This window comes from Spermophilus citellus (assembly GCF_964194105.1).
Source record: "Spermophilus citellus genome assembly, chromosome: 13".
In the NCBI taxonomy this organism is placed as follows: domain Eukaryota; kingdom Metazoa; phylum Chordata; class Mammalia; order Rodentia; family Sciuridae; genus Spermophilus; species Spermophilus citellus.
In genome coordinates, this window is record NC_138193.1 from 94093510 (window position 1) to 95170074 (window position 1076565).

A 1076565-nucleotide genomic window follows, 5' to 3' on the forward strand; every position below is an offset into this window, starting at 1 on the left:
AGCACCTCATAAAAATGAATAAGTAAAATAAAGGTATTGTGTCCATCTACAACTAAAAAAAATATTTTTTAAAAAAATATATAAAACACATTCTTTGCTTTTGGTTTGAAAATAGGCTTCTGGGGGCTGGGGATGTGGCTCAAGCGGTAGCGCGCTTGCCTGGCATGCGTGTGGCCGGGGTTCGATCCTCAGCACCACATACCAACAAAGATGTTGTGTCTGCCGAAAACTAAAAAATAAATATTAAAAAAAAAAAAAAGAAAATAGGCTTCTGGTTGGATTTGCCCGAAGGCCATATTTTCTGGCCCTTCTCTACTTCTGATCTGGCCCCTTGTTACGGGGGAGACCTTTTGGAAAAGCTACTTATAAAATTTGTTCACTTATTAACAGACAAACGGTCAACTTGTAATCTGCCTTATTCCTCTCCAGGCGGATGGCTTCTACCTTTGCCAGTCTGTGGGGCCAGATGGTCAAACGAGGAGGAGCAAATTGCAAAGGAATTTGTGTGGAAGCTGGTGGTGAGGAGTGTAGTGTGCTGGGAGGGTGCGTGGGGCCTAGCCAAGGAGAGGAGGGGTTGTTTGAATAAAGTTTCAACCAAAGATAAGTCTTCGTAGAGAAAGTTAGGGAGAAAATGCCTCTAGGCAAGGATGAGCTTAGCTCAGGTCACTGGTGGAAGTACCAAGTCCAAGGGATCTTGGAGACATCTCCTAAAGGCCCTCCAAACCACAGGCTTGCCTTCTGTGGCTTATCACCACCGGGCTCTGCAGGGACCCATCAGCTCTTTACCATTTATTCCAGTATAAGTGCCTCAGCAGATTGGATAATTTTCTCAAATTGCACTCAGTGAATGGGCCTCCCTGAAAACTGGATCCTCCAGACCCAGATACAGCTGAAATCATCATTTCCTTGAGAGAGGAATAAGACTTCCTGAAAGACCCAACTTAACCAACTTTGCTATTTCTATCTACTTCTAAGACGGCTTATTAATTATATATTTCATTCTTTGAAATTTGAATCACTTTCTGTCGCAGCCTGGCTGGGCACAAAATAACCCAGCCGCCAAGAGGCACTTGTAGGTTCAAACAGGAACTACTTTATTGCCCGAACTCTCACCTGCACTCCTGGGAACTCTCCCAGCCCTCAACCGGCTCCGCGAGAGCTCAACGGGGAACTCCGAGAGAACTCAAAAGTAGCAGGGCGCCAGGCAGCAGGGGTCTATATACAACTGAATACACAGCCTGTTTCAATCCAGCATCATCCAGTCACAGCAATTATACACAGCTTAACTTAATTATCATCATCTTAATGGCTCGCTGGCATCACCTCTCAAACACTCCCTCTGGCATAATGCCAGGCGCCATCCCAACTCAACCCTGGCTCTCAACATCTTTCAGTTTTTATTTATTTCATTTCAAAATATGCTAATGAATAGAGTCATGAAATTGACCAATAGGTAAATCAGGATCACAGGGCAGTGGGGGAGTCGGTGATAGAATTGTAAATGGAGGGTTCTGTGTTCTAACATCCTCTTTCTACTCTCCACGGTGGTAGTTCTCACATACTGTGATGGACAGGAATGGGGCAGGGAGGGAGAGAAAGGGCAGTGGAATTTGGTTAAGTTAGGTCCTTTCAGGAAGTCTTATTCCTCTCTTAAGGAAATGATGATTTCAGTTGTATCTGGGTCTAGAGGATCCAGTTTCCAGGGAGGCCCGTTCAACTGAGTGCAATTTGAGAAATCTATCCAATCCTCTTAGCCCTCATTGCCTGTAGTTAAAATTTACTAATCTATAGTTCATGTCATTTTTCTTTGAGTCTTCTTGAAACCTCTTCAAACAAAACAAAAGAGGACTTTGACAACTCAAGGTAGAAAATGGTTCTACTTGTTTTGAAATGGCCAACAGAGGAACCATAGAAAACAGAGTGATTCTTGAATAGGCAAAACCACATTTGGATGATTCACAGCCAGAGGCAGTGGCTAAGATCATCCTCTTTCACCGGCTAGGATTCATCCAATAAATCACAAGGTAGAATCATGAAAAGGCCTCTCTTTTTTAAAACAGAAGAAAGGAATGTGTCTCAGACTCATTGTGTTCATTTCAAGAGAATCAAAACAAAGTAAAACCTTTTAGAATTTGAAGCTGTGGCAAGTAACTTAAGATGACAAAAATATTCTACACTCAATGAAGGTGGATTGAAAATATACCCTTAATGACATCCTGCCTCCATGAATAAAAGGTAAATGTAGGGTTTTAAGGAGGTTAATAGAAACACAAAAACATTAAGAGGCTCCTGAAAGAGACCCAAGACTCATTCTGGCATCAGTTTTATAAAAGTACTACAGCTGTATGCAATGCAGTGATTAAATAAGAGTCATCAGCTAGAATTGTATACATTTTAGAGTTTGGATGGATCCTAGAGAAATTGTCCAGGTGGAGAAACTGAATCCCTGTTCCCGACTCAAAATCTGTGAGTTGGATTGAACCAGGAACCTGTATATTTCTCTGATCCAGCACTTAGCACAGATAAAAAGACACTTACATTGTTTGAATCCTTGAGACTAGGCTCCTTGACCACAAAGACTATTTTTTTTTTCTTTTAGCATTGGAATTGAACCCAGGGTCTCATGCATATCAAGCAAGTGCTCTACCACTGTGCTACATCTCTCTAGCCCTTTTTATTTTATTTTGAGACAGGGTCTTGCTAAGTTTCCTAGGCTGACCTCAAATTTGGCAATCCTCCTACCTCAGCCTCCCAAATAGAAGATCATATTCTTTATCTTTCAATTCCTAATATCCAGTACAATGTCTGGAACTTAGCATCCAAATTTATATATATTACACTATTAGAAGAAGCAAGAGTACAAAAGCAAGGGCAATATAAAAATACTTGTAAAGTATTGTTTGATTCCCCGTGGTATTGCAGGGAAAGGTTTCCCCAAAAGCAAAAGTGAACTTGACCTCAGTGTGTCTTTTCTTAAGTGAGCAGCCCAGGTTACAGGCAGGCATCTGCCAGACTGCTCACTGATACCACCTCCATTGTCACTATGAATCTGTCTTGCTCGTTTTGTCTGATCAGAATATTAGATGAGTTCACTCCCAATTAAGTTCCCTACTTTAATTATAGCAGAAATAAAAATTGGGCAAACAAATGACTTTCATTCAAGTATTTCAGATACGTCTTCCTTTTGAAGTCTGAAGTACTAAGGATAGATTAAAAGAGCATTTTGTTTGAAGTTAAAAGTACAGATGATCTCATCATAGAAAAAGATTAAACATGATTCTAGCCACCTTATGATTATAATGGTTCATCAGATTCAATAGCTGTTGGAAAACAATCATATCTTTTTTATATCTAAATTATTTGGTTCTTTTCTCTGAAAAAACAAAACGTACTGTGAACCCTTAATTTCAAGAGCACAAAGAATTGTGCTATTTATAAGCCAGCCACAGGACAAAGGAAAACAATAAAGAATTAAATGTTACATTCTCTTAAGAAATATTTTCTTTCAGTATTACATAAATATCTTTGTGCTCTTTTGCTTTCTTTTTGAAATCAAGTAACCCTATGACATTTCAAAGTGAAATAACTGCACACAAAATTTTTACATAGAGGCGAGGGTGACTTTTTTAGAACCAGTATAATTAACTATACACATAGTGTGTCATTCATTGTCCTCTGATCTTTATTATTTAATTTCATATTCTGAATATATTTGCTTCTAAATTTAGTTAGGAAAATGAGGGAATGGTATGGTTGCTTTGCTGGCTCTACATTATAGTGGAGTATACCTAGAATGGTTTTCAAATGTGGATATTAAAATATCTGTATCTATATCTATATACATACATACATGTGTGTGTGTGTGTGTGTGTGTGTGTGTGTGTGTACTTTGTGTGTTTGGCTTAGTAATTTGGATTTATTTGAAGAGACTCCAATTCAAGGTCCTGAAAAATTGTAATTAACTGTTAGCTATGGTGCTTGGTGGGGTCAAGAAGAGGCATACCCTCTCTGGGATAGGGGACAGAAGTTAGTGGCTGAAATTTTCTGAAAAGTTTCCTTCCTTGATGCTTTCAGTGACCATGATATGGCTGATCTAGATCAGAAATTTTTTTAAAAAGTAGGTAATTCCTTATTAATTAATTTATTTATTAAAGTTGTAGATGACACAATACCTTTATTTTATTTGTATTTATTTTTATGTGGTGCTGGAGATGGAACCCAGTGCCTCACGCAGGTTAGGCAAGCGCTCTACCACTGAGCCCCAGCCCCAGCCCTGGATAATCCCTTTTTTAAAACATGAAAATTCAAACCCTTTGCTCCACAGCAGATGAAAGACACCTACTGCGGTCCATGTGTAACATGAGGGTAGTGTTACAGGAGCCTCAGTGGGACCTGAGGGTATATGAAGTAGAATTTTGGAATCTCCATTCCAGTAAGCCTACTACTAGAAGTTGGGTCACCTCTCCTGCTCCAATAAAATGGCCACTGTCTGGCCACAGCCACTTGTGTGGTAGTGCAGTTTGTATCCTGTGCTCAGTGCATCGCCAAGGGGGCACAAAGGGCTAAAGTCCAATCCAATCTCCTCTGGCCAAGTCCAGCTCCCTGGACTGGGGCTGATTCTGCAAGGAGGAAAGGGTAGTTTTTATGTTCCCTCTGCCCAGAAGGGTGATAGTTTTCTTCACTGACACAAAGTCTTAGATGCTGGCAAGGTCCAGGCCTGAGGCTGTGGATGTTCCTGGGAGAGCTTCAGACTTCATTCCTGCTCCTGTCTTCCTGGTCCTTGTGTCCCCAGGGCTTGCACAGCTCCTGGCAGACCTTAGGATCAGCTTGAGGAGCAGTATCACCAGAACTGTCATGTCTGCTGTGGACTTGAAGCAGGGAGGCAGGTGGGAGGCTCTGAGAGGCCTCTTCTCTCCCCGCTGAGAAGCATCAGGGTGGGTACCCTTTTCCAAAGAACTCAGGAGTAGACTGGGCTTGCTCCTTAGGCTCCTCTTCCTCTACTTGCCTCCTTCACTCCAAGGAGAAGACTCTAGCTTCTTCACCTCCAAGGCATTGGGGACTGGGTTCATTTTCCTTCTCAGGTGAATCTGCATGTTAAACATAATCAGAAAAGTCTAACCCCCAAAGAAATTTCTGGAATTCTTAGTTTGGGAGTGAAAGACAAAAGATTCTGAACTCCTGAATGCTTCGCTTTGATTTAAACTCCCAACCTGGGCAGTCTCAGGAAGCAAGGCTGCCCCTCCATGCAGGCCTGGCCAGGAGTGCAAACAGGGGCCTAGACCCTATGGGCACACATTCGAAAGTTAGACATCAAACCAAAAAATAATAAATAAAATGTTCTCTGTTCTTCTATCTTGACAAATCAATGACACCATCCAAAAATATTTGTAAAGCTGTGGTGTTTATATGATGAAAGGTAGCAGAATATCAAAGATGACTGAATTTAACTATTATTGCACATGTTTGGGGAGCTTGTGACACTTTGTAGGAATGATAAAAGACACATGAAATTCATGATTTATTCATTTATGCTACAATATTTCTTCTACTTCCTGTATGCCAGCAAAAATCATTGTTGTTACAATAAAGGTTTTTGTATACTTTGTGTTTAATTGATTGCAACAATTTAACAGATTAAAAGTAAAATGCAGGGGCTGGGATTGTGGCTCAGCCTAGAGCACTCACCTAGCACCGGTGAGGCCCTGGGTTCGATCCTCAGCACCACATAAGAATAAAATAAACATAATGTGTCCTTCTACAACTAAAAAATAATAAATATTTAAAAAATTAAAGTGCAATTGTATTCAAAATGCTTAAAATTTGAGTACATTTTCACTAAAATATAAAGAGAATGTTAAATTTAAAATTATAATTACTTTGCATATTTTATTATCCTAAAATATTATATTATCTATTAAATTAGAAGTCAAAATGAAAAATAACAATGCTATCAACATTTTAAATAAAATAAGTAAAGCTAAACTTTAAAATTTAACTTTTAAAATGTTTTATTAAATCTTTTAAAATGGATTTATTAATTTATTTTTAGAAGCTATTTATTTATTTATTGGTACTGAGGATTAAACCTGAGGGGGCTTACATACTGAGTCACTTAAAATAGATTTATTTTTTAAAAATTACAATCCAAAGGTTTAATATTCATGTAGTCATCAATATAAAGAATTAGTATTGTTTCATAATACTAACACTTTCACATACATTGACATATTTTCATCATAAAAGCACAGTCAATATTCACCATTTTGTCTATGGGGGATATGGTCCAAGATCCCCAGAGTGTTCCTGAATTCATGGGTAGTACCAAACCTTATATATGCTCTTTTTTTTCCTATACATACATACCTTCAATAAAATTTAATTAATGAATTAGGCACAGTAAGAGATCCACAACAATAACTTATTAATAATGTAATATAACAATTATAATGATATATTGTAATCAAAGGTATTTGAAACTTATGAATTCCTGGGTACTTGCCTGTAATCCCAGTTACTCAGGAGGTTGGGGTAGGTGGATCTCAAGTTGGAAGTCAGCTTCAGCAACTTATTGAGGCCCTAGGCAACTAATAAGACCCTGTCTCAAAATAAAAAATAAAAAGGGCTGGGAATGTGGCTTAGTGGTAAAATGCCTCTGGGTTCAATCCCAGTAAGGAAATAAATACAACTTCCAAATTATTCTTTTCTGAAAATTTCTACTTAATGCTTTTAGACTACTGATTGACCATGGATAACTGAAAACCATGGAATATGAAACTCAGTTGGTAGGGGCGACTGTAAGCAGAATTGTTTGTTATTGCAAATATCCTCAGTCTTGGGCTGGGGATGTGGCTCAAGCAGTAGCGCGCTCGCCTGGTTCGATCCTCAGCACCACATACCAACAAAGATGTTGTGTCCGCCGAGAGCTAAAAAATAAATATTAAAAATTCTCTCTCTCTCCTCTCTTACTCTCTCTTAAAAAAAAAAAAAAATATCCTCAGTCTTATTGTGAACACACCAAATTCCTGAGTACCTCTGGACTGTGAGCTGGGACACAGAAGCGGAGAAGGAATGCTGAGCACTCCTGGCTGATGACACTTCCTTATGCAAGAATCTGTGGCCTTCACACTCTGAGAAGAAGGATTTGACAACTTAATTAATTTGTCATTTCTTGCTTAAGAGCGTCTTTACTCAAATCTTTCCAAAGCAGTTTTTATTTCTAATGTCAGCAGCAACACAATCCATGATGCTTCTTTCGTTTTGAGACATTGGACAAGGGAGGACCAGAAAGGCTTCAGGGGGTCCTAGACGATGTCATCTCAAGAGGAAATGTTTAGGGTCATAGCAGTGGTCCAGTGTGGGGTGCTGCATCCTCAGGGCCAGAGGTAATCATGCACCCTTTAATTGACTGTGTGTGTGTGTGTGTGTGTGTGTGTGTGTGTGTGTGAGTGAGAGAGAGAGAGAGAGAGAGAAAGAGAGAGAGAGAGAGAGAGAGAGAGAGAGAGAGAGAGAGAGAGAGAGAGAGTGCTGGGGGCCTCTGTTGTCTGGGTCTCAGAAGTTGAGGAGAAATCATCCTAAAAAATTCATATGTCCATTTAATAGAGAGCCCACTTTAATTGGCAAATTATAAATAACATTCATGCTAAACATTTACTTCTCATTTTGCTGTGAGAGTATTCTTTCTTTGTCTTCTTTGTCCCTCTGTCTTCCTTCTCCTCCACATGTGTTGCTTCCATGAATCTAAATTGGTTTGGGATCTTTCAATTAATTTTTGTTCTAACCCTGGTGCCAGAACTCTATTCCCCCCCCTCCCGCAATGGCATTATTGAGACATAATTCACATACCATACATATTACCCATTTCAAACGTATGTGTCATTTTTTTTCCTTGACTTTAGAACAGGGTCATCATTTCCAAAGGGAACAAATACCGTGCTTACCCTCACCCCCTTCCCAATGTCAATCTACTTTCTGTCTCTATAGATTTGCCTCTTCTGCGTATTTCATATGATTGACATCACACATTATCTGGTCTTTGGGACTAGCTTTTTTCATCTGTGTTTTCACCCATGTTGTAGCATAGATCAGTACTTCATTTCTTTTTATTGCCAAATAATATTCCGTTGCGTGGACATACCACATTTTGTTTATAATTCATCAGTTTGACAGACATTTGAGTTCTTTCCACTTTTTAGCTATGAATAATGCTGCTATAAACATTTATGTACATATATTTATGTACACATGTATGTCAATCTCTTAGTATATACCTAGTAGTGAATTACTGAGTCAAACATTAACTTCATGTTCACCCTTTGAGGAATTGTTAGACTATTTTCCAAAGCAGCTATGTCATTTTACACTCCCATCAGTAGTACAACAGGATTCTGATTGATCCACATTCTCACCAACACTTACTATTATCTGTTTTTATTATAACCATCTGAGAGGATGAAAAGTGATATCTCAATGAAATTTCCCTAATGATAAATGGTAATAGTTCTTTTTTAATTGGCTATTTCTGAAAAGAGAGGAAGAGTACAAATGTCTGTGAACAGCCCCTTTTATCACTATGGTCAGGTGTTTAGACAAGAGGCCAATTCATGAACTGTAAATATGAAAAAGGAGGGTGGAACCCCACTTCTCAAACCTGCTGGCCAGGTTCTCAGTACTTCTACTTGTCAGGAAGCTCTGATCTTCAGTGAGCTGCCTCCTCCTCCTCCTCCTCCTCCTCCTCCTCCTCCTCCTCCTCCTCCTCCTCCTCTTTCTCTTCCTTCTCTTTCTCCTGCTTTTTTCTAATCTGAAATCTTTTCCTGAATCAATTTTCCTTCCTTCCTTCCTCCTTCCTTTATTTCTTCCTCCCTTCCCTCCTCTTCCTGAAACTTTTGATCACTAAGTCAAGCTTTGCTCTGAAACAAGGACTAAATCCACAGATGTATTTTTAAAGACAAGCTTTGGCAGCCCACTAAACTGTTGACATTTTCCTTTCGCTTTTGAATTAATGAGTCCACCTGAGGTGTGCAGATGTGGCCAAACTTACAGGCTTCCCCTCACCCTTCAGGCAACTCAACAGGAGTTCTCCTCTGGGAGTAGGGGAGGTAGGTAAATCCGTTGATAGGGAATGTGGGTAGAAACCAAAAATCTGGGCTGAGGGGGCATAGGTAACTTGAAGAAACCTTAGGAAATACCTTAGTTTGGTTTTGTTCACTACATTTGTTTTGAAATTTCAAATCATTTAAAAAAGAGGGCATAGGCATTTTTTAATTTTGCTACAAGGAAACAAGGTCAGAGATATGTTGAAAAAATGTAGAGAATGCAGTCCATAAAAACAGGAGCTCTGCCCTCCTCCTCAACTGAATTAAAAAGACGCTTTTAGCTCATTTCCTTCAGCCTGGCACATGTTGGAAAGGCACCTGCTATTGTCTTGTGCTCCTGAGATTGCACGTGTACTTCTCTGGGGTTAGTGCTGGTTGACCCACCCCGTGGTCCTCAAAGATCTTGGTCTTCCCTCCCTGGTTCACCATGTCCCCATTTCTCCCACTTTAGACCTCTAGAGAAAGAAGACTCTGGAACCCAACCTTCTGCTGGTCTTATCTATGTTCCCTCCTAGACCTGAAGGCAGCCCTTTTTGTGTTATGGGCCAAATGCCTCTCCCCTCCCCCAGCTTTTTTTTTTTTTTTCTATTTCCTTCATCCCCTAACCAAAGTGAAGGCTTGCCTCTTGAAGACACCTGCCCTATCCTTCCTGTTCTTGCACTGCGTGGCCCTCTCTCCCCCACAGTTTTTGCACTGGGCTGTCCCCTTTGCTTGGAACACTCCAGCCGCTGTTCTCCAGTGGGCTCACTCCCTGTCATTACTCAGATCTCAGCTCCCATAACACTTCCTCTGGAGGCCTTCCCTGATGTCCTCAATCGCAGTTCAGTGACAGTTGGGACTTCTGTCTGTTTTGTTCACTGTAGTGTTCCCAGCTTCTGGAACAGTGCCGTTGGCAGGCACTTGATGGATCTTTGCTGAATCGTTACGATAATGCAGCTCTGTTAAAAGCACCAGTTGCATAATCTCTGCCATTTTGTGTTAGGCAAAAAAAGGAATGAAGGAATGAACAAAGAAAAGAGGAGCAGATAAGAGAGAGGGAAACAGAGCTCCTGGCAGGGCAGAGGACAAAATGACAGCTGGAGAGAAATTAGGAAATGGGGACTGAAGCCTGCTCTCACTTTCCTTGAGGTGCTAATTGCTTTGTGCTGCCATGAAAACAAAAACTAGGCTTGACTTAAAGAAAAACACATTTTGGAAGACACCAGAGAAGGTTTCCAGTTTTTGTTACCAAAAATTAAGAAAAAAAAAATGGTTCGATAGGTGTCAATTCCTACTGCACATTAAACAATCTCTTAAACATATGAGCATAAGGGGGATCCAAATTCAAGGGACATAATTTTGTGGGAAGGAAAAATAAAAAAGCAGTCCCTTCTACAGTGCACAGTGTTTCCTGAGGCCTTTTGGCTACCTCTAAGGTGCTTTGTTCCCAGCTGAGTGACTTGCCTGTCACAGTAGAGACCGACAATACATAAAGGATGTTCCCAACTCAGATCCCCGTTGTGCAACCACCCTTGACTTCTTTTGCTAAACTGGATCTTCGGCTTCCTTTGCCAACTGAAATCAAGTGTGTTAGGTCACGGCCCAACTAAGAAATAGTCTCCATGCTTGTTTTTCTTTCTCCTTTCTTATCCTCTGTTTATTACTTGGAACAAGTCAGATTATAATTATGAGGAACGGAGGCCTCTTGCTAGCACACCGAGGCTGAGCAATGCTTCTAGTATTGTTGAGACACCCGGTGTCAGCCAAAGGTATTAGTCACGTGATTGTTTGGGGTATGTAATCATCTAAGACTAAAATGACATCCCCAGAGTAAATTACACCGGAATTTAGCAAACCTGCAGTGTGGGACTTGCCAAGCAACAATGAACTAATAGCTCCGCCCCCTTCCTATGCTCCATATGATTAGCATTATTTTTCTAGTGGCTCTTGTTTGATACTAAAGAGGGACCTCATCCAGTTTTGGTACAGGTAAGTGCCCAGAGACTAAGGCTCCCTAGATGTGAAATTTTTACAGCGACCTGTTTTGAGTTTTCTTTCTCGATGTAGTTGGCGCTTTAGACCTCTGTACATGCTGTTCTCTCACCTCTGGCTTTTGATATATGATGTCCCCTCTGGAAGGCCCTTCTCCTTGTCCTCCCTTATGCCCTTGTATATCTGGTAGGCTTCCACTTATTCAAAATACCTTCTCCTGTGTGAGTTTTCCTTTACCTTCCACTGTCCTGATTATAACTTCACTTGTCCTCCAACACTCTAACTTGTATATCCCCTGCATAGCCTGTATCACATTATACATTAATTATTTTCATATGGAAATTTGTGAAGGCCAGAAACAATATCTCCACACCCTTGTTTTCCCAGTGTTTGGCAGAGTCTTGAACATAGTAAGCCCTCCACAAATGTTGGTTCCCTCTTTCCTTCTTCAATTATTTATCCTCATTGTCATGCGTGTTCTCAGTTCAAAATGTGATTAAAGTTTTATTAAATTTTAGATCACATACTTTGAAGATATATATTATTAAGTACATGTAAGTTTAGAGTTCCTGTATCTCTCTGATGAATTAAAATGTCTATCAAAACACAGCAACTCTCTTTGTTCCTAATAATGCTTTTTATTTTAAACTTACTTGTCTGATGATCGTAATAGTTACAATGATTTTTTGAGGGGATATTTTCCAGCTCTGTTTTTTTTTTTCCTTATATTTCTACTTTCTGTCGTTTTTGGCTCCTATAGTTTGGCAAGTCTTTCATAAAATGTATATATTTGGATTTCTAAGATTTTTAAATTTAATATTTCCTTATCTTTAATAGGTGAGTTAAATCCACTTACTTTATTATGATTACTCACCTTTGGATTTCATTTCTATATTTATTTATTTATTTCTATATTTCATTTTGTGGTTTCTGTTTGTGCTGCCTCCTCTCCAGCTTTTTCTCGTGGTGTACCACACTTAAACTTTGTGAGTCTTCTTTTCCACAAACATGTTTGATGTGCTTCTCATAGGGGAGGATCAACTGAAGTAGGTTCCTATGTTGTTTCTTCCTTTAAATAGGAAAATGAAAAGATTCCAGAGGATATTTAGAATTATTCATTGCATCATCAATAAAAGGGAATAGCTAAAGGGGAGACTTGGGGAAAGAAAAACAACCAACTTTTTATTTCTTAACAACTCTCACTGGGATTAAGGCAGTTGAACAACTAGGCAGCTAGTTCCCAAAATGACGAGTGGGCACGGTGTGCAATTCTGGATTCAGAAGCATGGAATTTGCAGTGTGTCTGCTCCTGGGGGAAGGTGGTCACTACAGGGAAGGCCTTGGGAGCTCAGTGTGCTGTGTGTGTTGCATGACTTTATGAAGAATCAAGTCTCCCAGGTCTTGTCTCCATTTAATCTGCAGCATAAACCTCAATCTTTCAGTGTACCATGATGGTATTTGACCGCTTGGCTCAAATCAATCACAAATAGACACAAAGGGGAGCCATTAAATAGTATGGCAGGACTCAGTTCTAATTGCACTGCCTGATAATGCAAAATACAATTAGATGGATCTTTTTTAGGATTGTTACTTAGATAAAGATAAACAATTTTAACATACTGTATTGCTTTGTAGTCTCACTTTTGGATTTTTCCCTGTAGTAACAAGTATGCCTTAGCAGTTAATAGTCTCGAATGTGGGGTTTCATACAGACTAAGTTTTGAGTTCCTTGTACTAGCTACATGATCTAAGGCAAGTATTTAATCAATCATGCTAAACTTCAGCTTCCTCATATTTTAAGTGAGGTTAAATTTATAGATAGAATGGTCATGAGAATTTAGTAAATTAACACACAAAGCCTTTAAAGATAATAGCCGTCTTTTAAATTTTTTTATTATTATTTTTATTAATAAGGAATTTCTTGAGAAGGTATAGGGAGGAAATCTGAGATGGAACTGGGTCTAGATAAGCATTGGTCTCTTTGCTGCAGGTATTTAACCTGAATAGCATGGATAGCCCTTCAAACTTTCAAGATGCCCCAGGAGGTCAGGAGTGTGACTTATACCCTCTCGCATACCATCCGGAGCTGGCAGATATCAGGGGTGCTGGTAAACACTTGCTTTCAGAGTGCATGGCTTCTGTGATAAGGCCAGCATGGTCTCCTACCCTCAAGTCCTGTTCTCTTCAAACTCAGGAAGCTGTCAGGTACTCTACTTCTGGGGTTGGGGAGCATCTGCGCTGGCCTGCTGAGCATGAATTGGGAATGCATTTCCTGTGTGATCAGGATTATCTGTAGGTGACATGTACCATTGAACTCAGTACTACTAACACTGAAGTGAGACCCTGAGGACCTAACTTGAGATCTCAACCCTATAAATAACATGCTTCCCCCTGGGAAATGTGTTCTCAGTTCCAAATAATCGATTTACAAATAAAACACTGAAACATAAACCACCAGGAAAGCGGGGCTACATCCTTCCCATCTTTAGTGCAGGAGGAGGAAAGAAACTTCCACAGACCAATTGAAGTGTAAGAATATTTGGGCACTGCACAATTTTCTGAATGGAAGTTAGCCAGGACAGAGATGAGCAGTTTGTATTGAAAAGAGCAATATTGGCTCCTTAGTGGCTATCATATGATAAGGACATGGAATTCAGTATGGTCCCACAGCCACCCTGTGCCTTTTATTCCTTGGAGAGTTCACCTCAGAGGAGAGAAGAACATCTTCTTGCCCAGGGCTTTCTGGAAGCTTCTATAAATTGCCTAGAGGGAGCCTCTGTGCCTATGCTCCATCCCCCCCAAATTGGCCTGCCCAGTAACAGCTCTCCTAGCTCTCCTTGCCAAGATCTGTCTCCAACTGCCTGTCACACTTTGTGTTTGACTGCCCTGGGCCTGGATCTTTCATCAGACAGTTAAGTGGTAGATGCCAAGAGTCTACTATGGCTCAGAATGACTCCAAGCTCTGTGAAAGAACAGAAGAGACAGAATCTGCTCTCAAGGAATTTACAACTAGTTTGGGAAGCCATCTACCCTACCCAGCAAAACACAGTATTCAAGTCAGCCCGCCCTGATCTGAATCTACCATTTCTTAGTTATGAGCTTTGAATCTCAGTGTTTTCATCTGTGAAATGGGGATAAGTATAGCTATCTCATATGGGCGTCATGAAGACTGTGCACAAGATAAAGCACTTAGCAGTCTTTGCACAAATTAAGTGCTCAATAAATGCTAGCCATCATTATTATCATTATTTGGAAATTTTTAAAAAAATGAATTATCAACTAGTCCCAGCTGTTAAAAAAAACCTTATAACTCTTCCCTCAACTCCCTGCTGAATCTTTTCAGACCTGGAGAAGGAAGCAGTGCTGTTGGGTCACAGCAATGGGCAGGGATGAACTGGTGCAAGAGGGGCTTTGGGGACTGAGCTGCGATTGACCTCTGGCGAAGGCAGAGAACTGTCTTGCTCAGTTCTGCAGCACACATCTTTCTGGGCTTGGAAACTAAATAACTGGAACTGATTCTGCTTTGAAGAATCTGCAGCTAAGTGAGAATTCAAGACACACAAGGTTTAGCTTTAACACAGCCATGGAGATGCTTATTAATTAACGAGAACAAAATGACATGGTAAAAACTTGATGGACCTAGGAGGAACATTTGGGGCAGGACATGTTTATTGGTAGGGCTAAATTTTGGACTTCTGAGTAAAATTTTCCAGACCTGTTAATACCTCCTGTAGCTCTTCTGTAACAATAGCCAGGGGGCCCTTTTCTTACCTGTGCCCCTCCAAACCTGTCTCTTTGTTTTCTGGGTCTGTTTCTCTCCCGTAACTGTAGTCAGGAAACACATTTCTGATCCTGCCCACAGACCCAGTGGTTTGGTGAAAGGCCAGAGCCTTGGGGTCCGGTGTTTGCTTTCTTTCATGGTTTGCAGCAGGCACTGGAGGAGTGGAGGAGTGGTGACAACTTTCATTCCAGGCAGCTGCCAACTGGGCTTTTGAGGAGGGTGCTGTTTACTCTGCAGGTTTTTTTTTTTTTTTTTTAAGAGACAGTGAGAGAGGAGGGAGAGAGAGAGAGATTTTTAATATTTATTTTTTAGTTCTCGGCGGACACACAACATCTTTGTTGGTATGTGGTGCTGAGGATCGAACCCGGGCCGCACGCATGCCAGGCGAGCGCGCTACCGCTTGAGCCACATCCCCAGCCCTACTCTGCAGGTTTAATGACAGCGCTGGCTTTCTGGGAGTGGCGTAATGAAAGATTCAGACAGAGGTCGGCATGAACCTCCTCCAGGCAAGGCTTCTCCAGCCAGCAACCGAGAGCAGTTCCATTGAGCCTGGGATTCCAGTGTGAGACACAGCTTTTGTCAGAAGGTTTTTAAAGCCCAATGACTGTCACTTTGCCCTCTGGATGAATTGCGTGAGTTCGGCAGCAACCTCACCTCCTCGCTTCATTTTCTTGGTTGATTAAGTGACAGTGAGAAGAAAAACAAATGCAAAACGAAAAACACGCCTGTGAAACTATTTTAGTTAAAACTATCCTAGTGGAATTTGATGGTACTATCGAAATCATCAGCAGATCGGAAAAAAACTGAAACCCAGAGAAGGAAAGCATCTGGCCTGAGATCACACAGCATATGAATACAAGAGTAGACTGAGATCCAGATTCCTGGCTTTCTGGTCCTATTCCCTTTTATTATTCTACATCTGTTGACAACCATGAAGAATTCTTTTTCTCTTTCAGTGGATTCTTCTTTCTTCCAGAAGCCTAAACAGAGCCAGGATGATCCAGGAAATTCAGGGAATCCTAATTCACTTTCAAAGCCATGTTGCTTTCTGTTAGCCAGGCCGTATGCATTGCTGTTTCAATTAAGTTTCTCACTGTTTCATATGAAAGCTTGCAAATTACCACTGGTTCTAAATAAATCAATTTAGGTATTCGGGGGTTTATAAATATAGAGAATCTTGCTTTTCCTCTCATTCTCTCTTCCCTGGCTCTCTTCCCTCCACCCACTTCCATTAAGATGCATTTTTAAAAAAAGACTTAGAATACATATTTTGGTGAAACCCTGAACATTTTTCTTCTCAATTTTTATATTATCATCAACATAATGTGTTATAACAATTTACATTTTGCAAATTTCTTTTTTTTAGCATATTAACATCGCAGTGTAATTGTATCACGGTTTCTGATGAGGGGGAGGAGGAGGGTGCAGGTGGGATTAGGTGGAGAGGCTTTCGAAAATGTGGGTAGGGTGCCTGCGAATGTTTGGGCAGTGGAATATTTATACGGCACTGTGGGTGTTTTGAACTCTCTGGAAACGAACAAGCAAGCTCCACACATGAAGTTGATGGAAGTCCTCCAAACTTTGGACAACACAGAGTCCTTTCAGAAGCCTGAATGGAGTCCAAGTTAAATTAGAGCCCAGTGGGCCCATGCAAATGGAAAGCTGACAGATCAGAGTAAGTGACACTGGTCCAGGACCCCAGGAGACCAGGGCCTTGTGCTGGTTTTACTACCAGTGGTTGTTTCCTAGTCCAAAAAGGTATAATAATAGCTTATGCCTCATGGAGTCTCTTTGATATAAAAATAAAATAAGTGTGTAATGTCCTAAGCCCACGGCCTTGCACATAATAAGCACTTGATATTGCTTCAGAGGCCAGTAGGATTTTGGGGAGAGACCCATAGGCATTGACGATTGATCAACCAAAGAAAGACCCCATTTGGGCAGGGAGGCATCAGGATTATAGCCACAGACTGTGGAGGTAGACAGATGTATTCTTAGATTCCAGCTCCAGCATTTTCTAGTGTAAGATGATGGGCAAATTAAACTATTTCAACCTCAACACCCATCTTATGGGGTTATTGTTTGGATTAGTGATGTAGCTCAGATGGAGCCCCTGGCTTGGTGCCTGGCATGGAGTAGATGCTCAATAAATCACGGTTATTGGTCCACGTTCTTAGAGAAAGGGGCTAAGAAACAGAAGTAAGGTAGATAAGACAATTTAAAACTAGTGAGGTTGATAGAAACCAAGAGAGCAAATTCATCTCCTCTGGGACCTGGATTAGTTTGCTATGGCTGCTTTAACAAATTACCACAAATTTGGTGACTAAAAACAGTGGAAACCTTTTCTCTCATAGTTCTGGGGGGCAAAATCAGTCTCGGGGGGTCAAAAGCAAGGTGCCACAGGACCGTGCTCCCTCAGAGTCGCCAAAGGGGGACCTGTTTCTTGCTTTTTTTCTGGCTTTTGAGGGCTGTTGGCACTTCTTGGCTTGTGGCTGCATCACTACAACCTTTGCTACACATGGCCTTGTCCTCTGTGTGTCTGTTTCTATGTGTGTGTGATCTCCCGCATTATTTGGAGGCAAGGGAAATAGTCTGAAAATTTACCTGCTCAAATAACTGTTAGTTTCCTGCCTTCCTGACAGGTAAGGCATGGAGCCTGACAGATGGTCATTGGAACAAATGCTCTTCTTGCTGGGGGTGGGACAATCGTGCTGCCTGATGTCAAAGACCTCCCACCTCACTGGGGTAACTAGATTGGTTTTCTCAATTGTTCCCCCGATGCCCACCCCCGACCCTGCTCCCTGCAACTCCTCCCCCCAGCTCCTTCGCCCCCCCCCCCCCCCCCCCGCCAATGCTCACAGGAAACACCTGGAGGGATTCCACTCCATCCTTTTGCACATCTGCCCCTCTAAAATGTAACCAGTCTTAGCTCACTCCTGAAGAAAATGGAGTCTCTCAATATGGTGGCATTAATAAATAGACAGGCACATGCTGTCCCCAAGTCAAGCCTCAAACTCCATCACCTTTGACTTTCTGGAAGCAGATGAGCAGCTCCCCTCCACAGCTTCCAGGCTCCTGGCACTCCCCCCTGACGATGCCCATCAGACTTCTGACAGTCCAGTTCCCAGGGCAGCGCCAGTCAAAGATGCACCGGAGCTGCATCAGTAGGGTACTTAAAAGGTGGGGTTTGGGGCAAGAGAGAACCTGGTTCAGGTGTTGGCTCTGCTATTTGGACTTCTAAACTTCAATTTCTCTGTCTGCAAACTGTGCTAGCAACAATCCCCTCTTCACAGGGAATGTTACAAGGAAAAAAAATGAGATGCTTGTCAGTGGCTTAGCACAAAGTGCAGCTGCCATTAAGGAGTTTCAATGGGAAAAAAATTAAGCATAGAAAGAAGTAGAAGCTGTTTACAAAGCCAGGAAGAGATGGAATGGTCAAGGGACATTTCCAAGTCTCCCATGACTTCTGGTGAGTGGGTGACAGGGACACATCCCTTGCCAGCAGTGAGTTTATGGGAGGGCTGCTGACAAAAAGCTTCTTACCAAAGCTGTCTTCTTCAGGGACCTGGAGGAGCCTAAAATTCCAGCCCCTAGAGAGACATTCTTTTAACCAATGCCCTCATTCTCCTGGAATTCTCTGCTCAAAAGAGAGGCGATATTAAATCATTAACATTTTTGCTTAGAACATTTCACATCTCATTGGGACCTGAGGGAATAAAACACAGGGCTTTTGGCAGAGGAGGTAGAGTCAGTTGAATGAGAGCCCCCTAAAGAGATGCCCAGATCCTGGAAGTTGTCAATGTGACCTTGTTTGGCAAGAGGGTCCCTGCACATGAAATCAAGTGAAGGATCTGGAGATGAGATCATCGTTCTCGGTTATTCAGGTGGGCTCTAAATCCAATGATAAACATTGTTATCAGAGATGCACAGAGGAGAGAGATATGGAGAAGAAGGAGGAAAAACAGCCCTGGAAGGCAGAGGCAGCCACAAGCCAAACAACACAGAGCCACCTAGAGATGCAAGGATTCTCCCTTAAAGAGCTCCAAAGGGAGCAGGCCCCTGCTGATACCTTGATTTTGGCCCTGAGATACAGATTTTGAACTTTGGCCTCTAGGACTCTGACAAAATAAGTTTCTGTTGTGTTTTTTTTTAAATTTTTTTTTTTTGAGAGAGAGTGAGAGAGGGGAGAGAGAGAGAGAGAGAGAGAGAGAGAGAGAGAGAGAGAGAGAGAGAATTTTTAATATTTATTTTTAGTTCTCGGCAGACACAACATCTTTGTTGTTATGTGGTGCTGAGGATCGAACCTGGGCCGCACGCATGCCAGGTGAGCGCGCTACCACTTGAGCCACATCCCCAGCCCAGTTTCTGTTGTTTTAAGCCACCAAGTTTGTGCTAATTTGTTACAGCAGCCATAGGCAACTTAGGCTCTAAGGAAAGAGGGCAGGTCTGAGGTATGTCAGACGAAAAGTGTTGGGCACCAGCAGTTAGGGACAGGTCAGGGCATGTGCTGAGATACATGACGGAGTCTGACTCCATTTCGTTCTCCTTGTTTACTCATTGGCTTCTGCCAACTTCAACAGTAGCAAGGACAACTTATAGTCATGGAAACACTGACCATGTGCCCACCAGACCGGCTTGAGGTCCTGAGCACACAGCATTTCCAGTTTGGAGGAGCCAGATGAGTCTCTGCCTGTCTCTGTAGCTCTGTTCTTGCGGTCACTCATGCTGGGATTTGACCTTGGGATTGCAGATGTGCTTTGACCTTAACCTATTCTTGTTCTACTTGTTTTCAGCTTTGGCTATTTCCTGGTCCCTGCTCCTCTTCCATCAGCTCCCCTCCCTTTCCAGGGTTGGCAGTTGGTCCCTGCTGTATGCCTGGCCCAGCCTGGCACTTCTGGATCAGCTGGCACTGACTGCTCCATTCAGCCAGCACCCTGGCATGAACCTCATCCACAATTTGCCATTCTATTTTTCTGACCTGACCTCCTAATATCTGGCCTTGTTTGCCTCCCGTTTGGTTCAGTGGCTTTGACTTCTGTTTGCTCTCTTGATTCTGACAACAAATCCGAAGGGGTGTGAGTGATTCCCAGTTACTGACCTGCCCCACTTGCCTGGTTCTAGGACATGGGTCACCAAGAGCAGGTTTAAGCAAGCCACAAGGAGCTGGGTGAGATTTCTGTTATTAGGGTCTGGAGCTGAATGCCAGCCACATCAACAGACAGCTCAATTGTCACACAGCTTCCAAAGGAGAAACACTTTGCTGGTTCTTTCTTATCCACTGCAGCCGCAGTCAGGTGAATAATAGCAGCCACAGACTGTAAACAATCTCTGCTCAAAGCACTCTGTTGATTTTGGTGTGTCTGACACCATGGTCACCCTGGACGGCTCTTTACAACTTTCTCTCTAGTTCATCTTTCATTTTTATTCCTTTTTTTCCCCTCTCTTTCCTGGCAAAGAGTAGGGAAGGTAAAAAAGAAAACTTGAAATTTTATACATAAGGATATAGCTTTGTGATTTTTAGTTAGCAAGTGCATTTCCTTTTAGAATAGGCTGTGCTGGCCAGACTTAAGAGGGTCTTTCTGTTGTTTTTCCATGATGCCATGTAGCAAAGGGGTGGGACAGTGGGGAGGGACAGAAGGGAACTCACTTAATGAGTATCTCTCTGTATAAGGCACTGAGGTAGATGCTTGGCAGATATTATCTCATTTAAGGCTCACAACGATCTGCAGAGTTAGAAACTAATATTTATTTATCTTTTAAGTTTATTTTGTTTATTTTTGGTACTAGAAAGTAAACCCAGGGGTGCTTTATCACTGAATTCCATTCCCAGTCCTTTATTTTTTAGTTTTTATTTTGAGACTGGATCTTGCTAAGTTGCAGAGACTGACCTTGAACTTGTGATCCTTCTGCCTAAGCCTCCTAAGTTGTTGGAATTATAGGCGTGTACCACTGTGACAGCCTATTATCTCATTTTATAGATGAATAAATCAAGGTGGAAGGTCACCAGACCTACCCAAGGTCATGCAGTTGAGATTGGGAGTTGGGATTTGAACCCAAATGCTGACATAGGTGACTAAAACAAATGGCACAAACCAATGAAATGGTTTTTTATAAATCAGCCAGGAATATTGGCAAAGCTGTGGTCTGAACGCTGGGCCATACCATCTCTGTGTTGGAACAAGTACAGCAAGTATAGGCTTTAGAAACCTTGAATTTCTTTCTTAACGAGATTGATGAGTAGGAAAGGAAATGCAGTCATTGCTAGCCAATCTGCTGTTTTAGATGATGTCGCACATTAATTAACATTTCCAAAGCTCTTTGAGATAGAAAGATAAAAGATGTCACAGGTGTGACAAGGGTGACTCTGATACTTCCCTCAAGGCCAGGAGGCTGTCGAGGCACATGATCAGGACCTGGCTGATGCCCAGGAGGGTCCCAATGCGCACCTGGCAAGACTTCTCCAGGGAAGACCTGGCTCTCAGGAGCAAGCAGCCTCGCTTTCGAGACGAACCAACATGAAATTGGGCAGCGTGGCTTTGGTGCTTGGGCAGAAGTTTTGGACCCTTTAAAGAGCCATGCTCTTAGGAACTATTAGTGATTCTCTGTCACTTTCATTTTAGTGGGAAGGAATTTCAGATTCTGTTCAATGATTGGATCCAGTTAGAGGGAGAAAAATCCAAGGGGTGCCAGGCATGGTGTTGCATGCCTATAATCCCAGTAGCTCAGGAGCCTGAGACAGGAGGATCTCAAGTTCAAAGCCAGCCTCAGCAATTTAGCAAGACCCTAAGCAACTTAGCAAGACCCTGGCTCTAAATAAAATATAAGGGCTGGGGATGTGGCTCACAAGTTAGCATCATTGGGTTAAATCCCTGGTAGAAAAAATTTTAAAAAGAAAGAAAGAAAGAAAAGAAAACCCAAGGGGCTTGGGTTCCATGGACTGAGAGTGGGGAGGTTGTAGCAGGATAGGGGCATGAGAATTGAGAAGTTGAAGACAGGCTCTACCCAGTCTACCATTTTGCTTGAGGTCGATCCTTATGATAAAACAGGATTTTAATTCTCCAGTTAAAGGCTCAAGTACAGGCATAGGTCTAGGTATGAATTGCCTAGACCTGTGTCTGGAGCCACAGGGAGGGAGGGAAACTTCCAGGGAAAGAAAAAAAGTACAAAGGATGAGCAAAGGGCAGACAGGTAGCTCAGAAATGATTCCCCAGGGCAGGAGAAGCAGACAGGGAGCCAGAGGAGAGCCATCAAAGCTCCACATGAGTTGGGAAGGAGACTTAGAACCATCTAACACTTTGGCTGTCTACACCAGGGCATAGAATGTGTGCTGGGTTGGTGTTTACACTGTCATGGTTTATTGTCTTGAGGACACAAAAACCATCATAGGTAGGTATGTTGTTAGACCAGGATGCAAGAAAGGACCACTGACTCCAATTAAATCAAATTAAAGCAAGCTTATTATTTCGACTGGCCAGGCTGCCTCTCCCACCCAAAACCACAGGAACAAGACAGCAGCCACAGCTTTCCTGCAGCCCAGCTTTATAGCCCCGAAAGTTACACAAAGGGGGGTTACAGATAACAGAACTCTGACGAGCATAACACAAATGGTAGTTTACATTTTTGCTGGCATCAGAATTTATGAAGGTCATTAGAGCCTCAGAGAGGGTCTGAGGAAAGGCCAAGATTTGTGAGGTGTCACTAAAGTTTCAGTGAGGGCTGCTGTCTGGTCAGAGAGCCAGGCATGGGTGAGTTCAAGGCACGGGCAGGCATTCCAAGCAGGTTCAGAATTTGCAGTAATTTATAGTAAAGCCGAAATTATCTTTTCATGGCTTTGTGGCGAGATGGCTCCCAATTTTAAGAGAAAATCAGGTTGGGTCTATCAATGTGACCCATTCTTCATGGAGAAGTTGAGGTTCAGAGCAGGGCTGACTTGTCCCAGGTCTCAGTTAGTAAGGAAGACCTGGAACATAGGCATTCCTCTTTGCTGGCTTGTGCTCTCCTCTGCAACCTCCACTGCTTCCCACACGGGTCAACAAACCAAGAGAAATGAACCAGACTCAGTGTCGGACTCTGAGCTATGGGTCCAACAGATCTGAGTTGAATCTTGGCACTAAAGCACAATTATCGTGTGGCCTTATACAAGTATTTGACCTTGAGCTTCATTTTCTCTATCATTCATGTTATACTTGGAGCATAACATAATGGCTGGATGATAATAATGATAAGACTCATCATAGTTAACCTTTTTGAGTAATTCCCAAGTACTGTTCTGAGCACTTCCCATATTATTTAATCCTTACAGTAAATCTCCTAGAGATTACCCTCATTTTACAGACGAGGAAACTGATGCAGGTAAGTTTAATTTAATTACACAAAGCCCCACAGATAGTGGGAAACTTACATTCAGGAGCAGAGGTGCAGATGAAGGCCTGGGACGGGGCTCTGATTAGCGGGGAGGAAACCTGCAAGGTCTGAGGAAGAGCTGGCCTTATGCCACGCCTGTTCCTCTCACGGTCTTTGCTCAGTGTGGGAAGTCAGCAGGGCATGTGGACATTGGTTTCTCCTTCTGGATCTTTCCCACCATCTTTCCCCAGCATTTTTTTCTCTGTCTCAGGCCCTGATTTCCTTATTGCTATTTTTCACTGGCAGCCCTTCTGACCCAGTTTACTTTTCTTGTCAATTATTATTATTTTTACTTTGAACATTTTTAATTGCAAAATCTAAAATTTTAGATTTCATCCTATTTCTGGGCTTCCCAACTCCTTCCTTCCTTCTTTGAGTCTGAGCCTGGGAGGAGGCATGCGCTGCCTTCAGCTACCCACGCTTTTGCCAGCAGGAGCCCTGGGCCCAGTGGGACCTGGCAGAGACTGTCGGGATGTCTGTATGTCAGAGGAGAAGGTAGGAGGTTTCGTGTGGGTGACCTTTAAGATCAGTCTGTTTCCAAGCAACTATTCTACAAAACACACAGAGTTTGCACGTGCTAGGCCTCTTTTAAGGAAATGGAATTGAAGGAATGTGCACCTGGAGGCTCCTGATCACACACAGTCCCAGGCCGGACACACACCAGGAGCAGAAAGCCATGCAGTTTCAATGCCAGGGGCAAAACCATGCCCTTAAGACCTTGGAAAGTCAGTTAAGCTCCCACTCCTGGGCTTCTTGTTGACATGCAACTCTCCTCATTCCCGTTACCTGAATTTACTGAAGAAGCTACAGATAGTGGTGATCAAGTTTTTGATAATGAGAGAGAGAAAAAAATCATTTCGGTTACACAGAGCAAATCTGAGTAGAAAAAAATGGAATTCATTTTGTTATTTATTTGAATAAGGTCCGGCACTTATTTGGCTCATCACAGGAGAATTTCTTGAAATCCAGGGAAAACCCACTGCTTAAACATACATTAAAAGAGGGACTGGAACTTGCTAACAGAGGGGTGCTGCAGTAACTGGTCTGCAGCAGGGTGCATGGGGCCTCTGTGTAAGCTCGCCTGTGCATCTGGCAATGTGAGGGCTGCCTGGAGCTTTGGTGCTCCATCCCAGTTGCCACAGCTACAGCCCCAAGCCTCTCCCTCCTTGCAGGCACTGCGTGGTTTGCACCCAGGGTCTTTCCTACAGGTGGAGCAGCCTTCTACCCCCACCCCACCCAGGGCGAGGCTCCCGGCTCTGGGCCTGGGGGAGGGAACAACTTCACTGATTACACTCGCCTCCCCCAAAGCTCCTTTTAGGGAGCTGGAGCTCGGGCTGTTCCACATTCCCCGTAGCTTAGCAACAAGAGCCCCTGACAACTGATTTATTGGAAAATAAAGCTTAACTTTCTCCTAGCAGGTTTGTTTCCTTTCTTTCTTTCCTCGTCTCTCCCTCCCTCTCCTCTTCTTCTCCCCCCGCCCCTTTTCTCTCCTCCTCCTTCTTTTGCAAATAATCAAATCTCAATCCCTCCCAGGGACTCTGATTTCACTTTCTTTTGTGGGGACACCAGCTTTCTGTGGTCACCCTGTGTTCCACCCTCAGGTCTCAGCCCTACTCCTCCTCTGTCCCCTAGCCAGAGTCAACTTGCTAAAGCTCAATTCTGATGAGCTTCTGCTACGGCCTCAATGTTGTTTGCTCCCCGTGCGGCCCGGGTTCGATTCTCAGCACCACATACCAACAAAGATGTTGTGTCCGCCGAGAACTAAAAAATAAATATTAAAAATTCTCTCTCACTCTCTCTTTAAAAAAAAAAAAATGATTGCTGTATGTATATACGTGACTGTATAAACAATGTGATTCTGCAACCTGTACAATCAGAAAAATGAGAAATTATACCCCATTTGATTCAAATGTATGAAAAAATCCTAACCCTCAAGGTGATGGTATTGGGAGGAAGGGTCTCTGGGAAGGGATTAGGTGAGGAAGGTGAAGCCTTCATGGAAAGGATTAGTGTCCTCAAGAAAGAGGCCCAGGGGGGGCTTGCTCACCCCTTCGTCTTACCAGACACCTAATCTTTCAGTTCCTCCATCTTGGGCTTCCCTGCTCAGTTTATGGCATTTTGCTATGGCAGCCTGAACAGTCTAAGACACTTCTTTTCTTGCTTTAAACCTTTTTGCTAGTTCCCAGGAGAAATATCCTCAATTACCCTGTAGCAACTAGCCCTGTTTATCTGAAGTCGCCTGTCCTTCTCCCTGCCTTCACACCCTGCCCCATCAGATTATAATTCTTTTTTTTTTTTAAGAAAGAGTGTGTGTGTGTGTGTGTGTGTGTGTGTGAGAGAGAGAGAGAGAGAGAGAGAGAGAGAGAGAGAGGGAGGGAGAGAGAGAGAGAGAGAGAGAGATTTTTTAAAAATATTTATTTATTTATTTATTTTGGTTTTTGGCAGACACAACATCTTTGTTGGTATGTGGTGCTGAGGATCGAACCCGGGCCGCACACATGCCAGGCGAGCGCGCTACCGCTTGAGCCACATCTCCAGCCCCTTTCTTTTTTTTTTATACCTTTATTTTGTTTATTTGTTTTTATGAGGTGCTGAGGATAGAACCTGTTGAGAGCCACAGCCGAGTGGGGATGGCGCCTGGCATTGCCAGAAGGAGTGGTTGAGAGGTGACACCAGCGAGCCATTAAGATGATGATAATTAAGTTAAGCTGTGTATAATTGCTGTGACTGGATGATGCTGGATTGGGGCAGGCTGTGAATTCAGTTGTATATGGACCCCTGCTGTGGGCGACCGCTACTTTTGAGTTCTCCTGGTGTTTCCCTTGAGTTCTCGTGGTTCCGGAGAGTTCCCACGGAGCCCGGTGGAGAGCTGAGAGAGTTTCCGGGAACCCCGCGAGAACTCAATGGGAACTCAACAGGGAGGGCTGGGGGTGTTCGTTTGGTCGCCAGTTCACGTTGTTGCTGCTTGGTTTGAACTCTGAGGCCCACTGGGCAAGCTTTGCATATGTGATGTGCCTCTGGGTTTCAGTTACTCTGCTGACACCTGCCCCTGCCTTTGCCCCCTGGGGAGAAGATGGGCTTCAGGCCTTAGCCCCTTCGTTTCTTTTGAAAAGAAGCAAAAGTTCCTGGAAGCAAGGAGCCATTGAGAAGAAAAATTGAGAAGCACAAAGAAGGAAGGAAAAGAAAGGGGAAAGATGGGAAGAGAGAGAATGGGACGGGTGTTTAGCTCAGGTCTGTGGGTAGCAGGTTTAACAATACAGGTTGAACAATTGAAAGAATAAAGGAGCCGACTTGGTGGCCTACATTTGTAATCCCAGTGATTGAGATTACAACGACTAAGACTGCCTCAGGAGGATGAGGCAGGAAGATTGCAAGTTCAAACCAGCCTCAGCTATTTAGCGAGGCCCTAAGCAATTTAGCAAGACCCTGACTCAAAAATAAAAAGGACTGGAAATGTAGCTCAGTGGTAAAGTTGCCCTGGGTTCAACCCCAGGTTCTCCCCAAATAAATAAATGATACGTAAATAAATAAATAAGTAGAAGGGACAGGTAGAGTTTGCGGATAGTATTGGCAAAGCTTCAGTGGAATTTGTCTCCATTCCCAAGCCCCTCACCTTGTTTCTGAATGGTCTTCTGAACGGCTATACCTATGGCAACAGCCTCCTAACTGGTCTCCTGACCTCCTGTTCTCCCACAGCTTCAGGAGATTTATCCAAAGACACCATCTCAGTTGCTTGAAGCCACAATGCTTTTGTGGCTCCTAGCTATGTGACCAGTAAATTCTGCTGTGTATGTGTGAACCTCGTCTTCCATTACATGTTTCCAAACCTGGGCCCTTCCTGTGGTTCTCTAGGCCCAGAACGTGTGTGGGGGATGGTTTCCTTGGAAGGCAGTGTTTTTATGCACAGCTCTGTTCCCCAAAGCTGGTTGGTTCATCCCTTTAAAGCCTGAGATCCTCCCCTGATCTGAGTCGGGGTTGGGGAATAGGAAGTTGGATAACTAAATTCAGTTCTGCCCTTGACCTCGTTCCCTTCCCTCACTCCACCTCTGCCATAAATTCATTTGGCTCTTTGCCAGTCTGAGATGGTGGCCCCACCCCAGTAGCCTGGAGGTCACTCACAGCTCTCATCATTCTGCACCATGCAAGGGTGACTTTGGTTCCGAGGATTATGTCCCCAGCTAAGCCCACAGCCCCAGGAAAACTAATGTCTAATGCTTCCCTGTGTTTTTCTCACAGCTCCTGAGAGATAGAATGGGCTCTCAGTGCACAAGCTGCCAGCCTCCTGTGGGTTTTTGTTCACGCTTGGACAGGTCTCCCAAGCCTCTGCCAAGTGGGTGTGCCAGGGCCTGATTCTGGGCAAGTGAGGAGACAAATGCGCCGATCAGATTGTGCTTGCCCCAGTCCCAGCCAGGCAGCCCCTGACTGCACCGGAAGCTTGGCCAGGACCCCAAGATCCTTTTCCTGACTTTGCTGGGAGAACTGGAGGACACCCAGCTCAAACTCATCTCTCATATTCAATCCAATGAAACCTTGCAAGTACACGCAGCGTAGCAGGGCCACTGTGTTTTGCACAGAGCTGGGTGTGAGCCCTGCTCTTCATTTACCAGTTATGTGGACTTGGGAAAATTATTTAAAATTTTTTAAAATTATTTTTTAGTTGTAGTTAGACATACTACCTTTATTTTATTTATTTATTTTTATATGGTGCTGAGGATCAAACCCAGGGCCTCAAACATGCTAGGCGAGTGCTCTACCACTGAGCCACAACCCCAGCCCTTGGGCAAATTATTTAATCTCTCATTTTCCTTTCCCATAAAATGGAATGATAAATACCCACCTTAGAACCCCAAGAGTTTTGTCCTCCATAAGGCTTCACTAAAGGGCATTATTATTGCTGTTAATTTATTTTTTGAGGCTTCTGGGGGTTAAATTCTGTACTTGGCCTCAAGGCTAAGGAGTATGAGGGTACATAGATGAATAAGGTCTGGCCAGCACTTCAGGGAGCTAGCAGTCTTGAGTAGACATGGGCAAACTGCTGCCTGAGGGTCAATTCTGGCCCAGTGTCCATTCGTTTACATATTGTCTATGACTGTTTTCCTGTTGTAACTAGGGGACTGGGTAGTTGCAACAGGAGTCATATGACCGTAAATTCCAAGGCATTTAGTTTTTGGACCTTTACAGAGAAGATTGCCTGGCCTCTGGTAGAGAGGGGAAGTTAGATGCATAATTGGGATGAGGCCAATGGTACAGTGATAGAGATCATCCCCAAATGATGGCCCAAAGGAAAGAGAAGCAATTCTGACCTGAGAGGGCATCAGGGCTTTTGAGGCCAGGAGTAAAGATTAAGAAATAATCTGGGAGTAGAGGAGGGAGGGAGTGGGCCTGTCGATTGGACAAGGAAACGTTTAAAGGGTGTCATGCATGTAAAGATGGAAGAGACTTGAGGTTCAATGGCTCATCCAAAGTCATGCAACTCTGCAGTCAGAGCTTGAACCTAGTTCTGTGCCTTGAAGAATTTATGACTTCATATTGATATATTGTTCTATTTCTTCTTTTTTGATATATCATTTCATAAAACACAAGACACATTAACATAAACATCTTTGAATACAAGCTTTGAACTCCTAGGTGAAATGTTATTCCCCTCCCTAAATACTTCCATTTCTCCCATTAGTTGACTTGTATTAAAATTACAATTTAAAAAATTACCAATCAAATGGAATTTTATCAATTTAAAATAAAACACATAAATCCTAGTCTTATTTTACAGATGAGATTAAGCATCACTCAGGCATGAAGTGAGCTTTGGGGCCATAAAATCCAGAGAAGGGATCTATGGCTGTGGCAAGAGCTCAAAGCCCATGCAGTTCCAAGCTCTGTTGTGGGAATATGTCCTGGTTCCCCCATGACATCAACGACAGGCCTGCACAGGCAGGGGAACTCAGACTTACACACCTGGCAGGTTCTTTAAAATCCAGAATGTCTTTAGTGAAGTTCTGTTGTGTTTGTTCACAGAACATGATGCTGTGAGAAAAACTCAGGGAAGCATAAGACAACACCACCCTCAGTCTTCCTGGGGCTGTGGGCTTAGTGGGGGACATAATCCTCCAAACCTCATGGTGTATGCCAAAGTCACCCATGCATGGTGCAGGCAACATGGGCATAGGAGCTGGCAGCTGGGACCAAAAGGCTCAGGAAGGACTGTGGGCTGTAGTCAGATTTAGCTGATCCTATGCCAAGGGTTAATTTGGATAACCATCTCCTCACATTATAAAAGCTTCATATGCCACAGAGCTAGAAGGGAGCCCAGGTCTGACTACCAATTTACAGATGGGAAAACTGAGCCTATACGAAAGGACTATGTTGCTGATACAGAGCTTAACCCAGCTCTTGCTAGAGTATGGTTTTGTCCCTTTCCTTTGAATTAACCCCCTAGACTTCAGTTTTTCTTATTCAAATTTATCCTATAGAGATGACAACACCAGGATTGGGGACATAGCTCAGTTGGCAGAGTGCTTGCCTTGTGTGCACAAGCCTTAGAATCAATCCCCAGCAATACACACACACACACACACACACACACACACAATAAATTGGTGATGACAACACCAAAGTCTTCGATGTTGTGAATGTCACTTATCTTGCTCTGTTCCCCCATCACCTTTTTTTTTTTTTTGTATCAGGGATTAAACTCAGGGCACTCAACCACTAAGCCACATCCCCAGCCCTATTTTGTATTTGATTTAGAGACAGGGTTTCACTGAGTTGCTCAGTGCCTCACCGTGGCTGCTGGCTTTGAACTCTCGATCTTCCTGTCTCAGCCTCCCAACCTGCTGGGATTACAGGCAGGTGACACCATGCCTGGCTCCCCATCACTTTTAACATCACTGTCTAGATATGGGTGGGCCAGGGAAGCCTCCATGAGGGCAAGGGTATTTGATGTTAACCTGAAAGAGTGGGCAGAATTTGGGCAGTGAGGCCAGGGCGAGGTGTTTCAGGTGAAGGTGCTGGCTTTCAGAGTCAGAGTGCAAGTCCTATCTAGCATGGATGGAAATCGAGTCCTAGTGACCAGGGTGACCTAAAAGCCTGTTGCTAGAGTCTATCAATGACCTGAGCAGCTCATTTTCCTGATGGGGCTTTTGAACCTCTTTCTTGGCCTTCTTGCTGGGCTGACCCTCACTATGCCAGACAGGACTCCTGATAAGGCGGGCAGGGTTACGTTGGTCAGTATGCAGCAGGCAGGCAGTGGATGTGTCCCAGATAAGCGGGGATCCTCTCTCCTGTTTGACCTTAACCAAGGCCAAGCTCTCTGGGGGAGGGGAGAGGGGATCACATAGCTGCACCTGGTTTTTCCCTTACCAGTTCGGCCTCTCCTTCAAAACTAAGGCTAATTATGAGTGCTTGGTGGTCTAGGGGTGCACCTTCCTTTCAGATTACTTGATGCTTTGTGTTCCCCACTATCTATTTACTCTTAGGGCCTACCTCAAAGTCAAGAATTGAATCTGTTCCAATGTTGTAAACCCCACACCATGTTTTGTACATAGTAGGAAGGTGAGAGTTTTGCCAACTTCAAACCCAACAAAACAAACTCTCTCTTGCCTCCAGAATTCTTCACTCCTGTCCCCAGGTGCTCAGACAGATCCTCACCCTGGTTAACTAGCACAACAGGGTCTCCCAGGAGGAAAGCAGAATAAAAACCAAATGAAAGTTTTCCTTTGGTGCCAGTGTTTCCCAAGCATAGAGGAGGAATTGTTCTTCCGTGGGTTTTTTTTTTTTTTTTGGTAGAAGTTTGTAAAAAGTTAATGAAGTCTGGCATCCTCTTCTCTCACCTCCCCTTAGCCTTTCTACCCAGAAAGAATGTGGGAGTTTTGCTGGGAAGCAGGTTTCAAACTAGACTCCAGGGCCAAGCCTAAGGTCCAGGGCTGTGCTGATGCAACACAGGTCCCCGGGGCTGGGGCTGAGATGATGGTGAGTGCCTGGCCTCCTCTGCTTGGCCTATCTATGCCTATGATGAAGGGGTCCATAAAAGGGGAAAAGAGTCTCCAAGAAGGGGAGACTTAAAACACTGATACTGCTCCTCGCAGCTGCTGCGCACTGAGGGCTCACCGTGAGCAGGCATTCTGCCAAGAGCGCCACATGTGACCTCACATCTGCCCCTCCCCCTGGGAGCTGCCAGCCCTTGGGAACACTTGGCTATGGCATCCACCTGAATGTCTGGGCCTTGAGCACTTGGCCCAGCCACAGCTGATGCTCATGGAGGCTGACCACGTGCCAGGATCCAGGCAAGTGCTTTACCTCGCTAGAGAGTTACAACTACCTTTTGGGGTTGGTGTATTTGTCTCTATTTTTAGATTAGGAAGCAGAGGCTCTTGGAGGTTAAAGTCACTTGCTATGATTATACAGCTCAGTGGCAGAACCAGCACTCTAGGCCAGGCCACTGCTGCTATAGCTCTGAGCTGTTTCACGATGTGATCTCCTTTAGTGACCAAGGCCATCCTGGTCCTTGGACTCCATTTGCAAGGAGCCGTTTGATTTCCCTTACCATGGAACAGTGTCTTCCCAGGCCCTCAGTGTGGTGATCATCCCGCTCCATCTAATGCCAGAGTTGAGGACCCTGATTTACTCCTTGGTCTGGTTGATCTCTCAGGAAGATTTGACACAAATAATATCTTTTTCTACAAAACCTGCCTCTGCTTTGCCTTCTGTAGGATGCTTCAGGACTTCCTTCCCCTCAGAGGGGGAAATGGCCTCAGCCCCTCTCTCCTTCATTTACGCATCTCACTTCACTCAGGAGAGAGATGGATTTTGCAGAATAATTCCAAAGAGCAAGGAACTCTTCCCCTGAGGCACCTGGCAAAACCCACCTCTTGTTCCATGATCCTGAGTTGAGTTTTTTGGCTGTCATTGGGCTGAAGGAATTGCAAATCCCTATGACAGGTTGTTGCCCAGGGTCAGGCCCACTCAGCTGTACCTCTTTCTATGAGGGACAGTCAGAGAGTTGAGCAAAGTCAAAACTCCACAAGTTTTCCTGGCCCTGTCAAGCAATCTCTTGACCAGGAGATGAGGCTGCGGATGGTGTCATTGAGCTGCAGTGTCAGACCAAGGGAAGGGCTGGCTTCTCCCGAAGGCCTGAGCTGGTCCAGGAGGAATGGGCATGGGGAGGCAGGCACTTGTCCATTTTCTACATCCTCTGTCCTCTTGGCTCCTGCAGTCTAGACCTACTGTATACCTTTAGCATCTGCGTTGCTCTCAGCTGAATCCCCAGTACTAGGTACGTACTAAGTTCTCAAGAATGAATGAACCTAGTGGCCCACATTGAATCAGAACACGAAGGAGACATCTCACTATCTCCTCTCAACTTCTTTGGCCCTATGAAGGATATGGAGATCCCTTAGCTTGCTTGGTAGAAAAATTCATCTCCTCTCTGCTGGTCAGTGTTTACTTGCTGTAAGACCTCAGATACATTTATTCTGTGAAGATCGACTACTTTCACTCTCTCGGTTATGGGTGGATATGTGCAGATAATTACAGGGTACATATGTGGCTGGAAAATATTTTTTGTATGAATCAAATTTTGTTTTGTTTTCTCCAAGTATTTCATTCCCCAGTTTCTCCTTCCCTACCCACACAGCCAGACCTTTCTGAATCTGTGGCCTCAGAGGAAAGAGGAGACAGGGCAAAAGAAGAAACAAGATGGCCTCTGAGGGGTGGGAGAAGAGCAGTGGTCAGGGATTGCTTGGCAGAGGCCAGAGAACTCCCAGTCTTAATGTGGTTCCACTCTGGGACAAATCATAAGGAGTTACTCCTTAATTATTCCTTAATCTATGATGAAATTTTTGAGGAGACTGGCACAGCTATGCATATCTGCCCCTAGGCATAGTTCTGGGCACAGATCTCCTGGGGTTATGGGGAACTTCCACATCCTTCATGTCCTGAGTGGTGGCAGCAGAAGTACACAGGTTTTCACGCAGAAATTAGAGCTCAATTTCATTTTCTTGCACCTTGCTTCCTTGTCTGTAAACAGTAGCCAACTCCCTATTGGCAGGGATCCTGTGGGATTCGGTGGGTGGGCATGCCTGCCCTTCAGTCCACGTAGCAGGTCTACCCCGGACCTTTCCTTTCTTCCCTTCCTGGAGGAACCAGGACAGGGTGGTTAGGAAAACTCCAAACTCAGGCAACTGGACTCTGCATCCTGCCTTGAAAGAGATGGCACATGTGACGTTTGCCCCTGACTTGCAACAAAATTGGCCAGGAGTGCAGGTGCCTCAGGGATGCAAAAGACCTTCACCCTCCTTTGGGTCACGGAAGGGCAGGATCTTGTTTGAGAAGCACATATTGTGTTCGGAAGACTTTATATATGGCATCAATATTTGACGAGGCCCTAGGGGTGCAATCTGGCTGGCTGGTCCACGCTGTGTGATTACAAGCTGTCTTGTGCCTGGTGTAGCATGCCAAGGTCCCAGGTCCTCAGGGAAGGAGCAGCATGTTGTCCTGCAAGGAAGACGACTGAGGAAGAAAGGAAGGTGGAGGCAGGACTGAGGTGGTGTGTCTGGCTGGGGGTCAGGCAGAGGGTGGTGTATCTGGCTCCAGAGTAGCCATTCCCATTTTCTCTGCTCTTCCATTTGACAGGAAAACAATGCTAATTCTTGCTGATTACTGACTGCTTGTTTGGTGCCAGACGTCATCTCTGCAGGAGGCTCACTTGAGGAAATGGTTGAGCACATGAAGACCTGGAAAATTCAGAAACTTGCCCAAGGTCAAACAATAAATTCAGGTCCTAGGAGGGCCAGTGAACCAAGGAGAAGTAGCACATGAATCAAGGGGACTGAAGAGCAGGGTCTTCAGAAGCAGAATGGGGCTGTGAAGCTCTGGAGAATTTTATGGGAATGGAAAAGATATTGAGAAACCTGGTTTTCCCACATGCCTGCCAGCCCGCCTCCATCTGAACGCTTAGGAATCATGGGATGGACCTTCATCCTTACTTCAATTTTAAGTTGGATGGGAAGACAAGTCTATGAGCCCAAGACTGAGCATTCGGGAGCTGGCACTCTCTGTGTAGCAGAATTCCAAACAGGGTGAGAACTCTAAATTACAATCTGGTTTTCTAGGCCATTGTGAATATATATTTGTCAAGAACTGATGATAGGATATATTTTATTTAAGTTGTTAGCTTGATCTATAATTTTAAAATATTAGAACTTCATATGTGGAGCTACATTTGTCGTCTTGTACTGGGCCCCACAAATGTTGGGGGGGGGAGCGTGTCATGGTGATCTGAGAGCCCTAAGAGGAACCCTGACAACAACACCGAGAATTGCCCACTGAGGTGACTTCAAGAGCATGGCTGAGTGCTTCTCTTCTTGTTTCTTTTTCCCATTGTCACATGAAGGTTCAAACATACCAAAAAGCACCAGCGATGATATGAGAAATGTGAATAGGCTGTCAACGAGGCCTGGAAGGATCCATTGTGCTATATCATTGTATCCATTCTTGGAAAGAGGTATCTCTTTAACCTTTGGATCAATTTTACATGCAAATCGAAGGATCTATTTAAAAAACACTTTGCAGGGTTCATTCCTGGGCTTTCATCCAGACCCACAAGGTTGGGAGCCAGGAGCATTTCAGTCCAGGGAGAGTGTGTGCTTTATCTATAGGTGTCTTCTCCCTTTTCCTTCTCACTTGGATCAGTTCCTCAGGCTCCAGAGGTGAAGGAATGGAGGCTCCAAGGAAGGGCTAGTTTGGAGCCTTCCTGCCACTGGGAGGAGAGCCCCCGTCTGTGTCCTGCAGCTTGTCTAGGAGCTGGGGAGCTGCTGGGCCACAGGCTCTGCCCTCTTGCTGTAAGGGGACCGCACCCTCGGTGCTGGAGCCTGCGAGGCAAGGTTTATAGGAAGCTGCGCTCGTGGGCTATTGTGCTGCCCTCCCTGAAGGCAAAGCTCCTTCCCTTCCCAGAAGGGCAGAAGGGCAGAAGGGCACGTTCTGCCATCTCTGTTTATTGCCGTGTCCAGCATCCAGTTCCCAGAACTCCCTGGAGGATTCTCAAGCCTCAAACAATAAGCCATCTCATTTGCAGCAAAAGGAGAAGTGTGGGAGTCACCCAGGTCCTCCTAGACACAATTCCACAAGTGACCTTGAAATGGCCAGGACTGTTTGTTCATGTTTGACTGAAGTCACCCAGTAGAGCTCAGGGTTCTGACCACAGTGCCAAAAAGAGGAGTGGTGGGAAAGTCTGGCACGTGCTCTGGGCCATGGCTGAAGGCCTGTCTTGGAGGTCAGGAGACAGAGCCCAGTGGCTCTGCGGGCAGTGTCACATGCTGTTGTTATTTCCCTATTGTCTAAGCTGGAAGGTTAACCTTAGGCAAGATTATGAGGTCAGGTGAGTTTGTGTTGGTCAAACTGCCATTCATGCCTCTTCCCTCAATCCCAGATAATTACCTCGCTGTTTTAGCCTCTTGTCCAGCATGTCTCCCAGCTCCCAAGGCTGACACTGGGCTTCCTGGTGGGTCTCACCCCACTTTCCTCCCCTGCTGTGCCCTCAAGGACTAAGGCTCACACAAGTGAGAATGGGTGTGTGTGTACACATGTACTGAGGGTGTGCACTGAGGATGCATTCTCACATGCACACACGCTCTCTCTGGGTCTGTTTCTGTCTCTCCTCCACACACATCCACACACACTGGAATGGTTTGGGTCTGGAATGTCCCTCATCTCATGTTAAAAGCATGGTTGGGGGCTGGGGTAGCATGCTTGCCTACCTAGCATGCGTGAGGTACTGGGTTTGATTCTCAGCATCACATACAAATAAATAAAATAAAGGTCCATTGACAACTAAAAAAATATTATAAATAAATAAATAAATAAAAGCATGGTTCCCAGGGGAGCAAGGCTCAGAGGTGGGGCTTTTAGACAACGACTAGATCCTGACAGCTCTAATCTCATCAGTGGATTAATCCTCTGATAGCTGAATGGACTACTAGGAGCTGTTGGAGCAAGGTCACTGGGATGTGCCACAGAAGGGCTCTCTAGCCCCTTTTCCTCTTTCTCTCTGCTTTCCAGCCACCATGAACTGAGCCTCTTTTCTCTGTTACACTCTTCTGCTGTGATGCTGTTCAGGCCCAGTTCACCAACTGTGGACTGAAACCTCTGAGACTGTGAGCCAAAATAAACTTTTCCTCCTCTAAGTTGTTTTGGCAGGTATTTTGGTCACAGCAACACAAAGCTGACACTCTCTCTCTCTCTCTCTCTCTCTCTCTCTCTCTCTCTCACACACACACACACACACACACACACACACACACACACACAATCCACCTGTTGGCATTTCTTCTCTTCAGGGCCAGATTGTATTTGGAGATAGTACCCTCCCATTCCAGGTAGCATTTGTTCTTCTAAACGCTGATAACTCGTTTTCTGACCTCCAGGTGAAGGGATGTGCTGGCCCACATGGTAGCTCCCACCCCTCCCCCTGCCAAGCCCCTTCCTCTGGGCAGGCACAGGCCTTGGTGGGTGGAGCTTGGCTTGGATTGTGATCTCTACTTGCCCCCTTGCCTGCAAACCTCTTTGCTCTGAGCTATCCCACCACTGAATGGACTCCAGAGGAGGGATTCTAGTTCAGGGAGGAGGGGCAAGTTATGGGGACAAGTGAAGCCTGAAGATGCCCAGCTCATGCACGTTTCTGTCTATTCCGAGTACTCTGAGAGCTGGTGTTGCAAGCTGGACTGTGCTTCCCTGACTCGGCAGGATTAATTGCTAGAGCCCCTACAAATAGCCTGACTCACCAGTAGCACCAATACCTGTGCCATGGTTTGAATATGGTTGGTCCCCTCTAAAACTCATGATGAAATTTGAATGCCATTGTGGCAGTGTTGGGAGATGGATCCTTCAAAAGACAATTAGGATGTTAAGAGGGATTAGTGCCTTTCTCATGGGACAGCTTAGTTACAGTGAAAGCAGGTTGTTATAGAGCAAGGCTCCCCTTGTTCTGTCTCTTCTGCATGTAGCCATTTCCCTGCCTTTCACCACCAGGAAGCCGGGCAGATGCTGGTGCCATGCTCTTGGACTTCCCAGCCTCCAGAATCATAAACAAAATTAACTTCTTTCCTTTATAAATTACCAAGTTTCAGATATTCTGTTATAGCAACAGAAAACAGACTAAGACACCCAGTTTTATGAACCTTGACAGTAGACCATAGTTTTACCAACATGACTTTTTTTTTATGTCAGTAAGTGTATTTTGACATGTCATACATCCATGAAGTATAATATATTCTAATTAGGATCCATTCCTGTGGTTGTACATGATGTGGAGTTTCACTGGTAGTGTATCCATATATGAACATAGGAAAGTTATGTTCAGTGTGTTCTACTGGAAACATGACTCTTTTTGATCATTTGATCAAGTTTGATCAATCAGGGTTGCTCTGTGACAACTTTGGAAAACAGGCAGGGCAAGAAGATTATACCCATTTTATAGAAGAAAAAAATAGACACTCAGATGAAATGAGATGCTCACGCTGAATTGGAACTGTGATCCTCTGGTTTAATGGCTTGACATGTACGCCACATCACCTTTTCCCAGAGACACTTACAAAGTCTTGCTTTAAACTTAATTCTACAGAATGTCCAAACCTTTAAGAGTCCTTTAAACTTCCAAAATATGGACCATTTGCCTCACTCATTCTCTTGCATCCCACCATTCATTTGCTAACAGTACTAAACACCTGTTTTAACTCTCGGTGCTTTAAAGGGGTCTTTTCTTTTTGCAGGAGCTTAGCCGTTGGTGGGCAGGTATTCTGTCCACGACAGATGAGCAAACGGTGCACGGCCAAACCTCCCATCCTGGTTTGGGGCCAACACCCAGGTCTCCCCATTTTCCCATCCAGAGAGTTTTCAGCTTTGTCATGCTCCTCTTCCCCAGAGGGCTGAGGAAACAGAAGCAACTGCCTACAGGAAATATGCTCCAGCTTCCTCCACAGACACAGAGTTCCAGGAGAGTCAGACTCCATGGAAACAGAAAGCAGAGGGTGTGGACGTGGCATTTCTTCTAGGCCCACTCCAGTTCTTGTTAGAAACGGATGAGCCATTGCCTGTTTCCATGGTGGGCCCATCATGATCCATGTTCTCAGAATAATTGAATCTCAGAACACCAGAAAAGGTATTCTTTCTGGTCAAATGCCTTCCATTCACAGATGAGGAAATAGTCTAAGGCTATCGTTGAGGCAGTTTAAATGACTTGCTCAAGGCCTAGTTATGGGTAGAGGGAATAAGCTACCATCTCGTGTTGAAGGTGTTAGCTTGGTTTGCACCTAGGTAGACCCACAATCTGGAAATGAGTCCTGAGCAAGGTGAGTGGCTATGGTCATTTCAATCCTTTCTCTAATCTGAAGAAGATCCAGACTACAGAATACAAGGTCTGTATCATACTGGTTGATTTCAACTTGAAATCTGGGCTCTATTGCCTCTCTCTGATTACCTATAACCTGGGAGGATAAAAATAAACAACAACAACAACAACAACAACAAAAACCTGTTTCTGCATTGATCTTGATGTAGATATGTGCTACTTCTCTTGCAGATTTTCACTTTCTCTGGGAGCAGTTGCTCCCTCAACACATATTTACGGAGCACCTATTTTTTACCAGGCCCTGTGTTAGGTCAGAGGATTCCCAGTAAGCAAGCCAGATATTTTCAATCCTCATCAGAAGCAGAAAGATGACTGCAAATTCTTTTTTTTTTCTTTCTTTAAAGAGAGAGAAAGAGAGAGAGAGAGAGAGAGAGAGAGAGAGAGAGAGAATTTTAACATTTATTTCTTAGTTTTCGGCAGGCACAACATCTTTGTTTGTATGTGGTGCTGAGGATCGAACCCGGGCCGCACTCATGCCAGGCGAGCGCACTACCGCTTGAACCACATCCCCAGCCCCGGCTGCAAATTCTTAATCCTGGAACTAATTAAATCTACAATTACTCCCAAGAATGCTCTAGGATTAGTATTTATAACTTGAGCTGGTAAGTGTCCCCATTCATCTGTTCTGGGTTCTGAGCTGCCTTTCCCAGGGTCTGTGTCTGAAAACCAGTCCTTGATCGTTTCCTGATTTCCACGTTGGACTCCAGATCTTGATTTGGTGTCTATGTGACTGACCATACCTTGTCTTCTTCTCCCTGGCTTCAGCACCTAAATTTATCACTGTGGGATAGGATGCTAAGCAAGCCAGACCTAACCCCTGCTCTCAGGGACGCAAGCTGGCTCCTGGACTACTCTCTGGTCAGCACTGAGCTCTGCCTTTCCTGTTCTCTTGGAACTGCTGAGCTTCAGCCTTGGCTCTCCTACATCTTTGCTCTGATTTCATGCCCGCCTCTGAGTTGACATTTGTGTTCATGGTACTTGCACATCTCCTTCCTGGTTGAACTGCCCCCCACCCTCCCAACTACAACCTCAGGCAATATCCAAGGCAATAACCTGTCACTATGCCCAGGAGCTTGGTTCATCTTGTTCTGTCTTTGCCTGGCCTCTGAGGCAACCCATGGCCTGGAGCTGACCCATCATCCTAACAGGGCTTCCATAAATATTTATGAAGTTGAATCAACTTAGCAGTAGTTCAGAAATTCCAGGACCCTTTAGAAGAATCTGGAGCCGTTGTCTCTAGTCTAATAGTATGTTCCACATTGGAAACACCTCTCGTTCATCCTGGTGGTTCTCTGTGTTCCAGAAGGGTAGAAGAAAGAGCAGGTGCCATGTTGGGTGAGTCAGGGTGGGAGTCGGGCAACTCTCCACCTAGAAGTTCTATATCTGGGACTAGTTGGCAGCCTCCAGCCCAGCCCCTTGTCCAGGTCCTGAGGAACCCTGGGAGTGCTGGAAACAGGTTCTGCCTGTTACTGGCTGATCTGGAGAGTATTCTTACCTCCTCACCTCAGCATCAGAGGTCCTGCCCACACAGGAAGCAGAAGCAGAGCCTGTCTGTGAAGCTCTTTGTTTTCCTTGAACGCCTCTTTGGATTTTTACATGAGTTGTTCATTCTGGATAAGAAACCTGTGGTTGGCATTTGTGAACTTTCTTCATACCCAGTAAGGTAGGTGCGGGCAACTTGCTTGGGACACCAAAGCTAAATAAAGCCTTGTGAAGCTGATGACCAGGCTCCTGCTGTGTGTCAGTCAATGGCCATTATTTCTGTCACCTGCTCAATTCAGCCATTGGGTCACTAACTGGAACCTACTCTGGTTCTTGTTTAAAGTTAACTTAGACCTTTTCCTGATTTCTTTTTGGATCTTGATTATTTCACCCCAAAGATGAGAGAAAATTTTTGCTTTCTGAAAGAGTGGCTGAGCCTTCACATCCTGAGAAGCAAATTTAAGATGACCCCATTTCCCAGTATTCACAAACCTGTGTCATTCCCTTCCCCTTGGCTCTTTCAGCGAATAGAATGCAACAAAAGGGATGGAATGTCATTTCAGAGATTAGGTTATAAAAAGACTGTGGCTTCTGTATTGGGCCTTCACCCCTCCTCCTCTTCAGAGTCCTCTCCTCCTTTCTTTCTTGGATTCCTTTCCTGGGGGACTGGCACGAATGCTGTGTTGTGAGAAACCCTATGGAGACACCCTCAAGGTGTGGTAAGGAATTGAGACCCTCAACCCAATAGCCTCTGTGGAATGGAAATCTGCCAATCCCCTGTGAGGAAGCTTGGGAGTGGATCCTTTTGCCCTGTTGAGTTTTGAGATGACCACAGCCTTATAAGAAACTCTGAGTCAGGCTTACTCAGCTAAACTGTGTCTGGATTCTTGACCCACAAAGCTGAGGGACAATGTTTGTTATTTAGCTGTTAAGCTTTAAGTGATTTGTAATGCAGCAAAAGATAAATAATTTATTTCCCCATATTGGAGCTCCAAGTGTACAGCTTAAATTTCTTTCTTCTCATTCATAACTTTCCTACCATGTGCCTGCTGTTTTTTTTTGTTTTTTTTTTTTTTATCAAGGTTGCTACGAGCCCATAATTTACCTTTGTGCCAATTAAGAAAAGGACCCACTCCTTAAGACACTTTTTTTTTTCCTTTGGCTGGAAAACTGTCATAAACATCCAATCTGTGATGACTAGGAAGGGTGTGGGACCCAGTAGATATGCCACCTTTGTGCAGTGCACACTCTGGCCCCATTCCTGCTAAAATTTCCCCTTCCAATATCATCAACGACTTGCCATTTTTCAAACCTGATGACTTTCCCTTAGTTGTCTTTTTCTTTGATCTCTTGGCTTCTCTTGACATTGTGGATCATTCTCTCACCCCTACAATTTGTGTAAGATTGTAGGAGATAGGACTGTGATAGTGGTATATGACTAAAAAGATTGATTAACTATTGCAACAACTTCAGAACAACTAATCTAGTCTTTCATGGTAGCTGTCTTAGGCTGGTTTTTTTTTTTTTTTTTTTTTTTTTTTTTTTTTTTTACCACCCCCTGTTATCATAGGATGCCACAGACTGGATAATTTATAAGCAATAGAAGCTTATTTGGCTCATGGTTCTGGAGGCTGGGAGATCCAGGGACTTGGTACTGGCTCTAGTGAGGGCCTTTGCGCTATATCACAACATGGTGGAAGGGGAACTGAGCATGTGTGAGTCAGAGAGGAAGTGGGACCAAACTCATCCTTTTTATCTGAAGCCCACTCCCATGATAACTAGCCCACTCCCTCCACAACAGCAGTAATCCATGCAGGCAGAGACTTCATGGCCTAATCACCTCTTAAAAGCCCCACCTCTTAACCCTGGCAGTTCAATTTCCACCTGGGTTTGGAGGGAATGTTCAGGCCACAGCAGTGACCTACCCAGATGTTGACCAGGGGCTTCCTTGTGTCTTGGTTGCTGCTGGCTCCAATTTTCTTTCTCCAGCCACCTCTTGTTCTCTGTATCTGCCCAGAGCCTCTCCTTTTATGGCAACCTTGGTGGTGTGCCAACTCGGAATTCATACTTGTTCCTTAATTTTTGCCCTAACCTCCCTACTTTACCAGCATTTCAGGAGATGGATGCATACGTGTTTATGATAGTCACACTTAGTGGCCCGTGAGAAGCTCCTCTTCCCAGCAGTCGTGGGCATCCCTGCAGTCTGCTGGCCTCCTCTGTTCTCTCTTCCCTGGGCTGGTGTGGCTCCATTTCATTTTTCTCTTCTGCTAGCTTGCCTTTTGGGAGCTGAGCTTTCTAGTCTGACATCTCCAGGCTCCCAAAAGCACTTTGCAGTGGGAAAACATTTTTGTTCCTAAGAGGAATTCTGTCCCCAGACTTTGAGCCAAGATCTTTGCTCAAATGCCTCCATAGGTCTTAACGAGATCACAGAATGGGTCACGAGTTGCATGTCACCTCCCCAAGTGAAGTCAGAGTGGAGTGAGCTGTTTGTTCTTTTCTGGAATCTCTTCTCTCCGGGATCATCTTTTACCCTCTCCTGGCTTGGGTCTTGCCCAGGGTGTGTAAATGCTATTTATTCCACGTTGCTGAATTTCCACCTTAGCTAAGAAATCCACTTCTGAATTGACAAATATGCCACTGTAGTTCATGCAGGCAAACATTTTTTTAAAATTTGGTCTTTTTAGATCTACATGACAGTAGAGTATATTTTGACAAATCCTACATAATTTCCCATTCTTGTGGAGTTAACACTGGTCGTGTGTTCATATATGAGCATCGGGAAGTGATGTCTGATCCATTCTACTGTCTTTCGCATTCCCGTCCCTCCTCCCTCCCCTTCCTTCCCCTTGGTTGAATCCACTGAACTGCTATTTGCCTTGAGGGTGATGACAAAGGAATAGATGCCTGGGTCACTCTTCATGCAGGCCTGGTCTTCTTGCACCTGACATTTTCTTTGGCCAGCTTTGAAAAAACCCATTTAGATGGTCATCACCTGTGACGGGTGCTTGCTCAGAGGAAAAACAATTCAGCCAGCTTGTTGAATGATCTCTCCCTCTTGTTGCTACTTTCCGAAGGTTTGTTGATCGTGGAACAAGTTCTTTCATGCTCTCTCTGTCCATCTCTCGTGCCACCTGTTTCTCCTTCTTTGGTTTAGCTCCCTTTTTCTGTCCCCCACCCCCCACCTGTGAGTCTTCCTGGCTCACTTTCTCTCTCCCAGGAAGCCCCATGCACTTTCGGGGTTTCAATTATTATTACTTTTTAAAGCTACTAAACATTTCCTTTATTTATCTATACATTCATGTATTTTATATATTTGCTATCTTAGCCACTTTTAAAAGGTGCAGGTCAGTGGCCTTATGTGCATTTAGAGCACCATACCTGCCTCCAGAACTCTTCATCTGGCAAAACTGGAGCTGTGGCCATTAGACAGCAGCCAATTTCTCCCTCCCCTCCACCCCTGGCCACCCCCATTATACTCACTGTCTTGTGAATCTGACTTCCAGATTCTTTATTTTAAGTGGGATCATACAGTATTTTTCCTTCTGGGACTGGTTATTTCACTTGGCATAAGGTCCTCAAGGTTCATCTACACTGGAGCCTGTCAACTTTTACATCACTGATCCCAAATCTCTGGCTTCCGATTTTACCTCCCTATGAAAATTTACTTCTATATCTCCAGCTCCCTTTGAATTCTTTTTGAACATAAATGCATTTCAGTTGCCTCAAAGTCTACAGATCTAACCTCATGTACATCTTTCTTCCCTCCAAATCAGAGCTCTTCATTTCTTTTTTTAAAATATTTTTTAGTTGTTGATGAACCTTTATTTTATTTGCTTATTTATATGTGGTGCTAGGAATCGAACCCAGTGCCTCACAGGTATGAGGCAAGTGCTCTACCACTGAGCTACAACTCCAGCCCCTCAGAGCGCCTCATTTCTATAGACAGAAATATACTTCCATAATCTCTTTAAATCTTGGGCCCTTTCTATTTCATCTTCATTTTTCTCTCTATGTAAAATTACTCTCTATATAGCTTTATAAACTATATATAGCTCTTAATTGCCTATAAAGTGAAGTTCAAAGTCCTCAGACCACTGATAATCTGGCCTTGAATTAGTTGAGATTAGGCTCAGCTAGCTGTGTGTCAGTAAACCCAAAATAATAGTAGTTTTTAAAATGATGTAAAAATTTCCTTTTTCTTGTTTAATGAATTCTGGAGGTTGCTGGTACAGAAGTTCCACAAAGTTGTTAGGGATCTACTAGACCCTTTGGAGTCCATTGATTTATCATCTCAAGAACATCACTAGACTCAAGGTTTAAAATGCATCTGGAGGTCCAGCCGTCACATCATAATTCCAACAGGATGGAGGAAGGGGTGAGAAAGGGCAAATGCCAATTACCCTTTAAAGAGGTGTCTTAGAAGTAGCACATCTAGCTGCGAGGGGGAATGGGAAACATAATTTCTATTCTAGGTGGACCTATAACAAACTCAAAGTTTGAGGTTCTGTTGCTGAGGGAGAAGACAGAAGAGACTCTGGGGAGGGAGCTGCCTTCTCTGCTTTGGTGTGTCCTCAGTGCACCCGCCCACCCACACATCCCACTGCATTGGGATTATTTGACAGTTGCTATCACTCCCACTGGGCTGACAGCTCTTTAGGCCTGAGAATCTTGTCTGCATCCTCATTTTTGGTATTTGGTGCAGTGCCTGGCAAGAAGAAGGGGCAGAACCAGTATTTGGTAAACAAACAGATGCTGTTAGAAAAAATCATAAGAAGGAGGTGGAGGGCTGGGGATGTGGCTCAAGCGGTAGCACGCTCACCTGGCATGCGTGCGGCCCGGGTTCGATCCTCAGCACCACATACAAACGAAGATGTTGTGTCCGCCAAATACTAAAAAATAAATATTAAAATTCTCTCTCACTCTCCCTCTCTCTTAAAAAAAAAAAAAAAAAAAAAAAGAAGAAGAAGAAGGTGGAGACTCAGGAAAGTGTCCCAGAATAGGGAAGAAGCTGCCTCAGAATAGGGAATCTGCCCTTGGATTAAAAAAAAAAAAAACCAAAAACCAAAAACAAAAAACCCTGTTCTAGGAAAAAAACAAAACAAAAAACAAATACTGTCACCCAGCCTCATCCTACCATTAGTGATAGCTTCACACATTCAACAGGGCAGAATTTTTCTTTTCTTTGATGAAGGAAGCAACAGATGGTCACATATCCAGCTGGAGAGGCTGGAATCTGGGTCCTTCTCGCCCAGTCCAGGGTTCTCTTCCCCAGAAAGTGGGAACCAGGGTCCACTACTGCATTGCTTTGTCTCCAGCACATAAAGCTCCAGATTCTTAAGCAAACAGAAAGCTTCAGGAGGAAACAGCCACTCTGGGGGAGGCCCCACAGGGCCTGCCTTCCCCGGTGGGCCTGCCCCCTGAAGTTGGTGTCAGTCACTGTGTAAAGCAGGGAAGCCAAGCCCCTGGCCTCTGTCGCTGCATGGAGTTCAGTAAGAACTTTGCCTCGGAGCCCATCCCATATGGTGTGCTATTAAAGTGCCATAAAGGTCTCATTTAAGTGTTGATTGTCCCAAAGTAGGAGAGCAGGACAACAATACAGCCAGGGTCAACAAAATCTTCCACTGGGCGAGAGAGTAGGGCTGTTTGCATACTTTCCTCTCTACTTCCTTCTCGGGCTCCTTCAGTCAGGTTTGGCAGGCTGGTGAAGGCCTGGCAGCACCATGGGGATTCAAAGCCTGCTAAGGCACTTTCTTGTTCGTGGATCCTAATGTGGTCCCAGTCCCAGCAGCTTGATAACTTGTCAGAAATGCAAATTTTTAGACTTGCTAAATTAGATGGATCCAACAGTCTTTCCCCTCCCCCCTCCAAGTTTTCCCGGTGATTCTGAGAAGGACTGCTCAAAAAGGGGCCTAGTGCAGAGTTGAAAAGTGCAGTGAGCGGGGCTGGGGGCCTCTCTGGGCTGCTGGAGGCTGGGCTGGTGGAGGCTGGGGAGCCGAATCCTGGTCCAGTTGCAGTGATGACTTTGAGGCCACCATCCTCCCTCTGCAGCTTGCTTCCAGGCAAGGGAAACCCATTCATAAGGAGGAGCCTTGGACAGCAAGGGACACCAGGTAGGGAAACTAGAGGAGGCCCCTGAAGAGGGACGGTACAGGCAGCAGCCAGAACGGGCAGGCCCTGCTAGACCGGTTAGCGCTGACACGCAGGGTAGGCCACTCTTGTGATCCTGGCACAGGCCAGTGATTCCAGGTAGTCCTGCTGTTAGTGACATATTGGCTCCTGCCCTGCTTTGTGGCCTTGCATGAGCTGACATGATCACTGAGCAATTTGGGTGTTGCATTCTGCGGTATCCTGAGCACCTCGTAGCTGCTGACCCACCCCCCACAGCAGTTTGCCATGGTGGCGTGGGGCAGCATGTCCAAGGGTGTGCCGCTTTATCTACTTTATTGGGCATTTAGGCTTTTGTTTCACAGTTCTGCCCCAGGGCAGTGTCATTCTGGCCACAGTAAGATGAGGGCCACATCAATATGACATGGGGTCAGGAGATGCCTGAGTTAGGTGTCTCCTGTTAAGATCAATAAATCATGAAATTATGAAAAGTTATTGGTGAGAAATCGTGAATTGACCCAGTTCTGTGATTAAATCCTGCAACTCCATTTTCACTATCAGGCAGGGAAAGTTCTATTCTTCCTGTCTGGTTTTGCAGACGTAGGTAACGTTTATGTTAAATAATGCTTCGCTCCTCTGCAACTGTGTCTTGCTCACTGCAATGAGAAGGCCTGGCTGAGATGGGTTTAGGCTGAGGCCATCATGGCAATGGAACCAGGGATGAATTAAAAAAAAAGGGGGGGGGGATTGAGAGGCAGGCACTGGGAGAGAAGAGGTAGCCCATTCGTGGAGTTGGACTCTGAAGGAGATTAACAAAAAAGCCACTATGTCCACATCAGTTTGACAAATGTGGGTTTTTCAGGACCCAGCTGTGGGATGCAGAAAGGGACATCTCTTGACATTGTTGAGAAGCAAGGGTGAGAAAGGAGCCACCTGAAACTCCACTAGACAGCAAGCCAGGTGGGACATGGCTTTATGTCAGGACTGGCCAGGAATACAGCAGCTCCAGCCTAGAGGAAGGAGCTTTGGGGAACGAGGGTAGTGACTGGGGATAGTGTGAAGAGGACAGTGGGTGTTTGCAACAGATTTGTGGTTAGAAGGGCAACTGCACACCTGGCCACACACCTGCCCAGGATTGGCTCAGGACGATGAAAGGTGCCCAGACCTGCAGGAGACGGAAACTCAGAACCTGAGCCCTGATGTCACCACTGGCAAATACGTTGAAAGAGTTCTCTGTCAGAGAGCCTCCACTGATGACACGGATTTTCCAAGCTTTCATTACAAATCTACCTTCCTCATTGATGGTCCTGCCCTTGCCTGCCCTGGGAGGTTTCTGGAGCTTTCTGAACACAGCAGGTTCACAGAGTAAAGCATTTTGGAATGGGGTCAGCTGGGCTCTGAACGCTGGCTTTGCTCTGTGAATTTGGGCATTTCCCAGGAATGCCTCTTGGCCATGCTTAGCTTGATTCCTCAGCTAGAAAATGGCTCCCAAATAGTATTTCAGCAATGGTGATAAAGGGGGTCCAGCTTCTCACTGAGCACAGAGGAGGCTGGGAGAGGGGTGTCTAGCCCTCTTTTTTCCTCCAGTCCCTTATCCCAGCTGCACACATCTTGAAGGTGGGAGTTCCTTTCTTACTTTGAAAACCCAAAGGCCTTGGGGTGAACCCCGTCTAGCCCATCTGGGTCACTTGGTAGGAGATGTGGGCTTGGAGCGAGGGAATCCGCTTGACTTCTTTCATTTGGGAAGCCAGAGGCAATTTTCCTTCTTCCCTGTTAGTGAGAGAGAATCTATGTTGGATACTCTATCCTAGAGATCAAGTTCCGTCTCTGGGCATGTTGTCTGGTCATCCAATATCCTTTACAATTACAGGAAAGCCTAGGATCTAGCCTCATGCACAACAGGATCATGGACAGAAAGTCTGGCTCTGGTTTTGGGTTGCAAGGACCAAGGTGGGGTGTGAGCTTGGGCATTTGGGCAGATCATCCCCTCAGCCACCAGTTTGGGACAACCCAGTGGTTTATTCCCTCGGAGGAATACATTTCTAACATTCCTGCCTCATAACCGGGATGTGAATTTGCATTATACCACTTTAAACAGCCCTGCTTGCTCTGTGTGCTCCTCTGTCCTCAGTGGAGTTTGAGTGTGTTCCCTGCTATAAACAGAATCTACCAGAGGAAGGGGAGGTACCTGACCTTCAAAATGTAATCCAGCTGCAGGGCCTCCTGGCAGGCAGAGCTCTGCAGCTGCATTCAATCTTCCCAAAGTCAGCAGATGGCGGCCTCCCAGCCTTGTGGCGCCTGTGGGCAGATGCTTGGCCTGCCCCAACTCTGCATGTGAAATAAAGAGTACTCTAGAGAGTGTGGAGGTCACACAGCCACGGATGCTCCTCACTGCTGTGTGTAGAGTGTGTGATGTGTCTGTCACCCTGGCTGAAACAGAAACTCTGGAGAGCTGTTGCCTCTCCACTGGTTTTTACTACATAGACTGATAAAAGGCACATGGAATTTTTTTTTTTTTTTTTTTTTGAAGAAAGGGGGTAAAGGAAATGGTAGGAAAGAATAAAGGAGGCCTCTTCTGGGTAAGACAATTCTGGAGGAGGGGGAGATGAAGAGGAGGGAAAGTAGAGGAGGAGGAGGAAGCAGGAAGATAGGCAGCCGCAGCTGAGCAGTTCAGCTCTGCATTCAGTGGGCCCCTAGTGTGTGCCAGATGTGAACTTGGCTCTGCGCATTCCAGCACTTGTAGCTTTATTGGCCTGGGGTTGGCTGTTCAAAGCAAGGGGAAGGGGCTTTAGGGGGAGGTGTCATGATGAATGGCCAAGGCTCTGGACCTCTCCCTGAATGCAGGGAGATTGCTCTTAATTGCTAGCACAATGCTTGACCCGAGGGAGGTGCATAGTCAATATCTATCGACCAGGAGCAAATATTTAATTAAAAATGGTGAAAAAGAGACCAAAGTGGGGCTTTCCGCCTAGACACAGCATATGACATTAGCACCTCCTGGATTTTAGTGTGCATGTTAATTTCCTGAGGATCTTGTTAAAATCTCATTAGAAAAGTCTAAAGGCTGCTGGGTAAGGTGGCACATTCCTGTAATCCCAGTGGCTCAGGAGGCTGAGGCAGGAGGATCGAGAGTTCAAAGCCAGCCTCAGCAATTTATTGAGGCACTCAGCAACTCAGCGAGACCCCGTCTCTGAATAAAATATACAAAGGGCTGGGGATGTGGTTTAGTGGTTAAGCACCCCTGGGTTCAATGCTCAGCAACCCCCCCCCCAAAAAAAAAAAAAAAAGCCTAAGCCTGCTGTGCTTTTGAGTTGAAGATCATAGTTTGGAACTCAGAAATTAAGGTCCCCACCTTGTCTGCAGCCTGCTGAGCTCTGTGGCCCAGGGACTCAGGACTGGGCAGAAAAAGAAGACCAACATCCCTTTTCCTTCCTCTGCAGGATCCTGGGATGCTGCACAGCAAAGTTTTGAGCTCTGCAGCTCCCACTGGGCCCCCCTGGTGGCCAAAGCCTTCCTAAATCCCCACAGGACCCACAGGCATGTGAGACCCAGGGCTGCTTTGCTCTGGGGCTTTGCTGTGGTCTGGGATCGTTGAGGCTCAAGGTTCCCCCTCTAATTTGGACAATCTTGTGATTTTTGGACAGACCCAAATATTCTGCCCTGAAATCTAACCTCAGCTCTCCAAGACTACTGATGCCTCCTTCTCCACCAGCATCTTCCTACCACGGCTGCCCCTGCCACGTCCTTGGCACCTCCAGCGTCACCTCCAGCACCCCTCACTTGTGTTCATGTAGTGCTTTGAAAGCTTTTATATTGCCATCAAATCAACTTATGGTGTAGGCATCACTGTATCTATTCCAAGAAAGCATAAAGGCCAGAGAAACTGAGTTCTATGTCTGAGGTCTCACAACCAGTAAACGACAGGGCTGGGTCTCAAATCTATGTCTCTGGACTCCAGAGCAGATGCTGTCACCCATGTTCCGATGTCTCCTCTAAGGGTCTGCATCCTTGTCCACTGAAGTCTCCTCCCTGGGTCTGTGGCTTGTATTCTTGTGGGAGGGCCTATTCTGGGCAGAGAAGCAGACCCCTCCTACCCTGGGCACTGTGCCTCTCCTGCCAGAGGGGAAACTTACACCTTCCCAGTCCAGTGACCAACCTGGTATGTTGGTACTAGAGCAGGGGCCTGAAAAGTTGTGTCCCTCCAACTCTTAATTCAATGGGATAGATGGGGGACGTGTCTAAGGATGTCACTGCCACTTCATAAGTTTGTAGTATCAGCCTTTGAAAGACATTTATTTGTGCTTCTAAATAAATAAAGCAAAAACCATCTCACCACACCCCTCCACCCGAGCCTGTGATGTGGACAGAAGACGCTAAGCTGTAAAGTACTGATAATAAACACCTTGTATTGTTACAGGGATGTACAATTTCAAAGGGTCCATCAAACCTGATTTCATCTTAATCCTCCTTTATAGAGGGCAGGACAGGTGTAATTACTCTTGCTTTATAGATGGGAAAACTGAAGCTTGCAGAGGTTGGGGACCTGGCCAAGGTCGCTGATCTAGGGGTGGGATGTGCGTGGTCCTCCTCCAAAGCTGGTGTTTGTTAGACCATATTGTACATACAGTGATGATTGCCTGCCTCAGACAGAGTATCGTCATCCAGCAGGGACCGTCTAGCCCCGACGGACTTATTACCAGTGATTTATCATTGTTTATTACTGAAAAAGTGCAAGCCTTTAGAAAAAGGCCTAAAGATGAACCCAAAAAAAAAAAAAAAAAAAGGCTCAGAGAGCCAAGCTGGTATTCAAGTGAGAACAAGGGAGGTCCACCCGGGAGAGAGGTGGGACACTTCTGAATGGGAAATGCACAGGTCCTGGAAACCAGCAGATCAGATGTCACACCCAGAGATAGCTGCTATAGGAAGTGGCAGGCAGAAGTGTGCCAGCTGGAAGGTCAAGGTCAGGTTGGAAGAGATGGGGTGGAGTCTGCGTTTTAAAAACTCAGGCCCAGAATTTTGGAGAAAAAATTGCAAAGTACCCATGTCTGGTAACAGGAAAAAAAGAAAAACAAAAAGCAGAGAGAGAAGGGGTTTAGGTCAGAGACTGAGAAAACCAAGAAAGAAGCCTAACATTAACTGAGGGTTGCATAGAGTAGAAGCTGTTTTTAGAGCTCTCACCCAAGAGCGGACTAGGTTTGCATGTTTAGGTTGGCTGGGTCCACCTGGGAGGGCAGGCAGATCAGCGGACTACAGCAGGAGGTTAGGCAAGCTCCCGATGCTATTTTTGAAGGGCTCTGCTTCTCAAACAGACATTATGCAAAACTCTGCTCTGTAGGATGCTTCTGAGTGTTTCAAGAACGGTCTGTGTGCAATAAAGATGAGAAATCTTGGATCCAATGAAACTCAACAAGTCCTTTAATAAAAGAATGAGCAGAACTTTGAATAAGCACATATGCAATGTGTACAGGTGAGAGCCATCAAGAGCAGAGCTTTCCAAGCTCCTTTGACCTTGGCACACAGGCTAACACCTCCTGGAATGCAGCTGGGGAAACAGTTCAGCTTTCCCCCAGTGGGGCTGACGGCAATACTTCCTGGTTTCCATGTCTGGACCCTGACCTTTCCCTTGTTGTGGGCACGTTCGGGAAGGGTTAGACCCCAGACCAAGACAGCACTGTGATTTTTGGAGTAGTCCCACCCCACTTCATCTTTGTTTTTGTTTTTTCCTTCCAGTGCTTTCTCCTGGGCCTTGCTAAAATTTGTTTGCTATCACAGACTAGCACACTTCAGTGTTTGTTTTAGTGTTTCGTACTCTGGGGTTGGTACCTTTTTCGACCATAAAAGAATATAAAGTGCCATAAAGGAGGAGAACAAGGCCTGGAGAGCCCAGTCTTTCTCTGACCACCCGGATTTAACCTGTCCACTTTGTTGGGACAAGTGAATAGGAAGTAGAGTGACAGATTGGGGTGGGGACAGTTTGGATGTGTTATCACCCTGTCAGTGACCACACCCATCTGGTCTGGACCTGACAATTTTCCTGAGTTTGCTGTCTGGACTCTGCACCCTTCCTGTGGCTCCCACTCTGCCCTCGGTCCCTCCATATTGGAAAGGTCTTTGATTGGTCTGCTATAGTCTGTCTACCAGTGGTTCTCAAACTTGGGTGTCCATCACAATCACCTGGAGGGTTTTGAAGGCACAGATTGCTGGGTCCCACCGCCAGAATTTCTCTCTCTTTTTTTTTTTTTTTTTGGTGGGGGGGGTGGTACCAGAGATTGAACTCAGGGACACTCAACCACTGAGCCACATCTCCAGCCCTATTTTGTATTTTATTTAGAGACAAGGTCTGAGTTGCTTAGCACCTCGCTTTTGGTGAGGCTGACTTTGAACTCGTGATCCTCCTGGGTTCATCCTCCTCAGCCACTGGGATGATAGTCACCTCCAGAATTTCTAAAATTGAATAGAACTGGGATGGAAACTTACAGTTGCCTTTCTGGAAAGTTCTCACATGATGCTAATGCAGAGAACCATGCTTTGAGAATTACTGGTTTAGCTTCCAAACCCAAATCAGCTGGGAAGCTTGGGCTAAAGTGTTTATTCCTGGGGCTCAGACCTACTGAATCAAAGCTGCCAGCAGGGGGTGGGGGTGGTCAGTGTCTTTCCTGCCTCTCTCTGGCCTGGCCTCTCCCTGTGCCAAATAAGGAGACTGGATGTAGGCTCCTCCTCCTCAACTCTCCAATGCATGGAAACTTATCCCCTCCAATTGAGCTAAAAAGTCCACTAAAAGGACTTATATTTGTTATTTGATTAATTTTAATGTCCCTGTCTTGGGATATATTATTTTTTTCCCCAGTAGTGGAAATAAAAACTATCACTTGGGTAGCAATTACAGTTTGTCAATGTTGATCGTCAACAATATCCTATGGGAAAAGTATCACTGGACCCATTTTATATATGAAAATACTATGGCTCAGAAGATGTAAGAAGTTTTCTAGTGACTCCAAATCCCAGGATCCTTCTGACTCACCAGTGCGTGGAGGCCACATTCCAGATGAGTGTAGAAACCCTCGTTCAGTGGTTAAGCCCCTCTTCTCTTAACTGGGGGAAGGAGTGCAACCAGAACCTATGGTTCCACTAGATCCAGGGAACCATATCAGGGAGCCTGTGGGTGTTGGCTTGTCCATGATTTCAGGTGATTCTTTATACAACAACACCTTGGAGGGGCTCTTATGTTATAAGTTCAGACAAAGGAATTGAGACTAACTAGGTATAATGTGGATGCAATTAGATATGATAAACAATTAAATCGAACCCACAGTTTTCATTTTTTACTTGTCATTTAAAACTCCATTGCATGAAAACTATTCTTGTTTTAAAAATGAAGGAAAAGTTCTCAATAAAATAAAATGACTTAGTCATAGGTGTGGATGAAGCATGTAACAGAAATAGAATTCTCTTAGGAAGGCTATCCACTTACTACAAAATGTGTGCTTTCAAGACTAAAAAGACTAATAATAACAAGTGTTGGTGAAGATTTAGGAGGACTGAAACCCTCAGACACTGCTGATAGGTATGGAAAATGGTAGTTACTTTGGCAAATATCTTGGAAATTTATCCTAAAGTTAAATGTGTCCTTACTATATGATACAGCAACCCCCAAATCTAGGTATTAACCCAATAGAAATGAATCATACGTATATACAATGTTGATGCTGTTTTGTTCACAACAGTCTAGTACTGGAAACTATTTAAATGTCCAGTAACAGATGAGTAAGGAAACCCATTCAGATGTATCATGCAATGGACTAATACTCAGCAATGAAAAAGAATGCAAAAAATTACAACACAGATGAATCAGAAAAACATTAAAGCAACCAACCATCAAAGAGCACATACTCTGATTTCATTTATATGAACTTCTAGAAAAGGTAAAACGAATCCATAGCAACATGTGTAAGAGTTAGGGCATAAAACAGGCTCTCCTCCCCCCGGACCCATTTCCATTTTGCAGCTGAGAATTTGAGGTTCAAGGAGGCTGAGTAACTTGCCCAGGATGGCATAGCAAGGAAGCAGTGGCATGTGGGGTCTGGAGCTGGAGCTTGTTCCCCTGATCTCCATGACAGGCTGAACCTGGCTCTCCCCTCCTCTTCTTGACCTTGTACCGTCTTGCTTGAACTCACTCATTTGTAAGGTTTCTCTTCTCTTAGGAAGGCCATCCACTTACTCTGTTTAGCACTTAAGATTGAGTGTATTGCTTCCCTTTGCAAGAAACTCAGTACCCTGTAAGGGCAACATCATTTGGATGTCTGCAAACTTCCTGCTTGGTGGGAGACTTCAGTCAGGCTCAATTCTTACACATTTTATTTGGTGAGGAAGCTTAATTATCTACTTCTCCTAAGGTTGACAGATTTAGGATGGCAGGATGCCCAGTAAAATTTGAATTTCAGAGAAACAATAAAAAAAAATTTAGCATAAGTATGTCCTATGCAGTATTTGGGATATACTTATACTAAAATTAGTTTTTGTTTCTCTGAAATTCAAGCTCCGTCGCATCCTACATTTCATCTAACTATTCTAGCCCCTGCTGGCACACAAAATTTTCGGTAAGAAAGGGCAGAATTTGGCTCCATAGGAAGAAAAATAAGACTGGCCCTTTAGAATTCCTTCCTCCATGTGTCTGTCCTCCATGGCCATCTTGTTTAAGCCTCCATCCTAAAGCCTTCCCTTGGTCCTCCTGGCTCTCTGCCTTGTCCTTTGTCTCCTTAGCACCAGTACCCTTGCCTATATCTTGCTACCCACTCACCATTACTCCTGGTCATGTGTGTTCTGGTTTCTCCAGCTTACACCTGTCATCTCTTCTCAACTCCCACCTGCCTTTGCTCTTGGTACAGGCCTGGCTTCATCTGACCAGGCCATGGACTCATCGTGAGCCTGCAAGACCTTAGTGCCTCCTACTTCCAACTGGGGTCCCAGCAGGGACCTAACTCGGGGCCTTTGTGTTCATCCTGCCCCTCCTCCTCTGTGGAAGTTATGAGTTGGCCCAAAGCCATTGTCAGGGTTGAAACTAGACAGGTTTCTGCTCCATTAGGCTGGACAAAAGGACTTAGAAATACGTCCTTATTCAGCAAAGTGCAAAAAAGGGCCTACATTTAGTTTATGTCGATAAAATTATAATTGTCCCAAGCAAGGAACAAATGAAATCCTATAGTAAGCTACCTGGTGCAATCGTTTGCAATTCGTCTTATTCCCTTTGAGGTTTTTGTGGACACAAAACTCATGCAAACCCCTTGGTCTTTGAATAACTCAGAGAGCTGTCTGTGGGAGTGGCTGGTTAGCTTCTGGCTTAGGTGTTTAGAGGGCTAAGGCATTTGTTTTGGGCATTGATCCAGAGGTACTGGCAGGTTCCATCAGTCCGTCCCTATGATGCCACCGGCCTGTGAGAACAACAGTGAGACACTGTCCATTCAGAGACATTAGGGAAGTCACACAAAGAATAGCTTAGGCGGTCCCCTTGTGCTGTTCATGGGCCGTTACAGTGATCCTGGATTATGGGGCTGTAAGGAAATCAAAGCACCAGGCTGGGAGAAGATGGAGAGAAACAGAGGGGAAGGGACCCTGTGAAGTTGGATCTGAATGACTCAAAAAGTGTTGGGTTCCAGGGAACAGAGGATGTGCCTCCTCCTGCCCTCCACAGGCCTGTGTCTGATCCACAAGTTGCTTAGGAGAGGCCAGGGTGGGTGACAACTTTGCCATTGCTACTGGCTTGGGCTCCCCCTGGAAGATTTCTTGCTGGGCTTGGGTGGAGGCAAGGCGAGCAAGTCTTCTGGAGGCGGCTGCCCTTCCCGCAGAGTGTGGAGACGTTTTCGGGAACACTGACCTCAATTTTAATGTTCTCAAATTTTAATGTGTTCTGGAATCATTTGGGGATGAGGCAGCAGTTGTGTGATTACAGTAGGGGAAAAAATTAGCAGGGAGTTTGCTGAGATACAAATTGCTACCTGTATGTAGCCTTCACAATTTAGATTCTGAAGATTGGCGGGGGGGAGGGGCAGTGCCAGAAACCTGCCTCTTTAACAATCTTCCCAGGGGATTTGATCCCAGTGGACCTTGGACTGTATTTGGTCATATCCTCAATGCTGTGGAAAATATCTAATCACGAGACATCTCTGCTTAAAAATCCTTCCCTATTCTCTATGAGATATGCATGTACAAATGCATCCTGGACCAAGTTCAGCCCTTTTACATGGCTTTCAAGTTTCTTCTGCTTCCCAAACCAAGTCATAAAGATAAAAACATTGTGGGAGGCACTGTCTCTTGCACACTCCTCTAATCCTATGAACTTGAGAGGCTGAGGCAGGATGATCCCAAGTTCAAGGCCAGCTTTAGCAACTTGGCGAGGCTTTAAACAACTTAGCAAGACCCTAAGCAACTTAGCAAGACCCTGTCTCAAAACAAAACAAAAAAAGGTCTGGGGATGTAGTAAAGCACTCCTGGGTTTAATCCCCAGTACCAAAGACAGGGCAGGGGGAGACTGTGTTTCACTAAGGAAATAAAACATCCTAATTGTCTTTCAATAAAACGCCACACACAGTAACTATAAGGCAGGCCTCTCCTAGGTCCTTGGTAGGAACTGGTTTGGCTTCTGCAGCTTCTGATCACCTTGGACCACCTGGATGTTCCCCACACAACTCCCTGTTTACCCACAACTCTGTGCAGAGGCAGATGCTGTTCCAATTGCTCTTTCTCCTTCCCACTGAAATGCAGCCCTTTTTCAAAGCTTGACTCCAAGGTCCTCTGCATCTCTTCTGCATCTTCCAATCTCTCGTTCCCTTGAGTCACAGTCCCTTCAAGCACCTTTATATGAACACAGCACCTGCTTCATTTGATGATGGGTCAGTTTCTTCACCCAAACTAGAGGTTCTCAAGGGCTGGCACATACACACATGACACTCTCTCCCCTGCCCCAGAGAACATTCCCATGGGCAGCCCGGTGAAGCCCGAGGCCAGAGACCTTGACTGCTGACTGTTCCCTCCTAATCCAGAAAGCTTAGTGGGTTGCAAGTGTGGAATGATGAGTTGCAGCGATACCCCTGGTACTTCCATAACTGCTTCCTGGGACACAATCCATTTAGTGGAGAACCCAACCCCGATCTGGAGTAGGGAGAAGGCTCCATCAGCACCTGGGAAGGAAATACTAAATGTACTATTTACATGTATTTTCCATCTAAAAGTAAGGGAGAATTTTGCCTTTCTAATATTTGCGAGGAACCCTGGGGATCTCACGTGTCACGCGTCATATACCACACGGGCAGCTTTCTCTTTTAATGTGGTACCATGATTGTCGCCCAGAATTGTGGAGTTCACAAGTAACAGAATTAGGATTTGAAGTCTGTCTGATGATGAGTCATCAAATAAATTAAAGCAACAAGAAAAATGGTAGAGCGGGCAGGCCTCTGACTCTCTGGCCACCTCATAGTCACATTATGAAATAAAACCAGTGGGGATTCGACCAGAGCTGAGAAGACACGGCACTGGCGTATCCGGAAGTCGACATTAGATATGGATTGATATGCGTCCCTCCCTGGCACCACCCAGCCCTCCCTGGGTGCAGCTGTTGCCATCAGACACAGGCTGGTGACATGGTGACCGAGAAGATAGGTAAGCCCTCGGACCAAGTTGACAAGCCAGTCCACTTTTAAAAGGCAAAGCTTGAAATCATAAGGTTCTGAATTCTACACCTCACAAAATTTCACTTAATGATAAAAGTTAGAAAGCTTTCTTTCCCCCCCTCTTCCTCCCTCTCTACCCCACTTTCCTTTTGGTTTCGTACCAGCAGTGGCAAAGTGCCACATGTCATGATGACTAAATAAAACAACCCAGCAACCAAAAGAACCCGACTTTGCCTGAGCACACTGTTGGAGACACATAAAAGGCACCGCCAAGTGATGGGACGTTCCATGCAGCATCCGGCAGCTGGGCAAGATGGGGATTTTCAAAAAACACATCTCAGCCTATGGTATTTATTAAATTGTTTCAATTATGAAGTGCACATGCAGAGCTATGTGTGTCTGTGTGCACCAATAAAGGAAAAGAGTTCCAGGGAAGATAGATTCTCAACATTACTTCTTTAATAAAACATATTCTCAAAATTACTTATTTAATAAAAACTATGCTTCCATGGTAGAACGTGTGCTTAGTATGTGCCAGGCCCTGAGTTCAATCCCCAGCATAAAAACAAGATTATGCTTTGGAAATACTGTGGCAGTGTCTTCCCTAACAAAATCACTACTTTAACTGGAATAAAATGACTCCTGAGTAAGAATAGCAAGAGTGGGATAACTGGGTCAAATACCCGAAGGACATACTATAGTGCTGCAGCCATATCAATGTTTATAGCAGCTCAATTCATAGTAGTTAAGTTATGGAAGCAACCTAGGTGCCCTTCAATAGAGGATTAGATAAAGAAAATGGAATATTACTCAAAGAAGAATGAAATTATGGCATTTGCTGGTAAATGGATGGAACTGGAGACTATCATGCTGAGGGAAATAAGCCAATCCCCCAAAACCAAAGGCTGAAAGTTCTCTCTAATATGTGGATACTAACACTATATAAGTGGGGAGAGGGAGGGAAAAATAGGAGTTCATTGGATTAGACAAAGGGCAATGAAGGGAAGGGAGGAGGGATGGGAATAGGAAAGATAGTGGAATGAATTGGACATAACTTTCCTATGTGAATACCTGACCAGGGTCACTCCATATCATGTACAACCACAAGAATGGGAAGTTATACTTCATGTACATATAATATGTCAAAATGCACTCTACTATCATCTATATCTAAAAAGAACAATCTAAAAAAAAAGAATATCTGGACAGGGGCATACATGAAATTCTCTCACTGTCATTTATTGGCAAATTATTGCCTTAGAGTCAGAAATGCCCAATAATGTGGTAGGATATCACTGATGTGATAATTGTCACAAAACAAAACTTTTAGGTATAGAATTCTTAAAATGTTTTGTAATGACATGGGGAGTCACTATGAAAGTATTCTGGCAAAGTTCTTGTATGGACAGCCAAATTTAAAGATGAATTATGCTTTTTTAAATCAATAGACAACTTGTTTCAAACCTGCTGCCCTTACCTGTGACAACTACTGATTGTTAGTAACATGTTACCTAATAAATATTTTTTAAAAAATTCATAAACTCACTTTTATGAGAAAGAAGAGGAAAGCATTGCTTTTTGAGAAGTAACTTTGTAGCACTCGGTATAAAGGTGATTTTTAAAAACAAATCAGGACCATGCTCAGAAATGTGGCTACTGCTATGTGATGCCATAGCTAAAAATAAACTCTAACCTTAAAAATTCTCATCTGCAGACATTAAGAAAACAAACAAACACATTTGGACGTAAATTTTTTCAACCTGTTTTAAAATTTCAAATGGAAGAATACCAGCACATTTCAACCCTTTGCAAAAATGGGATACCTTTTAATTTACTCATCCTCCACTGACATGGGGCAGAAAGGTAGTTAGTGACATTTCAACAAAAATCTTTGTATGTTGAATGAGAGTTGTCAGTTCACTAACACAACCGATGAGGTATGTCTTCCATTGGAGCTACCCAACTTTGTAAGGAATCTCATCAGTGATGAAAGTCTTGGAAATCAAGTTTAGAAATAAAGGTAATATAGTTGTTTTTTTTTTTAAAGAGAGAGTAAGGGGGGGGAGGGAGAGAGAGAGAGAGAGAGAGAGAGGGAATTTTTAATATTTATTTTTTTTTAGTTCTCGGCGGACACAACATCTTTGTTGGTATGTGGTGCTGAGGATCGAACCCGGGCCGCACGCATACCAGGCGAGCGCGCTACCGCTTGAGCCACATCCCCAGCCCCAAGGTAATATAGTTTTAAATCAAGATTTTAGAAATAGTAAAACATACTTTATCAAAATGCTCTCCCCCACATAGTAATATTATTTTAGTAAGAGCAAATGGCTTACTTCATCTATTTCATGTTTAAAGTTTTCTATTTTATGTGGTTTATATAGCATATCAGTACAGTGATACATAGGTGTAAAATTTATAAGCAGATAGCTCTATATTGGGGTGCATGTGTCAACCACCTTTGCTGAACAGGCACAAAATGAGACAGTGGGATCTGTAGGGCAGTTTCTGACACCTTGGCCTCAGGCCTGTGACTCCCTCCTACCTGACTCCTCACCCATGGCTGCACAGGGCAGGTGAGAGGCAACCTCTACCCTGTGACTGGCTGGAGGAAGGGAGGCTCAAGCTGGTCAGGTGTCCAGGAACAACATCCATCTCAGTTCAGGGGGGCAACAGTGCTGAACCAGTAAGTTAGCATTTGCAGAGCAACAAAAGGATTCAAATAAAATATGAAGTTACGGTGCCTTGTATGAAGAATACTAGTAATAGCTCAATTTATGATATGCTCGAAATGCTATGTGCCAGGCAGTGCCCCCGCCCCCTCCCCCGCCCTGCACCCCCCCACATTCTTACAACATCCATGTGAGATGCATGTCAGGTTGGGATGCTAGGGGTTTGTTTTCACAGTATCTGGAAACCTTCTGGAAGGCGGGGGCTGTCCTGGGGACCATTCAGAAAAAAATTAGGTTCCCCTGTCTCTCCAGGGGATTTCAGACTCAAAGAGAGACTGGTCCTGCACCCTGTTGTCTAAAACAAGTTACAAAAATAGAACTGGAAAAGAAAGGTCAAAATCAAGCCTCCATATATAATGACGTTATCATTGATCCACTGGTTCCAAGAGAGAGACTCTGAACTGTTTTCCCAGCGACTGGAAAAAACCAAGCTGCCCTGCAGGCCTCCCTGCTGGCCTCTACCCTGGGGCTGGGGCACCTTCCTCTCTAGGTGTTTGACATTTCTCTCAGCCACTTCCTTTTTTCTGCCCTCTGACACGGGACAGAGGTGGGGGGATGGCCTGTCTCTCTGATACTAGATGGTCTAGGCAGAACCAACTTTGTGGGTGTGGAACTGGAAGTCACACAGGGCTCCGTGTTCAGAAGCCTCGTGCTTGGTCTAACACTCTGCTATTGTGATCTTAAAATTTTTATTCAGTTTTCAACAAATCACCCTGTAATTTAATTCTGAAAATTATGTAGTTGTTTTAGGCCAGGGCAGGGTCGTCCCAGTGGGGGGCCAGCTTGGAGGACTTATTCCAGCAGGCAACCAACCTGCGGTCCATTGCCACCTTGGAAATCAAGTCTAGAGATAAAGCAGCATTTATATCGTTTTATGACAAAGTCCCCTGGCAAAGTGGGCGGAGCAGGCAGTTCTCTCCCAGGGTGAGAGACAGAGAGCCTGCTGTCCCTTTATTCCTGGACTTTGAATTTTGGTCCCCCAAAGATGCTAACAGAAGGAGACCACACTATCAACCTCTTTCATTGGTCTTTTGGGACATCAGTAAGGCAGTGGGTTCCAAACTGAATCTTAACAATGCTAACAAAAGAACAGCCCCTAGGGTGCCCTGTGGCCCTTTCTCCCAACCTTGAGTGTGGGACTCAGGGCTGCTGACTCAGTTGTTCCACCCAATACACAGCCTCCCTGGAGGCAGCATAAGGCTAAGCCTTTGCCAAAGACATAGAGGGTCAAAAATTTTATTCTAGGCTTAGGTTGAAAACACGCAGAACCAGGGCAGGCAGCATGCTGCAGAGGCTGGGGAGAGCAGGGCGGGTTCAAAACATTAGAAAAACTAGGGATAACAGGAACTTACCTTGACATTGTAAAAGCTATCTATGCTAAGCCTCAGGCTAGCATCATTCTGAATGGACAAAAGTTAAAGGCATTCCCTCTAAAATCTGGAACAAGACAGGGATGCCCTCTATCACCACTTCTATTCAATATAGTTCTCGAAACACTGGCCAGAGCAATTAGACAGACGAAAGAAATTAAAGGCATAAAAATAGGAAAAGAAGAACTTAAATTATCACTATTTGCAGATGACATGATTCTATACCTAGAAGACCCAAAAGGGTCTACAAAGAAACTACTAGAACTAATAAATGAATTCAGCAAAGTGGCAGGATATAAAATCAACACGCATAAATCAAAGGCATTTCTGTATATCAGCGACAAAACTTCTGAAACGGAAATGAGGAAAAACACTCCATTCACAATATCCTCAAAAAAAAAAAAATAAAATACTTGGGAATCAACCTAACAAAAGAGATGAAAGATTTATACAATGAAAACTACAGAACCCTAAAGAGAGAAGTAGAAGAAGATCTTAGAAGATGGGAAAATATACCCTGTTCATGGATAGGCAGAACTAACATCATCAAAATGGCGATATTACCAAAAGTTCTCCATAGGTTTAATGCAATGCCAATCAAAATCCCAATGGCATTTCTTGTAGAAATAGATAAAGCAATCATGAAATTCATATGGAAAAATAAAAGATCCAGAATAGCAAAAGCAACTCTAAGTAAGAAGTGTGAATCAGGCGGCATAGCGATACCAGATTTCAAACTGTAGTACAGAGCAATAGTGACAAAAACAGCATGGTACTGGTACCAAAACAGGCGGGTGGACCAATGGTATAGAATAGAGGACACAGAGACTAATCCACAAAGTTACAACTATTTTATATTTGATAAAGGGGCTAAAAACATGCAATGGAGGAAGGATAGCATCTTCAACAAATGGTGTTGGGAAAACTGGAAATCCATATGCAACAAAATGAAACTGAATCCCTTTCTCTCGCCATGCACAAAAGTTAACTCAAAATGGATCAAGGAGCTTGATATCAAATCAGAGACTCTGCGTTTGATAGAAGAAAAAGTTGGCTCCGATCTACATATTGTGGGGTCGGGCTCCAAATTCCTTAATAGGACACCCATAACACAAGAGTTAATAACAAGAATCAACAAATGGGACTTTCTTAAACTAAAAAGTTTTTTCTCAGCAAGAGAAACAATAAGAGAGGTAAATAGGGAGCCTACATCCTGGGAACAAATTTTTACTCCTCACACTTCAGATAGAGCCCTAATATCCAGAGTATACAAAGAACTCAAAAAATTAGACAATAAGATAACAAATAACCCAATCAACAAATGGGCCAAGGACCTGAACAGACACTTCTCAGAGGAGGACATACAATCAATCAACAAGTACATGAAAAAATGCTCACCATCTCTAGCAGTCAGAGAAATGCAAATCAAAACCACCCTAAGATACCATCTCACTCCAGTAAGATTGGCAGCCACTATGAAGTCAAACAACAACAAGTGCTGGCGAGGATGTGGAGAAAAGGGTACACTTGTACATTGCTGGTGGGACTGCAAATTGGTGCGGCCAATTTGGATAGCAGTTTGGAGATTCCTGGGAAAGATGGGAATGGAACCACCATTTGACCCTGCTATTGCCCTTCTCGGACTATTCCCTGAAGACCTTAAAAGAGCATGCTACAGGGATACAGCCACATCGATGTTCATAGCAGCACAATTCACAATAGCTAGACTGTGGAACCAACCCAGATGCCCTTCAATAGATGAATGGATAAAAAAAATGTGGCATCTATACACAATGGAGTACTATGCAGCAATAAAAAATGACAAAATCATAGAATTTGCAGGGAAATGGATGGCACTAGAGCAGATTATGCTTAGTGAAGCTAGCCAATCCCTAAAAAACAAATACCAAATGTCTTCTTTGATATAATGAGAGCAACTATGAACAGAGCAGGGAGGAAGAGTAGGAAGAAAAGATTAACATTAAACAGAGACATGAGATGGGAGGGAAAGGGAGAGAAAAGGGAAACTGCATGGAAATGAAGGGAGACCCTCATTGCTATACAAAATTACATGTAAGAGGTTGTGAGGGGAATGGGAAAATAAACAAGGAGAGAAATGAATTACAGTAGATGGGGTAGAGAGAGAAGATGGGAGGGGAGGGGAGGGGGGATAGTAGGGGATAGGAAAGGTAGCAGAATACAACAGTTACTAATAGGGCATTATGTAAAATTGTGGATGTGTAACTGATGTGATTCTGCAATCTGCATTTGGGGTAAAATTGGGGGTTCATAACCCACTTCAATCTAATGTATGAAATATGATATGTCAAGAGCTTTGTAATGTTGTGAAGAACCAATAAAAAAAATTCAGTTGGAAAATATATATATATATATATATATATATATATATATATATATATATATTTAATTTCTGGAATTTCTGTTTGGTTCTTCACTCTTTCCTAAGTCTGCCTTATTTTTTAATGCAAACAATGCCTTGTTCTTATCTCATGTTTTAAATTCCTTTTGTCTTTAATCTTTCTAAAGATGCTTACACAGTGGCGTGCTGCATGATGCCTTTTGGGTCAGCCATGGACTACATACAGGATGGTGCTCCCAAGCGGTCAGAATGGAACAAAAGATCCCCATCACCTGGTGACCTCACAACTGTCCTCATGTCCTAGCACATATTCACGTGTTGGTAGTGATGCGGGTGTCAACACCTACTGTGCTGCCAGTCGCATACAAGTATAGCACACTTAGTTATGTATGCAGTATTGTGTACTGATGCATCATTATGTTACTAGACTTTCTGTCATGAATTTGGGCTATATTCCTTCCACTATACCAAAAGGGAATTGTAGAGCAGTACACCATGTTGCAGCACCAGCAGCAGCTTCAGGCATGTAGTGTTCACCAGGTTTGTTGACATCAAGAGAGCCAGGCTGGCTAACAGACCCAAACCATCTGGGTTTGTGCAAGTGACCTCCGTGATCATGTGCCAAAATCACCTATCAATGCATTTCTCAGGACACATCCCCATCATAAAGCAACATGCCTGTGATCTTTCTTCAATGCTATTATGTTAACATGTTGTGGGTTCCAATTTGCCAATTATGTCTGTTTCTCATGAAGATTGTTTCTTCTTCTTTTTTTTTCTAATTAAAAGACTGTTTTTTGAAATGTTAAAGATTTACTGAGTTGTGTCCTTTTCCCATACAGAAATTACTTTTGCTCTGAACTTTATCATACTTTGTATGTTGTATTTTTTTTCATAGTCCCTTTTCTGATGAGTAGTTTTCATTATTATTATTATTATTATTATTTGTTCTTTTTAGTTATACATGAGAGTAGAATATATTTTGGCAGATTATACATACATAGAGCATAACTTATTCTATGTATAGTCCCACTCTTGTGGTGGTGCATGATGGGGAGTTACCCTGGTCATGTATAAAATAGAAGGCTAGGAAAGTTATGACTGATTAAATCTACAGTCTTCCCTATTCTCTTCCCCCTCCCTTCCCCTTGTTTCCCTCTGTCTAATCTAATGGATTTCTATTATTCTCCTCCCCAACCTCCCTTGTTCTGGGTTAGCATCCGCAAATCAGAGAGAACATTTGGCGTATGGTTTTGTGGGATTTAGCCTGATATTCTAAAAGCACAGTAAGTATTATTTTATCATTAAATTCTTCCTGAAACAATTGGTTTGTTAATGGAAGAGTAGCCCAATATTTTCCCTGCTCAGTTCCTGAAATAATGCATTTTAAGTCCAAACTCAGATGCCTAATATTTTTGTAGGAATGTGCAGTGGCCTTAAAAATATGACCCCCAAGTTCTTTGCTCTCCTGTCTTCAAGAAATAAGCCTGTGTTTCCTCCTCCCCTTGTATCTGGACTCAGTGACTTCTTGACTAAAAGACTATGACAGAAAGGATACTGGACCAATTAATTTTGTGAAGATATTATGACCCTGATAGCCCAATCAGACAAGCCTATTAAAATAAACTTTAGTCCCTAAAGTTAATTTTTTTTTTAAAGTCACAGATTATTAACCAAATACGGTTGAGTTCTTCAGATTACTAGGAAGCCAAGAAAGGATGGCACCATCATTACCTTGGGAAGATAATTTCCCTTTTTTCTAGATTTTATTTTAAAATAAGACACTCCTTTGCCATTTGGTCCCATTTCACATTGTGTGTTTTGTATGTTTGGGTGGGTCCCCTGCTCTGGATGCTAGTATGGGTTTTGATGAATATTCTGTTTTGTGATGAAAGTGTAACTCTGGCTGGCCAATTCCTTCTTCTCTGCCTCTTGGTTTCTTCCTCCATAAAAAGGGGGTAACAGGGTGTGTGAAGTTTCATTATTATGCACTAGGGTGTTTGTTGTTAGTGCAAACACTCTGTCAACTTTTACTAGAACATCTTTCTTTACGCTAATGTTTTCTCACAAACAATTATAGTCCCAAATCAAAGGTAGCCTGATTTGATAACCACATAATCACTATTAACTTCCTGCCTTTCCATGGCGTTGCTCTATCTGACCACCTGCCTCAATTTTGGGGGCTTTCTTGTCATCCCCTATACATACCAAGCTTTCCATTCTCTCTACCAAGATGGAATTTTCCCAGTCTCAAAGGCCCCATTTCCTGGGCCTCCAACCAAATCATCTCTCCATCCTTTAGAGGTCAATTAAATTCTGAAAGTCTTTTAAAAAAAATTTTTTAAATTATACATGGGCACAATATCTTTATTTTGTTTATTTAGTTTTATGTGTTGCTGAGGATCCAACCCAGGGTCTCACACGTGAGAGGCGAATGCTCTACCGCTGAGCCACAACCCTATGAAGAATGTTGATCAAGTTTAATCTATCCTAATATATATGTATATAAATATATATTAATCTACACTAATATATATATATATATATATATATATATATATATATATATATAATATAAATTCAAAAGCCTCTATGGGCCTACCATAGAGTATAGCTTCTTTGGGATTTGGTGGCTTTGTTCATGGTATGGCTTTGGGTGTCATCTAAACTAGATTGAATGTTTTTCTGAAAGACAAGAGCATGCCACATATTCAGTGTATACTGAGTGAGGATCCTTTAACCAACATGCTTGGAACCTGCAGTGTCTGGCTTTTTTTTTTTTAATATTAGCCTATACAAAGTGAGATGTCTTGAGGTTGGGATCCATATCTAAACACAAAATTCATTTCCATTTCATATACATCTTATACACATAGCCTGAAGGTAATTCTACATTTTCAGGGGACCTATGTTTTGACTGTGACCCATCCTATGAGTTCAGATGTGGAATTTTCTGCTTGGGAGTCCAGTTTGTATTTTAAAAGTTTCAGGTTTTAGAGTATTTCAGATTTTTGGAGTATGGATGTTCAACCTGTATAAAAACCACTGTTACAAGTAGGTGCTATGTATTCTTAATTTTTGGATTTTTAGAATATAGCTGGTGGGGAGTTAGGGCTTAGTTTGTGGTTGTGTCTCTCAATGGAAGATTTGTTTCTGCCAAGTGATCTTCGGTTAACCAGCCTAGGACTATTTAGGACTCTTTATTACATTTTTTAGCCCTGATTATTCATTTTTTTTTTGGAGGGGTTTTGTTTTGACAGCTTCATTTTTTGTCCTTGTTCTAATTAGTTATACATGCAGCAGAATGCATTTTGGTTCACTGTACACAAATGGAGAACAACTTTTCATTTCTCTGGTTGAACACAATGCAGAGTCTCACCATACGTACCGTCATACGCGTACCTAGGGTAATGATGTCCATCTCATTCCACCATCTTTCCTGCCCCTAGCCTGGATTATTCTGATAGTGTAAATTCCGATCCTTAGCCCAAACTAGATGCAAATGGTTAGGAATTCCATACTGCTTTGAAGTGGGGGGTACCAGAGGAATAGAAACTTGCAGGAAAAAAAAATTTAAAGAGGTAAATGGTTTTGAACTCTCAGATGGAATGGACTGTCTTTGTTGTTACACTGCCCTAAGGCAGAAGTGCCCACTTCAGTCCAGAGGGAAGAAAGGGGAAGGTGTGCATTGCACAGAAGTAGAAATGGAAGCCCAGGAGAACCCGGAAGCCCAGTGGGGGTCCACTCTTGTTTTTCCAAAAAGAGATGCTGACTGCTCAAGAGAGAAAGGCAGGTGGTTTTCATCCATACCCCAAACCCATCTCTGGGTTTCTCCTGTTACCCAGTTTCTATCTGTGCAGTATTTTAGAGTGACAATAGTTTTACACAGTTTTTTATTTTTCTCCAAAAATGTTATGAGACAAGTAAAACAAGTTCTCTTATTTCAGTTTTATAGATGAGGAATCTGAGAAATTGGGGCTCAGGTTGGTGAAGAGGTTTGCCTTTAAGCCTGCTCCATTTAGATGGTGCCCCCCCCCACCTTGTCACTCAGGTTGTTTGTCACCCCAGGTTTTGGATCATGATGATACTTAAGACGTAGATGATGATGTCTACTTCCCTGGATTCATTTTTTGCTTTTATTAGGATGATATTGATGTGGCATACAAGTTTTTTTAAGTGAATAATTCAGTGACATTTAGCGCATTCATAATGTGTGTGACTATCCTTCCATTTTCCAAAACTTTTCATTGGCCCCTCCCTGAGTCCCCAGCAGGGACTAAAGGAGCAGCAGCCTATATTTTCACATTCTAACTTTCTCTCAGAAATTTGCTAATGTGGAACTGGCAATTATTGCCTAAATTAGCACCTTAAGAAAATAAGAGGACTGGGAATGTATGTAGCCCAGTGGTAGAGTGCTTGCTTGGCATGCATGAGGCCCTGGGTTCAATTCTCAGCACTGCGCACACCTGCACACACACACACACACACACACACACACACGCAGAAAGTAAGGTTGAGGCTACGTGGCGTAATCCTGGCCCATTTTTTTTCTTTTCTTTCTTTTTTTTTTTTCCTTCTCAAAATGGCATGCCCAAATTGCTCTCCTTCAGGGAAACTTTTCCCAAGGGCCCTCTCAGAGTCTCTAAAACAGTCACACATTGACCTACTGATGCCCCAGAACTTAATAACAGGCTGTCATAGAGCCTCTTGTTTGTTGCAGGAATTGGTCTTCCCATCCAGGCAGTGACATGCATAGCCTGGGAGGGACCATAGTGCCACAATGCTCCCCATTGTCCTGGGTACAAAACAAAACAGGTGCTGAATAGGTAGGTATCTGTTGGAATTGAATTGGAGAGCGGCCAGTCAACTCCAAAAATTCTAGTCACCACCTGGTGACCAGCCTTTTCCCTCCCTCTAAAAGCGTGGGTCTGGTGAGTGGGGGGTGTGCTTACGGTGCTGAGATGGAGCCCGACAGCCCAGTCTGGGCTCCAGCCTGCGCCAGCTCTTGGGCAGCTCTGCTGGAGACAGGCCCGAGAGACTGACTCTCACACCTGTGCACTTGGCAGATGGGAGGTGAGGTCTCCAAGAGGACTGAACCAAGGACAGAACAGCTTTGGCCTTTATTGAAATGTGCCACTTCTGGGAGCACAGGCCTGGAAGAAGCCCAGGCCTCAAAAAGTCACGATGGTGCCTTTGGCTTTTGAAGCAAGTCTATCTGCGGTGGGTGGGCTGCTGCGGCAGAGTGTGGCTGGGGGGCTGGGATGAGCATCCACCCGTGGGTCCTAGAATTCGGAGGTGTTCAGGCTCATGGGAGGATCTGCCCTCTGCTTACATCTTCTGCCTCTCCACAATCTCATTGCCAGGACACCCACCAGCAAGCCCAGGACTGTTGCCACCGGCACAGCCCAGTAGAGCACCCTGGGGGCCTCTTCAGCCCGGTCTGGGAGGAGCCCACTATTCCAAAGGGTGTAGAGGTAAGGGCTGTCCTGGAGAGGGGGAAAGGGACATCAGAAGTGAAGCTCTCACCCAACCATCGCCTGGGACTCACCTAGTCCCCATCCTGAGAGGGATGGCTACAGCTCTTCATGGTTTATAAACTCTTTCATTTACACTACGCTGGAAACTTCTGTATAAGGATGGGCCTCTCAAATGTCAACACCCAGCTATAACTCCCATTTGGTTTCTCACCAGCGTCTCCTTTTCTGTCAAACCTGATTTCAAAAGACTGGGAACTGGTAGGTGACCATTGGAAGAGAGTCCTGGGAAGCTGATAGAGCTCCTGCCTCTGTGTCCTCCGGGTCACTAGTGGACATCTCCTCTCAGCCCCTCAGCTCAGAAGTGCCCAAGGATCAGGGAAGATGATGCAGAGAAACAGCTGGTTTTGTAGCAGATTAAAGAACCCAGGAGTGGGAGGCATCTAGGTTTGCCTCCCACGGTCCTTTTCTTTCTCCCCTGTCTCCAGTTTCTTCTCTCTCAGTGAACATTAATTGAGTACCTGCTGTGTGGAGCCCCATGTGATGAGTCCTTGAGGGTTAAGAATGGATACCTGCTTGCAGTGCTCAGGAGGGGGATTAAATGTGTACAGAAACAATCATGTCATAGAGGACAACGTGTCAACACAGGGGTACGCCAGGAGGCAGGAAGACGAGGCAAACCATAGACCAGAGAGGGAAACATCTGGGCCTGGAAGGAGGTGAGCACTTTCACAGGCAGAGGAGGAGGGGGAGCCTCCAGGAGCAGATGGTAGAAGTAAGCACAGACATGGGCCCATGGGGCTTGTCTGGGAATTGGATCCATTTTCCAGGGGTGTAGAAATATATTATAGCAGGATGTGGGCCTCCCTTTTGGGCTCTGGTCACTGGGCAGTGGAATCCAGCCTTGACACGGTGGGAGTTAATTATAGGAAGGCTGATCTGCATCCCGCAGCAAGTGACAGAGAAGGGGGAGAGGAGAGCTTAGGAGCAGCTTTGTCAGTGATCCAGGTATTGACAGTGAGGAAGAGGACGGTACACTCCACGAGCAGACACTGCCTCTTACATCTTTGCCTCTCAACCTCCAACTGCCCCCATAGTGCCTGGCATGGGGGAGCTTCTTCATGCTTGCTCAAGGCCAAGGATGCTCTGACCTTTCCAAAGTAAAGAAAAGCTCAAAGCACCTTCCAGTGCTTGCTAGCTGCCTGAATGACCACTCATGTCCTGGGAGCTCCGGATTCTCCCTCCCCTTCTCCATGGCTTCCCCAAGGAACTGGACAATTTCAGAGGCAGGGAGACAAGGGCAGACTTTGGAATGATGGCAGTGAGTGATAGTGCGCCAAAGGCCTCCAGGGGCCTCCTTTGTTCCTCCCGGTGGCAGCCCCCCACCCCAACAGGCAGAAGGTCAACTCACTGAGGAGGGGCATTTGAGTTTGGTTCTGCTGTGGGTGAAGTTGTTGGAGGTCGTCTTTTGGCCCACTGGTTCTAGCTGGAGAGAGAAAAAGGATGCCTTGAGTCTCTCTCCAAAGCTGGGAGAGACTTCTGGGGTGGAGGATGGAGGAGGTAGCTTATACCATATTCTGTCCCCTGGAAAGGGTCGGTTGAAACCAGCAGAGTGGCAAGAGCCGCAGCAGAGACTAGCAGCCCTGGCTGGAGCTGAAACTGGCTTCTGACTCACAGAGCGACGAGCAGGACCCTGAATTAATGGCCCCGAGGAGGCACAGAAGTCCAGGAGAGCTCAATGAGCCCAGAGTCCACAGCAGGTTTCTGGAAGGGTTGGGACCAGAACGCCCATCGCCAGGCTCCTCTCGTGGGTGGCTATGATTGCAGACACTGTATTTTCAATTTTATAAAATGGTGATAATCATATTTACCAACTTTTCCAAGTGCGTGGGGCTAGTCAATTTCAGAAAAACTTTGAAAACATATTGGTTACCATGACATCCTTACTACACTTGGTTTGTCAACCTTAAGAAGTTAGAATTTTCTCCCTTGAGCTGCTTTATGTGTTTGTCACATAGATGAAAAGATTTAATTGAAATATCCGTGGGGGTAAGTGTGGTTCAGTGGGATTCTGCTGAATGCTATCTCTGCACCCGAGTATGAGCTGGGAGCTGCTGCATCCCCTCCCCAGCATCTTTACCCAGTAACCTGCACCCTGACATGGGAAGAACAGACCTCGGATTCCATCCAGCCTCCAAGCATTGTATAATCTGCTTCCTGACTGTTCCTGGCCACCAGGGACTGCCAATTCAGGAAGTGAAAGTAGTCTCTCCAAGCTGATGAGCACACCTGAGCCATGATCTCACTTTCTGTTTTCTTAAAGCTTTTTGCACTCATTCCTTAGTAACAGAATTAAAGGAGGGAGGTCCTAAGAGAAACGCCACAGTGACCGCACTGAGCACAGTGGGCAATGTCTGGGTCCTGGCTTTGCCAATGAGGACCATATGGTGTCACGCAGCCTACTGGGGATGGTGTTAAATACTGTCCTGAAAACTGCACAGACAGTTGTTTTGAACATCAAAATGAGATGGTGACATGTGAGTTGGGTGGCTTAAGTATATAAGAAAGCCTTATTCTCACTTTCTGAGGGCTGAGGAAAAACCCAGAGGTGGAAGGGAGGCTAGAGGTTGGGTCAGCTGATTCTCTGGAATATTCCAGAAACTAACTGGCATATCAGTCTCTCCCTTCCTGCTGGTTCCTTCTCATCAGTGCTGTCTACTCTGCCTTCTCCTTGCCTGGCATGCCCTCTGCTACCTTGGCTGTAGTTCCTTATAACTTGCTCAGAGTTGTCGGGAGTCTCTGGCTGCCCTTTACAACCTACCATTCTTTCAGCTGTTCATTCTGGATACTGGGCAGCCTCTACAACTTAACAGAGGTTCTGGTCAGGGTCACCAACCACCTCCATGTGGCTAAATCCAGGGGTCACTTTTTGTCTTCCTCTTGCTTGGCTTTTCAGAAACACTGGACAGAACTGACCCCTCCCTCTCAGAACACTCCTGGATCCCTAGACATACCTTCCTCCATTTCCTCCAGCACTCGACTCTCCATCTCATCTCTAGCTGGCCTCAAAAGGCTGAATAAATGCTCTAGGCCTTGACTGTTGGCTTTGCACTCTTTTCTACCTGCTCTTTCTCCAGGAGCTCTCAGTGAATCCCATGGGTTTTGAATACCATGTGTTATGCTAATAACCCCACTTTCTTTTTTTTAAATCTCCCACCTTAACTCCTTCTCTGAGTTCAGGACTCCTATATTTAACAGCTTACCTGATCCCTCTGCGTGCATGTCTAGAAGGCAGTTCCCACTTCCCAAGCCTAAATGAATTTTCCCTCCCAAATGAATTTCTTGCTATCAGTCAACCCTCTCTTCAGTTTCTTAGACCTCAAACTGAGAATCTTTCCTTTGTCCCTCTTGTCCCTCATCCAATCCCAAACACATCGTAAGTCTGACCATGTCTTTCCTCCACTACCATCGCCCCGGTCCCACCTCCCTGCATCAGTTGGAAACCTGCCTTCCAACTGCACCCTTGCTTCCAGTCCTGCTCTGCACAGCACGGGGCAGTGGGGGGGGGGCTTGGTTTAAAATCAGCCAAGGACCTGCCCCTGTCCACTTCTTTGACCTTGTTCACCTCCCTCTAGTCACTCTGGCTTGTAAGTTCCTCAGATACTTCAAGATCATTCTTGACTCTAGGCCCAAGCAGGTCCTATTTCCTCTCCCTGAGACACTGTGGCTCTGGCCCTCTGCTTGCCTGATAGACTTTTGACATCCAGCTGTCAGTTCACAAATCATGTCTTCAGTGATGCCTCCCTCTTTTTGCCATCACCCCCTATCCCATCCCCTTCTCTGCTTTTCTTAAAGCCCTGATGTGGCCAGAAATTACCTTGGTGACTTAGTTGTTTACCTCTTGTTGTCTGTCCTCCCCTACTGTGAGGTTGAGATGGTACCTGGATGGTCAACCACATGGTGGTTGACTGCAATAGTTGTTTAATGAATAGATGGAGGAACTGAAGTCACCAAGATCTGAATGGAAAAGCTCAAGGGAAGAAGGCATGGAGTGGCCACAGGAAGTGAGTGGTTTTCCTAGAGCCAACCTTTCCTAAGCTGGGCACTATGGTACCGACAATGTGAGCAGCCAATGATGGGACTGGGCAGGAAGTGATGGAGCTAGTGGCCACTGGTCTGTCCTAGGGATTCAGAGGAGGCCCATGAAGGAGCTGGCACTTGAGCTGAGTGCTGAGGGTGGGCAACCTAAGAAAAGGGGATGAGCAAGAGCCAGCTCAGAGGTGTGAAAGGCATGGGTGGTGCAGGAAGTTTCAGGAGTTAACAGATTGGAAGGTGGAAGCAGAGATTTGTGGGTGTGGTAGCCAGAGAGATGAAAAAGGGGTAAAGTCCCAGAAGGCTCTGTGTGCTGGGCTAAGGTGCTAGCCTGCTTCCTTCGAAGGTAGGATTTTGAAAGTTCAAAGGCAGGGGATGATTTGGTCAGGTTTTCTTTTATTGCTTAGGTCTGTGGAAAATAGATCTAAGGCAGTGGTTCATAAGCCCTGCGTGTTAAAAATCATCTGCAGAGCTTTTAAAAGTGCTTAATCTAGGACCCAACTCAGACCATCTCTGGGATGAGCCCAGCCAAGCACATACACTGTTAATGGAAGAGAAACTAACACAGTCTACAAGTCTACAAGTCATTGGTTCAATACAGAGAACACACCAGCATTCAGATCAAGAAACAGAACATCGCCAGTACCCAGAGGCACCCCTGCCAGTACCGCTCACTCCCAGTAAGAGAGACCAGCATGCTGACTCTGACACCAGGAATTGCTAGCTTTCAAAATTTATGTACACATTTCCATGCTGTTAAAGTCTGCTGACTCTATAGATGTACCACAGCTGGTTTCCTTGGGTGGAAAATTTCCAGTTGGAGCTATTAAGACTAGTGCTGCTATGAATCTCCTTGTATGTATCTCAAGGTAGACATGTGCATACCTCTCTTCTGGGGGTATAACCAGGAGTGAAATTGTTGGGTCTCAGGAAATAACACATATTCAACATTATTACATTTGCCAAAGAGTTTTCCAAAGTGGTTGTAGGTACTCATTGTTTATAAGCCGCTACGTGGTTCTAATGTGCAGTCAGAAAGCTGGGAATTGCTTTCTATGAGCTGTAAGTCTGTAGACAGTGGTGCCCATTAGGAGAGGTGGCAACTATTAGCTGGAGTAGGATTTCTAGAAAAGAGGGAGCATGCCACATGGGAGAAATAGTCCTCAGAAGAGAAGGAATAAAAACTCTTTATAGAAGACAAAAGAAGGCAAAGGAAGAGGAAAATTCCCCTGTTACTGCTGGTGTTTCTGGCTTCGCCTCTAGAAAGGTCTCTGAAGAAAGATATAAGAGCTTTTGAGAGAGGAGAGGCAAGAGATGAAAAAATTTAGTGCGTTTGTTGCTCCAGTAGGGCACCCAGGGAACAGCGGCCAAAAGACTGCAGACACTATGTCATAGGACTCTAATTATAATTCATGAATTCACTGGTTATACACGCGCTTATCAGGTTGGGAGCAGGAGGGAGGTTGGTGTGTGGTCAGGATGCTAGGGGAAGACATGGACAACCTACTCTCTGTTGTGCCACTGACCATCTCTGCGATGCGGGGCAGATTGTTTTGTGTCTCTGTATTTTAGTGACAGAATGTTCTGGCTAGATGACCTCTAAGATCTGTTCCAGCTCTAACAGCCTGTTATTTATTTGATGTCACCCTAAGGGTGAAATTCCAGTAAGAAGATGTTTGGGAAAGTTGGCACAAGGCTATAGCTTTACATCTAGGTGGTTTGGGCTGAAAACATTAGACTCTATAATTATTTCACCAAATTATATAGTACAGGATAAGAAACTCTGGGGTGATTTTAGTGTAGTTTTGCTTTGTTTTTGTTATTTTAAAATTTGGGGTATGGCTGTAATAATAACGGCTAGGAAGCCATGGTTAGTCTTGGCTGGTTATCAATATGGCTCTAGGGCAGGGTCCACCTCCTTTTTTCATATCTAAGCACCACATACCTACATTTAGGAAAGAAAAAGCCTCATCTGGGTGAACAGGAAGACCTACTGAGATGCTTTGGAAGAGGCCAGAACTACACTGTTAATTTATACAGAAAGTGACCAATGGACTCTGTCATGATCAAGTCATCAATATGGTCATCGAGCCCCAGGAGATGCCCAGACTTAAGCTGACCTGGAATACCACTTAGGTAGGAAGGACATGCTCCGATGGAAAATCTGGGAAGGAAAGGCCAAGGGCTTCACTTTCCTGACTCTTCTTGGAATCTGGATTCTCCTGAGGTCTCGGGGGGGATATGAGACACACAATTGGGATTCTCAGTCTTTTAGGGTATTTTAAAAGGAATAAAATCTTGTTACTTTAGCCTCTGAAGAAAAACTGAAAGAAATTCACACACACAAAAAAAAAAAAACCATAAATGATCTTAGGAATTCCCCTGTGCAAACTTTGATTTTAAAACATCCTGTAGGGGTTAGGTGGGTGGGAGGAAATTCAAAGATGTTTTGATGGCAATTCAGAGTCCTAGGCTGAAAGAGTATGATATGATTTCTTTTAGAAGTGGGCAGAGAGATGATGTCAACAGCTATCTGGTTGTCATTTCATAAGGATCCTTTCCTCCATCAGAAAGGACTGGACTAGGTTTCAACCTGGGAGAACTGGCTGTGTGAATCTTTCCTTTTTGATGTTTAAAGAGGAAAACCCCAGGACAACCCAGTAGAGGAAGGCTGAGTCTTCAATTAACTAGGCCCAGATCAAACATCTTAGAAGCGGCTCTGGAAAGAAGAGGTTGCTAGAGAGGAGGAGGAAGTGTAGCCAAGTAGAAAGTCAATATTGTGAGTCAGCTGAGAAAGACACTGGACATATTGGAGGAGCTGACAGGTGTGGGAATATTTGCACAGTGGTGGCTGGCAGAAACACCGTAGTCTTGAAACTGCAATAAAAGAGCAGGATTGTAGATTGTTTAGTCACCAGGGGAGAAATGAGGGAACACGCAGGTCAGGGTGGGGATTGGGTTACACCGTGGGGCTACATCAAAGGAGGTCATTGGATTGGGAAGGCATTTCATTTGCTCTGTGCAAGAGGATGCAGGTATCCGGGTGACTGTCAAGCACTTCACACACAGCTGACCATGGTTCAGTAGTGAGTGGTCAGCCACAGAGGCCAGAGGTGAGGCATAAGGCCAGGGGCCCCTGTGCCCTGGTGCTTTATGTTCATTGAATAAAGTTCTCTTCTCCCCCGTTGGAGGGGACTGCAATAGATTTCAGTTTGGGAGAACAGGTTGTATGGATATCTCCTTTTTGATGTTTAAAGAAATAATAGTTGGAAATGTGTTGAGATTGTAGTGCTAGAAGGGTAACCGGGTGGACATTTGTTGAAAGCTAATTACAGTATTGGCTGCTGCACACACTTCACCTCAATTAACTTTCTGTCTCGTTTTCACTGTTTCATAGATGTTGATACAGATGGCCAGAGAGATCACTTGCCCAAGGTCCCACGGTCAGCCACTGAAGCAGGCTGGTTCTCACATTCAGTCTATCTGATTACAAAGTCATCCCATCCTCTCACCTGGGCATGGCCAAGAGAATAAAGTGTGCGAGTGTGCAACGCATACACACATATGCGCACACGTGCACACACACACACACACACACTTCACACACTTTGAAAATAATACATCAGGACAGATAAGGCATGTCTCCATTTCAATCTTTGGGAGAAAGGAGCCACCTCAGTAAGGTTTTGTGGTGAGCCTTAGATTCAGTGTCCTTGAGTCACCCCATGCAGGGTCTCAGCCACTCACCATGTTGTTCCAGAGTGCGATGGCCATCTCTGCGTGGCCACGTTCTGAGAAGTAGAGACAGTCTTCAGAAAAGAAGGTGAGGTCCGTGCCACCCTGCTGCAACCAGATGCAAGGAGATGACCATCCTGACCCCACTACCCACCATGCTCCTCCCGGAAGATGCCCTGGCCATTTCTCCTGTCCTCCTTTCAACGGGTTCAGATACCGATGGACCATCTCAAAGATTTTGGATTTTTTTTTTTTAAACAGACATGAATTGTAGCTACCCACAGTCCATCCCTGCCCTGAAAGTTGAAAAACAATAATTTTAAGAAGCTTTTCATTCTATCCCAATCCAGCAAATATCAGGGCCATGGTGGGGGAGGCTGACCACTGTTGATTTTCTTTCCACATACAGAGGTTCTCTGTATGGCCCAGCTCACCTTGTTCAGTGGGACGAGAGTGTTTTGGAGGAAAGACTGCACAACCACCGCGAAGTCCTCACGCTGCATGTACCGGTGCCAGTACGAGAACTTGGAGATGGCACTCTGGGGAGGGGAGAGGCTGCTCAGCCCTGTTGGCAGGGCTGGACAGACAGGGTCTATTACTCTGCCTTGGGTGGGCTGTGGCAGAAGCCAATCTACTCCAGACAAAGGTGACTTACAAGGGCAAAGCTAGAGTGACACATGCACTCATTCTTTCTGTATCCTTTAGTGAGCACCCTGCTCCTTGAGGCCCTGGCTGGCTGTCAGGATCAAAGCTGAGCTGAACCCAGCAGCCACAGTGAGAGAAGCCTCCCCTCTGCACCCACCCACCCAGCTCCTTCTGGGGCCTCTGCAAGGCTGAGTCTGAGCCACTGACCAAACTTGCTGGGCCGGAGGCCTGGCCTACCCTTGCTGCGTGAAGATGACAGTTAGATCCAGCTCAAATGGGGAGCATCTTAGCACTAGCTCCCCAAAATGCCTGTGAATATAGGGGAATGAGAGTCCCCAGTTGTGGGACTTAAATGCCAAAGTATAGACTATAAAAGGAACAATCTAGATGTATTATCCTTAAAGAGTTTATCGTCCATCTGGGAAAAGCAAATAAGATCTAAAAACACAAGAACCATAGAGAACTCTAGGGTCCATCAGGTGCAGACTGGACTTGGTCTGGGGACACATCTCAGGCTAAAGTTTAGTCGGGGGCTGGGGATGTGGCTCAAGCGGTAGCGCGCTCGCCTGGCATGCGTGCGGCCCGGGTTCGATCCTCAGCACCACATACCAACAAAGATGTTGTGTCCGCCGAGAACTAAAAAATAAATATTAAAAATTCTCTCTCTCTCTCTCCTCTCTCACTCTCTCTTAAAAAAAAATAAAGTTTAGTCGGGGGAGGTTTTTCAGAAGGGTGAAGAAGACCACCTCATGAATGAAGATGGGTCAGTTTGCAGAAAGGCTCAGGGCCGGCCTGTCCAGAGAGGGAAGGACAAGAGCAGAGACAGACAGAAGCAGGAATGTGCCGCAAGAGCAGCCGGAGGGGGCAGAGGAAGAGGGAATGGGGGTCGGGGAAAGTGGGTGTGACTGAGTCTTAAGTTCTTTGGGAGTGGAGAGGTGAGAGACGGGCACAGTGACCGTCACCCACCTCCCCTGGGTGGAGATGTGGCCCCTACACAGGCTCTGTGGGGGAATGACCACATTCCACGGAGTATACTCTGGTGGTCAAGTCCTGTTCATCTGCTCAGGGCTGAGCCTGGGCTGGGAGGTGGGGATTCTCCCAGTTTCCACTTTGGGATCTCTCCCAACCCCCCTTCTCTGGCCTTGGGGTCCAGTTTGCCTGGCTAAATATTTCAGGGGGCTACAGTCTGTCTTTTAGGGAATGACATGCTGTCCATCCAACCCCTGCCAAACACACCGTTTCTGAGCCCTTGCTCAGGGGACTCAGGGGAGCTCCTGACTAGGGCAGGAGTTGGGGGGCAGCGGGGCTCACCTGGAGGTTCCAGTTCACTTTCTTCAGTTCTTGCATGGCCGGGGCGTCTTGAGAGTGTCTGAAGCAAGTGCAGTTGCTCCTGTGAGAAAAGGAATCTCATGTCAAGGCTCCCCTGGGGCTGCTGGCTCTGTCCTCTTGGGAGACTTGCTCTGACACAGAGGCAGCAGCTACCCTCCAGGGACCTGCATGCAGCCTGTGCTGCCTCACATGGGGTGAAGGGACAACACGCAAATACCCCCAGAGCACACCCTTGCTGCCTCCTGGACCCAGGTCACAACCATAACTTGGGGGCATGAGGTCCAGGGGTGCTTTTTGAGGTTGGAGGAGTTGGCCCTACTGTCAGGTTTCCTTGAGCACAGGCTGCCTATTTTCTTTGCCCCTTGATGACTGCTTCCCGATTCTTTAGCCCTTAGGTTTTCTGCAGAGAAGGCCTGAGTGGTAAGAGTGCTGGAGTTCAGGGAAGACCACCATGACAGCTCGGTCTTTTGGCACAGAATCACTCCCCATGCTCTTGAGGCTCCTCAGCTCCACCTCTGAGTGCTTTGGGCCCTCCCTCAGGGCTCCGGTGTGAGAAATGTGTTGGGAGCTGAGACACCATGACAAGCTGGAGCACAACACCGGCAAAACCGGAGGAATCATTCAGAACCTCCCCTGGCCACGTGGGGCCTGGTTCCTAGCAAGAATGGAAATGGGTTGGCCGCCTTCACAGCAAATCCATTTGACCTCAGATAAGACTGACTCCTCAGTGACCCACTGACTCTCTTCCCACAGAGCAACAGTCACACAAACTCTGGGAGTTCATCTGGCTTTGGAGGATGGCGACTTCCTGTCAGGGTCCTGCTGATCTTTAAAGAAGATCAGTCCAGCCTCCAACAGGAATTCTTGCCTTGCCCACCAGGACCTTGCCTTAGGTCTTAAGGATCATTTGGTCTTTGTCTCTCACTTCACAGAAAAGCAAATTGGGGTCCAGAGAAATGGACCTGCACAGGGTAGTAACGTGGAGGCACTATGATTCAGTAACAGAGGCACTTTCAAATGATTCTCCAAGCCCCTGGACAGGTATTCTGGCTCTGCCTGCACTGCTCTCCTCCACCTGTGAGCCCTGCCCTCCCCAGGTGCCCTTGCCCTGGGATCATGACCTTTCACTTACGGAGCTGCCAGCAGCATGGTGCACTTCCTGTCTGGGTCCTGGTACAGGCTGGTCAGCTCCATGACCTCTACCACGTTGATAAAGGCCCTCGGAAGCTGCAGGGAACAGAGGGGTGGGCTTCATGAGTTCACAGACAGCTGTGGGGGGAAGACACTGGCTACTGCTGGAAGGAGTCTGAGGGATCGTCTGTTTAATTTTTTTTTCTTTTTATGGGGTTGGGGACTCTTGCTCCCAGGGAGGCACTAGACAGCTGGTTGCTGGCAGGACCTGCCATTCCCACCTCTTCATAGAAGATGTCCAGGGCCTGCTGAATGTGCTGAACATACTCCTCAGTTGAGTGGCCCTCCTGCAAAGAACATGGGGGGGTCTTTTCAGTCGTTACATTCCACTCAGAAGACAGGAGCACAGGAGGCTTCAGCTGATAGCAGGAGGTGGGGCACAGAGGGGCTTTGGTGGTCCTGGCCAGGCTAGAAAGCCCAGTCTTGTTGCTGGTTGATGGAGCGTGCCCTATAAGAAGTGGAACCCTTTATGCTCCTATATCCCCTTGTCATGCTTTGTGACTCAACCCAAGGGACTCCTATGACCCATATCCCCAACTAGAGGCTGATTTAAAGGTACCTCACAGTGCCCTGGGTGATGTGTATGGAGAACATAGTAGGTGCTCAGTAAGTGCTTGCTAACTGACTCAGGGTTTTGCTTCATAGCATGAGGAAGACAGTCATATTTTTGGATATAGCTCTGGGCTCCTTAGAAGGCATCAGAAGAAGACTGACACCAGAGGGTGGGTGATGCTCAAAGCTCTCACGCCAAACATGGATAAATGCCTGTTGGCAGAGTGTGGTGCCTGGCTGCCGTACTAGGCTCAAGGCAGGAAGTGGGAGATTAGACAACCTATTTCTTTTTCTTAACACAAAGAGCCTCGACCAGGTGAGGGCTGTGTGCTCAATTCCAGCTCATTGCTAGACACAAAACATGGCCCACAGACACCTGATCATGGATGAGCTCCTGCCCCCGGATGCCAGAAGAGGTGCTGAGAGTCAGCAAGGAGGGGAAGCAAAGAAGAAGAAAGCCAGGCTGAAGAGCTGCAGCGCGGCTGAGGGATGCTCTTCTCCAGGAGTCTGCCCTTTCCTGCTTCTGCAACTTGGCCTGAGTAACCTGGTGGTGGCCTCCACACCCTTTTTCACAAAAACCTGCTCTCAGGAGCATGGGCTTGGCTGTTTGCAGGAAGGACAAGTATTCTGGGGCTGCAGAAAGCATTTCCCTACACCAAGTGTCCACAGGCAACCTGGACACCTCTGGTTTCCAGGGAGTCCTGTGGTCCTGGACACAGTATTATTGAAGTCCCCAGGCAGTTGGACCCCTCTTGTCTTGCAAGCCTGGGCAGGAGGAAGAGAAGGGGCTGGGAGAGCTGACCCCTATGTGGGCAAGGATGATCCCATTGAGGGCTTCAGAATTGTCCTCCATGAGCCACAAGGAGCCTTAAATGACTTCTCCCCACGCCCTGACCGTCCACTACTCGATCACACCCCCTCAGTCAGGGCAGCTGCCTTTTTTTTCTGGCCACATAAAATACAGGATGTCCCCATCTTAGAACAAGATGTGTTCCAAAAGTTGCAACTTCCCAAAGTTTGTTAGCCCGGACACGTCTCCCCATAGAGACCCTGTTAGGAATGGGGTCAGGCTCCCAGGCCAGCCAGCTGAGGTTGGTTAACTCACGAGAGCCCTGAAGGCAGCAGACCACCCTATCAACTCTAACCAACCTCATTTATAGGATCATTTTACTTCCTCTGCAAAATGGGGTGGAGACCCCAGGTGGGCATGGGGTAGAGAAGCGCTAGGCACCTATCTGAGTGAGCAGGATACCAGATGGTGGCACCAAGTGCCTAAGAGAAACAGTCTCCTCATGAGCTGGAAGAGCAGGTCCATCTAGACCCTTCTTCTGAAATCCGGGGGCCACTCAGGCAGTAGGAAAGGCCAGTCTCACCTGCTATGTGTGAAGGGATGGGGGGGTTGCTGCCTGGGCAGATTCAGGAGACTGGAAGCCGAGGCAAGTGTGATTCCCATGAGAGAGGAACATGAGACAGGGTCAGGACCCGGGGCAAGCATAATGACCAAGGTCAGCAACTTCATTCCTGGTCCCTGATGGGGTCAATCAGGGGCCTACCGGATTTTCACAGTAGTGACACAAGTCATTGACACCAACGAAGAGTGTGATGAGCTTCCAGTCTTTCTTCAGGTTGACTTCCTGAGGGAACAGATCCCGAATTTAGGCCCTGGGGCATGTGAGGTGGCACCCACCAGGCCACCCAGACAGACCCCATGACAGAGAAGTTTGAAGGGGAGGGTGCCTCACTCTCATCTTGGTGCCTAGGAGGTGGGGGAATCTCCACAGAGAGAAGTGTGTGTGTGTGTGTGTGTGTGTGTGTGTGTGTGTGTGTCGGGGGGAGTGTTCAGCTTACACAGCTGAGCAGGGTCGATTTCCCTTTGAAATCCTCTTAAAAGAACTGCAGTCCATGAAGTGGAGAGTGGACATATTCCACCCTTCCCTGAGCCCATTAAAGGCTGACTGGATTAACACGCCTCTGAAATGTGATCTAAAGCCTTCAAAGGAGCAGAGGGCAAACATGCAGCTAGAAGTCAAAGCCGGGCTGCCTCTTAGAAGCCTTCTTGGGGCCTGAGTCTGAGGAGGGAGAACTGGAGCCACAGCCCGCAGGGCCAGGAGGCGGGGTGGGGGCCGGGGAGGCCCTGGGAGCAGCAGCTTCCCAGCGCAGCCACCACCATAATAGGAGTCCTGCCAGAAGCTCCATTCCAAGGCATAAACACAGAGCATTTGAAAAAAAGTGCCAGCTCGAAGTTTCAGAAGGGCTGGGTGAGCAGAAAGGAGGAAGGATTGGAATGAGGAGCCTATTTTTAGTACCTTGTGTTTATATAACAGGACTCTGAGAAGCCAGCTCTTGGGTAAAGAGGAGGCTGCCAGAGTCCCAGGCCCCTTTCTGCTCTTTCTTCCACCGTGCCCTCTCGCAGCCTACCCTCGGGGCACAGGGCCCGAGGAGGTCCCCTGGCCCCTCTCCAAGGCCAGCTGGGAGTAGGAGTCCCTGGGTGCTCACAGCTGGTCAGTGGGGGCCCAGGGCCTGTACTCACAGGGCTGGTTTTCATCCGCTCCACCAGGTCTTGGGCCTGGGCCGGCATGTCCCTAGGCAGGGGTAAGAGAAAGGACCTTAGAGTCACCCAGAAACAAGGGCTCATGCTGTGGGTTTTGGCCTGGGAAGAGCGATGCTTCAGAAAGAGGAACATTCTACAAAGGTTACTCTTTCCGAACGCATCAACCAGCTTCTGCTCTCCAGAATCTCAGCCAAGTCCTCCTCAGAGAGCTCTGTGGACCTCGAGGCCACCTTGACCCAGACCCTGACACCTTGTTATCTGCATCCAACTACCTGCTTCGGCAGGGCCGGGCCTCACTGGCCACTTGGCTGGAGACGTGGTCAACCTTCCGTCAGGGATTTTCTTGCTACTTTGTCAGTCTGCTTCCCTGGGAGCTGAGCCTATTTGTTTCTTATTCGATTGCCTGTTTTAAAAATAACCTTTTGTATATTTGAAAAAAGTCACAGACCTAAATTACCCCTCAGCTTTCTCCTCTCCCAGCTTAATGACTCCTTTAACCTTTACTTCTAAGTCCCACTCTCTGCTCCTTTAATCCTTCTGTTTTTCTTCCCTGGGGTTACTTGGATGTCTCCCCACATTTTCTCTTCTTTCTTTCTTTTCTTTCCTTCTCCTTCCTTCCCTATTTTTTATTTATTTAATTTTTTGCCTCTCTAACAAAACATGGTTAGTTCTCCCTTCATCCTCTAGATGCCTGCCATATAGAAAACAATAAATACTGCATTCTGGAAAAGTGATATGCATGCCGAAGGAATATCATTTAACAATAAAAAGGAATGACCTATGGCTCTACCCAACATGGATCCTTCTCAAAATAATTTTTGCTGGATGAAATAAGTCACACACACACACACATGTACATATTTTTTGATTTCATTTATATAAAGTTCTAGAAAATTGGGGCTGGGGTTATGGCTCAGTGATAGAGCGTGCGCCTTGCACATATGAGGCACTGGGTTTGATCCTCAGCGCCACATAAAAATAAATGAAGGTATTGTGTCCAACTACAAGTAAAAAAATATTTAAAAATAATAAAGTTCTAGAAAATTCAAAGTAACCTATGGTGACAGAAAGCAGATCAGTGGTGGTCTGAGATGAGGATACTGGGTAGAGCCAGGAAGAAGTGGAATGGAGAAATTATGAGGGGGTACAAGGAAACTCCTGTAGGTAATGGGCATGTTTGATCTTGATTGTGGCTCCACAGGTATATACATATGTCAGGATTTATTGAATTGTATACTTATGTTTGTGTGTGTGTGTGTGTGTGTGTGTGTGTGTGTGTGTGGTGTGGGGGATCGAACCCACGGCCTTGTGCATGCAAGACAAGCACTCTACCAACTGAGCTGTATCCCCAGCCCCGAATTGTATGCTTTACATTCATACCATTTATCATATGTTAGTTATATTTGTTTCTTTAAAAAAGAGATGTATATGAGAAGTTAGGTCATCAAAATGCATACAGCCAGTGGAAGTTTCTACGAAAGAAGCCATAAAAGTAAGCACTGATGTGGGATGGCCATTTAAGACCTCTGTGTGGCCGAGCCTACAGGGTACCACGCCTGTCCTTTTTTCCCCTGGAGGAGAGTTGGCTTCCTGTACACTAGTGCTACTGATGAGAACATCAGAAAACTACAAAGGAAGCCTGTCCTGGGTAAAGGTGACCGACCACAGCATGCTTGTGACCTTTTGATAGGTTCAAGATGTGATGAAGAGAATTCGCAGGTGACAAGCCCTCCCGGGAGTAGTAGGGACAGTGAGGAACATCCATGCTCTCCTTCTTCCCAGCCGTGTTCTCCCCACCCTTCAGGCCCAGACCAAGTCCTGCTTCCCCGGGAGACTTTGCTCGGTGCTCATTTGTCCACATTTCCTCCGTTTCCTCCTTGCCCAGAGCCCAGGGCTTCTGTTTTCAGCGCTGCTGTTACCTTGCTCTGAGCTCGCACAGCCTGCTGAACCCTGCCTGCTGGGGCTGGCTCTGCATCTTGTAAAGGAGCAGGTTAGGCTAAATGACGTTGGGGGATTCTCGCTAATTTTCCCACACTCTACCAGGTGCCAGTCGGGGCAAGCCTGTCCTTGGGCAGTGGAACATCTGTCTTTGGTTCACGCTTTACACTCTTCTGTTCTCCTAACTGTTGTGCGTGACTAAGTATCAAATCATGTCAGTCTGCAGGGTCGCCACACACAACACTGTCTTTCCCCAAAAGTTATTTCCTGTTTGCTTAGTCTCCTTAAGTAGACCGCAAGCTCTTTGTGAGTAGGGAGTTCACCTTTGGATTCTTTTGTGTCTCTTAGTAACCACCTTGAGGCTTCCTCCTTTGCAGGTGTTGAGTGAATTTTTGCTTGTTGGTTGATGGAAGGGAAGTTAACTGTTAAGTAAAACTTTGAAACTAAGCAACCCGATAATGGCAAACATTTTTATGTGTACATGCATACTATATACAGTTCTAAATTCTTTTCAAGGATCATTTACCTCATTGAATCCTTATGACAACCCTGAGAGGTAGGCAATATTATTATCCCATTTTCATAGAGAAAACTAAGACTCAGAGATGCTAAACAACTTGCTCAAGATCACACAGCTAGCAAGTCTCTGAGCCGGAATTTGGACACAAATGGTCTGGCCATGATCATGAGATGGTTATCTCATGATTTTTAGGTGCTCTGCTATGGTGTTTATCTCTCTTCAGGGGAACTCATTCTTATCCATGCTAATAAGTGACAGAGAAAAAAAAAAGTCATAGGACAGTCATTCAACCTTACTTAAGTCAGTGACTTACTCTTCTTTTTCCTAACACCAGACATCAGAGATGTCTGCAGGTCTCATCTACCTCTCCTGCTATTAACCCTGTCTGGCAGGGAAGCTAAGCAGCAATAAATAGAGAAGGAGAAAGGGGCTCATGTACCAACAGAATGAGCTGCTGAGCTGTATGGTAATAATTAGGTGTTGATGATGGCAATCATAACAGTACATGTTCCTATAATGGCCCCACCTAGCCCAGTTTTTTGGTAGAAAAATAAGTCCTTCCTGCTTATGACGCTGAGGAACTGACAGTGTTTCCTGTGGCTCAGAGGCTCACGCCGTGACTGGGGCCCGGGTTACCATTTCTGAAAGGAACGTTCCCTGTAAACAGTGAGTGAAGGCAGCGTGGTTTCCCTGGTGATCTGAACGCAGTGATCCTTCTACAAAGCAAAGGCCCAGCCCGCTCCACTCCATACAGAAAATCAATGAACCCGCTCAGGCATTTCAGCTCTAATGATCTGGGTTGTTGTCAACAGCAGAGACCCCAGTGAAAACAACCAACCCCCATGCTGTTTGAGGGGCCCTGACATTGAACTCCCTAGTGTCAGAATATGAATTTTTCAGAGTCAGACTCAAGGTTCTGAAGCAATATGGGGAAGAAAGGAAGGGTGGCCACCCACAGGGTCATGCACTGAGCTTCTCTGTGCTGAGAGCCAACCTGTGTGTGTGACAGGTGCCTCTGATGGACAGGAGGTAGAGCTGGAGTCAGCAGGGCCAGTGCCCACCAGGGTCAGGGTGGATGTGTTCCTCCTGCTGCCCTGGAGAAGTGGTAAAATACACCACCAGAGCTGCATTTAGGCTTGGTCTGATCCTGCCTCCTCGGAGAGCTTGCTGGGTTACCTTGGCTGCTCAGGAAACTTTCTAAGCCTCAGTGTCCTTATCATAGTGTCCAAGGTATAAGAATGACATGAGCTAATTCACAGGGAGGGCTTGGCACAGGGCCAGCATGCAGGAAGTGCATCTGCACAGCTCTATGACTCAACAGGGACTAGGCTCCCAAACTCTGTCCTCCTTGCCTCCTCCCATGTCCCATCTTGATCTCTCAGCCTCACCCCCAACCCTCCTCTTACACCCAGAGCTACTCACCGAGCTCTGGCTCCTTCCGCTGCTACATTTAATCCTGCTGTCTCCTCATGGGTACCGGTGGAGAATCCAAAGATGGAGGGGTTGAACTTCTTCAGAATGTCTTTAAAGAGGAGTGGGACAGAGAACGTAGGTGAAAGGAGGCAGGAGCCCTTGGGAACAAAGAGGCTTACAGTCTTGGGGTACAGGTATGGAGCAAGAGGGTTCTGGTCTTTCTGGAGCTGGCTGACTTCCCTCCCTGCAGACAACCTCCTCTTCCCCTCCTCCAGGGAGTAGGCCCTGGCCTCAGTGAGGGGTATAATGGCTTCTTGGTGCTGGCTACTTACTGGGCAGTGTGGTGTGGGTCTCCAAGGCCCCATCCCCACCAATGCTGGGGAAGAACAAGAAACTTGGTTAAAAACACCCTGACTTGCTGCTCCATGTGTCAGCACGTGTATGAGCCAGACCCAGAGGATCTGCCCTGGAGCATCACACCCCCACCCTCAGAGCTAAGGTAAGCATCATGGCATCCTCTGGGGTCTCAGCACGGATCCACGGGATCTGACTTCATTCCTGGAGGGGTGAGAGGGGAAACACACCCTCACACCTTCTTGGGGGAAGCATTGTCAACAGAGGAAAAGCCCCCAATAGCCTCACCTCCAGGAGAGGCCCCTCCAGGATGTGAGTGGGTTGCTGGAGTTGCTTGGTCGAGCTCCCATCGCTGTCTGTGAAAAGCAACGAGAAGTTTCCAGGTGGCTGCTGGGCCAGGCTGCAGAGCAAGTATACTGGGAGAGGCGCGTCTGGCCCAGGGGTACAACCAGCACCCAGATTTGCCCCTCTGAAAATCATACTGGCTTTCTCCAGGCCACCTTCAATTCCAAATTATCACATTCTTCTCCCCAGGCCCCTCCCAACCGCCAGGAACCTAGTCTTGTGGATTCTTTCTTCCCAGCCCCCTGGCACCTGTGTCTGTCTCTCGCTGTCTTTGCCTTATTTCTGGATTAGCGTCTCATCTCCCTGCTGTGGGCAGCACCCTGGACCCCTGCCTGACCTTCCATCTCCTCTCTGTTCCCCTCCCACCAGCAGGGCTGCCACCTGCTCCTCTGAGCGTCTCTGTCTCTGCGTGCCTCCCTGGCCAGTATACCTCTGACCCTTCAGAGCATCTCCAAGGATCAAGGCCAAACTCTCACCAATGTGGACACCGTCATGTGGTACCCACTTTCCTTCCCTTTGTTTCCTTCCTCCTTCCCTGTCCATACAAACCATCAGGTCTCAGCAAATTGACCTGTCACTGTTTCCCAAGCCATATGGCCTCACTACTCTGCCCCTGCCCACCCACTCCATCCTTCCTGAAGGGCTGCGCACTCTCCTTTCCAGCCTCTAACCTCCAGTACATGCCCTGAGATGCTCATTAACTTCCACCTCCTCCATAAAGCTTTCTCTATACGATCTGTCTTTAAAAAGAAGAAGCTCTTTGAAATTTATGAAAGGAACTCAATAATCAGCAAAACATACAAAGATTAAAAAAAAAAATGAGCAATCTACTCCCACCTCAAGAATCTTGCCCCTGCTCCAGAGGTCATCCCCCTCCCCCACCCCACCAGGGGAAATTCAAGGTTATCAGCCTGGGAAGTGCCCTCTGCAGCTTTCTCATGTTTACACCAAAATGAAAACATCTGCACACATGGGGCTGGTTTGTTTCCATAGAAATGAATACTCTATTTTGAAAGTCCTGGATGTCACCTCCATGGTTCTGCATAATTTTCTTGTGGCCCTACCGGAGGGCTATGTCTCATCCTTTTCTTTTGGATGATCGAGCATCATGAGCACAGCCAGAGCTAAACAGTTGGCTCAGGTCGTTCACTTAGCGAGACTGTGCTGTTGTGCTGAGTTGGAATCCCTCTGCCCCGAAGCAACATGTCCTTAAGTTGGGGGTGACAGTGGGCAGTGTGTGGTAAGACCTACCACCCTTTGGATCTGAGTTGGTGCAGATGAGTTCCTGATAAAGGCAGGTGGCTTAGACAAGTGTCATGATGCACCAATGAAATACCTAAGAACAAGGGGACATGGGAGATGGCTTTTCCCCAGGGATGGGGGCGGCCTCATGGAACAGGTAGTGTTTGAACAGGGTGGGGGGATGATGAAGGGGGAGGACACCTATTTTGGTGTCTGACACATAGCATGGGGCGCACTGCTGATTACAGAGCCTGTGCTGAGAAAGGGCTGACTGCACAGGGCCTGGCTGGGCTCCCTGGGACCCACCCTGGCACGTGGCACAGTACTCACAGTCAGTGAGTCTCCCAGGGCAGCCACCACCTTGATGTCTGCTGGACGGAGCTCGTGGACTAGGGGAAGAAGAGAAATGGTTGCAGTAAGGGTGGAGCATCTGCTCTTCAAAGTAGGAACTTTACCAGGGCCCCTGGCTCTGCCCTAGTCCCATAGGTCACCAGAGTCCCATAGGTCACTTATTTACAGCCTAAAGCTTTAGCAATTTTGTCCCCCCCCCCCCAACACTTGTTCAGAGCAACCACGGCTTGACAGCAATAGGCTTGATGGCTATCGCCCATTCTGAGAGGAGCCCAGTGGTCCACGGAGCATACACAGGTGGGCCCACTCCTGACTGTATTGCCTCACTGGACATGGAAGCCTGACATGCTGCCATTGGGACGACAAGGAGTCAAGAAGAGTGATTTTGGGGAGAGGCCTGTACCCCTCCACATGGGAGTCCAATGTTGTGGCTCTGAGCCAGCTTCTTGGGTCTTCCAGGACCAAGGTCTGCCTTGTGTGGGAATCAGCAAGGCCTGCTCCAAGCCCAGAGTATGTCTGTGGGGTCCCCCCTCCAGCCTGATGCTTCATAAAGCCCTTAGTTGAAGGGGTTGTTGACATTTCACTCACCTGAGGTGGGAACTCTACTGGAAGAATCCCACTCTGTGCACAGGAAGTCACTGCCCCAGTTCTAAATCAACAGGAGGAGACACAGTCATTGTGCAGGGAGTGTCAGTGCAAGGATCAACTAATGAATTTTTGGTGGAGGGTAGGAAAACATCCCTGGAAGAGGTTATGGAAGGGCAAGGGTTGTTAGTTATAGATGGGCTAAGAGGGAAATTAGAGGGGAGAAATGGGAATCTGCCTACTTCATGTACCATGTATAGGCATTGGTCACACACCTATGCACACTCACACAGCCTTTCCTGTTCCCATTTCTCTAGACTCTAGAATGGAGCCAGCAGCTGCCCCAAAGCAGGGGAAGAAACAGTGACTTTGTTCCAAAGCAACCCCATGTTTGAATGCCTGCCTCCAGAGATCTCAGGAGCTTTGCTGTTAACATTAACCAATCGACACTAATTGCAACACTGGGGCCTAACCAAACATTAATTAAAATATCTTTAAGAAGACACAAAACTTTTCCAAGTGCAAAGCTTCTGGCTTCTGCCTATCTTTTCTGTGCACCTGTACGTCTGTTTGCATATTTAACTTAAGAGCCACTAATCTTTTTGCATATTTAACTTGCTTCTATGTGTATAAATTAATGCCTGGATGCTTTTGGTAAACTTTCCTCATCTCTGTAATACAGGATGTTATTTTCCAGGTGTTAGGAGAGTGGGTGGGGGTAACAGAGGCACAGACACAGCTAGTTCAAGGAGGCTGGCAGAGAACTCAATTTCTATGCAAATTCCTATATCTGCACACACAGTAGGACTCCACTGACAATTGACAGGTTCCCCTGGAGTGTGGCTGCCAGAGGAAAACTCCTGAAAACTCCTCTCATCAGTTTGGTCAGATGAAGATGAAGGCAAGTCTTATTAAAATATCCCTATCATGAAGGAGTGAAAATAAAACTTAAATGTTATTTGCCTCATCCAGTGGAATTCAGTTTATCCCAAGGGATTGCTCAGTTCAACACACTGATGGATTTCTTCTTCTGTTTGGAAACTCTATGGAAATCAAGAACAGGCTTGGGTGCCAACGACAAATACTTGAGGAAAATGCAATTAAAAAAAAAGTGATACCACATTGGCACTTTAGATAGTCAGGGATCCAGAGACATGCATGATGCCTGTGATTTAACAGACATAGATTGGAGCTTGAGCATGCTCATCTGTCACCAGGGGGAACCACAGGTTGTGTCCTAAACCAGTGCAGCCTAATTCCCTGGGGATCTTGTAAAGTTGCAGATTCTGACCCAGTAAGTCTGGGATAGTGCTCAGGATTCTGTGCTTCTGACAAGTTGTGGGTAATGTTGATGTGACAGATCTGTGGCTGCTTTAAGCAGAAGCTATTCAAACAAACACACCCTTCTAGGCAGGCATTTTTAACTCTTCCAGCAGCTAAAGAAATGATGGGTAAGGATGAGGATCCCAGCGGGCAGCCCCAGAGCCCTCTGCTCACTGTCTACTCAGCACTTAGCACAGCACCTGCTCCATTTACGCACCCAGTAAATGAGTGTGAAATAGAGAAGTCAAGGCTTGACTGACAAGATGAAGCTGACCCTTCAGTTCTAACAGACCTGGGCACTGGTTCATCCAGGAAAAGACTCCATTAGGCTAAGTGCACTAGGGAGCATCCAGGCTGCGGAGAGCGTAACCCTTAGCAATGAGGCTGTTATTGGTTGTACTCCAAAGCTTAGCACCTGGCAGTTTTTTTTAATATGTGGATGTAGGTTAATCTCAACTCTTCAGTTGGCTTATAAAAGGCCTGCCCCCAGTCACTGATCTCTGATCCATTTTCCACATGGCCGACAGGGAGACCTCTTAAAGACATAAACCAGAGCATGCCACCAAAGGCTTCCTGCCTCTCTCCACTTAAAAATCTAGCCTTCTTACTCAGGGATTCAGTCTCTGTTTGACCTGGCCCTGAGCACCCCCTGATCTCTTCTCCCGCACTCTCTGCTTCATTCACGTGCTTCCCTGTCCCACCCCCCTCCCTTACCACCAGTTCCCAGCTACTATGACCTTCTTCCTCTTCTTCTACCCAACTCAGCCCCAATTCTGAGCTTTTGCAATCTCTGGTCTTTCCACTTGGGACTCTGCTTCTGGCTGTCCATGTAGCCAGCATCTTTTTATCTTGTATGTCTCTGTTCAAATCTCCCCTCTTCTGAGAAGCCCAGCCTGCATGATATATCTGAATTTGCCATCCTTCCCCTGGCCCCATCCCTCTTTTTCCACTTCGTCCTCCTCTGAGTCATTGTCACTATCTGAAACAATAAGTTTTAGTTCTTTACTGGATGCCTCCCCCCCCCCCAGCAGATGGTAAACTATGAGAACTGGGACCCTTCCATCTACTCCTCTAACTCCTGAAACAGTGCCTGGCACATAGTAGGTACTCAAGAAATGGTGGTGAAATCTCTATTGGGCTCTCCTCTGAGTCTCCACCAGCCCCTAACGTAAGACTGGTGTGACACTGGTGTGGAACCACAGGTGTGGAACAGAAACTGTGGTTGATCCCCTGTCCTGGTGGCCAATAGAACTCGTCTGGACCAGGCCTGCCCTGCAGGGCTCCGTGTGGTTCAGGATCCTACAGGCCATCTTTGGAGTAGCAGTGCCTAAATCTTAGAGCTGAAACAAATGACGTGAACCAAACAGGGCCTGCCTGGGGTCCATGTGGACGTGAGTCAGCTTCCTGTCGGGCCCCACCCTGGCACTGAGATTCCTTCCCACTGGGCTTCCACCTTCAGGAAGCTGATGGCATACCGTGCCTGCTGCCACCCCCTTGAAAAGCTGCACTGCCTAATCAGAAACAGAATCGCAAAGGTCAAAGACAATGGATTCCCAGGCACTTCCTCTGCTTGGCTGCTGACGTCAGGTAGGCAACTTGAGAACATGTCAGGACAATCCTGGGGCTTCGTGGCTCCGGAGCCTTTTGTACATTCCGATTCCCAGTACGTCAGGAGGATACATTTCTGCTTAATCCAACATTCTGAAACCTGGACCACGCCCCAGGTCCCTGACAGGTGGAAATGGCATCTGAGAGAGACAGAAGTGAGTCAGGGGTTACCTCAATGGCTGGCATGGTGGGGTATGTGTAGTTACTGTTCTGGAAGGTTCTCAGGAAGGGCTCATCCTAAGGGAGAAAAAAACCACAGGGAGGGGTGATCAGACAGCCAAAGAATGCTGAAGATCAATCCTTCCGTCTCCTTTGACTTAACAAGGTTCTGATGTATTTAAATAGAAAGGACTGGGTAAACATAATTTCATTCATTCCCTGGAGGTTTTTACATAACAGCTTTATCAAGGGGTGTCCAATAAAAGGCTTCAAAAATGTTCCATGCTTATTACATTCTGGGCCCCAGGTTTTCTTTGTCACCCTAGCTGTGCATGGGTTTCCAGAGCCTCAGGCTTACCTGTTTTCTTTGTGATTTCTTTGGCAAGCGATTCACACGGCAATGTTTTTCTTTTACAGGAGATAGTATGATCATCAATATATTTAATTATCTGCTATTTCTGTCTTTCTGTCTCCTTGGAACTACATATGTTATCCCATTTAGGTTGGCTTCCTCTATTTTCAGAGTTTTTTTTTTTCCCCCTTGTAATTTACCTATTTCACAATCAGTTTTCACAATCAAGACTCCAGGTCCACCCAGTTGCAGGTGAAGGGTTAATTAAAGGAGGAAGAAGGAGTAGGCAAAGGAGAAACAGGGAAAGCAAGCTAATGAGGAAAAGTAAAAATGAGAGCAAAGCAGGATCAAGATAATAAGACCCAGATCAGGAAATATCAAAGTCGGCCCAGGGTGGGGACCACGCACAGAACCTGCGGTGAACTAGAAAGGCCGTGGCCTGAAACTTTGGAAATAAAATGGAAATAAGAAAGGAAATCCAGAATGATGGAAATTGACTCCACATGGGCCAAGCCCAGACAGATGTTTTGCTTTATTGTGGCCAACTGAGGAAGAAGAGGAGGAGAGGGAGGATGAGCTCAGGGCCCTCAGGAGGGGCATGCCCTCTTCGGTTCTTCCTCTTGTCTCATACCTGACCCCTTCAGGCAATCATCTTCCTGCCTGGCATTGTAGACAGTTGACTTTGCAACTCCAAATGTTCCCAGTTTACTGACGAGGCCCAGAGTGGGGAAGGGAGCTGTTCCAGGTTAGAGAGCAAGTCTGAGTGCAGAGCTGGCTGCCCCCACCCCCTCCCCCGCCCAACTGACAGTCTCTGGCCTGCTTCCACTCCTCACCCTGGAACCAGGTCTACAACAGACGCTGAAGGCCACACAAAGAAGGTCACTTTGGAGGACAGAGTCTATATACACAAAGCCTCAGCCCCCAGCACAGAGCCGGATTCCCCAGGTACCAGCAAGTTCCCCTTTCCTTTGAGTCTCGGCATTCCCGGCTGAAGCATGAACCAGGGGACACTGAAGTGCTCAGGGCCAAGGGTAGAAGTGTGCCCCTTATGGCCCCCCACAGTGCAAGACAGAGGAGGGCTATGATGGCAGGTCTGCACGGCTCTCTAGGCTGTCTCGGTCCGTGTGGTTCAGTGTCCCCTGAATAGTCATCTCTGAGGAGGGCAGTCTGTAAGAAATGACCCACACCTGTGCAGCAGCTCCTGCAAAAAGAGTGGGGTTCTAAGCACCAGGAGGAAGGGAGGTTACCAAGGGGCAGGGGCATAGACAGGAGAGGTTCCAAGGCAGCCATTGTGGAGGGGCTTCTGCAAGTGCTGATTATGATTTTCTCTCCACAAAGGGGCTCTGCCTAGGCTTAGGGTCCAGGGGCTGGAACTAGTTCCAGAGTGACAGGAAGAAGCAGAGGGCAAAGATGATCTCAGTCTTTTCGGGAGAATGGAGAGTCAAACCAGAGAGCTTATGTGGTCTTATCTATTTGATGAAGAAATCCATGGGTTGGGGGAGGGGAGATGGTATTGAAGGGGCCAGAGGTCAAGGTGACACTAAAATGTGGCAGGGAGTGAGGCCAGTGCAGGCACCATGAGAACAGGTCCAGGCAGTGGTTTTCAGGAGAGTTGGGGTCCCGGGGCTTGTTTTCGTTGACACTTTATGCAGAAGTGAGTACCAATGATTTGCCTGGAGTGGAGCAGGTTTATGTTAGAGAGATTAGGGGGAGTCTGGGTGGCTCTCAAGGGTGAGGTTTGGAGCACAAGCAGGTGGAAAGTGAAGTGGACTGAGTCCTGGCTCCAGAAAGCAATCTAGTCCCAGCTGTGCTGAGATAGTGTGCTGCCCCAAGAGCTGAGCCCAAATGATCACCTGCTGTGGACCAGCAGTTGAGTCAGCGGCCATGGGACAGACCACAAGCACCCTGACTGCAGTACTAGGTGTTGAATTCCAGAGAGAAGAATGGGTGCTGTTCTTCCCTTCTATGCTGCTTAAATCAAACCAAAGTACATGGTCACCAACTTTAAGGAGGCCACATTTCAAGAGGAAATGTCCACTTGGGGCCAGGGCTGCAAGAAATGGCTGAGGTGGTCTTGGGTGGTAATAGGAGGGGGGTGTATAACAGTGCTCTATGGAATGCCCTCTGGTATTTTCTGTGCATTCCAATCCACACTCTACAGAGTGTGCTGGTTCTTTATCTCCATTGATGGCACCACCTGTTTGTTGATGGGTAGCCCTCTGCAGTTTGAAGCATCCTTAAGAGAGTGCAGCAGGTAGACCAGAGGCCATGCTGCCTGGGGAGGGATGTGGTTCCTGTGTGTCAACAGATCTCTAAGCCCCCCACCCCTCTGTGGCTTTATGATGGGAAAGTAGGATGAGATGATTTTACATGCAACAGTGACATATGGAAAGAGGGGCAGGTGCATGGGCCCTGGGAAGAATCCCATTAGCTAGGGTGCCTGCAAAATAACACACAAATGCCAAGCCCCGAGGAGAAGACTTTGAGAAGACAGACATTTAGTTGCTATGTAGACATTCTTCACACAAAACAATTATATTTTGGCCAGCCAGGTATAGTGGCACACACCTGTAAACCCAGCAGCTTGGGAGGCTGAGGTAGGAGAATTGCAAGTTCAAGGCCAGGTTCAGCATCTTAGTGAGAACTTGTCTCAAAATGAAAAAGGACTGGGGACTTAGTTCAGTAGTAAGACATCCCTGAGTTAAATTCCTGGTACCTCAAAAAAAAAAAAAAAAAAAAAAAAAACCAATTCTATTTTGAATGACTATTGAGTTTGAAGTGGGGTCAGGGCAGGATTAGGAGGTTTAGAAGCTCTGAGCATCTAAAAGATAATGGTGTCCCAGTGTGTACTTCAGAATAGAAAAAGTGGTAAACAATGAAGTTTTGGGAGCCCAATAAACTTCTGCTTTTTCTTGTCATAGGGTGACATCATTTCATACCCGCTCCCGTTCCCATCCCTCCCCCTTCCTCTCTCTGGTTCCCTGTTTTGTGGGTTCCCTGACCACACATGGGGGTGACCTTACACCTCCAAGGAGAAACGTGTTTTAAGGTGTGGAAATACATGTTTGGAGTTTAAGAAAGAAAAAATGAAGACACAGAGGAATCCATGGTAAGGAAATTTCAGCAGGAAATCCCGGAAATGAAAAAGATCTCTGAGTGAGGGGCTGTGGAGGGACAGAAGAGGACAGGCCTGGGGCGTGACAGTGGAGAAGGTCTCCGCCGCCGTCCGGGTTAGGAGAAGAGAGCAGGGTCGTTCACAGAGACGAGAAGGGGAGGGAGAGGTGGCTGAATATCCACAGCCCAGGGAGGGATCCGTCTCAAGGAGGAGGTGGTTCTGTTGACAAGAGAGGTTGAGAAGAAAAGCTGAAAAGGGACAGAGCTGACCTTCCAGATGGTTCCGCCGGGGGCTAGGGAAGGAATGGGCAGAGAGCCAGTGAAGGCATGGAAGAAAAAATAGAGTCCACAGAACGAATCTAAAATTGGCTATAAAACCACTTGTCCAAGCTGGAAATACGACAAAAATCCACAGAGTGCTGTGAAGGCGCCCTACCTGGCACGGCAGAATGTACTAGCAGTGTGGCTGGGGGTGGGGGAGGAGAGGGGGGGCTGGGAAAGCTCCTTGGTGCTCACTGGAGCTCACTGGTGGCTCGTTCGTCCAGGCCACCTCCTCCCCCTGCATCCTGCCTGTTGCTTCTATGTTTAAACACGGCAGGATGAAAATATGCTGCCTGGCCCCTCGGCTCAGAGACGGGGGTGGACTTCTGCATGGCTTTGAGGCTCAGGAGAGAGAGCAGATGGGACCCGAGGCACAGTGCAGCGAAGCTGGGCTGGCCAACAGATGGACCCTTTGGGAATGGCCTCCAGGGCTGCTTAGCAACAGCTTCTCCTGAGTGGGGCTTCTCTGGGCTCTAGGAGGCTGGATAGGCTCTCCCTGGCCCATCAGGTTCAGTGGGGCCTCGACCAGAAGAGAGGGGCTGAGCCCACTGTGGCTTGAGATGCTTCAGCTGGTGCACCACCCATCTGGGGCTCCCTGCCGAGTCTGGGGGCAGGGACAGAGTGGCAGCAGTTGCCTTGAGGTTCATGGTGAAAGAGATGTCCCTGACCCTGTGCCTAGGCTCCGAGCAATGACTACTTGGTGTGAGTTATTACTTCTCCTGTTTAATGGAAGGGGAGTGGGCAGTTTAGAGAGGCCCTTTCATGGCTGATAGTCAATAGTATACTATCTGGATTGTTGAACGATAATTAAAGTCAGGTGAGGTGGTGCACCTCGCCTGTAATCCCAGTAGCTTGGGAGGCTGAGGCAGGAGGATTACGAGTTCAAAACCAGCCTCAGCAACTTAGCGAGGCCCTAAGCAACTCAGTGAGACCCTGTCTCTAAATGAAATCTAAAACAAGATTGAGGATGTGGCTCAGTGATTAGCACCTTTGGTTTCTGGGCTCAATTCCCAGGCCCTCCCCCCGCCCAATTAAATATTTACAGTGTAGTTTATAGCTAGGTTGCCCAGCCCCTCCTAGAATCCTGGACTTCCTCAGGATCTAGCAGTTAAAGGGTTTACACCTGGCTGTGCCCCAGCCCTCTGGCCTGTGTCTGATCATGTGACTGCAGACATCCATGTGGTGCTGGGTTGACACTCTCCTTTGCTCTGAGCACCACACCCAGCAATCCTGGCCTGTACTGCCACTATCGTCTCCTGGTGAGGCTAAAAGACATCAGACTGAGCGTGGGCCCATGGCTGGTCTGGGCAGGGGTGCCCCTCTTCCAGGGACCCCAGCAGACACATGGGGGAGCTGCAGGCCCATTCCCCAGCTCTACTCAGCCAGGAGGGTGGAGAGGTTGGCGCAGCTCATCCCAGGAGGGAAACACAGCCTCCCAGATGAGGTCAGGCCCCCTGCTTTTACTGCCACAGAGGATTTTCTGGCCTTGGCCTTATATGGCTAAAAAGCCATAAGACAGAACCTAGGAACGGGAGCTAAAGGCAATGGGAACGGGCACTGCCCCCACCCCAGGCCTGAAATCAAGTTTAACAACTGCTTACATATTCCTCCTTAAAAGGAGCCTGAGCTGATCCTCCTTACAGGCCCGTCCTCCCCACCCTCCTCCACAGCTTGGGCTCTCCCCTTGGGTGCTTCCTCCGTGCCCCTCTCCTGCCAGAAACTCCCCAGTCCAGGCTCTCTACTCTCTGACCACCACTTCTGAGCCCGCCTGGTCCCTCCCTAGGCCCTCCAACCTGCAGTGGGACATCCCCATGTGTCCCAAATACCACTGCCCAAACAAGCCTTCTGCCCTTTCCCCGCTTTTCTTGCTCCTCTGGAGACCCCCCCCCCCTTTGCACTCCATCGCCTCCCTGGGCCCAGCTGCTTTGCTCATTCCCACAGGTGGAACTGCTTCTGCATTCTATTGCCTTCTGTGTCCCCTCCTCACCGACTTCCCAAAGCCCATCTCCCACATCTCTGTCGGCTCAGGGGCAAGATGGGCGATGTGGAAGCTGGGCTGGAGGATGAGGGGGAAGGGCAAGTCAAGCTTTTGTTTCTGTAAAGGTGCAAAGAGGGTCTCCTTTAGTACCTGGGTAGGGCAGGCCAGGGGGATATCCTCTGTCAGGTCCAGGGTATCCGTTTTCCTTCCCAGTGGTTCAAGCTGATTGGGGAAGAAAAGAGAGATACAGGTGTACTAATTTGTCCTGCTGTGGAGAAGGCTCAGAATTTCATTTCAGAGGGCTTGGCGTCCTCTCCTGGCTCTGCCAGGTGTCTGTGGTAGGACACTAAGCAAATCTCTCAGCTTCTCTGAGGTTCAGTTCCCTCAGAAACATCTAACGTTCTTTTGCAGGGCTGTGGAGGGGCTGAAAGGAGATCCTGTGGCGTAAACTGCCTAGCACAGTGTTGACACACAAAAAATGTTGAAATGTGGTTTCTGCCTGGCTCTCATGTAGAAAGCATCTCTCAGCACAATCCAAGCACAGAAGAGAGTGTGGATGGGAACCTGGGCCAAGCAGACCCTTAAAGGACTCCATCTTATGCCAGTCAGAATGGCAATTATCAAGAATACAAGTAACAATAAGTGTTGGTGAGGATGTGGGGAGAAAGGTGCACTCATCCATTGCTGGTGGGACTGCAAATTGGTGCAACCACTCTGGAAAGTAGTATGGATATGCCTCAGAAAACTTGGAATGGAACCACCATTTGATTCAGTTATCCCATTCCTTATTCTATACCAAATGGACTTAAAATAAGCATATTATAGTGATGCAGCTATATCAATGTTTATGACAACTCAATTCACAATAGCTAAGCTAGAACCAACTTAGGTGAGCTTCAACAGATGAATGGATCAAGAAAATGTGACACAATGAAATTATGGCATTTGCCAGTAAATGGATGGAACTGAAGACTATCACGCTAAGTGAAAAAGCCAGTCCCCCAAACCAAAGGTTTAATGTTCTCTGTGATATGTAGATGCTAACACACAACAAGGGAGGATGAAGGGGAGAAGACTGGAAGTCCATTGTATCACACAAAGGGGGATGAAGGGAAGGGAGGGAAAGGGAAATAGGAAGGACAGTAGAATTAATTGGACATAACTTTCCTTGTATTTTAATATACAACCAGGGTAACTCTTGCATCATGTACAACCACAAGAACAGGATCCTAATTAGAATTGCAGGGGGGGGGTGAAAACATAATACCAGAACCCTACATGAAGTATATAAGTTATACTTCATGTATGAATAATATGCCAAAATACATTCTCCTGTCATGTCTGTCTAAAAATAACAACAAAAGACTCTTCCCTTCCATCGACTTCTACAGATGAACAAGCCACTGCTGCCCTGGGCCAGGCCCCATTCTATAGGCGCTGCAGCTCCACTGTAGACTAAAGCCCCAGGGACACTCACTTATCTTACCATGTTGACCCAAAGGGCTCTGGAGAGCTGGGAGTGGAATTTCTGATTTGGGTGGATGCAATCTGGGGCGAAGAAGGACGTATCCGGACGCCCATTCTGGAAGAGACAAATATACTTTCTCAAGATCTTATTGGGTCAGAGGGAGTCATAGCCCGTTGATCTCATCCCTGGAACTGACCAAGCAATGCCCTCCTCCTGGGAGGGCTCCAGGTCAGGGCCCTAGGGCCTGCTCACCTTAAGAGGGAGATGAGTGCAATACCACAGGTGGGGAGCTTTGGGTGATTCCAACCTCCCTCTCTTCTTTCTGGCTCCACAGTTCCCCCTTATTTGATTTTTAAAATATTGCTTTATTTTTCCGCACACTTGTATAACACTCCAGCCTTGACCAGCTAGGTGGGAAAAGCTACTTCTCAGCCCACAGGCCACTGGTCCTGCTGGTCTCCATGGGGAGAAGGAAGCCAAAGCCTTGGCTGGCCTGGGCAAAGCCTGAAGCAGGGCAGGGTTCCACTTGACTCCGGCTCCTCTCTTGTGGCATGTGGGATATACAAAGTGTTCTCCTTCTGGCTTCCCTGCAGTTAAGAGAGTCTCTTGGGATGAAACCTTTATCTCTCCATTCACAGATCTCTTTTGTTCTGAGTGGAAGCCTCAGGCCTTTGCAGGGGGGGTTAAAACATAATACCAGAACCCTACTTTATTTTTATTTACTTTTTTGGACTGGGGATTGAACCCAGGGGTGCTTAACCCCTGAGCAACATCCCCAGCCCTTTTTATTTGTTATTTTGACAGGGTCTCTCTAAGTTGCTTAGGGCCTTGCTGAGGCTGGCCTCCAACTTGTGATCCTCCTGTGCTAGCCTCCCGAGCCACTGGGATTACAGGCATGCACCACAGGCCCTGGCCAGAACCTTACGTTATAACTGAAGGGATGTATGAGAGAAAGATGATGTGCATAGCAGCAAGTTAATAATGTGGAATTGGATACCTTTGAATCTGGCCTTTCTGTCCCTTATGCCCTATCTGATTTGGGGCAGGACACCTCCCATCCCTGCAGCCCTGTTATGTGGGGATGATGAAAACTCCATAGGCAGTTGTGATGATTTTAGCTACGGGAAGCTCAGTGCCTGGCATGCAGTAAGAGCTCAACACAATGGAGCTCTTCTCAGGAGCTATGGGGACTCCTGTCCTGTCCCATGTTAGGCTGCCTCTGAGAATGTGGCTCAGGTGTTCAAGGACACTGAACCTGCCAGAATAGCATCTGGAGAGCTCTCCGTGTATTTCCCATTCTACACACACACACACACACACACACACACACACACACTCACATATATACACACACAGAAGAAGCATGTAGCATCTCTTCCTATGTCCTCCCCTGAGGGCACCTGTGGCCGGCCCTCCTTTGGCCCCACGGTGTGTGCAGACAGGGAGTGTATACCTGCAGGATGGGGAGCCGCACGTTCTGGAAGAAGGGCTGCAGCACCACAGAGAAGTCCTCCCGCGTGTCATAGCGGCCTGAGTTCACCAGCTGGTGCATGCTGCTCTGGGGACACATGCACACATGGGGGCCTTCAGCATAGGGTAGTGTAGGAGCTGGGGGTATGGGCTGTGTCCCCACCCTACTCTCCCTGGACAGCAGAACTGACTCAGCCCAGCCCTTGAGAACAGAAATGCACACGATGGCCAATCCCTTTCTGCAGAATTTGGATAGATCACATTTTGGCTTTGGTTTTAAGTGGTCTGCAATATCTGAGGGGCCGGGCAGGAGGTCCACGAGGAATAGACAGCTGGGAAGAGACTCCAGGGCGCCCAGGCTCCCAGCCTCCCTCCTGCAGCCTCCCTCCTGCAGCCTCCCTCCTGCAGCCTCCCTCCTGCAGCCTCCCTCCTGCAGCCTGCCTGTGGGGGCAATTGGGAGCAAGGGGACTGAGGATCGGAGGAACAGGAGCATGTGGGCCTCTAGGGTGGTCCACGGCCATGCAGGGCTACTGGCCAAGATTTGGGTTAAGCTCAGCCATGAGAGTTTTGTCACTGGATGCCATTGGGATGGCTCCCACAGGGCACCTGAGACACTCAACCAGGCGAGGCAGAAGAAGGCGCCCAGGGTGACGTGTCTCTCCTCAACCCTTGCATAGCTCTTCCTTCCTGCGCCTCCCCTCCCCAGGGCCCTGGGCCGTGGTGTCAGAGTGACCTGGGGGAGAAGATGCAGGGTGATGCCCTTCTTTGTCTCACCTGATAGGCTTGTGTCAAGGCCTCCAACCTGGCCAGCTCGGGGGAGTTCTCCCGCAGGGTCAGGACACAGTTACACAAAATGCTGCGCAAGGAAGAGCAGAACTCAGAGCCCACACTCACACTCGTTCAGGGGCCGCTCTGGCTGCCTGGGGTCAGGGTGCAGTGGCTCACTCAACCCCTAGTTTAGGAGCACACGTGCCTTGAGGCTCCAACACACCTGCCCAGGGGCAGGTTTTAAGGGTACTGGAGAGGGGCTGGGGATGTGGCTCAAGCGGTAGCACGCTCGCCTGGCATGCGTACCGCCCGGGTTCGATCCTCAGCACCACATACCAACAAAGATGTTGTGTCCGCCAAGAACTAAAAAATAAATATTAAAAAATTCTCTCTCTCTCTCTCTCTCTCTCTCTCAAAAAAAAAAATCTCTCTTCTCTCTCTCTTAAAAAAAAAAAAAGGGTACTGGAGAGAGTGTCTGGGGAAGAAGCCGGTGGTGGCATGCACCCATATTCACACGGTGCCTGCACTGGATGGCAATGCTGGGCCTGCAACAGACTATGAGAGAGGACTTTAGGCCATAAGGATGCAAGGTTTGATTTTTTAAAAAGTTAAAAACTCATCCTCTAGTGTTGGAGCAGGAGTTTGGGGGCTTCTGATGCTCCTACCCTCAGACACCTGCTTCAGTGCCACACAGTCCCCTTTTGTTTTATATGAATTTGTTCATATTCGTCCATCCTTAATGTTAAAAGGAAAGATTATAGATGCTCCTCCACCTACGGTGGGGCTGATCCCAATGAGCCTTTGGTAAGGTGAAATAGCACGTCAGAAATGCATTGTTGCAGGGCTGGGGCTCAGCGGTGGAGCGCTCGCATTGCACGTGCAGGGCCCTGGGTTTGATCCTTAGCACCGCATAAAAATAAATAAGTGAAATAAAGGTATTGTGTCCAACTACAACTAAATATATATATATATATATATATATATATATATATATATAGAGAGAGAGAGAGAGAGAGAGAGAGAGAGAGAGATATTGAACAACAAAAAAAAGAAGTGCGTCGTGGGCATCTAAGCTGCCCAACATAACAGCTCAGCCACACCTCACTTGTAGCATGTAGGTTGTTTCCCATGGTGACTACAGCACCCTGTGGGCCATGGTCCACAGCTACACCCAGAAGCACCCGAGAATGTGGTACTACATGCCACCAAACTCAGAAAAGGTCAAATTCAGAATTCCAGGTATGGTTTCTTCTGGGTGTGAATCGCTTTTGCATCATCATAAAGCCACTAATCCTAAGTCAGGAACCAGTTGTATTTCTTTCTTTCTTTTTTAAAAAATATTGTTTTGGGCTGGGGATGTGGCTCAAGCAGTAGTGCACTCGCTTGGCATGCGCAGGGCGCTGGGTTCAATACTTAGCACCACATAAAACTAAAATAAAAGATGTTGTGTCCACTGAAAACTAAAAAATAAAAATTAAAAATTCTCTCTCTTTAAAAAATATTGTTTAGTTGTCAATGGACCTTTATTTTTTTAAATTTATTCGTATGCAGTGCTGAAAATCGAACCCGGGCCTTACACATGCCAAGCAAGCGCTCTACCACTGAGCCACAGCTCCAGCCCCAGCCAGCTGTGTTTCTAAAGCTCTTGGCACAGTGCCTGGCACACAGTAAGTTCTGTACAGTTTGTTAAATTGCTGGAGGTGTGCATGAGGCACGAAGAATAGTGAAACACACCATGTACCTGCCACCCAGTGGAAGCCGTGAACAATTCCAGTTTGAAGTTCCCATGTGTCCCTCCCAGGCCTCTTCTTCCCCATCAGTAACTGACTTGTGAATTTCTTCCCTCACTCTCTTATGTTTGATCACATACACATACCTCCCTGGGTGTTGCCCCCTCATAGTCTGGGTCTCCCAAACACCAGCCCTGTGGCTCCTGGTGTCACAGAAGTTCCTACCTAGCACCTTGGGATCAGGTGAGTGGAGGCTGGGTCAAAGCTCTATCTCCCAGAAGGGGGATGATTCTGACACAAGTCCTCTCTTATAGACATGGACACACAGACAGACCAAGTCACAAAGACCCGGATGAGTCACTGCTGCATGGGGGCCAGACCATGGGGTAAGGGTGTCTCCAGCCGGGGCTGTCAGCACTGCCTACCTGGCCTGCTGCATTGGGCACTTGTCTGGGTTCCCCAGGAACACCTGCCGTATGACACTGGGCTTCATGAAGTCCACAAGGTTGACCAGGGCTCTGGGCACCTAAGGGCAAAGCTGTAGATGAGCGAGGGGCTCCCAGGTTTCTTCCTCAAGCTGCCTCAGGCCCCTGAGAAGTAGGAGCCAGTTACAAGTTCCCTTTAGACCTCCAGCTCAGTGTATCTCTTGGCTGCAGTTCTGAGAGAAATCTATACAGGGCCACCACCTAGGACACTACACGCCCAACACAGGGTGTTGTTGCCCGGTGGGCTGCAGCAGAAGTGGCCCCTCCTGGAGCCAACAATCAATGCTTAGAACTCAGCTCTGTTCAGCCTCATTTAGTGAGCTGACACAGGTTGGTTCTATGTTTGGTGAGACAGGTGATCTGTTTGCCAGGCCACTGGCCCTTGACCAGTTCCTGCTAGCCCAACCTGGCCTAACTGCTGAGCAGGCACAGGGACTCAGCCACTCAGCAGAGCATCTAGTGGTCATAATATGCCCTTCCTGGGCAGCCAGGGCAACTTGCCCTTGCCAGGAGATGGCAGTTGGGTAGGGGGACACAAAATGGGTATAGAACCAGACAGGAGCTTGCTCTAATGGCTCAGAATGCAGAGCCCAGATTATGTGTCACTCAGCTGCTGCCTCCAAGGAATAGTGGTGGGGGGATGCACTGCCTTCATTTCTTCAAAACTGAGATCCTGCCGGGCGCAGCAGCGCATGCCTGTAGTCCTAGCGGCTCAAGAGGCTGAGGCAGGATGATCATGAGTTCAAAACCAGCCTCCGCAAAAGCAAGGCGCTAAGCAACTCATTGAGACCCTGTCTCTAAATAAATTACAAAGTAGGGCTGGGGATGTGGCTCAGCGGTTGAGTGCCCCTGCATTAAATTCCCGGTACCACCCCCCCCCCCCAAAAAAAAAAAAACCCAGATCCTTCTGGATTAACTCCACATAGAATGAAACATGCTTGGAAGTGGACTTCAACCTCTGGACAGGGAAGGAGCCTGTGCTCTTGGCTCTCTCCTTGAAGGCAGGGGGCATTCCACCATTCTTTTCCTAGCTACCTTCAACCTTGGGAGTCCCCACCCACCTCTCTGTGCAAGATGTCCAAGGCATTGCGGAGATGATCCAGAAAATTGGCTGCAGAATGCAAATTCTGGAAAGAGACAAGGGAGGAAGAGGAGTTGCTGGTTTGGATGAGAGTGTAGAGGGGCAGTTGTAGGCTTTTCTGCTGGCTCTAGCCCCAGGGACTTATTCTTCCTGTGGCCTCCAGAGGGTGACTAGCTCAGCACATCAGAATCGGAGCTGAAGAGGTGACTGCTCGCCATTGTCAAAGACCAAGCAGCCAGAAGACAGGAGCCTGCAGCCCGAGCTTTAAAAAGGAGCAGAAAGTGGAGCACCCTCTCCCAACTGTGTGGTGTCTGCAGATTCTTCTCTGAGATCTTGAGTTGTAAGAAAGGGGAGAAGATGCACCATATGTCAGCCACCTGCTGCCTTGTTACCTGGGATATGAAGATGGCACTAGGAACCCCAGGGTTGTGGAGTCAGAAGCGGGCATGCATGAGTATGTGTGTGTGAGTTGTGTGTGTGGTGTGTGTGTGTGTATGCGTGTGTGCATGCAGATAAAGGTGTGGTTGGACAGTCCTCGGGTTGGTTCTAGGGATTGTTCTTAGAATCTCCAATCTAGTCAAAGTCAGGAGCAAGGAGTAGGCACAGACCCCGCCCCCATTACCGAATCTGTGCAGTGGTCACATAGATCACGGGCTCCAATCAGCACTGTGATGACTTTCCAGTCTTCATGGAAATTGATTCTCTACACGGAGGGAGGGAGATGCTTGATGATTTCCAAGAAACAAACAAAAACATCACAGCTCTAAGAAATCCATTCAACCTTCTGTGACTTCCTTGCCCACTTGAACTTATAGAACCAGAATCTCAGAGCTGCTGGAATTTTAGAGGTTTATTTATAAGACACAGGATCTTGGCATCAGGAGGGACTTTCACGGTCACTGTGACCAGCAACAATCCTTTCCCCACTGACATAGCGTCTTTGGACAGGGATCTGCACTACCACTGTTTGAGTGCCTCTGGTGACAGGAGTCTCACTGCTTTACGTGGTAGATTGTTTCATCTGGGGGCAAATTTATTGGGTTACAAAATTAATGTTTATATAAACAACCTTAAATTAAATCTGACTCACGTGATCATCTTTCATCTTCTGCACCAGAGTCTGGGCTTGGTTTGCAAGTTGCCTGAGAAAGAGAGAAAACTCAGTCCTTCTGTTGTAGAACATGCCCTTATTTTTTCTCCTAAAGGATCTAAACTAGAGGCTTCTATGATATCATCCCTACTGTATGAGCTGGCAGAGATCCTAAGGCTCAAAGACTAGAATCTACTTGCCTCTTCTAGAGAGTCATTATAACAAATTATCATTTGAAAAGCCAGATATGTGTTTATCCTAAAGTCATAGTTAAAAGTACGGGCCAATTACATTTGTTGCTCACAGTCTCCTTTCTAGAGCTTCACATGCAAAATGTCTTCTAGGATTCCAGGCTAAAAGCCACTTGTTTCTTTTGAAACACTTGCAAGACTATAGACCTTGCAATTAGTCCTATGAAAGTTTTCTCATGTTTCCTCTTTCCCCTCTGGCTTCCAGGAAATTGAGAGTTTGATGTTCAAGCCCAATAACCATAAAAATGCTCACACAGACATAATTGTTTCCCTCAATGGCTATGATTTTTCTCTTACGTTAAATATATTATTTTTGTGAATTTATCTAAATGCTTCTTTTAGAAGGTGGGGAGTAAACACATAGTCAGCCTATGCTTAGGGAAGGAATTGGTCCTGGGCACCTGACCCCCACTTTTTGTTATGTTCCTGAGTGGCATACCCATGGAATGACTACCTCCTGGGATATGATGGTGGGACCACGTGTCCTGAGCTGCTCTGTTTCCTGAAAGAGGCTTCCCAGGCTGTTGAGCATATCTGGGGGCCCTGCCCACCAACAAGAGGGTATAGGCTTGAGCTAGATGATCATGTGACAGAGGCTCAGATGATTGAGACAGGAGACCCAGGCTTCTGGGGCCTCCAGGAGCAGGAAGAGGGTCCCTTTTGGAGACCATCACAAGAGGCCAGGCAGTTGTGCCTCAACAGCCTCTGGGCATCTCTACTTCATTTCTTGATAGCTCCATAACAGGGTGAGGGAGAGGACATGCCCTGTCGCCCAGGGGCCTCCCAGGCTGAGGTTCTGTTTGCCTATCACTTTGGTGGGCTTTGCCTGAACTTTTGGGGAATTGCCACTTCTGAGGCTCTGGGAAGGGTGGATTTCTCCTGCACCATTGTGCTGAGGTAAGTTGTAAAAACTGGGCAAGTTGGTCAGTTAGTTCAGCTCTTAGAGAACGCCACACGTGAAGCCTGGCTGGGCATGAGCAACTGCTGTGGAGAGCCTTCCCAGGACACAGCCTCTCCAGCCTCCCTGCTACCACCTTGGTCACAGGGACAGAAGGGAAAGTGGCCTTGGCCTCTGAAATCATTGTGCACAGAAGTGGGCAACGTGATCTCAAAGGGACTGTGTGCCTCCTCTGCTCCCCCACTTTGCCCACGCCCCACGCCATACTCGGTCTTGGCTCCAGGAACAGCCTGGTTGAGGAATGCATTTGTATCATTGGCATCACCAGTACCCACTGCGTAGCCTGTGAGGTTTCCGTTAAACTCCCGGAGGATATCTGAAAGAAGAGGGGTGGACAGAGCACAGAGATCTCAGAAAGGAAGGCCGATGTCCCCTCCAGCCCAGGGTCTCCACAGCGAGGTCCCCATCATCTTCATGCTTCCTGGGGAAAGGCAGGAAGGCCACAAGGCTTGCAGGGAGATATAAGCTAAAATGACTTGATGATAGGGACAGCCACATCAGCAAGAGCACTTCACTTAAAAAAAAAAAAAATTATGCAATTCACAGTGAAGTGACGGGCCCCTGGCTGATCTGTCTCAGCATCCCCGGAGCTGCTGAAAAAAAATTAAGGCTCATAATTTTTGGTAGCTCACCCTCAGTCACCTCATAAAGCAGACAGGGGACAGGGCTTGGACCCAGCCACCCGGCTCCAAAGCCAGTGCTCATTCCCCTCCTCCAGCTGCCTGCCCATGGCCTCCCCTCCTACTTCAATGGCGGTTCCTTTCTTAGTTGGGTGCTCTCAAGAGGCCTGGGGGTCAGAAGGAATGAGCGACTCAAGTCCTTGGTGGCTACTTACTAGGTAAGGTGGTCACGTTCTTCAGGGAGCCATCCCCGCCTGAACTGGAGGGGGTGAGAAGTCAGTAAGGGAGAGAGAGATGGAGTCAATACCTAAGAATAATTTAGATTTTCTATGTGGGTTCTTTCTCCTCTCTCCAGCAAGCCTATGAGGTAGATGTGACCATGTCCATTGTGCAGAGTGAGAAACTGAGGCACATGGAGGTTAGTTAGGTTGCTAAAGGTAACTAAAACCTAGCCTGAGCTGGAAAACTTTAGAACCTAGATAAACTCTTCTCTGCCCAGTATTAGGTGCATTCCACTGGAAGGTTCAGAGGGAGGCCAGAATCACTGCTTTCCAATGCCCAGTCTAATTTCCTCCAATTAAACCTTCAGACATGTTCTAGAATATTTCATTTCTTTTCATTTGTTTGAATTGAGTACAATGTACAAGAGGTAAAGAGAAAAATATTTCTATTTAATAAAACATGATGTTCAGGTGTATGGTTTTTACTATTATTTTTCTCCTATGCCTCTTTCCCCAATCCCAAGATGTTATTCCAGGACAACAGGTTTTCAGGGCACATCTAGCCCACCTGGAGAGGCTTCTATAGGACAGGCCAGCAATCAGTGGTAGTTGTTCTTCATTCAAGGAACACTTGGAATGAAGTTGACTGCTTTGTACCAGGCTGGTCAAGGGCTTAGTTCACAGGCTCAGTGAGCAGCCCAGGTGGTGGACAAAAAGAAGCTGAATCAGGCCTGCCCTTCTATCTTGCTCTCTCCACCATCCCCTCACGACCTATGGTTGGGCATTTGCGCTTCTTTGGATTCTTTTCCAATTCTGTAGGAAGCCGCTGTTTTAGTTGCTTCCTGAACCTTCTTTCTTTGGACCAAAAGCACCAAATCAGAATATTTTACATTTGTAAGAAAACTAAATCCACACATGGCCTCCATTCACTGCCTTCTAACTCTGCTTTGTCCCCCCGCCCCAATAAACACAAAAACATGGACATGTACATAAACACACACATCAAGTACTTTCTACTGTCATTTTTGATTTAAAGGTATTTTGGTGCTAAAGCAAGTGTCGTGCCAGATGAAGGCAGATGATGGTAAGAAAATCTCTCCCTGATCTAGGAGAAAATAAGACAGTCACACAAGTAAATATGGAGGAAGAAAACTAAGCTGCCATTTTGAGCTATGGAAACAGGACAGGAAGTGGAACCATGTCAAACAGCTCGTCTTCATTAGGCCCTTCACTGAATGTAATTTCTATGACACTCTGAGCTCAACGGCTAGGTTTTGTTCCCCTACAGAGCACTACAGAAAAGTAAGTGGATGCTTGATAACTTTTGTTGAAAATTAAACTGTTGATTAAAAAAACAAAAACAAAAACCAAAAAACAAAGAAATGCATTTTGTTTTTGGTAAGTAAATTTTATTTTGGTCCATTGAATGATCCCAAACCGGCCAATGTATTTCAGTGGAAGAAAAGGCTTTGCTCTAAAGACCTCTGACCCGCCATGTTGGTTGGGGAATCTAGGGGAAGTTGGAAGAATCCACTGGTGCTTGATCTCACAGGTCAAGGGGCCTTGAAATATTCACAACCAAACCTCTTCTGTAGGTCCTGCTCACAGCCACTATCCCCCAAGAATCCTGGGTCTACTTCTCCCCTAACTCAATGAGGTCCAATCTTTCTACTCTCTATTTCCTTGGTGGAAGAGGATCAAACTACATTCTTAACTTACCTGGAATCATTAATTGCCTGTTATTTACAATCTAGAATCTTTAATGGCCCCAGAAAGCGGCTTTTCTCAGATCAGTCATAGACATTTCTCAGGAAATGTTAATAGATACTACAAAGAGTTCTGGAATTAAAGGAACAGTTGGATCAAAGGAAACTTCAATAGATTTTTCATGAAGCACTTCTCAGAGCCTTTAATATGCATATATATATATATATATATATATATATATATATATATATATATGAATTCTCCAGAGGAAGGATTTGGTAGGTTATGTTTCCCAATAAATACAAAGGAATTTCCCCTCTTGGATGGAGTTAAAGTTCCCTGGAACACATTCTGAGAAACACTAGTCTATCTGGTCTACCAATAGTCAATCTGACTCTCAGCCTCTGACCTGGAACTTCCATCTTTAACATAGGTTCATTTGGGGGCAGATATTTGAAACATTTAGGACAAATAAAGGGTTTTGGGTAAGGGATAGCAGCCATTGAACATGGGGCACTTGAGTTGGCACTAGAAAATTCAGTCATTTCACTTGTTGGAAGGAAGAGAACAATGACTGCATTTTTCTACGGCTGCAGAGAGAAAGAAACTTTGAGCAGAAGATTGCCTTTGTACCTGACCCCTGGGAGCCCAAAGAGTTGAACGATCTGCAAAGTTGGGCCAATCACCTCACTTGCCCGGATCACTCCACAAGGTGCCGCTTACCTGCCTGTTGTGTGATTTGCCTGCTTCATTCTCTATTTTCCCACATTCCAACGTGAGGTCACTGCCCTCTTTAGTGGAGACCAAGAGCGGTCACCCCAACTGCTTTTTCTGCCTTGTAACAAGCCCACTGTTTCTCCCTGTGGTTTTTCCTTTTCTTCTAGTCTCAGTAGCAATTTGGGGGAGTGAGGAGTAATCCAGGGTGTTTTGTCCTCAGACCAGACCATTGACTGGGCTAGGGACACGTGGAAACTCAGGCACCTGGGAGCTGGAAGGCACTGACCTCACCTGTAGGGGAGGAGAGGTTCTGTTCTTGTGCTGAGGACACCCTGTCCTCCCTGTGGGTGGCCACAGGCTGTGTGATGCTCCCTCTTCTGCCCTGGAAGAAGAGCCTTTCTCTTTACCTTTCTCTCTGGGACTGTGCTCAGCTCTGGCCAGAGAACGGTCACAGTCCTGATCACCCCACCCTATTCCCTCTCAATCTGGGGCTGATATACATCACAAGACTTCATGTGAGGCAGCAAACACCTTCACGTGCCACCCACTGCTCATCTGCGCTCTGCACTCTCCCGGCTGCCTTTGGTCTAGTTGCTTTACAGATAAATTCTGAGCTACTTGCAAGAACTGGGATTATTTATTAGGAAAGAAGGAAACTTAGGAATCCCCACACCCACTGCTCACCCAACACCTGCATTCTCTACTCCCTTGTCTGGGTGCCCTTCTCACCTCTTTCTACTTGTCTAATGCTAATTTTTCTAGAGGTGCTGGGTATCACCATCCCTGGGAAGCCTTCCTGACCTTCCTGCTGGTAGGGTTGATTATTCCCTCTTTGCTAGTCCTCTAGTGCTTGGGTATCTTCTATTTTTAATGGACACTTATGAATTGGGCACGTACAGCTCCCTCCCTCACCCACATCACCTCCTAACATTGTAACAGCATCAAGTAGGCTCAGGGATGCCCGTTGCTTGTGACTTTATCTCAGAAGCTTTGTGTACAGATGTGTACATAGACACAAAGGAAAAGGTACAACTACTGAATGACATGAATAAGTACACGCAGACAGAGACGGAAGAGCATCGACATGTACATGTAGACACGGAAGCAGGCAGGTGGAGACTCAGGGATTTGGTGTCTTTCGGGTACATTTCCTGTTGCATTTTCTGTCCCAGGAGTCTGATAAGAACCTTGGTTTACTTTTTCTGTGCAATTTAAAAATAAAAACATAATCAATGGTCAAATCACCTCTCCCTCCAGCCAATGTTCACACTTTACAGAAATCTGTTTTCCTGCTGAAAGCCCTTTCCAGACCTACCTAGTCCCTGCTCTTTGGGATTTATGTATTTACAAGAAAACCCCCCACCCAACCTCCAAAACAAGCTCTGAGAATGAATAAGTCTCAAAGGTTAACGTTACCTATATGACAGTCCCCGATACTGTGTGGTGACATCGAGGAGGTCACCTGGTTTGGAGCCGATTCCATTGCCAGCCTTTGGAAACATAGCAAATCCACAGAAAAAGCAGAAAGTCAGAGAAAAGGGAAGCTGTGAATTCCCAGGGCTTCTGAAGACACAGTTCCCAGGGCACCATAGCAGCAGTAGCAAAGCATGAGATCCAGAGCCAGAAGACCCAGGCTGCCATCTTGTGTGGCTTCCCTGAGCATGGCTGCCTCCTCACTGAACTAAGGACAAGCCCTGCTCAAAGGGGGGTTTGGGGGCCAAGTTGGATCAGAATTGTAAAAACTCTTTTGAACACTCTCAAGTACTTTAGAAATGATGCAGAGAGACTGTTAATAATATTGTTCCCTCTTTATGCTTCTCAATCCTTTATGAACATGAAAAGCTCCTAGACTTGAGCCACTGTGGTGGACAGATTTCTCATAAATCTCCCATTTCTCCTTTTTGCCTCCAGGACGTTCCACAAGGCAGTCACAAAGGTTTAGGGGTGCCACCAGAGAATGGTGCTCTGGGATGGCAGCCTGGACCAATGGCTGGGCATTCAGGAGAGCTTTTCCTCTACGGAGGTGTCCTCTTGCCCATGCAAAGAGGAAACAGATGGGGGTCGGGACGAATCATCAAGCATAATCCAGAGGGGAAAGAGCACCCACACAGGCAGGTTTAGAATTTTGAATGAAAATGACATATTTTTGCATATGTTTAAAAAAAACTGTTGGTGAGTGTTCAAAACCTCTGCTGATTGACACATTTCAGTTCATTCCTGGAAAAGATTTCCCCTGCACTTCTGCTTGAAAAAGTAATTGCAAAATTCAATCATTGCCACTCTCTTGGACTGACAGAGCCAGGACAAAGGAGCAAGATTGTGCAGTGAGGGTCCTGGAATGAGGAGGAAAGGGACCTGGAACTGGCCCAGTTGTGCCCAAACCTCCCGGGGCCCAAGGTCCTTACAGTCAGAGAATCCCCCAGAGCAGCCACCACTTGGATATCTGCGGGCCTCAGGGCATGCACTGGAAAGATAAGCAGACATTCTTGAGTCTGCAGGAAGGAAGCTGGAGTCAGAGTCTAGTGCTTTTTGCTTTAAGCAAGATCAGAAACACAACCTACATGTACATTTGGACCATGCAGGTTTGGGCTTCTGTAGTGCCACAGAAGTGGAGGTTATATGAAGGAAGTTTCCCCATAACTCACCTTGGACCTATGTCAGGGGAGAGGGCAGAGAAACCAAAGGACAGAAGGGGAAGGAAGGATGGACAGAGTAGGATCCACCACTGTAGTGCTAATGGTCCTATGAGAGGTCAGCTGTGGCCTGAGTGCACTGAACCATCAGAGGTGAGGAACAGGGCCTGCATACAGCCCTCTTAGAGCTGGGTTTTGAATTTCCACCAAGTATCTGAGTTAAATCATGTGGGGCCTTTTCCTCTCTCACTCTTCTATACCCTTCTCCCCAATCTCTTCTGAAGAGCCCAAGGAATCTTCCAGGCCTTACTGTAGACTGCAGTGACTGCAGAGCCTAAGGTCCCTAGTCCAAGGAGGAGGCTTTCTCATGGGACTCCCTGGCCTACCCTCTGAGCTACACCACACTACAGGACTGAGCCACCCCCTGTAACCTCACAGGCTTCTCCACCTGTGCCCCCTCTAAGAGGTGAAGCAAACAGTTCCTACCATGACACTGTCATAGGTCATAGGAAGGCAAAGCAGGTACACACCCCAGATAGGAAGCAAGCACCAGTCACAACTGTGCCATGCAATTAGCTATGGAAAGTCTGGCCAGACTGCTCACGGGTATGTAAGTCCTTGTGAAAGGGCCCTGGATCCTGCTGTGTCATGGGGGCATACCTGAAGTGGGTGGCGATGCAGAAGGGGTTCTGTCCCTGCATGGAAGCCAGGTCCCGTGGGCCTAAGGGAACAGAATAAATCCCAGAATCTCAGAGTTGGAAGGGTCCAGAGAGGCCTGCTAGGTACCAAACATACCCATAGGACTTTAAAAATAATAAAAGATCTTGGGCCCTACACCTGGGAAAGGGTCTCAAAAGGGCATTTGAAGTTTCCCTAGGTAATTCTGAATACCAGCCAGTTTGAGATAATCTGTAGTGCAGTTCAGACTCTTCCTCCAGCCAATGAAGACTTGGAGCTTCAGTATCTGCGTCCACGACACCTCCACTCCTGCCCCGGTTTTGTGAGAATGGGTGTCTCCATGACATCTTGATGGGCTGTGGTTTGGTTGGCTGGTTTCCTGTTCAGCCATTAACGATGGACTTTACTCTGCCCTCTACCCTGGCTGCAGGTGTGGACCAGTGAATGGTCTTTATAAAAGGGTGTGACCCTCCATTCCCTAGGCTCTCTGTCAGGAACTGAACCTACCCTGATGGGCCAGTTCCTGCTCAGGAGCTTCCTATCACCCTGCCTGCTGAGCCCAAAGAAAGCAATCAACAGATACCTGCATGCTGTTCTTGGACGTGCTCAGAAACGGCCAGACCTGTGGGAAGAGGGGCACAAGAGCAGAGTGTTTGCTTTCCTTCTGTTTACCAACCTGCAGTTAGTGTGAACCTGGATGCACACCCTTGGCCTCCCCCACTCTACATTCCGATCCCAGGTTCTGCCAGCCAGGCTGTCCACTGGGGGTTTCTTACCAGGATGTACTGGGGCCTCTACAATCCAAATCCAGCACCAAGTCTTAGAAAACCCTCAAGTGACTCCCAGGAAGGCTTAGGTCTTCCCTCCATTGCCACCCCGCTGGCTGGGGATGTGAAGCTCCCTCTCTTTCTGCATCCCATCCCTTCCTCAAAGTGCACCTCTTTCTGGTAATTGAAGTCCTTGTCTCCACTTCCTGGGCTCCCTTGTTACCCCATGCCCACCCTATCCCGCAGCCACATGGACTCCTTTCTGCTTGTGAAAGGAATTCAGGATTTGGTCCTTTCCCATGCAAGCCCCAGTACAGTGGTTCTCATTGTCAGGCCTGGGACCCTTCTGGGTACACAGAGGAACTCCTGGGGATGAGGGCAGAAGCTGCAGAGCTCCAAGAATGTTTCTGACAATTTGTGGATGAAAACAGGGGTCTTATTCCACATTTCCTTCCTGCTTAGTGTCTAGCTTCCCTTTTACCGCCCCACCTCCACCCTCCATCCAATCAGAGATCATTCTAGTTCTTTGTTTCTTGCTCTTCCCAGATTGTCATGGAGGCACATCAAGACTGGGTATCCTTCTGTCCCATCGCCCCTAAAGTTCTCCACTGCTCCCAGCCTTCAGTATAAGAGCTGGACTTGGCTGCCATGTTCTCCTTGTTTGCTCAAAACAGTGGGGCCCAGCCTGGATTTATGCCAGGGCTCCCTGCCATGCAGAGACAAGAATGTTCCAGGGCCTCCAAGTCACAATCCTCATCCCTCTCAGGTCAACTCAAGGGGTTACCCTGGATGAATAACCTGGGGTGTTGAGAGGGCTGGATATGTGGGCAGAGCGGGGACTGGGGTGAATGCCTGGGATGAGAGGAACTAAGAAGCCTAATGAGAGCCAGGACCTGGAGAAGATGCTGTCATTGGAGGTGTCGCGGGGTCATGCTTCTCACTGTACCTGGTTTGGACACGCGATATCCATCTTGTTTTCAAAATTATGCCGTGTCGTCTTCTGGCCTACAGGTTCCAGCTGAAGCAAGAAGCAGGAAGATGGGGAGTGAGAGAGAGGCAGCCGGAGCGGGAGGTCAGGACGCAGGTCGGGGTGGAGGAGATGAAGGAACGGGACTCGGAGGGCGTGTCCCCCCTCAGCCATCTTACCATATTTTTCCAGAGGGCACTGGCTGCGCGGGCGTGAGCCTTGCTGCTGAAGTGAAAACAGTCAGGGGCAAAGAAGGAGCTGTCGGGCAAGCCGTCCTGGTCACCAGGCAGAAAAAAAGAGTCCGTTTTAGAGATTTTGGATGGCACCACCGACACTCAGAACAGCTGTGTGGCTCTAGGGGTTCTACTCATCCAGGACACATCTGGCTTTACCAAGGTCTTTGGCATGTCCACTTTTTCAAGGAATGGCTGCACAACCACCGTGAAATCCTCCCTCGTGTCGTAACGCCCAGTGTCAATCAGCTGCTGAGTCCCCTCCTGCAGGAGGAAAAAGAAATGAATGGGTCAGGTGGTCCTCTGGCATCTGCTTGGCCCTTGATCAATCTCTTCTCTGATACGGAATTAAACAGAATCTGGCTGTTGGGTAAAATCAGACCTCAGTAAAATCTCAACTGATCAGGACCCAGATAGCTAATTTTTGGGTCAGCCCCAATTTCATCCCTTGGCCCCCACCTCTGCTGCAACTTTATATACTTGATTCAGGCTGTGAAAAAGGAAAGGTAAGATAAAACTAAGTCTGTCAGCTTGAGCCCCTTTTAAAGCTATTCTGATTAAAGCCTTGGGTGGGGGGGGTGTTTGATTAAGTGACATTTTAGATAATTCTTACATTTAATTTATTTCTGTCCTATATTTGTTCAGAAAAATCAAAGGTGAATCAACACCATTTAGTGCATATTCATGTTGCTTGTGCCCCAGGATGTGTGCACACGTGTGTGCACTGTTTCGAGGTTCTTGGATCCATCCAGGAGGGTAACATAGCAGTAACCTTCATGGGTGCTGCCTGGGCTCAGTTCTGGGAAAATCTGCCACCCTAGTTATGGCTCCAGCTTCTGCCAGATTCTGCCATGTCACTGCTCATCAGGACTTCTGGCCAGAGAAGGAAGTCGGGAAGTTGGGAACATTAGTGTGGTCACCTTAGAATTCACCATGCAATCACTGTCTTTTCCCAGGGCCAGAGAAAGAGATCCCCTGTGTCAGAGAAGACTCTGCTTGACCTCCTGGGCTAGTTTCCTCAGTAACAGGCAAGGCCGTGAGAAAGTCAGCGGGTTGGGGAGAAGGTGGCCTCTCCAAAGAGGAGAGGAAGGTGCTATAGTGCTAACTAGCTGGGTGACCTTCAGCAAGCTGCTTCCCTCTCTGGATTCCTTTTTATGATCTGTAAATGGAGGATGTTGAGTAAGCCCTAAATCATCTCTTGGGGCCCTTCCGATGCACTGATTTTCCAGGGATAAACCACAAGACTTATAGTTGGACAATTGAGAGAAATAGTGTGCAGAGCCTCTGGCGCCTGGTGAGTGCTAAGTAAATGACTGTGATTATTAACAGTAAAGGTGACATCTAGGGAGAATGAGGAGAACCATAGATTTTTCAGGGAATGGGGAGTGAGATGATCCTGAGAGGGTGTGATGGCCTCATGTGACTGACATATGAACATCTCCAGGACAAGATCAGATCTGGGAAGAGCTGGCCTATCAACAGGGGTCCAGGAAGGCCATTTTGGTAAAATATAGTTATCTCATTATCTGTGGGGAGTTGATTCCAGGATTCCCCACGAATCCCAAAATCCATGGGTGTCCAAGTCCCTTACGTAAATAGCATAGTATTTGCACAGAACCTATACACACCCTCCATATATTTTAAATCACCTCTAGATTACTTAAAATATGAAATTCAGCATAAATTCCATAAAAATAGTTGTTATACTATATCGTTTAGGGGATGAATAATGACAAAATATGCCTGTACATGTTCAGAATAGGTGCGATTTTTTTCCTGAGTATTTTCTCTCTCTGGTTGGTGGAACCCAGGGATATGGAATCTGCAAATATAAAGGACCACCTGTATCTCTCCTTTTGGACTCAACATCTGAACTCACTTCATAGGTTTAAGTTCCCCACTGTAGGAAAAGCAGTCTTCCTACTGGAGAAGCTGGAAAAGACAAAGGTCATTTTTCCAACCCCCCTTGCAGAGAGGGTGTGGGCACAGGATGAGGCTCCCCCACCCAAGCCCAGTCTCAGGGATACAACAGAATCCATTCCACCAAGAGTAGTAATTGTTTTCAGTCCCTAGGGGCAGCAATGACGGTGGTATCCACCATGTCTCCCCTGGATGAGGTCTCTGGCCTCATGTTGATTCTTCTGGCTTAGTCCTTAGAATTGTCTGATTCTATAATTCTTAACAGCTTAGCCTCAGACCTGAGAGCTCCCTAATTCTTCCGAGATTTTGCTTCAATATTACATCTGCTTAAATTAGCTAAAATCTACATGAATTTCTGTTGCTTGCACCCATCCCTCTGTCATAACTTCAGCTATCTTCTCTCTCCTGATAGACTGAAGTATGGACTTCCTCACCAGAGTGACAGATGACTCTTCATGGTAGAAGGCAATGAGGCTGGGGAGTCAGTCACCAGAGGATGGTGAATATAGGTTCATTTCTCAGAGCCCCTGAATGCCTAGAAAGTATGGCTGCCTCAAAAGAAGCAACCAAGGAGTCCATAGATTTTTGAGAGGGGTAGATCACCTCCGCAAGTTGTTAGCAGCCTGTGAAAGGAAGGCCACCACAGTCCCTTTCAAATGACTGAACAATTACTTAGAGGGTAACTCAGGACAGTCAAGGGAGTCAGTTATCTGATAAAAAGATTTGGCAATGAAAGAATTAAAAAGAACAATCCACAAGACAGAGGCCATCTGATGACCCCTTCTCCTTGTGCTCTCCAGGAATAGCTGTCCCCAGGGATGGGAGGGCAAAGGGAGTGCACGTCCTCTCAGGATCCTCATGACCCTGTAGGGAGGAGATGTTGCAGCCTGTTTCCTGAGCTTCCCGGTGACAGCAGCTCAGAGCACAGTGGCTTGGACCTAGGTGGATTCACACTGAGCCTTCTTTCCATGATACACATTTGTCATGACAACTGGAATCATCTGTTTTCATGTAAAGGCCAGGAACTCGGGCTCAGTGAAGTACATCCTGTGACTTGGCTCTGTGGCTTCATTCAAATAAACAGAACCGCAGCCTCTGCTGCCCCTCGGGGGTGTTGAGAACTGCATGCTAGTCAGGGTTCATTGCCAACACAGTCAGGGCCAAATTACCTAGCATCGATTCATTCTCAGAACACAGTAATTAACCCACACAGCAGTCCCTGGCAGTTGGAAAGCCCTTTCCCTATAGGAGTAAGTATCAGCTCACCTGATACTTCTTGTTTAGATCGATGAGGGAGGCCAGTTCTGTTGAGTTATCATCAAACTTTAAGACACAGGGACACATAGACCTGTAGATAAAACAGAAGAGACACTGTCGAATAAGTGAGGCAGGAATGTTGGCTTGAGACTCTGAATGTATTTCAAAGCTATGCTAAGGGTCAATGAAGGTGTCCCTGACTTAAATTTGCTCTTGAAAATGAAACAGTTACTCTGACAACTGTAGGAGTGATTGTTTCAGAGATGAGTCACCTTATGGCTGTCTGAGGCCCATCCTGTGCTGAGAGGTCCACATCTTTCTAAATAGTAACAGTGACAAAAATAATTGTTAATGTACATTAAATGCTAACTGTGCCAATCATGGTGATATGAGATTTATGGGTATTAACTTGTTTAATCCTCCTGTTTTATAGATGAGAAATCAGAGCTCATGATGGTTAAGTAACTTTCTCAAAGTCACAGAGCCAATACAGATGCTGAGTGTGGGAGCCTGGACTTGAATTTGAGTCTCTCTGGTTCTGAATCTGAGCTCTGAGTCTCTATACTAAATTGTTCTGGTGCTCATGTCTGATCTACAGCTCTGCACTGGCTAGCCATCCAGCACATTTGGGTTTTGGACCAGGAGGATGAAGTAATAATAGTGCAGAGGGCTCAGCGTAGACCCAGCCCCACCCAGGACGGCTTGGCCACTGAAGATAGCAGAGACACAGGGTTTTGCAGAGCACTGGAGGAGAGTCACAGGACAAGATGACCCTGATTCTATCCAACTGTGACACTCACAGACCTGGCCATTTCAGGTCTTCAAACAGGCCTGGCAAGTGCCTACTCTGAACCTTTGGTTTTAATAGTCTAAAAAACCCTGCAGCAACCAGTAGCAAGACTTTTTGGAGAGCTGTTCTTGAAGTGGAATGAATACCCTGAGCCCCCTGTGTGGCCCAGTGATTGGAGAAAGTGGGAGCCAGTGAATGAATCAGTATTTGAAAATAGCATGCCTGGCACCAGTCACCTTAATCAGTGCGTGTCACCCAGCAGCCTCCTGTCTCTGCTTAGGGTCCCTGATGATTTCCCAGGGGACCTGTGCAGTCTGGGCCCCCTAGGTAAGGTTTGGCATGGATTGTCAGGGGATTACCAACGTACCCCTTAATTTCCAAGAGCAAATCTGGCCCTTGTGAATTATTCACTCAGCTATTCAGCAAACAGCTGCTGAGCCCCTGTGCTGTGTTAACAGTGACTCAGAGTTCTTGGGCGGTGGGGGATCATTAATAATTACCACATGATGTGCTCAGGGATATGGAAGGGCCTGAACAGGGATTCAGAGCTGGGGGGAGGGTTGCACAACCATCGTAACCTGGGCTAATGTTTCACATAGGACTTGTAAGAAAGAATGCTGTGGGAAATGGGCAGTTAGAAAGGCATCTTATTCCTGAAAGTCATGGAAATATGAAATACTAGAGAGGGAAGCCATCTTTATTTGGTCTTGGAGGCTGATTGATGAAGAGAGTCTCTCAGGGGCCCTCCCAGGACCAGGCTTCTCTCTTCTCTGGGGAAGACTCTATTCTCTGCACACTGCTGACTGATATGGCTACCTCATTCTTTAACAAGTGACAATGGCTCTGTATTTGTGAATGTCCAGCCTGGAGTATACATACCAACCCCAGGCACTGTCTGTCCTGGAGATGGGCTGACCTCTGGGAGGTGACACTCTGGATACACTGAGAAGTAAACCTTACCATATGGCCCGACTCCATTCCTAATGCCTTTCTCTCCCCACCAATGTGTCAGAAGCAGGGTGGGCTTCATGTGCAGGGTGCTGAGGCCCATGCCCAGCTCAGAACCCCTAGGATGTCCCCCCATGAGCCATTTTCAGTTTAGAAAACAGAGAAGCCTTCGCACTCCTCACACTCTGCCCTGGGGTTTTCTAACAAATCTGCTAAGGGTCCACAGCCCTTTCTGGAACTGGAGGAGAGTTTCAGTCTCACCTGAGGATCAGCCGCGGGCAGCTGATTGTTCTCTCCTGGTACAGCTCCCTCAGGCTGACGATCTCCAGCACCTTTACTAGGTTCACAAATGCCCGAGGAACCTGCAAAAAGGCAGAATCCATCACCAAGAGAACAAGGCTGGGCGACTCCAGCCTCCTGTGTGGACCCGGGCTGCTCCTGCTGGAGTGCAGATGGAGAGAGGTCTGTCTGGCCCCATCCCTTCCTTCCTCCTTCCCTTCTCCCTCCTCTCAGTTCCTCTTGGAGGCCCATGCACCCAGGTTGCTGGAGACACAGAGGACCTGCAGGGAGGTGTTTGAACCCAGAGCTGACTTAGCCTGGGTCAGAGGCCCCAGATGAAGGCTGTGGTGAGCTGCCAGAGGATGGGCAGTACTGCCTCCGTACCTCAGCATGGAAGATGTCCAAAGCCTTCATGATGTTGTTCGTGAAGTTCTGGGGAGAAGAGTGGACCTGCAGGCAAAGGGAATGTCTGTGAACCCCATTTACCCCAACCAGGGCTATTTTCTCTATCAGCTTCTCCTTAACCTGCATTGGAGTCAGAGCAGACAATATTGAAATAGAGGGTTTATCTTTGGAGGTCCCATCTTTGATCCCAAGTGCCTGGTCCTCAGGGAAATGCCCTTTCTTTTACTTGGAGCTATAGAAAGCTCTGGATCTACTTCACATCAACCAGATGTAGTGCTTTAGTTAAGGTACGTCCCTCCTCTGGCGCCTCTGAAATGGAGGTGATAGAACAATTGGCCTCTGAGATCTTCTGCACCCTGACTTTGGGCTTCAGGTATCTGGGGTGCCACATCTTAAGCAACTGGCTTATGGAGATAACAGGAGGGGACAGGGGTCTCATGGAACACCTGCCCCCAAGCAAAGACACGTTATTCTTATTTCTCCTTATCTTGCCATTTGTGGTTTGTAAAATTTTGTTAAAACAGCAGAACTCTTTCTCTGAATGAAATCCAACTAAGAGCCTTGCTCTATGAAACAGATCAGAGCTGTCACTCAAGGGAGCCAGGGAGGGGTCCATGGTCCCGGCTCCCCACCTGCCTCTTGCCTCCCCATGGGTGCTTCAGATCACAACTTGAAAGGCCCTGGCCCCATGTGATTTTGATCAGAAGATGGCTCTGTGGGCTGTGGGGCTGGGAGCAGGGTTGCCCTTCTGGGCAGGCACTCACAAGCTGCAGCAAGATCACACCTTGCACACCTTGTTCTACTGATCCCTTTTCTGCCTGCCCAATACACTCATCTTCAAGCCCCAGCTGGAAAGTCTCCATGTTGTGCTCTGACGACTGCCACCCCATGCACACACCAAGTACCGCCGACTCAGACTCCCTTGTGTGCAGCACCAGAGCACATGGTGATGTTTGTTATTGTGATTTTCTTGCATCTCTTCCTTCTCCCACAGGGCAGCTCCTCAAGGACAGAACCTGTTTCATTCACTACTGCTCAGCTCCTAGTGCAGTGCATGCGTGCATGGGTGCTAGGCTTATCAATATGGCCCCAGGGGTTTCTTTCTGATCAGAGATACTAGGATTCCAGGAAGACGTGCAGCAACTGAATCTTGGGCTTTCCATTAGCCCCAAATGATGTGGCTCTGAACCCAGCCTAACCACCCTCCTAGGAAATCAACTTTATACAAGTGACAGCGCAAAATCATGGCAAGCCTGGACTTATGATTAAGAAGCTGACTTATAATTATGTCTGAAGACAGGCAAGACTTTTCTGGATCATGGGAATGTTATCCTGGTTTCTAGAATGATCTGACCAGGATCCTCTGGTTAGGAAACTTCATCAGGATCAATTTTCTAGATTCTGCTTGTCCTGTTGCATCTCTCCCTGGAGGTGAATGCCCTCTGAGTTCCAGGGTTAATCTCAGGCTGGTTCCAATCCAAACCACGAGTCCTGTCGAACCTAGATGTGCTTCTCCAGAAGCCAAGCAACCAGCATTATGGTTCCATCTTTGATCCCAAGCTCCTGGTCCTCAGGGAAATGGCCTTTCTTTTACATGGAGCTACAGAAAGGTCTGGATCTACTACATCAACCAGATGTAGTGATTTAGCAAAGGCACGTCCCTCCTCTGGCCCCTCTGAAATGGAGGTGTTAGAACAAGGAGGTATTTTTTGTGAGAATGAGTCTTGAAGGGCCCAGAGACCTACCGGGTTATTGCAGAAATCACAGAGATCATTGCCTCCTATAAACAGCGTGATTATCTTCCAATCCTCCTGAAAATGTATCCTCTGAAATGAATATGAACAAATAAGTGCCTGTCTCAGAGTTAAGTCCAGGAAAATACAAAGTGCTGAACATGGGAAGGGATGGATCTTCACAGGCCAGAGAATGTAGTGGACATTCATATTTCCAGTTCTTTGATTTTGGATTCCTGAGGTCATCAATGCTAAATGGTTCATTTATTTTAGATGGAGTCACTGGACTTCCATGTGGCTCTGTGTACACATAGCAGCACACAGGTCACAATTTTCAATTGTCCTGGTGGGAGTGGATATGCTGGTGCCTTCTGAGCTTTGGGTGGGGGATACAAGAAGCTGGACCCTGCCCTGGGAAGGGACCTTCTAAAAACCTGGAATACTTACTTTTCCTTAAGGGAGAAAGGACCATCTTCCATGAAGTAAGGGAGCCCTCAAACTCAGATCATACACTAAAGTCAAAGCTGCCCGTGAACAGATCAGCTAGAGATGCTAGTTAGAGCAAGATGGCAACTCTAAGCACATACTCAGAAGCTCAGAAAAGTTTTTTTTTTTTTTAAACCTTTGGCACCTGCATCCTCCAGGAGGGACCCGGGGAAATATTTGAAGTCACAGGATCGGGTGGAAGGGTCTGGCCATACAAATTCTATAAATGGTGGCCCAAGAATTTGTGGCCCTTGCAATCTCTTACATTGTCCCTGATCTATGTAACTTTGCTTCTTTGGCTTTCAGAAAAGGTGAAAGGAGAAAGATTAAAAAATTCAGAGAAGTCTGACATAAGGATAGAAATATTCTGAAACTTACCAATAATAGACTTTGGAGTATACTAAAATACATATAAAATAATTAATCCCAATTCCTCTTTTTTAAAAATTATTTTATCCACTCGGGAACAGCTCCAAAAGGTCTGAATTGAGAATCTGCTTTCATTTGAGGGAGAATCTCATATTCATCTTTCAGAATCAAGCTTAACAGTCTCAGTCCCCTTCCCTGGACCCCCCAAGCAGAGGGGCCTGCCCCTTCTTTTGCACCCCTACTCTCCCTTACACATAACCCTCTTTATATAGCATATGTCGACTGTTTCGTGATTTTTGTTCTTCACATTGGTTGTTTTCCCCTTGAGCTGCTTCTTGAGGACAGGACTGTGTTCCACTCCTCTGTGCATTCCCAACCTCAGCCCAGTTTCCAGCTCACGGTGTTTAATCTGAACAGCTAGCTGACTGACCAAACAAATGAATGGGAAGCCTCTTGTCAGAGGAGCAGAGGTCCAAGCCTAAACCTGACTGCTAGATTCTCAGCCTGACTCCCACGTACCTCTCATCCCACCTGACCCTCTCTATGTCCACGGGTTTATCCTGCCTACTTCCTGTCCCAAGGAGTCCCTCCCTGACTCCCCAGACTCACTGAGTCATTCTTCATCAGGTCCACCAGCTTCCTGGCCTGTGCCGGTAAATCCCTGTGGGCACACACAGAAGAAAGTGGGATGAGGAGCAGAGACCGAGAGAAAAACTTAGCAGAGAGCAGATCAGATACAGAGAAGAACCAGGGGCAGAGGAGAACCAGGGGCTCCTATAGGAAAGCAGGACCGAAGGCCACGACTCAGAGCTCCTTCCTTCCTCAGGCTCTTCCTGGGGGATGGGGAAGAGGAATGACTGTGCTTGGAAAGAGCAGAGCCCTGCACATTTGAGGGGTGACTTTCAGGATGACTGATTTGTGAGTGGCATATTAGGTGATCTACTTTTCTTTCTCTTCCCAGCCAGGCCTGCCCAAGGCCAACAGGTCTGCCTGTCCATGTTTCACGTCATGTACAGCTCAGCACGTGCTCATTTTGGCAGGTGCCATGACCTTAGCACCCTCTTCACTGTCAAGGTGACAAGGAATAGAGTAGCAGATGTCTGTGTCCAACAGCAAGGGACACTAGGAGAGTCCCGTCCAGCCTCTGACCCCAAATACTCCTTCGCCACCTTCAGCCGTAAACCCCCAGCTAGGCAACCCCCTGGGCTCAGCGTTGCCACCCCCAGGGTGCTCCGGCTCACTCAGCTTTGGCTCCTGCCACCGCCTGGTTTAAGAAAGCCCCGGGAGTGTTTTCCTTCCCCGTGCCAGTGGAGAAGCCCTGTAAGGCAGGGTTGAATTCCCGGAGGATGTCTGGAAACATAAGGAAGGGAGAGACATGTTTAGCAAGTACCCCAAAGCAATCGTCAAATTCTTATGACGAGTACTATTGGGTGTTAGGGACAGTCCTCACTCTTACCCTACTGTTTAGTCAGCATGAGAATAAAATGTGCCCAGCTTAACCACACAGCCCATGGGCAGCACGCAGTAGATGCCCAGTAAGTTACTGTTTAATGCATGCAAGTCCAGTTTAGGTGCTTTCTCAGGCATTTTTGTCTTTTTTCAAAATATATAAAGCTGTGTTGAGATATAATTCATGACACAAAAGCTGCCAACTTAAAAGTACATAGAGTGTGATCATTTTGAGTATATTCATACAGTCAAGCCACCAACATGACAATTTCAGAACCTTCCCATCTCCACCAAAGAAATCTGCACCATCAGCAGTCAGTCCCCATTCCCTCCAACCCTCTGGCAACCACTAATTTACTTTGTCCCTCAAGATTTTCTTACTCTGGACATTTCATATTAAGTGAAATCATACACTACAATGTCTTTCAGGGCTGGCACTTTTTACTGAGCATAATGTTTTCAGCGTTTAACCATGTTGTATCATGCATCAGTACTTCATTCCTTTTTATTGTTAAAAAGTGTATGGAGGGGCTGGGGATGTGGCTCAAGCTGTAGCGCGCTCCCCTGGCATGCGTGCGGCCTGGGTTCGATCCTCAGCACCACATACAAACAAAGATGTTGTGTCTGCCGAGAACTAAAAAATAAATATTAAAAATTCTCTCTCTCTCCTCTCTCACTCTCTTTTTTTTAAAAAAAAGTGTATGGATATGCCATATTATATTTCTCCATTCTTCAGTTCATAGACATTGGAGTTGTCTCCACTTTTGAGGTATTATGAACAATGCTGCTAAGAAAATTTGTGTACAAATTTTTGTGTAGATTTCTCTTGGATACATACCTAAGAGAGAATTGCTGGCTCACCATGGTAACTCTTCTTAACCTTTTGAGGAATTGCCAGGCCTTTACCCTGAAACAACTGAACCGTTTTATATTCCCACTAGCAGTGCATGAGAGGGCTACTGCTTCTCCACATCCTCACCAATACTTGATCTGTCTTTTTATTATGCCTATGCTATGTATATGAAGCAGTATCTCAATGTGCTCTTGATTTGCACCAATGGCTACTGGTGTTCAGCATCTTCTCATGTGCTCATTGGTTGTTTGTATGTCCTCTTTGAAGATACAGTATTCACATCCTTAGTCCATTTTTAATTGAGCTATCTTTTTACTATTGGCTTTTAAGAGTTCTTTATAATTTCTAGATATAAGTTTCTCATTTAAACATACGAGAAATATTTCTCTCTTTGGGTTGCCTTTCTTGATGATATCCTTTGAAGAACAATATTTATTTACTTATTTTCCACTTGTTCTTTGGGTAGTTTATCTAAGCAGATTTTGTTTAAATTATAATCATGATGATTTGCTCCTATATTTTCATCCTAGAAGTCATATTAGCTCTTACAGTTAGGTCTATGATCCATTTAAAGTTAAATTTTATATATCGTGGGTGGTAAAAATTCAGCTTTTTCCTTAGGTACTTGACTTTCCAATTGTCCTGGTACCATTTGTTGAAAAAACTATTCTTTTCCCATTGAATGGTATTGGCCTCCTTGTTGAAAATGAGTTAACCATAAGTATAAGGGTTCATTTCCCACTCTCAGTTCTAGTGGATTGTGCTATAAGTCTATTCTTAGCCAGGGCCACACCATCTTAATTACTGTAGCTTTATAGTTAAGTTTTGAAACTGGGGAGTATGAGTTCTCCAAATTTGTTCTTTTCCAAAACTATATTGGATATTCTGAGTCCCCTGAACTTCTACATAAATTTGAAGGTCAGCTAGCCAGTTTCTGCAAAGAAGACTCCTGGAATTTTGATAGGGATTATGTTGAATATGTAGATTAATTTGGGAAATATAAAAAATCAAATCTGATCCATGAACATGGGAGGTTTATTTAATTAGGACGTTAATTCCATTTAGCAATATTTCATGACCTTAAGACCAAAAGAAATGTACTTCTTCAGTTATATTTATTCCTAAGTATTTTGTTCTTTTTGATGCTATTGTAAATGGAATTGTTTTATTTCATTTTCAGATTATTAATTATTATATAGAAATACAATTGATTTCTGTATATATTTTATCCATAAACTTTCTGAACTCATTTACTAGTTCTAATCTTCATGGCTTTACTTTCAATCTTGATACTTTTTCTTTCATTTTTCTTGCCTAACTGTCTTCACTAGAAATTCCAGTAAAAAGTTGAGTAAAGTGTCTTATTCCTCAGCAGGCAGCACCATTAAGCATGACATTAGCTGTGGGCTTTTAATCAATGCCCTTTCTGAGATTGGGGAATTCTTTTTTCTATTCCTACTTTATTGACTGTTTTCATCTCGAAAGGGTACTAGACCTTACAAAATGTCTTTCTGGATCATCATAATTGAAATGATCATATAGTTTTTATCCTTTATTCTGTTTACATAGTATTAATAGTATTAATTAATAGTATTAACTGATTTGGGTGTTTTTTAACTTTGTACTCTTGGACTTAGACTAAATCCCACTTGGTTGTGTAGTATAATTTTTTTGTATATTGCTAGACTTGGTTTCCCAGTGTTTTGCCATCAAAACGCCTAGCCTTTTTTTTTTCCCATGTGTGTATGGAAAGTTTTAAAATCACTAATTTAATCTCTTTATTATTATTAATCTATTCGGCTTTTAATTTTTTTATTTTATTGAGTTCACGTCAGTGGTTTGTTTTTTCCTAGGAATTTGCCCATTTCATCTAAGTTATCTAGTTTATTGGGCTTTACCACATGGATCTACTCTTCACTTCTCACTTTCCCATCTCCCCAACTTCGTGGAGAACTCCTCAGAGCAGGGTCTGTACATACTCCAGGGCCTCCCAAGCTGCTCATTAAGTGTTTATGAGATAAAATGAAGTTCACCCAGGCTAGGAGAATTGTTTAAAGTCCTATAGCCACTGAAAACAGAATGCTAGGCTAGAACCATGGTGTCTCGGGTCCAATACAGGGCACTTTCCCCTGTCCTAGTCTACTAGGAGGTGGGGATGGGACTAACTGGATGGCAGATGGGATATCAGGGCCTCATGTCATCCAGAAGGATGCTCTTTAGAACCCAGCATTGCTGGTTCTTCTTAACACTTAATACAGGTAGATTGGGCTTATTCTGATGGCTTCAATTGAAAAACTGAAATTACCAGATCTTAGGGTTTAGATATGAAGATCCCATGTGTAAGACAATGCAAGAATTGTTCAGAGGTGAAGTGGTTAAGTTGTGAGAGTAATAATGTAATCAGTGGATTAATCCCAATGTGAATGAACTTGGTAGTAATTGTAGTTAGGTGGGGAGTAGCTGGAGTTGGTATGCTGCTGTGGGTGGGTGGGTGGGGGCTTTGAGGTTTACATTTTGTCCCTGGTGAGTGGAACTCTCTCTTTCTCTGCTTCCTGATTGTTATGACCTGAGCAGCTTTCCTCTTCTACATCTTTCTGCCGTGATGTTTTCCTTCACCTCTGTCCCAGAGCAATGGAATCAGCCATCTACAGACAGAGACCTCTAAAACTATGAATGCCAAATAAACTTTTCCTCCTCTAAAATTATTCTTGTCAGATCTTTTGGTCACAGCAATGAAAAAGCTGATTAAAACACTAGAGCCATCTGAAAACGGAACTGTTTGTCCTGGAAGGTAGCAGGTTCTACATTACTGGAGGAGTCGAGCACCAACTATGTAACTATTCGGCAGGAATGTCATAGAAAGGAATGATACACTGGAAAGGGCAAGAACTTGCTGGTTCATGCAGTTATCTCTGCCAGGAACATTCCATCCTGTTTCCTTACCTGATAGAATCTGGTTCTTAAAGTTCCTTTTCAGAAGAGAGAGTTAGCAGTCTTCTTTTTTATTCCTCCCTAGATTTTGTTCATGGCTATAATTATCAGTACGTGGATAGTGGATAATCGTGTCTCTCTTTAGGGAGTAACGTTGACTTTAGTGACGTCATAAGGACATTGTTGTCCTATTTTCTGAGCACCCAGCAGTGGAGTATATTGGAGTATATGCCGAATTAAATTAAACAGGGGCTTGGGAAGAGGTTCTTTTTTTGAGCTTACAATCTCATAAATTTCTCACGCATTTCCCTGTAGTTATTTCCCCCAAGAATAATTCAGCCCCTACAATCAAATTATCTTTGCATGTCTAGCAAAAAGAAGTCGGAATAGCCACCATTCCTTGGGTTAAGTGTATCAGAGGGTGGGATCCACCTGAGGGTTGATGTTGCCTTAATCCTTTGTAAATTACTTTGGCAAAAGATCTTAAACTAGATGATTTCCAGTCATCTTGTCTGCAATAACAGCCTGGGAATGAGAAAGTCCAGCAAACTGTTGTATATGCTGGGCTATGTCATACCCAAGTTAATCATGCTCACAAAAGCATCCCAAACTATTGCCTAGCAGTAGGGCAGTTTATTTATAGGTCTTGCGTGTAGACTAGAAATCAAGAGGACAGGGAGTACTGGGGCATAGAACTGTACCTATTTAAATTCAATATGATATGCCAATAACCCAACCAGATAACAAATGTAAAGTCTGATCAGTTCTGCCTAAGTGAAGATTAGCATCCCTGTCATCAAAGTCTCAGCAACTTAAAATGTGGCTCATGCCACTCAGAAAACTGAGGCAGTAGTACCACAAGTTCAAGGCCAGCCTGGGCAACTTCTCATGACACTGTCTCAAAATGGGAGAAGAAAAGGGCTGGGGATGTGGCTCAAGCGGTAGCGCCCTCGCCTGGCATGCGTGCGGCCCGGGTTCGATCCTCAGCACCACATACAAACAAAGATGTTGTGTCTGCTGGAAACTAAAAAAAAATATATTAAAATTCTCTCTCTCTCTTTAAAAAAAATGGGGGAGGAAAAAAAGGACTGGGGATATGGCTCAGTGGTAGAATGCCCCTGGGTTCAATTCCCAGTGCCATTAATAAACACACACACACACACACTTTTTAAAAGGAGAAGGCAGTTCTGGGGGTGTATCTCAGTGGTAGAGCACTTGTCTAGCACATGCAAAGCCTTGGGTTCAATCCCCAGTACAACAAAAATAATTTAAATAATTTATTAGCTCCTAAAGATATATTACAAAGAAATATCTAGGAGAAAAGTTAATGTGAATTAGACCAATTAATTCCCTCTTTGGCAAACTTATTAGCCAGAAGACTTTGAAGGGAAATAACTCAACATTAACATTCACTGCAGGTGTACTTTAAGAAAGCACTGCGATGGGTATGTACCAAAGAAAATCAAAAGATGAATAAGACCTGCCAGAGAATGCAGCCAGGCTTAAAAAAAAAAAAAAAAAAAAAAAAAAATCATACCAAGCAGGTTGTTATTGAAGTAATCAAGAAAAATGTTAAGCCCCAAACACGGCTGTGTTTGCACAGTCTGAACAAAGAAGCTTTATCTTTCGTTGCGGTTCATAAAGCGACACACAGAATCGCCACAAGCAGCCCAAGCTTCTCTCTGGGCCTCTCGGATGTTCTGCTCAGAATGAATGACAGGCAAAGTAGAGAGGATTCCCACCCTTTTCTTCTTTTTGAATCATTTTTTAAATAACCGGCACTAAGATTTGGTCTGAGCTCTTTTTCCCTCTCGTACTCCTCCTTGAACAAAGGAAATTCTCCTCCCTCTCTTATGCTCCTTCTTTAAAACCCCTAAACTCCAAGGTTTTAATCCCACTCAGAAAGCTGGGTCGCGGTGGCAGCCTTGGGGAAGCAGCGCCCCCTACTGCACGCAGCTGGCTCCCGCCGCCCGCGCTTCGCTCCAGGAGAAGCTGCGGAGGGCGCGGGTCCCCCAGCCTGCCACAAGGCACTCAGGCTGCGCTACTCACTGGCCAAGGTGGTCACGGTACTGATGTTCTGGTCTCCGCCGACACTGGGAACCAAAAAAGAAAACGGAGGTTTAAATGCCAGCGATGCTGACAGCTTCAGACAATCAGAACAGACCTTTCTCCTGAAATACAGCCAGAGGGCGGGCCCTCTCCCATCATTTAGGTAAAGGACTGAACAACAAACCAGAGTACAATGCTTTTCCCTCTCCCACCAATTGTCACATCCACACCAAAAATGGATTTAAGCTGTCATGGCTGCTTTGTTTGCTTTTGAACTTTGAGCTCCGATGACCTGTCTGCAGGGGGCGGGGGTGACTAGGTGGGTTCCCCACACCCTGCTTTCCAAAGGTACAGTGGCCATTCTTCTGCCAGCCCTTCCCCAACTAGACACCACAGCTGCCTGTTACTAGTAAAAATACAATGTAAAAAATTTTCCCTGCTCTCTTTTCTTTCTATTTAAAAGTCATTTTTAAAGGGCATGGTCTAGATGAAAACCGTCTCCCAGTCCAGTGCTAAAATTCCAAGAAGACCAAAGGTAGATGGGTTCCTAGGCATGGAAATACATGGCATTATCCAGAATCTCTGCTCTTCTGTATCCTCTTATTCTGTGCCAAGTATAGCTAGAAGCATCAAAAAGGTTCCCCACATGTTCGGGATTTAACTGCGCAACATGAAAAGGAAGCCAGGGATTCTGCACTTGGATTAAAACCGGTGTAGGATGGAGATGCCACATTCCAAGCTGAGGACACACCAAATGTGCCTGAGCCAGCCTTTTATCACACGGTGCGAGTCCTCCTCACCATAGCTTGTGGCAGTGGTTAGACCACAGGGAGAGCAGGATCAGCCTGCCTGAAGTAATATGTGTTGGTAGAATGAGCCAAATAGGGTCAGGAACCATCTTCTTGGTTTCTTTTTCTTTTATCATCTGGCTGTGTGATCTTGAACAGGTTGCTTGCCCTCTCTTGAGCCTTGCTTCCTCTGAAGAATGAAGGCCATTTATAATGATCCCATCTACCATTTAGACCTATTTTGTGTCGGGCACTGGGCTGGACACTTAAATTCTCACTAATCCTTGAGCAATAACATTATCCCTGCATCCAAGATGAAGAGACAAGCTCAGAGAGGTTAAGTAACGAGTGCCCAAGGTCACATAGAGCTGGTAGGTGGGGCTCAGATACAACTCAGTTCTCAAAGCCAGGACCCACTCATCACTCAGGCCACTGCCTCCTTCTGAGATTACATCACAGAGAAGCATTTCCAACCCAAACATTTATGTGGTTTCTCCCCCAGCCCCCACTCCCCACTCCTGTTCAGATCTTACTTCCTATATTAGGGACTATGGGGGTTTGAGGGAGCTGGTAAATACCTTCCTCAAATTAAACCTAGAATTAGTCATGGAAAAGAACTAGGAGGCCCATCCCCTTCTTGAAGCATTGCTTTCTAGAAGGTTCTGCGGTCTTCAGGGCCCTATTGTGCCCTCACTCACCTCCAGGACAGGCCTCGGTACTGAGTTATGACGTCAAGGATGTTCCCAGGCTTGGACCCGGCCCCGTTGCCTGCCTGAGAGGGAACAATGAGGCATGAGTCCCCCCGGTTTCCCTTGGTCCCCCAGCTGCCCGCCTCCTCATTCTCATCCCAGCCACCACGGCCTGGATGGTCTCTGCAGTCCAGATCTAGATGGCGCCACATCTGCAGGCACTTCCTGCCTCTTCAGAAAGGCTCCCCTGGGGAAAGCCTGGCACTGTGCACATCCTGAGAAAGGCTGCCTGGGCCAGGACCAAGGGCAAGCAGCAAGCCCAGGGCTCAAAACAAGCCATGGCATGTATTCCTTAGCGGGCCTATTTCAGGGTCCTATGTTCCTCGGTTTTTAAAGTCGTGAAATACATCCTAAAAGGAAACATACCATAATCCTTTCATATCCTTATGTCTCATACATGTATAGTTTTAAAAAATAGCAATATGATGAAATCCATGTTTCTTAATTCAGCTGAAAGTAGGGCTTTTTAAAACCCTACAGTGTGAACCCCTCTCCAGGTGCATGTCCCTCACCTAAAGCATGCTGTTCCTGAGCAGAGTCATTCTAAAGGGCGTGTTGAGGATGCTCCCAGGGTTTGCTCCTCAATCTTCTGTACCCAATTCTTATGCTACCTGCTTGGTATGTCACACTCAAGATGCTGCCTCCCCAGGTAGTCCTGAGCAGATATGGGATTTTTTTTCCCCTGGTACTAGAGATTGAATCCAGGGACACTTAACCACTGAGCCACATACCCAGCCCTTTTTATTATTATATTTTTTTCTACTTTGAGACAGGGTCTTGAAAAGTTGCTTAGGGCCTTACTAATTTGCTGAGGCTGGTCTTGAACTTGTAGTCCTCCTGTTTCAGCCTCCCAAATTACTGGGATTACAGATATGTGCCACTGTGCCTGGCATTACAGATATGTGTCACTATGCCTGGCAAGCCACAGGATTCTTGATGGCTCCTTTTCCTAAGAGCATCTTTCAGGAGCCCAGGAGGTTAGATGGAGAGGACATCAGGCCCCGCTGAGCAGGATGTGGCTGGGATGAGCAGTGTGTGAAGGTGCCTCTGTGCAGCTACAGTGGGGCCTTGGGGGTAAGGAGTTGCAGAGGGCCATGGAGGAGGCTGCCACAGTACAAGGGTAGGATCCTGGACTTAGATCCCTGAGTTCTGGCCTGGGCACAAGTTGGGTGGCCTTTGGTACTCACTACACCTTCTTTATTGGCTGAATGTAAGGAAAGTCAGACCTCTTGTTGTGGGTATACTGAGGAAACTAATGTCATTGTGAACAGGCACAGACAGGAAAGGTGTCATCCAGTCCTGGGGAGAGTCCACACTCTACTAACCCCTCAGGGAAGAGCAGCTGGGTTCTGGACGGGTGCTTATGTCTGGAGACATTTGAGAACCCCAGATCCAGGCTCTCTAAGGGCCTTATTCTGTTCTCTGTGGATTGCTTTTTGTGATGTCTAGGGTAGACCATGGGGCAGCTGCAGAGATGGGCTTGGTTATCTTTGGAACATGCACCTCTTCCACTGACTCCTGTTTCTCACCCCTGCACCTCCCTGCCCCCGTTAGCACTTGTCCCTGTCCCAGGGACTCCTCACCCCTGCCTCAGCACCTTCCCTCCGCTTTCCTACATGGACAAATCAAACCACTGGGTCTGAAGACTTCTACATCATGGCCAGGAGATCTAGTCCAATGCTCCTACCACTGATGGGCTGTGTGACTTGGGGTGGCCACTTCTGCCACCCACACTCTCTCAAAGGTCCTTCCACTTCCTGTTTTCCCATTCACTCCAGTATGGGGGGAGGGGGAGTGATGAGGTCAGAGTAGAGATGGGAAAACGTGGTGGGCCAGGAACGCTGGATGCTGGGGTGGGCAGATAGAATGGGGAAGGCCCGGAGATGAGGCCTGGACCATCTTTAAGAGCCAGGAGTGAAACTTCCTCTCTCCATTTCTTCCTCCACATTCTCAAATCCATCAAAACCTCCCTTCCCACCCTTCCCTTCTAAAATCAGAGTAACTTACCGTGAGAGAGTCACCTATGGCTCCAATGACCTTGATGTCAGCCGCCTTCAGCCTATGAACTAAGAATACAAACTGGAGTGAATGGCACGTAGGAGTTCCAGGAAATCTCTGGACCTCTCTCCCCTGAAAACCAGTGAATATCTTCCAGGAAAATGGAGAGAAAGTGAGTTTATAGGAACACACCTTGGAAAAAAGATCTGAAAATCCCATCCTGCCGATAGGGTTAAGCAATGGCAGCCAGGAGCCCAAGTGTGGGTCTCCTCCTTGGGGCAGAGGGTAGGAGCTCTAAAAGGGGATCTTCTGCTTTGTAGGTCACACAGATGCTACAAGGCTATTTGTGAGTAAAGAAGGAATTGAAGTGGAGATGGAATCCATATTTAATCTATTCTAGGCTTTGATGTGATTTGGGATAAAACGTTACATCATCCTATGAAAGAGCAACCCAATTTCTCTGGAGTGAAAAGGGAAGTACTTTTACCACTGAGTTTTTTATTTTTAATTGAGGTAAAAGTCACCAAACATAACCTATTTCAAGGTTAACAATCATAATGTACAACCAGCAGCACTATTTGGTTCCAGAATATTTGATTACCCCAAAGGAAGACCCTGTACCCATCAATAAATCACTTCCCATCTTCCCTCCCTGCAGACCTTAGCAACTAGTAATCTGCTTTTATCTCTCTATAAATTTACTTATTCTGTATGTTTAGGATAAATAGGTTACACAATATATGGCCTTTTGTGTCTGGCTTCTTCTACTCTGCATAATGATTTTGAGGTTCAACTATATGCTTGGATACATCAATATGCCAGATATTTCATAGCTGAGTAGTATTACACTGAATGGGCATACCACTTTTCTTTACCCATTGATGCATCCATGGGCATTTGTGCTGCCATACACATCTGTGTGCAAAGATTTATTTGAAAACTACTTTCAATTATTTTGGCTATTTACCCTGAGAGTAGAATTGGTGAATCATGTGATAATACTATGCTTAACCTTTTGGGGAAGAAGTACTAAACTGTTTTATATTGGATTTTATAATTTAAATGTTTTTAAAAATTTCTTAGTTTTTTTAGAATTTCTTGCATTTTATCACATATTGTCATGTAGCTATTGACTCCAGCAACAAGCATGCTGGGCACCAGTCAGCAGCTGCTGCTCTAAGGACAACACAGTGACCAGAAATGGAGATGGCTCTCCCGTAGCTCATAGGCTATGGAGAGTGTGGGGGCATCCCTACTTATGAAAATGATGGCTTGATAAGCACTGTAGGAGGTGCAAATTGTTAAGAAGGTCCAGAGCTGGAGGGATGGGCTCCCCAGAGGCATGGCAGGGGAGGATGTCAGAGCAGACTTCATAGAAAAGGCATCACATGAATTAGGCTCCAGGGAATGGTGGGATGAGTCTGGGAGGGCAAGGTGTTTTGGATGGAAGGGTAGAGGGGCTACAGTAGAGTAAAATGTATGTATCTAAAGCACAGCTAGTGGTACAATTTGGTTTAAGGACTTGTGAGACTAACACAAAATAACACTGGAAAGGTAGCCTAGGGATGCGGGTCTTTTATTCCTGGCTAACAAGTCAGGAGATGAAGATGAGTGTTGCTGTGTATGTATTTATGAACATACATGCATCTACCCTGTGTGTATCTATCCCTTTTGCCTAACACACACATGTCAACATCCCAAGCACATTTTGGGAACCACACCTAGAATTCCTCATGCCATATATATATAACTCTGTCCCTTCAGTCATAAACTTTCCTCCCTCTCCCCCAAATACCTTACTCCCAAGGTCACCCTGACTTTGCCATGGCTTCATCTTTGCACTACTAAGTTGTTAGAATAGTTCTCATGCTTCAGAAGAAGCCTCATACAGTGTTAGCTCCAGGGACTGGCCCACCATGGAACAAGAAGCCTATCATTTAAGTGGCCCATGGCTTGAGATGAATAAACTGGAGCTGTCTTCAGGAGGCCTCCTGGGCAGCTTTCTCTGCTGCAGTGACTCACGGGCAATCCTTTTGGCATAGCTGGACTATAATCAACCCGTAGCAGCCCTCAACACCCAAATCATGGTTGAGTAATGATATCTGCATAGCAGGCTGTACGGCATTCAGAGGAAAGGATGCTCAGAAGCACCTTCAGGTCTTGTCTCCTCCCATGAGATGCCTTGGCCATGCTGTCTGTATGGGAGGAAGTGCCATGCCCATGAGCATTTGCTCTCATGGGAAAAGTCCCTGCTACTTCCTATGATAGGACACAAACTGACACGCCCAAAGTTCTGAATATATGCATACAAAATATTCAGATTAGCAGTCCTGATACTCAATCTTGCGTCAGTCACCTGATGAGCTTGTTAAAACACAGGCAGCCGGGTTCCCCTCAGAATTTCTGATTCGGAAGATCTGGGGTGAGTCCAAGAATTTGCAAGTTGAACAAATTCCCAGGTACTGCTGATGCTGCCAGTCCTATCTGGGACCACACTTTGAGAACTAATGGTAGAGACGCTCTTGATTTTTGAAGCTGTTGACAGTGGCTTATCTTTGATGTAGATGAAAAGGCCAGGGCCATTCCTGCCATGTCTATGTACAAATTGGTTCTTACACAGCTGCAGCCATAGTGTAAAGCCAGAGGGTGGGTTCACTGAGTGACGACCTTCTGAGTCCTCCCTCCTCCTGGTCACCATGCCTTGAATACCCACACACACACACACACACACACACACACACACACTCTTCTACATGATTATAGCTGATACCTCCCAGCCTTCCACAGCTACACTATGTGGTTAGAAGAACAATATACAATCACAAAGTCAGCTGCACATGTTAGCACACATCTACAGGGCTAAACTGGAGACCTTGAAAATGACCTTTTCTCAAAGGAGTCAGGCTGTGGGTCAAAAAGGCAGCCAAATGGAAAATAAGCCCCTTCCCCCTCAACCTGAGATGGATTATTTTAGCTCCTAGTGATGACAGTGAATCACTACATTCTTACTGCCACAATAGAATGAATTCTCTGAACACGAGCTGGTATGCAAAGGTTAGGGGAAATCTTTGGAGGCTAGTAAAATATGGATGAGATGGACAGATTTGCTTCAAAAAGCTTTGTTATTATGATTTGCTAAAAATGTGGCTGAAATTGGCCATTCCTTTCTCTAAATTTGTCCATTTCTCTCTCTCTCTCTCTCTCTCTCTCTCTCTCTCTCTCTCTCTGTGTGTGTGTGTGTGTGTGTGTGTAGAAAAAGAGAGACAAATTGTTTCAGGGCTGGTGGGGGGGGGAGTTGGTTTCCACTTGATCAGTTGGAAGGATTCTCAGCAAGAGATAATAAATCAGTGGAATCAGCCTGGGTAGGAGGAGGTGACTTATCTGGGATTTTATTGTTAGGATGGACTCCAGAGCATTTCACTGGTTTAATTTTCTTTAGACCTTGGTTGGAGATTTATAATGTCATCATATACGACAAAGACATGGCTTGGAAATACAGCAAAATGCTTTAGAAATTGCTCTCCTTGGAAAAAGAACCATTTAGAGATAAGATTAAATTTGTGTGGACTGATTAGCTAAACATTATCTGGTACAAACTGTCCATTACCTTGAAAGAAGTTGATAAACATATCATTAACTCATCGAGATTTCCAGAGAGGGAGCCTCTTATCAGAAGGCCCTCTGAGCTCTGATGAAGTATTAGGAAGAGCGAGGAAACTTCCAGAGTAAGGAATGGGGAAGACAGTCTCTAGTACATGGAAAGCTGTCCCCAGGAACAGGGCTGGGCACTGGTGTTTTGTCTTATGGACCCCAGCAACTTAAACCACTGCAGCTATGATCTGAAAAACCAACTCTTAATTGTCAGCGAGGGCTGCCCATCCCATTCACTCTCTGATATTAAGGATATGTGAAATTACCTCCACAGTGGTGGCAGTTTGCTGGCACAGACTGAAACCTTGTTTCTGCCCTTGGAGTCCTTGGTATGAGTTTATGTGATTATACTTTGCACGGAGCAGAAGCTCAAGAAATGTATTCACAAAGAAATGATACAGGCCCGAGGTGGTAGGTCTGCCAATTAGTCTGGTCTGACCCTTGCACGTTGTATACATGTATTGAAATGCCACACTGTACCCCGTAAGTATGTATAATTACTATGTGCCAATTAATATATATATATATATATATATATATATATATATATATATATATATATATATATATAAATTTAAAAGAATTAAATTAAAGGCTATGTGGTCTGTGACAGGGATTTTACAGCTCTTAAAGTTTTAAAAGATAACAACAGTGGGGCAAGGAAACATGAATAAATGTCTTGGGGGTGAATTTGAGGTTGTTCAATAGGCTGGCTGCACCTGGGGAGAGTAGACTATTGGCCCTGTGGGGCACCATGACTTCCTGATGACAGCCTAGGCCAACTCACAGGAGCCATGAGCAGGTGGTGACCATAGAAACAGCTTCAGGACCTAGTACATGAACATGACACTGCTGGCTCACAATGGGTCGGGACCGCTAGCAACAGCCACCTGGTGCTATAAGTGGGCTGCCTGTTTTAGTTTTTGAAGAGTTCAATGTAGCTAAATGGGTTAAATAAATGATACTGGAAACTAAAGCAGGAATCAATGGTTTAAAATGAATGAATCTTGCTGGCTTGTCATTTTGGTGACAGCAGCATAGAATTAGCTTTGGGGACCCCTATTTTCAAAAGCTACAAAATTTTCCCTCTCCATGGACTTAGCAGCTTGACCTCAGATAGCCAGTTCCACTAGATAGCCACCAAACTACATTCCCTCTTGCTCCTCATGGCCATTCTTATTTGCAGGAAGTTTTTTCCACTGGGAAAACCTCAAGTCAGCTACTAGACCCACCATATTTTTTCTTGGCTATCCTAACCCCATGTGAGAGAGGGCCAGCCAGTAACATAAAATATTGATTCAAGTGTCTACAAAATTGACAAGCCCTTGAGAGAGAGCACTCAGCAAATTGCACATATGCATTGACTGGGAAGGAAAACTTAATAGCATTTTTTTTATTAACTACCAAATGCCAATTGATTATAAAAATTACATGTATCAATTCTCTATATCTTATCTCAAAGCCCCACAAATCAATGGATAAGGTTCATCACCCATGAGCTATGAAGCGTGACAAGAATGAGGTACCCAGACTGTCAAAGGCAACAGACTGTGATGACTTGAACTATCCTATTAGGAAATATCATTTTGGGTGATATTTAGATCCATGCATCTGTGGATTGAGAGGAACACTAAGAAAGGGGACTGTAAAGAAGGCTTTGAAAACAATTATGAAGGCAAACTAGTTATAAGATAGTGCAAAATAATTTTAATGGAAGTTACTTTGGTCTGGCTGATTTTTTTTAGATCTTTTCAACTCTGAGAATTGATTTGATGAGTTAGAGTAATTCAGAGTCATCCAACAAACATTTACTGGGCTTCTATCACATGCTGAGGCATTGGAGATATCAACATAAGGTGACCAGTTCTTCCAAGACATATATCAGAATTGGCATGACTGCAAACATGGTCTCCAAAAGAGGGAAAGAATTTATTAGAAACATGATAATTATCAAGGGAAAATAATGTGGTGGCCCTGTGCCTCCTTATCAATCCTCCCTCGTTGATCACAATAGAACAAGTATGGTTAGTCATAGAAACGTGTTTTTCATTATTGTTCAGTTAGCAGTGGTTATTTTTCTGGATAACACTTTCCAGAAAAAAAAATGTTCTAGATATTCAGAATCTGGAACACGCATGTAGGAGTGCTGCCCCCGGGTAGATGAAGTGAGTGTTATGGTCCTCTGTCACATCAGCTAGCTCAGGAAGCCCTAAATCTACCTAGCTGTTTATTCAAACAGCCCCTATCACCAAGGGATCTCAGATCTTAAGGTCTTGAGATTTCTTACTCTTTCATCTTCAAGCACCAATAAGCACAAGGATCTTCAGGGTCAGGGGGTAAAGAGGCTCATATTTTATCTGGTTTTTAGATGTTGAGATATGTCCTAATGGATTGGTTGTCATGACAGAAACATAATTCAGAAAGATTGCAAAATGTTATCAATCAAAATGCAACCAAAAGATTGCAAAATCATAGATCATCCTTTCAGAGTGATAAGATTAGAAAGGAATAGATTTTATTTCATTGAAAAAAGTATGGCTATTAAAACATTCAGATTGACACTTTATCTCTATCCAGATATACATACACACACATATCTCTATCTCTGAGTAAGGGTTTTTGCCATAGGAGGTCCTATGTAGAAGGTTGGCCTTTTATTTCTGCTATTAAAGTCCAATTGGTAAACTAACCAATAGGAATGAATTGTCACTAAGTGTAGGGACAAGAACTCTAGAGATAAATGCATGGTAAGATCTGTGTCCCTTCTATGGTTTGGATGTGGTTTGTCCGGCAAAGATTCAAGTGTTGGCCTTGATCCTCAGTGTAGTGGTATTACTTTAAGAGATGGGACCTAGTGCAAGGTAATTAGATCACTGGGGGCATTGCTCTTGGAAGACATTAATTCTGGTCTCATAAAATGAATTAGTTCTCATAAGAGTGGGTTGTTATAAAGTGTGGTCACCTCATGCACTTGACATGTCCACACATGACCAATTCCCTTCCCATTTCTCTACCACTTTGTGACCCAGTCAAGATGATATCACCGGAGGTTGGACAGATAGGTCACCTGATGTTGGACATTTAACTTCCCAAACTGTGAGTAGATAGACCTCTTTTCTTTATAAGTATCAAATTTCCGATACTTTGTTATAGCAATGAAAAGAGACTAAGTACAGTGAACTATGTGTTATAGCATGGAACAGAGTCAATATCAAGATTTTTAACTTACTTGCCAGTCATTTGGCTTAATTTGACATATGTGGAGGGCAAGTGTAAGCCATGGCATTTACTTCCTCTATTCACAGCATAAGGAGTCAATCTGACCACAAAGACTTTTCATCCATGGAAATTCCTTGGAGGCACTGTGACATCTCCAAACTTAATTTTCTATCTTTTTGATAATCTTGAAGCCATGAGAGCAATAGATCAACTAGAATGTAAACTCCTAGAAGGTACACAGGAGGCATTAAACAATTCTTTAACTAATGAAGTGAACAAATAAATGAACACATCCAGTCACCCTCCAGGACCAAGCACAGGGACCCACAGCACGGATGCTCTTGGGCTAATGTTTTGAGTCATGAGAGCTACCAGGTGACATCACATAGACCATATGCACAAAGCCTTCATTCCTAGGTTCCTTGTTTGGAAGAAAAGGGGCAGTCCTTGGGCAGCACCTCTTTGAGGAGGTTGCTGATGATTTCATAGAACATTCCATGAGTCTCACATTCAGAATCCAGCAACAGGCTCATATTTGAGAAATACTGAGAGGCATGAGAATGCACATCTGTAGGAGTGTGTGTACTGTGGGCACTGTGTAGCATTCAAATGCAATCCGCAGGTAACCTCGGCAGGAACTACGGACTGGCTAGTTTTGCTTTCTCAGTTTAAATGTACTTTTTCTTTCATGGAGAAAGAGTCACTTCACTTTCAAATCAGAGATGGTGACCTCAATTCACTCAACTACCCTTGGGCTCTTTCAGAACACGGCCTACCATAAGATCAGTGCTCAATAAATGCTTCCTGATAATGATGCTATCATATTTTAAAGACTAATCAAATACTCATGTGCCCTTGTAAATACACACACAGAGAACAATTTCTGTTGTCCTTGCAAATCCCCTGGGGAGTAGTTCAGATAGTGTGGGGTTAGGCTGCCTGGCCGTCCTGAGGTTGCTCTGACTTGGATGATTTCAGGCTTCCCATGAGTTTAAAATTCACTGACAAAAGCTGTGTACCTGAGGTGGGGACCGTGTTGGAGGGTTCCTTGTCAGGACATATGATTTCTGTTCCTTCTCTCACCTGAAATGAGACACACAGAGAAATAAGAAGAAATGGACCTTGCTCAATTGGAAACTGGGTCGGGAGTAGGCCTCTATTTTGAAAACTATAATTTAAGATTAGAAAACAAAAACCTTGGTGACTTTTACTCTTCCTCCTTTCCCTTCGTCCCTCCTATCCCACTGTCCACAGCATCCTTTCCCAGGGCTACAAATCCACCGCCTCCTCTCTGGTGCCTCCTCCTTGCCTGAGCTCAGCCTTGGTTATTTCTTGCTTGGAACACTGCAGCTTTCCCCAGAGCCACCAACTTCTGGCTCACAGGCTTGCAGCCTTCCAAGTCCCTTCAGAGTGGCCTCTCTCAAGAGAACATAGCTATGGCGCTCCCCTGCCCAAATTCTTCATGAAGCCAGGGAGTTTTGACTGTGCTCCTTATTCTTGTGTCCCCAGAACCTAGAACAGCAGCTGGCACAGTAGATGCTCAACAAGTATTTGTTGGTTGAAGAAGTAAATTACTACTCTGTATTAACTTCGGCATGAAGTCCATCCTCCCTCCCATGGCAAGTAATGTCCCAAGATAGGCTTTTATTCCCACGCCTGGATCAATCTATCATTCTATTTATTCAGTCAACAAATAGTTATGGAGTACTGACCCTGAGTCTCTGCACTCACTGAGCCTGGAAGTTCACAGCCTGTGCTTCCTAAGTGTGTCCTGAAGGAATTTATTACTCCCTCCTATCAGGTGATAATAAGAGCAATGTTTATATAGGACTCATGCTATGCCACAAAAATATTATAAATGCTTTGTATTTATTAACATGTGATTTCATAATTCTGTGGTAGGATGATACTGTCACTACTTCCCAGGTTAAAAAAAAAAAAAAAGGCATGGAGAGGTCAAGGACCTTTGCTCACTGACACCCAGCTAGTAAGCAGAAGAGTCCGGAGCCAGTTATCTTACCCTCTGAACCACACGGCCTCCTGATGTGACTCAGCTGTGATGTTGGGACAAGTTGACCACCAAGTCCTTTACACAGGGTCTCAGGGTGGAGGCCCAGGCCGTGAACTTAACTTTCATCACTTGGAGTAAACTTTACCCTCTTTTGTCAAATAGGAAGGCAAGGGTTAGGCCCCAATTCAATTTGGCCCACCTTGGTCCCCAGTTCCCCCAAAACAAAGGCACCCACCTGTAAGTATTTCTTGGCTCCTCAGAGGAGTGCAGAGTGCCCTATCTAATCTCCACAGGAGGTATCAGAAAGACATGCCTGAGATAAGCCATAAGCAAGATGTGAGAGTGTGACCTGACCTCTGTGGGTGTAGACAACCCCTGAGGGCCATTTGGTCTGCGTACTGACTGGTTCCAGACTACACCACTTTTCTCTACCCTTCCCTAGCTTTCTGGTCAGATCAAGAGTTCACATTTACATAGAAGTGCTTGTCAGAGGTTTGGGAAGTGTCTGAGGAGTCCTGTCTTGCATCCCACAAATTGGGAACAGGCAATAACAAGCAGCATGAATACCCCACCATGCCATAAGAGCAGGTGCCAGGGTGGTTCCAAGAGAGTATTGTAGGAAGATTTGCTAGCCACACACTAGACCCATCACTCTCCCAGAGCCTACCCTGACTGAACTTCAGATGCCTATGGCAGCCTCTGGCCCTCTGCAGCTCCCAGTGTTCACAGAGGCAAATGAAATTCCAGGACACAAAGAACCATTTGAGCAGCTTGAGAGACTGAGACAGGAGGGTGGGGAGTTCAAAGCCAGCCTCAGCAACAGCGAGGTGCTAAACAACTCAATGAGACCCTGTCTCTAAATAAAATGCAAAATAAGGCTGGGAATGTGGCTCAATGATTAGTGTCCCTGAGTTCAATCCCCAGGACAAAAATAAATAAATAAATAAATAAATAAAATAAAACCCATTTGGAAGGTTCCAAAAACTCATCAAGATGTGCGGCCCATCCACTCATTTGTCAGTCTCAAAAAGAACTTTCCTTACCTCAAGCTTCTCTTGGGGTTTTCGAAACCTGTTCGGGGAGTTGCTATTCTTGTAGGTGAAGAGATAGGGGCTCTCCTGCAGGGAAATGTAATATGTTGTAACCTTGACCCAGAAATCTGTATCTCTTAATAATCAGGGCTTATCATCTAGTAATACTTTTGGCCAATGGGGAGCATTTACATCGTCTTTTAATAATGACAAAACCATTGTCTGGCCTCTCTTCCCTGCGATGCCCAATCATTCCCTGGAGGAGCTCACTGATGAAATGCCCTGTTTGCAAGTCAGCACCTCTGTCTCTCTCTCTCTTGGATGACCCTGGATGTTGGTGCTACCAGGCTAAGTACACGCAACTTGATGAGAAATTAATTCTAAGCTTCTTGGCAGCCAAAGCCAAGACAGAAACAGGATGAATTACATATTTCTTACTGCCTAGGAACCCCAAATGTACCAATTCATTACCAAAGCTAAACATTTTAACTAGTATTAAGGTAGAAGACATCTCATTTATTTATTTGCCGTGATTTTCTGGTCCACATATTTGGCAATGGGAATTACACACCTGCTACATATCAGAGGCATGTTTAGGACACACCCACAATGACTCTCCTTCATCACCACTGAGATGCCATCATTCCTAACTCCTTCTCTACCCAGAGGGAGGGGGAGGGCTGGAAATGGCATCTGGAGCACAGAGCCAGGGAAACAGAGTAGGTGAGGGGGACCATCCCTGGTGGCCAGGTGAGCAGTGCCTTTGCTCCTGTGCCTTCCATAGATATGAAGGGCTTCGGTTCTTCTAGAACTCTTCTAGTGGCCCACGTGCAAAGAACAGATCCAAGACTCTCAGGGGGCTAAAGTCTCGGTCAGGGAAGACCCCACTTCTCAGCAAAGTCACTTGGTCCCTTACCACCCCCCCCCCAGCCCCTCCTACCTGAGACGGACATTTCACTGGCTTCCTCTCTGTTGTGCTGAGTGGCTCATCTTTCTGTCCCACAGGCTCCATCTAGAAAATAAGGTGATCTTAAACAGATAGCAGCCCTCTGAGGTACTCTTAAGAAACACTTATTAGCATTTCCGAGTTTGACCACTGATCCAGCAGCATTGGTGCCAAGTGGAATTCATGAGACAGGCAAATTCCCTGCCCCCATCCCAGACCTAATGAGTCTGAAGTTCGGGGCTGGGGTGCAGCCCTCAGCATAGTAACAAGTCCCCTCTGGATTCCGAGGCCCGCTCAAGTTGGAGAGTCACTGTTTGAGAAGAATCAGCGGATTCTTGCCATTATAGGGTCTTCCTGATCCCTCCCTCTTGACAGTATGGGAGGAAGAACTGAACACAGAAAGGGTGAGGTGGAGCCCAGCCAGTCCCACCAGCTAGTCACAGCTAGACTATGACACTGCTGTCCTGGATCCAAACAAAATTCTCTCGGTGGGTCGCACAGCTCCCTGGTCGCCTGGGGGCCTGTTATCGAGGGTATTTTTTTGTCCTCTCCTGCTGTCTGGATTTTGGCCAGCTCAGTGATGAAATTTCCCTTCAAGAGAAGCACAGGTATGGGAAGGAAGGGAAAATCCGTGGCTTCTGTGTAAAGTACATGTCCTTGCCCAGGTCCCCGCCCCACACCCATCACCTACATGGGTGCCAACAATGTGCTGCCATTCTCAATAGGGAATGAGGACCCTCTAGTCACAGTTTTCACAGCTGTGAGGGGGCAAGTTATGGGGCAAGCAAGCCCATATCTCTAACCAAGATGCAGAAACACAGAGACATGGAACACAGCTTAGTCCCTCACAGCCAACCAAGATATCTAGCAATATAGGAATGAGTGGTGTGGTACCAGCTCTGACGTTGGCAGCTCCTTAAATGAAAACCATGAAGCTACTAACAACATAGACAAAAGTTATGTGGTATAAGCTAATCTGAGCACAATGATACAAGCCTGTAATCCCAGCAACTCCAGAAGCTAAGGCAGAAGGATCTCAAGTTCAAGGCCAGTTTCAGCAACTTAGGGAACCCAACTCAAAATAAAATTTAAAAAGGGCTGGGGGTGTAGCTCATGGTAGAGCACTTACCTAGCATGCCTGAGGGCCTGGGTTCAATACCTAGCACCTTCCCCTCCCCCTCAAAAGAGTATGGTATAGCAGAAAGGGAACCAAAAGATTATAAATTTAGGTAAAAGTAATTAAGAAAGAGCCAGGCATTGTGGCATATGCCTGTAATCCCAGTGGCTGGGAAGGCTGATGCAGGAGGATCAAGAGGATCAAAGCCAGCCTCAGCAAAAGCGAGACGCCAAGCAATTCAGTGAGACCCTGTCTCTAAATGAAATACCAAACAGGGTTGGGAATGTGGCTCAGTGGTCGAATGCCTCTGAGTTCAATCCCTGATACACCCCCAACAACAACAAGAAAAGTCCTAAGAAATAAATAAAGGCAGTTGAAGAGTTAGATGAAGGAGGAAGGTTTTCTAAAAGTTCTTTTTTGCTGTTTTAAATCATTCAGTATACATAGATAAAGGCTTTAAAAGAAAACACAATGGTTTTGAGGAATCACAGATCTTCTATATGTGCTGTTTTCTACAGTTTGGGAGCCTCATGTTTTGAAGTCACCCTGCTGCCCAAGGTGCAGAGCTCTGGTAACACCTTTGTCCCTCATGTATCCTTCTAAGGACTCTGGCAGGGGATGTAGGAGGCTACTGGCCGGGCTACCCTCCTTGGCTCAGTCATGGGTCTGCACCTGCCATAAGGATTTCAGATCCTTTACAAAATTCCTTTCCAGCCTCTGTGCTCGGTGAACATGAACCAGGAAGGAACTTTACCCCTCCTGGGACTGGCTTAACCAAATGGAAGGAGAGTCAGATAAGAGGGCATAATTAATGTCAGAAAAGGAGTGGCAGCTCTTTAGCTCTGGGGCTGGGGAGGAACTGGGCTCCCCAGCTTCTTTCAGTTTTATTCTGATGGTGGCAGTTCCTAGAAGGGGAAGGGCTCACCCAGGGCATTCAGGGCCACTTGCAAAGGGCATGTTCAGTGGGTCTGGGTTGAAGGCCACGTTAATATGTTTTGCTTTTGTTCTTTCCCCCATCTTTTAAGAATTCAAGCAATAAAATAATCTGGAAAGTAAACTTGAGCAAGTGACATCTGAAGGATTCTGGTAGAATAGGTACCAGAGACATGGAACACAGATTAGTCCCTCACAGCCAGCAGAGCTGAGCCTACTTTTTAAGGATATGAAAGAAGGAAAATTTAGAGGGTTTCCCAATAAATCAATTTCTATGAAGAACCTTGTCCTAAATGTCTCTGTATTAGTCACACAGATCCTTCTTGCTCCCTACCCTGCCCCGTGGCTCTAGCACCTTGCTCAGGGCTTGATCGAAGGTGGGAGTCAGTGATTGCTGGAAGGATCTGGGACTAGTTCTCTAAGGTGGGTCCCTTTCAATGCCACCATTATGTAAGAATTCTGAGAAATTATTGAGACAGTGGCAGCAGAAAGGGCTAGGGTATGAGTTATATCCCAAACACAAAGTCCTCCTCCTCTGGTACCAGGAGCTTAAGCTTTGCCTGGGGGTAGGGTGGGGGCCTGTGCAGCTGGGACACTTCCAGGCATGTTTTGGATGTGTGCAACTTTTTCTTCTCTGGCCCTCGGAGCTCACACTTGTGGGGCCTTCGCCAGGGCTGAGTGTCTGAACGTGGGCATAGAATGTGCACACCTGGCTCTTACCTTGGTGGTTCCCGTGAGGCCCAACACAGAATCTAGGAGGTAGAGCAGAGATTCCTGCCCTCCCTGTGCTCCAGGGAAAGACAGTCAGTGAACCAAAGGGCATGGGGCGCCCAAAGGCTTCTGTGCTTTCACAAGCCCCCTGAGGTTGGCAGAGGGTCATTATATTCTTTTGGCAGGTAGAGAAAATGGAGACCCATGTGACTTGCCTCAAGAAACCACCAAGAGTGGGCCTGGATCCAGAGCTCAGGTTTTCTGGCTCCTCGCCCAGGACCCTTCACCCTAACATGTCATGTTCTCAGGGATGGGTTCCGGCCCGTAGGAGCTGTCCATGAGTTCCAGCACAGCTGTGGGATGGCCTGGCATTTTGCCAGTGAAGAAACTAGGTTAGAGACTCATAGGGAACTCCTCCCTTCCTTCCTGGCTGCAGGAGCCTCAAGGGACTTGCTGGGCTCTGTGGACTTGAGGTGGGTTGGCCAGGTCTGGGGAGAGTAGGGTAGCTGCCTGGCCAGGAAAGCTCTCCCTCCTCTTAGAGCACTTGAGAACTGTGCCCCAGTCCTTTGACCTTGAGAGTGAGGACTTCTATCCCCCTCGGTGTCCCTGCTTCCCTCTAGTGGGTTGGGAGAAACGGCGTGCATATCTATTTGTGTGCACAGGGACATCCCTCGGTAGCCCAATAAAGGCGATAATCATCACTGCTTCCATCAATACCAAGGACCATAAATAACACGATGAAAGGAGAAAGAGAAAGGAACCCAGTCCTTTCCCCAATCTCCCTCCAGTGCCTCCCCTGTCTTGCACTCAAGGGCTTCCTTTGTTCTCGGGGCCTGATAACTATCCCCTCATTTCCTCTCTGGTCGGACCAGCCTCCTTCTTACCCCTTGCTACTACACCTGGTCCATTCTTTCCTCCATGCCCCTTGCTCACAAAGGTCCTCTCACTGAGAATGTCCTCCCTGACCTTCCCCAACACTCTCAGCCTCTTCTAATCCCATTCACTGCCTCTCTTGACCTCCCAGTCCATATTGCCCCTGGGTACACAGCTTGGATATCCCTGCTGGCCCCCGACCTTCCCAGCCACACACTTAAGCTCCATGAGGATGGAGGCCACATTGGTATCTCTTGAATACTCCTTGGCTCTCATCAGGCATGCTGAAGGCGCCCGCTTGCTGATTGGGAGAAAGGTGACGTGGGAGAAGGATGGAGAATCTGGCTGAGATGGAACAATCAGGCTTCACCCCAGAGAGAGTGGGTGGGAGGGCAGCTCCCACTGGAAGGGCCAGGTTCTTCTCTGCTCCCCATGGAAGATCACCAATGGAGTGGTTTCCTGCGGGAATTTCCTACGCAAAGATCAGAGCCACAGAATAGTCTTCCTGTTCAAAGAAATCAAGTGCTTTCTCCAAAGGACAGTGTGGCTCCATCCTCAGGGACAGCCAGGAGGCTCCCTTTCCCTCTCTGCTCTGTGCCAAACACGTTGCCAAAGTGTAGCTGCTCGTGCACTCCAGAGAGCACACCCAGTGGAGGAGATGGAAGAAATGTTTCTAATCCAGAGAAGAAGAAAAACAAACTTCTGACACTAGAATTCTAAAAATAGGGCAGCTCTGATGGTAGGGGCGGGGCAGGGGATAAATGACAAAAAGAGGCCTCTGCTTGGTGCCCTGGAAAGGCTCCAAGCCTTGCACGGCATTCTATCCACCCACTAACCCCAAGACCCTGGGTGGCTTCAGGATGTGGGGATGAGCGCTATCGGTACAGTACAAAGAGCAGCAGGGTCACTGTGGGCCAGAAGCAAGCCACACACTGGACATGCAGGTGGAGGCACTGTCAGGGTTTTGCAGAAAGGAGCTGAGACCCTGAGTTCACACAGCTGTGAGAGGGGATTTGGATTTCAGATGGGACCTAGTTCTTCACCACTCTGAAGTCCATGCTCGTTCCAGGTGCCCCCTGGGCCTTTAGATCTATCCAAGGATATCTAAGTATGAGGACACTGGATAGATATGGCCAAGAGTTCCTGTGCCCAGAGCCCCACTAAAGCAGAGATTTACCACACCGACTCTGGGGACAGCGGGATAGTGGGTCCTCCACTCCTCCCCCACTGCCTGTCACTGGCAGGTGGCAGCCCAGCTCTGGGACCAGTGGGTCAAACTCTTCAGAGGAGACCTGGGCCTGCACCAGGTGCGACCAGCTCCCCTGACATCCTGCACCTCCTCCTCAGGGCAGGGCGAGGGGGCTCTGTGGCATGGCAACCCTGCTCCTCTTGTGGGCCACTCCCAGGCTAGCATGAGCCCCAGCCCGTCCACTCACCATGCTGTTCCAGAGGTTCAAGGCGAGGGTGGTGGGATCCTGATGCAGGGGCCTCTCCTGGAAGAGAAGCAGGTAAAATAGGAGCCTGTGTGCCCCCAGGGCGTGATGGTCCCTGCACATGCTGACACTCCCTAGCACGGAGCTGGGTGGCCTGGCCCAACTCTGTCCCTTAGGCCCTCCCCTCAGCGATATGGTGGCATTATAGGAACAGAGGGAGCAGGTGGCAGGGAAGCAATCTGGTGTGGTGGAAGTAGGGTGGTGAAGTGAGACGGGAGGCTAACCTCCTCTTCCGCCTCCTTAACCATTGCTTTAAATGTCGGTAAGCCCTGGGGTTGACACAATGGTCCTCACAGGCGTGAGCTGGGGGCCTGGAGGCAGGAGCTATCTTCAGATGCCCTCAGAAGCCTTGGTTAACTGTGGACCCACCCCAGGACTGCGTGACCTGGGGGAGAGGAAAACACAAACTCTCCTCCCTTCAGGGATGGAGGAGGAGGAGTGTGCAGAGGGAGGAGAAGAGTTGGTACCCGTGGAAATGCCAACCTGATAATCACCACAGCTAAGGGGTACTGAGCACTTCCCAAACCCCAGACACTGTTCTGAGTTCTCCCTGTCATGTGACCTTGACAATCACCTAGAGGGAGGGAATCAGACCAACAGTCCTGGTTTTATAGATGTAGAGTCAAGGTACAGAGAGATCAAACCACTTGCCTAATTGGTTGGCCCATTCCAGAGCCCAGTTAAAAGCTGGGCCATCTGGCCTGTGTCCCTGATCTTTTCCTTTGGGCTACCCAGCCTCATGCAGCTATGCAACCCCCTGGGAAAATTGTGTAAGAAAGCATAAGAGAATTTTGCATCACTGCCCCTTGAGTCTATGTATCTTGGGTTTTGAAAAGCTGGACTGGGCTAAGGCTTCTTCCAGGGGAAGGGTGGGAGAAGGAGGTGGGAGCAGATGCATGGCCTTGGCCTTCCCCACCCATGCTCCTGCTGCCTCCCACCCCTCACTTACCAGAGGTGGCGACATCTCATAGAAGAAGGGCTGGAAAACCACTGCAAAGGACTCCTGCCCATTGAACCTGCTGGAGGCCAGGAGGCTTTCCCAGGCTTCCTGAAGAAGAGAGCAGAGGGGTGCGCATGCAGGAGTGCCAGCCGGCAGAGCGGGCCCAGCCCCGGTAGGGGCTTCTCAGCAGCCCCTCGCTGGGTCTGCCATCACGCATGGTGCACAAACAAGCTATGGGGAGGGTCCCTCTTGCCTCCTGGTTTGGAGACCTTGATGGGCTAAGCCCAGTTTTCACTTGCCTCTGAAACCCCAGCATCAGGTAAGACCAGAGGTACCTGAAGATAGTCTCTGGAAGTTCAAGAATATAAGGGCCGGGCGCTGTGGCGCCCACCTGTAATCCCAGCCGCGGGGGAGGCTAAGGCAGGAGGATCATGAGTTCAAAGCCATCCTCAGCAAAAGTGAGGCTCTAATAAGCAATTCAGTGAGACCCCCATCTCTAAATAAAATACAAAATAGGGCTGGGGATGTGGCTCAGTGGTCAAATGCCCCTAAGTTCAATCCCCGGTACCAAAAAATAAAAATAAAAATAAAAATAAAGAATATAAGGCAGCCCAGCATGCCACAGGGCCCCAGACTCTGTTCAAGGTCTGATCTCTGTAGAGGAATGGGCCATGAGGCACTGCAAAATGCTGTCATTTCCAGAGGGAAAGAAGTATCGCACAACTTCATTTACAACTTTTCTCTTAAACACAAATCCTCACATTAACATGTTAGTAGGAGTCATGCGTTGAGGTGTTTGCTCACGAGGACGATGGCTTTCATTGAGCCCTCTAGACTCTGTTGGGGCCTCTCTGTCAACTGGCATGCATGTCTCTGGAAGCCCTGGGTTGTCTTTGGGCTGTGGTCTGGAGTATAGGTACCACCTGGGCAAAACCAGATCACCAGCCACAGATGTGGTGGTAAATGTGGAAATGATGACAAGAAGCAAAGTTCTTCACTCTCTTGTCTAGATATAGAGCCAAGGCACCGAGAGGTCATGGTCCCCTACTCCCAATCCCCTTGTATTGCAGTCCCCCTGAGTTATATATGGGAAGATGGGCTCATCACAGTGAACCAAAGCTACTGTCACTTTAGTTCCTGATTGTTGGTTCTGAATTTGGCTGAATAAGTTCCATTGGAGCAAAAATAACCCCTTGCTCCCAGCATCCCTGTTCCCCTCATGACCACCCCAACCTGTGAGCCAGCAGCTCAGGCTCCCCCTGGGCTCACCTGATAGGACCACTGCATTATAACCTTGGCCAGCTTTGAAGTGTCCCCTGAGCAATTGCAGGGCTCTGGTCCAGGTCTGCTGCAGGTCAGAATGAGTCAGAAACGAGAGAATTGAGTGTGTGTGTGTGTATGTTTGCACACACTCACACACGCACACACACATACACACACACGCAGGGACAGGAGTCAGGAGGTGCTGGGCTGCCTCCCGCAGTTGCTTAGGGAGCAAGCTGGAGTCTAAAGGTTGCAGAAGGGAGGAGGCAAATACTAGGGAGGAGAAAGGCACGTGGAGAGGCACTGGAGCGCTTGTCCCCAGGAGGTGGGCATGGGCTGCGGAGGTATTCTCCAGCTCCTCCATCTTCTGAGCTTCCTCTTCCTCTCCTTTGCTCTTCATCCCAGAAATCCACAACCTGCCCTTCCTCATCTACTTCACTCTCCTTCTTCCCCTTCCGAACCCCTTTCCCTCAGCCCTGGCTCTCTCTCCTCTCTCCAGCTGTTCTTCCCTGACTTCTTCCACAAGAACTTCTTTTCTAGGTTCAAAGCCAGGATTTTAGGATGTGGGTCCAAGAAGTTTAAATTCTATAAAAGTTTTTGAAATACATAGGAATCAAGTTCTGAGAAGTTAAAATACACTCAGGCTACATTTATTTTCTATCCAATTTCTAGAAGTAACACCTCTTGGTTTAGAGATGTTTTGCTAAACCCGCTTTTTAAACTCTCAAATCGTTCCGGTGGTTGCAGGAGGTGGGGGCCGGGGGGGGGGGGTCTGGCACGACATCAACCAGACCAAATTTAACTCAGTCCCCAAAGCATTCCTTGGCAGCAGGCCCACCCCACTCCGGCTCTGCCACTCACTAGCGTGTGAGCTCACACATGCTGCAGATCCCCTCCCGGTCTCCGTGCTCTGGGTCTGCTCGTGGGATCAATTAAATGGAGGGTTCCCGCAGTGCCCAGTATGTGGCACCACACAGCAGATGTCCGTCCCATTCTGCTATCCCTTTTACCTGAGATGAGTCCCCTGAAGCCCCTGTGATGTGACTGCAATCTCAGAGACATCCACCAGGTTCACAAATGCTTTGGGGACCTAGGAGGACATGAGGGATAAGAAGGTGAGCATTTACCAAGTCACCATGGCTTCCCGGGGGGGGGGGGGCTCTTGGAACCCCTGGTTTGGGCTTGGTTTGGGGGGGGGCACCTATTGGTTAAACAGACTAGCCCTTTGGCAGATGTTTGATTGGGGTTGATCCTAAGCTGTGGCCCCTGCAGCTGGTGGGCAGGGAGCCTCCCAGCATGGTGTCAGTGGGGTCACAGACCCCCAGGGAGCACACGGGCAGGCCAGAGTCACAGTACTGTACTGTCCCCTTAGAATCTGCAGCTTCGCCTGGTGGCTCTAGGCAGAGAAGCCCTTCAATTCCTCAAGACCCTGGTGGTCACTACCCCAGACCAGGCCAGAGAGCAGCCTCAGAAAAGAGCTGGACCACTGGGTGCCTGGGAGGATCCGAGCCTCCCTCAGAAACACCTTTTTCAAGGGCAAAGTACTATTTCCCGAGCACTTGTCATGTTAGAGGATGACTGGACAGAGTCCTCTGGAGATCTGCTTTTCCTGAGGGTCTTGCTGTCCTTCACAGGAGCCCATCTTCCTAACCCGGCAGAGGCCATTTGAGAGTAAAGCACAAGCTGCCCACCAGCCCTCAGAAGCACTGCAGGAGGTGCCTGGAGGAAGCTTGCCCAAGGTCCCACGGGGCTGGGGAGCCGCAGCCTCACCTCCTGGTGCAGGTAGTCCAACATCCCAGCCAGCTTGTCCATGCTGCTCGTCAGCTGCCTTTCCTACGGGAGGAGACTGGACTGAGCAAGGGAGGCAGCAGCAGGGACGAGGCTGAGCATGACAGGTCTCAGGCCAGCCCTTCAGGAGAGGCCATTAGAGGCCCTGGCTCCCCACCAGTTAGAGTTTCTGGACTTCCTCGTTTTGCTTTTTGGTTTGGTCCATTTTTTGGCTTTCCCCAAACCATCATTCACCAGGGACAAAAACAAACTCCCCCAGGTGAGAAGTCCCATGCCAGGAAAGGGCAAACCCAAGGTTAGACCAAGGTCAGAAACCCCTGTTGCAATTTTGATGTTCACATTGAGGAGTGGGAGTACTGTGGGAGACCCTCCCAGGGGCTGATGGAATGGCAGGAGGGCTCCATCACCTGAGTCTAAACACATCTGCTACCTACCCAACACACACCCGGCTCCTTCCTTGTAGGTAATAAAATAAACAAATGAAATCACCTCAAAAACCAACCCTGGATTACCTGTCCAATCTGAAAAATAAATAAATAAAATTTACAAGAAGGCAAACTCTTTAGCTACCAGCACACCTGTCTGTCCCCTGAGGCGACTTAGACAAAAAGATAAGGAAGGCTGAGAGCAGTTCTGTTTCCTGGGGGACTCAGGCAAAGACTCAGGCAAGAGACAGCTGCCAATCACTAGGCAGGGTTGTAGGGAGGGCGGCCCACTGCCTGCGGCATGCTAGGTAGTGCAAAGTTCCTGTCTCTCCCATCTGTTTCTGTGCTTTGGTGCAAGGCTGTCCCTGGGCAACTAGGTCAGCTTGGTCTGTCCAATGGCCAGTGACAAAGCCTTCAATCTTCTTAGTCTTCTTCTGAGTTTCTTTCTGAGCATGACATTAGGCATCACACTTTCCCTCCTGAGGAGCCCTGGGAACTCAGCCGAAAAGTGTCCTTGCTGCCTATCTGTACCACATTCAGGACATTCACCTTCCTTAGGGGGCTGGGGAAGCCCTGCTTGGCTGTCCCCCAAATGAGAACCCTGCCTTAGTAGCTCCTGAAATCAAGGTGCTAGTTCACAGCTATAGACGGGACCCAGGCTCACCCAGTCATTCCTGGCTCCGAATGATTCCTACTTGGGCTAACAACTGTCCCTGTTTCTTAGTGGAAGACATTTATGTTCTTATAAAATGTCCCTCTTCTCTAAGGTCACATAGCATATAAACTCCTTGAGCTCCAAGTTTGTAAATTGTTATTTCTCCCAAGATATCTTTTCTCTCCAGATTCAGAAGATAGCCTATAATCAGAGACCAGACTTAACATTTTCTAATAAATTATTTCCTTGGGGTTTTTTCCAAAGAAGATGATTATTGAGCCAAAGATAAGAATGTTTTAGGTCTCTTGAATCACAATGCCAGTGTATCCTCCAAGACGCTGCCACCTGTTCCTAATGGCATTTGCAATGAATATGTGTGTGTGTTTTCTCACCATGTCATAGGATTTTTTTCTCTTATGATTTTTTATCTTACTCATTAATAAAACTAGACTTGAACTAGGGAGCAGCATCAAGCATCAAGACCCTGAAAGCATCCTGTGCACAGCTGTGAGCCAGGCTACTAGCTCCCTCTGAAGACAAGACATCGCAATGCCTAGTGGTTGGTCCCCGATGGCACTGTCTTAGGGCTTTGGTCTTAAGAGGCCCCTAAAGAAAAAGTGGGGGCACAATGCCTTATCTGATCCTCACTGAAGGGACCCAAAATTCTTAGGGGAAGAGAAATCCGGGTCCTAAGGCCGGACAGAACTTTAACATTTCTTGTCAGCCCCGCGCAGTGGTACATATCTATAATTCCAGTGGCTCAGGAGACTGACACAGGAAGATCGTGAGTTCAAAGCCAGCCTCAGCAACTTGGCGAGGCCCTAAGCAACTTAGCAAGACCCTGTCTCTAAATAAAACATAAAAAAGGACTGGGGTGTGGCTCAGTGGTTAAGTCACTCTGGGTTCAATATCCAGTACCAAAAATAAATAAATAAATAAATAAATAAATAAATAAATAAAATTTCTTCTTAATGGCAAAACTCTTGTTCTCATAGGAACTTTCAAGAAATACTTGACATGAGACAGGTAAAGGCACAGTGACTGTGAAAACAGGTGGGATCTGGAAACTGCCTGGTCAATCTCTGCCTCCAGAGGCACCTCCAGGGGCCCCATGGGACTCTGCAGAACACATTTTGACAGTTACTGAGGGCAAGATCATACCTGAGATGTGCTTGTAGGAATACAGGTACAGTCTGCAATCAACCTTAAGTGAGCGGCAGCTCTCCCACCACCACCAGTGCTCATAGCCAAGGGTGACAACAGAGTCCCTGTCCTGCTTCATTTCCTAAAGTCAGTACTTACACGAAATGAGAATTAAGAAAGGCAAAATGATTTTAAACCAATCAGGAGGTTGATTTTCCTTAGCTGTAGAATGACCGTTGACTCAACTTATCTATGTCTTCATTTCCTTTTCCCCATATGAGGGATGGTAGGTCAAAAACACCTATCCCCTGTGATATTAGGAATGCACATTATGAATGTATTTCAACCACCAAACTGTACACCCAAGAACGGTTAGATGGTCAACTTTGTGTTACCTGTATGTTACCACAAAAATAAAAGAAAAAAAAATTGGATAAAAACGCAAACACAAAACACCCATCCCTACATGTTTCCTTAAGCATCTATCCATCTGCTCAGCCTCTCGGCCATCCACCTGCCCTAATTTTGAATAGGTGGCCTCAGCCCCTATTTCCAGGTAGGAATCAGGCAGGTTTGTCTGATTCCCCACTCTCACCCAGCACTCGCAATCCCTCAGCCTCCCAGCCTGCCGTTTACCTGTTGAGCAAAGGGACACAGGTAACACTGGCTTGTATTACTGAAGAACACATTGATGAGTTTCCAGTCATGTTGAAAGTCGAGTTGCTAAAGAGCAATTGCATAAAGAAAGAGAGAGTGGTAAGACCTTAAGCCCAAAGAAATTTCTTTTCATGTCTTTCAATTTCAGGCACCCACCCCGTAAAATCATCTTTATGGATTTTTTTTTTTTTGTCAAAAGAAACATACAGTGGGAGTCTCAAGTGGTATAACTGTTCTAGAAGGCAATTTGGCAAAACATCAAAAACTTTTTTTAAAAAGTGCATGGCTTTTGATCCAATAGTCTTATTTCACAAAATGTATTTTAAAGAAACAAGGACATAAAAAAGATTTAGCTACAATGATGCCTTGTTCATAGGAATGAAAAACCGGAAGCAAATAAATGTCTAAAATAGGGGTTTACTGTGTAAATTATGGACTCATAAAATGAAACACGATGTAGCAATTAAAACAATGCGGGAAAATGTAATTATTGTCATGGGAAAATATATATTGAGAAACATAGGTTAAAAAAATCTACATCTAGTAATATCCTGGTTTTATAAAATATATAAAGATATGCATATATCTTTAGAAAAAAATGTAGAAGAGAATATACACCAGGTTATTAACAGTAATTATCTTTGTGTATTAAGTTTAAGGATGGTTTTAATTTTCCTTGTTTATATTCTTTGTGATTTTTCTTTAATGACTTTGTGTTACTTGTATAAGAAAAAACGAACTTTTGTTTTTTTCAGAGACAACACAGTGTAGTTGAGGTACATCAGACTGTGAATTATATACTTTAGAGCTTAGCTCTATCTGCGTGAACTTGAACTGGTCACAGGACTTCTTGAAAGTTCAGTTTCCTCATCTGTGAAATTATACGGCTGAATTCAGAACCTCCCGGATATTTTGCAGAAAATTCTATATGATTATTATTACTGAAATTCTGGAATTCAACCATTAGCAGAATTCTTTGTGGCATAGCTCCTGCATTGGGTGCTGTCCCTATGTGTCTTGGAGTGACCTCCATTTTAATTCCTGAACTCTAACATATATAAAGCGCTGAGGAATTCAGGCTCAGTGCTTGGTTAGAACCAGCTTGGTACAAGGCTTGCCTTGATTTGATACTTGCCCATACAGGCAGCACAAGAAAAGATCAAGTTTCTGAGCAATCAATGGTAATGACAGTGACAGCTACCAACTTTTACTGAGCATTGACTCAGTGCCGGGGACATCTACTACCTTATTTAATCCTCTGTAAATCCCATGCAGCAGGCTCTTTTATTACTCCCTCCTCATAAGCAGGGAAACTGAGGCTTAGGGGGCTTAAGTGCCTTACCCAGGACCCTCAGGTGGAAAGTTCAGGATCTGAACTCAAGCCAGGCTCACTCTGGAACCCAACCGCCTCCCTGTGTGAGAAATCATCTGCCAACTTTTGGCAGCACTACACAGAAAACCACTCTGCACACGAGAGGTGGCCTTGTTTCTAGTGACCTTCAGAGAGTCAGTGCGGAAAGCGTGCCTTTGGAGAGCCCAGGCCATACTGGCTGCTGAGCTCATGGCAAGATGGAGCCAGGGCTGTCCTCACTCCTGTGATCAGTCTCATTGCCTGTGGCAGATAGAGGCAGCTCAACCACATCAGAGTTAGATGGACCTTACCGGGTTCTCTTTCAACCGTCTCACCAGTTCCTTAGCCTGAGTCCACAGGTCTCTGTGCAGAGGGAGGGAAGTAGAAAAAAAATCAGTGAAATATTGTTTAGAGGGTCTGGAAGTCTGGTCCTTACCCCAACTCAGGAGCCAATCTCTGAGCCTGAGGTCATGCTGGACCCCTGGCTTCTGAAGAGCAGACATTGACCTGCTCTTTAAAATTAGACCCACCTGGCAGACTGAACTCAGCACTGGGAGGGTGTTGACTTAGACTTAATATGACCTCTATTTTTTAAGCCTCTTTGACTTTGCCTGTCTCCCAAATTCTACCAGCTGCGTACTCCAGACCAGCAGAATACACAACCCTGGAGAGAGAGAAAGGGGACTTACTCAGCACCATGGTTGGGGACAACGCTCTTTCTAGGAGGACACACAGGCGTCACAACAGAAGGATTGAAATGTCGGAAGATGTCTGCAAGGACTAAAGAGACAGCTGGTTTGTGTCCTGGCTGGGACAGCTGGAGGCCACTTCTAAAGACTATGGAGTCCTGGGGTGAGGTGCCAGAGTCACTGCCCCTATTACAGGGCACAGCCTTCACAGCCAGCCCTGGGCTGTGGGGCCCCCCTGTAGCAGGCCCTGGAGGTGAATGGAGCTAGGAATGAACATCTGTCTAGCACGAGCCAGGCCGGTGCTAAGCGTTTTCCATGCATCAGTCATTCAATCCTCAGGAACAAATTCACGGCAACACGATTTCCAACTTAGCAAGGGGGAAACTGAGACAGAGAAACCAAGCAAGCCACCCAAGCTCTTCCAGCTACTGGAGGCTGCTGGGATTTGAACTGGAGCCCTAGGATGCCAAAGCTTTTAGCTGTCTGGGCTGTCTGCCAGCCCCCCTCCCTCCTCCTGAGTGACATCAGGGCGGGAAAGCTCTGGGGAACACACAGAAAACACATCCCAGAGCTGACAGCCAGGAGACTGCTAAAAATAGGGCTGTCAGGAGCCGTTGTGCCTTGCTCCCGAGAGAGGAGAGGGCAGAGCGGGAAGGGTGTCATGGAGGAATTGTCTGTACCCACTTTCCTGTCTCCCTTTCTTTTTGCCCCCATCCAGGAGTGCCTCGGGGCTTCATAGGAGCAGGAAACAGAAGGCAGCATGCAAGAGGCTCTCCGTAAGGGAAGCTGACTCTGTAGGTAGCAGGGAGCTGGGCTGGAAGTCAGGAGGCCAGCCACTTGGCTTTGTGACTGGACAGAGACCTAATGTGCATATAATTCCATTTTCCTCTCCTTAACCCAAGCCAGTTTGCAAAAAGTGCCCATGCCCACACGTGGTGGGGAATCAGAAACTCTGAGCCCAATTCAAGAAAACAGGGACCGTGTGAGGGTGTGTATGGGGAACGCTTTGTCCTTTATATGAGGATGGTCTCTAAGGATCAATGACAAAACATGAGTAGGTGCTGATAAGCCTTTCAAGAGGATTGCTTCCCAAATTAAAGGTATCTATGTCATATCTCTTCTTGGTGAGCAAATTTGACCTCAGAACTTTTCAGATAAATTTTCTAGTCGTTTTGTCTCCTCTGTTGTGTTTCTGGTCTGTCCTCACTGGCTTTTCTCAGGGCTTTCTGGTGGCAGTGGGGTCAGAACAAAGGGCACACCTAGGGGACTGGACCACATGGGCTCCCAGGGACTCTGCCGCTTCCTAAGCACTTCATTTGGGAAAGCCCACTTAAAAATCCAGTTTTCCCACCTGCAAAATGGCCATGTGGGCAAGGGCATGGCTAGACTAGATGAGTGCTGGGAGGCCAGCCCTAGGGGAGCAGGAACCTCAGGACTCTGGTCCAGTCACCCCTCTCCCATGTCCTTCAATCTTAAACCACTGTCTCCTGGCTTCTGTCTGAGCAGAGACCCTTGGACACACTTCTCACCCCTCCATTCAGGGAGTGCCACTTTCCGTACCCAGGCTCCCTTACCTGCCCTCTCAGAATTCTTCCCCAAGCTCTGGTGAGAAGGTGGCCAACAGAGTACATTCTGTTTATTAACAAAATTGCCTCTGAGTCACGAGGGACGGGGACAATCTTGCCATGAAGACCAGAACTCACCTGTCATCACATGCATGCACGTCTTGTCTGGCCTTTCCTCTGTCCTGCAAGCAGAAGCCAGTGTGCAGGGGTCAAAACGCACTGTCACTGCCCGCAGCCCTTTCCTCTGGCCACTGTGGGGGGCTGCTTCATCACAAGCTAGGGCCTGGCCTTGCTCTGCTTCTGGAATTATCCTTTCTGGAGTCAGAGGCACACCTCAAAGGTGACACAGCAGCTAAAATGGGGTAAACAGCTCCCTCTGGAACCCCCTTCCCAGCTCTCTAATCTGGCTCAAAGCCAGGAGGGGACGCTGATCCTAGTGTCAAATGACCCTGATCCAATTCCTGCATGGTTCCCCAAGAGCAGAGTAAGAGGCCCTGGTGACAGGAAGCAGGAATTCTGGGCAAGGGACAGAGCTCAGCGGTAGAGCAACTGCCTAGCATACACAAGGCGCTGGGTTCCATCCCCAGAGGGATTCCATCATTCTGGCCTTTCCCACTTCCCCCTGATAACCCAGAGGAACTACCTGGATGCACAGGCCCTGGGAACGTTGGGCTACTTGGTTCTGGACCCTGTCTGTGCCCTGCTCCCCAGGAGGCCTTGAGCAAGGTCCCTGACCTCTCTGGCCTTGTTTCCCCCCTTGAATCAAGCAAGAAGATTAGATCAGAGTGTATTCGGATTGCTTTTCCGCTCACTCTGCTCCAGGGCAGGTACCTTTCATGGATCTCCAGGTCCACCATCCCGGAGTCTGGCAGCTGGAAAAGATACTTGGTGTTACAAACCAGCAAGGGAGAGGGCAGAGCCTCTCCCAGGACTCCACACTGCCTGTCAGAACACCCTTCCAGCCAGTAAGAGGGACCCTCCGGATCCAGAGAAGGACCAAGTTCCCCTGTTCATTTTGCATGGAGGGAAAGGTGCTGCCCCAGCAGCAAGCCTGCCAGGCCTCTGAGCCCCAGAAGGGTGAATGTTTTCCCCAGAGCTTCGATTTAAACGCATCGTACAGTCAAATTACATTCTATAGGGAATGGAAAGGTTGTTTTATGGGGGACCCTCCATAATCTAAAATTTACTTTGCTTACCATCTGTCTCCCTCACTAGAATGCAGGCACCATGAGCAGGAACTTTCATGTACTTGACTCTATTTCTTAGACCTAGAACAGTGCTCACTATGTGGTAAGCACTCAACGAATATTTGTTAAATAAATATTCTCCAAATGAACGAAGTAAGTTTCTGAGTTTCCCCTTGGTAAAATGCTGGACAGCACAGGACCCTCCCTGTTGGAGAAGTCCTAAATGTAGGGCTGTACGTGAATCCATAGCAAACCCCCACCCCTGAGGGCAGCCATGTCCTTTATAAGCTCCAAAGGATGTTTGGAACTCTGCCCAGGACACAGAAAGTGCTCAGCAGATATTAGTTATTGTTATTAGTATTATTTTCCCAGTTTCTGACACACATCATCTCTCCCAAAACTCCTTGAAGACAAGACGTCAGGTGAGGTGGTGACAGGTAGACAGTGACACGCTCACTGTGTACACCCAGCCTGCTGTGGCACTTTGCAGAGACCAGCTATCCTAACCACTGGCTTAGTCCATGGCCAGACCATAGAACTGGGTCACATCTCCAGAGCCCTCTAGGGAGGGCAGGCTGACCACAACTGGGGGCAGAGGCCTTTGTTTGTCAATAAGAGGACTTGGAAAGGTCAGTCTTCTGGGAGTGGTGACAAGGTCAACAAAAATCACCCTAAGATGCAAGTCAGGGGTTGTACACAAAGAGCATGGCAGGTTAGACAGTGAGGGAACAGGCCTCCTGGGCTGGAGCAATTTGGACACCGGATGTTTGACCAGAGGGGACGCTTGTCCACCAGCTTGGGCGGATGGTTGCTGGAGGGAATGTGGACCTGCGGCTGCCAGCTCTTATTTTTCAAGAGAAGCTGGAAACACAAACATTTATTTGACATCTTATTTCAGTTGGCAGCTGATCCAGTTAAAGGCACAGTACGTCTTGGGACCCCCAATTTGCTTCTTTGGATAATTAATAGATGGAGGGCAGATCTTGTCCTCAGAGGGGCAGCAACGGTGCAAGAGGTCAGGCGGAGAAGGAAGGTGAGAGAACAAGAGACAAAGGCCAGGAGGTGAGTGGGAGCTCAGTGGGAAGTAACTGCAGGGAGGGCTGGGTGAGCCCCTCCAGCTCCCACTGCTCCCTTTCCTCCACTGCCAGCCACTTTCTCCCCTCCTTCCCGTTCTATGGGAATCTGCCTCATGACAGGCACTGTGACATCAGGGACACAGGGCAAGGCAAGACTCAGGCTCTCTCCTCAAGGAATTCAATAGAGTGGATTATAACTCCCCCCTTTCCTGGCACCGAAATAGGAAATGTCTATGACAGTTAACTAGAAAAAAAAAATCACAGGCTATTGCAGTATGATCTCATTTAGGTTTGATATGTCACCTATGTCCCTGTGTATTGCTATATGTGAGAGAGTGAGCGTGTGAGGTGAGGCAGAGGAATAAGAGGTGAATGGTTCTATTTTTTCATACTGAATGTGTCCTATTATTTCTCATAATCAATATGTAACACAAGTATTATTTGGAAATGAAATTTATGAATGTTTGCATATCTGATTTTTAAAGTTTTGTGGGAAAAGGGGGAGTCTATAGCAATTTAGAAAGTGTTGATTACAGTCCCAAATAAATGGCTGCACATTGGTTACCAAAAGTTCCAGGAACTCAAGGTAAAAGCATCAGCATACAGATGCTTTTTTTTTTCTTTTTAAATTCACTGCCTTCCGCTGTTTTCCCTTCCTGTTTAGCACTCAAACCCAGTGAGGTTCACACCTCTCTTGGAGCAGACAGAAGCAGGCCTACAGGGGACCTCACTTTCAAGTTGGATTCTAAAGGCCGAGGTGCCTGGCCATGGAGCCTGGCCGTGGACTGAGGATTCCGGGGCTGGAGAACATCTAGACAGAGCTTCTTTCCATTGCTGTGGCTCCCCAGGGAGGAGGGGAGGGGGTGACAGCAGGAGCTGCCAGGCCTGAATCACTTATGAACTGGGGAGCCTTCAGACATGGGGCGGGAGGATGGAAGTTCCTGAGGGGTTGAATTTTAGGAACCTAACTTGGTGGAGATTTCTCTGCCCCAGATGGAGGAATCCAGAGTCCTCCAGTGGGTGGGTCACATCTGCTGGGTCTGTAGAGTCAACATCAGCAGGAGACACAGGCTTAGCCAAGTCAACTTGCTGTCCAGACATGAGACCTCTTTCCTCACTGGTTTCCACCCCCCTTTCACACCCCTTTTCCTATGGTGAGTCCCACCTTCACCACCCTCCACACACACAGGGCCCCACAGTTATAGAAAGAATAGAGCAAGAATGGGGAAGCTCCAGCCACCAGATGCCACTGGCCTAATGCCATTTCCTGATGTTAATCCCCACCTCCACACACCAGGACCTCCTCACCCTCTGCCTGCTATACCTACACCCGTGTTCACGCCATGGAGTTGCCAAAAGAACAGGGAAGGTTCTGGGCAGCCTGTCCCAGTGCTCACATAAAGGTGGCCTTCAAAAAGAAGTGGAGCCAACCCCAGCAGGGCTCAGTGTCCCAGAGAGGTTGATTATTCAAGAAGATGAAGTCGGAGGACAGAGCTAAAATCTCTGGAGGCACTGGGTCTGCTGGCACTGACTAGGAAGTGGTGGCTTGAGGCCAGGCTTGAAGAAGAGGCTGAGGTTCAGGGAAGTATCACAGGGACAGGGAAGCATGCAGGGAAGAACCTGAGGGGGTGAGTTGAGAGGAAGAACTGGAAAAGAGAGGACAGCGTCCTAGTTCAGGCTTGGGGGGGCATAAGAGGGGCCCAGAAACAGAGCAGAGGCTTGATAAGGAAGTGTCTGATCAGCTGCTGAGCCCTGCAAAGACCAGGGCAGGTGGGATTTAGGAAGCTGTAACTGATGTGCCTGTGTGTGTAAGGGGACTGGGGTGCTCTGCTCACTAGCTTTCTTCTCTCCAGATGGACCTTTCTTTGCACAATACCTTTCTTTCTCCTTTACTTGACCGTATAAAATACACTAGAATTTGTGAGCAATAAGCACATGAAAAGATGCTTAATAACTATTAGGGACATGCCAATCAAAACCACAATGTGGTGCTACCTCATACCCATTAGGATGGCTACCATTAAAAAAAGATACCAACACAAAATGCATTGTTAAGGATGTGGAGAAGTTGGAAGCCTGTGCATTGTGGGTAGAGATGTGAAATGGTGCAGCCACTACAAACAACAGCATGGCGGGTCCTCAAAAAATTAAAAATAGAATTATCAAATGATCTAGCGATTCTACTTTGGGATACATATCCCAAAGAATTGAGAGCAGGATCTTGAGGAGATATTTGCACACCCGTGTTCATAGCAGCACTATTCACAATAGTCAGAAGGTAGAAGCAACCCAAATGTCCATCAATGGATGAACAAAAGATAAATAAAATTCGGTATAGCCATACAATGGGACATCATTCATCATTTAAAAAGGAAAGAGATTCTGGCACATAAGGACATTATGCTGAGTGCAATGAGACAGTCATCAGACAAATACTGTCTGATTCCACTTATTTGAGCCCTCTAGAGAACTTGAATTCAAAGAAGCAAAGTGGTATGGTGGTTGCCAGTGGCTGAGGAAAAGGGAGAATGAGTTGTGCCTTGGTGGATGGAGAGTTTCAGTTTTATAAGATGAAAACATTCTGGATGTTGGTTGCACAGTAATGAGAATATACTTTTCACACCAAACTGTAGACTTAAAAATGGTCAAAAATGATTAATTTTATGGGTGTGTGTTTACCCCACTTGTAACTAAAATATTTTTAAGTTGGTAAAGATTGATGTATTTTTAACTTACAAAGCATGCAAGGAGTTTTCTTTATCTTGTAAAAATAAAGTTTAAAAGGTTGCTTTAAAATTCTGTGCAATACTTGATTTATCAATGGATTTAATTTATTAATGAGAAGCTCCAAAGATTTCTCCTCACTGATATAGAGGTAAACTTTCATTTGGTTTAATTTATGAAAACATTCAGAACCTCCTGGATTTTAGGATTTCTTCTTTTCATATAATGCTCTCTCCAGATAAAACACTCTGCCTAATTACCAGCAGCTCATTCAGAGTCTACCAGTATGAAATTCCATCTCCTTCTCCAAGCTACTTAAAATACTCACAGTTTCCAGGTGGCCAATGGCTGCCACGAGTTTAATGTCTGAAGGCCTCAGAGAGTGGACTGTGAAGACAAGAACCCACAAGGCAAGGTCAGATCTATATTCCCCACAATGTAGACCATGGGGTACAGGGAGCAGACCCTTATCTCACAAGCCTTGCACAGTTGCTGAGGTTCAGTCTGTTGCTTTAGGAGTGGAAAGCTGGAGATCAGGCAGTTACTGAGAACCATGTTGGAAGCGAGGCTCTCCTCTCTCTGGATGCCATATTATTACCCGGATGTGGGTTGTCCAAGCAGGTGTCCCATGGAAGGTCATACCTGATCCCCATTTTCCCCTCTCACTTGGTCTTCTGTCTGCCTCTCACTTCCCTCTACCCGATGGCTTAGCATTCATTTCTGGACCACCATTAATAAGAGGACAGCAGATTAAAATTAAAATCACCTGAGTACCCAACGCTTAACTTAGGCTGGAAAAATACTTGTTATGGTTTAGATGTGAGTGTCTTCCAAAAGCTCATATGTGAGATAATGCAAGAAGGTTCAGAGGAGAAACAGTTTGGTTATGAAAGCCTTAACCCAATCAATTAATTAATCTCCAGATGGGATTAACTGAGTGGTAGCTGAAGACAGGTAGGGTGTGGCTGGAGGAGATGGGTCAATGGGGGCATGCCCTTGGGGTATATATTTTGTATCTGGAGAGTAGAGTCTCTGCTTTCTGATCATCATGTGAGCTGCCTCCTTCTGCCATAATGTTCAGCCTCATCTCAAACCCTGAGGAATGGAGCCAGCCGTCTATGGATTGAGACCTCTGAAATTGTGAGCCCTCACATACTTTCCTCCTCTACCATTGTTCTGGTCAAGTTTATTAGTCACAGCAGTGAAAAAGCTGACTAAAACAGTACCCAAAGCCTGTGAACACACAGAAAGAGCAGATGCAAGTTGTATGTAAACGATACCCACGGGAACCTCCTCAACCCACTTGAGGGACCAGCATTTTTAGAAACTATCTCCCTAGAAACCACTGACCAAACTTCCTGCTTGCATGACGGGAGTATTTAAATGTAACCTCCTAAAGATGCCATTTCCTAAAAAGCACACCTGCTTATTTTTCTACCCAAGGTCTTTATACAGCATAATAATGAGAACAGCAAGCTTAACTGGAAACGCTGATCAAGTCAGTACAGTGCAAGTATACATAAAGCCATTAAACTTAGCCAGCCATTTAACATGGTAAAGCCAGAGAAGGAGACCAGCTCAAGAGCAGCAGTAATAATATCCAGGTATTAGGCAAAGCTAGCTCAGGATAAGGGGAAATGGCTAGAATGGCCACTGTGGCTCCATTACAGGAATGTGGAAGCCACATGAGTGACAAAGCTCCAACCCACAGCTGCCGTGACATTGTCTACCCACAGGAAGGTGAGATCCTAGAGGTTGTTCCAACCAAGAAAGGCACTGTGGCCCGGAATTGTTTTTGTCCCTGAGGCGTGTGTTGGACTCTGTCCCTCCTTAGAAATGGCTGAGAGGGGAAACAGGCATTGCATGAGGGACTGAGGATGAAGAGGGAGAATTAAATGGCCAAAAGGTACAAGAAAAGTAGGGTTGGAGACTCTGCTAGCCACATCAAAGAGAAGATGCTCATGGCCAATGGGCACATACCTGATTTAGAAGATGCATTCGATCCGACTGGGGTGCACAGGATTGGTAAATTCTTCAGGGTCTGCAACTGAAATCAAACATCTGAAACATCAGCTGCCTTATATGGGAGTAGCGCAGGTTTGGAACACTTTGTGTAGAAATGACCGCGCACTTGTTCTATCTAGGTTCAAAAACCCAGAAGCAACAACTGCCCATGGTCACATTCCTCTAATTCCATACCTGGTTCCCCTGGTGAGAGGAGACATGTCTATTGATAATGTTTTAGCAGGTGGCGTATAAGGATGTTTCAGAACAGTAGGGTGGATGGGGGCAGGGAACAGATAATGAAAAAGAATAAAATTTTGCTCTTGGGTTAATGGAGAAGTTCTGGAGATGGATAGTAGCTAACGGATACGTAAGAATGTGAGTGTACTTAATGCCATTGAATGGTACACTCAGAGTTAAAACAATAACTTTTATGTTATATACATTACTACAATGAAAAAGACATAATTAAGAAATCCATACGTCTACACTAAATTTTTAAAAATTATTTCTTAAGTTTATTTATCATCACTTTCCCTCTTTTATTGTGATTATGCTAAAGAAAGCATATGAGCCCTTATGTTTATTTTATGCTGAAACCTAGATGAACTTGAAACTGGAAGACTCTTGTGTCCCCATCAGATGGACTGCTGAGAGCGACCAGCACTCATGTCCTCAAGGCCACTTGGGCCTCTGTAGGTGCTGCTAAGAATCCAGAGCAGCTTCTGTCTCAGGGAATAACAAGAAAATTTGGGGAAGGGAGATGGTGTATTTTCTCCCCAAAATTGAGAGTAGAAGGGGAAATACTCCAACTTGGGAGGGGGGTCGGTTTGCAATAAATCAAGTGCTGGACCACATCTCAGGACCACAGAAGGACCCAGTGAATTTCTCTTGGTTACAGTAAGAAATACAGCATTTACTCTCATGTCTTATCTTATGGATGTTCTGGGAAGACCTCATCCAGATGCTTTCAGATAACTCACAACATCTGCTTCAAGGCTCACAGAGATAACAAGTCCATTTATAACGCTTGGTGGACACTTCTGGGAATCACCCACTCAGTCTGGGATGATGAGCCCCAAATTCCAGGAGATATGGTTATGCCCTGCCAGGCAGCCACTGTCCTAGGGGAGCAGCTCATCTTGCCCATCCCCTCCAGGTCTCAAGAAGAGGCCATTAACCTGCACCCAGACTTGGATTTGTCCTTTACCAGGAACCCACCTCCCACCAGGAATAGCCCTCACCTTGGGCCATTGCTGTCCATCCAATGAGTTTTCTTCAGGAGAAGAATAGATTTGGGTGGTCCCTTTAAGAAAAAAAAAGCAGCAAAAATAGTTCAGATATTTTAGCTGAAATTAACACCCACTCGCCCACCCATACTTGTGTCTTCCACGCCCTTCCTCCCAGCCCTAACTATGTGCCCAGCTCAATGGTGACCTTTGTATTAGGCAAACCCCAATTCCATTCCCCCTGCCATCACAGGACACTGTGCTTCCATTAATGGGAACTACAGGGCAGTATCCCAAGATGAAATGCAAAGGTGTTTATTACCTGAGAGGGGTCAGCAATCACACTGTATCATGCACAAGCACATTATCACAGATTGCCTCTTGATTCCTTATCAAGAGGCAGAACTTTCCATGAAGGTAATATTGGACAAACTGTTATTGTTTGTGGATCCAGGATAAAGCAGGAAGGCAAAGGACATTCCAGAAGAGTCCAAAGGGTGATGTGATCTTAGCAAAGATAACCATGGAATTTCTAGCAAACACAACTGTACTAAGTACCCAGACAGGGGATGTGTCCAAGGGTCTTGTTGAATGTGAGGCAAAGGGAGAAGTTTCTTGTCCCACTTACTTTGGGACAGTCTTTTTAAACTTTTTATTTTATTAAAAGTAAAAATTAGGTTTACTTTTCAAATTATAATTTACATATAATAAATTGGTCTATTTTAAATGTGCAAGTTGTTTTCTTATAAAACATTTAGCTTAACTATACAAGTGGTAAAATTAACAGCACTATAAATAAAGAAAACAAAAAAATTACTAACAATGCATTTACTCTCACCCTCATATGTGACTTCATCTGTTCATAATCTCGTGACCACGATTAAACATACTTTTCATTCAGTTTAATCAACATACACACAATTTTGTATCCTGCCAGCTTTTTAAAAATGTTTATAGTTGTAGATGGACACAATGCCTTTGTTTTATTTATTTATTTTTATGTGGTGCTGAGGCTCAAACTCAGTGTCTCACACATGCTAGGCAAGTGCTTCTACCACTGAGCTACAGCTCCTGACCCCACCAGCTTCCTTTAAATGTTACATTGTGAGCATCTTTGCTGTTACATAATCTTATACTTATTCCAACTGCTACATGACACATTGATGATCCTGATATTTGATCAACACTTCTGATCTGCTCTGAATTCTCCCCACCTGCTTCTCCAGCCAGAGTGTACTCCCCTTATAAGGGATACCAGAAAAGAACCCCCAAAGGGCATCACACAATGCCTCAGGAAAGCATTGACTTGGGGGACAAGGCTTGATTTCTTTTCCATTCCAGACTTCTTCTGCAGCTTTACTTTTTGACCCTGAAAATAATTTATCTAGTGTTTCATGAGGAGAGGCAGTCCATTTCTATTTTCTACCCACTGTGAGGTCAGGCCCTTCTTCCCCAGGGAAGCTGACCCAAGGAACAATAATCGTAACCTGTCTCCAGATCTCAGTGATCCTTTTGAAATTCCCAGAAGCAAGCTTTCTGAGCAGAAAGAGCCCCACGATGGGAAAGTATAACGGTGTGGACAAGTTCAGAGTGCTGGAAAAGGCTGGAACACAGGGTTTGTAACCACAGCACAGGGAAGAGTGGGCAGGGTAGACGGGGCTGCCCAGACAGACTGTAGAGACAGGGCTGTAGAGCCACAGATGCCAGGCTAGCCCAGGGGTGACTGAGAGCCCTAACTGCTCTGAAGAAATGACTTTAAGGTGTATTTTAAGATGATCATCACTTTGGGAGTAGCAGGGTAGATGAGTTATCAGGGCAGAGATTAGAGACTATTTTGGTAATATTTGGATAAAAATACAAACGGCAGCCATCACTTTCATACAGAACTCTCTGTACCAGGCACTGTTCTAAGCACTTACACAAAACAATCCATTTAATCTTCACAACAGTTTTGAGACACATACCATCATCCTAATCTTACAGATAGGACAGTGAGGCCCAGAATGTTAAGTGGCATTTTAAAGGTGCTACAGCTAGCCAAGTGGTGACTAATGGACTTGGAAATGGTAACCTGACTGATCCAGCTCCAGGGGTCCTGCTTGGAACCAACAAGCTAAGTGCAAGCCCCATGCCCAAGATCTAGGCTGTGGCTGGCCAATTCTGTCTATAAAGGCCATCTAATCCATATTTTGGGTTTTGTAGACCACAGATCCTCTGTTATAACTAATCAGCTCTGCTACTGTTTATGAAAGCAGTCATAGGCCATGTGTAAACAAGTTAACTTTATTAATGGAACTACAACTTGGATTCCGTAGAAATTTCAGGTGTCATTAAATACTGCCTATTTATTTATTTATTTTAACGACCAATTGAAGATGTAGAAACCTTTGTGGCTATCAACAAACTGATTCTAAAGCATACATGGAGGGGCAAAAGATCCAGAATGGCCAATGTAATGTCAAAGGAGAACAAAAATCAGAAGACTGATACTATCCAATTTCAAGATGTTTTATAAAGCTATGTTAATCACACAATGCAATATTGGCATAAGAAAACATGAATAGATCAATTTGAACAGAACAGGGAACCCGGGTAGACTTACATAAATATAGTTAACCTTTCTTTGACAAAGAAGCAAAGGTGTCAGGAGCAGCGGCACCCTCCTAGAATCCCAGCAACATGAGAGGCTGAGGAAGGAGGATCTCAAGTTCAAGGCCATCCTTAGCAATTTAGTGAGAACTTGTCTCAAAATAAAAATTAAAAAGGGCTGTGGATATAGCTCAATGGTAAAGCACCCCTGGGTTCAATCCCTAGTATCAAATAAATAAATAAATAAATAAGAAACAGCAGGGTTGGGGTTGTAGCTCAGTGATAGAGCGCTTGCCTCTCATGGGTGAGGCACTGGGTTCAATCCTCAGCACCATGTAAAAATAAATAAATAAAATAAAAATATTGTGTCCATCTAAAACTAACTAACTAACTAACTAACTAAGAAACAGCAAAGGCAACACAGTAGAGAAATGCTTTAACAAATGGTGTTGGAACAACTGGATGCAGACATGCAAAAAAAAGAGAAGAATTTAAAGATCACTTTTAGCTTTGGGGTCATATAAAATTATGCAATAGATTGGATTTGGCCCAGGGGCCACAGTTTGCCAACCAACTCCTGATCTAGACTGCTACTAAAACAAGGTTATATAGGTGAAACAGAAGGATGGCATTGCTGGTGATTAGCACCAGCCCCCTCGGGGTGGGATGGTCAAAGTGAAATTGTGAATTCCATAGAATGAACAGTGAACACCAAAACCTAAACAGGCAGCTCTTATATCTAAACACAGCAAGAAGAACCCAGAGAAGGGCTTATGAGAGCTTCCTCAGTACCTTCAGGACTAGGTACCAAGGGCACTTTTCTTGATTATGTGGCCCCCAAACCAGGCTGGGCCAGCAGAGACAGGCCACCACTTGTCAGAATAGCTGGAGCTACTCAAACAAGAAGGCACTACCCAGGGTGCTGGTCCACACAGGTGCCAGGAATCATGGTGCACATGTGGCACACGTAGAGGGAGAGGTTAAAAGCTTAGACACCCTTGGACTTGTCAACCTCAGTTTCCTCACCTATAAATTGAACCTGGTAATACCTTTCTCATGAACTTGTGAAAACTAAATGCATGTAAACACATAGTACAGTGTCTGACACACAGAAAGATGTACTAATTGGTAGTTATAGTCATTATAATCTTAGCATCAGAGGCGGCTGACATGGATAATCTGTCAGCTCCTTCCAGCCTCAGTATTCTGGGATTTCAAGTTAAATGCTCCAGAGTCCCTGTGTTTAACTTGATGGTGTGAGTCATGCATGCTAACTGCCCTGGGATGTCACAGAGGCTGTGCCTGGAATCTGAACAGGAGTGTCCAGACCTGAAAACCCAAGTGAATACTTAGGGCTCTTCAATTATGTCCCCACTGACTCTTAGAAAGACTTGGGTCCCATTCCCATTCTCTGCTTCCTACTAGGTATATGGGAAGAAAAATTCTGGCTTATTTCCATAGTAGCTCGAGACACTGTGGAAGAAATTATCAAAACACTTGTGGCATCATTGAACCCAAATCACAAGACCCCAAGGGAACTCTTCAAGCTCATGAATCTATGAAGGGCTTTGAGCTCCTTGAAAAATCTCCACCTCAGTAATGTCAGCAAGGGAAAAATACATGTATTTTTCCACTCTGATAGTAATGAAAGAGAAAAACACCTGTGAACACTCAGAGAAACACCTGGCTGAGCTCAGTCATCCAGGTAGCACAGAGCTGCTACCTCAGGTCTGAAACCAACAAAGAGCCATTACAGCACCAAACCCAGGACACTCCTTCTAAAGCAGTGTCTGTTGACCCCTCCCCAGCTGCCTGGACCACCCCTCCACAGATTCAGATTTGATTGACCTGGGAGGGACCTGGGTGAGCTGTGCATGGGCAGTTTTAAAAGTCCTTCAGGTGACATTCATGAGCTTCCCGACTCTACAAGGAAACCCAAATTGTTCAGCCCAGCAGCTGGCCAGAGATGGGCGGGGCAATTTCACAAGCCAAATTAGAGCAGCACATGCTGTCTAATTTGTAGATTTCCTTGATGTTTGTCCACTTATTTTGTGTCCGGAGCACAATTTTCCTCCCTTGAGCCCTTCCTTGAGGAAGGACAGCCACTTGTTGACCTTGGTCAAGGATGTCATCCTCACCTATAAATGGAAGTGAGACTTCCCTGTCTTCCTCCTGGGGTTGTTGGGAGGATCAAAGAACAGAAAACTGCTGTGGAAGCAGGAGAGGCAGTTGGGACACTCGGGAGGTGCCTGGTCTTCCTGGATGAACGGAAGGTGCGTCCCCTGGGCACTACTAGGGAGGGAAGTCAAGGACAGTACCGTGGAACTGAGGTCATGCCTCCGTGCACAATAAATTCTTGGGTCCTTTGTGAAGGGTAATGACCTCATAGCAACTCTAGAGGCAGGGTTTATGAACCTCTTGGCATTTTTACAGACTCAGAGAGGCCACAGGCTCCCAGACACCATGGCAGCAAGCAGAAAGCCATGCTGGTGAGCAGGGAAGGGGCAGATGGAAGCCAGCAGTGTGGTCCCCGCACCAAGTTGGACTGTAAGCAGGTCCTCCGGGTGACCGTCAATTCTCGTTCACATGCAAGGCCTGCGGGCAGCTGTGGACCTGTGAGCCGTTCCCTTCCTGTGACCAACAGTGGGACTAAGTCAGAAAACCACGAGTCATGCCTGGCTGCTGCTCTGACCTCAGAACTCCAGGAGCTCGGAAGAGCGCAGGCATCCCTCTGTCAGGTGATGCTGGGTCAGTCAGGTGCCACAGCCAATGGAAGGTGACACAAAGGACCCAAGAATTTATTGTGCACTTTAGGGCAGCTCAGTTGGCTTCTGAATATTTATCTCTGAATTCTAGAGCCGCTGATGAGGCAGGCCTCTGAGATCACCTTGTTTGCTGCCTCAGGAAACTGGGATCCAGAGAGGCTAGCAAATGTGCCCCGCCCACTAGGAAGTTGCTAACAGAACACGGGTGGAACTCAGTTCTCTTTAACCTAGTCTGGTATGCCTTCCTGGAGACCACAGTGTTTTTTTTTTTTTTTTTTTTTTATTATTATTTTATTGTTGGTTGTTCAAAACATTACATAGTTCTTAATATACCATATTTCACAGATTGATTCAAGTGTTTTTTGAAGGAAGTTATAGGAAGTCTGGTCTTCCACCCCGAGTTGCCAACGTGTGGGAAATGTTTTCTGTGCTATGTCTATGAGACCAGTATTTTCAACTGTCAATCCAGGTTTACTAAGAACGATCGAGAATTAACAATGTCACAACCTGTGGATAGCCTCAACATCTAGTCTGAGGACATTACAAAAACCATAAGAGATAGTTTGAAAAATCCCAAGCCACCGTTCTCTGAACACTGTGTCCTGTAACAGTGGCCAAAGGCAGACACTTCCACCCATTCCAGGATCTATTCTCTAAAGAGACCAGTGAGTGGGGCCTTCGTCTCCATCCCCTGGTGCCCACTCCATATCCAACACCATTCCTCCTGGGCCCCAAAGAGGAGGCAGTCCCGACAGGAGAGGGCATATCCAAAGTTGACCAGCAGTTTTGCCCTTGAGGTTGATTTACTTTGAGATTGTACTTTTTCAACTTTTTTAGGGGGACAGTTGAGGCAGACCCAGATCCAAGTCTCAGGGTGACAATGAGCAAGCAGTCCTTTGCCAGGGCAGGTTCCAGAGTTCTGCCTCCTCCTATTCAAAGTTCCTCCATAACCACCCCCTGCTCCAGCTCTGCCTCAGCCACTGCAGGCCAAGGCTGGATGAAAGCAGGGGTGATGATCCGGAAGCCCCCAGAGAAAGGGAATCTCGAGGAACTATGAGGGGGCTTCATGGTCTCACCATCAGGAAGTTCTTCCAGAAAACAAATGGGAGGTTGTGGCAGGAAAGAAGCCTTGCACCACTGTTGCTAAAGGAAATGGTGACCTGAGGCAGGAGAAACACACTGGCCTTTCCCAGAGCCCAGCAAACTGCCTACTGGATGCTGGAATGTCACTCAGGGGTAGAGGACTTGCCTAGCCTGCGGGAGGCCTCCCTTCACCAGTTTGTCGTCTCTTCCAACATATGACCTTTTATGTCTGAAGCTGGCAGACTCATCTTGCTTAAAATACCACTTATATCATGTCACTCCCCAGCTCAAGAGCTCTTAATAGCTCCCCACTGCCCACTACAGCAAATCTAAACTCCAGGCCAGCCGTGTGACCTTGGGTCAGTCATTCAACCTTTATTTTATAACTATAAAATAAAAGATCAAGCTTAAATCATTTTGGAAGTCTTTTTAAGCCCAAAGACACTCTGATCATATTATTCTCTTTGTGCTGAAATGTCAACATCTCACAGAATCCATCTCTTCACTCCCCCTTAAACCAAGCCCTACTCTAATCCAGCCAGCTTGCTCCCTGCTCCTCAGCCTGTGGAGAGCCCCGCTCCCCCTCTGGGTGTGTGGCTCCCTCCCCTTGCACGCCCTCCGGGTTTATTTTAGTCACTCTATCTGCAGCGCTCAAGGAGTTCACCTCCCTCTTGAGAATTCTCCAACCCACATCCATCCCTAGGTTGGTTTCTGAGACCCACTGACTCCTATCACAGCGACTTGCACCTATTTGGGTGCTTAATTCTTCTCCAGTGGCTTTTTGCAGATCCATTCTCTGTCCCCAGAGGGTTCCTCAGAGTTGGGTTAGTGTCTGCCAGTCAGGCTCAGCCCAACTTGTGTCCTTCGAAGGGTGCTCAGCTAATTGACAGCAGCGAAACCACAACTTGATGAAAAGGATGATTGACAGGGAAGTCCTAGAAATCTGTAAGTCACAGGTGACATTTTGGGAAAGCAGAGCTCCTGAGGCCCCACAGAAAATCCCAAACCTGTGCTGGCTGCTGAGGGCAGGCATTTGGAGGTCAATGCAGAGGAGGTGGGGTAGGGATCAAGGCATGTGATGTAGAGAGCCTGACATGACACCTGAGTTGCAGCCACATAGGTGACCTAGCAGGTGCCCTTCCCTCTTGCATCAATAATCTGAAATTCTTGAGCCACCAAAAGTTCTCTGACATGCCTCTGCATTCTTATTTAGAAAGATAGTATTCCTAGAGGGAGAGAAGCCAAATTCCACGTAGGACTCCGAGTTCTTGCAAAACAAACATGAAACCTCTTTACCTGCTTTAGTAGGGAAAAGGTATTTCTTTGCTCTCACAATGAGTTCATCCCCCTCCCACTCCTGGCTGCACACTGACAGGCCTGTCATGGGTGCGTTACCAAGGCAACGAGTTTTTATTCACAGGCACAGCAATCTCCTGGGGAACTTCTGACCCACTCGAGGAAAATGAAATTCTAGCAAAAAATTGTATTTTATTGGATACAGTGATTCCTTGCCAACTTGCTTTTGCCAATTGCAGTTTGGAGATAATGCTCTTTCTGTTTTACAAGCTGAAATTTTGAAAGTAGGAATCTGTTTTCGTATGTTTTGTTTCTTGAGTCTACTTTGAAATTTAAACAGAAGTTCAATTTTGGTTCTTTCCTCCCTTGGGCTCTATTGTCACATAGAGGGCTGGCAAATGGCCCTGGCTCTGGACTCAGACTTGGAACTGAATTCAGGCTCCATTATTTACTAGCTGGATGACCTTGTGCAAGTCACCTAACGTCTCAGTTTTCTCATCTGTAGAATGGGGGTCCTGGGAGCTGGTACATAATCAGCTCTCTACACCTGTGCATTCTTGTACCCACAGGTTCAACCGACTGCAGATTGATAATATTTGAATAAAAATGCTTCTACATTGAACACATAACAGATGTTTTCCTTATCATTATTCCATCAATAATACAATATCATAGCTATTTATATTAAACTAGGTATTAAGTCATCAAGAGATGACTTAAAATATACAGGGCATGGGAATACACAAATACTATGCGTTTTATATGAGGAACTTGTGCATCGTGGACACATGACTGTTAGGGGTGGGGTTGTCCTGGGACAATTGTAAGTAAGTGCTTAGTATGGGACTTGATTGTTCTAGGGAACCTCACACAATGAATCTAGTTTGAAGTCATCCTTGAATGATAATGTCCCCAGTGCCCAACAGAATGAACATTTATATACTCTTTGAAGATTGTTACCTTCATTCTAGGCCTCAAAAAATCTCACAAATAAACTTTTAAGAAGTTTGAGTAGCATACAAAAAAAGTAACCAAGCACATAAAGAAAAAAAGATATCCATGTGCAAGAAGTAGCAAGGGGAGGAAAAAACAGCTCAAACGGATCACAAAAAGTGGGTGCTAAGGGCTGGGGGATGTGGCTCAAGTGGTAGCGCGCTCGCCTAGCATGTGTGAGGCACTGGGTTCAATTCTCAGCACCACATAAAAATAAAATAAAGATATTGTGTCCACCTAAAACTAAAAAATAAATATTAAAAAAAGTGGGTGCTGAAATTACCAGACAAAAACTATAAAATGGCTATGGTTTAAAAACAATTTATACTTGAGGTTTTTATAGAAAGCCAAATTACATAAAAATTGTAAATTTGGTAAAGAACTAAGTGTAAATGTGAAAATGAAATTACCAATTCTCAAAATCTTCAATGATCATCTTTAATAGCAAGTTAGACATAACTGAAAATGAATGAATAAATTAAATATATCATAATAAATTACTTAGAATGTGTACAGAAAAAGATAGTTACATTGGAAGAGAGGATAAAAGACATTGTACATGAAAAAGCCAAACAAAAAAACATTTTAGGGGCTGGGGATGTGGCTCAAGCGGTAGTGCACTCGCCTGGCATGTGTGCGGCCCGGGTTCGATCCTCAGCACCACATACAAACAAAGATGTTGTGTCCGCCAAAAACTGAAAAATAAATATATATATATAAAAAAAGTTCTCTCTCTCTCTTAAAAAAAGAAAAAAAAAAGAAAAAGGGGCTGGGGATGTGGCTCAAGTGGTAGCGCGCTTGCCTGGCATGCGTGCGGCCCGATCCTCAGCACCACATACAAACAAAGATGTTGTGTCCGCCGAGAACTAAAAAATAAATATTGAAAATTCTCTCTCTCTCTCTCTCTCTCTCTCTCTCTCTCTCTCTTAAAAAAAAAAAAATTTTATCAGCATTGTCTCCAAAACAGAATTAGTGGAATAAAGGCAACAATTCAAGAACTACTGACCAAGAATTCTTCAAAACTGATGAAGGTGTGAAGCCAAAGATCCAGGATACACTACAAATGCCAAGCAAGATAAACTCAGAGAAATTGATAAACTCAGAAACAAACATGCAATATAGACTGTGGTATGTTTCTCCAAAGAGGACCCTGGCATTTCCTCCCCTGTGCAAGGACTGGCCTTTGGTAATGAAACTTGTAACTCCTCCCATCAAGCTGTGACCTCTATTTCCTTCCCCTTGAATCTGCATTGGCCTTGAAACTTGTATTGACCAACAGAAGTGACTTTGGGACCTAAGCATTAGAAAGCCTGTGGCATCTATTTGTGCTCTTTTGAAGTCTCCATGTAAAGAAGTTGAGACTGTGTGGAGGAGCACCAAGACACCACAATGTCCCCAAACATGTCCCCCTCCAAGTTAATTCCAGATGACACTATGGGGAAACAGGGACCAAATGTCTCTGCTGAATTGTGAGTAAATACAAAGATTGCTGCTGTAAGTCTCCAAGATTTAGTGCAATTTGCTATGCAGCAAAAGATAACTCTGACATACAACAACCAACTAAATAAAAACTTAGCTCCTTAAAAATATTGACAAAGTTGACAAACTTCTGATAACAGGAATCACAGAAAAAGGAGGTTGGGGATGTAGCTCAGAGGTAAAGTGTGCGCTCAGCAGGCATAAGATTCTGGGTTCAATCTCCAGTCCCCTGCCAATAAAGGACAAAAAGGAAAAGGAAAAAGTCCCAAATAACCAGTTTCAAAAACAAAACGTGTGTGTGTTGGGGGGGCACATAACTGTAAAACCTGCAGATATTGAAGAGATAGTAACAGAATATCATACACAAATTGTATGCCAAGTTTTTAAAAATCTACTCAAAGTGGACATACTCTTAGAATAAAACTTTCCAAAGCTGATTTAAAAAGAAATAGAATATATGACTAATTCTATAACCATTAAAAAATGGACTCGGTAGCCAATAAAAAATCTACCAAAAATAATATTACTAAACATCAGAGGAGAAAGTCCCATTCTTATTACATACTATTCCAGAAAACAGAATAGGAACATTTCCAAATTCATTTTATGAGAATTTATAACACTGAAACCAACATCCAGAAGGACAGTGGGATAAAAAAAATTAAAATTCAATCTCATTCATGAGCACATAAGAAAAAAAATTCTAAGCAAATGTTAGCAAAGTTCAGCAATATATAAAAATAAAACATATCATGATCAACTTGAGTCTAACTAGGAACATATAGTTGGATCAAATCTATTAATATAATTTAACATAATAATAAATAATAATCACACTTGATTATTTTCATAGATGCTGAAAATACTGTTGCAAATTTAATATTGATTTCTGGGTAATACCCAATGAAATGGAAACTTATGACTACTTCCTTAATGTGACCACACATTATATATGCATTTATGTATCACTCCCAAAGGCCATCATCTGCCTGAATAAGAAAATACTCATTTCCCATTGCTTTCGGGAACACTGAGACTACAGTCATTAGAAATATGAAAACATATTCAACTTCTTTTGTAGGAAAAATTAAAATATCATTTCTGGTCTGTGACATTTACCAAAATTCTAAGGCCTAGACACACACTTATCAGGTTGTAGAAAAATGGCATTTTTTTAAAAAAAATGTTTTTAGTTGTAGTTGAACACAATACCTTTATTTTATTTATTTATTTTTTATGTGGTGCTGAGGATCTAACCCAGCATCTCGCATGTGCTAGGCAAGCGCTCTACCACTGAGCCACAAATCCCTCACGGAAAAATGGCATATATATATATTTGGTGGGGATGCAAAAATGATATAATCCTTACAAAGTAAAATTTAATAATAACTAACAAAATTTTATGTGTGTTTATCCTTTGACCCAGAAATCCCCAGTTCTGGGAATTTATCCTAAGCTATGTTTCCAAAAACACGAAAGAGATATAGTATAATATTGTCCACGACAGCGTTATTCATAACAAAAATATTAGAAACAACCCAAATCTCCATATCAGGAGACTGGTGGAATATATATGATAGAATATTCTCGAGTTGGAAAAAATTAAAGATCTCTGAACTTAGATAGTTGACTTCATGATATATAGTTAAGCAGGAAAAAAATCAAGTGGCAAAAACATATACAATAGGTTATCTTTTAAGATAAAGAAAAATAAGAACACATGTTTTCAAAAAACAGAAGATATGGAACTAGTGAAATTGGTTACCTACAGGGTGGTAGAAATGGAATGAAAAGGCTAAATAAGGGGACAGAAGTTCTTTGAGTCTACCTTTTCTTATAATTTTCACTTTGGAATCATCTTAACATTTACATATTCAAAAAAATAAAGTGAAATCAACAAGAAACACTAAACTGAATATAAACAGACAAGTTTAACATGTCAATTACAAAGTCATAACATAGAGGGGAATAAAAGATGCAATCCAAGTGATTTTTGCACACAGTATTTCTATTAGACACCCCAAGTATACTGGGTTCTAAGGACAAAACAACAGCAAAGAAATGACCTTCATTTGTCCAGAATTGTTATGGTGCTATTTTCATAACAATTCCACTATTATGTTGTGTATATTATAGGATTTAGGAAATGAATAAATTCATCAATACATTTTGTAACTTAGATTTGCTCTCCAGAAGGACAACATAGGCACAAAATGGGTGAAATAGATGAGAAAGACTAATTCTGACTTAAGCTAAAGATATCTGTATAAATTCACTGTATTTTTTTTCCTAAGAAAACTATATTTCAAAGCTCTGTCATCCAGAGGGCCTAGACATAGCAACACTCCAGCAGCAACAAACATTCCTAGCACGCAGACCTTGGTTGCTAAACAACATCCCTTACCAATTGGAACTTTCTGAAGAAACAGTCAATTCCAGCTGTGGAAAATATGAGGTTAGCCATTTTTCACAGAAAATAGGAAGTTAAGCCTAGAATATCTTGTTCCATGAATTTCAAAAGTGCTTGAAAATTGAGCACAGAGGAGTCTTGAAGAGACTCTTACTGGCCAAATCTGCAATAATAAATTGGGCATCAACATGAAAAATGAAGTCAAAAAGGGTGGCGCAAGCTTGTAGCCCCAGCTACTCAGAAGGATAAGTCAGGAGGATCGAGAGTTCAAGACCAGATTGGGCAATTTAGTGAGAACTTGCCTCAAAATAAATTTTTTTAAAAAAGACTGGGGATGCGACTCCATGATAGAGCACTTGCCTGGCATGTGCAATGTCCTGGGTTCAATCCCCAGTGTGTGTGATGATGCTGATGATAGAAAAGAAAATAAAAAATTACAACACAATGATTAATAAGAGAGTCTTAAACCCATTTCATATGAAAAAGATAAAACATGAAAATAGAAAAAAAGCAACTTAGTAGAGTAGAGGAAGGGGACCAGAGAGAAAGAGGAGGGGAACGAGAGGAGAGTTTTGGGGAGTAAAATTGACCAAATTATATTGTGTTCATGTAAGACAACAATTATTATGCATCCCACTATTAAGCATAACTATAATGTACCAATAAAGACTTGTTTAAAAAACAAGAGACACACAAAGGGAAAGTGGCCATATAGACATGCAGGCACAGAACGGCACGAAGTATCTACAAACCAAGGGATGTCAGCAGACTCCAGAAGTTGGAAAAGGCAAGGAGACATCCTTCCCATGAGCCTTTGGGGGAGCGTGGTTTTGTCAATACCTTGATGTTGGACTTTAAGCCTCCAGAACTATGATAAAATAATTTTCTGCTATTTTAAGTCTCTCAGTCTGTGGTAATTTGTTACAGCAGCCCTAGGAAATTAATACAATGTGCAGTGTTCAACCTTGCACTTTTAACAGCTTCATAATATGCCTGAAAATGCACCTTATATTATAGTATAAAATGTTTTATATTATAGTATAAAAATAATAATTATAACTAAAATTGTGCACTTATTTTTACTACTATGTTATTTTATCTTTAAAATAACAAATTGATTCCATCAAAAAATATTTAATTGAACTCCCAATTATAAGAGAAGGGAATCTGATTTATGGGGAAAAGTCAGCTAACAAAAGAAGACAGAGGGAAGAGTAGAAACAAAAAAATCTCCATTTTACACTCACTCTGGTAATAACTCAGCAAGAAACATCAGTGAATACTAAAACCATGGGAAACCCCACTGGGTAAAAGATAGTCAGATGGGCTCCCAGGATCTTCTGCAGATAATTTATGAATCACAAAGACAGGAGCTACCTTTACAAGGAAGAAATTTGGCAGAAGCCACCTTAGCCAAATAATCAAATTTAAAGTCACCAATGCAGGAATTCTCGAACATCACTGTGTTCCCTGCCTGAATGCACACAAAGGACACAAAATGATCTATGCTGTATTTCTGCCAAAAGAGTTTCATCAGATTTTAGCAACATGCCTGTAATCCCAGCAACTGGGGAGGCTGAAAAGGAGGATCAAAGTTTGAGACCAGCCTTAGCAATTTAGCAAGACCCTATCTCAAAATTAAAAAAAGGTCTGGAGATGTAGGTCAGAAAAAGTGACCCTGAGTTAAACTTCCAATACCAAAAAGAAAAAAGAAAAAAAGAAAGAAAGAAAGAATTTGGACAGTTTCAATTTAAGGTGCACGGACATACACATGCACACAGCCCACAGCTTAATTTCTTAGAGACACAAAAGAAAGTAACAAATAAAAAGGACAAAGAACTATTCTAGATTTAAAGAGATTGAAGATACATAATAAATAAATGCAGTGTGTAGTCTCTGATGAATCTAATAACCAAGGGTTAAAAAAATAAAAATCTATTAACATTATCAGATCAAAGGAGTAAATTACACAATCAAGCCAATAAATGACAAAAAAAAAAGGACCAGACCACAATTCAACATTCACTTACAACTTTCAAAAATTTTCTTTGCAAATTAGGAATAAAATAGAACTTTATTAGTCTCATGAGGAGTACAGATCAAGCATCCCTTCTCCAAAATGGCTGGGGCCTGATGAGCATCCAATTTGTGTTCAGAAATACTCCAAAATTCAAAATGGTCCTATGCTCAGAAAGTTCGATTTTGGAGCATTTCAGACTTTGGATTTTCAGATTAGGAATACTCAAACAGTATCTTTTTTAAAAAAAATAAATTATTTATTTATTCTAATTTGATATACATGATGGCAGAATATAATTTATTTCAATTACACATATAGAGCAGAATTTTTCAAATCGGTGATTGTACACAAAGTATTTTCACACCACTGGTGTCTTCATACATGTACATAAGGTAATGATGTCTAAATCATTCCACCATCATTCCTACCCCTTTAATCCCTCCCTTCTCCTCCCTCTCCTTTGCCTTCATTCCTAAAGTTCCTTCATTCCTTCCATGCTGCTCCCACATCACCATTACGAGTCAGCATCCTCATATCAAAGAAAACATTTGGCCTTTGGTTTTTTGGGATTGGCTTACTTCACTTAGTGTTATATTCACCAACTCCATCCATTTACCTGCAAATGCCATGATTTTATTCTCTTTTAATTCTAAGTAATATTCTATTGTGTATATACACCAAAGTTTCCCTATCCATTCATCCACTGAAGGGCATCTGGGTTGGTTCCACAGTTTAGCTATTGTGAATTGTGCTGCTATAAACATTGATATGGCTGTGTCCCTGTAGTATGCTGTTTTTAAGTCCTTTGGGTGTAGACTGAGGAGAGGGATAGCTGGGTCAAATGGTGGTTCTATTCCCAGTTTTCCAAGGAATCTCCATATTGCTTTCCAGATTGGCTGTGCCAATTTGCAGTCCCACCAGCAATGTATGAGTGTGCCTTTTTCCCCATATCCTTGCCAATGCTTATTGTTGTTTGTATTCTTTATAGCTGCCATTCTGACTGGAGTGAAATGAAATATTAGAGTAGTTTTGATTTGCATTCCTCTAATTGCTAGAGATGTTGAACAGTTTTTCATATGTTTGTTGATTGATTGTATATCCTCTTCTGAGAAGTGTCTGTTCAGTTCCTTAGCCTATTGATTGATTGGGCTATTTGTTGTTGTTGTTGTTGTTGTTTTTTTTGGAGGGGGTGAAGGTTTTTGAGTGCTTTATATATCCTACATATTAGTGTTGTATTGATATGCTTGTGGTAAAGATTTGCTCCCTTTATGTAGGCTCTCTATTCACCTCACTGATTGTTGCTTTTGCTGAGAACAAGTTTTTTAGTCAAACAGTATCTTTTAAAAAAAAAAAAAAGCCCTAGAGCAAACACCGTACCTACTGATGATAAATTAAACATTTCCTTTTTGAACTTGGGAATAAGGTAAAAATGCTTCCAACCATCTCTTCTATGAAAAAGTACAGACCAGGCACCAGCCAGCACAATAAAGTACAAAATAGAAATGAGGTATACAGGTTAAAAAGGAATCAGCAAAACTATTATTGTCAGGATTGTGTGCATAGGAGACCCTAAAGAATGTGCAAAATAAGTTAAAATTTCTAAGAATTTTGTTGGGTACAAAAATTGAGATGTAAAAATCTATTTCATTTCTATATATGTATAGCAAATGTTTTCAAAATAAAAAAATCAAAAAAAACCATTTGCCATACAATAAAAATATGAATACCTAGGAATACATTTAACAGAATATGTACAAGACCTCCACAGAGAAAACTTTGAGAAGCACTCAAGATCTAAATGCTTGGTCGTGTTTGGCAAGACTCACTGTCATAAAAATATGTTTTCTCAACTTGATTCATGGAATTCAAGCAATCTCTGTCAAAATCCGAATAGATTTTTCTTTGGTAGAAATTGACAAGCTGATAGTTAAATTTATATGGAAATTCAAAGCCAATAAACTTCCAAAGGTTTATTTTGTCAAATAACAAAACTTACTATGAAACTACAGAATTAAAACAAGGTTTTACTGGCCCAGGGATAGAAAAATGGGGTAACCAAGCAAAAGAGGGCCCTCTGAAACACATGGAGTCATAGGGAATCCTTCACCTGTGGACAGAGGTGGCTCTTCAGAGCTGTGGGAAAGAGCTGGGGGTGGAGTCAGTAATAGAGTGTAAGAGAGACTTTTTTGTTTAAGGTATTGGAGATTTCAACCCAGGGGTGCTCTACCACTGAGCCACATTCCCAGCCCTTTTTAACTTTTTGCGTTGAGACATTCTCACTAGTTGCTGAGGTTCTTGCTTCTGAAGCTGACCTCAAACTTGCAATCCTCCTGCCTCAGCCTCCTGAGTTATAAAAGGTGCCCCCACAGGAGTTCTTAAATAATTTAAGAACAAAGAGCACAGACCATAAGGGAAAACATTACAAATTTACATGCCTAGGAATCAACACAGAATATACAAACAGATAATGGCCAGGCCACATGGTACAGAATTCTGAATTGTGATCTGCCCTAACTGGCCCAGGAGCCACCATGACCTCTGCAGCCATCAGCCCAGATGGTCAGGGCTCCGTTAACAATTGCCCCGTTCTAGATATTTCATTCCTGCTTCCATCTCAGGACCAACCAGAGAAAGCCAAATATGCTACCCAAGATGGCAACCTGTGCCCCTAGCCTCCCGTGTCCCTGCACCAGCAGCCTGCAATCAACAGACCCAAAGCTTTCCTGCTCCCCAGTCTGTCTTTGGGTGAATTATGGCGGCTCACTCTATCAAGCTCTGAATAAATAGCCTCTGTTTGTTCTCGTTTGGGTGGTTTTGGCTTACTTTCACAAAATTGAGAATTTTGCCCACCATTTTTCTATCTTTTCAATAGAATAATGGATAAAGAAACTATGTTATATATACACAATGGAATATTACTCATCATTAAAAGAGAATAAACTTATGGCATTTTCAGGTAAATGGATAGAGTTGGAGAATATCATGCTAAGCAAAATAAGTCAATCTCAGAAAACCAGGGACCAAATGTTTTCTCTGATAAGTGAATGCTAATCCTTATGGGAGGGACATGGGATGAGTGGAGAAACTCTGAATGGGACAAAGGGGAGAAGGGAGGGGGCAAAGAGGTAGGAAAGACAGTGGAATGAGACAGACATCATTACCCTAGACACATGTACCATTGCACAAACGGTGTGACTCTACTTCATGTACAACCACAAAAGTGAAAAATTCTGCACCATTTGTGTACAATGAATCAAACAAAGAGCTTTCTACTGTCATGTATAACTGACTAGAACTAATATATAAATTTAAAAACAAAGAGATACACCTAGCTAAAAAATTAACGCCCCCCCCCCAAAAAAAAAGATAATGGAAAGACCACTTTGGAGTGGGATAAGATATTTGCCATATATATATCACCACCAAAGAACCAGTTCATGGGCTGGGGATATAGCTCAGCTGGTAGAGTGCTTGCCTTGCATGCACAAGGCCCTGGGTTCAATCCCCAGCACCACAAAAAAGAAAAAGAAAGAAAGAAAGACCAATTAAAAAAAAAAAAGAACCTATTCAGAGCACACAAGGGGAACTTCTAAAAGTCAATGGAAAAAGACTCACCTAAAGAAAACTGGGGGAAAGACTTAAAGAAAAGAGGAATTTAATGCTTGAAAAGAATGGGGAAAAAACCAACTCCTTAGCTGCATCAGTCAAAGGAGAAATGCAGCAGCCCGTGGAGCAGCACTGTTCAACTCCCCTGAGGCTGGTGAGGAACTGGCTTGAAGGCCAGGTCTCTGCCCCAGACCCCCTTTACCTCTGGGGGCTCAAGGACAAGGGCCTCCCTGCTCCACGCCAGGCATCTCATCTTGAGAGGTTGAAAGGTCATGTTTAAGGGCCCAAGAGTTGAAAGATTCTACCTTCCTAAACCAAGGAAGAATCAGAGACAGGGAGGAGAAGCTGAAGGCACCATTGCTTCTGATCACCAGGGGGAAGGCAGACCCAGCCTGTAGCCCACACAGCTCTGTGGAAGCTCAATAGGCTGTTTCCTAGAATTTGTCATCCTGATCTCTCTTCCTGTATCCTTTCAGCAATAAACAAAGCCCATAAATAGTAATAGTAATGATCAAAGTGGTACTTACATTTTAAAGACGGAAAAAAATCAAGGTCGGGGAGGTAGAAGAACTGGCGCAAGGCCATACGGCACAAAGAGCTAGGACACAGGCCTCTGTGACTCTACACAGTCGCCCACCATGGCGCTGCAGCCTGGCTGCGTTTCTTACCTGCATTTATCATCCTACAGCCTCTGGGGCACCTAACCCTGGGTCACTTTGCAGATAGGTGCATCTCCCACCCAACAAGAAGCCAAAGAGCCTTGTTGCTTTTGAACTGTTCCTTTTGTGCTTTGTCTCATCAAAAGGACACTGTGCTCCCACACACCATGCCTACGCAATAGAGGACACCAACAGGGCCAAGGCATCAGCTGTCTCTGAGCAGAAGGCACACTTACCTTGCCCCAGCAGCAGCAGCAGCAGCAGCCCCGTGAGGAACACACCCGGCCGCAGTCCCATTCCAGAATGCTCCAGGTGTCTCAGGCCTTTGGGCGAATGACTTCCTTCTACAGATAGATGGGCTGGGATGATTCCTGCTGCTTTTGTGCTCCTCTGGGATCTGATAGTGCACCTGTCATAAATTTTACTGTGTTCACCTTTGAAAGGGGGCAGGGACTGGCTGTAAATGATAAATATTAACATCGAGGCAGAGGAGTCAAACAGGTAGCATGTTCTAGTCACAGACACCAGGTCCCCACAGCTGCCTTCATGCAACCTTCCATGGGGACAAGTGACCAGAAATCATCAGTAGAGACTGGTCTGCTGGGAGGAGTGCAGGCTGGGAAATCCCATGTTCTGGACTGGAATTCCAAATCCACCGCAGCCATGAGAACTTGGGCATGTCCCTTAACTTGGCTTCAACCCTCTCCACTGCAAGCCAGGGGATAAAAGACCCAGGGAATACAGGTATTTTGTGACAACTGTAAACCACAAACCCCCCTCCAAGTGGCAGCTAAATTCTCTTCTTGGCCTGGAATATATTCCCACCATATCTCAGGAGTGTCACCTGGTTCTCTGGTGTGTACGACACAAAGAGGTTTGTTTGTCCCCCACACCTCCAAACCCATGGGTGGCTGAGAGCATTGGGCCCATGCACACACTACTTATGTATTGTCTGAGTGTTGAATTGGGAGCCTCGAGCCAGAGACGTGAGCCACGGAACTGAGTTGGACACAATCAGCAGTTTCCTTTGGGCACACGAAGTTGGGAATGTTGGATGGGATCTAAGTGGGGCAGACAGAGCTGGAATTGAAAGCCCAAGTGACAAAATCCCTTAAGAGTGAAATTGTCATTTTTCCCCACCAAAAAAAAAAGATTAATATGCACAAATATATTTAAACTGTCCTTGACTTGTGGCCAACCCTGTGACAGCAGGACCGAGAGTCTGACTCCTAGGATCTAGCTTGGAGTCCCGAGCTGGTCCCTGTTACCCATCCCAGATCTTGCTGTTCTGGCTGACCTGGACACTTTTCTCATATTTGAAAAATCACAGTTATAGTTCTATTGAAGTGGGCAGCCCTTTATCCCTACAGCCCTGATTTTAGGTTATTGTCCTCCTTTCTCAGCTTCTTGGTAAAACATGACATGGGTGACCACTGATGTAGCCAGGTCACAGGCTGAGCCTCAGCCTCTGCATAATGCTGTTGGGTCATGCTAGGACGTGAGCACTGACGCACTAGCCCCAGGACGTGGAAGAAGGCAGCATTCACAGTAAAGGAAGAATAAAATGTACCTAAGGTCAAGGTCTAGAGGGATCATTTGAGCACCTATGCTTCTAAGTACCTGGACACCTGTCTGCTTTACTTAACTGCCCACAAGTTCAATGAGAGACCGACAGCTCTGTCTCTCTGGTAGGAACCAGCTCATGCCACCAGCCACTTTAAGGAACATCACTGCACCTGCTTGGATGGAGTGAACATCCACAGGTTCCCCACTCATCCTTAGTCCAGTTAGAGATGGGTGGGGAGGATGCTGGGCAAGGGCAGAAGCAGCCTGACTCTGAAGTGGCACCCCCTTTCTCCACAGAAAAGCCCTCTTCACCATGGCTGATTTTAGGACTGTCAGCAAAAGAGTCTCTGTGAAAGAGTCCAATGTAGATAAACTTCCTATTTTTGTGTCTCTCTGTTTTACTTGGCCACTAGCCAGGAAGATACCAGCACTCCAGGTGCTGAACACCCCCTTACTAGGTTTTCACAAACATACCCAGTATAGTACATTGTAGAAATGTGCAAATAAGGCCTCTAGCCTTGAGCTGGGCTTCACAGAGATGTGTACATTTTTAAGATAAGTTACAAATGGGCCCATGGTAACAGCTGGCAGGGGAGGAAAGAAGGAGAGAAGAAGCTCTCCCCTTCTCAGGTGTTGTCCTTGAAGGGTTAACTTGCCCAAAACAGTGAAAGAAAAAGCTGCTTTTATGTGAACTTCTGCAGACTGTGAACTTCTGAGCCCCCTCCCCCTTACATGCTGGGTATAAAACTCTGAAACTTCCTGAACTTGGGGTCCAGGGGATTGATTGATTATAGCAAAAGCTGTGCCCTCTGAACCTGGCTGCAGCCAAGTAAAAACTGTTTCCTGCTATCTTCGGTGCCTGGCCTGGTCTGTCCCTACAACAACTCTACCTGCCAGGCACTCACTCCTGCCCTCTGCATGGCCAGACTCTAACCTCTTTACATTTAGAAAAAAAATGAGAAATGCCTTTTTATCAAGTGTTTAATCTCTGAGAGGCAATGTGGTATAAACCAGGCTGAACTGTCTTTTAGCTGGAAGGAGCTTAGAGTCCCATCAATACATCCAGGAATCCTCATCAGCTATGAGAGGCGGGGAAAGCAGCAGCACTTCATGGACACTCCTGCCAGGGACTATGGTGGCCCCTTTACACAGCTGGGCTTGAGTGACACCTGCCTCTCTATGTGTCTATGAAAATAAGGAGGGTGGGGGATATAGCTCAGTTGGTAAAGTGCTTGCCTCACATGCACAAGGGCCTGGATTCAATTCCCAGCAGGAAGGAAGGAAGGAAGGAAGGAAGGAAGGAAGGAAGGGAGGGAGGGAGGGAGGGAGGGAGGGAGGGAGGGAGGGAAAAATTATGGGAAAAGTAGTCATCTAAAGCCAGAGATAAACTCTGTCACTTGTCCATAAACTTTGTTCTTTGATTTTCTGTGAAGGGAACAGTTCCCAGAGAAGCTAAGATGCTCCACTGTAGATTTATGGGACAGACACAGGTTCAGGAACTCCCACGGTGAAGGGGTGACAGTGCAAGCCTTGCTCAGAAGGCATCTGGGGGGTTGAAAAAGCTAAGGAGTTGCTATTTCCCAAGAATCCACAAGGGGGCGCTAGACCAAGCCTCTAGCTCGGGCCTCTGTGGTTTAAAACAGAATGGGCCTTAGAAAAGAGGGTTAGAGCTCATTTTTATCCAAAGAATTTAACTTGGTGAATGATCAGCCCATTGGGGGGAAAAATGAAATAGAACACATTATCTGAAAGTAAGTAATGTATTAGGGAAACTTGTTACAGCCTCATGTATGCATCTCCTAAGGAGGGTCATGGTAAAAAATATTTGAAAACAACTATCTTACTAGTGGAAATACAAAGAAATCTCTAGAATTTGAGAAAAAATGAGACTTAGATCTGTTTTTCTTCTAGTCAAAGGCGCAACTAGCACAATTCCCTCGTGCTAGGGAACAGCTACAAGGAAGGCCCACTAATGGCTTTGGGCATCAGGAAGAAAGGTAAGTGCAGGTTATATGAGCAGAGTGTAGGTCAAAGGAACCTCTCATCCTCTTCCTCCCACAAGGAAAACCCAGGTCCTCATGCTGGCCAAGCTGTAACCATGTGACAGGAAGTGTGCAGTGGCCTGTCATCTTGGATAGGGACCTACTGGTGCCTGTTTTCTAGCACAGAACCTAGGCACACATGTGAAGGATACAGCATCCAATGCTGGTAGTGGGACTGGCTTGGCTGGCCATGGGCAGAGGCTTTGCTTACAATCAAGATACTAATGACCAGAAGCGCTTCGTTAAGGAGTGAAGAAGTAAGAGAGAAAATAAAGAAGGACCAATAAAATAAATAAATAAACAAATAAATAAAATAATATAAAATAAATAAAATTAAATATAAAATAAATATATAAATATATATTTATAAATAAATATAAATTTATAAATATGTAAATAAATAAATACAAATAAAACAAATGAAAATAAATAAAATAAAAAATATAAAATAAATAAATAAAGAGAGAAAATAAAGAAGGACCAGAAAAAAAAGAAACCACAAGTTTTAAATATTATATTCTTGTTAATGAAAAGACAGACTGACAAAGCAAATATCTTTGCTATATCTCCAGCAGCTAGCATTGAATGAATAAATAAATGAATTAAAGTCAGAATAAAGGAAGGAGTGCTTGCCTAGATGGACACCAGAATCTTGAAAAAGAGCCTACTCTCAAGTTGCACTCTAGGCCAACTAAATCCAAATGTGAGGGTGAGCCCCAGTGGACAGAGGCTTTGACTATTACAAGAAGATTCGCTTACAGAACATTCTAGAAAAAAAATGAAAGGAATACAAATCACGTTTTAGATTAGAGAACTGAAGAAAAAGAGAAGCACATTGCTCTCAATACCATGAAGCAGGACGGGAGTAGCAGTGGAAAACACTGAGGTTCTCTGTCCTAAGGTAACTGTTATTCCTCCACATGGTGGCTACATGTTGGAGCTACCTGGGGAGATCTTTTAAAGGTACCTATGTCCACTGGGACGCACCCTCACATTTGGATTTAGTTGGCCTAGAATGCAACTTGAGCATAGGTTCTTTTTATAAAGATTCTGGTGTCCATCAGGGCTGCGATCCCAACTCAGCCAGAGCTCTCAGGGAACCACCCAGCACCCAGTACTCTGCTGCATCTACAAACCAAAAGTTCACCAATGCCAGAACAGGCTATGGACAGCTGGCAAGCTCAGGCTGACCTGGTGACCCCTCTAGAAAGGAAATCCACAGAAATATATGGGGCAAGATGCTCGGACTTATTTCTCAGAGGTCAGGAGGTGGAATGGGAAAGAACTGGACTCAGGTGCCGGGGGAACCCAGGCACGGAGCACCGGATGATGCTTTTTATCCCCTGTAGTCATTTCCTCTTCCTTCTGCCCTGGTTTCCTTAGCTGACAGCCCAAGTTCCATCTCCAATGGGCATGTGAAGAGTAGGCTCTCGGCATTGGGGAAGGGGTGAGGTGAGCCTCTCACTGCATGGCCCACTTCCTACCCAGCCATCAGCTCTGAGAAGGGGACCATCACTAGCTGGCTGCTCTTTACAGTGAGGACATGTGAGGCACCTGCAACCCAGGTCCTGGCACTCTTCAAGTCACACAGACACTGATGGTTTGTCCTTTTCTCTCTCCTCCACCTCCCACCCTCTCCACACTCTGAGGGGCCCCCTGAGCCCTGTTAGCGCTGACTAGGAATTTTATTAGAGCTGTGCTTCCCAGCCTGTACACCTGCCTGCACGTGGAAGATGCGGACATCTGTACAGCACAGACAGTGAGCAGGCTGTTTGGTCTCAGATGAACAGTGGAGGGTCTTCAACAGCTCTAGGACCCTCCTGGAGGTCCTGAAGGGCTAGAGGGTCAGTGTCTTTTCCCATCTGTAACACCTTAATGCACCTACAACCAGGTTCAGATTTAGGTAGTGTTTGGTAAGCACCTACTAGGTGCCAGACCTCAGCTTTTTAAGCTAATGAATGTCTCATTGAATAGCATCTACCTTCCTCGGGGGTTAAAAGTCCTGACTAAGGTCACCCAACAGGAAGTTCAAAAGAAGGTTCTGGTCCAAGTCTCCTCCTCCACATCCATTCAGTCCTCTCCTTGGTGACTGGAAGATGTGCCTGGTGAGATGGCTTTAGCCCTTCAGGAGGAAGCCCAGGGAAGGCTCTAGATCCTGAACTGGTAGCGGATAACCTTTGGCTTAGGGGCCCACTTCAGTAACAAAGTCTGGCAATGTGACCCTTCTCTCCTGGATCCTGAGTCTGAGGGACCCATCCAGGTGACCAATGGGCAGCCTGGGCACTGGGGCCCTGGCAAACCTAGGAAAGAAGCACCACTTCTGCTGGTAGAAGGCCCTTAACAATGTCTTCCTTGGTCCCATACCAGAAGGACGAGAAAACTAGACAGGACCCTCTGACCTACCACAGTTGGATGGATGGATAGATGTCCAGCTGTGTCCCCCCCTTCCCTTCTTCTTGGGGACAACCCCACCCTGTGGCAGGAAAACAACAGGACTGGGGAAGAACTTGCCAGAGAGCGCTTGACCTAGTCCATTCCTCCTTACTTCCATTACACAGGGTAGGAAACTGAGGCAAGGAGAAGCAGAGCTACTCTGTGACTAACAGCCTAGACTGGGTTTAGGACTCCTAGATCCAAGCCCAATGTTCTTTCCCACTCATCACCCAGGGCTGAGCCACCAGGAGCATTACAGTAATGGTATCTTCAATCCAGTTTTGCACATAAGAAACTTAAAACCCAGAGAGGATTAGTAACTTGTCCAAAGTTGCTTAGTGATGAAAGGTAGGGCCCAGAGCTCTTGCCTCTTCACCACAGCCCAGCGGAACTAAGTTGAAGCCACGGAGACTCACTCAGCATGGACCCTGTGCTAGTGGACAGAGGGGCTGGGGTTGTGGCTCAGCGGTACAGCGCTCTCCTAGCACATGCAACGTGCTGGGTTAGATCCTTAGCACCACGTAAAAATAAATAAATAAAGATATGGTGTCCAATTACATATATATTTTAAGCCAGAGCCCACTCCCATCTCCACTCTGGGCAGGGGTCTCCTGGAAACAGGATGGTGTGTCTAGTGGGCCCTGCACATGGGAAGCTCTCCCCTGGATGCTCCAGAACCAAGATGATCTGTACTTGGCACATCCTGCTCCTGGGTGGCAAGGCCAGGGGGAGCCCTGGGGAGAGAAATGGTGTAGAATTTGATGCTCCATCTGCCAGGGAGACCCTGCGGGAGCTCCTACAGCTAATCTTTCCCTTCCTCCATCCTCTTTGCATCCCATCCGTGGGAGCTGGAATCTTTCAAATCCAAAGGGAATAAGCAAGACTCCCTGTCTTCCCATGGGAATCATGCTGAGAGGGTCCTGGCTCCCACAGCCCCAAGCCACATCCTGCGCTGACCTCACCTGCCTCCCTGGCCTGTGCTCAGAACAGAGCGCCTGCCCAGGAAAGCATCTCCTGGATTTAGGGCCTGGGCAGGAACAAGAGACTCTCCAGATCCACCTGGGGCAGCTTACCTGCAGGACAACACTCCATCTGCACCACACGCACAGCCTGTGGAGTGGGGCCTCTGGGCTTTTGACTGTAGGGCAAGGGATTGCTGAGGCATGGCGTCACAGCTTGGGCCAGAGCTGGGCTGTTGACACCACTAGACACTGAATGGCACGTGGGTGTTAATGGCTTTGGCAATGATGTACGAGCTTGTTTGCTTAACCAGCTCCCTTTCAGTCACTGTTTACGTTTAATGGCACCACCTGGGGAGAGAGCTGTGGTGTGAGAGGGGGTGGGGAGAGGGTGAGGGAGGCTGGGGCCCCTGGAGTTCTGTCCCCAGGGCCCTGATGCAGACCAGCTACCAGGCTTGGCTGGGCAGACGGTTCTGTGCCCGAGTTGAGCCACTGGGACGTCAGGGCTGGACTGGGCACCTTGCTGAGGAGTAGGCCCCCTCAGGGTCTGTTTTCCTGCAGACCCCATCACGAGCGATTGTCCTGCACCTCTGCTTCCCGGCACCGCTGGTCAACATGAGGCTCCTTTCTTCCTTTAGGGATTCAGGATCAGCCTATTCCTAACTGGAGGCTGATACTCAGAAGAGGAAACTGAGTTTTCAAATTCTACATGTTCTCCATCCTGATATTATGACATTTCTGAAAATGCCATCGCTTAATCTATAGAAATATCTACATTCTTGTCACCCAGAGAGCAGGTGATAAAAGCCAGATGTTAAGTCCTGGGGTTTTTTTTCCCTTAATCTAAGACATGGCACCTCCTGGCTTTTGTTCATTTGAGTATGGTCTTTATTGACCCTGAGAGGCCTCCTTGGGGCCTGTGGGAACAGAAACACGCAGGGACATGGTTCTCCAGAGTGGCTGGAATCTCAGCGTGTGTCCTTCCATTCACTTTCTTCTTTACTTCTGGGCAGAGCCACCTTTGGCCAGGTTTCCATTGTTCCCCTCTGACGACACGGAGGCCCAGGTTTTCTTATTGTCTTGAGACTCCAAGTTCTTGCACTTTGGCACCACTCACCTGGATTCTGGTAAGGACTCCTGCAGTTCACCACCCATCCATCATCTCCACCCACCACCAGGTGGACTTTCTGAAACACCTTACACTCTCTTGTCCCCATGACTTCTGCTTTCACCACTCTGCCGGAAGTACAAGAAGGTCAACAGGTTGTGCAATCCAACCCTCCGTAAGCACTCAGGCCTCCAAGCTGCCCTCTCCCCCTTTCCTTGGACAACTCTGTCCTTGGCCTGCAGACTTCTGGCTTCCTGGTTTCTTCTCCCAGGCTGTTCCTCCTCAGACTCCTTTGTCAGCCCCTTCTCTGCTGCCAGAGTTCCTCAGGATCTGGACTGGATCCTTCTCCTCCTCTTCCTGTTTCCCAGGGTGCTCACATGCACCCCTTGGCTTCATTTAAAACCTGTGTGCTGGTCATTGCCGCGTTTCAACTTCCAGCCAGACCTCTCTTCTGAGCCTCAGACCCCATAAACTCACTCACGGACCTGACGTCCCCACTTTGATGTTTCATAGGCTTTTCAGACTCCAGGACAGAAGGACTGACTGGGTCATCTCCCTCCATTGTTGATTATCTTATGGGGAACAGCAATGGCGGCAGAAGACAGACCCAGGAACTATCCTTAGACACTCGCTGCCCTCAGTCCTAACAGGTCATCAGTTGCTGAGTCCCATCAATTTTATATCCTGAGTAACCTCATGAAACTTCTCTCTGTTCTCCACCTCCAACACCCAAGCTGAGCTCAGCTGCCATGACTACCCCCAAAACACAAATAGCCAAAGAGTGGCTTCAACGCTTTGTTGTAGTTCTTACACAGTAGCCTGAATGATCTTGTCAATGTGCACACTTGATGTCACACTCTTATACAAAAACCCTTTGACAGCTTCCACTTCCTTTTGGACAAAGACTAAGTGCCTCTGTGGCTTATGATGTCCTGTGTACCATCCTCTTCTCTAGACTCAAGCTCCACTTTCCATCCTTGTCTCACTCTGGCTCACTGGGCTTCTTCATGTCCTTGAACATGTCTTTGAACTTGTAGTTGCTTATTCAAAGTCTATCCTGCTGGTCTGACCTTAAGCTCCAGGACCACAAGGACTTTGTGGTTCATTGTGTGCCCCCAGAACTTAGTACAGGGCCTGACATAAGTAAGTGCTCAACAATTGTTGCACAGATGTACAAATCCAGACCCACTCTGGTCAAACCTCTGGGGCCCTGGTGAACGGGATCACATTCTACTTCACAGTGGCTTAATTATCCTCTCCTCTCTGGCAGCTGGCTCACAGATCCATTACACCACTTATTTCACCTTGTTGGGATCAAAATCATGCCAATTGGGTTGTGTTCTTTGCTGGCATTCACCGTGTTGGTGTTGGGGGGTGGATTCCAAGGACTGACCCCAAGGGTCTTCTATCACTGAGCTACAGTCCTCTTTATTTCTTGAGCAGAGTCTTGCTAAGTTGTCCAGGCTGGCCTCAAACTTGTGATCCTCCTGACTCAGCTTCCCAAATTGCTGGGATTACCACACCCAGCTCTCAGACATCTTTGTAACTGCCTGCACAGCTCCTGATTCAGTGGCTCTGCCCCCACTAGTGCCACAAATGCTAGACAGTGCAAGGGAGCTCTGCTTGGCCTCTGCCTGGCCCAGTATGCCTCCCTCTCTACCCAGAGTGAAGAGAGCTCCTAAAACTGTCCTCCTTAAAGCCAGGAAAACCGGAGAGATTCCTCAAGGTGCCAAATGTTCTGCGAGGTCAATTAGGGTCCCCTCATTTAGAAAATCTCCACCCTAATAGAACACTTGCCCATCAGAGGTTGTCTCAGGACCTCCTCTCTTTTCCTCTATAAAATGTGCGTTCCTTTCAGACACCTTTGAACCCCCAGTGAAGCAGAAATCATGCAGATAATTCCCTTGTGTCTGTAAGTCGGTAAGTAAACAGCCTTTGCTAATTTTGTCTTGGGGTTTGTTTAGTTTTTTACTGTAATCCTGAAGCTGTGATTTGGATCTAGCCTGACCTGCTTGTCACTGTGGATCTTGGCTCTTGACCAGGCACAGAGCCCACCAAGGTCCTGTAAGCCTAGCTGCTCACGGAACGTCTGCTCATGATGTAAATCTGTATAGGTGTCAACTCCCCTCTCTTTATTTTGAGTTCCTTGGCGTTTATTTACTTCTCAATTCTGGGGGGGTTTATATTTGGTTAGGGTGAGCCAGTTACAGTGGCACACCCCTATAATCCCAGCAGCTTGGGAGGCTGAGGCAGGAGGTCATTCGTTCAAAGCCAGCTTCAGCAACTTAGCAAGGGCCTAAGCAGCTCAGTGAGACCCTGTCTCTAAATAAAATATTTTATTTTATTTTATTTTATTTTTATTGGTTGTTCACAACATTACAAAGCTCTTAACATATCATATTTCATACATTAGATTGAAGTGGGTTATGAACCCCCAATTTTATCCCAAATGCAGATTGCAGAATCACGTCGGTTACACATCCACAATTTTACATAATGCCCTATTAGTAACTGTTGTATTCTGCTACCTTTCCTATCCCCTACTATCCCCCCTCCCCTCCCCTCCCATCTTCTGTCTCTACCCCATCTACTGTAATTCATTTCTCTCCTTGTTTATTTTCCCATTCCCCTCACAACCTCTTATATGTAATTTTGTATAGCAATGAGGGTCTCCCTTCATTTCCATGCAATTTCCCTTTTCTCTCCCTTTCCCTCCCATCTCATGTCTCGGTTTAATGTTAATCTTTTCTTCCTGCTCTTCCTCCCTGCTCTGTTCATAGTTGCTCTCATTATAACAAAGAAGACATTTGGTATTTGTTTTTTAGGGATTGGCTAGCTTCACTAAGCATAATCTGCTCTAGTGCCATCCATTTCCCTGCAAATTCTATGATTTTGTCATTTTTATTGCTGCATAGTACTCCATTGTGTATAGATGCCACATTTTTTTAATCCATTCATCTATTGAAGGGCATCTGGGTTGGTTCCACAGTCTAGCTATTGTGAATTGTGCTGCTATGAACATCGATGTGGCAGTATCCCTGTAGCATGCTCTTTTAAGGTCTTCAGGGAATAGTCCGAGAAGGGCAATAGCAGGGTCAAATGGTGGTTCCATTCCCAGCTTTCCCACGAATCTCCAAACTGCTTTCCAAATTGGCCGCACCAATTTGCAGTCCCACCAGCAATGTACAAGTGTACCCTTTTTTCCACATCCTCGCCAGCACTTGTTGTTGTTTGACTTCGTAGTGGCTGCCAATCTTACTGGAGTGAGATGGTATCTTAGGGTGGTTTTGATTTGCATTTCTCTGACTGCTAGAGATGGTGAGCATTTTTTCATGTACTTGTTGATTGATCAGCAGGAGTCTTCATGGGTGTTCATGTGACCACTATACCTGCTATCTCTATCTAAAGAGCAGAATTTCAGCAAGGATAATTTGGGCCTTCTGTGGACATTTGGTAGAACATTTAATTTAACTGGAACAGCTCATCTGAGAGGCATATTAGAACAAAATCAGAATGAAATTTCTCAGTTCCAACAAGTGGCATTTTTTTTGATTGGTTAACACTGACATTTCTAGAACAAAAGAGCTATGGAGATAGATGGTGGTGATGGTTAAGCAACACTGTGAGTGTATTTAATACCTCTGAACTGTACAATTAAAAATTAGCTAAGATGGTAAATTTATGTGTGTTTCACCATAATACAACAATGATAATACAACAACGCCCTGTTCAAGAATTAGACATGCCTCTACCATACACTTTAAACCCTGGCCTAAGAGCTCTTGTCAAAAATTCTGACAAGAAAACTATCTCTTTAATTCAGAATCTCCCATGGGGTCATATCCAGGAATTTTGCCAATGAATTCACATGTTGGTAAGAATATTAGAGGCTGAATTTTCAATAGGAAAAGCAGACTAGATAATTCGGGTTCACATTGGAGATCCCTATATGCACAATATATCAAAGGGCAAGGAAGAGGATCCAGAAAATAGAGGAGAATTTACTAAAAGAAATTTCTAGGACCTTCGCAGCAAACATTGATTGGACTTTGCTACAGTCTGGTAAGCAAAGAAAAGATGAACTGGCGGGATATTTCAGAGGGAGACATTGCCTTCCACCAAAACGCAGAGTCATCCCAAAGCCGACCTAATGTGACTCTCAATTATTTGTAAATGGGGTTCAGCCTGATATCTGAGACCCGGTTTGCAAACAAAATGTAGAATCAGACATCGCCCCACTGTCTAAACTATAATACCTAACTGAACACTTGGACAGGACTCTGGAATGTTTATTTGGCTATAAAACCCAAGATAACTATATGGTTTTGCAGATAAAATGATGAGGTGATCCTAATTCCAATTGCTCCCTGTAGATAAAGATGCTTGTAAATGTTGTCAACAGAAAAACACTGGGGAAAGTTGGGCTTAAAAAATGCAAATAAAGATTGGGGTTCTGCCAGCTGGTCTTTTTGGGGAATCTGCCTTCCAGGTATCTAATTCAGGTGTCCAGAGGACCACCTTTTCTCAAATGATTGCTGCCCACCCTGGGTTTCCTGCCACTATGCTCAGATGGCCTAGCACCTCCTCCTAAAAACTTCTAGGCCAGCCACTGCAGAAATTACGAGAGACAGCAGCACCCACTTTGAAAGCCAGGCCTCACCAGCCCTGCTGACCCTCTGCCACTCCTTTCTGGGCACCTATGGCTGGGACCAAGCCACATGCCTCCCTGGCTGCCTTGCAGTGTCCTGGGGAACCATTCTGTCTTGTACCTGGTTCTCAGAACTACTTTAGCTATAAAATCCTCACCCAGTGTTAGTTGGCTGATGATCAATATGGAAATTGATGGTCAAAGAGGAGATTGGAATTACAGTCTGCTTAGAGGGTCTGGTCTTCTATGCAAAATATGGTTTAAACACTATCGGCAGCTTAGAAATATAGGATCTTGGGACCTATGGAGAGTGGGACTTTAGGACCTCCGGAATCAGGAAGTGCCACTTAGGAGCAATTCCCTGATCTAGAGATGTGGTTCTCAAACCTCATTGCATATTTTAATTTCTTGGGGCACTTTCAAAAATGACTGATGAAAGAACCCTATCCTAAAACTGGAAATCCATATGCAGCAAAGTGAAATTAAACCCCTATCTCTCACCATGCACAAAACTCAACTCAAAGTGGATCAAGGACCTAGGAATTAAACCAGAGACTCTGTGTCTAATAGAAGAAAAAGTAGGTCCTAATCTTCATCATGTGGGATTAGCCCCCAACTTCCTTAATAAGACTTTTATAGTGCAAGAATTAAAACCAAAAATCAATAAATGGGATAGAATCAAACTAAAAAGTTTCTTCTCAGCAAAAGAAACAATCTGTGGGAGCAAATTTTTACCCCTCACACATCAGATAGAGCACTAATCTCTAGAGTATATAAAGAACTCAAAAAGCTAAGCACCAAAAAAAAAAAAAAAACAAATAACCCAATCAACAAATGGGCCAAGGACCTGAACAGACACTTCTCAGAAGAGGATATATAATCAGTCAACAAATATATGGAAAAATATTCATCATCTCTAGCAATTAGAAAAATGCAAATCAAAACTACTCTAAGATATCATCTCACTCCAGTCAGAATGGCAGCTATTATGAAGACAAACAACGATAAGTATTGGCGAGCATGTGGGGAAAAAGGTACACTCATTCATTGCTGGTGGGACTGCAAATTGGTGCAGCCAATAGGGAAAGCAGTATGGAGATCCCTTGGAAATCTGGGAATGGAACCACCATTTGACCCAGCTATCCCTCTCCTCAGTCTATACCTAAAAGACTTAAAAACAGCATACTACAGGGACACAGCCACATCAATGTTTATAGCAGCACAACTCACAATAGCTAAACTATGGAGCCAAACTAGATGACCCTCAGTGGATGAATGGATAAAAAAAATGTGGCATATATATACAATGGAATTTTACTCAATATTAAAAGAGAATAAAATCATGGCATATGCAGGCAAATGGATGGCATTGGAGAAGATAATGCTAAGTGAAGTTAGCCAATCCCCCCCAAAAAACAAATGCAGAATGTTTTCTCTGATATAAAGAGGGTGACTCATAGTGGGGTAGGGAAGGGGAGCATGGGAGGAATAGATGAATTCTAGATAGGGAAGAGCGATGGGAGGGAAAGGGAGGGGGCAGGGAATTAGCAAGGATGGTGGAATGTGATAGACATCATTATCCAAAGTACATGTATGAAGACATGAATTGGTGTCAACATACTTTATATACAGCCCGAGATTCAAAAAATTGTGCTGTATATGTGTAGTAAGAATTGTAATGCATTCCACTGTCATTTATTTTTTAAAAACTCAACTAAAATTTTTTTTTAAGAAAAGAAAGAACCCTGTCTCACACCCACCGAATCAGAACCTCTAAGACAGAGGCCCAATCACGATTTGTGGTGTTGTTGATTTTTTTGTTTTGTTTTGTTTTTGTTTATTTAGTGCTGCCCAGGTGCTTCAAATGCGCTGGTATCAAAGAAAGAGAAACTGAGGCCAGAAGAGGGGAAGTGGCTTGACTTCATCACAGATGCACTAAAACCGGGGGCTCCTTCCCAACGGCTGGTGCCGTGCTGTGGAATTGTAACTATTTTTTACATGGAGAATGTATTCCACTATCACTTGAACAACTAGACTTTTTTTAGGTAGAAAGAGAAAATTTGGAACCTTCTAGATGATGATACATTGATTAACTTGGATGACACATAATCTTGCTACTTGTTAGCATAGTATTGGGATTGAGTGCCTTGCCTTGGGGAACTTCAGTTTTCTCACCTCTAAAATGGGAAGAGCACCCTCCCTGAGCATTGTCGAAAGTCTCAGTGAGATGAGCTGCGACCTCTGTGGGCCTCAGTGCCACGTGAATGGCAGTTTAGTGCCTTCCATCAACTGCTGTCCCTTTGTGACTCCATTTGCTCCTCTGGGGCTCTTCCAGCAAAGGCCAGGGTGGCTGCGATGCAGAGTGAAGGAGGGGCAGGCAGGGCCCCGAGACCTGGGGACTATCCCCAGGAAACAAAAAACTGGTTGTCAGTGGGAAAGTGACAGGATCTGCCTCATGCTTTAAAAAGCTGACTGCTGACTGCATGGAGTGTGAGAGGTGGGGGACAAAGACCGAAGCAGGGGCCTCACCAGGAGGCCACTCCTGCCATGCAAGAGCTGGAGGAGGCTCATGGTGGTGGAGATGGAAGAAGCAGGTAAAGAGATATTCAGGAAATAAAACCGATAGACGGTAAGGGTTGGGGGACAGATTCTGGCGTGGGCACTGTCATAGACACTGGCTCGTGACCTGAGTAGGAGTCACCGGGCTGGAATGAGCATTCCAGGAGAACTCTAGAGAAGTGCACAATCAGACTGGACATCATGTGCCGTGCCTTGTGGTCACACTCAAAAGATGCCACAGAGGCAGAAACTCGGAAGAGGGTTCAGAGCTTCTTGGGAATCAGATGTGGACATTCGAGCTGTGGAATGGAGGAGCCTGTGGGGACAAACTAGAGGGAGGAGATGACGCCAAGGACAGACGATACAGGGTGCTCAGAGGTGGTGGCCTGGCAGAGGGGAAGACCTATGCAGCAGAGAGGTGGGCACTCCATGGCTGGTCAGGGGGAGAACAGTGTTTCCAAAGTGGGGAAGTCAAGGACCTGAGGCATGGAAGGTGGGGTTCTAGCAGAGGTTCTACCCTTGCTGACCTTGGTGGGGTTCCTTGGAGCTTGGTTCTGCTCAGGGCCCCAGGGCATCTGTCCCCCACCTGGGTCTTGCCTGTCAGTACAGTAGGAGGCCTGGAGATCGCCACGGCCCTCCTCAGCTGACCATCATTCCAGAGAGCATCACGGTGGAGGCAGCCTCGGGTCCTCCCTGCCCCTGCTCCACACCTGTACATTTTGGGGTCACGTTCCCAGAGCCACAGGGCCCACGTGTGGGTAGAAGGCATTTCCTACTCAACGTTCTGTGCGTGTTGGCCTTCTGTGAGTCAACCGCACGTTGAGTGTTATGAGGGAGTCAAAAAAGATGGGAGACACAGTCCCTGCCCTCAAAGTCCTTCCTCGCCGTCTCTTTAGGAGATAAGATGAGCATTCGCAGTCAACAGTCACATCTAGAAATGTCCAGTAAGAGGAAAGAACATAGACGCCACACAGGGCCACGAGGGTGAGCGAGAGGGGCCCTGGGGGATGCAGCGAGGCACGGCTGACTTCCAGCCTGGTCCAGAAGAGGGGACTGCAGAAGCTTCTGCCAAAGCAGGGAGATGTGAGCTCCACCTGGCAGCTCTGAATGGGTGGCATGGGGACTTCCAGAGACAGGGTGACAGGGGTGTGGCTGCTTCCATCAGGTCCACATACCCAGGCCCAGGACGTGGCTGATACTGCAGGTTCATTGCAACATGGGACAGATGCCATCCTCAGGAACTCGCTCTGCAAGAGGGTCACTGCAGCCTGGACCAAGACACTGGGACACGCAGACTCACAGCACACCAGAGCTAAGGGCCACAGTGTCCTCAGACCCTGCCCTTCTTCAGCCTCCCACCAGGTCCGTCGAGGCTGGTCTCTCACCTTCCCACGCCTCTTGGCAGCCTCGGCTCTCCTCCCACCTTCCCCCCAGTGGCAGGTGCTGATGGCCTTCTCCCTAGGTCCACCTGCTGTACCTCCAGGATCCTCAGGGCGACTCATCTCCAAGAACGTCCCACTGCCCACACAAGGAGGCAGCTGCTCCCTCTTCCTCCTCCCCAAGCCTGCTTCATGCTGCGTCTCCCTGCCCTCACTCCTTCTCTGTCCCCCTTCCCGCCTTCCTCATGGGGCTTCTCCTTGGTGCTTCCAGTGGGAGTCCCCTGACCCTTCCCTCTGTGATGCCTGTGGCCTCCTGGCAGGAGCATGGGCTCCTCCACCAGGCCCTAGAGGCCTTCCTCAAGGACCATCCCCGTCATCTGGCCTTACCTTCAAAGAGTCCCTGGAGCTCACTCACCAGGCCATTCTCTGCAGCTCTTCCAGGTGCGCCTCCAGCCGGGCGTGCCTGCCGCCTCTCTGCAGCTGACAAGTTCCTTCCCATCCTCCAGGTTCATGCCAAACCCCACCTATCTCAGGTGGCAACAACGCCAAATGCAAGTCAGGGGCCTCTGACCTAATCGCTGTAAGGCCCCATTGCAGAGGGCACCCCCAGGCAAGGTGCTTCCTGTGTTTCTGTCTCTCCTTTATGAAAGCAGGGAATTGCCTCATATGCACAAGGCCCTGGGTTCAAACCCCAGCACCACACACACACATACGACTCAGCTGAATATTAATGAAAGCGGGGACCATTCCTTCCCAAGAAGCCCAGGAGGAAGCTTTCCACTGCCCCGGGGTCCTTAGGAGCACGTGCTGCTGCGGCTGGTTTCAGGCCCCCTTACCAGCGGTGATCTGCCTCTGTCGAGCTCCAGAACAGCCCAGCTCTGGGACAGCACCCAAATCTGCTATCTGCTATAGGTGGCAAACACCCCTATACAGGGCTTCTTCTTAGTACCCCTTTTGTACACAAAAGATATTTGTCACGTGAAAATGAGAATCCACCTGTCCTGATTACACTTGCCTGTGACTGAAGCTGCCCCAAGACCACCAAAGGCCTCGGCAACCGGAGACCTGTGCCGTGCCTTGTCTACACCTTGTGCCAGTGCCCTACACCACCTGGGCCTCTCCTTGCTTCCTGCTGTCCCTCCAGCACAATGGCTGCAGCCAGGGAAGGATGTGGCTGAGCAGAGATGACCCTCCATGCGTCCAAAGAGGGAGCTGTGCTGTGCATAAGTGATGGATCCAGCCTCACCAGCTGGGCCACATGTGGCTCTGCCACAGGAAAGGTGCCCAGAGACTGCCAGGTGAATTTGCAGGTTCTGACAGGGTAGGAAGCCCAGTATCCTCAGACCCTGCCCAGACAACATTACTGAGACTTTATCTTTTTAAATCTTTAAAGCAAGATTTAGAATTGTCCAAATGGAATGATTTCATTTTTGTCAAGAAAATCAAAGCAAAGCTCATCAAAACCAAATGCTGTTTATATTTTTGTATGCACAGAGCAGGGACTTCGTTAGGACATCCTCCCAACTTCCATGGTTGTCCCAGAAGGGCAAGAGTGGAGGAGAGCCAGGTGCCGAGGCGCACGCCTGTAATCCCAATGGCTTGGGAGGCTGAGGCAGGAGGATGGCAAGTTCAAAGCCAGGCTCAGCAACTTAGCAAGACCCTAAGCAGCTCAATGAGACCCTGTCTCTAAATAAAATACAAAAGGGGCTGGTGATACGGCTCAGTGGTTAAGGGCCCTGGGTTCAATCCCTGGTACCAAAAAGAAAAGAAAAAAATAAGGGTGGAGAAGGGGCAAGGGAGAAGATCTATGGCTTTTATAGATCAAATTGTTTCAAAGACCTGGTATTATTTAAAGCAGGTAAAGAAAATACATGTGGAAAAAAAGGAAACAAACAAAGGGGTTGAGCCTAGACTCTGTCTTTGCAGGAATTTGCTCTCTGTAAACCCAGCTTCCCCAGGGACTTTCTCAGAGTACAGGGTTAGCCAACTCCAGACTCGTCCCCTGAGAGACGTCTACAAGTTGATGCCTGGTGGATGGCTGTGGAATCACACTACCAAGGTTGTCCCCTATGTCCTGCTGTCACCGTGACTAAGGCAGTCTCGCCTCACCTGTCTTATCTGGCCAGAACCCTCCAAGGGTGGGGACAGAGTGAAGCCCTCCTGTAGCCTCCTGGGCTAACCTGGGACAGTTCCTTCCCAAGGCCCCTGGTGTCCCCTCCCACCAGATGACCTCAGAAGGGACTTCCTCCATTCCTTCAAATGGTAGTGTTGGTGGTCCTCAGAGAGCAGGAGGCAGGCTCCGGAGGTGGCTCAGGGCCACTGCATTCTACCTTCCTCCCCCCAGTCATCTTTGAGCTCTGTCTACAAAGGAGGCAAACTGTCCCCTCATGCCATCCCCTACAAAGGACACGACAGTAAGTGTCTACTCCCCCATATCCACATGACTCAAAGCAAAGAGGATCCTCTCAAAGGGCTGAGCAGGGTCCCTCCTCAGTCACCCGCTTCCTCTGGTAGGACGGTTGGTCTGGTGGGAGTTGTCACGCACACACACACACAGACGAGGGTGAGCTCTTGTCCTGGGGGAGTGGGCCTCACTTGAAAGCTCAGTGGAGGGCCAGTTAATCAGCCAGCCCCCGCCCCCAGCCTAAGAAGTTCCTAGAGCCCCCAACAAATGGAAAGGGCTTTCTGGGGCTCCCCATCCCAGCCCCCTCTCCTACCTTCTACCCAAGCTGTGCCCCCTGCCCAATTGTACCAAGTACTACAAGTGCTCATTTCTGAGCTTCTCGTTGCTTGTGGTATTTTCTCAGTAGAGAACACTTTCTCTCCTACTTCCTCCTTTCCCACTGGGACATCTCTTACTTTGTCTTAAAACCATAACCTGTGCCGCCTGATAAACCACTCCGCCATTTCCCTGACCGTCTGGGTGTTCTTCCTCTGCCCAGGCCTGGCAGCACCCTATGCTCCACCCTCTCCCACCCCAACAGTGTTGATTCTTACTCTGTGACTGATCATGGGACTCTCTTACAGACACAGAACTCTTTGAGAGCTTTGCTTCTCTGTAGCCCCTCTTGCCAACGTACACTGGCACAAAGTAGTTTCTCAATAAAAGTGTTGCCATGAACGGAGTCGTGAATTAGAATGCAGACGAAGACCTAGAATTTGAACTTCTGTTGCCCTCCCAAAATGAGTCTGAGGGTCTCCATTCTCTTTATCTTCCAGGCTCCAAACCTCCATCTGATCCCTTCTCCTTCTTGCCCTTCACCTCCACAAAACTCTTCCCAACCATCCTGGGTCTCTGAACCCCCAAGCCCTTGCTGCGTGGACCCCACTCTTGATTCTCTGCTAGTACCGAATCCTCTACCTAGGACTGCAAGTCCCCAAAAGACAGCCAACCTGGACTCTGCTCGTCTCCACCCACCAAGGAAGAGACAAAGGATATGGCTCAAAGTCAGCATTTTGTAAATTAGTGAAATGACTGCGTGGGAATGGCTTAGATTCCAAGGATCCACTTATCACCCAGCTCCAAACATTCCTGAGGGGCTGGGGAATCCCTCGGGCCTTCTCCAGTGCACGTGTATGGCACAAGCAATATTCCACACACAAACCTCCGCATGCACAGGCGCTCTGGTCTCCCACCTCCCACCTCCCCACACCCACTGCTCCCACCACAGGTGCACTTTCTTCTTCCACATTCCTAGTGTAGGAGAAAGCAAAAGCCGAGCCTGGGAGCTCCTTCCAGTTTTGCTCCTGACTTGCTGGGTGGTTTTGCCATTTATGCCTCACCTTTCTGTGCCTGGGTATTTTTTCTCTGTCCCTTTATGGCTACCATAAATCCTTATTTCAACCTGGCTCTAGTTGGTCTTCTCTAGGATTCTCTTTGCCTCATGGTTGAAAAATGGCCGCCACATCTCCAAGCATCCTATCTTCATGTAGTAGTAATCATGGAGTCCAAAGATAGGAAGAAAAAGCAAAGTTGTTGGTTTTTCTTCTTTTCTCTTCATATGTATCTTTCTTTTTTTCATCAGAGAGGAAATCTTTCCTAGAGGTCTGCAGTCAACTTCTCATTTGTCACTGGGCAATTCTGGGTTATGTGGCTACTCCTAAAGCAATCATTGGCAAAGGGCATTGAGATTATTATGTCTGCTTAGACCCAGAAGGACCCATCTCCTAGGGCAGGTCCCACCTCCACCAAGCACACTATTGATCAATGACTAACAAATTTGAGATTAATAACAAGGAGGAAAAGAGGAACTCTGCTGGGGACACAGCAGCCGTCCCCCACCGTCCCCCACCCTGCCCCCAGCGTTGCCCACCAAGAGCTCTCCTGCCAGAACAGGTTGCACCCAAGCCAGGCACCTCATTTCATATGACAAATGTTTTCTGAAAACCTGCACAACTGAGAGCCCACATATATGAAGGCCAATCCTGACAAGAGATGATAGTAGTTTCCATTTTCCTGATAAAGTTCTATGACCAAGTGGCAATAAGTGTAAATAGTTTATAATTCACTCACCTGCCAAAAATTTTGCAATTTATGTAGAATTTTTTTGTAGGGGTGTCGGAAACCATCCCTGTGTACTGTGAGTGGACCAGATCAGCACGGTAGCCACTGAGTGGAAAAGTCTGGTATCTGGGAACTCCCAGCGGGCACTCCTGCTGGTGAGACGCTCTGCCCACAGTCCCACACAGCACCAGAGATGGGGTCACCTGCTGCAGCCACATAGTAACACAGCCTCTCAGACATGGGTGTGGCTTGTCAAGATGCCAATCAACCTGTTTGCTGCAAGTCCCCTGCCACACCAAGAAGCAAGACTCCTCCCACTGAAACCTTATTCCTGCCTTTGATGTACCCCCTTAAAAAAAACACTGGAGCCATTTTCTAGCTGTTTGGTTCCAGCTCCTATCTGGGCTGGAGAACCTATCAGGCACTCTGCTTTTAAAACCTATTCTTTTGGATAAAAAAACAAACAAAAAAATGTGGCATATATACACAATGGGATATTACTCAGCAATAAGAGAATAAAATCATGACATTTGCAGGTAAATGGATGGAGTTAGAGAAGATAATGCTAAGTGAAGTTAGCCAATCCCAAAAAACCAAATGTTTTCTTTGATATAAGGAGGATGATTAATAGTGGGGTAGAGAGGGGGAGCATGGGAGGAATAGACGAACCTAGATAGGGCAGAGAGGTGGGAGGGAAAGGGAGGGAGCAGGGAGTTAGAAATGATGGTGGAATGAGATAGACATCATTATCCAAAGTACATGTATGAAGACACAAATTGGAGTGAATATACTATGTATACAACCAGAGATATGAAAAATTGTACTCTATATGTGTAATAAGAAGTGTAATGTATTCTGCTGTGATATATAAATAAAAAATTTTACATAAAAAACAAATTTTATGCTGTGGTAATTTACCAAATAAAAATAATTAAATGGGTGGTGGCAGGGGCCCGACACGTGAGCGGCGGGTGGTGGTGGCCTCTGTTGGGGGCTGGGGAGGTTGAGAGGGGCAAGAAGAGCGGGTCGGGCAGGTGGCCCGTGTCTTCCTAGGCAGCCCAGCACCCCCTGCGGCTGCAGCACTGTCGCCTGGTCCCTGCCTGCCATGGGCCAGTCCCCCTGGCTAGTCAGTCCTCGCGCTGGGTGCGACCTCAGGGCCGCCTCAGTTTCCCAGGGTGGCAGGGTTGGCGCTTCTGGCCATGGCAGCACCACTTTGCTGTGTGCCAGGCACTTAACTTGTGTGCTTCAATGCTCAACCTGCCCAAAGTCGCACTGCTGGGACGTGGTGGGATGGGCCTGCGCCCCTTCCTTGCCTCTGGTCCTTCTCCCAGCAGTGCTCACAGCTGGTTCCCTCCGGTGGTGGGGCTGCCTAGGGTGTGTCTGGGACTCGCTCTGAAATTGGATGCAGCATGGTATGTGAGCTCCTTGGGACAGGCTTTTTCCACACCATTTGTCCAATTCCCAGAAGTTCTTCCTGTTAGGTGCCCTTTGAATCTGGCTGCAACCAAATAAAACTGTTTCCCTATCCTCAGTGCTATCTTAGGTACCTTGCCTTGTCTGTCCCTACAACAGTATAATTCTACACACTTAAGCATTGTTTATGTTTTAATGAAATGGTAAACAGATGTGATTAATTGCGTACTTCAAATAACAAAATATCACTTATTAAAATGGAATAATTTGCCTAAGTTCAGAAATTTACAAGGATTGTTTCAAAGTGTGAATAAATAAGGAGTTAACAGATGGGAAAGAGAAATTAGAAGGTTCTAAGTATGGATTTAATAGAAGGAAAATGTGTTTCTGGATAAGACAGTCTATGTGATTAAGTAAATAAGAGGGTTTAAGTAAGTGATAAAGAAGGTCTGCGTAAGTTGGTTATATACGTAAGTTTTTTGAGCAAGTAATCTTGAAGGAATTAAGCATTACACAACTATGGTTAAACAACAACTGTTATTTTGCAATATTGTAATATGTTATTTCTTTAAGAGCTAAACTTGATTAATATAAAACCATCAATAGTAATTGTGGTACTATTACTCTTCTTTGTATATTAAATGTGTTCATATTTTCCAGGTATATAAGTCTTTAAGATAGAAGCTTTAAAAAAAATTATATCAAGCTGGTGTTCTCCAAACTAAAGTTGCATGGTAATTTTAGGCTTATAAGAATAACATATTGGAGATTTATTTATATCATTTAATTTTCTATAACTGAACCTGCTATCAATAAGATAAATATGAAGTTCTATACACTAGGTATAATTTAAATGTAACATCATATTGTGTTAGCTAGTATTCATGTAACATCAAGCAACCTATATGTAAACTTTATAAAATGATATTTAAGAAACAAAGATCAACTTCAATACTAGAACACTTTACCTAAGATTTATAAAGAGCCCTGCCTTACCTGAGATAAGGCTCTGCCTCCCATCTTACTACATGTCAGAATGACTCCAAAGTAGGCCAGACTTCAGCTAAAGTCCCGTACTCTTAATTTAAGGTGAAACTGACTTTGCTGGATGTTTAAGATCAAGACTTAAAGTTTAATTAAAATGGCCAAGAAAACCAATATTTGGCTCCTGCCCTCTGAGTCAGTCTGAATCTAGGGAACAGGGAACTTCTCTAAAGAGCTTTGCAACTCTGGGCCACCTAACCTCCTGATCAGGGAGATTAATGAGACCACTGGAGAATGAAAAGCCAATCAGTGCACTTGCTGTGAATAGGAGAGTCATTGGAGACAGGAGACATCCCTGATGCTTCCAAGGGAAGCCACATGGTCAAGCAAGACCTGGACCCATCCTAGCGCAAATGGTACTAGCAGAACTAAGAAGCTGCTCTCAAGTTCCCCCACGAGTGACCCCTATGGGAACTCGGCTGACTCTTAACAATAGAAAAAAAGTCAATTTTGACCAGCTTGATCTTAAACACCTACCAAAAACAGTTAAGCTAAAACACAGTCATTCCTGGGAGTAATGAAGGACAAGAACAGCTAGAAAAGAGGAGACAGCAACTAGGCCAAAAGGCTCCGTGGGGAATATTCAGTCAAGTATGGCCTTGGCTTCTCCCCCTCACAGGACTCCTGTTAGTCCTCTTTATGTTTCTCCTAATAGGACCACATCTGTTAAATTGCCTACAGAAGTTCCTGCAAGATCAGAACACAAATTCACCAACCAGCCGGTCAATCAACTACTTCTTTAAGACTACCAGCCCCTGATGCCCAAGACAGAGACCTACAACTCATGACCAACTCCTCTAGCTCCAGAGACTCTGCCCCCACATAAAACCCTCCCTAACCCCTTTTCCAGATTTTACAACCCCTCTTTCACTTCCTAGGAATGAGAACTACTCTCCTGCAGGTCCACTCTGCTTGTCCTGTCTGCTCTATGGCATCCCCACAAGGAAGCATCAAACCTAAACTCCCCACACATCACATGAGGAGCCACCAGCCAGATGAAGACTGGTAGATCAACTTCACTCACATGCCTAGGCACAAAAAGCTTTGCTACCTACTTACTTTGGTTGATACTTTTTCAGGTTGGATAGAAGCCTTCCCTACATCCAGGGAAACTGCTGACACCATTGCCTCCATCCTCACTGAGCAGATCATTCCCAGGTTCAGATTTCCTGCCTCTACCCAGTCAGACAACGGTCCAGCCCTCACTTCTCAGGGAACATGCAGACCAGTGCCTTCCTGTGCCATTCATCGCCTCAATCCCAGCACAACCACAAACCGAATTGGACCCTCTTCAACTGGGTAACTCAGTCTTACTTCAGGAACTGCATTCTCAATCGTTGGAACCTCACTGGACGGGACCCCATACAGTCATACTACCCCAATGGTGACCAAGCTTTTAGACACTCTCCCTGACTCCCACCTTAAAAAGGCACCTGTTCCAAATGTCCAGTCCTGGACTTCCACCACGCCCACCAAACTCAAAATTTCTCACCAATCCTCTTCTTCTTTTACTAATCATTAATCTCTCTCAAGTTTCTATCCCAACTACAGAAGGCACTTTAACATCCAAGGGACATGGCACCAGGATGACACCGCCCACTCTCAATTTATGGGTCAAGGCGATTGCCCTTCCACTGGCTGAAATCGGGCTGTCACCTTTAACATTACTGGATTCAACCAAGCCACCTCTGATACTTTCTAGAGTCCCTACAGCAGGACCAATGTCTGATACCAAGGATCTCCTCCGCCCATGACTGGTTTGATGCCATTGACGACTTGTAGTTTCAAGGAACTTTTATGGACTTTATCCCTGCCGAAATAACTGTCTATAGCCACTGGGTGTTATTTCTGGCTGCCTGGTGTTCCCAGACCTGTCCCCGAACATTCCTCCACTTTCCCTCCTAGGTCCCAAGCCGCCCATCATTAAGCAGGAAGTAGCCAGAGGATTTTACACTGTCCCCATGTCACTTAGAAAAACAAAAGGGGGGGAATGTTAGGTGCAGGACAGGCTGAACTAAGTTGTCTGCAAGGCAGGCTGAATGAATGTTAGCTACAGGATAACTCACGCACTCAAACCCCCCTCTATCTGGTTCTTTATCACCTGTTTGCATCAAGTCTGAACACTCAACCCCACTCAAGGCTGAACACTCGACCCCCGCCCATCTGGTGCAACAGAAACCCACATCTGACCCCTGCCCCATCTGCCTGAAGGTAGAAGATGACACCCTTAGCAACTACTGTGTGATCCAATCATTGTACACCAACAAGGCAGGTTGCAGACCCAGAGACCCCATTAGATTTTGGCTATAAAAACTCCCTCCTGCTGGGCCCCCCTTCTCTTGCTCTCTCTGAATCCCTCTCTTGCTTTTGTTCTTCCTTGCTCTTTCTTTTCTCTCTCTCTCTCTCTCTCTCTCTCTCTCTCTCTCTCTCTCCTCCTCCTCCTCCTCCTCCTCCTCCTCCTCCTCCTCTTTTGCACTGCTGCAGTAAAGATCTCTTGGTCTCTCCGAAAAAAAAAATTAAACAAAAAAATAAAATAGAACCTATTCTTTAACTCTGCCTCTTATTTCTTCACTAACTACTTTGGACTTTATTTTCCTCAGGTGGCTTCTCTCCTTCTGAGCAGGAAAAATTACCCTGGTGAGGTGCTGACTACCTCGTGATAGGGGGGTACTGGGGTAAATTTAACCCAGGGGAGCTTTACCACTGAGCCACAAACCCATCCCTTTTTATTTTTTTTTTTTTACTTTGAGAAAGGGTCTCACTAAGTTGCTTAAGGCCTCACTAAATTCTTGGGTCTGACCTCAAACTTGTGAGCCTTCTGCCTCAGCCTTCTGAGTCGCTGGGATTACAGATATGCACCACTGCACTCAGCATGAATTTTTTAAACCTTTGATGACCCATGTTATTTTATATGTTGCATATAAATTGAGTCTTTTAAAATATTTTATTAATATTATTTTTAAATGAAACAAATCTTTAAATTATATTTTATGCAAATTCATTGTGTTTTATGCAAATTTCATAATTTGCATAAAATACCAGGCTATCTCAAAAGTATATGGGATGGGTGAGATGAAACTGCAACTCATCTTCCCAGACACTGGGAAAAAAAATCACCTGATCTCGTAGAGGAACCAGGGAACAAGCAGTGAGACTAGGCAAGTCACCCCCTGCCTCAGTTTGCCTCATCTGACCAGTCAGCAGGTTGAATGTCCTCTTCTTTCTCTAAACATCTATGATGAGCCCATGATGATGCTAAACTGTAATGATAAGCAGGATTTATGTCTGAAAATACATTAAAGCAGGGTGATGTTCAAATACTTTGCAAGTAGACACCCAGAATGGTTGGAAGGAGAATTTAAAGTCATTCAGGAAGCCAGAGGCTAAGCAAAGACTGAAGCTTCCTCTCCTCCAAAGAGGTGGATGCCCTTGCTGGGCTGGGGGACTAGACTCCCTCCTCAGCCCTCCTCAGCCCTCTGGCCACCTTATCATATTCTAGACTCTATACTTCTCTTCCAGCTGCCAAAGAGATCACCTATGTGAGACTCAAGCATGCTTCCCTGACTCTTTGAATAAAGTACCTGTTTTCTTGAATTTGGCCCTGGCTACAGCAGGGACTTGAGAACTTTTTGGAAAGACTTAGAGTAAAAGTTGGAGTCTCCCACAGCCAGCTCCCAGCCCTGTGGGTACAGAACAGCCGAGCCACAGGCGTTGATAGTTTAAAATGGGATGAGTCTATTTTTAAAATGCAGGTTTCCGGCTTCTTTTGAAAATGTGGATGATCTAGACACCTTGGGGCCCACATTCCTGCTTGGCCATAAATGGCTTGAGCTGAGGCCAGTCCCCTCCCTTCAGATGGGGCATGCACTGTCCAAGTTCATCCAAGTCCCCGTCGCCCTCTCTTGCCTCCTGATAGAGATGTTGAGAATCAAGTTCCCAGGTCTTGCAGGGACCCTATACCTATTTGCACCTGAGACTCCCTGGTGCAGCCATTGGATATTTAGTTCTTCCTGGGTGGGCTGTGCATACTGCAGGCCTGACCCCTGCCCAAATGCCAACTTGTGAACTTGCCCCAAGGGAGCGCTCTCTGAGCTCACATCCTCCCACTCCACCATCGCTGGCATTTCTATGCCTCTACTTGCTCTGATGTGGGCTATTAATAATGTGGGCAGCATCATTAGCCACAGAGCATCCAGTTCATGGCAGGTGAGAGACTCTCTGTTCTTCGCCCTGGCCCTGTGCATCAGGAGGCCAGCGTATAACTCTGGGAGCCAACATTTTCAGAGAAGCATCAATTGCTTAGAAACCTGCCTGCTTCAGGAGGGCAGGGAGCTGGACATGAGGGATCAAGGACACTTAACTACACGAGACTGATGGAACTGGGGATGTTCAGAGTAGAAAAGAGAAGAGCCAGGCAGTGTGACTGCTTCTTTAAACATACAAAGAACAGTCGTGAGAGAAAAGTTGTTCAGGATGGGTTACTATTGGTTCCTAGCACTAATATAGCCATAATAATGCTACCAGAAAGCAGTTACTTTGTGCCTACTATGCCCCTGGCAATGTTCCAAGCACACAATTATCTCACTAGTATTAAGAAAGAAAATAGGGGCTGGGGATGTGGCTCAAGCGGTAGCGTGCTCGCCTGGCATGCGTGTGGCCCGGGTTCGATCCTCAGCACCACATACCAACAAAGATGTTGTGTCCGCCGAGAACTAAAAATAAATATTAAAAAAATTCTCTCTCTCTCTCTCTCTCTCCTCTCTCTCTCCTCTCTCTCTCCTCTCTCACTCTCTCTCTAAAAAAAAAAAAAAAGAAAGAAAATAAAACCCCAATAACTAGAGGCCATGGGAGTATAAATTTTGCCAAATCATTGTCCAAAGATGGAAGGGGCCACCTGGGTGAGTAGAGTTCTCCCTGGAGGAATCAAACAGGAATCGGAGCCCACGGAGATGCAGCAAAGGGATGATCCTATCAAATGATCCTTAAGGTCTTTTTCACCCTGGACATTCTATGATTCAACTAACTTAACTTCAGGGGCCTCCCACGGGACTGAGCAGGGAAACATGAAGCGTGGGGTACAGGAGATGAGATAAGGAGAGAACCAGGGAACGAAGTGGTGAGCTCAGCGCTGTGCCACTCACAAAAAAGTGAGTCTAGTCAACGTCAGGTCAAGGGGCAAACTGTGCATTTATATAAATGTGCCCTCAAGTTTGTATGTGTTTCTCTATGGAAAGGAGAGCTTACACAGAGATAATGGATTGTGTATGAGGCTCCTTGGGCCTCACCACCCTGAGAGAATGAGACATATCAGGCCCAATTAACTTATGTGATTTAAGTGGTGTTTTCCAAACTACAAGTTAGAACCTGCTAGTGGACTATGAGAACCATTTGATTGGTTTTAACTCACACTAAAAAATAAAAAAAACAGAAAAAGAGGGGCTGCGGTAGTGGCTTAGTGGGAGAGCACTTGCAGAGCATGTGTGAGGCACTGGGTTGGATCCTCAGCACCACATATAAATAAATAAAATGAAAAGTTCATTGACAACTAAAAAATATATATTTTTTTTAAATTTTTATTTATTATTATTTTTAGTCACACATGACAGTAGAATGCATTTTGATATATAATACATACATGGAATGTACATACATCAATCATATTGTTGTATATTTCAGGGAAGGAAGGAAGGAAGGAAGGAAGGAAGGAAGGAAGGAAGGAAAGAAGGAAGGGTGGAAGCCAGAAGCCAGTACCCAACATCTTTAAAGTACTGAGAGTAAAATCCTTCAACCCAGTATTCTATATTCAGCAAATTTTCTTTCAAAAATACAGGTTAAAATAAAAATATTTCCAGAAAAAAGAAAACTTAAAGAATTCACTGAAGCAAGATTGAGAGGGAGGGGGCCCAGTATGCTAAGGGCCCAGCACACCAGAGACCAGCAGCTGTGGCCAGAGCAGGCTGCCAAAATGGTAAGGCCAGTTTTGAGTGTGTGGATTTTTTATCAGAACCCAAACAAGAAGAAACCTTGAGGAGCAACTTCTACTGATAATGAGCCTGCGGAGTCATCTGAATGCAGAATGTGGTGTGCTCTCAATGCAGACAGCTGAGAAAGTGGCTCCTCTGACCAGGACTGATGACCTGCTATAGGCCCTGGGTCCATACAGCAGTGTTCACACCTTCCTGCTAATAATTCTATCAGTTCATAAAGGAGTCTCTGTGAAATCAGAAGGAAAGAAAGGAAAAAATCTGTTGGACACTTATTTGCGCCTGTATTCCTGTGATTTGAGAGACTGAGGCAGGGGGCTTGCAAGTTTGAGCACTTTAGCAAGACCCTGTCTCAAAATAAAAAGGGCTGGGGATGTAGCTCAGTGGTAGAGCACCCCTGGCTCAATCCCCAGTACCACAAACAAAAGAAGAAGGAGAGGAAGAGGAAGGATAGGGAGAAGGAGAAGGAAGAGGAAAAGGAAGAAAAGGCAGAGGAAGAACTAGGCACTGTGGTGCTCACCTGTAATCCCAGTAGCTATGAGGCTGAGGCAGAAGGAGCAAGATTTCAAAGCCAGCCTCAGCGACTGTGAGGCACTAAGCAACTCACCCTGTCTCTAAACAAAATTCAAAATAGGGCTGGGGATGTGGCTCAGTGGTCGAGTGCCCCAGAGTTGAATCCCCAGTACCCACCCAAAGAAAAAGAATAGAAAGAGGAAGAAGGACGAGGAGGAGTGGGAGGGAGGAGGAGGAGAAGGAGGGGGAGGGGAGGAGGAGGGGGAGGAGGGGGAGGAGAAGGAGGGGGAGGGGAGGGGAGGGGAGGGGGAGAAGGAGAGGAAGAAGGAGGAGGAGGAGAGGAAGAAGAAAGAGGAGGAGGAGGACAGTTGGGGAGGAGGAGGAAGAGGAGGGGGAGGGGGAGGGGGAAGGAAAGGCCAGGATTCATGGACCAGCTCAGGAGAGGAGAGCACACAAATCGTAAGCATGCTCAGGGAAGATCAGGGGACCTTATTTGTGGAATGACTTCAGAGAGCTCCATTCAGAACCAAATGTGGTCCAAGGGAGGAGGTGGAATTCTCCCAACACACAGGGGCAACTCAATGATATAAAAGTCAGGGTGGCCCTGAGAATCTTTTCTAAAGCATGATGGCATCTCACTTCCCCTCTTGTGATTGCCCCTGTGAGATTACTGTTCTGCACTGAAGAAGACATCATCAGGTGAGTCCTGTATTTCCTCTGCCTGGTGTGTGGCCTTCGGGCTCAGAGTTCTTTAGATTATAGCTGAACATTGAGTCAACATGGATCTGATCTTGGCATGACCTTCTTTGTGAATGCCAGCCCCATTCTGCAACCTGTTCCATTTTAAACATTTTCTTTCCACTCCAATCCTCTGCCTTAGGACTTTATTGGTAAGCAAGGAGCTGCTGTCCTTTAGTTGTCACCATTCGTGCATACTTCGGAAGGTCTGTGACCCAAAGCACAATGGTCATTTTCACCAGAATAGGTATCTGCAGGCTCTGTGGAGGTGCTTGGATGGGAGCCCATGGGCTGTCAGGAATTAACATTTCTTTTCTACCATGGCTGATGACATTGCTGCTGTTAGGTAGAGAAAGCTTAGCTGTGACACCAAGTCACATCACTTTCACAGAAAAAGATCACTTGCAGCTTAATTTAGAAGTATGACGTGTTAGTCTATTTGATTAGAATTGCACTGAAAGAAAAGCTTGCATGGGGAAGGCATTCATTTTCTGCTGTGAGTATGGTTATTTTGAGAGCGTACACCTTGTGACAGTGCACAGGTATGGCTGCTTCCGAGTTGTGCGGATACTCTTGTCCACTCTGATTCTGAGCTGGTCCTTTCTTTGGGTTCTCCTATCTTCACGTGTTGACAGTTGATGTTTAATAGGAGGGTATCCAGTTGTTTCCACTAGCAGTGGAAACTTCTAGCGTGTACACCAACCACAACCTCAAGTTCATTAGGCTTTCGGTATGCTACATATTTTGGGGGGCCTCGGAAGTTGCCAAGAGCAACACGCTAAGTTGGCTGATCTGTTTCCAGCAAAAACAACCAATACTGGGACTGTTACGGTATTGGTAAGAAACCTTTGATCAGGATCCAAATCATGTTTATCCTTCACAAATGTTGTATATTTCAAGCTGTTCCGCAAATGTTCTGTGTAAGGAGGGAGGGTTAAACAAGGGTCTATGTTTGTGTTCTCATTAAAATGTTTAAATCCTTAATTTAAAAAAAAAGAATTTACCATTAGCAGATACTTACTATAAGAAATGCTAAAGAAAGTTCTCAGGCGGAAGGGAAATAATACAAGAGGGAAATTTGGATCCTTGGAAACAAATGAAGAATGGGGCAATGGAAACACAAAACCAAAAAAGCTGGTTCCCACCCCACCCCCAACCACACCTGCCCTCCCCATAGGTCTGCCTCCCTGGGGAGGGAGGAACGCTCAGTCCCCCAGGCAAACCTTGCTATTTGCTCTTTCTCTCACACCCCAGCAAGGATGGATTCTTGGCAATACCTTCAAAGCAAAAACAATAAGGAAGCTAGGTGGCCAGCTCAGAGTGACCAAGGGAACAAGAGGACTGATGTGGGTCTTGAAAGGGAAACTTTCAATGGAAGTTCACTATAAAGGAGAAATAGTGGAATCAATTCTTAGTCTAATGCGGTAATTCAGTCAAGAGATGATAGTGGCTTGGATCACTCTCACTGTGAATTGGTCTCCCCATTTTCACTCTGACAAAAACGTGTGCCAGTTCCTTCATGGAGTGCTCAACTCTCATGAGCTTCCCACCTCACTGAGGACACAGAGACACACTCATGTGATTCTCTGATCCTGTCCCCTTTTGGCTGCTTCCTCCCTTCCTTGCTCACTCTGATCTGGCTACTGTGGCTTCCAGCCATTCTTCAAACACACTGTTCCTGCCCCCAGGACTTTGCATTTGTCCTGATATCTTCTCTGATAACTACCTGGCTCACTTCTGTTTTCTGCAAATGAGGCCTTATCAGGAAAGGTGGTTTCTTAACCACCCTACATAAAATCGCAGTACAACTCAGCCTCCATCTCTTTCTTAGTTTTCTTCTCGACACATCACCTCCTTCATCGTCAATTAAACGCTCGTGGAATGACACAGATATCTAAAATTTTGAGACTGAAAAAAATCAGATAAAGAGCAGAGAAACTATGATTTATTGAGTAGCCACCACAATGTAGCCCTCTTGGTTACGTGATATTATTTAATCTCCATGACCATCCTGTTAAGTAATTTATTACCATTAATTTCCAGGGAAATGTCAAGGTCCAACAAAGTTTAGTGTTTTGTCAAAGACACGTGGATGGTCAATGACAGCAGCAGAATTCAACCAGATCTTTATGATTTTATTTATCTATTTGTTGCATCAGACACAGGTCTCAAGACACCACTGGCTCAGGTGAGGGCCAGAGGAGGGAGTCTCTGGGAAGTCTTCCTGGGGGAAGTGATGTCTGGGGTTCCAGACTTGTAGGTGAGAGGTCAGCACTGGCAAGGAAGCAACAGGCAGGGATGGAGTGGGGAGCTGGTAGGAGGGAGGGCATACCAAGATGTGTGAGTGAGTATGATGTGATACCAAGAGAGCCCTTGCTGCTTGGCAGTGCTGCAACTTTAGAGCTGTCCCCAGATGAGCCGTGACCTAGATCAGCAATGAGAACGGGGATGCTAATGCCCCCTTATCTGCATAGAGTGCAGTTTAATTGCTTTTGCATACATCACACCGTTCACCCTGTGACAGCTCTGGAGGCAGGTAGGACAAGCGTTCATTTCCCCCATTTTATATTTGAGGAGGCTCAGGCTCCGCTCGTAGGTCTTCCCACTCGAGGTTCTGTGCTTTTCTAAGGAATGAGATGACAACCCTCGTAGTGCTCAGTGGAAGCTGAGGGACTCCTGGTAGACAGCTCTTGTAAAGCCCGGTGACGTGACATGACATGATCAGCTCTGTGGACTACAAAGTTCTTTTAAAAAAAGAATCTTTAAAAAAATTTATTGTGGTAAAATATACATAAAATTTACCATTTTAACCACTTTGAAGAAGTGTACAGTTCAATAGACTGAGTACATTCACAGTGTTAAGCAACCGTTACCCCCATGGTCTCCTGAACTCTTTCATCATCTCAACTGAAACCTGCCCCTGTTAAAGCACTATTCCTCTCTCCCTCTTCCCCTCTTCCTCCAGCAACATCTGTCCCACAGAGGAACTTAAAATGCTCCTATTTATAATTTTTTAAATTAAAATTTACAATTGTTTTTAGTTGTAGATGGAAACAACACTTTATTTCATCTATTCATCTCATGTGGTGCTCGGGATCAAACCCAGTGCCTCACACATGCGAAGCAAGTGCTCTGCCACTGAGCCATAACCCAGCCCCTACTTTATGATATTTTGACTTTATGACAGTGTGAAACTTCAGTAGAAACTATCCTTAGAATTTTGAGTTTTGATCTTTTCCCTGGCTGGCATTATGTAGTCTGATCCTCCCTTGCAATGTTGGGCAGAGGCAGAAATTACAGCTCCAGTGAACTCCGCGGTCATAAGGGAAAGGACGGAGGGCCCATAGTGTGCTGTGCACCAAAGCTCTGGTGTTCCATAATTAGGAGTATTAAACACATTCTCAACTTTCAATGGGCATATCGGGCTGCAGCCCACTGGAAGTCAAGGAGCATCTGTCCTTTCTGTATCTCTGGGAATTTCATTACCTCCGGCACCTCAGGGAAATGGAATCATAAAAATATTTATCTTTTGTGACTGGCTTCTTATAGGACAGATGAGGCTGAGGAAATAGCAGGAAGCAGGTTTATTGACTGCAGCCAGTTCCAGAGGGGCTTTCATCTAAACCAATTCATCCCTCTGAACCCCGAATTCAGAAAGTTTCAGAACTTTATACCCCATGTGTAGGGAGAGGAGCTCAGAGCCTCACAATCTGCAGAAATCCACACAAAAGCATCTTTTTCCACTGTTCTGGGTGATCAACCAGGCCTGGATACAAAATCAAGGACACTCTCTGCAAAAATCAGTGCCCAAGAAAGGGAGAGTTCCCCTCTTCTTTCTTCCTGCTGGCTCCACAGGACCTGACAATTGTCCTATGAAATGAAACACCTCTGTGAAGGCCTTGGGTCAGTCTTTTTTATTGTACTCGGCTTCTGCAAGCATAGCAGAAAATTCTTTTGCAAAAATTTTGCTGAGAGTCTAAGAACAATTATGGTGAGGGTTTCTGAGAAGCTTAATTAAGATTTCCCTTGGAGAAGGGGATGCCACTACAAGCTGAGGTCCTCAAGGTTCTTCTATGTTATAGCAAGTGTCAGTATTTCTTTCCCTTTGAAGGATGAATAGTACTCCATTGTATGGATATACCACATTATACCACATTTTGTTTATTCATTTAACCATGGATACAGTTCCATCTTGCTGGAAAAAGTAGCAGCTTCCTTCACCTGAACTATTTGTTCGTTAGGGCTGCCAGCCCCAGCACCCTGTCTCCTCATCCCACAAGGCTCTCCTGACTCATTGGAGCCATATGCACAGGAAACTTCCTACTTGAGATCAGATCCTCTTTAAGGAACAACTCCCTGGATGTGTCTCCCACTGCGCTATATTAGGGATTGAACTCAGAGCTATTTACCCCTGAGCCACATCCCTAGTCCCTTTTATTTTTTATTTTGAGACAGTGTTTCACTATGTTGCTTAAGGCCTCACCAAGTTGCTGAGGCTGGCTTCAAACTTGCAATTCCCCTGCCTCAGCCTCTCAAGTCATGGCAACTTCCTGGAAGTTTCTAGTCTTCTAGGAGACAATACTGTAAGAGGACAAGATATCGGAACTCTTCTTTCCTTGAAGAACAGACATGACAAAGTATTCCAGATCCTTATCCTTTCCCAAACCAAGAATGACATCTGCTCATTGCCTAGGGGAGGGTGAGAGACGTTGTGGGAAATAGCCTCTATTTCTATCTTGTTCCCTCATGTAATCCCCCCAAGAACCCCTGCCTCACACAGTCATAGTCTCTAAAAAAGGAGAACAAGGTCGTTTGGCCACCTGTTGGACACTAGAGGTAGTGCAGCCTTGAGGCCCAGAAAGACCTTATCTTTGGGGGAGAGTATACCACTCTCTGACCACATCCTTGTGTCACCCCAGCCTTGAGGGACAAAAAGGTTTGCAGAGTGAAATCATGGCAGGAAAAGCCAAATGAAAACCGAAACAGACAACATCAACAAACACTCCCTACATCCAGCAAGGGGAATGTTATTCCACACTGGAAAGAAAAGTGCCATCAGGACATGAAAAGACACAGGGAAACTTAGAAGGATGTTTTGGGTGAAAGAAGCCCATCTGAAAAGATTGCATAGTATCTGATCCCAGCTATATGGCATTTAGGAAAAGGCTGAAGTATAGAGACGGTTAAAAGATCAGGGGTAATCCGGGGCTTGGGGGAGGCAGGATGAACAGATGGAGCAGAGGATTTTTAGGGCAGTGAAACTACCCTTGTGCTGCCCCATGGTGGACACAAGTTATGCTGTGTCCACACTAAGAGCCGGTGTGGTGGTGCATGCCTGTCATTCCAGCAGCTCCGGAGGCTGAGGCAGGAGGATTGCAAGTTCAAAGTCAGCCTCAGCAACAGCGAGGTGCTAAGCAACTCAGTGAGACCCTGTCTCTAAATAAAATACAAAATAGGGCTGGGGATGTGGCTCAGTGGTTGAGTGCCCCTGAGGTCAATCCCCAGTACCAAAAAAAAAAAAAAAAAAAAAAAAAAAAAAAAAAAAAAAAAGAACATACACACCAAGAGTGAAGCCTAACCTAAATAACATATAGATTTTGGGCAATCTTGGTGCCTCCACCCAGGTTCACTGACTGTAACCAATTCAGGCATTGGGGGCGGTATTTGGGAACGCTCAGTACTTTGTGCTCTACTTTGCAATGAACCTAAAACTGTTCTAAAAAACAAGGTCTATCAAAAAAAAAAAAAAAAAAAAAAAAACCAAGGAGCCTGGGGCTCTTTGTAACAAGGAAAGCCAGCTGGCTTCTCAGGCCACAGTCACTTGGGGCTCAGAAGCCCCTACCCAGGAAAGCGCAGGGCCCCTTTAATTCTCTCCTTTTATATTAGTGGGAGGGAGCCCTCAAGTCTCTTCCCTGAACCCCCATTTTGAGTAACTTGCAGAATCAGTCCTCTGCTTGGTTCTTTAGCTTAAATGCCACCTCTTCTGGACCTCCCCTGACCATACCTGTCCCGGTCATTCTCTCTCCCATTTCCCTGTAGTACTTTCTACCTAAAATGCAGCATCAACTGAAATGAGCTTGTTTACATGTCTTTCTGTCCCCTGACCCCAATAGAATAGAGCTCCAGAGCTGTGGGTGGCACAGACAGGAGTTCAGGAATCTATGTTGGCTGAATGAACACTTCTGTCACTGACCAGCTGCATGACCAAAGGCAAGGCCATCAACCTCCCTGGGCCCCAATTTCCTTGTCTGTAAAATGGGCAATTACATTTAATGATTGCGTGCTCTTGCCACAACGCTCTGAGTGTTCTAGCTGGGATCAGAATGACCTTATTTTTCTATTCCAGGGCTTCTCAGGCCACAGGGATAGCTGGGAGGTTCTGAGGAGGAGAGTTCCTAGTGAGCTGACGTTGCTTAACCTTCCTGACTGGGGTTTGCAGATGCAAGAGGGAGGCCAGAATATGTGCTGGGTGGAATGGGGTTTGTGGGTGTTCCTCCCCTAGAACGTCAACCTAAGGGGACAGGGATCTCAGGTCCTTTTGATCTTTATGGCCAAGTGTGCAGAACTTAACAGAGAGCCCCTGGGTGAGGAACGCGGAGCATCGTGGGTCAGCAGCACTTGGCACATTCGTTTCCATTCCTGGGTAAGTGATGCATGGAATGAAGACAGCAATGACAGCCCCTTCCATCGAAAGGCCTCCACAAGGTGTTGGCGCCTACATCATCTCACTGGATCCCCGTGACAACCCCATGAGATAAGTGCCATTAAGTGTTATTATTCCCAATTACAGATGAGATAACTAAGGCTCAAAGAGTTTGACCTGCCCAAGGCCACAATGCTGCTGTATGGCCGAGCCTGATCTAAATGCCAGCTTTTTAATCACTCCAGACCTAGTGCTGCACCTTGTGTCTGCGTGTTGCTGGGCGAGCAAAGCTCTGAGCAGGAGCAGGAGCAGGACGCCCCCTGTGAGAGCCAGGGTGCTGAGCAGAGGGGAGAAGACCTGCTGTGACTGAGCACAGATGGGGCTGAGCCCCCACCTGGGTGTGTGGCTTGGGACTGCCCGAGCTGAATGAGGAGCAGAGGGCAGTGGGCAAGCAGGTCCAGGCCCCCCTCCGCTCCTGCAGTGACCAGGTGACCCCACGTAGGCACCGCCACCCTTGGGCCCAGACAGGTCCAGCTCCCAGCAGGTCCTTCACAGGGCACAGATGCCAAAGATGTGGACAAACTGGTTTGAGGAACACAAAAATCAACTCAGAGCTTTCCCTTTTCCTGGACGAGGCACCAGCCCTGCCCTGTCGCCCCTTCGCAAACAGAACTCTTCCAAGCAGTGTCTGCCTAGCCCCAAATCTCCACCATCTGCCAAAGTCATTTACATGTCTCCCTGAATCATCTCTACCCTGCCACATACACACAGCCTGGGACCCCAGACTCTGCCCAGAAGCCCCCGCCAAGCCCCTCATTCCCCCACCCCACCTCCACCCATGGGGATCTTTGACCCATTCCGCAGGGTCTCTCTTTTTCCGGCTCCTGAGCACCTTCTGCCTTCTGTACTCCAAGGCTGCCTCCGCGGCTCCGCTCTGGCCTTGCCCCGGGGTACCTTCCACTAGAATGGTTGCGCAGATGTGGCTGTCTGCTTGGCACTGCCAGCCCCTGGGGCAAGCTTTGAGCCCATGTGGGACCTCCCTTGGTCCCTTGGTGCAGACACAGTCAGACACGGGCAGCCTTGCGTCAACCCCTGTCAGGGAGCCCCAGGAAAGGGCAGCTTAGGAAACCTCCTGGGGACTCCCGCGAAGCCATGAGGGCAGTGGTGAGGAAATGGAGGGCCACGAGTGGGCTGGAAGCCAGGGCAGGTGGCAGCCCACACACTTGCCTGTTAGTCACTGAGGGCACCCAGCAGGGCAGAGGTTATCCCCAAAGCTGGGGAGCAGTAGGGCCCTCCACAGAGCCAGGGGGAGAAGGCCTGGTGTCAGACGTTCGTCTCTATTGCTGAAGATGTGCCTCCCTTCTGGACTCCCCAGCAGTTCCCAAAATTGCCAGAGGAGGGACGTCTTGATTAATCACAGGCGGGTGCTCTGGGCTCGGTCTTTGAGCCAACACACGCTGGGCTCCATAAACCACCCTAAGTGCAACTGGAGTCCTCTTCCTGCGGCCCAGGAGCTCTGGGTGCAGCTTCTCCTCTCCTCACCTGAAGTGGACTCCCAGCAGCAGACCAAGGAGACGACGGCTCCCACCATGTGGGGCCGAGGGTTGTTCGCCGACCACGTTAGCCAGTCACCTATTCTTCCAGCCCTCCGCTAGCACTTCACTTCACGTGTGTTCCCCCACTCACTTCAGGGTGCAGCTCCCAGAGACGGTTCAGGGGGCGGTGAGGGGGGAGGGAGGGGGTGCTTCTGACCTGGGTGGTGTTACCAGATGCCTCGACTTGCCTGGGACAGTCCCATTTATGTCTATTGTCTTTATCAACAAAGTCCACTCTCGGGCTAAGAAGTGGCCCTATCTAGAAGATTAATTCTAGGTTGAGGACCTAACTGATTTAGCTTAAAGGGGATAGCTGTGTGTCAGGTGTCCTGTTCCCTAGAGGGTCAACCGGGCCGCAAGAAGCAGGCACTAGAGGGCGCCTGTGAGCTGTGCGGGGATCTATCTACCTTGGACTGTGCCAAGGGCCCCAGGAGGGAAGGTGGAGACCAGCTGGGGCAAGTGTCCAACCTCTGCTTCCTTATGGAGCCCTGCTAAGCCCTGTTCTGGCTGAGACCTGGCATGACCCATCTCCTTTCCCCTCCTCCTTCTGCCCAGCAAAGAGGGCCTAACCAACCCTGGGAATCCAAGGGAGAAGAGGAGTCCTGGCCCTGGCCACCCTTCTCTGAAGTTCAGCCTGGCCAGCCCCTGCTTGCCCTTCCCCGGCCTCTCCAGTGGGGCATGTTCCACTTGGGCTTTGGTATCCGGCAGACTTGGATGTGGGTTGTATTTCTGATATTGGTGGCTGTTTGACCTTGGCACGTTATTTAACTTCTCTACGTCTCAGCTGACTCACCTGTAACAAGAGTATCTACTTCACAAGGTGTGAGGATTAATGCAATAAAGAACACAAAGCACACAGCTCCATCGCTGGCACTCAGGGGAGCAGCCTTCCTGGTGAGGAAGCCCCAGCTGTGTCTCTGGTGGAGTCCTTGTCTGCAAGATATGAACAAAGTTGGACTCTGAAACCCATGGTGTGTGCGTCGTACAGACAGACGAATTTTCTTTTTCTTTTTTTTTTTTTAAGAGAGAGAGAGAGAGAGAGAGAGAATTTTTAATATTTATTTTTTAGTTTTCAGCGGACACAACATCTTTGTTGGTATGTGGTGCTGAGGATCGAACCCGGGCCGCACGCACGCCAGGTGAGCGCGCTACCGCTTGAGCCACATCCCCAGCCCAGACGAATTTTCCTGACGGCGACACCAGTGAATGTAGGAAGTCACGGATACCTCAACGCAGAGCCTCAACTCATTAAAGAATCACTCATTCATTCATTCACGCAACAGGTACCTAGGCACAGGATAGAGAACAAACACCTGTTTGTCCAGTAGTGTCCCTTATTACGACCACTGTGCTAACACAATTATTAAGAGCTCCTTTCACTCTTGAAGTGTCCCATTTGGGATGATAAGTTATATGATCACCCACTATGTGCCAGATCCTGTCCTAGGCACAGGGGACAGAGAGAGATGGCATAGCAGCCATGGCCCTCCAGGGTTCACCAGCCAGTGAGTGAGGAGACAGACGAGGAGGAACGCACACGCAGTGAGAAGTCAGGGCTGGACGTGCTGCCAGGTGGCCAGCCACGGCCCCTCTGCCCCTTGAGAACCTGTCCAGAAACATCTTTGGAGATTTGTGGTTCATTTACTTCTATTGATTTACAAAACACTTTGGGGTTAATTCCTGCCAAACATTTTCCACCTGATACATGAAGTTATGGTTCTTTGATTCATTATAATATTCTCAGATCCTGCCTTTTATTCAGATATTTGTGGAATAAAAAAAAAAGAATCACTAAAATCCCATCTGTTCTCTTCAGGATCTTATAAACATCAATTTTGCAGAAGCAGGGTCCTCATTTATTTTTCATTCTCTTGGAAAGTGCATGATAGGCAAGTGGCAGTGATGTGGAGGCACACACTGAGCGGCCCCCTCCTGCCCACCTGTGCCAGAAACACCTCCGTGACATTTAGGGAAGCGGAGACGAGGAGTAAAAGGAGAGGGAAGGAGAGGCCTGCTCCTGGGGAGGTTGGGGCTCCTGCCGGGTCCTCTGAGTTGGGTTAAGGAAGGATGGCTGTTCCTGCCCAAAGGACACAGACAGCCAAGCACCCGCCCTTGGGCCAGAAGCAGGGAGGCTTGGGATGTGCCGGCTGTGGGAGGCCAAGCCTCTGCCACCTCCCCACACCCCATTCTCCTCAACCAGGGCCTTCTCACTAGAGCCTCTCATCCTCCTGGACACAGGTCCTCCTGTTTTCAGTTCAAGGCCACCCTCTGGCAACAGTCTCCAGTCCACACCTCCACGTTCCACAGAAGTCTTATCTGTTCTCCTTATCAGCTGGGGATGGATCTCCTGATCCCATCTCAGGATTTCCCAGTCAGTAGATGTTGCCTTATTTAGATGTGTTGCTGGGAGCAGGAAGAGATGATGGAGGAGGAGGAGGGGGGTGAGAAGCAGATAGGAGCAAAGGAGAAGAAGGAAGGAGGCCGGGGTGATTCTGAGAATCAAGGGTAATGACATCATCATGGGGAGGGTTTCACCAGGGTCAGTGGGTGGGGGCAGGGCCGGTGGCTCAGGGTATGACTCATTTATAGGAATGGGCTTTGGATCCATGAGAAGTCATTCATTTAGCAAGCCATTAATTGTTTCAACACTCATTTATTGAGCTGTTATTATGTTTCAGATCCAGGACTAGGCCCCTGGAGGGAGAGATCAGTACCAGAGCCTGAGAGCTCAATGCCTGAAGGGGAGACCCAGGAGGACAGGGGCCTGGTAGATAGATGGACGGCTCCATTCAGAGGGAGTGGGCAGGAAAGATTCCCCTGGAGGGATGCTGGGTGGGGAGAGGCTGCCAGAGAAGAGTCTGGTAGAAGGAGAAGGGGGAGCTAGACAAGGGCGGGAGGGCACTCCAGGGAGCAGGAGGAGCACCAGGTTGGAAGGTCCAGAGGTGGGAGCATGGGGAGGTTTGGGAGACTATAGGGTGCTCCTGAGACGAGAAGAGAGAGGCAAGAACATGATCCAACTGGGAAGCACAGCCGGGCCCTCCTCTTCTGAGAGCAGCCCCAACATGGGGGCTGGCAAGTGTGACTCTGATGACCATACGCAGCTTGCTCAGGAGGCAGGACTGGCTCCATTATCAAGCCTACAGTCTGTGCTCACCCATACCACCCCCATCAATCCTCAGGGGTGGCTTGATGGCACCAGCTGACAAATGGACAAATTGAGGTTCGGTAGAGGACAGAGATCACCAGGCCCCTTGACTGACAGGTGTCAGAGCCAGAATAAGAAGCCTGAGATCTACCCCCCACCTTTGGTACCAGGGATTGAACTGGGGGCACTGAGCCACATCCCCAGCTTTTTTGTATTTTACTTTGAGACAGGGTCTCACTGAGTTGCTTAGGGCCTTGCTAGGTTGGTGAGGCTGGCTTTGAACCCATGATCCTCCTGTCTCAGCCCCCAGAGCTGCTGGGATTATAGCCGTGCACCACCAGAAACCTGGGATCTTAAACACCTCCAAACCCCTCCCTGCCACCACAAGGACCCCCTGCTAGAATGGCATGGTCACCAGTTTTTCACTGCTCCTGAGCAGATCCTGCCAGTATCACAGGATATCCTTAAAAACAGTCAGGCCCACTGTGACCTGACACCTGCCCAGCCTCAACCTCCTCACCCCTGCCCTGACAGATCCTGTTGCAAGACCTGGGCCCTAGAGCTTGGGTTGGGGGTGAGGGGGTCCTTGCTGTGCAGATCCCAATACTCTCTGTCTGTCTCAAACCTCCACATCTCCAGGAAGCCACCAGTGCTCTGTACTAGAGGAGCCAGGCCCTCCTCTAGGCCACAGAAGCCACCAGGAAGACAGGCTTCAGAAGGAGCCCTGGAATTCTTCCAACAGGAGATCCAGTGAGCACAGAGAGGTCGGCCGATGTCAAGCTGCTTTTGCATGGACAGCAGCCTCAGCCATCACCCCTGCTCCCCAGAGAAGGAAGGAGGAACGGTTTCCACCTGGCCTTGGTTTCTGCCCCTGTTTCCTGCCGGCCATACATTCCCAAACATAGTTTTGCTTCTCCCTCTAATGTTTAACCTTGGGTACTTGGGTATATTTCAAGGGAAATGTAAGTCTGCCCACTTCTGATTCATACCCGCTGAGCTCATCAAAACCAGAACGATTTGGTAAGAGCTGCTGGGTTTACTGGATGCCCTCTGGGATCTGTAAAAAATCTCTGTTCCTCAGAAACAGGAAGTTTCAACAGAAGGAAGCAGGCTGGTTGCAAAGATCAACACTTGAATCGTCCCTGCCTATTGGAGAGGCCCAGGGCTGGTGGCACTTCCTTCCTTCAGAAAGTCAACCAATGTAGACTCCATGCCTACTGTGTGCAGGGTCTGGGAACACAGAAGTGACTTCGTAAAGGGGCTCTGTGTGCACTTGCCGGGACCGCTGTAACACAACAGAAATTTATTTTCTCACCACTCTGGAGGCTGGAGGTCCTCAGAGATGTGAGCAGGGCTGGTTTCCCCTGAGGCCTCTCTCTTTGGTTTGAAGATGGCTGTCTTCTCTCTGTGTCTTCCCTGTGTGTGTGTCCGAGTTTAAATCTCCTCTTCTTATAAGGGCATCAGTCATCATTGGAGTAGGGACCCCTCAGGTTGACCTAATTATCTCTTTATACAATACAATCATAGTGTGAAGCATTGGGCTTAGGATTTCAATATGCATTGGCAGGGGTGAGGGCACAACACAACCCATTATGGCCCCTTATCGGCGAAAGTCCTCTTCCTGTGCCTCCTCCTTCTCTTTGATCACTGTCTGAGGTTGGAGATTGGGACAAGGTAGTATAGGAAGATGTCTCAGGGTCCATGTTCTACAGAAGGATGGCTTAAGGCAATGACCACCCCACCATCAGCTCTGGATTTACACCCAGCCCCCTTCACTGATGAGCTGGGTGTTGGAACCCAAGCTCCATAACCTTGAAGCCTCAATTTCCTCAGCAGTATGAGAATGGGAATGGCTGCCTCCTAGGAAATGTCTGCAAAGCTCCAGAGAGACCATCCACGTGGAACAAAATATGAGTTCTTTTCCCAGGCATGTTTCCTGTTGGGTTTCCTCCTGCGGGGAACTAAGGATGCGTGCTAATGATTCTCTGGGGAGGAGCAGACTGGGAAATTCGAGAAACGAAGGCACAGAGCCAAGATGTCAGGTCCCTCTGCAAGTCGATAGCTGAAATGCTGGCACTTTACTTAAGTCCTCAGCCTAGGGCCAGAAGGATGCTTGGCCACCATCCAGTCCCAGGAGACCCACTCAGCACACTCCAGCCTTCCTGCGGCCTCCTGACTCTTCCACCTAGTACCTCGTTGGAAAATCCTCTACTCTGAAGGCAGCCATGTCTCCTGTGCCCTGAAGGGAAAATGCTCTGGAACAGAACCTCACCCAGGAGCACCCACTGCCAAGACCTCGTGAGCCTAGCAAGATAGGAAAGCATGCAGAACTGTGCTAAGTCCAGCCGCGGAGGGTGGATCGTGAAGGGAAGACAAGTCCAAAAGCTGGCAGGGCCTTCTGCTCAGAGGAAGCCCCCACAGTCCCGAGGTGCAGGGGCCAGGCTAGTCATCGAAGGGCCTGGGTTTAATCTCTGCTCTGATATTTCCCGGTGATGGGATACTAGCAAATAGTGAAAAGGCAATCTCTCACCCGTGTCTCTCAAAGCCATGAAACACTATACAGACGTGAATTCACATTTCATTAATAAGTCAAGAAAAGACCCGTTGGCATCCTCCTCTAGGCCAGCATGGCTTCCCTGCCTCCCCAGGCTGCCAGCACTCCACGCATGCGCACCCATTTGGATCCGACTAAGAGCTAAGAGCAGATCCCTCTTTGGAGAGAGAGGGTTGAAGGCTGCTTCTGGGTCACATCGCCTCCTCAATTTCATCCCACCTCCAGCCTGGAGTCCTCCCCTACCCCACCCTCCCCAAATTACTCACTCCTGCAAACATAACTGATGACTGAGGATGAGTAAGAGGCTCATGCGCGTCACAGTCTGACTGCCAAGAGGGTGAGTGAGTTTAGCGCTCCCTTGAGCACGGCCACGCAGACCTGCACCAGGAGTCCAGGCCACAGGACCCCAGGGGGAGCTGGGCTGTATTTGGCATGAAGTAGAAGTTTAGATCCACTCTTCCAAGACCCTGAGTGAGGGTACCCTTCTCAGCATGGAGTGGCAGCCCCAACAGCTGCCTGGGCAGGCACAGGGACCCCCCTCCAGCTCCACGAGACTGCATTCCTCTGACCCCAGCACCCTGGCTCCACCCCAGCACAGCTTGGCCCAGGGGCAGCCCTGAAATTGGCAGCCCAGCCTTAGCTGCTTTGGCAGGGCCCTAATCCTGGGGCCCACCCTGCAGGGTGCGTGCGTGCAGTGGGTGGGTGTGTTTATACTCTTGGGGACACCCTAATCCATAGTGTCAGTCAAGCAAATATTTTTGGTCTGTTTTCCATTTTCCACGTGTCTCATTTCATAACATTTGGTGGACATGGGATCACAGCAAAGGAATGTATTAATTCAGAGCATTTTGAAATGTCTCTTTAACATTCTTGGAGACACAGTGCAAGCTGAACGTGCTCAAATAAGCAAAACAACATGCAAGCTAGACTTTCCTGGCACTTGATAAATAGGGCTGAGGCATCAGTTTCCCCATACCTAAAGCGGGTGGAGTCAGGACTGGGCCGGTATGGAAAATCACTCAGGGACCTCAAGGCATGTGGCAGCCTCACCTCAATGTTCTCTGTGGCCAGTGGCACATGATGATGTCTTCATGGGAGGCTCTGAGCTCCCCTAGACAGCCACTGCTCCGAACTTGGCTGCACACAGATCTTAAGGCCTATTGCTGGGGACCTACAGGATCTGCTTTTTGAGTGTTCAAGATGACAGCAATGCACTAAAGACCAGATCGAAGCCCTCAGGACCCAGGAACTAGAAGTCAGAAAGAGCAGGTCACGAGGGTGAAGTGTTTGATGGCACTTTGGTATCCCAAGCACAGGGCTGGAACTGGAGGGAGACTGCAAATCCACTGGCCAGGGCTTCCCTGCCACCTTGCCACCAGCTCCTGTCCCATCAGGAGGGCTGGATCCCCTCCCCACTTCCCCCTCTTCATTAACATCAGACTGGGTTTGTTAGAAGTTCCATAAAAAATGGGGATTAAAAAATCTTAAGCAACCCATCCCGTGTTCAAGAGGTAATACTTTCTTTCCCTTCCTGAAATCAGTTGAGATCCCTCGTCACCAGAGTGGCAAAAAACAAAAACAAAAACAAAAAATTAACCAGTCATCTGAAGATCCCCCACACCCTTCACCGAGGCGACTGACTTTCTAGGAGTTTCACAGAGGCAAGGCATTGGGGTGACATTCCTCAGGGCCACCCATCCATGCTGGCCTCTGCTGGGATGGCCACTGTTCTGACCCTATGGTCCCTTCAGGGTGCAGCTCTCTCTGGGTCACACTGAGAGTCCAGGATACATTCTGCTGCTCCAGGACCATCAGGGGACATGGAGAGGCTCTACGACTGCCCCATCACCTCCCTGAGTCTTGCTGACCCGCAAGACCCTAACCCAAGTGACACACATAACTGCTCTCCTGTTCCCCTCTCTCCACCCAATCCTAGGGGTTCTTCTTCAGTCTCAGAAGGGCTGTTGGCTAGAAGTGGGAGTGGGAGCTGCTTTCTGCCATGCTCTTTCCCCAGACGTGTCTCTGTTCCCCTAAGGACTTGACTTTGAAAATGGAAGCCAGGAAGTCCCGTTTTTCCCTGCACTGCCTTCTATCATATCCTTCTACCCTGGGCAATCAGCGCAGGGCAAGGAAATGCTGGGGAATGGGGTGATAGTTTCCACATATGCTGCCCCGTGGGGAATTATCACCACCTGATTTAGACCAGTTGCAAAGCTGTAGCAATAATGTCACTATGGTATTGGATAAGATATGGTATTGCACTGGCAATCAAGGAAACTCCACCGAGTGGACAAGCAGATCCACACACGAGTTTCACCAGTGATCAGAAGGACTATGTCAATCGGTGGTGAAAGGAAAGTCTTGTCTAGTCTTTTCCTCCCTCCCTCCCTCCTTTCCTTTCTTTCTCTCTTTCTCAGTACTGGGAATTGGGCCCAGGAGAGCTCTAACACTGAGCCACACCCAAGTCCTTTAAAAAAAAAAATTGTTTTTGAGACAGGGTCTCTTTAATTTACCCAGGCTGGCCTCAGACTTGTGATCCTCCTGCCTCAGCCTCCCAAGTCCCTGAGGTTACTGACATGTGCCACCAGCAGGAAAGTCTTTTTTAATTTTAAAGGCAATTAGGACAATTGGATATTAAAAGCGAGCATTGACTCTATGTCGCATCTTTATTCAAAAATCATTTTGAGATGGATACAGACCTAAGCAAAAAACCTGAAACTATAAATCTTCTAAAAAAAAAAAAGAACAGAAGAAGAATCTTCATGATTGCAGAAGGCCAAGATTTCCTAAATAAGTCCCCCAAAACACAAACCTTTTTTATTAAAAAAAGATTGAAAAATTGGACTTTGTCAACATTTTTTAAATCAAAAGACACAGTTAAGAAAATAGACAAGGGCAGGGGCTATAGCTCAGGGGTAACATGCTTGCCTAGCATATGTGAGGCACTGGGTTTGATCCTCAGCACCACACAAAAATAAATAAAAAAGGTATTGTTGTCCATCTACAATAAATAAATAAATAAATAATAAATAAAAAACAGGCAAGCCATTCTGAAAAAGAAAATGATTCACAGAACAAATATCTGACAAAGTTCTCATATCCAGAATATGTAAATGCCAAAAAATCAATAATAAAAATATGCAAAGAAAAAGAAAAGAAAGCCAAAGACTTGACCAGACATGTCACAAAAGAAGATCACAAATGGCCAGGGAACAAATGAGAATTGCTCAACATCCATGTGTCAATCAGGAGATGCAAATGAAAACCACAATACAAAAAACATTCACACCCACTAGCGTGGCTAAATGTAAAAAGACCAACAATCCCAAAAGTTGGTGAGGACATGGAACAACTATGACTCACATAAGATTAGTGGGGGTATAGAATGGTCCGACCATTATTTAAAACTGTTGGCAGTTTCTTATAAAGTTAGACCCATACCTACTCTATGAGTCACCAGTTCCACTCCCAAGTGTTTTTCAAAAAGTAATAAAAATACATTTCACGCAAAAAAAAACTTTTCTAAAAAATATTCAGAGCAATTTTATTCATAAGCGAAAAAAATGGAAACCTCCCATATGTTCATCAACAGGTGGAACATTGTAGTTCCTCGTACAATAGAATCCTACTCTATCATGAAAATGAAAAATTGATCAAAGCCACATGGACGGACCTCAACATTTTGCTGAAGGAAAGAAGCCAGCACGAGAGTTACTTAATGTCGGGCTGGGGTTGTGTCTCAGAGGTAGAGCACTTGCCTAGCATGGGCGAGGCCCTGGGTTCATCCCCAACACCACATAAAAATAAAGACAAGACATTAAAAAAAAAAAGAGGGGCTGGGGATATGGCTCAAGCGGTAGCGCGCTCGCCTGGCATGCGTGCAGCCTGGGTTCGATCCTCAGCACCACATACCAACAAAGATGTTGTGTCCGCCAAAAATATTGAAAATAAATATTGAAAAATTCTCTCTCTCTCTCTCTCTCTCTCTCTCTCTCTCACTCTCTCTTTAAAAAAAAAGAGTATGTAATGTGTGATTTCATTTATACAAACTCTAGAACAGTGAAACTAATCTCTGATGATAGAAGTCAGAACACTGTTTGCCTGAGGATGAGGATAGAGACTGACAGAAAAAGGAAGAAGGCCCCCTTTGTGGGCTGGAGGATATGCTTGATATCTTGGTTGGAGTTGTGGTCGCGTGGTGTATGTGCCTGTCAAGTTCATGCAATTTTACACGTAAGATCTACCCATCTCTTGCATGTAGGGTGTACCTCAATAAAAAGCAAAAACGGTTACTAGGTTACAGAAGGAAGATGGGAGGTGGTGGTTTAATGGGTAGAAAGTTGAAGTTAAAAATGTTCTAGAGATCGGTTTCACGATAATATGAATATATGTAGAATTTCTGTACCATCTAGAAATGGTTAAGATGATACATGTGTATTTTGCCAGAACTTGAAAAACAAAAATAAAAAAACAAAATATGCTACCACTCGAAATCTAGCAAAGCTTATTCATGAGGAGTTGAAACACAAACAATTTGATTTCTTAATATTTAAGTAATTTCTTACAGAGGCGAGGTAAGTCTTGTGTTAGGTTTATTTTACCATGATATTGTAAAATAAAATAAAATAAAATGAAACAGCCCACCAAGCTCCTGCTCTCAGGGCACCCATGTCCTGGCTCTGTCCCGACTGCTGGCACTCAGTGTCTCCTGAAAGTGTTGTGACTTTCTATATGACATCATAATGATTTTTGTCAGGGAGAAGTGGTCAAATGCCTGCCTAGTTGCTGCTACTAATTGGGAGAAAGATGTTTCAGAAATAGACTCTGATGAACCCAAGGGCCCTTAACCACTGATCTATGTCCCTAGCCCTTTTCATATTTTATTTTGAAACAGGGTCTCACTAGATTGCTTATAGCCTCACTGGCTTTGAACTGTGATCCTCCTAACTTAGCCTCCTGAGCCACTGGGATTACAGGCATATGCCGCTGCACCCAGCTCTACATTGGGTCTTTTCCACCCTTGCTCTCCCATTGCCCTGCTCCCAGCATTCCCCAGGTAAAAACACCAATAGGTGCTTGTCAAAGTCCTCCTACCCTCCCCATCATGCCTCCGGGTCCTACAGACCCAGGTGAAGGGATGGCCTGCAGGGATGTGAGCGCTGAAATGGCTTGGGCCTGCTTGCCTTGGGAGTCTCCCTAACAGGGAGGCTGGGTCTGACCCACATTTCCCTGTGTCCCAGGTGAGGACAAGGTCCTCATAAGTGTCTGGCTACCATGCCCAACGTCTTGCTCTCTTTCCAGACAAATCAGAAGAAAGTAGACATGGAAGAAGGGACTAGGGTGAGGTAGGTCTTGAATTTTCCAGAAGCTGGGCTTGCTCCCTACCCAGCCTCTACCTGCTCCACTCAGCAGTATCCCCCCATCCCTCCCCAGGTCGCTGTGGTGACTTGTTAAAGAGTGGACATGGAGGACAGTGCTGGTGGAGTGGAGAAGCCAAGGTGGGAGTGGACGTGGCATAGAGCCCCTGGTTCTCAGACTGAGAATGTCGTGGGCCATTATAAACTTTGAAGTCTGTGTCTACCAGCGGAAGCTGGAAGGATGAGATCTTACCCATGAGCCCATTTTCTGAGGACCTGGCTTCCCATGAGCCCACAAGTCCCTGGAGATTGCCAGTACCAGGAGGTCAGTCCTTCCTCACTGTCCAGGCATGTGTCTGTGCTGGGTGGAGAGAAGGAAGCAGGGGAGGAGAGGGATGGGCAGGGATGAGCCCATCTCCCTGACCCCCTGCAGTGGAGCCTCGCCCAGGGCCTGGACTCTGTGGCTAACACTCCTCGTGGCTTTTGCCAAGTTCTCAACCTAAGTTAAAGAGGGACTCAGGGAGGGACTAGCTCAGGCCTTTCTACACTGAGTTTCTTAGCGCTGAATGGGACTCTCCTCTCCTCTGGCTCTGCAGGTCCAGGGACCAAGGCTGGGACAGAGCTGGGAGCTCAGAGGACTGAGGGAGCTACCCCGCAGGTTGGTGGACTGAAGCCTGCCTCAGGACCAAGGGTAATGTGGATGGTGGTATGGGGTGTGGCGGTCAAGCCCAGGTGGGAGGAAAGCAAAAGAAAGGGCTGTGTCCCTGCAAGGCAGCAAACCATGAAGGACCAATTCAGGCCAATTAAGAGCTGATCATGACCGATCACGACTCCTATCCAGGAGACTGTGAGCACCATCTTCACAGCCCGTCACCCCTGCAGACCAGGCCGTCCATCTCCTCCTTGGTCTAAGAGCACCTGGGGAAGTCAGGGCTTTGGGAGCACTGACAGGCTCCCGCTGGCCTGCTACCTGTGGGAGGGGGAGGAGCCCTGGCAGTGATGAAGCCCCCGCGGGCCGGGTCCCTACTAAATGTCCCTCAGGACACTGAGACAGGGAGTCATCGCTCCCAATTCACGGACAGGGAAATAGAAGCTCAGAATGGAGAGTGGAGTCTCCCACATTCTCATACTAAGTTACAAGTAGCCTGGGCCCCCACCTTCGCTTCAGTCCCTTTGTCACCATATATAATGTCTCACTTGCAAGACTAAAAAAGACTCAGATTTTCTACTTTGCCCCATCATGATACTGGAAGGAGATTCTAGAGTATTCTAGAACCACCTCCATTCCAGGTTCTATTCCGATCTTAAAATCTGGTGCTTCCAGATTCTCACCGTATGGGTTTTTTTGGGGGGGCCGGGGGAGGAAACTGGGATTGAACTTAAAGGCACTCGACCACTGAGCCACATCCCCAGGCCTATTCTGTGTTTTATTTAGAGACAGGGTCTCACTGAGTTGCTTAGGGTTTTACTTTTCTGAGGATGGCTTTGAACTTGCGATCTTCCTGCCTCAGCCTCCAAAGCTGCTGGGATTACAGGTGTGTGCCACCTCACCTGGTTTACTGTTATGTTTTTAAACCAAGCCACTCATGGCTATTCCCTGTTGCAAAAATATTACCTTGGATTCCTGCAAATGGGCCCTGCCACTGGGTCATATTTTAAGGGAAAAGTGGAAAAATTTTGCTCTTCAGCAGAGGGAGAGGGGTTTCATTTTTCTGAAATAAACTGGAGAAATGTGGGTGAGAAGAGCAATCACAGAGCACTGCAGAGTACGGCTGAGGAAAGAGAAGCTTAGCCTGTCCAAGAGCCAGAAGGGGCTGTTCTGACTGGACACAGCATGAGGACAGGGAAGGAAGGGACTATGTCATTCCAAGGGCGTTTCTGTGAAATGGCCACCGCCTGCTGCCCTGTGGAGACTGAATTAACGGTGTTAGGTGGGTAGCTTGAGAGTCTGGGGCTCAGAAGAGAGGTCTCACAAGGGTGGATGGGTGCCCACAGATCCTGCCAGTGAGCTGCAAACCGTTCTGTGAAGGAAATGACAGACGGCATGAGTATTAGCAGGTGCCTTGCTGTGGCCTGAGCGATTATGATACTGGAAGGAGATTCTAGAGGATTCTAGAACCACCTCCATTCCAGGTCCCACCCCCACCCTGAAGTCTGGCGCTTCTGGTTCTCCCTGAACGTTGTGAGACCTAAGTAGCAGCCACACTGTCTTACAATCTCAGTTTTCTTCCCAGGACCCCTGCCCGGTTTCTCTCCACAGTTTTCCCATCAAGGCCTCTGATGACCAGGAGCCAATGCCTTTATGCTAGAAACCTCTCAACTGACCACACAGCCCCAAAGGCGAGTCTCCACCCAGGTCACGCACAGGCATTTCAGCAACAGCAACAGCCACCCCACGGCCCAGTCCCAACCTCACTAAAATGTGCTGCAAAAGAGGAAGCCGGCTTCTCTCGAGTAGAGAACTGATCCACCAAGATCGGTTCTCCGATCTTGATCTTGAGATGCAGTGATTCGCACACAGTACTTTGAGCTCACTTGGTCATTGCTTGGAGGACTCACTTGGTTCAAAACTCTGACAGAGATCTGAGATCTGCCAGTACCCTGCCTCCTGTCGACATGCCCTGGAAGAACCCAGGCGGCTGGGCCACAGTTCTGTTTGCCTGCAGAGCACCTGAGGGCAGGAGCTCATCTTCCACAGAGGCAAGGCTGGAGGCCCACCTGCCCACTACCCTCCAGTGACCACCAAGGTGCTTCCTTGAAAATGGTGGGGGAGGGGTGAACCGAGGGAGACACGGGCATGCTAGGTCTCTGCCTTCTTTGCACCTGCTTTCCTGATACAATAGATTGGGTGTTCAAAAGTGGTAATGCAATGTCTTTATATATTTAGAACTAGCCCCACCATTGCCTTCAAAGTTGAGCATTTGTTTTTTTAAAAATAAACACATGGCAAGAATGCTGTGCGGCCCTAGCACACAGGTGACTGTTGTGCAAGCTGCCTGCCCACCTGCGTGGGTGGGGATCTGCCCACAGCTGTCACCCGGTTCCCAACTCCTTCAGGCACACCCTGATCATTAGGCCCAGCCACACCCAGCCGCCCCACTCCTGGTTGAACCAGAATGCCGGGAGCTGGCGGGGTCCCTTGAACCCTCAACAATGGGGTGTGCAGGACTTAATCAAGCCCAGGCTTTGGGCTCCAGAGAGCTCCGAGCTGGCCCTGGGGATCCTCCCTAATAATGCTGAGAACAGGCCTGTGGGTCCCCGGCAGGAAGGCCCCGCTCTCATTTCCCTGAGGACCTGGGGCAGCCAGAGGCCCCAAAGGGCGAGCTGGCCTGAGCTCTAAGTGGTAAAAATAGACTCTGTCTAGAGACTGCCTCCCTCTGTGGCAGGTGAGCGTCAGCAGACATTATCTCACTCCTGCTCAATGTCCCCCCAGGCAGGTAAGGGATGGGACTTGTTCCTGATTTATAGCTGGGGAACCCAAGCAGAGAGGATGAGGCAGATGGAGAGGAGGCCACAGGCAGAGCCAGCACCTGCCCAGAACCAGGACAAAGCCCTGCTGGCCTGTGCCGCTGCCCCCTAGAGTGGTAAGTGCCCTGACTGAGGCAGGCTGCCTGTTGCCTACCACCCACCCTGCATGCGCACACTCACACACACGTGCACACATACATCAGAAAATCCAGACCTTGCTCCCGCCCTCTACCAGGGCCACCTGTCTCCCAAGGTCCTTTGGGCAGGGTCCCCTTGTTTGCAGCGCTGCTACCCTTGAGGTACTGTGTGGCATGAGGAAGGACAGGCTGCCTGCCCAGCCCCACATTTCATGGGCGCTTCTGCCAACTCAGGATAAACCGGATTGAGGTTAGGCAGGTGGTGACGTGCTGCTCCTGGCTTTTCTCTCCCGTGACATAGGAGGTGAGGGCAGCGGCCATGTTTCCCTGGGCACGAACTATACAGAGAGCCAAGATGGACTTATAGGATCAAAAGCACAGGGTCTGTACAGAGAGCCAGGAAGAGGCAGCAAGTCCTGCCTGAGATCAGAGACTCCCAGGCAGCAAGCCCAGCCCATCCACTGACCAGCTAGGGCAGCCTCCCTCCCTGGCCTCTGCATTCAATGAGGAGGCTGAATTAAATGAGACCCCTCACTTTGTGAGTCCCCCACTGTCATTGGGTTGGATTCCCCAGCTCTCCATCTCTCCTTGCTTCTCCCAATAAAATCCACTCTAATTGGGGATTAGAATTAACCTCGGTACAAATTAGAGGCTGGGCAGGGAGTGATGTTGCCCTTGATGAGCAGGGGCTGTGCAGGAGCAGCCCTGGGGCCTGGGGCGTCTGGAGAGGAGAGGAGACAGGGAGAGGAACCCACTGACAACCCGGAGCAGAGGCCCCATCCCCACCCTGTGCTCCCAGATCTCCAAAGCCAGGGCCAAGACCCTTGAGCTCAGAGACCTCTTCTGGAGCTGTGGACAGAGAGCTCCTGCAGGGGTCATTCAAGACGGAGGTCTGTGGACACTGCCCAGGAGCCCTGGGGTACAAGAACAGGCCAAAGTGCTTGAGGATGAGTCCAGGGTCCTCTTAATGCTCCACACATTCACCCCCTGGGAGGACCCAGGACAAAGAAGTCCTGAGTTCCACAAGCTCCTTTATTTGCCATTTGAATTGGTTAATTATTTACAGAAGGTGTTTTGCTTTACAAAACATTTTTCCCATATATGATGTCATTCGAACCGCCTAACAACACAATAGATGTTTCTCCATTTCACAGATGACAAAACTAAAGTTCAGAGAGTTTAAGCAGGTGGCTTAAGGGATCCCAACTTGAAAGTGGTAAAACCAGGCCTGTAAGATGGTCAGATTCCAAGAACAGAACTCTCTCCAGTACACTGTGTCCCTCTCTCCAGGATTAGAGACCCAAAAATGGTTCACCAGGCCCCAGAATGTGGGTTGAGTCCCTTTCACAGGCTCTGTGGTTGGCAATCAGAAGGGCCCAGAGACCCACCATGCAGTCGTCCCGGGACCATGTGTGAGTCCAGACAGAAGGAAATGGGCCTGAACCTTAGGCTAAACCTTTCCTGGGAGTTGGAAGGGCTGGATTTACTTCCTCCTGTGAAACTCCACGATATTCCCCTTCAAGGAATGAAGTCGAACGTCTGAAAGGCCACCTAGAATAGGCCTTTCTAGGGGAACCCAGCCGGAAGCAGCCGGGACAGTGTGAGGATGGGCTCTCAGCCATGAGAACTACCTGGGCTGTCGCAGGCTGCTTTGAAAGGTGGTGAGCTCCTCATTGCTGGAGGAATTCAGGCAAAAAATGGGAAACAGTCTTCCCTGAGAATGTTATAGAGGAAAGTCAAACATGGAGAACTGAGAAGGAAGGACAGGAAGCATGCTGTTCATCCCAAGAGAATATGGACCCCTGATGCCCCTCCTCTGGTGCCATATTGGATCAATTAGAGTTGTCACTGAGTGTCCACCTCCTGCTCTTACAGCCTGGGATGGACTTGGGGAAAGAGGGCCAGAGCAGGACAGGGTCTCTGTGTGTGTGTGTGTGTGTGTGTGTGTGTGTGTGTGTGTGTGTCCCCAGATGACAGCAAGCAGAAAGTCTGTCGTGGAAGGTGCTTCTGGAGAGCCGGGCTCTTTACGGCCATCATTCTCTGCCCTCCCTGAAGGTAACTGGGGCATCCATATTGATATGGGCAACCAGCCAGAGACTGCCTGGGCCCTATGGGCAGCTGTCCCCTTCGCCACAGTGACCATAATGAATTGGCTTGTGACGCAAGCCCCGACTTGACAGTGGGTGCTGGCCAGCCACCTGCGTTCAGGAGACAGCTGGCTGAGTCCCTGGCCACCGTTGCTTCACAAGCTGTCCTGGGTGGATCACTTGGGAAATTCCAGAACCTAGAATTTCTGGTGGAGGGCTTTGATGGTAACACCCGGCACTCTCCATGGAGCACCCTGAGCTAGAATTAGGGCAAAGTGGACCAGATCAACCCCTGTTCAGAAAGCCCCCAGGGCTGTGCTCACTTGGTGACAAGAGGTGACATTCCCCCTTCCTCCCAAACTGTCTGCCCTTTCCCACCCACCCCTGCCCACCACCTGCTTGGTTTATGTTTCTCTCCTGGAGGTAGGAACAACCAACTTAGGGCTCTGCCCACCCTGGCCTGTGTTCATCTAAGAGTCCTGATAGCCATTCCCACTCCTTCCCTCCTTCCATAAATGCTGACAGAGCACCTATGTCCCTGAAACCCTCAAAGAACAGACAACTATCTCAAAGAAAAATGGACAAAGGACAGGAATAGGAAATTCCTGGACCTGACTCAACCACTTACTTGCTGTGTTAATTTGGGCCAGTAACTTGCCCACTCTGTTTCAGTTTCTTCCTGTTTTTTTTTTGTTTGTTTGTTTGTTTTGTTTTGTTTGTTTGTTTGTTTTGTGGTACTGGGGATTGAACCCAGGGCCCTGTGCATGCAAGACAAGCACTCTACCAACTGAGCTAGATCCCCAATCCTCCCTGTGTATATTAATTCTCTGGGTTATTGTGGAAATTAAATAAGACAATATACATGTTATGTGCTGAATTGTGTCCCTCCAAAAATCCACATATTCAAATCCTAACCCTCAACAGATCAGCATGTGATGGTATTGATGGGACCTTTTACAAGATGATTGCATTAAAATTAGGCCAAGGGGACCGGCAGTGCTAGTTAATTCTGACTTTTGTCCTCATAAAAGAAGAGGAAGAGACACTAGAATGCACCTGCCCAGAGGTAAGACCATGTGAGAACACCCATGAGACACCAAGGGTATGTGTGTGCAGAGGGGTGGCCATGGGAGAGGCAGCCAGAGTGTAGCCCTCTGAACACCAGGGAGAGAAGCCTCAGGAGAAACTAACATGCCTGCACCTTGATCTTGAAGTTCCAGCCTCCAGAACTGTGAGACAATAAATGACTGTTGTTTAAGCCACCTAGTCTGTGACATTTGGTTATGACAGTCCCAGAACATTAATAGGCCATACAAAGCACTAGAACAGTATCTGGCCTATAGTATACACTCAAGAAATGCTAATTACTGCCATAAACCATATTGTTTATGTCAGCAGTATCTATATTGTATGAGTTTCTTGTTGCTGCTATAACAAATTACCACAAACTTACTGGCTTGAAACAACACAAATTTATTGCCTTACAGTTCTATAGGCCAGAAATGTCACTGGGATGAAGGCAAGGTGTCATCAGGCTTTATTCCTTTGGAAGGCTAAGTGCGAATATCCACTCCCCTACCTCTTTCAGCTTGCAGAGGCTGCCGGCAGACCTTGGCTGATAATCCCCTCCTTCAACTTCGAAGTCAACAGTGTAGCATCTTCAAATGTATTTTCCCCCCCAGCACTCTTCCCTTATGATTATGTTGGCCCACCAGATCATCTAGAATTACCTCCCCATCTCAAGAGCTGTAACTCAGGCACATCTGTAAAATGAATTTGCCATGTAAGAAAACATAGTCACAGATTTGGGGGATTAGAATGTAGACATCTTTGGAAAAACATCATTCTGCCTATCAATCACACACGTGGTGTATTAATAAGTAAAAAAGGTAAGCCACAGGACCACACATACAGATTCATCTCGTTTATATAAAAATACTAAATAGATTTGTGCAAAGAGAAAACACAGACAGAAACAAAATTGACTGTGGTGCTTTCTGGGAAGCGAGTCAAGGGCTTACACTCTGCAGTTTTAAACTTTTTCACAATAAGAAAATTATTATTTCACAATATGCAGATCTTCACGAATTACTTGTGTCATTAAAAAAAAAAAAAGTCATAAAAGAAGAAGAGAGATCTGCCCATCCTTGTGGCACTAAGGTTAGGGACAGCAGACAAATCGACAGGACCAAAAGCTCCCCCAAACTGTTCTGAGGGGTGTGTGCAGAGCACTGTGGCGGCTGCAGGGGCTTCCTGCGGGGGGTACCCCTGGAGGCTCCGGGGGAGATGTTGGTACAGGGTTCTTCAGGGTAAGAAGGAATTCTCCAGGTCAAGGGGAAGGAGAAGAACAATGTCATTGACACTGGCCAAAAGCAGCAGGCCCTTCAGCAGCAGGGTGTGCCAGGCAGTGGAGGCCGGAGGCTGGGATTGCACCAGGCCAGCTGTACCCAGCCCCAGGCAGAGATGGGGGTGGAGGGACGGACAGCCCACACCTGCCCAGCCACCGCATGGCAGGCCCGGGCCCAGCGGTCGCATAGGCAAGTCTTGGTTAGACATAAGTGAGCCAAAGCTGAGAAAGAGGGCTGTTCTGGACCAGAAAGGTGTGGGAGCAGCCCAGGCAGACAGCGGAGGGACAGGAAGGAAGCAGGAAGGGCCAGAGTTGGAGGCATCCCCCTGCCAGGCTTCTCCTGGCTCCTGGGCTTCCCACGGCCCCATCTTCTACTTCAACCCCAGGGCAGGTCCAGATTGCAGAAAAAAGGACTCTGACAGCCTAGAGGGCTGGGCCTGGGGACTTCCAGGTGGCTGACCCCAGACCTGATGGTCTCCAAGTGGTACTCAAGGGAACCAGCCCCAGGCCTGGCCCAGGACACCCTGCAGCAAGGTGACTATGCACAGAACCCTGAAGGAGTGGGCTGGGCCAGCAGCCGGGGAGCAGCGGGGGCTGCCACCAACAGCCCTCTACCTCAGGTGCTAGCCCCTCACTTGCCTAGAGGACACGGCCCAGTCCTGAGGGTGCAGCTGCAGGGCTAAGAGGGTATGTGACAGTGGCACGAAAGAGGCGGTGGGGTCAGCAGGATTGGATTACAGGGCACCAGCAGGGTTGGATTACAGGCTGGCCAGTTGATGGGCTCGAATCCCTGTGTGCCGGCTTCAAGCTGTGTGGCCTTGGACAAGCTGCTCAACCCCTCTCTGCCCATTTCCCCACCTGAAATGTGGGGACCATGACAGCACCGGCCTCACAGGTGACTCATATCACCTCCTGGTACACAGGGCAACAGCCTGAGGCCATGCCTGTGGACTGTCCCTGGGTCTCCCAGCTGGGCCCTGCAGGTAAAGGCCTCCACTCCCAACCAGTCCCCTGCTCATACCTCCTGGAGCCCACAGTATGGCCTGTGGCCTGTGGCACAAGCAAGGGAAGAAGTGACATTACAGGTGGTACTCATGGGGTGGCAGCTCTGGCAGGGCTCCAGGGTAGCAAATGTGCCAGCAGGGAGGTCTGCCCAGGACACAGAGCTGGCACACCTGCCGGTCACTGAATGCCCAGGGTCCGGGTATCAGAGATGCTTCATGTGGGCCAGCGCTCCCCAGCCCTGTGGCACACTGCGGAGGCGTCCGACAGGGTCTCAGGGGTTGCAGTGAAGAGACCTGTGCGATAGGCTGCTCTTCAGAGACAGAGGGGACAGAGGTCACAACGTTGAAGAGATACTGATACTCTGGGTCCACTCTGCGAGGGCAGATGGCAGGAGCAGGGGGGAGCATCTGGACAATGATTCTGGCTGCAGGACAAGCAGGCCAAGGGCTTTGGCCTCTCCCAACAGCTAGTGGAGAGGAAGAGGGTGTGATCCATGCAGGAGCACAGTCCCCTCCCACAGGGAGGCCCCCTCCCTCGGAGGCGCAGCTCCACATCCCAGGTCACCAGCCAATGACAAGGTAGTGGCTGAGCTGGGACAGAGCCTGCAGTTACCTAATGTCATCGCCACACGGACCTGGAAGACAAAGATAGAAGAGCCAGATGCAGGCTATCGATTCATCTATCTGTTGGGAGTTCTCAGAAAGGGCCTGAGCACGGCGGGGTAGAAACCATGGCCACAGAGGAGGCTCAGCCTCGCTGCTAGTTAGATGCACAGCCCCACAATTTGCCTCGATCCTCTGGGTTCTGCTGCCCTCTCATTAGACTAGAGAAGGATGGCTACATAATGATAGTGTAAATCATTAGGCAATGCTTAGGAGGTTTGAGTTATGTTAAGGACATTATCTCACGTAATCTATGACAACCCTCTGAAGTAGATAGTACAATCCTCATTTTGCAGATGAGAGAATGGACGTTCGGAGAGGGTAAGTAACTTGTGTAAGATCACCAGCAAATGAGTGGCCAAAAAGGGATTTAAACCCTTGAGTGTCCAGTTTCAAAGGGCCTGCAGAAATCCCAGCAAAATCCCTCTGGGTCAGCTCCATCCTCAGCGTGAAAAAGTGGGAGGAGATGTCTGGGTTCCTTTGGGCTTCACCTGGCTGCTCTTTGAGGGCTGGGTTGTGAACCAGGTGAGCAGGGGTGGGCAGGGATGGCTCTGGCCTGCCACTGAGGAGAGCTGAAAGATGACCACCTCCATACCCACTCTGTTCCCTGCTCTCACAGGCCTCCTGAGGTCTTTGCTAGTTTTCTTCTCTCTGAGCAACAGCATGCAGCCTTGAGTCTCCCCTGGGTTCTTCTGTGCACGAGCTTAGTGCACAAGTCCTTTGCATGGAGACTTCATTATCTTCCATTTAATAAAATAATAACTACCACAGAAGTCTGCAAAGACCTTTCACCCAGGGCTCATCTAATGCTCCTAGGCAGGGGAGATGATTATTATCATCACTCTGATGGTCAACTGAGGCAGAAAGGCGACCAAGGGCAGGCACTGCAGAGTCATCTGAGGCTCCTCCATGACCAGTTGGGCGACCTTGAACAAGTCATCCAACCATGGGAGCCTGAGCTTTCTCACGTAAGATCTGGCGATTGTTGCAAAAACCAGACGCAGAGCAGACATGCAAAATTTCCCACTGACGGCGGCAGATGAGCCCTCAAAAACAATAGCTTCTATTTTTAATTTTTCAGGTCCAATTTTTAATATTTATTTTTTTTTTAGAGCAGTTTTAGGTGCACAGAAAAATGGAGCACAAAATCCAGATTCCCATACCCCTTCCCCCACCCCCACAAAGCATCCTCCACTGTTACCACCTCCAGCCCGAGGAGGACGTTCTTACGATCCACGAGCCTGCACTGACACCTGATTATCACCCACAGTCTGAAGCTTTATCAGGGCTCCCCTGAACTTGGATACTCCATGGGTTTTAACAAGTGTGTAATGATGTGCGTCCACCATGATGCAGAATACAGAAGGTTCCACAGTCCTATAAGTTCTCCCTGCTTCACCTAGTCATTTCCCCAGATTCCCATTCCATCCCCTGTGACCTCTGCTCTTATTACAGTCTCCCTAGTTTTGTCTTCTCTAGGATGTCATATAGTGGAATCATACAGTATTTAGCCTTTTCAGACTAACTTCTTTCACTTAGTAATATGCATTTGTGTTCCCTGCCGGTCTTTTCCTAGCTTGATGGCTCATGTCTTTTTAGCACTGAATAGTATCCCATTGTCTGGGATATTTATTTATTTTTTTAATTAAATCTTTTTTTTAAGAGAGAGAGAGAATTTTATTTTTAATATTTATTTTTTAGTTCTCGGCGGACACAACATCTTTGTTGGTATGTGGTGCTGAGGATCGAACCTGGGCTGCACGCACGCCAGGCGGGCGCGCTACCAGTTGAGCCACATCCCCAGCCCTGGGATATTTATTTATCCAAAGGACATCTGGGTTACTTCTAAGTTTTGACAAATATGAATAAAACTGCTACATTGGTCCTGGGGCTGTGGCTCAGTGGTAGAGCATGTGAGGCAGAACGTGTGAGGCACTGGGTTCGATTCTCAGCATCACATATAAATAAATGAATAAAATAAAGGTTCATTGACAACTAATAAAATATTTTTTAAAAACTGCTATAAAACTTGGGTGCAGATTTTGGGGCAGACGTAAACTGCCTTCTCCTTTGGGTACACGCTGAGGATCACGACAGTTGAATCCTATGGGAAGGACTAGAGCGAGACACAAAAGGCCACCTACAGTATGTTCTATTACCAGGACCCGCCAACCCAAAGAGACAAAGAAGGTGGCATCAGAAGCCACCCAGCTGTCTCCCACAGTGGCTGTGCCATTCTGCATGCCCTCCAGCACTGAACGAGACTTTCATTTTTAGTCAGAGATGGAAAGTGACCTGTTTCCATTTTCTGGGTGGTTTCTGCCTGACCACGCTGTCCCCTCAGCCAGCCTCGAAGGCTCACACCCTCGTAAACGCCAACACTTACTCAGCATGGTGTTCAAAGCAAGTCCCTGTGCCCACGCTCTCCTGTCCCCATCCAGCCCTGACAGAGAAGCTCACAATGCTCCTGCCTAGGGCCCTGGCCCACACAGGTCCAGGGCTTCAGGCTTCCGTGCACCCCGAGAAGAACCAGGGGGATCTGCAAAGTCCTTCTCCTGTCAGAACAGCCAGCCAGGTCCTGAGAGTGAGGAGACCTGGGACAGCATCAGCCCCAGGCTTGCTTGCTTGCTTTTGATCTTCTGTTCTTCTGTTTTTTCATTCTTCCTTTCTCTCTCTTTTTTTTCTTTTGATGTGATACATAGCATCAAATGATAAAGTAAATGGATGAGTGGCGTTAGTATCTTCGCGATGCTATGCAACTATTGCCTCTATTTAGCTCCAAAATGTTTGCATCACCCCCCAAGGAGCCCCGCTTTCCTATCATGCAGTCTCTCTCCCCTTCCCTGCTTTCTCCGGAGCCCATGGCAACCACCCATCTGCCCTCCGTCTCTTTGGGTTTCCCTGTTCTAGTAATGGAACATGCTGTTGGTGGCCTTTTGTATCTGGTTCCATGCACTTTCCTTGGACCAAACTTTCTATAACTCCCTTAGGAAAAAGGAGGAAGAGTGGGGGCCCCTTCTGCCTTTGCCCCTTCCCTGTCCCTAGTCACCTTGCCCCGTGTCCCTGCCCACAGCACATGTGGCCTGGTTCATCCAGTTGATGCTGTTTCCTATTCTTCTAACTACCCCTAGCAGAGTGCTTTGAGAGTTCACAGATTCACTCAATAAATAGTTTATGGGCCGGCAGGGGACAGACAGACTGGTAAAAGGTCATTAAAACTGATAAGGCAACAGAGAGGCAGTTAGCTCAGCCTGGGGTGCAGATGGTCAGGGATGATAACATGCCGGAGCCTGCGGCTAGGCCTGTCTTGTCCACCATTTCACCTCCACACTTAGCACAATTTCTAACACCTAGAACAGGAATGGACAAAGACGTCAATCCATCAGTCAATCAAGCAATCAAGCCATCCATCTCTCAGCTAAGAGCTGAAGGAGAGTGCGTTGCCTACACTGGAAAAAGAGAAAGCAGATCTGAAGATTTGCAAGCAAGACATTCTGCCCTTTAATAGACTGATAGATGTTTTAGTCTGGAAGTAGGAGAGGGGGTGACAGGTGAGAAAAGATGGGGTGTGATCAGGCAGGGCCTGGAAACTGCAGAAAGGAGTTGGGCTTTAACCAGAGTGGGAAAAGGAACAACTGAAAATTTTAAAGCAGATTTGCATTTTAGAAACTCATCTTCCTAATCCAGATTAGAGACAAAGATGACCTAAGAAGAGTTCAGGAAGTCAAAACAGACTTTGTTCTTGCTCTCCTGCACTGAGGTTTCAACAGGGAACAGAGGGGCTTAATATGTCATTTAAAATCATGAACTCAATAGGCGGGCGCAGTGGTGCATACCTATAATCCCAATGGTTTGGGAGGCTGAGGCAGGAGGAGGGTGAGTTCAAAGCCAGCCTCTGCAATTTATCGAGGCCCTATACAGGAGATCCTGTATCTAAATTAAATGTTTATTTTAGATATATAATTAATATATATATTTTTTGGATGGTGATGTGGCTCAGTGGTAAAGCTGGTAAAGTGCTGCCCCTGGTATCAAATAATAATAATAGTGGCAATAATAATGATAATAATATCATGAATTCAATCATCACAGGGTTGCAAGGTGCTTTGACAGATGCCATGGATCAGGCAAATCCTCTTCAAGACGATGACTGAGCTTTAAATTGAAACCTGGAAGTGAAAAGGAGTTGGTCAATGACAGAGGGAAAGAGCTTTCCAGACTACACTACAGCTTTTCAGATCCTGAGCAAAATACGTTGAAGGAACTGAGAAAAGTCCAGGGCAGTCGTGGTGAAGAGTGGGGGACTGGAGTTGGATCAGCTGAAGTGAGAGGATAGGCAGGGGTCAGACCAAGGACCCTTTTACACATTTTGGACTTACCCTAAGCAAAACAGGAAGTCCTCAAATGTGTAAACAGGATCCTGTTTTGAAAAATAGGGTAATTGAATTTCTCTTTTACATTTCTATACGTGTGGCCTTCCTGGTCAGCTCACAGATCTACATATCTGGGGAGTGGAATCAGGATTATCAAAGAAAAACAATGAAGAGAAAGAGGTAACACTTAGTTTCTGACTTCCCCAAATGAGATTTTTTTTTTTTTCCAGCCAGACAATAGTCTTAAGAGAAAAAGAAGGTTCTGTCTGTCTTTAAGATATCTGCTTTAAGATATCATGAGGGGGCAGGAAAGATGGTGGAATGAGCTAAACATCATTACCCCAGGTACATGTATGACTGCTCAGAAATGAAAAGTTGTGCTTCATTTGTGTACAATGAATAGAAATGCATTCTGCTGTCAGGTACAAATAAAAAAAAAGATATCATGAAGCAGGTCCTGATGGTGATTTACATAGAGAAGAAAAGAAAGAAAAACCACGCTGATCCTTAGTCAAGAGGAGGGTGGAGAGGTCTGGGGTTGTGGCTCAGTGGTGGAGTGTTTGCCTAGCATGTTCGAGGCCCTGGGTTGGATCCTCAGCACCACATAAAAATAAATTTAAAAAGTATTGTGTCCAACTAAAAAAAAAAAAAAAGAATTAAAAAAAAAAAAGAGGAGGGTGGAGAGGAGGCCAGAGAGGAAGTCAGATGTGCAGCCTCATCTTCCAGCTAAGCCCCAGGGAGCAGTTAAATGGGGGGAGGGGGCCTTCTGGGGCCCAGGAGATGTCCTCCAATATCTACCCAGAGGGCAAACTTGGTGGCTCTGTGTCACTAGGCACAGGGAGGGTTTGAAATTAACTTTCTTGAGCCACCCTGGGTTCCCATGTGGTTTCAAATGACGTCTACGTGAGACCTTCAGCTGTGGTTTTTGCTTAAGAAACTGACTAGAAGGAGATAAATTGAAAGACGGCCAAGTTTTTTAAAAATATTTATTTTTTAGTTGTAGTTGGACACAATATCTTTATTTTACTTTTATGTGGTGCTGAGGATGGAACCCAGGGCCTCGCATGTGCTAGGCGAGCACTCTACCACTGAGCCCCAGCCCCAGCCCAAGACTGTTTTAAAAGACAATACATTGAAGAAAAAACAAATGACCTTGGCCAGCTTTTGGGTCCCCAAACCTGCAGCAATAGAAGGTAGACTGGGAACACTCTGAAGTCCCCAGGGAAATCTAATTGCCAGTGCCAGTTTCAAGGGTGACTGTGGGGAAGAGTGGGCCAAGAAGAACTTCCCAGAAGGAAAAACCCAGAGACACCGACAGTGAACAAGAGAATTTGGGGGAGCAAAATAGGGGCTGCCTTTAAATGCTGGTTCCAGACTTTGATATAAGACAATAACACCTGGTATGTTTGAGATTCTGTTTATGTGGGCTCTAGGTCACAGCCAACGGACTTGACTCTAGCTGATGTCCCTCTGCTGCAGGCTTTGGGCAGGAGACTTCCATTGACAGTGTGGGTTTAGGGCCCTGGAACCTGCAGCAGCAGGAATCAGACTGTGAGCCCTCGTGATGGGTGTGATGTCTTGGCTCCAAAGCAGGGACTGGGGATGGCTGTGCTATCCAGCTGAGGGATGGCGGGGACTGTGCTGGGATAATGGGAGAGGGGCTGGACGGAACATTTCCACTGTCAACAGACAGGATGTGGTGGCAGGATGCATTGCTGTGGAGTTTGAGGGAGAGCTGTGGGAAGAGAGGAGTCGAGGTCGATGGCATTTCATAGGAGGCACGGTTGGCAGTGTCACCGTCAGGGGTGGCAGAGGCTGAGACATATCTGCAGCATTTCATCGCAGGGAAGTGCAGAGTCTCAGGCAGAGGGGGTGGAAGCCAGACTTCAGTGGGTTGAGAGAAGAGTGGGAGGTGAGGAAGTGGCTGCCAAGGGTAGAGATCACTCTTCCAGGACTCTACAGTGAGCCAAAATGGGAGGTGGGTCAAGGGAGGGCTTCTGTCATTTTTAAGACAAGCAAGATTTAATCCTGTCCCTGGAGCAGGAGAGGCCAATGAGAAGACAAGTAGAGGAGGGACCAGGTTGAAGAGGGTCCCTGAGAGGAAGGAAAGAAGATGGTGGTCCCCAGAGCTGGGTGGGGATTTGGGAGCAGGAGGGACCCTTTGTTAAAGCAGAAGCAGGTGGGGTGGGAGAGAAGCCAGTAGGTTTGTGGACTCAGTGATAAGAAATTGAGGAGATCCCCTGTGAGGGTGTCCATTTTCTGTGAAGTGGGAGGTGACATCATCTGTGGAAAGTGTGTGGGGACAGTTTGAGAAGAGAAGAGGCAGTTGGAGTATCCCTTCTGAGGAACAAGAGAGAGACCTGGGCAGGAAAGCATCAAGACCTCAGGCCCAGGGCAGCCTGGAAACATGAATTGATGGTGGCACCAGGCTACAAGTTCAGGTGATTTTCCCCAGAAGGAAATTTCTAATTCAGGCCTGCAGCCCTGCAGCGGTGGGACCCCTGCAAATCCCCTGCAAATCTCCCAGCTCCTTCAAATTAGCATGCCTAAAACTGAACTTGGGGCCTGGGCCCCTCAGCCCCCCAATCCCTCCTCTTGCCTCCCAGTTTCTATTTCTGAAACCAGATGTATGTCTAGGACTCAATCTCTCCAGCAATACCTTCTGGCCATCCTGACTGTGTGACTGGAACTCTCTCCAGGCTGTGTATGGGGCCTCCCCTAGGCTTCACCCCTCCCTGCCTGTCTCTTCCCCTCCCCATCTGTCCCATGCACCTGCCACTTTGGTCAGTCTAGAGCAAGACTGCAGCTCTGTCACCTCCTATTCAGCTACACCGTCTGCAGCTTCCAATACCTAGAAGTAGGCCTGTCATTTCCACTTACACTTGGGGTCTGTTTAAATGTCACTGATTCTGGGAAGCTCTCCTAACCTCCCCTCCATGCCTCCCCAGATTAGGGACATTCCCAGTTGTACCTGCCCCTCTGACACCTTATACATCTTCTCTGAGACTCTCATGAGATGATGGCTGGGGTGGTGGCACCTGGGCTTCTTTACCCCGACCCTTGCTTCCCTGGTAGCAAGAACATGCCTGACGCGAATAGGCACTCAGTACTTGGAGAAAGAGTCCAGCCTGTCACTCAAGGTCCTCAAGACGACAGCCTCAGTCTCTATCATCTCTCAAAGGAGTGCATGCTCTAATCTCCTCCCTGGCAGTCATCCACGCCTTCCTTCCTCCCCCAAGTCTTTGCTCTAATCATTCCCACCACCAGGCACGCTCCCTCTCCACTCCGTCTTATCTGTGGTCATCCCACTTGGCCTCCCAGGTTCCAGCGCCAGGTGCTTTCCTCCAGGGAACCTTCTCTGAAATGCTCCCATTTGCCAGAGGCCAAAATGTCTTAGGTTCCCTATCTCCAAGATCAGAATGGAAACCCTGATCAGACAGTAACTTCCTCAAGAGCAACTTCAGTTTGAAGTTCATTTCTGTTTACAATGAAAACATTTGGCTGTGAAGCAAAGAGACACCTTATATCACGCTTGTACAAAGAGTGTCTCGTCCAACTATGTCCTAAAGAGTGCCTTGTGTAATGACATGCACCTAATAAGGACACAAGAATATTTTTCAATGAGTGAGAGATTTTCTCCCTTAGACGTGTGAGAAGAGGAAGGAGAGTCCCCATGTACACACTCATTTTTTAAAATGTGCTTCTCTTATGTTTACAACATGAAAATGTGTGGGTTTTTTTTTTTAATACCTTTATCTTTATGTGGTGCTGGGAATCGAACCCAGGGCCTCGCACTAGCTAGGTGAGGGCTTTACTGCTGAGCCACAACCCCAGCCCAAAATGTGTGTTTTCATGAGTGAACAAAATCTGTCTTCTCAGGTTTAATCTTTCTTTATTTAGGAAATGAATGCATGCCTCATGAACAGGATGGGGGTAGCGATTGTACTGCCAGTGTACCAGACACGCCACTGCGTAAGAGAAAAGGAATTTTTCCCGGAGCTGATATTTCCTGACAGATTCAGTAACATCTGTCTCTTGGGCCACTGGAGGAGACCATGTCTGTGAAGGCATATGAAAAGTTAGGAAAAGAGGGAACCGCACTACTAATAGCAATTAGTTTATTTTCAATGCGAATATTTCATGACTTTATTTGTTTGTTTATTTGTTTAGAAAGTAGAATCATTGGAATTCTCCAAAAATACCACCCCAACTTAAATCCATAGTGACAGAAAGCAGATGGGTGGTTGTCAGGTGACCAGGGAAAGGCATGATGGGAGCACACACTTCACAGTACAGGGTTTCCTTTCATGGTGATGAAAATGTTTTGGAACTAGATCGTGGTGGTTGCACAATACTATGAAGGAACTGAATGATGTGGAATCATTTGTTTTTAAGTGGCTCATTTTATGTTGAATTGAACCTCAGTTAAAAAAAAATACATATCACTTAAATAAAAAAATACATATCACTTAAATAATGCCAAATTTATGTCCTAAGTGTTGTAAGGGACTAGGCAGTCTTGTGTTCAGGAAGAACACCAGATCCCAGTTCCCACCATGGCCTGCACCTGGCCCTTGGGGAAGGAGTGCAGTCCCTCTGTACATTCAGGGCCATGGCCCAGTGTCCTCAGGGCCACTCGACTGAATACCATTACCAACCACCATCACTGTGTATCTGTATTTTTGCTTGTTCCCTGTCTTGGCTAATGTAAGTACTAGTTAAGGTGTTTAGTTTGACTAATTTAGTTCAGAGGTGGAGCCTAAAGCAATTATTTTCTTTCTTTAAGTGAGTGGAACTTTCCAGAGACAACTCGCAGAGTGTAACAGGTTTCGCGTCTGTCCTCTGGGGGCCTCTTGGAGAAGAGGGAGGAGGCTCCTGCCCAACGGGCAGAGTCCCAGTAGAGCTTCTCTCCACTCCAGACAGGCCTGATCATAAAGAAGGCCGAGTGGACTAGTCCCAGCAGCTCACAGTTTCTTGGGAAGCCATCTTCTGTCGTCTCATCAGGAAGGAACAGAACCTCTGTCACCAAGGGAACGCCCCAGCTCAGGTGCACATCCCAGAGGCCACTGGCCCCCCTCCACACTCTGGCCTTCCACGTGGGGCCTGGTGGGGGCTCTGTGGCCAGCAGGGCTGGGCTGCCTATGGACAAGTATCCTATCCATCCTTTAAACACAGGGCCAAAGGAAAATCACATCCTTCATTTCAAACCTGGCCCTGGAGCCTAGGGTCCAATGACTGTCTCATAATCAAGCTGCATCAGGCATCAAGGTATATGGGTTTTAAAGACTTGTTTCCTCCTGATTTTAGCTTTCAGACATTGTCATATACCTTCACATAAATGGCCTTGTTGCTCACGTATTGGAAATAACTCCAGAAGAAATTAATTTTCTCTCACATAGTGGTGGGTTTAATGAACAAAGGAAGTCTAGGGACAGAGTTGTGATCAATTAGGGAATTCTTGTACTAGAAAAGGGAATTGTCCCAGGAATCTCCACCAAGATGTCTTTCCTGAAAAAAAGAACCCAGCTTTTTTTTTAAGTAATGGGGATTGAACCCAGGGATGCTTAACCACTGAGCCACATCCCCAGCCCTTTTTATTTTGACAGGGTCTCACTAAGTTGCTGAGGTTGGTCTTAAACGTTCCATCTTCCTGCCTCAGCTTCCCTAGTCACTGAGATTACACGTGTTTACCACTGCACTTATCATCTGCTTAATCTTTGAAAGTCTGTATTTATAGGAAATGGAATCAAGGGGCTGGGGATGTGGCTCAAGTGGTAGCGCGCTCGCCTGGCATGCGTGCGGCCCAGGTTCGATCCTCAGCACCACATACCAACAAAGATGTTGTGTCTGCCGAAAACTAAAAAATAAATATTAAAAAATTCTCTCTCTCTCTCTTTAAAAAAAAAAAAAAAAGTTTATCATCAACCCAGGTCACAGAACTGGTTTGAACCAATTCAGCCTAGACTTACAGGTGACTGCAAAATTTCCCAAGCAGACAACTCGGAGGCCTGAGAACCCAGTGGAGGTCACCCCTTATAATTTTTTTTGTTTTTCCATAAAGGATTGATCAAGTGGCTCTTCCTGTAATCCCAGAGACTCAGGAGGCTGAGGCAGGAGGATCATGAGTTCAATACCAGCAAAAGGAGGCACTAAGCAACTCAGTGAAAGCCTGTCTCTAAATAAAATACAAACTAGGGCTGGGGATGTGGCTCACTGATTGAGTGCCCCTGAGTTCAATCCCCAGAACCCCTCCCATTAAAAAAAAAAATTGATCAACTGTCCAGATGTTTTTAAAGCATTTGCAGCTGCACAAAGAAACTTAGATTCCATTTAATAAGTACCTGGCAATCATCAGCTGCTCTAATTGCCATGTGGGTGAAGAGTTGCAAATTCAAGCAAGCCAAGTAGATTCTGAGGCATTGCTGGAAGATGAAAAATGTATGGAAGAGCCCAGATGTGATCACAGAAATGTAAGCACAGAAACGTGAGCAGGAGCCTCTCTGGGGACAGCATCACCACCACAGCCTAGAGAAGCAGATGTAAACACTCTGAGCATCTGCCTCTTTGACAGTTGCCCCAAGAAAACACATCAGTTGCTCAGGAAGTTACAGGTACTACTGAAACCCCCTGGACTCTGTGTTCCCTTGTCTGTCCAGGCAGAAGCGGTCACAGTGAGGCCTGGTACTGCAACTTCTGAGCAGTCCTGTTCCCCCACACCACCGGCTCACTGGAAAGACAAGGGAGGGGATATTGTTATCCCTAAGTGGGTGCTATTATGATACTATCATTGACCCCTCCTTCACAGATGAAGAAACTGAGAGGCTTCAATGGCTTTCTTCAAACCTCAACAGCCAAAAAGTAGTGGGGACAGGCCTCGGTTTCAGGGACCCTCTGGCTTTCAGTCTTCCAGAGAATGAGGCCTGCGCTCTGAGCTTGTCTACAACACACTGAAGCCAGCATGTGTTTCTAGGGCTAATTCTCAGCCAGCTGCATGAGCTCTGGGCACTAAGTGATGACAGTTTTGTCTCCCTGCCATTTACACTGTGAGGAAAGAGCCCCCCCCCCAGAACAGATATTGCGCAGTCACTCCAGGTTTCCTGGTTGACAGGACAATGGGGCACCTAACAACTTGTGACTTTTCAAAAACAAAGTCCAGAGCTGCATCCATACCACATATTTGCATGCTTCGGTTATTTTCAGTCTTTCCTGCGGCTTGATCCCATCTGACCACCATGACAATTTTGGCATGCATTTAATTTGTCCTTTGAAGATTTCTGGGTTTCCAGAGTCAACCTGTTCAAACAAAATACCCTTAAACTTTTATTGGCTCACACTTGGCAGCTGGCTGAGAATGAGGCCCCCACAGGGTAGGGAGGGACTGGGAGAGGGTCAACAGGGGAAGAATGAGAAGAGATAGCAGGGGGCTCTAATGCCCTCTCAGCAGCCCACCCACCTCTCAGTTTTGCAAAAAAGAGGTTCAAGGTGAGCCCCATCTCCAGCAGAGAGACCACCCTTGCCCACCAGAGCCAGAGTTAGAGAGGAACAGAAGAAAAACAGAAGCCACAGGAAGAGTTGGGGGGAAAGATGGAATAAACCAACCATCACAGGCTCTTCAATCTTAATTCATTTTATTCTACAAAATGCTACTCAACGGAAAGTGGAAAAGCTAACAACAAAAAATAACCGCAAGGGAAAAAAAGTTGTAATATGTTCTTTCTTCCATAGCAGCAAGCTTTTTCTAACAAGCTTTCTTTAGTGCAAATACTGTAGGCTTGTGTTACATACAGTAAAACAACAGGACAAAATAACAACAGCAACGAACACACCAGAGATGCTTCAGAGCACAGATACTCCTCAATTTTCAAAACTATACAGAGATTTTTGAGTTCAGGGTCTTGCCTAGAGAGGTCAATGTACGAGATCCTCCAATGGGGACCATTTCACCATTACTGAAAAAACAGAAAAAGATATCCAGAAAGGTCATTAAGTTCCCCCATAGAGTGACAAAAACCTTGTACGACTTGTTTGCCTCCAGGGTCTAGTAGCAGACTTCACTCCACCTCATTGACATATCTCAAATACAGATGCACAGAGCTCATGAGTTTCCACTAAATACCAAAATACTATATATACATCTCCCACTGCAAAAAAAAAAAAAAAAAAAGACACCCTGATACCTACTCTTTATACACAGTCGAATATTTTTCTCCTCAAAATCAAGTAACCACAAAGTAAAATAAATGGAATAGGTTTTTAATAATACAGAGAAAGTAATTTTGAGGGACAGGGCTGGATCTATCATTGTGTTCTCTTACAATATAGATTTCTTGGCAGCCACTGTCCCAGAGGAATGACAATCCATCTTTAAAAACAGAACCTTTTTATACAGTTTATACAGCACAAGTCACAAATCACTTTAGAAACAAAAAAGCATCATTATCCTAAGTTTAAAAAAAAAAAGGGAGAGAGAGAGAGAGAGAGAAATTGAGTATTTTAATGCTATCCGTTTCTATTCAGGCTTAGTACAACACAAAGAAGATGTAAACATTTAAAATAAATAATAAAATAAGTGTCAATTTCTTCTCCCCCCTCCCTTTCCATGTCCCCACCCCTGTCAAAATTTGACTCAGCCCCTCCGGAACATGTCGTCAGCTATTAAAACACTTTGTTGATGCATGGCCAAGACACTAGAAGCACAAGAAGATGCCAAATTAGCAGTGGGGTGACTGGGTTTCCTTCTAAAGAGCTGCAGGAGGACTCAGGCACTCCTGGAAATGTGTACGCATACATGCGTGCACACACACACACACACACACACACACACACTCCCTCTCTCTCTCTCTCTCTCTCTCTCTCTCACGCGCACTCCACAACCTGTCAATAAATAGTGAGATGCTGGCTTTTAAGATGAATGCCAAGAAGAATCAATAAGCAGAATGCAGTAAGACCCCTTGACCTAAGTTTCAAAAAGAAAGCTATGCACAGCACATATTCTATGGGCCCACAACTCTGTAGGGACTCGGGTTACCCCTCCAGACATCTGAGGGGTGCAGATGAGCACAGGCCAAAGAGAAGGAGGGTCTGCAGGTGGGCAGATGCTCTTGGGGGTGGGTCTTTGAGAACAAACATCAGACTGAAGCCGATCTTACTCGTTCTTTGGAAACTTCTCACCTCCAACTGTTTCTTTTTAGCCATCATTTGGGGGCCCTTTATATGGGATGCCCTCGTTTCAAAGAGGATAAATAGAAAAGTGCCTAACAGTGCCTGGCACATAGTAGGTATTTATTCTTTCTGTCCCTAAAGGGGCCTGCGGATGTCTGATCAGGGAAGGAAGTTACATGGCGAGATAGCAAGGTGTGTTGTGGGTCGGGAGAAAACCGCCCAAAGCTCCAGAGTTTGTCTCCCACTTCCACTGGAGTCCACCAGGAGCAGAGGGAGACTCCTCTCCCCAAAGCTGGAGAGAGAAGCAGCAGCCAGCTCTGAGATGCCTGTGCGACTGTCCTCAGCGGCCCACCTGGCCTCCCACACAGAACGTTCCACTCATTCTGAAAAACCTCCCCAGGGACTTCTCAGTGTGGAGTTGGCTCCAGCAATTCCCTAAGCTTCACCTACCACCTCCTCTTTCCTAGGTCAGCAACTGTCCCCATCAACCCAGCCAGGGGCAGGACCATTCCCAGAAAGGCCAACCAGGCAGCCACAAGGACTGTGTGTTTCATACTGGCCCATCAAGGGGTGTCTTCACATGCCATCCCAGTCACCTGCAGACCCACCCAGGTCCACACCAGCTGCCTCCTGGCTGGAGACAAGGGGAGGCCCAGCAGTTCCTCTCCTGAGCACAAAGGCATCTCTGCTGCAGCTGTCCCCTTGTTTGGAGCCACGGAGGGAGCAAAGGCTGGGTGTCTGGTGGTTCCAGAGCAAGTGCGTGTGTGTGTGTGTGTGTGTGTGTGTGTGTGTGTGTGTGTGTGTGGTGGGCAGGAGTGAACCTGGAGAGCAAGCCAGAAGGCAGTGACCTAGGACAGGCTCATGACTCAGGAGTGAATGTTCGGCCTTCCCCAAAAGACCTCTGGCTTTGGGGAAGCCAAACAACCTCCAAAGACAAAGCAAGAAAGTCGTGAAGGTCACACCTCATAGGCTTCTGAAGTCCCTGGGGCCGTGCCTCCCGCAGGTTCCGATGCCAGCAGAGCTTGAAATCAGAAGCCAAACTCTGGCTCAGGAACGTCCAGCGTGGCTCCAAGTCACAGACCATGACCGGTGTTGGGGTCCAAATACAGACTGGGGCCAGAGGGGGATTTTAGAAATAAAAGACCAGAAAGCAGCTTCATTTAAGAAATATCTATATGCACAAAGACACAAACAGCTCCCACTTGGCTCCCAAGACCAGTTGAGATGATGAAGCCTTTCCAAGCTGAGAGCACCCAGCTTCCTCGGCCATCGCCTGCTAGCCCTCCTTCTTTGATTAATTAATCTAAGACCAGAAACCCAGCTGCCCTTTCTTCTTAGAAGCACTTTCCCAAAGACCCTAGGAAACCAGAGCGCGGCGTCACTGCCAGGGAACATGGGAAAGAACACGTTTAAAGTGTTTAGAACAAAATCCTTTTCTTTTCATCTCCTCTCTCTGTGGCTGACCCCTGCGTACGTTCCTTCTGGTCCTGCTGGGCCGCATATCTTCAGCCTAAGTCTCTTCCATCCTGCGTGTCTAGTGCATCAAGGGGGAGTTGGGGGTGGAATTAAATAATGGCCAGCACATGTGACCTCAGGTATAATAGGAACAGGTCTGTAAGCTGTTCCTGCTCTCTCCAGAGTCGACTCAGAAATGTAACTGCCACTGGATTTAAGTAGCATTGACATCGTTTTGAATGGATGGACACTGATCTCTCTGGAGCTGAGTCACCAACAGTGAGACTCCCTCAGAGTACCAGCTCCACAGAGGCCAGTTCTGACCAGAAGCTGCTTCCCAGGGACATGTGTCAACATGCTCTGGGGAGAAAAAGCTGAGGGGGTGGAGGCCAGGGGACCCGTGGGAGGGGGCAGCTCTCCTGCGGTGGAAAGCAACACATCCTAGCTCCAATTTCAGCAGCTGGAAAGATTCAACAACCAGAAATGGCGCACAAGCCCCAAGCAAAAGCTCATGGGCCAGCTGCTCACAGCTTGTCAACTGGGCCAGAAGAGCACCCTGGGATGGGGCAGGGGGAGCATGAAAGAGAAAGCACTGGAGCCACCAGGTGGCAGATGACCACAGAGGGCAGACAGGGCCTATGCTGCAGGGCCACAGCAGGGAAGGTTGGACGCTGGGGCAGTGGCAGCTGCTGCTGTTGCAGACACCACCCCCAGGGACCGCCTTCCTCCTTCCTGCCTGGCTCTTCCATCCTTTGAGGCTTGGAGAGGAGCCTCCCTTGGGGAGGGTCCAGGCCCACGCTCATTAAATCTCCGTGGGTGGCGTCACCCCGAGAGCCAGGGAAGGGTGGAGCCCAGCAGGGCCTTGGAGTGATGTGTGGTTCCTGGGAGGGACGCCTCCCTGGTCTGGAGAGAAGGGTCCAGGGGCAGAATGGTGAGGCAGTAATTACAGGAGACGCCCTGCTCAAGACACCAGGTGAAGGGAAGCTGGCTAGGACACCCAGGTGGCTTTGTCGGCACTACTCCTGGCCTGATAATTAGGTGTTTGGCAACCCCCTCCCCCCCCCCCCATGCCCTGGCTGTCTCACACCCCCTCTTCTGGTCAGGCCAGTCGTCCCAAGCCACCTCCGAGGATGCAGAGGAAAGGTCTTTCAAGACTCCCAGTGAGGTTGGCCCCTGCTTGAGAGCATCTGGAGGCAGTGGTGCACTGGGGAGTACCCCTGGAGGGAAGGTTCTGTATTGCACTTTGTCCCCTTCTGGACAAGTCACCCCCGTGGAAGAGTCACCTGCTGCCACGCCTCCAGAAATGAAGAGCTTTAATATCCAGACTACCCGGATGAAATGTCATGGCAAATTTGATAAAAACCAAGAGGGAGTGAGACTGACACTGTGGGAGGGAGGGGGCACGTCGAGGGAAGGTGAACCAAAAGGCACTGAGCATGCTTGGTGGGGTGGGGAGGACACCATCGCTCCAGAGACAACAGGTAACAAAGGGGTGGGACCATCTGGGAAGCTCCAGGCTCTTCAGAAGCCAGAGACAGGTCGCGTCTGCCAAACCAAGCTCTCCTTGGCTTTCCAGGAGGAGAATTCTCTGCAAGACGAGCAAAGGAGGAGGTCCCATGGCTTACAAGGATCAACCCGAGTCTTCTAAAGCCTCACTGCCAAGTCCCACCTGGGTCCCCCAGAGCCCGGAAGCAAGGCTTCCTCTGGCCCTCAGGGCTCTGGAGCTTGAAGGTGCTGGTCCCTGGGAGGAGGCAGTGCCGAGGACCCCTCCAGAGCTGGGGAGGAGAGCACGGGGTTACAGAGCCAGCAGAGTGGGGGAGTTCAAGGAGTCTGACGACTGGTCCCCGCTGCTACTGCTTCTGCGGTGAGCCTTGGAGCAGGACTCGGAAGGTGACGCGGGCGACTCCTGCTCCAGGACACTGGGGTAGGTGAAGACGAGGTTCGAGGTGCCCGGAGTGATGGCAGGCGTGGAGGTCACCACGATGGGGGTGTGCAGAGGCTCCTCCCCATAGAAGCCCCCGGCAATGCTGATGGGCTTGATGACGGAGCGCTGGGCCTTGTCCAGCCCTGCTGAGGACGACGAGGGGCTGTCCTCTTCTAAGGGCTCCTGTTTCACTACCACAGCGCCCACCGCACTGCCCCCACTGCGCATGGGCTGCAGCCCGGGGGCTGGAGGCGATCGGCGCTCCTCAGGGCTGATCTTGCACACAGGGCCGTGGGCCACCAACATGAACTCCAGCTTCTCCTTTTCCTTCTGTAGCTCAGCGATCTCCTTCTGCAGGCCTGACTTCTCCTCCTCCAGCTCCTCTGTCTCCTGCAGGGGAAAGCAGGGGGTGTGAGGAACAACAACCTGCCAAGGACCCACTAGGGGACAGTTCCAAGCCAGACAAGAAAGGGAGAACCAGCAACGTCCTCAGATTACCTCCTGTACGAGAGCAGCCAGGCTACACACCGGGCCACAGACCGTACTGGTTCTGAGTCACATGGTGGCTCCTGATTTCTTTTATTTCCACAGAAGGAAAGCTGGCTTGAAGGAGAAATGAAGTAGCAATTGCAGCTCTCATGACTGAACACTTACATTGTGCCAGGCACTGTATTAAGCATTTCATAGGTTATTTCATTCAATTCTCCAAAAGTTTTTGAAAGCAGATGTTATCATCAACCCATTTGCAGATGAGGAAACTGAGATCTGAAGAGGCTTAATAACATGCCCAGAGTCACAGAGCTAACCATTGGGTAGCCCAGGTCTGAATCTCAATGCATCTCACGTGGGATACATTCTACTCTATTCTACTGCTTTGGTGCCAGGACTGTCCCTGGGTCCCTTCAAGGGGTAAGCGAGATTTCCATGGAGAAAGAAGCACAGGATGGAGCCCTACCCCTTTGGCTCCTCCTCCTCAGCTTCCTGCCAGCCCACTTGTGGATGCAGGGAAACTGAACCTGAAGCCTATGAGAGGGGGATCGGTCTTCTCCAGCAGCAGGACAGTGTCTGGCTTGGATAAGTGCTCAGCCAATCCCTGTGGGACCGCCCCTTTTTTGCTCCAGTATCTGAAGCCTCTGTCTCAGGACAGTCGGAACAGCAGAGAACACTCAGTTCAGCCACATGCTCAATGGAAGAGGCACCTGAGACCTGCATGAGCCTGTGAGGACACCAAGACCATCCTGCAAGGCTTCCGGGGTGACAGCCCCCTTCTTTCACATAAAGCCAGAGAAGCAGAAGGGAGCAAATGCACGTGGAAGCGCAGCAGAGGGAGGGGAGAGGTGTGTGTCACCAGCCTCCTCCCCACTTTGTCCCTAACACAGATTCCCGTTCATGAACAAGGAGACGCGGGCAAGAGCTTCATTAAACGGAGAGCGGCACATTCTGCAGTGAAAAAAAGTTTCCGTCTGTCTCAAGGGTCTGACGAACGTCATGAGCTTATGAAAGGCTTCCTGTGGAGGATGTGGCTCAAGGCCTGGGCGGCTGGGTCAGGGGGCGGGGGAGCAGGTGTGAGGTTTCTGGGAAGAGGGGAGGATCTATTCTGGGGTGGTGGTGAGGAACGCCTCAGGTAGACACACAGGGCATGGCTCCCTGAAGTGTCAGACCAGAAAAAGGCTGGCGATGGGGAGGGCTCTGCTCAAGGAGTCTCCCATGATGGGCTGGGCACTCACAGGTCCATCCTCCCTGGCTCTAACACCTCCTCGGGACACTACTGCAGCTACCACAGAATTCACACAGCACACAGTTGATGCCCAAGGTCAAAGGCCGCAGGACGGCCAAAGGGAGGCTTGAGCAGATAGACAGTATCCAGGAGGACAAAATCAACCTTGCCAAAGCCCCGTCCTAGCTAGTCACTGTGAGGACCACTGACGGAGTCTCTCTCATCTCCTCACTTTGCAAACATCCCACCCAGGAGAGTCAGCCCTGGCTTGGGGCTTCCTCCACCTGGCACACAGCCTTTGCTGTGGCGCCAGACTCTGCAGGACCATGGGCCCCCAGGTCCAGGCAATTAGGGAGCATGGAGAGTGATTCACAAGGGCAGACTCAGGTGCCAAGGCCAGGGCTCTAGGCTTGTGATAAAGGTGAGAAAGCCTCCTGCCCATTGGGGATATGAGAAAACCCCAAAAAAGTGCAACTCGGCTGGCATGTGACCTCTCTCCATCAGGATTCCCCCTGATACTGACCCAGCTCAAACCATAGTGCTTAAGCCAGGTTAGGCCAGCCCAGTGGGGCTGTCTTCGGCCTCTAGCTGGGAAGTAGCCCTGGAAGGGCAGGTCTGGATCTGCCCGGGCTCCTGTGGACTAGCAATACCAACATCCCTGCCACCCCTCACCCAGGAGCTAGGCCGAGAGAGCAGAGAGAGAGCTCTGAGACAGGGAGTGAAAAAAAGTACTGGCCCAAGAAGGCTGTCCAGTTCTTCTCCCCAGGGCTAGGCAGGTGGAGAAGACCAGTTTTTCCTTCTATCACTTTTTCATTCAGCTACACGTCGACCCATGTGCCCAAAGGAAGGGTGCTCTAGCTCCACTGACTCGTCCTTAGGGCACTGGTAAACAAGGGGAGGGCGCGGAGGGCCTGAGCCCTGGGCCCTCACCCAGCCACCCAGAATGCCCCTCGTGCGCACAGAGGTCCTTACCGCCTGCAGCTTCTCCGTCAGCTCCCGGCGGCGGTTCCGGCACTTGGCAGCAGCCAGTTTGTTCCTCTCCCTCCGGATCCGACGCTTCTCCTCCTCCTCAGGAGACAGCTAGAGGCCGAAGCCCAGAATCATGATTAGAATGGGGTGAGTAGTTCACAGCGTTTTTAAAAACTGTATTTTAAGTAAAGAAAACAGCCCTCTGGGCCTGGGAGGGGAGAAGGCAGGGCCAGAGGAGTGTGGTGGGCAGAGAACACTGCGGCCTGGCTGCCTGAGGGACACCTGTTGCCCTGGAATCTGCCCTGAAAAGTGACATCTGATGTTTAGAGGGGGAGCAGGGTGAAGTGGGTTTGGGACTCACTGGCCCCTGCATGATGGCTACATGTGTCCTGCCAGCGGATTGGAGCATAGCCCAGGCCAAGAGGAGCCCCTCCAGCTAGCCAGCCCCAGCCCCACCCACTCAGGCAGCTCCTTCCAAACCTGGACTAATTACTCCTCCCCATTACCCTGCCTGCTCTGCCAGCCTCATTATCCCCATTTGGTTAAGTAGCTGGGCCCAGAGTCCCCACACAGGCAAGACCCACCCAGAGGGAAATGTTCTGTTGCCAGTGGGAGGACACAGGTACCACTCCACTTCTGACTTCTGCTGCCAAACCTAGAGTGCCAGCCGCTCACAGCTTGCCCAGGAAGCTTGGCACGGCACTGGGCTGGACGGAAAGTTTGTTCAGTCCTGCTGCCCACCTTTTCCGCCAATAGACCCAGTTCTAGGAGCTTGGGACTTCTCTGTGAACCAGAAGATCTCCCTGCAAAGAACTCAGCACCTAGCTCCTTGCCATGAAACTCAGTACTCACACTAGAGGACAAGAAGCCTGCTCTGCTCGGCAGGCGAGAGCCCTTCAAAGCCACGACCCCATCCTCCTCTCAGGCAAAGGGGACCAAGGAGATGGCTGTGGGCCAAAGCAGAAGCAAGGCAAAGAAAAGCGCTTCCCACGCCCCATTCAGGTGTCAGACACTGACGCACATGTACCACGCGTCCAGTGCTGTACAGGGAGCTTAGGAGATATCAAGGGGAATATGAGCCCTGCTCTCAAGGGACATGTGGAGAAAAAGCTGAAGGCACTCTGAGGGAAGGAAAGAGAAGCTTCCCTGTGGAAGAATGTGGCTCCAATGTTGGTCACCCCCCCCCCAGTCCTGGCTAGTCCCAGATCAGGCCACCTGGAAGTCTACTGCTGTGATGTCCTGAACAGCAAAGCAGGGCACAGTATCCACGAGGCCTATCCCATGCCCATCTACCCAGAGGTGACCCCAAGGCCTGGCGGAGGTCACAAGTCCATTTGGCCAAGGCCTCCAAACACTGGCTACCCTTAAAACTGCCTCCACCTGAGCCCAACAGCGTTGGTTACCAAGAGAGCCAAGGGCCTTGTTGTCTTGGGTTTGGAGCTTCCCACCAGGATCGCCCTGAAGGCCCAACATGCTCCCTCCAGAGCCCTTACTAAGGTGGAGGAGTAAAAAGGAAGGGCTGGCCTGGATCCACTTCAACTCTTCCCTCCCCCTTGTTAACTTGTGGCCTCAGAAACCTCTCCCCTGTCTGGGAGGTAAGGGACAACTAGCAGGAGTTGTCAACATAGGAAGCGTTCAGGGGTGGTGAGATCAACTTGGCCACAGCTTGAGTGTGTCAGCAGCTCCAGGACTCACCCACAAGCCACACACACCCTCTCCTCCACAGCTCCTCAGTCACTGCCTCTGGGCTCCTAGGGAGCCTCCAGAACCAGCCCTGGAAGAGGGCTACAAGGCTCCAGGTAGCAGGCCCTCCGCAGGGGAAGGCTGGGGCAGGCCAAAGTAAGCCTCGGAGAAAGACCCTGGGGCTGGGAACCTAAAAGCCAAGGTGCTAGGATGCCCTTCTCAGCTTCCCCAAGGCTGGAACAAGACTGTTTCAAGTCCTAATTGAAGGGGGAATAAATGCTCCTGGCTCTCTCCCTCCCTCTCAAAAAAGGAAGGAAATTCTCCAGACAGATTGTCTCAGGGCACGCCTAGGTGGTGTGGTGGGAAAAACACAGGGCGAAGGTCAAAGTGGTGGATTCCAGTCCCTGATCTGCTACTAACTCATTGTGTGGCTGAACAGGGCCCTTCTCTCTGGGCCTCCACTGGTCTATCTCTAAGATGGGTACAGAGGGAAAATAAGAAAAGATGGTCTCCAAAGTGCCTTCTGGATACAAACTTCTAAAGTTGCTATGAGGTAGGCCCAGCAGAGAATGGAGAGTGCTGGGCACATCTTGCTTGGTTGAACTTCTAGCCCAGGAGAGCTCCTTACAAGCCTGGCTCTCATTTGGTGTCACTTACATCCTGAGAGAATCTGGCTCATCAGTAACTCTAAAGCTTTGCACTTTGAACTCCCTGTGGGAAGGACACATGATTACTACTGCAATATTTACAACCGCCTCCTACCCTAGAAGCAGAGGACCAACCTGCAACTGTGAGCAGTATTATAGCATCTATTATTCATATCTCCCCCCATAAGACCCTGAATTGTGGCTCTACTTTCAACAGATTCTAGATACAGGCCCAGCTTTGTCCTGGGAGGAGCAAGTGTCCTCAGGAAGCTTCTAGCTCCTTGGAGTGGTAAGCCCTGTAAGTCTATGTATCCTGAGGACTACGGGCCCTAGATCCATCAGTATCCACTGGGAACCATATTTAAAGGCCTTGTACTAGCATATCCTCCCTGGGGATGCCACAGTGGAACTGGATGGGGGTTGGAATGGTGAGGGGTTCCAATGCTGTGCCACAGTATTCCTGGAATACTTCTCCAGGTTCATATTTCATTTGAAAAGGGAACTCCACTGCTAATGTATTGTGCCTCTGCTGGGCTCACAGTGGCCTGGCCTTGCAGGAGAAGCACTGCACAGCAAGTCCAGGGAACTGGTTTAGCACCAGTCCAGGCTTCCTCTCTCAACTGCCCAGTGGGAATAAGCAAGTGGGTCCAGGCCTAGGACGTATCATCTGTGAAGCGGGCAGATGGGGCTGTCTGAAGGCCTAAGTTCCCTCTTTGGGGTATTACACATGATTCTCATTTCTCCTTCAGAAATGAGGGAATTCAGCACTGCCCTGGCTCACTGTCAGTGCAGGTGGTGGGCCTTTAGAACATTGGGTAGATGCTTCCTAAAAAGCAGAGGCCCCATATTTTCTGACTTCTCTCTAGCCAAAATAGATCTCTCGAGACCCTTGAGGAAAAAAATAAAAATCTATGTCTGACCTCCCCTGTCCCATCAGTTAAAGCAGCTGAACAGATTCCTGAGGCCCCCGAGTCACTGTACTTCCAGAATGTACACTCCAGGCCCTTGAAATGGACCCCTGCTTTAAGTCAAAGGCCTGGGCCACTGAAGAGGAATGAAAGCATGTGGCCGGTACCAGCCCTGAGTGGGGCTCTTTAGGACAGCTGGGTGCCTGGCCTGCACCTGACACAGGGAGGGGGCTAATGGTGAATCCAACACAGCCAGGGTTCAGTGGTGTTTATCCTGTGGCCCTCTGTCAAGGCTCAGGTCATGACAGTTCCCCTTCTTTGGTTATATCTATGACAGGCTTTCCCATGTATGATCTCCCTCAGGCACCAACAAGCCCTGGCTGGCAGGAACCATTATTCCTATTTGGCAGCTAAGGAAACAGACTCAGAATCTGAGGGACGTGGGCGAGATGACAGGGACAGACCCGTCTCGGGTCTCCAGCTCTGCTTCTGATGCCTAGCTCGTTGCCTAGCTCCCTTGTCTCCCCTGTGCTTCTAGAACATTCACTCTGCTCTGCACCAGTCTGCAGAAAAGCATTCTGTGCTTAGGAGGCGCCCAAAGCCACCAACGTGGCTCCTTTCTGCTGGCCTGAGTTGTACCTGCTCATCTCTCCTCCTGCGGCCCACGGTGGTGCCAATGGTCTTGATCACGCCAGGTCTTGGGAGGGCCATGTGCGCGGGGACAGAGCCTAGGCCAGGGAGCGGGCTGTAGGGGTGCGAGCGCTGGTAGGGGCTGGACATGGAGGTGATCACTGTGGGCTGCACCATCCACTGCAGGTCCTGGCTGGTGGTGATGGCATTGATGGTGGGGATAAAGGCACTGCCCGAGCCAGGCATATCTACCCGGAACTTCTGAAATGAGGAGAAAGGCATGATTGAATCAAGAGACACTGAGCAGAACAGAGTAAGCTGAACTGAAGCCAAAGCCCACAGATAGCAGAGTCAATACTTGGAGGGGAAGGTCAGGACCCCAGGTGGGCATCTCTGGACAAATCCTGGGAAAGTCCCACACATCCATGAATCAGGATGATCTAACTATTCCTGGGGCCTCACACTGGATCTGCTTGCTGACTGGGGTCCTCAGGACTCCATCTCCATGGGGCTCAGTGAGGATGGTGTCATACCCCCAAATGACTTCTAGGACACATGTGATGCCTGGCTGCCCACACTCACCCTGCAGCCCTCCAGGGCACACATCTGCAGGATGCGACACCCAGGCCTCCCAAGCCTCTGAGTCACTCGCCAATTAATCCCTGAGGTACTGGCTCAGGACACCTTGACTTGGAAATGTGCATACCAGCAGCTTTGGAACAAGAAAGGTCACCGAGAAGCATACTTTGTCTACATTTGTCACTTCCCAAAGAGGTTCAGGATTGAGCTATGACCCCATCCAGGCAAGGCCAGGTCCATGAGAAGATGTCTGCAACCCATTAGACTAAAACTCATATGAGGCTGGCATTTGCAGCCAGACCTCCTCTTGATGTCCTTGTCCCTCCTCATTTCCCACTATCTGCATCTTGCTTGGGGCAGACACTCTGTGTCTAGCTCTACCTATCGACACATCTTTGTCTCTCTGGGTTCACACATTGTCTGTGGTAAATTTCAGTGCTGCCAGCTCAGAGTTTTCTCCTTGTCTCTTAATTTATACCTAGACCACGTTGCAGAACTCTCTGGAACATGCTGCAGAAAGCATTCTACTGAAAATATAAGATGATGACAGAGTACAAAAATGAAAATGGGCCAGCTCCTCAGGAACTGGGCTTGACCTCTCTCCAAGGCAGCTACTGGAGAGCGTGTGGGAAGGAAGAGCCCTATTTCCAGCATTTCAGGGAAAAAAAAAAAAAAAATGGAACCCAGGTGAATCCTCATCCTCAGATTATTTCTTTGTCCACAAAAAGATCTCCAAGCCAGGGGTGGTGGTGCATACCTGTAATCCCTCAGGAGGCTGAGGCAAGAGGCTCATAAGTTTGAGACCAGCCTGGGCAACTCAGCAAGACCCTGTCTCAAAATAAACTAAAAAGGGCAGGGGGCCGCTTAGTGCTAAAACACTTGCCTAGCACACATGAAGCCCTGGGTTCCATCCCCAGTACCCCCCTAACCCCACATACACCCCCAAAAAATGTTCACCAGCTTCCCCTCACATCACCAAAATGGTGGATGAAATGACTTCAATAATAATAGTTAACTTACTAAATGGCCCACGCCATGTTAATGTCTCACCTAGATTATCTCATTAATTCTCACTCTGAGGTAAGAACAGCCATTATCTCTATTTTAGGAGCAGAAATTTGGTCAGAGAGAGATTAAGTAATTTATCCTAGGCCACACTACTAACAAGCAGTGGCGTCAGGATTCAAACCCAGTTCAACCTGACAGAGAGGCCATGACTTTCGACACAATGCCACACAAGCTTATTTAGCATGACTTCTTTCTTCCTCAAAATCCAGCCATAAGCACTGACGTCGGGCCCCATCACCCTCAGACAGTGTCAGGTCACATTGGATAGATGCCTCCTAAAAAGCAGAGGCCAAGGGTCCATATAGATTTTCCCTCTCCCCAAGGAGGTCCCACAGATGACCTCCTCCTATCATCAGCACCTAGCACAGATGCTCCAGTATCCTCTGTTCTAACCCACTCAGACCGACCAAGATTAGAACCACTAGCAGCTACCACCTCCGCTCTTTGCCCCTGGTGGCAACATCTGGATACCTGCTGCGTAAATAAAATGAAACTTAGATTACCTCACTGTAGCTGACAGAGCTAGGGACGCCTGTCACCCACACGCCCACCACCCACCTGGACCCCAGTACCAGACGTGGAACTTGACGGCCCCAGGGTCCCAGGCCAAGGGCATTCAGTGAAGAGAAAAACCTGACCTCCAGGAAGAGAGCTGCTCAGAGCAATGGATCTGGGATTCTGTGAGGAAGGCTACCCAATGCAATGGATTCTGGGATTCTGTGAGGAAGGCTACCCAGTGGGTTCTGGGAGTCTAAAGGTTACCAGTGCAGAGGATTCTGGGATGAAGTGAAAGATAACTGGGCTAAAACAGGACCTGACTGGAAAGAAGCTGGTGTGTGTGTGTGAAGGAGGGAAAAGGCTGGTAGCAAGGAAGGATTCAAGTGGGAAATGACCTTCATGGAAGAAAAAAGGGGCTGGCCTGAGACAGAGATGGGAGGGTGGCCACGTCTGAGTGTGTGCAGAAGCACAGACAGAGTCCCAGACAGCAGCTCTTTCTCTCAGGATGCTGGACGGGAGGGGCAGGGAGTCAGCACTTGGAGTCAAGAGGCCTGGCTCAGCCTCAAAGAGCTTTGCCCTGGGCGCATTGCTGCGGACTCAATTCCAGGGTGTAAAGGGGAACACTAACCCCCAACTCCCTACACTGTCACAAGGATGAAATAAGCAGCTACTCGTAATCACAGGCTACAAAGCACACTAGTGCTTCTCAACCTTAGCTGTACACTGGAATATTCTGAGGAAGTTATATTAAAAAAAAATGTCATAACCTCATGATTAGAGTTCTAAAGTAACTGGCTGGAGGCAGAGTTCTGATAAAGGGATTTTTTTCCCCTTAAACTCCCAAGGACATCTAATGTGCAGCCAGGGTTGAGAAACACTGCTCCCAACAAATGGAAGGTACTGTCATCATCGTCATCACCACCACCACCACCACTATCATGTCATCATCGTTACATGGCTGTGTGTACTCTGCACAGGGCAGCTCCAGGGAGAACTGCCAGCTTCCCACTCCTGGGAAGCACCCAACTTTTGCATTAACTTCTCTCCCCAAATCAGCTTCTAGATTTGAAATGCACCAGAGGCACCCAGCGCCAATGGTCTAATGTGACCCCCTTCTCCACGAGAGAGGTGTCAGATTTCCTATCAGGAAAGCACCCAAGAAATCCATTCATTCCAACAGCCAAAAGTGTACCTGCTTAAGGCTTAGGGAAGCAAGCGGAAAACCTGAAGCCAAGTTGGAGACTAAGATTCCTTTGGGATGAGGGGGTGCCTCTTAGCCCCTCCTGGTCCCTCCCCGCTGTGGATGGCAGGCCCACAGAATGTGCTTCCCGGAATACAACAGCCAGGATACTTGCAGCAGTGGCTTGGTCTAGACAAAACAAGACAGCAATAAAAACAAGGCGGGAGGTAATGACTGCCTCTGAAACGCGTGTACACCTTGTTTCAGACGGGAGGTAAAGCCATCTGGATAACACACTGGCTCCAAACTGCAAGGAAAACAATGTCCCATCTCCAGAGGGAACAGGGCCTGATAAAGAAGGCTTTGTCTCCAGAGGAGCCTCTCTGGGAGACATACAAAAGTTTCAATTAGATCTGGCAGATGGGTCTTGCCTCAACTCCAAAGGTATTATTCAGAAAGGGACACTAGGGTAGAGAGAGGAGGTGAGGCTAGCAGTCTGAGGTCCCAGAAGTTATCCTGGCATCCTTCTATGGCCATCACACCCAAGAATCAGCCAAATGTCCTGTTGGAGATAAATCATGGTTCTCTCAAATGAGTTAACATTTAACAGGAATCAAAGTCAAGCTTCTCAGGTGCAGGCCTTAGGGCCACGGGACCTGCCACATTCCCAGGTGTGCGGTGGCAGTGAGGATTGGGAGGTAGCCAGGAACTTGGCTCCCCTTGGGGCTCTCTGGCCCCTAGGAAGCTCCTCCTTTAGGGACAGGACTGAAGATGCTGGGTGGCTGTGGCATTCCAGCCTGGCACAGCCTCCAAATACTTCAGATGTGTAGCCCTGTTGACTTCTGGATGCATGCCTAGAAAAGGACAAAGTGGCCCCACTGCCCTCCAAGAGCAGAGTTTGGCAAATACTTCAGGCTTTGTGGGCCACACGATCTGTGTCACAACTCGACTCCCCCATCCTAGCACGAAAGCAACCATAGATAATATGTAAGCAAACAGGAGTGCCTGAGTTTCATTCAACTTCATTTACAGAAATAGTTTGCTGACCCTAATCCTAAAGGATTGTTCTCATCTCAGCTCAGGTTGGCGGCATAAGAATAAAGAGGAAATCAGAAAGCAAAATCAGAACTGGGACAGCCGCCTAACCCAAGCTTAAGGTGAAGCCCTTATGAGCCTCATTGTGGGTTTTGGGCATGGGAACCTCAGTGTCACCCTGCAGCACCCTGTCCCTGGGGTGCCATGGGCTCCTCAGTGCATATCCCACGGAGGATAAGAGCTAGGATCACAGGACCCACTCAAGCAGGCAAGAAAAATCTCAGCCCAGAAGTTGCTGACTTGGAAAATCAGCCTTTGGGGGCGCTAGAGCAGGGGTTTGGATTCAAAACTGAGGCCACACCCACAGCCTGTTGCTGGTCTCCAAATAAGGGTTTGGGAACACATTTCCCACAAGACTGGATGCAGCAGAGGGCTTATCCCAGGGACTCCTAAGCCGGGCAGACAGAAGGCAGGGCTGGTATTTTTGGCTGCCCACTGCCTGGACGTTTCTCCTCCAGACTGATTCTTGTCAGAGTCCCCAAGTATTAAGGCCATGAGCCTGGACTCTGTGACCTGTCCCATCAGGAAGGCAGGCGTGAAGTCTAGGAAAGGAAAATTCCAACATCCCAGAAGGTTGGCTCAGGGGAAGAAAAAGGACAAGGACAAATGCTCTCTCAACACTTCCCAAGTCACCCCGGGAGGCCCCTTACCAAGACAGTGCAAACACTCTGCTTTTACTGAACCGGGGATGACCTCCAAAGCCCTCAGAATGGAATTCAACCAGTCTTCCCAAGATTCTGCACTGGGCATCACTCTGATCTCTGACCTTTCATTCTTCTCTGAGGAAATGCTGCTTAAGTCAGAATGGAAATCATTGCTAATAAATCACAATTTTCCAAAGTTTTACAGCATACAAACTCCATCTCCCTTGACCTGCCTCCTGCCAGCCTCTTCTCCTTCCCAGGTTCACTTGAAAGAACAACTCAAACTTCTGCCACCTCACTGCCAGGGTAAAGAAAAGCAAAGAAGAAAAGAAAAAGCAAAGAGAAATGACCGTGGCTGATTTGAAGTCACCCCAGGTTCCCTGGTTTCTTGGCTCTCAGAGCCCTTCCAGCGAAGCCCCGCCCCAAAGTCCTGGAGGGTTCACTCCACTGCACCCCTTTACCACTACCACCAACCCTGGGAGCTCTCACTCACTCACTGGGAGGACTTGCCTGAGGACCACAGGAGGGTGAGCCTGGTGACATCAGCCACGTGACAGGGCTGAGACCGCACTGGCCACGAGAAATCTGAAATCTTCCCTCTCCAGCCCAGGGAGCTGAGGAGGGGTAGAATTACCAAATGGGGTTGGCACAGACATATTCACCTCAGTCAGAACAGCTGCTATCATTTTGAAATCCAGTGGCCACCAGAAGTTACCACATACAGCATGGATGAGACATTATCCACAAAGTAATGGTGCTGTTTTTTCTTTCAACATATAAACCAGAAGGTTCATTTCTTTAATTTCCAAAATCAGTATCTTTATTGCTGTTTAACAGGAGGGTATAAAGCCCAATGTATAGATGACAAAGAAGGTGCTGCTCTGGTGTGCTTTGTCATCAGGCACATTCTCCCAGGCTGACTCCTGAGACTTAAGGCCAACAGGACTCAGGGACATACTCTACAGTGGACCCAGCCTGATCACTTAGACTTTGTGTGTCAGACTTTGCTCGAAAGGGGACTGAAATAGAACGAATTATATCCCATACTTTAATAATTATGTCATAGTATATTCTATTGTCATGTATAAAAAGGACCAATAAAAATTAATTATTTTTCCCCCAAAAAAATAAGATTAAAAAAAAAAAGATCTTTTGGTAACTTCCCAATATCAAATTCACCCTTTAAAGACAAAACTTTTGTTTAGCAGGGAGGGTTTTTTCAGAAGAATGTATTGAAAGCAATTCCAAATGAGTTGTCACTGCAAATCCTTTCTGAGTCTAACCAATAGCTACAACGTTCAAATGAGTATTTAGCCTCCTTAAAGAACAAGGGGAAAGGGACAACAGGGATTTGGATGTGTAAGTTCTGCTGTTTGTATTAAGGTAGAAAAGAAGTCTCCTAATTTTACATTCATCTTGAATAAGAAGACAGGATGAAATACAGCAATGGAAAAGCCTTCAGTGTTTTGGATAGGGAAATTCAAGGACCACTCAGACAATACGTGACTGCTATTTCACCCCATCCACTTTGATGAAAAACTGAAGCTGACTTCCACCACCAAGAATCAGCGGAACAGACAAATTCCTGGGATAACATTTTGTTTGATCCTAATCTACAACATCTGTAAGATCAAGGCAAAAAAGAAAAAAAGTTTAAAAATAAAAAAGCACCCAAACACTTCATGTACATCTTCCACTTTCCCACCAATTCTGAACTACGACCCCCCCAATACAAACATAGTAAGAAAGCAAGCCTTGGGAATTTGAAAACATCATGCTAGTATAGTACCCTAAGAAACAGATAGACATCAAAATAGGGTTAGCAAAAAAAGCAATCCTTTTCTAATCAGGTTTTATTTGGGGGTGGGGGATTAAAAGGAATTTTTTTTTTTTTTTGGTACTGGTAATTGAACCCAGGAGTGTTTTAACATTAACTTTATATTCCCAGTACTTTTTATTTTTTCTTATTTTGAGACAGGGTCTTGCTAAGTTGCTGAGGCTGGCCTTAAACCTGCCATCCTCCTGCCTCAGCCTCTGAGTCACTAGGATTACCACTGTGCCAGGCAAGAAACTCATTTTGAAATCAAGCATGTCCTAGATAACCACTGTTAAATATATTACATTTATCTGTCTCTAAATAAAAAGAAAAAAATTCTAAGAATTCCAAAAACTAACCAAGTTAACACTCTGGGGCTGGAAAAATACATTTCCAAGATAGTTCTACCAAAAAATGTCCTGTAGGGGGCACTAGAGAGGTATGCTTGAGGCTGACTTGGGAATCACAGTCATTTCTGGTAAAAGTTCTTTGATGTGAGGAATGTCCCAGCCTGGTACAGTTGGCAAAAGTTCACTCTGGGGAATTTTGTGAGTGTGTACGTGTGTGTGTGTGTCTTGGGAAAGGGTGGCTGAGAAGGAGAAAGCTTGCCTGGTATTCCTTGATTCCAAAAAGGAAATACCCCAATTGATTTATTTTCACAAGTTATCTGAGAAACAGGCAAATAGTAGCCTTGGAAAAGTTCTGTGTCTTGTTTTTGTTTTTTTTTTGTTTTGTTTTTTTTTTTTTTTTTTCATTAAAAGGGGGCCTGGCTGATGAAAACAAGTTATGAAATGACCTATGTTTGTGTAACTGGCTAGATTGCGTAATGCTCAGGCCCTGAAACCGTAACAGCCAGGCAGCCAGGCAGGGCATATATCTGGGAGGTGTTATCCTAGGAAAGTTAGGAGAGAGAACACAACAACAAAAAGCAAAACCCGGGAGAGGGAGATAGGTGCAACTATTCCTAACAAAACTGAATCACCCATGAGCCACCTTTGAGATTAAAACTTTAACTGTGACAGGAAATCTTTTTCATGTTTCAAGTTCCTGCCATATATAAGAACAGAGGCTTTAACAAAGAGTTGTCTGCCCCCTCATCCCCCAAGTCACTGGAACCCGTGGCCTTGTGTTAAGATCAAATCTTATGCAGCTAGACAGGAGAGGGAAAGCTCTGAGTTTAGTAACCGGCAGAACACTTATCAGAAATACTAGACCCTGCAAACAAGGAGACCGGAAAAACATAATATTCACTTGCCCGAGGGAAAACCAGAGGACTGATTGGTCCATTGCACTGCCATAAAGGAGGAAGGCCCATCCACTAACGGCCAGAAAAGTCTCCCCATAAAGGAAGCTGAGAGAAATAAAGTGATTACAGGTTTTATCTGGTATGTAATAAAGTTACCTTGAGCCTTAGCTCGGGCGGGGTCATAGCCACAAACTTGCAAAGTAACAAAAGCCTCTGAGGTCAGTCCTTAGGGCCGTAGAACAGTTTTGCTCAAAGTCACAGTGATGATGGAAAAACTTTTCCCCTGTTGTTTCTCATTACCCTGTCCCCCTAGCCACCACCACCACTGAGGAACCAGCAGAGAAACTCATGGAAGCGGCATTACCTCTCCAATCACTCTGGTTTGAAAGGCGTCTCACTCACGCTGCTGGGTCCAACAGGCAGGCATTCGCGAGAACCCCATGCACTGGTTGTCGCTAATTGCAAAATCCTCATGTGTTACAGCATGCTAGGAATTAGCCAACAGCTGCTTTTTGCTTCGGTAATGAGGCCCCATTACACTCTGCTGGACTGAGTTCTTTTCCTTCTTCCTAACACTGGTTTCCTGTCTGATTTGCTTCCAAAACAGGGAATTGCCTCCACTCATATCCTGGGCTCAAAGCCCTAGTGACACAGATTATTCAGTTGGGGCACTGATGTCCGGTCTGACTTCCCATCCAGGCCCCAGGGTCGGAGCAAAGCCAAGCAGGGAGGTTACACTATTTCAATGATCAATGTCCCAGACACATTAGCAAAAGAACAGAGAAGAAATCCAAAGGTCCCTTCCTGATTTGGGATAGAAAGAGGTGTTTGGGGGTTTGTTGAATTGGAAAGCAAAGAAATGGGTCTAAGTATAAATGACTCCATCCCATTGGTTAATTAATGATAATTGGAGTCAACACAAACCTCCAACAGGGCTAGGAAGCAAACAAACTTTTCAGGTAAGATTTTAAACTTATCAACTTCATGCTAATTTTAAGGGTGCAATGACTGCACCCTCAATGCACAGACTAGTCTTTCTACAGTACGTGCTTAGGGGAGTATCCAGAAGGTAGACACAGAAAAGCCATTTGGGGAACTCACCAGGTATGAAGATTCACTTTGAACTAAGTGTCCCTCTTCAGATCCAAAAGACAGCCAGTTTCCATTACATTCTCCAGCTAGGTGCACCCTGGAAGCCCACCCCAGCCCCTGCTGCCTGGATGGCTTCTAGAGGCCAAGGCCACCACTTTATGGAGCAACTCTTGCTGTGAACGACTTGGCTAGAGATTTCACAGACGCTGACCAAGGTGGGCTTCAGGTTGCAGAGAAAAGCCTGGGTGTTAACCCGGCAGGCTCAAAGAGACTGAGGGGGTGGGAAGGCGATGCCCAGGGCAGATACCCCACCAGTACCGCTCTGGTATTTATAGGCACAGAAACACAGGCACAATCCCTCCAGAGCAAACCAGTCTGGCTGCTTTAGAAGCAGGTTGTTTTTCTGCTTCCAGAACCACCCAGGAGCCCAAGTGATGTCTCTTTCTCCCACTTCTCTCTGCCGGTCTCCTTGCACCAGGTACCCCAAGACCCTCAAGGAGCTCCTCAGAGGCAGTACAGGCTTCTGCCCCGACCCTTACAGGAAACGCGCAGGGCACACAAGCAGCGGCAGAAGCCAATCAAGGCCGGCCCCTTCCTTCCTGACCTTCGCACCTGATTCCCAGAGGCAACCCTCGCCCTCACTCCTGGAGTACTTGAAGGAGCCCAACTGTATTTTTGAATACCCAGCCTTTTCCAGAAATGAGTTAAGACTGATGGAGAACAGAAGTGAGGAAGAGGGCTTTCCCGCAGGATCAGGGACTTGGCTGTTGGGAGGGGTTCGTGGGTGCAAAGATTTCCTTGTCTGTACACCACCAAAAGAGGGGAAGGGGGAGGTGGTGGAAGGAGGTAGCAGTCTCCGGGGAGACCTGCAATTACAGGAGCTTTTCTGAATAAGAGGCAGTGAGAAGGGAAGGATCTGTTGACTATTCGAGCCCATTCCCTGCTCCAGTTTAAAAAATAAAAGTGGTGGGGTGGGTGGGGCAGACAGGACAAAAATCCACAACTTACAACTGTGCCCCATAGGTATTTTCTCACCAAGCGAAGAAATGCAAGGAAGAGAGAGAGAGAGAGAGAGAGAGAGAGAGAGAGAGAGAGAGAGAGAGAATGAATTAAGAGAAGCGCGGGGGTCCTCCCGTGCCGCCAGGTGCACCCGGGGCCCACACCTACCTGCTGGCCGCCGCCACCGCTGGAGTAGGACTCGGCGTGCGCAGGAGAGCCGCTGCTGCCCCGGGACGAGGTGTCAAAGTTCCCGGGATAATCCTGGTACATGATCCGCGGTGGGGGCCGGAGAGGAAACAGGGTGTTTTTCTTCCCCGCCCTCGCCGCGGCCGCGCACAGGCTGCTGCGTGCTCGCTGGTCCGCCGGCCGCGCCGGGGGCTCTAATCTTCGCTCCCTGCCTTTCCCCCACGGCGGCCGGCGCGGGCAAGGAGGCGGTGACACCCGGGAAGTGTCCCCGCGCGCCTAGCACGGCACTTCTTTCCTGCTCCGGGAGCGCCTCGGGACCAGTTGTCCACCCGGTCCCTCCCTCTAAAAAGTCGGCGCGTCCCTCGGTCCCTCCCCTGCGCGCGCCCTCCCGCCCCCGCGCTCTGCCGGAGCTCAGCCTGGACCGGCGGCCCAAAGAAAAATTGGAAATTAAAGAACAGGAACCGGCTGAGCCTCGCCTGTCAGTTCCGGGGACCCCCGAATTCAGACAGGGCAAAAAAGGCGAAAAGAAAGGCTGCTCGCTTGGAGAAACTTCTGTTTCCTCCTTTTAGAAAATGAGCCCGAGAATAAACTTCCTGTGGCCGACTCGCTGCCTGAGTTTCAGAGCGGCTCGGACACTTGACTGGGAGAAAGCAGCGTGCGCCCGTCCTGCTCCGGAGCGCGCCCGCTGAACTGCGGCCGGTGGGGTTCCAGCTGAGCCGGCGCTGAGGGGGACGTGGTCCCGCTCTGGCGCCTCGACCTGCACCCCTTGCCCGGCGCCCGTTCCCGGACCGGCCCGCCTCGCGCGTCCGCGCCTCGCCTTCTCTCTCTCTCTCCCTCTCTGTCCCTGCCGAGCGCTGCTCGCTCCCCGGTTCGCTTGGAGCCCCTGCGCTCGGCCCGAGATGAGTCACTACAATGGCACGAGTTCAACTCCACACTCTTTATTCTCCAGCTCCGTACCATGTGGATTCACTCACGTCAACCTCGACTCCACCTTGCAGGGAGGAGCGCGCGAGGAGGCGGGGGGAGGAGGCCCAGGAGGAGGAGGAGGAAGAGACGCGGGAGGGGAGGAGGCGGGCGCAGCGCTCCCCTCACTGGCCCGGCTCTCCGCAGCGCTGACGCCAGCCTAACACCCCGCGCGAGGAAGGAAGGCAGTGGCCAGGGTGGGAGCAGGCAGCCCACAGGGTTTGGGGGAGCCGAGGCAGCCCTGGCCCTTCCCCACCTCCGCCCACCCCCCGAGCCCAGCGCCCTTGGTCTGTTCCATTGGCGCACGTTGCCAAAGATGGTCATTTGCGTTAGAGGACGCGAGTGCGGGTTTCCTCGCTTTCGGGTGACGTGGAGGGAGAGGGATTCCCTCGCCCGCTCTCTTGCGCACCGCGGCCTCCCCCGCCCCGGGAAGGGGCTTGGGGCGGGGCCCCGACAGAGGCCGCGAGGGCCTCAGCTCTAGGTTTTAGAAAACAATCACAATCCTCAAGACCAGACGGGCGGCTCAGTGCGGCGCCACCGCGAGGCCAGGAACCTAGCTCGCAGAGCCGCTTGCAGGGAGGGCGCGGCCGCGCGCGGTCGTCGGCGCCCTCCGTGGCGCCGCTGGGTGCAGCGGGAACCCTGGGCGCCCGGGGTATCCGCGCCGCCCTGCGGCCGGGTCTTCGCCGGGCGCGGCGCGGCGCCGCCAGGCGGGGTGGCCTGCCTATCTTTCCCTGTGTGTTGGGCGGCCCACTGCTTCCCTTTTTGTGTGTTTTTGTGTTTTGTTTTGTTTTTTCGGTCCTACAATTAATTTGTTAGGAGTAGCCTTGAAGACGAAATTAGTCGAGACATTCCAGCGATCCTCTGCGCCAGGCAATCAGGACGTAACCAATAGGAGTGATCGGGCCTTATAAGCAAACTCCAGACTGTTAAGAATTAAGCAGAAGAACACCAGGGAGAGGGGGAGGCCAGCGAGAGGGTGTGCCCCCAGTTGTCTTCAGCTGTTTGGGAGTGAAGTTCAAGGCGCGCGTAGCCAGACTCCTAGGCCTTCCCGCCTCGCTGGGCGGGGCGGGGTGCAGGGTAAAGAGCACGGGGCTTGGAGTACAACGCCAGGCTCTGCAATTTACGAGCTGTGAGATCTTGGGCGAGTCCCTCAACCTCTCTGGGTCTCAGTTTCCTCCTGTATAATGAAGGGTTTAGGACAGATGACCTTCTAAGGCCCTTGTCTGCTCCGGAGCACCAATCCTACGGAGATGATGTGGTGCGGCCAGAAGCGCAGTACCTGGACTTCTGGTCCAGGGTCTGCCTTAGCCTTATTTTACCCAATTCTTAAGTAGTGCTGTCTCTATCCCAAAGGGTCCTTATGAGGACCAAACGAGGAGATGTGTGGATGGGGGTCCATCGCGGATTGTTAAACACGGTGTGTTCTAGTCCTCAGTTTCCTTATCTGTGAAGTGGGGGCGTTACTAGGAAAGAAAAACAGAGCCGGGAACTCTAGCTTTCCCGGGGCTCTATATAAAGCGCTGGCGTTTCCGGGACGGCTGGCGGCATCTGGCCGCCCCAAGGGCCCCAAGATACGGTAATCCCAAACAATACTCGGGGTCATTGTTTACAGCTATTAAACACATTCTGTCCTGAGCTCCATCCCCAAGGACGTGTGCGCGAGGCGAGGCCGGCCAGACTCCTCGCACCTCCGCGGTTGCCCGCCCCTCACAGTCTGCAACTCCGCCGGCCCAGATGAGGGGTGTGGGGTAGGCGGACACGCACACAGGCCGTGGGTGCTTGGCTCCCCCCCCCCACCTTCTTCCCTGCGTCGAGGCCTGCCGGGGTGTTTACGCGCCTCTCCCAGCAGGACTGAGTAAATGCAGTCCTTTGACGCAAAACGGATCAGCCCTTCCCCAGCGGCAGCAGCAAAACCCAGAAAACTGGGGGTGGGGACGGAGGCAGGGCGCATAAGAAGAAATCGTGACACTTTCCCATTCTCTTCTTAGTCCCCTCCCCGCCCCACGCAGGGCCTTGGCTGCCCTAGGAAGGTCTCGGGGGCTGCAAAGGGAGGTGCGATCGGGGCGCGCAGGGCCCTCCCAGGAGCAACCGCGTGTCGCAGAGGCGCTATCAGACGCACTTTTGGTTTTTCTTTGAGCAGCAGCGGCTGCCTGACCCTCCCCCATCCTACACTCTGAAATCCGGGTGCTTCTGGGTCTCTCCCACACAGTCCTTCCAGTAATGCAGGGGAAAAGGAGGAGGGGGAAGGGGAACAGGAGCTTCCTCCACGGCCTCAGCCGTCCCGGGCGCGCCCAGCCACTGGCAGGCGCCGCCGGGAGCGCGCCTGCGGGCGAGCTCACCCTCGCGCCCTCGCCCGCCCCCGCCCTGCCCGCTCCCCCAGTCCTTTTCCTTTCTTGTGGGTTCCCGTAAAGCCCAGCAGCCCCCAGACGTCTGCAGAGCATCACGGAATCTGTGCTGATGCAAGTCGCTAGCCTCCCTTTGGTGCGCCCCGGCCTGACTCTGAGCGCTTTGATCCCGGCCTTGTCCAACTCCAGAATCTGTGCTCCTCTCTGCCCGCCGGAGGCCTGCGTTCGCAACCTGCCCTCACCTTTCAGTCTCTTCAGCTCCAGACAAAGCCGGGAGCTGCGTGCGCCCTAGTGCTGCTGCAGGACTGGCCTCCCCTGGCAGCTGGTACCTGGGTGAAAACTGCCTGCCCAACGGAGAACACAGCCTCAAGCCAGTTCAGTGCCTCACTTCTTGGGAAATCCTACAGGGGTCGCCCAGTTAGGAAGGGTCCTCTGGCTCCCGGAGCAACAGATGCTATGAAGAACTGAGGGGAAACTTTTACTGAGCGCTTTACCAGTCAGGCGAGGTGCTGAAAACTGGGGCTGTCTCAAGTCACCCTCACAACATTTGAGGCCGGTTGTACTCCCCGCGTTGCAGTGGGATTAAGTAACTTGTCCAGGTCAATTGGTTAGTGGGTAGTGACCAGTGGGAGTGCAGCTGGGATTCTCTGCCACCGGGCTCCCTCTTTTCTTTCTTTCCTTTTTTTTTTCTTCCTCCTTTGGTACAGGGGATTGGACCAGAAGCACCTAATCATGAGCCACATTCCCATTTTTATATTTTATTTAGAGACAAGATCTCACAGAGGTGCTTAGGGCCTTCATAAATTGCTGGGGCTGGCTTTGAACTTGCAATCCTCCTGCCTCAGCCTCCTGAGTCGCTGAAATTACAGGTGTGCACCATCACACCTGCAGGGCACCAGGCTCTTTGTTTTACTCAGGTTGTGGCGTTACCTGTCTTCTACTGGGACATCTTTTTCTCTTACTGGTCTCAAAAACATTGACAATCACATGGCTTTAATTTAGAAAATCTTCTTAAAACTCTACTGAATAAATAAACAGCTCCAGCTTATCACTCTGCTCTGAGAAGGGGTTGTGTCAAATGAGGGAGGGGAGGAGGTAAACTTCGGTTGTCTTCTCATTGCATTTCTAGGACCTTCCTTCCTCCTTTGCCAGTTTCTTTGACCATTTAGCCCAGCATTTGGCTCCTGAGAGGTGACTTGGTATTCAGAGTGACTGCGCCCTCTGGGCTACACTGGCCCACACATTTGAGCACTGGACACTTGTGAAGTCCTTCCCTATGTGTGGCCTCACTTGTTCCTTCACACAACATCCCTGCCAGGGATAAGGACAGCAGTCAGGTTGACTCTGGTTAGCCAGAGAACAGAGTGACTGAGCAGCCTACTCAAGATTGCCCAGCCTGTGGGCATCTAAACCTGAACACAAAGCCATCTCCCCTGATCTTAAATCCAGTGCTCTGCCAACCTTAAAAGGTTAGGAGCAAATTCTACTGCTAATAATAAACTGCCCCCTATCCATCATGCCTGAACAAATTTGCCATTATTTCTTTAAAGTAAATCATAGATTTTGATGGTGTTTTATCATTTCTGAAAGCCAGATGCATCTTGTAATTGATAACTGCTATGACAGTGTTCCTATTTGTCCAGAGGCCTGTGTATCAGGGAGAGAATCATCAAAAAGCAGGTTTCAGTCCAAGTGCATCCTCAGTGGTGAATCTCCTTGGACAGAGTTGGAGAACAAGGGAAGTTGAAGCATCTGGAGTCTAGTGGCAGGTGGAAACTGACCATCCAAGGGGAAGAAATGGTGTTATCAAGCCTAGTGAGCACAGGGGCCATGAAAAAGGACCACCACCCAGCAGAGAGAAGCATTTGATGCCTGAAATAGAGCACTGAAGGTGGAGGTGGGTACCAGACCCATCTCTCCCACCTCCTTCCCCATCTCTGTCTGAAAGGCAGAGGACCTGATCAATGCAGTCCAGGGAGGTTGGCCTTCCAGGGCACAGAGAAGGGCAAAGAAGGTTGGTGGAAGTGGGTTTTGCAGGATGTAGGGAGGGGCATTCAACAAACTAAACAAATGGGAGAAACCTACATAGATACTATTAAACACTCAGGGTCTCTTACCATGAATAGGATTTCAGAATGAGGGAAATCACTGAGTGCCACGCATCACCCAGAGTGGCGGTGAACATCAGAATAGCCTGTGTAGCTTCTTTAGCCAAACTTCCTGCCACCCCTAAACTTCACTGAGCCACCAACCTTGAAGAAGTGTTGCATCTCAGGTGGGGGACCAGGAAACACTAGGTAATAACCACTGATCTAGAGGGGGCTGCATCTGGGAGCAAAAGCTGAGTGAGCAAGGGTGACTTTCCCTCCAGTGGCTTTATACCACCTTCTTAAGTCCCAGGGGGATCCGGGCAGCTTTAGCCTCCTGAGAGGTAGCACACAGAATTCTCCCAATATGAATCCCATTTCATGTATGGGATATACACCAAGATGAACGGGTGATAAAGAAGTCCTGAAGCTGTTGCTCTACAGGCAATCATAATAATCATATTTTAATGGAACATTCTCTGTGTTGGTGGGGGTTACCCATGCCTATATGTATGTATAAAATCATCAACAAAACCCTGGACATTATGGTATTTTATTGACTTTGATGAATTATGGTGCCCTCAATTTTTAAAATACCAAGCAAACAACAGTCTTTTTGTTGCTGGGGACCACATTTAGAATTGTAGCCATGCACTTCATAAATAATGTCCCAGTCACCCACAACCACCTCAGCCATCTTAGTTTGTGTAAGCTTACTCTAGGATGTTCGCACAATGACAAAACTGCCTAGCAACACATTTCTCAGAATGTATACGAGATCTTTCCTTAAGCGATATGTGACTGCGTGTTGAAGTTCTTGAAAGACTTCAGAAACCTATGCAAATTAGGCATTTCTGGCCACCTCCACCACCAGGGGCCCTGAAGACTGAGTAATCGCTGTCCTCTAAGGCAGAAGAGGGTCCTTCTCAGCAACTTTTTTTTCTTTATTGTTCTTTTAAAGCCAGATACATTCCAGAGATAAAGTAACCAGTGCTGCTATTCACAGAAATCTTTGTGAGTCAGAACAGAAGTCACCCCTGGAAGGAATGTTTGTTGGGAGAAAAACAGGCCAACTTCCCTACTTGTTCTGTTCTCAGATCTGCAGGAGGTGAGGGGGCCCAGGGTTTGAGGGTGACCTGGAAAACAGAGCCCAAGCACAGCCCCTGGCTCTGTCTGCTCATGTGATCTGGACTGAACCCCTTCACATCTCCAGCCCTCTGCTTCCCCATCTGCACCACAAGACCAGAATTCACTCAAGGCAGGGGAGGAATGAAAGTCCCTTAGAGGGTGAAGCTTTCTCTTCTACTTATCCATCTGGATGAGTCTCCGGCCAAGTGTCTCCAAAGCCCACTTGGAAATCCCACTCTTCAGCCCTCTATTCTGAGGACCTGGGGAAATAAGGGGGAGCATGCTATCAGGCCCCCACCTGAGCTTTCCCTGGTGAACAGGAGGCTCAGACAGGCTCTGTTCATTTCTGATGGGTTTGTTCTTGTTCCTGGAACCAGTCTTTCCTAGACCTGAGCCCTTCCTAATGCTGTCTGCTTACTTCCTACCTTTGCCTGTCATGGTCCTACAGATTGCTGAGGCCAAGATCACTGCTATTATCTTCACAAGGAGCCCTGGGACAAGCAACTGAGTCTCTTTCTCCTAACACTCCTCTGAGCTCCTTTTATTCCTCTGGATTCATGACTTACCTGAACCTCAGTTTCTTTACCTGAAACTTGGGGCAATAATGTGGGCCCAAACCCATCAGAAATGATTTCTGGTGGTTTCTCAGCCACCAGTCAATCTGGACCCAGTGGTTTGTTCAGTGTTTACTGGGGAAGGTGGGAGTCCGGGTGGGCCCTGCCCTCAGGCAGCTTACAGTCTAGCTGAGAATAATACAGAGTAGCACACAAAATAGTGGGGCCATAAGGCAGTAACAATGGGGACACCTATAAAAACCTTTTACAGGGCTTACCTTGTACCAGATGTTATTTTAATTGGGTCATACATATTAACTCAGTTAATATTTGCAACAACCTTATGAGGTAGTAACAATTATCATCCTCATTCCACAATAAAGAAAACTAGTCAAGACAGGCAAACTTGCTCAAGTTTCCAGAGCTAAAAAGCAACTCAGCTGGGATTTCAGTGCCAGCATTCTGGCCCCAAAGTCTTGGTACAGACCAGGTTACTGAACTCTCACATTAGCATGACAGTGATACATTACATAGAAACCATCTCTACGTATTCAGAAAGGTCACCCAAGCAGGATTTCATCTTATTTCTCAACAGCCTGGACAGCAGTCAGGGCCCACATTATTGCCCCAAGTTTAAAATAAAGAAACTGAGGTTCAGGTAAGTCATGGGTCCACAGTTGCATAAAAGGGGAATAAAAGGGGCTCAGAGGAGTGTTAGGAGAAAGAGACCCGGTTGCTTGTCCCAGGGCTCCTTGTGAAGATAATAGCAGTGAACTTGGCCTCAGCAATCTGTAGGACCATGACAGGCAAAGGTAGGAAGGTGAGCAGACTTAAGAAGGGCTCAGGTCTAGGAGAGACTGGTTCCAGGAACAAGAACAAATTGAAGGTATTGACTGAGATTAGAAGAATCGTCAGAAATCTAGTCTGGGGGCCAGGTGGGGAGAGAACGGTCCTGAGGTAACTCCAAATATCTGAAGATGTTCCTTGTAAAAAAAGAACTGAGCCTATTTGGAATGACCCCAGAGGTCAAGGTTAGGACCGAGAAGGGTGCTGGTGTTGAGGGAGGTAGAGTTGACCTCAAATTAAGGAAGATGGCTCTACCTGAAAGTGTCACTGAAAGTTTGGGGCAGATGTTCAAAAAGAGATGGAGCTTGTGAAGGGAATTCAGAAATCAAATGGGGGGGAATAGGGAGCTGCAGTGGCACACAGCTATAATCACCATGGCTCAGGAGGCTGAGGCAGAAAGATTGGAAGTTCAAAGCCAGCCTCGGCGACTAGGCAAGGCCCTGAGCAACTCTGTGAGACCCTGTCTCAAAATAAAATATAAAAAAGCACTGGGAATGTGGCTCAGTGGTTAAGCGCCCCTGGGTTCAATCCCTAGTACCAAAAAGAAAGACAGAAACCCAATGGGGGTTGGAATCAGCTGACCCTGAAAATTCTGTGAGTGTCCTGCAGACTTGGGAATCTACCATGGAAGAGTCAGAAGGTTTGGACTGAATGCCAAAGGCAAGGCTAATACGTGCCATCTTGAGGACAGAGGAAGGAAGGTAGGAGTGACAATGTGGGTGCAGAGCTTCACCTGCACCTGTGAATTTCCTTTATAAATACGCAATTTGGGAATGTATATTTAATATGTACTAGATATGGATGATGCCCAGAATTGTTTTTAATTTGTTCAGTGGGATGACATTAGTTGTGTTACACAAGATAATATCCATATCATTTAGAGATGCATATTGAAGAGACATAGGATGAAATGACATAATGTTTGGGTGTTTTTTATTGTTTGGGTGGGTTAGAATCTTGTGCATTCAAAGTACTGAACTATAACCCTGTGTTTGGGTTTTTGATTTAAAATATTTCAGCTGGGCACAGTTGCACATGCCTGAAATCCTAGCAATTTCAGAGGCTGAAACAGGAGGATCACATGTTCAAGGCCAGCCTGTGTCACTTACTCAGACCCTGACTCAAAACAAAAACTAAAAAGAGCTGGGATGTAGCTCAATGGTAGAGAGCCCCTGGGATCAATCCCAAGTATCACCAACTTTTTTTTTAATAATAAATAAATAAATATTTCAGCAAAATTGGGACATGACAAATTATATATAAGTGCATATATATATATACACATATTCCTACACATATGTATATGACTGAGGTCATACATGTATATTATATATGTATGTGTATATACTACATACATCTCCATAGCTGGTTAGCAAATAGAAAGTTGAACAAAAGGACCGAGACACATTATAATACATATTGCTCCATTATGTGAATTTTGTTTTAAAAGCAAAATGAATCTATGATGTCAGAACGTGGTTGACCTTATAAAGTTAGGATTGGGTGGAGACAGAAGAGCCAGAGGGCCTCTGTGCTGACCTAGTTCCATTTCTGAACTGGACGAGGCTTGCACAGGTGTGCACACTTGTGAAAACTCACCAAGCTGTGCACATGATAGGTATGCTTTATGCTTCAGTACATTTACCCCCAGAGCCACCCTCTACCTGCACACACACACACTGTGAAGCCAACGGGACTCCTCCACCAATTCTTGAGAAGAGGGGAGAAGACATGACCTGGGCTAGGCTTTGAGCACATTTTCCAAACAATTTTGAATATTGCCCTCCAGGGGGAGATTTTTTTTTCTTTTCTTTCATATCCTAAGGGACAGATATAATGATGAAAATCGAGCTTCAAGCTGGTCATCCAGGTGTCAGGGTAGAGAAGGAAGGAAATGGTAATAGCCTGCAGGGGAGACTGGGAGATAGTGGCTGCTGCCACTGTCCCAGAGGGAGGGAGGGAGGAGCTTGGAGGGGAAGGGGAAGCCAGGTGAGGGGAGGGACAGTGCACTTCAGAGGAAGAGTCCGAGACCGATGCCCCACTCCATCTGTCTGGGGTCTGCTCAGAAGGACAGGGCAGACTTTCACAGACTTGGCCAGGCACCCCAAGTCCAGCACACACACAGTAGGACTGGCACTGCCCATGCTGGCAGCCCATGGGTTAGTTGCTGTGGGGCACCCCCACGCCTTCTCAGATGCACAGGGCCTGGGGAGCAGGAGCTCAGATATCTGCACCAATGAGCACAGCATGCAATTTCCTGTCCAGACACGTGAGCACTTGAGAGGGGAGGGGATTTCCTGGAAGGAAGGAAGTGAAGAAGGAAGGAAGGATAGAAGGGAGTCCTTTGGTTTTCTTCTGACACAGCTGTGTGTGATGTTTTTAGAAACAGCCCCAGCTTTCGAGGCAAAAGACAGAGATTTGACTCCTGGCTCTGCCACTTGCTGCTATATAAAAACCTTGACAAAGTCACTTCATCTCTAAACTTCATCACTTACTTGCAGAGTGGGGCAAAGAATGCTGATTCTATGCTTAGCTCAAAGCAGCAGAAAGGGCCAGGGGCCTGGGTTTCAGTCCTGATTCTGTTGCCTGATAAGGACTCTGGGCAGTTCCTGGACCCCTCTGGGCCTCACCTCCCTCGTGACATGCTGACAATAGTAACACCAGGATCTCAGAGCCATGGTGAGGTCTGCACATGTGCCTCTGTATTGAAATAGACATCATCTGTCTTACGTATACACTGCCTTATTCCTGAAAGGGTTTTTATGGTTTGGGGAAGAATCTGGCACATGGTTGATGCCCACAGCACTGCCTATCTCACAGGGTTGTGGTGAGGCTCAAATGGGATATTTCTGGAAATGTCTTGCAAACTGGGAAATTCCACACACAGGAAAGCTAGAGAAAGTGGGAAAGAAAGGAAAGGAAGCCGAGGTTGGAAGAGAAGTCAGTCACTGTGTAGAGAAAGAGTGTGGGTTCTTGGAGCTCTCAATCTTCTAACTGCCCACTGTGCCCACTATTTTTGGCATGAGAAGCATAAGCAACAGGGGAAGCCATGTCTAAAGGGTCCTGTTAATGTCAGAGTTGGAAGGGACCCAGGAGCTCATTAGGTGCAACGCCCTCATACACCATTGTATAAATGAAAACTGAAGCCCGGTGTGGGGAGGGGCTCGCTTCAAGTCATCTGGGTGGCAGAGGCAGAGCTGGGGCCAGATTCATTTCCTGATGGCAAGTACAAGACGCCATTTCCACTGCCCATGGACCTGGACTTTGTGCACTTTTCTCTCTCTGTGGATGGGGCATCTGGAAGCTGGCATTCAGGGGCCTCACTTCCCAGGGTGGATTATGGGAGAAAGGCAGAAAGCTGGGTCCCCTCCCCTGGTAAGTATGCTCAGGGCACCACCCTGGTTGAGATGCCCAGGGGCTCCTGTGCAGTTCTTATAGCCTATGAATATATAACCCACAGCCAAGAGCAAACACAGAGCCTTATTGTTAGGGACACCGATGGCTGCACTGGGTTGGGCATTTATTTATTATCACTTTATTTCTTTTCATTAACAGAAGGGCAAACATTCTCCACCCCAGTAACTGGAAGACTGCTACCTGTTCCAGAGGATGGGTGCTACCCCTCCAGGCTGGATTGGGAGCAGAGCCCGTCCTTACGAGGTTCTTCCTTTGGTTCCAACTTGGGTGAGGGTAAGAGAGACTCAGGTCAGACAGACCTAGGGAGAACTTCCCTCACCATCAGGACCCAGGGGCTGCCTGACTGACATTGGAAGCTATGGTGGTCTAGGATTGGGAGCCAGAGAGACCTGATCAAATTCCTCCTTGGCCTCTCAACTTTTGACAAGATATTAAACTTCCCTAGGCTTTGGTGCCTTTGCCTGTAAAACTTTAGAGGTGGTAAGGATTAAATAATCTATCTGTGAAAGCATCTGGCATGGTGCCTGATACACGGGTGCTCAATGAACAGCGCCAAACTGGATCTACAGCACAGAGAACCCCCTGTGTGACAGCGAGGTCACAGTTGCTCCATGAAGACTGATCTAAGGCTGGGTGGCCAGCCCCTTCTGGAGCCTTCAGGACAGGAGAAGGCCATAGCTCAGGCATAATCTCACTTGGGGACAGGGAGGATAAACTTGGAGGCCTGTTTGGGTCAATTTGCTCTCCGGGTCAGCCTTCATTTCAACATTTCTGTCTCTCTTTGACCCCGGATTGGAGCCCACCCCCACCCATCACATGCATGAGTCATCCCAGCCTCTCCCCTTCCCCCTCGGGACACACCCTTCTCTTCCTCCCCAGCAGTCTTTCCCCAGAGGTCCAGGTATTCTTCCTGCTCCCATTTCATAAGATCCAACTTCCTGGAGATGCCACCCCTCCCTGCCCCCCATCCCCCCAGCAAAGGTAAAAAGATTTAGAAAAAAGTTCCCAGAAAACTCAGGTTCATAGGCAGTGTTACCTAAGGAGGGAGGGCTGAGTGGCTATGTTGAGGATGGGGTTGAGGTCTAGTCCCCAGGGAGCAGAGCCTTGGAAATGCTTCTTCCTCCCCTGGCTTCCTCTTGCAGGGTCCACAGTGGCTCCAGCTTCCTTGTTCTAGCTCTCTGCAGTTTGGGGGAGGAGCCAATGATTTCCAGAATCTTGTTTGATTGTTTGTTTTGGGGGATTGAACCCAGGGACCTGCTACCATTGAGCTACATCCTCAGCCCTTTTGATTTTCTATTTTGAGACAGAGTCTTGCTAAATTGCCAGTAGCTCTGGCCTTGAATTTGCAATCCTTCCACCTCAGCCTCCCCACCAGGCATTGGACCTGGCTAATTTCCAGAATCTTGAACCTCATCTTCTGATGGATACTTTGTTACCTCCAGCAAAATGCTTGGTAACAATACTGGAGATGGGAACCGACCTTGTGGGACTCAACCATTTGGTTTGACTCAACAGACAGCTGAAAAAAACCTTCAGGCGCTACAGAGGCCAGCATTTCCCAACATAATGAGAAGTTCTGCAGGGCGATAAGAAAAGATGGTGGTTGATAAAAGAAATATTTTTCAAATACATTTGGAAAATACTAAGCTAAAAGGGTGTTTCTTCTCAGAGCCTTTAAAATGCCAGTGTGAATTGTGAATTTCCAGGTGCATTACCCAATAGTGTCCCATGAAACAGTGATTCTGCAGCCCTCGGGCATTATGGTAAGGAAACTGAGGCATGAGATCCTAGGGACAGAGCCACCATGGTGTCCAGGGCTTGTGCACTTTATCTAACATCAAGACGAAGCCAGGCTGGGTGTGGTGGCGTGTGCCTGTAATTCCAGCAGCTCGGAAAGCTGAGGCAGGAGGATCTCGAGTTCAAAGCCAGCCTCAGCCACAGTGAGGCCCTAAGCAATTCAGTGAGGCTCTGACTCTAAATAAAATACAAAAAAGCACTGAGAATGTGGCTCAGTGGTTGAGTGCCTCTGAGTTCAATCCCTGGTACCCTGCCCCCTGCAAATAAAAAAAAAAATTTACCCAGTTCATCCTTTTCCGGATTTTGTTTTTTCATCATAATCAGAGGCAGAGGTAGTGAGAATGGAGGGTTTATTTACTCACCTGTGAAGGCCAGAACTAGGGCCAATGGGCAGAGGTTTCTACTGGGTATAATTTCAACTCCACCCAAGTAAAAACTTAAAAAACATCGGACCTCTTTGGGTGTGGTTGGAGTCAAACTGCCACCACTGGAGAGAGGCAGGCGACTGACCACTGGGTGGTACAGCAGATTGAATGGTGGTCCCCAGGATGTGTTCATATTCATATGTGAACCTGGGGATCTGACCTTATTTGGAGAAAGGGTCTTTACAGATGTAATAAAGCTAGGGCTCTCAAGACGAGATCATCTTGGATCCTCTAGGTGGTCCCTAAATTCAGTGGCAAAAATCCTTATAAGATTGAGGCAAGGGTGAGGGGGACAGGAAGATGAGCACAGACAGACAAGCTGAAGTGTGCCGGCCACAGCCCTCAGGAGCTGAAGAGCAAGGAGCTAACTTGGACAGAGCCTCCAGAGGATTTAGGACTTCTGGTCTCCAGGACTGTGAAAGAATCCCCTTTTGTTGTTCTAGACCTGGCATCAACGGAGGGGAGATACAGAGTGGGGAGGGCAGGCCACACTCAGTGATGGCAGGGGTACTCTCACCACCCCTCCAAGGTGCCTTTCCTTCAGTAATGGGAAAGCTGCACCGGGATTTCCTGTCTGTCTGGGGAAGGGAAATCATGGGTGTACCAGACCCAAGTCAGGAAGAGCAAGTGAACGCAACTTCATGACTGCTGTGGCTTCCCATAGCTTTGCCATGGCCACCAGCAAAGTCACCCACTTTGGCTTCTTTAAAGTCAAAGAACCTACAGCTTGCTTCTGGGCCCCAGGAGTATCAGAGCCTCTCTGCGAGGTGATCATCAGGTGGCCTGCCAGGCTGGTGGCCCTCAACACTGGGTGAGGAGTTAAGCTGGACAGGCAGTTTCCCAGTCAGTAGACACTAGGAGGTGGGTCAGCTCCATGCAGCAGCTCTGTCTGCTCTCATTCCTGGGTCCCCTGATTCAGTAGCAGAATTCAGTCCAATGAGCGCCCCACCACCACCCACACACCTGCTCAAGGGAGGGTAATCACCCCCCCATGTACAGTCTGTTCCTCCCTCTGCTACACGCATGCACTTTCACACGCACCCCAGAGCTCTGTCCCAACAGCCTCTGCCCGGAGACAAGCGATAACACGCCCGCCTGCCCGTCTCTTCTTGCCTTTAGTCCCTGGCAAATTAAGACCAAACCCAAGTTGCAGGGCAAAAGAGGATCAATTACCAGGTAAAGGAAGAGGCTGTGGTTTACATGTCTCAGCCTCAGTTTGGGGAGACCTGGGGACAGCAGAGAGGGGTGAGCCAGCACCCCTCTATAAGCTACAGACGGCCCAGATGCCTGCAGTGGTCGCTAAAGCAAGTCTTATTGCTTTGTCCCTAAAGCCAGGAGAGCAAATAAGGGCTGGCTACTGCGTTCCTCCTGGTAGAGTAGAATGAGCTTTGCCCACCTGGGAGAGCAGTGTGGTGCTCTGAGCAGGAGCCCCAGGCAGTCTGACTGGCTCACCTTGAGCCCAGTGGCCCTCGGAGCTTCCCTGCCACTGGCCAGCAGGAGGGACACAAGCCCCACCCCCAGGGACCTGGGAGCCTACCCTCAGAAGTGGCCTCTCTGCTTCCTGATTTTTCTCTTCCCACTCTCCAAATTCTTCATAAACCCCTATACCCATCCCCAAACAGGAGTTACGGGGGCAAAAGAGGGCATTCAACTGTTTCTAGGTCAGAGATGCCTTGTGAGCCGCCCTGGGGCTTGGTGAATGTTTGCCTGCAGGTTGTTTTGCTCAGCTGGGGCAGGGTTGGGCCGAAGCCCCCCTGTCCTCAACTGCCTTCTCCTCCTCCCTCCACCACCCTAATTTCAGGCTCAACTGTGCGCATTTAGGGCTTAATTAAACTCTTGTCTTGCTTTCAGAAGAGACACTTTCTGCCCCAGGGAGTTGCTACCTCGCTTTGTGGGGAGGGCAGGTCTGAGCAGGCTCTGGGGAGGCTCTGCTGGGAGAAAGAAAGAACGTGCCTCCTGGAAGCTGCAGAGTGGCAGCAGCCCAAAGGGGAGCCAGCTCTGGCCCCCTTGGAGGGGGCCCCAGGCACAGAGGGGCCTCCCCACCTCTGCTGCCACCACCGCTGTGTGCTGTGCTTAATTATCACAGGTCGGGCTGTCCAGGTCACCCTGTTCTCAGTGCCTTGCCCTGCCCTGCCCTGCCCTGCCCTGCCCTGCCCTGCCCTGCCCAGCCAGCCAGCCAGCAGCCTCCAGCACCTCCCGCCCACTGCTGGCCACACCCTGGTCTCACCATCCCGAGGGTCCTTCTGTGTGACAGGCTCCCTACCTCAAGGGACCTCGCCTGCCTCTCTGGGGGCCCCCAAGAGAAGGAAAAGGGCCCAGTAAGTAGGCTCTGTGATCCAAACCCTCCACCTGCACATGTGGGGACTACATTCCCAACCCTCAGAGGGACTTGTTGGCACAAGACTTTCTAGAAAATGTCTCTGAGATTTCAGTTAGAGTCCCAGGTTTGCCCTGTGCCATCCTATGTGACCTCCTGCAGATATTATTTCATCTTTTTGAGCCTCAAATTTTCTTATCTGAAAGTTGGGGGTACAAATGGATTGAATAAAATACCATAGGAGAGAAAGTATTTTGCTAACTTAGGTCAAATGTTATACAAATATTAAATATTACTTCCATCAAGACTGAGCAAACTGTGAGCAAAATTCTAATGGAGCTTTTAGCATTTTTCTCCAAAAGATTCCTAACCCCACTCCTCTGCTCTGTATTCTCCGCACACTCTCACCCTGGCCAAGACAGGAGCTGACCTTACCATCCATGCACTTCTTTCCTGGGCTTCAAAAGTCCCCTCGGGAGTTAGTGCCTTGGTGTTTTCCACTGTGGTTTTTACCAACAGGGAAACTGAGACAGGGTGCAGGAAGGCCCTTGTCCAGACCACACAGCTTGTTGGAGAGATGGCCAGGGGTTAGAGCCGGGTTGCCTGACGCCCTGCCCAGTCCTCAAGGTCCTGCCACTGTCACTGGGATGCATTTGCTTTCTAAAAAATTCTTTAAGCTTGCCGAGGGGCAGTCTTTAAAAACAGTACTGTGGAGTGTGTGGCTCTACGTTTGGGGATCAGGGACTGTAGGAGTGGCCAGGGACCTCAGAGGTCTCCTGTGTCAATCACCTTAGAATGCTGGGCCCAGGACAGGGGAGCAGTTATAATGCAGCCCTGACCTCAGGTCCTCCTGGTGCTGCACAGGTGGTGGGGACAGGGGGACTGTCACTCACACCTCTGTCCCAGGAAGGATGGTCTTCTCCACAGGCAGAACATGGGAAGCTGCCCTGGAGGCCTGTCCCCAGGTGATCCCCAGTCATCCTGGGTGACCCTGCTGTTTCCATTCTTCTGAGAACTTCCCTGTGGGATGACACTGAGTCCAGGACACAAAGCTTTTCATCTTCCCCTGGGAGGACCCAGAGCTGCTGCCTGCAAGCACTTCAAAGTCCTTCCTGACATGATCTCATCTGGCCTCACCTGCCTGCGTGAGGTTAGAGGGAGTCAGGGGCTGGGGAAGAACACTGGCTTGTCCGCAGTCACACCATCAAGGAAGTCAGTTTTCTTCTGTGTGCCTCAGTTTCCCCATCTCTAAAGTAATGGGGAATAATGTGTAGGCTGCCTCGTTGGCTAGTGGTATGTACTGCTAACGAGGGCTAAGCTCGTTGTCTGGTCCACAGTAGGAGACATTAACTGATGGCTCCTTCGACAAGTTGGGTTCTTCATCGTGAAAGGTCCTTCCTCACAGATGGGATGAGAGTAAATAGCACAGAAGTGCCTCTTACAGGGGCAGCATACACTGGGTGCCCCATAAATGTGACTTCTTTTCTCAGTTGCCAGCAAACCCCGTGCCTGTGGGCCTCCTCCTATTTCCCCAAGTCTCCCCAGAGCTCTGTGGCTGAGACTCCCTCTGACAGCAACCCTGGGGCACTGGGAGAAGCAGCTGCCACTCCATCAACCTCATCCCCCGCTGAGCTGGGCAGAAGCCTGTATCATCTGAGCCCCTCCCAGGGGCCGGGGGCTGTGAGTTCTAACCCTCACAGGGCTGCCAACTTATTGTGTGACCTCAAGCCAGTCTCCTGGCTTCTCTCAGTTTCCCCACCAGTAAAATGGGGCTAATGACCATCAGCCTCCTGCACCAGGGTGTTGTGAGAATTAATTAAGGTTTGTAAAAGACTTTGAGATCCACGGATGAAAGGCCTTGGAGAAGGACAGAGTGTTATTATCCATTATTAGAACTGTTCTATTCTATCCAAGGATCTCAAAGCCTCTTACAGACAGTAATTAGTACCTTGCAGGGGTGTTTTGAGGGTGATTAGTTCCATTTCACATATGGGAAAACCAAGGCACAGACAGAAGTTAAGTCAGAAGAGAGCAGAATGGATAAGAGCCAACCTAGTATTCCTAGAATTTATTGCAGCCCTGGCTCTTCACCTTCACCTCCCAGGGTACAATTAGGATATGGTCTTTGGGCCAGCCAGGGTCCACAAGGGGCTGGCTGGTAAGAGACTCAGAGGGAGCACCTCACCTCCTGTTTCCTAGATTCTTCCCTCTCCACTGCACTGCCCCCAGGAAGAGTGTTCAGGGCAGCCCATGCCCAGTCCAGCAGAAGGTGACTCCAAGGGACCTGAAAAGAGGGTGGCAGCAGGAGATGGAGGCACAGAGCACAAAGGAGCAGGGAGTTGAGACCCAGAGCAGCCCCGTTGCTCTAGCGTTCAGGGAACAGGTTCTCTTTTTCCTCTTCATTCCTCTGACCCCTCTGGTCACCTTATATGGGGTCACATTCAGGCTGCAGTGAACCAAGGCCAGACTCCCAAGCAATTCTTATAGGAGCATCCAAGAGGGGGGCGAAACATGAGGCCACAAGACAGGAGATGTGGGGGCAGGCAGGTACCAGGCTGCGGACCCCATCAAGGGCTCAGTGCACAAGACAGTCCCGATACACCTGGTCTGAAGGAGGCCACTTGCTTCCTGGAGACAGTCAGGAGCCCCTAGTGCTTGTGACTGGCTCCTTGGTAGTCTGCCATGTGAATACCATGATTATTTTTTAATTATAAATATTAACTCCAATTAATTGTAAAAATTAATGGGTTTCACTATGACATTTTCATACATGCATATATTTTATGTGATAACTTTTTTGAACAAAGCATCCCAGAGGTAATAATTTGAAGATAGGTTGTACTTATTCACACAATAAGGCACCATTCTAAGTACATAGAATAAAGTTAATTGATTAAGGTAGCCAACTGCAGAGGTATTCAGCAGCAACCCAGCCTGAGAGCATCCCCACCAGAGCTGCCATGTGGCACAACTCCAGGAACTTGTCCTGCTGCTCAGCCCCACTCCCCAGGAGCCAGAGCACAGAATGAGGGCCACTGGTGTTCAGTGGTGTGCTGGTGAATGTTTCATAACCAGCTCTTAAAACAACAATAATAACACTCACAAGTACACACACAACAACAACAACAACAACAATCTGATGTATAGCATTTGAAAATTTCCATAGTGTCCTTCCACCCTGGCTGATTTCAAGCTACCAATCAATCAGCTCACTGAATTCCTGAAACTTTGTCTTTGCCATTGGTTTAAGGCAGCTCCTTCATGTTGCTATCACCTGAGATGTGTTTCCCCAAGGAGAGAGGGGACTTGACTGACACCACAGGAGAGAGACCCGGAAGCACCTCTCACCCAGAGGGGTTCCTTCATTGCTCTTTCTCGGTTACCAAAGATTCCTATGAAACTCCTTGTTAAAGTCCTTGACAAAGGCCTGGCATAAGTAGAGAAAAGGAGAGCTGAGTTTCTTGTTCCCTTGGGCTGGGTTCTTTCTCTGGAAGTTTCTTTGTGAAGCAGCAGGCACGTTGTTAAGGAAATGGGCATAAGATGCTATGCCTTTTATTTTTATTAATTTTTAAATTTTTTAAATTGGTGCATTATAATTACACATAATAGTGAGAAGATTGTATGTCTCGACTGATGACTGGGGGGCTGGGAGAGACAGACATGGAGACACAGAAACAGAGGCAGAGAAAGACCTTTGTTGTGATCCCTAAATACTCCCAGTTTTTCATCCAACTCTCCAAATTAGGAAATCAAAATTAATTTAACACCATTATCCAATCCATGGACTTCATGCAAATTTCTCCAGCTGTCCCAGTGATGCCTCATTTGCCTTCGGTCCAGGATCCTGGTCAGGGTTCTGACGTGCAGTAAGCTGTCACGCCTCATTAGTTTCCTTCAATCTGGAACAGATTCTCAATCGTTCTCTGTCTGTGACTTTGACAATCTTAGAGCACAGGCCATTCGTTCTGTCATTAGATGTCCCCCAACCCAAGGCTGTGAATGGTTTCTCCCTGTCCACTCTCAAGGCATGCATTCTTGGCAAGAATACCATAGAAAGACACTATGCTCTTCCCAGGGCCTCACATCCAGGCGTGTGTTACTGGACTGCCACCACGTGATGTGCACCTTGACACCAGGTCAGTTTGGTGTCTGCCAGTTTCTCCACTGTACAATCACCGACTTTCCCTTTGTACTTGGTAAGTAGGTGGTGAAGGGATACTGCAGGGCCACACCAATGCTCTGTCCCTCATCAAATCTCTGCCCACCAGTCTTCGCATCCTTTGGTGACTCCAGCTTTGACCACCACTATGAGGGTTGTCACTCATCCTACATTATTTTCTGGCATTTCGTTGTAAGGAATGCCTTCCTTCCTTCCTCCTTCCTCTTTTCCTTCCTTCCTTACTTTCTTCATTTTTGTCCATATTACTCATGGATGACTATTTTAGCCAAAGGACTATAATTTGTTACTATAATTATTTATTTTGATGCCCAAATTGTCCCAGACTTAGCCAGTGGGAGCTGCTTCAGGCAGACTCCTATGTCATTTGGCGTCTCCATCCTTCTTTAAGTATCTCCTCACTTTCTGGCACAAAAAAAGATGTTTCAATCTCATTGTATACTTTCCCTGTTCCAGCCCTGGGGTCAACAATGTCTCTAAGCTCTGGTTATTTTTAGTCTCCCCTAAAAGAAAACTAAACTAAGACCTAGATGTTTGGTAACTTATTGCTACTGGGGTGCCATTGCCTCTAGGCAGTTTCCTCTAACCAGTTGCATTGGCTGTCAATCCCAGAACATTGTTATATAATAGTGGCCAACATCAGCATCATCTTCTTGTGCCTGACTTTAATAGCTGTGTCCGGGTGTGTCAGTATCCTGTGTGGTGCTGCTTATTGGTTTGACATAGATTTTTCTTTAATCATGTTAAAGAAGAATCCTGCTATTATGATCTAAGAAATTTTTTAAAAGAAAGTATGTACATATGTATGTTGGACTTTTAAAAATATGCTCTTGAGGCTTCTATCTAGAGAGGTTGTTTTTCCTCCTTTGACCTATTTATATGAATTATTGTACACAGTTCAGCAGTATTAAGCCATTCTTGCTTTCTTTGAGTCTACTCTATTTGAGGAGGGTGTATTTTTATAATATAATGTTTGAATTGGTGTATATATATATATATATATATATATATATATATATAGAGAGAGAGAGAGAGAGAGAGAGAGAGAGAGAGTGCACGCATGAGTGCATGGAGCATGCCCTCATTCATTGTCTTGGTCAGATGCTGGCATTGTAGAAAGGTAGATGTACCTGAGTTTAGCAGAGTGGCAAGTCCTGGGGGCACAGAGCAGGGGAAAGAGGAGACACTGGGAGGAAGGAGGAGGAGTTCCTGTAGGGCACAGGGAGAGGTAGATGCAGAGGCAGGTGCCATCTGAAGGGGATTTTGAGAATGGAGTTTTCCAAGTGGGACTAAGGGTCAGATTTCAGCCAGGAGTGTGTGGCTTGCCAAAGGAAAGTTGAAAGGCCATGCAATTGCAGAAGTTATGAAAGTTGAGGCCAGGGTGCTGGAGGGGCTGCCCAAGTTGGTGTGAAAAGCTCTCCAGGTGGAGGCAAAGAAGCTACTTGAGTATTGCCAAGAAGAGTGGGGCCAGGGTTGGAAGCCAGTAGAGACGGTGACTTGGAGAGGAGAGGTGGCCCAGCTGGCCAGAAGACCTCAAAAAGGTGGCAGCTTTTCTTTTAAATAAGGTGAATAGCCTGATACAGACCAGAGAGGAACCCTGTCCCCAGCTCAGGGGAAGCTGAAGGCCTTGCTCCTGAGGTCAGGGATTAAAGAGAATGAAATGCTGGGAACTTCTCCTCAGCGTGGACTTTGGCAAATCCGGCATCTTCTATAAAATGGGTAATGATGTGAGGCCTCATGGGGTTAGCAAAGGGCAGGCTATGACGCAGGCCACCTGAGTCCTACAGTGCCTGCAGCCCAGGACCACCCAGTGCCACAGGGCTGGTTGCTGCTCAGAGGCTGAGCAGATCCCAGGGGCAGAAAAGGGAAGGGAGAGAGAAGGGGGCGGGCTCCATCCAGGGCCCAGATGCCCACAGCCCTGACAGAGGAACAGGAAGGAGAAGGAATGGGAAGCATCCATGTGGTGACCTGCCATGCCTTAAGATCCAGGAATGTGATCCAGACACTGATCCAAGGCAGAGGTGCACAGAAAGGCTGAGGTCCTACACCTGCAGTTAGGCTGGTGGCCTCTGCACTTCCTCACTTAAACTGGAAACTAAGCAACCAGGCACTACCACACACCTCCGTCTGGCCCATTTCTGGACATGGTCCTAGTCCCAAAGGCCCCTTTCAGGGCCCTGTATGGTAACTTCCCCTTTCAGGGTCCCTGTTAAGGTTCCCATTCTCAGGGGTAGGACCCTCACTCCTCAGGGGACAGGACCTGCAGGAAAAGTCAGGCTGAGCTTGGACTGTTTTTTAAAAACCCTTATCACAGAGCAGAGGAGGGGAAAGAGGGCAGGAAGGGTGAGGGATGCCTTCAGCAGACGGGGCTTGATCAGAGAGGACTGCCGTCCAGGGGCTCGGAAGAATGTTATACTGATGGTGCAGCTGACATTTGTCCAGCGCAAACCTCTGCTTTACAGAGGAAGAAACTGAAGCCCCAAGACCTTAACTTCCCAAAGGTAACAGAGGTGGTAAGGGTCACATCAGGACTTGAACCTGGATCTATGAAGCCCAGAGCCTGGACATGGCCATCACTCCCCATACAGTGCTCAAGTACTTGGTGAGGGTCTGGGTGAGCCCAGCACTCCCCAGATGGTGTGGCAGAGCCAGGTAGAGCCAGAGGATCATGGTCTCCTGCAAAACTAGACCTTCAAATACTTAACCATTAACTGTTGGGGGTGGGGTCTCATGAGAATTATTCACCAGAAGCCTCTGGTGGAAAGTAAGGACAATATAATTTTCTCAGAGAGATATAGAAAGGAATAAATCAGAGATCGCCACCTGGGTCTTCCAGCCCTTTAAGGTCTGGGCAAGATCAGTGTGAAACCCCACACCACGTGCATAGCACCTACAGGGTGACTGGAGAGGGGATGAGGAGGGGCTTAGGTTCTGAGGGGCCCCTCAGCCTTGGAGTGTGCCACCCTGTGATGACCCAGGTTTGGCATCTGTCCCTTCTCTGTTTTGTCCTTCTGGAGGAGGTCTTGGCTGCAGGATGGATGGGAGGACAGATGGTGTTTAGGATGCCCTGCAATTGCTCCTCTGTTGGAGAGTTCCCACCTGCCTTACCCTTGTAAGGCCCTGGCCACGAGGCCCCAGGCCTGGGCCTCTCACAGCCTGGGCCTTCCCTGCCTTCTCCTCTCTCCCCCTTGCCCTTCTCCCCCTTCCAGGCAGCTGGCCCAGCTTTCCCAGCTCCTAGTCTGGGGAAGAACAACTTATAGGAGGAAAGAGTCATTTTGGCTCATAGTTTCAGAGGTTTTAGTCCATGACTGGCTGACCCCATTGCTCTGGTCCTAAGGTGAGGCAGAACAGCATGGCAGAAGAAAGCTTCTCAACTCATTGCAGCCAGGAAGCAAGGAGAGACAGGAAAGAGCCAAGGACAAGGTATAGTCCCCAAGGGCACATCCCCACTAGCAGAGGTCCCACCTCCTACAGTTTCCACCACCTCCCAATAATGCCATCAGCTCTGAATCCTTCAGAGGATTCATGGATGAGGTCAGAGCCCCCATGATCCAATCCCTTCCCAACATCCCCATCTCAGAACCTTGTCACATCCAACCCCCACAGAACAATATGGTCCTCGTGGAGGTCACCGGCTTAATCACAGTACTGGTAAAAATAAAATAAAATAAATGAATGAACTAAAGGAGGCACAAATGAAGTGATTTGGCTTCCCGCCACCAGCTCCCTCCACCTGCCATTGAGAAGTTTATGGTCTAGTCAAGGTAATAAAGCCTGTTTTTGTGTCGTGCTCTGTTAAGACCATTTGGACCTAAAATATTTTTTTTAAAAAATAGTTCTACGGGGGCTCCATGTAAATTTGGTGAGAACAATTTTAGTGAAATTTGTTCTGTCCCCGTGGACAACTCACTGTGTGTCCTCCTCACCTTGGGGACACAACTCTCCATTTACCTGTGATTGGAGAAGGATAGGACCACGTGGCCTCAGGGAGCCCTTCTGGCTGCTCCCCCACTTCCTGGGGAAGCTCTGGGAGGGGTAACAGGCCCCACTTCATCCTGGGCCAGGTCCACACTCCAGTCCTTGTGGCTTTCTCTGGCAGGCCCAGCACTTAGACACCATGTGGGGGGGACAGCCCTGTGCGTGAAGCCAGATGCAGACAGAGGGGCTGGCCACCCTTAGACAGAGGAGGGGGCTCGAGGAGAGGTCTGCACTGTGCAGGGGAAGGCTGAGGAGGGAGAAGTGGGTCCCGCTTCCTGGCTCAACCACCGACTGTCAACTTTGAACAACTAGCTTCCTCTCTCCGAGTATTGGTTTCTCAGCTGATAAGAGGGGACCTGCTTTGTGGTAGGGCTGGGCCAGGGGCTGGACTGGCCAGGGTCGGGTTTGGCACAGATGTGGGTCCTGAGTCTGTGGAGTGTTGACAAGAGGCCCTCATTTGGGGCTGGGATATGGGGGGGCACCAGAGCTGAAGGAAGAGCTTCCCAGGGAGGTAGAAGATCCCCCACAAAAGGAGACTCTAAAAGGGCTAGCCAGCCTGCAGCCTCCACCCTGCACACAAAGAAGTTGTCAGGAAAGGAAGAGAAATTTGATAGCCCCAGGAGCCTGCCTTTCTAAGGAGAAGCACCCACTCGGCTGTAGCACCTTCCCACTGGGACCTCTTCAGGGCCAGTCACTGGACAAGGCCAGGCCCCACCACACCCAACCTGGCTACCTCCTCTCCAGCCCTGTCAGGGTATTTCCCTGCTCTCTCATCCCTCCCCACCCTCAGTCACCACCAGGACACCATTCTTGAATGGCTCCTGCAACTCAGACCTCTGTGGCCTCCTGACTTTGCCCCCGTCAACCTTGGGTTTTGAGTGAATGAGTGATGTTTTCAGTAGTGCATATTTATTAGGTGCCAGGTGTGCACAGTGTGGTGGGCACTTGCCACTTGCCTCTTCAGGGAGGTCTCAGCTGCAGAAGGAAGCCTTTCCCAGGATCCCAACTCTTCTCAGGGCTGGGACCTCTTCAAGGTTCTGGCTGTGAAAGCAGGAAGGCCTGACAATCTTGGCCCAATGTGGCAGGACTGTCAGAGGCTGCCATTGGGCCCCATCCAAACCCAGCTTCCCTCTGTCCCATCATGTGTCCTTGCCTCTTGTCCACAGGGATATCCCAAGGCCTCTTGTTCTCAGAGCCTGCTTTCCAGGGAACCCAGCCTCTGACACATGAAAGAGATATGGCCCTTACTCTGGATTGTTCCATCTGGTTGGAAATGAAAACAACAGCAATGTCGATAACAATAGCTCCCATTTATAGAGGTCCTCCTAACAGCAGACAATTTTACATTCATTTTACATCCAATATCTCAGTGATTGTCAGGCTGAAGTAAAATAGAGAATATATTGATTCTGGTAACTGGAAAGTCCACTAGATGGTTTGCTTCAGCTGCTGGAGCATCCTAGTGATGTCATAGTGTCAGAAACCTGCGTCTCCCACGGACATCCGTGGGGAAACTCAATGGAGGCTCTGTGAGGCAACGGCCCGCCTTGCTCACAGTTTCTGGTTGTTGTGCTGGTCCTTGGCATCCCTTGGCTTGCGGCTGCTTCCCTCCAGCCTCTGTGTCTGTCATTGTGATCTTTTCCCTGGGTGGCTTTTTGTCTAGATTTCTTTCTTCTTCCAGAGACACCAGGCACTGGATTAGAGCCTAGCTTGGAGCAGAGAGAGAGAGGGAGGCCCCCCTGGAGGAGGCGCCTGGAGCCTGCAGGGCCCAAGACTTTGGGTTGGAAGTAAAGAGTTCTCTTGGGGGAGGGGGGAGAGTGGGGCCAAGGTACAAATTCTAGTCACCTTCTCGTTTCCATGGGCAGTGAGAGTCCCTGACAACCTATGAGCCAGGGAGACTCAGCTATGGGTGGGCTCAGAGTGTATCATCTGAGTGTTGTTCAGGAAGCAGCAGAAGCTCAGGTGTGGAGTGTCATTAGCAAGGCAAAGCTGTGGGCAGTGGGAATGTATTGCACTCAGGTGAGAGATGGTAGGATTGACTGGGCTGCGGGGGCGGGGTGGGGTGGGTCTGGTAAATCCACCCACTGGCCCCAGCACGTGCTCCAACTCCAAATCTAACCGTGTCCCACCCCAGCCCCCACCCTGCCCCAGTGATGTGGGCTTTCTAGGATGAGTCCAGGGACAAGCGGGGATTTCCTGCACACTCATGTCTAGCACTGCCTTCAGAACCCCTCTTGGCAAACTGTTCTCATGACTCAGGTGTGAGCCAGAGTCGTGGCTGGCCATGTTTTGCCCCACTCCAGCCAAAAGCTAGGCCAGCCACTGGGCCAGCTTTCCTCCTGGAGAATGGGAACTCTGTGAGTCTTTAGAAAATGAGGCAGAGCCTCACAGGACAAGGGAGAGTCCTGCTGTCCCCTTAATCTTGCAGTGGTGAGCTAGGAAGCGTGCGTGTATTTGTGTATACATACTGTACAGGGGGCCTTTGAAGGCTCCATTCTCCAGTGAAGATGACATTCTCCAGAAGTCTATGGAGATGGTCCCAGAACCACACCACTACCCAGGGGTTCTGAAGGAGAAGAAATGAGACCCTTCCCTGCTGGGTCCCCTAGTCTTTCAGGTGACTCAGCGCAAAGCACCTTGCTCACCTTTCTCTCGGTGCCTGCTGCATTGGAGAGAAGGGGAAGTATGTGGCAACTCTGGGATTTCTCAGTGACCATTTCCAGTCCCTGCCCTCCCTGGGGCACTAGCTCAGGCTGCTGGGAAGTGGCCCCTGAGAAAGAGGCTCCCTCTCCCCTCACAGGGAAGACCCTCCTGGTCTCAGGGACATGGCTTTTTCCCAGTTTCCACGGGTGCAGAGAGCTGACATCTCTGGCTCCCTGAGCACCCGTCTCCTGGAAGGCTTTGCTCTGTGGGCTGTGGTTCTTGGTTTCCCTAGTTTCTCAATCTTCCTCAAGGTCTGGAGGTGGGAGGAGAACCCCAGATTTTCAGAGTTTGATTTGGAGGAAGAGGGGCAATGTGAGCAGGAGACCCTGCCCATTGTTTCAGATCGTTCATAAATTTGAACCAGAAAAAATCTTCTTGTCTCCTGAGAAGTTGGTTGGCTTCTTTTTATCAGAAAAGGAGAATTTAATACCAAAATCTTTACCTTTTAGAAGAGCCTGGCAGGAATTTCTGCCTAGGAGCAACAGCGTGCTCAGCCCAGCACTCTCCCCCTCAATCCTCCGCTTACCTCCAAGCCTGTTACGTCTGTGGCTCCCTCTGTGTGACATCTCAAATCTTTTTGGAACCAGGCGAGACAGAATAAGTGAAGGAATGAATGAAGGAATTACTGGGCACCTTGCATGTGAGACCTTGCTCTAAGCACTTTTTGGGATTGAGCTATTTAAGCTCCCAACAGTTCTCTGAGGAAGATGGTAGTAGTGTCCCTGTTACACAGTCAAGAAACTAAAGGGTTGACACTGGCAAGGAAGAGCTGATGGATGTCCTCCTCGCCTGGCCGTATCCAGGTTCCTGTGAGAGGGTTCCTTCAGGGGAAAACATGAGGCAGTGGGAAGCAATGGGAAGGCTCCTGGTCCCTGTTTTGCTATGTGGCCTTGGATAAGCCCTTGGGAGGTCTTAGATAAGCCAAGAGAGGTCTTGGCCTCACTCCACTCACTTGGGAAATGGTTAGTGGCATTCAAGGATCTGGAAGGCCTTTTGGTTTTCATGCTCCATGCAGAGAGTGAACTGAGGGTCAGGCAGCTAGGCCCTAGTGAGGCCTGCAAGGATGGGATGTCAGGGTGGGTGAGCTCCAAGCTCTAGAAGTTCTTGAAGCACAAAGAGGGCACAGGCCTCAAACTCATGCCTGCTCCTGCTTACCCTGGCTTCCCAAGAACAGCTGAGGAAGAACCTAGTGGAAGAGTTGAGGACAAGCCCAGAGACATCTGATCTGAACTTTCATTTTATAGACAAGGACACTAGGCTCAGAGAAGGGAGGAGAAACTTGCAGGTCCTGTAAGCAGCCCTGCCTGTCAGCCAACCCCCCCCACTGTCCCTGCTCTTTCCCCCAAAAGACCCAGCAACCAGGCAGGAGGATGTGAACCAATTCTGAATTGCAGGCAAGAGAAATTAGGGAGCATCTGGCTGGGCCAGCAGGATCTCAAGCTTGTCCCCTGGGACTTCGTGTCATCCTGGGCCACGAGTCAGCAAAGCATCATGGGGACATCAACCCAGTGAACGATGAATTTGGGGTCAGGCAGTTGCTTATGATTAATTCACATGCCTGAAGAGCCCAGTCAGCCCTGGGAAAGTGGCAAAAGAGGCCATCTCTGTGTGACAGGATCCTCTGGCTTCTGGCTCCTAGGACCATGCCCTAGTCCAGCCCACCCCATACAAAGCTCCTCAGCCCCAGACTTGCCCTCTGCTAGCTGCTGGTGGCATCTTTGAGAAGATCTGGTGGGTAATTCATGTTAGGGTGATGCTGTGATTTCAATGTGTTTTTCCTCCTCTGAAACTCATGTTAAAATGTAATCCCTATTATAAGATTTTAAGAGATGTGACCAGGTGGGACCTTTAAATGGTGATTAGTTGGGTGTGGTGGCACACACCTATAATTCCCTGGGAGGCTGGGAGGCTAAGGCAGGAGGATCGCGAGTTCAAAGCCAGCCTCAGCAATTCGGCGAGGACCTAAGCAACTCAGCAAGACCCTGTGTCTAAATAAAATGTGAAAAAGGGCTGGGGATGTGGCTCAGTGGTTAAGTGCCCCTGGGTTTATTCCCTGGTACTAAAAAAAAAAAAAAATGTGAGTCAGGCCTCTATTCTCATGAATGGATTAATCAATTCATATGATCAATAGATTGATGAATTAATTGGTTAATGGGCTATCTCTAGAGTAGTTCTGCTTATACAAGCCAGGTTAGCTAGGTCTGTCACGTGCCGCCTTCTCTTGCCATGTGGTACCTTGTGAGGCCTCGGGACTCTGCCAACAAGAAGGCCATCACTAGGCCATCATTAGAGGCAGCCTTTAGACCTTGGACCAGAACCATGAGCCAAAATAAACCTTTTTTTTTATAACGTATTCAGTCTGTTATTGTGTTATTAGCAACAGAAAATAGATTAAGACAGAACCTACCAGCAGTGATGGAGAGAGGGCCCCCCATAGTGAAAGTGGAGACCCAGGTTCTTGCCCCTGCACTGCCCTCAGCTGTGTGGCCCTGGGCCTGTCCTTTCCTCTCGCTGGCCCCAGCTGTCCCCTGCAAAGCGAGGGACTTGGGCTGGGGGTCTAGATATCACTCTGCACTCTGGGGCAGGAGGAACTGCCTCTCCCATGTGGTGTTTGTTATAAAGGAAAGGAGCTGACGGGCCAGCCTGGGCTCCCGTGAGAGGGGCTGGGTGGTCTTCAGCCAGGCAACCCCTGAGGTGGGTCCTCATGTCCCCTGTGTTGGCACTGCAGTCCTGCAGGCCCTCAGAGTAGTCAAAGCTGGTCTGGGGGCCCACCCTGAGATAGAGGACCTGGGGCCAGGGCAGGCAGTGCACATGGAGAGTTCAGGCTATAGGGTCCCTTGTCACATCACACTTGCCCCAAGCTCCCACCCAGATATGCAGACAGGGAAAACCTCCTTTAGGCACCAACCCCCAAAGCATGGAATGGGGGTGTGGAGACTCCAGGAGTCTTGAGGACAATGCTGTCCACCCAGCCTCCCAGACAGCTCTCTCTGCCCTCAGTCAAGCTGTCCCCACTACACAGAAGATAGCCACCACTCCACCTGCCACTGCCACCCTTTCCTGTCAGACAGAGCTCCTCCTCAGCCAGCCCACTGCGGAGCCAATTTCTCCAGAGAAGCCTTTTCAAAGCACTTCCAAGAATATGAAATTATACAGGGACCAAAGTTCATCTTCTGCAACCTCTTACCCATAGGGCATTGGCAGATGAAGAAACCTAGCCCAGGGGGCTTCTCCAGGGTCACAGCTAGTAGGTGGGAGTTGGGGCTTGAACCAGGGAACCATTCACACGGACCTCAGGCAGATAGATGTCCAGCCTGTTGGCAAAAAAGCTTTGTAGTTAGAGTTAGAAGTACAGACCAGGGAGCCACCAGCACTCACCACCCCCACCATCAATCCATGGGGACGGTGCACCTCAAGAGATGCCATCTCATGGGGTCACGTGGAAGAGGTGAAAGGGTAACAGAGACACATAAATGGTAGGTATTGTTGATATTATTATTCCTTGGAAGTATTATGTTCACCACGGTAAATGTGGTCTGGAATACCGCAGGTGCCCAGCCTAAGACCTCGTGAGCAGCCAGCAGACTGACCTTCCACATGGAAGGATGTGGCTCCCACAGCACAGCTGCCCTCCCTGCCTGGCCTCTGACGTTCATCCACTGTGGGTGACCTTTTCTCCTTGGGGTTCCATGTTGAAAATCCCGTGTCTTCCCCAGCGACTCTCTAACCAGAATGCCCCAGGCTCCCTGTCCCTCCAAGCACACGAGTGACTTTTGTTGAAAAGCAAACATCGCTGGGGCACCCAGGCTGGTGGTGTCAGGCTGTGCGGTTTACCTCATGACGTTACTTTCCTTCCTCTAGATAAACCAGAAGAAACTTACAGCTCAGAATTTCAGCAGCCCTGAGGAAATGGCGCCTGCTCTGACTCCATTGTGGAAGGTTCAGAGGGGGCAGCTGGGCCGTGGCTCGGCTGGGAAAAGATTCAGGGTGACTTGGGATGGCTGAAGGGGGTTTTCAAGCAGCCAGGTCACTGGTGATCAGTATTCTCTAAGTGCAGCATTCAGGTACAGCCCAGGGGTTGCTGAGGCTCATGGAGAAGGGCAGGGAGCTACAGCAGCCAGAACCCTGTCCTGAAGTCCCCAGGTGCCACCCCTGCCCAACACAAGGGGTAGACCTTCTCAGTCCCGTTGCACAGCACCAGGCCCTGAGCCACCTTCTACAGGAAGGGCAGGAAGGTAGCAACAGTCTGAGATTGGAGAGACCTCTCTTCTCTGACCAGGTCCTTCCTTCCCAATGCTTCTTTGCCTCCAACCAGTAGAGGGATGGCACATGCCAGGGGTCAGGGACAGAGCTGTTGAATACCCACCTCTATTATCTCATTAACTATTCTGACAGCCTTGAAGCAGGGCTTTTTATATAGCCCCATTTCCAAACTTCTCTCAGGACTAACACAGTTAGCAATGGCCTGGCATATGGAGTGGGTTCTCCGTGGATAGGAAGCAAAATGCTACCTTTGCTAGGAGGAATAGCCAGGAATCTTTGGGGCTCGCTGTTCCCAGCACAGATAAGCCCTTGGCAACTGTGTGGCCCCACAGAGCTGCATCCTTCTTTCTAGGAAGCCAGTGAGTTTTGCTTCCTCAGAAGGACGTTGGATGGCAGGCTGGGGTCAGGGCGGCAACACAGAATCATCTCAATTTCAGTTATGTCCACTCCTGGGAAAGTGATAACGCTTCTGCCTTCTGCCCAGGGGCTGCGGAGGCATTTCTTTTCCTTTGAACCAAATTCTTATTGGGCTTCTTTCTGGTCACGTACAACACTGGCAGGAACGCAGGGGTGGAGCAGGTGGGGAAAGAATATAGAAAACACAAAAAGACCTGCCTCTGTCCTCAGAGAACTTTTCAGAGATGATGCTGTGGGCAATGACTATGGCCACCATCATGGCAGCATTGAATAATCACTGTCCTCACTGAGCTTTACCATGCACCAAGGCCCGGACGAAGCAAGTCACACATTTCTCATTTAGTCCTTGTTAAAACACAACCTGCGAAGTGGCCACTATTATTTCCATTTTATAGATGAGACAACTCAGCTTTAGTTTCTTGCCTGAGGTCACCCAGCTAGGAAGGAGTGGAGCTAGAATTTGGATCTGGGACTGTCCGATGGTAGGGCCTGTGGTCCTGACCATTGTGCACTGGGGACCAGGGCCTGAGGCAGAGAGATGCATGTTCCCGAATTATGCGTTGTGTGCCCCTGCAGAGCCAAGGCCCTGGGTGGTGAGGGCAAGCAGAATGTAGACTGGCAGGGTACCCTCAAGAAAAAGACCAGCCCAAGCTATGGTTCAAGAGAGGAACCCCTGGTCTTGTGAGAGGGGCAGCAAGTAGTGTCACTGGGACAGAGCTAAGGGAGATGAAGACCAGGATGAAGCTAGTGTTAGCTGCAGTCCCTCTTTCCTCCAGTTCAAGCCTGGGCTCCTCTCAGAGGCCTGTGTCCTCAGATGCCAGTCCAGTTGGAGGCTGCCCCAGCATGAGGCCCCCCTCCTCTGTCCCAAGCCATCCTTGAACCTCTCTCCCTGTGGCCTTGATGCCTGCCAGGGTCAGCTGTGTGGGGCTTAGCAGTCCAGAGAGAAAGGCAGGAACAGCTCGGAGACAGTGGTTTGTGCGCTGAACTGGAGATGTGGAGACTAATCCAAGCAGATAGAGCCCACGTGGGTGGTCTCTGGGAGAGCCTGGGAGGAACAGGCAGGGCTGGCTTGTCCTTGGCTGGGACTCTGGAGCTCAGCTGGAACAGGCCCATCCATGCTGCAGGCTGGACTGGTGGCAGGACGGCCAGAACCCCTGAAACTGTCCCCAGTCATCCCTGGACATCAGGAGCCACATCTAGACAGCCACAGCTGCCTGCACACAGTCCTGGCAGCTCTCCATCCCAGGTGCAGGCCACCCTTTCCTTCATCAGCCGACACCTCCTGCTCCATCCTCCATCTTCAGGAGCTAGGCCTCGGCTAATTGGTCCTTTGGGGCCTCAGAGTAGAAGCAGGCAGGGCCCTGAGCTGGGCCATAAGCCCTGAGCTGGGCCCCGAGGCCCAAGGGTGACTTGGAGGTGGAGAAGAGGCATGGCCAAGGACAGTGAGCCATGAGCCAGAGGCGCTGGGGATGGTGTCTGAACCCGGCTCCCCCTGCCTCACACCCCTGGCAGCAGGCCCAGGCTCAGAGCCGGCCTCACAAGCTGATTCGTGACTGAGAAGCTGCCTCCTGGGCCCTGCTCTTGGTGGGAGGGGCCTGGGAAAATCAAGTCACTGGGCCTTTGGCCCTGTGGGGCTGCCCAGGCTGTGTGTGGCGACTGGGGAGACATGGAGAGGCCCTTTCTTTATTAAGGCTGGGGTGGAGATTGATGGGATCAATAGGAATGCCTTGCCAATTATCCAGACTTGGGCTGGTGGCCGGGCTCCAGGAGAAGCAGGTTTGCCTGCTCAGTCCTTTAGGGTTCTCCCCGCTGCTGGGGGAATCAGCTCTGGACACTTATCTGGAGGTGGGGGAAGGGTGGTATTCTTCCCTGCAGTCCAGCTGCTGGCTGTCCAGCTGTAGTTCCTGGCTCTGGAATCTGAGAGGAGCCAAGCACCCCTTCCCCCAGGACACTATTGCCGTCTCTGCAGTTGTCTGGGATTGGACCCTCAGAAACCTTGTTTGCAGTGGCAGCTGTGACCACAGTGACCTCTCCGGGTGGCCAGGAGAGTAAGGGTCAGCAACCAATACCCAGCCAGGACTCCCCTGGAAGACATCCAACACAGATCCCTAAATCCAAGGCAAAGTGCCGCTCAAGATCTGTGGTCTAAGAGCATGATGCCCAGGTGGGGCCATCCCTAGAGCCTGCTCTCTGTTCCAGTGTCCCAGCCTGGATACCTGGGGGCTGGGCCAGGTCTGTTCACCTCAAAAGCCCTCAAGTGCCAAGTGTGTCCTCAGTTGTCCTCAGTGTCCCTGCCTGCTACTGAAGGCCTGGGGTGAGCAGAGTGGGTGGTGTAGGGAGGACTTATGGAGACAGGGGCCTGGGCATCCACCAGGGGCTGCTGGAGTAGGTGGGGTGAGACATGGTAGGACAAACGGGTGACTGAGGGGACAGGGCAAGGTAAGTAGATTTGAGAGAGATTTTGGAGGGACAAGAAATGGAACTGGTGACTGGTTGGATTTGGGGATTAAAGACAGCGGGCAGTTATCTCTTATATAAGCTGAGGGGCCATCATCTGAGCCAGAGGCCTGAGGCTGCTCATCCTCCTGTGTGGCTTATCTGGACCCAGGGCCACTCTGTGCCTGTCACTCATCTCTCATCTGCATCACCTTGTGCACACCTTGAGCACATGGACCCCCAAGGTGAGGTCAAGGGGGGGTCCCATGAGCTCTCTAGAAACTCACACATCCTGTCTCTACTTGCAAATCAAATGGTGAAAAATTAAAACATACACAAGAGAAGGAAAAGAGACTCTAAGACCCCCGTGAGCCCATCACTCAGCTTCAAGGCTCATCAACATTTCCCTACCTTTCTTACTTTTAAAACAGCCTGAGACATCATAATATTTTATCCATAAATACTTGAGTTTTTATCTCCAGTCTAATAAAATTTCTTTAAAACGTAAGTACAATGCCGAATCTTAGCATCTGCTAACAAAATTAATAATTTCTCAAAATCATATAAAACCCAGTTTAGGCTCAAATTTCCCTGATGATCTTGCCCATGTAGGAGCAGAGTGGCTTTAATTTCTAGGTCAGGGGAGACTGTGGCAGCAGGTCACAGCACAGCCCGTGGTGCGTTCAGCTCAGGAGGTGTTGCACATCTGTGTGGCCGAGTGTGGAATGGATTGTGGAGAGAACAAATAAATGGATAAACAGAGGGAAAACAGCAGAGTTGGGAGATACTCCCCCAAAGTCCTCTGTTCATCTTCAGAAACTGGAAAACAGAGCCAGTGAAAGTATTGGGAACGAGAACAGGGAAGTTTTCTCCCGCCCTTTCCCATCCTTGAGCCCTGCCCGGCTACAGTCCTGGTCCCTGGGCTCCTTGCCCCACTGGCCTGTCTGCACCCCCAGGGCAGTTTCCCTCCTGGGGACAGGCTGGGAACATGCAAGGAGAACACAGCTCCCGCCCAGCCCCCCGTGTCTGCTGGTGGGGTCTGTTTGCACAGGGTCATCTGGTTCCAATCCAGTGAAGTCTGAAAACTTTCCATGGGAACTTCATTTCGTGTATGCTCCTCCCTGATGGGCTGGACAAATTCAACCTGAGCAGGCTCTGGGCTCCTGGGAGACAGCGTGGGGACACCAGAGGCCCCGATAGGCAGGAAAGGGCAAGGCCTGGGGGTTCCAATGTCCCCAACTACCTGAGTTCAAATCTGGCAATGCCCCTTCATTAACTATGTGACTTTGACAAGGTTCCTTAATATTCCTGGGCTTCAGTCCCTTCACCTGTGATGTGGAAATAGAGTTGTTGGCACAGCGTGAGCTGAAGCCTGCTAAGTGCTTAGCGGTGTCTAGGACACAACTATGCCAGCCCTCAGCACTGTCTTAAACAGAAGCCTGACACCTATTTCAGAATGTACCCGTTTCTAGATTTTTAGAAAGGTAAGATTACATGTGTTCTAATATCATGTATCATCCAGTGGGGTCTGGGACAGTGCCCACCACCAAACACATTAACATTTCCTCACTAAAGTGTGAATATTCACCCTAAGTGGGGATAATAAAGTCTGAGGGTAATCTGGTATCTGATTAGGCCAGGTTTTACTAAATAAGTCATGAAAAATCTTTGGATTTTTCAGAGTTTGGGGGAGTTTGGAATTATGGATAATCGATTAGGGACCTATATTATTATTATTTGGGTACAAGGTGCTGTCTCTTCTGCCAGAAGGGATGGGGTAAGCCCTGTGGAGAGGTGTGGCCTTCCCACAGATCAGCACCTAGAGGTAAGGCTTAGTGAGCAGACGGTAAGAGCTTGTGTGCTGAGGAAGGGTCCGTTCCTCTGGAGGAACCACAGGCCGAGCAGTGTGGCACTGGAGGCTGATGGGAATATAGGGCTGACACTGTTCTTGAAGGCCAGCCTGTGGCCACAGGGAATGAATAACCCAGGTTGTCCCTGGAATGGGGCTCTGGATGGAGCTCCTTCAGCTCTGGCCATCCTTCCAGAGACATACGAGAACAAATGGCTCCCTGGGCCATGATTTCTAAGCCACCTTCCTCTGTCACCCTCTCTTCTGCTCTCCTGGGCCAATGGGCTCAGGCTCAGGGCAGGTATCAGAAGAAGGAACAAGTTCCTTGCATCTTAGAAGCAGAATCAGGGTGAGATGTCTGGGCTGGGCATCCATACGGGGTCATCTTGTCTATCCACTACCCCATGCCATAGAGGAGGGGACAGTAGAACAGCAGCATTTTAGGGTTTACAAAGCACTTCCACAGACTCTGGTTTTATGTTTGGGAGAGTCCCATCAGCCCTGTTCTGTTTTCGTAAAGCCAGGGCTTAAAGGTACAGTGACTTCCCCAAGGTCACACAGCAGCCTGGGCTCCCTGGCTTCCTGGGGAGTGTCCTGCCCTTACTGCCCCTGGTTCAGAGCCTTACAACTTCCTGGTGGTCTTCGTGGGACACCTGCCCTGCTGCCCCTTGGAAAAGAGGATCTGGGGCAAGTCCAGGTGGGACCTGCCTTCAGGTCTCAGCCACGGGTCAGGATTGCATCCTGTCTCCTCCATGGCTGGCCTGGGGAATTTCCCCTCGCTGGATGCTGCGGATTAAACACAACACCTCAGCTAATAACACAATATAAAGCGCAAACAAGACAACAGCCAGGAGGATGAAGGAGATTAATGCTTATAAAAATGCTTTGAGCCCCTAGAAGAAAGGAGGCACCAAACACAAAGCTCCATCCCGAGCCCTTGGTCAGTCTGTCAGGCGGTCAGAGTAACTCTGAGCCTCAGAATGGAGGAACGGGAGGAGAGGGAGGAAGCCCAGGCCCAGAATGAGTGTTGGGATCAGTCATGGATGACTGTCTGGTGGCCTGGGGTTGCCCAATGCCAGGAGGCTGGCAGAGGCACCTGTCTGTAGTCTTAGCTGTTCTGAAAAATACCCCCCCCCCCCGGGACCTTCTGTGCTGGCCAAGGTGGTCTGGGGGTGGACATAGCTTTGGAATCCATCTCAAGGCCTGCCTGTGGTCAGCCCTGACATGGGCAGGGGATAGTCACCTCCAATATGGCCATGGTTCCTGTTATCAATGATGAGGTGGGCTGGATTCCAGCATGGGGACTCAAGTGGATGGTCTGGCCCTAGTCCACATACCCCACCAGAGGGAGGAAGTGCCAGGGCTCTGGCTCATGCATGTGGGGCCTTGCTAGCTGCTGGCCCTGGAACATGCTGCATGCACATTATGAGGTCAAAGCGGACACAAGGCTCACTAGGACTCAAGCAGGGTCAGAGGCCCTGGAGAGTGGCCCTGGCCCACTGTGGCCAAACAGGTGTAGCAGCCCCATATAGGTTAAGGCTGCTTCAGTGGGGCTCTGTGTGGGCCAGGGGCTAGCATCAGAGAGACAGGAGCCTAGAGCAGGTGTAAGTGGTTCTCAGAAGAATGGGGACAATGTGGGGGAAGAGTCCCTAGGAAAACTGGTACCTAGCAGGCACCAGGCCTGGGGAGGAAAGGAGTCCAGGGCCAAGGCTGGCACTCCCAGTGGGCAGCACCCTTATGCCCTCCCTCTTTGGCCCAAGGGGCCCTACAATAGTCTACATTGCATCCACCACCTTGGCCAGCCAGGGATCCATTCTGATAGAGGGGATGTGAATCAGAGATCCTGGTGACCTCTAAAGGCTATGAGCATATTAGAAAAAAGTGTGCTTGGGCGGCTGCAGTCCCAGGCCTAGGTTCGCTGAGCTGATGGGGTGCTGTGTTTCATCCTTGCTCCCCCCTTGTACAGGCTGCTTGTGTCCAACCATTCTTTCTCACTGCACAGGTCTTCCTGCCCTGGAAATTCCCCTCCAGATCCAGGACCTCTTGCCTTCCCATGGGATCTCTGAGATCTTCCTTTCCACTCTGCCCCTGCCCCTCCACCAGGGGGAATCCAGTTTGGGCTTTGCTGCAGCTGAGTCCAAGAGCCAAGTAAAAAGCCTTCCACTAAACCTGGGGGCAATGGTGCACACTTACAATCTCAGCTATTTGGGAGACTGAGTCAGGAACATTGTGAGTCTGATACTATCCTAGGTAACTTAGTGTGACCCTATCTCAAAATTTATTTGCTTTTGGGCTTGGTCCTTGGGATTGAATTTAGGAGCACTTCACCCTGAGCCACACCCCCAGTCCTTTTTGAGATAGGGTATAACTAAATTGTTGAGGCTGATCTTGAGCTTGAGATCTTCCTGCCTCAGTCTCCTGAGTTATAGGGATTACAGACATGTACCACCACATGTGGTCTCTATCTCAAAATTAAAATAAATAAATAAATAAAAGGGCTGGGGATGTAGTTCAGTGGTAGAGTCCCCCTGGTTCAATCCCCAGTACCACATTAAAAATAAAAAAGTCTTGAATTAACAATTGGTTTTGGGACTCAGTTTATCTATCTGGGGAGCAGACAGTCTTGATAGCCAAGAAATTCAGGTCATTGATAAGCCCCACAGTAAAGGTTAGGGTGGCCCCATAAAACTGCCTGCCTGCTTTTGCTCAGAGCAACAGGGATAGAGCCATCCAAGTGAAGCAGACTCCAAGGGAGAGGCAGAGGGTGTTGAGGGAGTGGGGAGTAGAAGGCTGGGCTCCAGGCCTTCTTCTGGGTCCCAAAGAGATGACTCAGGAAGAGCCTACACTCTGGGGACCCCATTGTTCTTCCCAGAGTGACAGTGACAACTCTGGATGGTGTGGTGAGGCCCAAGGCCTGCCCACTCAGGCGTCTCCTCCTCCACTCAGACCCTACCATTCCCACCTGGGGGGCTGAGAGGTGGCTTGCCCCCTCCACCTGCAACGTGTATTAGGAACTGTGTGGTTGCTTTTGAGCTCCTATATCATTGTCTGTAAAATGGGGATTTTTTTTTTAACCTCTTGGGGTTATTGTGAGAGCAAGAGATTATGTGGGGAAGGGCTTGGACCTGTGGCTGCCACATGGCAGACAATCAGCAAGCAGTCACCTTGATCACCATCGGTGCCACCTCCTGGCGCCCCACTGATTCCCCTGCCACTCCCTCCTCGCTCCCACCCAGTTTTCTGTCCCCTGGTTCTCCAGTTCTGGTGCCCAGAACTTCCTTGGAACTTAGCTTCCCTGTGTGGGCAGTGGGCTGCTATCTCTTGGAGGTAGTTTCTCAGTGACCAGCAGGTTTCCAGAGGAGAGAGGGCAGAAGGGAGGCCTCAATTACCTTTGCAGCACAGCACCCTGCTGAGGTTGGTGACTGGGGCCTTGAGTGGTGACCCTGAGGGAGCCAAGCTGGCCACTGGCACTAAAATCTCCAGCTGCCCCCCAAGTGTCCCCAGGCTGGCTAGAGTTGGGGATGACCTGAAGGCTCGTTAATAGTAAGCAAAGTGGTAGTCACGCAGGCTTGTTAGGAGGGTTCTGCCACCATTCCCAGTTAGAGACAACTAGGTCTGGACAGGTGATGAATAGGTAGCCAGTGAGTGACTGGGCGAGGGTTTTCACTTCATGGCTCCAGTCCTGGACTCACCATCCTGACTCCTTGAGGCCTTCCCTCTGGCCAGTGGAGTCTGCACTGGCCCGGCTGGCAGGGGAGGGCATCCTCACCATTCTCTGAACTCTGATACCCGAGCGAGCCCCTCCCACTTCCCACCCTTGCATGTCTGTACAGACCCAGGTTTCCGGGCACTCCCAGGACCAAGCCAGGCCAGCCCATGCCCAGTCTCCAGGCTGCCTCCACCCCAGGGCTTGAATCAGGTGGCAAAATGCAGAAGGAGGCAGACTCCCCGGACTGGCTGTGTCTTCCCAGATGTGAAGCCTGGGCACCAGTTCCCTGGCTATGGCTCCTACTGGGTACCATGCTCACTGGTCTCAGAGTTTGGGGAGCTGTCCTCCAAATGTTTCTTACCTCCATCTCTTCCTGTTGACTCCTTCCCCACATCCTCTCCTGCTTCAGTGCCAATCACGCCCCCAAGGTGTGATTCCTTCAGAATTTGCCTTTTCTCTCTCCCTGTACTGGCGGCCCCACCCCTATGCTGACCAGGTTTCCTTAACATCACTCATGTCCTGGCCTCCCCTGCTCACCAGCCTTCAGTTGCTGTCTACTTCCTTCTGAAGCAGCTGCGCCCCTTCGCCTGCCTGGGAAGGCCTGCCCACCAGCCATCTCCATCTCCATGACTGCCTCCCTTCTCCTCATCCTCCCTCCACTCAGCAGGAAGCCTCAGCCCCCTCCTCCTTGTCTCACTGAAGTCACTTATCTCAGTGCTTCCTCCACTGGAAGGAATATTCTGGAAAATCCTGCCAGAATATTCCAGCACTGTCTCAGTTTCCACAGTCTTTGAGGCATGAACTGGCACCTTGTTTTTCTGCCACCAGATCTCCCAACATTAGTCTGGCCCAAGCACCTTCCTCCAGTAAGGTACAAATAATTATTCATGGGACATATGTGTAATAGGGAAATAATTAAGAAATAATTCAAATGACCAAAACCACAGGATATAGTATATGAACTGTGAAGCAGAGACGCCAAAGAGGGCGTGAAGATGTAGCTAGATTGCAAACATGTAATAATAATAATGTTAAGCAAAAAACTAAACAGGCTCCAGAATGGTTTTATTTGTTTTGAAACATGTTAAAGATGAATAGGAAGAAGAAGAATGGAAGGAAGCCTCTTTATTCCTCAGGCCCTGGCTGGGGTGGCATTTCCCGTTTCAGAATAGGTACAAAATATTTGTTGGCACTGTTAAACACCTGAACAATAAATGTGGTTATGCCAGGGGAATGCGATTATGGGTGATTTCTGTTCTCTGCTCACAGGTCAAGGGGGAAAAGACACTGATACTGATGTTTGGTGGAAAGATGGGTGGGTGGAAGGGGGTTGCCATCTGTGACACCTGTCTAGATCCAGGGCTAGGTCATAACACCTCCAGCTGACCCAGGACCCAGTGACAGAGCTTTAAGGTGGGATTTGTGATGGGCCCTTCAAGGGCACCCCCCTTTCAAGGGGGCTGTTTGCTCACCTCAGGCAGCTGGGGCCTCCAGGGCTGAGTGGAAGGGGAGGGTGGCCTGCCTTGGGGCACCTGCTCCCTGCTCTCCCTGAGACCTCACAGGTCAGCCAGGGCAGGGAGGGGCGCTGGGCTGGGGAGGGCGGGCGGGCAGGATGGGCGTCACGCGTTTCCTTTGCAGTTCGTGGTATTTTCCCCTCCTCCTCCAGGCACATCCACCAGGCCTCTACCCTGCCCTGGCGGCAGTGACTGCATTAGGTGGGGGCATCAGCTTACTTTTTAACGCAGCTGTGACGTTTTGAAGTCCCTGGAGCATCCGCAGAGCTGGTCTGCTTATTCCCATCAGGGGGCTGCTCAATGGGCTCAGGGTCATACAGGTGAGGGAGCCGCGGCTCCTGGAAGTCCCCTCTGTGCAGCCAGCCCAACCTGCTCTCTGCTTTCTGCCACTTCTGGATGTGGGGACAAACTCCACTGGGTTTCTGGGGGTGGGGGCACCAAGGCAGAACCACACTGCAGCCTGGGCATGGGGCCGCTTTGGGGAGGAGAAGAAGAGCCACACCCTGCCCCTTTTACTCACCTCCTTCCCATCTAGTCTAGGTTCAAGTGTCAAATGTCATTTCCTCAGCTGGGCCTCAGTGCCCACCTGGCTCAAAGTGCCCTCCTGCTGCTTCTGCCTTTTTTTTTTTTTTTTAAATTTTCTCTTCCCTACTCTACTGGCTAACGTACATGTATCTACTTGATGCTCTCCCCCATGTCTGAACAGAAGCTCCAGGAAAGCTGGGATTGCTACATTTTATTACTGCTGCCTCTCTATCTCTAAAGGAGTGCAAGACCTGGCATCTCATGGTTACTTAATAGACAAATCAAATGCCTGAGAACCAGGCATCACCCTGCAGCCCTATCACCAGGGAGCCAAACTGCCACAAGGAAGCAAAGCAAAAGTGTAAGATATGGAACTACCAAAAGGCTAGAACTATGTCCAGCTGGCCTCGCCTCCAAGAAGCCCTCCTTGATTCACCACAGCTGGAAGCATGGTCTAGAGTCAGGAACAGAGAGGGTTCTCAACAGACGGCAGTCGAACGTGTCCAAGAACTTTAATTCCTGCCTCTCCTTCCTCCAGTGCATGGAAGTGCTTAGTAAGCTGCCTGGCTTGGCACTGCTTTTCCCATCCTAACCTGTCAGAGTCCAGACCTGTGGGCTCCTGAGTCCTGATCAGGCTGGACCTGCCTCAGTCAAGGCCATTTGGTTCCAGGAAGCCAACATCTCTTCCTATCACCTCTGCAAGCCTGGCTGGTGCCTGTGGGTGTGGGACAGTCCTCTTAGTGTCTAATGACACCCTGTCCAGCCCTGGAAACCCACTCCTCACAACAAGCTGCTTGTGAGCCTGGGGTGGCTCCCACAAGAGCGAGAGGACACTGCTCTGGGGAACCCTCCCCGCTGTGCGTTCATCCTGCTTCTTCAGAAAAGTCAGGAAGGGCCCGACTGGGAGCCTTCCAGGGCATTCAGGTCTAAGGTGGTAGCAGGGCTCCAGGCCTGATGGTCAGGATTTTACCCAAGACTCATGTTGATTGTATGTTCATCAGCGAGCAGGAACCCCTGGGTGATAGCGTTCTCGATTAGACAGGAAATATGCCCACTCAGTGGGGGAATATGGGGGGGGGGATCTCTATTGTTTGTTGGAAACCTTAGTAGGCAGGTGCATGAATCATTGGTTAAGTGGGGGAACTGACTGATTACTTAGTTAAGGTGGCTTAAACAAAATGTTTGCAAATGGGAGGTCCTAGGAGCCTGTCAGTGAGGATTGGGGCTCGAAGGTCAAGCTGGTCAGCACAGCCCCTGGAAGGGCCTCAGGAAAAGATGGGGTTCTGAGCACATGGAGAGCCTCGGGCAGCCGTCCTGGGTGCTCAGGGTGTTGCGACAGCTGGCAGCAGGGGCATTGGAGGCCTAGAGAGGAGAGGCAGCACCTGCATGAGGACTGTAAGCGAGAGACAGAGAGGTGGATTTGGCAGGTGTGGTGGTGCACACCTAAGATCCCAGTGGCTCAGGAGGCTGAGGCAGGAGGATTGTAAGTTTAAAGCCAGGTTCAGAGACTTAGTAAGGCACTGAGTAACTCAGCAATACCCTATCTCTAAATAAGATATTAAAAAGGGCTCAGGGGCTAAGCGCCCCTGGTTTCAATCCTTAATACCGAGAGAGAGCAAGAGCGTGAGAGAGAGAGAGAGAGAGAGGGAGGGAGGAATTGGGGATGGGGTCAATTGATGCTTAGGCACAGGGAAAGGGAAGGGAAAGGGAAAGGAAGGAAGGGGCGAGGAGCAATCTGAACCAGACCTCAAGGGCACTAGTAATAAAGGTAGGGGTTCTGCACCTGTGGATTCAACCAACTGCAGACTGAAAATGTTAACAAATTGCTGTCTGTACTGAATATGCAGATGTTTTTCTTGTCATTCGTCCTTAAATCATACAATAGAGCAATGGTATACATATTATTTACATTGAATTAGGTATTGTAAGTAATCTAGAGATAGTTTATACAATAGCATGCTTATATGCAAATACTATTCCATCTAATACAAGAGATTTGAGTATCTGCAGATTTTGATGTGTGGGGGGTGGGGCCGGGTGTGTGGCCATCCCTAAATCCCGAGACGACTGTACTTACTACGTGCCAGACCCTGAGCACTGCTTGTTCTGACTCACTGAACCTTTCTGTCCGCCCCATGAGGTTGTAGGAGCCCCATGTTGCAGAAGAAACCAAGGTCAAGTGGCTGTTCAAGTTCATGCACCTAGTAAGTGGTGGAGCCAGGATTTGACTCAGGCAGGCAGGCTGGCTCCAGAGCCCATGGGCCTCAATTTTGACAAAGCCAATTAGCCTCCGCCTGGCTTTCATTGCAGCAGGGCTCCAGTTAGTTTTGTGACAGGGTCGAGTCCTGGTGGTAGTTGCAGTGAATGAGAGTGGGAAGCCACTGGGCCTGGGTGGCTGTGGCAGGGCAGGTGAGCCAGAGGAATGCCCCAGGGACAGCCTGAGAGTCAGTACAGGCAGAGGCGGGAGAGACCGGCGGGCAGCTGTCTGGGTTGTGCAATCGGCAGCCCACGCATGCTGAGAGGCACAGAGTCTTGAGTCCTCCTCCCACCTGGCATGCATTAGAGTCCCAGGAGAGAGCACTGAGGCAGGATGAAGGGGACCAGAGCCACTCGAAGCCCTGACCATGCGTACCTGTGTGTGGTGAAGGAATGAGCCTGAGGTGTCTCCCCCAGGGCAACCTGGCAGTGTGAGGCTGACCCTTGACCCTGACCCTGTGTTCTCAGGCATGACATCAGTCCCCAGCTGACTATGGAACAAACCCCTGATAAAACCCCTCCACGCACCTACTTCAGTGACCTTCCACAGCTGCTCCTGGGGAAGTGGCACTCACCTGTGAACACTGCCCTGTTCAAGGGAATTTGGGTCTTCCTTTGGCTCCAGTTCTCCAAAGCCTCGAGGACCAAGAAGATGATGGAGATGAACCACCTGAAGAGGGTCTGGAATACTAGGCATGGTGCTACGGAGGGCAGGGGGCAGCTGTCCTCACTAATACCCCTCAGTCACCACTTCATTTCTAGGTGACACCTGGTGCCCTCCTCACTGTGACTCTATTGGCACCTGTGCAAACAGCCAACGATCATTAGGAGCTGGGGTGTTCCATTTGGGGGCAAAAATGAAATCCCGGAGTTGAAAGAGATCGATTTTCTTGGGTGGCTCAAAGGGCGTGTTCCAGAGGGAACCTCTGGTGTGAGGAGGCTTCCAGGGAGGAGTGTGTTCCCCGGGGACTTTGGAGAAGGCAGTAGTGGCTGTCTGGGAGGAGCAGACGGTCTGCCACACCACCGCAGCTGCCCAGAGCAGGAGGGTCAGGATGAACATTCCTCAGCTGCTTTGGGGGCTACTTTTATTGCCAGGATTAACATTTATCATGACCCCAGGCATGACCTCCCCGATTTGTAAAGAGTGGTGCTTCCAAGAGGATTAGAGAACGAAGGAATAAACACAAGAACCCTAGAGATGGAAAACATGTTGTTAGGTCTCTTGGAGTTTTTTTCTTATTTAACCTGAAATTAGTTCATGAACTCTGCCATCTTGGTAATACCTTGGTAATTTTCCTCAATAACTGTAACAAATATTTTCATCAGCAAGTAGGCCATTATTTCCACAAGTGCATTTTGGACTTTAACCTGCAAATATTGTGCAAACTTTGAAGTCAGAATTCTTTTCCTCCACCTGTGGGTTGGCCCTGGCTCAACCATCTGAAGATAAGTTGTCATTTATAGATATTTATGTAGCCACATAGATAATCTATCCACATATGCAAAGACTACCTCAAAGTACCTTGTAGTTGGTGGCACGCAGACACACAGAATACACTAAGGCAAGTCTAGCCCTGGAACCAGGATACCTGAGCCTGACTCCAGTTTCATGGGACCTTGTCTTGTCCCCCACTCCAAGCCCCATTCCTCATGTGGGAAAGCGCAAAAAATGAGTACAGCCACAAATTGCTTAATGGGGATACATTGTAAGAAATGCTTAGTTAGGTGACTCTGTTGCTGTATGAACATCAGAGTGTGGTTACACAAACTAAGATGGCTACAGTGTCACTAGGAATATAATCTTGTGAAACTGTCATACGTGTTGTCTGTCACTGTCCAATAGGCTGCTATGCAGCACACGACTGTATGTGAATGTCACATGCAGGACCCATACACAGTAGATGCTCAGTAAATGTTTTGAACTGGGGGAAGCTGGATAGCAGAATTGGAAAGAAACAGAGACCCTGGGACAATTCCTTGTGTTATAAGGAACAGAAAAGAGAGAGGAGGAGAAGGGATGGGTGGAGGGAAAGGAGACAGGGTTGGGGAAGAGAGTGGAATGGGCAAACCAAGAAGTAGGTATCCTGACCTCATGTCTTTGGGTGGGTTATTTACCTCTTTGAGACTCAGTTTTGATCTAAAAAATGGTAGTAATAATGGCCTTATTTAGTTGTAAGGATTCAAAAAGACCATGTATCCACCAATCCTCTATTTCTAGTTGGCACTTAATTTTCTTCTATTGTCACTGCATGTAAGAGCTATAGATGCATAAACCAAAGGTGGTATTTCTTGTTTGTTTTTTTTTTTAAGGACTGAAGAATTAATACTGATGCTATTGGTAGAAATAAAGAGCATCCCACCAAACATTCACATTAAGAACTGTGGGTCAGGCCTGTCCCCAGGAACTGGGGCAGGTTCTGGGGTGGTTCTATTAATAGGCTCAAGCACAAGGCAAAGCCAGTGTGGTCACTGTGCTGGCAAGGCCGCGACTCCAAAACACAGTCAGGAACCAAAACTGAGTAAGAGGCAAAAGTGAACTGTGCTGCTCTGATGTCCTTGCTGTGAGAAAGCAGGGGCCAGAGGATAAGCAGGTCACTGGGTCACTGTTCTCCAGCGCGGCCCAGAATCCTGCTGAGTTAGAGAGCATGTGTGTGTATGTGGGGGGGGGTCCCACAATGTGGCTCATTTCTCATTCGTTCAAACTCAAGATGACTCATCATTTTGTCTTCCTGGTAATCCAGACAGGGCCACGCTTCCAAAGGCCACATTCGCTGGCAGGACTTTCTAACAGGGGCATTCTGACTTTTTAGAAAAAGGCCAAAGTCAACATCAGAAAATCTTTTTTTCTGGTTTGCAGTAATAGTCACTGTTTACCAAATGTCACTGCAGTTGGTCCTTCTCACAGCCTTGGAGGGCAGGTATTTATTCCCACTTCACAGGTAAGGATGGCAGAAATCAAATTAAGCAGACTTGTGCTAAAACCTACTCCTCACCCTTGGGTCTTCCACCATGATGACCCTCCTCCTCTGCATTCAGTGACCTCACCTTGGTGGCTTGAAATTGGTCAAGGTGGGGGCGTTTATACCATGGAAACTGGCAAAAAATACCAATGGGAAAACTGGCAAGAAGTCTTCTTACCCCTGCCCCTTTTGTAACCACGATCATCTGGTTGTTAAATATATACCAGATCCTAAGTGGACAGACCCAGGAGTCAAATATAAGTCTCCTCCTGAAGCTCATGTTCTTTCTAGTTCATGGCCCAGAAAATGAGCTTCCCCTAAAAGCACACCATCAGCCTGTGGGTGGGGATGCCCTTGAAGGCCGAGCTGCTGGGAAGATGGCTGAACATTAGCTGCCCAGGGCCCTTGTCCTTCCTCCCTGGCCCCACAGGGGATGCCCTATCAGATCCAAGTATTATTAGTAAACACATCTGAGCCTTTTTCCTTATCTGTGCTGAGCTAAAGATTCGACTTAAATTACAAGGGCTGAGGAAGCTGGAGACAGGATTTACGAGGTAATAATAATGTGCTCTCCTCTATGGCACTTCTCATCTTCAAAGCATTTATAGCCATTTACTAATTAGTCCTGGGCTGCACTCTGCAGGTACAACCCCTGATGACTGAGAAACCAGCAAGAAGTGTTCGAAAACATGCAGGTGACCCTTGCCCATTTCCAAGTGCCACTTGCTTCTGTTGCTGAGAAAGAGATCACACAAACCCTGATGCTTGAATCACTGGCATTTAAACCTAAAAATGGTTATTGTCTCTTTTGTCATTTAGTTTCCCCAAAGAAAACCAGCTCAAACCCTCCCCCTGGGGTACGGTTGCTGAAAGTCTTCTAAGTCTTCTCAAAAATCATATAATCTCCATCCCCACAAACCAACACATAGTACCTCATTTTTTTTCTGGGAAATAAAAATAACCTCAGAGCAGTGAAGTATGTGAAAGGTGGCATGGGACTGGAAGCCAGGAGCTTGGGCTCAGTCCTGATGCCAGCACTGCCTGGTTGGTGATCCTGGGTGACTCACTTAATTTCTCTGATCCTCTTTCCTTATCTGGGGGACAGGGCCAACTCTACTCACTTGCTGATATCTCAGGTCTGCTGTAAGGATGCACTGGGCCCATGTCTGTGACAATACTTCTGACTTAGAGTGCACGAGCTTTGCTGGTACGTGAGGGAGTTCTTAATTATCCCGCCAGCCTGAGTACGTGTGGACCCCTAGAAATTGGCAGGGGCAGAGGGCAACAGATCACATCGCCTGCTATAGGCTACTGCCAGGGCTGAGTGGCTATTGGAATGTGGAGGGTCCAGTCCATGTGAGCTCACCCATTCCACGCTGCGGGCCACCCTCTACTAGAACCAGAGCTAGAAATGCCTACTGAATGCAGCGCAAGGTCTGGCTCCCTCAGCTCTTGGCTCAGGGGACAGCAGAGCCCAACGCATGTGCCTCCACAGGCAGAGGGTGGCCAGAACAATCCTAAGGGACTGTGCCATGGAGCTGTACAGGGGATCTGCAGCTTGGTACCCAGCTGCCCTGAGCAGAGAGGCACCGTCCTGTGGGCAGCTGCTGGACAGGTCAGAAGAGAATCCAGGCCAGCTGGCTTAGTGGGTCAGGGCCACTTCCCAGGACAGTCACCTGGGGAGTTTCACCAAGATCCAGACACCCACATCCCAGTTTATAAGAATATGGTTCAAGAGGCCTACAGGAGGAACTAGAAACCTCCCAGGGAACTCTGATGAGCCGAGGCCATGGTCTGGTCCAGCCCCCTCCTTGTATCACAGAGGGGACACAGACTGCTCTGTGTCCTGGGGATTCCAAGGTTTCAGGTGGGGGGCAGTGCCCCCTGGTGAACCCAGAGCGGGGCAGCTCCTCATCTGGCAGCCCAGCCAGGAGGTCTGTTCTCCAGCCTCCTGACAATATTCCTGCACTGGAAATACAGGAAGGAGAAGCAGCCTCACCAGCCCCACAGGCCCAGAACCCGTTCCCTTTGGGGCTCCCCTGGTAAAACAACTCCAAGGGCCACATGGGTAAGATGCTCATTTCAGGGGGGAAAATAAAGCCAAGGGCTGGCCAACCTTATAGCTTAACAGAAGTCTCGGAGACAAAGACTTTGGAAGAAGGTAGGTATGTTTATGATGTCTTAACTCTCCCTGGAAAGTTACTGCATCATGGTCTGTGAGTTTATTTCTTCCAGCTAAGAAATATAAAGAACAGGGGAGAGAGGGAGCAACCAGCAATGGAGGGTGCTAGGATTCAGGGTACCACCAGCCAGCTCAAGTTTGGGTTCCAGCAAGCGGGGCCGTCTGGGGCACGCAAAGCTGCCGTGCGAGTGACACAACTGCCATGAATTCCAAGTGGCTTCCAGGAAGCAGCCATGGGTGCTGACACGCATGTGGGCCGAGCAGTCTGGCTGGCCCCCTCTCAACACTGGTGTTTCCTAGAGCTTTCCATTGGCAAATGCAGCCTCCTGGAACTGAGGGACAAAGGTTTTGAAATAAGCCCTGGTGGGAAAGAAGGGAGAAAAAAAATTGTGGTTAGTACAACTTGAAAAAAAGTGCAACTCAGAGCTTTTCACCCTAATTCAGAACAGTTGTTATTTATTGTTTGTGCATCTTGGGGTGGATTTTTCTCCTCTGCCAATGCAAAGCCTCTGGATTTTTCCCAGGGAGGTGCATGCAGCTCACTGCTGTGTTCTCTCTCATGGATATTTTAAGGGCAGGTACACAGATCTTCCTGGCTGCGGATTCAAGACACATCAGGACTCAGGCTTTGCTGTCCGTTCCCAGAACTAAGACAATGACCTGATCCAAGCCATAACACAGAGTGTCTGTTTCAACCACCCTATCATTTCAGCAGTCTGAAATATCAGCGGAATTGCACTTTCCCCTCAATTGAACACTTGCCTTCATATACACAAAGAGGACCTAATAAGAATTTATAATAGAGACAGGATCTGCATTTATTTTCAAACACATAAGCAGTCTGGTCCACTGGAAAGAAAGCCAGGCTATTTTTTTTTTTTTTTTTGGTGGTGTGGGGATTGAACCCAGGGCCTTGTGCATGCAAGACAAGCACTCTACCAACTGAGCTATATCCCAGCCTGGGGGCTGAGTATTTTTAAAAGAAACTTCTCCAAAGACGTGGTGGCAGGATCTGGGGCAAATCATATGGGCTTCTGGATACCCAATGTCTGATCTATAGAAACGGGGCCACATTCCACACCAGGAGGTGTGCATGAGCTGAGCCCGTTCTGTGCCATGTGCTGAATTGGAGCGTAAGATGGCCCAGGCATGGCACCTGCCATGAGGGAACACTCAGAGGAGGTAGCAGACATAGAAGTAATACCATGCCAGGTGGCAAGAGCATCTCTGGAGGTGCTGTGGCAAGGGCGGATCTGTGAGGGAGGAGTGGGCATTATGGGCAAAGGACCCAGCAAGAGCCGAGGCTTGTTGGTAGGAAGGAGCTGCAGAGACGGGGGCCCTGGTTACCCAGACTTACCTCTTAGACCCCCACCAACTCCCACACAACCATGGTGACGCTTTACATACACAGAGGTGGCTCACTCAGCAATCTCGCCCTCTAGAACAGTGACGAGAACTGGGAAGGGCCACCAGGAAAACCTGTCACCACACAGTCTGTTTTATTTAGAATATGATTCTAATAAGCCTGACTACTGGCCTCTGGCTCCCAGAAGATCAGAAGCATCAAATCAGGCATGGCGGAGCTACCTTAAAGGCAGGAGGCAGGTTTGCCTCAGTAGTGAGAAGCAACAATGTACACCAAACTGCCTGCAAGAAGACAACAGAAAACTACCTAGAAGACAGCTAGCTCAACAGGGATCCCCTGTGTGTGGGGTAATGGCCCCCATCACTCAACAGACCTGGGGGCACTCTAGACCAGTGGATGAAGTTACTGATGCTGCTTCACTGCCTCTTCCCCACCAAGTCAACTGAGACTCTTTCCAACTGGGCCTCTGTGAATGTTCTGGCTCTTTCTCAATCCTAGCCGCCACACAGCCTCTCTGCAGCAGTTAAATGTTGGCTCCTCTCTCTGGAAGTTCTCTTTCCCTGGAACTTCCATGACATTGAACATCACCGATCTCCTTCCTCTCTTTCAGATGGAATTTTTCCTTGAGCTTGTCCCTCCCTGCTCTCCTCTCCCCTCATGCAGAGCAAGGTCAAGATCATGGTTGCTGGGTTACCGAAGGCTTGCATCATCCTTAGCAGAGCACTCCTCAGCCTGGTTTCCAGTCCTCCTTCCCCTCCTGAACTTCCAGTCCCACATTCCCAACCACCTGTGGGACGTTCTGACCTGGAAATTGCTCTGGCATTCAAACCAGCCTGTCCCGCAGGGCACCTTCATCACTGTTACAGAGCTGACAGTGCTATGTCCAATTGATACTTCTGCAATGGAGCTCCCAGTTCCCACAATTCCCTAAATCCCTGTGGTGAATCTCCTCTCTTATCCCATGTCCCTCCATCCTGGGTGACATCTCTGGCTCTGGTCTTGTTACTGTTCAATGAAACTCCTGTAGAAGATGCTTCCCCCTTTCTGGAGTGTGGTCTCTGCACCAACCCGACCAAGACCTTAATGTTCTCTAAACTCTCAGCCTGACTGTCAGTGACAATTACCGACTCCAATTCATTAAAAAAAAAAAAAAAAGATTTGACCTCTAGTATGTTTTTTGGGGTCTCATACCCCTCTTAAAAGCTAATAAAGGATTATCTCCCCAGAAAAAGTGTGAGGGCCCCCAATTACACATGCCAATGTAGGATGTCATGAACCCCCACATGCCACTATAGGATGTCATGAAGCCCTTCCATGGTCCGGCACAGGAGCCCAGGTCTACATATCTTCCCCTGACTGTGGCCACCTGCTCTTGCTCACATGTGCCATTTTTCATCTCTGGGCTTTATGCATATTCAGGCCAGATGCCCCTGCTCCCTAAGTCCTCCCTGGCCACCAGAAAGTTCTCTTCTGCATGCAGACACTCTTTGTTCTTCTTCCAGGGCCCCGGTCCCATGTATACATGTCCTTCTCACTGGCTTACACTGCTGGCCCATGGAAAGCTGGGGTGGGGTGTGTCCTCTTCTCAGGGATCCCAGGCCTGGCTCAGCATGCTGCCCATGGAAAGCACTCAGTCTGGCTTTGTGGTTCTAATTAATGTAGCTCATGATGGCCACCAGTTTGCAAGAAGCAGATAAAGTAGGTCCATCACACACTGTTTAAGAAGGTGGGAGAGATAGCAACCCTAGAAAGCCATCAATGTAAAATTTATGCACCAATGAAAAAAAAAATTAATCTGTTTGAGAAAGACAGACAAGGCACCCTCCTCCATCCACTCCTGATGGAAAGCACTCAGTCAGCTGAGCTGTCACCTTCTCTGACACTTAGGACCCCAAAACGCTTGCCCGTGATCAGTCAGCCATAATCATCCTTAATGCACCAGGGGAACTATGATGGTGGCAGAAGGAACCCTCGACCTGGAGTGAGACTGGGTGGGCCAAGGGGAGACCTGGTCTTCATTCCCTATGGTGAGTAGGGGTGATAAGCCCACCCTGAGGCGATGCTCGCTTGGAAAAATGTGTGGTGACTGTCAACTGCTGCCCAGATGTGACAGCCTTCCATTCCTTACATGTTTCAGCTGCTGCTTTTCCAGCAGTCTAGGGAAAGCCTGGTGGTCCTTGTTCTGAGGGTCATAGGAGGACAGGTCACTGTCAGCTTCTGTGCCTCTTGCTTTACTGCTTCAAGTGTGCCATGGGATGGCCCCCACCCTGGCCATGTTCCAGGTGAGGGCTGGAAGGGAGAGGCTGCAGCTTATCTACACCATGGCCCCTGACATTCCTGATGAGTGGATGGTTCTGGCCACGATGATCTCCCGGGGTACTGGCCTGACCCTGGCAGTCTTCAACCAAGGGGCTCTCCACCACCCCTCATGGGACCTGAAGCTAATCCACCAGCTCAGTTTTTCCTTGGAAACTTCTGAGGACAGGGGCTGCAAGCTCCTTACACCAAAGGGTCTTGGCAAGAGGGAGCAAGCTTGACAGGCACACTCTCATTTGCAGAAAGTTCCACAGTTTCTTGTGTGTCCCAGGCTTTCCCTGCCAGGGCAAACTGCGTGCTACCAAAGGGAAGCGCAGTGAGGGCTATTTAAAGGCAGGGTGCTACCAGCTGTTTGCAGTGGGTGCTTCCCAACTTGGATCCTTGTCAAGTCAGTTGAGGGGGAGGGAGGGGAGAGAAGGGGAAAAATGACAACTGGCTCCCACCATTTATAGATGTTTTTAAAGCACTGCTTTCATTTATTTCACTTTTTATCAGAGAAAATGGAGAGCTTCCCAGAGTGAAGCTTGCTAATGGCACTAGTTATCTTTTTTAAAAAAATCTGTGACCCAAAGGCAAAATGTATGGTAAGCTTTGGAAGTATGTGCTGGAGTCTCCTCATTAGGTAGCCAAGGGGGGGGCCCACAGGAGAGAGGCCTGGAGTTAGCTAAGCCCCTCACTGTACTCACACTGGAAGGGAATCTATTTTTAGGCCAAATTAGAGCTCAGGATACTTGAGGACAAATGAGATTCTTACCCTCTTCACTGACCTCAGCTGCTTTACTCAGGGTTTCAGAAAATCATAACTTAGTCCATTTCAAGTCTCAGAAGAATAAAGCCTAGAGAACAGATCCAAGGCCAAGGCTAGGTGGGTTCTGCACAAATTGAGAGCAGGAGGGGAGGTGGCCAAGGCTTCAGCTCACAGGCACAGCACAGGGAGGGGAGCAGAGTCCCTGGACCAGAGTCAGGATGCTCAAAGGCTCCACTTTTCTAGTCCTGGGGCCCAGCATCAGTGTGCCCCTCTCTAGGCTTCCATTCCCTCATCTACACAGGTGAGGACTGAGCGGAGGATCTCCATGCCACATGCTGCTGGATATGGCAAGAGTGGAGAACATAGGCCCTGGGGCCAGCCAGACTTGAGCTGCAGGCCTAGCCATGCTCCTTGCTAGCGGGATCCCTTAGGCAAGTGACTGTAGCTTTAGGTTCTTTATCTGTAAAGTGGAAATTGATTGTGCCTGCCTTAGAGGGTTCTTGTGAGGATTCAATGAGATGGTCCAAGTATACACTTGGCATGGTACCTGGCATACAGATGATCAATAATGCCAACAGTTACCATGGGTACCAAGTTGGATCTAATGGAATTCTAGAAACAGCCACAAGCATGTGCAATTGCAGAAGAGAGAAACGTATGTGGAGAGAGGTCCTAAGGTCCCTGCCTCAGTTCATACTTTTCCCTGGGGTTCCCTGGATGGGCCCCTCCCTTCTCATTTATTGTATTGATCGGGTAATGAGAGGCACAAAGATGGTCACTCAGCCAAAGCCACTGCTATATTGTGCATCTTTTAAAATTTAGTCCTGAGCTGCTTGTGGCATACTGTTGGTATATAAGGGCAAACTGCAGTCAGAGGCACCAACAGGTCCTTGTCTTCTGCCCGCACCTGCAGGACATCTCCTTGTGTGCAGTCAAAGGTTGGATCAGGGAGGAGGTCACAGCTATTGGCCAGAAAGATGTTAAGAATCATGTGGCTCTGCCTGCCAAGAAAAGGGCAATGTCAGTCAGCCTGGTCCTTGGGTAGACCTTTTCATTTTGCCAAAGCCTAAACAATTGTCTTCTTCCAAAACAGGACTTGAATTCTGCAACTCAAAAATGCTTTTCTTTGGGCAATTGTAAGATGAGACATATGATGTTTGCTAGAGCCAGGCCAATGTAGTTGGGGGGTGGGGATGGTGGGAGAAGTGGTCCAGGGACATGACCCTCCCTGTCAGGAAATCAAGAACATATAAATCAAGTCAGAGGTCATTTCTGCAAATAGAGGCAAGTTCCAAACATCTAAATCTCATTGCTTTTTCCAGTTTTATTCTGCAGCTGTGATTTCAACCGGCACATGTTTTTAATCAGTCATATGAAAACCGATTGTGGTCTGAAAATCAAAGCAGTCCTGTAAATAGTGTAAGACAAGTCCCGCTAATCATGCCTCGTGGTCTTGCCTTGTCCTCATTGTCCTGAACCACCACTGTAAATACTGACTCATTCAGGGTCCTCGCCTCATGTCAAAGCATCCTCCCTACAATAGGATCTCTACAAAGAGACTTGGTGCTATCTCAATGCGCCCCCCACCCCAAACTCTCCAAAGGCCCACATGACACAACTACCCATTCGACTCAGGTGCCCTGGTGAGCAAGTGACTGGCATGAGAGGAGTTTGTTTTGTAGTAGTGCCCTGGGTGATGGCAGCCTGGCTCTCTGGCTTTAGGAACAAACAAGTGGTTGTGACAGTCCCCATACACACTCCTGCTAAATGCACCAACCTGTGAGTAGGCCTGGTTTGTTTGCAGGGGATCTAAGCTTGTCAAATGAGGAATTAACACACTTGAGAGGCAAAGGCTTGATATCACACTGGATCACAGCTTACAGCTTCCTGCAGAAGGCCTTACCCTCAGCTGGACTCCATTTCCCCTCCACTGGATCCACAGCACACTGGGCACTAACTTTAGCCTAGCCATGGTCTGCCTTGGTTTTCGATATTTAGATTCCTGTCTAGACTGCTTTACACAGCTTTTGCTGTGAGGAGGCTGAGACTATACTTTCAGTATGTGCTGAGTTAAAGTGAATGCTGTTTCAGAGATCCATTTCTAGACATCAAAGTATTGGGATGAAATCTGGTTTCTGCCAAATCACAGGGTATTTAAAAATATTAAAGTGATCAAAATTACCTAGCGTTCTCTCTGAAGCTGTCTGGAGCTTGCCAGTTCTTTTGGGGTAACACAGTTTGCAGCCAGTTTCTGCAACTGTAGTGGCCAGGACTTGCTCCCAGGGGCTGCAGGTCTCTCTGTTCCTGGGTGCAGTGTTTGAGACAGGGAAGGAGGAAAACACAGGACCAGCTGGCCGAATTCCATTAGGACAGGGACAGGGAATCCTAATGGGCCCCTAAGCCTCCTTGGCCACAGGCTGGCCTTCTCCAAGGGCTTCCATCTCAGTGTGCATATATCTGTCACATATGAACCCTCCTCTCACACATGCCTACAAGCCCCTGCAGGATAAGACTGCTGGTCACATATGCCCATCTCTGCATCCCCAGCCCCAAGCCTAGTACCCAACACATAGCAGCTCAATGCAGATTTCTCAAACAAATGCAAATATTTGGCTTATTTGAAGATATAATTTAGAATGGCAGAATTCTATAACAGAAGGAAACCTCCACACAGTCAATCAGGACAGGGAAGGGAAAACTGAGGGCTGGGTGCAAAACTGAGGACAGGTTGCAATGGTCCCCCTACTATGGCAGGTAACAATTATATGTCACATAGGCCTTCTATGCAGTCCCTGGATAGAGGGCCAAATCTGGGAACACTTCATCTTCAGTGTCCCTGATGCTCCCCTTGAGGGCCTCACAGCAGGTGAGCTGCAATTTGGTACGTGGATCAATGCAGCCTGCCCCTGGCCCAGAGCTAGTAGGCAGAGTGTGGGTGAGTGCTCCGTCTCCTTCCTGTCAGGTGGACACTGCTTCCATCCTAACCTGCTTGGTGACAGGCTATGGTGGCCTTGTGGCTACATGGGCAGTGAGAAAGGCTGGGACAATGGGGCATAGTTAGCTGGGCTGGGGCCAAGGCCAGGTAGTAGGCATGGGAGCATGCTAAGGAACATGGTGCTGCCTGGGCCCTGGGGACCAAAGCAGAGCCCCAGTCCTGTGCTCATCTGCTCTTCCCGTCTCCACGTGTCTTGTGTGCCTGGGTGTCAGGTCCACTGTCTGCTCTGCCCATGGCTGTACAAGCAGGAGTTCAGCACAGGCCATGATGGTGGCCACATGGATGTCCATGGAGAATGCAGGACCTAACCACAGTTGTGGCCATGAAAAAGGCGACTCACCTGCTGGGCAGAAGTGGCCACTGTCTGATGGCAGTGAGTCACTACCGAGGTCACAGATCACCCTCCACTTTTTAGTCAGCAAAAGGGGGAAAACCAAGGAAGGCCCTCAAGGGGAAGTGCTCATGGTACCAGCAGGGCTGACCATGTGGAGTGTGGGGTCCAGGCCCCAAGTCACACTCTGGCAGGGACCATGCCTCAAGGCTTCTGCTTAGCCCTGCCAGGGATCAGTCTAGACCCGTGGTCTAGTCCTAGTCTCAAAGGACAGAGAGAATACTTAGGACCTCAACTCAATGGGGCATAAAACAATCTTCTCCTCCCCACAGAGCTAGTCTGGGGATCTCAGGTGTTGTTTGCCTGGTAGTCAATCTGGCTTCTTCCATCAGATCTCAGCATGTAGCTCACATCTTCCTCAGCTGCCTGGGGCCCTGCCTGTTGGCTTCTGGTCAGCCTAGCAATCTGTATCTTCATCTTCCTGGGTAGGTGTTCACAGATGGCCCTCAAAGATGTAGTGGGAGGAACAGCAAGATGGCCACGGTCCATCCCCTTTCACTATCAACCCTTCACTCTATGGCTGAAATAATATCCCCAGATGTCTGGCTCTCTGGCTTTAGACCGAAAAGCAGCAATTCCAAAAGATGAGATTATTCAATAGGAGAGTGTGCCGAGGGCTACCCTCCCTGCTGGGGTGGGTGCAATGGTCTTCTGGAGACGATGATCTTTAGAGAAAAGGGTTATTCTTACAGTGGGAACTGGAGGTAGGCTCTGCTGGAATAAGTGTGGGGCAAATCCACACAGGCTGGGGGAACCTGAACTTCTGGCAGGTAGAGGCCTTGTGGGTCCTCTCAAATCATGACAGGTGCACTAGATGGGTGGGGAAGGGCCGACCACCTGCTTTGTGGGTCCACAGGACTCATTCTACTCAGCCCCAGCCCAGGGCCCCGCACATACTGTCTCTGCATTTGACATCAACAGGTAGCTCTGTGGCCCCAGGTGTTCATTAGAGAAAGAGGGCAGGAAAGAAAGGGTAGGCAAACAGTGTGGATAAATGATATCCACACACAGTAGAAAAGTGGGCTTGTTTAAACAGAGGGCTGTGAGATCCATTTTGTGGGCCCTGATCAGCACTGAAATGAAGTGAGGTCAGGTCAGAGTACACCTCGCTGGCAGGGAGAAATACAGTTTTATGAAACTTTTGTTTGAGTTAAATACACTGACTTAGGATTTGATATACATATCTTCCTGTGGACTATGGTAGAAGAGTCTGGAAGCTGCAATATAAGGAAAGGAGATGTCACTACATGCTAGGCCTCGAGTTGGTTTTCATCTGTACTCCTTGACACCTACTCTTCTAACAGGCCCACTACAGGGTCAGCGTCTATCTTTGCTAGTGAGAAATCTATGATTCAAAGATGACAAGTGACTTTTCTAAGATCACACAGCTAACGGGCAATGCTATTTATGAATCCAGAGCTGCCTGACTTCAAAGAACACATTCTTTCCACCTTGCCATAATTTCCAGTGGAAAACTGGCTGGCAGTTGAAATGGAAGCCCTGGCTCTGTCATGTGACTCACTCCTCCATTTTCTTATCTACATGAGGGAGTAAGATATATGATTCCTAAGATATTTTGATTTGGTGGTCTTTTCCCTCCCTAACATCATTTTAGCTGAATTTTGGCCTCCTCCATTAACATTTTCACTAGAATTGCCAATAACCCAATGATGAATTTCAGGAGCTATTTACTGCCAACCCCCATTATACCCACATTTGCTCTTGAAAAACCCTCTAAATGGCCCTCCCTCTTCTTGTAGGTCTGTGTGTCTAGAGGTGTTGACCAGTACCTTAAACCCCCATTTGGGACCTGCACTGGGAAGCTGTTTCTAAATAGAATTATTACTCTGATAATGAGGGACAAAGGGATGAACTTGACCTCCCTCTTGCTTGCCCATCTGGCTCTTGGGACTAGTGAACTCTGAATGTCTGGGAGAGAAAAAGAAAGATCAAGAAGGGCACACGCAGCCCACCCAGGTGACATGGGAGGCACCATGAAAGTTCTCTAGGTAATAAGTCCCAGAAGGGCAAAGGGTATGTGGAAGCTTCCTTTAATTTGGAAGTCATCTGGCATCATAAAACCCCCTAGGTTGGCTGAGAAGTAAAACTTCTGCAAAGGGCTCTAAATGGAACACATTGTCCCAACATGATCAACAATAGGGACCAGGAACTGGGAATACTGAGTCACTGCAGCTCTGCTTCTCATTGGCTATGTGACCTAGGATGAGCCACTTCACCTGTCTTGTGCCCCAGATGTCTCAACTGTAGAGGGAAGGGATGGTTTTGGAGACCATGCTGGATTCAGTATACTATTACCCATTATTGTTGATGTTGATTATCACTTTGGTATCAATCCAAGTCAGTTTCTTAAGTGTCAGTTTCTTAAGTGGAAGCAGTAATTTAATAAGTGACCTCTCCCTGTGCTCTGCTAGAGGGGTTCCCTCAAAAGCCTTAATAAGTCTCAGCAAGGCACTGTACACATCTGAGGTTTCTAAATATGCCCCTGTTGTCTCCCAATCTGACTTAGGATTCCAAGAATGATGGTCAGTATCCATCCTGGTCATTTTCTTCCATCCTTCAAGGCTGCAGACAAGCAAACATTCACAGACTCATGGATAGCTCCCACCTTAGGAATGGGCTGGTTCCTGCAAGGCTAAAGGAATGCATGTGAGCAGGGCCCTGGCCCTCAGGGGACACACAGACACTTGACTCCCAGGGCAGAGAGCTGCATGCTAACCTAACCCTGGAAAGGAGCCAAGGAGTTTGGCTGATCCTCTTTCAGGCCAAGCCCTCCTTGGCCCACTCAATGCTGATATTGAGCAAACTTTCTGCCTCAAGTTTGCTTTCTTTTCTGCTTATAGCTATGCCAGGGCATTATGCAGCAGGCCAGACGTCTAGCACCTTTAATGACAATAATAATAATTTGCATTTACACAAGGTCTTTCATCGGGGGAATCTTAAAGTGCATCACAAACAATAATTAATTTTCCTTTGCAAGTCTGGGAGCCAGCTAAGTAGGAGCCCCTTTATTTTGCAGGTAAAGGGTACTTTCCTGGGCCATGAAACAAGTTGGGGGGCCTTTCCACCTACGCAAAAGCTACCCTCTTAAGGCCTGGCCTGAGCATTCATGGAGCCTGCTGAGGCCAACCATTCCTCCTGCCTCCAAGTTCCCCAGTGTGCACTGCTGAGCCATTCATCTGGCTTTAATCAGAGAAACTCACAGTTGGGAGAGGTCTCAGGAGGCTGTGCAAGGCAGGGCCTGTCCTAGCAGCTCTCTGAGGGGTGATCTTCCTGAGCACCTTTTGTGACAGCTCAGTACTTCCAGCCATATCTAAGAATGTTCTTCTTTCTCTGGAACTGCAATCGGGTCCCTTGGACTCCTGCCCACAGGCCTGCTTCCACTCTCTGCAACAGCTTTTCTACATAAACTATCTGGGGGGTGTGGGTAGATGTCTCTGGCATACAAGCTGTTGGCCTCTGTGATCAACATTGGGCAGAACTTGGTGGCTCAGACTTCAAGATGCAGCAAGGCCTCGAGAACTGAGTGGTGGGGCAGCTGGAGGCTCCACACTGGGCCTTGAAGACAGGCTGTCTCCTGAGCACTGTGCAAGAAGTGCCCTGGGTATCACTGTCCCTGGATTCTATGTCTGCCCAGATTTTAAATAAACTGGTTTATGTTGGGGAGCTGCATCCCGGTGATACAGACATACCCTAACTTTCTGTTCAATGACTGTCTGAATGAATATTCTTCCTTCCAAGGATCTAGTCTTTGTGCATATGTGGGTTCTGGAGATTGAACCCAGGGCCTCACGGATGCTAGGCAAGTGCTCCTCCACTGGGCTACCACAGATCTGTTCTTAAAGTCTATAAATAACAGTCAATTCCAGAGACTAGTTTATTGAGACCAAGCCAGATAATAATCTCTTTAGTTTTTTTTTCTTTCTTCTTTTTTAACCCTACTTTATCAGAATAAATACTTGGGGTTAAACATGAGAAGAGGATGCATCAGTGCTGAGCTGGCAACCGATACAAGGACATGGAATGCCATGATCTTCCGCACCAGATGGTTGGAGGCAAGGGGTGTGTCAAGAGTGGGGTTGAAGGCACAGGGCAAATGAAATCCTTTGATAAGTTTATCTTCAAACAGCTACATCTTCTGGGGCCACCAAGAGCTCCCTAGAGTGATTTCTGGGTCCTCACTGGTTTGCTTGAAAAGATACCCACCCTCACTCTGCCAAGAGCACAGTGTTTGGGTGAGATTTTTCTCACAGTGGTTTACTGTGGAAGGAATTTCGAGCATGCGTTAAAGGCTGTTGCTTTCCTAAAACCTGCACCACATATGAGCAGGAGGTTTGGCTTGTGGTGACACAGCCTTATTCTGTTTTGATTTCCCATGATTCTTACTTTCTGATCTACAATCAGGGCTGATCATTTTTGGCTTGGATTTGACCTGGGCCTTTAATTTGGGAGATGATTGGGAGAAGACTAGAGATGGAACCTCTTGGTATCATTCTGGGGCAAGGAGAACACCCTGTAATTATTCCCTATCTGCTGCAGAGAGAACATGGATCTTGGACTCAGAGAGAACAAAATTCAAATTTGGATCCAAATTTGTGTCTGGGGAAGTCATTGGGTCTCCATTTCTTTCTCCACTGCAGCTGTGGTAAGATGACAGTGCAGGGCACATGGTAAGACCTCAAACCTCATACTTTCCATTCCTCCTCACTCCACTGCCAGCAGACAGCCACACACAGACATACACACACACCGAGGAACTCCTGCTTCATTTCAATTCAGCAACCATTATTGCCAAGGGCCTGAAACACCCACAGCCACTGTCTAACTGGTGCCTGGCACCTAGTAGCTTTCCAATATTTGTTGAATACACGAATGAACTAACTTGACACTTGGTATTTTGCAGTTTATAATGTTTGTAAAATAGCAAATTTTAATCCAAAAAATCATGCATGTAAAATAGATTCCAAGGGGAAGTCACCTGCCCAAGGCCAGGCACAGGGAAAGACAGAGGGAGTCAGTGCCCGGCCATCAGCACACTGCTGGTTCAGGAGTGTCTTCTGGGCCTTCTGTGGTCACTGAGGGCTGACTGAGCAGGAAGAGTGTGGCATGGGTGTCTCCATGGGCCTTTCTAGGCACTGCTCCAAGCCCACGTCTGACCATAGCTCGCTGCAGCTAAATGTTACAGGGGTAACATCATAGCCTGATAACCAGCAGCAGTTGTTTTTAAAATTAGGAACATCTGTCAATAGGCAGGTGTCTTTCTCTCGGGCCCTGAGCTATGGTCCCATGCTACTGTACACAGCCAATCCCATGTTGACCTTACTGGCCTACCTTCCCCCTTTCCAATGAGGGAAGCTGGTGTACATATCCATCCTTCATCTTCTCAATTCCAGCTTTCAAGGCCACAGAGAAGGAAGTGCTGTGCCCACAAGAGGCACCATTCCTTAGCATGTGCTCTGCACACTTCAGGGGCTCATGATCATGATAAACTGCATTCCTACGTGTTCTCATTGTCTTTTAAAACTGAGATAGGGACAGAGATTCACATTAAGTCCTCAGCTACCACAGGCTCTCAGTCTCCTTCTTCCCACTCCTCTAGCCTCTGATCTCTGGAACCTGCTGACAGATGCAGGGCGAGAAGGGTGGAAGAGGAATCTTTCAAGATTCATTCACACAGCCAGCCTGAGTACAGTTCTCAGCTTGAGCTGAGGAGTTCACAATGCTGTGTCACCCACCGAGAGTTCATCAAAGCCTTCTCAAAACTGCTCTGACAACATATCCTGCAGAGGAAGGTGTCCCAGCGAAATGTCATTACACGTGCTGAGCAGCATGGAACCCCATGCCTTGGGAGTGAGGTCAGTTTGTCCCCACCAAGAATCCATCTATTCTGGACCTCTGAGAACATTTCTTTGTGCTGCTAGTGTGCTGCCCTGGAGATGGAACTGTGTCACGTGGAAAATCATGTGCATTCCTTAAGCTAAGCCAGTTTTAGGTCAGAAGTTGGCAAGGAAGAGCCAGGGGTTGGGCTCTCCAACATTAGCACCTGAACTTATCAGGCCTACAGAGCTCCCAGTCACAGGGCACTCATCCTCTGACCCTGAGCCTGGGAGCCACGCTGGCACCGAAGCCCTGCTGCAGGGGACAGGTATGAAGGGGGTGTGCCTGGGGCCAGCCCAGTGTGCTATGGTCTCCAAGGCCAAGGCCAATTAGAGTTAACCTACTATTGCTGGCAAGAGTACTGTGGCAGGGTCCCATGAGCTGCTGCATTTGGGAGTGTGGCACCTGGGCCCTAGGAGCAGGTGGGGGCTAAAATCTAGCCTGTGTTCAGCTTGCTAGGCTGTGTGTTTGCACAGGGACGTGTGCCCAGAGAAAGGGTCAGCTTTTGCTTTACCTGGAGCTACCAGTCAAACTGTATTAACCCAAAGGGGGGCCTTTTTCTAATTTGCACACAGGTTTCTTTTCTTCTAGATTCAATTCTGTGTTTCCGGTTCTCTATTAGGTATCTGGTACAGACAGACACATGGGGAACAACAGTGGGATGCAAATTCTGTAAGCTAGAATCTTGCTTGGTCTTGGGGGAAGAAGTTCCTTCTCTAGGCTGCATTTGAAGGCATCTTCTTAAACCTACTCCTGCTTTTCTTAATGCCGTCTTCCAATTGCCCACCACTTAGCTATGCTCACCCTCCTACTGCTAAGAGAGAGCAGGGGTAAGACAAGGTTTGGGTAGACGAACAGGTTCTCAAAGGCCGCCTTCGGTTCCCTTTCCTGCCATGCTAACCAAGCAGATCAGCATGCCCTTTCACGTGGGTCCAAAAGCATGCCCTGCCTTTGAACCATGCCAAGGAGCACAGTCAAATCTACACAGCTGGCGGAATTTTTTTTTCCCAAACTGGTGGATACCATGGGTGCCAGAGTCACCAGACCAATAAACAAATACAGACATACAGCAAAATAAACCTCACCCTTTCAGAGTTCAACAATGTCAAAGCCTGCTCTGTATCACCAGGTACCACAGGGAAAAAATAAAGAGGCCTTTTTTTTTTGTAGCTAGTCCCTAACTAGTTACTTTTGGGATCTCTTCCTGTAAGAGAACGGCTGCAGAGCAAAAGCCTAGAATACTGGATTTGGAAACCCAGAGACCATCCAGTCCAGATACCAGCAAACTTCCCATTAAGGTCCAGATAATACATAAAAGTTTTCAGCTCTACAGACCATATGTTCTGTTGCAACAATTCAAGCCTGTCCTATAGTGTCAACAGCCAAAGTACAAGATGTAAATCAATGGGTGTGTCGTATTCCAATAAAACTTTATTCATAAAATAGGTGTATTCGTAGCTTTGCCATTGAGCTGTTTGCCAGTCCTTTATCCAGTCTAACCCCTCCCTGTGCAGAGGAGAGGTGAAGTGAAGGGCCTACAGTCATAGGGCCATTTCAGGTCCCTCTGGAGACCAGGACTGGGCTTATAAGGCACGGAGGGAGGAACAGAGATACATCCTGCAGGCTGAGAGCCACCAAAGTAGAGGACAAAATGGCCATTTGGATAACTGGAGATTTTGACTAAGATGCTTAACTTCCCTACTGAGAACCATGAAGCGAGTGGGAAATTATGGGTTGAAACCTTTGTCCAGGCTAAACCTAATGGGATTGGGAAAGTTGACCCTGGACAAAGCTTGGCTTGCAGAGCTAGAACATGCGGGTTGGAGCCTCCTGGGCAGATGTTGCCAATGTTCACTCATCAGTTAGACTCAGGTACAGTCTTAAAGTGTGTCTGGCGAAGGGCAGGAAAAAAAAGGGAAAAGAGAACTGGAAAGCCACTGGCACTTGCCTGGGAACAATATGAGAAGAAAACAGCAAATTCATTTTTTCCAGTCAGCAGCTGGCCAGACACCTAACAGCACATAAATGGCCAGAGAGGACGGGCCCTCTGGTCCAGGGCTGAGGACAGGTTGTTTGGGCTGTCAAGCATTTTCAAAACAAGTTTTCTTGGTCTCATGACAGGTTGTGGCAAGAACAAGAAAATAAAAAGAGTGGAAGATCCCATGATCGCTGCTCTGGGCTTCCACGTGGGCTGGCTGTGCCTGCATGGTCAAGTTTGCTTCTACAGTGTTCAGATAAAGCTGGTCTTAGGGTTAATACCACCTTGCCAGTGACACCATTTAATAAAATGATTCTTCTAAGAACTATCTGGCAGCTGGATAATCATTCCAGTCTGGGAGGACTAAGAGGTCAAAGTCATTCTTAAGCCCAAGGGTGCTGTTCTGCTCCAACCCACACCCTGCTTTGTTTTAATTTTCACCTCATGTTACATGCACAGATTCTTCCCCTGAAACTGAGGTTAAAAGCTACCTGCTTGGAGGTGGATTTTTCCATCTCAACCATAGAACTCTTGGTCAGGGTGGGGCAAGAAGGCAGCAGGAGACATGATTGGGCGGGCAAGGACCAGGCTGGCTTTAGAAAGTGCCCTTAGCGTCCGCCAGCACTGGTCTGTTCTTAGGGCTTAACAAACTCTCTCTTGCAGGAGAGAGTTAAAGCAGAGCCGAGTGTGGGGTGTGGAGGGCACAGTGCCAGGCACAGTCTGGGAACCACTTACCATGGAATCCAGAGACATGATTCAGAAATCAACGAACAAGTGTCCTGGGGATTCTCAGATCCCCTGAATGGTCACCAAAGAACCTGAGGCTGTACACAGAAGAACTAACGATGCCAGGCAGAGTACTCCCCCTGGATTGCCCTTCCAGCCTGATGCTGTAACCCTTAGCTTCCTGGAGCAGCATACATTTATTCTGGTAGCATCACGCCTGATGGCCGTCCCAAACCCTGGAAGAAACACTGTGGAAAGTGAACCTACTCTGAGCCTTGTTCTTACCCTGATAGACAAGTTACCAGGCCACAGAGGATGTCTTCACTTCTGTGAGACATGTTTTGAAGAAAGAAAAGAAAATCCTCCACCAGGTCTGTAAGTTGGGGGAAGTAAAGGCTGATGTGTGTCAGTGCCCAGAGGCAGAGAGGGCCAGTGTCAGGTGGCACCCCCACTTCCATCCCCAAATGGGACCATAAGCATTTTGTGTCTCTTCCCAGGAAGTGAATGAAACCTCTGCCCAAAGCCTGCTGTGTGGAGAAGTCGTTATGACATGAGGGGGCCTAGCGGGCATGTGACCTTCCTCCTCAAATTTGCAGACTGGCTGGCAGGCTGAACTGTCCCTTGAAACAGGATTCTTAGCTAAATTCAAATTTCAGATAAACAACAAATAATGTATAGGAGGAATAAGTCTTTTTTTAATATTTATTTTTTAGTTGTAGTTGGACACCATATCTTTATTTTATTTTTATGTGGTGCTGAGGATGGAACCCAGGGCCTTGCACGTGCTAGGCAAGTGCTCTATGGCTGAACCACAACCCCAGCCCCCCTGTGGAGGAATAAGTCTTAAATACTGGATGGAACACACACTAAATTATTTATTTATCTAAGTTTTTATCTTAACTAGGTATCTTGCATTTAAAAAAATATTTTTAGTTGTAGATGAACACTATATCTTTATTTTGTTTATTTTTTAAAAAGTGGTGCTAAGGATCAAACCCAGTGCCTCATGCATGCTAGGCAAGCGCTCTACCACTGAGCCACAACCCCAGTCCCTAGGCATCTTGCATTTTTAATTGCTGTATCGGCAAGAAACTCCACAGTGGGTCTGAGGAAGCCTGAGCATTGAGGTGGCAAAGAAGGAGTGAAAGGACCCAAGACAAACGTTCCTTTATAATGTTGCATGAGTGTGAGCTGAGAACTGAAGTTCTTTATTAATATTTCCAAGGTTAAGAAGGATCAAGTAGAATTTACCTGTCTACACCAAGGGCAGACAATTGTATTGATGTGCAGTTTCTAACCGTAAGAAAAAAGTCCTTACTATCTACCAGAAAAAAGACCGAATGTCTTAGCATGGCAGTCAGTACTGAGAGCTACCATTACTTGAAGCTCAATATGGCAGGTGTTTTGCAATCATTTCCCCATTTAACACTCACAATCTTCTGTGAGGGAGGACTGTTACCCTCATGTACAGATGAGAAAACCAAGGCCCACACAGGTAAAAAACAAACAAAGCAAAAGAAAAAATACAAGAAAGCTGTAGGACAAGGATTTGAATTCTGGTTAGTTAATTCTACAGAATTAGTTAATTCTACAGAATATGTTCTTTACTTGCAATGTGGTGCAAGTTACTTCTTTAAACAGAGTTAATTATGTGGAATTTGTATCCTTTCTCCGGTAAACATTTGCTGAGTGAATGACTGAATGAATGAGTGGCAAATGTGCTGGTGATTTGGGTCAAATCTAATCCAAAAGTTTGCCACTATAAATTCTCACTGCAGTGCGCCCAACCTGAGTGTCAACCAAGGCAGGCAGGCTAGACACTCTGCAGCCCTAAAAAGGCAGTTGGACACAGTTGCCTGGTGAATTTGGATAACTCAGGCCATTAGTCTGAGGAAGAGAGGCAGCTTAATGCCCTGCACTGCCCCATTGCTAGAATGAAATCTCAAGCAGTGATGGATCATTCCAGAAATAAACTAGCAGGCATTGTACCTGGGGTCTGAGTTTTGGCAGTGGGGGGCGGGGAGGCGATCCCTGGGGCTCTGTGTATTCTCTATGTGTAGTGAGCTCTTATATTTGCTAAATGGACCTCACAATAACTTAGCTGCAGCTACACAGAAGTGTCGCCTTATTAGGTACATTTTGATCAGCTCCAGGAAACCACTGTTACACCCTGCTTCTTAAAATCACAACTGCTCCAAGGCCTGGTCTTGGCTGGGCACAGTGGGCATTCCTGTAATCTCAGTGACTTGGGAGGCAGAAGCAGGAGGATCACAAGTTCAAGGCCAGCTTGGGCAAATTAGTGAGACCCTGTTACAAAGTAGGTGGTTCTGGATTCCAAAATAAATAAATAAATAAATAAATAAATAAATAAATAAGTAACCTGCTCTCCCCACAGTATAGCATCTCTACCTAGAAGCTTGGCTCTGCCCACCATGGCATAAAAGGAAGCCAACTACATTCCCCCCCTCAGAAGTGACTCTGGACTAAGGACTGCCCGAGGTGGCCCTAGCCTCACTTCTGCTTTCTTGGCTTCCATTTTCCATCAGCATGACTAAGGGTCTGTCTGGGAAGACAGGAGACACTGGAGCTTTCTGACCTCATATTTTGTAGCTTCCCTACTGGCTTGGGGGCAGCTGTGAAGCAACATGCTGCCTGTAGCCTGCTCCATGACAGTACGCTCCCTTCTTTTGCTGTGAACCCTGGTATTAAGTTTGGCCACAGGAACATTTCACCTTTTCTTAAAGGTACCTGGTGCCAGGCATTTCTGAAGAATGGTTTCTGCCAAGAATACCCTGGTTTTCCCCATAGGCATGGAGGCCTTCAGCCTCCTCGGTGAGCCATTAAGCAGAAGCTCTCTGGGCCCCTCTGTAGGTGGGTGGATGAAAACAAGCATCTAGGCACACAAATCTCCTGCCCTTAATGTCACCACTGTGAGCAAGACAGCAGGAAAGAGGCAGAGAAAAGTCAGGAGGTCAGAGGTTGCTTGGGCTGGGCCTTGGAGCAGGCATGGGGCACAGGCTTCGAATCTTCATACTGTATGTCTTGAACAAGTTCTTCCAGGAAATGAAAATGATGCATTGAATGTCAACTCTCTGCCAATCACTGTGCGAACAGTTTTATGTCAGTTAAGCACTTCATTTAATTTCCACCACAATGGTTAATGCTTAGCATGATCATACCTGGCTGTAGCTCCTTCTGTGTTCCATGCCCTGAAGCTGGCCCCCACTGTCAAATTTACCTTCCTAGGATGCAGTCCTGCTGGAATGCTGTAGCTTTTATAGATTCCTGAGTAAGTGTAACAGCCCCAATATCTAGTTGCCATTTTGCTCACTTCTATCAATCCTCTACTTCAGCAAGGCATGATCTAGTTCGTTTTCACAGAGCCCTTGTGCTAAATGATCTGACAACAGAGAAGACAGCATCCTGTTTCTGCAGAAGCAAAGCCTCTGCTTTTATTGTGATCTGCACAGAATGACTGTCCTGATCATTCTTTGATGCTTCCCTTTTTTCTAGAATTCATGCCTTAATGAGAAGTGATAGAAACAAGAGGCTTGGCCCTCCTGCCTTGGCTGGACTCAACATCACCCATGACAGCCCAGAGCAGCCCTGGCGGCACCTGTCAGAAACCAACACGCACATCTGAACAGTCAAGCCTAATTCCCAAGAAGCTGTTTTAACTTGACATCTGAAAATGTACTGCATCTAGAATTATTTTACAGGGTGTGTGTTCAGGGCATATGTGTGCACGTTCCACAGCTGAAGTGTTCTATAAATATCAGATGCAGGCTGTACAAAAAGCATCACGTACAGGGTGTCCTTAATTCCATTTAGTAAGGTTTTCGATTTATGTCTGACCTCTGGCAACAGAGACAAGTTTCTCAACAGGAATAAGAGCATGCTAAGCTATCTTAAACATACTTTTCACTTAAAATCCCAGAAATGGATCAGATAAGGTAGGCACTAATTTAGTACTTTCAGACAAGGGTACTGAGGCCCAGAAAAGTGATGTGTCTTTCCCACAATCTCACAAGAAATTAGTGGTATTGCCCAGATGAGACCCAGGTCTCCTAATTCCCAGGTCATTATTCTTTGCATTATTTTCACTTACTGTATGTTTCTTCAAAGGCAACTGATTCTATTAATAAAGGTATGTTCTCTTTAGTGCATTATAGAAATCTAAAACTAGCTCCTCTACCCTTTCCTTTCTGACTCTCAGACACCTGTGTATTTCCCAAGAAGGAAGATAATGTGCCAGACACGCTGGCATACACGTGTAATTCCAGTGACCCGGGAGGCTGAGGCAGGAGGATGACAAGTTTGAGGTTAGCCTGGGTAACTTAGTGGACCCTGTCTCAAAATAAAAAATAAAAAGGGTTGGGACTATAACTCAGTGGTAAGCATCCCTGTGTTCAATCCCCTGTACAAAAACCAAAATAAACCCAAAAACAAAGCAAAAAAAAAAAAAGTGACAACAGTTCAAAAACAAGTAGGTGACTGTGTACTTGGGGACTGGGAACACCTTCCTAATGTGGGAGTGAGGAGTGGTAGGGAGGGGCGGGTGATACAATTGAAACCGGAGCCTGAGCACCCAGATGTTCTCATAATGGTAAAACTAAGTGAATTTCTCCCACAAAGATGTGCTGACTCCAGTTACTTTCATGAGACTCTCCTGGTCAACAAGTTCAGTGCAGCTTCTTTGGGTTTGTGTGACTGCGGCCAGGACATACACACTTGCTCTGCTTCCCACTGAGAAGGCAGGATGAATGGAGGCTCGGTCCTCAAAACAGCCCTTGGAGGAACAAAGATGGAGGGCCTGGGAAAAGATGGTCTGAGGGTTCCTGCCAAGGGGACTGATCTGCTCCGCTTCACAGGAGAGTGGGGGGCCGGGCTGGGCTCAGCCCTGTGCCTGGTACAGCCGGGTCTGTGCAGCCGACTGACCACACAGTGGGCTGAGGCTGTGTTAGTGGTAATTGATGGCCAGGCTTTTTAATGGAGCTTATCATTTCACAGCAACAGATGTCAGACTCGAATAAATAACACGCTCTCTCTGACCTACGCGATTTGGAGAGGATGTCTGGATGTCAAGCAGATCTGGATTCCTCCCCATCCCTGTTTCTCTCTCTTCTAAGAGGAAAATAGACCAAATCCCTTGAAGATCCTTTTAAAAATGATTCTTTTTCAGAATTCAAGCAACTAGGGCTGGGGATGTGGCTCAAGCGGTAGCGCGCTCGCCTGGCATACGTGCGGCCCGGGTTCGATCCTTAGCACCACATACAAACAAAGATGTTGTGTCCGCCCAGAACTAAAAAATAAATAAATAAATAAATTCTCTCTCTCTCTCTCTCTCTCTCTCTCTCTCGCTCCCCCCCCCTTTCAAAAAAAAAAAAAAAAGAATTCAAGCAACTAATCATTCCACATTATTTATCTGTTTTACTTCTCTCTCCACAGCTTCTGTATTTCTAAACCCCGTGAGGGAAAAAGCCCAGGAGGGACAGGAGAGCTGCTCACATAGGAACCTGGGTGACAGGAAGGGGAGGCCTTGGTGGCCTCAGCTCTCCCCAATTCCCCTGCCAGCTCATCAGCACTGGTTCCCTTACTGTCCTCTCAGGGTGCCTGGACGGCCCAGGCTGTGCTGGCCTGGGCCTGAAAAATTCCCTCTTCTCTCTCAGGGGGAGTTTGGCTGGGACGAGGTTGGGAATTTTTAAAGGGAACTATTCATAGGAAACTCACAGTAAACAGAAGGCAAAGAGAAAGCCCATGAATCACAGGCTAGGTCGGACTGCAGGTTCTGTCACTGAAGTGTGACCCCAGATGGGCCTCCGGGCCGAGCTTCCCAGGAGCCAGGCTGGGCTTCTCTGCCTACCTCAGTGCTCTGCCATTTGCCAATCACCCCTCCTGCCCAGAGTTGCTCAGTTCACAGCAGCTTCCTCTTTGCAGAGAGGATGAGGGGAGGGAGCAATTATAGATGGCCAAAATTCTTGAGCCAAAATTCCTGACTGACCCCCACAACTCTGGGGTGTCAGAGAAAGAGTGAGTTACCAAATCTCCACAGGGTTTTCCCTAACACTGAGCTGGGTCTGGATGAGAAGGAATGAAGACGGGTGCAGAACTATGGTTCTGGTTCTGGAGCAGGTCCAGCCTGGGCTCCAGCCAGCCAGCTTACCAGGCATGAGAGAACTGCAGAGATGGGCCTGACTCTGCAGCCTAGTCTAGAAGCAAGGCACAGTGTGGGCGCCTTAAGGAACTCCCAACAGGGAGCCAGGGAATGATTTCTTCCAGGAGAAACAAATACACACACACAGCCTCACGCTCTAACCACTGCACAGTGTGGACAGCCCTCCAGCACCATCCTGTCCCCAAAGAATTCTCATGCTCAGGACTCCTATGACCATTCGGTGAAGACACTGTCAGGACTAGGATTTCTACACTGTGTTCCAGAGTCCCAGGGACCAAAGGGGCCCTCAGGGGCCATAGTAAGGGATAGGGTGCAAATCAGGTGGGAACACCCACTCCCATCTCTTGAATCAGGGGGAGGAGCTCTATTTTGAGTTGTTTTATTTAGAGGAATAATACATGAGACTGGATTAAAGTATTTGGCAGCTAATGAAAAGTTTGAAAAAAAAATGGTATCTCTTAGAATCTTAGGGTAATGACAATGAAAAATAACCAAAAAAGTCAAGAATGTAGAATTTCTAAAAAGAGTCTTAAGAGAGAAAGTTATTCTGGAAAAACAACTGGATGAGAAATAATAAGTCTGCTTGGTGAAGAGTAACATATGGGAAGTTACAGAATGCCTTGGAGCATCTGAATAGGCTTCTAAATAAGAAAATGACATCCCTTTCTGACCCTGAGGTGAGATGGGAAATAACAACTGACTTTAGGAGGTTCAAGATGAATGCTCCCATGTATTGATGAAGGAGCTATTTTTTTGAAATATTCTTTAGTGATTCCTTTTAAATAATATTTTTATGTGTGACAAGCCATTATACTGTAGGTGGTTTGGGGGTTAAATTCTATTTTAAGATACTACTCCAGCCTCCACGATCAACCTAATGCTTAATACAAAGAAAATTATGGAAGAAAACAAACAAAACTACTCCAGCTATTCAGATTTCTTAGACTGGAAAGAATTATAAAAAGTCATCTGCTTCCTTCTAGGCAGGTCTAAAGCTGTGTAAAAGATACCTTGAGATCTTTTTCCTTTTTTAAGTGATGGTTGGTCTTATGTAGATCAAGCAAGTGAAGGATGGAATTTTTCCACTTTTCAAACTGTTGTGTTGGTACCAAGAAGATAAAACTCCTGAGGATAGCAGCTTGAGGACAGGCAGTCTAGAACTTGAAAATCTCTGGCCAAGTCCCTGGGATTGGGGGAATTTTTTACTAGGGTATATGTGAAGGTATCTATGTTGGCTCTGTTATCTTTTAACTAAAATGATCTATTTTTTTCCTCCAAGGGATGATGACACTGATAGTTAACATTGACTACACACTCAACGCATGCCAGACTGCACCAGACAATTCACCTGCGTTACTCTAGGCAGTGGGAAGCATATAAGATTCTCCACTCCATGTAAAATCCCCAGGACTGCAAATATAAGGGATTTCATTCTGATAATTAGATTTTCTTATATGGCACAGAGGACTTTAAGAAAGAGATAAAGAGACCTAATCAACTGGATCTTTAAAATCTGGGTACAGAGGTCAGAGATACAGAGGTCAGAAACTGGAAACATGAGAAGGATTCAATGTACTACTATTGACTTGAAGATGGAGGGGACCACATGGAAAGGAATGAGGGCAGCCTCTAGTTACTCAGAATGGTCTCCAGTGACATCCAGCAAGGACATAGGAACCTTAGTCCTACAACCACAAGAAACTGAACTCTGCCAAGCCTCCTGAATGAGCCTGGAAGACAAGTCTAAGCTTCAAGAAGATCATGGCCCTAGCCCAAACCTGGATTTTAGTTATCTGGGACCCTGAACAGAGAACCAAGGAATGCTGTGTAGGACTTCTAATCCAGAAAAACTAGATTAAAAACTGGTGGTGTTTATGGTGGTTGTTAGCAACACAGAAACTTATATGCCATATATGATATTCATAGTAATCCACTGAGCTAGCCTTCACCATTTTATAGACAAGGAGACAAAGACTCAGGAGGATTATGTATTTACCCAACGACACATAGCTAGTGGGAGGCAGAAATGGGTTTAAACCCAGCTGTCTTAACTTCAGGGTCAGTGCTCTCAACTGCTCCATACATTTCTTCTCCATAGGCATGTTACTCAAATACCAGGTCTCTGAGGAAGGGGCCTCAGACAAATGATAGACTTGGAAACTGTATCTGTTGCCTGGGTGTGGATGTGCAGAAAGGTCAGAAGTCATCTTCACTAGAAGCCAGCTGTGTGCCCATGTGAAAGAAAGTTAATCACTCTGAGCCTAAGGTCTTTTTTATCTGCCTGAAGGGCAGTAAGGATTTCTGTACGGCTGAAGTGACAGTCCTGTGAAAGTGTATGAGGGTGCAGGGGTAAGGCAGAGGCACCTGATGCAGTAGGGGTGCTACTCTTCCCTTGATAACTGCAAGTCTTAACACCCTTGGTCTGTAGATTGGGTATTGTCTCTCTGATGGCTTCTTTTGAGGAAGATGTGAAAAATAAATTTTCTCTAGAGGAAATGATTCCCTATTATCTATTATATGGAAACTACAGAATAAAAATGGAATGCAATTTTTTCTTTAAAAAAATCTTTAAAAATAAGATATGTAAAAGTAAAAGTAAAACATACAAATATAATAGCATAAAGTCTAATTCAAGATATAAAGAGAATCATGCTATTTTAGGCTTTTACATTATATGTAAAACCTTGTAATATTAATTCATTTTAGGTTGTGACAATTTAAAGATGTATTATCCATGTATAAAATAATGAAAATAGCTGAATAGAAGAGAAAGAATTCTATACTAAAAAGTACTTGAGTAAAGCAAAAGGACACAGGAAGAGAGGAGCAAAGGAAGAAAGAACAGGAAATCAAAAAACAAATAGCAAGATGGTAGGACTTAAACCTAATGAGCTCATTTATATTATATTAAGTGTAAATGAGCCAAATATTCCCATTAAAAGGCAGAGATTATCAGACTAGATTAAAAAGATCAAGTTCTACAAAAAGTTTTCCTGATTATCAGACTAGATTAAAAAGATCAAGTTCTACAATAAAGTTTTCCTGACATATTTATGACACAGAGATGAATTTAAAAAGACATGTAAAAATATGTAGAAGAAAGATGGTGGAAACATTTTAACATCAAATAAAGCAATCTTCAAGTCATGGAATATTACCAGAAATAGTCATTTCATAATGACCACTTTGTTAATAAGACATTAGTATTGTAAATATGTGTGTATCTTATCCACATAAGCAGCAAATGCCCCTCAACTTATGAGGGGATAACTTCCTGATAAGGACATGGTAAACTGAAAATACTATAAGTAAAAAATGCATTCATATACCTGACCTCTGGGATATCACAGCTTAGCAACACGCACACTTAAGAGTACCAATTGTTTTGCCTGTAAGCTACAATTCCTTGCTGTTGTCCAGGAAGGGGTAGGGGAGGGAGGTGGTGGCTGGGAGGTGGGTGAGTGGTGGGTGGGCTGATTTATTGAGGGGAAGAAAGAGTTGTACTAAATGTTGCTAACCCAGGAAAAAATAAAAAATAAAAAATTAGATGTATGGTTTCTATGTCCTTGCTCTCATATCATGGTAAAGTTGAAAAATTTTAAGTTGAATCATTGTAAGTTGGAAACTATATAAAATCTGTCTACAGTGTTATAAATTACAAGTGAATTATACTATATATATGTATAAAGTATAATACACACACACACACACACACACACACACACACACACGGAAACACATAAAAAGATGTGAAAAACAAAACAAAAACAAAAAGTAATACAAAGATTCCAAAGCAGTCCAATGATAGTGGGAAGAAGAGGGAAAGAGCTGTCTGGGAGTTGAAAGTACACGAGAAAACCCACAAGGAAGAAGGCTAGAGGATGAATAGGCCTGAAGAGACAGAAACAGGGTGGGAGGAAAGATGAGCAGAGGCACTGAGGGACTGAGCAGAAGCTAAACCACAGGGCCTTCCATAGCTTAACTCATTGACTAGTCACAGCAGGACCAGCCAACAGGAGGAAGTATAATTCTCCTTTTTTTTTTTTTTTTTTGGTTGTTGTTGTTTTTTTGTTTTCCCAGTGCTGGGGATAGAACCCAGGGCCTCACACAGGTTGGGCAAATGCTCTACTACTGAGCTAAATTCCTAGCTCTATAATCATGTGATGAAGTTCTGAGAGGTTAAGCACCTTGCCCAAGGGTGCTCACAGGATTATACCCTGCAGTAGGAACAGAGACACACATGACTTTAGAGCTTGTGCTCTTCCAGCAAAGGATATCTGACTTGTGAAGAGAAAATTTGCTGGAGAGCCATGAGCAAGGGCAAGCACTGTGGCAGAAGCCCTGGTCAGTGCCAGGTAGTATCCTTTCTGCATTCACATGTCCAGAACTATGCTCTACAGGAGGGAATAAACAGCTGATTTCACTCAATGGGCTCCAGGGCTGTTCATAAACCGTGAGAGTGTTTATGTCATGGGCAGAGATCTCCAAGTGAATTATAGCCTTTTATGTACTGTGTACAGGATTTTCACAAGAGAAGGAAACAGGGCATGTATGGAATGCTGAAGTTGACCTTTCTCCCTTTTTATCCTTTCTCTCCAAACTTCTCCAGCAACCTCCTGCCTGTACTACAGGACAGCAATTTGGCTGTTTACCCATCAGCCGGCCTCTGACACAGCCCAGTGCGGATACTCAGCTCACTTGAAGATGAGAGTCTTTAAATTATTTCTTGCTAGCATGGGCTGCTGGCTTTCTCTTTGACTGCATTTAAAATGGATCCATCTTCACTACAGTAGAAAGCAGATTTTGTAACGTTACTTCAGATGTTTTCTTTAGACTGGTGTTAACATAAAGCAAATGTCTCTTGAAACTCTGAATCAATCTGTTAAGATAAACAGGCTTCACTTATGATATTTCTATACTGAAATCACAGGCTTGTGGTCGGTAGCTCCTTTAAGACTCGATTCATACATGCTAAAACATCTACTTAAGAAACACACTCACACAAACACATGCACACACCAAGATAGCTTTGCCATGGAAACCACAAAGACACGTCTGGTTCAGACTCCAGAGCACATACCACAAATAACGGCCTGTCTTGTAAGGGCAGATCCCGTGTGCACACACAGGGGAAGCCCAGGAACTAAACAGCCGCCATGCTCCAGCACAGGACTCACTTTATGGTTCCTTTTTTTCAAGTTTATTTCAAGACATGGAAATCTTAATGATTGTACTAGTGATGTTTCCAGATGCTGCTTTCTTCCCTTTTAAATAGGATTTCAGACTGGGTGTCAGGACTAAAAAGGGACAATACAGGGAGAAAGAGTATACATTAACAACACTGGGTTCCACACACGAATCTAGATGGTCTGGATTTCTAGAGCAAGCCACTCTGCCATAAAGGAGTCCCAAGCCTGTTACCAGTAAAGGTCTTTTACCATGGAGAGTATGAGCGATGCCAGGAGCTCCTTGGAAGGGAAAGGGATATCAGGGGAAATTGAGAACACTTCGGCTTGGAAGGTCAGGCTTTAAACTGTCAGAAGTTTGATATGATTTATCTCCCTTGCTAGGTTACAAATTCCATGAGGCCATGGACAATTTCCAATTTGTTTATCATTATGTCCCCAGCATGGAGCATGAACCCTGGAACATGGTAGATGCTTAATAAATACCAGATGAGCAAATGAACAGGATGCTTAATAGGTAGTCTTCATTTGTGTGACTCCTTGGATCTGCTCATCCTTCAGCTGGGATCACAGGTGTGAGCATATGGCTGTTCAGAGTGATAAAGTAATAACCACACGTCACTCTAGGATTTATTTTTGGAAACTACCATTTCAATCCACTGCTGTTTCAATCGAGGAGGCCAGGGTTCACAAAAACTGATGTTTCAGATACTAAAGTCTTACCTACACAAAAACACATTTCTGTATTTACCTATTTCATATGACTAAGTGCCTTGCTGTACCTCTAAGCCCCAAACATCAGTTAACTTCAACCTTCATCAAACTGCTACTTGTACAGCGATATCTGCAAGTCTAAGCAATCTGGGTATCTGTTTACTCTATCCAGAAATGTGCATGCCCCACTTTGGGCAATGCCTGTAAAATGCACGCAGAAATGCAATTAAATATATAATTCAGAGAGATTCAGTTCCATATAAAAAAAAGTAGCTATTGCATTCATGAACTGACCACTAGTGATAATTTTACTTGTTTACTGTCAGCTGAAATTTTCCATTTTTCAAAAAAATATCAAAGTGGCTGTAAACATCTGAATTATTGACACCATTTACCCACAACCCTACTTCTTGTTTAGTACTTCTTCTCCAATCTAAATAGGTTAATTTCTGATAGATCCTATAACCCATTTGAAAAAAAGTATGGCTAATTTTAGAGACCAGGAGAAACAGTGGAGCAAGGAAATATTGCAGACAAAGGTTGGTTTCTTCCTGATAAGGGAATTGGCCAATTTTTTCTATAAAGGGCTCAATAGTAAATAATTTTGACTTTGCAGGTCTCTGTTCCAACTGTTTAGTCAGCCACGTGGCATGAATGCAGCCACTGCCAACAGGTTAAAAAAAAAGGGCATTTTTTTGTATTTCAATAAGACTTTATATATTAAAAAAAAAATAAGCACAGGGTAGGAGTTAGCCAGTGGCTAGTAGCTTTGCAACCCCTGGATACCATAAGCAAAATGTTCCTCTCTGTAGTAAATAATAATGGATTCACTTACTTTGCTCTTTTGGCCATTTCATTTCCGTCCCATCTGGGGCTGTATGGATAATTTTTCTGGGCCTGGGAGTAAAGCTGTCCACTGTTGGTAAAGTGATATACTGACTGAAATGTCAGAGTCGGCTGATCTCGAGGGAAAAACAAAGGCAGGTCAACTGGAAAGACAGAAGAGAGGAAAAGCAAGTTAGATATAAACACATCTTATGACACTGTTTTGGCTAAATCAAGAATGTTGGGTCCAAGACTATTGGAACCACAAATTCTGGCTGAGGCTTAGATAAAATGTGTGGAGGGAGGACCAAGAAATACAAGGTGTCCTCCCTGACTTTAAGAAGTTCAAAACCTAGTGAAAGAGGTGAGTCCCATGTGAGGGCAAGTGTAAGCAATATGGGGCTCGGGGCGCAAGTGCTGAGAAACAACATGAGATGGTGTAGAGGCCAGGCAGAGGCTGGGCAGAGGCCAGGCAGAGGCTAGCAGGCCCCCTGCCCCCTGAACTCCCTGGCCTTTGCCTTGTCCACTCTTTCACTGCAGAGGCTGCTGTGAAACTGTTCTAAGTCTCTACTACACCATCAACTCTTCAAGGGCCAGGCAGGATCTTCCTCATCTGTCATTTGGTGGGGGAGGTAGGACAGAGGCTGTTGTGCCAGAATGGATGTAGAAAAGGGATAAAGAGGGCAGGTGATCATCTTTCGTAGGAACTATATATGGCAACTAGACCAGAAAAAATAAAGTTATCACGCTACTTCCAATCAAGCAGTGATTTTTGATACTCAGCAGTTTCCATTTTTTCCATATGTGTTATGACATTTATTTATATCTCCTAAATCAGAGGGGGCTCCTTAATGGAACACAAGGGACCAATCTAAGCACTGCATACGCCTGCTGGTGTAGGACGGCGGATTCTAATCCTCATTGTTAACACATATTATTCTTTTCATTTTGTGGTTCTTTAACTCAGTTTTTAAAAATAAAATGACATGCCAATTTCGGTTGAGGTAAACTACCATTAAAAACACTAATTGTTTCAATAGCATATTCTTTAAGGTGGATGATGTGTGAATGTGTGAAATGTTAACAGGCACATCATTGAAACAAAACAAAATACAAAAAATTGTATTGAGTTTTCTAACCTCACAGAGTACTTTTTACATACTTTGTCTAATTTGTTACTTAAAACCTTATGAAAGAGACATTATTTTGACCATGTACCTTTAATAGATGAACAAACTTGAGACTCAATGTCATAGGCAGGAAGGGGCAGGAGTCAAATCCAGAACCATGATTCAAATCCCAGGTTCCTACTATGTGACAAGGCCACCTCCTGCTCTGAAGGACAGGAGAATCACCTGCTTACACTCACTATGTCACAATTACAATTCAGTAAGAAAAGTCTCCACTGTGAAGAAGGTGAATGGTCTTTTGGCTACCTGAGGCAGGCATATGAAAAGGTACATACTAGATAGTTCTGCATCTGTCACCCCGGCGTGGGTGACACTCAACTTGGACAAAGCCCTCTAAGCACCCAACATGATTTCTTAAAGGAAGTTAGGTTCACAGCAAAATTAAAAAAAAAAAAAAAGAAAAACCAACAAAAAAATCCCAAGAAACAAAAAAACTATCCAGCTAGTAGGGTCTCTCAGAACTCTGAGTGCACTTGACCCTGAAGATGTCTGACTCAGCATTGCAGGGGGTTTCTACAGATGAATCACGCTGCAACCCAACAACAGTGGCAGGACTGTGAATGTCCACTTTTTAGTCACATTTTTCAAGAGTCACAATAGGGCAGTCTCAATACATGTCTGTCCATGCCAAAGCAGAGATCTCTCAGCACATAGGAATAAAGCAAAATATGAAAAAGTCTAATAGAAATGATAAATGACTCAATTCAAAAAGCCCTTTGGACCCTTTCATATTACAAAGCTTGACCTGTAACATCTTCATCACTTTGAACAAATATTGCTTTCTAAATGTTTTATATCTTTTCTAATTATTCATTTAATTTCCTATGATTAATTTTAGAAAAATACCTTCATATATACTTTACTTTGACTTCAACTGTAGTTATTATATTACATACAAGTTCCCAAAGAAAAACGAGATTCAGATTAACCTCCAAAGCTATCATTAATAACATAAAAGCATTTAGCATTCAAGCTGGCCTATAAAAAAGCAATGATTTAGAAGTTTTGCAGCTGCATCTGCCTGCCTGTAACCCCAACAATTTGGAGGTTGAGGAGGATCACAAGCTTTGAGGCCAGCCTCACCAACTTAGTGAGTCCTCAGCAAGGGCCTGTCTCGAAATAAAAAAATAAAAAGGGCTGGGAACATAGCTCAGTGGTTAAAGCACCCCTGGGTTCAATCTCTAGTACTAAAACAAACAAATAAAAATCCAAAAGAGCAATGACTTAAAATAACAGAATCTAATGGCAATAATTAATAAATTTAAATTAAATAGAGTCATTACTCAATATCAAGAACAATGTAGATAGTATCATAGGCAGTGAGATTCTCAAGCTACTAACTTTTGGGGCCTGGGAATACATTCTCTCTTGAAAAAAAAATTTTTTTTCTGGTACCAGGGATTGAAGTCAAGGACACTTGATCACTGAGCTACATCCCTAGCCCTATTTTGTATTTTATCTAGAGACAAAGTCTCACTGAGTTGCTTAGTGTCTCTCCATTGCTGAGGCTGGCTTTGAACTTGCAATCCTCCTGTCTCAGCATACCAAGCTGCTAGGATTACAGGTGTGCGCCACCGCACCTGGCTTGAAAAAAATTTTTTAAGGGACAAGGTCTTGCTCAATTGCTCTGGCTGGTCCCAAATTTCTGGTCTCAAGTGATCCTCCTGCATCAGCCTTCCAAGTAGCTGGGAATACAGGCATACATCACCCTATCTGGCTGGCAGACTTTTTTGATTCTTGATTTTGTTGAAATGAATTGCTGATATTAGTATTTTGATATGCTGAGACATAATTTTCCACCTATTTCTGAACCATTTTCTCTGATCCAAATGCCCAGCTGGTATCAGCAACAAGTCAAAATGTGAATGCGATTTATTTACCTAGTCCAGCAAGATCTCCTGACTATGAACTCCCCAAAGCATTGATTTTCAGTTTTTAAATTTTAAAAATTTAAATGTTATTTTGTTTCTCCATGGAGATTTGTCTAACAAAGTGTAGTAGAAGCCAAAAATAAAACTTGAATATTTTCTCTATGCATGCAGTAACTGGATTATTAGAACAGAAAGAGTCTGTCAGAGATAAAACTAGTAATCCACGTTTGTTAGTTCATGTATGAGAAAATAAAATTTTTAAAATACAAACATCTTGCTAGACTAAGTTATATCCTATCTATATCAGTTAATGGTCAACCAAAGGGTGGCTTCTTTAAAAATGTTTTGTGCATGAGTTAATAACTAAAATATTTATGAGAAATTCTTTGCATTTTTCTTCTAAGAATGATTTGAATTCGTAAGAATTGAAAAACCCCAAAACTTGTCTTCCTTACCCTCAAATGTTTCTGTCACTTTTGCTTATAGGTTAACTTGTGATTTTCTGATGCCCAGGAAAAATAATGACCTGAGGCCTTTAAATGGCTTGTTTGTTCTGAGGGGAAGCTGCTGGCTTCCAAGCAGTCTGGGCTTAGAGTATCCACTATATCAAATTCCAACATGTTTTTTTTTCTTTTTTTCTTGATGGTGCTGGGGATTGAACCCAAAGCCTTGTGCATGTGAAGCAAGCACTCTACCAGCTGAGCTCTATCCCCTGCCCAAATTCCAACACTTTAACAGCGAGCTTCCTCAGAACCTGCTAGCTCAGTTGACGGTTGGAGCAGAATCATTCCCTTTGATTCAGTTACTTATTGACAGCACTGTCTCCACAGCTGCGTCCTCCTTCCTACACAGACATTGAATTTTGGTCAGTTCTCTATCCACATACGGGATGAACTTGAAGCCCAGTGAGGTGGGGCACACCTATAATCCCAGCTACTGGAGGATGTTAAATTCAAGGCCAGCCTGGGCAGCTTAGAGAGATCCTGATTCAAAATAGAAACGGCTGGGGGAAGGTAGCTCAGTGCTTGTCTAGCATTCTGGGTTCAACCACACACACAGCAAAAAATAAATAAATTAATTAAAGAAATAAATAGATTTTAAAAAATTGTTGAAATCAGTCAAACCAAACACCTAATTCTGCACAAACTGAGCAATTAGTTTCCAGGACTTATCCACAGAGCCCTGGGAAAAGGAAGGAATGATTTAGCCTCATTCTGGACAGCTGCTGCAACGACAGGTTCTACTGGTCACACAGAGTCCCAGAGCTAGTGGTGCTTTCCAGGTGACAACCAGTCACACAGCTTTGAGAGAAACTTCAATGCACTGATAAAGTGTGTTGCCTCTCTTAAGCCCCGGTGAGGTTCAGGTGGGCAGCTGCAGCTCACCCTCCCTAGAAAACAAGTGTATCTGCCCCTAAATCCTTTCACCATAAGACAATGCCAGGAAAGTCAGCACCCAAATTCGAAAAACTCTAGAAAACCCCTCATTTCTCCAAATACCTCAACAATGGAAAAAGGACCCAAGAGACCAAAACAAACACCATGTTATGCATCTGACTCACAGGACAGCCTGCCAGCCATTGAGCACATTTCAGGCATCATTCTGACAAATTTGATTATATGATTTCTTTTTTTTTCCAGAAAAGACTAAAGCATATCTTAGCCATGGCAAGATGAGAACAAGGCACTTTGACATCAAATAGTGATAACTAGCAGTCTGGTGCAAGGGAAGGGGCAAGAATAGTAAATAAAAGCAGAAATAAGGGCTGGGGATGTGGCTCAAGCGGCAGTGTGCTCGCCTGGCATGCGTGCAGTCCGGGTTCGATTCTCAGCACCACATACAAACAATGATGTTGTGTCCGCCGAAAACTAAAAAAATAAATATTAAAAATTTAAAAAAAAAGCACAAATAAAAGAATCCACCTGGGGATTCTCTGTACAGGAACAGAAAGTGCTACATGTCCCAGTCACTCCTGAAGCTATCACCAGTCAGTGACATGGACTCCTTCCTGGTAACTGTGACAGGCATCCTTAGCTGCTTACCTAACAGCCATTCTGCACCTTCTTCCTTGTGGACAGAGCCTTTCCTCCCACCCAGAGTCTGAAAGCACTTGGATATTTGTTCTTAGACTCCCCAAAGCCAAGACATGGAAATGTGACTCACTCCTGCCAGTGGGACCTGAGAGGAAGTTGGTGAGGGGTCCTCTGAGGAATATATTCCTCTCTAATTAAAGACACATATAAGGAGAAGTTCTCACTTCATTCTAGCCTTAATCCCATCGTGTAAGGTCCTGAGGCTTGGAGATGTGGCACTCATCTTGTGACCAGGAGGAGGTCAGTCTGGCATCATGGGTACTGAATTCATCATCCCTGGAACTTCCCAGCTCTTGATTTCTTGCTTTGCCAGACAATTACAAATCTTTACTATTTAAATCTCTTTTAATATCAGTCCGGTATTACCAGGTCTAATAGCACTCAAAGTATCTAAGGAAATGTTATTACTTATAGCTTCTGTTTAAGAAGACAGGAAAACTGTCTAATCTATTTCAGATATATTTCCACCAAACATGGCTAAAAAAACATTTAAGGCACATAATAGGAAAGTTTTAGTTGTCTGGAAAATTCAGTTTTGTGAGACAGTTCAATTTGAAAATGCCAAACAAATGAGGGGTTAAACATACTTGCTTCTCTGGAAGTCACATCATCAAATATTTTTATCATTATTCACAAGACACAATTGTTTCCTCAGACCTTGCAAACTGCATATTCCTTAGCTTTTCCCTGTGTAGGGGGAAGGTAGGGAAGATCCTCCTGGATCCACTTTGGGGTGGCCAGAGTTCTTCGGCCTCCCCAGTTCCTCGAAGCCTCGTTCTGAGGCAGCTCTAACCCCTTGTTAACTTGTAAGCTTGCCCCACAATGATGATTCCCTTTGAGGTTGATTCTTCCCAAGAGCAGTTTGAACACATCTCATTCCCAGGCTATCCTGCAACCAATTTGGGCAAACTGCCATTTATTACTGACCATCTCCGTCTTACTAACACACAAGATCTTTGAGATGCACAGATTCCAACCACAATGAAATTAAACACCACATAACCAAAATAACTCTCCTACAAAAAATAAGAAAGTAAAATTTTCCAGTTCAGAAATACCCCTATTCAAGGCACTAAAAAACCAATGGTGTCTCCTCTTATCACTGCCTTCCATTTCAGGGATGAGGAGTGAAGATATTAAACAACTTTTGTTAAACTGGTTTTACTTTTTATTAGTTTAAACTGGTTTCAAATTTTCATTCTCTTTTGTATGATCTGGTCATTATAAACAGGCTACCTTTGGGGTTTTCATATTACTGAACTGAAGCCTAAATGCTTCCTGAATTCTGCTGTATATGCTAAAAATCCTCTTATGGAAGAAGACCCATTATATACCCTTGCAGTTGGATCAAAAAGTCCCCAGCATTTATTAGTGGTCATGTCACAGGAAAAATACTTGGCCTCTTTGAACCCTTTTTCTTGCCTGTAAAATGAGGATATTAATTCCTACTTCACTGTGTTTATTGGTAGGATTAAACAAAAACTGGGCACGTCCTAAACAAATGTTAACTCCTTTCCTCTACATCCTTTTTCCTTGGGTTTCTTCCCCTCTTTTGGTAGCTTTACACACTATTCCATATTTGTGAAATTTGTGGTCACTACAGCATAAGCCATTAGGTGCTTAAATTTGAACTCTTTTGATGGAAATCTCTTCTAAGTTTTGTACATACTTTTGCATCCCAGTAAATATACTAAAAATAATTTAGCCTTTTCTTGATGACAAGAGACATGCTAATAAGGCTTTGAGGTCTAAGGAAGACTTGGCTGCTGTCTCACAGGTGCCCCCACAACTGTCTGCTGTTAAGAGCTGGACTGCCATTAAATGTGGCACACTGAGGTCCCAAAGGCTGGAGGATGTGGCACACTTTTGACCTCTGACTACAGAATTTCTCTTCTTTATTTCTGTTTCCCTTTCATAGTCAATCCCTTTTCCCAAAGCCAACTCTGTCTCAGCACTGTCTCTCATTCATCCACTTCACTGTGCACGTGTCTCTGTTTCTGAAGGCAAGTTCCACCTAGCCACACGTCCCTGGACACACCTGGTGGGGAGCAGGTGCTCTGCTAATGTACGGTGATGTACTGTGAACTCCTGTTGCCATCCTTGGGCACCTTAGACTGTTACCCCCCCCATCCCCTTTGCTGCTTCTGTCATTTGTTAGCTTGCTTCCAGGTTTACAGCAGTCCTGGATAGTTGACGTTTTAGGACATCTGGCCCCTTCATTTTGCTTGCTATTTGCCTTTTTTTTTTTTTTTTTTTTTTGGTGGTACTAGATAGGACTCCAAGGGTACTTTACCACTGAACTACATTTACAGTCCCTTTTTATTTTTTACTTTGAGACAGGGTCTTGCTAAGTTGCTCAGGTTGACCTCCAATTTCTAATCCTCCTGCTTCTGCCTCTCAAGTAGCTGGGATTACAGGTGTGTGCCACCATGCTCAACTGGCATGTGCTTTTGAGGTAATTTATAGATACAAATTAATCATTCTAATACCCAATGAGACATTCACATAAATCTATAAGACAACTCTCAAGACCAAAGAGGCGCCATGGTATTGACTGGTGGAGATCCAAGTTCTCTCATTATGCCCAATGAAATGAATCTAGACCAACTTCACTAGGCTCCTTCTCCCACCAGATCAGAGGTTCTGAACTGTGAGTTGGTATTAAGATCACCATGGATGGAACTGAACACCACAGAGGCTTGGTCCTATCCAGACCTCAGGAGATTTTTGCCATGCCTCCCCAGGCAGAAATTACCATGGAGGACTGTGTGCCCCTAAAGACAGGGGCTGTGAATTAGTTATTTTAGTATTCCTTGAATTTAGCACAGAGCATGACACATGAGAGACACTCAATAAATGTTTGCTGAACTAATGGCAAGCAACATATAAGGGAAATGCAAATGAAAACTTCAATGAGATTTCATTTCATAGCTACTGGAGTGTAAAAACCAGATAATGTCCCGTGTGGGACACTGAATTCCCACTCACAGATGACAAGTGAGTGCTAGAACCTCTTGTACAGTAAATGAAGATGCATGTACTCCATGACTCACACCCAGAATCTGCCACATGTGTATTATAGGCAGAGCCCTGTTGTAACATCATTTGTGATAACAACTACTGGAGCCATCTTAAATGTCTATCAACTGGAGACTGGACACATACATTGTGGTATGTTCTTGCAATGGAATGCCTTAAAGCAGTTTAAAGGAACAAGCTGGGACTACATGCACCAACATACGTAAATCTAGAGGACACAATGTTCAGTGAAAAAAAGCAAGTTACACATGAACACTTCAAAATGCAACTATAAAATACAAATAATGTATGTATTATTATATATTATTTATAAATACCTACATAGTTCAAGTATAGAAACATGCAAACCAAGTTAAAAGATTGTGCTTATCTCTGGGAGTAAGAGGGAAAGAGAAAGGAATGGGATGCATCTGGGAGGGGCATTTAAGGGACTTTAACTAAACAGTGGGCTTGAACAGACTGTGCCATTTCTTTAAAAGAAGATCAAAATCAGCTTCAGTAAAATATTAAGATTTGACTAGGGTGAGTACATGGGTGTTTGTTTTTGTACTCTGTATACACATGCAAACTTTAAGTAGCTAACCTTTTTTTTTTTTTAAGAAAAAGGACATTAATTAATTAATTAATTTTTTTGGTGCTGGGGAGGAAGCCAAGGTCTTGGGCTTGCTAAGCCCGTGCTCTACTACTACTCAGCCACACCTCCCAAGACAAGAATAGTCACAACAGCAGAAAACAATCAGTGGGATTCTATTTATATAAAGTTCAAAAACAGACACATTATCAATGATATACTATGATGTTTGAAGTGATTAGCTATTCATGGATATTCACTAGGCAGTAAAGCTGTTAAGAAATTAAGGGGGAAGAAAGGAACTAAGGGGCACTTAACATTGAACTCACTGGGATAGCTCCGTGAGGCTCACAGGAGCTCAGGGCTGCTAAGACACTGGCACTACTTCTGCTTCCAAAGTTGGGTGTGTTTGATTAGTCTGTAAAGTATGTGGGTATGTTTAATAGGATCTTTGTGGATCTATTTTTTCTTTTTCCTCAAACAAATACTACTTTTAAAAATGGGAGCATTTATAATATACTAAGAGGGTCAAGAAAATACAATGGTCTTCAGGAAACAAAAGTTGGCAGTATGCCAGGAAGAACAAGGGTGTCCATGCCTGTGAGCCCCTGGTCTGGAAAGGAGATCTGGAAAAGGTCAATCATTCACTACAGTTTAGCACGTGCAGGGAACAGCTGGGTCACACACATGGTGCACATGCAAAGGTAAAGGGGAACTCTGCTTGAGGTTGAATTAAAGTTCTGCAGAGGAGATGGACTCTGAGTCGGTTCTAGAAGGTTAAAGGATGATTCAGAATTGGAGTCTGGGGAATATTCCATCGAATAAGAAGAAGTCAATAAAGCATTCAGTACTGTATAGACTAAAAATTTCCTACTTTGCATTTGATTCTCTTGGTATCCACATACATTTGCTGCAGAGCAGCAGAACCTGCTCTATTTCACCAGTTTCATTGCTTTCCCACGACTCTCCTGAAGGAAGGGGCCTCTGGTCTCAGGAGCTCACAGGCCAAGCTGGAGCAGGCCGCCCCTCCTTGCTCTTCTGGGTCATCTGGGTTCCTCTCATCAAGGCGGAGGTGACAAGAAAGACCTCTGTCCTAGAACTCTGTATGCTCCCAACCTGTGCTCCCAAGGAGTTGCTCACTCAGGATGAAAGAAGAGTTCCAGCGGCTGAGGCCAGAACCAAGGATGTCCCCTTGCTTCATCCCTCACTCACTTCATGAGCATGTTCTCTGGGCCAGGTCATACTGGAACAGAGGGTCCACACACTGGGGCTGGGCCATGTACTGAATTCTGCACCTCCTGCAGGCCATGCCATTTGGGTGCAGTGTCCACTGGACGTGCTCCCCACTAGGATCCAGGCCCCTCTACTGCTCTGACACTGCCTCCTCAGGCCTGGCTCCTTGTTGAGTCCCTTTGGACTATTATTTCTTCTAACTGTTGGACACAGTCCAAGATGCACCTTCTTCCAGGAAGCCCGCCATGCCTGCTCAGTCAGTGTTCCCTCCATCCTCTGTGTTCACATAATCCACTTCTCAGCTGTGCTGCTGACCATTTCAGCATATTATTTTTATGTGCTCTCCTCCCCACTGGGGTAGACACACAGTAGGTTGTCAATATACACTTAGTAACTGGCTGGCACAAAACACCACAGTGAGGTGTACATTAGACATATGGGCAAGGAGCATGTTATTATGACTGGCAGTAAGAAATCCAGCAAGAGAGAATGCCACACCAGAAATAGCATGAAGTACTGTTTTAACATCTATTTTTAAAAGAATTTAATCACAATAAGTAAATTCCTGGCCTGGGAGTATTAAAAAAAAGAAATTGACTAAATTAGGGAAGAGTTTGATTAAAAGAATCTTTAAGTAAATTAAAATATATTCAACTGCAAAATCCTTAGCACTTAAAAGCTAGGCAAAAATCTCTAAAAAGTCATAAGCTTCTAATTTAAAAAAAAAATTCATGGACAATGTACCAAATGTACATGATTAGAAAGAAAAGGACAAAGGCAGAGTCTTTGGTTGAAGCAGGGGGGCTGACACTGGTCAGCTTAAATAGCATCTTACAAAACTGGAACAAACTAGCTAGATATAAATTTGCAAATATTGTGACTACCCCAGTGTGAAGGATGACTAATGTGGATTTAAGAAGAAAATAAAATTCCTCAAACTAATCTAGTCTTTTTATTTAAAAAAAAGGATCTAGTTATGACCTTTATATTCTAGAGAAATCAGTGTGTATCCAATTTGACAAATATCCCCTGCACATCCACCATGAACCAGCTCAAGGGAAGTCAAACCAAGGAGGGCTCTTTCTGGTCACCCTGCTAGCTCACACTTACATCCACCATTCCTGGGAAGGGAGGCCATGGGAAGGGGATCAGCAGAGGAGCTTGGCAGCACGGGAGGGGACTGGGGTGGAAATGGATCCCACTGAGGGGCTGCTAGGAGGTCTGGTAAATGAGATGGCTAGAGCAGGGCCTTGAAAGACAGCTAGGATTCTGACAAGAAGTTTCAGGAGGATAATGACTGGGAAGGGAGGGAGAAAGGCAGGGAATCCAGGGACAGGGAACAGTACTGAATCGTCAGGGCCGAGGACAAGCGTGCCAGGGAACGTGGGTGATCAGTGCAGACAGAACGCAGGTTGGCAGCAAATGTCTGGTGTGGAGGGCTCTAGACAAAGAAGCCACCCTGTGGAGTACTCTGAACAGAGCAAAGGAGTGTGGTCACTCTTCTGTGAGCAAAGTTGCCCTTGGACATTTCTAGGGAAACTCATATGCCACTCATTCCAGTGGCTAACACAGTGAAATTCCTCCAGAATGGAGAAGCCTGGTATAATGCACAAATCAAAACTAAGTTATTATTTATTATTAAAGAAGCTTCTCTGGGTGAAGTCAAATGTCCAGAGGAAGGTGTGTACTCTGGAGGAGGACCACCAGGTTCCCCTTAATGGTGGCACAGCATTTGGCAGATTAACTGACATCTCTGAGCCCCTTTCCCCATCCATAAAACTGGAAAAAAAAACTCTAGCTTCAGGGTTAAAAAATAAAGCATGTGAAGCATGCTATACAGTGTCTGGCACACAGAAAGTGCTGGATGAAAAAGGCTGGGACCTAAAGGAATGTCAGAATGGTATACTGGAAGGAATATGGTCTTTGGAATATGACATATCTGGGCTTGACTCCTACTCTGCCAGTTATAACCTGGGTAACCTCAGGCAATTTACTAAACTCTCTGAGTCTAGGTTTTCTCATCTTTAAAATGGGATAATGCCTACCTTGCAAGGTTATTGGGTAGTTTACGTCTTGTAATGAATGTATGTGTAGAATGCTTGGCACACAACAGGTATTCATAAATGATGCCTATTATTACTTGTTTTCTCTAGAAGTAATTTAAAAACAAACAAATTTGAGTCTATATAATCTTTTTTAGCCACTTGGAAAATACAGCCAGATGTGAAAAAATACAATAATTGATCAAAAGGAGTCATGCTTTTTTGACTCAGCTTTCAACTTAGTAATGGCTTCCTTTTTATTTGAGGCAACTGCTGTAGTCCTTAGGAACTCTTCCCTTTTAATTCTATGGTCTTCTTTCTTCAAATAAAAAAATCATAGCCCTGGAGAATCTCAGGTCACATGGAGTCTTGTAGCAAAAGCTGCCACAGACCAGAAAACATGTGAATAGAGAAGCAGCCCGTTGGAAACTTGGCCAGTTTCTTTGTTCTTCAATTGTGCCAGTGCTTACCCCATTTCTGTGGGGGCTTCCTTTAAGCTTTTCTTTATTGGATGGCACACTCATTGGTCAGTGATCCTATTTCTCAGAAAAGATCAGAAATATAATCAATTTTTGTAAATTTAAGAACTTCCTACTAGATCTTTGAATTACCCATGTTTTGTTTTTATTTTGTCATTGTTTTTTAGCCAGCTCCTTGGTCATTATTTCTCCTAAAAGAACAGGTGGGGAATGGAATGGGGGAGTGGAAATTAATGTTCTCTTTGACAGAAATTCCAATGAGAATTTCCTTTGAGATAAAGGAATGGTTGTTGCCTAAAATGAGGTTTTTGAGCTGTCATGTTATTCTCATCCATAACTCAAAGGGAATACACTGTAAACATAAGGTGATCATGTTGAGACAAGTCCCTGTGTAAATGAGCTGCTTGACTTGTACATCAAATTTAAAGGAATAATATAATTTTCTATCAAAGGCATTGGCTCAGTGTCATCCTAAGAAAAGCACACTTCCACTCAGCAAACTAGTCCTAATAGTTGTGCTTTCCAGATAACTGAGGATTTGTCATGGAAAGTTCTAAAAGTTTTTTGTTTATGTTCTTGATAGAAATCTTTCTAAAGTAGACTTCATATTTATTTTTCCTGTATCCCCTTGTAAATGACTCAAAGTCAAAATTATGAATATCAGTTTCTAAAGTGGGCCACATAGTCATGACACCAAGGCTCAACCAGGTGACTAGCACCTGCTATTTGTAGTTTCTTGGTTCCTCCAGGAAACCAAGCTCTTGGCTTTCTCCAGCTTTTGGCCCTGGGCCATTCAGTTATCCTCCTGGAATTCCTCCAATGGTAACGTACCTGTGTACCATAGAACTCCGAGTGATTAAACTTCCCGAGACTTGGAAACTAGCCCATCAGGCTTAATAGAAGGTGAGAGGCCTGGGGTGCCCTGTGAGTAAATTACACTGACTTTGGGACCCTCTTCAGTCTACTTCCTCTTAGTTGCTTATTGACAGAGATACTCAAGAGTCCCAGCTGAGTTGTAGAGAGGTGAGATATTTACTTAAGAATCTGCTCCCAACCCCCCCCCCACACACACACACACACACTTTTTGGTATAAGTATTGAACCCAGGAGTGCTTAACCACTGAGCTATATCCCCAGTTGTTTTTTTATTTTTTTATTTTGAAACAGGGTCTAACTAGGTTGCTTAGGGCCTTGCTAAGTTGCTGAATTTGGCCCTGAACCTGCTATACTCCTGGCCTTAGCCTTCTAGTCTCTGGGATTATAGGTGTGTGCCACCACACCCAGTAAATCTCCAAATCTCCATATTTTGTCACAGCAGAAGATACACCCAAACTGCAGTTCAGCAGGGGCATGGAAATCATATGCATTTTAAAAGTGAGGAGATTGTTCTACAGGGGTGAGATCTGCCTCAACTGCATAAACAGCCCCATAGAAGACACCAGGGTCCTGACATTGAGTCCAGTAAGGTACATTGTAGTTGGCTACTAGCCAAATAACCATCTTGTAATGACTGTTTTTATAGTATGGATTTGGATTCTTGGTTCACCCAAATCTGAAGAATCCCTTCATGGTGGGTTTTGTTTTTTATTTTAATGAAGAATTTTTTTAAATGATAAGAAAAAGGCAGGAAGTCATTGTTTATTGAATGCCTACAACTGTGCTGGATGCTTTCTTCTGTATGATTCTGTCTTGTCCCTTCTAACCAGAAGGTGAGCCTGTCCCTGGGGCAAGCCAGAGAACGGCTTTAATACTGTGGAGAGGGAGCCAGGATTCAACTTCTGTCCCCTGGATCTGGAGCCCATGCACTCTCTGGAACAAGTGCTGCATATCTCGTTTACTGCTTGCCTCCAACATTCTTGAAAGAGCTTCTCCTTGGGCATTTTGGCTCATCCACCATCTTGGTCAGGGGTTGCTACATGCAAGCAAATTCTCTGGCCTTTGACCAAGAAAGCACAAAAGTCTAACAGACAGAGACTGACATGAACAGTTAGAACAGACAGGGAGGAGGGTCATGGTGTACTTGTCTTTCAGACAAGTTAAGCTCAAGGGTACAGTGATCTCAGATTTTTAAGAATTTTATTTTGGACATTTCCATTTCCTTGTCTTCTTCCTTTTGATTAGTAAAAACATTTTAGGATCCTATCTAGGGGGCTCTAATGGCCTCTGACACTGTGGCTCACTCCTGTTCTTCTCCCAGTTTCCATAACACTGCACTGACCTGCTGTTTCCCTTCCTTTCAAAATTGTTACTGCCTTCTTTTCTCAGTCTGCTCAGCACCCCTTCTCACCCAAAGCTCCAGTGAGGGACTTGCTAACCCTGAAGGCTTGACCCCTCAGCTTTCTTCTTTCAGAATATCCCATCTAAAAATACCCTCTAATGAGTTCAAAATCTCCATATCCTTCCCTGAATGCTCACCTACACTCTAATCTGATCATTCCAGAAGCCCACAGAATATCATAATATGATTTATGGCTTAAATTTACTTTTACCAACATCATCTAATTGGTAGCTTTCTAGGGCCTACTACCACTCTTACAGTCAGGAACTCTGACCCTAAGAATCACAGAGTAGCTTGTTTATAATCAGTTTTGTGAAAATTAAGCTCACCTTGAATTCAAGCCCTCAGACTTAAAATCTTGAGGTTGTGATGCCACTAGAATATTCTGCTACCAACTGGGGAAGACTGGCACCGCAGACCTGAAATAAAAGCTACAGCCTATTCTGCACTCACCATATGCCAAGATGGGTCTCATGTTCTACTAAGCACAAAAACTGAGTCACCTTTGACTCTTCATTCTTCTTCCATCTCTGGAAGGGCCCACATCCTGGAGAGGACTGCCAAAAGGGCACTGTCCTGCTGGTAGGGATTGGTGGGGCTTAGAGGTTCCTCTTACTTCCACCATGGATAAACAGAGGTGGGAATGTATATTTTTTAAAAATCAACCTACTCTCTACCACTAGATGCACCTTCGGTTAAACCTAAGAGCAGCTGGTTATGCCTCCCACACCACCATGGGAGGTCACCTCCAGATACTAATCAGCGAGGACCTGAAGTAACTTGAAAGCTTCCTCTGCCTGCAGGAACTGGCTTCCAATCTTTCCTATACACTGACACCCATTTAATGGTCTTAATTCCACCCATTGTTCTAGTGTATAGGGACTAGCAAGGTTTTCTGGATAAAAACACAACTCCTGAATGCTGATGGGGCATTTAGTTGAGACCTATTGAGCCTCTTGCTAAAGAATGTAATACAGCCCTTACAATTCAGTCCAAAAGACCAAGATCTGAATAGACAAGTTGAAGTTCATATACACAGAGCATATGAGGACAGGTGAAATGATCAGATTAGAAGTAAAAAGGAACCCAGGTCCAAAGGGCTTTAAAATAAAATACCTTAAACCTAAGTATTCCTCAGGGGACTCAGCAGTGGGCTCAACAGTAACTCCTTCTTGCTAAGCCTGACTGCTGCTCTTACAATAGGACAGTCACTCTTATCTGCCCCGCCTCACCCGTGACCCCTCACCAACACTCTGGGATGGGAATCTCTTTGTTGCTAGAGGCTAAGTGGTTCATTTTAGGTATGTTATTAATTGGTTCCATGGAAAAAATGGTTTGGTTCTTTGTTCAACTTGCTAAGTCATCACTTAACGTTAGCTCAAAAAGAAAAAAAATTAAACTGATATCTGCAAAGTAGTGCCTAAAGAGGCAGCAGCATGGTCAGGTGGAGAGAAGCCTGAACCCTGGGCCTAGAAGAATGCTTTACTAAGGGGTACACGTGCGTACACACACACACACACACACACACACACACACACGTCTGAGCATTCTTGACCATAGGACTTTTGACCAGTGAGTGTTAAAGCCTCATTTAGCAAAGCATAGAATGACCTATGGGATTTCAACTATTTAAATATCAGTTTGGTTTGGTGTGTGGGTAGGACTAATTGCATTATTAGAAATCAAAGAAGAAAAGAGTATGTGAGTTTGTGTGTTCACTTAAAGACCTCTGAGTTGCCCTGTGTGCACTAACCCTGGGCTAACAGGAGGGAACTTGGGATGAAGCAAAAATAAACTCTGCCTCACAAGGCTGATCACTGGGAAAAGTCAGTAAGCAAAACTAATCACAATACAGTGTAAGTAGAACTAAAAGGAGGATGCATTAAATGCTGCTTAGGTTCTGAGGCAGAGAGAACAGCTACTTCTCATCTGTTTCATAATGCCACAATTTTCTCCAGCATAACAAGTTGTAGATGGTATACCCATGACCTGGCCTGGCCATACTGAGTGCCAACTACACCATGAATCCAGGGACAGCTCTACTCTTTGCCTCCCAAATGGCAGAGAAAGCAAAGCACAAATTCCTTAGTGGTCCTCAGGGGTGGCTGGTAGTGGGCCTACCTATGTGCTTCACTCCACCATGTTTTTCTCAGGAAGGCTGAACTCTATTGCCAAGAAGTTTTAACCTCTCCTTCACCAGTTCCTTCTCCTCAGGCTGAAGATTCTATGATCCCCAAAACTAGTCCCCCTGATTATTACTGTTACCAGCTACAGCTCATTCACTGTTCCTTCAACTCCCCAAACTCTCGAAAGAGGACTGGTATTCAGTGAACTCCATCATCAGCTATCAGGTCAATCCTGGCTTCCACCTGTGCTCACACGTGGACATTTCTTTCACCACAACCATGACTGAAGAAATGCTTGCCCCTCTCATCTCCCTCACAAACTCTGCCCCTCCTGCCTTCCTGATGTCCCCCTGGTCCTCATGTCCCCCGTCTCCTGCTTACTGGTCTCCCTCAGGCATCTTCTCCTGCTCTCCCAGCTGCTAGTCTTCCCCAGAGTTGTGTCCAGTCTCCTCATGTCACAGATTAGTCCTATGGGAATTCCACCAGCCCCAAGACTTCAACTGCCACCACTATGTGGGTCACAAAATTTAGTCTCACATTTTTTGGCTACTTACTGAATATTTCCATTTGCTTATCACATCCACACCCCAGACTCAATATACTTAAACTCATTCTCTTTCTTCTCGATCTTGGTCCTCCTTAGCTACCAGAGCTGGGAAGTACACAGCAGTCTGCAGTTTCTCCCTCTCCCTCACCCCAAATGTGAGTGTTGGCTGAGTCCTGATTCCACTCTGAAGTATTTCTAGAATCTGGCCTTTCCGCTCTCTCCCTACTCCCACTGCTTTGGTACCTCACATTCTCTGCCTGGACTAGTTACTAAAGTGGCTTCTCTACCCCCGGCCTCCTCCCACTTGCATTCATCTTCCCTCTGCCCTCAGACTTGGAACGTAACTGAAGGAATGCCACATCCCTGTTTAATATCCTTCCAGGGCTCCCATCAGTAATGGGATATATTTTCAACAACTGACGCATAAGGCTCTTCATCATCAGCTCCGTTTCTTTCCTGCCTCATCTCCCCATTACTCTCTCACTCACGTATCCTCCAAATTCAATTTTCTGCACTATTTCTATTCTTCAGAATGCACCACATCAGTCCATGAGACTGTTGTTCTCTTTGTCTGGGACATCCTTTCCCCTTTATCTAGAAAATTTCCATATGCACTCAAAGTCTGAGCCCTAGGACATTTCTGTAGAACCCTTCAGAAGGGGTTTTATACATCTGCATTATACACCTGTGATATAGCAGTTTCCACATGGTGTTTGTACTTCTGGGTCTGCCTGTCTGTCTTTCCCACCTGAGTGCAAACTCCTAGTGGACACACCCACTTCTGTGACACAGGGCCTGACACAGGGCTGGGTCCAGAGTAGATACTCAAATGTTTGCTGAGTTGACTTGCATGTACACAAGGCTTTGTCCCTTGACAATAGGACTTCAACCTCTGCACGCCCTGACGTTCTTGGTAACTGTGACAGACACAGCTGGTCACAGAGGTCACAGAGGCAACTGCCAAGTGACAGAAATGGTTAAAAGTGGCTGTCACTGGGCAGGCAGGGGGCAGAGTGCCCTTGTTTTTCATTGTATCTCTTTCTGGAGCGTTTGCTTTTGTAATCATGCCTGTGTTTCTTTGATAAATAAATGAAATCTTTGCTGGTTATGAATAATCAATGGGTTTGTCTGCAAACTGCAAAAGATCTTCATATTCTTTATTTTGTTTTGTTTTTAAATATTTATTTTTTAGTTGTAATTGAACACAATACCTTTATTTTATTTATTTTTATGAGGTGCTGAGGATTGAACCCAGGGCCTTGCAAGTGCTAGGCAAGCACTCTACTGAGCCACAACCCCAGCCCCAAGATCTTCATATTTGAAAGGACAAATTATATTCTGAGGGCTTAACTCTGAATAGGCTGTGTAATCACTGTGTGCGAAATGACAATCGAGAGATCTGCACGTGAAGCTGCACCTTAAGGTCACCTGGTCAGCAGAGGCCTGCCCTGAAAACAAAGTGGCAGCCCTGCAGAAAGATGGCATTTCCTTTGACAAGGCTGCTATGAAGAGAAATCTTAGGTGTATGTTGTATTTGTGTGCTGCTTAAAAATAAAAGGAAAATAGAATTTTTTCCTTCTAATCATTGACATATGTAAAGAAGCCTCTGGAAGAAGCCCCTGGAAGCTATTTTTGCCAGTCTATGAAATCCAGAATGTCAAGATTGTAGGCTGAGGGGGGCTGGGGTTGTGGCTCAGTGGTAGCACTTGCCTGGCATGTGTGAGAGCCTGGGTTTGATTTTCAGCACCACATATAAATAAATAAAATAAAGGTCTATCAACAACTAAAAAAAAAAAATCTTTAAAAAAATATGGCAGGCTGAGGATTTCCATGTGTGCACGCATGTACACATATACATTTCTTGCTGAAGGAAGTGGGCCTTCATGCTGGGGAAGGGGGAGGCTTAGTGGGGAAGGGGGAGGCTGAGCTTCCCATGGGGTACTTGGGTCAGTGCAGTCAATGGGAAGAGGGCAGCACTGCAATGTGCAGCAGCAGAATGAATGGCCATGCTGCCCAGCACAGATCACAAAGGCCAGAGATGAAGATCAATCAATCCTTGCTAAAAACATCTCATGGCTGTGTGGTACAAAGGAACATTTTGCTTTGGTATGTAATTTCCTCACTACTTAACTGCAAAAGTATATCAGAATTGAATTCTAGTGCTCTTTCTAAATGGGAGCTGAGTCACAGGTACCTCGATGCCTTGATGCTCTGTCTGCAGACTAAAGTGGATGACTCATGTCTGTAAAATTTTGAGAGAAAGTACCAACCGACCCCTTGCTTAGTCATCTTTTGCATGGATGCTGGGTTCATGAGCTCTGTAAACTATAATGAGCGATCTAGCCTTTTACCATCTCTTTATTCTTTTCTAAACAGTACAAATTACATCTCTAAAAATAACCTCATCTACGCAAGTGAGTCACTTTGACCTAACAAGCTTCCACAAGTAGTTACCCAGCTAAATTGTAATATTTACTTGTGAAGGTACAAATCTTGTTGTCATATTAGCCCCCATTTTTCTGTCCTTTTTCTTTTCTTTGTAATCAAAATTTGGTTGACTGGGAAAAGGATTTCATCGGATAGTTTAAAGCAAATATGGTTTACTCCTAACCTTTGACATGAACTAGGGTATGGGGTTCGAGTGGAGGAAGGAATTCTTTGAAAGCACTTCCTAAAAGCTTGTGGAAACTAGAATTTTAATATTTTCAGGCAAAGATTAATCAAAGACTTTGATTTCAGTGAGGAGTGCATCCTGGCTATTGAAAGAGAAGAATTAGTAATTCTGTTTACTTTAAAATCCTGAACTGTAAATTTATGGCATTTTGGACAAAAGACCTAGCCACGATAATAAATGCATATGTATTAAATATTCATCTTTGCTGTCCCAGGAGCTGATCCCGCACCACACCCTGAATTCTCTAGACATTCAACTAAGCTTTGGTACTCCACCCGTTTACTGTGTAGCTTTCCAACCCTCAGGCCTGCCCACTGGCCTTCAGCTTGCCTCCTGAGCCTGGCATTGCCAGTGCTCACCAGCCCCACCCCAGGCATGTCCTAGTTAGGCAATAAGTACAAGGAATTCAATCTGGGGCAGAAGCTGGTTACCTGCATGGGGATTATACCTTCATAAATTAGGGAGTGATACCGAAATATCAAAGCACTGTTCACGTACAGTGTTCATGTACACTTGGCTCCAGTGACAGCAAACTGGCAAGGTTTCTCATTTGTGTTTGACCAGGAATGGAATTACTGATACCACCAAGCCTAGAAACTCGCACTGCTGTTCCAGTTTCTCTCTAAGGGGATCAGAACTTCTGGACTCATTCAGACAGTCATGTGAACAGTCTCTCCCAGTTACTGGTGTGCTTAAGAATACACAGATGAAATCACGGGTCCTGCTGAAAATCCCCCAGGAAGTGGGCAGCAGAGTCTACTGCCTAGCATCTGCCAGGGTACAGGAGGAGTCACCTAAGTCCCTCCAACTCCTGTTCACTTGACTTTACCCAACAAGGTCAGTCAGAGTCACCTGAGTTTAGGCTCCTCAGCAGCATGAGTAGCACCCCTGCTGTGGCACCTACTGTAGCATGTTGCATCTGGTCACTTCTGCAAGGTCTTTGCTGATTTAGCCTTGGTCCCCAGTCCCAGCTGTGGCCTGTTCACCACACCCAGGAGCAGTTCACCTCACGTCCGTGCTCCACTGTGTGCTCTGCCACACTCCCCATGGGGACACAAGGTTTGGTGGCTTGTAACCTCTCTAACCTTCTTATTGCAAAACAGGGAGAACCATGTACATCTCAGGGTTGCGATAGTGAAAGGACCCTGTGCATCTAGGTGCTGTGTAGACTGCAAAGTGCTGGGATCCCCAGCTCTCCATCTTTAGCAAGCAGTGGCTGTGACCCTGCCAATTTCTCACCATGATGCACAACATGGTGCACACTAATATCTTAAAACATGATTCAGACTTACTTTTGGATCTCAGTGAGCAAATGAACCAGAACAACGAAGCCAACACACATGGTAACTAAAGGACCATCCAAGATGATGTATGCTAGAACCTCATAATTATGGTATTCAGATCAAGTGTTTGTTACTGGGTGGGAAGGTGCTCAGGTTAAAGAACAAAACTGGAGACATGTTCAAGAAAGATGAGGAGGTCAAAGAGACGCAAGGAGGGTCATAGTAAGATGCAGCTGTGCAGGAGAGAAGCCTGCTGGGCCGGGGAGGTTTCCTGAGGGGCCAGGGATGATGGTGGTATCTTGATAGGATAAATATAGTGGCAGAACACAAGAGCTAGCCAGTAAAAATAACCCTGGAGTGAGTGATTGGGTATTAACTGGTGTGTTAGCCATGGGAGTTGCAAACACAGGAATAACTAACACCTTACATTTCTAAAGCATGTGATAGGTTCCAATTTGCTTTCATGATATAATCCTCATGATTATATCAGTCAAGATAAGTTGCAATTCCATTCCACAGATGAAGAGACAGAATCTCAGGGACAGTATGTGATGAGGCTGAGAACCTAATCTGTTTTTTGTTTTCTTTTTCCCCTCTTATATTGAGGGTTGAACACAGGGTCTCATACATGCTAGGCTATACTAAGCTACATCCCTGGTTCTTTTTCTTTTTTGAGACAGGGTCTTGCTAAGTTGTTTAGGCCCTCACTAAGTTGCTGAGGCTGGCCTTGAACTTGCAATCCTCCTGCCTCAGCCTTCTGAGGAGCCAGGATTACAGGCATGCGCCACCTTGGCCAGCCTAACCCAGTTTTCTCACTGTGGGATGAGTGTTCTTTCTGCCATCTGTGCAGTTCTCAAAACTAGCTTTGCAGCAGCCTTGACTAGGAAGCTGTTTCTAAAACATGCAAGTTTGGCAACTAACCTCCCCCCACTCCTTTTGGATTCATGGTGGAGGGGAGGGGAGGAAGCGGGACAGAGTTTTTCAAGGCTCTGGGGGGTTCTGATGCAGCGCTGGGGCAGGAGCCACTGCACGATACCACACTGCACCGAGTGATGCCTGAGTGGACAGAGGGTCAGGAGGGAAGGAGAAACAACATACCATTCCAGGGTTCAGAGCCTCGGTTCCCAGGAGTCCAGTCCTGCCATTAAAAGCTGGGTGGAGCAGAGGTTCAGTTTGGGGAATTGGATGAGAGCTCTTTCCCACACCAGCTCCACGAGCCTGGGCCAGCTCTCTTTTCTCCTCCCCAGCCAGAGCAGAGCAATCGTGTGGCGTTCCAGAAGACTGTGGCTGTGAGGACAACATCCTGTGGCAAGGGTGCTGCCCTCTCCCGACTCCAGGAGAGGCTTGGTGCCACAGGGCCCTCTCCCCAGCTCTCCTGTCTCAGGGGCAGTGTCGATCATTTCACTCAAGATCAAATGGCACCTCTGTGAAGTCATCCCCAGCTTCCTGGAGCAAAGGGAGGTCCCTTCTGGTCCCCACAGGACTGCTAGACAATGAGCAAAATGACACCATTTGGATCATCTTGTACTTTCTACATGACAGGGGCTCTGTAACTATTTGTTTATCTTGGGGAGCCCTCTGCAGTCAACCTCAATGCCTCCTTCTCAGCTTTCTGCTACTCTACCATCCTTTGGAGAAATGCAAACTTCTATTAAAACCATACTGCATTTGACTGTTCTGACTTATACTGAGGTCTGAATTCTTGAGCTGGGCCAAATTTGTGTTCTTACCTTGAGCCTTTTTCTAAGCAAAAAGGTGCCACTTTTATTATATAGGGTTCCAGCCCCTGCTCCACTTTCCTTCCCTCAAGCTAAAAGTTTGAGAGGATTTTCCCTTAATGGTCATTTTCCCCATGGGTTATCCAAATTACTAAACTCAGCTGACACATTTCCAAACCCCAAACAAAAACCTTGACATTTCCTTCAGTGTTTACAGTTTTATTGTGGATAAATGATTTCTATCAGGCTTTTCAATTACAGTTTTGAACATGGTGTGGCCCTAGACCCCTGTTGCTCCTTTTGTGGGTAAACTGGTCTAAATCATAGAAAGAATCTCTTGTCTTCTGTTCATCAACCATACTCTGTCTTCAAAGCGGGATCTTAAAATCACCTCCTCTTGGATACTTTCCCAAAAGAATTCTCCCAATTTTCGACCAACCAATACAACTCTCCCTACCCATCCCCTCCCAAAATGTTTCTGTACCTGTACTTTCCTTCTTTCTACACACAGGCAAACAGGAAGTTAGTACCCTTGAAAGTAGAAACCACCTCTAGATTCTACCAATTGCCTGAACTGACTGAGTGATCATCTGAGGTGGTTAACTGTGACTGATTCACATAAACATCATAAGCTAAGGTAATTATCAAGACGGAGCACAAATCCATACAACGAAATCTAAGAACCCATTTTAAATCTACCATGTTCAAAGTGATATGTGGAGTTGTCTGATATTACATCGTCTAGCTAATCTGTCTGGATGGCCCTTTCCTTTTTAACTAACAGCTCCATCAAGGATGGATCTAGAGTGATACATGCCTTCTGTATTTATCTAAAATACTTTTTAAAACCATGGGATTTTTTTGGTTTGATATGTCAGTGGACTACTCCCTGTAAAGATATTAAAGGGGCTTGCTTCCTTCATATATCTCTCAAAATTTATTTTAAAACAACAATAAACCACCTGAAGATTGTGACCAAGTCATGTCACTAGAGTTGCAAGTGCAACAGTCCCTGTGAGGGCAGTGTCCTGAGGAGAGGAGGTCATGCTGGGTCACTACCTGGGTGGGGAGACCTTGAAGGAACAACTCCCTGATGCAGCAGGAAGTTACCCTGGTCCAGCTTCCAGCCCCACCAAATCAAATACACCCAATCACCTTGCATTTACCAAAATCTCCTCCATTGGGGTATTGGGTGAATAAACTGTTCTAAATCTTAAAATCACCTCCTGGGGCAAAGGGTCCCCTCAGGACTGCTAGGCCCATGTTCTTCCAACGAAGTCCACATATGCAGGGCAGCTGCCTCATCTCCAACTCTGCTAGACCATTCAAGCATTTCATGCAGCTCTAACTGTGTTTATGGATGTCCATCTTTCAAACTAGGAAAACTAAGTAAGATACTCCATATCCTCTTTTGTCTCCAACTTTCTGGAACATAATATGTATATGTCAACTCAGTAAGCCTGCATCCCCTACAGACCTGATTCCTGAATCCCAGAGAAATAGGGCAAGATCATATCACTAAAGGATCGAGAAATAACAGTGTTGCATTGTTGAGTGAGTAAGCAGAACAGAAAGGTAAGCAGAACAGAAAGACCTGAGTTTGAATTAGGACATCTGGGACCTGGTTTAAATCCAGTTCTGCATTTATCACCCGTGGGATCTTAAGTGAGTTACTAAACCTCCTTGCTTTCTACCTTTCCAGTTGTAGAATGGCAATTATGATTTTTATCTTGAAGTGTTTCATAAATGACAGCTAATAGTACGATTGGATTGAGGGCCAAGATTCTGTCTCTTCCACAGAAGTAGCAGAAGATATCAACAGACCAAAGATTCATGACATCCGGGTGAATAACAGGCTGGCTCCTGGGTCAGACAAGGGTAGTTATCTGGTCCAGATATGATCAAATACAGTAGTGGCTAAAACCTTCTCCAACTCATGAAGACCTTAGGGTGAGGATGAAGGTGCCAGATACCACCATTTAAAGCATTTCTTCCTAGATCTGGTCCCCTTTATTTTGGAGATAATTTAAAAATTATTTTCCAGAATGGCAAGACATAATGATTTTCTGACTTTAAGTTTCATCAGGAAGGGCCCATATCTTATTCATTCACCTGACAGTGTGCCTTGCCCAAGACAGGTGTACAATAAAATAATTTCTAATTGAATTATAATAGTGGTTAACCCTGTTTCCCAGAAGAGAGTGGAAAACTACATACATATTATAAATAATGCCAAGGCAATATCCCTTCCAGCATTTTCATAATATGACAGTTAGCCAAGTACGATGAGTACTATTACTCAAATACAATTGGAGCCCCTGAGTGATCTTCAATGCTAAAGAAGGAGAAGAAGAGGGAAAAGAAAAAGACCATAAAACAAAAATCCAAAATATCTCAAGATAATTTTTACAGACTAGCCCAGGTTTGTTTTTAATCTTTCCATAGCTCACATCTGTGGCCTCCCTTTTATGGGCTCTGGAGCTATAAATCTGAAAAAAGATAGATAAGGTAGGAACCTTGTTAAACAAAATCCCCACCAAAATGACAAACATTCAAACAGGAGTGGCCTGCCTTTTATCTCGTCACCACCCAGTTTTGACGGAGCCTGTTTCCCTCTTACAAAGGGTCTGCTGTCTGTGAAGTGAACATTTTACCCAGGAGACTAAAAGTCACTCCCCAACTAGGTATTTCCCAAAGGACTTGTACTGTATGTTCCAGAGAGTGGTTGCTGAGCTAACTATCTGGGTTGCCATAAAATGCCTTGATTTTTATCTATGGTTGAACAGATTGGGCTTTTTGATAACCTCAGTCCATTTCCATGGAAATGTGGGTATGCATCCAGATGCTGACTCATTCCGGGTGCAGAAAGCACAGAATCCCCTACAGGGGTGGAGAATGCAAAGGCCCAAACTTCCAAGACCAGAGGAGGGTGGGGGGAAGGATAAGAAAAAGCAGCAAACCCCAGGGCTTTCTAGATTGATTATTTACAGACAGTTGCTGGCAGCCAGCTAAGAGATGGATCACTGCTGGCAACTATTATAGTGGTGGGTCAAATAGGTCTTTCACTTTAAGATAAAAGAGATTTTCATGTTTACTAAGTAATTTGGTTACTCTGGAAGTTGGGCAAGCACCTCTGGTGATATCTGTGTAATAATTACTTGTGTTTGTTCCAAGCCTCAACTTTGGTCTGCTGAAATGCTGGATTTGGTTGCATCTTTGTAGGTATGAGATACTTTTTAAGGGGTGGTTACTGAGTAGATCTAGATAGGTAAGACTTGCATGTCCTTAGAAAGGATCTCAATACAGTTTCTGCAGGACCGCTCTGCAGGGAAAAGATCTCCACAGTAGATATCACAACAGACCCTGAAGGCAACAGAATCAATGGATGAGTGTAACTGATTCATGGAAACTGCAGAACTAGACACTGGGCACTGGGGCTAGGATTTGATCTTACATCCAGCACTAGAGTGGGTCCCTTCCACAGCTTTAGGAAAATCAATAAATAAGAATTATCTTTTCCAGTGATGGGGCTGTTCCTTGCTACCTTCTTACAACTGATACAGATTTATTTTTATCACTACTAATTATAGTGCTTAAGTTAATTCTTTCAAAAATCACTGTGCATTATTTGATACATATCAGAGACTACTTTTAACCCACACATACATATCACTTAAATGAGGATTTCTATAGTCCTAAATAATAAATTGTATCTGTTTTGGACTTTTTATATATATAACAATTCTACCAGGTTGAATGTCTCCTCTAGCTTCCTCTTTTCAGTTAACATTAGGTTTCTAATAGTTCGTCTTCATTGTGTGTAGACATAGTCTGTCATTTTCACAGTTATTAAAAGACTGTGGTTGGATAACACTATTTATCCATTCCCATCTGGGAACATCTGGGTTACCTCTAGTTTTTAACCACAACTTATGAGGCTTCCATGATTATTCTTGAACATTTGCTCATCAACATCTCTTCCTTTTCCTCCTGGGTATAGCCTTCTTCAGTGAGGTGGAGCCATATGACTGATTTCTGGCCGCTTTCATCCTCACCCTACCACACCTGACACGCCAGCCTGAAACAGAGGGGGTGGTGGAGGATGCCGAGGCCACAGCGGCTGGGGGACCACTAAAGAGAAGAAGCTGGGCCCTAGAAGTCCTGCAGGAAGCAGAGTCTTCTCCGAACCCCTGCTGGCCACCACTGAACTGATATCACAAGAAATAAACCTTTACTGTGTTAGCTGCAGAGGATGGGCTTGCTTGCTAAGGCTGACAGACTTTCCTAATACAACCTCTATTTCAAAATACGTGTGTGTGTGCATGTGTGTATGTCTGTGTTTGTCTAAGATGTTGTCAGAGCTGGTGGTCAGGGAGGTCTCTGCCTCATGTATTGATGGGCAAATGACGTGCTGTGGTGACAAAATGGTGTCAGGAGGGAATCCTTGTAGAGGTGAGTTGTTCTGCCTCTTGATTGCCTAGGTGTCAATAACCTGCTTGTTGATATTATGTCACGGTTGTTCAAGATACTCCCATTGATGGAAATAGGTAAAAGGTACACAGACTCTGTATTATTTTCTTACACTTACATGTGAAACTGTAATTACCTTAAAATAAAAAGTGTTTTTTTTTTTAAAAAAAAAACACATTTACTATGGTTTTTGATAAATACCAAGAAATACTAACAAAATTATGGAGGGCAGTTTCTCCCTTGTTTTTGAAAAACAGACATAAAGTGGCATCAAGACAAGAGAAGCCTTAAGACTTAGATGTCTGACTCAATGTCAACAGTTATCCTTGGTTTGTTCCCTTAAAAACAAGGACAATATCCGCCCTGTCCACTTCATGGGGTTTGGGAAGATCAAATGGAATGAGATGATAAATGGGAAAGTACTTTGAAATGTGTAAGGTCTTATTACTGATTAAGAGACATTTCTAATAACAATTGGGAAACAACAGAAGCATGTCATAAATGTAAGTTTATTAGTGAAGAGCTGTAAAGCTAAGGTTCTGGCCTTCTATTATCTCAGCACCACGGTGGAGGGGAGGTTAGGAATCACACATAACGTAGCAAAGCATGGAAAGGACTCATTCCAGGTGCAGGTGGGGTGTGTCCTAGGCTACTTTTCATATAAAAAAGAAGAAAACTAACAATATATGCTTGGCTTTCTCTCATCTGCAAGGCTAAATTTTAGAAAGAACAAAGTGATGAGAAAAGGAACAGAGAAGAAGGGACAGGGGTGAGAGTGAAGGGACACTGTGCATTATAAACACTGAGGTGAATATACTGCTGTTCAATATACAAAAAATATAAAAAGGAACATTCTTAGGAGAGCCCATATATTTGGGGGTGGGAAGGAGAAGGACAGCTACTTTTTTGTTTTTCTTAGTTCTAGGAACATAAAAGCTAGCTGAATATTATCACAAGAGTGTACACATGTGAGTGGGAATGTGTGTGTACGTCTATGTGTGTGCATGAATAAACCTGCATGTGCCAGAGAATCGTGGCTATGACCTATCTCTTTGTCCCTCAATGTCACAGAGATCTAGGACTCTTGGAGAAAGGACACTGCAGAAACTACCCTGCTTTTCAGTTTTTCTGCCTCTCTGGTTTCCTTGTTTAAGACTACCAACCCATTTAATTGTATTATTACCATCTATGAGGCTGGTGGAGTTCTCGACAGGACAAAAGAAACAGAAGCTAAGGTCCTAACTTCCTCTTCTTTGCTATGACTACTACATAGCACATACTTGGGTCATATGTGGCTTAAAAAACAATGTTCTCTCAGAATATCAAAGCTAAACCCAGGTTGTTTCAAAGGATTTTCTAGTGGTTAAAAGAATCAAACTTGAAAAGCTGAAATCAAGAAGCAATTCTTTCTGATTTGGTTGGTTTTCTGTAGCCCTGTGGCCTCTGGAATGATGAAAACAACGTATGGGGTTGGAATAAACTGCCTTTGAACATGAGGGTGTATGGTCTCCTTCTGTTTACTCTCTGTGGAGTCCACTGAGTCTGCAATCTTGGGCTGTTCACCTCCCAGAAGAAAAAGGCTTTTGAAGTATTGTGTCTCCTTGGTGAGAAGCCAACAGAGCTTGTTTTCATCTTATAAATACAGTGTTCAAGCCCCGTGCCACTGAAATGGCCTCTACCTTCTCATTGACTGGCTGTGGTAGAACATTGGAATTGAGAGGTTTGGCCCACTCAGGTCTTCCAACATTAAACAAAGGCAATGTCATTTGGAGATGCTTTTGTTGAGACCACAATTCATTTCTGAGGTCTCAATCAAACAAGAGCTTAAGGATAAACTTTGCAAATTCTTTTAACTTGTCTCACACAGGAGACAGTTTACAATACATGAGGTTTCCAAGCATATAGCCAGATGAAAAATGAGGAATATTAGTTCAGCCAAAGAGATTAAAGGGGGAGGGGGGTCAGTGTTCATTGGGAAATGCCTCAGGGCCTTGGAGTATGTTAGGCTGTGAGTGTCTCTAAGGAAAGGACTCTCATCCAGCTCAGCGTCTTTAGTGACCAGTAGGACACAGGACACAAAGAATAGGTTTAAATGTTCAGAGTTCAATTCTGCTTTCACCTGAGGGTACAGAAGGCAAACCCATCGCTATAAAAGTTAAGGCCTTTAAAACTAAAGAAGGCTCAATATCACACCTGAAAGACTATCTGAGAAAATGCTTGGAACTCAACTTACAGCTTCTTGGGAAACAAAGCTGCATGGAGACAATGGTCTACATCAGAGACTGCAGGGCCCTTGACATCCAAAATGGGAATGTAATTGCTGGTTGCCTGGCCTCAGTCACACTGATAGATTCCTTTGGGCAATTATCTTTACTAGGCTTACCTGTATGCAAAGTTTGCTGATCTTGGGCAGGTACTTACTATGGTTTCCCTGGAGACAGGGAATCCTTATAATCCACCTTTTCAACACTTGGAGAGTTCAAAAGACTGACAGTACAATGGGACAGCTTCACAGAGGCGGGGTTGGGGATGGGCAGGGGCAGCACTGGGGAAGCCCCAGAGCACCTCATTTGAAGAAAGGAACTGGAACTGAGGATCCCTACCCAGCATCTATATAGAGGTTGGGGTTCTCCTGACCACATCTCTATGTAGGACCCTCTCACTGGGCAGAGGGGGTGTTGGTTGTACGGTGCTTGCCAATCTCTTTCAAATCATGATACTTAACCAGAAGTGATATTATTTTATGGCACACTAGGAAAAATGAGAGGCTGGCAGGACACTGACTGAGGGTTCCAGCTCCCCCAGGACTGACAGGAGAGAGTAGCCTATCCTTAACCCAGCAGTGGGCCCCAGGTCATGGACTAGGGGGCTTTGGTGAACTGTTGAGAACGAGAGATCTGGAATCAGGGCTCTGTTCAAATGCTGTTTCAACTTCTGAGTATGGGACTTCTAGCAAGGGTTTTACTTTCCTCTTCTGTAACATGGGACTAACAAGCAGCTCGACTTTATGGGGCTCTTGAGAGAATGATATGGAAGCATGAAATGTAAAATACTTAGCCTAGGACTCTGCACATAATGAATAAAGTGGTATTATTGATATACATCAATGATATTAACTTTTATTGGAGGTCACTTTTTATCTTTCCAGTGACCTCTGAGTGAGAATTAATTAAATGAGAAAAAAACAAATTGGGTCTGAGGAAGTGCTGCCAGTAAGATGCCTTCCTGATGACGAAATATGGTTTTTTATTTTTTTGCCTGTGGTTAAAATAATAAAATTTACCATTTTAACCAGTAGCATGAAGTACATCCACAGTGTTGAGCAACAATCACCACTACCCAGCCCAGAACTTTTTTACCACCCCAAACTGAAATTCCATATCCATTAAACACAACTTCCCATTCCTCTTCTGCCCAGCTCCTCAAAACACCATTCTACCATTCTCCTTTCTACCCCTATGAACTGGTCAACCCTTATTACCTCATATAAGTGGAGCTACACTGCATTTGTCCTTGGGTGAGATGAACTGTTTAGATAACCCCTTCACTTTCCTTCCAATGGAGGGAAAGGGTTGAAGTTTAGCCAAAGATCATTTGTAGTCTAGAAGCCACTCCCCCAAACTCTTTGAGTACTTTAAATAACAGTGCATTGTTGTTTAGATATGTTTAGACTGTGAGGCATTTCAGAGCAGATATCACCTGGTATCTTTGAGTCTAATGGACACACAAATGAATAGACCCCGGTATAGATCAGTTCTCGAGGATACTGAAGGGAGGGAAGGAAGGAAGGAAGGAAGGAGAGGAGGAGGAGGGAGGCAGCAGGCAAGCAGGCAGGCACACTGAAAAGGAAGAAGTAGAACCATTGTTTTTTCTAGATGATATGAGCACATACATAAAAATCCTAAGGAATCTTCTGAAGGTCAATACACAAAAATCAGCTGTGTTTTTATACATTAACAATGAACAATGAGAATATGAAAATTAAGAAAACTCCATTCACTGTAGCTTGAAAATATATTTAGGAATTAATTGAACAAAAGATGTACAAGACCTACATACTGACAACTATAAAACATTGCTATGAGAAATTATAGATGATCAAAATAAATGGAAACATATACCATGCTCATGAATGGTGTTAACAAGTTTTATATCGCTATATAACAACTTATTTTTCTTTTTTTAAATTAAATTATTTATTTATTCTAATTTGTTATTCATGATGTGATGGCAGAATGTAATTCATTTTATATTACACATATAGAGCATAAGTTTTAAGTCACTGATTGTACACAAAGTATTTTCACACCCTATGTGTCTTCATACATGTACTCCCTCCCCTTTGCCCTATCTAAAGTTCTTCCATTCCTCCCATGCTCCCCCTGCAATTGCCATTATGAGTCAGCATTCTCATATCAAAGAAAATATTCAGCCTTCGCTTTTTGGGGATTGGCTTACTTCACTTAGCATGATATTCTCTAACTCCATCCATTTACCTGCAAATGCCATGATTTTATTCTCTTTTAATGCTGAGTAATGTTCCATTACGTGTATGCACCAAAGTTTCCCTATCCATTCATCTACTGAAGGGCATCTGGGTTGGTTCCACAATTTAGCTATTGTGAATTGTGCTACTATAAACACTGATGTGGCTGTGTCCCTGTAATATGCTGTTATTAAGTCCTTTGGGTATAAACCAAGGAGTGGGATAGCTGGGTCAGATGGTGGTTCCATTCCCAATTTTTCAAGGAAAATACTTGCTTTCCAGATTGGTTGCACCAATTTGCAGTCCCACCAGCAATGTATGAGTGTGTCTTATTCTCCTCATCCTTGCCAACACTTATTTTGTTTGTATTCATGATAACTGCCCTTTTGATGGAGTGAGATGAACTCTTAAGAGTAGTTTTGATTTGCATTTCTCTAATTGCTAGAGATGTTGAACAGTTTTTCGTATATGTTGATTGATTGTATATCATCTTCTGAGAAGTGTCTGTTCAGTTCCTTGGCCCATTTATTGATGGAGTTATTTATTTTTTGGGGTTAAGTTTTTTGAGTTCTTAATATATTCTAGAGATTAGTGCTGTATTTGATGTGCTTGTGGTAAAGATTTGCTCCCATTCTGTAGGCTCTCTATTCACCTCACTGATTGATTGTTTCTTTTGCTGAGAAGAAGCTTTTTAGTTTGAATCCATCCCATTTATTGATTCTTGGTTTTCATTCTTGCACTATAGGAGTCTTATTAAGGAAGCTGGGGCCTAATCCTACATGATGAAGATTTGGACCTACTTTTTCTTCCATTAGGCGCAAGGTCTCTGTTCTAGTGCCTAAGTCTTTGATCCACTTTGAGTTGAGTTTTGCACATGGTGTGAGAGAGAGGGGTTTAATTTCATTTTGTTACATGTGGATTTCCAGTTTTCCCAGCACCATTAGTTGAAGAGACTATCTTTTTTCCAATGAATGTTTTTGGCGCCTTTGTCTCATATAACTGTAGTTATGTGGGTTTGTCTCTGTGCCCTCTATTATGTACCATTGGTCTACAAGTCTATTTTGGTGCCAATACCATGCTTTTTTTTATTACTGCTCTTTTGTATAGTTTAAGGTCTGGAATAGTAATGCCACCAGCTTCATTCTTCTTGCTAAGGATTGCTTTGGCTATTCTGGATCTCTTATTTTTCCAGATGAATTTCATGATTGCTTTTTCTATTTCTATGAGGAATGTCATTGGGATTTTGATTGGGATTGCATTGAATCTGTATAGTGCTTTTGGTAGCATGGTCATTTTGACAATATTAATTCTGCCTATCCAAGAACAAGGTAGGCCTTTCCATCTTCTAAAGTCTTCTCTAATTTCTTTCTTTAGTGTGTTGTAGTTTTTATCATAGAGGTCTTTCACCTCTTTCATTAAGTTTATTCCTAAGTATATTATTTTATTTTTTTGAGGCTATTATAAAATGGGGTGGTTTTCCTAGTTTCTCTTTCAGAGGATTTATGGGTGTTGATTTTATTTATATCAAGCTACCTTGCTGAATTCATTTATTACAACATATTTTTCTTAATCAAACCTTTAATAAGGGTTGGGGTTGTGGCTCACTGGTAGAGTGCTCACCTAGCATGTGTGACGCACTGAGTTCAATCCTCAATACCACATAAAAATAAATAAATAAAACCTTTAATAAATTATATATTTGTAAATCAATAAATAATATACATGTACCAAACCTAAAAAGTTAGACAAGACTACATTAGTAATCAATGCACATAAAAAATGACTCCATTTGCAGGGCTGAATGCTGAGTAAACAGCATTTGTGGCATGTATTCACCCTGAATGTGTATCCTTTATGACTCTCATCAGAAAGGATGGATTTTCCTTAGTCCATCCTTTCTTCCTTACTGAAGTCCTGCAAATTCCAAATTAATGAAGCTTTACTGTATTCAAAAACTGCCAAAGCTAAACCATTAATCCCTTCAGGTATTTGTTTCCTACTTATATATGTATAGATGAGGGATCCTTGGGGGTGTTGGTGCTTTTGCTTTTGAAGTTTAAACCAACAATGTATTGTAGTAGCTGACTGTGAAAATTATCCTTTAGTTCCATTCTAAATGTAATTACAATCCAGTTGATTTTAATGTCCTCTCCTGAGTATGTACAATTGTCATACATGGGATAAAAATATTGCAGCCTTTCCCTGCTTTGCTGAAGTTTCTTATTTAATTATAATCAAGAAGTTAATCTATGTAGTCTGAGAGATCATTTTAGAATGCCATGTTCTGACCTTGTCTTTCTTGAAGAAAAGTGATGCATGCTTTCTGGATAATTTAGAGATAAGTTGTAACCTTTCCAGCTAGGTTTAAAACAAACAGTTCTGTTTATAAAACTTTTCTGAATTAATCTTCCTGAATTCACTGGTTTCTAAAACTGGCCTTAAACCAAAGTATAAAACCTAGGGAACTATGGAGAACCACACAACCTAGCCCAAGAAGGTGTTTCAAAGTGTCTTAGAGTTGTTTTTCAAATTAAAGGAACAATACAGCCCATGAAATTCTGAAATTAGAAGCACATCACAGCTTTTTAAAGATATGCTAAAAGTGTTTAATATAATGAGTTTCTTTGTAATATGATATATGTAATTTATATTTTTTGCAGTGTTAGCTGGAGATCAAACCCAGGGCCTTATGCATGTAAAAATGCTGTTCTGAAGAACAGATCCATGGCTGGGGATGTAGCTCAGTGGTACAGCACTTGCCTGGCATGCACAGGCCCTAGGGAGGGCAGGTAGGAGGGAAAGAAGGGAAAGGGGAAGAGAAGAGAAAAGAAGAAAAAAGAAGAATGAAGCAAAGAAAAAAAGGAAGGAGGAAAGAAAGAATCTATAGAATTGACCCAAGAGGTCTTTGGTACAAAAAAATGTTAACTCCTAAGATAGATGACTTCTAATTGCCTATTTCAGTGCTAAGAATTCTACTAAAAAGGAAGCGTAACATATAGATGTAAGATGTTGACTTCCATAGTTCCAGGGTGAAGTGATATTCTTAATAGTTTCTTAACCATATTTCCTTAATTAAACTATGGGAAAGGAAAAGGAGTAGTGATGTCCATTATTTGGGACCATAGCTCTTTGAATCCTGACTGTATCCTGACTGGACAAATGTACATTAAAAACCACATTTAAGACAAACAGGGAAGTTTGAAGTAGATGGGAATTAGGTGATAGTAAAAAACTAAATGTAACAATGTTATTGTGGATATATTGTATCCTTTTTAAAAAAACTTTACCTGTTAGAAAGACATGTTAAAGTATTTATGACATGATATGATATTCACATTTGCTTTAAAATACTCCAGAAAATAAAAATACTAAATTAAATTAAAAAGGAGGGAAGAAGCAAATAAACAAGGTAGATAAAACTACAATAAGAGTGATAAGCACATGTGGGTTCATTATATTTTTCTCCCTACTTTTGTGTTAGTTTCAAATTTCTGTTAAAAGGTTTTGTGTTTTTGTTGTTGTTGGTTTGTTGTTTAGAAAGATCCACAGGTACTCTAGATAGATCCAGTCCACAGAATTGTTTGGATTCTACTTTAAAACAAACAAACAGGGGCAGGGGATAACAGCTGAACTAGTTGTTACCACCACTGAGGAAAAAAATCCAGCCTCATGTCTCGCTGTCTTTGGCTGGTAATGTCTTTGATGAGATGTCTACTCATATTCTTCAGAGATGAGGATAGTCTCCATATCTCTGTATGTGGTTCCACATTGACCATCTGTGCTCTTATTCTTGGGGCTTACAGGTTCTCTTGTGATGCTCTAAGGATTTTGAAAATCACTACACACACTTGACTTGCAGTCAACCAATTATCTGAAGTAGTATCAGAATACAGTCTAGCACATGGGATCTGGAATCAGTTTCTGGATTTTAAATCCTAAGTGTCACTTAATCTTGCTGTGCCAGTTTTATCCTTTGTAACATGAGATAATCTGGTTATTACTCTCGGAAGGATGCTGGAAGGATTAAATAATAATACATAAAATATGGAGAACAGTGTTGGGGCACAGTATACAATGAATACCTGTTAACTATCATCACCATTATCTTCTATACCATGAGTGCCTATAATCCCAGCTACTCAGGAGGCTGAGGCAGGAGTTCAAGGCCAACCTCTACAACTTAGTGTGACCCCTATCTCAAAATAAAAAGGTTTGGCATGTAGTGCAGTGGCAGAGAGCTTTCCCAGCATGTGTGAGGCCCTGGGTTCAATCCCCCAGGACTGCAAAAAAAAAAAAAAAAAGCTCATTCTTCACCAGTGTCAGTCCTGAATCAATATTTAAATTATACTTTATTTCACTGAGTAAGATGCCTTCTCTGATTATAATGTTAATTTCCTGGGGATTGAACTCAGGGCACTCTACCACTGAGCACCATATCGTTAGCCCTTTTTATTTATTTTCAGATAGGGTCTCTCACTAAGTTGCTTAGGCTGGCCTTGAACATGTGATCACCCTGCCCCCTAAGTGCCTGGAATTACAGGATACCTACATTTTAAAGTCAAAATCTCTGAAGGTTTTCATGACCTTTTTTTTTTTTAATCAGAAAAACTCACTTTTGTGATTACTTTAATGCATAATTACAACTGAAAAGACTCACACAACATAAGAGGGCACGGGGGTGGGGGGGGGGGAATCACTGCATCATTGTGCATGTGATTTACAAGTCCTTCCCCAGAAGAAATCCTTTAAGATCTTTAAAAAGGTACCAAGTAAATCCAAGGTATTATAATAAAGAGAATATCCCCAATGAAGATTAATGAAATAAATTTTCATCCCCGTGTCAGAACTCGTAAAGCAAACTTTTAAAAAGTAAATTCTAAAGATGAAAACTAAGTTTCAGTTTGAATCAAAACACTGGTATTGGTTGCTAAAAGATCTGAACTCTTCTGAGCTGTGAACTCTGAGCGGGGCGTGCCGGCGTGTGTAATCAAAAATGAAAACCACTTGGCCTAGTAGGGTTAACCACCTTCAAGGAAGGAATAAAAATTAACCAAAGTGTTTCAAACATCAAAAGAACCCAGTAGTTCTTATACTCAGAGCAAAAAGACATTTGGAAAGATCATCTTTTATCTTTTCCATATTCTTTATCATTTTAAACCATAAAGAGAACTGACTGGTTTCACTTTTTGTTCATAATCAATTTTAGTTCCTGATGCCTTGATAGTTAATATTAATACTAGAATCTTTTTTGTATCCCTGATATGAGGTAAAGATACTAGTACTAGAATATTAATTTTTTGTTTTGTCTTTTTGTGTGTGTGTGTTCCTTTGCTGTCCTGGGATCAAAAGGCAGAGACTTACACATGCTAGGCAAGTGGTCTACCTTGAACCCAGCCCTTTATGCTTTTCATAGACTGGGTTTAAAACAAACTTCAATACCCACATTGTGTTCCTAATTTTAATCGCTACCAATTCTGCTGTGCTCTTCAAACATATTCATTTCATTAAAAAGTGATCTGTATCCAAAACAGTGAGTGAGTTTTGAGAAACATTACAGATTTGGTTTTACTGATTATCTAGTAGCCCTCTTGTTTGCTGACTGTTAATATGCTGCAAGGTTGTTGTAGAAAATTGTTGCAGTGGCAAGGAGACGAAAGGCCACACCATTTTGCCAAGAATTGAGAGGCTGCTGTCATGATGGCCTGCCTCTTAGTGGTTGAGGCGACAGTAGAACATCAATGCAGATAATTTCCGGGGTTATACTAGGAATCATGGAGCCTGACAAAATTGGAGCTTGGAAGGGGCATTTACGGCAATAAACAGAAGCCTCTGATCTTTACTTAAAATTTCAAAAGCTGTCCTGATTTCTAATTTATTGGCCTTGATTAAGGAAAGAATTATTTAAATGATGAGCAGAATTAGTCTGAAGTTGTCCATTTCCTCTAGCTTAAAAAAGTCCTACAAGAAACTGAGCCCTCTGAAAAACAAAATAACTATTTACAGTTCTTAATGTAAACTTAGAACGAATGAACAAGTGAATGAACAGAAAGAAAAATAAAGACAGATACAAAAAGAACATTAAGAAAATCTGTGTCAATATTAATCATTAAAATCAATTAAAAAATCAGAGGAAGAAACTAAGAATTTAGGGAGCCTGCATCCAGCCACCGCACACAACTGTAAGACAGAGTGTCAGAGCAACCCAAGTCCTGCAAAGGAATGCTGGAAATAGAAATATAAAATATAAAACGAATATTTTTCTCTTTTCTTTTTTTAAAAATATAAGATGTTTTATATAAATAATAGATATCTATTGTGTTTATACTCTAGTGCTTATTGATGTAGCTACCAAATAAAAAATTAATAGCACAAATTAGGGGGAGGAAAAGAAACAAAAGGTGTTATGTTTCACCAAAATTAATTCACTATTAACCTGAAGTAGATTGTTAGGTTAAAGATGTGCATTGCACAAACAGACCATAACACAATAATTCTGGGTGACATTAACACACCTCTTTCACCTACTGGATAGATCTTTCAAACAAAAGCTAAACAAAGAAATACAGAACTCAAAAATATAATCAATAACTTAGGCTTAACAGACATATATAGACTATTTCATCCATCAATGAGTGAATACACTTTCTTCTCAGCAGCACATGGATTCTTCTCTAAAACAGACCATATATTATGCCACAAAACAACTTCGCAAATACAAAAAAGTCGAGATACTATCCTGCATTCTATCGGATTATAATGGAATGAAATTAGAAATCAATGATAAAATAAAAAATAGAAGCTACACCAATACCTGGAGACTAAATTGCAGAAGACATCAAAGAGGAGATTAAATAATTATTAGAGGCGGGTTGGGGTTGTGGCTCAGCGGTACAGCGCTCACCTAACATGTGCGAGGCCCTGGGTTCGATCCTCAGCACCACATAAAAATAAGTAAAATAAAGGTATTGTGTACAACTAAAGAATAAATATTTTTAAAAATTCTTAGAGGTAAAGGAGAGTACTGATAAAACACATCAAAATCTCTGGGACACTATGAAGGCAGTACTAAGAGGAAAGTTCATTGCATGGAGTTCATTCCTTAAAAGAAAAAGTCAACAAATAAATGACTGAACATTACATCTCAGAGAATCTACATCCTCGGAGCAAAGTTTCACCCCTCACACATCAGAGCACTAATCTCTAGGGTATATAAAGAACTCAAAAAGCTAAACATCAAAAAAACAAATAACCCAATCAACAAATGGACCAAGGACCTGAACAGACACTTCTCAGAAGAGGATATACAATCAATCAACAAATATATAAAAAATGTTCATCGTCTCTAGTAATTAGAGAAATGCAAATCACAACTACTCTAAGATATCATCTCACTCCAGTCAGAATGGCAGCTATTATGAAGATAAACAACAGTAAGTGTTGGTGAGGATGTGGGGAAAAAGGTACACTCATACATTGCTGGTGGGACTTCAAATTGGTGTAGCCAATAAGGAAAGCAGTATGGAGATTCCTTGGAAATCTGGGAATGGAACCCCCATTTGACCCAACTATCCCTCTCCTCGGTCTATACCCACAAGACTTAAAAACAGCATACTTTATATATAAACAGAGATATGAAAAATTGTGGTATATATGTGTATATAAGAATTATAATGCACTCCACTGTCATTTTTTAAAAAAATCAATTAAAAAAATAAACACAGCCTACTACAGGAACACAGCCACATCAATGTTTATAGCAGCACAATTCACAATAGCTAAACTGTGGAGCCAATCTAGATGTCCTTCAGTGGATTAAAAAAATGTAGCATGTATACACAATGGAATTTTACTCAGTATTAAAAGAGAATAAAATCATGGCATTTGCAGGTAAATGGATAGCGTTGGAGAAGATAATGCTAAGTGAAGTTAGCCAATCCCCCCAAAAACAAATGCCGAATGTTTTCTCTGATATAAGGAGGCTGACTCATAGTGATGTTGGGAGGGGGAGCATGGGAGGAATAAATGAATTATAGATAGGGAAGAGGGGTGGGAGGGAAAAGGAGGGGCGGGGGATTAGCAAGAATGGTGGAATGTGATAGACATCATTATCCAAAGTACATGTATGAAGACATGAATTGGTGTCAACATACTTTATATACAGCCAGAGATATGAAAAATTGTGCTGTATATGTATTGTGTAATGTATTTTGCTCATTTATTTTTTTAAAAAAAATCAATAAAAAATAATCAGAGCTGAAATTAATGCAATTGAAACAAAAAAGAATTGAAAAATCTGACAAAACAAAAAGTTGGTTCTTTGAAATAAATAAAATTGATAACCTTTACCATGCTAATGAAGAGAAGGAGAGAGAAAACTCGAATTACTAACATCTGTGATGAAAAAGGAAATATCATGACAGACACTAAAGAAATACATAAGATAATTACAAATTATTTTGAAAATTTTTACTCCAAAGAATATATAATATTGAAGGCATTGACAAATTTCTTGAGTAATATGATTTGCCCAAATTGAATCAGGATGTTATAAACAAGTTAAATAAGATCAATTTCAAGTAATGAAATAGAAGACGCCATCAGAAGCCTATCAACCAAGAAAAGCCCAGGATCAGATGAATATATAGCTGAGTTCAACAAGACTATCAAAGGAGAACTAATACCAATACTCTTCAAATTATTCCATAAAATAAAAAAAGGGGGAACACTTCCAAACTCATTCTATGAGACCAATATCACCCTGATTCCAAAACCAGACAAAGACACATCAAAGAAAGAAAACTTCAGACCAGTATCTCTAATGAACATAGATGCAAAAATTCTCAATAATAATTCTGGCAAATCGAATACAAAAATGTATCAAAGATAGTGCACCATAATCATGTGGGATTCATCCCAGGGATGCAGGTTGGTTCAACATAAGGAAATCAAAAAGTGTAATTCATCACACCAACAGACTTAAAGATAAGAATCATATGATCTTCTCAATAGAGGCAGAAAAAGCATTTGACAAAATATAGCACCCCTTTAGTGTTCAAAATACTAGAAAAACTAGAGATAATAGGAACATATCTCAACATCATAACAGCTATCCATTCTAAGCCCAAGGTCAAAATCATTCTAAATGGAGAAAAATTGAAAGCATTCCCTCTAAACACTAGAATAAGTCAGGGATGCCTTCTTTCACCATGTCTATTTAACATAGTTCTTGAAACACTAGCCAGAGCAATTAGACAGACAAAAGAAATTAAAGGGATACGGATAGGAAAAGAAGAACTCAAACTATCACTACTTGCCAATAACATGATTCTATACCTAGAGGATCCAAAAAAATTCCACCAGAAAACTTCTAGAACTAGTAAATGAATTCAGCAAAGTAGAAGGATATAAAATCATCATCCATAAATCAAAGGCATTTTTGTACATCAGTGACAAATCCTCTAAAGGAGAAACCAGGAAAACTACCCCATTTACAATAGCCTAAACAAACAAACAAACAAACAAAAAGAAAAGAAAAAGAAAAAAAGAAAAAAAACTTGGGAATCAATTCGAAGAGAAAGAGGTGAAAGTCCTCTACAATGAAAACTACAGAACAATTAAAAGACCTTAGAAGATGGCTAGATCTACCTCGTTCTTTTTTTAAAAAAATATTTATTTATTTTTTAGTTTTCGGCGGACACAACATCTTTGTTTGTATGTGGTGCTGAGGATTGAACCCAGGTCGCACGCATGCCAGGCCAGTGCGATACCGCTTGAGCCACATCCCCAGCCCCCTACCTCGTTCTTGAATAGGCAGAATTATTATTGTCAAAATGACCATGCTGGGCTGGGGATGTGGCTCAAGTGGTAGCGCGCTCGCCTGGCATGCGTGCGGCCCGGGTTCGATCCTCGGCACCACATACAAACAAAGATGTTGTGTCCGCCGAAAACTAAAAAATAAATATTAAAATTTAAAAAAAAAAAATGACCATGCTACCAAAACCACTATACAGATTCAATGCAATCCCAATCAAAATCCCAATGACATTCCTCTTAGAAATAGAAAAGGCAATCGTGAAATTCATCTGGAAAAATAAGAGACCCAGAATAGGCAAAGCAATCCTTAGCAAGAAAAGTGAAGCAGAAGGCTTCACTATACCATACCTTAAACTATACTACAGAACAGTGTAACAAAAATGGCATGGTGGGCTGGGGATGTGGCTCAAGCGGTAACCGCTCACCTGGCATGCTCGGGGCAATGGGTTTGATCCTTAACACCACATAAAAATAAAATAAATAAAATAGTGTCCGCCGAAAACTAAAAAAATAAATATTAAAAAAATTGTCTCTCTCTTAAAAAAAATGGCATGGTACTGGCACCAAAATAGATGTGTAGACCAATGGTACAGAATAGAGGGCACAGAGACAAACCCACATAAATATAATTATCTCATACTAGAAAAAGAAGCCAAAACATATATTGGAGAAAAGATAGCCTCTTCAACAAATGGTGCTGGGAAAACTGGAAATCCGCATGTAACAAAACGAAATTAAACATCTCTTTCTCACCTTGTGCAAAACTCAACTCAAAGTAGATCAAAGACTTAGGCACTAGAACAGAGACCTTGCACCTAATGGAAGAAAAAGTAGGCCCAAATCTTCATCATGTAGGATTAGGCCCCAGACTCCTGTAGTGCAAGAATTAAAACCAAGAATCAATAAATGGGATGGATTCAAACTAAAAAGCTTCTTCTCACTGAAAGAAACAATCAGTGAGGTGAATAGAGAGCCTGCAGAAAAATGGGAGCAAATCTTTACCACAAGCACATCAGATACAGCATTAATCTCTAAGATATATTAAGAATTCAAGAAACTTAACACCAAAAAAAAAAAAAACAACACAATTAACTCAATCAATAAATGGGCCAAGGAACTGAACAGACACTTCTCAGAAGATGATATACAATCAATCAACAAATATACGAAAAACAATTCAACATCTCTAGCAATTAGAGAAATGCAAATCAAAACCAATCTAAGAGTTCAGCTCACTCCAGTCAAAAGGGCAGTTATCAAGAATACAAACAACAATAAGTGTTGGCAAGGATGTGGGGAATAAGACACACTCATACATTGCTGGTGGGAATGCAAATGGGTGCAACCAACCTGGAAACCAGTATGGAGATTCCTTGGAAAACTGGGAATGGAACCACCATCTGACCCAGCTATCCCACTCCCTGGTTTATACCCAAAGGACTTAAAAACAGTGTATTACAGGAATACAACCACATCAATGTTTATAACAGCACAATTCACAATAGCTAAATTGTGGAACCAACCCAGTTGCCCTTCAATAGATGATTGGATAGGGAAACTTTGGTGTATATACCCAATGGAACATTACAGCATCAAAAGAGAATAAAATCATGGCATTTGCAGGTCAGTGGATAGAGTTGGAGAATATCATGCTAAGTGAAGTAAGCCAATCCCAAAAAAACAAAGGCCAAATGTTTTCTCTGATATGTGGATGCTGACCCATAATGGGGGTGGGGTGGGGAGCATGGGAGGAATGGAATAACTTTAGATAATGAAAGGGGAGGGAAAGGAAGAGAAGGGTCATGGGGTAGGAATGAGATGGCCATCATTACCCTAAGTACATGTATGAAGACACGAATGGTGTGACTCTACTTTGTGTACAACCAGAGAAATGAAAAATTGTGCTCTATATGTGTACTATGAATTGAAATGCATTCTGCCATCATGTATAACAAATTAGAATAAATAAATAAATTTTAAAAAAGATGTGCACTGCAATCTCACAACAATCTGCTGACAAAGTAACTAAAAAATATAACTAAAGAAAAAAAAAATCAATGAAAGCCTTTCCCCTTGCTCTGTGCCCCAGGCCTGGCAGACTCAGGCAAGGTGTGGCTGCCTTGGGGCTTTTGCACAAGTGCATTCCTGTCCCTGCCACCTCCTCCCTGGCTCCCTGTGCCCCTCAAGGTCTCAGATGAAGTCTTCCTAACTATCCTAACAACAGTCTCCCCCAGCATAGCCCTTCATCACATAAATTTGCAATTTATATATTTTCATGTACTTCTTTGTCATCTTTCACATTAGACTCCATTTGAGAGGGCTTCTCTCTCTCTTCTTTACTCTCTCTCATTATGTAACATGAAGGTCTTTCTCTTTCACACATCACCTTATGCCTTGCAGGTAATAGGCCAGTCACAAAATAGTTGTTTTAAAATGCACAGCATTGTACTTTACCTTTACCTGATCTCTTTTCTTATAACTAGACCCAGTAGGCAACTAAAAAGCTCAGAATGACCACCAACACCTGCCCAGGTGGCAGCTCTCTTGCTGTCTAGGGACAAGGCAGAAAGAAGGGGGAGCAGAGATGCTATTTCATGTCCTGCTGGGTCTTCAGACCAGGCCTTGGCAAACTTTTTCTGTAATGTGTTAAATAATAAATATTTTAGGCTTTGTTGGCTGTATACAATGTTGCACATTGTTTCTTTCTTCTGTTTTCTAACAACCCTTTTAAAAATGTAAACATTATTCTCAGCTCCAGGGCTGTACTAAAAAGGGCTGAGGGTGGGGTGGCTGAGGGTGGGGTTTGGCCCACAGCCTGTAGTTTTACAACTTCTGTGTTATACACTAACACATAATCTAAGTTGTAAGCATCTTAAGTCCAAGCCTGAGTTTTTTACTTGTATTCCCTTATACCAGGCATAGTACTGAGCATATAGTAGGTATTCTCAGTAAAGGAGAACTCAGTGAAATTGATTGGAATTGGGGGCAGAGAAGAGAAGAGGCCAGGTTTGGTGTAATAGGCGTTACCTAGGAAGACATGGCCTGTGGCCCAGGCTGATGACCCAAGGACTTAGAGGTAATGAGAAGAACTTCCCACACCACAGGAGGTCCTCCCCCACAGCCTTGGAAGTCCCAGCTCCTGACATTCTTCCCTTCCAGGCAGCTGCTCCTGTTGCTCCTACTTATAGTGCAGCTGGCTGGGCCCTGGAAAGAAGCCATCTTTCCCCATAGGTGCTCTTGTGCTGTGCTCTCTCGCCTTGATAGTTAGGAAGACTTTCTTGCCATCTAGCACTCTGAAAATGCTGTCAAAAGGTAACTACTGCCTCCAGAGGGAAGAAGAATTTGGCCAATATGGAATTACCTACTCAACTGCTACCAACACTGCTCAGATGACGGCCAGGAACCCTCCTGAAAACAGCTTGTGGATGGGAGCAAGTTTTGAACCTGCCACAGTTCCCATTCTTGAGATACTGGTAGTAGATGAAGGAGAGGAAGGTATAAGTGGATAGGAAAGCTCCATGGAGATCATCATGGCCACAGTCCCCACTCCTGGAATCACTGGAATGTCAGGATATTGCAGTGCCTCCTGAGAGTTCCGAAATATGCACGATGGCTTTCCCATTCTTGCTTGCCCACACCCGAGCAGTCTGAGGTCAGAGCCACCTGCTTCCAGACAGGGGTGCCTTTTTCCTCTGGCATCCCAAAATCTCAGAATGACCACCTACACCTGCCCAGGTGGCAGCTATCTTGTTGTCCAGGGAGAAGGCAGGGGGAAGGGGGAGCAGAGATGCTATTTCATGTCCTGCTAGGTCTCCAGCCTCCACAAGGGAGTGGAGCCACCCACAGCCAGAAGACTGGCTCCATCTCCAGGCACTTCCGTCCTCCTCTTTCACATCTTGAGATCCCAGAATAATTCACTGCAGTGTTCTTTGTCAAGTCTCTGCCACCACATATTCACCTCCCCATCTTTATGGAAGAAAGAAAGGAACAAATGGTCCCTTGGGCGTTGTAACCAAGCAAGCAGATGCTTCCAAAGGAAGGTAAGTGTCAGATGCGTAACTACATGACTGAGGAAAACACATTATCTAACCAAGCTGCACTCTGATGCGGCAAGTCCTACATTTTAGATAAGAAAGAAGCAAAAGGGTGGAAATAATTTATTTAAGGACAGACTATGAGTTAGTGGTGGAGCAGGAAACTGCATCAAACTCCCTTGATTCATATGAGGTCTTATCCGCTGGAGGAGCCAAGGCAGTGACCTTAGGGGACAAGGAACAAATGATCTGGGGAGGAAAGGAATGGCAGCTTGAGGAAACACTTTGGAAAAAACAAATTAAATCCCAAGGTCACTGTAGCTGTTCTCATGGGGGCTTAGGGATTCTGTGTTTCTGAAGAAGGTAATTCCAAACCAAATGAAAATATGACTTTGGGACTTAATTCTGCATGTCTAACTTGGGAAAACTAAGACAGTGAAATGGAGAAGAAACTGTAAGAAATATTGGATACACAATATCACGGAGATAATATTCTGTAGGAAACTCAAAAGCAAAAGCAATTCTATAAATGTTAAATGTACTGACAAGAGAGCTGGCAGGGGCTGGGAGGTGAATGTTGTTCTATTCCTGAACATTAAGAAAGTTACAATTTCCTCTTGCTAGCTGCTATGGCTTGGAAATAGTTTGCCCCCAAGGGCTCATGTGCTGGAGGCTTGGTCCCAGTGTGGAGATATCAGAGGTGTTGGGACCATTCAGAGGTGGGGCTTAGTAGAAAGTGATTAGGTCATTGGGGGTACTGCTTTGGGAAGAGATTAATGTAGTTCTCACGGTAATGGATTGTTAGTAAGTGAGGCCACCCAATGCACTTGGATCCTTCTGCATGTAGCTGATTCCCTTTCTACTCCTCTGCCATGTTGTGACCCAGACAAATGGACCCAAACATATTGGGCCCCTGATCTTGAATAATAGTTTCTAAAACAATGAGTTCAACAAATCTCTTTTCTTTATAAAGTATCCCACTTAAGTATTTTGTTATAGCAACAGAAAACAGACTAGTATGTCACCACCAGAGTAGTAATTTTTGAGTTGTATGTTGCCAACACAGGTTAGAATTGAACAATGTCAAGAATGTATATTTTTCCTTATATCTGATATGATCTGATAGCAACTCAAAGTAGAACCATGGCTAGGAAATAAAAGTAAGTTTCAGGAAAAAGACAAGATGCTGTGGTACTTTGGGAAAGGAATGGTTGAAACATTCTTCTAAGTTACCACGTGTAAATGTCCAGCCACAACGGGGTTTTCCAAAGCCACTTGGGAAGCATTTGACTGTTGCTACCACCATTTGAGACAGGGTACAGGTTCCTTTGGCTGAGCTGGGCTAGGACAATCAGACAATTATCTCAAGTCATCAGAAATATATCAAGGATGCAGTCAGGGTCTGGGGTGGGATTAGAAATAGAATCGCTAGTTCCAAGGGGATGACATGGATGTGGCAAATAGCAAGTGATATCTCACAAAGGAATTAAGGCTCAGAACACAAACCAAGATAACAACACATGAAGTGAGAGTTAAAAGTGGTGGCTAGAAGCATTGTGTTTGGCTAAGATCAGTAATGCCAGAGAAGCTGGTGAGCAGCTCAGTGTGACGATCCTCCTCCACTTGGACCCATATTGTGGGTTAAGCTCCATATGCCAGTGTTTCCATGAGACCTGGCAGCCAGGTTCCGCGTGTCCACACGAGGAGACCTAGCCGATGGAGACTTGTCCTGGTGAATTGAACCAGGTAGACCCTTGGTGAAAATCTTTTCCCCAACCCTCTGTTTAATACACATATAAGTAATGCTAAATAACATGCTTGTATTTTCAGATGCATTTGAAAAGATAGCCCCAACATTTGATGAACTAGAGTTGTAACTCAACACAAAGCACTGCATGACAAGAGCATTTGGTGATTGTTTGGGCAACATGGAAAGGCAGGGAGGCCAGCTGCCAGGGGGACAGCCAGCTCTCAGCTAGCTCCAGGTGGAGAATACCACATGAGGTTTCACTTGGAGGCCCTCTTCCCTCTGACACTGGACATTTAGGGGCTTCTTACTATCTGGTGGTGTGGAATCAGGTTAAAAAAAAAAGGAAGGATTTAGAAACTATTTTAACCTAAGTAAATTACAACCAGGAAGTTAGGTCTGCTGGGAAGGGAAAATCTCCGAAGTCAGTATCCTGGCACTATCTGATGTCTGGGCTATGTGGGGCTAAAAAGTGTTCCTTCCTAATGGTGCACTGGGGACAGGGGAAGTGCTACCTACTGAGTGAAGCCAACTCAAACCCACTGCTTTTTTCTCACTTGAGCTGGGAAAGCTGGAACTCTTTGGCCTTGAAGACTAGGCATTTTGCATATCAAATTACTAGAGAATGAAGGTGTCCTTGACTTGCAACTTGAACCTGACATATTTATAAGAAAAATAAACTAAACAAAAAAAGAAACAAAGGGAATAAGATCAAAAGATATTATCTGCTTAGAGAAAGCTGGACAATGCTTATTGGCTGATTGATTAATACAACATAACAACCACTTAAATCCGCCTCCTCTGTGGAAAAACACTGAGAAGTTATGCTGGGATTGTATTAAAATGCTGCCCAGCTTTAAGTTATGTTTTACTCATTATCACAGTTGTAGACTTTTCACTTAGTAAGGATGGTAACCAAATAATCAAAGCAAGCAGGTTCTGAGTAATTCTGAAAGTTTTGAGACCTGCCACTAGAAAGATATTCTGAAATAGAAATCTGTCTAGTGCCAGGTACAGTGGTGCATGCCTGTAACCCCAGCAACTTGGGAGGCTGAGGCAAGAGAATTGCAAGTTTGAGGACAGCCTTGGCAAATTAGGAAAACCTGCAACGTAGTGAGACCCTGTCTCAAAATAAAAAAAGGGCAGTAGATATAGCTCAGTGGTGAAGCACCACAGGGTTTTATCTTCAGTGTCATAATAAATAAATAAATAAATAATAAAATAAAATGAAAAATAAAAAAGAAAGAAAAGGAAAAAGAAGAAAAGAAAAAAAAAAGGAAATCTGTTTAGGGTAGGGCTTCTCCAACCTGGCAATATCATCATTTTAGATTCAATAATTTCTGATGAGTGGGACCATTCTATGCATTACAGGATGTTTAGCTGTATCACTGACCTCTAGCTACTGAATACCAGTAATGATACTTCTCCCTAAGTCATGACTATCAAAAATGCTTCCAAAGATGTCCCCTGAAGGGTAAAATCACCCTAGTGGTCATACCATTATGTACATATGCTAAAGTAAGAGACCAAGTCAGACACTGAAGGATCTCATACTGATTATTATATGTGATTTGGACATTTAAAAAAGTATGCTGAAATGCTGAGAGCAAAAGTATACTCACTGTGCACAAGAAAACAGAAATCTCTCCACATCAGCAGCAGAGTGAGTTTTGTGAAGCCTTCTGCATCGTACTCCACGACTCCTCTAAGTAACACAAACACACACAAAAACCCTCATAAATATATGGTATAGAAGAGATGGAGCCAAGTGAAGAATATCTTGGTGATGTCAGGGCTACTGAATCTTGTATGGATTCCAGTGAGTTTGATCATGGGAAAGGTATTGCCTCTAGGTTTAAGTCACAGCTTTTCTATTTACTGTTTGCTATAACATAAGCAAATCTCTTAACCTTTAGAACCTCAGTTTCCTCATCTGTAGAATGAGTATACTTAATATTTGTAAACTTCGTTACAGGGTTGTGAAAAACAAAACAAACCATAAAATGCAAATATTAGCTAGTAAAAGGGAAAAGTTGAGAAATCAGGTCAGCAATGACCTCATAATACCAAAATGTCACCATGCTATCTGTACAATGATCTTTAAAGTCTTACTTTCACTTGGGACTACACAGCAATGAATGATGACAATATTATTAAGTTTGAAATCATATATTACTTTTCTTCCAAAGTATGTGGAATCCTTTCTCTTGCTGTGTCCTCCCTCCCCACTGGACTCAAGATAGTAGCAATGTCAGATGGGAGAGTGGTGAGTGCAGGGGCCAGCAGAGTGCTGGTCTGTCGGCCCCATTTACTTCTTTCAAGAGCAGACTGTGCCAGGGGGTATCACTACTATAATGTGACAATATCAGCCATAATCTTTGGAAGGGAGTGATTAATCCTCCCAAGAAGATCTTTGTTGTCCTTAGAAATGCCCTTTCCCTGGCCAAATCAGGCCAATCAGACCATCAATATTGATGATCTCCCATAGGAAGAGATAGTTGTGTTGCTTGGAAAGGTAAAGGAACAAGGATCCTGAGGGCTAAGGGATTTGCTCAAAAGATGGCTGCTATATCACTCAGATGTGCCTGAAGTCAACTATTCTGTTGACCAGTTTTATTTTTCTTTATAAATTTATTTATAATTAACCCAATATTATAAAACTTATAAAACTAAACTTTTTAGGTCCCGTACTCAAAGGCAAAAATAAGCACACATTTTTTATTATGCTCACAGTACAGTAACACAGTAGTATTTATTTATAATTTAGCACTAATTGTATATAAGTACTACTATATTATTGTAATATGTGCATAAAACATACACAGACATGTACATTAAAAAAGAATGATATTTTAAAACAAATACATATGCAATTTTCATAATTTTCTTGTACCCCAGGAAAGTTGTGTCCTTTGGAGGGCACTGTGCTAGCTTCTACCATTTTCAATTATATATACTAAAGATAATCTTATTCAAAACTTGGAAGATCAAAGGTATCATTTAGTAGTCACTATATCAAAAATACTTCCTCAAAATGTTGATAAATAAAACAGAAAAAAATCTCAATTATTAGAGAGTCATGTAAAAGACAGTCATGTTGCTTGGATACTGACATTTCTATTTTGGAGTAAGGAAAATTCCATAATGGATAATAAGAAAATTGCTTAACATTGTTTTGGGGAGTCAGACATTTTGCTTTAACTGTGCCAGTTTGAAAATGATACCCCAGGGAGCTGCCAGCCTTATTATTGGTTTCCTTCTCTCTTACCTATTCCCAAGTTCCTAATTTCTTCTATTATTTAAAATTTAAATTTTGTTACTGTATGTGTGTATGTGTGTGTGTGTGCATACGTGTGTGCATGTGTGTGTGTGTGTGTGCATATGTGTGTGCATGTGTGTGTGTATAAAATTTATCCAAATTCTCTGGAATAAGGCTGGGTATAATGAGACCATTAAAATCCTTAGTGCTCAGTTCCACCCGATGGGCAGAAAGCTCGACCTCTTCAGACCTGAGGGAAAGGCACTGCCTCTTCCATGGAGTTGAACCTCAGCAGAAGCTTGATAAGGCGCCAACAGCATAAAAGTAAATAGGGCCACAGAGTGTCATGGCCTCTGGCAGAGGAGGAAAGGGCAGACACATGGGACAGCAGCAGCAGGAGGTACCACTGTCCCTACAGTCACATGCTTTCCCCTTTTCCCACATGGCACCTTCTTCCAACTCACTTTTCTTTTTCCAGAAATTGAACTCAGGGGCACTCAACCACTGAACCATATCCCCAGCCCTATTTTGTATTTTATTTAGAGAAAGGGTCTCACTGAGCTGCTAAGCCATTGCTGAGTCTGGCTTTGAACTCATGATCCTCCTGCTTCAGCCTCCTGAGCTTCTGGGATCACAAGAGTGCACCACTGTGCCTGGCCTTCCAACTCACTTTTGTGTCTAGTGTTAGATATTTATTTATTTATTTATTTATCTATCTATCTATCTATTTATTTATTTTAGTTGTAGGTGGACACAATTTTTTCTTTTTTTAATGTGGTGCTGAGGATTGAACCCAGTGCCTCATGCATGCTAGGGGAGCACTCTACCACTGAGCCATAACCTCAGCCCATAGTGTTAGATTTTCTTTGCAAATCTGTGTGGCACCATTGGCAGTAATGTCCTTTCAGTTTCTGCCCTGGCTTCCCCTCTTCTAGGTGTGTGACTTCTATCAGGTTACTGAACTTCCAACAGATTCACAGATGTGTCAAAAATGCCCGCCTGGTTCACTTCATGGGTACTGTGAGAAGACAGGTGAAAGCGCAGTATGAACTACAAAAAGCTGTACAACAAGCAGGTATTACTACCATCACTGCTGAAGGTACTACGATTATTACTGCGGATCTTGCTGCAGGCACTACTACCATTATTACTGCAGGAATTATTACCATTATTATTATAAGCACTATTAACATTAGTACTGCAGGTTTTGCTACCATTATTAATTCAGGCATTAACACCATTATTACTATAGGGTTTACTTCCATTATTACTGCAGGCATCACTACCATTATTGCTACAGACAGTACTACCATTATTACTGCAGGTTTTGCTCCCATTATTACTGTAGGCAGTACTACCATTATTGCTTATTGCTGGGGTAGGGGGCAGACATACTGCTGCGGGGGTGGGGGAGATATCTGATTCTACTATTTGCTAAAGAATGCTTTAAAAAATGTCACCCCAGGAACTCTAGTGTAAACAACATGCCAAAAAGAATCAAAATGGCATTGCAAAGATCTCATATGTAATAATTGAATGCTATTTTCTTAATCAAGTCTCCATAGTAGGCTCATGAGCAAGTGAGTGGTTGGTACATGGGTTTAAACAGAGCAGAACTTACGTGCCGAAGTGACTGAGGAAAGCAGCAATGTACTCTCTTCTTTTATGATATCCTTGAATCACATACTGCACCTGGAATAGGATCCCAAAACTGAGAATTAGCACAGAAAAATTTTAATGCTTTATTATGAAAAATTTCAAAGATTCCTATCCATACTCAACAACTATGAATATTTTGCCTAGTTGCTTTATCCAAGGATCTACCTACCTATCAACCTATCAATCAATCTTGCTGAAACATTTCAAAGGAAATTAGAGACATCATGACAGTTCACCCCTAAATACTTCAGTATGTAACCCCCAAACTAAGATATTCTCCTACATAATCATAATACCATTATCATATCTAACAAATTTAGCAGTCATTTCCTGATATCATCTAGTTCCCTGTCCATTTTCAGAATTTCCCAACTATTCCCAAAACATTTTTTAAAAAGCAGCATACAACCCAAGGATGAGATATTTAATGTTTTAATGTCTTCAAGTCTTTTAAATCAAGAATAATAGCATCTCCTCAAGTATGTGTACATGTCTGTGTGTGCCCACGTGTGCACACTGACTTTTCAAAGAAACTGGATTAGCTGCCTAGAAAATGTCTCAATTCTCTTAACTGCTTCCTTTCTTTTTTCTTTACCTTATGTATTTCCTTTACCTTATGTATTTTTACCTTATGTATTTTTCCTTTACTTTATGTATTTCCTATAAATTTTCTTTTTCCTTTACCTTATGTATTTCCTATAAATTGAAATTTAAAGAAGGTTTTATAGGTAAAACGGGGCATCAATGGATCACTTGGTTAAGATGATGACAGCCAGATCATGCCACTGTAGAGGGCTGTTGTCCTGTCACAGTGAGTATTAACCTTAATATATCCCCCACCCCAGTTGACCACCTAATACATCATCATCATCAAACATTCACTGAATGGTTTTAGTATCTGTTGGGAGATTTTTATTTGAATCAATTTTTTTCATAATGACCTGCAAAATGGTGATTTTTGAACTTTATCATTCCCTTTGCATTTATAAGCTGATGTTCTCTGCAAAGAAGCCCTTTTTCTCACTAATTTGGGGTGGGTTTTTTTTCTCTCTCTCTTTTTTTTTTTTTTTTTTTGGTTATCTTGAACTCCTATTGAAAAGGCAATATAATGCTTTATTCTTTCTTTTTAAAATCCTTTAGATTTTAAATTGAAATAAGTGTTCAGAATAAGACATATGACAATAGGAGATTTTATTTTGCCTTTTTATATTTCCTTGTTATCATCAAATGACAGTTTCTATTTAAAAATGTGAACTCATTAAGCTAGGTAGTTGAAAGTCAGTCATTTATGCACCAGCCTCCAACATGAAAACATGTTTTTTGTAATGTCTTCATAATGGTAGAAAGAAACAGTGGGAAAGTGAGACCCCCAAAATTGTTTATACTGGCTATAGCCAAACAGCATTTCCTTGGCTAATGAAAGCTCAAGATAAAGTGCTTGGAATAACCTTGACACAATTGGTACTGATAGCCATGCTGCACCCTTTAAAAGTAAAACAATTCTATTTATACAATAGGGGTTTTATGTCAATTTATAAAAACAGTGCTTACTTTGCAGGCTTAATGCAGGATCAGAAATGTTATTTTCGGAAAAGAAAAACAGATGATAAGTTTGCTTAAGTGGCTTTGTTTAAAAAGGGGATGAAAACAGTTCTGTGTACTTGGTTTTAAAAACAGAAAACCATTTTAACAGAAACCCACAACAAAACTGGCTACAAAGATAGATTCCAATGTAATTATGGAAATTCATTTGAAGAGATTGTTCCTAAAAGCAGCCCATACTGTCCTCGTTTGGAGCAAACAGAAGAACACCAATTTCAAAAGACAAGTAAAATTAATGAAAGGGAAACAGATAAGAAAAACTGACTGATTCTTATATTTCTGGGAAAATGATAAAAATTTTTTTGAGGAAAATATATGACTAGAAATTAATCTCGATTGGAGAGCTTTAAAAAGGCTTTTCTTCTCAGTTCTGGAAGACCCAATTTGCATTTTTCTCTATAATTCTGGGACACAGATTGGAAGGCAGTGCAAAGCCCAGAATGTAAATAAGAATCCTGCCCTCCCCTCAGTCCTGCAGGAGGGCAGCAGCTAGGGGAATTTGGTTTCATGAGAAGCCGCCGCTCCAAGACAGTTGAATGCCCTGGAATCTGGGCCAGGCCCACAGACTACAGAGTTGCCAGATTTTAGTTTCTCTGACATTTGAAAAATAATATGGAAGCCTCTGAAATATTATTGTTCTTTTAAAGTCTTTTCTATATAGAGAAGAACAATGTTTTGAACCAGGAGAGACAAATAAACAAAAGATCTCTTTCCAAGCTAATATACACAAGTCAACAGGAGTAAAGAAAATAGCACTTTGCAGAGGCTCGGGAGGGTGAGGAGGATCACAAGTTCAAAACCAGCCTCAGCATCTTATCGAGGCTCTCATCAACTTAGCAAGACCCTGCCTCAAAATAAAAAATAAAAGGGCAGGGGAGTGGCTCAGTGGTTAAGCACCTCTGGGTTTAATCGTTTAATCCCTAGTACAAAAAAGAGAGAGAAAGTGGGCAGGGGGAGAGAGAGAAGTACTTTGGCAATTAAATAAACTGAGTCACAATCCATGTGGGAAGGTAAAGAGAGAGTTGATTATGCATTAACACCTCTAGTTTTCAGCTAAATATGTTGAATGGACATTAACAAATATATTCTTATATTTTTTGGAAATAGTTGACCACCACCATTATGTAAAATCATTTACTTGGCAATGTTATAGCTCATTAATGCACCTAAGATAAAGCTTTAGTATGACATGCCTGTGTAGAAGACCAGCTGAACTGGAATCTTGCCCTGTGGAGGAAGAGTCTAGCAAACTGCTTCCAGACCTGACAGGAAGCACCAAAGACTAACTATTAAAAAGTGAGTTACCAAAAAATTAGAAAGAAATGAAGGCAGTTTTAAAGAACTATTCTGATAGTAATTTTTGGCAAACATGCATAGATGTATGCATGTACCAGATAACTGGGAAATGAAGGGGTTCAAAAATTCAAAACCACAAGAAGACACAAGATATAGCAAAAACTTAGGGAATAAAGGAAATTCATGAAAAAGGTGACTTAAATTTCCAAGTGTGAGTTAAGGGATAAAGATAAGACTGGAATATGAGGTCAGCAGTCTTAGAAGTCAAAGAAATAGGACAAGAAACAGATGAACTGTAATTCAAAGTAGGAATGAAAGTGTCACATGGAAGATGAAACCAGGAAGGCAGTCTGAGGTGCGTGATACAGGATGGTGCTGGTCCATGCTGAAGGAGTCACAGCTGGAGGAGTCACAGCTGGAGGAGTCACAGCTGGAGGAGTCAGGGTACTTGCTCTTTTACCTTGTTGGTGAGTAGGTGGCATACTTGAGGAACATAATCGATAAGACATCCTCCTCCCGGAAAAGCTGGGATATGGAGAGCTGAGGAGCCTCCAAGTGCACTGAAAAGAAAAGAGTATAAGACATTGTTCTTAGGGCTCGAGCAACACAGGCAGGGACACTGCCAAGCAGACGTGGATTCTTCAGTCAAAGCCCAGCTGGCAACTGCTTTGAATCAATAATGATGGGAAATGAGCTTTACTTTACTATTAAATTTCTATATTACATTATGTGGCACATCATTAAAAACAACTGAGGGTCTTCTCACCCAACAGTACAAATTAGCAAGTTTTGTTTGGCCCAGGTAAACTGGCTTACCAATATGTTATTGAAACATACTTTTAGACTCTTCTTTATGCCCAATTCATTGAAAATTATTCATGGAACAGCTGTACTATACTAAAATGAAGATATAACATAACATTATAAAAGTATATTAAAGTTCTCCAGCTTATAAGCTGTGTTACCTTGTTTTTAAAGGCATATAAGGAGAATGTATGGTCTAAACAAGGTATAGTCAACAATCATTGATCCAAATGCTAAAACACGATGATTCAGACATAGTTTCCAGAATTTTCATGGAGCTGAAATTTTTTCAGTTTAAATTACCCAGCATATAATTATTAGAAGAAACTGTTCAGAACTTTACAGCTTGCATTTCTTTTACCACCTTTAATTTTTCCTTTTGCCCTCATTTGTTTTCCTTAATTTTATTTTAATATACATATTTCTATAAGTCCCTTAAAACCTCTCTGTAATATGGTGGGATGTTAAAAAAAAAGCCTTTAAAATTCTTTAATTCTGTGATTACTCATTATCCAAGTCCCCACACTTATAAGGTTATAAATGGAAAACAAGTGTGCCCCAAGAACTGCCTAAAAAATCATTCCTAAAGAGGTCAGGGCAGATTCGCTGAGTCTAAGGTTTGTGACACAGGGAACATGTCTAATTACTAAAAGGATTCCAGACCCATTCTACATTGAGTGGATTTCTGAAATTAATTTTTCTGGCAAAGATAAATTTTATGCTTGTTTATGGGAATGAAAAATTCCAACAAGCAAAAGTCCAGATAATGTGAGGAGTCAAAGTATTCGAATGTAAATACTCGATATTGACTTTTTCTACTCAGATGAAACCTAGAAGTGCAGCTCTTCTGACAACCGAGAGCACCATAAGACAGCATTTGCCTCAGTATGACATTAACAAATCATCTGCGCTCTGCAACTGCACACATCACTGCCTTTTGCTACTGTTGGAGTCGATACTGCATGAGATGTAACCTAAAATCTGGGAAAATTCCCATGATTTCCTATGAACCAGAGCCGGCTTTTTTGTCCTCTCTTTGCATGCAGGAAAGATGCAAGACGGCACACATCTCAGTAGAAGGTTCTAATGATTCCATTAGGATGGAAAACTGACCAAGAAGAAGATTCTACAGGTCAAAAATAAATTAATCAATCCATTATTTATACCTTGTGGCTATTCATTAAACATCCATAAAACATAGACAATGGCAAGCTCCAGGCTGCTCATATCTTATTTAGAGAACCAATCTTTCACATTACACTGTTCCAAAAAGGAAATAATTTGGGTGGTTCCTTGGAATTGACTGTAATGGGCTTTGACTTATATAACATATTATAGGGCAAGTCTTTAATCATTCATTGAATTGCACACCAGGAAGGAAGCTAGTTTGTGGGTAATCCTCTGAACTTGAATCTCTCTGTTTCTCTCTCTGCTTGATTTGTGTCATTCTGAAAGATAGCCACGAGGCAAAAATTACCTAGAATGAAGGAAAGATGTAGAAGTACGAAGAAATCCCGCCGCTTTGCTGCCAGGCCCCTGTTTCTGCTCCCTGCTCCAGTGATGACTAAGACCTTGCCCTGGTACTCATTGCTCGATCATATTATCTAACTTAATCCCTCCCCCTACTCAATGAAGTGGGAATTACCATTATAATTTCACAGGTGAAGAAAAGGCCTGGAGAGCACAGGAATTGCCTCAGCTTCACACACCCAGTGAGTAGTAGCGCCAAGATGGGACCCCAACCTGCTGCCTGCTGCCTGCTGCCAGGGTCCATGCTGTTTCTGATGAAATAAGTTGCCTCCTTGAGGAAGGGGGATTTTTATTTATTTAATTTTTTGGGGGGTGCTGGGAATGGTGTCCAGGGCTGTGTGAGAGTGCTGAGCTGGGTTAGGACAAAGGGCCCCTAGGGGCATTCAGACCAAGGCTAAGGCAGACCCTGAGGCACAGTTCATCTTCTCTGCAGTCATCTGCTTGGCGGCCAGGGGAGCTCTCCTCCTCCAGCTGTTCACGCACCAGTATCCCCACCCCCACTGCCGCCCCAACCCTCAACAATCAGATTCACTAGATCTTGGATGTGATGGGCCAACCACTCCAGCATGTCTACTTTGAGTGACTCAGCCAGCTATGCAGGACAGGCCTCCTTGTGTGAAGCACTTCAGGACCTATGACAGACTATTTTAGCTGAGTTTATTTTTTAAAGGATGCTTATTTCACCCTTTGTTTAATTTCACCCTTTGTTTAACTCAGTAGTTTCTTAACTTGTAAGGGTACAAAACCTAGCATTCAGTGTCACACACTGATATGCGCTGCTGATTCATGTATAAATATCCGCCTTATGGGTAAATATTTAACAGGCTTGCTATAGCTCCAATGCTGCTCTGACCATACTGAATAAACAAAGTCAAGTGCCATGAAATAAAAGATCTATTATATTTTTAAAGGGTGGAAGGTGGAGGTAAGGTCTTGTGATCTCTAATTAGTTAATACTGATGAAGGGGGGGGGAGGAAACAGGCTGAGCATGTACAACAGAAAACTCACCTGTGCAGAGATTCCAGGGCTCACTGAGATGCCCCCAGGAATGCAGCTGGCAGGAGACCCAGGGCCTGACTAACTCCCTCCTGGCTGAGCCAGGGCTGGGGCGGGGTGAGGAACAGATGAAAGGGATCACTTGGTGCTACTGCTTCTGATCTCTAGAGCGGGGCAGGGAGCAGGCAGGGACAAAAAGGTGAGGAAAAGTAATCGGGGTGTCAAGGGTTTTAGGTTGAACTTGGGAGAAGAAAAGGGTGAAGAGGGCTGTTTTGATAGAAAGTGCCTTCTATGACTTCATGGACTAATGTGAACCATGAAATGAGTTAATAATTCTTAGAAATGAAAGTAAATCTGTGGATATGAATAAGGATAAGGATAAAGTCAGTTTGCAAAGCTTTTCCACCAATGGAGTTAATTAATTAGACCAAAGGGTAACCAGAAAAGCACTTCCAGCTCTGCCTTATGTGCTCTAAAGGATAAACATTAAGATCTATCTCCGTGGAAGGTATTAATATATTCTTTTCCATGCAGATGAAGTTAACAGAGACCTTTATGAACTTGGCTCTGTCTGCAAATATCGAAGCCTTGATTTGGCGGCAGCATGACAGTGCGAAGGAATCATTTTTGAGTACTGCGACATGGAAAAATGAGGGGAGACAGGCTGTCTGAAAATCTGACTTGGGTCAATGGGGTTTGATTTTGACCATCGCGAAAGAGCAACTCCCCAAATAAAATAAGCAAAACATAATTGTGACTGGAGAAGAACAGAGGGCTACAGATTCTCCATCATCATTCCTACTTCTGTCAAGTTTTGTCTCATTAGTTCTACTCAACTTTCTCACCAGTGCAGCTGGGGATAATACTACTTGCAAAAAAGAAAATACCAATCCCTTGAAGCATTGAAAGAGGGTCAGAATAATGATGAGAATTACACTGATACAGAGATGACACCAAGCACTTGAAAAGAAACTTTATTCTAGAATGCCTCTGGTTTGAGTCTAAGGGTCATGAAAAGGTACTTTCAGAGACACCTGGGTCAGCCTTAGTGCCCTGCTCTTTCCCTTGCCTTCGGTTCTAAGGGTCAGAAAGTTGGCCTGGCTCCTCTACCACAGCATGATTCAGGGGAGTGTAAGAGGCTGAGGCATGGAAATGGGGAACTTCAAGAAGGTAAATATACCCAAGCTGCCTCTAGCCCCCAAGCTAAGGGAAAGGCCAGAGGAAGGTGCAAGGCCTTCACTCCAGTCAACAAACAGTCACTGTGTGCCCAGCTCTGTTTAAGAACTCAAGTTTCCCATTCTGACTATGTGACTAGGACTCCACTGTCAAGTCCCTTCAAGGTAGACAAATGCCAGGGATTCTCAAGGATCTGGGGCATTGTATGATACAAGAGTATGTTTCCTGGGGGCCTGCTGGGAGAGCCACCACAATAAAATAAGTCCCTATTATTTACTGAGTACCTACTTTGGCCAGGTGCTCTACTAGGTATTCATAATCTCTAAATCATATGACAATCCTATTCAGTAGATCTAATTATCCCAATTTATAGATGAGGAAACTGAAGTTCTAACAGTTCAAGTGTCTTGTCCAAGATAACCCAATAAATAAGTTTCAGAGATGGGCTTGAACTCAGATCTTTCTGGTTCCAAAGCCTGTGTCCTTTTTTCAATAGGAATTCTTTCACAGAAAGATGGTGTGGAACTAGTGGAATAGTAGACTAAGTGATTGTTAACTGTCTTCAAAACTTTTACCTATAAAATTCATCACTATGTCATTTCACATTCTATTATCTTAAGATAACATGTCTTGCAACAAGTTAATCTGATGGGATTTTTAAAAAGTTACTTACAGATTCTAAAAACCCAGAAGGACATAAATAATAAATTGAGGAGAGGGTCTGGTTTTCCAACTGGATTTGTTTTTCTAGTAAAGAATTTTCTAGACTTCTTATCAGTCCTCTCTTATCATTTTATAGATTCAACTGTGAACCATCTCCAGAGGCTCTCAGTCCTTCAGCTAAACAAAATCAAACTATAGTCCAGTATGGGAAAAATCTCAAGGAGCACAAGAGAAGAGGGAAATAACAGACAGGAGATCAGGATGGGGAGGAGGTCTGGGGAGGTACACTGGACAGGGGCCCAGGGAAGCATCAGTACAGACCTGGCCATGGCATGTTTGTGATAGATTTAGTACTTCACTAAATAACACTTCACATAAGCAAGGTCTTTGTTAGAGTACTGTGTTCCATTTCTTGTTTCCCATTTTTAGAGAGACATATAAAAATGGAAATGTTCTGAGACAACAGTATGATTAAATGCTCAGAAAATGTTCCTCTTTGGAGCAAAGTCTACAGAAGTTGAAATTGCTAAGTTAAAATACTTAGAGGGTTATGGAATTATTAAATAGAATATTTAAAATATGAAGGCAGGGCTGGGTTGTGGCTCAGCGGTAGAGTGCTTGCCTAGCATGTGCAAGGCCCTGGGTTCAATCCTCAGCACCACATAAAAATAAATAAATAAAATAAAGATATTGTGTTCAACTACAACTAAAAAATATTTAAGTAAATAAATAAAATATGAAGGCATACTATAAGGGTGAGTTTCATCAGCTGCTCTCTACCCAGGGATAAAATAAACAAAAATATTTTAAACGGCAGTTAAAGGGGACTTGGTTGGTAAATGAATTCTCCATAGAACAAAGTTTCCATTTACTGAGCACTAACTATTGATCAGGCACTAGACCAAGTGCTTCTCCTATATGGTATCATCTATCCATCTCTCCAACCTACAAGAAAAGTGTCATTCCATTTCATGGATGAGAGGGCTGGAAGTTAGAGAAGCTAAATAACCTTTCTAAGGTCATGCAGATGATGACAGCAAGGACACATCTAACTCCATGTCTCTCGGACCTAAATCTGCCCACTCTCAGGTCTTTGATTAGCACGTTTGGACTTCTACATCCCAGTCTGCAGACATCTGGTTCTACATGTGGGCTGACCAAGCCCTTGAAGCTGTTTCCAGGAACACTTATTTAGGTACATGAGCTGAAGCCATTAGGGCCCTTTTCATTCTAGGAAAAGAAACTCCTGGAAACCTGGAAGAACTCTGGGGGCCAGAGGACTTGGTGGACACCTTCTAGTAGAGAAGAGGTGGAATGCAAGCAAGGAAATTTTACATTTTAAGAAACACAAAAGAAGCGAGTACTGTAATTGCAAACAGAGTATGTCTAACAACATGAACACGAACCAAGTCTTTGTTCAGAGATGTGTTTTTTTAAGTTTGTTAACATCTCACAAAAGCCTTTAAGAGGCAGTAATCTTAACAGATGTCCACCATCAGGATTTTGTTAGCATGTGGAAAAGCAGTTTAAGTAAGGCCCCCCAAACAACAATGGATTCAGCAGATGTTGTTATACTAAGATTTGGTACGAACTACTTAGAACGATGCCTGGCCACTCAGGACACGAACAGATTAAGGGAAAGAAGAGCTTTTACCCTCTTGCTGCATCTCTATCCTTGGCCTGTGATCTGCAGTTAATTCCACTGCAGTCTATTTGAGGAATTCAACTATTTTCAAATATCAGTGGTCGGAAACAAGTGAACTTACTGTAAATTTGTTAAAAATTTACAATTTTGAAGCTCCACTGAAAGTCTTTACTATTCTACTATTATATGAGTTACTTTTCCTATGAATTACCTTTAAAGTACTTTTTCTGGAAAAAAAAATCAATGCTTAAAGAAATCAATAGTTACCCTAAACTAAACTTAGGAACATTTTTCTAAATCCCTCCCTCTCATTGCACACAGGTTTTAATGATGGCCAAAGGCAGAGGTAGAGAATAAGAAAAAAATACTTTGGTCTTCCCAGGGCAGGGAAAGGCATTCACCCAATTCCTGTTAGCTGGCATTTGCTGAAGGCCTAGGCACAAGAACAGCATGCAGACATTGCCTGTTTCTGGGCTCAAAGGACTATTCTGTACGTAGTTGGAGTTTGGCTCACACACAAAAATGAAAAAGACACCAGAAGATGAGATTAGCCAGAGAACTAGTACTCAGCACTTTATAATTTGTTTCCAAAGTGCTCCTTGCTTGATTTTTACAACAGCTTTACAAAGCACATAGCAAGTGTTAATATCGCAAAGAGGAGAAAACTGAGGCTGGGAATGGATGACTTGCCCAAAATGAAAATGAAAGTGGGATTGTAATATTTCTCTGCACCAGCAGTTTTCATGTTTGCTTAGGAATAACTTGCAGCTTGTTTAACACTCATAAACTCAGGACCGTCCCAAGAGAAGGCAATTTATCAGGTACAGAAGGTCTGAGATGGGGCCTGGACATCTGCATTTTAACCATGGATGCAGATGCAGGTGGTCCTCACACCACCTTCTGAATATTGCCCTGCTCCTCACTCTGACAGTGCACATGGGCTGGGGACAGGGAGAGGAGTGGTAAAAGCAAATCTGCCTTCCATTCCTAGGGGTCAGGTCACTGATTATTTGAAAGGCACTGTAAACAACAGGGAGGTAAAAGAAACAGGCATGCTCTTAAGGTCTGGTATGGGAGATGAGACATTAATGGAAAAGACTTAAAAAAGTGATTTTTGGCTAAGTGTTTACATAGGAAAATGAAGTGTGATCACATTCAGATAACCAGAAAGCAGGGCAAAGGATCAGGCAAACCAAGACTGGGGTCAAGTCAGGAGGACACAGTACTTAGCAAGGCAGGTTGAGGATCACAGGCCAGGAATTCAGTGTGGATGGCAGACTGTGGTCATGGGCCACACTGGGCAGTTTTCTGGCCCATTGAGAAAGGCATATTTAGTACTTCAGGCTGCCTAGGATATCTCCTGGTAAGAGGGCATCTGCTGGGAGGGGGGGGAACAAGAAGGATGATGGAAGATCCTGGTGCAAAGTCAATTGTGAACTGGAAAACAAAGTGAGGTTAGAAAGAAATTTTATTAGGTTATGGAGTGAGAGATGTACTGGAGATTAAAAAAAAAAGTGCTGGGCTTCAAGAATGACTCTCAACTGGTCTTTTTCCTTAAAATTTAGCTGTTACACTGAAAACTTCCAAATTTACATCTGTAGCTCAGACTTTTTCTGAACTGAAGGCCTACCTATTTGACTGCCTACTCACAGGTTTCACTTAGAGATTTAAAACACCTCAAACTTAACTCACTTACAGGCAAACCCTACCCACAAAACCTAGCACTCCTCCATGCATCCCACTTTAGTAATGGCAGCTCCCAACTCCTGGTTCCCAGACCCAGACCCCAGCCAGCCATCTTGCCTCTTCTCTCTCACCCCACATTCAACTAGTCTGGCCGAGCCCACCAAGAGCTGCCCATCTGGATCACTGCCTCCATGGAGAGGCCAACGCTGCTGGACACTGGCCCAGTTCTTCCACTGTTCCCTCTGCTGAGAATTCTCTAGCCAGCCGTCTGTGGGACTTGCTTCTTCACCTGCTCTTATTCCTATGCTCCCAAACATCCCTCTGCCACCTCTGGTGCCCCTCTTTTCTGGTGGACTTCTTTTCAGGTCCTGTACTTCCATAAGATATTCTACATATTACATTTGATCACTATCTCCCCCCACCACCCATCAATAGAATGTAAACTCTCCCAGAATGGGAATCTTTGCCTATTTTGTTCACTTCTATAACCCTGGAAACAAGAATAATGCCAAGCTATATTAAGACACAATAAACATTATAGTATAGGTTGAGCATCCTTCATCTGAAACTCTGAAATCCACAACACTCTGAAATCTGAAAGTTTTTGGGTCCTGACATGATGCCACAAGTGGAAAGTCCCAAGCCTGACCTCCTGTAACAGTTCATAGTCAAAACATGAGTGCAGTGAAAATATCATGTAAAATTAACCTCAGGCCACATGTACAAGGTCTATATGAAATAGGAGTAAATTTTGGGTTTAGACTTGGGTCCTATTCCCAAGATATTTCTTCATGTATATGCAACTATTCTAAAATCTGAAAAAAAGTCCAAAACACATCTGGTCCCACGTATTTAAGTTAAGGGATAGTAAATCTGTATTAAAGTAGAATATAGGGGAGAGTTAGTGGGAATTGAATCTACAAAATGGACTTTAAAAATCAATAGATGGATATGTCTTTTCTGAAACCATCACTGTGGAGAGGAAGATCTTAAGGGTCTAGAGCAGGGATTGGAAAAGGGTCAAATGTTGGCTTTGCCATCATGGAGAACATGTAAGTGGATGAGCCCGGCTATGTTCCAATATGATTTTATTTATGGTTATGGAAATTCGAATTCCTTATGGTTTTTACGAGTCATAAAACATTATTCTTTAGATGTTTCTCTAACCATTTAGAAACGTGAAAATCATTCGAAGTTCACAGGCCATCCACAACTGCTGCAGGCTGGATTTGCCCAGGGGGCCTTTGCTTGCTGATTCTTGATCTAGGATTACAAAATTATTTGATGGTTGTACAGATTATGAAAGGAGGACACATATCCAGGAAAAATTCAGGCAAAAAGACCTAGATTAGGTCATTAGCAGAAATGAAAAGCATGTGCTTTGGTGGAACCTCTTGGGAGCCAGGCTGTAGCCACAAGCATCACTGGGCTTCTTCAGGCAAGGGCGAGGTGAACATCAGGCAGTGTGTGAACCGTGGGAGTTCTCACAATGGTACTGGATTGTAACCATGCAAGAGAGAGCTATTTTTATGATTTTGAACGAAGCTCGAGGCATATTCTGGTGCTTTTTACTTCTATGTTAGGTGAAAAGCTGCCTACAAAAGCCTTCCTCCCACCCAAAATGCTAGCTGTTAGTTGGTGACTGATCTTCAGAAATATTAAGATGAATCATATATGCTCTTTTCACAGTGCAAAAAGAGATAATTTTAAAACTCAGAAAATGTCACTTTGGGAAGTCACAAACCACACAATAGAAAAGCTGTCCAGCCTTAAAGTTGTAAATAAATAAAACCCTGTTCCTGTGTGGAAACCTTTTCCCTCGTTTGGATTGCGATGCTTCTTTAGGACTCGCCTCCAAGGCTGGCTGGTGTTAAAATGATCAAATGTGAAAACACGTTCAGTTGCACAATCTGAGCCTGGAAGGCAGCCCTAGCTCCCCTCCTGCCTCCCGGGGCCCCCTGTTCTGGGGAGCCCACGCGCTCAGTCTCTCCTTTTATCAAGTGGCTGATCCTCTCATCCACCGGCACGCATGGCCTCCCTGTCTCTCCCGGCTGGGCCTGAAAGGCACCAGCGGACAGCAGGGCTCAGTCTTCCCCTGAGCACGGGAAAGGACTCCTGGGTTGCTTCCTTCTTCCTGCTTGGAGAAACAGGTATTCTTGTCTTTGATCCCTACACTCTGTTTTCTTTCTCTTCTTACTAAACAGATCTCTCCCTGTCCCCTCCCCCTACTTTTTGCAACTTCATCATTTTTCCACATTGCACCGTTTGGCACAGAAGGAAGAACCACATCAAATGAAGGAATGCAACCACAAAGCTGCCTCGAGAAGCAAGGCCCCATTTTTTTTTTGTCAATTTACCGTTTTTGGACTTGTTCTCCCATAATCAAATCCTCCCTATCGTGTTAACAATGTGGTGGTGTGTCAGAACCCTGGAATTCTGCTTCCATCAGCAACCCAGAACTTAATAGGAAAATGAAGCAACAGAATGTTGGTCTTGCTGCTAACCTTAGGCCAGGCCTGTAGTTAGGATGGGAATTTTGCTCCTCTCTGGTACCCAGGCCAAAACTTCAAGGTCTTGTGTGAGCTCCAGGTCATCAGCAGAGGCCTAAGGCAGCTTCCTACCACCATTTAGGCACGTTTCTAAAGCAAGAGGGACAATCACTCCAAGTACCACAAGCTGAAGCATGAGCAACCCCAAATTTAGTAAGCCAGAGAGGGGTTTAGACTGAATCTGCTTGCAACAATTTTAGATATATTCACGTTACTGGCAGCATCACCTGGGTCTGGCTCTGTGACATGCAGGATATCTACAGCTATTTACAAATGGGCTTGTGTAAAGTGGTTGTTTTGCTTCTTTGCTAATTAAGAACACATGTCCACACATAAATCATCCAAAGACTAAAATAAGGTGCCATGATTTCAAACCAAAATGTTTAGAAATCTCATTCTATGTCTCTATGTCCTCAGGACATGAGTGTTATAGTTAATGTTTAACAGCACCTGCTAATATTCATCATTAAGGAAAACACCAGTTACAGGTAGAGCACTTTCAATTTAGTGATTTTATCTTTGTGACTAGCTTGGTGAATTAAGTGGTTCATAAAATGAAGGTAGGTGTTTTTACGTTGTTTTGGTTTAGCTTACATGCCAGTTTGGTTAATGTTGGAATCAGGCTGTTCTCGAACATTCTAGAGTATATAAGCCATCAACGGCCAACATACTAGGCAGGGATTCTCCACACCCAAGTACTGTGTTGAGATTCTCTTGGAAAAAAGAAGGGGCAGGAGGAGAAACATCTTTCCCCTGTTCTACTAAGTAGTTATTAAAAATCTCAGGGTGGAGAAATGTGCTAGTTGAAAACAATAATGACAAAAACAAAACCCCATAGCTGGTCCAGATAACGGCTAACAGACAGATTTTCCAACTGGCCCACCCCAGTGTGAGAAACACGGTGCCAAACATACGGGTGGAAGAGTTTTCTGTCCTTAAAAATTAAAAATCTTCTTAGCTAATAGGCAAAATTGCTGATGTCCCAATTTTGGCAACAATCAGCCTGGCCCCAGTTCCACCTTTAAGAGCCAAATCACCCCATTTCAGCTGCCCATGGATCTTTCTGCCTTCCCCCCTTACTCCCTTCCCACCCCGAGCCCCACATACCAGAGCTGCCCAGCAGGACAGAGAGTATGATAAAGTCAAGGGGGTGGACAACGAAGGTAAGTGCAGATCGGGGACATGGGGACTGCAGGCTGGTGGTTGCTCAGAAGTACCCCTGCCACACACCCAACACACATACACACGTTCAGTGGCCAGAGGCCAGGCACTGGTGCCAGCCACTGCCCAGAAAATGCCCTCAAAGGTGAGGATATTGTTTGTTGTGCTGCTGAAGTAGCACACATACTGGATAGGGGTAATGCTCCTCTCCAAGACCCACCACACCTCTATAGAGAGTATGCTCCAAAACCACCTGGCAAGCAAGAGAAGCCATTTTCTGGAGCAAACTGGGAAGAGGAAATTGAGGGAAAAGATGATGAGAAAGGACATCTGGGAATCTGGAGGGGTGGGGGATTGAGGAGGCTCTAAGTTAGTATTTTAATAAAATTAAGAGGTATTCTGTAGATTCTGTCATTTAGCAAACATTTTATCTTACTAAAGAAATTGTTTACTTACTAATGGAGAAAGTGGGAGTTCAGTTCTGTTAATAGCCATCTGTGCAAAACTGGGAGCCTGTTTTTGAATGTCATAATTTATTTACCTATATCTTTTATTTTAAAAAAATCTATTGTTTTAAGTACTATTCTTATCTGATTCTCTAAAATAGATGATTTGAAACAGCTATGGCAGTAAACAAGGGCTTACACCCCCTGGATGCAGCAGGGAGAAGCCTGGGGAGTCCAGATTCTCAGGGCTCAGGGGAACCTGGGCTATGTATAGGGCCTGACCACTCCAGTAGTGGCTGTGTTTGCTTTCTGTAGACCAATGGCATAGGATGCAACAGAAGAAGAAAGGATTAGCTGGGAAGGGAAGGGGTTCTGTAAATAGAGGTGAGGTCAAGGCCAACTTAATTGGCCAGATACAGCTGAAGTTGATCTAATAACTTTTTTGGAAACCATTTTCTTGGCTGCTTGAGAATTTCGATTACAACTATTTTCTTAAGCTTTCAAAACCAAAACATTCAAAATCTACTAAAAGAGCAATATTATATAGCATAAAAGGGAATGTAAACAAGACATTAAAAAGGTGGCAGGCTGATCCATAGCTCTTAGTCCCACCTCTGTGGGATGTGAATGCCTCAACACTGCATAGGTGACATCAAAGGACATGAAGCAATGTCACTCAGACTCACATGGAAGGAAATGCTGAATAGACCTCTTAGAATAAGGATTCAACACACTCTTAACTCTCAGAAGTTCTAGTACTCTTTATGACGTGTCTCCCAATAAGCTCATGCGATAGACAATGCAGGATTGTTCAGAGGTGAAATGATTAGATTATGAGAGCTATAATCTTATCAGTGGTTTAGTCCATTTGATGAATTAATAATATTCCATCTGTGTAGAGTTACTGGTAACTCTACATAGATGGAATATGGCTGGAGGAGGTAGTCACTGGGAGTGTGCATTTGGGGATCAGATCTTCTGTCTTTCTGCTTCATGGCTACTATAAGGGGAGCAGCTCTTCTCCACCATGCCCTCTGCCATGATGTTCCATCTCATTTTCCCAGTGATATGAGTCGGTCAATCATGGACTGAACATCTGACACCATGAGCTCTAAGTTGTTCTGGTCAGGTATTTGGGTCACAGCAATAAAAAGAATAGAATTCCATATAGACACAGATTTGAGGAGAAAGGCAGGGATGACTCCACAACTTTTGGGCTGCTGGATTGTAATACATAGGGGCTACCTCAGAGCTTCCAGCCATTCAGGAGGGAACCCAGGGGCCAGGCTCACACCAGCACCTCCCTTCACCAGCTAGACTAAGACTGTTTCTCAATACAGGTTGGGGCTAACTCAGAGTGACTCACTTTTCTGGAAGCTTCCTTATTTTACTAGGGACTAATTGGGATCAGGGTCACACTGGAACAAAGAGAACCCTCAAGATCACTCATATCTCATCCTCCCACTATTATGCTTCTTCCTTTAGCAGACTGAACATACCCACTTGGCTTATTCTGAGTATCTTCTGCCTCCTGGGAAGGGGGAGGCCAAGTGTAAGAGGGAATAAAGACAAGTCCACAAGGATAGGGACAATCACAAATATAAACAACAAATTTCAAAAAGCAACTTGAGTAAGTGGACTGAGGAACTGAACACATCATAGTGAAATCTTTCAATGAAGCCACATGCAGTCACCAAAAACAATTAGAGTGACCTGCAGCTCCAGGCTTACATAAATGGCCATGTTACATTGTTAAAGGTAAAGAGCAAGTTGTTTAACAGCATGTGCTACATCATATATTTTTGTGTCTAGAGCAACAAAAATTAAGAAACACTCCCAACTGACTTAAACACCAAATCTATGTACTTTGCATTTCTCAGTAAATCCTGTTTCCCCTCTGTCCTTTCATCAGAGCTGAGATTTGAAGCTCACTGTCCCAAGGAAGAGGAAGAGGATGGTACCATCCAGGTCAGAGAAGCACAAGCAGAGAGGGTTACAGTACTAGGTGGGCACATCCCCTGAAATATGATCAGAAAGGCAGAGAGGGGAGAAACCAAGAGAGCAGGGCCTGCCTGCGGGGGATAGAAGTTCTAGAGTAACAGGGACCCCACAAAGAGGGGGGCTGTTACTCCACTTCCCACTTGGCAATGGAGAAAGTCATCTTGCAGAGTGACCCCAAGAGTAAGGGGGAACTATAGTAGGACCCCATGATTACAGTTTGCCTGAGGTCTTCTCTGATAGAATAGAAAGTGAGTTCCTGGTCACATAAGAGTAAAGACACCTCGTGGACACTACTTTCACCCAAGGATTGAGGTTAACATCGTCAAGCCCGGGACAAATGACATCACATGCCTTTTGGTATGATGTTCTCAGGACAAAACATCATGTCTGTGGCATCGCTGACAACAACTTGTGACATAAATCTAATCATGAGGAAGCAGTAAGTGAACCCAAATTGAGGAGCAAAATAACTGGCCTATACTCTTCAAAAACATCAAAGTCAAAAAAGATAAAGCCTAAGAAGCTGTTCCAGACTAAAAAAACCCAAAGACGTGACAACTTGAAGGCAATGTGTGATCCTGGATGGGATCCTGGACCAGGGTAAAAAATAGCAAAAAGAGATATTATGGGAACAATTGACAAAATTAGAATATGGATTGTGGATTAGATAATAGTACTGTGTCAATGCTACATTTCCTGATTTGATAACTGCACTGTAGTTATGTAAGAGATTGTGTTCTCAGGAAATACATTCTGAAGCATTTTATGGGTGTAAGTGCACTATGTCCCCAACTTGCTCCTGAATGGCTCAGAAAAACATAGGCATAATAGAGAAATACAAACACAGAGAGAAAATGATAAGGCAAGGGGGCCAAATGTGCGCAATTGGAAATTATGGGTCGAAGGTATAAGGAAGGTCCTCATTCTAGCAATTTCTTATTATAAGTATAAATATCCAGTGCAAAAAGTTATCCCTCAAATTCTGCAAATTATCTTCATACTTATAGTAGATCTCCTGTTATATAACACATACAGAGAATTTCAGGAAAAGAAAATACAAGTTCAGTAAGTTCATTTTCTCTCTTTTTTAAAAATGTGTTTTAGTTGTCAATGGATCTTTATTTTCTTTACTTATTTTTTTTTTAAATATTTATTTATTTTTTAGTTCTCAGCGGACACAACATCTTTGTTTGTATGTGGTGCTGAGGATCGAACCCGGGCCGCACGCATGCCAGGCGAGCGCGCTACCGTTTGAGCCACATCCCCAGCCCCTTCTTTACTTATTTTTAAGTGGTGCTGAGGATTAAACCCAGTGCCTCACACATGCTAGGCAAACACTCTACCACTGAGCTACAACCCCGGTCCCATTTTCTCTTAATGTAATGCAACGAGTATGATTTTTCAATTAATGGTGTGCTATAAGATCTCTTCATGGTAGGAAAATAATAAATATCTACAGACTGAACATCAAGTAACTAACTTTTAGTAAGGAAATCATCATCCCAAATGAAAGCAAAATGATATATAACATAAGAAGAAATAAAAACTTGAAAAATTAGCCAAGTATGAATAAGCCCGAAAAATAAGACAATTAACAGTCCTTGCTCTGGAAATGGACTGGCCACATAGGTTTAAAATCCAATTTGGTCACTTAATATGCTGACCTGAGACAAGTACTTTAAAACTTTCCTAAGCCTTAGTCCGCTCATCTGTGAAATGGGGATAATAATACTAACTCTCACAGTGCTACTGTGAAAATTAAATTCCAGAATCAGTCATTTAAGATAGTTAGCAAGTGGGCTGGGGTTGTAGCTCAGTGGTAGAATGCTCGCCTAGCACGCATGAGGACCTGGGTTCGATCCTCAGCACCACATAAATATAAAATGAAGATACTGTGTCCACTTAAAACTAAAAAATAAATAAATAAACATAGTTTTTAATATGAACTGCTTCCTTCACATTCTGAATCCCACTCATAAGACCCTTCATGTTCACTGAGTCTTCAAGTGGTCTCACCTCACGGTTCAGCCGGATGCTTAAAAAGCCTCTTGTTAAACAAAGGATAATTGACCACTATATAGCATTAGTATATAATTCATTCCTAACATATAAAATGCCTTCTGATCGCCAGTATGCTCAAACATGTTTATCACCTTATCTAAAATACCTCAATAGGTGCCCATCTTCGTGCTGTTATTTGAAGAAAAGTAACAAGGCCTTTGTTGACCACCAGGAAATGCAACCACTCTACTCCCCATTCATTCATTCAGTGAACAAGGCAAATAAGGTTTCTGGTTTTATTGAATTTATATTCTAGTAAGAGATAATAAATAATAAAAATGATTTAAAACAGGAAAATAAAATATCAGAATGTCAAAGTGCATGACTAATATGTGGGGAGGTGGTAGGAAGCAACTTTAGAGCAATCAGGAAAACCATCTCAAGGAAATGAATTTAAAATGAGACCCAAATGATAAAGTAGAGCCAACATGTAAGCATCTAGGAAAAAATTCTGGCAGAGGGGAAAGGGAGTACAATAGCCCTGAGGTATTAAGGATCTGAGTTTGAGGCACAGAAAGAGACAAATGTGGCCAAAGTGGAGGGTATAAGAGGAAGTAGGAGGAGATGGATCAAATATGCAGGCAAGGGCAAGATTCTGAAGATGAGGGCAAGATGTCTGGATTTTATCCTATGTCCACAAGAGGATTTTGTATTGTTTCTTATTCTGATGACTATTTCATGGTCTATCAACACAATAAGTGCTTACTAAATGTCTGAGTTACACAGATTAGAAAGGAAACTAGCAGGAAATGGAGCCAGACTCTCTAAGATTTTGAATGGTGGCTCCTGTCACTAACATACACTTGCTCCATCAACCTTAACTTCAGATCAATAGGTCTGTTATATTGCGGGAAAACAGAGTTGTCATGGCAACTCTAATTAGATGGTTTTCTTTCCAAGGAGATGAACTAAATATTGCAGTTACGGGCTGGTTTGGTTCTTTAAAATACCTGCAAGGACTGCAATCCTCTGCAAGTTTGAACATTTAGTATAGGGAGTGCCCAATTTACCCACAAAGTGGGTCCCTAAAGGCTTGTTTGTTAGGAGTCTGGAGAATGCATTTGCCTTTAGAGATTATGTTGTAAAGGAGGTTAGACTCTGGGCTGGGGATGTGGCTCAAGCGGTACCGCGCTCGCCTGGCATGCATGCGGCCCAGGTTCGATCCTCAGCACCACATACCAACAAAGATGTTGTGTCCGCCGAGAACTAAAAAATAAATATTAAAAATTCTCTCTCTCTCTCTCTCTCTCTCTCTCTCTCTCTTTCCCCCCTCTCTCTCTCTCTTTAAAAAAAAAAAAGGAGGTTAGACTCTTGGGCCAACCCACGAAAGCTTTTTAAAAATTCATAAAACAGATGAAATGCTATAAATTTGCATTGAGAAAATAATAGAAATGAATTCTTTGAACATGTGACAATTAAACAAAAATTAATCTTCATGCTGTTATTTGAAGAAAAGTAAGTTTAATTAGAAGATAATCAGAAGAGAAGTGGCAAATTTAGTGGAGATGCTATTAAGGGATTCTGGGCATCATCAAGGCTCTTAGAGACTAATACCATTAATTACTATTATTATTAATATTATTATTATTTTGAATTCAGGTGTCTCTCAGATAGCTGAGCCATGATCATAGTCACTTTTGCCTCAGAAACAGGAGAGAAAGACATGGGGAGGGGCTGTCCTGAGGTTCCTTGGAAACGAAAGAGATTAAGGATATTATGAAGCACATTAAAATTAAAAAAGGGAAATGAGAGAGAAAAGGAAAGAGAACATAGCCATGAGAGCAAGCAACAGATGATTATTACCAAAATATAGAAAGGTGAGGAGGAGAGAAGGAAAAAGGAATGGTCAAAAGAAAGAGAAGATAAAGGACAAAGAAAGGGAAGAACTGCAAAATTTAGACCTTAACAAATATCTAATCAATTCTTCTTGACTCCCATCAAAAATGTTTTCTTGCCTTCTCTGGAATCTTCCTTTTCTTTAAATTATCACATTTTAGAATTAGCAATTTGAGAACTGCTTTGAGTAACTGGGAAAGGTAGCAGTTACAGGATGGATTTCAGATGGCAAATCATATATGCATATCAACAGAAGCAGAAAAAGCATTTCATGAAATCCAATAACCACTTATGATAAAACTCTAATCAAACTAGGAATAGGAGGAAATTTCTTAAACATGATAAAAAACATCGACAAAAATTCTACTGCAAATGTAATATTTAATGACAAAAGACTGAACTTTTTGCTTCCTAGTATCAGGAACAAGGCAAGAATGTTTACTTTCACCACTTTTATTTAACATAGTATCAGAAGGCCTAGCCAGTGCAATAAGGCAAGAAAAAGAAAAGGCACATAGATCAAAAAGGAAAAAATTAAAACTGTCCTTATTTGCATATGACATAACTGTCTATGCAGAAATTCCAAGAAATCAACAATAAAAGCTCATAGAATTAACATGCTTTCAGTAAGGTTGTAGGATACAAGATCAGCATACAAAAATTAGAAGTATTGCTACACACTAACAGTGAATATGCAGAAACCAAAATTAAAAATGCAATACCACAGTACCACTTTCAATTGCTTTCCAGAGAGAAGGAAAGAGAACTACTTAAACAGTGCAAACCATTGGTTACATGAATCTATACATTGATAAAACTGCACAGAGCTACATACACATTAACACATATAGAATTAATGCAGGTTAAAAGCTGTTAAAAATTGAATAAGATCTGTAGTTTTATTATTAGTAATGTAGCAATGCCAATTTCCTGATTTTTGATATTTTAGCACAGCCATGTAAGATGTCACCCCTCAGGGAAGCCAGGTAAAGGATGCATGATACTCTTTGTACTATTTTTATTAGCTTCTTAAGAGTCTTTATGTCAAAATATGAAGTGTTTTGTGTTTGTTAAATGGAAGAATAATAACAAAAACTTTATTAATGAGAAGTGTAAAAATAAAAACAAACAAAACCCCCCAAAGTGTGTTTTCTTTAAAAATATTTATTTTTTAGTATTTGGCGGACACAACATCTTAGTTTGTATGTGGTGCTGAGGATCGAACCCGGGCCGCACGCATGCTAGGCGAGCACGCTACCGCTTGAGCCACATCCCCAGCCCCCAAAGTGTGTTTTAATTTTAATATCCCTTGTTTATTCCTATTTTCCAAACTCAGATAATATGCATCTTATTTAAGTCATTTCAATTATTATTTGAAAAGGAACAGAATATAGATATATTTTAATAAAGTAAATATTTAAATAAGTAGTGGAAATTAATTAGTTCTGATTTAGCAAGAAGTTAGTTACATTCCTTATTAATGTTACACATTCCCCATCTCTCAACATATATAGCTTTGTTTCTTGGTCTCATTAAATGTGCTATGTTGCAAATATAATACTTTAGTGAAATTCCATTTATTTTCTGACAATCTGCATGTACATTCCAAAGCAGTAGTAGGTCTAACCCTCTACTTCTTATGCAAACTACTGCCACAAATCAAGAAAAGATCTTACTGAGTTCTAAGTCACCCCTTTAGGTGTTCAATTTCTTCTCAGTTCTGAATAGACATCTCTATAAAAAAGCTTAATAACTGGCAGGCCTCTAGGCTGTCACTCAAATTAAAAGTAGTAAGAAATTACAATTTTCAATAGGTCCTTTTTTAGGAACACTGTTCTACTACTACTACTACTACTACTACTACTACTACTATTACTACTACTACTTATTTATTTAGTACTGGGGATTAAATCCAAGAGCACTTTACCACTGAGCTATATCTGAAGTCCATTTATTTATTTATATTTTGAGACAGGATCTCACTAAATTGCTGAGGCTATCCTCAAACTTACGATCCTCCTGTCTCAGCTTCCTAATTGCAGGGATTATAGGTACATGCCAGTGCACCTGGCTAACACTACTAATTTTAATAGTACTGCCAATAACACTGCTTTCAGGTGACATTGGGCAATGTGTTCTATAATTTTTAATAATCTCTCTTATTTTATCATTAAAAGTTAAATTATCATTATTTTCCCTTTAAAAAAGGGAGGTAGGTTAGAAGAGCTTAGTTTCAACATTACAAAGAAGATGTACTTATCAACCAACTGACTCTGGTCTTGCAAATTACTTTTCATGTTGATATGAAAGATATACTAGAAAAAAATGACATTTTTGGAACTCATGTTATCTTGTTAATGTAGAGAAAATTCTAAAGGATACATAAAATTAAAAATATAATTATTTGGGATTTGGCTTGATAGGGAACAAAGGTGAAAAATTCACTGTATCTGCTGATTTAAATTAAAACATAAATGTCTACATTGTAATTCCAGCTACTTGGGAAGCCAAGGCAGAAGGATCATAAGTTCAAGAGCAGCCCTGGTAACTTAGTGAGACCTTTTTTCAAAAGAAAAAGAACTGGGGATGTAGTTCAGTGGTAGAACACTTGCCTGGCAAACACTAAGCCTAGTACTGGAGGGAAAAAAAAAGAAGCCTAGGAATTGAGTTAATTTTTACTAGAGCAAAAGAAAAATAAAGTATAAAGTATGACCCAATAAATACAGCACCTAGAACTGTACCTGACACAAAGGAGGCACTCAAATGTTTTTGAATAAATGAGTACAAAAGAAATCACATGACTGAAATTAAATTTGTGGACTTTTAACATTTTCTAAAAATACAGGTATTTCAAAAATTTCAAGCTATTCCAATTTACAGGAAATATCAGAAGACAGAGAAATAAGTTACATAACACCATGAGAAAGTAAGTGGATTTCTATAGGATATGTGGCACTTCTATAAGAAAACTGACCTGGTTTCTTCAATCAGGGGAAAAAAATAAGATTGTTCTATACTAAAAGACTTGTGGGATAAAACAATAAATGCTCCTGCTCTGAACAAACCAAATTTACCAATTTGTGAGACAAATGGGTAAATCTAAATGTGTACTGAGTCTAAATGGCATTGAACAATTATGGTATTGGTAACTTATATTTGTGATAATGGTATTTGATATGCAAAACATTTTCTTTACTTTTTAAAGATACATATGGAAATATTTAAAGTGAAATAAAAATGCTAGATTTTAATAAGCCCTCCTTCAAAGAAAAAAAAAACAAGGAAGGAAGAATAAATAAATAAGTATGGCCAAATGTGGTTAAATATGGAGGATGACTTTTGGGGATCAATTATACATGTTCTCTGATTTTATGTATACTTGAAAACTTTCTCAATCAAAAAAATATTTTAAGTTCCAACTTAATTCAGTATAAAGATAGCAGCTGATCTCTTGGAGTTTCTAAAAGCTACCTGACTATATTCTCTTTTTCTTGGTGACCAGTTAGGAAATCAGAATGATACTCTGTGTCCACTCTGAAGATTTTGGTTACCATTAGCTCAGGATACACAAACGTAAAAACACAACGTTAAAACTCTTTTTAATGTTGATCCAATAAAAGTATATAGTAAACCTGGAAAACTCAATCATATGGATTATATTCTAAAATCAGATTTAAAATATTTGTGATGTCTTTGCCACTGTCCTTTGTTTCCATATGGAACTGAGAATTAACACTGGGATGAAATCACTCTGTATGTGTTTCAAAATTTCTGTAAGGTATAAATGTCTAAAACATCTTATTTATAAGACAAATAATTATTTCAGTACATTTGCTCTGAAGAAGCACATTTTCTCCTATCTTTATGGAGATTTATTTATAAGGGACTGACCCCAAAGTATTTCATGACTTAAGTTCCTCTACTGTACTTTCCTCATGAAACAGCTAATTCAGGAGCTTCTATTGGCTCTGCTGGTGTGGAGGAGGGAGCCTGCTTGCTTGCCTTTGATTTTCCTTCCTCTCACATTTTATGAATCAGTCTCTCTCTCACAAGTGAAAGATAGAAATGATTCTTTTTTCACTTGGGTGGGGGTCCCTGGAACTCATGCTTTGGGCATCTTGCTCCTTTCTTGAGTTGTGAAGGTGAAATCCTATCTCCTGCCACCACCTTTGACACCTGGCAGGATCTGAGGCCTTGTTTAATCCAGACTCGACCATCATCACACCTCAACCCTCTCTCTGGCCTTCCAGGAAGTTACCAACACTCTCTTCGCTCTTCTAGTGCACTCTGCTCCTAACTCAAACACAGCACTTTCACCAGTGCTGAAATGTACTATTTCATATGTTGTTCTCCCTCCCCAAACTGTGAGCAGCTTCAGGGTAGAGACATGTTTTTCTAATTTATCTTTGCAGCTACAGGACTAGGTTCCTATACACCTTTAGGTACTGCATGCCTAAAATTCATAAGAGGCAGGAAAGCAGGTAGGAGAGGAGAACCAGAGAGGAAGGCCCTCCCCTGTCTACCACAGCAGCTCTGCCCCCTGTTTTTGTTCAAGAAGCTAAATACTAAACAAGCAGAAGGACTTAGAGAGCCACAGTGCCTGTGAATCGTACATAAACCCAGGGATTTCTATATCCAAGGACAGAAGTGCAAAACAAGAATGGGGAGTTTCTCTTTTAGACACTGTGGAAATGGAGCCACAGGTTAACAACTACAACAGCAAAGGTCTAATTATACCTAGACCTTTGCTTTCTTTTAGACTTCTCTCTGTATCCATTTCTTTAAGATAGAGATATCTAAACAATAAAAGAGGTAAATAGAGAGCCTACATCATGGGAACAAATTTTTACCCCTCACACCTCAGATAGAGCCCTAATATCCAGAATATACAAAGAACTCAAAAAATTAAACAATAAGATAACAAACAACCCAATCAACAAATGGGCCAAAGACCTGAACAGACACTTCTCAGAGGAGGACATACAATCAATCAACAAGTACATGAAAAAATGCTCACCATCTCTAGCAATCAGAGAAATGCAAATCAAAACCACCCTAAGATACCATCTCACTCCAGTAAGATTGGCAGCCATTATGAAGTCAAACAACAATAAGTGTTGGCGGGGATGTGGGGAAAAGGGTACACTTGTACACTGCTGGTGGGACTGCAAAATGATGAGGCCAATTTGGAAAGCAGTATGGAGATTCCTGGGTAAGCTGGGAATGGATCCACCATTTGACCCAGCTATCGCCCTTCTCGGACTATTCCCTGAGGACCTTAAAAGAGCGCACTATAGGGATACGGCCACATCAATGATTACAGCGGCACAATTCACAATAGCTAGACTGTGGAACCAACCTAGATGCCCTTCAATAGATGAATGGATAAAAAAATGTGGCATCTGTACACAATGGAGTATTATGCAGCACTAAGAAATGACAAAATCATAGAATTTTCAGGGAAATGGATGGCATTAGAGCAGATTATGCTAAGTGAAGCTAGCCAAGCCCTAAAAAACAAATGCCAAATGTCTTCTCTGATATAAAGAGAGCAACTAAGAACAGAACAGGAAGGAAGAGCATGAGGAAAAGACTAATAGTAAACAAAGACGAATGGGGGGAGAGAAAGGGAGAGAGAAGGGAAAGCATATGGAAATGGTAGGAGACCTTCAATGATACACAAAATTATAAGAGGTTATGAGGGGCAAGGGGGAGGGGGGGAAAAAGGGGAGAGAATTGAACAATAGCAGAGGAGGTAGAGAGGGAAGATGGGAGGGGAGGGGAGGGGAGGGGGGATAGTAGGGGATAGGAAAGGAAGCAGAATACAACAGTCACTAATATGCCATTATGTAATATTGTGAGTATGTAACAGTTGTGATTCTGCAATCTGTATCTGGGGGTAAAAATGGGAGTTCAAAACCCAATTGAGTCTAATGTATGAAAGACGATATATCATGAGCTCTGTAATGTTTTGAACAATCAATAAAAATAAAAAAAAGATAGAGATATCTAGCCTTAAAGTTTGGGATGATTTTACCCCCCCAAATAAAACTATTTTAAACAGTCTGATTTCCAAAAAGGAAAAGCACACTAGAATCTCCGTCTCAGGTATGTCTGTGTTCCCATCCCTGGGGTTGGATTATGCAGCTGGATCAACAAAATCACTGCCTCTGGATGGCAGGAAACCATAATTGCAGGCCAAATGTCTAAGAAAAAACAAACAGTTCCAATTACGGCCCTGAGGAATAAAGAACCCTTGGTGGCTGGACAAGTGTCTGACACATGGGTGCTCAGTGAATGTATGCTGCATGTGTCAATGAGTCATGTGACAACAACAGTCCAATTATAGTACATACATCGGGTTCTACTGGTCTGACAGGCCCTCCTTCCTCTTCCTCAGTTAGCAATGCTTCGAATCCAGTATCTAGAAACTTAGAAATTATTGCTATTTCTTATCAAGGTAACTCTTATTCCCCAGGCCACACCTTCTAGAGGGATTCTGAAGATCAGGCTAAAGTCCAAAGTCTCTGTTATGGACAAGGTTCCCACCTCCAATTTGTGGGATGCCAACCCTAGCAGATTGCTAATAGGTAATCATAAACTTCTCCACCCAACGTAGCTACTAGAAAACAATGTCACCCCAGAAACAAACAGAATAATCAGCATCCCAACTCCACCCCCACTAGACGGCAGAATCAGGAGGCTGAGAGGGATGTTGACTTCCTGATATGGACACAACACACCCACTTTGTCACATTTAGCCAGTAAGCAGTCTCTGAGCTGTGGGAATGGATGGTGCCAGCAACCAAACTGTGGACAACTGAGCTGACAGGGGATCCAGTTTCTCAGGAGAAAGGTACCAAGGAGTAAAGGAGAAAGAGGGGTGATGAAGCCTGCCTCAGTTCATTAGGAGCTGCTGCAGCTAGATACACTAGGTTAGAAGTTGCTACCACAACCCTCCACCTGTCAGCTCCAGGGCCCCTGCCCAACAAGGTAGGTTTGCTAAATCCCAGGCAAACACTTAGAGGCTCTAATTGTTGGTAGGCTACAACTGCTTAGAAACTTATGTAATGTTCTGAAGAATAGAAGGTAACAGTGAGCACTCAAGTAGATATGCAAGAGAAAGAAAAAATAAATAAACAGAAATTGTAGGAAATGCACAATGAAGAATTTGCCAAGAAGGCAGTGCCTAGGAGCCCCCTTCCAAACATGGGAAAGACTGGGTCACTGGGCTGGGTACTAAGTTGCATAGTTAGGGTTAGAAACTCTCTACAATTCAAAAAGTTTTAAAACCTCAGTCCTATAGTAATTATAAACTAAAATCAACCATCTAGCTTTTCAATTTTTCCTTTTACAGGAACATCTAGTAAGGAAATATTTCATAAACTAAACAGTCTGGTCTAGACACCATAGTTTAAGCTGGGATCCCTCTCACCCATGAGTTCTGACCGTGACCAGGCTGTTCTGGACAAGCAAAGAACTCTAGAGAGCAGAACTGGAAGTTAACTATCTGACTTGAGTATATTCCTCTCACAGCCCACTGAGATCTGCTTCAGGTGATCAATCCCTTTCTTACACACACACACACACACACACACACACACACACACAGACACACAGACTTTAGCACTTCCCCCTCTCACAGCTCTTGATGAAATAATGACATGTTCAGGAAAAATGTATTCTTTCTCTTTGTTCCACTTGTGAAGCACAGAAACAAACAAAACTAAACCAGCAGAGATCAGGGTCCTAAGTCACAGAGAAGCATCAGAGTAATTAGCAGTGAACTAGACATAATTGTTTTAAGAGAAAGAATTGAAATTAGACCTGGTTAACAGCACATTACATTGAATTTAAAACCCCTTATAAGCATCTAGAAATAACCATCAGATGTTGCACAAAAATCTCCATTTATTTTAACCTCCTCTGATTTAACCTTATTTTCTTTCCCTCAAGGGTTCAAAATGCTTGCAGGTACAAATAAAGCTAAACAGTCATTGAGCACCCAGCATGACAAGGAGCTAGATCAGTACTATCCCTTCCTCAAGTTTGCTTTACACATTTGCTGTTGTTTTTGCCTTATCTGACTTGTAATAGCACAACTGTTTGATTTTATGAGCTGTTTCATCTTTAAATATCCAGGGGAGATGCTAGTATAATGGTTAAGTCCTCAAATATGCAGTCTGAAAAATGCTTCCATTCCTATTGTCCCTAAGCAAGAAGTCCCAGTACCAACCTCCCAGGGAGATGGCAAAGATTAAATGAAAAAACATGTCAGTCACTGAACACAGGACTTGCACAAAACAAGCACTCAAGGAACATCAGATGCCAATTCTTTCTCTTTCCTCCTTCCCAGTAGTAGTAGCTGTGGGGGGTGGCTGTTGTAATAGATGTAAATAGTAGCAAAGAGTATTGTAAGAGTCATGGCAAACAGCACTGTAAGAGGAATGAATGATAGCAAAGTCACACAGCATCTGTAGTTAGGTAAAACTGGAGTCAAATGCTAGTGCTGCCCCTTAAGGAGGGCCGCTATAGGAATCTTTATGCAAACTATAAAAGGATGCCACCCCTGGAAGATGAAGGGCAAGAGGTGCTCTTCCTCTGGATTGAGGAACGTAGCAAAGGGCGCACGGCTTGGCAAGAATAGCTGAGCAAGTGGAGCACTGGGAGATTTTGGCCCCACTCACCACCTCACCAGTCAGTGTCACCATCATGGCTGTGTCACCACCACCACCAAGCATTGGAAGGAAAACTAAGGCTCAGAAACATGACAATTCTGATTATTCTCCATTACTAATTGTTCTAATGTTCCTGAATTCCATTGTTTACTGGAAGTAGTCCATAGCTCTGAGTGTGTCATCCCCCTCTTTAGGAGACTCCTGGCTCTACTTCCTGCTGAATTACACGCAAATTCCTCAGAGTGGCACTCAAGGCTCCCGAGGGTACTCATTTACTTTTAAGCTTTACCTTCTCTATTACAACCTGGCAGTTTTGCCAATACCTGCCCATCCTTTCCTCCTTGGCTAGAAGATGAGTAACAAGAGGGCTTAGATTTCTGTCTGTATTGTTCAAACCTATCCCAAGCACCCAGAAGAATAAATGGCCCAATTAGAAAAAGATAGTAATAGTATCTTAAGCATTTAAAAAGTTTTAGTGTTGGCAAAAAATTTACTTCTCTAGAACTAGCCAAATTGTTCTAGTATCTTCTAGGAGGATTAATTTATATTTGTCCATTATTGTTATAAGTCATACACACACACACACACACACACACACCCATATACATCACTGAATGGTCATCATCTTTATTTAAATAAAACAAGGAATGTTATTTAGCTTTGCTACTCCATTCTCTACAAAAGATTTGGAACCTTTTAACATCATATTAATTTTTACAGGAAAAACTGTGTTGAAGCTAAGACAGCAGACTTAAACTGGAAGGAACTTGAGCAAGTTAAACACTCCGTGCTTACTTTATCTATAAAGTAAGGGTAATGACAGTTCTTAATTTATTAAGAAAGGCTAGACATGCTGCAGTAACAAACTCCTCCCACCTTCTCACATCAGTATCTTATCACAGCAAAAGCTCATGGAAAGCCTGTTGCACAAATGAGTGACTGTCCTGGACACCTCTTTTTTATGATTTAGTGATCCAGGCTGGCCCAAGAAAAGAGTGACTGGAATGAATAGTACCTTTCTACCAATCCAACCTGAGAATAACTGTCAACTCTGCTCATGTCATGTTGATAAGAATGAGTTACCTGCATGACCAGGTCAACTTTGGGGTGATTGGAGATATCATATACTTTGTGCTTAGGTGGAGGAATATGAGATGGGATTTGGTGAACTCAAAACATTATTTCTGCCATACCTACCTCGTCAGGTTGATATACAGATTGAATGTGATAATAAATGTACAAATCTCAGAATATACATGATTCATGGTAATCACTGTAGGTTTGCTAAAAATATAAAATATGACTACTATTGTTAAGACACAAGATATTTATCTTCAAATATTTCCCACTGAATCAAAATTCAGATTCAGTTACTATGACTCAGTGCAATAAGTGACCTTTTTTGCCCTTATCTGAGTGTTTGAAATGATCCTGTCCCCAAGTGTGAAGAGAAAATGTATTCCAAAGAGGCAGTACAATTCCCACAGAGACTTGAGTCCCGGTATAGATAATTGGTAATTATTAAGTCCCCATGCTTAGACTTTCCCTGAACGTTCTTAGGAAAAGTATTCTGAACTTTTTCTGTTTCAGAGATCAGGTTGATCCTGGAGTTCTCTAAGGTCTTGGCCCAATATTCAATTTCCATATCTTCTACTGCCAGTCTCTAGCTCAAGGCAAATAAAAAATTATATATTTTTTTCAGAAAGCTACCAAATTTAAGTATAGGATAATTAATAAGGATTTCTGTTCAAACATGGACATCAGAGACACATAGATGACTTACAGGGAGAAGATACTAACAAAGACTCAAATGAGAGACTAGCATCAGAGTATATAAGGAAATCCAGCAAATAAATAAGAGACAAATGTAAAACTGGGTCAAAAACACGAACAAGCAATTCACAGAAGGAGCCTCAATAAATAAAATGATGAGCAACTTACCAGTAATCAGAGAGATACAATTTAAAGCAAGATGCCATAAAGAGTGGCAAAAACCATAAATTTGAAAAATACGAAGCGTTAACAGGGCAGTAGGCCTTAAGCACTGCTGGTGGGTTCTGTGCTGGCCTTTCTGGAAGGGCAATCTGGCAAGGTGCTGTAAGGGTGCTCACCACAGCAAGCCAAACGCTCAGATGTTCATTATCACAGGGACAAAAAGAAAAATGCAGTAGCTGCTGGCTGGGGGACCCATGTGACAATGAGCTCCAACAACCTAAATGTAAAAGGAAAGCTCTTAAGAATACAGGGTCAATTCCATGCAATTTCCCTTCTCTCTCCCTTTCCCTCCCGCCTATCATCCCTGTTTAATGTTAATCTTCTTCTCAAGCTCTTGTCTCTACCCTGTCCTTGGTTACTCCCCTTATATCAAAGAAGACATTTGGCATTTCTTTTTAAGGATTGGCTAGCTTCGCTTAGCATAATCTGCTCTAATGCCATCCATTTCCCTCCAAATTCTATGATTTTGTCATTTCTTAATGAATCAATCTGTGAAATATGGTATATTAAGAACTATGTAATGTTTTGAACAACCAACAATAAAATAAAATAAAAAAACTGCAAAGAGATAAGGGAATGCAAAAAAAAAAAAAAAAAGAATACAGGGTCAAGTGAATGTAAGAAGCAGAATGAGAATTGAGATAAACCCATCTGGGGGCTGGGGCTGGGGCTTAGTTGCAGAGTGCTCACCTAAGCATGCATGAGGCACTGGGTTCAATCCTCAGCACCACATTAAAAAAAAAAAAAGATAAAGATATTGTGCCCACTTATAACTAAAAAAAAAATATTAAAAAAAAAGATATACCCATTCAGTGAAAAGCACCTCATATCAATCCACCCAACAGCACACTATATTTTTATGGGCATATAAATAACCAAGAACCATATTAATGGGACTGGAAATAGAACAGAAATGGGGGATTGGTGAGAAGTTAAAAAAAAAAAAAAAGGCAACAGTAGAGCCTTATACGCAGATTGAGAGGATGACAGCCACTGGCTGGCCAGCACAGGGAATTCAGATCTCTAACCCTAGATTCCAGAGACCCCACACCTACACAAAGAAGCAGAAATTAGCTGATGTTCATCCATGAAGTTCTTCCTAAAATTCCTGGTTGATGACATGAAGTAGGCTATGGGGTGCTGGTGACCTGCACAGAGATTTTTAACTGCTAGTGAAGATCAAAACCGTTTCTCAGTAGTCTTGAGGGGTGAGACCTTTTCTTGTGAAATTAATTGATCAATGTTTTAGAATGAGAAACTGGATCCTAAAATATAAGACAGGTTTGGCAGACCATATTCATAGAGACTTAAAAGAAATAAATTAAAGTGAATACATTACAAAGGTCCAAGTAAAATCTGTCACCTTAAGTCACACTGACACTTCATTTCGGCTTTCTTAATTCTAGTTAATTTTGGCACACCATTACCCTAGACACGAGACAGGATGTATCCCTCAGTGATTCATCAATAAGAATGTATTCTTTCCATGGGGGCGTATGGGGACACAGGTGAGGTTCAGGGACCAGATCCACGCTGGTGCTCTGCCATAATCTACCACAGTACAAACCAGAAGGAAACTTCCATGACTGAAATACTCCAGGCATATATTTGGGTTGTGGCACTGTTGGTCTTTTTTATTCGTTCTTTTTCTGTTGTTAAGTTTAAAGAGAGGATGGGGGTTCTGATTATTTATATTCAGAGATTCATTATTTTTTGCAAATTTAAATTTGCAGAAAAGTTAGACAACGCCATTTCCTCCCCTAGCTGCATGTACTGAATTAACAAAAACTCCCAACTAAAATGTTCCTGTCATATATCTTACAGCAACATTCCTGAGTTCGGCTTTGGAAAACCAAGTTAGCCAGCTTTTCTGCATTAAATGATGGAGTGAAAGTAGATTTTCTGGGAAACCTCTTATTCAACATTGAAAGAATATAAGTAATCCTTGATACTATTGGGAGAAAGTTACATTGTAAATGAAAAGAGGAGAAAAGAGAAAGGACCTGGAAAGGCAGGGGTGGGGGAAGGAGGGAAGAGAATACAGGAAAGGAAAGGGGGAAAGGTGGGATGTGGAAGGAGGCAGGGTAGGAGAAAGGAGAGGCCAAAACTGAGGAGTACTGATAGGGCAAGACTAAAATGAGCCAGTACTAGGAAGGCAGAAGGGACCCCTGGTGAGGAACTACATTCCAGAAAGTAGTACTTGACCAAATCCTTCTGGTATCTTCTCTGAGATTTATTTTCATTCTCAGTAGTTTTTCTAGCTAGTCTCACACACATCAGAGTGGAGGTGGGGACTGTATCCAGAGATTGTTCTGGGACCTTGGAGCACTCTCAATTTAAAAGCTTTTAACTTCCTCTGGCAAAGATGCCCCTGACCTGTTGTCTTCTAGCCAACTGGGCCCAGAGCTGACCCCACACAATTCCCAGAATGAAGGAATGCGGGTGTCTGCTGTGACCACAGTGATCTCTCCCCACTCGGGGCTGCATTTCCACTTGGTGGCCTGGCCTCTGTTAATCCTCCCGTGTCTTGACAGAGGCTCTGTCTTCATTTTGCAACCTGCTCCTGCTGATGACTATGGTTTCTTGCCAGCGTCTTTGTAAGTCCCAAGACTTAAGAAATCTCTGGCAAGAAGCTGTGGGGGATTAGTTGAGGCTTCAAAATAGAGATGAAATTCCTGATACAGCCAAATGTTAAAGAGTTTGGCTAAATTCGTTCTTGAATTTTTTCCTCTTCTCTTTATATTAAAAATCTACCTCAACCAGCAGAAGAGCTTTTGGGCAAAATTAACAATGGTCTCTTAGTGACAGCTAAAACCACAAACAAAAGGCTTCTCTCCTCACGCACACAGAGTGTTAGCGCACCATGCCACACCTGGGCCAGTTCCACCTCCTCCTTAGGTGAACACTGGCTTTCCCTAAACAGCAACACGCTCAGCGTTCTGCAGAGAGCTTCACATACAGTAAAAGAGTTATACATGAAAATGTATGTGTGAGGCTGAGTGTGTTGAAGAGACTGGTATTTTTGTGAAAAACAATCATTATGTGATATTACAACCAAAGACTATGAAATACATATTAATCTACAAAATCTGGCAATTTTTGAATTTTTGCTATTGCGATGCATACTAGGATTTCTTTCTTTGTAGTTAAACCCTTACAAAAAGAAGCAGCTCCCCTTTAATTTAAAAAATTGCTTTTTTAAAAAATGGAATATAGGACACAATTCCTAGTACTGAAATTGATGTCCCTCTCCCTTCCCATAAAACAAAACAGAACAATCCACAAAACCCTGGCAACCTTGTAGACAGCCTAGAGTTTTAGATAACAAAAGACAAACACTGAACTATTAAGCCTATTTTTGGAAAGGTCAATGATGCTATCTATTGTTTGAATCTGATTGGCTGTTTCAGTCAAGTGAGCAAGACGAGGAAGTTATTTAAACTATTATTTATGGATGACAAGGCTGATTAATTGCCACTGCAAACTCCCAAGCTGCCTACTAATGTGCACTCTGCCCTGTGGCTAATTGAGTGTGTGTGCGGTATGGTGACAAATGGACAGCTCTTGGTCTTTTCTTCCCTCTGAAATGATATACTGTTTTTATTAATGGGGAGTCAAGAAGAGGGTTGGTATCTATAGGTAGCACCATATTTCATTCACTTCTCTAACAAATGAACCTTTTTAGCCTTCTATTAGTGGAGGGTGCTAGGGGACAGACATATTCCACAGAGAGATACTTAGTGAAATGCAAATGGTGATGGTCTGTGAAAAAGAAGTACAGGAGACCCAGCAATGACAAGGGAGGGAGAAGAACTGAATGAAGATTCAGTGTCCTGTCCTGTCTTCTTGACAGTGGCGTTCGCTGTCAATGGTCTAAGAGGTGGGAAAAGTTGTTTTGGAAAGTCAGTGTTAAGCCAGCTATGAAGACGGTAAACAAAAATGAAAACGTGTTGTATTTTCCTAAAAGGCACATTTCACACATTTGGTAGAGGAGATAAAAGTTCGAACTGCGATTAGCAGTTCACTCTGATTAGCACATAAAGAGAGAACAGGGACTTCCTAATATTTAATTTACAAAATAACAGGGTGTTAGGAACTGTCTAGCTCCACCTATACTCCGCCTTAGTGTCAATCCTAGACAAAGAACATTTATTTAGGTCTTTGGTTCAGGGTATTTTGTTCCACACCTGCTAACAATGGCAACTGAATTATGGCCAGAAACAAATCAGTCTTTGGGTTTTTCAACCTGCCAATCACTGCCCACTATCTTCATAGAACCCTCTGTTGACCTGACCCAGAGCATGAGACTTGGTTTTCTATTCTTTACCTGCTTTATGAACAACACAGCTCTTGAATGCTTCTTCGGCCTCAGCTAGTCTCTGCTGTATCTTCTACACACTCACTGCAGCTCATACAACATACTAATGTGTTCAAAAATTTATTGAGCACTTACTATTTTGCCAAGCACAATTCTAGTGGTTGGGTGTACAGAAACAAGCAAAGTCATTCATGATTTCTTAAAATTTAACAACAAAGACTGTAATCTGCCAGAAAAACTCATAGCCGCCCAAACAGCAAATACAGGCTAAGAACAGGAAGAGCTGGGTGGCATTTACCTGTGCCAGCCTCGCCAAGTGTATGCACGTAAAACATGCAACTTGCTACAAGCACATAATGAAAGAGCAAAGGATGTGTGTCAGCCAAGAAGTCAACTCAGCATGTAATGCAACACACGCCACCTTGCTTCTAGGATTACACCGGCTGGCACAGTGCTTCTGAAATCAATTGTTTGCCCTCAATGCTGACCCAGCAGAGGGATTAACATTCATTTTAAAAACAGATCCAAGAAGTGCAAAGCAAGGCATTACAGGTATGCTGGAGTAGAACCATGGTAACAGCTACACAAATTCACCAACAAACCACAAATACTGCATTTTAATAATCTTATGTAAACAGTGGGAACTCCTGAGCCCACATTTCCAGGGTGTCCCTGTGGGGATCCCTAAGGTGAGTGGCCTACTTTCTCCTTTGGCTGCTCTGGAGGTTGTGTTGCCCTGGTCAGGATGCTCCCTGCTCTGTTCTGCTGCCCCAATTGCCACCTTCTTGGCCTGCACCCTCCACATTCCTCCCTGGAGTCCACAAAGGTTGGCTTTAGGTTTTTGCATTTTGTGGGGTGGTAGCAGTGGTGTTATCATTAAGATCAATTTCAAATACTGTTAGGGCATTTTTAAAAAAAGGCTCTCTTCTTTTTTCTATTCTCATTTATATCCTACAGGTCAAAACCAAAGTTGTTGTTGTTGTTTTTTTTTGTTGTTGTTGTTTTGTTTTTTGTTACTGGGGATTGGATTCAGGGGCACTTACTCAACCACTGAGGCACATCTCCAACCCTATTTTATATTTTATTTAGAGATGGTCTCACTGAGTTGCTTAGTGCCTTACTTTTGCTGAGGCTGGCTTTGAACTCACGATCCTCCTGCCTCAGCCTCTGAAGCTGCTGGGATTACAGGCATGCTCTACTGTGCCCAGCTAGACCAAAGAGTTTTGATGCCATAGTGGTTCTTTGCTCACCTAAATGGCTGAGGTGAGATTGATATTAATGAAAAACATTTCAGCCGACTACAAACTCTAATATCTGAAAGTCAGAGACACAACTCAGGTTTCTGGGGCACCTAATCACTGGAGCTATAGCGATGGAAGGGAAGGAAGGAGCAGGTATTTGAAAATGGAGCAAGAAGGTACCTCTACCAACACTCCACAACTGTGTTGAGAGAATTTTTTTGAGGTCCAATTTTATAAGGAACCCTCTTATTGGATTCCCAGTCCTGGGTAAACCTTGGATTTGGTTCTTGTCCCCTATACCCAAGTGCTATCAAAAGTTTAGTTTGAGGATATCTGGTTAGGAAGCTGGCTCTGGGTTTTCTGAGAACTATCTTTAGTGACAGCCTAAACTTCTGGAATCCTACTTAATATGATTTCTGGCCTCTGAGATTATGTTACTTTTTGGTTTCATTTTTTTCATATTATTTTATTTGTGTACATATACACATATGTATATATAATATATCAAAACAGACCAATTATTGTAACAACAATTCTCTGGTGTCCATAATGACCATGGTCCTCTGCATGGACATCTGTACCCCAAGGATGGAAACTGTGCTCTCAGTTGATAAAGAAAAAGTCCACAGGTTTGTTCCTCAAGGTTCATAACCTTTACCCCTTGGAATTATCATGTCATAGGAAAAATTTTCCCAGATATAAAATTGCATATAAAATCAAAAAGAAGCAACCCCAATAACTGGGGAAATTCTGTATAGATTTTATATTATCATTGCCCACACAAAACCAAGGCATCTGAAAAGTATACTAAGAGATCCTGTCCAAAGAAATTTAAAGCAATAAAATAGAAAGATCAAGGAAAGACCAACACAAGTACAAACAAGCAAAAGCCAAGGTCACATTCTTAATAGGGCTCTTGTGGCCTGCAAAAGCTAGCATAGCTATTCCAAAGTTTTTTATTGTTGTTGTCATTTTTGTTTAAATGAAAGTGTAGCATTGGGTGGGGAAGGGAACCAAATTATTTATTCTACTGTTAAAATCAAGAAGGCTGGCAGTATAGCTCAGAGGTGGAGTTCTTGCCTAGGATGTGCAAGGCCCTAGATTCATCCTCCCCCCTCAAAAAACAAAGAAACAAACAAACAAACAAAAAAAACCCCCGAGTTCAGAGTGTGGTGTTGTGCTTCTGTAGTTCAGCTTCTTGGGAGGTTAAGGAGGGAGGATCACCCGAGAGTTCATTCATGGGAGTTCAAGGCCAGCCTGGGCATCAAAGCAAGAAGAAATCCCATCTCTTCAACAAAAATAAAAGCAAAAGAAACCTCATTGCATTGACCCCAGAATTTTCCGTGTATTCAAACCTTTCTCATCTCTGCTAGTGCCAAATTTTCTCTCTGGTATAGGATTCCCTTTAAAATGTCTATGTTGGAACCATACGACAAATTGTGAGGGAAACACTGAAAATTATGGTTTCACTAACCAGTGTAATAGTCACTTTATTTGGAAAGGTTTTGGTTGTCTTTTCAGAATACAATGTAAACAAAGCCAATTTGGTCATCATAAGCTAAATTGTATCCAAGAAAATCTCACCTAGAAAGAGGTCAGCAACCCTCTTAATCCTAAAGACCACCCAGAGGGTTTCACAAGAAACTGGGAGCTGTGAGCAGAGTTGGCCACATGGCCAGTCCATCATGTCCACTTCCGGCTGCTCTCACCAGCTCAGCAGGCCCCAGCCCATCTGTCCCTAGCATACCTGCCTACCCTTCTCCCGCCTGCCTGCCTTCACACTCAACTCCAGACACAACGCACATTCCAGGCCTGTGTACATGCTGTTCCCTTTGACTAGAACATTTTTTCCCTTCTTGCAACGCTTACTTATTCTCAGGTCTCTTTCCCTTGACTCCCCAGATCTGGGTCAGTGGTCCTCTCAGGTGCTCCAGGGCGAATCCTATGTTCCTTTCAGATCACTTGTCAAAATGCACTCTACCCCCTTGGGAATCCAGCTCCTCAGAGGCAGTGACTCATCTGTCTTCTCCCCCACTTTTTCTATTGCCCTGAAGGAACTGATACTTGGCAGGGATCAGAGATATCTGTTGATTAAATGAACAAAACAAAAGAAGGAAGCAAAGGAGAGAAGAGAGGGAAGAGGGAGGGAACTGCTTTTGAAGGAGCAAGGTGGTGTGTTCAGAGCACTAGTGTCATAAGTTTCAATGACTTTGTTGTATTGTTTTGGGTATAAGGGATTGGACCCAGGTGCTCAATCACTGAGCCCCATCCCCAGCCCTTTTTTATTTTTTATTTTGAGATAGGATCTTGCAGAGTTGCTTAGGGCCTTGTTAAGTTGTTGAGTCTGGCTTTGAACTTGCAATCCTCTTGCCTCAGCCTCCCAAGCCACAGGAATTATAGGCATGTGCCATCACACCCAGCTTAGCGATGTGTTTTTACACAGAGGTTATATCATGATAGTTTTATTTTCCTTCACATAAAATATAAAATTATGCATCTGTTGCTTGAGCAACAGATAAGTAGATTCAGAGCTCCTGAGCAGGATTAACAACAGAAATAACAATAACTGTGTGTTTTTCAACCACTACAACTTTTAAAGAGTGGCTCTGTGATTCTTTTATCAATTCTGGGAGGCAGAATCTTATACAAGAGGAAAATGAGGTTCAGTGACTCTGAATTGCCACGGTCACATATTCATTGAGTGACAGAGCCAGAGCCCTACACTAGGCCTTCAAACTCTTGGTGAGGGTGGAGTTGGGCCTAGTAGCAGTGTGTGAACCCAGCACCTTGCCCATTACCTGGGGAGCAGGGTCTTGAGAGGGCAGAAGAACTTAACCTTTATCTCAAACAAATTAAACACAAATCAAAATCTAATTTAATGATGTGCCCAATTCATTCTCCATGGGCACCATAAATAAAACTATTGCTCAAGAGCAATTTTCTTCAAACGAATGCAAACTCAAGCTAAAAACAGACCCATTCAAATTACAAAGACTTACAAATTATGATGTTAGCTTCTTTACCTGGTTTCAAGTACAATCTTCTGACAACATCAATAGGACACACTGAGCTCATGTTGGAAACAGCTCTTTGATTTGTCATTATGCAAATAAAGATAATAATTACAAAAAAATCTTAACAGCTTTTGGGAATAACTGATGTACAGTAAACTGCACATTTTCAAAATGCACAATTTTAATGTCTTTTGGCATATGTTTACATCCAAGAAACCACAATCAGGGTAATGAACATATCCAGCATGCCCCCAAGTTTCCTTTACTCTCTGTAATCTCTCCCTCCCACAACTACACCACCCCCTGGCCCAGGCAACCACGGATCTGCTTTCTGTCAATATAGATTGGTTTGCATTCTCTAGAATTTTATATAAATGGAATCATGCAAAATGCACTTTTTGGTCTAGTTTCTTTCACTCAGCATAATTATTCTGAGATTCATCCACTTTATTGTTTGTATCAATAGTACATTCAGTTTTCCTGAGGAATAATATTCCATTCTATGGCTGTACCACAATTTGTTTAGCCATTCTCTGTGATGGGCATTTGGGTTGTTTCTGCCTTTTAGCTACTATAAATAAAGATATTAAGGATATTCACCTGATGGAACATAAATCCTCATCTCCTTTGACAAAAGTACCTAGTAATAAATGGCTGGGTTATATGGCAGGAGGATGTTTAACTGTAAGAAACTGACAAACTTTTTCTTAAAAAGTAATGTACCATGTTACATTCCCATGAAAGGTCTAGCTCTTCTATATCCTAGCCAACACTTATTTTGGTCAGTCTTTTTAATTTTAGCCATTCTAGTGGGTGTATAGTATTATCTCATTGTGGCTTTAATTTGAACTTCCCCGATGACTACATATCTGTTGAAATAATTTGCTTAAATTTTATTGAGTTGTTTGTCTTATTCAGAAGTTGTAAGGGTTCTTTGTAAGAGGAAAGATCTTTGGCAGATAGATAAGTAGGTAATGTTTTGCAATTTTTTTCTCTCTCTAGTCTGCTGGGTTACTGTTTTGTTTTCTGATAACAGTGCCTTTGAAGAGCCCACATTTTTATTTGGATAAGGACAATTTATTGATTTTTCTTTTACATTACACGTTCTTTTTGTGTATAATACCTAACAAATCTTTGCTAAGTCCCAGATCACAAAGATTATTTCCCAATGTTTTCTTCTAGATGTTTGCTATGGTTTCCCCCAAATTCAAATGTTGAGATCCTACCTCCAAGGATCATGAAGGTTCTTGTGGGATTAGAGTCCTCTTAAAAGAGAACACAGAGAGCTAGCTAGAACTAGCTACCTTCTGCCATGTGAGGTTACAATGAAAGGACATTCATCTATGCAGAAGCAGCCAACATCAGAATCCAATCTGCAAGTGCCTTGAGGCTGGAATTCCCAGCCTCCAAATCTCGAGAAATAAATTTCTGTTGTTCAAAAGCCACCCAGTCTATAGGACTGTTATAACATTCTAAGTGGATTAACGCAGTGCTAGTTCAATCCTAGCTTTCACCTTTAGGTCTACAAATCCATTGTGAGCTGGTGTGGGCAAAGGACTGAGGCTCAGCTTTTTGGCTATGACTGTCCAATTGTTTCAGCTTCACTTGTTGAAATGATTATTCTTTCTCCATTGAATTATTGTGTCACTTTTGTCAAAATTACGTGTGGGTCTACTTCGGTACTTACTATTCTGTTTCCTTTATCTATCTTTCTCTTATGACAATACTGCTTTGATTATTGTAGCTTTATATAAGTCTTTTAAAAAATTGTTTTAGTTGTACATGGACACAATACCTTTATTTTTATGTGGTGCTGAGGATCAAACCCAGTGCCTCACATGTGTGTAGGAAGCACTCCCCACTGAGCTATAACTCCAGCCCGAAGTCTTAAAATCAGGTAGTGTAAGTCCTTCCTCTAACTTTGTTCTTTAAAAATTGCTCTGGCTCTTCTGTGTCCTTGGTATTTATACATACATTTTAGAATTAGCTTATGAATTCCTACAAAAACATCTGTTGAGATGTTTGACTGTTTGCATCTCTAGATCAATGATTAATTTGGGAAGAACTGACATCCTAATACTGAGCTTTCTGAATGATATATTTTTCCATTTATTTAGGTCTGCTTTAATTTCACTTTTAGAGTTTTTAGTATATAGGGTTTATACATCTTTTATCAAATTTATCCTTGAGCACTTCATATTTTGGATGTACTTAGTTTAACAAAAACAACCCATTTTTGCAGAAAGGATGCAAATTTGACCTTCTATTCTGCCTATCTGTAATCTTCCATCCTTCTGTTCAGAAAACATTTTCTATGCAACTACCAAGTGCCAGGATCTGAAGAGCGACATCATCGGCCCATGCTGATGTCTTCCCTTGGCTCTCACTGCCTGTGATACCTAATCAGTACCATCTACTCGAACTGCATCACATGATTCAACACCTTATTGTATATACCACTGTGTTATTTGCGTCTTAATTGTGTCTTCCCCTCCCAACTAAATGGTAAGACCCTTAGGAGTAAAAACTATGATTCATACTCATTTATAAATCCATAATGCTTAGGATGTTAATAAGAAAACAGGAGATAAATCTTTTTTTTTTTTAAATAAAGGGACCCATAAGGTTAAACCAATAAAACTGTGTCTGTGATTCTATTCTGTGTGTTTTCAATACTAACTTACAATTAAGCAATAAGAAACAAATACTGAAATGTTGATGGTGTGTTTTTTGTACTCAACATGGAGTAAGGGGTTTCAAGGAACTTTGTGTGGCTTGCTTCCTTGTCCTCAGGGAGCTCACAAGGAAGAAATCACTGAAGAGGCCATCCCCTATGTATCTAAAGGGAAGAAGTCAAAGGGCCTTGAGCCTGTTGCTAGGGAAGCCTGTTCAATGATGGCTTCTGTCCACTTTCCATTTCAGTCTCTGGCACGTACAATTTTGACAAATAGCTGTTAGTATCTGACTGAGTCTGTTTACAAGATGCAGGCTGCTGTTTATAAGACACAGGCCAAATTTTACCCTTGGATATCCAAGAATTATTTCCAGTGATTTCAGGTCCATTGTTGGTTTCTGGCCTACACACTTCTCAGTACAATTTAAGCATGTAGTTGGCTTGTTCATAAGCCTTGAAATGTGGCCCCCTCACCCAAAGCAAATTAATTTCAAGTTTATCCACCACAAAGAATAGAAAACAGTTAAAGGAGCCATCAACAACATTTTTAAAGTAGTAAGCCAGTAGTGAGGGATGGGACTTTATGTTCTATGTAGGTAGAACAGAGAAAGTGATGCTTGCCCAGAAAAAAACAGCACAGGAAGCATCAGGAACCAATAGATAAAGCAGGCATTTTGGGGTCGCTTGTGTAGAGGCATATATCTCAGAGATTATAATCCTCAACTTGGAAAATAAGATACTGAGGTTCTTGTCCATGTTTTCAATTTATACAGTCTTCTTACCTGAGCCTCAACATTTCTGACTGTCTCCATGTCATTCATCTCAACCCACATCACAGGCTGTAGTTAACAGAGACTGTAAGCTAATGGCTGGGACAGCCATATGTAGCACTGAAATTGACAGATAGCTGCTTAACACAAACTCACTAAAGGGAATGCTAGGGATTTCCTATCCAGTATGTTCTTGAAAATGAAATCAGAAATCATTAGTAACAGGCAAAAAAACAAGGGGGGGTATATAAAGCTGTCACTATATCACAATTCAGAAAAAATAATTTAAAATCAACTGTTTCATTGTACACTGTGGTGATATTTATAAATCCAATGGTATGAACAGTTGATGGTGGACTTGCATTTTATTTCTGATACCAAGCAACCAATCCTAAGGTTCAACTTCAAAGAACTCATATATACGAACTGCCTGAGTCAAGGAGAGGGAGAGTTGTATTCTTTTAAATTATAAACTAATAGCGAAGCATCTTTTAAAAATTCCATGACTCTGCTGTGTTTTTCAAGCACTCCTGTGGGGAACTGTACATGAAAAGAGACCCATAACTCCTCCCTCCAATGTTAGCTATCCAATACTGTAACGTAGTAACTGAGATAATCAGTTCAAAAATAGGAAAAGTTTGCTTTGGCTCACAGTCCATGTTGCTTTTGGGTCTGTGGCAAGGCCACACATCACAGCAGGAATGTGGGGCAGAGGAAGCCCTCATGTCCAGGAACAAAAAGAGGAAGAGGAAGAGTCAGGATTCCTATATCCCTTTCAAGGACATGACCTCTACTATGTAACTTCCTCCCAACTTCTAAGATTCCACCTCTTAAAAAGGTCTACCACATTCTCCCTAGCAACTGCGGGAACGCCGTGGCGCCGGCCTCCGGGGAGCAAAGATAACTTATTTACGAAGAGATACCACCATGGCAGAGAACTGACGTCACCAGACTGCGGCGGAGGAGATAACTTCATTGAAACCTGCGGCTACAGTGACTTCTTCCCTTCCCTTCTAATACCTTTCCTCCCAAGCATCAAATAAATTTATAGGAGTAAACAGTAACTCAGCAGTCAAACAGAATAAGAAGTAACATGAGCAACTTGAAAAAGCAAGGAAGAAAAGGAGTACAAACAATGCAGGACAGCCTAAATATTCAGGAGGACCTAGAGTCATCAGAAAAATGGTCATATAAAGAACTCAAGGAACACCTTAGACAGATGGAATGGAACCTTAAAGAGGATACGAGACAGCAAATTCAAGCAGCGAAAGAACACATTGAGAATGAATTACATAAACAGATAAAAGAAGAAGTTAAGCATCTTTATCAGGAGATAGAGATTATAAAACATAATCAAACAATAATTCTAGAAATGAAGGAAATGATAAACCAAATTAAAAACTCAATTGAGAGTATCACTAACAGAGTGGAGCAAGTAGAAGCCAGAACGTCAGATAATGAAGACAAAATATATCATCTTGAAAAGAGTCTAGCCAACTCAGAAAGGCTGGTAAAAATCACGAGAAAAACATCCAAGAGTTATGGGATAACATAAAAAAACCAAACTTACGAGTCATCAGGATAGAAGAAGGTACAGAGATTCAAACCAAGGGAATGAGTAACCTGCTGAATGAAATAATTACAGAAAACTTTCCAGAAACAAAAAAGGAAACAGATATACAAATTGAAGATGCATACAGGACACCAAGCACACAAAATCACAGTAGACCAACGCCAAGACACATTGTTATGAAGATATACAATATACAGAACAAAGAGAAAATATTAAAAGCTACAAGAGAAAGGAGGCAGATTACATTCAGGGGTAAACCAATAAGGTTAACAATGGATTTTTCATCACAGACGCTGAAAGCGAGAAGATCCTGGAACAACGTATTTCAAACACTGAAAGACAATGGATGCCAACCAAGAATTCTGTATCCAGCAAAATTAAGCTTCAGGTATGACAACGAAATAAAAATCTTTCATGATAAACAAAAGTTAAAAGAATTTGCAGCCAGAAAACCAGCATTGCAAAGCATTTTGAGCAAAACACTACACGAGGAAGAAATGAAAACAATAATCAAAACCATCAGTGGGAAGTGCCTCGGTAAAGACAGAGGGTGAGGGGAAAGATAATCATGGAGAAACAAACTAAATTTTTTTTTTTTTAAAAAAGGATAAATAATCAAACATGGCTGGAAGTACAAACCATATATCAATAGTAACTCTGAATGTTAATGGCTTAAACTCTCCAATAAAGCGACATAGGCTGGTATCATGGATTAAAAAAACAAATCCAACAATATGCTGCCTCCAGGAGACACATCTGATTGGAAAAGACATACACAGGCTGAAGGTGAAAGGATGGGAAAAAATATACCACACGCATGGTCCTCGTAAGCAAGCAGGGGTGGCCATCCTCATATCGAATAAAATCGACTTCAAGACTAAGTTAATCAATAGGGATAAGGAAGGACATTATATACTGTTAAAAGGAACCATTCACCAACAAGACATAACAATTATCAATATTTATGAACCAAATAATGGTGCTGCGACATTCATAAAACAAATTCTCTTCAAGTTCAAGAATCAAATAGACCACAACACAATAATTATGGGTGACTTCAACACACCTCTCTCACCATTGGACAGATCCTCCAAACAAAAGTTGAATAAAGAAACTATAGAACTCAATACCACAATCAATAACCTAGACTTAACTGACATATATAGAATATATCAACCATCATCAAATGGATATACTTTTTTCTCAGCAGCACATGGATCCTTCTCAAAAATAGACCATATATTATGCCATTGGGCAACCCTCAGTAAATATAAAGGGATGGAGATAATACCATGCATTTTATCTGATCATAATGGAATGAAACTGGAGATCAATGATAAAAGAAGGAAGGAAAAATCCTACATCACATGGAAAATGAACAATATGTTACTGAATGATCAAAGGGTTACAGAAGACATAAAGGAGGAAATCAAAAAATTCTTAGAGATAAATGAAAATACAGACACAACATATCGGAATCTATGGGACACAATGAAAGCAGTTTTAAGAGGGAAATTCATTGCCTGGTGGTCATTCCTCAAAAAAAGAAAAAACCAACAAATAAATGAGCTCACACTTCATCTCAAAGCCCTAGAAAAGGAAGAGCAAAACAACAGCATATGTAGCAGAAGGCAAGAAATAATTAAAATCAGAGTGGAAATCAATGAAATTGAAACAAAAGAAACTATTGAAAAAATTAAAAAAACTAAAAGTTGGGTCTTCGAAAAAATAAATAAGATCGACAGACCTTTAGCCATGCTAACGAAGAGAAGAAGAGAGAGAACTCACATTACTAACATACGGGATGAAAAAGGCAATATCACAACAGATGCTACAGAAATACAGAAGACAATTAGAAATTATTTTGAAAACCTATATTCCAATAAAATAGAAGATAGTGAAGACATCGATAAATTTCTTAAGTCATATGATTTGCCCAGACTGAGTCAGGAGGATACACACAATTTGAACAGACCAATATCAATGGATGAAATTGAAGAAGCCATCAAAAGACTACCAACCAAGAAAAGCCCAGGACCGGATGGGTATACAGCGGAGTTTTACAAAACCTTTAAAGAAGAATTAATACCAATACTTTTCAAGTTATTTCAGGAAATAGAAAAAGAGGGAGCTCTTCCAAATTCATTCTATGAGGCCAACATCACCCTGATTCCGAAACCAGACAAAGACACCTCAAAGAAAGAAAACTACAGACCAATATCTCTAATGAACCTAGATGCAAAAATCCTCAATAAAATTCTGGCGAATCGAATACAAAAACACATCAAAAAACTTGTGCACCATGAACAAGTAGGATTCATCCCTGGGATGCAAGGATGGTTCAATACACAGAAATCAATAAATGTTATTCACCACATCAATAGACTTAAAGATAAGAACCATATGATCATCTCGATAGATGCAGAGAAAGCATTCAACAAAGTACAGCATCCCTTTAAGTTCAAAACATTAGAAAAACTAGGGATAACAGGAACTTACCTTGACATTGTAAAAGCTATCTATGCTAAGCCTCAGGCTAGCATCATTCTGAATGGACAAAAGTTGAAGGCATTCCCTCTAAAATCTGGAACAAGACAGGGATGCCCTCTCTCACCACTTCTATTTAATTTAGTCCTTGAAATACTAGCCAGAGCAATTAGACAGACAAAAGAAATTAAAGGCATAAAAATAGGAAAAGAAGAACTTAAATTATCACTATTTGCGGACGACATGATTCTATACCTAGAAGACCCAAAAGGGTCTACAAAGAAACTACTAGAACTAATAAATGAATTCAGCAAAGTGGCAGGATATAAAATCAACACGCATAAATCAAAGGCATTTCTGTATATCAGCAACAAAACTTCTGAAACGGAAATGAGGAAAAACACTCCATTCACAATATCCTCAAAAAAAAAATAAAATAAAATACTTGGGAATCAACCTAACAAAAGAGGTGAAAGATTTATACAATGAAAACTACAGAACCCTAAAGAGAGAAGTAGAAGAAGATCTTAGAAGATGGAAAAATATACCCTGTTCATGGATAGGCAGAACTAACATTATCAAAATGGCGATATTACCAAAAGTTCTCTATAGGTTTAATGCAATGCCAATCAAAATCCCAACGGCATTTCTTGTAGAAATAGATAAAGCAATCATGAAATTCATATGGAAAAATAAAAGACCCAGAATAGCAAAAGCAATTCTAAGCAGGAAGTGTGAATCAGGCGGTATAGCGATACCAGATTTCAAACTATATTACAGAGCAATAGTGACAAAAACAGCATGGTACTAGTACCAAAACAGGCGGGTGGACCAATGGTATAGAATAGAGGACACAGAGACTAATCCACAAAGTTACAACTATCTTATATTTGATAAAGGGGCTAAAAGCATGCAATGGAGGAAGGATAGCATCTTCAACAAATGGTGTTGGGAAAACTGGAAATCCATATGCAACAAAATGAAACTGAATCCCTTTCTCTCACCATGCACAAAAGTTAACTCAAAATGGATCAAGGAGCTTGATATCAAATCAGAGACTCTGCGTCTGATAGAAGAAAAAGTTGGCTCCGATCTACATATTGTGGGGTCGGGCTCCAAATTCCTTAATAGGACACCCATAGCACAAGAGTTAATAACAAGAATCAACAAATGGGACTTACTTAAACTAAAAAGTTTTTTCTCAGCAAGAGAAACAATAAGAGAGGTAAATAGGGAGCCTACATCCTGGGAACAAATTTTTACTCCTCACACTTCAGATAGAGCCCTAATATCCAGAGTATACAAAGAACTCAAAAAATTAGACAATAAGATAACAAATAACCCAATCAACAAATGGGCCAAGGACCTGAACAGACACTTCTCAGAGGAGGATATACAATCAATCAACAAGTACATGAAAAAATGCTCACCATCTCTAGCAGTCAGAGAAATGCAAATCAAAACCACCCTAAGATACCATCTCACTCCAGTAAGATTGGCAGCCACTATGAAGTCAAACAACAACAAGTGCTGGCGAGGATGTGGAGAAAAGGGTACACTTGTACATTGCTGGTGGGACTGCAAATTGGTGCAGCCAATTTGGAAAGCAGTTTGGAGATTCCTGGGAAAGCTGGGAATGGAACCACCATTTGACCCTGCTATTGCCCTTCTCGGACTATTCCCTGAAGACCTTAAAAGAGCATGCTACAGGGATACTGCCACATTGATGTTCATAGCAGCACAATTCACAATAGCTAGACTGTGGAACCAAGCCAGATGCCCTTCAATAGATGAATGGATAAAAAAATGTGGCATTTATACACAATCGAGTACTGTGCAGCAATATAAAATGACAAAAATCATGGAATTTGCAGGGAAATGGATGGCACTAGAGCAGATTATGCTTAGTGAAGCTAGGCAATCCCTAAAAAACAAATACCAAATGTCTTCTTTGATATAATGAGAGCAACTATGAACAGAGTAGGGAGGAAGAGCAGGAAGAAAAGATTAACTTTAAACAGAGACATGAGATGGGAGGGAAAGAGAGAGAAAAGGGAAATTGCATGGAAATGGAGGAAGACCCTCATTGCTATACAAAATTACATATAAGAGGTTGTGAGGGGAATGGGAAAATAAACAAGGAGAGAAATGAATTACAGTAGATGGGGTAGAGAGAGAAGATGGGAGGGGAAGGGAGGGGGGATAGTAGGGGATAGGAAAGGTAGCAGAATACAACAATTACTAATAGGACATTATGTAAAATTGTGGATGTGTAACCGACGTGATTCTGCAATCTGCATTTGGGGTAAAATTGGGAGTTCATAACCCACTTCAATCTAATTATGAAATATGATATGTCAAGAGCTTTGTAATGTTGTGAACAACCAATAAAAAAATAAAAACAAATAAATAAAAAAAAAGAAAAATTAAAAAAATAAAATGTTCTACCACTTCGCAATCATGCCACACTGGAAACCAAACCGTTATCACAAGGGCCTTTAGGAGACATTCAGATCCAAACTATGGCATCCACTTATCCAAAGAGAGCTCTACAGATGGATGAGTTCCCTTATTCACCACCTGGGTGCCGAGCATTGTGCAAGATGTGACTCCTGCCCTCAAGATGCTCATCTAGCGGCCACTCTCTATAGGTCTAAATGAGCTCCCTTCCTGCCCTCCTTCCACTTTTACAGGCAAGATACATGCTGAGTTGCAGAGGTGCATCCGAGACTGGGGAGTACTGAGAGAAAACAGGGGCACAGCTGCCAGTGACACACAGTCAAAAACCTGCCTCCCATTATTAAAATGTTTAGTTCTTTGTGATCCAGGATGTGACGCCCAATAGTAGAGAATGCTAGGCCAGACTACACCCTTCCTTACCACTGTTTTCATGTGCCTTGCTTCTCCTCTCCATTTTCTTCTTTAAAATGTTCCTCTCCCTAACTTTTGTTCCTATGTGTGTGACAGTTAAAACCTTTAAAATGTCCCTGTGAAGACAAAAATTCTTATCACAGATTTCTGCACTTCCTCAAAATAAATCCAGTGGAGGCGACTGGGGCTGGGAAGTGTGCAGGGTACAAGATGGACCACAGATAAAAGAAGTGGGGTAGGGAGTACCTGAGGTTTCTATATTCTTTATTTCTATTACTTTTGAACTTGTCCATAAGGAAAGTTAAAACAAAATAAATATGGTGGAAAAAGTACCTACATCAATATTTTGCCCTGAAAATCTGATGGCAAGCTAAGGTAGGAATTAACCATGGATTTGAATGTGCGACAGAACTGCATTAATTTGCATGCATGAGTCACTCTCGTTTAAAATAAGGAATCATGGCTTCAACTCTTTCATTCTCTGTACCCTCTCCCACACGACATCCAACCCTGATACTTTATAAGTCAGTCGGGTATTCACCAACTTTTAAAGAAAGAACTGAGTGATATTACTCCTAAGACCAACTCTTGTAACAGGCACTCTTTGTAACAGTCACATTTTGAAAATAACTTTTATAAAAAAGATATTTCAAAGGGCAAAAAAAAAAATACTTCAAATATTTGTAAAATAAAAGAAGCCTGGTGATCCAGGACATCTGCTTTACTTTCTGTATAGTTTGTCTCATTCTCCTTCAACTGGGGAGAATCCAGGCACTGACCCCTGCCAGGTGATTAGTCACACACCAGTATACCTTCAAACAAAAGACAGGGAAAGACGGCACCTGAGACCTTTCTTTTTTAACAAAATGACTTAAGTTTAGTATTACAGGAATGCAAGTCAGCTCTGAAACTGTGCCCAAGGACATTTCTGGCAGACGTGCGTTCTGGATCATCTATGAAGCTATTTAAAATTGCTTGATATGTTACCACCACAGATTTCAAAGATCAAAACACAGGTGTGTATCAATGTTGCACAATTCTGTGGTAAGAGAGAACATGAGATCACTCTACCTAGAAACAGACCCAAACACAAACATCCACCTGGGGTCGGTTATATAGCTCTGTCTGCAGGCAGATGAATTTATCTGTAAAGTTTTGTTCTGATATAAGTATGCTCTGATAAGAAATGGAGTTTTAATATATTAATATTTCTTTAAGCAGGGAGTGTCTTTTCAGCTGACAAGCATCTTTTACACCTGCCTTTATGTTATTTTTAACCTCTTTAAAGACCTGAGAAATAGGTTTAGAGTTACCTATAATTTAAATAACCTTATTTACTCTTTTCAGTCTCCATAAACATGGGAGTGTAAAAAGTTTTAGGACAGTAGAAGTATAAATATTTTCCATTTCATTATAAACCAAGAAAATAAGTGGCTTATTTAAAGTCATCTCACAAAACAGTGTGTGTATACTTAATCTGAAGGTTCATTTAATATTTCACAGTTCATACATATAAACAGCATACATTAAATGTTTCGAGAATTTAAAAATACTTGGAGAGAGAGAAGGACAGACATTGACAGTTACAGATACACACACACCTGGAAAAGTGAACTACAGAAGGCAGTTCTGGCTTTGGATACCACAATGGTCCTGGATCTTTGGTCAAGTAAGCCAGAGACTACTTTCATTTACAAAAGAAGGCTAACAACAGTGATGGTGTTACTGATCCAACTGAACAAGTACACACTTATCCCCTATGCCCAAATGCAAACTCTGATTGCTCAACAGGCTCAACAGAGTTAGTTTGGTGTGAATAAGAAGAGCATGAAGGAAGGAGTTATGTGTGTCTGTCCTATGTGCATACCTGTGAGCAAACAACTATACCATGATTCCATGATAGGAGGTCTTCCCTTTTGTTTTCTTAAAACAAAACAAGAAAAACAAGAAAAGGACACACACACACAAACACACACACACACAGGAGATACATTTTGTGCACTACTACCATGGCCAACAGATGTTGACACCTGCCCTCAGCTCTTGCAAACAAATCAATGTATATTATTTGTGTGTAACATCCTCTATCCCAGAGTAATATGAAAGGGTACATGGATGGTTTGACTATATGTGTAAAAATTGCTTAAGAATTATAACGGAGGGAGCTGGGGATGTGGCTCAAGCGGTAGCGCGCTCGCCTGGCATGCGTGCAGCCCGGGTTCGATCCTTAGCACCACATACCAACAAAGATGTTGTGTCCGCTGAGAACTAAAAAATAAATATTAAAAAAAAAGAAAAACTTTAAAAAAAAAAGAATTATAACGGAGTGAACACCTGTCCAGCAGAACCGGTGATGGGCTCCATGATCAGGTGGTTGATGGACAAGAGAAATGCTCAATCTCTGCAAAGCAAGCCCAGGCGCCAGCATGGGTGGCATTGTACAGCTATTGTTCGTTTGCTTACTTCATGCCTCATTAGTATGTGACCTTCATTTACATTCAGGGAAGAAGTATGTTTTGAGAATTTTCCTAATTCATAGGGATATCTGGGATGACTGGGAATCATTAGGATGATATACCTTAAAAAAAAAAAAAGAGCCAGGAGCTAGTTCCTGCTTTAATACAATCTCCACAATCCTAAGGCAGAAAGTAACTCCTCAAGTTTTGGTCTCCTAGCTTATCAAGCAAGTTGGAAGGATGCACCAAATTTGTGCTTCCCAACCTTTTCAAGAACAAGGGACATTTTATACATCAAAACCTCTGTCAGACTAATCAAATGATAGCAGTTATACTTTAATTATCTGTGAAATGAGAAAATACAATGACAAAAAGAAATTTGGATGCAGTGACAGTTGAAAATAAAACTCCAACTTATTAATCACAGCAGAGTCAACATTCATTTTTAAAGTAATGGTACACAGATGTTAGACATGATTTAGTCTATAAACAACAGTTGGTATACATATGAATTTGCGGAGTCTTTGCAATAACTCTGTAGCTGATCCCCCACCCCAACTCAGTGCTCAGTACAAAGACTGGAACCCAGAACTTACAGAAGGAGAACCCTTGTTCCTGAGTATAAGGTCATAACCTCTGATATATTCCATCCTCCCAAAAGCAGAGAGAGAGAGAGAGAGAGAGAGAAATTGAGATTAATTCTTAGGAAACAACTCTTTGAACCTCAGATAACATCTGAAGGTGTCCATACTTGGTTTTTCCAGAAAACTTATAACTGTGGGTGGGGGAGGGAAGGCTGACTAGAGCAGAAAGGAGGCCTGCTTGTGCAAACCAAAGGAGGTTTACAGTGACTCTTTCTCCAAAAGTTCAGAATAAGGCCCAAGGTTCCAAATATCACTGAATCCTTTGAGATGCTAAAGTTATGAGGCCCCAAGGAGAAGTGTAGACCAACTGTTGGTCTTCATGATATTTGGGAACTTTATTATTGGCATTAGTACATTGAGATGCTGTCAATTGTAGATATATATTTCTGGGCAAGTAACACAGTGATAAACTTCGTTATGTCAAAGTCATCATCTTAAAGAACTAATTTCTCAAAAGTGACATGAGACAAAACTGTATACTCCCCCCCCCCAGTTTTTTATTTGTTCTTTTTAGATATGCATGGACAGTGGAGCACATTTTGATATATTATACATACATGGAGTATAACCGATTCTAATTAAACTTTCTTTGAAGGACAAAAATCCTGGGTTTCTTTTGGCCTCTAGCAAACTTTTTTACTATTCAATATTTAATTACAAGGATCTTCTATCTATGCCAAGTCTTTGAAAATATATATTTTCACTTCCACCTGATATACCAACCAGCAGAGGTTTCTTTTGAACTATCATCTGATAATTGACCTATCATCAGATACTTGAATTCATCGATCAAAAGGAAACTCAGTGCCATATATTTATGTCTTTGTCCTTTGACTATAAAATGCATACAAGTTACCTCTGATTGTATAAATAACCCTTATAAAAACAAAAGAAAACTAACATTTTTTAAGATAGTTATCTCATGAACTATCTTGGGTAAATTATTTCACAAACCTTTACCATCAAAATAATAATACTTATATATAACCTAAATGTCTCCTGATACAAATTTGTCTCTTTGTCTGTAACTCTGTTGATTGCATATTTTCATATCTACAGTAATTATTAGGTAATTCTTCTCATACAAATGCATTAAAAAATAAAAAGTCACAGAATTTAAAAGCAAACTCTTAAAATTTGGGACGTTTCTGCTGGAATAAGCTAGACAAACTTAATAGTAAAATACAACATTCTAGTCTGGTTTTATTGTACGTTATGACCAACTGAATAGAAGGGACTCCTGGAATGAGAGAAAGTTCTAAAGTCTAAGAAAGAGGAGGAAAAGTCCTGGTATAAAGACAAGTGCTAGCACATACCAAGGGGTCACCACCTGTGGCCCATGGGCCATATCCGACCTGCTGCCTGCTTTTGTACAGTTTTACTGGACAAAGCCAAATTTGTTAGCTTACATGTCATCTACGGTTGCTTTTGCACCATAATGGCAGAGTTGAATAGCCAGCCCACAGATTATAAACTATTTATTATACAGCCCTTACAGAAAAAGTTTGCTGACCCTTGACTTTGACCTTGGCCCTGGACTGGTTAATGTTGGAACTCTGGGACTCTTTCTTCTTCATCTACACTTATTTACAACATGACCTCATCCAGTTTCACGGCTTTAAATGCCACCTATTTACCAATAGCTCCCCACTGTGCCTCACCAGGCCAATTTCTCCCCAAGCACCAATTCACAAATCCAGTGGCATGTGTTGCACATCCAACTGGAGGGCGAACAGGCATCCCCATGTAATGCACTCACAACCTAACTCCTGATAAAACATGCTTTCCCATGGACTTTTAAAAATTTCAGTGAAGAGCAACTCCATTCTACTAGTTGAGCCAGTGAAAACTAATCAAACAAAATCCCTGATATTGCCTTAATTCCCCTCATATTCAATCTATCAGCAAATCTCAACCACCTGGGTATCTCCAGAAACCTACCAATTATCATGATTTCTTGTGCCATAGCCCTGCTCAAAGCTACCATTGACTCCCACCAGTGTACTTAAATTTTTTTTTAAATTTTTAGTTGTAAATAGACATAATACCTTTATTTTACTTATTTATTTTTTATCTGGTGCTGAGGATCGAAACAATCTCCAGGAGGACAGGGGCTTTTTGTCTTTTTGGCTCACTGCTGTATCCCCTTTTGTTTACTAGATGAACAAATGGCTTTCCAAAGGCTTGGAACACAATCCTCTAGAGAATCACATTTCTGATTTTATTATGAAGACTAATGGGAAAATTAAAATTCCCGAGAGAAGCTGTTTCCGACAAAGTGTCTAAGAAAGAGCCTGTTCCTCAACATTTTTTTCTTTTGTTTTTCACATGAAACCTATAAGTAGAGAATTTATGGTTAATCTTTCTCTTTTTCTCATCCTCCTAATTCTCTTAACCTTCATAAATCCTATTTCTCAATCTTGTCTTCATTTTTTGTTTTCTTCTGGATTACATCCAAGGCTTGCAAACCCAAAGGTCATGTACCAACCTGTATCATAGAATGCTTTAAGCTGTCAGAAATTTTCTTTGGTAATACAGAGCTGTCATTGATTTCTTGGCAGTACATTGTCAAATGATGCATTGATAAACAGAAAGGACAGTATCACATCAATCCAACATTTAGGCCTAAACGGAATTAAAAGTCTAAAAACAGCAAGGGAAGATCAGGATGCTGTGGGCCCAGCGTGAAGTCAGTCTGTGCATATTAAAACCACACTCAGTGGGATCCAGAAGTCTTGCCCCCTGCTGTGCTCAAGACCTGGCAGCCAGATCACTGGAGCTGTGCTGGGGTACTGCAGTTGCTTTTAATGAGTACAAATATACTTTCCAGTGCTCTGAGCACTAGGGCAGCCCAAGTACCTAATTCAAAAACCCACTCCTCACTTCCTTCCCGGCCTGTTTGGATCCTGGGGATCTGGCAGCTGACCTGGTCCTGAGTCCAAGTCTTATGAAGCTTCAAGTCTTGGACTACATGGTGATTTTCATGCACCCAAGGAGAAAAGGTAAATAAAGCCACTTATTTATACAGCACTAGTCAGTTTTCACTTTAAAGACTTGTGAAAATTAATGGTAACTTGTACCAGGGCAAGTTCCACAAGACAAATTCAAAGGATATGTCATAAAAACAAATGTCTATGTGTCCCCAAACTTCAAATGTTGAAGCCCTATCCCTTCATGTGATGGTGTTTGGAAATGGGGCTTTGAGGAGGTAACCAGGGTTAGAGGAGGCCTGGAGGGTAAGGTTCTGATCCGATGGGATCTAATGTCCTTTTAAGAAGAGTCACCAGGAATTCACTCTCTCCACCACGTGGGACACAGGGAGAAGGTGGCTGGGCAAGTCACAAAGAGAGGCCTCACCAAAAAATAATCAAGTATACTTTGATCTTGAACTCTCCAGCCTCCAGAGCTATAAGAAGTAAATTTTTGTTGTTTTTGGCCATCTTATCTTTAGTATTTTTTTATGACAGAGCCAACTAATTCAAGAGGTTATAGATTCTTAAAGTTGCTTTAAGCATAAGTCCCAGAAATGATACTTGGAATGGTCTATTGATGATACTTTAACTTGATCTCTTCTACTCAACAAGAGAGTACAGGAACACTTGTCGATCCCCATTACACACCATTATACGCACAGTGCTCTGAGAACAGCCACACCTTGCTGAGACAAGGTTTTCTCTGCAGGAAGCAGAAGCTGATAGAATGGGCACCTCCAGAATAACCTGGGGAAAACAGACATGCCTGGGCAGAGTCCCACAGCCCCCGACTTCTGGCCCAGTGTTCCTACAGTGCTCTGCTTGTCTGAAGGAGCCACAGAAGCAGAATATGCAGGGTGGGTGTGTTGGGGCTAAAGGTTTATGTGAGGGGGCGAAGGCCATGAAACACATGCACCAGCCTGCTCTGTAACCCTTTAGAGGACATCACCAAACTCTTATAAGAACTTGTTCTTATCCTTGTGATGAGAAAAATCACAGAGGGGTGGGAAGGAAAGGGAGGTGGCAGGGGATTAGCAAGGAGGGTGGAATGTGATAGACATCATTATCCAAAGTACATGTATGAAGACATGAATTGGTGTCAACATACTTTATATACAACCAGAGATATAAAAAAAATTGTGCTGTATATGTGTAATAAGAATTGTACTGCATTTTGCTGTCAATTTTTAAATCAATAATACAATAAAAATTAAAATATTAAAAAGTAAAAATAAAAAGGAAGGAAAAAGAAAAAGAAAAATCAATACAATGACAAAGAAACAATTAAAAACGAGGACAAAACCCATGCATGTTATTGCAGATGTTAAATCTTCATAAAACCTGAACAAGTATACTCATCTGATCGTGCTATCAGATCCAGAAAAAAAAAGGAATGCTTAGATCTATTAAGGATCATATGCTGGAAAATGTAAACACACACACACACACACACACACACACACACACACAGAGCACAAAAGAGGTGGACTGCAAGTTCAAAGCCAGTCTCAGCAACTTAGTGAGGCCCTAAGCAACTTGGCGCTTCCCAGACTCTAAAATATAAAAAGGGACTAGGGATGTGGCTCAGTTGTAAAGTGTCCCTGGGTTCAATTCCCAGTACCAAAAAAAAAAAAAGTCAGTAATTTTTATTAGCAGGGTTACATTTCCTGAATTCCTCTGGCTTCTCTTCCCTTTTAATCACAACCCTGAACTAAAATAACATATAACATGTTAAGAAAGTTCCTTGTTCTAAAATTACACAAAGAAATAAAATAGCCATCATTTCTAAGTTAGCTAACAAGAAGAAAATAAAATTAATTTTACAATATGACGAAAATAAGGCTCCAATCTTAATCTTCATTGACATGTCTTTTAGCAATCGCTATACATCCCAGGTGCTACATGTGCCTAAGAGATCAGGCCCACACGCATCAATGACATCACTTATAAATTAATATGGAATTAGAAGGTTCTCCAAGCACAGGGTAAATAAAAATATCAACCACAACAGTCCGAATTTAAATAGGCATAAGGCACTAAACATGAAAAAAATTAGAACACAATGAGATTTTTGTTCCTTACTCTGTCTTCAGATAATATTAGTAAGAAAACCAACTGCTAAACACACACACACATACACACACACACACACACATTTACTTATTTATCCTTATTATGAGAAGAGCTCCTGGACAGGAAAACAGGAGAGGGCAAGCTCATTCAGGGACTGATCATGTCTTTGTAGCAACCTTGTAAACGCATTCCGTGGTTGACCACCTCGAGCAGTAGATAATTAACCATTTCTAAAATGAGACCATTCTGAAGCACATGGGTCAAGTAAGGTAACTACCAAATACTGCAGGAATACGAGAATCCCATCGTTTCTTCTCACCAGTGCATAGATGTGACTGCTAGAATAGCAGCCCTCAGTGCACATATAAAGATAGTCATTGTTAGTTGTGTACCACTGAGAGAAAACACTCATGTCTATCAGTAAGAATCTGGTTAAACAAAATACATTATAACCATGCAATGGATCTGCATGGATTGATGTGGAACACTCTCCAAGATATATTGAGTTAAAAAAAAAAAAAGCAGTTTACTACCATACAAGCCACAGAACAGTTTGTATATTCTTGTACATTTGTGGAAGGACACAGACAGGTAACTGGTTGCTTTCATGGAGGGAACTGGAAGATTGGGGGGCCAAGGTTGGAGGAAAGCCACTTCCCAGTGCATATCCTTCCTTTTTTATCATGTTCCTTACTTCAAAATATTTTAAAATAATTTTTATTTACTTCAAAAATATTTAAAAATGTGAGAAAGGAAGTTCTTGCAAAGTTAAATTCTTTTCCTCTAGAGCTTCTTCTTATAAATCTTTATTCTCTTAGAATGATAAAATGCAAACAATAACAACAACAGAAAGCCCTCTAACATCCCTTTATTGCTCTTCATTTTATCTGAATCTATAGTAGTTTGCAAACATCTGAAAATAACTTTTTTAAATGTGTTGTACTATACCCATCAAACCTAAAGATATGGAGCATAGCTTTCAGCTATTTTAGGAAGAAAGATTTCTAATATTTTAATTGTCCTTTATTTTCAGCATTAATAGTTAAATTACTTTAATGGCAACTGGTAGAAGTTGATAATCTCAGCTTTTTGTACATGCTGATTATGATACTTTGGGCATCAGAGTAAGTAAAAATATTAGCTTTATCCTTAAAAATACTTAAAAATATTTTTCTGAAGAGAAAGTAGACATTCATTGTAGAAAACTTGAAAAATAGAAAAGCAAAGAGGAAAATGAAAACAATTCATAATCCCATCAACCCAGAGAGAATTACTATTTATTGTGATACATAGCTGCCTTATTTTTTATTTCCAATGCATACAAGTACATAGTATTTACATAATTGGAATCAAGCTGTACTTATTGTTTAAAAGTCTAATTTAATAATGTATCACCCCTACTTATCTTTTGTTTTACAATTTTTGTGCCTAAGATTATAGAATATACATTACTTATAAAATCAACTAAATTTTCAGGGTTTTTTTGTTTAAATCTTTCTGATGTTAAGCAAAACAAAATTCATCCAAAATTCACAAATTACAATAGAAGTTAAACTGTCAAATAATGCATTTTGAAAGTTTGAAGCATTTATACTTCTGAAGTTATTCAAGCTTAAAAATAAAAGACTGGGGCTGGGGTTGTGGCTCAGGGGTAGAGCACTTGCCTAGCACATGTGAGGCCCTGGGTTTGATCCTCAGTACCACATAAAAATAAATAAATAAAATAAAGGTATTGTACCCAACTACAACTAAAAAATAATTTTTTTTAAATAAGACTTTTGGAATGCCCTATATTAGAAGTATGTTCCCAGGTCATTAGTTATACTTTTAAAATGGCTGCCAAGATTCTGTTATGCTGCTGTGTCATCAAATACTAACTTAAACCATTATTGCTGAATGTTTCTATCATTTCTTTGAAGAGGTCATAAAAAACAGAAAGATAGGTAAATAAATGCTTGTCAGCTAAAAAGCACCCCACCTAAGTTGGAATCAACCTGGACTAGTAAGTATGTGGTTTTTAAAAGTTTAGAAGACATATTGTCAAATTACTATCGAGAATGGCTTTAACAAGGAACAATGCTATCGATACTGTCTGGTCATAGAGTAAAATTAAAAAGTTGTTAGGAAGAAAGTGATTTTTTTCCCTCTTAATCAAAGACACCTACAACAATAATTAAAGTAATATGTTTCAGGCTTACTTTGTGACCACATCTTGAAATAAATTACTATTATGTGGTTCAGAAAAGTGCTTTTAAAAACAGATCCACAATCCTTACTGGAGTTTGAAAGTAATGAAGTTTTAAATAAGTCCATGTTCAATGTAGGCAGTGAAATAAGCAGCAGCCCACATAACTGGAGCTGAGCTGGAGGCTCAGAAGAACAAGAGAGGGCCTTAGAGTCCAACCTGTGGATGACTGAGGAATACGTTTGCCTCTTCTCTCAGTGCAGAAGCCTTTCTGAAACTTTGGTGGAGTTCATTGATTTGGGGAGCAGATCTGAAACTAGACCTGCACCTGGATAGGCCATGAAGGAAAACAACCTGAAGATCATTCCACCTTGTTCACGGAGCTGACATGAAACCATTCAAGTTTTAGGTTTGGAGATGTGAAACTTGCTCAGAACTAGACTTCATGTCTTCTGGGAATGAGAAATATGCTGATAACACTTAACAAGGCACTGGACAAAGAGGTAATAAGGACCTCAGGCCAAAAGGGATTTAATTTTTTCATGCTCCTCACTTTTTTGAACCTCAAAAGAGGGAAAATTTGGAATTAATGAGAGGAAAAAATTCATAGCCACCAGGAGTGACAATGATCACACAGAACAGACTGGGCACACTCTCATGATACCAAGCCACAAGCAGACTTCCAGAAGTAGCAGACTGTGACTTATAAAAGTACCAGATAAAATCTGATTATACTATATGGGCCAATGAGACATGGCCATCCAAGAAAATTAGATCTGACTAAAAGATTTAATTTGATACAAAGGCAACAACTTTTAAACTAGCCAAATAACAGGAAATTCTGGCCTTTCTAATACAATGGGTCAATGGTGTGTGTGCTAGACCTTCATTAAAGGCATCTTCCGAGTCTAGACCACAGGAGCACTTTTTAGGTGAAAGTTCATTGCACTGAGCTCCTTAAGTTCTTCTGTAACAAAAAGCCCTTGGATGAAGTCCAAGAAAATCTTTCCAAGTATTAGGGAAAAGACTCACTCATTTGGATAAATAGAAGAATTTGACTCTAACATTTACTAGCTGTGTGGTCCTGGGAAAATTATTGACTTCTCTAAGCTTCAGTTTCATCATCAGTAATAAGGAAGATATTAATGGTACCTACTTCACAGTGCATAAATGCAGATTAAATGAGACTGTAGGAAAAACATGTAGCATCTGAACATTATCATTATCTCAATTTTATAGGTGATATTAGGCTTACTGCTTTGGAATATATGGAGTAACTAAATCTCAGCCATCAAAGTACTGCCTTCCAATGGGATTTTGTAAACTGCTTAAACAGATATTTTAAAATAACCTGTCATTAAATGCATGAATTAGTTATAAATAAATGTATTTCTGAAATTCTTAAGGGTGCTTTAAAATGCTTTCCCTGGTTATATCACTTAAATATTCTCTCTGAAACTGATTTCACTGCTCCTTGGCTATCAATTCCTTTTTTCATGACAAAGTCAAACTTCAGTTTCTATGTAACTAGTGACTAATGAGAATATTCAGTCTGAATGATTCATTTGGATTTATTCACACAATCAGAATGAAGAACTGCATAAGTGATATATTTGCTACAAAAAAATGGCCAATTCCTGAAAAGTTTATTTTTTCCAGCATTCCAACCAAGACCCTTTCTTCTCTTTTTATACTATATTGTTGGCAACTGATAGCTTCAACTCCTACCTACATGTTGATACTAAATCTATATCCAGCCTCAACCTCTTTCCAAGTTTCTGATCCTAAACTTCCAACTGTCTCTTAGATATCTCCACCTAGAGATCCAGGAGGCACATAAAAGTTCCAAACAGGGTTAAAGGAAGCTAAAAAGAGAAGAGAAGCACCCCAGGGCTAGGGACAGCAGGAAGACATTACTTATCTCTGGGCTCCAACCATGGCCACACCAGTGCACAGTAGGAGGGAGTCAGTGCAAAACATCCCTCCTTTGTCTCTTCCCACCTTCTAATCTCCTGTTACTGAACCAACCAAAGGCCAGAAGACAAGAAAGCACATTTTGATGTAGACAATACAGGTGAGCCACCAAGGCCACAAGCAAAGTGATCCAAATCCAAATTCACTATTTTGGCATCTGCTCCTCTCCCTTACTTCCCTCAAAGTGTCCCTTTCTATAGTAGTCACTCTCTTAATTAAAAGGCTAAGTCTCTAGTATAGTATTTGGTCACTCAACCCCTGTATCATTACCTAGATCTTTGCAACAGCCTCCCATTACTTCTACCTCAAGTTACCCTCCTCTCATCCGAACTCCATTTACTTACATGAAACATAAACCCAAGTGTATTAGTTTGGGTAGCTGAAATAACAAATTTATTTTCTCACAATTCTGGGCGCTGAAGTGGGAGCTCAAGGTATTGACAAGGGTCAGTTTCTTCTGAGGCCTCCTTGGCTCATAGCTGACTATCTTTTCCCCATGTCTTCACATAGTCTTCCCTCTGTGTGTACCTGTCCTAATTTCTTCTTCTTGTAAGGCCCATCATAATGACCTCATTTAAACTCAATGACCCCTGGGAGGCTCTCACCTGTGTCCCATGTGGGCAGTAGAAATGGGGTTCCCCTCAGTGGAATGGGCTGGCTGAGAAATAAAAGCTAGGAAAAAAAGAATGACAAACCACAGGACACAGAAAATAGTTTCAAAAGCAGGGACAGGATAGGAAAGCCGATCAGACGGACTGAGCTTCTAGACTCTGGCAAAATGGAACAGGCACTTGCTTTGTTTATATCAAGAAACATCAAAGGCTTTCCATAAAATGTTCTTCACCAAAAAAGGCTAAGCTCACGAGCTGTTCAGTTCCCAACAGGTTATGTCCATCTCCAGAGCTACTATGAGTTCTTTTCCTAGCAGAGCAGAGATAAAGGTCACATGCATTAGGCAATATATTGTCGGGGGAGAGCCACGGAGAGTTTGCAATGCCAAATCTAAATCTCCCTGGCTACCATACCGAGAGAAGACTCTCATGTAATTCACAGGTGGCTTCCTGCAGAAGACCCTATCTCTAAATGCAGCCACATTCTGAGGTACTAGGGATTGGCATGGTGATATATAGATTCTGCACAAACACATCAGCCCATGGCACTGTGTAGGCACTGCCTCTGCCTAAAAGGCCTCACCACCCCTCTCCCCAGTTCCAAATACATGCGAAATGACCTTAATAAGTTGGCTGCCCAGATTACTTTTCCAGATTCATCTCTTGCGTCTCCTGTCTTTGCACCCTAGATACTTACCCCACTGAACCAATTACCATTTTCTAAACATATTCTTTCATGCCTCCTTGTCTCTACATATGCCATTCTCTCTTCTAGAATATGCACATGTGAAGTACTCTGTGAAGTTATTTTTGATGCCTGAGGCAGAGCCAATTACACCCTTCCCATCCCTTAAAGAACCTTGAACACTCTACTATTAGAGCATGTATCACTCTGAATTGCAATTAATTCTTTATATGCACCCCCCGCCATAATGTGAACTACTTCAAGGCAAAGACCACGTATGTTTTTGCTTATCATGGATTCCTCTGTACCCAGAGCAGTACCGATGCTCAGTGGGAGCTGAAAAAATATTTCTTGAATGAAGGAAATGAAAAAATAAGTGAAAACATGAGCCAATGAAAGAAGAAAGGGCTTAACTTCTCTTTTAATACCTCATACAGTGGTATGATACCCACCCACATTTGAATAATGCTTAATAACTGATTGCTGCATAAAATTCTGATTAAACCACAGGAGAGAACCCGAAACAATGGAGGGATCTGGAGTTATTTACTGAAGAAAAGTCATGGAAGCTGATTATCTATGGGGCAAAAAGGAAATAGGTTTTAAAAAGCCTATAAACTTGGGGGAAGTCGGGCCAAGATACACGTGACGAGGCAATCTGAGCTCCACTCGGGTCCAAGAACAAAGGGTTCCTAGTTTAAGCTATGGAAGGGTCTGTTCCAGAAAGCAGCTGGGCAGAATTTCCTCACACGAATACTCCTCCTTAATGTATGGGAAAAAGAAAAGAGCAAAACAAAACAAGCACAGGCAGCAAAAGGGAATAATTAGTGTAAACAGTTTAGTTTTTTTTTTTTTTTTAATGCATTGGACAAACCCCAAAGAGAGAAAAAAAATGTTGTGGGATAAACATCTGTTCATTCGGAACATGACAGAGCCCTTGACAGGCTCTGCGGCCTGTCTGTGTCCTCATGTGCCCGAGGTTGCTATTTGTGCTTCCACAGCTCAGACAGCCCAGAAAGAGGCTTCTTCCTGGCCAGGATGCACTCTGCTGACACCAGTGAGGGGGAGGGGTGGGTAACTCTCACTCAGGTGTGTTTGACACAACAAACACCACATGGAAGGGACGAGCAAATGTGTGTATGTGCAGAGCTGCCCTGTTCTATTTGTACAGGTTTCTACCACTGCTATATTTTGCAGCTTACATGGAAGTGACCAGACAGGAGACTTTTAGAGGGACTGGTATTTACTCTCCAACCCTATGACTCTTGCTATCAGGATATTAAGTACAAGTTGAAGGAGTCTGTTGACCCTTGCGTTCTACCACCAAGTTCAGGAGATTCTGTTAAGAAAAGATCTCCCTGGAAAATTCTACAATTTTCCACATCAACTGTTGGTTTCCACTTCCCCAAGTGAGTAGAGGAATGTAGCTTCAGCTAGAGGTGAAGCTGGGTAGGAAAGAGATAGCAATTTTCAATGGTAAGAGTGTCCTTAGGGAAACACCTGCAGGGGGTTGGTGGCCTCGATTTTCATCCTCATGAAACCAGATCAGGCCATCTTAGAGCCTTGGGCAATGTAGGTCTATTTTCAAGGCCTCTGACCCAGTGTCCTCTGCTCAGCCCAGCCCACCCATAGGAGCACACGTGGGGGCAGACTCCACCTCTTCCTTTCTTCTGGTTTTGTTCACAGCTTCCCTTGCTATACCATCCAATTTACCTCTCTTTTCTTTCTAAGGCCCAACTCTAGAAGTTTTTCATTATTCCCATGGTGAAATGTCTAACTGGCATTTTTGTAAATATCAGGCAGGGGTGACCACCTTATGATTCTTTCCCAGACCTTTGTTCCTAGCCCTGTGTGATCCACACAAGGACTTTATAGCCTTGATACCCACAGTGCCCTAGCTGTCTAAGTCACATGTGATTTGTTTCAGATACACACTTTCTAGGCCCTGCCTCAAGTCCAGAAAAATGTTCCCCTCACCTCCCTACCCACAGGCATGTAGCTCTCTGGGTCTCCAAAGCCTCTGGGACAGCCAGCAACTGATGTATCCCATGTAACACAAGAGACCACACTTGACAGAATTATTTTAAGAGTGTCCAGTTGGGGCTGTTAGGAAAGCTAATTACAAAACCTCTCCTGGTCTACCTGCTAAGGTGGCCACAGGAAGAACTGGCACAAACCTTCCACTCAAAAGAAGGTCATGAAGAATGCAGAGTGGCTGAGGCCGAGGAGCATCTGGAATGAGCAAGGATCTCACCAGACTGGCCAAGAAAGACAATTCCAACGTTTTGTCTTTGGGGCACCCCACTCTGTCTGTCCACACGCCCACAATAAGAGTATGTATAAATAAAGGCATTAAGGACACATTTTTATTTTCTACAGAATCATGACTGAAAAACCAATTTATTCTTACACTTATGGATTGAATGGTTACTCTACAGTTTAATTTTATCTGGAGGAGGGGGTGGTGGTGCTGACACCTAGGAGTTAAACAAATCTTTGTCACCAGAGGCCCATCACACAAATCTCGATGATATTTTAGGGGAACATGTATAGCTTTTCTTCACTTGTGGCTATAATTGCTGCTGGAGAAGCCCCAACATGTAAAGGTTGATGCTTCTGAATGTGCTGAAAGATGCTGGAACTAAACCATGCAATGACAGCTATCAAAATGTCACCAATGCAGTGTCATATTCAGTCAAGATGCTTAAAAATTCAAATGTTCTACTCATACTGTTCTAGCTGCGCAAGGAAGAGATGACCTGGTTGTCGGTGGGGAATGAAATGAGGTGATGTGTTGTAACACCACCATGTGAGGAGCCTGGCACCTTGTTGCCAAGCCAGGTAGAGCAGCTGTCAGTCCCCAGGTACTCACTCTGTGGATAGAACATGCCAGACTCTATTCTCCAGTTATACATGCTTTAATTCAATTAATCCTCATGCCCAGTTTACAGATTGCAAAACTAAGGCTGAGAGAGGTCAAGGAACTTTCCCAGAATTACACCTACTAAATACTGGAGATAGGATTCAAAACCAGATCTGTCTGGCTTTGGAGTCTGATTTAACCATTCATTCAAAAATACAGTTTCTCACAAGCATTCTTCTACAGAAAACAGTACATTTTGGGTGCCCTTTACATTTATTGCCCAAGTATGAGTCATGGACTTCAGAACCTCAACACTGTCCCCTCTTGGGCCTAGGCCTACTGGAGGACACACAAAAGCCAAAGTATAACATTTCAAGTTTCTAAATTCCCATTTCAATAATTACAACTCCAAGTTGCCTGGCCATACATTCAAAAGGTTTCCTTTGAAATCACTAGTCTTCATTCTAGGAATTAGGAATTGGTTTGAAGAGATGATTGCAGTTAATAAAATTTAAATTTATACTAATTGAGGCAGAGGAAACAGTATCATCTAGTGAATTACATTTAAATGAAAAGCAAACAAAAGGATGTCCAAATGTTTAGTTCTGGGCCTATCAGAGTTTATCTCTGGCTCTAAATCAAATCAAGATCTCATCCCTCAGTTTACCCCAACTGCAAAATGGAAATCGAATGAGCTGCAGCTGTGCCAACTTGGCATATATAACTGCTGTACAGGACATTTTGACCACAAAAGACCCATCTGGAGGGGGACAAGTGCCAAAAAGGACACATGCACCACTTGTGTTCCCTTTTGTACGGTGTATGCAGGACCTCAGCACTGCTCTGAAGTTTCAGGGTAAGATCCTGCCCAGCTCCACCACACAGCTCTAGCTATCCCTGGTTTGAAAAGTGGAAGGAGAGTGTGGGTTCTAAGGAGTTCCAGAATAAAAGGAAGAAGGATCTTTGAGATACTTTGGAAGGTCGGGCCAAACCAGAGACTCTGAAAATGGGGAAAATAAAATAAAATTTCCTTGAGGGCCTATATCTAATTTCTGCTTTCCACCTACTCCCAGCCTAGCTCTTGCCCCCACTCCCCAGTACCAAGCTCTGGAGTCTTTTTGTTGTTGTTGTTCTAATTAGTTATACATGCAATCAAATGCATTTTGACACATCATATATAAATGGAGTATAACTTCTCATTCTTCTGGTTGTGCATGGTATAGAATTACACTGGTCATGTAATCACATATTCACATAGGGTAATAACGTCTGATTTATCCTTTCGATCCCCCTACCCGCTTCCCTCCCTTCATTCCTCTCTGTCTAATCTAAAATACCTCTATTCTTCCCTAGCCCACCACCTTTATTGTGAGTTAGTATCCACATATCAGAGAAAACATTCAACCTTTGGTTCTTTGGGATTGGCTTATTTAACTTAGCATGATATTCTCCAGCTCCATCCATTTACTGGCAAATTCTATACTTTCATTATTCTGTAAGACTGAGTAATAGTCCATTGTGTGTATATATACCATAGTTTGTTTATTCATTCATTTGTTGAAGAGCACCTAGGTTGGTTCCATAGTTTAGCTATTATGAATTGAGCTTCTATAAACATTGATGTGGCTGCATCACTATAGTATGCTGATTTTAAGTTCTTTGGATACAAACCGAGGACTGGGATAACTGGGTCAAATGATGGTTCCACTCCAAGATTTCTGAGGAATTTCCATATTGCTTTCCCTAATGGTTGTACCAATTTGCTGTCCTACCAGCAATGTGCCAACCTCTGGAGTCTTTTGGCCAGAAACAGGTTCAGGCTCTGTTGTGGCTTGGATATGAAGAGACCCCCCAGTAAGCTCCTATATTAATGCAGGAATGTTCAGAGGTGAAATGATTAGATTTTGAGAGCTGTAACCTGATCAGTGGATTTGAAAGGGCTGCAACAGTGGTAACTATAGGCAGGTGGGGCACAGCTGGAAGACATAGTTTTCTGGGGGTGCACCCCTGGGGATTGTCTCTTGTCCCTCTGGCTCCTCCCTTTCCTTCTCTGCTTCCTGGCTGCCGTGAGCTGGGCAGTTTTCTTTCACCATGACCTTCTGCCATGATATTCTGCCTCACCTTCGGCTCACAGGGATGGAGCTGGCTAATGATGGGTAAACCTGTGATAACCCTCCTTTAAATTGTCCCAATAATGAAAACCTAACATCGGCTCTGAATGGACCACCAGCTTCCTCTAGCCCTTAGTCCCTTTGGAGCCACCCAGGAACCCTAGAGTCATAGAGCAGCCTCCAGGTTCCGGCAATTCAAACCCTGAGTGTGCCAGCCAGTGTTCCTCTCCCCAAAAGGGAAACAGTTGAGCATGTGCTCTCTGCTCCACAATACATTCTTTAAATGCTTTATAAGCCACTTAAAAAGAAAACTGCCTACCCTTAATTCCCTGAAGATGTCTGGCTGGATTAAACAATTTCTCAGTTATGTGCCTTTCCTCTAATGGGAATCTGTTGGAAAGCTGGCTCTGCACAACTGGAAAACTTGGGACCATCACAAGTAAGCATTAATAAATTGACAGAGAACCTTGCTTCATAGTTTAACTTTGTAGTAGTCCTGAGAAATTTAACTAAATTATGCTATGTCTTTAAAAAAGTGTGGAAAGTAGAAATCTTTCATGTATCGGATTCTGACAACTTGTATGCAGACCACAAACTTCTGTACTTTCCAGACTCTACTTCTTTCTAACACTTCTCTTTCTAACACCCACCCCATCACATCCTTTATTCATCTGCCCATACTATTTTACTACTATGTCCCACCTCCCTACTCTTTCTTAGAGGGGGAAAAAAAAAAGAACAAAATGAAATAGTTATGTGTCCCTTTCCATGTTCACGTAATTCAGTTTTCTTAAAAAAAATATATATATGTATGTATATAAATATATATATATATATAATTTGCAAGTGCAAATGCTTTCCTTGTTGCCCCCCCACCACCAAAAAAAAAAGTTACCAAGCATTCAGAAAGTCTTTCCTTTGGATTCAACTTTTTATTAGGAATAATGAAACGAAATGCAAATAACGAAATCCCACAAAAAAAGAAACCCCACATCTATAGGACTATGTGCCCCACACAATATGAGAAGGTGAGTACGCACAGGCATTTTGGAAGTGCTGCCTGTCAGTCCAACATGGTAGCTGAGAACAGGGGGGAATGCTCTCAATATAGTATGTGGCAAGAGATGTTAATAGAGGTGGGTGAGAGTCTGAGGGACACAGAGGGGCATTGGCTGCCACTCTAACACAGAGAGCACAAATCACCTAAGCTCTGTGCGTGGGGGCTAGTCGAAACTGAATATATGGAAAACAATCATTTTTTAAATTTTAGGCAGAATTTATTGAATTTCAGCGAGAATCACTCCTGATTAAACACACTAGTCCACTCATGATATCCTGAAAAGTGCCAGGGGAACTCTTACTTCCGTTCCTAGTTCACCCGTCCCTTCAGCCTGGAATGTTCACCCTTTCCTTCACCTACTGGAAAATTTTTACACCTCCTTCATGGTTCCATTTAGATGTTGCCCCTTATGTGAGTCCCTCTTGGACCCCCTAGAAGATGGGGTTCCTAGCTCTCTCTACTGGGTGGCTCTGGGTGCACATCTCCAGTCAGAAATCAGTGCATAGTCCCACTTAGGTACTGCTGTGCTTACTTCTGCCAGTAGACCAAGTTCTTCTTGAGACTGGACATGGTCATCCTTATTCCATTACCTGATCCCCTCCCAAACAGTATCAATAGAGTACCTGGCATGGGAGATTAAATGATGCTAGGGAAAGACTCCTAGGAGACACACTTGAGAAATGCTGCTGGAATGAATGAATATCTATACTTCACGTTTCCTCTCAAACAAACAAACAAAACCCATAAGATGATTTGACATAGATTAATTCCCTCAGAATGTATGAATTTCAGATCAAATTGTTTTTGATTTCAGCCATTCAAGTGGAAAGAGAACCTTATGGATGATGTTAAGGCTCAAAAAAATTCCTAAGGCATAAACTATAAGCATAATTGTGTCTGTCAGACAGCTTAAATCACCAGCAATAACTTCAGAGAAAAGAAAAAAAATCTTTAATGAGAACAAACAAAAATGTTCTACTTTGTCAACTATAGATTGTTTTTTTTTTAATTTAAAAAACCCTCCCACAAACCTTATGTAAAAATTCAAAACATAAATTATCCAATAATAAATAATATGAATGTAGGCAAAGCTGTATTAGGCAAGAAGGATCAATAAGTAGAAGAGAAGTCCCAAACTATTTTGGTCTGAGAATGAATGTGAAAGAATGTGACTTTCAAATAATGATGGAAACAGAGGATTAGGTCAAGTCAGAGTGCAAACTTAAGCGTGGATATTGCCAGTTATAAGAGATGAATGCTCCTAGGAACTCTTACTGGGAACAAGGCACAGAGATCCAGAAAGTTGGCGCAGAGGGCCATACCAGGACTCTGCATTAGAGCCATGCTGAGCAGACAGTAGAGCTAGCTTAGCAAGACAGTTCTTTTAACTTTCCTGTTATGATGAATGTTATACAAGTGCTCATTTCTGTTTTTCCTTCAGATCTCTGTACTTTCTTCCTATGGGAGGTTTTTCATTGAGTTAATCTAAGTAGTTTTACTACCTTGTTGATTTAAACCTGATACAATTTTTTTTTTTTTTTTTTGGTGGGGTGGGGGGTGGTTCTGGGGATTGAATCCAGGGCTTTGTGCATGCGGGGCAAGCACTCTACCAACTGAGCTATATCCCCAGCCCCAAATATTTTCTTTTTATTTTGAATTGCAATCTCATAGGTGAGGGTAAATATCATTCCATATTCATCAATAGTTCTATTTCTTTTTTTGCAATTGGAATGACATTATTCTTTGTCTTTTTACCTGCTTGGATTTTAAATGTTCTTCTGACTGATTTATATAGAAAGGACACTAACTTTCAGATACATATATATGCACACATACATATGGATGTGTGTGTGTGTGTGTGTGTGTGTGTGTATAATATGTATAATTTTATTTTTTAATTTTTTTGGTACTGGGCATTGAACCCAGGGGCACTTTACCACTGAGCCACATCCCTAACACCACCACCCCCTTTTTATAAATTCACTAAGTTGCTTAGGATCTTACTAAGTTTTTGAGGCTGTCTTTAAACTCACGATCCTCCTGCCTCACCTCCCAAGTCACTGGGATTACAGGCATGTGCCATGGTGCCCAGCCTTGCTTATATTCTTGATAGATATTTTTCCAGTGAGCTTGCTTTTTAATTGTTTCCATGATATATCTGAAACAAAGAAGAAAAGCTCAGCTTAAATAAATGGATACATTACTCACAATTATATATCAGCAGTGGCCTGAGATTGAAATCCAGATCTGTCGCCACAGCCCATGTCCTTAAGTAATTTGCTGAACAAAATTAATAAATTTGGATGCAAATTTGATTGATGAGAAGGGGTCATAATTGGGAACACCAGTTAAGGTATTTTCTTTTTGGTTTCATCAGAGCTGGGCTTTTCTGTGCTAGCAAAGCATGCATATCCATAGGAGCCCACCACTTTTCACCTGCTGTTTCACATACGCTATGTATAAAAATCAAATAGCTAAACTAAGTTTTCCAAGGGCAGTGTAAAACAAAATGGCTGACTGTGTTTTTAAAATAGGGTCTTCAGCTTTCAGATTCCCCTCCTTGAGTCCAGGGATTGAAGCTCTTTCCCAGGGGTTGCCAGAGTCTCACCTTTGGCTAAGTGGGTATTTTCCAGGGGACTAGCAATACTCCCTTCCCATAGGAGGCACTTGATAAATGTTTGTTGAAGATGATGAAATATTTTTCTCCAGTTTTCTAACTGCTCAGGCGAAACTTTTCCAGCCAAGTTACAGAGATGGAAATTTTCCATACACAGGGAAATAACTGAGGTATTATTTTTATTAGGGAAAAAATCATACAGTTTTCTTTAAGTAAAAGAGCATATTATTTTCATTCTCACAGAAGTCTAAAAATTATAGATTAATGCATTTCTAAAAAGAAATTCATAATTCACTTAAAAAGTAAAGCTGGATATGAAACACATTTCTATCAATTGAACTGAATGGAATGAATCATATTCTCCCATTAAGTTCCACTTAAAATTGTATAATATAGAATGAAGTTTGGCCTACTACTCACAGATGTCTCTGAACTACTTTAAATTCATTTAATAAAAACATATTTCAAATAAGACACAAAGTTAAAATTCCAAATAAAAAAAATCCCATACGTCTGCTGCATTGATAGTAGACCTATAGTAAGTTTTGCCTTGATGGTCTTTGAAATTCACCCTATAATCCTTCTCTCTTTACATAAATTCTCTTTTCTAAAAAGTTTTCTAAAATCAATGATTTAGTAGGATCACTCCTGATAGCTTATTTACATTCTAGGGGAAGACTACTCAGGAACTATTAATAACTTAGTTTTCTTTAAATGGTCTATGAAAGACTGTAATTCATGAATATTTATAACTTGCTTATTCTATGACTACTACCTGCCAGGTTTTATAGTCAGCAGTGGGTATATAAATGTAAATAACATATCAAAATATGTGGTCTCAAGAATCTCCCAAGTAGTGGCACAGATAGGTAGAAAAATATTTTTAATTCAATAGGTTATACAACAACTATTATTGAGCATAAACAGCCAAACAGAAGCATAAAAAAAGGTGTTTCTAAAACTAAATGGTAGAAGAGTGGTAAGAAATGATCAAGAGCAGGTGACATTTGAGATCAATCTTTTTTTAAAATATATTTTTTATAACTTTATTTATTTATTTTTTATGTGGTGCTGAGGATGGAACCTGTGCTTCACCCATCTAGACAAGCACACTGCCACTGAGCTACAGCCCCAGCCCCTTGAGATCAATCTTAAAGGAGGAGTAGAAGTTAACAAGGAAGGCAGAATTATGAGCAGAGAAAATACAAAATAGCTTTTCTCACGCTAACTCTCTTAACTCTGGATGTAGGTACTCATGAAAATACATTTGCAGGATTATTTCACCAATAAATCTAATTGAATTACTCTACTTTTCTTCTCAGATAAAGAGGTAGACCTACAATAACAAAGTGACCTAGAACATAGAGATAAATATTTTGCCTAAATGCAGGTATTCCACATTATTAAATTTTTATACATGGAACAATAATTGCACACTTTCTGCCTCTGCCTCTGATAATCTAACAGGAAATCCCCTGGAACAGCAACCGAGCCACCTATGGCTGACAGCCCCATCTGGTGGTTGATGTGGGGAATCTGGTTGTGGAATTTGGTAGTTTGGTCTTCCTTTCCCCCTACTTCTTTTCTAGAAGAATGAGGAAAGCATTTTATCTTTTGTCTATACTTTCTCCAGTATCTCCAACACCTGCCCCTTAGCAAACAAATATCTGTTTATAGATTCTCAGTAGCCATTTGTAGAACCAAGCTATTTTGATAAAAAATCATTAACACAAGGCTTTTGTATGGTCCCTGCCATGTTACCCCAGCACTTTAACATCTATTATCTCGCACCTTTAGCTTGGTCATCTTAGAATGAAGAAGGGAGGAAATGATGCATAACCACCAGGATTCTCATTTGCTTGCATCAAAATACATCTCCATTAGGAGATGACCCCTGTGTGCTGTTCAATTGTTTGCTGAACAAAGTAAATAAATTTTCTATCTTTTCTCTTCAGATTCTTCTTCACTTATCTTAGGAATTGCTCTTCATTTTATCTGTAAGGCTGGAGGCACCAAAAATCATGCATAAGAGGTACACTATTTACACATATATTTGAAGCTGAGTTTTTAGCTCAGATGACCAAGCTAAATGTGAGGATAGAGAGGTGCAGAATGTCCCAGCCTTTCAAAATACCTATATTTGCTTGAACCCTGAAATGAAAAGTTTAGATACTGAGAAATAAATCAAGTCACACACACACAAAAAAAACCAACCTGTGAGGATAGCGGGTTGGGGCTGTAGCTGAGTAGTAGAATGCTTGCCTAGCATGTGTAAGGACCTGGGATTCAAACCTCAGCACCACATAAAAACAAACAAATGAAATAAAGGTGTTGTGAAGAAAAATTCTTAAAAAAAAAAACTGTGAGAATAAGGAACCATCCACTTCTACAACTGCTGAAGTGATTAAAACAAAAAGTTCAATATTCCAGAAGTCTCCAAGTACCTTTTCTTTATCCTTCGATTTAGCCTGTTTTTCAAAAGTTTTCTACCTTCAAAATTTTTAAAAATGGATTCAATTTTATTTTTCTGGAAAATTTAAATACTTAAGTTGTATTAGCTTATAAAAGTAAAAGAGTGAGAAAGGAGGCAATAGAAAGAATACAGAGAAAGCAAATGGGAAAACATTTAAAAGGTAGGAATAGCAAGGAAATACTATAGGGTCAAAAATTAGGTTTTATTAAAGAAAGAAAACTGAGAAGAAAAAATGGTGATAACTAAAACAAGGTCTGTGAAGTATCTCAACTGATTCTCAATTCTATTTAATTCATTTAATATATACTTGTTTGAGAAAGGAAGTAAAGCCCCAAATATAAGAACTCTACACAGGGGCTGGGGATGTGGCTCAGCGGTAGCGCACTCGCCTGGCATGCGTGCGGCCCGGGTTCGATCCTCAGCACCACATACCAACAAAGATGTTGTGTCCGCCGAGAACTAAAAAATAAATATTAGAAAAATTCTCTCTCTCTCTCTCTCTCAAAAAAAAAAAAAAAAAAGAACTCTACACATGGCTCAATTGTTATCACATCTCCCATAAACATGTTCAGTGCCATTTTGAGCAATTCTTCTTCTTTCTAAAATATATTTTTAGTTGTAGATGGACACAATAACTTTATTTTTTTTATATGTGGTGCTGATGGAACCCAGTGCTTCACAAATGCTAAGCAAGCACTGTACCACTGAGCCAAAACCCCAGCCCCTTGAACAATTCTTTTATTTAAACTTTCACTACTATCATAAGTACCTTGTCCAGTAAAACAATCACATGGCCTGTCCATGTGATCTTTAAGACACTTGTAGTTTTTATTGTTTAGAACACTGAGTCTAGAAATGATTAAAAAATAAGAAAGATCAGAGAAAGGTGAATGAAGAAGCCAGAATAATATAGGATTTAATACACAGAAAAGCTAGTAAGAAAAATGATGGTGTTTTCCAGGCCAACACCTCTAGCTATTAAGGCATTAATTATAGTAACCAGATATAGCTGTTTGCACTGAGGATATTCCGCAATGCCAAAACAGCGAACTCCCCCTACACCTACTGCTCCAATGCCCCAAATTACAAAGGTTCCCTCTGAAAGATTCCATTTCTCCAGCTGAATGTGTTACTATCCAAGAGAAGTGTCTAAGCTAAATTTTCATACTCAGCTTTAGATTTTGAAGCTATAAAATGAGGAACTTAACACTGACCTCTCTTGCCAAGGTGCTGCATAGTTTGTTTAATATGGCACTTTAAAGCCTCAGTTTAAAGACACTTGAGAAGTACAAAGTATCATTATCTTAATTACTATTATTATAAGGCTCCAGAGCTTAGACTAGCTATATTCTAATGTCTAATGTACTAAGTAGTCATCTATGACCCAGAAAGGTGATTTCCAAGTGTCACGTGTAGGTCCGTTGTCTTTACATATCTCTAAAGAGCCAGGCCCAGGAGGCATGAGGCGGACCTGTGACCTGGGCTTTGGTGATATTGCTGGAGTCTTTCTCTGTAACTTTGCCGAATCCCAGGGAACGTTTAGCCCCCTTCTCCTTCTCAGGAGTGGTCTCTTGAGAATTCAAATCAAAGACTTGCAGAAAGGCCAAAACTGAATGTTCTGGAGAAAATCAGGTACTAACTTCCAAATAAATAAGAACTGAGCCAACTTCAAGGCAGATGTTCTCAAAGTTTACTATTTATTCAATTCCCTATTAAGTCTGTGAAAATGTTGATTTCTGAGCTCCAAAATTTCTGATTTGGTAGGTCTGGGATGGGTTCAAGGGATCTATACTACTACCAAGTCCCCAAGGCTGATCTTCAGGTATACCTACTGGCCACCTGAAATATTGCTTTGGGTCCAGAAAGCCAGCTAATAAGACAGCAAAATTCTGACTTAATATGTCAACAAAGATTTATTAGTCTGAAAGACAGCAACACCAAATGAAACATTACTTTTAAACACAGATTCAACTAAATAGCAATGATAGGCTACGACTTGGACTACAAATTCCAAATTCTTGACCAAGTCAAAAATGAGAAATTGTTTCCCAAAATGCCTTATCAGGAAATTCCCATGCATATGATCAGAATGCAGCAGAAGAAAAGTCTTTTAGATAGCAAAAGTAGCTGCTACCTATTTTATACTGTGTTTTCAAATACACCAACCAGCAGCCCAGAAAACAGGTGTAGCAAACAATGCCCAATAAAGAAAGCAAATAAGAAAAAAAAAAAAAGCAATTTGTGAATAAGCCTCTGTAAGAAGGAGCATCCAAGGAATAGGATCCAAAATCCTAATGTGTTTTTGCATTCTTAAATGCTAAAGTCATGGAGAGAGAGAGGAGAAAAAAAAAACTTGAAGCAAAATGTTATGAGGTGTTAATGTATCGAAGTGTTACCCACTAAGAATAACACACAAAACTGCTCAAGTGATTACTGCAAGGTTTTATTACAAATAGGGATAGGAGAGATGTAGCTGAATGAAGAGGATGGTTTTGCAGAACAACTATCCATCCCTCATTCCACAACTAAATTAAAGACTGAGCTATTGGCAAGGAACAGCTCATAAACTTTATGTCAAACTCCTGGCATAAATCACCAGTCAAAAGAAGTGGATCTGTAATTAGACTCAATGCCTGGTAGCTTTAAGATTCTGCTCAGATCACACCTCTCCCATGAAGCCTTCCCTTCCTCAACTCCACAAGAGAAATTCACCAGTGATGACAGTACTGGTTTTGGTATTCTGGTACCATTCTATTTTTATAAGCCCACATATCAGTATTGCTGTTGGTGTGACAGCACGATTTCAGAGTGGGTGAGCAGCTCTTCCTTGGCTCTCTCCAGTTCATGGTGCTCTCCAATTCTTCCCCCGCCTGTTCCTGCCTCCTTAGCCACTCACCCAGACACCTTCACTGTCAAGCAGTGAGGCTGTAGCCCCTCCTTACCTCTCAACTCCTGCATTCCCCTCCACACACCAAAAACAAAGACAAACAAAAACGCTGAGGCTAGACTTGAGAGAGGAAAAAGATTCCTTGAAGTTGAGTGACCTTCTCCCTGGGGAAGGTTTGGCTCAGATGGAAACCAAAGCTGTGATCAGGGCAAAAATATTTTAAAGCCCTGTGGTGAATGACCTGGAAGTCCCAGGGGACCTGGGAAGAGGGGCTTAAAGCCCTTAGCTGAGGGTACATAAGGGCACATAGCTCTTTATTAATAAGGTAGGTTGTTGGGCTTCAGGTATGATCTTCTGAGCATGGAGGAGCAGAGCTATGGGCACTGTTAGAGCTTAAATGGAAAACACGACACTCAGAATGTTGACTCATGTGCTCTAGCATGATGAATTCATTTGGATTACTCCATTTAAAGCCATTTTTAAAAAAAATAAATAAAAACAGCTACTGGCAGATGAGGTTTATCACTTATTCGTAGTCTGAGTACATAATCTGGTTGCCACACCATGCAAACCTGACCACTCTCTGGGGAGGCGTCAGTGTTCATGAAATGAGGAGAAATCTCTATTTAAAAACTACCGACAACCAAAGGGCCAAAGTTTCAAAAAGGGCCTGAAAGCTCTCCTTTCCAAGAAAAAGTTTGAACTGAATTTTCTACTTAGAGAAATCCAGCAATATATTAGGTAGCCAATAATAAAAATTTTAATTTATTAAGGAAGGGATCAAATTTTAGTAAAGTATTTCTATCTTGTGCCAAATTATAGTTGTTTTCATGTTTATTGTATATTAGTAGATAGTTGTTAGTTATGGCTCAGTAACTAAGAACTATATAAAAATATGACTGGGGCTGGGGATATAGCCAGGCCTCTGAGAGTGGTTACCATGGGGTGCCCTATCAAAAACTGTAATTCGCAAGGACACTGGAGTCCTTGGAGTAAGAGAAGGCTAGGCTTCAATATCCCTCTACTTTGCACTTGTAGTGTAAGTTACTTAGCTTGGTCTGAACCACATTTTTTTCACTTGTAAAACATAAATCATCACCTACTTCATACAATTTTTGCAAGGATGAAATGAGATCATATATGCAAAGAATATACAGTCCAGTGTCTAGTTCACATGAGCTCCTCAAAGAAATTTGTTTCCTTCTTTTCCTCTTTTGCTGTTACTGTTAATATTTTAGACAAGTAATTTAAGCAGCCTTCCCTATATAATGGAAGATAATATATGCTTTGGATGAAAAGACACTATATAAAACAAAATATGATTATTAACCATCAAGATGAATACCTGAAGTCATTCATTCACTTTATAAAATATGCAAAGGTACCAATTCACTAATAAATATGCTACAGCAGAGCTTGTCCTAAGGTGCCAATTTGCTGAGGAGAGAGGTGTGCTATGGCCTAAACACCCAGAACACTGACTACAGCAGCCAGCCATGGGAGGTTAGCTCTCCCCTAGAGAGGATGAGCACTAAAGACAGAATCCAAAGACAGCCAGCAACCATCCAGCAAGGAATAAATGGAACCAAGGGAGACAGCAACGGTAAGAGAAGCCTGGCCTCGGATGTCTCAGGCTCTCACTCCAGCTCTACTGGGACAGCCTGTGAGAGAAAGCAAGTCCTTTAAAGTACCTGAGTATTAGTCTGAACTCTGGAAAATAGGGTTGGCAATGCCTATCCTATCCAGATTGCAGATAATCATTAAGATAACACTTTGGAAAGCAGGGAATACAATATAAAGTTAGATTTTTGTTACTAAGCATACAAAAATGGGAAATTAAAGATGAAAATAAGGATGGCCCATAGGGTGATTATAAGATAGGAGGAGGGAAGCCATCACTCTGACTGGGAGGATACCAAATGAAGATTCCTAGGATATGACACACAAGAGCTGACAGAGGACTATCTGGCCAGCACTCAGTATGTCAACTAGATCCATTATGCCGAGGAAACAGGGCAAGCTCTGGTATAAACAGGTACAATAAACAGTTTAATTAAAAAAAAAAAAGACTTGCCAGACATGGTGGTGCATACCTATAATCCCATCAATTCAGGAGGCTGAGGCAGGAAGATCACAGGTTTGAAGCCAGCCTCAGCACCTTAGTCCCTAACAATTTAGCAAGTCCCTGTCTCAAAAATAAAAAGGGCTGGGGATGTATCTCATTGGTAAAGTGCCTCTGGGGTAAATCCCTGGTATCAAAAATAAAAAATAAAAAATTAAACAAAATAATGAGAAAAAGACTCAATAAATACATCACAATAATATGCTCTAATAGTTTCCACTCTTTGTCTTAGTTCTCGCAGTTCCAATTTTCACTGTGGTGAGTGACATATTATATAACAGGGAAATGCCTTGCTATAATACTCAAGAATCTAGATAATAGGGGAACAAGCTTTTGTGGATAAGCCCCATATCCAGTCTGAACTAGTCAGCTTTCTCTGGATGACATCAGGTCTATCCAGACTACCTGGAGAGACAATCCTTTATTGCAAGGACACTTGGAAACACAAGGGAGAAAGGAAAGCCCTCTTCTGCACTGTGTTCACTCTGATACCAGTTCCCTTGGCTTTGAGATGTATAGTGAGTATTATAAGCAACAAGGAGAGCTGCTCAGTGCTATTCCAGGTAACAATCCAGAACTGAGTGACAGCTCAGCTGATATTTACCTTGCACTTTTACTTTATAGATAGAAAATCTGACTGGGCTTTGGGGTCTTCTGGTAGATGAACTTACGTAGGATGAGTTGAGTGGGTTCAGTCTGCTTGGGGCTCATGGCTGGCTCATCCCCCAACAGCACAAGCTATCCAACTTAAAACCACCAAAAAGAAAGAAAAAGGGTTGGGTCTGTCCCACAAAATGTGATTAGGCAGCACTGTGGCTCGATGGACTCCTTCAGTACATCCAGTTTCCCTGGTAACCTAACTATGTACTAAATGGTTTCCATGGCAAAACATGGTTCAGAGTCCAAATAACCAACCTACACATGCAATTTGGAATGTAACTTATTAGTGGGGGGCTGCCCACACTTAAAAAAAATTAGTAAGCTTAAAAAACAATCTTAGTAACCATATTATGGCATCAAAGCAGAACACCTTGGTGGAGCCCATTTGAAGGGCACCATATCAGATAAGGGGCAGAAGAATGGGAGAGCCAAACCTAAAGCGTGCCAGGTTGGGCTACATGTCATTGTTTCTGTAATATGCAACATTAAAACAGAGGACATCTTAATCTGAAAGTAATAGACCAGACAACCACAGAGAAGTGAGAAGCATTTCTGTGATTCCTAGAAGTCTATTCTAAGAACACAAATAAGACTCTCAAACAAAATAAGAAGGTATTCAGCCCACCCTCTGGAACTGTGGATTACCTTCTTTCTCAATTGGGATAGTACTCCCTTTATGGGGCATATAGAAATGTATGGAGATGTATCAAGTGGTCTCAATTACTAAGGAGTTACTTATCCCACAGGCAAGGACCAAGGAAGCCAAATGCCCTGTGCTGCACCGGACAGAAACACAAAACAAAGCAAGTGTAACATCCACATGGAATTTGGCACACTATTGGAAGAATTTCCTAATGGGAAAAACGATAAATTTTAATGTATTTCTTGCCATTTGTCCTTTCTTCCTTAAAAATAAAAATAAATAAATAAAAAGATTGAGCAAAATATCTAAATAATGTTTTTAAAGAATTTAATTTCTTTGGAGAAGAGAGCATTAGATCATAAAGGTGATAAAATGCAAATGATGTAAAAGAAAGTGAAAAAATTCCTCATTTCAGATCTCTAAAAAGAAGCCAAATTTTTAGATCTGGAATGGGCAAAACCTTTAGAATGTCCTGTTCTGCTCCTAGTCCAATTTTGGGTCTAGAAAAATCTACTGAAATCAGAAAACTTAATTCATATTTGAACTCAGTGGAAAAGTCCCACATTGACTTTACTTGAAATTCCCAGAAATGCTGGAAATTTGATACATGTAGTGATTCTGGAAATTAAGATCCAAACAAGGATGAGAATTGATTTACCAGGGGTTAAAACTTCCTAGGCCTGGTAGTTCTGATCAAAAACCCAGATCAGCCTTAAGATCCCAGAGTCTGAGCAATGATCCAAACTCACTCCGTAGTTCCAGTCACTTGATATTTTAAGGCCCCTGGATGATATAACTGTCCATACTTAAGGAGTCACTCATGTTTCCCTGTCTGTGAAGTTTGTTCATGTTTTTTGCCCATTTTTCTACCTAATTATTTGCCATCTTCTTAATTTTAAAGAGTTTTTCAATCCAAATATGAATCCTGTAATGGTTATTTTAGGTTAGTAATCAGAATTTTTAAAATTTATTTTTATTGGTTCTTCTTAGTTATAAATGACAGTAGAATCCATTTTGATAAAATTATACATGCATGAAATGTATCTTATTCTAGTAATTTGTATTTTTAAATGTTCTGGGAATAAGAAATGGCAATTTGGATCTTTGATCAGAGGCATGAATGATCTAATGTAGGAAATGTTGAATACGCACACTGGAATACTTTCAAATATGACTGTAGTGGGAAGTTGATAGAAACAATAGCTAAAAGGAACTTCAACAAGTAAGCTTAAAGAAATAGTTGACTGACTTCAAAGGACAACATAAAAGTGAAAAGAACACAGAAAATGAGAGTAAATATTTGCAAATCATATATCTGATAAGGGTCTAGTACCCAGAAAATATATAAAAAAACTCTTATAACTCAATAATAAAGAGAAAAATTTAAAAATAGGTGAAAGATCTGAATAGGCATCCCTCCCAAGGAATTCGAAAACACATAAGCTAACTTAAATGTTCACAGCAATATTATTCATGATAGACTAGACGTGGAAACAGGAATGTCCATCAGCTGATGAATAGATAAATAAAATTTGATATATCTATATGATGGAGGAGAATTCCACCACAAAAAGGAATGAAGCATCGATATATGCTTAAATATGAATGATGCTAAGAGAAAGAAGTCAGTCACCAAAGACTACTCATTGTATGATTAGACTTTATATGAAATATCCAAAATAGGCAAAGCCATGGAGACAGAAAGTAGATTGGTGGTTGCCAGAGGCTGGGAAGGTTGGTGGAAAATGAAGAACAACTGCTAATTGGAGTGGGATTTCTTTTGGGGGAGTGATGGAAATATTCTAAAACTGATTTTGGTGATAGCTGTTCAATTCTGTGAATATACTAAAACTACTCAACTGTGCATTTCAATTAGGCAACTGCATATGGATTACACCTTAATGAAAGTTTTGTTAAGAAAATTAAGAGTAGTCTGAGGCAAAGTAGTAAAGAACAGGGAAAGAATGACAGAATGCCTTAAACTTAGGGTGAGAATTTCAGATTTCAGCCAGTGTATTTTTCTCTGGGCCTCTAGAGGTAGGGGTCACTAAAACATGAGCAGAAGACAACCTGTAAAAGGTGATGAAAGTCAGGAAAGAAGTAAAATAGGAAGCCAGGATTCTGGCAAGGGAAAGGTGAGACCCAAGTCTGGATTTGATGATTATTGACTTTGATGATAACTACTTAAAATATGAGCCTGGATTAAAACAGTGAGGGCTGTGATAGAGGAGAGGAGGTTAGTGTCTAAAGGAACGAGTACTTGGAGGGCATTCTCTTAGCTCTTTCTGTCCTTCCTCTTTCTGTCTTTCTATTCTGGCCAACACTTTCCATAAGCCATGTCACACAAGAAAGATCAGAGATTCTCAAAGGTTTAGTGAGTTTAAGAATCACTCAGAGTACTTGATAAAAGTGTAGGTTCCTGAGCCCATCTCCAGAACTTAAGATTCAGAATGTGAGCATCCCTAGAAATCTGATTTCAACCAAATCCCAAGGTTGTACTGATGCAGGTGACACCCAGCCCTGATCTGTTGCCTCCAACACCCTGGCATACCCTCCAGGGAAGTGGCAGGTAGCATAGAAAAAAATCTGGCTTTGAATCCTGATGCTGCCACATATTCAGTGTTGCCCTTTGATGAATACTTAACATCTCTGTGCCATAACATCCCCATATGTCAGAGGGCCAGTACTTTCTATAGCACAGGGTTATCATGCAGATTGAATAAAGTAATGTTTGTAATGTGCTGTCACTGTTGGGGCTCAGTGGCTTCTGGATTATTTTTGTCTGTGATTCTCATTCTTGGCCAGCTTGCTCACCACTGTGGCCAGCAGACATCTCCCTGCTCTCTCAATTAGAAATTTTAGGGAAGGGGTTCTTAATTTAGGGTCAGGGAATCCCTAAAGGGTATGGGATTATATGTCAGGAAGTCTGTGAATCCCCAGAATATGCAAAATGATCTGGGGCAAGGGGGACCATGGATAGTCTCATGAGATTCCCCCCAAAATTCAAGAGTTGTTCCTTTATAGAAATTTTCAGTTCCTCATTTCAGACATCTATTCTTCCATTTTTCCCACTAGCTTACACTAAATGAGCTCAGGTCATTGACGTGACCTAAGGTCTCCATGCTCAGCATCTGAGGGGAGTTTTGAAAAAGAGGTCCTTGAACATTTTAAGAGGAGGAGGAAGAAGATAGTGATGCTGGCTGTGATCACAGTAATAAGAACAGCAACTTACCAAGTACCAAGTGTTTATGACACGCCATGCACATTTCTAAATAGTTCAAACACATTCTTTCATCTAATCCTTGCAAAACTCTTTGAGGGTTGTAGGTGAAGAAACTGAGTTACAGGAGTAACTTACACTACTTCACACAGCTAGAAAGTGGAAGTCAGGGCTCACCTCCAAGCCCATCTTACTACCAAGCCATGTCTGAACTAGTGTGTGCCTTGCCTATCACTACATATTTCATCTTTATGGGGAGAGGGGGGGCCAGCACAGAGGGTAAAGCGGCCCCTAAGGGAGAGACGAAGATTCCACTTCTGGCTGAACTACATTTACCTTCCAAAGACTGACAATTTGGGTAAAAGGCAGAACTGGGCTCAGTGCCCTGATAGTCTTCAAGATATGTCAGTCTTTGGAACTGGAACTAAAAGGCTGGGAGTGGGGCACTTTCTGATAAGGTTATAAAAAGCAGCCCAAAAATGTAAACACAAAACTTCCCTGAACTAAGAAATACTTATCTGTAGGATGGAAAGTAGCAAAAAGATCAAAGACACAAATGGAGAAACAAACTTTAAATATGGTACCAAGTAGAGACCTGCAGGCTTCCTTTCTGAGATTAAGTGAGAACAGGAGGAAGGCAGAAAAGCAGGCTAGCGACATGGCGCACTGGCTCTGAGTGTCTTGAGTGCTGGAGTTTGGGGGGATGGTGGCAAGAGCAGAGTAACTGGAGAGTCCTGAAGGTCCAAGGCTTGATTTTAATTTCTAATTGTTGTGCATGACAATCTTTAAACATACTAAAGGAAAAGCATCAATACTATGAATGAAGGATTCCCTGAAGCTCATTAGCACAGGTAAAATTAGGCTCTTCAAAGTTCCATAGCCAGATTGGTGCTCAACTGGGGATGATTTTGCCCCAGCCCCCAACCCTCTCTTCTGCCCAGGATAGACAATGTTGAATGTCAAGTCCCAAGGGGTTGGTAGATTCTCCTGACATCTAGTGTGTAGAGGCCAGGGATGTTGCTAAGTGTCTTTGAATAAAAATGAATTATCCCTGCAAAATGAATTATCCAGTCCAAAATGTCAACAATGCCAAGATTGAGAAAGTAAGTGGTAGACAAGAGGGATTATATGCTAGTATGTCATCCAATTTGCATATGTTCAGCTGCCCTGCAAAGAATATCATTCATGAAATGTGGAGCAGAGATTCCATCAAAAAGTATGTCAGTCATCACTGACTTTGTAAATATCTAGTAAATTTCTTCCAATCTGGTTATTTTACATTTTAATGAATTAATTTTAATTTTATAATTAGAATGCCAATTCACCCTGAAAAAAATTAAAAAATATTACCAATAAGACTAAAGTTCCAGTGATCTCTACTGTCAACCCTGCTACAGTCAAACTGTCCAGGTCAAATGGCAGTGCCACTAATTGGGAAGTGTATGTCTTGGGCAACTTTTTGACCCCCTCTAAATCTTGGTTCCATCATCCATAAAATGGGGACACTGGTAGTAACCAACCTCACAGGGTTGTTGTGAGGACCAAACGAATTAATAGTAAAGCTCCACAACTTCTAAACCAAGGAACGCTAAAGGAAAACTTGTTCTAGCAGCAGCACTCATATCTTTGTGCATCACAAATGTAAAGCTTTTGGGCTGGGGTGGTGGCTCAGTGGTAGAGTGCTCGCCTAGCATGCATGAGGCACTGGGTTCGATCCTTGGCACCACATAAAAACAAACTAATGTATCCACCTAAAACTAAAGATACATAAATAAATAAATATTTAAAAAAACAAATGAAAAGCTTTTAAAACTTAATGTAAATAAAATGTTCAACCCTAAAAAAAGCTGAACACTTAAAACATGTGACAAAGGTGTTCAGTAGTGTTCTAGGATATCCACACATGCACATGCATTCTCCTAGCAGAAGTAAATAACATGGTTTTGATGCTTAGCTTTTTACTTTTTTTTTATTATACTCTCAGAAAATTTTTGGTATATGATATTATTAACAATAGTCCTCATGCTATATACTATATATCAAAATTCATTCATTCTGCATAACTGCAAATTTGTAGTCTCTAAACTACTTCTCTCCACTTCCTTGTCCTCTTCAATTCTCTGTTCTCTATTTCAATGTACTTGATATTTTAAAAAAGATTCTACATATCAGTAAAATCCTGCAGTATTTTTCTTTCTGTGTCTGGCTTTTTTTTTTAAGCATAATGCTCTTTGTTAAGGTTGACTAGTATTCATTCTCTCTCTCTCTCTCTCTCTCTCTCTCTCTCTCTCTCTATATATATATATATATATATATATATATATATATATATATCCCAATTTCTTCATCCATTCATCAATTGCTAGACATCAAGGTTATTTCCCTACTAAAACACTCCTAACCATTTTGGTTGTTTCCACCATTTGCATTGCACCAGTTTATTTCTTTTAAAAAAGAAGTCTGCACCCAGTCATGTTGGTGCATGCCTCTGATCCTAGCAGCACAGGAGGCTGAAGCAGGTGGATCATGAGTTCAGAGCTGAGGCAAGTGGATCATGAGTTCAGCCTCAGCAAAAGCAAGGTGCTAAGCAACTCAGTGAGACCCTGTCTCTAAATAAAATACAAAATAGGGCTGGGGATATGGCTCAGTGGTTTAGTGCCCTTGAGTTCAATCTCCAGTAACCAAAAACTAAAATAAAAAAAAGAAATATGCAAGAAGTAAATGCATAGTCTCTGGTAAATAACCCTAACAATAGAAATAAACAAAGACCAAACATCAAAATAACTTGCATCTATACACGAATATTCTGAGGGTTTTTTTTTTTTATTATTCTAGGTGAACAGAAAAATCTAAAATTTTAAAATGACAATGTCTACAACCTGTTTTTTTTATTTGCAAGGAATTTTATATGACATTATAGTTGATAAAGCCTTAAAAGTTTTTAAAACAGTTTTCCTTAGCTTTAAACACATTAAGTTAGTCACACTAAACTTTGACGAAGTTTAAGTTAGGAAAAAAATACTAGATCAGAGGAGGAAATGAAAACATGGAAGCGTTATCACCATTTGGTCATAAACTCCTTTTCTCAGAGAAACATGGCTATAAAAATCTGTTCCAGGATGAAAACTTGGCACAAAGCAGCTCAATCTTACACCATACTTTTAAAAGATTGGGGTGGAGTAGGGAGGCAAGGATTAAAAGGCGGGAGGGGAAAGTTCTATGCCTGTCGGAAAAAGAAGACTGTCAGTAAAATAAAATTTCCACTGATGTATAGAACTTCTTCAAATTAATGGTCTGGTTCAGCTGAAATCTAGTGAGGAAGTAGATTTCAGACTTTCTCAGGAATGACCTCTATTTTGTCGAAACTGTCTATAAAAGATAATATTCACAGATGGAATGTTCACTCCCTCTTACAGCCCTATTGACAATATTATGTTAACTCATCATCTGTTTTGTTTTCAACCAAAGGCTACTCCATTCATTAAGTCATTAGTGCTGTTAGTAAAAGACAGCGTGTCTGAATTTTAACAAGTACAGAAAAACTCCAATATAATCATTAGCCCTCTATTATGGAACTCAAAATCAGACATACCAGGATCAAATTACATGCTTTCTAATAAAACTTCACACAGTAAAATCTGACAACACTGGTATTAGAACCTTTCCTCCTCCAACAACAGTATAAGGAGTTCCACTTTATATATGAATTTTACACATTAAGAGCCTTAGTCATTACCCACTTAGACCAAACACTTGTAATCAGGAACAAGGCCATTACTTTAGGGACTAAATAATTACCCTTTGAAACCAAGCTGTGGACAAAATACACCATATACTTTTTATGGAGAAGATGAACAACTTCATTTTTAAAACTCGACTGACATACATCCCCTTGTCCACATTCACATTCTGTTCTGAAAACTAAATAAAATACTTTATTCTCACAATATACCAATTCAGATCACTGTGTCAAAAGAAATCTACTGACATGAGAAAAGATAGACCACCTGAGAGCCAGGAGCCCTGGGAGAAGTGATGTGAACCACAAAAGCTTCATGGAGGTCAAGGCCAAAACATCAGAGGAAAGCTCCAAAACACTGGTTCAATACCCTGGACTCTTGCTCTTTCTGGGATTCTTCAGTCCCTACTACCAATTAAATTAGGGAACTGGGTGTCTGTGTTGGGCAGTGAGGCATTAGAGAGTGGCAGGGCTCTTCGTGATCTGTCCCACTATGAGACAAAACAACTGGGTTTACAAATTCTTTCCTAACATAGTAATTGTGTTAGCTACTTTGAAAGAAAGAGGTTAAAATGTGCTCTTACTTATGCAAGTATCAATAAATCCAAACAAAGTATTCTTGAAAAAATGATCATTCATTGTATATCCCCTATAAAAATGTTCCCAGTCTGTTGTCTTATGGCACCATGGGGCCTTGGAGTTTACAGAGCAGGCTTACTAACCTATTGTGCACTCAGCATGATCTGAAGACAGAATAAATGCTGTGTGTACGTGTGTAGGTCATACACTTATGTATACATATATGTGTCATTAAAGACTGAATGCTTGTTAAAATTTTCATGTTGAAGCTGTGATGCCCATGTGATGGTAGTAAGAAGCAAGGTCCTTTGGGAGGTAATAAGGTTTAGAAAGGTCATGAGGGTACAGTCCCCACAAGGGGATAAGGATCCTTATAAGAAGAGGAAGACATACCAGTGCCTTTCTTTGCCATGAGAGGATACAGCAAGAAGGTAGTCATGTGCAGACCAGGAAGGAGGCCATCACCAAATCTGCTGGCACCTTCATCTTAGACTTTCTAGATATTTACAAATGTGAAAAATAAATTTCTGTCATTTAAGTCACCAGTCTATGGTGTTTTGTTATAGAAGTCCATGCTAACTAAGACAGTGTGTGTGTGTGTGTGTGTGTGTGTGTGTGTGTGTGTACATACACATCTATGCATATGCATACACACAGCTACAAGTATCATGCACACACATGCATATATACACACATCCACATGCATCGAGCATATACATAATGTGTACATATATGTATCCATTTTCAAATGTCTACACACTCTTGGTATTAATAAAAGCATATTTTAAAAGGCATTATGAAGTCATCAATTATTTAGAATGAAATACAAAAAGTATGACTTTCTTTTTTTTTTTAAAGTATGACTTTCATTTCTAGAAGTCTGTGAACTGTTTTTAAAATTATCTTCCACCCCCCAGTACAGTTTGCTCTTGATGAGGTACAGCTCTATGCTTAGAATTGTGCCCACCTCCCCAATCATGGCACAGAACAGTCCCATAACCCTAAAAATTGCTACTTCTTTGTAGTGGAGCCTTCCTGTCACTTCATATAAAAGATTTTGACACTAAGAACAGGTCATTACACTTAACAAGGACTGGGATAACAGTGTCGATGACCAACTGTTTCATAATTTTAAGCCACCTTTTTTATATCCTGGTTTCTCGTTCCATTGAGTATTTGACATAAAAGATTAAAGGGGAAGAGAACTGAAACAAAAGGCTAGGAGCAATTAAAGACCTGGTAGAGGTCAGACTTAGAGACAGTATGAAGAATAAGGTACTAAAATTTGATGACAGATTGAATACAGGTAGGAAAAAAAATATGCTGGGAGAGGCTGAAGAAACACTGGGTTAGACACACTGATGAGTGATCATTTGTGAAAAAAAATAAGGAGCTTTGCTTTTAAGTAACAGAATGATGAGATCAGATTCATGGTGGTTCTTTTCTTTTCTTTTGGCAGTACTGAGGACTGAACCCAGGGGTGTTGCACCACTAAATATATCCCAGCTTTTTAAACTTATTTTTATTTTTTTAGAATACCAGGGATTGAACTCAGGGGCACTCGACCACTGAGCCACATCCCCAGCCCTATTTTGTATTTTATTTAGAGACAGGGTCTCACTGAGTTGCTTAGCACCTCGATTTTGCTGGGGCTGACTCTGAACTTGTGATCCTCCTGCCTCAGCCTCCCAAGCCACTCCAATTACAGGTGTGTGCCACTGTGCCCAGCTAAAATTATTTTATTTCTGTGGGGCAGTTATCCCAGTCCTTGTTAAGTGTGATGACCTGTTTTTAATGTCAATACCTTTTACATGAGGTGGCAGGATGGCTTAACTACAAATAGGCACCAATTGTTAGGATGATGGAAATGTTTTTATTTTATTTTATTTTTTTGAGACAGGGTCTCGATAAATTACAGAGGCTGGCCTTGAACTTGCCATCTTCCTGCCTCAGCCTCCTGAGTATCTGGGATTACAGATGTGCAACCACCATGCCCTGCCAGATTGGGTTTTTTTAAAAAACCTCTCTCTCTCCCTCCCCTAACCCCTTTCTTTGCAATATAGGAACTAGATGGAAGTAGGGAAGGAGTGGATGCCAGCAAACCAGTCAGTTGTCTAGTTAGAGAGAACAATAACTCAGATACGTGATCTCAAAGAACACAAGTTTAATCTAAAAGCACAAGAAGAACTAGAAAGTGTTTCAATAACCATGCAGCTAGAATTTTCCTAGAATACCATTCAGAGTGCATCCATAATCCCAGTCTTCAATCCTTGTGGAAAAGCAGAACAATTGAAACACAATGCTGGCAGACAACATGGCTGACTAGGTAACCTAGAGATCTTCTGCTACACAATACTTTAAAACAAAGATAGTTACATTCCCCTCAAGTGAAGGGGAATCCCCAAGAGCATCAAACCTTGGCTGGACCCCAAGGTTCAGGTGGCTGGATGGCACACAGGGACATGAGTGTGGTAGGCAAGCAAACATGGCCTGTCCAGCAATGGGGCATAAAGGGAATGACAGGACCTAGGCTCTACTTCAGGAAGATCAATCTGGCAAAAAGTAAGCTATACAGAGGCCTGAAATAAGGTTGGGAGAGGTCAATGTGGAAGCAAAATCAACTGGTTGCTGTTAAGATAGGAAACAATGCAAGAGGAAGGTCAAAATACATACATACCTTGGTTTCATGGTCAGAGTCACTAGAAGGATTTAAAAAAAAAACACTAATGAAAATAAAGAACATAGGAGAATCTGGGGGGCAGGGGAGACAGGAACCATTAGATGATAATTTGTACTTTGGATATTAGATTTGAAGCTACACTAATTATTCTAGCATGAGACAGTATAGGAAGCAGCAAAGATGAAGAAATCTAGAACAATGATCCTTAAATGAATTGCAGAAACTGGCTTTAGGCAGGTATGTTGTTCTCACAACTAAACATTTTGCTTCTGTGAAGTCCATTGCTCTCATCAGATTTTCAAAGAGGTCTGTGTCAATTTGCTCTTCCTTTAAACATACATCAATTCTGTGTTCAATCTTTGGTGTTCTGCAGTGTCATTATGATGCATCCAGGTGTCAATTTCTTTTATTTAGCTTGTTTGAAATTCACTGTATTCCTCCCTCTGAGGGCTGGTATCTTCCATTAGATTGGGAACATTTTAGGGCATTTCTTCTTCCATATTCTAAATTCTCTGCTTCTACCTACACTCTGGCACAATGTTTTTGTTAACTGCCACTTTACATCTCGGACTCTCCAACAAAGGACATTTTCCTATTTGTGAATAAATACAAGTAAGCAGTGACTGCATAAAATAGTAATGATTGTTCAGAGTTTTGCTGTTAAAAAATAATGTTACACTGAAAATCATAAAAATCTCATCTTTGTTATAGGAAAAAACTGCTAAAAACCCTTGAGAGGTTTAGAAGAAAAATGTTAGGCCTGATATTGTAAATGAAGACACAATACATCTTACAGCTTTCAGCTAATCATTATACTGTAGAGAGGACAGTATTTAAGAGAAATAAGGCACAGAACTGCCTCTAGACAGAAAATAACCCCAAAACTGAACTTAAAGGTCAAGTGAGTTTAAGAAAAAAGTACCAATGAGATCAAAGTTATCGCAGATTTACACGTATCTTTCTAAATGCGTATTTTCTGAGAAGAAGCCTAAATAAAAATACTGAGCTATCACTAAGTTAAGCGGCTGGTGAGGTGGGAGTTCTACATGAGAATGTTCCCAAAAATATGATATTTGGGGGCTGATTTTTCTCCCCCAACTAAATTCTGCTCTACTTTTTTTTTTTTTTTTTTTTTTTTTGGTAATATTTCAAAGCCAAGGCTGAGTTCTTGATCTTTTGGGAAGCACAGGCAAAATAAAGGGCCAAGTTCACTAATGAAAACTTGATAAACTTTTCTAAATCCATTCTAAGTCATGAAGAACCCTTTTGGCCTTGCTCCCAGACTAGTAAAACGAACATCTAAAGTCCCTAGAGGCTAAGACATCTCCTTTCCACCAAAACTAAATATGCCTCTCTCCTGACAGCTGGTTGTCTTAGCATATTCTGGACTGTATATTTATCAAAGAGAAAAAAACTCTCCAGGAGCACAACATTTATTGTAGGATTATCTGAGTTGACTCAAGTAAACATTAGTAAGGCTAAATTAAACCAGGTTTACTATGATGTTCTATTACTTATATCCTGACACAAAATCACCTCAAGAGATTTAGGGGTCTCCTTTTTTGCAACAACTAATAGAGGAATTTTTTAAAGACAAGAATTACCTTTTCTTTCAAATTTATCTGTACTCAGTTATATAATTTTTCTAAAATTCTTTTGAGCATTGAACATGAAAATATTCCATTATGTTAAATATTGAGTTCAGTAGTACATTTCAGTAAAATAATATATTAGATTTGCTTATTGCATTAAAAACTATTTTATCTGAATTTAATATCCTCACTCATAATTTCTAGTATTATTTTAATTTTCAGCTCCCTTTACATTTTTGCAGGCTCTTTATTAAGTTTCAGTTTATTCCAGCCTCTGTGGGTTACAGGCTGCCCAAATGTCCTAAGAGGGACACTGTAGCTTAAAAGCAGGGGAAAGGAGGCAGGAGAGGCCATAATAGGGGGAGATGAGAGGTCACAGGAGAACAAAACCACACTCACCACCTCCAGGACTCAGCTGAGGACCCACTTGAACCAAATGAAGTTCCATTTGGTTCCATTTCTCAGAAACAAGACCAGAGGACCATGAAGGAAACTAACCTGCTGGTGAGTCAAAGGCTCAGCAACAAGAGATGACCATGGAGACCACCTGCCTTTACTGCACATGGATCTCAGCTATTTGTTCCTGTGAGGAGTCCCATCAGTGAGAAATGGGCTGAGCTCTAGTAGGGCCCTGCGCAGGGCCAGGTTGGCTAGAGATGGGCTAAAGTTCTTTGGCCCTCAACTGATGGAAACAGAGGCCCAATCCTTAAGGAATTTACAGTCCAGGGAGACAGTAAGATAATAAGAGGCACCAACACAGGAGGGAAAATTGTTGTCTTATACAGGAGGCAGGTGGTGGTGGTCAAGAAGATTCCATGTAGAAATTGGTCATTGAGAAGCCTTGAAAGGATGCAGGAGAGTCACATTGAGAGCTGTGTACCAGTCCAGTTGGCATTGACAGTTTTGTGCAAGGACATTTCATGATTAGAACTTACTTCAGGAAGAGTATCAGTTCTGTGCTGGAAAGGAATAAACTGGAAGTTAAAACTGGGAGTTGATTGGAAGCTAAACAGGAAGAGATGGGAAGTTAAAAGGCCATCAGGAAATAGGGCAATGAAGGACTGAGCCAGGTAATGCCAGTAGGAATGATGAAGAATGAAAGAGAGCATGAGAAGAGGATTTCTAATACAAAACTATTGGCCAGCTCAGAGTGGGAGGGGTGTGGTGGGTGACTTTAAGGTACAGCATCTGAGCAGAAGAGAGGAAGAGTATCATAAAAAGAAACAGGGTGCAAAGAAGAAATGTTATTAACTCATTGGGGGAATGATGAGTTTAGCTTTAGACATTTTAAACTGGGGGGACAACTGAACATGTGGACATTTGATCATGTAACTAGAAAGTAGAAAGGGGAAGTTGGGGGTCATCCACAAAAAAAGTAAGGCCATGAAAATGGCTTGGGAATACAACCAGGGGAAACAATTTAGCATAATTTAATGAATTGAAAAAAGGAAGTAAAGGCAGTAAAAGAACCAGGAAGGGTCTAAGAACACCATGTTGTGAATGGGACACACATGCTAGGAACACTATCATGAGGATCATTGAGGAGGGTAGAATGAAAAGTAATGTGAACATTTTAAAGTACTCAACAAATGCATCTTTATTATGGTTACAGAATTATATAATTAATCTCTAGAGAAGCCACATTACATTGGCAGAGCCAGGCTTCCAAAGCTTCCAAAGGTCCCTCTCCACCAAGCCAAAAGAAAATGTCTCCTCCCTCAACCTCTTACAGAATAAGTATTTTCTTCAGTACCCACATAATTCAAGAAGCACTGAGCATGCAACTGAAGTTTCTGTAGCCCCCTTTACAGAAGAAGAAATACAGCTCAAAAAGCTTAAGTCACTTGAACCAAGATGGCTGGCCATTGAGTGGAGGGACAGAGGCTTCTGATGCCAAATTTTACTGTGACATTTTTATTAATGAAAAGTTGCAACTTGCAAGTTTGTTCTTATCCCCCTTCCTATACAATAAACAAATTAAGGCCATGGGCCATATTGCACGTATGCTGACAGTCTCCAAAGCACCTAGTAAAGGGCCTCACACTCGGCCAATTCTCACTGGGCTGCTGTGTTTCAGGAATGAGCGCACGCATGCCTGCAGCGCGCAGGCCTTGCTAATGGTGAGCATTTATGGGCTGGTAAACTGAGTACTTATTCCAAGGCAGATCGTAACTTAACAACAAAAAGTTCTAAAAACAAATTCTGTACTTGTGAAAGATGCCACCTGGTCCGCCTCAGGGGCTGAAGTCGTCTTTTTATGCACTGAGTGGGAACAGCACAGGGAGTGACGATGCTGGCTTTCTTCAAACCACTCCCACCAGCTGGCTGGAGCCAAGAGGGCCCACACCTTGCAGGCAGGGGAGGACTGCATAGTCTCTGATGCCCATTTAACCTTTGGGTTCACTGTGGGAACTGCCAACAGTCTGGGAACAAGGGAAAGGTAGGGCATGTTTAGTGCCAGCTCTGATGGCGTAACCTTTAAATCCACAGCTTTTCTGCCAGGAAAAAGAAAAGGCAACTGGTTTAGAAACTATATTTTTCTTTTTCCTAATAGTCAACCAAAATCTACTTTGCATCACTGACTACTAGAGCTCCTTCTTTTCTTTCTCTCTTTCTTCCTTTTTTGTTTTGCATAACTCACAATTTATTATTTTCAGTGAACAGAACTCAGAGGCTAATTCAACTGGATAATTGTGTTTCCTTGAAAAACAAATGTATAAAGCCTGAAATATGTTTATTTCATAAATGTCCCTTGTGCATGAAGAACACAAAGTTCTTCTCAGAACCACTGACTTCGCAAGCCATACACATGTGCAGTAGGAGAATGGAAAACAACAGGTATCTCAACACATGGGCAGCAGCCATGTTCAGCAGGGCTGCCACGGGCACCAGACAGCTATTCCTAGACCCTGGATGAACAGAGACTTCAGAAGTGGGACTGCATTTCAGAGTTTCATCAAATCATAATACACTGGGGAATGTTTTACCAATGGATCCAACATATGTTCCATTTCTTCGAGATTGTCTAATGTAGGGACATTTGGTGTTCGTGTCTTTAGAAATCTTTAGGATATGACAAATTGATCCTTTTTCTTATGTGTGATGACAAGAACCAAAGTCTTTTTCTTTTCCAATTTCTGGCACTAATTAATGTGAGTATAATGTCCTTACCCGCTGCAGAGACAAGCTGGGGAAGATGTTAATAGATAGACCAGAACAGGGTTCCTCCCAGTTCAAGACCTCTGTCTCTGCCTGGACACTGTGACATGGGAACACAAGCCTTCTCCTGATAATTTTTACCAGTGTGGATTAGGTTACTGGTCCTCCTGCTGCACAGGGCTTGGGACTTCCTAGACAGAGCCATGGCAGAAGTCAAAAGAGGCACAAACTTCAGAGAAGGCAAGAGGTGGGCATCAGCTTTGGGCAGGTACACATGGGATATGTTTCCCATGATTCCTAAAAGAACTTTCCATATCTGAGTCTATAACTAATGTTTGGATGGCAGAGAGTTGACCAGATAGTATGAGACCCAGGTAACAGAACAGAGCTTAACACTATCAAAGATGGTACCAACCCCTCTTGACTCAGTTCTTAAAACCTATCCCATTGCCAAGGCCTTCCTGAAATGTCATTACTTCTGTTCTATGCTCTGGACTCTGCATTACAGTCCTTCCCCTTTATCCATGGGGAATGTGTTCTAAGACCCTCAGTAGAATGCCTGAAACTACAGACAGTACCAAATCCTAAATGTACTATGCTTTTTCCTATGCATACATACTTGTGATAAAGTTTAATAAGACACAATAAGAAATTAACAACATGACAGATCACAACTTTTATAGCTTGAGTTACAACAGACAAACTATGACAAATTTCCTTTTCCTTCTTCACAATTTCACAAATAGAAGATTTTTTTTTAATTGGAGATCTTAGTAATCTTAGCATACCAGCTTTTTAATTCTTTTTTTCTTTTTTGAGAACTTTCACCCTTTTTTCTTTTTGGCATCTCTGAATTGCTGGTGTCACTACTCTTATACTTTGGGGCCACTACTAATTAAAATAAGGGTTGCTTGAACACACCCACTGATACCATAATAGCCAATCTGGTAACCAAGATAGCTATTAAGTGATTAACAGGCAGGTAGCATATACTGCATAAAAACGCTGGAAAAAGGAATGATTCACATACAGAACTGAACAGAACTGAGCAGTATGGCACAAAATTTCATTATGCTACTGAGAGTGTTGTACAAGTTAAAACTTGTAAGTTGTTCATTTCTAGAACTTTCTAGTTAATATTTTCAGATCATAGTTGACCACAGGTAACTGAAACCCCAGAAAGTGAAACTGGAGATAAGGGGAAACTGCTACAATAACTTTAGCAAATATGTAAGCCCTTACAAAGTCGTACCCTAAGCTTACTACTTTCTATTTTACCCCTTCTCTAAAAATCTCATTTTGAAAACCTTTATTTAAGGATACTAAGAACTTTGGGTTGTTTACTTTGATATTACAAGTACAGTTATACCAATTGAAGTTGTGTCAACCAGGAAAAGTTTAAGACCTTTCCTTTTAGTTCAGCACTTTCCAATTTTTTTTGTGTGTGAGAAATACTTAGGAACCTATAAAGCTGCCAATGAGGCCATTGTTACCATGCACCACAGTTACGCAAGGCATTAAAGGATGGACAAGACTCATTCCATACTCTAGTACTAGTCTGCAGTTTAGCAAAAGATTTTAAAAATATATGTCACAAACTAAAGCAATGTGGGTAGATTATAAGATTAATATAAATTCAGTGTTACAAAGGGCTCCAGGGAAGGCTAGATTAATTGTGCTCAGGGAAAATGGTTCGTAGAGACAGCATTTGAATAAGGATTAGAAAATGTATATTTCAATAAGAAGAGCAGGTTAGAGAAGGACCTGGTACATGGAAGAAACAGCTTTAGCAGAAGGCACAAAGGCAAGAGAGTAGAAGAGAACTAGAAAACTTCAAATGAGCCCGGCTAAAAAGGACAGTCTTTTTGAGGGTAAGTAACAGGCAACTGATCTGGAAAGATATGCTGTAGCCATTTCTTAACCTAAAAAAGAGGGAGAACATATTGAAAGGTAGATTTTAAAAATAAGAAAAATGACTTTTATAATATGTCCTTTCTTACTAATTTATCTCATTGTATCTAAATATTTTTAGAGTAAGAATACTTTATTAGCGGGTTTATTGGCAAATGAGGTATAGTATCTTTAAAGAAAAATAATCTGGCTGTTGGCCAAAATGTTTTTCTGGGTTGGAAATTTCTTGCCTGTGGACTAATTAATGAATCTGTTCATTTCCCCTGCATCTTGAGATTGTTTCATTAACTTTCTTTTCTCACCACCAAAACATCCTCTTAATTTAACTCATTAATGGGCTGGGTGCTTGGTGCACACCTGTAATCCCAGCAGTTCAGGAAGCTGAGACAGGAGGATCACGAGTTCAAAGCCAGCTTCAGCAAAGGTGAAGTGCTAAACAACTCAGTGAGACCCTGTCTCTAAACGAAATACAAAATTGGCCTGGGATGTGGCTCAGTAGATGAGTGAGTGTCCCTGAGTTCAATCCTCGGTACCCCCACCCCCTAAAAAAAGAACATACTGAGAGGTTCCTGGAGAACTAGCATTTGCTCACTTATTTACCAATCTTCTCCTTTTCTGCCCCAGCTTGTCCTGCCAAATACTTGCTCACTCATTCTCCTGCTATGAACTGTATCAGTAATAATAACATCACTAATAGCTACTATTTGCTCAGTGTTTGCTAGACTGCCAGGTACTGCAGTTAATGCTTTATGAACAGTATTTAATATAATCCTCAAAACAACATTATGAAATAGGTATTATTATCCCTATTTTATGATGGAGGAAACAAGCTCAGAGATGTTGAATACTTAGCTAGCTGGTGAGTGGCAGAACCTGGGTTGAAACCAGATCTGCCTGATTCCAGACCCCTACCTCGTCCCACTTTACTGCACTGCCTCCAGCAGCCCACCCATGGCTTCTTACTAACATGGGTCAGTATTTTCAATTCAAAACCAAACAATCATTAAGCACCTGCTACTGTAAAATCCTGTTTTGATGCTGTGAGATATATAAATGAACGAGAGCGTGCCTGTAGATTATTGATCTTTATAATCTCCCACATTTTGGCATAAGCAGCCATATCATATCAGTAAGATGGGATATCCATGAGTCATAACTTAAAGCAGCTAAGGTCAAAGCGGGTGGAAATGGTTCAGTATATGAATGTTGGATGGTGACCACATCTACTCACGGACAGAAATCAGTCAACCCTGACTAAATGACTTACAGAGAACTTTAATAATACATTTCAGTCAGAGTCTAAAAAACTCTCTTTGCTGATGAAAAATCTGTCCTGTCAGAAGTTCCCAACCAAATCTGCTTATAATCCATTTTCAATGAACCTCAGCTTCCTTTGAAGTAGAATAAGCTTCTAAAGCATTTAGCCAACAATAAGCACATTGTGAAGCCTGTCCTTATAAAACTCAATACCAATGAGTAAAGTCACTGGTTAGAACACAAGTGAGATAGCAAACTACTTCTACCATGTAGTTGAACATTAGATAAAATTATATACAGCTATTTTTTTGAAAGAAATAATCAAAAATCATCTTTTTAAACTATCTACTCCATTATCCCCTCTGTATGAGAATGGAGCCCAGGACCTCATGCATGCTAGGCAAGTGCTTAGCACTGAACTACATTCCCAGCCCTTTTTTAATTTTATTTTGAGACAGTGTCTCACGAAATTGCCCAGGCTGGCCTTGAACTTGTGATCCTCCTGCCTCAGCCTCCTAAGTAGCTGGGGTTACAGAAATATACCACCATGCCCAACTTAAAACTATCTGCTTTTAATACTACCTTTACTAATTTCTGAATTAACTGCTTAATTTTTTAAAGCAACTAGTTTTGTTTTACAAATAACTCTAATGATTACATGTAAAGTCAAGTCAGATATTGTTTAGAAGTCCTCTTTAGGTTACAACTATTTGAACTCTAAGGGACACTTGGAGGAAGTCACAATTTTGGACTCTAACCTACTTTTCTCTCAAGTATCTGTAGGCACAATATTCATACAACGAATACAATAAGACTCATTAAAATACTACAGTTGCATACTCTTCAATCAAAACAACTAATGCAACAAGTCTTTAAGGAATCAAAGGTTAAAAAAGAGAAATAATTTTAAGAGCTCATAAGTGGCAAAAGAGAGTGAAACACATTGGTTAGCAAATAGAAGCAACAGGCTACATAACTTTAATGACCCTGACACTTACTGTTCAATTCGGGGTGACAAGTACAGTTTTGGATACACCTGGGTGGCTTCAGCGTCCTCAAAACTGACAGAAAGGAGGGCCACATCTTCTCCAGGATCTTCATTTACATCCTTAGATAGGAAGTGAAAAAGACAACATCATGAGCATCTGCTGTCTGAATATCATCTCACAGTCCCCTGGCCCTGAAGCTGTGGTTGTGAGTTCCCCATATTCCAACTGAGCAGCTCAGCACATCCTTTCCCACATACCTCATAACTTTTTTGGAGTGATGGCTCTCAAACTTTCTGCCCAAAGCCTGCCACTATTGGAGAGGCACAAGACCCCCACCTATTTCACTCATTCCCACATTCCAGGTAGAGGAGAGGAGCAAATCCGGCATTAACAAAGAATTGGACAAAAAACCATAATTAACAAATTGTAGTAAACATATTGCTATAAACATGCTTTACAGCCTAAAACATGAACAAAAGGTTACAATACCCAGTAATCTTATTATTTCTACCTTTACAGTATTTTGTAAGTTATTTAAATAGCAGAAATTCCCAGGAAGCATCACCCTGAAGTTTATCACCATAAAAGCAAACAGCAGGGGGGCTAGGTATACATGTACTTCAGCAAAGTGACCACAGATGATTGACAGGGGAACCACAAAACACATACATATTATATATATATATATATATATATATATATATATATATATATATATATATTTTTTTTTTTTTTTTTATGGTGCTAAAGATCAATCCAGGGCCTTGCTCATGCTAGGCAGGTGCTTTACCAATGAACTACATCTCCAGCCCAAGACACATATCTTTAAATGCCTAGTTATAAGAATCTTAAAGGACAAAACATTTTTGATCCAAATATGTTTATTACTGATCAATGTGCCAATGCACACTTGGACCACCATAAGCTAAACCGATAATGATAAAGCTAAACTTACTATAATTTTTAATTAAAGAGGGAGAATAACAGCAATTGAGTATCATAACCAATTTAAGCCAACACTGTTGTATTGATGAAGTCTCCTGAATCAGAGCTGTGCAACTTATAACTTCATGCATGGTTTTATGATTACTGCCAAGCACCAAGTGGCTGCCAGAGTTCTGAATAAGATACTGAACTGTATGTTGATTTTAATTTGTGCATACAGAGCTTTAGCAACCCTTAATAACTTGGTAGAGACCTCAATTCAAATATAAAAATTTTAAATACTTAATAGAATTGTTCACCTTCCACCCACAGGGATCAGAAAGAATTGATCTGTATTTCTGGATCAGTTTACCTGTCCTCAGGCAGGTAGGTTCAGCAGCTATACCAGGCAGGTGGTCCCAACCTGGATTTTCAGATTGGCTGCCCCTAAACATTGAGAACTTCAGACACAATGTCCTTCATCTGTCTAAAACCCCAGCCCTTCTTTCCTTGCAGCCTGGGAAGCTGGTCAGCACACTCACCTGACTCAGCTCTGACATGGTCAGTCTCCTTGCTCTGCCTCCTACTGTGCCCATAAGATACACACGTGTGACATGTATACACAGGGACAAGGACTATAAAGTCTCTCCCATCCTAAAAACTAGAACTTTTAAAAAGGCAGCATGCTGGACTTTCTCAAGTCCCCCAGATTCTCTTGTCTTTCTCCTAGAAAGAGTTGTCTTTGCTCCCTGACCCCCTCAGACCTGAGCCCACTACATCATGGGAAGAGCCCAATGACTCTACCATTTTGAGATTTCCAAGGGTACCCACTAAACACTGCAGAGTTCCTCTGTCCTTTCTTACTTGATATTCCACACAGTATTTGGCATGGATGATCACTTGCCTCTAGAGACTCTTTTTAAAATTTTTTTTTTCCTTCTGAAAAATGATATTCTGGTCTTTTCCTACTTCTTTGGCTGCCTTTCCTTCAGTTTCCATTCTTTATTTTTGTAAACTTCTTAAATTTTTTCAGTTACGAAAATTAGGCTGGTTTTAACAAATCAAGCCATATATAAGTTTATAAAGAAAAAGTTCTTCCACACTCACCTCACCCACCAATTTTCAAGGTAAGCAGTATTAACCATGTGTAGGTCAGTTGTCTGTGCTCATAAAAATGTACATGTAAACAGCTCTTTAACCTTCTGTTTTGTTTTCCCTAATGGAGTTATATTGTACACATTGTTCTACCAACTGCTTTCTAAATAGCCACATGACATTCTGTGGCATGGATTTCAGACTTTCAGGGTGTCTGCAATTCTTAGCCACTTAAGAGCGTTACAATAAATACTCCTGTGTGTGTATTTGTATGTATGTATCCTTCTATTTCTTAATCAACAACTAAAACTGAGCTCTTTGGATTAAAGATTATATGAACATTTTATATTTCAGTAGAATCTAAAACAATCATTTTCTGAAAAATTTGCAGGAATTCACATTTGGCACCATAAATTTCAGTATCAGTACGAGAGAGTTTAATCTCCTTCATCTTGAAAACTAGATAACACTGGCCATTATTATTTAGATTTAGTATTGGAAATCTGAGACCTGGAAAATGGTATCACAATTTAGATTCAAGAATGAGGCTGAACAACTTTTCACATGTTTCTTGGACATTGAAATTTCTTCTATAAATTTCCTCATCAAGTTCCTTACCTATTTTTCATATACGTGTTCTTTTATTGTTATTTAGTAGGCTTATTAGCCCTTTGCAAACACAGCTATTACAAATACTCTTTCTCAGTCTAGCTTTTGACTTTTTACTTTGGGGGCTCTCTGTCATTACAAAAAATTAGATTTTGGGGACTCAGGTTGTGGCTCAGTGGTACAGCGCTTGCCTAGCACATGTGAGGCACTGGGTTCGATCCTCAGCACCACATTAAAAAAAATAAATAAAATTGTGTCCATCTACAACTTTAAAAAAACTATTAAAAAATTATTAGATTCTTACAGAGTTGAATGTGGTCAATAACCCCGAGGTTATATAACTATTTCTCTAGTTTTTCATCTACCATTATTTTAATTTTATATGTAGATATGTAATACCTTCTTACATAAGAAGCACCACTTTGGGTTTTTATTTGGTTTTGGCATTTCCCCCCCCCAAAACTGAGGGAGAAAATGAAGAAGTTTCCTTATGGAAGGTCGAGGCTGAAGACTATGGTGACAAATTAGCAACCCCTGTAAAAACACACTACAAAAATCCAGGGGCCACTAAAATCCACCCTCCCCTCCTCTCCCCCTGACCCCCCCCCCCGCCTTTTTTTTGGTACCAGGGATTGAAGCCAGCGGATGAGCCACATCCCCAGCATATCCCCAGCATCAGCACCACACCCCCGCCCTTTTTCTTTTTTTTCTCCTCCTCCTCCTCCTCCTCCTCCTTCTTCTTCTTCTTCTTCTTTTTTTTTTTTTTTTTTGGTTTAATTTTGAGACAGGGTCTCACTAAATCACAAAAGCTGGCTTCAAACTTGTAATCCTCTTGCCTCAGCCACCCCAGGATCTGGGGTTACCAGTGTGTGCCACTGCACCCAGCCTGAAATCTTTTTTAACTGGTAGCTTTATTCCATATACCTATGGATAATTTATAATTATTTCCTTTTCCTACATTGTAACTCCCTATCTATCTCACTATTATTTTAGGAAAGAACAGAAATGCTTTAATAATCCACAGAAAAGGAGTGACCCTGGCTTACATCATCAACATTTACCATCTGACATCCTGTAAAAAGTACATGAAACATTGGTCTGAATATAAAACTATTTAGTTTCCAGGAGTTCATTTCATGAATTTCTGTAATATGTTTTATTCTTCTTGGTGTAGTACAGGAGTTTTCCCTGAATTGATATTTGATTCCTAATGGATACCTAAGTTTGATTTTGAGTGCTTAAATAAGCCTAAAGAGTTCCCAAAATACAAATACACACAGTGCTGTTTCCAGTTTCTGCAGCTCTAACAGGCTTGAACATGTGTTCCCTCCCATTTGGGAAATTAGAAAAGAAGTCCTTGTACCATGGTTCTTAGAAGCTAACATTACAGATGATTATTGTAACCACTAATGGCAGCATTTGAAAAACAGAGGATGGTTTTAACGTAGTAAGGGACATTTTTAAGTGTACAAGTATACATTTTCAGGGCTTTCTATCTGTGCCATCTGAAACTGCCACAGGCTAAAATGCAGGGAAAGATGCCGAATCTGCTAAAGCTAAAGAATACTGCCTTCCACCTTTATAAAAGCCTGTGGAGGCACTCATATATTTATATATGGGGAGGCAATAATAGCCACGATATTCAGCTGCTGAGATGTAACAGTGGCTTTGACTTGACTACAACAGAAATGGGTTCCTGTGGTTTCTTGTGAATATTCACGATAGATGAGCCCCTTGGAGTCTGGGAGCTTTTCCTGATCATTTTTGCATCCCTAGTGTCTGGAACACAGTACATCAAATTGGCTGGAAAAAATGCAAGAATGATGGAAAGAATGAGTAAATGAATGAAAATTAACCACTGAGCTTGCTTTTGTAATGGGAGAAATAATTTGGGTTTTAAGGTTCAAACTGGTGGAATTAAATAGAAAATGCTTTCAATTAGGAAGATTTGGCAATTTATCTTTGTAGTTCCTTAAGTCTATGACTACTTAAGATTTTACTAAAGAACATTCAAATGTGAATCGTGGTACCAGCTGAGGACACACCTATTCAAAAGAGACAATATTTCTTGGATCATAATGATTCCTTTATATAACTATTCTCCAGAGAGGCTCCTTGCAGATATCAAAAGAGTATAGGAAAATGACATTTTGCCTTGGAAATGAAATTAAATACAAGTCTAATCTATCATTATGCTACACTCCTTTGATATGCTAATTATTCCAAATAAAGATAGCAGCCATTAAATAAGTTCTTATAAGTTGAGAATATTAGTGTCAATGTAGGCACAAACTACCAATTAACTAATTGCTGATAAACATTAAGTGAACTAAAATGTTGCAAGGTCACATAAGACTACAAAAAAGCCACTGTATTTCTCAATTCAAAAGGACTTACAACAAATATATAACCATTACTAGTAAAACCAGTCTGTGGGCATAAATGACTATAAAAATGACTATAAAGAAGCTGCTATATATGATATCAAACTCTGGTTAGCACTACTTAAGTTACATTTTAAGTGGTATTAAGAGATGTGGGATTAACCATGATCCTAGGGTAACCAAAAGCCAGGTGTAGGTAAGTACCTCTTTATACAAAAGCTGTGAGTTTTTGACAAGCTATATGCAAACTAAAACTTTCTAAAGCTGAAGCATATTTTGAGTGAGTTCTGTACTTCAGAGTTTCCAGTATTAGATAATATAGATTTGTCACCATCAGGTTACATAAATTTAGATTTTTCACATCAATTTTTTCAAGTGAGAAAATAAGACTTTCTTACGGTGCTACCATTCACTCAAGCATTTAACAAGTATAGTATATAATATGCTACAAATGTTCTAGATAAAAATTAAAATAGAGAAAGGAGATGAGGAGGGAGGATGGAATGAAAGTTTGAGAAGGGCAGTAATAGAGGGCCTTATAGAGAATCAGCAGCAGCTCTTTCATTTCTTGAGACAGAGCTTTAAGATTTAAAAAAAAAAAAATCCTCTTAACTCACTGTGTGTATCAAAACAGCAGCCCCAATCAAAATTTAAATTGATATTCTACTGGCATTAAGACATGATAATGAATATGGTAAGAATGGAAGTAAATCTAAACGGAAGAAATATTCAAGAATAAGGAAATCAATGTAAATAAAAACTTCGCCTCCCTGCAAGGGGGTCTCTGCCCCACAATGACACTGGTCCTTGTAGAAATCAAGTCATTTCCTTTTCATAAAAGTGCTAGGAAATGTACAAGTGCCAGAGAAAGCAATATAGTCAGAAAGCAAAACAAACCCCAAAGTGAGGGAGTCAGGTTGGGCCAAACAGATGAGGAGAGCAATGCTGTGGCTGGCTCTTTCCAGGCAGCAGGGTCCTATGGCCCTGGACTAGGGGTTCTGGAGGCTCAGTCGTAGCCTATCTCCACAACATACTGAGTTCATGGTTAAAAAACTATTTTTGTATTTTGATATCCTTTATGAAGGTAGCATTTATGAGAGTCACTTTTGGTTTGGTTTCTCCAAATGGAAATAGGAGTATTCTCTTTGCCTAATTGGGCCACTTTGCTTATGCTTTACTGGGTCTTTGCATTTTCCATTCCCCTTGTCAAAAGCTCTTTCTCTCTTTTTCTTAATCACAGTGGTTTTAGTTTCTTTAATTGATTGCAAATTCACTAGCTCCATTAAGATTCTTTTTAATTACAATCTAATCCATGGTAGTTTCCACCATATTGCTTCATGAATTCCTCATATTGTCTGAGCACTGTAGGTTTAAATTCTAAATACCCTGAATTTCTTAAGGACAGGGTAGAAACCTATATCCTCTTTCCTATCCAAGAGCTAACATTTACTCAGTGTTTATTCAGCAGTCACTTTGCTTAGTGCTTTAGATACATTTACATAATCTTCATAAAAACCTTATATTATTATTCTCACTAGCAGATGAAGAAACAGATTAAATGGAGAAGATAAGTACTAAACTCAAGTATGTTGACTCAGAACCTGGACTCAAACACAATACCATATCTCATTCCACCAGCACACTGTTGGGCACAGGGAAAAGACTCAGTATCAATGGTCAAAAAATAAAGTATAAGAAATTCATAAATCTACGTGCAGGAATGGTATCAGAGAGTTACTACACATTTACTTTTTCTCCACTTAATGTCTACATCCTATATGCTCCAAAAGAGTATGAACAACATTTCTTATTCCTTGTTATCCAGAATTGACTACCCTGAATGCAACAGGCACTGACAGGGCACTGAAAACAAAAAAGCATATGCTTTATGTATTTTAATGCTTATTGCTAAACATTATAAGAAACTGAAGTTCATAAAGGCATAAATATATAAAGAATAAAGGCTAGAGGTCATCTGCCAAATAAAATGTTTTCATCTGATCTTTACACAGACTCCAGGAAGGAGAATAGCTTCTCCAAGGACATCCATGAGGACCGTGGAGTTCTAAGGCCATAATATCAACCTTCTTTCAATAATGTATGGTTAAGCACATTCTATGATTAACTAACTCTACTCAGTGAAAATAAGGAGCGCTGATTGTCAGGTCAGGAAGGGATAACTGCAATGTTCTTGAAATAGCCAGCTCTTCCAGGGTAAGCTCAGGACACCATAGAACTGTTGCCACCTGCCCATGTCTTCCAAAAGTGACATTCTGAGTGCATTACTACTAGATGTCACGATGCAGTTTGGAGTTAGGTTTTCTAAAATTTTTATCTTGTTTATTTTCATAAGCAAAGATCATTTTGTGGCTTTCATTTATTCAGGAATCTGCTTGTGAAGCTGTACTTTCCCTTAATATGTTAGTTGTAGCTGCTGTTTATAAAGCTAAATTGAAACACATGTTGTACAAATAAACTTTGAGGGGAAAATCCTGGCTCTTTTAAAATAATGATGATCACGATTCTGTCGGTCAAATACTGTCCCATCAGTTATTACACTTAACAGACACAGCCCCTAGATCTCTTTGAATGATCAAGGTGCTACTCTGCAAGTGTGCACAGTGGAGCCTTTTTCTCTAGGAGGCCAGAGAGGCTAGGTGGGGAAAGCCCTGTGGCACAGCCAGGGTCCTCACTCCTGCCAACTTCTCTACACACCAAAGCTTTTAGAGAAAGAATAGAGAGCTCGGGGTTCCCCCAATTGCTCTAACAACTGTGCTCTTAATGAATGTAGAAAGAGTCTTTGGAATTTAAAGCATCAATTCTTTTAATTGTTTTATAAATCATACTGAACTACATTTGGGAATATCTCTGAATTGTGATTTTATGCAGACCTACTGAAATGAACCTTGTGCCAGACTTTTATCCAAGAATCCAACAAAACAAGTGAAAACAATTAGTGAGCTTTTATTTGACCACATGTGGAATAGTGATGGACACTATTTCCCACATCCTTAGTACATCTCCATAACTTAGAGAAAAGGTCAAGTCTATTTTTATTCTTTCCTATGTTTTGTTGGTGCATTACAATTTTGCATAATGGTAGGATTTTTTGTTATGTATTTGTACAGGAACACGATATAATTTGGCCAATATTTGACCCTTTCCCTCCCTCCCCTGGTCCCTTTCCTCTACTCTACAGACCTCCCCTCAATTTTTGTGAGATGAATTTAGGTCAAGTTCTTTCCTAAATTTTTTACATAACGCTCTGTAAAGGATAGAAAAAGTTTTAAGGTGGTAGTTGATCGAGTGGACATCCGTAATTCTGTCCACCTGGCCCAGTCCTCTGGACAACCCTGATCCTTATAGCTCCTGAAAGTGCTGTCCGTTTCTAACCCCTGGGAACAGCTGATGAGTTTAGGGCAAGGCTAGTCCTTTCTTCAAGATTTTTGATTGAGGGTGGGCCAGCTCCTCTGCAGAGGCAGGGGGAAAAAAAAATCAGCAGCCATATTTCCCACACATGGAAGAGGCTGGGCTGCAGTGGAAGAATAAAGCCAACTCAGCTGAGAAAAGCAGAGAACAGAGAGGCCAGAGTCCTGGCAACATCCACATCCTTGGTTCCTGTGGGTCTCTGTCCAGCTGTGTCCCTGCTCTTGCTGTGGTTTGGCTATTTAATCGGTTCCTGGCTTCAGAAAGCTAATAAATTGCCCTATATGCCTAAGGGGTTTGAAGTGGTTTTCCTTCAGTTATAACCAACATTTTTCTCTTGTAAATTATTAAACTGAGGTAATAGATGATACCATGGCAAATCAAAATCTATAGAATTGAGTGATTAAAAAAAAGGCTTTTATCCCAGGGTCATCTGAATACTTATTACACACTATGGAATGCTGGGCTTCAATCAAAACCTAGAAAAGACCCTCAGGACAAAGATGAGAGAGCACCAGAGGAAAACTTTGCTAAAACCATCTCCCGCAGCGCCAGCCTGTGGCTGCCACGAGGCTGTCTCTGGACTCACTGCCTCTCACCTTGGTAAGTATTGAAGCAGCACCATGACCCATCCGGGGCCTCCAGACATCTCACATTCCCTGCTTCTCTTCACCCAAAGAACCAAAAGGTGTAAGATGTGACCATGCTAAAGGCAGATGGTCCACAGTGGCATGCCATTTGAATACATGAAATGTTTCACAAATGTGTCCTGCAACTTAAGAGCTGCCCAAATATGGTGAACTTTCAGCTATAGATTTTTTTTTTCCCTAAGAGATTGCGTGCTTTTGTTTTTTCCATATGATATGCCAAATGTGGGCATTATGGGAAGCAATAGGCTTGCACAGCTTTTTCAAATGTATGTGCAAGTGCCAAGCACAGAAGCAGGCATGAAGATGATGTTCATTAAATGTTAGTTTCGCTTTTCTTACTCCTTCCAGATTGCTTTCCATTACCCGGCCATTCTTGCTACCATTAAAGCTATATTCAGTCTTATCCTCCCCAGGTTTTGGTTTTTTTTGTTTTGTTTTGTTTTGGGGTTTTTTGTTTTTTTTTTTTTTTTTTTTGAGTTCTGGGGTTTGAAGATCCTTCCCAAATGATTCTGTATGTGAGAAAAGACGGGCTCTAGAAGCTAATAATACCTTCGCACCCAGCAGGTCACTTGGCTCAGACTGTCTGGTGCACATGACAACTAAGCAACTGGTTATTTCTATGTTATTTCAGCCACCTGGCACTGCATCCTCATTAACTGGAGACCAGCATAAGTCACAGGTGTTAAACAGAGAATGGAGTCTACTAGAAACTCCCTCTTTGAAGTGACTGGTGATCTCTGGATGAACATATTGCTATTATTTGTGGAACCTAAAGGGCACCCTGGAGCTCTGAAACAATGAGAGGAAAGGTCCTGTGTAAAAAATAAGCTCTGAGAAGCAGTGTAAATATTGGGCCTTTCTCCCAGCCTCAAAAGCCCTCCCCTGTCTATACCTGGCTGACATTCAAGCTCCTCCAAGCTATCTTGTTTTTCTACTGCCCCTAGCATGGGTCCAGTGATGTGCTGTCCTTCTATTAGGTCTCTACTCCACCATTCCATCCTGAATGCCTTCTCCCAGTCTGGCATCTCCCAACCCCAAATCTTCAAATTGGATCTATTCTATTTATTTTAATTGTGTTAATTACTATTTTTTTTTAAATTGTTCTTTTTAGATATGCAAGACAGCAGAGTGTATCTGGACATGTTATACATATATGGAGTATAACTTTCCACTCCTATGGTTGTACATGATGTGGTATTACACTGGTCATGTATTCATATGTGAACACAGAAAAATCATGTCCAATATATTCTACTGTCTTATTCGAATCCCCCCATCCTTCCTGTCATTCCCCTTTGTCTAATCCAAAAAATTTCTCTTCTTCAAAGTCCAATTCAAATGTTACATCCTCTCTTGAGACTTCCTTGACCCTATCATCTGATCTAATGGTTTCTCCTTTGAAATACTCCAGATCTTTGCACCCTTCATACAGTAACATTTCATTGTTTCTTTTGTGTCTTAAGGTTATTTACATAAGCACTCATCATTTAATCTGATTGGGTTCCTTAAGAGTAGTGACTGCTTCATTAATTTCTATATTCCTAGTGCCTACTATGGTGCCTAACACAGAAAGAAGCAAGTGATAAATATTTGATGAATAAATGTATGAATGAGTGCACAGACTGGATTCAAAAATGAATTTCACAAATGGGCATCCCCATCAGAAGCAGCAGAGATCTATGTAAAGTATTAACTTGATTTTCCAATATAATCAGTTGGTATGAGTTTGGGGAGAATAAGTAATTTTCTACTAGGTTCAGATTATCCCCTAGGATAAGAAGAAACTTCAGACTTAAATCCTAACCAAATGGTCAAACTGTATAGTACAGAAAGGCAAAAGCAATATTTTTGCCATTTATAATCTGATTTTTGAATCAAAGTTAATAAACTTCGATGCCACATGCTATATATGTCACTAAGTCGATATTCATTTGTGATTTACCAATCATGTGTGCAAGACACTGATAAGAATAAAAAAGGTCAAAAATTTTTTTTGCAAGAATCAGTTTTCCCCTATAGCAGCAGATATAAACACATGAAAATGAGAGAAGGTTTTCTTGTCTTCAGTAAGAGATCCTGCAGGATTAATGGTCAGGAGCCCCATGAGGAGAGGCTAAAGAACTCATCCACTACTTCTAGGTGTTGGGAATGAATTAATCAGACTGACACACTTTCTGTCTGGCATTAGGTTTTTACAAGAAAGGCAATTAAAAAAGCAGAAGAGTAATGGGTACCCCCAAGAAGAATGACAGAGAACTTCTAAAAGAGGTAAGAAGTAAGGAAGGATTCTGGCTTTCTTAGGCTGCAGGATGATAAGTTAAAAGTTGTGGATGTTTTCCAATGAAGATCATCCTACCTCTTTCATATTTCAGACTATCTAATTCAAAACACCTAGAGACAGAGTACCAGGAACAGCCCCGAAATGAGGGAGTGGCATAACATCTATGAATGAATGACGCTACCCTGAGCTTTGGTGCTCAGACTATCAGCACTGCTGTACTTTGGGGATATTTTTACAAATTTCTGGATAATATGTGCTTACATTAACATTTGAGAAGCATTGGCTTAAAGGACTGGCAGCTAAAGAAACGAAAATAGATCCAAACATAAAGAGAGAACTGAGAAGTAATGGACTGCGATGTGTAATAAAAGAATACAGATGAATGGTATGCTTCACTGGGTTAGGAGAGTGGAAGGTATCTTAGACAAAGTTTAGGACTTAAAAGCAAGTATACAGGAAATAAAGACCAAATGACAAATCAAATTTCATGAAATTAAAAAAAAATCTACATCAAAAGACAATGTCAGTTGGGTGTGGTAGTATAGTTCAAGAGGCTGAGGCAGGAGGATGGCAAGTTCAAAGCCAGCCTCAGCAACGGTGAGGCACTGAGCAACTCAGTGAGACCCTGTCTGTAAACAAAATACAAAATAGGGCTGGGGATGTGGCTCAGTTGTTGAGTGCCCAAGTTCAATCTCAAGTACCGCCCCCTCCAAAAAAAAAAAAAAAGACAAAATCAATAGAATAGAAAGACAAATCAAAATATTTGTAAGTCACGTGCCTATAAGGAATTAATATCTGGAATATATGGAGAACTCCTAAAACTCAACAACAACAAAAAAATACTACCTAATTTAAAAATAGGTAGAGAACTTGAATAGATATTTCTCCAAAGATTTACAAATAACCAATAGACACATGATGAGACACTCTACTTTAATCAAAACTATAATGGGACACCATTAGGAGAGCCACCAAAACAAAACAAAATGAAAAACAGAAAGTTGCAAGTGTTGGCAAGGATGTAGAGAAATTGAAACCCTTGTACACTATGAATGGGAGTATAAAATGGTACAGGTGCTATGGAAAAAGTACAATGGTTCCTAAAAAATTAAAAATAGAATTACCATATGTTCTAGCAATACCATTTCAGGGCATATACCCCAAATAATTGAAAACATGGTCTCAAAAAGACATGTGCACACCCATGTTCATACCAACATTACTACAATATCTAAAATATGAAAGAAGGCCAAGTATTTATTGACAGATAAGTAGATTAGCAAATTATGGCACAGAGACATATAATTGATCCTTATAAAACATGAATGAACTTTGAGGACATTATTCAGTGAAATAAGACAGTCAAAAAAAAAAAAAAACAAATACTTGGGCTGAGGCTATAGCTCAGTGATAGAACACTTCCCTAGCATGTGTGAGGCACTGGGTTCAATCCTGAGCACTACATATAAATAAATAAAATAAAGGAATAAAAAATACAACATTATTTTTTAAAAAACAAATACTGTATAATTCCACTTATATGCAATATTAGAACAGTCAAAATCATAATGACAGAAAGTAGAATGATGGTAACCAGGGACTGGTGGTGGGGAAAGGAGAATAGGGAGTTGTTTAATGGTTCTGGGGTTTCAGTTCACAAAATGAAAAGAATTATAAAAATGGATGGTGGTGATGGTTCCAAAACATTATGAATGTGCTTTGTACTGCCAAATTGTACACTTGAAAATGGCTCAGATGAAAGACTTTTAATGTTATATGCAATGTACAACTTAAAAATTGAAGAAAGATTTTATAGCATATTTGAAAAACCCAAAACAGAGGAAGAATCACAGTGGAAATTGAAATATACAAGAAGGTATTTTTCCAACATTCTTCTAACCAGTCACATCCACATGGTCTGCATGAGTCAGAGAAAGGGGCCCAGGTAAAAAGAAGGGGCATTGGTGAGACCAACCCCTTGGGATCAATGATATCAGTGAATCTGTGCCACTGGTCCTGACAGGATAAGGAATAAATAAAATAGAAAATGTTAAAGGTAATAAGGGCCTTCAAAATCAGGGTCCACAATCTATATCCTGCATTCTGAGAACTTAGGGAGCACACATACTCTCTAAGAGTATGTGCCTTAAGAGCAACCCAGGGGAAACTAAATGGGTGGGCTTTGGGGTCTCTGGCCCCACTTTGGCTGCAGTGGCCACAGTTCTGTCCAACAGAACAGGTATTGGCAGAAAGATTCTGCTTGTAAAAAAGTTTCCAGCCTATTAAGAAAGAAAGGTTTAGGGGCCAGGGATATAGCTCAGTTGGTATAATGCTTGCCTCACATGCACAAGGCCCTGGGTTCAATCCCCAGCACCACCAAAAAATAAAATAAAATAAAAAGAAAGTTTTGTAACCATTGATTCCAACACACTGACTTTGAGAGACATTGAGATAAGAGAAATGATTTCTCCCATGTGCAGAACTAATTAGTCATAGGGCAGGAACCCAAACCCAGGCACAGTGCTGTTTTCTACTACATCATTCTCCTAGATCCAAATTTGCTTTGAAAGCTCTTTGCTACTTACTAAATGAGGTCTCTGTGAATCAAAAAGGAAATGCAAGATCCTATAGAGGAATAATAGATGAAAAGTGTCTCTACAGTGAATTATGAAGAATTAAAATATTCATGAGGGAAAACATACTATATTAATAGCTCCATAAATGAAAAACTATAAATATTGGACTTAGCATAACTCTTGAGTAGGTGGATTTGTAAGAACTTTACTAATTATAGAAGTGCTGATGCCAGATTTAGAAGAATTATAAATTGAGTTAGGCTTTATCATTGGCCTGAGTTAGTGAAGAATATTTCTTTAATTTCTAAACTAATAGCAGGTTTAAGATAGATCAATTGACGAACATGTGCAGTTTTGTGCTTATGAGCAGAAATTGTGACATTTCACGATGCATAAATGATGATGAAAGTAACGAAGGCTCCTAGCAAGTGGTAATTCTCCAGAGAAGCGATTAACAGCTTAACATTTCTAATTCACTTGGAACTTGGATTCAACTTACTGAAAAAAGTTTATACTAAATAGGTATCAAAGAATGTAATTAAGATAGCAGAATAGGTTGGGCCCTAAGCTGCGTTTTTGGGGTCTATTACTTAATTAAATGTTGATAAAGACACAAGAAAACCTGTGAACAATCCAAAGCAGGTTTTACAAACTGTGTTAAAAAACAAAACTATGTTAACAATAACAACAACAACAAAAAAGACCTTTCTAATGCCTCAATACAACAATTCTGGGCTTTTTCTCCAGATAAACTATGGCTAGACCCAATGTATGTTGCAGATCATTAATCTTCTGGTTTTAGTCACTTCCTTTCTCCTATCACACTGAGGATGCCCTTGGGGCTGGCCCCAGAATTCATTAATACAGAATTCACTTATTCATTCATTAAACAAACATGTGCCCCCTATGTTTTGGGCACTGCCTAGATGAACTGAGAATATATTCCCTGAAAACCTTAACAGTTGAGTGGGAAAAGTATGCTAGTAAATTAACCATTGGGTTAAATCTATTACAATAAAGGTGCATTCCAAGAGAATGGTTCCCCTATAGCAGGACAAAGCAGGTACACTAAAGAGAGGGCAAAACAGGGTGTCATGTAAGGCTTGGAGGTAATGTTGTTAGTTGGAAGGAAGCCAAGTGATGCCAGGGAATAAAAAGTGGAAATGAGCCAGGTGCAGAGGTACACGCCTATAATCTGCAGCAGCTAGGCTGAGGCAGGAGTATCATGAATTCAAAACTAGCCTCAGCAACTAAGCAAGGCACTTAAGAACTCAGTGAGACCCTTTCATTTATAAAAAGAGGGGGCTCTGGTTGTGGTTCAAAGGCTGGGATTGTGGCTCAGTGATGGAGCACTTGCCTAGCACGTATGAGGCACTGGGTTCGATCCTTAGCACCACATAAAAATAAATAAATAAAACAAAGGTATTGTGTCCATCTACAACTAAAAATTTTTTTAAAACCGGAGGGCGGGAGCTGAAGATGTATCTCAGTGGTTGAACACCCCTGGGTTCAATCATTGGTACCAAAAAAAAAAATTTTAAAAAGTGAAAACTGGTAGAAGGCACAGAACACAACCACAGTGCTATACAGGAAGGCGAAACTCTGGATATTAGTGATAAAAGCTGAGTCTGAACAAGTTCAAGGGCCAGACTATGAACAACCTTGATATGTTTTAGTTGAGGAGCTCATTTTAAGAGTCATGTGGAAAGAGATTACAGGTGGGCAGTGACATCACCAGATCATTTACAATATCCTAAGAGCTTTGGAAAGCTGGATTGAAGGAGGGCAAGGCTAACTGTGGGGTGAGGAGGGAGATCTACAGTGGTCCACCCAGAAAAGCAACTTGGTGCAACATGTCAGAACCCAGGCAGAGGGAGGAGGGCAGCAGCAACAATGGGAGACTGGCCACACACAGAGGGATGGACATACATGTAACCTATACCTTATGTTATAATAGTATATTGAGACTAAGGGAATCAGATTCAATGCTTTCAGAGGAAGAAATTACAAATATACATAGAAGGAAAAACAGAACCCAGTGAGTTCAATTGCAATTGGAGGCATCTACATGAAAATGGTTTCTCAATACATATATAGAGAGAAGCAATGCTTAGCATCAAAAAAAGATAGCAACTAACAGTAACCCATGAAATAAGAAAATTATGAATCCATATTGCTATAAATTAGTACAGCTAATTTGGTGAAAATGGGCCACTTATGTAATCTCAAAAGACCTTACCACAAAACATGTACCAATGGAAAAGGGAGAAAAGTGACTTTGTGGTAGAAAGCCTAGTAGACACCATGTTACTCAACTTACTGTCACTGTGATAAAATACCTGAAATAACCAACTTATAAGGAAGAAGGCTTACTTTGGCTCATAGTTTCATAGCAATAGTCCATGGCCTCTTAGCCCTGTTGCTTTAGGCCTGAGGCAACATAATATATCAGAGCAGGCGTGTGTGGTGGTGGAGGCCTGTTCCCCTCATGGTGGCAGGGAAGCAAAAAGAGAAACTGGAAGGAGCTGGAGTTCCAAAGATCCCTCGCCCCAGTGATCTAACTTCCTTCCCTTAGGCCCCACCTCCTAAAGGTTCCACTACTTTCCCATAGTGTCATGGGCTGGGGACCAAGCCTGTAATACAATGGGCCTTTGGGGGACATTAAATATCTGAACTATGATAGATACCACCTTAAACAAGTGCTGAACACAAACACACCATCAGTAACAAGGCAAATGGCTGTGGTGTGCTGTTTGAGAGGAGGCGTGAAGAAAACACAGCCTCACTTCACAGATATTTCTTTGCCCATGTATGCACGGAATCCAGTCAGGAGAAAACACCAGGCAACCCAAACTGAGAGACAGTTTAGAAAGTAACAGGCTCATCTTCAAAAATGGTGCAAATGTCAAGGAAAAACTGAGGATCTATTATATTTAAGAGACCTACAACTAAAGGCAACATGTGATTCTAGACAGAATGCTTCTGTGACCAAGAAATTACTGGAACACTTGGTAAAATCTGAATGGGTCTTAGAATTGGAATATATAAAATAACAATAATTTTATATACATTTAAATATACATTTTATATGAAATATACAGAATATAAAGTTAATAGATAAAATTCATCATATATAAAGTATATTATGTACACATTATATATTTTATATGTAAAATATATTTTTATGACAATTACTTAGTCATTTATGCAATTATTTCTTATTAGTCCTTACTAATGAGAAAAACATACCAAAGCATTTTGAAGTGGTAGCCATTATGTCAACAACTTACTTTTAAATAGTTTGTTAAAAAGAGAGCTTTTACTGTTTTTATATTTCTACTGTAAATTTGAGATTGTTTCAAAAAAATTTTTAAAAGAATTTAAAGAGGAGGCTGGGGTTATGGCTCAGCAGTAGAGTGCTCGCCTGGCATGTGCATAGACCATGGGTATGATCCTCAGCACCACATAAAAAATAAATTAAAAAGTTATTGTGTACAACTACAAAAATCAATCAATCAATCAATAAATATTAAAAAAAAAATTTAAAGAGGACCAAAAGGAAAGAGAAGCTGGAATATAAAACAGAAACACATTACTCATGCTTTAAAGCTTCACAGAACACATACTTAATTGCATAATATGTATAATTCTCAGATCATTACATGGGTTTAGTAATTTCCCCAAATATTGCTATTTTCCCCAAATACAGAATCCCATCAGGTTTAGTTGAAGCAATCTAGAGGGTATGGCCAGCCTCCCCGCATTCTGCAAACGGGATCTGATGTCCAAAGTCAACACACCTAGCATTCTGCAAACGGGATCTGATGTCCAAAGTCAACACACCTAGGTTAGCAGTGTTTCTCACAGACATTGCTTCACAGGTTTATTTCTGGCTGGGTGCTATACGTCACACATTAAATTACATCCCAACAACCTGTTAAGATGGACACTGTTATCATCTCTATTGTGCAAACTTAAAAATTCCCCCGAAGATATTAAGCAAAATGTCCAGTCTTCATCCAGTAAATAGAGCATCAAGAAACAAATTCAGTCTTCTAACTCCCAGCCCATGCTTTCCCCACTGCAACCAGGACCTCCCTAGTACAGGCCAGCCTGGTGCTCATCACAGGAGAGACAAAAAAGAATAAGACAAGTTTCCAGAGAACCATCTGCTCCACCTTCCCCTTGCTATGCTGCAGTCGGAATCTTGTGCCTCCCTCTCTTGACTCTCTCACATACCAATTGTCATCAGGGTCACTATTCATTCTTCCTTTTATTCTATTGCATCAAAGAGATGCCACAGTAGTTCTGAATGTTTACAAATGTGTTAGAATACAAAGGTAAAAAAGGGTTTTTTAAATGTTCTATGTTAAATGAGTTTATGGAATTTACAATGACCACTAATCACCTAAAAATGAAAAGAACAAATGACTCGGGAGGTGTATGGAACCAAATAGTTACTACTTGCAAATGACTTGATGTTGGGTAAGAAAAGCCAAAGACCAACCTGGGAAATACTAGGAGCAGAAACAAGTGAACTTCTGATTCCAAAACTTCCAATGTTTCACTTGGAAACAGATCTCCTAAGAGGCTCTCAGAAATGAAAGCCAGGCCCCTGAATGGAGAAATGGGACCAAAGAAGCAATGGGAGTTGAATCCTTCATTTTCATGAAATTATGGCATTCTTCCCTCTTCAGTGATGGTGGGAATAGAAACTGACGGCTAGACAACAGCAGAGGAGGAGGAAGAGAAGCTACTCCACTAAGTCAATAATAAATCTCTCCATCAAGCTCACAATAGAAAACGAGACACATTCAACGTCCCATCTGCAATTTGGACTTATTCATCAGTAACACTGGCTGTGAAGCCTTGCTAGGAGTCTGAAAAGCTTATATGTATTGAGTAGACTTTCCCATAAAACAATACTCCAAAATGAAAGATATCATATAAGGACATATGATTTCTTTCAAAGTCTAAGGAAAAGAAAAGGGGTAACAGAAAACAAAACTAAAACCTAGAGTATGCGAATCAATCACAAGAATCAAGACAGCAATTTGTTTATTCAAATTAGTATAGTCAAATTAATATAATTCAGGAATGATTTTAATCCAGGAACTTAAAGGAAAATGCAGGGCAGTTATGTTTCTTGTTGTCAGTACCAGATCAGGGAGGGTAGTGGCTTTGGTTTACCTCCAATGGCCTCTCTCAAAAACACCAACTGACTGAGTCTATTCCTGGAATTGCTTTGGCCTCCCCTCATCTCACACACTGTACTGCACCGGGAACAGTGGTAATATGCGAAACAAGTTCAAAGATCCCAAAGTGGAAGACACTGTTTTCCTGCATCCTACCTACTGTAACTGAAAACTGGGAATTTACTGGAATTGAGGATTTATTATGAGTCAGATGGCTGATAGCCTTTCCAACGAAAACATCTGCTCTACAAAGGCACAACTGCTACAATCCATTTCCTCTTGGATCTGGAGAATGACCAAGTTAGAGCTTAGCCCTTTCCTTAAAGACACAGGGACTTGAAATGAGAAGTAGAATAAAAGTGAATCTCTATATCATCTTCTAATTTCCACTACTTTCTTAAGTGGTATTAAAAATACAATAAAATAAGAAAATGAATGTAATTTGGGGCATTAAAAAAGTACAATCTGTTCAGAGGAACAACCAAGGACTTTATCAGGTCAATCAGATTTGCAGCAGCACAGATAAAACCAGTTTGTTCTTTTGTATTTGAGGAAAGAAGGGAAATTTACTACCAAAACACAGTGGGAAAAGGGTTTTATTATTCATTCATTCATTCAACAAATATTTTCTGAGCATTTCTATGTGTTAGGTACTGTTCTAGGAACAAGTAGAGAACAAACTAGATACGGGTCTTCCTCTGAGAGCTTATTTTCAACATAGGATCACAAACATTAAACAAGTAAGCCAATTCATTAGCAGTCCTCAAATTATTCCAGGAGTTGCTGTCTTGCTTCCAATGATCTATTTACAACAATTGGCACCAAGATTTTTTTCCAGCAACTACAAAGTAGTGAGACAGGTTTTAGGGGCCATTCCCTACCTAATGCAGTGGTTCAAGTTCTAGTGCTTGTTTAAAAAAAGAGAGACACATTCCTGGATCCTACTCCTGGGGATTATGATTCAATAAGGTCACGTCAGCCAAGGAAATATGGACTTCTTAAAACTTAGCTGGCAGTTGGATTGACTAGCCGGGTTTGGAGTTTACTGTCCTAGAATACTCACCTCCAAATATTTTAAATCTTATCTGTTGGTAAAAAAATGTTTGAGCTTCACATCAATATGCTTCTATATATTTATTCATAAGCTATATACATTCATCTATATATTAATACAGTATGACTAGCATAAAACATGCACAAACAGTGTACCTTCTAAGAAGGTAAGAGAAAAATAAATATAAAGCAAAATATTTCCCCAAAACTAGGTAGCTTGCTCACTATCTGGGGCATGCCAGAGGTCTGCAGGTTCCTCATTTAGACCAGGTAGAACAACTACCAGAAAGGCCCCCTGATTCACAACTTGATAAGAGAGGCTCTATCTCAGCCCTCATTTTGCTCCATAAACTTACACGCCTCACTTCTAACACAGGTGCAGGGAAATAGTCAGAAAGTATTAGAATTATAATTGTCTCAGTGGCAGGAATTTGGGAGGCCCTGCCTCACTCTGCCACTGTATACCTGCCAGTTCTTGCTGACACACACCAAGTATGGAAAACCTGAACTGAAAAACATACAACCTCTGTCCTAGGTTCAGCAGCGATAACCCTGCTGTGTCATTTGTTTGATTCATCGAGTGAACGTGTCCATACATGTTAGACCTTAGGCAATGTGGTGCAGTAGAAAGATCCCAGACTTTGGAGTTAGCCTAGTGAGAATCATGGCTCCACTGCTTCCTTGCTATGTCAACCTGGCTGGATATGTTACTTAAAATCTGGTTGGCCTGTTTCCTCAACTGTAAGATGGGAAGAATTATAAAAGTGCTGTTATCAGTAACACTAGCCACTCCTACAGCTACCATCATTGTCATTATTATCCTAGATCATCTTAGACTATCTGACCTACCTGCTGTTCCTGGCTGTGGACACTGAGCCTGGCCCATTTTCCTGGAAATGATACCATTCATTAACCTTCTATGCATATAACTTTTGTTGGTAAATCCTGGCCTGTCTGTGCAGGATCCATTTCTTGTCTGGTTGTTCCTGCCCGTGATGAATGAGTAGCACCACAACTGCGGCCTCCTGGGAACCTGCTCCCTCCTGGCCAGGCCTGCACACATCCCTGGGCTTTGAATTCAGTGGTCCACCACAAAAGCCAATAGACCTCTCTGCCCTCATTTGACACTTAACTTCCTGGTTTTTGTTTCTGCAGGCACAAAACCTCAACAGGTATCAGCTTCTCTAGTCTAGCCATGTCTCCTTTCCAGTGTCACTTGTTTGTGCTTCCTGTTATTATTATTCAAAGAGTCACATGTAATGAAATAGTTTACTGAGTTTGAAAATTGGAAAGAAATACTCAAAAGGATCTAATCACAATTGCAAGAAGACACACACACATATACCCATCAGGAGGGTATTTCTACTAAGACTTAAAAATCGCCATCTTAAGAAGAATCAGATAGTTTTCCAAGTGTCTATATTAATCAGGAAAAAAAATCAAAACAATTAAAACCCTATCTAGTGAACAGAGATGTGGCTCAGCCACTTGCCTAGCATGCCCAAAGCCCTGGGTTTGATCCCTGGTGGTGGAGGGGGTTAGGGGGGAGGGCTATCTAAGAGAGTTAAGAAAAAGAGCCAAGAATCCATATCAAACTAAAATTAGGAAAGGCAAACAAATAAAAACTAAAAGAAAAAAAAAGACACAAAATAAATATAGAAAAATTCAAATTAAATCAAGTAAGTGAGTAAGTTAGAAAACAGGTTTGGGGGCTGGGGTTGTGGCTTAGTGGTAGAGTGCTCGCCTAGCATGTGCAAGGCCCTGGGTTCAATCCTAAGCACCATATAAAATAAAAAGATAAAGGTATTGTGTCCAGTTACAACTAACAAATATTTAAAAAAAGAAAACAGGTTTTTTAAAAATTAGGTCATTATAAATCTGGGTTATATGCTATAAATCTAATGATTAAGTGGAAACAGATAAAAATTCAAAATTGCAAGCAGTATCAGGAAATAGCAACATGAATGGGTAATTTACAACAAAAGAAATGTTATTAAGAATTAACTGCTTTAAAAGGTGTCAATAGCCAGTGAGTTTGTCGGAGAATGATTTAAACTTTCCATAAATAGATGAGAACATTCTTCTTTTCAGTGTACTTCATAAGACAAATATAGTTTTATTTTCCAAAAATAGATATGTACAATTTTTATGAGTATGGCTTTAATAACTAAATAAAAACCTTAATCAACAGAACAAAAGACCATTTAAAATAATTTTCCATTTTGAACAAGCAGAGTTTATTCTTGGACTGCAAGAATGAACACAAGGGAAACAATATAATCTATCACATGAAGAAAATATAGAAATCATATCATTAGTGCAATAATGCCCACAGAAAAGTAAAACACACATTCTAAGATCTTTGTTAGAGCAAACACATCAGACTCTCCCAGAAACTTCCGGGGACAGTTTGTGTTCTTGGTAGAATTAAAAATTGGGCTCAAGCTTCTGGCCCCAGAAACTTGATGTCATCTGCTCACTAACTGCAGAGCCATGGTCCATAGGTAGGTGACATTATGCAATCAGAATGATAACTTAATAATTTATTATGGTAACAAGTAATTAGGTACTAAAAATAATCTAAGTTCTTATGTATTAATAATCTAAGTTCAGTGTATTCTCTTTCTGTAAGGAAGAGAAACCCTTTCTGAGTGAGTAGCAGGTCAGAAAAAGGCAAGGTAGATAGGAGAAATGCATTTTAATGGAGCCTGATGCACCCATCTCACCCTAGAGGTGACCTTAGTATTACAGGACTAATAGGAATACCGAGAGTGCTTAAACTCTGTGAGCTACATACATCCTCCTGCATCCATCTCTACTTTCAGATTATTCTAAGTGCACTGGCAAAACCGTCCTTTATTTGGATATGCTGAATTAGTTACTGCCAAATTTTGACTCTATGATGTTCTTTTTCCCTAATCTTTCCCTAGCTTCGGTTTTTCTTTCTTTAAGTACAAGAACACATTCAAACAAGTCCAACGTTGCTCACTTGGGATCCATTTCTTCTCAAAGAGAATATCATGTTTTTACCTCAGTCCATTTATGTGCTGGCTGTAACTTTCACAGGGTAATCTGATTCATTTATTTCCTAGTTCTTAGGAAAGCAAGGGTAGTCACACAAGTAAATGAGTAAATAGATATTAGAAAGGAAAGAAGAATTTTAAAAGTATAAATATAGGAAGAAAAGAAAAACTTTTATATATGACATAGTTTATATCAAGTTATAAAATTACGTGATTATAGAACTCAATAAAGTCAACTTAAGGGGTTGTGGTCATAGCTCAGTGGTAGAGTACTTGCCTAACATATATGAGGCACTGGGTTTAAGCCTCAGTATCACATAAAAAATAAATAAATAAAATTAAGGTATTGTGTCCATCTGTAACTAAATTTTTTTTAATCAACTTAAAATAATTAGTGTTCAAAAATGATTTTAGCAAAGTTGCAATGAAAAAATCCATTTGAAACTACTACAAACTACATACTATGGGCCACAACTAGAAATGCAATGGAAGAGACCCCATTTATAATACTGACAAAAAAATTCAATAAGTGGGTATTAATTTAAATCAGAAAATTGGAGGCTTACTCAAAGATGACATAAAGTCTGACAGCAGAATCAAAGAAAGATGGATAAATGGAGAAATATAATTTGTTCCATGCTGGGAAAACTAAATATAGTAAAGATGACAACATTCCCTAAATTATTATGTAGATTTAATAAAACACTGATTTTACAGAACTTGATATTGGTACTAAAATGCATTTTGGAAAAGTAGGCAAAATATACCAAAGGAAAAACACTGAAGTTATAATAGTGGTTTCAAGCAATCAAATTTTAAGTTTATAGAAAAAAAATATTTCTTAAAAAAGATATGGTATTATGGGGCTGGGGTTGTGGCTCAGTGGTAGAGTGCTCACCTAGCATGCATGAGGCACTGGGTTTGATCCTCAGCAACACATAAATGTAAAATAAAGATATTGTACCCACCTAAAACTAAAAAAAAAAAAAAAAAAGAAAAGAAAGAAAGAAAGAAAATTTTAAAAAAATTAAAAGATATGGTATTAGTTGAAATAGAAAAAAAAACTCAAAATGTAACTCAGAAATAAGCAGGAAGGGTAGAATGTGATAAGCCAGAAGCAATCCTATGACTAAGAGAAAGTACTCATGAGCAACTGGAGCGTGAACAGCGGGCCAAGAACAAGCTCATGTGCAAGATCGAGAGTGGAGATGGGCAGAGAAGAAAAGAGACGAGTGTATTTATTCTGTTCAGAAGAGAAAGAACTTTATAACTGCCCTCTCCAAAGTAGAAGAGGATCACACACATTTTCATACACTATTAAAAAAGAAAATTTTCTACACCCCCAAGTAGATCAAATACAATATTAAATATCAAAAGGACAAAGAATAGAGAAGACCCAAAAGAAGAGATGGCAAATAATTAAAAAGCATGGATAACCACATTTACTTGAACAAGCAGTCCAAGGAGATGCACCCATAAAAAGGTGCAACTTGACAAGGCAAAGAGACATCATTTGAAGTTATTATTGTGTAGCTATTAACTTAGTAAAAATAAATAAAAACATCAGAAACCCAATCAGGAGAAAAATTAAAAAATAAAAAGCTTCCTGTCCCACATTCCCACCCATATCCCAGTTGGTCCCATATTTTGGTACTGGTTATGTTCGTGGGTTCGTGAGGTCTTTATGGACAAGATCTCATTCTCTACTATTCTGGTAAGTGAATCTGAGTTTTATTTCCCCGTACCCAGGTCCTCTGCTGCCCACCAACTCAGTACCTCTACAATTATAGCCCTATCTGGTTCTTACCATGCTCAATTACTGTAATTCTCCTTCTACCAGCTCAAACCCCTTCCCATTACCAGGCACTGTTACCTTCCTGGATTCATCATCCAACCCAATGAGTCAGTTTATTTATCAGGGCAGCATTTTTGGCCTGACTCATCCAATTGAGAACAGTCCTGATTAAACATGGAGACACATTTTCACGTTGTTGGGAATCCTATAAGTTAATCTAAACTTTGCTGAATGCAACTTAACAATACTTAACAAGCAGTCCTTATCCTTTGACTCAATAATTCTACTTTGGGGAATTATGTTAAGGAAATAATCCAAAGGTAAAAAAAAGGAGGAATTAGTACAAGATGTTTAGAGCAGTACTATTAGAAGTAAGAAAAGAAAGTGAGTGACTGGGTGAGGAAGGGACAGAGGAAGGAAGGAAGGAAGCAAGCAAGCAAGCAACGTGGGGCGGGAGGGAGGGAGGGAAGGAAAGGAAAGGAAAATTTAAAATATCTAATAAGAAGGGCAGTTTTAAAACTATAACATGTTAACATAACTGAATGTTCTATAACTACTAAAAAATGGTAACCGTGTAAACCACAGATACGTGGAAGTGATTATGAAAAATATTGGGGAGATAGTTTATAGATATTAGAACTCAAAGGACATGGTAACTATTGGCTCCAACCACCAAGACCACCCCAAAGCCTAGATCTAGTGTTCTTTCTATACCTTTTCCCAACTCTATCGCCACCCCAGAAAGTTATTCTTTATTTTCTTCTACCATAGTTTAATTTTTTTTCTTTTTCAGATCCATAATACCTAAAATTGTTGCAAACTTCCTGTTTCTGAATGGGAATCTAAATATATATCAACAGGTTTCTAAGATTTGTACAACTCAGGATATAGATATAGTTCTTCTTCTTTTCTATAATGGCATGTCTGATAAGGTTCAGCCATTGACAATTTTTGTTTAGCCTAAATATCTTCCTGTGAGGCCCTTCCAATCCCTGGTCACCCAGCTGTGATGTCAAAAGCTAGATTCAAACCAATCCAGGTCCTGACCCAAAATCCCAGCCTGGCATTTTAGGAGACTCTTTCCCTCTAGTGAACAATTAGAAAAAGGCAACAGTCCGAAAGGAAGAGGAGAGGCTTTGGTTTGAATTCAATCAGAGTTTGAATTCAAACTCCAGTACTTAATGTCTGATTCTAACATGTATTAAAGTTCCCTGATCCTTAGTTTCTCATTGAAAAAGAGGACTAATATCTACTTTGGCTTTCTGGGAGCATAAAATGCCCAACATGTAATAAGTACTCAATTACTGACATTATTTCTTCGTTATTGCTCTTATGATTAGCATTCAATAGCCCTTGAACTATCTTCATAATGTGCTGGGGTTGTGGCTCAGCAGAAGAGTGCTCATCTAGCACATGTGAGGCTCTGGGTTCCATCCTCAGCACCTCGTAAAAATAAATATATAAAATAAAGTATTGTGTCCAACTTCAACTAAAAAATAAATATTAAAAAAGAACTATCTTCATAACCATCAGACTTGCAATCCCCCTATGCATTAGCATATGTGACACATGCACAACTAGTTCTTCTGTTAGTTACCCACAGAAACTGAAGTTGAGTTCTGAACTTCAGATCACTTGACTTAGGGTGCTAAATTCCTCACTAACAGGCCTCAATCCTGTTTCTAACATCTCTTGCATTGCCTCAGAAATGTTCTCTTGACATTGCAACCCCTTGAAATGAACCCCGTGGAAATCAACAGCAGCTTTCTTTCTTCTGCTGGTCTCCCCTAGAGAGGAGTTCTCTCTTTAAAAGGGTCCAGGCCTTGTGTTACTGGGCTACTTCCCACTCACTGTCAGTCTTGGCTTGCCTTTGTCCTCCTTGGGAAGAGAACCCAAAGGCCAAATGATTTATAACACTTTATAAGGCAATATATTCATGTTTAGGCTCAGTTACATTGGCTTAAAATCTGCCTATCTGTAAGTTTAATCAGAGTTCTAGTTTTCCCCTCTGGAAATATAAAAAATAATCTTCTGTTCTGAAAAGAAAAAACTCTTCAAAATACCTAAAACCTAATATCTTGAAGTGTTCTTTACATTGCCTCTTTTCCTACATAAACAGCCCTGGTTCTTTAAACAGTCTTAGTAGAAATTCAGATCACTCAATAGCCTAATCACCTTCCACTATTAGCCTTCTTTACCTACAGGCCTCTGAGGATGTAGCACCCAGGACTATACTACTTACAGCCTCAGAGACAGCTGTGCTATAATTGTCTCCTTTGTTCTGGAGACAGCACTTCCATTAATGAAGCATGGTACTATGTGAGGTTTGGACTCTAGGTCTTTTTCACGTGAACAGCTCTAAATATATGTCTCCTCCTATGCTGCATTTGTGTGTATGGTTGATGTGGATTTTAAAGATGAGTATATGGAATAGAATATAATGAGCACTGTACTACAAATCAGAAGACCTAACTTGTCTCCATTCATCATTCATCCAGCAAATAATTGTTAAGCACTAACTCTGATCAGGTCCTATGCTGGGTATCACATGTGAGTTTGTAGACATGGCCTCTACCCTCACACACAGAATTTATAGAAAGCAAGAAAACATAAGTAGACCAACAATTCCAACATCTGTGCTAAAAGCTCTGTTAGGGGGTACAGACTAGTATGCAACATGGAGGAAAGGTTCCTGACCCAGACTTGGTCTGGGGAGGCCAAGAGGGATGTTCTGGCTTTGCCATTCCTAATGGTTGGGTAATTTCCAATGCCTTGGCTTCCTCACATATAAAATGGAGGGACTATCATGGAGGAAGCTTGCCATCACAATTTCACATCCATCTACCCTACTACTGGGAATATGTCCTACAAATGTATCAGCATATAAAGGAGTTGATGCACATCCAAGGCTATTAGTTTGCAGCACCATTTATAATCCCTAAAGACTGGAAACAACTCAGGTATCTACAGGGAAGTATTAAAGAAGTTATGCTAGTCATACAATAGACTACTAAGCACCTGTGAAAAAACTAGAAAAGAAAAAAATGGAGCTATATGATGGTATGAAGAGACTGCCAAGATAGATTATTAAGTGAAAAATGGAGATACAGAGTAGTGTATATCGTATGCCATCTTCTGAGTAAGGAAGAGAATATATATTCTTGTATTTTAATAAAGAAATCCTGGAAAGATCTACAAGAAATTAACAAAAGTGATTAACTATCGAAGACTGAAAGTGGAATGGAATAGATGGAAATGAGATTGGAGTGAGATTTTTTTCCAATGTATGCCTTTTTATGTATCTTTCAGTCATGTAAATGTATTACCTACTTATTTACATTAATTTTAAGGCCGAATTAGATGATTTGTAAAGCTTTACTATTCATAACATTTCATAATCATATGACTTAACCCACATTTAACTTGTAATAAGATAGTATTCATCAAACTCTGTTTTTTTGTTAGGATGCTTAAGCTTACAGTTTTTTAAGATGGGATACTTAGGGCAGAACAAGATAAATATCTTAAAACACTAAACTTTGCAGCTAATGCAATCTTTGCCACCTACCTATAATTATTTAAATCACTCGAAATTCATTGTAATTCAATAAACATTTATTGAGCATCTCCTCTGGGCCAGGTACAGTCATGAACATTAACAAAAAAGTCTCTGAATTAATAAAGCATTTATTGTAGTGACCACGAATCATCCTTATTACACATTAAAACTGAATTTAAATATGATCACCTCTCTACATAAAAACAGATACCTGTATTACTTTTAACTTTTATAGAAAACTTTCTCAAATCTGATTTACATGTTTTAAATGAAATTGGGGCAGAAGTTAGCCCATTGTTCTGATAATCCAACCCAGACCTGCCAGTGTTGTTGGAAGTAGGTCCTGCCAGTGGAAACAGGCTAGAAAACACTTCTGGCTATTACCATGAGTCCCTCAAGTGGCTCAGAGCAGATAACAATTGGGCTATCATTTTATAAACTATCCCTTCTCCCCATTAGTTTCCCATATACTCTTGTTCCCAATCTCTCTCAGCAATATTAATGGTTCTTATACTGGGTCTAAATATCTAATAAAACAGTCTGTATTTTGCTCTTAATTATTATAATAATTGATTTCTTATCTACTTCCCTCACTATGAGCACTGTGAGGGCTTAGACCCAGTCTTATTCAATACCTAAAGTACAAAGTAGAGGTTTAATAAACATTTGCTGGATGTATAAATGAATGGAACATGTAAACAAAGGAAAGATTAAATCACAACAAAACTAAGTAATTCAGGCTAAATTAAGAGTTGAAAAGAAACAACAACAACAAAAAAACCCCAAAATAGTCTATATTTGCTTCCATTACAGGACACAAGGATGCTGACTCTCAGCCCAAAGCTAGGTGTGGCCACATAAGGAATAAAGATAGCAGAGTGCCAACACTATGCTGACATATTGTCATCTTCAAAAAGGGGGTAGGTGTGCCAAATTAGTGGGGGTGAGTGGTGTGGTTAAAAAAAAAATGATTTTGAAATAGAAAGCTATGGGTTTAGATCTCACTTTACTACTTACTAGCTATGGGACCCTGAACAAGTGAGCCTCAATTTCCTTCTCTGATAATGAAAAAAAACATATATATATATATATATATATATATCTATATCTATCTATCTATCTATCTATATATATATGTATATATATATATATTCCTATCTTGCCTACCACAAGGAATTGTTGGGATAAGCAAATAAAACACTTTTCATAAAAGAATTTTGTAATAGTAAAATATTATACATATTTAAAGAACAAAGATAATTACTCTTCACATCTGGATCAAAATAATGATTAAAATTCAATGAGACTAAATGTAATAAGAGGAAATTATATTTTAGCTAAAGCATTAAGTTCCTCCAGAGTCATCTTTTAATAATTTGATGGTAATAATGAAGAAAAATGTGAAGATAATACCATCAAAAAGGACAATGATCCTACATAGCACGCTCAGTACCATGCACCCAGGGATCAGATGCTAAGAATATAAAGACAAGACAGCACAGTCCTATGATCCTGACCCTGTAAGAGCCCACTGTCCAATGAAGGTGGAAGGAATAAATACATACAAATGATCAGAATACTGTGTTTGCATTATGAGTGTGTGTGTGTGTGTGTGTGTGTGTGTGTGTGTGTGTGTGTGTCAGACAGAGAGGGAAGGAGAAGGGTGGAGGAGGGAGGGAGGGAAGAGAGGGTAGGGAAAACAAAAGAGGGAGATTGGAGACAAGCTTCTGTTTCAAAGCATCCAGTAGGTGCTCTGAAGGTTCCTGGATCAATGGCTCAGCAATGGCTTTGAACCCCATGATATATATCTCTTTATTAGATCTTCTAAAATGTAATTTATATTTGGTAGATTTCATATTTTATAGATTTATATTCTGTAGATCATCTACATTTGGCTTTCCTAAGTATCTTCTGCTTTTATGCTATTTTAGAAGGTATTATTTTTCTGTTAGTATACAGAAATTGTTTTGACTTTTTCTGTTAGTATATAGAAATACAATAAATTATTTTTCATGCTAACCTTGTATGTTGTGCCCTTGCTAAATTCAATTTTTGTTCTGGTAAACTTTGTTATAAATTTAATTGTATTTTCTAGATATTCAATTATAGTGTCTGTAAACAAAGACAGTTTTAAAACCTTCATCCTTTCCAATTATTATGACTTTTGTTTATTTTTTCTTGCCTTATTGCACTGGTTAGCACATATAGTACAATGCTGAATAGAAGAGGTGAATGTAGACATCTTTGCCTTTTTCCTCATCTGAAGGAGAACAAGTCCAATATTTCATGATTAAATATGATATAAATCAATGACTTACCATAGATGTCACTCATCAAGTGAGGATGTCCCCTTCTACCCATAAATTCTGGGAGGTGTTTTTTTTTTTTCTTAAGTATGAATGAACATTAAATTCTGCCCAAAGTCACGCATGGTGGTGCACGCCTGTAATCCCAGCAGCTCAGGAGACTGAGACAGGAGGATCACGAGTTTAAAGCCAGCCTCAGCAATGGCAAGGCACTAAGCAACTCAGTGAGACCCTGTCTCTAAATAAAATACCAAATAGGGCTAGGGATGTGGCTCAGTGGTCAAATACCCCTGAGTTCAATCCCCAGTACCAAAAAACATAAAATGAAATTTTGCCAAATCTTTTTCTCATTTCTGTTCAACGGCCATGTGGTTTTTCTCCTTTATTTTGTTAATGTCATTAAGTACATTGATTTCTAGAGGTTAAATCAACCTTATATGTAAAGGGAAATGTCTACCTGGTCATGATATCTTGTTATATTTTAAAAATTAATATTCAGTTTTTGTTAATATTTTGTTAATTTTTTATATCTGTGTTCATTCACAAAAGATAATGGTTTATAATTTGAAGTTACTCTGAGCTCAGAGAAACCAGTTTTACTGAACTACCTTGAAGGACTGAAATTCATAGCTGATTTTAGCAACATGGAAGAATGAAAATTTCAAACCCAGAAAATGGTTGCTAAATTTCATGTGTAAGACAATTAGAGAACTTATTACATAGGCATATTATATGCAAAGTATGTATTGACAATATATTTCCCCAAGTTTGCCTAAAGAGAAAATTAAGCCATATTTCATTTTAGATCCAGAGTCCCTGTTTGAAATGTTTGCAATTATTTACCTTTCATCTTCATACCTCTCTGACTCAAAGGAAACTGCCTTAAGTTTATTATCTTTAGTTCAATTACAATTCCCCCCACATTCTTTTTGATATTTCAACACAGGCTAACCAAGGTCTAAAGCTGGGAAGAGCTCTGGAGATCATCAACTGTAACATCTTCGATATTTTCAAGTCCAGAAATGAGAAATAACTTGTCCAACATCATCCAGTCCATTAGCAACACAGGCAGAGATGCACTCCTTCTCACCCCCACCATCCAAATTCCCTGCTCTCCTCCAACCCGGGACCTTTCCTGGCATTTCCTATGCAGTGCAATACAGACTTTGAAACCTGAACGAATGACACCTAAGCATCATCTATCCATTTGTTTAAAAGACTATCAAAGGAGCTACTATTGTTTTATATCATTTTAAATCAGCACAGGGTCTTGGTTGGCACAGATCCCCATTTTCATTGTTTTAGGACTAGAAAACAAGAGGTTCTAATGGAAAACATTTCAAGTGTGAAAACAAATTGACTTTATATAAAACCTGATATTAAAAATTCAATTTGTAAGGGAAGTGTAACAAGGGGAAAATATTAAGTCTCATGATTCAAGCAAATAACATTATCATCATGTTAAGTAAAAAAACAATAACATTCAACATTTTATATAGCACTTGGCAATTAAGAAAATGTTTTTCAAATATCTCACTTGATTCTTCCAAAATCCAGGAAAACAGAAAGATAAATAATAATATCCTAATTTTCATGGTGAGAAAACAGGTTCCAAAAGTTGAGTGACTTGATCAAGTTTACACAAAGAGCAATGGTAAATCTGGAACTTGAAACTTTGACTTTTATCTCAGAGAACTTTTATTTCAGCTACAGACCCTTTGGTTGGCTAAAAATACAATCCACAGACGAATTTCTCCAAAGGTAAATTAGAAGAGACCTGTAGCCTAAAGGATGGAGAGATCTTAAAGAACTACACCTCCTGGAGTGATCCTGAGCCAGAAGCATACTTACCTATTTCAAGTCTAAAATTAAATATTCTGATAGGTGACATCTACATGAAAACCAATAGCAATTGAAAACAACTTCTAGAATAGAAACTACAAGAGGTAATTTACTTTTCTCAAGGATCTAAGCTCTTTGTGGTTGATATGTGCACTCTGCCATTTGGCCATCTCTAGATTACTACCTTTTACTCATGTATTAGAAGTTAAGAAGTTATAAGTATCATTTCTGTTAACAGAGACAGGTAAAAATTATTTTAAGATTATGTGACCACTGGAGACTGAAAAACCCTGCCTACATGTATTTAATCTGTAGCTCTGCCAACTCATCCAAAGACACCAAAAGACTGTCCAAATCCAAATCTCCAGATCTTTCTGTAAAATAATTCTAATTCATCTCTCTCTCTCTCTCTCTCTCTCTCTCTCTCTCTCTCTCTCTCTCTCTCACACACACACACACACACACACACACACACACACGAAAACAGCACAAAGTTAAACAATGCTAACTGCAAGGTAATTTCAAAACAAACATTAATAGCAGCACTGGAGATAATTTGTTGTGACCAAATTTTTTCATAGTATTTACCTTAACTAAGTACAAAACCAGACCCACTCTGCCCTTCTGTAGCGAGTGGAAAACCTTACTCATAGGATTTCAAGTCACAGGACTGTGGCTGAGGCCCCAGATGAGCTAGCACTGTTTAATGAGTCTGAGCAAGTCACTTAAAGTGCATTAAAAGTGTTTCCTCACCTATAAAATGAGGATAATAAAAATAACCATCCATTTTTCTCCTCATCAGGTTGTTTATCATTACTTCAAAAGTAATTATGGGTTTCATCATCTATTTTAATACTTAGAAATCTATCATTTGAGCTCTAGCTCAAAATACATTTGTGAAGAATGAAAAGCAAGCACTAATACTGAATTTTAAATAAGTTGGTAATATCAGAGAAATTATTAAACTTCTTCAGGACCGTTGCCATCTAGAACATTGGCTGACAGGAAAGGGTAGCCAAGCCATAGTCAGTCAACAGAAAAATAAATCTGGTTCACAGTGACTTGCACTTCTGTATGGGGGTTTGTTATCTCTCCATAGGTTTGGCTCTCTGCACTTTCCTTCCTTCTAGGTACATGCCTGAGGATATTGGCTTTATCACACCCAACACAGCCCTGTGCAAACAATGGGTACTCAATATGTGCAGGTCACAGGAATTAAGAAGAGGTCTTCCCTCAATAAATCACAATCATTGGGGGCTGGCAGAGTTCTTATAAATCAAGGAAACTGGTTGACCAAAGAATTCCAAGTTCTAGTTAGAGTAAGAAGTTCTGGTGTGCTGTTGCACAGTAGTGACTACAGATAATGATAATGCAGTGTATATATCAAAAAGGATTTTGAATGTTTTCATCAAAAATGAGAAATGTATGAGGAGATAGATATATCTGCCCTAATTTAAACATCACACAATGTATACATGTATTAAAAGAGCACATAGTACACAATAATATATACAATTTTTGTTTTAACGTATCAGTTTTAAAAATATAAAAATCAAGGAATTTGGAATAATGCCATGACCATTTAAGTCTATGTCCCTTTCCAATAAAAAGGGGGAAAAACTTGAATGCACTAATTTTACAATATCTTTTCACAAGTTACTGGGCCAGGCACTGTTCTAGAGACTTGGAATACAATGGAAAACGAAAGGTGGCTTTTCCTTTTTATGCTTAAGATTTGTCACATGGAGGCATACTTGTGCACACAACCAGAGTGAGCACACCCTGTAGTGGCTACAAAATCCCCACAAGAACCATATTGAGATGACAGTAGGTACAGAGATGACTTTTCCAGGTTGGCCCTGAGGCTCCAAAGGGCTCCTGAGGAATGAAAATGTCTCTTCTACAGCAGCATCTCCCAGTCTTAGCAGTACGTGGAAATCGACAGAGAGCTTTAAAAACTATAGCTGCTGAGCCCTGTCCCAGAGGCTCTGATTTAATTGGTCTGGGATGCAGCCTTGACTGGGAGGTTTTAAAGCTTCCCAGAATGGTCAAAGTTGAGCACCATTGGCTTTAAACAGCTTGAAATCTCCTGGGAATTAAATTACCAACCTGTCCTACAAAAGTCTCCTCACCTGGAAGGAGTAAATAATTGCAGAAGCCCAAGGGCCACTTTCAGCCACATCTGCAGCTACAGAGCAGTTCCACTTGAAGCCCGAAGGCTGGGCAAGGGATCCTGACAGTGAGGTTTAAGGTTATCACTGAAGTCCTGCTATAAATATCTATGGCAAGTGCCAGGAGCATATTTCTGATTTTAGTCATTTAGGATTCTGAACACCTAGATGAGAACAAGCTGGACAAAAACATACTGAAGAGATTCTTATGTAGCAGAGATTAATTACAAGTACATGTTTGCAGCTAGGGCTGTAGCTCAGTGGTAGAGTGATTGCCTAGTGCACACGAACCCCTGGGTTCAATTCCCAACACCAGAAAAACACACACACACACAAAAAACATATTTCTGTTTTCTGAAAATTTTCTTAAGTGCTTTTTTACTCAGCATTATAGAAAAATTAGAAAATACAAATAGAAAACATCACCCACAAGCTAGGACTTAATCTCTATAAGTCATACTTTCTTTGTATAAATATAAACCAAATTTTAAAATTATACTGCACCCTCTTTCTTGCAATGCTATTTTCACTTAACAGTATATTGTGATGGAGGCTTCTGTCAGGACGACAGATTAAACTGCAGAAAGCATTGCTGATGAGAAGGAAAAGCTGATATTGATAATGCCCCCACGAGGCAAGACAGAGCTCCCAGGTTCTGTGCAAGTTGAGGTCAGAGGCAAGGCTGAAGAGGGGAGTGTTGATTTAAAGTCTATAAATGTTTTCAAAAGTGTGTGTTTCTATGGGCCCAGAAACTTGACATTCTCATCAACCTCAGCCTCCAACAATTCATCAAAATTTCTAGTTTAATCTTCCTACAAGCACCCATTAGATTCTGCCTCGGTGAGCAAGTCTTATGCCCTGGGTCTTACTAAAGGCTCTGGTCAGATTTTAGAAAAATGGTTTATTCTATGACCTTAGCTATCTGATGAGTCATGAAAATCTGTCTGTCCATCTTTTTTCTTGTGGTAAAGATGGGGCTTGTGTTACTCCAGTTCCTAACATCATGGCTGAAACCAGAAATTGATCCTGAGCATGGCAGCGGCCAGGCCTGAATGTTCTTATACCCAACCTGTAGACCCGGACATAAGACCAGAAACTTATTTTCTGGAAAAACTGAAAACTCCTTCAGAAAAGACCTACTGAGCCTGGCATGTGAGGATCTCCAATGAAGAAGATGGCTCACCACCTGGTATTCTCAGAGTTAAGCCCTCAGTTAATGAGACTGCTTCCTGCTAATTAAGATTTGCATAAGCTTATATTAAAATTAATTTTGCATTCTTGAAACAAAAAAAGATCAGAGGTTGTCCAAGTATAATGGCAGATGAGAAGAAAACCAAAACAAGACAAATGTTTCTTTTTCTTAAGTTAGAAAACCAGGGAGATGACTATACAGATATGCTGAAGACACATGAAGCCGTGAGAAACAATTCAAAAATCTACATTGAAATCAGGAAGATGTACCCGAGTTTTATAGGAGTTTTATAGTGTTTTCATGCTTGTCTTAAGAACTTTTGAAATTATTAACTGGAAGGGAGGGAAAGTGCACCTTTACTAAGTACCTATATTTTTATTTCTAAGTTTTATGGCAGTCAAATAACAGAATCATAGGACCAGAAAAAGAGATAAAGGCGCTTCAAAACATATTTCAACATACTTCTTCCTTTAGGCAAAAGAATACTTTAATCAGCCCACAAAAGTAACTATAGGCCATGGCAGACTTAATACAATTTGTTCAGCCCTGAAACAGGTGAACACATGCATTAAACAAGTATTTACACACAAACTTGTCCCTCTATAAAGTGAAAATCGTAAATTCCTCCAAGATGCAGGCATGTTTACTTTGGGGTCTTAATTAACTCACTCTGCTTAATAAACAAATAACAAAATAAAATTAATTTAACTAGAAACAGGAAAAAACTGTTCTATGAATTCAAAGGAGAATTGTTTGTTTTTAGAACCCAAATCAACTCTTCCCCATGTGAATGTGTCAGTACACTGGGTCACACACAGTCGGCATACTCTTAGCTGTGAGCTTTTCACAGATATATTCAAAATTCTTTCTTCTATTTATTTAAGCTTGAAGTCTTATTTTTTTTCTCCACACTTGGGCATATCCTGTCTATAATTTGTAGATGGACAGGTTCATCTGAAAATTGACTAATTAAAATATATTGATCATAAAATATGTAGTTATGGGCTGGGGATGTGGCTCAAGCGGTAGCGCGCTCGCCTGGCATGCGTGCGACCCGGGTTCGATCCTCAGCACCACATACCAACAAAGATGTTGTGTCCGCCAAGAACTAAAAAATAAATATTAAAAATTCTCTCTCTCTCTCTCTCTCTCTCTCCCCCCTCTCTCACTCTCTCTTAAAAAAAAAATATATGTAGTTATCTTTTTTCCTTAACACATCCTAAAGCTAATCTTAGCTGAAAATGTATAAGTACTTATTCCTGTACAGCATAAGACAAGAATATAATTCAATGAAACCTTTACAAAATGTCAGATTAATTACATTTTTTCAGTGCAGATGGATTTAAGGAAATCATCTCTGAAAACAGTACTTCATTTAAAGTAAAATAAAGACAAAATCTTCTGTGATAAGTCAATGTGTAGGAGATGCCAAAATATTAAAATTGCCATATATTAAGGATGATTTTATAAGAATTTTTAAACTAAATACAAGTAGTTTATGCTGATTCTGAGGCATTACCCTAGAAATGCTGAAGTTTGTAAGGGCAGCACAATAAGAATCAATATCATGACACCTAAGAAATACTCTCACTCACCTGAAACTAAAAAATCTCAACATTTAAAAAGGTCATTAATACTTAAGTAACATTCATTCATTTAACAAGCATTCATTGAGTACCTATAATATGTAAGTACTTCAAGTACATCTGTAGCTAAAACTCAAATTGTTGAGGTTGATCACATAGCCAAATTTTACCTCTCGCAACACAGGTCAGCATGACATTTCTCTAAAATGACTTTTTTACGAGGTTTTGAAATTCAGTGCCATAAAAGTCAGATGCATAAATCACTTCTGAGGAATACATTTATAAGGTACCATTCATTGTGCAATGACTTCATGTTTTGGTGGATTTAAAAGATTTACTATTACTGGAGTTAAACATTAACAGAGACAAAATATTTAACTCTGTGCCCAATAAAGCTTAATACGCACCTTAAAATGATTTACATTTGTGTATTTGTTAACATAATACGGGTAATGTTCTATTCATCCCAAACCGATATTTGGCACTTAAAACATTATATTATGTCTGACAAAAAGTAGGGGGGGCACTTTAGAGTGGCATTTGAGTGAGGAAAATCATGAAACAGAAAGGCTCAGAAGTATAAAATTGTAGAATTGGAATGGTAATACTTTCCTTTTATTGTTTCTAGTACTAGTCCCTATCTTCTTTTAATTTTTTGAAGCCCAAATAAAGAATAAATTAGTTTTATTTGCTTCCAGTGATACACTAAAATGACAGTAGGAGTGCCTGAATACATATTCTGTCTTTTAAAATAAATCACACAGAACTGGGAAAATGTCAAAAATGGGGACACTAAAGGTTGCCTTAAGTTTCTCTATCATGGTTTCCTAAGACTGTGAAAAGGAAGAAAAGCTCCTCAGATAAAATTTTCATGGACCATGCCCCTAAACTGTCTTAGAACTGTCAGGGTCCACAGCCTGGCTCTCTGCACTCCTTCACTGCATCCAGCCCCTATGATTACTCTCCCCAGCAGCAGACGCAATGCCAACAGCTCACGTAGAAGCCATCAACATTCTCTTTGGAAAATCACTCAAAATAAAGACGTACAAGGGCACTCGCATGGCAAATCTTTTTTTTTCTTCCATATGCCCTTTAGTCAATACTCACAGCTCTAGAAGGAAAAGAACTGAGCCAGTTACATCCAAGTTCTACTTTCAAATACAATTCAACAAACAAAAAAATGTGATGGGCACATTTTATCTATAAGCTCTACAATGGTTGCCATATACATTTTCCTCTAGAGAAATGCCTACCTGCCCTCATCTCACATCAGAGTCAAGACCTGGTCTCAAGCTATACTGGCTGAAATTGTCACTCAAATCCCTGAGATGTCCTTTGCACACTAGTTCACCAAATGACACCTCTCCCTTTCCACAGCCTGCTTTGATTTTTCTCTTCAGTCTTCAGAGACCTTTTGACCCCTTCAAGTCATTTATACAAGTGAAAGTTCTGTTTGGTTGCTACTGTGTGTCCCTGTTACCTGTGTGTGTAGCAACAACTATCTCAGCCCTACAACAGAAGAAAAAGAGCCATGCTACTATCAAGTTGCATCTTAACTCCTGCATCACAAGAAAGAACAGAATGCCTTTAAGGTAACCAAATTCATGATTAAAACCAAGTACATAATAATAAAGCTTTACTGAAATTAGGTATGTTTGTCGCCTACATTTTCAATTTATGGAAAGGGAAGGTGGTCTATGTGTTTTATTATTCTCTTTCTAATTTTCCTTACTACCTACTTAGTGTAGGTCACTGTACCCAATAAATGAAGACCACTGAATGTCCACATATATTCATATGAGTAAAGAAACACACCATCTTTCAAGGACACCTTATAAAAACAGGACAAAGGCAAGAGTTACATGCTTGGTTACTTAAAGGCTAAGCCAGATCTCAGGAACACAATGTGGCTGTGTAACATTTTGTTTGGCATCTCTCAGGGATATGGGGGTGGGAGGGGAGGAAGAGAGGAATGGATCATTTTTTACATGACCATTTGGTGAAGATGCTGGCAGAGGACAGAAGACGGAACCCAGGTCTTCTAGCAAAGTGGGAATGAGTCCTAGGGGTAATGGAATCAGCAATGATTAGTTGAAGAGCGTGGTGCAGATGGACAAATGACTATGTTTTTAGTACTTTAACAAGAGTCAGGAGAAGGAAGAAAAGGTGAAGCCAACATAGCAATGGGAAGAATCAATTTCCACTTAGGAGATGGAGTAAATAGATATAAGGGAGCAAGAAAAAATAAACATGAGAATGACAGACTATGTCTCCAAGTGAAAGAACACAGTTGCTATTATGTTGCCTGGATTAATCCAGTATAAGAGTTCGCTAGTAAAATAACTCTGAAAGCTTTTAAATCAAGGTACCACAAAATAATAACCATTGAATCATCATCTGGAGAGTTATATGCTTTAGGAACTGCTTTACATGATCATATTGTTTCATGCTCAGAACCAGACTTTAGAAAGATACTATATTCATTTTGGAGAAGAGAAAACAAAGGCATAAATAAGTCAAATAACTTGCCTGTTTTAGTCAGCTTTTGTGTTGCTATGACCAAAATGCCCAGCAAGAACAACTCGGGAGGAAAATTTTATTTGGGGCCCACAGATCCAGAGATTTCAGTCCACAGATGGTTGACTCCACTGCTCTGGGCCCAGAGTAAAGCAGTACATCATGAAGGAAGGACCCAGAGGAAAAGAGTTGCTCAGCTCATGGTGAGGTCAGGAAACATAGAGGAAATGGGGAGATATAGGGAAGATGCACCCTTTCAAGGGAGGTGACCCCATCCCTTCAGCTTTGCCCCACCTGCCTATAGCTACCACCCAATTGGCCCATTCAAACTAGGATGGACTGATTAGGCTACAGCTCTCATAATCTGATTGTTTACCTCTGAATATTCCTGCAGTAACAGGAGTTTTTCTGGGGGGACACCTCATATAGAAACCATAACATTGCCCAAGGTCAGAGTCAGTGACAAAGCTCAGACTAGAACTCAAGTGCAACTTGATAGCCCTTGCTGTTCTTAACCACTAACTGAATTCAGATGACATAGTGTCCCCTCTTCTACTACTCCTGTTCTTCCTTCTTTTATCTTTAAAATATTTCTTTTAAGCTATGTGATACCAATTCTCAACCACACCAGAGATCTACCACCCCACATTTATTTGCATAATACCTAGAAGGCACTGTAGTGTCTTCCCAGAAACATGTTGAACTTCAAACTGCAAAATGTATTATGCTAAAAAAACCCACTGTTCTTCACTTTCAATTTACTGATAACACAGTGAATGGCTTATTTTGTGTTATTGTTTGTTTTTCCCCACAGCAGTGTGCCATGGTCATATCACAAAATCTTAGGCAGCTGTTCATCTCAGTATGTTTCCTGCCCTCCAAAGAACACAAATGAATCTAGGCTGTCTCTACTTTGTTACTATTAATTACTTATTAAAAGCATAAAATGTATTATGCATTATTACTCTAATTCTTATACATAGTACATAAACATTTTTAAGAATTAATTGCATGAAATGACATCTTTAGAACATTTGATACAACATTTGTGTGCATTTTAGAGAGCTCGGCACCTCCATCCAATCCCAGAGAAAGAGGCAGGTTTAATCTTGTGAAAAGGAATGGGGTCTGAAACAAGAAATCCTGAGTGTCCTAACTTGGTTCAAAAGGGATTCATGGTCATTTCTGGTCATCAACCTAAATTCTTTTAAAGCCAAAATGAAAGAAACAGAAAAAGAAGTAGGAGTAGCAGAGCATTAAGAAATGTGAGCAGGGGCTGGGGTGGGTAGAGTGTTGTCTAGCATGTGCTAGGCCTTGGGCTCCAGCATAGAAAGGAGGAAGGAAGGAGGAGAGGGAGACGGAAGGAGAGAGAGGGAGGAATGGAGGGAAGGTAGGAGGGAGGGAGGAAGAAAGAGAGAGAAAGAAAGGGGGGCACAAAAAATAAATCTTCTTTCCTCTATTTTCTTTCTCTTTACATTTCTTTCTCTTTACACGTAAATTAGGCTGGTGGAAAGGTGGGTTCTTAGGTCATGTTAAAGTGCAGCAACTGTTTTTAGTTGTTATCAAATGCAAAGTTCAGGGACATCAATCGTTTTTAGTGCAAGGTCTATACAGTTAAAGTTACCACGGGATATACTAAGAGCATCATTCTCTGTACTGAGTGATTTTCCTCACAGAAAGCACCCTCTCAACACAGTGGGCACGTGTCTGGTCTCAACCACAGATGGGAAACCAGGTGAGTGTCGCTCTAGTCTTTGTCACTAATTATCTGTACCACACTTGGGCAAGCTCCTTTTTTAGAAAAGTGGCAGCTACTGTCTTGGGCTGTGAGAAGCAGCACAATTGGGTGCTTTGCCCTTGAGCAAAGAGAGGGTGTCGTGCAGATATGTAGAAGGGACCCTGGCTGGAGGAAGGAGCTGTGACCAGCCTGCACAGCTGTGTGATTTCACTATGTTTCCCTCCCTCCCTTCCCTTGCTATAGGAAGATTGTTTTGTAGGCTCATTATTGCTTCACCAACTGCAAGGAAGGAAATATTTCTATGCAATAAAAATTCTTTTGGTGTTTTTTACTCCCTTCTCTTCCATACAAAACAGGAAAGCATGACACATTGCCTTTTATGGTTACAGAAGATCCAGATGAAGGTTCTTCGTGTTCTTAGACTATTGTGCTCACAATATTACCATGACACTTTTCTAACTGAATGCTGTTAGAAGAGGAAAAAGTACCTTACATGCTCCAAGCTTAACATATTTCCAGGAAAGACAAAGCCTGACAAATGTTTACTAAATCAGGTCACTGATTAATCAGATAGGGACTTCATTGAAATAATAAAAATTAATATGTTTACAGATGTCTACTTAAAATGAGAATACTAAGGTAATTTTAACTTTTAAAAATTTTTTTATTCTAGTTTGTTATATATGACAGCAGAATGCATTACAATTCATATTATACATATAGAGTACAATTTTTCATATCTCTGGTTATATACAAAGTATATTCACACCATTTGTGTCTTCATACATATTCTTAGGGTAATAATGTCCATCTCATTCCTCCCTCATTTCTACCCCCCTGCCCCCATACATTTCTCTCCCACCCCTTTCCCCTCTCTAAAGTTAGTCTAATCTTCCCATGCTCCCCCTCCCAATCCCACTATGAATCAGCCTCCTTATATCAGAGAAAACATTCGGCATTTGTTTTTTTGGGATTAGCTACCTTCACTCAGCATGATATTCTCCAACTCCATCCATTCACCTGCAAATACCATGATTTTATTCTCTTTTATTGATGAGTAATATTCCATTGTTTCCCTATCCATTCATCCACTGAAGGGCATCTGGGTTGGTTCCACAGTATAGCCATTGTGAAAACTGTGCTGCTATAAACATTGATGTGGCTGTGTCCCTGTAGTATGCTGTTTTTAAGTCCTTTGTGTATAGACCAAGGAGAGGGATAGCTGGGTTAAAAGGTGGTTCCATTCCCAGTTTTCCAAGGAATCTCCATACTGCTTTCCATATTGGCTACACCATTTTTGCAGACCCACCAGCAGTGTATGAGTGTACCTTTTTCCTCACATCCTCACTAACACTTACTATTGTTTGTATTCTGAAGAGCTGCCATTCTGACTAGAGTGAGATGAAATCTTACAGTAGTTTTGATTTGCAGAGTTTTAACAAGTTTTAAAAGCGATATTCTTTTTCCTTTCAATTATCTGAACCATGCTCTTAACAGCATGGTCTATAGGGAACTGATAACCCAGGGCAATTATTGATCTCTCATAACATAATTACTTGTTTTATTTACTCATTATTCAATAGCCATCACCACAAAGAGTCATCATCTGATGGCATCTCATCTAAAGCAGTACCCATCATCTCTCCCATTACTTCCAGAGATGCAGGTGATATTGGATTCTGAATCTACCCAACAAACAAATATAGGTACTGAAACCAAACCTACTCTCTTCTTTTTTTTTTTTTTTTTTTGTTGATACTCTAATTGTTGTTTCCATTTAAGGATACACAGGTCCCTTACACTTTTCCTTAAATGCTAGATGGTATTGTTATTTTTCAAATGAGCATCACAGAATTTTAATGCTGAACTTCAGAAATTATAACTAGTTTAATTCTGGATTAGAGATAGAAAGCCTGAAGCTCAAAGACATTTCTTATTTCTTAACTTCCCCAGCTTCTCACCACTTAAATAAGGACAAATATGATGAAGGGCGTCCAAATTTAACTACTTTAAAAAAATGTAATCTAAAACATTAATTTACAAAAGACTATTCATTTTATAAAAGGACTGGCTGAAGGTTTTCTTGAATAATGAGTCCTGCACTTCCTTTTTAAGAATTCACAATGCAAAGTAATGTACCCTAAATCTATAGAAATGCATCTATAGTATAAAGTTCACTATTAGACAAAATTAATGATTGATTTTTAGATAAGGAGTTGTGGCTGGGGCTGGGGCTGGGGCTCAGCAGTAGAGCGCTCATCTCACACACACGAGACCTGGGTTCGATCCTCAGCACCACATAAAAAATAAATGAGTGAAATAAAGGTATTGTGCCCAACTACAACTAAAAAATAAATATTAAAAAAAAAGATATTCTGGCTTCTTCAGAAGGGGCTCATGTGAAAACCTAAGCACAACCAGCTTATCTCCTAGTGTCTAGGATACTGTTTCAATCGATAAAATGAAATACACCCACCCTTACTTCAAATTAAAGGTAGTGCTCAGATTTGCAGATAATTACATTTCTTAATATGCACTGTAAATCCAAACAATGTAATTAGACTCTAAATTTCCCATAAAAAGAATTATAAAGAAAGGATACCTGACTAAGTAGAGAGCTCAAAGTTTTACTTAAGAAAATATACAATGGTCATCCTTTCTCCACATTGAAATGCTATGCTCATTTACTACATAGAATCAAGTATACATCAATAAAACAATGCAATTCAATATGCATAAAACTGCTCTTTAGTAAGCTACATACCTGACTAAAGGAAGCAAAGGGCTTTTATTTTTATCTCTAATTCCTGCCTTACTCTTACAACAAAAAGAAAAAGAAAAAATTCTGTCATTGGAGTCATCAAGTACTGAAGACTTTCTTGAGAAACATATGTGAGTTTGTTTTCTCCTCAGATGAAGTTCCCCAGACCCTGACATAATGAATGCCAATCTCTCCCCGTGCAGATAAGGAAATACAACACTAGATGCAAAGGAAGTGCCTATGCAGCCCCTGCCCCCTCACATCCCTTAACCTATTACCCTTCCCATCCTGAAATTTGTTTTAAGGAGGCTGGCACACTTGAGGGCTTCTTTTTTACAAATATATATATATATATATATATATGTTGTAGTTGGACACAATACCTTTATTTCACTTATTTATTTTTATGTGGTGCTGAGGATCGAACTCAGAGTCTCCTATGTGCGAGGTGAGCGCTCTACCGCTGAGCCACAACCCCAGCCCCCACTTCAGGGCTTTTTAAGAAATTATTTTTATTGCCATTTTTTCCTCCCTGCAAATTTAAAATTAGACTGTAAGTTACTAGAGGGGTGACATCAATATTCCCCAACTTATTTGAAAATATGTTAATTTATTTAACTGACATGAAAATAAGAGATAAAATGGCTTGTGATGTAAGTATGAATAACTGTAAGCTAAATGTAATTTGAGCACCACTTGTTTAATGATGAACAAATAAACAAATCAGCAAGTTGGCTGCCATACTGCACACCTTGTTCTCCTCTCAGACAGTGCTCAGCAGCACAAACACTGCTAAGCCTGCTCTTTTCTGCCACATGCTTTCTCTTGGCTTCTGTAATGCTCCTCTCCTGGGTTTGTACCATCTCATCAAACATCCTTGCCAATTTCCTTTATTGACTTCTCTTGTATCTGACCTCTAGATTGTGATGAGGATTTGGGGCTCTTCTTCCTATATAGAATCTCCCCAGGCAGGTGACCTTGGGTATTTCAATAGACATAAGTAATGTCTTTATGCCAACACTTCTAAGTTTATAATTCTATCTCAATCTCCCTTCTGAATTCTATTACACTGAACTTGAGATTTATATATCCTACCTATGGGACATCTCCATTGAGATGTCTAAATTGCAAGTCCAAATGAACATTTCCAAGTCAGAATTTTTGACCAACTCCTCAAACTGCTCACCATACCCCAAATTTGTACCCCACCCAATCCTACCCTTCCATCTAAGTAAAAGGCACATAGTTACTCAAGCCACAAACCCAGTTGTCATCCTGATTCTTTTCCCTTTTCTGGACATATAAATGATTTCATGAAAACTACATTGAACACTGCCCTATCTTCCCAAGATACTGGCACTCTAGACAACAAAGGAAAGGCAGTCTCATAGCATGATATGGCACTCTATTTCCTGGACATTTTCTTTGAGGTGGGATTAAGACATTGGGAGGGGAGTTTAGGAAAGAAATAGAAGAGATATGGTCAAATAATAAAATGCTAGATATTCTGGGTATTCACAGCCCATGTCAATACTTGTTCTTCAAAACCTAAGACAGGCTAGCCCCAACACATACATACATACACACAAACAACTTACTTTAATATTTCTTTGAAATTACATTTATTTAGGTTTAAGTTATCTTAAAAAGAACAGCCTTTATTCTCAGAATCTAAGTTCTAGAACCTGATGTGAAATTTTTATGAAATAAACAGTGCCTTTGTATACTACCTCTCTGAAGTCTGTAATCAAGGATAATTATGCTATGGAATAAAAGCCAAAAGTTAACACAACTTTAATAGCTTCTTATACTTGCTATAAAAATATTTTGAATTCATAAAAGATATAGGAACAAAGAGCAGCAGTCCTCTCTTAAAACTTTAGTCCTTAAAGGAAAGAAACTTTTGTTAAATATTCTGTAAGAAGATATTCAAATATAGCAGGTTGGGCTTTGTTGGAACAAACACTCATGTATTTTACAACTAACTAGTCTCTCCTCCCCATTAATTACTAATTATATTTAATTCTATTGTCAATAAGTAGGCAAAGCTTTGGGTAATTTTAGTGTTTGTTTCTAAGACCCAAAGGCTGAAAAGTCTAGTCAAACTTTTAAAATGAAAGACAATACCACCAGAGAAAGCATTTACAGATTTTGGCCTGGTGCAATGGCACATGCCTGTAATCCCAGCAACTCTGGAGGCTGAGGCAGGAGGATCACAAGTTCAAGACTAGTTTTGTCAACTTAGTGAGACCCAGTTTCTAAATAAAAATTTTAAAATAGCACAGCGGTTGAACATCCCTGGGTTATGTCCCCAGTATCAAATGCATATGCACGCACCCAAAAAATAAATTAAAAAAGAATATTTAGATCTTAAGTCATTTATTCCTATTGCCAATTTTCAATTAATCAAAGAATTTGTCAAGTTGATAAAACCTTGTTGATTACCTAAATTAGGTTCTGATAACATATGCTTAATAGGGCCTAGAGTCCGCCCTTGAAGAGTGCGCAGCACAGATACCTTCCTATGAAACAAACAAACAAAAAAAGTTGAAATGATAAAACTTTTCATTAAAAATTCTAAGTGGCCCAATCAAAGTTCCTCCAGGGAAGGGAGGGGTGGGGAGGGGGCATGGGGGCAGGAAAGATGGTGGAATGAGATGAACATCATTACCTTAGGTATATGTATGACTACACATATGGTATAATGCTACATCATGTACAACCAGAAAAATAAAAAGTTGGGCTGCAATTGTGTACAATGAATCAAAATGCATTCTGCTGTCATATATACCTAATTAAAATAAACAGATTGATTAATTTAAAAAAAAACGCTAAGTGGGCCAGGTGTGGTGGCTTCAGCTTCAGTGACTTAGCAAGGCCCTAAGCTACTCAGTGAGACCCTGTCTTTAAATAAAATACAAAAAGGGCTGGAGATGTGTCTCAGTGATGGTCAAGCAGCCCTGGTTCAATCCCTGGTACTAATTAATTAATTAATTAATTAAAAACCCGCTAAGTGGGCCAGGTGTGGTGACACATGTCTGTAATCTCAGCAACTAAGGAGGTTGAAACAGGAGGATCACAAGTTCAAGACCAGCCTCAGCAACTTAGTGAGGCCCTCAGCAATTTAGACACTATCTCAAATTTTAAAAAAGTAAAAAGGGCTGAGGATGTGGCTGAGTGGTAAAGCACCCCTGGGTTCAATCCTCAGGACCAAACAAATGCTAAGTGGTCATCTATGATTTAAATGATCTCAAACTATAGGCTAAATTGTTGAAACATAAGTTATTACCACAAAAGTTCTTAATCTAAAATTTTACAAAAGCAGAGATGAAATTTTCTACCTCAAAAAATTAATTAAATCTAATAATCTACAATATACAATGTGTACAATATAAAGTAAACCATATAATAAAAGAAAAATACATGAGATAATGAGGAAGTTCTAAATCTTATTTAATTGAAGTGAAAATAATTATATTATTGTTTTAGGAATGATTAATTCTTAAAAAACCAAAAAATTCAATCCTAATTAGCTGCCTACTTGCAGTGACTTCTGAAGTGTACATAGCAAATACTGCCTACTGAGCATCTGAATATTGGTTAAAATGATTTTCCATATCACAAACTGTAAAACACAAAGCTTGCACAATAAGCAAAAGCAGATGATATCCTATAAGATGCAGTACATGTATGTACAAACACATATACACAGTCTTTGTTTTATATTGGCTATAATTTGAAATCTAACCTAACTTTTATTTAATGTGATATAACATTCATTAATGGTAGACTGGAAATAATGCTTGCATGAATATAAACTCAAAACATTTTAGATTTCAATTTTAATGACCCAACTTTTATCCTAAGCGCAAACTCTCTTTCTCTAGTAGAGAATGCCTACAGTACAGTAGCCACTGTTTACTCTAGGGGTGGGGTGCCAAACTAGTACAGCTCCATTACAACTTGTTAGGAGCTTGAAGTTCCAGTTAATCTGCATTTTATTTTATTTTTATTTTATTATTTATTATTTATTTATTTTTATTGTTGGTTGTTCAAAACATTACATAGTTCTTAATATATCATATTTCACAGTTTGATTCAAGTGGGTTATGAACTCCCATTTTTACCCTGTATACAGATTGCTTTATCACATCAGTTACACTTCCATTGATTTACATATTGCCATTCTAGTGTCTGATGTATTCTGCTGTCTATCCTATTCTCTATTATCCCCCCTCCCCTCCCCTCCCCTCCCCTCCCCTCTCCTCCCCTCCCCTCTCCTCTTCTCTCTCTACCCCCTCTACTGTAAATCATTTCTTCCACTTGTATTATTCTTCTCTTACCCCTCATTTCCTCTTATATGTAATTTTGTATAACCCTGAGGATCACCTTCCATTTCCATGCAATTTCCCTTCTCTCTCCCTTTCCCTCCCACCTCTCATCCCTGTTTAATGTTAATCTTCTTCTCAAGCTCTTCATCCCTACTCTGTCCTTAGTTACTCCCCTTATATCAAAGAAGTCATTTGGCATTTGTTTTTTAAGGATTGGCTAGCTTCACTTAGCATAATCTGCTCTAATGCCATCCATTTCCCTCCAAATTCTATGATTTTGTCATTTTTTAATGCAGAGTAATACTCCATTGTGTATAGATGCCATATTTTTTTATCCATTCATCAATTGAAGGGCATCTAGGTTGGTTCCACAGTCTTGCCATCGTGAATTGTGCTGCTATGAACATCGATGTAGCAGTGTCCCTGTAGCATGCTCTTATTAGGTCTTTAGGGAATAGACGGAGAAGGGGAATAGCTGGGTCAAATGGTGGTTCCATTCCCAGCTTTCCAAGAAATCTCCATACTGCTTTCCAAATTGGCTGCACCAATTTGCAGTCCCACCAACAATGAACAAGTGTACCCTTTTCCCCACATCCTCTCCAGCACTTGTTGTTGTTGGACTTCATAATGGCTGCCAATCTTACTGGAGTGAGATGGTATCTTAGGGTGGTTTTGATTTGCATTTCTCTGACTGCTAGTGATGGTGAGCATTTTTTCATGTACTTATTGATTGATTGTATGTCCTCCTCTGAGAAGTATCTGTTCAGGTCCTTGGCCCATTTGTTGATTGGGTTATTTGTTATCTTATTGTCTAATTTTTTGAGTTCTTTGTATACTCTGGATATTAGGGCTCTATCTGAAGTGTGAGGAGTAAAGATTTGTTCCCAGGATGTAGGCTCCCTGTTTACCTCTCTTATTGTTTCTTTTGCTGAGAAAAAACTTTTTAGTTTGAGTAAGTCCCATTTGTTGATTCTAGTTGTTAACTCTTGCGCTATGGGTGTCCTATTGAGGAATTTGGAGCCAGACCCCACAGTATGTATAATCTGCATTTTAAAACAAAATAAAACAAAACAATCCTCTAAGCTTTTAAACAGAGCTTTTGTCTAATCTAGATAACTGTGTGTCCTAACATACTCTGCTAGACCCAGGTTTCCTTGTGATCCAGGAAAAGGGCTTACTTGTCAGAACTTGTAATAGCTGTACTGGGTGCACTCTGTATTAGAAAGGGTTCTGCAGTCCAGCTCAGCAGCAGAACTCTTGCCTAGAATGCGTGAAGCCTTGGGTTCCATCGCCAACACCATTAAAAAAGAAAAAGAAAGAAAGAAATATGGAGGCAAGAGGGCAACTTAAGACTTTGGAATCTTAAATCTTCAATGTAGATGTTGTCTCAAGGGTCCTTGAACAGGTAAAAATCTATGACTAACTCTAGGCACAGCCTAGGGGAGGGGCTCCTTCAAATATTTCCCTCCTTTATTCTGGTCTATATCAAACCTCACATTCTCCACCCCCCACCCAAAATACTGGCAGAAGTATGTACTTCTTTAACTAAATTCATATTTAGTTAAATTTATATCTCACGTAAGAGCTTGGAAATCTAAACGTACCTAAATCAACAGAGAGAGAGGGCCTCTGGGTTGTGCTTTATCCCCATAAATACTTCAAGCTTTCATCTTCCCTCACCCCAACTAATACCATGGGGGTCAGTAAAAAAAGAAGAGAAAGAGAATCTAGATAACTGTGTGTCATCCTTAGTGGAAATCATCCACTAAGGTTTATCCATAGCATATTATGGCACTATTTCTTTGGTAGGGATTAGGGAAGTAAAAATCCTCCTTTATTCACAAACACATAAATCTATAAAGGGCTAAATCTCAATTTTGTGCTTTTAAGTCCTGATCTTAACCCCTTTCTCTCAGAATAAAAGGTATTTGGTATCTGTTGAATGAAGAAAGAGTCAATGGTTTTCAACTAGGGGCAATTTTGACCCCTAGGAGACATCTAACAATGTCTGGGGATATTTTGGTTTTTCACAACTCAAGGGCAGGTAGAGTACAACTAGCATCTTGTGGGTGAGGGCAGGAATGCTGATAAATGTCCCATGAAGCATAGGATAGATCTCTGAAAAATAATAATAATAATAATAATAATAATAAATTAATTTAAAAGAAATTTCCTAGCCAAAAATGAAAAACCCTGGGGAGGGGAATGGCAATCCACACAACTAAATCCGTGTCTGCTCCGAGTTGTCCACCATCCAACCCCTAATGGTACCAAGAAGTGTATACAGGATTTAAAGCATCAATCATAAAACTTAGAAGAAATGTAAACTAATAAAATCTTCCAGGATTAAAAAAAAATATGTCAATATATATACATATATTTATATATGCTTTTTATACATATAAACACATCTGTATAAAAACTCTTGGATACTCCTTGACCCAGCAATACCACTTCTGAGACTTTACTATAAATTGGCAATTAAATACATGTGTGTTCATAGCTGTTCACTGCAGTATTCTTTACAAAAGTCCCTCCTTCTCCCTTCAAAAAAAATTTTTTAAATCTGGATATCTAGCACTAGGACCCATTAGTTTAATTATGACATGATCATTTAATAACATCTAGATGTTATTAAATGATTTTAGTTTTATCTATGTCTTTTTGTAGTGCAGAGCTAGAAAATACTTATTTCAACAATAAGTATTTATTGTATGTATTGTATACATACAATACATACAATACAACCTTTTTTATTTTGTTTTGTTTTTTAAAAGAAGAGGCAGGTGTACAACACATGGTTCACTCAAAGAAGCCAATGAAGAAAATTACCCAGAAAGTCTGAAATGTTAAGTATCATCGTATTAATATGGTCACTTTTATGAGGTAGTATTTTCATGGATTGTTCCCTTTCCATTTTATGCACATTTATACACTTTTTTCTTTTTTTACAATGATCATCTTTTATAAGAAAACAGAAAAGTAAACAGGTTAAGGTAAAAAGGTTAAGGGTATACAAAGCATTGGAAATCATCTAGAACAGCCCCTCACTTGAGAGATGAGAAGAGGAGGACTAGAGACACTTCAAGTCCTACCTGATAAGTGGCAGAGCTAGGTCTGCCACAGAGGACTCAACCTCAGTGGTGCAGAAGAAGAAAAACAGAGGGTGGCATTAAAATTTGAACATGAGCGAGTATTTATAAATGGAATTAAATGATATATGGGATTTGATTCAAAATAATCCATGGGGGCTGGGGTTGTAGCCCAGTGGTACAGTACTTGCCTTGCCCATGTGAGGTACTGGGTTTAATCCTCAGCACCACATAAAAATAAATAAAGATATGGTGTCCATCTACAACTAAAAAAATATTTTAAAAAGATAATAATCCATGGGCATGGGAGAGAGGAAGGAGAGGACATGGCTGAAAGGGATTAGTCTTTTGATAATTACTGAAACTAGATGACAGGTTACATTATGGTATCATTCAAATTTTTCTATAATAAAAGTTTCTTTTTTTTTCTTATAATAAAAGTTTCTTAAGCCTGTTGAAATAAGTATTTCCTAGCTCTGCACTACAAAAAGACATAGAGCAATGAGCATTCCAAGAGCCTAGACTGGGAGAGTAAAATATTTCCCATTAAAAGGAAGCCAGGATTTTCAGGGGCAATAGCTGGCTTCTGATTTGGGTCAGGAAATACGCAAGATGAGTTTCAAACATCTTGTAACCCCAGATATCAAAGTCTCCTGGCGTTGTGTCAAAAGGACTCAGGAGCCAACTTCAAGAGGCCACAGTTGGCCAAAGATGAAGCGATCTGAATTTAAATAGGGGTAGGAATTACAATAAATTGAAACCCATCAAACATATTTAAAGTCATAAGCTCAAGATGAATTTAAATATATAAATAATTAGTCTGCTTTGAAGGATGATACACCAATTCATTACCTTGAAAACTGAGCAAATACAGGACAGGAGTCAAGCATTCATCCCACCTTTCCTATAGGAACTGCACCACTGGGTAACCAAATAGCAGACAAAGGGGGAACATGTCCTTATAAAATTATTCAAGCTAGTAAATTAAAAGAGAATGATAAAATAGCACATTTTATAGTATCACCATTTGAAACCCTTGGATGAATTCACATATCTACATATTAAGCACTAACAGCTACAAACATCAAAGAAAGAGTGACAACCGCATATTATATGTGTCTGGATAAAAGAACATACCACACCTATAGTGTTGCCAAAGGAACTGAATCCATGTCTTAGGAAGCCCTTCATTCAGCTGCTAATTTGCAACAAATCCATAGGAACATAATGAAATCCAACTGGCAAAATCCAGACTGTAAGAAACTATAAGTAAATAATGTATGTTTATCAACAAAAACTTGTAAAGAAAAGAATAGAGGGGGAAGCCCTGTAGATGAAAAGACTTAAAAAGACATATCCAACTTAAAACAACAGGTAAGACTTTACCCTAGTTGAGAGACACACACTGAGGAAATGAAAACGACCATCCATAAGGTTTCTTCCTAGCAGTCAGTGCAGTGTCACTCTCGGGGGAGGAGGAAGGTTCTGATTGGAATAGTGCACACGGAGTCAAGAAAGAACTCTTGACCTAGTGACATCTGGGACAGATACTACAATTCTCATTTTATAATTGAGGAAACTGAGGTTTAGGTTGTAGAGTGACTTGTCAAGAATACCCAGCAGGTGGTGGGTGTGCAGGTCAGACGCTGACTATAAGCATGAACTCTTACCCAGGGCTTCACTGAAATTTCACATCTTTTTTTTTTTTTTTTTTTTTTGGTATAGCTTATAAAAACCTAAGTGCACAAGTCTTGAGTATAACTTCTCTACTTGAGACGAACTTTACATATGAAACATTTTTTGTTCTCAAGGTTTTATGTGTCCATATAAAAAGAGGAATGTGTGACCTCCTTAGGAAAACATCTTTCAGTGCAAAGCCTAGTTGCTGACAATCTAAGATTAAAAAGAAAGGGACTTTAAGGACTGCAGTAGTAAGTGGGCTTTTCCTGGAGCTAGAGATAGGACAGTCAAGAATGATGCTCCTTTTCTACTGAACAAAATGGAAACTTCCCTGGGTTTATTTATTTTTTTAAAGCTAAGATTCAGGCCACTGGAGGTAGGCAATGACAAGTAGCTTCTCTCCAAAAAAAAAAAAAAAAAAAAGAGAGAGAGACAAAAACTTAATGGGGACAGCTCCCACAGCACCCCAGAGCAGGGAGAAATAGACCCTAGAAAGCTGTTATACAAATTTAAAATTTTCTTGGAGGAGTAAGGAAAATTAGAATGAAAAAGAAACTTGATTATATTAAGTTTAATGAAGCTATCTAGTACTATATCTAAGGGTGCATTTAACGCATAAGTTTATCCCAAGTAACATCTAAGCTTGGATTTGTTGTGTAAATCATAATAATTAGTAAATATCTGCCATTACTTTCAGAATTAATTTTTGTAACAATCATAGTCACAGGAATGATAACAGATACACTTGTGGTAGTCATTAAACTAATCAGTTACATGTATTAACTCATTTAGCCGGTCCTCTCAGAAGTAGGTAGTGATGGCCTCATTTTGTTTCAGACAAGAAAGCCAAGGCACACAATTAGAAAGCAACGGCTCTGGAATACTGACTTCCTGTGTGTCTGCATTTATCCACTTAACAGCCAACCTTCCTGTGGATAAGTGGCCAATCCTGCTCTAAATGAATACCACAATTCCCATGGTGGAGGGACAAACTTGATGGCATTTAGGAGGAATTAAGAGTTCTCTAGAGAAAATGCCTATCTGAATCGGTTCCATTCCAAGGAAGGAAATGTTAAAAGTGGGCTTGAACTGTATGCTTAACTTCCTGTAACTCTTTGACCTATTATGTTCCAAAGAGATCTGGAAATACAACCAGATAGGATTTGATCTGTCAACTACAGATTTCTCTGGTAGAATGCCTGATACACAGTGGGTACTCAATAAATATTAAATAAAAGTGAAAATAAATACATGAGATGACAATTCCAGAACATTCAGATATACTGCATAATCCACCTAATACCAAGAATATTAATCAGGTGTTCTCTAGTGGCCTCTTTGTTTTTAAGTAGTCATTAAAAAACTTCAAGGGGATAAAAAGAGAGATTCCTGCAGAGAATACAGAGGAAGAGAATAAGCGCTATGAGTATGTAAGGACAAGAGCCAATGAAGGGGACACAAGACATGTGGAACTTCCTCATGGGGACATGGTTAGCTGCCTTCATTTTCAGTTTGCTAAGAGTCTCTACTATCCTGAAAGGGGAGACTGGAATTAAGATGTAACCCTTTGTCACTCTTTCACACACACATACTCTGCATTAAAACATCCTCTGAAATAAAAGTGAAAAAAAAATTTAGAGCAGAAGTTTTCTAAATTCATGTACTCATTTTTTTTTTTTAGTTTTTATCAACCCAGTTATTCTGAGTTGCTATTCACTAAAAACTATAAGATATGTCAGTGTCGGGGCCATATGTTGAAAGTCAACGGAATTCTTTTTCTTCTAGCATTCTCTATCTTTCATTGGCAGGTTTTCTTGGTAAGATCTGTCATCTGGCAGAGCTCATTCTGCACAGTTGATGATCTTCCATAGGTTATGTTTGCAGGCTGAATCATAATCTTTTGTAGTCATAATCTGCTGAAATTCTCATCACACTCATATAATATTTAAAACATTTTGTTTTTTCAAAATGTAATATAAGTTTTTCACCATATTCACAATTAAACCAATATCTGATCTTGGCAGAATCTTTAATTACGGGGTAGGAGTAATCAGGTTTTAGAACTTGAAATCCCAAATCTACCATAAAGTTGTACATGTAGCATTTTATATATTCTTAACAAAGGTCGTCTGCATCAGCTAAAGGAGTTCACAAAGAGAAAAATTACATTGCGTGACTTGGTTCTGATTTATGGTTGAGATTGTTAGAACTTGCATTTTGTGCCCTTGTTACACATGTACACTGTAAATATTGCATAAGAAGATTGGAATGCAATAGCCATAAAAATAATTGCAGGGTATTACCTAATCAGAAGTCTGCTTCTATTCTTTATTAGGCTAGTCTCATCATACCAAGCAAAATATATGTGCTGAATAAAAACAGAATGGTTTCTAGAATTATATTTCCTTTTATTTTTCTTTTAGATTCAAGATTTTAATTGCTATAATTGTGGATCATAATGTTTCTATAGGAAAAAAACATAGAAAAAGGTTCACTCAACTATATTATCATTAAATCATTTTATATGTACATATATATGTACACACACACACACACACACACAATGTTTTTTCCTTAGAAGAAAATCCTCAATGAGTATATTCAGTCAGTCCTCTGTTTTTGTAGGTTCTGCACGTAAAAATTCAATCTACCTAATCAAGAATTGAAAATACTCAAAAAAAAAAAAAAAAAAAGAAGGGAAAGAAAAATACTCTACCTGAACTGAACGCATGGACTTTTTTACCATAAATTCCTTATAACAACTAGCTGTGTAACATTTACATAATAGTAGGAATTATAAGTAATCTAGAAACAATTATAAGTAATCTAGAAACAATTCAAAGTATACAAGAGTATATGAATAAGATATGCAAATAATATAACATTTTATATAAGGGACTTGAGTATATGCATATTTTGGTATTTGTGGGGCTCCTGCAACCAATCCCTGAGGATACTAAGGGATGACTGTCTTGTCTGTGTGCAGGGCACTGTGCTTGAATGCAAGGAAGCCCAGAGGTGAACTAGAGCCATTCTACCACAAGGAGCTTCAACACACGCCCGTCCTTCCTTTCCACTGGACTGCACCAGTCTATCACTTCACTCCTGGCCTTTTACAGTCTCCTTTAACCTAGGCTCCTTCCCTCCACGCAGCCTCCCCAGTGACATCTTAATGTTCCACTCTGTACCTTGCCTGTTTTAAAAGCTTAAATGACCTTTTAAAGTCCAAACCCTTCAATCTGCCATTTTACACTCAATCATCTCATTTTTCCTTGATCAGAATTCAAGGTCATCCACCCCTAGGACTTTCCTAGAGGTAGATGAATAAAGGGAATATGAGAGTACATGGCTCAGACACAGATCATAAAAGGCACTGTAGCTTCCTCCTTGTTCCATCTTTGATTGCTTGTTCTGGAGGAAGTCAAGTGCCTTGTTGTGAAGACACACAATCAGCCTAAGAGGGGTCCATGTGATGAGGGATCGAACCTTTCTGCCAATATCCATGTGGGTAAAACATCTTGGAAGTGGGTCCACTTACCCTTTAAAACTTCAGGTGACTATAGACTCTGACAACATCCTGACTGCAACTATTTGAGAGGCTGAGCTGGAACCTCCAAACTAAATGAATCTTGAATACATAACACAGAAAACCCCAGAATGTTGACTGTTTTAAGTCACTAAGCTTTGGACTAATTTATTATGCAGCAATCGATAACTAATATACTACCTAACAATAAATGTCTACCAAGGCTTAGTAATGGCTTCAGAAAGAATAAGTAGACTTTTAACTTGTGGTATTATTGGTATGACTACTAATCAAGTAAGGATATAGACCACATTTATCTTGAGGATCCAGTACAGCTCCTGACTCACAGAGCAATTCAATGAATACTGCTGAAGGGATGAGTGGATTCCTTTCAAAGGATGATTGAAGGAGATTTTCTCACAATAATATAGATTCCATGGCCCTGAGTTTCTCAGTAAAAGGCAAAAATAGAACAAATGAAGAGAACATATAATTCCTTGATACCCTCTACATCTGTTTCCTTTTAAAATTACCTTTTTGATGCAAAAAAACACAAAACATATCTATAGCTTAGTAAATCAGTAAAAAACAAAGACCATTAAGAAGAATTACCCTGGTCAAGAAGTAGAACTTTTGCTAGCTACCCCACAGTCTCTCAAGCCGTGTGTGAATGTGGAGATGTAGTTTCCTTTCCCTCATCTTAGAAAGGAAAGAAGCAGATTATTTGTGCTCAGAAAAATAGAGGGGAGATGAAAGAAGAACCAGACCAAAGGAGTAGCTCTTGTCACAGCCACAATCTCATTGGTATAGTTTCTATGACACTAAAATTTGACTGCCAGTTTATAATACCTATGGGCGAAAAGCTAGAGTTGTATGAAGACATGACAAATAGGAAGACTCGGTGTAAACCTAGTTATCTTAAAAAAAATTAATACATGGCATAAAAGAGGCAGGGATGAAATTTTCAAGTGAGAAATTGTGACAGTGGCAGCAGGTTCAGACCTCACACTTATAAACAAGCCAGCATTCTTGCTTTGTATATTTTAATTTTGCACAGCTTTGTTACACTGCAAACTAAAATTAAACTGCCTTAATTTGTTATGCTATTGTTTAATAATGAAACTTTTGATAGTGTGCTAATGAGGCAAATAAATTAAGTTGAACTTTTAGCTGCGTGCCAGCAAGTATAAATTGTTTTACTGCAATTATAGGTCGCCTGGGTGCCCTAGCATGAAAGCTCAGCCTTCTTTGTGTTAATTCTCAAGGATATGGATCTATGACACCTTTCTAAAATGGATCAACTATAAACTCAAAATTAGAATTTTGGAATCATTCAAAAGGAGGATTCTGAACAATGGAAAACAATAGCCTTCTGTGGATATCCAGCTTACTGCAACTTCAGTCATGGCAACTATTGGACTGAATCATTCTGCAATTGTTTGAAGACTTGCTTAATTTTATTCAGATTGGAATACAGATCTTATGCAGCTTTAACAAGACTCATAAGTCTCATTCTTTAATGACGTCATTGTTTAGAGGTGCCAGTAAAGTTCCCTGGATGGGCTATAATATATTTTTAATGAAACGGGGTTGGATTACTCCATTTTGTCTATGATAGCATGCATGTGATCACAAGAAGTGTGATACTGAACTAGGTTCCAGTCACTGCCAAGTAACTTGCTGAAGTTACTCTTTAAGAAATGTTAACAGGACGAGTACTGAGACTCCACCAAAAAGTTCCTACCATAAAACAAGCATTTTCACAATTTCATTAAATCAGAGGCTAAAAGAACTACATTAGGCACCAAACATGTAACTATGTTAGGTATTGGATTTCATGTTTCATAGAAAGAAAAGCCCTGCTCCACAAGTAGCTTCCAGGATAATCTATGGTGGCAGAGTGAGAGTGGACTGAAAGAGACCAGGGCTGCCACACACTGGCTGCCATACACAGGGTAATTCGGGGTAACCAACCTACTTCATTTACTTCAGTTTAAGTTTCTTCATCTTAAAAAAATGGGGATAACAATGTCTTACTGTATGAGTCAAGATTTTTCTGATTATAATGGATAGAAACCCAACTCATACTCATGCAAAAAAAAAAAAGTGGTATTTATTAGAAAGCTATGAAAGAGGCTCAAAGACTCCAAAGAAAAGCCTGGATATAGAAGCTTGAGCCAAATTAGCTCCTCAGACCTCAAGAACTGAAACCAAAAACCTCACCACTGACAGAACTATCTCTCTCTCTCTCTCTCTCTCTCTCTCTCTCTCTCTCTCTCTCTCTCTCTCTCTCTCTTCATCTCCCATCTTTGCCTCTTTGTCCAAGTCAGTTTCCTTTATCCAATACACAGAGCTGCAGTGTCCAGCATGGATGCCACTAAGCAAATGTGACCCCTGAGCATTTTGTAATGTGACGTCTCTGAATCAAGAGGTAATGAAGGATAAAATTCAAGATTTCAAAGACTTGGCACTGTATATGTCTATATACAAATATATAAATTTTATTTTGATTACATGTTCAAATAATATGGTATATTTTATATATTTATTTATACATATTAACATTTTATAATATTTTAAATATAATAGGTTAAGAAAGGCAGTACTAAAACTAATTTCACTTGTTCTTTTAATGTGGTTACTAGAAAATGTTCAATTATATATGTGGCTTACATGATTCCACTAGACAGTGTGTCTAGAGGCTTTTCCCACATGAGGAGGAACACGGCTGCCTGCTGTCCTGGACTCAACTCTTCCAGCTTATAAATGTCACAGCAAAGGAAAAGACTTTCCCTTACTATTTCAGTTTCCAAATGTCCTAAGAAGGACTCTGACTAGGGAAGCTTGGATCATGTAATTCATTTCTTAGATTAATCCCCACTACGCAGGAGAACTGTGATGAATGGTCCCACCAAAATCAAGTAGATGGTGTTTTAGTCAGCTTTTTCACTGCTGTGACTAAAATTTCTGACCAGAGCAATTGAAGAGGAGGAAAAATTTATTTAGGCGCTCACGGTTTCAGAGATTTTGGTCCACAGGCAGCAGGCTCCATTCCTCAGGGCTTGAGGTGAGGCAGAACATCATGGCGGAAGAGTGTGGTAGACAAAAGCAGCTCGCATGATGATCAGAAAGCAGAGAGAGAGACTCCACTGGCCAGATTCAAAATATATACTCCAAATCCACAACTCCAATGCCCCCTCCTCCAGCCACACCCTCCCCATCTTTAGTTACCACTCAGTTAATCCCATTGGGGGGGGTGTAATTCACTGATTGGGTTAAGGCTTCTCATAACCTAATCATTTCTCCTCTGAACCTTCTTGCATTGTCTCACATGTGAGCTTTGGTGAGGACACCTCAAATCCAAACCATAAAGATGGAGTAGGGAAAAGAACATGGGATACTATTTTCAGAAGAACAGGAAGAGAGATGAAAGGCCAACAAACATTACAAACATCTACTGTGCCACTTCCTAGGAATATGTACCATAGCTCTCTCTAACAATGACAAGATTCTTATCAAAGTCCTTCTCGAAATGCTACCAGTGACATTAAGCCATATATTCCTTGAATAAGTAGCTGGTTGTGAGTCATGACACAGAATAGCAGATATCAGAAGCCAAGGGACAGCAGTTCCCATTTCTACACTTTCGTGTTCATCAAATGTGATTAAATGGATGATACTGTCACTAAATCCTTGATGCTAGTAGTTTATGAGTAGGATTGATTTCCAAGAGCAATTTATGAAGATACCACCTCTACTCTTATTGATAAGAGCTGACAATATTACAACTTTTAAGTATTGGTTTAGCATTATTATTATTTAGCATGTAACAATCCTGGAAACGTTTAGGTTTGGCTCTGAACCCACAGGGAAATATAAGCTACAATGTCCACAGAGTGATTCTCAAACTGTTCAGGTCTCCTTTTCACAAGTATTGAAATCTTCAAAGAACTTTCATTTGTGCCAACTCTGTTGCTATTTACTGTGTTCAAAATTAAAACATATTTTTAAAAAAACAGCGTTTTGAGGTTTTATTATGTTTTCTTCTAGAAGTTTTGTGGTTTTAGGCTTCACATTTAGGTCTATGATGGGTTCTGTTAATTTTACAAAGGTATAGACTGAAGTTGTTGTTGTTGTTGTTGTTGTTGTTGTTATTGGTAGATATCTAATTGTTCCAGCACCATTTGTTGAAAAGATTATCCTTTCTCCTCTGAATTGCCTTTGCACTTTTATATATATATATATATATATATATATATATATATATATATATATATATATATATATATATATATAAATCCATCATCCATATATTTGTGGGTCCATTTCTGGATACTCTATTGGATTCCAATGATCTAGACTGATATTTTTTTGGTTTTTTAGACCATTAACACACTGTCTTGGTTACTGGACTTGTTTAGTAAGCCCTGAAACCAGTGTGTTCTCCAGTTTTTCACTTCTTTTCCAAGGTTGTTTCTGGCAATTCCAGATCTTTGGTATTTCAAACTGAATTTCAGAATCAGATTGTCTATTTCTACTAAAAAGCCTGCTCAGATTTTGACTTGCTAGGATTGTGTCAGATCCATATGCCAATTTAGAAAGAACATCTTACAATCTTGAGTCTTCAGACATATGAATATGATATATCTGTTTAGATCTCTTAGTTTCTCTCAACAATGTTGAAGTTTTTCGCATAAAAGTAACATGATAAAACCAGCTACAAGAAAAGACTGAAACTGCTGAGTTATGGAAAAAATTAGAGGGACATGGTCATCTGAAGTTACAGTGGGGAAGCAAATTCTGGACAATATGATGATACCATAAAGGACAGCTCTGGCTCACTGTCTTGTGTTTGTTTCTTTTCCACCAAGATAAGGAAAAAGGTGCAATAAATACTTAGTTACAGGGCATATGGCAAATCGAGCCAAGCATGAGGATATGGGGTGAATGGGCACTGTGTAATACAACATACCCCCACAGCTTTCTGTGTCATTCATATTAGTGTACTTTGCATCCAGCTGCTACTATGCAGTAGTCAAAATACTGATGTGCTAAAAGATCAAATATAAACTATGACAACTTTTGCATTTTACTAACATGCTTCTATTTATCAACTACATATGGACTAATTTGTATGTGATTCATGTTACTGAAGCATGCTCTATGACAGAATAGAGTACACTTGAAAAACTACCACTACATGGGGACAGAGTAACAGAATAGTCAATTGATAATCATTTGAGATAGATACATTCTAAAACTGAAATTTTAGAAACAAAAACACAAGCACATCACAAAAATAAACTGTAAAACAAGAAAAGACAAACAAAAGGAGAAAGTTCACAGAGCTGCCTGTGACTGCTCTTCATCTCAAGAAAACTGCAGAATTATTCTAAGTGACATCTGGGTATCTGAGACAAGTAAAAGTTTGAACTTTGAATTCTAGATGGAGGAAATCAGGAGAGAGGAAAATTGAAGTAGTAAATATAAAAGTATCTTAATTTCAATTAAATGCTTTCTTTCTAATCCAGAATAAATTCAATGCTTGAAATAAAATTAAATTACTTGGTAATATGGGAATCTTTTCTACTCTGCATCTACTCTAAGTTCAGAAGTTGTGTTCATGAGCTTCTTCACACTAAAACAAAATATCTTAAAAAAATCAACTTAAAAACAGAAAAGATTAATTCTGGCTTTTAGTTCAGGTTTATTCAAGTCCATGATCAACTGGCCCCTTGGTTTGGGCCTGTGGCAAGGCAGCACACCATGGTGGAAGCATGTGGCAGAGTGAAACCCTCACCTCACTGACATGAAACAAAGAGAGGACAAGGAAAGGACAAGGGTCACAAAATCCCCTTAAAGGGAACAACCTCAATGACCTAAAGACCTACTGACACCAGATCCCTCCTCTTAAAGATTCCACTACCTCTCAATAGTGCTACCCTGGTGACCAAATCTTTAACACCTGGGTCTCTGGGACACATTCAAGATCCAAACTATAACAAAAGTAAACTAAGTACTATCATATTTGTTATCTCATGGACATGCCCAACCATCCTGTGTGGTGTGCCTAGCTGATTATTAAAATAGTATAAATTTATAAATAGCCTAGTTAAATGGAACAGTTAAATGTAAGTTATTTCTTACATTTCTAGAATTTGGGAAGTCCATGATCAAGGCACCAGCACATTTGGTGTTCCATTCACAGATAGTGCCTTCACATGGTGGAAGGGGCTAGCTAGCTCTATGTGGTCTCTTTTTATATAGGCAATAATCCCATTCATGAGGATTCCACCTTCATGACTTGATCACCTTCCAAAAGGCTCCACCTGATACCGCTGCCTTGGGGGTTGGGATTTCTGCATGTGAATTTGGAGTGGGGGGGGGGACACAAAATTTCATACCACAGCAATAGCTGACCTTATTTTAACAGTTGGGGAAACTAAGATATGAAAAAGAAATGAGTAAATTATATCATGTTAACATGATATAAAGTAAAAGAGTAAAGGGAATAAAGGAAGGGAGGAAACAAGGAAAGGAAGAAAGGAAAGAAGAAAGGAGGGAGGGAGATTTCAACAGCATTGAAGGTGCTAGTAAAATATTTTTTAAAAAATATTATAGTTTGGATCTTAAGAGTCCCCCAAGGTTGGCCACCAGCCTGTGGCACTACTGGGAGGCACTAAGACCTTTAGGAGGTGGGGTCTAACGAAATTAGGAAATTAGGTCACTGGTGGTCTAACATTGAAGAGGACATTTAGACTGAGGCCTTGTTATGGTTGGGATGTGAGGTATCCCCCAAAAGAAGGGTCGAAGGAGGAATGATTGGGTTACACATTTAACCTAATCATTGAATTAATCCCTGATGGGATAACTGGGTGAACTGGAGACAGATGGGGTATGGCTGAAGGAAGTGGTTCACTGGGGGTGTGGCTATGGAGTATATATTTTCTATCTCAAGAATGGAGATTCTCTCCCCCCCAACCCCCATTTCCTAATCATGACGTGAACTGCTTTCCTCTGCCATGATGTTCTGCCTCACCTTGAGCCCCAAGGAATGGAGCCTGCTGCCTGTGGATTGATACCTCTGAAACTGTGAGCCCTCAAACAAACCTTTCCTCCTCTACAGTTGTTCCCGTAGGGTCCTTTAGTTGCAGCAGTGAAAAAGCTGACTAAACCAGGTCGCTTCTTTTCTTTCTCTCTCTGCTTCCTGGCATCATGTGGTGAGCAGCCTCCTCTGCCACACACTCCTGACATGAAGCACTATGCTGCCACAGGCTCAAAGCAACCTGGGCAAGTGGCAAAGGACTCAAACTATGAGCCAAAATAACTTTCCTCCCTATAAACTGATCATCTCGGATATTTCATCACTGTGATGGAAAGCTAACACAGAGCCGTGGTATAAAACCACTCACTCAAAGAACCAAATCCTTTTACTTATCTATGATGCACCAGGTGCCTTTATGAAGAAATATGCCTTTCCATAATCCATAAAGGGATCAGCAAACTACTGCCCTTATCCAGTCCAAAGCCTGCTTCTGAAAATAAAGTTTTATTGGAACCCAGCCACACTCTTCCATTTACATATTGTCTGTAGCTGCTGTCGTGCTGTGACAGCAGAGCTGAATAGTTATGACAGAGACCATATGGCACAGCAGCCAAAATTTTACTATCATGCCCTTTAGAGAAGTTTGCTGGCCCCTCAGCTAGAGAGAACTCCTCTCTAAACCCTTCTCTTTCTGGAAAAGGAAGGTGGGGCAAGGACAACTAACTGAAGGTCATGGGTCCCCTCCTTGATGCAGGAATACAGGACATTTCCCCACTCAGTAAATGCTCAAACCATTTCACATGCAAATTTTGGGTCAGATTTAGTAATGATAAATCAGGCTTATTCCAGGAATAAATGCAACCCAACTTTTCTAGAACATATTTCTAGGTGTACATTCCTACTTTTATAAAAGCATGTCTCTTCCTATTTGATTAAGCAGAAACTATTCCTTTAAAATAAGATAATGAGGGTGCCCCAGGAATCTCTTATGCTTTTTCAAGTTCCAGACAACTGCTTTGCTTTAAAGACAGATTGCACAAGAGTGACTTAAAGCAGTCTTTCGTCCTAAAAGCTGCTTATTAATCATGACTTTACTGGATCCCAAAACAACTGTCTCAACTAAAAGACCTCAAATTCAGAGGGATCATTTAATGTGTGGTATAGAGACAAATCTCTGTGAGGTCAGCCTTTGAATTTATACTCATTTGTGAGGATCAGAGGGTGTTTTATGTTTTCTATCTCCTGCTTGCTGAGAAATAATTATAATCAACACTTATCACCTGAAGAAGCTTGTTGATTTTAAATAAAAGGGAATATTTGGGGGAAACCACCAATTTCCTTCCTAGGAAATAGGTGAAACCAAATGGACTTCAAACAATTCTAAATTATGAAGGACAATGCAATGATAACCCCCCAGAAAAAGATCTAGGGCCTCTTCCTTAATGTAAAAAAATGCAAAATCCTCCAGTGATCATAAGGGAAGGTGAGAAGAATGAGAAATTTCTAAACTCCCAATTTACTAAAACTCAGTCATTGGTGAGAAGTCACAAAACGTGACTGTCACACACTTTAAGACACCAATGCCATTACCTAGCTTTACTAACTATATGAAAGAATGATAGCATCACTTGAAATAGAAGTAGCCCAGTGACATTTCTTTAAACTCTCCAAAGGAAGAACATCAATAAGATTATTATGTTCAAGAATATTGTGAATTTAAACAAACTCATTTTAAAAAACTGTATAATTATTTGGGATAGTATATCTATCTGAAACTATCATTTCAGTTCTTTCTTCTAGACAATTTCACTTGATCATTTCAGTTCTTTAAGTTTCTCTTCTCTTCCTATAATACCTTTTGTTAAATACCTACTGATATTTTAATAATCAGTTACAAGTTTATTAATACCAATAATCTGGCCTCTATCCTGCCCATTCTTCTGAGAGTGTTCTTTCTACTCTCACTCTCAAATGTTCTTGGTTCATTCAATGGCATCTGGCCATTCCCTTCTCTATGAATATTTTATTTATTTATTTATTTTTAGTTGTTGTTGAATGCAATATCTTTATTTTATTTATTTATTTTAGGTGGTGCTGAGGATCGAACCAGGGCCTCACACATGATAGGCAAGCACTCTACCGCTGAGCTACAACCCCTGCCCTCTATGAATATTTTCAAAACTCTGGCTTATACAACTCTGGGCTCATGTTGACTTTCTGCCTCTATGACAGTTCTCTTCCACTGGATCTTCCAGGTTCAGGCTTTAGCTTCCCATAAGTGTATGCTGAACCTCCTCCTTCAGGAGGCTCACTTTGGTTTTATTATCTCTCTTTTTCATTCTGACCTCTTAGTGCCCCTCCCCCTCCTTGCTGCAAATAACTCAAACTAGATATTAAGTCAAAAGTTTCAAATAGACACAGTCTTGGGCGAGAAATTTAAACTACTTTTAATGTGTGGTTTTGGGCTCTCTATTCTTATGTCAAATAAATAAATTCTCTAAGAAAAGATTTTTTTAATGGGGGCTTCAAAGCAGGGGGGAAGAGCATAAGCAAAGCAGTACCTCTGGAAATCATGCAGCACTGGCAGGATAGTGAGTATGGCTGCCTGCTCCTGGGTCTGATTCTACCCTACATGGGAGGCAGGCTTCAAAGGAGCATTCAACTGGTTTCAAGAGAAGATTAAAATAGACTACTCCAATACTACAGGGAGACTGGACGTGGGAGAGAATGAAGCCAAGGAAACAAAATAGGAAGTAGTGACCCTGATAATCCCAGCATAAGAGAATGAAGACTACCTGCCTAAGAAGTCTGAATTATCTCCTACCATTCAAGACCTTTACAATTTTATCTTTCCAGTTTATCCCTCGTTAGTCTCTTGTGAGAAACTTTTCTTGCATTCTAGATTACTACACAGTGTCCGAATTAAATACATCCAACAGTCCCACCACTGGCTGCATCGTCACCCACACTTGAGCTGTCCCCTTACACCTTCCAGCTTCAAAAAGCCACACTCTTCACAGGTCAAGCTTATGCCCAAACTTGGTCCTACATCTCCCTCACCATTCTAATGCATTTTTATTTTTTAAAAGCCTGCTGTACATGTAGCATTCAAGTTAGTACTTAACTATTTTCTAATTAATGTTTGTTAGCTTACCAAATATGTTAAAAGATATTTGACAATAATGATTAAGCTTAAAATTTCTTTTTTTTGTGTGTGGTTGTTGTGGTTTGTCTAATCCTAGTGTCAGTTTGAGTCAAAATCAACACTTAAGTGTCCTGCATAGTACTGCACACAGAAAACAAACCCTGCCCATTTAAGGGACTCTGCTACAGTTATTGCAATCAGCACAGGACACTGTGGGGCTCAGGATATTGAGTAAAACCCTAGTTCAAGGTCCTCCTCCTTTCATCTGCTGTGTCATTCATAGTAAGATCCCCCTTATTGTCATACTAAATATATAAATCAAGGAAAGGGCAGAAGTGCCTTTTGCTGCCCAGCTGGTTATCAGAGCGTAAGGCTTCAGAGCAAGGATCACAAACACACAGAGGTGCTCCGTTTGGCCCATAAAATGTTTTAAAAAAATATTTATCATTGCCATCACTTAAAAGGCAGCATTTTTCATATTAGAAAAATAAAAAACCCCAAGCTTCTGAGTTCCTTGTAATAACATCTGCAGATCTGGCAACGCCAGGCCCATACTCTCACATGGAAAACAACTCTGCAGCTGTACAGCAGCTGCTGCCTCTGGATGCAGCACATACTTGCAAGTTCATTACAGTTCTCACCAAGTCCTACTATATGATATTTATCAAGCCGGAGTGACTCTGTACCTGCCTGGTTCCAGGAGCATTTGCTCTCCTAAGTTTGACTGAAAGCAGACTGACTACAAGTATGTAACCTGCTAGCCAATTTCAGGCTGAAGAGGCTGCTCCTGTATTGACCAGATCATCTCAGCACAGAGGGACCCTCAGATGCCTTCCCAACATCAGTGATGGTGTGAACCAACTAACAATATGGATGTTCACTATAATTCTCTGCCTGGCCTATTCTCTTCAATGCATCTTGATAATCTGACCTTAACCCTGTTTTCTGCCTCTCCTTGGCAGTATGACATACGTGTGGCACTGATTGCACCCTGACTGTTCAGTACTGACACAGGGACTTCAGGAGGATGATTGCCTCACCTCCTAACATAGATGATCTATTTTAGCTTTTTCACCCGAAATTCATTTCTATCTAGTGTCATGATTCAGATTCCATGATGGGACTAAATTTCAGCAAGCATTCCATTGGGATGAACAGGCTCACTATGTCGTGTTGAATGGTGCCAATAAGATTACTGCAGAAACCAGAAGTCCAAGTACTCAGTCACAGTAAACTGTTACAGCCCTGCTTCTGGCCTGGCCAGGGCTAGGGCCAGTTCAGAGACACTCCAGAACTATTTAGACTACCTAGAAATATGATCTTTTCTTATCCAACACAGAAAAGTTACCACTGATTTTTTTTTTTTTGCAAAGTTATGTTTGCCATACCCACCACCAGCAAGAAGTAAATCCTATTTAACCATCCAGTCCAGTGGGATGGAGTAATTTCCCTACATATTTCTGTGTGATTCTACTGAAGGGGTTCCTAACTCTAGGATTTTTAACTTTATTATATCCTGTATAAAATTGGCTCATTGTTTTGAGAGATACAAACACATTTATGAGTATCATGTTTCTTTCCCCTCTAAAATACTATATTCTTAGTTTCTGAATATTTCTTGTTTAGATGATAAAAATTTTAGTAGACAAATTAGAACCTTTTCTTTAGGTCCCTCACTATGGAGTATGGCTTCCCAGGGGAAAAGGACTCTTTTTTTATTAGCATTACATTGTTAGGTTCAGTGGTTCTCAGAACAAAAATGAAGATGAGAATATGCATGTCAGTTTTCACCTTAATAAAATTAAAAGGAACCGTTCCTAGTGATTGGCTCTTCTTTAACAGAAACATGGGTATCCATAGGGGATTAGAGAATCCCTCATAGATATACAAATCTACAAGATGCTGAAGTCCCTTATATAAAATAGCACAGTATCTGCAAATAATCTATGCAGACCCTCCAATGTACTTTAAATCATCTCTAGAACCTTGTAAATGCTATGTAAATAATTGGGCTGGGATTGTGACTCAGTAGCAAAGCATTCACACAGCATGTATGAGGCACTGGGTTCGATCCTCAGCACCACATAAAAATAAAATAAAGATGTTGTGTCCACCGAAAACTAAAAAATAAATATTAAAAAATTCTCTCACTCTCTCTCTCTCTTTAAAAAATAAAATAAAAAATAAAAGTCCATCAACAACTTAAAAAATAATTATCATGCTGTATTACTTAGGAAATAACAACCAGGGGGGGAAAAAGGCCTTTTCAGTTAGTAGAGACACAATTCTTTTTTTTCCAAATAACTTGTCATCTGTGGTTAGCTAAATGTACAGATACAGAATCCATTGATGCAGAACCCATGAATATGGAGGGCCAACTGCATATAATTATAAAATAATCTTTCTTTGGTCCAATACTGTAATGAATACTTACACTTTAATGATTTCAGTAAAATCTCCCTTTTATTCTGTGGACCATGTTTTCTCCCCCCAAAAAAGAGACCAGTTGAAAAGTTCAAGGGTATGTAACTGAGCCAAAGTGGTACAGACTTGGAAAGATTGGTCTATCTTGATCTTTAGACTATGCAACAGTGAGTCTTGTTTCCTGCTCCTTGGACTATGGGAGCAGAGGATTTGTACATTTCCCATTTGGTTTACACAAGTTCATGCTGGATTTATACCACCCACAAATAAAGAATCCTAATGAACACAGAATATTTTTTTTACTGAGTTTTTATGTAAATGATTTATCTAACCCTTTGACTTAACTCAACCAAGAATAAAATTCAGACTCTGAAGCCAGGCTTCATTTTAAATATATTCACTCTATTCATTTAAAAACCATATATACCTGGAGTATAATATTAGGCAAAATCACATCACTGAATATTTAGCGTTTTTTTTTTCATTCTTACATTCCTGTTAGTAGGTAAAATAGGTGTAACTGGTAATCTAAACTTCTGAATAGATGATGGCTTCATCATAGTGAAATGAAAATTCACTGTAGCAAATAAATTGTGAACGTAGTCAAAGTCCCTGCTATCTCTATATTTAAAAGCTCTGCTTTACCATTTAATTGCTTGGAATGATTAGATGAAACCACACTGATGCTGATAAAGAGTATCCTAACCCTAAGAAGTGGGGAAGCTTATTTTACTTTTGGACTATCAATTCTAGGACAAGTAATTAGGTCAGGAGCATTCAAATGCAAAGTACATGTAAAGCAATTCCTAAGCAGTTGTTGTTTTATTTTTTTTTAAAGTAAGAGTTTTACTTATTTTGTTGTTTCGTTATTATTGTTGTTTATTGTTGTTTTTTTTTTTAAAGTAAGAGTTTTACTTATTTTGTTGTTATTCAAAACCTTCTCCTTTTTGGTACTTTTTTAATTCTCCTTGTATCAACTAAAGATCCAGAAAGACATTAACATTGCAACGATGGCATTTCATCTATAGGAGAAAAATCACTTCATAATAATTCAGGGGGGAAAAAGACTTTATAATTTTGGCATATAGGTTCCAGCTTTCTCTTATCTGACTGACAAGGAAAAAGTAGAGTATGATATAAAGTTAAAACAGAAAATATGGAATATGATATTAAAGAGAAAAAAGCAGATTACAGGCTAACGCATTTCTTTCTTTTGACCTTCAAGAACATGAGCAAAAGCAAAATCAATGTCAAATAAACAGGAAGACTACTCAAATAGAGAAGGACCAACAAATCTAAACAAAGATACTGGAACTGTACATTATGGATTATGATGCTTGTATGAAATGTACTTGTATAAACTGTTGTATTTGGTTCAAAATGAGCTGAAGTAGACTTTAACTGGAATATATGAAAGAGGTCATTAAATATTTGTTAATGGGATTTCTAAGGCGACTGCTTGCTATTCTAATAGAGCACAATAATTACTGGAATGAAATTAACTATTCTTGGTAATCACCGATTTAATATGTATATTTCCCAATGTGGAAAGACTGATATAAGTTGTGACCTCCAATGTCACTTGGACTTCACAACCACTGGATACCAAGTGGAAAACCAGTCAACTGGAAACTAAAAATAAAAGTTTAATGAGGCACAAAAATCTCGTGTTTTACTTAAGGGGAAAAGGGGGGAATTTTCTCTCTTCAATGGAATGTATAAAACAGGTTCCCTAGTCTTTTCTATGGTTATAGACTATATTCTACCAAACCATACTTTTAACCATTATCAAGATTAATATTTTTATTGACTACTATAATATGCAGGGAAACTTCTACAAGGATTCTGTCTTCTCACTAGATGGTTATAAATACCATTAGCTCTCTGAACATCATCAGATTAGAAGGCAGAAATTGTTCTTACATTATACTGAAATTAAATAACCTCAGGTTGAAATAGGGGGTGAGGACAGGCAGCCAAATCTTAAACCACCACCAAAATCTTCATCTGGAATGAACCTGGGCCTATGTCTTAGAGCTTCCTTTTCAGAACTTGCTACTTGGTCCATTTAGTGTCTCTCTGCTAAACACAGCCTTGTGGTCAATCTTTTCTCTGTAAAACATTATAGACCCCTCCCCAAAAAATAGCTGCCCTAGGTCATACTTTGCCTGCATCACATTTTAAAGAAAGCCAGGTACACTAGTCTAACTGCAGTGTGAGTCTCTGAGACAACCCAACTTTGAAAGTTCCTGAGTTTACCTGCTGACATAAAATGAAATGTCCTTTACAAAGCATGGTTAATATGCAATCATATTTAAAGAAAGAACGCATTAGACAATTTCTAAGAATCTTTCACCCCAATAAAATTAAATTGATCTTTTCAAAGTTTAATAATTTTACCTTATACAAAAAACTCATGTCTAAATGACTTTTAAGGTTACTATTTTACTTTTAGGTAAACAAATAGTTCAATGAATCTTCCTATATACATTTTTAGTAGAATTTATCATCTGAATACATTGCTGACAAACCGGTTACAAATAATGAGTTAAATGGTACCATTTGTATTCTTATGCTGATAATCATATATTTTTACCTTGAGAAGGTATGTGGGAATGTTGCTGAAATCCACTGGCAATTTCAAGAGAAAACGAGCTGAAAATTCACCAGTCTGTAGAAAGAAAGATATAAGATTTTTAAAATTTGAGAAGTGACAATTATAGCCAAGGCCACACAATTCATTCAACTTGTTCAAAATGCCTGCATTTTCAATTTGGATTTCCCAACACCAGGCAAACAAAGAAAGTGGGAAAGGCAAGATAGGGTCAAAAAGAAATCTGAAATTATTAGTTACTAAAAAGCATAATGTGAATCTGCATTTTATTTTTTATTTTTTTATATTTTTCTATTTATTTTATTTTTTATTGATTGTTCAAAACATTACAGAGCTCATGATATATCATCTTTCATACATTAGACTCAATTGGGTTTTGAACTCCCATTTTTACCCCAAATACAGATTGCAGAATCACAACTGTTACATACTCACATTATTACATAATGGCATATTAGTGACTGTTGTATTCTGCTACCTTTCCTATCCCCTACTATCCCCCCTCCCTTCCCCTCCCCTCCCATCTTCCCTCTCTATCTCCTCTGCTGTTGTTCAATTCTCTCCCCTTTTTCCCCCTCCCCCTTGCCCCTCATAACCTCTTATAATTTTGTGTATCATTGAAGGTCTCCTACCATTTCCATATGCTTTCCCTTCTCTCTCCCTTTCTCTCCCCCCATTCGTCTTTGTTTACTGTTAGTCTTTTCCTCATGCTCTTCCTTCCTGTTCTGTTCTTATTTGCTCTCTTTATATCAAAGAAGACATTTGGCATTTGTTTTTTAGGGCTTGGCTAGCTTCACTTAGCATAATCTGCTCTAATGCCATCCATTTCCCTGAAAATTCTATGATTTTGTCATTTCTTAGTGCTGCATAATACTCCATTGTGTATAGATGCCACATTTTTTTTTTATCCATTCATCTATTGAAGGGCATCTAGGTTGGTTCCACAGTCTAGCTATTGTGAATTGTGTCGCTATAATCATTGATGTGGCCGTATCCCTATAGTGCGCTCTTTTAAGGTCCTCAGGGAATAGTCCGAGAAGGGCAATAGCTGGGTCAAATGGTGGATCCATTCCCAGCTTTCCCAGGAATCTCCATACTGCTTTCCAAATTGGCCTCACCATTTTGCAGTCCCACCAGCAGTGTACAAGTGTACCCTTTTCCCCACATCCCCGCCAGCACTTATTGTTGTTTGACTTCATAATGGCTGCCAATCTTACTGGAGTGAGATGGTATCTTAGGGTGGTTTTGATTTGCATTTCTCTGATTGCTAGAGATGGTGAGCATTTTTTCATGTACTTGTTGATTGATTGTATGTCCTCCTCTGAGAAGTGTCTGTTCAGGTCCTTGGCCCATTTGTTGATTGGGTTATTTGCTATCTTATTGTTTAATTTTTTGAGTTCTTTGTACATTCTGGATATTAGGGCTCTATCTGAGGTGTGAGGGGTAAAAATTTGTTCCCAGGATGTAGGCTCTCTATTTACCTCTCTTATTGTTTCTCTTGCTGAGAAAAAACTTTTTAGTTTAAGTAAGTCCCATTTGTTTATTCTTGTTATTAACTCTTGGGCTATGGGCGTCCTATTAAGGAATTTGGAGCCCGACCCCACTATATGTAGATCGGAGCCAACTTTTTCTTCTATCAGACGCAGCGTCTCTGATTTGATATCTAGCTCCTTGATCCATTTTGAGTTAACTTTTGTGGATGGCGAGAGAAAGGGATTCAATTTCATTTTGTTGCATATGGATTTCCAATTTTCCCAGCACCATTTGTTGAAGATGCTATCCTTCCTCCATTGCATGTTTTTAGCCCCTTTATCAAATATAAGATAGTTGTAACTTTGTGGATTAGTTTCTGTGTCTTCTATTCTGTACCATTGGTCCACCTGCCTGTTTTGGTACCAGTACCATGCTGTTTTTGTTACTATTGCTTTGTAGTACAGTTTGAACTCTGGTATCACTATACCTCCAGTGAATCTGCATTTTAAATGTACAATAATATGGCAGTATTACCTTTTTCTTAAAAGCATGAAAATACATGAATGTACAATTATTATTTTAAAAAATGTAAATAATAGGAACAGACCTATCCCTTAGATTCATTTGTTTTTATTAAAACATGTAGCCTCTCACTAATATTTATATCTCTCAAGGCTAAGACATATGTCACCTTATTTTATAGAGTCCGTTTGGAAAAACATAAAAAGGTCAAACTTCAACGTGTGCAAAGTACTTGAGTAGACCCTTCAAATAACTTGTCAATTTCTTGAATGTCCATTAACATCGTTATCATCAACTAATGTCTGTCAGTAATTCCATCTATAAACTCACCTCTAAAAGAAATATGTACAGAGGTTTAGTTATTTAAAACATTTAATTAAGTTATAAATAACAGCTACTTTTTTTGTAATTTTTGCTATGTGAGGGATCCAATCCAGGGCCTTGTGTGTGCTAGGCAAACATTCCACCACTGAGCTGCATCCCAGCCTTATTTCTATTTTCTAAGAGAAAAAATTGATTAAGAGAAAAAAGTTTCCTTCTTAATTTTTATGCTGGAAAAAACTAGGAAGTGATATTTCTTTTTAACTTTGTCATGGTCTTGAAGAGAAGTTTCCAGTGGCAACGAATTTGTATGAGTGGCAGGGTTTGGTTCTTCACCTTTTCTCACTGCAAACAGGCAGCATGGCTTGGGATATTCCCTTACTACATGTTTCAACAAAGAACTCCAGGGATGCTTGAGAACTACTCTAAAGAATATCCTCTATGCTTTTCATACTGTGTCTACTAAAGAGGCCCCGGTATCTTCTGTTTTCCCACCTTAAAAAATGAGCCATGCCAATTTCCCAAAACACATCTTTAAACAGAGGATGCATTTACAAATATTTATTATGAAGGGATGAACCAAATAGGCACCCATGCACACCCCTTAGAGACACAATTCCACACTGCCATCACTTCTTTCTACAAGCCCCTCAGGAACTGGCTTCAAGGTTCTGGCCCCAATTTTAAAATTCTGACCTAAAACCTTGAAAATGCAGGCAGAAATATAAACCTTGAGCTCAGAAGATAACAATGATAACTAACATCTGCCTAGTTGTTTGTTCTACCTCTTACAACATCTTTAACTTGCATCAACCTCAGGCTAAGGACAAAACAAAACAAGCCTAAACTTGTGACAGAAAAGGGAGAAATGAGAATTGAGTCTACAATACCAAAGCCCAGGGAAGCCTGATAGAGTCCCAGATGCCACTGTACCACCGGGAATGCCAAAGGTGAGAAACAGAACTGATGCTCAGAGCTGAGCAGCTACTCTCAGTATTCAATGTCATTATGTGTCAGTTACCCATAACCCAGGGCAGGGGAGAATACTTAAGGGCCACCTAAAGACCTATGCTCTGGTGTTTCAGAGAAGATTGGTGAGATCCTGATATAATTCTGGTTGAAGATTTCCAGAAGGTGTGGTTCTGGTGTTATGTATAACTCCTAGAGGACTCTAAAGCTAACATATCCTAGCAAGTGTGGTTCTTTAGATCAGGACATAGCTGAACCTGAGTCTGCTTTTAAGAACAAGGATCATACTTTGAAAGGAGTAAGTATAAAGGCAACATAGAACAGCATGGAGTTAAATGGGAATTCATAAGAACACCACCTAACCAGTGGGAGATGAAGATATAGAAAACAGAAAAGTCTTTTCCCCCTGGTGCCATAAACAATGCTATGAAGAAACACATCAAAGAATACATATTCCCAACCACTGACCCCTTCTCTATCTCCTCTATACTCCATTTTTCTTTTATTATTTCCTCCTATCAGCATGAAAAGATCATTAAAAAAATAAATAAAAGGTCTTCTTTGACTTCATATCTTTCATCAGTTTCCATCTCATTTCTCTGTTCTACTTCATAAATAATTTCTTATTTAAAAAAATGAGTCTATCCTGAGGTCTGCATTTCCTCTTTTACTATTCTCTACCACCAGCCTTTCCTCACTACCACTCCAGCAAAACAGCTCAAAATGTCACCAATGGCCTCCCACTGCCAAATCCAATGGTCATTTACTTCCCAATCTTCGTCTTAGTGTTCTGTCAGTAGCATTTTGACAGTTGGCCATGCCTTTCCTTCAGTTGGTTTCCAGGGTCTTCTCTACTCCACTTGCACTCTCTTCAACTTCTAAACATGGGAGTACACTCGGGCTTAACTCCAAGATGACTTTACTGTATTAGAGCTCATCCAGGCTCATGACTTTAAATAATATGTGCTGATGACTCCCAAATTTTGATCTCCATTTCAGACCTTTTCCTAATCCAAGTTCCATTTATTCACCTACCATAAACAAAATCAAATTCCTGATTTTGTGCTCTTCCCTTGATATTTATTCCTCATTTCAATAAATGGGAATTCCAATCTTTCAATATCTCAGGCAAAAAATTCCAGAGTCATCCTGATTTCTTTTTTTTTTTATTGGTTGTTCACAACATTACAAAGCTCTTGACATATCATATTTCATACATTAGATTGAAGTGGGTTATGAACTCCCAATTTTACCCCAAATGCAGATTGCAGAATCATGTTGGTTACACATCCACAATTTTACATAATGCCCTATTAGTAATTGTTGTATTCTGCTACCTTTCCTATCCCCTACTATCCCCCCTCCCCTTCCCTCACATCTTCTCTCTCTACCCCATCTACTGTAATTCATTTCTCTCCTTGTTTATTTTCCCATTCCCCTCACAACCTCTTATATGTAATTTTGTATAGCAATGAGGGTCTCCCTTCATTTCCATGCAATTTCCCTTTTCTCTCCCTTTCCCTCCCATCTCATGTCTCTGTTTAATGTTAATCTTTTCTTCCTGCTCTTCCTCCCTGCTCTGTTCATAGTCTATCTTTCTCTCTTACCCCACATTCAGAGAGACAGCAAATCTTACTTACTCCACCTCCAAAACACATCCTGAAGCCAACCAGTTCTCACCATCACCTGGTCTGAGCCACCAAGATCTAAAGGCTGGACAATCACAAATACCCCTCACTGCTTCAGCTCTTGTTTGGCTGTAATTTATTCTCATCTCAAGAGGCAAAATGATTCTTTCAATACATTAGTCAGATCATGATCATTTGGTCAAAAATCTCTTAATGGTAGTAATTTGGCTTCTGTATAGAGTACTCTGGGGAAAAATTGAACAAAGATGCAAAAGAGGTGAAGAACCAAAACATCCCAGAGAAAGAGAACAGCAAGTGTCAGGAGGGTTGATGCAAGTGCAGGGAACAACGAGAAGTTCAGTGTTACTGAAGCAAATAAGCACTAATACCGATTAAAGGTCACCCAGAAAGACTCCTCCCTAGTGTGAGCAATTTCTGAAACCCCCAGACTGTGCCAAAAACCATTCATAAAATTTGTGAACACTAAAATGGCGACTACAAGTATGTGGAACATTTCCTAAGTCATTTCTGGGGGTGTAAAGGCAGCTCTTTAAAACGCACTATGAGCTTCAAAGTGGTTGAGGAAGGGAACTCGAGAGAGATGATAATAAATCAAACTCATTTATTTTTCATTTCCAATTTATAAAGGCAAACTACCCACAAATAAAAAACATCCATTTCTAACTATCAGTATAAAATGTCAATCTATAGGTTCAAGTGGCAATTTCAAAACTTCCTGTTAAACTCAATAGCTCATGTGTGTGTACACGTACACACACACACACACGCATATTTGGAAAAAAAACAAATGAAATGTAGGATTTTGTAAATGAAAAGAACTCTTGCACATATAAGGTAATAGGAAAAATAATTACATATTTAGCACTTGGACTCATCTGAACTGCTAGTTATTTTTGTCCACAAACTGCATTTTAGCTCTTTTGCCCTGTTTTAGTTTGTACAATGTATTTTTATTCTCCCAGCTATTTTAAACCAACATTCTTTTAAAAAACTCTCAGATGATCCCTACTTTATCCCTTCTCAAAATGTTGATCCTAGGACTAATATAAATTTGTGTGTATTGGCAACAGGCTGATTTACACAACTAAAGTCATAATAAAAGAAATGTTGGTCCCAGGACTGATATAAATTTGTGTTTATCAGCAAGAGGCTGATGTACAAAACTAAAGTCATAATAAAAGAAACTTAGGTCTATGAAGGGAATTTGTTCTACTAGAAACCATAAAAAGCACTTTATGATCTCCAACTTCCAAGCCTACCAGATTTATTTTGCTGCCGAAAGAGAAAAGAGGACTCGGCGCTGGTCTCTAATCACACTGGTAATGCTGGGAACTAAGACTCAAGAATTCACTTTTCGGTTCTACTGTTGAGTCTCCTTGTAGCCCGCAAGCTAATCTGCCTCTGTGAAACTAAGCAAATGACAGTTTAAAACATATTTTCGTGTAAAATTTAAGTTACAAACATTATATAAAAAGAAAACCATAAATAAAAAATCCTTTTCTACCTCAGACAATGACTTTTTGTGCGTCTTTGACGTTTCAACAGTTATTCAAGCAATTTATGGTCACTTTGTTGTAACGTCAAAGATTGCTTCCACAGCAACCTTTCCTGTAGGCTGAAAATGAGACATTTAGATGCAGCCAAGTGAACAGAATTATTTGATTTTTTTTTCTTTTTTGGTCAGTGCTTGGTTAAATCTTCTCTTGGATAGATGCAGAAAATTACCTGACCTATGACCGTTAAAATGTCAGTCTTTCTGCCAACTGCCTTAATGGCAATCTCCCCAGCATTAGCAATAAATATGTGTGTCCTTCCTTTTTTCAAGTTATGGTACGTTGGCAAGTAACTTCAACTAACAAGGCTCTGGGTGCTGGCAATTTATTAGGCCTAAGCTTTTCTTTTGATAGGAGTAGCTGTGGCACGGTTTTCTCCTTTGGAAGTGACAGGTAGACCTCTCCTGCTGAATGTACTCTACGCTCAGGTTGTCCTATAAGGGGAAAGCCTCCTTTCTTAGAGACATTTTTCTTGTCAACAAATAAGCCTTTAGCTGCAATTGGCTGTTACCACTCAGATAAGTTAAAAGCTAAGATACAGGGGCTGGGGCTGTAGCTCAGTGGCAGAGCACTTGCTTCTCAGGTGTGAAGCACTCGGTTCAATCCTCAGCACCATATATAGATAAATAAATTTTTAAAAAGCTAAGATACAGCAAAGGGTGACTTAACTTTAGTTGGGTGACAATCTGGTAAGGGTGATTCTTCAAACTGACAACCTATAAGCCTAATTCTGCAGACTGTTATTTGACATATACATAAATGCGTAACTGTGAAAGGGAAAGCCATAGTTAGTCTAATTGTATAAAAATTTTCTAAGATATTTTATTTAATTACCCCCCCCAATTCTGTTCAATTGGTATAATTCATTTACACCTGCTCTAAAAATGAGAAAACTGAAGCCAAGTATAGTCAAGAATTCTGCCTATCATCACTGAGAGAATAATGAGTCACAGAACTCAACCTTAAGAATCAAGGTGTATTTGTGCATTCTTGACATGAATTAACAACTTAAAACGTGTTGGCACTATGCTAGGTACCACAAAATAATGAGTAAAAAGAGACAAGACTGCAGCCCTTGGGAAGCTTATAGTCCAGTGGATGAGTCAGACATTAATCAAAATAATCACTCCTATAAATTATAACATTTAATAAATGATATGAAAGGACAGAGTGCTCTGAGAGCAAATTTCTTGAAGATATGACCCAATTTAGGGTTTGGAGTTCATGATTTTGAGGAAATCTTTAAAACACCAAGTCAAAACATCACATGGAAAAATACACAATAAAGGTGACCAGGAGCTGGGTGCAGTGGCGCACATCGTAATCCTAGAGACTCAGAGGCTAAGGCAGGAGGATCACAAGTTCAAAAGCCAGCTTCAGAAAAAGCAAGGCACTAGGCAAGTCAGAGACTCCATCTCCAAATAAATACAAAATAGTGCTAGGGATGTGGCTCAGTGGTCAAGTGCCCTTGAATTCAACCCCAAGTACCCCACCCCCATAAAAAAAAAAGTGACCAGAAAAGGTCTGAAAGAGAAAAGCAATGAGAGAGGAATATCTACATCAGATAGTAAAGTGAATTTCAAAACTAAGAATTAGAGCATGCTATTGTGGGTGTTAAATCAACAGACAGACTAATGGAACAGAAAGTAAGACAAGAAACAAGCTCAAATACACTCAGTATAAGATTGATAGTATATGATTGGCATATAATTGACAACTAGGTAATTAATTGTAAAAAAATATCAGGATAAAGCCCAAATGAATAAAGCATTTCAGAGCATAAACAAAAACCATAAAAAAAAGAAACGACAAACATCTATATAACCTCGTACCAGGGAATGCGTTTCTAAAAGGACTTCAGACTCAGAAATCCTAAAGGAAAGGGCTGATAAGCTTGGCTCCAGAACATAAAAACTTTCCAAATAGCAAAAGAACATCGACATCGAGCTCAAAAGACAATAGACAAACTGAAGAAAATGTGCGACTCTATCACAAAGATAGAGTTTGATGAAAAAAGCTGACCAGCCTATGAGAACAGGCAAAGGATATATCAGGAAAGAAATATGAATGACTCTTAACTACATAAAAAGATGCCACACTGAACTACACCCCAGCCCAAGATCTCTTCTTTGTTTGGTTTTCAGTGTTTTGACTACAATGTGCCTTGTTTATTTTGCCCCTGCATTATTCTAGTTGGGGCTTTAGAGCCTCTTGAATCTGTAAATGTATGTCTTTCACCATATTTGGAATTCTAGGGGCACTATTTCAACAAGTGGTTTCCTGCTCTCTCTCCTTCTCCTCTACCATCCTATAATTCCATGGTCTTATACACTGTTTTGCTATTGTCTTATAACCCAGGCCCCGATTTCCCTTCTTCCAAGTAACAGGCCCCACCCATGATCTGCCTGCTTTGACTCTACAGCAGTTTCAGGCAGTGGCTTTACTTTTTGTCCAGAGCTATAAGTCGTTACCTGTGGAAGGGTTAGGTCAGCAAGAGCTACTTGGCCATTAAAAGAAGTGCAACCTGACAGCAATCTACAAATCTGTTAATACACTATTGACAATAGTGTGGAGAAACAACCACTTTCATATATTGCTACTGGGTTCATTAACTGGTATAAACTTTATGGAGCTTTTTGGTGATAAAATATAAACACATATAATCTTTGATCCAGCAATTCCACTTCTAGTTATTTATTTTATAGACATGCTAAATGACATGGATACAATGTTATTTATTACTGAACTGTTTGTAAGGAAAAGATCAGAAACAATGGCCAAGAACAGAGTCCAGGTTTAATAAATTATGTTTCAATTATGCAGTGTAACAATATACAATTGTAAAAAAGAATGAAGATATTCTCTTGGTACATAAATGAAAAAAAATCTGTTTTGAGCGATATTAAGTCAGTCAAAAGTAAGGCACAAAATAATGAATAATATGTATAAAAGGGGCACAATATACTTGTATTTGCCAATACATGTAAAAAAAAGAAATTCTGTAAAGCTATACTAGAAAAAAATTGTATTAGTACTTAACAAGTGGAAGAGTGAAAGAAAAGTGGAATGATTTGGGTGTATACAGAAAATAATGAATACTAAACAATATGAATATATTATCAATTCAAGAAAAATTTTATGTAATTTAAAAATTAGAAGTAAAAATGTATGTAAGGAAATGCTTACACTTCATGTGTTCACTCATCCATTCATTCATCCTGAGAATGAAAACATACTGCACTGAGAAGTAGGCCAGGTAATAGAGATCTTAAGACAGATTAAAGCAGTCCTTAAGGACCTTAAAGTTAATTTTTACTAGAAAGACAAACAAAATATTATGGCGTGATGAGTGCTTTGACAGAGATGTTTATAGGATGCTTTGGGAGAAATTCAGTTAGGACTCTTAAGTTTCATGTGACAGAATTCCAATTTAAAATAACTTAAGCAAATAAAAAATAATTAATTAAAAGGATATGAAGTAGCCAGGCACAGAGGCACATGCCTGTAATCCCAGTAGCTCAGGAAGCTAAGGCAGGAGGATCAAAGCCAGCCTCAGGAACAGCAAAGGCGCTTAGCAACTCAGTGAGATACTGTCTTTAAATAAAATACAAAATCGGGCTGGGAATGTGGCTCAGTGGCCAAGTACCTATAAATTCAATCCCTGGTACCCTCTACCCCCAAAAAAAGGAGATGAGGTATCCTATAAATAAAAATACAGCCCAGTCTCAGTTCCAAGGATTCTAATAGCCTCCAAATTTTCTATTTATCTCTTACCTTTGCAGTCTCTGTGCTTCATTTTAATTCTTATGTGCCAGTTTGGGATTATTTTGACTAGATGACATGAGAAAAAAAGATTTACATGTCAAAGACCAGCTAATTCATAAAGAAACAAGTTTCCCCATTTCAGTACTAACTCCAAATCCCTAGGGAAGAATTCTGTTTAGTTTATATGCCTCCCAGATCTAATCAACACTATTCCCACAGTTCCTTGCAATTAGTAAGTTAGTGGTACCATAGGTTCATTGAAAATAATTGAAAAACTAGGAAATTATTTTCTGAAGGGGAAAGCAGATTGAGTCATTTGTACATTTCCAAAAACAAGACATTTTGTATAGAAGATTCTTCATCTTTTGCTTTTTGCTACAGGTATTTGTCCATGCCCTTGGTGTGGACAGCAAGGTATACACCACATCTGAATGGCCGCTGGGGTTATGGGGTAAAGCACCCAAGACTTCCAACAAGCAAGCAGCCTCACGACACAAGGAGGTGGTACAATTCTAGTCCTTCCTTACAAGCAGTTCTGGAAGTGTGTAAAGGAAATTGAAAAGGTTTCCTGTGTGTTTCATATGCTTATGTAAAACAAAGTCTTTTCCACTTAATGTTTCCTGCAGCTAAAAGAAACTTAAATTTCCTACTGATATCTCTATTATTTAATAAAAAATAATGAATTTCCTTTTAAGTATCAGACAGATTGAAGAAATTATCATCTTTACCTTAATGCCCTGACATATAAGGTAATTTAGGTACACATCTTACAAATAATGTAAAAAAGCCGATATATAAACCACGGTGAGCAAGACTCTAAGAAAGCATTCCTAGAGAAGAAAAATGAAGTGGGGGCGGACCTCATGGAAATCAAAGGGTTATCAGTAAAGAAAAGGAACCAGAGAATGGAGGTGAGGAGGGAGTGGGGAAGTGCGGGGGAAGTGATATTGGCCAAATTATATTCTTATGTTGTGTGCATGTACAAATATGTAACAACCAATCCCATCATTATGTACAACTATAATGAACAGAAAAATAAATAAAAATGATTTTTAAAAACTAGTTGTTAAAATGACTTCACCACATTTTAAATTTTGCTGTTTTGCCCAGCATGTTTTAAGTGGAATTTAGTAATAAACCACCAAATCTGTAATAAAAGCTGCATGAACCATAACCAAAAACTGAATTGACCTTGTATGTCTTGCTGACATACAAGGTCAATTCAGTATAGCAAATTCCTCAACAAAAACAGAGAGCCTCTGTAATGGGTCCACTTATTTCAAATAACAACCAAATCCTAATGGTTCCATGTAGTTAAAAAACAAAAGAGATGAGTTTGGTCAATTCCTAAGAGTATGCATGTTTGACCATCACACTAGAGTTTTTTCAAAGAACAACCACACGTTTATCCCTAAGTCAAATGTCATCAGAGTATAACCCCCGAAGCAACACAAATTCAAGAGAAATTATGAGAGACCTTTGCACCTCCTTCTACCTGAGACTGGCTGGCATCAGCAGAACACCTACTACAAACCCTTCCAGCAAGAAAAAGGCCATCCACTCCCCAGCCACCAGATATTTTGATCCTTCTCTTTGCACTCTTGCTCTACTTCTCCCATCTTGCTAGACCAGTGCTGTCCAAGAGAAAAATAATGAAAAGCACACACGTGAGCCACATAGGTCATTTAAGACTATTTAACATTTGCTCATGGCCACATTTAAAATGGTAAAAAGAAACAGTTGAAATGTTTATGTTCCAATGTATCTAAAACATTAGCCTTTCCACATACAATCAACATAAAAAACTGAGATTTTTTTCATACTAACTCTCAAAATTCCTGCGTGTAGCTTACGTGTACATACATGTCAACTTGATCTAGCCATTTCCCCAGTGCTCACAGTATGGCTTGGGGCTTCTCTGGTGAATAAGACAGTTCTAGACATTTTCTCATTAACATTAATCCCCACATTAAAGTAGATACTCCCTGCTACAAACACCTGAAGAGATACTTAAGCTACCAAAAGACAGGAACCCAAAACATTCCTGACAGGCAGACTGATACATACCTCCAGGTCAGTGGGCATGACCACGGAATCCCACTGCCTCTTCCAGCTAATAGGTCTTTTTTCTTTTTCTTCCAACTATGTGTCATCTAAACCTTCTGGCTTTACTTCTCCATTTCTTTTCCTGAAGCTATGAAATCTGTTCTTCCATCCTTAAATGTCCATTCAAAGTCAGCAACTTTCTTTCTTAACTCATTTGCACTTTATCTTTCATACTTTATCCACACCTTGGTGATGACACCTTCTGCTGATCCACATATGGTAACTTCATGATTAACAGTATTTTGAAGAATAATATAAGAATAATCATTGGACTGTCATTTATTGGGCACTGAATATAATAATTTTTTCAAGGGTATACAAAAAAACTAATGATGATAATAATATTAATACTTTCGATTATTTAACTCTATGTTGAGCTTAACTCTGTTTCCAACATACAAGATCTAATTTAACTTCTGCAATTAAATTAGGGGCAATAGTGTAGTTATCTCCATGAAAGTGTCACATAAAGAACCTATAGTCACACACAAAGAGCTAGGAACAGAATTAGAATCCAAGGCTTCTGCCTCTCAGATCACTTTATGTAGCATATCTCTGAATGGACTCTGTCCCGGAGGAGTTCGCCCTTTGCCACTGCTCAGATCTTCCCCTTCAAGTATAATGTCACAGCAAGGGGGGGGGCTGACAGAAACATAAGATATTACTCAAGAGAGGTGCTATCAGGAAATGGCTCCTGTCCTCTCTGTATAGTATTTTTAGATGCTATGAGAACTTAAGTGTATAAGCTTCAGATTTTTAAAATCTTGGCAGGATTTAGGTCAGATACAACATCAAAGGGGGGTGGGGTTGTTTTCTATTCCACTGTATAAGCATAAATCAGTATTAAGAAAATATCCACAGGGCTGGATGTGCAGCTCAATAGCAAAGAGCCTGCCTAGCATGCACAAAGCCCTGGGTTCAATCCCCTGTACTGGAAAAAAAAAATTTTTTAACTCCTATCATGCAGGCATATAATACATGTTTTTCATTCTGAATATATAAGCTTACATCCAAATGTATCACCTGTTTAAAAAAATTGAGTGTTTCCAAAAAATTACAAAACCAGCATAGACAAGGAATAGAATGTTCAGAAAACTCAATAAAGAAATGGCAAAGCAATAAAAAGAAACAACTTCATAAAAAGACAAAGGCAAACAATTAAGCAATAAAGAGTGGAATGTTTTTGGGGGGGGTCTTCTTTCTCCCCTGCCCTTTTTTTAAGGCTTACTATCAAATGTGAACTTGCTAAAATTCTCTGAAAGGTGGTTTGAATGACTTTGCAAAGAATGAAAACACTGTATTTCAAATTAGCAGGCTTGTCAGAGGGCTGACAAGGATTTGAAGTTTACATGAATTTAAATTTTTTCTTGTACTATCTGAGAGTAAAAAACAGGCATCTCAGGTTTTTAAAAGCTCATACTTTTAGAGCAGAAGTGAAAGGTTAAGAGTATAAACCTGTGTGACAGAAGGATTCGATGATGACCACAGTGAAAAGCATCCTCTACCATGGCTAGAGAACTGTGTATGTGCAGAGGTATTAGGTAATCATGCACAGTTTGGGGTTCATTATAGAAAAGCATTCATCAGAAGGACCCTGGACCAGAGAAACCAAAATACATGGACTGACAGGGCAGGAAGAACACATTGATTCTTTTAGTGTTTTATTTAGAGAGTATATTAATTTTCATGTTTTAATTAATAAACATCAATTTACTTCACATAAAAATTTCCTCAGGCCTCAACATGCTACTATAACAATAGATGTGATTTACCAATCAGTTTAAATGTGCTCATAATTCTTGTTCCCCATGTATACCACACCATGCCTCTAGGTTTTCCCCAGCCACGTGACCCACTGACCTCCTCCACTGACAGTGCCTTGTCCATCTTCCTTCAGGACCTAGATCAGTTTTGGGTCACCAGAAAAGACTTTCCTTGGTCCCTCTATTCCGCAGCGGTTGGCTCTCCTATTGAACACTTAGACATTTGAAATATAATCTAGTTTTGCTATGTCATTTTTTTACAAATATGCATTGAATCTTTTCAACTAAACTTTACCACCCTCTGAAGCATAAGCCATGATATAAGCATAAAATATCTGATACACATCTTTATTTACCCAAAACCTAGCATAGTAGACTTCCCATAAATGTACATTGACCCTATACTAGCTTGTTAACCCTGTTAAATTGAATGTTGTTGGTTTATTGCAACATTCCAGCACACAAAAATAGTTTTCAAGATTTTATGATCTTTTACAATAAGAAATTTTCATGATTTTACATAATAGCTATCTTTTCAAGCTCTATGCTACCAGAAAAACTGAAACTCATGCCTTATATGACTCTGTGTAAGCTCCTAATAAATAAATAGTCCACAGAACAGGGCTGAAGGAAAAGTCTTGTGACATTCAATAAGACACCTGATGGCTAACAGGAGTTAAACCCAATCATTTAACACAGATTCTGACTAAGAAAGGAGTACATAGTTAGTTGAATACTAAGGGAGAATGACCAAATACTTCATTGAAAAAATAAATAAAAAGGGCTATGGATGTGACTTCGTGGTTAAGTATTCCTAAGTTCAATCCCTGGTACCCCCACTCCGAAAAAAGCAAGATCTTAAGGAGATATTTGTACATCTATGATCACTGCAGTATTATTCACAATAGTCAAGAGGTGGAAACAACTCAGGCCCACCAAGGGATAACTAGATAAGCAAAATGTGATGTATGTGCACAATGGAATACTGTGCAGCTTTAATTTGGGAAACTCCATCACATTCTACAATATGGATAAACTTGAAGACATCAAGTTAAGTGATATAAGCTAGTCACAAAAGGACAAATACTATATAACTCCACTCAGGTGAAGCATCTAAAGGAGTCAAAATCATAGAGATAGAAAAGTGGTTGCCAAGGTATAAGAGAAGGAGGAATTAGTGTTTAAAGGGTACAGAATTTCAGTTTCACAGGAAGAAAATGTTCTAGAGATCAACTGTCCAACAATGTGAAGATAATACTTAATAGTACTGAACCATGGCTTAGAGTTATGTGTCTTTTACTATAATATAAATAATTTACAAAAGAAAAAAACTTTATTTTTAAACTTAATTAAAAAGATTTGTAACAAAAATAAATTTTAGTCATGCCAATTCAAAGGTATTAATCATGTGGAAGACCTTGGAAATTATATCCTTTAAGAAAAAGCTAAAGACTAAAAGTGAGAACATACTTAACCTAAGAAAAGACTAAGTAAAATCTAAAAGTATTAACAAGAAAAGAGTACCTAAACTTATTCTATGCTTAACTAGAGTTTATTCATTAATTAATTCAACAAATTTTCATGGAATACCAAAGATTTAGTAGGTACTGCTTCAGGTATTTAGGATTTATCAGTGAACAAAACAAAGACCCCTGCCCTCAAGAAATTTAAACTCCCATGGGGAGAGACAAACCATAAACATAATAATAAGTGTAACAGGCTTCCTCTAAGTGGCTCCCAATGGTCCCTGGCACTCACACTCTTATGTAATTCCTCTCCTATGTGTGGGCTGGACCTAATAAACAGAATATAGAAAAAGTGATGGCATGTCACTTCCGAGGTCAGGTTATAAAATATTGTGGTTTCTGTCTTGTTCACACATTCTTGCTGTCTCCTAATTGCTTGCTCTGGTGAAGCCAGCTGCCATCTTATGAGCTGTCCTGTGGAAAGCCCTAAGGAGAGGCAAGGAACTCAAAGAAGCTTCCAGAAAATATTTAGCACTTAACTGAGGCCCTCAGTTCAACAGTCCACAAGGAACTGAATTGTGTCAACAACTACATAAATAAGCTTGTAAAAAATCCCTCTCCAGAGGAGCCACAAGATGATTAAAGCTCTGGCCAATACCCCAGTGCAGCCTGGGAGGGTTAGTAGAAAGTCCACCCAGATTCTTGATAACTATGACAAAGTCCACCCAGATTCTTGATAACTATGACAAAGTTCACAGGTTACCTAAAGAAATGACTGTTGTTTACCATGAATAGACATCTAAGTTGGTTAGTTCATTTTGTTTTATTTTGTTACAGATGAAATAACTTCTCCCCCATTTTCTGAACACCTTACCCAGTTGTTTTTCTTCCCGGCATAAATTTCCATGTTCTCCCCATACTGAGGCTCTTCCAGCAGCGTCTGGTACTCAAACATGAGGCGTGAGCTCTCGCGGAGGCGGCTGCACTGGAACTGGTGGTACTGCTGCACCAACTCCTTCACCACCAGCAAGAGGCACTCCGGGTTTGAAGGGTTCCAGGAGGCGAGGTTCTGCAGAGCCATAAATACGACAGGTGAAAACGATTTTCATACAAATCCCATGTCACATCAATACAGAGAAAAAGAGATATAAAAATCTCACAGTGATAGACTTTTCTTAATTAGCCATGACCCCAGAGATGAAGTTAGAAGGGTCTTGTGAGCTTGGTGATTTCTCCACTTTCCAAAACCCTGCAGAAAAATCAAGGAGTTTGGCCATGAATAGGAGGCAATCGAAAAATGTCAAGAAGGGTAGTTAACAAAATAAGAAACCTAAATATCTCAGAAGACAGAACTTGTTTCTTATTCTTTTACAACTTTAGCGTTTTTTTTTTCCATTGGCACTAAAATTCAGCATAATATGCTACAGTAATTTAACTCCAGATCCACAGGCCATCTGCATCAGCAATAGCAGATGTAAACATGAGAGTCTCACAGAACTATAAACACAAAGGTGATGGTTCAGCCTGAAAAAGAGAGGAACAGATTAGAAACAAGGGGAAATACAATTAAGAAAGGCATATCTAACAGAAAAAAAGGAAAGAAATAACTAGGACATTTTATGACCAGGAAAGTTTCTGGAAATGGGTGAAACTCTGTGAAGTACACAGTAATCGTAGGCTCACATTCATTAATTACACAAATATGTATCAATTCCTATCATGTATCAGCCACTGTTTAAGGCAAGGAAGAAAACAGTTCAAGTTCCTACTCTTAAGATTTTACATTTTAATGGGAAAATAAAGAATAAATAAATATAGTAGATGTGATAAATGACACTGAGAAAAATAGAGCATATTATTCCAGAAGCCTAGTAAAGGGAGTTCTTCAAGGATAAAGAAGTGATCATTAAGTGTCCAATGGTGCTGATGAATAAAACGAGACTAAGGAGTCAATACTGGCTCTAGTACACACAGGTCAGTAGTGTCACCAACAAATACTATTTGGTAGAGTAAAGCTTGGTCACCAGGGGTTTAAGAGAATGCAGAGAAAGAAATTGCAGACAGCTAGTACAAACAGTTCAAACTGGGAACTAGAGAGGAATGCAGGGTCAAGGGTATGCTTTATATGGAGGTCCCTGGCCTGACACAGTCTTCCTGCAGACAGGGAAAACTGATGACACAACAGAGAGAAGATGCGAACACAAGGACAGAGGATAGTGAGGCAGGTGGGGATCCAGGGGCGGGCAGCGATCGATTGGATCTCCAAGAGGGCTGCCCTTAGAAATGAGCAGAGTCTATCCCCAGAAAACAGAGGAAAGGCCAACTGAACAAGTACACAAGCAGGCGGGCCATTCCACCTGGTGGCAGGAGCTTGTGGCATTTCTCTTCTGATGGCTGACATCTTCTCCATGAGATGGGGAAGAAGATGATGATCTCTGAAAGTGAGGAAGCAGGATGGGATACTGGAAGTTCAAAACAAAAGTATGAAATAGTCATTTAGAAAAACAAATGAACTGGAGAAATGCAGTGGGAAGTCCAGAGAGCACCAAAAACCCGCTGAGGTCGGAGGTGTGATTTGTGAGACCAGCTAACCTACAATCCACTGCCTCAGTATAGATGTAGAGGACCGGGAATTGGATTCAACAAAGGTTGGGATTTTGCAGACAAGTACTAGGGAGCTTTCTAGGGGAAGAGATCTTAGAGGGGTCGCAAAAGAATGATTATAATCATGAACCACAGTCATTTAGCCAGGATAAAGCCAAATTAAGTTCTTAAGGGAAATGAGAGTTAATGAAAAGGTGGCTGGACCAATGGACTGCAGGTCTTGGTGGTGGGTCAAAAGAGTTGTTGGGAGTTGAGTCACAAAAAAGAAAGAACTGGAAAGACAGAAGGATGTGCTCAGAGAATGGATGCTAGCCACTGGAGATAATGGAGTTAGTATAATAGGTATAACACGGTTTGGTGTACTACCCCCAAAAAGGGTTGGCATGGCTAAGGCAGAGTGAAGGATGAGATCATGACAGGAGAGGAGGTCAGGGATTGAATGGCAGGGGTATTAGAAGAATCATTTATATGAACATTAAAATCACCCAGAATCATGACAAGAGTAATGCTGAAAGGGTGCCCAGGAGCAACATGCTAAAATCCTCAAGTAATAAAGAGAAGGACTCAGGAGAGAGCAGAGGATCCTTGAGGCTGCTGGCTAAGTTTCGAGCTGAGGGTGAAGGAAAAGGAATTTCCTTGATAGCAGTATGAAGAGCAAGGCAAGTGTCTCCAAGCATTGAGTCACAGGGGTAAGACAGACATCAGTACAAACAACTACTGATGTATATGTTATTTGTTTCTCAAATAACCACTTATTTGAGAAACAGGAAAGGAGGCAGAATCTCAGGGCAGAGAGGGGGCCGGGCTTTAGAACAGGGATTCTCAAACTTCACAAAGAAATCACGGAAGAGCCTTAGCCATTGCCTGGACCCTACCCTGCCACCCCCTACCACTCACACACATGCACACGCGCGAACACACACACAACATATTCTGATTTCACTGGGTCAAACAGGGTGTGGCCTGTATACTGGAATTTTCTTCCTAAAAGTTCTAACAAGCAGCAAAGGTTCAGAACCAAAGACTTACAGGAAAGCGGGGAGGGGAGGGCTGAAGATATCAGGGACTTTACTGATTAATAGGCCAGGGAAATATCTAAAAACACTTACTCAACAAATCTAGAACTATAACATCTACTTAAAAAAACACCAATAAATTACAAATGTTCAGCAGGTAGTAACTGCATAACTTGCCAAATTATAAAAAAGTCTAAAAACTTTCCATATATTCAAGTTAATCACTATGGACACCTTATAAGTTATATTATTATCTCATTTCACAGATGAGGAAACTGAGACAAAAAGTAGTATCTTGCCTAAGGTCATAAAGTTATTGAACAATAAAGCTGGGTTCTACCCATAAGCAATTTGTCTCCAAGTCCCTGCTCTAAATAACTATACCATAGGTTCTCAAACATTTTAGTCTCAGGAAACTTTTACATAAAGAGCCCATAAAACTTCTGTGAGTTATGTGGATTCATATTTACTATAATTAATATATACTGTATTAAAATTAAAACAGGTAAAAACTGAAATATTTAATTCATTTTTAAAAGTAAACCCATGTTAATATGAATGAAATTTTTAATAATAACTCTATTTTCAAAAACAGTACGAAGATGGCATTGTTTTGCATTCTTACAAATCTCTTTAATGTCTGGTTTAATAAAAGTTGGATTCTCATATCTGTTTCTGCATTCATTCTGTTGCAGTATGTTATTTTGGCTGAAGTATATGAAGAAAATCCAGCCTCAATCTAACTGGCAGTTTGAGAAAAGGAGTATTTTAAATAGACTTTTCAAATATTCTTTGATACCACCCCAAAATTCAACAAGTAGAGCCTGGCACACTGGCACACACCTGTTGGCCCAGCCACTTGAGAAGCTGAGGCAGAAGGACCACTTGAGTCTAGGAGTTCAGTGCCAGCCTGGGCAACACAACAAGACCATCTCTAAGCAATAAAAAATTAAGACACTCAACAAGTGGTATTTTCTTAAAGGTTAGCTGCAATGTAGAATCTGAAACTATATCAATAAATATTTTATATTCTTACATTAAATTCCATTCATCTATCCTATCCTTTGAATGAATCTTTTACTCATTTATGACTTTGTACATCCTGCATTGGTCATTTAGGAAATATTGATTCATTGAGTTATGCATATCTTCCCATTGCTCACAAATTTCATTCATATAATATAAAAAACAAATCAGCTGGGCGCAGTGGTACATGCCTGTAATCCCAGCAGCTCAGGAAGCTGAGGCAAGAAGATTGCAAGTTCAAGGTTAGCCTCAACAACTTAATGAGACCCTCAGAAACTTAGGAAGTTCTCAAAATCCAATTTTTAAAAAGGGTTGGGGATGTAGCTCAGTGGTACAGAGCCCCTGGGTTCAATCTCTAGTACCACAAGAAAATAAAAAGTAAAATAAATCATATTCATTAATACTAACACCAATCTCTTCAGAAAAGTTTTTAAACAGTGTAAAAATATTAACCTCAGGGTAGTAAACACAAGTTTTCCAAAGCACTAAGTTTCACTTGAAGGATAAAAAATTGTCAAGTCGTTTACCTTGAAGTAATAAACTCACTTTGGTGTTTTTTTTTCAATATTTTTAGTTGTATATGGACACAATAGCTTTATTTTATTTATTTTTAATTTTATGAGGTGCTGAGGCTCAAACCAGTGCCTCATGCATGCTAAGAGAGCACCCAACCACTGAGCCACAACCCCAGCCCCCTCATTTTGTTTTTGAGAAAATGTCTGTCAACTACTCAAGTCTGAATAACTATAGTTCACCCATCAATCATTCTTTCAAGGACAAAGGAATAAAAGCACATGGGGGCTGGGAATATAGCTCAGTTGGTAGAGCGTTAGTCCAGCATGCACAAGGCCCTGGGTTCAATCCCCAGCACCACAAACAAAAAGCAACCAATTCAACTTGCAACTCAAACACAACAGGGGTTTTCCTCAAGGACTGGGACTTTAAAAAATTGTAATTTTTAGAACTTCATTACAGACCTTCTTAAGTGAACTTTTCCCCCCCAAGAATATGCAGCATTAGAGAACAGAGTGACTACTTGCAGTGTCACTGTATGCACAGCCCTGATTAGGGCTCAGGCATCAGTTGTACCTGGCACAGCTTCTGTAGTGTAAGTACAGATACTAGCACAGCAGCGGGGGGGGATAATATTTCAATGTGATTCTGAAAATGGTTTTGACTTTGTAGACCTCTGAAAGGGTCTCAGGAGTCCCCAGGAGTCTGCAGACCACACTTTAAGAACCATGAGACTACATTATATTGCTTAAACACAAACTAAGCATGGCTTTTATCAAAAGAAACCAAACGAAAAGTAAAGGGATGTGTTCATTAAAAGGAGAGCAGCCAAAGGTCAACCGACCATGGGCTGAATGCACTAAGGAAAAAAAAATGCCTCTGTACTAACATGCACAGATTTTTTTTCTGTCATTATTATCTAAACAACAGAAATGATTTAAAATCCACAGGAAGACGTGCAGAGATTATATGTAAATATTACATTATTTTACACACGGGACTTGCACATATTCAGATTTTGGTATCCACGGGGTCTCTTGGAACCAATCCCCACAGAAACCAAGGGACAATGGTACTTTATTGACTGGGTTGACTTACAGGAACTAAATGACAGTGGGGAAAGTGTTCTTGCATTTATAGGAAACACAGACCTTCACAGATGTTCACATAAAGACTTGAATGAAGGAAGGTGAGTCTTTCAGCATTGGACAATGAATAAAAGCAACATCTTGATATAAAAATGATTTGATAAAAAGAGTGCAAAGTCTTCCCTGGCAAACCTTTTGACCTCAACTGCCTGAAATTCCTTCTGAGCTATACAAGACACCATTCAAAGTGTTAACGAAATATAACAAGAAGTATAGGACTTAAAATGATCATTACATAGCTGGTTATGGCTTTCCTTCAGATATCATTAAACATTGATAAATAGGAAAAATATACAATACTCCATTTCTTGGTCAAATATTCTGCCAAGTTCTTGCTGCAGTATTAGAGTGAAAAAAAAGAAAAAGCTTTTAGTTACCTCCATTTATATTTTTTAAATTCTACCGATTCAGCAGCTTGGCAAGAAACAAGCCTACACACCCACCTACACAAACACATATCATCGTCATCATCATCATCATCATCAAAACATATATGCTGGCAAACATCACTACCAACTTGAATTCATTTCAAGTGATTCAATCTAATTGTTAAATGCATAGAAAAGACATGCCAACCTGCCCCTCCTTTTCCATCAAAATACAATCTCCCAATACCTAGAAATTCATTTGACCTTCTTGGCCATTCAAAGCACACTTCACTGGAAAACAACCTCATCAATCCCTTTACTGTTGCTACATGACCACTTTGATTTGTTAGGTAATTTGTGGTTGGAACCACTTTACCTAGAAAGGGAGAACACAGAAAATATACAAGGGTTTTGTCACTCCTTAAAACTAGACATACTTTCAAAACAAGTCGAGAAATACAGGATATTTTAACTTTCCATTCTCTCAAGTAGACATAAAGAAAGATGCCCAAAGTTCCTTCAGGGAGAGGACAGGAGGAAGAAAACCTTAGCTGACCTCTTTACAAAGAAAGGAGAAATAAGTGTGTTTCTCTCTTCACAAAGTTCTTCTTCTTCTTAATTTGGGTAACGTGTAAACCAAGAAATTTGAAATGAGGATGGCCACAGAGCATCAGCTAGGACACAATACATACTAACAAGGAAAGGGAGTAAAAAAGAGAATCCAAACATGAGGAATAAGAGGGAAGAATTGAAGTTCACTGTATTAGACAAAGGGGAATGAAGGGAAGGGAGTAGGGGGTGGGAATCTGAAAGACAGTAGAAGGATATGACTTTCCCATGTTCATATATGAATACATGGCCAGCGTAACTCCACATCATGTGCAACCACAAGAATGGGGGGAGGTTATACTTCATATATGTTTGATATGCCAAAATACATTCTACTGTCATGTATAACTAAAAAGAACAAATAAAAATTTTAAAACTAATGTAAATTTTTAAAATGAGGATTAAAATATACAACGGAAGGAAAAAAAATAATTCACTAGTATCTTGAGGTAGAAACTGATTCTCTCTCACTAAAACACCTGTGATGTTGTTCAGAGAGGTATTATGTTAGAGACTCTTTTCAGAGACCTGTTAACTAGAGGTAAACTAGTTCTGTTTGTAGAGGTCCAATGACTCTGCTGATATTCAAATGTAGACAACAACAAGATGATGTAAATGTTAAATCTGGACCCTCCCCCCATTAAGTTTACTAAAATACCAGTTTCTAACCAAAGAATCAGCACCTGCCTCCTAGCTGTCATGACAATCTCGTGTGCAGCAGTAGTTGTGCATTCCCTACTGTGACTCCCCTGTCCAGGCTGCCTGACCAGAGAGATGCCCCAGCTCATGTGACCCTCATCCTTCTCACATTTCTCTGTCATAATTACACTCCAACTACACTGTATACTCCCAAGTCAGCGACCCTAAAGACTCCAATGGGCCAATCCAATCCTCAGCTCTTCATCTGAACTTCCTTATGTCAGAAAGACAGGGACTCGTAATGTTTTCAGAGGCCTACCTCACCCTCGACTCACTTGTTCAAAACCAAAGCTTTTCAGCTATACCAAAGCAAATTCTGACACACACAGGGATGTCAATAAATGGAAAATATTGGGAAACAATGTACCCATAGTTCATTACTTTGGAGAGATTAATATGGAAAATAAGCAAATGAACAAAGGAGACTTGGAACCATCACTGTCTAATGAAGGGAAGAAAAATCTTCCCAAGAAAAACGTTTTCTTTTACAAAAATAATCTTCTGATAAAAGTTTCAATTAATAAAAGGATAAAGTATAGGTATAGATTAAAAATAAAACAAGAAAAGTATCTTAAACTTCTTACTATAAAATTTTGTTCAACTGTCTAGCATATCAATAAAATAAAAGGAAATCAAAACTGATTAATAACATATGGAAAATGTACCACCTTATTAGTAATCAAAGAAATGTAATTTCCTCATCTTTCCTTTTTCAAAAGCTAATTTCTCATTAAAAAAATAATATATGCACATGATAATTTTTTTCAAATAGCTTAAAAGAGTATACAGAAAATAGTCTCTCTCCCAACATAAATGATCAGATGGCCTCCCCAGAAGACTACCCTTACCCATGGGGACTGCACAGGACACCAATGTCTGACCCTTCTTGAATACCCCTACAGATTACTGTGGCCTTCCCGTTCTGGACTTCCTCCCCTACTCTTTCAGGCTCTATCACCTGCTCTCAGGGTTCAATCAATCACTCACCCGCGAATCAGTATCTGACTGCACTCATTAGCCTGACTTTCACTTTCAGAAAGCTCTACTAATTATTTCTTGCTTCCATGGAACTCCTGATCTGTCCTACCCCTCACCCAGCACTCCCCATAAGAAAGGAGAGTTGGGGCAAAAATTATGAGAAACTCAGTAATATAAATTTTTCAAATTGTTTTTTCAACAAAGGGCTAATGTTGGTGAGGATATAGTTTAATGGGTACTTTTACACATAAGAATAAAAACTGGTATAAGTAGCTTCACTTCATAACAATACCTATTCAAGAATCTTGAAAATGTTTTTCTCAATACCTCTAGAATTCTCAATACCATTTCTAAAAATCTAAGAAAACAACTCAAGATAAAGGGGATAAAAATGTACAAAAGTCATTTATAAACAAAAATGAACATAGAATCACTTATAATATCATGAAATGTCTCAAAAACTGTTAAAAGTCATCAGAAGGAATAAGATGCCACCAGTGTTTCTAAGCACATATTGTAGTAACATGAAAATACATTTGTTAAAATATTAAATGAACACAGATTTACATCTGCACATACATATATATATATATTATGATCACAACTTTTGGTTACTTCCATTCCCTCCAAGCCACCACAGCAAAAATCATTTATGCACAGAAAAATTGCCAGAAATTTAGAAGGATTTTTTCCTCCTTTCTATTTTTCCATATTTCCGAATTTTTCTGAGGATATATTTATATGTGTGTATATATAAGACATGCAATACTTTCATAATGGAAAAATAATTTTTAAAAAACAGAATAACATACTTCACATATTTAATTTCAATCTATTTTTCAGCCTCAAGATTTAAGAAATTCTCTTCCATTTGCCATTTATACATTTTATGAGATAAGACTTCAATTGTCTCTTCTAACCTACCAAAAGTTAGCTGGTTTCACAGTCTTCTGGAGAATAAATCTTGCATCATTTAACCCCTACATATATTATGCTTCAAGTAACCTTGAACTCATTATTTCTTAAATTCTAAGCCTCACAGAATATTTCCCTAAAGCTAATGCAATATGCTAGAATGTAGTGGTCACAGTTGTAGTGATTTCTTATGCTTCTCTAAATCAAAACTCTTACTATTTTGTATTATACTCATTTGAATAGGAAGTCTTAGGAAATGACCAATGACATTTTACATTTCTAACAGAACAGTAACTGAACAAGCATGAATTTTTTAAATGTCACTTCATCCGGAGAATACAAAAGATAACAAAAATAAATAAATTTGCTACTGACCTATTTGTAAGAGCACTGATTACTATCAACAATGAAAATCTATACCATACATTAGCACAGTTATGTATGTTGAACTCCTCTAATATATCATCTGAAATAATTAAAATGTAAATATTTAAAACCTACTTTTCATAGTTTCTTTAAATATAGCAACTTCTACTTTTTAAGGTAGAAATAATATAATGTGAATTTGGGAGGAAAAGAAGTAGATTAAGAGAAACCAGCTTTAAAACTACACAGAGTAAGTCTACTCCTCTTCCATGTAACCATACTTCAAATATTTATAGTCATGTGACTCACAAGGACAACATAGCACTGCCTACCTCATCCCCTACAACTACATTTTTAACTTGAAATTATTGTTTTTGGATTTTATTCTTAAAGTCAATCATTTAGCAGCCAGTCAATCATGGAGCAGCCAGAAGGGAAGAGAACTGCATGTACTCTTTGGTCCACTCATTGACATACATACTAGTAAGGCAAAAACAAACCACCCAATCAATAAATGGGCTAGAGAGCTGAACAGACACTTCTTAGAAGAAGATATACATTCAATCAACAAATATATGAAAAAACGTTCAACATCTCTAGTAATTAGAGAAATGCAAATCAAAACTACTTTAAGATTCTACCTGATGCCAGACAGAATGGCAGTTATTAAAAATACAGACAGCAATAAATGTTGTCAAGGATGTGGGGGGAAAGGCACACTCATTCATTACTGGTGAGACTGCAAATTGGTGCAGTCAATCTGGAAAGCAGTATGGAGATTCCTTAGAAAACTTGGAATGGAACCACCATTTGACCCAGCTGTACTGATTTTAAGTCCTCAGTCTATACCCACAGGACTTAAAATCAGCATACTATAGTAATGCAGCCACATCAATGTTTATAGCAGCTCAATTCATAATAGCTAAACTATGGAAGCAACCTAGATGCCCTTTACTAGATGAATGTTTAAAGAAACTGTGGTATATATACATAATGGAATATTACTCAGCATTAAAAAAGAATAAAATTATGGCATTTGCAGGTAAATGAATGGAGTTGGAGAATATCATGCTAAATGAAATAAACCAATCCCCAAAAAACAAAGGCTGAATGTTATCTCTTAAAAGTGGATGCTGATCCATAATTGGGGGGGACATGGGAAAAATGGAGGAGCTTTGATGGGGAAAAGAGGAAGGAGAATTGGAAGGGGCATAGGGGCAGGAAAGACAGTGGAATGAGATGGACATCATTACCCTAGGTACATGTATGATGCACATATGGTGTGATGTTACATTGTGTACAACCAGAGAAATGAAAAGTTGTGCTGCAATTGTTTGCAATGAATCAAAATGCATTCTGCTGTATATATACCTAACTTAAATAAATTAATTAACTAAAAATAAAGTAAAATATAATAATATATTGCAAAAAACTATACAAGGTGGCTTTGTGATACTCAGTGGCTTTATTTTCAAATATTCTAATAATTCTTTTGACTAGTGCAAGCAGAGCTTATTGAGTCTGAGGTCTGAGGTTGTTGTTGTGATGTTTGAAGTTGATAATTACAGTCTTTAAAACCCAGAGGAACCTAATTAGAAAAAATGCAAATCTCTATTATCCAAATGAATAGCAAAGTAGACACAAATATAAGGTCATTTCTGGGATAAATGCGGGCCAGAAAAAGCTGTCTTAGAAATACAGCTAGATTAAGTCCTCACACCAACTTGGGAATTATAACAAACTGTTAAATCAAATGTACAGATGAAACAGTGATTTGTGACCTGTGTTCAGTGGTAACGCTAGAGCCAGGATCAGCGTAAGTAGGAGGCACTCCAGGCCTTCTAAGCCTTCCTTCAGCCAATGCATATAGAGCTCTCCAAGGTTCTGACCTGCCCCTCAAACCTCCCTAGTGTGTGTGTTATGTGTTGTTGTTGTTGTTGATGTTGTTGTTGTTTTTAACTGATTTTCAGGACAAAATCTACCAGTCCATTCCTTGGCTTATAATTAGTAAAATCTTCTATCTATGAGTGGTAATAGGATCTTGACTCTTCTGTTAATATAGATCATGACAATTATATATCCTTGAGAAGGACAAGGGTAATTCTTGGACAAAATACACAAATACCTTAGTAGCTGAAAAATGTGATTTTTGTGATAGTAATGACAAAACTCGTAAAAGAGAAAAAGTAAAATAAGAAATCCTAAGTGTGAACAGTAGGCAGCCTTACCCAATTGTTAGGTATGCCAAACTTCCAACTAACAGGGGAGTTCTGGGGTAATTTCAAATATTTATCAAGATATGAACCTACTGGCAAATCACCCCAGAATTTCTCTATCATGATAATTTTGTGCTAGACTATCAGAATCACTAGAGCTTCTCCCATTCTCCCATTCATAAGCAATACTTTAAACTCAAAATATGTAAAAGTATTCCAAAAGTAAACCTATGACTCCATTTAGAAAAATTCAAAAGCCTATAATATCTCTTCTTGCCCATCAGAAGTTGCTCTTACAAACTACCTTTCAGTTGCTCTTAGAGAAGGACACAGCCCCACTCCATGCTAATTCCCACTTCAGCTGAGTCACGAGGATCACCCAGCTCATTTCCAAGCAATGATTCTGTCTTTAGAACTGATGAATAGATGGGAGGAAACAAGGGTGGGAGAGAATATAGGAGGGAAGAAAACTTACAGCACATCCCTTGCTCCGGCCTTCCTTATATATTAAGGGGAAGAAAGTAAGTAGATTTCTTTCTCTCTTGGAAACTCCCCTAATGGGATAGGAAAACAAAGGAAAGCGTACCTTCAGAGGAAAAGAAATTTCATTAGCCTTCCTGTCTTTCTTGACATTACAACCACTTGAGAAAAACAATGCCCTTCTCACAACATGTATAAGAGAACTAACGCTAAAAACACAGAAACTACTGAATGTAAGTAGCTTGGGGAGTTCCAGACTGAATAATAACTGAATCTACTCTTAATTCTTCCATAGGTGTTGTCTTAATCCACATAATTTTAAGGTGCTACCTTTTAAATACCATATTTGATACCAAAATGCTCAAGTTTTACACCTATTGTTTCTCAAAAAAATACGAATAGGGGCTGGAGTTGTGGCTCAGTGGTAGAGCACTTGCCTGGCATGTGTGAGTCCCTGGGTTCCATCCTCACCACCACATATAAATAAATAAATAAAAGATCCATTTACAACTAAAAAATATTTTTTAAAAAATACAAATAAGTTCAACATAGATCAAAACGCCAGTATAAACTAAAATTTGAAAATTGAACTCTATATATTAAAAATCTTTTTGCAGCCCAGGCTGGCTGTGGCTCTGACATTAATGTTGCTGTTTACCTGGACCACTAAAGTCGCACATTTGTTTCAGTCAGTGCTACTCGGACTTTCAGTGACAATACTGCAATGGCAGAAAGGAAATTAGCAAATATGATTTCAACTTAATTCAAATTGTTTTTCCTGGGGATGTATTTAAATTTTCCAGGTTGCTCGAATATCATCCAGGGATGTGATTTTGAAGGAGACAGCTTGTTACTGTTTTTCCTGGCTGTACTACAAGAAACAACAGTGTGAGCTTATTTTAAGTTAATGTGTGCTTCTGTGTTTCTTTATGAGAAATTAACTGCAATCATTTAGTTAAAGCAAACACTTTGTTAGTGTTTCACTTTTCATTAGAAAATGTCTTCAGGAGGCTTTCAAATTTTGAAAGTTAAGAATCCTAATTCTGTCCATAGATTTTAAAGTTGGAACAAATTACTTAGATCACAGTGAAGAGCTGGGTCCAGCTGTGTGCACCTATAGTCCCAGCTACTTGGGAGGCTAAGGCAGAAGGCCGAGGCTGAGATTTAAGCCCAGGAGTTTGAGGAAAGTCTGGGCAACACAGAGAGACCCTGTCTCAAAACAAAAACAAACAAAAGTTTCAATGAAAGATCAGTCAAACTTTTCAATCCTTTGCTGGTTCTAAGTGTTTTATACCCACAGATGAATCAAGACATTATAGGACTCCTAGCCTTTCCCCACAGCAAGATAATAACTTCCTGTCTCAATCAGGACCAGATCTCATGGTAGATCCTCATTTCCTTCACCTATGGTAATCATAGAGACCCATAGGATTGGGCAGAACGGAACAAGACAGAACAAAGAGCTTCAACCAAGTTGTTATTTATAACTAGAAAAACACTTGCAGGCTCGGACACCTGGTTTCTGACCCCTGCCCTGTATGATTTCCCTAGCCACACTAGGCTCCCGGCTATAATGATTTATATTATCTGTTTCTCTTCATCTTAGCTGACATCCCAGGACTTAATTCCAAACCTGTAGTATTTGCCAGAACCTCCTCCTTTCAGTAAAATTCCCAGTTAAGGACCTTCTTGGCCAGTGACCTTAAAGCCACCAATGTAGTAATGCCATCCATTGTGTGTAAATGGGCAGAGGAAACTCCAATAGAAAGGAGGCTAGCTCATCTCTTCCTGTTGTAACAGCCATGGGCAGCCACCAGAGGAAGAAAGAAAAAGCAATGAGTAACTAAAGGAAAAGTTATCCACAGAGGCACTTTACATAGTAGTAGGAGCTTTCAGTGCCTTTACTCTTTTCCCTAAAAACTCCACCCCCTTGACCCAGGACCACATAATGTCTTTAACCTTGACCTATATTTAGAAGGCAACCATTGTTTAATATCCAACATCTGTTATTCCTCCTCCTATAACACCAGCCCAAATTTCCCTTGGGAAACAACCCCTCCCCATTCTCAGGATGGGTTTTGAGTAAGAATCTCCAGCAAAGCTCCATTAGTTCTGAGTGCAAACCCTACCAATGTTTCCCATATACCTAGCCTCAATGACTGATTCAGCTGGGGGCACATATCCCATCAAACCAAAATGAGATAAATGAAGATGTTGGCTGGGATTGTTGAGAAACAAAGGTTTGCCTTCTTGTCATAGAAGGAGAATATACTATCTGTACTGGAATAACAGTTTTGTATTCATAAGAGAAGAAGCCTGAGCAGCTGTGTGCCTACAGAGACAAAAAGGCAATATAATGGAAGGCACAGAAGAAAAGACATGGAAAGAAACTGGGTCCTTAAATGGCATTATGTCAGCCACAGCACCAAACCTTATCTGAATCCAACTCTGGGCTTCTAAGTTCTGTAAGCCAAAGAATTCTCTTTATTGGTCAAGCCACTTAGATTCAGGTTTCTGTTGCTTAAAGAAAGAATAAGAACAGGGAGAGGAGGAGGAAAAAATACTGATATACTGTAACATCTAATGCCATTTTATATTCTCTAGGACAAAGAGGTTTACAGAAATTCTTACTAAGCACAGCTGTAAGAGCCCTTATAAGTGAAGGTATATATTCAGTTTGGATAGTTATATTTTCTGCCACAGAAAAATGTTGAATAGCTTCTTTTATTGATCTGTAGGAAAACCTACCAAAAAAATTAATGCATTTCTACCCAACAGTGACTACGATGATTTCTGCTAATGAAAAACAAATAAAAAGGAAAAAATGGAGAACTAGACATTTGTAGATTACAATTCATGTAATGGATTTAAATTCAAATGTATCTGAAACAGGTATCTGAAATGTTCCCCATCCCAGAGATTTTCAAACACTAGTAAGGCAATTGGGTAATAACATGAGACTGCTAAAGAAGCCAATAGATCCACTAAAGGAAAGAGAACAAGCAGTCCAGGCCAGATAAAGACACTTCGATTATTGTTGTTTGTCTTGGGGTGAATACAACAAGCAGTACCCAAGCTTTCATCATCCCTACTCTTCGAGGTCCCTTAACCAGGAGATATTGTTACCTTACCTTCACTTGTTCAGCATGTGCAAGCAAGCAGTCATGTGAACTCAGGCTCCCTTCCAAGCTGGGAATGTGTGCCTTAGACCAGTAAACCTTTACATCTTCTGCACATACCTCTCTCTCTCCAGAGAGATTTAAAATGGACCCCCACAAAGTGGCCACAGTGCCTGCTGCCTTGAACCATGTATCAACTTAGCAATCCGTCCCTGTTCCATCTACTTTCACTTCATCAGACCTCTCCAGCCCCAAAGCCAATCCTTCCCAGTTCTTTCAAAACTGGTACCCTCACAGTCAAATGAATGTTTTCACAAGTCATCACAAGGATATGCCTCATCCAATGATGTGCTTCAGGAGCCTTTACAAAGCCCTACCAATTTCTATCACCACTAACCCACTGCCATCAAACAGAATAGGGTTCCTCTTCTCAATCAATATAACATTAAAAAAAATCCCTCAACAGAAGCTTGCCAGAATGCAATCCTGCAGCAAGTATATGGACCTTTCTACCTCCAGAACTGGCTATCCCCAAAACAACTGTGAAAGCACCTTAAAAACGCCTATTCACAGATCCTACCCTTTGAAACCCTGGTTCAAAGAGCATGGGGTATGATCTACTCCTTGGCCTTAAAGAATCTCTGTTGTGATTTTTGGAAGCATGATTAGGCATGATTAGACAGCAAGGCTGAATCCTAAAAAAATTAACCATCTTTTTGACAGATACTCTCCTTGTGATTAATAATTTCACACAAACTCATTAGACCTTCCACTTAAGATCCAATGAGTTAACAATAACCAATCCCCCCACCCTCACTAGAGCTTTCCACTGTTTGCTACCATGTTTCCTGGGAAGTATGAGAATGTCCCTGAGACGTCTGACCTACTTCTAACAATGATTAACACCTAGAATCCAGAGCTGCCCCTAGATGGGGGTAGGGGAAACAGACTAGACAAAATTCAACAATAGAGAGCCTACGTCATTTATGCTCATTTTTTATTTCTCCTACAGCAATGAATTTTACTAAGCTTGACTCCCTTACGTGCCTGGATGTGTAATATCTTCCAAGTTCCTCCTAGGATCCCTTCACCCTTGATTTCAAGTCATCTATGACCCAGGAAAAAGCACCAAACACCCTTCTAAATGGTGTGATCATTCTTAAATTGGACATATTTATTTGCATTTAATTTTAAATATCATCTTTTCTCTCCAAGGTTTTTGTGATGGTGCCAATAATATTAAGGAATTATGGAGCATTTGCAAATTGGCAGCCTCAGCCTGCAGACATGCTTTCTTTGACCCACACAAAATTTTTATTTGAAAATCTTTAGACAAGGCATACACACTTCAGTAGGTCACAATCCCCACTAATTCTGGCTATTTTATATCTGGCTTTTTCACTCCTTTGTTTGATTTGACTGGCTCCTTCAAACATCTGTTTGTAACCTCTGAATTAAGACTTTAAGGCATTTCCTAAAGAGATTGTTTAGTTCCTTCCATGGCTCCTTCATGTATGCTGCATGCATCAGGTGTTTATCAGTGTCACATAAGCAAAATGCAGCAGAGACAGCAGTTAGAATTCTTCAGTCCCTGAAAATTAAAGGTAAAAAGAAAGTTCTCTGATTCAATGTACCTACTAATACGCGTAAGTAATGACTGCTTTTCTGGGTAACTATAAAAATATCTGATAACAGGGACAATATCTGATTCATTTTTTACAAAATACTATGTCAGGCATTAAAGACTAAAACATGGGGACTCAAATTATTTTTCAACTGATCATCAGTACACTTCAATATAAACTAAATTAGGTATATTAAAGGATCCCAAAATTATACAGGGTCAATAAAGATACTGGCTATTGGGAGTCAAAGTTTATCTGATGGTTATGAACAGAAGTAGACAAAAGAAAACTACACAGTAATTCCAAAAGTGCAATATTGAAATATGACTAATTACAGTTATCAATCACTAAAAGTTTGAACAGTCTGAAACATAGTATCTCAAATGCATTCTAAAATATAATTTCTTTTCAAAGGCTAGCACACTTAAAATAAGAATGCTTTAAAAAAACAGATACAAAAACAAAGTACAATTATCATGGCTCAAAAGACAGAGTCTATGGGATACAAAATAGCACATAAAATCAGTTCTCAGTTCAAAAAACCTGCATGAGATGTTGATCTTCCTGTTTTTCATAAACCTTATAATTGTGCTTCCAGAAAACTACCAAGCATCTGCTTCTATGTAGCTAATTCTTTCAATCTTGGAGCTCTCACAAGGAAATAGAGAGTATACTGTGCCAGGATCACTATCTTCTCCAGCCAAAATCGTTATATTTTGGAGCCAATTTCCTCTTGGTAAATTCTGATCAAATTCCTTCCATTTGCAGCTTCCTTAGTAGTGGTAATGGCTGCACATGTCACAAGTCAATATATATGTGTATGTTTAACAATATACATTATAAATGTAACAGTAATATGTATACCTATGTACACAGGTAAACATAAGTCTACATATGCAGCCAAACATAAATATATACATGAATACTAGTTCCTGTTAGGTCTCTTTAAGTGATTCTGTGACTCTTACTCAAGCTATCTAACATTACTTTGGGATTCTGCATTAATCAACTGCTATGCAGCTACAATGCAATGATAATTAAGGTTAGTTATAATAATCCTAATGCAACAAACAATTCCTTAAATGCTTCTGAATCATCAAAGAAGATGATCAAAGATCAAATTATGTTCTATTTTTAGGGTAAAGGGTATTTTATCAAAATTCAATTATGTTTAAAATGTTGATTCAAGTATAGCATATACAGTAAATTTTTATGAGTATGAATATTTAATTAATCAGCATACCTTATTTCATTGATAAAGTAGAACTTTTGTAATTTTATATATGATTCTCATCTTTAAAAAGTAAACATTACATATATTATTAACAGAAATTATAGATTAACCATAACACTGTTATGTTTCAACCTTGGTATCTAATTCTTTAATCCTTCAAGTGCCAAAATACCAACTCTCTAGTTGCCATTGTTATTGTTTAAAATAAACCATATTTAATATAATTAACCTATCCTGATGAATCAAGGTCATTATTATAAGAATATATAATACTGCCCTTTTTAAAATGAGTGATATCATTCAGGGGATTTAAGCTGCTACCTGTCCTTGAAATAAATGATTCCAAGACACTGGATCTTACAGCCCTTCTGTTGCTTTGGATAGTTCTTTTCTACTTCCTATATGCATATTCATCTCATTTTGACATAACTAGTATTATTACAAATTCTAATTCAGTTATAACAGTGTCTAAATACAAACAAAAGATGCCTATATGGCTCATATATAAAATAAAGCATGCAGGGGCTGGGGTGGTGGCAAAGTGGTAAAGCACCTGCCTAGCATGTGCAAGGCACTGGGTTCGGTTCTCAGCACCCATATAGATAAATAAAATTAAGGTCCATTGACAACTAAAAATATTTTTAATAAATAAATAAATAATACAGTCCTTATCACAGCTGTTTCAAAAATTCAAAATATTATGGGTGGAGTGAGGCCAAGAGTTATTTTCGGTTTGTGACTATGTACCAGGTGAATGAAGATGAAAGATATCTGGGACATAGTGTCTTAAAAACTATGCCATGAGAACACAATTAGCAAAATGGCATCTATGGTATTTTATAGAACAACTGACCCTATTTCTTCAACCATAAATTGTAAAGAAAAAAAAGAAGATAGAGAAAACCTATAAATTAAAAGAGACTTTAAAAATATAACAATCACAATGCATAGACCTTAATTCAAACTATTAGAAATCCAAACAATGGTCATTTGATGATGCTAGGGAATTGCTATTAAATCTTTTTAAACAAGATAATAGCGCGGTGGTGGTGCACGCCTATAATCTCAGAGGCTCAGGAGGTTGAGGTAGGAAGATCGCAAGTTCAAAGCCAGCCTCAGCAAAAGTGAGGCACTAAGCAACTCAGTGAGACCCTGTCTCTCAATAAAATACAAAATAGGGCTGGGGATATGGCTCTGTGGTCAAGTCCCCCTGAGTTCAATCCCCAGTACCAAAAAAAAAAAAGATAATTTGTATTTTGGTTATGCTTTTAAAAAGATTACTTATTGTTTTGAGTAACACACTGAAATATTTATAGATTACATAGCATAATTTTAGGATTTGCTTCAAAATACTATCTTAGGCAGCAAGTGGACAGGAGTACAGATGAAACAAAACTATAACTTGACAATTACTGAAACCAGGTGACAGGTCCATGGGGTTTCATACACAACAATTCCTTCTTTTAAACATGATTTTAAAAATCTCCAAAAGAGGAAGCTTTTTCAAATGAAGATATATAATAGTTGTAGTTAATTTGATTTATAAAAATTATAACAGAGCATTATGCTTAGATTTCTAAAAATGGCTAATTACAAACTTACAGACATGGCATGATGCTAAAATGTTAAAGAAGCTCTGTCACATTATCAAGAATACGAGCAATAAAAAGTGTCGGCGAGGATGTGGGGAAAAAGGTACACTCATACGTTGCAAATTGGTGCAACCACTATGGAAAGCAGTATGGAGATTCTTCAGAAAACTTGGAATGGAACTACCATTTGACCCAGCTATCCAACTCCTCGGTTTATATACAAAGTACTTAAATACACACTACAGTGACATAGCCACATCAGTATTTACAGCAACTCAATTCGCAATAGCTAAACTATGGAACCAATCTAGATACACTTCAACAGATGAATGAATATAGAAAATGTGGTACATATACACAATGAAATATTACTCAGCCTTAAAGAATAATGAAATGATGGCATTTGCAGGTAAATGGATGGAACTAGAGATTATCATGCTAAGTGAAATAAACCAATTCCAAAATCCCAAAGGCTGCCCAATGTTTTCTCTGATAAGAGGATGCCGCTAATCTCCACAGTGGCGGGGGTGAGGGAAGAATGAAGGAACTTTGAATTGTGCAGAGGGGAGTGAGGGGAAGGGTGGTACTATGGGGATGGAAAGGATGGTGGAATGAGAGTGACATTATTACCCTACATACATGTATGAATACACTATCGGTGTGACTCTGCACCATGTATAGCCAGAGGAATGAGAAGTTGAGCTCCATTTGTATACAATGTATCAAAATGCATTTCACTGTCATGTATAACTAATTTGAACAAATTTTTTAAAAAAGCTCTGTCACTATACTAACCTAAAGTCTTCAATCTGGCTAAATAATTCCTTAATTCTCAAAACCTTCATTAATCCTTTATTCTAAATGTTATAAACATATAACATTGTTTTCTTAGAAAACAAAAATTTTCTCATAGGGCATGTTGCAAAATTAACACTAATTTTTATAGTTAATTCCATTTTTATAGTTATAAATTTAAAAACAGGAAGAAAAATAATGGATGTATCAGGTCTCTCTTCAGGAAATTAGTCATTAATTCAATAAACAACATCTCAATTGTTTAAAAAGTTTGAAAATTACTGTTACCAATTATCTGATACTGGAAAAATACATATATATCATAAATATATAGCTAATTCCAAAATCATTTCTATTCAGTTCAATATATCAGTATAAATATAACAAACTCACTTTGAAATAATAAACATTTCTTTTTCCTGACTATAAAGTATTTTTTATTTAAAGAGTAGATTTAGTGAATTTGGGTTTAGGATTAGTACTGAGGTAGAGGTTGAAACTAAAATGAATCGTTACTTTATACTTTTAATACAACAAATATGTTTTTAAATTAAAATCAATACCATTGGGATAAATTTTGCTATTTTTAAATCATTCACATAGGGACTGGCTAAGCTAAACATGTTAGCTGTAAGCATCTCCAAATTAACAAATAGTTCTTTTTTAAATGTACCTTTATATATACCAATTATATGTAATTGTTATGTCACTCACTCCTCTTACAAATCAATATTTTAATATCCTAAAGGACTACTTTAATTTTAAAAAGTGACAGAAGATCTCTGATAGACTACTTTAGATACTCTAAGTAATTAGTTGCCCTTCTTTTTAAAATTCTATAATAATTCAGACTTTTTACTTTTCAATCTGGTTTCTTCATAAATGTTCTTGAAACACATTCAAGAAAATGCAGTAAATGTGTTGAATGTTTTGCTTATAATAATATTGTACTTCTATGGTATTTTCAAATCTCAACAACTTTAAAACATTTTGTTAAATGTATACAGGGTCTCCTGAGTCATTGTCAATGCTAGGCTACAAACCACTCTGTGGTTAAAGGATTACATCAGAACAGTGTAAGGGTAGAGCTGGCACTTCACTTCGCAGGTTTGAATATCTTGGCTCTCCAAAGCTTTTGTGGGGGCTGCAATTTGGCATAAAATTCTCAGTCGGATGCAGATAATTTCTCTGAAAAATGTTTTTTAATGGCTAAGGTTTTTGTCTTTTAAAATGTTGGAGACAGCATATATTAGAACCAAGTTCAAAATTTTAAGACTCCTTTTTCCTTTGTTAATGTTCCCATCCCCTCAGCTAACTCAAGTACAGCATAATAATCCCCAACTAAAAACTTTTAGTAAGTGCAACAACTCATTTGTATTAATAGTTTAAATATAAGATTAAAAATCAAAATAAGTTGCTTCCATTATAAAGGAGAACTAGAAGACTTCTCTGTACACACAGACATTCACTGAGCTCTTTCTTGTTATGATTATGTGTTGCCCTTGGTCATTTTAGTCTCCAAACTTCTTTTTGTTTCTTTTTTTTTTTTCATTCAAATGTTACCTTCTTCATTCCTCACAAAAGCCTTGTGAGAAAGGTACTAATATTATCAGTTTTATCAATAAGGCACAGATGCTAAGTGCCTTGAGCAGCATAACCACCAGCATCCAGTATCCCATAAACAGACTAGAATCATTTATGCTTCACCCATACCATTTTCACTACCTGTGGTTCTCAACTCTGGTTATATACTACTATTGTCTCTCAAAAACAGCCATTGCCCAGGCTCTCTCCCCCAGACTAAGTAACTAAATTCAAATCTTTGGGAGATAGGACTCAGCCATCGATATATTCCAGATGTCCTCAGAAAAAAAAAAAATCATAAGACTATATGCAGCAATACAAGAACAGAGAGTAAAATGCTCAGTGGCATTCACCTGTAACTCCAAGGACTTTGGAGACTAAGGCAGGAGAATCAAAAGTCTGAGGCCAGCCTTGGGCAACTTAGTGAGACCCTGTCTCCAAAAATAAAAAACAGACTTATGACCCCGAGGGTGGAGGGGAGCAGGGGGAGGTGGTAGAGCATCCTTGGGTTCAATCTCCTGTACTACAAGAAAGAAAAGAAAGAAAGAAAAAGAAAGGTAGGTGGGATGGCAGACATGGTCAATCTTCAATTATCTGCTTGTAAAACCAAGTTTAAATGTCACCCCACCCCAGTCACCCACTTCTCCATTCCCAAGTCAGAAAACACAAGAAAAAAGTTACTGTATTTCATGCCTACATGAAGTATATTGGGAATGTAATATACACCCACTAAAATGTATAAAACAACTCTAACTAAAATGCCCTCTGAATGATGTACAAATTTATGCCATCTTTACAGCTATCTCCCTTAATTATATCTTGTTGCTTCTCATTCTTTTCTGCATCTCTGTCCCTCCAACAGGCTTTTCTTCTTCTCCCTGAAGAATTAATAAAAATTTGCTGATAACAAACTTTTGTTTACATGAATTTGTATTTATTTCACTTAAATTCTTTAAGGATATTTTTGCTAGATACAGAATTTTAAGTGTGAGTTGTTTTCTTTTATCATTGAAGTTATTATTAAAACGACTTCTGTCTCCCATTGCTGCTGTTAAGAAGCCAGCTAACAATCTAGTGGCTGCCTTTTGTCTCCTCTGGCTGTTTTCAGATATTTTGAATATTTTGTATTTTGTTTTTGTAATTTTGCCATGTTGTACCTACTGTGAATTGCTTTAAAGGTAGCCTGTTTAGGATCAACTGAACTTCCTGAACCTGAAGAATTACAATGATTAATTTTCATATGTGAGATATATCCATTATTTTATAAAACATAACAGGCATATAGATGTTTACAAAATAAAGATGTACAACTTAATAATCACAAAACAAATAACTATGAAAAGAATGGAACATATGCACAAAACTAAGCTAATCAGAACATTCTATCCCCCAGAGCAACAATGTTCATGAATACAATAACCCACGTGAATCCCAATTCTAAGACTGTCTTCTTCACCTAAGATGTTGGCCTAAAGATCCTGGGAAATGCTATGATGAAACTGAGAACAATGCCAGCATGAGCAGAAGGCAGAGCAAGTCCCAGATGTCAATGTTAGAGCCTTAAAATTAGTCATGAGCCAAGCTAGATGTAAACTGGTTCTTTTCTATTATGTGAACCAATATGGGTGCATTTTATGCCAATACTATCCCAAAAAGTTCCAACTACTACAACTCATCATGTGATTTCCCTTCCAGAAGTAATTTCTTCTCCATCTGAATTTTGTTATGACCTTCCTTTTCTAGTTTATATCACAGTTACATTCTGCCTTATAACCATCAATAGCCTGATTTCCTCCACCACTGAACTGTGAGAATAGAACACAGTGCCTAAAATATGAGGTGTTCAATAAACAGGTAACGAAGAAACCGTGATTACATCAATGAGTCACTCATCTTTGCATCCCTATCAGCTAGTACAAGGCTTTGCTACATGTTTGTAGAAGGAATCAGCAAATCAATGAGAAGACAGCAATAATTTACAAACAGCAGAGACCAGCACTTAAACAAGTTGGATCTTAAAATAATCCTAGAACAATCCATGTGGTGGAAGATTGGAATTGGAGAAATCCATATAATACATATACAGATGGTTGTATATATGAATATATATATATATGCATGTGTGTGTGTGTGTGTGTGTGTGTGTGTATCACATACACACTTCTTTGTTCTGTTAGCTGAGAGGACCCAAAAGCAATCACACCCCAGTAGCAGCAAGCATACCTACAGCATGGATCTTGGTTTTAATATCTTTCTTCAATTAAAAAAAAAAAAGCAGGACTTCTTGGAGAAATGGTTGATTTCAGGACTGGGTCAGGTAATATTACAGTAGATGAGCCTACAGTACCTCACAGTATCAGAAGTAAGAAAGTGCTCAGAAAAGAAAAGAAGGAAGGAAGGGAGAGAGTGAGGCAGGGGAGAAGGGTGGTAAGTAAAGCAAAGCAAAGCAGGCCACCCAACAACAACAACAACAAAAATCCAACTGTAACAATAGGCCAAAACTGGAAAATTTTGAGTAATAAAATCAACAACACAGGTTTGGATTATAAAACACAAAATAAATAACTATAAGTAGACACTGATATAAAAAAGATTGAAAAACAAAGGAGAATAAACAATATTCCATGTGGAAGAATTTCAAATAACTTATTGTAGATACTTTTCCTTCAAAGAGAGAGAACCTAACTCTCCACATTCTAAATAGAAGCTGTATGAGCTGACTCCCTTTCAAACAGTATAGTCCCTCAGGAAAAGTGATCAAGGTTAATATCAACAGTAAAAATTCACATTGATAGTGTGTACCCTTGACATCATATGATGAAAACGGCATTGTAACTTTGAGGTCTTCCAACAAAAGCCCATAGCCACAGTCAAACCATGAGAAATGCACCAGACAAATTCCAGCATTCAATTAAAATGTGACCAGCTACTCCTCAAACTGTCAAGGTCATCAAAAACAAGAAAAGTATGAGAAACTGTCACAACTAAGAGGGGCCTAAACAGACATGAGGACTAAATGTAACGTGTATTCTATATGGGATCCTGGAACCAATAAAGAACATAAGAGAAAAACTAAGAAAGTATGAATAAAATCTGGACTCAATCAATAAAAATGTGTCAATACTGTTCATTATTTGTCACTAATGTATCACAGTAATCAAAGAAATTAGCAATAAAGGAAACTGGATGTGGGCTCACAGGAACTCTCTGTACTATCTTTGCAATAATTCTGTAAATCTAAAACTGAAAGTTCTAAAACTAATAAATGGTGCTGGAAAAACTGGAAATCCATATGCAACAAAATGAAATTAAACCCTTATCTCTCACCATGCACAAAACTCAACTCCAAATGGATCAAGGATTTAGGAATAAAACCAGAGATCCTGAGTCTAATAAAAGAAAAAGTAGGCTCTAATCTCCATCATGTGGGATTAGGCCCCAACTTCCTTAATAAGACTCCTGTGGTGCAAGAATTAAAATCAAGAATCAATAAATGGGATGGAATCAAACTAAAATGTTTCTTCTCAGCAAAAGAAACAATCTGGGAGGTGAATAGAGAGCCTACATCTTGGGAGCAAATTTTTACCCCTCACACATCAGATAGAGCAGTAATCTCTAGGGTATATAAAGAACTCAAAAACTAAACACCAAAAAAACAAATAACCCAATCAATAAATGGGCCAAGGACCTGAACAGACACTTCTCAGAAGATGATATACAATCAATCAACAAATATATGAAAAAATGTTTATCATCACTAGCAATTAGAGAAATGCAAATCAAAACCACTCTAAGATTTCATCTCACTCCAGTCAGAATGGCAGCTATTATGAAAACAAACAATAAGTGTTGGGAAGGATGTGGGAAAAAAGGTACACTCATACATTGCTGGTGGGACTGCAAATTGGTGTGGCCAATATGGAAAGCAGTATGGAGACTTCTTGGAAAACTGGGAATGGAACCACCATTTGACCCAGCTCTCTCTCCCCTCGGTCTATACCCAAACAACTTAAAAACAGCATACTACAGGGTCACAGCCATATCAATGTTTATAGCAGCACAATTCACAATAGCTAAACTGTAGAACCAACCTAGATGGCTTTCGGTAAATGAATGAATAAAAAAAAATGTGGCATATACACACAATGGAATATTATTCAGCAATAAGAGAGAATAAAATTATGGAATTTGCAGGTAAATGGATGGAGTTGGAGAAGATAATGCTAAGTGAAGTAAGCCAATCCCAAAAAGACAAATGCTGAATGTTTTCTCTGATATAAGGTGACTGACTCATAGTGGGGTAGAGAGGGGGAGCATGGTAGGAATAGAGGAACTCTAGACAGGGCAGAGCGATGGGAGGGGAAGGGAGGGGGCATGGGGTTATAAATGATGATGGAATGTGATGATCATTATTATCCAAAGTACATGTATGAAGACATAAATTGTGTAAATATACTTTGTATACAACCAGAGATATGAAAAATTGTGCTCTATATGTGTAATACAAATTGTAATGCATTCTGCTGTCATATATAAATAAAAATAAATTAAAAATTTTTAAAAAATGTTTTTAAAGTAGCCCTTCTCTTATAAAACCCTATTTACCAAAAGCACACAGAACAACCTAGTTATAAGACCAACCTGGAAGCAAGTGGAGAATTTAGACATCTTAAGGAAATATAATCAATAATCAACTGTACATTTTTTTAAAAAATGCATAATAATTGACTTTGAAAAACTATTATATCCACATGAAGTTCATAACTATTTCTACATGTACACTTAACAGTAGGTGGCTAAAAAGTCATACCATCAAAAATTCCTGGAATCTTCAATACCCTAAGGGGAATAATATGATCCTCAGCTCATGAGCAGCTCACAAAAGCTTTAACATGCTGGTAAACCATACTAGGAAGGAAAAAAGGAAAACAAAACCCATGTCTGGAATAGTTTCTTAAAATCACAGCATAAACTAGCAATTAATAATCCCTTAGCTTTGTATTCCAAACCTCTCAGAATCTGCCTCGACCTACCTCTATAACTGTACTTTCTAGTGTTTGCCTATGACAGCAAACTCTACTCTAAGCAAACTGGTTTGCTCAGTGCTTCCAACATGCCATCCTTCTCTGAAGCTTGTCCCCCTGCCTACGGTGTTAGTCTCTCCTCTCTTCATCTTCTAAATCCTACTCCTGCTTGAAGACCCAGCTAAAACCCTTTTTCTTCCATAAAGCTTCAAATCACCCAGGGATCAACAATCATGACTTTAGCAGGGTTCCTGTACCACTGATGTGGTACTAAATACATTCGTTCATTAAAATACAAAACCTTAGTGTGTACTTAATGATACCTGCTATCAGAGGTATTAGGAAAAGCAAAGATAGGTAATACAAGAATCTCAGTCTTCAAAATGCTCTTGGAATTACAGAGAAGTCTAAAAGATAAGCAATCAGTAGCAAGGTATGTGACTGTACTGTGACAATACACTGTACTACAACTTGTACAACATTTCTCTTTTAATGTTTGCGTCCAGTTTCTCCAATTAAAACAAAATCTTCCTGAAAAGTAGTTCTTCCTCTCTTACTCAATGCTAACAAGGTAACCAGAAACAATTCTGATGTTAGTTTAGTAACACTTGCACTTTTCTCTAGAGAGAAACACCAGTAAAATCTCTGTTCACAGACATTAGACTTAAAATGATGAATTAATAGATGGCTTTTCAGTAAGTTATTAACCAGAGCCAACTATTACTTATTCACAGTAAGGGAAAATAGGGTTACAAATTCACAAGTTACCACCATTTTACTAAGTCAACAGTGTTAAATGGTGCTCATTGTTTTCTATGAGTAACAACATTTAAGAGAAAGGGCTGGATTGAGATAAATTTTTTACATTCCTGAGGAGGTACTAACAATCAGGGGCAGGACAAAAGGATAGAATTCAATTTTAAAAGATGCTTCAGGTGAATCTGTAATATCTAGGAGAAATGCTATGGTAATCCACCAAGTAAAAATACATTGAAAAATGTGGAGGACGTAAGTGCATGGGCAGGACACAGAAAAGCATTGAGTGGAAGTAAGCTAAAAGGGTAATACTCGTCTCTAAATGAAGATGTATTTCTCAGTACGTCTTTGCATTTTACATGATGTTAAAAATGAAAATACACTGAGCATGGTGGTGCACACCTATAATCACAATAGCTCAAGAGGCTGAGGCAGGAGGATTAAAAGTTTAAAGCCAGCCTACAACTATCTTATATTTGATAAAGGGGCTAAAAGCATGCAATGGAGGAAGGATAGCATCTTCAAAAAATGGTGCTGGGAAAACTGGAAATCCATATGCAACAAAATGAAACTGAATCCCTTTCTCTCGCCATGCACAAAAGTTAACTCAAAATGGATCAAGGAGCTTCATATCAAATCAGAGACACAGCGTCTGATAGAAGAAAAAGTTGGCTACGATCTACATACTGTGGGGTCGGGCTCCAAATTCCTTAATAGGACACCCATAGCACAAGAGTTAATAACAAGAATCAACAAATGGGACTTACTCAAACTAAAAAGTTTTTTCTCAGCAAAAGAAACAATAAGAGAGGTAAATAGGGAGCCTACATCCTGGGAACAAATCTTTACTCCTCACACTTCAGATAGAGCCCTAATATCCAGAGTATACAAAGAACTCAAACAATTAAACAATAAGAAAACGAATAACCCAATCAACAAATGGGCCAAGGACCTGAACAGACACTTCTCAGAGGAGGACATACAATCAATCAATAAGTACATGAAAAAATGCTCACCATCTCTAGCAGTCAGAGAAATGCAAATCAAAACCACCCTAAGATACCATCTCACTCCAGTAAGATTGGCAGCCACTATGAAGTCAAACAACAACAAGTGCTGGCGAGGATGTGGAGAAAAGGGTACTCTTGTACATTGCTGGTGGGACTGCAAATTGGTGCAGCCAATTTGGAAAGCAGTATGGAGATTTCTTGGAAAGCTGGGAATGGAACCACCATTTGACCCAGCTATTCCCCTTCTCGGTCTATTCCCTAAAGACCTAAAAAGAGTATGCTACAGGGACACTGCTACATCGATGTTCATAGCAGCACAATTCACAATAGCAAGACTGTGGAACCAACCTAGATGCCCTTCAATAGACGAATGGATAAAAAAAAAAATGTGGCATTTATACACAATGGAGTATTACTCTGCATTAAAAAATGACAAAATCATAGAATTTGGAGGGAAATGGATGGCATTAGAGCAGATTATGCTAAGTGAAGCTAGCCAATCCCTAAAAAACAAATGCCAAATGTTTTCTTTGATATAAGGAGAGTAACCAAGAACAGAGTTGGGAGGAAGAGCATGAGAAGAAGATTAACATTAAACAGGGGTGAGAGGTGGGAGGGAAAAGGAAAGAGAAGGGAAATTGCATGGAAATGGAAGGAGACCCTCATGGTTATACAAAATTACATATAAGAGGAAGTGAGGGGAAAGGGGAAAAAAAACCAAGGGGAAGAAATGAATACAGTAGATGGGGTAGAGAGAGAAGATGGGAGGGGAGGGGATGGGGGGATAGTAGAGGATAGGAAAGGCAGCAGAATACAACAGACACTAGTATAGCAATATGTAAAACAGTGGATGTGTAACCAATGTGATGCTGCAATCTGTATACGGGGTAAAAATGGGAGTTCATAACCCACTTGAATCAAAGTGTGAAATGATATGTCAAGAACTATGTAATGTTTTGAACAACCAACAATAAAAAATAAAGAAAAAAAAATAAAGCCAGCCTCAGCAACTTAGCGAGACCCTGTCTCAAAAAGGTGGGGGTGGGGGGGAAGCACCGGATGGTGTTGCTCAGTGGTTAAGCACCTCTGGGTTCAATCCCCAGTATCCCCCCCAAAAAAAAAAACCCACATTATTATAACTTAAAAATCCAGCTCTTCCAAGGGAATGGTGGAGAGAATAGGAAATAATAATGAGAGGATGACAAAAACAGAGGACCAACCAAAGGTAAAGGATCATCTCCGCAACCAATCATTATAGAACTCCTTTAGATAAGCATATTCTTGAACTGCAATGGTTTATACTCAACTCAGTGCCTCATTTTCCCAAAGGCATATTTTACAAATTCAGTCATGTAAATCAAAACTGGCAACATCTGCTAAATGTTATATTTGCCATTGGATTTCAAAAAATAACTTGGTTTGCCTTTTTATCATTTGTCTTATGAGTGTGAACATTTTAAATGTACCTTGTTTGTACTTTCAAGATGTTCTGTTTTTCTACAACTATGCTTTTAAAAGCCTTGTTTATACCACATGCTTTCAAAATTATATGTGTGTATGCATATTAATAATCTTCTCCTTAATCCACAATTGGCTATAATAGCAACAATTTTGGAAAAATAGATGAAATCATAAATCATCATTTTTAAATCAGAAGCCTTCCACTGCCTCCCTTTAGGAAGCACATTTTTAAAAAAAGAATAACATCGACTTCCTTCCCACTTCATAAAATGCTTCCATGACTGATACGTTAAAATAGACGATGGTGGAAATACAAGTAAGAGTTTTTAATTTATCAATGCATAAGCCAATTTTCCATCAAAATTTCGAGTAATTTTCTCATATTCTCTTGGGTCATTTTTTGATGCATCCTTTGATTACAAGCTGCATCTGACTAAGAGAACCAGAGTTACCCTATCTACGTAAAATTCTTATTCTACACTAGGAAAATCTACTGAAGCTTAAAAATCCAGGTTTTTTTTTAGATGTTCAATAAATATTTATTGATTGAATGGACATTGATTTGATTAAACATCAGAAAACAAAACACTAATGAGCTTCCTGCATTCTCCCTTGAGCCAGATTCTCAGACAAAGAAAACACTGAAGGCACTAGAGGTAGCAGTGAGAAGGAGGGCTGAGTGTGGTGGTGTGTGGCCCCAGGACTCAGAAAACAGAGGTGGATGACCAGATGGCAACATAGGGATAAACTGTCTCAAAACGAAAAAAGTGTACACTTGGGGAATATTAATTATATGATCTTAAGTGCTTTTCTTAACCTCCCCCAAGCTTCAGTCTCCTTTTCTTAAAAGAAGAAAAGTAATACATATTTCAAGAAGTGTAAAGAAGATTGAAGTAATATATATTATATATTAAGCACATTCCTGGGATGCAGTAAACACTCAATAACTGAGATTAATTAGTAGTGATCTTTCACAACTTCTTGAAGAACCTAGGACAGTATGAGCTTGACAAGAATGGCCTTGGCATTCATAGTAGTCCCAGAAAGCCATCTGCTGGAATAGCCATTATCCTTTAAAGCCAATTTTGCCTTAAAGGAAATTCTAGGCTTTCTTAAGAAGCAGTAGTTACGAAATGCTGTGTAATTTTTATTAATTAATTTTAGAGGCCATTTTTATTAGCATCAAATATTTTATTAATTACTAATTCTGATTGATTCTGTATTCTTACCAAAAAAGTATATGGGATTTTATGGTTCACTAAAGACTTTTGTACTTTTGCTTTGAAAGTAAAGGATAAAAATCATATGCTTTCCAAATACAATACAAATAACATGCTGCTATGGGGATACAGCAGCTTTGTAAAGACCAGCACTCTCAATAAGAACAACTCAAAAGCAACATAAAAAACAGAAATCAATTGGAAGGCATATGCTCTCAGCAGAAACAATAAGAACTGGGCGGTCAGAAAATCCAGTATGGAGAGAACCTCAGAGAAGCTGACTTCTGCAGCTGCTTTCACCCTATGAATATTTGCAAATTCTGGGCACAGCAGGGAAGCTGGGAATCCAGTCCACATCCAGTCACAGAGCTGCTGCTGAGGCTCAAAAAAACCATGGGAACTGTTGGCAGAGTATTGAGAGACCTCAAACATGCAGCCAGTTGCCCTCAAGACTTTGATGAATTCTGGCACAGTCCAAGACCAGAGGCTAAAATTTAAGAAAACGCATCTGAAAAGCAGAACACAGCTATTTTGCAAGACAAAATTTAGAATCTGGATTCCATGAGGGTGAAGATCCACACTACTTATGTGTTCAAATATTTGATAAATAGCACGGCATTCTGTTTTAAGATGTGTTATGGGCCAACACTGACCATTCCAGGCTCCCAATAACCCCTGGAACGCTCCTTCAGGAACAGGCGTGGCCTTACCAAAGCCATAAAACAGCCTCAACTAGCAAAGTACCCGTCTGGAGGAGATGATCAGCCTGTGTGCCTATCATAGAGAACAATGAACCCTCTTTCCAGAAGAAACTGGCATCCTTGAGCCTCTGTAATTTTTTTTGTTTTGGAGTGGGTTTTTTTGTTTGTTTTTCTGGTGTGGGGGATCAAACCCAGAGCTTCACACATGCCAAGTGCACACTCTGCCACTGAGCTACATTCTCAGCCCAATCTCTGGATTTTTTAACTGGAATACCTGACATTTATTTAAAACTTCTTGAAATACCAAATACAGAACCATGTGACTGATAACTAAATACAAAAGCAAGCAAAACAAACAGATCCAAGTGTGGTCCAGATATTAGAACCAGCTCATAAAGACTTGAAAAAAGAGCATGGTTAAGATATGCAAGACAATGAAGAAACTGTGTAGAATATAAGTAAAAAGATAAAAGAAATTCACCAGAGAATTGAAAACCTATAGAAAAGAACCAAAGAGAATTAGAGAATTGAATAATACATTATCCAAAGTTAAGAACTCCTTAGGTGGCTTTAAGAGAGGAAAATACTAAACTGGAAAATAAGTCTGGCATTACCACTTGGGTCGCTTACTCATTTATTGATTCTCGTCTTCTCAATCCACTCTTCTTTAACCTGTTTATAAAACTGGGGCTGGATCCTGTAAACATTTTCCTTTGCCACCTGGTATAATGTCTAGCTTGCCATGAGATGTAGGGACAGTGCAAGTCACAGCAGAGGAAAGAACTTCTCACACTGAAGCTGGGGTACTTTTGGGTGAAGTTGCCAGAAGCATGCCGACACCAGCAGTGCCCACTCTCCAGCCTATTTCTCTATACAACTCATTTCTACTCAACAGCCCCAGGCTACTAGCATCCAGTAGGCCACCAGCACCAGCTCTGGCTTCCAGCACCCCAATGAGGGTCCCCATCTTCCAGTGGACTGCAACCATACCCTCTCCAACAAGCAGATGGAAATCTCAGTCTTGGGGCAGGGAGCGGGGTTGAGGGATGGAGAATGGGTCTTCCAAGTTGTTTCTTTCTTAGGTACTGCTACTCTGTATACTGCTCATCTTCATTCTTTAAAGTTAGTTCTGTTAGTCCTTTAAGTAGTCAATAATTCTCTGTATTCAATTTTCCCTATTCCAATTACCAGTATGATTTGTATTCTGGCTGGACCTAACTTGAGACATCTCAAACTGACTTACCCTCTATACCATGTGTGCCTGGCAAGTTCTCCCCTCAACAAATCCCCACAGAAATGCATACATATAGTCACCAAGACATTTGCAAAAATGTTCCCAGTAGCACTATTCACAACAGCAAAATTACAGAAAATAACCCAAATGTCAGTCAACAGTAGAAGGGATAAATAAATAAACTGTGGTATGTTCATACAGTGGAATATTATTGGCAATGAGCATGAATAATAACCAAAAAAACTATCAATGAATGTTAAATGAAAGAAGCCAGACACACAAGTACATCTGTTTGATTCCATTTGTATAAAGATCAAAAAGAGGTAAAATTAATAATGGTAATGTAAGTCAACATAGCATTTCCTCTGAGGCAGGGAGATCGAATAGATGGAAGTGGGTACGAGTGGGGGCCTCCCAAAGCTAGAAATGGTCTCTTTCTTGATCAAGGACCTAGTTGCATGGATGTGTTACTTTTGGGAAAGAAAATGATATACACTTTTGGAAATCACAGCATACACTTGTGATTTGTGTACTCATTCCTCCGTATGTTATGTTATTCATTAATAGTACACACTAAAATACATGCTATGTACAAATAACCAGAATGTTTCTAAGGCCTTCATGCTTAGTAAACAGGCAGGCTGTGGTAAAGCGCTCCTCTCTGTATTCCCATAGGACCCTATGCATGCGCCTCCATCCCAGTGCTTATACTCAAGGCTGCAGTTCTCTTACTTATCTGTCTTGAGCACTATGTTCAACTTAAGACCCAAGATAAGTCTTTTATAGATCTCAAATAAGGCATGAAAAATGAATTTGAAAAATGAGAAAGCATTCTATTTTAAAATGTGTTGTAGGCCAAGACACTTGGAAGTGTCTGGGAATAGGAGCACCACATGTCTGGATGGCATTTTTCAATAGTGTGACATGCAGTCAGTCAATTTCAGCTTAGTACAGTTGTAGCATATATTTCATGTATACAGGGGATGGGAACTACTTTGCAAGAATTCATTCAAAGGGTGTCTTGATGTAGATAGCACAGTAAAGAGCAGAGGAGGAAAAGTGAGACGGTGTCAGTACACTCACACTTCATGCAAGCAGAGAAGAGTCAAGGAAGACTCAATCCACCAGTGAGTAGTAGCTGCAGTGGCACTACCCTGAAGAATTTGTCCTGACCACTAAATAGCCCTTATTGTCTTCAAGCTATAAATTCAGGTAGCAGTGGTTTCCAATCTCATAGTGAGATTGCAACATGCTCTTCTCATTTAAATTATAATCCACCCTTCCTCCTTGATGCAAGTTTATTTTGAATTAAAATGCATTATCATTATTTGGGGGGAAAGAATTTCAAAATGCCTTTTGAAGCAGCTAAACTTACCAAGGGTATTGCAAAACAGAGGCCAAAAATCATTGCTTTGGAGGTTATGTGAGCTGATTTCTATCCCCCTAATTTTTCCAACATTAAATTTTTTGCTCCTGTTTTGAAATTTTAATCTGAAGTATATTTTTCTTTCTTAAAAACCAGCAAGTCCTTTAAGGAAGACAGAACTTGAAAGAAAACATGTTCATCTAATAAATACATGTTTGCCCCTTAACATACCAGGCTCTCTTCTGAGTACTAGCAGTGAGCAAAACCAATCCATTCTCTAATGAAGCTGTCACTACAGTAAAGAGACAACGGTGATCTACTATCCCAGTCTGCCTGCGACTGTCCTATTTTAACATTGAATGCCCTGCATCCCACAAAACCCTTAGTCCCAGGCAAAGCCGGGCAGTTGATCACTCCAGCAGAGACAGGCACCAAATATGTTAGCTTTCCATCACTGTGACAGAATACCTGAGATAAATAGCTTATATGATTTCAGAGGTTTTAATTCATGGTCATTTGGCCCATCATATGGGGCCTGTGGTAAGGCAGAACACATCATGGAGAGGAGCTTGTGGTAGAGCAAACCTGCTCATCTTATGGGAACCAGGAAGCAAAGAGATAGAGACAGACTACAATCCCAAAGTTCCCTTCAAGGAAAGAGCCCCAATGATCTAACTGCCTCCTACGAGGCCCCTACATCCAAATAAATAAATAAGTAAACATCATCAAATAGTGATAACTGCACTGAAGAAAATAAAATATAATAAATGTTGGAGAATAATGGGAAGGAGCTACCACTTTATACAAAGACATTGGGGGTGGCATCTCTAATATAATGACATTTTAAAAAAGGATGGGAACAAGCCATTCAGATAACTGGAACAAGAGTTTCAGGCAGTAAATGGAACTGGAGATCTCCTAATGATAGGCCCTAAGGTGGCCATGCTTAAAATGTCTGGAGGCCTGTGTGGCTAGAGAGGAGCCAGCAAGAAGCACAGTGTAAGGAGACAAGGTGAGAGAAGCAACTGGGTGACAGAGCATGACCCGCCCATCACTTAGGGCTCAGCACAAATTCCAACTTCTTCAAAGTGATTTTAATCCCATAATTCCAATAGTAATTTCTATTTCTCATTATAATGAAGCCTCTGCCTCATTTATTGAGCATCCTTTCTTCTTGCGTCATATAGTATATGTTAAAACACTACTCAACTATCTCATAGCATTTTGTAGCAATTTTTCCAACATCTAATTACATAATATCTATGTTTTTTTTTTCATGTATCTGTATCTTTCCCCTAAAATTTAGCCTCCTTGAAGCGAAATCCTACATTACACAACAATGGACATACAGTGTCCAATCAATACCAAAGGATAGGAGTTTTCTCAATTGTCTTTTGTTGATTTGTATGCTTTTGCATTAGTAAAGGAGGACACCAATAAGTCTACGCCTTATTCATAATATTATACCCCAAACAGTATGACAACAGATAGAACAGGATTCAGTAGACGAATAACCACTAACACACTAACTTATACTGCAGGAGCGCCTTTTCAGTCAGTCAAATCTCAAGACTTGAGGCTAAGAGCAAAAGTACAAACAGCAAAAAAGCTCTACAAATAACAACCTCTTAAATCAAGAATCAACTCTAAGAGGCCCTGAAAAATACTTCTAAACACATGTGGATCATTTTCATGTTTTTTGTTAAAATTTTTCCATGATTACCATCAAAACAAAATGACTGTTCCCTCCTCTATGTAGTAATGTTGCATCTGCATGATCGTCTCACACTGTTAAAGTTCTGCATCTGTCTCTTCCCTACTATCCAGGGAACATTGCTAGCGCAGAGCCCAGGCCTCATCTCCATGGCCTAGTGCCATTCTAACATTCAATTAGGATTGAATTAAACAGTTTGATGAATGAATTATTAGCATATATAATATAAAGTAATAAAGAAAATCTACTAGAGTTTGTAGTATTGACTTTAAAATTAGTTTTCAAAAATATTATGAGTTTACTGCAAAGCTGCTTCCACTTCTAGTTGGGAAATGCTATAAGATCAGTTAAGATTTTTTTTTTAATATCACCATTTTATACTCCCATTTCAACATCAAAATATATAGTAATCCAGCTTTCTCAACAAATGTATCTCCTTGCAATAAGCAGGAAAAAAAAATAAAGAACATATGACTGTAAAAAGATGTTTTTGCTCAGTAGAAAAACTTCACATTAAAAGTTAGAACTATATGGGTACAAGATACAAGGGTTAAGATACAAAAATCAACTCATTATATAGTAATAATGAAAAACTGAGAATGAAAATAAAAATCATTTATAATAGCACCAAAAAGAGTAGCATATTTAGGAATAAATATAGCACGATAAGTGTAAAACTCAGTCTGGAAATTATAAAACATTGTTGAAACATTTAAAGAAAGCCTGAATAAATAAAAAGGCATTTCATGTTCTGATTATAGGAAGGGTTAGCATCATTAAAATGTAAATATAGGGGCTGGGATTGTAGCTCAGCAGTAGAGTGCTCACCTAGCACATGCGAGGCACTGGGTTCGATCCTCAGCGCCACATAAATAAATAAATAAATAAATAAATAAATAAATAAATAAATAAAGATATTGTGTCCAACTGCAACTAGAAAAAAATTTTAAAAAGTAAATATAGATTCAAAATAATTCCTATCAAAATTTCAGTTAGATGTTTTGTAAACACTCACAAGTTGATCCTAAAATTCATATGGAAATGCAAGGGACCCATAAAAGTCAAAGCAATCTTGAAAAGAAATCGAAAAATTCACACTTTCCAATTTCAAAACTCATTACAAAGTCACAGTACTATAAGTGTACACAGAGGGATCAATGGAATAGAATTGAGAGTCCAAAATAAATGCTTACATGTATAACCATTTTTGTTAATAGAGGATTGACAAAAAATGCCAAAAAAATTCAATGAAGAAAAGATAGTCTTTCTAATGTGCTGGGACATCTGGATATCCACTTGCAAAACAATTAAGTTCATTGCCAACCGCAATCACATCCAAAAAGTTAACTCAAATGTGGGGTTGGGGGTAGGTAAGAATAGTTACTTTAGATAGAGGGGAGTGAAGGGAGGGGGTAGAAAGGAAAGTAGAATGAATGAGACATTATTACCCTATGTACATATATAACCACACGACAGATGGGAGTATATAACCAGGAGAATGAGAAATTATACTCCATTATATATGATGTATCAAAGTACATTTACTGTCATGTATAACTAATTTAAAAATTTTGTAAAAATTTAAGAAAAGGGATATACCTCATTTTCTCCCAGTTTCCAAAAAAAAGTTAACTCAAAATGGATCAAAGATTTAAATATAACAGCAAAAATTATACAACTTTTAAAGGAAAGCATAAGAGTAAATTTCCATAATCTTCAATTGTATAATGGTTTCTTAGATATAAAACCAAAAGCACAAGCAACAAAAGCAAAACTTAGCTTAATGGACTTCATCAAATTGAAAGTATTTTTTGTCACTTAAAAGACACTCCTTTAAAAAAAAACTCTATAGATTGGGAGAAAACTTGGCAAATCATATGTGTGATAAAGTACTTGTACTCAGAATCTATTAAGAAATCTGAAAACTCAATAATTAAAAGCACAAATAAGCTGGGCATGGTGGCATATGTCTGTAATCCCAGTGGCTCAGGAGGCTGAGGCAGGAGGATCATAAATTCAAAGCCAGCCTCAGCAACTTAGCAAGGTCCTGAGCAACTTAGCAAGACTTTGTTACAAAATTAAAAAAAAAATATTGGGGATGTAGCTCAGTGGTTAAGCACCCCTGGGTTCAATCCCTGGTACAAAAAAAACAAAAACAAAAACAAAAAAAACTTCAATTTAAAAATAAACAAAGCACCTGAATAGACATTTCTCCAATGAAGATACAATAGCCAATAAGTACAAGAAAAGATACTCAACATCATTAGCCATCAAGGCAAAAAACAAATCAAAACCACAATGGAATACTGCTTCACACCCACCAAGAACAGTATTATTAAACACATGGGTAACAAGTGTTGGTGAGGGGTAAAGAAACTGGAACTAATGTACTGCTGGTGGGGATACAAAATGATATAGCACTTTTTAATATTTATTTTTTAGTTGTAGGTGGACACAATACCTTTATTTTATTGCTGAGGATGAAACCCAGTGCCTCACGCATACTAGGCGAGCACTTTCCTCTGAGCCACAACCCCAGCCCTATGAGACACGATTTTGGAAAACAGTTCTGGTGGTTGTTCAAAATGTTAAAACAGAGTAGCCACTTGTAAATTGCAAGCCTGAAGGATATAACCCAGAGAAATAAAAACATGTCCATAAATAGCAGTAGTTATAATAACCAAAGCAAGGAAACAACCCAAAATGTCCATCAACTGACAAGTGGAAAATGAAATGTGGTATCAGCATACAATGGATTATTATTTGACAATAAAAAAAAGTGTTACATGCTACATTGAAAGCATCATGCTAAGTGAAGACAGTCAGCCATAAAGAATCATATATGATATGATTTCATTTACACAAAATTCCCAGAATAGGCATATCCACAGAGACGCATACAGATTAGTTGTTGCCTAGGGTAAGGAGGACAGGAAAAGTGGGTTTAGGGTTTCTCTTGGGGGTGATGAAAATGTTCTAAATTTGTAGTGACAGTTACACAATTTTATGAATATACTAAAAACCACTGAATTAGACACTTTAAATAAGTGTATTGTAAGGTATATAAATTGTCTCATTAAAACTGTTATTTTTTTAAAGTAGGGCTGTCCTCCAAATGGAAAGTGATACTCACTGGAAATAATGGCAAGCCAAGGCAACCACCCGGGCTAGGGATGCAGCTCAGTGGCAGAGCACTTGCCTAGCATGTGCAAAGCTCTGGGATGGCTCCCCAGCACCACAAAAAGAAAGGAAAAACAAAAAGACAAACAGCCTTCTGTTGGAGAAGTTTCTACAAAAGATATAATTCAGTCAGTGGTTGCCAATTAACAGTTCACAGACTAGTACATAAAAACAGTCAAGAAGGGCCGTAGAGTGCTCGCCTAGCCTGTGTGAGGCCCTGGGTTTGATCCTAAGCACCACATAAAAATAAATAAATAAAATAAAGGTATTGTGTTCAACTACAACTGAAAAATAAATATTCAAAAAAAATAGCCAAGAAAATTTAATAGTCCTTGGATTTCCAAAGGATCTAATTCCAGGTCCAGTGGAGTCCAGGAAGCTTTATTTTAACAGGCTTCCCAAATTATTCCAATATACATCCAGAATAAGGAATCAATGAACCACTAAGCCCCTTACTCTATGATTTTTTGATTCTCTGGTGGCTATGAGGCATCTATCTCTACATTAGGTATTTGTCTAGTGTTTTACATTCATCTGAAAATCTTGAGTTCCTCAGTGGAAATTGAATAATGATTCTGAGTTTAGAAAGAGGTGACTTTATTCAACATCGCAATCCTGCACATATTTCTATAAACCTTATGTATGCCTTTTACTTATAATATTTCAAATCCTTTTCCTTTTTTTTTCTTTTTTTTTTCCCCCCAGGGAGAAACAGCAGGTTTAAACAAATTGGTCTATACAAGAGATCACATATATTCTCTAAAACTACATTTCTCACAATGGACCATACTGGAGAATCCATTTTTTTCTCAAATATTTATAATTTAATAGCATATTTTACATTAAAAAAAATCCAGGTAGGGGCTGGGGTTGTGGCTCAGTGGTACAGCACTCACCCAGCATGTGTGAGGCACTGGGTTCAATTCTCAGCACAACATATAAATAAGTGAATAAAATAAAGGACCATCAATGTCTAAAAAATTTTTTTAAATACAGGTAAAATATCATATTATTATTAATAAATATTTCAGAATCAAATGCAAATTTTCATGGATTTTCAAGATAAAATCCAGACACTTCAAGGAAATCCTATATTTGCCACAGAACTACTTGGGACTACACTCCCAGACTCTAAGGGTACATATTCATTCCCTTCTGCAATGTGTAGTTCAGTAGAAATGTCTAAGGCCTTCTATTTCCCTCTCCATGGGTGACGAAATATGTAATCCCTCTTTATTCAGAACCATATGTAGAAAAGCAGGTTATTAGTCACTGTACTGAGAGCACTTCAAGAAAGGGAGGAAAGTATGAACTAAATCCAAGAATTAAACCATAATTGTTGAGAGTTGAATGAACAGTCTCTTCCAAGGTGAGCTGTGCTCAGGTAGTGTCTGCTGGGTAGGAGGCCTTATGGTTGAACCTGTCATGGCATTTTAACCTGACAGATATCAAGAGTAACTTCCCAGGCTATTTGGACATCACCCAGCTATCGGGGGTGTACTTTGCTTGCTTATCCAGGTCTGCCCAGCCCACTGACCCACAAAGAAGCCTTAAGTAATCCTACCTCAGGCCTTAGACTAACTATCACTAAAGAGTAAGTGTTTCCCTACATTTACAGTCTGTCTCTTGATCCAGTGCTCTGATTTTTCAGCTGTTCTTTTTCAGTTAATTTTTTTTAAAAATGTGATAACCATACTCAGGGACAAAAACATCAAAAGAGTAGAATTACAATATCAGCTCTGACACAGAATTATATAAATCATGTAAATTCCTCAGCACTAAAATAGAAGAGTGAAATAAGATGAATCTTAAGGTCTTTTCTTTAAATTCTACACCCACAATATTTGCCAATATTGAAGATATGCACTACAAATTATAAAAACAATTCTAAAAAAAGAAGTTGTAAACACATCTTTCGCATCTTTTCTATCATAGTGTTCCCTCCTACATCATTCTAGCTCAAAGCCCCTTCTCTATGTCCTGGATTTTTATAACAATCCTCAACTATAGTCTTCGATCACTCCTTAATCCATTATATTGACCACACTGCCATTAGGAGAGTCTCCTATCATTTCCTTCAGTGACACTTAGTCCAGCATTCACTGTACTCCACAATCTTATCCCAATTTATCTCACCCTTTTTAGCCCTTTCTTATATCAACTTCCATTTCAACCAATCTGTCAGTACCTTTTTCTGCAACACATTACACAAACCATGGCTTCTTCACATTTTCTTATGTCATCCCCCTACCTGAAATAGTCTGCCACTTTTCATTTTCCCTTTACTTTTCATGAATAAGTATAAACCTCACCTATACTGCAAAGCTTCTCTGACCACCTTCTTTAAATTCCAGGGCACTTAGCCTGTGATACATCTTTGGCATCTAGCATATGCCCTCCACTGGGCAGATTTAAGGCAAGAGAGGTTGATAGTATATACTTCTGTCTCATCTTCTGGCAGATAAGCATCTCAACCTTAATATGGAGTGAATATATGACCCATGGCCTCTAAAAGGGGCCATATTTAACTTACAGTCTGTTAAAATCAAATAAAATAAGAGCTTATATTCAATTATTAGAAATTTTACAACATACTCATCCTACTCTAGCCAATGACATTTTTATAGCTATGTTCTAAATTTTAAAATCATTCTTCAAGTTTTGGTTAATGATTGCCCTTTAATAATATGAATGACGAAGGACAAAGATTTTAAAGTCATCAAAACATTTAATTACACAACTTTAATGACACAAAAAGATTCCAGAAAACAAAACTAAGAACACAGTTATAAACAACAATTAAACCTCTGATAGTACAGATATCACAACAAACTTGAATTTGACAAGGGAAAGACAAGTCATTTTTGTCTGGTTAGAACCTTTTAAACAAAATGGCACATGTCTTCCTCCATCAGCCATGAAAAACACAACTTTTATATAAACCTCATGTGCTCTGCTAAGTGCCACCACCCCTTATCCTGACAAGGAATATTGCTGCTTTAATTCCAGAAATATTTTATTTCAACTACAAAGATTTTGGTTTTGCTTAGTTAAGACCACTGAAACTGGTCTTTACCCTTTTTATAAATGATACTGAGATAATACATATACAAATCCAAATTTGCCACTTTCACTTCTACAGAGAGAGAGAGAGAGAGAGAGAGAGAGAGAGAGAGAGAGAGAGACTCTTTAAAAGCCAAGAAATACTCTCCAAACCAGCCCTGGGATGAAGTGTTAGTAAACATTAGAAAATTGGTTGCAGGCATAAAATACCACGTTGAAACAAAGAAAATGTTTTCAATATGTCTCTCTAAAATGAAGTAAAAGTACTTCAACCAATATGCTGGAGATTTTCATTGATTTGAAATCATCTGAAACTAAAACTTCAATGAATAAAATCTCCTCTTTAACTATTTTGGCACCTGAAGAGTTATACTTATTTCATGGTATAAAGAAAAGTGGGGTGGGCAAAAAATTCACATTTGACAAATGTTATCTGTTAGGCAACTGTTGAAAGCCAATTTTGTTTTCTTTTCAACCAAAAAATAACATCTGAGTGAGTCTAAGTACTCACGTGCAGAGCCGAGGGGTCTGGCAGGAACTCAGCATCCTCTCCAAAGATAAAATCGGGGGGAAGCTCTGGGTATTGGGCATTGAAAATTATATCCCCTGAAATAAAAGAAAATGGAAGGCCCTTTTTATTTCCTTGTTAACGTATGGATGTTCTGAAGAATATACCAGAAAAACTTCCTAAAGAAATTTAAATGTATAAGACCAATACTTATGAAAGATTAATTCTTCAAATAAAAGAACTGGTATCTTCTTTTAAATTAACATTCATAACACACAATCAAAAAAGTTGAATAGACTGTGAATATAAATACCCAAGTAAAAAAGTTGAAGCTGCCCCATCCAAAATACATGCTGATTCTTTTTATAGGAAACATTACTGTCCAATCAGTGCCTGCTAATTAAGAAGCTTTTACTGAAAACTGATTTGGTATAAACATAGTTCATATCTTACAAAAAATTAAACATTCATACCTTTGTATAATGGAAAGAATACTTGTCTTGGAATAAAATGAATGTAAATAAAACTCTTTTATCTATTAGCTCAGAGATCTTGGGCAAGTTTCAACTTCTTTAGACTTCAGTTTCCTCATCAGTGAAAGGGGAATACAATAGTACTGATGTCACAAATTTGTTATGAGAAGAGAAGAGATGTCTAGTTTATGTCTAGAATAAGTACTCAACAAGTGAAACAGGAGTACTAGTATGCTTGATAGCAGTAGTATTTTAAATGTAAGACTAATTTCAAACTCTAATTAGCAAATTTGTGTTCTCCTACCTCTTATTTCTTTCCTGTCTCCTTCTTTTACTCCATTTTTCCCTTTATTCATCAGAAGATTCAGTCCTCATCATTTTGCTAAAACTAAGATTAGTTTATGGACAATTTAATACCCATTTGGGGTTTCAGTGTGTCAGGGTATATATATTTGTATAAGTGCACATAAACCTCTGAACACGTGCACACTACAGTTTATAAGTCCAATCATTTTTATTGTTCGAATGATAAATCTACATAATGATATCCAAATTTAAACATTCAGACTTCAGTTCTAATTTGAGCCCTTAAATCTCTATGTACTAGGCATTTCAATGTCAGACTCAGCGAGCATAAAAACGTGATTATGTCTGTCCCTGTTCCCACCCCTCTTCCTCTAGCCAACTACCCTCACCCTATTGCCAAGGAGAGCACTATTATTCCTTAATGACCCATGCTGAAACTTACACACACAACATCTATACACACACACACACACACACACACACACACACACACACACATAAATAAAACAAGTTATCTCTTTACTTCCCCCCACCAAATGAGGATTTTTTTCCTATAAAGACTCAAACTTTGCTTCAGTACTTATGTTAGACACTGAAGATCAAAGAACCCTGCTATTAAAAAGCTGGCAAACTAAAAGAACTCAATCATACTCTCTTTAAATGGAATCCTAGTACTAGATGCCCTCCAGCCCATAAGATACACTATCACCAAGTAAGTCTTCTTATAGTACTATTTTATCCCAAAATTTCCTAACTCAGAACACTTCAATGATTCTCTAATGGCAAATAAAGTAAAGGCAAACTTCTCAAGCTTTTTTTTTTTTTTTTTTTTTTTTTTTTTTTTTGGTACCAGGGGTTGAACTCAGGAGCACTTAACCACTGAGCCACATCCCCAGCCCTTTTAAATATTTTATTTAGAGACACAGTCTGGCTGAGTTGCTTATGGCCTAACTAAGTTGCTAAGACTGGCTATGAACTCACCATCCTCAGCCTCCCAAGCTGCTGGGATTACAGGTGTGCACCACCAAGCCCAGCTCAAACTTGTATTTAATACCTCCAAAATATGTTCCTATCTATTTATCCACCCTTCTCTCAATCAACAAACCATAACAAATCTCCTTTCCAGTTGGTAAGTTTCACTGAATGCCCTTCAAATGCTAAAACACCCAGGAGAAATGTTCTCTCCTCTTGCTCAGTTCTTACCATCCTTTATGAGCCAGCTCATATTACCTTCTCTTGCACAAAGCCTTCCCTAAGAAACCTGGAAAACACTGATCATTGTTACTTGTTGAATTCAATAATATAGTTTTATCATACCCCACTCACTTGAGTATTTGATTATAAATTCTATTTTACTGTTTTACTGTTGTATTAATTTTTTTAAATCATAATAAGCAAAAGCTACATATGAGGAACTGTGATACACACTGTGTAAATACAAAGATACTTATTGAGGAAAATAAAACATATACACAAGGACTGGGTGTATAGATCAGTTGGTAGAGTGCTTGTCTCATATGAACAAGGCCCTAGGTTCAATCCCCAGCACCACAAAAAAACATACACAGCACTACAAGGTAAGTACTTTTACTTTGTTTTCCTAAACATACTATAACCATCCAAAAAACAAGCATTCTTACATTCATCTCACGTCTCTGAGAAAGCAAAGCAAAATACTTATAGAGTATACTTAAAAACTGTTCAAAACATGAATGAAATTCATTCTTTGAATTGAATATCTAAATACTAAGAAAATCTAAAATAAAGAATAAAGAAAGCATGACATTAAAATAATTGAAATACTTGTTATTTGCCAGTCTCATGGCTTTCAACTTTTTATTTCTCAGACTAGTAACAATGTAATGAAAATTCTAAGAACTGCTAAAAAGAAGAAAGAAGGAAACAAAGAAGAAAGAAGAAAAAAGGATAGGAGGATTGCTCCCAGAGCTTTCTGGAGCTTAGGAATAAGCTTAAGCAAAAAAATATACCCTATGGAAGTTAGGTGTAGAATTCAATTATCAAAAGTAGTACAAGCACCACCTCTCCTTCTACTACGATCATCTCAGATTGTCAACTCTAGCTATTATGAATGATGAGCACTAACAATTATGGCATTCATACAAGCCATTGCTAAAAAGCACTAGCAGAGACAACATGAATGTCCTGATTACTCAATCTATTCAAACACACACAGCAAGTATGATTCTTTAAGAAAATCCATTTGACTTTTTGATCCATGAGATTCTTTAAAAATACATTTTTAAAATTCCTTCCGTTGATTTACTTTAGTTACTTTTAGAAAAAAAAAACAGCAGAGGCATGAGAGTTTTGGAGAAGCCAAACTGGAATCTATTGTGCCTTATGTTTAAAAAATAAATAACATGTTCTAGTAGAATTTTTATTACTTTAGTTACTTACTATAATAAGAGGATCAGAAGGTGGATTTTCAATTTCTCAAAAGAACACTAGCAGTAATGACTATTTCTAGAGCAGTAAATATTAAAAATCTAAATCAAAGATATCCACTCTTGCCGATTCTATTCAGCATTATCAAAGACTCTAGCCAGAGCAAAAAAAAAAGGCATCCAGATTGGAAAGAAAAAGCAAAATTAACTCTATCCAGAGATGATATGATCTTCCATATAAAAAATCCTAATGAATTCACAAAAAAATACTTATAATAATAAACAGTTTCAGCAAGGTTGCCAAACACAAGATAAATGTACAAAAATTAAATTGCATTTCTTCTATACTATTAACAATCCAAAAAAGAAATTAAGAAACCAATTTCACTTACAATAGCTTCAAAAGGAGCAAAGTACTTAGAAATAAATTTAACACAAGACATGTAAGACTTATACACTGAAAATTAGAAAACATTGTTGAAAGAAATTAAAGAAGACCAAATAATTGGGAAAGCACCTCACATTTATGAATCAAAATTCTTAATATTGCTCAGTGGCAACAATACCCAGATTCCATGCAATCCATATCAAAATCCTAGCTGGATTCTTTGCAGAAATTGAAAAGTCAATCCTAATAGTCACATGGAAATGCAAGGAATTCAATTAGCCAAAAGAACCCTGAAAAAGAAAGAATAAAATTCAAGGATTTTTACTTTACAATTTCAAAAGTTGTTAAAGTCACAGCAATAAACACAGTGGGATAGCAGCATAAGGATAGACATAAAGATAAATGGAATAGAATTCATCTTCCATAAATAAATAAATCTCACTTATGGTTAATTGATATTTGACAAAGGTGCTAAAGAGTCTTTTCACTACTAGGATGGCTACTACTAACAAAAAGAAATGAAAAGAGAAAAAGAACCAATGTGGGTGAAGATGTAGAGAAACTGGAACCCCTAATGCAGGTATTGGTGGGAATGTTAAATGTTGTAGGTGCTATGGAAAACAGAATGGTAGCATCTTAAAAATTAAAAATGGAATTACCATATGATCCAGCAATTCTACTTCTGGCCATGGACCCCCCAAAAATGAAAAGCAAGGTCTCAAAGAGATATTTGGACACAACAGCATGATTCATAATACCCCAAAACTGAAAGTAACCACAGTGTCCAATAGCAGATGAGTGGATAAAAATATGTATTCTACACATACAATGGAATATTACTCAACCTTAAAGGAAATTCTGCATATGCTACCATATGAAGGAACTTTGAAGACATTATGGAAAATGAAATAAGTCACAAAAATAAGTCACATCATACCACTTACATGAGACATGGAGACAAAGTGGAGTGTCTTGGGAGGGAAGGATAGGGAGATTTTGTTCAATAGTTAGTACTGAATCAGTTTTGCAAGATGAAAAGAGTTCTGGGGATAGTGCACAACAATGTGACTATACTTAACACTGTTGAAATGTACATGTAAAACTTGTTAAGATGGTAAATTCTGTTATATATGTTTTACATAATTAAAAATTTTATTTTTATAAAGCATCTTTTCAACAAATGGGTCTAGGACAACTGGATAGCTACACACTTCCGTCCCAACTAGTCACACCATATACAAAACAAACTCAAAATGGATCAGCAAAATGTAACAGCAAAAACTACATCCATCTTTCAGGAAGCATAAGAGCAAATTTTCATAACTTTGGATGAGGCAATCATTTCTAAGATGGTTAATTTTAGGTGCCAACTTGAAACCTAAATACCTAGAAATACCTAGAAAACTGCTAAAGCATTATTTTACCAGTGTATATGAGCATATTTTCAAAAGAGAGTGGCATGTGAGTCTGAGTGAACTAAGTGGGGAAGACCCACCAGGACTTACACCAGCTGACCCCTGGGTCCTTTAGCCTTTAGTCTCAGATTGAGAATTATACCACTGCCTTCCGTGGTTTTCAGGCTTTCAACTGGATCAGTACCATGCTACAAGCCAGCATCCTGGGCCTACAGCTTACAGAGGACCCATCATGAGACTTCTTAGGCTCCATAATCACAGGAGTCATTCCCCTAATAAATCAATTCTCATATATCTTTATACTTTTTTTTTTTTGGTTCTCTCTCTCTGTGGAGAACCCTAATAGCTTCTTAGACATTTTTTAAAAAATCAAACAACAAAGGTAAGTTATTCTGCACCAAAATTAAAAGCTTCTCTCCTTCAAAGACACTACCTAAAAAGTGAAAAATCCACAAAATCAGAGGAAACTGGGCAAATCGTAGTCTGATAAAGGACTCCTATGTAGAATATATATTTAAAAAAAACTCTTACAACTGAATAAAAAGATACATCACTCAATTTTTAAACAGGCAAAGAGTATTATTTATTGTTTCTCCAAGATATAAATATGGGCAATCAGCACAGGAAAAGACATTCAACATCATTAGCCATCAGGGAAGTACAATCAAAATCACAAAGACATCACTTCATATCCACTGGGATGGCTATAATAAAAAGATAACAACAGTATTGTGAAGATACGGAACTGGTACCCTTATATACACTGCTTGCAGGGATGTAAAATGATATAGCTACTTTTGAAAACAGTCTGGCAGTCCTTCAGAAAGTTAAACATGCAGTTACCATTTGACTCCGCAATTCTCCTCTTGGTATACACCCAAGAAAACTGAAAACACAAAAACCTGCAAGTGAGTATTTGTAGCAGCATTATTCAAAATGGCTAAAAAAATGGAAACAACTAATGTCCATCAGGTGTTGAATGGATAAATAAAATGTAATATATGCACCCAATGTTGAATGTATAAATAAAATATGATATATACATACAATGGAACAGTATTCAATTACAATTAAAAAAAAAAGATACACACTACAATTTAGATGAAGCTTGAAACCATCATGCTAAGTGAAAATAGCCAGACACAAAGGGTCATTTGTTGTATTATTATTATATGGTTCCATTTATATGAAATATCCAAAATATGCAAATCCACAGAGACAGAAGTAGATTAATGACTGCCAGAAGCTGCAGATGGAGAAATGGGGGTAAATGCTAACCAGTGCAAGTTTTCTTTTTGTGGTAATGGAAATGTTCTGGAATTAGTGTTGATAGTTGTACAACATTGTACTAAAAACCACTGAATTGTACACTTTAAAGGGTGAACTGCATAGTATGTGAATTATATTCAATAAGCTGTTATTTTTTTAATTTGATGTAAAAATGTGACCCACTTTAAAGAAATTTGATCTTAAACACAAATAAATTACAAAGTGTTTACTGAGTGGTTATGGGTAAATTTATTTTTTTATAAATAAAATTGTCTTGAAATGAAATCTTAAGAATTCTGCATTTAAAGGAACTCTGCAAAGAAACTGCAGAGAATATTCTTATAAGATGAATATTGACAAAAATCTTTTACTTTTCAAGACTATTATCAAATGTGTCCTTTTAAGTGAAGATACTAGGAGTTATTAGGTGTATTTTTAAAAAATTTTTAGTTGATTTGAAAAGAAAAACTTTAGGCAGCCAAAATAACTCAATTTTTTGCTATACTGTATGTAGTTAAACATTATATGAGTATTTTTCAAAACAAAAGGAATTTAGATGTCTTTCATAATCTCACACTCTTACCCTTCAGAATTCTCAAACTCTTACCTTCAACTTTAAAAAAAAAAAAAACCCTTAAATACTTTGCCTCAATCTATACAGTCTCTTTGAAATAGACTGTGGCATTGTTTTCTTGCTATGGAGAACAGTCAGTAAATCAGTCAAGTACACTTATTAAAAACCCACCATGCACAGATGCGCACACTAGACACCTGGGGAGTTATATAGGAAGTAGGAAACAGAGTACCTGACCTCCAGGCAGAGATGGTGGAGAAAAGACCAACACAAATCACAGGGAGGGACAATAACACCGCATTTCCTTTATTTCACCCTGGAGAAGATGATGTGAACCCTGAGTACAGGTTACTTGGATACTGCTTACTTCAACTTTTCATAAAAAGGAAGAGTTGGCATGGGGCTGGGGGTGGGGCTCAGTGATACAGCACTTGCCTGGCACATGTGAGACACTGTGTTCGATCCTCAGCACCACATAAATATAAAATAAAGGTATTGTGCCCACTACAACTAAAATACACATACATATATTTTTAAAAATTCATATATATATATATATATATATATATATATATAATTTTTAAAAATGGAAGAGTAGGCAGGAGTTCAAAGAAAGAAAAATAGGATCTGCGGTGATATAAAGCAATGTTAAAGAAAAAAACACACTCCTAGAATGTCTAGAAGCATTATGACCACCTAACAACAAAATGGTAGTTTTGCATCTTATTTTCCATTATTCCCTCAAAATTGACAAGCTAAACTAGAAGAACCAATGGAGTGGAAGTTCCTTTATTTCAAAATGCATATCTACAGTGCTTTACAATATGGCACATACGTGCAATCTCAGAAATTCCATGCATGAGGTAGTCTGTGTGCTTGTGCCTTGCCAGAGGACACACTTCAGAAGTTGTCAGCTGTATCAGAAGTTGTCAGCCATATCTTGGGAAGACTCAGTCAATGCAGCTGCCAAGTGAATCCTGTGTCCTACTCCCCAATATCAAAAACAGCCTATCCACAGGCTCCTTCCTTTATTTACCACAATGAAATGTTCTCATGCCACTCTATTTAGGGTTTAAATAATTTTCAGAAAAACAGTTTCGAAGAAACTAAATTATTCTTACAGGTTGCTGGATTAAATGACTACTTAATGAAATTCCAAGATTCTGGGAAGTAGAAACCAGAATCTTGCAGAAATACTAGGCTCAACAAAATTCTCAAAAGACAGGTAGGTTCAAGCAATGGAGTTTTACAAAAGACCTTAGAGAGGTGACTCATTCCTAAGAGTTAGCTCAAACACCTAGTGTTTCTTTACAATGAAGTTTAATAGTTTCTCCACCCCCCCACCCCTCTCTAAAAATTCCACTCACTGGTTCTTAGAACTCATGAAACAAGTATACTTTCTTTTTGATATCAAAATCCTCCAATTATTTGAAGGCAATGCCTGTGACCTCTTTTTCAACCTCGCCATGAAGTCACCCCTTGACCAGGGTAAATGTCCCAGTTTCTTTCATTATTGCTCATCTGATTTGGTCTCGGTTCCTTTAACGTCCTCCTCACCCCACTCTGAATGTGCACCAGTTTGTCCATCACCCTCTTAAGAGGATAATACCCAGAACTAAATATAAGATTCCAGGCGTGCTTTAGAGAACACGGAAACAATAAAATCCATACCTTGCTTTAGATACTCAATTCCTACTGACAAACACCACCACAACAAACTGAAGTAGCTTTTCTGGCAGCCACATCAGTGGTGACTCTGCTGCCTGACAACTAAAGCCCCCAAGATTTTTCCATATATACTACTGCTAACATACATATCCTTCATTCTTAATTGGGACAGCTGAATTTCAGAATTCATTTCAGGATTTTAAATTTATCCCTATTATATTTCAATCTTGTTAGAGTTACCTATTTACAGTTCATCATTATATTCTGAGATTCGATTCCAATTTGGGCTTGACACTGCCTCTAACTTCAAATCATAACCAAATTGGCTAAGCATGCGCCAGAAACCCCCTTGATGGCAATCACAGTTCCAATTAATCAGTACCTCATGGGTGCCATCATTTAAACAATAAAATCTACTCAATAGTACTATGGACCTAAACATTCATCATAAGGATATCATCACAGGTTGTTGAAGAACTTGTCAAGTGCCATTCTGCCTACAAATTCAAGGACACCATCAATGGTTAATGATTAATGTGTTAGTGATTCCATGGAACAGTACGCTTTTTGTCTTGAAAGGCAGAATTTCTTTTCCAATATGAAGAAACAGGGACTATAAGGAAATATCATAGCTGAGAGCTGGCATAATTAGCATGGATTAGACTCTCACTCTCAAAAAAACATCTGTAGAAAAAAGGATGGAAGTCGGGTGGGAGCTAAACTTAGGTCATTTCGGTTTGCCTCTTTTCCTTATAAGACTTCATTCCACAATAGCTTTCACTCAAGACTAGACCATCCCAAATCCTTTGCATTTCTAAAATCTAAAATACTACTGTGCAACAGAAATAATAATGCATGTCACACAATTTTAAACTTATTCTATCCACATTGAAAGAGTAAAAAGAAAAATGTGAAATTAAATTGTAATTAGTTGTTAAATTTTATATACAGTAAAATTACTTTTGTATGTAAGATTATTATATCTCATGTATAGATATGTATAAATATGGTATCACCAAGATTAGGATACACCACCAAAATATCCTCATGCTATCACTTTGTATTTAAGCTTTCCCACCAACTCTCATCCCTGGCGAGCTCTGATCTGTTCCTTGTCCCTTTAGTTTTGCCTTTCCAGAACATCAAACAACAGAAGTCATGTAACTTCTGAGACTGGCTTCCTTCACTTAGCATAAGATATATGAGATCCAGCCAAATGCATCAACAGCTTGGTCCTTTTCAGAATCCTCAGGCACTCTGCTGCATGAATTCTCTGGTATTCTGGGGTTTTCAATTATAACCAGTGAGAAAGAGAGGATTTCTCCTTGTCTGAAACTGATAATTCATCTTTTAATGATTAATTATTAATAAAATTCCTTGGCCCTAATAATGTATTTTACATTGCCAACAGACAAACCATTTCAACTTGTAATCAATATAAAAGTGATTCGTGAGCAATGTCACTTTCCAATACTAACACTTCAGAATCTGATGTGTGCTTCACAGCTGCAGCACATGTTGATTCAGACTAGCCACGTCTGACCACATTGCCACATGTGGCTAACAGTGACAGTACCAGACAGCATAGACCAAGCGGAAACACTGATTAGGGAAGAAGGGAGCAGAGGGAATGAGGCAAAGGGAAGAAAGGAAAGTCATCCAGGTTCCCATGACCATCTCCAGGTAAAATGGGATCATGCCTTCATTATGCAGCACATTCTGTTGCTAGGAAAAGTTGTTTCTTATATTGAAAAAGAAAATACACCCACCACCGCTCAGGAGGCTGAGGCAGGAGGATTGTGAGTTTGATGCCAGCCTCAAAAAAAGCGAGGTGCTAAGCAAATCAGTGAGATCCTGTCACTAATAAAATACAAAATCGGGCTGGGGGATGTGGCTTAGTGGCCGAGTGCTCCTGAGTTCAATCCCTTGTACCCCCCCCCCAAAAAAAAAGAAAATGCACCCACCAACCACTTTTCCCCATTAATGCTAGTCTGCTCTAAGCAGTTTTCTACACAAAAGACCCTCAATTATCTGCAGGTGATGATCACATCTTCAGTTGGTCTTTTCCAGGTTAAACATGCCCAATTCTTTCAGTGGTTTTTAATGACAGCTTTCAGGAAATTAAGCTACATGATTAATCTGTTTATTTGAGAGACTCTACTTTGTGACTGATTCATAGAAACTTAGACTAATTAGGAAAAGGGTACAATGTCCCATCTTCAGACATTATAATGTGTTTTAAATGAACTTTTAACTTGTATTTTCATATATTTATTTCAGTGCATACAATAATGATATTTTAAGCCAAATTCTATAAATTAGCATTCCTTTATTGAGCAATAAATATTCTACTGTGGAAAATTTTAATCCTAATAATCTTCTAATGCATATTCACAAGCTGTTTCATTAGAGCAATTTATTATCAATTCTTTTTTAATGGCCACAATAAATCTTATATCATAAAAAGAAAGAAAGCTTTCTCAACTTTTCTACGATTGTTGCAGCTTTAAAAAGTGGTTAGGAATTGAATATAATTTTAAAGCAAGTCAGTAATGATCACTGTTTTGAAAGATTAAAAAGGCAGGAAAACAAAAATAAACTTTAGCAGCCCAGCTTGATTTTATACACAGGCATACACTCACACACCTGACACAGGTGTGGCCTCTAGAGCACCATGCACTTACACTTCACTTTCTATAAGCTAACTATCATAGTGACCTAGGTTAAAAGATAGACTTAAATGTACAAAATAAGTAGTTTTGCACTTATAGAGAAGAAAAGGAGACATTGCCATTTAGAGGACATTATGAAAAAATTCTGAGATGTGAAGCAATAGAAAAAAAATGGTAAAGTACTAAACACTTGAGGAAAAGGCACATGTAAGAAGTTTGGGTTAATGGATTTTCTCATTTTTTTAAAGAGATAGTCTTAATTCACTCAATTCCCTCAAAAAAAATATTAAACATACATACCATTGTAAGTGGTGTCAGTAATAGAAAGACTTAAAAGATTCTGTTCCAATAAAGGATTTAATCTAGGAGATGTGACCTTTGAGATGACATTATGAAAATAACTATAAATACTAACAAACAAATGATTTAAGACAAGATCATCAATGGATACTAAAACCTTCAGACGAAATGTTATTTGGAAGCAGAATACAGTCTCAAAGCATCACTCCATAGATTGCTAATTAATTGTAACAGAGAAAAAATATCTTTATGATGGAAAAATCTAACAGACATCACCTTAATTTAAACCAAGCTGTCAAACTCAGCAGCAGCTACAACAGGAAAACGGACACAGACTGTCTGATGACTACACGGAGGCCACACCATCACCTACTTAGGGAGCTTAACAAAGGTGTTTTAAAACCTCAATGCAATCATGCAAAGAATATCCCACACACCACACTGTGGGAAATTCTACAAAGCAACAGGTCTGGACTCTTCTAAACCATTCATGTCATAAGTGAAAAAATAACAAGGGAGGGTAGGGAAGGGAAGTATAAAAGTTCACTGGATTAGACAAAGGGGAATGAAGGGAAGGGAGAGGGGGTGGGAATAGGGAAGACAGTAGAATGAATCAGACATAACTTACCTAAGCTCATATATGAATACATGACCAGTATAACTCCACATCATGTTCAAACACAAGAATGGGAACAAAATTGTAATGAGTTGCACCCCATGTATGTATAATATGCCAAATTCGCCCTACTGTCATGTATATCTAAAAACAACTAATTTAAAATTTTTTTAAAAAATAATGAAAATGTAGACCTGCTTCTTAACATTCTTGAGCAGATGCAAGATTTACTACTTCTGTTATCGCAGCATTTATATAAAGACTTACCGACTCAGTGTCCTCAAATAACTAAATATTAAAATCGTCTATGTCCCCAAAAATGAATTAAAAAGCTAAGAGAACTGTTCTATATTAAAGAAACTAAAGAGATATGAGCAGTAAATATAATACCATAATCTTTTATGGGGTGGGGAGAAGCTAAAAGGACATCAGTGAAAACTGAAGAAATGGGAATGCTGGCCACTTACAAGACACTACTATGTCAACATTAAATTTCTTTTTTTCAATTTTTATTGGTGCATTATTGTTGTACATAAAGGTGGGATTCATTATTACATGTTGGTACGTGCATACAATATAACAATATAATTTGGCCAACATCATTCATCCTTATTTCCCCTTTCCCTCCCATGCAATATTAAATTTCTTGAGTGTGATAATGGCACTAAGGTTCTAAAGAATAAAAGTGTTCTTTCCTTGAAGTATTTAGGGGGTGAAGTATCAACATGTTTGCAATTTACTTTTGAATTACTCAGAAAAAAGATTTAGGTATAGGTAGATATTATATACCCATATCTATATATACATACACATTTTTGAGGAGAGATTGTTTTTTAAAATGGCAAAAATCACTTAACAATTGAAAAATTAGATAAAAGACAGATGTTCATTGTATAACTCTTTCAAAAATTTTATAGGTACATGTTATTTTAAAAAGCAATTTTAGAGAAAAAAAATCAGTATAAGGCAAAAACAGAGTAGTAACATAAGAAATGGACAAATTTGGGTGCTTTGGAAATGGGGGGGGGGAATGCTGGACTGGCTGAAAGCCAATGACCCCAAGAACAAAAGATAAGAGTGGCTGTCAGAACAACTTCCTTGCCTCTCCTTAGAACAACACCAAGGAGAATTCTCCACAGCTGGGAGGTTGCTGATGGGATTTAAGCACACCTGCCCACAGCAATAAACGACTCTCCCTCCCCTGTCTCTCTTCCTCAGTCCCTCACTGTGCTTCCTGGGATCACCACTCAAATGAACTACACGTGCCCAAATCCTTGTCTCAGGGTCTGCTGTTTCTAGAATCCAAGCTAAGGAAGGAAGTCTGGCTGTTCAGTGATGAAATAGATGTTCTGCCTAGAGAAAACAAAATGTTTAATATCTCACCAGGGCCCTCTGTGATTTTTCAAAATCACATTGCTGACAGTTCTGCTCGTTAAATGACAATCCCACAATAAGCCAGCACTCAGTCTGGGCCACCAAGGATCAGTGCCATGAGAGAGCTTCAATGCTTCTATTTCTGTCCCACAACTAGTAAAGGAAGGCAGTATACCTGGGCCCAAAAGACAAGTAAGAAAGAAAAAACTAAACAAAAAAAAGTAACTTAAAATGAAGGAGAATAGTTCAAGCTATAAAAGCTGCCTGACATACCAACAATCAATCCGACAGCAGAGTCTGAGCCCTGGGAGAGCCTGGCTCAGCAGTTCACTACAAGCAGCCAGATATTTTTGCAAAGTACAGCAATTTCTTATGAGAGTTATAACTGGTGGGGAACAGGGAGAAGAAGAGTGGAAAGGCTGGCCCAAGGCCCAGAATAAAAAGTACAAGAGGAGCCTGAAACATCTGGTCATGCCAGAAAGCAAAAAGCTATCAAAGGCTTTGGAGGGATCATACCAACAAGGCTTCAGAGGCCATCAAGAGGAAGCTTCCACTAGCCCAAGATGGGCCAATTTAAGTATCAATAACAATAATAAGTGTAACAGATTGAGTCATATTAAATCACTTTAAACTCATGAGTTAATGATATTTTAAAAATCAATAGGTACCTTTGCAAGAAGCAAAGGAACCTCATTATTTTGAAAACCCGAAAATGAAGGAAAACAGCAATTCTTCCTAAAGAAACAATACTCAGATTACCAAATATTTGAACAGGAAAACTTTCTTTTTATAGAAGTATTTCAGCTAATTAATGAAGAGGAGATGACAGAACATCATCATTTTGCAACTCTTAGCAATTTAACGAATCTAAGCAAAGACCATTAAAGGCTGCTACATGAAAAGAGAACCAAGCCGGGGGTGGAGTTCAGTGGAACAACCCACATGCTTAGCATGTACAAGGCCCTGGATTCCAATTCTCAGCATCAAAAAAGAGACAACCAGACAGAAGGCCTCCTAATAAGAACAGGTTACACTGTGAAATAGTCTTGCCTAAAGAATAAACCTCACCAGGTATGGTGGCACACACCTATAATCCCAGCTACTCAGGAGGCTGAGGCAAGAGGCCGGAGGAGACCAAGTTCAAGATCAGCCTGAGCAACTCAGCAAGACTCTGTCTCATACTAAAATAAAAAGCCTTGGACTGTAGCTCAGTGGGAGAACACTTGCCTAGCATGTGTGAGGCCCTGGGTTCCACCCCTAGTACCACAAAAAAGAAAAGAATAAACCTGAACCTGACTAAGCCTCTAGATCAAACTACAAATTCATACAGGATATACAGCACAGTGAAATGAACCATATAGGTGGCATAATGGCCCTGTGTCTTCACAAATAAATTTAAAACAAAGAAAAGAAGTAACAAAAAGCAAAAATAAGAACAGGAAAAAGGATATGAGAGAAAAAAGGCAAAAACAAAAGAACATGTAGAGGGGACAAGGTGACAATAAGTAGGAGACCTAAGTGACCTGTCAACCTATTACAACATATACACTACAAATACCCGAACTATAAAACACACATTTGACATTGTACATATATCTGCATATATACATACATGTATGTCTGTACATACACAGCACCAGGAATATTTGAATACTGAGTAGTAATGGAAGGTTTAAAAATTAATATTAATTTGTATAGTGTGACAACAGTATTAAAGTTATTTTTTTAATTGTCCTTATTTTTAACAGACTTATTGAATATTTATGGATGACGTGATATGATACTTTGGATTTGCTTCAATATTATCTTGTAAAGACTGATGGAAAATACATGAAACATAACCCAAAATGGGTAGAGTAAGAAAGTGGGCATTATTAGTAATTAACCAAGATAAGATATCTAAAAAGTGTGTGGTGAATTGTTCTCTACATATCTTACAGCTGTTTCTGACATAGAACTATCCCTCAAAACATGCATCTCTAATAAAGAAGTTACATGGTGTCTATTTCAATTCATTTGCAACAAGGGCCTCCTTACTTTCAAAATGTGTTCCTTACATTATAGGACAATACCAATTATTAAACACCCTTGTGCATAGTCAAAATCAGTTTCTTTACATCTTTACCTTGATAGTACTGGTTCTCCTTTCTGGAAGAACCAAATGTGACAAGCAGAAACAACCCTGAACTAAGAGTAGAAAGCTGGCTCTGTCATCAGCCAAGAAAATTACCTTGGATAATTCACTTAACCTCTCTGAGCCTTCATTTCCAGTACTTTCCATCTTGAAAAGCTAGCATTCCTACTTTCTTTAAGCATTGTCTAATGTGTCGTGATTTCTGTCAAGCACACATTAGTCTGATAATGTTGCTTCTATACTGTGGCACCCAAATCTCAACACAATACTCACGTATGGGCTGCTATGTCATAGGCATAGCACAACCACCATATTCCATGCCGTGAACCCAATGTTTCCACTAATCCAGCACAGATTGTGATAGCTTTTTCAGCAGATTTCATTATTGGCTCATACCATATATCCCAGATCTGTTTTTAATGTAACTGTTTTCCTCTACTCATAAACTAATTTTTGAAACCTAAATGATGAACTTTACATTTATCACAACCTGCCATTTCCAACATTCTAAACTACTAGCATAAATTTAAATTTTGTCAAATATCATAGGAGCTGACACTTTAAACTTGAGACCTCACAATTTAATCAAGTATGTCTATATCATTCACAAAAATGTTGAGCAAACCCATTATTCTGTATAATTAAAATCACTTTAAAAAGCTGAACAAAACATAGTAAAAAAATATGACCCTAGAGATTTTCCAATGATTGTTCAACTTACTGCAATCAACCATTTTTTTCCTCTACAATACATAAAATATCCAGAAAGACATCACAGGAAAAGTTTCTAATTTTCAGCTGAAATGATTGCTTTGTCAGCTGATCTACCATGGGGGGGGGGGGGAATGTTAGTTTAGAATAACCTGCTTCTAAGTAAACCCATGTTGTCTACTAAAGATACAACACTTTTTAAATGTTCTCCATTTGTAACTCTTGTCTTACCCTATTACTATTATAAAGATAAAACAGTGACTTTAAGAATACATATCCCCTTTCTTTAAACATTGGGACCTTGATTTGTGTTAGGCTGCTGTCATTACCTAAAATTTCTTCACCCGGATGATTTTTGTGGTAATACTAGTAATTCCATGTGTCAAAAAGATAACCACTACAAAAGGAACTGGTAACCAATTGGTGTGGGTAACTAATTCAGACAAGAAACAAGTTTCAAGACCATGAAACTTCCATGCAGATGAGAAAATTCTTTTGTCCCTAGGACAAAAATATTTTTTGAATGACCAGTGTAATACTGTCTCATGGATAATAAGATTCCAATTAATGACAGTAGCTATACAGCCACTTGCTGAGAATACTATTAGAGAAATTGCTACAATAAAGTAGTAAATTACATGACATGAAAAGGTCTTCAGCTCTGAAAAACATATATATATTTCTTTGGCTTCAGTTAATTATAAGGATGACATAAGTTCTGACAAAGATATGTCTTAAGAGGTGTTGCAGCAAGACTAGTAGATTGAGGGGGAGAATATTCTATTTTAATTAAATTTTATTTTGATCATATCTAATTTCTTTCAGATACCTTATGATTCATACAATAAAACTGGTTTTAGCATATGTTAAAGCTAAAATCTTTTGATAATTTCATTTCTAAATAAATTTTTTAAATGTTTTAAAATGAAAACCCAGTTTTTTCACCCAAAATGCTTGGTTTAACTGTACATATTTCATCCACCTTATTATCTTAACCTTCAAATTGTCCTGACCTTTAAGTTTTCTTCCTTCATCTTTCCCACATTAAAGAAAAAAAAAACCCAAACCATTTGAGAAACTGGAGCAAAAATAAGCCATTTCTCTTTGTAAATTGATTATCTCAAGTACTTGGTATAGTGATTAAAGCTGACCAGCATGCTTCCCAATCAGGCCAACTGACCACCACTTTTCCGAGCTGATGGGTGGCAGAAGCCATTGGCATTTAATGCTGGATTTACCTTCTATTCAGCAAAGCCACTGCTTATTCTTATTTCCTGCATTACTTTCTCACCTGAAACTACTGGTTATTCACATTGATTTGCTCTTAATTATTTCTACTGCAAAGCCGACTGTAAGTGTATGGTAATAAATAATATTTATTTTATAACACACTACAGTAGAAAAAATAGTGAGTTGGGATTCAGAAGTTCTGAATTTGAGTTCTGGGTCCCTGACTGTCCAGCTACATGGGCATCAATCAGTCGAGTCACTCAGACCCTGTGACTCTTCTCTTACACGCAAACCAAGATAGCCAGCTGTCCCTCAGAAAGTTGCTGGGAGATTAAAGGAGATCATTTAAGTAAAACTACTTGGAAAACAGAGAATATTGTTTGATTATAAATACTTCTTTCTAATTCCTGGCTGAACCCCACAGAAATTTAAGGCTGATGTGGCACAGTTTGACCCAAACAACACTTACCAAAATATCAGGAGAAATAACCACAGAATGCTAAATGTGGGGGGAGAAACCACACTGATCTTTCTTTCAATTGTGACTTCATTGTTTAACAATGAGTCCTTGCTGACTGCACACACAGGCACAAACCAGAGCAGCGGCAGCAGAATCACACTTGCCCCCAAGGACAATCTGGGACAATCTGGGACTGGGCCCTGGGCTTCAGCTCCCACCACACATTGTCCACAAGATCACGAAGTCGACCCGTGCTCACAAGCTGCAAAAACCAAGCAATAGCCTGTGGAATTCATGAAAAATAAAACTGAATAATACTTTCTACTGTCAAATCGCTCTGAAAGGTCCAGTAAGTGGATCAAGAAAGATGAAAACAGAAGGAAAAAAAGTGGCAATGAAGGATTCTTTAGAGTTCACACACCACAGATCTAAACAATAAACTAAACAATGAACAAAAGTGAGTCCAAAAGTGGGGAAAAGTCTACTGAAATGGGATGAAAAATAAAGATGCTGAAAAACAAGAATGAATATTGAAATTTAAGAAAACACTTTTCAGAAACAACAAATGAAAAAATTAAAATGAATAAATAAAACTACTACCTGAGAAAAAATAGTTACAGTCACATAAGCTGTCTGTACTTTATAGAAAGTACCAAGGGGGAAAAAAAAGCAACAGAAAATAAGCAGTTTTTTCAAAAGCAATGGCATCACAATGGCAATTTTTCTGATAACTTAAATTTAAGCTGATGATAAAGGACAGAGACAGTCGAGCTTCTGCCAGGAAAATTGCGCAAGTCAGAAAGCAACAAATCAAGCAGGGTCTGCAAGGGCAAGTAAGTCCGTGTGCTGCAATTTTCAGGGAAGGGGTGGAGAAAGGAGCAAAACACAAGTCACAACATCTCAGAAGTGCCAAGGTCACCCTAACACAGTGGAAAAAAAGATAAAGTATAAAGAAACAGTGAAATAGAGGCACCTCACATGCCTCAAGACTGGAATATAGTAGACTACCCTTACAAGACAGGGCAGAGCCTGTCCACGGACCACAATAATGAAGTGGATTAGGCACACTGTGGTTATCCTGTCACGAAAGCACCATTCTGTCACCCAGTAACAGTGTTTAATGAGGCTACACAGTATTTCTCCTCAAGGTTTCAACAAAAGATATCTCGTTTCACAAAATGAAAACTGTCTAAAACTTGCAGGATTTCCAAGCTCTTGGGACTGCATTCAGACATGAAGCACGTCACCCTTCACAGAAACAATAAATGGCCTTTCATGTGGCTGGTGACCAGACTGCTGGATACTACAGAAAACAATTCTAACTTTCATAGAAACAATTCTGCCACTCAATTAACAGCACATGGAGAGTCCTCCGTTTGGACAAAAGCCCTCTGAAGCTTCAGAATTAAAACTGTAGATCTGGTCCCCTCTCCTCTCAAGAAAGCTCCTATTTACAAATCCCACTCAAAAAGTGGGATCCTTCCATCTCACAAAACCACAAGTGGCTCTTGGTTATTCATAATCCTCAAGAGTCATCTTGAGGTTCAGAACCCATCAACACAGAGCTACAAGTGGGCCCAAGAACTCTTCTGGGAAGATCCCCTCTACTTCTGCAGGACTCAAAGTACTTCACACTGATAGTTTAGATTGCACACAAAATTTTGAGGAAGGCAGATCATACCACACATAATAATGAAAAGTCACCGCTGTGTCTTTCCTCATGAGTTATCTGTTAAAGGCAGAAAGCTGAGGGCCAGTATTCTGTGCTATCTTTGATTCTCTCCACCAAGCAGTCAGGCCCTGTGCAAACCTTCTACCTCTTGATAATGACCTCAACTCCAACTTCATGGTGGGGGCGGGGAGTGAATATGGGTATGAGTATAAAATTGACAGTAATAGGTCATCAAATATGAATTTCCCATACCTCAAAATTTATCTATTGCTTTTTAGTTTTCCTCCCCTGCCTCAGAAGACTTCCCTCTGTGCCTCTGCTCTCATCCTCATCTTTCCTACACATGGACAGGCTCTTGTTCGACTCCTATTCTCCAGTGTCTGTGTTCTAGTCTCTACTGCTACCTACCCAACTACCCAAAACTCAGAGGCTTAAAGCCACCCCCATCTCATCACGCTCACAAGACTCTGTGGGACAGAAATAACAGGCAGAATGCAGATGATGATTCTTTTGCTCCCCGCAGCACTGAGAGCACTGTATTTAGCTGGTGGGATCCAGCTGGCCTGAAAGGACCAATATGATTTCACTTACATGTCTGGTGCCTGGGCTGGATAACCCCAAAACAACTGCCCAGTGCAGCACCTCCATATGGCCTCTTCATGTGGTTTGGCTACTGGACAGCATGGCTACCTCAAAGTAGTCAGATTTCTTATGCAGCGGTGCAGAGCTCCAACACAAGTGTTCCCACTAGCAAGATGAAAGCCCCAGTGCCTCTTATGACCAAGCCTCAGAAGCCATATGGCATCGTTTATACCATACTCCATTGGTCAAACAAGCACAAATTCAAGAGGAGGGAAATTACTCCACCCCATAAAGAAGGTACAGCAAGAAGTCCTTTTGTGGCACCAAAGAACTCGTGGGCAGGGGATTCTGCTGTAGTCATCTTTGGAAAATACAACTTCTCAGTCTCCTACTTGACTGATAAAATCCTTTCAGTCTAAAATCATGCTCAACATTTTAAAATATCTACTGTTAGCATTGTCCAGAGTAGAGGTGATGGTTTGGGGATGGTTTGTCAGGTGCTGGAAACCTAGTCCTCAGTGTGGCAGTGTTAAGGTGGTAGTGGAAGTTAGGTCATGGGGCCCACCCTCAGCAACCTGATTAACTCTATCTTGAGGGAATGGGTCAAATCTCACAGAACTCAATTAGTTTCTACAAATGTGGGCTGCTCTAAGTGAGCCTGGAACCTCTTTTGAATCCTTCTTCTGTATCTGCCACTCATCATTTTAATATACTTTCTTGCCATTATGATGGCATCTGCCATGAGGCCCTCATCAGAGCCAAGAGATGCCTATACCATGCTCCTGTGCCTCCAGAACTATTAGTTAAATGAACCTCTTTTTTCCTTATAAAGTACTCAGACTAAGGTATTCTGTTATAGCAACAGAAAACAGACTAGAACAGTATGCTTAAACAAAGAAATAATAAAAAGGTACTCACGAGCAGTTGAAAAATACTTAGCAAAACTTAGCAAATTGTGTACCAAGGAACAAAATGTTCAAAAGGGAGAACAGCAAAGAGAGCTGAAAAGGAAGGCTAGGGACAGACTGTCAGAGTAATTTGGTTTAGTAGAATACAGGATAAAGAGAAAGATAATGCTGGAAAAATTATGATGGTACCAAACAATGAAGGTTTCAAACACTGCTTCAAAACTCACCCTAAGTAGGGTCTTGATAATAACTAGATGGGCAGACAGATAGTAATTTGTAATTACTATGCATATCAACCTAGCAGGTCTATACAAACTTTGCAGTTCTCCTTTCCTTCTTCAACACAGAAATGATGCTTTTTTTAGAAAAAAGCCTTAGATACTTCCTTGTCCCATATATGAACCATAATGCTTTGAGATCCATGGACTTTTCTTTCCCTAACACAGGAGATGGTCACCCCTGCAATTAGCTGGAATTTGTCTTACCCATGTGTAGTGAAATTACATTTTAAAAAAATTTTAAAGGAGAAAGAAGGAGGTAAGAAGAATTTTTTAAATTATCTGAAGAAGAAAATTTTGCAATTTGCTCTATACCGAGATGACCAAATTGCCTGATTTCAACATTAAGTACTATTCATTCTTTCATCATGACAAATCATAGGCATATTGTCAAACAACACATTTTATGTCTAATCATTTCATGATCTGCTTATCAGATCCATCCCAAGGACAAAATCAAAAGCCCTACCACATTAAGGACAAATTCAACTTATCCTTTCCTTCCCAATGTACTATATTCATCACCCTAAAATAAGAGACTAACCTGTTAAGAATTGCCCTTTAGGGGCTAGGTTGTAGCTCAGTGGTATAGTGCCTGCTTCGCATGTATGAGGCACTGGGTTCAATCCTCAATACCACATAAAAATAAATAAATAAAGATTTTTTTTTAATGAACTGTCTTTTATATGTATCAAAGTGCACTCTACTGTCATATGTAACTAATTAGAACAAATTTTTAAAAAATCCTTCCAAGAAAAAAAAAATTGTCCTTTAGAAGGTCAAACTGGTTAGCCCCATTCTAGCCCAAATGCTGGCAAACTACTTTGACAAGTTCCTTTTCTGAGTTCTTTGTAATTACTATGCATATCAACCTAGCAGGTCTATACAAACTTTTCAGTTCTCCTTTCCTTCTTCAACACAGAAATGATGCTTTTTTTTAAAGCCTTAGATACTTCCTTGTCCCACTAATGGGTCCCCAAATCAGTGTTCTTTCATTTAAGATTTTCCACATGAGACCTAATATTTTAATAAATCCCACCATTATATACAATCATAATGCATCAGTAAAAAAAAATGTAGATTTTAAAAAAGCAAATGTTTTTTAAAAACCATAATGTTTTAGTATTACTATTTTACTCATTTATAATACTTTCTGATGGTCTACTACATATGTTATACACTGCAAGAGACCTTAGACATCACAGGTGGAGGGTTGCGCCTAGAGTTTAATAACATATTATTTCCAAGACTACAGATTTGGCTTTTTTTAATATTTATTTTTTAGTTTTAGGTGGACACAATATCTTTATTTTACATGTATGTGGTGCTGAGGATCGAACCCAGTGCCTCGTGCATGCTAGGCGAGCACTCTACCACTGAGCCACAACCCCGGCCCCTACAGATTTGTTTTGATAGAAATAATCTGAGTATCATATTTTCCCATACCTCAAATCCAGATTTCTTCTTTCATGCCATCTCTACTGCATTATCAAGATTTGGGTCTGCTTATACAATGTAATTATCTGATATCCCCAAATCTAACATAAAATCCACCTTCAGAATGTTCAGTTTTTTTAAATAAAGCAGCAAAATTTATCTTTCCTTTCACTTCATTCATATGAGTCAGAACATTTAAAAAAAAAAAGAACAAGAGCTGATGCTAGTGAACCCTATTGAAATCAGGCTTTTTCTAAAGATAAAAAGAAGACTCAGAAGTAGAAAAGATATGTGCCATCACATATGATTAAAATAATCCATGCCTGAGTTTGAATTCCCTTTTTAAATGGGTTAAAGGTAATTCCCATTCCTCAGAAAGAAAATCAGGATGCTAAGATGTGACCTCTAAGTCATGAGAAAGGAGGAAAATTGCTTACTTTTCTAAGTCACAACATGGTTCACCCACTATGGCATGATAACCTGGAGCAACTAAAATGATACTTTCATTTTAACACTCAACAGCGAAGAAATGTGCTTTAAATATCTCTGCGTTCCATATCGTTTGAAAATCCAATGCAAATACCCAAGGCATATCCCAAGTGAACAGACCCAACAGATGCTGATAACATGAACAGAAAAATTCCAGTGTTAAAGGGAAGAAAAAATTAAGAGAAGTAACTGGGCAATAGTATGGCCTAAGTAATTAGACTGAATTTGAAAATTAAAGCCTAGAACAAAACAAAACAAAACAAAAAAATCCTTTTGTGACTCTAAGATTCAAGCATGACTTCATTAACAACTGGAGTTTAGAAAACCTCTGATACACAAGTCTACCTTATGGAAAAACCAGACGACATCACTCAAGTATGTGTCCTACACCAACACAATGGATGGGTCGTTTCAAACTGCCAGCCAGCACCTTCAGAATTTACCCAAGTTTGAAGTTTTTTGTTCTTTCAAAGGAAGAAAGCAGCAACAAGTAAGTAACAATGGTGTGCTTCCTGGATGTAGGAAGGGTGAGAAGGGAGCGCTCCAGCTGCCCTTCCTAGAGAAATATGCCAGCTGCCTTCTGCTAGCTGAGATCACATTGCCAAAAACTTACAGGAGAGCAGTTATGATGGATGACTGAAAATACTGATCTGCTGCAAAGAGGATGTAGTGCGAACCACACAGGAACTGACAGGAAATCAACCCTCAGGCTGGCACTTACACATTGAAGAAGGCTAGGAATCCTGGACCTTTGACAGCCAAATTTCATCATCTTCCTTTGTAGGAAGAGCTACCCTTCCAAAAGAACAGTCAGAAAAACCTTGTACAAAGCTTTTTGGTGACTATTCCTGTTGAATAGCACTGCTCCCTGCTGGAGCCAGTGGTTTCCTCACATCTGTTAAGGGCCCATCTGAGGTCCGAGAGCACTACCTGACCACACATCACATGCTAGCTGGCACACACCTTCATGTTGTCAGTGGTGGGCCCACTGAATGCCATATATGAGTCATGGGCGGTGAGGATGGTAAGAAGAAAAACTAATACTTGGAGTATAATAATAATGAGTCATCCTCCTGGAAGAAAAGAAAACCTTACAATTGGCAGTTCTTTGGTACGAAATTTTAAAAAATGTTTTTAATATTAATATTAATTCCATGAAAGTTGGCAAAAAGAAAATGAGTGAGAAATGCGGTATTTGGTTAGCTTATGCCATGTAAAAGTCCAGTTCATGCTCCAAGAAAAAGAATGAGTAGGATATCTATTACCTATTCCTAGACTTGCCTTCTGCACTCACTGCTGCCAAGTTACTCACTCTCCCACACAACACTTTCCATACTAATTTTGACCCTGAAGAATCAAAAAGAAGTCTTGCCTTCTTTGCACCCAAATGCCAAAATGGAATCTTTTAGTATCTCACCTTTAAAAAGGGAATGTTTGAAAACAGGCCTCTCTGGCTGTGACATCAGTGAGTTGCTGAGGCCTCCAAGGGCCGGAGGAAACATTCCCAGTCCCTCGCAGTGATGCTGCACTCCTACGGTACAATCTGGCAATGGCCAGGGACCAAATCTTTAAAGCTGTTTTATGGTATTTAACATATGGTCATAAATTGCTCAGTGCTCTGAAGAGGGGCTAAATTTGCCACCCCTATTGATGAGACATGTTCTTATTTATTTAAATTTAGTGGCAAACTGGCATTTCTCCAGATGGAGAGGTTTAGGCATTAAGTACAAAGGAAGAACTAACTAGAAATGAGTTGTAACTTTTCTATACACTGAATGTAGCCACTATCTAACCAGCTTCCCACACAGCAAGACAATAAAGGAGAAGATTCCAATATCTAAGGCTCAAAACAGGGGAAAACATAAATTTTATTCAGGCAAAAATAACATTTTTTCTTAAATCCCTTTCTCTTTCTCCTCAAACTAGGTCTATTCCCATCATCTCCCTTCCCTATCCCTTGATTCCCCTCATATTAGATGTACTTGATCCTCATCTGAAATCCCACATCTACAAAATTCCCTGGAGCTTCCCAAATCCTCTTTTATCTACCTTCTTTTTTTTAACTATATTTTTGGATAAGTTGCTTATTTTTTTTTTAGATATCGTCATGCCATACACATTTTAATAAATGTTAACAAAAACAAAGAACAAAAAAATCATTGAAAAGGTATTAGGAATGAAGGTGAAGTGGGGGACACACATATGAGTGGTTCTTCAGAAACTTAGTCTACTTCTTCCATGCGTGATGTGTCATCATCTCCTTCCAGGGGTGGCATCTCTTCTGTTACAGCAGCACTGGTGTCGTCAGCAGTGGGATCATCCTCATCAATACCTAGACCAAGTTTGATCATCCTGTAGATCCTGTTAGCATGGGTCTGGGGATCTTCCAAACTGAAGCCAGAAGACAGGAGAGCAGTTTCGTACAGCAAGATGACCAGATCTTTCACAGACTTATCATCCTTGTCAGCCTCTGCCTTTTGCCTCAAGGTCTCAATAATGGAATGGTCAGGATTTATCTCCAGGTGTTTCTTTGCTGCCATGTAGCCCATTGTAGAGTTATCTCTGAGAGCTTGAGCTTTCATGATTCTTTCCATGTTTGCTGTCCAGCCATATGTGCTTGTGACGATACAGCATGGAGAGGCCACCAATCGGTTTGACACAACCACCTTTTCAACCTTTTTCTCCAAGATGTCCTTCATGATCTTGCAGAGGTTTTCAAACTTTGTCTTTTTCTCTTCCTGTTTCTTCTTCTCTTCTTCATCTTCTGAAGTTGCTTATTTTTTAATGGCTATAATTCTCCACTACTAAAGTATAAATCATACCAAAACATTTTGTTCCTTTTCTTCTAGGAGCTAGCCAATTGTCAGTGATAGAAGAAAAACAAGAAATTTGTGAGGTTGTCACTAAAAATATTAATATGAATTGTATCAAAAGAGAAATAATGAAGGGCAAAGCCACATGGTTTTCTTTTCCATGTGCTGATAAAGAAATGGCTAAAGAATCAAAAGATGATTATATTGCCTAATCTGAAATGTACATAAGGATTTCATTAAGTTGGAGGTTTGACAGCAGTCTGGAAATAGTATTAAAAGAACTATTCAGTCAAGAATTAGACTTTTTAAATCAACAAAAGTCTTGCTTTTTAATTTCAAGATATAGAAGAGTTACACCTGACACAAAAATAAATATCTACATATATACACAAGTATAGAGAAATATTTTTAAAGTTTAAATATATACTAGTAAATATGAATGTTATATACTGGAAAATAAAGCATGGTTTCTTTTAGGAGAATGAAATATGAAATCTCAATTATATTCCCCAACAAAAATCAAGGGAGATCAGATGACACCGTGTAAAGCCTGCTATGCAACAAGAATCCATCTGGAGTGTCTATACCATCTGAAGTGGCCATAACATGCCCCAAAAGGTTATATGCCAATTTCTATTTGAAATATGCTAGAGATAAGAACAATTTAATGTCCTTAAAGGGGCAAAAAAAAAAAAAAGGACTACTTGAAAATAGAGGATATCAAATCCCTCTGGATACTTGCAGTAAAAACCTACTTTTGTAAACACCCCTCATTCTGAGGTCAAACTAGAATTTTAAAATCTCTGCTTGACCTACTCTGAAAAAGTTCATGTCCCTTCTTTTCTAATATGAAGACACAATTGGCAGTGCTACAATCTTGCAAAAAAAGAAAATCATGCTGAAAAACAAAGATAATTATTAGAAATATAGGTATTTATTGACAATATGTGCTGTCTCAAGATACTATCTATAACTCAATCACTGATCAACCTAGCACATCAATAATCACATTAAATGTAAATGATCTAAACATACCAATGAAAAGACAAAGACTGTCAGAATTAAAAGCAAGACATAATTATATACTGCCTTATGAAACTCACTTTAAATGTGAAGCCCCAAATATAGGTTAAAAATAATAGAATGGAAAAAATTGTACCATGTTTTATTAATATAAATAAAGCAGATTTTACCCAAGGGCAAAGAGAATCAAGTCAAGTGGATATAATGATCCTAAATGTTTATGCATATGATTAACAGAGCTTTAAAATATGTGAAGCAAAAATTGACAGAAAAGTAAAAACAAGTAGACAAATCTAAAATTATAGTCTGCAATTTCCCCATCATTCTCAACAAGTAATAGAACGAGACAGAAATCAATAGAGTACACACTTAAACAACATAAACCCCTAATATACTCAGAGATCTCAATGTCCTTTTTTGTGAAAACAAGAGAAAATAAGAAGCAATGTTATATTTAAACATCTCTATTAACCCACTTGACCTAATTCTTATTTACAGAACACTCCATAAAGAATAACAGACACACATTCTTCAGTGCACATGGAACATTTACTAAGACAGTGCATATTATGGGACATAGAACAAGTTTGAAAAATTTAAAATGATTGAAGTCATACAAAGTATGTTCTATGACCACTATGAAATTAAATTCAAAATCAATTAAAAAAAGAATAATAGAAAAATCCAGAAATTTATAGAAACTAAATGACACATTTCTAAATAGCCAGAGGTTGAAAGAAAAAAATCTAACAGAAAATTAGAAAGTGTAATAAATGAAAACACCACGACATGAAAAAATTTGTAGGAAGTAGTTAAAGCAATACTTATGATGGAAATTTACAGCACTACACACTAACATTAGAAGAAAGGTATCAAATCAGTGTCTTCAGCTGCCACCTTAATAAACTAGGAAAAAAAATAGCAAGTAAAACTCAAAAGTAAAAAGAAATAGTAAAGATTAGAATGGAGGGCTGGAGTTGTAGCTCAGTGGTAGAGCGCTTACCTCGCATGGGTAAGCCACTGGGTTCAATCCTCAGCACCACTTAAAAATAAGTAAATAAAATAAAGATATTGGGTCCATCTACAATTAAAAATATTTTTAAAAAGATCAGAAATCAATAAAACATAAAAGACAATTACACAAAGAAGATGGATGAAACCAAAAGCTGGTTGAGGACATTAATAAAAATGATAAATTATTAACCAGGAAGTTAAAGAAAAAAATGGGAAGAGAATACAAGTTACCAAAATTAGGAAATCAGAGATGATACCACTATAGATTTTACATGTATTTGTAAAAATAAAAGAATATTATGAAAACTTTATGCCAAAAAATTCAGCAACTTAGATGAAATGGATAATTTCTTTTAAAGATACAAACTAGCCACACTCATGCAATATGAAGTGGATGAGTAGTGCTATATCTAGTAAGGAAATTTAATTTGTACTTTAAAACCTTTACAAAAAGAAAATCCTAGCCAGGTGCAGTGGTGCATACCTGTGATCCCAGCAGCCATGAGACTGAGGCAGGAGGATCGCCAGTTCAAAGCCAGCCTCAGCAACTTAGCAAGACCATAAGCAACTCAGTGAGACCCTGTCTCTAAATAAAATACAAAATAGGGCTGGGGGTGTGACTCATTGTAAGTTGCCCCTGGGTTCAATCCCCAGTGCCAAAAAAAGAAAGAAAGAGAGAGAAAGAAAATTCTAGGCCCAGACTGTTACACTGATAAATGCCATTGAACATTTAGGGAAACATAACAATTTTTATGAATGTTTATGAAAAGAAAAAGAAAAGTGTTTACTTATCAATTCATTCTATTCTGAAATCTTTTCTGAGGAGTCCCAGGGATTGAACTCAGGGGCATTTGACCACTGAGATGCTTAGTACCTCACTTTTGCTGAGGCTGGCTTTGAACTTGCCAGTCTCCTGCTTCAGCCTCCCAAGCCACTGAGATTACAAGCATGCCTCCATGCCCAGCTCTGACATCATTTTAATTATGATTTAAAAACTGGGAGAAAAATAAAAGAGAAACTATAAACCAGTATAATTCACAAATTATACATAAATGCAAACTTTCTAAAACTTCAATTGAATTAAACAACAACATGTAAAAAGAATTAAACATCACAACTGGAGTGTATCCCAGGTATGCAAGGTAGTTTGTATACTCAAAAACTGGTCAATGAAATACACTAGATTCATAACATTAAAAAAGAAAAAAACACAATCTTCTCAATGGATGAAGAAAAGTATTTACCCAAATCCAACTTCACTCTGGATTTTAAAATACTAAATAAAATAAAATATTTTCAATTAACTGGGAATAGAGGAAACTTAGCCTAATAAAGAGCAACTCTGAAAAATATACAGCCAACATTATATTTAATAGTGAAAAAAAGAACTCTTTTCCCCTACAATCTGTAACAGGTAAGAGTGTCTACTCTGAACATATTCAGTCTATAACACATTGGAGATTCCAGTCAGTGCACTAAGGCAATAAAAGGAATTGAGACTAGACAGGAAGAACCAAAACTGGAATTCACAAATGACAAAATTTTCTGCATAGAAAGTTTCAAGAAAGCGACAAAAAAATATAATTCAGACATGAGCTTATCATACTTGGATGATCCAAGACCAATAGACACCCCCGCCAAAAAAAAAAAAAAAAAACGATATATAATAGCAATTAAAAATAAAAGCATTTTAAAAAGTGCAAGACCAGTACATCAAATACTAAAAAACACAAAACTAAAAAATAAGCTGATTCCAGCTCTTTATGGAAATGCAAAGAAACTTGAATTTCCAAAACCGTTTTGGAAAAAAGAATAAAGCTGAAGGATTCATATTCATATGAATTACTTTCTCAATAGGACCCCTAAAGCTTAGGAAATAATGCTAAGAGTTAATAAATGGGATGGCATAAAATTAAAATGCTGCCCAGCAAAGGAAACAATTAAGAATGGAAAGAGAGAACCAACAGAATGGGAAAAAATATCTTTGCTAGCTATTCTTTTGACAGTGGATTAGTATCTACAATATATAAAGAACTCAATAAACTTAACACCAAAAAAAAACAAATAACCTAACTAATAAATGGACAAATGAAACCAGACACTTCTCAAAAGAAGAAATACAAATGTCCAACAAAATATATTTTAAAAAGTTCAACACCATTATCAATTAAGTAAATGCCAAATGCCAATCAGAATTACCCTGAGATTTCATCTCATACCAGTCAGAATGGAAGTCATCAAGAATACAAACAATAATAAATGCTGGAGAGTATGAGGAGAAAAAGGAACACTTTTACACTGCTGATGGGACTGTAAATTAGTATAATCACAAAGGAAATCAGTATGGAGGTTCCTCAAAAGATGAGGCATGGAACCACCATATGATCCAGCTATTCTACTCCTCAGTATTTATCCTAAGAATTAAAGTCATCATACTGCAGTGATACATTCATTTGTGTTTACAGCAGCATAATTTACAATAGACAAACTATGGAAACAGCCTAGATGTTCATCAACAAATGAATGGATAAAAAGAATGTGGTGTATATACACAAAGGAACTTTCTTCAGCCATAAAGAAAAAATAAAATTATGTCATTTGCAAGAAAGTGGATGGAACTTGAAGTCATTATGTTAAGCAAAATAATTCAAACTCAGGTCAAGAGTCTTATGTTTTCTCTCATATGTGGAAGCTAGAGAAGAAAAAAAAAAGAAAGGTGGGGGAATCTCATGAAAAGTAAGGGAAACCAATAGAATAAAGGAAAGGGACAAGGAAGGAGGGGAGAAGTGCTGGGGAGTGATACTGGCCAAATTATATTGTTATATTATATACATGTACTAATATGTAACAAACCCGACCATTATGTATAACAATAATGCACCAAAAATGTGTAAAAAAAACAGAATTAAACAAAGTAAATAAATCATATAATTAACTGACAAAAATATTAAATATGTAGAAGTAAATTTAACAAAATCTGTTTAAGACATGTTCACTGAAAACTACAAAATACTGCTGAAAAAAATTACAACCTAAATAAATGGACAGATTACCATTTGCATCTACTGGAAGACTCAATGTTAGTAAGATATTAAAGCTCCACAAGTTGACCTCCAGATTCAATGCACTGTTCAGCAGGACTTCTGTAACTTTCAACAAAGAGCTTTAAAAAAGAAGTTATAGGATTTACACAATCTTACTTAAAGACATCCTATAAGGCTACAGGAATCAAGAGAGTGATGTTCTTTGGTTAAGGACAGACATACCAAGGAAATACAATGGAAGGTTCAGAAATGAACCACCCTAAAGTGGTTTAATGACAAAAATATGGTCAAAAATAGGTCAAAATGGATTAATATCAAATTGGCAAGAATATGGAGTAACTAGAACACTCAATAAATTGCTATCAGTAATGTAAAATGGCACAACTACTTTGGAAAACAGTTTAACCACATATTTATAAGGCTTAAAACATGATCAGACTACTTCTATGTATTTGTCCAAGAAAAATAAAAAGATATTTCTACAAAAAGTCATCTATAAAAATGTAGTGGTAACTTTATTCACAATAGATAGCTAAAACCTGGAAACAATCCAAATGTCCTTCAATAGATGAATGAATAACAAAAAAACAAAAATAACTACAGTAGGTCTATTCAATGTTATACTTTGTATACTTTCTTTTATTCAATAATAAAAGAAACAAAGTACTGATAAAAGTAACAATATGGATGAATCTCAAAAACATTTATGCTGCATGAAAGATGCTATACACCAAATTCACAGTATATGATTCCATTTATATAAAATTCTAAAATAGGCAAAAGTGTTGCATAGTTTCAGAGAAAAGCTAAGGCTCAGAAGTTAGGGGAAGGGTGCTGAAGAAGACCGACTTGATTTGTCGAGGGAAAGAAACATTCTATATCTTGACTGTGGTCTACGTTACAGGTCTTTACAACTGCCAAAATGCATGGCACTTTACACTTAAAATGGGTACATTTTAGTGTATGTAAATCATACCACAATATCAAAAAGATATAAAAGAGTGGGATATAAATTTCCACCTCCAAGTTGTGTTGATTAAATGAACTAATGTATGCTAATTCTATTTTCTTTTAAAATCATGCTCCACAAGTTAGCTTAGCAATGATATCAGTCACTTCTTAATAAACCATCATTGGCATTAAAGCCAGATTATATATGTATTATTAACTATAACTAATCTGATTTTACAAATTTAAATAAATAATATTAGTTGCTACTCTAGGTATTTCTAATAGTCCATGAATTCCAATAAAATAAAATATTCCAAAAGAGCAAGGCAAAGGAATCCTGAAAATCTAAGAGAGAGAATGTCTAATCCACAAAATTAGCACTTTTTACTTGCCTTTCAGTGAGCGGTTTTTTAGAACAGTCACTAAATCAAAGGTGACCTACCTCCCTAATTAGCCTCTAAAAATACCTTGAATGCTAGATAATAATAATCTTTAAGTAAGTGAATCTTTTTTAAAAGATAAAAATAAAAGTAAAATGGACTATGCTACTAAAGAAAATTACAGTGCCTCTCACCGTGATGCAAAATGCTAAGTCCCTGGACACAGTGCCCAACTTTTCACTTAGCTCAACTGCAAGTCATAGTAAAAACAGTTAACTCCTACTCTCCTTGCAAGAGACAGAAGAGAAGTAGCCTAAGGAGGTTCCCAAAGAGAGTACATCCATCATGATGGCAGATTTGTGAGTGCAAATGAAACATCATACATATGTCACAAAACAAGCTATTTTATTATTTGCTTGATTTGTCCAACTAAAGCCAAAACAGTGTGAACAAAAACAGAAGCAGGAAAAGCAGGACCTCCGGGGAAGCACAATGAGCAAATCCATTGTGCCACAGCTTTTGACATGCATTATTGTTAGCTGAGCTCCAACTGGGGTGGACTGGGAAAACAGAATGTTAGACTTGACTGGCCTTGAATGTCAAGCTAAGGAATTCAGCCCACTAAATACTGGAGGGGAAGAAGGAGAGGTTGAAGCAGAAAGATTACTAGGTTAACATTTCCCAAATAGATTGTTTCTTTTAAACAGTACAATAAGTTGTCATCCCAACAAAAATGCCAGCAGCTATAGCCACACCAGTCAGCTTTGGGACCTACTGGTCAAAGTTCAGAATGTAAGGTGTAATAACAAAGCAAAGTACAAATTTCTTATACATGAGATGAAATCAACAGAGCCTTGGTATCTTTTTCAGCTGATGCACAAACTTCCCCAAAGAACCACTGGTCCTTAGGTGCCATCAGGTTGGTTACCAGTTTCTGTGTGACAGCCATCATTTCCACATCCCTCAGTGCCTCTACTCTGTGCTGTATCAGCAAGTTTTTAGAGGGCCAAGGACAGAAAAAGAAGCACATTCTAAGCTTACTACACTATTTTCTTAGAACAAATTAACATGTAATAGACCTGAGATGCCAATAAGCATTGTGCTAACACACACAAACACATGCACACACATGCACACATGTAGCAGGAAAACCCTTCAAGGAGGTAAGGATCAAAAATGAAGCTGAATTTGAGTAGATTTAGTAAAGGAGAATTCTAAAACGCTATTTGCAACTTTTCTATAAAAATCTTTGCATTTATGTTTGGCTACTATTTAATTAAATAGTGCATTCCATTTCAATAGCAGTTCTGAAATTGGTTTCATTCTCCAAAAACTGCATACTTAAATTTAGTAATGCAGAACTGAATACTTGGAAGTGAATAGTACTTTTACGCTGAACCTCTGAAGACACGAGAGAAATGTATTATCCAAACTGGAATTTTTTTTTCATACTTTGTGCTATGAAGGGAAAGAATTCCAACTTTGAAACCTTTGGGGAGAACTTTTTGGCATGACTTTTTCACTCTGTCACAAATGGTTTTGATAAATATTCATCATTCCTCTCAGATGATAAACAACAGTATTGCTCTATTGTTAAAGACAAAGGGAAATGTCAGTAGTTTCATTTAGAAGTGCTTTAGAACGATTTCCTATAACAAAGTACCTGCCCAATTCATGCTTACCTTATGTTAAAGCTGACCTCTAGCAACCAGCCTGATAATAAATGACCCAGAGCCCCTGGCCATATAACTGTGACACAAGTGGACACTTTTTAGCCCAAGCCACCAGTCAGAACCCCTCTCCTAGGAATTTAGACTCAGTGATTTCCTCTCTGATGGCCTGCAATCAAGTCACTATGTAGGAGCTTAGGAAGTCATTTTTACCCAGTGTTAAGAGAAAGAGAAATCTGGGGGGAAAAAAATAAAGTGACAATAGACTATATTGCACAACAGAACACAGATGCTGACTGGCCACTATGGTGTCTACTAGCCTTCCAGACTTTGGTTCTGATCCCCGTGAAACTTGGCTATTCTTTCTGCCTTTGGGCACCATAAAAATTGCTTGATTACTTATAAAGATAAATAAACAAATTCTTTAATTTAGGTTCGTTCCAATGGGTTTCTTATAACCAAACAGTCCCTGATTAAAATAAATTGTTAGTATGAAATACAGAAATTTTAAACAAAAGATAATTTCAAATTTGAAACCAATGTTAGCAAACTGATTTACTGGCCACAGACTTGCTCAATATAACTTATAATATTTCAATAATCTCTCTTCATAGTTGCATAAACAGTGTTATTCAAAGAACTTGCAGAATTAAGTTTTGTCACTTCCTCATCAAACCTCATCATTGCCAGATCCAAAGAAAGAACATGGTTCGTTCATTCCACAAACACTTATTAAGCCTCTATAAATGTCAGGCACCAAGCTAGAGAATGGGAAAAAAACATGAGCAAAACAGCCTCACTCCCTGCCCTATTTAAATAAGATATGCACACAAAAAACAAACTCAATAATTTCTTCTAGAATTAAATTCTACAGAGCATGATAGGATGGCTATTTTTACAAATACATGTTTATATGAAGCTTATGGCTCTGCCTCTGTGAATTTTGCTGTCGCTGGTAAATTTTCTCCATTTCAGTGGTGCTCTCTTAGACCTTAACGTGTATTTTATTCACATCAATCCTGATCACTGAAGATCCACATTTCCACTCCTGTTTAAGTGAGTGTAAGTTGTACCTTCTATGACTGTGAGATTGAAGGACTTCTCTTCAGTTAAGAGCTCTATCCTTTGACATTTTCCAAGAGTATCTTATACAAATTGGCAACTCTCTCTCTCTAGCCAGCAGTTGTCTCTTCACATTAAAAGAGCTGAGGAAATAATACCATCATTCCTAATGTACTATAATCTTCTGGCTTTTAAAATTTCAATTATTTAATTTTGAATATGGGTAATTCTGCAGGAATCAGTTCACAGATTCATAGGTAGAAATATGCCCTCTCTTTCACCTTTCATTCTCATCATTAATTGCACAAAGTTTCCTTTATTCACAGATGAAACAGATTTGGACAAGGAGTGTTTTCTAATATACAAAATATTTTGAAATATAAATTTTTAATTATATGCTATTTCATTAATCTGCTTTCAGAGGGCAGAGCAAAATATATAAAGACAAAATTGGTTCAGAATCCAAATCTGCAAAGTACTGTATGTCCTTCCTGTTTTCTGAATTGTTAAGAGCAATGTTCCAATTACAAATTCTTTGTATAATAAATAACTTCTAAAGACTGAATTTCTGTTGGCAAAAGGCTGATACAAGTGACAGAATGCTGCGTTCTTTTAACACTACAATCAACAAAAACCTGCATGCTACGATTCATTAATTCATGCATGTGTTCACTCCATTCCTTCCACAAATATTTAGCTGCATATCTCTACTGCACTAGGAATTGAAGATACAATTAAATAAACAAAACAGCCTCCATCTCTAACTTCACTAAGCTTAAAGTTATGAAATAAAATTCAATTAATTCCAAATATGTTTATTGAACCTTGGTTAAAATTATAGTTTAACTTCCATGCCACAAGTTTTCAGTGGAATTTAATGAGAAACTTTAAATAAGAAATCGTTTAAGAGTGTAAAGAACTATGTTTGTGAAAGATTATAACCAGAACTAAGTTTGAACTAATTTTGCTTAGAAATAAAATTAAGTTTCATTCTAGGTCCTGTTTCTTAAAAGTCAAAGAGCTTTTCTGTTTGCTGTGATAGTTATCATCCAAGGACTGTAAAACTATATAATCGTACATTTAACTATGTTTGTGTTAGCAAACCACATTTGTTAAAATGTTTGTTATTGAGAATTGTATTTGTTCATCTAAAGATGAATGAATATTATGTTGGTTATAAGAGGTTCAATTCAATCACAAGTCTTGTGATAATTAACCACTATGACATTATTGATCTTGGATATAATCAATTTAAGGTTATAAAAATTGATGGAGTAGAAACATACCTAAGTCTACATCTTTGTAAAAATTTTTCTAAGTAAAATAAAAGAATGACTTAAGAAAAAAAATGAGTGAGGCTAACATAATTTTGAAGCAATGCAGCAGTATGTTACTGTTTTTAAAGATTCATTACTTGCTATGATTTTTCTTTACAGTAAATTCTGGTTAATATAGTAAATTTTCCACTTCCATGAATTTCAAATTATAAAGAGAGAAACTATACTAATTACTGAGGGTAATAAAATATCTAATTGTCCTACATTACAACTACTGTCAACACACCATGACTCAAACCCTCCTAGAAATGTTTGTGAAAGATTATAACCAGAACTAATTTTGAAATAATTTTCATATAAGTTACAAATAAAGAAATCTTAAATGACCATGACCTAAATATCATACAAATTAAGGAACATAAAACAATCTTGCTTTCTAAGCACTGACAAGAACAAATTTATGTGGGCAGGTAGAAAAACACAAGCCCAATAAAGATGACTCAAGTGAACTTTACTTGAATGTTAACTACATGTTCAAAGGGTGTATTTTGATTTTCTAAGTTAATGTGTATTTCACAATGTTTATAATCATAGACCAATGACTTATATTTCATAATTTATGTGGCTGACTTGTTTATTTTTGATGAATCTATCATATTTTCAACAAATTTTAAAAAACAAATTCTGTCTGAAAATTTGAATAAGCTTATTGAGATGGCCTCCATATTAAAGTACAGGGGTACCCCAAAGGATGCAAATTTGAGAGGGTAATTTTTTCAAACAAAAGGCAAAGTGCTACCTTATATACTACACCTTCACAAAGAAATGAATTTTGCCAACAAATTTATACATAACACCACCTTCCACTAATCTGATAAATAAAATCTTCCTCTGGGACTGCACTCCCTGACTCTGAAGCATAAGGCCAACATTCTTCAGAAAGCATTCCTAAATTAAGTCAAGTTTTTCAGAAGGAAAAAATAATGTCATCCATCTAATTCAGTAAACTTGAAGCATAGTTTCCATGATCAATTACATTTTTCTTTTATTTGGTCTGCTTAAGCATAGGACTTACTTTAGACTCACTTTATTGTAAGAACCCCATTATATAATGGCTATTCATTCATTCATTCATTAAAGAGCACACAATGGCCTAAATTAAGTCCTTAAAAAAAGTTATATCCAAGTTCAAGAATCAAATAGACCACAACACAATAATTATAGGTGACTTCAACACACCTCTCTCACCACTGGACAGATCCTCCAAACAAAAGTTGAATAAAGAAACTATAGAACTCAATATCACAATCAATAACCTAGACTTAACTGACATATATAGAATATATCAACCATCATCAAATGGATATACTTTTTTCTCAGCAGCACGTGGATCCTTCTCAAAAATAGACCATATATTATGCCATAGGGCAACCCTCAGTAAATATAAAGGGGTGGAGATAATACCATGCATTTTATCTGATCATAATGGAATGAAACTGGAAATCAATGATAAAAGACGGAAGGAAAAATCCTACATCACATGGAAAATGAACAATATGTTACTGAATGATCAATGGGTTACAGAAGACATAAAGGAGGAAATCAAAAAATTTTTAGAGATAAATGAAAATACAGACACAACATATCGGAATCTATGGGACACAATGAAAGCAGTTTTAAGAGGAAAATTCATCGCCTGGTGGTCATTCCTCAAAAAAAGAAAAAACCAACAAATAAATGAGCTCATACTTCATCTCAAAGCCCTAGAAAAGGAAGAGCAAAACAACAGCAAATGTAGCAGAAGGCAAGAAATAATTAAAATCAGAGAGGAAATCAATGAAATTGAAAGAAAAGAAACTATTGAAAAAATTAACAAAACTAAAAGTTGGTTCTTCGAAAAAATATATAAGATCGACAGACCTTTAGCCATACTAATGAAGAGAAGAAGAGAGAGAACTCAAATTACTAACATACGGGATGAAAAAGGCAATATCACAACAGATGCTACAGAAATACAGAAGACAATTAGAAATTATTTTGAAAACCTATATTCCAATAAAATAGAAGATATTGAAGACATCGATAAATTTCTTAAGTCATATGATTTGCCCAGACTGAGTCAGGAGGATACACACAATTTGAACAGACCAATATCAATGGATGAAATTGAAGAAGCCATCAAAAGACTACCAACCAAGAAAAGCCCAGGACCGGATGGGTATACAGCGGAGTTTTACAAAACCTTTAAAGAAGAATTAATACCAATACTTTTCAAGTTATTTCAGGAAATAGAAAAAGAGGGAGCTCTTCCAAATTCATTCTATGAGGCCAACATCACCCTGATTCCAAAACCAGACAAAGACACCTCAAAGAAAGAAAACTACAGACCAATATCTCTAATGAACCTAGATGCAAAAATCCTCAATAAAATTCTGGCGAATCGAATACAAAAACACATCAAAAAAATTGTGCACCATGATCAAGTAGGATTCATCCCTGGGATGCAAGGATGGTTCAACATATGGAAATCAATAAATGTTATTGACCACATCAATAGACTTAAAGATAAGAACCATATGATCATCTCGATAGATGCAGAGAAAGCATTCGACAAAGTACAGCATCCCTTTATGTTCAAAACATTAGAAAAACTAGGGATAACAGGAACTTACCTTGACATTGTAAAAGCTATCTATGCTAAGCCTCAGGCTAGCATCATTCTGAATGGACAAAAGTTGAAGGCATTCCCTCTAAAATCCAGAACAAGACAGGGATGCCCTCTATCACCACTTCTATTCAATATAGTTCTCAAAACACTGGCCAGAGCAATTAGACAGACGAAAGAAATTAAAGCATAAAAAATGGAAAAGAAGAACTTAAATTATCACTATTTGCAGATGACATGATTCTATACCTAGAAGACCCAAAAGGGTCTACAAAGAAACTACTAGAACTAATAAATGAATTCAGCAAAGTGGCAGGATATAAAATCAACACGCATAAATCAAAGGCATTTCTGTATATCAGCAACAAAACTTCTGAAACAGAAATGAGGAAAAACACTCCATTCACAATATCCTCAAAAAAAAATAAAATACTTGGGAATCAACCTAACAAAAGAGGTGAAAGATTTATACAATGAAAACTACAGAACCCTAAAGAGAGAAGTAGAAGAAGATCTTAGAAGATGGAAAAATATACCCTGTTCATGGATAGGCAGAACTAACATTATCAAAATGGCGATATTACCAAAAGTTCTCTATAGGTTTAATGCAATGCCAATCAAAATCCCAAGGGCATTTCTTGTAGAAATAGATAAAGCAATCATGAAATTCATATGGAAAAATAAAAGACCCAGAATAGCAAAAGCAATTCTAAGCAGGAAGTGTGAATCAGGCGGTATAGCGATACCAGATTTCAAACTATATTACAGAGCAATAGTGACAAAAACAGCATGGTACTGGTACCAAAACAGGCGGGTGGACCAATGGTATAGATTAGAGGACACAGAGACTAATCCACAAAGTTACAACTATCTTATATTTGATAAAGGGGCTAAAAGCATGCAATGGAGGAAGGATAGCATCTTCAACAAATGGTGTTGGGAAAACTGGAAATCCATATGCAACAAAATGAAACTGAATCCCTTTCTCTCGCCATGCACAAAAGTTAACTCAAAATGGATCAAGGAGCTTGATATCAAATCAGAGACTCTGCGTCTGATAGAAGAAAAAGTTGTCTCCGATCTACATATTGTGGGGTCGGGCTCCAAATTCCTTAATAGGACACCCATAGCACAAGAGTTAATAACAAGAATCAACAAATGGGACTTACTCAAACTAAAAAGTTTTTTCTCAGCAAGAGAAACAATAAGAGAGGTAAATAGGGAGCCTACATCCTGGGAACAAATTTTTACTCCTCACACTTCAGATAGAGCCCTAATATCCAGAGTATACAAAGAACTCAAAAAATTAGACAATAAGATAACAAATAACCCAATCAACAAATGGGCCAAGGACCTGAACAGACACTTCTCAGAGGAGGATATACAATCAATCAACAAGTACATGAAAAAATGCTCACCATCTCTAGCAGTCAGAGAAATGCAAATCAAAACCACCCTAAGATACCATCTCACTCCAGTAAGATTGGCAGCCACTATGAAGTCAAACAACAACAAGTGCTGGCGAGGATGTGGAGAAAAGGGTACACTTGTACATTGCTGGTGGGACTGCAAATTGGTGCGGCCAATTTGGAAAGCAGTTTGGAGATTCCTGGGAAAGCTGGGAATGGAACCACCATTTGACCCTGCTATTGCCCTTCTCGGACTATTCCCTGAAGACCTTAAAAGAGCATGCTACAGGGATACTGCCACATTGATGTTCATAGCAGCACAATTCACAATAGCTAGACTGTGGAACCAACCCAGATGCCCTTCAATAGATGAATGGATAAAAAAATGTGGCATCTATACACAATGGAGTACTATGCAGCAATAAAAAATGACAAAATCATAGAATTTGCAGGGAAATGGATGGCACTAGAGCAGATTATGCTTAGTGAAGCTAGCCAATCACTAAAAAACAAATACCAAATGTCTTCTTTGATATAATGAGAGCAACTATGAACAGAGCAGGGAGGAAGAGTAGGAAGAAAAGAGTAACATTAAACAGAGACATGAGATGGGAGGGAAAGGGAGAGAAAAGGGAAATTGCATGGAAATGAAGGGAGACCCTCATTGCTATACAAAATTACATATAAGAGGTTGTGAGGGGAATGGGAAAATAAACAAGGAGAGAAATGAATTACAGTAGATGGGGTAGAGAGAGAAGATGGGAGGGGAGGGGAGGGGGGATAGTAGGGGATAGGAAAGGTAGCAGAATACAACAATTACTAATAGGGCATTATGTAAAATTGTGGATGCGTAACCGACGTGATTCTGCAATCTGCATTTGGGGTAAAATTGGGGGTTCATAACCCACTTCAATCTAATGTATGAAATATGATATGTCAAGAGCTTTGTAATGTTGTGAATAACCAATTAAAAAAAAAGAAAGATGCCAATGAAATCACACAACTTCTGTCTCAAAACCATGAACTGACCACATACATTTATTTCTTCTTTCTTCTGAGTTCCCCCATCCTGTTTGAAAAGATAGGTAGATAAAATTCAAAATAACAGGAGGGAAAGAGAAAGAGGAGAAAGTAGCAATCAGTAGATGAGAAATTTCAGCAAATTTCTGGAAGGCAGAATGCAGATGAAAACATAGTGATTGACAAGACAAGGCAAAGGATGCCTTGTCCTGCAATATGTGAGGTGTAGGCTATTGATAAGGAAGCCAGATGTACTGGTAAACCGCTACCAACTTGTAAATGGAGGCAAGAGTAAGGCACCGGGCTATAAACAAGGATATTAACTAAAAGCTCCTCAGGGAATACTCTATATAGCACCCCCAAAATGGTAGCCACTTTTGTATCCTCAGTGCAAAAATACGAGAGACTCACTGAATAAACAGAACCAATTATTTGGAAAACAGTTGAACTACAAAATATGACACATAGGGTCCCTCATCCTATTAGCTGGCCCATAATTCATTATACTCTCCTTAAGCCCTGCTCACCTAATTAATAAAAACCCCTAATCAGTATTTTATTGTCTATCTCAAATAAATATGGATATCTTTTATTATTCCTACAGAATAAGAGAGGGAAAAAAGATGTTAAACAAAAATATACTCCCTGTGAAAAATTAAAATAACTCAGGTAACAAAAATTTTTTAAATCTGTAAGTTTTAGTCTCTGAAATATTTTAAAAGATAACGTAAATATTAAAATAGAACAAGATGCTGTAAAAAAGGAACAGAGAGCAAGAAAGAGCTCTTTGAACATAAGATATCTAAATTGTGAACATGGAAATAAAACATGATCATCAGGGCTACAGAAAAGGGAGAGGGAAGTATGGAATATGAGCAAGTTATTTGAGACTGGGTTTCAGCAAGTTAAGTAGGTGACCTGTTTACTAAGAGATAATTCTACAAAACAGAGAACCCACCATACCTACATTCAACAAAAGAAGGTAAAATAGAAGTGAATAATAAAGACAAATCTCATGTTGGTTATTATGCAGGGGCAGGCCTACAGAGTAATCACACAAGCAATTTATAAACGAAGTACTGAAGAAAATTATAGATTCAGAATAAACAATAAATTATCAATCATGAAAATGCAAAAGGAAGGCTGGGATGTAGTTCAATGGTAGAGCACCTGCCTAGCACATATGAGGCACTTGGTTTGATCCTCAGCACCACATAAAAATAAAATAAAGGTACTATGTCCATCTACAACTAAAGCGATTTTTTTAAAATGCAAAAGGAAAATAATAGAAGACAAAAGTAGGAAGGCAAAGAAAGAGGAATAAGATCCAAAAGACACTATCTATGGTTCTAGGAAACCAAATAAGTGTTTGTCATTATTGCACAGCAATTATTATTAAGTAATAACAATGCTAACTCTGTGCTGGCACTTACTAAGAACTCTTAGGGTCTGTTCATTTAACTATAAAATATATGGTTTAAGGTGATCTTTGGAAAAGTAAAATAAAAATTGGAGGACTAAGAAAGTAGCTCAGTGGTACAGCACTTGCCAAGTATGTGAGAGGCCTTGGGTTCAATCCCAGCACAGCAAGAAAAAGTAAAAAATTATTAAGTTACAGGATAACCAACACCGGAACGTCAACAGTGATATAATTACATTAAAGGGGAAGAATGACATAAAGGTTAGGATGAAAATAAATTGATGCCTCATTTATCAGGGGAGGAAGTGAAAATATAATAATGTCTCAAATATGTAAATCAAAAAACAGAGGCAAAAGCATATTACTTAAAGAAATGGAGACCAACTCAGAAGAACTGAACTAAAACAATTTTCTTGTTTTAATTATAAGTTGTTCTCTCAGAAAACAGGACTGGGAGAGGGAGTCACAGGACAGAAGACTATAGCTCTCCTGCACAAAATAATTTCAGTGCTATTTTCATTTTTTAAAATATTTTTCTTAGTTTTAGATGGATGCAAGACCTTTATTTCTTTATTTTTATGTGGTGCTTAGGATAAACTCTAGTGCCTCATACATGCTAGGCAAGTACTCTACCACTGAGCCACTATTTCCATTTTTAACTACATGAGTAATCTACTTTGATCATTTCTTTTAAATTTAGTTAATATATTTTCACAACAAGTAGCAATCTAATATTGTCCTACTACCTCAAACAGGTGAAATTCTTTTATATTTTAATATTTTTTATAGAATGGTCAAATAATGCAAAGTTAACAAATCAGCATGTCCTAAATTTTTCATTCAATGCTACATTTGGTAAATTAATACAAGTGATTCTAGAGAATGCTAAGATGTGGCCCCTCATGGAATATAATGGTAAAACATATCCAGAATCCAAAAAGCAGTTTACCCACCTGGCCCATCTTTAATGTCTATGCACTATATTCCTCCCTAAGAACAGAGAGATTTTAATGCCCTGTTCACCACAGCTGTAGGTTCAAGACAAAAAATTCCTGATGAGATTACTGATACTAACCAACCAAAGCTCTTGTCAGTTCTACACTAGGATAGCACTTTAGCACTGGTAGTAGTGGCAGAGAAGACTGATGCTACCCAGGTGAGATGCTCTAAGGGGTAACCTAAATCCAGTGGTACATCTTGTACACTATCTAGCTAAGGTAAGAAACCTATGGTCCCATCACATTCAATTTAGCCTGCATAATGTTATCCCCACTAGATTTTTGATTTTGAAAAAGTAACCAACATCTAAAACTGAATTCATACGAAAATTGTGACCTTTACCTTCTGGGTCGAGAGAGGTAGCCCCCTCAGAGACAAGGTGCCCCAATTTGTCAACACAGTCTGCTTCCCTCATTCATGATACAACTCTGGCCATCACAGGTCATTTGCATTTCTGACCCTTACTATAAAAGAGATAACATGTTAACATGCCTAAGCCATGCCAAGATCTTTGAGGAAGAACTCTCACAGTCAGGAGACAACTGGAAATACATCAGTGCAATGGTTCCTGGCATCAGTGGCTCCAGAAGGTTAGAAATACTGGTGAATAGCAGCCATTCCTACCTAAAAACTCTCTAAATAGGTATTTTAAAGCAGTGGATCTCTTTATTGGGGTATTACAGAAGAGCTACTTATGGAAAAAACATACACAACACATAACACACACACACACACACACACACACACACGTAAGAATTATTGTGCATGCCTAAACATTAAGGATATCTGAGGCTAGGGCTATAGCTCAGTGGCAGAGTGCTGGCCTGGCACATGTGAGACATTGGGTTCAATCCTCAGCACCACATATAAATAAATAAAATATAGTGTCCATCTACAACTAAAAATATTTTTTAAAAAGAATATTTGTACATTTGCCTACAACTTATTCCCTGTCAACTGCCTTCCTTTTAACAGAGCTAGGATTGAATGACAGATAAGAAAAGTTGTATATGTCAGTTGATCATAAGCAAAAGAGAACACTTAATGGCTAGAAATAAAAACTAAAGCACAAAGTCCAATAATTAACAACATAATCTCTACTTTGATCAAAACAGCCATAATTTTCTTACATTTTAATGTTTCTCCAGCATATGGAATGTGCAGTTTGAATCTGTCACAGTTGGGTCCGGGAGTCAATGATGTACAGCTTTAAAAAAAGAGAGAAGAAAAGATTTTTTTAAATGAACTTTTTAAAAGCTCACCTATTTATAATATTTAGTAAATAAAAAGTGAACTTTATAGACAAAAAGTTAAAAATACTGGTTTACAGAACAAAATAAGTCTTTAATCACAGAGGTTAAAACAATAAGTCTTCACCTAAAACAAGTAATTCATTTACTTAACAATAAAACTTACATGCCTTCTAATAACATCAACAGTTTCAACTACTTCCTTCAAAGAAGTATATCTTGACTTTTAAAACTATATATATGATCCAAAACAGGTCTCTAGTCTTTGTTGCCAAGAATTATAAAATAAGAGTAATTTTATGGTCATATTTTAAACTAAACACCTAGCTTTCGCTCTCTCAGAACAGAAAAGAGCCCACTTTTGGCCTTTTTTCTGGGACCAGATGGTTTTCTTTCTTTCCACAAAGGTACGATGCTTCATCTAGATTTGGCACACTGCAACTTTCATCTGCAGGAAAGCACAATGTATTATACTTGGTTTGGGGTAAAATGTAAATTTAAAAGGGGAGGTGGTTGAGTTAATCATCAAGGACACAATGTTTTGTTTTGTTTTGTTTTTTTAATCTACTACTTCACAAAGTTCTGCAATGTTCTTTGTTCTCCACACACATCTACTTTACAAAACATCTTATGATCTTACAAGTCAAAACCTCAACTGCATAACAACAGTACTGGCCTCATAAGCTAATAAAATGCTATCACAAAGCCAACTGAGGAAGTTAGATCTTTCTTTTTTTTAAGGGTGAAAGGAGTAGGAATATTCAAATGTGAAGAATAGAAAAAGAACTCCTGCAGGGGCAGGAGGGCACCCCAATAGAGGTTGCCCTTCATTTCAAAAATAAGTGAGGCTTGGGCTGGGGATGTGGCTCAAGCGGTAGCGTGCTCGCCTGGCATGCATGCGGCCCGGGATCGATCCTCAGCACCACATACAAAACAAAGATGTTGCGTCTGCCGAAAACTAAAAAAAATGAATATTAAAAAAAAATAAGTGAGGCTTTCAATTTATTGAGTAATGCAAAAGAACTAATTTTCCCTCCTAATTCCAAAACTGACTCTGAAGCAATTGTGAAAATGAACCTACAAAAAGATGTTTAAGAAATGGAAACACAGATGGAATAAATGTACAACTTCTATAGATGGTCACTTTGAAGGGTAAAGATCATATGAAGATAAATTCAAGAAATGTTGGCTTTAAAAAAACTATCGCAGCCTCATATCAGATTTACTTTTATCCAAAAAAAAGTAAATTTTCTTTCATTTGAACATAAAATAAAAAAGAATGAGAAAAAACTTGAACTCAGATATAGTTAACATAAATCACTAGATTATTCCTCTTTATATTCAAGGACCAAAAAAATGTTTTTAGATTAAAAACTAGCAAAGTTTAGTAACTGAATAGTAACCTATTTTAATTTTTCACAGATTTTTAAAACACATTCTTCATTTACTGTCAGTATAAAATATTCTTCAGGGAATAATTTATTAAAAGATACCAAAACATTTCCCTTCTATAGGTTGGGTATTACTTATTCAAAATGTTAGGGACTCTCTAAGTGCTTTAGATTTCAGATTTCTTCATATTTTAGAATATGTGCACGTACAAAATGGAATACCTTAGGGATATAACCCTAATCTAAACACAAAATGCATTTATGTTTCATATATGCCTTCTACATCATAGGTTTAAGGTGAAATTTATGTAGTAATTTTAGTGCACCTGCATTTTGACTGCAAGCTGTCACAGGAGGGGGCAGGAAGGGGAATTCTCCATTGGGGCATCATGAGGACACTCAAAAAGTCTTAAATTTTGAAAGATTTTAGATTTGGCATTTCCAGATTAGGAAGGTACAACTTATAGTAAAATGTTTTCTTGCCCACAACACAAAAGTTATTTTAAAGGATTTATGGAAAACACAAAGATTCCAGCATTATAAAATATACAAGGTAATCAAATGATAGTAATGACTCTACAACCTGCAATGCTTTAAAGTGACGGAAAACACTGTTGACAACGGTGTTTTGGAGCTTGAAGATAAACTCATCTGTCTATATGGCTTAAAGACTGAAGTCAGCAGTAGTACAGAAAATCCTCAAGATTAATCTGATTCTAGTTTGTTTGAATTCAAGGACCAAATTTTACACCCCTTCCATGTGAAATTGCTAAACATTCCCTGCTGGGCCATACTTTAGATTATTTATTTTATGCTTCACCAGGACTGGGAAAGTGTTTCTATGCCCTGCTATTTCACCTTCCTCCCTTACCACAGCAACAGGTGGTTCTAGAAAGAACAGGGTGTTGAAAAGGACATTTCTCCATCTGAATGATTCATTCACCCTTGTTGGGTTTTGGGTTTTTTTTGTTGTTGTTTATTTGTATGTTTGTTTGCTAATTAGATAAGACAGACTGAGCATAGTTCTAGGTGTCAGGAATATGGGTGGCCACGATGGACAGGAAGGACTACAGTCTATGAAGCACAGCAGGTATTTCAACTTTATTAAGGGAAGAAGAAATGATAAAACAAGAGACAAAGACAGTTTAAGATTGCTCAATGTTATGAAGAAAATAAAACAGGGTGCTATCAAAAAAAAAAGAGAGATCCTTTACAATGGAAAATCAACTAAGACCCTAAGACCTCTAGAGGAGGAGAAATTCCAAACCTGAATAACACTACGGGGCCAACCATGAAAAGTTCTGGGAAGAGCATCCCAGGCAGAGGAAACAGAGGATGCAAGGTGTGAAAGCACAATCAAGTCTGATATGTCTAGGAAGAAATCTTTACATATATGGGCAATGAGGCTGGAGCACAGTGAATGAGGGAGAAAACAGCAAAAGATGAAGACAAAAGGTAAGCAAGGGATATGTCAATAATGCAGGGTCTTGCAATCGGTGACAATTAATTCAGTTTTTTTTAAGAGATAGAGAGAGAAATTTTTAATGTTTATTTTTTAGTTTTTTTTTTTGTCCGTGGACACATCTTTATTTTATTTTTATGTGGTGCTGAGGATTGAACCCAGTACCCCATGCATGCCAGGCAAGTGCGCTACCACTTAAGCCACATCCCCAGACCTTAATTCAGTTTTTATGCCAAGCACATATGATGGTTTTTAACATAAGAATAACATTTGTCTAAATGTTTTTAAGAGATTACTGTCTACAGTACAAAAAAAAAAAAGGACAAGACGGTAAGGCTGGGGTTGTGGCTCAGCAGTGGAGCGCTCGCCTAGCACGTGTGAGGCCCTGGGTTCAATCCTCAGCACCATGTAAAAATAAATAAACAAAATAAAGGAATTGTGTCCAATTACAATTAAAAAAAAATTTAAATAAACAAATAAAGTCATGCTGTCCATCTACAACTTCAAAAAACAAAGTTTTAAAAAAGACTATAAGAAAAAAAAATGGAAAGAAGACCAGAGAGGGGACCATAGAAAGCAAGAAAGATGAGTAATACCGGGACCAGGCTGGCAGCAATGGGAATGAAGACAAATGCATTTGCTACCTAGGGAGCAAGAGAGGTGCAAGTTTAGGGGAAAGGGAAGCCAAGCCAAGAGTGAGAAGTGCAAGATGGTAACCAAATCTTCTACGGTAACAGAGTCAGGTAGATGGGTGGGCCAACCTACAAAAGCCAATTAAACACTGAAGAAAAGGTATGAGAAAAAAATTTACCAAAACTCGCCTAAAAAAATGCTATATGATATTGGAAAGATCGCTCCCTGGAAAGAGTGGGGGGGGACATGCGGGGATTGGGGAGGGGACACGGCAAGAGCACACTCAAGTGAAAGGGTATAATCTCCAGTAGTCTGCAGAGCTTCTGATTTGCTGAAAGGAATTTACAGATTTGGAGCCAAGGGATGACAAAGGAAGCTGCCATCAGCAGGTCTCTTTCTCCTGAGCAGTACTCAGCTCTTCCTCCAATAAATGTTGAGACATTATTGAAAATGTTGCTTACACTCTATCTTCCATGTTACTGGGATGAACAGGGATTATGAAAAACAAGCCAATGTCACATACACAAAGGTTCTTTTAAGGTCAAGTAAAATCTTTCCTCTTAAATTACTCTTGTCTAAAACTGGTTTGGATCCTATTATTTAATTTACTGTGAAAAACCAAATCACTGTCAAGGTGAGCACTCATTTTTTTGGTAATCAAGGAAAAGCATGGGGGGTAGGGGGTATGGCTCAGTGGTAGAGTATAGGCTTTAGCAAGCACAAGTTCTAGTTCAATCCCCAGTACCAGGAACAACAACAACAACAATTAAAAAAAAAAAAAAAAAAAACAGCATGGGTTAGAAAAGATAAAAAACCACACAGGGACTGTGTAATTCCACTTACAGAAAGAAGAAGTGTGTGTGTGTGTGTGTGTGTGTGTGTGTGTGTATCTATGTCTACACACATAAGTAGATTATAGGAGAATCACCAAAACATGCCAAGATTTGGGTGCCTTTACAACTTTCTTCTGGTTTGCTTTCTGCATTGTTCTTAGTTTTTTGTCGTTTTTTTTTTTCACATTGTTCTTAGCTTTATAATAAATATGAAATATTTTATAATTGTTAAATATTTTAATTTAAATACACTATTCATATTTGACTAGGGATATTTAAAAATATTTAACAATTTAAATTTTTAATTTAAAAATATTTAATTTAAATACATCCTTTTTATATTTGACTGATGGAAACAAGGTTATGTTATGTTGGCCATATTTATCTTTTTCTCCTAATACCTCATTCCTTTTCAGAAGGAAAGAATACAGGGTGATTTATTGATAAGAGTCTTCAAGTAAAGTATATGAAAACCTTTACATTTCTTTTTTTCCGTTATTTTTTTTCTTTTCTTTTCTTTTTGTAGTGCTGGGGTCAAACCCAGTATCTTATATATGCTAGGAAAGTACTGTCCCAGTGAGCCACACCCCAGCCCACAAAGCTTCACATTTCTAACATTTTTAATCTCTCACGGTTCCTTTGGTCAGAATTTTGGGAATGGCTGGGCTGGGCTAAAAGTCTCCCAGGCAGTTGTAATCAGAAATTGGTAACAGATAATTAATAGGAAGGGAAATTCATACATCTAGAAAGCCATTTCCTTTCAATGTATGAAAAAGATACTGGCATTGTCAAAATTATATTTGTATAATGGCAACTTATCCTCACATACAGTTAGATCCACGCTTTTAAAAGCCAATATTTCAGAGCTGGGGCACTTGCCTAGCATGTGCAAGGCCCTTCGTTCAATCCCCAGTAGTGAAAGAAAAAAGAAAAAGAAAAATGGCAATATTCCAAAATTCAATAAACTTTCAACAACAAAAATTATTTTAAAATAATTTTTTAAATTGGTGACAATCAAATGGTAATTTCAAATTTGTTCCTCAACTCCATTTCCTGGGTGCTTACTATAAACCATGCACTGTGCTTAGATCTGAGAATACAGCAGTGACAACATATTTTGGTATCAGAGTAAAAAAAGGATTTTAAATATATTTTGCAAATTTTAACTTAACTCAATATACTAGTAATGCACTACTTTAAACTTAAATATGTAGGAGAACCAAGGGAGTTAAACTCATTCTATAGATTATGCACATAGGAATTATCACATAGGAATTAAAATCTTTTAAGATTTTACTTGATCTTAAAAGAACCTTTGTGTATGTGACATTGGCTTGTTTTTCATAATCCCTGTTCATCCCAGTAACATGGAAGATAGAGTGTAAACAACATTAAAAACAAACTTAATTTTTTTTAAGTTGGACACAATTGGACATAATACTTTATTTATTTATTTTTATGTGGCACTGAGGATTGAACCCAGTGTCTCACACATGCTAGGCAAGCATTCTACCACTAAGCCTAGACCCCAGCCCAAGTGGGAATTCTTGATATCAAAGGAGATAGTTTACTCTAGAACTTTGTTATAGAAATTGCAGTTGACCATTGATAAAATAAATAAGCATAATAAATTTTGAACACTCTCTACAGGTTTTTATTTTACATTTAATTATAAAATTCCTAGTATTATTTATCTAATTCCTAATTGTGCTTTGTTTTCTCAACCAGATTATAAAATTCTTGATGCCAATAATTGTTCTATAATATAAAAAATAAAATAAAAAGACCAACACAGCATATAACACAGTGCTATTCATCTAATACAGGCAAAATTTTTTGTTAGTTTGCTTTTTTTTTTTTTTACTTTTTCTTTTTTAGATACACATGACAGTAGAATGTATTTTGACATATTATACATACATGGAGTATAACTTCCCATTCTTATGAGTGTACATGATGTGGAGTTGCAGTAGTCATGTATTCACATACGAACATAGGAAAGCTGTATCTGATTCATTCTACTGTTTTTCCTATTTCCATCCTCCCTCCTTTCCTTCATTTCCCTTTGTCTAATCCAATGAACTTCTACTCTTCCTTCCCCCTTCCCCAACTTATTGTGGGTTAGTAGCATCTACTCATCAGAGAACCTTCAGCCTGGTTTTTGGGATTGGCTTATTTTATTTAGAATAATAGTTTTCAGTTCCATCCATTTGCCTGCAAATGCCATGATTTCATTCTTCTTTATGGCTGAGTAATATTCCATTCTGTATATGTACACGATTTCTTTTTTTTATTTTTATTTATTTTTTCTTTAGTAATACATGACAGTAGAATGCATTTTGATATATAATACATACATGGAATGTACATACATCAATCATATTGTCTATTCTATTCTGCAGCCCTTCCTATTGTACACGATTTCTTTATCCATTCATCAGTTGAAGGGCACCTACATTGGTTCCATAGCTTAGCTATTGGGAATTGAGCTGCTATACACGTTGATGTGGCTGCGTCACTGTAGTATGCTGATTTTAAGTCCTGTGGGTATGTGCCAAGGACTGGGATAACTGAGTCAAATGGTGGTTCCATCCCAGGTTTTCTGAGGTATCTCCATACTGCTTTCCAGATTGGTTGCACCAATTTGCAGACCCACCCAGCAATGAGTGAGTGTAGCTTTTTCCCTACATCCTCACCAACATTTATATTACTTGTATTCTTGCAGTTGCCATTCTGACTAGAGTGAGATGAAATCTTGGTATAGTTTTAATTTGCATTTCTCTAATTACTAGAGATGATGAACATTTTTTCATACATTTGTTAACTAATAGTATTTCTTCTTCTGTGAAGTGCAGCACTGGCAAAATTTTAGAACATACTAATAATCATCAGCTAAATTAAAAAGATGACACTGAAACCTCCAGGCTTCTGTAAAAGCACTCAGTAAGAGCACTGGGTTATAAGCCACTTTCAGGGCACTCCAGCCACACTGCAATCTCCTTGGCCTCCATATTTTACAATGATCTTTAAATCTCCAGCATCTAGCACTGGTATCCAATAGGAAGACACTGACCTCTATGAATGCCTAAGCCTTGACTCCAGTTTTGTGATCTTTTATGACAAAAATTGGTGATTTAACCGGAATTGAAATGATATTCTCATTCTTACCTCTGAGAAAGGCACTGTGATTGTCTGTGCAGGGGCTTCCCTTTGAAGAGCTGTACATGCAACCAGGATTTAACTTGAAGACATTAACTAAAATTATTCTATGTTCACAATAAAGAATAATAGTGCCTAACATTTTTTTTTTTTGGACATTTACTATGTGGCAGATACTGCCCTAAGTTTTTTATTTTTTTTTTTAAGAGAGAGAGAGAGAATTTTTTAATATTTATTTTTTAGTTTTTGGTGGACATAACATCTTTGTTTGTATGTGGTGCTGAGGATCGAACCCGGGACGCACACATGCCAGGCGAGCGTGCTACCGCTTGAGCCACATCCCCAGCTCCCTAAGTTTTTTAATTCGATTAAACTACTTAAACTCAGAATAACCTTCCAAGATGAGTACTATTACTATCTCCATTTTGCAAAAGAGGCAACTGAGACACCTAGATAAGAAGTAATTTGCTAGTAAGCAACAAACCTGGTTCCAGGGTCAATTTTCTTAATCATTCCACTAAACCATCTTTCAATAATTAAAGAGAAGATCACCAGAATTAGTGAAAAATGTGAATTATACATTCTTAAATGATATTTTGTTAAGTACCCATAATAATGCAAAGTAAAAGCTCACAAAACATAGCCAAAAAGAGGTTCTTTACTCTATGCACTAATGAAAATTATTTATCAGTAAGTATAAGAACTGTCTATATGTAAATCAATGATTCAAAAGAGAAAATAAAGTCCTGTAAGTTGATTTGGATCTACAATGTTGCCACTATTTGTTGATTTAGGAAACTCTTTAAATAATCTCTTTAAAAATGGTGAAAAGTAAAGTTAGATTTGATCCCTCTTATACTTATTATGTGTTCATAGCTATTATTAATCCCAGAGACTTAGGAAGCCAAGACAGAGGATTGCAAGTTTGAGGCTAGCCTTGGCAACTTAAATGATCAAATTTTTAAAAGGGGTTGGGGGTGTAGATCAGTGGTAGAGCACCCCTGAGTTCAAACCCAATACCACAAAAAAAAAGAAAGAAATTTTATGTTTCTAGTTACTGAGCCATGATTCAAATTATTAAGCTTTTCTTATAAAAGGGGAAAGTTGGCAATTTCACTAAGTAGGATTTTAGTGACAATCAAGAATTAATGTGGGGCTGGGGATGTGGCTCAAGTGGTAGCATGCTCGACTTGCATGCGTGAGGCACTGGGTTCGATTCTCAGCACCATTCAAAACTAAAATAAAGATATTGTGTCGAAAAAGTCGTGTACAGGCAAGATGGCGGCTTGAATGCAGCGGGCAGCGGTGGAAAGCTTAGATGAGCCTTTCCACAGCTCCTGTAGCAGCATCTGCCCCAATTTCAGCTGAAGACTGAGGGTCCCCAGGGACTGGAAGAAATCACAGTGCCGGCTTGGAAAGAAGAAGAGGACCCACAGCCGCCGTCGCCGGCCATACCGCCGCGCTCCCCTGAGCGCTGGTCCCTCCCCGCCGCCCGGTAACAGGCCGCCGCGCCTCCGCGCTCCCACCACCGCTGCCACAGGCCCGCCGGAGCCGGAGCCGGAGGGAGTGGAACGGCCCCGCACCCCGACCGCCGCCGCCGGCGCCTCGGACCGGGCCACGCCAAAGCCACGTCCCGCCTCGCACGAGGAGGAGGGCGCGTGGCCGTTGTGGGACCTGGACCTGCCGGGACGCGGCGCCGAGTCCGCAGCGCCCGCGCCGAGCGGCCCCCGCCGCTCGAGCGCCCCCGAGGTCCTTGGGCGGCTGAGTGTGGTTTCGCCGCCGCCAGGCCCGCACCGCCGGAGCCCCGCGGAGCCGCTGCCTGGGACGGAGCCCAGGCCTGTGATTGAAAACATCAAGTCATGAGCCAAGGTGGAGGGAATCCATCACGACTTCAGCGCGAGCAGTAAGGCTGCAGCCCCAGGTACACGGCTCTATCAGCCCCATCTTCTTCTCCTCGCCGCCTCTCCGCCTTGCTTCTCTCCAGCTGTCTCTCCCCCCAAGCTCAGTCTCTAAATCTAGATTTCAGTTTCTTTCCCCCATCCCGCCCGCTCTCCCGCGTGTCTGGTACCCGGTCCCCGCGCCCCGAGGCGCCGCCTCCCCTCCCCCAACCCGCACCCCCTCTCCGGGGGTCCCGAAGGCCGCTGCCGCCGCCTCCCACAGAGCACCATAGAGCAGACTCTTCACCACGCGAATGAGCTGCCGAATTAAATGAAACAGCTGATAAGATGAGAGACAATTTAAAATCCAAGTGAACCGAGAACACGCACTGAGCCCTGATCCGCTGAATTCAAACTCCCGGTCACCTGCTTCCCGCAGACAAGCTGCCCGGCTCCTTCGGCCCCTTCTCCTTCTCCTCTCCGCCTCTCCGCCTTGCTTCTTTCTCCCCAGCTGTCTCCCCTCCCAAGCTCAGTCTCTAAATTTAGATCTCAATTTCTTTCCCCCACCCCACCCGCTCTCCTGCGTGTCCGGTACCCAGACCACGCGGCCCTGAGGCGCCGCCTCCCCTCCCCCAACCCGCACCCCCTCCCCGGGGGTCCCGAAGGCCGCCGCCGCCGCCGCAGCCGCATCCCGCGGAACACCATAGAGCAGAATCTGCACCGCGCGAATGAGCTGCCGAATTATATGAAACAGCTGATAAGATGAGTGACAATTTAAAATCCAAGTGATCCGAGAACACACACTGAGCTCTGACCCGCTGAATTCAAACTCCCGGTCACCTGCTTCCCGCAGACAAACAGCTATGACACTGCATTAATTCATCCGGCTGAAACAACTGGTCAGCCCTTCTCATCATACGAATGTAAATGCCTACCGAGCCTTCATAAGTAGTGGCCACTGGTTTGAAACGGGGCTTGGGAGAGGAGGACCAACACGTTGAATTGGTCGCCCGGCAAAGGGAAACGATGTCATCAGACTGCTGCAGAGGAGATAACTTAGTTGAAACAGGTGTGTGATCCCATAGCCTTACCTCTCCACACATCGGGAAACCCTTAGGGCCCCTCCCAGCTCTCCCGTGAGTGCTACAGCCAGCCCGAGGAAGTCAGAGGTGGTGCGGGTCCCGCGGAGCGGAACCACCACCCCCACCAGGGCTGACAGCTGAGGTTCCTTGCACCAGCTACCGGGGGCGTGGCTACCGGAGGGCAAGTAAAATACGCTGAGGATTCTCAGCCCCAAACTCTACAAGCTTAGGGTCTGAGGGAATGGCAAACTGGAAGAGTGTGCCCAGTCGTTCATGAAAACAGGGGTCCCTGGAGCAGCAGACTTGGCGTGTAGCCAGTATTGTGAGAGGGGGCCTGGCTAGAGAAAAAGTGGGAAGTGACTAGACACAAGAGGAGGCCCTAGACACTCAGGATTGGAGACTCGCCCAGTCTGGGAGGAGCTACTGCACAGTGATTGGTTCCCGCGTATTGACAGGAGTAACTTGACCTGGTGGGCACAGCGCCATCTCCTGGAAGAGAAGTTAATCAAACTCTAAGACTGCATCTATTAGGGTTTTTTATTTTGTTTTTTTTTTGTTTTTTTTTTTTTGATCTGGGTTTTTCTTTCATTTTCATTTTTTCTTTCTTGTTGTTTTATTAATTTTTTTTTTCTTTCTTAAAAATTTTTTTTTCTACTAATTTTAATTTAAATTTTTTTTTAAAAAATTATTATTATTACTTTATTTTATTATTTTTTTTAAAATCTTTTTCTTTTTTAGTTCCTATTCTTTTACTTCTTTAGTCTTTTCATTTTTCTTATCCCCCCTTTTTTCTTGAATTCTACCTGCCTATTCTCATTCTCTTTAGAGACTTCTTCCCTTCCCTTCAAATACCTTTCCTCCCAAGCATCAAATTAATTTATAGGAGTAAACAGTAACTCAGCAGTCAAACAGAACAAGAAGCAACATGAGCAGCTTCAAAAAACAAGGAAGAAAAGGAGTACAAACAATGCAGGAGAGCCTAAATATTCAGGAGGACCTAGAGTCATCAGATAAATGGTCATATAAAGAACTCAAGGAACACCTTATACAGATGGAATGGAACCTTAAAGAGGATACAAGACAGCAAATTCAAGCAGCGAAAGAACACATTGAGAATGAATTACATAAACAGATAAAAGAAGAAGTTAAGCATCTTTATCAGGAGATAGAGGTTATAAAAAATAATCAAACAATAATTCTAGAAATGAAGGAAACGATAAACCAAATGAAAAACTCAATTGAGAGTATCACTAACAGAGTGGAGCAGGTAGAAGCCAGAACGTCAGATAATGAAGACAAAATATACCATCTTGAAAAGAGTCTAGCCAACTCAGAAAGGCTGGTAAAAAATCACGAGAAAAACCTCCAAGAATTATGGGATAACATAAAGAAACCAAGCTTACGAGTCATCGGGATAGAAGAAGGTACAGAGATTCAAACCAAGGGAATGAGAAACTTGCTGAATGAGATAATTACAGAAAACTTTCCAGAAATAAAAAAGGAAACAGATATACAAATTGAAGATGCATACAGGACACCGAGCACACAAAATCACAGTAGACCAACGCCAAGACACATTGTTATGAAGATATCCAATATACAGAACAAAGAGAAAATATTAAAAGCTACAAGAGAAAGGAGACAGATTACATTTAGGGGTAAACCAATACGGTTAACCACGGATATTTCATCACAGACACTGAAAGCAAGAAGGTCATGGAACAATGTATTTCAAACACTGAAAGACAATGGATGCCAACCAAGAATTCTGTATCCAGCAAAATTAAGCTTTAGGTATGACAACGAAATAAAAATCTTTCATGATAAACAAAAGTTAAAAGAATTTGCAGCCAGAAAACCAGCATTGCAAAGCATTTTGAACAAAACACTACAAGAAGAAGAAATGAAAAACAATAACCAAAACCATCAGTGGGAAGTGCCTCAGTAAAGACAGAGGGCAAGGGGAAAGACAATCATGGAGAAACAAACTAAATTTTTTTTTTTAAAAAAGGATAAACAATCAAACATGGATGGAAGTTCAAACCACATATCAATAGTAACTCTGAATGTTAATGGCTTAAACTCTCCAATAAAGCGACATAGGCTGGTATCATGGATTAAAAAAACAAATCCAACAATATGCTGCCTCCAGGAGACACATCTGATTGGAAATGACATACACAGGCTGAAGGTGAAAGGATGGGAAAAAATATACCACGCACACGCTCCTCGCAAGCAAGCAGGGGTGGCCATCCTCATATCGAATAAAATTGACTTCAAGACTAAGTTAATCAAAAGGGATAAAGAAGGTCATTATATACTGTTAAAAGGAACCATTCACCAACAAGACATAACAATTATCAATATTTACGCACCAAATAATGGTGCTGCGACATACATAAAACAAATTCTCCTCAAATTCAAGAATCAAATAGACCACAACACAATAATTATGGGAGACTTCAACACACCTCTCTCACCATTGGACAGATCCTCCAAACAAAAGTTAAATAAAGAAACTATAGAACTCAATACCACAATCAATAACCTAGACTTAACTGACTTATATAGAATATATCAACCATCATCAAATGGATATACTTTCTTCTCAGCAGCACATGGATCCTTCTCAAAAATAGACCATATATTATGCCATAGGGCAACCCTCAGTAAATATAAAGGGGTGGAGATAATACCATGCATTCTATCTGATCATAATGGAATGAAACTGGAAATCAATAACAAAAGAAGGAAGGAAAAATCCTACATCACATGGAAAATGAACAATATACTACTGAATGATCAATGGGTTACAGAAGACATAAAGGAGGAAATCAAAAAATTCTTGGAGATAAACGAAAATACAGACACAACATATCGGAATCTATGGGACACAATGAAAGCAGTTTTAAGAGGAAAGTTCATCGCCTGGTGGTCACTCCTCAAAAAAAGAAGAAACCAACAAATAAATGAGCTCACACTCCAACTCAAAGCCCTAGAAAAGGAGGAGCAAAACAACAGCAAATATAGCAGAAGGCAAGAAATAATTAAAATCAGAGAGGAAATTAATGAAATTGAAACAAAAGAAACTATTGAAAAAATTAACAAAACTAAAAGTTGGTTCTTCGAAAAAATAAATAAGATCGACAGACCTTTAGCCATGCTAACAAAGAGAAGAAGAGAGAGAACTCAAATTACTAACATACGGGATGAAAAAGGCAATATCACAACAGATGCTACAGAAATACAGAAGACAATTAGAAATTATTTTGAAAACCTATATTCCAATAAAATAGAGGATAGTGAAGACATCGATAAATTTCTTAAGTCATATGATTTGCCCAGACTGAGTCAGGAGGATACACACAATCTGAACAGACCAATATCAATGGATGAAATTGAAGAAGCCATCAAAAGACTACCATCCAAGAAAAGCCCAGGACCGGATGGGTATACAGCAGAGTTTTACAAAACCTTTAAAGAAGAATTAATACCAATACTTTTCAAGTTATTTCAGGAAATAGAAAAAGAGGGAGCTCTTCCAAATTCATTCTATGAGGCCAACATCACCCTGATCCCGAAACCAGACAAAGACACCTCAAAGAAAGAAAACTACAGACCAATATCTCTAATGAACCTAGATGCAAAAATCCTCAATAAAATTCTGGCGAATCGAATATAAAAACACATCAAAAAAATTGTGCACCATGATCAAGTAGGATTCATCCCTGGGATGCAAGGATGGTTCAACATACGAAAATCAATAAATGTTATTCACCACATCAATAGACTTAAAGATAAGAACCATATGATCATCTCGATAGATGCAGAGAAAGCATTCGACAAAGTACAGCATGCCTTTATGTTCAAAACATTAGAAAAACTAGGGATAACAGGAACTTACCTTGACATTGTAAAAGCTATCTACGCTAAGCCTCAGGCTAGCATCATTCTCAATGGACAAAAGTTGAAGGCATTCCCTCTAAAATCCGGAACAAGACAGGGATGCCCTCTATCTCCACTTCTATTCAATATAGTTCTCGAAACACTGGCCAGAGCAATTAGACAGACGAAAGAAATTAAAGGCATAAAAATAGGAAAAGAAGAACTTAAATTATCACTATTTGCAGATGACATGATTCTATACCTAGAAGACCCAAAAGGGTCTACAAAGAAACTACTAGAACTAATAAATGAATTCAGCAAAGTGGCAGGATATAAAATCAACACGCATAAATCAAAGGCATTTCTGTATATCAGCGACAAAACTTCTGAAATGGAAATGAGGAAAAACACTCCATTCACAATATCCGCAAAAAAAATAAAATACTTGGGAATCAACCTAACAAAAGAGGTGAAAGACCTATACAATGAAAACTACAGAACCCTAAAGAGAGAAATAGAAGAGGATCTTAGAAGATGGAAAAATATACCTTGTTCATGGATAGGCAGAACTAACATCATCAAAATGGCAATATTACCAAAAGTTCTCTATAGGTTTAATGCAATGCCAATCAAAATACCAACGGCATTTCTTGTAGAAATAGATAAAGCAATCGTGAAATTCATATGGAAAAATAAAAGACCCAGAATAGCAAAAGCAATTCTAAGCAGAAAGTGTGAATCAGGCGGTATAGCGATACCAGATTTCAAACTATATTACAGAGCAATAGTGACAAAAACAGCATGGTACTGGTACCAAAACAGGCGGGTGGACCAATGGTATAAAATAGAGGACACAGAGACTAATCCACAAAGTTACAACTATCTTATATTTGATAAAGGGGCTATAAGCATGCAATGGAGGAAGGATAGCATCTTCAACAAATGGTGTTGGGAAAACTGGAAATCCATATGCAACAAAATGAAACTGAATCCCTTTCTCTCGCCATGCACAAAAGTTAACTCAAAATGGATCAAGGAGCTTGATATCAAATCAGAAACTCTGCGTCTGATAGAAGATAAAGTTGGCTCCGATCTACAGATTGTGGGGTCGGGCCCCAAATTCCTTAATAGGACACCCATAGCACAAGAGTTAACAACTAGAATCAACAAATGGGACTTAATTAAACTTAAAAGTTTTTTCTCAGCAAAAGAAACAATAAGAGAGGTAAATAGGGAGCCTACATCCTGGGAACAAATTTTTACGCCTCACACTTCAGATAGAGCCCTAATATCCAGAGTATACAAAGAACTCAAAAAATTAGACAATAAGATAACAAATAACCCAATCAACAAATGGGCCAAGGACCTGAACAGACACTTCTCAGAGGAGGATATACAATCAATCAACAAGTACATGAAAAAATGCTCTCCATCTCTAGCAGTCAGAGAAATGCAAATCAAAACCACCCTAAGATACCATCTCACTCCAGTAAGATTGGCAGCCACTATGAAGTCAAACAACAACAAGTGCTGGCGAGGATGTGGAGAAAAGGGTACACTTGTACATTGCTGGTGGGACTGCAAATTGGTGCGGCCAATTTGGAAAGCAGTTTGGAGATTCCTGGGAAAGCTGGGAATGGAACCACCATTTGACCCTGCTATTGCCCTTCTCGGACTATTCCCTGAAGACCTCAAAAAAGCATGCTACAGGGATACTGCCACATCAATGTTCATAGCAGCACAATTCACAATAGCTAGACTGTGGAACCAAACCAGATGCCCTTCAATAGATGAATGGATAAAAAAAATGTGGCATCTATACACAATGGAGTACTATGCAGCAATAAAAAATGACAAAATCATAGAATTTTCAGGGAAATGGTTGGTACTAGAGCAGATTATGCTTAGTGAAGCTAGCCAAACCCTAAAAAACAAATACCAAATGTCTTCTTTGATATAATGAGAGCAACTAAGAACAGAGCAGTGAGGAAGAGTAGGAAGAAAAAATTAACATTAAACAGAGACTTGAGATGGGAGGGAAAGGGAGAGAAAAGGGAAATGCATGGAAATGAAGGGAGACCCTCATTGCTAAACAAAATTACACATAAGAGGTTGTGAGGGGAATGGGAAAATAAACAAAGAGAGAAATGAATTACAGTAGATGGGATAGAGAGAGAAGTTGGGAGGGGAGGGGAGGGGGGATAGTAGGGGATAGGAAAGGTAGCAGAATACAACAATTACTATTAGGGCATTATGTAAAATTGTGGATGTGTAACCGACGTGATTCTGCTATCTGCATTTGGGGTAAAATTGGGGGTTCATAACCCACTTCAATCTAATGTATGAAATATCATATGTCAAGAGCTTTGTAATGTTATGAACAACCAATAAAAAAAAAAAAAAAAGATATTGTGTCTACCTAAAACTACAAAATAAGTATTTTTTAAAAAATAATTAATGTGGATTTAAAAAGCAACATGAAAGTATTCTACAACTTTTAACAAATTAGTATTCTATTTTTAATATTTATTTTTTAGTTGTAGTTGGACACAATACCTTTATTTCACTTATTATTTTTATGTGGTGCTGAGGATCGAACCCAGGGTCCCGCACTTGTGAGGCCAGCGTTCTACCGCTAAGCCACAACCCCAGCCCAAATTAGTATTCTTAAGACAATGCAAAATACAAGAAAATACATTCTTTCTGGCTTAAGGCTAAACCTATTATTTGACACTCTCTGGAAAAATGTGATTTAGACCATTTCTATTCTTTAAGCCACCTAAAAAGAACAAATCCAGGGTTCCTTCCCTGAGTCTGCGTCAGTTTCCTTTACCCTGGCTATTAATTTACCATTTGGCATGCTCTCCTAACTCAGCTTCCTGTTTTCTTGATAGTGACGTTTGTGCTTGACCAATATTTAACATCAGCTGAGAAGGAAGTTTTCAGCTTTGGCAACCTAAAATAACAGGTGCCTATGAAATAAAATAGACTAGAAGACCAATAATTGCCTTGGAAACTTTTAAGTCACAAACTGAGGTGAATAATTGTTAGCTGATATTCACATTTTCATTTTATAGAATTAATTTTGTTTTTTGGTTTAAATCTAATATCAGTAACCTGACTCTGACCAAATCAGTTTCAAAATCATCATGGTTTCCAGACAGTGAAAAAGCTAAAAGACCGGGCTGGGGTTGAGGCTCAGAGGTGGAGTGCTCACCTAGCATGTGTGAGGCACCGGGTTCAATCCTCAGCACCACATAAAAAAGATAAAATAAAGATATTGTGTCCACTTATAACTAAAAAATATTATATATATATATTGCTAAAAGACTTGACACAGGTTATCCTGACATCTATCTAAATAACCTACAAAATGCAAAGCACTTGAACTTCTCATTCAAGAAATCTTACATAGACAACGTTGGAAGGAAATTATAACTCAATTAGTTGACTCTATCAAATCCCACAAAGTCAAGTCTTAGACTCTTCTCCCAGAAAAGTCAAGAATTAAAACTGGTAAAAAGAAAGCAGAATTTTTTACATTGTTCTCCAGGGACATGGGACTATCAACCTATGACATACAATATTCCTAATATAACCTTATATCTCCAAAGTCTAAAAACTATTCCTAGACCCTACTAGAAAATGATGTATTTAATTCCTAGCACTAGATTCCAAAATTCCATTACCAAAATAAATGACTCATCCAGAACGTTTTAAAAATTACAAAATTAAAATATTCAAGAAAACGTGTTTGCCAGTTCATGTGGCATCAAGTTATTCCAAGAGTCTATGCCCTATCTCCATTTACAAATGGTAAGTTTCAATTTTACTTTAGAGTAGCAAGAATTTTTAAATGTCAGTAGGTGTTCCTATAACAAAAGTGTGGTTTCAATTACAATATAATTTAAATAAGAATGATGGCTCAAATACTATTTTTAACAGTTAACTAGGATGGGGAAAATCCTTTCACTTTTTTAGATAGACATTTAGCCCATTAATTTTTAACCTTTCTTCTTTTCTAAAATGCAAATTTAATTCACTCTGTTCACAGAATAAAGAAGAAAAAAATGAGTAGGATTATCCCAATTTGAATAAATGATAGAATTAAATATCCACTCATGATTTTTAAAAAAAACTCTATTGCAAACTAGAATAAAAAGGAGTATCCTTCATCTGATAGACTATCTACAAAAAAGAAAAGAAAAGAAACCTATAGCAACATCAGACTTAATAACAAAATATTAGGTTTTTCTCCTGGAGATAATGAAACAAGGATACCTACTCTCACCACTTTCATTCAACTTTGTACTAGAGGTCCTAACCAGGACAGAGGAGTATAGGGAAAGGTACAAACACTGAAAAGGAAGAAATAAAACCATATTATTTGCAGAAAGTACATGCAAGTAGAAAATTTTTTAAATCTTCATATGCATAATAAGAAATAATATGTGAGTTAGCAAAGTTGCTTGACAAAGAACATGCAGAAAATCAACTGCATTTCTATATAATATTAAAAATCAATTAGAAAATAAACTTTCATAAAGATGCCATCTAAAATAACATCAAATGGGCTGGGGATGTAATGCATGGTAGAAAGGTGGCCTAGCATGCAAAGCCCTGGGCTTGATCACCAGCATCTCAGAAAAATAAAATAACATAAGTGATCAAATATATAAAAATAAATGTCACAAAAGATGTGCAAGATCTTTATACAGAAAGCTATTACTGTTTAAAAGAAAAATAAATAAAATAAATAATATACCACCGGAGTAACTCCACATCATGTACAATCACAAAAATGGGAAGTTATACTCCATGTATGTAGAATATGTCAAAATTCTACTGTCATGTATAACTAAAAAGAACAATTTTTTAAAAAAAAAGAAAACAAATAAATAGAGATATCATGTTTGTGGATTAAAAGACTCATTTTGAAAAGATGTCAGTTCTCTCAGAATGATCTAGAACCTGAAAAGAGAGATCTAATACATAAATAGAATGCCAAGAACCAAACATAGACAAGATTCTCCTGAAAAATGTGGTAGGATTATTCACAACAGCCAAAGGATAGAAGTGAACCCAAAAGGTCCACCTATGGATAAACAGATAAACAAAATGTGGTATACATACATAACACAATTTCACTATATATATATATATATATATATATATATATATATATATATGTATATATATATATTTCAAGCTATCAAATTATACACATTAAATATATAATTTTTTAAAAAAAATTTAGATACATACATATCTACAATGGAATATTCTTCAGCCTTAAACAGAAAGGAAATTTTGACACCACAACCTAGATAAACCTTGAAGACATTTTGCTACATGAAATAAGCCAGTCACAAAACGGCAAATACTATGTGCTTCAATTTTCAAATTTATAGAGACAAAAAGTAAAATGGCAGTTACCAATGGCTGAGGGAAGGTAAACACAGGGAGTTGGTATTTAATAAAAAAGAATTTCAGGGCTGGGTTGTAGCTCAGCAGTAGAGTACTTGCCTAGCATGTGTGAGGCAATGGGTTCGATCCTCAGCACCACATAAAATAAAGTAATAAAATAAAGTTATAAAAAATATTTTTAAAAAATAGGATAGAGGGTGCTGGGGCTGGGGCTGAGTGGTACAGCACTTAACCAGCACATGCAAGGCACTGGGGGTTTGATCCTCAGCACCACATAAAAATAAATAAATAAAATAAAGGTATAAAAAAATAGTATAGAATTTCAGTTGGGAAAAATTAAAGAGTTACTAAGAGGGATATCAGTGATGGATGTAGAACATTTTGAATATTTTTATTGCCACAGAAGTTTTTATTTTAACATTTAAGAAATGGTTAAAATGCTAAATTTGAAAAAACTTGTTACCTCTAATATCAAAAATTATCATAAATTTTATTTATCAAAATATAATCATGCTATATTCAGACAAATACACAAGTGGAACAGAATAAAAAGACCCAACACAGTCTCACAAACCTGGATGCTTAATTTATGGTAAAGGCCGCTCTGCAGAACAGTAAAAGAAAAGAAAGTATCTTCAAGGGGAGTGATTCCCAAATTTTGTTTCAGTATGTTTTTGTTTTTGTTTTTGGTTCTGAGGCTACTGTGAATGAAATGGGATAGTTTTCCTAATTTCTCTTTCAGCAGATTCATTATTGGTATATAAGAACACAATTGACTTATGGGTATTAATTTAAATGGTGTTCATTCAACTGGACCCCGGGAAAATATAAAATAACCTTTGCTTCACATCATCCACAACAATAAAGAACAGGTGGAAAATAAAAGAAAAATGTTTTAAGAAGATCATCTGGGGAAAGGGACTAAATAGAATAATGCCTTCAAAAACTTGAAGTAGACAAGTTTCTAGACCTAAAGAAGCACTTCCCAGAAGTGGATCCAGGGCCAATAAACATATGATAAAGTGCTGAATCTAATTAGTAACAAGAAATGCAAAATAAACCTGCAATGAGGAACCAAACCCCATCAGGATGGTTAAAATTAGACTGATAAAAACAACTATTGACAAGGATGTAAATGCCTAGAAATTTTACACACTGTTGATGAAAGAATAAATTGGAAAAATCATTTTAGAAAAATGTTGGGCAGTGTTTATTAAAGGTGAATACATGCACATTTATGATCTAGCAATTTTAATCCTAGACAAACCCCCCAGGGAAATGTATACACATTCTCACCAAAGATGTGGACAAAAATGCACACAGCAGTAGCATTCTTTGAAAAAACCCCAAACACTGAACAATTAAAATAAAATTTCAAACTAAGCAACAAATACCCATCAACTATTAGAACAGGGAAATAAATAAAGATGTACAGCAATGAAATAAACCATACCTATGTGAAATGATATAGATTTATCTCACAAATATATTGATGAAACAATGTATAACTATGATTCTGTTATTTAAAGCTCAAAACTAGAAAAAAACTGTAGCATTTTGTGTACTAAGTGATAAAAAGTATTATACAAAAGCAATAAAGTGATTACCATGAAAGTCAATATAGTGGGACTGTATTGTAGCTCAGGGATAGAGCATTTGCCTAGCATGTGTGAGGCACTGGGTTCAAACTCAGCACCACATAAAAATAAATAAATAAATATAGATATTGTGTCCACCTACAACTAAAAAAAGTTATGTCAAAAAAAATCAGCACATTGGTTTAATCAGTGGGGGAAGAAGGAAGTGGTAACTGGGAAGATGAACATGGGGGACTCCTGGGTATTGCCAACACTTTATTTCTAACCTGAGTGGGGCTGACACAGATGTTCACATTTTTTTCAATTTATTTTTTACTTTTTGTTTGTTATTTTTAGTTACACATGTCAGTAGACTGTATTTTCATATATCATATATATATATGGAGTATAACCTCCCATACTTGTGGTTATAAATGATGTGGAGTTACACTGGTCAAATATTCACATATGAACATAGGAAAGTTTGTCTGATTCATTCTACTGTCTTCCCTATTCCCATCCACCCTCCCTTCCCTTCATTCCCCTTTGTCTAATCCAGTGAACTTGTGTTCTTCCCTCCAACTTCATTGTGTATTACGTCTTGTTGATGTATATTTAATTTCCTTAAACCTTATGAAATGTCCTTCTTTGTCCTTTCTGATTTTGGCTTGAAGTCCACTTTATCTGATATGAGGATAGAAACCTCTGCTTGTTTATGAGATTCATGTGAATGATATGGTTTTTCCTATCCTTTTACCTTCAGTCTGTGGATGTCTTTGCCTATGAAGTGAGTCTCTTGGAGACAGCATATTGTCACATCTTGTTTTATAATTAAATCTGCCAGTCTATGTCTTTTGATTGATAAGTTTAGGCTATTTACATTCAATGTTATTATTGAAATACAACTTTTATCCCCAGTCATTTTACTTCTATTTTTAATTTAAATCAGTATAGTTCCCCCTTTGTTGGTTTTCACTTTTACTTTCCATTTTTTCTTCATAAAATATCTTATTGAGTATATTTTGTAGTACAGGGTTTCTAGTTGTGAATTCTTTGGTCTATCATGGAAGGTTTTTATTTCATCATTAATTCTGAAACTTAATTTTTCTGGGCATACTATTCTTCACTAGCATCTATTTTCTTTCAGAGCTTGGTATGTATTATTCCAAGACCTCCTAGCTTTGAGGGTCTGAGTTGAAAGGTAGCCGAGATTGGGGTTGGTTTCCCTCTGTTGGTTTTCCCTCTGTTGTTTTTCTCTGGCACCCTTTAAAATTCTATCCTTATTCTGTATATTAGGCATTTCCATTATAACTGTGCCTTAATGTGGGTCTATTATAATGTTGTATATTTGGGGACCTCTAAACCTCATGCATTTGATTTTCCATTTCATTCATTAGGTTTAGGAAATTTTCAGATATCATTTAATTGAAAAGATTGTTCATGCCTTTCATTTGTATCTCCAAGCCCTCATCTATTCCAATAAATTTTAAATTTGGTTTCTTCAAGTTATCCCATATTTCTCAGAAGTTTTGTTCATGGTTTTTTAACATCTTTTATTTTTAAACATGAACATAATACCTTTATTTTATGGGGGTTTTTTAATAGGGTGTTGAAGATCAAACCCAGTGTGTCACAAGTGCTAGGCAAGTGCTCTACCACTGAATCACAACCCCAGCCACAAGCAACTTTGTTTTCAATATTATATATTTTGCATTCATTGTCTGAAACTCTGTCTTCCAAGTGATCTAGTCTGTTGGGGGTGCTTTCAATCAAATTTTAAATTTGGTTTCTTGATTCCTTTATTTTGATGATTTCTGCTGGGTTTGTTTTTGTTGTTGTTGTTGTTGTTGTTTTTGTTTTGTTTTGTTCCAGAATCTCTTCCAGGCTGGAAGACTGTACTCCAGGGAATTCCCCTAGGTTCTACTCATGTGATAGAGGAGCCAATTCTTAGTCCCCCTATATCACCTGCAGACCCCCATATCCTGGTTTTGGGTTCAATCTCCATCTGGGCCAGATGCCTCTCCCCCCACCCAGTCCTGCAAACAGCCAGTTTGGATGGGGAGGGGAAGAGCTAGGAGGGTTTCCATGACCAGTTGTCCCTGTGTAGCCCTCTCTCCACATTTGATTTTCACCTCATCACTTAAGCACACTCTATGTTGTGTAATGTGTGTTTACTAGACCTGTATTTGGGGCCAAACATGGGTTTGCTAGGAATCAGCTCCCTCAGCTGCTGGTTCCTTTCTTTGTCTGCAGCATGCTGCCTAGAGAGATGGTGGCTTCTTTTCTGCACAAGGTTATTGTGCAGCACACCTTCCAGGTTTGTTGGGCAACGTCCTTGATCTCTAAAGCGTTTAGAGATCATGTCCATACCCAGACATGCCTTGTCCTCCTCAAAGTGCGTGTTCCTTTATCCCTCCACATTGCTCACAGAGAAATCACTCTGACTGATGCTTCCAGCCTGGCTGCAGCAATGGCTATGTCACTTGAGATTTCTTCCTTATTTTACTATATCCAAGCCTATGAGTACCCCATCTGTTTTAAGTGTCCAGTTTTAAATTCCAGCAAAGACACTGCCCCCTTCTTTTTTTGTTCATCCACCTTGCTGAGAAGCTGACTGTATGCTTTCTTGGTTTCATGTCACGGAGCAGCCAGGAAAGTGACCTGCTCTATTCTGCCAACTTGAAAAACCTCAGATGTTCACATTTTAATATTTATTACAATGTAAATGTATGTTTTACCTATCTGTATTTTAACAAGCCCTCCAGGCAATCTAACGCACACTGAAGTGTGCAAACCACTTTCTGGGCTTAGCCATGATCACAATAATTTGAGCTGAATTTTCTATGGTTCTTGGTTCAACACAGCCACCTGTATATGCAGGTTCATATTTTCCCTTCCAGTGACAATAAGTCATTTTGAAGGAGTCTATTCTCAGGCTCTTAATTTCTTCTGTTTTAGAACTCTTTTTAACTCTTAGTGAACTAGAAAGTTTTCCAGAAGTTTGTTATTGGGGATTCACATTTATTCTCCAACTTTTCTATACCAGTCACAGATGTTCAGTAAATTCACAACTATTTACTGAATATCTGTGACGAAAATGCTACAGGTGACTTATCTATCTTCAGGTGAATATGGAAGACAACTCACTAGAGTACAGAAAAGAATCTTGAGGAAGGAAAAGCAAAATATACATGTGTTGTGAATAAAAGAAATTCATCCTCACCAATATGTGACATACAGGTTGATCCTGGCACTTGGGGTTGGTTGCCATACAGTTGTTCAAGTGCCCTGAGGGAACAATATTGCTTCTTTCATCTTAATGTCACTTTTTTCATTTATATTTAAAAAGAAAAATGAGCATATACTCTTATGAAAGCAAGCCCAAGTCTATCTAATTCATTGTCAGATACTCTGCGCCTGGCATGATGTTGGATATTCAGTGGGGATTCAATAAATATATGGGGAAAATACATAAAATTTATATTTTATGTATTTTTATAATATATAAATATATTTTCATAGTTAAATAAAAGTACATGTATTAGGGATCCTAATCAAATGGTCTGAGATGTGCCATAGACTGTGTCCCTCCAAAATTCACATAATGAAACCTAATTCCTGATGTGTGGTATTAAGAAGTAGGAACTGATTACGTCTTGAGAAGCCTCATTGGTTCCAGTGCCATTATAAAGGAAGCCTGAGGAACCTTGTTTACCCCCTTGACCTTCTACCACATAAGGACACACAGAAGACACCATCTATGAGGAATGGGGCTTCACCAGACACTGAGTCTGCTGGCATTATTGTCTTAGACTTCCCAGTCTCCAGAACTCTGAACAATAGAACTCTGTTGTTAATAAATTACCCATTGTGAAGTATTTTGTTATAGTAGCCATGAGGGACAAAGACAGGTAGATAATCAAAAAAGTTTGGAGATCACTGCACTAGAGTTACAGAAAGGAATCGCCATTCTCAAGAAATTTGCACAATCAGAAGAGAAAAAAACAAACCATGAAAGTCAAGACACCACTTAAATAACAATTCAAGACAACAATAGATGCAAGACACAAAGCAATTAACATGATTAATTGCCAAATTAGTGGTTAAAGAATATAAGTGCAATTGCATTTGAGAGAGCAGAGAAACACTTTTTACTGGAGTGATCAAGTAAGGCTTATTGGGGAAAAGGGCCTTTAAGAATGAGCTGGATCTGGTCAAGAGAGTGGAAGGAAAAACATTCCCCACAATTGCCCTTCAGTTGCAAAACCTAGGAATCAGACACTGATTGGAAACTCTAAAAAGAAATTGGGTGCATTAAGCCCCAGACCTCTTAGTGTCTCTCACAGCAACTGCCAGCACACAGGAGGCACCTGCTAACATTCAGAATTAGCACTGGTGAGCAGGATAGGCCTAGAGTGGACAAGCGAACTCCAAGATCACTGCAAAGTCAAGCAAATTACATAAATGTCGTGGATTGATAGTGATTCCAACTGTGGGAATGCTGGTAATTCTCACATTAATAAAAGTTATAAAGGCCAAAGTCAACTGACATGCTATTTTTCTACATTTAATATACAATGTAATTTTATAAAAAATTGTTAAACACTGTTAACTTTAAGTAAAAATACTCCTGTAACCTTTTTAAGCATCATTTTTGCTGCTTGACCCAAAACATGTTCTAAGTAGAATATACTCCTATACTCTGAACTCTGGGGGCTTTATATTTTATATCATTTGTACACTATTTACCTACTTCTCATCTAAGTTCCTGCCCATAGAGGAAAAGACTGGAGAGTAGGTACCTTGGCATGCTCTGATGCCTCAGATTCTCAAGGGAATCTTGAGCTTCAATGTGTTTCCCTTGATGTTCAAGCTATACACTTTATTTACACTGGTATTTCCACACTGCCTCACACTTAACAGGCACCCAGTATGTGCTTTTCTTATAAAAAGTAAATTTGAGCGGTACAGATAGTACACTACAGACAGTGATTACCAAAAAAAAAAAAAAAACTATTGTAAACATTCTCTCTTTATTCAAAAGTCATGTTTTTTTTTTCAGTAATAGCAAATGCAAAGTAATGATGATCCCCTGAGTTTTATTGACCCAACTAACTGAAAATCTGGGGAATATTGAGAGACGTCTTCATTCTTGTAATCATCTATCATATTTTTTTAATTTAGATTATCCAAAATCTATTGTCTCACTTGTGAGACAGAATTCTTTAAAAAAAAAAAAAGCCAACTCCTGGACTGTCAGAATGCCAAAACCTTTCTATACAAGTGCTACTCAAATTGAGGTCCATGAACCAATTCTGGCCTATGAACTATTATTAACCCACAATGAGAAAAGTACAGAAATTGAGTGTAGGAATTTTTAAACTTTCTTATCAATGTGTTAAGTGTAATGAATCCAAAAACAAGCTTGGGAAGCTGAGGCAGGAGGATCATAAGTTCAAAGGCAGCCTCTATGGAGGCCCTAAGCAACTCAGCCAGATTCTGCCTCAAAATAAAAAAATTTAAAAAGGGGTAGCTCAGAGGTTAAGTGCCTCTGGGTTCAATCCCTGATACCAAAAAAAAAAAAAAAAAGGTTATGGTGTTTCCTGTATTTTTCATTTTATTTTTCAATTCATCTTTATGATATTTTATAAACTATCAGTTCATGACCAATTGGAAATTTTTTTAAATTCTAGTCTTTCATCAAAGACAATTTGAGAAACACTTCACTAATGATTCTTTAGATGCTGAAGGTCCTTGGATGTGAAGATAAACTGCTTTACTTTGATGTCCCCCAATCTCCATATTCATCTTAGTTTTCCCAAACAGTAACAAACTTATTTCTTTCTGAGTATTCTTTTCATATCCCAACTAAGTTAAGAGCAATATCAATTTAGTTCACTGCCTAAAATTTTTTTTAAGAGGGGGAGAGAGAGAGAGAGAGAGAGAGAGAATTTTAATATTTATTTTTTAGTTATCGGCGGACACAACATCTTTGTTGGTATGTGGTGCTGAGGATCGAACCCTGGCCGCACGCATGCCAGGCGAGCGCGCTACAGCTGAGCCACATCTCCAGCCCCTCACTGCCTAAAATTTATCATCAGATTATCTGACTACTCAGAACCTATCATGCTAATTCATTTTGATCCAGATATAGTTCAACATATTTTTTGATTTATTCTTCATATGATAATATTAACAAATTTGATGACTCAAATCAGAGGGGTCACCTAAACTTGCAAGATGAATGCTAGCATAATCCTTGCAAGTAACTCATAAGCTTTTAGAAATTCTAAAGGTAGTATAGCTCAGTTTTTGTTTTGTTTTGTTTTGTTTTGTTTTGGGGGGAACAGGTTACCAGGGATTGAACTCAGAGGCACTCAACCACTGAGCCACATTCCTAGCCCTATTTTGTATTTTATTTAGGGACAGGGTCTCGTGGAGTTGCTAAGTGCCTCCTGCCTCAGCCTCCCGAGCTGCTGGGATTACAGGCATGTGCCACCATGCCTGGCTATAGCTCAGTTTTAAATCCCAGGCGTTCACATTTGAAATGATCATTTGAAGTGAGCCTGTTACATCCTGAATTCAGGTTCAAAACTTGTTTTTGAATCATAGCCTGTTACATCCTGAATTCAGATTCAAAACTTGTTTTTGAATCATAGCCTGTTACATCCTGAATTCAGGTTCAAAAGATTAAAGAGGTATCTTAAATTCTGCCAATCTACCTATACTGCCAATCTTCTATTTGAATTATATAGTGGTTCTTGGAATCCTTTGCTGACTTACAAATTCCTTTTAATTTCTTATATAAAGGTGTGCAAAGAAGTACGTAATAAATATAATTATAAACACCTGCCAATGACAACTCCAAAAAATATTTTTATTATACAAAATATGATGAACACTATTTTAAGGAAAAATTAAATACACAGTACTATGCTGTAAGAAGTTATTCCATAATGCCAATAATTGCATCATACTTTTAATTAAGATCTGCAACATCATCCAAGCTTTTAGCCCTTCAATAACATGTATAATGGCAGGGAAAAAACAAACAAAAAGAATAAAAGAGACTGAGACTTTAGGTCAAAAAGTAAATCAATCACATTCTTAACATAACTACATGCATTCCAATTATGCCCCAGGTTCAATGATTATATTGTATTCCTTCCCCTATATTCTTTAATTTTTAGACATTAACAAATTCTTATCAGATTATCTAGTGCTCTGAGTTTTATCCAAGGTGTGGTAAATTATTGCCTAGAAACAAACTTATTTCTTTCCGAGTATTCTTTTGACATATCCTTCCTCTAAATCATTTCTAATAATGAGCTAGTTTTAGTTTTGATTTTTTAGTCTTCATCTCCTAACAAATTTCTATCTGAATTCTAAACAGTAACTAGATTTTCTTTAAGTGGTCATACCCAAAGATGTTTCCTAAATGTAGATGTCAGGGAAACCCACTCTAGATTGTACTGAATTATTAAGTGATACCTATCTTTTCCTGGCCAATATTTTCTTGAGAAAAAATATGTATAACATATGATAGATTAGACTGGGAATCCAGTCCAGCCCTCCACTACTTATCAGAAAAGTAACCATGAATGAGTTTAGTAACCTCTCAAATTCGTAAGTCCTCATGTATTTGAAAAAAAATTTAAGGGGAAAATTAAACTTCCTCACAAATTTACTGGGAGCAAATACAGCACAAGAAAAAGAATTTTAATCTATTTGTGAGTGCTAATAGTATTCATTTCTTTCTAGAAAAAAAATAATCAATAATGGACATTAAGTCTATTTAGGGCTCTGAATCCACTGTGGGCCTTGGTCAGAATCCACTACCCAATTCACAAGTGAAATAAATTTTACATTCTTTCCAAGGATGTTAGCCAATGTCTTACCATTTCTACAAAATAGATTATATACTCACACACAGATAAACCTACACTGGGAAGAGCACAAAGAAGTGACAAAAATTCTTCCTTTTGGATTGGGCAAAGGCGGGGGGGGTGGGCATGGGGCTAGGTAAGTTGATGGAATGAGATGGACGTCATTACCCTAGGTACATGTATGATTGCACAAATGGTGCGATTCTGCATCATGTACAACCAGAGAAATGAAAAGTTGTGCTCCATTTGTGTACAATGAATCAAAGAGCATTCTGCTGTCATATATAATTAATTAAAAAAATAAATGCTTTCTTTTAAATTTCATTTCTCCTCCAATCCATTTCTTTTCTTTTCTATCCCAAAATCTGTTTTTTCTCCAAATACCAAATTTCAACTTCTATTCTCACTTGACCTATAGCAGACACTGATTTTAAGCCATATTCACTTTTTTCATACAAATCATAATAAAATGTCCTTATTGTAAAAAAAAGTGTAAAATTCTAATAATATAGAAATGAAGGCACCAATTACCCCTTCAACATTCACACTCCTTTCTTTTCCCCGTTAAGCACTATATTAATTGGCTAAAAATTTTTCCAAATCTTTCACTGTATATTTGGATTTATACAACATCTATACATATACAAAAGGGTAATATTTATACCAATATTAATTGATTTACTTTTTTACCTTCTCTAAGATTTTTAAAAACTCATTCTATAAGACAATAATTACAGTATTCCCCCTTATCCTTGGGGGCCACATTCCAACACCCCCAGTAGATACCTGAACCATGGATACTACTGAACCCTATATATACTGTTTTCTCCTACTGATTCACACCTATGAAGAAGTTTAATTTATAAATTAGGCACAGTGAGAGATTAACATCAATAACTCATAATAAAATAGAACAACTATAACAATATACACAAGAAAAGTTATGTGAATGTGGTCACTCTCAAGAGTCAAGACAAATATTAACATTTTGGGACTATGATTAACTGCAGATAACTAAAACCACAGAAAGCAAGACTGCAGATAAGCAAGAGACTACTGTTGTGTAAGGATTATATGCAAGAACATCTTTCAAAACACTTATGTTACACTTATATTACAATGAAAACATTATTCCTTGCAACAGCTATATATTATGTCCATACTGCTGAATATAGAGTTGCTTGAGTCAGCCGATATCTTAGCATACTCTATGCACTACTACCATAATCCTAACAATATAAAATTTTATGAATCACTAATTCTCTCCAGGGGAAGTAGGTACATTAATAAATGGCTTTCCTCTCCCTTTTAGCACAGTTTTTTCTAGCCTTTAAAGAGAATAAAGCACAGAAAGTGCTAAGAGAGGGGCAGGCCTGAGAAGTTGTTCCCCAAGGCTCAATTTACCAAGTGAAGAATATATATTAAGTACTAGACTTTGTCAAAGTGAAAATTTCATGCCTTAAAGGACACTATCAACAGAATAAAAGGATAACTTGTGGAATGGAAGAAGTTATTTGCAAATCATGCATCTATCTGACAAGAAATTGAAATATAAAATCTATTTTTTTAAAATCCAATAACTCAATAACAAAAAAAAAATTTAAGTGGCCAAAGAGTACTTAAATTAAATGAATAAACATTTCTCCAAAAAAGATATACAAATAGCCAATAAGCACAAAAAAAGATACTCAATATTCCTAGCCGTTAGAGAAATGCAAACCAAAACCCTGTGAGGTTCCACTTCACATGCATTTGGATGACTATTATCATAAACAAAAACAGCTAGGCACAGTGGCACATGCCTATAATCCCAGCAGCTCAGGAGGCTGAGGCAGGAGGATCACAAGTCCGACAGTCTCAACAGCTTAGCGAGACCCTAAGCAACTTAGTAAGATTCTGTCTCAAAATAACAAAAAGGGCTGGGGATATTGCTTAGTGGTTAAGCGCCCCTGGGTTCGGAGTGTGTGTGTGTGTGTGTGTGTGTGTGTGTGTGTGTGTGTGTGTATGTGTGTGTATGAACAAACAACAAAAAACAGAAAGTAACAAGTGTGTTGGTGAGAATACAGAGAAATTAGAGCTCTTGTGAATTATTGTTAAGAATATAAAATGGTGTAGTTGTTGTAGAAAACAGTATGGCAATTCCTCCAAAAACAAAACATAGAATTACCATATGACCATATGATCCAGCATTTCTACTTCTGATTCTACACCTGAAAGAACTAAAATGAGGCTTGAACAGACATTTATACACCCTTACTAACAACTGCATTATTTACAACAGTCAAAAGGTAGATGCAACAGACAGATGACTACCATAAGATGAATTCATAAACAAAATGTGTTACTATTTATATACATACACGTGCGCACACACACATGAGCACACACACACGTGAATATTACTTTACTTTAAAAAGAAAGAAAATTCTGACACATGATATAATATAGATGAACCATAAAGATATTATGCTAAGTAAAATTAGTCACGGAAGGACAGACACTACATGATTCCACTTATATGTAGGTACCCAAAGTAGTAAAATTCATAGACAGAAAGTAGAATGATGGTTGCCTATGGTTGGGTGAAGGAGAAATGGGAAGTTATTATTTGATAAGTATAGTATGGTTTGAAAAATGAAAAAAGTCTCAGACATGTGCATCGCCACATGCTACATTTGTAAAGGTACTTAATGCCACAGAAATGTACATTAAAAAATGGCTAAAATGTAAACTTGAGGTGACATATATTTTACCAAGTTTTTTAAAAAGTATGTGCTTGCTAGGTTCAAAATTGAACCAATATGTTAATAATTTACTTAGCCACAAAAAAATTTATGTAATGCTTTTTAAATGAAAAAAAAGTCTTAGAAGGCTATAAAAGGAAAAAAATTATTCTGAAGGCATTATACCCACTTAAAAGTGGAACCTCAAAATGTCCTCCAAAACTTCCACTCGATTCAAGATTTGTTATCCATAAACTGGCAAGAGCAAAGGTTAAGATAAAAACCTTTTCAGAAAACAAAAAGGATATGTTTTTGAAAAAGTCAAGAGCAGCAAGGTCAGTAGGATAAAAACTTTCATAACATGCCACAGCAAAGATAACCAAATTACTCAGGAAATGCGGCCCTGAGAAGGAAGGTTATAAAATTATTTCCCAAGCACCATGGCACCAAAAAGTAATATTATTCAAGCAACATGGAAGCTAAAAAGTGGGCTATTCCATCTTTCTTACTTGAACATAAGGCTCCTTTTAACATGTAAGTGATGGTACAGGAATAATCAATTTGGAATGCTATAACAAATTTATGTGCATATAAATATACACCAAAAGATCCATGGTCTGGGGCAGTGGCTCAGTGGCAGAGCACTTGCCAAGCATGTGTGAGGCACTGGGTTCAACCCTTAGCACCACATAAAAATAAACAAATAAAATAAAGGCATTCTGCCAATCTACAACTACAAAAATAATTTTTTAAAAAGATCCTTACCTATCTTCTAAACTCAAGGAAGCTTGCAAATTTTTCATCCTAATGAAACAAGAACTAGCCCCAAAATACAACCTTAAAACTATATAGAAGAAACAATAGATAACAGTGGGGTGATTCTTGTTTTGTTGCCTTGAACAATATGAAGTAGAGTTAGACCTAGACTTTATGAATTTTCCGCTCCCTTTTCTTCACACATTGGACTGGCTACTTCCCTTCACTTCTTCCCCAACCCCAGCCTCCATACTAAATCAAGTCCCCCTGAAATAAGGTCATTACGGCCCATTAAAAAAAAAAAAAAAAAAAAAAAACTTCTTTTTTTTTTTTTAGGTGATTCAAAATCACCTAAAATCCCAGACCCAGATTTATCCTAGTACTTACTACCCAAAATTCAGTTCCTGAGGTCAGTAATTCCAGGGTTTACTGGGTCAAAACCAATAACCCTACTTAAAATCCTAAGCACAGAATGCAAAATTAAAAATTTCAGAAGACCCCATTTAACAGCACCTTGAAAAATTGGGCTGGGACATAAAGAGTAAGTGGAGCTGTTTCTTCTGGTTGAAAACATCCGAGAAATAGTTTCTGAAGGACAAACTGAACTCAGTAAGATTTCTAAAATATAAACGCCATATACTGTCACTGAGTTTCAGATGTTTACGGTACCTACAGAAACCCCCTGAGCTCTAGCCAAAATTCTGCCTTGTAACATCTATGACTCCCCCACCAGCAGAGATCCTCATCTTAGAATGAAGTCCCTATGCCAGCCTGCACACTGTCTTAAAGAGGGCCTGCCAGACAGGATGGCTGTGGGATGAGCATAGCTGGGATGCAGGCCATTCTTTCTCACACAGACTACACTGACATGGCAATAATGCTATTCCAAGATGGTGGAAATGGAACTGCAAGGCCTCTTAAGGCCTAGACTCAGAAGTCCCACATCACCCCACATCCTACATTAGCAAAATCTAGTCACAAAGCCAGTCCAGACTCAAGAAGGGAGGTAAGAAACTCTAAGTCTTGGTGAAAGGAATGGCAACATTATATCCAAAGGCAGAATTTACCAGGGCCATTCTTACAACAATCTAGCACTGCTACTGCTTATATAGAAAGAAAGGGGGGTTAAAAAAAAAAAAAGAGGACCTATATATACAAAGAATACCCTTAGAAGAAAAAGGCAATTCCAGAGAGGAAAATTAGAGAAAAGGAGTAGATGGGAGACTTTGTCCACTTATCACACTTTTATCTCTTTCTTTTTACATGGAATAATTTATTACTGTTTCAAAAATAAAAAAAAAAATATTTAAGAGCTTCTACATTTCAAATAAAGTAATTGAAAGACATTTAAAAGCTGGGAAGAAATATCTGTAATATACTGTGAAAAGGTTAAATTTCATAACATATATATAAAAAGACTATATTACAAATGAATAAGAAAAAGACAAGTACCCCACCAAAAAAACATGAACAAATGGCATGAATTGTTACACACACAGCAATAAGATGAAATAAAAGAGCAATTAGATACCATTTCCATCTATTGAATTAGAAAATAAGCTTACAAAATCTATAATATTAATGTTATTAAAAATGTAGAGGAATTGGCACTCTCATTATATATCCTTATATGTAAGTAAATATAATGTTCTAGTATTTTAAATATGTCATCTTAAAATTTGCATGCTTTTAGGCTCAATAATTGATATTTTGTTGATGCATAGAATATATGCACCTACATGACTTTTATTTCATAGCCCAGAGAAAGTCTTCCAGATAATGAACCTGGCAATTACCCAATAAAAAGGCCTGGATGTTGCCTGATCATACTACAGAAAAGATCAGTAGTATCATCTCAACCCATGCCCAAGGGGCTTCTAATTCACATTGTAGAGCCTCATTCTTTAATAAACACATACAAGTAAGAATCATCAGTCCAAGGAAAGCCATCGACAAGACAGAGCAGAAAAGAGACAACACAAGGTTCAGAAGAATTTTTTACTATAATTGAAATCCCTACAAACATAAGAAAAGATCCTGCATCCATGGAACTATGAAAGTACATGTGTTGGGGGGTCTCTCATTTGAAGAGGAAATAATTGCAATCTTCTGCAGGTGACTTCTACACCTGTTCCAATTATCAATCAAGTTTAAAAGAAGAATAAGGACATTTTCAAACTTTCAAGAACCCCCAAAATTTATCTCCTCCTCTCCCTTTCTTGGGATATTACAGGAGTATATGCTTCAATAAAGCAAGAAGACAAAACAAGAAAATAAGAAATGAGATTCAAACAAGAAAGGCAAAGAAAACACCTAAAATGACAATAGTAGCGGACACACAGAGTCATCAACCCAGATTAAAGCAGTTCCTACACCAGTCTTCCCCAGGTCAGCAAATGGCATGATTATCTGCCCACTTTCTCAAGCTAAGAAACAGGAAGCCATTCTTTTTTTTTTTAAAGAGAAATTTTTTTTTTAATATTTATTTTTCAGTTTTCGGTGGACACAACATCTTTGTTTGTATGTGGTGCTGAGGATCGAACCTGGGCTGCACGCATGCCAGGCGAGCGCGCTACTGCTTGAGCCACATCCCCAGCCCAGGAAGCCATTCTTGATTCTTTCTCAAAACCCAAATTCAGCTGGGGTTGAGCGCTTGCCTAGCATGTGTAAGGCACTGGGCTCGATCCTCAGCACCTCATATAAATACACAAAAAATAAAGGTACATCAACAACTAAAAAAATTTTTTTTAAATCCAAATTCAATATCCTTATTATTTTACCTTCTAAACAGCTTTTTAACCCTATTTATTCATTTCTTTCTAGCCCCATTGTCACCTCATTTTCTAAGATTTCTTCATCTCTCACCCAGTCTATTTTAATGGCCAGGGCTGGAGATATAGGTCAGTTAGTAGAGTGCTTGCCATACATGGATAAGGCACTGGGTTCAAGCCCCAACACCACACACACACACACACACACACACAAAAAAAATGTATATATACTGTAATGGCCAGTTAACTAGAATACTATATCCTATATAAGGCATTTTCCATATAACAACCAGTTATTTTGTTTTAAAATATAAAAAATCCTTCAATAACTTCTCATTCTATCCAGAAGAAAACACAAGTTTCCAAATCCAGTCCACCAGGCTAATATAACCTAGCTGGTGACTACATCTCATTTCCCTCTCAATTAATTTCCCACATGACAACCACATGATTCTTCTTGCCTTTGCACATGATTATTTTTACATCAAATCCCCTAATTCTTCACATTGATTGTTCCCATTTCTCATGACTCAACTCAAATGTCATCTCCTCAGAGAGAACTTTCCTGAACAAAAATTCTCAACCAGCACCTCACCAAGTCAGTTACTTTTCTCATTTATTTTTCTCACTGAATTAAAAAGTGGTTTTTGTTAACTGAGTTATGATAGGTTTCCTGGAGGAAAAGAATACATCTATTTAAATGAGCCTATTGAAAAAGTATTTACAATATATGGTTAAGCATTTAGAATGTATGGTTAAGCAAAACAACTTTTAAAAATTCAAACAAAATGAATGAAGAGAATTGTCCTACTAGCTATCATGACATTCTATTAAGCTGTAATAGTTAAGACACTAAAGAGCCCAAAATGGTGGCACATGCTTGTAATCCCCAGCAGCTCAAGAGGCTGAGGCAGGAGGATCACAAGTTCAAATTATCCTTATAGAAAAAAAAAATCCTTTATCCTTATCTTACACCACATTTTATAGAATAAACAAATTTCCATTTAAAAATGAAAACTACAATTCTTAGAGGAAGATATAAGACTTCTAGATATGCTAGGATTTCTTAAAACTCTCCCCTCCCTGTTCCCTCCCTATCTCTCTCTCTCTCTCTCCTCCCTGCCACACACATGTGCAAACCTGAAAAGGAAAATAATGATAAATTTGACTTTATTAAAATTAAAATTCCTGGATATGAATAACACCAAAGTCATAGACTGCATGCAGTTATTTATAATACATTAACTGCCAAAATTCAGAGTACTTTAAAAATCTAAACAAATATACAAACAATCCATTTAAAAGATGAACAAAGGATATCCCCAAAAGAGGAGTTTCAAACTGCAATAAGCATATGAAAAGATTCTTTATCATATTAACAATCAGAGAAATATGAATTAAAACCACTAAAGTTGACCAAATTATACTAGGTGCATGTATGAATATGCCACAATGCATTCCAATTATATATATATATATATATATATATATATATATATATATATATATATATAATATTATTTATATATAATTTATTATTTATATAATATTATATATTATATATATAATATTATTTATATAATATTATATATATATATAAAACGCATCAATTAAAACATAAATAAATAGAAGGAAGATGAATAGAGCATACAGGAAGAGGATCGAGGAAGGGAAGACAGGGAAGGATATAGTTTTGGGAATTAAAATGGAGGAAAAACTATGTTATATGTCCTTATGTGCTAGGAGCCACAACCAAATAATATGATGCATGGCACTTTTGGTTGTAAGGTGACGCCAGCTAGCCATTGAGATGATATGATTATGTTAAGATTTACATTCATATGGAAATTGGACTCCTGCTGTTCACCTTGGCCTGCTACGGGACTCATGTTACGGGACTCCTGGAGAGTTCCCATTGGTTGGGGAAGGATAGAAGGAGGGAATTCCGGGGGAGGTGCTGGGCCCCGTTCCGGTAGACGCGACCGCATGGGTGGACCGGCTTGCTTGCCGGACACGTACGGGGTATTGGCGGCATTTTCAAAAATAAAGTTTTGTTCCTGCTTGAGTGGCTCGTGATTCTGTGCCCAGCCAGACTGCGGCAATTGGTGGCCCGGACAGGGAACGCCTGAAGCTTAGAGGTGAGTAAAATTGCTCGCCCCTGAGGGAAGGCGATAGAATGGGTGACCATTTCAAAAAACAATGTGTTCTTGTTTTGATTTATTTTGTTTTTATTTCAAGCTCCCTAGCCCTAGAATTTTCTCAGGCGAACTGGGAAAAATGGTTGGCTCAAGGTTTGAAGTTATTTGGCCCTGAGAAAGAGAAAATTGATACAACCATTCTCTGCTCTGTTTTTGTTTCATTCTGTTTTGGCTTTGTTTTATCCTATCTTATTGGGTTGCGTTACCTTTATAGTAGATTAGAATCTAGTAAAAAACAAACCAAAAGACTGTTAAGTAAATTGTTAGAGGTCCAGACTATGGTAGAAAAAACGTTAGGTCAAGCAAAAGAGAAGGTCTCTCAAGCTAGTCAGACAGAGGAAAATTTAAAGAAAGAAAGCTTAGAGGAAAAACAGCCATCAGGTAGAGAATTACAACAGGAGGCTGCTACTAACTCCGTTCTATCACCAGATGGCGTAATTCAACCAACAGCTCCATCTACAGCTGAGCGGCCCTCAACTCCCGTAGTTGATGGACGGAATTCTGAGGCAGGACCAAAAAGATTAGCATGTCCTGTACTTGAGCAGGCAGGAGGGCAATGGATTCACCGTGCTTTAGATTTCAAAACAGTAAAGCAATTAAAGGAGGCTGTAACAACCTATGGTCCTCAAGCACCCTTTACCATAAGTATGGTCAAATCTGTTACCAACTTGGACATGACACCAGCAGATTGGGCTAACATGTGTCGATCTGTGCTAAATGGAGGACAATATTTGTTATGGAAGGTTGCCAATGAGGAATTTTGCATGGAGACAGCTAGGCGAAATGCAGAAGCCCGTTACCCTCAAAGAAATCTAGATATGTTATTAGGAAAGGGACCTTATGAGGGTCAAAGACAACAAATTGAATATGATCCTGGCGTATACGCACAAATTGCTGTAGATGCAGTTAGGGCATGGAAAACTTTACAGGGGCATGGAGATTTACAAGGTCAATTATCTAAGATAATACAAGGAACTAATGAACCTTACGCTGAATTTGTAGATAGGCTTATTCAGACAGCTTCTAGAATATTTGGAAATACAGAACAGGCAATGCCATTTATAAAACAACTTGCTTATGACCAAGCAAATCATTGCTGCAGAGAGGTCATTAGACCATGAAGACATTAAGATTTAAACACATATATTAAATTACGTAGAGACATTAATGAACAAGGGCAAGTCTTAGCAGCAGTACAACAGGCTTTAGATGCCAGGCCAAAAACATGCTATAATTGTAATCAAACAGGACATTTTAAAAGGAGTTGCTCCATAGGAGGAGGGTTTAACAAAGCTAGGTATCAAAGGAATAGAATACCGGGTATTTGCCCACGATGACATAGAGGGAGACATTGGGCTAATGAATGCCGTTCTCGAACCACCATAGAGGGTATTCCGTTATTAAAAAACGGACAAGGACCAAGTGTTTACCCACGATATCGTGGAGAAAGGTATCAGGCTCCATTGCCAAAAAATGGACTAGAGGGCCCAATGCCCTGGGGCCCAAAACCACAAATATACGGGGCAATGGAGGAACCCAGCAGCACCATCAAGGTAGTGCCCAGGACGCATTATCCATTAAATCCCTCATCAGACAAACTAGAGGGAGCGCAGGATTGGACATCTGCACCTCTGCCAGAGCAGTACTAACTCCAGAGATGGGAGTTCAAATCATTCCCACAGGAGTAAAAGGACCTCTTCCCCAGGGAACAGTAGGCTTATTATTGGGACGCAGTTCTTCTACACTAAAAGGACTTATGATAAGTCCTGGGGTAATTGATCCCGATTATGAGGGTGAAATAAAAATTATAGCTAGTTCTCCAAGAGGTATATCAGTAATTTCACCAGGAGATAGAATAGCACAGTTATTAATAATACCCAGCCTGCATGATAAATTTTCCAGTTGTAATGTAGAAAGAGGTTCCAAGGGATTAGGCTCCACAGGTGTAGATTGGGCTATGCTGTCTTTAAATTTAGATTCTCGCCCAATGCTAAAATTAAATATTCAAGGACATGACTTTAATGGGCTGCTGGACACAGGTGCTGACCTCAGCATCATATCTCGTCAAGAATGGCCAAAACATTGGCCATTACAACAAGCCACTCAAACGCTTCGAGGCCTAGGAGTGGCAACAAATCCCCATAGAAGTGCTATGGTATTAGATTGGAGGGATCCTGAAGGATGTGAAGGAACTATACAGCCCTATATATTGGATCATCTTCCCATAAATTTATGGGGACGAGATGTCCTAGATCAATTAGGATTGACATTAACAAATAACATCAATCCTAACGCGCCCACTACTAGGGCTAGACAAGGCTTTAGGAAAGAAAAAAGATTAAGAGAACAAGAACAAGGTATGACAGCACCAATTCAAATAGATCAAGAAATAAATAGACATGGATTTGGTTTTCAGAAAGGGCCACTGAGACAATCAAAATTACTTGGAAATCAGAAAGACCAGTGTGGGTTCCTCAGTGGCCCCTGACTAAAGAAAAGATACAAGTAGCCCATGACCTGGTCAAACAACAGTTAGCAGAAGGACATATACAACCTTCCATATCCCCCCATAATACTCCCATTTTTGTCATTAAAAAGAAATCTGATAAATGGAGATTATTACAAGATTTAAGAGCTATTAATAATGAGATGGTTATAATGGGACCTGCTCAATCAGGGATTCCCCAATTGTCTGCTTTACCAAAAACCTGGTATGTTTTAGCTATAGATATTAAAGATTGTTTCTTTTCAATTCCAATTCATCCCGAGGATAGTCCACATTTTACATTTACTATCCCTGCACTGAATCATGAAGGTCCTGATCAGAGATATGAATGGAAAGTACTCCCTCAAGGGATGGCTAACAGCCCAACTATGTGTCAAATTTATGTTAATAAAGCAATCCAGCCACTTAGAAATCAAAATCCTAAACTACAAATATTTCACTATATGGATGATATGTTATTGGCACATAAAGATAAAAACACATTGCTAGAATGTTATGCCACACTTACAAACTTATTAAAAAATTATAATCTAGAGATAGCAATAGATAAAGTACAATTAAATCTTCCAATTAATTATTTAGGAGTTCTATTATCCTCAACCATGGTCCGTCCACCAAAAATTCAAATACGAGTAGATCAACTCAAATCATTTAATGACTTTCAAAAGTTATTGGGAGACATAAATTGGATAAGGCCTTATCTAGGCATACCAACAGGAGAGTTAGGACCTTTATTTGATATTCTAAAAGGTCCATCAGATCCAAATTCACCCCACATGTTAACGCCTGAAGCAAGAAAAGCATTAAAAATCATTGAGACATATATGGAAAATATGCATCTAGATAGAATTGATATAAGTTTGCCTTTATTATTTATTGTACTACCAACAAAAAATATTCCTACAGGAGTATTTTGGCAAGAAGGTCCATTAGGGTAGATACATTTATCTTATTCTCCTAACACTATTCTTACTAGATATCCTGAGGCTGTAGGACAATTAATACTCAAAGGAATAAAAGCAGCAAAGGGAGTGTTTGGGATTTCTCCCAATAAAATTATTACTCCATATACTATGGATCAAATTGATGAGTTAGCTAATGAGTTAAATACTTGGGCAATAATCATGTGTAAATCTAGTGTTTCATTTGATAATCACTTACCATCTAATCCTTTGCTGTCTTTTTGGTCTAAGCATCCTGTAGTTTTTCCAAAAATGACAAGAAAAACCCCTATCATAAATGCTCCAAATATATTCACTGATGGGTCAAACAATGGTACAGCAGCAGTAGTTACTCCTGATCAAACTTTTACATTTTTAGTGCCCAAACATTCAGCTCAAAAGGTAGAACTTAATGCAGTATTACAAGCGTTTATGATGTTTAAAGATTCTGTATTTAACTTATTTTCTGATAGTCAGTATGTAGTTAATGCTATAGTATCCCTTGAAGATGCTGGTAGGATTTCACCTTCTTCTACTGTTTTCTCTTTGTTTTCCGCTATACAAAGTCTAATCTGGGACAGAAAAGATCCATTCTTTATAGGACATATCAGGGCACATACAGGATTGCCTGGAGCCCTTAGTTTGGGCAATGAACTAGCAGATAAATCTACACATGACATACATATTTTCTCCACAATAGAAGAAGCTATAAATTTTCATAAAAGGTTCCATGTCAATGCTAATACTTTACAAAAGCGTTTTAAAATAACTAAAGAACAAGCCAGACATATAATAAAACAATGTCAAAATTGTGTGACATTTTTACCACAAGTTAATCTTGGAGTCAATCCTAGAGGACTGATACCTAACCATATTTGGCAGATGGACGTCACACACTTGCCAGAATTTGGAAAATTAAAATATTTGCATGTTACAGTTGATACTTCTTCCGGATTTTTGATGGGCTCCCTTCATGCCGGAGAAAAAACTAAAGATGTTATAGCTCATTGCTTACAAAATTTTGCCACTGTGGGCGTTCCAAAACAGTTAAAAATGGACAATGGTCCTGGTTATACTTCTACCTCTTTTAAACAATTTTGCTCATCATTTGGCATTACTCACATAACAGGAATTCCATACAATCCACAAGGACAAGGCATAGTTGAAAGAGCTCATCAAACTATTAAAATGTACTTATTAAAACAAAAGGAGGAAATTGGAAAGGGGTATATATCCCCCAAGGATAAACTTAAAATAACCCTTTTTACTCTAAACTTTTTAAATTTGGATTCATCAGGGCTTAGTGCTGCGGAAAGACATTTGTACCCAAAAAATGCACATAAGCCTAAGGTACTTTGGAAGGATATTCTAACAGGACAATGGAAAGGTCCGGACCCAGTGATAGTCTGGAGTCGGGGCTCTGTCTGTGTTTTTCCACAGGAGGAACAGCAGCCGATTTGGATTCCAGAGAGGTTAACCAAAACAATTTCTACAGAAAAAGAAGATGATTTGACTCAAATCCATAACAGCTGATATCCAGAACTCCAGCTTGGCTATTCTTACATCTGCGACAATGATCAACCAGGATGCTTTTTTCAATATCTATTTTATTATTGCTTTTTCCCACATCATAAAGTTCCATTTTATTTTTGAGCTCATACAGACATAAATTAATGTTTTTCTGATCAGTTTTATTTTTTGACTATGGAGTTTTTAAACATTGCAATGGAGATTTCACCTAGGTAAATCTACAAGGCCTTTACTATTGTCTTATGTGTTGTATGTTACGTGTGCACATTTCTGTTTTGTGTTGTATGTCTGTATGTGCGTATGTCCATATATCATATATGAGGAACGCTCATAAAAATATGGATCCAAAATTTTTTTTATTATTCACGTGATTTTAATGGTTTAATTTAATTTGGGTAAACAGCTGTTGAAGACTGTTTTAATATGTGTACAATAAGCAGGTTAACAGATCTGTTTGTTTACTTTCACCTTTCCTTTTCATTATATTTAATAATTCTGTTCAGGATAATGTAAATTGTTCTAAAAATTGTTTTCTTAACACCTGTTGAAATGTTACATTTTTTTCTTTTCTTAACATCATTGTCAATCCCTATTTTCATCCCAGTGCCGGTGAAGACAAAGATGAAACCAAACTACAACTTCTTCAATAATTATCACAACAAACTGTATAAACTGATGCATCAATGAATAATAACTCAACAAGTAATGCTCAATCACTGAGTCGATTTATTTTGGGAGGAAATGGACATATTGATAGATTCCTCCACTTTGAACTGCTTACAAAACTTGCCTGGACTATGTATCACTTGTATGCATTGTGCTCTATTTGTTGATACAGCGAATTATGGTAGTGCTGGCGTATCTTAGCTGATGTGTCACCAGTGTTACAATTTTTCCTAAGGAGCCGTCAATTGACTTGATGTCGTGGCATTTCTGTATCCTCCTCCCTTCTACTAGTGATGGTCTAATTTTGGGGGCCAACTGAGGTGAGGCAAAGAACCTCACCCCCCCACACTGGTGCATAGGCCTATCCACAGGTATGGCTATATACTGGACCAGTAGTCAGTGACAGGTATGATTCAGTTGCAGTGGTATCAACCTAAGACAGGAGGCTGACGCCTAGAGGTCAGTTTTCCGATGACAGGTAAGAACCATATGTTGAATTGGACATACCTAACAGGCACGGTCCCTAGCCACATTGCCTGTTGCTTAATTAAACAGAAGGGGGCAGATGCTAGGAGCCACAACCAAATAATATGATGCATGACACTTTTGGTTGTAAGGTGACGCCAGCTAGCCATTGAGATGATATGATTATGTTAAGATTTACATTCATATGGAAATTGGACTCCTGCTGTTCACCTTGGCCTGCTACTGGACTCATGTCACGGGACTCCTGGAGAGTTCCCATTGTTGGGGAAGGATAGTAGGAGGGAATTCCGGGGTAGGTGCTGGCCCCCGGTTCCAGTAGAAGCGACCGCGTGGGTGGACCGGCTTGCTTGCCGGACACGTACGGGGTATTGGCGGCATTTTCAAAAATAAAGTTTTGTTCCTGCTTGAGTGGCTCGTGATTCTGTGCCCAGCCAGACTGCGGCATTTATGAATATGTCAAAAGGAACCCCACTATTATGCATAACTATAATGCACTAAAAAAATAAAAAAATTAAAAACCATAGAGAGATACCATTTCACATTTATCGGCTTAGCAAAAATTTAAGTCTGACAATACCAAGTATTGGTGAGGCTACAAAGAATGGGAACTCTCATTCATTTGTGGTGGGAGGAAGTTGACACAATCTGGCCATATCTGTTTTTTAAAAAGATGCATTCAACCTTATGCCAGTAATTCTACTCTTAGGAATATACCCTTGAGGGGTAGCTTTCAAACTTTGTTGATCACACACATATTTGTCATTGTCATCCAGTATACACATACTTACTTATTTAACTAAAATGAAAGTCACAAAACAGTGCTTATTCTTACTATGTGTGACACATTCTGAGACTTTCCATTCTGTTCTTACTCATTTCGTAAATGTGAGGGTGACTCACTCAATTGATTTTACAACCACTAATGGGTAAACATACCCAATTCTAGAAACTTTGCCCCAGAAAATAATCTCATATATATTTCCTTATGCTTATGTGAGAGAATTTTCATTATGGCATTCTGTTAAAAAAAATTAAAACAATGAATTAAAAATAGGAGAAATACAATGAAATATGATATAATAGTACAAATGAAAGAACTAAAACTATAAGTATTAACATGGATAAGTCTCTAACTTAAGGGAAAGCAAAACAAGCAAGCTGCAGATGGAATATGTAAAATATGTATTTTATAATATCATCTGTAAACTTTTTAAACATATAAAATAATATCATATATTGCTTAGAGATACATTTATGTGTAATGAATTCAGAAAGTATGAAGAAATGCACAGGGAGAAAGGAAAATGAGATGAAAGAAGAGTAAAGAAAAGAAAGTGATGTGGAAAAGCCAAGTGGGCATGTATATAATAAAGTATTAAAAACTGCCCAACTTCAAAATTAAACTATTGACACCCAGGACAGCAGCTTTCTTCAGACACAAGACTAATATAGAAAGGTTCAGCCTGCCGGCTACAGAGACTAATGCAGCCAGACTGAGATCCGTCTTCAAAGCTTACAGCACTCATCGTTTTAAATTGTTCTATTTAGTAATCAAGTACTTACACTGAGCATCTATTTTTAACTAAGTAATGAAATTCAGAACATGGACAAAAAATGCAACAGGTAGTTGTGGGTGGATGAGATGTCACAGCAGATGCCACAAACACAGCCATGTGCCAGTAAGGTTGAGTCACTGCAATATGCTGAAAAAAGATATGAAGGCTCAGCTGCCACAGGTTGCAATGAGCCCTCTCTGCTTTCTTCCCTGCTATAGCTGCCAGGCATCATTCCAGAATGCTGAACAGACACTTAGACGTCTTCAAGATTACAAAAATCACTGAAAATGACAAAATATGGCATCCTACAAATAGCACATGCTTGTGAACAATTTAACACAGAGCAGAGAATTAATAAACACTCAGTAAACTCATGGAATAATTCCCTAAAAATAATAGTCTGGACCTTTCAGATCTCAGTATATATTTTACCTAAATGAATAAACCCAATTCTGGAACATACTTTCATTTCCAAAACATCAACTCATTTGTCAGGGAATACCATTTTTAAGAATTATGCCTAACAGAATTTAAGTGACATATTACCAAGCCAATAAACAGCCTTCCAAGACAAGAACAAACCACCTCTCTAGGAAAACCCCTAAACCATCCATTCCCTCATTCGACTTCCTCTACATACTACATGTGAAAGGTACCATGGCAGATCTTAAGGCACAAAAATAAACAAGAATTCTGTCCTTAAAACACTGGTGCCCTGGGCTGGGGTTGTGGCTCAGAAGTAGAGCGTTTGCCTAGCAGGTGCGAGGCCCTGGGTTTGATCCTCAGCACGACATAAAAATAAATAAATATAATAAAGGTATTATGTCCAACTACAACTAAAAAATAAATATTAAAAAAATACTGATGCTCTAGCAACAGAGTTTAGAAAGATACATAGACTTAAATAAGGTTGAAAGATTTAAATGTCATTAAAAAAATATTTTTAAAAATTGTTGCTTTGATTACTATCCCCCTATAAACCAGATCTACTATACCAGTACTTAGGCCTTATCTCTTCAGGGTAAGCAGCTACATATAGTAAGTAACAAGATTGAGGATCCCAAGTTCAAAGCCAGCCTTAGCAACTTAGCAAGGCACAAAGCAACTCAGCAAGACCTTGTCTCTAAATAAAATACAGAAAGGGCAGGGGATATGGCTCAGTGGTTGAGTGCCCCTGGGTTCAATCCCCAGCACTTAAAAAAAAAAAAAGTCTCCAACTCTCATAACAGTGACAATTACAGATCAAACAGAAAGGGAGGGCTAGGGATAGTGCTCAGTGGAAGAGAGCGCCCACCACTAGCATGCCTGGTGCCCTGCAACAACAAAACAACAAGAAAGAGAAATGCCAAAAGGGAGACATCAAAAAGAAGCTATTCTTTTCCTTCATTCTGCCACTGTTTTGTTATGGAAACTTGAAGAATTCACTTTGATTGACAGAAGGATGGAAGAAAAATTGTTAATAAGCTTCTAAAGAACTTTTGTGAATCTTTCAGACAAGTACTAAATAAAAGCCATCAACAGCCCACGCATCTTCAGCCAACTGATTCCCAACAAATGTGCCAAAACATACGTTGGAGAAAGGACAGCCTCTTCAACAAATGGTTCTGGGAAAGCTGGATATCCACACGTAGAAGATTGAGACTTGATTCTTATCTCTAAGCCTGAACAAAAATCAACTTAAAATGGATCAAGAATCTTAAGGTAAGACCTGAAACTCTAAAACTACTAGAGGAAACACTTCAACCTATGGGTACAGGCACTGATTTTCTGGATAACACTCCAAAAGCATAGGAAATAAAAGCAAAAATTGACAAATGAGATTACGTTAAACTAAAAAGCTTTTGCACAGCAAAGGAAATAATCATAGGAGTGAAGAAACGACCTACATCTATTCATCTGAGGGTAATATCCAAAATATTTTTGTAAGGAACTCAAAAAACTTAACAACTAAAACCCAAATAATCCAATTTAAAAATGGACAAATGGCCTGAATAGACACTTATTGAAAGTTCATATAGCCAATAAGTATATGAAAAAAATGCTCAATGTCATTAGCCATCAGGGAAATGCAAATCAAAAGTACAATGAGATACCATCTTATCCAGTTAGAATGGTAATTGTGAGAAAAAAAAATTTCAAATACTCACAGGATGTAAGGAAAAAGGAACTCAAAAAACTAAAAATAGAACCACCATATGATCCAGCTTCTACAGGAAATACTCCTGATTATACATCCAAAGGAATGAAATCAGCACAAAAGAGACACCTGAGCCAGGAGCAGGGGCACACGCCTATAATCCCACTACTTGGGAGAATGAAGCAGGAGGACTACAAATTCAAGCCTAGCCTGAGCAATTAGCAAGAAAGGCCTTATCACAAAATAAAATAAATAAATAAAAAGACTGGGGATTTAACATCATGGTAGAACACCACTAGGTTCAATTTCCAGTAACATAAAAAGAAAGAGAGAGAGAAAGTGAGAAAGAGAAAGCATGATACCTGCCTACCCATGTTTATTATACCATTATTCACAATAGCTAAAATATGAAATCAGTCTAGATTCCCATCAAGAGATGAACAGATAAAGAAAATATTTTTATAATAATACTGATATATATCAGAATTGTTTTGCGATAAAGAATAATAAAATCCTTTTGTTTGCAGCAAAATGGATGGAACTGGAAAACATCATGCTAAGCACAATAAGCCAGACAGAGAAAGACAAGTTCTCTCTCCTGTGCAAAAACTGAAAAAATAAAAACAAACAAAAAAAAAATGTCAACCTGAAAGTAGAATAATGATCACCAGGGACAGGGAAGCATGGGAGAGTGCAGGAGTAGACGGTGGATACAGATATGATCAATGTATGCTGTATGCATATATGGAAATATCACAGTGGATCTCATTAATCTGCATAATTAATGTTAATAAAAACTAGATATTTCTGCAATTCACAATAGCCAAGTTGTGGAACCAGCCCAGGTGCCTCTCAACAGACAAATGGATGAGGGAAATGTGGTATGTACATGATGGAGCTTTACTCAACCATAAAAAAAAAAAAAGAAGAAGAAATTATGTGATTTGCTGGTATGTGGATGGAACTGGAGGATATTATGCTAAGTGAAATAAGCCAGACTTAGAAAGTCAAGGGTCAAATATTTTCTCTCATATGTAGAAGCTGGAGGCGGGGAGGAATGAAAGAGGGATCCCATGAAAATAGAAGGGAGACCAATAGAGTAGAGGGAGGGGTTGGATAGGAAGGGAGTGGAGAAAGGCATGGGAAGTACCAGGGAATGAAACCTACCAAACTACGCTATGTCCATGTACAAATATACCACAATGACTCTTTCTATGTATGTGTGAAATAATGCACTAATTGTAATAGTAATAATAACAACGGAAGAGAGATCAGTAAAGCAGAGCAAACAGATCAGGGGGAGGGAAGAAGAGGGAAGGAAAAAGGAAAGTACTGGAGAATAAGATTGAACAAATTATGTGAGGTGTATGTACGAGTATGGCATAGTGATTCCCACTATTATGTATAATTATAATGCACCAAAAAAAAATAGACATTTTAAGAAGACAGCAACAATGCTCTGAATTAACAAGATTTTTCACATCATTTTCAGCAGAGCAATTTTGCTAAAATTAGTTGAGATATTTTTATTTCTTTTTTTAAAACTAAAGAAAGCAAATTCCATAAATACTATAGTTTGGATGTTGAATGTTCCCCAAAGGTCCCTGTGTTAAAGGTTTGGTCCCCAGGGTGGCATTACTGAAGGATGCTGTGGACCTTTAGGAGGAGGGGCCTTGTGAAAGCTCCATTGTGTCCTTAGGTTACAGAGGCATGTCCCCAGAGAGGATTTGGAGACCCCACTCCAACCTCTTTCTTCTTTTGCTTCCTGGCCATGAGGTAAGCAGTTTGCTCAACCACCTGCTTCCCCACAACTGCCATCAAGCACCCCCACCAGAGAGCTAAAAGCAATGGGTCCACCTGGTCATAGAAATTGCAAACCCAAGTAAAGGCTTGTCTCTTCAAAAGTCAATTATTTCAGGTATTTTATTATCATGACAGAAAGTTAACACAATAGTAAATATCACTAAATGCCATTTCAAATATTTTTCAGGCAAAGCTAGTCCAGACAGGGCCAGGACTAGTGGATTCATTTTAGACATTTTTCATCAGCTCAACCATTTGCATTTAAACACTCAACTAAACATTCAGCAATTTGGGAGCACCCAAAAGGGAATCTGCAGAAAGAAGCAACATGACTTAATGTTGATAAAAGTGGTCTCTCAGGATAGGCATAAAAAGTGAGAAGTTCAGGTTTGTACCACCTGACAAAAAGCAGTCTCCAGCCCACGGCCATCAGTTCCCTGCCAGGTCTTCACCTCTGAGAAGAATGTTGTGACAAACTAAAAAAGAAAAACTTATTTCTATATCCTATCTGCAAACAGCCATCAAACATCACTGGTTCCCAGGTTACTTTTTTTAACACCATAGCTTTACTGAAATATAATTCACATGTGATAACATTTACTCTAAAGTATACAATTCAGTTGTTTTTAGTATATTCACAGAATTGTGCAACCATCACCAACTATCTGATTTTAGAATATTTTTCTCACCCCAAAAAGAAACTTCATACCCATTATCAAGAATTTCTCATTCCCCCAGCTCCTGGCAACCATTAATTTACTTTCTGTCTTGATGGACTGGACTATACTAGATATCCATGGAAGTGCAATCATATAATGTGTGACATTTTATGACAAGCTTCTTTCACATTTGTTTACCTGTTCATTAGTTGATGGACATTTAGACTGTTTTCATGGGAATTTCTGGCCTATAAAAACCTTAGTTATCTAATCTGATTGCTCATTTTATGGATAAAGAAACTGAGATCCAGTCAGAAAATGAGAGCCACCTCTGACTACACACACCTAAGCTTTCAATCCACACCTGAAATGCCTTTGATTCTCCAAGCTTACTCCCTTCCTAGAAAAGAGGAAAATCCTTAGTGTGTGAGATCTGAGCAGTAAAATGCAAGATATGCTGGTTTCAGGAGAAGAGATGCGGCAGAAAGGAAGAGAAAATAAGTAGAATTGTTCATCAACTCATTGAACCAAAGGAACTTAAGACCAGACCTCCAAAAACATACAGAAAGAGAGAAATGAGCACAAAGCAGAAACATAAATTTTAAAAGGAAAATCAGAAAAATAAAGAAATTCAAAGGAGGGTAAAACCTAAAGAGTTACTCTATAAAGTGCCCCACAGTTCATCTGAAAATCTTTATTCTCAGACCTAGAAGTAACAATAACTGATTTAAAGATCCCAGAAAGATGAAATCAAAGCAACATAAATGATAAGATATGAACACACAGCAAATGAAGTATATCACTCTACTTTCTATAGGCCAAAAATTACAGTATAGGCTACTGGAAAATACCCTCCTGAGATCTAATCCCAATGACTTCAGAGATAAAGTTCATCTAAAGGAAGTAATCTAGGAGGCTTGATCTGTATCTAGCTTGTCTATAATCATCTGGGAAATCCAGATTGAATGAATCCTACACATAGCCTCCGATTTACAATCCCCACATCCTTGCCATGTGAAAGTTGAGAAGCCTGTGTACCTGGCCTGTTGCTTGACTAAATGGCACAAAATTCTAAACAAGAAAACAGAAAGTCAATTTCTAATCATTGACTATTCTAAGGATGACAGTTTTTAAATACTCTAATGTATATAGATAACTTCTAGATTTGAAGTAGCAAAAAAATTACAACCTTCTTCCTATCAACTCCTCCAGAGTTCTATCTACCACATTCTTTTTCCTCAACAAAGAAAGGAGTAATACATGCCTAACATTAGCAAAAAGACTAACAAATAGTAAATGTTTAACAAGTATTTAATTAGTGAAATAGAAGATAATGCCAAGTCTTGAAAAAAGCATCCTACTATTCCAAGTATCTAACTCCAGTCTTCTTATCTTACTACTGAAGAACATAAGTCTATATCTTTATATCCAAGTATTCACCTTGGTCAAAATATAGTAAGATTTGTAGAAGGTAAAAGGCAAAAAAGTCTAACATGGAAAACCAAAAGACAATCAAGAATACAACATTTCTAGTAAGGAAATGGGGTTGTGGCTCATCAGTAAAGCACTCATCTAGCATATGCGAGGCACTGTGTTCAATCCTCAGCACCACATAAAAATAAATAAATAAAATAAAGGTATTGTGTCCAACTACAACTAAAAAATAAATATTAAAAAAAATAAAAATATCATAAATTAAATGATTATAAGTCAGAGACTATCTGTGCTTGAATTATAACCCATCCAGTGAAATAAATATCTAAAAATTCATACTGACATAATTTAAAAATTGAATAAATAGGGCTAGGGTGTGGCTCAGTGGTGGAGTGCCTGCCTGGCGCACGTAAGACACTGGGTTTTATCCTCAGTAAAAATAAATAAAATATAATAAAATTCTATTGTGTCCACATAGAACTAAAAAATATTTTTTTAAAAAATTGAATAAACAAACACTTGAGAGAGAAGGGACAATGAATGGTTCTTTACAGTGGAATTCAAACTAATAAATATGAAAAGAATGAAGGAACTAGAAAATCACCAGAGTAATAGTTGCAGGCAAGAACCATCTTTGGATGCTGAAATTAATGGACAAAGATATGATGAGAAACAAGCTATCTACAGAGTCTCAAGGCATTGCTCCACCAGGTACTCACAACTACAAAGGTAAAATCAGATAACTTCACTGTCGAAAAAACCTCATTGACACAATCTTAATCAAGTTATCGAATTTAACATACCAGTAAAAAGATATGAACATCAGGTATTCCCTACTTTGAGGCTTAAGATGGTCCAATACATCTATATTCTTCTATGAGAAAAAAAAATGTATTTCTCACACTAATAAAAGGAAAATATTAAACATTAAGCAAACCATATAGAGGGACATTTTACAACATATATAATCAGTGCTCTTTGAAAGTATCAATGATATTAAAAACAAAGAAAGAGTGAGGAATTGTCAAATATCAGAGAGACTAAAGGCACTTGACAACCACATGCAATTTGTATTCTGAATTGGATTCTTCGACCAAAAAAGGACATGAAAGGGATAACCAGCAAAACTCAAATAAGAGCTGTAGAATAATTAATAATATTGAAGTGATGCTAATTTCCTATAGTATTCTTCTAAAATTTTGGTAAATCTAATTTTATTTCAAAATAAAATGTGTTTCCTTTTTAATACAACATTTCTAGGTGCAAAAACCCTAGTATGAGGAACAACTCATTTTGACTTACTATTATAATTTTTGTATTAAAAGAGGTTATAAAATTATGTCAGATGCCAAATCTCAAAGTCCAATTCTTATCATGTATTCTGATTGCAGTAAACAGGAAGCAAGCCAATGAATGAAAAACACACTTGCTAAAACCTACATGGTACACTGTTCACAAAGAGATAAGCCAGAGGGGTGGCGGGGAAATGAACATTCTGGTCATACAATGGCCCACAACACAAAAAAAAAAAAAAAAAAAAAAAATACATAAAACATAAAAAGTGAAGAACAAAACAAAACCAATTAATCAGGCTGGGGATGTGGCTTAGTGGCATAGAGCTGATCTGGCATGGAGGAGGTCCTGAGTTCAATCCCCAATATCATAAAATAAAATTAAAATAAATATTTTTTAAAAAGCAATTGAATCAGCACATGATGAGTTCATGACTTGAGGAATGTTTGTGGTATTCATTTTTATGACTCTGGTAAGAAATGTTTATTATTAGGTAAAGGTTGAATTGGTTCTGGTACATACCCAGATTTCAAGTCTGTTATCCTCAAACAATTTGTGGCATCCAATCCCACTTTTCCATTCCGGACCACACTAGATATGAATGGGGAAAGCATTGGAGAAATTCGGTTCAAGGCCACTTCTGGGGACATTTTAACTTGACTTGTAAGCTACCACTGAAAGCAAAAGGAAAGAATGATGATCAGAGTCAACAACAACAAAAAATTAGATACAACAAAGCTTCTTAAAAGCTGGCACAGCCCTCAGAATTTTCCCTTGCATGAATAAATACTTCATTTCCCCCTCTAAGGAGCCTCTTGCAATGACCCTCCGAAAGAAATCATTTCCCTGCTGCTCAGCCACTCAGGACATAGACTGCACCACTGCTTTTTAGAGACAGAACCCTTGAAGTACAACTCTCTCCTCCTTTCTGAAGATGATTCTTGCTCTACTCTATTTAAAGCTGTTCCACTCTAGCCAGGCATGGTGCTGTGTACCTATAATATCTGCTACTCAGGAGGCTGAGGCAGGAGGGTCACAAGTTCAAGACCACCCTGGACAACACAGATCCTATCTCAATTCTTACTTACCAGAAATTATTTACAGCTGTTATACCTTCCTCCACAGTGTATTCTAACCTCCTGCTTATGTGCTTGCCCCTACTTGGACTTGAATCTTTAGTGTTTTAACAAAAGTATCTGGCAAACACTAACCATTCAGTAACATTTTACAAATGAGTAAGAGGACAAATGCTAGAAAAATATTTAGGGATAGGAAAAATATAATATGCCCATAAAAATTTTGGCAGGAGAATAAATGTAACAAAATGAGAGGAAAAATCTACATAACAATTAAATCATGAAAACACACACCTATGTAGATGCTAAGCAACACAGACTAATACAAATCTTTCAGTCTTCGACTTTAAGGCACTGAGAAGTCCTTATACTTGAAAATATAAAGCAAAACCAATAAATCATATCTAAATTACTTGGAAACTCATGGGGCTAAAGAGGGAGTACATCAATTCCTCTTAATAGAATTCTAAATGAAAGCCTACTTTCCGAGGTGAATAATTCAATTTAAATGATCACTTTCTTCCTCGACATGAAAGAATAATCCCACATCAAAAACAAATAAGTTTCCATCCAGTTACAATTACAAGAAACTGATATTCTCATTCTAGTTTTTCATGTATTATGCCACATGAGAACATACAAATGTTGAAAAAATTACAATAAACACTATTTTCGGTATTTAGTATTTGTTTTTCATTTCAGACAGTAATAAAGGGAAGGGCTGCAGTGATCTTTCAAAAAATAAGAACTTTGTCACACTCTTTAGTGATGAAACCAAGAAGTACCTCTGAGGTAGCAAAAGCTTTATACTTTATGTGTTTAGTTCCCAAATGATCTTTTCTGCAAATATAAAAAAGCACCTATTCTAACTCTTTAGCAGATGACCTACCTCCACCACTGTCATCACAAGGAAAAAAAATTTATGCATTATACTATCAACCATAGAAATCACCTTTACTTTATAACATTTTATCACTTACAAAGAGTTTTCACATACATTATTACAGTTGCTCTTAACAACCTGGGTAGTAAGGCAGGTATTTTAATTCCCATTTTGCAGATGATATGGATAACTGTGGGGGGTTGTACAGTATATTAATCCATATAATCATTTTGAAGGCTTTTCTTCCTATTCTGCAACATTTCTAACTTTATTTCTATCCACTAATGTCACAGTTCCTGAAAGGATACTTATCTAGATCATAAGCAAAACACACAAATATTCATCTCAGAAAAAAAAGCATAAGGATCTCACAGATATTATTCTTCCATGTTTTTTTTCCCCACAGTACCTACTATTATTTTACCTCTCATTTCTACAAAAAGAAAGCGGGGGAACAGAATCAACAAATTTTCAATCTCGACTACTGACAGATTAAATTATTCACCTCCTAAATTATTCACTTCCCCCTACAACTCTGTTCCCTGGTGAATACTGTCCCCATTCTACAGACATGACAATTGAAGCTCTGCAAGCAAGATACTTATTCAGAGTCACAAACATGGCAAACAGATAAGAATTTAAATTGAAATTCAAATTTTGAGGATTCTCAAAGTCCACTATTCCTGTCTTCCTATCAAATAACATAAATTAAAAAGATCACATAAATTAAAAAACATCAAGGTGATTTTTTTTTCTTGACATCAAGACTCAGTCAGAATTTAAATAAATGATTGTTTCAAAACCAGAGACAAACTAGACTACTATGGACCTACTGCTGAAGTTGACTTGAATGATTCAATAGTTAAATTCTAAACCTGAACCAGAAGCTAACCATACTAACAGTGAACAATTCAGCAAGTGTCATGACTTTAGGATGACACTGAGGGAATGAATTTGTCTTTATTTCTGGAACAGTCATAGTACTATTTTTTTTTTTTTGATAGTGCTAGATTCCATGCAGGATTAACATCTTTTTCAATCATGAGAAGGTGTGGCTTATCTAAGAAAGAGGGAAAGAATACTGGTTCCAAAATCGGGTCATTGAATAATAACCAAACAAGGTGGTCCTTTGGTGCAGTGAGCAGGGACATGGATTGGTCCACTTCCCCCCAATAAGACAAATGAGACAATGGCAATATTGTAACAGATTCCAGATAGCCAGAAATTTGGGGTAGCCAGCCTCTTCTGAATGCCAGTTCTGCGATTTGTATTTCCTGATTTTGACGTACTGCATAAGGAAAATGCAAAAATACATTTTTACAAAGATCATTTTTACAAAGATTTTACAAAGATCTCCTGCCCCAAAATAAGGTCACATCAGGTCTTCTGGTAGGCTGCCTGGGGAATATAAAGACGTCTAAAGCACTGTCCAGGTTCTTGCAATTAGGATAGGATGACAAGCACGGAAACACGTGTCGGGTTGACGTCATGGAACGGAAAGGGGTGGCCCCCCTTGCGTCACATCAACGTCATACAGCACACGAGGGAAGTCACACTGAGGAAGCAATTTCTCCAAGGGGCAAAATCAGGAAAAACAAATCGTTTCAGACTCAAAGAATGACCACCCAACTCCAAGAACATTTAAAAGGGGACGCTCCCCCTTCTCCCAAATTGTATGATCCCCTCATCAAGCGGAAAGAGGGATCACCCTGAGGGTTCATTAGGGACCAAGGGGTGGACCAGAAAGGGAGACAGGTAACTCTGAGGTTTGGAGGACTCATTCTTGAGTGGACTAGCGTGATGGGGGTGAGCAGGGCATCTTTGAAACAGGGGGCCTTCTCTATAGGAAGAGTAGGCAAGCCCTCTGGTCATCGATCTCTGCGCCACCTGTGCGACTCGGGATCCAACCTCCCCTCACCAGCCCCAGTCCTGGTACCTGGAACTTAGTCCGATCGGTAACCGGCGACTACGTGGGGTACAGGTTACCCGAGCGCGCCCCCGACCGACGCACTGACCTGAGCGCGCACCGCGGGCCGGATGCGTGCGCGCTCCCGGACGTCCCGCCCCGCCCCCTTCGGGAGTGTGGCGGCGTGCGCGCCCCCGTGCCGCTCCCGCCTGGCGCTCGGAGAGGCGTCCCCGCAGTGCCTGAAAGCTCTGGGTCAGTGCCTGCCTCGCGCGTGGCGAGGAGCCTGGCACTCGTAGTATCAGGAGAGTCCTGGAACATGAGGCGGTGCGGGAGACAATTCCTGAAAGAACTGGGGGCCGTTGTCGGGCGGGGTTGTTCCTGGCATTCGGGTGGGCGACCCGCGTAGGCGTGTGAAAGGCCCGCTTGGATAAGAGGGTAGGAGCGGCATCTCTAGTTACAGGGTCGGGCAAAGTGCAAAGGGTACGGTCCAGGTTGGACAGCACCTCATCCAGCCATGGCGGCGTCTGGGGAGCCCCGGAGGCAGTGTCAGGAGGAGGTAGCGGCGGTGGTAGTGGTGGGCTCCTGCATGACCGACCTGGTCAGGTTAGTCTGTCGTCGGCGAGCGACTCGCGGGAGGGAGTGGACGGTGCTCAGCGCCTAGCGCTGGGACTTTGGGGACCGACAGGGTCGCCCTGGGTGTGAGCTACAGGTTTCCCCAACCCGCAGCCCGCCTTTCTTATTTGGAAAAGGGAGAATTCGGGTTTGTAAAGGTACATGGCAGGGGAGGGATGAGGAGGGCAGGGTTTAGTGAAGGCTCCAGTATAATCAGAAGCGCCTCCAGACCTATGCCTGTCTCCTTGGCCAGGCTGCTGCGCCTTCCCCGTGACCTGCCAGGTGACTGCCGCGTCATCCTACCTCCTAGAATAGGCCTACCTCACAGGGTTGTTGTGAGGACTAAATTAAGTATTTTGTCAGCCGAAACACTATCTGAATTGGGTATTCTTCGTCTGAGCTTGTTGTGTAAAATAATGAGTTAAGCAGGGGTCAAAAAGACACCGTTCACTGTATTGATTATTGGCATTCCTGCCGTATTTTACGGTTACAGCTTGCTTTTCAGTATTGTTGTAATCACGGATTACCTTATGGTAACCAAAGTGTGAGTCAAAACAAAAATCCATAAACAGTCTTTACAAGCACTAAAAATATATAATCAAACAGGAGCCGAAAACGTGCTAAATGAAGATAGACGAATTACGTCCATGACTTTGGAGAACAGATCCTTCTGATTTATCATCTTTTTTAATGAAAATTGATTTTCTAACTACAAATTAATTGTATGAAAAAAATCAAATATTTTAAGGAAATCCTACTTCTCAGATTGTTTCAGTTTAATATGTGGGTGAACAGTGTTTTATTATAATGAGGGTTTATGTCATTAAAAAATTATTAGGCATACTGCAGTAAGACCTCATCTGTCCCTAAATCTTGTTTTGCAAAAGGATAACAGTAGAAATAAGTCACCAAATCCATGCTTGTGAGGCAAGTGTTCTACCACTAAGCTGCAACTCCAGCCCTGTTCTTTATTTTTATTGGCCTTATTTATTTTTATTGGTCTTATCTGGAAATACTAACCCCTCCCCAACCCTCTTGGGCTAAAGGGCTCAAGGACCCCAGACCTGTCTCTACAATCCAGAGCCACACTCCACCAGAAGTTCTAGGAACTCTCCCAAGAGGCCCCTTCCTGGCTGCCTGCCTATCTGCCAGGGCTGTGTCCTCATTTATGGGTGGTAATCTGCAGAGCCCAAAGTTGGGTGGAGGGAGGAACAGGAACATAGTTTCATTCTTGAGCCACCAAGAGGCAAGAGTCACCTGTCTCCTTTATAGGGCTTTTAATGGGTGGGCAGGTGCTTTAACTTTACAAAAGGACTTCCCCTATTAGGAGCATTGTCACAGAGGTTGCACCTGCCTTTGCTCAGCTCCTTGAGGTTGGTGGCCCTAGTGACCATCCTTCTACCCTGAGTCATTGTCATTCCCTGACTGAAAACAATCACATCTGCATGTGGATTGTATCCTACTTAGCATGCCAGGTCCTTTATAGTGGAATAAATATATATAATTTATTCAGGGGTAACAGCCTCAGACCCCTACTTTCAATTGCCTGTGTGACACCAGCCTAGAGGCCTTCCTGGCCCGCCTCCAGAAGATCTCTGAGTGCTTCCCCCCTCCTTTCCTGACTCCTCTGCACTTGCCCACAGGCAGACCAGGCGCAGCCCCTTCCTGAACTGTGGAGCCAGCTCCTGGCTGGCCCTGTTCCAATTCCCTGCTCACACTCCACCCAAGACAAGTTTTTAAAGCCTATGTTGCTCCCTGCAATGGCTTCCCTTTCATCATAAGGAAGATTTTTCCAAAATTTCTGAATATAGGATTTTTGGTACAAGGCACTAAACCCAGTGGCACTTAACCACTGAGCCATATCCCTATCCCTTTTCTTTCTTTCTTTCTTTTTTTTTTTTTTTGAGACCGTTTCACTGTTGTTTTAGGGTCTCACTAAGTTGCTGAAGCTGGCCTCAAATTGCTATCCCCCTGCCTCAGCCTTTGAAGAACTGAAATTAGTCATGCACCACCATGCTCAGCCTGAATGTAGGATTTTTATAAAAATCCTGCATCTGTGATAAACCTGGGGCCAACTTTGCTGGTTACAATGCATATCATTATTGTATTATTTTTCTAATGCTCCTGAAACAAATCACAAATTTAAAATCTTAACAGATTTGTCCTTTGCATACTTCTGAACATCAGAAGTCTAATACAAGTTTCATTGGGCTAAAATCAAGGTGTCAATAGAGCTGGGCTCTTTTCTCAAAGCTCTAGCAATGACTGTTGGCTTCTTTTTCCATTTCTAGAGGCTGCCTGTGTTCCTCAGTTGGTCATAGCCCCTTTGTCCTTGAAGACAGCAGTGGTTGGTCTGTTTCTCATGTGGCATCACTTTCACTCTTCACCATTCTGCCTTTAAAGGAACCCTGAGGTTACAATGGGTGCCAATAATTCAGATAATCTCCTTACTTTATTGTAGTTTCTTTTTGAAATCAAACAATTGTATAACTTTCAGGGAACCTTTGAATCTGATCAGTCTAGCCTCACATTTTGCAGATGAGGTAACTAAGAAAGCTTAAACAGCCCACCCCAAGTCATATAGCCAGTTAATGGCATAGTGAAGGCTGAAACTCAGGTCTCCCACCCCTTATCTTTCCATTCTGTCATTCTACCTCTAATTCTGACTAGTAACATTGCCCTTTTCATCTGTGGTTCATATGAAAGTGCCCTGGGGGGGGTGGGGAAGGTGGTGAGAGCAACTTGTATACATTGCTATAACAGGAGTGGGAGCCGTTTATTGTAGGACAGGAGGGGTGTATATATATATTCCACACAGCTTTTCTTAATTAACATAAACTAGATACAGCAGTCAACCAATAAGGAATCTCCACACTTAATGGCTCACTGGGGCTACCTCACAAACCACTCCCCCTGGCAAAATGCCAGGCGCCATCTTGACTTGTTTACAGACCCTAACATGAAAGCTTTTAGTCTGTGTATTCACTAAGTGTTTCCCTTATAATATGATAAAGAATATCAACTAAGGATTTATAATTCTTGGGTCTAAAGATAGTATCTTCATTATACGTCCTTATTTTCTTCTAGAGTTTAACTGTAACCAACCTGGACGCCATGCCTTTACTGTAGAATCACTTCGGAAATAAAACTACATCAATAGCTAAGCTGTTTGGATTGTATCCAAGTCAACTTTCTTTATATATTACATTACTGTGTGCCAGACACTGCTAATTCAATCAATGAGCAACTTTTTTTTTCATTTCTAACTTCAGACTGCTATGAATAGTAAGTGCTATGTTATAATAATTTTAAAAAATCATTAGCTCATCCAACATGACAAACAATAGGCATTATTTAATATCCATCTATATTTATCACCATCCTCTTCCTTCTTGAACACTTATCTCTAAAGTTTCTTGTTGCAAAGATAAATCAATCCTGTTCTTACAGAAAATAAAGACAAAAGTTGCTCCAAAGACAAATTTCCATGAAAACCTAACAACATAAGATACATTTTTAGAAATTAGGTTCATAGCTTGATTAATCATGATTTCATTAATAGACCTTAATTCTTATGACATACATCACCTTTTTTAAGTTATTTATCCAACTCATTTTTATTACATTTACACTATGTATCAGGCAATTCTCTAGGAGAAAAGAATATCCAGTCAAAAAATCTCTACCTTATGGAGCTTATATTCTAGAGGCGAGACAGATGCTATCAGTAAAAATAAGCAAAATATATGGTATGTTAAACAAATGCCACAGAGAGAAAGCAAGAAAGGAGGATGGAAGTACTAAGTATAAATCAATGACCACAGAAAGCCTCACTGAGAAGATGATTTTAAATAAAGACCTAAAGGAGGAAAGAAAGCAATCCATAAATATACCTGAGGAAAGAGCATTCCAGGCAGAGGGAATAGCTTATGCAAAGGCCCTGTGCAGTAAACAGCAGGAAGTCCAGCATGGAGGAAAAGAGGAGGGCAATAAGTGACCAATGGACATTGGGTCATACTCGATGAGATGAAAAGTCACTGGAGGAGTTGAGCAGAGGAGTAACATAATCTGACTGAGATTGTAATAGGATCATTCTGGGGGCTATGTTAGAAAAAACGCTAAGGAAGACAAGTGCAGAAGCAGGGAGACGGGTTCAGGATGGATCCCAGTGATCCAGGCAAGAAATGGTGGTAGCTTGAAAGCTCTACAGTGGGGAGAAATGAGCATCTTTTGATTATATTTTGAAGGTAGAGTTGATAAGATTTGTTGAGGAGTGAGAGGTCAAGGATTACTCCTGATTTCTGCAGCCTCTGCAACTGGGAGAGGAAGTTGACCTTTCCTGAGATGCAGAAGATTGTGAGCAGAACTGGGCAGGGAGAGGACTGTGTCAGGAGCTCAGGGTGGACATCCTAGGGTTGAAGTACCTATTAAAGATCCAGTAGACAGATGTGTGAGTTTGGAGTTCAGAGGAGAGGACTGACCTGGAGATATAAATTTGAGAGCTATCAGTGTGTAGATAGTATTTAAAACCAGGAAGCAAGATGAGCTCACTGAGGATCTGAACTCCTGTGGCACTTCAACATTTAGAGGATGCATTTTTCATATGATTTATTTCCTGCCTTTAAGTCTCTGTACCCCTAAAACTTGTTTGAGACAATCTTACTACAAACACATTTCCATTGCAATAGACTATAATGTCAACTAATACCCTCATGTTATCCTTTAACATACTGTCAATTAAAAGTAATGGTTTTAGAGAGAAGGCTCATGTTCTCCCGAGCATTTAAATTTAATCCTTGGCAAATCAGGAAATTATTGCTTAGTTCTCAAAAGATCAAAAGATTTGATAGTGAAATTAGTGAATTTGGAAGCCTTTACAGATAAAACAGATGAAGATTACTTTTTTTTGTAAAGACTTTTATTTATTTATTTATTTAGTTGTAGATGGGCACAATACCTTTATTTTATTTATTAATGTGGTGCTGAGGATCAAACCCAATGCCCCATGGATGTGAGACAAGCACTCTAACACTGAGCCCCTAGATTACTTTTTTTTAAAAAAAGTTTGATTCCTTACCTAGAAAAGGTTACCATAGTCATCTCTAACCTGGGTCCCTCCAGAAGCCTCTTTCTATTTAGATCAGAAAAATCTGTTTTACAATCACAGTTGTAGGAAAATAAAATTCATAGGAATGAAGGTCCAAACTTATCATACCCTCCCAATATTAGAAAAATATATCCCCCCTCTCATTATTTCTGCTCCTTAATTTGATCGTGAAAGTTGCTCATCAGTTACCATTTTAAATAATTTTTGGTAAACATGTTTCTGCCTAACATCAAAGAAATCATCCATGAGATAGGTGGTAATTTTGATCTCTTCAATGAAAATAGATGTTAAAAAAAGTGAATATGGACATATGACAAAGAAAGTGCACCTACAAGGTACTACTGCTAAGCAGTGTAGCAATCCATCCCTCTGCCAAGTCTGTGCCCTGACTCTTCATGTCTATTCTAGGGAAAACAACGTTTTCATTTGTGATGAATTTTGCCCTAGTGTTTTGATACCTTGTGTATAATATTGAGCTATGGGAATTGCTAGATGCTAGGGGTGCTGCAATTAGTAAAATGATCTAGAGCCCAAGGAAGATGGCCAACACAAAAAGATACCATTGTAGTCTGATGTAGCAAGTGCCTGCAGGCTCTGTGGAAGCATAAGGAAACTTCTTGAAGGAGATAGTGCTGAAGGCAGAGTGAGTGTCTAAAAGGATCCCTGACAGTTCCAATGTATTTCTTCCGTAGATACGCTAAATCCAAATTTGCCCCATTGAATATAAATTCAATCACATTTTAGTATTTGCTATGTATTGATAAATTACTAGTTTATTATATGATCTCCAAAGATAAGATTTCTTTGAATTGTATAAGGTTTTTATAACAGTTGATTGAAGGCACTTTGAGATCTTGAAGTCTTCATATAAGCATTTAAAAGATTTCTGTTTGCCCAGCTTTATTTTCTTAACAATTTTTATGACTAGCTTGACTTGAAATTTTCTTGTATAGCTACAAAGACAACTATAAATTATCTTTGTATGCATATGGTTGACTTGTTTTCTAAATAAAATTTGAGGGGTTTGTTTGTTTTGTTATAGGTTTGGGTTTTTTTGTTTGGGGATGTTGTGTTTTAGTTTGGTTTTGTTTGTTTCCCAAATGCATCACATTTTAGGTGTTGGCTTTTTTCCTTGTGGCCAAAAAAAAAAAAAATTGTTTCCAATGCAATTCTTCTGTAATATTGTACAAAGTAATTTATGCAACCGTTCCTAAGTACCATTTACAAATTTTTTGAGACAGGATCTAGCTATGTTGCCCTGTCAGGTCTTGAACTCATAAGCTCAGGTGATCCTTCCCCGTCAGCCTCTCAAGTAGCTGGGACTACAGGCATGAGCCACCATGCCCACCTACTAATTATATTTTACATCTGCTTTTTTACCACTGATTTGAAAAGTTACAATTTATACACTGTGATAACAATATTGGGATTTTTTTTCTCATTAAAGGACTTCATTTTAAAATAATAAATACAGATCTAATTTTCAATTACTGAAATTTTCAGCCAAATACTCTACCAAAAATCTTATGGAAACTCAATTTATGAGGGATGGAGGAAGGGTATTCGGTATTGAACTCAGGGCAATTTACCACTGCGTTACATCCCCTGTCCTTTTTACTTTTTGAGACAGGGTCTTTGCTAAGTTATTGAGAGTCTCATCTGATTGCTGAGGCTAACCTCAAACTTGTGATCCTCCTGCTTCAGCCTCAAGTTGCTGAGATTACAACCAAGGACACCACACCCCATTTGGAAACTCAATTTTAAAGTCCATTAGGCTATCCTAATTAAAGTTATAAACATTTCTTTGGTTTTATGTTAAGACCATAAAGAAATAAGCAAGGTATTATCTAGAATAGTTAAGGATAATTAGAAAATTAGTGGTCCTTTTTGTACTTAATAGAATTAAGCATTTGTTTATTTTAAGTCTTTTCAAAATATAAGAGTTATTCAGTAAATGTTTGTGGCATGAATTAATAAATGCTTGAATTTATATCTTAGCAGTTCTGGAGGTTGGAAAATTCAAGATCAAGGGACCCACATCTCTCAAGGGCCTTCATGTTCTACATGATCACACAGTAGAAGGCAGAATGCCAAGAGAGGGAGTTTGGTTGTATACGGTGTAGAGTCACAGGTCATGTGATCATACATGCACATAGGGTAATAATGTGAGATTCATTCTACTATTATTCCTACCCCTACATCCCCTCCCCTCCCTTCAATGCCCTCCATTTAGTCCAAAATACCACTATCCCCCCTGCTTATTGTGAATTGGCTTCTGCATATCAGAGAGAACATTGGGCCTTTGGTTCTTTGGGAATGTCTTATTTTGTTTAGCATAATATTCTCCTAAGAAAACTTGGAATGGACCCACCATTTGACCCAGTCATCCCACTCCTAGGTTTATACCCAAAGGACTTAAAATCAGCATACTACATGACACAGCCATATCAATGTTTATAGCAGCTCAATTCACAATAGCTAAACTATGGAACCAACCTAGGTGCCTTTCAACAGATGAATGGATAAAGAAACTGTGGCATATATACAATGGAATATTACTCAGCCTTAAAGAAAAATGAGATTATGGCATTTGTTGGTAAATTGAGTTTTATATGTTTTGAGGCAATTTTATTAGTTGAATTCAGTCTGGAATTATTGCCTTTTCCTGCTGAATTTAATCTATCCAGAGCTATTTTCCTTGGTGGTTGCTAATATATCTTTTCCTACTCCCCACTCTACCACTGCCACCCAGGATTAAATGCAGGGTTGCTTTACCATGGCTACATCCCCAGCCTTTTTTGTTTTTATTTTGAGATAGTCTTGATAAGCTGCTGAGGCTGGCCTCTATCCTCCTGCCTCAGCCTTCCAAGCCACTTGGTTTACAGGCATGTGCTACTGTGCCCAGCTCCTACCTTTTATAATTTATAAAATTATATATGTGTCTCTTATAAATACATAGCTAGATATTAGTCTTTTGTTTGTTTTTACTTTTTTATAAATACAATGTTGTCTTTTCACTGGAGAATGTAATTCATTCACATATATTTTGAGTTCCAATGTATTTGGATTCATTTCAAACATACTATTTTACATAAACTGCTTTGTAGAACATTGTTTTTCAAACTTGTAGAGTACAAGTAAGACATTTCATGTTTCATCTGAAATTGCATGTTCTCTTCTGTTACATTGTAGTTTACAAAAAGCAGTATATCCAAGAGTTTAAGAAGAGTTATATTTGATAATATGTTGTCTATTAACTCCTTTTGAACTCTAGGACAGGAACACCATTATTTGGCCTTCCCACCCCAGTATCTAGGTTCTTTAGAATTATAATTGCCAGAAGTTACACAAGAAATAAAAAGAATCTGAAATATAAACAGATTCAGGGACACATAGATACATTTGAATACTGTCTTACCATGATTGTTAGAGTCAGACCAGCCTTGTTTGCGCTACCTTCTAGTGAGTGAACAAGGGTATATTTTTGTTTTGTTTATTTGAGGGTATGTTGTTTAATCTCTCTGATTCTTATTCTCCTTGTTTGTAAAATGAGATGAAAATATCAGTACCTTTTCCTTGGGGTTATTGTAATGATTAAATGAATTGGTGGTCAGTATTTATGGTACAATATGCATTCAAAAAATAGTATCTGCCACCACAGTGTATCATTTCAGCACATGTTTATTGATGTGTGCACAGACTTAAGCCGTGATGATAAAAGTAAACACCATGCCATGAGAGAAACTTATGTGGATTCATAGGGCAGGGCACCTAACCCCACCTGGACTTGTTAGGACCCCTGGAGGAAGTGATGGGTTAGTTGAATGTTACAGGATGAGAATGTTTTAGCTCAGCTAAGAAAAAAGAAAAGAACTTTCAGGCACAGAGGAGAGGATGTGCAAAGGATTTGAAATACAAGGAAGAGTTCAGGATCGAACCCTATCTTGAGATTGCAGTGGAAGCTGCCGCTCTCCTTTAACACCACTTAGTGCTCAAGTCAAGGGAGTGGTGGGATGGAATAAACTTTGCGTGTTTTTTGGTACAGAATCTGGTTTTTGAAATGCTCTTTTACAAATTCTATATTTAAAAAAATACTTGTTATAGGAACTGAATATCCACAATTACAGTCAAAATTGAGAGAATATAAATTTTCAAAGAAAGTAGCACAGCATACTTTAAGGACTGTAGCAGTGGACTCAGAAGACCTGAATTAAAATCGAGTTCAACCGCCTAACAGCTCAGAGATTTTTTATAAGCCATTTCTTTTTTGAATTCTCACTTTCTCCCTAAAACATAGATATTAATGCCTACCCCAATCTATTTTACAAGCGTATTAAGTGCAAATATAATATAATCAGTTCTTGATTATTCATGATAGGAATGTAAGAGTCGTGATCACCAAAGACCAAGAATAGTAGATAAATTAAAATTTAATAATTAATTCCTGCATATATTATTTTTTCCTATGCTGATTTATCATTCTAATTCTGTTTTGTTTAGGATAAAATTAAAATCCGTTTTCTATTTCTTTAAAGTATACCAGCAGATGGCAGGAAGATGTAGCCCAGATAATTATAATGTGGTAACAGAAGTCATTTTGGAATTTAAAATTTACTATAATTAATTGGCAAAATTGAAAAGAAAACATTGGTTCTGTAATTTGTCACTATCGTTTTTATTATTACATAAATTCCTACTTTTCTTGTCTTCAATGAATTTAAAAGTTATTCATTAGGAACTTTTGACAAATGTCTTTGTCAACAGTCCCCTTTCTGCTGTATTTCTCCATATCCTGGTTTTCCCACTTTGCAGTGCCCCATACATACCTTCTGCCAGTCCCCACTGCCTGTTCCCCTGTGCACACATATGTAATTCTCCTGCCTTCTCTTGCTTATCCAAAATAGTTTGTTGACATTAGATAGTATTTTTTATTTTAAAATGTTTTTAATATTTTGAACTAACTATATGCCTCTTCTAAAACCTCATCTACTCAGTCCTTCATTTCACATTGGAAAAATAAAAATAACGTGTCCCTCTTTATAAAGTATTCAGACCATTATTTTTGGACAAAGATTATAAGGGCTCCCACCATATTTTCACTGTTCCAACTTGGAAATTTAATAACTGGTTTACTTTTCTCCTAGGGCTACAGTAGTACACAGCTTTTCCCTGATTTTACTTCATTGAATTTTTTATTATGTACATAACGTAATTTTAAGGTATAGGCTACTCACTCAAAAATATTACTCCTGATCAATTTGTAGTAACTTCTACCAGATGTATCCTCCCACCATTAACAACTAGAAAACAACTGTTTCAGGAGAGAGAAGAAACAGGCAAGGTGAGTCCTGAAGTCATATTCCTGACACTGGCATAAAGAGGAGGAATTCAGAGAAAGCATGGATTCATTGATGCTTGAGAAAACAAAGTTCGTAACTGAGGGAGGCTAAGGAGGCTGGAATGTGTGGGAGAGTGTACTGGAGCAGAAGGAGCTGACCAAGGGAAATTTAAATAAAAATCTGCCTCAAAATTCCCTGGAGTCTATTGCTAGATATTAAATGGGCCTGCATAGAGAAAAATTTTGCAAAGCTCACAACTCCTGAGAATTTTTTTTAAAATAGATTAAATAAGTAAATATTATAAAATAAAGCTGTGGGCGTAGTTCATTGTTAGAATGCTTGCCCAGCATGTGTGAGTTCCTGGGTTCAGTCCTCACTACAACAATAAAAAGTCACTAGACATGCAAATAATCAGGAAAATTTGATCCTAGAGGAAGAGGGAGGGGGAAATGGTAATCAAAAGAGCGGCAGAAATAGTAGGGGTAGTGGAATTAGTAGAAAGGGACTTTAAAAGAGCCTTTATAACCTGGAGGCAGTGGCGCACACCTGTAATCCTAGCTACTCAGGAGACCAAGGCAGGAAGATTACAAGTTCAAAGCCAGCCTGGGCAATTTAGCAAGACCTGTCTCAAAACTAAAAAAAAGGCTTGGGATGTAGCTCAATGGTAGTGTGCTCTTTTGTAAAGGGGAAAAAAGAGCCATTATAAATGTGCTCACAAATGCAAAGAAAAACATGAACATAAGAAAAGTAGAAAATACAAAAAAGAACTGGTTCAAGATTTAAGGAATGAAAGATGCAGTATCAAAATTAAAAATTGGATGGACCTAACAGCAGAATGAATATAATGGCAGAAGGCGTAAGTGAACTTGAAGACATAATGATAAAGATTGATTTAAATGGAAACGGGAAAACTGCATAGAGCCTCTGTGACCTGGGAGACAAATGGTCTGCCATAAGTATAATTAGAGCCTAAGAAGCAAAAGCTAGAGGCACAAAAATATTTGAAGAAATAATTACCGAAATTTTTTCAAATTTTATGAAAGCTATAAAGGTTTTAGTTTGGAGGTTAACTTAAGTCTAAGAATTTCAATGACCTCCAAGCAGGATAAATACAATGTAAACTACATTAAAGCACATTGTAATCAAATTCAGGTGCAAGTCCATTATTAAAAAAAAAAAATACAAGCATTTGGAGGGGACATATAATAGAAGAACAAGGATTTGATTTCTTGTCAATGTAAACTAGGAGAAAATAAAATCTTTAAAGTGCTTTAAAAATAAAAGCATAGAATTCTACACTCTTTAAATATGAAGCAGAAATAGACTTTGTTCAGGAAAATAGCTGAAAGAATTTACAACCAGAAAACCCATGCAGTCCTACTCCATCCCACCTGGGATGTGAATCATTGCTTTGTCCATGTGATGGTAACTGTATACACTGGCCAGTGTCTCCCCTGTTCCCTGCCACCTCTCCCCTCTAGCCTCCAATCACCATTCAACTCTACTTCTACTCCTGTGAGTTCAACTGTTTTATATTCTGAGAACAAATGAGATCGTGTGGTATTCAACTCTCTGTGCCTGGCTTATTTCACTTAACATAATGTCCTCTAAGTTCATCCATGTTGTTGCAAGTGACAACTTAATTTTGAAATTACTCTCAGCCTTTTAAATATGACATACACAAATGTTGAGAAGGACAGATATGGTTGAAGAATACAGGCAGTAAGAATAATAAATTAGTGTGATGAATTTTAATTGGGTATTAACTAATAGCATGATCTCCTATTGTAGAGGCTTACAGTGTGTCAGAAGCTTGCTGCCAGAAGAATAGACCCATGCAAAAGCCAAAAGGCCACATATTCCTTGACTTTGGGCTGAAGCCATTATTAGCATGACTCTTTGGTTGAAAAACTTATCCCCTATCACTAGGTCATTCCTTCCCTCAGTTTGAATAATCTCTGAGAATCTGAAACAACTACTTCATTGTCAAGAAGTTAAAAGCAATTGATAAATTGTTCTAGTAACACCTGTCAGTGAATTAACTCAGAGCACAAAACCCAGGCATTTCAGGAGTTGACAAGTATTATTAAACTGTTTTGCAAGAGAAGAAGCCGGTTCAAAGAGGGAAAAGCTGTCAAGTAATACATCACAAGAGGCTCAGGCCTCCCGCCTCAAATACTCAGGCTTAAGCATGAGACCTCTCATGGCAGGGAAGAGCACAGGGCCATGTGTCACTTGGTCATTTCTGTCCAATTCAAAAATGTTATAACATTTTTAAAACTCTGAATGTGTTTCGGATTCAAATGTATTTCTTATGGGTGTTTTTTTCTGTGTGGGATTTCTCCCTCCTTCAGAAATGTATACTATTTTAATTTTTAAATGGTAGCAACAGTGTTTTTCTGCTTCTGCCCTCCCTCCACCCTTTGAGCACTTTAATTTGTCTTCTACCTGCTAGATAGAAGAGTAATGCTTGAATCCAGGGGGTTGTGCTCTATGCAGCTCCTTTCTTAAACATCAGCATAATTTCATGATTTCAATAAGGCAAAAATTAGGAAAGCCTAATTCAAAGTAAATTAGGATTTAAAATTCAGAAATGCTTCTGCCTGTTTGTAATTAACTTTCCAATTGCTCTCTCTGTTCCATTCTTTACTCTTTAAATTTACTTTTATTAAAAAAATATGCAATAAAATATTTTAGTTTATGTTAAACAGAAGCATAGCATACAAGATAGGGTTAGTGCACCTACTCTACTCAGCAATGTAATAGAGGAAGCAAGAATAAGGGGGCAATGGAATTGAAGCAGGGAAACAGGAAGAGCCCATATGAAGATATTTGACATGCTCTAGTTGACATTCCTCCAAGTAACTGGTTGTTCAGTATTTCAGTACAGCCCAAAGAGCCACAGCAAACAAACAGAGTAGAAAGCATGCAACCCTGGCAGAGCTCCATGAGGTTCATCTGCAAGAATCCAGTTGGTGCACAGGAAGAAGAGGTGACTGGAAAATAAGGAAGGACAATGAATTAGTAGTGATGGATGGTATCCCGTAATACACAAATATATTCTTGTTGTATACACTTACATGTGCATAATTATATAAAGTAAAACATGAAAATTTTAGACCCACCAGGATTTCTGTCATAAACATTTCATTTTTTGTGCATTTACATATCATATGAGAACATGCAGTCATGCAGTGCATAATGACATTTCTGTCAACCATGGACTAATATACAAAGGTGATCTCTCAAGAGCTTATTGTGACAGAAACAACAAAATCACCCAACAACACATTTCTCAAAACAAATCCTCTGGTTAGGCCAAGCATTACTGTAGATATATTTTTCCTTTTAAAAGACAGAAACCAGATCATGATAAGCTCCTTGCTCTATAAAGAATTTGTTTTTTTTTTTTTCACTCATCTGTTACTTGCATTAGGCTTGGATTTTATCCCATTGTTAGCAAGTTGATCTTGTCCTGTACATCAGGAAACATTGAATCAACATTTTTGGATTATTGCATGAATGAAGGAATAATAATATGACTTAGACAGTTTTTGCTTATGGAAGGGGATGCTACTAAAATTGGGAATGCAGTGGGCAAAATCTGGTTAAACATGGAATTGTTGTTGCCAGGCACTTGTACAGTCATCCCTGCCAGTCTCCTCCTTCCCCTAATCACCACTTCAGCATCCTTGATTCAGAAGCAAGAATGGATGGTATACAGGGGGGACATAGAAAGGGAGACTCTTAAATGATTTTGTTCTATCAGCAATTATCTGTTCAATGTCTGCTAAGTGACAGTCCCTTTGGATAAAATGGAGAACATAGTAAACTATCCCTGTCCTTGTATAGGGAAAATCTATAACTGGAAAAAGAAAGAAGCAAAGAGCAGGGGAAAGATGTAGAAGGAAACGAAAATAGTAAAATACCAAAGGAGTGAAGAATTTCAGTGATTGATGAATTAATACAGTGCTTGTGTTAATATCATTTATTTAGAAATGAGCTTAAATTCCAGCCATCTGCTTCCACATCAGACACCCACTATACCCTGATTCCACCCTCCCCTGCATACATATACATCCCAATAATAATCTGGTGATACATTTCTCATGATTTCCCACAGCTAATAATAAAAGATATTTTATTCAAACCAGCAAATTGTGACCCAGATATAAGTATAAATATAGTGAGAGCCATAAGTTTCTTTAGTGACAGTCTTGCTAATTAAGTTATTTGGCCTGTTTTTAGCCACATTGGATATTTTTTCTTTATAAGGTTGTTATGAGTGTTGTTTGTAGCAGCATCAATAAGCCAAGAATTCACATAGTTACTCAATCACACAGATTACTCATCATTGCCTGTTCATAACAGAATCCTAAAATGTTTAAGATTTCTGATGCAAATCAAAATCTCATCATCACTTGTCATTGCTAAATTAAATGACAGGATAATAACATTACATTAAAACAATTTTTCTCTTGATTGAGTACCTTTTTCAGAAGTGAACCTTCTAGATGTATATTTTTTTCATCAGTACTAAAAATGCATTTAGAATCCAAGGTAAAAATAGAATTGAAAAGGGGAGGAGTGGGATGTTTTCAAATTATTGATGAGTCTCTTTTGAATTTCAACCATATTTGACAGCATACTGCTAGGGAATAGAATAGTTTAGCCCAACTTATTGACACTTTTAGAACCACATAAAGAAGGTTCACAGGTTGAGCTTCGTCTTTTGAAGAAATTATGTGTTCTTGGCATCAACTATACGTCAGCCCATTTGCAAACAAGCTGTTAGTGACCTGTAGGAACTGGCGTTGTTCTTTATTCTAATGTAATGATATGTAATAAGATACTGACTTCAGATACATCACAGCCTGAAAATTAATATGAATTTATAATTTGTTCATTAGTTCTCAGTAGGTGTACCATTGCAAATTTACCTCTTTCTTTCCTACCTAAATTAATCTTTCTGGTCACACCACCCTCCTCCAACTGCTCCATCTGGCCCTTTGACCTCTTCTATGTGACCAGGCATCCAGTCCTCCTGCCATTAGAGCCCATCTCCATTCACTTTTATACCCAGAACTCCTCTTCCATTTTATAGTCAATCATTTGCTGTCCTCCTCCAAATATTTTGTTTCCTCACATCTTCCATCATTATATATATATATATATATATATATATATATATATATATATATATATATATAATTTTTATATATATATATATATATACACACCTTTACTTTATTTTTATGTGGTGCTGAGGATCAAAACCAGGGCCTCAAACATGCTGGGCAAGCACTCGACTGCTGAGCCACAACCCCAGCCCACATCTTCCATCTTTAAGGTGCTAAAAATCTTATATTGGAACAAACATGATTAGGCAATAACATGGTAAAAAGTCCTTAGCTTTTGGAGAAGTCAGTGAAGGTAGGGACTGAAAGAAGATTGGCCGTGGGTGGATAGTTACTGAGTCTGGATGATGAGTGACAGGAATGAGGGGAGTCAATACACTACTTTCTCTACTCTAATGTTTGGAAAATTCAATAATAAAAATTAAAAACTAAATAGCTCTTTAGGATCCATTGCTTTAAATAGATGTTCTTTGTTAGTCAATGCATGGAATAATGTGGCATGCAAGATGGACTAGGACCCAAATCTGATCCTGCCCCCTCAATACCTTGCTCCTATTTCTACCTCCAAGTAAACTAATAATTTGGGGGAAGATGGTGCTGAAGATTAAACCCAGGGGCACTTAACCACTGAGCTATGCCCTGAGTCCCTTTTTGATTTTTGTTTTGATACAGGGTCTTGCTGAGTTGCTTAGGGCCTCTCTAAGTTGCTGAGGCTAGTCTGAAACTTGCAATCCTCGTGCCTCAGCCTCCACAGTCGCTGGGATTACAGGTGTGAGCCACTGCACCAGCACCCAGCAACAAATAGAATTTTTTCCTGCCTGCCTGGAATTACACTTTCCTTCTTCTCCTTAGGTCCTGTACATGATCACTAAAATCCTAGTATACCTCTCGCCTCTTATAGAAGTGACCTGCTAATCCTCTACAGAAATACACGTTGACTTCATCCCAGTTAGTACCTCTCACTGTGAATAAAGCCCTGTGCTGGCCACTGGGGAGGGAGTATGAAACAGAAGTACCTGTGACTAACCCTGATGTAGTGCACCCCAGCAGCTGTCCCCCAAAATCCAGCTGCATAGAGAGAGAGTTCTGTCAAGGCCATGCCAGCAATGATAGGAACTCTGAATGTCACCCTGAAGGGGGAGGCGATCTCCCCTGCGTCAACTCTCAGTTTTATGTTAAGACTATGTAGTGCTACACCAGGTAGCTTCTATAAAACTTAAATTGATTGTAGTTACCAATATGCTTTATTTCTTCTCTTTTTAAATTATAATAGTCTGACTTCTCGTTTGCCAAAAACTGGAGAAACCATCCATGGACACAAGTTTTTTATTGGCTTTGGAGGGAAAGGTGCCAACCAGTGTGTCCAAGCTGCTAAGCTCGGAGCAAAGACATCCATGGTGTGCAAGGTAAGCCCAATGGTGAGGATTCTAAAAGCAACAGTCTGGCTTTAAGACAAATCTGTTGCTTTTATTTTTCTTAGCCATTATAAAATGAATAATTCAGTGGCATTTGGGATATTCACAGTGTTGTGCAACTTATGCTTCTTTCCAGTTCCAGAATATCACGGTCATTCCAAAGTAAAACCCTTTAAGCAGCTTCTTCCCATTTCCTCTTTCCTGTCCTCCCCCCACCCCCACCTCTGCCCTGGAAACCACCAATCCACATTCCATGTCTATGGATTTATCTATTTTGAATATTTCATCTAGGTGGAATATGTCATATGTGACATTTTGTGACTGTCTTCTTTCACTGAACATGCTGTTTTTGAGGTTCAACCACCTTGCCTCATTTATCAGTAATCCTATTCTTTTATGGACAAATACTATCCCATTGTGTGGCTATACCACGATTTGTCTATCCATCCATAGCCAAAGTGATTGATGGATGAACCCTTGCCCGGTGTCCGCCGTTTGGCTGTTGTCCTCTCTACTAGTTTCTACCTTGCTGGATCCTCTGGGAAGTAGCAGTCCTCAAATAACTTAGTGCTGTCCTCCCTGAGTGGAACGCGTTTTTAACTCGAGTGTGAGATGCGACGGAATAGCCTTCTTTGGTGGGCTTCTAAACAGCAGCATGACTCACCCCGTGTTTAGCAGGTCTCTTTGCAGCAACACAGCTTTTGGAAAATTAGTCCAGTAACTGGTGATTTACTCATCACAAAGTCATTTTCTTCCAGTGCCATATCTTAGAAAGGAATTTGGACCTTAATGAACTACACATAACTCATCCTTTGGCACACGTCTGTGTTCAGGTGTGGAGAGAAATGATATGTAACATTCAGGGATTCTATTTCTATTCATCCTACTGGAATAATTTGAAAATCAATGAAAAGTTTCAAATTTTGCATCTTTCATGTCATTTGAAGTGCTAGCATTACTAGTATAACAGGAAAGGTAGATTATGTTGGGTTTTTTACCTTTAAATGTAAAAATGTATTTATTCACTATTGTTGTTTTTATATAGGAAATAACAGGCTAGGTTTACAGAGTAGTAGATACAAAAACCTTGACTTAAAAAAATGAGACCCCTTCTGTGAACTGTGCAGATTTTGCCAAAGTCTCTCTGAAATATCATTTTGCATTGTACACAACACTTTTCTCTCAGCAGGAGTCTGTAAGTGATATATAAACTACACAATTATCACTTCATCTACTAATGAACTGTAGCTCTCTTTCTAATTTATGGCTACATGATATAATTCTCATGTGGCTATTTGGTCAAAAACATCACATGAAGTACAACATTCAAAGTAAGAAATCCTTAATTGCTAAGGTTGATTTCTTGATTAATTTTAATTATCAGTACAATTAATCAGCAGTTAATTGTATTCTAGGAATTAAAGGTCTCTGAGAAGGGGCTGAGGAAAAGCTTTAGGCCTTACCCATCCCATAGTGGATTAAATAGTATAGTCTAGGAGTAATCAGATACTGCAGACTTAAGGGGACAAAAGAGCTAGAAAGAGGATGATATAATTTCCTGGCAGGAAAACCCAGGACGTAGAATTGGTGTTGGAAGCTGGGTTCCCAAAATGGCTGTCCTGGGAAGAGGGGAGTTCCCTGGAGCTGGAGGTGTGAAATAAGAGATTAGAGAAACTTCCCTCTTGGAAGCCTTATAGAAACTATTCATGTAGCCATTGAAGTCAAGATTAGATGTCCCCTGGGATCTCATCCAACTCTGAGATTTTGAGATTGATTTTATTTTAGGTTTGTTGAATTTGAGGCAAAGAGAGAAACACAAAATAGAAATATTTGAATTGTAGAACTGAACTTGGGAAATGAATCATGAAACCAGATGAGTGGATGTGAGAGGAATGGCAGGGAGCTGTATTTTGGGAAATGTTCCAGTTAGGAGGCTGGTTGAAGCACAGGTGCTGTCTGTCTTCTTCTGGAGTGTGATGGTTTATGTTAGCATCTCAGCAGTTTCAAAAGTTCTTCACATCTACTATGGCCCCAGCACAGTCATCTCATACTTGTCCCACAGTGGAATTTAGCCCGCACAGTAAAGAATAAGAAAACATGACTTCAGGTAAAACCTCTGCAGGGCAACTTTGCTTAGCTGCCCTGGAACCCTTAGATGGGGATTTATTTAAAAGTTTGACCAAATTGTATAATATTCTTAGACTTCTTAAAAGAAAACTATTTTTATAATAGAAGTTATTATCTATCCATTCATCATGAAGTTTTTCCACTGTGAATTATATTTTTCTTGATTTAAAAAAAAAATAGTTTTAGATGGACACAATACCTCTATTTTATTTATTTATTTTCATGCGGCGCTGAGGATAGAACCCAGTGCCTCACTCATGCTAGGCAAGTACTGTTCCACTGAGCTACACCCCCAGCCCATAAATTATATTTTTATTAAGCAAATTGGCTAAACTTGCTTTATAGTAGATTGTAATTTTTTATTTTCATTTATTTGTTTACTTTGGATACTGGAGATTGAACCCAGAGGCACTTTACCACTGAGCTGCATCCCTATTGCTTTTTATTCTCTATTTTGAGACAGGGTCATGCCAAGTTGCTGTGGTTCTCACTAAATTGCTGGGGCTGGCCTCAAACATGTCATCCTCCTGCCTTAGCCTCCCAAATCACTAGGATTACAGTTATGCACCACCACAGATTATAGCAATATTTTAAAGATGATAAATTCAAATTAGAAACCTTTTTATGGTTTGGATGTGAGGTATTCCCCAAAAGCTTATGTGTGAGATAATGCAAGAAGGTTCAAAGGAGAAGTGATTGGGTTGTGAAAGTCTTAACCCAATCCGTGGACTAATCATCTGATGGTATTAATTGAGTGGTAACTGAAGGCAGGTTGGGTGTGGCTAGAGAAAATGGAGCATTGGGAGCATGGCTTTGGGGTATATACTTGTATCTAGTAAGTAGAGTCACTCTCTCTGCTGTCTGATCATCATGTGAACTGCCTTCCTCTGCCACACTCTTCTACCATGATGTTCTGCCTCACTTTGAGCCCCAAGGAATGGAACCAACTTCCTATGGACTGAGACCTCTGAAACCATGAGACCTCAGATAAACTTTTCCTCCTTTACAGTTGTTCTGGTTATTCACAGCAAAAAAAAAAAAAAAAAAAAAAACTGATTAAAACAAACCAAAATCATGAAATTAATCAAGATAAAAATGAACAGATAGGAGAAAAGAAAACTAGAAAATTCCCTCTTTCTTAGCAACATTAATTTACCTTCCCTACTGTATAAAAAGTTAGAAGTCAAGCTCTAATGAAGCAAGATTGTTTGGTGGCACAGGCAAAAATGCTTATATTGCTAAAGAGAATTATTTGTCAAGATATTGTGACGAGGGCTGGGGATGTAGCTCAAGCGGTAGCACGCTTGCCTGGCAAGCGTGCGGCCCGGGTTCGATCCTCAGCACCACATACAAACAAAGATGTTGTGTCCGCCGATAACTAAAAAATAAATATTAAAATTCTCTCTCTCTCCCTCTCTCTCACTCTCTCTTAAAAAAAAAAAAAAAAAAAGATATTGTGACGAAAAGTATGAGTCACATCAACATTTAAACTGTAAGGGGCTGGGGATGCAGTTCATTGGTGGAGTACTTGTCTAGCATGTACAAGACCTTGAGTTTGGGGCTGGGGATGTGGCTCAAGCGGTAACACGCTCGCCTGGCATGCGCAGGGCGCTGGGTTCGATCCTCAGCACCACATAAAAATAAAATAAAGATGTTGTGTCCACCAAAAACTGAAAAATAAGTATTAAAAAATTATTTTAAAAAGGTGGTTGTTACTTATGTGCATGTCTCAGTCCATTCAAATACTTTCGACCAAGCTTAAAAAAAAAAAAGACCTTGAGTTTGATACCCAGCATTGCAAAAAGCAAAAATAAAATAAAATAAAAAATTTGCACAGTGATACATATGTAATGAAACACTTAAAGTAGTTAAGAATTATGTCATGACCAGGTGGCACATGCAATGACACATGCCTGTTACCCCAACAACTTGGGAAACTGAAGCAGGAGATCCCAAGTTCAAGGCCAGCCTCGGAAACTTAGACACTTGCTCAAACTAAAAAGAGTTGTGGATGAAGCTCAGTGGTAAAGCACCTCTGGGTTCAATCCCCAGTACAAAAAAAAAAAAAAGAAATTGTGTCATGGGCTAAAACTGTACAGTCCAATGACAATTGAAGATGGTATTTTGAGATTGAAAATCCAGGGAGATATTGTAAATGTTTCCTCCTCCTTTCTATTGAAACTAAATGTTGGGGAGGAGGGAGTTATTTCCAAGCATCAAACACTGGCAGTTTAGGAGAACCATGTTGAACAAGGAGCCCAAGACACAGAGACACGAATGAGCCCAGAAGCCCTGCTTTCATTGCAGGTGAATGGAAGCCATGAGCAGAAATGGACCCAGATGAACCAGGTCAGGAATCAGCAAACTGGAATGACCTTCAAACATTGCCTGGTCTTCCTTCCTACAAACCTGAGACTATCTAAACTCTCTAATACAGGTAGCCATCTGTTTTCCATTCAGAAAGGTCAGGCAGTAGGTTAGGGCAATGCTACTCCAAGTTCATTCAGGCCTGTACCAGACTGCAGGCTGTCACGGCTTTGAAAGTCTGCAGAGAATCATTTATAGCAATTTGACATGGTAATGTTGTAGTTGTTGACTATAACAGTTTTGTTTTTATTTCACTATTATTATATTTTACAAAATTATTAATTCATAATGGGTTGTAAACAAGAAAAAAAAATGGACATTCACCACAGAGCACTTGAAAAGTAGTTCATGCGAGTGCCCATCAGCTTACCCTACAAGCTGCCTTCTGTGCTAGATGATGTGGGAACATCAGCTGGCTGCACATTGAGGTTTTCTTTTTTTTTTTTTTTTAAAGAGTGAGAGAGGAGAGAGAGAGAGAGAATTTTTTAATATTTATTTTTTAGTATTTGGTGGACACAACATCTTTGTTGGTATGTGGTGCTGAGGATCGAACCCGGGCCGCACGCATGCCAGGCGAGCGCGCTACCGCTTGAGCCACATCCCCAGCCCCACATTGAGGTTTTCATCTTCAGAGATCAAAAATTAGTAATCAGGTCTTTCAGGTAATATATAATGAAATAAAATCTGTCCTTTCCTTAACTCTGTAGAAGGGCAACAGGCCAAAACCACTTGGCTGTGCTGACTGGAGTTCCAAACACAGGGGATCTTATGACCCCAACAAAACAAATAGTATGTACCTTATGTCACCTTACATAGGAAGAAGTGACGGAAATGAAATAAAATAATGGGATGACCCAAACCTACCACTTTTCCCAGATGACCAGGCCTAATAATGGTGATTATTACATTAGCTTTATATACTAAAGATTATTATTAAGGTAAACCCTCCTATATCCAGGATTTAAACAACCAGCAGCTTAAATAACTGATATTGTATACATTCTTTTTTTTTTAATATTTATTCTTTAGTTTTTGGCGGATACAACATCTTTGTTTGTATGTGGTGTTGAGGATCGAACCCGGGCCGCACGCATGCCAGGCGAGTGCGCTACCGCTTGAGCCACATCCCCAGCCTTGTATACATTCTTGTATCGTGTGTGTGTGTGTGTGTGTGTGTGTGTGTGTGTGTGTGTACATCTGTGTTCCTAGGGATTGAACCCAGGGCCTCTGTATCATCAAACTACATCCCAGGTCTCTTATTTTTCAGTTTGAGACAGAGTCTTAGTAGATTGCCAGGCTAGTCTTGACCTTGAGATCTTCCTCCCACAGTCTCCCAAGTTGCTGAGATTATAGGCATGTACTACCTCACCCAGCACTTCTTTTATCTTTTATGATGATAAATGACAAGTAAAAAAAAATTTTAATCTGAAGGACTTATTTAAAAAAAAAAAAAAACTTCTGGGCTTTGCTGTATAGCAACAATACAATCATCTCCTTAATTGGCTGATCGTCATAACCCCCCCTGGCACTGAAAAGTCACAAAAGGTCTTGAATCATAAAGGTTAAATGACATTCATCTTTGTTTTATTGTTAATATTTTCATATATGCTCTTTGAAAATCTATAACCTGTTTTAATATCCATGATAATTTCTTCAGCAAAGTATTCAATTTCATGTGACCTTGGGCAAGATACCTTAGTCCTTTCTGTTTTATTTACCTTGAATATTTATTGAAGGATGGAATTACTAGATGGGGTCTGCCTTTCAAGGATTCCAAGCAGCCTAAAGAACCATTTTTTCAATCATTTTAAAAGTAGAAATTTTCTGGGCACAGTGGCATTTGCCTGTAATCCCCACAACTCTGGAGGCCGAGGAGGAGAACTGCAGGTTCAAGGCCAGCCTCAATAACTTAGGTCCTAAGCAACTTAGTGAGACCTTGTATTGAATTAAAATTAAAAAGGACTAGGGAAATAGCTCAGTGGTAAAGTACTCCTGGGTCCAGTCTCAGTACCAGAAGAAAAAATGTAGAAATGTATAGTAGTTTAGTATCATAGAGCTAACTGAAGTTTCCCTCCTCAGCACTGAGCATAGTTCTGGAAGGCAGAAGCCACTCTGAGGCCCAGCCTCACTGCCAGAGAACCTGCAGTAGTCAATTGAAAGAAGCAGCTCTGCTGGAGGAAGCACCCTTGCTTCTATAAATACAGCTCTTTTGTCTTCCATGAACCTTGCTGCATTGTCAAATACAGTGGCCACCAGCCATATGTGGCCATTTAGATATAAATGTAATTAAAACAAAACTAAAAGCTGGATGTCTCAACCACACAGGCTGTATTTCTAGGGCCTGTGATGTAGAGCACATCACCACTATACCAAGTGCCATTGGCTGACGCTGCTCTATAGTACTCAGAGCAGAGCTGGGCCTAGGGTTTCCTGAGGTGCCACTTAGGTTCTGTGAGTTGCCTTGGCTTAAATCCTTGTCCACAGAAGAAACCATAGATGATCTAGCCTTTTTCGCCTGGAACAGCCATACCCAGATAAGCTCTCAGGTTATATGAGTTTTCAAGAATCTTTCTGCCCAACAGTATTTCACTGCTGCAGCCAAAAGAGTGTGAGGGTGCCTTCAAGAGGGCTCGTAGGAATAGAACCTTGTAGAATATCCTGCAGCCACAACTAGAATATGGGAGTACTTGTAGTCATGTCCCTTCAGGAACAAGATGGGTCCAAGAAAAATGAACAGAAAGGTAATCAAGATGGTCCATTCCTACTAGGAACACCTCTAGTATACAGGCTTGGGAAGTGATCCCAATATTTCAGGCTAGGGAATCCAGCAAGGTGTAGGAAGCCTAAACTGACAAATACGAAATTGCGAAGAATATCTGATGGCATTGAATAAATTATAGCACTGATTAAGAATGCTGTAGGAGTACCAGAAATGAGAGGATTAATGAGAGCCAAAATAGAGAGGAAGGTCGACCTTCAGTTGCTGCTTGAAAACAAGTCAGGCTTGAGTAGGTGAAGGAGAAAAGAAATGACTCCTGAGTCCTCAGAAGTGAAGACAAGGAAATAAACGTGTCTTTGTACTCACATTGTATTCTAACACAATCAAGTGATAATGTCAAGTTCATAGTTCCTTTCCGTGGACCACTCTGAAAAACAGAAATCTTTTTTTTTCCCCCTGGGGGAGGGTGATAAGTATGAATTTTAGAAAGATGGAAGCAAAAGAAGCAAGGGGTGGCAACACTGGGCTACTTGAAATTGAGACCTGGGTCAGCAAACACTAAGGAAACTTCTTTTTTTTTTTTTTAAGTATTTATTTATTTATTTTAGTTTTCGGCGGACACAACATCTTTGTTTGTATGTGGTGCTGAGGATTGAACCCGGGCTGCACGCATGCAAGGCGAGCGCGCTACCGATTGAGCCACATCCCAGCCCCTAAGGAAACTTCTACGCTGCACCATATGTTGATCCCAGTGTTGGAGCCTGCTGGGGCCCTCACCCCAGCAGATTCCAAAAGCCACTCTTCTCCCTCTCCCACTTAGCAGAGTTACCAGCACAGAACCACCCAGGCCTAAACGCTCCGTCATCATCTATTCCAAATGAAAGCTTTAGAGACACTTGTTCAGCTTTCTGCAATCCAGTGGTCCTCCACTTGGGCCACCTAGTATCATCACCTGGGGAGCCTGCCACAGTCACAGCTGCAGAGTCTGAGTCAATGGATCTGGGGTGTAACCAGAGCATCAGGACTTGTATAAGCTCCCGGAAGGACACATGCCAATGTGCAGACAAGGTTGAGAACCATTGGTTTCCTGCCTGCCAGAGAGAATTCACACCAGTCCCCCACCCTACAGCCTGGCTCAGACAGAACAATTTGAGGCAAAATGCAAAGAATTTTAATTAGCTTGATAATGGCAGAACTGAAATTAGACTCCAAGTTTCCTGACTCCCATATGTACCATTTGCCTCATGGCCAAGATGCTTACATTTAAAGTTTTCTTATCAACTTGATGGCCAAAGTGTGACCGGGGAAACAGAAGAAGCCCTCCAAAGATTTCTTTAAAATCATCTTATATTAAGTCCATTAATACCAGCTTCCTTTGTCAGAACTCCCATTTGTGTTATTCACCATGTTTTTCAAGATACTCTCTCAGTTCTCGTTGGCAGGAAACAAAGCCTTTGCTTGGATTCTACTCCTCTGACTTTTGGTTATCAATTTCCAATAACTGGGAAAGAAGCTTAAATTTGAGTCAAAGGAAGCAAAAGGGATAGGGAGGTATACCCTTCTCTCAACTTTTTTTAAAATAGTAATTTCAGAAATATAAATGAGTAAATAGATATGTAAAAGGTTCTGAGGGTGAAGAATTAGGGAAGAGGGCATTCTTTCAATATAACATTACATGTATTATCTGTGCAACCCTATAATGCAGAATGGAAAAGGAGCATTTTAAAAAGGACACAGATTTCCATTGCTCTTCTCCACATGTTAATGTGTGAGTTCGAAACATTTAACACTTAAAGATTATTCCTGATGCCCAAGGCACGGATGCTGCCAATTGGTGATATTATTCTCATAAAAATAAAGATAAGTGATTGCATTGAACAGTATTAATTACACCAAATCATTAATAGCAGTTATTGTGTTTTTATTATAATAATAATAATAATGTAACCTCATAAGTACTTGCTTCCATGATCAAGTGTTCTTCTGTTTGAAAACAGGGAACTGGAAGAATTGGAACCAGATGGATGGGAAAGTGGTTTTTAAGTTAGAATTCAGGGTTGGTGGAATTCTTGTTTGTAGAGCACTTGCCAAGTATGTATGAAGTGCTGGGTTCAATCCCCAGCACTGGGAGTGGAGGAAAATCAAGCAACAGTAGTCCTGTCCCCTTCCCCCAACCCCCAGAGAAACAGCCTCAGCTTCACTGCCCTCAGGAGGAAGAGGAGGATGGTAGCACAGAAGCCTTCCCTAATCCCTTACAATTCTAAGTATGTTTTCATATAGTTTTTTTCTTGTCTCCTCACAGCAAACTTGTGATTTTTAGATAAGGAAACTGAGGTCTAGAGACAATTAAATTGGCTTGCCCCAAATCACACAGCTAGCAGGAAAAGGATTCTGGTTTTCATATCACAAATGAAAAAATCACCTTCCTATTTTTAGGCTTTTTATTCCTCGTTTTATTTTATAATGGGTCACCATGACTAGATGCAAAATTAATGGCACTAGGGTTGACTTCTCTTAATCCTTAGCAGTGTCATTACTTTTCCACTATGTTTTTAGTCATCTGATTTCTGTTTTTAACAATGGAATATCGAAGAAGCAAAAGCAAAATTTTTTTTAATATTTTCTTAGATGTTGATGGACTTTAATTTTATTCATTTTTATTTATTTATACACAGTGCTGAGAATCGAACCCAGTGCCTCAGACATGCTAGGCAAGAGCTCTACCACTAAGCCTCAAAAACAAAATATTTTATTTCACTTAAGAGTTTAAAACTAGACCAGCCAAACAGATTTGTCAGGGAATTCATGCTGGAATAAATCAGAAATAATAACCATCACCAAGGGATATAGAAATCAAGTCATTCCCTGAGCAGGAAGAAGACAGAGATGGCAGCCTCTAAGTAAGATTCAGTTACAGCAAGCCTCCAAAGTGCACCCTGAGCATGAAATCTCTTCCTAATTATGCCTCTGATGCACATGCTATGCCACCTGTACAGTGCCTCTGTATTTCTTATTCCTTGATGATCATTTTCTTGACGGCAAAGCAGGCTCTATGGTTTCCTTCTGCCCTGAAACATTCTTCCTAATCCCCTAAACTCTGTAATGTCTGTAACATCACCTCCACTTGCTAGGGCTGCCCTTGATGTTCACCTTTAATAGAGTTTGCTTGCATAAAACTGTTAAAAAGGAGAAGAAAAGTTTCATTGCTCTAATTTCTATCAAGCTCTTCATGCCTAGGAATGGCCTTTTTCTAATCCCTGCCATGTTTTTATAGGGACATTTTCCCCAGCTGTGTGACACCTTGATTGCCCACGGGAGAGAGTTATTATATAAAGTAAGATGAGAGAACAAAGATTTAGTTTCTGGCATGAATCTTTAACCTGTTGAACGAGATGCCTTTGCATTCACCTAGCAAATAAATAACTGGCCTCCATCAGGGAAACCTCTGATAGATGAGCTCCTTCCAACAGGAAACCCTCCCCACGACAGTGCTTGCTATATGGGTTGTACTTCCCTGTACATATTGAATTCTGCTGGTAAGAAGTTAGTATACATTGTTTGAGATTGTTGCCTAATCAGCATTTAGGCCAGAAAAAGATCAAAAGGAAGAGTGTTCTTTAAGGAAGAAGGTATCAGATATGCCAGTTAAATCAGGAATCAGGCAAGCACGGTGGCACATGCCTGTAATCCCAGTGACTCAGGAGGCTGAGGCAGGAGGATTGCATGTTCAGAACCAGCCTCAGCAACTTAGCAAGGCACCTAGCAACAAGACTTTGTCTCTAAATAAAATATAAAATAAGGCTAGGGATTTGGCTCTGTGGCCGAGCGTCCCTGAGTTCAATCCCCAGTACCCTGCAAAAAAAAAAAAAAAAGTCAGGAATCAAGAAACTGTAGCCCACAGAGCAAATCCTACCTACCTGCCTAGTTTTGTAAAGAAAGCTTGATTAGAACACAGCCACACCCATTTGTCTCCGATTGTCTTTTGGCTACTTTCACACTGTAACAGAGAGTTGAATACTTACAAAAGAAATCATGTGGCCCATAACACCTGGAATATATACTGCCTGGCCCTTCATTAAAGGAGTTTCCAACCCCCTGGTCTAGCTGATCCCAAAGTTTGCTCAGACCATTTTTTTTTTTTTTAAGAGAGAGTGAGAGAGGAGACAGAGTGAGAGAGAGAGAATTTTTAATATTTATTTTTTAGTTCTCGGCGGACACAACATCTTTGTTTGTATGTGGTGCTGAGGATCGAACCCAGGCCGCACGCATGCCAGGTGAGCGCGCTACCACTTGAGCCACATCCCCAGCCCTGCTCAGACCATTTTATCCACATTCCCTGGATCTTTTTCTTGGTGTGGGGGGGGGGGGGGAGGTGGTATCAGGGATTGGACTCAGGGGCACTCAACAATTGAGCCACACCCCAGCCCTATTTTGTATTTTATTTAGAGACTGGATCTCACTGAGTTGCTTAGTGCCTTGCTTGTGCTAAAGCTGAATTTGAACTTACGATCCTTCTGTCTCAGCCTCCCAAGTGGCTGGGATTATAGGTGTGCACCACAATATCTGACTCCCTAGGATCTTAACCTAAGTAAATCCCCATGTTTCTTGATAGCTCCAAAATGAAACAGTTTTCTGTGAAGGAACATATTCACCAGGAAATCTTAGTGCTGCCTGCAGAACAGAAAACTAGAAGTACTGTGAAGAGGTGGCAAGCCTAGGGCCTGGGGAACCAGGCAGGTAACAGGAGCTGTGTAGGCCAAGTAGGGCTGAGTGAACTTGAGAACTTGTGCCTACTTTGGGGGCCATCACCTCTTAGTTCCTGCCTTGTAGGAGTGTGATCCCAGTGTCACCAGAATCTCTGGATTTTCAGGACCTCCTGGAAATCTGTTTTGGGTAATCTCTTAATATTTAAATATGATTGCTGATTAAATTTAAAATAAGGGACTGAGGGGCTCAGTGATGGGGCATGTGCTTAGCATACACAAGCCCTGAGTTCAATCCCCAGCACCAGGTTTAATTTTTTTTTTTTAATAGCAAGGCAATCACACACAAACCTACACATGGAAGTTTGCAGCAGCTTTATTCATATTTGCCAAAACCTGGATGCTAACAAGATATCCTTCAGCAGGTAAAGGAGGAATAAAATGTGGTCCATCCAGACAACTGAATATTATTTAGCTCTAAAAAGGAATGCGCATAAGCCACATAAAGATACAGAGGGACCTCAGATGCATATTACTAAATGAAAGAAGCCTGTCTGAAAAGGCACTGTGTGATTCTGACAATATGACATTTTGGAAAAGTCAAAACTCCAGAGACAGTGAAAAGATCACTGGTTGCCAGGGGCTGAGAGAGGGAGGGATGAATAGACAGAGACCAGAGGATTTTTAGGGGAATGATACTTACCCTATCCTGCTATGTGTCTGTTTCCATGTAGGCTGGCTGCACATGGTGAGCCAGGGGCTCCAGGATAACCGTATCTCATAGTTAGCATTCCCACTGGAGGAAGACTTGTCTTCCCTTGAGGTCTCCATAAAATCCCCAGGATTGACTCTTAGTGAACTAATTTGGGTCATACACCCACTCAGAGTAGTAGTACTTACTTTTTTAATCAGGCCTGGGACCCTTGGACAACCTTCTTAGATTGTCTATGAATGAAAAAGAAATAGAGGTGTAAAGAAAAAAATCAAAGGGCCATTAATAGAGAGATGGTAAGGAGCATGTAGAAACAATAGTATTCCACTATACCAAGTTACCCAGTTTAGCAAGAGCTATTAAAATTCCCTTCTCTTTGTCTCCCATGTCAAGGTCAGAGAAAAGATAGATTCTAGAACATCAGGCAAGTCATTTCAAAGATGCCCTCATTTATAGTGAACTCTCATAAATATTGAAGATTGATGATGGAGGATGGCTCTGTCTCAATGGGAATTGTCAGATGAACAGATCAAAAGGAGAAGGAAGCTCTAGAACTTGTGATTCACTTTAAATATGTCACATTTTAGGTGGGATATAAGTGAAACATTAATACAATATATAACAATTCTTTGGGCTGAAATCAAGTCTCCCATCTTAAATTAAGAAGATTAATTAGTTAATGTTTATAAAGTACTGTGCAGATATGCCCTTTTAAAATGCTAAGTGTTCTAAAAACTACACTATAGCATTTTACTAAATGTAAAAGATCTAACGTTCACCATTTCTTTGGCACAGGTTGGCAAGGATTCTTTTGGCAATGATTATATAGAAAACTTTAAACAGAATGGTATTTCTACAGGTAAATTTTCATCTTTTTTAAAAGTGAATGTTTATAAGTTTCTTCTGTGATCTTGTTTCAATAAAATTGAACATGGAATAGAATTATTACATCCTCCTCTGGTGGCCATAGAATTTGTATGCACAGCTTTGTCTGGTCTTATTTAAATGTCTCCTGGTTCTTTAACGTACATTCCTCCAGATAGGAATCAGGTGAGAGGAGGTTATGAACCTTCATCTCATGGACAAATGACAAGGAAAACCAAGTGATAAGTTCACAAAAGATATTTTAAGAAAAGTGTTATTGTTAAAGCTGAAACCGATCACAGATATCATCAAGGCTGAACCCATGATCACAGAAGGGAAAATGGAAGGTCAGAGAGGTTCTCTGGCTTTTCAAGAGCATGCAGCAAGTTGGAACTAGAGCCAGATCTAGAATGGAGGTCTTCTGTTTCCAGTTCTGAGCTCTTTCCTACTGCCAGAGGCTCCCTGATCAACATTTATGTTTACATGCCAGACCACAATTCTTGACCAGATGAAAGCTTATGAGAATGAAGAAAATAAAAAAGTTCATTTTATAGGTTCGACCTTTTGGTTTTTTATCTCAAGTCTCTCGTTTTTTCAGTGAAGAAAAGAAATGTGTTGATCTAGAAAAATGCATATGTATACAATTATGAATAATTTGAGGAACTGGAAGTGAGGCTGGTTTGATAGGTTGTTATTAATGCACAGAAAAGGTGCTGCTAAATGTAAAGATGTCTATTTTCCTCATTGTATAGGTGATGGGTATAAATTAGCACTAATTACTTATTTTTTAACTCATTCCAGATGGTTAAAGGTTAAAAAGGTTTTTTTTTTTGAGGATTAGTGTTGCATTGAAATTGTTAAAATAAGTTATCCATGCCAGGCTGTATGTACGTGATTGTAATTTTCTTTTTCTTTTTCTTGTAGAATTTACATATCAGACTAAAGATGCTGCTACAGGAGCTGCTTCTATAATTGTCAATGATGAAGGTATGTGTTTCGCATATTAGAGCGTCATTTCCTAAAACGGATAGTTCATCTCCAGAGCTAGATTGGAAGCACCCACTGCTTCCAGTCCTGTGGACCTCTTACCCACCCACCATTTCACGGCCAAATGTGAATTTTCCAATCCAAATATGTTTTCCTTTTTTATACTCCCCATATTGATTGCTTAAATATGTCATTACTCATCTGACACATACGAAGCATTATAATTCCCCCAAATATTTGTATTCCGTTATGTTCCCATCATCCTTCATGTGAACTCAGAATTGACATTTGTCTCTAAAAGCAGTCAAGTATTCATCTGTTATTTCCATTACACTCGGTAAGTAAATGTAAATAGGTGCAAAAGAAAGTTTGCTGGATCATATTTATAGAATCTTCACTGAGTAAATGGCAGCAACTAATCACTTCTAACTTATCGTTAGTGTTCAATTTTGTCTGCTCTTTAAACAGCAATCAAATTTCAAAAGTCTATACAACTAAGTGCACCTCGAGGCTTTACCACAATTAAAACATTAATCTTTAAAAACAGTGACTACCAAAAAAAAAAAGTGATTGCCTTCAAATTAGGTTTTCATAATTTCTGCCAACTGTTTTAAGTATAAAAACACCTACACAGATTTTTTTAAAAGACCAAGCATTTCATGGGCACCTAGGACAGACCTAGTTAGACATTATAGGCAGTCAGTGTGTTTTGTGTTAGATTAGGATTTATCAAGATATTTCTTTTGTTTGCACAGCACCCCCTTTATCTGTAGGGGAATACATTTCAAGACACCCAGTGGATTCTTGAAACTGTGGGTAGTACTGAGCCTGATATAGACCATGTTTTTTTTCTTATACATATATGCCAATGATAAAATTTATTTTATAAATTAGGACCAACAAGAGATGAACAAGAATAACTAATAATAACAGAAATTTTACAACAATTTTCTATGATAAAATTGATATGAATGTAGTCTATTTCAAAATCTTATGTGCTATACTCACCCCTTGGGTGATGATGTGGATGACATAGTGCCTGCGTGATAAGACAAAGTGAGATGAATGACGTAGGCATCGTAGCTTTAGGCTACTGTGTAAAGGTTATTTGACCACTGCAAGGTCTCAACAATTGATAGGAAAATCAGACGCTACCCTGGTGGGTGGTATGTATGGACAAGATACTGGACAAAGGGATGATCCACATCCCAGATGGGCTGGAGCTCAGTGAAATGGGGTTTCATTATGCTACTCAGAATAACATGCAATTTAAAACCTATGAATTTTTTTTTATCCCACTTGAATCAAAGTGTGAAATATGATATGTCAAGAACTATGTAATGTTTTGAACAACCAAAAATAAAAATTTTTTTAAAACTAAAATAAAACCTATGAATTGTTTATTTCTGGAATTTAGTATTTAATATATTTGGACCATATTTGACCACAGTAACTGAAACCATGCAAAGTAAAACCACAGAGAAAAGGGGACTAATGTGACGCAGTTTTACAATATCACTTTGCATAGAAGGTGTGGGATTTTTAACTCAAGTGATCCCTAAAGCTTCAATAATTTTTAAAATTCCATTTAAAGACAGTAGATCATAGTTTTCACTCAAACAATAGAAAGTCTGTGTTCATTACTTTAAGCTACCTCTTAAGTAATTATTGCTGCCAACATCAGCTCATTCCTTGTCTTAAACCTTTTATTTTGTTCCAGGGATAGCTTCAAGTTTTCTTTTCTTTACCTGTGAAACAAAACCTGCATTTTCCATGCAGAGGTATAATTTCACATTATGTATCAGTGCCTATTATGGTAGACTTTGCCTGGTTCTTAGGGTGGCAGTGCCTTTAAGAGTAGGGATGGCAGAAGACCTAGGACAAATGCAGAAATGGGACACTTGGTTCCTTTCGTCGAGAGATTGAGTACACAAGATAAAATCCTGAGTTGCATTTTGAAAGTTCAACTTGAGGGATGAAGGAGTGAGCCACAAAAATAGACAGCTGTAGTCTTGAGCTTGTTGCTCAGTAGCTAAGGCCAGTCCAGAAATGCAGATTTGGAGGTCAGAACACAGAGGCTACAGTTGCCTCCAACAGAGAGAATTAGGCCAGTGCAGGAAGCAGAGATGCTGTCTTTCAGCAAGTGGGTACTTTGAATTTTTTCCAGGACCAAGGTTGGGTTTGTGCTAAACCATCCCCACTTTATTAAGTCCTCCTCCTCCTGGCCAACAAACACATCTGTGGTAAGATGATAGGCTAGAATTTGTTCTGTGCTGAGAGGTAATTTTAGGTCATGTCTATACAAGATCATCACAAGCAGCCTGGAGCACAAAAAAATGCCTGCTGCAACTCATTCCCCTAGATCAGTGCCATCCAACAGAAAGAAGATGCAGACCACAGGGGGGATTTTAAATTGTCCAGGAGCCACATTTTAAAAAGTAAAACAAAACAGGTAAACTTAATTTTGACAGTTTACTTAGCCACGAACTCCAAAATATTACCATTTCAAAATGTATTCAAAAGTTTCATTTGAAATTTAAAACCTTTTTAATGTTTTAAAAGTTGAGATTTTTACCTCCTTTTCTCAGTACTGTCTGAAATCCACTGTGTGTATTTTATACTTAAAGCACAGTTTCAATTGAGACTAGCCACATTCCAAGTGTTTAATGGCCACATGTGCTACTGTAATTACTGTGTTGGAGAACACAGCTCTCAAGAGTTCACCTGAGAGAAATGCACCACCGCCCCTCCACCATGTTGGGGGATTATAGAGAGTGAGCCCAGGTGATGGGAATCTATCAATTCCTTGGTCCTGTCGCCTCAGTTTGTTCTGGTATAGCATAGGCTAGATAGTCTTTTATCTGGTATAATTTTCTGTCTGCTAGATAGAATAAAATGTGTTTGGATTGTCCCAATGACTTCTTAGAATACCATTGGGTTCATACATCAACTATTTTTTCGTACAATAGAGCATTAGTTTTGAGCTTATACAAGTTTATTCCTATTTACACTCATCTATATGGCATCTGTCATTTATAATTCAGAATCTTTGTCATATACATTTATTAGCATTTCCCATTAAGTAAATTTTTAAGTATGTTTTATAAAATTTATTAACTAGCATTCTTTATACATAGGAATATTAATAAGGGAAACCTTTTTAAAATTTTGCTCAAAGTAATCAGAATAAGCCCGGCCTGGTAGCACACACCTGTAGTCCCTGCTATTCAGGAGGCCAAGGGAGGAGGATGGCTTAAGCCCAGAAGTTCAAGGCCAATCTGGAAAACATAGCAAAACTGTGTCTCCTAAAAAAAGTAATCTGAATAATATGAGTCTCAAGAGACATTCTAAAAAATACATTTGAAACGCAAAATTTAACCTGAATGTCCTGAAAATGTCAAAATTAATACTTACAATACATTTTGTATAATAACTTTATAAAGATGATTGTAACATTGCAGAATATCATTGCTTGGCTTTGCTTGGTTTTAATATAAATATGTAGGATTTCTTTATAGGCCAGAATATCATCATCATAGTGGCAGGAGCAAATTTACTTCTGAATACTGAAGACCTGAAGGAAGCAGCCAGTGTCATTAGCCAAGCCAAAGTCATGATCTGCCAGCTAGAAATAACTCCAGCAACTTCTTTGGAAGCTCTGACAATGGCCCGTAGCAATGGAGGTAATTTTACATATTTGTCACTCTTTCTTTAAAAGCTTTTATCACTGTCTTAATTAAAGTTAACCTTTTAAGTTAAGCAAAGCAATACTTTTTCTGTAGTAAAATATTCGTTCCTCCATCTGTGAGATTCACTGTCTTGTAGTTCTTGATAACGTTAGAAAGACTTACAAATAGGGCAGAAGCAACATGAGGAACATCTCCAACATCCCACAGTATAATCTGCAGTCTTGTTAGCAGAATGATACAGGGAATAATTAATCTCTGAAGGAGCTTTGGCTAAGGTACACCCTGAGGAGTGAGGAGCAGCGGTTAAGCTGTCTGTCATGTCCAGTCACTACCCGGTTACACTTTAATAAACCTCAAAAGGAATCAAAGATTTTTTCTTTCTCCTTTTTGTAAAACTACCATTTTCTCAATAAGCAACCAAAGATTATTTGTATGTAATGTTTTCTACGTTGTCAATGTGTATAAAGCAGCTGTTTTCTTTGATCTTTGATTCGGAAATGGTTAAACCTACCAAAACAGGCAAAGCGCATAATGAAACCAGTCACCCAACAGTTATCAACCTGAGGTTAATTTTATTTCGTCTTTTCTCCTACCCACTCCTCTTCCTCTGGCAAATAACAAACAGGTTTTTTATACTTCCTTCTCCCTTTTCTCCACTGCCTAGTGAGAAAAGCATCTTCTGAGATAGAATCCCATTTCTGTCCCTGTAAGCTTTGTGGTCTTAGCAGAATTTGCTGCTTTTTCTGAACTGGTCTGTAAAATGCAAATGGAAATATGCCTACAGGATTATTCTAAGAATGGAATGAAATTAAATGTGATGCCAACCATGGGATGGTACAAGCCAACAAATCCCAGTTTTCTTCTCTCCATTCACTTCTCTCTTTATATTAAAAATTAAGATAATATCCTGATCTAGCACTATTTGGTCAAAAAAATCAAAATAAAAAGTAGCCAGTCTAAGACAGTGGCTTCAGTTTGATGTTGTGACATTATTTCTTTGATTTATAGTAAGAATAAAATAGAGATTCACATTGATTTTTCCAGATAAGACTTTCTCAGCAAGATAAAAAAATTAAAAGAAGAAGAACTGTATGTATGTGTATGTGTGTGTGTGTGTGTGTGGTGTCCTATATAGCAATAAATGGAAAATAAATCACTGAAATTATTTTGTGAAGAAAGTATATGTCCTGATTTAACAAATTTTCCTCTTGGCAAAACAATGTGCCGTGGCAAATTCTCACTGACATTTACTGTATTTTTAATGGACTGGAAGCTGTCAGAAAGAATGCTAAGCCAAAACCCGTTTGGTTGCATTTTCTGGAAGTGTCACAAATAAAGGCTAATACTCCTGGTAGGCATTCTCTGCACTGCGCTCCTCTCAGGAGATGTGAATCCAGTGTGCCCTTCACCCTGCTCCTGTCTCTGGGTAGATGAAAATATATTCTCAAGTAACTTCTCTTTCTTTTCCACTGTCCCATGTCTCTCACTGTTTCCTCTATCCTAGTTGAGTTCCTGTTGCCCACCCATCTTGTGGAGGAGAGGAAGGTACAGCCACAGTGAGCTTACCTCTCACAGGTGAGGCTAGAGTAACCCTCTTGGGCAGGCAGCCTAACCTCAGGCTGTCACTGGGTGGGATCCAGAAATGCTTCCTCTGTCACCTGCCATGCAGCTGTTCCATCTGAGGAGCTGGAAGTCCTGGGACATTAGGAAGAGGGATAGGTTAAAGTGGGCTATGACCACCCAGCCTATTTCACACTTTGGCTAAGAGCCAATGTGCCTAAGTATTACACCTACATGATCTTTCCTGTATAGTAGTCCCTTCTTAACTGGGGCAAATACATTCCAAGATTCGCAGTAAGATGTCTGAAACCTTAGGTAGTACCACGCTCTATCATGTAATCTTTTCCATCCTAAGCACTCATCACATTTTATGACCAAACCTTTTGCAGTTTGAGAGACATAAAAGCAAAACCTGTGCTAATTTCTCTTCCCTTCTTCTCAGTTTTATGGATAGAAGATTCATTCTTGCTGTAGAGCTTAGTGATCTTAGCATAAAAATTTTTCTTTCCTTATTATCTCAAGAACTTTCACCTTTTCACCTAAAGGAACCACTTTATAAGTTCTATTTGGCAAATATCAAGTTACCTCATCACTACTCTTACACTTCAGAGCCATTATTAAGTAAAAAAAGGGTTCCTTGAACAGTATAATACCATGAGACCACAGCAGTTAATTCGATAACCAAGATGGCTCCTAAATGACTAACTTGCAGGTGATACAGTGTGGGGAGGCTGGACAGAGGGACGATTCACATTCCCAGTGGGGTGCAGTAGAATGACGTGAGATTTCATCACGACTCAAAATGGTATACAATTTAAAATTTATGAATTGCTTATTTCTGGAATTTTCCATTTAGTATTTTTAGACCCTGATTGACCTTGAGTAAAACTGTGGACAGCAAAACCACACATGGCTGTGGGGGTGGGGGAGTGATTGTGTAATAATATTGGAAGTAGTAATACCTTGCATTTAAATGTACTTTATACCTTATAAGGTTCTTTCTTGCCCATTTGATCTTCAGAAAAACCTTATGACAGAAATTTGGCAGCCATTGTTCTCTCAGGATTAAAGGTGAAGAGACTGAGACTCAGAGAGGCTTAGGAAGTTGTACAACCAACATCACACTTTTAGTACGTGTGGAAATATAATTTCAGACTATAAGACCCAAGTTCTATCTCCTAGACCACACTTTAAAAAGAAAGTGCCACATGCCATTGACTTTAAGGAACTAAGCCATTATGAAGAATTTTCTCTAGAAGAGTAAAATCCATACATTTTAACACTGTCCAGTGCACAGCCTAAGTGTGGAAAGTGTTTGCTACTTTTGTGAAGAGCGCACGTACAAGTTTACAACAACAAATCCCTTGATTATGTACAACTCTAATGCACCAATTTTTTTTAAATGTGGAAAAAAATAAAGAAAATTTTTTAAAAAAGTGAAGAAGCCCTAGAGCTTCATCAATGCATTGCCACACACTGCAGTACAGCACACACACACACACACACACACACACACACGCACATATTTACACACCCAACTCTGCCGAATCGGGCACCTTTTTCTGACCAAGTCAGTTGGTCACTGTTTGGTAGATAACAGCCAAGTGCACCTTAGATTCTACACTATGAATGGGGTGTGTGTGCGTGTACATGTGTGTATGCATGTTTATTTAGCATGTGTGTGCACTTAGTCTGTGGTGTAGTAAAAGGAGAGTGATGGTTTGGTAATTCATGTAGAATGGTTTTTAATTCAGAATCAATCACAAGCAAATAGGGAACTTCAATCAAGAAAGCAACTTCTTGCCCAGGGCTTTCAGTTCTTCTGTGAAACAAGAGAACTGGACTGAGAGTTCTCAATTCATTGATGTCACCATGGACTCATCACAGAGCAAAGCAGGCAAAGCTAATCGTCTGCCGAACTCTTGAGTGTCTTGCCCAGGGCATATGTGCTGATCAGCATTATGCCACCTCAAGAAAGACGGTAAAGTTCTCATTGTCATAGTCTGACTTTATTGTCATAGCTTCACTGCTTCCAAGAGGTAAATTTTGAATTATATACCTTGTATGACTAGATTATCTATCAATTATTAAAATACAAAGTAGTGGCGGGGTCATGGCTCAGTGGTAGAGCACTTGTCTAGCACATGTGAGGCACTGGGTTCGATCCTCAGCACCACATAAAAATAAAAAAATAAAATAAAGGTATTGTGTTCATCTACAACTAAAAATATTCTTTAAAAAATACAAAGGAAATGTTCCCTCCATCTTTGAATATTCTGTCTGAAAACTCTCTCCTGTCTTCACCACAGCATCACCTACAACATCAAAAAAAATCGGTACCCCTGAATAGCGCCCATCCCCACAAGGTCACAGTGCAGTGAGGGGGGCCACTGCAGAGCTGCTTGTGATGAAATTATGCATGTTGGTTCTGGTCTTTATATCCATTTCAAAGCAAATGGAACATTACAGGAACAATTATACATAATTGAAATTGTAAGATTGCCAAGATTAAATCCTAGGTATGATACAATGTATCTTTTAATGCGACTTTAGTCCTTTTCCATTTGGCAAACACAACTCCTTGGCTGGCCACCTAGACTTTCACAATAACATTGTCCAGCACACGCCTCAAGTTTGGAGAGATTTTGCTACTCAAGTTGCAAAAAAAGAGCCTCTAGTGTAAGAGATAACCAAGCCCATTATTTGGGAATCCCAGCCTTCTCGTGGTTTCTTTGATTAGGGTGATTTTTATATCTGTTTCTCTGAGCTACTTCTTAGAGTCATCAACTGTCCAACCCTACACCTTCACCTACCCCACCCCCCAAAACCATTAATAGATTCCACCTTGTTACCCTGCCTTTTAGCCTACCAACTGCTCCTCCAGGCCTCACCTCTTCCTTGTTGACATTGCTGTGTCAGCCATTGACATGTGGCCAAGATAACCAGGAGTTTAGTCCATCTTACATTGTAATGAATAATAATTATTGTCGGATGCTGTCAGTCACCTCTGCAGCTCCAGGTCACTCCATGATACAGTGTGTGTTCTCTAGTTCTGCCTAGTCCCAGAATGACATCATCTTTTCTATCTTGTCTTACAAATTTGCATTCCTCCTTGATTAACTTCACATCTACTGATTCTTCATGCTTCTTCATCATAGTAAAGTATTTCTGCTCATTTATGGAAGCAGGAGCCAAGAGGAGTCTTTTTTAATGGCATCTCCACTTTTCCCCTAAATTTAGTTACTCTAAACTGTGTATCAGACTGTAAGCATGTGTATCCAGTTACTATGGGTAAGAATGCTGTCCCTCAGTAAAATACAAGCAAATAAGATGTGATCGATTTTTATACAATATTTATGGACAATTATAAAGTTCTTTATTCCCGCTATTGATACTTAAATTCATTGTAATCGTTGTTTAAAATCTGTGGGTATGGTAGAACTTGGCTGAGAATCCATCTGATCCTGGGCTTTTCTTTGTTGGTAGGCTTTTGATGGCTTCTTCAGTTTCCTTACTTGAAATTAGTCTGTTTAAATTTTCTATGTCCTCCTGGTTCAATTTGGGTAGGTCATATGTCTCTAGGAATTTGTTTGATATCTTTAAGATTTTCTAGCTTATTGCACTATAAATTTTCAAAACAGTTTCTGATTATCTTCTTATTTCACCAGTGTCTGTGGTCATGTTTCCTTTTTCATCATGGATTTTAATAATTTGAGGTTTTTCTCTCTTTTGGTTAGCTTGGCTAAGGGTTTATCAATTTTGTTTATTCAAAGAACCAACTTTTTGTTTCGTTGATTTTTTTTTAATTTTTTAAAATCTCAATTTCATTGATTTCAGCACTGTTTTTAATTACTTCCTGTTTTCTATTGATTTGAGCATTGACTTATTCTTTTTCTAGGGTCTTGGGATATAAGTGTTAGATTAGTTGATCTTTCTCTTTTTTTTTCTTTCTATTCTTTTTTTTTTTTTATTGATTATTTATCGCATTACATAGTTCATGATATATCATCTTTCATACATTAGACTCAAATTGTGCTTTGAACTCCCATTTTCACCCCAAATACAGATTGCAGAATCACATCTGTTACATATTCGCATTTTTACATAATGCCATATTAGTGACTGTTGTATTCTGCTACCTTTCCTATCCCCTACTATCCCCCCTCCCCTCCCCTCCCCTCCCATCTTCTCTCTCTACCTCCCCTGCTGTTGTTCAATTCTCTCCCTTTTTTTTTTTTTCCCTCCCCCTTGCCCCTCATAACCTCTTATAATTTTATGTATCCTTGAAGGTCTCCTACCATTTCCATATACTTTCCCTTCTCTCTCCCTTTCTCTCCCCCGATTCGTCTTTGTTTACTGTAGTCTTTTCCTCATGCTCTTTCTTCATGTTCTGTTCTTAGTTTTTCTCTTTATATCAAAGCAGACATTTGGCATTTGTTTTTTAGGGCTTGGCTAGCTTCGCTTAGCATAATCTGCTCTAATGCCATCCATTTCCCTGCAAATTCTATGATTTTGTCATTTCTTAGTGCTGCATAATACTCCATTGTGTATAGATGCCACATTTTTTTTATCCATTCATCAATTGAAGGGCATCTAGGTTGGTTCCACAGTCTAGCTATTGTGAATTGTGCCGCTATAATCATTGATGTGGCCGTATCCCTATAGTGCGCTCTTTTAAGGTCCTCAGGGAATAGTCCGAGAAGTGCGATAGCTGGGTCAAATGGTGGTTCCATTCCCAGCTTTCCCAGGAATCTCCATACTGCTTTCCAAATTGGCCTCACCATTTTGCAGTCCCACCAGCAGTGTACAAGTGTACCCTTTTCCCCACATCCCCGCCAACACTTGTTGTTGTTTGACTTCATAGTGGCTGCCAATCTTACTGGAGTGAGATGGTATCTTAGGGTGGTTTTGATTTGCATTTCTCTGATTGCTAGAGATGGTGAGCATTTTTTCATGTACTTGTTGATTGATTGTATGTCCTCCTCTGAGAAGTGTCTGTTGAGGTCCTTGGCCCATTTGTTAATTGGGTTATTTGTTATCTTATTGTTTAATTTTTTGAGTTCTTTGTACATTCTGGATATTAGGGCTCTATCGGAGGTGTGGGGGGTAAAGATTTGTTCCCAGGATGTAGGCTCTCTATTTACCTCTTTTATTGTTTCTCTTGCTGAGAAAAAACTTTTTAGTTTAATTAAGTCCCATTTGTTTATTCTTGTTGTTAACTCTTGGGCTATGGGTGTCCTATTGAGGAATTTGGAGCCTGACCCCACAATTTGTAGATCGTAGCCAACTTTTTCTTCTATCAGACGCAGTGTCTCTGATTTGATACCTAGCTCCCTGATCCATTTTGAGTTAATTTTTGTGGATGGCGAGAGAAAGGGATTCAATTTCATTTTGTTGCATATGGATTTCCAATTTTCCCAGCACCATTTGTTGAAGATGCTATCCTTCCTCCATTGCATGTTTACCTCTAAGTATTTTCTTTTATATCCTCTCTGATTTCTTCTGCTATCCATTCATCATTCAATAGTGATTTATTTAGTCTCCAGGTATTAGAATAGTTTCTATTTTTATCTTATCATTTTATTCAATTTGATCTGATAGAATGCAGGGTATTAACTCTATTTTTTTTATTTGTTAAGAGTTATTTTGTGGCCTGATATGTGGTCTATTTTAGAAACAGATCCATGTACTGCTGACAAAAAAAAAAGTAACCAGTCATTGATGGATGAAATATTCTCTATAGTCTCTAAATTAATTTTACTTTTTAGTTCTGTAGCTTCTTTATTAATTTTTTGTTTAGAAGATCTATCTAGTAATGAGAGAAGTATGTTAAAGTCATTCAGTATTATTGTGTGTGCTCTATTTGATTCTTGATATTGAGAAGAGTTTGTTGGTTGTATGAAGATTCTCCACTATTGGGGCATAAAACTCAAAGTGGATCAAAGGCCCAGGAATTAAACCAAAAACCCTGCATATAGTAGAAGAAAATGTAGGCTCAATACTCTACCATGTCAGGGTTGGGATCTGACTTCCTGAACAAGACTCCTAAAGCACAAGAAGTAAAATCAAGAATCAATAAATGGGATGGCATCAAATTAAATAGCTTCTTTACAGCAAAGGAAACAATCAAGAATGTGAAGAGAGAGCATATAGAATGGGAGAATATCTTTGCCACATGCATCTCAGACAGGGCATTAATTTCCAGAATATATAAAGAATTAAAAATACTTAACACCAAAAAACAACCCAATCAATAAATGGACAAAGTAAATGAACAGACAGTTCTCAAAAGAAGAAGTGTAGATGGTCAACAAATATATGAAAAAGTGTTTAACATCTCTAGAGAGAATTGAGAATTAAAATTACAGAGATTTCATCTCACTCCAGTCAGAATAGCAATTATCAAAAATACAAGTAACAATAAATGTTGGTGAAGATATGGTGAAAAACTTACGTTCATACATTGCTGATAGGACTACAAATTGATGCACCTACTCTGGAAAGCAGCATAGAGATCTCCCATAAAACTAGGAATGGAATCACCATTAAACCCAGCTATCCCACTTCTTGGTATATATTTAAAATGTAGAATTTAAAATGAGTATACTGGGGGCTCAGGTTGTAGCTCAGTGGTAGCACACTTTGCCTGTCATGTATAATGCACTGGGTTCGATCCTCAGCACCACATACAAATAAATAAAGATACTGTGTGTCCATCTCCAACTAAAAAAAAAAATAAAAATAAATAAATAAAAATAAACAAAATGAGTATACTGCAGTGCCACAGCCACATCAATGTTTTATCACAGCTCAGTTCACAATTAGCTAACCTATGGAGCCAACCTATGTGCCCTTCAACAGATGAATGGATAAATAAAATGTGAGATATATATATGTACATATACATATATACACACACAAAACTTGGCCCTTAAGAAGAATGACTTCATTACATTTTATTATAGTAAATGGATGGATCTGGAGACTATCATGCTAAGTAAAATAAGCCAGAACCCAAAACCAAAGTTCACTTGTTTTCTCTGATATGTAGAAACTAACCCACAATAAGTAGGGGAGAATAAGAATAAAAGTTCATTGGATTAGACAAAGGGGAATGAAAGGAAGGGATGGGGGGATAGGGAAAGAAAAGACAGTGTGGATCTGACATGATTTTCTTATGTACCTATATGAATACACCACAGTAAATCCCACCATCGTGTACATCCACATAATGAGGTCCTAATTAGAAAAAGACATTCTATGCTTGTATAATTATATCATAATAGATTCTACTATCATATATAACTAAAAACAAAACAATGACATAAAATAAAATTTGTGAGGTTTTTAAATATTTTTTTCTTCTTTGAAATGGGATTCTTACTGTGGTAGCCAGGTTGGTCTCAAATTCATGAGCTTAAGTGATTCTTCCACCTCAACCTACCACATAGCTGGGACCACAGGTGTATACCACCATGCCCAGCTTAAAATTGTTTTTATTGTGGAAAATTTCAAATATGTAAGGATATAGAATACTATATTGGTAAGTCCATATGTGCTCTCATTTAGCTTCAACAAATGTCAAGACATGACCAGGGTTTTTTTCATCTGTACCCCACCATTACTCTTTACCCTCCACTGCACAACATAGCTATTATATCATTTCATTAACAGTGTACCTGTTTTTTGATGGAAGATTAACTGCATGATGTACAACATTTAATCTATAGTCAGATTTATTCCAATTAGCCTTTTATAACTAATTACTTATTCAGTAACTTCTCAGACTTTTCTCTTTATGCAAGTATAGAAATGTAACTACGTATGTAGTTATGTTTTTTTAATATTTATTTTTTAGTTGTAGTTAAACAGAATATCTTTATCTATTTATTTATATGTAGTGCTGAGGATCAAACCCAGGGTCTTGCACATGCTAAGCAAGCGCTCTACCGCTGAGCCACAACCCCAGCCCCATGCAGTTATGTTTTTATGTGTTTTATTTAAAATGAATAGTTGGTAGAAACCTTCCTTTTTCACGTACGGATAAATTATAGAAATCTTTCTCTCACAAAGGAAGGAGCTACTTCATTCTTTTTAGCTGCTGCAGAGAATTACATCAGGTGAATATGTCACAATTTTTTTTTAAAGAGAGAGTGTGAGAGAGAGATTTTTTTTTAATATTTATTTTTTAGTTATCGGCAGACACAACATCTTTGTTTGTATGTGGTGCTGAGGATCGAACCCGGGCCGCATGCATGCCAGGCGAGCACACTACCGTTCATGACAGCCCCGAATATGTCATGATTTTAACCAATCCATTTGATAGATGTGTAGGTTTCTTTTTGTATCTTTCTAGCACAGAGCTCCATGAGCATCACTGTGTATCATATTTGAATACCTATAGATTTCTGTGAGCATAGATTTAGAAAAGGAATTGCTAGCCCAGTGTGATGGCACTCACTTGTAATCCCAGCAACTCCGGAGGCTGAGGCAGGAAGATTGCAAGTTTAAGAACAAGACTCAGCAACTTAACAAGGCCCTAAACAACTCAGCAAAACCCTGTCTCAAAAAATAAAAAGAGCTGTGGATGTGGCTCAGTGGTTAGGCACCCCTGGGTTCAATCCCTGGTACAAAAAAAAAAAGGAAGAAAAGGAATTGCTAGATCAGACATCTTTTAGGGGAAGAAAAAGGAAATGACTGTACCCTGCTGTTCCATACTGGTGCCTTGCTCTAACCTGTGCTCTGATGCTAATGAGTACCAATTTGAAGATCACTCTAGGTGGGTGTGAGGCAAATAAGGAACAATATATTGTTCAGAAAACCTAAAAAGTAAGTGGGTGTGTTCAAATGCTGGACAATGAGGACCTTTATGCATAACTGACATCTCCAAGACATCACAGAAGCCAGAGAGCCAATGAGGGAGATTGTTGCCAGGCTACACAGAAGGCAGAGGAATGGGTGGACTGGCGGGGGTGTTGGGCTGTGTGTAAAGGACAATATAATAACAGTGATAATCCTTTACATTTGTACAACACTTTACAGTTTACCCAGGGCTTTCATGTCCATTTTCTAATTGAAGTTGCACAATAGCCCTGTGCAAAAATTTGAGCTGCCAAAAATATACAATAGGATTTCTGTGGGTGGACATTATGGAATCTACAATAACAAAAATGTGGAAATAGTGTTAGCCCATACAGGACAAGATCACTGGCTGGACCAAAACATCATATAAGACCTAAGAGGGTGCAGACTAGGCAGCCTCATGGGGCTGCAGTGGTGGACTCTTTCCATCAGCCACATGCTCATTAGCATCTTTCCATGAATGTGGGATAGGTCACTTCCAAGCAGCTATGTGAGAGCCACCTGGAGACCCTGTTCTTACCCCCAGAGATTCTGACTCAGTGGGTTTAAAGTGGAATCCAGAAATCATGCACTTGAATTCTGCTGTCATATATAACAAATTAGAATAAATAATAACAATTTTTAAAAGATATGAATATTCTGGAGTGCAATTGCATACATAGCATGTTAATAACTAAGTATGTCATTTTTTTTAATGATTGAAAATTGCTAAGTGAATAGATCCTAATGTTCTCACTGTTAGAAAAAATGTGTGTGAGATGATGGATATGTTAATTAACCTGATATAAACACTTAACAATATATACATAAATAAAAACATCAAATTGTACACCAAAATACACACAATGTACATTTCTTAAATACACCTTAATAAAGCTGATAAGAAAAAGAAAAAAAGAAATCCTGCACTTGAGCAAGCTCTCCCTGATGCTGATAGGCAGCCAGGTTTCCAAGCCACTGTTCTGGAGATAATCTTGGAGAACCGCAACTAGTGGAATTTACTCTACCCATCTATAGACAGATGAGACTACTTCACATCTAAGTCAGTGGACCTGGGTTGAGGAAAAGAAGACCAGCCAGTACAGTTTAGTGTACTGCAGGATATATTTGGGAGGCATATAAAATACACGTGTACCTGAGTTGTGGCAAAGAAGGTTCTTCATGCAAATAAAATTTCTGAAGACTTTAAAATAATTTAAAATTTTACACCAAAGGCTATTTCAAGATATGGTGAATTGAGCTTGGAGGCATGTATTGCTTAGAGTTGAGTTCTGGCCTACAGAAGCTATTTTAGAGAGGACCAAACCCTGAACTTAAAGTCAGAGGACCCTGGTAGGGGCCCTGCCAGATGACATCCCAGGGAGGGCCTTCCACACAGGATCTCGTCTCTCAGCCTTGTTTTCCTCCTGTAAAAAATGCACTTCTCTGTCACTGTGATAGCAGTGACCTTCTCCTTTGCCCACTATAGTTATCTCCACCCATCCTTCTCGAGTCACCTCCTAGTCTGAGCCAGCACTCCGCCTCTGACTTAATTTCTCTTCCTTTCTCAATCTTTTTTTTTAACATTCCCAGATTGCTCACAAAAGCCAAAAGGGTAAGCTTGTGTGTGTGTCTGTGTGATGTAACATATTTGGGAAGCACACATGGGTATATAAAATATACATATGTACCTGAGTTTCCTCATACTACTCAATTCAGGAAAATTTTGAACTCTTCATTGTTTCTTTTCTGTGATCTCTTTTTTCTTTCCTAGAAAATGGATTTATGAACTAGCCTTGCAACTAAGCACTTACAGGAACCCACAAAAATCTTCACCCACCTGTTCAGACTCATTCACAACCTTTCATGCCACAACATCTTTATTCCTCTTTAATGTTTTCCCTGCCCTTACCTTAACTCTGTGATCACCTTGGCTGTAAATATTGATGCTTGCCCTTGAAGCTGAAATGTAAAGTAAAAAAGTAGAGGAAATGGAAATAAGAAGGCACTGGTGCTCAACTATCATGGAGACTGAGATTTCAGACTTCTCCACATCTGTACTAAATGGATATTTAATCGGATGAATGCAAACATGATTGCAATCAGGGATTTGTCCTACCAAATGTCTGTAAATGCACCATGTTAAAAATGATAACCATCGAACCTCTTTCCCATTCCTTTGTAGTGAAAACATTGTTCAATCCAGCTCCTGCCATTGCTGACCTGGATCCGCAGTTCTACAGCCTCTCGGATGTGTTCTGCTGCAATGAAAGCGAGGTAAGGATGAACTGGGGTGGCCATTCTTTGAGAAACTGGAAGACTTGCATGTAAGGGGATAAAGCAGAGGCAGGATGAACTACGTCGATTGGATCACACGTGTCTTAGACATAATGAACACAGATTTTTCAGTTTGCTGGGGTGTGAAGAAAAAGAAATCAGTACGTTCTGGGGGTTGGGGGAATTCTTTGAGTCACCTCCTTAATGTGGTACTTATCAAACCCATTAGTTAGTCCCCTTCCTGCCCTCACACTCTGGTGTTTTGTTTTCTAATTATTTCATATTCTGTGAACTAATTAGCATTAGAGTTGCCAGGTTGAGCAAATAAAAATACAGATGCCCAGATAAATTTGAATTTCAGATAGTCAGTGAATAATATACCAAACATACTTTCACTATAAAATTATTGGTTGTTTATCTGAAATTCAGATTTAGCTGAGCTTCCTGTGTTTTATCTAATGACCCTAGTTAGTATACAACTCCTGGCGTGACTGCTGCTTTCTGTGGTGAGACCCCGTGACAGCACTGGTGGACAGACAAAGGTTCTTCATGATGCTGCAGCAAAGTCCTTGGGGGCCACTGCATGAGGGCGGCAGCCTCTGAGTCCATCTGAGGGTCATAATGTACACATCTGCACAAAATCTCTCCCAGTATGTTGATATGAGGGTATTGTCAGTATTTTTAGGAAGAAAATTCAGTATTTCTTTCTTTTTATAGGTTAGACAGCATTAGACCAGAGTTCTCTCCCATGATTGGGATGCAGGACCTGCAAACACATTGGCAAATGCGACATGCGCATAGAAAACATCATTAATGAACTGTAAGGTCATTTGCCATTTAGTTCAAAGGCTGAATGAAAGTCTCTAGATTTCTTGACCTGCTTTTTTGATAATTTCATCTTTTAGAACATAGAGGACACAGAAAAGAAGACTGCTACATGGAAATTAATTTAACAAACCACAATAGGTTATGCAATATTTTCGAGCAACCAACATAGCGAGGCATTGGACTAAGAAAAAGGAATTGTGGGAGAGAGTGACCATTTCGCAATAAGAGGTTACATTACCCTCAACTGCCAAACTGGCTCAGATTTCCCTGCTAGATAATTACACAGCACTCTAGGTATTCTTTAAACACTCATCACAGCCTAAATTTATTTATTCAGTCCTCCTATCTTCTCCATTAAATTACAAGTTCCATAAGGACAGGGCACCTGTCTTATTCACTTGTATCCCCGGTAGCCATCCCTATGTGTATATGTTATCAATTGCTGAGTAATAAATTACCCCCCAAATGAATTGGCTTATAACAATAATTATCCTCATTTGTAGTCTCCATGTATCAGGAATTCAGACAGAACACAGTATGGTTTATCTCTGCTCCATAATGTTTGGGCCCTCCATGGGAGACTCAAAGGCTGAGGGATGGAATTATCTGAAGTCTTTTTCATGCATATGCTTGACAGTTTGGTGCTGGCTGTTAGCTGGGGGCATAATAGGGCTGTGGGCCACTTATACATGGCCTTTCCTTGTGTCCTGGGATTCCTCACAATATGGTAGCTGTTTTCCCAGATCCCAGCATCGAGAAAGAGAGAGTGCAACAGACAGAAGTCATGTTGGCCTTTTACTTAGCATCATTCTGTCCCATTGTGTTGGTTGAAGAAGGAAGGTTCACCCTGGTACCCCATCTCTCAACAGAAGACTGCATTGTCATAGTGTAAAAAGTGCATGCACAACATTCATATGGTTATCTTTGGAAAATAACATCTGCTACATTGTACCTTACAAAGTTGGCACCTAGTAAATGCTTATTAAATGCATGAACACTGGTCTTTAAGAAAATTAGTTTCAAAAATTCTATCAAAAAAAAGAAAAACTTTAAAAGTTTTAATGTTCTTATAGATTGATTCAAATAATTCTCACTAATAATGTACATTCATGCCTAAGATATTGCCTCTGTTTCAAACCCAAATCATTGATATATAAGTATTTTTTTTTAAATGGGGCTAGAGTTGTGGCTCGGTGGTAGTGAACCTGCCTAGCATGTGTGAGGCACTGGGTTCAATCCTCAACACCACATTAAAAAATAAATAAATAAAGTTATTATGTCCATCTACAATAAAAATATTTTTTAAAAAAAGGAAAAAGAAGAAACAATGAGCTGGGCACAGTGGGACACTTGTAATCCCAGCAACTCTGGAGACTGAGGCAGGAGGATTGCAAGTTAGAGGCCAGCCTGGCCAACTTAGCAAGACCCTGTTTCAAAATAAATTAAAAAGGCTAGATATAGCTCAGTGGTAGAGTACTACTAGATTTAATCCCAGCACCACACACACAAAAACAATAAAAAGATAGAAGCTTCAAAATAAAATTAAATAACTCTACAGATCAAATTATAACAGCTTCACAGAGCATTCAGCCCTTGGTGTGCTGTACAGGAAGCCGGGAAACTGGGAGAGTGATGGGCATCTTACATCCTTAGGTAACCGGCACTAAAAGTGGACCACATGGGGAGACGAGTGGTGCCCAGAGCCGGAAATCACGCGTGCTGGCCTGGCTGGCCTGTGAACAATAAGAGGTGGAAGAAGATGCTACCCCTTCCACAAGGCTACAATATTTAAGGCTCCCACCAGAGGAGGGACAGAGACACTGCCTCTGAGGAGGAGGGAAACCAACAATGACTTAAGAGTTTTCATTGTCAGTGTCCCAATCACTGCAAAGCAGGAACTCTTTATGACCAGTATATTACCTTGCTCTGGTTTTGAGATCCGTGGACGCCTGATAAATAGAACCCTAAAACCTCTAGAAAGGTAGAGATCGGCCAGGTGGGAGGTGAACTATGAAGACTCTCCTTCTGACAGCAAGGAGAGTGAGCCTGCGCACAAAGCAGCAGACACACCAGCAACCAGCAGAGTCGGCAGTCTAAAGAGGAAATTCAAATAATAAAACAATGCAAGGAAAGACTGTAAAGTAAACATGATTAACGTTTGTTGAAGAAGAAATTGTGAAAGAAAAACAGAATCAAAGCAATAATATGTAAATATGAGAAACAACTCATTAGACATCTTGAAAACAAGAGTGATCACTGAAAAAAATTTTACATCATTCATGAAAAAATAAACATTAGAGCACTTGCCTGGCACGTGTGAGGCACTGGGTTCGAACCTCAGCACCAAATAAAAACAAATAAATAAAGTATTATGTCCATCTACAACTAAAAATTATTCAAATAAATAAGTAAATAAACAAACATTAGGACTGGGTTATGTAGCTCAGTCATAGGGCGCTTATCTAGTATATTTGAGGCCCTGGGTTCAATCATCAGAACTGCAATAAATAAATAAACACATTGGAATAAGGAAGTAGTGAATTGGAAGATTCTTAATCCATTCACTTAGAGATAGAAAATTCAGTTCACCAAGAAAGCAGGGCAGAAAGAAAAATATTTTGAATATTAAAGAGAGATGGAGGTTTGAGGGGCCCCATTACATCTAATTGGAGTAAAAGGAGAACTGTGGGAACTCAAGAAAAGCAATACTGGAGGAAAATCTGCAAGGTGCTTTCTAAAACTGAGAAAAGACACAAGTCCTCAGGTCAAAAGTGTATAAAAGTGCCATGGAGGGCTGGGGCTGTAGCTCAGTGGTAGGGCGCTAGCCTGGCATGTGTGAGGCACTGGGTTCGATCCTCAGCATCACAGAAAAATAAAAGTATTGTGTCCACCTACAACAAAAAAAATACATATTAAAAAAAAGTGCCATGTAAAATAAACAAATCTGATTCTCTACTTAGGTACATTTTAATGGAACTGCATAAAACTGGGAATAAAAACAAAAATATTTTTAAATGATAAGAGAGAAAAAAAGATTAAATGTAAATGGCAAGAATAATCATCACCAACACAAGAGAAAAAAAATTTGTTAAACAATATTATGTGAGAGATATTTAATTTCTTTAAAGAAAACTGTCTTGGGCTGGGAATGTAGCTTGGTAGTAGACTGCTTGCTAGCATGTGTAAGGCCCTGGGTTCAATCCCTAATAATAATAATAATAATAATAATAATAATAATAATAATAATGTATCTGAATCAAATAAAATGTTAAAATTTGTTAAAGTCTATGATAGGTAAATGGATGCTGGTTGCATTATTTCCTATGTTAAAAGATTTTTTTTCACTAAACAATAATTTTTGGTTTTTTAAAATTTTTTTTAGTTGTAGATGGACAAATTGCCTTTATTTAGTTTATTTAGTTTTTTTAATGTGGTGCTGGGGATCAAACCCAGTGCCTCACTCATGCTAGGCAAATGCTCTACCACTGAACCACAACCCCAGCCCTAAACAGTAGTTTTTAAAAGGTTTCTAGAAGGCCAGGAGTAGAGGTGCCTGCCTATAACCCCAACTACTTGGGAGATAGACAGGAGGATCACAAGTTGAATATGTGCCTGGGCAACTTAGCAACAGCCTCTCTCAAAACAAAAAATGAAAAGGAATAGGGATATAGCTCAAGGGTAGAGTGTCTCTGGATTTAATTCCCAGTATTGCAAAAATAAAATTTAAATTAAAAAAAAAGTTTTAAAGACACAAGTTGGTATTTCTGAAAAGAGACCATCCAACTCAATAGACGTAAGTGATTCCAGTAAGGAAGACCAATGCAAAATTTATTTTTTAAAAAAAAAAGTATCAGAAGCTGGGCACAGTGGCACACATCTATAATCCCAGCTACTCAGGAGGCTGAGGCAGGAGGATCACAAATTCAAGGCCAACTGGGAAACTTAGTGAGACCCTGTATCAAAATAAAACAAAGGGCCGGTCATGTAGCTCAGTGGTAGAGTACTTGCATGTAAACCCTGGATTTGGGATGGGGTTGTGGCTCAACAGTAGCACTATCACCTAGCACATGCAAGGTGCTGGGTTCGATCCTCAACACCACATAAAAATAAATAAATAAATAAAATGAAGGTATTGTGGTGTCTGACTATAACTAAAAAAATAAATAAATAAATAAATAAATAAAAGACCCATGGTTTGGTCCCCAGTAGTGGGGAGAAAGAAAGACCTCAAAGTATAACCAACCCAGACTAAAAAGGTCTACACAAAAGATGGTAAGAGGGGGGTCCATGGTCAAGTTGGTGAAGCATGTGCTAACCTGTGCTACTGGGAAAATGCAAACTCAGGATGAGCAGACACTTGTGGAATGATTTATAGATGACAAAAAGCATTGATTTGGGCATGAGCAAACACAAAGAAGACAAAGAAGACAGATCCATTCTCCGGAAGAGGTAGTGTATGGTTAAATTGTAATAGCAAAAACAGAGAATTTATCTACTTTCTGAGTCAAAAAGTACCATGTAATTCCTCTAGTGGTTTTTAAACTGACTATCTCAGAACCAGAGAAATTCCTTGGAGATACTGGATAGTGACCCAGGGAAGGTCACAGAGTCAGTGAATGCTAGGGCTTCTGCCATCAGTGCCTCTCTTCTCTGCCTTCAGCAGCTCCAGTATAAACAACTGAGCAAAAAAAGTGAGTCGTCTGCAGCCAGGGAAGGCTAGTAACCAGTTAACTAGTAACTGAGAAAGGCACCATGGCCCAGGAGACACCTGGAAGAATCATATCCTTAGATGCTTTTATATATATATATATATATGTACAATTTCATCCTACATCATTGGCAATGACTCTTTTTTCTTTTCTTTCTTTTTCCCATCTTTCCTTCTTCTATTTGTAGAATTCCTTTTGTTCTCTTTTTCATAAAAATTATTCCATGAGCAGAAAAGCTGAAAGAGTAATAGAGTGAACACTCCACCTACACAGGTACTAACATTTTGCTGTTTACTTCTCCCTCCCCAGGATATATTTGGGTTTTGTTTTTATTAAAAAGTAACTAAAAACAAGAATTGTGTTTTCATTGAGAGTAAGTTCAGTATGCATCTCCTACAGGGAGCCACAATACCACTATCATGCTTAAAAAAATTCTCAATAATTCTATACTGTCATGTAATATCTGAGCCACATTCATATTTCCCTGATTATCCCAAGAATGTCTTTTAGCTAGTTTTGGTTGTCATTGTTATTGTTCTCTCTTGTTTATTTTCCTACACTGGTATCCATCAAGGTTCCCATTGCATTTGTGTTAAGAAAAGCAAATCTGGAAGTGGATCTGAGTTACTCATTCTCACCACTGTTTCTTCTCCTTTGTGTGTTCCAGGCTGAGACTTTAACAGGCCTCATGGTGGGCAACCCAGAGGAGGCTGGGAAGGCTGCAACGGTACTCCTGGCAAGGGGCTGCAAGGTCGTAATCATCACCTTGGGGGACAAAGGATGTGTGTTGCTGTCCCAGACAGAACCTGTCCCAAAGCACATTCCCACAGAAAAGGTCAAGGCTGTGGATACCACGGTAGGTCTTAAACTTTAAGAATCATTTTGGGCACTTGAAAATCTTCGTTTATTTAATAACTAAGATATTATACCTGAATTTTTTGATAATGGGATATATGCTCAGGAAGTGATGTGGTAGAAGAGAAGAACAACCAAGCAGGAGAACTGTATCTTAACCCCTCTCTAACTCACTGGAACTTTATACAAGTCACTAAAAGTCTCTGTGCCTCAGTCTCCTTATCCATAAAATCAGAATATCAGTAAAATTATACCTGTATTGCCTATTTTCATTTATTCAATTAATAAATGTTTATTGCATATCTACCACATGCCAGTCATATGCTAGGTGCTCAGCATTAGTAAAGAACAGGTGAATTCTGTCCTGAAGCTTGGACTCTGGACAGTACACAAATAGCTGTATCTTATAAGTAAGTATAATCCTACATCATTGGCAATGACTGGATAGTGCCTGGAGAATGAGAAAGCAGGGCTGGAGCCCCTCACCCCTACTTTAATCATAGGCCTTAGGTGTTCAAAGACGGTCTGTGGAATCCACCCAGACATTTTTTGTGTAAGACACTGTGGAGGGACAAGTGTGCTGAGTGGAAAAGTCATGGCTACAAAGTAGGAATGAAACCAGTTAGAACAAAGATGTGTGGTTCCCCTATAGCTACGGAAATAAGAATTGTCTAGTATTAAAATTTAAAAGAGCTGACTTGGAAAAGTAAGTAAATTTAGGGAGAAGAAACTAGAGTGGAGGAAAAAGAAAAATGTTAGGGTTTTTATTTGTAAGGAAGTTATATGTGATAATTTATAAAATATGTTCTGAGTTGTTTTTATTGCTGAGACACAACTTTAAAATGTGGATCATTTACCCCCCCCCAAAAAAAAAGCCTGGGGAATCAGATGATGTATTAGAAATAAATACATTTAGAAAAATATAAGTACAAGAAATCAATATGAAATTAATGTCCCAGTTGTCTCAAAACATGAGTTTGGGAGGTTGATACTCAGAAGTGGCTCAGCCTCTCCTTACAATGTCTGTGTAAGTCATTACCCCTTTTGGTTGTAAGCAGCAGAAGCACAATCCAAATACAGGATTTTATTTGCGCACACTGTTGGAAAGTTTGAAGACTCAGCAGGGTATGGAGACTTTTTCATGTGCTGTCCCTGTAGTTCTGCTTTCTTTGTAGTGGCCCTTGAGCTCAGGCAGGTCCTCTCCCAATATGATCCATGGCAGCTCTATGCTGACATCATGTTCCACACCATGGTATCAAATACCCATCCCTGGTATCAAATAAAAATCAAAGAACTCTTATCCGAGGATGGGGAAGTAGATGCTGGTCAGACCAAAGCAATTCATACCTGCCACAATCATACGCAGCACTGCTTGGGCATGGGACTTTGTTAGGGAGTAACTAGACTTGGCAATATTCAAATTCAAATTAATAGTAATAATCCTCAGAGTAATTTCATGTGGAAAGTTTGGATTTCATAGATCTTGACTGATTTATAGCTTTGAGGATATTAAATGCATCAATGAGCACTAAGAGGGTTTACAAATTATGATAATACTCTTTGTGCCCTTTCTTTTGGATTCTTAGCACAAGCGGTTACTTTTTAGGTTTCAGGGAATTGAATATATTTAAAAATATATTTATATTTGGAAAGTCCACATCCGCTTCAGGATAAATGCCCTTTGTTTTCTGTGGAAGCAACCTGATGTAGGGGCTCTAAGGCCCAGAAGACTGGTGTTCCAGCCCTGTTCCTTCTGAACTCTTATTCTCATGCTTTGGCAAGTCCAGTCACTTCTCTGGGCCTGGAATGTCTCTCACCTCTAAAGTGAACCCATCTTGTAAATACTGTAACCCAGAAGGTCAGGGGGGGAAGAAGTAATGTCTAAGTTTTTTGTTGTTGTTGTTATTTTTTTTCTGGCTCTAGGTCTTTGTTCTGGCTAGTTATCTTCATTCATTCCTTCAACAAATACTAATGAGCTTTGGCTACATGTTTCCCCCAAAAAGAAAGAAATAGAACGTCCAATGTGTTTGAATATATAGAGAGTGATTTTTAGTCTTCTTGCAGAATTTGAAAATGAATTTGTAATTGGTATGTAGAAATTTGAGGAAATAGAAAACATGAGGCAGATTTTTCCTCCTAGGTCATCTGAAATCTAAGGGGGAAAAAGTATGATTAAGTAAAGTAGAATCTTTGTACATCACATGGCTATAAATGCATAATCATAACAATGTAAATGCCAATTACTGATTTAACCAAAAATGAAGATTATAATCATACTGCAAAGAAGGAAGGATAAAATGAGTATGTGTTTTTGTGCACATAAAATAAATGCTCATCTTTTATAGTTGGAGATCAAGAGATAGTATCTAAAATGGATTTTAAAATAACAGTGGAAGCATAATACAAGAAATATAAGATAAATACCAGCAGAAACCACTGAAAGAATTTTAAGTATGTGCCTTGTGGAAATGGAAATGGAGAGGAATGGAGCGTCTATACTTGAGCCTTATCTTTTTAAACTATGTATAGGGGTGGCTTTGATTTTAAAACAAAAAAAAACACACAGTGGGGCTACTTCACACCCACTAGGAAAGCCAAAGTCAAAAACAGACAGTAACAAATGTTATGTAAGATTTGGAGAAATTCCATTTATATGAACTCTTATACAGTAGTGGTAGAAGTGTAAGATAATACAATCACTTTGGAAAACAGCCCAGAAGTACCTGGAAAAGTAAAATATAGAGAGTTATATGACCCAGCAGTTCTACTTCTTAGATATATACCCAAGAGAAATGAAAACATGTATTCACATAAAGACTTGTACACAAATATTCATAGTAGCATTATTCCAAATTAGAAACAATCCAGTGTTCATCCACACATGAATGGATAAACAAATTGTGATATAGCTATACAATGGAATATTACTGACAATTAAAAGGAATACCTAACACGTGTTGTGAAAAAAATAAACTTCCAAAGCATAATGCTAAGTGAAATCTGACACAAAGGTCACATATTATATGATTCCACTTATATGAAATTCCCCAAATAGGTAAAGCCCAGAGATGGGTGGTTTCTGGGCTAGAGGAGGGAATGGGGAGATACTGCTTAATGGGTAAGGGGTTTTACTCTGGAGTGATGGGAAGATTTTAAAACATATAGAAGTTGTACCACATTGTGAATGTGCCAGATGCCACTGTCTAAGTGGCTAAATTATTAGATAATAAGTTATTATCTTTAAAGGGATAAAGTACTAATTCATGCTATGGCATGGATGAATCTTGAAAACCTCACGATAAGTGGGGAAAACAGGCATAAGAGGCCACATACAGTATGATTCCATTTATATGAACTATCCAGAATAGGCAAATCCATAGAAAGAGAAAGTAAACTGAAGCTGGAGAGGTTGGGGGAGTGACTTATTAATGGGTAAGGGTTCCTTTCTGTGGTGATAAAAAATGCTCTGCAATTACTGTGATGGTTGAACAGTTCTCGTGGCATGCTAAAAACTCTCAAGTATACATGTTTAGAGAGAATGTTTTATGATATATGAATGATGTCTCAATTTAGAAAAAAATAAAGTCAAGTAATAATAAACAACCAGAAAGCTCCAGGCGCTCTGTTAATGAAAATATTCTCCTGATAGAGGGTCTTCCCCTCTTCCTGTGAATTGCTCTGCAGAACCTGCCAAATGGGCTCCCAGCTTCCTCCCCAGTGGAGCAGAGGTGACACTGACAGGAAACCCACGTGGTCACTTCCTGGCTCTAGAATCTCCCTCATCTTTTTCTGTGCTCTCCTGTCCCCCTGTCCAGCACTCTCCCTACTGCAGCTCCCGCAGGCTGCACACAGCTGTGTGCCTGCCCATGAACTTCATTAGGAGGCGCTGCAGTGGGTGGTGCACTCCCAGGGGGAGGGGTTTCCTTCCCAACAAATGGGCTCCTTCACTTTGCAGTCAGGAGAATATCACTTGCTGCAGTCAGTTTGTGACCTTCTCGCGTGTCTCCTCCTCCTCATCCCTTCTGAAGACGTCAGGGATGACACGGATGGAGAGAACATCATTAGTTCGTTGGCACATTGTCCACTCGAGACAGCCTGCCCCAGAAGAAGCTGTTCCCCATTTTACGTCAGTGCTGCTGCAGGCTGCTATATTCAGTTTTGCTTCACTGTTAATAGTTGAATATATCACTTCTATTTTTACATCTGTTTTTGCCGTTGTGCTACAGTGAGATGATGGCAGAAGCTGCAGATGTCCTCAGCTCATTTTGGAAGACATGACAGATGTATCTCCTTTCCCATTTCTATATGTTATCTGGATCTTAGCCTCAAAGTGACAGGGTGTTCATGTCCTCACTCTGTTCTTTCTAACCTAAAGGCTTTACTTTTTGTATTTGGGATTATACTGGATGTACATTCTGTATGCATTACCATACAGACTTAGGCATGGTAATAATATTTTAGGATTATCATGGTAGTATAATATAGTATTAGTTATATTACCCTATAAGCTCTGTAAAATTCATGATATATAAATTGCTTTTCTATATGTAAATGGCTAAGTCCTAGGATCTACAATAACACTGTCCTTTCAAGAATTCCACCCATATGCTAAATCTGCCTTCTCAAGTGTTGCTTGCTTTATAATAATGCACCATAATTCAGGATATATAAATAAGCTGAAAGTAAACAAAAGCTAGGAGCTTTGGGGATTCATCTTCCCTATTTATTTACCTGTCTTTCTATCCATTACATTTGAGTCCTGTAGTATTCGGAATTGCTGGTGAGGCTCTAGGAACATCAGCTGAGCTGCCTGGTTGCCTCCGAGGACTAGTCAGGGTTGAGAATTTGCTCTAGAGATTCCACCAGTAGGAAGTGGAGACAGTTTCTGTTGAAGTTGTGGGAAAGCACTTTATGAGATGATCACAGGTTGGCAGGTTACCTACAGATTTCCAAGTTGGTTCCTTTTTGGTGTATTCCCTGGAGTCTGGCCTTTGGCCATCTAGGCTGCTCTTAAGGGTAGATTCCCAAGGATGCACCTCTTAGTAACAATTAGTAACAATTTAGTCTGTGAAAGCCCAACATCTGAGGGGTCACTATTCCCATCATTTTTTTTCCCAGTACTGGGGGTTGAACCTAGTACTGGGCTTCATACATGCTAGGCAAGGGCTCAACCACTCAGCTACAGTACCAGGCCTTGTTTCATTTTTATTTTAAGACAGGGCCTCACTAAGTTTCCCATGCCACCTTGAATTTGTGATCCTCCTCCCTCAGCTTCTCAAATTGCTGGGATCACATGTGCCAACATGCCTGGCTCATTATTCCCATCTCAGTGTAACCTTTCTCCTACCCTGCACCCGTGCCACTAGTGCTAGTGGAAGGTCAAACTGGTATTGCCTCATGTAATAAGAACTGATAACCTTAAGTGATCTTAGGAGGTGTTTCCCAACCCAGGCAATTGGGGGCATTCCTGTCTGCTGGGAGGACTATTTAATTCTGTATTAAATAGTATTTAACTTTGAGTTCTCACATGGGCACTGTGTCTCCCCAGCAGACCACATTTCCTCCCTCTTACTTCCTTCTTTCTGATCAGCATGCACTTTCTTTGCATTTGTTATTAATTAATAGGGTTTTGAGGGCTGCTGGTGACTCAGAAGCCATTTTGTCTTTGTATAGAGCCTGTGCACATTTTTGTCCAGAAATTTGGCAAGATGTTTGGGTGTCCCTCACTGTTGATCACTGATACTTGGGAGGGAGAATAAAATGACATGGGTAAACAATGATAGAATCTTGGATGTGAATAGGTAACTACAAGTAGTAAGGCTAATTTTTAGCTGCCATATCAATTTTTTGTCAAAGAAGTAACTATTTTTACATTAGAATACTTACTCCATCGATACCACCTCACTCAAAGTTTCTTAATAAATCTGCATTTACAATTGTCATGAAAACCTTCACCATTTCCTTTACCACACTAATTGCTTTGTTGAAAATTTTTTTGCTTGTGCAATTAATGTATTCTTGTGTTCAAGGGAGGAAAGGAAACACATACACAAAAGGGATTAAAGAGGAAAGTCATATATGAATCCATTTCTGTTTACTATCCTAGATCTGGAGCCCCAGGTTTCTGTGCTACACAGGAGCTGAAAAAGACTATAGGGGGGAACACTAAGCAGGAAAGCCAGGAAATGGAACCATTGACATTAAGGGGTGTGGCCATTGATTTTTCTGAAGAGAAATGGAAATGCCTGGACCCTTCTCAGCAGACTTTATATGGAGATGTAATGTTAGAGATCTATAGAAACCTAGTCTTTATTGGTATGGCTTCTAATCAAAACCAAGAATTTTCAGAAGAGCAAGAAATAAAATACTTTTTGCAAAACTTGATAAAGAGAAGGTATGGAAACCAAGACAGTTAATACTTGGTTTTAAACAAGGAATATAAATTGAAAGAGAGGGAACTTCAGGAAATTTGTCTTAATGAAGAAAAAAAACATGAAAATTATTTATAGAGAAAATTATGGAATCATCAGGTTATATTATTACAAATATCTCAGAAGACTCACTGCTTAACTTATGCAAGTCACTTTTTGTTTGGTTAAAACTTTTAATTGCATTATCATAAGTGTAAAATTTTTACTACTCAGTATTTGTGTAAAACCACTTACAATACAGAATATTTTCAAATGCAAAAAACAGGTATCAAACTACATATACATGTGATGTTTACAGGGCATTATGAAACCGAATCTTAGATAGAAACACCTTCAGGGAAATAAAGATTCAACCAATTTGCTCATCTTTAGAAATATGATTAGAATAGAAATAGGCATTTTAATGAAAGAAATCAAAACAGTAATAAAGTGCTTATTAATCAAAAAAAAAGAGGAAAGTCATATAATCAGGTCCTATCTCTTAGATGTAATCATTGTTAACCTTTTGGTTTAAATCCTTCCTTTTTTTTTCTATGCACTCCCACTTGTCATTTAATGTCTACTAACAACAGATTTGGATATTTACAACATTAAGGGATTAATGTGTGTTATTACGAAAAGCTGTTACAACTCAAAAAAATCAAATATTTCTCTAGAATAATATAAATAGTCAATTCACAGAAAAATCAATATAAAATTGTAAAGAAATGAGGCCAGCTGAACTATTAAAAATCAGGAATATACAAATTAAAATAACAGTGAGATCCACTTTAATGCCCAAAAGGTTGGCAAAAATTAAAGGCTGAACCAGCACCTTCCTGTAATTTCAGTGACTCAGGAGGCTGAGGCAGGAGGATCATAAGTTTAAAACCCACCTGAGTAATTAAGCAAAACCCTATCTCAAAATCAAAAATAAAAAGAACTAGGGATGAAGCTCAGTGGTAAAGTGCCTCTAGGTTCAATCTAGTACAAAAAATAAACAAGAAAATAAAAATTTAAAAGTCAAAGATTGATAATGTCAAATTGCAAATAGATCAAAAACACATACTCTCATATCATATATTCTAATGCAAATATAAGTCCACAAAGCAGTTTGTTTCCAGAAAGCAATTTGAGAATATAATTTTTTAAAATATATTTTCCCTTTGACCTAGTAAATCCCCTTTTAAGAGATCATACAGATATGTTCACATATACAAATATTTGCTTAAGAATGTTGGTTTCAACTTTGTAATAAAGGAGAAACTTAGAAGACAGGTCTACATTATCATCAGTGTGAGAAGGTTAAATATTCATAGTATGGTGCCATTTATTTAAAAGCAACTCTCCAGATATCTAAAAGTAAATGCATATTTTAAAATCTAGAACAAACCTCACTGAACTGTTTTGATCATTATTCATGGGAAGGGGAATAATTTGGTGGGAAGAAAAGATAAAGGAGGACTTCTGCTTTCTATGAGTTTTTCTATAAGCCTGTATTTCTCATGTATTACTTTGTAACTTGGAGTAAATATGACTTTGGGACATAGCCGAACAAGATGGGTGAGATCATTTCTCCAAGTGTGTGCTGAGCATTATCTTCACAAATTATCTTCACAAAGGAGCTAGTTACTGGTCACAGTTTATTCCTGGTCTCACAAGGAACCTCTCAAGCATTCTAAAACCTCTCTGTGACTGGACTGAGTAGCCCTTTGAGTTAGGACAACTTACAATGGAAAGACTCCTGATACCAAAAAAACTGATCTGCATTACCTTCATTCTCAGGACCCTGGAGGCTTCTTAAATCTGGATATTTCACTACATACTTGACAGGTTTTTTTCCCCTTAATCTTTCTAAAGAAAGACGTTTCCTCAAAAATATGTTACTATATACAGTTCCCCTTGGAAATATCAGAATAAATGTCAGAGCTTCACTGTTTCTGTTCATCATTCAGATGTATGACTGATCTTCAGAGAAACTTTCCTCATGTTCAAATTTTCCTTCTGAATGAATCTACTTATATACCTTCAGTTTAACTCTTCAACTCGCATTCTCACAATTAATAATATATTGAACCATCTGAACTTTGGCTTTTGCCACACCTCTTGGATTTGATTAATGGGTAACCAGGAGGAGTTGATAAGGGGACCAGCCCAGAGATGATGCCTCATTTTTAAGTACTTAAATTTTAGGTACTTTTTTTTTTTTTTTTTTTGGTATCAGGAATTAAACCCAGGGTCACTTTATCACTGAGCCATATCCCAGTCCTTTTTTATATTTTATTTAGAGTCAGGGTGTCTAAGTTGCTTAGGGCCTTGCTAAATTGCTGAGGCTGACTTTGATCCGGTGCTCCTCCTGCCTCAGCCTCCCAAGCAGCTGGGATGACAGGTGTGCGCCACCATGCTCAGCATTCGGTACCTCATGTTTAGGCACCTAATAGTACATCTGCTTCACCTTTCAGCTCCTTCCTATTTGAAACAGTCCTGAGTGGAATGGCTGTGGAGGGAGGGAGAACACAAGACACAATGCTATAGACTAAATTGTGCCCCCACCAAAATCCACTTGTTGAAGTCCTGTCTCCAGTGTGACTGTATGCAGAAATAGGGGCTAGACACGGGTAATTAAGGTTGAATTCGGTCATAGGGTGGCGTCCTGCTCCAGTAAACACATGTGAAAAATAAACAATTAAGTCATGTGAGCACAGAGCAAGACAGTGACCACCTGCAATCCAAGAGAAGAGGCCTCAGAATGAGCACTCTGATCTTGGACTTACCAGCCTCTAGGGCTGTGAGGAAAAAAGGTACTGTCGTTTAAGCCACTTAAGAGTAGCATTTTGTTTTGGCAGCTCTAGCAGACTAATGCACACATGGAAGCAAGTAAACCCATTTGGAAGTGACTAATGTGAATGCTGGAAAATCACCTATCCTGTAAGGAGAAAACAATCAGAGGGAAACCAACAGGATCAGCCTAGTCACCTTTTTAGTGAAATCTCAAGGGTTTGAAATGGTTCAGCTGTAATCATCAGCCCTGTGGATAAGGACAGATGGTGTCCTGAGTGCTAATCCTGACTTAGACATTAACCAGCCAGGTTGCTTTGGGCAAATTACTTTTTATGTTTGGGGTTCATATTTACATCCAAACATGACTTCTCTGGAGTGGGTGACCTCTAAAATTCCTTCATCCTTGGAACACAAGGACTCTTTGGGCTGATAATAAAAGCTGGGTACTACTTGCCAGGCATTAGGCTGGACTCTCAGGCATTTCCTCCCATTCTCAGAACAACCCTGCAAGATGGGTTCTTGCCTGTTTTAGAGAGGAAGAAACTGACTCCTGATTATATGACCTGCCTGGGGACATACAATTGGTGAGTGGCAGAGCCAGGGTTGATTTTAGGTCTACCTGTCTGTCTGACTGACTCCAACTGCCATGTACTTTCTACCTCACTGCTCTGCTTCTTGATTTGGTGACAGTCTGCCTAGCCTTCACACTCTCTCTGATTTGACATTCCAGCACTGACTTTCTTGTCACTTGTCATGATACAGGCTTCTATAATTGCTCCTTTTTCTCTAGATCTTCAGAAGCTGCCAGATCTTGAAAAGGCCTTGCTTACTTTATACGGTACCCTGTGAACTCACTTAAATAATCCACGCATACCCTGAGAACAGTGCCTGGCTCACGTAAGCACTCAGTAAATGTTAGCTCATCAGTGTGTCTTGTGATATCCCATTATTTATTTTATGTGGACCATTTGGGGTTACTAGATAACTTGTACCAGGAACTTGCTCCACCCGCTGTCTGGCAGAATGGACATTACCTGAGCCAGAGAGCACTCATGTCCCACCACCATTCCACTCCAGCCTCTCTCTCCACAGGGCAAGGGCTGGAATACCTGGGAGTGGTGTGGCAGGATTGTGCCCATTCCAGAGAGCAAAGACCCTGGCACAATTCACATCCATTTGTTTTCTTTCTTTTTTTTTTTTAATTAGGTACATCAATGGATGACAGGACTCATTTGGTTTTTGTTTTGTTTTGTTAAATATTAATTTTTTTAGTGGTAGTTGGATACAACCTTTATTTTATTTATTTTTCTGTGGTGCTGAGGATCAAACCCAGGACCTCACAAGTGCTTGGCAAGCAATCTACTGCTGAGCCACAACCCCAGCCCAGGACTCATTTGTTTTATTTATGTATTTTTAATTGTTCGTGGTGCTAGGGGTCAAACCCAGGGCTTTAAGCATGCTAGGGAAGCCCTCTACCTGTGAGCTACATCCCCAGCCCCTCCATTCATTCTTGTCACTGGATGAGAGAGAGAGAGACACTACTTTGAAAGACTATAATCAAATAATCTTTTCACTACACTTCTTTAATTAGGAACCTGAACTGCTAACTATAAAGCCTAGTGACAATGTGATTCCTCTTTTTTAACATTTCCAAACTAGCTTTCTAATTGGGCGGGGCGGGGGGGGGATACTCACACTGCCCTGTCTAGCAAATTCTTACCCATCCTCAAAGCCTAGCCTGGAGAGTCTTTTTGGGAAATTCAGTGCTGAAAACAATGCTTAGTCTACAATAATGGCTCTCTGTAAATAAAGAAAGAGTTCTATTTCCTTCTGGGAAAATAACTAGTCTGAGCACAAGAGTCACTTCTCAGTTTTCTCAGTGGATTAGAATCTTCAGGGCTGTTTACATTCCTCACATTCCACATTTAAGATGCCTAGAGAAAGAAGAATCTGAGGTACAAACGCTCTTTTTAAGTGATTTGAAAATGAAGTAATTCTCCCCCATTTTCCATTTGAAAACATATCATCAGATTGTTTTACCTGCAGTTTTATAAAGGCCAGGCCAAAAGAAGAAGAAGTAGTTAGAGAAGATGAATGACACCTCTGAACTTGGCATCAGAGAACAAAGAAAACTCAACTAAGGTTCTGGAATAGCCCTCCCAGCCCTGGGAATAATATCATAAAACTCTGTGCAAACTCTGCACACACTGGCTGCCAGAAAAGATGAAGAAGGCAAAGAGAAGTTCACTGACTGTAAAGAAAGGGTGGAGGACAAGGTAATTGCTAAGGAGACGATAGACAAGGCACAAGACATCTGCCATGCCCAGGGGGCCGTACTGGCTCTATTACATTACTTCCACATCAGCACATCACCTCATTTATTAGCTAATCAGGCAGAATTCAATATTTGAAATTATCTTTCTTAATCCTGCATGTGATCCATTGAAAACCCAGGGCTCTAAAAATCTAATTGTAATTGCTTACCAGAAATGTCATCTTCACTTGGAAGAATTGAACCAAGGCCAAATGTGAGGCTGTTTTTTTTCTGTTTTCCCAAAGTACTGTCCCCCAGGACTGGATATGCATTTGCAGGTCCCCAGTACCCCACATTCTAGGGCTCCCTGAAGAGATGCGGGCACTGGTCCTACTTCCAGACTCAGATATGACATAAGACTAAAGGTAGCGTGTGGCCATGGAGAAGGGGGCATGGAAGTGAAGGAACAATAATTTAAGCCTTAGCAAAAGTCAAGAGAGAAACGTCTGAATCCAGATAAGAGTTGGGCCTGGGCAGGAAGTAGTCCCTCTGCCCAGCAGGAAGGGAAGGCATGATATGGCAGAGCTTGCTTGCTCATCCATGATCAGGCTTTTTATCTTTGTACCCTACACCTCAGCCCCACTTCTCAGTGTGACAGCGTGGGAGTGAGCCCGTGGTCAGCTCCTTGCCTGTTTTCCTGGGGAAACCTGAAACTATGAGGAGATGAGAAAATTACCTGGAATCCAACTGTCCCCTTGGCCCCAGTGCCCATCACTGCTGGTGGAAGTAGGCAAGGGAATGGAAGAATGGTATGCGGCTCACAACCTGCTGGACATTAGCCTGCCCTTTGTATGAACCTAGGGGTGCAGGTTGTAGGCTGGTGACGTGCACTTTGTGTGTTACCTGTCCTGATGACATGTGCTGTGTCTGAATGAACTATTAGCGGCACAAATACCTTGTGTGTGTGTTTGTGGTGGTTTTTGTGTGTACAGAATACAGTAGAATAGAGTTAAAAGTTTAAATCTTTAAAGCGAGTCCCTCTTGCTTTCCTTGTCCTACTTCTATTCCTTTCAAAATATATAAAGAAAAGTGCTTTATACAATGGTCCACCCCTGAAAAAGGTATTTGATTTGGGGATAGAAGGAATCCAGAGTATATCTTCCCTGAGAGATTCTCTAAAAATTAAAATATTTATATTCCTTTCTTCTCTTGGTCAAAACAAACCAAAACTGGAAAAAGAAAGACTATGTTTATAACTACTAAATAACTTTCCTGTTCCTAGTTAGAAAAATCCTCCTCCTCTATTTGGCCTTCTCTATATTAACTTTTAGTGTTAGAATATAGAAATCTAATCGTTAGACCACATTATAAGTGACTATAATTTGCTTCAAGTACATATATTTACTGCTTGCCTCACTAGTCCCAAAGAACCAGCTTCTATAGGAACCATGACTGTAGCATCTCACTCTGCTTGAAACCCACCTCTGTCTGTCCATGAGCATAAAAACCCAAGCCTTAAGATTATAAAGACCACAACCCCCCCAGGACAGCCATAGTTCATGCACTTAGCTTTCTGCCTCTTGTTTTTGGATTCTGGAAAAATCCTCTAGTTAGGCATAGTTACAGTGAAGAGGTTTCTGTTTCATCCTGGGCATCTGGAGGGTTTTCAGGTCTCTAGGCCACAATGTTGCTTGAAAGAGGAGGTTAAGTGGGGTTTCATCGCATCCCAGTGACCACAGTCAGGATCCTTGGGCTGCCTGTCAACTTATTCTCAGAGCATTCTAGGAGTTCCAGGATTTATTTAACAAAACGTGCCTCTAGAGCTGGAAACAGTTCTTTAAGAAATGGAAACTTCCTAAGGTTGTGGCTTAGCAGTAGAGCGTTCACCTAGCACATGAAGGGGCCCTGGGTTCGATCCTCAGCACCACATAGAAATAAATAAACAAAACAAAGGTATTTGTCCATCTATAACTAAATATATATAATATTTTAAAAATTAAAAAAAAGAAGTGTGTCACATTAGATTGGGTAGAGAGATGTGATGGGAAGGGAGGGGAGAGGGGGGATAGGAAAGGCAACAGAATAAAATAGACATTATTATTGCTGTATGTATATAGGTGAGTGTATGACCAATGTGATTTCTGCAACTTATACAATCAGAAAAATGAGAAATTATACCCCATTTGATTCAAATGTATGAATTGTCAAGATCATTGTATTGTCATGTATAACTAATAAAAAAAATTCATCAAACAGATTAAAAAATAAAATTAAATTAAAAAGAAATGGAAACTTCCTCAAGATACTGAGGTAGGAAGATTGCAAGTTAAGACCAGCTTAGGCAACTTAGCAAGACTCTGTCTTAAAATAAGAGCTGGGCCTGTAGCTCAGTGGTAGAGCACTTGCCTGATATGTGCCAGGCACTGGGTTCAATTCCCAGTAATGCAAACAGAGAGAAAAGAATAAAAGAAAAGGAAAAGGGTTGGTGGGGGGGGGGGTATGAAATGAGAAGTTCCTCTATAGGAAAGTGTGGCAAAATGGGGTGATGAGCTCCTACTATGAACCCACTTATTCAGCGCACTTTGAAGTTTCTGCACGCCACACGTGGGACACAGGCTGGTGTAACAGGTGTAGTAAGATAGCCCCTGGCCACAGAGAGCTTGGAACCTAGAAGAGTATGCAGCCCACAGGGCCAGAATGAGAAGTGCAGAGGCAGGGATGCCCCTGGGTGCTGTGGGAGCCTAGGGAACCTGCTTGAGAGGGGAAAGGAAGGAGTGGGCAGAGGAGTATGCCAGAGGCAGCTTGGTAGGGGGTAGCCGGGAAGAGTGGTAGCAGCTCATCACACACCTGGAAGGTAGGAGGAGCTCTATCTGGAATGAGTTCAGAGTACAAGAAAAAAATGCAGGGGCTGTGGTGGTTGTGGCTCAGTGGTAGCGCACTTGACTCGCATGTGTGACTCACTGGGTTCGAGCGTCAGCACTACATAGAAATAAATGAATAAAATAAAGGTCCACCAACAACTAAAAAAAATTTTTTTTTAAATGGAGAAGGGTGAGGTGGAGAGAGGACAGGGATGGGTTGTGAAGCCTTCACTCCACATATCCTCCATATTAGAGGTTAATGCTTTCTTCTAAGGGCAGGGGGAACCATTGAAGATTTTAAGCAGGGGATAGATTGGGTCCTACTTAAACTTCATAGAAAGATTAATGTGGCTGTAATATAAAGAAGAAATTGGAAATTATGAGACTGGAGGCGGAGAAAACAGGCCAGAGGCTGCAGTATTGATCTGGGTAGGAAATGATGGCAGCCTAGACTGGAGAAGCAGCAATGGGCATGTTGAGCAGAGGGTATGAGAGCTCTTAAAAATTTAGAAGATGCGGGAGACTAAGTTAGGTGGTCATTTCATGTTTAAAACAAACATTCTGGTGGCTGGAATGGGGCTCAGAGGTAGAGCGCTTGCCTTGCATGTGTGAAGCCCTGGGTTCCATCCTCAGCACCACATAAAAATAAATAAATAAAATAAACGTATTGTGTTATGTACAACTAAAAAATTTTTTTAAAAAACAAACAAATATTCTAGCAGTCTCAGTGTTTTTCCTCATGTTTTTGTTTTTGTTTTTTTTTTGGGGGGGGGGGCCTGAGGGGAGGAAGCGGGTACCAGGAATTGAAGTCAGGGACACTCAAACACTAAGTCACATCCCCAGCCCTATTTTGTATTTTACTTAGAGACAGGGTCTCACTGAGTTGCCTAGCAGCCTTGCTTTTGCTGAGGCTGGCTTTGAACTCATGATCCTCCTGTCTCAGCCTCCTGAACCACTGTTTCCATTGTGAGTATCATCAGTGGTTGCAGGTAGCATAGGGAGATACCCATATATTTTACAAAAGATAAAAATCTCAGGCAATTTCCACATGCTTTTCCACTGGGCATATATACATGCCTCCCCATTTTGGGGAATCACTTATCTGCATAACAGACAAGAATTTGGAGCAGAAATATAGCTTTCATTTAAAATAAGTAACAATCTAGGCATGGTGGCACATAATCCCCGAGGTTGGGGAGGCTGAGACTGGAGGATTGCAAGTTCAAAGCCAGCCTCAGAAACTTAGCAAGGCCCTAAAGGCCTAAAATTACAAAAGGGCTAGGGATGTGGCTCAGTGGTTCAGCATCCCTCAGTTCAATCCCCAGTGCAAATAAATAAATAAATAAAGTGATAACATTTGAAGGAAGCTTTTGCAGTGTGACGCAGTTCAGATACTGTGCCATACCGCACACGCTTTAGATGCTAGCTTACTGTCAATAGAAACACGGCCTCACGTAACTATGCTTCCTTCCCGATGAAGTGACAGATTGGCCAGCATGTGATGAATTTGGGTTGTGTAGATAAAAATACAGGTGTCCCAGCCAAGGCATACAGTTTTCTGTGAATCACCCACATCAACTTTCAGGACAGTTAGAGTCACAGAACAATTGCTCAGTTCCTTCCTTCATTTTCACAGTATGGACCTGGCTCCAGACCCAAGAGTGAAGCAGCAACTTTAAGAAAGCAAAAACATTATAAATAACCCAAAGAACCCTTTTATAACAGCAACTGCCTGCTGATTTTGTGGCCTAACAGCTCAAGCAGAAAAGGATATAAATACAATATTGTGCAATGACTAATTACTCAAAACTCTGTGCATCAGCAGAAGTGGAACCTGCGGTTGGTGCTAATGTTATCAAATGCCTTTGCTGTTTAATAATCTGTAGCTTTATATTATCTAGCATGGAATTTTCACAGAAAACAATGATTGTATTTCAAGTACCTCTCACTGAAATTAAAAAGCAGCTGTTAAAAGATGAACATTTGGCAGAAGATGTTCTAGCAAATCTTGTAAGATACTAAATCATATTGGATTAACTATTTTCTGTCTAAAGAGTGGAGTCACAAAGAAAAAAGATTGCTGACCACAGAAGGCAAGGCCAGTCTTTAGAACGAGTGAATCACTAACAGACCTTTTAGTTTTAAGTGCCATTTATTCACCGATATGTTAAGTTATTTATATACAAAGCTTTCATTAATGTTGCCTGAAGAATGGGCCCTTTTTTATTCCATTTTTAGCTTGTACTCAAGATTCCATTTCTCTTTCATTAATTATAGAATAAATTAATCCACCACAGACATTTTGGGCAGAATGGGAGTTTCAGTCTCGAGGGGCCATCTTCCTCTGTGGCTAGCCATACAGCAGAGAGAAAGGGCTGTGACTGAGGGCAGCGCCTGCCAGCACTGCCATTCGGGCCCTGCCTGGGAACCTGAGGAGGCAGAGTACGTGTGGCCTACTCACTCCAGGTTGACAGTGTCCCACATATGTTCTTTGAGCTGGCCAACCACTAGCCCAACTAGGAATGAACCAGTGAGGAAGTGACATCATGACATGGTTGCTGGGCATAGCCAGTTTCAGCTTTAATGTACCATATTGACAGGGAGGTTTTACATTATTAATATAATTGTAAGTAAAACATGAAATGCTCCTTTTTAAAATTATCAGGCAGCATGTAAACAGCTTTTCCTCAGTTCCTATTCCTGGAATAGAGTGGGTGATGGGTGGGATTTTTAAATGGAGGGAGGATTCTCAGAGATAACTGAGGATGGCTTACAGTGGGGAACCCAGGCTTGGCTGAGGGGAAATGAAGAAAGGAGTTGACTCAGGCATGTCTGCTTTGCATATCATTCAGTGATAGGAGACAGTGTGTCTGCCTTTTTATGAAGTCATTAGGATGCAAGTGTTAGCTCAAAACAGCTTCATCACAACACTCTACATCAGTGCTGGTGTGACTGACCAGCTCAGAGGCCATCACCAGCTGATGAAACTGAGAGTGGACCTGAGTGGACATAGGCAGCCCAGATGGAGCCAGCAAATGGCCTCTGTCAGTATGAACCATTGGCTAACTTGGATCAGGAGCCATTTCACCAACAGTGGGGCCAGATCTCTGATGCAGTCAACACCACAGCCATGTGCCCCATGTGTGAAGTGTGAGGTGGCCAAACACACTGCATCTAACAGGAAGTTTTTTGTCTTTGTTTCAATTTTAGATTAAATCCCAGTGGGGCGATTATTGTGATTACCTGTACTCTTGCAAATGGTTATAAATACACTAGTAGGGCACTAATACATGAGAATCTGGAAGCTCTGGGATGAAGGTTTGCAGAGTTTTTCTTGTTCTACAGTAGTTGAAATTTAATCAATATATTGAAAATGGAAAGGCCACTGTCATTTTTAATACCACTTACAGTCTCTGTGGGCAGTGAAATGGTGCCCTGAACATACCTCAGCCCCACCTTACTTTGATTTTACACTTGACCTCCCATTGATCCTTCTCTGTTCTCATCTATCTAAATGAAAGAATACTTTAGCCCCATAAACCTCATTCTGGATAGAAATACATAATTCAAGAGGAATACTGATGTCAAAGAAGAAAAGGCACACCAATTTGTGTCAGCATTTGCTGTAAATTAAAGAGGAGTACAAGGAGAGTTTAATGTAATGTAGAGTTGAAATTAAAATAGAACCAATATTTAGGCATTCCTCCGCCTCTTTTTTCCCTGCTGTGACATGAAAGATTGACTTTCTCCCAGCCTAAGTATTAATGTATTTCATTTTTTTCTTTTCCACTGGGATTTTTTTCCCCATAAAATGTTACATGTTTATCAATGGCATCTGAATTTGAACTTTTTCACTGGTTCCATTCTTAATCACAACAGCAAAAGCCAGGGGAGAAAAGAGTTGGTTTCCCGTCATGCTCCACTCCCTTCATGTTTGCAGTCGAGAAAAGACCTCTGCCTGCTTATCTGCTGTCATGAGCTGTTGATTCCCCTGGATACTGATTCTTTAATGTGTCACCTCCATGGTGTCTTTTTCCAAAGCTGGAAAATCAAAAATAGATTTGAACAATGTACTGTTGTGTATGGTTCACAGGAACCTTTGGCACGAATCCACCAGTGTCCTTCCCTGTAAAGCAGTCCCGGGAGCTTCACATTTAGTTCTATCCAGCTGCCTTTTTGTTCAGAACCTGTTTGAAGCTCCTCAATCAGGTTTCCACCAGGGCTAGTTTTGCTCTTTACAGTTGCCTATTGTTTGGGGTCGGTGGTGGACTCCCTAGCTTGATTCTACATCACTAGACTTGGTTTCAAGTGATTCAGTCTTTCCAGAAATAAATTCCTCTGGAGAGTGGTTCTCAAAGTGTGGCCCCTGACACCCCAGACTAGCAGCATCTGTACCACCTGAGATTTCATTAGAAGTATAATTCCTGGGCCCCACATTGGATTTAATAGGTCAGAAAGGCTGGGGGTGGATCCCAGAAGCCTGTATTAACTAACAAGCCATCCACGCAATTCTGACCTCTCTGCTCAAGTTTGAGAAACTCCGGTTTAGAAGACATGTTTGCTTCCAGGGAGGATTTTCAAAGATATGCTACAATTTTTTATGGTATTCCAAAAAAAGTTTCAAAATATTTTTTGGCAAAGATGGAAGACATGTATGGCCTCCCCAGAGGACAGTTAATGGGACTATGCTTTCACTAAAGGCACCCTAATTGTGCCATCTCACCATGTCTTCAAGCCATTTCTTACACTTGATTTCTCATCTGGAAAATGAAAGATTCACCCTTCTACCTCACAGGACTGTAATGAGATTCAAATTGAATCACATCTGCAAACATGCCCGGTAAACCAGAAAGTGCTCTGTAAACATGAAAGTCAAATCATTCTGCAGGCAGTATTCTGTGGTGCCAGCATTACATTCAAGGATGTGAGTGGGAAAAGACCTGTTAGCCAGATCCAGCTTTCTGTCTCCATAGTGTCCTGGACATGATGGGTCTCAGATTCGGCCATTTCAGCTCACCAGTTGAGAGAAAACCTTTGCCGGAGTAGTGACTGCAAGAGGCTAGGAAATATAGCCATGATCAGACATGCTGTTTTCTCTGAGTCTCAGGAAAGCTCTGAAGATCAGTGAGGGCAGTGTTGTGTGAATGCTGAGGCTCTCGTGCCCAATACATGGCTCATACCAGCCCTGGAAGGGTCTCTCCAGAAACCATCTACTACAAGGCTGTGCAAGGGAATCTTGACCTTTAAGAAGGAAGTTTATTGCTACACATTAATCATTACAGAAAACTCAAAAGAAAATCCCTCGAGCCAACCAAATCTATAGAAACTGAGATTTATAAACCAGACCAGTTAATGTGTCTGTTAGGGAAGAATGTGGGTTGATTTTTACCTCAGAGATTAGCTCTTACAAACAATTTCACCATAGGAATTGTTAAACAGCAAGCTCCTGATGCATTTATAATTTAATTTGAAAACTTTGGTGAACACTTCTGAGCAAGAAGGAAGCTAAGCCTGTTGCCTCAGTACTTATTAGGAATGAAGTTTCAGTAACACGGAACAGTTCCCACTGGGCCAGTATCAGCTTCACTTTTCACACAAAGTGCCAGCTAACATCAAGAGATTAGGTATGAATATAATTGGTTAATTAGGGTTAAATTATTGGTTAATTGTGGCATAGTATGCTATTGGTCAACTCTAGAATTAAAATAAGAAATTATTTTACTCAAAAATGTTATCTATTTAACAACTCTGTAGAGACAGCAGGTAGATTAGTGGTTGCTAGGCCTGGGAGTAGAGGGAAGAATGAAGGACTATGAGGTTTCTTTTAGGGGGGATGAAAATTTCTAAAATAGATTGTGGTGATGGTTGCTCAACCCTGTGACTGTACTAAAAACACCGAATTGTATGCTTTAAGCGGATGACTTGTATGGTCTGAATTATATCCTTCAACCTGTCTTTTTGGAGGGAGCTGGGGATGTAGCTCAGTGCTACAGCATGTGCTTAGCATGCACAAGGCTGTGGGTTCAATCCCTGGAACTGGCAGCAACAATAACCAAAAAAGAAAAAAAACCTAATAGCCAGTAAATTGTATAGCAAGGGAAAAAATTATGCGTACTGAAAAGACAAATGAAAATAATACCAAAACATTGCTGCATGTTTCATACTTGATTAATTTGAAATACTGATTATTTAAAATATATCAAGTCAGTGAATGTTTACTCTATTAATTAGAATACTTTTAAAAGTGGACTATCTCAGCCTAATAATTGAAATTTAACTATTATAAATTAAAGTGGCTGACAGTAGAAGGCAAAGTCATGGACATTGTGACATAATAGTTTGTCATGTTCCCTACAGATTTATTTAGAATGAAAATCAGCAGCACTTACACAATAATGATGAAATCTGGATTCTCACTGTCCATCTTGATGGTCATAAACTATGCTGGTTTGGGAAGGTGGAGGTTGGGGAAGGATGTGATCTTATCTTTATGAGATAAATACATGCTGATAAGACGGACAGATTCAGGTGTGAGCTGTGGAACTGGGCTCTTGTGTAAGCAGCGTCGCCTGTCTGTTCACCAGCGAACCCTTTGTCATATCTGCACAGGAGGCAGCCTCTGCCCTTTCCTGCCTTGGGAGGGTACTCAGCCACCCTGGTCTTCATCTTCTTGCTAAATTCCTCACACTGGGACTTGGGTCTTGCCCAGGGAGGTGGGGACTGTAAACTGAGGCAAACAGGAGAGGAATTGATTGGGAGATGTGGGAACTACAGGCTCAGTGGAAAGAAAGCAAGGGCCACTAGCACCTGCCCTGTATGCCTTGCAACACAGAGCTTGCTGGTTAGGGCCTCTTTGTGTGCCAGAAGACCCGAGTAGGCCAGTGGCAATTCTTTGGAACAAGAGACCCTACTTCAGTGTTTCCTAGCCCCCCCCCTTTTTTTACCATTATTATCCCACTCCAACCCCAAAGAGCCTTTTAAGATTTTTTCCAATTGCCCTCTTTCTTCCCCCATAAATATTAATACCATAAATACTACACACACACACACACACACACACACACACACACAGGCATGCACATACAGTTGTATACTGTGACTCTTTGAAAGCCACAAATTATTGTAATAACTAAAAATTTTTTTCACCCTCTTACCGATTTCTGCCCCCTTGGAGATGTGGCCTCAATTGAAAATGCACACCCTTGATGAAACAAAGGCCTTAGTAGGCAAGGCCTTCCTGCTCACCCCTGGGGTGAGTGGTGAGGCTGGTCACATGGAAAAGGTGGATCAGATAGCCTGATGTCCATCACTAACCAGGATAAGCCCTGACCTCAGGTTCCAGTACTGCTAGAAGACTGTCCCTCCAAAATCACGTTGTTCTCACACCATCCCTTCAGCCTGCCTGTGACCCTCAGGACTCAGCACCACCCCTCCCTGGCTGTTAGCCCTCAACCTGACAGTAGAGAACAGGGCAGGGCAGGGCAGGTGCAGGGCTCCTGGCAGGGGGTGACCCCCCTCCCAGGCAGTCCCCAGCCCCACCCAACCCAGCTCTGTGCCTCTGCTCAGAGCCTCTCATTGCTCAGTCTCTGCTCCTTGTCCCCAAACGAAAGCAAGAGACTTCCCAGGCTTCCACAGTCTCACACTGACTAAAGGAACCTTTATACTTTTCACCTTACATGACTTCAGTCTCCTCCTCACAACCTCTAAGGTCCCCAGAGTATGTCCCCTGGCCCATAAGGGAATGGATTTCAGAGATCCAAGCACATACAGAGGACCACTGATGGACCTCTCAGGAGTCTGGCCTCCCTTATAATCAAAGGCTACAGGATACTGTCTTCCACTTCTCCCTGGCCACCCTTGTTCTCCTCCAAGCCGGGAACAGAAAGCCAGTCCCCTTGCCCTAGGATCCTTCAGATAGTGTCCTAGGATCGTAGCCCCCTGTGTTCCTTAGAACCCTGTCTGGCCCCTTTAGACCTACGCCTTCACTCTAAAACCATGAGCAAAGTAAGGGGCCTCTGAGATGGAACCACCTAGTCTACCCCACCCCTGTTGCACACTGGCTCTGTGCTGGGCCCTTTGACATAATTATCTAATTCAGTATTTACAGCAGCCCTCTAAGGTACATTGTACTGATAAACAGATACAGAAAGGTTGAGTAACCTGCCAGAGGTCACACAGCTGGCAAGTGGTAAAATCAGGACTTAAACCAGGTCTGTCTGTCCTTAAACCATCTGCAACATTGTTCCAGTTGAGAAAACATCTTCCCAGTTGTGTGAATAGAACTAAAAATGACAGGGCTGGGGTTGTGACTCTGTGATAGAGCACTTGCCTAGCACGCATAAGGCACTGGGTTTAATCCCTAGCACCTCGTTAAAAAAATAATAAATAACAGGGGGACTTCACTGCAGGGAATCTGCCATTCTTATTTTATGTGGTGCCAGGGATCCAACCAAGTGCCTCACTCGTGGTAGGCAAGCGCTCTACCACTGAGCCACAACCCAGGCCCAAATCTGCCATTCTTAATATGACAGAGCTAACAAAAAGGGACAGAAACGGGATTTAAAAGCTCTTTCTCTGCCACCTCCTCAAGGTTCATGACTCCCATACCTCTTGCCAGTGAGGAATGAACCCTTTGAGGACAAAGAGTGACTTTTACTCTCTCAGGCCCAATCAAGATAATCATGCCTCAGCCTTCTGCATCCAGAAACAAGGCAGACACCCTTCTTAGAATTTGGATACCATATCAGAGCAGGACTGGCCACCAGAGTAGCCTAAGGGTGAGCTATGGCAGCAATTGGCATAACCCTCCATGAACTATTCTTTCCTCAGGAAATTTTAACCCAAACCCAGTGTAGACAGCAAGGCTGACCCTCTAGGTGGGATCCAAGGCCCCAGCATGGTGGTGGAAGGTACCAGAGACCCTGGCAGTTTACATTCACTCTCTCCCTGTTTCCTGAACCCCTTGCAAGATCCTTTTTAAAGAAAAAACAGTATGTTGGCTTGGGATTTAGTCATGTTTCATCATTTGCTTTCCTCTGACTTCTAAAACCACAAAGCTGGCTGAGCAATCCATGGCCCGCAGTGCAGGCTCTGAATTGCTTTGTGCAGGGAGAGGTTCTTAAAAGAAAAGAAAGTGGTGTCTGCTTGTCAGATGGAATGTGTGAAGACATCAGGGAGGAATGCACGATCTTTAACTGTGAGGGTCCCTTGGCAGTGTGGGGTCTGAATCATGCCGCGTGGGTTCAGATTCCTAACAAGTGAAGCCTGGGCGATGATATCACTCCTGCAAGATCGTCTGGGGTCTGTTGTGCCGCCTGACACCATCTCACCTTGGGGATTTTCATCACATGGGGTTTTTCCCAGCCACCCTTGATGCCCATCATTCCTTCCAACTCTTCCAGTTTCAATCAACTGGAATTGGCCAACCGGGACTTTCACAAGCCTGTCCTTTGCCCTCCCTCCTACAGGGCGTTCTTGGGACAGAGTGTGCTTCTCAACTATCACTTGGCATCCTTCCTAACAGTGTCTAATTCAGTCAGCACGTATTTCAGCCATGGGCTGGATGGCAGTGGGTCTCGGGATGTGGAGGTGATGAAGACTGTCTTCCTACCTTTGGAGAGGTGGGCAGGGAACATGGAAATGGGTAACTAACCTAGACTGGTGGGATCAGCAAAAGCACAGTGCCTTGAACACAGTGCCAAGTAATAAATATGTAATGATTAAGCTAATGCCTGAGTCTTAGAAATCAAGTATAGGAGTTAGTCCAGGGAAGAGTGTGTGGAGCCATCTCCATGAACAAAGACCCACAAGTGAATAGGAAGTAAGAAGTGGAACTGGAAAAGTGGTTCAGGGAGCTGTGTGCCATGTTAAGGAACTAAAATTTTATCCTAAGAAAGATGAGAAACATTGAAAAGGCTTTAGGCATGGAAGTGAGGTGGCCAGATTAGCAGCAGTGTTGAGGATGGAATGGAGGGGGACAAACCAGACCACAGGTGGGAAGGTAATGAAGTCCTCCGGAGTGGATATGAACATGATGCAGCGCAGTGTGAATAAGGATGGAGACAAGAAGACAGATTGGAGGAGAATTCTCATTTTAAACGTGGTAAGTATGCAGGAGAGAGGAATCCAGAAGACCTCTCAGGTTTTCAGTATGGAGGTCCCATGACTGACAAGATAAAGAGGGCTGTGCCATTGGTTTGGTTATGTTGCATTAGAGTTGTTTACAGAAGACACCAGCCTGGTGGAGAAAGTTTACAGATAGATGCACAAATCCAAGGATAAAGGAGTCTGAGCTAAAGATATGGATTTATGACTCATCATATTTATAGCAGTTGAGACACCAGGAAATGATGAGGAATGAGGAGAGCGAGCCTACCACAGAGCCCAAGAGAAACCAGTATCAGTGTTCTGGCAGGAGGCAGAGGGGCCCATGATAAAGGCAGAAGGAAGGGTCAAAGAAATTCAAAGGACCCAGGGGGATCGCATTCTGCAATGCGCTGCTTCTGTGACCAACTTCACACTGTCTTTCACCCTCTTAACACTTCCTCCTAGGCTTCTGTTGATCACACTAAACTCTTTTGCATCCTTAACTCCCTGTAAAGCCCTGGCAGGTGACTGCTGTTCCTGATGCTAAAACCCATCCATTGCGGCTTCCAACCATCCCTTCTCTACCCTCCTGAAAAATTCCTGCATTCTAAGTTTCATGTAATTCAGGTATAGCACTTAACCTGGTTTCCTGAACAGTCTCTGTTTATCTAAGACTTTGGTATCTGCAGCACCATTTTTCCCTCTGCCCCAGATCAGCCATCACAGAAGATGACAAAAGTACTATGAGGATGCCTCCCACTCCCACAATGACCTCCAGGACTGTTAATAACTGCCTGGAGCTTCTTCAGTCCCGTGGTAATAAACCCCAGATCCTCCTCTTGTCTCTTCTATACTCTTCTTACTTTCCTTGGCTCCCTCCATTTTCTCCTGTCCTGTTGAGCCCCTCCTGACCTCTCTTCCTTCCTTATCCAGGTCAGAGTTTCTGTTCCTTCATCTGAAACATTCGAACATCACTAGAGATTCACGGTCTTACTCTCCTGTGCCTGTCATTCTTCATCACTAAAGAAAACACAGTGAACACAGTGCCAAGTAATAAATATGTAATGATTAAGCTAATGCCTGAGTCTTAGAAATCAAGCATAGGAGTTAGTCCAGGGAAGAGTGTGTGGAGCCATCTCCATGAACAAAGACCCACAAGTGAATAGGAAGTAAGAAGTGGAACTGGAAAAGTGGTTCAGGGAGCTATGTGTGCCATGTTAAGGAACTAAAATTTTATCCTAAGAAAGATGAGAAACATTGAAAAGGCTTTAGGCATGGAAGTGAGGAAGAGAGAAAAATTGATCAGTAGCCCAAAATCCTAATCTCTTATCCTCAAAATAGCTTTCCCGCCTGCTCTGTTGCTGGACTTTCACAGATGACATTGGTACAAATCTTGACTGTCATTTACTACCTTTTCTTTTACACTGGACAGTTTGTTTAACCTTGGATTTCATTTCTTGCCTTTAATATAAAGACCCCACAGGGGTGCTGCTGGCCTCCATAGCACTTTGTACCCACAGGGGTGTAGGCTCACAGCTTGGGGAGCCAAGCATGTCCTGCAGGCACATGCTCACCCCCTCAGCTGGTACCCTCCTATAGTACCACTTGGCAGAACCATCCACCACAATTCTTCCTCTCACAGAGTCCTTGTGAAAAATAAAGGTAATAACATGGAAAGCACCCAGAGGAGAGCCTGACTGAGCAGGACCTCAGAAAAAAGAGCCACCGCAGACCACTGGGAGTTGGACTAACACGTGGGCATGCCATGCTAGGTAGCACATTCCACTATTTTTAAGCATTTACTGCCCAGCTCCACAGAGCACCAGTGTGCTTCTTTCTCTCTTTCACCTGAGAGCCAAGCCCTGAGTGATAAGAAGGGATGGTCCATTTAGCAAGAGCTCAGACCATGGTCATAGACAAGGGCCCCAGAAAGGCAAGGGGCAGTGAAGGGGAATAGGGAGGTGGGCATTGATAGTCTAATAGGGGGAAGAAGAAAGGACAGGACAATGTCCTATCTCCATGGTAACACTATCTTGGGGGCTAGCAGCAGAGGACACCCACCTAACCTCACACCCTGGCTTTGGGGTGCTATCCTTAGGAGCTCCCATCTCTTAGCTTCTGCCCTTGGAGTCATCTCTCTAGCTGCTCCTGAGTGTCATCCCTGCCCCACCATTGCTGGTGACTGCCTCAACCCGCCTCTCCACTCACCCCACTAGATGGCTTGGCATGCCATGGGGCATGTTTTGCTGTCCTTTCCAGCTGCCTGCATGGGTACCACAGATCAGAGCTTCTCAGAACCCAGGAGTATGAAGGCCTCAGGAAAGGAAGGATTTCAGAATGCCACATCCATTCTGTGAGAGCAGCTCTTCCTTAAGAGGAAATCATTCTGAGAAGGTGATGAATAGTAGCCACATGGTTAATTGTTTGAAATAAAATGGATTATGCCATTACCCCTTTTGGCACAAAAATAATTTTCAGTAAAAGGTTAAAACCATCATGTTGTATCAATGAGAACTGTTCCATTATTCCAAGAATGATTGATTGGAAAGTACTTTACTTACAAGAAAAATCACAGTGATACAATACAGCTTCCACTTTTAAAGCACTTTCCATTTTAAAAAATCATACCAATGTATAAAAATAGTTATACTGAAGATGTGAATCAACAGCACTCGAAAGCCTTGTGGTATAAATAGATTCAACAATGGGACTATCAAGGAACTCTGGGCCATGACAACCTAACCTCCGTTTTCACTAACAGAAAAGTAACATGTGGTTCAAGCTGGGCAACCTTGGAAGAGATCTTGGGAAGAACACATGGAGGAACTAGAACAACTATGTCAGGTCAACTCAAAGCACTGGGAAAGGCAGTGGGAGAGACACAGGGACAGAGAGTTTTCAAACTGTCTCATGTCACAGACCTGTACAAAAAACACACAGAACAAGGTATTCAGGATCCTGAGAAATACCAAGAGACGCAAGATACTTAAAGAGATTGGTGATTCCTTCCCTTAGTCCTTCCTCCCTGCTGCCTGCCTCCAACAAACATTTACAGGTGGTATAATATTAACAGAGCATGGAGTCAGCTGGGTCTGGATGCCGGTTGCAGCTCTGCCATTAACTAGCTGATATGATCCTGAACAAATAATTTACTGTCATTTCAGGGGAAGTGGGACTGTCATGAAGAAGAAATGAAGTTACACACACACACACACACACACACACACACACACACACACACCACCCAGGTTGCTTCCTACTACAGAGCAAAGAGTAAAAGTTACCTACCTTCCACTCCTCTGCAAGGAGTAGAAGGAATTTTCGATTCCTTTCATGATTCAGTTTCAAGGAGCTTTTCCGTTATTAGACATAATGGGGCTTTTCAGATGGGCCTTCATGTTTTTGACCTGATGGCCCCGTCAACCAGGTGCCACTCTACATCTTTGTGTTTGGAAATTTCATGGTCCAACTGCTGCCTCTTTGTGAAAAAACATGGAACCCCCTGCATTTCAGTTCTGGTGAAGTCAAGACCAGGCAACTAGGAGTAATTCCTCAGCAAGCATTAACTGAATGTGCAGTATTGATAAGGCATTGTAACTCTAAGGATTCATCAAGGAAAGATGGAGACAAGATGTCTGATCTCTCCTAAGAGTTTAACACATGGGGGTTGCTTCACCTCCATTTTTGGGTAAAAAACAAAAGAAACTAGCTGTAGTCCTGGCATGTTCCTACCATTACAGCTGTACTTGCCACTAATAGCTCTAATCTCATTTTTCTGCATCCACTGTCACAGCAGAAAGTGTTCTTCTCAGTCCCCTCAACTTGCAGGTGGGTTCCACTGCCTGGTCCTGAGTTGCAGAGGAGACTCCTCTGTGAGATGGACTAGTCCCAAATGAGCAGGAGGTTTCTCAGTTCGTTTCACACTGACTTGTAGCAGATATGCACATGATCTTTAAAAAGAGAGAAATCATTCAGAGACAAAAATTAGCCCATTTGCAAATTCACAAAGAATGACTGATGATGATTCTTTTAGTTCTTTATTCTTTAATAGTTTTTCATTTTAAAAGATAAAACTTGAAAAGTTGCAGTAATCCCAGATACTCTTAACCAAGTTTCACTAGTTGTTAGCATTTTGCCACATTTCGTTTATTACTGTCTTTCAAAATATATAAACACACTTTTTTTTTTTGATGAACCATTTGAGAGTAAATTGTGGACATCATGACTCTTTACCTCTTAATACTGCAGGATATATCTCCCAAGGACAAGAACATAACAGCACTACAATGTGGTTATCAAATTTAGAAAGTTTAACACTGAAATGATCTTATGTGCATAATCCCATAATGTCTCAATTGTATTCTTTAAAATTTTTTTCCAAGATCCCATCAAAGATTATATGTTACATTTAATTGTCTTTGCTGTTTTAGTCTCCTTTCATATGAAACAGGTTCTCAAACTTTTTTATCTTTTAGTTATCATTTTTTAATTTTTTTGTATTTTGGTTTTCTAAGTACATATATGTCTATATCTATCTATGTACACACATACTTTTTTTCATCTTGCTAAAAAAATTAAGATTCTGCATCTCTGTTCATTAGGGATATTGATCTGGTTTTTTATTTGTTTGTTTGTTTTTTCTTTTTTTCTTGCAATGCCGTTGTCTGATTTTGTTATCACAGTAATAATGCTGGCCTCATAAAATGACTTGGGAAATATTCCCTTGACTCTTCTATTTTCTGAAAGTTTGCATAGAATTTATATTATTTTGTGCTTAAATGTTTGCAAGAACTCTCCAGTAAAAACATCTAGTCTAGAGTTTCTTTGTGGGAAAACCCCTCATTTTTAAGACAGGAAGAATTTATCTTTGCAATTTCTATCAGCACTGTGTAGCACTGAGAATGAAGGGAAATCAAGTTGTAAAAATCCTTGTTGTCTAAAGATGCTTGCAGCACACACACCTCCACTAAACACTATGCTTCCCTGGCCTTAGCAATAGTGAAAAGCAATTGAATGTTTTCAGATACTGATGTGATTTTTTTTTTAACTTTTAAAAAAATTATTCTGAGCCAGGCGCAGTGGTGCACACCTGTAATCCCTGCTGCTCAGAAGGCTGAGGCAGGAGGATCACAAGTTCAAAGCCAGCCTCAGCAAAAGTGAGGCACTAAGCAACTCAATGAGAACTTGTCTCTAAATAAAATACAAAATAGGACTGGAGATGTAGCTTAGTGGTTGAGTGCCCTGAGTTCAATCCCTGGTACCCTCCAAAAAAAGAAAAAAAAAATCTGATTTATTGAGACATAACATTTTCACATCTTTATGGGATATTTTATAGTGATTCAATACATGTACCTAATGTGTAACGGTCAAATCAGGGTGATAAGCTTGCCTTGTCTTCCACTATGCATCATTGTTGTGGCTGGGAATGTGATACTCTTCTAGTCATTTTGAAATATATATTGTTTTAATGATTAGTTACCCTACTATGCCAAAGAAGAACATGAAGTAATTCCTCCATTCTGTTGTTTGAACCCCTACTGAACTTCTATCCATCTCTCCTCCCCACTGCCCTTCCAGTCCCTAGTGACCACTATTCCATTCCTTTCTTCTACAAGATTGACTTACTCATATACACAAATGAGTGAGAACATGTGGTATTATACATTTTTAAACTTTCTGTAGCCAAATAAATATCCCATTATCTAACAATTAGTTTTAAATACTTAAAACTAATTCCTGTCCATGATGCTAGAATGTTTCCCCTCGGCCCTGTGCTCTTCTCTGATCAGGCTGAAAGGTCAAGGTGAGGGAGGCACAGAGGCATGGCTTACCTAGTCATTAACCATTTTTATTAAAATTTTTTGAAAAATGTACAAGCTTATAACAAACAATATAAAGGGGGAAAATACTGCCCCCATACCTTGCAAATAAGAAAAAATACAATAATTTGATACATATTTGTCCTCATTCTCTGTATTCTTAAATACATACATATTCATATGACTTTTTTTTTTTTTTTTTACTTTTTTTCCTTCTTTTTTTCCCCTCCATGGGAAAATACCTTTTATGCTCAAATATCTTTTTTGGCTTAACTAAAAGACATTTCTCCAAATTGCTGACATTTTCTTATTAATAATTGCATACTTTTCCAAATTAAAAATCTACTAGTCTATTCATCCATTCTCCTGTTTCATTGACTATTTCCAGTGATTTCCTTGGAAAACAGTGCAGCAATAAGCATATTTGTACATATACCCCTAATTATGCACAAAATACAGGAGTTTTTACTTCTGCTGTAGAGTCCCCAAAGCAGGATTGCCAAGTTAAAGGGTGTACACATTTCCTAATCATTGAGCACATTTTCATGTGTTTATTGTTTACTGTTTACATTTCCTTTTCTGAATCTGCATGTCTATATCTTTTTGCAAGCAGTTGAAAGGTGTCCTTTGACCATTAGAGATGTCATGTGTATTGGAAGAATTTTCATCAAATTTGTGCTTTTGTACGTCTGACTTTATTTAGTGTCTTAGGACATATAATTTTTAATTTAAAAATTTAAAATACTTCCCTTTTTTGTTATGAATTTTGGGGTTTACTAGTTTACTTGTGGCCTTGCTTCCTAGAGTTATACAAATACTCACCTAAACTTTCATCTTATTATTTTTACTGTTTTATTTTTTATATCTAACCTTTTGACCACCTGGAATTTAGTTGTGTATAATTTAAGGAGGAGAAATAAAGTCTTAGAATCTTAAGAGTTTGCCACTCCTTTTCATATCTTGTAGTGTTGTCCATCTCTTGTATGTCAAAGACTTTCTAATGGTATTTCATAATATATCCTCCATGCAGCTCAGAGTTCCTCTAGTTTCAGACCTTTCTCATGTCTACTGCTATGCTGAAATGGAGGTCAGTTAGGAATCATATCTTTTTTCATTGCATCCTTCAGACAAGAGTGGTGAACACTGTTCAGCACTGAGGCACGCAGGAAACACTTATGTAAGCTTTTCTATGACTCCTTGGCAAGTGTAATATTGACTGCTTTATGTAAACAAAGGGAAATGTGGTTCTCCTTAAAGCCACTCCCTGAGCTCTCTCTGTTCCTTCCGCCTCTGGGGTCTTTGTTCTTCGAGGCCTGCCTTCTCTCTGGAAGTCTGGTTCATTCTATAAGGACTCCCTTCAGGGAGGCTTTATTCAAATCCTTTCTTAAAATCCAACTGCATTTATAAGCTCTGCCACTGTTTAGTGTTTGATCCACAGTGGATTTTGCTTCTTTTCTAGTACCCATCACTGTGCTGGGCACATAGCTCATTGAATACTTCAGCTGCAACTAAAACAATCTCATGCCAATCGAGGCTCTTTGTACAGGCTGAAGAACAGCCTCAAGATTTGTCATGAAAACTCTTGGGTCTAAAGAACTAGCAAATGGGAAAACTGGAAAGTGCCCCCTGAATCTGTTGAATACCAGAATAATTTTTCAAGTAATATCATGTAACATCTAAATTGTTTTAAGCCGGGTGTGGTGGCACATGACTAATCCCAGCAACTGGAGAGGCTGAGGCAGAAGGGTTGCAAGTTCGAGGCCAGCCTCAGCAACTTAGCCAAAGCTGGATTTAATTCTCAGTTCAGACAAAAAGAAACAAAGGAAGAAAGAAAGGAAGGAAGAAGGGAAGGAAGAAAGGGAGAGAAAAAAAAATGTATAATGAGAGAGAGCAAAGTGACTACAGTGGCAAAGCCTTGGCCCAGTGATGAAAGTTAGCATCATCAGTGGTAAGCCATATTGACAGTATCTACCCTTGATACGATGAGAATGACACTTTACTCTTGTGGTCTTCCTTCCAAAACTATAGCCACAGCCTGACTATGAGGAAAAAATACACAAATCCCAATGAGACAGATTCTACAAAACGTAATCAGTCCTCAAAACTATCCAAGTCACCAAAACCACCTAAGAAACTGTCAGCCCATAGGAGTCTAACATGACAACTAAATGGGATCCTGCAACAGAATAAAGAGATGAAGGAAAAACACAATCCTAATAGAGTTCAGTTAATATATCAGTACCATTTCATCATTGTGATAAATGTACCACATTAAGATATTAACAGGTCTGTGTGGGATATATGGAAACGCCACTGTCCTTGTCCCTTTTCTATAAATCTAAAACTACTCTAAAATTACGTTTTTAAACTGTACAGTGTGGACAACAGGTTGACCACATGCTTATCTTCACAACTGTGTTTTTCATTACAGGGTGCTGGTGACAGCTTTGTGGGAGCTCTGGCCTTTTACATGGCTTATTACCCAAATTTGTCCTTGGAAGAAATGCTCAGGAGATCCAATTTCATCGCAGCAGTCAGTGTCCAAGCTGCAGGAACACAGTCATCTTATCCATACAAAAAAGACCTTCCTCCTACTCTGTTCTGATTACTGTTATCCCTCAAGTAAAGATACCTAGAAATAAAATGTACCTGAGGTGACCATTCCTAGCTAACACTTACTAGAAAATGTCCTCTCTCTTCTTTGTAAATATTATGTTCATTTAGGAATCACATTCAAGTTTTCATTTACTTATTTATAAGGATGATCCTTTGCTTTTCATACATTCACAAGAACCAACTATAATTAGATTCCACAATCAGGATCTGTGTAAAACTTATCGCTACTCAGGACCAGCATATTCTATTGCCTGTAGATTGATAATTTTATGTGGCACCATACAGCAGGGGTGGTGGATACCAGCCTCTAGAGCCAGAGAACAGAATGTTCAATAAGGAGAAAAGGAATAAGGATTCAATCTCCCAAGTACTTAAAAGAGGTGGCCGATACTCATTCTTTAGCTCAAGTATTATCAAACTTCCGGTTTTCTACATAAACCAAAAGTTTCCATATTTATTGATATTGTTTATATATCAGCAACTTATTTTTTTTAAATGTAAACACCCTGTGGGCCTCGTTCAGCTTAAGGGCTGAATACACATTTGTTAGGTCAGATGTTAAGGCTTGTTTTTTAAAGCAATTCATGCAGGACACAAATCCTTCACATGGCTTAGTTAGGATCATGTAAGATTTCTCTTGTAACCCAAGACTCTACTGTGTACAGTTTCAATCTAAATATAACTGAGATCTCACCTGTTACTGCTTTGAACCACAGCTTTAACAAAAGATGCCATAAAATAGCTGATTGACTATAATGCCACAAGCCCTTAAGACTCAACAACTGTTCACATCCAATTCCATTTCCAGAGAGCTGTGCCTGCTTTTCCTCTAGAGACAGATTGGGCCATAGGGAGGGAACACCTGCTACTTTGGAACAGCACTGCTTCTCAATGCTGTGGCCAGGGCAGGCACTCATCTTTCTCCCATACAAGTGCTTAAGATAGGACAGGATATGAACCAGCAAAGTTCAAAGAGAAGGAGGGGACAAAAAAAAAATAATAATCCTTTCAGCCAGAATTTTGAGAAATAAAGGAGAAAACTGGAGTGTTTTGAAAATATGAGGGTAACAGTAGCCTATGCAAGAAAATATATGGATCTGGGCCAAGAGGATTACCAAGTTTGAGGCTAGTAGGGCAACCTGGTGAGACCCTGTCCCAAAATAAAATTTTAAGATCTGGAATGGCCAGGTATGGTGGTGCGTAGCTATTTTCCCAGTGACTCAAGAGGCTGAGACAGGAGGATCACAAGTTCATGGCCACTCTTAGCAATTTAGCAAGACTTTGTTTCAAAATAAATAGGACCGGGAATTTAGCTTAGTGGTAAAGTGTCTGTGAGTACAATCCCCAGTCCAAAACCAAAGGGGGAGGTTAGGATTGGGGAACTAGCTCAAGAGGTAGAGCAATTGCCTAGTACACACTGTGCCCTGGGTTCAATCCCCAGTATCACCAAAAAAAAAAAAAAAAAAAAGGAAAGCAAGAAAAGAGATCTAGGGGATCAAGGAGTCTGAAACTGCCTAAAAATCCTAGGTACTACTTTGGTGATCTGGACTTGAGAATACGAACCAATGGCATTTTTCCTAATTTTATATAAGCACAAATCACAAACAGAAGTTCTCTTAGTTTCCTTTGTTGTCCTTCCTGCTCATCCTTGTCACCCAATTCCATTATTATACGGGGAGGAGGGGGTCTTCAAGATCACCTGGAGTGCTGCTCTGTCCATTCTATAAAATACAAGCAGCAATCTAGAAGTTCTTGCATAAGTCTCACCATGGAAAAATATCTTCTATTATATGAAACAATGGTTTTTTCTTAGGAATGTGGTTGCTTTTTAAATTTTTAAATGGGAGGGGAAAACATCACTAAGAGACAATGGCACAGGCTATTTTAATATTTTTTATTAAGGGCTATAAAAATATCCAGAAAGATAAATAAATGTGAAGCAACGATGTCTGTCCTAATATGAAGAACTTTCTTTCACTGCATTGTTTCCCTTCACAATGGCCTTGAAATCACAGGAGGCAGTGATGCCACGCCATTTCCTCTTCTTTTATTACAAGCTGTGGGATTTCTGAATCAGTATCCCCGCCCTCAGTCTTCTCATTTATAAATCAAGTTCATTTTCAATCCATTGTTCAGAGAGAGCGTATTTTTTTCTGTTCCGTGAAGAGGACTTTTTTTTTCACTGTGGGGGGAGAAAAAAGGGTTGTAGAAGAAAACTAAAAAGTGTCATCAACATTTTTAATAAAAATATGTTATTAGGCCATTAAGACCTCTCCTCTCTCACATTTTACTATTCCTCTGTCATGAGTTTGAAGGTGATCTGTAAACTCAGTTCCTCAATTCCAGAGTCAAGAAATGACTAGAGGGAAAGACTACTCGCCAGCAAATTAGTAGCATCCTTAGTATTCCACAAGGTCATACTTTAATCAGTGTGAAATATTCACATTAAAAAAGAAAGTGACAAACATGGAAACAATGTCTTCACCAGCTGAGGTCCACTCCAGGAGCAAGTAAGCAAGAGCAGGCTGGGAGCTGGACTCAGAACCAGAGCAGCAAGAACTGAGCAGGACAAGGAAGAAAAGGCAGCCTAATGGAAAGAGTAAATACCACGGTACTTCTACTTTCCAGAGCTGTTCTAATAAACCCAAATAGGAACATCTTACTTTAGTAATGAAGTATTATAACCAAAATCTCAACATTGTAAATATGACAAGAATATAGTTCCCTGGGGTAGGGGATCCCTATCTTCTCGGATAAAAGTCAGGTAGCTACCTGCGGATGTAGCTCAGTTGTAGAGCACTTGCATAACAGACACAAGGCCCTAGATTTCATACCCAGTCTGTCTGTCCGTCTCTCTCTCTCTCTCTCTCACACACACACACACACACACACACACACACACACACACACACGGGAGACCAACCTTACACGTGACTGAGTTACACTCCCCGGCTGGGTGCTGAGGCGCTCAGTCGCAGAAATGTGGCAGAGCTTTCCCCACCCTTCTTGGGTACAAGGGTCGTTGTCATCGTGCATGGGTGTGCTTGCTACGCTCACCTGTTCCTTTGTAATATTACCCCTTGCCCTGTTTAGGATAGAATCTTCCATGGAAGTGCCTTGTGTGTGTGTGTCCCCTTCTCTTACTGTGTCCTTGGGTATGGCCTACCCAGGTGTCAGTCAACCTGCTGACAGTGGACATCATGAAGACAGACTCAGCCCCCTGAAACCTGACCCCTTGCCTCATTTGAATAGCTTCTCCTCAATAAAAGGGGTCAGCGCATGCTCTCTCTCTTTCTGCAGACCCTTAAGGTCAGAGGAGCCGTCACAGCAACCCCAAAGAAAAAGGTATTTGTGTCTCTTGTATGGTTATTTTGTGCAGGCCGATTAGCCCAGTTTAACTGGAGTGACCCCTGAGCCTTTTAGTTGCGAGAACAGAAACCCGGCGCACGCGCACACGCTACATGCTAGGAAAATAAGGGTTCCAGAGTCCCCTAATGCCCTAGAACCCACAATTAACTTCTAACCACTTCCCCCTACACTCACCCCACTTGATTCCTCTTTGCCAAAATCTTTCCCAAGGAAGATTCAGGAACTCAAGGAATGTGACCTAGTAACTCCCCAATAGTCTCTACCATACAAAATAGTTTTAGCTTTGTATTTTCTTCTTCTTTATCACAATGGACAGAATCTCTGTATATGAGATTCCCAAAGTGTGATTAAGAATTAGCCAAATAGGGCTGGGGCTGTAGCTCAGTGGCAGAGTACTTGCTTATTATTAGCACACATGAGGCACTGAGTTCAATCCTTAGCACTGCATAAAAAATTAAACAAAGACATACTGTCCACCTATAACTATAAAAAAAAAATAGCTAAGTAGCTTGTTTAAAATACATTCTTGTTTCTCACCTCCACCCCTACACTAATTCTGGTTCAGTAGAGCTAGAATTGGACTAGAAAACAACATTTTTAAAAACTCCTTAGACAATTCTAAAAGGCAGCTGAATTTAAAAACCATTAACCAGTTAACAGAACTTCACCTAAGAAATGAATAAGAATACTACATAATACAGACATTGAATATATGGGATATTTTTTACATACTTCATATCATCTAAAATATAAGTAGAACTGCTCCTCCTAAGACTCCACTCCTCTAAGGAGGACCTACAAAGCACTACAAGATGTTAGTAAAGACACAACACACTTTCCAAAATAATGCTGTTTAGAAATATTTTCTGTGTGTTTTTCTTCACGGAGGCAAAAGTTGAGCTAAAAGGAGGGTTGGCATTGTAGCTCAGTGATAAGAGTACTTTAGCATCTGCAAAGTCCTGGATTCAATCCCTAGCACCACCAAAAAAGAAAACAAAGGGAGGCAGGGGACTTATCTCACTGAGAAGCAATCAGGAGATTATTTAAATGACCAAGATAAGGAACAAATAAGATTAATACAACAAGGTTTTATTCAGGAAAATTATTTCATTCACTGTAGTAATTCCTTTAATTCAAAAGAACAAACATTTTATTCCAAGGAACTGTGCTAGACAATGCAAAGTTTACAAAAGTATGAGATGCACTTGTCTATAATCCCAACCCTCCAGGAAGTTAAGGCCAGAGGATTGCACTTTCAAAGACAGCCTGGGCAATACAGTGAATCCCTGTCTTAGGAAAAATATATAAATAAAAAGCCAGGCACAGTGGTGCCCGCCTGTAATTCCAGTGGCTCAGGAGGCTGAAGCAGGAGGATTATAAATTTGAAGCTAGCCTCAGCAATTTAGAGAGGCCCTAAGCAACTTGGTGAGACCCTGTCTCAAAATATAAAATAAAAAGGGCTGGGGACGTGGCTCAGTGGTTAAGAGCCCCTGGGTTCAATTCCCAACATACACACACACACACAAAAAAAGAGTTCCTGATTTAGTACTCATGAGGTACCCATATGAATTTCCAATAAACCCTTTAAGAACCTAAAGATTAAGGTGAAAGTAATAGTGACAGAAGGCCCAACAGAGTAAAACTTAGCCCTTAAAGGAGCAGCATTTGGATGACTAAAGCAGGAAAAGTGATAGGTGGCAGGAATCACAGTGAGGCTTCATGATCTTAGATACTAGGCTGAACACAGGGGAAAGTTCTGATTGTTTAAAAAATTAAAAGTTTAGAAAGATCAAACTGGCTCCCTATAACAGAAAGAACAGGGAATTGGGGTTAGAATCATTGGATTCAAACTTTGACTCTAATCATTTGTAGCTCTGAGTCCCTGGACAAATTTCCCAAAATACTCTATCCTATTTCTTTCCCTGAGAGAGAACTCCAACTCACTTATAGAGTTGTTTCCAGATACACAGAAGGACTCAATATGTGTTAACTGAGCTGAAATGACACAATGCTATCCACAACCGTAAACATAAATTTTCTGTCAAAATATTTGCTGCTTAATTCATAGAAGAATGAATCTGTCAAGTTCTTTCCCTACAGCTAACCTAAATCTATTCTGTTTCAATTAAAGTCTATATCATCTTGTTTAGTCACCCAAGGAATTAAAACTGACAAGTTTTCATTCTCTTTATGATAAACAAAGTTTAATAAGCTTAGGCCTCAGCTTTAATCCTTCCTCCCTGGATATTAGCATCTAGTTTTACATTAGGAAAGTTGAGTCTGAAAGGACAGGAGCAGATACAGCTGGTTCTTGCCAAAGAGTTTACTAGAAAATGCTCAAATAACTGGGAATATTTATTTCCTTACCTGATTTCCTTCATAAAACAAAACATTATCCTCAAACTAACTTAACTCATGTCAGTAAAATATGCTAGGAAAATTGCCAAGCTATTAGGTACCCTGGGCAATGGGACAGGCTCCAAGGCAAACATCTTCATCACAAAAGTCTGCAAAGGATCCAATAAGTGGACAGAAAGGCAGGTAGTCTACTATCCCAGAACATCCTTTTCTTCAGAAAAGACAAAAATTGTGCTATCAAGGCTCAAACCATTCCTTATTAGAAAGTCCTAATTGTATCTAAAATTTATATACGAGTCTTTTCTCCCATTTTTTGAACTTATGATCAAAACTAGTTATGGCTATAATCTTTTTTTTTTTTTTTTTTTGGTGGGGTTCTTTTGTCTTTTTTGGAACTGGGGGTCAAACCCAGGGCTTTGCGAATGCAAGGGAGATGCTTTGCCACTGAGCTACATCCCAGTCCTCTTTTCCCAATCTTAAAACTTAAAATCAATGTGACAAATAAGTTCCCGATACCTACTCCACACTAAGGATGAAAACTCCAATACCTTTTCATATCTATTATTGCAAAAGGTTTTTCAATATTTATTAGTAGTGTGCAAGCTCCTAAAAAATAAACTCTAAAGGAGTTAACATGGTACAATAAAATTACTTCAGTATAAAGTTCACCACTTTTATTGAGTTTTCACCAGCTAATACAAAGAAATCAGGCAGAAAAACACAACACTAATCTAGCTATCAAACTATTCTTCTACTAATTTTTCTACCACATGAGGAATCATCCTGATATTCAGACTCCTAATTCTCAGGTATAAAACTAGAATTCCCTTTTTATTATGTTAATGAATGATCAGCAATATGAGCAGGAAATTGTATTTCTACTAACAAATGGAACTCAAGCAATTTTAAGCTGACAAATGGACTTCTCAGAACTTTTTAAAAGCACTTCCTGACATTAACATAGTCTTTGTCAATATTATTAAGAAGCAATTATGGTTAGACGTAGTGGCACACACCTGTAACCCCAGCAATTTGGGAGGTTGAGGCAGGATCACAAGATCAAGGTCAGCCTCAGGAACTTACCAAGGCCCTAAGCAATCTATGAGAATCCTGTCTCTAAATAAAATTAAAAATTAAGAAAAGGGCTAGCGATGTGGCTCAGCGGATGAGTGCCCATGGGTTCAATATCCAATACCAAAACAAAACAAACAAAAAAAAAATTTTGCTTGCCAGGTTTTGGTTTTTGTTTTGGCATAAACCTTCACATCAAATGCAGAAACAGGATGGGCTTCCACCAACAGCAATTAGGTTTGAGCAGATTATCTGGCTTTGGGAACACAAGTCTGTTTTAGACAAATACACACCACTTAAAATTGCATGATGGTCTTTTAATGGAGGGCACAAAATGGAAAATAATATTTCCTATTCTCAAAACCAAAAAAAAAGACACTACATTTCCTTAACTTACATCTAGACCCTATAACTTGCCACTGTTAGACCATACCTTCCCCTGCTCAAGACACACAAAGACTGTCTAGCAGGATACTGCCTATTCTCTTTACATGGTTGGTTTCTTACCTTCATGTCTTTAGTTAATTATCTCCTCCTGGAGATTTTCCCTGACATTTTCTATTTAAACTTGAATCTAGTGCCAAGAGCACAAGGTCTTAATCTGGCTTTGTGTCCTGGTATATTCCAAGGCAACAGACTTTAAAAGCATCTGAACCTTCGGTGTAGTAATTCTCTGAATCTTACCAAGTGGATCATAATGCAAAAGAGTCAGTTTCTCCCGGAGTCGGCTTCTCTTGGCGTTGAAGGAGAAACCTGTCCCAGCTTGGCTCACCATTTTCACCAGAAGGGTTCTAAGATTAAAAAGTAAGCTGTTACAAGCTGAGGAAATGGACTAAATTCAGTCATAAGTGGACGGCACATTTTGAGAAGCTTGAGGAGTTGTATTAGTTGTGGACATTAGTTGACCCTGAGAAAGTTTGGTTCTAACACAGCCTATGTTTCCCATAGGGCAGTTTCAATGGTTTGAATTGGGGGTTTGATCTAACACAGTGATTTGGTAATGACCTATGAAAATAGTAAGAACAATCAAGCCACATTGGGGAACTAGCCTCAGACATCCACCTCTCATGAGGAACCCATGAGGAGGGGGTATTAATAGAAAAGTACTGATGATCACAGCTACCAAGTGAGGCAATTGTAAAAATGGTTGTCTCATAAGAGCCCTCTCTATTCTAGAGTATGAGTGATAAGAGCACAATTAAGGAAGGAACAAAATAAAGAAACAGAAAGTTTTATATCACTTACATAGCAAACCTTTTGTCCCTTCATACTTTAAGTTACAGTCATCCAAAGGATGAAGTCCATGCAATAAAGACCTTTTAACTCTCCTATACTTTTTCATGTGTCTTGTCTCCCTATGTAGACCATGTCATTTCTCATATATTTTCAAAATAAATTTGAAACACTTTAGACTACGTTCCATATCACTACATTGCTTTCAATGTTCAACACGGTGCTTCCAAAGAGGCATACATTTGTTGATTATAGTTAAGATGGACAATAAATCTCATCAAGTGCTTACTCTGAGAAAAGCACTATGGAAAATATAAAGCTGTATCTGTCTGTGTCCTCCAGGAAATAAAGGTATGCTATGAAAATTGAGTTGGTGTATAGGGTCTAAAGGCTATACATATATGACAAATGTCACAAGATATAAAGAACGCAAGAGGCAGGGAATACCTCAACAAAAACCAAAGGCATGGGACTCTTACAGAACGTAGCAGTGGGAAATTCAGACATAAACGAATTGTAGGAAAAACTTTGTGAATCAATAAAAAGCACTGTAGGAAAAACTTTATGAATCAATAAAAGGGGGCTGGGGCTGTAGCTCAACAGTAGAGCGCTTGCCTAGCATGCATGAGGCACTGAGTTCAATCTTCAGCACCACATAAAAATAAAACAAATAAAATAAAGTCATTCTGTCCACTACATCTACAAAAAAAAATTTTTTTTAATAAAAAGTACTGGGGGGAAAAACACTTAGATACATGTTTTTCATTAACTTTAATTTAAAAAAAAAAACTAATTTTAAGGGTTGCTTTGTGTTTTAAATCAGAGATTGAACCCAGGTGCACTTAACCACTGAGAGACATCCCCAGCTACTTTTATTTATTTATTTGAGGCAGGTTCTTGCTAAGTTGCTTAGGACCTTGCTAAATTTTTGCAAAGCCTGGCTGTGAACTTTCAATCCTAACTGCCTCAGCCTCCGAAATTGCTGACATTTCAGACATGCACTACCATGCTCAGCTAACATCTTACTGTTTTAAAAGGCTGTTTTACAGCCTTTAGAATTTTTATTTTTAAAAGAAAACCTTCAGTTATTGTTTACAAAATTTATCTTAAAATACCAGTCTGTTATTTCTAGTCTCTGTGGTATCATGGAATCTTTACTATTTACTATTTTTAAAGTGCTTATACCATGAATGCTAAAGATTACAAAACTCATAAAACAGGCCCTGTGATTTAACCAGATTACAACTTATTCTGCTAGATTCAGACAAATGGCCCCTGGTCTCCAGTTTGAGGAAATAGAAAACATGGTGATAGTCCAAACAGCACACCAATGGTTTGTTTAGAAACAAGAAAATAAGCTCATAAACCCTGGGCCTAGAAAAGACATGAAAGCTTCTTTAAGCAAAAAGGAATGCTCACAGAAGCTGCTTCACTGGACAGGAGGGAAATAAAGATGGTTCTCAACTTATTGTTTTTCAACTATACCATGATATGAAAGAAGAGCATTCAGTAGAAGCCAAACTTCAAATCTTGATCATTTCTTAAGGTAGTAATAAGCAGCAAGATACAGCACACAGGCAGCACAAGTGTTCTGTAGGTGAGGTGTATTAAATCCATTTTTGGCTATAATATTTTCCACTTACAACAAGTTTGTCCAGAGGTAACAACATCATAAATACAGAAACATCTGCAGTTTTTAAAAGAGCTCATAAGAACAAAAATCCAACAAATAACCCTTAAAACAACTTTTAGAAAAATCAAGATTAAATGTTTAATATATGGATACCTTAGCAGCAACTGAACTGAAAAAAAAAAATAAAGAAGCAAAGCTCAATTTTAAAAACTTTTACTTACTTTGACTTGCTCTTGGCAACTTTTTGTGTATGTGTAGAGAAAAGGTTGGAAAAGAAAATAAAATAAAAACACAAATTTATTATCTTATGCAAAGTTAATACAAACGTCAGTAATAACCAAAAACATTTAATTCATTAAGTATATCATCGTTTTCACCCTAGATATTGAGAACCCGACAGCATTTTATTGAAAGAGTAAAAGCCAATCAGATCAACGCTATTCTGAATATAATGCTTTGTACCATCATTTCAGATGGACTGGAAACGTTTTAAATCTTTCTAAGGTCGCATCTACTTCATTGTTTCCTCCTCTTTTAAAGTTTAAATTATTTGCATGGAACAAGCGTCTTGTTTGACAAGTCAACCTGTGCAACTGCAACAACCGTCGTTTTAGGTGGGTTGGTAAAGTAAGTCTAAACAAGAAGCCGGCCAGGTGCAGGGGAGCACTGACTCGGGAGCCTGCTTCCACTGCCCAGCTGTGTTGTTTCGGGCCATCTACTGCTCCTCTCGGGATTGATTTCCTCACCTTTAGGGCACGAAATATGTGAGCTAGAAATTCTGAGGTCCTTCCCAACCGGGACGTCCTGTGATTCTTCTGACACATCCCTACAGAGACGTGAGGGAAAGCGCCCCACGCTTCCTGACCAGACTCTAAAGTCCCGCAAAAGCTAAGTGAATCCAGACTAGTCCCGCAGACCCCAGCAGTTCACTCGGCCGCGCAGTGAGGCCGCCGCGAACCAGCAACATCCCGGCCGGTTCATTTTCCCCGCCCCTCATCCTCCCGGGGCTCTTTCACGGCCCCCTCGCCCTCGCCGTAGGCCCCCGCCGCCACCTCCAGGCGCACTTACAGGAGACCACCGACAGGAACATGGCGACCGCACCCCTGGGGTCTCCGTGACGCGCAAAGCGCCCAACCAACAACTGCTTCCGGAGCATGGGCCGGTTCCGGAAGAGGACTTCCAGGAGCTGCCTGAAGCACGCCCCCACCTGGAACCCGTACATTTTTTAGCTGATTGTTTTTTAACCGTTCTTTTTCTTTCTTCTTCTTCTTCTATTTTTTTTTTTTTAAATACAAGAGCACAAATCCATCTTTATTTATTTTCCATTAGTTTACATTCTTGAGTGGTACAGCATCACACACCATTTCAGTTGCTTCGGAATTTGGCCCGAACCATGCCACTATTTCTATGAGCACGAGTTACTTTTCCCCAGATTATTCTGGTTTTGTTTGGTCTGTCACCAGGAGTCACTGTGTTGTTGTTTTTTTGTTTGTTTGTTTGTTTGTTTTTTGCTTTGAACACATAAGCACATCTTTTGCCCAAGTAGAACTCGGTTTTATCTCTGGCATAAACACCTTCAATTTTTAGAAGAGCTGTGTGTTCCCTTTGGTTCCGGAGACCCGGCTTATAGCCATCAAAAATGGCTTTGCACCACAACTTTCCAGACGTATCTGCCTTTTAGAAGTCCTTTTCCCAGCAGGCCTCCACAGGCTCCAAGATGTGGGAAAAAAAGCTGTTCTTTTTTTTTTTTTAATTTCAGATGGAGACAACATCTTTAATTTACTTATTTCTATGCGGTGCTGAGGATCGAACCCAGTGCCTCAAGCACATGCAAGGCAAGCGCTCTACCGCTGAGCCACAACCCCAGCCCGGGCTGATTATTCTTTGCGTGTTGTAGTAGAAGTTGGAACCACCGTCTGGAAATGGCCATTGTTAGCATTCAGGGTTCGCGCCCAGACTCCTACCCCTGAGTCAGAATTAGGCGCTTTCCTTGTTTCATTAAATAATGGGAACCACCTGCTTTAGAGCCTCGGTAGCTACATGGACTATAAGCAGACCATCAGCCCCCGCGTATTTCACTAAAATGTTTTCCCCTTTTAGAAAGCCTCCTCCTACTCAACTCTATCTCCATCCATCTTGTTGAGACCTATTCTCAGTCCCTTTGGAGTCAGGAACCGCACCTGAGTACCTTCTATTCCTGAATTACTTGTCGGGTCTCCAGGAGAGCAGGCCCCTGTGCATCCTTGACTGCCATATCCAAACACCCAGCACAGTGCGTGGCAATAGGGCTGAATAGCTGTGATCGGGTGCACTCTCATAACTTGCCTAATACCACAAAACTAGTAAGTGGTAGAGTCAGAATTTAAACCCAGATCTTAGACCTGCTACAAACACCGGTGCCTTTCCTGCTAGTCATGGAGACCTACCACTTTGTCATCATTAATTCTTCATGTCTCTGCAAGGACTGGGTTCCTCCAACATCAGGGACCTCATCAGTAACTTCATTTCCCAACTAATAATCAGGACTTGGGGCTTTATTCTAATCTGTTTTAATTTATTAATTAAGTTTTACAGACCTATAAAAATAAGATTTAATTTCATGGATTATCTTGACTGAAAGCAATGAAATTATTTAAAAGAAAATTCAGCTTAGAATAAGGGGACTTCATAGGAGATGCTATCCAATACAATTCTTTCTCTCTTTGCAGCTTTCTCTGGAAAAATACCTTGGTATATAAGAATATTCTCTTCCACAACAAATTTTAATCTCATGGCTTTAGGCATTCATTTATGATCCTTTCTTCATTCTGTAATTTCATTTGGGGGTGCACAATGGCGACTTTTTAATTTCTATCATTCCTTCTTCTTTATTAGTTGGCTTGTTTCTGTAGAGAAAAACTTTCCACCATTACCTGAGGCTGAATGATCCTCCTAAAAAGGCAAAGTAAGTTATTTTTTCTCTTTATCAATAATTAGAGTATGAACAGTTGTTTTCAATGGTGACAAAAATGTTCTTCCCCTTTAACTTTTTTTAGTATCATCTTAATAGATTTTTACTCATTGTTTTATAATCATCCAAAGTGTTATTCTTTTTGATGCTCAGATTTCCCCAAATTTGATCATTAGGAGCCTCTTACAGCTAATCCTATGTTCTTTTGACATGTTCCCTTTCTTCCCCTAAACCAAACCTGGAATCAGCTATTTCCCCAAGGTGCGCTATTTTCTTTTCCTTTTCTCCTCCCTCTGCCTCCCTCCTCCTCCTTCTCAAAGATACATTCTAATACACAGCCATTGGACTAAATTAGTGGATTTTGGGGGGTGGGAGGTATACTTGGGATTGAACCTGGAGGTGCTTTACCACAAGCTACATCCCCAACCCCTTTTTAATTTGAGACAGGGTCTCGATAATGCTTAAGGTTTTGCTAAGTTCCTGAGGCTGGCATCAAACTTAACAATCCTCCTGCCTCAGCCTCCTGAGTTGCTGGAATTACAGGTGTGTGCCACTGTGCCCATCTAGATTAGTTGATTTTAAACTTTATTTAAAATCGTGGAGGGGCTGGGGTTGTGTCTCAGTGGTAAGTGCTTGCCTAGGATGCATGAGGCACTGGGTTCAATCCTCAGCACCACATAAAAATAATAAAGTTCATCAACAACCAAAAAAATATTTTAAAAAATAATAATAATAAAATAAAATCATGGAATCTTTATTAAAATTAAATCTAACTCAAAAGTTTACAGTATAAAATGAAGCTGCAGCCAGCTGTGGTTGTGCATGCCTATAATCCCAGAAGCTCAGGGGGCTGAGGCAAGAGGATCACAAGTTGAAAGCCAGCCTCAGCAACTTAGTGAGCCCCTAAGCAACTCAGCAAGACCCTGTATCTAAACAAAATATTTTAAAAAGGACTAGGGATGTGGCTCAGTGGTTGAGCACCCCTGCGTTCAGTCTCTGATACCAAATATAAAAATAAAATTAAGCTACACTTCTGAAGAGATATTCTCAGAATCCTGGACTCCATGGTTGCCAGAAGCTCTACAATACATTATGGCCACACTCTCTTTTAGCCCCATTGCCCTGGATTCTAGTTCAAAGTTTTAGGCAACACACACACACACACACAGGGTCCTGCAACCCTTGCCATAGTTCCCACTCTGGGCAACTTCCTTCCCACACTGCCTTACCATAGAAAGAATATTAGACACCAAGTGAAGAGCACGTTTCAAAGAGAAAAGAGTGGACAACTGTGTAAAATGATACTGATGAATATCAAGTAAAATATGAGTCCTGAGATGGGATTTGGCAGGGCAGCTGTCAGGGGGTCTTCACAAGAGTGGTTTCCATGGAAAGGCAGAGGCAAAAGCATGAGAACAGACTCACAGAAAGAGATACTCTATAACTATGGTCCCAACATGTTGCCATATGAAGTTTAGAGCATCACCTATGATTTTTTCATGTCAAAATCAATTTTTCAAACTTGTGTTGCATCCTATACTGCTTCTTCCACCTCAGTTATGTGACAATTCTATTCTAGTTGTTCTAGTCAAAAAACAACTTGTCACCTCTTTATCTCACATCCATCAGTAAGTCCTGTCACTCATATGTCAACTCATCAGTGAGGACTTCTCTACCTACCCTACGTAAAATAGCAGTTCTTGAACTCTACCCTCAACTCCCTATTCTACTTACTCTGCTTTATATTTTTATTCAATGGCACTTACTGTCATTTAATTTTATTTGTGTACTTGTTGATTTCCTTTTTGTCTGTGTCCATCAAAACAGAACTTTTAAAAAATATTTTTAGCTGTAGATGGACACAATCTATTTTATTTATTTCTTTAATTTTATGTGATGCTGAGAATCAAACCAAGTGCCTCACATGTGCTAGGCAAGTGCTCTACCACTGAGCCACAACCCCAGCCCAAAACATAACTTCTTAAGATTAGAAGCTTTGTCTATTTTTTTCTCACTGCTGTATCTCCAGGGCCTAGAACAATGTCTGCCACATCTACAAATATTTGTCAAACAAATAAATGAATAAATCTGAGATGAGAGGCATCAAATATTAAGTTATTAATATTTACATTTAAATGGCACACAAGATGCATATTTTATACTGTTAATAGTTTCGTAGTTCAGGAAATACTTTTAAAAGAGATGCCATGTTTGGGGCTGAGCTTGTGGCTCAGTGGTAGAGCACTTGCCTAGCATGTGGGAGGCCCTGGGTTCGATCCTCAGCACCACATAAAAATAAATAAATAGAATAAAGGTATTATGTCCATCTACAACTAAAAAATAAATACTTACAAAAAAAGATACCATGTGAACTGGTTTTTTGTTTTGTTTTTGTTTTTTTGGTTTTTTGGTACCAGGGATTGCACCTAGAAATGTTTAACCACTAAGCCATATCTCCAGTCCTTTTTTTTTTTTTTTTTTGGCACTGAGCCACCTCTCCAGCTCTATTTTGTATATTATTTATTTATTTATTTTAATATTTATCTTTTAGTTGTAGTTGGACTCAATAGCTTTATTTTATTTGTGCATTTATGTGGTTCTGAGGATCTAACCCAGGGTCTCCAATGTGCTAGGCGAGTACTTTACCACTGAGCCACAACCCCAGCCCTCTATTTTGTATATTATTTAGAGAAAGTGGTCTCACTGAGTTGCTAAGCACCTCGCTTTTGCTGAGACTGGCTTTGAACTCATCATCCTCCTGCCTCAGCCTTCCGAGCTGCTGGGATTGAGGCATGTACCACCATGCACAGCTTTTGAAAGGCCAAGGTTCGTCGTCAGAGATTAAAATGCATACACACAGATAGCAATGACAAAGATGAAGCACTTTACTGCAAGCTGGTTCTAGCTTATATAGAAAGTGAGAGTCAGTTATCTTAAACTAGGAAGCTCCTGGGGCCAATCATAGTAAAGATCAGATCATCACCTACGGTGCACGCATGTCCACCCTGCATAAGATTCATGGGGGGCATGAGCTGTCCACGATCACGGAAGACAGGAGGACCAATTAGAAGGTTTTCAAAACAACTTGTTATCCGCCCACTGGCAACTTGCCCGTCGCCATGTTGCATTAGGGGCTCCTTATCTGAAAGGCCCAGGGAGTTCTAGCTGCCCAATGGTAATTTGCCCACCGCCATGTTTGAAAGGCCCGGAGAGTTCTCAGGGAGACTCCCAACAGCTTTCAGTTCTTTTTATATCTTATTTAGAGACAGGGTCTCACTAAGTTGCTTAGGGCCTTGCTAAATCGCTGAGGTTGGCTTCAAACTTGTGATTCTCCTGGCCTCAGCCTCCCAAGTCACTGAGTTTACCAGCTTGCACCACAACGCCAGGTTTAAATTCTTGAATAAAGTGGAAAGGAGGTGATGGCTTTCTAGTTTCATTAGTTCATGCAGCATCCACCGGCTACTTACACCTAACACACTATTGGCAGCTGGTAAGTGTTAATTAAAATGTTTATTAATACAAATGTAATTCATGATTTTTTTCACCTGAATTTACATAATGAGCCCTCTGTACCTTATAAAAGTGCAAAACCATTACAGTACTGTGGCAGTCCAGAGGTAAAAGGTGCAGGCCTTAGAGGAGGAGCACCAACTTTGGGAGATGGGGTGCCAAAGGAAGGAAAAGATGTAGCTGTTCAGCCTGGATTCCCAGCCCAGAGAAGCAGATGAAGGAAGAGAACACCCATTCTGGGTCCAGGCATCTGCACTGTGTTGGCAGACACTGTTGCCATCACTTAGTGATGAGATTCAAGCCCAGGGATCTGGAGCCTGTGCCTTTTCCCTCTGCTGTGCTGGTAGGACCCTGACTGCCCATTGTCCAGCCCACCGTCACCCCTACATCCTGCCTGCCTGGTAGTCAGGGAGCTACTCCATGATATATAGAACAGTAAGTAGTTCTCAGGCTGTTCCTACCCTAGGTGACTCCATTTTGTAAAGCAGTATTTTGCCACAAGCTACTCCATTTTGAGCAAAAGTGCCAAGATAGAATAACTACACATTGTTTGTACAAGTAAACAACCACCACCTGCCTGGCACAACCTTAAGGTACAAATTGTGTGTGTGTGTGTTAGATATGGAAAAAGACAAACCCCAAATAATGTGGCCCAAGGAGAAGGAATGAAGGGGTCACTTTCTTTCCCAGTGACAAGACACGCCCTAAGGAGGAAATTTCCATCAAGTCTGAAATGACAGATTCTGAGACCAAAGTATTGATCCCACCCTAAACTGGCCCTAAACCCCCCTTTAGCCAGGGGCTCATCTTCCACCAGGAAAGTGGGTCCATCAGAGGCGTCATTTCATTCCTAAATAAAAGCTGTGCTGAGCCAATCCGTAAAGTTTGCATCTGGCCTGGTCCTTTTGCGCTAACGGTGTGCGTATTTTACTGGAGAACAGCTTATGACCATCAGGTGACCTGCAATTATTCAATGAATTGCCAACAATGAAAATAACTTGTGAATTTATATTCAATAAGTTATGGACCTGGGTGTTACCAAAAGCTTGGTCCTTGTCCCCAATGTCAATCTAATAAGGACACAGTTTGAGAAAAAGGAAAAAGAAGTTTTTATTGTTTTGCTAGCAAAGGAGAGGCACAGGGGATTCCTGTCTCAGAAGCTGTGATTCTCCTCATGGGGGACAGGTTTTAAAGAGGTTATTCAAAAGCTACATTCCACGGGTTCTGTCCAGAGTTGTAATTCACTTGTTAATTTGGGAGATAGTCATTTCTGAGATCTTCTGGTGCGATTCCCAAAGTCTGAATTACTTCATTCCTGTGGTGGGTTTGTGCTCAACTCTGCCCAGGATAAAAGGTAATTCTATTTCCCCTGAGATTAGGGAGTGAAAGGATAAAAGAAACTGAAGTTAAAATGTAAAGGACCAGGCAGTGTAAAGCTTCTAAGCTGCAAAGCCCGAGTTAAAATGTAAAGGACCAGGTATTGTAAAATTTCTGAACTGCACACAGAACCTGAAATTCCTGAGGCAGTTAAGACAATACCCAGAACTGCCCATTAGATGTGTGTCGAAATTCCCCCCTGACCACTTAGCTGCTTAACCTTGACTACCTAGTTGCTTGATAACCCGGACCGAGCAGCTCAGCACGTAGGCACCTCAGGGCCTAAACCAATCAGTTTGAATGTATACCCCGCTTTAGGACTGACCTATCACCCCCGCCCGACCTGTTCCCGCCAATGAATGTGCTAATCATGTTTGAGAGTTGTTCAATTTTCCCGCACCTCATGATGATTTGCTCTGATGTATGCAAAGCCCCCGCCCTCCCCAAAAAGTGTACTTAAGCACTGCTTAACCCCTCCTCGGGGCTCTTGGCCGCTCTCCCTTGTTGAGTGAGCACGGAGCCCCAGCGCGCTGGATCTGCAATAAACCCCCCTTTGCTGTTGCATGAGTCGGTCTCTTGGTGGTCTCTTCCTCCGTGTTCACCGGTCCCTTACAGGAGGAGGAGAGGGGAAGAGAAAGGAACATGTCCATTTTAAAATAAGTTGCTGTGGCAGAGCAGCAAGGACTTATTCAAAGCACATAAAGTAGACCACTGTTACATGGGGACTTAGCTCCACAGTAAAGTGGTTGCCTAGCTTGCATAAGGCCCTGGGATTTGATCCCTTCACCACAAAAAAATTACATAAAACAATTCTGACATGTGGAAAGGACACAAACAAGTGGTCTATGTTAATGCAGAGCTCACTCACTTTCTCAAAATAAAAAATGAAAAGGGCTGGGGATGTGGTAGCATGCTCCTGGATTAAATCACAAGTACCACAAAAAATAAATTAATAAAAGCTCTAGGTCAGCTTTTCCAGAAAGCCACCCACAAACAATTTTACCTACATTTTCTTTTTTTTTTTTTTTTTTTCGGTACTTGGGATTGAACCCAGGGGCACTTAACCACTGAGCCACATCCCAAGACTTTTTTTTATATTTTATTTAGAAACAGGGTCTTACTAAGTTGCCGAGGCTAGCTTTGAACTTGTGCTCCTCCTGCCTCAGCTTCCCCTGTCACTGTAATTACAGGCGTGCACCACATGCCTGGCACCTGCACTTTCCAGTGGTCCTCAACCTTGACTGCAACCTTATACATTATTCATGCCTGCTTCCTATCCCCAAGGCTTCTTCAATTAATGTAAATGAATTCTGGACATCAGTTTTGTTTGTTTTTGTGGTGCTGGCTTCATGCAAGTGAGGCAAGTGATCTTCTACTGCTCTATGTCCCCAGCCCCCATGAGTTTTTTTAATTTCCCAGAAGATTCAAAAGTATAGCCAAGATTAAAAAGTACTGAGCCAGGGATTCATGGATTCCAGGCTAAGACCACTATCATACAACATAAGTTCCAGGTGTGTCCATTTAATTTACATTGCATGATGAGCAGAAATTTATCTGGGTAAGGGAGGGAGGAAAGTGGGGAAATTGGCCAATTTGAAAGAATGAGGAAGACCTGAAGCTGTAAGCAAAGAGTAGTGCTCACATATATTCTAGAAGGCTACGAAACCCTTAGCAAAAGAAGAAGTTCTGAGACAGAAGACCGAAAGCAGGAAGTATAATTGCCTTCTGGAAAGATGAATGGAAGTTCATCAGACACCCTTCCCACCTACATGCTTCACCTGCTTCAGGAAGAGCCGCAAACACTATCAAAGGCTGACAGAATCAGTCTTTGGGGAAAGTCAACCAAGTGAACATGTGGCTTGATTGGTCAGTGACAAGAGTGAGAGAGACTAGCATGTGGGTACTGAAATAAAACACCTGTGAGGTGTGGCAGTTTAGAGGTAATGTACTATATTGCTCAACCCAAGGAGGAAAACGTTGGGGTCATGGTCAAGGAGAAGCATTCCTGCTGTGGGTGGGAGGCTGGGCCTTAGCAGCAAGAGAGGCTGCCAATGAGAACTAAAAACCACCTAAAGGCTGATGCCACTTTTTACTAGCCCCATGATGCTGAGTGGGGGCCCTGGCCCTTCTTTTTTAGAGTGGGATTTGTAAAACTTCAGAAGAGCTCATGATATCATTGAATCATTTCTTTTTTAATTTTTTTTTCTTAGTTGTAGTTGGACAGAATACCTTTATTTTATTTATTTATTTTTATGTGGTGCTGAGGATCGAACCTAGCGCCTTGCACGTACTAGGCGAGTGCTCTACCACTGAGCCCCAACCCCAGTCCCATCATCAAATCATTTCTAAGGCTGTTTACTTTGTGAGGTCCCATAAACCAAGAAAAGTTTCCTCTTAAAATGCTCTTGTTTTCAAACCGGGTACCCATCAGAATCACCTGGCGTCTCATCTCCAGATGACACAATTCAGTCAGGTTGGGATGGTCTGGGGACAATTCATAATGCTATGTGCTTTGGGAATCATGTTCTAGATCAGGGTTTCTCAAACCCTGGGGTCTTGTTAAAGGGTCACCATCAGTGGTTTCTGAAGTGAGACCTGATATTCTGCTTTTCCATTAAATTAGTAGATGAAAAAAAAAAGTTAGTAGATGCTGCCCATGCTGCTGGCTGTGACTCCTTAGTGCTCAAAGTATAATCCCAGGGGAATCTCAGATAGCAACATCAGTATCTTTGGGGAACTCTTTCTTATCTTTCTGGGAACTCAGAATTTCAGGTTCCACCCTAGACCTGCTGAATCAGAATCTACACTTTAACAGCCCTCAGATGATTTGAACACATGTTAAAGTTTGAGAACTATTGTTATGGAAGAAATTACTTTTTTTTTTCTTTTTTGTACTGGGGATTGAACCCAGGGGCACTTTACCACTGAGTTACATCCTCAGCCCTTTTTATTTTACACTGAGTTACATTCTCACCAAGTTGCCAAAGCTGGGCCTGAATTTGCAGTCCTCCTGCTTCCAAAGTCACTGGAATCACAGGCTTGTGCCATCACACCTGGCTGGAAGAAGTTGCTTTCTGATTAGCTAACAAAGATGGAAACTTGGCAGTGGGAGAACAAACCTCAGTTCACTAATGTGGAATATAAGAGAAGGGCATCTGTTTTAGTTACCGCTATACTTTTTAGCCTGATACAGTGATTGGTACATAATAAGTGCTAAATATATCTGTCAAATAAATAGATAAGAGTCCAGTTTCTAGAGCCAGAGCTTGAGGTAAGTGTAGGGCCAGAAATCACCACAGCTTGATGCTAACCACTAGAACAGAAGTCTTTCCTGCCCCTGTCTAAGACAAGCTTGATCCTTATGCTTGTAGAGAACAGAACTCTTGGCCATGACAGGCAAGAGTATGTCATCTCATCTGTGAATATTAAAAGGCTACATACAAGAGGCTGGGAATGCAGCTCAGTGGTAGAGCGCTTGCCTAGCATGCACAAAGCTCTGGGTTTGAAGGAAAATGAAAAACTATTTTTAAAAGGCTACATGGAAAAGCAGCCACAGAGATACACTGGCCTAGGGGCTGGGGATATAGTTCAGTCGGTAGAGTGCTTGCCTCCCATGCACAAGGCCCTGGGTTCAATTCCCAGCACTGCCATAAATAAATAAATAAATAAACTGGCCTTCTCGGGCAGTTCTGCTATAAGAACCAGATGAAAAAGTGGGTGGCCAACCAGTGAAAAAGTGGGTGACCAGAGATGCTCCAGGCTAAGAAATAACTCATGTGGTCTGTAGGGTGATTCCATGAACCTGCCTAAATCATGTTTATACTGGGTAGAATTCTATACACTCAGAATAATCTTGTCCTCCCCTGAATTCAAAATAGATGTCTATAACACTTCCCAGGGTCAAAGCCAACCAATATGGCTCTTGTGGATTAAGTCCAAATTCCTTGTGATATAAGTGAGTTGAGTCAGTCACACACCTATAATCCCAGCAGCTCAGGAAACTGAGGCAGGAGGATCACAAGTTTAAGACCAGCCTCAGCAACTAAGCAAGGCCCTGTGCAACTTAGCAAGACCCTATCTCAAAATAAAAAATAAATAAATAAATAAAAAAGGGCTGGGTGTGTGGATAAGTGCCCCTGGGTTCAATCCCTGATATCAAAAAATAAAAAATAAGTGAGTTGGCAAATGTTAAATCCTACAAAGAACAACAGTGTTACTACTAACTAACCTTGGAGGAATGTATTTGAAGTAATCATTATTCCTAGACCTCAGGGATTTTTCTTTATATTATATTATGCAGACTCTCTGGATAAACTTGAAAAAATTTAGGATTTCAGCCAAATTATACCCATTTTCATCATGCCTTAGAAAAAATAGGGCCATAGATTTCTGACAAATTCTTCAAAATACTAGGTCTTTTTTTCTAATGATTTTTAAAAATATACTGTGAATATAAGACTGCTGTTCCCACAGTGAACAGAATAGACAGTAATTGTGCATTCCCAAGGACACATCTACCTCCACCTTGGGCTGGATCCCATGTTTAAGATAAAATGAAATTACCACTCCAGCCATGACAGGGTTCCCAAGAATAACCATTTGAAAACAATAATTTTCCACTACTCCTCTTCTCCACTGGCCTGATCCTCACTTCAGTTTTTTTGCTGGGGTGAGTGGCGGGAGTGTACTAGGGATTGAACTCAGAGGCACTCAACCACTGAGCCACATCCCCAGCTCTATTTTGTATTTTATTTAGATACAGAGTCTCACTGAGTTGCTTAGTGCTTGCCATTGCTGAGGCTGGCTTTGAACTCGTGATCCTCCTGTCTCAGCCTCCTGAGTCACTGCGACCAGCCTCACTTCATTTTTAACTGTCCCCAAAAGCCTGGTCCCACAGAGGGACAATCCTAAAGAATCCTCTGCAGGGCTGGGGATGTGGCTCAAGTGTTAGAGTGCTCGCCTAGCATGTGTGAGGCACTGGGTTCGATTCTCAGCACCACATAAAAATAAAATAAAGATATTGTGTCCATCTAAAAAATAAATATTAAAAAAAAAAAGAATCCTCTGCAGCTTCTCTTGGGACTTTGAAAGATGGTTCCTGACGAGGGTGCATTCTCCCAAGTTGCCAGGTGCATGTGATTAGGAAACAAGAAATCAACATCATGCTCGTTACTTATGGAACAAGTGACTTAAGTGCCAAGTACTCAACTCTCCTGCTACAGACCCATGTGAATATACCCCAGTACCTCTGTTGGCTTGTGAGAAAGAATGGCCAATTAATTTCCTCAGTCAGAAAGTTGCCACAGTCATGTACTCAGTCCTTTAAAATCATTTTCAAATGGGCCTGTGTTTTACTTTGTTGACCTAAAGAGACAAGGAGTTGTCGTGTTCACAAGAGTGACCTAACTTGAGCTTCTGTGGTTTGGGTTCTTGCCTGCCTGTGTTTCACCCTGTTTTGCCATTCAAGGCAGGAGCCTGGTCTCATAGCCAGGAGATTGTGGTTAGTTTCCTGGCCTCTGCCCCAAGTGGGGACACACCTGCATCCCTGAGGGAGGGAGAGCCCTGTGGAGGGTCCATGAGACTGGGGCTGAGTCACTCAGCTGGAGATCTGTCAAAAGGCATTAGAACAGCAGTTTGGTACTTAAAGAGCAAGAACCCACACAAAAAAATTCTTCTATATGTTAACAAAGTAGATCATTTTCGAACTAAACCAAAAAAAGAAATTAAAATTTGGTGACACCTGCCTTCAGCATTGGAGTTTGCTCTTCATGTGGAATCACCCAAAAGAAATCTCAGCTTCACCCAAAAGTGTGGGGCAGGCAAAGCCCCCACCATGATATCATCACATCCTTCTACTCCCTAACTTCATAGACTTACTCTAAGACCATGAGAATTCTGAAAAGCACACTGTAAGCCATTGTTTTGTTTTTCTACCCAAATCACTTTCCTGTCTTGGAAAATCATTAGAACTGTAACTTGAATAAACTGGAGCCTTCTTTCTCCCTTATGAAGGTTCACTTTCATGTGGTATTCTACTCAAAGTTAACTTCAAATGCCCTAAAATAATGTTAGTTTTCAGTAAGTGTCTTGAAGAGGTGGCCATTTTTAGGAACCAAAGTCCCCTTGGCAGCTAGCTATACCTATCCCATCCTCAATCCAGAGAGTGGGGTCCTGCTTTTTCTTCTGCATATTAATTTAGCCTGGTAGATTTTTATCAACATTCCATACTAACCATCACCTTAATCCAGCCACAAAAAGTGGGGAGCCAAGCAGTTCAGAACCCTCCCATGAAAGGCTGGGAGAGAAGAAAGGCTGTATTTACTCAGACCTCAGGGTCTTGGTCCCTGTCTCGGTTGTGTGAAGGTTTATGTCTCAGAAGCTGGAACAGGGAAAGGAAAAGGAAAGAATGCCTCCAAGTCTGCTAGTACCTAAGGGATATTTCCAACCTCAAGATGGAGGCCTCCTGAGCAGCTGGGTCCCATCCAGCTTCCCTGATCTCTAACTGCAGGTGGAAGGCAGACAATGCTGTCCTCAGAGTGACACTCTCCATGGGGTCCTGGAAAAACTTGATCCAAATAGGGTTAATCACAACACTCTGCATCTCTTCTCTCTGTAAAGCAGGTACTTTTGAAGGATTTAAATGATTTTAATGCAACATGGTATGCAGTTAGGAGAGGAAATCAGGGTCTACATCAAGTTTGATTTTTGATACAGTGAGCCATTTGAAAAAAAAAGAAGCAAATCCTTTCAAAAGATGCCTTCCATGATTTGGAATAATTGGGTCCGGTTTAATCTGGTGCACGGTAAAGTTAAAGAGCTACGTGATTGCTTCAGTGCATTTTGCTGTTCCCAGAGTCACTAATTACCTCTATGACTTAAAGGTTAATGAGATAAAACATCTATAAATCAAGTTGAAGGCTGATGCAAGAAGAAAGCCCCTAACTCTTGCTCTATCACACTAATACTATAATTGGACTCTTTCAGGCTGTCCATCTGATTAAATTTGATTATGTATGACTATATTCGAATGAAAGTATAATTATAAAATTCATACTTAAATTATAAACTACCTTGCCGAAGGCACCTTTCTAAATTTAGTTATTCAATACCAATAAAAAAATTAATCATTAACTAATTATTGCCAGAATTATATCAAAATTAACTGATTCAGTGAAAAGCTTAGGAGTGAGATTTCCCATGAAGAGCAAAATTCTGTATGTTATAGTAAAAAAATATATGTATATGTATATATATATATATATATATATATATAGTTTAAAAGGTGGACATTAAGAAACTTTAAAAAATAAATTATGGGGGCTGGGATTGTGGCTCAGAGGTAGAACTATCACTTAGCATGTATGAGGCACTGGGTTCAATCCTCAGCACCACATAAAAATAAAATAAAAATATTAATAAATAAATAAATTATGTGTTTTTATTTATTAAAGTTATAGGAGATTTAGGGTTTAGAGAATATTCTGGTGAATCCTTTTGTGATCTGGAGGATTGTATCCCACATATTTACATATGTGTGCTTCTCTGATGATTATGAGAATAGGATCCAGACTCCAGGGAACAGGTTAGCACATCTTTAGGCAACTTACTCAAATCTCTCTGCCTTAGTTTCTGCATCTGTAAAATGGAGATAGAAATAGACTTTAATAGTATTTTTTGAGAGTGAAATATGAGAATTCATATAAATCACTTGGTACAGGGCCTGGAATATGGTAAATACTCAGTGACTTATGAGAAGTACAAATGATGTGGGACCTATTTGCACTTGGACTTTCCTTCTTGAATCTTTTACAAGGGAATATGCAGTTTTAAAGTATGGTTTTAGTAAGATAAAGTTTTTTGTAATTGACTTATAATTTTTATGTATTTTGTTACTGGGGATTGAACGCAGGGGCTCTTTATCATTGAGCTACATCCCCAGTCCTTTCTATTTTTTCAGACAGTGTCTCACTAAGTTGCTGAGGCTGGCATTTAAATTGTGATCCTCCTGCCTCAGCTAAGTTCTCTGTAATTTATGATGAAAGGATAGTTCTTATTATCCAGTTGGCTCCAGTGTGATATTTAGCAACTTGCCTTTTCTCAGGGACTTCATGCACCATCTCTTCCCTACTACAGAATTTATTTTAATTTAAAATATTAGACGACTTTACATGTTCTAGGCATCTTAATTCTTGGCAGATGGGAAAGTAGCCTAGAGTGTCGTTTCTATTGGAGAGACTGGGCCTGAATGGAAATGGCCGTTCCCCTGGGCATATTTTGAGGCTTTGGCCATACAGAGAGCATTTTTGGACCTTGTGACACTCTCTGATACTCCTGGCTGGATCTATTTCCTCCTGGAAGAGTTCATGGGAATCATGGTCTGGTGGGAGCAGATTCTGAAAACTATCATCCCACTCTGGGCACCCCCACAGCCTATGTTCCCAGCCGGCAAGGCTGTTGTTTGCGGCTGCAGGTTAAAGAGCGCAAATGGATGAATGAGGGCGAATCCTAACATAAAGTATCATGTATCAGCTCTGATGATCAGAGGGTGAACCCCATTTCAGTAATAAGGAGAGAAGAAGAAGATCAAGGACAGAAGAGGAAGCTGAAGTTGCTAAGTGCAGGGCCTTGCAGCTGCAGCCCTCCTTGGCTCGCCCCTACTGACCTTGCCTTTGTCCTCAAAGAACAACACAAGCCTGGTGTGCCTGTTGCATCAGCTGCTACCCATCTGCCCTGCCCTTCCCCACCCCAGGAAGTGGTAAAGAGGATTAGTTAACAGCCTGTGAGGCAACCACTCAGGGAGGCCAGAGTCTCAGGGAAGCTACCTCACTCCTTCCAGCCAGGCTCCACCTAGTAGGCTGTCCTCAAGTTCAAGTCCATGAAGGAAAAGTCCTCCACTGCCCCGAGTCACCCCACTGTCCTGACAGAGTGGATTCCCTCCCACCTCCGCCTGGGCATGTGTGGGGTGACAAGCAAAACCTCTGAGCCTTCCACCTTAGCCAGAATGGACCCTAGAATTTCAGAACATTAGAGCTGGAAGATCTCAGAGGACCTCTGAAACAATATTTCCATTTTATAGATGATGAAATTGAGGCCCAAAGAAGTAATGACTTGCCCAACTAGCTTGCATCAGCCTGACCAGACTATCCATTTCCAAAAATGGAAAAAATCTGCCAGGCATGGTGGCACACACTTGTAATCCCAGCTACCTGGGAAGCTGAGGTAAGAGGATCCCAAGTTTGAGGCCAACCTGGGCTACTTAGTGAGACAATATTTCAAAATGAAATAAAAAGATATGGGGGTGTAGTTTAGTTGGTAGAGCACTTGCCCAACATCCCAAGGCCTGGGTTCAATACCCAATACTGGGAGGGAAAAAAAAAAAGCCTAGGAGTGGAAATCTATTAAAAATGAATAGTCACACTCCACACTATCTCTTCATTCCATTCTTGGTACAGACAATATATTATTCCAAGCAAGAAATGAATATCAGAATCTAAAGGGAAATTAGAAATGAGAACATTCCATCAACATCCTCATTTTACAGATGAGAAAACTGAGGTTAAGAGAGGTTAAATATTAAATAATGTGCCTCAAATCACCAAGCAATAGCTGCAGAACTGGTGGGACCAGAACTCTGGCTCCTAACTCTCAGTCCATGCTTTTCCTCCCCTTCCAACCTGTCCAACAAGTTCCATCCTGGCTGCCAGGACTGTTTCAGGGGTGATAGTTTGCCTTGGAGCGCCCTCCCCTGGCTCTGGGCAACCACTGGTGCACCTGTGGTATGGGCCAAGGTTCTTGAATTTGCAATAGAATCACCTGTAGCCTGGTTAAAACATATTACTGGACCCACCCTCTGAGTTTTTTAATTGATAGGTCTGAGGTGGCACCTAAAATTTGCATTTCTAACAAGTTTCCAGGTGATGCTAATCTGCTGGTTCAAAGGCAGATTATTATTGAGAATCTCTGGGGTAGGCAAAAGAGCACTAATCTTGGAGCCAGAATACTTGGCCTCCATCATTGGGGACCATGTCCTGTTACCCGAGCATGATGCTTCATCTCTTGGCATCTCAGTCTTCTTATTTTATGATGGTAACAACCACTACCCATAGGATTAATGTGTAAAAGAAATCAGATGTAAGATTACCTGAGGAGTACCATACTGATACTGTGTGAGTACACAGACTCATGATTATATGACTCATCTGGAGGGATGGCACTGTAAGCCAAGGACTATCCATAGTGACAGAAGCATTCTCTTAATGCTACTCAAAAATAAACAAATCCAAAAGAAGTAGTGTTTATCCTTCCACAACTATTACTTAAGGAATTCTTAGGGCCTGGCACTATGTACTAGGTTGACAAAAGGTAAATGACACAGTCCCTGCCCTGGGGGAGCAACTAGGAGGAAGATAAGCATGCAAATCCTAACAATTGCCCTAATGGGTAATGATCCAGGAAAAGAACCCTATTCCTTGAAGCACAGAACAATCAACCCAGTCTGGAGAGTCAAGCAAGGCTTTGAAGAGGGACCTGAATTTTAAGTAGGGTTTTAAAGCATGAATCAAAGTTTTTGTTTGTTTTGGTACTGGGGATTGAACTTAGGGGCACTTTGCCACTGAGCTTCATTCCCAGACCTTTAAAAAAATATATTTTTTTTAGTTGTAGTTGACACAATATCTTAATTATTTACTTATTTATATGTGGTGCTGAGGATGGAACCCAGGGCCTCGGCCGTGTTAGGTGAGTGCTCTGCTGCACTCACAACCCCAGCCCCTCCCCCAGAGCTTTTTTATTTTTTACTTTGAGACAGGGCTTCTTTACTAAGTTGCCCAGGCTGGCCTCAAACTTGTGGTCCTCTTGCCTCAGCCTCCCAAGTAGATGGAATTACAGGTAGGAACCACCATGCCAAGCTGAACAGGAGTTCTTTAAGACAAGAAGTGACAGGGGGCACTCCCGGCAGAGGAAATTGCATATGCAAAGTAGTCACAGAGGCATGGAAATGAATGACATATCCAGGGAAATAGTAGGTGGTTCTATGTAGGCAGAGCTCCTTGGGTCTGTGGAGAGGATTAGCAAGGAAGGTTGGGACAAGATTCTGCAGAATCCTGGATGCCCTCCTAAGGAGTTTGAGCCCAATTTTGAGTCTGCTATGAAGCTACTGGAAGGTACCCAACACCTCACTGGAGAATTCCTTAGGGAAAAAATCCTTACTGAATCCCCAAAATAAAAATCTGTGAGTCAGGGCTTCCACCACATCCCCAAGCCCTCCCCGCTGGGAGGAAGGGCAGCCCATAAACGCCTCTTGAACTGGTGGTGGCCCTTGGAACAAGCTACCTGGAAGGCACACAGCACAGGGCTGCCCCTCTTCTCTCCTCCCTCTATCAGATATGGCAGCACTTTCCCTGGAGGTTTCCTCATTCCCTGCCCCCAAGGGTGTGGAGTCACAGGGAGAACAAAAGGATGTTATCTAGAGCTCTGGGAGGGGGAGGAAGGAGCGTGGGTGCCATGGGGGTGGGGAATGAATCTTCGTGCAGCACTGATGCAATCCAGGAAGAGGCAGGTGGAAACCACACCTGGGAGCAAAGGCTTCACAAAGTGCAGTTTTCAGACTAGAAGAGGCTTGAAAATCCACGTATTCCAGGTGCTTCCAAGATTTGCTCATAATCCTAGAGCTAGCTGACACCTGGACCTTAATCATTGCATCTGACCCCAAAAGGAAAGTTTCCAGTATAAAAAAGCTATTGACTCCTGTGCCCATTGACCTCGCTCCCTCCTCCTGAGTGTCTCCCATAACCCCCCAAACCAGCCCTTGCCCCCTTTTCAAGCTTTGTCTCTGGATTCTAAATACGTAAATAGCAGAAAGTGGCCTCTGCTGTTTTAAAAAACAAAACATCAACAATAAAACAGTGGTACAAAAGGGGGACAAACTGCTTGCTATGAGAAGCTGCAGGGGTTTGGATTTTTATTCCAATTCCCCTGTCACCTGTAGAAGTGGAAGTAACTTGCTCAAGAGAGTAATCCCTTTTATTTTTAGGAAAATATTTTAATAGGTTTTTGGGTTATACAAGGATAAAATGGGAACCTCCTCCCCTGGGAAAGAGGCAAGGTGGTGTGAGGAGGTGTGGAGCAGGGCTCTGGTGTCTGGTGAAAGGTGGTGTGCTGTGGGAAGCAGTGGCATCTCACAGGTAGGAAGTTCTGTTCAAGCTGTGCCATGGGGAGTTCAGGCAGGGGCTGTTTCCTCAGGCGCCAGCAGGAGTGACTGGCAGTGTGCAAATATCCAGGAGTTCTCACAAACCCTGGGAGAAGGAACCCAGGGAGGCCAGGACAGTGCTGGGGCTCTTCCTGTTTGGTAACTAGAAGGACCTCGACCTTGAAGGCAGGTAACAGGTGGATGGGAGTTATACTCTATTCCTCTTCATGGCAGGGTTACCAAGAGCATCCAAGCCAGTTCAAGAACCCACTGAGGGGGCTGGGGATGTGGCTCAAGTGGTAGCGTGCTCGCCTAGTATGCGTGAGGCACTGGGTTTGATTCTCAGCACCACATAAAAATAAAATAAAGATATTGTATCCACCTAAAACTAAAAAATAAATATTAAAAAAAAAAAAAAAGAACCCACTGAGCTCCCTCTCAAAAGGCTACAAAGTCAGGTGACACTGGCCTAGTCATCTCTGGTCCCTGCCACAGCCCTCCATGAGAGCAGAATCTTCCCACTGTGCTCTGTGAGGGGGGAAGGCCAGCACCAACCCTATCCAGATGCCATTCCTTCCCAAAGCAAGCTGACAGTATAAACTCTTGGGTCCTAAATGTTTTACTTTGAATTGTTTCTTTTTCCTAAATACTTTATTGTAAAAAGATAAAAATGCTTTCTTTTGAACAAGTTGTCATAAAAAATTGGATCTCCCTGAGTAATAATGCATGCCCTGCCAGGCTTAGGGTGATGGGTTTCAGGAACCAAGGGAAGGAAAAGTGGACATTTGATGATTAAAATACTCCTGTCTTATATTAACATAAAAATTACACTAATATTATTTCTGTAATAATATAAGCATAAACATACACTATCACATATTTATACTATTCATGATAGATTATAAAAATATATTTAAAATAATCATTTATAATTAGAATCTATTTTTTTAATATTTATTTTTTTAGGTGTAGATGGACACAACACAATGCCTTTATTTTTATGTAGTGCTGAGGATCGAACCCAGGTCCTGCCCGTACTAGGGGAGCACTCTACCGCTGAGCCACAATCCCAGCCCATAGAATCTATTTTAACACAAGCATAATAAACTACTTTAGCTGGGGGATGTCACACACTTGCCAGAATTTGGAAAATTAAAATATTTGCATGTTACAGTTGATACTTCTTCTGGATTTTTGATGGGTTCCCTTCATGCTGGAGAAAAAACTAAAAATGTTATAGCTCATTGCTTACAAAATTTTGCCACTGTGGGCGTTCCAAAACAGTTAACAACAGATAATGCCCCTGGTTATACTTCTACCTCTTTTAAACAATTTTGCTCAACATTTGGCATTACTCATATAACAGGAATCCCATACAATCCACAGGGACAAGACATAGTTGAAAGAGCTCATCAAACTATTAAAATGTACTTATTAAAGCAAAAAGAAGGAATTGGGAAGGGGTATATATTCCCCAAAGATAAACTTAAAATAACCCTTTTTACTCTTAACTTTTTAAATTTGGATTCATCAGGGCTTAGTGCTGAGGAAAGGCATATGTGTCCAAAAAATGCACATAAGCCCAAGGTACTTTGGAAGGATATTCTAACAGGACAATGGAAAGGTCCTGATCCAGTAATTGTCTGGATTCGGGGGTCTGTTTATGTGTTTCCACAGGGAGAACAGCAGCCGATTTGGATTCCAGAGAGATTAACTAAAGCGATTTCTACAGACCAACAAAAAGATGATTTGGCTCAAATCCATAACAGCTGATATCCAGGACTCCAGTTTGGCTATTCTTACATCTGCAACAGAACCAGGATGCTTTTTTCAATATCTATTTTATTATTGCCCTTTCCCATATCATGAAGTTCTATTTTGTTTTTTGAGCTCATACAGACCTAGGTTAATGTTTTGCTGATCAGTTCTATTTTTTGACTATAGAGTTTTTAAACATTGCAATGGAGATTTCACCTGTAAAAAGTTATAAGGCCTTTACTATTATGTTATGTGTTGTATGTATTATATTATGTGTGCACACTTGTGTTTTGTGTTATATGTTTGAATACGTATGTCCATATATCATATATGATGAGCGCTCATGAAAAAATGGATCCAATTTTTTTTTTACGTGATTTAAATGGTTTAATTTAAATTGGGTAAACAGCTGTTGAGAATTGTTTTAATATGTGAACAAAAAAGGAGGTTAACAGATCTGTTTACTTTCACCTTTCCTTTTCATTATATTTAATAATTCTCTTCAAGATAATGTAAATTGTTAAGAAAATTGTTTTCTTTTAGTACCTTCTGGAATGTTACATAATTTTTTCTTTAGCCATTATTGCCAGAATTCCTATCTTCATCCCAGTGCAGGTGAAGACAAAGATAAAACCAACCTACAGCTTCTGCAATAGCCATCACTGAACTGCTTGCAGAACTTGCCTGGACTATGTATCACTTGTATGCATTGTGAACTATCTGTTGGTGCAGTGACTTGTGGTAGTGTTGGGGTATTTTTGCTGATGATGTCATCGGTGGTACAATTTTTCCAAAAGGAGCCGTCAATTGGCTTGGTGTATCTTCCTCCCTTCTGCTTGTCATGACCGTTCAGCTAAAATTTGGGGGCCAACAGAGGTGAGGCAAAGAACCTCACCCCCCTGCTGGTACAAAGACCTCTCCACAGGTGTGGCTGTATACTGGACCGGTAGTCAGTGACAGGTAAGATCCAATTGCAATGGTACCAACCTAAGACAGGAGGCTGACGCCTTGAGGTCAGCTCATCCGATAACGGGTAAGAACCATATGTACTATTGGACAACCTAAGGCAGGCATGGTCCCTAAGCCATATGCTTGTTGTTTAAACAGAGAGGGGGAGATGTTGAGAGCCACAGCCTAAGAGGCCCCAGCAAACTTTCAGACTGCCAGCTGATGATTGGCTCACAGAGGCCCCAGCAACATCTAGCTGATTGGCTCCTCTGTGGTGATGCTCATTGGGCTGTTTCCCTGCCCTTTCAGACCATGGAGCTGCTCATTGGGGTACTTTTTTGGCTCCGCCCACACGACCCAGCCAATCGGCCTCAAGAGCAGGAGGATTGTGGGAGGTGGAGAGGCTGGTGGTTGTGAGAGAGGCTTGTGGGAAGCCGGTGGTGGCAGTTGGGCTCTGAAGGTTTTCCTGAGGAGCTGTTTTGTTTGGCGTGTGTGGTTCTAAAAATAAAGTTCATTTCTTTTGACAAGTGGCTCCTGAATTGTGCCCAGCCAGACTATGGCACCACATGGCACCATTGGGAGGTCTGTGGACCTTTAGGAGGTGGGACCATGCCTCTTCCTTAGGGAGACGCCTTTCATAGGGATTGTGGGAGCCTTTCAGTCCTCTCTGTTTCGTGACTCATGATGTGAGCAGTTTGCTCTGCCATGACAGCTCAAATCCGAGGGGCCACCCAATCTTGGAACTGAACCTCAGACTGTGAGCTGACATTCCTTCCTTCTCTGCTGGAGAAATGCCTTATTAAATGCCTTCTCTGAGATTCCTCCCCTTGACCCAGCTGGCAGCACCAAGCCCACTCTTCTTAGATCCTCTCATTGGGCTGGGGCCATCCTGGCTACTTGTCTTCACATTGCCCCAGCACTCAGCGCCACAGCTGGCACAGAGGAGACGTCATGCCAAGGCCTGTGGAGCAATCCTCCTTTTTCAGAGAAGCCCTGGTGGGCCCTACCCTCTCAGGCAGTCCTGAACTTCCACATGGTCTAGGTTTCCATTGATAAATTGTTATTTGAAACTTGGAACAAGCCTCTCCAAACCAAAGCTGCAGATGATAAGCAAGTTCTAGAACCTACTAAAGTCATTTTAAACCATAGATAGTTTAAATCATCAGAACATATACCTTTTTTTAAAATATATACTTTTTTAGGTTGTTATACTTACTGCATAAATGAGATGGAGCATGTAGAAGTGCTTTGCTAATGCAAGTAATTATTATCCTCATTAATTATAACCCTTCTTATTAATATCATTACCACTCTTTCCCTATTATTTTCCTTCTGTTTGTTTTATCTGTTTTTCTGCTTTATTTTCTTCCTACCAAGTCTCCATCACATTTGGATTAACAAGGTGATGAGGAGACATGTACTAACCACATCCACCCTTGAAGGAATACTTCTATCTCTTTTTGCAGCCAGAGTGGCTTCTGAGCACTTTGTCCAAAATGAGGAAGAACCTGGAGAGCACACTCCTCTCTCCTACCAAAGGCAAACACTTCCTGGCCAACCACTTGGGACAAATTAGGAAGTTGTCACTCACCGAGTGCCTGTGGTGGGTACATTTCTTGTCAGATTGGAGGGAAAAAAACCTTACTAACCCCAGAGAAAACTCTTCTAAGGTTTTACTTTTTATGGTTTCCCAATGAACTAGACTGAGTATAAAGCCCACCAATCAAAACCCTGCCCCCCCACAGAGGTGCCAATCATATTCCATATGACTGGATAGATACAGGATCACCAATCATTGGTAAAAAGTATCCCACAGAAAGAGAGATACCAGGGGCTGTGGTTGTAGCTCAGTGGTAGAGCGCTTGCCTCACATGGGTGAGACACTGAGTTCCATCCTCAGCATCACATAAAAATAATAAAGGTATTGTGTTCACCTACAAGTAAAAAAAAAAAAAAAAATATATATATATATATATATATATATATATATATATATATACACACACACACACACACATACATATACACACACACACTCACATACACAAAGAGAGATACCAAAACAAGCAAACAGGAAAGAAAATAAGAATTCAAAGGAGATAGAGCTGATGTAAGAAGAAAATATTTTCAAAGTTTTATGTATATATTTAACTAATAGCTTCAGAGATCTAAAAGAAGATGCACGATGTTCTGCAGTTTGATCCTGACATCAGGTTATTGAAATGGAAGATGGAAAACCCACATTGAATCACTCAGTTCTCTCCCTTGAGAGTAGTACATTATACTGGAAGTATATTATTTAACACTTTGTCCAGTTCTATTTTAAAAAGTTCTTCCACGGAATCCTATTAACAAAAACCTGGCAAGAGTTTCATTACAAATGGAGAGTTTTGGTCACTGTGCGGGAGAAAGACGAGGTGAAACAGCTGAAGGCTATCTTGTTGGGAATTTCCAGTGAAATTGAGGTGCTCCAGAATCTAGTGGACGGATTTCCATCGCGCGAGGTTCAGCTGCGGGGGCTCGGTCGCGCGCGATTTCTCCGCACGGAGGGTCGCAGTGCCTGATCGGCGGACCGCCCCGCAGCTGGAGTCTGCGGCGCGTGCTGGAAAGCGGCGAGGTGCTGGAGCGGGAGTGCAGCGATGCGGATTCTGGGGACTCCTGCCAGTGGTGCAATGGCCGTGCTTAGTGCTGAGCTCCGGCTTTGAGACAGAGGAGAGAAGCGGTCCAGTTCGACTCTCGACACCGGTCGGACCACGGAGGAGGACAGCAGCCGCCATCTTGGAGAGCTGATGTAACCATCCCTGTTTTCTACTGATCTCAGCTCATTCAGCTATGGAACAGGTGATTTCAGGCTGGTACTTGCCTGCGTCTCCCAGACAGATCGCTCAGGCTCGGGGCTGGAGAACCTGTGGAGAATACTCCTTGGGGCTCGCTCCTGGCAAGGCGTGCACCGGGCTTTGAGCGGCCGGATTCTGGTTCGCCGGGCTGCTTTGGCCCAGGGCTGGGGAACCTGCGGTGACTGCTTCTCGGTCCGGGTCCTGCTGTGTGCTGTGGGGGCCAGGGGGGCAGAGTGGAGCTGCCGCCTGCGCCCAGTGCAGGCCAAGTGACCCGCCGGCGTGGTATCACGACACCCCAACTGCAGCTGGGGCAGAAGAGAGTAGCCGCCCACGCCTAGAACAGGACCAGCGACCCGACGACGGCGCGGTAGCCAAGTCACCCCATTTGGAGTAGGGGCTGTGCAGAGCTGCTGTCTGAGCCTGCAAGGTAGGCAGACCTGCGACCCACTGGCAGGACAGGCCCGGTAGTCTGCCAGCGTGGTGGACAAGTAGCACCGAGGCAGTCACGTCACACTGGTTGGAGTGGGGGTGGAGCAGAGCCACCACCCGTGTCCGGAAAAGGCCCAGCGACCCGTTAGAGAGGCAGTCAGGTACCCCCACTGGGAGTGGGGGCTGAGAAGAACTGCCGCCCGAGCCCGCAAGGTAGGCAGACCTGCGACCCACCGGCGGAACAGGCCTAGAGGCCTGCCAGCGTGGTAGACACGTCACACCAATTGGAGTAGGGGCCGAGCAGAGCTGCCGCCCACATCCGGATCAGGACCAACGACCCGAGGGCGTGGTACTTACGTCACCACAATTGGAGTGGGGGCAGAGCAGAGCTGCCACCCGCGCCCGCAGGCTGGGCAGACCTGTGACCGACCAGCATGGTAGACAGATCACCCTAATTAGAGGAGGAGCACAGCCACTACCCGCCCTGCAAGGGAGATTTCCCAACTATACAAGAGCAATATAAATAAATAGGGGGAAAATTTCAAAAACACAACAGTTTCACCAAGCAGAAAGAAACGCGAGCAGTATGAAAAGACAAGGAAAGAAAGGACCACAAGCAATGCAGGTCAACTCAACTTTAGAAGAGGTAATAGCTGCAACAGATGGAATGTCAGATAAAGAGTTCAGGATATACATGCTTCAGATGATCTGGAGTCTCAAGGAAGACATGAGACAGCAAAATCAGACAATGAAAGATCACTTTGACAAGGAACTACATAAACAAATCCAGGAAGTAAAAGATCAATTTCACAGGAAGATAGAGGTAATAAAAAACAAACAAATAGAAATCCTAGAAATGCAGGAAGCAATAAACCAACTTAAAAACTCAATTGAGAATACTACCAGCAGAGTAGATCACTTAGAAGATAGAACATCAGACAATGAAGAAAAAGTATTTCAACTTGAAAAGAACATAGACAGCTCAGCAAGTCTGCTAAGAAACCATGAGCAGAACATCCAAGAAATATGGGATAACATTAAAAGACCAAACTTAAGAGTCATTGGGATACAGGAAGGCACAGAGCTCCAAACCAAAGGAATAAACAATCTATTCAATGAAACTTCCCAGACTTGAAGAATGAAACAGAATCCCAAATCCTAGAAGCCTACAGGACGCCGAATGTGCAAAATCATAAGAGATCCACACCTAGACACATTATAATGAAGATGCCCAGCATACAGAATAAGGAGAGAATTTTAAAAGCTACAAGAGAAAGGAAGCAGATTACATTTAGGGGTAAACCAATCAGGATAACAGCTGATCTCTCAACACAGACTCTGAAAGCTAGAAGATCCTGGAATAATATATTTCAAACACTGAAAGAAAATGGGTTCCAACCAAGAATCGTGTATCTGGCGAAATTAAGCTTCAGGATGGAAGATGAAATTAAAACTTTCCACGATAAACAAAAGTTAAAAGAATTCGCAGCTAGAAAACCATCTCTTCAAAAAATCCTTGGCAAAACATTACGGGAAAAGGAAATGGAAAATAACATTGAAAACCAACAGTGGGAGGTAGGACAGTAAAGGGGGGAAAGTAATCAAAGAGGAAAACAAATCAGGTTTAGTAACATTAATAAACAAATATGGCTGGAAGAACAAACCATATCTCAATAATAACCCTAAATGTTAATGGCTTAAACTCACCAATTAAGAGACACAGGCTAGTTGAATGGCTCACAAAACAAGACCCAACAATATGTTGCCTACAGGAGACGCATTTGATAGGAAAAGATATACATAGACTGAAGGTGAAAGGTTGGGAAAAATCATAGCACTCATATGGACTGCGGAAACAAGCAAGAGTGTCCATATCCATATCTAATAAAATAGATTTCAAGCCAAAGTTAATCAAAAGGGATAAAGAGGGACACTACATACTGCTCAAGGGAACCATACACCAACAAGACATAACAATCATAAATATATATGCCCCAAACAATGGTGCAGCTATGTTCATCAAGCAAACTCTTCTCAAGTTCAAGAGTCTAATAGACCACCATACAATAATCATGGGAGACTTCACCACACCTCTCTCACCACTGGACAGATCTTCCAAACAAAAGTTAAATAAGGAAACTATAGAACTCAATAACACAATTAACAACCTAGACTTAATTGATATATATAGAATATACCACCCAACATCAAGTAGTTACACTTTTTTTCTCAGCAGCACATGGATCCTTCTCAAAAATAGATCATATATTATGTCACAGGGCAACTCTCAGACAATATAAAGGAGTAGAGATAATACCATGCATCTTATCTGATCATAATGGAATGAAACTGAAAATCAATGATAAAAGAAGGAAGGAAAAATCATGCATCACTTGGAGAATGAACAATAGGTTACTGAATGATCAATGGGTTTTAGAAGACATCAAGGAGGAAATTAAAAACTTCTTAGAGTTAAATGAAAACACAGACACAACATATCCGAATCTACGGGACACACTGAAAGCAGTTCTAAGAGGAAAATTCATTGCTTGGAGTTCATTCCTTAAAAAAAGAAAAAACCAACAAATAAATGATCTCATACTTCATCTCAAAATCCTAGAAAAAGAAGAGCAAAACAACAGCAAAAGAAGTAGAAGGCAAGAAATAATTAAAATCAGAGCTGATATTAATGAAATTGAAACAAAAGAAACAATTGAAAAAATTAACAAAACTAAAAGTTGGTTCTTTGAAAAAATAAATAAAATTGACAGACCCTTAGCCATGCTAACGAAGAGGAGAGAGAACCCAAATTACTAGCATACGGGATGAAAAAGGCAATATCACAACAGACACTTCAGAAATACAGAAGATAATCAGAAATTATTTTGAATCCTTATACTCCAATAAAATAGAAGATAGTGAAGGCATAGATAAATTTCTTAAGTCATATGATCTGCCCAGATTGAGTCAGGAGGATATAGACAACCTAAACAGACCAATAACAATAGAGGAAATAGAAGAAACCATCAAAAGACTACCAACTAAGAAAAGCCCAGGACCGGATGGGTATACAGCAGAGTTTTACAAAACCTTTAAAGAGGAACTAACACCAATACTTTTCAAGCTATTTCAGGAAATAGAAAAAGAGGGAGAACTTCCAAAGACATTCTACGAGGCCAACATCACCCTGATGCCTAAACCAGACAGAGACACTTCAAAGAAAGAAAACTACAGACCAATATCTCTAATGAACCTAGATGCAAAAATCCTCAATAAAATTCTGGCGAATCGGATTCAAAAACATATCAAAAAAATTATACACCATGATCAAGTAGGATTCATCCCTGGGATGCAAGGCTGGTTCAATATACGGAAATCAATAAATGTTATTCACCACATCAATAGACTTAAAAATAAGAACCATATGATCATCTCGATAGATGCAGAAAAAGCATTCGACAAAGTACAGCATCCCTTTATGTTCAAAACTCTAGAAAAATTAGGGATAACAGGATCATACCTCAACATTGTAAAAGCAATCTATGATAAGCCACAGGCCAGCATCATTCTGAATGGAGAAAAATTGAAGGCATTCCCTCTAAGATCTGGTACAAGACAGGGATGCCCTCTCTCACCACTTCTGTTCAACATAGTCCTCGAAACACTGGCCAGAGCAATTAGACAGACGAAAGAAATTAAAGGCATAAAAATAGGAAAAGAAGAACTTAAAGTATCACTATTTGCAGATGACATGATTCTATACCTAGCAGACCCAAAAGGGTCTACAAAGAAACTATTAGAGGTAATAAATGAATTCAGCAAAGTGGCAGGATATAAAATCAACACGCATAAATCAAATGCATTCCTGTATATCAGCGACAAATCCTCTGAAACGGAAATGAGGACAACTACTCCATTCACAATATCCCCCCAAAAAATAAAATACTTGGGAATCAACCTAACAAAAGAGGTGAAAGACTTATACAATGAAAACTACAGAACCCTAAAGAGAGATATAGAAGAAGACCTCAGAAGATGGAAAAATATACCCTGTTCATGGATAGGCAGAACTAACATCATCAAAATGGCGATATTACCAAAAGTTCTCTATAAGTTCAATGCAATGCCAATCAAAATCCCAACAGCATTTCTTGTAGAAATAGATAAGACAATCATGAAATTCATATGGAATAATAAAAGACCCAGAATAGCAAAAACAATGCTAAGCAGGAAGTGTGAATCAGGCGGTATAGCAATACCAGACTTCAAACTATACTACAGAGCAATAGTAACAAAAACAGCATGGTACTGGTACCAAAACAGGCGGGTGGACCAATGGTACAGAATAGAGGACACAGTAACCACTCCACAAAACTACAACTATCTTATATTTGATAAAGGGGCTAAAAGCATGCAATGGAGGAAGGATAGCATCTTCAACAAATGGTGCTGGGAAAACTGGAAATCCATTTGCATCAAAATGAAACTGAATCCCTTTCTCTCGCCATGCACAAAAGTTAACTCAAAATGGATCAAGGAGCTTGATATTAAATCAGAGACACAGCGTCTGATAGAAGAAAAAGTTGGCTATGATCTACATACTGTGGGGTCGGGCTCCAAATTCCTCAATAGGACACCCATAGCGCAAGAGTTAACAACTAGAATCAACAAATGGGACTTACTCAAACTAAAAAGTTTTTTCTCAGCAAAAGAAACAATAAGAGAGATAAACAGGGAGCCTACATCCTGGGAACAAATCTTTACTCCACACACTTCAGATAGAGCCCTAATATCCAGAGTATACAAAGAACTCAAAAAATTAGACAATAAGATAACAAATAACCCAATCAACAAATGGGCCAAGGACCTGAACAGACACTTCTCAGAGGAGGACATACAATCAATCAATAAGTACATGAAAAAATGCTCACCATCTCTAGCAGTCAGAGAAATGCAAATCAAAACCACCCTAAGATACCATCTCACTCCAGTAAGATTGGCAGCCATTATGAAGTCCAACAACAATAAGTGCTGGAGAGGATGCGGGGAAAAGGGTACACTTGTTCATTGTTGGTGGGACTGCAAATTGGTGCAGCCAATTTGGAAAGCAGTATGGAGATTTCTTGGAAAGCTGGGAATGGAACCACCATTTGACCCAGTTATTCCCCTTCTCGGTCTATTCCCTAAAGACCTAATAAGAGCATGCTACAGGGACACTGCTACATCGATGTTCATAGCAGCACAATTCACGATAGCAAGATTGTGGAACCAACCTAGATGCCCTTCAATTGATGAATGGATAAAAAAATGTGGCATTTATACACAATGGAGTATTACTCTGCATTAAAAAATGACAAAATCATAGAATTTGGAGGGAAATGGATGGCATTAGAGCAGATTATGCTAAGTGAAGCTAGCCAATCCTTAAAAAACAAATGCCAAATGACTTCTTTGATATAAGGGGAGTAACCAAGGACAGGGTAGGGACGAAGAGCTTGAGAAGAAGATTAACATTAAACAGGGATGAGAGGTGGGAGGGAAAGGGAGTGAGAAGGGAAATCGCATGGAAATGGAAGTTGATCCTCAGGGTTATACAAAATTACATATAAGAGGAAAGGAGGGGTAAGAGAAGAATAATACAAGTGGAAGAAATGATTTACAGTAGAGGGGGTAGAGAGAGAAAAGGGGAGGGGAGGGGAGGGGAGGGGAAGGGGGATAGTAGAGAATAGGATAGACAGCAGAATACATCAGACACTAGAATGGCAATATGTAAATCAATGGAAGTGTAACTGATGTGATACAGCAATCTGTATACGGGGTAAAAATGGGAGTTCATAACCCACTTGAATCAAACTGTGAAATATGATATATTAAGAACTATGTAATGTTTTGAACGACCAACAATAAAAAATAAATAAAGAAATAAATAAATAAAAGAAGATGCACATCTATGAAAAAGAATAGGATGGCCAGGCACAGTGGAGCACACCTATTATCCCAGAGACGTGGGAGGCTGAGGCAGGACAATTGAAAGTTCAAGGTCAGCCTAAGAACTTAATGAGACCCTGTCTCAAAAAATAGAGCACCCTGGGTTTTGCCGCAGTCTTGGCTGGGCACAGAATCACGAGCCACCACACAGCTTTGTAGATTCAAACAGCAATTCTTTATTCCCGAACTCACACCGGCCTCCACACACGTTCTGGGGCAATCCCAGTTCTGCTGCCGCCCAATTCACCTACTCCACGAGGCTTATTTCCCAAAATGCTCTCTGAATCTCACGAGAGTTCAACAGGAGCTTAGGCAGCAGGAACGCCCTAATTCCAGCAGCAATAATCCTCAACATCGAACTTCCCTAAAATCCAAGGTCTTAAACCGGGAACGCCCTAAACCCAAGGATTGGGATACTTCCTCAAACTGCAGGATACACCCTAATCCTGGATCCACCCTCGTCCTTGGGCAGGGTCACCTAACATGCAATGTCAACAGCGAAATTAACATGGGGTACGCTGGCAAGGAAATTTCCTACTTGGTAATGGCCCTCAGCAGGGTTTAATCCCCAGTACCAAAAGAAAAAGAAAAAAGCCAGATGCAGTGGAACACACCTGAAATCCCAGCAACTCAGGAGGCCAAGGTAAAAGGATTGCAAGTTCAAGGCTAGCTTCAGCAACTTAGCAAGGTCCTAAACAACTTAGCAAGACCTTGTCCCAAAATAAAGAATAAAAAGGGCTGGGAATTTGACTCGGTGGTCAAAAAGAAAAAAGGAAATAAAAAAAGTAAAAAGAATAGATTGGTGGGGAAAAGGAATGATTAGAAGATGATAAAAAGCTTTGAGAAATTAAAAATGGGGTAGCTAAAACAAAAGATTCAACAAAACCATAGGAAAATAAAGTTGAAAAACTTCCCAGAAAGCACAATAAAACAATAAAAAAAAAATGAAACCTAGGAAAGAGTGTTAGGATTCAAGGAGTTCCAACATCTATAGAAAATTCTATATTAAAAAAAAAAGCCAGGAGTGGGGATACCCATCTATAATTCCAGTAATTTAGGAGGCTGAGGCAGGAGAATCACAAGTTAGAAGCCAGCCTCAGCAATTTAGAAAGACCCTGTCTCAAAATGAAAAAAATCAAAAGGACTAGGAATGTGGCTCAGTCATAAGACATCCCATGTTCAATCTCCAATTCCACTGAAGAAAAAAAAAGAAAAAAGAAAATTTTCCAGAAGTGAAAGATATAAATCTCCTAGTTAAAAGTGCCCACTATATGTTCAATACAATGGGGAAAAATACCAAAGCAATAAATTCAGCATGCCAGGATAATGGGAACCTAACTTCTACAGAGCAAAATCATGTCATGTCTGAAGGAGGAGGAATCTGTGGGGCATCAAACATCTTAACTGCAGTGCATGATGCTGGGGAAAGTAGTACTGGGCACGTCAAGTTCTGAGGGAAAATCACTTTTATCCTAGAGTTCTATACTTAGCCAAATAAAGGATAAGTATGGAATAACGATATTTTCAGATACGTAAGAACTCAAAAATTTTACCTCCCACACAGCTTTTCTTAGGAAGATAGTAAGAGATATGATTCAGTGAAATGAAAGACTAAGCCAAGAACAAGGAACAAAGGTGCTCCAGAAAACGAAGTGGCAACCCAAAGGGAACACTGATGAGAAGTCCTAAGATGACACCTGAGCCCCAAGTGTAGAGTAACCCATGCAAATTGGATCAAGATGAGAGTAGGTTTGGAAAGGAGGCTTCCAGCTGTATGCCTGTGATGGGGTGTGTAGAGACGGGGTAGTGATAGATTTTTTGACACATTTGAACATTTGGGGGAAAAAATTGCTAGAAGCAGAAATGGTGGTGCATGCCTATAATCCCAGCTCCTCTGGAGGCTGAGGCTTGAACAGTTGCAAGTTCAAGGCCAGCCTGAGCAACTTAGACCCTGGATATGACTCTGTAGTAGGGCACCTCTGAACTCAATCCCCAGTACTAAATGAACAAACAAAACTTTGCTGGATATTTAACAGATGTACTTAAAGAATTCAAAAATATTATCAATAGCTATTTTTAAAGGGAAGCAAAAGAAAAATTGTGATAACTATTAACTGCAGGAAAAACACAAAGTTGGAAGGAATACTGGTATACGATGCCATTGTTTGGCAGTGAATAATATTTAAAGTCATGAAAACATAAACATTGACTAGTTATTTCATTTAAAAATCATATTACACTTACATGGGACTATGAAAAAGGGAAAATGTAAGAAAACTAAAATTTTAATTATCATGCAGGAAATCAATAGATACTATCTGTCAAACTCATGCATTCAAGACAAGGAAAGGCCTGGCAGATTCAACCAGCAAAGATAAGAACCACTTCTAGACTTAGGCAGTTTCCTACTTATACAGAGAGCAAAAATAAGAACAAGCCAAAAGAGCCAGCTCCCTGTGATCCTTTTCACACACCACAAAAGGGTGCCACTAAAACAAAAGGAACCAGTGACCAAAAGATGGGCTTAGGGTATGTTTGCTGAGGAGACAGTTTTGGAGCAGTCAAGCACTTTTATATTCTTCAGCTCTTCTGAGGTATGGGGTCAAAGTGATTTTCCAAATCAAAATGAAGAAGTCTCCTAAGTCAGAGTAAGAAAGACAAAAGAAATGGGATAAAAAAAAAGAAATGTTGGGCTGAGATTGTGGCTCAGTGGTAGAGCGCTTGCCTAGCATGTGCGGGGCCCTGGGTTCGATCCTCAGCACCACATAAAAATAAATAAAATGAAGATATTGTGTCCAGTTACAACTAAAAAAAAAAAAAAAAAAGGAAATATTAAGATTTTTTTTGTTTGTTTTTTCAGCTCTGAGTATGGACCCTAGGCCTTGCACATACTAGATTAGCACTTATCCCTGAGCTACATACACCCCAGCCCTTGGGATTCCTGTAATAAGAATTCTGGAGATCCAGAAGTCATGCCTGTAATCCCATGAATTTGGGAGGCTGAGGCAAGAGGATCACAAGTTTGAGGCCAGCCTCAGCAATTTGGCAAGCCCTGAAGCAACTCAGTGAGATCCTGTCTCAAAATAAAAATAAAAAATTAGAAGAACCGGAGATAAAAAATAAAAGTAGCTGAGTGGTGAAGTGCCCATGGGTTCAATCTCTAGTAACAACAACAACAACAAAACAAAACAAAATTCTGGAGAAAGTAGAAAGGTTGTCTAAAAGCCATTTCTTCCAAAAAAAAAAAAAAAAGATAAAGGATGAGAATTTTCAAGGAATGAGGAAATATAAAATCATTGATGGTGAAATGGTAAGGAAAGAAGCAAATGAAGGAAATAACGAGAGAGGAGACTGCTCAACAGTGACTTAGGTCTATTCAGGACAAACCTGTGGCAGGGGGCCTAGTGGAGACTGAGACTGTCTTTTGCCTCTGGCCTGGAGTGGTTATTGGGGGTGGGAGAATTTTTGTGGTTAGGCGGTTGTCAGTGAAGGGTCCTATGGTCATCACCTCCATTCTTTGAAGTGATCACTGTTCCATGTTGAACCAAGTGTTTTCAGGATTCCAGTCCCAGGTAACAATTTCCTTTCTTTGTATGAGGGTAGAGTATTGTCTGGGGTTTAGGTCAGGCTGAGTCAGAGTGACCAGGAGGGGACTCTTGTTCTAAGACGGAGGACATGTTTCAAAACAGCATCACCTGTGTCAAGTTTTTCCTAACAGAAACTAGAGAACATCAAGAATGTGGAAACACTAATTAACCAAAGTGGGGAGAGGAAGGGGAGAAAGTCTCATATCTCCTCAAAGTCCAGAAGGCAATATGAAAATGGAAGGGAAGATAAGAGGTGGGTGGGACATGGTTTCTTAGCAGCTCCTAACAAGTCTCCTACCCTCCTGTGTTCTGAGACCATCACACGGTATCTCACCAAGTCTCACATTATTTGTGTTCAGTTCTTTGCCCCTGATAAGAATTGTGGTTTAGATATGAGGTGTCCCCCCAAACTCTCATGTTAATACAGGAATGTCTATGGGTAAAATGATTCGATGATGAGAGCTATACCCAAATCAGTCCATCCTTGCTTGAATGGGCTGACTTGACTAGGTGGTAACTGTACGCAGGTGAGGCGTGGCTGGAGGGGTGGGCCACTGGGGGCGTGCCCTGGAAGGGTTCATCTTCCCTGTGGCCCTTTTCTCCTTCCCACTGTTTCTTGGCTGTCATGAATGGAGCAGGACCCCCCCACCACCACCATGCCCTTCCTCCACGACGTTCAGCCTCACCTTGGTCCCAGGGCAATGGACTCAGCAGACAAGGGACTACACCTCTGGAACTGTGAGCCAAAATAAACTTTTCCTCTTCTAAGTTGTTCTTGTTGGGCACTTTGGTCACAGCAACAAAAAGCTGACTAACAAAACAGGACTATTTGGATATATGCAAGGTCATCAGACACCATGGTAGAGCTGTGCTCCTGAAGTATGGAGAAATATATCAGTATAAGCATATGCTGAAAAAACGAGCAGACTGGAGGTCCAGCTCAGTGGTAGAGAGAGCACTTGCCTAACATGTGCAAAGACTCAAGTTTGATACCCAGCAGAAATTATCAGAAGAAAACAGCTAAAAGAGTTAAAGTAACAATCTATGGAGAGAGAGACTGAAAAAAGGGAGGGAGGAGTGGAGGGACAGTTGGGTTCATTCCATATCTTGGCTATTCTGAATAATGCGATAGTTATCATTCTATCGATGCTTAATCATCACATCTTTGGCCAATGGGAGCCTCTACAAGTTGGTGCGAGGTTCTTTTGATCCTAATAGTCTTTGGCAACTTCCTTCTATCTGGTTTCACAAAATTTTCATATTTGTATCCTGTAACACACAGGATAAGATAATATATAAGATAAGCATGAAAAATTTCCCCAGGGAGCCCTGGTCCTTTTATCTGACATGGAATTTAGAAACCACATCTGTGGGCTAGAGGGTGCTCATTATTACTAGACTGATGATTGTTTCCAGGTCTTCTCAATTGACTCTGATAGGAAATAGGTTATTTTAAACTGATCCCAAGTTCACACTTATATTTCCTATTCATATTTGAGATTTTCACTTCACTTTGATTTCTCTCTATATCTCTTTTTTCTTTTTTTAAAAAAATATTTACTTATTTATTTTAATTGTAGTTGGACACAATACCTTTATTTTGTTTATTTTTATGTGGTGCTGAGGATTGGACTGAGGGCCTTGAATGTGCTGGGTGAGAGCTCTACTGCGGAGCCACAACCCCAGCCCTATATATTTTTTTCTTTACACTGAAAATCTTGGATCCTCATAATGTTAACATAATTGCTTATTTGTTTCATCTGCCCCATATATAATAGTTTCAGAATTATAATGTCAATAATGTTTCTAAAAATATGATTTTTAAAAGGAGTATTATTATTATTATTATTGGTACTAGGGATTGAACTTAGGGACACTCAACCACTGAGTCCCCAGCCCTATTTTGTATTTTATTTACAGACAAGGTCTCACTGAGTTGCTAAGCACCTTGCTGTTGTTGGTGCTAGATTTGAACTTGCTATCCTCTTGCCTCAACCTCTAGAGCCATTGGGATTACAAGTATGCCCCATGCGCCTGGATAAAAGGAGTATTTTTTTTTTTTTTTTGCTGGGTTATTTGTTGTCCCACAGGGTATATCCCTCAATAGTCATACAATCAAAGTACTGTGTTTTAGAACCTCTTAAAATTTAATTCTGAGTTTCAAAACCAAGTTCTTACATAGTTATTATTGTCTTTTTTAAGAACTAATTTTTCCACTTTAATTTTGTTTTATAGTCATATATAATATACACATAATTCAATGTCAAATCTGTAAAATTATCTATTTAGAGCAGTCTAACTTTTATCCTGACTCTTCTGTCCAGTGTCTGCCACTTCCCAAAGTGAAAATTCTAAATTTTTATTTTTATTTTTTTCACCGCATTAACAAGCCTTTTTATTGTTGTCTTTTTGTTGTTGTTTTTTTTTTAATTGAAGGTGGCTTACTGGTCCTGCTTCCATAAATGGTCAATACCAAGAGAAAAGGGAGGGGAACCAGTTGGCACAGGGAGGGATCATCTCCACAATATTTCATTACAGACAAGCACAGAGTCACTACTGCGGTTAGAAGCTGGCAGCATGGGATGAGGGAGGAACAGGTGGGAAATAGGGGTGTCGTTAAAAAAATACAGGCCCCCCCCAAACTGGGTGCCTGGGGGAAGACTTGGTCTGTTTCAACCCAAGAGGAACAGAAGATCAAAAGCAGTTTGGGAAGGCCAGAACAGGGATGGAGGGAGGAGGAAGGTCCAGGGGGTGGGGGTGGGGGCTGTTTGGCAACTGGGGTGAAGGGAATGCCCTCCCCCTGCTGGGATCCCCCCAGCCCCTCCGGTCTGGCAGGAAGGGGGCAGCCTGCAACCCCCTAGGGCAGGTCTGGGGCTGCCAGATGCTCCAGGCAAGGAGCTGGAGGGGGCTCACAAAGGCTTGCCCTCCAGAGAGGTGACAGCACTGCCCCCCCCCCCAGTTTTTCAGCCAGGGTGCAGTGGTCCTTGACCTCCTCATAGCAGTTTGCTTGTAATTCGTGCTCGATCCCTGTCAGCTTCTTCTTGATGGCGTCCTTGGAACTAGCAAAGATCATTTTTGCTCTTAAGGGGTGCGGATTCAGGGGCCCAGAAGACAAACACCAGGTCCTCTTTCTTGCTCTCCTTGGTCTCGTAGGTCGCGTCATAAAGGGCAGAGCGGCAGTCCTTGTCTGGCAGCATCTTGACAAAGGTGGCGTAGGGATCATCCACAGTCTGGCCCACATCACCGACCAGGATCTCCTTGCCCTCCTCCAAGATGATGTTCTTCTTGTCCTCACTCCGGCAGAAGAGCACAGCCTTCTTCCGCTTCTTCACTTCCTCTGGCGTTGAAGACTTGCATACCTTCGTATCATTGAATACCTTGATGACGCCACCAGAGACAGCCACACCAGAAGCCGTGTTTCTGGAAGCGAGAGGAAGACGGCCAGAAGAGCCTACAAAGACGAGATCCGACTGAACGCCCTAAATTTTTAAAAATTTTTCCTGAGCAACTTTTTTATGTTTTCTTCCCTTCCCCTCAAATTTTATTTGAGGTATAACTGACAAAAAAACTATCTATTTGAGGTAAATAAAATGATGATTTGAGGCTGGTACATACTTATAATCCCAGCTACTTGGGAGGCTGAGGCAGGAAGATCACAAATTCCAGGACAGCCTAGGCAACTTACCAAGACCCTGTCTCAAAATAAAAAATAAAAAGGGCTAGAGAGCCGGGTGTGGAGGCACATGCCTGTAATCCTAGCGGCTCAGGAGGCTGAGGCAGGAGGATCTCAAATTCTAAGCTAGTCTCATCAAAAGCAAAGTGCTAAGCAATTCAGTGAGACCCTGTCTCTAAATAAAATACAAAATAGGGCTGGAGATATGGCTCAGTGGTCGAGTGCCCCTGAGTTCAATGCCAAGTACCAGTAAATGCCCCCCAAAATAGGGCTAGAGATATGGCTTAGTGGTACAGCATTCCTGGATTCAATTCCCACTAACACACTAACACACACACACACAATGTGGTGAAAAAAAAAAATATATATATATACACATAATTACATATATATTTTGAAATGATTGCTACAATCAAGTTAACACATCTAATATCTAACAATTACCCTTTTTTGTGTGTGATAAGAACCCTTAAGATTTATTCTTAGCAAATTTCAAGTATACAATACAGTATTTTAGATGGGCATAGTGGTGCATGCCTATAATCCCAACAGCTTGGGAGGCTAAGGCAGCAGGATCATAAATTCAAAGCCAGCCCCAGCAACTTAGTAAGGCCTAAGCAACTTAGTGAGACCCTATCTCAAAATAAAAAATAAAAAGGGCTGGGCATGTGGCTCAGTGGTTACATGCCCCTGGATTCTATCCCCAGTACCAAAACTAAAACACCACCACCAACAAAAATTAATAATGTTACTGTATATAGTCACCATGCTCTGCATTAGATCTCCAAAACTTATTCAACTTATAATTGAATGTTTGTACCCTTTAACCAACATCTTCCTGTTTCCTCACCCTCTCATTTTATTGGCTTTTTTTTTTTTTTTTGGTATTGAGGATTGAATTCAGGGGTGATTTACCATGGAGCCACATTTCCTGCCCTTCTTATTTTTTATTTTGAGACAGGATCTTGTTAAATTGGTTAGGGCCTTGCAAAACTGTGGAGGTTGACCTCAAATATGTGATCCTCCTGCCTCAGCCTCCTAAAACCCTGGGATCACAATTTTCTTTTGATATATGATTTATTCTGCTTTTTGGTATATAAGCAAATATACGCATACATACAAATTAAACAGTAGAATATGATACATATTTTCTCCGCCCTTCTGTTTTTCATCTTAATAACATGCTGGAAATCATTCTAAATAGCACATAGGGCTATCTCTTCTTTTTTCACAACTGTATACTACTCCATTGTGGATATCTATCATGATTGATCTAACCAGCCCCCTGCTGATGAGCAAAATAGAATAGAATTTAAGGTAAAAAGTATTTGGGACACTTCATGCTGATAAAAGCAATAATTCACCAAGAAGGTACAATTTGGGATTTTTTTAAATATCTTTGTTTTATTTATTTATTTTATGTGGTACTGAGGATCAAACCCAGTACCTCACGCATGCGAGGCAAGCACTCAACCACTAAGCTACAACCCCAGCCCCATAATTGGGAATTTCAATGTGCTTAACTAACTATACAGCCTTGAAATATATAAAGCAAAATCCAGTAGAATTAGAAAGAGAAAGATTTGTAGATCTCAAGCCTTTTCTTCCTTTTCTTTCTCTAGATTGAGTCGCTGGACCAGGATTACATTTTTTTTTTTACCACTGTATCCCCAGTCCTTAGCATATGCTTGGCATATAGAGAGGCTTAATAGATGCTTATCAAATACATAAACAGGGAGCAGAAGTTGGAGGAAGGTAATATTTATGCTACTGGGAAAGAACAGAAGCCCCAAGATGATCAGGAAGCGAGTCAGTATGAGAGGAGGCAGACTCCCTGAACCTCTGCCCTCTTAGTCGGACTCTGGCCAAAGTCTCCTGGACACATAATGTGCCACCAAAAATAAACAAGAATTCACGTGTAAAAACACAGGTGATTCTTTGGGAGTTTTAGGAGTGAAGCAATACAAACGGGGCGCTGCTGGAGTTCTTGTCTGGGAGTATCTTGCTGGGTGGCCCGAGCGCAAGGGATGGTGGGAGGTAAGTGTACCACTGGCACCAGCCCTTCCCTCCTGGGGTTCCAGCCAACTGCTCCACACTGGGCTTGTGCTCAGGTGACCCTGGAAGGGCCCTCAGAGTCAAAGCCAGCTTTGTGGAACAGAAAGCTCCATCCTGGGGGGAGGGCAGGGAGAAAGGAAGGAGAGCTTTGTGGGGAGGGGACAGTGCAGAAGGGCAGGGGGATAACAGATGAGGCTAAATTAATTTTGGAAACCATTAAATCTTTGAAAAGAGAGCATGTTTTCAGCAGGGACAGTGAATCACTGTGATTTGCAGAAACAGGCACAAAGCAATTAGCCATCTGGATTCTGTGGCTTCCAGCTCCCCAACGGAAACTTCAAGCAAGCGGAAGGCTGGTCATTACACAGCCCAGACCCAGCACTCCAGGCTCCACAGATAACTGTGCCTCCAGCCGGCTGGGAGTCCAGAGACTTGGGACAAAGGGCAACTTGGCAAGAAACAGAAAAATGGGCAGGAAAAGCAACAACAGCCACAGGGAGCCAGTACTACTTCCTTCTTCCTGTGAGTGTCTCTCAGAATCCATCATGACTGAGTGAGTTCACTCACCTGATAAGCATTTGTTAATCACCTACTGTCTCCCATGCCTTGTTCTAATGCATAAATTATGTCATTTAATCCTCCTGATGTATATTAGAGGAGTTCCACCCATGGCACAATCCCAGGGAACCAATCACATGATATCTGATATGAACAGCACTCCCTGGAGATACAAAACACAGTGGACTTGCCTCAGGTAGATTGCTATTTTTTTTTATCAATGAGGAAATAAAGGAAAAATAAAATGACTTGAATTTGTTCAAGGTAAGTTGCAGGACTGAGAGGAACTGAGAATTCTGTGCCCTAACTTATATGAACCATGCTTACAAATTACTCCTATCTGGCTCAGAAGATTGTGAGAACTTCATAATACGCATGGATGTGAAAGGGTCTTATAAACTGTAGAGTGCCGTAGATGGCTGAACTATTAGAAATCAGTTCCAATGGCTCCCACCAACCTTCTGAGACCTAAGATACTGTTCCTTAATTCATTTCTAGAAACTGCTAGGGAGTATTGATAAACCCACACAGGAAATGAATTAGCAAGCCTTTCCAAGAAGAGAAATTAAGAAAGAGTGACCAGCAGAGTTTGCTCAAGGAAGCCTGGCTGGACTGAACTGTGATTAGAAACTAAGGAGGTCCTGGCTCTGTTCTCTCTGTTTCCATGAGAAGAGGGAAGCCAGGAAAGGAGAGCACCACCGAGGCTGACCGGAGCCCAGGTCTCCTTACAGAGGTGCCCAGCTCCTCTCGCCTGCCTGAGTTTACTGTGGGTTCCTTGACCAAGCCTTCCTGCTTTGGGAAAGTGCCTCTCCAGAGTCTCAGTTAAGAGCTATTTGGCCTAGTTCAGGACTCTGCAATGGCCTAGAAGGCCCCACACTTTGTCACTAAGGCATTGTCATTTGCTGTTCACATCCGCAGTCCATCCAACTGCTGCTGGGAGGACCTGCTCTCAGAGAGAGAGAAAATGAAAAGCAAAAGCAGAGGGGAGGGGCTGGGGATGTGGCTCAAGCGGTAGCGCGCTCGCCTGGCATGCGTGCGGCCTGGGTTCGATCCTCGGCACCACATACCAACAAAGATGTTGTGTCCGCCGAGAACTAAAAAAATAATAAATATTAAAAAAAATTCTCTCTCTCTCTCTCTCTCCTCTTTCACTCTCTCTTTAAAAAAAAAAAAAAAAAAAAAAAAACAGAGGGGAGAGCCAAGAGGAAGGACCAGGGAGGCGGAGGATGAAGAGTCCAGCCCTGCTTTTTCCTGGCAGTGACCTTGGGCAAAGTGGCTTACTTCTCTTTGCTTTCTTCCGGTATAACCTGGAGTTAATGTTTCTGTCGTCCCACAGGGTGGTGGTGAGGACCCTGGCTGCCGCGTGAAACACAAGCTGGGTGTTACCAAATCTTTTTATTTGTCCAGAAAAATCAGAAATCTTGATTTGTATGTGAACTTTTCCAAACTTCAAAACCTGTCTGCAGGTCATCAGGTGGGGGTGCGCATGGCCACGGGTCCCACAGGTTTCGGAGCACTCGCTCCTTTGGTTGTAGGGACAAACGAGGCAAGGCACCGAAGACAGCAGGAAACAGTTTTATTTGGCTGCAGCCAGGTTCAGAGGACACAGCTTTTGCTGTAATCAATCAATCCCCTGAACCCCGAGTTCAGGGAGTTTCAGAGTTTTATACCCAGCATGTAAGGGGAGGGGCTCAGAAGTTCACAGTTGCAGAAGTTCACATGAAAGCAGCTTTTTCTCTCACTGTTCTGGGCAAGTTAACCCTTCAAGGACAACACCTGAGAAGGGAGAGCTTCTTCTCTCCTTCTTTCCTCCCCCTGCCAGCTGTTACCATGGAGCCCAGTTGTAACTTACCTTAAAAATGTAGACATCTCTGTGAAGCCCAGCTCAAGGCCAGAGTCCTTGTTTGCACATTTCTTCAAAGTACTATACTGGATATGTTTGTGAAAGACTAGTAAGGGGTGTCCAGCACCTGGAGTGCTGGTATCTTCCCGGCCAGTGGCCAAGTAAACAGGGCGACAGGAAAATAGGAAGTTTATCTACATTGAACACTTTTGCAGAAACTCTTTGCTGACAGTCCTAAAATCAGCCATGGTGAAGAGGGCTTTTCTGTGGAGAAAGGGGGTGCCACTTCACCTTTACTGCCTCTCATGCCCATTTCACATCTGGATGGCTGGACCATGGAGGTCCTGCCCTTCCCTGAAGGTAGCCATTGTCACCCACGCTGTAAACTGGGCAGGAGTGGGCTCAGGGCTGTCACCTGCAAGGGGGAGGAGCAAGGGCCACGCCACAGAGGGACCAAGGAACCTCCGGCCTCCCTCTGGCAGAGCGCAGGAGCTGGGGGGCAGCAGGGAGATTCTCCGGGCTCTTCTCCACAAGGAACAGCAATCCCCGAAGCCCCATCGGAAGGGACTCCCTCTGGCTGGGAGCCCGGGAGGCTCCTCGGGCTCGCCTCGGCCTCTCCCTCGCTGCCTCTCCGAGCGCCCTGCAGCCAGCGGGGCCGCGGGCGCACCCGCCCTTCCCAGCCAGGCCGCGCCTTCCCGGCTCCACCGGCCTTCGCGACCCTCCGACCCCGGACCCCCCACCCTTCGCTGCGGCTTTCCCAGGCCCGCTCCTCCGGAGAGGCGCGGAGTCTTCAGAGAAGTTTCGGGAAACCCTTGCGTCTGCACCCACTCCTAGACATCCCCTCCTGCATGGCTGGCCCCGTTGTGTCCCTGGGAAAGGCCCCGGAAGAAGCCCACACAACCTCTTTCTTTGCTTCGGCACTTCCCAGTGAATCTTCCAGGTGAGGAATTTTCCACAGCCCGTGTCCCCTCCCTGCGTCCTGCTGTAGGATCCTGTGGCTGCAGAAAGTGGGCAGAGACCAGGGCTTGTCTCTCCCCTACCTGTGCAGCCAAGCGACTTGACCTCAGCATCCGCCAATGGACAAGGCTTGAGGTGTACACGGATATTGTATGACCCAGCATTTATATACCCAAAAGAAACGAAAAAACATGTACACACAGAAACTTGTACACAAATGTTCAGGGCAGCATTGTTTACAATGACCAAAATGTAGAAACAACGCAAATGTCCATCAACTGATAAATGTGACTTATCCATATATGGGACTGTTTTTCGCCATAAAAAGGAATGAAGTACTGGTACATGCTACAGTTATGGATGAATCTTGAAAACATTATGCTAAGTGAAAAAAAGTGAGTCATAAAAGATGACATATGGTTCCATTTATATGCAATTTCCAGAATAGGCAAATCTATAAAGACAGAGTAGATTAGCAGTTGCTTAGGGCTCAGGTGGATGGGGTGTGGGAAAGTAATAGCTGAAAGGTACAGAGTTTCTTCTGGAGGTGATGAAAAGGTTCTAAATGGGACTTTGGTGATGGTCGCACATATTTGGGTGAGTATATTAAAAACCACTGGATTATATAATTTGGGTGAACTATATGGCATGTGACTTATACCTCAATCAAGCTGTTATAATAATATGTACACATGGAGAACCAGAGAAAGTAAGAGATAAAATGTGGCAAAAAACATTAACCACTGTTGAAACTGGGAGGATATTCAGAAATTCACTGTACTATTCTTGTATCTGAAATTATTTCAAAATTTAAAAGATGATATTTAAAAAGAGAAAACTTAGTCATCTACCCATCTTCCACCAGAGGCTGGTCTATAGAGAGGTTGTGGTACATCTCTGTAGTCTGACAGACCAGGACTCAACTCCACTGTTTACTAATCCTATAACCTTGACCTCTCAGTTTCCTCATCTGTAAAATGGTAATAATACCAATAGTACAAACCTAAGAGAACTTTTGTAAGGGTTAGAGACAGTATGCATTAAGCTCTTAATGTATTTTTTATAGATTTTTTTAAAGAGAGAGATAAATTTTTTAATATTTATTTTTCATTTTTCGGTGGACACAATATCTTTATTTTTATTATATGTGGTGCTGAGGATCGAACCCAGCGCCCCACACATGCCAGGCAAGCGCGTTACCGCTTGAGCCACATCCCCTGAGTATTTTCCACATGTATTTTTTTTTTGTACCAGCCATTCCCAACTCTTTTTTTAGATTTTGTTTTGGGATAGGGTCTTGCTAAGTTGCTGAGGGCCTAGCTAAATTGCTGAGGCTGGCCTTGAACTTGCAATCCCCCTGCCTTAGCCTTCTGAGCTGCTGGGATTACAGGTATGCACCACTGTGCCTGGCAAAGCTCTTAATTTTTATATAGTATGTGCTCAATAAATGTTAGCTATTATTCATATACCAACAATTTTTAAATAATGCATTGTTTCTTATTACAAAGGTAGTTCATGTTCATGATGGAAAATATACTTATATAAGCAAAGAAGTAAAAATCAGTAACCCCTAAAATTCTGTGAAAAAAATCTCTATTAACTAATATTTTGGGTTATGTACAGTATACATAGTTTATGTTACACAGTATTTAGCATATGAACACATTATTTTGTAACATATTTTGTCTACTGTACATAACAGGCATCTACTGAGTATTTTCCACGTGTCAGACGCTAGACTTAAAGCTAAGAATTCTGACATGAGTAAAATAGACACCCAACCCTTGGAAGTAAGTGAAACCTAGAAATAAGAGACAATTTTATCAAATTGTCCCCTCTAATTATTGGTGAATAATAATTAGAGGGGATAATTTGATAAAAGCTACCTTGGGAAAGAAGAAAAGAAGGGCCTGCCCTGTTCAAACTAAACATGTTAGAAGCTCAGAGGCTCAAGAAAAGTTTCAAACAGAGAAATGAGAAAGTGCTGTTGGAGCAAATGAAACTTTGTGGGGACCAGCCCCGCATGTTCGTGTGCTGCTTCCACAAGCGGATCATGGAAGAAGATCATAAAGGGCCTTAAATGTCACACCAACATTATAGTACGACACTGTCTTCAAGGGTTAAAAGAGACTTACAACCTTTGAAATATCTCTCTTATGACATAGTACTTAGAGTCCTAGATATTGGAGCCAGGAAGACTGAGTTTAAAGTCTGTCAGTGCCTCTTACCAGCTGTGTGACTTTGGGCAAATTACTTAACCTTTCTAAACCTCAGTTTCTCATGTGGACAATGGAAAAATAAGAGTCAATTTCTATAGATTGTGAGGATTAAGTGAATTTTCAGCACATGTAGCATGCTTAAATCAATGTCTGAAACATAGCACAAGCACTTCCTACTATTTTTCCACCTAGTACTAAGGATTGAACCCAGCCCCTTTTCCTTCATTCCTTCTTTCTTTTTTCCCTCTGAGACAGGGTCTAAGTTGTCCAAGTTGGCCCTGAACTTGGGATCCTCAACCTCCCAAGTAGCTGGAATTACAGGTGTATGCCACCATGCCCAGCCTCAATCCTCTTCGGTAGCAACTGAATATTCAATAACTAAGCCCCAAGAAAATGCAATAAAGAACAACGTGGGATACCCAGGGTCCTGGGGTAACAGGAGCAGGTCATTTGCTAGAGCTAAAGCTGGGACTCTCCTAGGAGCCAAGCCCTGAGAAAAGAGAGGTCGAGAAAGGAGCCTCATTACAGATCACTTCTGGGTGCCTTGACTAACATCTGGCCCCACCTCTGCATTCATCCCCCAGTCCCCACCCCCATCAGGAAGGCATCATCTTCCAGGGCTGGAGCTGGGCCTGCGTGGTGGCCTCCTCTCTTAGAAGAAAGCTGTGATGGGAACCCTTTTCTTTAGGGAGGAAATGGGCAAGGAATGACATTTATGTCCCCACACGTATGCAAATTATCTGGTGAGATAAATGATTTTGTAGGAAAACACATCCTGTTCACTCTAGAGCATTTCCCCTGACGTCTGGAACAAGTTGGGGTGGTCAGGGTCAAAGCCACTATTGAGGGAGTTCCTGGCCACTGGCCCCTCCCAGAGGTATCAGAGAGGTGCTGGAAAAGGGAGGCTATAGGCTTGGCAACCCCAGGCATGGCAGCTGGAAAGGGGACTGGCACAGGGCACTCGCGCTCCCCGCATCCAGTTTCTCCTAGCCAACAACGGATGGGAAAAGCCTGGTAGAGCAGCATCTGGGGAGCAAGGAGGCCTGGCTTCTGGGACTCACTCAGCACCTTACCCACAGTGTGACCTTGGACATTTTCCTCTCTAGGTCTTGAGTTTTTTTTTCTGTCAGATAATTCAGTCCATTTTTATTATGTCAAATGAGAGGGTTGAATTATACCAATGTGGAGTACACAGACCCTCCAATCATAAATGGGCTCCAGGGCATTGGTGCCACCCTTCAGTGTAGGCAATATTCTGTGCATGTGTGTTTTTTTTCTGGAAAGGAGTGCAACGCTATCTTTAGGTCACCCAGATGAGTTTAGGTGACCTCTGTGGTCCCTTGAGTTGGGTGTTGGGTAGATGGAAGCTTCTTGAGGGTGATGGTGTGTCTTATAACATCAGTATGTGGCACATAGTCGGTATTCGATATTAAATGAATGAAGACTCTCATAAATGCTGGAATATGACCACAGCGAGGGATGGAGGTGGATGTTGGTGCAGAGTCTCAGTGGTAGGAGTGAAATGGCTCAGTGACAGCGCTGGTAAGGGGTTAGGGTGCTGGGGAATAAAGAGAAGGTGTAATCTAAAAATGCAGACTGAAATCTGCTCAGCATGGAGACTGCAGTTTAAGGTCATACACCTTTCCCCTTCCCCTTGGTTCCCTGTGGGAAATTCAACTGAGTCAAACCCAGCTCAAGGTTCAGCACCTAAATGGGTTTGGTTGTTGCATTTAATATTCCAAAGTTTATTTGTTTCTTTTCTTTTTTTTCAATGCTGGGGATTGAACTCAGGGACTCACATATGCTAGGCAACAGCTGTACCACTGAGCTACATCCCCAGCCCTAAAATTCCCCAGTTTGTCTGACTAGAAAAACCCATCGAACTTGAAAAATGCAGCCTAGTTTGTGGTGATCACTGGGGCTGGGGCAAGAGCGAGAATGAAAGCACAGAGTTAAGAACTGGAGATGTCACTCAGTGGTAGAGCTTTTGCCTAGCATGTGGGAGACCCTGGGTTCAACCCCTCTTCTTCCCTCAGAACACCCTTCTTCCTTTCTTGGACTCTTTACAAACCTGCCCCGCTTGCTGTGGGACCCCCAATGCTTGGTCCCTGGGACTCTGCTCTTCTTCATGGTGAGCTTCCTCAGAAACGTTTTGACTGATACTTCTACAACTACAAGGTAATGGATAGTAGAGGACGTGCTCACCCCTAGATAAGGGACAGACTTTTCGGATGAGAGAAGATTCTGATGAATCAGCCCTGGGTGAACTGCCCTTCTCACCATCTTCTCTTGCATAGTGGCTGGTCTCCCACTGCTGCCCAGTGGCTCTGACATGGGCTAGGGGAGCATTTGCAAACTCCCTGTCACCTAGAAAGGAAGCACCATTGAGTCATAAGTCACTGAGCCACCAATGTGGACAATCTGTGATGTGTTTCAGATTTTTTTTTAATATTTATTTATTTATTAGTTATTGGCGGACACAACATCTTTGTTTGTATGTGGTGCTGGAGGATCGAACCCGGGCCGCACGCATGCCAGGCGAGCGCGCTACTGCTTGAGCCACATCCCCAGCCCCGTGTTTCAGATTTTTGGAACATTTCAGATTTAAAAGTTTTTGGATTAGAGATGCTCCACCTGTATTGTAATAGAAATATATTGAACAAAATACTTTGGATTTGGATGACGCACAAACTTATGAAAACAATGATATCCAAAAGCTTTCCCTATCGATATTTATTCCCTTTTTGGGGGAACTGCTCTCATATCACTCACTCAAGCATGTCACTGGGAGCTGCCAATCTGTGTATTGCACCAGAGTTCACAGCTTATAAAACAGCTTGGGCAATCACAAACTCTAGTGGCCCTTTGGTTGTAGTTGATTGGTCTAGGAAAAGTCAGATGACCCAAGCTGATCCAGTCAGAAAGTTTCCACATCTTTTTCCTTTAAATTTTTTAAAATTAATTAAAATTAATTATGTATATAAATTATAAATGGATATGTTATCATTGAAAAAAGTCAAAGAGATGGGGATGTAACTCAGTGGTAGAGAACTTGCTAGCATGTACGAGGCCCCAGGTTCTATTCCAAGCACCAAAAAAATTAAAAGAGGGCTGGGGTTGTGGCTCAGCGATAGAGCGCTTGCCTAATGTGTGGGGCCCTGGGTTTGATCCTCAGCACCACATAAAAATAAATAAAATAAAGGTAATGCGTCCAACTACAACTAAAACAAAATAAATATTTTAAAAAATTAAAAGAAAATAAAAATGAACCTGACAGTCTGCTTCAATCCCAACCCCTTAAATTTACCTGTTTGGAGGAAATGAAGGTCTGTGAATTCAGACCTTTCTCTGTGCATTGCATTCATTTAGAAAGATATGTTTGCAAGCAGGAGGAGTGGCACAGGCCTATAATCCTGGCTATTCAGGAGACTGAGGAGGAGGATCGCAAGTGCAAGACCAGCCTATGCTACAAAATGAGACCCTGTCTCAAAATAAAATACAAAAGTCTAATTATATAGATTAGTGATAGAACACTGGCCTAACATACACAAAGCTTTGAGTTCAATCCCCAGCACTGTACAAAGAAAGAAAAGAAAAATATATGTTGCAAACACACATATAGAAATATCTAGTACTATTTCAAGGTTTTGTTTTTGCTTTTGCTGATGCTTGAGCAAGACCATATTGTATGTATCATTCTACAAATTACTTTTCTCATTTACCAAGATGTATTAGGGGTTTAAGTTAGTACATAACTTCATTCTTTTGAACAATTTCCACATTTTCAGAGTACAAAATATGCCATGGCTTAAACATGAACATTTAGATTATTCCTAATTTTGCCCTATAAATAATACTTCAAGTAACATCCTCCAGTATGTTTCCTTAGTCTGGATTTTGAGAAGTAGCATTAGTATCCACATTTCCACATTTAAAGTCAGATTAGATACTGCCACATCAGAGGACATCTGGGTCCTGAACCTGGTCATTCCTTCCTTGCTGTGTCCACAGTAAGCTTATGTGAGCCAACACCTTCTCCTTTGGGGCTCAAGCTAATAAGAGTTGTGTTTCTGTTACTTTCAGCCAAAAGACTGAATTTCTGATTAAAATGTACAGATGAGGATTGTTTCTAGATTCACACAGATTCTCTAGTTTTCTCCTGTTCTCTAGTCTCCTAATTTACATGTTCCTCCCCCAGGTGCTGTGTTCAGGGGGTTCTACTCACCCTGAGGTCCTTTTCTGGGAGAGAAAAGCAGAGCAAAAGAACAAAGCCACTGGGAACAACTGATGGAAAGAGCAGTGTGCTGACTCTGATGGAATCTTCCTACAGGGAACAGAGTTTCAGAACCTGGTTTCTCTGTCTAGGCCTTGTCAGAGATGGCCGCAAGCAGGTCAATGCCTGTTTTAAGGGGTGGCGGGTTGAGGAGTGGGGAGAGAAAGGGAAAGAAAAAGGAAGAGAGCAACAATTAAAAGACATATTGAAAGAATCTGCCCTCCTTTTTTTGTTTTGTTTTGTTTTGAATTATCATACCCCCCAACACTGAGGGAAAACTCATTTTGTTGAAAATCTACATAGCAGTTGCAGCTTCTTAGAGACAGACGCAACATAAACACATAAACACAGGCTGTCAGTGTTCTTCTATTGCAGTGTGTGTTTATTGTTTTATTTTATTAACAAAAGAGTGAGAAGGAGGTGCTAAAGTATATCCAATCCAAAATAAAAGGGCAGCAGCTCAACACTCCCCCCGCCCCACATCTAAAACATGGAGCCTGGTTTTCTGGTTGACCTAACACTGTGAGGTAGAAGCTGTGCTATCAGTGATTGATGTAATCCATTGTTCTAGAGTGTTGTGGGTACAACCATTCTTAGGTGTGAACTCATTTCACCCCAGAAGCAGAAATGGGATACAATCAATGGCCTTATATCAGAAAGGAGGAGCGTGGGGGAAAGAAGCTGTGTCCTTCTGACCCCAACTGTGAGAGAGCAAAGAGAGAAATGTTTTCCCCTTTGAACACCACCAGGCCTCTGTGAAGCAAACTGCTGGAGGGGGCTGGAGCTGGAGGAGAGGAGGTGATTCCCCCCTGCCCATGGCCAAGAGAGACCTGGGAGAAGGACCTCATAGCCAGGCTGTGAGAGGAGCAACTGCCTGTCATCATGACCCAGTAAATCTTTACTAAAATTAACCCTCTGCTCCATGTTTGGTGAGAAAATACTTTTTTTGGAAGATTGTCAAGGGTCTGGGTTTTACACTACATTGGCTGGAGTCAAAACAGTCAACTCTCAAGCAAGAGGACTGTGAGACATCGGTGCTCACTGCTAGATTCCACAGTATCTAGAATGGTGTCTGGCATGTAGCAGATACTCAGGAAATACTTGTGGAATGAACACATACAACTCTACCTCTGCAATATCTGCCGTGCACTCCTCTGTTTCCTCTTCAAAGTCTACTTTAACATCCACAGACTCTGCTGTGGTTGACCTGCTCTTGCGCTTAGCACTGAAAGCCTGGGTTCCCCTTGGGGAGCAGGAGGACTGTGGGTTTGGTGCCCTCCTCTCAGTTACTCCAGGTTCCCTCCCCACTTACAGCTCTCATAGCACCCTGTCCTGCTGCCCCAGGCAGATCCTCATCAAGATTCAGCTGTCCACTTCACCTGTGGGACAGGTAGAGATCAGATGTGCGCACAGGAACTGCTGGCCTTCTGTCTTTTGAAGGTAGCCAGGGCAGGGCTTTTCAGCCTGATTCTTTGTTTTGCTTGTTGGGTACTAGAGATTGAATCCAGGGGTGCTTAACCACTGAACCATACCCCAGATCTTTTTATTTTTTATTTTGAGACAGGGTCTCAGTAAGTTGCTGAGGCTGGCTTCCAACTTGCAATCCTCCTGCCTCAGCCTCCAGAGTTGCTAGGATTACAGGTCTGCCACCCCATTTGGCAGGAATTCAGGGCTGTACCCTACTGTGGAAACCAAGAAATTCCACCCAGGGCATCAACTGGCTCCTTGGAGTTCCAGCATCCTTAATCACTTTCCTTTGAGTAGGGGTGAAGCCTCAGTGCTCACATGTGACAGGATCTGTGACTACAGGGGAAGACTTAACTATTGTCAGTCTCAGATCATGCATCATGCAACTGGAATACCATCTTTGCTCATGGGACAATGAAATGGTGAGGATCCAATGTGGTCTGATCCAAATGAGGTTAGAATGCAAACTCCTTGAATTCTGCAGGGTCCAGCCAAGCTGTGGTGCTGCTATTTCCTGACAGCTAGCCTCTTAACAAATGAATTCCATGATCTGCACTGCATAGACTCAGGACAGAGCTCAGCTCCCTTTTCCTCCACAGCCCTCTGAACTGGACCTTGGTATAAGTTCTGACTGAATGAGGGCTACAGGCTTCTGGGGCACCTACATCAGGGCCAGGATGTGACAGGTTGGCAGATGCTGCTGGCTAGAGAAAGAGAACCTTGATTCCCCTCTTTGTTAGGTCACATGATCATGATCAGAGGTGACAGCTATTCATCCATCTACTGTGGATTGATATCGAAAGCTCAGTCTTTGTCCCTGATGCCAACCTAATAACAAGGACAAGGTTTTTGAGAAAAAGGAAAAAGTAGCTTTATTGCTTTGCTAGAAAAGTAGGCTTCTAGATGGGCCCAGTGGCACACACCTGTAATCCCAGTGGCTCTGGAGGCTGAGGTATGAGGATTGCAAGTTCAAAACCAGTTTCAACAATTTATCGAGGTCCTAAGCAACTTAGCAAGACCCTGTCTCAAAATAAAAAAATAAAAAGGGCTGGGGATGTGGCTAAGTGGCTAAGCATCCTTGGACTCAATCCCTGGTACAAAAGAAGAAAAAAAAAATGGGCTTCTCTCCCAGAGGCTATGATTCTAAGTATTGGGGGGAACAGTGGGCTTTTAAAGAGGGGATACAAAGGCTACACTCCATCTGTACCCTGTCAGGAGTTATAATTCATTTGTAGACTTGAGAGATAGCTGTTTTTTTAAATCTGTAGGTGCCAGCCCCAAAGTCTGGATTTCTTCATTCCTGTGGTTTATGAGCTGCAGGACAGATAACTCAGCCTAGGACAGGAAGGTTAATCTTGCTTCCCCTGTGGGTAGGGAGGGGGAGAGGGAAAAGGATGGGGGGAATGTCAATTTTAAAATAAGCCACAGTATCAGAGCAGCAAGGGTTATAGTCAAAGCGTGAAGTGGACTGCTGTTTACAAGATGACTGCTAGGCTGAGCCAGAAACTGAAAGGCCATCAGAGACAGGCTTATCTCCTAATGTGACCTTGAAGCCCACATAAGTTCCAGGACATGCATAAGCTAGTTATTTCCATGGTCTAGACAGAGAAAAATTCCCAAGGCCCTGGTATGCAGAAGTAGTAAGGCATCCCTTATGGGTTGCCAAATTTAGTAAATACAAATAAAGGACACATACCTAATTAGATAAGCATCAGATATTTTTTATATAAGTATATCCCATGGAATATTTGGGATATACTTATAAAAATTATTTGTTGTTTATCTGAAATTCAAATTTAACTAGGTGTCTGTTCTATATTTCTTTTTAGCTGCAGATGGACACAGTATTTTTATTTTTATTTATTTATTTTTATGTGGTGCTGAGGATCCAACTCAGTGCCTCATGCTTGTGAGGCAAGCGTTCTACCACTAAGCTACAACTCCAGCCCTGTTCTTTATTTTTATTGGCCTTATTTATTTTTATTGGTCTTATCTGGAAATACTAACCCCTCCCCAACCCTCTTGGGCTAAAGGGCTCAAGGACCCCAGACCTGTCTCTACAATCCAGAGCCACACTCCACCAGAAGTTCTAGGAACTCTCCCAAGAGGCCCCTTCCTGGCTGCCTGCCTATCTGCCAGGGCTGTGTCCTCATTTATGGGTGGTAATCTGCAGAGCCCAAAGTTGGGTGGAGGGAGGAACAGGAACATAGTTTCATTCTTGAGCCACCAAGAGGCAAGAGTCACCTGTCTCCTTTATAGGGCTTTTAATGGGTGGGCAGGTGCTTTAACTTTACAAAAGGACTTCCCCTATTAGGAGCATTGTCACAGAGGTTGCACCTGCCTTTGCTCAGCTCCTTGGGGTTGGTGGCCCTAGTGACCATCCTTCTACCCTGAGTCATTGTCATTCCCTGACTGAAAACAATCACATCTGCATGTGGATTGTATCCTACTTAGCATGCCAGGTCCTTTATAGTGGAATAAATATATATAATTTATTCAGGGGTAACAGCCTCAGACCCCTACTTTCAATTGCCTGTGTGACACCAGCCTAGAGGCCTTCCTAGCCTGCCTCCAGATGATCTCTGAGTGCTTCCCCCCTCCTTTCCTGACTCCTCTGCACTTGCCCACAGGCAGACCAGGCCAGCCCCTCCCTGAACTGTGGAGCTACCTCCTGGCTGGCCCTGTTCCAATTCCCTGCTCACACTCCACCCAAGACAAGTTTTTAAAACCTATGTTGCTCCCTGCAATGGCTTCCCTTTCATCATAAGGAAAAGACAAAGTACCTCATCTGTCTTTTGCTCCCAATCAGCTATCTTTTTTGTCATGTCACAGAATGGCCAGCACTGTCCCTCTTCCCCAGCCCACTGCCCAACCCAGTGCCTGGAAGTTCCACTGGCCAGCTCTGCCCTTTCTGTGGCATGCCTTTGCCCTTCAAGGCCCTTCATGAATCCCTTCATTAGTTCCTGTGCCTCTTGGAGCTTCCATGTTCTTCCCTGTAGAATGGTGGTATTTGCTGCCCAGGGTCTCAGAAGAATCAGTGAGACAAGGAATATAAAACTGCTTTTCTAACTGAAAAGGTTTGGGGGGAGGTAAAGAATAGAATGACAAGTGGTATAAGGCAGCCATGTAAAGTTCTTTATAAGCTCACTTGAGATGCCCATGAGAATCCCAGGAGTCAACTCTGTGAGGGCACCATGGAAATTATGCAGATTGAGCAGGGGGGTGTGACAGAGCCAGGTAGGCTATTAATGGAGCAACTAGAACCTACTCATGGGGTCTGAGTCTGCATGAGAACCCCTGAGGAAGCACAGGTGTTGATGGGGGACAGGAGGGTGGTGCTTCAACCCCTTCCTTCCAGCTCAGCTTGGTGACTCATCTGGAAGTGCAGGCCCAAATTTCACCCTCCTCCACTTAAGGCTGAGCTCAATGGTCCAGAGGATGTGCCCAGAGGATGGAGACAGCAGTACAGTGAGTGACTCATGGAGCTGAGTCAGAGCCCACTCAGCCCCTTTCAGGGCTCTGACGAAGTCTGTGCCAGCCTTGTGCCTTCCTAAACACACCCCCACCCCAACTCCTCCAGATCAGTGACCTCACAATATACTTCTTCTGATTGCTAGCCTTACTTATTTCACAGATACATGGAACTCCTACTGGATCTCCCATGCAATGGGCTTTCTTCACACTTAGTTGATAACCCATTCATTCATTCCATGTTCAGGTGCCAGAATAAAACCCTGGTCCCTGCCTTCAAGGAGCTCTCCACCTAGTAAACAGTTTCCATCCATCCCTTGCCACTGCAGAGGAGTGGGCAAGGCAGGGCCATGGGAGCCTCATATACCTTTTTTTTTTTTCCCTCAAAATGGGGATAAGCTGAGAAGTCGCTGCCCCAATTATCCAGTTCTGGGACTGCCAAGTTTGGGATTCTCTCCTTCCCAGTGGGGAATGAAAAAGATATCTTTATTTTTAAGGAAAAAAAATGTCTTTCTAGTGGGAACACTGAACCTAGATTGAACCTCTATGCAGATCCAAACAACTTTCTGGTTTTTTTTTAAATGAATGGATACTCTGATAAAGGTAGGCAGAGCCTAAATTAATGGTCACAGAACAAGTTCTACTCTGATCTGTTCAATTTCAGTGTGGTGACTGAATTTTGGCTTTTTGTTATTTTTTTAAGAGATGGGGCTTGGTTATGCTGCCCAGCTTGTCTTAAATTCTCAGGCTCAAGGGATCTTCCTGCCTCAGCCTCCCAAGTAGCTAGGACTATAAGTGCACACCACTGCACGTAGCTTGAATGTTGACTTTATTTTTTTTCAATATTTTTTATTGGTGCATTATTGTACATAATGGTGAGATGAATTTTGACTCTAAATCAATTACAGAGGGAGTCACTTGACTATCAGGAAATATATAATATCAGAGCTGGCATGATTTAGAAGTCATCTAATTCTAATCTGTTTCATTTTAGAAGTAAATCTCAGATTCAGAGAGGAGAGAAGAAATAAGAGTTCTTTGATAATTTCCATCTATTTTCCAGTCTTTAAGCAGATACAATTTTTACTACAAAAATAAACCACATTACAGAAATAATGAAAAAGGAAAACCACATTAGTCTCCATATACTAATACAACCACTGGTAACATTTTGCTATTATTTCTTTTTCTTTTTTTTAGTTGTTGATAGACCTTTATTTTATTTATATATTTATACGTGGTGCTGAGAATCGAATCCGTGCCTCACATATGCCAGGCAAGTGTGCTACCACTGAGCCCCAGCCCTAGACTCTACATTTTGCTATTATTTCCTTTTATACAATTTTAATCATGCAGTATAAATATGTGTGTGTATCTGTGTGTATATGTGTGTGTGTATATATATATTTTGTTGTTGTTGTTGTTGTTATTGGGGATTGAACTCAGAGGCACTTTTCCACATTGCCAGCCTTTTTCATGTTTGTTTTGCCACAGTGCTTCACTAATCTGTTTAGGCTGGCCTCAAACTTTCTATCCTCCTGCCTCAGCCTCCCAAGTCACTGGAATTAAAGGTATATTACCACAGTACCAGGCTGTGTATTTTTTTTTATTTGACTTTATATTCTAAACATTTCCATCATATTATTAGAGTCTTTACACATAATTTTAAATGACTGCATGTTATTCGAGCAAGGAGAGGGCTCTAATTTTTTTATGACATATTTAAATATTCTCTCTCTCTCTCTCTCTCTCTCTCTCTCTCTCTCTCTCTCTTTGGTACTGGGGATAGAACCCAGGGGCACTTTACCACTGAGCCATATCCCCTAGACCTTTTTATTTTTTATTTTGAGACAGTCTCCATTAAATTGCTCAGGGCCTTGCTAAGTTGCTGAGACTGCTCTTGAACTTGCAATCCTCCTGCCTCAACCTCTCGAGCTGCTGGGATTACAATCATGTGCCACTGCACCTGGTTTAACCATTCTCTTTTTGAAGGACAATGAAGTTATGCCAAAATTTTGAATATAAAAATATTACATATTAGCTTTTCATTTATTTATTTCTTTGGGATAGGCTCTCATAAGTAGAATTGGTATAAAGTATCAGGTATGAATTTTTTAAAGGTATAAATATTTTTAAGTCACTCAATATATATTAACAAATTGCTTTAAGGTTGTACTAATTAGCAGGGCTTGGTGGAAATGCCTGTAATCCCAGCAACAGGCTGAGGTAGGAGGCTGAGGTAGGAGGATCACAAGTTCTAGGCCAGCTTGGCAACTCAGGAAGACCTTGTCTCAAAATGAAAAGGGCTGGGGCTGTAGCTCAGCAGTAGAGCAACCCTGGTTTTAATCCCCAGTACAGGAAAAAAAAATGTACTAATTAAACTGTCACCAGCAATACAGAGGCCTATTACTACACCCTTACCTTTCATTTTACAAGGCTGAAATAAAATAACTTGTCCATTTCAGTATATGACCAAAATGTTTATGTTTATACCTTTCTGATCCCCTGATTCAATACAATGGCAATATCAGAAACCTTTAAATGTGGGTCCATGAGGAGGGGGCTTATGGAGAAAGGCTTTTATTTTTTTCTTTATGTACTTTGTATCATTTTAATTCTTCACAGTGAGCATGTAAACCTTCTCAAAGCTAGCAAAAAGACAAAGATATTTCTATTTTGGAGGGAAAAAACGAAAAAAACAGCACCATTTTTGTTTGCAATTAGTGGGCTAATTAAATGCATCAGAACCCTAGCTCTAAGCTTTATATGACTTGAGTTTTCTATCAAATGGTGATGATACTCATGTCACAGGATTCTTATTACCATTTATATGAGATAATTCTTATAAAATATATAGAACAAAACCTTGCATTCAGGACATATTAATGCATGCTAACTATATTTTTAATGCGCCTCACATGTGTAAGACAAGTGCTCTACCTCTGAGCTACAACCCTAGCCCTATATTTTTTATTCTCACATTTCTTTTAGTCTTTGGAGGTCCCTGCACCCTTACCCACAATCTCAGTCACTTTTTCTCACCATTTATCCCAATAATATCTAGACTCCAGGGAACAATGCTTGTGTGATGCCACATTAGCCACATACCTCTTTATGAATGTTTGGTAAATCATAAACCACTAACCCCAGAGTGACACAAAGGCAAGAGGCAGAGGGAACAAGTGGAACACATGTGTGTGGGCAGTGCACTCAAGCACAAATGAATGCCCATTCCATTCCAGATGGTACCGAGGACTCACAGCATCTCAAACTAGCAAAAACCGAGAGAGCTTGTTTTCAGTAGAAAACAGCTGGGGTGGTGGTGGTGGGGGGGGGACACTCAGGAGGTAAAAATAAGAATACAGGAATATGGGATTTTAAAAAATCTGAAATTTCCAAGCATACATATTTATAATGCTTATTATCAATTACTTTTTAGAAAAGCTGAGTAGCAGAACACTAAGTGGAGAAGCTTAATTCAAGTTCAAGAGCACTAAGCTGACAGGTCTGTTCAAGTTCAGTAGGATGTTTAGGGATGCTGCAGTCAAACTTCCCTGGCCACCAGTGTGCTTTATGAACATGCCATGTTAATTCATCTTTTTGTGTCTCCCTTTCTTCATATGTAAAACAGGAATGATAGAAATTCCTAACTCATGGTGTCCTGAGGAGTAACTGAAGTGAATTATGGAATTATGGGTAAACTCTTAAGTGCTGGCCCTCCTTATTTTTGTCCACTGCCCTTTGCCCTTGACAGCCTGGTAAAAGAGTGCCTTTGGCTTAGCAAACCTCACAGCCAACCAGGGTACTTATTTGAGGGATATCCTGTGGCCAGCCCAGGTCAGCAGGCAAGCTTGGGCTTTCTCTCTGCCTTTCTGAAGCAGGGGCCCAGGGAAGGAATACTAGCCCTGCCAGCCTCTCCCAAAGAGGTGGCAATTACTCCAGTCAGGAGAGGAGACTGACCTTGGTGAAGCTGCTGCTAAGTGACTTTTGATTGCCTAGGGTGCACCAAGGGCCTCCTGGCAGCCTAGAGCAGAGGGGGCAGAGGCTAGACTGGGAAGAAAGGGAGGGGCTTGGTGTAGGGAGGGGAAGGAGGAAATGGTGGGAAGTTGAGAGAGGAGGAAGGGGCTGAAGGGAAGGTGGTGGGAGGAACGGTGGGGGAGGGGAGGAGGGAGCGGGAAAGGTTGGAGGAGACTGGTGGGGCACCTGCCAGTGTGACTGTAATAAGTCCCCTCCTCCAGCAGCCATAAGTACAGAGGCTGGGCCTTGGCGGCCTCCTCGGGCCGGGTGACATCCTCACGCCTCCGAGGCGCTTGCTCGTCAGGCTGCCGCTGGGGGGACGCGGCAGGAGCCTCAAATGCCACCTACTCCCGGCCTCTCTCCCAGTTGATGCTTCTATTTTAGGCACCACATTATTTCCTGCTGTGATTTTTTCAGGCTTCTAATTCGGGCTCTGAGGTAAGCCGTGACATCCGCTCGCCCGCAGCCCCCCTCCGGCGCTGCTGATCCTTCCAGGGCCACGGGCACCCTCTGGCCTGCGCAGCACCCCTGCGACTGCGGGGAGTCACTCGGCCAGGCTTTCCTAAAAATAGGCTTTCAGGAGGAGGGATTTTCCCCCTGGGTAGAAAGAGTCTAGTTGGAAGAGATTTCTAGGCGAGAATTTAGAAAAAAACGACAGGCACCGGGTATAAACTGTGCCATTGTGTTCTTTTTCTTTTTTTTTAGTTCTCGGCGGACACAACATCTTTGTTGGTATGTGGTGCTGAGGATCGAACCCGGGCCGCACGCATGCCAGGCGAGCGCGCTACCGCTTGAGCCACATCCCCAGCCCCATTGTGTTCTGAATCCAGGAAGGGGCTGTACATGCTTCCGCGTCAGTGGTTCTCAACTTTTTTGGGCAAGGGCCCTTTTGAAAATCTGATGAAGTATGCACCCTGCTCCTAGAAAATGACCACAGCAACCCACACGCACACAAGTCACTACAATGATGCTTGTAATTTCGGGTGTGTGCAACTCCTGAAGTTGGACCATCCAGCCCTGGGGATCCGAGGGCTCCAGGTTAAAAGCCGCAGCTCAGTCCCAGGTATTGCATACATCTATCTCTTCTTGTGAGTTTCATCCCACCCAGATTCATTACTCTCTTCTTTCTCTTCCTACCCGCTGATCTCCCTCATTATAATCAATGTGTGTTTTTAAAGATGTATTTTTATGGGCAAGCATTTCACATGCAAGTGGATAAGTGAAGATTAGATTGTACACTGCTTCCTAAGGGTAGTAGCATATCCAGGTTTCCATGCTAGTTTGCTAACAGGGTCCTGCTGGCATCTAGTAGTGGAAAGGACCCTACATTAGGATTCCAAGAGACTTGGGTTCAAATTTAACACCTATCTTGACTTCCCAGAACTTCTACTGTGTTTACACAATGGAAATTCTAATAATAAAGTTTCATCACATGACTAAATGAGATGGTACAAGCGAAGGCATCTTTTAACTGTCTCTATCAAGGGAAGAGGCCTAGTTTGCATCTTTTAAATTACACATAATTTGCTGCCCCTCAGCATGGGCAACATACAGTGTGTGTGTGTGTGTGTGTGTGTGTGTGTGTGTGTGTTCGCGTGCGCGCGCAAGCACATTTTAGTTAAAGCTGTATGGTCTATGAGAGCATCCTCACCCTCCCCACTGCCAAGGTCACATATTAAAACCTAACTTCTACCCCCACATTACTGAGAGGCAGGGAACTTTTGGAAGGTGATCAGATCAGAAGTGTTCCCTCTGTGAATGAGATTAGTGCTCCTATTTAAAAAAAAAAAAAAAGGCTTGAGGGAACCTGTTTGCCCTTTCTACCATATGAGGACTCGTAGGAAGTACCATCTATGAGGAATGGCCCCTCACCAGATCACCAGATCTGCTGGTGGATTTTCTAGCCTCCAGAACTCTGAGAAGTAAATTTCTGTGGTTTATAAGAACCCAGTATAAAGTATTTTGTTTCATTGTCAAAATGGACTAAAACAGGGGCTGGGATTGTGGCTCAGAGGAAGAGTGCTTGCCTCACATGTGTGGGGCACTGGGTTTGATCCTCAGCACCACATAAAAATAAAGATATTGTGTCCACCTATAACTAAGAAGTAAATGTTTTTTAAAATGGACTAAAACAGAGTTAAGTCCAAACTAAGGAAATGATGTGAGATGAGCTATCTCTGGAATAATGAGTGAGAAGTCAGGAGCCCATTCCCAGGCACATACAGAGTAGCTAATATGAGAATCAGCCTTTGAAATCTACTTGATCTTGATTCCCCCATTTTTCCATAGTTATTAAAAGAAGGCCACTTCACTGCCCCCCCCCCATGACTCCTACAAAGCACAACCTACAAACATACCTCCCTCCCACCTTCCATTTTCTCTAAGATACTCTCTGGTTATGTTTCTATTCTTTATCTCTGCCTTATGTCTTCTACAGTGATACCCCAACCTCAATCTCTTCCTGCCTCATGGATTCCTTATCTGTTGCTGGCTCCTTCTGCTGTTCTGTGATTTTTTTAAACAGTGGCCACTTTCCAGTATTCATCATGCTGCACTGAGTTCCCTGTTCTTGGCCTTCTGCCTTTCAGGAGAAGAGATCACATTGAATTTGATGGGCTCAGCTATCTCCTCTAGGTTACCTGCTCTGATCTCTCAAATTCCAGTCCCAAATTCAGCTGCCCACTGCACAACTTTAAATGTAAGCCCTATTGTCATCTCCGATAATACATACCTAAAGATGAGTTTCTTATTTTCCCTGAACCAGCTTTCCCTCTTGGTTTCCCTTTTCTGTTTGGGCCATAACCATTCCTCTGATCATCCAACACAAAGGTTCCATCAGCTTTGATTCTTCTCTTTCCCTCTCTTCCCACCTGCATGCAGGCATCAAATCCTGTCTATACCTCCTTTGGGATCTCTGGCATCCATCTCTTCCTTCCAGTAGCTCCCTGGATGTTTTTTCTGCCCACAGCTTCTCCATCCTTTAACATAGATCACTTCCATATCAAGAGCTTCTAATTTCTTATTATCTTCCCTGTTTTTCAATTGACTCACTTTAGCCCCCCCCCTCCTTTTTTTTTTTTTTAAAACCAAAGAGCACCCTTCACCAGAAAGCACAGAAGCCAAATTCCGGTGCTTAGTAGGTCAGGTGGGTCATGAAATAGATCAGGTGCACGATGACAGGGAGTGATAGGAAGTGGCTTCTAGATTCTAGTGCCTCAGTCTAGAGGGGGAATGAGTAGTTCCATTGCCATCAGGCCCAGTGTGGCCATATTTCCTACTTTTAAAACAAAACAAACAAAAACTCACCAAATTTGGATCTTTACATGAAATCTCCCAATTTCCAAAATACTATGACAACCAAACAAAACATGGTTGCAGTCTAAATTCAACCTGCAGGAAACCCTGGACTTAAAATTTTTTGATGTGGGGGGGGCTGGGGTTGTGGCTCAGTGGCAGAGCACTTGCCCAGCATTTGTGAGGCATTGGGTTTGATCCTCAGCACCACATAAAAAAAATAAATTAATAAAATAAAGGCAGTCAGTCCATCCACAACTACAAAAACATTTTTTAAAGAAAAATTTTTTTTGATGTGGCAGAAAGCACTTTGAACTGAGAATTTCTAGTTCTGGTTGTGCCAGTAATAGGCTATATAAATGTGAATGAGTTTTATCCCCTCTCTGGGCCTTAATTTCCCCCTATACTGTGAAGAGTCCTATTAAATGAGTCTCAAAGCTCTTTTAAATTTGGTAATTCTGTGGTTCTATGGTGTATCCTAACTGGTGAAGAAATCACTTTTGGTTGACTTGACTGATTAATGAGAATTATCATAAACACGCAGTGTACATGAATTACCACATTTCAAAAAACAAGAATACAGTAAGCCTTTGGTTAAATGAAATTCTCCAGGGTTAACTGGAAAATCCCCTCAATCAAGGTTATTGTTCAAAGACTTTCTAAAATGTCAGAGTTCAGCTTCCTGCTTTTCTAAGCACAGGAGATGCAGCAGTACCTGGCAAGGGGAACTGATGAGTCAATATCTAGGGATGGCTCTGCCACTTGGGCTACAGGGGGTCATAGCTGAATTGGTGGGAGGTCCTCTCAGACCACTGCCAGCCATGGGGCTGCTCAGGGAGCAGTGATGTCTGTAAATCAGGAGCCACCTGGCTGATGCCATAACTAACTATACTGAGGGCCTCACCTGCCTCTTTGCAGGCTTCAGACCCCCATATTTAACATTCCCTTTTGCAGCATAACTCACCCTTAGGCTGGAAAACAGTTGGAAACTGGCATTGCCTGGAATGTATGGAGGCTGACTACCATGACACAAAAAGACTTCTTCCTAGGGAAAAGAGTAAAGGCTTTGGAGCCCAATAGATCTTGATTTGAATCCCGACTCTTCTACTTTCTAGCCGTATGACTTTAGGTAAATTCACTTACACCTTTCTGAGTGAGTTTTAAGTTTCCTGTCTATAAATCAGAGGCAACAATACAGTCTCATAAAGTTGTCGTGAGGACTGAGTCAAATAATGAATTCTAAATGGTTGGTGTGGTGTGTGGAAGTTATTCTGTGCTAGAAAAATGGAAATCATTATTCCATTAGGAATGAACTTTTTTCTTTTTTGCAGGGGAGAGGTACCAGGAATTGAACCCAGGAGGCACTTAATCACTGAGTCATAATCCCGGCTGCCCCCCTTTCTTTTTTTTTGAGACAGGGTCTTGCTAAGTTTCTTAGGGTCTCATTAAGTGGCTGAGGCTGGCTTTGAACTTATGATCCTCTTACCTCAGCAGGATTACAGTCGTGTACCACAGCACCTGGCTAGTAATGAACATCTTTTATTTTTCATGAAAAATCCCATGTCATTCTTTCACTTTTTACTTAGTAAGGTTAGGAAATTAATATCAGTCACTTCCTATTTCAGTAGACATTTGAGAAACCACATGTTTTTAGAATTAGGTCTCTTGCTCCCTCCTCCCTTCCATCCTACCCATTTATCCTGATAGACATCAACCTTAAAATCAGAACTAAGATCTCTTTTGCAACTACCATACTAATAATTGATTCAAGCAAGAATCATCAATGGAAGTAAAAGTTAGATGAGGAAAGGATACTCACAGCCTTAAATGATCCTTCACCCAATTATTTACTAATTATAAGAAGAAAGAGTAACTTTTCCTGGCAGACATCTCCTAAATCAAGTGATCAAAGTTAATATCATCAATCCCAAGACAGAGACATCATATGGCTCCTGATATGACACACTGAAAATACAACATCACTTCTGTGGGATTGCTCCCAGCAAATGCCTAACTTGGAATCTAATTGTGAGCCCAAATCAGACTAACCAAACCAAGAAGCATACTACAGAACTGACCTGTATTCATGAAAAATATCAATGTCATGCAAGACAAAGAAAGGCTGAGGAACTAACTGTTCTATGGTAAAAACTCAAGAGAGATGAAACTAAATGGAATGTGTGATCTGGATTGGATCCTGGACCATCTCTGTTAAGAACATTATTGGAAACTGAATGAACTTTACTATGCATTATATATTAAGTAATAGCATTATATCCATGTTAAGTTCCCTGGTTTATCTAAGAAAGTATCCATGTTTTTGAGAAATTCACACTGAAATATTTAAGGGGGAAGAATTGCTAGTCTGCAACTTACTCTCAAATGGTTAAAAAGAAAGAAAATAAGTATAAATATGTGTATATACACTCAGTTATTAAAACAAATGTAGCAAAATGTTAACATTTGATAAACCTGAGTGAAGAATACACTAGAGTTCTTTGTACTGGTTTTGCAGCTTTTAGGTAAATTAAAATGATGTCAAAATAAACTGGGTGTGGTGGTGCATGACTGTAATCCCAACAACTTGGGAAGCTGAAGCAGGAGGATTGCAAATTTGAGGCCAGCCCAAGTAATTTAGCGAGGCCCTAAGCGACTTAGTAAGACCCTGTCCCAGGAAATAAAAATAAAAAGGGGGTGGGGGAACGTGGCTCAGTGACAAAGTGCCCCTGGGTTTGAAAAAAAATTTTGTTTTCTTAAAAAAAAAAAAAATAGAGCTCAGATGCCATGCTCAGAGCCTCATATCATTATCATCTGTCCCTGCAGTTTGGTGAAGTAAAAACAGTCCCAACTTGGAGAGGAGGTTTGAACCCAATCTCTCAATCTTCCAACTGCAAGATCCATCCAGAGGCTTCTAATGAACTTTACTCTAAAGAAGATAAAAGAATGCTTCTTTCTTGGAGTAAGAAGACTAAATGAAGAAGTCTATGTAAAAAACATGGTATCTGCCAAGAAATTGTTCATGTACTCTATAAATGTATGCTGCTTAGAGTCCAGAAGTGATAAACACAATAGAATCTTTGCCTTTGTGTAATTTATATTCTAGCCAGAAAGATGGAAAATAAGTGACAAACTACACAGGCAGACATATATACTTACAAAGATCTGCAAATTCTGTAAGGGTGATGGAGAGTGACGGGAGAGATGGGGTACCCTACCATATATAATGTGGTCAGGGAAATGACATTTAAACTGAGATTGAAGGAGAAGGGAGGAGTTGGCAATCTGGGTAGTGGGAACAGCAGGAACAAGCACGGGGACAGGGGGCAAGAGATAGGTGTGTGTAAGGAACTATATCAGTCTTCTCTCTTCTGCTAACCCATTTATGACTCCTTGTATGTACCTTGAGAGACAGGGCAGCACAGCACCTAGCAGGGACTAGACTCTCAGATAGTATATGATAAATGAACAAGAGAATGGCTGAGCTCTGGTTCCAATGTTTGTTCATGAAGAGATCGCCCTCTTCAGCCCTTAGCCTCCTGATGTGGAAGGAAGGAGGCTTCTGAAGAAGGCTCATAGTTTTCTCCTTTGTATGATTTGCCTAGAGCACAGAGCTGGAGGGACCCCCAAAATTTCACCCTTCCTGTTAAAGGGAAGAAGCAGAGGCCCAGACTCAGGAGAGCCTTGCTGAAGTCTGGATCTGATGGGGCCCATGTCTAGTGCTTTCCCCAGCCCACAGCCTGTCTTGTTTATTTGTTCAGCAGGTTTATTTCAGCCATGGCACAGCCTGTTCTGACTCTGGAACATTTATGAGATGAGCCAGTTTTTTAAAATCATACAAAATAAATGGTTTGCTCTTAGAGCTACGGGGTGGGGCAGTCAGATGGGAGACAGGTTTCGAGGCCAGCTCTGGGGCAAAATTTTGGCTTACCCTTTGCTATATTCTTTTCACCTCTGCCCTTGGGAACCAAAGGGACTTCAATGGGATTTCCTGCCTCCATTTCTCAAAACGATGATGTGGAAAAACTGGAACACTTAACCATAAGATTTCCGGTTCTTATCTCCACCCTCATCAATTCTATTCTAAACTCTGGTTTCTAAACCACTAAGCTCAAAGAGCTGGGAATGTAGTTCAGTAGCAGAGCCCTTGCCTAGCATGTGCAAAGCTTTGGGTTTGATCTCTAGTACAAAATACATTATATAATGTTCAACGCCTTTGAGCTCAAGACACAGTCCAATACAACAGATTGGCCTTGGGACAGGTTTTGGGACTAGAACCTGGATCATTCTGCTCCCTCTGCTTGTAGTGTCCTCTTTTTTTCTACCTATGGACTCTTATCTATCCCTCAAAATCCAGCTGAAGACTCTAAAACTTTGAACTCATTCCCCTGTATTCTACCAGCTGTGTGTGTGTGTGTGTGTGTGTGTGTGTTACTGGAGAATGGAACCCAGGGCCTCATGCATGCTAAGCAAGAGCCTAACTACCATTGAACTATATCCCCAGACTTTTTTTTTTTTTCCTTCTCTCTTTTCCTGAGACAGGGCCTAATTAAGTTGCTCAGGCTGGCCTCAATTTTTTTTTTTTTTTGCCTCAAATTTTGAGATCCTCCTGCCTCAGCCTCTAAGTAGCTAGAATTACAGACTGCCTCATTTCTCCAAAAGACCTGGTACATAGTAAATGCTGTCAAAATACTCAGTGAATGTGTGAGCCCATGAGGATGAGGATGCTCTCTGGATTGGAGCCTCTGTGAATGCTAGTTGGCTATCCTATAAGGATCAGGCTAAGAACCAATTCAGCAGCTGTCCAAGCCCCAGGCTCTTTCTCCTTTAACTGGGCAATAAGCCCATTCTTAGCACTCAACTCAGGTAGTACTAAGAAGGATGAAAATGTAGGAATAGACCTTGTGTTCTGGAGTCCCTCCAAGGGGCAGGAGCAACAACACAGATTCTGATGCCTCTCCAGTGCCCTCTACCCCTTTGTTCAAAGCAACTCCCAAGAAGAGGAGTCTGATCAGCTCCAGGAGGTGCTGTTCTTCACTTCCCAGATTAGCTCAGACCTTAAAAATCACAGCCCAGTGCCTGCTCTTTCATGCCAAGGAAAACAGTAGATGTCAGAAGCCGCCTTAGGTATCTGGAACTGAACAGCTCCTGCTGCTCCTCCCTTCCTAGTATGAGGTCATTGAATCAGGATGACAAAGCAAACAGTGACATGTGCTGGGACTTGTTCCCAGACTGATTCCAGCATTTCTCCAGCCCTTCCCTCCTCCCCACCTTCAGAATAGCAAACCCAGGTGTGGACAACAAACTGAACTGGAATCAGTCCTTGGGCTTCCAGGAAATTGAGGCTGGGTGGGAGGCATACTCTGTGGTGGCAGAGAGGAGGTCCTGGAAAAATGTGGGTAAAAAGGACTTAGGATATCAGTAGCACCAGACATTAGCCTGGTACATTCCAGGCTTTAACATGCTTTCACAACATTCCAAGGGAAGGAGGGTAGGAATTCTTTCTCGACTTCATAAATGAGGAAATAGGCTCATTTAAGGTCAGCAGCTTCATTAGGGTTACATGGCTTAAGTATGACAGAGCCAAACTTAGAATTATTTTTGTGACTAATTAGTTTTGTTATATCTTCCTACTTCATCACAATTCCTTGAATTTGTCATTGGCAAGTTCATTCTTTCTTCTTTTGCATATCACCATACTATTATTTACTTAATGTTTTCCTTAAATAGACTCACTTTAAAAGTTGACCTCATTCTTAGCAATCGTGTGTGTTTTGATATATATTTAATATGTTCTATTCCATCACCATCCCTGCATCATTAAGGATGAACCTTGAAAGGCTGCCAGCCAAATGGGTGCCCTTGTTGAGATGCTCAGCTGGTAGTATCACTAAAGGCCAAGGCTATCTTTGTCAGAGCTGTGCCTTAAAGTCAAAGAATCATTGAATTAAGGAGAACAAGAGATAAATTATAGGATCAGAATCCTAAGGGACAGACCTTATGTAACACACTCAGTCCTAGCCCTAAAGATTAAGGGGTACCAGTCAGGGAACAAGTCCTTGCTCTTAACATCTCAGCTTACAGGGCTAGAAGTGTAGCTTAGTGGTAGAGCAATAGCACCATAAAACAAGCAAACCTCAGCTTCCAAACATGGACAACTGAAATCTAGAAGGAATAAGCAGATGCTCTGGAGTTAAAGAAACTCATCTAGACTTGGTTCTACCACAAACTCAGTATGCCTCTGATCAAGTCAATTCATGTTTCCAATCCCCTTTTCCTTCAGTGATAATATCTCCTCTTTCTGTCATTCAAAACTGATAAAAGAGATTCAGATTAAAAAAAATGTGTTTAAAAATGCTCTGTAAACTATAAAGCTGCAATACAGGACATAAGGAATAAATAGGTGATATCCTAATTCCTCCACAAAATATTTGAATCATAACTGGAGAATTACTTTCTCAAGGGGTAACTAAGCACAGTAATACAGGTTGGGAAGAGATTTGGAAAGCAGCCTTTAGACCTTAACAATGTCCCTGGCTACATTGCTACTTCAGGTCTTGGGCCCAGGGAGACACTGTTGAGCTGAATCGCTTGCTGCCCTTGACTCCTTCGGAATCCTGTTTCTGATTTTATTTTACTCTTTGTTCCATTTTCAAACATTTATTCATCATCTTTCAGCCACATGTGCAAGTTCGTTGCACAGTAACAGGTCTTTACTGCCCTCGTATGGTCACTCCCTGCCATGGTTGCATGGTCTTCTGAAGGGGTGTATATGACAATGGCAGACCTGAGGAGACCCGAGCCAAAGATCAGGATTTCCCAGGGCGAGCAGAGGACTTAAAACCCAAGTGAAAGCTAGATGCTGAAATCCAGAACTACTTGATGGGAAGTAATAGTTCCTTGCCCCAAGTAGGACAAAAATCCAGGCCTCTGGATTATCTTGCTAAAACAGTCAGTTCCTAAATTGTCCAGGAAAGAGTTGAAGGCAACTGTGATGTGTCTTTTCTCTGATAGGAAAATCCAAGAGAAGGAAAGGCAAGGACTAGAACCTGTCCTCCAATTCCCCAGCCCATTGAAACCAACAGTTAACTAAGGGCCTATTTGTAAACTACTAGGTTTCACAGAGTGGGGTATGAAATATGTCGTCCTGTCCTCAAGAACTCATAAAATTTACAAATGTAAATAATCCACGTACATACCCAAAATATATGTGCATGTGTGTGTTTAAATGTGTTTTTTTTTTTTTTCTTTTCTTGTACTGGGGATTGAATCCAGGGGCACTTGACCACTGAGCTACATTCCTAGACCCTTTTATTTTAAATTTTGAGACAGAGATCTTGCAAAGCTGTTGAAGTTAGCTTTGAACTTGTGATCCTCCTGCCTCAGCCTCGAGTTGCTGGAATTACAAGCCTGTCCCATCATGCCCAGCAACAGACATAATTAACAGATATGAAGCCATTAGAGTAAGGACTATTATAGAAGTAGAAATAAAGTGCTACAGGACTGGTAGGAGAGAGGGATTGGTGACAACCATGGAGATCAGGGAAATGTCCTAAAGGAAGTGAGACTCAAGGTTGAACATTTTTAAAATAAGAAATCTGGGGGAGGGAAGAATAGAACAGATTTTTTAAGGCAGTGAAACTGTATCTGTATATTATAATGGTAGATATATGGCATAACATTTGTACAAACTCATAGGATTACACTGAGAGTGAACTCTAATATAAATTATGGACTTTGGGTCAGTATAAGTGCACCAATTATAACAAATGTATCACTCTGGTGTGGGTTGTTGATAATGGGGGGTTAAGCATGTGTGAAGGCAGGGATACATGGAAAAATCTCTCAACCTTCCACTCCATTTTGCTGTAAACCTAAAACTCTGCTCTCAAAGTATTCCAGAATCACTGGAAAAGAGATTTAAGAATCAATGTATTAATTCCATTTGTTTTTTGGGGGTGAAGGTGCTAAGGATAGAACCCAAAGGTGCTTTTCCACTGAGTCATATCTGCCGCCTTTTTTTTATTTTTATTTTTTTGAGACGGAGTGTTGTTAAATTGTTCATGACCTTGGTAAGTTGCTGAGGCTATCTGCAAACTTGTGATGTCTCCTGAGTCACTGGGATTTAAAGTGTGTGCCACCATGCCTAGCTTAATTCCAGTTTTTTAAAAAGATGCTAAATATTAGCAATTTTCTGCTAATAAATAAATCTCAAGTATAGTCATCTCAATATCCATGGGGTTTTGGAGCCAGGACCCTCTGCAGATACCTAGATCTGCAGACACTTAAGTCCCTATATAACACAGCACAGTATTTACATAAAGTCTATTTTAATAAAACAGGACCTTAGCTGGGTGCAGTGGTGCATGCCTGTAATCCCAGTGGCTCGGGAGGCTGAGACAGGAGGATCTCAAGTTCAAAGCCAGCCTCAGCAACTTAGCAAGGCACTAAGCAACTCAAGTGAGACTGTCTCTAAATAAAATACAAAATGGGGCTGGGGATGTGGCCCAGTACCAAAAAACAAAACAGAACAACAACAAAAAAATATGTGGCCTTACCTAAAAAACACAAGCACAGAAGACCATAATGACACTAATATCAGCTTCATTTGGGAATGGCTAAAGTTTTTACAAATATTTCAGTTATTTAATCTCCACAATACTATTGGGTGGATACTATATTCTCTACTTAATAGACAAAGAAACTGTGGTTCAAGGCTGGTAGGGCAAAGCCTTGATAGAAAATATAGGCAGAAGAAAAAGCAAAGGGTGTGTCTAGGGCAAACAACCTGTTATTGCTAGAGTATCAGGTAGTATAAAGGGAGGGAGGATGATGATGATGATGAAAACTACAGGAACTCTGTAAGGGAATTTAAAGCCACAAGGGAATTAGATCTCACCCTCTGGATACTAGAAAACCTTAGATTTCAAAATGTGGCATTATACTCATGGTTGTATTTAAGATTATGTGGAGGAGAGCTAATTAGGTAGAGACCAGGAAGGAAGACCTATAAGAGGTGAGCTCGGATTAGAAGAGTGGGCAATGCAAAGGAAGAAATGTAAAACCTCTACATAGAGAAATTAAAATAGACTTGAGAGATGAAGGCAGAGCTACCCTTAGCGAGAATCACTGTCCCATCATGTGCTGAGTTCGCTGACCTGCATCATCATCAATGCCAGATCATAGTGGGGAGAAAAATTTCTGGTCTCCTATGGAATTAGTCTCAGTTCCACCCTGGAATATGGTGTACCAAACACCTAAACCCAAAGCAGAGCAAAGTCTGCTCAGGCACCAGAAGTTGTCTTGAAAATTCTTCTCAATGCCCACATCAAGTGAGGATTCTCAGGACTTGAATAGCCAGTCACAAGGGACCATACCAGTTTGATGCTATGACCCATCTTCCTAACACCAAAAGTCAGAGTTTTGTGTCATTTCCCAGCAGTCCAGCATTTGGTTGGACTAAATCCTGTATGGGAACTCAGCCCTCACCCTACCTAAGACTGATTCCTGCTTTTTATTGCCACAGGGCTGGCAGGCGTCCCTCTGGTTCCCTCTCTCAAGAATCCGTCCATAGCTGCTGGCCACTTGTCACACCCTATCCGGGAGGTGGCAGCATTTCAATAGTAGCAACAGATCCTTAGACTGTGGCTAACAGCTTCAAAGTCAGTTGGGAATTGTGTCATATTTCTAAAAATGGCTAACTCGTTCCAGTTAAGTAGTAATGGGTAAAGGTGTGGACTTCAAGGAGATAGCTAGGCTTCATATTTCCTAAACAATTGGGACAATTCCAGGGAAAATATTCACAGCAAGCATTCAAGAAACATTAATTGAATGTGCCAGACACTATGCAAAAACCTACCAAGAGTCCTTGTTCTCAAGGTGTTTTAATTCTAGCAAGAGTCTTATAGCTGATCTCTGTACTCTGCTTTTCCCTTGGTAATGCCTTTCTACTTCACTAGTTTCTTAATGTTTTTGTTATTGGATACTACTGCCCTGAAGTCACCCAAAGCCACTCCACTTGGTGAGGAGTGCTGTGTCCAAGAAAACAAAATTTAGACACAACAAATCAACAAAAACCTCATAGCAGTGATCCTTTTAAGGGAATATATATTTGAACATAGCCCTAAAAGAATGTCACGTAAGATCTTCTCTCTCTAAAAAATACTTTGAAAATGTACTCTGATCAGGAGCCAATTACAAAAGAGACCTCAAATGCCCACAGTAACCCTGTGCATACCTGGAGGGGAGGACTGAGGAAGGCACTGGGAAAATCACTCCTAACCCCCAGGGAAAGGCATAAAAGAAAGAGGGGGAGGGCAAATGCAAGAGACACACCTTATAGCAAATTATGGTATTCAGTGTCTTCATGTACATTATTTGATCTTCTCAAATGTCCTAGGAGACAAGCATAGCACACATTAATCTCCAGTTTTTGGGTGAGGGAAAGCCTACTGTGACCCAGCTCCAGCTACGCTAGAGAGAGTAGATGGGGACTGCAGTTGTGAGTGAGCCGCAGCTTCTCAGAGCCCAGGTCTCTTCCTCTGCAGACCAAGGTGGTATGATGAGTGATCCTCAAGATCCCTCCCATCATCCCAGCCTATTCTCACCCTGTGCTCCGGGTCAGAGGCTACTAAGCAGTGAAGCCACAAAGAACAGGTTTCTAAATTAGGAAAGGGGTTACTTTACAATACAATGACAAAGTCTGTGCTTATGATATGAAGATGGGACTTGAAGTGATCCATTCCCCAGATGAAATCCCAATTTTCCACTGAAATAAATGGATCTTACCAGTATTCATGTCATGGCAATGCTAAGTTTTTGTGTGTGTGCATATGGTGGGGGGGACTGAGGATTGAACTCAGGGGTATGTACAATCACTGAACCATAACCCTTAGCACCTTTTGAGTCAGGGTCTCACTAAGTTGGTTAGGGCCTCATAAATTGCTGAGATTGACCTTGAATTTGCAATCCTCTTGTTTCAGTCTTTAGAGTCATTAGGATTACAGACATGTGCCACTGTGCCCAGTGATGCTACGGTTTTTATATCTTAAATTTTCTTTACACATGCTTCATTTCTTCTCTTTTCTCTAAATATCCTTAAAATGACTATGCTTCTTTTAATACTTTCTTCTCTTTTTTTTTTTCTTGGTTACAACAATTATTTATTGGTGTGATTAAGAAAGGGATAACACAGTGGAAGCCATCATGAATGCAGAGCTCACCACTTGTCCAGGGGACCACATCTGGGGATATATTTGACCCTATAGTCATCAGGAATGAGCCACTTCTCAGCCACCATGTCTTCAAATTCATCAGCTAAACTTGGTAAAATTCCATTTCATTGAGATGTGTATCTTCTGGCAGCCAGGGAACTTGAACTTGGCCCTGCGTAGAACTCAATCACAAAAAAACTGAATGCTTCACAAATTCGCATGTCATCCTTGTGCAGGGGCTATACTAATCTCTGTGTCATTTCAATTTTAGTATATATGGTGCTGAAGCAAGCACCTCTTCACTAAATATTATTTCAGAAAAGAAAATATTCTTAGTAAAAGGTTAAAGAATGTTCTGTGAGGCCTGTTTAATTATTCAGGGAATTTTTAAAAATTAAGGTAATACCCAAATATGACAGTTTAGAAAAGGCAAAACTATGGAGACAGTAAAAAGATCAGTGGTTGCCAGGGAATGGTGGGGAGGGAAAGATGAACAGGTGGAGCATGCAGGACTTTTAGGGCAGTGAAACTATTTTGTTTGATACTGTAATGGTGGGTACATGTCATTTACATTTATCAAAATTCACAGAATGTGCATCACCAAGAGAGAATCCTAAAGTAAACTATGGAATTTAGGTGATAACATATCAGTGTAGGTTTGAGTGTGACAAATGCAGGCTCTGGTAGGGACTGGGACAACTATATGTGTGGGGCACAGGGCGTGGATGGAAACAGTCTGTACTTTCTGTTCACCTTTGCTATGAATCTAAAACTGCTGTAAAAAATACAGTATATTGGGCTGGGGATGTGGCTCAAGTGATAGCATGTTTGCCTAGCATGTGTGAAGCACTGAGTTCGATTCTCAGCACCACATTAAAATAAAATAAAGGCACTGTGTCCACCTAAAACTAAGAAATATTTAAAAAAATTAAAACACAGTATATTAAAAATGTTAAAGCAATGTACTGGAGGGTTAAGAGCCGGACTTAGATATTAGACTGTTTGGGCTTCAGTCTAATTCACAGACTACTGAGTGGCCTTAGACAAGTCTTAACTCTCAGGGCCTCAGTTTCCTCAACTATAGAACTACTTCAGTGATCTAAGATTATTTTAATATTTATTTTTTAGTTCTCGGCGGACACAACATCTTTGTTGGTATGTGGTGCTGAGGATCGAACCCGGGCCGCACGCATGCCAGGGGAGCGCGCTACCGCTTCAGCCACATCCCCAGCCCCAGTGATCTAAGATTAAATGAATCATACAGGCAGTTAGCATAGTGTTGACACACTGGGGACATTAAATAAATCTTAGCTATTTTTGGAAATTTTAAATAAAAAACAGTTAAGAAAAGTTTTGACCTTTTAGGTAAGTTTTAGGCCCCTAATTCCTATGTGAATCAAGAGACTTATTCTTATGTTAAATACATACACTGATATTTTTTCTCCATTGTTCACTATGGTACCACACTTTATCTTTTTCTTACAACAAATGAGTACCTATAACCAGGAAAAAAATTTGTTCCCTGCACCAAGATAGGAAAATCAGCTGCCCAAGACAGTGGTTTCTCTGCATAATTCCTGTCGGTCACCTAGATTCTAATGAATCCTACTGGATCTCCCCATCCCAATGCTGAGGTTCATTTGTTGGACAGCCATAACTACTCCTCAGCCCTCTCTTCTGAGATCCAGGCCTATGTATTCAACTGCCTGGTGGACATTTTATTTAGGTGCCTCAAAGTGTTGAATTCATGACCCCTCCACTTTTACACCAGTCCTTCTTTCTTACTTCCCCTACCTCAATGAATGACCCATCATCCACTCAGATGTGGAAATTAGCAGCCTAGGAATCTTCCTGGATTCCTTTCGTTCACCCTACACAACCCCACCACTCAACTTCAGCCATTCTACTTTTAAAAATATTGCTAAGATCCATGTGTCTCTTTCCTTCTCGATCTCCACTGAATTCAAGCCATCATAATCTCTCAGCTGGACTGCTGCCACTGGCTCCTAACTGGTCCCCGAGTCTTCTCACCTTTTTTCACTCTTTCTCCACACTATAGGTTGAGTGTGGAGAATTCAAGGTTCAGAATTCCTGTCCAGGACAGCTGACTAGGGACACCCTGCTTGCAGTTAACTATTGTGTTCCTGCTGAGACCAAGTATTTTTTTCTAATGACTAAATAACCTTACTTTTATTTCTGAGAAAAGGAGACTTGTGGGAGGCGATCTTTGCACGTGATTTGAGTTACCTCCCTGGCTGGGTGAGAGGCACTTAAACACAGCGGTGTTAAAAGCCTTCCCCACCCTTTCCCAGGTCCGAGGGCTTGTCTGTGAAGAGACGTGCCTGGCCACTGACCTGAAGACCCAATCTCCGCCCCTGACCTTGGGATGCTGCCCCCCTTAACCTTCATTGGATGGGATTTTCCCTGGAATTTTTTGTTCTCCAATAAAATCTCACTCCCTGGCATGCTCTCCCTCTCTAACTAGTCTCTTCTGTAAACCTCACCACCGCATTAGGTGGCTGGAGGTGGGAGCTAGGAGAAGCCATCTTGGAGCTGTGTTAAAGGTAATGAGAGTCTGTCTCTTTAATTTAAAACTCACTAGCAATTTCTTATGAACCGAACCTTCTTTCATGAAGCTCGCGCTGGTCGCGTGGCAGAGAGACTGGTTTACTTTAACTTCTGGTAACCATAAACTGCAACCCATATGTTCAGGAGGAGATAATTGGTATTCTGAATACAAATCTTCCAAATATGCATGAACTGGGACATGCTTTTTAAAAAAAGATATGAGAACATTTTGAACCAAATAAGACCTTGAAGATGAATCAGTCTAGACCAGGGGTCTGCCAACCAGCCTGTTATTTGTTTTTATAAATAAACACATTAGAAAGAAGTCACACTCACTCATATATTGTTAATGCTTTTTACAAGTGTACTACAAAAGCAGGGCTGAGTAGTTGCATGCAACAAATCATACAGCTTACGAAGCCTAAAACACCTGGCCCTTATAGAAAAAAATTGGCTGTAGGAAAAAAGTACTCTCGAGGTTTGTCACCCTGGGTTGTACATCAGAGACCCCTTGTAGAAGGGGTCACCTCAGGGATTCTGCTTCAATTGGTCTGCAGTTAAGATCCAAGTACTATAACTAAAAACTTAAATTTCTCCTGAGTTGCTGAGATTATACAGGTGTGCATTATCATGCCTGGCTTGTGTCCCCTTTTAAAATAACAACTACTAACATCTATAAAGTCCGGTACTAAATCCACCTCCATCATCTCATCCAATCCTTAAATACATCTGAGGTTCTAGGAGCAGGAAGCTTTGCTAGCCTTGCTTGAGATAACAAAATTGAGACTCAGAGAATTTAGTCCTATTCCCAGTCTCCTATTTAGTAAAAGGTAGCTAAGAAACACGTGTAGGTCATTTAAATCAAGTCCACTGCCCACAAATTACATATTTAGATTTTATTTTGGCATGTGGAATCCCACTTGGGATTTCTGTAGACACGAAAGCATACCTACTGTTCCCAGAACCTTAGAAATCTGTCCTCCTAAAACTGTCTATCCTCCTATAGCTCCTGGGATTCCTTAGGGTAACTGGAGGAGAGGATGTGTGTGTGTAGTAGCTCCAATCCTTGCACCTTCACTTCACCCAGAGCAGATATATTTTTACCATTCAAATATTAGGCTCACACATACAACTGTGTTTGAATAGACTTTTATATGCAAAGACCACTGATGTGCCTCAGCCCTCTGTCCATTGTTTTAATCCAAATGTCATGAACACTGCCCCCAAATTCCTGACACTTCTTACATCATCAATCAGTTCTCCCTATTGGTCTGAATGAAGTCGAAAGTAAGTTTCTCAGCATACCAACACCTCTTTTGAAAGATGAAGGACTGGGGCTGGGGATGTGGCTCAAGCGGTAGCGCGCTCGCCTGGCATGCGTGCGACCCGGGTTCGATCCTCAGCACCACATACAAAGATGTTGTGTCTGCTGAAAACTAAAAAATAAATATTAAAATTCTCTCTCTCTCTTAAAAAAAAAAAAGAGTTAAAAAAAAAAAAAAAGAAAGATGAAGGACTTACTTTTAGTAGACCAGAACTTCCCCCATCTGCCATGGTAACTGGAATGGCTCATTACTTCTTCCTGCCTACTGTTGTATATACTGCGTAATCCATTATAAGAAAGCAACCAGTCTCATTCACTCTCTGGCTGGGCCAGAGCATTTCTCCCCAATGTCTGCCTTAAGCCTAACCCAAATGCTCTCTACCTTGCTGCATCCCTTCACTTTCCCGCTTTCTATCTATGGAAGTAAAGTGAGGCATTAATCATGAGGAAAAGGGGTGGAGTAAGACATCTTTTTACATGTCTTTGTTCCCAAGAGGAAGAGAAAACATAGAGGTGAGAAAACACACACCGGGCAGAACACATTCAACTTTTCATTCCATAACAATATTTGCACCCTTCTGTAAGAGGAGGATGACTAATTGATTAGTCAGAGCCAAGATATTCAATGGGCTGAGTTTTTATCAGACTGGGGCCTGAGTATATGAGATGGTGCTATGGTTAACTTTATCCTGATAAGTCAGGGTCTATTCTCAAATGTAGAGGGAGGATTAGAGTTGGAGGCAGTAGGAAACTTTCACTGTCAATCTAAATTTAGTTCTAAGAATGACAAGGACATCCAGAGTCAGATCCATGAAATATTCATATTTCACATTATCTGAGGAAGCAATATTAGTGAATTCTACACCCTAACTGCCAGACATAGCCTAATGCTCAGGAAAGCACAATTCTCCATCTTTTTTTTTTTTAAATTGTGTTTCTGGGGATGGAATCCAAGGCCTCAAGCATGCTAGACAAGCTACACCTCTAACCCACAGTCCCTAAATCTTAAATCAAACAGGCTATCATCTTAAATCAGTATTAGGGGCACTTTGACTTTTCATTTTATAATAGCGTCCTGTTTCTCACTTTACTATTTCTCAAGATATATTGTTCCCTTCATATATACACACGCACACACACACACACACACACATACAAACATACATATATACAAACATAAATACTTTTAAACATAAATACCCAAATCAGGAGAACTGGATAACAAGATAAATTCAAGAAGCCAAGAGCATGGAAGAAAAAGTCAGTCACCAGATTTTACATAAGATCATCTGAACTTCTTTGGCCATTCAACTTCACATATTATTCCAAATAATCAATGTCACATAGTCCACAAGATCTTCCTCTGGGACTCTGATGTAATCAATAGCCATACTTGTCATTAAGATGGGTTCTGCCATCTCCACTTTGGCCTAAATCAAAGTATAAAAAAGAAAGATATTTACTCTTTCAAAGTCGAGAGGAAAAAAGATATTCACATATTTGTAGGCCTAAGTAAAATAAATATTGAGGTTTCCTTCCATGATAGAAACTTTACTTTTTGTATACAATTTTGGAATATAGTCCTTTTTTCATGTCTATCCTAACATTTATTAGTAGATAAGAAGCAAACATTTCTAGTAACTAAACTTCTTCTGATTATTAGTATCTTAGAAATACCATCCATAGGGGCTGGGGTTATGACTCAGTAGTAGAGCGCTGCTTGCTTCACATGTGTGAGGCACTGGGTTCAATCCTCAGTACCACAGAAAAATAAATAAACAAAATAAAGGTATTGTGTCCATTCACAACTAAAATAAATAAGTAAACAAAAATAACATCCATAAAAAACATATAATCAGCATATGAAGAAATAAGCATCTAATATATTGCCCTAGGTGTGCATGTATGAACACAAAATTGGTAGTCTTTATAGAATACAATTTACAATATCTTTAAAAATAACTGTGATCTAGTATGTTAACTTATATTAGTTTTTTCTATAAATGGACCTCTATACTTCACTTATTATATTAGCAGTTACTTCTTGCAGAGTTGTTTATAAAGGCAAAAGACTGAAAACACAGTATTTAAATAAGTAAAGGTATAGCCACACCATTAAAAAAACCAAAAACAAAAAAACTATGCTGCCATGTAAAAAGAAAATGATAAATTTGTAAGTAATTATGGAAGGCTTTCTATATAGTGCTAAGCACAAAATAGCAAGGAGTAGAAAGATGCTTCCACTTGTGCAAAGTGGTGAAATATGTGTTTTATTGTCTATATAGGCATTTTGTTTAATATATAGGAATTATTAAGAAACTGATTTTGTTGTTTTTAGAGGAAAAAAATGAGTAGCTGAGGCATAGACAGAAGACTTTGTTTTCTGTTGATAAAGAAAATTTGAAATATATGCAAAAGCAAATAGAAAAATATAATAAGCCCCATCTACCCCTTATCCAGCTTTAATAATTATTATATGTGGCCAATCCTGCTTTATCTCTTACCCCCCCTCCTTCAGTACCTTCTCTGATTTTTTTTTGGTAATGGGGATTGAACTCAGGGGCACTCCACCACTGAGTCACATCCCCAGCCCTATTTTGTATTTTATTTAGAGACAGGGTCTTACTGAGTTGCTTAGCACCTTGCTTTTGCTGAGGCTAGCTCTGAAATAGCGATCCTCCTGCTTCAGCCCTCCTAAACCACTGGGATTACAGGTGTGCACCACTGTGCCTGGCTTATCTGGATTATTTTAAGGTAAATCCCAGATGTCATTCCATCTATAAACGCTTTTGTATATTTGTCTAGAATATAAGGACTTTTTTCAAAAAATGTAACTCAACATCATTCACTTTTTTAAAAAAATCAATAATTTCTTAGTATCTTACTATCAAATATCCAGCTAGTGTTCAAAATTATCTAGCTGGTTCATAATTTTTAAAACAGCTATTTGCTGTTTTAAAGTAAGGACAGGGTGGGCTGGGGATGTGGCTCAAGTGGTAGCGCGCTCGCCTGGCATGCGTGCGGCCCGGGTTCGATCCTCAGCACCACATACAAACAAAGATGTTGTGTCCGCCGAGAACTAATAAATAAATATTAAAAAAAAAATTTATTTAAAAAAAAAATAAAGTAAGGACAGGGTGCACAGATTATATTTAGTTGATATGTCTTCTCAGATCTTTTAATCTACCTATTCTTGCAGAAGGGAAACCTTCACTACATACTCTTGTAACTATTATTTTGAACCTTAAACATGTATGACTTATTCAAATACATAAAGAAATCTAAAGGAAAGGAAAAAAAAATTTTAAATATACCTTCAGGTGGAACCCACACACAGTAGTCTGGGTCATCTTCGGGATATTTAGAAGAAAGTGTTGGGGGAAACTGCAAAGAAAATATGGACTATTTTACTCAAAAGAATTTTAACTCTAAGAAATTACTGGCTTTACAGTTACCTGTTCGCAAACAAAAACTAAGCACAGTTTTCATTAATGATGTGGACATTAATAACCCATTTGGGGGAACATTGTCTGAGTCTTGATTTTTTTTTTTTCCTCATAAAGCCTCAACAAGCTGAGCTTTCATTAGTGAGAGTGATGTCATGCTTTTTAAAAGGGGCAGTAAACACAAGGCAGATATAAGTGCTTAACAAAATAACTTCTGGAGAGGGAAATCTGGCATTTGCCTTTTGACCTAAGTGTAAAAAAATTAACAGAGCAAGAATAACTGCTATTCTCTGAAAGCTTGCTTATAGGATTGATCTTTGGCTGGTGTCTGGAACTTGAGTTTTTGGAAGATTATTATTATTTTTTGGTACTGGTGATTGAGCTCAGGGGCACTTAACCACTGAGCCACATCCCAAGCCCCATTCTGTATTTTATTTAAAGACAGGGTCTCACTGAATTGCTTAGCGCCTCACCGTTGCTGAGGCTGGCTTTGAACTTGTGATCCTCCAGCCTCAGCCTCCGGAGCCGCTGGAATTATAGGCGCGTGCCACTGCACCCAGCTTCTGGAGGATTATTAATTATTACTATTACCATAACTGATAAGGATGGCTCATTGTGCCTCTACTGTACAAACAATGTGGTTTATGCTGAACATCTGTTTTCTTTCTGGGAGTCTGGATTTGTGGTACACGCCAATCAGGGAATGCCTATATGATCCATTCCCACCAAAAATAGTACTGAGTCTCTAACAAGCGTCTCTAGTTAGCAAGATTTCACAATTGTTAAAACTTATTGCTTGGGAAATTAAGCATGTCCTGTGTATCTCCACTGAAAAGGACCATTCAAATCTTATACTTAGTTTACCCCAGATTCCACCCCAACCCTGTTCATATTGCCAACTGTGCCTGGTATCCTTTTACTGTAGGAAATCATAGCTGCAAATACAACCATATGTTGAGTCCTGTGAGACCTCTTGTGAATTACAGAGAGGTGTCTTGGGCCTGCCAACACAACCCAGAAATTGCACTTCTTGGAACTTAGCATATCCATTCAATATTACGTATTCATAAAATTATTCACTATAGCACTGGTATAATGAAAGCCTAGAAACAATTCAAGTGTCTATCTAAAGGGTACTAGCTAAACAGGGTATATTCATGCACTAAGAAGCTCTTGATATATTGATAAAGAATGATTTCCATGATAGATTAAAAAAAATTAAGATACAGAATGGAGTGTATTTATATCTTTTGTGTAATAAAAAGATGAAAACAGCATGTTATTCAAATGTCTGTATAGCATATTAGGATATGAAGAAAAATTCACAAATTAATATAAAAAAAAGTAGCATGTATGTGAGCAGTTATAGGGAATAGGGTGAATGGAGACAAGAATACAGAATTCAAAAATATAAAAATTAAAGAATTCAGATTTCTAGGAGAGGAGGCTAAGGCTGTTGGGAACTCTGTCAGTTTCCAAAGATTCACACTCCTAGATGTGGTCTGTCATAAGAGCATTCATTTCAACTTTCAAAGAAAAGTACTTACCTTGCCTGGACCAGGAGCTTTCTTTTTCTTCAATTCATCTCTGCTTTTCTCATATTCATTCTTTGGTGCTAATTTAAGGGGGAAAAATGATAATAACTATTTTCTGAAAAAGTAATAGACAAAGAAAGATCTTCTCCTAAGACAGTGTTAAAATTACTAAAGAAAACATCAGTGACAATCTACTACTATAAAAATGAAGGAGCTTGGCATGGTGGCTTGTGCCTGTAATTCCAGCAGCTTGGGAGGCTGAGGCAAGAGAATTCAAAGCTAGCCTCAGCAAAAGTGAGGCACTAAGCAACTCAGTGAGACACTGTCTCTAAATAAAAAAAAAAATAGGGCTGGGGATGTGGCTCAGTGGTCAAGTGCCCCTGATCAGGTTCAATCCCTAGTACCTGTCCCCCTGCCACACACACACAAAAAATACATATTAAGAGGAGAACATTTTTCTTTCACTGATATCCCTGGCTTTTAAAACAAGGCTACAAGCTTGAGGTATGATGAGTATGATGAGGCTATTTTTATTATTCCACATTTTAACCATAAGTAAAACCGGATAAAAGCAGTCCCTTTTGTTTTATTGTTATTTTTTAATTTATTTTTTTTTTTTTTGTGGTGCTGGGGATTGAACCAGGGCCTTGTGCGTGTGAGGCAAGCACTCCACCAACTGAGCTATATCCTCAGCCCTTTTTTTTACTTTTGTACCAAGGATTGAACCCAAGGGTGCTTAACCACTGAGACACATACTCAGTCCTTTTTTAATATTTCATTAAAATATTAAATATCACTAAGTTGCATAGGGCCTCACTAAGTTGCTGAGGCTGACTTTAAACTCCCAATCCTCCTGCCTCAGCCTCCCGAGCTGCTGGGATTACAGGTGAGCACCATTGCACCCAGCAAGCAATCCTTTTTTACCAGGCTCACTGTGCCTCTACTGTACAAATAGTGTGGTTAATGCTGAACCTGCTTTCTTTTTAGGAGTCTGGATTTGGGGTATATGTGAGGCAGGGAATGTCTATGTGATCAATTCCCAACAAAAATCCTCAGCACTGCCAACCTTTCAAGCAATTTAATAGATTGGGAATCATTTCCATAGTAAGACATATTCAACTGGGAGATGTAAAATTGGGGTAGGCTTTGTATGGCTAGAGGGAAGCATCAAGACATCAGGTGCTTTGTGGGACAGGGAAAAGAGGAGTAAAAGGCACATGAGATAGCACCAAACACAAACCTCTCACATACTCCAATTTCATTCAGGGTGCTGGTGGTTGCACCTACCTAGGGTCTATATGGCCATTTCCTATGCTGCCTTAGGGTCAGCTGCCAACCCCTCCTTTTAAAGTTAGGATGTATCTGCACACAGAGAGGCAAAAGAATCTGCTATGCTACTTACCTGATGGTTCTTTGCATGATGAAGATGTTTCATTAATCTCTTGATAATTTTTATTCTGTTCCATGTGGCTGATTTGAGACATGTTTTCTACAAAAAACAGTACCAAAGCCTACTGTTATTATTTAATTAATGGTGGAAAGACAAGAAAACAAAACAAAACAAACAAACAAAAAGCAAAAGAATCTATGCCTATATATGATAATCTAGTTTTACTGTCATCAGCTTCAACTAACTTTTTTTATTTTTTCGGTACTGGGGATTGAATCCAGGGGCACTCAACCACTGAACCAAATCCCAGCCCTTTTTTGTATTTTATCTAGAGATAGGGTATCACTGATTTGCTGAGGGTCTCAATAAGGTGCTGAGGCTGGCTTTGAACTTGAGATCCTCCTGCCTCAGCCTCCCAAACTGCTGGGATTACAGGCATGTGCAACCGTGCCTGGCAGCTTCAACTAACTTTAATGAGTTTTCCAATAAATGTATCTCTCTAGATATCTAACAAGACCAATTTTCCACTTAAAATACCCAGCCAACTTTGAGGTAAACTTACTGGCAAAACTTACAAAAAGCCTTAAAAATATACATATTTCTTGGTGTAGAAATTGTCTCCCAGGAACATTTTTTTTTTTTTAAAACCAGAGTCAAGCACCAAGATTAAGTGTTTACAATAGCAAACATTAAGAAGTGATTTGTATGTTTAATAAGTAAAAGTTAATAAATTATGACACATCCAAGTGATGCCCTACCCCTAAGTACAAAGCAACATTTAAAAATAGCATTTTAAGATAGGTGCAGTGGCACATGCCTGCCATACCGTGACTTGGGAGGCTGAGGCAGGAGGATCACAAGTTCAAAGATAGTCTTAGGAATTTACTGAGTCCCTAAGCAACTTAGCAAGACCTTGTCTCAAAAAAGAAAAAGGGGGGGCTGGGGATGTGGCTCAAGTGGTAGCGCGCTCGCCTGGCATGCGTGCAGCCCGGGTTCGATCCTCAGCACCACATACAAACAAAGATGTTGTGTCCGCCAAAAACCAAAATAAATAAATATAAAAAAAAAAAAAAAAAAAAAGAAAAAGGGCTGAGGATGTGGCTTAGTAGTTAAGCACTTCTGGGTTTAATCCCTGATACCAAAACAAAACAAAATTAAATAAAAAACATTTTAAGACATAGGGAAAAAACAGGCTAAAAAATAGCATGTAAAATAGGATCCTCATGCTGTAAAAATAAAAAAGTAGAGGAAAAAAGGCCTGGAACAATCCCTCAGCAGTCACGGATTTACCAATTTAAATTTATAAACCAGATTTTAAAACCTATTCCATTTTCATACACAGGTATACTTTGGTCCCTAAACAACAAAATATAATACTTATTGCTCCCCCTCCTACTGGTATGGCCCAAAGTCCCAGGTGCAGAAAAAACTACATATAAGTATCTTTTTAAAAAGGCAAGTATTTTGCCAACAACTAAACAAAAAAGGCAAATAGGTGAGGAAACAGTAACTTTTCTGTTCCTCAGACACAGTTGAAGGTGACTCAAGAGGAAGACTGTACTCCAGGCCTACTGTTGTAAGTACACCAGTGTAGTCTCTCTGAAGTAGATATGCACACATTTCCACACACATTTAACACCAGTGTTTACTTTTCCTCACATTCCCTATTTTTTGTGAGATCTTAATCTTGCTAAACAGTTTGGCAACCTGCAGGAAAATAACTCCTACAGTTAATAAGGAATAAGAGGCACTAAAAGATAAACAGTAATTTCTAGAGCTGAGATTTGGAAAGATTTCTTTTTTCTTCTTTGGACTTTTATATCTAAAATTTCTAAAATGCATAAATATTCTTTTCATAATCACAAAAATTATTTTCAAATTAATCAATTCCCTCTCTCAATATTTTTCATTAAATCTTTTCTCATGAGGGTGAGTATTATGTGCCAGATTCTCTTTTAGATACTATAGACAAAAAGATGAATAAGGCATGATTCTTGTTGAGAACTTTAGTTCATTAGGCTTAGCCTCGTTTAAGGGTGGGGAGAAAAATGAGTAAGGGGAGATTCATCCAGAGATCACCTAATCAAGCCCCAACACTCACACTACTCCCCTGCCCTCCACCTCTACAGTGGCATCAGCTCAGGGTCATTCCTCAGCAGCCGTGATGACAGAATCTACAGATTTCAATCCTCTATCATTCTGGAACACACTGGAAATACGTCCCTTTAATATGCAATAGAATAAACAATGACTGGCAGTCAAAGGAAGAGGACTAACTACATTTCCTTAGTACAGAGTCAGTGTCTCAAATATATAACGTCAAAACTCATAGACAAGAACTAGTTTGCTTTTTTAACCCTATCCATAAGTAATACAACTGGCCCTCTGAATTGCACAGGGTGGAGAAAGATATTACCATGGTTTTTTGTTTCCTTAGAATATGTGAGATCTGTGGGAGAACTCATTTCCTGCACTGAAGTTTCTGGCTCTATCTCCTGTGGCAACCTGCTGTTTCCATCCTCCATTTTCTCTTCATGCTCTTCCTTTTCTTTCTCTTCTTCTTCATCTTCTTCTTCCTCCTCCTCTTCTACTTCAGGCTCGTCCTTCATTCTCATTAGAGCCGGAGGGAGTTCTGGACGCTTGGGGGGCAATTTCTACGAGGGAAACAAAACCACAAATGTGTAGTTCTACATAATGATAAAAAAAGAGGCAAATTTCTTCCAGGAGGTTAAACCAAATGCATAGGATGTCTAACTCTCTAGGTTGATAAATCCTACAAAAGCAGGCTGGAAGTAGAATTTTCACATAAAATGGTATCCATCTATGGACTCTTAACAAGTATGTTTATTAGTTTATAGAATCAAAACATTTTTAGGACTGAGATGTAACTCAATGGTAAAGTGCTTGCCTAACATGTACAAGGCCCTGGGTTTGATTCCCAGCAATGTGGGTTGCAGTGGTGGGGAGAGAACAGGCTAAAGATTATTAAATACCAAACATTTGAAACAGCTCAGAGGGAAATAAAACATTTATTCCAGATGAGCAATAGCTGTAGGAATTCTATCCTATTTGACCTCTTAATATTAAAGGACCCTAATTTATTACAAAATCTTCTAGGGAGTAAATCAGACGCACATTCCCAAGAAAGAAGTCATCGTACTGTTTTTTCCTTTTAGACTTAATGTAATTTCAAGGAAATAAGACTTGTAAAACAGTAAAACTGATCCTGAAGAATAGGAAGACATTTCTTAAAGTATAAAGCGACATAATTTTTTTTTTAAAAAAGACACTGTTTTCCTATGTCACTCAGGCTGACCTTGAACTCCTGGGCTCCCAGTGATCCTCATGCCTTAGCCTCCCAAGTAGCTGAAACTATAAGCATATGCCACCATATCCAGAAAAGCACGTTTAAATCAAGGCCTTTCAATATGAGCACTTATTAGGAAAAGTTGATCATATTTGTGGAACAGAAGTTTCAAAGTATACCTTGTTTATATCTTTTTAAAAAATATATATAACTTAGTTTGGTAATCCTCTAAGAAAGTTATTTTAGGAAAGCATTTTTCTTCTATTTAAAACATAAACACTGCCCCTAACCCAAAGCTTCCCTCTTCCATAAACCACACAACTCATTCAGTACACATAGCTGAGACTTCATCTCTGCCACCAGAGGGCAGTATATCCCAATACAAGGTATTAATGGGCTGAATCCTCCCTACTTCCATATCCTGCAAATTCACATTTTGAAGTTCTAATCCCTAGGACTTCAGAATGTGACTGCATTTAAAAATAATAAATGAGGCATTTAGGACAGGGCCCTAAGTCAATATTACTGGTGTCACTAGAAGATATGCCAAAAGTGCAAATGCACAGAGGGACTATCAAGTGAAAGAGCAGCAAGAGGGGGCAACCATCTGCAAGTCAAGAAGGAAACCAACTCTGTCAGCACCTTGATCTTAAGACTTCCAGCATCTAGAACTGTGAGAAAATAAATTTTTGTGTTTTAAGCCACCCATTTTGTGGCATTTTGTTATAGCAGCCCTAGCAAAGTAATACCCCACAGGTTCAGTTCTTTAGAGTGATAAAAAAACTTTTAAAAGCTAAATCTATAAATAGGAATATATGTAAAGCAAAAACAACCATCAGTGAGACATTATAGAAGAGTAGAAAGATCATAAAACTTAGGAGAAAAGATGGATCTGATGGTGTTACATGGTATTTTACCTGTTTTTTCTTCTTTAAGACATAGTATTTCCCACAAGTTGTAAGGTATTGGAAGGATTAAACAGAGTATGGAAAATCATATGGCAGAGACAAGCATATACGTTACATTCCTAATAAATATTATTTGAGTCTGACTATTACATCCATTCACCAGGTTAAAAACATTTAACTGAGTCAGATGTAGTAGGGCACACCTGTTATCCCAGGTATTTGGAAATTTGGGGCCGAAGGATCACAATTCAAGGTTAGCACAGGCAACTTAGCAAGACCATATCTCTACTACACCTACTCCCCCTGCCCCCCGCCGCCAAAAAAAAAAAAAAAAAAAAAAAGCATTCAGTGTAGGAGATCTATTTCTAAACCCAATATTCATCTGAAATTAACAAACTATTACTTGAATTTACAAATCAGTTACTTACAAATTGACTGGTATGAATTAATTTGCCAATTCTTATAATTCTAAATTGAACAGAAAAAGCTAACAAGCAAATTCTGGGAAAGATATGACTATACCAAACCCATAACCCTTTTTAACACACTGGTGTAATGAGTCATTTGCACTTGTAAAATAAAAATTGGCTCAGAGATAACTCACCAGTTAAAAGTTTAACACTCTACCTTGACTCACAACTTACCCCTACTGTTCCAGTTTTTAACTTGAATTTGCTTCCTCCTTTCATGGCACCAAAGAGAGGCAGTGTAAGTTTCTTAGCTTTATTTTCTGTATCTGTAGTCTGACTTTCAGTCCTAGGAAGAAAGAACAATTATACATATCTATTCTGGTGAGTCCAAGATTTTATCTATAAATATTGTAACACTGACAAAGAAACTTCTGGTAAAACAAAAGTGACTACAAAATGAGTATCTGGAGCATACAACAAGAAGGAGGTATTCAGACAAGCAGAGTCTGAATGGACAATGACATTGCTGACTATCATGAACAGAATTATTAAGGGCAAGATGATACTGCTCCCTTAGATGAATAAATTACAACACGCTCAGTCAACATCAAATGATGACTATGACTACAGTACAAAGGTCACTGGTAAAGGAGAATACATTAAGCATGACCCCATTTCCATTAAGTAGCAGGAGATGGATCTATGGTGTAAAGCCCTATTTCCCACCAATCTCTGAAGTGACTTACTTTACTTATCCAGAGTTCACACTTAACCATAACCATGTGCTATGAGCAAAGACATTAAAAAAAAAAAAAAGGAAGTGTGTGCATAGGTGGGGGGTAGGTAGGATAGCTTACATAATTAAGAGAGTGCAACTGTTGAGGTTGTCAACATTCTAATTGGCTAGAGATGGTTATAAAAGCCAAGACCAAGAGAGTAATGCTGAAAAAGAATAAAAAAGAAGAGACAGCAGAAATTAGAAAGGAGAAGGAAGAGAACAGTAAAAACAAAAAAGACAGCAGTTAACAAGACACTGAACTTGCCAGAGTAGCAAAGGTGACAATGAGAGGTAGGCAAAGGCAATAATTAGAAGATGTATGAAGACACAGGGGAAAGTAAGCAGAGGTCACAAAGGCAATGAGGAGATGGCTTAAGGAAACAGACGAAAACTTAAAAGAACCAAACTAGACCAGGGAAAAAAGCCCCATGTTGCCTTCACCTGGACCATGGGACACTCCTGCAAACTGGAATATAAGGACAGGACAGACACTTCTAGACCTTATGAGGAACTGACTACCCTGGCCTATTCTGAAGCTCACTTGCTGCCTACCATCTTTGAATTAAGTCTTGTCCCCTTCCCTAGTGGCATTCTTGGGACCCAGCTTCACCACCTTTCTCCCTATCAGAATCAGAACCCATTCCCTTCTTAAGACCACCAGAAAAATCCTGCCTGCCTGACCCTGAAATACCCTCTGCTAAATCATGACCCTTTGCACCCATCCCTATAAGCCTCATAGACAGAGAAAGGTAATAACACAGATGTTTTTCTACTACATTAAATAGCAGATATTTAATAGCTATTAAATGACTGGGCTAGTCTGGAGGATGTGCAAAGACTGGCTCAAAGGAAGTGAAAGATCAGGAGAGAGGATCACAACTAGGAGTTGCTTGGAGGATAAGTCTGGGAGGCAAGTTAGGTAGAAACTTTGGAAATTCAACTCTGAAGTGAGAAGTGGAGGGAGAAGTAGAGAGCATCTAGGCCAGTAGCCAAGAAGGGAAAGAAAAGAGAAACCAGGCAACCACACAGACCACCAACAAGAAGGGAGCCTCCAGAGGAAGCGGAAACATGTCTTTTAGCTCAGAACACCACCCAAGGGGCTGACTTAACAAGTTAAAGGATGATCAAGGTGAAATTAAACTCATAAGTAATTTGTTTACCCTGCCTATGTCCCCTGAGTTCTTACTTACAAAAACAATGTTATGAATAGTTTCTAGACACAACAGAAATAGTAAAACTTAAGACAATCATGACAATAATATATGTATACCAGCACTTTAAGTGCTATCCATTTAATCTTTGCATCTTCATTACCTCCAATTTACAAATGAAAAAAGTGATGAACAAAGAAGTAAATTAACTTGCCTCAAAATACCCAATAAGTAATTGCTAGAGCTGAAAATTAAACCTAGGAAGTCTAACTCTGTGGAACCTATTTCTCACCATCATTAAGTGAGGTAATTTAGATGTCATACTGGTTAACTGGACATTTGTGATTAGGATTAGAAATTAGGATTAGGAATCACTACACAGTAGTCCTCTCTGATCCCCAGTAGATGCCTAAATCTATGGATAACACTAAGCTCTTTATTTATTTTCTCCTATACATACATTCACAAATTTATTGTCTTTCCACCTTTGTATGTGTGGGTATGTTACCAGAGACTGAACCAGGGCCTCATACATGCTAGGAAAGCATTCCATAACTGAGCTACATCCCCAGCCCTTTTTATTTTACTTTAAGGCCTAAACTTCCAAGTAGCTAGGAATATAAATTTGTACCATAGCACCTGGCTTGAGAAGGTACCTTTTAATATGTAGATATTCCTATATAATGCCATCAGGTTACAAATTTCATAATAGGGATGAGGGACTTAAGTATTTACCGACAAACTAGAGTCGAGTCCAACAGAACTTTCTGCAATGATGAAAATTTTCTATATTGCACTATCCAATACAGTAGACACCAGCCACATGTGGCTACTGAGCACCTGAAATGTGGCTAGTATAACTGAAAAACTGAACAGTTAATGTTGTTTAGAGAAATTTTAGCTAGGTACAGTGGCACATACCTATAATCCCAGCAATTTGGGAGATTAAGGAAGGACAATCACAAATTTGAGATTAGCCTCAGCAACTTAGCAAGGCCCTGTCTCAAAATTAAAAAAACAAAAAAAAGGGCCAAGGATGTAGCGCAGTGGTAAAGCACCCCTGGGTTCAATCTCAGTATTGAAAACAAAACAAAACAAAACCAAAAAAAAAAAAAAAAAACCCACACACAAAAACAAACAAAAAACAGAAGAAAAAAAGAAATTTTAGCTTTAATAATACATGCACCTACCTATTGGGTTCTATATTGAACAGTATTATCTAATGAAAATAAGAAACTTCCTGCAGTTAACCACTTTCAGAAGTGGATGAACCCATGTAGCCAGTACTACTTTTTGAGATCCCACCTGAACTGTGCTCCTGGGGGTTGTTTATTTCTATAACAATCTATTCTACATTTTCAAAATTTAATGAGACCATATAGAATAAAATTTTAAATACTGTCAAGTTGAAAGACTGGATCGTTCCCCAGCCCCTATACATACTCTCTCACTCATAAATTATCCTCAAAATCTGACTTAGAAATGACTTGATAATCTTCTAGATGTCTCCAAATGAATTTGAATTAATCTAACCCAATAATTTCCCAAATGCAAAGTTAACAAAATTCACTTCTAGATTATGCTTCCTTCCTTTAAAGTAAGAGATTTTGCTTTAAAAAAAAAATTCACACAAATTGAACAATTTTCAACTGGTTCTTAAGAATGATAAATATAGGAATTAAAAGACAATTTGTAAGCCAGGCATGGTGGTGCACACCTGTAATCCCACTGGCTTGGGAGGCTGAGACAGGAGGATCACGAGTTTGAAGCCAGCCTCAGCAAAAGTGAGGCACTGAGCAACTCAATGAGACTCTGATTCTAAATAAAACACAAACTAGGACTGGGAATGTGGCTCAGTGGTTGAGTGCCCCTGAGTTCAATGTCTAGTAAATGTTAGCCAATTTGTGCTTTTGCTCTGTGGTTTTTAGAAGCATCCAAGTCCAAGATTTATCACTCCTGAGAAAAGAATGTCAAGAATGACATATACAGACTCAATTTAAAACTATGGAAGGGGGTGGAAATATAGTTCAGTGGTAGAGCACTTGCCTAGCATGCCCAAGGCCCTGGGTTCAATTCCCAACATTAGAAGAAAAGAAAAAAAAATTTGTAAAACTATTTTACAAGATTATCATTCCTGATTATGAAAATCGGCTGTGTCAAGCCCTTGTCCAGGCTAATCTAGTGAGCTCTAACCTAGCTCTGCTGGTTTAACCCCAGATTTACAACTAGAAAGAAGAAAAGAAAAACGAGAAAGATGGCAAGCTACATCCTACTTCACAACTTCCAGCCATTTGTTTCAGAAGTAAATCAGGGTCCAGCTCCTGGGGTCCCTCATCATAGGTATCTCCCTCTTCTCTCTCTCCACATTCATTGTTAGAACTGGGATTTTTCTAATAAAAAGGGCATCTAAACCTTTGCCTACTATATGCCTAACGTACCCAAAGAAATATTCACACATCTATAGTGAGATGTTTCTCCCCCACCACAAGGGATAGATTTGCTTTTATTAAGAAATAGTTTCACTACAACAAAACTGATAATATGATGATAATACGATTTTTTTTTTTTTTTTTTTTTTTTTTGGGCAATGCTGGAGATGGAACTCAGGACTTCAATCATGCTAGGCAAGCACTCTACACTAAGCCACATCTCCAGTTGTTAGTATGATATTTAATTTTCCAGCTATTTAATATTTAAAACTAAAACTGTAACCATATTACAATAAATTTAGACCTACAGCAGTATGGCTATTTGACATAGGATTTTCTTTTTAAAATCAATATATTTGAATAGAAAGTATACTCACTTGGTTCAAAACTCAGAAAGTATATAAAGGTATATATATTGTGAAAAGTCTCTCTCTTTTTGCTGACCCCCACCCACTGTAGTTCCCATTCCCAGAGGTCAATTATGTTATCAGCTTCTTTAAAAAAAAAAGTTTTTTGAGAGGGGAGGCAGAGAGTTACTGAGGATCAAACCCAGGTGTGCTCTACCACTGAGCTACATCTCCAATACTTTTTAATTGCGAAATTGCCCAGGCTGGGCTTAAAATTGTAATCCTACTGCCTTAGCCTCCTGAGTATTTGGGATTATAGGTGTGTACCAAAGCACCTGAAACCTTTTTTTTTTCTTTATTGGTGCATAATAATTATTCAAAATAGTGGACTTTGTTGTACCATATTTGCATATTGTTATCAGCTTTTTTAAAAAATTGTTTTTAGTTGTGGACACAATACCTGTATTTATTTATTTATTTTTATAAAATAAATAATTGAGGATTGAACCCAGTGACTCACACATGCTAGGCAAGTGTTCTACCACTGAGCCAAAACCCCAACCCCTTGTTATCAGCTTTTTATAAATCTTGCCAGATATACAGTAGCATATGCTGCTGGAATCCTTCTCAGATTTTCTTAATGAGGACAACCAGGTACCGCAGACACTGATGGCTAAAGGTCCACACTTGCACTTTTCTCAGAATTCCTGTGTGTCCTTTCTCAACTATCCATGGTCAATAAAAGGTTGGGTGGTGGGTATAAAAGCCCAAGCTCCTAGTCTCTAAGGCATCTGTGATGCCATTACAGCTCTTGAAACTACTTCTTTGCCCAGCTTCTTCCTCTACCTATCCTGCTCCCTCACTCCTCTACAAATTTCTCCCAAGAGCACTGTCTCAGTAAATCACTTGCAGACAAATATCTATCTCAGAGTCTGTTTTTAGAGAACCTGACCTAAACAGATCATACACATAATCAAGCAATGGCCTACTGATGTATTCTTTCTTTACCACAGACAATCCTTGATGCACATTTTTCTGTTACTTAATATATCTGACAATGTTTCCACATTTTACTTAGTTGCCTATTTTTTTACAGCTACATAATATTCAATTATATATGTATATTATAATTTAGTTAGCCCATTCCCTTTGATAAATATTTAGGTAGTTTCTCATCTTTTACTACTATAAATAATGCTACAATATATATTGTTCATTCCTAAGAATGTGAAGAACCAATTTCTAGAAATTATAATTACATCTAGTAATAATTAGCTCAAAGGTCATATGTATTTGTAACCAGGATAGAAACTGCCAATTTGCCCTGTATAGGGAAAATCACAATTTGCCTTTCAACAAAGCAAAAAAACAACAAAATAATAATAATTTGCCTTTCAAGAAATGTCTTTTAGTCATAGCTTCACTGGCACAGTATATATGAGTTTTTGTGAATTTCATGGATAAAAAATGTGTTACATTTATATTTTTCTTACAACAAGTGAGGTCGAACATATTTTCATATAGTTAGGAATAATTTGTATTTCTTTTTCTGAGGCCTGTTGGTTGATACCCTTTCCCTATTTTTCTCTTGGGTTGTTGGTTATCTATTTATCATTCATAGTTTTGTTTTTGTTTTTTTGTTTTCCAGTACTTGGGATTGAAGCCAGGGCCTTGTGCTAGGCAACTGCTCTAACACTAAGCTGTATCCCCACATCCCCAGGCCCTCCTCCCCATTTTTTTTTTTTTTTTTTTTTAATTTTGAAACTGGGTTTCACTAAATTTCCAGGCTGGCCTCAAACTCAAACTTCTCCTACCTCAGTCTCCCAAATAGGGGTTACAGGTGTGCATTACATGTAAGGCTCACAGGTCTTAAATTGGTTTCTGTGCATGTTGTTTTTATGAAAAGTTTATTGTGCAGCAAAAGATGAAGTAAAAAACTTTAGAGCCTTCCAGTGAATCAGGAATCTACATAGTTTCTTCTGAAAATCCTCCAACAATCCATAGTTCACAAATTAAATGGGGTTTTAGTTACTCTATAAGACCAATGCTTTAAAGGTTTTCTGTGCTAGGCTGGGATATGGGAGCACATGCCTAGCATGCATGATGGTCGTTCAATCTCCAGCACAGCTTAAAAAAAAAATTCTATAATTATAATAATTATTTAAGAAGATAAAAGAGAAATTCAGGGTATTAAATACCACATTTATTTAAAATTCCAAATATCAACAGATTACTTACTTTTTTAGTTCTGGAATCTCTGCTGGCTTTACAATTTTTATTAACCCTTTAAGCCTCTGTTGTTCTTTCCTCAGTTCGAAAGTTCTGAGATGAAGTTTCTTCCTGGACACACCATCTAATGCACTCCCTGATTTCATTTCTGACATGAATGCATCTAAAGAATCCTGAGATGGGGACTCTGACAGAGCTGTCCAAGAAAGGGATAATATATATTTAGGCAGATTACTCCAAATACTTTTAAATTCAGCCAAAATTTCTAGAGAAAAAAAATCACTTATATAAAGCTAGTTAGAGAAGATCACTGAGATTAGGAATAAGAAAACAGATTATAGCTATGTGACCTTGGGAAGTGACTTAGAATGAGTTTCATTCTACTCAACTGTTAAATAAAGAGGTTAGCCTAAATGATTTACAATGTTCCTTCTAGCTCCAAAATGCTATACTGCTCCTTAGAAAACCTTCATATTCTATATATGTTATTAACCAGAGCCTAACACAATGCACTATATATACTAGGTGCTCAATAGTATTTGATGACAGCCTTACCTTTGCTTGAGGACTTGAGCCTCTCAGAAATTTCAGAGAGTTCCCTTTCAGCATCATTTAACTTTGCAACCTGTAACATCCAGATCAACAGGGTTAGCAAATGTTTTCCCTCTTTACAACTGTTTATCATCCTCCTATTTTCACTATTGTTACTACAAACTTTAAGCGCATTAGTTCAAAAGTCCAGCAAAATCTGCTCCTTATTACTTTTTACTGGTTTAATTCTAGCTGAATTAATTTTTAAATGAAAGAATTCAGAATTAAACAGAATAAGTAACTCAGATTTTACTTCAAAGGAAGCACTTCCAGGCATTTGTTTTCATTGATGAATCGAAAGAACAGATGTTGGATAATGTTTTAAGCTCTGAATTCTACTACACAGTGTTAAATGCATACCACACCTTATGATAATTTCATGAAAGATATACTGTTCCAGACTGACACTATATTATATTTCTCAAAATCCTTTCGATTCCTCTTGACTACCACAGTCCTAAAGTCAATTTCACCTTGGATGCCCTAATTTGGAACTTTTTCTTTTCTTTTTGGGGAATATCATATTCAAAAAAAAAAGTTCATTAATGGATTAATATAATCCTGGAGCAAAGTTTCTAGCAGCAAGTCATATTTTTCTTTCCAACATCTTGGATAAGACTAGTGTTTGTTATCATTAAATTTATAGATTACAGATTTTAATGATACTACCTTAAAATTATAATTATCACAAAGAGAGTTCTATAATGCATTGATTATAAAACAAAAACAAACAAGCTACCACAGCTAATTTTATAAGTAAAACTTACCAGTGATTCAAAGGTCTCTGGCTTCTCATCAATCTTCCCAGCCTTCTTCATTCGGTTAAGACGCTTCTTCTCCACAAGGCCAGTGCGATCAAGGAATGTGTCATCATCACTATCATAAAAATCTTCATCTTCCCAGTTCTTGGCTTTCCTTTTCCGAGATACTAGAGGTCATAAAATGAAAGAATGATAATGAATAATAATAATGAAATAAATTTTATAAAGAGAAAAAAGACAAGCAGATTAAACAGGATTTCCATAAGCTGCCAACCCACACACACAAAAAAAGGGCTAGCTGGGCACAGTGGTGCACACCTGTAATCCCAGCAACTCAGGAGGCTGAGCCAGGAGTTTAAAAGTTCAAAGCCAGCCTCAGCAAAAATGAGATGCTAAGCAACTCAGTGAGACCCTGTCTCTAAATAAAATACAAAACAGGACTGGGGATGTGCCACTGAGTTCAATCCCTGGTACACTTAAAAAAAAAAAAAAAAAAAACCAACCAACCAAACAAACAAAAAAGGGCTAAACCTTGAAAACATTATGCTAAGTAAAATAAGTCAGACACAAAAGGACACTTATTCTATGATTCCATTTATACAAGGTACCTAAAGTAGTCATATTCACACAGGGAAAAATAGAATGGTAGTTCTCAAGGTTCTGGAGAGGAAAAAGAACTTGGTACAGTTGCAACACAGAATAATTAAAAAGTTCTGAGATGAACAGTGGTAATGGTTGTACAACAATGTGAATACGCCTAATGCCACTGAATTATATATTTAAAATGGTATATTTTATGTTGTGTATGTGTGTGCATACATATATATGTATATACGTATATATATATACACACACACGCACGTGTATATATATATATATATGTACGCATGCACACGCGCGTGCGCACACACACACACACACATATATATATACACATGTATATACACATACACTTTTTTACTTTTTGGCAGGAAATTGAACCCTGGTCCTTGCACATGCTAAGCAAGTACTCTACTACTAAGACACAGCCCTCTTATGTACATTTTACAACAATAAAATAAATAAAACAGGGCTGGGATTGGGGCTCAGTGATCGAACCAGGGCCTCAGCCTAGTATGTGCGAGGCCCTGGTTCGATCCTTAACACCACATAAAAATAAATACATAAAACAAAGGTATTGTGTCCAACTACAACTAAAAAATAAATGTTTAAAAAAAATTAAAACAAATGGTCAGTTTACTGAGCAAAAGGCTCTTAAAAATCAGTGAGTAATGAAAAAAAATCAGCAAATAAAAAAGGAAAAAGATAAATGAGAAAAGACCACTAAAACAAAGGAATAAGCCAAGAAATATGAGAATTAAGAAACAGAAAATCGAATCCTAGAGAAAGTCAAAGGAAATCCTCAAGGATGATAGCAAGTCAAGTCTCATGTGACAGTCTTGCAGCAGATCTAGAAAGCAATATGCCTAAAGGTCTAAAAGAAGGAAAGTAGTACTCTTCAGAAGGAATGTCTCAAAAAATACTCAGAACTGATAATTAATATGATTGAACAATGTGAAAAAATATATTGAAAGCCTATTGAAAAGTATGAGAAGAATAGGAAAGAGGTTAATAAAAAACAAAAACAAATCCAAACACATGGAGAAAAAAACATAAACATTATCTTTAGGGAAAACAAAACTGTTGAGCTGTGACTATTATTTGTATCAACATAATCAAATAAATATTGAATAATTAAATGGAGTCAATAGGTAATGTCTAAAATAAGTGACTCAAAATAAAACACTATATTCTTATTTCTTGGAAATACAGGTATTTTTAAGTGCCAGAAGAAATGACTGAAAAAAGTTGAAAAACTCGACAAATGAACAGGATTAGGGCAGGGAACAGGTACATTTTATTGTAATCCTTTGACAGTTTAAAGACAGCCATAAGTTACTTGGCAATGTTAAAAATTAATTTTGGAAGCTGGGCACAGTGGCACATGCCTTAATTCCAGCTGCTGGGAGGCTGAGCAGGAGGATAGTGAGTTCATCACCAGCCTCAGGAGGATAGCTAGTTCATCTCCAGCCTCAGTAATTTAGCAACTCACCTAGACCCTGTCCCTAGATAAAACATTTAAAAAGGCCTGGGGATGTGGCTCAGTGGTTAAGAGCCCCTGGGTTCAATCCCCAATACCAATAATAATAATAATAATAAATTTTAGGATATTTGAAAATATAATATAGACCTCATTAATAAATGATTGTATAGCCAGCCCCCCACTTTTTTTTGGTACTGGGGATTTAACCAGGGACTCTTTACCACTGAGCTACATTCCCAGTCCTTTTTATTTTTTGAGACAGGGTCTCACTAAGTTGCTGAGGGCCTTGCTAAGTGGTGAGGCTGACCTCATACTTGTGATCCCTCTGTCTCAGCCTCCCAAATCGCTGGGATTACAGGAGTGTGCCGCAGCACCCAGCTAGCCACTTTTTTTTTTAAATGAGGAAAATCTACTGTGTTGATACAAATAATCCATGACACATTCTTATGTTAAGAAAATTAAAAAAAAGCATAAGTAACAAGACTGCATTGATGACAAGTGTATGTTTCTTATTAGAGAATCTAGTTCTATTTTTTTTTTTTAAGTTCTAAATATCAAACCCAGGGCTTTGCACATTCTAGGAAGCACTCTACCACTAAGTTACAACCTCAGCAGGATCTAGTTCTAAACACATATGTATAGAATATGTTTGGAAGAACATAAACAATAGCTACCTTAGGATACTGAGATAGGGAATTTTTTCTTTAAAACATTCTATACAATTTACATATTCCTCCTGAAAAAAGATTTTATTGCCTTTTAAGTTTTCCTTTTTAAAGAAAACTGACCCCATATGCTGACCTGCTTCCTGCCGCAGCAATCCCAAAGTATCAAGGATCCGGCAAGCTTCCAATGAGCACTGAATCATTGCTTCTTTTTTCTTTCCTGAGTGAATGGCCTCAGCCACCAGCTGTTTCCCAGTTGAATCATCCACAGGTAATCTGCATTGGGGGAATTAGAGGGAATTAAAGCTCCAATTCATATGAAAACAATATGCTGTGATGACAGTCATGTTTTTTAGATGGCTTTTCAATCTCTCAATTTTGTTCTATCTTGCCAAGGTTAGACTTCAAGTTTTTTTCCTTCTACCTCTTATGAATCTCATCCCCCTTCCAATAACATAAGTGTAGTTATAGTATCAAGGCACAAATTTAGGCATAGTCTAAAACTTAGACTAAAGTTACTCTTTGGGTTGTTATCTACAACCATAAATTAACCTGAAATTGGGTCTTTTTCAGAAATAGATATTACTAAAAAAGAACATACCTCACCCTGCAGAGCCAAGTGCTATGTCCCTGTTCATCAAATTCATATTCTAGTTCTTCTCCTGTGGAAGAAATATAATTTTAAAAATAGGATCTAAAAATTAGGGGTTGATACAATAAGAGAGCAAAGGTTAAATGAGGAAATCAAATTTCCATATCACACTGAATACTAAATTTCAATACATTTTACTTCTCATTCCTAGGGATTACCATCTGATAATAAAACTAGAATGAGCATGATACAGAGGAACGCAAACTCATATCAAAACAATCAACTTGGGCTAGGGGGGTGGGCATCTTAGCAATAGATGACATGCTAAGCATATGCAAGGCCCTGGGATCAATCCCTAGTACCACTAAAAATCAAACAAAAATAAACCAACTCTCCATACATAGTTTTGTTCACTCCATAGTAGTCTTCACACTTTCTTTTTTTTTTTTTTTAAAGAGAGTGAGAGAGGAGAGAGAGAGAGAATTTTTAATATTTATTTTTTAGTTCTCGGTGGACACAACATCTTTGTTGGTATGTGGTGCTGAGGATCGAACCCGGGCAGCAGGCATGCCAGGCGAGCGCGCTACCGCTTGAGCCACATCCCCAGCCCCAGTTTTCACACTTTCTATAAGTTGTAGATTTAAGTTCTTTTGTTGCAGTTGATTTATAGAAGCATAAATATTAAGTATAGAAAGCAACCAGTTCTCTCTCACACACACACACGATTATATATCATATTATTAAAATTCAATTCATTGCAAATCTTCAGAGGGGAAAAAAATTGTGTTCTGAACATGTAGACTTGTTCTTCTTGTCATTATTACTTAAACAATAAGTATAACAACCATTTACACATATTAGATATTGTATGTATCTAGAGATGATGTTAAGTACATGGGAGGCTGGGAGTAGGTTGTATGCAAATACCATGCCACTTGCATCACTGGATTTTGGTATCCTGATGAGGAGGAATCAATCCCTGAGGATGCACAGGAATGACTGTGTGTGTGTTCATGTGCATGTAAAATAATATACATATATGCATAACACACATATAAATATATTTTTATTTTTTTAATAGTTGTACACAATAACTTTTATTTATTTATTTTTATGTGGTGCTGAGGATCAAACCCAGGGCCTTGCATGTGCGAGGCGAGCGCTCTAGCGCTGAGCCATACTAGATGTTCTCTTAAAGTACCTCTACTGAAACAATCTTCTGTGGAAACATTTAAAATCACATAAAGTTGAAATCCATGTTAAGAACTATGAAGATCAGGTGCATTAGAAACAAAAAATTATAAGGGATTGGCTCAATTTCCCTATCAACAAAATCCAAGATCTTTTAAGAAGAATGATGAATTAAGAAAAAAGGTACTTTCTTTTTCTAAGATCGGAAGAAAAGCTAACAAGATTTTTTATTATTTTCAAAATAAATCTGGGACTGGGGGTATATCTCAGTAGTAAAGCACTTGCCTGGCATATATGAGGTTCTGGGTTCAAAAACCAACCAGCCAATTGTGGGAGGCCAACCTTACGGGTGACTGAGTTACACTCCCCAGCTGGGTGCTGAGGCACTCAGTCACAGAAATGGGTATGTCTTGCTACAGCCCCATGGGTGAAGCTATGCTCACCTGTTCCTTTGTAATATAACCCCTTGCCCTGTTTAGGATAGAATCTTCCATGGAAGTGCCTTGTGTGTGTCCCCTTCTCTTACTGTGCCCTTGGGTGAGGCCTACCCAGGTGTCAGTCAACCTGCTGACAGTGGACATCATGAAGACAGACTCAGCCCCCTGAAACCTGACCCCTTGCCTCATTTGAATAGCTTCTCCTCAATAAAAGAGGTCAGCGCGTGCTCTCGCTCTCTCTCTTTCTGCGGACCCTTAAGGTCAGAGGAGCCGTCACAGCAACCCCAAAGAAAAAGGTATTTGTGTCTCTTGTGTGGTTATTTCATGCAGCCCAATTAGCCCAGTTTAACTAGAGTGACCCCTGAGACTTTTAGTCGCAAGAACAGAAACCCGGCAACCAATAAACCAAAAATAAGCCTGAAGCAACTGACTATAAGGGCAAGAACTGAACAAGGAAGACAGCAAATAAAATAAAGCATTTCTAAGTTTGAAGTTCATTTTACTGTTAAGTCAGAAACTGTTTATGTACCTTCTCGGTCAAAGAAACCTTGGAGAGCCTTTTTTGGGTCCTTTATATAAAAGGCTTCCCTTTCCTGCTGAAACTCTAAGACAATGGGATTCTCTTCTGCATCATCCTCTACAGCATCTTCTCCTGCAGGATATAAGAAAGAATGGAAAAATAATGAGATATGAGAGGACATTGTCTGAAATATACCCAATATTCTTTTATTCTGCATAAAGATATAGTTATATGTGATGAAAAGAAAGTTAGTTGGGTGTGGGAAGTGAAATAGCCACAAAGCCAGCACTATGAGTATCTTCAGATTTTCTAAATTATATGACAAGTCAAAGCTTGTTTCCGTTGCACCTTAATTTTTTTCCATCACTTATTTTAAAGGCAAAATTTACCTACCACACTTTGAGTTCCTCAGCCTGGAATTCTCTTTCTCTCAAACTCAGGTCTAATATTTTTATCTCTAATATAATTTCTTAGTACTTCTCCTACCTGTCAAATAGACTGGTAAACTCACTACCTTAAAATCCTCAGTCCTTACTCTAAGTACCAATTCTAACACTCAGCTTCATAGGAGCTACTTTTCCTTTCTTTTAAGTTCCAGCTCAAAAACCCTTCTGCTTATAAACTTATAAAGTCTTCCAAGAAACTAAGAAATCAGTGGTGTCCAACAGAAAGCCACATATGTTAATCTTAAAATTTCTATTAACTATATTGAAAAAATAAAAACAGGTTAAATTACTGTCATTTCAACATGTAACAAGACTATCATGACCAAGATATTTTACATTCTTTTTTCACACTGTCTTTGAAATCCAGTGTAATTTTGCACTTACAAAACTTGAAAATTTGGACTAACCATGTTACATGTTACAAGTAGCCACATGTGGTAGTAGCTACCATGCTAGATAGCAAAGGTATATGGAAGTCTCAGTAACTGCTCCCTTAGTGATTCCTAACTTTGGCACTTAGCATAAATAATTTCAGAATATTTACCCTGTGCTCCATCCTACACGTTAAGGACATATTCTCCTTTTTTTATAGTCCTATTGTCTGAATATCCATCCTCTAAAATGACAGTGTTTGTGGGAAATTCAATTCATTCCTTTGGCTAAGGGACCAGCTTTCTCTAATGATGGTTTACCTTTTGGGGTATTTTTAACAAACTACAAAAATTCAAGAGAATATTCTATATTGAATAACATTCTATTTTATTTGATTGAATGTAGTTACACCTCTTCTAGTGATAATTGAATAGCAATGAGGTCAGTAATTAATATATATATCTTTTTTTTCTTTTTTTAAGTTTTTTTTTTTTTTTAGAGAGAGTGAGAGAGGGGAGAGAGAGAGAGAGAATTTTTAATATTTATTTCTTAGTTCTCGGCAGACACAACATCTTTGTTGGTATGTGGTGCTGAGGATCGAACCCGGACCGCATGCATGCCAGGCGAGCGCGCTACCGCTTGAGCCACATCCCCAGCCCTCTTTTTTTCTTTTTTAATATTTTTTGTTGGTCAATGGATCCTTCATTTTATTTTACTTATTTATATGTGGTGCTGAGGCTGAAACCCAGGGCCTCACACATACCAGGCAAGTGCTTTACCATTAAGCCACAACTCTAGCCCACTTAATATATATATTTAAATGGTGAAAAATGTAATTTTCACCTGAGCATAATTGTATGCTCAGGAAGTTTCAAACAGAAAGTGAATTAAAAACACATTTTCGGGGGCTGGGGATGTGGCTCAAGCAGTAACGCGCTCATCTGGCATGCGCGGGGCACTGGGTTCGATCCTTAGCATCACATAAAAATTAAAAAAAAAAAAAGATGTTAAAAAAAAAAAACACATGTTAAAATAGCCACAGAAGCAGGGTGCAGTGGGACATGCCTGTAATCTCAGCTACTCAGAGAGGCTGAGGCAGGAGGATTTCAAACAAGTGGCCTATCTAAAAATAAAAAGGGTTGGCACTGGGGTCACCACACCTACCTGTTATCCCAGCCACTCCGGAGGCTGAGACAGGAGGATCATGAGTTCAAAGGCAGCCTCAGCAATGGAGAGGTTCTAAGCAACTCAGAGAGACCCTGCCTCTAAATAAAATACAAAATAGGGCTGGGGATGTGGCTCAGTGGTCGAGTGCCCCTGAGTTCAATCCCCAACACCAAAAAAAAAAAGGGGGCGGGGTGGGAATATAGCTTGGTGCACCTGGGTTCATTTCCCAGAAAGGGAATGGGGCAGGAGGGGTGTGTGTATATACATCCTAGTGTCTTTGATTTAAATCTTTTTTAACATCAGTAAAGGTAATGACTCTCTGGAATTTGGGTACCTGGTGTGCAAATTGTCCTAGTTCAAAGAGTAATGAAAAGTCATATATAAAAAACATTAAATGGCACCACTAGTAACTCAAAATATTAACCTCAGGCAGCAATTTTAATTTCTTACCCATTCCCCAGGTACAACCCATCTCATCATCTTGGTTGCTAGTATTCCTCTTCCTTTCCGTGTTATCCACGTCCTCTTCTTCATCTGAATCTTCTCCTAGCATCTTCTTCTCCAACAACATCTGTTGCTGCTTGCGCAGTTCCTTCAACTGTGTTACTGTTAACTCGGATTCTGCCTCTCGGTCGTCTTCTGGTCCCTGATGATACACACCGAAACAAAAACAAAACAAACTTTTAGAGCTCAAGAATGAGTTACTTTCAGAAATAAGGCAGTAAGTACAAAGGTCCGGAAATAAGGTTGCAGACTGATTTCTCACTGCTGACTGGGAGAATACCCTTCCTCAACCAAAGCTTACGAAGCTCAAGATTCCAGCATGGTGAAGTCTCGAGATTTCAATTTTTGGTTTTTCTACTTACCTGCAGGATAAAGAGCCGGGTGCTGCCACCAAAGCGGAAAACGTGCCCGACATGGACTCGACAATAGGTGCGGGGAGGGATTCGAGTTTTGTTGAGGAACGTGCCATGGGTACTTCCCAGGTCGTACAGGTAGAAGCCCTGCTCGTGGCCGTCGCATTCTCCGTCCGGGTCGGACGCCCTGTGTTGGAGCACCGCGTGGTACCGAGACACCGAAGGGTGCTCCAGGCACGTGTCGCAGCTAGACAGCCTCCCAAAAAGGTAGCAACTTGTCCCTTTTAAGCTACGGGTGCCCAGGATGGTGCCGCCCTTCAGGGTCTCTAGGCTATAGGGCGCCGTGGCTGGGCTGCCCCACGGCGGCTCTCGGTACGGGGGAGCTCGAGCCGGGCCGCCAGGGGAAGAAACCGCGGTGGGGGGACGCAGCTGCTCTTCCTGGACACTCCTAGTCTCTCCACTCCTAGTCTCTCCGCTGTCCCGCCGAGGCGGCGGGACGTCGGGCTCCGTAGAGTCCGAGTCCCGCGGCTCCGTGGGCCATTCCTTCTTCACCTCCTCAAGGTTTGCAGGACTGGCGGTCGGAGCCTTACTCCGCACTGCTGGGGTCGCCGGCAGGGCTGGCTTCTTAAAGTCGCCGCTCAGTTCTAGCGACACTGGAGGCTCTGACAGCGAAGGAATATCTGCCATCCTTAACCGAGTGCGATGTCGAAATATGTTCCTACGAATCCTCACCCTTCGCTCTCTACGTTCCTGACCGTGTCGCCCTCGTCCCAACTCGAAGCGGTTTCTCTGGGCAGGGATGATTCGGTTGCTCCGTCAAGTCCCAGAGCTTTGTAAAGGGGTGCGTGGCCCAGGCAGGTCATAATGACAGGAAAAGGCTGTCGTAGTGCCGTACATAATGGGGACATCTTTAGAGGTTGCAACAGGATTGTAATGACTTCCTGTGGCATAGCCTGATAGAATAGAAGCACTTCCGGCACAGTGTTGGACCGCTAATCAACAAATCAGTTTTCCGGGCCTGACCCGACCCTCGCTCAACCTCTCGGAGTCGGACAGGCACCCAGCCGGCTCCTGGAACACGACAGTGAATTGTGGCGTCTCATCGTCTGGCCTCAGACCCCCACCTGCCCATCTCCCGGCGGCCCTCTCGTCAGGCGTCCCCCGGATCCTGTGATTGGCGCCTGCGCCTGCTGACGGTGACCGAGGAGCCCCCCCGGAGGAACTTGGGCATTCCTTAGGTTCGGTACCTGTCCTTCCTAGTCTTTTCGGTGACGTTAGGGAAGAGGGCGATTTTTGGTTGTTGTTGTTTCATTTATTCATTTTTTTCCTTTCCGAAATGAATTATTGAGGTAGCATAGTTTAGTGGTTGAGTGCCGACTCTGGAGACTGTCTTGATCTTTCACCTTCTGTATTTGTGACTATGCACAAGACTCCGCCTCAACTTCCGCATCTGAAAAATGGGGATATTTGCATTTACTTTAGAGTTCTAGGGAGAATTGAAGTAAATAATAAAGGTGAAGTCCAGCACATAATAAGGTATCAATAAATGCCAGACTCTGTACCCAAATTATAGCCATAATCTCCCATACGTGGAAGAAGAAATTTGATTAAATACAGATTAAAATTAAGGGATAAAGGCTGTGACAGAGGCATGCAATGAACATTAGCATATGTATTAGGGATATGAATTGGGGAAGTGATGGAAGGTGGTAACTTAATGGGTGAATACAAGTCTGCTAGGGACTTGTATTCTGTGTGGCAGAGCATTTCTGCCAGAGATCACAGTTTAAAGGGTCAAAACTGTGGGAATGCCTAGCGTTGGAGTAGTATGATATTGTTAGAATTAAAGTGGCCATTTAGTTCAGGGAGCTCCTTCTTTTTGCTTCTACTGTAACAGGTCTATGTCTTTAGAACAGTACTTAACATAAGTATTTTGTTCCTCTCTCTCACATTTCAGGACAGAGAACTTGCACTATTGGTCTTCATTTCCTCACATAATGCCTGACATTCAATAAATATTTGTTAAACTTGAAGAGACATATGGGCAATGAATCTAGAAAGGTGGGTTGAAACCAGATTGTGAATTTTGCTGATTGGTAAGCCAAAAAAATTCTGACTTTTTCCAGTGGGCAATGGGAAGTCATTAAATTTGAGTTTTTAAAAGATTTTCTAGCTGCAGTGTGATGATTAGCGTAAGGGATATCAATGAGAAGCAGAGAGATCTTACATTCTTTCCTAGATATGTCAAAAGTTGAAAGCATGAGACTAGATTAGATGTTCACAGAGTTTCCCACAAGGATCAGTTAAATGTTACCATGCTTAACACACACAAAAAGAACCCCTCCTCCTACTTCCTTCCTCCTATTGATCTAGCACAGTTGTGTCAAAATGTTCTGAGAAATACTCCAGGTTTCATATTTAAGTATCATGCCTTGCAAATTGTTTAGAATTTGTCATGACGGTAGTTCTGGTAATGAGTTAGTGAAATGAAATAGAAAACATGGTTACTAAGTCCCAGACAACATTGCAGCTCTTAATTTACTAATAACTCAGATTCTACCTTGTGGTTCAGTCTAGTAGGAATTGTCTTTTGTGTGTCTTTTGTCTACATCTAATGGTTTTATTTCTCTTCATTTCTCCAGGGAGAACATCTTTGGTCCTACAGTTTTGCCAATACTGACATTTTTTGAAGTGTTCTTAACTTGCTTTTTATGTAAATAATTGGCTAGACTTCATATTTTTCACTATAGAAGCCTATAACCTACAGTTGCCAGAGATTTAAACATTATTTTTAGGATAGCTTCTACATTAAACCTGAGAGCTCTTCCCTTCTTATTCCAAAAATGTTGAGATACTGGGGAGAGATACCAATGTCCTCAAGCCAGACCAACAGAAGTTCCTTTGATCTGCTCCCACGAGAGTTCCGTCTGGTAGAAGTACATGACCCACCCCTGCACCAACCCTCAGCCAACAAACCCAAGCCCCCCACTATGTTAGACATCCCCTCAGAGCCATGCAGCCTCACCATCCATACCATTCAGTTGATCCAGCATAACCGACGTCTTCGCAACCTTATTGCTGCTGCTCAAGCCCAGAATCAACAGCAGATGGAAGGTGTAAAGACTGAGGAGAGTGAACCCCTTCCCTCCTGTCCTGGGTCACCTCCTCTACCTGATGATCTCCTACCTTTAGATTGTAAGAATCCCAATGCACCATTCCAGATCCGGCACAGTGACCCAGAGAGTGACTTTTATCGGTAAGGCAAAACTTTGCTGTATCTTATTTTTCTCAAGTAATCTTCCCAGCAATGCTGTTAAGCCTATAATAGAATTTCCATTTCTACATGAAGAAACTGAGGATAAGAGTGATTGATTTGGCCAAGGTTGCTCCTCCAATTAGTGAGAAGTGTCTACCTTGAACCCATATCTTCAGAATCCAGAGTCTGTAGTGACAGACTTTCTGACACAACAGAAATTTATTGAGTGCCTACTATGTGCCAAGCACTTTACTAAGAGCAAGATAATACACTGGTATGTAGAAAGGGCCCTGGCCTTGTAGACTTCAGAGTCTAGTTTATTTAATATAAAATGAATATTATGGGTTTCGCTTCACATTGGATTTTATGGACTTATTCTCGTATTATTAGGAATCTGCAAGTCTATAGAAGAATTTTTAAATTGTGTATTTTCATTTTGATAACATCGTTTTTACTATGTGCCAAGCACTTTACTAAGAGCAAGATAATACACTGGTATGTAGAAAGGGCCCTGGCCTTGTAGACTTCAGAGTCTAGTTTATTTAATATAAAATGAATATTATGGGTTTCGCTTCACATTGGATTTTATGGACTTATTCTCGTATTATTAGGAATCTGCAAGTCTATAGAAGAATTTTTAAATTGTGTATTTTCATTTTGATAACATTGTTTAAGAAACGATAATGCCAAAATGTTTGATCTTTATTACTCAAAATCTGGTCCAAGACCAGGAGCATCAGCATCACCTGGGAGCTTTTTAGAAATGCAGAAGCTCAGATCCCACCCAGATCTACTGAATCAGAATCTGCAGTTTTAACAAGATTCTCATGAGATTGATATAGGCATTTAAGTTTGAGAAGTTCTGGTCCAGATCCTCTGAATGACTGCTTTGTAATCTAGCATTACTACTAGATTTCAGAATGCCAGTTACATTTTTTCTTTTCATTTCAAATTTTTTTCTTTTTCATTTTAAATTTGTTAATCCTATGGAAAGTTCAAATAGTAGTACAACAAACATCCAAATACCCTTTCCCTACATTCAACAATGATTAATTAACTTTCTCACATTATGTATGTATACATTTGTATACACACATGTACACACAATAAATACGTTATGCACATATACATACTGCTTATGCCAAACGTTTTAAAGTAAGTTTTACATGTCACAATAATTTCACCCCTGAATTCTTTAGCATGCATATCCTAAGAATAAAGGAATATTCCTACGTAAGCACAATACTATCACCAACCAAAGTAAATGAATATTAAATAATGTTTCAAAAGTCCGTATTTAGATTTCTCCTATTGTCTCCAAAATATCTTTTATAGATATATTTTCCCCAATTCAAAGATTCATGCATTGCATATGATTTTTATGGCTCTTTACTATCTTTACAGGTTCAGGTCATTGGTCTTGTAGAATGTCCTCTTTACTGGATTTGCTGGTTATATCCTCAAGTTTAAATTCAAGTTAAAGATGTTTGACAAGAATATTACATATATCATTTATTACATATGCCTATTCATGATAATAGTTACTATTTCTTTAAAAATATGTTTTAGTTGTAGATGGACACAATACCTTTATTTTCTTTATTTTTATGTGGTACTGAGGACTGAATTCAGGGCCTCACATGTGCTAAGCAAGCACTCTACCACTGAGCTACAACTCCAGCTCAATAGTTACTATTTTTTTAAAAAAGGTTTATTGCTTTGCTAGCTAAGGAGAAACAGTCCCCTTTGGGACAGTGGGACAGGGGACTCCTGTCCTAAAGGCTGTGACTCTCCCCATCAGGAAGAAGAGGGGGGATTTTATTTATTTTTTTTAATTTTTTAGATGTAGTTGGACACAATGCCTTTATTTTGTTTACTTCAACTGAGAATCGAACCTAGGGCCTTGCACGTGCTAGGTGAGTGTGATACTGCTGAGCCACAACCCCAGCCCAATAGTTACTGTTTTAACTGTTTCAAACTAATGAGAGAAAAAAAAAAAAAAACAGAAATAAACTTAACATGTAAGGGTTGCAGTCGGGCCATATGATGGCAAAACACATTGTGTAATTAAAGGTTCTGTCAATCCCCAGCACCGCAAAAAAAACTATTATGTAAATTGCAGTAGTTGCTACTAGAGAGAAAATAGTAAAATGGATATTTCAGGCACAATGTACATATGCCAGTCATCACTGAATAGTGAAAGTGGGAGGGGGATAACTGTGTTATTCCATATATGGCACAAACTAACATGAATACTATCAAAAAACCTGCTATGTAGCAATCAGTACCAAATTCACATTTTGAAGGCAATGTAGTTTCTACTTGACCATCATATTAAATTGATGCTTTCATTTATAATTTTGTAGAGTTTTGTTGTTGTTGTTATTGGTTTTGGGTTTTTTTTGCGGGGGGGGGGGGTGGTGTTAGTTTTTGTCCTAGGAATTGAACCCAGTGATGCTTTCCCACTGAACAACATCCCCAGCCATTTTAAGTTTTTATTTTGAGACAGGGTTTCACAAAGTTACTGAGTCTGGCCTCAAACTGGCCATATTCCTGCCTCAGCCTCCCCAGTAGCTGGGATTACAGGTGTGCACCATTACTCTTGTAGTTGTGTGTCAAATTTCTATTTTAATCGTTAATGAGAATTGTGATTGTTAAAAGTTTATACTTATTTTTGTTTTATGCATATTTGAAGAAACTATATAACAAAAATAATTTGCATCAGCTATAGGGTGCCAATTTTTTTCTATTGAAAAAAGTTCATGTATGAATCAAGTAAAGTGATACTGGTCTAGCTGTTTTTTAGTCATTCCTGAGGTTTTTAGCCTGGTTATGGGGATGATAATGGAAATATTAAGTGGGTTACTTGGCCATTGGTTGTCTTATATTTTTAAACTATTTTATGAGGACTAGGGATATAGCTGAGTTGGTAGAGTGCTTACCTTGCATGCACAAGGCCCTGGGTTCAATCCCCAGCACCGCAAAAAAAAAAAAAAAAAACCAAACTATTACGTGAATTGCAGTAGTTGCTACTAGAGAGAAAATAGTAAAATGGATATTTCAGGCACAATGTACATATGCCAGGTATGGTCAAAGAACTAATGGTTTTTTATGCTGTGTTTTATTTTTATTTATACAATAAATTCCGTTGTCAAAGAGGGACAGAAGCAAGATGGGAAATTTTGGGGGCAGTAACTTATTAAAAGCTTGTTAAAAGTTATTTTTAGTCAAGTAGACAGCTTTTTTGGGGGGGGGGAATTAACATTTTTGCCATAATGGTTAGGGGCAAATATATGAAGAATATGGGATCTGGAATCAGAAGCTCCACTATTTTAGTGACGATACCTAAACAACCTCTAGCAAGTCATCCCCTCTGACTTTAGTTTCCGTACTTGACAAATAGGAATGTAATAATATGGACCCTACCCATTTCATAGCATAGGATAGGTTGAAAACGTTTTTCAGGTATGTGTGTATTAAATTGCTTTTATAAAATTGATTTGACATCTCAGTTAAAGAGCTTCTCTTATAATTGTTTAAGAATCTTCTAATTGGAACTATACACTTCTGGAAGTTCAGATATTACCCAGAACATCCAGGTGTGGTGGCACTCGCCTATAATCCCAGTAGCTTGAGAGGCTGAGACAGGAGGATCGTGATTTCAAAGCCAGCCTCAGCAATGGTGAGGCACTAAGCAACTCAGTGAGACCCTGTCTCTAAAATTACAAAATAGGGCTGGGATATGACTCAGTGGTCAAGTATCCCTGAGTTCAGTCTCCAGTACCAAAACAAAAACAAATATTACCCAGGAAACTAATGTTGTGGTGAAATAATTAGAGTATTATGGAGGTATCTGAACTGTACTATTAAAATGAATCTTAGAAGTGATCAAAATTGAGCAGTTGGTAGAAGAAGCTTCATTTTTACTAGATAACCTTTGAACTGCTTATCATAGACGTGTATTCCCTGTTCAAACTTTGTAATGGGGTTGCTGAGACATGCCCTGAGAGCAGAATGAAACTGAGCTGCATACCTAGATGGAATTTCCTTGGAAATATGGGCTAGTGACTGGACTGGAATTGTAAAACCTCCAGGAAAACAGGATAGGTCACTTGTAACACTACTGTGTCTTCACTTTCAGTGGGAAAGGGGAACCTGTGACTGAACTCAGCTGGCAGTCCTGTCGGCAGCTCCTCTACCAGGCAGTGGCTACAATCCTGGCTCATGCAGGCTTTGAATGTGCTAATGAAAGTGTCCTGGAAACACTAACTGATGTGGCACATGAGTATTGCCTTAAGTTCACCAAGTTGCTGCGCTTTGCTGTGGATCGGGAAGCCCGGCTGGGACACACTCCTTTCCCTGATGTTATGGAGCAGGTATTCCATGAAGTGGGTATTGGCAGTGTGCTCTCCCTCCAGAAGTTCTGGCAACACCGCATCAAGGACTATCACAGTTACATGCTACAGGTGAGATGACATGGTGGAGAAGTGGGCATAGAGGTCCAGCTTAGGGGTGTTCAGCAGGATCCCACAATATTTGCTCTGGAGTATAGAGCACAGTATCTGGGAACAGTGAACTTATACTGTTCTCATGGCCCTCACTGTGTTCCACTGGCCTCATCACTGACCTGGCAGGTACCAGCAGCCTCCTTAAATCAAGGATGGCCCTGTTCATTGATAATTCCTCTGGAAGAAGTTATACACAAGGATATGGAGTCTGAGAATGTGGTTAGCATTTTTTTATTCAACAAAAATTTCTTGAAGTTAATTGTGAGTCAGACATTGTGGAATATGGCAGTTAACAAGTTCCTGAATCTGGCAGGTAAACAAAAAACTAATGATTTCAGTAACATTAAGTGCTATGAAAAACAAGACAGGGTGAGAATGGGGGCACCAGTTTTTGTTAGACTACAGATATTTCTCCAACCCCTAGAGCCTTAAGCATTGTTTCAAGTTTCCCCAAATCTAAAATTTAATTGTTAATTTTTAACACTAATCCACAGACTTAGCTAAGCGATACAGATTTCCCACATTGTTCACTATCTACCCAGAGTATAAGTGTCAATTGTTAGTTTTTGTAGACAAAAATGTAATCTTTTATCCTAGTTCTGATTTACCTGTAAAACAGTCTGTGTTTAGTGTTTTGCTTTTATATAACTTCCAGTTAATGATACACAATTTTCTGACAAATTTTCTACATATATCTTTGCCACATAAATTGGAACTTACTACTTTAAATAGATTCCCTCCATTGACAGTGGAAATTGTTTTGTTGTTAACTGTTATACTCTGCTAGAGACTGAATCCAGAACCTTGCACATTCTATCAACTGAGCTGCATGCCCAGCCTGGCAGTGGAAATTTAAATCTCATCTGTTAACTCATATTCTGTTGGCTTTTCCATGGGATGCTGCAAGTTGACTCTCCAACTTGCTTCTAACATATCCTTGGAAAATTAACTCTTGCTTGCCAACAGATTAGTAAGCAACTCTCTGAAGAATATGAAAGGATTGTCAATCCTGAGAAGGCCACAGAGGACACTAAACCCGTGAAGATCAAGGAGGAACCTGTGAGTGACATCACCTTTCCTGTCAGTGAGGAACTGGAGGCTGACCTTGCTTCTGGAGACCAGTCCCTGCCCATGGGAGTCCTCGGGGCTCAGAGTGAGCGTTTCCCATCTAATCTGGAAGTGGAAGCTTCCCCACAGGCTTCAAGTAAGAGAAATCAACATACTCATTTTGATTCTAGGAGATCTGCCAATCTAAGAACTTAGTGGCATTTTGGAATCAGGTAGGAGTACAAAAATAGGAGTGAGCAGAGTGGAAAGTCCTAAAACAAATATAGCTTCAGTGATCTAGAGATAGCAAAATTCTTCTAATTAGTGAGCAGAGGACTAGCACAACTTTATAGCTATTCTATAAAATAATCTCCAGGGTGGGCACAGTGGTGCACATCCATAATCCCAAAGATTTAGGAGGTTGAGACAGGTAGTTCAAGATCAGTCTTGGCAACTTAGCAAGACCCCAACTCAAAATTAAAAAGGGTTGGAGATGTAACTATGGTAAAGTGCCCCTGGGTTCAATCCCCAACATCAAAAACAAAATTTAAAAAATCCATCCAGTTAGGGTATGGATGCAATGTTTGTTGTCCTGTTGACCAGCTGATCCTGCTGATTGGGTAGATATCCCTTCTTTAGTCTTCTGTGTTAGTCCTTCTTGATGCTTGTAATTATGAATCAGGAGGCTGCCAGATAGATGGATAAACTTGAGTTTCCTTGCTAGAATACTCCAAGAAATTGGAGATTGAAACAGGGCTACCCAGCTAGAGGCAGATGGCCTCTTCCAGATAAATGCTATGATTACCGTAAGTACCATAACTTGAGTCAGTTAAATTGGAAATTAATCTAGGCATTCAGTTATTTACAAATACAGTCACTTTATCAATGCTCAACTGACTCAGATAACAAATCCTCAAATGTGGCCCAAATAGAATTAAGGCCATACTTTTGGTTGGAAGTGTCAGGAATAGCTGGGCACACTAGCACACAACTATAATCCCAGCAACTCAGGAGGCTGGGGCAGGAGGATTACAAATTTGAGGCCAGCTTCAGCAACTTAGTGAAACCTGACTCAAAATTAAAAAAAAAAAGGGGGGGGGGTGCTGAGGATGTAACTCAGTAGTAGAGTGCCCTTGGGTTCAATCCCCAGTACCACAAAATAAAAACAAACATACAAGCATGAAAATATAGGGAAGAGAGCCCTTCACCATAGAAGAAGTAATGATCACAGAACAGCATTGCTGGAATACATGGGGTGGGAGACAGGCAAAGACACAGGGAGCATGTGTCTTGTCAGCGGAAAGAGGAAGGGAACTGCTTTCAGCATTTTGTAGTGATCAATAAGTATTCATAGTCTTAGAGAGCATCAAAGGCACCCAAACAAAAGGAAGAGGCATAAGATAGCCCCATAAAAGGAAGGAAGGACAGGGAAAGTAATGAACTGAACAAGGCCTGCCTTCGTGCTACTGAGACAAGGCAGGGGATTGTTCCACCTGTATTGTTTTACTTCCTTGGTTTGGGGAAAAATGCAAGTAGGTGAGATAAAGGTAAGGTAGAAGAATAAGGAAGATATTTTTGACAGTTTGAAGCAGAGAATAAAACCACATTCTCCAGCCAAGTACACAATTAGAGTGAAAACTGAGCTCAGAGTACATTAGTGGACCCTTGGTGGGATATTCATTCTCCTTTGTTTGGTGGCTTACCACTAGGTGTGTGTTTTTTGCCTACATTTATAGGTGCAGAGGTAAATGCCTCTCCTCTTTGGAACCTGGCTCATGTGAAAATGGAGCCCCAAGAGAGTGAAGAAGGCAATGTCTCTGGCCATGGTGTATTGGGCAGTGATGTCTTTGAGGAGCCTATGTCAGGCATGAGTGAAGCTGGAATACCTCAGAGCCCTGATGACTCAGACAGCAGCTATGGTTCCCACTCCACTGACAGCCTCATGGGGTCCTCCCCTGTTTTCAACCAGCACTGCAAGAAGAGGATGAGGAAAATATAAAAGTGAAAGAGGGATGGGCTGGGGATGTGGCTCAAGCGGTAGCGCGCTCGCCTGGCATGCGTGCGGCCCGGGTTCGATCCTCAGCACCACATACAAACAAAGATATTGTGTCCGCCAAAAACTAAAATAAAGAAAGAAAGAAAGAGGGACATTTCAGTTCAGTCATACAATACCCAACAGAAAACCTTGATGTAGTTTAATTTGTTTCTATAAACAGTGATTTGATTCTTAAACACAGTGGGTTTTCCTCATTTCAGAGAAACAGGATTTCACAAAAAAAAGTTGCATTTTATTTTGGTACCATGTTTTATAGTTTTTGTTAACAACAAAGCCACCATTCACACATGGATCACAATGGTAATATATATCAAGTCTGTCCCCGACTTTTGTCTTTACTATGTAACTACATGTTTCTTAGCTTCTCTGCAGCCATTTCTATTGCACAGTTGAGAAGATTCATACCACTTTGACCTACCTTGCACAGAGGAATACTGAGATGTTTATTACACTGTACTTGAATAGACTCAGGAATATATGCCAATATCAGATGTCACTTTTTCTTTTGATTCAAGTCATTGGGAATCCAGTACCAATTCCTCATAGGAAATTAAACACAGCAAAACTTATCTATCATTAATCTTTGTAAAGTGATTTTGCTGTCTATGAAGTCTTTTATAAAATCAGAGGTCTGTGGTAATGTAACAGCGTTTTTATTTATTCAAATAGCCCAATCATCTCACCTATTTTCTAGATTTATTCCATCGATTCTCATCCTTTTTGCCTTTATTTTGATATTTCTACTGACTCAAGACTTTTTTTTTATATTTATTTTTTAGTTGTAGTTGAACTAAATACCTTTATTTTATTTATTTTTATGTGGTGCTGAGGATCAAACCCAGGGCCTGGCACATGCTAGGCAAGCTGAGCCATAACCCCAGCTGCCACACTCTGGCTGGGCACAATTCAAGAGCCACTTATCAAGCAGAAATGAACTTTATTTTTAGAACACATGCCACACCACAGGAGCTCTTCAGGAATTCCCTCCGAGCCCAACTGCCACCACCAGCTTCCCACAAGCCTCTCAACCCCCCCCCCAACTCCTCCTGCTCTTGAGGCCGATTGGCTGGGTCGCATGGGCCGAGCCAAAAAAGTCCCCCAATGAGCAGCTGCGTGGTCTGAAAGGGCGGGGAAACAGCCCAATGAGCATCAACGCAGAGGAGCCAATCAGCTGGCAGCTAGAAGTTTGCTGGGGCCCCTGTGAGCCAATCATCAGCTGGCAGCTGGAAGTTTGCTGGGGCCCCTTCGGCTGTGGCTCTCAACACCCAACCCAGTATTTTCACCATTTATTTTCCAGTTGTTCCTTTCATTTTCTCCTTTGTGAATGAAGCAAACTTGGCTGAATAGGATTGACTTTGCCTATTTCCTTTGTTCTATCTGCTTGGTCATCAGTGGTCCATTGCTCTGCCAGAGTTCCAAACTTACACATTGTGCTTCTGCTAATATAGATGGGCAGCCTTGAAAAAAAATAATATATACCTTTCAACTTCACATCAAATCTGAACAACTTCACTGGTATTACTCATCCAACACATATGGTTGCTGTCTCAACCCATATTTATCAATGGTGTAGCATTGAAGTGAGTAGGAATAAAAGCAAATAATATGGTCATGGATACCAGCATGTTAAATAAACTGCTTTGGTTATCTAATGCAGAACACAAATCTTATAAAATTTAGACCACTCCTTTAAGAGACCAAAATTAAGATACAGCTTTCATTAGTATATTAAGTGCCTTAAGTGTCCCAGGCAGAGAATAAGATGTGAATGCCAAGAAAATGTGGTTATATTTTAACTGTTAAATAATTTATAAGTTATTGCTAATTATAAGCACACTCAACTAAAGCCTTCCTGTTCTAGTCTTAACTTCATTTCCCCTTGTTTATTAATCACATTGCCATCTGGGTACTTGATTCATTCATTTAGCAAACATTTATTGAGCACCTGTTATATGTTGGTCTTATGCAAGGGATACAAAGATGATTAAGACACTCCTTGCCTTTATAGAGCTGACAGCCTAGAGGAAACAGGTTAGTTTTTAAGGAAGAAAATGTGATCAAAGGCACTACAGAGAAAAATCAAGACTTTTATTATTAATGGTTTCCCCTGAAAGAACCAGTCAAATTTTTAGACCAATGGTTCCTGCTAAGTACAGAATATTGAAATTAGTAGTTAATGGTAAAATAACTTTTGTTGGTTTAGAATGTTTAAATTAGGCTATTTTGATAAAGTAAATCATATGAAGATTGGTACCTGATTCACCCAACCTGAAATTATCATAGGCTGTTTGAATTGGAGAGGTGTTTCTCAAACTCATGTACATCAGAATCACTTGGCGGGCTTATTAACAAGTAGATGGGCCCCACTCCCAGAGCTTCAAATTCAGTAGGTTTGAGATGCCTTTAACAATTTCCCAAGTGATTCTGATGCTTGTGGTCCAGAGACTGTGCTCTGAGAACCAATGAGTCAGCAGCCAAACCCTTATAATGGTTGTTATGCATGGAATGTGCACCTGACTAAAGTCTATAGCCTTTCAATAAATCACCAAGGATACTCTGCATTAACTTCAAAGTCAATACAAACAGGGCCTGACTCTGTACCTGGTTTCCACTTATGCATACGTGGGAAGCTTCAGTAAATATTACCCCCTTAACAGGCAGGTTTAGACATGTGAATTTAAGCCTCAATTACAAGGGAATCTATTTGTTACTATATAATTTTCTAATTTGAAATCATGACAGGCAGGCAGGCTTAGAATAAAGTTATAATTAGAAACTCTTTACCCAAGTTACCATTTAAGAGAATTCTTATTCAGAAATCTTACGTTCTGCCCACTTTCTTCAACAAACTTGGTGTCCTCTAATGAGCTACTAGTGTGAGACATATTTCATTAACAACACTGACTTGCCAAGGAGACTCCACTGCTACCCTGGACAAGCTTATGTGTCCCCTCTCCCTTTCTACTAAAAGAACAACTCAGGTTATAAGCTGAGGACATGGTGCTGGGGAAGTAGAGGCTAAGATCTAAAGTGGTTGCCAGGATAAGTTCTCTCTGTATTCTATCACCAGCAGAAGTATATAAGTTCAAATGATAAAACTTAGGCTTGAAGGCATGTCAGCTTCCAAAAGCAGTCAGTATATCGTTCCTTGCATAAATGTAAGTGAAAGGCCAAGGCAGACTTGACATATCTACCTGCCAGCTCCAAGAATCATCTCCCTGACTTCTTCTGAGTCATAAGATTCTCTCAAAAGAAAAATTCTGCTATTCTGAAGAAAATTGTTCTTCATCCTAGTCCTGAATCAGCGATAAGAATAGTTTCTTCATATGGAGTCCCAGAATCTGGGACTTCTAGAATCAACTGAAATTTCCTAAAATCTCCTATTTGTTGTTTCTCTTCCAGTACTGTGCCATTGATTCTTGCATAAAATTCTGAAATGCTGGCTCTTCGTGACTTTCCTCTGTAACTGTAAGGGAAAAAGAAGGATGATTCTTTTAAAACTCTGAGTAGATTAGTGGATCAGAGCTCCTGTCATCTACCCATTAAAAACAATACTTCATTTCTAAGAAACTAAGGTGCTCGCTTCTCACAATAAGAAAATGTCTCCCAGAAGCATGCTCTACTTACCATATTGCCAAAATGTATAGCTTCAGTATAAGGAGGGAAAGGAAAAGAGCTCCCTTATATATTAGTGGCTAAATGAAGTCTCACTTCATAGGTATTTAATGTCCACATAACACTATTTGTAAAATGGTGTTTTGTTTTGTTTGGTTGGTTGGTTTTGTTTTTCTTTTTGATACTAAGGATTGAATCCACTTTGCCACTGAGCTACACCTGCAATCCTTTTTATTTTTTATTTTTGAGAGAGGGTTAAGTTGCTGAGGATCTCGCTGAATTGCTGAGGCTAACGTCAAACTTGGGATCCTTCTGCTTCAGCCTCCTGAATTGTTGAGATTACCAATGTTCACTACCACACCTAGTGGCAAAATATTTATAGCAGCTTCACCTCATAACAGCTCCAGTTGGCCCAAATGGATAAACAAATGGTAGTAAATTCAAATAATGGAATATTTCTCAGCAAAATAAATAAATAAATAAACATACATAGCCGGATGCAGTGGCACATGCCTATAATCCCAGCAGCGCAGGAGGACTGAGAGTTCAAAGCTCAGCAACTTGGTGAGGCACTCAGCAAATCAGTGAACCCTATCTCAAAATAAAATACAAAATAGGGCTGGGGATGAGGCTCAATGGTTAAGCACCCCTGGGTTCAATTCCTGGTATCAAAAAATATATATAAAATAAAGAACATACTGCTGTACTGATATATGCAACATTATGAAAAGATCACAAATTTGTTATGCTGAGTGGAAAAAATTTATTGCAAAAGACTGACTATTGTGATTCCATTTATGTAATGTTCTGGAAAAGAAGATTATAGGAACAGAAATTAGCCAGTGGTTGCCAGGAACTAGGTATTCGGGAAGGAGACCAAATATAAGGAGCCATGAGAAGACTTTTGGGAGAGAGAAAAGTGCTCTGTATCTTAATTATCATAGTAATGACAAATGTTTGCTAAAACTCATCAAACTGTATACTTAAAGGGATTAGTTTTACTGGTTGTAAGTTCCATCTCAATAAATCTGATTTAATAAAGCAGTGTTCATGTTAGCTCCCAATTTGACAGTAAAAAGGTTTGCTCTTTGTCGGAGCTAGGACCTACATCCTGGAGCTGTTTAACAAATTATATCCTGCTAACAATCCTAAAAACTATACCAAGTGGAACTGGGCTTCCAGACCCATTCTGTGCTCACTGTTAAGAGTACTTTTGACTGTTCAGGTCTCTGCTAAGACTTCCTTATGTATTCTTAAAACGTGGGGCTGGGTATATAGTACAGTGGGTGCTTAGAATGTACAAAGTCCTGGTTTCCACCACAAACAAAAGAAACTAATAGCAACCAAAAGGAATCCTGAATTTGTTTATTTTTTAAATATTTATTTTTTAGTTTTAGGTGGACACAATACCTTTTTTAAAAATATTTTTTTTAGTTGTAGATGGACATAATACCTTTATTTTATTTTTATGTGGTACTGAGGATTGAACCCAGTGCCTTCCACCTGCAAGGCAAGCACTCTACCACTGAGCTACAACCCCAGCCCTCTTTATTTTAATTTTATGTGGTGCTAAGGAAAGAACACAGTGCCTCATGCATGCTAGGCGAACACTGTACCACTGAGCCACAATCCTAGCCAAAATCCTGAATTCTTCAAACTGAATTAGGACATAAGGATAAAAAGACCCAACACAAATAAAAGGCATGAAGTCAGCTCTATCTTAGCCATTCAGTAGGAATGGCTAAAATTTCCTACACTTAATATAGGAAACTTTGCTAGTACTGCATCCGTTACTGTCTCCTCTTTCCCTCTTTACTAGCAACCTCTCTTAACAATGAGAAACTCCTGAGCAAACAATGCAGCTATTCTTTTTCATGAGCCACCTCAGCCACTTCTTACCTCTGTGGTCAATGTCATCAGTATCACTGTCAGCTTCCTCATCCTCTTCATCCAAGGTTCCTCGAGTCAGGATTAAATCAGAGGGGTCCAACACAGGAGATCCGCTCTCTAGAGTGAAAACACCTACTGATAAGTATATGTGTCTCTTCAAAAAGGTGATTCTTGGGCCTGGAGTTGTGGCTCAGCGGTAGAGCGCTCACCTAGCATGTGTGAGGTCCTGGGTTCAATCCTCAGTACCACGTAAAAATAAAAATTAATATATTAAATAATAATAAAAATTTTAAAAAGAAAGGTGATTCTGAATCAGACACACACACACACACACACACACACACACACACACACACACATATATATATATATATATATATTTTTTTTTTTTTTTGGTACCAGGGATTGAATCCAGGGGCACTTAACCACTAAGCCACATCTCCAGCCCTTTAAATATTTTATTTGTAGACAGGGTCTTTCTGAGTTACTTAGGGCCTCACTAAATTGCTGAGGCTGGCTTTGAACTCACCTTCTGAGCTACTGGGATTACAGGCATGCACCACCATGCCCAGTCAGTAACTGATTATAATGATAAGATCAAAGTGTTCATGATAAACATAAATGTAGGATTATGCTCCTCCTAAATATACTGTTAACCACACTTAACATTTCTATAGTAGTTTAATTCACCAAGTACTTTCATGAGTGCAAGGAGTTCTATTTTTTTTAGTTCAAGAAAACCCAAGACACTTTTCCTAGGAGCAGCAGTGTTTTTTATCACTAGCTCACAGCTTGGATGAGGGTAATGATTTTTCCTATGAAGGCTAAAGACATGTGAGCAGATCCAGTGCTGATAACTCAAGGTGAAAGTATGGAGTGCTAAGGAAGTCTCCTGGTGGAATATAAGTTCAGAGAGGGTCTGAAGAAAATACAGGGCAGAATGATACAGAGGGTCTGAAGAAAATACAGGGCAGAATGATACAGAGAAGAGAAGCTAGCTATTATTCAAGAAAGGCAGGGAAAATAAACAATGGAAAATCAAATATACTGATAGAGGTAAAATTTCCTACTCAGAGAAACTAGTAAGGGCTGAGCCCCAATAATCAGAAGAAAGTCTAGTTAATTAAGTATGTTGACAGGGATTCAGCCTATGGGGTGAATCATTCTCTCTTCAGGAGCCTATGAGGCTTTTAAGAGCTCAACTAGGGAATAAGGGTGGCTGAAGACAGCAATATTGAGGGACACAAATCTCAAGGGGCCTATGGTCCTGAAAAGAAGATAAGATGGGCTGACAAAAAATGCTCATTTTGGGGTTGGGGATGTGGCTCAGTGGCAGAGTGCTTGCCTAGCATGTGTGAGGCACTGGGTTCGATTCTCAGCACCCATAAAAATAAATAAATAAAATAAAGGTCCATCAACATCTAAAACATTTTTTAAAAAATTGCTCATTTTGTGCCCAACTGAGAGTTATCCAATTATACTGTGACTTTCCTCAAATGACCCACTGAAACTCTCTTAATCTTGAACAGTTTAGCTGAATACAGCAGATCCTATGTAGCCACAAATGTATCATTTGCCATTTCATGTACTCAGGAGTGATTCTGAAGGCCCCTAACACAGAGAAATTCGTGATTCTGAGGTGTTTGCAAAGGATGGCACAGGTGAGTTCATGTTAACTGGTAAGCCCAATTTCCAGCTTTGATTTTTTTTCTACCAGACATCAACCAATACTTTCACAAACAGAAACTGCACTGCTTTAACAAATATATACCAGAGGGGGGGAAAAATGCCAGTATTGCTGGTGCAAAGAAAAAATAAAAGTACATCCAACTTATTACCAAAATAAATGTTAAATGGAGCATAATGTTAAAAAAAAAAATCAACCCAAGTTGATCCTACTGAGCTTCAACACATTGTACCACACTCACTTAGAGGGTGGTCCAGCAGTTTTTGTTGGTAGGTGGCTGAGCACCAACCTAGAAACCCCCAGAGAGTCAATGATAAAACTAAAATTAAACAGCAAAAAACTCAATAAAAGTAGCAGGACAAAAAGACCAATATTCAGAAATCAAAAGCCTTCTTATATACAAACATACACCAAATAGAGGACAAAATGGTTCAGAAAATCCTATTTTCAATGCAACAAAGAAGACAAAACCTTTGAAATGAATTTAACAAGAAATATCCAACACATACTTGAGGAAACCACTAAAACATTCTTGAAAGACACAAATAGATCTGTCAAATATGAAAACATTTCTTGTTCTTAGGTAGGTCTAGTCTCAAGATCATATAAATGTAAGTTCTTGCTGAAATAATGAATATAATACAATACTAATACAAAAAAAAACTTTTTTAGGGAGCTAGGCAAGTTTCCATAAGCTAAAGTGTCTATGGAAAAAAAAAAATAATAAATAGCAAGGGAAACACATGGGGAACTTGCTACATAGTTAAAACAATATGGTAGAGGTATATAAGTAAATAAACTATTGGAAAAAATATAGAGTTCAGAAACAGCCAAGAGCACATTGCACTTCAGCATATTATATAAGTAGCATCTCAAATCACAGGCCAAAAAAAGGGTAGATTTTTAAATCAATAGTGCAGATATACCTACTGATGAAAAAACACAGAGAGGTGTGCTTCATACCATCACCAGTAAGAAATCAAATTTAGAAAATGAAACCATCTAAATACTACCATAAACGTGGATAAATTTCCTTTAGTGTAGACTAAGTAAAGACTTCCTAACTAGGACTTAATCCAGAAACAATAAAGAAAAATAGATCTGAGTCCATCAAATCAAAACAAAAACTGTTGCATAATAAAATAATACCATGAAAAAAATTATTACATGATAATACCATGAAAAAAGTCAAAAGATAATTGTTAAAGAGAGTCAAAGTACTTGCAACATGTCACAGATGACAATAATATTAAAACTAATCCTTGTATGTGTGAGGCACTGGGTTCAATTCTCAGCACCATAAATAAAGGTCCATTGACAACTAAAAAATATTAAAAAAAAAAAACTAATGGGTGAATATTTGAAAATTAAGAGTACTTACATAGTCTCAAAGCATTACCCCAAACATTATTATTACAAAGGAAAAAAATAATTGGGCTGGAGATGTGGCTCAAGTGATAGAACACTTGCCTGGCATGAGCCGGGCTCTGGGTTAGATCTTCAGCACTACATAAAAATAAAATAAAGATTTGTGACCACCGAAAACTAAAAAATGAAAATTAAAAAAATTCTCTCTTTAAAAAAAAAAAAAAGATGTTGTGTCCACCGAAAACTAAAAAAAAAATTCTCTCTCTTAAAAAAAAAAAAAAAAAAAAGGAAAAAATAATAGCTTAGTGATGAGAAAACCTGGTAGACTCTACTTCCTACAATAACAGGTGACTCCTCACATGATATATTAAAAAACACAACTTCCATGGATTGAAAATGAGCAAACTATATGCATTTATGATTATGTCAAAATAAAACCAATTATTAAGTATAACTACAATGCACTAATAAAAACATTTAAAACCCCACAACTTCACTACTATAAGGTTCTGCCATTAATTAACCATCTTAATCATATCATTAAGAAATACCAGATAAACCCAAATTGAAGGACATTCTATAAGACAACTGTCCTATATACTTAAATACTATCACTATCAGGGCTGAGGATGTAGCTCAGCCATAGAGTGCTTGCCTAGTGTGGATTAGGCCCTATATTTGATACTTTATGTTGGAAAAAAAAAGTCAATGTCATGAAATACAAGAAAGAATAGGGAACTGTTCTAGATTAAAGAAGATTAAGGCACATGAGAATTAACTGCAATGCACATATAGGATTTTCTCCTGCTTGAAAGAGAAAATGGCTTCATCTAAATAAGGTCTACATATGAAATAATAGTATTGTGTCAATATTAATCTCCTAATTTTTTTTATTACTGTGCTGATGTTATATGAAATAGTATCCTTGTTTTTAGGAAACAGATACTATTTAAAGTAAGAGCATCACATCTTTAAGAGTAAGTTAAATGATTCAGGAAAAGGTTATATATATATATATATATATAATATATAATGCTATATGTATACACACACAGAAAAAATAATAAAAAGTTATGTAGTAGAACGTTACATTTTGAGAATCTGATTGAAGAATTAGGGCAATTACTTATTATTCATGCGATTTTTCTATAAATCTAAAATTACATCAAGAAAAACTGGAGGGGCTAGGGCTCAGTGGTAGAGTACTTGTCTAGCATGTGTGTAGCATTGGGTTCAAATCTCAGCACCACATATAAATAAATAAATAAAGGTCCATCAATAACTAATAAAAATATTTTTTAAAAAAAGAAGAAAAACTTGAAAAAGAATTGGGAAAAGTGGTTAAACTTGTAGGGAAAAAAAGTCCCAGCAAACATCAGTTATCATGCCAAAGAAAAGCAAAATCAAGAAATAACAACTTCCTAAAGGAGAAACTCTTAAGTGCTATAAGTGGTAGAAATCTAGAATAGCTTCTAATACAATTTTCAGGTATTTGCCTTTCCAAGCCATTTGTAAATAAATAACTATCTCCATACTTCCATCATCCTTTTCACCTTCTCCCTCTCACATAGGCATATTCCTGCAGAATAAAAAAAATTAGTCCACTCTCCTTTTTCCTTTTACTTCTGATACCAAGAGCTCTTCCGATACCTTTGGCAGTCCCTGTGTCCAAGGCTACAGAGCCCATATCTTTCCGAAGGCGGTCCAGTTGTTCTTTCTGCTGTTCACTCTGTGCACTGGCCTATATACATAGGGGAAAATGTCATCACGTTAAAAGAGGATCCCTGCTGGAGTGGAAGTTCAATGACAAAATGTATGCTTAATGTACAAGAAGTTCAATCCCTAGCACCAAAAAATGAAATTAAAAAGGAGCTGTTATAGTCAGCTTTCTTATTGCTGTGACCAAAATACCTGACAAGAACAATTTTTTTCTTTCTTTTTTTTTTTTTTGACAGGAACAATTTTAAGGAGGAAAAGTTTATTTTGAGGTTCACAGTTTCAGAGGTCTTAGTCCACAGAAGGCCAACTCCATTCTTTGGGCTCAAGGTGAGGCAGAACTCCAAGGTGGAAGAGTGTGATGTAGGAAAGTTACTTAGGCCAGTACAACATGGAAGCAGAGAGCTCCACTCAACAAGGACAAAATATATACCCCCAAGGCATGCCCTCAGTGACCTACCCTCTCCAGCCACACCCTTCCTGCCTATAGTTAATCCCTATCAGCAAATCAATGCACTGATTATGTTAAAACTTTCCTAACCCAATCATTTCACCTCTAAACTTTCTTGCATTGTCTCACACTTTTTCAGAACACCTAATCTAAACCACAACAGGAGCCAAATTAGATGCCAGACTTCTAAGTGAGGACAGAAAATCATACAATTCTAGAAGCAAATAGGGATGGCTGACATAGGGGCAGAAACACTAAGTAGTGTGAGCCCAGAGGATAGCATAAATTCAGAGTAGGTTATTCTTCAGGCTGGATTAGAGAATTCAGAAATTAAGATACAAAAACATATCCAAAGAACCTCCTAGTAGACCTAGCAAGAAGGACCTCAGGTAGTCTCTTAGGACAGGATATTTGGCCATTTAGAAGAGTTGTGAGCCACCTTTCTTTTCAAAGGCAAAATTCTACAAGTAGCCTTTAAATGTATGTTGGAGTAGGGATGGAGGTGGGGCATAAGAGTTTATTAGTAGTGCAACAGGAAAAATCTCATTTTAAAAAATTCCAATACAAAGAAAAATAATTAAGGGAACTTTCTGCAAACAAACACAAATTTACCAACTTAAGTATTTAAAGCCTGATGCAGTGGCCTACACCTATAGTCCCAGCTACATGAGAAAATTGCTTGAGCCCAGGAGTTTGAGGCAGGAAGATTGAAAGTTCAAAGCCAGCTGGGCAACATGGTGAAGCCCTGTCTCAAACAAAACCAATATAACCAAAAAAGACTAACAAGGATTAAAAGATACACTGAAATTTTATTAGTCAATTATACGTCAATAAAGTTGGAAAAATAAGTTAAATAAGAGACACAGGATAGCACCACCACCCACCCCCCGAAAAAAAGTGGCATTGATGTCAGGAGGATTAAAGTTTTTTGGTTCTTTTTCTGTGTTTTTTAAAAAGATGCTGCCCAGGCTAGCCTAGACTACTGAGCTTGAGCAATCCTCCTGCCTCAGCCTCCCCAATAGCTGGGACTACAGGTATGTACCAAGGCACTCAGATTCAGTTTTTTTTTTTTAATGGCCCTAAAATACACTTTTTCTTTTTTCAGTACCAGGGATTAAATCCAGGGGTGCTTAACCACTGAGCCCCATCTCCAGCCCATTTTTTTTAATATTTATTTTTTTTAGTTGTAATTAGACACAATACCTTCATTTTATTTATTCATGTTTATGTGGTGCTAAGGTTTATGTGCTTCACAGATGCTAGGGAGCACTCTACCGCTGAGCCACAATCTCAGCCCCCCATTTTTTTTTTTTTAATTTTTTTAGTTGTAGTTGGACACAATACCTTTATTTTATTTATTTATTTTTATGTGGTGCTGAGGATCAAACCCAGTGCCTCGCACATGCTAGGCGAGTGCTCTCTATCCCTGAGCCACAACCCCAGCCCCCCATTTTTTATTTTTTGAGACAGGGCCTCACTAAGCTGGCTTTGAACTTTTAATTTTCCTGCCTCAGCCTCCCAAGCTTGGGGATTATAGGCATATGCAACAGCATCTTTTCTTACCAACGATTTCTTCAGACGTTCATATTCAGGACGATACTCCCTGGAAAGAAAAACACTCTAAATTTCTTTGTTTAATAATCCAACCTGCCTGCCCCAACCCCTATAACTTGTATTTTCCTATGACTCTGTCATAAGATCTGACATCACTGAACATCCAATGTACCATGTCTTAAGTCATTGAGTCTATCCCTTGGAATTTAAAGCCAAGGTAACTACCCCAAGCTGAAAACTGAGGAAAGAAATGAACTCCTGACTGCTGGGCTGCAAATCTTAGCACTGAGAAGACCAGGACTGAGGAGCTTAACATTTATTTGAGATAAATGTGTGAGATGTGTAAAAGACGACAGGCCTGTTTTGTTCGAGAAGTTCAATGCATAACAAAGTGATGTACCTGAATCACAACATGAAAGGATACAGAAAAGAGTCTATCCTGAGGCTTTGGTAACATACACACCCTTGTCTGATGATTGAAATGAAAATATGTCTGAAACTGAAAATGTGGTTATGTGGTTGTCAGTATATTACAATATATGAAGCCAAAGGAGAATGCTAACAAGCAGCCTATAAGGCCACAGCCTTATGTGTACAGGTGCTCTGACCACTCCCTTTCTTTCAGGTAAATGAAATTCAACTATTAACAATGACAATAATTATAACAACCATTTATTAGGAAATGTGCTTAGTATGTGTCAAAAATTGTGCTAAGGATTTACACATATTTTCTCAAATAAATCTCACAGGGACTTTAGTGCCAAACACAGCCCAATGCCTGACTTCATAAATAATGTTTTCTATGAAGACAGCACTGACCATTTATAAACTAGCTCTGGATGCTTTTGTCCTATCATGGCAGAAGTGTTTAGTTGCCAAAAGCCTAAATTATTTATTAACTGACTCTTTACAGAAAAAGACTGGCGACCCCTGCCTCTTAATCAGCCAATACAATGAAGATATTATACTTCTATTTTTCAAAGAGGTTAATGGAGACTTGTTACTCCTAGGTATGGTCAGGTCCAGTACACATAAGCAAGGCAAACATACTGCATACATGATGAAAAGCTTTACCTGGCAAAACTTGCTATCATCAGATTAGTGGGTTACTTAAAAGATGTCGTCATTAGAACTTTCCTTTGTTCTCACCTTTCATATTCTTCTGCAGCACTGGTGATTTGCACAAAGAGTTCATCGAAGCCAGTGCCCACAACAGCAGAGACACCCACCACCTGCCAAAAAGCATCATAAAAACCACTGAGGAAACTACTGTATACTTTTAAATGGTTTTGCCCTATTTCATTCAAATATCATAAAACTGTCATAACAAGGACCAGGACTTATGATTTATTCCCTAACAAACCAAATCAAACCACTGATTGATTGCTTGGGCAATCAACATACTCTGTAACCAACACCCACTTTAGCTTACATAAATCTTATCCTTGCTATACCCTCCAAAGTCTCTCATTTTGATCTGTCCTCACAAGAATCAGGCTAAACTTTCCAAGGCATCTACTACAATATTTTAATTCTGTATAAAGTCTTCTATCCTAAACTAGACCCAAAACTCTCCGAAGGTAGGGTTCTTATTTATCTTGTAAACCTCCACAGTTTTTTGTGTCTTGTTTTGTTGTGGATCGAACCCAGAGCCTCATGAATCCATATGCTAGGCAAGAATTCTACTATGGAATAAGTAGAATTACTGATAATTACTTACTACTAAGCTACTTCCCCAGCCTACAACTTCCAGTTTTCAATGAACAATGCTTTAAAAGTTACTTTTCAGAAAGTAATGAACTTCTTTTCTAAGCTAGGTTCAAAGACAGTTCTATAGGTTTAGAGATAATCTGAAGAGAATGTCAGTAAGATCCAGAGGTAAAAAATTTACCCTGAGTGAGCTGTAAAACTCATCTAACACCAGGCTCATTGAACGGGTCAGGTTACTGACATATGTAGTTTCTTGATTCAAGGCATCTTGGAAAGCCTCAAAATCCTGCATCCATTCCACTGCAAATCTGTGATCAATGATGTCAGTCTATACCAGAAAGAAGTCAAATTAGCAACCAGAGATGAGGTTATATACTAGATAATGGCAAAATCATTTCTTCAATCAAGTGGTGACCGCAGGAGCATATCATTCATGCATTTTCTTTCTTTGCCTTCCCCATTTCCTCTTCTAGTAAAACAAGCTGCTACGTTCAATAGATTGGTTGTGTCTCCCTTATTTACACAGCTCTGAGGGGCTACTCTATCCCAAAATCACTCTGGATAAGAGCCAATATCATAAACATTCATTCCATTTGACTGAATCTATTTCCTAGAAGTGCCTATGACCCAGTTTCAGTGAAACCTGAATCTGTCCTCCAGGACCTAAATAATCCTTCTTCTCACCCATCTAAACCTAAAATCCACAAGGTTCTAATGAAAGACATGTTGAAATCAAAATATGGAAGATTCACTTACTTTGTTCATAACCACAATGAAAGGCAGCTTGGTTTTGTACAAGATGCTGAAAAATCAAACATTGAGACAGAATGAATTAAAGCACGTAAATTCTTGCTTGCCTGGTGTCAGTCTGTTGGGACTACGTAAAGAGAAAGAGAATGGATGCAGACGTAAAAACAAGGCATTCACATAGTCTCTTGCAGAGGTAAACAACCAGCAATGTCAACAACACACATACACGCACGAACGAAGGCACTCACTCTCAGAATAATAATGCATTGCTGTTGATCCTGGTTTTAATTGTTTACCAGATAATTGTCTTTTTTGTTTCCAGGGGAGCAAATGTGCATTTATTAATACCTTATTATGGTCCAAGCCCTATGCTAAGTACTTTTATATGTATTGTCTCCTTTAATTGAAATATATACAATTTTTAATTGTTATTCATATCTCAAAGCTGAGGGAGAAACTTAAAAATATTGTATTACACATTAAAAATTTTTAAATATTTTTACCAGTTTTATTGAGGCATAACTGACAATTAAAATTATATATATATTTAAGGTGTACAAATAATAAAATACATGGAAAGAGCAGATCTTTATTATTTATTTACTTGTTTGTTTATTTTTGTAGTGCTGGGGATTGAACCCAGGGACTTCCCAGTGCTCTACCACTGAGTTACATTCCCAGTCCCTGTGCTGTTCTTATCTACATATACATTGTGAACAGATTATCACAATTAGGCTAATCAAATGGTTATATTTCAAACAATTAGTATGAAAATGAAATAATGCTGTCAATTCTAAGATTTCTAGCATTCAACAAGAATGGACATTTCTACTCAATATCAGATGGACAAATGTTGGTAGATGGCTTCTGTGTAGTTCCAAAATTAATTCTCTAAGTTTTCATAACAGTCTGCCTTGCTCCTCAGCCTTAATGCACTGACATAGTCTAGTGAGCAAATCCTTCCTCTCCTAATGGTACAACATTTGCAGCAAACCTGTGCACTCTGAATTATAGAAAAACCTTTTCATTTATAGTATCTCCTAATGCTACCATTTCCCTATACCTATTATAAAACACAAGAGCATAATTCAGACCAAAAGGCTCATATCTATTCAGAGTTGGATTTCATTCAACTGGGAGCAACTACCACAAAGTTTGGAACAACTTATCATGAGTTTCGGATACAGCACCTATTTCTGTAACAATTAAGGGAGGAAGATAAGAAAGAGCTGAGAGAGAATGCCAATAGCACATGTACCTTTTTTCTTCTCTGACCTGGCCCCTATTCACAGCCACTCAACTGAGCAGAAAAATCTAAATAAGCACAAGTTCAGGAGTAAACAACCAGGACTTAAAAACAAAAAAGCAGAAGGGAAGAGGAGGCCGCATACTTTGATAGAACACTATGCCCACCAATAATCAGTTACCTGCAGGCATACAGCATATTCGACATAAACGTCACTGGGTTAGTACTTCTCGATGTGTCCATTACATAGATGACAACTGTTGGGAATGAGGATGCCTAAAGCCACAAAATAATTAAAGGCTTGGTCAAAGAGTTCATGACCTATTCCCATATATTTTTTTTCTTATGGCATTACTAGAGATAGAACCCAGGGGTGCTCTACCACTGGCTACATCCCCACTTTATTTTTTGAGACAGGGTCTCACTAAGTTGCCCACGCTTGCAATCCTCTCATCTTGTCTTCCTGTCTCATCTTCCCAAGTGGCTGGGAATAGGCATGGGAGCTCTTTCTCTACCTATCTCAGTGAGGGAGAACCACTTTAGCATACAGAGCTTCTGCAATTTCCTCAAGTACAGTCCCAGGCAATTAAACAGACGCTAAGTCAGTCTAGCCCTCTAGCTATTCTCATCAATAAGAGCCAGAATACTCACCAGGGCCTCAGTGATGATTGTCCCAGAAGCTGACCAGGTGAATACCTCAATCTGCCCAGGTGTGTCAATCAAGACATATCTATGCCAAGAAAGACCATGAATAAAGTGTTGTACTTGCACATTGCTAAAAGATATTCCATCACATAAAATAAAAATTAAAAGCCAATGATATCTGGTGATCCAAGACTGGAATAACCTTTGTACACTACCAAGTTTAATTTCCTGCCACAGTCCTCAACTAATAAGGCATACCACACTCCTGCAGACTTTGTTCCATGTCTAATATTCATGCTACATGAACAGGAGCAAAAGACTATGAAGTGCAGCAAAGGATCACAGGGGAAATTGATAATTACAGAAACACATCACTTAATAATGAGAGACTCAAACCAGAAGGCAAATCTCTTGGGAAACCATCTGGTTGCTTGGGAATGGGAGACTGTTGGGGAGAGAGAGTGAGGATGCAGAAACAGAAATGCACAATATAGGGCATGAGTATGATGAGGGCTGCATAATTCTGTGAGTACTAAAAGTCACTGCATTATACACTTGAAAATGGATGAATTAGGTAATGTGTGAATTGTATTCCAATAAAGCTATTTTTTTGTTTGTTTGTTTGTGATGCTGAGATTGAACCCAAGGACTTACGCACATGAGACAAGCACTCTACCAACTGAGCTATATCCCCAGCCCTTTGTTTTATTTTGTTGGCATCAGGGATGATTGAACCCAGGGCTGCTTAGCCACTGAGTCATATCCCCAGCCCTATTTACTTGTAACAGGCAGAAATTTATTGAAGGGATAGGAAAAGGGAAAGGGAACACTCTTAAGGGAGTGAGTCCTCTTAGAGAAGAGAGGGACAGTGTGCCTCTCTTGCATTCCAAGATCTTTTTATTTTTCCCCTCTTATAATGACTTCATCTTAAGATAGATTCAGAGCTTGATGGTAGCCCAGATCCTCTCAAAAGCCTAGAAATATGTCAACTAAAGGATAATAAATAGGTGTTCAACTGAAATCACTTACTTAGATGTGTTCTGGGCCTTCTCAATAAATTTCATCACCTAAAAGGAAGACATACCAATTACAACAGGAACTGATTTCAACACAAAATCATATGCCTTTCCAGGGTGACACACCTCATAGGAAACATCCCTATTGAATCTGTTCTCATTCTTAGGACACCAACTAATAAACTCACTGAGCCAAAGAAACATAGCCACATCACCAGCACTACAACATTCTGGGCACAACTCAAGGAACCTAAGAGGCTTAATTATAGACACGTCACGGTCAAGTTATACATCTTGGCACTTTGGTCCAAAAAAAAAAAAAAAAAAAAAGTTTTTGTTTTAAAGAAAGTTTTGCTGTGTTACCCAGGCTAGCCCCAAACTCTTAGGCTCAAGCAATTCTCCTGCCACAGCTTCCTGAGTATCTGAGACCAATAGTAGGTGGCTCTGGTCAAACATCAATGGCCTATCTCATAAGAGTAAAAAACCTAATAATTATTAAAAAACTCATCTGTCACAAGTAAAAAGCATCATTATCTGCCATTCCATGCCTAGTAGCCCATTCTACTCCCCAGACCTCATCTCATCTTCAGGGTAATACAACAAGCCAATAAGATCATGAAAAGAACCCAGGTGTCAGATCTATTTTGCTGGCTGTCACAAATATTAAATGAGAACTGTCTCACAATACTGGTCATTCTCTCATAGTCTAATTCTCTGTCTACCAAAACGCTAACTTATTTTCTATTTTCCTGTTCAGGTTTGGTGCTCTGTTCAGGTTTGCTGAAATGTGATCAAGATAAGGCATGTAAGAGTCAGAATTTTTTTTTTTTAATACGGCAATGTCTATAAATGTAAAGACAGACATACCTGATCAAATCTGGTAGCAAAGAGATTGAGAGAGGTCACTATGCCACCGTTGGGCCCAAGGCCATATCTAGACACTCAGTTGAGGATTTCAATTGCACAGATTAGATTATGAAGTTCATAACCAGAGCATTATTTATCTACGCAGCATTATATTAGTGTTCCATTAATTAAAGCTGGCAAAGTAATCCTTGATGATCATATAACCTTTGTCTAACAGGCAAACATTTGCTATCAAGGTTTTCCCATTCATTTATCACTTTAGGGATGGCCAGGAAAGATGAAGAAAGCAAAGTGATCCAAATGTAATAAACATATCTATCAGGCAGTGACAGCCTACTGGCTTTGGCCATTAAAACCATCTCCATAACACTCCTTGCACTGATCCTCACTAATCAAGCAACTAATCAAGATGATTAGAATTAATCTTCCTACCTAGACTTACTTATAAGGAGAGTGCACATTTCACACAGCAAGGTCCTAAGAATTAATTCCACTAAACATACTCATTTTGAGCCTTCCAGTCTGAAGAGATAGTAATCAATGAATGTATCTCTCCTCCAAGGCAAAACCACCTTGTGGGACCCAAGGAGGTGCTAGCTAGCCCCTCGTTTTTCTCTGTTCTAATTACAATAGTCTGTGGTCTTCGGAGATGGAAAGAAAACAGAAATCATAAGATTAAATGTTATTTCTAATCAACTACAATACCTCTCCTTTATTCATCTTCCATCCTCCTAGGGGTTAAGAGTATAACTCAATGGTAGAGTGCTTGCCTAGCACATACAAGGTCCTGGGTTTGATTGCAAGCGCTGCAAAAAACAAACAGCAACAACAAAAACCCTAAAAATCATCTTCCTAATAAAATTACTTTAGCTGGGTGCAGTAGCATGCCTGTAATCCCAGTGGTTTAGGAGGCTAAGGCAGGAGGATTACAGATTCAAAACCAGCATCAGCAATTTAATGAGGCCCTAAGCAACTTAGTGAGACCCGGTCTCTAAATAAAATATAAAAAGTGGCTGGGGCTGGGGCTCAGCAGTAGAGCATTCACCTAGCATGTGCAAGGCCCTGGGGTCGATCCTCAGCACTACATAAAAAACTAAAAAAAAAAATAAAATAAAATAAAGGTATTGTGCCCAACTACAACTAAAAAATAAATATTAAAGGGGGGGGGGCTCTGGGGATGTGGCTCAGTGGTTAAGTGCCCCTGGATTCAAAAAGGAAGGAAGGAAAGAAGGGAGGGAGGGAGGGACGAAAAAAGGAAATAAATGACTTTGAAACAATCAATGCTTCTACTTATATATTTCAACAAGAAAATGTAAAACAAACTCTCAAAACCATAAAACACGTAGCAAGGAGTCAGGAATGGGTCAACACCATAGTAGCCACAGAAAAGGATACTGTTTCATGACTTCTTTATACTTCACAGTGTCACGAATATCTGAATGGGGGGAAAAAAAGAATTAATTGAAACTTAATACCAAAAAAAACAGTGAATGTGGTCTCTCAAGTCATTTCTGAAAAAAAAAATTTCTCTCTTGGAATCTGAGTAACTTTTCACATATATTTTCTAAGTTTTGAAGATAAGATCATCGAATTGTGATTAGAAAAGACCATAAGGAGATAAAATAGAAGGGCAAGGGCTACAGAAGGCGGGACGCCGCAGAGAAGCGATTAATTAGCAAGCAGGGAGGAAAGTGGCTGCCATTCGGTGGAACCCCGCCGGCCAAGCCCGCACTGACCCCTGGGCTGAGTACGGGATTTCAGACGGGGAAGGAAGCGATACAGTCCCGTCCCCCACAACGGAAACTCCACCAAGGCAATCAGCGGCCACCATCTTGGAGAGCTGAAGTATCCACCGCCACTCTCCGACAGACTACAACAATAAAACAGGTCTGTGTCACTCAGCCCATCCCCCATACATCGGGGAATCCGCATAAAACCCCTCCTAGGCTTTCCAGGGGAGGGAGTATCAGAGTGAGCCCCATAAAGACTAGGGGAAAACTAGAGACACCTGACCTTCAACTCCCCCTCCCATCAGCAGCCAAAACGAAACCTGTCTAGCCAGCGCTGGGGGAGGGGCAAGCAGAAAAAATCAAAGCGATAGAGTGCCAGGGATCCCAATAGCCAATTGTGCGACCCCGGGGATCTGGGCTGACTGATTCACCCAGCCTTCCCCACAGCTACAGAAGGCAGGGTGCCGCAGAGAAGTAATTAATTAGCAAGCAGGGAGAAAAGTGGCTGCAATTCTGTGGAATCCTGCCGGATGAGCCCGCACTGACCCCCGGGCTGAGCGCGGGATTTCAGAGGGGGAAGGAAGCGGTACAGTTCTATCCCCCACAACGGAAACAAAACAACAGAGTGCCGGGGTCCCCAATAGACACCCTCCACACCCAACAAATGGCAGGTCCAGAGTACAGTTTGAACTGCCGAGAGCCATCACTCAGGGGAAATCTGGTCTAGCAGGAGAAACCAAGACTAGCAGGAGAAACTAGGGGACTAGAGGCCAGGCCCTCACGACTGGGCGGCTGGAAACCGCAGGCCCGCCAGCGACAGTTCACCCACTGCCCGCGTATCTGGGCGGTAGGAGAACGCCCGCCAGCCGGCTACCAACCGCAGGACAGGGTGCCTAGAGATCGCCCGCCCACCGGCGACAGCCGGCCCGCTGCCCGCAGGACTGGGCGGCTGAAGTCCACTCCCCGCCGGCGACCGATCACCCGCCCGCTGCCTGAGATACTGGGCGGCTGGAGACTGCCCGCCTGCCTCGACGGGGAGCTGAAACCAAACAGAGACAGTCCAGTCACACAGCCCCATTAGGACACCCCAGCAAGGAGCCTGGGGCCCGTCATAGCAGAGTAGTGACGTCACTGGAGCTCGGCCGTCGGAATTCCTTCCCAGCAGAATCCACATTAGCAGGCACAGTTTAACAACACAAAGAAGAAACAACAGAGTAATACAGAACCAAAACAAATCTATAGAAGAGAGCAGAAACACGGCAATCAAATAGAGCTGGAAAGTAACGTGGACAACATGAGAAAACAAGGGAAAAAAGGAGTACAAACAATACAGGACAACTTAATTCTACAGGAGGACATAGAAACATCAGAAGCAGGGATAGGGAATGAACTCAAGGCCTACCTAACTCGAATGGAAAGGAATATTAGGGAAGACATGAGACAGCAAGTCCAAGCAGTAAAAGTATATTTTGAAAACGAATTAAACAAACAAATTCAAATGGCAAAGAACGAGCTCTACCAGGAGATAGAGATCTTAAAAAAAAAATCAAACAATAATCCTAGAATTGCAGGAAAATATAAACCAAATTAAAAACTCAAACGAGAATATTACAAACAGACTTGATCAAGTAGAAGTCAGAACATCAGATAATGAAGACAAGGTTTATCAACTTGAAAAGAATATAGTCAACACAGAAAAGATGCTTAAATCCCATGAGCAATCTATTCAAGAGATATGGGATGTCATAAAAAAACCAAATTTGAGGGTCATCGGGATAGAAGAAGGCACAGAGACTCAAACCAAAGGAATGGACAGCATATTAAATGAAATAATTCTAGAAAACTTCCCAGAGATGAAAGATGAAATGGATTGCCAAATCCTGGAAGCCTACAGGACCCCAAACATTCAAAACCATAATAGACCAACTCCAAGACATATAATTATGAAGATAGCCAACGTACAGAACAAGGAGAGAATATTAAAAGCTACGAGAGAAAAGAGGCAGATTACATTCAGGGGTAAACCAATTAGGTTAACGACTGATTTCTCATCACAGACTTTGAAAGCGAGAAGATCCTGGAACAATGTATTTCAAACGCTGAAAAATAATGGATTCCAACCAAGAATACTGTATCCAGCAAAATTAAGCTTCAGATTTGACAATGAAATTAAAATCTTTCACGATAAACAAAAGCTAAAAGAATTCGCAGCAAGAAAACCAGCACTGCAAAGCATTTTGAGCAAAATACTACAAGAAGAGGAATTGAAAATAGTGCCCAAAACTAACAGCAGGAGGTGTCTCAATAAAGGGGGAGGAAAATAACCAAAAAGTAAAACCAGCCAAACTAAAATAAATAAATAAAGAAGCATGACTGGAAGTACAAATCATATCTCAATTGTAACCTTAAATGTTAATGGCCTAAACTCACCAATCAAGAGACATAGGTTAGTAACCTGGATCAAAAAAACAAATCCAACAATATGCTGCCTTCAAGAGACTCATATGATAGGAAAAGACATACACAGGCTGAAGGTAAAAGGTTGGGAAAAATCATACCACTCACATGGCCCTCGGAAGCAAGCAGGAGTGGCCATACTCATATCGAATAAAATCAGCTTTAAACCTAAGTTAATCAAGAAGGATAAAGAAGGACACTATATCCTGTTAAAAGGAACCATCCACCAACAAGACATAACAATTATCAATTTGTATGCACCAAACAATGGAGCTGCAACGTTCATAAAACAAACTCTCCTCAAGTTCAAGAGTCAAATAGACCACAACACAATAATTATGGGTGACTTCAACACACCGCTCTCGCCATTAGACAGATCCTCTAGACAAAAACTGAATAAAGAAACTATGGAACTCAACAGCACAATCAATAACCTAGACTTAAGCGACATATATAGAATATATCAACCATCATCAAGTGGATACACGTTCTTCTCAGCAGCACATGGATCCTACTCAAAGATAGACCATATATTATGCCATAAGGCAATGCTTAGTAAATATAAAGGCGTGGAGATAATACCATGCACCATATCTGATCACAATGGAATGAAATTGGAAATCAATGATAAAAGAAGGAAGGGAAAATCCTACATCACATGGAAAATGAACAATATGTTACTGAATGATCAATGGGTTACAGAAGACATAAAGGAGGAGATGAAAAAATTCTTAGAGACAAATGATAATAAAGACACAACATACTGGAATCTATGGGACACAATGAAAGCAGTTTTAAGAGGAAAATTCATTTCTTGGAGTTCTTTCCTCAAAAAAAGAAATAACCAACAAATAAATGAACTCACACTACACCTCAAAAACCTAGAAAAGGAAGAGCAAAACAACAGCAAATGTAGTAGAAGACAAGAAATAATTAAAATTAGAGCAGAAATCAACGAAATTGAAACAAAAAAAAACCATTGAAAAAAATTGATAAAACTAAAAGTTGGTTCTTTGAAAAAATAAATAAGATAGACAGGCCCTTAGCCATGCTAACGAAGAGAAGAAGAGAGAGAACTCAAATTACCAACATACGGATGAAAAAGGCAATATCACAACAGACACTACAGAAATATAGAAGATAATTAGAAAGTATTTTGAAACCCTATATTCCAATAAAATAGAAGATAGTGAAGATATCGATAAATTTCTTAAGGCATATGATCTGCCCAGATTGAGACAGGAAGACAGACACAATTTAAACAGACCAATAACAAAGGAAGAAATAGAAGAAGCCATCAAAAGACTACCAACCAAGAAAAGCCCTGGACCGGATGGGTATACAGCGGATTTCTACAAAACCTTCAAAGAAGAATTAATACCAATACTTTTCAAGCTATTTCAAGAAATAGAAAAAGAAGGAGCTCTTCCAAATTCATTCTATGAGGCCAACATCACTCTGATCCCAAAACCAGACAAAGACACTTCAAAGAAAGAAAACTACAGACCAATATCTCTAATGAACTTGGATGCAAAAATTCTCAATAAAATTCTGGTGAATCGAATACAAAAACATATCAAAAAACTTGTGCACCATGATCAAGTAGGATTCATCCCTGGGATGCAAGGCTGGTTCAATACACGGAAATCAATAAATGCTATTCACCACATCAACAGACTTAAAGACAAGAACCATATGATCATCTCGATAGATGCAGAAAAAGCATTTGACAAAGTACAGCATCCCTTTATGTTCAAAACACTAGAAAAACTAGAGATAACAGGAACTTACCTCAACATTGTAAAAGCTATATATGCTAAACCTCAGGCTAGCATCATCCTAAACGGAGAAAAACTGAAGGCATTCCCTCTAAAATCTGGAACAAGACAGGGATGCCCTCTATCACCACTTCTATTCAATTTAGTTCTCGAAGTACTAGCCAGAGCAACTAGACAGACAAAAGAAATTAAAGGCATAAAAATAGGAAAAGAAGAAATTAAACTATCGCTATTTGCAGATGACATGATAATATACCTAACAGACCCAAAAGGGTCTACAAAGAAGCTGCTAGAGTTAATAAATGAATTCAGCAAAGTAGCAGGTTATAAAATCAACACGCATAAATCGAAGGCATTCCTGTATATCAGCAACAAAACCTCTGAAATGGAAATAAGGAAAACCACTCCATTCACAATATCCTCAAAGAAAATAAGATACTTGGGAATCAACCTAACAAAAGAGGTGAAAGATCTATACAATGAAAACTACAGAACCCTAAAGAGAGAGATAGAAGAAGATCTCAGAAGATGGAAAAATGTACCCTGTTCATGGATAGGCAGAACTAACATCATCAAAATGGCGATATTACCCAAAGTTCTCTACAGGTTTAATGCGATGCCAATCAAAATCCCAACGGCATTTTTTGTTGAAATAGATAAAGCAATCATGAAATTCATATGGAAAGACAAAAGACCCAGAATAGCAAAAGCAATTCTAAGTAGGAAGAGTGAATCTGGAGGTATAGCGATACCAGAGTTCAAACTGTACTACAAAGCAATAGTGACAAAAACAGCATGGTACTGGTACCAAAACAGGCAGGTGGACCAATGGTACAGAATAGAGGACACAGAGACTAATCCACAAAGTTACAACTATCTTATATTTGATAAAGGAGCTAAAAACATGCAATGGAGGAAGGATAGCATCTTCAACAAATGGTGCTGGGAAAATTGGAAATCCATATGCAACAAAATGAAATTGAATCCATTTCTCTCGCCATCCACAAAAGTTAACTCAAAATGGATCAAGGAGCGGGCTGGGGATGTGGCTCAAGCGGTAGCGCGCTCGCCTGGCATGCGTGCGGCCCGGGTTCGATCCTCAGCACCACATACCAACAAAGATATTGTGTCCGCCGAGAACTAAAAAAAAATAAATATTAAAAATTCTCTCTCTCTCTCTCTCTCTCTCTCTCTCTCCTCTCTCACTCTCTCTTAAAAAAAATGGATCAAGGAGCTAGATATCAAATCAGAGACGGTGCATCTGATAGAAGAAAAAGTTGGCTCCGATCTACATATAGTGGAGTCAGGCTCCAAATTCCTTAATAGGACGCCCATGGCCCAAGAGTTAATAACAAGAATAAACAAATGGGACTTACTTAAACTAAAAAGTTTTTTCATAGCAAGAGAAACAATAAAAGAGGTAAATAGAGAGCCTACATCATGGGAACAAATTTTTACCCCTCACACCTCAGATAGAGCCCTAATATCCAGAATGTACAAAGAACTCAAAAAATTAAACAATAAGATAACAAACAACCCAATCAACAAATGGGCCAAGGACCTGAACAGACACTTCTCAGAGGAGGACATACAATCAATCAACAAGTACATGAAAAAATGCTCACCATCTCTAGCAATCAAAGAAATGCAAATCAAAACCACCCTAAGATACCATCTCACTCCAGTAAGATTGGCAGCCATTATGAAGTCAAACAACAATAAGTGTTAGCGGGGATGTGGGGAAAAGGGTACACTTGTACACTGCTGGTGGGACTGCAAAATGGTGAGGCCAATTTGGAAAGCAGTATGGAGATTCCTGGGAAAGCTGGGAATGGATCCACCATTCGACTCAGCTATCGCCCTTCTCGGACTATTCCCTGAGGACCTTAAAAGAGCGCACTATAGGGATACGGCCACATCAATGATTATAGCGGCACAATTCACAATAGCTAGACTGTGGAACCAACCTAGATGCCCTTCAGTAGATGAATGGATAAAAAAAATGTGGCATCTATACACAATGGAGTATTATGCAGCACTAAGAAATGACAAAATCATAGAATTTTCAGGGAAATGGATGGCTTTAGAGTAGATTATGCTAAGTGAAGCTAGCCAAGCCCTAAAAAACAAATGCCAAATGTCTTCTTTGATATAAAGAGAGCAACTAAGAACAGAACAGGAAGGAAGAGCATGAGGAAAAGACTAATAGTAAACAAAGACGAATGGGGGGAGAGAAAGGGAGAGAGAAGGGAAAGCATATGGAAATGGTAGGAGACCTTCAATGATACACAAAATTATAAGAGGTTATGAGGGGCAAGGGGGAGGGGGGGAAAAAGGGGAGAGAATTGAACAACAGCCGAGGAGGTAGAGAGGGAAGATGGGAGGGGAGGGGAGGGGAGGGGGGATAGTAGGGGATAGGAAAGGTAGCAGAATACAACAGTCACTAATATGCCATTATGTAATAATGTGAGTATGTAACAGTTGTGATTCTGCAATCTGTATTTGGGGTAAAAATGGGAGTTCAAAACCCAATTGAGTCTAATGTATGAAAGATGATATATCATGAGCTCTGTAATGTTTTGAACAATCAATAAAAAAAAAAAAGAAGGACAAAAGTTGCCCTATTACCACCTTCCCTACCAGCAAGAAATTAAAACTAACCTTTTGAGTTTTTCTTCCACATTCTTTTTTTCTAATTTCTCTACTTCTATCCTAGTTTCCTTCCTTACAAAAGACAACTGCCAAGTAACCCATGAAAAACATTACCTAGGAGTTCTCAAGTTATGGTAGAGATAGACTTAAACAAGGTGAAAAGTTATACGATTTAAATATCAGTAGTCCTATGCCCAGAAAAAGAGAAGCTAAAGTCAAGAAAAAAACATTTGTTACTAATTAATTGCCTCCTGGTGACAAAGACAATACAGACAAGATTTTTAAAAATGAACCCACTAATAACTACCTAAACCTAACCACCAGCCTATAGTTTTCCCCCATCAACTGTTAAAATTCTACCCTTTAAGTGAGAAGATAAGAAATGTTTTCCCCAACTCTTCTCCAAATCATATCTGCTTTTTAATATAAAGTTTTCCTCTATATGTTATGTTTGGGGTCAAGAAGCTTAATAGGATTAAGAAGTGACAGTGATACCTTGGTTGCCTCACTGCTCCCTCACATGTTGAAGTAAAATATTAGAGAAGCACACCAAGGCAAGCATATAATGCAAGGTTTATTTAAAAAGTGGTAACACAGACTTTTCCCAAGAGGGAGAAGAGGGCCATAGCTGGTATACTGGTATCCCACTTCCCAAGAAGCCAGGCAGTTCTGCCTTTTTTATATGTCCTAGACTTCCTTTGTTCTCCTGCTCTCTTTCCCTTATCTCTGTCTTTCCAGAGTAAGTGATTGGAACCAAGAGATGCTCTAGGTGGGATGATCAAAAGGTGAGAAGCAGATGGAACAGCCCAGAACACATTAATTTACAAATTTATAACTCCCAGTAGGGAAGGGCAATTCCTGGGACAGGTTACTTTAGCAACAGGTTGGAACAGGGGTAGGTTATCTAGAGAGGATGGAGGAAGGGCTCTGAAAGAATTAACATTTCAATTCCTCTGTTCTCAGATCTGACCCTCTCCTACCAGCCTGTCAAATTCTGGCTTCATCAGAAGGGAGAACATTAGATTTATCACACAATAATAGCTTAAAAATCAGAACTACTGGATCTTATCAAGAATCATCACACTGAACCACTCACCTATTCTCTTTTTTTCTTTTTCTTTTTCTATTTTTTAGTACTGGGCTTGAATCCAGGGGTGTTCCACACTAAGCTACTTACCCAGCCCTTTTTATTTTTTATTTTGAGAAAGGTTATTTCTAAGTTGCCCAGGCTGGCCTCAAATCTGTGATCCTCCTGCATCAGCCTCCTGAGTCAGAGTTCAAAGGTGTGCACAACCACATCCAACATCTATTCTTAATCTTTTTTATAGTCACAAACTCCTCTTAAAAATCTGATGAATATTGGGAGCCTCTCCTCAGAACAATGCAGAGATGCATATATACACACATTTTCCCATGTAACTTTGGGAGTGGAAAAAAGGTCCTAAAGATTAGTGAGTGAACAATAGCAAAAGAATTCGTACACTCTGATAAACTTTGAGAAAAGGAACTAAGTGGAAAAGGTCTATGTACTAAAGTCAACTGAAAGGTTTATGATATAGATGTTTATTAAACTGAATTTTTTTTTCCAATGGACTGACTTTGTGTCATTTCACTTTCCCAAATTACAATAACCTGGCACACTAGGGTTAGAAAGAGGGGAGGGATAAAGATGAATGGGAAGGGCACAAATAAATGTAGGAAAGAGGAAGGAGTAAACAGAGAAAAATGTGAATAAGGAACAAGCCTAGCCCTGCACAGTGGCACAAGCCTGTTGTCCCTGCAACTCAGGAAGCTGAGACTGGAGGATCACAAGCTCCAAGCAATTTAGCAAAGCCCTGTGCAACTTAGCAAGACCCTGTATCAAAATAAAAAGAGCTGGGGATATAGCTTAGCAGTAAAACACCTCTGGGTTCAATTCCTAGTATCAAAATTTTTTGTTGTTGTTGTTTAGGGACTCCAGGAAATCAAGTCAAAGGAGAAAGGGGGAAAGGGGGGAAGGGAGGGAGGAAGGAAGCTGAAGGCACTGAGATTTTCAGGATGGAAGCTTTTAATTTTTTTTTAGGCACTTCATACAAGTTTTGGGACGGTCTACTCACCAATATTGGCAGGAAAGGGGACTTCGTGTACAGCTGGGTCCAAGTTGATCACGTAAGGTGGACAGCTTTGCCTATGCAGGTGTCCCGTAAGCCTCTGCAGAAATACGCAGAGGGTTGGAGGAAGATGAAGAAAGGGGTAAGGGGAACCAGAGAGGACTTCCACTCTTTTATCCACTCTACCTGAAAACTTCGGCACTATTTCCTTCTACCTAAAATATCCACAAGCTATGTCCACCCCACAACTTCAATTCTCATTTCAAATGCTACCCTTTCCCCATCGAACAGTGCCTCCCATGCTCTAGATCACTTATGGATGCACATTACGGTTTTCTTCTTCATGAAAACGTTAACATGAGAGCACGAACCTTGTCAACTTCATTTTCACTGCTTAGAACATGAGGTGCACAAGAAATAATGCTTTGGCAACTTTTCACTGAAAACCTGTGCTAGCTGTGTATTAATCTCTAGCTACTCATAAGCTCCGGCCTTCAAAAAGTTGGCAATTTTATGAGCAGGATAATTTAAAACATGATAAAATGAACTAATCAGGCACTGAGGTACGCAGGTGGAGGCTAGGGTCTGAGACTTCGCAGAAGAAAGAAGTGGAGTATATAGGAAGTCCCCTGAAAGCCACGCGCCAGCACTCTCCAAATATCCAGAGACCTCCCTTTTTCCTTGGCCTTCCACTCGCCACAGGCAACCTCGCGTGCGACCCTACAAAGACCGTGCCATATATGTCACCTGTACAAAAGTGGTTTTTCCGGAACCTGCCATTCCCAGCACCAACAGACACACAGGGAGATTAGGAGTTCCCGAAGTCCCGGAATCCGCCGCTGCCACGGGCGCCGCCATCTTTCCCCTGGCCCCGCCCACCCCACCATAGAGACGCTGCCCTCCTAGAGAGTCTTCCGCGATGTTCGAGACTGCGATTGTGCAAAGAATCCAATTCGCAGAAAACCGAGGGCTGAGGTGCTGGGACGGACGCGAGAGCGTGTTCTGTGCGTCCGACCCCGCTGGAGCCAACTAATGACAGTGGCGGGGAGGTGGGGACGTTGGACAAACTAGAGGAGGACTGGAGGTAGCCAGGAAGAGGGCACTGACGTTGTCGAGTAGGAACTGAGAGGGGCACAGCCCTAGTCCCAGGAGGGCTAGAGGAGATGGCATCTCACGGGCAGGACTCCCGGTGTTCGAAAACGAGAAGCGAGCACCTCTTTGTCTGCCCCAAAGCAGCGGGATACCAAACTGCTAGAGGGGCGGCTGCTAGGCCTCATTTGTCCCCTGAGGTGCTTAAACTGCTAATATCTGTACCAGCCACAAGTATGGCAGTGTGTGATCTCCGGAGTTGCCGGGTACAGCAGAGTCTCAATGACCACCGAAAGAAACGATCACGAGAACCTCCAGTATATGAAAGCTTCCAGCCGCGCCGGACCCTTGACTCTAGCGCTCGATCTTCCGCAGTCACCCTCACTGAATTACAGAGTTGCCCTAGTGAACGCTTGGATTCCGGGAGCAGGTAGGTAGGTATATAGAGAGGTAGCTTCGTTTGCACGGAAGGGCTCTTGGAAACGGGAAATATGATCAAAGAGCTGAGAAAATTATTCATAGTCCCATCAACCCGTTTGTTTCTTTGACCCTTTGTAGCTTCTACAGTGTTCTGTAACTCCTAAGGTCAGTATTTCATACCCAAGCTCTGCTACTTGCTAACAGCATTAAGTCTTGGGCAAATCACTTACACTCCTGAACCTGTTTTCCCCTTTTTAAAATTGACCTAATACCTCCCGGGACTGTAGGGAGTACATCTCTGAGGATTGTAAGCTACATTACTGATCTCTACACTTAGTTGTTTCCTCCATAACTTGCATAGTGTCTGGAATATAATAGGTGCTGGAAGAGTTTTTTTTGTTTTTTGGGTTTTTTTAGGAATAAAGGACAATTGTGTGGGGGTTTTGTTTATTTTTATTTCCGAAATTGTCACTGACAAATGTCTCATTTGTTCTTCAGGTTTGCTGAGACCCACATGAGTCCTCATACATCAACATATCTAAGTATGTTACATAAATTTTTCACACCAGACAAGCTAACAAAGTGGGAGAAAAGGGTTAAAGGAAAGACAGTATTGGCACTGAAGAAGCTAAACAAGGAAATGGAAGTTCAAATCCGCAGGGACCTGGTACTGGAGGAATGCAGAGCACTACAAAAGGAAAAGTTACTTGTTGAAGCTGACAGCAAATTCTTTCTGGAATACCTAGCCCAGAAAAATAAGCACTGTAGACAGCTACATGAAGACCTCTGGAAGGAGTATTTTCAAAAATGTGGGGCGATAGAAAAAAGGAGACAAGAATTATCCTCCAAATATGCAAAGCAAACTTCAGACCTTAAAGCACAACAACTGCAGGGGAAAAAGACACAAGCCAATTTAAAAGAGCAGTTGAAGGCCTTGAAGAACATTTCAAAAATAAAGGAGAAACAGGACATGAGAATAGAGTCCTTAGAAAAGGAGAAAGAGAAAATCAAAGCTGAAACACCACTAAAGGACCAGAAAGCACACTTGCAATTCCTCCAGCAAAAAGCACTCCTGGAGAAGCAACTGACTGATCCATACAAGCAGCAGTCAGGAGAGAGAAAAAAATTTATTAAGGCACAGACCTTGGAGTCCATAGCACAGAAGTCTAGTTTTGAGTTCTGCCGTGGGGTCTACAAAGAGAACCTACAGTTACAGGAGGAATTACTGCAGCTACTCGAGGTATCCAAGAAGTTGAAGGCTGCTCGAAGCCAGTTAGAAAACCAGAAGCAGCTGCTGGAGCAGGAACAGTGGTATCAGGAATGCTTAATCAGGGGGAAGCAAAGACTGCAAGCAAGGCCTCACTGGTGCCCAAAAGAAGAAGGTGCTACAAAGACCACATTGAGCCCTATCAGCACCAAAGCTAGAATTAAATCCAAAGTAATTCCTAAAATAACATGAAATAAGAATTGGAGCAAATATTCTTAGTTACTACATAAACATACTAGGAAGGCTTTTGGATTGCAGATTACTAGGCTAAAATATCCGTTGTGGAAAATCATTTTGATATTTTTCATCACTACAATTTCTAAAACAAGGTTGAATATATTTTCCTGTAGAGAAACAATGTTAAAATATGGGATCATACTCTGTTCTGGGATTCACAGTCCAATAAATCACTGGTCTAGCCTCAGTCTGTCATAAATACAAAAAATAAACTACCTTAAAAGACTAATTTAAAATACTGTTTTAAAAGTATTAAGATATTTGGATACCTTTTTTCTTTTTTGAGTCTTGTTCCATTTATTTTCTGTAGCAGCATTTGAAATTCTAAAGATGACAAAAATTCTAAGTATTTCAGGTCATGAGTTTTTTCTTACATATGTACTTGTGGTACACAAAGTTCCTTTGTAATGTGTATGTTCCATATATTTATGCTCATTTAGAACTAGGACTCTTATTTTAAATTAGTGTAGACTTTCTTTTAGAGGAATTGTATTTTTTGCATTTGACTGAGGCTAGACCAGTGATTTATTGGAATGTGAATCCTTGCACATATGAGTATGATCCCATATTTTAACATTGCTTCTCTAATGGAAGATATAATCAACTTTATATTTTCCAGAAAAACTTCAAAATTTCTGAGTTTTCGGGTTCATTCATATGTAAAATAAATTCATTTAAAATTAAATTTTAAAAAATTCTCCCTCAATATGCCTTTAACTTCTGGTTTTAACATTTTATTAAGTATGTAGTTTATTATTAAACAATGTTTTTACTAAAAATAAAAGCCTACTTATAATTTATACACTGATTTTTATTATTCCAATAACTGGACTTTTTTTTACCTCATCACTCTTATTTTCCACTTCTATGTCTTATTTATACTAGTGTGCAAATAATAAAACTAGTTTTAATTCAGAAATTAGGACTTTAGACACATGTAGTTGCCTTCACCTAAATATCCCTACTTGTGAGCCAAAATACAGAAAGTCTGAACTTGTAGGCATGAGATTCAAGACAAATTGAAAGCTCTATTTTCTGTGGATGTAAAAACCCCAGGAAGGGGCTGGAGTTGTGGCTCACTGGTAGAACACTTGCCCAGCAGATGTGAGGCCCTGGGTTCGATCCTCAGCACTGCATTTAAAGGAAGGGATTCACTGACAACTAGAAAATATTAAAAAAGAAAAAAAGGAAGACATATCTCTCAGGCTGATAGTTAGAAAATACTTATTAGGATCTTACATTTATACTATTCTGCTATTAATTTCACTTCTGCCATTGCAGTCCTGAGTATCTTCTTCATTCAGGAATGGGTAACTTCCATCTGATCTCAGTATTTTAATTTATTATCATTCCAGAGAATGGATTTAATATATTGTTCGTGGCCATTCCTTTCAGAACAAGGGCCTGACATGTAAGGGTGAATCTAACCTAGTAAAATACTTTGAAATTCATACCCCAATGTGAGCAGTAGGCTGGCCAACTAAGATGTCAATCTACTTTTTATCTGAGGAAAATTAAACAGGGTGATTATATTATACAAAGTGTCTGAGATAAAAATTAGGCTGACTTGAATGACAAAGTCTACAGTGCAAACAACTGGGGAAGAAAACATTCCAGGCAGAGGTAACAGTGATTCAGAGGCCCTAAAATCAGAAAAATCTTATTAAGTACAAAGAACAGAAAGGTGCATGTGGCCCAAGTATAGTTGGGGAATGATTAAAGAATATAGGCAAAAGAAGATGAAGCTATTAAGAGACAAAAAGTATGTTTTGGGCTGCAGCTTCTGGATACACAGTGGTACCTTTTGCTGGGTAAGAAGTGACTAGAGGGTGAAAGAAAAAGATTAAGATAAATCGGAAGTAAAATTTCTTAAGGGTTCCCTTTTAAGAAGGAAGTAAGCTGGGCACAGTGGCACTGTCCATAATCCCATAATACTTGGAAGGCTGAGGCAAGATGATCACAAGAAGCCAGGGCAGTGGCTCACACCTGTAATCCCAGTAGCTCAGGAGGCTGAGGCAGGAGCATCATAAGTTCAAAGCCAGCTTCGGCAATTTAAGTGAGGCCCTGAGCAACTTAATGAGATCCTGTTGCAAAATTTAAAAAAAAAAAAAAAAAACAACATAAAAAAAAAAAAACAGGCTAGGGATGTAGCTCAGTGGTTAAGCATTCCTGGGCTCAATACCTGGTACCAAAAAAAAAAAAAAAAAAAAAACAAGTTCAAGGCCAGCCTAGATAATTTAGTGATCCCTATCTCAAAAAAGGGCTGGGGATGTAGCTTAGTGGTAAGGTTCATTACCCAGCACCACAAAAATAAATAAATAAATAAATAACAAAGAGGAGGTAGAATACAGTATTCTTTTTGGTATCAACTATCTTTTAAATATTACAGAAATATTGGGCTGGGGATGTGACTCAAGCGGTAGCGCGCTCGCCTGGCGTGCGTGCGGCCCGGGTTCAATCCTCAGCACCACATACAAACAAAGATGTTGTGTCCACCGAAAAACTAAAAAATAAATGTTAAAATTCTTTCTCTCTCTCTCTCTCTCTCTCAAAAAAAAAATAAAATAAAAAATAAAATAAAGGCCCATCAACAACTAAAAATTTTTTAAAAAATTAAAAAAAATATTACAGAAATATAAAAAATATATATAGAAAGCTGGAAGTCACAACCTTAAATTACAAATTCAGTTGAAGTCCCTCTAGATTCCAGAAACACTATCCCAAATATAGTGTTTAACATTCCTGTGCATGTTTTCATATTTATAGCAAAAAATACTGTAGAACATTGTTTTCCATGTTTTTAAACCTTATGTAATCAGTACAAAGTATCTGTAACTTATTTTAACCAGACATCACTTTTGAGATAATTATTCATAATAACAAGAAGCCCTTGCTAATTTTATAGCTTGCATTCCACTGTGTAACTGCCCTGCAATTTATCCATCTTCTTGATGGACAAGGTTATATATTATAGTAGACTAACAAAAAGACCCAAGAATGTATAATGTCTCAAATACACATTTATTTCTTGCTTACATAACAGTCTCAGATAAATGTTCTTGGTTGGCAAATGATTCTCCTTCACAGGGTGACTCAGGGAGTCAACTATCTTCCATTTTATGTTCTCCCCAACATCATCTGTGTCTAGATAGCAGAAGGGGAAAGGGAGCTTAGAGGTACACTTACTGTCTTCAAACTGCTAGCCTGGAAGGTGATACCTATCACTTACACTCACATTCCATAGAGGGAACTCAACTGGCAAGCCCTTTACTGCCAGAAGACAGGAAAGTGGAAAAAGCAGTCTAGCCATTTGTCCTACAGGCCTATAACTTCAGAAGATGAGAGCAGATTTAGGTGGATAGGTAGTCTGATACACATTTTCAATATTTCTCTATTGTAAACAGTACTGCAATAATCAACCTTGTTCAACTCTCTTGCTAAAGTGAGCAAAACGAACTTCTCTATCTATACCCAGGACCAAAGCTGTTCAGCCTCAGGATTATATTATTACTAGATATTGCCAAATCATTTTCAAAGTGATTAGGCCAATTAACACTCCAAAATTGAGCATGAAAGTTTATACTACTAAACATCCTAGATATACTCAATACCGCCAAACTTAGTTACTGTAATGAATTTTTTTTTAAAAACTGAGTAGTGTAATGAGGATGATCTATATTGACTCCTGCTGATCCTCAACCTTGAGAAGCAAACAGAATAGGAGTACTACAAGGGGCCTGGATGAAACAGGACAATATATTTCCTGTATCATTTCACTTTAGCCTCAAATTCTTCATTTGAGGAGTTATAGAACTACTGAGACAATTGCATATGGACTTATTTCAGACTCATCCCCACCTCCAGCCATCTTCTTAGCCCCACATACAGCACCAGCAAAGAGTCAAGCAGCAGGTCCAGGTCGAAATCAAAAAACAACTGGAAACATCATTCTAAGTGAGAGCCATTTATTTCTTTTGTCATTGCCAAACATTCCCCAAGTCTTACTCACCAGAAATTAACATAGCTTCTTCATTTCTCCTCCCTGACAACCCTCATCTACTGAAAGGTTTTAAGGATGCAACTACCAATAAAAATGTAGTGTAGACATTCCATTTCCTTCACTTGTTTCAAAACTACCTATTCTGGCAGTGTCTAATCCAGGTTTCAATGCTCCCTTGTTTGAAAGTGGTCTTCACAAAAGCCCACATGTTAAAGCTATTCAGAGGAGCACAAACAACAGAGTTAAAGGGTGGTAATAGCCTTCAGAATTTGAAAGGTAGTATTCATCCACATCAAGTCTAATTTTTTAAGTGGCATATGCCACAAAATAGGCAAGAATATATAAGACCAACATTTTATGCAAAAGGGGAAAGAGGATCCAGAAACACAATGCTGCTCTAACCAATGCTCCAGAGAAAGCCACCCTCAAAGGGGAAGAGTCCATTAAACATTACCAGGTAAGTATGAGGTACAGAAAAAGAACTTTACTTTCCAGCTCCAGATTAATATCTACATCTGGTGTCAAAGTGTCAGAATATAAAGAGGATAGAACTTCATATATAAAAGAGGATAGAAGGACAATATTCTCAGAAAATTCAGACACAGGGTTGTCTAAAGGAATGGATGAGGACTTAGCAGGATTATAGACTAACAAGTGAGGTAAAATCCAGGGCAGAAGGAATGTGCACCATGATTTCCAATCTTAATGGCATTACCAGGAGCAGTAGGCTACTGTGTCAGGGGCATTGTGACATTTCTCAATCCTTAGAATCAAGGGAGCAAAAGCAAGCTTCAGGAGGGCATCATTGCAACAGATGAGACTTCAGGCCCCAGAAAGTTTGGAGCAGTATTTATTGCTTCTACTTTTTTCTTTCTAGTCATTTTAATGTTTGGGCCACATTACTCCTAAGGCTGCTTTTCATGCCTGTGGGTCTAGTTAGTCACTGCTACCTGGTAGAAAGATTTCCCAGTATAACCAGTGGAGGGAGGTTCTAGCTTTTTCTTGCTAAGTCCTTTTCTTACTTTCAATCCTAAAACCATACTGAGGACACACAACAGCCTCCATAAAGTTTTGCTTCCCAAGAGGACAGGGTAACCTACTATATAAGTGACAACAGTTCTAGCTTCTATAACAATATCACAAATACAAAATGATAAACCAGTATGGTTTTAAAAAATTAGTTTGGAATTGTTTTATAAGCTAGATGATAGAATGGCTACTAAATCAATGGAGCTTCTAAGAACATTCAAACCCCAGGAAGGAAAAGACAACCAAACAGGTTTCTTAATCTTGAATAGGGCAAGAGGGGCATATACTTGGCCTTAAGAGGGAGCTCTTTGGGCAAGAGAAGAGAAAAACAAGAGGACTCCAAAGAGGAATAGTAGGAAAACCTACTAAAAGGGGAAAGAGGGAGAATGAAAGTGAGTTAGTAGAGAAGACAATGAAATTTACACAGGAGAAAGGAGCTGAGAAAGTCACAGCCTTACACGAATAGCTGAAAGCATCTTCGCTCAGCCCCACCACTCAGGCCTCCCCACATAGTTCCCTGTGACAAGAGCATCACATTCACTCTCCTAGGAGCACTTTCACTGACTGCCTATTTCCTTCCTCGTTTATGATTCGTCTTTGGGGGCTTTACTTTCTGGAACTGTGCGGGCACTGGCTCCTGCTCTGATTCCTTACAGGAGGTCGACACGACCAGTTCCTCATTATTCCTCCTCTGATCCTTCCCTACTCTAAGACTCAGCTCAGTTTCAGGAAGCTCAATGCCAGGCTGCTGCCGCCTTCTAAGAGACCTTCTGCTCCTGTGCTGCTGCCTCCGCTTTTCTTCTTCCTGCTGCCGCTGCTTTATCTTCATCAGCTTTTCGAAGCTTTTGGTGGTTGTTGGATTTACAACAAACCAATCCTAGAGAGGCAGAACAGAAAAGTCATCTAGTGAGAAACACAGAAAGAACATACAGAAGGGGTATAGGAAGAATGAAAGAAAAAGTGTGGGCATAAAATAGTAAGGAAGAAACAGGTATACAGAGTCATACCTTAGAACTTTATATTTTATTTTTGTTAATATTCTTTTAGTTATAGATGGACACAATACCTTTATTTTTATTTATGTTTATGCGGTACTGAGGATCAAACCTAGGGCCTCATGTGGGAGGCAAGTACTCTACCACTGAGCTACAACCCCAGAACTTTATATTTTAAATTGAAGAAACCTAATACATGATTCTGGATACTTTTTGTTGTTGTTGTAGATGAACAGCATGCCTTTATTTTATTTGTTTATTTTTATGCCATGCTAAGGATCGAACCCAGTGCCTCACATGTGCTAGGCAAGCGTTCTGCTACTGAGCTATAGCCCCAATTCTGGGTACTTTTAGTAAATGATCTACAAAGTCTTTTTATTGAGCATCATCCCACCCATTTCATTCTTTTGTATAAATCTCATGATGAGATGTAAAGCACTGAGCCACAGAAGATTTTTATTTCATGACAGTGTAGTGAACAAGAACATGATTCTTTTTTTGTGGTGTGGGTGGGGTGGGCCACAGAGGAATGAACCCAGGGGCATTTAACCACTGAGGCACATCCCTAGCCTTTTTTATTTTTCCTTTTGAGACAGGATCTCACTAAGTTGCTTAGGACCTCACTGAATTGCTGAGGTGGCTTTGAACTTGCAATCCTCCTACCTTAGCCTCCCAAACTGCTGGGATTACAAGCATGCACCACCACACCAGCCAAGAACATGAACTATGCAGCCAGTGCTCCTCAGTGCAATTCCCAGTTCTGTTTTAGTTATGTAACTATAGGCAAGTTACTTAACCTCTCTGAGCTTCAGTTTAAAAAATTAATGGGTAGGACTGGGGTTGTTACTCAAAGGTAGAGCGCTCACCCAGCATGTGTGAGGCACTGGATTAGATCCTCAGCACCACATAAAATAAAATAAAAGATATTGTGATATGAAAAATTGTGCTCTATAAGTGTAACATGAATTATAATGCATTCTGCCATCATATATAACAAACTAGAATAAAAAATTAAAAAAAGATAGTGTCCACCTGTAACTAAAAAATAAATATTAAAAAAATTAATGGGTAAGGGATATGAAATCAAATTAGAAAGTATTCTTGCCAAAAATGTAAAAGAATACAAAAAGAACTGAATCTAATCAGTGATGTCATCAATCTTCCAGATCTAACTATCAATTTATATGAAACAGCTAGGATAGAAGAATACCACCAGAGGATGCAATCAGCAAAATCCAGAATATGAATGATCTAGTTTCTCCAACCAGTAAATGGCAACCAGAAAAAAGCTTCTAGACCTGCATGGTTGAACAGCCACTGCCCACATGTAGCTAATGAGCTCTTGAAATGCGGTCCGTCCAAATTGAAATAATCTTTCAATGAAAAATTTACACCAAATTTCAAGACTTGGCATGAAAAAAATGAAAATATCTCATTCATAATTTATTAATTGATGACCATGTTAAAAATAATATTGTGGATATACTGGATTCAATAAAGTATTAAAATTAATTTTACCTGTTTTAATTATATATTTTTAAATGCAGCTGCTAAAAAACTTTATATACATGGCTCACATTCCATTTCTATTACAATAGCAAATGCTCTAGATAATAGCAAAAAATTGCAGTATATGGACCAAATATTAGATTTTGATTTGAATAAGCCAATTCTGAAGGGATAAAACAAGACAATTATGGGAAATTTAAATAATGACTCAATATATGAAGATACTAAAGAATCGGGCTGGGGATGTGGCTCAAGCGGTAGCGCGCTCGCCTGGCGTGCGTGCGGCCCGGGTTCGATCCTCAGCACCATATACCAACAAGAACTAAAGAATAAATATTAAAAAAACTAAACTAAAAAATAAATATTAAAAAAATTCTCTCTCTCTCTCTCTTAAAAAAAAAAAGATACTAAAGAATCACTATAACTCTTCTTAGGCATAATGATGTTTGTGGATATATGTTTTTAAAAATTTTTATCTTTTAGAGATACATATCAAAAGAATCATTTACACTTAACATGATATATGGAATCTGCAATAATCCTTTATAGCTGGGTTTTTTTTTTTTTTTTTTAAGAGAGAGAATTTTTTTTTAAAGAGAGAGAGAGAATTTTAATATTTATTTGTTTATTTTAGTTTTCGGTGGACACAACATCTTTGTTTGTATGTGGTGCTGAGGATCGAACCCGGGCTGCACGCATGCCAGGCGAACGCGCTACCACTTGAGCCACATCCCTAGCCCTCCTTTACAGCTGTTTTATGCAGTATATTAAACAGCATTAAAAATAGGCTGCTAGGGCTGGGAATGTGGCTCAGTGGTAGAGTGCTTGCCTGGCATGAATGAGCCCTGAGTTTGATTCCCAGCACCACAAATAAATAGAAAAATAGGCTGCTAATAGACATTAGAATACCAGAAAGCATAACAGTATGTATGGAGATTGTTTGAAACAATAATGTCAAACATGTAAATTCAACATAATTCCCCGATTCCTGATCTGTCTGGATTTAAGAGAAGAGCTTAAGGATGCTCTCAATTATAGTGATTTCATATATTTTCATAGAAAAACACAATTATGTCTAATTTTAGAGAGTATTTTAGCTTTAGTGTCTCAGTTGGTACCATAGTTACTTTCTTTTGACAGTCCTAGACCATAAAATCAGGGACGAAGTCCACCTCTCTTGCGGCTTACATATCAGGTCCATAGGATTACAAAACCACTATGGGAAAGCAGAGACCTCACCTCAGCATGGACAGAGTTGATGTGATACTTGACACCACTCTCCGATACAAATTCTTTCTGACATAGAAGACACTTGTATTTTCCAGCCACAAAGTTTCCCTATTTCCAAAAGAGAAAGAAAATAAAGTTATTGGTAAATTCAGGAACACACATCTGGATTATGTGCAGGTACTGTTAGAGATGAAAAGGGAGATATTATTAGAGCAAAGGAAAAGATCCAAAACAGCAGTATGTTTAGGAAAACCAACTTAGACTCTCACCAATGCAAATCTGTCCTAATGCAATTCTATACAAACACCTACCCCAACTTCAACAAGACCTGATGTCTTTCTACTTCTATATTATGTACCATGCCACATTTTTGTACTTTCTCAGGTTCCTTTCACTTCACTTTCAGGTTCTTTTGTTCTTCCCCCAAATGAGCAAACTCCCCAAGTTCACCAGAAGCACCAATATGCAATTCTTCCCACTATAATCCACTGCTGTAAACAGTGCCTTGGAAATCCAGAATTAGAAGAATACCATCCATAATGCCTAGTTTAAGGACTCAAAAACTAGGATCAAGATGACAAACTCCTAAGCATTCCTGGACAGATCTGGTTGGGATGCCTACAACTCCCTTATTGGCTTCAACTGAGACTTCTCTCCCCTCCTGAAGCTTCAGGTTTCCATTTTGTGTGAGGAGATACTTCTGAATGAGATTGGAAAGTGGCAGCATTTCCCATGGCTCGTGGGTTGTAGGACACCTGGGTCAACATGGAAAAGATTCAGTGAGGTGAATCGCTGTTAGTCTGACACCCTATCCCATCTCCCATCCCCAGAGGCCATATAGTTCAAATAGATTTGGAAGATCTTCACCAATCCAGATAAGTACATGTAGCTTTTTTCCTCAGAAAGTTAAGGTCCAATAAGACAGAACAGGTCCAGTGTGGGAGAGGCTCAGAGGGAATCTCTGGTAGGGACTCAGAACTCATGTATTTTTCTCCAAATTCCTTTATTTAGTATGGTGTACAGCTATGTTGGCCTTCTGTGTGTCTTGAGCATACCCTGGAATCCCATCCAACATGAGACCAAGGCTTTTGCAACACAGAAGCCTTTAAAGCAGCCTCTGAAGATAACAGTAAACAGGATGACTAGCTGTTCACCTAAACTGAGTTCTCTTCCATGTCAGACTATTTTAAAGGATATATTAAGATATTAATTTTAAAAAATTACAAACCAATGTACAAGAGCCCAGGTGAGCTTTAAGGCCAGATACACTACTGTAGACAGCCTCACAACCCTGAAAAAGAAAAGAATAAGGTGAAGGCTACACCAAAAACATCCTTCTCTTAGCAATCTGGCCATTTATACGATCAACTGTACATTTAGAAGATCAATATACAGTGCCCCAAAACAAACACAAAATGAATCCACATGTGAGTCACAAAAGCATGAAGGAAAACAAGGAATGCCAATATAGTGCAGTGGAAGAACACTTGACTAGCATGCATGAGGCCCTGGATATGATCTCCAAGACTACAGGTGGATCCAAAAAAAGGGAAAAAGAAAAGAAAGTCAATAAATTGTTCAGGAAAGTTTAATCCATTTCTTTTCCTGGTATTTTCTGTGATACTTAACAGAAATACAGAAAATTCCATGTTTAGATTTTTTAAAAATCCTTTTTATGTAGTGCAAATGTGTCTCCTACTCCTTTTATTTATTTCTTCCTAAGTATTGCTTATATAGTTGTGATTACAATCTTAAAGATGGCTAAAAAATCTCTGCCCCTCTTGTCATCAAGAAGTGCAGTCTATTTTTTTTTTTTTTAAATATTTATTTATTTAGGTTTTTTTTTGGCAGACACAACATCTTTGTTGGTATGTGGTGCTGAGGATCGAACCCGGGCCGCACGCATGCCAGGCGAGCGCGCTACCACTTGAGCCACATCCCCAGCCCAAGTGCAGTCTATTTACCCTCCCTCTGAGTCTGGGTTGGCCCTGTGATGTTTTTGACCAATACAATGCCATGAAAGTAATGCTGTGAAAATTTAAAGTGAGGCATTCAGAGATATGCAGCTTTTGCTTTCCTGTTCTTAGAACAGTCATTGTGACCCTGCTGGTAGTCCAACTATCCTGCTAAAAAGAGAGGCCAGATGGAGGGCCAGGTTCCCAGCTGAATGCAACTGCAAAGAAGCCATCTGGGACATTCCAGTCCGAGCACTGGCCTGCTCATCTGACAAGAATTATTCATTTACAGAATTGTGAAGAAATAAAAATAACTGTTGTTTTAAGCCACTACAGTTCAAGGGCTTTGTTATGAAGGAATAAATAATTGAAAACAAGAGCAGATGCTTCAGAAATATTTACTGAATTAATGAAAGAGAAAGAACTACCTGGTTAGGACACTGAATACGATGATACTTCTTGATATCTGTCTTCCATTTGTGTAGTACTTCCTGGCTGAAGGTAGGTAGCCCAGGGCGAGTATATTTTAACTAGAAGATAAGAAACATTTTAAATGGATGGCACTAGAGCAGATTATGCTTAGTGAAGCTAGCCAATCCCTAAAAAATAAATACCAAATGTCTTCTTTGATATAATGAGAGCAACTATGAACAGAGCAGGGAGGAAGAGCAGGAAGAAAAGATTAACATTAAACAGAGACATGAGATGGGAGGGAAAGGGACAGAAAAGGGAAATTGCATGGAAATGAAGGGAGACCCTCATTGCTATACAAAATTACATATAAGAGGTTGTGAGGGGAATAGGAAAATAAACAAGGAGAGAAATGAATTACAGTAGATGGGGTAGAGAGAGAAGATGGGAGGGGAGGGGAGGGGGGATAGTAGGGGATAGGAAAGGTAGCAGAATACAACAATTACTAATAGGGCATTATGTAAAATTGTGGATGTGTAACCGACGTGATTCTGCAATCTGCATTTGGGGTAAAATTGGGGGTTCATAACCCACTTCAATCTAATGTATGAAATATGATATGTCAAGAGCTTTGTAATGTTGTGAACAACCAATAAAAAAAAAAAAAGATAAGAAACATTTTATTGCAGGACTGCAACTCCCAATGAAAATATCCCAAAAGCTTCACACCCACCTCTTTAGGGTATATATTTCAGTAATCCACGTTTATCTTCATATAGAAAAACATCTAAGATGTAAGACCCTCTAAAGTACCCAAAACTGACAAATATAAGTGGCTTCATTTAGGCTTAAGACTTTTGGATATAAAGCTTCATTGTTGTTAAAACATTTTTCTGTTCTTTTTTTTTTTTTAAAGCTGTAGAGCATATACATAGAAATAAAATATTTGAGGGAGGACGACAAAGGGAGGAGGAGCAATAGAGAGCGCACGCATAAGGAGCTGAACACAGTGGTGCACACCTATAATCCCAGCTACTTAAGAGGATGAGGCAGAAGGATCCCAAGTTCCAGGCCAGCCTAGGCTACTTTATTAGACACCATCTCAAAAAATAAAAAGGGCTAGGGATGTAGTTCAATGATAGAGCACCCCTAGGTTCAATCCCCAGACCTCGTAAAAGAAGGGAAAAAAGAGACAGGACTATAAAGATGTATTCATATAGTCATTCATATATGTAGATGATAAAAAGAAGCCATAAACTTTTAAATGTTAACAGCAGTATTCTCTGGGTAATCAAATTTGGGGTGATTTTAATGTTTTCCTCTGTTAATCTGTATTTCTTTTTTTTTTTTTTAGTTATAGTTGAGCACAATTTTTTTTTTTATTTTTATGTGGTGCTGAGGATCAAACTCAGTGCCTCACACATGCCAAGCGAGCACTCTACCACTGAGCCACAGCCCCAGCCCTTAATCTGTATTTCTATTCTTCAATTATAACATGCTAAATTTTGATATTTTTTAAATTCTAAAACAAAACAACTGAAGTTCAATCTAAAAGATGCAAAGAAACTAGGAAACATAACATGTAATCTTTGCTTATCTGCAAAAGCAGAATAATTTCTAGACCTCCTTTCACATACTTGGACATGAGTTACATGTACAACAACTGCAAGTGGAGCTTTCAGAGATAGCACCGGCAGAGACAGTTCCTGCACAGTCCACCTGGGTAAGAGCTTTACTTCTGGCAAGCAGTCTCCATGACTCAACAATAAAGTATCTTAAAAGGAACTGGAACTCGGAGAAAAGCAAATCAAAGCCCAGAGAGGTAATGGGGGAAAGAAAGTAGCTGAAAGAGGCCCTGGTAAAGCTAAACCAGAGCAGAGAGTAAGTATTATTTATAAGCATTTATTCTCTCAGCAGCTAGTACAAATGAGCCCATCTAAAATTCTTTTATGGTGAAAGGGGAATACTTATATAATATTACTTTTATACAATAAACGACCTTAGTTATAAAAATTATGTACTAAGTAGCACTTAAAAATAGACAATGAGGGGCTGGGGTATGGCTCAGCAATAGAGCACTCATCTAGCACATGCGAGGCCCTGGGTTAGATCTCAGCACCACATAAAAATAAATAAAAGTATTGTGTCTAACTACAACTAAAAAAGAAATAAAGAATAGAAAATGAGGACAATCTCTGTGAATACACATGGAGTGATTTCTAGGAATATATTATTGAGTGAAATAGAACAGAGTGCAAAAAAAAACCAGAGCACAGAGTAGGTATGCAAGCTGAGCATAGTATACGTAGTGTAAAAAGTGTAAAAAGTTTAAAACTATTCAAAAAAATGATAGGGGAATGTCAGAGACATAGAAAAATAAAAAGAGGGAAATATAGACTTATGATCATCCATCTCATTAAAATACTTAGAAAGAATAAGCAGAAACTAATGGGTTTGGTTATCTTTGAAGGTGGGTGGGAACAGACAGAAAGAAAAGGAAAATGGAAATGGAATAGTTGGAGGAAGGAGTAGTGACTCTTCTTGAAGTATATCTTTTTTAAGTCTGACCTAGAAATATGGTAATATTACACAAATCTACAAAAATAAATGATTTAAATTGAGGAAGAGGGGAAAAGTGGGAGAACGCAAATATAATAGAATAAAACATGAACCTATTACAAATGAGTAGAATAAAGGGGGTGAGGAAGAAAAAAAATCAAGCTAAGTAAATTTGGAAAACTGTACTTTTACTATATATTTTATAAGGCTAAGGGTGAAAAAACTGCATGTAAACATTCTCCAGTAATTCTTTTACTCTACAGGGGAATGTGTCAGCAATTCTGAAACTAATGGATGTCATACTAGATTTGAGAAAATGTGTAGTGATACTGGACATAACAAGAGTCAGATCTGAGCAGAGTGCAAAAAAAAAAAAGAGGGAAATATAGACATATGATCATCCATCTCATAAAAACTCCTTTTGGACAAAGGAGTAACAAATAAGGAAGAGGAAAACTAGAATGAAATTTGAGGTGTTGACTGGAATTAAAGGTATTATGACTTTTAATATACATACAGATAGGCATAGAAATAAATAGGGATTTTGTGTGCATACACAAATATACAAACATATATACCTTTTAGCTCTAGGTACCAAGAAAGCCCAGAAACAATGAAAGCCCAGTAGGAAAGAGCACACCTACCACTAAAGTCTTAGTTTATAAACATAATCTCTAAAAAGGAAGGAGTGTTCCTTGGAAAATGGTTGATTCCAGATGTGGGGCAGGAAAAATGCAAGCTGAGCATAGTGTAAAAAGTTTAAAACTGTTCAAAAAAATGATAGGGGAATGTCAAAGAGACACAGGGGCCCACTTGAAATATTTTTCAAAAGTACCTAAATCTGGGACAATTTGAGCGGCAAAATAAATAATACAATGAATTATACAAAATAACAAATTAAATATCTATGAGTATATTGCTGGCACCCCCACATCCTTAGCTTCTGCATGTGCTGAATCGATTAACTATAGATTAAAAATATTCAGAAAAATATTTCATCTGTACTGAACATGTACAGACATTTTTCTAGTCAATATTCCCTAAACAACATACTATAGCAACTATTTACACAGCACTTACACTATATTGGGTATTATAACTAGTCTAGAGATGATTTAAAGTTATAGGAGGCTGGGTGAGGTAGTGTATGTCTGTAATCCCAGCAAGGGGGCTTACAGGAGGCTGAAGAAGGAGGATGTCAAGTTTGAGGCCAGTCTCAGCAATTTACCCAGGGTATTAGCAACTTCATGAGACCCTGTCTCAAAATAAAAATTAAAAAGGGCTGTGGATGTGGCTCAGTGGTTAAGTGCCCCTGGGCTCAAAACCAGCACCAAAATAATTAAAAAACAAATAAGTAAATAGAGTATATAGGACGACGTACATAGGTTCTATTCAAATATTATGCCACCTGATGTAAGGGGCTTAAGCATTTAAAGATTTTGGTAACTGAGAGGTTCCAGAATCAATCCCCCAGAGATAATGAATGAAGACTATAATGATATAAATTTCAATTAATAATTGTAGAAGAAATGATGGAAACAAAAAAATCTTCGTTAGGTAAATACTATAATAATACTTGTTACAAGCAAAAATCATTAGTATAAACTAATAAGTGGGCAGTATGATAAGATACATATCTCATATTCTCAAATCTCCCCACAAAATACCCAGTAATTAAGGAGAAGATTATTTAATTTAACCCTGGAGATATCTGAAAAACACACCTTACCCAATTGATTAGTTACTATTGTCAATAAAAAGACATATCAGGATGCTGAGGCAGGGGGATTGCAAGTTCGAGACCAACCTCAGCAACTTATTGAGGCCCTACAGACTTGCAAGACCCTGTCTCAAAATAAAACCTAAAAAATAGGGCTGGCAATATGGCTCAGTGGTTATGAGATCCTGGATTTAATCCCTGAACCAAAAAAAAAAAAAAAAAAAAAAGGACATATCAATATCATATACCTTCTGAAATGATGCATAAAGAAGGCCAATATTTCCTGGGTGGTATTATAGCCAAAAATATAATCCTCAAGCTGATCTTTCAAAATCAGCATACAAATCCATAGTGGGGAAACATTCTATAAAACAGCCAGTCAGTCTTCTTTAAAAGCATCAAGGACATAGAGACAAAGAGGGGAACCATAAATTGAAGAAAACTAAAGTGATACAATAACTAAATAAAATGTGGGATACCGTGGCATAGCCATTTAAGGTGTTAGCATTAGGGGAAGCTGGGTAAAGAGTGCATGGGGGTGGGGGCTGGGGTTGTGGCTCAGTGGTAGAGTGCTCACCTAGCATGCATGAGGCACTGGGTTCAATCCTCAGCACCACATAAAAATAAAATAAAGATATTGTATCCACCTAAAACTAAAAAATAATAATGAAAAAAAAAGAGTGCATGGGAACTCTATACTATGAAACTGGTCTATAGATCTAAAAATTATTTCAAAACTAAAAACTTTTGAGCAGGGTGTGGTGACACATGTCTATATTCCCAGCAACTTGGAGGCTGAGGCAACTTAAAGAGGTCAAGGTCAGCCTCAGCAACTTAGCAAGACCCTGTCTCAAAAGAAAAAAAGAGCTGGGGATGTGGCTCAGTGGTTAAGTGCCCCTAGTTCAATCCGTGGTACCAAAAAATAATTTTTTTGAGAAAATACATATTGCTTACATGTATATTTAGAAACACTAGAAATATTCACAAGAAGCCAATCAGAGGAGGTAATCATAACAAGGAGAGAGTGAGAGTGGTATAGCTCAATGTTTATCATCATTTAATTTTTGAACCAGTAGAATACATATTATCTATTCAAAATTAAATTTTATGCTATAAAATAAAATAATGCCCTTTACCCATAACTGTCAAAAATATAAAACTGTTTTGTGATTTTAGGAGAGTATCTGCTAAATAAGACTATTAAATCTTATCAATGAATTAAATATTTATTTCAAATCCCTACCACATACCAGATTCAGTGAAACTTGACTGTAATATCACAAGATACACATCACTGTGCAAAGTTCACATTTAAACTGAATTTAGATAGCCTGTAGCAAGAGGAAAAAAAATAAAGAAGTAAGTTTGAAACAAAAAAGGATGCTCTGATATTAAAAACAAGATCCAATTCCTTGGACAGGACTGGTTTTTTGACCAAAACAGAGGTGTGTTAGATTCTAGGATTTGACTTTATTTCTTCTAAGACATAACATTCCTGTCACATAAGTCAATGTCCTAGGCCAAATATAAACTGTTCATGATACTCTGGAGAGTAATAAGACCTTAATTGTATATTGTACATGCCCTCAAACTGTTCCCTGATGATCCCAGAGTCTATGGCCTCTGTCTCCTCTTGACTGATGCTCCTTCTTCTAAGGTCTATTCTAATCCAATGACTTTCAAACAGGTTAGCATCCCTCAAAAGGATACTAGGGGTCAGGTAGGGGAGTAATGAAAGTATAAAAGGGAAGGCCAAATAGATAAATTTTGGGCTCATGACCCTCAGTTTATCCAGAGCAGATCTGCTTTTAAGTTATTTTATGGACTGCTTTGGTCGTTTTTCTTTCTTTCTTTTTTTTGGGGGGGCAGGGGATGAGGGTACTGAGATTGAACCCAGAGGTTCTTTACCATTGATCCATATCTTCAACACTTTTATTTTTTATTTTGAAACAAGGTCTCACTAAGTTGCTTTTGAGTCTCACTAAATTGCTGAGTCTGACCTTGAACTTATGATCTTCCTGTCTCAGTTTATCAAATCTCTGGGATTACAGGTGTGGACCACTGCACCCGGCTTATATACTGGTATTTTGCATAAACTTTTGTTTGGTGGGCAGGAAGTTTTAGTGCTACAAAACCAAATTGAAACCACTTACCTAAACTAAATGTAAACTACTATATCTCAACTAACAAATCAGAAACATACTAGACAAAGATTAAGCAAAAATCTAATCCGAGAATTCAGGTTCTCTCTGGAAGTAATACAAAATTAAGAGGGCTACTTGAGAAACTTCAGAAACAGACTATTATGCTAAGCCTTACCTGACCCCAAACACTTAAGCTAAATCAGATATACTCCAACTCCAGGGGTAAAGAAGCTAAATGTTGCTTATCATAAACTTAAGTACACTGGATTTTTTCTGTACAGTAAACACAATATTAAACATAATGCTTCCAAAATTAATACAAGTCTCTACCATACCTTTCGATCATCAGGTACCAGGTCCTGAAGCACCTTCCTCTTAGGCCACTCCTTGGCCAGTTCAGCAGAGGCCAGCTCCTGCAAGTGGTATACAGCTATCTTGGCAGAACGCCTCTGAACTCGCCCCCCACTTTTTGGCTCCAGGCTCATATCTTTTAAGCACTCTGGCTGTCCCGACTCTGGAAAGAAGGAAATCTGCAAGAATGAGACACACAAAACACAGGCCAGCAATTAAAAGTTGTCCATTCTGCTCTAAGTAGCAAAAGAGTTATTTACTAACTTTACCACTAACACTGAGCCCACCAGATTAGAGCATACTTTACTGGTAAAAAAGTTTCTTATCAGGATAAAATAAATCTATTCTGTTGTATTAAGTAAAAGTGGTCAAAAATCAAGACACTTTCTTATACAAAGAAATAAACTTCAACCCATACCTCACACTATATACAAAAATTAGCTCAAAACGACCACAGTTCTAAGTGTAAAATATTAAGTTATAAAAATTCTAGAAGAAACTGTGGGAAAAAATTTTTGTGATTATAAAGTGTCAATTTGGCTAGGCTAATGTCATAAATCAATCAAACTAATCTAGGTGATGATAAGAGGAAATTCTATATAAATGTGATTCAAGTCCATAATCAGTTGACTTTAAGTAGGAGAGATGCAGCAGAAGAGGCAGGGGACCCGGGCATGGTGGTGCATGCCTGTAATCCCAATGGCTTGGGAGACTGAGGTAGGAGGATTGTAAGTTCAAAGTTAGACTCAGCAACTTAGCGAGACCCTGTCTCTAAACAAAATATAAAAAAAGGGCTGACAATGTGACTCAGTGGTTAAGCGCCCCGGGGTTCAATGTCCACTGCCAAAAATAATAATAATAATTAAAGAACTAATGTAAAACATTTGTGTTGTTGGAAGCCGTTAAGTTTGTGGTGAATTACAGCAACAGCAGAAAATTACAAATTAGAAAAAGAAAAGATTTTCTAGATAAACAAATACAAAACCCACAAAAACAAAAAAAGTATGAATTGAACTTTATTGAAATGTAAAATTCTGTTATTTGAAAAACCTGTAAAATATGATATATCTGATGGGACTTGAATTCAGAATATATGAATAACTAAATATACTTACAACTTAATAAAACAATTTAAAAATCCCCCAAAATCTGCCCAAAAAATGATCAAAGGGTTTGAACAGACACTTCACTAAACACAAACTACCTCCAAGTACTGTGGTACATGCATACAATCCCAGTGACTTCGGGAGGCTGAGGCCAGAGGATTCCAAGTTTGAGGCCAGCCTTGACAACTAGTGAGATCCTTTCTTAAAATGAAAAATAAAGGGCTGCTGGGAGTCATGGTATATATCTGTAATCCCATGGCTCAAAAGGCTAAGGCAGGAGGATCACAAGTTTTAGGCCAGGCTCAGCAATTTAGCAAGGCCCTAAGCAATTTAGTTTGACCTTGTTTCAAAATAAAAAATAAAAAGGGTTGGGGATATGACTCAGCACCCTGGTTCAATGCCCAGTACCAAAAAACTACACTGGACATGTAGTTCAGTGGTGGTTACATGAATACAGGTGCCAAAACTCCTAAATGTACATTTAAAAAGGCAAATATTGGGCTGGGGATACAACTCAACTGGTAGAGTGCTTGTCTCCTATGCACAAGGCCCTGGGTTCAATCCCCAGCATCACAAAAAAAAAAAAAAGGGCAAATATTCCATATGTAAATTATATCTTAATAAACTTGACTCTCAAAAACACACAACAGGGAAGCTTGGAAATGTAATTAAGGGAAAAAAGTCAACACACATTTACATAAAACAAAAATTAGAATAGAGACAAGCTGGACAGAGTCCAAAAAAATCCAATTAAAGGGGAATGCTTTTAGTTTAAAAGATGCAACAATAAAGTAGGATGCGGTGGTGCATCCCTGTAATTTCACCTACTTGGGAGACAGAAGGATTATAAGTTCCAGGCCAGCTTCCACAACTTAATGAGACCCTATCTCAAAATAAATAAATAAATAAAAAGGGCAAGAGACTACAGGTCAATAGAAAAAGCCCCCTGGATTCAATTTCCAGTACCAAGGAAAAATAAAAAACATTCACTTCTTCCTTAAATAAACTTTAGTTTTTTTGGTTTGTTTTGTTTTCTGTGGTACCAGGGTAGAACTCAGGGCCTTATACATGGTAGGCTAGTACTCTACCACTGAGCAACATCTCCAGCTCTGGACTATACTTTGAATTTTCATTTCCCTAACCTAATAATGTTCCAAAGTCAGAAATAAGAATGAGAAAAAGAATTAGAAAGAGAAAACAAAAGCATTCAAAGATTAACAAGTTGACACAAAAGGACAAACCAAGATATACAGAAAGAGGTAGGGGTACACACCACCAAGTACAACCCCAAAAAAGGGTCTAGAGAGGAGTCAATACTCACAGGCCCATGCTCTGACCTCAGGTGATACGCAAGTCCAGCCTTCGATCTATATGGTTTTCCACAGTGGTGACACTTCAGGGTCATCTTCTCCAGCTCTGCAGCCCCTTTGCCACATTTTCTAACATGGTATAGATATCCCATAATGCTGGTGAAGGTACTGGAGCAACTCTAAACACAGGAAACAGACCCACATTAGAATCTAAAATCTTGGGGTTTTTTGGTACCAGGGATTGAACCCAGGGGTGCTTAACCACTGAGTCACGTCCCCAGATCTTTATATTTTTTTAATTTTGAGACACAGTCTTACTAAGTTGCTTAGGACCTTGCTAAGTTGCTGAGGCTGGCTTTGAACTTGTGATCCTCCTGCCTCAGCCTACCAAGCCACTGGGATTACAGGCATGTGCCATGCCGTCCCACCCAGCTAGAATCTTACATCTTTTGACATGATCCCTAAATTTATAAAAAGCTATAACATTCACCACCAGAAAATACAAAAAAACACTGTGATGTTATAAGACTTTCTCCAACATTTCCTTTGGTACAATCCTTCCTTTTCCCTGGATGTCCTATCTGTGAGCCATGATATTCAATCAGTTTATTTAGTGTCGTAATTTGGGTGTGCCCCCAAAAGCTCATGTGTGAAACATTGCAAGAAGGTTTAGAGGAGAAACGATTAGATTATAAGAGCCTTAACCCAACCAGTGAATTCCCTGATGGAATTAACTGAGTGGGAACTGAAGGCAGATAGGGTATGCCTGGAGGAGAACAGTCATTGGGGATATGCACTTGGGTATACATTTGTATCTGGCAAGTGAAGCCTCCCTGTGCTTCCTGATCATCATGTGAGCTACCTTCCTTCACCACACTCACCATGCCTTAATTGAGCCCCAAGGAATGGACTGAGACCTCTGAAATGGTGAGCCCCAAATAAACTTTTCTTCCTCTAAAATTGTTCTTGTCAGGTCTTTTAGTCACAGCAGTAAAAAGCTGACTAATACAGTTGGCATTTGCTGAATTATAACCAGGCACCTACTTTGTATCATAGTTTCCTGCTTGGTCTATGATCCAACCCCACCCCAATATCAAACAGCCAGCAACATTAAAGTTGTTCATCACAGTAAGGTTACTTGGATCCTCTTCATCACACCAAAAAAAAAAAAAAAAGTTGGTAAAGAAATCCCTCTAAACAAAGAGGAGGGGACTTTGGGGGATGAGAAAGAAAATAAAGAACTATAAATGAATTCAAGAAACCTAGAGAAGCAGGGGCCATCATATGCTGTAAGAACTAGGAAGTCCATAAAGGAAAAGAAGGAGAAATGGAGAACAACAAAAGAAAGACAATGACCTGGGACTCCAGGGAGGAGTTGCTGTCCTTGAGCTCTTACCTCACGCATGCACCTGAGCTTTCCCAGTCTCTTTAGGACTGTTCGAAGCCGTTCCCTCTCACTTGGTTCATCTATTTCATCTCCAGCCTTCAAAATGGGCTAGAAATCAAGAGAAGCAAATAAGTAGATGATTCATGGAAATGCCAGACAGTAAAAGAAACACAGAAAATGAAGAACTGGATTAGCAGCTAAGCTAATATTTTGGTTTTCTCCAAGTTCTAGCTTTCTCCATCTTCTAGACAGACAAAGGAAGTAAAGAGAATATAAATAAGAGTCTGAGCCTCTTCCTCCCAGGATATGAGCCTTTGGGGATAACCTACCCACACAAGTATCTACGGTCTACCTCCATGGTTTCATTGTGCATAAATCTTGAAAAGAGTCTTCTTACACACCTATGAGGTCCCAGAACTTCAATCATCTGCACTGAGATATGTACACTCACCTAATAAAAGATATCCACACACCACATGAGCTCACAGAGAAGACACTCTTACCAAACTATTATGATTCGCCATGACATGATACTTCATCCCTGCCAGTGAACGGAGTTGTTTCCCACAATGATGGCAAGTAAACATTTCCTAAAAGAAAAACATAGTACTCAGTACCCCACTGTTCAACAGAGAAACAGAATACCAAAAATTGCTATGCAGTGGGCTAAACACTTAACATGCATTACTTCTTTCTTATCCACACATGGAATACCCACAGTAGTTATTTTTTCTCCATTCTACAAAAGAGGAAACTAAAGTCCACATATAAAAAGCTAAATGCCACAACTAACACATAGCTAAGTGAGGATTCAAACCCAAGTTTGTCAAGTGCAAAGTCTACATTCTCTCTGCCACACAATGCTTCCCCCTAACCTGCTGTATTCAGCATATTATACACAGTACCAGGTCTAAATTTTGGGTAAAAAGTCCTAACCATTATGAAATGCCATAAGATATCTAACCTGTTTGCAGTTTTCCATGTGTTTCTTTAAACCCTCTATGGTCTTCCTCCCCACTGCCTGGCAGGTAGGACAGGAAACACTGCCTTTATCCACGATTTCTAAGTACCATTGTTCTTCCAAACTGCCTACAAAGGAGAGAAAAATGACACTTTGTGATCTGTGGTATTCTCAAGAAACAAAAATCATAATTTCACCATTTAGGAAAAGAGTCATAAAATGGTTTTCCCCCTTCCTGGCTATTATATACAGATTCTTCCTGTATATAACTTCTAAAAGTTATCTTTTTCCAAAACAGACACTTAACAAATGCCTCCTTAAGAAATGCTCGAGTACATCACTCCTCATGGACAACAAAAATAAACCAGAGTTTATACTACATCCCGCAAAGCTTCCAAAAGAAAGCATACCTGCTGCATAAACTGGTGGTTCCTTCCGAATACGACGAGCCTGGGATTTGGGATTAGGCTGAGTTTTAGGCCGTTGCTTCCTCCCTGGCACAAGATGGAGACATGGAGTTCAACATGTTACCTTTACTAACCCCTCCCTAACACCAAAATCTCTTCCCTCCCCTTCACCTGGACACAAAACCCCACTCATTCAACTGCCTGCCTCCTTTAAGTCACAAAAGTTAGGATGAGGGTACTCCCACCCCCAAATTCAAAGGGTTCTAAAGACAATAAAGGCCCAAACCTCCCTCTTTTTGTTTTAGTTGTTGATGGACCTTTATTTTATTTACTTATTTATAATATGGTGTTGAGAATCAAACCAGTGCCTCACACATACTAGGCAAGCACTCTATTCACTGAGCCACAACCCCAGCCCCCAAAGTCTCATTCTCTTTTATCCTCGAAGAATAAAGCCTAGTGACCCAAGGAAAAAGTAGCAAAATGAACCCCTTACCATAAAGCTTATGCTTTTTCTGAGGAAATTCACCATAATCTTCATCATCTTCCTGCTTGGGTTTCCTTTTTCCTTTTGCTGATACTCCACCTGACCCTGAAATATCACACAAAAACAAAACACCAACTCAGTACAGTTTGTAAATGAACTTCTGGGTCTGTCTTCAAGACATCATTCACAAGACTATGAAAGAGAAAGATCACTAGTGAATGCAGGCCTCAAAGAAGTGTTGTGGTATTTTTAGGAAAGCTGGTGTAATTTCTAATTAACTGACTGACCCTCCACTCTGGAATCATCAATTCTTCCCTAAGAGTAAAAAAAGTCTTCAGGAAATATTTTGTTTCTTGATTTGAGGTTATCACTGAAGTAGAAGAACTGTTCAAGATAGAGAGCTACCAGTCACTTGTGACTGTGACTCTCTAGAATATACTACCATGACTCTTTATCCAGCCCTTACATCCGCAAAAAAAGAGCAAACCAGAACACAGGAAAGAAGTTCAAATCCTATAGAGAAGAAGGCTGATTTGAAGTTTAAACTAGAAGAGTAGAGTCAGCAGTATTTTACTCTATTAGACAATTCATGAAGCTAACAGTACGCAATAGCCTACCATGTTAAAATCTTTTAATCACTAATGAGGTTAAACGTCTGTGGCATTTAATACTTTAAAAATCACTTATAGGGCAGGGGTTGTGGCTCAGTGGTAGAGCGCTTGCCTGGCATGTGTGAGGCACTGGGTTCAATCCCCTGCACAACATAAAAATAAACAAAATAAAGGTATTGTGCCTAACTACAACTAAAAATAAAAAAAAGAATCACTTATAGTAACTATCTCAAAATATAACTTCAGAGCACACTGTCTTTGGAAACAGACATTAATTCTGATACCTTCAGTACGAGAAGTTCCAGCTGGTTTGATTCTCCTCATTTTCATCCAGTAGGTAGATTTTCGGAAGGATGCTGGAAAATCACTCACTGGTTCACATGAAGAGGCAGATGATGAGCCGCTTAAGGAGTCATCGTGAGGGATAGTGTACTGGAAACTATTATCCTTTATGGAGCACTGGGTCCTGCTACTAACACGACACAAAAATCATGTACCAACGAGGGTCTGGAGTAAAACCCTTATTAATTATTTTATCATAGGAAGATAATCAAGTCGGTTACTTGTGCAAAAAACTAAGGCAGCTAATTTTATTTTATTAAGAAGGCTAATTTGGGGACTGGGGCTGTGATTCAGTGGTGGCGCACTTGCCTGGCATGTGTGAGGCACTGGGTTCGATTCTCGGCACTGCACATAGATGAATGAATAAAATAAAAGTCTATCAACAACTAAAAATATATATATACATATATAAAAAGAAGGCTAATTTTTTAAAAAATTATAAATTGTAATCTAAAAATTACATTGATCAGTCTAACACAACATATATAATTATTATTATACTTCATTATAATCAGAAAGAGTAAGCAGTCCATTTTGCAATAGAAGGAAGAAATTCTTTCCTGGATTTATCTAAGAAAAAGAAATTTTAAGCAATGTAATTGGGTATTCTGTGACTCTCAGATCCCCTAGATCAGTAACTAGATATGTCCAAGTTTCCCTCTCTCTCTGCTAGAGGGACAGTAACTAAAGGATATCTCTGAGAATAGAAAGGGAAAAAAACAGTCTATAGACACTAATCTGATCCATCTTCCTTCTTGCTCAGTCTCCTCTATAAACCATAATGAGAGCTGCCTTGTCTTAACTTGGCAACACAATGCTTAGTTTCTACAGCTGAAGATAAAATGCTATCTTGCCTAAGTTACACTGTTTAGAGACTCCTGATAAAAAGCTAGATCTAGATTCCTAAATCTAAGACTAGTGAGTATATCAATTAAAAAGCATTACTGAGGGGCTGGGGCTGTAGCTCAGTGGTAGAACACTTGCCTAGCATATTTGAGGCACTGGGTCCAATTATCAGCACCACAAATAAATAAATTAATAAATAAAATAAAGGTTCATCAAAAATTTTAAAAATATTTATAAAAAATTAATAAGCAGGGCATGGTGGCACATGCCTGTAAGTCCAGTGACAAGAGGCTAAGGCAGGAGGATTGCAAATTTAAGGCCAGCCTCAGCAATTTAGTGAGACCCATAGCACTTAGACTCTCTCAAAATAATAAATTAAGAAAAAAAGGACTAAGGAGTAGCTCAGTGGTAGAGCACCCCTGGGTTAAATCCCCAATCTTGGGGAGGAGAAAAAAAATCACACATATCTTACATTTGTAAGAGTAGAGAATGAAAGTTAATTATCCCAGGTGACCTTCCTTAGGAAAATATATAAAATGTGATAGATACCAATTATGAAATACTATGTAGTTGTCAGACACAATAAGCCAATTCTACACACAGAATTTAACTAAAAGGCATTCTCTGATGAATGAAAAAAGAAATAGAAAGAATCTATTACAATGTCATCTCAGTAAATTAAAAATAAATACATATATAAAGCAGCTCTTCCAGTTTTAAAAGGATTCATAAATATTTAAGGACAAACATGACACTTATTTACATGGTTTCCTTTGGGAGGAAGGGGATGGAAATCAGCATAAACATAAAAGAAGATGGCTTCAGTATCCTATGAGTAGGGAAGAACAATTTTCAGTTCTCTGCACAAGGTCCTGTATTACAAATTCAATAGAGTAGTCTTGGTTCTGGTATGGTAGCATAAGCTCACTACAGCCCATCCTTCCTGCTGATTACAATGATAAACTTTGGACTCTGATATTAAACAAAAGCAGTGGATTATGCAGGGGAGTAAAAACTGAGAGATGTTACCTATGTGGAATGAGTTTCCCAGTTGTTTCATGACTCTGCAACAATGCTGGGCCTATGTGCAGAGCAGTATGGGCAGCTTAAATTCCAACAGAAACCCCAACTTTCTGGTTACATAATCAGGAAAAGGAGTCCCTGTTGGCAAGAGTATGGAAAATTCTGGAGAGAAGAAAGGCACAGAAGGCGATTCCATAATTTTGCATTTGAAGCCATACAAATCACAGCCTAACCTTAGCAAGATATGTGAGAGGCATATTAAAATCAGTCTAGTAAAGACTGAAAACTGAAATAAAATTTGAACTAAGTGACCCAAAACAATGCAGCAAAAGCCTAGAGAACTGACAATCTGAGACACCTGAAGAAATCTCAAACTAACTCTTGGGCTATTGTAAATGAGATGAGCCCCCATTTACATCATAGCAAAAATGTAAAGGACAAAACTTGAGATTTTTAACCGTTGCTCTCAGAAGGTAAGGCAGAACTTAGGGCTTGAACCTAAACAGGCTGCCTGCTAAAAGAAAAACAGCAAGATTCGTATAGAAGATTACAATAGGATCCAAACTTTATATAAATAATACTCACAATGTTAAAGATAAGTTCCAAAATCATGCAACACAAAAAACCAGAAAAATGTAATTCTCAAAGGAATAGATCATCAACAGATACCAGAACTGTCAAATACTTTCAAGCTGCTATTATAATTGCTTATAAAGGAAAACACACATGAAATGAAAGACAAGGCAGGAATTATCAACAAACAGAAAGCATAAAAAAGAATCAAATGAGATTTCAGAACTGAAAAATGTAATATCTGAAATAAAAACTCACTGCATGGGTTCAGTAGCAGAATGAAGATGACTGAGGAAAGAGTCTGTGAACTTGAAGACAGAGCAATAGAAATGATCCAATCTGAAGAACAAAGAGAAAAAGGAAATTGAAAAAAAAAAAAAAAAAAAACAGTTCACAGACTCAACAACCTGTGGATCAATCTCCAAGTTCTAACTTAAGTGTAGCTGTGGTTCAAGGAGAAGAGATACCATCTCTTCTCCTTGGAGAAAGAAAAATAATTTGGAAAAACTAATGATAAAAAACCTCCCACATTTAATGAAAGACATAAATTTAAAAGATTCGAGGAGCTCAACAAACACTAAGTAGGATAACTCAAAGAAAACACGCACAGACACATCTTAATCAAACAAAATTATTTAAAAGCAAAGATTGAAAATAAATCTAGAGAACAGCTTCAGAAAAGCAACATCTTACATTACAGGGACCAGAGATTCACACCATCATGGATTTCTCAACAGAAATCAAGGAGGCCAGAAGACAATGCAACAATATCTGTAAGATCCCAGGGGGTGGAGGGAGGGAAGGGAAAGGAAAGGTACAGGAGACTGAATTAGAACAAGAGATATTCCATGCTTTTATAATTATGTCAAAATGGATTCTATTGCAATGTATAACTAAAAAGAACCAATATAAATAAATAGATAAATAAATCTGTAAGATCCTGAGAGAAAAGATTTGTCAACTCAGAATTCTACAATCAGTGAAAATACACTTAAGAATATTTCGGGGGTGGGTGGGCAGCGTCGGGGTTATGGCTCAGTGGAGTGCTTGCCTAGCACGTGTGAGGCCCTGGGTTTGATCCTCAGCACCACACAAAAGAATATTCTAACAAATAAAATGAAGTTATCTAAAAAAAAAAAATATATATATATATATATATATATTATATATATATATTTCTTCGAATAAATAAAAACTAAGAGATTTAAGAAATGCTAAAGCTGAAGAAATTCCAGCTGAAGAAAAAGGATACCAGAGAGAAACTTGGATTTTCAAGAATGAAACAACAGAAATGGTAAACACTGGGTAAGTATTTTTAAAATTTTAAAGCAAAATTTTAACATTATCTTGTAGAGTTTTTCAATATAAGTTATGTAGGTACAATACATAAAACAACTATACTATAATGGGAGGTGGGCAAAAGATTAAAAGAATCTATATGGCTGTAAGGTTTCTACAATTTTTTTTAAATTTTTTTTTTTAGAGAATTGTAATATTTATTTTTTTTTAGTTTTCGGTGGACACAACATCTTTGTTTGTATGTGGTGCTGAGGAACGAACCTGGGCGGCACGCAAGGCAGGCGAGTACGCTACCGTTTGAGCCACATCCCCAGCCCAGGTTTCTACAATTAAGCAAAGTGTTAGATATTAAATCTAAATAGACTGTTAAAGGATAAACATGAATATTATAAATCCTAAAGGATCCACTTAAAAAAATACAAAGAGACATAGACAAAAACCCAGTTATGGTAAATACATTTAAATGGGACACTAAGCACTCAAATACTCTGAAAGAACAACAAAGGGAAAAAAACAAGAAAGAGAACAAATAATATATGGACAGACCTAAATCCAAATATACCGATATTAATTTAAATGCTTATGGTCTAAACATTCCAGGTAAAAATCAGAGATTGAAATAATCAATAAAAAGGCAGACCCTACTAATATATTTGCTTACAAGAGGCACACTTTAAATACAGACATAGACAGATTGAAAGTAAATGAATTAAAAAACCTATCCCAGATAATCAGCAAACATAAGAAAGTTGGAGTAGCTATTTTAATTTCATATAAAAGAGACTTCAAGACAGACAGGATTGCCAGAGACAGACACTTCATGACAAAAATGTCAAATTTTGAGGAAGACAATTACCTGTTGTATGTGCCTAATAATAGGGCCTCAAAGTACTCAAATCAAAAACTGACAGAATTAAAGGGGAAAATAGACATTCCACAATTTTAGGAAATTTTAATCTCTCCTCTCAGCAACTGGTAGAATTTTGACAAAAATTCAGTGAACACATAAATGAACTAAACTACATTAGTAGCCACCTTGTTTGAGTTACTAACATTCATAGAATGCTACACCCAACATACAGGATATGCATTCTTTTCAAGTGAATGCATTGTGCATTCACACCAAGAAAGATTACAGGCTGGGCCATAAACTTTAAACTTTTATTAAAGGAATGAAAATAACATTGCATTCTTTGACCACATCAAAATGAAAACAGAAACCAATAATAGTAAACTACTGAAAAAAAAAAAAAAGAAAAACACTTAAAAAATAAAACTATGTAGAAATTAAATAATCTGTTCCTAAATAATTTAGAGGTCAAAAATTAAATTGCAAGAGAAATGTGAAAATATTTGGAGAAACAAGAAAAATTTATACACATGTGTGGCTGAGCCAGGCACAGTGGCGCATGCCCATGCCTATAATCCCAGCAGCTCAGGAGGCTGAGGCAGGAGGATTCAAAGCCAGCCTCAGCAATTCAGCAAGGTACTAAGCAACTCAATAAGAGCCTGTCCACTAAATAAAATATAAAAAAAGGGCTGGGGAGGGCTGGGGCTCAGTGGCAGAGCGCTTGCATTGCACATGTGAGGCACTGAGTTTGATCCTCAGCACCACAAAAGAATATATTGTGTCCATCTACAATTTAAAAAAAAATTTTTAAAAAGGGGGAGGCGGCTGGGGAGCTGGGGTGGCTCAGTGGTAAAGTGCCCCTGGGTTCAAACCCTGGTACAAAAAAAAAAGTGTGGCTGAAACTAAAGTACTTAGAAGGAAACTTAAGTTTTGATTGCTTGTATTAGAAAGACTAAAAATTAATAACTAAAGTTTTAACTTTACGATAACTTAAGAAGAGCAAAGTAAAACAAAGAAGAAAAGATGAAAAATTGATGGACTAGACAATGGAAACTGACAATAGGGAAAATCTGGTTCTTTGAAATGATCATAAAATTGAGAATCCTATAGCTAGACTGATCAAATTTTTAAAAAAAGATACCATAAGTAATATCAGGAATTGAAGAGGTTATTATCACATATCATATGAACATTAAAGTACTGAGAATAATTCGAATAACTCTTTGCCAATAAATTAAACTGACATAAAAAAAAAGAACAAACTAGAAATCTGAATAGCCCTACAGCTATTAAACTGAAATTGTCAAATTCTCCAAAAAAAAAAAAAAAAACCTCAAGGATCAGATTATTTCATGTTGAAACACACTGTAATAAGGTTACAAAAAGGAAAAAAAATCAAAAGGAAAAAAGTAAAACTGTCCACACTTTCAGATTATGTGACTGTTTACAAAGAAAAATACCAGGAATCTGCAAATAATTACTAGAACTAATAAAGGGATTTAGCAGGGCTGGGGATATAGCTCAGCTGGTAGAGTGCTCGCCTCATATGCACAGGGCCCTTGGTTCAATACCCAGCACCACAAAAAAGGGGGGGGGGGGAATTTAGCAAGTGGCAAGATACAAAGCTAGATACAATAGTCAATTATTAAGTGGGGCACAGTGGCTCAGGCCTGTAATCCCAGCAACTCAGGAGGCTGAGGATCACAAATGCAAAGTCAGCCTCAGCAACTAGGCAAGACCCTCAACAACCAAAAGGGCTGGGGATATAGCTTCGTGGTAAAGTGCTCCTGGGTTCAATACCCAGTAATAACAAAGGGGGAGAAAAGAAAAGGAAAAAAAAGTCAATTATTATATATTAGCAACAAGATACATGTTCAACTGATTTTTTTTTTTTCTTTTAGGTTCTGAAGACTGATCCCAGGGCCTCTCAAATGCCAGGCAAGCACTCTACCAATGCACTATAATCTCCAGCTCTATGCAACTGAATTTTTATATATGTGTGTGGTGTAGCTAGACCTTTTTAAAAAAAATTTTTTTTGAAAGAGGTTCTTGATAAGTTGCCCAGGCTGGACTCAAACTTGTGATCCTACTGCCTCAGTCTCCCAAGAAGCTGGAATTATAGGTGTGCACCATCATGCCCAGCTTCAAGTGGTTTTTGATAAAGGTATCAAAGCAATTCAATAAGGAAAGCCTTTTCAACAGTTGTTAAATATACTAATGTAAAAATATTGACATTGACCCTCACCACAAACCACACACAAAAATTAACTCTAGATGGGTCAAAGACCTATGTATAAAAACCTACAAAACTTCTAGAAGATAGGAGAAAATCTTTGCAATTAGGGGAAGCAAGGTTTTTTAAAGAGAATAAAAAAGCAAGAAACATAAATGAACAATTTTTTTTTTTTGTACTGGGACTTGAACTCAGGGGCATTTAACCACTGAGACACATCCCCAACCCTTTTTACTTATTATTTTGAGATAAGGTCTCACTAAGTTGCTTAGGGCCTCACTAAGTTGCTGAGGCTAGCCTAGAACTTGCAATCCTCCTGCCTCAGCCTCCTGAGTGGCTGGGATTACAGGTGAATACTACCATGCCTGGCAAATGAAACAATTTTTTAATGATACTTTAAAACTTTTGTCCTTCAAATGACATCACTCAGAGAATGAAAAACAAACCAGATTTTGTTTGTCAAGACATATTTATTAGACAAAGAAATTATATTCAGTATAGATTTTTTTAAATATTAAAACAAAGACAACCCCATTTTTTAAAAAATGAGTAAAAGATGTAAATACTTTACAAAAGAAGATAAACAAATGACCAACAAGAACATGAGAAGATGCTCAACATCATTTAAAATGAATAAAAAACAAAAATTAAAATCACATCACTATACAACTATTAAATTAGCTAATATTAAAAGGATCAACTCTGATGTTACTGGTGTGAATGTAAATGATACTATTTTGCATAGGCAGTTTCATAAAAAGATAAACATACTCTGCCACATAATCCAGTCAACCTAGGATGGGAGATACTATTTTATGTACTAATCAAGTAAAATGGAAATATTTGTCCATATAAGACTCCTATGAGATGGGCCCGACTACACAAGCCTATAATCCCAGTGATTTGGGAGGCTGAGGCAGGAGGATCTCAAGTTCAGACAGCCTCAGCAACTTAGCAAGGCCCCCAGCAATTTAGTGAGACCCTGTCTCAAATTAAGAAGTAAAAACAGGCTGGGGATGTGGCTCAGTGGTTAAGCAACCCTGGGTTCAATTCCTGGCACAAGAAAGAGAGAGAGAGAAAGAATCACTATGTGATTTCATTTTATGAAATTCTAGAATATGTAAACCACTGTACATAAACAGAAAATAGGACTGTAATGCCTAAGGATGGGAGAGGAGAAAGAAATGGACTGCAAAGGGAAACAAAAAAAAACTCTGGGGTTAGATAGAAAGGTTTGTTATCTTGATTACAATGATGGTTTCAGAGATGCATTTTATAAACAAACTGATTGTAAGGTAGTATTTATTTATTTATAAGGATTAGACCTAGAGTCTGCCACACACTAGGTAAATGTTCTACTACCAAGATATTCCCCCAGCTCACAGTGTACACTTTTAATAAGTACAGTCTATTTTATATCAATTATACTTCAAATGGAAATTGGCAGTCCTTTAGGGCTGAAACCCACCATCCTAAATAATGGGATCAATAATTTCTTGATTGTACCAACCAGGCATTAACAGCCAAGTCCCATGTGACTACTCTCAGGAAACTCTATACAAGTTTCTTTTCTTTTTTTTTTTTTTTTTTTTTTTTTTTAGAGACAGAGAGAGAGAGTTTTAACATTCATTTTTTAGTTTTCAGCGGACACAATATCTTTGTTTGTATGTAGTGCTGAGGATTGAACCCGGCCACACACATGCCAGGTGAGCGCGCTACTGCTTGAGCCACATCCCCAGCCCCATCTATACAAGTTTCTTAGTGTAAGACACAGAAATACATATATCTCTTCTCATGAATAAGCATGAACACAGTAAAAGATCCAGAGTTGATCATATGATCAACTTGATTAATATACTGGAGATTAAGTCATGATGGCTAGGGAATCCCTGTCTCTAAGTCTGTCTTTTGTTTGTAAAGGACTCAACAAAAACCATTAAATATTTTATACTATCAATTCAGAACATTTGACCATTTGTTGAAACCAGATTAATCTCAAACTTCCCTTTCCATAAACATAACAAGAAAAAGCTTTGTTATGATATAATGGCTATCATAATTATGGTGATTTTATAATTTATCACCAATGTGGCAAGTCTCTGCTTCTGATTACAAAGATGAAAAGTTAAGCCAATTTTCAACCCTTTTCTGATCTATAAGAATTTTTAAGACCTTCTAGTTCATTCTTCTACATGTAAATATTTAGATTTCACTTAAAAAAAAGTATTTTAGTTCATCCCAGTACTCTTTGTAGACTAACTATCTATTTATTTTTTTATTTATGGTACAGGGGGATTGAACCCAGGGGCACTCAACCACTGAGCCACATCCCCGGCCCTATTTTATCTAAAGTCAGGGTCTCACCGAGTTGCTTAGCACCTCGCTTCTGCTGGCTTTGAACTCATGATCCTCCTGCCTCAGCCTCCCGAGCCACTGAAATTACAGGCATGTGCCACTGCACCCAGTGTGCAGACTTCTTTAATTCTACAAAATCTTTATAAAGGCTGGTTTGCCAGGTGGTGCATGCCTGTATTCTCAGCAATTCTGTAATTCCAGCAATTTGGGAGGCTAAGGCAGAAGGATCGCAAGTTCAAAGTCAGCCTCAGCAATTTAATAAGGCCCTAAGCAACGTGGCAAGGCCCTGTCTCAAAATAAAAAAAGGGTTGGAGATGTGGCTCAGTGGTTAAGCACCCCTGGGTTCAATTCAAAAAAATTAAAATAAAGGCTAATATTCTCCATGGTTTCATCCTCTACTCTTTTTTAGTCTCTTCTCACCTTTGTTTCTTCAAATTCACAATTTCTAAAGAAGCTAGTTAAATAAAGATTCCCACACCCTAATCCCAATGATTTGGATTCTGATTAATGGATGGCAGCCCATCCATGTTTATACTTTTTAAGAATCATCCCTGGGTAAACCAAGGTACACATTGAGAAATATTGCTTTAAACACATTCCCTAGAAGATATCATGAATACTCATTTTGTAGAAGAAAATATGTTTTCAGTTAATTTTTATAGCGGATAATTCTCAATTTTTCATTTCAGACCAGCCTTTCACCTGAGGTCCAAATCCATTTATGTTTGTTCCAAATGTTGCTCCTCATTCAAAAATTCCCAGTTCAGTGAATTACTCCAACCTTCAGCTGTTTGCCAGTGCCAGAAACCCACAGACATCCTAACTTTCTTTCGCTTAGCTCTAGCCTATATCATCATGTATATTTCCTATGTATTGTTCCCCACATATTCTTCATTCCTCTCTTTTGTTGCTAAAATAGCCTCTGAACCAGTTTTCCAACACACTTCCTAATCCATCTTACATAAAGTTACCAGAGTGACCTTTCCCTTCCAGGATAAAAGTCCAACACCTGAGCATGCTCCTTTAAAAAGGCTTGTTTTCAAGCTGGGCTCAGGAGGCTGGGGCAGGAGGATCTCGAGTTCAAAGCCAGCCTCAGCAAAAGCCTGCGCTAAACAACTCAGTAAGACCCTGTTTCTAAATAAAATACAAAATAGGACTGGGGATGTGGCTCAGTGGTCAAGCACCCCTGAGTTCAATCCCTGGTACCCTCCCCCATCACCCCCCCAAAAAAATGACCTTTCATGATCTGGCTAACCTCTTTGAATGACCACTCTGCTAACCCCCATTCTCCATTCCAGTCATATAGAACACCTTGCTATCCCATTTACTTTTTACCTATTCAAATGTTGTTCTCTCTTCTGAAAAATCCTTTCTCCTGGCTAACTGCATCTTTCCTCCACTTTCAAGCCTAGGTTTACAGATGATCTATTGTGGTTATTGCTCCCTTTCAGATTTTCACTCCCTTTCCCTAACAGCTATATTAAATTCTTACTTTAAAATATTTAGTTATTACACCGTATTTTGTTGGTTTTTTGCAAATCCCCTCTTTGGATTTCTACTTTTGTTTTCCATTTCTGTGTATCTAAATACACAGCTGGCAAAAAACAGACATTTAGTCAATGTTATCTGAATGTTATCTATCTAATGAGAGTCTCAAATTTTTTTCTTTTAACTATGAAAAACTTAGCACATTCAGCATACAAAATAATAAGCCAGCCTTGCAGCCAAATAGTTTGAAAATACAAGAATTTCTCCCAGCCATATTTTCTCTTCCTTCCAAGATCAGCAATATATTTATAAGCACGAATTTCATGTGGGGAGAAATGCTGGACTACCACTGAATCATATGTTCTATTTTTATTATAATTTGTTCTTTTGGTTTGGTTTTTTCTTTTTTTTGCAAGCTGTTTTCCTCCACTACACTAGGTTTAGACCTGCACTGTCCAATTCAGTAGCCACTAGCTACAGGTGGCTATTTAAATTTGGTTAATTAATATGTAATAAAAATTAAAATCCATTTGCTAGTTGCACTAGTTACACCTCAAGTGCTTAAAAGTCATACGTGGCTGGTGGCTACGATACTGGGCAGTGCGGACACAGGATATTTTCATCAATCCAATGGACAGCGCTGGCGACACAATTATAAAAAGACCTCAGAAAAACCTCACTTACTTCTTAGCTCCCACGATCCTGGTGCTCCTCTGCTGCTTAAAGGACGTGGGTCCCAGGGTCTAGCAAATCACAAGCACAGAGTGAGGGCTAGGGTCCTGTGGACCTTGACCACAAAGAGATGACTCCCCCCTTGTGCCCAGAAGAAATGAGGCTCTCCCGGGGCAACTACCTCAAACCGAAAAAGGCAGCACTTTTCAGGAAAAGTATACGGTGCTCCCTTCCTACAACGCACAGGCGGGTGACAATACCTGCGCCTTCATCTTCCCCCATTCCCAAAGCTCTGTCCCAGGCAGAGGCTCTAAAAAGGAGGCGAAAAAAGACGACAACGGCTATGGGAGGCATTGGGGGATGTAAAAGAAACAGAAACTAATGGCAATCTGGAGAGGAACTGAATCCAGGGAGGTGGGTAACAAGCAAAAAAAGTGGGGAAAGAAGAGGGGGGCAGGTGGATCTGATCTAAAAGGGTGGGGCCTACGATGGGGTCTGATAAAAACCAACTCTGAGCACGGGACAAAAGCGAGGGGCCGCGTGCTCCTGGCTCGACAGCGCTCCCTCTAAAGCATCATGGTCACCCCAAGGAACTCACAGCGGGGACTGCACCGAGTCTGGAAGACATCACTCCCTCTCCACGCCTAACAATTTCACCCAAGGGCTCCGGCCAGACCAACGCCACTTCCGCTCTCCTCGCCTTTCCCGGATGTGGCCTCGGCGCCGCCTAGCCCGGTTCTGAACGTCTACTTCCGCCTAGCAGCTTCCGAGGGGGCTGCGGCTGGAGAGTCACGTGACGTGCCCCCCTCGGTTCCGGAGACCCCACCCCCCACTGCGGCGCGGGGCCTGGGAGAACGCGAGCCCCGGGCTGGAGCGAGGGGGCGGGGTCTGAAGCCCAGCCTGCCCGGGCCTCCCGCCCGGTGCTCTGTCCCTTTGTACGACAACACGTGTCCCAGCTTTCCACACCCACCCCGGTCGTGGTCCTGTAGATGCACATGGAGATCAATTATTGCCCCTTTATTGATCTTAGAGAAATTACAGACTCATTCTCTGTCCCCCTCCCCCAGGTAGAGAGATCAAGCAGCCCTTTCATTGCTGAGGGTGCAGGAATTGGAGGCAGTGGCTGAGCAGGAAAGAAGCCAGGAAAGGGTGAAAATTTAAGGAAGACGATTTATAACAGGGGCAGAGCTCTCCTCATCTACTAGCTTCGGGCCTCCAAACTCGTCTTGCTTTTGAAGTTCTCCTTTTGGTCTGCGGGAGGCATGGCTGAGTAACTCTTGGAATCTTTAGACAAACTATGTCTGGGCCTCTCCTTAGGGGAGCTGTGCTTGAGCCTCTCCTTGGGGAGATTCTGATGGATTCCCTCAGTGTGGCTGCTGTGTCTCCTCTCAGAGTGGCTGCGGTGTCTCCTCCCAGAGTGACCGCGGTGTCTCCTCCCAGAGTGGCCACGGTGTCTTCTCTGAGAATGACCGGGGTGTCTCCTCTTGGAATGACGACGTTGACTTCTCTCAGAGGGACGGTGACAGGTCCTGTCAGCGGTACTGTGATCACTTCTCTCAGGGTGGCGATGCTTGCTCCTCTCGGAGGGCCTGTGTTGCCTCATCTCAAAGGGACTGTGATGGGTTCTCCCAGAAGGACTGTGCCCTCTTATCTCAGGGGGACTGCCAAAGGATATCTTAGAGAAATTACCACAGCTCCTCTCTGAGGGACTGCGACGACGGCTCCTCTCTGAGGGACTTTTCCTCTCTGAGGGACTGTGACGGCTCCTCCCTGAGGGACTTCCAGGGCTCCTCCCTGAGGGACATCGAAGGCTCCTCCCTGAGGGACTGCGACGTCTTCTCTCTGAGGGACTGCGAGGACTGCGACCGCTCCTCTCTGTGGCACTGCGACGGCCCCTCTCTGAGGGACTGCGAGGGCTCCTCTCTGAGGGACTGAGAGGGCTCCTTTCTGAGGTACTTCGACGGCTCCTCTCTGTGGGACTGCGAAGCCTCCTCTCTGAGGGACTGCGACACCTCTTCTCTGAGAGACTGTGACGTTTTCTCTCTGAGGAACTGCGATGGCTCCTGGGTGAGGTACTTTGACGACTCCTCTCTGAGGTACTGGGATGGCTCCTCTCTGAGGTACTAGGATGACTCCTCTCTGAGGTACTGGGATGACTCCTCTCTGAGGTACTTCGACGGCTCCTCTCTGAGGTACTAGGATGACTCCTCTCTGAGGTACTGGGATGGCTCCTCTCTGAGGTACTGCGACGGCTCCTCTCAGAGGGAGTGCGATGACTCCTCTCTGAGGTACTTCGACGTCTCTCTAAGGAACTGTGATGTTTCCTCCCTGAGGGTCTGCGATGGCTCCTCTCTGAGGGTCTATGCTGCTTTCTCTCTGAAGGACTGCAAATGCTCCTCTCTGAGGGACTGGGACGGCTCCTCTCTGAGGGACTGGGACATACCACCTCTGAGGGACTGGGACATACCACCTCTGAGGGACTGACATGGTTCTTCTCTGAGGGACTGTGAGGTGGCCTCTCTGAGGAGCTTTGATGACTCCCGCCTAAGAGACTGTGACGTCTCCTCTCTGGGGCATCGTGATGGCTCCTCTTCAAGGGACTGCGATGTGTCCCCTCTGAGAGTCCCTGATGGCTCCTCTCAGAGACACTGGAAAGGGTTCTGTCGGAAGGGCTGCGCTGGCTCTTCTCAGGAGCGTTCTGCGGGGTTCTGTCCCCCTGGTGGCAGCTGGCCTCCTTGTGAGGGCCTTTCCCGTTATGGTAACTGTGCGCGTTTCTCTTCACCTGAAGTCTGGTTTCGGATTTGAGCAAATTCTTGGACTTCTGACTGGAAATTTCATCTTTATGGAGGGTTTTCTTGGCACTGCTGCTGCTGTCATTTTGAACTACACCCAAAGTCTGCCTGACAGTAGCAGTTTGTAAAGTGACCTCTCTTTGGGACACTGTGGGCTTGGGCAGTTGGAGAGGTCTGGATTGGCAAGGGCTCTCTGTTTGTGGCTGTGGGGCTGATTTGCTTTGGTTTGTGTCCTCCAACAATATGTCCTCCTTCTTAGTGCTTGGACTAGGTGGCCTTTGCTTGACAACTGGTGTCCCATCTCCTTTTTTGTCTTTTGGTAAACAGTAGTCTCTGGCTTTTTGTTTTGAATCATAGCTTTTGCTTGACCACAAATCATCTGGCCTGGTCCTGTCCTCAGGCTTCTGTCCAAAAGAAGCTATCATTCTGCATGCTGCTTGGAATGCCTGCTTGAGGCCCTGAAAGAGCAGTCGCAGGAACTTGGGCTGGGGGGATTTCTTAATTGGTCTTTTTAAGGAAGCAGAACTTGTACGAGCTACTACAGTCCTCTTTCTTTTTAAAGGGGCTGGGAATTCCTTAGAGGGACTCTGTATTGTGGCTCCACTGTTTGTGTTTGGTGTTCCTTTGTTGATTCTCTTCACTGGAAATTTTGAATCCCAGGATTTTTTGGTTCTCACTCGAGCCCATGTTTCATCCTGATAGCAGCTTACAGAGTCACTCTCTGATAGGGAGTGCACATGAGACAATTCATAATGCCCCAACTCTCCAATTTCTGTCTTTCCTACTAGACCAGGGCTACCCCATTGCCTTTGTTTGCTATAGACTTGTACAGGAGCAGGGGACTGGAAAGCTCTAGACTGGAAATCTCTCGTGGGAGTAGGATTCTTAGAAACTGGAGTATAAATTTTAGCTTTCCTTTTTGATGGTGCTATAGGACTATTTGGTGTCATGGGTCTGCTTCTTCCATGAGACTTTGAAACTTGGGATCTTTTTCCAGTCCGCAACCTAAAGCCAAGATGCAACCGAATCTCACCATGGCCTTCAGGAGTACTTACAAGGTGGATCTGTGGATAGATAAGAAGATAAGGCCCAAAAGTGGTATGTATTTTATGACAGCAATTAAATCCTAAACATCGGCCACACTGTAGACAGATAGGGTATTTTAGGACAAGACCTGAAGCTAGAGGTGGAGGCACATTGGGGGGTATTTGACTCCTTAAGAGTTTTGCTGCTATTTTTAGCTGCAGTTCTTGTAGCAATTGAAACTGTTCTGAAAAGTCAGTCTTGACTGGAGAAAGATAACTTGGCTTGAAGGAGTGTTGGGACTTAAAAATTCTTCTCTGTGAATCACTCTGTGTGTTTTCACTCTCTTCCTGGGAAATAGGATCCTCCCTATTATAATATATCTTGATAGAAGACTCTGACTTTGCTAGGGCAGGAAGCTGGCCCTCGACATATGAGATAGGCATATGCTGAGTGACTTCCTGGGATATATTACTGAGCTTTGAGTCTGTTTTCTTTGTGCCCAATCTGGTCCCAGAGTATTGCCGTATTATGGAAGCCGTGGAGCCACGTGTCCACATCCTTAGAGTCCCTCTTTGATCAGGACCGTGGCATAAAGTATGTCTCTGAATGTAACTTTTGACCACTGAATGCTGTGAAATAGTACATGGACCATTCTCTAGCAGGCTCTGGGAAAATTCCATCAGTTCAGCTGGAACCCCAAATAAATTCTGAATAGACTTATAGATATCTGTAGTGGCTCTTTCTGCTAAACATCTTCGAGAACAAAGCTTCTTTTCCATAGTCGTCCCCAAGACATTCCCTAGCATTAGCATAGCAGAGAGATATTTTCTAGGTAGTCGCTGCCTATTGACATGATTCTCCCAGACATTCTGTTGTCTGCCCAAGAAAGGCCGAGCAGAACCTCTTTGAGACCCTGATCTTCCCTGGAAAGTCCCAGATGGTGATCTCCGGCTTCGTGATGGATGTTGGGAATGGTTCTGGAGTGAGTCCTCTGACTTCTCCATCTGCTTCTTCTTAGTTATCTCCTTAGATGTGATATCCACTCCCACAGTCTCAGGATGTGGGGTTTCCACAATGTCCACTGTATTATCCGAGGGTTCATTTTGAAGGTCCCAGAGAAGAGATGATGACTGCATCATAACAGAGTCCAAATAGGACTCTTCAGGCTGCAAAATATATGTCCCAAGGTTCTTCATATCCAAAGCTCTTGATACTTCTGAGATCCCAGAACCCCAAAGGCTTCCTAATTCAGATGTTTTGACAGAACTTGAAATGAGTGGGGTTGAAGAGCTGTTTAGGGACTCTAAGAAAAAATCACTTACTTGTGACTCTTCTTCTGACATTGATTCCTTAGAGTCCCAATTTTGACACATCTGTCCTTGATTCAAATCCTCAGATTTCATAACTTTAGGAGATTCTGTTTTTATCTCTGAGGATTTTGCAGGCGTCAACTTTTGCTCATGAGTCAATATTGTTGGTTCCTCAAATGGAGATGTTTGTTTTGAGGCTAATTCTGCAGACATCACTCGAATACTTGGTCTGGGAGTTAATTTTACAGGTTGTGCCAGTTCTTGAAGATAAGGCATTGGGACTAAATCCAAATAATCCATTACATAAATCTCTGATCCCCTGGCTACTCCTATTGTGCCTACAACCTGAGGAACTGGTCCTGGTGCTAATTCCTCAGATTTTACAATTTGATACAATGGCCCTGGGGTTAACACAATCTTTTCCAAAATTTGATGTGTTGGCTCTGTGATTAATTCTTTATATTTCATATTCTGTAACCATGGGCTTGAGGTCAACTCTGAAGATCTTACGTCTTGATGTTTTGGAGTCAACTCAATATTTTCTGCCATTTGAGGTTTTGGCCCTGGTGTTGCCACAGACTCCACAAGTTGAAGTGGTGGCCTAGGGGTCACTTTCACAGATTCTACAACTTTGGGGGGAGCTGCTGGCATCACCCCTACTGATTGAGCAACTTGAATCTGTGATGTGACATGATCCAGTGGTTTTGGACTAATCTTCTTACCTTTTATAATTTGACTCGGTGGTCCTGCTGGAGCTATCCCTGAATTTTTCCTTCTTTGATTCTGTGACTTTGTTAGCCCACTTGATACCTTATCTTGCTGCCATGTCTCAGAGTTGAGCTCTATAGATTCTGCATGTCCCACAACTTGACTTTTTTGCTTTGGAGCCAACTTTAAAGATTCCTCCATTTTCAGTGATGGCTTAGAGATCAGAGTTACAGATTCTGGGACTTTATCTCCTAACCCTAATGTTATTCCTAAAGATCCCACATGATGTTGTGACTTTGGGGTCAATTCCATAGGTTCCTCAGAAGTGAGCTCCACAGATTCAGGACCTTGAATGTGTCCTAGCCATGGTGTCATCCCTGAAGCAGAATCTGTGACATGATATGATGGCTTTGGCAATGATATTTCAGTTTTTTCCCTTTGCATTCTTTTCTCAGAGATCATCCCCACAGGTTCTAAGGTTTGAGGATAGTGCTTTGGAGAGTTCTCAGCATATCCAGTAGTTTGACTTATTGTCTTTGGGGTTGTTCCAAGAAATTCTTTCCCTTGCAACCTTGCTTCACAGATCAACCCTATATCTTCTGTAGCATGATGCTTGAATTCTTGGATCATCCCTTCAGGTTCTATAACTTGCTGTAATGGTTTTATATATAACTCCCCCAAATCCTTAACTTGAGGCCATGATTGAGAGAGCATCCCCAGAGTTTCTGGGATTTGGTAGCTTTTCTCTGAGGTTAATTTTAAGGATCTTGAGCCTTGATCCCTTAGCACCGAAGCCAGATCAACAGATTCTGGTACTTGAAGATCTAGCTGTAGAGGCATTTCTGAAAATTCTGTGGCTTTATCTGTTGGCTTTGAGGTCAATCCCACAGATTTCTCCACAGTTTCTGTGTCTTTTTGTGCCAACTCTTGTGTCATTTCTGGAGATTCTGGGGCTTTGTAAATTGATATTGAATTAAAATTCACAGTTGTAGGGACTTGCTGCTTTGGCTTTGGGATCATCTCTGAATATTCTACAATCTGTTTCCCTGGGCCGGAGATAACTTCAGAGGATTCTGTGGTTTGATCACTTCTTGGAGTTTGGTTACCAGATTTCTGTTTTTGAGGCAGTGACTTAGGTGCTAACTCCACAGATTTAACAGTTTGCTGCAGAGACACTGGAGACAATTTCAGATGTTTTATACTTTGCAACTTTGGCTCTGGAGTAAACTCCAAAGTTTTTACATCTGGTTGCTGTGATTCAGGAAACAAATTTGAAAATTTGACACTAGCCAATGCTGGTCCTGTTAGAAACTCACTATTTGGTTTTGGTGTCAACATCACTGATTTTACACCTAAAGTCAACTCCTGGCAGTCCATATCTTCATATTGCTGGGACCTTGGCCTCAGATTCACAGGTTTTACATTTTGAAAACCTGAGTTCGGTGTGAAGATCACAGGTTTAACACATTGAGAACTGAGGCATGATGTCAACCCTAAAGAATTTACACTTTGAAGTTGTGGCCCTGGTTTCCACTCCAGAGATGTCATAGCCTGACAATATGGCTTTGGTGCAAACATACTGTGATGCTTGAGGTGTAAAGGCAACTCCTCAAAATTCATACCTTGAGGATGTGACTCTGTGTTTAATTCCACAGATTTCGCTCTTTGAAAACATGGTTCTACCGCATATACTCCATATTCCAAGTCCTGCAGCCCAGGGCCTGAAATCAATTTTACAGAATTCTCGCCAAAAGGCAATGGCTGGTTACTCATCTCTGTAGACTGTACATCTGTATGCATGTGTAAAGATTGCACACCATTTAACTGAGGACCCAAAGTGAACAGAGATTGTACAACTTGCTGCCCTGACTCAAGTTGGTTCTCCAAAAATTGAAACTTTGTTTCTGCAGTTAACTCAGATGATTTCATACTTTGCAAGTAGGGCCCAGAGTTGAACAAAACAGATTTTGTACCTTGAGATTCTGACCCAAGATTCAGTTCAGAGGGCTTCATGGTTTGCACCTGTGGCCCTGGACTAAACTTAAAATTTATGCGTTCAAATTCTGAATTCAAGTTGGAAGAATTCGTACCTTGAAGTTGAAGATCAGAGTTGAACTCCATTGGTATCACATTTTGGAACTTTGTCCCTGAAGTCAATTCACATTTTATGTCTTGTACATGTTGTACAGAGTTGAATACAACAGATTCTATGCCTTGTTGCTCTGGCCCTAGGTGAAATTCAGATTTCATACTTGGAATTTTTATTCCTGAAGACAATTCAAAAGTTGTAATATCTTGCAATACTGGCCCATGTTTGTATTCCATGGACTTTATAAATTCTAATTTTGGCTCTGAATTCAATTTAGAAGAATTTACACAGTGTACATGTGGTCCAGGGCTGCATTCCATAGGTGCTAAACCTAGAAATTTTAACCCTGGAGTCAGTTCAGATTTCAACCTTGACCCTGGAGTCAGTTCAGATTTCAAATCCTGTGAATGTAGTCCAGAGTTAACTATCATAGTTTTTTCCCTCTCTAAATTCAACTCACAAGGCTTTATACCTTGAAATTTTGCAATTGGAGTTAACTCAGAAGACTTCACACCTTGAAAATGTGGTCCAGGGTGGCACCCAATAGAATTTACAAACTGAGGTTTGGACCCTGGAACAGATGAAGAGTTCACACCTTGAAAATGTGGCCCAGGGTGGCACCCAGTAGAATTTTCACACTGGGGTTTGGGCTCTGGAAGAGATGCAGAATTCACACCTTGAAAATGTGGCCCAGGGTGGCACCCAGTAGAATTTTCACACTGAAGTTTGGGCTCTGGAAGAGATGCAGAATTCACACCTTGAAAATGTGGCCCAGGGTGGCACCCAGTAGAATTTTCACACTGAAGTTTGGGCTCTGGAAGAGATGCAGAATTCACACCTTGAAAATGTGGCCCAGGGTGGCACCCAGTAGAATTTTCACACTGAAGTTTGGGTCCTGGAATGGATGCAGAATTCACACCTTGAAAATGTGGCCCAGGGTGGCACCCAATAGAATTTACACACTGAGGTTTGGGCCCTGGAACAGAAGAAGAGTTCACACCTTGAAAATGTGGCCCAGGGTGGCACCCAATAGAATTTTCACACTGGGGTTTAGGCTCTGGAAGGGATGCAGAATTCACACCTTGAAAATGTGGCCCAGGGTGGCACCCAGTAGAATTTTCACACTGGGGTTTGGGCTTTGGAAGGGACACAGAATTCACACCTTGAAAATGTGGTTCAAAGCAGAACATCTGAGATTTTACTCCTTGAAGCTCTGACCCAGGTATAAATTCAAAAGATTTTGAACTTTCTAACTGTGGCCCAGTGTCAAATGCCATAAAATTTTTATATTGAGTCTGTGACCCTTGATTCAGTTCAGAAGATTCCTCACCTTTCAATTTAAGCTTATTCTTGAATTTCTGAGATTGCTCATCTGGGGTAGAAGGTTTTATCCCTTGCAAATGTGGCTCATGATTGAAAACCATAAAATTTACACTTTGAAACTGTGGCCATTGACTCAATTTATGAGATTTCTCATCTTTTGGCTGATTTCCTGTACTGAATTCAGAAGATACCACACTATGAATCTTTGATTCCAAGGGCAGTTCAGAGTGTTTTACAACCTGTAATTCTGAGCCATGGTTGACCTCTATTGGAAGGTTTACGGAAGATTTCACACCTTGGAGCTTCGCTGCTGGGTTAAATTCCATAGATTTCATACATGGTGTCAACCTGGATAATTCCTTATTTTGGAACTGTGGGGATGAGTTGAACCCCAAAGATTTCCTATCTTGTACCTTACTTAGACACAATTCAAGAGATTTCACATCTTGCCACAGTGGCTGAGGAATTAATCCCACAGATTTCTCTTTTTGAAGCTTTGACCCTGAGATCACTTCAGAAGATTTCACACCCTGTAAGTATGGTCCAGAACTAAACCCTCTACATTTAATATCTTGAAGTTTTGTCCCCAGTATCAGCTTAGAAAATTTCACATCTTGCAACTGGGGGCCTGAATTGAATTTCACAGATTCCTCACCTTGAAGCTTTGCTTCTGGTATTAACTCAGATGTCACACCTTGTAACTTTGAACCATGGTCAAACTCTACAGACTTCACATCTTGAAATTTCATCCCTTCAATCAACTCAGAAGATTTTTCACCTTGTATTTGTGATCCAGAGTTGAAGTCCACTGATTGAACAACTTGAAATTGTGTCCCTGGTATCATCTCAGAAGATTTTATACTTTTAAGGAATTTTCTAGAACTGAACTCCACAGATTTTATACCTCCAAGTTTTATACCCATGATCAGCTCAGAAGATTTCATATCTTGTAACTGAGGGTCTGAGTCTAGCACTACAGATTTCATACCTAGAAGCTTCCTCCCCAGGGTCAAATCAGATTTCTCACCTTGCAACTTTGGAGTGGATTTGAATTCTACAGATTTCACATCTTGAAGCTTTCTCCCTGTGATCATTTCAGAAGATTTCATGCCTCGTAAGTGTAGTCTGGAACCGAAATTCATAGATTTTACATCTTGAAGCTTTATTCCTGTGATCAATTTAGAAGATTTCACATCTTGCAACTGTGGGCCCAAGTTCAACTCCACCCATTTTACTTCTTGAGGCTTTGTCCTCAGTATTGGCTCATTAGATTTTACACCTTGCAAATGTGGCCTAGGTTTGGAGTCTATAGCTTTGACACCTTGAATCTTGGTTCTCTCTGTCAGATCAGAATATGGTATACCTTTCAACTGTGAACTAGGGCTTAACTCAGTACCTTTCATATATTGGGACTTTGTTTCAGGTGTCAACTTAGAACATTTTACACTCTGCCTCTGGGGCCCAGAGTTGAACTCCTCAGATTTCATACCTTGAGGCTTTGTCTGAAGAGCCAATTCTGATGATTTCATACTTTTCAAGTGTATTACAGAGTTCAACTCTACAAGTTTATCATTTTGTAATTGTGGCCCTTGACTTTTTATCTCTGATCTCACCCCTGAAAGTTGTGGCTCTTGTGTATACACTAGAGACTTCACACCTTGAGGTTCTGTTCCTGGGGATGACTCCAAGGGTTTCACTTCCTGCAGCTGTCCTGAGGTCAACTCTGAAGATTTTAAATTTTGCAAATGAAGGCCAGATTTGAACACCATTGATTTTATATCACAGAGTTTTGACCTTGAGGTTGGGTCACGTGATTCTGTACTTTTCAACTGCAGCTCAGATTTCAAATCAATATATTTGAAGTTTTGAGGCTGATACTCCTGGAGTGATTCCAAAGGTTGTACACTTCTGAGCTTTGACCTTTGAGTCAAATCAGATGTTTTCACATCTCTTAACTGTATTGAAGATTTTGACTCTAGAGCTGTGACACTCTGAGATTGTGACTCAAGATTTACCACAGATTTCATATTTTGGAATTCAGATATTGGAATCCACTGAACAGACTTCTTACTTCCAAGCTGTGTCCCTTGGTCTAACTCCACAGCTTTCACACCTTGAAGCTGTGGCTCTGAGGTTGAAATTTTTTTCCCTTTTTGCAGCTCTAGTCCTGGGGACAACTCAGGAGTTTTCAAACACTGACCATGAAGCCCAAGGTTAAAGTCCATAGATTTTGCACCTTGAAGTTTTGGCCTTAGAGTCAGTTCACATACTTTTGTACTTTTCAAGTCTATGGAAGTTTTCAATCCTGCAGATTTAACACGTTGAGATAGTGGCCCAAGATTTAATCTTACAGCTTTCAGGCCTTGGAACTCAGGTCCTGGTATCCACTGCACAGATTTCCTACTTCTAAGCTGTGGCCTTTGGTGTATTTCCACAGTTTTCACACCTTGAAGCTGTGGCTCTGAGGTTGATGCAAAAATTTTCCTTTTTTGTATCTCTGGTCCTGGAGTCAGTGTAGAGGTTTTTATACACTGCAACTGTGGCTCATGATTAAGCTCCATAGATTTTGCTCCTTGAAATTTTGGCCCTATAGACAATTCAGATGGCATCACTTCTGAAGTTTTTAATTCTTCAGGTTTGACACTTTGATATTGTGACCCAAAGTTTAATTCTATAGATTTCACACCTTGGTACTCTGGTTCTGGTATCCAGTTAATATATTTTATACTTTCAGACTGCAGCTCTTTGTCTAACTCCACAATTTTCGCATCTTGAAGCAGTGGCTCTAAAGTTGACTCCATGGGTTTCACTTGGTACAACTGTGGTCCTGGGGTCAACTTGGAAGATTTTATACTTTGCAGCTGAGGTTCACATTTGAACTCTCTCTCTTTTACATCTTGAATAATTGATTCTGGAGCCAATTCAAATGATTTTGTATCTTTCAGTGGTAGCTCAGAGTTGAGGTCTAGAGATTTTATACCTTTAGATTTGGGCCCTTTTAAATTCAAAGATATTATACTTTCTGACTCAGATCCCCTTTTTGGTTGCTCTAAATCCACACATGTCCTCTCCAGTGAATTTACAAATATCTGGTCATCCTGCTCAGGCCCAAGAGTTAAATCCACAGGTGCCATCCCTTGAAACTGTTGCCTTGTGGCTAAGTCCACAGATTTTACTTCTTGAACTCCTTCTCTTCTGGTTACATTCACCTGCCTTTTTACTGTTGGAGTCAACTTCACAGATTTTTCATATTGCAGCTGTGAATCTGGAGTCTCTACAAATTTTAAATTTTGTATCTTAAAACATGGGGTGATTTCCACAAATTTGGAATCTTGCATTTGTGGCTCTAAAGCCAATTCCTTAGGCTTAATACCTTGCAGTTCTGGTTGTTGAGAAATCTCCATAGATTCAACACCTTGAAGCAATGGCTCAGGTACAAAAGCCACAGAATTCTCATCTTGCATCTTTGAGCCATGTTTTGATTCCATAGCTTTTATATCTTGATTCTGTATACCTGGGACCAACTCCACAGATTTCAAATCTTGAATTTTTGAACCTGGAGTCAACTCCATGGATTTCATATCTTCAACCTTGCAATAAGGGGCAAATTCCACAGAGTTGAAATCTTTTGTCTGTGGTCCCAAGGTTATCTTTATGGGTTTCACACCTTCCTTTTGAGAACTTGGAGTTATCTCCATAGATTTTATACCTTCCTGACATGGTTCTGGCATTAAGACCACAGATTTTATATTTTCCAACTGTGGTCCTGAAGGTAGTGATGCAGATCCTAAAACCTGAATCTTTGAAGCTAGGGTGAGCTCCTTAGGTTTCACACTTTCTGCCTGTGGCCCTGGAGTTAACACCATAGATTTGACTTTTCCCAGCTCTGGCTTTGGTGTTAACTGCACAGATTTTGTATTTCCCAAATGTGGCCCTGGGACTAGTTCCACAGATATCTTATCTTCTAGCTGTGTTTCTGGGATTGGTTTCTCAGATTTTAAGTCTTGAAGCTTTGAGACTGGAGTCTGTTCCACAGGTTTTACATTTTCCAACTGTGGTACTTGGACTAATTCAGATTTTATACCTTGTGACTGTAGTCTTCTGGCCAACTCATAATGATTTACACTTGATAACAGCATCCTAGGAATCAACTCCATAAATTCTACATATGCTATCTGTGGCTCTGGGACTAATTTATAAGAAATTTCACCTTCAAAGTGTGGCACTTGGTTCATTGTTACGTATTTTACATCTTGAAACAGTGGTTCTGGTACTAACAACTCTGATTTAGACCCTTGCCTCTCTGGCTGTGAGGTGAACTCCAAAAATTGCCCACCTTGAGGCTGTGGCCCTGAGATTAACTGTGAAGATTTCACTCTTTGAGGTTGAGTTCCTGATGTTGTATCCAAAAATTTAACATCTTGTAGGCATGGCCCTATGTTAATCCCAGCCTGTTTAATGTCTGGAAGCCCTGAAGACACATTTGCTAATTTGTAATCAGGCAGCCCTAACTCTGGAGTCATTTCAATCCCTGACCCTGGGGTTTGCTTCCCAAATTTGACACCTTGAAGCTTTGGCCCTGAGGTCAATCCAGAAAATTTGGTATCTTGCTGCCATAGCTCTAGATTTTCTTCCTCAGGTTTTTCACTTTGTAGTTTTGAGGTCAATATCATAGATTTCATTCTGTAAAACTGTGATCCTTCAGTAGACATAACAGATTTCATATCCTCAACCTGTGGCTGTTGGCTTAACTGCAAAGATGATTCTGGTACAAACCCTAGAAAATTTATATCTTGAAGCTCATCCCTTGGTATAAACTGTATACATTTGAAACTTTGATGCTTTGGCTCAGGGATCAAATCAGAAAATTTGACATCTTGCAAGCTTGGTCCTGGGCTTAGTTCCACAGATTTCACACCTTGAGGCTGTGGTTCTGGAATCAGTGGTACTGATTTGACACTTTGATGCTTTGTCCCTGTGATAAAATCAGACAATTTGATTTCTTGTACTGGGGAACCTGGGGTCATTTCATCAGATTTCACACTATAATGTGGGGCCCCTGAGAGTAAATCCATAGGTTCTTCTTGAAGAAGTGTATCTGGAGATAAGTTGGAAAATCTAACACTTTGCAACTGTGGACCTGGAGTCATTCCAGAAGATTTGACACTTGGCTGCCATGGGCCTAGATTTAAATATGCAGATTTCACACTGTGTTTTTGTGCCCCCTTAGTCAATTCCTCCAATAATGTACCTTGTATCCCTGGCTCTGGTTTTGGCTTCTCAGATTCTGCCACTCTGGTAGTTGACTGTTGGACTGAATGCATGCATTTTGCACCTTTCCACTGGGACTCTGGATCAGTTTGCCTAGACTTTACTCCCTGGAGTTGTGGCCCTGAGATCAAGTCTCTAAGATATGGTTTTGATCCTGTAATTAAAGTTTTAGATCCAACCACTAGTGGGGGTGACTCAGAATTTAGTTTAACAGATTTCAAATTTTGTGGTAATGACCCTGATTTTTCATAGCATATTTCTGATCCTAGAGTCAACCCCAGAGAATACAGTTCTGGGACAGCCCTCTGGGTCTTATCAGCTTGAGAGAATACCAACCCCATGGTTTCTGCGTCTTCAGATTCTGCCTTTAAGGGTATCTCTGACAATTTGGTAACTTCTGAATGTGATTGTGTATTTAGAGGAACAAATTTCCTACCTTGGGACTGTGGCTCTGGGGTCAACACCTTTGATTTTACATTTTGCACCTCTGATCCTGGTATCAAGTCCAGAGATTGTTTTATTGTGTGTTGTGGTTCTGGAGTCTCCTCCATCACTTTTACAAGTTGGAACACAGTCTTACAAGTGTCTTTGAATGATGTTGGACTCATCTTCATAGATTCTGTTAATAGCACTGGGGTAATTTCTAAAAATGGTTGTGTCAACCCAACAGATTCTCCTACCTGGTGACAAATGTCAGAGGTAAGTTTTACCTTTGTGCCTTGATGTTCTGACTCTGGGATCATTCCTAAATTTTCTGAGACTTGATGCCATGGAGTCAATCTTTCAGGCTCTAGGGCTTGATAATTTGGTTTGAGGTTCAACTCTACAGATTTCACTGCTTGAAGTTGTATACCTGGGATTACTTCCCCAAATTTCACACTTTGCACTTGTGACTCAGGAATTACTCTTCTATATTCTACCATTTGGGGAGTTTTTACATCTTTAGACAATGCTACTGGGGCTGTCTTCTCAGAGCTGATATTTTGTACTGATGGTTTTGGGGTCAGCTCCATGGATTTTATATCTTCCAGTGGTGTCTTTAGGGTCAATTCCACAGTTTTTGTATCTTTAAACTCTGGTGGTAGGTCCAAATGAGCATAATCTCTATCTTGAAACTGTGAATGGGGGCTCAAATCTATCAATCTCCTACTTATCAACTGTGGTGCTAGGGTTAACTCAGCAGATTTTACACTTTGCAGTTGTGGTCCTAGAGCGAGTTGGATAGATTCCATATCTTGAGGCAGAGACTCTGGGGCTGACTGCATAGATTCCTCACCTTGTTGCAGCTGTGGTATGGAGGTTAACTCTTCAGATTTTATACTCTGCCATTGACACTCTGGGATCAAGCCTGTAGATTTTATAGTTGGTGTCAGCTGTCCATATTTTGCCACTTGTGGAACTAAACCTGTGGTTGTATCTACAGATTTCATACTTTGCAATCTTGGTCCTAGGACCAGGTTCTCAGATTTTAAATCTTGCAATTCTGGGGATAATTTCATAGACTCCACAATCTTAACTTGTGACATTGGCTTCACCTCCATATATTTCACACCTTCAAGCAATGATGTAGTAGTCATTACAGCAGATTCTGTGACTTGATGCAGTGGCTTTTGGTTCATTCCTACAAATTCTGTACCTTGACCAATTTTTCCTGGGATTGTCCCCAAAGATTCCATTATTTGATGGTGTGACTCTGTCAGCTGTGTAGATTTGCTCCTTTTTAGCCATGTGTCAGTGGTCAACCCCATAGTTTCTGTTACTTTATGGTTTTGCCTTGGGCTCATCTCTGAATATTCCAGGACTTGACAGCATGGGCTCAACCTTGAAGGATCCATAACCTGATGAGATGTTCTTGAAGTTAACGACACAGATTCTGTGCCTTGATGCTGTGGTTGTGAAGTCATGTTCACTGAGTTGTGCACTTGCCTCTGTAACCCAGAAGTCAATTCCAAAGATTCCTTGACTTGAGATATTGGCTGTCGGGTCAAACTCTGAGATTCTATAACTTGTGACTGTGGTACTGTGATCATTCCAAAGGGCAACCCCAATGCTACGGGAGTTACCTTTACAGAATGTACAGATTGATATGATGGTGTTAGAATCATTCTTGCTGATTTTGTGATGTTAGGTGGTAGCTTTGGAGGTAAAATCACAGATTCTACAACTTTTAGTGGGGCAAGAGTTGTAGGAGGGCTAAGGGAAGAAGTTAAACCAACTGGTTGAGTTGACCTTGGGGTCAAATTTGTAATTTGAGACTGTGAATCTGGGGTCAAACCCCCATATTCTGTAACATGTGGCTGTGCTAATGGAATTATCCCCATGGCATTCATGGTTTGTAGTAACACCACTGGAGTTACTTTCTTATAATCCATGACTTGATGTAATCGTGTTGAGACAGTTTCCAATGGTTTTGTGTACTGATATACTGGCTCTGGAGTAATCTTCACTTGTTCCATGGCTTGACTTTGTGACCCCGGGGTCATGCTCACTGACTCCATGACTTTATGCTGTGGCCCTGGACTCATTTCTACAGTTTGCATCACTGTCTGTTGTGGCCTTGGACTCATCTCTTCTGTTTTTATGGTTTTCTGGTCCAACAATGTGTCCATCTTCTCTAACTTCATGACTCGATGTTGTGGCTTTGGGATCATTCTCATGGATTCTATGATATGTGGATGCGATTTGCTAGTCATCCCCATGGAATCCATGACTTGAAGTAATGCTACAGGAGTTATCTTCACATTGTCTGGGACCCGATTCCGTCTTGAGTTCATCCTCTCTGATTCCACATCTTGTTGCTGAGGACTTGGGGTTATCTCCATTGACTTGATTAATTGATTTGGTGATTTGGGGGTTATACTCATTATTTCCTTGGGCTGGATTGGTTTTACAACTTGATTTGGCAGCTGTGGAAACAAACTCATAGATTCTATCACATCTGAATGTGATTCTTGGATCATTCCCATTGAATTCATGACCTGAAGCAATGCCAATGGAGTTACCTTTAGGTTATCTGTGACTTGATATGGTAACCTTGGGGTCAGCTCCACATCAGTCACTTGTGTCTTATGCTGCTGTATCCTTTTTTCTGGAAGACCTATGACTCTCTGTTCTATACTAAGCTCTAGCACATGCTTTGGGTCCTTCTTCAATAAAGTGGCTTCTTCTTGAATTATGTTAACTCCTAAACTTCTGGGAGGTGGAGAGCCCATTGACCTAACTAAATGCTTAGATCCAAGAATTTGGGGATCATCCCCAGGTTGTAGCTGCTTATTTGAGATAAATGACTGTGAAATTTTTGTTTCTGTCCTATTTAATCCAGATTCCACACCAATGTTCACATGGAGCTGAAATGATGGAAGGTCTGGGGATTTATTATTGGTATTTTGCTTAGTGCTTTGATGAATAGGCATAGATAATTGAGTTTGGGTATTCTCTGGTCCAGGGACTCCTGCTTGTATTAAATAATTCAGCATTGCCCATGATTCCTTCACAGGTGAGGGCACTATTTGTTCCCGCAAAGTACAGACCTTCCAAGACATATGCCCTTCTAGCTCTCCTCTAGCCAAAGGAGAAAGCTGGAGTGGAGCCCAACCTGGGAGTTGTGGTCTCTCATCTGAAACCGAATTTGGCCCCTCATCTGCTACCAAATGACTCTTGCTCCTTTTCTTATCTTTTGTTTTCTGTTGTTGTTTGCAGTGACCTTGGGATTCAAAAATAGAGTTAATAAAAGAATTTTGAGGCTGCATAGATGAAAGAGCTGCCAAATTCTGAAAAAGTTCTGATTTCTCAGGCTCTGATAGCCAAAAAGGGGGCAGGGATGTGTCCTGGTTCCTGAATACAGATGATTGCTTTTGAGGAGAAACAGGTAAACTTTTGCTCTGGAATTGCCAAGTTCTTCCTTCAGAAAAGATAGGAAGGTAAGACAGGCTGGAGCTGGTGCTTGATGATCCAGAGGAGATAACATTGTCAGTAGAAAGTTCTGCCTTCATACAGTCACAACTGGGTAGAACAGCCTCCTGAGCCACAAGAATAGAGGAAGAGGAAGAGGAGGAAGAAGTCACATCCTGGGGTTCAGGCAAACCCAGTTCCATAAGACTTGATCTAAGAAATAAAGAGACAAGTTTCCAATTATTTGCTTTGGAATCAGAAAAGGAAAAAGAGGAAAAGGAAAAATATGTTTGGCTTCAGGGGAGATTTGGGGGGGAAAAGTTGTTTTCCCCAACATCAATTACATGTGCAAAGAGTTCTTCCACCAGGACAAAGAGAAACAACATTCCCATTCTACACAGATATGATCCTTAAACTAGTTTGAACCCAGAATTTTGCTCACTGCCAGAACTAAAACTCTCCTTCCCTTTTGCCTCCCACCTTTACTCTCCTCCTTCCTCCCTCTTAAATCCTTTTAAATGCTTTACCATCTTCAATCCCCCAACCAGAAACTATGTTCCCTGACCTTGCATTTTCCAGGTGTTGGAAGATATGTTGAAGACTTTTGCCCATTGACCAGAGTATATATTCCTGGGTCCAGCTCACAGGGAGTTCTGAAATACTGGATGTAACAGAATATATCAGTATGATTGAAGTGATATTAAAATACCAGTAAGCAAAACAATAAGAAACAACTTAGAAAGGAGACAACAATTACAATGAAGGAAGTTAGCATTTCAGGTATTTATTCCTAAATTTTATGATTAAGATAATTTATCAGTGGTACAGGCTGAAGACAGGCTTCACTCACTCACCATGTTGGATTAGCTTCAGTGCAATTCATCCTGATGTTTTCTTCCAACTGTGGAACTGGGAATAGGAGTGAAGAATCTATTAGCAAAGTGACTATTTATATCATTTAGCACAACCTCCTCATTTTGCAAATACACAAACAAAGGTGAAGTCATGCCCAAGGTTATAAAGTTAATGAGTGGTAGAGATCAGATCTCAAGTAAAAAAAAAAAAAAAAAGATGTTGCCTTCATTATGTAGTAGATGTCAGCCATTGGGAAGAGGAGGAATAGCCATGGGAATAGGACATTGGAGTGGTAAAACAGAGGTCCTAATGATTTGTCTTTTCCTTCAAAGGAGTCTACCCAGCATCTATAGTAGGGAAATAAAGGTTTAACAGGTCCACTTCATGTTTGAATACAGTCCTTGCTGCTCTGCACCTGTGATTTATTTATTTATTTTTGTTACCAGGGATTGAATTTAGGGGTGTTCCAGGTTCCTAGGTTCCTAGCCACATCCTTAGCTCTTTTTTTTTTTTTTCTTTTTTTGAGACAAGGTTTTTGCTAAATTGCTTAGGGCCTTGCTAAATGGCTTTGAATTTGTAACCCTCTAGCTTCAGCCTCCAAAATTTCTGGGATTACAGGTGTGTGCTACCATGTCCACCAGTGGATTATTTTTTAAAAACATGTTTCTTTCTTTTCTCTGTCTGTCATTCCTAAACTCCCATCCATAATCTAAGGGGAAACAGTATTAGCTTTCTTTCCAATCCTAGACAGAGTTATCTGCCCTTGAGCACATACCCACTACAGGAACAAAGTAATTCAGATTTGGGATAGTGCCAGAAGATCTAAGAAATGACTGTCTCCCAAATTCACAAGTGAATTACAACCCAGGACAGGAAACGCATGAAATATAACCTTTGTACCACCTCTTTAAAAACTCTTTGTTATCACTGATGTGGAGACTCACAGCCTCTGGGATAGGAGTCTCTGTGTTTCTCCTTGGTAGCAAACACTTCTTTTTCCTTTTTCTCAAAACTGTGTTCTCATTATTGGATTGGCATCCAGGACAAGAACCAAACTTTTAGTAAAAAAATATATTGAAATTTCCCTCACCAAACTCTTAGTAGTGAGTCTTTGTCCATTCTCTTATGTGACCAAGTTTCTTTCCCATACTGGGCTTTGCATAAAAGTAGATGAAGAAAGGAAGCAAGAGGAAAGCCATCATGGAAGGAATTATGGAGTTGTTTATGTCTCATTGGAAGTGGAGATGCTAGAAAGAATAGGCACACTCCCTTCGTTTATATTCTCTTTTTCAACCTCCCTCTGTTATTTAAAGCAGATCCACAGTTGATATATCATTAGCCTTGAACTGAAGAGTAAAGGATAGGACTTTTCTGACCTGTGGGTTTCTGGATCTTTTTCGATTTATGCTGGTTTGAAGTCTAGAGAAGCACAAAAGGAAAAAAAATAAAATTGGGTTATGTTCTAGGTTGGAGATTTATTGACAGCACATCTCACATATAGCAGATATTAATATATCTTATATATCAGATATTCATACAGCTGGCATCTATAACCATATCATTAATTACCACCTTGTTTATTTAATTATGACTTTTGAGTACTTGCTAAGCCGGGTGCTGAACTACAAAGATAAATATAATTTCTATACTTTTTGAACTTATGTTAGTAAGGAAAATAGACATCTAAGCAGATAAGTTAAAATACCATGTGTAAGTGCTATAACAGAAATATAAAAATTAGGGAATGCAGAGAAGAGTGATTAGCTTCTTGTGAGAAAGGAAAAATTACTTAATAAATTGCCATTTTGTAGTAGAGTTTGAAGAATCAGCAGAAGATTTTTAGGTAAAAAAAGATCACTGCGGACAAATGGGAAAATCACTGAAAAGATCAACATATCACAGTTGTCAGGTGCACTTTTGCTAAGTTGTGGGAGATAAGGCTGAAAAGGTAGGTAGAAGCAAGATTGTGCCTAATAGTAGAATTTTAATTTTGTTCTACAGGTCATAGTTTCCCAAGAGTGGTGGGTAAATTCTAGGTTTTTTGCAAAGGTGATACAGGTCTTTTCAAAGACAGTAATAACATTTGTTACCATTTTAAATAAAGCACTTTATTTCTTCTCTTTAAACCTAGGCATCAGTCTCCTGAAAGTATCAAAAGAGCCTACACAACATTTAGTGGGGACTTCACGAACACTCAGAACTCAATAACACAATTTACCACTCAGCCAAATACCTTCTGGCTGCAATGGTAATTTTGAACCTTTAGACAGTTTTTGATTGATTTTCTGTTTAGTCATATATTATTTAGTATATTATTTAAGAACTTATGTCCACAATGGACCATTGATTAAAAATAAGAGGCAAAAGGAAAACCAATTTTGAAATGCTGTTGAACCACGACGCAAAGAAAAGACCACCAACTCCAATTTTAGATCAAATTAAAGCAAGCTTATATTGTGTACACAAAGAAGGCTGGCCAGCGACTGTCTCCCAAAACCAGGCTAGAGATCAAACCAGCTCTCAGGGAAGGAGAGGTTTATATAGCACAAAAAGTTACAAAGGGGGGTGTCTTGGGAACTTGTAACTAACAGGGTTCTGGCAAACAATACAAGGGCAGATAGCAGATTAATGATCTACATGGCATGATATTTCAAGGTAGGGGTAAATTCAGATCCCAACATGAGAATTTGTGAGGCACTGCTGAGGTTTCAGAGAGGGTTATTATCTGGTCAAGGAGACCCAGTCATGGGTGAGTTCAGAGCATGGGCAGGAATTTCAAACAAGTTTAAACATCAGGTTGTCAGGCCAAATAGAAATCTTAGTATTTTATAGTAAAAAATAAATGAACTTTTTATAACTTTGTAACAAGATGATTCCCAAGCTTAAGATGTAATTTGGTTGGGTTCATCAATGCAGATTAATATACTTAAAAATTATGAATATATGTATGAAATACATATACTAGAGTATATACATACACACATATATATGATATATACATTTTACATATATGCCTATATATGTGAAATGTATATACCAATGTGTATGTATATATAAACATCTATTTTTTTTTTAGAGAGAGAGAATTTTTTTTAATATTTATTTTTTAGTTTTTGGTGGACACAACATCTTTATTTTATTTTTATGTGGTGCTGAGGATCGAATCCAGCGCCTTGCACATGCCAGGCAAACGCACTACTGCTTGAGCCACATCCCCAGCCCAACATCTATATTTTCAAAAATGTAAAAAATATATATGTATATTATACACTTCTGTGTGTTATTGGGAATGGGACCCAGGGCCGTGCATGTGCTAGGCAAGACCCTACTACTGAACAATATCCACCACCCTTTTTATTTTACTTTGAGAAGGGGTCTTGCTAAATTGCCCAGGCTGGTTTTAAATTTGCAGTCCTTCTGCCTCAGTCTCCTGAGTAGCAGGGATTAGCCACCATACATGCCTGACATCTGTATACATATTAATCTCAAATACATATTATAGACCTAAATAATATGAAAACACATCACAAAACACCTGGAAATGCTGAATAAAATACAACATTCTTTTAAATGCAGAATTTAGCTCTTGTGGGAAAAAAAAAGGAAAATCAGGGTGAAAATAATTTTTTTTTTTTTTAGAGAGAATGAGAGAGGGGAGAGAGAGAGAGAGAATTTTTAATATTTATTTTTTAGTTCTCGGCAGACACAACATCTTTGTTGGTATGTGGTGCTGAGGATCGAACCCGGGCCGCACGCATGCCAGGCAAGCGCGCTACCACTTGAGCCACATCCCCAGCCCCTGAAAATAATTTTTTTAAAAGCAGTCAAGAAGCCGAGCATAGTGGTACACACCTGCAATCCCACCAGCTCAGCTGTTCGGGAGCCTGAGGCAGGAGTTCCAAGCAACTTTGTGAGACCCTGTCTCTAAATAAAATAGGGCTGAGGATGTGATTAAGTGCTTCTGAATTAAATTCTTAGTTAAAAAAAAAAAAGAATTCACCAAGATTTGCAAATACCCAAACAACTTACAGATGTCAATATAATTTTCTCTATAGCAGCAAAAATCTATAAAGATATCACTTAAAATAATAAAATATCTCCTTCACAATAGCATTAAAATTACAAACTTGTGCTAGGCATCATGGCACACACCTGTAATCCCAGCTACTTGGGAGGCTGAGGATCACAAGTTTGAGGCCAGCCTGGGCAATTAAGGGAGACCCTGTCACAAAATAAAAAAGGCTAGGAATGTAGCTTGGTGATAAAATGCCTCTGGGTTCAATCCCCAGTACCAAAACAACAACAACAACAACAAAAAAAAAAAAAAAAACAAGAGAGACAAACTTGTTATCACTGCTAACCCCAAAGGAACTGCAAGGAAAGCTGCCTTCACACTAAAAAGTTTAGGGGACTAGAGATAAGTCCTTGGGAAGCTATAACAATAGGCTGGCTTTTGTGTAATTTGAAGCTCAAGTTCACGCCATCTGAATGGTTCCCAAAACCATAGTCAAAGTAAATGAAATATTCTCTAAGGAAGACCTTCATCCCAGGCTTCAATAAAATCCCCATAAATATTACATTTCATTTTGCTGTGAATCTAAAAATTGCTTTTAAATAGTCTTTTTTAAAAGTAAATAACTGGAGGGGCTGGGGATGTGGCTCAAGCGGTAGCACGCTCCCCTGGCATGGGTGTAGCCCGGGTTCGATCCTCAGCACCACATACAAACAAAGATGTTGTGTCTGCCGAAAACTAAAAAATGTAAATAAAATATTTTTTAAAAAAGTAAATAACTGGAACTTTTCAAAATTTAGAAAGTCTGAGATTCAAGCCTTAGATGCAAGAGGTGTTATCAAACAACATAAAGAAAAGCCAAACTTAAGTTCACTGTATAATGCTGAAAAGACAAAGAATCTTTAAAACAGCCAAAGATAAAACATACATTATATTCAAAGGAGTAATAAGATGAATAGTTGATATATTGTTAGAAATATTGGGAAACAGCCAAGTATGGTGGCACGAGCCTATAAATCCTAGGTATTTGGGAGGCCAATGCCAACCTCAGCGACTTAGTGAGATCCTGTCTCAAAATAAAAAATAAGTAGAGCTGGGGATATAGCTCAGTGATAGATCACCCGGGACTCAATCCTTACTACTAAAATGTGTGTGTGTGTGTGTGTGTGTGTGTGTGTGTAACAGAGAGAGGGAGAGAGAAATATATATGTACATATATATATAGAGAGAGTGAAGTATATATATATATATAGATATGTATATATGTGTGTATATAATTTATATTTATATAAAGCCAGAAAACAGCTGGGGTTGTAGCTCAGCAGTAGAGCGCTCACCTACCACATGTGAGGCCTTGGGTTCAATCCTTAGCACCATATAAAAAGAAATAAATAAAGGTATTGTGTCCAATTATACCTAAAAAAATAAATTTAAAAAAATAAAGACAGAAAACAACAGAATTATATTCTTTAATGTGCTAAACGAAAATAAATACCTACCTAGACTTTTTTTTTGTATTAAACAAGTGTTTCATCTCTGAACTACATCCCCATCAATCCCCTTTAATTTTAATTTTATTTATTTAAGTTTTGGGTATTGGGGATTGAACCCAGGGGCACTTTACTACTGGGCTCTATCCCCATTCCTTTTTTAATTTTTTGAGACAGGTTCTTGCTAAGTTGCTGAGAGCCCCGCTAAATTGCTGAGGCTAGCCTTGAACTTGTGATCCTCTTGGTTCAGCCTCCCAAGTTGCTGGTATTCTATAGGTGTATGCCACCATGCCCAGTTAGACTTTTATACTAGTGAAATTACCCTTCAAATTTGAAGGTGAAATAGAGTAATAAACAACAACAACAAAGAGAAATAGAATAAAAAGCAAACTACATAGTATGTTTAATTGATCTGGCTAAAGCTTCCAGAAAAATGTTGAATAGAAGTTGTGAAAGCAAGATTTACTCCAAGAATGCAACATAAAAAAAAAAATCTAGGCTGGAGTTATGGCTCAATGGTACAGCACTTGCCTGGCGTGCGTGAGACCCTGGGTTCAATCCTCAGGGCCCCATATAAATAAATAAATAAATAAAATAATAAAAGATCCATTGACAACTAAAAAAAATCAATGTAATATTATAATATAAAGGGAAAAACATGATCATATCAAATGATGCAGAAAAAGCATTTGACAGTCCAATGCCCATTCACGATAAAAATAGTAAACAAACTAGAAATAGAAAGAAATTTCCTCAACATGATAAAGGACATTGCAATGGATCAGCAGTTTATGCTTCCCCACCCTGCTTTCCAAATAAATGTTTAAGTCCTAAGCCCTGAGGTAATATTATTAATATGTGGGTCATTTGTAGGTGATTAGGTCATGAGGTGGGATTAGTGTCCTTATAAAGTGGATTCCAAAGTTATCCCCCACCCTTTCTGCCATGTACAGACATTAGGAAGTAGGCAGTCAACAACTAAGAAAGGGCCCTCACCATGCTGGCACCATGATCTTGAACTTCCCAGACTCCACAGTATGTCAAATAAATTTCTGTTACTTGTAAGCCACTTAGCATTTTGTTATAGGAACTTATGCAAAGACAGAAATTGGTTTTCAAGTAGGTGTACCAGGGTAATGAATACCTAAAAGTATGTAATAGGAAGAGGTGGGAAGAGTTCTCAAGTTCCTGCTAGAAAAATTCTACTTTGATATGAATAGACCTACAAAAGTGATTCTGTTGAGAGTTCAGAAAGAAAAAGTAGAAGAGTTGTAGAGAAAGCTTCCATCAGCATCATATTTCTATGCTGATAGAAATATGGACAGTAGAAGCTGGGATTGTGGCTCAGCGGTAGAGCGCTCGCCTAGCACAGGCGGGACCCGGTTCGATCCTCAGCACCACATAAAAATAAAAGGCATTGTGTTGTTCCATCTACACCTAAAAAAAATAAATAAATATTTTTTAAAAAGATACTAAACTTCATGTAAAACTTTAAAAAAAAGAAATATGGACAGTAAAGACCATTCTTGATGATTTCTGAGATAGAAATGAGAAACAGATTATTGGACAAAGATGAAAAGGTGGCAAATAACTTGGCTGAGTTGTGTCCATGTTCTTGTGTTTTATGGAGAATTTTTGTTTCTTTGAACGTCAAAAAAACTTAGAATTTAATGAATGATTAGAGATATCTGTTATTGTAATGAGATGAAAAAGAGGGATTGCTTCTGCTCCTAGGAGGATTGGATTACCTTGATTCTAAAACCTTATGAAGACATTACCAGAGAGGAATATTACAGGTCAATCTTTTTCATGGACATAGATGCAGAAACCCCAAACAAAATATCAGCAAACTGAATCCAGTAACATATAAAAAATATTATGAATGACATCAAGAAAGTGTTTTATTTATTCTAGGAATTCACAGTTGGGTTTTTTTTGTTTTGTTTTGTTTTGTTTTGTTTTCAGGAGGTGGATACTGGGGACTAAAACCCAGCAACACTCTCCTGAGCTACATCCCCAGCCCTTTTTATTTTTTATTTTGAGTCAGGGTCTACTAAGTTGTTTAGGGTCTCTCCAAATTGATCTAGGTGCCTCAAATTTGTGATCTTTCTGCCTCAAGTTGCTCAGATTAGAAGTGTAAACCACTACCTATCCCACAGTTGGTTTGTTATTTTATTTTATCTATATATTATTATTAATTGGTACTGGGGATTGAACTCAGGTACACTTGACCACTGAGCCACATCCCCAGCCCTATTTTGTATTTCGTTAAGAGACAGGATCTCGGGGCTGGGGATGTGGCTCAAGCGGTAGCGCCCTCGCCTGGCATAAGTGCGGCCCAGGTTCGATCCTCAGCACCACATACCGACAAAGATGTTGTGTCCGCCAAGAACTAAAATAAATAAATAAATATTACAAACATGGAGGGAAATGAATTACAGTAGATGGGGTAGAGAGAGGGGAGGGGAGGGGAGGGGAGGGGAGGGGAGGGGAGGGGAGGGGAGGGGAGGGGAGATAGTAGAGGATAGGAAAGGTAGCAGAATACAACAGTCACTAATATGGCAGTATGTAAAAATGTGATGTGTAACCGATGTGATTCTGCAATCTGTATTTGGGGTAAAAATGGGAGTTCATAACCCACTTGATTCTAATGTATGAAATATGATTTGTCAAGAGCTTTGTAATGTTGTGAACATCCAATAAAAAAAAAAGAAAAAAAAGAAAAAAAATCAAGCATAAAGAGGAAATACAGAAAATATATTTGAAAAATATTTCACTAAGTAAACCAATCTTTGAACATTATTAAGAATTAAAAAAAATAAATAAAAAAATAAAAAGAAAATTCTCTCTCTCTCTCTCTCTCTCTCTCTCTCTCTCTCTCTCTCTCTCTCCTCTCTCACTCTCTCTTTAAAAAAAAAAAAAAAAAGAAAGAAAAAGAGACAGGATCTCACTGAGTTGCTCAGCGCCTTGCTTTTTGCTGATGCTGGCATTGAACTCACAGTTCTCCTGCATGCATGTGCCACTCCACGCACCGGTTTATTATTTTAAAATCTCTGTTTAATTCAGCAAATTGATAGAATTAACAAAGAAAACCATATGACCATCTCCATAGAGGTAGGAAAAGTACTTAATAAAACATAAGCCTTTTATAAGGTAATAAAAATTTCAATTTAATTTAATTTTGGTACTAGGGATTGAATCTAAGAGTGCTTAACCACTGAGCAACATCCCCAACACTTTGTACTTATTATTTTGAGAAAGGGTCTTGCAAAGTTGGTTTGGGCCTTGTTAAATTGCTGAGGCTGGCTTTGAACTTATAATCCTTCTGCCTCAGCCTCCCGAGTCACTGGGATTATGGGTGTGCATTAAAATTTTTAAATTTAAAAAAGGAAAAAATTAACACTCATACTAAAACTCTTAGCAAAATAGAAAAAGGAACTTCCTTAATTTGATAATGTTGAAAAAACATATAACAACATTATATATAAATAGGGAATTATTAAAAACTTTCCTTTACACACAAAAAGGAGATCTCCACTATACCAGTACTATCCAACACTGTACTGGAAGTCCCAATCATTCAATAAGGTGAAAGAAAGAAAAAGCATAAGGATTGGAAAGGAAAAATAAAATTGTTATTTATATGTGATACAATTATATGGAATATTTTTCAAAAACCTACAGATAAACAATTAGAATTGATAAGCAAATTTAGCAAGACCTCTAGGTAGAAGATCAACATAGAAAAATTTATTGTACTTCCAAGTTTCAGCATTATCTAGAAAATGACATTTAAGAATCCACACCAATCCACACCACCTCCTGATGTTATCATCACCTATCAGATAACTAATCCTTCCCCAAAAAAACTAATTCTGATATGTTTGATACAACTTCCCCACTATCTTACTTCATTTTCCGTTACTTGAACAGAATAAGTGTGACTAATTCATAGAGAAAAGAGATTTATTTTGGCCCACAGTTCTGGATGTCCAAGAGCATGGTGTCAGCATCTTCTCAGCTTCCAGTGAAGTCCTCATACAACTTCAACTCACAGCAGAAGAGCAAGTGGATGTATGTAGAAGAGAAACACAGAGCAGATGGGGGTGGGTAACTCCCCTGATAGCTAATCAGTCCTGAGAGAGTGAGAACTCATTCCTGTGAGAATTTATCCAGTCTAGTGAAGGCCCTACCTCCCAATGCTGCTATTTTGCTAACCAAATTTCAACAGATATTTAAGCAGGAATACACCACATCCTAACCATACCGCCTAATTAGGAAAAAAAAAAAAAAAAGCAACAGAACCTGTCAAATGACAACATGTGCATTTGACATTTGACCAGTAAACTATTGACTGCAAAATCTAGGGGCCAACAATGTATTTCCTCAACACTTTGATGGAAAGAATAATAGAAAGATGGAGTATCTAAAAATTAGAAGAAAGAAACGCATGAATAGTTTTTTTCTTTCTTTTTTGGTACCGGGGATTAAATCTAGGGGCATTTAGCCACTGAACCACATCCCCAGCCCTTTTTATTATTTTTATTTATTTTATTTTATTTTTCTTTTCTTTTCTTTTCTTTTTATTTTGAGACAATTTCTTGCTAAATTGCTTAGGGCCTAGCTAAATTGCTGAGACTGGCTTTGAACTTGTGATCCTCCTGCCTCAGTCTCCCAAAGCTGCTGAGATTACACATGTGTACTACCATATCCAGCACCAAACAATCTTAATATGTGGTGTTGAGTCACACAGACTTTAATAATTTATGTCACTTATAAGACAATTGGAATTTTAATACTGATGGGTTTTGATGATATTAAGGAATTATTGTTAATTTTTAACATGTAATAAATAATGGTATTACAATTCAGGGTTTTGTTTTGTTCTGAGATAGACACTCACTGTTACTCAGGTTGGCCTTAAACTCTTGGCCTTAAGAGATCATTCTGACTCAGCCTCCCAAGTAGTTGGGACTATAGACAGGTACCATCCATTACCTGACTTATTAGGTACTTTTTTTTTCCTTCCCTAAAGTACTAGAGATTGAACCCAGGGTCTCACACATGCTAAGCAAGTGCTCTACCAGTGAGCTAAATTTCATCTCTGTCCACCCCGCCACCCCACCCCACCCCACCCCACCCCTGACACCTTTTAAAATTTTGAGATAGTCTCACTCAGTCACATAGACTGGCCTGGAACTTGAGTATCTGGGATTATCAGTGTGCATCACAACACCTGACTTGATCAAGCTTTTTTGGAGAGCCTTTATCTTTTAGATACACAAACTATAACATTTATAAATGAAATTTTATAATCTGGGCTGGGGATGTGGCTCAAGCGGTAGCGCGCTCGCCTGGCATGCGTGCGGCCCGGGTTCGATCCTCAGCACCACATACCAACAAAGATGTTGTGTCCGCCGAGAATTAAAAAATAAAATAAATATTAAAAAAAATTCTCTCTCTCTCTCTCTCTCTCTCTCTCACTCTCTCTTTAAAAAAAAAATAAAAAAAAATGAACTTTAAAAAAAAGAAGAAAAAAAAAAAGAAATTTTATAATCTGAAATTTGCTTCAAAATAATGTGGCAAAAGAGTTGAAATTGGACAATTGCCATTGAGATTCATTTATACACTTTCGTGTGCTTTTGATTTGTTTGAAAATTTCCTTTAAAAATGAAAAAAAATTCTGGGTATTATGGCACAAGCCTGTATTCCCAGACTCTTGGGAGGCTGAAGCAAGAGGATGGCAAATTTTAGACCAGCCTTGGCAACTTAGCAAAACTCTGTCTTAAAATAAAAAATTTAAAAAATTAGAGATGTACCTCTGTGGTAAAGCACCCCTGGGTTCAATCCTCAGTACCCACCCACCAACAATAAATAATAATATTTTAAAAATAAAAAAATCATTTGCTATATAGTTTACAGAAACCATCTATTGACAACTAAATATCATTGAGAGAAATCAAGGAGTACATAAACAAGACGAACACATTCATGAACTGGAAAATTCATTTTTAGGATGTCAGTTATCCCTAATCTGAACTATAAATTCAATACAACTCAATCAAAATCCCCTACATGCTATGTGTGACAATTAACAAGATCAAAATGTTTATGGAAATGCCAGACCTATTAAAAAAGATCAAAGTTGGAAGACTTATAGTAAGAGTAAATATCAAGACACTACCAAGGAGGGAGGTTTTGGTAAAAAAGATAAAGACCAATCTAAGAAAAAAAAGTCCTGAAATAGATCCACACATATACATTTACCAGATTTATGACAGTGTCACCAATGTAACTCAATGAGAAAATGCTGATCTTTTCAATAGATAGTGCTAGAGGAAAGGGATGGGATAGAGTGCTATATCCTCAGTCCTTTTATTTTTATTTATTTTTGTGTATGTTGTGCTGGGGATTGAACCCAGGGCTTTGTGCATGTGAGCCAAGCACTCTACCAACTGAGCTATTGCCCCAGTCCTCTTTTATTTTGTTTTGAGATAGAGTCTCACTAACTTGCCCAGGCTGGCTTCAAACTTGTGATATTCCTGTCTCAACCTCCCAAGTGACTGGGATTATAGTTGTGCACCACCATGCCTGGCCTTGAATTTTCAATAATACTGAATTAAATATTGTCTTGATTACTGTGTTTTCCAGTGACCCTTAGATTTTGTGTCTAAGTACTCCTCTGAACTCACCCTACAGTCCCTGCCTTACTGGAGGAATTAGATATCTATGTGGAGGTGAGAAAAAAATGTGATCCCTATTTCCCACCATACACAAAAAGTAATTTGGGATGGATGTAGATCTAAATGTGAAAAGAAAAGAAAAAATGAGGATTCTAGAAGAAACAGAGTATATTCATGTCATAATCAAAGATTTCTAATAGTAGGAGTCAGAGGAAGGGAGTACTAACCAAAAAAGAAACAAATACATTAATAGGATTTCATTAAAATTCTGAACTTCTATTCATTAAGACATCATTGCAAGTGAACAGGTAAGCCACAAAGTGGGAGAATTTATCTTTAATACCGGTATCTGGCAGAGGACTCATGTTCATAATGTTTAAAGAACTCCTACAAATCAATAAGTAAAAGACTTATAACTCCATATCATATACAACCACAAAAATGGGAAGTTATACTCCATGTATGCATGATATGTCAAAATACATTCTACTGTCATGTATAACTAAAAAGAACAAATTTTAAAAATTAAAAATTTATAATGAAAAAAATAAGACTGACAACCTAATCATGAAAGATGCACAAATGATTTGAAGCAGCAGATTGCAAAACAGAATTTCCAAATGTCCAATAAACATGAGAAGTTGCTCAGTATTATTAGTCTCAGGTAAATGCATGTAAAACCAGAGTACAGTACCACAGAGTATAGTACTCACCAGAGTAACTAGAACAAAAAAGATGGACAATGCCAAGCATTGGCAGGATGGCCAGAATGTAGAGCAATTGGATCTTCATTCTCCACTCATGGGAGTGCAAATTAGTGTAATCACTTAGAAAATTGGCATCATTAATAAAATTAAACAGATACTCCACAATGGTGAATAATTTCTTTCCTAATGAAAATAAGGATTCATGAATGATGTGTCATTTGTGATTAATATTCTGAAGTTTTCTTTATCTTTTTATGTAGGTGTAAATTTTTTTAAAAAAAGAAACAATAAACAGTTGACTTTTTTGAAATGCGAAATGCAAGAATTCCAGAAAGTTTAGGTCATAAAGCAAGTTTTCGGTCTCTTTTCTAATGCCATGATAGGTAATTAAACTTCACACATTTCAACAGACACTGAAATGACTTCTAAGTTCCTAAGGAGTTGGCTGGGGTCATAGCTGGGATAAAGTGTTTGCCTAGTATATACAAGGCCCTGGGTTTAATCCCCAGTATTGAAAAAAAAAGTACTAATAAATTCCTAAGGAAGCTGATGGATTATGATGGTAAAAGTAGTTTGAAAGTCAAAGAAGGTTGGGAAGCAAGGTTTAGTGGTGCACACCTGTAATCAGGAGGCTGAAACAGGAATATCACAAGTTGGAGGCCAGCTTCAGCAATTTAGCAAGATCCTGTCTCAAAAGTAAAAAATAAGCTGGGGCTCTAGCTCAGTGGTAAAGCACTTGCTTCACATGTGTGAGGCACTGGGATCGATTCTCAGCACCATATAAAAATAAATAAAGATACTGCATGTTCATCTACAACTAAAAAAAAAAAAGGTAAAAAATAAAACAGAGATGTAACTCAATGGTAGAGCATCCCTGAATTCATTCCCTAGTACTGCCAAAAAAAGTTAAGAAATGCTACTGTAAGCAGTGAGGTACTAAGAGACTTAGTTACTTGTAGCAGAGTGATAGTATTGGCTTTGGGGATTTTGTGTATGTCATTTTGTTTTGTAAGGGCAGGGTCTAAACCTAAGCTGTAAAAAAAAAAAAGTTCACAGGAAACCAGTTAGGGAACTGTAAATAGTTAAAGAATAAAGTCTTAGTTAAGAGTAACACTAAAGCCAGGCATGGTGGTGCACACCTGTAATCCTAGTGGCTAAGGAAGTTGAGGCGATGATCTTGAGAAACTGAGGGGACCCTTGTTCTTGGAAAACCCACAGAGTGTTACTAGGCACATAGCTACCCTGCTGAGTCATTTATCCGTGAATAACTGGAAAGGCCTGTGGAGCCAGATATCCCTGACTGCAGTGCCAGACATTGGTCCTTTACTCAGCAATGCAAGTTCCTGGAAAGACCAAAGAATGCTTGAGGCCTAAGTTCTGACTGTAATGACCTACAGCAACAACCAATCAGCGTGAGACAGGGAAGATATCTGGAATGCCAGGCAGCCCTCCTAGTAGTTTCTGTGATTGACAATCACCCTTACCTGACTTGTTCTTGCCAATGAATGTGCTAATCAATGTTAAGAGTTGTTGTTTGATTTTCCTGCGGTGTGAAATGATTTGCCTGGACTCACTCCTTGGGACCGCTGCGTGGAAACAGTTGTGAGTCCAGGCTCGAACTTGCAATAAAGACTCTTGTGTGACTGCATCTGATTCGGCTCCTTGAAGGTCTATTGAGGACCCATGAATCTGGTATAACAATCTGAGGCAGGAGGATCGAGAGAGTTCAAAGCCAGCCTCAGCAATGGTGAGGCTCTAAGCAACTCAGTGAGATCCTGTCTCTAAATAAAATACAAAATAGGGCTGAGGATGTGGCTCAGTGATTGAGTGCCTCTTAGTTCAATCCCTGGTATCCACCCCCACCTCCCCCCCTCCAAAAAAAAAAAAAAAAAAGAGTAACACTAGATCTGGATTGCTGTATTTGAGAGATGTTTTGGAGAAGGAAATTGAAAAGACTTTGAGACTCCGTGGTCATGTAACAGTAGTCCACTTTATGCTTTGAATATAGCCCTTGCTGCTCTGCCACTTCAACTTATTTTTAAGATGGAATGGTTCTTTCTCTTGTTCCTCCCTAATCTTAAGGGAAACAGGATTACCTTTCTTTACCAAACTAAGCAGATTTATCTCTCCTTAAGTACACACCTACCATAGAAACAAAGTAATACAGACTTTGGGGATGGTACCAGAAGATCTCAAATTGCTATCCCCAAATTAACAAGGAATTACAACTCCCTCAGAAAACATGTGGAATGTATCCTTTGAATTCCCTCTATAACTCCCACCCCCAACCCCATCCCTTCCTGCTGACAGGCAGAAGCACAGCCTTTGGGACAGGAGTTCCTGTGTTTCTCCTTTGCTAGCAAAGCAATGAATCCTTCTTTCTCCTTTTTCTCAAAACCATGTCCTCATTATTGGATTGGCATTGAGGACAAGGACCGAAGTTTTCAGCAACAAACTTGGCACCCCAGATGGGACCCGAGAGCAGTCCCCACTCCAGCTTTCTTGGGTAGGCCTGGCTTTCCAAGGATCCCTACTTCCATGCTGAGGATATAAGGTGAACTCTTTGAGAACTGACTGCTGGAAAGTCAAGAGATGGGTGAGTGTGCCTGGAGTCCAACCAGAAAACTATTCCTATAAGTAAAGGGAGGGACTGAGAGACTGTCCCAGCAGCTGCTATAGTTATATACCACCTATAAGTATAAGCCTGTCTACACGAAATCAGTTTACAGTAACTCAATCTTGTCTTTGAATGGTTTTTCTGGATTATTATACAATCTTGACATTGAAGTTGGTCTGTCAAGGGTAAAGTACCTGAAAGAGATTCTGTCTGTACAGGCATTTATGCAGTTGCATGAGAAGGGGTCTGAACCATCTGGGATAAAGGTGAAGATGCCAAAAAGCACTGCCTCTGGTGTTCAAAGAGAAAAGGTTTAAAAGAAGAAGAAAGGGTTTAAAAGATTTAAATCTTTTTAACCCAGTGCTGGCACTCCCAGAATTGTTTCTCAGCTTGGCTCCAGGCATCCTCTCACTGTGGGTCAGTAAACTGGGGGGAAAATCCCAGATAAGCTGCCTGGGCTGTAGAAATTCTGCCCGGCCTTCCAGCCTCTTTTGTCCTTTTGTGGGGAGGGTAAAGGCTGGCCACAAAGGAAGTGGTAGAAGGTTCCAGAACTGTCAGTTTATGACCTGGGGACAGGAAGTCTCCTGGTTTTGTTGTTGTTGTTGTTGTTGTTGTTGTTGTTGTTGTTTGTTTGTTTGTTTGTTTTTTGGTGCCAGGGATTGAACTGAGAACCACTGAGTCACATCCCCAGCCCTTTTTTGTATTTTATTTAGAGACAGGATCTTACTGAGTTTGTACTCTAGATCCTCCTGCCTTGGCCTCCCCAACCGCTGGGATTACGGGCATGTGCTACCACGCCTGGCTAAGTCTCCCCTTTTAAGATCTGAGAGGACACCTCATTTGGCTAGGAGATATTCATCACTGGGGCAAAGCAATTCTTGCTATAATAGTATCCCACTGAACTAAATGCCTGGGAATACTGGCAGAATAAATAACTGCACCCAGAAAAGAAAAAGACAGAAACTAAGTCCAACCTGTGTTTTATAGGCAGCTTCTGCAAAGGGATCTTCAAGGAAGCCTAAAGGAAAGGGTGGAAAGGGCCTCCTCCATTGCATATCAATTTGCCTAGTACAAGAAAAAGGCCCAAAAGCAATCTCTGAGTACAAGTGACAGAAGGGAACTCACTTAAAGTTTATGAAATTGTGATAATGATAAAGGAGACAGGTCAGGCCCCAAAATATCCTGTGCTCCAACCCCTTGAATGCAACCTAGGAAACTAAAGATTAAGGCACAGTTTTTGTATTGCTGGATTGTCCGACTCTCTCCTGGGATGAATATGTTGTGTAAATTAAATGCACCGATAACATTCATAAAGATAGTTTCAGAATATGAATTTAAGAAATGGTCCAAAACTAGAAAATATAAAAAGAAGTTATATGTATGGAAATATTTTAGTATAAAAAATTAGAAGGTATAAGAAATGTTTATGGGTGAAAAAAGTAGTATTTTGTCTGGCAAAGTAATATTCTTGTGCTGAAGTCCAAGATGAAAGAGACAAAACTAAGGATGAAAAGAAGTTGTGAATGTTTTAGTAAGTCTCAGAAGGTTTTCGGAAGGTAAATCTCAAAAAGTTTGTGTTTGGGATTAATTTGGCTATAATTAGCACAAAGTTATTTGAACTTCAATGTACTGATATGAAGCAAAATCTGAATCATTGATCTGCTCTTATCTATGGATAATTTTCTTGCATTTGTTAGGTTTTTATTACTTGGGGAATTTAAGTCTTGAAGGATTTAGGTTTGTACCTGTTTTAAATTCTTAAATGATTACTTTGTAACTGGTTAAACACACAACTGTCATTTAGGTTATAACAATATTGTTGACACCCAAAATATATGTGACTAGGTATATGTATATATCTGAGATCTATCTATCTATCTAAGTATTATGTAAAAGTTTATAAAATTAAAGATTTGTAAGTTTACTGGCAAGGTAACCAATGAGCGCTCTTTTTTTATACATTGTATCTGACATAGAAGGGCCACACTGTCATTTGAAGATCTGTCTTATATCTATTTGCTTTGAATAAGTCAATTTCTGATCATTAATACTGATTCCTAAAAGTATAAGAGATTTAAGGCTATCCTTTGATTTTTGTTAACCCATGCAGAGCTGTGATCATTGTTATTGTATACTCTGGATTCTAAATCGTACTTTAAAAGTTAATGTAGATAAATGTAAAGCTTAGGAGAGCACTTTGCCAAGTTAGTGTTCTCCAAACTAAGATTACATTTAGCAAAAGTCTTGGATTTATATAAAAATAACAAACTTGGTTGGGATTTATTTATGTCATTTGATATTTCTATAGCTGGATAAAATAATCTATTGTCAATAAATTATATATACAATTTTATGTTACTCTTCATACTGGAATTGGAATTTAAATGCATTTTTGAAAGATAATAAGGACAGCCTGATCCGTTTAAAGGTGACACTGTAAAACACGGTAGCATTTTGCTACTTTTTCCACAAAAAGAAAGTTAAAAGCTCTCTTGGCCTTTGTTTGATGGATGTTTTAGAAGTAATATTGTATTGTGTTATTTGTCAAGAGCCCCACCTTACCTGATATAAGGCTCTACTGCATCTTACTCCATGTTAGAAATGGCTCCAAAATAGGCTAGACTTGAGCTCATTTGGACTTGTGTTCAAAAGATCAAATTTTGTTGTAAAGATTATTGTGAACTCAAAATAAACAGGATACAATGTATAACTAATTAAAGGTTTAAGATTTTAAAAATGATTTTACTTGATTCATAGCTATTACACATTGTTTTTGCTCTGTTAATTTCATTTTGCATTTTCCTTTTAAACTTTGTAACTAGTGCCTTTTAGTGTTTGGCAGAGGTACTCTTCTAAAAAAAAAAAAAAAAAAAAACAAAACCTGTGTTAATTTGAGATAATAAGCCATCACCTACCAGACATATAGTATATAATGCTGACTTCTAATACTAATACTGACCCTGATTAAATGAAAGGGGTAACTGTAGAATTATAGATATTGAAGCTGTAACCTGTTACTCCCTCTTTTTACTTTTTTAAAAATACTCTTTTTTAAATACCTTTATTTCATTTGATTTATTTATATGTGGTGCTGGGGATCAAATTCAGTGCCTCACGCATGCTAGGCAAGTGCTCTATCACTGAACCACAACCTCAGCCCATGTTACTCCCTCTTTAAGACTAGTAAAACTAGCTTTTTGGGTGTTTAAAACCAAAAACTTGGAGACCAAAGTCAAGGAAATAAAAGGGCCAAGGAAAAAGCTGCCAACATTTTGTCCCTTGCCCTTTAAGGTCAACCAGGACCTAGAGAATAATGGGACCCCTCTCTGGTCCCTGCAACTCTGAGTCACCCAATCTGCTGAGCAGGGAAATGGAGAAGACCCTAGAGAACAGAAAGCAAAACAGTGCACATTCTGCAGAGGAGGGTCATTGGAGAAGGAAATGTCCCTGATGCTTTCAAGAGAAGCCACATATGGTCAGCCAGACCCTGACCCATCCTGGCAAGTGGCATCACTGGTAAAGAAAAGCTAAAAAAGGCAAAAGGCTTTATACATGTTTCCAAGAGTGATCTCTGAGGAATCTCAGTTTATTCTTAAGAGTGGTTAGAAACAAGGTCGGTTTTGACCAACTTGGTCTTAAACACCTGTCAGGAGAGTATAGCCTGAGCACAGTCCTACATGGACATTTAAAAGGAAAAACAATCTTTTTTTTAAAATATAACTTAAGATGTACAGTTGTGTTAGTCCAACCAAAAGTAAAGCTTAAAGTATAAAGGAACAGTCATTGTATGGAAGAGCCTAATAATAATGATCACATAAGACTCTAGAGTCACAAATTTATCCTGAGTTAATTTGAGTCTGATCTCATAGACCTACAAATCTTCCTACCTCTTACATTGATAAACTTGAATTGTTTTTCACCAATAAGATTATAATTACTGTCCTCATGGTTTTCAGAGACTGACTGAAATGCTAATTGTTTACAAAAAAGTAATGCTTTGCTGTCTGGTTTATTGTTGTCTTAGCATGATCCCTGCCTTATGTATGCCCTGTCCAGTCAGCTGCCATGTGCCACTGTGGACCTCTGGACTGCTCTGATGCTGAATGTCCTTAACTCTTCACACCCCATATGATTGAGAACAAGGACTTTGGGTTACTTCCCCCAACTTCACCCCCGTTCAGCAGGAAGTGGTTTGGAGATGTCATAGCCCGTTTTTCCATAGAAATCGAATGTAGAAATTGACAGTGGGGAAATGTAACAATGGTCCACTTTTGCTTTGAATATAGCTCTTGCTGTTCTGTCACTACAACTTATTTTTAAAATGGACATGATTCTTTCTCTTCCTTTCTCCCTGCTCCTCCCTAATCTTTCCCCCTCCCTAATCTCAGAGGAAACAGGATTACCTTTCTTCACCATCCTAGGCAGAATTATCTCTCTGTGAGTACACACCTGCCATAGGAACAAAGTAATCCAAAAGATCTTAGAAATGACTATCTCCCAAATAAACAAGTGAATTACAACTCCAGACAGAGACATGTGGGAATGTAGTCTTTTAGTCACTTCTATAAAAGCTCCCTGTTCCTGCTGATGAGAAGAATCACAGCCTTTGGGACTGGCATCCTCTGTGTTTCTCTGCTAGCAAAGTAATAAACCTTCTTTCTCCTTTTTCTCAAAACTGTGTCTTTGTTATTGGATTGGCATTAGAGACAAGGATCAAGCTTTCAGCAACAATCTAGTACTTACTTTTTTTTTTGATACCAGATATTGAATTCAGGGCACTTAACCACTGAGCACTGAGCCACATTTCCAACCCTTTTTATTTTGAGGCAGGGTCTCGCAAAATTTCTTAGCCTTGCTAAATTGCTGAGGCTGGCTTTGTACTTGTGATCCTCCTGCGTCAGCCTCTTGAGCTGCTGGGATTACAGACATGCACCACTTTGTGGGACTAAATACATCTTTATCTCCAACATCTACAATCTATGCTGGTATTGCCCTTTTTTTATGATGATGGAAATATTCTATGTCAATCCTGTTCAATATTATGGCCTCTAGACACATGTGAGTATTTGAAGTATAGTTAGTGCATTTGATTCAATTTTAATCAATTTAAATGTGTCTAGAGGATATCATATTGGACATCAGAGGTCTAAATGATTAATTGAGACACCTGATGAGTATCTCCTAAAGTGTACAAGCACTTCCAATGTCATACAGGTTGAGCATCCCTAATCTGAAAATCCCAAATCTGAAATGCTCCAAAATATAAAACTTTTTGAAAGCCAATGTGATGCCACAAGTGGAAAATTCCACACCATGAAAATTTTTGTTATCTAAAATATTGTATAAAAGGATCTTCAGGCTATGTGAATAAAGTGTATAGGAAACATAAGTGAATTTCCTATTTAGCTTTGGGTCCCATCCCTAGGATAATTCTGTTTATGTAAATATTTCAAAAATCCCCCAAAACTTTCAATTTCCAGAACACTTATAGTCTTAAGCATTTTGGATAAGGTATACTCAACCTGTAGATCATTTTTTGCACCCCACTGCACTCCTAATGTTCCCATGTTTAAAATGTTATGATCTTGCCAAGCATGGTGGCACACACTTATAATCCCAACAGCTCAGGAAACTGAGGCAGGAGGATCACAATTTCAGAGCTCACTTCAAAGCTTAACTAAGCCCTAAGTAACTTAGCAAGACTCTGTCTCAAAATTAAAAAAAAAAAAACTAAGGGGAGGGGGTCTATGGATGTGGCTCACTGGTTAAGCACCTCTGGGTTTAATCTCTGATACCAAAGAAAGAAAAGAAAAAACCCAAACAAACAAAAATTAAAATGTCATGATCTTGACAATCTTTCAGGGTTAAAATTGAGAAGCAATTTATTCATTTCCTAACATATGTGAAGCACTTACTATACACACCAAGCCATACACTAAATTAATACAGTTCTTTTAAGAAATTATAACATTTATAATTAACTCTTTGCATCAGGAAAATGTTTAGTCCCTTCTTCTGCCTCACCTCTGACCTCCCACATCCAAACATTCACTCTCCTCTCTTCCTCATTCCCTTTCATTTGTTCCTGCGAGCAGAGATTTTTGTGTCTTCCATTTACTGCTGTACCCATCATGTCTAGAGGAGTGCATATGGTGGTGGAGGTGGGCGATAAGTGTTTGGGAAATGAATCCATGTCTTCTTCCTGCTCTGATCATTTTATTTCCTCCCTCTTTCCCACCAACCATTAACATGACTTATCTATGTCAGAAAACTACCATAAATTTAGAGGAGATATTTAAAGCCTTGTTCTCAAAATTTGGTCCTCTGTCCAACAGCTGCGACATCACCTGGGATCTTGTTAGAAATTCAGGATCTCAACACCCTACATCAGAATAACTAAATCAGAACATACTTTTTTAAATAAGCCCTCCCCAGGGTGATTTGTATGCATATTAAAGTTGGAGAAACACTGCTCTAAAATGCAGATTTAAGTGCATTTTTACCTAGATTTAAAAATCTTTAAAATTTCTTTTAATTGTATATAGAATCATGTTTGTGCAAAATATTCAACCAGCATTTAAAACCCTGTCCACTTTCCACCCTTTTCTCTCATTGCACTCTCTGAACTTCAACATGCCCTTCAGTTTAGTGTCCTCATCTCTTCTAAAACATCAATACTTTTCTCCTTCCCACGCTTTTCCCAAATCTATTCCCTCCTGAAAAGAGCCTTACATCACCTTCCTCCCTCCTCCATCCACAACATTCACCTTCAAAATGCTACCTTTCCTCTGAAGCACAACTCACCCTGAGGTTTTCCAGAAGGGATTTTATAGATTAGCCTACCTCCCATGTCTTCAGCAATAGTCAAACTTCTTTCCTCTTTCCTCTCTCTCTCTCTCTCTCTCTCTCTCTCTTTCTTTCTTTCTTTTTTTTTTTTTTTTTTTGAGACAATCTCGCTAAATTGCCTGGGGTCTCGTTAAATTGCTGAGACTGGCTTTGAACTTGCAATCCTGCCTCAGCCTCCCCAGCTGCTAGGATTACAGGTGTGAGTCACTCATCCAGCCCTCACCCACTCTTTACTCCTTTTTTTAAAAATTTTTTTTAATTGTAGATGAACACAATATCTTTATTTTATTTATTTATTTTTATGTGGTACTGAGGATTGAACACAGTGCCTCACACATATAAGGCTAGTGCTCTGCTGCTGAGCTAGGGCCCCAGCACCCTCTCTTTTGTAACATTCTAATTCCTTGAAGTCATGTATCTATCTGTCTAAATGTCTCCCTCATTTCATCTCAAGCTCCTGGAGAGTGGGGATGGTTAATGTTAGTACAATGTTAGTACATGGCCATATATAAAAGGTGCACTATCTTGTTAAAATGAATAGAAGGGTAAAGGCTCTGTAGTAATCTCTGGGAAGACATTCATAGGCATTGTCTCAGTTCCCCTCTCCCCTCTGTCCAATTCCTCCCACAACCCACAGAAAGGAGCAGTGAGTTTCAAGGAAGAGTTACATCACATACCTCTGTGTCTGTCTCAGCTGCCACCTGCTTCCAACCCCTGCACCTAGAAAACAGTACCCAGACCCCACTAACAAGGAAACTAAATAATAGTAGAAGGCTGAGATATGGTGGCAGTGGAATAGCCAGTCCCCAAATTGGCGCCATTACTCAACCCCATGCCCTTCTCAACCAAAGTTTTCTGCCTCAAGACTGGGCCTCCATATGACATCACAATAGGAATTCCAAGGTGAATCTGACAGGATCCAGCCAATGTGCATGCTCTGACACCATCTGCTGCCCCTTCCTGCACTGCCCAGGGCTCTGCTGTGACAGTCAAAGAACAGGGAAGGACTCATTTACCACTCTCCTAGGATTAGGCTGGACAACTTGTCATTATGTAGAGTGTAATGAGGCAGAGTTTCAAAGGAGCAGATCTTCCAAGTGTTTTGTTCTTCCCCACAGACATTTTCTCTCAAGCCAATCACTTCCTAAAGGGTCAGGTGTGGGGTCATATGTTCCAAACTACTATGCACAACTTTAATGCTCTAATATAAATAAATTAATTAATTAAAATAAAACTTACAAAACAAAAAATGCAGGGTCAAATAAATCTAAGAAAGCTAGGATAGTTGAAGTAGGTACTTTCAGAAAATTTGAAGGACATGATTTCCTGAGTCCATGGCTTGACACATTTCCTAGCTGCTGTTGTATCAAAACAGAAGAAATGTCACAGAGGGAGATGAAATAATTTTAGAGGATCATTCCACCCCAGAACGTATGGTCTCATTTTCAAGTCTATATCACTTATTTTATCATCACTTATTTTACCCTCAGAGGTGACTGGCTTCTCTAAGGTTAATGCACTGCAAACAAAATTTATAAGGAATCAATTTTTATTATAATTAAGATTAATAAAACTGATTTTAACATTCTCTTTTCTTATAAGAACATTAATTTGGAAAATCAATCCAATGAACTATTTAATAGCAGACATTATTTTATTTTATTTGGTACTGGGGATTGAACCCAGGGATGCTTAACCACTAACAAACACACTGTTTGAGAAGACAGACATGGTCTCTTACCTTAAAGAGTTTCAGTCTACAAAGGCAACTTAAATAATATTCTTTGAAAGCCCATCATGAAGAAAGTTATTAAATAAATATGGTCTTAAAATACTCTTCAGTCAGTACGAGAACGATAATTTTAAAGAATGAGCTGGGCATGGTGCTATATTTGTAATCCCAGCAGCTCAGGAGGCCGAGGCAGGAGGATCACAAGTACAAAGCTACCCTCAGCAACTTAGTGGGCCCTAAACAACATAGAGAGACCCTGTCTCAAAATAAAAAATAAAAAGGACTGGGGATGTAGCTTGGTAGTTAAGCACCCTGGGTTCAATCTCTGATAAAAAATAATTAATCAATTAAAAATAAATAAGAATGATGGGCTAGGATTGTGGCTCAGCGGTAGAGCACTCGCCTAGCACAGGCAGGACCTGGGTTCGATTCTCAGCAACACATAAAAATAAAGGCATTGTGTTGTGTCCATCTACAAAAAAAAAAAAAAAAATTCTCTCTCTCTCTCTCTCCTTCCCTCCCTCCCTCTCCTTTAAAAATATATATATATATATATATATATATATATATATATATATATATATATATATATAAATAAGAATGAGATCTGTTATGTAAACTGAGCTCAGTGGCATAGTGCTTGCCTAATATGTGAGAGTCCCTGAGTTTGATCCCCAGCACTGTAGGAGGGGAAAAAAATGTGGCAGGTACTAGTAGGTACTAGTTAATATGCAGCCTGGAGTTCAATAGAAGATGAGGACTGAAGGTATAGTTTGGGGTTCTTTAGACATATGTGTGCAGTTTGACCAGTACCTTTCTACATATGTGCTATGGTTTGGATATGGCTTAAAGTGTATCCCCAAAAGGATAATTCCTCCCATGCATTAAAATTTAATTCCCATTGAATACTGG

The 1076565-nt window shown here is 41.5% G+C and overlaps 11 protein-coding genes, 1 long non-coding RNA gene and 1 pseudogene across 28 annotated transcripts; 4 read left to right on the top strand and 9 right to left on the bottom strand.

Moving 5' to 3' along the window:
• Positions 1-68498: 68498 nt before the first annotated feature.
• On the bottom strand, positions 68499-163083 carry PLB1 (phospholipase B1). Of its 2 annotated transcripts, none has more exons than XM_081263825.1 (53): positions 162996-163083; positions 161293-161383; positions 160915-160966; positions 159232-159318; positions 156355-156417; positions 155595-155674; positions 154591-154666; positions 153331-153429; positions 152325-152381; positions 147249-147320; positions 146321-146395; positions 144286-144349; positions 136406-136464; positions 134348-134421; positions 132862-132905; positions 126821-126929; positions 126189-126240; positions 124737-124817; positions 122971-123036; positions 122569-122669; positions 120579-120660; positions 117552-117656; positions 117339-117434; positions 117139-117210; positions 116009-116047; positions 115408-115468; positions 114520-114578; positions 113531-113604; positions 109685-109728; positions 109057-109165; positions 107641-107692; positions 107173-107253; positions 106531-106596; positions 105410-105510; positions 103261-103342; positions 102470-102574; positions 101035-101130; positions 99699-99770; positions 93796-93861; positions 90697-90757; positions 90088-90146; positions 88459-88526; positions 88149-88192; positions 87826-87925; positions 83925-83976; positions 82948-83028; positions 81064-81129; positions 80784-80878; positions 79634-79712; positions 78112-78216; positions 77690-77785; positions 71262-71336; positions 68499-69862 (listed from the first exon to the last, which is right to left on the bottom strand). In XM_081263825.1, exons 1-53 carry the CDS (start codon positions 163009-163011, stop codon positions 69659-69661), a joined length of 4065 nt encoding a protein of 1354 aa, XP_081119951.1. In that variant the 5' UTR covers positions 163012-163083; the 3' UTR covers positions 68499-69658. The 2 variants fall into 2 exon arrangements, with proteins under 2 accessions (XP_081119951.1, XP_081119950.1); XM_081263824.1 differs by having other exon boundaries at positions 154591-154669.
• Positions 163084-261851: 98768 nt separating this feature from the next.
• On the bottom strand, positions 261852-284647 carry FOSL2 (FOS like 2, AP-1 transcription factor subunit). Of its 3 annotated transcripts, none has more exons than XM_081264923.1 (4): positions 283721-284647; positions 273345-273596; positions 269471-269578; positions 261852-267171 (listed from the first exon to the last, which is right to left on the bottom strand). In XM_081264923.1, the coding sequence occupies exons 1-4, from the start codon at positions 283820-283822 to the stop codon at positions 266653-266655; spliced, it is 981 nt and encodes a 326-aa protein (XP_081121049.1). In that variant the 5' UTR covers positions 283823-284647; the 3' UTR covers positions 261852-266652. The 3 variants fall into 3 exon arrangements, with proteins under 3 accessions (XP_081121049.1, XP_081121050.1, XP_081121051.1); XM_081264924.1 differs by lacking the exon at positions 283721-284647 and adding an exon at positions 282563-282700; XM_081264925.1 differs by lacking the exon at positions 283721-284647 and adding an exon at positions 281826-281980.
• Positions 284648-332560: 47913 nt separating this feature from the next.
• Positions 332561-750074, bottom strand: BABAM2 (BRISC and BRCA1 A complex member 2). The gene is made up of 12 exons (XM_081264501.1): positions 749925-750074; positions 746552-746703; positions 693239-693315; positions 648004-648098; positions 604751-604945; positions 588272-588346; positions 515759-515868; positions 417872-417971; positions 414476-414546; positions 411218-411300; positions 361912-362065; positions 332561-332946 (listed from the first exon to the last, which is right to left on the bottom strand). The coding sequence occupies exons 2-12, from the start codon at positions 746677-746679 to the stop codon at positions 332883-332885; spliced, it is 1152 nt and encodes a 383-aa protein (XP_081120627.1). The 5' UTR covers positions 746680-746703; positions 749925-750074; the 3' UTR covers positions 332561-332882.
• Positions 750075-750260: 186 nt separating this feature from the next.
• On the top strand, positions 750261-837726 carry RBKS (ribokinase). 3 transcript variants are annotated; one of them, XM_081264503.1, is made up of 9 exons: positions 750261-750497; positions 767364-767496; positions 780929-780992; positions 781922-781984; positions 785503-785667; positions 798260-798351; positions 804556-804744; positions 814725-814831; positions 837386-837500. In XM_081264503.1, exons 1-8 carry the CDS (start codon positions 750409-750411, stop codon positions 814791-814793), a joined length of 864 nt encoding a protein of 287 aa, XP_081120629.1. In that variant the 5' UTR covers positions 750261-750408; the 3' UTR covers positions 814794-814831; positions 837386-837500. The 3 variants fall into 3 exon arrangements, with proteins under 3 accessions (XP_081120629.1, XP_081120628.1, XP_081120630.1); XM_081264504.1 differs by lacking the exon at positions 814725-814831 and adding an exon at positions 753594-753791 and having other exon boundaries at positions 750341-750497; positions 837386-837726; XM_081264502.1 differs by lacking the exon at positions 814725-814831 and having other exon boundaries at positions 750274-750497; positions 837386-837716.
• A 1724-nt stretch (positions 837727-839450) lies between these two features.
• On the bottom strand, positions 839451-848456 carry MRPL33 (mitochondrial ribosomal protein L33; the record flags this gene model as incomplete). The annotated part of the gene is made up of 4 exons (XM_081265161.1): positions 839451-839752; positions 845053-845159; positions 847456-847474; positions 848303-848456. The coding sequence occupies 4 exons, from the start codon at positions 848454-848456 to the stop codon at positions 839703-839705; spliced, it is 330 nt and encodes a 109-aa protein (XP_081121287.1). The 3' UTR covers positions 839451-839702.
• A 36954-nt stretch (positions 848457-885410) lies between these two features.
• LOC308632816 (cofilin-1-like) lies at positions 885411-887744 on the bottom strand (annotated as a pseudogene). The gene is made up of 2 exons: positions 887724-887744; positions 885411-886284 (listed from the first exon to the last, which is right to left on the bottom strand). The product of its transcript is annotated as a cofilin-1-like (transcript).
• A 524-nt stretch (positions 887745-888268) lies between these two features.
• On the top strand, positions 888269-898506 carry LOC308632274. The gene is made up of 3 exons (XR_014018486.1): positions 888269-888515; positions 888810-889055; positions 898309-898506. It is a non-coding gene; the product is annotated as an uncharacterized lncRNA (long non-coding RNA).
• A 27407-nt stretch (positions 898507-925913) lies between these two features.
• SLC4A1AP (solute carrier family 4 member 1 adaptor protein) lies at positions 925914-954185 on the bottom strand. The gene is made up of 14 exons (XM_081264228.1): positions 953356-954185; positions 952940-953135; positions 950514-950636; positions 948366-948426; positions 947901-948040; positions 945023-945183; positions 944220-944289; positions 943674-943860; positions 936965-937076; positions 934522-934759; positions 932118-932204; positions 930728-930795; positions 929049-929118; positions 925914-927164 (listed from the first exon to the last, which is right to left on the bottom strand). The coding sequence occupies exons 1-14, from the start codon at positions 954031-954033 to the stop codon at positions 927115-927117; spliced, it is 2241 nt and encodes a 746-aa protein (XP_081120354.1). The 5' UTR covers positions 954034-954185; the 3' UTR covers positions 925914-927114.
• A 139-nt stretch (positions 954186-954324) lies between these two features.
• Positions 954325-967102, top strand: SUPT7L (SPT7 like, STAGA complex subunit gamma). Of its 2 annotated transcripts, none has more exons than XM_081264231.1 (7): positions 954325-954584; positions 955304-955407; positions 955989-956602; positions 960744-961068; positions 962077-962314; positions 963894-964160; positions 964296-967102. In XM_081264231.1, exons 3-6 carry the CDS (start codon positions 956190-956192, stop codon positions 964154-964156), a joined length of 1239 nt encoding a protein of 412 aa, XP_081120357.1. In that variant the 5' UTR covers positions 954325-954584; positions 955304-955407; positions 955989-956189; the 3' UTR covers positions 964157-964160; positions 964296-967102. The 2 variants fall into 2 exon arrangements, with proteins under 2 accessions (XP_081120357.1, XP_081120358.1); XM_081264232.1 differs by lacking the exon at positions 954325-954584 and adding an exon at positions 954601-954882.
• Positions 964338-994339, bottom strand: GPN1 (GPN-loop GTPase 1). 2 transcript variants are annotated; one of them, XM_081264233.1, is made up of 14 exons: positions 994183-994339; positions 993442-993535; positions 984124-984163; positions 982729-982795; positions 981875-981912; positions 980852-980930; positions 980382-980476; positions 978961-979006; positions 978386-978532; positions 977644-977726; positions 976504-976543; positions 974424-974514; positions 969728-969835; positions 964338-967679 (listed from the first exon to the last, which is right to left on the bottom strand). In XM_081264233.1, exons 1-14 carry the CDS (start codon positions 994291-994293, stop codon positions 967594-967596), a joined length of 1125 nt encoding a protein of 374 aa, XP_081120359.1. In that variant the 5' UTR covers positions 994294-994339; the 3' UTR covers positions 964338-967593. The 2 variants fall into 2 exon arrangements, with proteins under 2 accessions (XP_081120359.1, XP_081120360.1); XM_081264234.1 differs by lacking the exons at positions 982729-982795; positions 984124-984163; positions 994183-994339.
• A 23-nt stretch (positions 994340-994362) lies between these two features.
• CCDC121 (coiled-coil domain containing 121) lies at positions 994363-997875 on the top strand. 2 transcript variants are annotated; one of them, XM_081264229.1, is made up of 2 exons: positions 994363-994954; positions 995443-997875. In XM_081264229.1, exons 1-2 carry the CDS (start codon positions 994599-994601, stop codon positions 996401-996403), a joined length of 1317 nt encoding a protein of 438 aa, XP_081120355.1. In that variant the 5' UTR covers positions 994363-994598; the 3' UTR covers positions 996404-997875. The 2 variants fall into 2 exon arrangements, with proteins under 2 accessions (XP_081120355.1, XP_081120356.1); XM_081264230.1 differs by having other exon boundaries at positions 994675-994958.
• A 2518-nt stretch (positions 997876-1000393) lies between these two features.
• ZNF512 (zinc finger protein 512) lies at positions 1000394-1033046 on the bottom strand. 8 transcript variants are annotated; one of them, XM_081265293.1, is made up of 16 exons: positions 1032900-1033046; positions 1032314-1032372; positions 1023663-1023743; positions 1021272-1021307; positions 1020905-1021086; positions 1020019-1020114; positions 1019526-1019609; positions 1019119-1019243; positions 1018658-1018744; positions 1018164-1018262; positions 1016779-1016946; positions 1014336-1014530; positions 1007595-1007696; positions 1006440-1006502; positions 1005221-1005319; positions 1000394-1002354 (listed from the first exon to the last, which is right to left on the bottom strand). In XM_081265293.1, exons 1-16 carry the CDS (start codon positions 1032927-1032929, stop codon positions 1002046-1002048), a joined length of 1815 nt encoding a protein of 604 aa, XP_081121419.1. In that variant the 5' UTR covers positions 1032930-1033046; the 3' UTR covers positions 1000394-1002045. The 8 variants fall into 8 exon arrangements, with proteins under 8 accessions (XP_081121419.1, XP_081121418.1, XP_081121417.1 ...); XM_081265292.1 differs by having other exon boundaries at positions 1020905-1021089; XM_081265291.1 differs by having other exon boundaries at positions 1020905-1021092.
• A 456-nt stretch (positions 1033047-1033502) lies between these two features.
• Positions 1033503-1074742, bottom strand: SPATA31H1 (SPATA31 subfamily H member 1; the record flags this gene model as incomplete). Its single annotated transcript, XM_081265163.1, has 5 exons — positions 1033503-1050822; positions 1051277-1051372; positions 1051566-1051620; positions 1052907-1052985; positions 1074656-1074742. The coding sequence occupies 5 exons, from the start codon at positions 1074740-1074742 to the stop codon at positions 1033503-1033505; spliced, it is 17637 nt and encodes a 5878-aa protein (XP_081121289.1).
• Between the last annotated feature and the right edge of the window lie 1823 nt (positions 1074743-1076565).

Excerpts from the sequence above, each read along its gene's own strand:
- FOSL2 (XM_081264923.1), bottom strand. The coding sequence starts at position 283,822 with ATGTACCAGGATTATCCCGGGAACTTTGACACCTCGTCCCGGGGCAGC. Across the intron at positions 273,597-283,720 it reads GCGGTGGCGGCGGCCAGCAG|AAGTTCCGGGTAGATATGCC; the intron begins GTAGGTGTGGGC and ends TCCTCATTTCAG. Across the intron at positions 267,172-269,470 it reads TGACGGAGAAGCTGCAGGCG|GAGACAGAGGAGCTGGAGGA; the intron begins GTAAGGACCTCT and ends TTTCCCCTGCAG.
- PLB1 (XM_081263824.1), bottom strand. Across the intron at positions 147,321-152,324 it reads TGAACCTCTGGAACAGCATG|ATGGAGCCTGTGGGACAGAA; the intron begins GTGAGTGGACGG and ends CTTATTTTCTAG. Across the intron at positions 87,926-88,148 it reads GACCCACACCACACTGCCCA|ACATTCTGAAGAAGTTCAAC; the intron begins GTAAGTAGCCAG and ends TCCTCTTTAAAG.
- RBKS (XM_081264502.1), top strand. The coding sequence starts at position 750,409 with ATGGCGGCGTCTGGGGAGCCCCGGAGGCAGTGTCAGGAGGAGGTAGCG. Across the intron at positions 798,352-804,555 it reads TCTGCTGCAATGAAAGCGAG|GCTGAGACTTTAACAGGCCT; the intron begins GTAAGGATGAAC and ends TGTGTGTTCCAG. Across the intron at positions 804,745-837,385 it reads TCAAGGCTGTGGATACCACG|GGTGCTGGTGACAGCTTTGT; the intron begins GTAGGTCTTAAA and ends TTTTCATTACAG.
- BABAM2 (XM_081264501.1), bottom strand. The coding sequence starts at position 746,679 with ATGTCCCCAGAAGTGGCCTTGAACCGAATTTCTCCAATGCTTTCCCCA. Across the intron at positions 417,972-515,758 it reads TTGTCACCCCGAATTGAACA|TGCACTTGGAGGCTCCTCAG; the intron begins GTAAGTGTCAGG and ends TTTTCTTTTCAG. Across the intron at positions 332,947-361,911 it reads GAAATGGCCAAAAGAGCAAA|GGCTTATTTCAAAACCTTTG; the intron begins GTAAGTGAATCC and ends CTTTCCCACCAG.
- ZNF512 (XM_081265291.1), bottom strand. The coding sequence starts at position 1,032,929 with ATGTCTTCCAGACTCGGTGCAGTCCCCGCT. Across the intron at positions 1,007,697-1,014,335 it reads TGGTACCTGATGATCGAAAG|TTAAAATATACTCGCCCTGG; the intron begins GTATGGTAGAGA and ends CTTATCTTCTAG. Across the intron at positions 1,006,503-1,007,594 it reads GTATTCAGTGTCCTAACCAG|GGTTGTGAGGCTGTCTACAG; the intron begins GTAGTTCTTTCT and ends TTTCTTTTTCAG.
- CCDC121 (XM_081264229.1), top strand. The coding sequence starts at position 994,599 with ATGGCATCTCACGGGCAGGACTCCCGGTGTTCGAAAACGAGAAGCGAG. Across the intron at positions 994,955-995,442 it reads CGCTTGGATTCCGGGAGCAG|GTTTGCTGAGACCCACATGA; the intron begins GTAGGTAGGTAT and ends TTTGTTCTTCAG.
- SLC4A1AP (XM_081264228.1), bottom strand. The coding sequence starts at position 954,033 with ATGGCAGATATTCCTTCGCTGTCAGAGCCTCCAGTGTCGCTAGAACTG. Across the intron at positions 932,205-934,521 it reads TAAGGAAACAAAAAACCATG|AAAACATGTCTCAAATCAGC; the intron begins GTAATATCTTTC and ends TGTTTTTTGTAG. Across the intron at positions 930,796-932,117 it reads ATCATGCAAAGAACCATCAG|CACCAAAGAATGAATATGAG; the intron begins GTAAGTAGCATA and ends CCCTTAAATTAG.
- SUPT7L (XM_081264231.1), top strand. The coding sequence starts at position 956,190 with ATGTTGAGATACTGGGGAGAGATACCAATGTCCTCAAGCCAGACCAAC. Across the intron at positions 961,069-962,076 it reads ATCACAGTTACATGCTACAG|ATTAGTAAGCAACTCTCTGA; the intron begins GTGAGATGACAT and ends GCTTGCCAACAG. Across the intron at positions 962,315-963,893 it reads AGCTTCCCCACAGGCTTCAA|GTGCAGAGGTAAATGCCTCT; the intron begins GTAAGAGAAATC and ends CTACATTTATAG.
- GPN1 (XM_081264233.1), bottom strand. The coding sequence starts at position 994,293 with ATGGCGGCGCCCGTGGCAGCGGCGGATTCCGGGACTTCGGGAACTCCT. Across the intron at positions 981,913-982,728 it reads TTGCTACCAGATTTGATCAG|GTGATGAAATTTATTGAGAA; the intron begins GTATGTCTGTCT and ends TCTTCCTTTTAG. Across the intron at positions 974,515-976,503 it reads AACGTCTGAAGAAATCGTTG|GCCAGTGCACAGAGTGAACA; the intron begins GTAAGAAAAGAT and ends CTATGTATATAG.